This window comes from Neodiprion fabricii, chromosome 5 (genome assembly GCF_021155785.1).
Source record: "Neodiprion fabricii isolate iyNeoFabr1 chromosome 5, iyNeoFabr1.1, whole genome shotgun sequence".
In the NCBI taxonomy this organism is placed as follows: domain Eukaryota; kingdom Metazoa; phylum Arthropoda; class Insecta; order Hymenoptera; family Diprionidae; genus Neodiprion; species Neodiprion fabricii.
This window is the reverse complement of record NC_060243.1, coordinates 16236197-17376866: the sequence shown is the minus strand read 5'-3', so window position 1 is coordinate 17376866 and position 1140670 is coordinate 16236197. Positions and strand designations below refer to the sequence as shown.

The 1140670-nt window shown below is 37.7% G+C and overlaps 12 protein-coding genes and 7 long non-coding RNA genes across 32 annotated transcripts in view; 11 read left to right on the top strand and 8 right to left on the bottom strand.

The window, feature by feature from the left end:
* Nucleotides 1–4845: 4845 nt before the first annotated feature.
* LOC124182687 (nuclear pore complex protein Nup133) lies at nucleotides 4846–19777 on the top strand. 2 transcript variants are annotated; one of them, XM_046570253.1, is made up of 19 exons: nucleotides 4846–5132; nucleotides 6313–6652; nucleotides 7129–7446; nucleotides 8661–8831; nucleotides 9416–9545; nucleotides 10256–10432; nucleotides 11481–11640; nucleotides 11818–11989; nucleotides 12661–12820; nucleotides 13630–13742; nucleotides 13827–13933; nucleotides 15075–15291; nucleotides 15388–15531; nucleotides 16639–16840; nucleotides 16933–17092; nucleotides 17365–17560; nucleotides 18448–18642; nucleotides 18902–19124; nucleotides 19534–19777. In XM_046570253.1, exons 1-19 carry the CDS (start codon nucleotides 5038–5040, stop codon nucleotides 19692–19694), a joined length of 3441 nt encoding a protein of 1146 aa, XP_046426209.1. In that variant the 5' UTR covers nucleotides 4846–5037; the 3' UTR covers nucleotides 19695–19777. The 2 variants fall into 2 exon arrangements, with proteins under 2 accessions (XP_046426209.1, XP_046426208.1); XM_046570252.1 differs by lacking the exon at nucleotides 4846–5132 and adding an exon at nucleotides 5703–5944.
* On the bottom strand, nucleotides 19722–33125 carry LOC124182693. 2 transcript variants are annotated; one of them, XM_046570266.1, is made up of 15 exons: nucleotides 33001–33125; nucleotides 32773–32892; nucleotides 26821–27007; nucleotides 26412–26656; nucleotides 26153–26323; nucleotides 25367–25525; nucleotides 25087–25254; nucleotides 24429–24607; nucleotides 24125–24351; nucleotides 23657–23799; nucleotides 23374–23574; nucleotides 22045–22170; nucleotides 21821–21966; nucleotides 21538–21742; nucleotides 19722–20989 (listed from the first exon to the last, which is right to left on the bottom strand). In XM_046570266.1, the coding sequence occupies exons 2-15, from the start codon at nucleotides 32825–32827 to the stop codon at nucleotides 20841–20843; spliced, it is 2361 nt and encodes a 786-aa protein (XP_046426222.1). In that variant the 5' UTR covers nucleotides 32828–32892; nucleotides 33001–33125; the 3' UTR covers nucleotides 19722–20840. The 2 variants fall into 2 exon arrangements, with proteins under 2 accessions (XP_046426222.1, XP_046426223.1); XM_046570267.1 differs by lacking the exons at nucleotides 32773–32892; nucleotides 33001–33125 and adding an exon at nucleotides 27268–27361 and having other exon boundaries at nucleotides 26397–26656.
* LOC124182691 lies at nucleotides 29971–45928 on the top strand. The gene is made up of 16 exons (XM_046570263.1): nucleotides 29971–30125; nucleotides 30271–30320; nucleotides 31878–32073; nucleotides 33016–33181; nucleotides 34383–34564; nucleotides 34679–34840; nucleotides 34958–35115; nucleotides 36173–36513; nucleotides 37020–37131; nucleotides 37218–37347; nucleotides 38346–38485; nucleotides 39352–39555; nucleotides 39625–39774; nucleotides 40467–40615; nucleotides 42316–42535; nucleotides 43400–45928. The coding sequence occupies exons 2-16, from the start codon at nucleotides 30281–30283 to the stop codon at nucleotides 43534–43536; spliced, it is 2487 nt and encodes an 828-aa protein (XP_046426219.1). The 5' UTR covers nucleotides 29971–30125; nucleotides 30271–30280; the 3' UTR covers nucleotides 43537–45928.
* On the bottom strand, nucleotides 43112–52413 carry LOC124182704 (RCC1-like G exchanging factor-like protein). Of its 3 annotated transcripts, none has more exons than XM_046570291.1 (8): nucleotides 52114–52413; nucleotides 51268–51528; nucleotides 49891–50176; nucleotides 47928–48100; nucleotides 47529–47690; nucleotides 46663–46790; nucleotides 45938–46069; nucleotides 43112–43199 (listed from the first exon to the last, which is right to left on the bottom strand). In XM_046570291.1, the coding sequence occupies exons 1-8, from the start codon at nucleotides 52220–52222 to the stop codon at nucleotides 43194–43196; spliced, it is 1257 nt and encodes a 418-aa protein (XP_046426247.1). In that variant the 5' UTR covers nucleotides 52223–52413; the 3' UTR covers nucleotides 43112–43193. The 3 variants fall into 3 exon arrangements, with proteins under 3 accessions (XP_046426247.1, XP_046426246.1, XP_046426248.1); XM_046570290.1 differs by lacking the exon at nucleotides 43112–43199 and adding an exon at nucleotides 45321–45853; XM_046570292.1 differs by lacking the exons at nucleotides 43112–43199; nucleotides 51268–51528 and adding an exon at nucleotides 45321–45853.
* Nucleotides 52414–53324: 911 nt separating this feature from the next.
* Nucleotides 53325–58477, top strand: LOC124182708 (CD2 antigen cytoplasmic tail-binding protein 2 homolog). Its single transcript, XM_046570297.1, has 6 exons — nucleotides 53325–54037; nucleotides 54589–54752; nucleotides 55385–55565; nucleotides 56089–56273; nucleotides 57243–57360; nucleotides 58142–58477. Exons 1-6 carry the CDS (start codon nucleotides 53881–53883, stop codon nucleotides 58396–58398), a joined length of 1062 nt encoding a protein of 353 aa, XP_046426253.1. The 5' UTR covers nucleotides 53325–53880; the 3' UTR covers nucleotides 58399–58477.
* Nucleotides 58478–61665: 3188 nt separating this feature from the next.
* Nucleotides 61666–69934, bottom strand: LOC124182712. 2 transcript variants are annotated; one of them, XM_046570303.1, is made up of 6 exons: nucleotides 69569–69934; nucleotides 69448–69486; nucleotides 68057–68233; nucleotides 65885–66029; nucleotides 63137–63268; nucleotides 61666–62496 (listed from the first exon to the last, which is right to left on the bottom strand). In XM_046570303.1, exons 1-6 carry the CDS (start codon nucleotides 69768–69770, stop codon nucleotides 62346–62348), a joined length of 846 nt encoding a protein of 281 aa, XP_046426259.1. In that variant the 5' UTR covers nucleotides 69771–69934; the 3' UTR covers nucleotides 61666–62345. The 2 variants fall into 2 exon arrangements, with proteins under 2 accessions (XP_046426259.1, XP_046426260.1); XM_046570304.1 differs by lacking the exon at nucleotides 69448–69486.
* Nucleotides 69935–85506: 15572 nt separating this feature from the next.
* Nucleotides 85507–90727, bottom strand: LOC124182721. The gene is made up of 2 exons (XR_006870844.1): nucleotides 88310–90727; nucleotides 85507–87607 (listed from the first exon to the last, which is right to left on the bottom strand). It is a non-coding gene; the product is annotated as an uncharacterized LOC124182721 (long non-coding RNA).
* A 93-nt stretch (nucleotides 90728–90820) lies between these two features.
* Nucleotides 90821–159365, bottom strand: LOC124182697 (chondroadherin-like). Of its 4 annotated transcripts, none has more exons than XM_046570277.1 (2): nucleotides 158964–159365; nucleotides 90821–94936 (listed from the first exon to the last, which is right to left on the bottom strand). In XM_046570277.1, exon 2 carries the CDS (start codon nucleotides 94912–94914, stop codon nucleotides 93043–93045), a length of 1872 nt encoding a protein of 623 aa, XP_046426233.1. In that variant the 5' UTR covers nucleotides 94915–94936; nucleotides 158964–159365; the 3' UTR covers nucleotides 90821–93042. The 4 variants fall into 4 exon arrangements, with proteins under 4 accessions (XP_046426233.1, XP_046426234.1, XP_046426232.1 ...); XM_046570278.1 differs by lacking the exon at nucleotides 158964–159365 and adding an exon at nucleotides 137501–138050; XM_046570276.1 differs by lacking the exon at nucleotides 158964–159365 and adding an exon at nucleotides 107050–107179.
* LOC124182696 (carboxypeptidase N subunit 2-like) lies at nucleotides 149883–180062 on the top strand. Of its 6 annotated transcripts, XM_046570272.1 has the most exons (5): nucleotides 151902–152085; nucleotides 170142–170247; nucleotides 173653–173777; nucleotides 173868–174266; nucleotides 175818–180062. In XM_046570272.1, the coding sequence occupies exons 4-5, from the start codon at nucleotides 173887–173889 to the stop codon at nucleotides 177463–177465; spliced, it is 2028 nt and encodes a 675-aa protein (XP_046426228.1). In that variant the 5' UTR covers nucleotides 151902–152085; nucleotides 170142–170247; nucleotides 173653–173777; nucleotides 173868–173886; the 3' UTR covers nucleotides 177466–180062. The 6 variants fall into 6 exon arrangements, with proteins under 6 accessions (XP_046426226.1, XP_046426228.1, XP_046426225.1 ...); XM_046570270.1 differs by lacking the exons at nucleotides 151902–152085; nucleotides 173653–173777 and adding an exon at nucleotides 149883–150079; XM_046570269.1 differs by lacking the exon at nucleotides 173653–173777 and having other exon boundaries at nucleotides 151903–152085.
* Nucleotides 180063–184058: 3996 nt separating this feature from the next.
* LOC124182705 (phospholipase ABHD3) lies at nucleotides 184059–206183 on the top strand. Its single transcript, XM_046570294.1, has 7 exons — nucleotides 184059–184328; nucleotides 188387–188556; nucleotides 195503–195713; nucleotides 199465–199577; nucleotides 201773–202016; nucleotides 203737–203905; nucleotides 205655–206183. Exons 1-7 carry the CDS (start codon nucleotides 184227–184229, stop codon nucleotides 205834–205836), a joined length of 1191 nt encoding a protein of 396 aa, XP_046426250.1. The 5' UTR covers nucleotides 184059–184226; the 3' UTR covers nucleotides 205837–206183.
* Nucleotides 206184–214559: 8376 nt separating this feature from the next.
* Nucleotides 214560–216040, top strand: LOC124182715. The gene is made up of 2 exons (XR_006870838.1): nucleotides 214560–215183; nucleotides 215982–216040. It is a non-coding gene; the product is annotated as an uncharacterized LOC124182715 (long non-coding RNA).
* A 19631-nt stretch (nucleotides 216041–235671) lies between these two features.
* Nucleotides 235672–261906, top strand: LOC124182707 (arginine kinase). Its single transcript, XM_046570296.1, has 5 exons — nucleotides 235672–235824; nucleotides 256885–257242; nucleotides 257843–258217; nucleotides 259200–259397; nucleotides 260641–261906. Exons 2-5 carry the CDS (start codon nucleotides 256898–256900, stop codon nucleotides 260788–260790), a joined length of 1068 nt encoding a protein of 355 aa, XP_046426252.1. The 5' UTR covers nucleotides 235672–235824; nucleotides 256885–256897; the 3' UTR covers nucleotides 260791–261906.
* Nucleotides 261907–265736: 3830 nt separating this feature from the next.
* LOC124182713 lies at nucleotides 265737–272720 on the top strand. Its single transcript, XM_046570305.1, has 6 exons — nucleotides 265737–265958; nucleotides 267120–267293; nucleotides 267377–267578; nucleotides 267896–268091; nucleotides 268166–268251; nucleotides 269523–272720. The coding sequence occupies exons 1-6, from the start codon at nucleotides 265772–265774 to the stop codon at nucleotides 272680–272682; spliced, it is 4005 nt and encodes a 1334-aa protein (XP_046426261.1). The 5' UTR covers nucleotides 265737–265771; the 3' UTR covers nucleotides 272683–272720.
* Nucleotides 272721–277296: 4576 nt separating this feature from the next.
* Nucleotides 277297–1078946, top strand: LOC124182706 (UPF0489 protein C5orf22 homolog). Its single transcript, XM_046570295.1, has 8 exons — nucleotides 277297–277634; nucleotides 279059–279204; nucleotides 282574–282723; nucleotides 700933–701059; nucleotides 762204–762398; nucleotides 868442–868560; nucleotides 1073650–1073868; nucleotides 1078689–1078946. Exons 1-8 carry the CDS (start codon nucleotides 277578–277580, stop codon nucleotides 1078819–1078821), a joined length of 1146 nt encoding a protein of 381 aa, XP_046426251.1. The 5' UTR covers nucleotides 277297–277577; the 3' UTR covers nucleotides 1078822–1078946.
* LOC124182718 lies at nucleotides 292703–342543 on the bottom strand. Its single transcript, XR_006870841.1, has 4 exons — nucleotides 342515–342543; nucleotides 315230–315575; nucleotides 315045–315124; nucleotides 292703–292778 (listed from the first exon to the last, which is right to left on the bottom strand). It is a non-coding gene; the product is annotated as an uncharacterized LOC124182718 (long non-coding RNA).
* Nucleotides 586247–600703, top strand: LOC124182719. Its single transcript, XR_006870842.1, has 3 exons — nucleotides 586247–586334; nucleotides 599149–599153; nucleotides 600693–600703. It is a non-coding gene; the product is annotated as an uncharacterized LOC124182719 (long non-coding RNA).
* Nucleotides 817095–829853, bottom strand: LOC124182714. The gene is made up of 2 exons (XR_006870837.1): nucleotides 828496–829853; nucleotides 817095–817261 (listed from the first exon to the last, which is right to left on the bottom strand). It is a non-coding gene; the product is annotated as an uncharacterized LOC124182714 (long non-coding RNA).
* On the bottom strand, nucleotides 846275–851772 carry LOC124182716. The gene is made up of 4 exons (XR_006870839.1): nucleotides 851216–851772; nucleotides 847519–847624; nucleotides 846864–846921; nucleotides 846275–846783 (listed from the first exon to the last, which is right to left on the bottom strand). It is a non-coding gene; the product is annotated as an uncharacterized LOC124182716 (long non-coding RNA).
* Nucleotides 1078947–1139102: 60156 nt separating the features above from the next.
* Nucleotides 1139103–1140670, top strand: part of LOC124182720 — a 4886-nt gene continuing 3318 nt past the window's right edge. The window contains exons 1-3 of the long non-coding RNA XR_006870843.1: nucleotides 1139103–1139240; nucleotides 1139388–1139396; nucleotides 1139548–1139549. This is a non-coding gene — a long non-coding RNA (uncharacterized LOC124182720). The remainder of the gene's footprint in view (nucleotides 1139241–1139387; nucleotides 1139397–1139547; nucleotides 1139550–1140670) is intronic.

Sequence of the window (1140670 nt, the reverse complement as noted above, 5' to 3'; positions counted from 1 at the left end):
CAGGAACCACGGAGCGCTTATCCTGGAAGTCGAGAAATTTTATTAGCGCACCGACAGCTACTGAATTTCAGCTTGCGCGAAAAACGAATTGAAATAATTTATTGTAAACATGAACCAGGAACCACGGAGCGGTTATCCTGGAAGTCGAGAAATTTTATTAGCGCACCGACAGCTACTGAATTTCAGCTTGCGCGAAAAACGAATTGAAATAATTTATTGTAAACATGAACCAGGAACCACGGAGCGCTTATCCTGGAAGTCGAGAAATTTTATTAGCGGACTGACAGCTACCGAATTTGAGGTTGCGCGAAAAACGAATTGAAATAATTTATTGTAAACATGAACCAGGAACCACGGAGCGCTTATCCTGGAAGTCGAGAAATTTTATTAGCGGACTGACAGCTACCGAATTTGAGGTTGCGCGAAAAACGAATTGAAATAATTTATTGTGAACATGAACCAGGAACCACGGAGCGCTTATCCTGGAAGTCGAGAAATTTTATTAGCGGACTGACAGCTACTGAATTTCAGCTTGCGCGAAAAACGAATTGAAATAATTTATTGTAAACATGAACCAGGAACCACGGAGCGCTTATCCTGGAAGTCGAGTTTCACCGCGTAGCGGACCCGAAGCGCGGGATCCGGGAGGTTGAGAACCCGGTACTCGAAATACGTAGCGGACCCGAAGCGCGGGATCCGGGAGGTTGAGAACCCGGTACTCGAAGTTTGCGGAGCGCGACTCTCCAACGTCCGCTCTACTGCGCGGTTGTTACCAGACTGAGGAACTCGGCTAGCCGATTTTAGATTGATGACGTCACTTTCCGAACATCCGAAAATTCAAACTTTGGTTTCGAACTGTAATACTAGGTATGATGATGTATGATGTATGATGTATGATGTATGATGTACGATGTATGATGTATGATGTATGATGATATGATATGATGTATAATGATTCTAGTGTTCACATTTCATACAAGAAATACACACTTTATCTGTCCTGCCGATTCCAGACTTAAGCGGCCAGGCCCTTCGATGGTCAGCCGTTGACTGAAGATATATCCTTTACTTAACGGGTCAGCCGATAACGCTGCCGTTCTGCGACACTTGGATGATGAAAAATTTTGCTCGTATCTTTCAAATGTGTGTTAAAATACACTCGAAGTGTTAAGAAGCTTCGTTCTTTCTTTTCCTATCACCTTTTTAGGTCTTTAAATCACTACGCAGCGTTAAATACTATCTCATATACGAAGCATCCATTTCATCTCGTTCAAAATTAGCGCATCCGTGATGTATTACAGTTACTCTGAATTTTTTTCCATCCGAATACTTTTCGAAAAACAATTTTGCTTCTCTACCCAACGTAGATACTTCACTCTCGACTAGCTAGAACAGCGTTTTGGTTATATGCCTACGAAAATTCAAGATCGAGAGAGCAAATGAAAAGTTGTTGAAATAATTATGAATACTAATGTTATGGAATACATCGAGCGCGCGTCGAATAGAATCCCATTTCGAAGTGAATAATTCTTCTCTTTTCATATAATAGCTAATCTAGTAATATAGGTAAATAGGATGGTTGGAGGTGTTCGGAAATGGTAGGACATTTCAAAAGTTAAGGCTGACGCCCACTGCACCGCGGCGGACCGCGGCGCAGTTATCGTGAGATGCGCCCACTATAGTCGCGTGACCACCCGCCGATACTGTTTCTACGAAAAAGAAATATTTATCAATTATCTGATGACCACGATTTGTCTCAGTCGTCATGGGCACACAATAAATAATCATGCATATTTGCCACTACTTCTTGATTACTCATTATGGATAGCTCAGATGAAGAAGTGTTTAACACGAAAAAAAATTACTAACAATTGTCCATCATAAATTCGATAAAAAGGAAAAAAGGATTAAAAATCAACCGACAATGCTCATCTTTCGCCAGAATTTTTGTTTCTACCTAAACTATTTCGGGTGTGGCTCGTTGGAAAATCGTAAATTTTTTTATTTTGAAACACCCTATTATACATATAATATATGTATAGTAAAAATGAAATAAATTTTAGCTCAAAATATACTCTCTCATTTCTTATGCATAAAAATTAATACGCAAAATAAAAAACAGTCTTCATGGAATCAGCATCATACCCGAACAATGAGAAAAAAATAAATTTTTTACATAAAATAATCCGTTGATCATAACTTGTTGTTCTAAAACTCACATTTACTTAAATTTCTTTAAAAATGAAGTAATTACTTGCGTAACATTTATTTAATATCCGTAGGATTTATTTAAGATGTAAAAATGAATACATTTATTTTTCGCAAGAACAGCGGAGAGAATGAAAAGAATCCTTGTAAACCATAACCATTTACATCAAAGTAACGCAGGTTTCCCTATTTTTATACTTGGGATGAATTTCGGCATCGGTCGGGTGTTCACACTAGACGACGGCGATGCGCGGCGCACCGCCGAAATATTCCCAACCTGGAACTCGCGAAAAATTGCCGCGGTCCGCCGCGGTCCGCCGCCGTCTAGTGTGAACACCTATATGGATAATTGTATGAGCGAAAATTTCGCCGCCGTCCGCCGCCGTCCGCCGCGGTCTAGTCGGCGTCAGCCTCAAAAGTTTTTCGCCCAAAAAAACAGCAAGGCTTACCCCTTTGTATTGTTGGCGAAAATTTTTCCGATTTGAAAAAGCGCTGAAATAAATTATTTCACCTACTACTCCGACGTAATTTTGCGAGAGAAATAGATTGGGCGCAGTCCCAATACGCTGCGATCAACGAATCAAAAGTTACAGCCAAAAAACGAAAACCCGAGATTTCGACATTTTTCAGCAGGTGCTTTTTCCTTCGTGATTTCTATCCTGTTGATTCCACGCTGTTTTCGCTGCGTTTTCTGAGTTCCTCGGGGTCCAATTGGTCAGAAAAGGGCCACACAAATCGAATCGGAGACTAAAAGTTTTCCGCCCAAAAAAACAGCAAGGCTTACCCCTTTGTATTTTTGGCGAAAATTTTCGCGATTTTGAAAAGTGCTGAAGTAAATTCTTTAACGCACTATTCCGACGTGATTTCGCGAGAGAAATTGATTGGGCGCAGTCCCGATACGCTGCGATCAACGCATCAAAAGTTACAGCCAAAAAACGAAAACCTGTGCTTTCGACATTTTTCAGCAGGTGCTTTTTCCTTCGGGATTTCCATCCTGTTGATCCCACGTTATTTTCGCTGCGTTTTCTGAGTTCCTGGGGGTCCAATAGGTCAGAAAAGGGTCATGCAAATCGAATCGGAGACTAAAAGTTTTTCGCCCAAAAAAACAGCAAGGCTTTGTATTTTTGTCGAAAATTTTCGCGATTTTGCAAAGTGCTGAAATAAATTCTTCAACGCACTATTCCGACGTAATTTTGGGAGAGAAATCGAGTAGGCGGAGCCTCAATACGCTGCGATCAACGCATCTCAAGTTGCAGCCAGAAAACGAGATTCTGCGTTTTCGACATTTTTTAGCAGGTGCTTTTTCGCTTGCCGTTTCTCTCCTGTTGGTCCCACGCGTTTTTCACTGCGATTTCTGAGCTCCCGAGGGTCCAATTGGTCAGGTAAGGTCATTCACATTGAATCTGAGACCAAAATCTTTCGGCTTCAAAATCGAAGGAAAAGTAAGGCTAACCCCTTGGTATTTTTGGCGGAAATTTTCATGATTTTGAAAAGTGCCGGAATAAATTCTTCCATGCACTATTCCGACGTAATTTTGCTATAGAAATCGAGTAGACGCAGCCTCAATATGCTGCGATCAACGCGTCCAAAGTTACAGCCGAAAAACGAGATCCCGTGTTTTCGACATTTTTCAGCATGTGCTTATTCGCTCGCCGTTTCTCTCCTGTTGGTCCTACGCTCTTTTCGCTGCTTTTTTTGAGTTCTTGAGGGTCCAATCAGTCAGGTAAGGGTCATTCACATCGAATCTGAGACCAAAATCTTTCGGCTTCAAAATCGAAGAAAAAGTAAGGCTAACCCCTTTGTATTTTTGGCGAAAATTTTCGAAAGTTCGAAAAGTGCCGAATTAAAATTTTTCATGCACTATTCTGACGTAATTTTGCGAGAGAAATCGATTGGGCGTAGACCTAATAAGCTGTGATCAACGCATCTCAAGTTACAGACAAAAAACGAGATTTCGAATTTTCGCCATTCTTCTGCAGGAGCTCTTTCCCACGTAATTTCTCTGCCGTTGGTCCTAGTTACTTTTCGCTTGTGATTTTTGAGTCCCAGGGGGTCCAATCAGTCAGAATAGGATCATACAAGTCAAATCTGAGATTATTTATTCATTATTTACCATGTGCTTTATTCTATCAAGGTTAGAATCTTATCATGTCCAACTTTTTTCATGTTTTTCATTCTACGGTCCACACAAAAATTTAAAAACAAATACATCACTCAAACAACTTCACAAGGGAGAAAGGCTTTGACCTGACTTATTCTTCATTTCGATACAGTTGGATATAGCGTTCTCTGTGTTGCCTATCTCAGCGACAACAGCACTCTTATCGGATTTAACGCTAAAAATTTTCTCCACTTTCATAGACCACGTTCCCAACACAGCGTTCGGTCTCCCTACTTCTAGTCTTCATGGTTTCGCGCTTAGCTGACTACGGCGCTGTAGGTTTCTTCATGTTGCCAACTCAACTGTCTACAGTGAAAAATTAGCCGTCCCAGATTCATTGTCCTCAAGTGTACATGCGCATGCGCACGCGCTGTCGGCTTGCCGCACACTCAACTGGCGGAATGCGCGACCTAGTACGAAAATTGGTCCCCTATCGAGCACACCTTACTTGACTCCTTACATCATGGTCATGAAGATCGATTATCGAAATTCGAAGTTCGAACACCGGCTTCGAAAATGCGCACTGAAACGTACCAAAACAAATTGTGAAAAGATTATGCTGTCAGACCAATATCAAATTCAGTTGAATTACAATTTCTGATGCGTATTTGCCAGTTTCAAAGACCAAATTTTCTTGCATCATTTATTCATCCCAGTACCAACTCGAAATGGATCGTCCGAGCATGAGTGCATCTTTGGGAAACACTCTAACCTCACCACGAAAGAGAATGTCATTAACGCAGTCCCTGAAGAAGAGTAATTCGTAAGAAATCTTCCTACTGTATCATTGATTTCGCAATCCTTATCTCAGAATACGGGAAATATTTCGGCAAATTTCCACTTCAATGAATGATTAAAAATTTTCGAAATCTCTTCACCAAATGTAAATAATGTTTGGGATTGAATTCGTTAGATGAAGAAAAATACGATATATTTCCGAAAGAATTTCAAGCAGTCGGTTCAAATCCCCAGTTATATTTCCATGGCCCTGAAATATAGTTTTCTACATAACCAAACCATGTGTAAACCAATAATTTCTTAGCATGGTTCATAGCTAAGATGGGTAATTAGGGATACTGGGTAGACGAAACTTGATACTCTTCAATAGTCTTATTATGAGGTTGTCGTCCCTGGAGTATTCACCAAACTGTTATAATCATAAGTTGAGGAGATATCACCAAGTTTGAGAGTACAAAAGTAAATATTACTAAAGTTATAACTGAAAGCTTAAGTATCAATGTTTCGTTTCCAATTGCTGAAAGACGGTTGCAAATATATCAGATTCCAGCCATTTGTTTCTGCAGGTCCTCATTTTATTCAAGAGACCATATTGTACATATTAAATCGAACAATGTCTTCATCATAATTGCATATCTGATTTTTTGATATTATAACATTGCACCAATTTCGATTATGGTCAACAAATGACAATATTAAATTAAACACTGAAAGAAAAAAGAAAATGTCTGAGTACATAGAAAATAGTCTTCGAAATAAAATAAACTCTAGTCTAATGAAATCAATCCACACTGCTAGATTTTTAACTTTTTCGAAGCAATTTGAGATCAAGTATCGGTATGTAAGCTCTTGTTTGAAATCCCAGTAATATTTATTTGGGTATTTTTAACGTGATTTTCGTAGCTTAAGAATATAGTAATTGGTTAAATACTCAGTGTATGACAACCTCGTAATAAAATTGATAACCAGTATCGATATTTGGCCCAAAAACCTCCTCAAAAGAATATCTATGTAATGTGAAACAACGTAAGTTAATTTTTTTCAAATATTGAACAAACAACGCACATACACACGTAGCCACCGCTAAACATACTGTGGATCTTATAAAGTATCGTAAGATTTCACCTCTCATCCAATTTCAAATCCGGCTAACAATTAAAATGCCCTTATTTGTTCTCATCTGAATATAAATTGTTCAATTCCAGAGTAATAAGCATTTCAGGGCGATCGAATCAGTCTGTCCAAGTAATATGCAAGACGGCTGGCCATGTCGTGGAAAGTTTCGGACCTTCTTTGCCGGTTCTTGTGACCGAGGCATTGACGTTTGTTGATCGAAACACCGCAGTCAGCGTCAGTGTGTCTTTAGATGGATGGGCTTGGCTGGTTTGCGGGCGCAGGCTCCTTGTGTGGCAATGCAAAACAACCATTCATGATCCCAAGCTCAGGCGGACCTTTAACAGTCAATGTCGAGAGTTGCTACTTCCTCAAAGCGATCTTGCTCACAAAGCTGACTGCATTGCTGTCTGGCTGACTCCGGGTCATCAGGTTAGGTGTAAATCTAGGTGTAACAAGGAATAGCATACCTGAAGTTTCGATTGATCAAGCTTCAAGATTGGTCGGAAAGGATTCCAATAATACCGAGTAGATCACTGTAAGACTCGGCCATAGTTTTAATAATTCTCTACTTTTCAAAAGCCTCTCAGGTTTCATTCACTTTTCAGAAATTCGTCATCTAATCACAGTATTGGTAGAAAAGTTTGGTTTTCGATCAGACTTGGTTCATCGAAACTTTAAGCATATAGGTCATAAAGAATAAAAAATTTGGTGAACAGAAAATCAAGTAATTTAATTAATTTAGATGAGAAAAAAATTTTACAAATTTAGAAACCAGGCTCCGATTAATTTTTACTGGAGGCTTTCGACTTTAACCTGGAAAATTTTAGTCTTTCTGTAAGGATGTTGTTATTATATTACATTTTATTAATCATATTTCTCATATTTCTCATTTTTTTATTACCAAGGTTCCTAGCTGCATGGCTGTATCTCCGGAAGGCGTAGTTCGCTACTGGTCAAGCGTCGCTCATGAGGGGTCGTCGGTGGAAACAAGCGCAGAATTAGCTGGACAGGAGGTTGACTGTCTAACTTACGTACCAGGGCACGGTTGCATTTTAGCAACGACGACTTGCACAGTGGCGCTTTTGCAGCCACAATTTACCAGTGGACGAAACAGCATTTCTTGCCGAGTTCTTCGCACCAGCCAAGGCTGGCTAGGAGGCATAAGTCGTAGGATGTCTTCCTTGATCTTTGGAGCCATGCCTCAATCTCCAGTCACTGAAACAGTACTGAATTTTTAAATTTATTTAGCATTTTTAGAGCGATTAACTAGGCTCAAAGTCTAGTATAACCACCACTCACGAAATCCTATGAAATCTTGTCAAATCATATGAAATCCTTTGAAATTATACGGTGAAATCTCAGGAAATCTACTGAAATCCCATGAAACCTGTTGAAATCGAGTGAAATTTTTTGAAATTCCTAACATTTTATGAAATATTCTGAAATCCTGTAAAATCCTGTGAAATCTCCTGAAATCATTAAAAATATTTGATATTTTTGTAAATACAAGAATCCCCTGAGACTTCATGAACTGTTTTCAAATTGTTTGAAATCCGGAGAAATTCTGTGGAATCTTGTGAAATCATTTGAAACCACCAGAAATCACTAGAATCCTTTGAAATATTATGAAATTCTGTAACATTCTGGGAAATCTTGTAATATCTATGAAACCTTAATCCTTAAATCTGCTATACACACAAATTGATGAATTTATTTTCAAATAATTAGTGCTCGGGTTTTGTGGAGCAAGAGATATTTCAATCCTAGTTGCACATTTTCATTAAGTTGATTGAAGTTCATGCGAAATATTCCATGTAGCTCGTAGCAAATAATCTTTCAATAACAGGTGATTTTTCACATGTCGATAGAATTTGTGAAATATCGGTACGACCTTCAATATTTCTGCATCTGCAATCATGTACGTTAGCAGGCCGCAGCTTTCGCACGGTCGTCTGAGTAAAAAGTCACAGTCGACGATTTTCTTTCTGATTCAATTGTCTAGTGACGGTACTTTTTAATTACTTTTCTAGACGGCTGCAAAATCTATTTTTCTTAATAAATCAGTGCTTTAGCAAACAGTCTATTTGGAAGTATGTGTTGCTTATTCACAGAATGTTGATGGAGAATTCAGCATTGCGTATCCAGTGGTTGCTTAAAAGTGAAGTCTTTTCCAGACCAGAGGACTTGATAAAATTCTTTCCAAGACTGCATCAGTTAAAAAAGAAAGAAAAAAAATCAGTTTTTATGGAATGTATAAAGTTTTGGACAACATAGATATGGCAGAATTTTTTCCACTCTCGCGAGATATCTCCAGAAACTTTACCGATTTCTATTTTGACATTTCACTGAATTTCACTAGAATGCATGGAATTTCATGAGATTTCTCACTTTCTTGTGTTGAACAGTAAGAGTTTGCCTGATGTATTTAGTTTTTCAGAAACTTGTCAAGGTTACTTGTACATCGCTTGGTGAAAAAGCATCCAGAGTCTTGATATTAGCAGGCACCTCTCTGCAATACTGGTCATTTCCACACGGTGAGACGGAGAAGATGGAATTTGACGAAGACATTGGTCACACAGTTTCACAAGGTTTTCAACGAAGATGTTGGGTATGCAATTTCAAAGAATACCCCCAATTTCAGATTTCTGCACTGTTTTAGGGACTATATACGAGTATATAGCTGAAAGGGTGGGTTATTCTTAGAAATTTATATTTCTACAACCAATTGTTCAATTCGATTAGATTTGATGTTTTCAAAAGCATGTGGCTTCAGTGAGCTTCATTTAGAAATTTTTTCTCATTAGAATCAATTACCGAAAATCACTGCTATTGACAATAACGTCAACGATTTTGCTGCGTCAAAAGTTTTGAGGTGACCATGATATTTGGCGCAATCTCATAAACGGCTCAAACCAATTTACTTTAAATTTAGAGATAGCATTTTTGGACAGTTATGTCACTGATCAAAAGGATTGGCATGATTGTCAATGGTAATGCGCCTTATTGATTAGATCTGATACAATAGATATGTAAATGATGTTCTGAAATTGCAAAATTCATTCACTTTTTCAGCTGTCTAGTCATACGTACCAACTTATTTCTGGTTGGATCGGAAGCTAATTCAACTCCCTCTGTAAACTGAGTCGAGTTTCTCTTCTTTTTGGTAATTTTTCTTTCAATTATTCATCACAGGAATCCAGTGCTTGCGTGCCTCAGGGTATGGATACCTGTTTAATCGACATGCAGCCATGCGAAGAAGGCGTAGTAGTGCTGATGGCAGCAAGTTGCACAGAAGTATCACCAGAAATTCACTTTGCGATTGGTAATCCCCTAAAACTTGTTACTAAACAAATTTTTTTTAAAACATCTTTATTGATTTTAATGCGAAAATAGAAGTAAAAATTTAACAAGCTTTTCGACCAAATATCCATTCAAAAGTTCATTTATTCGGTTGCTACAATTGAAAAAACAAATCTTTGAAAGCTATCATTTCTGTTGAAAAACCAAATTTCTCCATAACTGAAGTTGGTGTCGGACTTCGGTGATCAAATGTTTTGTTGTGTTTTTTTTTTCTCTTTTAATATAGACGTCTAGGGACCAAAATACTTGGATATCAAAGTATAAGAATACGGCGATGAGAATATATCAGTAAATTTAATTCGTAGGCTCTACGATCCGAAAATTTGAAATAGTTCTACGGAAAGAGCGTAAGCCAAAAAAAAAAATGATATGTCCTTGTAGTCTAATATTGGCTGACGTTCCGTCTGGCGAAGCTCCCGTATTAAATTTGCTGAAACCCCGTTCTGTGTTATGGCAAGGTGGTTCTCAGACATTTAAAAAAAGATACAGAAAATATGAGTTATTTAATCAACGTCATTAATTACACTTAAAACTGATAATATCTTCACAAGCCTGGTTATTTAATCGTATGAAGTGTAAGATGTATAAATTCAATTTTAGACACATTTTTAATGTAAAAAATACAGACTTCTTACCTTTATATGTCTACAATGCATACGTGTACATTCGTAGGTTTAATTCCACTTGTTGATACGAAGTTAACAAATACACTAAAGTGGTTTATACCTTTGAAAATTGGTCCTTTACGATACCGAGATGACATCGAATCTACAATACTTTCGTATCGATTCATCCTGTCTGGATGGGAGGCCATTATATACAACCAACAGACGGTACTCATTGCAAACCGTGAGTAACATTTCTTAGTTTAAAACAGTACTATTTACTTCTTTGATGAAAGCTGAACATCTAAAAAGCGGACGGCTAGGTAACAGTTCCAGTTCTTAAGTATTCTCATTCAATTTGATAAGTTTATTCTGTTGACGTGTAAACCTTATACAGGGAATTTCCATCCGTTTTTATCTAGCGTCGGACGGTCATAATTCCCAAATTTATTGTAACTTCAGTACACGGTAATGCGCCTGTATTTTTCTGTTTCTTGACATCTAATTTTTTCGGCGTTTTTGAACAGCTAAAACAATTGTGTCAAATTATCACCAAAATTGTAAAAACCCTAAGATCTTGCTGAAAGTAATATTTTCATTTATGTGGAAGTTATGAATTATTTACTACTGTTCAGATTTATCGCTCAATCTATTACTCTAGATTTTTCAGGATGCTCTGAAAATTCTATATAGAATGATTAAAAATTCTAGGCACCCTTATAAATATTTTGATAATTGCAAAAAACCACTTTTAAAATGGTTTGGATTTGGTTCCAAAGCTACTTGTTAAAAGAGGCCGATGAAAGAGACTTTCCTGTTTTTCCTCAAGGAGACATGTAGAATTACACATCTACTTTTTATGTACCTTAGACATTTATTTTCCACTCTTATCTTGCACCCCCTCTTTTAACCTTGTTCACTTTAAAATTAAAATATTGTCTGAAAATTCCTTCATTTGAGTAATGAAATACTTTTTGGCCAGTTTTGAAATGTTTTGAACATGTTTCAGAAATTGCGTCTTTTTCAAAATTAGCGTTTTTCTTGCGATGTGAGAATAATTCTACAAAATAGTGGCAATCGAATTATTAGAAAATTTTATGCCTATTTCATATACTTGACTATTATTTATTATGCAGTATATCTCAAGAGAATCTTAAAAAAATAAAATGAAGATTATACGCTACAGTGTACAAAAAAGCAAATGAGTTAATTTCCAACTTTTCTGTTCAGAAAAGCCGGAGAGTTATTCAAATTTGTACGTCATGTTAATTTTTCTGACCATATTTTTATAGGTATGTCAGAACATGATCAAGAAAAAATAGATCTCGTCAAAGGCGGTGAAGATAACATACTCGGCGGCGCACTCTGTTCGGGAACTCCGGTACTTTTCACCAAAAATCTGGGGCTGGTTACGATCATACCCATGGATTTCAATGCTCAAGATTTCAACATGTATGTTGATGAAATTGATCTAACCTGTTTGGTGGGAGCGTGCAAATAGTTTTAAATTATGAATAGTTTGAATTATTTGAGTATTCGATTCTATCACTTTTGTTATTTAAGCTCCGCTTGAATACTTGCATCATTTAGAATGAAGATATTAGCAAGACATCGTATTTTCTGTTTCAGGAGTTATTCTGACGCTAATTTCAGCCTCGATTATGGCGGCAACAATTCGACATTCGGCGCAGAGAATTTTGCTGCTCAATTGAGTAACAATGATTTGCAGGAAATGACCTTTACCTCAGATGGTGCAACGCAATTGAGTGCAGCGTTCCTTCTTAGTCTCAGACAAAATAAGGTAAAATACATAAAACAAGGAGGAGAACGTCTGTTTCAAAAACTTCAATTATTTAATTCATTTGTGACATGAATTTGTTGTATTGTAACTATTAAGATTAGAGGTGTGCCAATCATTTGCAATCACGATAATTTAATTTTGAGATTTGATAACTGTTCGAATTTATGATTTAACTAGCTGAAATTCGCTAATTCTTTTTATAAATCACATTCAATTTTCTATTCACAAGAATTTTATAAATATTCTGAGAACACGAAAAAACTGGAGAAATCAGGATTGGAATAATGTGAACGATTTGAACTATTAAAACTAGTGGAATAACTGTGGCCATTCAAATTCATGAAATAATTCTAACGGTTCGAATTACAGAAATAATTTTAACTATTCAAACAATACAAACTATTCGCATGCTCCAATATTCGATTCGATTTTTTAAACGCATTTCACTATTTCTTTCGATTTAATTCGATCACTATTAACACACCTTTAAGAAAGCAAATATGTAAGATTACCAGATCCAGAAAAGTTGCGAGAGTCGCGCAAGAAATTGCAATTTTTTATAATTAGTCACTTCATCTTCATTGCATTGCCGTCGGACGAATCACGAAGTGCAGGATATTCAGAGCAACCGAAATGTTGTCAATCATTGCACGAGCTTATATTTTTTACAGGCTCAATGTCAAGAAATATTGTCGGGACTTTTTCCCCTTCAAGAGGAACCTGTAATGGATATTGACGCAATTTTGGACACAACAGTCTTAAAAGTTGCTAAAAATCTGATTGATGATTACCCAGCCAACGATCCTCGATGGACGGATCATAGGGACTTGTGTCAGTATTTGAACAATTATATACTCGTGGTGTTTAATGTTGCAAAATGTGAATCTCACGTGTTTGAAGCTATTAACCCTAATTGCTCACTCTGGGTGAATTTCACCTCAAACATCTTTCAAACTCTGTAGAGTCACTTTCTCGTGGAAATGGGTTTTGTGGTTTTTTTTTTAAACTTTGGTAGAAGTGAACGCTGTCACGCTGGGTGAATTTCATCCCAAACATTTTTCAAACTCTTCGTAGAGCCCCCTAGTCGTAGTTAATTTTGGTGAGGAAAACTGGTAGAGCTTTTTCTGTGATCTGTAAACAATACCAAGATATATACGTTTTTTTTTTTTTAGATTTTTAGAAATCTTCATTGAAGCAGGATATAATTTTTTTGGAACTGGGGTGAATTTCATTATCTGTGACCGTTACGCGATTCTACTGAGGTTTAACCAATTGGGGTTAAACTTGAAATCATTCGTACTTTTATATTCTCAAGTTATGAAATTATTCACACGGAAATGTTATCATTTCACAAATTTATATTTTCATATCCAAATGTTGACATTTATTATGGCAGAATAAGTTCTGATATTTGTATTTACATATTAAGATTCAAGTCAATGTTCCGATGTTCAGGGGAGTTATGACATTTCTTTTCTTCATTACTACTAAATGTCACAAAAACCGAGTGTATTGATCAGTTTGGGTGATTCAGGAAATGTCCGGTACAAGACAGAACTTTACAGCAACTCAGCCACACTCTTCTGGTCATTATAGATTGCAATACTCATCTCTAACATTTATATTTTTGCTATTTATAGCTATGACAATAAATGCTGTTACCGCTATGCAAATTCCCCACCAACTGGAAGGAAAACAGAAGGCCTTGGATCTTTTCATAGAGTTTTTGAAAGAATTCAATTTATGGGACAGGGTAAGTTTGTTTGTTTATCTCTTTACAGTCATTCCTTCAAAAATTAAATAGCTATTTTATTTATAAATTTTAATTTTTTTCTAGTTCTGCGCAGTTTCATACAGAGGAATAATCATGGCCGCAACACATGTTTTGGGGGAATATGCTGAGAAAATAGTCGCTGCCACAGCGATTTACAACTTGCAAATGAGGTGATAGGTTTGAAATTTACGTTACGTTACTTGTTGTTTTTTCATTGAAAACATTTGAATGTAACATAAATTCGTAGATGGGATAGACCCTTTGTAATTTTCTGCTCTAATAGAGGAGATCAAAGTTGGTAACGTTGACATAGCCAAAAATTGCAAAACAATCATTACTTTGCTACTAAACTGTAACTGAAGAAGTTGAGTTTGTCAAATAATTTATTTTTGCATGGTCTACTTGCTTTGCATTATTATATCAGCGTTACAAACTTCAATCTCATTCTCAGATCATTCATCCTTAATACCTTAGCTTGCATCACCAATGTGAGAAATTAGAAAACAAGAAATTATGCTCTATACTCAAACCGATTCTCCCCGTTATTACCTCCGATTTGATGCGAGATTTTTTACTTCAATTCGCCTATCCCACAAACTTTTTGTGTCAATTTTTCCACGTAATATGAATTCCCGTGCCTCAAATTAAATGATTACTTTCCTTCAGCCACAAAATCTTTAGAAAAATTTGGTTTCGAGGTACAATGACACAGCAAAATTTCTTGTGAAATGTCTTTTTTTTCTGCTACGCCAGGATTTTGAGACATAATCATTCAAAGATTTTGAAAGCTGGATATTTCAATCTTTTTTCAATTTCTTAAATGAGATATTTAAATATTTTGAATAATTTTGTAAAGTTTGTCGAGTACGAGAAAAAGTGTAAACAATTTTCCACCAAATTATTGATACCGATGACTTAGTTCAAGGTGAGCTAACGTTCCGTTTGAAAGCCGTTTGTTTTCACTCCCAGTCGAAAATGTCATGAATAGCAAAAGATTTTTTCCGTAGAAAAATATGTCTTAAATCCAATACTAAACGGTTGCTCCCAGATCCTGAAGTTTTTTCATTGAAACAACGGGGCAGTTATCGTGTGTTCCTTTGTTTCTTCAAATTGTTCTCACTCAGCCGCATTTAATGATATGAATTTGATTCTGGAAGTATTTTGTAGGGAATTGATTAGAGTTGATTTTTATACGTTTTGTAGAATAAAATTAATAAAAATATGCTTTCATACTAAACACCCGGAATTCATCAAATATGCACATTTCACAATTTTACACTCAACTCGTGAATATTTTATTCTTGCCTACAGACACAGTGACATCATGGATCCAATCATGGACCAAACCGTGAGTCCAGAAGCACGCGTTTCAGACGAGTTAACCACTCGAGACATATTTTACCGGGAAGTGAGTAACGTTCACGTTTACTTACCGTTACTTGTGAACAGTGCTTGCAAAATCACCCAATCTGAGAGAGTCACAAATCAAGTAGCTCAGTACATTCTTCAAGTAAATGCACTCTTACTGGTAAGACACACATCTATCTATTTATGAAAAATGTTGTATGCCATGTTTGTGTTTGAGCCATGATTATTGCATTCTGTTCTTTCGTGCATACTACAGAGCGTTTTACACGAGGTAGTGAAGTATAGGCAGCAAAATGCAGTGAGATTCGTGCCAGCCAGATGTTCTAGCGGAATAACAGAATATCTCCCATGGACAGCAGCAATGGGTAAACATGGATTACGTAATTGTCTCCAAACTATGGTGCGTCAAGTTTTTTCTACAACCAATAAAAATTTTCTTCTTTTGGGCATATGTTCCGAAATGGGCAATTCATACTTAGGAAGCATTTTGGATACTTGGATTTATGCAAAATACAAAGTCGCCTTGACTATTTGACTAGCTTCTTTTGACAAATATGACTTTCGTATGATTCGTTTCATGTCAAATCACTGAGCTTTGACCCAACCAGTCTAATTCGAACAAATTTTTGTAAAATTTGTAACTTTCGAATATTGATATGAAATTTTGAAAAAAGTCTGAAATCTTTCTTGAAATGAATCTGCTATAATGAATGAAAATTAGCCGAATTAAAAATGCTTGATGATTTGGAATGAATATACCCTTTTGCGTAGGGTAAAAAAGATATTTTCTGCTTTTATGTTTCTCGACTGAAACAAAATAGCCATCTGACCCAAAGAGAAATTCAGTGGCATTCTCATATCTGAATAAGATAATAAAGAATTGAAGTCAAAGTTATACTGAATCTAAAGTTAGCAAAATTATGACAAGTCAAACTTAAGTGCCAGCTGTACTATACGCAGAGAATTTGAGTGAATACACGAAAATTTTTAAGGTGATTTTATTAATGTTTAATTAGAGGCACATCAATTGATTCAAACAATATTTCTCTATGGGCGGTGAAAAAAAATTTGTTGCCACTGCAAATAATTTTTTGGGACAGGTAAAAAGTTGGTGAGATTAAGTGAAATTACTTGCGAGCAAGGAAACATTTTTTTGCAAGTAGCTCAACCAATCTTGTTTTTTTGTGTGATAAATTGCGAAGAGCTTCTTTGAGAAATACGTTTTTATCAAATTTATTGTTCTCGCAAAATTACACTAGAGTTTTGACTCCAAATAGCGTTGCCCTGAATTTCAGAAAGTAGTTAACCTTATCTTTGTATCTTGAAAAAAAATTTAGAATAACAACAGATCTATTTAAATAATAATGAAAGATGAACTCAATTCAAATTGTCTGCATAAAATAAACTAAATAACGTTGATCACTGACGACTGTAGCCGTAATCCTACTGTTTTTTCTACACAAGAATAAATCGCAGTTCATTTATAAATTGTCAACTTGTCTTACAGCAAAGTATAACTTTGAAGTACGGAGTGAATGGAACAAGCGATCATTCAGTTCGGAACGAACTGTACGAGCAGCTGGTTAGTCTGGTTGACCTGATTTTAGATGGTAAAAAATGTCATTTGGAAAGTATACGTGGAACAGAAAAATTCGAAGTGTTATTGAAGCAGTACGAAAATGAGCGAGCAAACTTGATACAACCACTTGGTAAGTAAACAAATTTTGTCTGCCGCTAAGTGTGTCGACAAATCTGACTATATCTCACATAATACGAGGCATTTGTTTTGTTTTGCTTTCAGTGAAAGAAGAACAATACGAACAGGCAGCTATATTAGCCGAAAAGTATTGCGACTTTGCTTCCCTGGTACAAATATGTGAACTAACGAACAATCAGAATCGTCTCGATTCTTACATTGAAAAGTTTGCAGCACAAGACTTTGTTGGATTTCTGTTTTCATGGTAATTGTCAATTTGGTTTTTAACAAAATGAATACACTTGGTCAAATTTTTACCAGACAAGATTTTGAATTTGAATCAGTTCATATTAAATTTATGGATATTCCAATTGATTATAATTACTTTGCTAGGATTTTATAGATCTGGATAATTTTCCTTGTATTTTACGAGATTGCAGAGATTCCCAGAAGATTACAAGAATGATGAATAACTAGTGTGATCTTGTGTACAAATTCCATACTCACTTTGTAACTCTTTATGCATCGCTTCTGCAGGTACGTCAAAGATGGTAAACAAGGCAAATTAGTTGAGAGATGCAGGCGAGGCGGTGCAGCTGAATTAGCTGAAAAGCTGTCCGAGCATCCTTCTTTGTCTTGGGTGCAGGCTGCTTTATGCGATGAATTGCGTCTTGCTTCAAACACTCTTCACACACTAGCTATGGAAGAAATTGACCTTGTCATGCGTAAGAAGGTAAAGTATTTTATGATCGGGTGTTTGTAAGCCTGAAGTTCAACTTCACGGCCAAAAAACACGATCGAAGAATATACTTTGCATATACTCGATTAAAAAAATTTAGTTCGTAACTCGGCTTTGTTAGGATTGTGTGTTCCTTGGACTGATTTTACCATGCGGCACACAATCCTCATTTGGTTCGTAAAGACCTACTTTACGGCCTAGGTACGGAAAATGCTATACAAGTAACAAAGTGATTAGTTTGGGAACGACGTTCATGTTTTCTCGCATCTACCAATAAAACTTGTTGTGAATACCAAGAAAATAATTCTTGCGAAAGGCTATTTCTTAAATCTAACTTCAAAAAGTCGCTTCCATAACTCGAAGTTTTACAGGATCAAGTCCTCATCATTAAATGCAGCTGTGTTATTTGAATGGGAAAACTTCTAGTTCCAAAAGCAATCTTTTGAAATTGGATTTTAAGGGATATCGTGTCAAAAGGATTCCTTCATTGCTATTCGCAACAAGTTTTGACAATGGTAGAGAAAAATTGACAAAACCGTTCCTTCCAAATGAAAAATCTTAACAAATATAGTAATCATGTGCAATCTTGCAACAATAAATAACTAGCAAATTATTTAAACATCAGTTGCCTTCAGTTACATGCATTTTTATTTATCACTGATTCAAATTGAAACTATTACAGTTGAAAACAAGTTGAGTATACAAATGAAGAAGGAATCTTGACAACAGTTGCCATGTACGTTATACGCATGCCTATTCATTGTAGAATTCCGGTGTATTAGAACTAAGCGAAAACAGTTTCTTATTTTTCGTATTTGTTTTTTGCCTATTTCTCTCTGTAGATGTACAAAAATCGTTAACAATCATTTTGTCGGTTACAGTCAATGCTTTCTCTATCGAAATTGGCGCTATTTGCATCTGACGAGCCGGAGGATGAGGTAATCGAATGTGCTGAGAAGATAAATAGAGATCTCGAATTAATTGCTCACCAAGAAGAGGTGCCAGCATCTGTACTTGCAAGTTACGGATACGATATAGAAAAATTACGAGTTCTCACACCTACCGAACTTATCACGGTACGTAGACCTTTGACCATTTATCTAATTTCTTAATTTCTTAATTTTTAAATTTTCATATAAACTGCGTTCCATGTATAGAGTTTTTTTCGCGCAGATTTCTATTTCTTAGTAGCCCGAATGATGAAACTTCCACTAGATACGTTCTATTATATTCTACAACATCTCACTTTACTCAAAACATTATTTCTACAATCCAACCCAATTATTGTATTTTCAACCACTTTAACGCGATTTGAAATGAAACATCGTCGTCCAGTTATATACATGTGACGAAAATTTGTTGGCGAGTGAATACGACTTCAAGAAAGCCTTGGATTTGCTCGAATTTGTTCATGAACAAGAAGATAAATCTTCCTTGAGATTAAGGATTTGGGCCCGAGCAGCGAGAAGAGATCGTTGGGACAGTGTAGGCAACAATCCTGAACAACAAGCGCAAAATACAGTTTTCTTCAAGCTGGTAGATTTGGCGCATTTCATGGGTGAGTAGATTTGATGCAGTTTACTTGGCAGTATTGCTGAATTTCGATATTTCTGTTTATCTCCTGTTATTTCACAGATCCTCAAAATTCTCAGCTGCTTGGCGTCAATTTTTTTTACACAACTCTCGAAATTTCCACAAATTTTTCACATCGGTTTAAGATCTCCTTAATTATCTACAATCAGCAGCAATACAATTAGCAAGCAAGAAATCCGTATTTTATGGTGTAGACATGTCAATAGTCTGTCCCTTCAACAATTGATGTTTTGAAAATAAAACATTTCAAAGCACCAATATTTTCGCTTCAGTTTCGATCTATTTGCTAAAATTGAAAAAAAATTGCTCAAAATCAATTTTATAGTAATAAAGGATTAGAACGTAATAAGTAATACTTGGTATTATTTTTACAGGTGCTAGAATTCAGGACTTCCTTCCACCGCTGGATGCGTTGTTAACAGAGCCAGAACTTGGCAGTCTTGCTGGTTCGAGTAGTTTTCAATTTCTAATCAAAATTGGATATGAATATGTTTACCGTAACTATCATGTAACCAATGAATCATTACTATTCTAGTACAGTATTTTTTTTTTTCTTTTTGTAAAGAATGAATAACTAATTTGAAATGAAAGAAATAAAAAAAAATTTTTAAACTCAAACGAGGTGTTTTTTATCCAAGGAAATTATAAAGTGACTCACACGAATTAATCTTCATAGAAACAACGTTTGATAATCGATGTAATAGAAATCGATGATTGACCTTGTTAATATCTTGAAAAGTTTGGGTAGTTTGTCGTTGTATAGCAATAATTTTTAGAATGACAAAGTTCATGTTTCACGTGTTGGCAGTTTCAAAAAAAAAATTTGTCACCTTCTCCATTCATGAAAAAGACGTTAGTTACATAGAAGATGAAATTAATTTTTCTTGCTACTTTTCATAAAATTTTTGAAAAAAATGTTATTCAGCAACGACGTTAACACCTTACAAAGATTTCAAATAAATTTAGTATAATCGTCTTCTCTACTTCAGTTAAATCGCATCGAATCTTGCCACCAATTTAATTGTTATTTCCAAACACTTGGCAATATGTGTTCAAATCGATTAGAATCTAGTTTAGCATATGTCTCTTTCAAATTTTGGAAATATTTAAAAAAAAATGTATAACAACTGCTACGTAATGTTAACATGCTTCTTATAGAGTGGAGAATGATTTAAAATTTTCTTTATATTTTAAAAGCATTAAATACTGATTTTGGTCCATACAAAGTTGTTCAAAGTGCTCAAGCAGGTAAGAAAAAATCTCTATCATGAGAACACTGTTGAAACAATTGGAAAACAAAATGAAGTATTGGAGAATTATTCGAAAATTTGAAAAGGGTTAAAAGATTTTCAAGTTGAAAGTGATTTCATAAGAAGATTAAAAAAAATAAAACTGGGGTTTTAGCTGTATTACTATTAAAATATCAATGTAACTGTAAACAGTGAGGGTACACAATGATTCATGTTGCACGGAACGCCATATATATATACTGGACAACTAGTGGATGAGAAATAATAATTATTCGAGTTTCGTGCACGTTGAATTTCCCTATATAAAATAAAGAATTAAATTACACGTTGAGTGTAATTTATCAGATCTGAATTTTTTTTCTTCTAGTATTATTATTATTGCTCTTTACGATATAACATGCTATCGTGACAAACTTAACTAAAGTTTACATTTAAATAAAGATTTTGGAAAAAACGATAAATGTAAAATATAAAACTAGAAATTGAAACCCTGAAAAAATAGAAGGTGCACAACTGACGTATCTAAAGTCTTCAATGCGTACAATATATCTGACGTGATTTGGCGTTTTGCAGTCCATCTCTGAAATGAAAATAAAAATAAATACTTTCAAGGAAATCTAATTAATTTCCAAACATAGTTGAAAGATTTGAGTAATCTTGGAACATGAACTGATAAAAATTATGTACTGATATCACTGTGTAGCCACTTATTTTCAGTTATGAGTATACCATAGATATCAATACAATTCCACTGACTCATGTTTGGAAAGTATACAAGTATACATACCTTTTGTCAATTTTTTAATAAAGTTATTTTAGAATTGTAAACGAAGGTGGTAATTACTTTTATACATTGTAATTCAAACGTAAAATAACTAGTGTTTGTAATTGATTTCGACTAATTTATTGATGAACCATGCGTTTTGAAATTAAATACCGAATCTCAAAATATAATTGTATTTTATAACTGATTTTGGCTCAATTACAACAAATCACGAAAGTTTTGTTGACGAAAATTTAACCAATCACAACTTGTAATTGAAGAGTGGTGCTTGTAATGCATTAATTACAGGGATCGAAACAAGTAATGTTTTCTGTGTCTGTAAAACGGTGTATTGACACACTTACCGCTACATTGTTGCATGGTTGTCACATTCTGTACTCGATAATAAGTTTTGGGGCATGCTTTTCCAGTCCTACAATCAGAGTAATCAGTCATACTGATCTCGTTGTGACCTCGCAAGTCCTGGCAGTAAAATCCATCGCGAGTACCGACTGTGGGCCACTCGTTCCATGAACAAACTCTCATGGCGCCATAGCCGACAGAGTGAAACTTTAATAGAAACATGATTCGTGCTCATTTGTGCGTTGCAAATAGTTGTAAGGAAATGACTTTATACATTATACTCACTGTCACTTCAACTTTCTTAGTATTTCCTCTCCATTGCGGATGTAGCTGATATGTTACAGTCTCTTGAAGCCCTGTATAATCTTCAAATTGATTCTTTGATCCATACGTCAGATTGAAATTTGAAGGGGGTCTCAACACTCTTGGAACTGAAAATTGCAATATTAACTCTTACACAGTTTTGGCTCATCTTAAATACTTATAGTTGTTACATTTTTTTGACTCACCATTCCGGAGGTGCATGCTCAAGTCGTCTATTTTTAAACTTTTAATTAAATAATCCTCGCTGGTCAAAATAAGGTTTTTCAATGGATCGGAGTAAAATTCTGAACCGTAGTAAACAAATCTTACATCTGAAATATTAACGTGACGTTGATCAAGGTGAACATAAACATTCCGAGGAATATCGAGTAACATCAAAGAATGTTCTCAAACTTGAAGAAGTGACCAGTGTTATACATTATCTAGATAATTTTATCCAGCATAATTATTTCAGATAAATTCACCTTATCTTTAGTTTTGTAAAGATAATATGAGGCAAATTCAGAGTTAAGACTCTGATTAAATTTCGAAAAGATTAATTGAAAGAAACTGTTCGTAATTTACTACAACGAAAAAAAAAGATTCTATTCTTTGATGAAGATAAATATGTTTTTAGGGGTAGTGTAATGAATTTTCTATTGCATCAACGAAATTTCACTTGATCTCGCACTGTAAACTATCCTAAACAAAGTATTAAAGGTCATGCTCGAGAAAGATAGGCTGTATCCTACGACCATATCATACGAGATTGAATTCGTGAACAGACAGCAAAAATTTTGTGTTATTGCGCTAATAAGCATTAATATTGTGCAAGGACTGAACTATGGGAAAATTTTTTTGATTTATCTCTTTATCTGCGAAAAAAGGAATACAGGAGGCCATGAAAAACATTCCTAGGAAATTGCTTAATAAGCTAGATCGCTCTCAAAGGAGGAACACGTCCAATAACCCACTGAATAATATGATTTTCCAACGCCAAGTAACAAGATAAGTTGAATTAGATCACGGACAAGTATTACTGCTCTTATGCGATTCTCATAAATTGATTACAACAGAAATACCATTAATGTTATTACCTAAAAATAATTATATTATATTAAGAAATTCTATATGTATACCAAATTCATTGCATTTCTGCTGAACCGCTCAATAAATTATCATTCTTTTTTCTTAGTGCATTAAAAATTTTCCATTTTCATCATTATCCTTTTGTATATCCAGATCAAAATAAGGATAATCTCATCCTTTGCAGAGATAATTGCATGAAAAACTATCTTTTACCTTAGCTAGATCAATTTTAATATGCATAATTTGATCTGCTTGTCCTAAATTTGTGGTAACGTTACCATAAAGCCATGAGAGGAAATACAGGCTATCACGTCCGTTTTTTGTTAATGACAGGTTTTCTAGTGCGGCTCTAGATCATATTCTGTTGAATCGGGATGAAATTTCCGTTCGAAAATTTAAGAAGTAAGTAATTTCTCCTTATCAGTGAACGTTGAGAATTTTGTTACCTGGATGCTGGGTCTTTATCTGACGCAGCGCTTGTATACTGGATTGTAGCTCTTCTTCGCTCGGCACAGTTCGTGGCGCAAGGAGAACGACCACTTGACCGAGATTACCAATAACATACTTTTTGCTATTATTACTCCAAGTTTCATTCAGATAGGCACCAACTTCCTCGAATACTCTGGTGAGGTTCAGCGTAGAAGGCCCTTAAATTTATGCCGGTATGACAGAGTCAATGTTTGGAAATTTAAATACATGCAAGATTTGTCACCAAGCAATTTGACATACATGTTATTTGAGTAAAGTTCTTCAATGCATAATATATCGTGGATGGACTATGTGTTACATTGACTAGCCATTCTCCCGTCTTTCCATGAAGTAATCCCATCCTCGACCCGTACATCGAAACGTCCAAGTCTTCAAGCATTACTCTGCGGTACCAAAATCAATTTGACAACGTTATTATGAGAAGTGTTGATTCCTGACACAGGACAAGATAATTAGTATTATTATCTAGATGAAAATAGAAAATTATTCGTATGAAAATTCGAGTAGATGAGATGAAAGATGAACTTGACTCACGTTATTTGTATGAAATAGAAATTGAGATGAATTTATATAAGATTCTTATTCTGGATAAAATTATCTGGGCAAAGTACAGCGTTAGTTCCGAGCGATAAAACTGAATATAAAACTTGCGGTCACGATAATTAAGAATTTTCTAAACGTTTAAACGTTCGTACTTGAAATACGTACGATATAAAGTCTGCTGTATAATCTCGGGACCAGGCACCATCAAATGCAACAAGAATCTCTAGTTGAGGCTTTGATCCTGGATTATGGCATTCCGATTCAGCGAATAGATAGTTGTCGGCATAGGTTGAAAATGTGTTGACAGCAAAATTTACCATCCTCAGTAAAGCCTCCGGTGTCATATAAGCGATACTGTTGCGATAGGCCAATATCTGAGCTAGAGCATGGGTCTGATTTGAAAGAGAGATTGATTTAACCACGTTTTGAGCAAAATTAATACTCCGAAAATCTGTTAAAAGCTCCAAACCTGTTCAGTTATTATTGTCGTCGGTGCGACTAGCTGGAAATTTAACAATCGCTGACAGGCCTTCGCGTTTTTGTCGAAAGCTATCCCTTCGTAGCTGTAATACATATCCAGAACTTGGCTTAGGCGAAGACTGTGGAAGCTGTCGATCCAAGTTTGTAAATTTTTCCCTATCACCAAGCCTGAAATTAAATATGCTCCATACAAGATTTATAATTCATCGCTGATTGGCGCCTGCTGTAGACTAATGAAAACCAATGAGAATAATGTTTTCGTTGAATTATAGTCTTTATTCTTTCTTATCCTGTATTTCATCCATAGGGTTAAAAATTTGAACATACATTCACTATTTTTATTTTTTTTTTCAAATATCTATTTCACTGTTTCCATTTAAAACAGAATTGAGGAAATAATTTCTATCCATTTATTTATAAATGATATTTTTGTAAGCATTTTCCAGTTTCTATTTTAAATGTTTTGAAATATTTGACGTTTTATGACTCATTTCGAATACCTGTTTTACTATTTTCATTTTAAATAGAACCAAGCAAAGAATTTCTATCCTTGCACTTACAAATGACATCGTTACAAGCATTTGCAATTATCTGTTTCAATCGTATCCATGAAAACATTTTACCCAGGCCTATGGTTACCGTCTTACCATCGATTCCGCCGACAATCTCAGCCCGAGTCGCGTCTAAATGTCCATTATGATCTGTCAGGTAAAAGAGTCTCGGTTGCATCGTACTGTTCCAAAAGCCTGTCGCCCCCATTGTCATATCAGACGATACAACAGGCCCTTGATAAACTGCCATTTCCCCAATGTCTCCTTGAATGCAAATGAAAGTGTTATCGTAAAGACAAATTTATTAATTTTTCAATTTATAATTGTGCAGTTTTGTCTTGGCAAGGGAATTCTTGATTAGGAGAAGAAAAGTCACCTGCAAGCGTCGACACCCAAACGTTATCTAATTTGGAGGTAGATTCCATGAGAGACTGAAACCACATGGATCTTCCAAGTGCAATTTTGCCTTTCGGAACAATGAGATCAACTTCTTTCTCGTTATAGTTCAACGATGTAAACTCTGTTGTAATTGATTCTGCAAAAGTCGAGCACAAGTAACAGACTGTTGCAAATTTATTTTTCGTTACTTTCTTTTTGTATCCTCGCCGTAAAAAAGTAAGTGACGCATTTGTTGTCACGCAAAATTGTAATAAATTTTGTATCAACCTTCAATAAATGAAAATATCTTGGCAATTATAATGCGTTCTGTGAATGATTTTACTTCTGTGAGGCTTGAATAGACGATCATATCCTCGTATTGAGTAAAAGAAACGACATTCTAGATTCAATTATTTAAAATTTCATGTCAATTCGAAAAACAAATTATTATTCAAAATGTTCAGAATCATTGTAGATTATATTCGAATCTTTAGATACTCTGGAAATGACAGCATATAAAAATGTTTTTGAAGTGACCTCTGGAGATTTCAATTGTAAGAGAAATTACCCTACAAGCATTAGAACATCCTTACAGTTATTAAAACTTTTTCTTTAATTGCTGATATTTCAAATTGTGTTATTCGAATATGCTCAGAATCATTCCTATTATATCATAGGCGAAAACAACGAAACTGCTGGACATTTTTTGTAAATTTTTTTCGGAAAGTTCGAACTCAACGAAAACGAAAAAATGAATGTTGTGTCATTCAACAACGAATCATACCTTGGCGATACATCGGTGGTTCAGCAATTAACAACTTCACAGCTACATTCTGGGGCTGAAGGGATGCAGCAATCGAGGCGATGACTGCGCCAGGAGAAATTGTTCCGTATGGAGTGATAATGACACCGCTCTCAACGGGGCATATTGAAGCGACGCCAGACTTCGATCTGCCTGAAAAGATGCACGTTAATATCCGATTATTCTCCACTTCGTACTCGACTCTTTCGTCTTATAGTGTCTTCACCGGAAACTTTCTCACTCGGTGTGCTACACAATTTTTCGACGGTAGCCGAAGGATGCTCCCAAATGGTTGACGATATCATACGATGTAAAGTGCAGCGTTCTACCAAGGTCAGAGCCTCGGAAGGAAAAACTTGGTAATCACCAGGCACCAGTTCCTCGATGATTTTGTGCTTCTCTCGTTGAAATCCCGTGCCGCTGAAAGGTGATATTCCACTGGTAACAGCAACGTCTTCTTGATGCTCGATACCGTCGAATCTGAACCTTAAATTAAATTAAACATATCGATTACAGTAAAAGCATAAATAAATGCGGATGAATGATGACTTAGGAAAAAATTTCACTTCGACACTAAACTTACTTGTACGTCATGATTTCTATACCCCTTGGAAAGCGTGTAGATGAGACTTTACTGTATTTGCACATACCTGTGAAGCAATGAGGAGGTCATCGCTCTCATGTCCAATCTCGTGTACGCAAAATGCTCAGCCTTTTGTATGAGATCTATAAGAACGCGAAGATTTGTCGGTATCTCAGTACCTGCGACACTGCCATTTCGATAGCATTCCTCCAATCTGTCAGGAATACTCGTTTGACAGTTCACTAGCACAAGTCCTGAAAGATAATTCCAAAATTATTATGACGCAAGACAGATTTAATTTTTTCATCAAATCATTCGCCCTATTGTTATATCAAATTCACGAACCAACCAAGATGCGTTGAATAATTAAAAAACTGATGAATTAAACGGAATTGTGTTATTGTTGAATGGTGTAACCGAGAGGTCGCTGAATTATTTGATAATACAACAATGTGCATTGTCTATATCAATTTTGTACGCATGTATATTCATGAGAACAATTCAACCTACGTACCGTAATATATGAACACTAAAAGGACATCACTTTTCATTGTGACAGATTAAAGACATAACAGGAAATACCGTAGAATATCACGTTTAATAGTACACTATCCACAGTGAGTTAGAAGCGAAACGATTTAATAAGATAAGCCCCGTTTCACCTGTGATAAGACTGTGATAACGGAAAAACTTGAAATAGTTAAGTACACATACTCGAAATGACCTATTTGTGCCCTAACTGCAGTTTTGCACCAAAATAAGGAACAAAAAGACCGTAGATCTCATATCTCTCAATTAAACCAACATGTAAGTAGTGAACATTGGTATTGGTATAAAAGTTTGTATGCATGAGTAATTCTCCCTTAAGTCACAGGGATTCAAATTTTGACTTTCAGATTTTTATTTTTTTTTTACAATTTTTTACTTTTTTTTATATCCCAAAGTGTTTTTGATTTGCACTTATGAATTTTCACTAATCGATCATTAAATGTTTCTAAAATACGAGTTGATAACTTGTGACATTTTTTTCTCTAAGACAGCTCGCTATGGGATAAAAATTATCGGAACAAAACGTGTTCATTTTCATTCGAACTTTTCGAAAAAAAAAAAAAAAAAAAATTCGAATCTCCAACGTAAACCATGACATAAGATTTTTACTTTAGAATTTGATCTTCAATTTGTGCTTATATTCGGAAATCCCACGTCATCGTTTGCGATAGGAATTCGAATTGTTTTTATTTCGACAAGTTTTAGACGAGACGAACATTTTGTGTTTTGATAATTTTTCCCTTGAAGGGAGTAGAAAATCAATAATTAAACGATAAAAACGCTTTGCAATACAGATTTACAGTTTAAAAAATAAATCGAAATTTTTTTTCTTACTCAACTCTGAGAGTCAAACTTCAAAACCCTTCCTATTTGAGTGAGAATTATTCATATAACGTATGAAATGTAATCAGTGAAGAGAAACGAGAGAGAATCTTGCTCAAGTCGAGATAAAAAATGCCTGTATTTACATGGCTTAAAATGTTTCATCTCAGACGAAAAAAGTTCAGCTATTAAATTTGAAGTACCACAAGTCGTAGTTGGATTTATAATATTTTTCTCAATCCGAACGGTAAAACTTGTTGCATAAAGCAAAAAAGAAATCCTCACGAAAAGTTTTTAATTTTAAAGTTCATTTTCAGAATTTTAAGTCTTATCATTTAAATAATGCGGGCAAGATGTAATTTTTTCAAACAGTTACCACTCATTGTCAGTTACATACAATTAAATTCTCTACTAAAGTGTTTGTCGAGTGAAATCCGTAGTTTAAACGGTTCAAAAGTTATAAGTCAATTGACTCGAAAGTCGATGTTCTGTAACAAACGGCGTTCCAAATTCAAAAAAGAAAGAAATTAATATCCAATTGGAATTCCTAACTACAAATTCAGATTCGTGACTAACAATTCAAATGCCCTCAGGTACCATATTACATGAAAATTTAACGATTTTTTTATTTTTAATCACTGCAATGAATGGAATGGAATGGAACCACTACAAATTTTGAAAGTCTAACCTTGTAGCCGCGATCAGCGACACAAAAAAACTTCAAGTACCAATTTTCATTCGAATCCGTTCATCCGTTCTCAAGATATCATCAGTTTATCTTATTTTTTGGAATGCTTTTATTCAAATAAATCAAAAAGTGTTGAACCGATGAAAGCTAAAATCTAATCAGTTCTAAGTTTGGAGAAGCCGCGTTGATTGATATCAAAATTATTGAAATTCGGTAACTCGTTCTCGAGGTATCGTTAAATGAAAAAAAAAAATTGGCCACGTACACACACACACAGCCGCACAACCGAAAATGTTCGGAGGTGATTTTCTAGATTTTGAAACGTCGAGATCTAGTGAAAGCTTTTTTCCCCTGAAAGCAGAGAAACGGAAAGTTAAAAATTAGTATTTAAACCTCTTCAGTGGCTAAACGACTGATTTTGCATCACGAATTCAACTGATTTCTAGGTGGAATTTCATTCTCTACAAAATGTTTCCAGGATGAACATTGTATTTCTTTTTTGCCCTTCATATATACACGAGCAACATAAGAAGATGTTCAAAAACGTTGAAATTGACGAATGGATCAATTATCGTTTGCCAAATATAAAAAAATGTCGGTTACGACCTTATACAGGTAGGTTCGATATCATGTTTTGAGAAAATAAACATTTTTTAAATATTTGCTTGAAACCCATAAATCCGATGTCTCGACGGTTTTTGTGTCGTTTACGAGAAAAAAAGAGACTAAAATGGCAGATGCGACCTCATACCGATTGTAAATTCGATAAATAAAACTATATTTTAGCGCTGAAAGGTTGGCATATCCACAAAACATAAAAACTCATATCTTTATTTATTTTTTCGAATAATTTTAGTTTAGTTATGCATTTCGAATACCGTGAAAAACATTATTCAACCTTTTACCACTAAATTCAACTTTTTGGCACATACATACTTATACCGTTACACACGCGATTCTTTATTCAGCTAGAAAGATGTAAAATTGGATACAAGAGATATTCTTCCGGGGGGATTTTTCCCCGCCAAATAAAAAAGCAATTTTGCTTCGAAATGCCCTCATGTATACATGCAGGTACGCATATGTATGTCAATTGATGCAGAAGGGGCAACCTGTTAGTCACCGCATACCGTATCTTATCATCTGATAGTGATAGTAGATTTCGTACGTAGTCACATAAGGTGTGGTGCTGAGAATCGGTAACAGAGATCGATAGTTTATAACAGTGCGTGGAAGAAAAATACTGACTGGAAAACTGTGCCTAGTGTTCGAACGTACACTGCCTAATGGAAATATAATTTCTCTGCTGTTTCGTAAGTGTTAATATCGTCATTGGCATCGTTATTGCTGTTACTACTAACGGGTAGCTCATTAAAACCGAAAATTATGAGTTCAAACAGTTGTATATTTTGTCCGTATACGTCGATGAATTGAATCTCTCATATTTTTCAATTTCAGAAACGAAGAAATGAAGATACTCTTATCTTTAACACTCATTTACCTTGCAGGTAAGATATCGATGGTGCTATGCCACATTTAATTAATATAATATGTACATATTGTACATACAGTACGTTCACATTATCCTGACATTAATTTCTATTTCGAGTATAATTTTATATGAAAAAATCACTATACTAGTGACTAATCCTGATTTGCTTTATCTTTTTGCTGTACAATAAGTGATTGCATTCTGAAGTGAGATTACTATCAGTCATTATTTAGTTCAATAATTGATAATGACTAGAGTTAATTGTATATGTATATATAAAACCGAAAATTTAAATTGGTCTACATAATACATATAATTAGGGTGTTTAAGAAAAAAAACGATTTTTTTTTTTCTTATGGTGTCCAAAAACTGATAGTATAACTAAAAACAAAAATTTTGGCACCAATATGAGCTCTTAATATCAATAGTAAGGTTTGCCTCGATCCATTTCTTTATTTTCCATTTAAATAACAAGGGAAATTTTTTTTTTATTTTTGCATTTTCATTACTTTGGAACGGTTCATCGTAACAACAATCTAAAAAAAGAGATTTGTAGGAAATTTCAAGCTCTACAAAAAACGTCTGAAGATCAAAGTTCCTCAGATCAACCGTTTCAAAGATATCAGCCATTAAAAATAACATTAATCAAAAATTTGAAATATTTTCCAACAAAACTACAAAAAAATATCATATGCCATATTTATATTATTTTTTTACGTAGAATCACTTTAATTCTGTTAATCTGAGTATGTCAACTTTTTTCTCTGCTAATTAATTCAATACTTAACTCACAAAAAGCACAAATACATAAATATAAAGGTTAAAAATATCACATAAATGATTTTTGTGCTTTTTGTGAGTTAAGTATTGAATTAATTAGCAAAGAAAAAAGTTTACAGGCTCAGGTTAACAGAATTAATGTAATTCTCCGTAAAAAATAGTATAAATATGGCATATGATATTTTTTGTAGTTTTCTTGGAAAATATTTGAAATTTTTAATTAGTGTTATTTTTGATCGCTGATATCTTTGAAACGGTTGATCTGAGGAACTTTGATCTTCAGACGTTTTTTGTAGAGCGTGAAATTTCCTACAAATCTCTTTTTTCAGATTGTTGTTACGATGAACCGTTCCAAAGTAATGAAAATTCAAAAATAATAAATAAATTTTCCCGTGTTATTTAAATGGAAAATAAAGAAATGGATAGAGGCAAACCTTACTATTGGTATTAAGAGCTCATATTGGCGCCAAAATTCTTGTTTTCAGGTATACTATCAATTTTTGGACACCATAAGAAAAAAAAAAAATTTCTTTTTTTGAAACACCCTAATATATATACAATATATATATATATATGTAAAAGTACGACAAATGTGAAATCCTGTAACTACTTTGCACGAGCAACTGATTATTAATTCGTTTACAAAGAGCAGCTTTTTTAATAACTAAAAATTTTGTAGATATTAATCTCCATATAAATACCTTTTTACTTATTTTATACTTAGAATAAATTTAGAATAAATATAAACTGATCTATGCATTCCGACGACCAAATATATGATACGATGCTGCAGGAATTGCGGCGCAAGAAAATGCTGCAAGAAACATTCCCGCCTCGTTACTCGAGTGTTATAACACAACGGCTATGCTGGTAAAAGACAACAGGCTGCCACACAGCATGCCTGCTTTGATAGCCCTGATTCGTAAAATTGAGAATACGGCAGGCCTTAACATGGATCTTCGCACTCTATCAATAGCTCTTCTCCACAGGTAGATGAACAGTTGAATATCAAGAACAATAATTTAGACAAGTGCAGGGTTGGGTAATATTTGAAAGGTTTACATTCTATTTTCTAGTCCCTACATTAAATAGTTTTGAACATGCATTTTCTATTTTCTATTTAAAATAGAAAATAATGTACATTTGTCCAATTGTCAGATGCTTCGAGTGAATTTTACACTTTTCTCAGAACACTTTGGCCGATATTCTAAAACGGTGCGCTCGATTTGGAATAAGTTGTGTCATAATTGCGACGTCTTTGCTTAGTTTTCAACTTAAAGACAGTATGTTCAGCAATGCACCGATTCACTCGCTGAGATAGAGTAGTGGTTTGATATTTTTCTTTACTGAATCGCGTGTGAAGACAAAGTATGTCTGTAGATAAATATTATAAACAGCGTGTGATAGTAGTGGAATATCTTTTCAATGATAATGATCAGCTAGATCTGGTGAAAATCTTTAAAACCGTAGTGTGCTTTGAAACTCTGTACTTGACATACTACACTACTAAATACAATCATTTTTACGACAGAAATTATATAACGAGTTGCACGGTTATTTATGGAAAAAAATCAATGCATTCACAAAATAAATTGCCAAGTAATATAATGCGTATCTCAGTTAATAGGAAAATACAAATATTTACAGTATTTATTACCATATTACATTTTACAACTGAATTCAAATACCTGCGTTTACATTTGTAGTTTCTAATTGAAGAAAGTAGCATTTCCATTTGACCATTCAAATACTATTTTTAGACGTATTTATCATTTCCAATTGCATTGATGACAGCATTTTATCCAGACCTGTGGATACAACAAATAGAAATCTGATAAGTTTCGACAATTTTGATGTATTTTGTTGTTTTTTTTTTTTTTTTATCATATCCTGCATTTGCTGTGAATGAAAATAACCTTCCATTACGCCAGGTTCCGGCAAGATGGTATCGAAAGGAATCCGTCTGTTCAAGTTCAAGATGGAATAGTGCCTTTTTCACCAACAGGAATGTCTTTTTCTCGGCACGCTGCCACACTTAAACTTATCCCAGGGAATGCTATATCATTTCCGAACAGCAGTTTAACTGCCGTTGAAAGAGTAAGTACGAACTCTTTCACTATTATAGGGTTTGTACGCTTTTTGAAATCTGGAAAATGGGATTTTTCCAGTAACCTTTCAAGAAATATGTAGCTGATTAATGACAATTTTTTTCTCACTAATACTAATACCTTCAATATCAACTAGTAACTAACTTACCGTCTGACTCTCAATTTACAAACAACAGCCTGTGATTTTTTGCTAGAAAAAAAAAAGTTTGGCATTAAATAAAGTACGTAGAATGCATGGTGGTGGTGGTGGTACGAAACAAAATTTGAGGTACAATTCTTTTTCTTCTCAAAACTGCCAATACTTTGTACAACAACGAGTTTATTTCTTCGACAGAGTCAAAATTCCAGTCTTATTTTCGAAATTCCCTCACTTTTCCCTGCTGTGAGAAATTTACTGAGTTTTCCCGATTTTCCACGTTCTCCCTGTGCGTATGAACCCTGTATTAGCACTCTGGAGAAAATTTTAGTTTGCTGAAAAAGATGCATGAATTGTGTGAGCGTATTGTAAAAATTAAAAAACTTGTATGCAGTAAGATTGCGCGGTAAATGTGCAAGCATTTCTACACAAGACAAGTGTGCAAAAGTTATAGAATTTTAGAACAACTGCACACTATCCTATAACATTTTGCTTACCAACTTTTAGCCAAATTTCTATATTTTCGTTTGTTGTATTATCTGATTCTTATTAGTAAATTTACCACCAAAATACCGTCATCCATTAACAGTTATAAACATTCTGACAACAGGAAGAAATCAAGTGATTTACGACGACAAACTTTAAATACATGCGAAGGATGTAGGATTACCTTTGGTAATAATGCAATGAATTTGATGATGGTTGGTTGAAAGAATGTGTACAAAAACGACAAGCTCCATTTATTGTTACATTAGTAAGGTAAAAATGTGGTGAAGTATCTGAAATGAAATTTGTTGAATTCATTCCAGGAACGTATTTAATTTTGTGTATTTTAAAAATTTAGTACAAAGCTTTGTAGAAAAGTTGTCACAATTTTTTACAAATTTTATATGCTTCACGAACATGCTTTGCACAAAAATATTTCCATCAGGGAGTGTGCGGATAGAAAACTGACTTGCAAAATATATATAAATGAAATAAAATTGCATCTACAAGATCTCATAGAGTTTTATCTTCTGTACCGAACATATTGAAAATGTTTTTACCTTTGCAGTGTTCGCTCCATTACATGCTGTCGAGTAGTTTTGAGATGATACAACGAGACGGTGAGAGTTCAGTTTGCAGCACGATATCTCAAACAGCTCAGTATAGAGTAGAGCGAAATGTTGGTGAAGAAGATGCGACAGAATCTGAAAGCATTGGAGATGACGTTGAGACGTTAACTCCGCAGGAGTTGTGAGTATACGTGTTTATTATACTACTGTCGATTAATCCTCAACTATGCTTTAATCAATGATGAATTATAAGCTCTTGTGAAACTTCTACCAATTCTTGTATTTGTTGATTCAGAGAAATGATTAAGCACAAGACAAATGAATACCAACCCAAAGTGACAATGGAGGATCCGAATTGGTTGTATCCAGCGCTTCCTCCAAACCACCCTGACAGCGCACGCATTACTACGTACACACAAAGTTCGTGTCCTGTGGAAAATGGCGTAGTAAAGACAAAGTAATTTTCATCCATTTTACATATTACTCAGTAAATAGAGAGAGAAAAACGTCTTACAGTAGCAGAAAAGCTTGTTCGAATGTCAAAAACATTCTAAGATATTTGGATATGTTGCAGATGGGGTGCTGTTTCCATGGGTCCTGTATTGGCAGGTATCGCCGCTGCTCTCGAGCCACAGACGGTGACTCTTGCTGAGTTACTAAGTGCAGATTTGGAGGAAAAAGGATACACTTCCGGTCCTGCTTTGACCAATAGATGGATCGCTACATTAGGAGGTATCAAAATCGGTTACTCCAAAACAACTTAGAGAGACATGTTAATTTTACTCAAAGCGTCTGTAAACTGAGAAAAATTTCTAGTCGTGGCATCCATCCAGATCCTTACTATTCTCATTTTCAACCGTAATAGAAAAATATTTTACTTCCCGACACACAATGAAAACTAGATTAGTAGCCGTAACCAGAAAATCCAGCGTTTGTTATTATTCTTATTGACTATTATAACTCGTACTATATTTTCTTGTAACTGTTGTGATGATTAGATGTTGAGGCGTTATTTATCTGAAAATTTTTTATTTTGACAGCTATAATCACACTTCTAATAGTTTGTAATTTCTATTAAATTTTCTTACAATTCAAAGCATATTTAGGCCGTTGTGCGAACGATACTCATTTTACTAAAATTCTCCAATAACTACAGCAAAAGAAATATTTCTCAGTGTAAGCAGAAGTTTGAAATAACTCTTCTTTTGAGGGATTCAAGTACGAGATATCTTATGCCTTGAATTGCCATTTTGTGCATGTAAAAACCTTCAACAAGATTAGTGTATTTAATTGCACAAGTGACGAGGCAAAAAATCGACATTTTGTCACTGGCCATGTTTAAATTGAGAGAATATTTTTGAAAAAACTATTTCTTGAATTCTGACATTCTCTGAAAATCTTTAAGAAATTAGACGATTTTTTAGAATAATTAATACAAATTTAACATTTCTGAAGAATTCAGATACTTTGAAATGCGTAGAAAAAGTCTAATTCTAGGTCAAATTGGTATTCCTGCGATAATTTCTGAAGATCATTTCTCGCAAAAGGGATATGCTTAAGAGGGCCAATTTCTCCATCAGGTCAATACCCATTATTTTAAGAAGCATGTATAAGTTGACTAATATTAGATGAATTCAGTTTTAAACGATCTGTTTTTCAATATATTGAAATATCCTGTCATCCACGAATAACTATATTGTGGTAATTTTCCCATAGAATTATCACGATACTAATACTATGAATGTTGGGATAATATTGCAACGGAACCTTGACTTTAATTTTGTCAAAGGTGACTTGGCAGAAGCAGCACTAATCCAAGGACCCGGGCAAGTGAGTTCGATAAATATTGGAGCGATCGGTGGCTTCAATTCTACAGCGCTACCACGATGGTATTTTCTCACTACCAACGAGAACCTTGAAACGACGACCGCAGAAATACGAGGAGATCTGGATGGGCTCATTCTGGCTGACAGTGTTGCTTCTTGGTACTCGTCAGTTTCGACTTTGAGGCTTTCACAGATTCTCGACATGTATTACAGCTCACGAGGGGTGTTCAATTCTACTATGCGTGCTTGCAACAGGAGAACGTTATTTAGTACTGTCGCCGAGAACGCCACGATGGTGAATCAGGTGAGACAAAAATCGAGTAAACAGTAAAATACGCAGTACAATTGAAAAGAATTACATATGAGTTGACCCGTAAATTTTCTGCCAATTTCTTAGGGTGAAAGTTTCAATCTGGCTGCAATTTGAATGTGTGTTAGGGGTGTATGAGGTATGAAAACATTCAATTTCAGGCCTCTCAGCATAACAGTTTGCCAGAAACACGTTTAGCAATATTATCACGTTTTTGAAATGAACCTTCGTCTTCATATTTACAGTACTTGCTGACGTCGCAAAAAAATAATGACCCAATGTATTTAGCGTGTAAAAAAAGTCAGATCTTTCCGAATATGGAACCCATTTTAATGTAGACCCTCAGGAACTGCTGAAACTATAAGTATTTAAATTACAGCCTGGCAGATCAAAATTTGAACTCTGAAAAGTTCGCCAAAAGTTGACGGATTGGCACACATACTCTTGCAAAACTACTTTCACAAAGCGGATCACATGCTAAAAACCGTTTTTCTCTTCAGGTGTACAGTTCAGCCCTGCTTTTATACGAGGAAGTCGCAAGAGTGACGATGAGTGCTGAGCGCATACAGAGCCTTGCCACTATTGCAGCAAATGCACTTAGCGTCTACATTCGTACGTCATATATTAGTAAATTATCAATACCTACGATCATGATAGATTTAGCCAATCCAAATGATTATTTTTATTGAAATCTTCAGCCGCGTCGATGAATAGTGATTTACCCTGTGATGCTACTAACGCGGTAAATGACTCCAACACCGCTTCTGCTGATTTGACTATCATCATTGATACTACATGGCCATTTACTACGATCCAACCGTTTCTCGCGTAAGTAATTTACCTTTCAGGGAGATTCACTCGTTATCGGTATTAAGAATATTTTATCCCTCTCAGCTGTTCGATAAATATCTTACAATTCGTAAATTTAATTATACTGATTCTTCGTGTTTTTGGAAAAATATATTTGTGAAACCTTATTTGAAAGGTAAGTGAAAATTAAAAGAAAAGCGAGTTACTTCACTCGGTTTTAAAAGCCCTCAGACTTTTTCCCCTGACTTCCTGCTTCCAAATATCGTATTTCGCAACACTTTTCCTATGTTTTAAAAAACTTTGCAAATCGAATAGTTAATTCAAATCACAAGTGGTAGTTAGAAACGCGAGAACCGCATTGAACATCAGATTTCGCCTTTCCAAGAACAACTTGTTAACATTTTTCAGTTTTCCAGGTTTTTCTAAAAGATCGGCAATCCTGAAAGAGTTCATAAATTTTTTTCTTCCTTGCAATTATGAATATTTTGACACTTTATCTGGCACTCTCAAAAACTCTCAAAAACTCTCAAAAACTCTCGTAATTTTAGTAGAAAATTTCTCAGAAATAGACAATGTGTTTGGAGAACTCTTAATAAACATTCTTCATTATTTCTGGCTAAGTTTTTCTGATAATTCCTAAACGATCTCATGAATTTCTAGAGGGTTTCTGGAAGGAGCTTACATTCTTTCCAAACTTCATTTTGTATCACTGATATTTTTTGAAATTAGAACTTCTTAGGAAACAGTTGAAATTAATTTATCTGAAATGCAGCTGAAAAAATCTAGACTGTGAATTTGTAAAAGAATATTTTGAATGAAACTATTCTAAACGAAACTAAACTGAGCGAAATTTCTGAAAATAATTATGATTTGCAAGAAACTTTCGAGAAAAACTGTCGGAAATTCACACAGAGTTTTTGCTAGTGAAATTGCACACAATATCTGGGGATATTGCTTTTAGGAATGTTATTTGTGTGTGACTGACTGGTTAAAACTGAGAATTTTGGTATCCGCAGATCTTTGCTAGAGGGCATCGAAGTTGGGAAATTCAACAGTAACTTTACTTTGATTAACGGCTACGATGGAAGTCTTATGATAAACAGTAGCAACACGCTGCTGGATTTTTACAGTTTCAACGCTACTCAATATGCCAACTGTGCGTACAACTTTAACTATTTGCTTGACAACCCTGGTGGAATAAGTTCCCTTGATTTTCCATAAAAATCTCTATCATTTTCGAAGGAATCTGAAACACAATCGTAGTTTTTGAATACAATTTTTTACATAACTTCGTAGTGTTTTAGTGAGTTAAAAGGTATACGATAAATTATCAAAATCCACTGAAATCATGCGCAAAATGTGAAAAGACTCTTTGAACATAAGCATACACGATCTGCTAGGTATGTACTCGATTTGGCTCGAGTGACTTTTTCTTGTGAGTGGGAAATTCACATATTATAAAGAATGATTTCTAAATATTGAAATTTTACTGTAAAATTCGATCAAGGCAATTGCTTTGTTTTTGAATGGTAGACTTTCTCAACACATTTGAAAGAACTTCCAGTTATCCACAATTATCTACATAAGACTATAACTGTTTACATTCGATTGTAGATTTTCATCTGAATTGACAGTTCTCAGAATTTTGGTTTGATTTTCACGGCCAATGGATGTTTTATTATTGTCGCTTAGAATAAAAAAAAAAAAAAAAAAAATTTGATAAAAATTCGTAATCTTTTACAAAAACTCACCAAGATTCGTTACAACTTTTTAGGGTAGTCGATTCTTTATTTATTTGTAGATAATTGGAGATGATTGCAATTTTTCATAGTACTACATCGTTTTCTACAAAAAATCAAAAAAAGAAAAGCAAAAACATGATTTGCTAGGAAAAATAACGCGTTTCTATAATTTTGTATTGTTCTCCGTTTTCGTGGAATATCGTAGAAATTATTTTCACCAGGGTAACAAAAACGCTGAATCTTGGCTAGTAACTAAAGTTAAATAAAATTGAATATCTAGTTACATCGGGTTTCGACCTGCCCAAGGCACTTGAAGCCCTGCGTATTCTGCAGAAGGAAAGATTGAACAAAGAACAAAGCCAAAACATTGGGGGCAGCAACTCGGATGTTGTACTAGTCCTTTCCTACACCTCATCGATTACTACAGACGCCGACAAAGAGTATTGTTTGCAGCAATTGAGGATCATAAGGGAGGAAGTACCTGGTCGGTATTGACCCATAGCACATAAAAATCACCCCTCACCTCTGCTCATCGTCTCTTTGCTCTTTTCAGATTCCGTGTTTCTCTATCTTACTTACGGATCCAAGGACAAATGGTCCGATATTGCAGCCAACTCGACCACAGACACGTTTGCGATAACCGCAACAAGCACTACAGACACTTTGACAACGATCAATCCAGTTATATCACGTATCAAACAAGGTAAGGCTGTGATTTTTTTATGCCAAGTTACATACGCTGATACATTCTCAAGTAAATCTCTGGTTAAGATTTAAAATGTTTAAATATTTTCAAGCGACAAAAATCTATAGAATATGTACAAAAAAATTGCACGCTCTGTTAACTTGTGGAACTTTTTATCCTAATTCGTTTTTACATCTCTTGAAATTCCATTTAATGTTCAAAAACCAAATTTTTAGGTACAAAAGCATTTAATTCTGTATATCTGGAAGAAAGTGGAGAAATTTTATTTTAATTTTTAGACAAAATTTGTTTTTTTGATGAAACAAACATTCAAACTCTGAACCAATTCGGATAATTTTTTGAATTCAAACTTTGTTACGTAAGAAATTATCAGAACATGATTTTTTGGAAAAGTCGAAAAGGATTTTTGTGCATGGACTTCAAATATTCAAATATGACTTGTCGCTGTAAAGAAAATCTCATGGACTACATTCAACACATATCCTAAATAATGAAGGACAGCATGATTAAATTCTTTGGATATCTAAGATTATCGTTTGGTGAAATTTCAGTAATTTCATCAACACAAGAGTGTAGAAAATACTGTAATGAAAATGCAGCAAAAAAATGTCGTAATGTTTTTACGTTCCACAGTGTTATTTCTTCACAGATAAGATATTACTGTATCTGTACTCACTACTTTTTTTCAGTTCCTAAACGCCTTATCAATTCTGCATGTGGAGCTTCATTTTCATCAACAGGATCAACAGCCTCGTTTGTCGACTACGTAGAACCTTCAGGCATCAAATACTACAGACTGAATCCCAACTATTTTTCTACAGATACGGCAACTGTGAAGGTAAACAACGTGACAAAGCATTTAGTACTCATGAGAAATTGATAATACCATTTTTTTCATTGATAACATAACAGCAGTCTTCAAACTTACAAAGCATTACGGTCAGCGTAACGAAATGCAGGCTTCACGGCGCTTGATTTAGGCAAATTAAGAGAAACAGGGATGAATTCGAATGAAAATGGGAAGATGTCAGGTACAAATATTTCTGAACAATCCTAAAGAAAAAAAAACATGCGAGCATGAGTATAGTGAAAACTGTATGGTACATTAGTTTCATTCTTTTATTTCTTGTCTTATAAAGTTTCGTATATATTTTTAACCGTATAGCAAAAATAGTAAGGATGCAAACGAGCTAATTAAGATTTCTTTAATGACGTGTGTAATTCCATAGTTTTTGCAACTATTAGAAAAGCTCCATTAAATAATCATACCATCGATCTTTCAATTTGTTATCTCAATTCTATACAGTAGAAACTTCCACTCAACTTTGACCATCTAATTCGAATAACGCAAATGAAAAAACCGATGACAAAATTTCAGAAGAGTTAGGGATTTAGGAGAAAGACTGAACTTTGGAGAGTTCGTAAAAGGAGAAGGCATGAAAAAAAAATGGGTATATTTAGGATTTAGGAAATTTACCGCTGTGAAGCCTGCAAGAATACTTTTGAAGTGAATCGCTGTTTCGCAAATGGAGATTTATCAAAAAAATGCGTGCTAATTTTGCCAATACGCAACCATGTATCCACATATACGTTTTTCATACTTCTACGTTATCATTCTGGTTTTAAAACTCCTTTGTCTTCACCTAAACTTTAATCACAACTGAAATTTCAGTCTAAATCTGCGTTTCAATCCTTCATGTGTCTATTACTAGATTTTTCGATCGATAGAAATATATGGAGTAAAATTCAGCATAGAAGATACAGTCGAAATACGATAGTTTGAGGAGATAGTAAAATAATAGTGAAACTTACCATAGTTGTATCAGTGAGTTCAATAAAGGTGGTAGTCGAGTTAAAGTTTATGTCGAATTCGCTTGATTTTTGAATGCAACTCATACATTAGTGTATAGTATATACACGAATATAAGTTAAGCTAATATTTTTGTAGTGTACATTCTACAGTGGATTTTTCTCTGCGGATTAGTGAAATTGTGGAAGCTCTTTGTAATAAAACGGTAACCATGAAGCCATTTCGATTCATAAAGTGAGACAAAGTGTTGAGAAAACATTAATTTCAACGTTATTCCCAGTTATATGTCACAATTGTCATACTCCTTGAAAATCGTATAAATGAGATTTTAACGTTACTTTACACATACGCAAAACAGTAATTTTCTCCCAATGCTTAATTTAGATAGTTTAACTCATTTGCTTTAATGTGAAAATATTGACTCAAAATGCCTTTATTTCGGTAAAGGAACACTTCTTGAACAAGTTTGAGATGTTTTGGACATGTTTCAGAAAATGAATTTTTTTTTTCAAAATTTGCGTTTTTCCGCAATGTCAAAATAATTCTACAAAATAAATAGTGGCAACGAATTTGTAAAAACATTTTACCCCGATTTGATATACTTGAGAGTTATTTAGAGAAATTCGTAGAAAACGAAAATTAGTGTACAAAAAAGCGAATGGGTTAAACCTCGCATACATGCAACAATTACCTCAACAGTTACCACATAATATTTGATTGATGCATAGGTTCAAGGTGCAGGATGGGGATACCTGAATGTGTGTACATCGCGTTCGGTGGTTCAGCCAAATTCAACTTCTCCGAACGACGTAAGCTGCACATCAGTGACAACAAATACGCACAGCATCAGCATATCCTGCAGTGGCGTGGATCTCATACACAGATGTCAGCCTCTCTACTTATCTGTGGCAGCTAATGCTTCGGATTCAGTATCGTACCAATGCACAGGTATATTTACAGTACCTCTAGAAAATCCAAAGCCATGATGAATATTTTTCCATTCGAGTATACCACGAAAATCAGACGCGTTTAAAGTACGGAAGAATTGGTCTGAGTAGGAGAAAAAAGCGTTTAAAAATTTCCAGAAATCTAATTTTTGCCGATAATGGTGAACAGAGATGCAATAAAATCTTTAGTATGTAACAGAAATAATTCAGAGTAAATTCGAATAACAGAAGTTTTACGGTATCAACGATTTCAGAGATGAGTTTTTTAATAATCTAAACGTTGAAAATGATTAAACTCTGGTGCTTTTGATGGAATTATAAATATTTCAGGCCTAATTTGTTTACCATAAATATATCCAGATATCGCTTGAAAAAGTTTCACAAATAGTTAGCTTCGAAGTGGATAAAGAGAAATTTTTGAAAGCATGGTACAATAAATCTTCGTCAAAGATTACATTTGCTTTATAACTATAATATAAAGTAAGATTTCTAGAATATTTTTCGAGAATTTCGGAGAATCTGTTCGGTGAGTAAAATGAACTCAAAAACATTAGAATCGGATTGAATACATTCGAGTTTAAGCATTTCGTATGTCCAGTTGAAGAACTTTTCCGCAAATTGTTGATATCTTAGCTTGTGTTATTTGAATTTGCTCATCATCATTTCTATAACATAATAAAAATGTTGTTTGATTAGTGTTCAACATTATTAGCGCAAATAACACTGCTGGAGTTTTTTCAAACAGTCTTTTCTCTTTTTATTTTGACCAACAAAATGCTCGTTATCCAGTGCCATTCAAAACGCTGGTATTTTTTGTATTCTACAATTTAACACACGAGTGTATATCTACATAAAAATCTTTCAGATGCCAACGTTTGCCGTTATCCGGACATGCGCAAGTTCACAATATCGTACGACAATCTTGTATGCCGAAGCAGTGCCAGCACTTTCTTCTTTGCTCCATTGGTTCTGGTAGTATCTTTCATTATCAACTTCATGTAATATAAGTGTATAGAGTTAAACGCAGTTACCGAAGTGGTTCCGTGTTGAAACGGTCACGCGTTTTGTTAATACATACTACGGAATTTTTACGCTATTCGAAGATAACATTGTATCGAGTATTTGATGGAGAAAAATTTGCGCCCGAGTTTTCAAACATTTGTTGTATTTACAGAGTTATCGCAAGTTTTAATCACGAGGGAATCTTTTCTCAGTGCATAAGCATGGCTTTTTTCGGTTCGTGCGATAACTTTTAGCTAAGAATTTCATTACAGTACTGGAGTTGAATTGAAAAAAAAAAACAAAAAAAAAACCGCCGTCATTCAGTTGTAAACGCGATATTGTTGGATAAAGATAAATTTCAGGGTAGTATTTATTTTTCTATCCCCAAGCTGTAACGATTTGGCTACATTCTCTGAACAGAATAGGAGGACAAATATTTTGCCTTTCAGTGTAATTAGCTTTCCAATATCAAAAACTTACTTACTCTTTAATACTTGACATAATAATTAAATGGCTACTACAGCGATAAACATTAAATTTTAGATTTTCGTAAGATAATTAATCTCATGATGAGATAGGATACATAAAACTTGAAACTATACTTGGGCTGCCGGATTCTGATCATTTCTCAAGTGGAAAACTAAATTCGGATTTTGAGAATCTAGCAAATCCATTACACAACTAATATAGCCCAATGGGAATTTGAGCACAGAAGTTCCTTTGAACAAAAAGTTGGAATAAATTCATAAATATTGTAAATATTCTTACAAAAGTAATCGTATTCCCCGGTGAGCAGCGACATGGCACATTTTCAGAGCCTTGTATAAAACCATGTGATCATTTCTCCAAGAATTATTCATTTAAAAATAGAATCATCAAAGTAAACGTCTGTAACTTGTGTATGGTCGATCAATTGATTTGAAGTTGAATTAATGTCACATTCAAGTTCAACTGTTCAAAACGAATTCAAAATTCTCAAAATATTATAATTATGGTATCTTGAAGAAATGCGATCAACACTTTGGTTCTGAAAAATGAAAGCAAACATGAATTACAGATCCGTGAATTCTCCCTCAATTGCTTGCAATCTAATCTGATTACGCAAAGGAGTCGGTATTTGTGAAACCAGGTGTAAGATTTTTTTTTGATATTGAAAATAGCGCGTCATAGGAATCAATTACAAATATTACATCATCATCAATTTTGCTGAATTTCAGTTTAGAAACTAACATTTCCAAACTGCATCACATTTTCAATTCACAATCCCGGTTTTACAGTTTTAAAACCCAGTTATTTGGTGAAATTTGAGTTTTCGAAGAAAATGAAATAATAATATCAGTGTGTAAACTTTGACATTTGCATTGGTTTGCTGAAAGAAAGTTTGATCAATTTATTTGAACTTGAAATTTTTATTTTTTTTTCACTTTACTTATATTTCACTAAGAAAGTAGATTCTTGATAAAAAAAAAAGCAAATAATCGCGTAGTATTCGTACTAATAATACATTTCAGATTGCACCCAATTTTTATTTTTTTTTTCCATTGCATAGTACTTAATGAGATGTACTTAGTGAAATGAGAGTGTTAACGTACAAATTAGTTAATTAAAACAGGAAGAAGATTAAAAAAGGAACAGTTTCTTTGCCCTTATTTTGTCTTTTATTTATTTCTGTAACAAAATACTGACTAGAAAAAGTTCAGTTTAATGGGCTAATGAAGTATCCTTATTTACGAATCAGGGCTGCACAATAAAACAATTAATCATACATTCTTTTGAAATTAGTCGATTGATTGACTCTTTTCATTGATTGTTTTTCTGAATAATCGATTGTTTAGCATTCTCAACTAATCATTTTCCCTATTAATGGATTCATTAGAAACATCGATTAGAGTTTTCCCGATTAATCAAGTAATCAACCCTTTCAATTAATCGATTTTCGATTAATCGGCCATTTGTTTATTGAAATTGATTTTTTCTTTTTTTGGATTAATCGACGAATTGGATAAAAAATGAGTTCAAATCTGCGGTTAATCGATTAATCGCGAAGCTCTAGTACGAGTTAAGTCTGTATTAGCTCTCCGGAAATAATGAATTATTTCCTTCTTTTAAATAGACATTACTTTTTACAATCCTACAATTGGCAAATACCGGTATCATTATCGAGGTTCAACTCTTAATATTCATACACACCTTGCGACAATACGTAAAAATATATTTTGTTCGTTGGGTAAACACTGCTTTATATATAAGGTTTACATAATGTGACTGTATGATCGACGCCGCAAGAAACTTTTTTTACTTGAGCACCTACTGCTACCTAGAATATAATATATATAATTCATGTGACAGCAAATAATAAAGAATGTCATGAAATGTATGACACTGTTTGACATATACTTACTTTCAATGGAAAGAACTGATCGTCGATATTCCCAAGTCCTAAAGATCCAAATTTGTTGCATCCCCACATATAAAGGTCTCCATTATCAGTCACTGCCGCCAGTTGACTTATACCGCAGTATATTTGAGAAACCTGTGACAAGGTAGAAAATTTTTTTTCTATCACTGCTGACTATTATATTTCTTTAATCGAATAATTCAGTAGTAAATTTTGTATGAAACATCGAATTTCAATTTCGAACAGTCGTCACTGGTTGAAAAAAATAATTTCAGATTATGGTAAAGAAGCTAAACTATCCAAGAACACTGTCTTCAAACTTGAAGTAAATCGGTCGGACCCGTTTTGAAATATCGTGGGCTCCGCAAAACATGTCACTTAGCTAAACGGTTGACGTTATTGTCACTAACAATGTTTCCAATTATTTCTATAGTAAAAAAAAAAAATATGTAGCTGAAGTTCGATCTACACACGTTTCGATAAAACAAACTCCGATCGAAATGAGTGGTTGGTTTTCAAGATATCAATTCCCAAAATTCACCCATTTCTTTAGCCGTCTACTCATCTATAATCCATTGATTTCGATGAAGTCTAGATGACACTGAATTTCAATTGTGGTCAATCCAAAAGTGTATTAAAAACATAATAGCAAACTATCATTGCTCAAGAATAGAATTCCATGAGTGAATTTTGTGAACTAGGGGAATTTTAGGCAAATTTCTACTGACCCGATTATTACGGCTATACGCGTTAAAACCAAACAGAGTAGCCGGAATCATTGTAGGTTCTTTTGCTCTTTGTACAGCAGGACCAACTCCAAGAATTCCATATCCCCATACAAAAACGTTGCCATCACCTAGGAATTCAGATCAACAAGAAAAATTTATGACAAAAGAGTAAGGAAACATAATCCGCTACTTATTACAGTAAATTGTTTACTCAAAGAGATTTGTCACTTAAAAATCAAGCCTTTGCTTCGAAGGTTCATATGGTCAACACGTTCGTAAGCTATGATGATTTTTCTAGGAATGCAAAATAAAAAACTAGGATAACCATTTTTCATCTCTAATCGCATTAAGATGCTGAAAAATCTGATATATAAATGCCACATCATTTTACGAACGAGTCATTTTATTTAGAAGGTAATTTTTCAAGTAAAGTCCAACAATTTTTGTTTTACTTATCAAGTTGATATTGTTGAATATACAATTTTTCAAGATTCCAGTGGTATCGATTTTGATCAGGAAATAGCAATACTTAATCAATAATTGAGAATGAGACAAAACTTGTTTCACAGAACTGGCAAGAAACAGTTTTCCAAACAAATCAAGCCACCATGACTTCATGGAGTGAAATTGAACGAGCCTAGTAAATTTTTCCACCATTTTAAAGCTGTTTCCAGTGAGAAATTGATACTTAAACTGCTGTTCATAATTTTAGTCACACTTTTTCAGCAATTTTGGAAGCATTACCGTAGCATCCGAACGCGATAATTTGATAAAAACTGTACGTGAGCTGATCTCGTAGTAAAATTAGTAAAAAAAGCATTGATTTTTAACCGAAGGTATTTGATCGATTGATTATATATTCTTACTGTTTAAAACCATGCAAAAGCTTCCGCCTGCAGCAATGTCTACAACGTGTCCCAGGGATCGACACTCTTGGATTTCTGTTGCAATGTTTATTTGGTGATTATCAACCAAAGATGGCAACTGTCCATATTCCGAATTACCCCATCCGAATACTGTGCCTTTATCTACCAAAATTATATTAGAATGTTAAAGCTGCTGAATTAGGGTTAACTGAATTATATACAGAATTTCGCAAGCAGATTAGACGTCCAGGTCTTTCAAGATTTTCCCCAGTATTCTTTTAGTATGGGAAGTCTCTACAAACAAATTTATGTAGAATATCACATCAATATATGACGTCTGCGATTTGTTTAATTGGTTAAGCAATGATAATAACAAGTAGTTTTTTTTTTATAGCATACCGCTAAGCGCCAAGACACAGTCTGCCATACAGGCAACTTTGACAATATTTTCACCAGCCAAGTCTCCTTTCACTAAGCTCGGTTTGTACTCATTTCTGTAATGTGCAAGACCAGTTTGGCCATCTGCACCCCATCCAAATGTATAAACTTGGCCTGACTCGCTTAAAAGAATACTGCAGAAAACAAAGAGTAGCTTGTAATTCATTGATTTATAGATTATCAAGTTTTTAACGCTAACACAATGAAAGATTTGGAAAAGGTGTCCCTATTTTGCAATGACTTTGAAGATGTTCAGTTCTTAAAATTTCGAGTATATTTTGCTTCATTAGAGTTTACTGAATTTCTGACATTTTCAAGTTTGTGAAATGATTTATAAAAACACTCTCACTGCATCATCATCATGAACTTCAATCTCGTTCGATATTTATGTTAACATTTCTTTATGTTCTACAAATGGAGCAGGAATCGTTTTTTTTTTTTTTTTTGTTTTTTTTCTAAAGATTTACCAGTTTTATAAAGCTCGTACTGCAAACTCCACACATGGCTAAAAAAACTTCCACTTCTCACCGTTAGTGCAAAATATACCATAATCAAATGAACCACCTTTTTTCATTCAAGAAATGTTTTGCTTTACGAACTTTAAACGTCAAATGAAATGATTTAAATTTGAAAAGAAAAAATATATATATATATTCTGAAGTAATAAATGGTTATTTCATGCAAAATATATGAACTAGAATGATACAACATGTCGTTTTGTACTATTTACATTGAAAATGTTATAAAAGATAGTGGTCAACTTTGGTTTATTATCTTTTACCGAATTGAATTTAACGTAAAGTTGCAAAATGAAAATTAACGTTTAGAAATGCATTGTTAGAATAATTCTGTGAACTTTAGCCTCATCTTTCTTGGAGATACAAGACAAACCGAAATGTTATAGAAAATGCTTATTGCAAGTCAAAAAATTTATGGAATGCCCATTGCCGTGTGCAGATCCAAAAAAATTTAGTGATTGTCAATAATACAGTACAGTAATAGAGTAATAGAGTACAGTCTGTGATTTAAGAGTCACTACGTTTGACATGTGTATTTGTCCATCATTATATTTGTCCATTTTATTTAATTTAAATTGATTTATTGGCACAATGAGTTTATAATTTTATTAAAAAAACAAAAATGTATATATCTGTCTAGTCTTATTTAAACATAATTTTGACTTGATGTTATGGACCAGAGGATTTTAACGACGATTTAACCTCAAAACTTGCCTGATGAAGTTGGAAAATAAATAAAACCAACGAAACGTTGCAAATTTTGATAAATTGAATCTGATCAATTCTGTCCAAGTTCCCGAGAAAATTTATTATTCATTGTCAATAATAATGAGTAAATATCAGGTTCAAGTTCATAATGTTAATATAGCCATGTATTTTTAGGAAAAATCGTTATTTTGCAAGTTTAGGATTCTTTAAATTTCGTTAAATCATACAATGAATATAAAAATACTCTCATACTTTGAAAACTTAATAACATCTTCAGTCACTTTTAATTAAGAAATAGTGATTTTTGTTTCTCAATGTTTCGTTACATTAACGTTACTAACTTCAATCTTACTTATCTTATCTTATCTTATGTTCACTGTTGTCTAAGGTAACGAGTATTATTTAAATGAAAATAAGATTATTCATGTACAAATTCATTTGATGAGATGAGAAATAATTTCTCTCGTAATTGTCTCTACAAGTAAGATTATCATCATTTTAATGTGGTTAATTGAATAGACAATAATAAAAACGGAAAATTCTTAGTATGTTGAGAAAAAAGAATTGTTGATTGCAAAAAATGTTTTTTTGACGGCAGCGCAATATCTTTTTGTTCAACGGTTATCTGAGATGATTCTGTTAAAACAAATGATCAAAATAACTTATGACAGTGCTGATTGGTAAATGCTATCACGTACCTGTGATCTTGGCCTGCTGTTACAGATTTTATGCGCTCTCCTTTGATGTCTGGTATATGATGAACTATTGTATTGTTTGTGTAATCTTCATCGACAATTATTGGTCGTCCACATTGACCATAACCATTATTTCCAAGTGTAAACAGGCCTTCGGTTGTTAGAACTAACAAATGTGCACGACCAGCAGCAAGTCCAGTTACTTGACTGGACGGATTTTTTAATGGCAGATGTATCGGCTTTGGGAGTGGAACAACATTTTGAGGATCCTTTGCTGCTTCATCATATCCTGAGGAAAGAATTGGATCAAATTTAATCAAAAGTGTGAATCAAATCGAATGAAGACTGCACTGAAGGCACCTTTAAAATCTGTCAATCCTAGCAATATTTGACTAAAATTTAGTCTGATCTTTCCAAACATGAAATCCATTTTAAGGCTGTTGTCAGGAACTGTTTCTTACACTTTCAGTCCATGTTTGCGAACTAGTAAGAATAAATTTTCTGCATTTTTTTAATGTGAAATAGTAAACATTATAGAGTACATTCTGAGTTGTATAGTGGAATGGAAATGGCATCGTTTGTAAAACATAATAAATATTCGAGGGATCATGGATTTCCTATATATATTCTATATCCCTGGAATATTTTTAATGATTTGATTATGATGTAATTCTAAAAACTTGAGGATATACACCAAAATGTCTGAATTTGAATAAAGAAAATAAATAAAAATCCATTTTTGATCCGTCATGTATATACGACTGAAAAGTTGAAAAAACCTATGTTTCTTTTTCACAATTTCAGAAGATCTACCTCAAAAATGATTACAAAATCATAAGAATCAAACTTTTTTTATGCCAAAAGCACAGTAGGTCATATTTTTTCTCGACAACAGGCAGTGCCGAAAATTCAAAGACGAAGGTTCAATTTGAAATTGTGGAATTCATTTGTTTTTACCATTTGACTTGAGTCCTACAGCTTTTTCAAATGAAAGGTAAAAAAGAAGTGTGGAATGTTTAGATAAATCCGATTTTCAACTCCTAACCATTGGCTACTACTTGTAGAATCAAGTTACTGTTAATGATAAACACCGTCGAAAATATTACGCAGAATGTAGATTGATAGTTACCCACGTATACAATCAGTTTAATATTTTTGTCCCAAATTTTTATACATTTTGTACAAATGCGTGCACGTGCCATGTTGCAGATATCTCTCTTTTACAGCATCTGGGTTAGAAGTTGTGTACAAAGATGCAACTTCCAATTATACAATATTACGTTATTTGGTCGATATTAAATTTTAACCAACTTATGGAATCTACTAAATGATATATCTAACATTTATTGAATTTATATTTTCATCTTCACGTTCATTTACCCAATTGAGAATCTGTGTTAATTCCATTTCCCCAAAGGATGTTTCCATCTTTCGAGTCAACGGCAAAGACCGTAAACCCATAACCAGATTCGATATCTATCACTCGATGCTGTTCTGCAAATCGAAGTCTGTTCGGTTTGTGATAAAATAAGAACTTCTTGCGCTTCGCGATCGGCGGTTGAAGTCCCAAGGCTCCATGACCAGCAAGGCCCCAAACGTACACCCTGCGGTCGCTACTCTGACTTACTGGATATTGAAATACTGCAATGCGAAATTATAGAAAAATTTTCAGCATTATTTATATTAAGACATTACATGTCTAAGAAATATTTTTTTTGCTCCCACCTGAAAAACTAGAAACATCCTTTTGTTAAGATAATTTATTATAAGTTGTATGTATCAGATAGGGGCACAAAAAACTTACTCTCGAAGAAACCACTACAATTTGTGTACTACAAATGGTCCGAATTTTAACATTAGGCAGAGTTTATTAGAACAATTAAATGACTGCGATAAAGATATGCTAAAGCGACGTGAAAGAGATTGGAGTGAATTTAGCCTGCATTGTGTAATGGCAAGATTTTCGGGAATTCTCATGTCTTATTTCTGTTTACACAGTACAATACGAAACAATTTGTTAATAACGCAGTCAGTACCAATCACTCTTAGAGGATTGATATCATGTAACGTAAAATTCAGGGTACTTTTTAAGTGTCGTCGGTGTTATTTTCGTGAAATCGAAGTAACTCCAGTGAAGTCACTGTATCAGGCAAATACACATCGCCAATGTTGTTATTCATTACGTCACATTTGTTTACGGTAAAAAATCCCTAGAGTATTCGTTACCTGGCAATTCGTTTGGTGGTGGGTTTGGAGATTTTGTTTTCGTTGCTGTCAATTTTTGCCGAACTTTTGGAGAAGATAATTTTGAATAATTTCTGACTAGCTTAAACATTATTTAAACTTTTGTAGCAATAGTTGAAACGTGCCGTACTAATTATGGCATAGTTGAGTAAGCGACTGTTTTGCACGGTTGTCTGTTGTTTGAGGTTAGAATTTCATCTGCGGTAACACCGGTAACACTTAATCACGGAGCAGTCGGCAGGAGACGACACTGAAGCACCGTTCGGCTCAAAAGTTGGACTAGTTTTGCGGCAACGTAACTCGTATGAGGAATAGTCAAGTTGCGATTGAAGCGCCTCTTGCGGGGTAAGCCCGTATAGCGCTCTCCCCCCCCCCTCCGCCCTGTATCTTATAATTCGCCGTTTGCCACCTTTTCTTCAGATTCAAATGTCAGTTGGAAAAGTAATGACTCAGTTTTCATTTACTTCAAATGCGTATTTTACGAATTTACGGAGTATGTTTGTAGCACGGATGTTCACAAGTTACGATCGCCACCCTTCACTTTTTACATTTTACAGCATAAATTTCCCTTTTTTTCCATAAGATGCGCTTAAAACGCAATCGAGTAAAAGGTGAGTCAACATAGGCGCGTTAACCACTCAAAATGCAATGAAATCTAGTGAACCCTATATTTTAGGCATTTTGATTGGTTACCTCTGAACCGTGATCCGTGCCGCGGTGCCTAACCTTAGAGCATATAGACATAGAGGATGCATCGACGCTAAAGAAAGGTCCCCGAGCCAGTGAGCGAGAGAGATGTCGTAATGCTACATGCGCTCTCTTTCTACAGCAAGAGCGTACCTATCGTAATTGAGTGCCTCGAGCATTGCGTTGAAATAATCCAGATTATATAAATACATATTATACATTGGTGCCTGGTAGGTCAGGTTATTGAAACAAACAGTCAATAATATCAATGTTTAGCATATTTTTAAATGCAACGATACAATTTATAAATGTGGAATGGGCATTTTCGCCGAAGTCTGATAGAAACGCGACGATTCAACGGCTTGATTTAGTAACAGGTACGTTCGGGGATAATGAGACCGTGTAGACGGCTAATTTTTTAAACTAGACAGTTATGTTGGCAACACAGAGAACCCTTGCAGCGCCATTACTACTTCTCTCTCTATACCATTTCACACTTGCACGAAAGGGTATACTAGACTTCCTCCATAAAATGTGAATTCACCCTAAGGAGATAGCCAATTCGGACGGTCTTGCGCTCAAGGGTGCGTTCCGAAATTAGCTGTCAGCGCTAAAAACTCGGTAGCGCAAAAGAGATAAAAGATTGTTGACGCACTGGGAGTAAATTATCGAAACGCATCCAAGCTGTATGCTGCACGTGAAAAACCAGCGTATATCTGGCAGTCGTTGTCGGACTACGTGATTCTTAGTTAATGAAAGAATGTTGTGGGTGTTTGGAATTTTTTTCGTTTACTCACTTCACATGATTCAGAAGTTGTAATATTGTGCGAGAGATGGTCAACAATAAGTATAGATGAACAATTCAACAATATCCGTTCTTCTGCGTGACTGAACGTCCGGATGAAAACATTGTCACCATCATAACACGCTTGAACATTATTCTTATATCATCCACCACTATCTCATAGTTGAAACTAACCGCATCAAAACAATTGACAACTTTGCAAAGTCTTATGATTTATTGAATAACATCAATCGTTAGGAAAACTTTGAAAGAATAACATGTCTAAGCGTAAGCTCGAGGATGTACTGAGTGAAGACTGGAAGGATAGTAGGGCGAAAACAGAACCGACCGTCAAGAATTCTTTAGACTCTGATGAGGAGGACGAAGAAGCCAATGAGGATAATTACAATGTCATGAATGAGGATGACTTTGAAGGTGCGCAACATTGCCATTAGTTTACGAATCGCATCCAATAATTCTATTTAGTTTAATAGTTCAATAGACTTTAATGTTAAGGAATATCGTAGAATAGGGTTCAAAAATATGACACAAATGATGATAAATTGTGTCTGAATTCCTCTCTATAATATGCGAGATTAAAGTTAGTAACTTTAATGCAATGAAAAGTTAGAAAAAAAAAACAAATATAGCAACTTTGAAACAACTTTGAATGAGTCAAGTTTACAAAACACGAGCTTCACACTGGCGTCGTTAAGGTTTATATAATTTGGAGCAATGCTAATGTTGTAATTCAACAAAGTTTCTTACAAAATGCATCGTCACAATAATGTGATGAACTTCAAATTTGTAATATTTGTTTAGAATATTTTAATGAATGTTCTGATCAAAGTCTTTCAGCAGGGCCACTTTTCCAGTTTTTCTCTCATATTGTCTATTTCATTCAAATTAAGTAGTAATAATAATTATGTACGATTCTTTTCTAAATCTTTGAAATTCGTGTTCACTTGAAATCTTTTATTATAAAGGAACGGAAGACGATCCCGTAGCAGCAGAGACAGATGTAGGCTTCACAGCATTCAATATGAAGGAGGAATTGGAAGAGGGACACTTTGATAAGGATGGTCATTACCTCTGGAACAAGGAAAAGCAGATCAGAGACAATTGGCTTGACAACATTGACTGGGTTCAGGTTGTTAACACTGCTCAAAAATCAAATTCCGCTACTAATGTATTTATTTTGTTAAAAATACTCTATTCTACTCGACTATTATAGAATGAGATTTTTACGAAAATATCTTAAGTTGGAAAATTAATACAAGTTTCGAATTCATTAATTTTTTAGAAAATTCGTAATCTTACAACTGAACTTTTGAAACTGTGAACTGTAATAAAGCTAGTTGTACTCGTATTTTGCAATGATTCTAAATTTTTAAATTATGGTCTCATATAAATTATGATTTCATAAAAAAATGTTTCATTTTTTAATGTTATTACCTTCAATCATATGCAAAATTTAAGTTTTATGTTTGGCTTTGTTACGGTTCATCAAATTTCAGACAATTTTAATGGTGCGAAATACCGATATCGAAAATAGTGACAAACTATAGCATCATGAAAACTCTTCTTTTTATTTGTGACTGCAAAATCAAAAACTTTATAAGGGAAATAGAAAGCCGAAAATGAAACGGATCTTTCAATTATACTTTGATAGTTCTGTGTGAAACGCATAATCATGGCAATAATAAAAACAACTAGTTTGTTAATAATTTAAGCTCTGATAATAATAAAAATGAAAACAATAATGCCTAAATTGGGTTACAGATTAAATCTGGGGGACGCGAAGGTACAAGCAATAAAACAAGTGACAAAATCAAAGGATTGGCGGACAGCGATAGCGAGGATGATGAACAAGAAGTAATGTTTGACAGCGTGCCATTGTACAAAAAAATTCTCGAGTATTTGCGTCCTGGGGAAACTGTATCAAAAGCACTTCGCAGACTAGGTAAAAACTAATTGATCAGCGTTTGATAATATAATTTTTTGCATTTAAGGGTTTATTGAATATTGTTTTGACAAATTTTTTTTAGTGTTCCTAGTAAAATCATTATGGGATAAAACAAACCCCCCCCCCCAAATCTCTCCACCCACCTAATAAAATGAATTAAAATGATAAACTAACTCGATGGACAAAAGAGCTTAGCTTTTTTGCAGTAGGTATGACCAGGTGATAATACTTCCAGCCCTCTACAACTTAGTTTAGTTCGTTAGATGTTTATAGAGAGAAGACAGTGTATCGATGGCCACTAAGCTAAATATAATCGATGTATCGATTAATCGAGTCCAAAAAAATAATTGAAAGTTTTTTCAGAACTTATAGTTTATAGTCAAAGTTTTGATTCAACACATTTCATGATAACAAATACAGTAGGCATTTCTCGTTATGATTGTACCTAAAAGTTGCTGTTTTGATGCAACTGACAGTTCTTCGTGCAGTATATTCACCTATGATTTTCTATGATATTTAGGCAAAGGAAACAAGAGAATGACCACTGCAGAACGATGGAAAAAGAAAAAAGAAGCACAAGCCGGTATAGAAACTAATGAAAATGCTGAAAAAATAACACAGTTAACAGAGTTTGCAAACGAACTTTTGACACGGACCGGTAACATGGATATATACGAGGAAAGTTATGAACAAATTAAAAAAAAGGTATGCACTATTTTTATAAATATCCTCAGTAAGTTTGATTACTTAACATGTAACTGTATTTATTGCATTGAGAAAACACTGCATGTAAGCCATTCTATACCATCTTGACTTTTTAACGTATTACATTCTTTAGTACAAAATAATTATACCATGTGGATCTCTAACTAAAACATTTGTCGTCGCAAAAACCGATGTATTCATCATTTTGACGAATTGCAACAGGGAAACAATATAGAAACCCCTAAAAGTTGACAAAAATTAATTAAAAAGTTAGTATCCTAAATTTCCCAAAAACCATGTTTCTTTTCTACTGAAAATTCCAGAGAACACTCGATCTGGTCTAAGAAAATACGTGTAATTTTCGTCATGGGTTCAGATTTAGTTTGAAAGTTATGAATTTTTTTTTTTTCCTTCATAATTATAAAAAGTTGTATCACGTTATGTTGTCATCAAGTCATACGAAACAGCTCTGAAATATAGGTATTAAATTATTATATTGAACATTTTTATTATATACTATATACGTAATATTTATATTACAATAATCATAATTTATACAGATAATAGTAGCAATAAAAGTAAGTCCAAACTAATTTCAACTCCATGCTGAACTTTGCACTTGTTTATTTACACTATATAGGAGTATCCTTCGAAATTTAAATGGGTGTCAGGTTTCGAGAAATGCAAGAAACTTATGTTCATTTTACCAAGTTTTATAAACTTGCAGGGTTTTTCATATTTTTTTTGCGTGTTATAATTTTCAAATTCATTCAAAACAGCTTGTTATTTTCTTCAGAATTCTGTCGATCGCCGGTCGAATTGGTATGAAATGCTTGATTTGTACAAGACACATGTGTGAAGTTAGACTCGAAATTGTTCTTATCCCCATTGAGTTTTTGGAGTAAAATTCAATACTCATCCTCGCGACGTACGTTTTCGTAATTTATATAATTTTTTGGGACACTGCAGATTGAGACGAGTGGGAAACAGGCTCATCCATCGAAACAGGAAGCGGAATTGGATATGTACTCCGACGATTTTGATGTTAAAGAAAAAGCCAAGCTTGACGAAAATGCAGCTCCTGGTGGTGAGTTCTCATTGAGTTATGTGTAACAGTGCCAATTATTACATTTATTCAATATAAGTAAATATCGAAAATCGATCATAAACGAGAATATCAAAATGCTAGACATAGATTCAATATTTATAAATTATTTAAAGTAATTCTCAGTTATTTTAATTCGATTGTTTTACAATTACCGTTGAGTTAACTGCATTTGCAAGCTCATTTCAATTTGAAGATAGAATAGTGTAATATACACTAATTGTGAGCAAGTATTTGAGGTCATGCATCTTTCTGTGGCAAGATTTGTAAACTTTTGGGCGGTAATTAGGCGTAAATTATAAGTATAATATTCCAACAGGTATTTTTTACCTCACGATACGAAATTTTGTTTCCATTTCAAACAGATCTGATGAAAGTATAATTGTATTATGATATTCCACGTTTCTTTAAGGAAAAAAAATTACCCCTGAGAATTGTTCTATTCGAGACAACATCAGAATTAAGATTTCAAAAAGTATTCCTGAAAATTAATATGTAAATTATAGACGAGGTTGAAGTTAATAACATTAATGTAACGAATCATTGAAATAAAAATCAGTTTTTGATAATTATAGAATAGTTTTGGGGGATTTAGATTTTCAAAAAAAGACTATGTATTACTTTGTCGTGGTTTGATGAAATTCGTATAATCCTTAAATTCGGAATACCTATCATTTTTTTTTTTTCCAATTTGGATTGCTACATTAACTTTACGAACTTCCACCCCATAATTACAGATTCTAATGAATGATTATTTTTGAAGATTCGTCAGCGATGGAAGTTGAGAAATCAAAAGGGAGTTCGACAGAAGTTAAGCAGGATCTTGAAGAAGATATGGTAACATGGGAGCTGAAGTGGTCGCAGAATGAAACAGCTGAGGTTCACGGACCTCACTCAACGGAGCAAATGCAAGCTTGGTCCAAGGAGGGATATTTTAAATCTGGTGCTTGGGTACGACGAACTGGTCAACAAGGGCAATTTTACAGTGCAGCGAGGGTCGACTTTGAATTATATTTATAGTATGGAACGCTTGTGACTTGATAAGTGAAGTATAATTTTCAGGGAAGTAGAAACAGAAAATAAAAAACGATTTACCTAATGCTGCTTTTGATATTATTCAGAATCCGATAAATATGAAGTGATATGAAATGTACGCATATCGTACGATATCCATTTACGGCATTGTTAACTAAACAACATTTTTTACTGTTTCAAATCGCCAGCAGTGTTTGTTGAATTTTTTATCCCATAATTATTCGCAATTTAAAAATAAGCTAAATAGGTGGTTTACGCAAGTGATACTGTGCTTCGGTTATTAATAGAATAAAAATTTAAACTTAAAAAATTGACAGACAGTACATATGAAAACGCAAGATATCTGCCAATATCTCTGCAATTGAACAGATTATTATTTCTGCTTATACATTTTCTTTCACTGTCACAGAAAAGCTTAGCATTATCATGTAAATTTTTCGAATCAGAAGAAAAAAACTTCAAAAACAGTAAAAACTATCCAATCTTGATTTCCAGTTGAAAAAAATCTGTGTATGTAACTTAAAAAATTCTGAGTGAACTCGTCCGAAATTGTTGGTTGTAACTTCGAACACCGTTTGTGCTGCCACAAAAGTTCGTGAAAGCTAAATTGAAATTTTATGCCTAAAATATTTTAAGCAGATTATATATAGGCAGATTATGTAACATTAGCAAACTTAAAAAAATGTAGTAAAGTAAGGTATTACCATTTCGAAAGTTGCTAACTAGTTGCTTAAAGCTAACTTTTACAGTGTTGCGATAACCATTTTAGTCTTTAAAAAAATGTTGTCGGCTCTATGGTAAACATTCCAATGAATATCTATTGACAAACTGATATATAAACATTAATATAACACATGTGTTTAAGTAGAAAATTTTCATTATTTACGTTTTGGCTGAGAATTTTGACGAGAATAATGCTGCTCGCTTATGTTACTGAACTATGATACGTAACTGAAACGCGCGTAGGACGATTTGCGTGGGACAAATTGAAGACTACTGTCTTAACTTGGACTTTAATACGGTTATTCATTGTTTCTCTATTCCATCGCAAATACTCTATTCTATAATAAATCACATGCACCTGAAATTTCTATTGATCAAGCTTGATTGAAATTAATTCGAATAACAAGTCCTTAATAGGGATGAGTAGACTCAGCTCTGGCGTGGGCTCGAATAGTGAGTAAGCGAAACTTTGCAAGCTATCGGCGCGCTACAAGTCGTAATTTTTGTCTAAAGAAAAAATAAAAAAAACTGGATTCAGGTATTAGACTTCTCTACAAGTTTGATAAGAGACATTTTTTCGATATGTGTGACGAGAAAGGAGAAAACGGCAAAAAAACAAGTTTCAAACTCGTCATTTTTTACTTCCTCGTTCGATATCTCAACAACAAGCAACGGTAGGTGAAAAATTCATATAACCTAAATTGTCGACCGTCATAAAAGCAAAAAAAAAGTATGTAATCGAAATTTTCGTATCATGACGAAGAGCCGAGTTATCGCAAAAAAACAAAATTTAACCCTTATTTCAAGATGGCGGAGAAAGCTCATACGAAATCTTGGTCGGCAATTTCAAGTTAAGCTTTTCAAAGCCCCCCCTCCCTCCCTCCCAACACAACATATGAAAATCACCTTTCTCAGTTCATTTGCATTTATTTGCTTTTTTCGGATATAATGACCGTACTATTGAGGAATCAATACTTTTATGATTATCTATCGATGCTGACTACTCGATACCGTGACCCTAACTAGATGTATAAGTGTAAATTCTACATGTCAATAGTTTGTGCTTACTCGTCGTCGATATCAATTTCAATCACTCGATACTTGATACTATGCTGTCCTCGTTCGTAACAGGCCTGATGTCCACTCATTATATGTTGCGTTATTCATGTCTGACTATCTAGCCGGCTACCCTGTTTTATAAGTATTTGTGAAGCTGCTTTTGTAGCGAGAAAGACCACCGCCTAGTGGCTGTTTATAGTACTAGTCTACTGGTGCTCACAATGAATATATTTTCCACTTGTCTGAAAGCACGTCATGTTTCTTTTATATTACTTCGTGAACAAATTGGTGCAACTGGATTCAATCAGTTACACTAAACAAGGTCCGGTTAGATCAACAAAGAATGGCATACAATCGACGTAAATATTTTGTAACCTAGAATCCTGTACTTATTTTACGTGAAGTACCTGATTGTTTTTGTCAACGAACATGCGACTTGGAGGAACAATTCATAAACTTGGATTAAAATGATATTTAGTTGATGCAGTTTCGGAAATCCGTCAAAAGGTTCACTCGAATCAATACTTTACTCGATCGCGAGAAGAAAGCCTTTTGTTAAATTAGGGAATTTGCTTGACTAAATCATTTTGACAAACTAACTAGATCAAAATTGTTGAATTTAAATCGTCGTATTTGGAACAAATAAGGAATACTAGATTGAAGTGAAGAATTCTTTTTCCTCCGTGCACGCGCGGGAATCGCAGGGTTATTTGAATATGAATTATATTGTTGGTTTATTTCGATTTTTAAGTTTAATTATTTGTGAGTCATACATTATTGCATGACATTGAGAGGTCAGATTTGCATGGCATACCTCCGCTCCACCCGCCTGACAGAAGCTTCTACACATTCGGTTTTTCAGTTTCACTCTTCACTTATCTGCAGAGCTGTGAAAAAGCAAGCCGTGATATTGAATTTGATGTTTTTACATATTCTATTACCTTCAACGAATGAGCGTGTTTTTCCACACTGTTCCTATTATTATACTATTTTAATGTACTATTAGTTGTTGGAAAATATACTATTCTGTACTTGATCACGAATTTCTGTACATGTAAAAACATAAGCTTTTAAATTTTCAGATTCTTGTAACTTTTATTTATTTTTTTCTATTTCACATCGATGTAAATAATTGCAAGGAAACTCCGTAAAATGTAGCGTAAAATTGGCTCAATTTCTCGAACAGTTCGTGTTACTACAACTTTAGAGAAACGTCCTAATAGTTCTGTGGGAGCTATTGCTAAGTTATCGAGTAGTTCATGGAAAGTTGCAAGTCCGAAATATGGTACGAAAAGAAGGATACAAATACATGAAAACTTTTCGGACGTTTTGGGAAACAGATTATGAGCTCTTCTCATAATAGCTGTAGCATTACTGCCGAATCTAAAACTCTCAACTAAACGGTCATCTATAAAATCAAAAATTTGCGCTAAACTAGGTTTTCTTTTCAACCCCGTATATAATATAGTCAAAAAAGGAAAAATGCCTTCAACGTTGTCGAATTTTTTTTAGTAAAATGTATATCGTTACAAATACCATTTAAATATTGGTGAAATTACGAGGTAATGTGGTACAGTTAATCATCGAATAAACTGATCGATTCAATTGTTTGAAACTTAAATTTAACTTACAACATTACGTATGTACATTCGTACGTATACATGGAAATACAAGAATAAATAATAAATAAATATAATTAACGATTACTTAAAATTAAAGTCAGCAAATGACAAAGTGGAACAATGATTACAGAATGATAATCTTGTGTCGAATTTGAAATAATTTTCTCTGATTATTTACTTTATGAATTTAATAATTGAGCACCAAATATATGCATAAGCGTATAAATATAAATTCGGAAAATGAATTGACAGAGTCAAAAATCTCTATTAATGTAGATTGTTTTTTCTTATAATTATGTTGAGCATTTCGGGCAAAACCGCTGGGCTAGTTGCTCTTGGTTTTTGACCTTCAACTAATCTGGTGATAGACAGTTTTTGTAAACTTTTTTCAAACTTCAGAAAATGTTTGATATTAAAACCTAGTGAATTCTTCGATCTTTGACAATTTCAATGGTTCCGTTATCCTTGCAAATAAAATCCGCAGGATTTGCAATATGATCGCTGAAGGTTTCTTCTTCCAGGAGTCATTTACACGGACGATTGATTTCTGTGTTCGGTTTTATCCACGAATCTCTTCCTTCTTCTCCTGGATTTTTTGTCGTCATCGCAACTGGCGTAAAGCTTAGCGCAGTCGCTGAATTTCACTTTACTCGACGTTTTAAACTTTTCAAATCCATGCCTGCATGAAATAAAAGCAAAAAAAAAAAAAAATAGAAAACAACATTATAATGAATTCGACTTTCTTTTTCATGTTGTAAGTCGCAAATTGGCGTATCATTTGAATTACATTAAATACATACTGAGAAAAATTTCATTTCTTACAGTAACTAGAAAAATTCATTAAAACAGGTATCGTTAAAATAACTGTTTGAATATTGTTGGAATTACGAAAAACGAGCTACGCGTAACCATTTTGCGCTATTGTCGATTCTTTTTTGGTAATTGCAATGCAAAATCAGTTTGTTCGGTTTACCGTACTTTTTAAGCTAAACAAGGCTTTAACGTCAATTTATTGTTGCACAAGCATTAAATTTCCGCAACAGTTACAAGAAAATATGTCAATAGTGATAATAATGAGAAAGAATAGTAACAGATACTAGAATTTCTGGAAATAACTAAAAAACTAATTTTCATTTTATACCTAGATCTGTAGTTTTCGATTGTGGTAAAAAATGAAAATAGTTAAGGACTGAGCGGTAACCGGAACTAAAAATTTCCCTCAGTGCAGAGTACAAGCGCATAGCAAGTGCACGGATCTGCTTTTCAAGTGGCTTTACTATTTATTTACGATGAAATGTTGCCGTGTGGTTGATACTTACGAAAAGAAATCCATCGCGTAACTCAGCAGTGGAAATTCTCGGGTTTTGGCGTCAATTTCGCAGACCAAACGTCGGCGACACACATCGTCGTTCATTTCCAGGGTCGAAAAAACCATCTCAGCCATGTCCATACTTCAATATAAAAGAATTTTTCTTTATCGGATTATGTAATTAGTGGGTTCGTTGATCGGCCTAGTTTATCTTAGTTTATTACTGGTCAATGTAAATAAATCTAGACAAAATCAAATCACGCTAAATAAGATATTGACAATTTAAGAGCAGGTTTTACAATCAGAACGATAGAAGCGATTCAACTTTAGTGTTTGGAACAAAATCAAATGACCGGATCAAAATGGGGTAATTTAAAAGCTTGGTAGAAAAATCATCAAAGTATATAACACATTTGACATACAACCATAAATTTCAGTTTGTAATTAGTGGAAAGTATTTATTCTAATTGCAATTGGAACATATTATACCCTCTACTAATAATCTGTCCGCACTTCGAAAAAAGTGCTGAAAAATTGTGCAAATTCTCAAGTGGTAATTTTTCGCTGCAGTGATTAAAGAGTGTGCTACTAGAGTACTGCTAATATTTTTTATTCAAATACCGTTTAAACTGCTAATGTTATAATGTATTTGTATATACAATGGAAATGCGTACTCTTTAATTTAAAGTTGACTGTGGTAATTTATTTGGCCGAGTATCCTGCAGCGCAGTTTATATGCATGTCCGTTTCCAGACGTTTGAAATTTTTTTTTTTTTTATAGGGAATTCGCAAGACGTTCATCGTTTGAGAAAGAATTACACGTAGGATATCGACGTTTTTAAAGAATAATTATTGAATGGCTTGCTTTTCGCGATCGTTTTTCTTAATTTTGTATACAACGTAGAATTTCTAGTTTAAAGAAACGACTAAGGTTTAATTTTTTTTTCATAAGATCCACCTATTGAGACAAGGATAGAAAAATATGTGACAAATTCTCAAAATCAGTCAAAATTATAGTAATAAGATGAGAAGAGTTTATAAATGCAGAGCTATTAACTGTTAAGTATCTTCTGTTCGGCAAATTTTCCTTGTGAGGGTTGAAAAACGCTAGTATAAATATTCATTCCTATAAATTGATATTCTTCTGTGAAATTCTATAAAAATAATTTCTTTTTTTTAGAGTTTTAGGGTATCTCAACATATCCAAAAACTCACAGTTTTCGATAATTATCTACCTGAAACTAAGTGAATGAATTCGCACGGCTCTACAAGAGTTCGCGGCAGTTTATTTTAATTTTTACGGATAGTGTAAAATTCCTGAAAAATCTTGAAGAATTTCGCAGAACAACCATAGGCATTTTTTCCACCATGATTGTAACAACTGATTTACCGCGAACAAAACCATACTGGTGTTGTAATACATTTTTGGCTAATTGTAAGCAAAGCTCTGCTCGTTTACTCTATCATTGACTGACCCCTTTATCTCTGCCTAGAGAGCTTTCAATTCCCAGGCGTTGGCATTAAAAGGGTGCTTTTGACTATTATTGCAGGCATGTAACGCCGAACAAAATTATTCAAAAACTTTGTGGAGTCGTGCGAAAATAATTAGAGGAAATGCATTTCTGCGGTAAGTGGTAATTCAATAATAGGAATGCATTTCTTTTTCTTGGAATTACTGCTGCCTAATACTAAACCGTATTTGGATATTCTTAGGTATTTTCACATCAGTGATCCGTGCGCATTGATAATAGTCAAAATACGTGACGCTTAACTTGGGCGGTAAAGACTGAGGCAACGTTTGCAGTGATTTGATAATTAGTCAATTCTTGTTTACGGAAAAAGCACCTTCTCTTCGTATATTTTTTTTGTTTCTTTGAAGTATATGATAGCTCAACTTCTCTATCGAGTCAGATTTTTGTACAGTGTCTATCGCACACAGTCTTTAGAATCGCTTCCGGGTTGTTCCGCTATCTCGAGTTCATAAATTGTCGGAATTTGAACGCAGTCTCGTTATTCAACACTCGTAAAAACCTATAACCGCTCATTAACTCGGCAGAAATTAACCACTTGAACTATTTTGATTTCCCTTAGGAATCTAGCTGGTTTTCTTAGGACTAACAAGTCACCTGGAATAGACAAAGCGGAAATTTCAGACAGGGAGTAAACTTAGGATTTCTGGTTGATTTCTTGGCGTGCGTGATAACTTTCCTTGTTGACATTAAATCAGCGGGGACAGTGAGCTTGAGCAACCTGGTTGTTTGATATTTACCTTTCAAAGTGTGACAATTTGACTTCCCTGATGAGAATTTAAAGTGGTTCAATAGTCTCTCTGATTTTCTCGCGATCACTCTCAGTTGTTTCGGTATTTTATGATTTACTGTGCTTAATGCTTGACATAATTACATTTTCACGTTCCTCTTGCATTTCTACCAGTGGGCCATGCTATAAATTCTCCTACTTTACACCCTGGCGCCGAATGTACGTGTTGAATGAAGCTCTTTAATTGGAATTCCGTGACTAAAGTTTTAGGATCTTCATACCCAGGAATTGATCAATAAATTGCATTCAGTATACGTAATTAATTTAGGTACATCACATTCTCAGACTTTTTCCGTAAGGTTTATAAAACGTACATGCTAACCGTGTATTAGTTTTTTGTAAATTAATTACTATTACATTTCGTTAAAAAAAAGGTTGATAAAAAAGCTTACTAACTCAAGCGAATGAATGATTGAAAACTTTTGTCTTTTTAACTCACTTTTTTAACGCATGAGAGATCATATCCGTATCAATATAGCTTTGAACCAAGCTGCGTGCCCAACTTCCAGATGATGACCAGTCATTGGTATTGCCCCAGGATCCGTATTCCGGCACGTGATCAGGTGGAGGTGTGACTGAGTATCCTGTAAGATAAAGGAATCGGATTTATAGTTGTTCAACGTTAGATTTACTAATATATGTGAGAAATGTGGACAAAAAAACTGTCCGACTTTTCCTTGTCAATTAGGCTTCTCTTCAAAATCCAATAAAACTGGTACGCTCATTTTATTCCATGGAATCAGAAGTTGAATTGATCTGTTCCCTCTTAACAATTATTTATAACTCATATGAAAGATGAGTTCATTTATTCTTCAAGTTGAGTGCAAAAAAGTTGATCGTGTAATTTTTTTCGCCCTTAGGTAATCGATAGAAAGGGCACAACGCTGTTTGTCTTCGTGTAACAGTCTAACTGCCGCGTTTAAATTCCTGATATCAGTATACTGCTGCGGGGGTTAGTGAACTGCCATTAATTTCGTGCCCCATGTTACTAAGCAATTAGCTACAACCAATTTATTTCAAGCTACATCCACATCCCTCCCCCTCCCCATTCGGTCTACGTGTTGTTTGTTTTTAAACTAAATGAGATTGTCTCATACGGTAATTATTCTCTTACCCCCTGTTATGCATAGGTATACATACGCGCATTGCACAAACTGAGAGAAATTTCTAGTTCCAGTTACCGCTCAGTCTTTAACTATTTTCATTTTTTACCACAGTCGAAGAATATGGTTCTAAGTAGAAAATGAAAATTAGTTTTCGAGCCGTTACTATTCTTTCTCATTACGATCACTGTTGCTATATTTTCTTGTGACCTTTTCGAAAATTGAATGCTTGTGCAACAATAAATTGATGTTAAAGCCTTATTTAACTGAAAAAGTAGAGTTAACCGAAGAAACTGATTTTGCGTTGCAATTACCAAAAAAGGATCGACAATAGCGCAAAATGGTTACGCGTAGCTCGTTTTTCGTAATTCCAACAATATTCAAACAGTTATTTTAACGATACCTGTTTTACCGAATTTTTCCAGTTACTGTAACGAATGAAATTTTTCTCAGTGTACGATACCTATTTTACTAGAATTTCACGCGACGCCAACGAATAGACTTTTTTCTCACGATCAGTGCAGGACTGATCTAGCATATTCCATTTTTATCTCCATCGCAATATCGTATTGAGAAAAAAATAGCTGACCCTACGAAGCAATTACTTCCGTCTAAGATTATCCAAACTTTATGCCCGAGTTCAATCAAGGCGTCAGTTTTTACATCCGTGTATGTAATGCATAATGCATCAAACGCACAAATAGAAATATAATTAGCATCTCGTGAGCTGTTTGTTCTACTTGAATTTGCTTATATTCAATTCTGTCATAGAGTAGATGTGTTGTTTCATTGGTATTACATCTTAATGTCAGTTTCCTCTCATTAACGTTCACTATAAAATTAGATATAAATTTTCAACATGTCTATGCTCGATGATCACCTACTAAGTTCTCTGTAATTATATAAGTTATTTTTTTTTCGTATTCTTTTTTAATAAATAGTCTGATGATGGCCGACTAGGCCCAGCCGAGACGTCGCTAAAAGAACCCTAACGGTTTTTTTCCTGTCAAAATTGACCTTCCCTGACGAATTCCTTACTAATATATCTTCTCGGGTCACTAAAAACGAAACGTACTCATTGCTATCCTATAGATATAATTTATTTCCGAATTGAGGTCAGGCCTCACTTAGGGATGAGTCTGTTCGATCTGCGATTACTGATTTTCTGAGCCTTGTTATTTGAGATTATAACAGATGTATTTTGGGTAAATAAAAATTTTATTCTGTTAAATGGAATGAAATGTGGCATGAATCAATACATACACTGATTTTGTACAAGCTAAAGCGGTTTATTAGGTGCCACGAACTGCTTTATAAAGATGAAGAAGGTTTACAAAGATGAATCGGGGTGCCCATAGCTCGTGAACGGTATGACGGACGTCACGCAAGAGGTGAAAAATCATTTCGCCAAATAGTACGCTCGTCTAATACTCATGCATATTGTGTCGACGCGTGCGCACTCCATCTTTCCCATTCACCATTAATTCACGGTATATAAATATACGTACCTAATCCGTGAGCCGGCTCGTGAACAACAGGACAACCCCCGCCAAGGTATCCTATATACTTCAGGGCTCCAAATACTTTGAGGGTAAATCCAATGATCCCAATTACCGTGATAACGACCAAAATGATTTTTATTTTTATCGCGATGAATGCCGCTAAGCTCTTCAGACCTCCGGCAACTGTGAAATCATCATGTCATTATTAAATACCACTTGTACCGGTGTAAGCTGCAAGTCGATTTTGTTCATGGCATTTGGAATTTACTCTGGTGGATTTGGAAGGGTTTCGAGAAAAAAAATTTCGCACTGAGCAGGTAAAGTGAAGAAATCATAATGAAGAATTTATTAGGAAAGAATTCATTGATTACGTCGACATTGAACAAGGTCCGAATTGGATTATATTTCTTCTTTTTCATGCGTAAGACGACGGGAAACAGCAAAACTTAACAGATTGTCAGGCCGCGCATGCGCGAGCTTTGTAGAGTTTTCATCCAGAGGGTCTATTGCGTAATTTCACTTTTCACATTTCCCACCATCCAAGCATTCTGATTGGTTGACTGGACTTTGCAAGCCAATCAAAATGGTGGGAAATATGAAAAGTGAAATTACATAAACGACCCGCAGGCTGACCACCTCAAGCCGAGCTGACAAATGTAACTTATGGAGGTTATGTTGGTAATAAGAATTTTTTAGGCTTGGCAGATCTCAAATAGTTGATGTGGTAATTCGGAAAGATTTGGCAAAGTTTTATCGTGCACTGACTGATAACTATTGACTACTACGAGTCGTCACAACAACGTAATTTCTATTCGTGACTTGATAGTTTGACATCTCATCCCTGGTAAAAACTCCGTTAGACACAGATAGAAACTGTGCTAAAAACCGTATAGAAACAGACACGGAATCAGTTTTCTGTCTGTTTTTTTACCGTTTTTGGCACATTTTCTGTATTCGATGCATAAATACATAATTACCAAAATATACCGAATTTTATCTCAATTTTTTAGGGTGGTTGGTTTTCTATCTTGTAGTAAGTAACATGATTACAATTTTTGTAACATATCATCCCTTTCTACGAAAAATTTACAAAAAAACGATTTTCAATGATTTTATCTTTATCCATGTTTTCGTAGAATAATGCAGAATTTATTCTCACCAGGGCAACTCTACCAGAAATATAAAAATTTTAGCAGTGCGTAAGTATTCAGCATCATTTGTCATGATTTCTGAAGCACTTATAGAACAGTTTAATGATCTATACCGAGAGCATAAGTTCTGGCTATGAAATCGTAATTCAGGCATGGTTAAGCGTCTGATACAAGAAGATAGGTATATGTATGTATGCACACCTACGCATATATTCATGACTAGAGAAAAGTGAAATAAATAATTACATGGAGACACATTCACGGTACTACAGCCGGCGTTCTTCGCTGAAATTCGAATGTGGCTGCGATTACTCCACAGTAAAATCCATGCTCGAATCGCGTGCATATATATGACTGTAAAACTTACAGAGGTAGAGTTTGTGTTTGCGTTTTATCTTGTGTCCTTTTTTATCCTCCAACGCATAATCGTAATCGTCGTAGTCGCTGTCGTCCTCATCCTCGGCATTGTCTCCCTCACCGAAAGCTGCCTGCTTCGATGACTTTTCATCCAAAGCAGCCACGTAAGTCACGAGTATGATCAACGTGACGAGAAAACACACACGCCGCATTGTGTAATTATTAATACTTTTACCGTTAATGTTATTGTTCTATGATATATTTATCTACTCGCAGTTATCTACGGCGGAATGTTTAATCTTGAATTAATTGGCGAGGTTCACAAACGCTTCAATTCATTTCTGTAACGAACACTAGGGGTTGCCTTGACGCGAACGTACTTCCGTCCTGAGAGGATCTCCGCGCTTTTATAAGCTGAGGAACGAAGCGTCATCTACTAGCAGCTAATTATTTGGCCAAGCAAACCTGCGCTACTTCCATTTTTTCTCTTCATTGTAATGAGCTCCGTAAACAGCATTGACTGATTCGATATTTGCGGCCCTCGTTTGAGGATCGAACGTTCAATGGTGATCCAAATTTTTATTTACACCTATGCTACATCGGGGTTATGTTACGGTACATTATATATGTTACTAATGCCGAAAATGAAACTGACCTTTTTAGTTAACCTACGTATAATTGACCGAGAATTCTTCAAGTGATTTTTTCCATTGTGGTCTGGTACTAATTCATCGAAATGTGGAAAAATAGTTTTAGAGCCAATCGACGTTATAGGCGGTCTTTACCGGCCGAGTAAAATGTTACTTATTTTCGCTATTGTACTAGTCTAGACATCGCTAACGCGAGAATGTCGCAACTACCGCCAATTTGCGAGCAATGCTTAGTACGAATGTAACAAAAAAATTGTTCTACGCAATAATAATTCCAGCAAATTTCTGGTGGTATTCTCGCATGTTAAAAATAATTTTTGGACATTTTTACTCGGTGTTGCATGTAAAATCTCTCTATTTTTAGTAGTGTTATGGCCAGTGACGCGTACTGGCACTGACAATGGTAAAAATAATTTAACTCGGTCGGCAAACATTCACTATATATGTATAGTATTACCCTGAGTGAAAGCAGGGTGAAGAACCGTTACGATTACAATTCTTCTCTGAAAAATTTTGTGATTTCCAATACAAATATCGACGATTTGGCTGACACTCCGAGCGCTCATAAATGCAAATAACCATAAGAAAATTCTTTTGCCTGTACACATTATATTCTGTGTTTAGGTGTGCAGTTTTTCAGATACGTTACACGTTAAATATTATTGTAATAATAACTACTGAAATAAAAATTGATACCAATTTGTTTCCGAATACGATAATGCAAAACATGCATTATAGCGACAAAATATTTCGAGATATCTAAAAGACCGTCTCTGGTGATAATACTTGAAAAAATATCGAAATATTTGAATAATAACATCGTGAATTGAGTGCATCATTTTTATCAAACATGGTTACTTCACCGGTATTGACCCATAGAATATTGGATATGTTTTGAATATTCAAGACTCGTTCACAATATGCAAAATACACGCCATATGTATGTACATTACAAGTTTGCATAATAATCAAGCGAATATTTAGTTTTATACATCTTGACATGTTGAATGAACGCACTCAAGATAATCAATAATGTTGCAAGTGTATTCACCGAAAATATTTCATGTATATTTACTTTTGTGTAATTTAACACGTTCGGTGAATGTATCAGTCACATCAGATAATGTTCCAGGTATATTCAGAAATATTCAAGGAATTTTAAAACATAAGTATATATTAGTACTATTAAAGGCGACTATAGACAGTGAACTTTCTCGCTACAAAAGTAGCTCCAAAGATACTTATAATACTTAATAGTCGGCTCGGATGACAGATACGGTCAACGTATTATAAATTTGCAGATAGACTTATTGTAAAGGTAGCAAGAAAAATACTAAAGTACTAGCTTCAAAACCCTCGCTCACAAAAGCTCGCTCGGGGTCGGATGCCTATTCTAGCTGGTTTTTGTACTCGTACAACATGGAGCGCAGGAACTACGGATCGCTTGTTCTGTCGGTAAGTATAATAACTGCAAAAGATTCAATACTTAAACTTATTAGAGGCTACTTTTAGCCATGCAGATACGCCGAAGAGTCGCATCAGCAAATAAACAGGACACTTGCACTGACAGTGCCTTAATTCTGGTGTTCCACTAGTCCAGATAACCCTAACGGCCTGTCTGTGGAACGGACGTTAAAAGAGACATGAAGTGTGTGAAGTGGCCCGTATGTAGAAAGTCTTAGTGATCTCAAATTGGTGAAGGAATCTATACTGTGGACATACAATTCGGCACACGAGCCAAAAGTCAAGTGGTTAATTTGCAAGTAATTGGATGCCTGTCATTGGCTTGTTAGCTGACAAAAATGATCATGGTAGAATCGGAGTTTAAAAAACAAACATATTTATAGTTATAAACCAGTATTGTAAGTTATCTAGACAACATAAAAAAAAACATCCATAATAACCGTGATATTTACGGTAAAAGTAAATTTATTGAAATATTTTGACTTGCTTAAAAAATTTTGTTCATCGAAACGAGAAGAAATCTGTTTCGATCCATCATCACAATCGTAGTATTTCCGTCGAAAAACGTCTTTACAGTTGAAATCATGGTAATTATGGGACGATAGAATCGGAGGTTGAACAAAATCATCATCATCTCGGTTAATTAGAGATTGGGCTTTTTTCTTTTCAGCCTGCAATTTTTAAACATAGAAGAGATGAAATAGATTTATTAAATCCGGCATAATTCCAAGTTCTTCGTCTTATTCCCACATAATAATTTTTGTATTTTGTATTTTGTAAACCGTCATCTTGAAAGCAACTGAAGTCCTTAGTACCGTAAAGTATTTCACGACATCCCGGTACGTTCTAGGAATAGCATTTTTACTGTCTTCCCAAAATCAGATTGGATTGGAATTTAGCGGTTCAATTCACAAGTTGCATTTTCGGTAAACGAAGGGCTTTCCCGAGTACTTTTAGCTGTTCGGTGTAGCGAATACTCCACAGATCATTTGAATCAGTAATAAGAGCTTCGTCATTTGAGGAGCTGGACATTTCTTGATCCAAACTGTGGAGTTCACGACGAACCTACTTAGAAACTGCATTGATTGCATTGCATAATGGAGTTTTTAAAATGAGGGTGTAAAATTGTTGTAAATGAAAGCAGATATTTTCTTCCTAATTTATTGTGTGTTGCTTTATCTCGTTTCAAAAACAGTACGTTGGCACAGTACAGTTGACAACCCGGTACTTAACTTCAAACAGTCGTGTCATCTATAAACGTTTATTTTTATAAATAGAATGAACTTTGTTCATAAAATAATAATTATACACAACCCAATTACCGTTTGCTTGCTTTTGAATTCGTACAATGGCACAATAGTTTTTACAAAGTGCCTCAATCCAACTTTTTTCGTGCAACTGAGCGGTAGATTTTCTTTACAAATTATGAATAGCAGCATCTGCGTAATTGCTGTTTCTTTAGCTCGGCCATCTGTTGATTATGAAACACGTGTGAACACAGAAAATATAAACATGTCAATTATTGACTAATCATCTTTGCAGAAAAGATTCTATGCATACCTGAAAAATTGCGTTGCTTTTCGAAAATGTCATTAGATAAATTATCATGTTCACCGCTGTTCTGTTCGAATGAATTTTTCGAATATTATTTATGAGGAATTGCAATTTATAGAGAACACTTGGGTAAAACTAATTTTAACAAAATACAGTTACACAAGCCGAACGACCGTACATTGAAAGAATCCGAAATTATGTTCACCATCCGATTTTACACTTCAAATTTAATGATAGATGAGAAATGATCAATGTTGAAGGCTCTCCGAGCACCAACATTTCTCAAGTAAACAATTTTACTCAGAACTCGAAAAACATGAGCAAAAGGTTAGTCGATTTCCGTATATCTCCATTTGTAACTTTTTGTGTAATTTAATTTCATAAGGCATTAAAAATTATACTTATATCATACTAAGTTATAGCAGTTTAAGTTTTTCATACGAAAAAAAAATTCCGATTATTTTGAAAAATTTATAAAAGATAGAGAGAATTGTTTTCCCACAACCGGACCAGACTCAAAATTTGTGAAATAGGAAGTAGCTTTTTTGAAAATTTTTCAAAAAATCGAAGGATACCATATTCAAAATCAGATTTTAATCTATGAATTGAAAAACGACTAGTGTTACGTTTCAGAAGAACATCTGCGAGAGATCTTCCATTCGCTGCTTGATTCAGATTAAATTTAGTTTCACAACCGTTCGATGTTCATGCATGCGAACTCTGGTGTTTGGTTTGTTCAGGTTTCTGGTACAGCTCTCCACTATCTGTGAATTCGGTTATTTTGGTTCGTGTCAACTATCACTATACGTGATTGAAATAATTATCTTTACACAAACACCTTAATTTAAAATACACATTTATTAACAAACAACAAGTTCTTTTCGAACAAAGCCTAACGTTAGGTTTTAACAATGTCTTATAGACTCGTAAAGTTGTTTAATTACTGTTACAATAGCAATACTTGAGTTCGGTGTTTCTAATTCTAAGAGTTTGTTATATTTACTTTATTTGCTCAGCACTTGAATTTGGAAATGATTCCAAGTTTAATTTGGTACTTGATTTTTCGACGGTAACTTATGTTCTTTGCTCTTTGCTGCTAAATTGTATTCTGCTTTGTGTCTTTCGAGATCTCTGGGAAGATGGATGTAGGAAGAGTTTAAGAAGGAGCTCTTCATTAGTGTGCTAGGATCTTTGATAAGTCAGCGCAGGAGGATTGGCCTGTGAGAGCCAATCGGTGGGTGCTGAAAGGACGTTTTGTCGATTCGCATTCTAAGGAATAGAGGATGATGAAATGCTCACGAATTTCCTGTCTCACGCTCTTCGCGTTTCTGTACGCAGGATTGTGTTGAAAAAGATATCCGGTTGAAATGTGAAACGCGTTTACTACTTAGCATTTCGTAGCTACGAGTTGGATTGCTTGATGACAGGTGCTATGATGCATGAGAATTGTGAATGCACTCATGTTGTATACTATGATGGTAACTGTGTGGATCGATATAGATCTAAGAGCTCATCATAAGAGAGTGTATGACGCTGTTATGGTAATTGCACGTCGGTAATTACTGGCATGTAGAGGGCGCAGCCGCGATTACCGGCTGAGACGTAACAGCAGTAAATAATTTTTTCATATTTTTTTGTATCAAATTTTCGAAAAACTCATTGAAATACACGTAATTTGAAGGAAAAAATTCAATTTGATGTATTTTTAAAAAAGTTTGATGCATTCGAAGAAAGAAATTTTAATTTTGAAAAATTCATATTTCGTAAACGGCTGGACAAAAGAATTCGAAAAAAAACGTGGAGCTCTTTTTCACAGAGTAGAAAAAGGTAAAGAAAATCAAAACCAAATAAAAAATGTCAATTTCGATGGTAGGTTGAGTTGACATGGAACGCCCCTTATATAATATATGTATCGTATGCAGCTTGCAATGACACGCGATACGAACAATCTCTCAACCTAGCAAAAGAAGAAAATGTAAATACCCTTTCTAAGCATTAAAATTGTGATACAAATTATGGGATAAATTGTGAAATGGTCAAATTATGGTACATCTATGGGGTATGGTACAGTACATGGTAAGCGAGAGTAATTGGATACGATTCCATAATTATGGTACGTGTTGGTAACACTGGTTAACTGTTGGCTTGGAGACGCTTTATTTGCAAAAATAATAGTGACTCGCAGCAAAAAACTATTGCTTTTACTTCCTAGTATAATAATGCTTTCTACCGTCCAATTGGCGAGATTTTGTTGCCAAGGGACCGAAAGGAGCTCCATATACTCATCCCTTCATTAATACCCAAATGAGTTGATTTTTTTAAATCGTTCGGTGGACTTTTGTTAGTGTTTGATAGTGAGTTCCCAAAGTTTGATACTCAATAGGTTAGTCGTTGACAATAAAATAAATTCGCACAGGGAATTCAAGTGACGTCAGCCCTTCATGATTGTATTTTGGGATCGAATTGAGCAGAATCGAATGCTTGTGCAAAAGCAGAATGTTGGTGTTTATTAGCGCTTGTCCAGTCTTTGATAATCCCTCGATTATCTGTAAAAATTGGAAAAAAAACCTCGGGACAAAAAACCGAATAGTCTGTGGTCAGGCACTAGTTCCAGGAGTCTGTCCAAACTCAGTGCCTCTAACTTATGGCAGTTCCGTATTTAATTGTAAGTTTTTACGAAATTCGTTTATATCTACGACCAACAAACGGTTGCCTCTAGGGGAAATTGAATTTTATTGCGATTCATTTTAACGAGAACTGCCATAAGTAGGGCTGGGTAAACTCCCGGATCTAATGCACAACTGCAACTGTTTAATTTTTCAAAAATAATCGCTCGGCAATCAAACATCAACATATCATTTTATGATTCATTAATAACGCCAAAACTATTGACTATCAAACGTTGGGAACTCATTATCAGACAAAGGTACGCGTTTTTTAGTTTTCAATGTTCCACAACATACACGAGTTGTAACGAAATCGGAGGGGGACACCAAACTGATGTTCCTTGTCAGTAGACACCTGTGTTCACAAACGTATCTCTTAGAGATAATCTGCTCACGGCTTTACCAAACCTCACAATCAGTTTCAAACCCTCTGCTCAGCATTCTTTCGGCATGTGGCATTCTGACTTGAACAGACGTTGCTTTTGCGATGGCGCAGTATAAGTTAGTAGCGCAGATTGATATCTTACTTACGGACTGATGTCCTTACCAGGCCACATATTTCTGTTATACCATCATGTTACGACAAGTGACAGGTGCGATGGGCATACCGCCGACTCCAGGGCTTGTCGTATCTACCTCGGTGTACCGACCGCTTCTTCAACCTCTTATACGGATGCTAGCCCGGCGATACAACTTCGGTGAGGATTTTTGGTCGTTCCATATAGATTGGTTAAATGAAATGACGGCTCACTTGGGTGTCACGGGGTACAATGAACGTCTGATCAGCATCAGCTGGCCGATTTCTCTATAGCCTGACCGACGTCAGCAGGAGACCGTCATACTCCATGGGCTGATTCACGGCTATCTGTAGGTACCTTCTTTTTGATGACCATATCCATGACCGATGATACAGAGAACATGTCTCCAGAATAAGCGACACTGGTCACTACGGTCACTGGTCACACCATCTACGAGCTCCGCGAAGCTTCCAATACAGCGATACCAAAGAAAGGGTGGAAATGTCTTTCGCGAGGGACGAAGTTACGTTTAACACACCTGGTATATCCGATATGGTTTTCTCTAGGCAACGCTCACCGCTCTTGCCAAGGTACCGACTGGGTACTTCCAACAACGGCGCAGTTGCTTCACTTAGACGATGGTCCCACGATCCTACAGTTATTCTTTCTCTCCTACTCCCATGGTCTTTGAAAGGGATACATTCCCCATGTACTTACTTCCATGTCTGAGTTTTACTCAAGTGAAGGCCGACAACGCTTTGGCGACTAACGGAAGGAGCTTTCTATTGATCCTTACCAAAGAGTGCGTCAAGAGCTTTTCCACTGTTCACGGTTTCCTCTACGCCTGAATCACGCTGAGGAAGACAATTTTGCGGATTGTGATTGTATATGAACATGATGGCAATGCTGGCAGGATAAATTTTTGAAAACGTTTTTCGATGGAAGCCGTTCGTTTGCGGCCCATGGTTAGGAAGAGATTTTTGATTTTCTTGGTGAGCAGAATTTTTCATGCTATTGAAAAGTTTTCAAACACTTGTACCTTTAATATTATTATAATTTAATATCCATTTAACTTCTCTTAATGGATAACTTCCCACAACGGATTCCTCTTTACAACGGACAGTCTAAAACTCTACAGAAGCACAATTTACACGTTAATATTGTTCTGAATAGCGGATACTCCTAAATAACGCACAATACTTTTAGTCCTAAAGATGTCCGCTGTTGAAAAGTTACACTGTAATAATTTGTCCAGCATCAACACAGAACTCCAAAGTAGAAAAATTCAATCCGAGTTACGTTGGATTCAAATTTTTCTACATCAGTTATAGAATGCCATCATGGTTTCTCGTTCACCTTTCGAACACTTTACACATTATTTATAACCCGTTTAACACATCATTGATCTGAGTCAACTTTTACATCAAGTTAATATTCTTTAGTTTTTGGGGCCGCTGATTATAAATCTGAAATCAGGTTTCAAAAATTCAAGATGACGGATCCAATACGGCGGATTCAATACAGTGAAGGAATAATCCGTCATCAATTTTGAAAACATGATTTCAGATTTGTCATTAACGACCTCAAAAACAATTAATTTATGTAAAACATACATATGTGTAAAGGGGCACCTTTCTAATTTACATTGTATTGCAAACAGTTACTCGCAAGTAATAAAAACCTATTAGTATACTATCAAAGATAGCAACAAACGCAAAGAAATATGTTGAAAAGTTCTCTAAATATATGAAAAAAATGGATGTAAAATAAGTGGTAAGAATACTTACCACTACGACTCAAAGGGTTAATCATGATTTCTCTAGCGTTATTCTTATATATTTCCTCCAACGATTTTTTGAAAAAGTATTTTTAAACTTTTTGGAAGTCGGTATACGAATGAAACTTCTTTGCTTTAGAACACAATTATATTTCCATATTTCAGATGGCATCGCAGCCATAAGATATGGTCAGAAATTTCGCAGCAATAGCTGAAGGCAATGGTTCAAAACCAGTAAATTTTCAATGATCTATAAGATGTAATTCTATAAGTTATAACAAATATACATTTACATAAAGCGAATCTTTTCAGTGTAAGAGAACATATTTTCATCTCACTGGAAACGGATAGTTTGTAAAGATGGGAAAACGTTGCACAGGCACGAAAACAATAAGAATTATGACGAGGAGTGGGATCGAAGATACGGTTACTATGCAGACAGATACACATAAATAATAGGTACGGAAAACACACAGTAAGTACAACAAACGATGATTAATGTCCACATGTATGTACAATGTATATCGCAAGTATATGGGAAGCAAGAGCAAAGAATCAATAAACAATAAACGAACCAAACGATTTGGGTGTAATTACTAAGGCATCGGTATTAATCAATGTACAATATACCTTTATTGTTCGATTTAGTGTAATATTATGTGAATAATTTAAATGCAATATAAGAAATTTTTATATGTATTCACTAAAAAATATCTTATGTTTAAGTATGTTTAACCGTTTACACGTTTTTATTTTTCCGTTCAATATATTATCCGAGTTCAGCTATCATTCATCGTTGTTTTTTTTTTTTTTTTTTTTCAAATTGTTTTGTGCATGAAGTACAATCAGTCATTTTTCAATTTTTACGAAACATACCTACTTTCACTCGCACCGCAAAACAATATTAAACTAATGTCTTAAGTGTGTCGTTACTTTTGCTGCACGTCCGCGATTTTCTCAACCACGATTGAAAACAAACCAAAAACTTGCGAACCGAATCTGAGGATTTTCGAAAAGAATCCGACGTGATATTATTTTAAGGCAAAATATTTGAAGAAATTGAACGTATTATACAATAATTAAAGGCACATGCTCCTTGTAAATTTGATTCTCTTGTTTCAAATTCAATGTCCATAATACATGTGTCAATTTCATTTCGAGGTAAGTAGTTGACTTGTCTATGACAGAATAAAATTTCGACATTGTGTTTTGTAAGTTTGCAGTCGTTAGCCCATCAAACATTTGTCTTAATTTACAAGTATGGCTTATCGGGAACTATAAACGGTATTGTTGACTGGATTCGAATTGGTTGCGAAGTACTATAAAGCATTACTTTGGCTTATATTACATACTATAGATTCACTTTAAAAAACGTATCTTCTGTTCTATCAATGATGCATCCTGCACTGATATAAAAGCATTGCCTTGTAACTATCTTAAGGATACGTAGTAGTCCTGCCTTTACCGACCGAGCAAATTTATTCTTTCTCTTCCTATATTTAATAAACAAATGATCGGAAACCGTTCAAATTTTGACGGTGCACCGCTCTCTTGTAGCAGACTTAAAGAAAGTTACTAATATCCCAAAAATCATCAAAAAATGTGTAGTTTTTTTGACATTTGTAACTTTTTATATCTCCGTATTTTTGCACATCCCGCATTTCTGGGGCCATGAAATCCATGGACGAGATACTGTCCGCCATTCCGGAAGGAATGAGGAGTGAAATGTGGGACTATTTTCGAAGTTATATATATTAACTTCGTGAAAAAAAGACGCTCAGCTTGGCGTTTTTTGGTTGAGGTGGTCACCACAGCATGAAATGGTGCTTCGGTAAAGCTGCGTCATTTGCATTTTCGCTTCTCATTTGCATTTTCGTGTTGATCATATTAATTACCAGACAGTTTTGAAATATTAAAAATTAGTGGAATAAATGAAAAACACAGTGTTGTAAATATTTTTGTAACTGAATCCTTGAATCATAATTTAAGATCGAAATTAAGTTGAACATTCCTTAATATTGATTTTCCTCAGTTTCAAAGCGACTTTTACAAAAACCGATTTTCAAGAGGGTGTATCTCAGTAGTGAATAAAGATTTTGCAGATTTTGTACGTGACATGCAAGATTCAATCTATTAGTTTCAAGCAAAATCAAGTTTTTGGAAATCGATCAACGCGTTCGGATTTTAATCACGTTTCAAATCTGTCCCGTTTTTTTGGCTCACCCTGTATATGTTTCAGTGGTCCCTGCGCAGAGTAACGTCATAGAGTCATGGAAATATAGTACGCGGTCTTGCAGCGTCGCTGAAGCCCAGATCGAAGGACAGAGCTAGCCCCACAGTGGTCCTCTCTCTGTCGCACTGTCGCCAAAGTCGCGAGCAACCGTAACATATGTCATAAAACTACATATTTTTTTTTATGATTTTCAGGATATTAGTAACTTTTCTGAAGTCCGCTACGAGAGAGCGGTGCAGGAAGATAAAGCGTCAATTTACTCGGTCAGCAAGGGTAGGAGGTTAGGGTATGTATCCTCGTTACAAAAAAAAAAAAATAGTGATACTCAGCAGATTGACTGCATAAGCGCGAGATTTGTCGAATTTTCATTTAGGTTAGCCACCTCAAGCATCATCTGTCAATCGCGAGTTATGGAGGTTATGTTGACGATTTAAATTTTGTTAGATCAAGCAGATTTCGAACAATTGATGCAGTGATTCGGGAAGGCTTGGCAACTATTATTATTTACCGAATGACGACCGATGATTGCTTCGAGTCATCGCAACAATATAATCTTAATTCGCCACCCGACGCGGAAGAGTTTGACATCTCATGCCCAGTTTGACGTCAGTTGGCTCCCCTGTCTTGCAAACAAAAATGTTGCCGTACTACGTTCTCGCGGACCACCAGATTTCAATTATCTTGCGCATGCGCAGTCGGTCGAAAACTTGATAAGTTTCACCGTTTCCTCTGTGTATATTTACTAATCATAAGTCTACAAAACGGAATGAAAAGTTATTAAAACCGGCAATGATGGTTAAGCTAATTGAATACCCTACAATCTACAGTATTGAAATAACAATAAAATCTAATAACACGTTGACCGTTAACCGGAAACATAAATTAACCATTGAACCGTAAGTAAGAGTGTGTATTTTATAGTTCCCGAAAAAGACTGATGTCGAAAAGAATTCCCAGGTCAAAATGAAATGTGACAAATTTAGTGTCCCGTGGTAGCGTCATCAAAATAAGAGAAGCTGGTTAGTAAAAGTCTTCGTGGCCTCTCCTTTTTTCTCTGTCCTTATTTGCCGCATGTTTTCCGTACGTCTCTCCCTCTCTTTCTGTATCTCATTCTTCACGACTGCCTGCGTCGAGCGTAATTCTGTTTCTTACAGTCCCACCGTTTCACGGCATGCAGCAAAATTACGTGTGAATGTGTGCAGGTATGTGACCTGCGTGGGTTTAAAAGGGACGCGGAGGTCGAGGGAAAACACAGACGAGGACGGACGCACAGCATAGACACGGACACATGGATAGACGTATAGACACAAGAACGTGACATAGAGACACGCGTGAAAACACGTATGTATGTACAAAAATAACTGCCAGCTCCGCGACACGCCCAAATCGCGTTAAGGATGTGTCGGACCTACAGTCTAAACACGAAAATGGTAAGTCCGAGGTTCGGAAGCTTACAAGACTAAAGTCAATCGAGTTAAATTTGGTTCAAATACGATATCCCCTCAATGTTGGCACAATTTTTGGATCAACGAATTTGGTCTGAAAAAACTGGAATTACATTAATTTTAAAGCAATTAAACAATTGGTCGAATTTTCCGATGCTTAATACATGTAATTTACTATATTGTGATGAATTATGAGTAGTTTCGTTCGAAAACGAATTCTCTATTATTACTCATCAATGGAGAGGAATTTTTCTGTACAGGTTCAGTGCAGAAATGATGCATCTGTAAAATCATTGTAGCTTATTATTAAGGCGGCTCGTTAGCTAAAAATTTATACTTTTCAATAATTTAATTTTCAGGTAGTTGTACTTTGCAAGTATTTGGTTAGCTATTATTATACTCGTAAGATACGGAAATCACTCCAGAAGTGTAAGAATAGTGAAATTCAAAACGGAAGTCGAAATATTGACCCGTAATGTCAAAACTCTTAAAAATGAAGTTGAAAATCTAGTATGCATTCGTTAGATTTCACTCTACTATGGTTCATTTAATTCAGAAAACTATTTTCTACAAATCTACTGCAACTGTTTTTTTCATCACATTGATTGAAAAAAAAAAATAGACCTCAGTGATTTTGCAGAAATTATTTTATTTTATTTTCTATTCTTGTATTTTTAGCGAGATCTCCTCAGTTTACGGATACAATAATTTGACATGTACTCAACGTACGACTATCTCGTAATGAAATTAACAAAAAGCATCGATTTTTAGCGGACCAACTGTCTTAAGAATAGCGAAAAAAGGGGAGGGTTGCTGCACGCTTTAAAATCCAAAAAAACATGCGTATTTTTGATTTGCAGAAGGATTCATATCCAACGCCCCAAACCTAAGATTTTGCGGAATGCATTTCTGATTCAGTCGGTATATCAAAATATCAATTATAAATTCAGAATATGCAGTCGGAAAAAATTCTTCTAACCTTGATAGAAACAAAAATAATTAATCTGAATATGAATCTGTTCTACAATTAACTTGGTGTGAGCGAGAAAACTCAATAAGTTTTTATTCAGAATAAACAATTTTTCCAATAGTTTTGTATCGAAATAGATCTTTTTTCTGCGTGGAAATAATTGTATTAAAACATATTAGCACGGTCCAAAATTAGTTTCTGGCAATTTGCAGATTATCGATTCACAAACGAAATCATTCTTGATCCATTGAAAATAAACAGAACACAATTTCGGCACTAAATGAACGGACTAAATGTGACTAATTTGCGTATTATGATTCTTAATTGAAGTTCATCTTTATTTGAATATGAGGGTTCTCGCTGTTTCGTTTTTATTCGATCGAAAAGAGTTTTGACAAAACTCAACTCAATTAACTTGAGTTTGTTTTTTCTGCACCCTGATTACATTACCTGCATATGGGATATTTTTTTTTTCTGTTACCATATGAAATATGCCACGTATTTTGTATAGCTACAAGCATGAACTTCCGCATACATTATACCTATAATCTACCTACTTATATGTTACACGTAATCTTTATAACGAGTATTGCTGGAGCACAGTTTAAATATTAATCTAGGTTAATCTTACTGTGTTCATTTTTCAGTCGCGATGTCGTAATGAAACTTATCTGTATATTTTGAAATTACCTAAAAAAAAAAACGCCTAGTATATTACAAACTTATAATACCTTCCCTACATCTTGATTAAATGATGTATAAACAGTGCTATCATATTGCGTTGCGAACAATATATATATATATATATATATATTTATTATAAATGCGAAATAATCGCTTCGCGTATCAGAACCCCTATTTAATTACGATCAAGGATGCTATACTTATTTGTCGTCACAGCTAATGACAATATTTGTTTTCTGCTTTACAAGGACGATCATCGCTAATTTTCGACTCAGTCCGAAAACATAGATTATGTAGTTTAATTTGAAAAAAAAGAAAAAACAGTCATAATATTGATCGTCGATTATGGCTACTTTGAACGTGATAATTACACCACATAAGAATAATTTTCAACTGGTACTTGAAGTAATGGAGAAAAGGAGTTTGAAGATTTTTATGGTTCATTTTTTGCCGGGTTCTGATTTTTAATCGTAAGCGTAAAATTTTCGTATTTTAATCGTTGCGTTCAAACGAAAGTGAACATTTTCCATGTATTACAAATCTCATTCGGTTTAAGGATTGTTGAGTTGACTCCTAAAACGAGTTCACAACAACATTAAGTGCCTACCTATTTACAGTATTTGTATATGTATAGATGCATTAGGTTGAGTATTTTTTTTGCGTATCACACGTATGATGTACAATCTTGTTTAAGAATAAATTTCGTACACACGATGTCATATTGCGATTTTTTACCGCTTTTGAAACAGGCAGCTTTTGTTCCACTTACGATAAAATGAACTCATAACTGTATGAAAAATTAATTCGATAGGACAATTATATTTCATGATCGGCCATTTCAAATTACAAAATTTCTTCAAAGAGATTTGTCACGTCTCGTTTCACAATCATGTTTAAGAATCCCACAGATTTTAAAGAGGAACGTGAATGTTGATACATTTTTTTCAATGACAATGGCCATTTTTAAGATTGGACTATAGGTTTGTAAGAATGCGCGCGAATCAACCAAAGATCAGCGACCAAATCATTTTCTCGGAGCAAATAACTATTTTGCTGACCATAAAGTAGATGAATAATTTCCGTGAATTTAGCCAAACTTTGGTTGATCGGACTCAGCGGTTTTCTACGTTTGTTGGTAAGTAGAACAAGTACAAATCGCACTTCCTAAATCCCCCTTCATTTAGGCAAATATATTAACATTTTTCAACCAACACCTGGTTAAATAATATATGGTCAATGTCTCGAAGTCTCTGAATCAATGCGAAGTGTGATCTAGTGCATACGTATCAGAATGAAAATGTATCGTTGCTTCGATTAAATTTCTCCGTGATGTTCTTACAATTTAATTGCGAAAGGAAAGATATTGCGCTCGAAGGTTGGTTTAAAAATACGAAGACAGAAAATACTGGATACGTTGGCGAAAAGATATTGATGCTCCATTGCAAATCCCTTTAAAATTGTGAAAAATTTATCATTTTCTAAATGACTATTTTTTTTAACAATATTGGCTTCGTTAAATATTTAATTTTACAATATGGAACCGATGTAGGTTATGATCAACAAATAGCGATATTCAGTTTTAGTGACTTTGTGGAAAACAGTTTTCTAATTAAACTCAACCACTGTGGATGAAATCGAATGAATCCAATGCAATCTGACCAATTTGCAGCGATTTGAATCGAAATATCGATATCCAAGCTTCTGTTTATAATTCCAGTGTTTTCTAGTTCTGTATTATCAACAAGATTTTCGCAGCTTACGAATATAATAAATTTATAAATATCGAATGTACGAACATATCGTGATAAAATTAGAAAAACGTATCGATTTTCACGCAATCAATCTTTTTAAGGTGTGATTTACGATCAGAAGAGAAGAAAGTGAATAAGAAAGACAGAAAGACGTGCAGGGTGCAATGTGCAGTCTGGGGGAAAAAATGGTGGAACACCGATTACGTTTATAATACTTAATTTCACGAACTCGGCGGTTCATATTATTCAAACATAAGTTTATTCATACTGTGTCAGTATATTTTATATCCAAAACGTAACATTGTCATTCATACAAATTAATAAATATATAAATATATAATATATTTGGTATTTATATATGTATATATATATATGTATACAATATAATCTTAACTGTTATTGCTTCAATTTTTACATATTTCAAACAGGGCCAGTAAATGAAGTACCGCACAACTATAAGGTTTATATGCATCGTATAATATTTATAGTGTATTACGTGTGTTTGTATGTATATAGAATAAACTTGGCGTTGTGTTTTTGTATTTCAATTGGCTAGCACGAAATCTTATTAAGTACGATTTTTAAACGTTATATTTAGAAAATTATTGCATTCAGCTTGTATACAAGGAATATTCATCGGTCCCCTCCCTTCAAGAAATATTCCCCGTACATGCAATTTATGGGATTGAACGAAAAGAGTTACATCGGATATTCGTCTACAACGTGTGTTGTGCAAAATTTGTGTTTTTATCGTCTTAAAACCGGCGTGTAGAAATATATTCACAATAGAATATGTTTGACGTATTCCATCGCATTTGTATTAATTGTAATTCAAACATTTCAATTGCTGAATTATTCTATTCCGTAGAATTTTCACCGCACCTAAATCCTCGACATTGAATGTCCAGAGGCGTTCCTCTTATTTCAGCGTTTTTGATGCTCTAGTTATTGGAACCTTAGGTTTCGCTGCATAATTGGCGCAATGTAAGAATTTAAGAATTTTTACTGCCAAAAATTACCATCGCAAATTTAGTATTTGCAGTATTCCGTCCATCTTGTATCATAATCTATGTGGTATCGTAAATCTTGTATATATATATTACATATAAAATCAACTAACGATTAAAAATTTTTGCTCAGGGCAATGATGATTTCTGGAACCTAGTATTATTATTGCTACTGTTGAATGATATTAGCGTTTTTTTAAACACGATTCAACCTGATGAAATATATTTCATTGCAAAACAATCCATTAGAAACCTATAAATATACTTGTGCAAATATTTGAGAGCAACTATGATAATGGATTGAATCATCGGGCACTGTAGCATCAACATATTATCTTTGTACATTTCTATGTAATTAAACAATGTTTGCGAATCATCGTTGTTCGGGTTAATTGGTTGATTGGTGGTATCGATTGATTATTATTGGCTGAATGTTTACCTCCAATCCAATTAGTTTGCACGAGTATTTCCTAATCTGGCTGAACCAAGTGTGATTTAAACTTGAGGGCGTTTGATTACACGATAGAAATCACTTGCTTCATGACAATACGTATGTAATCAAAGACAATGAAAATTGTAACTTGTCTCCCAAAATGGCAGATGAATACTTGCATACATGTATTAGACTACATAAACGAATTGTGCGTGGCATGAAATTTAGAGTTGAAACAGCAGATTTGAAGAAAAGGATTGATATTGTGTTACTCGTGTATTATAAGCGTCAAATTCAAGAAAAGATTATTACCATTTCGTTATAGACGAGCAACTTTGGAGTGAGATTTTTTTGAAGAATATCAGAAACCATTGAAGAAAAAGTAAATCATCACCCTTTTCAGCATTGGATTTGGTTCTTTGAGTGCTGCAAGAATTGCTATGTGTAGGACGTTGTGCAATCTTTAAAATAGGTTTTATAGATAATATTTTTCCACATTTTACATTAGTAAAAGGTGCGTAATATTCGTCTATTCTAATCTTCTGATTTCTACTGAATTTTATCGCTTCTTATACAGAAAAATTCTATCAACATGATTTGATCCGATAAATGTTAAGAACCAATTGAGAATCGATAATTCTCATTTATTTCAATTAGCAGCCCTCGTGTTATGTCTGTGTGAGTGTATGATATTGAATTTCGTACCATACTTGTAAGTGTACTGGTGTTATTTTGATTAAAATTGCTAATTCTTATGCAGGAATTTACCTAGACGTTTCCCTGAAAGGACCTGCCATCGTCTAGCGTATATGTGTTGCCAGTTTCGTAAAAATTTTACTAGCATGGTGGACAGAGTGACTGATGTGTAAGGAATCATGGCTGCGCCGTGAGCCTATCCTTTTTGTCCCTTTGAGGGGCACATTTTTCTACTTAACAAATTTAGAAAATCATAGATCATCTCTATGTTTTTGAGGTCACCGATTACGATTCAGAAGTTAGAATTACGAAATTCAAAATGGCGGAAGTTTCCTGAAATTCACAACATTTTTTTTTTAAATAGGGTACCGAAAATTCTGAATAAATATATTTCATTAAACTGTGTATGGAAAATACGTAAAAGAAATTTCAGAGCCTCAGCTATCTACGTTACAAAGAGAACCTTTTTTTTTAACGAGTTTTTCGTGTTAATTGTTTATAACAAATATATAAATAAGTAGTAATACAAGGGAGGTTTTGCGTAGCAAAACATACTTTGATGAGGGGTTGAAACATGGTAATTTGCAGGATTTTTTTAACGACGATCAATAATCAGACTATGAAAAGGATGGTAACGATGCTGACGTAGAGCGCATTTTATCTGACGAGGGTGGGGGTAACCTTCAAGGGTTTGCGTCTGGGGAGAGCTTTGCCGGTAAGGTAGGTGTTTCTACGCAGAACCCCCGTGTATCAAATGAACGTGTTATTGCAATTTTGCATCAAATTTTAATGATTTAGACACCCAAGAGTCCAAAAAGTATTTACATGCATACAAAATATGCAAAAATATATTAGAAATACGAAAAAAACGGAGACTGAATAAGTGAGGCATATACGTCTCACTGTCCATCAAGGGGTTAATAGGTGAGAGGTTATGGTTAACTGTTACTTGTCAATCGGTTGATTCTAGGGAATTTCTTCTTATCAGTGAAAGTTTGTTTCAGGCTACGTGCATGGATATCAGCGAATCAAAATTGAGCAAGTTGAATTACGCGCGCTACGGGCAGATCCTTGCAAGAAAACCTTGCAGTACAAAAAAACAGGCGCACCGTAGATTTATAGAATATAGCTCAGCAATGTATACAGTCTACACCGGAAGACGATTAATTGTTTTTCGCACACCTGTTCTCAGTGTGTATAAGGTTATAAATATGTAGGTATTCCAAGTTATTTCATTATAATTGGCATTTACACTTCGTAACTTGAGCTGAAACAGAAATAAAAAAATACCTCATTCACTGTGTGAGAGCATTTTTGTTGAGCTTTCGTAAATTTAAGAAAATGTCATAAATGAATAAATTCACATAATACCTACTTTCACTGATAGCGAAAATTGCAATTGACGAATTAAAGAGATAGACAGGCAGGCTGATTCACGTATTGTTTGCTAATTTTTTATCTGTACACCGTATGCTGATGAAACAGTTGCAGATGATCGAATGCTCTCCAATTGCTACTTCGGTAGTTTGGTAACTCGAATACAGGGCTACCAATTCTAATTGGCAATGAAGCTACATCCTTTGGATAATAGGCGGACGTATTGTGATGAAAGGGTACGATTGTATAACATGTCGATCAACTATCAAGCGGTTCAAACCTTGATGCACCAAGCTTCGTGAATTGCTATTTCAAGTTCTTGTATCTGCAGAGATGAAAAGGTGAAACTTAGCAGGCTGAGTGACTGCGCCTGCGAAAACTAATAGAACTCCATTGCTCTGACAGATCGTACCACGGAAATATTTTCGTTCGCAAGGCAGGGGTGCCAACTTACTAGAAATGGAAGATGAGATTTTAATGTCTCCCGTATGAAGTGCGGAATTAAAATTATGTTGCTGTGATGACTCGTATCAATCATCGGCCACTAGTCAGTTGACGAAAAATGTTTGCTAAGCTTTTTCTTAAGGCTGATATCCACTATTTGAGACCAGCTTACCCTCAAAAATTAACATCACTTACATAACCTCGGAAAGCTACGTTTGACAGCTGTGGCTTAAGGTGGCCAGTCTGTATTAAATTCCGAACACCCCGCGCATGCGCAATCTGACGCTCGACCTGCTAAGTTGCACCGGTTCTTATTGCGAATGTCTGTGTTTTGGCACGTAGATGACTTGCAAAATATCTCAACGAAGTCCGAGTTCAGAAGCTGGATGATGCAGCTCCCTGTTGTTCAAGCGAGCTTTTAGGAATGCTTCGTCATTTGTAATGGAATTATATTAAAAATCAAATTCGGATCGTTCGGGAAAATACGGCTGTGAGCATATTGGAAAACGGGATAATCGTATTATATGAATTACTCTGTGGTATTCCAGAAGGTTGAAAGAACGCATAATAATCTTCACGTATCTTTAGACTTTTTTTATATAATAATATTATATGTATATTATAATCAAAATTGGCACCATCGTAACCCTAATTATTAACACTTAGTAGGTTTTACAAGTACTTTCCATGACTATTGACAATCCTGCCTAAGCACGAACAAATCGCAAACGAGTATTATCAATTTCCGATACGTCTGAAACTGATGTATACTTATAAGGAAGTTTCGGGAATTTGATCAATCTAGTAGCGCAGATCAGTTTTCGTTGTTACGCGTGTCAAACTTGTAGTCATGATAGCGCAGCATGATTTTAAATTTCAGTAAAGAGTTTTCATAATTATTTCAGCTGCTTTCTAAGGACTCATAATCCTAATACAACAATAACTGTTCTCTTGATTATTTTAGTTCGTACATCACTAAAGTTTCACTTGATAGTGTGCATGTTGGATTATTGAAACTATATCGAAGTTCAATATGATACTGTTAATATATTGACCGAATCCATCTCAGTTAGAGCAGCCCGGAAAATGTAATGTTGCAGGATTCTTCGAAACTGTAATATGATGTTTTCTGAGGTAAAAAAAGGAACTCATATTTTCTTGTTTGGCTAAATAACATTTTTCCCACGAAATTATGACTGTTCGAATATTTACGTGCTCGCTAAAAATCTTACAGTAAATCGAACGATTTTTTTCTTGAACACGCTATATCTATGGAACGAATTAACGCAATTCCAAGTTTCTGGTCTCATTTTGTGAAGTTTTTGGCGTTCTTCCAAAGCCCACGATGAAACTAGAAGATTTTTGAAAATTATCAACATGATGACTTTTTATAATAATGGAGAATCGAACTACGTACGATGTCGGAATTCTAGACCATATTTCTATTCAGTCAAAGCACCAAAGGGTCTAGCGTAAAACATCGACGAACTTCCTAATCAAGAATTTATTTCGGTAGACAAGACATTAATTACATGTCAAATAGGCGAACATTCCGAGAACCGGTGTTACGGATTCAGAACATTTAAGCATCCAGGCGTAGAAGTGTAAGAGACTTTTCAACTATCGTTTCATTAGAAATTGCTACATAATTAATGCCTTGTGTAATGAAATAAACTCTTAATTACAAAGTTTTTCGATGTTTCGCGCTAGACCATTTGGTAGTTTAGCTGAATAGAAATATAGTCTATATAGAATTCGGACATCGTACGTTGTTCGATTATCTATTACTTCAGCAGTCCAGCTATAGCTGGAACAAGTTTCTAGTACAATTTTTCCTCTATCAAAAACTCACCGTGGTCTGTAAAAATATAAAAACATTAAGAATAGTACAGAAATTGGAAAATTTCATTAGAACGCAGGAATTTGGTTTTCACATACGAAGGCATATCATAGCATCAAACTCACAGGATAAATGAAGCATATCACCCCGTATATTGTGTGAAATGCGGGACAGAGAAAAATCGGATTTGAGAGAATCAATTTTTTCAAATTTTTGACAAAGAGGCGCTATATTCAACTTCCAGTTTCTTCATGGGCTGTGAAAGAACGCTAAAAACTTCACAAAATGAAACCAGAAACTTGCAATTATCTTAATTCGTTCCGAAGATGTAGCGTGTTGAAGAAAAAATGCATTTGTTTCATTGAACATCTGTAGCGGGCGCGTAAATATTCGAACGGCCATAATTTTGTAGGAATTTTATTTTCCTGTCAAACAAGAAAATACGAGTCTCTTTTTTACCTTAGAAAAAAACATATTCCAATTTCGTTAGGTTACAAATTTTCGTTCAATCATTTTCGCTTTGCCTGACCAATTTGAAATGGATTCGGTCTATTATCATTTTACGATTCATCATTTGCTGTGAATAATTTTGTCACTGTGTATATCAATCAAGAAATGTACAAATCAACTTAAAGAATTCCCAATTTCAACGACAATATAACTTCAAGACTTTCACATCTAGATTTGTGAGCGCGTGTTTATTTCTGGCAATACTTTCAAACTTTGAAAGCGTAGACATTAATCGAGAACTATATAATATAACTTTTTAGTTATGTCATCAGAATTGTGGTTTCATAGAAAATAATAAATTTAGAACTTGGTTGAAGCTATTAAAAATGAATAATTAAAAAATAAGAAAACGTAATATTATGTTTCATCGGATTTATGATAACTAAAGTAGACGATTTACTTTTGTTTCTGAAAATTTGAGAACAGAGAGATTATGAACAGAATTGTTTTCGGAAAAGACTGATTTCAACTGAGGGCATAAAAGCCATTTGAAGCCCCGGTGGAAACTCTCACACAACTTGACTGTGATGTTTCGCAAAACTAATCTAAATGAGCTAAGCAGTGCAAAATGATATTCACCCTAGTTCATCGTTCATCTAATGAACACCTATACACATCCTGTGAAATGACTGCTTCGATTGTACATTTGATCATACAATTTGTACATTTGTGTTGGTCTTCACGTAACACCAGTACCCGACACCACGATGATGCGTCTGAAATTAATGCGACTCTGAGAACTTACGAATTTTCAAGCAAGTGTCTTCTGGACGAGTGCAGAAGGCTGAGGAATATTTTCATTAAAGCCCCCAACTTGTCGTACACGATCATCTCTTGAGCTACATATTACTAATATCTATAATTAAGCTTGATTTTATTAATCTTATTTTCGTTATTACCTACATTCACAAAATATTTGAATTCTGACAGCTGAGCAAATTTATAATAAATTATGCGGATTTTACGTGAGCGAATGAGCGGAGCTGATACGCCACAGTTATCTCACATTTGACTTACATTCATTCTGAGCTTCATAATTGCAAGTGAAGTCCAACTTCATGGTACAGCGTAACCCCGCTAACGTCAACTTCACCTACCCAACTGGACAACCCTCCTATAGTACCTACTGCAAGTAGTCACTCTCGAGTCGAGCATCAATATCCGCATACACACACGCGAGCGTGAATCGAGATTTGAAAAAGTGGCGGAATTCGCTGGGGCCTAGTAGGGGTCGTGCGTAACGTTAGCGAGGTTCAACTGTGTACTATCCTAATGGCTCGCTCCTATGAAGACCAATGTGTCAGGGAGTCTTTTTCATCAACGAGCAGCTGCTATCAGACTCACGGAGACCTTGTTATATTCCGAAAGTAAATTCGCTTCTTTGTCTGACGAATCCTTCCATTTCCTCAGCTGCGCTCATTCCGCGATCCCTTTTCCTTTGGACTGATCACTCGTTGTCCAACGATCAGACGAAAACAATGTGCGGCTTTTGCTTCTGGTAGTGGAAGGGTGCATCATAGTCGACGACAGGGGGGAAGTTTGACCTGTTGGTAGAGCTCTGCATATGGTAGAGAGAGAGTACTTCCGGAGCTTCTTCTTGCAGCGAGGTAACGTCCGCCACGGCGTAGGCTTCGTCCTGCCTTGCGTAGGGGTCCAAGATGTCGGTGGACCTCTGAGGCCGGACCAACACCCCTGTGGACGTCTCGTGGACACTGGGTCTTGCGTACTGCGGGGTCTCGTAGAGGTTGAAGTCTTTCGCGTCCCGCGAGGGTCGCGCCAGTTGCGCATCCCACTGCATCTTTCCAGGCGAGTTGTAGCCCACCTCCTCAAGCTGGGCTATCAGTCGTCTGCTGTACGACTCGGTGTTCTTGTCCAGCTCACTACCCTGGCCGACGTAGACGAGTAGTTCGGGCCTAGGCGCGGTGTACGCCGGCTGCTTCTTCCTTTTCGCCTTGGTCACGTAGACTATCAGGGCTAGTATCGCCGCTGTCGTGATTAGGCACCCACTGGCGAAGAGCGACAGATAAAGGGGACTCAAGTGACACCGTAGCGAGCTTTCAGGTAGCGAAATGAGCCTCTTGCCCTTAAACTCCTCGTCAGCACACACGATGTCCAAGGAGTCTACCTTCAGCCGGGACTCGTTTCGATGCTCCTCGGACCGGATCACGTTCCACAGCCACTGGATGGAACAGTTGCACAAAAGCGGGTTACCCCCGGCCTGAAAAGAGGCGAGAGTGTCGACGGGAAACTGGGTCGGCTGCAGTGTCGCCAAACTGCACCTCCGTAACGAGACGGACTTCAGGTACCTCGCTCCGTATAGAATACGTTCTGGAAGTTCTTCCAACTCGGTGTTTCCATCCAACGATATCTGCTCGAGATTAATGTTGTCCGCGAATGACCTGGCGTGAATCCGCGCTATTAAGCACTCCTCGAGTTCAAGGTCACGAAGCTCAAACAGATTTTGGAAGGCGATCGTCTGGAGGGATCCCAGAGGATTTCGGCTGAGTATCAGCTTCGACAGCATGGTCAGTTTGGAAAGAGGAGCAGTTGGTACCGAGGTCAAGTTGTTACCGGATAAATCGAGACGCAAAAGTCCCGGAAGACGGTCGAATGCGTCCTCACTAATGCCTCTTATCACGTTGTTCGCAAGGTCCAGGGTGATCAGGGACGGAAGGGAGGACAGAGAGTCTCTGTGGAGTTCTTGTATGAGGTTGTAGGCGAGGTTAAGGTTTTCTAAGCTTGGCGCGAGAGCCAGGTTGTTGGCGGGAGCCTCAAGAAGAGGATTTTTGTTCAGCACCAGGGTGCGGATTTTGTGGAGGTTCTTGAGCAGGCCATCTGGAAGACTTGTGAGGGAGTTTCTGCTAAGATTCAACGATTCCAATTCGCTGGTGAACCTGAGTGCTTGCTTGTCGATTTCCGTTATGTTGTTCCCACTAAGATCAAGTTCCCTGAGGGCGTTGAGGCCGTGAAATGCGTTCTTGGAAATCGTCTGGACGGAGTTGAAGCTAACGTTTAGGGAGAGCAGGTTCTGCTGGAGATTAAAATTGTCAGAGCCTAGAGTGTGGATGAGGTTCGAGCTGAGGTCGAGGGTCTCGAGATTGCCGTAGAACCCAAAGGTCAGATGAAGACTGGTCACTCTATTGCCGGCCAGGTTGATGTGCCGGATTTCCGGGTTCAGTTGAATAGGAACGACGTCGAGGCCAGTCGAGATGCAAGATACGCGCAAAAACTCGTCGTCGCACTTACACCGTGCCGGACAAAGACCACTAACGCCCGTCATGACGGCCACCATTACCGCCACGAACTGCACCCGTAACACCCACCAGCCGGCTGCCATTCCATATGAACTTCTTTTGCTCCTGCAACAAAAAGCATACCGTTTTTTCTATCGCATTCTATATGGTACATTCAATGATGTCCTGACTACTCGAGGTCAACGAGGCAAGTGGGTTTAAATGAGTGGACAGCTCAAAAGGTTGGCGAATTTCGGGAACTTATATCTCGACGACTAATCGTTCAATTTGATTAAGGTTTATTTTAATAAAAAGTAAATCGGTCGAGCTTAGTTTGAATAGTTTTTTTACTGGAATTAAGTAATAGAAAACATTGGTATTGACAATAGCGACAATCATTTTGCTCGGTAACATGTTCTACAATTCCAGCGATATCCGAAAAATGGCTCAAACCAATTCACATTAAATTTGGAGACATTATTCTTAGAAATTGGATCCCATTTGCCACAGTCCAAGTTTGTTTCGTCCAAAATGGCGACAGTTTTTGCTAAAATTTTTTTTCACAAAATGGAAATTGATTTTATGTCATACTAGAAATACCAACTAATGTATTTAGTACTTCGAGGGCTGAGACGGAGATACTGGAAAAACTGATCCAAGTTTTCTGATGGACTCCATTGGTTGGGGGTTTGTCAGCTGGTGATTCACATAGGATCCTTTGAATTCCCCAAAGGCAAGCTGACAAATCATCCGTATTTTTTGAAGAAAAACCCTTTAAAGTTTTGTGGACACCTTACATCCCACGCGTCGTCGTAGTCTCATTGCCGAACGGCCGAGTGGCTATTGTCCCGGGGTCAGTAATCCAATGTCCGGGTTCGATTCTGCCCGGGAGAACGATGTTATATTTCTTTTCAACCACTCGAGGGATCTAAGTAACTTTGAAGGGTTCTTTCTCGAAAAACGAAGATGAGTTCAAAGCTGGTCTCCTGGGGTTCAGAAAGATTATACTTCAACTATCAATCTGTAGAACAAAATCAAAAACTTAATTCTGGTCCATCAACGCGGTATATCTATTTCCACACTCGGTACAAGACGTGTTATTTTTAAAATCAGATCAGATTTTGAGTTCAAATTTGTTACGCGCGTGATTTTTTTCGCTTCATTTTACCTATCATAAACAGTGTTCATCACTGTTTTGAATTTTTTTTACCCACACGTTCTCGATTTATGAATTATTGCAAAGCACCTGTCTGAAGACTTCAAACGAATATAACTTGAACGGAACGAGTTGAAAAAAATCAAGATATGTTTTTTTTTGTTTTGAGTCGTAGATTTAAAGGAAAGCATGAAAGAATTATATTTTTACAGAATAGTGTATAGAATAATTTCATGCAGGATTGTTTCTGATGTGAATCTCGCATTCTTTTGTGTAGAAATATATTCTGTAGAAAAATATTTCTGCAGAGACAATTTTGTAGAACATATTCCGTAGAACATATAGGCTCTATATATGACCTTCTCCCTCGCTAGATTAGAATTCATTTGCAATTCGGTCTATATACTTGCTCACATTTTTTGAATTTTATATAAAAATATCGAACACTTTCGAATAAAATGTTTCTGAAATGAGCAGAACGATTTTCACTCATTGTCAGAGCAGTAATGTGTAATAAAACAATCGATGTTAATTCATTGCATACAAAATAATAAGATTATCATGACGAGAGTATAACAAATAGATTTAAGGCACTTTCAGGGAGTTTCCAATCTCACGAAACAACGCAGAGTGGCGACTCGTGCATAATATCGGACGAATTCCTAGTATTTGAAACACACAGACGCAGAACAATTTCCATTCTATTCCATTTATTTATCTAGAGAAAATATTTATTTAGAGAAAAAATCACAAATCTAGTTATTAAACTCTGTGTGAAAAAGGGGTTACGCGGTGTCAACGGTCATCGATAGGAATAAAGTATCTTTGACGATTCGATCCTTTGGGGGGGGGGGGGGGGGGGGGGGGGGGGGCATCCTCAAACTAAAATTAATTTATCACGAGAAAAAAAAAATAATTTAACATACCGAAATACATCTTACAAGATGCAAAGAGCACGTAAGTAACAATGTTAAGTTAATAACAGGAAAGAGAAGAGCTAACATCAACTTATCGAAAAAGGAAAAGAGGAAAGAAATTTTTGCCAGCAATTGTTTGCATAACCTCGCGTCTCGGGCTACTCGAGGTCGTATCTGAAGAGCTATCAGGCATCGCATCAACTATCTTCTTCAACTTTTTAAAGAACTTCTCGCTCTTATTCTCCTTATTCTTCTTCCTCTTGTGTGATTTTCCCATGATTTTTCTTGATTAATAAACTGGAACAATGCTCTATACGTGCTACACTTTATAATGAAATTGAATATCGTAACGATCGTGTAATGATGGTTGTTTTTTCAAGAAAAAATCATTCTTTTGTAACGATTTAAGGATTGTTGGAAATTCAGTGAATTGTATTTAAATCAAACTATCCTAATATTTTGGAAACCTAACTTCTTGAGGGTCATTCTGGATTTGGAAAACGGTGTTCCTGTGCTTAGCATTTTGTTACATTAACGTTAGTTTAACCTCGTGCTAAGAATAAACTTTCCCAAAATTGAACGATCTGCAGGCAATTATAACACACTTTTTATGTTCAATCTGAAGAACGCGACATATTCTATGCCATTATTTTACTATTGTCAATAGAGCTTTGAACGAATAGCCTTGCCACGTTGCGCCATATATCTTAATCAATTATCGTTCAAATCGTGTTTGACATCACTGAGACACCGGGTGTTGTGTAATACCGATGATAGATTTTTGGCAAAAAAATCGATTGAACCGAAAGAAAACAGTGTCCAACGACCAATAAGAGACAACCTCACAAATATAATTGAACACGAATGCCATGTAATATATTGCACGTATATTTAATAATGCACGTTTGCAGAAACTTATTACTTTTTTTATGTGATACAACTACAAATTAACTGATTTCGTACTTCTTCCTTTACTTGCGCTGTGAAACTTTGCTTCTCTCGAAATTTCGTGATTCTAGGTCAACGAGAAGTACCCTATAGGTTTTGATGATTGGGTTTGCGAGTATCAAAGTATGTGACATAAATAGCCGTATATTTTGACTACGTTGACTTATTGTTAGAAGCTTGAAGTTTTTACACTTCCAAGGGACGGTAGACTTTAGTATTTCATATTAACTTCTACTTGATTGCAGAAAAAGTTTCTTGATAGAAGGACAGACAGATAGACGGACGGACAACAAAGCGATACTGTTATATAAGGGTTCCGTTTTTTCCTTTTGAGTTACGGAACCCTGAAAAGAGATAACTTTAAACGAACTACCACGAACCGTGGTGATGCAGGGTTTGCGGAGAACCGTTATCGCAGCGAATGCCTGTAATATAAATCCTTACTCGTATCAGCTGATCGATTTGGGGAGACAAGTATCGGTGATATTTTATTTGGACCAAGGGTGCCCACCGTGACAAATAGAACGTACAAAGAACCAGAGCGTATAAAAACAGTTCTGCGCGGTTAGGGGAGACGTTATCATCTACACTACGTATCTAATTAGATTATAATCCCAAAGAAATATTACAACCGTTAACAGAAATATACTTTCACCATTTTTTATGTATGGATAAAGGACGCGTACGGCGATTACAACTACAGGGACTCTCTAAATTTGAATCGGTGAAAATTCACTGATAAATCCCAGTTACAAATATACCGCTAGAAAAAATTAGGGCATATGCGTTGGAAGTCAGTGACACATTGGTGAAAAGTCACCGAATCATCGGTCTATTTGCACTGGTTTGTTTCCAGTGGTATACTGATAACTGGGAATCAGTGAATTTTCGCCAATTTAAATTTAGAGAATAAAAACGAAGTCCCGATCGTTATCAAACTCCGTAAAAGTTACTTCACATAAAGAATTACTCGCATTTGTGTTGATTGGGAAGACTGTCGTGATTTGATCGATCAAATGATTTATTGCTACGATAAGACGGTACTGAAAGGTAGGAATTTTATGGAATTACAGTAATTCACATGTCGCGAGTCGGTACAAAAGTTTTGATTTGCCTGCCATTCTCGTATCTTATTTAATGTGAAAGATGCAGATCAAACGATTCGTGTACCATTTTTTTACGGAGAAAATGATGAACTGTCGTTCACTGATATCGGACAAATAACACCAATTTGGTAGGAATGAATGGTGTTGGATAACGTGATCATCTTAGATTATGAATTCCTGAACTGTTTCGTTCCGAATCCAAACGGTTGTCAATTTTTTTCATACGAAGTGGGCAGTACCTTTGAAAACACATCGGAGCTTAATTTACAGTTCAAGCCTCTGCTTGTCAATTTATGAGTTTGAACACTGTTTTGACTATCCGCATGTCGATGTATCCTCAAAGTATCCAGTCAACGTTCGACGAACGAAGATACATTGATTTCCGCGGTAACTTTTTTATTTTTGCAAAAAGTTGTGTAATGCAGATGCTGTGACACAGCAGAAATTCAACGTCGCGGAAACACCAGGGTTGCCACGTGATGGTAATTTGGCTCGATGTACGTCAAATTTTGATTAAAGCATAAAAAGTGCTTCTCATGATTTCCTTTTTTTTTCTCGCCCAGAAGTGAGGCGTTCTAACCGCGTCACGTTAACGAGAATAACCAACCCTATACCACGGATCGATAGACGAATCGCCTTTGAGGAGTTTTAAATTTCTTTCACGATAAACGCTATTTTCTTTGTAGCTGTTACGTATATACATGCGTTTAAATCGGGCTGGTCTTTAAATTTCTTCAATAAAAAGAAATTCGATTCAGGGGAGACCATGGATCAGGGACAAAAGGCAAGGATAATCAGCACAAGTTTACAAGGAAGGGAGAAGTGGGCACTGAGATCGAAGAAGGTGTGGATTATTTGCCGTATTCGTACTTTTCATGGTAGGAACGATTCTTAATAAAATTCCCTGAGTGTTAATAGTAAGTATCTTGAAAATATTTAATAGTATCTTGGAAATATTCCAATCATATTTTAAATCCGTTACTTGTCTATCTGTTGAAATTCTACCTTCCTATTTTTTTCCAATGCTCTCCTTATCATGGATATATTTTCTCGTTGGACCATAAATCCAAATTATTTTCTGATATATTTCAGGTTTTCACGTGGATAGTTAATTCATTTTTGAAATTGTTTAAATTATTTATCTGCTAAATTCACGAATCAATATTGATTATATTATTAAGTATAATAAGATAACTATTGTCACAGCGAAAAAAGAAAATCATTGCTAGTACAACAATCAAGAATGTTGAAATCTCATAGAGTTAGTTAGAATAATTGGAGAGGAATGGTTTCTCTTCGGCACTTTTGGAGTCTTGTCTTCGTTGTGAGTCGAGCTTTTGGGTGTTGGCTTCGTGTCAAGAATTAGAGAGCGAGTTCTGGACAATATTTTGTGCCGGGTCAGCGATCGAACTGGCAGAAGCAGTGGCTCGGTAATTTCAGAAATTGTTCAGCTCGGTCGATAAGCGAAGAAGTGGGTGTGATCACATAATCGGTCGATAAGCGTGACTGCCATCTCTTTCTAAAGAATAGGATATCGAAAGATAGAACATAACGTCGGTACATCAGTTAGACATATCGGTAATGCAGAACGCATACTAAGAGAGTATTTTTTCAATATACCCTCGCATTGAGATTTTTTTATTTTGTTGCAAAAAATAATACTCACATACATGTGTTGTTATTTGTTTGTCGATGCTCGTACTAGCCAAAAACGTTGTGTACTCATCACAAAGACCTTGCTGGAAAATCTACCCTAAAACGTAGGATTATACCTCGACTCTTTTTTGATCATAGGAAAGAAATAGCCATAACGCGAAGTTACTGATACAAGATCAGAATCTTTCACACCAGATTCACGCATTCGAATGTGAAATTGGAAAGAAATTTGTCACGCATTCGAATATCTGCACAATATTTCGCAGCGACAAATCTCCACTCGGCTTACTAGAATTGGGAACAATCACACAAACACGAAACATCGGCAAACGGATAGTGTAAACGTTCATCACTTCCTTATATATGCAAATGATCGAGATCGCTTCTTAGGATAGAATTTTTCCTCCTAAAAATAATTATAAATTACTATCACCTACATGTCAGTGATATTTCTAGATATCGTTTGAACATTTAACCTTTTGAATCGCGTTTTACCAAATAAATGGAACTAAACGATTAGCAGGGCAAATACCAGCAATACACCCAGAATTACTAAGGGACTAAGGCAGATAACAGCAATTACTATTCACCACACACATCGCATACTCAAGGGTCGCATGACCCGGGTGGAGTCGATACGACAGGGCCTCTATTATAGTGTTACGATTAACCGGATGCTACGTTGCGTAGAATTGTCCGGGACTTTCACCCTATCCGCGTTCCTAATGTTCTGCTCTCCCAGTACCGAAGTTACATACATAATGCAAGAGAAAGGTTTCCTGGTGATCCACAGACACTTTGATTGCAAAGGGGTGCTCAGCAAATGGTGCATGTCACAACCTATCGAAGATGGACCCTTTATGATTTTATCAACTGCATCTATGCAGGAAGTTTTTTCCATTAGATATTTATCGGCCAAAATTCAATTTCTGTTATTATATATATATATATATATATATATATATATATATATATATATATATATATATATATATATATATATATATATATATATATATATATATATATATATATATATATATATATATATATATATATATATATATAACATTGTGTGACTTTTCTAGACATAATTGAATAGTTAAAGTACATTTGAAATCGAAAGAAATTCGAGGCTTCCTGTAATTGAGATATTACGATTTAGATCGCACAATTATGGTACCGAACAAATAATTAATATAAGCATACACTTTCTGTTATTAAGTGGTTAGTGAGAAGAATGATTCTATTAGTGTGACTATACATGAGTATAATTTCAGAAGTTTTCACTCAACAAATGGTACTTTTATAATAATTTGCTTCATATTGAACATCACGAGGCGTGACATTAAACTGGGACACGTTTCGAGAATGGCTAAACAATATTGGTATGAAAGATAATTGTTTTTTTTTCTTCTTAATATATAATACACGATATGACAAAAAGTAGAAGTGCTGCAATAGCTCATTGACGATATTTTAGTATAATTTTGGGAAAAACCTATAAGTGATTTTTTGTTGCCATCTCATGCTATCTAAAAACATCGCGGTCTGACAAAATTCAGGCGATTGTGTGTAAAAAAACACTATACGATTCACTAGAAAATGCATTAAATGATTACTACGGTTGATGGCTCACACGTCGCTGATTGATGATGACATTTACACGAGCTCTGGAGTTCAGAATAAGCTGCCCTACTGGCGGGTACGTTCTATAATTAGAATTGTAAAATGGATTTGCACCCCAAACGAGTACTTACTTTAGAATTATAATTTTATATTATGAAATATTATACATTCACTGATACGTAGTTTTAGGCAGGTGCGTAACGCTATTCAGAAAGTAAACCATACATGAGTAGCAATTATATTATACGCGTCATTCCACCTGATAAAAATCAACATGAATCACTGTTAATGCAAATCTCATTGTCAGGTAATATACTTTTCAGAATGGTAATATTAATAATGATGCAACGGTTAAAACTTTTGTGCTGATAATTAACGCGAACAATGTAAATTTTTTTGAAAAACACAATTAATTTGCGACCATTAGTTTCTTAACTCATTACTTCTAAATAAATATGGATATAATTTTTAAAACGACTCGGAAGACAATAAAAAAAAAACTCGAGAACTTGAGTGGGTTGAGAAGATTTCAAGAATATCATACTTTAACAAATGGTTGAAAAATATCTGATTGATAATATTTTTAGTTTCAAGTATTGATCATTTACCGAAATAGCAATTGAATTGAATGAAACTCAATCGTGACTTACAAGTTAAATAACCGAATTGAACGTTGAATGGCGCCAGATACATCGACTTACGTACATTTTCTTTTAATTTCATGACTTCTACTTCACGATGGTATCTTTTTATTTTACAATCTAGAACAGATGCAGTTTGTTTGCATGGTCCAAAACGTATTTGAAAATATTATCCAATGCCATAACATTCCTTCCTATCGCTCGTATCGCCGTTTCACCGTGACAAGTGACAACATTTCAGAATAAGGCACTTGGGCCGAATTGGCGGTATAGATGCCGATGGATTTCGCCTCGCTGCCGAGGGCGTTTGGGCTTCCTGTCGAATCACCCGAGGGAAGCTTTTCGCACTTCTTCAATGTACTGGAGAATGAAAAGTATACGTCGGCGTCTTATCATAGATCGAATTTTATTCCCCGAAGAACACGAGTATAGATGAGAAGTTGGTTTTTCAAGAACCATACGAGAAAGCTTTATGAACTCCTTGACTGTCAGTGATACCGCATATAAATATGCGGAAAAAATCAGTGCCTTTTTTCTGGCTTTATGACAACACATTCACACTTCAACGATTTGATCGTGTTAGGGTAACTTGAGATTTTTGACGTTGCTGAATTCAAATCTGGAATCACATTCCTAGAATTCAGAATTGCGGATTCAAAATGGTCGATTGAAAATTTGAAAAACAGTTGGATTTTGACAGAGAAGCGATATTTCATATCTATATCGAAGAAATTTTTTGTTGTAATAAGTCGAACGGTTCGGTTAAAGAGCGTACCCAATTGTGATGAGTGTTGAAACAGACTAATTTTCACAAATTATTTTCGGAAAAGGTATGGCTGCAATATTAACAATTTTTATGATATCAATTCGAGTACACGTTGCGAAGTGTGTCCAAAAAATTTTGTCGTAAAGAAAAACAATTTGATACAGATATATGTCTCTTCGCGACTTTCGATGATTTTCGTGTGCAGTCGATTGTTGTACATGATATCGCAAGTATGGATAGTCTGACATAAAAAGAAAATATGTGCATCAAGTACATTGCATTAGTTTTCGACTGACGAAGCTCTTTTTTTCCTCATTGATAACGATGAAAAATTGCTGAAGTTTTTTCAACGTTTTCGGCTCAAGAATACGTTGTATTATTATTAATGACTATTAAACAAAACATGAAAACGATAAAATCGTTCGTCGGCTGAAAAGCACTATTCTTTCGAATATGTGTATCACACCTTGAGTCGATTCATCGATTACAGTTCGAGATATCGTGTACACCGTTTCGAAAAGCGTAGTTTGAAGACCCTTCTCAATGTGTGCACGAGTCGTTGTCAAAAAAAGTAACAGTATTGCATCAGTAGTTTTTCCGAAATTAATTTATGAAAATCAGCCTGTTTCGATGCTCGTAATAGAAGTGCAACCCCTTAAGGTTCTTGAATTCCTGACCGACCACTTGATGAAGTATAAACGATGAATAGTTTCTGGGGAAATGTTTCGGTAAAACTTACCGAATGAACGTTATGTTCAAGATGTTAACACGTTAGAGGTGTAACGTGGTATCTTAAAATGTGACTGAATAAGACACTGCTTCAAATTTAGACCGACGAAAAGAGACGCTATCTCGAAGTGTGACTGGGAAAGATGCTATCTTAAGTATGCCTTTACCATCTTCGAAAGTAGATTGGGAAACTATACTGCAGTGCGTGCATAATAATTACTGAAAAGCGATACGGTAAAACAGATTTATGCAGCATTATATACTGAAGTATACAGTTAAAAAAATTATCTCGTTTACCATGACTTACAATTATATAAGTATTGAATATCCGCAACATTAGAGTTTCGTAAATATATTTCTGCTTGGGCCGATAAAAAATATTTTCGAAAGTGTTTTCTCTAATCGGATTTTGACATATCATTTTATACCTCAGATTTATGTTGATGTAATTCCATTGTCACTGCCAACAACTGCTTGATACAAGAGATTCAACAACAATCTGGCCTAGTTGTCCGGTATTGACTCAGAATTTATTGACTTTTAAAAAAAATTGTCGGTGTTCTAATAATGTTCGCAATTTTAAACTCTCAAAACCATGCTAAAAATATTGGGCGTGACTCATAATGAAACGCTCAAACGAACAGCAACCCCGATGTTTTCGGGAGCGTACTTATTTTCGGCACGACGTCATTTTGTGCGTAAACCCGGCTGTGACTAAACCAAATAGACAAACTGTACAGATTGGCTAACAATCAATTGGAGGGAGCGTGAACTTGATATCCAGGTGACTCATGCTGTGCGCGGTTGAGGGTATCGGAATTCCCGAGACGGGCAGCTTGTGGATATTGATGCTACGCCACCAAAGACGAAGAGCAGCGTGCTTACACTTTCAGGGATGCTACCGGGCCGGATGCCTAGACGCTGTCATACAATCAACCTCAATCAAGCGTTATCGACTGGAATTGATAGGATGGATAAGCGATTTGGGGGGACTGCAGGGCAAAGACCGTACGACCATCTCAGTTAGGTTAGAGGTTCGGCCAGAGAGTGATAGAGATGTAAGGAGAGTTCACGTTCGACGCGAATCTTGATGTTGCTCCATTCACGCTGGAGCGTATTTCTTGGATGCTTAATGAAAATCACACAAAATACGGTCCTGTTTGTTAGTCGATAATGATCAGATTATGAAAGAGAGCCTGAGGAATTGACTTATTCGCATGAGTAACGACCGGTACCATAATTTTTTGACTATTAGATGCACTTTGGGACAATGGATCTGAGGCGGTTAATTTTTAACACTAGACAGTTATGTTGGCAACACAGAGAAACCCACAGCGCCACAGTCGGCCGAGCGCGAAACAAACTCAATCTCAATAAGCGTAACATAACCCATGACCGTCGAATCTGATCTTAGAATACGTGTCATACGTGTCAATCCAACAAGTCATTATCCCCGCGATATTCCAAGGCTAGATTCGACGATCATGGGTTATGTTACGTTTATCGAGATTGAGTTAGTTTCGCGCTCGGCCGACTGTGGCGCTGTAGGTTTCTCGGTGTTGCCAACATAACTGTCTAGCGTAAAAAATTAGCCGTCTCAGATTCATTGTCCCCAAGTGTACATTACTTACTGCAGCCATCTTAATTTCCAACCTCTTTATTGCAGGAAAATCGCCGTTTTTGTCATACAGAAATATTTTTATTTTTCAAACAAAGGCGATCAATAGCACTCTCTCTAACAATAACCCCGCGATCTAAGTCCGAGTTTGCACATTTTACTTCTTTCTCGCAGATAGCACAGTATATTCTACGTATATTTTGATATTATGGTTAACAATCCTTTGCGCAGAATATTCCCCCCGAAGTTCCTATATACTTTTTCAGAATACCAAACTCATATTTTGTCGATGGCCCGGTCTGGAATTAGCATACGGGAGAACAGACGCTTCAACTTTGATGTATCAAGATATGAATTTCTTATCTCGTGATAGAGTTTGTAGTTCAATTGGACTAGACATTTTCCAGGTGGGCCATTTGTCGTTAGAAGCGTAAAAAGTGCAGTAACGAGGATTTCAGTTTCATTGTTCTTGCATCTTACTTACGTTTGGTTGTAGGACGTCCAAATAAAATAGCTCCAAAACCATTTGCCTTCGAATACAGTTTTTCAATTTTCATCATTTTAGCCAGAAAATATATTTTCAATAGTCGACTTCAGCCTTACATTAATAAATCAGATCGTTAAAGTTGTCAATTTGAACCATTGATATTCAAATGTAAATAAGGAAAGAAAAAAATTATCATGACGATAATCGAGAAATGTGGAACATAATTATAACGACAGAATTATTATGAAAAATAGAAGATCATGCATTCAAACTTATTGTTAATATATATTATGAATAAATTATATAATAAAATAATAATAAATTATTATTTCAATGTCAACTTTCACTAGAAAAAAACATGTATATGTACGATTTTCTACCGCGAATGTTGCTGCTTTGGATGTTACGCTGATGTTATATCATCTTGTGTAAGTGATACTCGATATGTTGCTACGACACCACAAGGAGGTTATTATACTTGCATCCTGATCCGAATACCGTTAATTCCAGACTGTTATTAAACATAAGTATACTGTCCTGGGACGAGCCTCACGATGTCACGTCAACGTCCGACGAAAATTTATACTTCATACGGTCCGTTGAGTCGTGGGGTGAATCAGTTCATCACCCGTGACGTCAAGAACGCAGAACTCAGGTAAAAGAGGTGCGAAAAGCAGAGACTCCGACAATTTAGTTTTTCCGACGCTGTCACCCTTGACGCACTTGACGAATTGGACGTACCACGGAGATTAGCGTTAATTGCGCGCCACGAACGATGTCCCCATAAAGAATAAACGTTATTACGCGTCAAATCACACTGTCCAAGGTGATGTGAGACGTGAGGTTGACCCAGCTTCAGAAAAATCGTCTCGACAGATATGAAGGTTATAGCTTATCTCAGCCGAGATACTGATTGTGACAGAAAAAAATTCATGTTTGTGGGTATATCAAGCATACCTGTAGTTCAAATAATATTTTTCTCGACCGAAAGTGCACCGAAAAATATATTGCGTATGCAACACATCACACTGGGTTATCGGCTTAATAAGGAAAAAAACGGAAAAAAGCGTGCAGTTTCGAATTTTCGACACAGCGGCTTATGGGAGAAGTACTTACTCTTGAGTCTTGAAAGGTTTTTTTTCGAAATACAGATGACATCTGGATAATTGAATTTTTTATAAAACTGGTAGTGTATTTTATAGTTTGTAATTCGTAACGTCAACGTAACGATGAGCTTTCTGGAAACAGCGTTATTTACCAACCGTACATTTATCTGAAATTCAGTAAATCATTAAACATACCAAAACTTACTCATATTCTGAAAACTGAGCACCTCTATAGTCACTGGAAAGTTGTGAAACATCCATTTTATGGCAATTATTTGTTCCGTTAACAGTCATACTAATTTTAACGTCGTGATGAAACTGTCGAAACGTACTTACAGTACAATTCAATCATAGGTACGTCAATCACGCTAACGTCAAGTTCCTCTTTACCCAAATGACAAACTTGCTGAATGAATAAAGAATAGGTACCGCTGATCTCGTTAAAGCTGGTTGATTACCACGATGAATGGTATTGGTATGGTATAAGATGGACCTACACCAAGTTAATAGATGTTTTTTGAACGCTACTCCACTCAGCAAAATATGCATCGATGTGTCAATGTTTCCAAAATGCCACAATGACTTATATCACACTCACAATCAGCCGACCGGAAAATTGTACTCTGTATCCAATGCGATTAAAACATCTGATAGTGGCACATCTTGAATGACTAATCACAAAATTCGTATAGAGAAAAAAGTATCCTAATCGTGGATCTGAAAACTATCTGTTATAGCTGTTCAATGGGTTCCGAAACGCATGTAATGCTCAGAAAAACTCTGTTGCATGTATTGTTTTTTCTCCAACGAGGCAAAAGCGGGATCATTTTCCTTTAGGAAGTATAGTCTCTACCATCTTACACTATTTTTATCACAATCGAAGAAAATAACTCACTATTCAACCGGATAATGAAATCACAAGTCGCCAGATCCGGACACAATCCAATGCGAAAAGATATCACAGACTCTCGGATGAATGGTAAAGGGGTCCGGTTATAAATTCAATCAAGTGTGATAATCGCAGTCCGCAGTTGTTGATCTTTGTGGTCGGATCAAGGCGGACCAAATCAAAGCGCGTCAGGCTACACGGAAGAAGAGAAGATATCAAATCCGGAGGGCAGACCATCGCGAAGAGACGTTGCTGCAAGAAACGGGTCTTGTTAGATTTCTTTCATCCCATCAAACACTCGCACATATGAGTGCTTGAAACCCGAGTTGCATTCGTTCTCTCCATCATGAACACGGTCACAATGAAGAATGGTCAGTGGGTGCACTGCGAGCCTGTATAAGTTATAACCATCGCTCATGGATGACTAACCGGTCGAGTTCATACATAGTCCTGGACCTCTTGATGAATACCTCGATTTGTCACATAAGATGCTCAGCCTACGCATACCTAAACGTGGTCTCCTTATCCGGTGTTCAGGTAAAACGCTCCAAAGCTGCGCATGAGCCCATCGCTTGGGTGAAGAATCTTTAACGTTGACCTCTTGTTTTAGCACTAGGTGCAAGGAAAAGGATATTACTGGAGTTACGATGTCAGCGTTGTAAACTTCTGGCTATATACAGCAACTACAGAATCTATTACAGTCACGCTATCGTGATGACAACGACATTGACGTATATTTGCTGCGAATACTCTAAAATTGGAATACCGAAATTATATATATGATCTTCCATACAATGCCGTGAAAATGACAACAGTTTTTCTGATGTCGGTATTCCATCGCTCCATTGTAAAGTTAGTAGAAAAATTGTGCAAGCTCTACTATTTGATTTGCCCGGCACATTAGCAATTCCTTTTTTTAGAATTTGAGCACGACTCTTTGTGGTTTACGATTAAATGTAGTAGGAACAACATGATCGCTGGCTGGAATTACATTAGCCTTCACTATGTAGCATTGACCTTCACGGATAGAATGGTCTGATAAATTGATGATGTGAGGTCAAGATCTTGGTGTAGATGAATATCTGTAGTTAAAGGGTCCAGGGAAAAGCCGCTTATTTCCATTTTTCATTGAAAACAAGTTAGCGATATCATTGCTGTGGCATTACAGAGTACTTTCCGAAAATACAACTGTTAAATGAGAAAATTAGCATCAGTTCAGGAAAAACCTGCCAGAAGAATTGCTTTCGAATGTACTCTTATAAGAAAGCAAACATTCATTTGTATTTTTCTTGAAATCAGTCCGAGTTGACTAAAGCGGTTTTCTCCTGGACCCTTGAGACAATCTCAGGCTTAGAGCAAAAATTGATGTACGAGTATGTATATTCAGCATTAGCACATGATATGAGAAGTGTCTCAGTGAAATTGTAGAGAACAGCCACCAGATAAAGGCAAGGATTTGATACTCGTAACATAATTTTAACCTGTTTTCATGAATTAACTGTCATTAATTGTCAACCACTACTTACAGCTGCGAAAATTAGTTTAAAGCACTAAACCGTATAAATCCATGGACAATTGGACACTTAGGCTGGGTAAAATTAAAAGCTAAGTATAAGCAGAGGTTTGGGGTCTCCTTTTTCAGTCTTTCACCTAAGAAGTGTCTTTCGGTGAGTTTTTTTTTCGCTGCAAGCCGGGCTTAGATCAGGGTGTGAATAGTTCTCGCCAGCCGCAATAAAGGTGAGTAATAAAAGGTGAGTAATAAAATGGAATATTTGTGGTAACGCCTTCGAAACGCCGAACAAATTGTACGTAAATTTACGGAGATTGGGCCGTAAAAATCGTGGGCATAGTTAACTTGGGCCTATTCTCATCGCAGTCAGGTATATTTCACACGGAGGGCTGAGATATTAGCCTCTATAGGTATGTAAATGAATGTAATGAGCAACCTCAGCCGCAGCGGGGATGACCATAAAAGTTATCTCGAGTTAGGCTGTTCTCTAGTGAGGGGATGGAACCATCCACCAATATCCGAACACCGTGTTTCAAGTCATGAAATATTCACCGATGTAATGGAGCCACATAAAACGGATTGTAAACTTGTCACGGGCCGACACGCATTTTCATCATTCAACGGTCCCACGTCGTACTCGTGCGATGAAGTAAATTTTTATAGTACTTTGCCAATTGTTATGCATTTCTGAATGTGAAAACGTTGAATACAGGTTGGTTCAGGTATAATAATGAATTTTACATTCCGAGTTCAAATTATCGTTATGGCGGTTATTTTGTATAGAAATCTTTACTGAAAATATGTATTACTGGATTGGTTTAGACGAAGTATTACTGTCATTCGTAAGCTCTCATTGGAAAGTTAGTTAAAAGAAAAATTGAAAAGTTCATAATACGCAACAGTCATTCTTCACATTTTCAATTCTCTGTCAGATGATCTAATAGTGGGATTTACATAGGTTTATACAAAGTTTATAATCCTTGAAATTTTTAACACAAAGAATGGAATACAGATTGTTCACCCCAAAAACTACTTTTTCATATCGGAAAACAGTCATCTGTTTAATAATCATCATCGCTAACTGAAATGCTGATCGATTTATACAACTGAAAAATGCTTTAGATGTATTGTTTTACAAAAAATAAGTATTCGCAACGCGCACCTCAGAGAAAGTTGAAACCCAGATGAAATCATTTCGACTGGTGCGATAAATGAGTTTTTCTTATAGGTGTGGGTGGTGTACGTTTGTTCTCTGCACTACTCTGAAATATACAAAAAAATTCGAGTCGAGTCTTCTATACCATAAACTATTCCAGGATTAAGCAACCTAGATGATAGTAGTAAAATGAGTACCAGTTGTGGCTGTATTCATTACATGTAATCGAAGCTTACGACCACAAATTGAACAAGAGTGTTCGGTTTTATGCGGAATACCGACCTTTGAACGGCACAAAGTGTATCAAGTATGAATACTCGTAATACTCCTCTTCAATACTTGCAATAGAATAATTAAAAAGATTAAAAATTGCATCAACGAATGATTCTAGAATCTTATAACAGTGGTCACAAATGGTACAGTGATGACGAACGGTGCATCTTTTATAACAATCGCCGAGTAGTACAAAGTTAGGAATGGTTACTTGAACACGTTCGAGAGAGTCTCGAGTCCTTCGGTAGGACGAGTAGGATTCGGTCGTTCAGCGGTTAGCCGAGTAGGGGATGAGTTTGGCTCATCTTCAGTTTAGTTTCTGGTCTGGAACGGGGTTTTCAGCCGGGAGCAAGAGGATGACAGAGCGCGGCTGCACGACGAGGGTTCGGGAACTGGCGGAAGGCAAAGGGGCGATAGAAAGAGGGTTAGGTAATTGAATGCCCCGCCTTGTTAAATGTTACCTACGACTTCCACGGTCTGTATCTTCGGAATTGAGTGAATGGCTGTATCCTAGATCTCGTTCTGTACACAGAAAACTAGATGAGGACGCGGATAGAACCCTTTGTAAATCCATTACACAATGCAGTGATGCTTACAATGAAATGGAGGATGCGGCTGATGAATAAAAAAATCATGTACGGCATTCTGACGCCATGAACAGATATGAAACCCCGATTATGTGAAAGCATCCAAAATTCATTTTCGACATGTTTAGATGGCTTTATGAAACGTTCCTAACATCACTCACTGTAAGAAAAGTGCGGTGTTAACTTCTAATAGACTGTAAGGATATTCCTGGTTAACAGGGGCCAATCGCCCCTATCTCGAGATATTCAAACTATCCGTTCAGAAATATTTCTCAAGTCGTAAGAACATGTGTCCAGCGATTCGTAACTCCATAACGCCCTCCCTTCTTTCCAGGGGGTGAAAAAACGACAATTCGTGCATTCGTTTTTTTATCTTAAGACTCAACGCACGGATACTGACAAAAAAAATCGTGGGTATTCGTTACCAAAAGACCTCTCATATAAATTAATTTGGGCATGAGAGGCCACTCCCTAGTATCAAAAAAAATTCATAACAGTTAAAAATCGTTATATTTTGAAATCTAATCGATTTAAAAAAAAAATTTCTTTTTGTCATTTCATTACTTCAGGCGTATTTCACCCCCAAGAATTAGTTTTTTTTTTGCTGCAGCGGCACGTCAAATATGATGATTTTTGCACTTTTTTGTCATTCTTTTATGATTTCTAACCATGTCTTGAAAAACAGTTGTCTGAGTAGAAATGGAATGTCGAAATTTCCCTTTCAAGTAATAATGTCCCTAATATCCAGCCTCGCTACCCTGTGTATGAGACCTTTGAGTTGGTGAAATATTTTCCTTGAAGGCTAAAAATAATAAATCGTAGCAATTTTTCACTGTCTTTTTTTACTGCATCAACGGCTCCGACCATCATTGGTTTATTTTAATGCCACCGTTTCTTACAGTGTGTGGATTTTTATCTTGACTGCGGGCTCAATCTGACATTTCACCACTCGTGTTACGGTAGATCGGTGATAGTTGCATGAGTTATGGATATAAACGGTTGAATTTCTGTTATTAGAAACTACCGTTCATGATGTAAGAAAGATTCTGACAACGCGTTGGAGACATGCTTCATGACCCGTACAAACTTGTTTGCGAGTATTTTAAGTTTTCCAAATTCCATGCACGTGTATGCTGGTGTACAAATTTTGCCACGATACCAAACAAACCGCTTCATTGTAATGGGTGAAATTCGGATGATGTTCCAGTAACTTTGTCAGACCTTTTCCACATTCATTTTCAAAATTGCGAACGTTCGAACTTAGATCAAATTCTTAACTTCTACATTCTTCAGGATAATTTATTCAAATTTGAAACACAACTTTCCGCTACTGAAATACAGTTTGAGGAATTTTGTTTCATAATTGTCAATCACACGGGTCAGTGTATAATTTCTTTGTAGGTAGGATTCCGGACAAACCGCAGTACTAATTTTGCTAAAATTAGGTTAGCCTTTTGACTAATCCGCTTGACGGTTTATACAAGAGATATATTTTATCAACTTACGACGTCACACCGTGACTTTTTGCAAATTGTGAAACTTGCTTCAATTCTGTTTTAAATGAGGAATTGTGTTATGGAACGCAGGATAAAATGCACGTTATAAGATTATTTGAAAATTAAAAATTATGCGAAATCAATATTAAAAATCTTTTATAAACTGTGAATAGTAGAGTGAAAATTTTAATTTATTTATAAATATATCCACACATGAGCCGTCATTAGGTTTAAAATTCATTCATTCATCCATTCGACAATTCATTCATTCCGGGTGTATATTGTTTAAAACAGTGTATATGGTTAAAAGTGGTGGATATTATTGATATTATAAATAATTGTCAATAACCGTCCTTCGTCAAGGCACTATATTTTTTTATTGCACTTTTATTATTTCTTCGTTCTATATCGTCTCTTTTTAAATTTGGGTTTGGCTTTTGGAGTGTTTAATTTTTAATTTGAAAGGTATGTCCTCGTAGTTTAGATTTACTTTATTATTTTTAATTGGTCGATTTTGGATCGATTACGATTTCTTTTCAGAGAGCAAAACCTCCGCACCTCCTTCCTCCTGGAGAGACGTAGACCAAGCCACCTAATTTTCTCCTTAAATTTGCGACCAGGTGCCCCACTCCCTGGGTCTAACCTAATCCGATCGTGCCGTGTACAATGAGCGGTTATATTTGAATCATTACAACGTGTTTCTTCTACCTCCTTTTGAAACTTGATCGGATTGTCGCTTCCGACTTGTTAGCTTCGAGAACAAATGTATTTTTGGCCCAGAAAAGGTGCACGGTAATTACTCGTTGTTCCGCATGAGGGGATGAACGAACTATCCTTCCAGCTGTATAGAGCTACTCTTCCAAACCTGATCGAGAAATGGAATGGGGCGGGCATCCAAGTATAAGGTACAAGGTAGCCTCATCTTAACTTATGACAGGAAGCTTTCATGAAATGGATCCGTTACTGCTGTAAAATGTTAATCGAGATAACAACTAAAACTTGGCCTTGCGATGTCAAGTCACGATATTCGTTGTTGTTGTTTGACTATAGTAATCTTCAATTAAGAAAATATCGACGCACTGTTTCACTAATCCGTTTCTGTATCCCGCGAAACTGTTTCAATCATATAGTCATGCACATTCAAATGGTACTGTCACCGATAATTGTAAATGTAGTAAAGAATTGTACGTCTTTAATCCGTCAGCTAAAGAAAACACATTGCTCAAAAGCCCATTCAGTTGATAGAATTTTACTTTTGCACACTATTTTTTAATGTGATATGCTTGACATAAAAATAATGGACTAGCAAACACGTCCTTTACAGGGAACTGCTGTGGGTAAGGCAGAGATCTGCAGGTGAGCGCGGTTTCAATCTTGCTGTAACGATTTAAACATCATCTTAAGTGAAAACAAAATTTTGAGCAAATTTAAATAATACAAGCAAATAACGCGATTTATCAATAATTTGTGAATATGTTTTACAATTAGAAAGTTCGAAATTCTTAAATTCTGACGTTTTTAATCTGATTGCAATGTGTTAGACCGCATTTTTCTTACTGACTAGATGCTCACTTCGATCCACTCTGTTCGTAAAAAAAATGTCATGTGTTTTCCAAAAATCTCAACGACGAATAAAATAAACCTGAAAACATTGAAATCGGATAAAAGACACCAGAGTTCAATTATTATGGCCCTACATTTTAATCACAAAACTTCCTGTGAATTTTGCTGTAGCTCGTGTTATCCAAATTTGCTTAGATTAATTTCCATTACATATACTTAGTGAGTAGCTAATGGTCGAGTGATTTAACGCGCATGCGCAAAAGCAGTTGTTTTCTCAGGACGACCAACATTTTTGAGATTGCATGCATCGCAGCGGCCTGTCATCTGAACTTATGACGGTTGGTCAACCTGATAAAACAACAGCTTTTGCCCGAGAATTTTAGTGCCTGCGCGTTATACCATTCGACCATTAACTACTCACTCTGTATATAGGGTGATTTTTAATCAGGAGTGGTAGCAGCTGGTCGCTGCTACCATGCGCATTGATTGGCCACCTTCTTTTGTAGGCGAATGTTTATTCTCTCTGAGACCAACTGCTGGTAACCCGGTTGGATGATTAAAAATCAGCTATAGTAAGGGCATTGATTCGTTCGTGTTTGTATCATTGGCGAAATTAATATTTCCGGAGATTTTTTAATCGGTATTCTGACTTTTCCAAACTTTTGATTCAGACGGTGCAACCATTTAATTTTTGATACGTCTAACAAAATGTTTAACTAATTAAGTAGTAAACTTGTGTGCAAGCGAGGTTTTATAACTATGATGAATAAATCAGTGTAACTTCGGTTTGCTGAGCAACCGAGCGATTGCGATAAAGAAGGGGAGAATTAGATGAAGATAGCGTGGCAAATAGATAATCCCGGGACAAGCGAGGAAGAAAGTTACAGGAGTTATAGGAAAGTTAAAGCGAGGAGCGACGAGAATCGCGCTACCGGGAGAACAGAGACGGTGATTCAGTCGATAAATTGCGCCTGCGCGACAGGCAATGCGATGCTGTGCATGTATCTAACCAAATACCGGTGTACGTGCTTGCGGCTCCATGCATATAGGTAATATAGGTAGGTATATGTATGTACATAGGATGCAGGTACAGGAGTTCACACATACTCTCACGTGCATTGGGGTGTGTTGAAAGTTTTGATCGGCGGATCACGTGACCGATTTTAAGGGATGTCAGACCTCCGTCAAATACGGCAAATCGTATTTTACACTTCTTTCTTTTCCTAAATAATGAAATCTCTTCAAAGTTTCAGAAATGATAGGACTTAAGATTGTGTTTGTGGGTCAGCTAAAGAAGGGTCGAAAAATTGACGGAAACACTGAACTATTTGCAGCTAGTTTTCACTCGGTTTGAGGTTATGGTACGCTACTGCAGCTGTATCAGTTATTCTTTTGTATTTTATCGTCAATTCTACGAACTTTTCTTAGCTAACCCACAAGCACCATAAGCCTTATCATATGCCAAAGTTGGAAGAGATCAATTACTCAAAAAAATTTGAAATTTTGAAATAAGATTTGCCTCATTTGGCGGAGGTAAGATATCTTCTTGACAGTATTTAAGAGAATCGATTTCATTTTTTCGTAAAACATCGGTTGGATTTGAAACTTTTTGTGATATTACGATTTCAAATGTGACGTCATACTTAACTACTTTTTGGATGTAATTGACAAATCATTTTTTTTTTAAAGACTGATTTTCCTTAACTATTGGATGGAAATTCAAGATTTACCGACAAACTTGGCGAAACATTTTACAAATTTTTCGTTGCCTAAGCATGATCTCCTCAAACTTCGGAAAATGATAGAGATAATACAAGATGGAGATTACGCTGAAACTTGTGAAGCAAACTATATAATTTCCCAAACTATGCTTACTCAGCCGGTAAGACTTGGTTTTATTTGTAAATAATGATAAAATTGTTTCATGTCGGACGAATAATGTGATACTCTGGTAAACTGGCTCACAGAAATGCTTTTAACTTCTCGTTATCTTCAAACAGAAGGCGTAATCCGTTACAAAACTGTTCAAGAGAATAGTGCAAAAACACCTTTTATAACGATCCTCGAACAAGAAAGTTTATTCGAAATTGGCTCAATTTGAAGGAAAGTCAGACGTAGTCGGGGAATCCATGCGGTCTGACGCAGCGTTGGAGGTCACGATCTCCAATTTTGTGGTAATTTCCCCATAGGTATATAGGATAGTACTCTCAAATACAACTACCCGTATTTTTTTTTCTTTTTTTTTCCGTTTCGAAGTAAGAAGCAATTAGATTTGGAAGTTTCACGCCACTTTTAGAAATCTGGAAGATATACAGAGGCTTTTGAGCATTGCTATGAAACAATTGAAAGACATTTTATCGGATTTTTTTGTCAAGACTTGTGTTAAAAATTTTTACGATATTGAATAAATGTATTATCCTTTTCAATTCGTACATTATACATATAATCAATTATTCTTCTTTTTCCAAAATATTCTATAATTCTTTTAAAATTCTTCAGAGTGCCCCGAAAAATCTAGAACTGAAAAATGAATGGACTCATAACGCTAGTAAATAATTTATAACTTCTAAGTCGATCGATAAGATTTGCGGATGGTATTGTAGGTTACATTAACATATGCTGAATACGTGTAAATTGTTAAAATAACACATGTTTCAGGCTGATTTTGCTGCCCTTAGAATATCGAAAAATATACCTACCAGTGTTATGTTTGAGACAACGTTAATTGCAAACACTGCGAAATCACTTTTAGTGAATTGGACACTTTAATCATTGAAAAACCCGTTCGTTTTTGCCATGTATCGACTAGTTTCAAGAACCAATCAAACTGAGCGCCGACTGTGGTGCCCATTCCGTAAGTCAATGGTATTGACTCCTTTTTCCAGAGATTTCCTCTTTTGAACCAGGCTTTACTGCCTCTCATGGAGCGAACACTCTGTCTCGCCAAACTGGTCATCCACTTTCAGGCGAGAGGCGATGATCCTGTTATGGGTGCAGGTTGACGCGGATATGCGCACGTAAACCACAGACAACCAACATTCAAGACCCGTCTTGCATACGTGTAACACGCGTACAGAAGTAGTCGACCAACTCGTTATATTCTCCATTGTACCGTTCGCCGAGCCACTGCACTCGGGTCGACCCTACAAGGGTGGTGCTTAATCCCGATTTATTTGCACCGCGGGTAAGGCGTGAAGCCCCGGACGTCTGGCGTCGGGGTAACAAGAAAATATCGGCGACGCAGGGGAGGAGGGCAGTTGAGCGAGGCCAAAATTTTCCCCAAAACCGCACCGCGCCTGGCCAGCCTACCCTTCCCATTTCCCTCTCTTTCATCCTACTCGACCCTCCATTGAAGTAGAACCCAGGCCACGGAGTATTAAAGAGGAGCGAAATGTTTAACGGAACCGCAGGTGTGAGGCGTACGTTTCTTAAAAAATTCGACGATGGCGATGCTGTTCTAGGCGAAGAGAGTAGGTCCGTATTAGTACGGATGAGCTGGTGGAATATATAATCGGTAGATTGAGCTTCCCACTGCGCATGCGCGAGGTGTCGGTTGGATTTTAATGTAGGCTGGACACCTCAAGCTTCGTTTCTAAAAATTGCTTTACGGAGGTTATGTAGGCGACGAAATATTTTTAGGTTAAGAGGAGGGAAGGTACAGTGAATCCTTACCGACCACGTGAAAATTCTCGTATTTTGACTATTACACACGTTTACGCATCACTGAAGCAAGAAAGCCGGAGATGGTGCCATTCTGCATGCAATGTCGAACAAAAATTTCGAAAATCTTTTTTGTTTCGCCCGAGATCAAGGACAGGAAATAGATTCCTGTAATATGTGAAAATTCAATTACAGAAATAGATTTCTTGACTTTATCGTTGTGTAAAACAAAACATTTTTCGAGCATTTGTATTCCGCATTGAATTTAAAATAGCGCGATCTGCAACTTTTTTGCTTCAGCGACGCGTAAGAGTGATTAATAGACAGAATAAGTGAATTTTTACTCGGTCGGTAAAGACTAACTACAGCATCCTCTTAAGCAGATTTCGAATAGTTGATGTAGTGCCGCGAGAAGGCTTGCCAAAAATTTTCAACAAAACAGGTGACACAATAAAACGTTTACAATAACAATGGTATATTAGCATAACAACAACAACAACAATAACGATACTAGTAATAATAATAATACATCGTCGTCAAGTTACCGTTCACATTTTATCTGAACGAAGTGGCATAGAAATTGCAAAGTTACTAAGTGAATCGATGTCGAGGCCCTCTGCTTCATGTATTTGGTAAAGTTAGAAAACGCGATAATCAATTTTAGAAACCACATAGTAGATTATAACAAGATTTGGCAACTGCGGTCAGACTCGTAATATGACACATTCTATACATATATTGCTCGAAATATGAAATAATCTGTAAAACCTAAGATGTTGAAAAATCGTATTCAAACAACAGGGCTGAGAATTCACGAACAATAACAAACAGAGTGAGACACACAGCATCGCATTCCAACCGAGCGAAGCGCCAAGGGCGGGGTTTGCGGACGAACCGCGCAGGGGCAAAGCCCTTAAGTCTACAATATTTTCGCAACTGTTGATCAGTTTTTCTGAAGCATTTGCCGTCATCCCCCTAGGAAACTCTTTGTTTACATAATTTTAACATCTCCGTTAAAGAGTGGATGAGACTTAAGAATGCTCGTTAAATTATTTTTGATGTTTAAACATAGATGAAATTTAATATTTCATCATCATTGTAGAACTGATTGCGAGCTCAATATGATCGTACATCGAAAAATGCATTATTTGAGAATTTTTTGACAATTTAGAAGAAGCTGACGTATGAAAAACTTTGAATAGTCATACCTCAAAAACGGTTGGATTATAAAAAAAAAAAAAAAAAGATACAATAAAAATGATCGTGGGTTTATGCAGAAATGCTTATATTATCGGCGAAACTAATTTAAACCAAATTAATATTGGTCTGAGCTCAAAGCCTTGTCGAGTTGGTACGGAATTCCCTGTTAAATTGAATCGTACTGAATTGTGCTAATACGGCGGCCATGGTGTTCAAAAGTACAAAAGTAGGTACACCTTTTAATTATATTGCATAAAATTAATACAGCGAAACTGTGATCAAAAAGGCTACTGAAAATAATAAGGAAGGTTGGTGAAACGGAATTTAATATCTTTTCGTTAATCTGATTACGAAAAAATCAAACAGAGAATTTATTAAATTCGTATATTCGTAAGGTCCCTTAGTGACTTTTTTTTAATTCAATAAACATTGATACTAAATTGGAGACACAAGCTAAAAGAATCTTTCATTCCTGATTGCTTCAAAATAGTTCAAAATGCGACAGGTTCCATTGATTTCATTCTATGAGAGCTCGTTTTATTCGAAAGACTTTTTTCTACAAATTCAATGCACAACACTCCTTTTTTATCGTGTTGGCATCGTTAAATATTTGACTGACTGTTAAAAATGTTGAAAAGAAATCACCATTTCAGCGACGTTGTAGAAGATAGTTTCCCGAATAAAATTAGATATAGTAAAGTGAAATCGAACACATCTACTATATTTTTCATCACTTCGAAGCATTTTGAAATGAGGCACCGATGTCAGAGATTTTGGTTAAAGAGATCTTCGTAGCTTATGAATATAATAAGTTGATGAATACTGAACATATAATTATCTTGTAATAACTTTGATAAAGAAATATTTTCGGGGGCCAACCATGTTAAGGATGTATTAAATGTATAATCCAGTCAAAGGATTGTGAGGATAGAAATATGATAGAACGAAGTTCTGACAGTGCAACTGAAGTTAATCAAGTTGAATTTAGTAGTTCAAACAATATTCCCCAACAGAGAAAAAAATTTTAAAAACTCAAATTTCAGGCGTAATAGCTAAACCATTAATGACTTTGCAGAGATCCCTATATTTATGTAATAATTTCTATCATTTTTTTCGTAAGTGGATTCTTTAGAAATTCATAAAATCAGATTTTGAATAACGAGGGTATATTTTGTTACTCAAAAAATAGGTTTCCCATCCATCATTTGTACAACTTCAGTATGCGACTTTAAAAATATCATTTTGTTCATTTATACAGAACTCATTTACGATCAAAATGATCTCTAGCTCATTAAAATCAGTCAAACGATGCGAATTTCTCAATGTAGAAATGGTTCGATACTGGAATCTCCTCAAAACAATCAATAATTATACTATCACAGCTAAAATTAAAGAAAAAATAATTCCATGCTCAAGGAATATCGTTTCAACTAAATTCGACTCGACAAACTTCAGTTGAACTTTGGAACCTTCGTTACATCTGCGTATAATTCATTTCGTCACAGCTCTTTGTCTGATATGTATAACGTTTGGTACACTTGGAGTCAATGAATCTGAGATGGCTAATTTTTTACACTGGACAGTTACGTTGGCAACACAGAGAAACCTACAGCGCCACAGTCGGCCGAGCGCGAAACAAACTCAATCTCGATAAACATAACATAACCCATGACCGTCGAATCTGATCTTATAGCGTTTTCCACTGGTTGCGCTGAGTGTGAAATGAGAGCGCACTAGCGGTAGACTCATATTTCCAGCGTGTTCCACTGGCAGCTCGGGTGCGTGAATTTAGCACTGAGTGCGTTAAATATTGCCCTGAAATCGGGAGTCGATGTCAAAGCAGTGCAATTATGGCTGCCGATCGTGAAAGAGTCGAAATAGATGCTGTGACAGCAACTCTTTTATTAGATATAATTCCATCTTCGGCTAGCAGTGATGATGACTTGCTGGAGCCGAAAGATAGAGGAGAGATTCCCAAAATTTAAAATTTCATACGAGTAATCCACAGCATGTCCGATATCGAAGTATGGATACACATTTTTTTCAGCTTTTAGAGGTTAACTGCTAGGTATATTTCAGGAGATTGGGACAACTTGACTTGCTGCTTATTAATTTTTATCTTTTCAGTGGAATTGTCATTTTTTTTGCCCTTGTATGCTCGTGCCTAACATTTGTGACATTTATTTACAAACAAAAAATTACCGTTGCGTTTGTTCAATCGGCTTCTTTATCACTTGCTTGAAAAACCGACAGTCGCGCAGTCGGTCAAGTAACGTCACATTATTTCTGATTTAGGAGAAATTATGATCCTTGTCTGCCTTTATACGTTTCACGGCGTGTTCCACTCAGAAGGTTTGCCCCGATGCCGGGCGACGTATGCACGGAACGAGTTCCCTCTGTTCGAGCCAGGGCGCACTCAGTGCAACCAGTGGAAAACGCTATTAGAATACGCGTCATCCAACAAGTCATTATCCCCGCGATATTCCAAGGTTAGATTCGACGGTCATGGGTTGTGTTACGTTTATTAAGATTAAGTTTGTTTCGCGCTCGGCCGACTGTGGCGCTGTAGGTTTCTCTGTGCTGCCAACATAACTGTCTAGTGTAAAAAATTGGCCATCTCAGATTCATAGTCCCCACGTGTACATTCTAAATCCACGATTATTGGAATCTCTCTTCACCCACCATGTCCCCGTCTGCCAAATAAGCTGCATAGTAATTTCAAGATATGAGAACAATTTTCCGGGTCGAGGAGTTCCGCAGCAGCGTGCTGCCGGAGCACCGGTGCAGGGATCCTATTGATCAACGCGCGACGTCGGTCATCCGGAAGGGATCGGTTTTTTTTTTTTTTGAGTGAACCTGGCTCACGAAGGGACCGATTTCGTCCTTTTCCCCCCTCCCTCTGATCCTGCGCCGACACCACGGCCGTTATAATACACCCGCGACGTCGGTTAAGCCCCGCGAAGCCTTGTTTTCTCATCGCAACGACGTCTCAGACTCCAGCAGCTGACACCCTGCAGTCATCCCGCGTTGAATACAGCCTAGGTTCGTTTTATTTAAGGAATCAACGGGACGATAATCGCACCTTAAGCCAGACCCTTTGCCTCGAGAATGTTTCTCATCCCGCCCTTCCGTTCTGCCTGCAGTACATCCCGGGAGGACTGAAGAGAAAAGGGATCGATCCCTATCTTGAAACTCGCTCCAGAAAACGTCACTTGCCATGGTTTATGTTTTTTTATGTTCTCACGCCAAGCGTCGCCTCGATATTCCCGTAAAAGGCGAGACTAAATAAGCAGCGGTATTCTAAGGTTCTTCAAGCTTTAGGGCGGAATCGCCCGGAATGGATGGATCGAAAATTGGATAGAGAAAAATTTCCGGCAAATATATTTATATTTTAATTACAACGATGGTGAACGCGAATGAAGCAACGTTTCGAACATCGCACGGAAATGAGTCTGAGCAAATTCAAATAACTCAAGATGAGATATATCAATAATTTTAGACAAGGTTTCGTAATTAGGATATTCAAAAATTATCATAAGCTCTCGTGTTTTTCTCGCTATCCAGGTCCTCGCAAATTGTATTAAAAAAATTACCGATGTACTTTCATTGTGTTTAAAGAGATGGAAATAAAGTTGAAATAAATTGAATTATATCGATTTGAGTGACTACAAGTTTTTCCATATGAAAACACCGCAGCAATAATTTTTCTTTTATTTCATGATATCTGGATACTAACCTGTAACAAAGTTTCGTTGAAATCGCAGCATGACACAAGTTTGGCAGAGTTTACTCTTATAGAGCCGCGCGAAAAAAGTGCCTGCGTCAAGCAAACTAAACTTTTCAGCAGAGTAAAAGACGACTCGTATTTCCACAAATGTATATTGAATCCTTTGAATAAAAACAGACGTTATTGTACTTGGTGAAAGAAACTTAACCACGGTAAGTGAAGTCGAAAAAGTTAATTCAGTCCCAAGAGAAAAATTTTAATCAAGTTGATCTATGTCAACGCAACCCGAGACGAGTTTCGTTATCAAAACGTCCATTAAAAAGCAAAAAAAAAAGACCTCATGATTAGTGTAAAAAATTAATAATGGTGTATTCAATTTTGATAGTTAAAGGAAAGGTAATTTAATGGAAGTTGTTCAAAACACATTATATTTACTCGTTACAGCATTATTAGGTGTTGCAGTATTTCGAAAGCTTTTCACGAATATTTCATAGTTTATCATCATAAGTATTTTTTTCACGTAAGTCTTGATTATTACCGACTTTACAATTTTTAACCAAGCATGCGCTTAATCTATTAAAGCTATGAATATAATATGTTCTCATACAAATACTGTACACAGTCTTTTTTATCAGATTTCCCGCGAGAAGTTTGGCCAAGCATCCCATGGGGTGATGAATGGACAGAATTTTTTTGCATCCATTTGAATCTAGTTTTTGTCAGTTGAGCCCTTCTAACGACTAATTCCATTGTCTTTGTCCTGCACGTCATTTATATTCGTAACCCTTCAACCCTAATTTATTTAGCTTACTCTGATGTATAGACGAACTTTTTACTGGTTCAAGAAAAAACACAGGCAGAAGAAAAATAGAAACCCCGCACATACCGCAACTTCCAACCGCTGTGTGCCTATATGATTCGTTATATACAGCTTAATACATATACATAAGAAAAGGAAAATCTTCGGGTAAAGAATTAAGACAGTTTTGAGTTTTCGCGGCAAGGAAGACCACTTTCCTCGTTCTTGTTCGAACCATTATTCGAGTTCGAGAAATATCTTTAATCTATTTATTATTAAAAATTTATCACTGAAACTTTCTACCAAAAATACAAATTCTATCAAAAAGAAACACTCAGATCGCAGAAGTTCATGTTTGTTGAAATTTAAATTATCCACCTTGTGTCAAATTCGCGCCAAATATAGTAGAGATTCCATAATTTTCATCGGACAAAATATGAACAAATGAAAACTACGAGTTGATACGAGAAAGTGATTATGGACAAAAATCCAAATGCATCAAAATTACAAAAAAAAAATGGAAATTCTGACAAACATTATTTTAAAACGTCCAAGTGTTTCGGGTATCTTGTTGCTACGTTACCACTTTTCTAAAAAAAAAAAAAACCAGTCAATAGTCGAAAAAGTCCAAAAAAAAAGTCCATCAAAAGAAAAAAAATTGCCTTCTGAAATAGAAAAAAAAAAAATAAAAGAGATTTGATTTCTTATATTTATTTCCATATAGAACGGTTAGGGATGATATTAAGAATCGGGGTTGATGGTCATTCGCGATTAGGTGAAACAATCAGATGAATTTAAATGCAGAAAAGGGCGAGACAATTTAGAGCCGGATGTTTCAGGCAGGGAAAATGTGCCATGCAATGTGATTGCCATTAGATGCCCTAAATACGTGTATTTGTGAGCGACTCTTGTCTCCTGCTAGGAATCCTACCGCAGAGAATATGCGGAGGTTGTACGTACATATGTGCATATATTTCTGGTATGTATACATAACCAGAATCCACTTCAATTAGTAATTGACGAGTAATGCGCAACGACTTGGCTGCCATCTACCGGTCAATCCGTTAGCCCCGACAACTTTGGCTCGATTTGCTCCGACGGCTGCAGAGACTGCAGGATTCCGATGCAGGCGGTTGGTTTTAGTAGGGCGTTGGATTGATAGTCCGGGGAAAATACGTACGAATTTAAAATATTCGGGACATGGCTGCGTTTTTGCGTTTGGGGACGTTTTCGACCCCCAGGAACTCAAATCTAAAATCATTTTTTAAGAGAGACGGCACCTGGGGAGTTTTGGTGAAATAATTTCTTTCAAGTTTTTTTAGAATTTAATTAACGTGGGAAAGACGTCGGTTTTGTTATTTCAATTGTTACCAGTCGTCCGCATTAAACCCCGTATGGATTTTGATCCTGAAGGCATTTTGCAGAAAATTAAATTCACCGTAAGAGCTTCGTTTGAATTTTTATTGCAAAGTCAGTGGTTAAGCCATCAAAAATAATGTTTACAGATGAATATTCACGTAAGGTTGACTTTCGAGACTGATAACTTTTGAACTGTTTGAACTGTAGACCTTTTTTTAGATAAATGAATTCCTAGAAATTTAATGGTCTATTTTTAGTGGTAACTTCCACAGATAAGCTAATAAAAACATACTCAAAATCAATTTTCAAAGCTTGTCACTTTTAAACCGTTCGAGCTACGGACTTTCCGCAATGGATAATTTTTTCGGAGATTCAATTGTCTGCAATATAATTCTAGGATCAAGTCTGTGTGAGCAAATACGGACAGGTAGTAATTATTTTAAAAAATTACACCACCCTCAAATTATTTGAATGGGAAAACATAGGATTCCGAAAGTAGACGTTTAAAAAACAATTTCGGAGATATCTGTGGCTGACAATCAGAAATTTTTTTTCATTAATAAAAGGTTTGTTTATATTAGATTGAAGCGAAAAACGCGAAGCTCCCGAACGAAACACCCTCGTGAACGGACAAAAGAATAATAATTATGCCAATTTACTATACTGAGAAAAATTTCATTTCTTATAGTAACTAGAAAAATTGAGTGAAACAAGTATCGTTAAAAAAACCGTTTGAATATTGATAGATTTACGGAAAACGAGGTACACGTAACCACTTTGCGCTATTGTCGATCCTTTTTCGGTAATTGCAACGCAAAATCGGTTTGTTTGGTTTACTGTACTTTTTTAGTTAAATAAGGCCTTAACATCTATTTATTATTGCACAAGCATTAAAATTTCGCAACAGTTACACGAAAATGTAATAACAGTGATAATAATGAGAAGGAATAGTAACGGATACTAGAATTTTTGGTAACAGTTACGAAACTGATTTTCATTTTGTACCTAGAACTATATTTTTCGATTGTGGTAAAAAATAAAAATAGTCAAGGACTGAGCGATAACCGGAACTAAAAACTTCTCTCAGTGTATCAATTTACCACGCGCAAAATGACTTCCAGACTTGTAAAACACATTGACAAAAATTAAAATTTCACCGTCTTCCGTGGCAATAATTACCGTCAACAGCTTTCGTTTGTTTCTGCGAGAGACGAATCCAAGATCGGTAGTTTTGTCTCTGTACAAATAAGAAACTTCAAGAAGGTATACTATCACCATTGTTGGGTAAACATTTTTTTCACAGTTCTCTTCTTCCGTTTACTCACACCCTCGCACATTGTGCCAACTAGTTTCTAATTTACGTTCTGCTTCACCAATCTTTCTCCGCAGGCTGCATAAATACCTACAAAATGCCATTACTGTACGTATTATTAGTTGTTACGTTGAAAAATTTCAAGGACCAATTGCCAACCGATAATAAAAAAATATAGTCTGTAAAATGAAGCAAAACTGCGAATTTCACGATAACGAATTAATCCGTTAAATTGTCTGCTAGTCGCTTTGTGCTTACTTCTTTGCATTTACAAGTAATTTAATGATCCTGGTATTGTCTCCGTAAGTTATGAGAACGAAAGCAACCAGCTGTTAACGAACAGAGTAGTACATATAGTGTAAGAATAGGCGTTAATTACAAACGTCATTTGTACGTCAGGATTTTTACGACGCCCATTAGCACCATAAATGGGGTGAACTTCCATAGACTAGACGGGTTGTTGAAATGGTGGTGATTTTGAGAGCGGGTTTGTTTTTTACCGGCGAATGATCCAATTCTTTCCTAATTGTAAAAGCTCTCTTTGTTTGGCCAGCCGCCATTCATCGGCACAGTGATTAAAATTTTTGTAAAACGAACCGGCATCGACCAATAATCGCATTTGTAGTCGTTGGTATTTAAACCGAAGTTGCGGGAAAAACACACCTTTCGGAGAAAATATTTGTACACCCAGAAGAATGAAGTGATTGAAGCAAAAAAATTTTAGTTGTATACGAACCTAGTAGGAAGTTTATGAAATTTTTTGCCTGATAAATATACGTTTAATTGCCAAATTTAGTTCCTCTTATCTGAAATAAGAAGTTTCTTCAAATTAAAGAAAAACTACTTATTGTTACTGAATATTTAGTCGGTTCGTGTACAATAAAAAATGTACAATAAGTTGCCTCTTCATTTTTCTAACCATCGTTATCGGTTGTTTTTACGCATTTGACCGAATAATTTTTGATATTTAATGATTGTCGAAATTTTATCTGATCTTCACTCTGATTTTTATGCCTTGTAATTTTTTTCTTTCAGGTTCACACACGAGACATGAATCATGAAAATTATTGTATAAACCCCACTACAGGATAACAAAAAATACAAAAACCATTTTTCTCAACATAAAAGTTGGTGGATGAAAATAGATACTTTTGATCGAGTTCATAGCTATTTATCGAATGAAAATGAAATTACTAAAATAAAAATACCGAAATTATAAACATTTACCGCTCAATGATTAATTTTTCATTTCAAAACACTTTAAAATCATGAAAAATCTAGTTAAAATTGTTCGATTTTACTCACCGATGGTTCATTTTATTGCGAAGATTATTTTCTACAATTCCATTGAATCATTTTTTTTTTGTCATGTGTGTATTTAATATTACAAAATTGCACCGATATCGCTTATAATTAACAAGTGGCAATGTTTAATTGGCTACTCAAAGTTTTCCGGTGCGTTTTAGTTTTGAATTTTTGAGGCACTCATTTCGCTTTCGAGTAAAATAATTCGAAAAATCGTGAACTCGCAACCACCTCCCAGTGTAACGAATGAAAATGATCGATTTCGTTCGCCAGTCTCCTTGAAACACCCGTATATCACCGAATCTCAACGAGGTACCCATTAAATCAACTGTTTCATGTGAAACACTGTTATCTCTTGCTGTGCCGACGGTGAAAGACTCCCAGCTTATTCCAAGCGGTTAAAAAAGTACTCAAAAAGATATGTTGATTATAATTGGACGGCGTGAAATTGCACGATAAACGGATTTATGGCCAGTAATTTTACCCTCTTTCATCGTTGCTACTATCCGAAAGCCATTGACCTGTAATAATCAGGAGTGATGAGTCGCATCTCGTATATACATGTATGATCAAATTTATACACCGCCCTTCTAATTCCTCGAAGTTTTCATTTTCCTATGCCGTTATTACGTGCAGTAGAAAATTCAACTATTATTTTCTGTGACACTGGAAAGTATTGTCTAGTTTTTTCTGGACCAAAATCACGAGCCTGAACGTGTATTGGAAAATTTTATCCCCGAGTCTTACCCGAAAAATAACAGAGTATATATTAATGTCATTAAATTCACGTGGTACGAATGAATTTTCATTAATTCTTCATTCTATTCTTATTCATTGAATAAAATTGATCAAGTTTTTCCTTCGGTAAATTTCGCAGGAAGCTAGAAAACAATTCATCAATTTTATCAGATTATTTACTCACATTAACATCTTCGAAATCCTCCTCAATTGTGTATAATTTGTTACTTTGTCGTTACAGCGACAGATCTTTTCATGTCAGACAAAATTTTGTTTCAATTCCACCGAATCAAAGCGATTACATTTTTTTCTCGTCTTTCTACCCTACTTTTTTACCCAATTTTCATAGCACGCAAGCTTCAAAGCTTTTCCCACCGTTATTCCTGGTCAATTTTAACCGATTCTAGTTATTCTTTCCCAAAACCATACTTAGATTCCGGAAAAACGTAGACAAATTTCCACCAGGGATACAAATTCTTGTCTCCCCCCCTCTCTCTCTCTCTCTCTCTCTCTCTGTGCCAGTATTAAGAGGTAAAAATTCACGGAGAGGAAGATTGAATTAATTGAATAGGATATCCTCTCTTCTGGTGGTGACGGGGGGAGGAGAAGCGACAAGAAAAAAAATAAAATAAATAAATAAAAAAAAATAAAAAATCAACCAAAGATCCGGCATGTATAGCGGGACTGACGCTGCGGCTGGATCCCGAGATTTTGTCAACGCCGCGGGATGCAATAAGAGGAAACAGCTGCAACCACGACGCAAGGCGAACAATTCAGCGTACAGATGAAGCAGTTAGCCACGGAATGGAAATGACGAAGACCGCGAGCCGAGATCCCTATCTCTGAAAATAGGAACGACGACGCCCCGAACGAAATGTCTACGGAGGTACGAACTTTCCTTCTTCTGCGTGTCTCTCCAACCATCCGAATGTCTCTGACAGACTCGAATATGCATGTGTGTTCATATATATATATGTGTATGTATATTTCAAGCGTGCCGTCATCCAGATTTTATTTATAAATAGCCCCAACGTCCCGAGCTATTTGCTTTCGGGCGTGATAACGCGACATGAAATATATATGTCGTCTTATTTCCGATCTTCGTGAAAGATAAAAAGAAAGTAAGAAATGACGGATGTATTTAACGAGGGCCGCGGTTCAAACGAACCGATTACAAAAACATACGAGCGAAATGGATTTTCCGTGACTTCTGCGGACCGTGGAGTTCCAATGCCGATTCAATTCACTGCCGATGATTGTAAGAGGTGGTAACTATTCGGCAGCTATCACGGTGGGTACGAAATTTTTTCAATTACTGTAGAATTTAATCGGGTCATAGTTTACAACGTTAAAAACTGCAGTGTCAGAGTATGAATGGGCAAAAGAGTGGCTGGATTTCGGAAAACTATGTCTCTAGAACCAATTTTTAAATTCGATTGTTGTGTTTTTTACTCGAAAGTATGTAGATCGAATCTCATTTGCATATTTTTTCGTTAACGTCAATCGATAGAAAGCATTCTTATTGACAATAACGTCAAGCGTTTCACTCCGTGACATGCTTTACGGTGCTGATGGTATTTCAAAAACGGTTTTACCGTTTTACTTCAAATTTACAAAGCAAATTTTTTACTAAATATCGAATTTCAACTTCAACCAGTCACCATTATTTTTATAAAATAAGGAACACTAATCTCGGAACATTTTTCAACAGGGAAGATTCATATTTTATAAGTTCAGGTATCTACGAAATTCATTAAACCATTATTCAAGAGAAAACGTATTCAAATTTTGCAAACTACTAAACACTTTCTAAAGTTTATTCGAAAGTTCAGAAATAGTAGAATAGAATAGTAGAATAGTTAGAATTCAGATGTAACGTCATTACAGTAGAAACAGCAATATTTGGGGTAATATCGCAAAAGATTTGCGGCGGTAAAATTTTCAAACGAATTGGAAGTATTGAATAAAATAGCCATATCATTAGAGAAAGTAGAAGGATTAGCAATGATAATAATTGGAATAAACCGAATATCAAAAACCAGATCAATCAAAGTGCCGACGAAGAGATTGTTACATGTACTTAACTACGTGATGATTTCAACTTACAAATCTTGTAGAACCGTAAAACTGCGCAGACCTGTTTATTCTTAAGCTGAAGTTTTTTTGCACGCATTGTCAGTTTATAAATATAAGTTATAACGCTATTACGCAAAGTGTAGTGACTCGAAAAAACTGTAACATACGAATAGAAAATAAACAGTGAAGAGAATATTCTACAGACACGTTCACTCCGAAGCTAAAACTTGAATTTTATACCTTATAAATTATGTTCTACGCTGGGTTACTCCATTTCGAGACAATAAAAACTCGTAGCAGTTGCTGTCTCGTAGTTTATCGTCGTATTTCAGCACCATGTGTGAGCGAGCAGTGTACATTTTGAAAGAGTCGGTAAACGGTGTTTACCCTCAACTATTTCGGGTCAGGCAATACGATTTTTTTTTGGTTTTTGCTGAAACAATGTCTAAATATTGGTTTTTGCCAAATTGAAAATCCGTTCAAAGTTTAAGACTTTCTGCTCAAGTCGAACAGGCTTCGCATGCCACGTGAATCTTTCAATTTAAGGGGGTATTCTAGTGTAGAAATTTGAAAAAATCGATTTTTTTTTTTATACTTTCAAAGCTTAACCTTTCAAGAATGTGTCCTTAAAAGGACAAGTCAAAATTTCAATTATTTTCAGAGATATAGCTATTTTAGTGACACGTCTTCAATACTGGCTCGGCTGGAACGAATTTTACTCGAAACTTTAAACGCGTTTTTCTCAAAACTACATTTTTCAAAACGGTTGACATGATTTCTCAAGTTCTATTGAACCGATTTACTTGAAATTTGGTGAGAATCTTCTCAATACATGTCTCTATCGCACGAATTATTATTATAACGAAATAATAATTTTTACTATTTTTAAAAAATTAAGAAACGTCCAAAAAAGTCAAAAAAAACGTATTATTTTTTCGGACAGCTGTAATTTGGCAAAAAAAAATTTTTTTCGACTTTTTTTTAGTTAGTACGATAGCTGCATTTATGTAGATTAATAATCTTTTTTTTTTTTTTTTTCTGATTTTGAAAATGCTTGCAATCGTGACAACATTGGCGCGCCATTTTTTTTGTACCCCCCACTTCAACAACTCATAGCACTTTCAATTTTGTATTTTTTGACTTGTTTTTTTTTTTTTTGTAATCGTGAAATAATAATAAACGCCTGATAAAAAAATGGATGGTAAAAATATTTTTTGTTTTTTGTTTATAGCACTTCAAAAAACACCTCAAATTCATGCCTCTACACTAGAATACCCCCTTAACCGACGTGACATGTTCGTGTCATAACGAACGATCGTAAGGATGATTTGAAAGAGAAATTTTACCAAAAAACGTGCAGACACATCTGTTCTCTAGTTTTAACGTCGATGCCTTTTTAGCTGCGTACGATAAAGTTCGCGAGACGCTTGAAAGGTGCGTGAAAACTCACGTTAATGAAGTTGCAGGAGTCGTTTCGAATTCAGAGTTTCAACATGTTTTTTTCAAACTACTTTGAGGATTTGTGAGTTAATTGTACCAAGAGCCCTTGAATTCACAAGCTAATGAGGTGCATTCCAGCACGCCTAAGAGCAAGTCTTGTACCAAAACGCTTTTTATTCTATCCCCGTAAAATGGTAGACCAGATTTGAGTGAGTTTGAAAATCCTGCTGTCTGTGAAACTGTCTTATTCCTAGTGTTTATGTGATAAGTTTAAAGCCCAATAGCGATTGAAAGCTGAACTCTACACACGAGGAAAAGTCGTCAATACACGTCTATTCGTAATAAAATTACGCTCTCAGTTGCCATTTTTCAGGATAAATCTTGAATTTGAAATCTTGATTCTTATCTTGTCTTCGTCTACTCGTAGAAAACGAGCCCCCTTATTTACAAGAACTGAGCAAATATTGGAGTTTAGTCAAATTCGTGAATATTTCACAATAATCCTATCAAAACTGCTACAGTCAAAAGTTGGATGCAGGTACCTTAATTAATATCAAATAACTCATCAAAAAAATCAGGAACATCGTTGTGATCATCAATTTTTTGTACAATATTCGGATCGATTCTATCGAGGATCGTTGTTCCGGGTAAAAAATGGACAATAACTTTGTTCGATACGGTAAAACGCGAGGCGGGCGATTCTTGATGGGAATAAATTTGATTCGTTCTATGTAGAAGCACGTGCGGATAGTTCCAAGTAAAAAAGCAATATCGTAAAGGTGGCCAGTTACCGTTTCTGCGAGAGAAGAATTGTCTGGAAGGAATAAGAAGAAGTCTCGACGAGGGTGGCGGGAGAATTTCCCCCTTGACGTTAATCAAAATGATGGAGAAGGGCACCGAGTGACAAGACGAAGGGTGCATCTGCTTAACTGGCTATTTTTCGAACTGTGCAGTCAAACCACCCGTTGAATATTACCTCTAAAACGGAGCCGGTTAATCAGAGATCTGAAAATTTTAACCCCTCGCAAGATTAACCAAATTTCAAGTGCAATTCCAACCATAAATTTACACGCCAATGGCCTTCACTCGTAGACCAAAGAACTACATGGGAGTATTTAAAGCGGCGCTCTTTGCCGCATCCCATGGTGGTCTTCACAGATGGCGAGAAACTCGTTTATCCGAACTCCTCTCGTCTTCAAAGAATGTTACATATGATCCTATAATCATTTCAATACCGCCTGTCGGTTGACGCTAGATTTGTAGCTTTTCTTAATGTTCGTTTGTTGAGTGAATGTGCCGATCCAACGACTGTCGACCAGCTTTTTGGAGTAAAAATTTTTAACCGACTGCAATTTGGATGTGTTACAGTGTAAAATAAGATATAAAATTCTTTCATTTTTTATGCCTTCAGGCTTCAGCGTTAACGAGAAAGACATTGATCAGTTTTATCACGTTTTCGAATTGAACCTTCATCTTTGAATTTTTAGCACTTCCTGTGACCGAAAAAATATGACCCGATGCGTTCTCGTGTAAAAAATCTTTTTCTTCCGAACACGAAATCCACCGTAATGTAGATTCTCGAGGACTTTCAAGAAATAAGTTGTGGTTTGATACTTCAGTCTCATAATATACACATATAATTGACGATAAATCGGTATAAAATTCTACAGATCTCGATTTTTTTGAATATATTCAATATCCCCGGATTATTTATACCGATTCAATTACGGTCTCACTTTCGTCCCACTTTAAAAACTTCTGGAAATCATCCAAAACACCTGCTATTTACCCAAAAAACTGAAAAACTTTTTTTTACATGTTCGGTATTGAAATTATCAACAAAACCCTGTCTTCGACAGTTTCTGAGGAATCTGCATCGAAACAGAGTTCATACAAGGAAGGATATGGAGTTTTTTTTTTTTCTCACACCGAAACTCGTTAGTCAATACTTTTCTTCCGACAACAGGAAGTGCTAAGGTTTTGAGTATACACTACAACGTATTCAAATTGTAGCTGTGTCGATATTTGCACCCTACAAAGCTTGACCGAAAGTTTTTGAATCTCTCCAAAATATATGATTGAAGGTGTGGTTTTTTACGTATAAATACCAAGGGGATTGATTTTCTTTCATTTTTATGGTTGGGTATACGGGACCCCAAGATGTACGACTTATACGTGATATTTAAACAGGGGTTGGGGTGCGCATTGATCAGCAAGGATTTTCCCGTTGCACCGGCCATAAATTTACCGCCCCCTTTTCTTTTCGGTTGAAAAAAAGAGAAGGAACCCGGGGGACGAAAGGCTGGTCGAAGCCCCGTGTGAATACCGAATGCTTATTAGTTATCACGATCTCGTTCGAGCCTGGCGACGTAATTCCACGAATATCGGCCGATGAACAACTCTTTGGTATTAATATTGACTGCGAGACGATAGATTATTAAATTCCACGCGTCTGTACAACACAACTGAATTTCTAATCGACTCCGGCGCTTCGGGTGTCGGAGGTATGCGCTTTCTCATTTCAATAAGCTCGACGTTCACGAGATGCTAATTATATTTCTATTTGTGCGTTTGATGCATTATGCATTACATACACGGATGTAAAAACCGACGCCTTGATTGAACTCGGGCATGAAGTTTGGATAATCTTAGACGGAAGTAATTGCTTCGTAGGGTCAGATATTTTTTTCTCAATACGATATTGCGATGGAGATAAAAGTGGAATATGCTAGATCAGTCCTGCACTGATCGTGAGAAAAAAGTCTATTCGTTGGCGTCGCGTGAAATTCTAGTAAAATAGGTATCGTACACTGAGAAAAATTTCATTCGTTACAGTAACTGGAAAAGTTCAGTGAAACAGGTATGGTTAAAATAACTGTTTGAATATTGTTGGAATTACAAAAAACGAGCTACGCGTAACCATTTTGCGCTATTGTCGATCCTTTTTTGGTAATTGCGACGCAAAATCAGTTTCTGAGGTTTACTCCACCTTTTTGGTTAAATAAGGCTTTAACATTAATTTAATGCTGCACAAGCATTAAATTTTTGAAACGGTCACAAGAAAATATAGCAACAGCGATCGTAATGAGAAAGACTAGTAACGGATACTAGACTTTCCGATAACAGCTACAAAACTAATTTTCATTTTCTACCTGGAACTATATTTTTCGACTGTGGTAAAAAATGAAAATAGTGAAGGACTGAGCGGTAACCGGAACTAAAAATTTCTGTCAGTGTAGGTTATACGCATGGATGATTGCAAATGTGGATGTGTTTCAGGAAATGTTACCTCGACAACCAATTATTTTAATTAATTAAGGTTTGTTTTTTTCAGAAGTATGTTTCATCAAGCTTGTTCTACGTATTTTTTCATTACAATGAATTATTAGACAGCATTGATATTAACAATAACGTCAACAATTTCACTCCGTGACATGTTTTGCGCTGCTATCTCGGAAATGGCTAAACCGATTCGCTTCACAGTCAGAAAATTGTAAATTTTAGACGAAAAATATAGAACTTCATTTTCAAACAGTCGCTGTTTTGTTGGAGAAAAAAAAAGACTACGGATTATCGTAAAGAGAATAAACAGTACAAAGTACTGTCTTTAAATTTGTGAATAAGTAGATCGGTGAGGTCATTTTTGAGATATCATGGGCAACGCAAACTGTCTTACCGAGCGAAATCGTCGAAGTTATTATTAATAACAATGCTATCCATGAATCGATTCTATTACAAAAAATATCTAAGTTTCTATTTACACACTTTTGAATAGAACATACACCGATTGAGTTGAATTATCGGTTACGCAGTGGTAAATTCCAAAGATTCACTCAATTTGTCAGCCGTCGATTCAAATATACCTGTACACCTTTAAATATTGTTGAAATTTAAAGAAAATGTGCTACAAGCAACTATATACAACATTTTTTTGGTTTTTAAAACATCGCATCACTTGTTTGTACAGTTTAAAATATTTTGTTACTTTCACAAGGCCTTGAAATCAATTTATCGTTGCACCAATATCAAGTTATCTCAATAGTTACGTGAAAATATACTGAAAATTCTCGTAATGAAAAAAATAGTAAAACGTACTGCAGATATTCTGGTCGGATTAACAAAACTCGGTTTCATTTTGTGTCTAAAAAATGAAAACAATCAAGTTCTGTGTACAGTAATCACAACCAGAAACTTCTTTCGGTGTGATCTAATTTTCGTATTCAACAAATGCTGGGCTATCAGATTGGGTCGGGAATACACTAAACAAAATCAGCCTATGCCGCGCTTGCCGATCATCGGTAAAAACATACCCAGCTGCAAAATATTGCCCTGGTTCGCTAATCTCAAGTGCATTCAGAAGTGTGGACGTGGTACAAGTTCTAATTAGTTCAACGTCGTTAAGTGCGGGGTGTGAGATTATATTCACTGAAATCGACCTTGCAGGCAATTGCAATTATCTTCGATACCAATTGTTCCCTAGAATCTTTTGATTAAAGAATCTCTCTCGCGTATCCACTTTCCGCGGTATTCAAGGCTTCACAATATGCACGTTCATCATCCGAGAGCTGCGATACAGAGACGGAAATGGAAATCGGAAACACGACGAAACGTCAGTGGTTTTTCCTCTCTTTCTCACTCTCTTCTCTCCTGCTTTCAGAAGACAAAGAAACGGACTCTATGATCAATTCGATAGATCCTTCCAGCTCGACAATGCTTCTCAATAAAGATTTGGACCAATTCCAGACGAACTGGCGCATGCTGCTCTTAGGGAAATCACTCCGCTATGAGCATCGGCAGGGTTAATAACTTTAAAACGTAACTGGGATGATCAGGGTACTCACTTTGATTGATACGGCGATCAGATATTGCTGGGAAAATTGAAGAGCAGGCACTTTTTCGTCATGTCCTAGCAAGGAACGACGCTTCTTCTCACTGCCAGAAGCACCTTGAGGAGTGGTCGATTGTACAGTTTCTGGGGTATTCGATCTAGGAAGGATATCATCCGGAGCAGGTGCTCGACGACATTGTTGCCGGGAATCGGAGATGCGGAATATCGAAGCTCCAAGTCGTGGGGAAGCACATCTGTAAACCACTTCACTCCATTGTCCATGAGAGATTCCCCGCTTTTGACATCGCTACCTAGGCCGAGCTGCCAGCACAGAGACTAAATTCGGCAGGATTTCGGCTCGCGTATCGTACGAGAGAAGCACTTGGAACAGGTTCGGTTACCACTGGTGACTGGTGTCGAATTGTTCCGTTCGATTGAAAGCGCAATATTTTCTTTTCCGGAACCCTGCGGAAGGGCGTCGCGACCGTTTCGTCCGGCGTTGATACTCACGCAGGACTTGAGAATGAACTGAGGCCGATCTTGGCTGGCTCGAAACTTGACGGTGGGCATGGAAGGTTTTCCGAGGTCTGCGCAGGCGAGCTCGGCTAAGCGGGAAGAGCGGGAGAGCGGCGAATTCCACCCCGACGCACCAACCCCATTCACCGCGGCCCAACCCCAACTAGCAGCAGGTATAAACGACTCGCGTTTGCCGAACAACCGGCCAAGTCGCCTCTGCTCCTTGTCGAGTAACGAATTTCATTTGCGGAGGTTTCTCACCCCTGAAATACGTTTGCTCTGATAGTACCGGTCGTTTATCTGTCTCGATTTCCCTGAACCGTAGAAGGAGCTGCTCTTATCATTAATAGTTTGGAAGCTTCAAGCTAACTGTACACCGTGGCACCATGTAAAGACTTCGGGAGAACCATGCAGCTTTATCGTGAAATGTATGCAATGTAAATTGTAAGGATATATAGTACACTTAGGAACAAGGAATCTGAGACGGCTAATTTTTTACACTAGACAGTTACGTTGGGAATACAGAGAGACCTGCAGCGCCACAGTCGGCCGAGCGCGAAACTGACTCAATCTCAATAAACATAACATAACCCATGACCGTCGAATCTAACATTAGAATACCGTGGGAACAATGACTTCTTGGATTGATACGTATTCTAAGGTTAGATTCGACGATCATGGGTTTGTTTCGCGCTCGGCCGACTGTGGCGCTGTAGGTTTCTCTGTGTTGCCAACGTAACTGTCTAGTGTAAAAAATTAGCCGCCTCAGATTCATTGTCCCCAAGTGTACGTACGGACAACTTAGTTCAAAATAGATACATCATGTATACATTTGCTGTTATATAGGTGTAATACGGTCAGTTAAGGTGTCTTCTGCACGGGGTCACGTGATCGATTTCACAATATTCGAGTAATTCTCTCAGAGTAGTCGGTTTTAGAATGGAAAATTTAATAAACAAAGGTTATTCATTTTCACTTGCGAAGTCTTGAATGACTATTACACAAGATGTTTTCCCATTTTCATGGATTTATCAGTCTTCTGGAACTCAAAATGTCCAAAGCAACGAGGGCTAGAGGAATGACGATTTTTCGCGCTGAATGCAATATGTACGTTTGAAGTTTCTAACCTAAAAACGTGGCGTTGAGTTGGTGCTCCACATCAATATGGGAGTGTTTTAGTTACACTGTCGAAGTAATTATTTTTTAGAGCGGAAAATATTATTAAGAAAATAATATTTATTTTTACTTACGAACCATTCAATGACCTTTAGTTCGAGTTGTCAAAATATCGTTTCCGTGCACAAGCTGTTTATTAATTTCAATGGATTCAACATTCTCCTGAGCCTCAAAGCGTCCAGAAACAATTACTATTTGATGATTTTTTCGTGCTCAACCCAACACATGCAACATTTTTCTAACCTCAAAATGTGGCGTTGAGTTGTCGTTGTACAATAGTTTCTCTTGAAAACATTACCAGTGATTTGTTTCAATTGAAAATGCAAAGTTAGCACTGGCGAGAGGACGTGCCGCCCTCACTTGTGATATTAAAAGTTAACAATAAACTTTGCTGAAAAAAGATGGTGGCAATAAAAGTTTTGCAACGTCAATTGATCAGTTTGATGAAATAGATCTCTAGATGGTGCTGCCTGGCGAATTCATCATCAACTAGCGCCACCTATTACGCAAATCTTAACGGTTGCTTATCGGTCCAGACGAATGACGAACAAAGGCGATTAAAATTTTTATTGTGGGACATCTATGGCATATTATTTCTTTAATTATTCAGAGGAGAGTAAGAAATATCAGTTGGTTTCAGAAAATATTTGTGACAATACAGTGAATACGGAATACAGTGTGATGCGATTATTTCATTTTTTCGTAAAACTTCTATTAAATTTGAAATTTTTTGTGATATGATTGTTTAGATGATACGGAATACATTCAGCCAGGGCCGCTAAATTATTATGTGAATCAATAATCGCATAATTTGCGAAATATAACCTCAAAGCTTGTTTTACAGCGAAATAAATTGATTCAAAAGCTGTAAGTTATTTATTCAAGTGTAAGTGACTAAAGCGTACTTTCTGACTAATTGCTATCGTGAAATCACTGAAAAATTTACACAAAATGAGAGATTTTTGTTAAAGCAATGAAGCTTGAAAAATATTGCATATTGTATTCTTGTGAGGAAGAAGCTTCTTTGGCTGCATCAAATTGAATTTTGAATTGGATTCATGAATCTTTGGCATAAACTTGGTCATATTAAAATTTATAAACGACACTTCTCGGGAATACTGGCATGAATTAGAATTAGACCAAAAATAGCAGAGTTTAATACCTTTGAAGGCTTTGATTATAAAACCCTTTCTCATTTTTCATACCTTAGCTTGTGCTATTCGAATTGTATCAGTGTGCGACAATCATGCATATCAGGGATGCTGTGTCATCCGATTTTACCATCTTTGGCACTAATAAAATGACTGGAGATTGTGATAGCGATTGTGATCGATGGCGCAATAACAGCGAGTAATTTAATGCGTAAGTAAAAATGGTGTCTCGGCTTTTGGATTTGAGTCAAGTTGAAATTGCACTCGGTGCTATTACCTTAAAAACGAAAAATTGACATCTTCTGAAATTTGTTGTGTGTTTTAGAATCGTGTGATTTTGGTACAAACAAATATCATCCGAGTTCTGTATGCTTGTGATTGATATGTATACATTTTTCAGTTTCTTCCTTCAAATTACACCAAAATAAAAGTGATAATTGTTTGTTTAAAAATAGAATTTTATAAAACATGTTTAGATTTTAGGATCCCCATTAAATTTCAGGTTTCGGTACACGATACAGGCTGTGCAATAAGACAGCCACTTTTTCTTTTCATTGTTTTAGCTCGGTTCAAACTGCTTCAAATCACTTGTAACCACTTGAAAATGATTCAAGACTCCATGAAATTAGGTTGAAACTGTTTTTAATCATTTGAAACCGCTTGAAATCACTTGAATCCACTTAGTAATCGTTTTAAGCTCCTCGAAATCAGGTGAATTCAAACTGTTTAAAATCACTCGAATCACGTTGGAAATCGTTCGTTATTTGATCTGTGAGTTAATAGGTTCCGGGTTATTCCTGAGGATGGTTCGACCCCGTCGCTATAGCGATGAGACGAGAGACCTGAACGACGCCTTGTGCTTTGGCTACCTTCCCGGCGCGCATCGGTTGGAAAACAGTCGGCTTACTTGCAGCGCGATGTTGAAACGCAAAAAAGTTGGAATTGAAATGCCGGAAATTAAAACAGGAACAGAACGCAGCTCGGGAACCCGGGCCAAACCCATAAAGTGTAGCTTTTGGCTTTGTCATCGGTTCCGCCCGCAGTCGGAGAATTACTTCGACCGCTATCTCAAAATTTTACATTTTCTAAGACCGTTGACCTCTCTGACCCGAGCATCAACCCAAAAACGAAGGAAGAAATATTCTACATGATAAGATACGTGAGGATATAAAGATAAAACATAAAAACACGGAAATTGATTTGGGTTTTTTTTTTCGGTACTTGGTTGACTTTGTGGGCTGAAAAATGATTTCTTCGAAACTTTTTATGTACAACTGATGTCGAATTAGGAGAAAATAACCTTTATGTAACACAAACATGTTTTACGGGTTTTTTCATGCGTGTTTTCCGTAAAAAAAAGTTCGTTTCTGTGACGGTAGAGTGAGTCTGCGAATGCGCATGCGCAGAATACCGAAAAGGCCAGCGCGCATGCGCTGTCGCGAACAAATCTGACACTGTGCGGCCCTAACCTCAATTTCGTGCTTCGTGAAAAAAACAAGTAACATACTCTTGTTATATAAAGAATCGTGTGCAATAAGAATGCAAAGGTCTTCTCATCTAGCTTATTTGCAATATTCGTCTTCGGATCACCTCCGATTCACATTCCAAGATCTAGTTTGCCTTATACAGTATACTATTTGATGACATCCATAATTTTTTGGCATCTTATAAACGACACTTAAAGTACTATAAAGCAATCCACTTTCGTGTGTGGGGCTTCTATTTTTTTTTTTTTTTCCTGAACTTTGTCTTAATATTGGACAACAAAGGTTCTGACGGCTGTTTCCACATGAAGAATGATTTACATTATAACACATCTGTTGACTTTCCAGTAAAGCATGAAAAAATTTCAAATCAGTTAAAGCTCATAAAAAAGCATGCTTAGGTATTGTTATTTCTGTATTTATTAAATTTCACTTGAGTATAAGTAAGAAAATTTATATGAGATGTCAAAATACAGACATTAACTATGAGAAGAAAATAGTGCATAGTCATTCTTCTCAGGACATACTCGTATACTCGTTTCATCCAAAAGTGTGTGATCAATGAATTGATTTTTTTCCAACTGACCGGTTAGTGGGGAAAATGATTAATCGATTAACCGGAAAAATAGTTGATCGATTAATTGCATAACCATAATATGGCCAAATAAAAACCGCTTCTCGTATTTCAGCTACAATTTGTGTTTTTGGCCCTATGAAATTTATCCGTACTTTTGTAAAAATATGTTGTGTTGTCCAAAGTTACATGTCAGGGGGTCTATGAGATTCAATGATGCTTTGTGTAAAAGAAAGTGAAAATAGGCGAAGCATCGTGTCCGTCGTTTTCAGTTCTATTTTGCGCACTTACGTTTCCAGAAATTAACAAATACCGAGTTCAAATTAATAGTAACCAGGAAGAAAGAGGGGAGGAGACATATCTCCACGTTACAAAAGTGGGCCATATTCTGGTCGGGAGTTTGTCGTTCCAATAACACCGCTCGCAGCGCTGGCTTCGTCTGTTGCACTGGAAATTTGAACGCACTACAGGCGTACCACAATAAAGAAAAAAAAAAAAAATCGTGCCTGATGGCTGGCAAGACAAAATAAACTGTGAAATCCTTACAGACGCCATCTTAACGCTTTTTTATCGGAAATTGCGAATTTGTTGTGTAATATTAAATGTAACTATCTTTTAGTAACTAACCCCTGCCACGTAAGTCCTTTGTAAAAAAAATTCATATTAATTTTGCAGTTTGGCCGTATATTTACGCTTAAAATGCAAAGTTAACGAGTGACATAATTTTGTATATTTTGATGTCAGGAAAAAATAAATTTTTCATTTACGAAAAATTAAACACTAACAACAAGTACCTGCTTGGAAGAGTATTAAAGGATCACGCATTAATTTTCTTCAGATGCCTAAAATAGACATTTTGCCAAAAATCTACTACCGTATACGAATCTAGATATTGTACTTGTAGTGCTGTAAAAACTATAAAAACCATGCGCATTAGAAGTGAAAAATGTCATTATTAAATTGAATCATACTTTATAATACAAATTTCTATCGATATTTTTCTTAGGTCCGATAGTGAGACAATAATTTCATACTCATCTTAATTGTGACCATAACTTATTAGATTTTGCGGACCTTTTCCGTGACAAATATATATGTATAGAATATAGAGGAGCAATTGCAGTTATACGGGAAAATGAAAGAGGCCTGTACGCCACTTCACGTCACTCTCATATCGGCCGATAGCCTGTTCAGACGAAATGTTATCCGTCAATTTAAAGCGGGAACTCGCTCGACACTCACAATCAGCCAGTCATTTCGAATTCACAAGAGGCATCGACGGTGGCGTACTCAGAGTGAAGGAGAAGTATTTGCCAAAATTTTCGGCTAATATCTCGACAAATACGATCCGTAGCTGAGACGAGGTACCGATTTTTCATTACAAATCGCTTCAAAATTACAAGATATATTGTAAAATCGCTTCATTTTCCTCGATGATCATTTATTTTGTACAGAAACTTATTATTTCGCACATTTACTGAGATAATTTTTTTTCTGCAATACTCGATTCAATGTTGTGCATTTGTTGATCAAAATCAATATCAGCTTAACATTGAGAAAGTAAAAATTCAGCCTTACAACAACGTGATAACGAACCTTGTGAACGTAGAATTTTTGAGAATAGCCTGCTGAATAAAACGAATCATCGCAGCGTAAGATTAAACGCGTTTACTGGATTTTTCACCATTTTAAAACGATTTGAAATGAAAAATCAATATCGAAGCTCTTGTTTATGATTTCGATATGTCTTTTCGTGCATTTGTAGAAAAATCTCCGTGGCTCAGATCAGTGGACGAGTATCTCACGATAAAACTATCGATCAAATATTTATTCCCAATTCATAAAATTCCAGAGAAAAATAGTCAACATTTTGTATGCTCAATAAATCGGTGGATTGGTTCAGAATATGTACGAGAAGGAAAATACCGATTTATAAAAACGTTGTCCAACAATCGATACTTTTCAATACTTTTATCATGCGGTAGTAGTACGTTCCGTATTTATCAAATTAGCGACAAAGATCCGTTTAGAATTCCAAAAATAGACGATACTGAAATTACGAACGAAAGCTTACAGATACCGATGCTTCGTTTCAAATCGCTTCAATGTTGCTAAAAATCCGGGAGTTTCGTTCGATTTCACTTTCGCATGGCCCATTTTAACAAGACGCTTATTTCTAAATATTTATTGACGGTGACACATTTATTTCATCCGATATTGCCGATGATCAAGAAACGGTGAAAATTGAATTTACCACTGACAAAGGAAAAAAAAAATCTGTTTCCGTGACTATAAAAAATCGTTTTCGCTTAATTTTTTTCTACTTTCGAAGAGATGTTTATACCTTAAAACTGAAATAATTCGATAAATGTTCAATGTGCGATTATTACTTGACAAAATCACTAAAGGGTCTAGATTTTTTGTCAACCAGCCTCCTCGAATGTTTGTAAGGGATGAAAAATAGAGTAGCATTATTTTAACAACTCCGTGTATCCAACGCCGAGAAGTTTTTTCTCTCCCTCTTCCTCACTCTCTCTCTCTCTCTCTCTCTCTCTCTCCTGTTTCGCCTACGGCACGTTCACCCGAGCAATAACTCCATTGGATTGGATAACGTGACTGTCATTTTTCGCGTGAGTTAAATTTGTGGCAAAAGTTCACTCGCCCGGCATGAAATCGTAGATGTACCCCCGGGTTCACAATAGACGGTCAATTGCGTCCACTCATCGTCAGTCGAGTATGGCCTTAACGTGGCCCTCACGACCACCACCACCATCATCGTCACCACCACCAGACCCGTTATACGTACAAAGAATACGTAATCAAGACCCGTGGAATATCTTCAACCGTCATCCGGAATGTTAATTAAATCGTCGTACTAAAATACAGCCCCACGAAACTTCCATCATGGGCGAGAAATAATTTATAATGCAAATGCAACGCGTGCTTCACAGCCTTTCCCTTTTTCCTCCTCCGCTATTTATACTATATACCGTTTATACGCGTTCTCTTCCCCTCGTTTCTGTTTTTTTCTTTTCATTTATCGTCTTTTTCTTACTTTCCCGCGGCTTTCTCCTCTTCACTTTTCCTCGAGTAGGTCATGTAAGAAATTAACCCTCGATTGCGCCGCGTGATTCTCGACTTGAGATTCCGTCTTGAGCTGATCGGTAAGCTTCGACGAATGATGACTTGGTTAGAATTGCTAACGATCCGGTGGATACGGATTAGCAGTTGAAATATTCCCCGTCATTAGTCCTGGATTTTTTTCACTTCTATGAACACGCACGCATGCGCAAGAACCAACAAAAAAAAAATAAAAAAACAACTCATACATACGTGTATAAGGAGCATTCCATCGTGCCATCTCCATCTCATTTTTCATTTAGTTGAAACTTTTCCAAATGATGTGGAAAAGCTTCTTACATGTAACCATTCAAGGGTTATGAATACTTGCACTGCGACATTTTCAGTTCCGGTTACCGCTCAGTCCTTAACTATTTTCAATTTTTACCACAATCGAAAAATATAGTTCTGGGTAGAAAATGAAAATTAGTTTTACAGCTGTTACCAAAAAGTCTAGTATCCTTTACTATTCTTTCTCATTACGATCACTGTTGCTATATTTTCTTGTAACCAGTGCGAAAATTTAACGCTTGTGCAACAATAAATTGATGTTAAAGGCTTATTTAACTAAAAAAGTAGAGTAAACCGAACAAACCGATTTTGCGTTACAATTACCAAAAAAGGATCGACAATAGTGTAAAGTGGTTACGCGTACCTCGTTTTTTCTAATACCAACAATATTCAAAAAGTTTTTTTTAATGATACCTGTTTTAATGAATTTTTCTAGTTACTGTAACAAATGAAATTTTTCTCAGTGTGAATCCTTTTGTGGTTGAATTTTTTTAAAGCCCTAAAAACCGTCTGTATTAAATTTTTTTGATCCAATCGATTTCCGGTCCTGATTCTCATGGTGAACTCAGTGTTGTCCATATTTTTTCGGTATTGCAAAAATATTACATTCGTGGAAATGAACGCTTATTTTTTTTTCTGAATTCTGGAATTGAGGCAGGAAGACTTGAAGGTTCTAAAAGCCTAACAAAAGTTGGCACGCGAATGTTTTAGAAGTGTAAGAAAACACTTTCCTAACAATTTTTGACTCCTTGATAATTATGTTGAAATTATGCAAAATGCCAGATGAATTTTGCTTTCTACTTTTTATAGTATGTCTGTAAAATTTTCCCTGTATTCCATTTCACCTTATAATTAATTTGATCATGTCTGTTGAGAATTTGAAATTTTTTCAAGAATTTAAAAAACTGTCAAACATTAATTCTTGTGAATTCAAAACTTTTCAAGTGCTGAGTGATGCAGAGAAAATAAGATCTAAAATAAAATAAAAACTTTCTGAAAAAATTATTTCAATTTGAGGTGAAACTCCAAGAAAAAAGATATTTCGTACCTGACGAATGTAGGCTGCTACGAATTTAAAAAAAACAAAAAAAAAAAATAGAAAAAATCTAAACTCATCTTAAACTGATTTGCAAGCATCTCCCAGTGTTTCAACTGCGGACTGTACTTTGTACATCAATCATACTGCAATGCCAGACGTTGGTGGTCTACAAAAATGAAAGATAACATTTCAACCCATAAATTATACAATTTCATAATTGATAAATATTGGCAAGTTCAAAACAATTAGTTCAATAAAATAGCCAACGGGGTGACTATAAACAGATGATAAGATAACGGCTATTTTGTCATCTTTTGTGAATGAACTTTGCTATAGAATTATTATTGTTATAGGTTACTAAATAGAGCTGCGCCTAGTTTAACAACAACTGGACAGCTTATAAAAGATGTCTTATATATTGAGAATCTGTTGTATGAATTTATACAGAAGTTTACAAAATGCGTCTGATATGACAAAAGTCTGATTCGAATAAATCAATTTCCTAGATAGGCATTTTAAAAATCTGGGGTTTTGACGCGAAAAATACCATGCTTCGAATGGAATCATCAGAACAATTTTTTGCTCCCGGAAGGTTGAGTAGAGTCCATTTTCCAAAAATATTTTTTCAAATCCGTGGCCGAAAATAAATCCATAAACGAATGAACTTTAAATTTTTACAGGCCACACTTTTTTACACAAAGAACACGTCAAGTTATAAATCACTTCCGGCCACTGGAAGTGCTAAGAATCTTCAGGGAAAATCAACGTCATTTACTCTATTTCGTTTTAATCGTAAAGTCAAGAAAATAACAGTTCTTCGATATTCCAAAAGACCGTACATAATTTAAAAGAAAATTCTAGTTATAAGGTTCTTGTCTGGTCTCGGTGTGGTTACACAGCAATGTTTTCATACAAAAAGTAGACACAATTCCGTGTGAGATAGCTTCAGGTCTTAACAGATTGTCTATGTCTAGAACCGTAAATTGCATTACAGACAATTGCTGTAGCACGGGCAATTCTTCTGGCCATTTTATTCGGTCCCTCGGTTTTGCTCATTCCCTGTTTGGAGAGATTGCGTGGATAGAAGGAGTTCTATAATATTCGTTGGGAAAGGGTAGCGCGATCTTTGCCATGTAACGTAGCTTTTTTTATGACGTATTCTCGCAGTCCTATTATCTGAATTCGCAATTCAGGTAAACGAGTATGTGAAAAGGAAGAAAGAAAGAACAAGGTGTTGGGAGTAGGAGGAGGAGGAGGAGGAGGAGAGGATGGCGAAACCCATTGTCATGTTTCGGACTGACTTCCGAGGCAGAGCAGAAAAATCGTCGGGCGAAAAAATGTGTTCGATATTATAAACGTGACGGAATTTATTTAATACCAGTTCGTCGTTTGCCATTCTAAAGACAGGCGTCGAACTCTTGTAAGGATGAATGAGCCAGCTTGAATCGAGAGTTAGAAAAAAGGAAAAACCCCGTTTGAAAATAAAATTCTGAAGAAATTCTGCACCATTTTAAACTCAGACTTTATATCGTCCCATAAAATCTTTGGAAATCATTAACTAAACAAAAATTTTGATTACGCACTTTGTTTTTTTCGAATTCACATATTTTTTGTTTCCGATGTGCTTTAAAATTATGATTATTTTTTATTGGTTTTTTTTACAGGGAGTAATTGGTCAAAAAATCCATAGCTTCTAACTTGAATTCAGCCCCAGAACGAAATTTATAGGCATCAATTTTTATCTCTAACAGAGGAGTATTCCCTGAAATTTTGAACGAAAAAAAAGAATGGTTCATCAGAAATCTGAAAAAATGACACCAAAATTTACTTAAAACCGAACCTTTTTTATTTTAAACTATTTTTTGAATAATTTATAGTTTTTTAGTGTTACTGGATTGAAATTAGATTTCTGCCGATTTTAGAATACATTTTGTTGGCTGCCAACATCCAAATCTCTGGAATTAAGGATCTACAAAAAGTCATCCTATATACTGATCCAATCAACTGAAAAATATATTTTACAAAGTTCGAATTGGTCCAGACAGGGTGAGGGTTTTTTCAAATTCATTATACGTAAATTGCCTGATTTTTTTGTACAACAAATTTTCATATTGTCAGTTTGAAATCAATGTCAAAGGATAGATATTTTAATTCCTTCTATTTCCACGTATAACTTTATGGGTTGATTAAAGATATAAGATTGTAATTTACCATATTTAAATGAACTGCAGAATAAAAATTAATGTAAATTTTGCATACGATTGTTTCTAAATATTTCATCCGTTGAAAATAATTTTTCTTCTATCCCAATACAGTTTTTTCACATTGACATGAAAAGTACGATATTTTACACATGAATATTAAATATAAGATAGCCACATGGTTTGAGGTAATTTTTAGACTCGAGCTAAGAAGGATGGTTTTTTTTTTGCGGAAACAAACGTTTGACCCTTGTGCAGGGAAAGAAAAAAAAAGGAAAAAACGACCACAAGAATTGTTTTCCTCAACAGTCCAATCCAAACTTATACACCGCATTATACGCGTATGTATAGTTTCTGGCAAGAAACCAACTACTGTGAAAAAGACGAAAACAATCGGAGGAAAAGCAGACCGGAGGACGAATAAAAGCCGATTTCCTACAAGGACAAAAACAGGGATAAACTTTTTATGACCCAAGCCGATGTATAAGAAGCCTCCTCCTCACTTGCCGAGATAAACGACTTCTGCAACGTATATTTCTGATGCACATAGTTATAAATTACGTAGGTATATATATATATATATGTATATATATATATACACGTATACACATAGTCATTTGCATCGTTCGTATTATTCCTTTTTACGGTTCAAAGATCTGTTTACGCGTTGGTTTTGCGTGCCTATACGCTTCATCAGGAATTGGTTGAAAGTGTTATTCTTACGTAAAGTTGACGTCGTTTACTCGACGGGATGTTTTGTCTGACCTATGTCGTGGCTTTTTGAAGAATTAACGACGAGGCTTAGCTCGTTGCGCCTGAGTTAGGTGACCACGCAGGCACGCTTTTTTTTATCGCCTTGACACGTTCGCCAGTCAGAATTCAATTCATCTCTGTAGGATAACTGTTTGTATTTAGTTGTTCGGTTCGTTTCGGGTGTCTCAGGAGCGTCGTTATTTCTCAGACGTCAATGAAGTGTTTTCGATACTAAATCAAGTTAGATAAAATATTTTTTTCCGATTGTGTACCACGGATGCGGCTGGGTATGTATAACTACATAATTCAAGATCTAAAAAGTTGACGTGCAAGTATGGTGGCAGATTCTTATTCACGTTTTTATTGGATGTTCAAGAACGACATATAGGCGATATAGCGGTTCCATTTGAGAAAACGAGGTGTATTTACGGTCGCGACCTCGCGATTTCACCTAAAAAAAACAAAATGCAGCGTAGCAATAAGAAAATAGTATTCTTGAATCGTCTTATACTGCAAAATATTTCAAAGTACCAACGTGGACGGTTATTCGTGAACAGTTATAACTACTTATAACACTGAGAAGAATTTCATTTGTTATAGTAACTAGAAAAATGCAGTAAAACAGGTATCGTCAAAAAAACTGTTCGAATATTGTTGGAATTACGAAAGACGAAGTACACGTAACCATTTTGCGCTATTGCTGATCCTTTTTTGGTAATTGTAACACAAAATCAGCTTGTTCGGTTTGATCTACTTTTTTAGTTAAACAAGGCTTTAACGTCAATTTATTGTTGCACAAGCATTCAATTTTTGCAACAGTTACAAGAAAATATGGTAACAGTGATCATAATGAGAAAGAATAATAGCGGATATTAGAGTTGTTGGTAACAGCTACAAAACAGACAGTTATGTTGGCAACACAGCGAAACCTACACTGCCACAGTGGGCCGAGTGCGAAGCAAACTCAATCTCAATAAACATAACATAACCCATGACCGTTGAATCTAACCTTAGAATACGTGTCAATCTAACAAGCCTAACAAATCATCATCCGCACGGTATTCTAAGGTTAGATTCGATGGTCATGGGTTATGTTATGTTTATTGAGATTGAGTTTGTTTATCGCTCGGCCGACTGTGACGCTGTAGGTTTCTCTGTGCTGCCAAAATAACTGTCTAGTGTAAAAAATTAGCCGTCTCAGATTCATTGTCCCCAAGTGTACCTGGAACTATATTATTCGATTGTGGTAAATAATGAAAATAGTTAAGGACTGGGCGTTAACCGGATCTAAAAATTTCTCTCAATGAACGAAATATGCTTCAACGTCATACATTAATCGGAAAGAAAACAAGTAGAGATGAAAATTTCAGTGAATCAAATGTTAGAAAAGGATGTGTAAATGGTTGAAAAATCTCCAGCAGTATAAAAATGCGTAGATAATAAAAATGAAAAAATACGTTTGTTACAAGTAAGTAGAAAATTATAGTAAAACGGGAATTATTACGATTACTGTTTAAATATCGTTGGAGTTACAAGGAAGCACGGTACAAGCAGCCTATTAGTCTCGGTACTGTATGTTTCGATTCTTTGAAAATGACATCTGTATATTTGGCTAACTACATTTCGTCACTGTAATAAGGCTTTAACATCATTTTATCCGTGCACAAGCATCGAATTATCATAATAGTAACAAGAAAATATAGTACAAGTATCACAAGTGACCACAACGAAAAATAATGATAACACCTAGATTTTTCGGTCGTAGCTAAAAAACTAATTTTTATCTTCCCGCCCAAAACTATACTTTTCGGTACTAGTAAACTACAAAACAAGTGTGATCTGGACGATAACCATGAACTAGAAATTTTTCGCGACGTGCCGCGGGAAACTTTTTCAAACGGTTCCTTTGCGTATTTCAAACTATCTTTTTCGACGCGTAGAATTGATGTAAGAAAATTGACAATATTCCAAATGAAAAAGCTGAAATCTAACGGGAAGAAAAATACCGGTAAATATTACGAAATCGATAAGTTGGGGTGAGGCGAAGTTCAGACACCGGCTACCGACACCGCTGGCCGTGGAGAGAGCGAAGTTCCCTTCTTTACCGACGGCGCCCGACTTGCGCAGCAAACAAACCTCCTGTCGCAAGACAGTCAGCTGTCTTTCTTCGGTGCAACTTGCGCGTGCGATTCTCTACTGTCACAAACCGCCGCCCGTGTTTACACCGTGACAAGATTAAACCGTTTAACGTTGTTCTGCGTACGATCGGTGCTGATTATCCGCCTCGAAATAGGTGAGTGAATATTTCGCGTGTTCGAGCGGCGATTGGCAGGCCATTCGCACGCTAAATACATCCATTCGACGGATTCGTTGACCGACATTTTAACCGAGAAACGACGCCGGCTAACGTCGCAGTTGAACTGTTGATCGTGTTTTTGTTGAACGCCTGAATTCGTGGATTCCATTGTCACGCGGTATCGATGTTCGTAATTCAAAATTGACAACAAAGCGACTATGACGAGATTCGCGATGTAATTGTCCCGAGGATCTTCGGCTACGTCTTTTTGACGTTAAGGATGCACGGAGCGTACAGTCGGGTCGAAAAGTGTTTAAACAAACAAATTGGGTTGAAGTTTTGTAACTTTATTTGACGATTGTTTGAATCCCGTTAAATCGTGTAAAATAATCAAAAAACCATATTCGAACATATTTTACTCATACTATAAAATTACGATATGCATGGCGATTTTTCTTTCTCATTGTTTCGTTCCGTCGACGTTATATTAACTTCAATCGAATACGGAAAGAAGGGTTTGAAAAGTATAACGAAAGGTTATATAGGTTGCACAACTGAACTAAACAATCCTTCTTTCTCAATCGTTCTTTGTGAAAAAATTTCAAACCAAACAATAAATTTTAAGTGTCAACGTTATAATTAAATAAATTAACAACGTCAGAGAGATCGAATTGTTCCATATTCTCTTCTCCAAAAAAATCTCTATGCATATTGTTCACATCAGATGAATTATAGCTAGTTTTATTGCATGATAACTGAATTCTCTACAAATCACTTCGGTTCAATTTTTAACGAAAATAATATATTTCTCACTAAACCATACATTCATCGTCCATAGATTGTAATGATTATACAATAAATAGATTTGTGAATAAGATTTACCATTTTTCATTAAAATCGCACGAACCGTATAAATTTTTTTATGAAAAAATATTAGAACAAGGTAATTTCTCCGACGTTGTTAAGAACGAAGTGTTTACAACCGAATTTCAGTATCTCAAAACATTGTTTCACGGATCACAGGGACTTTCGAAAAATTATATTCAACATTAATAACTTAATTTGCACTTTTAGAACCTTTATTTTGTCAAATCTTGACTTGAATCTATTTTTGACCTGACTGCATAAATAAGGAAAGTAATTGGTTGCCCCCCAAAATTGTCCTTTACGTGATACTTGATGTTCCGTGTTATAACTCAGCTCACTTTGAAAATTTGTACACCTTAACAATTTAATCGCAAGCGTTATTGTTATCTTCTTGTACTCCCAAAAGAATTCCAATCTTTATAGTAACGATTCCAGTGTCACTGGAATTTTTTATAGTAACTGAAATCTTCCTCAGTGACACCTACGGTATATTATTGGTTACATGTTCCACTTCTTTGCCAAGAAGGTCATTATAAGTTATAGGTACTTATAGCATATCCGTCATGTACGTATGTACATACATTCTTACTGCAAATCTCCCGTCACTATAACAAGATTAGCCGTCAGTACTTTAATGAAGTTGGCACGAGCTTCTACCGAGTTGCTAAATGTGACAATACATGATGCATGTTGTGCAAACCACCAGACGTTCTATATTTTACACGTTTCTTCAGCGAGTTAGTCACGGCTTGATGAATAATCATACCAATAATCGTAGCGGGTATAATATCGTTACGAAAATTTGACAAATTATACCTGTTGCATCACTTGAAAATTACTAGTCCGTAATTTGGCCCGACATTTAATGACTATGATCTATCATAGACAGGCGACTGCGGATACAGTCATTATAGTGCTATTTTAGTTTCTAAACAACGTTGAAGAGTTTCTCGACCTTATCTTGAAATATCTATGAATTTTCTCGCTGTCCAAGATCACAAATGACGGGGCCAAGTAAAAACTTTACGTTTCGGGCTTGAGGGGCGCTCTCCTCAGGAAACTAAAAATTATTTATTCATCGTAAATGGATCTTTCGATGTCGTTATTTAATTGGAGACTCGAAAATCATTAAACAATAGTAACGTCGCAACAATTTAACGCGAGGAAGCGAAAGAGGAAGATGGATCACTGATCGATTGTGATGTTAGGGAAAACTTGGCCGCTAGTTATATTTCTGGAGTAAAACATTGCGTCAAGATCATGGCGCCAACAAATCTAACTAGATTTTAAAACCGTTAGATTCTTTGCCGCGAAAAGGGTTACAATCAATGTTTGTTGGAAATTAGATTGTAATATAAATTGCTCGAATTTTAGTGTCTGATCTGAGATTGGCAGTATTTTTGTCACCAACAATGTTGAACATTTTTAAGCCGAGTATTTTCTTATAATCCTTTCCCCAGCAAAGGATGCTAAGATTAGCAGAATTAAAATTATCATCAACGTCTAATCGATGCTGAACGTAATATTTATTGCAATCATGCAAGGTATTTTATAAACAAGGTTTGAGCACTTTTCAACAAACAGCCGTGAAAATTGTTACTATTTTTAAAAACACTTTTCTTATAAAAAAATATTGTGCTATAACCGACTTCCCGTGTTTATCGCAATTAATTAATAATTTTCAGTTTTTTGATAAGTGCCCCGTTCATGGTCGAATCGTAAAACTTTGACTTCCCCCCTTTATTTTTGACCTTTGACATCGAAAAGGTTCGTACATATTTGTAAATAATGGCTTTAATAGTTGCATGCGTAGAAAGATTCTGTTACATGAACCTGAGCTATGAAGTAGGTACAATAATGATACGTATAACGTACGAGCTTCGGTTTGATTCCGTTGAAGAGACGTAAGATTTTCTAAAAATAGTCATTTGGAAACTTGAGGATTATCGAAAATGCAATTTATCGTTCGATGAAAACTAACAAACATCAACTCCGTTTGTATGTTGAGAAATAATTCAACGTGATAGTTTTTGGTACACTCGGAAAAATTTCGTTTGTATAGTAACTAGAAAAATTCAGTAAAACAGGTATCGTTAAAAAAACAGTTTAAATATTGTTGGAATTACGAGAAACGAGGTACGCGTAACCATTTTACGCTGTTGTCGATCCTTTTCTCTCAGTGTATGAATTTTGAATTCCATTTTCGGTAAAATTAGTCATATTAACTATAGAATGCGATTAAAGTGAGTAACGTCAACGTAACGAAAATTTTCTTTATTTCTTCCGATCAATCTTTGGCAACTTTAGAATTACTTTGGATTAGCTGAATTTGGAAAATACGAGTAACATAACGTTCGGTTTTATTACGATTTACCGAATTTCAATGTCTTTAGCTAAGGTGACAAAGCGTTGAATTTGCTAGAAACAAATGTATCGTTACAATTCTATATTCGTGAATACATCATTCGATTTTGCTGATAAATTACAAAACGTACATCCCAAATGACGACGTGTGGTAAGAAACTTGTTCTATATCACGCATAATAATTAAATATGCATTAAATTTCTTGCGCATTGCAAAGTATTTAAATATAAGTCGACCTTGAAAATACAGATAGCGTGACGAAATTAAGAAGCTTACGTATTAATTTCTTTCCATTAGGCTTGTCAAAAATTTAACAAGTGTTTCGAACTTGCCCAGAGCGCAAACGTTACGTGAGCCCCTACTAAAAACCGTATATAATTTGTTTACGCGCCCATTTTTTTTTTAAATGCTGCGTTATGTAATAAAATCGTGACGTCATGGATCGGAAAAAAAAACCACCGACGAAAAATATCGTTTCACCTTGACGTGAAACTCGCTCTCTCAGATTCGCATCTGCAAAATGATCCTTATGTCGGAGTTAACAACATAATATGACGTAATGTGTGAATCGCTGTGAAAACATGTACCTATAAATAAAGAAACGATGTTGCACGCATGTACGTGGCTGCAATCGCAGCTTGTGCCTGAAACTCGACTTATCAAAGCATGTGTAATATTTTCAGTACAAGTGTTCTCATCTCGTTTCACCCAAACGACGAAGGTCACCGATGCAGATTTTTTCGTAAATATTTATTTGTTTGCCTCGATCGAATGACCGCACAAGTAAAAGTGATGACGTGTTGGGCCATTTTCCAATTTCTGCATTGGTTTTATGAATTAATATATTTTTATACATTCTCAAAGATAGACATGATCTTGAAATTGGTTCTAACGTAGAAAGCGTTCATTCATATTTTTCAAAAAATGGTCTGGACGAAAATTCTGTCATGAGATCCAAGCTGGTAAAAATTTTTTTTCCAATTCTCCCAACTGTAGAATTTATAGAATTTGACTGTTTTTTTTTTTTTTTTTTAACAAAAATCAGATTCTTACGAATTGAGACACCTCAGAATTATTTGGAATTTTATCCCTGAATTCATCTGGTAAACAATTACGAAGATTTTTGATGAAGGAAATTATGGGATTCGGATTCGTTTGGAAGTCACACAGTTATCAAATCCTGAAAAATTCGGATAAAATTTACTTAAATCAATGAAATGTTCGATCAAAAGAACGTATCTGAAAAATAATAAATTGTCTTGAATCAAAGTGGCCAACTCAAAATGTTGTGTACCATTTTTTTATTTTGTGCAACAACTCTCCGTATTATACGATATGTACTTGAAAAATTTCACGTATATATACGATTAATTCTCGATTAATTCTCGATAAATTATATCAATTTATTAAGCTTAATTACTCGGAAACGGCTTGTCTGACAAAAATCTATAATCAGACCTTTTTTGTAGAGAATTTAATTTTATAAAGGGATAAGTGAACATAAATTTTTTCACTTCAATATTTCGACAGTTCTGACGTAAAACATCAAATTATTACTAAAAATCAAAAATAGCGATGATAGACCTCTTAAAGTTAATATTAAGGGCTTAAAATTTCATGAAATTTTTTTTTTGCCATACTGAATGATATTCTCAATATATTTTTCAAAAAAAAAACTAGTCAATTTTTTTGGCCCAGTCTAATATATATATACATAACTTCCGAGCAAAGACTTAGCTTTCACGACGCGACGGAGACTGAGGAGAAAATTCTTTATCTAATTGTGTTTTATTCTTTAACATCTTGCTTATGTTTATAACATTTCCGTTAATTATAAAATTCAATGAAAGCATTTCAAACCTACGTTATGCGAGATAAATCACTCGGAAATATTGTAAAGATAAGGAAGTTTCACGGATCTTCATTTTATTTTATAGTTTATTAGTTTCATTTGAAACAAAGTTAATGCAAATCATTAGCAGGCTGAAGAGGTTACTGCGTGATGTCATTACTGAAATATATTATATTTCAGTGGATGTCACTCGTGCGAAAATTGATTTATATACTGTGTACTATTCAAAAACAATTGAATTCGATTGAAAACAACTTTAGAATCGTCTTTCGTGACTGAAAAGAATAAACACGACCTAATTATCTAATTGAAACACTCTGTCTTATGCCATGTATGACAGACATTTTTCCCCGTGCAACCAATTATGAGAATATCTGTTGCCTGGGTTTATTTTAGGTTCGTTTATAGATTATAACGTTACTCAATTCTTGTTTGATTTTCTCCGTTCGTGAACTGCGCGTTTCTTTGTCGAAAACTTTCTCGGAAAAAAGTTTATATCTTGCAACATTAGGATGACTGCTGTGACTGATTGTAAGTTGAGTTTCCAAAACACGAAACTGGTGGTCCACGTTCTTTCATCAAGATTGTACGTATGTGTGAAATTATTTATGGTGTCTATAAGGTTCAAAATTTCTACACCCCCCCCCCCCCCCCCCACTAGAATATGTGCAAAACGTCAATTCTTTGATAGCAAAGACCGATTTGGTCGTAATGAGATACAGTTCATGGTGCTTTCATGACTGTTGTGCAATTTGGAACCTAAACCCACTTCGCATCGTTACCTTACGATTACTATAAAAGAAGAAGTAAATAGCAAACTCATTAATCATTCATGGTAACAGTTGCTTACAAGCAGAAATGTTATTATTCGACATAATATTGTGGTATTAAAATGGCCTGCAAAAATAATAGGATCAGCTAATAGATCCATTTATATTTTGAAACACAGTAGAAGTATGCATTTATGTCTATAACAAAGTATACGGAGTAATTATTTGTCAGTTTGTTTGTTTCACGAAATTTCTTAGAAAGAAATTTAATCACAGTCCTTTTCATTGCTTATGTAGTGTCAAGCTGATGGCTCTTTCAAAATAAAGTGCGTTCCCAAGTGCCAAGGTCAATCGACCTTCAATGTCTGAGGACTCATTAAATTAGAACACATATTTTCGATAAAATTGTTTTCCCATATCTCGTACGGGGCGTGATTCGAGGTAATGGGATTCATATAATCGTGTGCAACCTACGTGATATATTGTGAGCTACCATACGTCCACCCATCACCCAGAATGTATTGCCCATTGAAATTAATTTCTGGTACTATTTTTATTCTTCTGCCCTGAAAATTATGAATATTTTTCTTTCTTATTTTTATTCTCTCGTTTATACCAACACCTAACAGCATGACAAATATGCATTCATCCCTGCGTTCGGTCATTCACTCATTCTGTACATAAATTATTGACAACAGGTGTGTGTATATATATATAGTTAAAATTGTAAACTTAAATCGTCTTTTCCCATCAGCGTCATTATATGGATAAATAATCTTTGTTAATATCGTCTACCGTTAAAAAGTGTCTCTTTTGATTATGGGTTACTTCTCTTTTGATCTTCAATCGTTGTTCCGCTGAAGGTAGTTTGTAACACGAATTTCGAAAACGTGACAGCTAAACACGAGTTCGTAATCCGGACAAATGGGTGCTTATCTACCTTACTGATTTTTACGAATTATTATTACGTATAATCGTATTTTGGGCGCCAGGAAGATTATTTTCTATTTTGCCACCTTACCTTGGTATATGTCAGCACCGGGTGGTGATGATCGTTTGAGGCTTCCGGCAATCGAAGTCGAGGAAATTTCTTTGAAAGAGGATCGGGGTGGACTTGGACGAAATCACACAGAATGTAAATTGTCACCGTACCTTGTTCATTATCTTATTCTTGGGTCTTCCGAACTTCCCGCACTCACACAAACTCGCTAGCTTCTCTTCAACTTTCTTTTTCACCGAGCACGTGTTGTTCACTACTATACACCATAGAACAAAGACTGCTCTGCTCCCACGCCGTGGACACAGACCGGCGTGTCAACAGCTCGATTACACGTATGGAGACTAGAGTAAAGGAGTCCAATCTTCGTACATTTGATCCGGCATCAATAATCCGTACAATAAGGCTTGCGCTGGCTGACGATGAACGGCGCTGATATCGCAATGATCCGACGAGTGGTGGGGAGACTAGACCGAAACGGATATAATACGGATTTTTATTATTATGCATCTATTTCATAGACAAAAGGCTTCAACATCACCATAATAATTATAGTCTTCATAATAATGCAATTTCCGGCATATTGGAGTATATAAGAGTGCGGCCATTCGGTCATGATCGATGATTATTGTATACAGTATATATAGTCAATTCTTATCAACTTCGCTTCGGAAATATACAATGACAGCGACGTTTTGGATAAAATCTGAAACTGTTAAACGACAAATTTTTGAGGACGATTTTGTCGTATGCTCCCCAATAGAGATCGGACTCCGTTACTCTAGTCTCCATGACTATACGAGTCCTTGCATGTCATGGCTGTTCGGCGCGCGTATTTTAAGCCAGACCAAGCTCGGCTGGGTCCTTAAGGGGGGAGCCTGCTTTAGAGGCTTCAAAAAATCGATTTTTTTTTTTTTTTTTGCATAAATGTCTTCCCAAACTATCCAAGAATGTGTCCCTAAAATTTCAGACGCAAATTCAAAGTATTATCGGAGTTACAGAAGAAATAGTGAGCAAGCGTCGAGCAGGTATACGAGCGGTTTTTTCAAGTTTTTTGAAGAGTCTGAACCAGTTTTTTGAAGTTTTGAACTAGTTTTTTGAAGAGTCTGAAGGGCAACTCTATGGACCAGGAATCGCTGATTAGCATATTAATGCGGTAAGTTCAAGAAAATTACGATTTTTTATGTACGAAAACTTTGACGCACGATTTCTCCGTTTTTCATTTTTACGCTTTTTCCTAATTGGTGGGCAAGATAGGGCAAAAACTAAACGTCCTATCGAAACGAGACAAATTGCATTGTACTCGGGATGAAATTCTCTTCTAGTTGAACCTAAAAAACATTAAGAAAGTTAAGATTAACCCACTTTTTAAACAATCTAAAGTGAATTCTTTTCCCAAGAAAAATGAATTTTTTTTTTAATTTGCGAAAAATTGTTGAATTTTTCACTTTTTGTCGAATTTTCTTGACTTAACTAGAAGCTATACTATTGACAAGTGAAATTTTTTTTCGTTTCTTTGTTTCAGATGGAAATTGCGACCTGCACCTTTCCCGCCACACGACAAATGCATACTCGAGACGCCTCGGTGAAATGCTTGTACCGGGCATAATATGACATGTATCCTAATGAAAAAATTCGAGAAGACTGTTGAAATACATAACAATAAACCCTAAAAGTTTCGTTTTAATCGGATATTTCTTTCCTTCCCAAAAAAATCCTCGAATTTTTTGAAGCCTCTAAAGCAGGCTCCCCCCTTAAAACTCTATAAAGAGGCGAGTTAAGAATACCTCGCCACAAGTCAATGGCGATATGTCCGTGGATGCTACATTGTTTCATTTCATTTTTAAAGATTTCTCTCTCGATGTAACTTCAAACTTCAACTTGCTCACGGGATAATGCACCACTATAGTCGTTGATTGGTTTTATTCAAAACATCTTATACTTATTATTACAGCTGGAATGATTCAAAAGATAAGTATTACTTCTGTACACGTACATTCAACACCTGATATTTCAACGATGGACCGTTCCAGATCGAGTTTTGAGTTCCGTCTTCCAGAAGAAAGGTGGGATTAGTCGCGGTGTATAATATGAACCATAATTCCATGAACTAAATCTTCCTTGGTTTTTAATTTGACTTTACCCGCGGTATATTTAAATCGTACACATTCACTCCTCATCGTCTTCGGGCCATTTCCATGCGTGTAGAGTATCGCTTTTGGGTTGTGATCTTCCTACATTACATCATCTTCCAACTGTTACTGTACTCGCTCTAGACTGCCACAAAGTTGTCGCTGTATTCGCTTCGTACTATTTTCAAGATATCGCATTTTTAACTACATGCTTTCTTCGAGTCATTGCCGGGTTCACTTTATACCTTTCGAACTCTCAAGCTGTGTTCAAGCCATCAAGCGGATCAGTTGTAGATCTCAATCTTGTAGTCTCTATAGCTGCCATAGTAGTGTCTTTTGATGATCAAGGTTCACATGTGAACAATGAATCTGATACGGCTAATTTTTTACACTACACAGTTGTGTTAGCAACACAGAGAAACCTACAGCGCCACAGTGGGCCGAGCGCGAAACTAACTCAATCTCGATAAACGTAACACAACCCATGACCGTCGAATCTAACCTTGGAATATCGCGGGGATGATGACTTGTTGGATTGACACGTTTTTTTTCGACTGCAGCTCTCAACTTGCCGATGTAACTTGTATAACTCCTGTGTGATGAATTACTGAACAGTGCCAGCACATAGAGCGCTGTAAGAATTTCTCATTCTAAACAAAATACACCTGCCGCCAATGAACTTGTTGACTATAACATTGTAGTTTTCGATGGTTGTGTCATGGCTGCAAAGACTTTGTCGTATGATCCTAGCTAGGTCGAAACGGGCACATTTTCTTCGCCTTCTCTCGGAATACCACCACGGAAGTATCCCAATTCAGAGCATCTCTTCTGTTCACCGAAGATATGACTTGGAACATTGACTATACCTTTTCTCAAACGTTACACTTTGTCGGACAACGAGACACCTTGAGCCATACGGTACTGGCTCGCCTCTACCACGTCTATACGAATCCTTAGTGTTTTGCTTTCGATTTCCATTCTCCACTCTCCGATGAACTTCTCGGGGTCTGACATTTTCGTGATTTTTGTCTTCGAATCGGCTTTCAATTTAGTTTTTGCAACTTCTTCGATCTCGGTGATAAGATTTCGTGATGGTTGGTTTGTGCACTCAACTTTTTCGGAGATCTTGATACAGAGCTACGCTATTTCTGGCCAAATATTACCACGTAAGGTATCGTTTCCGTACGAAATGTTCCCGAAAAACTTTTCCGCATGACTATGGTTGATTCTTAAACGTTCGTCGAAGTTACCGAAACAACTGGAAATCATTGCAAGTTACTTGAAATCACATGTGCGATTGCGCTGAAGAAATCGTGCGGCCATTGCGTGCAAAATCATAGAAATCTTTCCAAGTCTTGCGGTATATGACAATTGGCATCAATACATTGACATCTATGTTAAGTGATTTCTAATAATTTCTGTCTCATCCTGCGTCTTCGCCAATTTACAGTTTACGATGTAATTTCGTTTGGTTTCTAGTAATTTCTGAGAGTTCCAAGTGATTTTCAATGATTGGTCGTGATATCCTTGTCGAATCCAGCAAACCCTGGAAACCGCTCAGAGGGTTAGGAAATCATTGGAAATTTATAATAATCGCACGATAAGGTAGAAATCACTGGAAATTGATGTCCATAAATTGAAATAATTAATCCGATTTCCAACTGTTGGAATTCCAAATGAGCCTTGTATTCTTACAAAGCGTAAATATACTACTTGTGAGCCTTTTTATAAAATTCAAAATTTATCAATTTGACTTTGAATTTCTTCGATCACTCGATTCGTGATAAAAATTTATCCTTTAGCAAGTTTTGGTACGCATCTTGGTATTGTTTTGAAATTGGTGTTCACGTAGATAAAAGTACGTCATCGCCGTTTGTGACCTATAAGCTTAGATTTCGCATAAAGAATATGGCCATAACTGGATTAAACGATGGATTCAACTCGAAAAAGTTCAAAACTGTCATCCGAATTGTCTAAATTTAGACCGAACATTACATAGAATGTCGAAACAATTCGAACGTCAAAATTCTGTATGGTCAAAACCTCAAATAATCAAATACCGTGAAGCGTTTGCGGCATATATGATGGTCGATGATGTTCAGAGTTTTCATCATTTGAAACTCTAACCTATTCAGAGTTCTCACCGTTCGGAGTTATTACCATTCGGGATTTCGACCATTGGAAATTTTATTTTGACCATTCGAAATTTCACCTGCTCGGAGTTTCGACTATTCCAAATTTTAGCCGTTAGGTGTCTCGCCTGTTCGGAACTTCGACCAACTCGGAGTTCAGCCCATCCGGGGTTTTGACCATGCTGAATTTCCAACTATTCAGAGTTTCGGTGATTTTACCCAATTGGGTTTCAACCACTTGGAATTTTTAGTAATTTCAAGTTTCGTCCATTCGGAATCTCGAAATTCGACGTAACGTACCGTCCGGACTATGACAGTTCGGAACTTGGACCCGCTCGTCAGAATCACGAGCGTCAACCGCATCTCGATTCTCTTATTCATATTCACAAATTTGGTTATATTATATCGTCGTTGTGCAACGATGAGATGCGACGGTCGACGCGCATCGACATCCTCCACCCTTCGTACCAAAGAGAACGATAAATAATGTTTTCGCCAGGGGATGTCGGCATAAGAGTCTCGCGAGTCTCGACTCTCGACGCCCCGGCGCCGTTCGGCCCATTGCATACGCACTGATGCAAAGATATTGCGCGCAGAAATCGTTATCGCCTTACCTCTCTGACGCTGCATTGTTCTGGGAACACACGGATAGGTAGGTGTGCGGAAACGCACATGTGTATCACTCGGCACGAGCTGTATATCAAGATTCGCGGCCAAGTTTTCCCGTCGACCGAACGCTTTGCAACTTATAGCTGTGAATATTCGCACGAGCGAACTCGTTAGTGACGTCACAAGGCTCTACATTACCACTTGGAAAGTAAGAAATTTTACGTCAAAATTCAAACGGCTGAAAGTACTCGTATCAAAACCGTAACTCGTCAAACTTGGAAGAATTCGGATCAGCAAAATGATCACGTCAAGGCTCGTTGAGAAAAATTTCATTTGTCATAATAATTAGAAAAATTCAGTACAAAGTTGGAAGAAAATATGGTAACAGTGATCGTAATGAGAAAGAATAGTAACGGATACTAGACTTTCCGGTGACAGCTACAGAACTAATTTTCAATTTGTACCTAGAACTATATTTTTCGATTGTGATAAAAAATGAAAATAGTTAAGAACTGAGCGGTAACCCGAACTAAAAATTTCTCTCAGTGCTCAAGCCAATACGAGATCAGTGCATGCGTCGTGATTGACGTAAACAATTCATCAGTATGACACAAAGCAACCGTGGTGTGTGACACATACGAGACAAGAAGAGCTTACTTGAATCCTTGCATACTGATTTGATGCGAGCCGTTTGTTATTGGTGTTGTACGAATTCTTTCCTTGTTGGAACACCATATCATGCAGACCAGTATACGTATACAAGGTGTTGTCGAGTAAACGCCGCAGTATCTTTGGTTGTCCACCACTAAAAGGAACAAATATCAAATTCCTCACGAGTGAGTTGAAAGTGCCCGTGTTGTCAAGTTTTGTGTTTCGTTGTTATGCTGAAACGTTCAGTGATCGCGTTCCGAGGTCGCGTTAAAGTGATTATGTGACTTGACCGAAGTGATTACGACTCGGTAGGTCTGTTTTACCGATATTTGTTTCCCTAGTAGTAAGGCAACCCAAGATACTGCAGCGTTTCCCCGGACACACTGTATGAGTCTCATTTTGTGTATAAACTTCTTACGTATTCATGATGGGACAGTGCACGAAACATAGATATCTTTGGGACAAATTGATCTATATTTATGGACTAGATCCATGAATGATTATAGACAAATTAATTCAAACGTGCCTAGTGTTGGCTAGATCGAAACCAGTAGGTGTTCGAAATGAGCTCACAATGCTTGTACCAGCATCAATGCCGATTGAAAATATTGTTTTCAATTGTTATTTTATTCAATCAAAGACGATCACTTTTTGAAAATGGTTACAAAGAAGCTTTGTTAACGTACGAAAAACTGAACGTGACATATACAGATCAGAGTGTGCGATGTTATAATACCATTAACCTTATTGTTCAACTAGTAACAGTAGAAGTCTGTAGGTTAAGTTAATTTGTTTTCGAATATCTGAAGAACATCTCCAATTTATAGTTAGAATGTAGTTATTTCGAAGATATATTTACCTAAGTGTGAGGTTGGAATTTGTAATACTAATATAACGATGGACCAAAGTCTTGCGTTTGGGCCCGGAAAAAGCACAAACTTGGGGTTTGACCCAGAAAATGTAAACTTTCTATGAGCTTCTATTGGGGTTTGAGCCGGAAAATAAAAAATTGGAGCTTCCGATTAAGACTGATCGAATTAAATTTGAAATACATGTAATCGCTAAGAGCTCTACCATTTGCCGATTGAATGATCACTTGCACTTTGACTCTCAACGGTTTATACTTTTTGTGACCGTATGCCAGCTGTGTAGAACAAAGGAATTTGCCCGTCAAGTGTATTTTACCGGTTGGAATACCATTAGCTATTTTCTTGGGGGTTTGATCTCCGTAAAACACATTAATTCCAAATCATTATTCCATTTTGTATTCCAACTGTTGATCGAAAATACGAAAGCCTAATTTAAACCCACAACTGACAATCAGTCAGAATACGTTTTCTTTAAAGTCGTCTGAAATATAAAAGGAGTGAAGTATTTGGCATTGACATACTGATTGAATACCCCGTATATTCTACTTCCAAGACTTGAAATCTTATTCTTCTTGTCCAGCAGAAATATTTATTTCCAATGTATGTACGGTCTGTAAGTCTAAACAACATGCCGGAAAGATTCGTACGCGTAGTTATTTTGACTCGACCAAAATGAATATATATATATATATATTAGGCCTAATATCTATATATATATATTACATACCAGACTTTTGATGTGAGCACATTTAAAAATTCACCACATTTCATTAGGAGCTCCGAACAAGTCCACTTCCACGGAAATTTCACTCCATTTTCTGATCCGTACATTGTATGACCATAGTAATGTATCGAAAACTAGTTAACTATGACTAGATCGCTGATATTTACACATTTCAAGGTTATTCTACAAATTACCTTAAAAAATGTAACTATACCCGGTTTAGATATGGTTAATCTTGTGGCTCAAGTCATAAGGTGATTATAACGACCCGTCGTAGAAAACAGTTCTCGTTTATATGTTGAAAGAATAAAATTCAACCCCATGTCTAATAATTATTTAACACTGCAAATAAAATACCAATAACGAGTGAGATCGTAGCGATAAAAATGCAGCAAAATCAGAAAATCAAAGGCTCACAATATCGCATTTTGACAGACTTGAAAATGTAATTCATAGAATTCATATTCTACATGTTGACAGTTGAAATATATAAAGGTAAAAATGTAAAAAGCTTAGAATGAGTAACAATATAGTAAACAAAAACATGGAATCGTCAGAATTTTGATGTAATCGTGGCATCGAAAATACACGTATACTGTGTTCCTTCTGAATGTCTACGCTGTCCAACTGAGAGAAATTTGCCAAATTCAACTCAACAGTTTTCGTGGTATTGGCAAATATATACGTACAAATAATCAATTCTATACAATGGCGCGTAGACTATTTCTCCACATTTCAGTCTGCTGAGCGTGAGGTCGTTCCGTGTCACGCGAATGAAATCAAGATTGCATACCTTCAGGCGTAATTTCAGTTTTGCTGTTGCTTGTTATTGTTCAGCTCCGACCGAACGTATCAAGATGAAACGAGAATCCAGGTCACTCTCAGGATCTTTCACCACAAATCCGTACAAGGTTAAGTATAATCGAATCACTCATTTTTGCGGCAAATTGCACTGAGAGAAATTTTTAGTTCCGGTTACCGCTCAGTCCTTAACTATTTTCATTTTCTACCACGATCGAAAAATATAGTTCCAGGTAGAGAATGAAAATCAGTTTTCTAGCTGTTACCGGAAAGTCTAGTATCCGTTACTATTCTTTCTCATTACGATCACTGTTACCAGATTTTCTTGTAACTGTTGTGAAAATTTAATGCCTGTGGAACAATAAACTGACGTCAAAGCCTTATTTAACCAAAAAGTAGAGTAAACTTCACAATCTGATTTTGCCTTTCAATTACCAAAAAAGGATCGACAATAGCGCAAAATGGTTAGGCGTACCTCGTTTTTCGTAATTCCAACAATATTCAAACAGTTTTTTTTAACGACACCTGTTTTACTGAATTTTTCTCAGTGCGGAACAAAACCGAATGCCATGAATTTTTTTTTTTTTTTTTTAAAGTAGTTTGCCTTCCACGTCGAGCAAGGATTTCGAAATTCGCCTTACACGTGCTGCCTAATCAATAAATTACTCATATATTTTACCCCTCAGCGTCAGCTTGTGTCAAGCAGCTTAGCTCGCAGCGATGCGAGACGTTGGGGACTCCCCCTGGATATCTATCTACGCCCTTCGCGGGACTTATATCAGTGCCTTATTCGCTTCGTGAGTGCTTCGAAGGTCTGCTGCGCAGGCATGCTCGAGGAAATATCTGAAAAGTGAAATAAGATTTCGTTCCTGCTGCACGGGATTGACGGACTATTTGCTATTCCGTCATTTTTCTTCCGCAGTCTTCCGGCCCCCCTTTTCTTCTTCTCGTAACGACTGGTCACCCTTAGATCGAAGATTCCACAACTTGATGCCCACGCTTCACCCACTCCGTTTTGAATGTAAAATAAAATGCAACTAAGAGCTGGTTGTAAATCATTTCTTCTTTTGGTCAGCTTGACCATTGTGCTGTCGGCCGCTGCTTCCATTAGACGTTATAAATACGATACGAGATCTCAACGCGGAGGTCGAGGAGAGCAGGAAGATTCATAAATAAGAATTCACTTAATATATACGTCGACGATATTTTTCGACTCCTTCACTGACCGAAAGGAACGCGAAGTAAGGGTATATAAAAAGCACATACGCAGAAAAAAAAATTCGCAAGATTTCGTGATTCGCGTTGCCAACCATGACTGTGTTTTGTATTTTTGTATTTTATTTACATGATGCGTGCGTCATTTTTTATGCTTTGAAAATGCATCTTCACCTTATTCTAGGCTGTGTACATTGTGTACAATATATTATTTTCATTCCAATTTATTCTGTATTAAACTATATTCCATAGATTAGTTGCGTATTAAATTGTGATTGAATTATTTTATCAGAGTTGCTTGTAAAATTTGTTCACTCGTTGCGTGATTTAACGGAAGTAAAATTTAGCTCGGGAGGAAAAATCATTATTTTGCAAATTTATGATGCTTTTATATTTACGAAACGATGATAAAATGGAAGATATTCACATTTTGCAAACTCGAGTCCTTCAAATGATTCCTCGAGTCAACATTACTAATTTCTGAGTGCAAAAACAATATCAGTTTTATAGTTGTAACCAAAAAAATGTAATATGCGTTACGATTATTTTTATCACTGCCACTGGCATAGATAATTAGATGCTGGTAAATCAATAAATTGACATCAAAAACTCATTCAACTCAAAAAATCTACCAAACTAAACAAACAGAATGTATGTCGGTACAACCACAAAATATCCTGTTCACATCTTTAATCTCACTAAATAGTTACTTGTATCAGATTTTCATTAAATTCCAACAGTATCAAAGTCGTTATTAAAACGATACCCCGAATTTTACATAAAATTTCTTAGCAACTATAACAAATGAAATTTTTCTCACCGTACTCAGCATATGGCACTTCCAATTCGTAACGCAGGTTCACATTAGAATATATATATATATATATATATATATCAGTTGATGACGGGCATAACAGACATATCGTATAAAGGACGACGATCGCAAATTGCCATAGTCGATTTCATCAAATTAAGAGTCAATTAGTTGTGTTATGGGGGATAGTGAATGCCTATTATATTGACACAAAAACCAATTCAAATGAGGAGATTGTGTAACAATAGGATGTAGTAACGAGACAGAACGAGAAAGAGAGAGAGAGAGGGAGAGAGAGAAAGATAGTGAGCGGAAGAGAAAGAAACGCATAAAGGGATTACAGACAGCAGATGCAGGACAAAATCACCCGCTTACATCCCATCAGAGCAGTCGTTTGGTATCTACTGTACTGTCGGCTTGACCAAATTGTTATTAGCCAAATTTTCCGTTAAATCTTTAAAGCCGATAACTTCTGAGTGTAATATTGTTCATAAAAGTGCCGGATATACGTCCATGTTGTCCGGTAACTCCCGTAATGTAAGTGCATAACGCTTGTTGCGAATGAAAAATGAGGATATAGTAAAATATGTGAAAGAAATGCAACAAAGTTGGCTATTTGCCCAATTTCGGGACTTGTATTTTCTTTATCGCTGAGTAACTTGGTATTTGAAAATCGACGGCCTTCGAGTTCGAATTCACCGATCCAACATGGCGGTTTAAAATTTCAGAAATTCTTTGCTTTTGATTAAACTCTGTAGACGAGGATTCTTGAGAACGTTGATTACGCGTTTGAACTTTAAATTCTAAAATTCAAAATGTGGGCACAAAAAATCAGCCCTCCTGTATTTCAGAATTTGATTTTCAAATTCATGATCAGTAATCTCTAAAATCACTGGCTACCAAATTTTGAGGTTTGCCAGGTTTGTAATTTACGACTCCAGAAACCTTTGATTTTCAAATTATCAGTCAATCGGAAGTAAGAGAATCGATTTGCCGATTAATTAATTCGTCACACAGCCCTAGCGGTTATATAAAGTGAATATAAAGTTTCTGTGCTCCCTAAATTATTATGTTGAAACGACTCTTCTGTTTGAATTACCGTAAACAGTCGGTGACAATAATTACTTTTTCTTGCTTATCAGAAATCATAATTAATAGTACATATTGCATTCAGTTTCAGTTTTGCGCTAACTGTAAAGAACCCGAGACTTTTTTCATCACATTTTGTTAACTTTTCCGTCTGTTATCCTTATAGGAGGCTTACGCATCAGGACATCAATAGACGCTGATCGACCTGCCTGACTCTCGCTCATATAGTAAAGCCCACCAGGGCTTGGCTAACAAAAACACTAAAATTCCAAGTAAGTTGTTTGACTTTACTGTTGATTGTATACACTGTACGGAATCACGTTGATCAATTGTTCAACTACCAAATTCTACCGGAGATTATTCAAATTCGATTAGCGTTAGCCGTGAATTGATTTTATCATCAGCAAAAACCTGTGAATAAAATTCAAAGCGGAACTTATGGCCGCACAAATTACGTGGATTGGTATATAATTCCCAATTATCAATACAGTTAGTTCTCATGTGGTCTGAGATGTTTTTGCTCTATCCCAAAATGCGATCGTTTCTTGACACCAGTAGGTTTTAAATTTTGCAAACCTAAGATACGCGCAATTTCAATCGCATCGTGTAATTAGTTTTGGAAGAAATTTATTTGATTTTTGGAGTTTCTGTTGATTTTTTACGCTACCTACAGTTCCAGTCGGTTTAAAACTTATTTTGGGGCCACTGAAATAAACTAATTACCATTTTTCAATAAAACTTGACAAACATAACTTGGAATTGAAAGAATTCAAATTCATAATTCAACTAATTCCAAATTCTGGAATCTGAAATGCGTCGGAAGGTAATCCTAAAACATTTACAACGGAGGAAATTCCAGTGTGAATTCTAGTGGCTAAGATTGGTAAAACAATTTTATTATGAAATGAAAACCAGGAATAACCTAAGATTACAAAAGATTTTCATCCAAACTTCTATTCTGCAAAGATCAGGAGTGTTCTTGTGAAGACTTTCATGCTTGAAAAAACTGGAATTCTTGAATTACGTTAAAATGTTTCAAATTGGGTAAAAAAAAAATGTTTTTATTCATTTGTTCCGTCCTAAAAAAAAATCCTTGAATCCCTATCTAAAACTGCAGGTCAATATCATTCTACAATCATTTATCCCATTCAAACATACCTGTATATATCGTTGCAAAATTTCTCAACATTTTTAGCAACTAGTTGTTACACTTTGCGTAGTCGGCAGGGGTAATACTTGAAGAAAAAACGCGTGTGCATAGATATGTAGTACCCTCAGTTTGCCGGAAGACGTGCGGCGTCGGCGTCGCCAAGTCGGCCCTCAAGCTTATGGGAATCCCCATAAGATAAAGAAGACAATTTCGTCGTAAAAAAAGAATGTATGAATATTTCTGGCAACACGAAATCAGAATGTAAAAGATGCGGCGATGGGGAAGGCTTGAAATTTATGCATACCGTGGGGAGGATCTCTGTTAGCGGGGTGAGAACCGCGTTATGCCGCTGCTGCTGCTTCTTCTTCCGCCAAACTGCTCCGAGTGTCGATATAATTCCAACCGAGTTTTTACCGAGCGTGAATTGTCGCCTTGGATAATAAAACCGAAATTTATACGTCTCAGCTTGAAAAATAGTCGATTACTTGCGTATAATCACTGGGTGTGATATTTTAATTCTCACATGAGTGCGCAGAGTTCACTTGCGTCCACAATTTTTCTTAATTTTCACAGCCGGGATTGTCTTAATTAAACGGAACGGAGTGTCAAAGAAACCAAAAAATTTACTCGCGTTATTTTGTAAACGAGAAAAACATTTTTTTAGTCTTATCCAACGAAAGGCTTGGTTGGTACCACGAGCTGAAAGATAATCGTATCAGCAGACCAAAATTTTTATCTTGTTGAAATTGACTGGCCAAATGAACTTCAGTAAAGAAACACGTCACTACATGAAGACACTGAAGTTAGCAACGTTGATATCACAAACATAGAGGGGAAAAATCACTATTTTGAAATTTTATAGTGACTTTGAAGTAGTCAAGTTTTCCAAATATGTATATAATTTACCGCATCTCATGCGTTCTTGAAACTGCTAATTAACTATTTCATCCGAAACGTGAATTACAATAACGTTACCAACTTCAGCTTCATACTATGTTAATGGAAGACTCATTCAACGGTACTGGACGACTAATGTTTCAGTTGCGATGACTTTACTGGATAGGCACCCGGAGCTCATGTTAATAACTGTTTACGTTACTTCTCCTGCGAGAAAGTATATTCGAGGTGTCGTAGAAATTATTTTACCACTTTAGGAATACATTTCGTATATTCAAGATGGAACATATTATTTGATTGTGCCAATCAATTCTTGACTTTTATGATTTGGTAAATTTGACTACACTTTGCGAATCAATTTACTTGAATTTAACAGAGGCACGAAGAAAATGATGTGCACAATGCCTAGCTGTGAAATCATTCTATTGAAAAATCATATAATTTTCCCCGAGTGTTGGTTGCTGCTTTGCGCGTCCGCAGAACGAGAAACCAAAGTTGCCTATAACCCGGTTCTCTTCTCTTCACACGGGAGGATGAGAAGATAGCTAACAATTTTGCCGGGACCTTCCTCTTCCGTTTCGCCCTCCGCTCGTAGATTTCTTTTCCGTCTCTGAGACCCTCGGGGGTCGTTCGCCCCATTCCCTTCGTGTTTCGCTCTCGAGCCTTGACTGCCCATAGGAGAGACAAGGTTATTAGCTTCTGGATTTTCTCAGGCCTTCAGAAAACTCGCGGAACAGAGGCCGTCAGTGATAAGAATCATCGCTGTTATTTTTCCTCTTCTATTCTCCAAATTACAGAGCCATTTCAGCGTTTTCCTTCTGAAATATACAAGATATTACGGTATAAAAACTACGCGGTGTATGCTTGGCAAAGAGCAAAAAAATAGTCAGACTTGTACGAAGTTCCGAAATTTGAAAAATATCAACGTTACAATTACAATACTGATGTTTATGTTATTTAAATCTGCATTCAGCCATGTTGGATCCGCTATTTCGAAATTCTAAAATTCCGAACAACGACCTTATATTCGTAATCGTCGTCCTCGAAAATCTTTCGGGTACGAAGTTTCACGTCTGGTAGCGAACCCAAGCCATTCAGTTTTCCACGTACGTGAACTTGGGATAATACTATAAGATTCGACTCGATTACTCTTACAAGTAGAATTTTATTCAAAATCAACTCACGTTATACTGCAATTTTACAGCTTTACAATATTTTCTACCAATTTGTTAATATATTTCAATTGTTGGACAGTTCCAATTATATTTTGAAATCGATACTTTTGTAATGTGTAATTGATTCCGTTTAAATTGAAAATTAATTCAGTGATCGATTTCATTTTGCGTACAAATCACTCGAGTATTTACGTTTCAATTATAGATTGCTTATGCAAACGATACTTACAAAGAAAGTTACTAAGGTAATTTGTAATTGAATCAAACAAAACAACTTTTGTAATTTGTACGAAATCAATTTCGTTTGCAGAATTACACTATTATTGATTTTGTTTTTCAATCATAAATTAAAATTGTAATTTACAATTTGAAATTAATAAATATAAATTTGCCGAGTACAACACAAACAATTGTTTACGGCCGATATCTGATTAAAACCTAATTCTTCTAAACAGCTTCTCTCTGCGTGTATTTGATGAGAGGAAAACAACTTTGCAGTACCTTTTGATGTTCTGATAAACCAAATCTCTAAGCACCACATTTTCCTTCCTCAATCGGACTTTTGAAGAACATCCTAAACGTTACCCAACCTCTTCACACGAAATATTACAATACGATGTATCGCTGCAGGTTGAAAGACCGATAGTAATTTACGTAAATTTCACTTCAGGTCTTATGCTGTGACGAAGATGACGCTAAAAATCCTGCTGCTCCTGGCGGCTTTGGTTGGGTCAGCCGTTTCTTTCAACGGTGAATTGGAGGAGCAAGAATGTCCCGTTGACTGTCATTGCCATTATTTTCGGATCAACTGGGTGACGGATTGCTCCGAGAGCAACCTGACCACGATTCCTTACAACGAGCTCAGCCCGAATGTTTACATTTTGGATATGAACGGAAATAACATTGCTGAAATTTCCCCATTTCCCCAAGGGATTAAAATGAGGCGTTTGCAAATGGCGCACAACCGTCTGACTCGTCTAACTCGCGAGTCTTTTGCCGGACTCGCTTATCTCCTCGATGCTGACTTCTCGTACAACATGATCACCACCATTGATCCAGATACGTTCGGGTTAGCAATTTTACCTTATCTTGTAATGTTACATGTTGTTATGCGTAGTGCGTTATCCCTTCGGTTCTTGGCGTGCCATATTCAGTCGGTTGAGGACATGGCTTTTCTTTTAAATACGTTCAATAGTTTGAAATCGAATAATCCCCTTCAAGTTTGACGAGTTTTTCGGCATTGCGAAGCAAGTTCTAAGACCAAAAATTTATTCGAAGCTCTGATTATTCAGTCATAAAAATCGAATAGCCGCTATTTTCAAAACTCCTCTATTGCACATATTTTATCCAAGAGAAATGTTTCATAGCTAAAATTAGTTTTTGTTCACTAAAGTTAGCCGTGTGGGGTTGACGTTTTTTGAGCATACAGACACGTGACCAATATAAGATTATTTAGGATATTCGATTCCATTTTTTCGTAAAATCCTCGGTTCGAGTAAAATCTTTGATATAGATCTTTTACATGTATGTCCATTGGAATGGTTAACCTTTCTGAAAGAGTGAAAGCTCCTTTCGCCGCAAAATAAGTGGGTTAAAAATCTGTAGGATATTTACCTTTTGACAATAGTGCGGTCAAATCGTTGTGAAGTTATACGAAATAAGTTGGACTGATTCTCGTAAATATTTTTGAGTCTGTCACTTGACTCTGCTCAAAACACTTTAGGACTAGTTCTTAGTGTGCAGTTCATTAGGTAAGAATGGCTTTAGGTTCAGTAGTAGTGAATTGAAACTTGGAGGGATACAAGTCTTATTCGCGTTTTACTAACGAAACTCAAGATAACGGTTAGAATTAGTTTTCAGGCTTCGACGACGAAGCTTGTGGTTTCAAACACGTAATTATAAATAGTAGGGTAAGAAAATTGAGTCTTTAATTATCAGCAAAAAACTTGCTTCAAATTAAATTAACGTATCAAATTATTATGTGAATATTATACTGACGATGAGAGGAACTAGTAAAAGTTAGCAGGCTGATCGACTAGCTGAACATGCGCATGATAATTGAACTGTATTAGAGATTATACCGTGGCAATATTTTTATCTGCAAGTTCACCGACATTTATGACGAAAATAAATTAAATAATGGATGTTTTCGTCAATTTGATACTTGCTAGAGCTAATGCAGAGGCGTCTAGTAGTTTCTGGCGGAATTCACGAAACTCTATGTTGGAATTGAGTTTGCAACACTTCTTGTTTTCAGTAATGATCCACAAATAATGTTCTACTGGAACATCGCATGAATTTTGAGATCGCCCAATTTTCTGCTAATGACACGAAATTTTCTGAAAAATCACAAACTTTCACATTTAAATCACCAAATTTCCTATTGAAAGTTTCAATTGACCTTAAGGACACTAGATTTTCTGCTAAACGCTAAACAGACGTATCTACTTACCACAATGTCCCCAAAACCATCAAATCTAGTAGAGTTGGCAACACTGACGGCCGGCGCATGCGCAGTTGGTCGCTCAGCCTGCTAACTTTTACCATTTACTCTTGGTATGTTTTCAGGTTAACAACCATTAGCGACCAATTCATGAAATCAGATGCATTATCATTTCAGGGACAGTCCGGGTCTAATAACGTTGGAGCTGCAGAACAATCCTCTGTCCCATATCGACGGTCACTTTTTGAAGTCACGTTCTCTCCTGTACCTGGACATAAACTCCTGCGGTATTCATAGTCTCAGCACCGAATTCTTCTACAACACAACAGCACTGAACAAACTCGACCTCTCTAACAATCCCCTGGAGAGAATCGATCCGGAGCCGTTCAACCATTTGACGAATCTGGAGTACCTGCAGCTAAACAATTGCAACCTCTCCTTCGTCTCGCCGGAGGCGTTTGTGCACCTCGAGAATCTCCGTGAACTTGAGATGAGGAACAATAAGCTCGGAACGCTTTCCTGGAAGAGCGTTCTGCATCCCATGACGCGCCTGGAACGCCTCGACATCCGGAATTCGAGTATCGTTACGTTGCCGGGCGACGCCTTCTCGGAGAATCTGTACCTCCGTCAGCTGAACCTGGCTGAAAATGAGCTGCGTCATCTCGACGTGGGCAGCACGCTGGGTCACAATCTGCAGAATCTGCAGTCCCTTGACCTCTCCAACTGCAACCTGAAGGACCGCCTGACCGAGGAGGCCTTCAGGAATGCGAGCAAACTGCGCGTTCTTCACTTGGACGGAAATCCGCTCTTTGCCTCCGACCTGACGGCCGTTTTGGGTCATCTTCCGAAGCTGCAGAAACTATCATTGAGCAACTGCGGGCTAAATAAATTACCCGAGGCCTTCCACGTCCTTCAGGATCTTCAGGAGCTGAAGATATCTCACAACCCGCTTAACAACGCTTTCGTCAGTCTTCTGAATCCGCTCGAGTCGCTCGAGTATCTCGACATGTCCTACAGCAACTTGGGCTACGTCGGTAACGAGACTTTCTCCAAAATGACTATGCTCAAGCGACTCATTCTCTCCGGGAATAAACTCCACACCCTCGAGCAAGGCCTCTTCACAAACCTCACGCGGCTCGAGAGCCTTGAACTCAACTACTGCGACCTGAAGACGCCGATAAACCCGAACGTCTTCGGAGATCATCCATACACCAGTATCGTGGAGCTCAAGCTAAGTGGAAATCCTCTCGTAGTCCCGGAGAGCGAGCCACTGTTGCCCAGGCAGTTGTCACGGCTGGAAACACTCGATCTGAGCAACTGTAACATAACGAATTTCTCCATCGACTCGTTCATTAACTCACGGAATTTGACGCGTCTCAATTTGTCTGGGAATAGGTTGTCTTCCAAGGAGAGTCTTGAGTTTTTGAAGAAGCTTCATCTTCTCGAGTGGCTCGATCTCAGCAGCAACAACTTCACTTCGATTCGCCCGCACGTTTTCAGGCTTAATCCCCGACTCAGGCACTTAAACCTGATCGGTAATCCCTTCAAATGCGACTGCGACGTTGTTGAAATGTGGACCTGGGCTAATCGCGTCAAAAATGACCTTCACATACTCGCTGGCAGTCAGCCAGCCGAGTTTTCTGCCGGTTCTGCGAAGTTCAAGAAGACCCTGACGTGCGCCTACGACGAAGATATCTTCAGGAGTATGGTGGACCAGAACCGTGAGGCGACTGCCGATAGACGGAATTTCATGAGGAAAAGCGATTTCACGCCGCACAGAACTTGGGCGAAATACGTCAAGGAATCAAGCTGCGCAAAATCATGACTTTTGGAGTCCGGTTTTCGACATCCGGTCATACAGGCTCATCGGAGAAATCCCATAGATCGGGAACTATGAGCTGAAAACATTACTCTGGTTGTTAGACGGCTCGATTTAAGGGGGTAGATGCGAGTGAGCGGCGAAAAAGTGGATAATTTTCGAAAATGTATATTTTGACAACCGATTATGCAATTGAATTGGGGTTTATTTTATTCAAAAGTACCTAGATCGAGCTTTATTGGATATCTTTTTTATTGAAATTAATTCACAGGAAGTATTGTTATCGAGAATAACGACAAACATTTCGCTCGGAGGCATATTTCGCCGTGATCTCGATATTTCAAAAACGGTTCCACTGACTTACATTAAATTTCGAGACAATATTCTTGACCAATTCAACCTATTCACCACGATCCAACAATTTTTGATAACATTACCAACATAATAGCAACTTTACACAGTTAAAATTCGATTTTTTGTCCAAAATTACACAGCTTTTTTTAATTAATTGAACAAAGTAAGATTGAACAAACCAGCATCGTGGAAAACTATGTACGAGTACTGTCTAAAAATTTTAAGTAGTCGTTACAGTCATTTATGTAATATCATGAGCAGTACAAAACGTGTCACATAGCGAACTAATTGACTTCATTATCAATAGCAGTGCTTCCTATTAATTGATGAAAAATTAAAAAAATTGAAATGAAGCTCGATATTCATACTTTTGAAAAAAAAATCCTATTGAATCGAATAATTGTTATATATAATAAGTGTTAATAACTGTTTCTTGACATATAAATTCCTAATATTCACCCACTCTTTCAGCCATCTACACGTATATAGCCGTATAAGTTTATTAAGATGAAAATTCGTGGGTACTCATCTCAATGTAAAAATATATCATATTCGTATATTCTGGTGAAAACTCTCAATAATGTCTGTAGGGGATGAGCTGACGCAAAAATGTTTGATTCAATTATTCTACAAACCTTAAACCGTTGTCTTGTGCTTTTCAGTGAAGCAATGAAAATCTTTCGAACAGACATTGAATGAATTGTAAATATTTTGGATCAAGGTGAAAATTTTAAGACTCTTCGATATTAGTGTCAATATCGATTCGATTATTCAGTGGCTGATCGTAGATAATTGTAACGTATAGGTCGATTTTGATGGTCAAGCAGAGAACAAAAAGTCTAGGTAGCGTTCGTGAACTTCAATCTTATGTTGCCGGTTGGCCTATTTGATGAATTGTAGTGTGTAAGTTATAATTGGAATTAGAACAGATTGGTGAAATTACGAACCTTGAAAAACAACTTGTGAAATTTGTGGGGATTTTTCTACCAACTCCGAGGTGGAATTTGAGGTATTTCACATAAAACCTGTTCTTTACGATTTTATGTTCTGTGTTGTGAAATCTTTTTAAAAGTTATGAAGTTACCACTGATAAGCAAGGTGGTCAGAAATCCTTTAAAAATGACAGAACTTCCTTTTGAAGGTATAGTAACATATCCAAAAGTTGGGAAAAGATTGGCCATCGAAGTTGGCGAACCCGTGCAATAACATATCGCCGAGTTAAGTTGCTTGTTGGTCCCGTTCGACATCGAAGCAATTATAATCAAGACTCTAGAATTTCAAATTTGGACAACACTGTGTCCATAGCTATACTGAGCCTGCTTGGTTATTATGCACAATGTCTTTTTACTCTATAAATTACTAATTTTTAAATTATTGAGAGAAAATTCAATTCCATTATTTTATTCGATAAGAAAAGTTGTATCCAGGGAATACTGAAGTACGTGTGATTTGGTATGAGGAAGTAATCGAAATGACTATTGAAATTGTATGAATGGTAGTACTCACGAATTACATAAACATATATTATAAGACAACAGTAAGTTATTCTAATTTTGTCGTGGCGATGATTAATATATAACGCTTCAGTAAATTATAATTTTGAATTCTAGAGTGAATTCAAATACTTATTGTATGAAAATTATGTGTAGTAAACGGTTCAAACTCCTGGTTAAAGCGTTTAAGAAACTCAATCACAACGTTGAGCGAGCTCTGAAATGGTTTGTCTGTGAATTGGTTGAATACCACGCTTAACGTTGGGACAAAAACTTTCAAGTGTTTGTCCGTTTCTTTTACATTTTACCTACTACTAGTTTCATTATTCGTCCTACTTTATCCATCAATATTATTTTCAACTTGCATTTGTTAATTCCATTTACACGTTAGATATTAGGCCTGATAATTACTAACCGATATGAATTGAAGCTGGATTCCAGGAGCCACATGTTGTAAGAAAAAAAGAATAAAATTATGGGTTTCTAGTTATGCTTAAAACTAATTATAAGTTTGACAGTCTTACATAATTCTTAAGGTATGATTGGTGATTCCGTAAAATGATAATGGAATAGGAAAGTTGCATAGTTAATTGATATTTTACAAAAAAGTTGTGATAGAAATTGATGTGCATAAGATTAAGCGAAGTGATACATATAATTTTATATTTTTATTTTGTAATTAGCCATTTAGTGTGGTTTATCTTGTCAAGTGTAATTTTTTTTTCACGAATCTTGACCAACGGATCAATAAATAAAGAAAGAACAAATCCTGCAACTTTCCTATTAACAATTTCGCAATATATAGTGGTCATCATCGGTGAATTATATGCACATGTTACAGTGATAACATGGAAGTAAGAGTTTCAGATAACCTGATAGTTTCATTATCTAATGTTTGAATTATAATATACCGAGAGGTTTTCTTTAAAGGATGTGCTCGTAGCGTGCGCGATTCAACTTGCTTAATTTTGATTGACGTCCATGCTCGCAGTCTGAATCAAACTCACTGAAAACAACAAATTCCCTAGAATCGACCGGTTGACAATTGACAGCATAAACTTACACAGATAGACTGTGCGGTCCTACGGGGCTGCTGAGGTCAAGACCGAAGGACAGAGATAGTCCTGGAGCCCTTGTCTCTCTCTCTCTGTCTCTGTCGCACGATCAAGACAGTGGGTGCAGCCGCTAGGCGGGTAAAATGAGAAAGCAGACTGTGAGCATAGACTTATACTGGGACAATCTCTTGAAACTTGAAAATCAACCGCGCATGCGCCAAATTATTTAATCTCATTGGTCGGCGAAATCTTCCCGCGGCGATATTCTTGCCTGCGATGCAGGCGGGCCAGCGTACACAAAATGTGTACGTTTGAATTTTCAAAGAGCATAAGCATTAAATTCCGACGGTTCTTTGAAGAATCAACTTTAAGACCCAACAACAAATGCTTCCTACCTACTATAAAAGGAATAAAATATAATAAGCACTACTAACACAGAAAATAAAGAAGAAAGCAAAGCAAATATATCTCGAGATATACATAGTAGAATTTTACAGAAGCCGACCAATAGAAATTTGCAGATAATCAGAGAAATTCACTAGTACGAAATATTTATTTATTCGGTAGTTACGAGGTCGCTCAAAGACACGGAATTGATTCATTATTGAAACCATGCAATCAGACGGCGGCTTAATACAACTCTAAGTCGTGGACCATGATTCACACAAGAACTGGCATCACACGATGCAACCAAGAAAGACAAATACGATAAGAAAGAAAATAGAAATTATAAATAAGCAACTTCGTAACGATACAATACAAAGGCAGAAGCCTTACCTTAGCCGGTGACTCAGGCGCACAAGCACTGATTCTACTTTAAATTAAACTTATCGGTAGCAAAGAAAAGGGTAAGAAGGAAGGTGATCAAAAGAAGAGAAAGAAGCTAAACGATAATGCAAACGGTAGTGGAGTTGTGAGAAAACGGTAGCGATGGAACAAACGATAGCGATAGCGGCAAAGGAGCAAGGGAAGTAACTGAAGCAAATCAAAACGAGAGCAAGGTAGTAGCGAAGCTGTCTCCTTGCGGGTTGAGCGTAGACTAGGCAGAGTTTGGAGTCTGGATCACCGATCTCGCCGTTGTTCGTCACGTGATTCTACTTCTAGATGATTGGTCGTTTGTTCCCCACCATAATTGTGTCATCCCTCTTGTGGTGAATATCGGTTATGATTACGTCACACGTTTTCGAATATTGCCGATAGATGACACGTACGTAATATCTTGCCCGTGATTACGTCGTTGATACCAACTCGTACAATTTTTCAGCTGTTTCACCTTACCGTCCAGGTTGCCTATCATTGGGGATTCCTTTGACAGAGGCATGTACGAAGGATGTCTCCCGGTCTAAGTTACCGAGTTGAACGCGAGACTGACTGTTACTCTATGTTCGCTTCCACCGGTTTCTTCTTATAGGTAGTGGCCGGCTGCCCCCGATGTATCAAAGAGACCATGCAGTTACATGGCGGCTTAATGTAACTCTAAGTCGTGAACCATGACTTACATGATTATAGTCCTTATTGATAGGAAGGCTGCGTCGATCCTCAGAACGAGGGCTTTATCAAACTGGACGTAGTACTTTTGGGGTCGGTCCGGCACCTGGCCGGTAAGTCAGAAAATGGCAGGCTACAGTCTGGCCTGTATGCCATCCTTACGGTATCCAAGAAAGCAGGCAGCTGGTTTCTTCTTGAGAAGTTGGTCCCTCGGCTGTCGGGAGGACTTTACATCCCTGTACGCCGGCAGTCGAGGTGATACGAGAGGTTCGGATGGATGCTAGCCCAGGTGTTTCAGAAGCACACCAAGGTAGCTAGTGTAGTCTTATCAGACCGTCGGTAAACGAAGTCATCGAGAGCTGGGAACGGTAGTTATCGGTAGCTGTTGATCCCTCGGTGGTAGCGATCTTCGTCGTCCGTGTACCTTTTTAGCTTGCGCCGGAACGCGAAATCCAGAATTTACAAAGTAAGAATCAGTTACTAATAGTTATTGCCTATTTTGTATGGAGTTCGGTTGGAGTACCCCGCCAGGAACGCGTTTTCCGAAGCTTTCCTTCAGTTTTGTGACGGGCGGCTCTAAAACGCTACGTTACAATACACATAAAAGTTGTGGAAAGTAAAGAAAATTCTTCATCAAACTGACGATTTCAACGATTGTCGAAATATTACAACCGGTATATTTCGGCTCTCCGATGACTGATTGTATTGAAATAGAACTTAAATGAAAGCTCTTGAAAGCTAAGTTCGAATTAAGATTGTCAAATGTCATGACTTATGGCGACAGGGGAGAAATATGAGATAATATTTTCACCGGCACTAACAGAACTACATATTTTCACTTGACTGTAAAGTATGAAGTATAATTGTAATTATTACCTTGCCTTTTTAGTCATGATGCCAAAATCAGCCATCTTCAAATTTCCTGAAGAACATACATCTAAATTTCTGATGGTTAAAAAGTCGGTTTTATTATTCATTGGCGCGATATAGCGAATGAGTCTTACATTAGGTTCATGTAAAAAGGAGAATAATGAAATCTTCACGGTATACTTCTATAATTTTTCAATATTTAAGATATAGGGATCAGTTGAAAAAATGAAAAGAAAATACGTTTCATTGATTCGTGTTTTTACGCGACCTGGATGGCATGTTGTTTATAAAGTTTCAAAACAAACGCCTCAATTTAAGAACAGTTTTCGTTAGGCGAGTATTCACGAGTCAAGTTGTAATGACTGTACTATTGTCTTGAGCTTCACTCTTAATCGTGTGAATAATGGGATCGTCAAGTTACGATGGCGTTGTACAATATACATGCGAATTTGAAATTGCATATCCGTATCGAGCCTTACGTAAGTTGCTATGCTTCAACAATAAATTCTGAATTATATATTCAATGGTCAGTCTATTTTTTCATTTTCGTTCCAATCGATAAAATTATTCAACTTTTGTCGAAAGTTTTCATGCATTTACATTATACAACGCGTTACAAGAATTTATTTTTTACTACGAACATTCTTGAAACGATTACAGCTAAAAATGAGGTATTCCAAATTTTTCCAAAAACTTGCAGCTCAAGGGTGACTTTGTAAAAAACTGTTAAAAAATAAATTGATTGTTTTAGAGATGCCACTGTCGCCTATGAAAGATTTGATATATTCATGTCCTTTGAAAATAATTATTTTTATTTGATTCGATTTTTCGACTATTTTCATACTTCGCGTGCCTAGAATGACGTTGTGTCGTAGATCACTGAATTTGCCTCAAAGTCGGTAATAATTTCGTAAAAAAAAAACACATTGTTCCATCCAAAAAAGTGGCCTTGACCTTGACGTAGCTTCAGCGGCTCCACCGAAAAAGAAACAAGATGGTCCAGTATAACGGCCTTCTCGAACAATGCAACTTTCATCTGAGCACTTCTTTGAGTATAATCAATAGTTTGAGCACTATTGCTTTGTAACACCTCAAATGCCCCACCCTGTACATCTTTAGTGAACGCTCATCGTACCGGCGACTCTCCGCAACTCCGCGGCGATTTCGAAAATCGCGGTAAACTCCATCCATCAATGACGCGACGTCGCGATTCTGCGCGTCACGTACCGCGCAGTCGGTATTCGCGATGCGCAATCGACGTAATTCTCGCCGCGGCCGCGGCAGCGCGACGCACGTGCGTGCACCACGCAGGCAAGTACCTTTGGCCGACCACTGACGCAATTCACCACTTAAGCCTGTCACTCGGCGCCTTGGAATCCAGTGTTCGAGCCGAACTCGTGCGTTCCGCGGCAGTGATCGCGGCACCATTTGGGAGCCTGGTCAGCCAGCGATTACCGAGGCACGAGATCAGTTGCGCCGTTACACCCGGAAGCAAGACTCTGTCACCATGGTGGAATTGTTAGACGCTATGCTAGACGTGCCCAAAATTTACTACGGAGCCCTGCTTGGGATAGGATTCTGCACTTACTATCTATGCGAAGTAGTCAAAGTGAGTATAATGATACTCTGTTGTTTCCACGCGCTCATTCAGCTGATATAATTATATGTTACATGCGTGATACAGCGAACCGTAACACTGGCGTGAACTATGCTTCAAGACCACGACATGCAGCATGATGAATTTGGCGTAAAGATGTGGGCTGATTAGTCATACGCTACTGTACTCTCTGCGGAATTTACATGGCGCATTCCCTGATAAATCGACCAGTTTCAATTTTCTTGAAATTTTGTTTACACTGTAACAACGGCACCAACTCTAAAATCCCGATTTTCCTTAAACTTATCTATTCTATCATTCTTGAGGTGCATATATTCGTACCTCACTCAAAGTTTTGAATGTCTTTAAATTCTCGAAATATTCTAGTGTTAACAATGTTTTTTTCCATCATCTTGAACACTTAGAAAACAATGGATTGTTAAAAATATAGGTTTAATATTCTGAAAATACGGTAAATATTGTAAAACATTCCACAATCTGCAGAATGCACTTTCAAGTTACGAATAAAAGGTGAAAATCATTTTTGGAATTTTTCCAAAATTTTAGGAGGGATAAGCTTAGCTGAATTTTATTCGATGAAAATTAGCAGTGTTTGAAAAAATAGTAAAATAAATTATCATATACTTCACAGTTAGATTCGATGCAAACTAACTGAAATGAAGAATACAATTACAATGAATTTATTTTAAATTTTTATAATATTTTTCTTCGAACGCTTGCGAAAATATTGAAAAAAAATTACTTTTCACATAATTTTGACGATTTTTTCATAGAATGCAGAATGCTTAGAATTCATTTTTGCAATTTTTGACACAACAAAACATTGGTTTTTGTCAGTCAAAATATTTTTCAAAATAGCAGATAAATATGAAGAAAAATTCCCCAATCCGGACGGAAAATTGTATTCGAAAGTATTTTTAACGCGATTCTGGGGAAAAAATTCAGGGTTCTGTTTCAGAGTTGGAACAATTAGAGAACAAATTTTGAACGAATTCAAATATGGAAGTTTGCAAGGAATTGCCCATACGTGCCTACCAGAAGTTCGTCGTGCAGAATATAACGTGCTGCGACATGTGCAGCAATTTTCGCGACGCTGTTCATCGTGCATTCATGCCACCGCGCAAGTCCGACCCACTTGTGGTCTATTATAACTACTTGGAACCTCATTTAATGAATAATTTTCTACCTCTCCGATTCGGAATTCATAGACGTAGGCGTCCCCACACCGGGTCCTGCAAGCCTGAAATACACCACAGAATCAGGAATCATCAGTAGCAGGTTTCCTCTAATTGATCGTATCGCATTGTCAATTAGAATCTATTGCCGACCGTGAACTCTTCTTGCAGCATAACTTTTCGTACAAACCGATACGTTAATTTTTTTCAATAAAAGGTCATTCGAAATGAGATATTAAGATGAAGGTTGAATCGTAGCTCGTATTATTTGTATCACATTTAACACAAGAAGAAGTAAACTAATAATTGTCGAAATGAAGTTAGATTAATCACCGCTGGCTTACTCCTTAGATTTTTCGGTTCTTATACACGCAGTTATAATACGACATAAATAAGTACCGCGGAATCGTGATTTCAACGCTAACCTCTTGTTAATCAAAACTTTTGGGATTAATTGTGTAATGTTAGATCCGTTGAATTCATGTTCATTTACATATCAAACTCATTAATCGTGCAAATTAAATATAACTAAATTACACTGGTCTAAAAACAAACAACTTTTTTTTCCTCGTTCATATTTTTATATGTAATTATAATAGATTTGATGCTTTTCAATCGAGGTATAGTAATAAAAAATATGCATCACGTATACTTTTTGTTTAATGTTTTTTTTTTTTTTGATAAGACGATAGTTTCGCTTTCAAACCGTAATCAGACACTAATGATCGTCAGAAAATCTATCTAATAGTGTAGTTATGGTTATTTTGTAGTTTTCCATCTTATCATATCATCGATGGGAGTTTCACGGCGAACTTCTTCTATTTCTAATTTCTCCTTTCTAATTTCACCTTCAAATTATCTTTCCATCAGTTCGAACTGATTTTGTACGTACATACGCTATTTAAATAGATTAAAATTGCGCGAATGCAGAAATAGAACACAAGAAATTCTGTATATTCAACAAATGAAAAAAAAAATAATATCATATCGTGTAATATAAATGTGACCAAATAAAATGGAAAGCAGATATAAATTTGGCACATAAAAATTTTCGTATTTACAATATTTTTTTTTTTTTTGAAAAAAGATTTCACTGCAGACCTGTTATCTTGCTAATGCGCCATCGGTCACTTGGGCCAATAAATTTCACTGTCTCCTCTTGGCAGATGCGCGCCATCGGAAAATTTCTATCGCGTGTAAACCGAGTGCCAAAAAATCAATGCTAAGTGTACATGTATAGCGAAACTTGTGTTTCTGCAGAATTGTGGAATAACGAAGTCCGACCGAAAATTATGAAGAAGGAGAAAAAAATATTAACCTGTGTACAACATAAAATATGGGGAAATAAGTAAAATGAAAGCAGTACGAATTACTATTTTGACTGTAAAAGCAAAAAATTTTTGTTGCCTAAACGCACAATGAAATGAATTGATATTATTGAAATACGTTGGTTTAACTAATAAGTAGAAATGAAAATATACATTTATTCCAAATATATTAATTTACTTGACTTCGGTTGAATTGTACAACATCTATTGTAGGATAATGGAAAGAATTTCGAACTCTCATTCGTGCATCTCAAAATTAATCCAAGAATCTCCATGAAGGGGATTAACAATTTTTCCAACTAAAGATCGTCCTTGTAAAATAATCAGAATAATTATTGAAAATTGAAGGGTCGATTTTTGGCGATTTCTATGCGTTTTTTGCTAAGAAAATAAAGAACGACGTTGGTAACGTTAATGTGATTAAAATTCAAACAAAAGTCACGGTTTTTACAATTCGGGTATAACTTTGAAGGATGAGTTTCCAAAATATTAGTATCTTTTGCTTTATTGTTTGCAACTTTGAATGACAAGATATGAGACGTTCATGGTAAAACTAGGTAAAAAACATGTTGAAACACAAATGTGGTGATACACAAATTTGAAACGTCTAACTAAAACTTATCAAGTTATTAAAGTCTAATTAAAAATATCAACCAAACACCCTTTCCTCGGAATTTTAGACATTCGATTGCTCGTTGTAATCGTTGCATTTATATTTCGAAAGAGAATGATGAAAATTTCTCACAACAATCGCTAATTTTATTATTTCGTACAACCGAATTCTACCTTCTCCCGAAAGAATCGCTTAGTTTTTTTTTTTTTTTTTTTTATTTACACCTTAACCAATTCAAAAATAACAAATTGCTGAGGGCTGAAAAGCATTACTCTAATTGTTACAATCACACGAGGTTTCTTCGTCAATTGAAGAACGATGCTGTGAAAAAAAAAAAAACCAAAAAGTTTCTCCGGTAACCGCGAATAACGCCGCGACGGTTCGTAATATGAAATTTTTTGGCAATTGCGGTTCGTCTTAACATCCATCCGATAATACCTGTGCAATACGCGGATAGAAAACATTTATTAACGTAACAAATATTTATTTCATTTACAATTTGTCAAATACAAATATCAAAGCGAAGTTTTTCTCTCACCCTAACTTGCAAAAAAAAAAAAAACTGCCGTGTAAACGGCACTTGATGTCAAGTTTTAACAGCGGTGTGATTACGCCCACAAATTGGTACGGAGTTAACGTTATCCGACAAAAGTCCAATAATGTGTCAGGTATTCGCGTGCGGTGCGTGATACGTGATAAGATAAATTTTCTGCTCACGGCGTGAGCGTGTCGACGTTGTCTCTTATCTTCGGGTTATTCATTTTTAAGAACCGGATTGCGATACATTACTAGATATCTTAATTACGAATAGACGCGTAGATAATGGTCGAGGCTGTTTGGATTTAGCCAAGTCATTGCCGAAGTAGGTATTAGAAGTCGGTAAGCCCGAAATACCAATAAATCATTTCTCTTTCTTTCTTTGAAATTTTTTAGAAACCGCTACTTGTCTGCGCACCAGGACCGTTCCGGGACTTTCTGGAGAAAAACATTCCCATAGTTACGAACAAGTTTTGGCCGACTTTATGGTGCTTCGAGTCTCGGGCGCAGACAGTGATGGCAAGCGTTCTACGCTCAAGATATCTCCCGAAGGTGATGTATCGTCGGTGAGCTCGATAGTTAATTAGCTGCAGAAGTTAATCCTGGAACGGTAACGTGGGCTCAAAAAACACCCAACGCGAATGCAAATTTCCCGCCGCAAGAGAACAGCTTACGTTTTCGAGTTTCGCTTAGCTTACTGATTTTTCACCGCTTACCCAAAATGTTTTTTGGCCCACGTGATTATTTATTAAAAAACGAAGAAAATTAGACTCTGTAGGACCCTCAACGATACGATCTACCCGAGAGATGGAATTCTCAAGATTCGGGCGTTTTTTCAAAATTCATTTAAATACCGAATAGTGTTGGAAATAGCGAAAACATAATTTTTTTTTTTTTATTTTGTAAATTTATATTTTCTTTGCGGTCAACTTATTGTCAAATTTGAAACGTGGTTTCGAAGATGACGCATTGAAGTTTCAGACAAAAATCCTCCTTGCTACATTCTGCTGAAAAAGTGTATAACTTATTCGGGACTTTGAGAATAAAAAATTTCGGAGCGTTGAAATAGTGGAGAACGTAACGGAGAGGGGGTAAGATATTTTTTTCTAGGTATACTTTTTTGGCTTGCTACGATATATATATTATAAAAAAAAAAAAATGATTTACCCAGTTAAAGTTCAACATTTTTGTCACTTGTAGAAAAAATATGTTTCCATAAAGATCAGTCGCCCGAAATTGTTACGATTGAATACTTCTTGTAATAAATACATTGTTCAAGTATTATGCGGAAGGTGACTTAATTATGTTGGAAAGCAAAATGACTTTCTACTTGTGTTTCAGATTCCCATGATTTGTTAAAAAAAAAAAAAAAAATTGCGGTCAAACTTCAAAGTCGAATTTTAGACCATCGTAATGTTTCTTGATTTGTTCCATCGATTGCAGATATTTCAATTCAAAAATGTAATTTTACCCAAGATACGTGTCGTATGCAATAAACACTACCTTTTGAGTTGGAAAATTTAGGAAGATGACGAGTGAAGCATAAATAGTTTTTGTTAATTTCATTACGAGTTTGTTGAGAATTGGGTATTTATCAATTTCAAATTTGATAAGCTATACGATAATTAAAAAAAAATATATAAAAGTATTACATGACCTAGAATTGCCTTATTAGCGATTTTTTATTTCATTTGTTCCGATGACGCAATTTATTCAGAAGAATGCAATCTCGCAAAACACCTTATTTATCATACTTGCATCGGTGAAATAATATTTAACATCACCGATGTTATATATTGCGCTGATATTGATCGCGATCAATAGATAACAACCGCATTAAATTGAAATTTGTTTCAGTAAATTTTCAATTTTTTACCATTTTATAGCGATGTGAATTTACAAAAAAAGTCGATACAATCTAAGCCCTTAATTTGAGTTATTATTTCTATGTGAGGAGAAACGAAACCAGTTTGACCTGAAATTGAACGATTCTTATGAAACAATAAAAAAAAAAAATCGCCGAGATACTTATTCGTTTTTTGTAGATGAAGAATGTGTGACATTTGCGAAAATAACTTTATCGACTTTTTTACACGTGGCCTCTTAACAGTCAGTATAAAATGACCTAAACTTCGATATATTCGTCGCGGTTTATCAACTATTCATGCACTTTCAGCCTAGACATGCTATCGCAATTGTTATCCGTAGGAACGAACAAATATTGCTCGTCAATTGCTCGTTTGAAGGAAAAGTTTGTTTGAATTCAATAAAGTTTTATTAAATCGATAAAATTATTGCATTGCTAGCTATTTAACTTTCGAGCAAATTATTACCTACTTTATTTAGAAAACTATCTTGTCCATCGTTCTTCATTTGAACATAAAACGAATCAGGTTTTCGTTTCAGTAATACGATAATTACATCTATATTCTTCCCAGTAAATTTTTTGTTTCAGGTAATGAATCCACTTTTTTTTCTGTTGAAAAATATTTTTTTTCAAATCGGCTAAATTCCATAAAACATACTTTTCGTTATCCGAAAAATACTAATTCGTTGCATTTCGTGAAATCAAACAAAACATCGATTATCTGTTTCGAACAGATTCATGCCTCATACTGAATGAAGGGGCTTGAACAAATTTATTTTATCATTTATATTTTTACTCCGATTGTTGAGTGTCAGTCGAAATTTAATGATATCGTAGAGTTTTCCGAGCGACAAATTTTTGTAATCCAAGTTTGTTTGTTTGTTTTTTTTTGAAAATAATGAAAACTCACTGTAGAAGCTGAGCAATATTTTTTGTTTTATTAATTACATTCCAAACGTTACTTTGACGACAGTTTCTTTATTTAGTCGAACGCAGAAGATTTCATTGTTCAAGACAAAAATACATATTACGATAAATACTTGTGTCGAAAAACTTAACTCCAGTCTCGAATATCAATCCGCCAAAAGGTTCATCGATCGTCAATCTGAAATTCAGAAATTCAGATGCCCCGACTCTTTGGGCTGGTTAACGAATTCTCGCATTTCCTTTTCAGACACGTAATCGGCGTTCTAAAAATTCTCGGGCACCAAGTTTCATTCAAAAAAGCATCATTTCATTGATTCTTGACTCCCTATAATCCTGTTCAACGACCTCAAAAATTCTTGATTCTCAAATTTCGGATCGATTTCGAGGATGGAAAAAAAAACATGCTAAAAATCAGTGAATAGTGAGTTTTGTTACATCGTAAAAAACAATCAGGCAAATATTAGGAGATTATTTTGCAGGAAGTATTGCAATAAAAAGAAAAAAAAAAAAAAACACCACTATTTTTTTTCGTCTTTTTTGTATTGCATAAACTCAAGTCGAGACCTTGTCAGACCAAAAAAAAAAATACATGGCCACAATAATGAAGATTCACAGAAAAAAATCATGCCTTCCAAAAACGCATTTCCTCGAAAAAAAAAAAAAAAAAAAAAATCGACACCAAAACTTGTATGTAATTGAGTTTTACTGTTTTTGATATTACACAAAACTATGTGTTATATATCGGAAATTGGTAACGTGACACACATTCAGCACCTTTACTCAACCTTTTGTATCTAATTTAATTTTGTTTCGAGTGAAAAAGTAAAACACGCGACCAAATTATTTTCCTCTCAACTGCTCGGATATCTAAGAAAAGAAAAAAAAAAAAAAACAATCCTGTGAATTTTCCCACTATTCGAAAGACGTATACATAACAAACTTTGTTTACACCTCGCAAGCTCATCAAGCGAATGTAAAAGGACTGATTGTGAGTCGGCGTTACGTAATGAACAATACTTGTTATACATACGGTCATGGAATTCCCCGTGAACACGTGTTTCAAGATAAGGCGCTTCTTGAAGCCTTGAAATTTCACGTCCCGATAAGATCTAAGAAAATGCGAAATATGATTTGGATAATCTTGGGCCTGATATAGCGATCGCGATAGCAGGTGGCTGCGGCTAGTACAATAACTCTACTCTGTATTATCAAGTGATTACACATCAACTGTGACACTTTTTTCCCGCAAGAAATTGACCGATCGACCGACCGATGTTTCATGTTTTTCACACTTGTGCTCGAAGTGATGCAATTGCAACAACCACGACAACGGTTTCACCCTTATGGTATCAATTTGTACACACTGAGAAAAATTTCATTTGTTACAGTAACTAGAAAAATTCAGTGAAACATGTATCATTAAAAAAACTGTTTAAATGTTGTTGGAATTACGAAAAACGAGGTACACCTAACCATTTGCGCTATTGTCGATCTTTTTTTGATACCTAATCGCAACGCGAAATCAGTTTGTGAGGTTTACTCTACTTTTTTAGTTAAATAACGCTTCAACGTCAATTTATTGTTGCACAAGCGTTTAATTTTCGCAAAAGTTACAAGAAAATATAGCAACAGTGATCGTAATGAGAAAGAATAGTAACGGATACTAGACTTTCGGGTAACAATTACAAAACTAATTTCCATTTTGTACCTAGAACTGTATTTTTCGATTGTGGTAAAAAATGAAAATAGTTAAGAACTGAGCGACAACCGGAACTAAAAATTTCTCTCAGTGCAATGATGATAGTTCACGCTAGGCGCAAAAACACCAAACGATGATATCGCAGGACGTGATTATCACAGGCACTTGCATTTTGGCTTGTGTCAAGGCTAAACAAATCAGTTTTCAATCGTGCCTGTAATCCAGGCTTCTTGATTACAGTACATTAGTCATAGATAAATTAGGATGGTGTTAAAAGAGTGTCGATTTTCGTCCCCAAGCAATGAAATGAACGGGCATTCAAAAATCGTTGTTTGAGTCCGCAGATGGCAGAAAATACCTATCAAGCATTTGTCCGAAAAATCATGGGAAGATTGCTAGAATGACCCCCAAAATCGATTCACTGACCAACAGCTGAAACTGAAATTTTATGGGTGAGTTTCGTGCCTCGGACAATTCGTTGTAATTTTCCTCCAGTAAGACTTTTACTACTTTTTAATAACCCCCGAACAGTGTTTTATCCTAACAATAAATCCCTCGTCAAACTGGGCCTGAATGAATGTGCAGAAATTTGTTTCATGCGATGAGAAGCACAAACGTTATCGAATCTTAAATCGAACGTTATGAAATATGTGTCACGAATAACTTGAGAAATAAACGTCGTGTATGACTTCATACCTTCAGAAATTTTATCTAGATCGAGATATGTGTAACAGTATTAATAAACTCAATAATAAAATGGCCTTAATAAACTTGCCCAAGAATGGTTTGTTGGATAACCTATTAATACAAGATTAAACGTGTTTTTTTGTGTTTTGTAAATAAACTGATGGGTACGTAAATTTTTCCTAGTTTTCAAACGCTTCGATTCAGTTTTTTCTGCTCATTTGGATGATTTTACTCGTTAAATAATGTGAAAAAGCTGCTTCGACGAACTTAAAACACTCTCCTCCACACATCTGAGTCAACTATAAAGGGAACCAATCACAATAACGAAATTATGGGGACAAATGTAAGATGTTTGTAACATCAACCGTTGAAACTGCTACAGCTACTGACTAACCCGACTCGTTCCTACAAGTAGTTATTGATATTTTAGCTACCGTATACGCAAGTCTTATCTGACAATGAGTGCAAGTTCTTCATCGTCAAAGTTTTTCCGTTTATTATTCATGCCCATTTTACCTGTCATACCATTTATACGACTCCAAAATCCGTTAGAATTTTTTTTCCAGCTGCTGAGAAATAATTTAATAGCTCAGAAGTTCATAGATGGCCTCCAATTTTACATCGTATTGTATTTCATGATACTCATCGTAATGTTGCGGTAGTTTTCACACCAAAATACGGTTTAAGAAGCTGAGAAGCTTCATTTTTGCACGCGTAATGATCGTTGTAACATTCAAACCCATCTTTGGGATTGGGAAAGGCATGCTGTGTGTGTATTTCAGTGAAATCGATTCGGGAATTCTATGTTACGAATAATTTACGAAAGTTTTTGCTCAAAAATCCACTTTAACGACGGAAGAATTTTTTTGAAAAGGCTTGTCGGATACGGAAACCGCATTGAAAACGGCAAGACTTTTTTACGACAACTTTCGCCACAAGTATAATCTCGATTTGAATTTACGTGGATCTGAAAAACCCGTCAATCGCTGGAATACAAATTTTTGGACAGATGTCACAGGGATGTTTTTGATACAAAGATCCATGGTTGATCCGTTCAATTGAATTCCCTGGAATCGATTAATCTAGATAAAAAAATCTCCCTCACTTTTCTTGTTTTCCTTATTTTATTCGGGAAAATTTGGCTGTATTAAGGAAATTCCCAAGTTTAGAACCATTTGCTCAAGTTGAAAAGATTAACCAAAAACGATCTTTTTGAAACCGCTTTATTTTTTTGTCAGGATTGAAGTTTTTCACACCAGTCCGTGTTGAAATTTGAAAAACGTGGTTTTTCGATACACTCGAATACCTAAGTTCCTTTTTTGTTTTGGTTAATCAAAGAATTGGATCAAAATTTGACTCCAGTTTATTTGTACGGCATAATTTGTAAAAAACATAGGCTGTGTTGCGTAGAATTCGGTTACACGGTACTGTATTTTCATTGAAAAAAGGGTAGAATTATTTTGAATATCCAATTCCGACTATTCGAAAAAAAGTGATGAAATAAAAAATGGGGAAATTCAAGAACATATTTTACATCCCGTATGGAAGAAAATTATTGAAACAGTAATTGAAAGCCAATATTTATCAGACTCTGTAGTATTAGAGTGAAATTTCTTTAGTTTTTCTGAAACAAGGTGATTAAAACGTCAGCATTAGTCCACTACTTCGAACAAAAGGTGCACAAAGTCTTGATTTCGTTAATATCTAGACCCTGACTATTTCATTGTAAAAAGAAGCTTTCAATGTACTCACACTGAGAAAATTTCATTTGCTGTAGTAGCTAGAAAAATTTAGTAAATCAGGTATCGTTAAAAAAACTGTTTGAATTTTGTTGGAATTACGAAAAACGAGGTACGCGTGATCATTTTGCTCTATTGTCGATCCTTTTTTGGTAATTGCAACGCAAAATCAGTTTGTTCGGTTAACTTTACTTTTTTAGTTAAACAAGGCTTTAAGGTCAATTTATTATTGCACAAGCATTAAATTTTCGCAACAGTTGCAAGAAAATCTAGTAACAGCGATCGTAATGAGAAAGAATAGTAACGGATACTGGACTTTCCGGTAACAACTATAAAACTAATTCTCATTTTCTACCTAGAAGTATATTTTTCGATTGCGATGAAAAATGAAAATATTTAAGGACTGAGCGGTAACCGGAACTAAAAATTTCACGAAGAAACTGGAACACGTAAATTTTTTTACGAGGTATAATTTTATTCTGAAAAACTTACATACCGCGAAGTTCATTTTGAAATTGAGCCGAGGATCCGGAAGAATAAGAAGTTTTTCACGTTTGAAACAAGTCTAATATTTATTCTTGACTCTGATGCAGAGAGATTCTGGAGCTCCAAGATGGGGGCGAAGTTGCTTTGGATTGGGCGGAAGCGAACTGCTCGCCGCATTCTCCGATCGTCATCATTCTACCCGGGCTTACAGGCGCCAGTCAGGCCGACTACATAAAATGTCTGGTTAGTGCTGCGAAAAAAGTTGGTATCCGATGCGTGATATTCAACAATCGTGGTCTAGGAGGGGTTCAGCTAAAGGTTAGTTAATTATTCCATCTAACTGCATAATTTTGCATTACATGCGTTTCATTGTTCAACGTTAACTTGTGTTAATTTATCATACCAAAGTCCGTCAGATTTTCAATACAGATTTCTAATCCTAGACATATTCTTTGAACATGCTATTCGAGCTAGAATCGAAATACCCTGTTTAGGTTTCATTTTTTCAATTCCCGCTTATTCCGTAACTTGGAATAAGATATTCTTACATTTTTTCGCCGATGGTATCTACTTTTTTCATTTTATTTGTATGAATTTTAGAACCGATACTTCTTTGCGAGAATTTCTCATTGTCTTGTGATTCGAAACAGTAAGGAATTTCGGATTTTTTTGATACAATTTTCGACGTTTCACCGCACGAAAAACTCCGTAGATTTGTAAGAAAAGTATTTTAGGATTGATGAACAATTTTTTTTCCAATCTCAACTTCAGTTGAAAATGCGATTCCTTTGTTATTAATCGAATTCTTGCCATTGGGAATACTAAAACAGCAATCAAAACGTAAACATCCAAGTTATTTCAGGCTTTTTTTTATTTTTACTGTAGTCTTGTGTCGTGAAAAGACTTTTCAATCGTACAATCGAAGTGTCAGGAATAAATTATCGCTCGGTATTTCAATCATTCTACGTAAATTTTTTTTTCCAATACCATCTATACCAATTACCATCTTTACCGGTGTAAAAAGTCGAGAAACACAATACTTAGATAGAACTTTGTGGAAAAAAACGAGCCCACTTCAATATATTACAGAAAATCTGAAGTGTCACAATACAGGCAACCTACGATACCATTCCGCATATTTTATTTTCTTCTACTTTTCACTCTTCTTCGCTTGTGTTATGGCTATCTCTACTGAAGGTCATGAAGTACTCCTGCCCTTACCGACCGAGCAAACTCACCCTTGTTCTTCCTATATTAAATAAACAAACGAACAGAAAGGATTCAAATTTCGAATTCCGCGGGAATTCGGGAAAGTTACTCAAACCCAAAAATCGTCAAAAATATGTGTGGTTTCTTGACACGTGTCATTATTCTCGCCATTTCCCGTATTTCAGGGGCCAAAAAATGCATAGCTGTGATACTTTGCGCAATTCCGGAAAGAATTAGAAGTTAAATGAGCCATCGTTAGACCGTTTTCGTGCAATTTTGAGTTCGCCAGACAAGAACTAGAAATTACAATAATTTCGGAACGCTCGGCCGTGTGTCCACCTGATCTTTTATTTACAAAATTATTGTAATTCCTATATCTCGTCTAGCGACCTCAATATTGCTTAAAAACAGTCTTCATTCTTTCCGGAATGGTGGAAAGTATCTCAGCTGTACACTTTTTAACCCCTGGAATGCGGGAAGTGTGGGAATAATGACACGTGTCAAACAACCACACATTGTTTTGTTCGACGGTTTTCGGATTATGAGTAATTTTCCTGAATTTTCCTGGGAAAAAGCGATGCACCGTCAAAATTTGAACCCTCTACCTTCGTTTGTGTATGGGCTATTCCGCGTCAACCGGATCAGTCATCTCTCAGATATTTTTTTAATTTGGCATGTGGATTGTGTGTGAGGAGTTAGATTTTTGTGCCAAAGCGCGAATCTCATAATGCAAAATTCGATTTTTTATTAACAATAACAAATTAGACTCCCATTTTTTTCAAAAATTCATAACTTTGGCAAAAAATTAGATACAATATATTTTTTTTTTTCAAATTACGCGGAAAGCTCCATAGAATTTAAAAAAAAATACTAAATGGTAAAAACAAGTTGTTATCAATTGTTTATTTGACAATTAATTTTTCAAAGATTTTTAAAACAGTGACTGACACGATCAAAAAATTTTTTTTAAATTCTGACATGTTCCTTGAACTATACTACAATCTGTGAATTAATTCCAGAGGGGTGTTTTTCTTCGTTTTTGAGTAAAAAATCATTAAAGGTGTCGATGCGCATGAAATTGCAGCGCGCCGAGTCTCTACGTAATGGCGGGCGGCCGGTTGCCGTCCACTGCTACCCCGCGGTGGCGTCGCAGCGTTATTTTAGAGTCATTTTCACGATGTAGGACATGATTGAAGAATCTGAAAAAAATACCGTACCTTCAGAAGGCCTGCTCAAAGCGATAAGTGAAGTTTCAGGAATGTGTTTTTCACCGTTTTTTTATTACAGAGATTCAAAATAACGGTTACACACCATGAGAGTGCACATAAATCATAATAATTACATAACTTGCTACTTATTTTAAAATAAAAACACATTCTTGAAACTTCACTTATCGCTTTGAACAAGCCTTGTGAAGGTACAGTATTTTTTTCAGATTCTTCAATCATGTCCTACATCGTGAAAATGACTCTAAAATAACGCTGCGACGCCACCGCGGGGTAGCAGTGGACGGCAACCGGCCGCCCGCCATTACGTAGAGACTCGGCGCGCTGCAATTTCATGCGCATCGACACCTTTAATGATTTTTTACTCAAAAACGAAGAAAAACACCCCTCTGGAATTAATTCACAGATTGTAGTATAGTTCAAGGAACATGTCAGAATTTAAAAAAAATTTTTTGATCGTGTCAGTCACTGTTTTAAAAATCTTTGAAAAATTAATTGTCAAATAAACAATTGATAACAACTTGTTTTTACCATTTAGTATTTTTTTTTAAATTCTATGGAGCTTTCCGCGTAATTTGAAAAAAAAAAATATATTGTATCTAATTTTTTGCCAAAGTTATGAATTTTTGAAAAAAATGGGAGTCTAATTTGTTATTGTTAATAAAAAATCGAATTTTGCATTATGAGATTCGCGCTTTGGCACAAAAATCTAACTCCCCCTACACAATACACATGCCAAATTAAAGAAATATCTGAGAGATGACTGATCCGGTTGACGCGGAATAGCCCGTATTCAATACAGGAAAAACATAGTGAGTTTGCTCGGTCGGTAAGGGTAGGAGTACTACGTGACCTTAAGGGGCACACCTAGTGTGACAGCCTAAAAAAAAGGCCATTTTTGGGAATTAAAAAAAAAAAAAAACCACTGTATCAATTATTTTAAAATATTAAGGGTATATTTATACATACTTTAAGAATACACAGTAAAATTTTTGAAGAAAAAAATTAAATATTTTTAGAATTACACGCGATCTCCGACGGCGCTAAAAAAAAAAGGTCCTCCACCGCTGCAGTGATTCCGGCCTTCTCCGTGCATGAAACCTAAAAAAAAAAAAAAAATTCTTGGTTAACTAGAAGATATTGTCCGTATAATAACCTACGGTCGAAAAAAATAATCAAAAGTTGATAAAATGGCGGCGTTTAAAAAAAAAAAAGTTGAATTTTACCCAAAATCTTGGTCGTTTTTGGCTTGCCAAAATTCGATTTTTGATCAGATCAAAAAACTGGTGAGTCATTGTACGGACAATATCTTCCAGTTTAACAAGAATTTTTTTTTTTAGATTTCGTCCACGGAGAAGGCCGGAATCACTGCAGCAGTGAAGGATCTTTTTTTTTCAGCTCCGTCGGAGATCGCGTGTAACTCGGAAAACATTTAATTTTTTCCTTCAAAAATTTTACCGTGTATTCTTAAAATATGTATAAATATACCCTTAAAATTTAAGAATAATTGATACGCTAGTTTTTTTTTTTTTTAAATTCCCAAAAATCGTCTTTTTTTCAGGCTGTCACACTAGGTGTGCCCCTTAAGGAATGTGCCAATTTCGTATTTTCACATCGGTATATTGTATTTTCAGACGCCACGGTTGTACAGCGCGGCCCACTGCGATGACTTGTCTGAGGTTGTTGATCACGTGATGAAACTTCACCCCAGCGTTCCTTTGGGAGCAACAGGAATCTCCATGGGAGGGTAATTTTCACAGAAATGTTGAATATTCCTTTACTCAGGCTAGATTTCTCGGTCACTGTCACCGTTCCTAAATAGCGAAAATTTTTTTACCTCTCCTCACGTTTGACGATGTAAGAAAAGTATTGCTTTCGGTTGAAAAATTACTTTTCATAATTTCAACGAATCCTCTCGTTTTCAACAAATTTTTAGAAAAACGTCCGTCCGTATGTCGCTTCGTTGGTCTGTCTGACAAACTCACGCGATGATCGCGGAAACGGCTCGATGGAAAAATCTAAAACTCACAAGATCTCGCAACGAAATGATGAGCATGAAAAATGGCCACGTTCCCTTTTATTTCAACTTATAAATATCTACAAAAGACGTGGCAAGATTTTGTTGAAATCTTTACATTCGCTAATTCTCGGCTAATATACTCGGTAGTTCAGAGGAGAGATGGGTGATTTTCGGAAGAGAGAGAGAGAGAGAGAGAGACACTCGACAACGACACTAAAATAGTATATTCCGTGAAGCAGCGATGCACAAAAGAACAAATAAAATAATTCAAAATTCGCTCTTCGCGATCCAAAAAGAAAACACAGAAACTTATCGTAAGTTAATTAGCTATTTCTTAATTTTATCAAACTTCTTAGCTTGATAATTAGAACTAAACTTTGTTAAAAAAATTCAGGAAAATCTAAAACCTTAAATCTCAAACCTACGTCTAATCGTAATCCAAAAAGCGATAATCGCTACAACACCGAAGCTGTACTAATTTCGAGCAAAAATACGTCCTAAAAATTCCCTTTCGGCAACATCGTTGCAACCTTCCACTCCGTAACGATTTTAGTTTCTTCTACAATCTACGGAATAAAATCAGAAAAAGATACAAACGCATAAAATCACGACACCAAGAGAAATTGAGTCTTTTATATAATTTTTCGAATATCTATTTTTTTCTTTTATTTCTCCACCCGTTCTTAAATTCGTTATTCCATGGTTACAGTATAAAAGGGACACAATACTCGTCGCAGGTCTAACAAACTTAGCCTGATAGTTTGAAGAAAAAAAAAAAAAAAAAAAAAAAACGAATAACAAATAACACACAGATGTATAAATAAAAAAATAAAACGACGAGTGAGGAGAAAATTGTCCGTAAAATAAAATTTAGACGAGAGAGGTTTTTCAGTCGTACATGTAGAAATTTACAGAAGACGGTGACGATGTTAAAAATGAACAGAAATGATTGTGATTGAAGTCTTTGTATTCTGGGTCCTATATTCAGTCAAAATTTCTAACTCATCAGGATTTACGTTTCAACTCACTATTGTCACATGTCTTATATTTTCGAACTACGTAGATCTACTAACTCCTTCGACCCAAACTTGTCTCTCTTTCTCTCTCCCTCTCTGTCTCTTCTCCTATTTCAAATATAAATCGTCACGGTTGGCTCCCACTTCGCAGCCTCGACATCCTACCTCAAAAATCGTCGCCACAATTCCGCCACTCCGCAATATCCTCGAAATCTTCACCGACGATCTGCTTGATGCCGTTGAAATTCGATAACGAAAAGAAACAAAAGAAACAAAAAGCCTGAAATATCCTATTCGCTAATCGCTATATATTTATCCCTTTCGGAATCTCGGATGCGTAATTCCATTTTCGGCGCTCTCTTTCAACTAATTCGCTAATCGATACCCCAAAATCTCTATTTTTGGTCCGGCTTGAGGTTCGGGGAGTCGTTTGTAACGGGCATCAAAAATGCCGCGTTACAATGTACAAAAAAAAAAAAAAAAAAAACCTCTTCGGATTAAAGAAATTTTCACCACTTGTCCGCATTTGAAGATAAAAATTTGATCCCGAAAGTGTTTTGTAGATACATGAATATTCTACAAAAGTGTTGTTTGACTTTTTGTTGTAGAGTCAATATTTTCACTGCTAAAAGGGCTCGAAGGTGAATTTATACAAACAGGGCATAACTTTTGAATCGTTCAACGTGCAGACTCCGCTTGCGTCCGACACAGTTTAGTTTTCTACTTAACACCCGAGACACATTTTTTCGACAAATATTGATCATTGGTAGTGTTTTTGTAATATTACATTTAGCGTCGTCGCAGTTGTCAGTAAACGTTGTTCGATAACATTGGTATGATAATTGATGAAGGTATTAAAAAAACAAAATTCGCCTTTTTTCGTCTAACGCTTGTTGTTAATTACAGGCTTATCCTGGGGAATTATCTCGCTCGTGAAGGAGCTGCTGCAGCCTCGAAGCTTAAGGCAGCCATGTGCATTTCCGTACCTTGGAACGTATTCGAGAGCACCAAAAGCATTGAAAAGCCGTTCCTCAATTTAATGCTGAATAAACACCTTGCCGAAAATCTTTGCCGTAACTTGAAGAAGGCGGAACTCCAGTCCAACGCAACCGAAAAACCGTTCAACTGGGGCGCTGATAACATGCTGAAGGTGAGGAATCTTGAAAGTATTAAAACACGTTTTATCAACAGTCTTGGAAGAGCAGGTTTACTATTTTTTACGGAACCAATGACTACGAAATTGTCTGGTTGAAGTAATTGTACCCTACGACAAGGATGAAGATTTATTCACAACATTGAAACTGCATCCTATTTTGAAAAAATTCCTTGACTTTCGCAAAACTTGAAGAAACCAGAACGAATTTTTGCCTTTCTTGTATTTGAAATATAACGATATTGAGGAGAATCTAAGAAATTAAGTCGGCAATCATGATAAGAATACGATACGGAGTCGAAATTTTCATCTGGCTGGAATTTAGACGTCTTATAGCGTAAACCGAGCATCCTCCAATTTTTAAGCCTTTAGTCTTAATTGTTTTACAATTGAATCTTTGTCTTTGAATTTTTCGCACTTTCTCTGTCTGATATTTTTCCGAACATGAAAACGATGAAGTAAAGAATTGCCAAAAAAATACGTTTTTTCGACGCACTTAATCCCGCATTTTGCGAATGACCGTAAAATGAATTGTTTTAATTTTAATTTTACAAGATATTTTGGGTATAATCCGTAATTTAATGAGTGGAATGAAAATTGAATCATAATTCGATCGGTATGAATATTTCAGGGATCTACAATTTTCTGGATATATATTCTCAATTCCTTGGAATGTTTATCCTGATTGAGTTATGCTCTCATTTTCATTGAATTTTGAAAATTTTAGGATATGCTTTAAAATGTCTAATTTTTGCCAGCGAAAAAATAGAATTCTGTTTATAATCTTTCACTCATCTAGGACCTAAAAATTTTGGAAAACGTGTTTCCCGGCAGTTTCCAAGCATCCAACTTAAAATAAATTAACACAAACGTCCGAATATAAAGGTTCAATTAGAAAACGTAAGATAAGATTGATCAATATATTTTTTGCAAACGGTCAAGTTTGGAGCTTTGAAAATTAAAGGATATTCATATGTTAGGGTACACTAGTAAAACATATCCAAATTACGGCTAGATGGAAGATCTTATGCTAAATAGCTAGGCCAAATCGGCGGAAATTTGCACATGTGACGTTTTTAATTCTTTCTTAAGGGGTGGAGATGAAATTCCGAATTTTAACAGTTTCAAAAGACCCGAATTTTGAATTTTTGGTGGCAAAACTTACGAATAAAGAAATCAAACTTTGTCGAAACATCGAAGCTTCGAATGGTTCGAAACCCGACGCTTAAAGTTCCGAAAGTGAGAAAATTTAAAAATCCGAAACATCGAAGATTTTCAGTTCTGTAAATTTCTGGACTGGTGAAATTTCACCACTTTGAGCTTTCTTTGTTTTGGATTTTCGATATTTCCACGTTCCTTATGCTGGTCATTCTGATATTTTAACATTTGGAATTTTATTCTATCGTAACTTGAATTTTCGAAATCTTCCATTTCGGAATTTTGAGCCATCGGGTTTCCCATAATTCGAAACTTTGTTGTTTGTTAAAAGTTTGAACTCTCTGCTTCAAGTTTCGTCACGAAACAGGCAATTCGGACTCACGCGCTTTCGGAACTTTTCAATTTTGAAAAAACTTCGACCCCCCTCCTTTCGCAAAATAACGACGCGCGCCGAATTGTTGCTGCTAATAACAATTGCACTAAAAATTGGTTCTTTCGATACGTAAAGTGCGTTGAGACCGTGAGAATAATTCCTTCGTAAAATCTTATTTTCATTCAGAGCTGCAAGACCGTCAGGGATTTCGACCAGAACTTCACGATTAAACATTTCGGTTACAAGAATGTCGAGGAGTATTACGCGAACGCGACGCTCCACGACAAACTACATTGCATAGAGGTTCCCATACTCTGTCTGAGTGCGGCCGATGATCCATTCCAGCCTCTTGAAGGTAATTTATCAATCAGCTCAATAATTCTGTCCCAGGTTGCGTCACTCTATGCATTCTAGAAAACTCCACTTCGTAATCCTACGTTATGTATCTGATCTTTACATTGCATAGACGTACCAGTTCACAATCGTCGATTGATTCGGTTGATTGCTTGATTGGCTGTTTGATTCGTTCAATCTATCGTTTATTTATTCCTCACGCACACTTGTCGATTATGTAACGTTATATACCGTTTCAGATATAACTTGTGCGATGAGTGAATTTCAACGAGTGTCGAAATATTTCCATTGGGGTATTTCACGTGAAATAAGCAGCGCGTCGTTCCCTTTTATTTTCATCAGTTTTTAGTATGTTCTTACCGATATAGAAGCGTCACGGCGTTTTTTTTCAGATTTTATTTAGCAACTGGTGAAATTTATGAAAAAGTTGCAATACCGTGTGCCAAAACGTCGTCTTTGAAAATTTGAAAAAATTCTATGATTTAAAATGTGATTCTTGAGCACCGCACGATAATGGGATCTCAATGTTTAGTATCTTTTTTTTTTTGCAAGTTCTCAGTTTCACCATGACGTAGTAATAAATTCCAGAAGCTCATTATTTTCATAATTCCGTGGTTTGTTTAAATCGAAGGATAGAAAAATACTCTTATTCCGACATCTAAAAACTAAAAACTTGCGAAAAATTTGGTAAATATTGAGATCCCATGATCCTGTGGTGTTCAAAAATCACATTTTAAATCATAGAAACCGCATCAATTTGTTGAGATTTTTAAAAATGGCGTTTTCGGAATTGTTTCTGCGATTTTTTTTTAAATTTCATCGGTGGCTAAAAAATTTGAAAAAAAATCTCTACACCATCTTGGGTCGTTAAGAACATTATACTGAAAAATGATTAAAATCGAAAAGAGTGAGGAACGCGGGCTGCTAATTTGACGCGGAATGCTGCATTACGTTCAACTGAGCAACAAAGTTGATTTTTCGTAATTACCGTTGAAGAAATTTTTATTAAATATACCGTAAAAGCTGAATTTGACCATTCGATGGAATTCTTCAAAATTTGTACCTATGTCAACAAAGTTTTTCTTCAGACTCCAGAACGTGTTCAAAATATAACGTTGACCTATCACTCGTTTAATTTTTATACAAAATATGCAAAACCTAGTTTAGAATCGAGTTCTCATTACTAACAATAACTTGAATAAAATCAAGCGATTAGATTATTTCAGGAAGTACAAAATCATAAAATTTACGGCTTGGTAAGAAAAACATTGATCTTTTTTTTATTGAATATACGATCAAAGCATTTGTTCGAAAATCAGAAAGACGCTCAACGGTACCTGAAACATAAAAAGAATCTGTTTTATTTTTTTTTAACGTATATAATATATTCGCATTTTAATTTAGAATCGAATATTTCTATTGATTTTATTGCAATTAAAACATTCAATATGAAATTTTCTACAGACAACGAATGAAACATGAATTGAAAAACATGAACATATGATTGAGAACGTTTTTCATAGCAAGTTGTAGACTTTTTTGGGGTCTGTAACAAACATGTCGTATCATTCGAGAGGTAATTGATACCCAAAAAAATGGATACTTTTTATCGATCGGAATATACAAAATATTTGAAAATAATTTCGATTCTCGGCCAACTCATTTCCCTTGCAAAGAGAATCATCCGTAAATAATAAAAAGATGGTTTACACACGATTTTTTTAGCAATTTGAAATTTTTTGTTTTCCAGCCATTCCCATCGCAGAAGCGAACAAATCGAAGAACGTTGCCATCGTCGTGACGTCACGGGGCGGTCATATAGCATTCCTTGAAGGCGTTTGGCCTGTGAAACAGGAACAATACATAGGAAAACTATTCTCCCAATACTTCGCGGCCATATTCACAACAGACTTGAACTGTCGCCCGATTTAACGGATTACGCTCGCGGAATCAAATTCCAGCGGAAAGAAAAACTATACATATATACATATAAATACATACGTACACATAGGTGTATATAGATAAGGATAAATCAAGGGACGAATGATCAGAATTAATTAATATTATAGGCTAGACAAATTTGATAAGAAAAAAAAAAATTTAGAGTAATATTATTAAGTATGTGATTAATCGGTTGATTGATCGGATAATACGATGAATATAATTCCTAAAAAATTTTGATGAAGTTTTTTTTTTCGCTTACTCCGCACCTCGACTGTTTTCGTATGGTTGCATTTCTGTACCAATTTCTATCCTACTTGGAGACGACTTTTGAGAAACAAAAAAAAAAAATTTGAAACTGCGCGCTGAAAAAGTCATAATTTGTAAATTATAAAAATCAATTCGAAACTAGGTTTTTTTTTTTTCACTGAATTTAACATTCAATTCTGGAGGGTGAAGTTTTGTGTGATCGTTTGAACGTTCACCAAAAATTTACAGTATCCTTTTTTGGACCGAATTCATCGTTCGATTCGGCTTTCCTCGGGTGCGAAATTTTTTTTTATACAAGTTTTAAGTACGTTGCAACTTTGCGTCTATAACCTGTATAAACGAGGATCAATTGTGATAAAAATGATATAAGATGTAAGATTAAATTGAATGTATATTTCGAGTTCCGAGTATGTATATCGGCGGCGAAAACTTTAAGTAATTGAAACTTCACACTTGTGACTGTCGTGTAATTTAGCCCAGGCGAATTCTGGTATAAAAAAAAAAAATGACAAAATCGCACGTGCGATGGTATGGAAAAATTCACACGAGTTTCCGAGTACAAGAATCAATTGACCGGAATAAAAAGTTACTAGAATTCTAAGATAAAAGACATTTCTAATTTAAGGGATATGAGATCGAAAGCACTCAGAGATCAATCATCATGAAATTTCTAGTTGCAAAAGTTACTCTCAAACTATTCATTTTAGCTTTTATGATTCGAATTTCCTTACATTAATTTTTTTTTTTCTCTTTTTACATTACGGAGTAAGAAAGTTGTCCGATTTGTGTTTGCCTTAACTGGCGTAAATAATATAGTTTGAGATTTTGAGCAACGATTTTTCATCTTTTTCTAACTTTTTATCTATCAAATGTCTCAAAATACGTCGTAAATTTTGGTTTCGTTAAATTGTCACCAAGATACGATGATGTGTGCGTTATATCGGGACAATCTCTTGAAGCTTGAAAATCAACTGCGCATGCGCGAGTTTTATCGGCTGTTCCTGCAGGCTGGCCATCCCGAGTCTCGTTGTCAAACTGTTTCTGGGGGCGATGTAGGAAGTTGATACGAATTTTCGAGGTTAGAATCTTAAATAATTGAGGTGGTGACTCGGAAAGGTTTGGGAAGCATTTTTTATTGGGTCTTAAAGTTGATTCTTCAAAGAACGGTCGGAATTTAATGCTTATGCTCTTTCAAAATTCAAACGTATACATTTTTTGTACGTTGGCCCGCCTGCATCGCAAACAAGAATATCGCTGCGGAAAGATTTCGCCGACCAATAAGGTTGAATTGTTTAGCGCATGCGCAGTTGATTTTCAACTTTCAAGAGATTATCCCGGTGTAGAAATTTGCGATGAAAAACGAAAATATGTAAGGACGGGTAACCAAGACTGAAAATTTTTCTCTGTCAACAAAATTCATTTATTAACTCTTGTTTGAAAACAAGAAATTGAACGCAAGTTGAAAAGTCCAATCGCACAAATTTCGATCAATTACCAAAAAGGTTATACAATTTCTTCAATCTGACGATGCTTACGATCTCATTTTCTTCCAATATTAGTTATGTTCTGTTAATATAGGTAGAATTGCTATTAAATAAACACAGTATTTTAAAACGCATGTTAAATTCCATACAGAATTCTTACGCTTAGGGACAGAAATGTAAAAAACATGCCCGGATAAATTTTTCCTGGTTTGCAGAACGATTACTTTTTCTATTTACGACCTTTTGAAATTGTTGAATTCGGTATGTACTGCAGATAAAAATCATATTCGATGCTTTTTCTTGCGTCAATCAATGAATGAATATTCAGACAAATCTAATGCCACCGAGTGACGTTTTTTTCTGGTCATTCAATAACGAGCTTTCGTAAAGTAACAGCGAGTTTCGAATTGAGACGAATCATTAAGATGCCATTTAAGTGATTGCTTGGTAGATTTTTTAAAGGCATTTTTTCAACATTTCCAAGCAAGAAAAAAATCGAAGGCATACGAAGGTATAAAAACAATTTCATTGATTAAATCCATTAAAAAAATCAGGAAGTCGTCATCTTTCATAATTATGAAACAGGTGTTTATGCAGTAGAAAACACAAATTTTTTTTTGCATTCTAGAATGTTTGTTGCGATAATGAAGAACGTACGTACAGTTCGGTCAAAAAAATTTTTGATTCAAAAATGATACAACCAAGTTTTCAATGCACCGTCTGAGGTTCATGGAGTTGAATTTCATGGAAACTATAATTTGCTCTCGTGCCATGAAGACGAGGCAAGAAAAGGAATTTTCACCAGCAACGCTAGATTGTTAAAAACTTTATACACGTGAAAATGCAAATTGAATATCGATCGATCGATCAAAATTGGAGAAAATCTTTCTAATCATCAACTTTACGTGCTATTTGGTAAAAAAATCACTGTAACAATGTGTTCGTAACCTAATTTTCTACATGTTACAGATTTCTTTTTTACCTACTTTGTTGGTGCAAAAAAAAAAAGAAAAAAAAATCGTCACAAGGTGTAAAATGATTGCAGGTACGATGAATAGAGAAGTAACGTTTTACCATAAACAAAATCAGCTACAGAACTCAAATTTGAAAAATTCGATGTTTCTTCAAACGCCGATATCCAGAAAATGAAGAAATCGAACCTCATTCATTGAATACGCTTATTGATACTTTTGCGAGGATTTTCATATACTACAATGAAAAACTTTTTGATGTATATAAGAAAAAAAAATCTTACAAAAGAGAAGAAATTGAACAGTCTGAGAACGCGATACAATAAAATGTAAGGTGAATTTCAAAATCGTTTATATTTTCGAAATTATTTGTTATCGTGCGTCCGCTTTTGATTACAATTATTCTAATGCTAGAGAGCGTACAGAACTTTAAAAGTTAGATGACGAAGCTACGGGGCATTCCATGACATATCAATCAAGATTCTACGTCGATGTTTCAGATTGCTTTTACAATTTTTTGTAATAAAGGACATGACAGAAAACGCAATCGCAATTTTTTTTCAGAATTTTTCGACCCAGCGTATATGAAGTACGACTTAAGAACTTGAAAAAAAACCTCGCTCTTCAAAATTTGAAAAAATTCAGAAAATTCTTACAAAATACAAAAAGATTTTTGTGACACCTATTAGAAGATGGAGATTTCGTAACTATAATAAATAAGAAAAATAGAAAAAAAATGTATGTCTTCTTATTGGGTTGTACTTTTGACATAAGAACGAACATAAAATTATGTTTTATAAAAGTTTATCTGAAATTTTTCAGAATTTAGAAAGTGCGGTTTTTTTTGCAGTTTTTAAATCACACCTCAGATACGCTGGGTGGGTAAAATTGTGAAAAAAATTACGGCTGCGTTTTTTGTCATGTACTTTCAAACAAAAAATTATAAAGCCAATCTGAGACATCGGCATAAAATCTTGATCGAGATGTAATGGAATGGCCGATAGATTTTTCTAACTTGAATTGTGACGGGAGATTTGAGCTATAAATCCTATCCTGTTGAAAAATGTAATTTTTGACAAACGAGCCCCAAGTAACACACAATTTTCGAAAAATACAGACTTACTTAATCCAGTGGAGGATTCTCTTCAAGTTGCGCACGAATCTAGTATATATATGAAATTGTATTACCATGTCTTTGAGTGTGTGATAATTGAAATCGCGAAGGCTGGTATCCGGAAAATCGATACTTTTCATTAATCTTAACACGAGATTTATTTGTATACATTGTACATTCAATATTTGAAAAATTATTGTATTCTCAAGCTACGAAAAACTCTGAGAAACAAGAAAATATAAAGTATAATGGAACTGTAAAAAAAAGCTTAGATATCGATAATTTATTTTAAATCGTTGTATAATTGTTAAAAATCTGGAAAATTCGTTCGATGTCGATTTGCGATGGTTCACTTCATTTAGAGGACTATTTTATAAAAATTCAATAAAATTGTGTTTTTTCCGTCATACTGGCATCATTGAACATCGAATTTCATGACACGACACCGATATTGATTACGATTATAAAATGAAAATTTCGAATTGACTGCTGAATAAAAAAAGAAAGAGTAATCTGTTTTAGTAAATTTTTAGAAAATAGTATTCTCACCGAAAAGAGCCATTGCAGAGTGAAATAAAACGATTCTAATAGATCTACAGGGATATTGAAGTGATTTGACATCTGTTTATTTTTCCAGTAAATATTTCGATTCTTTGCGTGTTTTCGAAATCTCCGTACATCATGAATATAATAATTCCATAAATGCTCAATGTACGTTTATATCGTAAGAAAATTAATTGAAAGTATAGATTTTTCAGTCGAAAAACTTCCTTCTACAAGTAAAATGTTTTCCAAAATGCACGAAGATCAATTGCCTGTAACTATCATTCCTATATTATTTTAATTAACAATTCATTGTAATACATTCGATTATTAAAATATTTTCTGACTCTTCAAAAAATGTTATTTAATTTGAAGGAGAATCGGAACCTCGATATGTAAGTAAAGTTAAAACCTCAAATCCCAAATCCACTTCCTACAATCCTCCGATATATTTTGGTCCCTGTGAATAAATCTCACTAACTTTTTCCAACGCAGAATCGTGACTTGGCTTGGAATTTCATCGGAAATCGATACGAGTAATTGCCTTATTATTAAGGTTGGTTGAATACCGGATCAGGTTCTACGAGCAATACATGGAGCATTCCATGCCAAATCGGCCAGATCTTGACCTCATGCCGTTTTTGACACGATAGAATTTTTTTTCGGTGTCACAAGTAGCAATTACAGCAGCTTCAACATCTTTTTTTATTCATCCCTCGTAAAATTCGAGTTACGATTATTCATAAAATTCTTACGGAAACAAATTTTTATTTTTTTTATTTTTTAATTACGTACGACTCTTTGACAATTTTTATACTTGCAAGAATGAGTATTCGTACGTTTTGGATATTTTTGTGAAATTCCTTAATCTTTTTGATACTGTAACAAACATTTCAAAATTGTAGTACGTAAGGTGAAATTTAGCACTGTATTATTTTTCACCATATTTTGAATTAATCCAGGTGAACAATTACCTCGCTACTTTTTTAGATTGTATATAGAAAAATAAAAAAGTATTCAAAATAACTACCTAAATTGTAGTACGAAAAGTCAATTTCATTTGTAAACAGATATCTGCAGATTGTATAAAATAAATTTTGAACAACGTTAATATGTCGTCTAAAAAAGGATCAATTTATTATGATTTATAATCTATAATTATTTTGCGTAATTTGTTTAACAATTTAATGATAGTATCTACGGATTTCGGTTGCCAACAAAAATACCCATGATTATTCAATAAATCAGACGAATTGAAATTAGTCTTTAGCAAGGGACATTCGGATAACGATTTATCGAAGATATATATTTCCAACCGATGGAAATTTCCACTAACTATTTTTTCGCGTAATCAAATTATCGGATAATAACGGATACTAGAGTTTCCATTAACAGCTACAAAACTAATTTTACATTTTGTACCTAGAGCTATATTGTTCGATTGTGGCAAAAAATGAAAATAGTCAAGGACTGAGCGGTGATCGTAACTAAAAATTTCTTTCGGTGTATAAAATGAGTTGTTCAATTACTGGATAATGATTTATGGCATTAGAATGATCGTACCAAAATTTATCAAAACAAGTTGATGGATTCACGGAAAACTGCCGCTTAAAATAGTAAACCCATTTGTTTGAACCTTGAACGAAAAAATCGATGATTGATAAAAAATTAATCGCATGCAGCCGACGTCAAGTGAATGAGTTGAATCGATACAAAGCTGGACGTAAAAGGAACTTGTGCAAGATATTGTTTTAACGGGTAACACGACTGTAAAAATAAAAAAAAAGCCCTTTTTAGACACGTTTTTTCTTCTTATCGATGATCTAAAAGGTAATAAGATATTTAGCGAAATTATCAAGCCCATATTTAAATATGGTACAAAAAATAATTATCAACAAATATTAAAAAAATGGCGACACTGGAGCCATTCTCGCGAGTCATGTTGAATTCTAAAACCACTTGATCTACATGTTAATAGCTGCAGAAACACGTAGGGGAATTTTAAAACTATTGGTCTTGGTGTAATTGGCGAGCATTTAAATGAAAATGTTCAATTTTCGACCAAAGAAATTTCGACCACTTATTTCTTGATAAATAATGTTTGAATTGACTTATCGAAAATCCCCAACGCATTTCTGTAGCTATTAATACATACTTAGGTGAGGTGATGTTTTTGTTTTCTTCCATAAAAAAAAAAAAAACAATAATTAAATAAATTGTGGAATTTTATGACGTTTACAGTCGTCTTATTCCTTAAAAAAAAAAAAAACAAGAAAGCTTTACTTTCCTTCGTTTCCAGACAAAAAACCTTCAAATACTTATCATATTTACGACGTACAATTAAAGGGTAATAATTGACATCATTTATCGGTGGAATGTCGTAATATTATAATAAATTCTATTAAGTGAGAGTCTGAGGAGGGGATTACAGATGGCCGCCTGAAAACAGCCGATTGATTTTCGGCTCTGAAATAGCCACCTGCTCTTTGTTTTTCATCGGTGAAATATTCTTAAGAGAATATTTCTTCAGTTCACCCCAATTTCGCTACGCTAATTTAACGCGACTAGAAATACACTCAACGCGCGCGATTCTATATTATTCAAATCCCCCGGTTTTCTTTCCAAGACAATTTCATTTCTTCATTTTCAAACCATGTACTAGATTCTATTCATACCACACACGCACATTTCTTACACAACTATCTGGTTGACTTTTTTTCTAGACAAATGTACTTTCCGAGCGACTATTTTCATTTTTTACCACAGTCGAAAAATAAAGTTCTAGGTAGAGAATGGAAATTAGTTTTCTAGCTGTTACCGGAAAGTCTAGTATTATAGAATATCTAGTAGTCAATTCGTGCAGCGTGCAGATAAGTAATTATTGCGGGTGACAAAGAGCTGTTGACACAGTAATTTTAAACCGTACTGTTACACTCGATTAATTGTGAAGATTTGTAACGAAGAAAATTTCTGATCAAAGTGGAATCACCTATATAAATAAACAAATTAGAAGTATAAAGTCTTGAAGAAGTTGAAACTGACTTGAAAGAAAATGTTTTCAATCTTTGATCGCAGTCTGTGGTTTGTTCGGAAATTCGTTTGTGCGTTTCGATTGAAAATTTATTTGGATATAAACGAACCGCGGACTAAGTAAACAAAGCTTTATCGATGCCAAATACATAATCGGTAAATTGAAGTGTTTAAAAAATATGTTTTAATTTGGAAAATAAGTAATTACTTGGTCAAATTAAAAATGAACCCTGTGAGAGGCGACAAAAGTCACACCACGGTTCTTTCTTATTTTCTATCTATGAAAAGCAGATTAGCAAGTTTAAATTAACACTTGCAGACACGACGAGCAAAGGCAAGCTTTGAAAAGAAGAATCTTAAAAATAAAATTGAAATAATAAATGCGAGACAAATGTGGCGCGCGTGAAGTATAATAGATGAGTTTTTTGTAGGTGCGCCTACCTCCCGTTGATTAAATGAAACACGTTTTGGGCCCAGATCCAAGTATTCGAGTTTCCTTTTTTTTTTTTTTTAGTTTCTCGAAATTACAAAAAAATAAGAAACGCGCGTGGACTGAAAAATGTGTTTGTTTATCCAACAGATGGTGGGATTATATTTGATAAATGAGCTTGGCCACATTCTAAAAATGTGAATGAATGAAAAAAAGCCTCGAATGCAGAACTGGCAAAAATTTTAAAAATATTCAAGTGGTCCAACTTGAATAAAAAGCTTCATGTAGGTTATGGAGAAAAGTTCGAAGACTCTTTAGTAAGCTTCTTAATTCGTTGCCGGATGGGATTGAAAATCTTTGCGTCGCTGTAATCGAATCCTTTCCGATGAAATCCTAAAAATAGTTACTCCGAAGGCAACACTGGTCGAAAAAGAAGCGCGACGAGGAGTCGAAGGTTCCGGAAGCAGCGAATCGCTCATCGATGAGAAACGATCGTGATACCGAAGCGAGTAGCCGGGAGGAATTCGCAAAAGTTCGCAAATAGCAAACCACCAATCGTTCATCGAGGGAACTGAGTCTTCCAGATTTAAAGAAAACAGGGAAACTGATGAACTCGACTCAACGAGTATCGATGAAGTACTCGTGGCAATGTTGACAGCAATATTGTGCGAATTAAAAGGCAACTATGAAAGTCTTCGTTGGTTCTTCACCACGAACAACATCGTAGTGTTTCATCCTGATTTATAATCGATCATACAGCAATGTTGTGCTAATCGAAGAACAACGAGGAGTGTCTCGATTCGTTCTTGAGCAGAACCGAACGTTGATCCAAGATCGATGATTGGAACCGAAAGATAAAGAATATAAAACGAAACGATGTGTTTGAGCGACATTGTGAACCAAGAAATAACTTCTGAATTCGTCGCAGTTAAGATGACCTCAAGTGGTTATAACTATAGTGTATTAAGAGTTGTTATGGGGGTGGGGAAAAGTCCCTCCTTCTACTTGGCCGGCCGCTCTTTGGGGCCGGGTGGAATAGGTTCGTTGCTTGGGGTGATCAAGAGATGGAAGCTCTTGGAGATGGACGTTTCGGGCTCTGGAGTCTGGTCCAGTCTTCAGGAGTTGGTACGTCTGATGACTGCCACTTGACGAAAATTAATAGAAAAAACGGTTGCGAGGTTATGTTCGATGATGTCATGGAAGTGATATCCTTAGATGTTCGATCGATTCTCGTTATTCCAAGTGAACGAGGACGTCGGCTATTTGTATACATGCACCGATGAAACTCGATTTGAACCACAATTTAAACAGAAATCTGGAGGATAACTTGTGAAATGGAATGTTCGTTTTGGTTCTTTGAATTCAAGTGATTTTGGTTTTGAACGGTGTGCTCAGTGATGTCACGTGTGAGGTGTGTTACAAATCGAAAACGCAGCTTTTCGCACGACAAAGAAATTTTCCAACAGATCCAGACCGAAACCGGCGGACCGATGAAGGTTTGTGAAGCGAAATATTTTGCTGCCCTTAAAGACGGAAAAATGTTGTTGATTTCAGCAGTGTCACCGATAAATCGAATTGATGCTCGTGACGACTTCGAGAGAAAAGGGAACACGTCAAAACTTCCCTTAAAACTTCGAGTACCGATCAAAAGAATTTACCAAACCCTGATATCAGAAATTAGTAGGACTATCAATGAAATATAAGCCTCGATTAAATAGTGTCACGAATTAGCTACCGATTTTTTTTTTTTTGTCTGAAATTATTACCGCACAGCTCTTATTCTGAAATTTTTCCTACTTGTGCCGCAGTGAACCGATAATGGAGCTCAATATTTGTGGGTTGGGTAATATTTTTACTGCCATTTTACGTGTGACATAACCTCGCAACCTTCGAAAAGCTAAGCGAGAAAATAAAGAACTGTATGATAAACTGCGTTGTTATAATCTCACCTAGTGGTTGAATGATGAAAAATCGTCCATAAGATAAAGTGATCGGAGAATCTGGCGTGATAAAATATTCACAGCGCGAGAATTTTCAATAAAATGGCGACTATATGCAACTAATATTTCGAAAGATTTACTGAAAAAAATTCTTTCATGTTTAGAAAATTACTTTGTCATATTAAAAATAATGGTAATCGAGTCTTAAATTTTTGTCTTGCGAATGAATTTTAAGGTTATGTTATATCGGACAAAAAAATGCCGTAAGCATGTACAGGTACTCCCTATCCCAAAAACATCAAGCTCTATGACTTGTAACACAGTTTCACTGTAATACAAGTGATGAAATTTCAGAATAAGACCCTAGCGAGAATAATTCGAGGTGGGAAAACCCGAACGAAACCTCACGTAAGTAATTTTCAAATTTTTGTTTGTTATAATGCTTTAACGTGAATCTACGTAAAGATGAATCTGTAATTGCGATATTTAATTAGCAATTTTTCCCCGTACCAATGTAATTTTTGAAATTTTACGGTAAAAGCCATTTTTGATGCGCGATAAGTAACTTTCATGATTTTATTTTACACACGAAGGTTTTACATGAAAATCCCTAATAAGAAGGGTTTGGTCGAAGAATATCTTGACACATAATATTCATTACTGTTTATTCATTTTGAGACCACATCTCTACCTTTAGTTTGAATTCAATTTGTGACAGTCATTCTTCCTGATTCCTTTGAAGTTATCGCAAAATCAGTTTGAAATTTACAAGACTGCGTATTTGAGTAGTCAGCATTGCGTGGATTTGAGTATATAATTCTCGTATTTAACCCACGTGTAATAATTTCTCATTTTTACGGTTAGAGTTCTATGAGATTGCTTATTTTTACATTGTTCCTAGACTTTGTAGACAGTGGATAGGGTATGAAAAAAGTATCTTAAAAGTTGTTGTAGCATCGGTCAAGTTTAAATGCTTCATCGTCTTCTACTTCTTTCAAATTGTTACAAAGGCAAGTATTTTTTTTCTAATACCTTGAAAACGTATGGCTCAAAAATAATTTTATTCCAGCATTAGAAAAGGGAAACTTTTCTGCCTTTCAAATATGGATTACAGTCGCTAGTAAATGGGACCATTTGATTGCTTCAAGAGAAACTGTGGAATTGTTTCAAATTTTTATTTGAGGAAAATCGTCGCATAGGAGAGATTTTTGAGGTATAACATTTTTCGTCGTTATCTGAAATAACGTTTGGAAACATATCTATTAATACAGTAAATCCGAACAGGCAGGATCGCATTTGCTTCGCGAAACTTGATTGATAATGAAAATTTCATGTCAATCAAAAAAGCTTGGAGTTTTATCGACGTGTCCTCTTGATTCGTTATCAAGATGTTATCAAGCTAGTGGAAATGCCGTACGTCGGTTCAATTCGGCCAAATTAGTAATTTCATTGAAAATGAACGAGTAATCAATCAAACGACAAATGTCACTAGAAATTGTCGAATTTAATCACGGAAATAAAATTATTCGAAATGCAGTTCTCCGTGATCGAGCTCAGCAATATCTTCTTTGTTAAGAAAATTAGACGGAAATCAGTCTGAAAAAAAAATTCAGCAAAGGTAAAAAAAAAAAGAAAAACCGTTCAAAAAGTCTCTCGCAATGTTATTGATTGGCTAATTATAGTGAACATGAATAGAATACCATGCCTACTGTGCAACAGACGTGATTCTAAGCTAATTGGAATAACACAAGTTAAGACGTTGACAATTTGAGAAAAAGGTTTTATAATTAGAACCTTCAAAATGCTTAAACTCTGGTGTTTTTGATTCGATTCCAATCCTCTCGGGTCTATTTTTCTCGCTGACCAATTCTTCAAAAGTTGTTCTGAATATGTATTCAAGAAATCGCACATTATAGTATAGTTATGTCATTGTTGACGAATATCTGTTGTATCGTATTTACAAAAATCCATTCGTATCCCTTTAGATACCATTATTCGTGAAATTTTTTCCATGCGATCTCTGAATATTTCTATGACGAACAAAATGAGCTCGACAAGATTGGAATTGGATAAAAAATATCAGATTTTGAGTATTATGAACCTTTGAACTGTTGAACATTTTTTCAAACATAGATATATCTCAGCTTGGGATACAAGAATTCTCTCGGATTCATTTCCGCTTCATAGTGTAGATTTTTTTTTGTTATAAGTGTTCAGTATCTGCAGTGGGGAAAAACATTGATGGAGATTTTTTAGTTGCCGATTTTTTCTTTTTTTAACTTGGTTCTTTTCGGAGGACAAGAATTTGGGTGAATTTGGGTCAAACGTGAAAAAAAAAGAATAAGGAAATTCAAGTAGTCCACATAATGATCTACATATCTTGGAAAACTGCACTGGGAAAAATTTCATTTGTTATAGTAACTAGAAAAATTCAGTAAAACAGGTGTCTTTAGAAAAAACTGTTTCAATATTGATGGAATTACGAAAAACAAGGTACGCGAAACCATTTTGCGCTATTTTCGATCCTTTTTTGGTAATTGCAACGCAAAATCAGTTTGTGAGGCTTACTCTACTTTTTTAGTTAAACAAGGCTTTAACCTCAATTTATTCTTGCACAAGCATTAAATTTTCACAACAGTTGCAAGAAAATCTAGTAACAGCGATCGTAATGAGAAAGAATAGTAACGGATACTAGACTTTCCGGTAGCAGCTAGAAAACTAATTTTCATTTTTTACCTAGAACTATATTTTTCGATTGTGTTAAAAAACGAAAATAGTTAAGGTCTGAGCGGTATTCGAAACTAAAAAGTTCTCTCAGTGTGCAACCAAAAAATCCTCGCAACAATTTGTAATCCACGTTGTCAAAAGTGTCGAAAGAAAATTGTATCCTTCTGCGATTCAAGCTACGACACACGCAAGGAACGTTTCACAGAAATCTTAAGAAAAATATTCGCAACTATCAAATCGCTCGACTCATCAAGCTCAAATTTGATTCGAATTTTAATTTCATGGTTCTGGACGAATAGTCAAAATTTTAGAAATCCTCACGGATTCAAAGATACGAAACTTTTAAAGATCACCGAAGTATTCCACCAAGGATGGAAGCACCAGGATAATTGCTCGCATCAGTGCTTGGAAATCGCGTTCAATGTATTAAAACGTTAAAAATCTCTTTCCGTCGATGAACGCGGAAATCGATGTACCAGGCAAATGACAATATTTCTCCAATTTCGATACGAGTTCGGGATTCTATCCATCGGATCCCTGTTTCTTCAGACTCGCTCTCTACGGAACCGCTTCTGTTTCATCCAACAGGCATCGTCAACTCCACGCATGCTCTTTGGCCTTGCTGATGCACCTGCCGTCTTCCGGAGTGCAATTAATAACGCATTCGAAACGTCGCGCCACGAATCAGCGACGCGTTGGTCCATCTCAATGACGTTCCAATCCCGTCCGCTTCTATTTCAGAGTGCTTTGAGTCACGAAACGTGTTCTAGAAGCTTTAGTCGAGGATAGCCTTCCGTTTCTAATTATCAAGAAGCAAAGTTGTTGAAAAATAAAACAAACAATTTAGTATTCAGATCTTAACACGTCTTCTTCAAAGATATACAATCCGTTTGGATGAGGGTCAAGTCGTGGATAATTTTCATGAGTTTTTTCAAATTATTCAAAAAAAAAAACATATTTTCTACAAATTGATGTCCCTGTTGTGAAATATTAAACATCGCGACATTGCACTGACATTGATGGCAATATTGGATTAAAAACGGCAAGCATCCTTAACGGCGAAACTCTTCTATCGCCATCTCAACTACTATTCCAAGAGTAAAACAGCCGGCAATATTGATAAAACGTACCGTGATATTAAAAAATATTAATCGTAATTTGTACTAACATTTAGACTCGGAGGCAAACAACAGATGAATTAACGAAACACGGTCTTCTTATATTATAACGAATGAATCAAGCACTGAGTATTATCGAAATCGACACATTTCTGACCGTACTCAAAAATATCACAAGGTTTTTCGACAATACATAACAAATAAATCAAACTCATCATTGAAAAAAAATTATCTTCAAAAGGTTGATCGTTGTGTTTGAGAAAATTCAAACCGTTCCACATGGTGTGCAGTCGATGTAGTTTTTCTTCGATCACAAAATTGATACCATACCGATTTACAATTTTCTCCGAACACAATGTTGTTTTGGAATTTTTTCAGAACACTATTATCATATCGATTATCCCTTTGACATCGATGATTTGCGAATGATAGTTTTGGGCTAGCATGGAAAATTCACCGAAATATGAATTTGTTAACGTCAAGCTTTGCATGGAATTCCGAAGACAGTTGTATAAAACATCTTCATTGTATACGACAGTAAGTTGTCAGCAATTGCGAATCATACGGAAGCCACGATCGAACATTTCGTTCACCGCGGACTGTTTTACCGACGGATTGATTCGTGCACTGATCCCCCTTTCGGGCGGTGCGGGAACTGAAAGTAATTATGGATTCCGATCACTCGGATATCGATCACTTCACAATAGAAGATTATCGTAGGTGGCAAATTTTGATATTTAAATTTTATTGAATAAAAAAAAAAAAACGATTTTAGGTGGCTGTGTTTGGCATTTTATGCTAAATATATGACAATAGTGAAAACAAGTTACATATATAGCTTTATTTTATAATCCAAAAAAACATGTTATTTCTGATAACGATGAATATTGATTGCATGCTAGTAACTTGAACGTATCAATCGGTTTAGTAGCACATTTCTTAACAATAGTTTCGGTCGGTAAGAATCGAATCCAGCATATCCTTAAAAACATAAACTGTTGCCATTTGCCAAAGAGAATGGCGATGTGTGGTGAATTTATGAATGCAGGAAAATGACTGGAAAAAATGTTATGCAATTTCACTGTAAGCACCTAACTTACTCTTTGCAATGATTTTTTCTTTTTCTTGGATATTTATTACTCAGGCTGCACTTATTGGTTATTTCAAGATCGCTACGTTTAACAAGAAATATAGTTTCATACATCAACTATTCTGACAGGTAATTCTCCTGATTATATTTAGTGACAGATGTGAGTAGAAAATTAGTATCTGTACAACGATTACAAAATAAGATTTGCGTCGTGTTTCGCTCGTGATCAGCTCAAATATTTCATTGAATAAATGAACAGTCGTAGAAAAATACGAGATTCTATAGTGGCAACAGCTCCATCGAGAAAAGTCCTTGACTGACTATTTTTATTATTGTTAATAACCAAAAAATATATTTCTAGGTACAAAATGAAAATGAGTTTATTTATCTTATCGTAACCAGAATATCAAGTATATGTCGCTAGTTCTTTTCATTTCGACCACTCTTACCATATTTTCTTACAATGGTTACCATAATTTGATTCTAACGTGACAATAAATTGACGTTAAGATATTGTTTAGCTGGAAAAACAGATTTAACGTCGCAGTAACTGAAGAATCTGAGAATTTAATATTGAATACTGTAATTACGCTGAATAGTTACTCGTAAAATATATTTTCTAGTAATTCGAAAATGCTTAAACCGTTCACGTAACGAAACTTTTTACCATAATTTTCCAGCAACTGTAACAAATCAATTTTTTCTCAGTATAAAATTGTATAAAATAGTATCTAATTTGCACTACATGTCTCGTACTAATTGCAAATGTTGATTTGTAACAAAAATAACTGTTCATCTGTCAATGAACTGAAAAAATCTTCAAGAGGATCGTGAGTTGAATTTTCAGCTGACCATTATTATTCCTGCACTGAGAGAAATTTTTAGTTTCGGTTACCGCTCGGTCCTCAACCATTTTCATTTTTTATCTCAACCGAAAATACAGTTCTAGGTACAAAATGAAAATTAGTTTTCTAGCTGTTGTTTAACTGAAAAAGCACAGTAAACCTAAGAAACTGATTTTGCGTTGCAATTACCAAAAAATGATCGACGATAGCGCAAAATGGTAACGCGTATCTCGTTCTTCGTAATTCCAACAATATTAAAACAGTTTCTTTTAACGATACCTGTTCTACAGAATTTTTCTAGTTACTGTAAAAAATGAAATTTTTCTCAGCGTGGTCCGTGAGTGAGGTTGCATTTGACTGCAATAACTAAGCGCATAAAAAAGGGGAAGATTTATCGTCTGCACGATGCGTAGGTGCAGCAGTAACGAAGTAAAAGACGCGGTCTTGCACTTGCCTGCATCTGTTAAACACCGAGCTGAGGGTCAGAGATGCGCCAAAAATATAATTCGCTAGCCAGAAGACGCCGCGACGCTCGTTGGATGCTGGATAATTTTGCACTCTGCAGCATGAGACGAAAATACGCCACGACACGAGGCGCATACCTCGGCCTGTGATTTCTTTTTTCTAAAACCATGCACAGCCCTGTACAGTCGATGCGAAAATCCCGATTTACGCACGCGTAATGGGGAATAAATTCACAACTCGGTACTCTCCGAATCTCAATTGCAAGTAATTTTTTTGCTCACACGTACGCACTGGTCGTGTAATGAGTATACATTTTTAAATCGCGCGCCATTTCTCCGTCACAAAAAGTTGACAATCGATTCACGGTAATCTTAGACGGAAATTGCCGAACTGATCCGAACCAAGCCGATTGTTTGTTTGAATATTTAACGACGAATCGGTAACAGAAACAAATTGTTTATAAGGCGTAGTGTGATTCAAACGGGAAGACAAGCTTTTATAATATAAGTTCATTGTCAAACTGATGTTTTTTTTTGTCTTATTTGATGTTAATTTCACCATTTTTATAAGCGTAATACGAAGTATTTGTGACAGCCACATTCGCAAAATATTGGCACGATTTTTGCGAACGTCAGGAAATATGCGTATGTTCGTTACGTGACCGTAGAATTTAGTCACTTATTGTTAGAACAATCTCGTTTCTTACAGTTGCCAGAAACTTAGGTACCGAAAAGTGTAATAACACTAAATGGCAAGGTGGCCGTTATTTCGACTTTGACGAATTTGTTTCCAATCTCATCCTGAAAATACACTCAAGGTGTGCAAAAAAATGTTTCTAAGGTTTGAAAGCACTCGGATAATTTTAGCCCGTGCCACCGAGCGATTGAAATTTTAAACGAAAAATACATATTGTATTTCTTCGATGCCAATATTCAAATATTTCTAACACACATAGTATCGATGAAAAATGTTTGTAACTTGGTGCAATCTTTGAGCATATTGTGAGATGTGAAATTAAATTTTTGCAAATTTTTTTGATCTCTGATTGAAAAATATTGAACGATTGAAAACAATTATCCTCAATATCTTCGTAACGTTTGTAAGTAAAAAAAGCACAGTTTTCACTGCATCCGGCGTTTCTTGAATATTTGATATATATCTGTAGTCCGATAGTTGATTTTCGAACGGGTCAAAAATTAGTTTCAAATGTTGAAGAGTGATGTCCTGAAAACGATTTGTGGTACTTAAAAATTCTTATAAGATGAAAATTCGACGGTTTAAGGGATGCGTTATTTCAATTGGAATGTTAATTTCTTTGTGTAATGACCTCAAAGATCTCAAGATCGTCGTGGTTTTTCGAAATCGAATAGACAATTTTTATTTTCACGCCGTTGTACCGCGGATTGTGAATTTAAAAAGAGTAGAATTATCCTCCGAGAATAGATTCGCTCGGAGTCTCGATGTTCGGGAGATGAAATTTTCGGATAAATAAATACGCTCTGACCAGGCATTTAATTGAAAGCTTGCATGAAATCTGCAAATTAAAACGACCAACAAAAGATCTGACAGCTGACGCGTTACGCCATTGATTATGTAGTGATGTTTTTCATTTGATACGCTTTGCTATAGATAAAGCACCGCCTATACTCAAAGAAAAGTTTATTCAAATGAAACAAGATTACTGCAAATTTAACCAATCTTTGCACATCCTTAAAGTCGAACAAATTCTGATTCAATTTTAAATAACATTAGATGCAAAAAAAATATTTCTCTAAATCAACCAAGTTCCTCAGAAAAACCATAATTTTCATGCGAAAAAATGTCATTTTTTTCTTCTCGTGCAATCAAACGAAACTTTGATTCTTCTTACTTTGAAACAATATATTTTACGCTTCGGATTGAACTATAAGGTATTCGAAAAAAATGTAACTAGTTATAATGGATGAGTTTCTTTTTCCGACTGGAATTCTCTACTTAACCTTTCGATTGAAATTTGTTTTTTTTTTTTCTCCGTATCCTCAGCTTCGTTCGATAATACTCAATAATTTTGAATGCGGTCTGTAACCTCATTTCTTGACAACGAATCTCACAAGCGCCGTTTCATCTTCCTTCTTCCATGCAGGCACATTAGCCTCTGTTAATGAGGAAGAACTCGAGCAGATGAGTAAAAATATCAACGAATATATTTCGGGAACTCTCATCTTAATGCAACATTTTGTACAATTCGAATTATAATTTCTTTTTTGAAAAAGCAGGTTTATTGAGACAAATTTACTAAATTTTTTGTGAAAATTTGTGTTCACAAAACGTTTTTATTACAGCTTTAGTCCTGGAAGTCTAGATTGTTCGAATTTAAATGAAAAAAAACCCGGACCTTGACACAAAAATCTATTTTCACGAGAATCGATACTTTCTGTTCATTTTCTACGAGATGGTCACACATTGAGGATCTACCAAATTCATTGATACGCAATCTGTAAGAGTTTTCTTGAAAATCCCCCTCAAAAAAAAAAAAATTCTTAAATTAAAAACAATCTAGCGTAGATATCGACTTTTCATTTCAAATCGTTGTTTAAGCAATCGAAAATCAAAGTGATTCGATCTTTCTAATTTGACGCATTGTTTCATCACATCATTGTCCGTAAACATTAAATTTTTCAAGACAGTTGCACGGCTATTGAATTTGATGAGAGAACCGGCATTGCATCTTTTAAAAAAAAATTTTGTTTCGATAAAGTGAATAGATGAATAGTTTTCCTAACAAAAATTGTGGCAAAAAAGTCATCGTGGAGTAAAATCTGAGAAGTTAACTAGATTCAACCATTTTAATGCGAGTGGAAACGAATATCTACGAATAATCCCTTCGTTTACAACTTTGGTATTTATTATTCTCGAATATTTAAAAAAAATCGTCCCAACTTCCGAATATATAAATTTGATAGAATCTCGATGTTTGACTATCGCGTAATTATTTGAAAAAAAAAAAAACACACACACACACACACACACTGCTGTGAGAGAAATTTTTAGTTCCGGCCATCGCTCTGTCCTTAACTATTTTCATTTTTTACCATAATCGAAAAATATAGTTCTAGGTACAAAATGAAAATTAGTTTTCTAGCTGTTACCGGAAAGTCTAGTATCCGTTACTATTCTTTCTCATCAGGATCGCTGTTGCTATATTTTCTTGCAACTGTTGCGAAAATTTAATGCTTGTGCAAGAATAAATTGACGTTAAAGCCTTGTTTAACTAAAAAGGTAGAGTAAACACCTCAGAGACTGATTTTGCGTTGCAATTACCAAAAAAGGATCGACAATAGCGCAAAATGGTTACGCGTATCTCGTTTTTCGCAATTCCAACGATATTCAAACAGTTTTTTTTAACGATACCTGGATTACTGAATTTTTCTAGTTACTAAAACAAACGAAATTTTTCTCAGTGCGGATATGAACAAAAATGTTCAATTAATCGAACGATCGCCGAGACGAATATTTTTGAGATCCACACTTTTTTCACCGCCATTCTGCGACCGGATGTTCCCCCTTATGGCATCAGCGCAGTTCCCTCTTTAACATAACCGTTCCACAATCCTCCGTAAGACATCAGACTTCTCGTTTTACACACCCTCCAGACTTTCGAGAAGCTAAAAAAACACTCAAACATTTGGACCTGGGCCCATAACCTGTTCGATTTTATTCACAGGAGCCGCTTCGCGAAAGAAACTATTTATCGTACCACCAGGCTTTGCACCTGTGTCATTAGTCCGCTTCGCTCTGATCTTGAAAATAAGTCACACGTCAAGAACCACCCAGCGGCAGGACCTTGGCATTGAAGACTGAGTTCATCAATTATATTAACCTACACTGGGGTGTTTCAAAAATAAAAAAAAAAATGAAATTCTTCTCAAATTTGGATCAAAATTTCGACAGATTATCTCGAATAAAATACCTCAGCCAAATATGAGCTCTTAATATTGATATTTTGAGGTGTCTATTTTTTCTTTCTTTCATTTTTTATTCAAAAATCACACAAAAAAATCGGAAAATTTTTGAATTCTTTTTTATCGTTATTTTCGGATTGTTTTATTTTAATTCGTTGTCATTGTTACAGGAAATTTTACGCTTTATGAAAAAAGTAACGACGAACGGATAGAATTTTCTTTACACTAACAGATTAAGGATATTCGAGACTCAATATTTATAGGCGAATATCTCACAATTGGTTACAGTTGGGAAAATTTTGTATCAGTACTTTTTTATAGACCGTAGAATTTCCTATAAGAATCTGTATTTAGACAGTTTATAAGTCAAGCCGTTTAAGAGCTAAAAAAAATTCCCAAATTTTCCCATTTTTGGAAAAAATCAAACAGGCACCTTTGATTATCGATTTAAGTGTTTTTAGATCTCATATTTGGCTGAGATATTCCATTTGAGATGCTCTACCAAAATATTGATTTTTTTTTTCAAAATTTTTCGGTACACTAACTTACACCAGGGAAGAGTTTGTTTGAATTCAATAAAATTTCTCAAAAATCAACAGTTTCAGGCATCTCTGTACAGGGATGACAGGGAAACAATGAACCCCCCCAAAAAATGTTGGGTAAAAAACCATTTTTGTTTTTAATATTCAGATATTAAAGGATTATTTGATATGTGTTTAATCGAAGTATGGAACGTATTTTTTGGGAATAACAAATTTTTTTAAGATCTAAAAAATATGATAATTTATCGTTAGACAAAGGCCATTTGCTCTGGAATATAAATTTTTTTTTGTAGCCCATATTGATCGATAATCAATGATTCATTCCATACAGGTAGAATTAATGGATGCAGAATTATCTAAAAAAATTTGCAACATTTTTGGATTGGTTCGTCGTGTCTCGAAAATTTTTGAGTTTTTTTTTCTCCTTTATGGGAAAAAATTGATGAATTTGTCTGAGATAGATCAAAACAACTTGTACCCGGTGCTCAAAAGCCACAAAAATAATGAGTGGCCCGGTTTCGTCTACAGTTTATTAAAAATTCATATTTCACTGAAAATAATGTATTATTTTATTCTTCTCTGTGCAAATGCATGGCTTTTTTCGGTAAATTTTTTTGTAACAAAGAGAGAAGATTTTTTGCATATTCTGGAATTGCAAAAGACCTCGATTACTTTGAGTACGTTTTGACTTTGGATTGAACCAACGACTTAAAACAAATATCGTTTCACATTAAACAATTTATTCCTTCGATTTTAGTAAAACGATAACTTTTCACTCTCGTGGCCGTTTACGTAATAACTATCCCCTATTTACCGGCATTAAATACAAGTTGAAAATGGAACATTTAGTACAGGAAAGTTATGAAAACCAAACACGCAAGAAGCGATCAACGTAAAACTCATAACAATCCATCTGTTTCCACTGCAAACGATATTACTTCTAAAAAGAAAAAAAAAAAAAAAAGAAAAATCAAAGCATATTTTGTGTAGACAAAATTAAATCCGTTATGTAAGAAGTAGCGGAGCACGTTGAATAGAATCAAATATATTATTTAAAAATGTTCGGGAATAAACAACATTTAAAAATGGAGGCGTGCTCAAATCGCGCCAGCAGCTTATTTCTAGTACATATAAATATCGAATGTGTGAGATTTCGTTGTCGGAGGACGTGAATTATTTCCCTCTATACGAGTAACGGGCGTTGCAAGCGATTAGCTTAGAATTAACGTCGAACTTCGCTTCGTCCGACAACCTACTTGGAGAAATTCTTTTGCCAAAGCTCGTGTCTGTCAGAGGCTTATTTTTTTTAACCATTTTTTGTTGCGCGCCAAATTATGTCATGCTTTTGAAAATAAATTGAACTTGGAAGCTGTCAAGACTCGAGTTTGAGTGACGGATGGTTAGCCACCGGTATAGATCGGTGTCGTAATGAGGAAGACCGCGGAATTCGTGGAGAAAAACAGGCTGCTGACTCTCTTTAAAATATCTTTTTTTTTTCGTGAATGACCGCACGGTGATTGTAAAACAATAATTACATTTTTTTGCAGTGGACATATAAGATTTGTATTTTAATGAGTGCGTAACGCGTACAAGTCTGAAGGATTAGAAATGTTGCAGAGATTTAATTTTCAAGCTTACATTTTCCAATCCTGTATCACGAGATTGATATTTTGATCGATACAAGGGATGTGAGTCATAAGTATATTGCAGAACAGCGTTGACCAGATCTCAAGAGATTTAGTAAGCTATTGAAAGTTTGAAAGAGGTAAAAAAGGCTAGGATTGATTAGTTCTTTCGTTACTTCCTCACGAGGTCCGTTTTGATTCATTTTTCGAGTAAACTTGGGAAGTTGATCGCAAAGTTTTGAGAAATTCAGAGATTATGAATGTACATATCCGTTGAGGGTGTTTTTCGTTTGGAAAATTTCAACAGACTTTGTTTTCGTCGCTTACACCTCAAAAACTTGTACATTCCAAGGAAGTAATCCTCGTCGAAGGATATCTCGTAAGTTTAATTCTGAAATAAGTTCACTCTTCGCATTTAAATAAGACGTTTTTGTTTTTTCAATTTTCACCGCTCAGCCGTATTTTATGGCACTGACTTGATCACGTATACTTTTTGTAAGGAATTAAAGTTCCGTACAAAACTGTCCATCGAGCAAACTCTGCAGTTCGGATGGTTCGAAAGTTACGAGTCCCAAGAGTCGACTTCTTGCACAAATTCATCGCTGAACGTTTTTGGTGGTTAAATCATTGACTTTACGACAAAAACTGTGATGATACTTTTCAAGGTAATTCAATTTTCTACACAATGCCTGCGGGATGAGTTTTGTATCACTAAACGCGACTAAACGACGAGACTCGAATAAAAAAATGTTATCATTCCAACGTTATTCAAATATGAAAACTTCAAATTCCGAGAGCAAGCTATTAAAATTGATGATGATTTTTCAATTTGCTAAGTTGGTACATCAGGTTTTTTAGGTAGGAACGAAAATAAGAAGAAAAATTGCTTTCCAACTAAGCATCCCGGTATTGAAACACGTGACGTTGCTTACGTTGTCAGTTTGAAAGAAAAAAAAAAAAAAACGGAAGACCTACGTTGATTAGGTAACATTTAGGTAGGATAATATGTTGGCTAGGTGCCAAGGTTGTGGTAAATAGAAGTTACGTTTCGGAGCTGAAAATCCCTAGACAACGAACGTGGACGAAGTATTGATCAGGCACCTTCGGGTGACCTTTATTCTTGAGCGCAGAATCCACCCACAAGCCAGTGAAACGCGACCTACAGCAACCCGGCTGTCCTACAGCTGATGCCCAGGCAAACCCCCGCGAATAGGATACCTACCGATTCTGCATTACGCGTATTTGCTACGTCTGGAGTCATGGTCCGGAAGGAGGAACGAGAAGTTGTCGCTTCCTGCTACAATTTGCATCGCGACGAATGATCGGGAATTTTTGGGTGGGGGTAAAAATGTGGGAGGGTCAGACAATGGAAGAGCCAAAATATCGAATTGAAAAAAAACGTAAAAATCCGATTTGTGGAAGGATAAAATGTAGGAGGTTCGAGTACGGAAATGTCAGAATGTACACTGAGAAAAATTTCATTTGTTATAGTGACTAGAAAAATTCAGTAAAACAGCTGGAAAACTAATTTTCATTTTGTACCAAGAACTATATTTTTCGATCGTGGTAAAAATGAAAATATTTAACGACTGAGCGGTAACCGGAACTAAAAATTTTTCTTAGTATACTAATTTCAAAGTGTGGAAAACCGAAATCCAGAATCGTTAGGATGAATGAGAATTTCATATGATTCAACTTTCCATATTTTGAGTTTTTTTTACTTCGACTTTGTACATGAAACAAATTTTGGCGCCTTTGAAAATTCGATATTGTGACCTTTTCATTTTCGCATATTTTTGCATCCACCCCTACACCACATTTTTCACGGTTGTATTACAGAATTACGAATTTCTCAAAAATGATCGAAAATCTTACGAATATATGGATCGATTTTTTAAACCTTGACAGATCAGCAAAAATCTCCGGCGCATGTGACGAAGATTTACGAAATTACATAATTCACTTCGCATAGTAGATCTCAAGGATATCTGAGGAGATAGAGAGATTGTTGCGAACTGTGATTGTTGTTGCAGATCACTGGCTATTCATTACCAGAGTTTTGAAACATCCTACTGACGAATCGCTAGCGACAACTGTACGAAATTATGATGAATTCGGTGTAAAAAATTTCTAAGATTTTCTAAAAAAATATCAAATCAGTTTTAAACACGATCGTAGTTTTCGAATAAAATTTTTCCTTTTTGTAACAATAATCGTTGAAACAGATGTCAATTTTTGTAAAATTCTGGATTCAAAGAAACAAGTTCAAATTTGTTTTTCCTAAGACTGTTCACTCACTGTAACCAGACAGGATCAAAAACATGTGACAGATTCTACAAATCCAACGAAATCATACTCGAGACATGAGGATAACCTTCCAACGCTGACATACTATTCGCCAAGTACTTGACTTATCTTCGGTGAATTTCTCTTGTGGACGACACGCGACATCTGGCGGTGGTTTAAGGATAGTATTTCACACTCTCTCGCAAATATTCCTAATCCTATAGTGAATCATTCTAAGACATTCATTTTCTACGAAATTCTATGGAAAAAAAATTTTCCATTTTGGAGTTTATTGATTTCCTCAACACTTTTCAGAAATCACGATTTTCTTCAACTACCCCCGTGAAACTATCATTCTTTCTAATTAAATTGTAGATTTTTTGTATGAACTTGTAGAATTCCCCCAGAGTTCGTGAAATTTTTTTTCCTCCTCAAGACTAGTAGATTTTTACGTTTTTGCTCCCAAAAAACTATCGACTATCATAATTTTTCGCCTAAGGTCTTGCTATTTTACAAAAATCAACAAAGTTTTATTTTCAGTAAAAATTGTTGTTTCAAGCATCGCGACGACGTAGTTTTTAGAAATTTGAATTTTTATTTTGTTACGACTAATTGCAGACAGTTTCCCCAAAAAAAAAAAAAAAAGATTCCGCCTGCAGTAAAAATTATTCTCACCATGGCCGCGAGTTTTCCAAGCTCATTTGATGACCGATTTGTCTCTTGCTTTTGGTTCTTCATCACAGACGGCGTGGTAGCTCACAAATTAATGCATATATTATCCACCATAAGCCTGTCGAGTTATCTCATCGCGTGACTGACATTCAATCTGGATTTTGCTGGGCTCACTACACGACATTCGTATCCGAGCAGGGAAAGGAAGGAAAAACTTGCGTGCCTGTCGGAACCACCCGTCACTACCAACCAGAGCTCTTTAGATCCAATTTGTTGATATTGATTAGCAGAGCATCGAGACAAATATACGTGACATCTTCCACAAGCCTTAAATAATACCTATTCGCTCCAAAACATTGTACGGAAAGTAGTTACAGCTACGGTATCGGTTATTTTCTCAAATAAAACTTCACCCAGTTTTCTTCTACTCTTACGATACCTTTGAATTATCATTAGGCAACATCTGTTCACAAATCATTCCCGTCCCTTCGAACTGGTTATTCAAATCAAAATCACTCTTACATTTTCAAGTGAAAATTTTATTCTGTGCTTGAAGCTCCACCTATCATAAATAAATCGGCCCCCTTTTTGATTCTTTTTTTTTTGCTTTTGCTTTTTTTTGTTACCGATAAACTCAGGAAACAGCGAACCAATTCACACGAAATTTTTACCAATGTGCAATATCAGTTTACTCGGGTGGAAAAATGCTGCCATCAACTGGGCTTAAATCGTCAGCCGGTCGATATCAGAACATGTTATTTGTTGTTATAAAAAGTACAAATCTAATGAAAATTTTGAAATTACGTTTTGACCGGTGTAAAGGCGAAGCGGCATTGAAGTATCTAATATATAGCCATGAGACGAAGCTTTGAGTATCTGGCAAGTTAGCCTGTGCTTCCACAACAGTCAACCTGGTGGTCTAACATTACTGTCTCAAATTTCAAAGCTGTCCGAGCACAGCTTGGCATGGATGCAATGAAATGAGACCAATTGCAATACGATCTAGGTGGTATAAATTTCAAAGGTACTTAGAACAGATCCACCTTTGGCCCTTTTTTCTTCGGGGGAACTGAAAAATATCATTCACAATAATTGTTGTATTTGATTAAGGAGCAATTGAATTAGTCCCGTAAAGATACTTTTTCACTTATTTAAGAATAGGAAAACTGTAAATTCAGTAACTGCATCACTTTGTTAATGTCTTGAAGAAAAAAATGGCAAGAGCTGCACGCATCGTGAAAACGAATCTTATCGTCAAATTTTGGTAAAATATCTGTAAAAAAAAACTTGGGGGAAATTTATTAAACTAATTCTTGCACAAATTCAACAAATACATGCATAACTTGTTTCTGCATCCCGAGACAATTGCGTGTTTGATGAAATCTATTCACCAAAAATCCTGGCTTGTTTTCTCTCCGAAACTATTTTTTTGCTACATCGTACAACAGTTTTGATAAATTTGTTTAACAAAATTATCATGGTATATTTTTTTTTTCTTATGATTCTCGACAGTTGGTCGTATAATTTTCTGTTCCACTGTAATTTCATTTGTACGTTATTTTCTCGAGAAGATCAAGTGTTGTAATGAATAAACGACATCCCGATTCCTTGCTGCAAGACGAGTTAGAGATACGCGAAGAAATTCCCGTTCCACAATTGCAAATAGGATGCGGTGTATGGCTTCATTTTTCCGTTTAACAACAAATACTGGAATTTATGTATGCAACGCGAATCCACCGTGCCATATTATTACCAATTGAAGTATTAAATACGCGGAACTCACACCATAAGTATAACTCTGATTCATCTTTATTCATAACATCTTCACGATATGCTCATTGCATATTTTTTATATCAACACGGTTCGTTTGCTCTTTGATGTTTTTTTTTTTTTTCATTTTTGTGCAAATATTCTCCCTGACGTTTAAGTCTTGAGAAATTATTTTTTTTTTTTCAATCCGACAACGAGCCATTCTAATTTGCGGGCGAAATTTTGAAAATTAAACGATCTTTTGAAGAAAATGGTCTTCCTGACGAAGAGTAAATAAGTTTTTGCATGGAAAATTAATCTAGGGCAGTGAAGAATATCAGAAAAACTGGCATCGATGAGTCGAAAATTGTAAAAAAAAAAAAAACTCGCTCTTTCATTAGAGCTCATCAACTGATGTAAAAAATGAATTTTTCAATATTTGCATCTGCACGAAAAAATCAGAAGTGCCAGAACTTTCGGGTTAGCCCTCATTCATAACTGAATAAGAACTAGTTTTGCTCGAATAATAATAACACTCTTACCCTTGCGGATTTTAGTTCGTATAAGAAAGTTTCATCTCGGAACTTGTTCTACAAGCCTGATCTGGTTTTAACGGTCACGCTGTGCATTTGCATTAGTCGGAATCCCGATGACAATTACAGAGGATCGTTTATCCTCCATGAGATCGTTATTCCGCGACAGTCGTTATTTTGCAACCACAAGTAAGAATGAAACTGAAATATACGTAAGTAGTGAAAACCGCCGAAGTCTATTTCGCAATTGCTCCTTGGAACAGCTTAGTTATCTCCTTGGAATTATTGAGACAAACGATGAACGGACGGGAATATCCAGTCTTGGGCCTATTACAACAATTACAAAAAGTATCAAAGTGACGATTCATTTTTTAAGTATTTCGCGGCCGCAGCAACTCGACAGCGTATATTTTTAGGCAACTCACTAACTAAACTTCTAACAAGTTTTCGATCGATCATGAAACATTGAAAACGAATCCGACATGGCAGATGAATTTCAAAATTTGCCACCGCTTCTTCGTCTTCATCGCTGTAACGAGAAAATTGAATGTTCTTTCAACCCTTCGGAACCTGATCTGGTTCGAATGGTTTTGCCAATATGTTTACTTGAGCGAGACCAACGAAAAAAAATGAACTGTGGATTTTACGTAAACTCTGGTAACAACAGTGATAACTGTTGAACCAGCAACGTTTTTCAGTAAAGGTTTTACAGTAAATGGACTGAAATGTATAACTCACAATCAGTGATGTAATTTCACCACGATTGCTGCAGATACAAAATAGTCTGCATTTTTATATTTCGAAGAACAGTACAAAAACGGTGTTTACAAGGATTATTGTTAGATTTCCTTCGTCGCTTCTTTAGACGATAAACATTTTTTGCAGTGACTGGAAAATTGACCTTTTAATAGTAAATATATTTGCTTGTTTTCCCTCATTTGCTTCATAATTCGATTAACACGTAAAATTTACCCAGACGATGTATCCAGTTTGAAAAAAAAATCATTCAAATTAAGACAACATTTTGGGAATTTAAAAAGCCTCAATTAATTGACCAGTCCTAGAACGATATTGAATTGTCATTAGCCGTAAAGAATTGGATAAAAAAAAAAAAAAAACTGTGAGCTCGGGGGTGAAATTTAGGGGAAAAATTTTCAGTTTCAAAAAAATTTTAAGGATTTTGGGATCTGAAAAGTTTCTGAACCGCAGGTCTTACGGTTTGTGAGAAACAAATTGACAACTTTTTTTAGTCTCAACAGATCGATTATCACGTGCAAATTTTTATCGGATCGTTGTCGTGGGAGAAAAATATAGAGTCTGTGTTCTAGATGCTAAATTTTGATTTCTACCACGTAACAAATAAAAAAAAAAATTGTTTTATTAAGTACAGTTTGCTCTTTTAGAAACTAGAATTCAGATTTTAGGAAAAATTACCTACATTCTGAAACATTTATTGTTAATAACAATCAAACGAACTTCAGTTTCTCGTTTAAATCACTTTCATTCAGAAATAATAATTAATAATAAAGTGTAAACGTCCAAAGAATCGATGAAGAAAATTCAAAAATTAGTATTTTTCGTACTTCTATGTTTGTACGGACATTCTCGTATCAAACCATAAACGAAATCTTCCGTCATGCTTTTTTTATACCGCCCCTGATAACGTCGATCAAAGTCCATCGCATCGTGGTGAAAACCTTCTCCTTGTTCTTCAAAAATTCTGCAGCCCATGATTTTAAAGCTTTCAAGCATAGTTTCAATCGATACTTTACAATTCTCAGCACTGTTATTTCCGAAAAAAAAAACCATGAACAACCGTTTTAAGACTGTTCCAGGCTTGTTTGTCGCGAGTATCGAGTAACTGTATAAATTCGTCACTGTCCATCATTTACATTATTCCCGATCCTACGAAAATACCCGCTTTCACATTGCCTTCAGATAATTCCGGCGAAAAATTCTCCAAACATTGGAAAGCTTCGGAATCTCGCTACAAAAGCTGTTAAAAATTGAAGCTCGTGAGAACGCGGCCTAATTTCACATGCAACGGATGCCTCACAACCGGTTCCCGTTTCGAATTTGCATCAACGAAAAACTTGGAGACAAAAGCAAACTTTGCAGGCAACAAGTGAAGGTTTTCGAAGATGATTCGATGCGCGGAATGAAAATTTGTTCATTGCAAAATAGAAAAAATTCACATCGACCCGTTTACGATGCACGTTCGTCGTGACGTTTCGCTCGTTCTTCTCACACCCCGCAGGACCATTTCCGGGGGATACGTAGGGAAGCGTAGGTCCGGGGGCACCGCAGGACTCGTTTCACCCCCGAATTTTTTCGCCGCCCCTGAAATCCCCTCCTCGACTCGGCGGCTGCAGCTGCGTCGTTTCGCCAGCCCTACGACAAGCGATTCTGATAGGGCGATACGCGGTGCGAATCGTCGCGTAACTGGTTCAGGACCAAGGTGGGGGTAGAACGCGGACTACCTTTGGCGAACACGACGCGACTCCACTCAGCTTCTGGCTAACGTATCTGACGTATCTTCAGCCAACCTCGAGGGTATTAGTGCCGTGCGGTATCTCGTAATACCTTGAATTGCTTGCCGCTAGGTAAGTCCAACCGCCTCGACTTAATCTTCATCCCATCCAAAAGATCCCAATCGTGCTTTCGATTATCGGAATTCACCGTCGTTATTTACGTTTCGTTCTCATCCCGGGCGGCTCGGTGGGCAATAATTTTTATCAATTTCGAGCGCTTTTACTTCGCTTCTGGACAATTTTCAGGGGCTGCGAAAGCTCGCACGTGCCACTAAACTCGCTGAAATCGATTAGCGGAACTACTTTAATATTTCAACTCTGGTAGTTGACGGCTTGAGACGCGGAATGCTTTCGATCGACTAACCCTGCAGTACGTCTGACTATAACGCAAGTTACTACTTGTGCGGCTACACTATCAGCGAATTGTGTATTTCAATATTCTAGCTTAAATCGTTGCAGGTGTTACAAAAGTTATTCTTCGTACTTTTTTATACTCTGCTTCGATTATCTGGTTTCGAAAATTTTCCAACGGAAATTAAGCCTTTATCCTTGCTTTAGCTCGCGTCGAATTTCAGGACTGCCTGTGAATTTCGGAATCTGGTTAAGCTTTGAAATTCGATCGACATAAAATTTTCAGAATAATTATTGGAAATTTGCAATTGTCGAAGGGTGACGGATAGAAAGAAAAGGAAGCAACTCGCTGTGAAAACCTTAAATATTCACGATGTATCTGCAAATTCTCCCAGGTTATTCCAAAAATGACGTATAAATGGTCAGTAATTGAGTATACAGTTCTCTCCGCTAGCTTGGCTGATTTGAACTCATTTTCCATGAATTCCTTCTATTTGCCAACGGTGTGGAAAATTTTTAACGAGTAATTTGATGTCGGAAAAGAATATATTCCCTTGTATGAAGGAATAGAATCCTGAATAAAGATTCTTCAATTGCAAAGTGTGTTTTCACTTGAAATAGGACGAACCATCATGTTACAAACTCCTTTTTGCGTTTCAACAACGTCGAGTCGATACAAAGATCGATATAAAAACAATAATTTATCACGCGATCTAAAACTGAAGTTCAAACACGTCATTCTTCTTTCTTTTTTAATATTAATCGAACCGGATGAACAACGACGTATAAACAAACACCATTCGTCAAGTCTATCCGAGCTGTTACAACGAAACGATTTATATTGGCACACGTTACTTAATTCGTCGAGCCGTCGCGACGGTAAAACGATATCAAGCATTCATTGCTTGCGATTAGATTCAGCCGATAGATAAGCCTCGGTCGAGGCAACGACATCGGCAGAACTGCATATCCGGTACGGTAACTCAAAAAGTTGCTACATAACCGAAAAAAAAAAATAAAAACAAGACGATATAAATAAACGAGCAAATAAAATCTCGAAGAATTTTCGCAAAGCCTTCAAGGCTCAACTGAAAAGTCGAAAATCACGGAAAATTTGATCACAGGGTTTTGAAGCGACGATTGGCGAAGTAATTTTGCTCTATTTAAGCACATTCTTCGTTGTTCTCGAGCTTATAGACTAACTTCGATATTCCACCACAGATATATTTTTATATAATATACATTTATATAATATATTATACACGTATGAAAAGTTACGTATGAGTCGGTGGGTGCAGCTCGGTTACGTAACGTGGGGCGAATCTCCGTCTCCGCTAGTTATTTTAACACAGCTGCTGGGCACAGATTTTTTTCCGAAGCTTCCAAGAAAAATAAAAGACTACAATAATATATTGACAAGCATTAGTGATTCGATTCCTTCTTTTTTTTTTCAACTTCTGCATACTTCGGCGCCCCAATTTATAAGTCGATTTATTTCCTCGAGTTCAAGCATATCGGATATAATATTTTAAATATCATTCGAGATTTTTTTCAACAACTTTTGAATATTCTGCCTTGGGCTCGTTTCGTAATTCCGATTTTTTCATAACGTGATTTCAATGTTTTCATGATATTTATTTCTGAGATGGAATGATATATTTTTTCCAATATAGGTTAAATTATGAATTCTCCCACGCTAGAATCTATCAGAGTAGAACATCCGTTTCCTTTTTTTTTTTTTTTTTTTTTTATCATTGCTGGGTCAAAATAATAACCTCGCACGGAAATGGGATTTTGAAGATTACGCTTTTTGAGAAATTCGTTGTAAACTGCAAGAGACTGACGATCAGAACTTGTTCGTGTGACAATGAAAAAAACTCGTAACATCCTTACAGTAATGACGTGTTTGAGGAAGCTCGCGAGGTTCGTTTAAGCTTTCGCGAATTACACGGTTTTGAACGGCTTCAGGGATTCCGGCCAGTCCAATTTTCATCCCTTAAAGAATGAAAGAAGTCGATACCACGCCAAGTGGTTGAGGGGGGATTTCGGCGAAGTTTTGATAAAAACGATTTTCTCATTTTTGAAATGACCAAAAAAGATGACTGATCACAACTTTCACATGTGATATGAAGAGTACGAAACCGTGATCTCGATTTCTTATTTCTCATGCCATTTCTTCATTTTCTCGTGAAACCAAAATGAATCGATATATTTTTGGTCGGAATTGCATGTAGAACACGATTTTTACGCCGTTTCTCGCGTTGCGAAGCATAACCTCTGATAATAGCCAAAATAAAAGACGCGCTACTCAGTCGGTAAGACTGACTACAGCATCCCCTTAATAACTGCACTTTCATTAAAGAATATTAAATTTTTTTTCTCAGCCCACATACCAGCATCATTTGAATCTTATAGGAATGATTATCCGACTACGTCGTTTATTACTAGTTTAAAAATATTACCTTTTTTGGTAATTGCAACACAAAATCAGTTTGTGAGGTTTACTCTACTTTTTTAGTTAAACAAAGCTTTAACGTCAATTTGTTGTTGCACAAGCATTAAATTTTCGCAACAGTTACAAGAAAATATAGCAACAGTGATCGTAATGAGAAAGAATAGTAACGGATACCAGACTTTCGGGTAACAATTACAAAACTAATTTTCATTTTCTACCTAGAACTATATTTTTCGATTGCGGTAAAAAATGAAAATAGTTAAGGACTGAGCGGTAACCGGAATTAAAAATTTCTCTCAGTGATGTGAAAAATATTTTTCACCCACGTTTCGACGAAATTCTCCCTTCAAATAGCGCGATATTATTTGCGAATTCGTTGCGCGTTCGTCTAAGCAAAGAGATCGCCGACGCAAATTCATACTTGCATTGGGTTGTCGACCGGAGATTCGTTTCAGCTGGCGCGCGCATACATTATAATGCGTTTGATAACTCGGAGCGGAAATTAGTTGTTAGCTACGCCCGACCAACTCCCCGCGCTCTTCGACGATCATCTACGAATTTCAATGTCCAATTATTGCGTCGGTGAAAAAATGGCGAGCAATAGTTGAAACTAATTTGCGATTAACGTGCGCGTTCCGTTGATAAATTACGTATATGTATGTACAGCGACGCGATGTGACTCAACATTTCTACACACATGTGTCAATATAAGATATTCTCTCGGGTTTATAAAATGCCGTGAATTATATCTGGTTAGAAGTTTAGTTTTTGATTTTATGATCAGTGATTGTGGAAGAGGTTGAATTGACAGGGATATGAAATTAATTAGGTTTCACCAAATACTGTTGAAAACGATCGTAAAATCGAAAACGTTAGATCAGATCTACGTCAGCTGCAATTACATGTTGAAATATTCGTCCCATGTACGGAATAAAATTTTATTCGATACGTAAAGTTTTGGCTCAACATTTTCTGTCACGTTGCGAGAAAACTACTTGTAACTAATATTTTATTACTGTACCTGAATGTGACGTTTTTTTCCATTGGTACTCAAGCTCTAAGTTATTTTCTTCGAATAGTGCATAGAATAATACATTTGTATAAAAAAAAATGAGCATTTTTTATCCAAGACGAAATTCTGTAAATATCATGTACAGCAGTTTTTGAGAAAAGCGCAAACAACGACAAATTTTGCTGTTTCCTCAAAACGTCAGAAATGCATGTCAAAAATGACTTCAGATTTGAGTTCCTGAGGGTCGAACACCCATATACACAAAAATGCAGCGATACCCCGAATATTTTTTAATTCAGACCTGTTTTCACTGGACTACGAAGGTCTGGCTTCAAAGAGCTTCCCGCAGCATGACGAGAAATATACCGGGATAATCTCTCGAAACTTGAAAATCAACTGCGCATGCGCGAGTTTTATCGGCTGTTCCTGCAGGCTGCCATCCCGAGTTTCAACTGTCAAACTGTTTCTGCCGGCGATGTAGTTGATACGAATTTTCGAGGTTAGAATCTGAAATAATTGAGGTGGTGACTCGGAAAGGTTTGGGAAGCATTTGTTATTGGATCGGAAAGTTGATTCTTCAAAGAACGGTCCGAATTTAATGCTTATGCTCTTTCAAAATTCAAACGTACACATTTTGCGTACGTTGGCCCGCCTGCATCGCAGACAAGAATATCGCTGCGGGAAGATTTCGCCGACCAATGAGATTGAATTATCCGGCGCATGCGCGGTTGATTTTCAAGTTTCAAGAGATCGTCCCGGTACAGTGCGGTAGGTCGTCTGGTGGACCAGAATTCAAGGGTGAACGTTAGAGCTCGTCTCTCGGCGCGCGGCGCAAGCGCCCGAGTGTCTCTGAAACAGGATCGATTCAAGGAAGCAATCTGGATTCCCGGATATCGCTGAAATTAGTTCAGTTGGTCAAGGGCGTTTCATTCTAAAAATCAGCTGAAAATTTTCGAATTAAATATGACCGGAATAAAAGTAATTACACGAACGAACAAACTCGGAATAACAAAACTGAATTTTCACCTTTTTCCATCGGCAAATTTCAGTTCAACTTTTCACACGTGTGTATTGAACTATGTACCTTTGATGTTAAGAAATACAGCTTTGCACGATCGGCGCAACATTATGTGAACAATTTTGACTTCCGTCGCGAAACGTGAAACTTTTCCGGATTCACCGGCATCGTAAGAAAAAGACAACTATTTTGACGGCCGGTTTTTCCTGACAGCAAACGTTCAATGACCACGATTGTCTTTGAATGATAAAGACACCGAGTAATATTGTTGCGTCATTTTTTCTACAGCTCTGATTCCAGTGATCTATCTTTTTTCCTGCAACCTTTCCGGATATATCCTGAAAGTTAATCTGACCACCTACTCTTCAACTTCCCTCAACATTCATTTGTTTTTATATTAGAATTTCTGTAGTTAAATAGTTATCGTTGTGTCAAATTTTTCAATCACAGATCTTTCAGCTCAATATTTCGGCCTGTATTTTGTTACTCAGAGGTCTTTGAGGCGCTGATGACGAACTGCTGTCATAATCAGATAATTTCTACATCCAAGATGGCCGATCCAATATGGCGGATGTAAAATCGACAAAAACTATAAAAATTCGATGATTCTGGGCGAAACTTGTTACTCTAAGGTTTTCTGGGGGTATACGAAGTAACAAAGATCATTTTAAGCTGTAAATTATCTGTGACAAGGCTAATAAATGAAAGTTTTTGTGACTGAAAGGCCTTGATGCCGGAATGTTTTTTAATCTGCAAGAAAAGGTGATACAATTACTAACTATTCAGTGTAACTATGGTTGTCAATACTATATTTTCTGGCTATACGGAAAGTTCAAACCTGTTCGTTCGGTTCGGTACACTTTTTTCAGTCGAACAAGTCCTTACCATAATAAAAAAAAAAAGAAAAGAACAGTAAGAAATGCTCGGAAAAGAAGACCGAAGTCCGTGCGATCATTTCCATTATGACATGGTCAAGTGCTAATGTGTTATCACGTGAGATTATTAGGCAGCTGGCGATAGGCGGCAAAATCGTGACTGGAGAGCTCGCATTATCGCTGAAATTATAATCGGGGTAGATTAGAGGTTTGATTAACCTTGACTCGTCAGAGGCAAAGCTGGTTTATCTTGAGGGAACCCGAAAATTCTGTACAACTCGGTCGTGACGGTTCGAAGCTGCATTCTAATTTAGAAATTTATTTACACTCGTATTTCATACTTAAGTGACCGGGTCGAAATACTCGAGGTAATTTCTTGCGTGTATCGGACAGGTATAATTTTTACAATCTCGAATATTGGGTATGATTTCGATTTGTTATCACAATCGTCACGGCGCAGTTCTGAGAATTTTCACCACAGTGCTTGATCGACGCGTTGTTTATCTTTACATATTACTAGTGATAACATCAATGTCGGTAAAAGGTAATTTTTCTTTTTTTTTTTACTAAGTTATATTGAATTACGAGAAAATTGAAACTATCTAAATTGATATCAGTCGATGAAAGATACGAGCATACAGTGGTGAAAATGATTATGAACTTACCACAAATTTATTGTACAAAATAGTTGTCAAATTACGAGATCAGGCTGCAAATTTACAAATTTGGTGTAGCGACGTAAAAAAAATGTTTAATTGTACTGAAATGTATAAAAAAACAAACAAAAAAAAAATACAAAAAAGTTCTCTGAATTTACTAAATTGCGTAGTGAATTTATTGTATTTGTAAATAGAATAAATAGAATAAATAGTGAACGTATGATGAATTCGCTGTTCCGTATCCGAATAAAACTTCCAACACGGTGTAGGAAGAAATAAGACAGAAATATTTAAGAACATAAATGTTCTCTTTATGACGTTTAGCGTAATGTTATTTAAATACTTCTCAAAATCTTGCGAATAACCATCTTCAGACTTTTCAGAATTGATTTAAGAATATAATACAAACAACCATTTAGTGTGACTATAGTTATACATCAATGCTATGTTTTCTGGTTACAACTAGAAATTTTGTTCGGTATGTGTTAATTCACACCGACATTTTTGTTACATGTAATTTTTTACAGTTTTAAAAAAATTCAACATCGCAATTCTCTTGACAAATCATTTCACAGTCAATTGAATGTTTGCACGATGCATGTAATTTTTTTTTTTTTGTTTTTTCCGTCCGAATCAGCCCCTCAAAAATTTCTCGGCTGAATACACGTCATGCAATTCTTCTTATCAACTTATATCTTTCTCAACGTGTATCTTTAAATCGGGAATAATTTCCGGCTATACTTACATGTACAGTCTACTACTGTTCTCATATTTTATCATAACTGAAAATCTAGTTTGCGTTACAGTATTCTTTATGGTTATGGTTAATTTTACTATATTCTCTTGAAACTTTAGCAACTTTTTGTAAATTTTATGTACACCGAGAGAAATTTTTAGTTCCGTTTACCCCTCATTCCTTAACAATTTTCATTTTTTACCACAATCGAAAAATATAGTTCTAGGTAGAAAATGAAAATTAGTTTTCTAGCTGCTACCCGAAAGTCTGGTATCCGTTATTATTCTTACTCATTACGATCATTGTTGCTATATTTTCTTGCAACTGTTGCGAAAATTCAATGCTTACCTTACGCGTACCTCGTATTTCGTAATTCCAACAATATTGAAACAGTTTTTTTAACGATACTTGTTTTACTGAATTATTCTAGATACTATAACAAAATGAAAACAATAAATACATGAGAAGGGCTTATAGGACTAAAAAATTTGACGTCAACTGAAAAAGAAAGAACAGATTCAATGTCACAAATACCAGAAGTTTTAATATCGACAGCAATAATTGCAATATATATTTACTCGTGCTACATTTTTCTGTAATCTCAACAATATTTAAAACTGCTCTGCCTGATTGCAGTGGCGGCACTTTGTTCTATTATAAAGCTTCGGACTCGGCTCACATCTGGCAGCGTAATTCGCGTGTATCAGCGAGTGCATGGTGGCCTATAAATATACCTAATGTTGAATTTTCTGGGGATGTTTACCGTCTCGGCAAAATCACCCCCGCCTAAAGAATCGCGGACCTGGCGAGCGAAATTAGCTTCGCCTCGGCTCGACGTGAATCTTTTCAACACTTTGAAGCTGGACCCTTTCCAGATGTTGTATAACACAATTGTTCCATATTTTATTGCGCAAAGACGAAGCGTGACTCGAGACGTCAACGAAACTTTTCATATAACCTGTCGACCGTTGTTATTAATCATCGGGCTTTTTCATAGACGAGAGGAATATTCGAGGCGAGGTAGGAGACAATAATTTGGCGCACAGCGTCGGAATCTTGATTTATGAACGCTGTGTAGCTGACTTTTTTTTTAATTTAACATAATTTTGCGGATCGCAAGCCTCGTCACGGATTCGTTCAAAGCTGGTAATTTCACTATTATTGGAAATCCCGGGGCGCGTATTTTCATCTTTCTTGTGCAAAGCCAGTGTACTGCCAAATACAATATTCAGGAGGCTTCTGTGGTATGATGAAATGTTTTTGCGAAAATACTCTTTCAACGTTGGTTCAACAAACTTTGATTATATTGAGTTGTACCTAGAATTTTCACGCACACGGGAAAAATTCGAAATTATAGTAAGTTGAACAAAATAGCGTCCAATTCTACACCGTGAAAATTTATATATATATATATATATATTTTCCAAATTTTCGAATTCTGTCATACAATTATAACAAAATCTTAGCGCCTAAAAGCTTTACTAAAATGATTTCAATTAACCTAACGTGTCTTTGCGCTTTATTTGAAATAGAATTTGTACATACGAAATTATTTTCAGAAACTTCCAAAACATTTTACACGTATGCGAGATTATTTTTAATTCGCTGTGACAAGTTTCATTGTTTTTTTTTTTTTAATTATTTGAGCGTCAAGATTTTTGCCGCCAGATGTAGGACATTGAATAAAAGATGTAACTCTACAGACGGAAATAATGTCCTCACGTTTCTGCACGAACATTCAGCTAATTGATTGATTTTATTTTTACCGCGAATCTCTGAATAATCAGCAAGTATCGAGCTCTATAGACGATAGATTTTGGTTATTTTTAAAAATCAAATTATTCAAACGCAGGGAGAAAATGCTCGGTGATTTCAAACTAAGGGGCAGAAAAAATTGAATTACCAACATCCACGAGAGGCCTGCACGTCACTTTTCACTGATAAGAATACGATCAATCGGCTGCGAAACATTACACAATGTGTTTTCGCCTTGTTTCTTGGCGTCCACACGACTTGACCCGGTTACCTTGGCTGGGTCAATAAGCTTCGGGACCCGCGTTTTGTCGGGCACGAATTGAGGACATGGAATTGTCCCAGGAAAGAAGAAATGAAGATTTTTCGATACGTTACAAATTAATTATATTCCTTCATACGATAATCGGATATTACTGGAAAATCTTCTGCAAATTTTCTGATAAAAAAAATAAGCACGAAAATAGAGTTGAAACGTAATAAAATAATTCATGGCTTATGTGACACAATTTCCAATGGATACTGATGATCGATGAATGACGAATTACTTTCAAGAATATTTCAGCTAGAATTTTAATGAAAATATTCACCAGACGAACAAAGAAGATGAAAAGACGAGAAACTCGCGTAAAAGCGTCGAGATTTGGCGGAGAATTGAAGAGAAGAGCGGAACGGAACGGATTGCAGATTCGCATATATTCCGGGAATTTCCTGCAGTAACGGCTAATGCAGCACCGCAGCTGAATATTACGTATGCCAGTCGTCTGCGGTAATTCTCATCACTGGTCCGTGGCTTGTCATCTCCGGTGCGTCGTCACTTCCTGCTTCGCACTTTATTCTCTCAATTCGTAGCCGCCTCCGAACCGGCTTAATTTAAAATCCCCCGCACAACTCGCGGCGTACAACGCGGCAAGTCCTTTTTCGTACTTTAGATTAACCGTCCAAACGTTACGCCACATTACATTTTTTTGACTACTTCCGTGCTTCGTGTTTTAAGTGTAACGTGGAAATAAACGCTTAGTATCGAGAGTTTTCGGTGAAAGTAACCACTCAACGCCAGGTGATAGGCAACCGAAGCTACATATCCGAAATTTAGTATTCAAAGTACAGCTACTGGACCAATGAAGCTACAATTTTTTTATTCACGGGTTCGAAATTTAGCTTGAGATTGAAGTCACATTTTGTATTCTTGTGTATTCGAAATGGACGTATTAAGGGATGAAAGCTACATTTTTTACTTAGGCGCAAACGAAATATAGCGATTGAAGGCAACCGAAGCTACATTTTGCAATTTTACAGATTTAAGATAATGCCACATTCTGTATTCCTTCCTATATATTCAAAATTCAGCTAATGCGTGATCGAAGCTACATTTTCATTTACTTTTGTTTTTTTTTTGCCACAGATTCAAAATGTAGCTGTTATAAACGAATGTAAGCTACGCTCTGTATTTCTATGAAACGAAACTACGTTTCATATTCCTACATACTCAAAATATCGCTATCGAGAAATCGAAGCCGAAATAATTTGTACCCCGATGTCTTCGAAATGTAGCTTTTGAGTAGCTGAAGCACACTTTGTGGTTCTAAACACCTAATTAAATTCTATCTTTCAGATTATCGGTGTTACGATTGGTATTCCGGCACATTTAAAATGTAGTTTGCACCCCGATGTCTTAAAAATGTAGCCGTTGATTAGCTGAAGCACACTATGTAGTTCTAAACATCTACTTAAATTCTATCTTTCAGACTATCGGTCTTACGATTGGTATTCCGGCACGTTTAGAATGTAGTTTTGGTTGCCTATCTGCCGGCTTTGAGACTAGACTAGCACGTTTCACAGAAAACTCTTGGTTTGTACAACGCGAATCCCGTACAACGCCACGTGGTTTCTTTTTTCCTTTTTTCAAGCGAGGTTCGGAGGTCTCAGCGAGTTAAAGTATACTTTTTAACCAGCTGTCACCGTTGATTGGTATTTCATTGCACAACATCCGAGACTTTGTAGCTCAACGCTCTGACAATAATAGATTAGCCTCTGCGTTGGTAATGAGTTGCGAGAAGCTCTTCTATGCGCTTGACTCAATTTGCACGATAGGTACGTATATTTTTATCATGCCTACGAATCCGGAGATTCGTTATACGCTATTGAATATCACCTTAACCTGATATTTTAAATGTGATATAATTTCTTCACATCGGTCACCGGACCTTGTTCATAATTTTACTCGAGTATTCCTGTGGGGAAAGTAGAAAAGTCATATTGCGGTAACATTCCCGCGGGATGAGAAAAACTCTGAGGAAATCTTGTCCGAATTGCGTGTGCGGAACGCTGCTGGGAACGGCGGTGCGCCTGAAAACTGTCAACCCGCATGCCGTCCGTGTATGCGATGTGTAAATAATAATAGCAAGTAGAGTAGGTAGCTCATAGGTGCGGCACGCTAAGAGTGGTGAGTCAGCGTACAAATAGTACCTGTGTAATATCGTGCCTCTTTGTAAGAATTGAACTGCAGAGCGAAGCCGTCGCTAATAAAACCGATTAGATTACGCGATAGGAATTACACAATTCTGCGGCAAATGGCAAACGGGGGAAAAAAAAATGAAAAGAAAATCAAACATACGATCCCAGCTTCTGTCGTAACTACTTCAGGGAAATACCGAATGGCGAGGAATTAACCGAAGAGTAGTATTAACAGCTTTCAAAGCTTTCGATACACAATTCGACCTGATATACGTAATATATGTAAAAATACTTTTTCACGGGCTTTCTGACCAGTAGGATTAATATCCCTCACGACTACGAGGTGCTTTATTTCACGTGGCAATTTCCCGTTTGAATAATATGTCGAAGAAGACATTCATTCCAATTATTATTCCAAACTTTTTCAAAATAATCGTTTAGTCCTGGCTTTATTTTAATATAAACGATAATAAATTTACTATGAAAAACTTCGGAAGGCCAGTTTCAGTCAGCCATTTTTGAAAAAGCTTTAAACAAGTTCCCTATCCCGGTTTATGGGTCGTAAAAAAGCTAGTATCATTTTTGAATACGATTTAATTACCCACACGGTTATATTCAAATGAGAAAGAGTCACGTATGGTACCATGAGAAAGTTGTTAGACCTAAGTTGAAGTTCTATGCTGAAGAAATTTCTTTGTGTCGTAAAATCTAACGTCAAGCTGCAAAAAAAAAAAGTCGTGATTCGATTCAGTCAATGTCATACATTCGGCATTCCCTCTATGAAAACGAAAAATGGAATTCTGACGTGCATATATCGATAAGAGTTTGAGATATATTTTGTTATCAATCGTTCTGCGCCATGTCATATAAGTCGTTTTTATTACAGGACATGTCCGTTCAATTATACAGCATACGTGACGACCGTTAACTATGTATATACATCTTCGCTCGATTTTTCGCACGATAATCGACAGCCTTAGACTCGAGTGTTCGTAGACTGTTCTGGATCGTTTGTCATCAGTTATACATACGTAACTGCTGTACATGTGTATTGTGTAACATAATATTATCAATGAGTAACTCTCATAAAATTGAACAGTCATTGGCATTCTGTTTGAACTCAACAGATAGAGTTGTTTATTCGACATCGAATAATTCACTGCCTCCATTCAAAAGAAATTGGATGATTCATGATTCATTCATGATGGATTCCATCTCATTTGTATTATAAATATTGTCTAAAAAAATTTCCGCCTCACCGCTGGTTTCGAATGACAAATAAACCAACTGGCTACGGGTCAGAGTTTCGAATTGATAAGATTCAACTGAGCGTTGCGTCAAATTAGGATATTTCTCTATTTCAATCATTCGATGTCAGTCTGAAATTTGACAATTCGGAACGTTGAACACTTTTGAGAAAAAGATTTATTTCCAGGCATCGCAGAAACGAATACATTCCTACGAATTTAAATCCCTCGTCCGAAAATATGCAACATTTTTTTTCCAATGTCATTTGAATTTAATTTTATTTCGAGACCGTTCGAATATTTGTCACCGTATCAACTTTAAATTTCACGTGGTTCGAACAAAATTAATATTCACCAAGTCTTGTAGTTAATTGGTAACCTTTGATGAAGTAAGAACCAAATTCTCTGCAAAGTGTCGTGAGATTGATGATGTCAAAGTTTTGCAAACAAAACTTTCATCGGAAAGCAAAAATTCACTGTCTTCGATACGTAAATCGTCTAAAATCGAGGCAATTGTAAATTCAGAATTTCCAGGATTCGTATCTTCTAATATCAGCTAATGTCTATTACTTTACTGCAGCATGAAACGATATTAATAGTCAGAGTCGCTTACAAACAGGGAGAAGCTTTCTTCTAGGAAGTGAAGGAATAATAAAAATTGCGTTATCATAAAACGATGGAGGCTTTGAAACAACTTTTCTGACAGACTCGAACTCTTTTTATAACTTCGGATCGTCGAAACTGTGACCGATTTCAAATAATATCGCTTCGAATTAGCACTGCGACTTCTTATGTGCTACATCTTGGTGCTTTAATGTAAAATTTTATTTATCTAATTTCCAGTATCCAGATAATCATTCCATCCTCGAGAACCGTGCTGTGATAGAAAATTGCAAACTCCCCACCAAATCATTGTTTCTTGATACTTGCTCTACGAATAATCGTTTTCTTTCGAAACTTCAAAAACGCGCGAAATTCAATTCTTCCGAAAAGTCCTCTCGTTCACTTTAGCGGATAATTTTTTCCAAAACATTTAAATTTTCACAAACATATGGTTACACCGAGAAAAATTTTTAGTTACTGTAAGAAATAAAATTTTTCTACGTTGAGAATTTTTGTGAATAAAAAGTGCGGTGACATTTTACTCCTTATTAGCCTTTCGAACGCCTTTTTTTTAACAGGGACAAATGTCAAATCGCTGTGCTTCTGGAGTGCAGGTGACGTAACGGGACACTTGAATTTGTCGAAGGGGATTTATTGCCCGAGGTTTTAAATTTCAAGTGGGCCTCACGCCGTCTATCAGCGGATTAATCGGATCAGCAAACAAGTGTGACATACATACATGCACGCGGACAATTGACGCGCTATCACTCGAGTGATAAAGGTATTGAGTTGCCCGATGATTATAAGCACCTCGTTTCTTATCGGCAACTTGTAGACGCAATAAGAAACTTACGCGCGAGTCGCGTCATTCCTGTCATGCCTTGTACAAGCGTTGCGTTTCAAGTCACGTGACACTTTGATCATGTCATCCGGTCTTTGATGCTTTGGAAATTTTTCCAGGTTCAAACAACGAATCAATTCAAGGATACTGGTTGTCCAAAAGGTTGAAATTCTATTAGATTCGTCGGATTTTACTCTGCAATTGCGCATTGTATTTGAGATAGTATTTTCAACAGATTCGACGGAAATGTCTCTTTTATCATTTTGCATCGTTCGTAATTATTTTTACTATTGAATTTGCTGCTGAGCGACAAGTCTGTTTCAGCTGCTATTTGTGGAAAATAATCTGGTGAAAGATATGGTGCAACGTTGAGTAGATATCGACAAATCCCTGGATTATTTTTTCAACGATTTTGAAAACGTATTTGAACGAAGTATCGATATCTAATTGTAAGGTTTTTTTTTATAACTACGACATATTCTATTTCTCTACTTTGACTTGAAATTATTTCGATAACTTTATGAATGCACAACGTACGATTATGTCCTACAAAAATCAACGAATAGTTCCGGTTTTTGGCCAACCAACCTCTTCAAAAATCAAACTCAAAAGGACGACAATCTTCTCGAGAACGTTCATCGCCCGTGAATTACATTTGCTTGTATAAAAATAATTCAATTCATGCACGCCGAAAGATATCTTTGAGCTGATATTTTTTAGTCAAGAAAATCAGTTCACTTTGACGAGCTGATTGAAAATTTCGAGAAAACTTGGGAACCTTTTAAAATACGAGGTGTATTCATTTATGGTGAATTTCGAATTGTATTTTATACCAGGGAAGAAACTCCCGATAATTCTTGAGACTCTAATATCGATTTGCTGTTTTTTCGATAGTGGTCAACGCGTGTTTATTAATTTTCTATCTTTTCCCCTCTTTTTACTCAAAAAATAATAAACAAATTTATTACAAACACACCGAAAATAGAAAGTTGAGTCAACATTGGTCGGAACCGACGCAGCTTTTCTGACAATCATTCAAGAAGTCACAATATCTTGGGTCTTATCGCTGAAGTGGTTTCCGATTTATTTGCACAACGAAACGCAAAAAGAAACTTCTATTTTCCATTCGTCAATAACAAGAAGGTCGATACTCAGACCAGTCCGATCAAGATTATCCAAGACAATAACGACTAATTCGTTGTAAATTAATCTTGCACCGTATAATTCGTCGAAGCTTATTGTTAATAACGCGGTATTCTTAAAACCGCGTAATCATCCATCGAACGGATAAATCCCTGTTACCAACAAGATCGACTCTAGGCGTGGTTGGTCGGACCGGTAGAGATTCACAAACACTACCAAGTACAGAAATAGGAACACATGCAGACACGACTGCGAGTATCCAACGACCTGCGTAGAAGTGCGTCGTCCGCGTCGCGACGCCGCCGCACGATGGCCGCGTGTTATTACGAATATCGACCGATCCCTGGCTCCAGGGTGTAACGCCGGCGTGCCCTCAGTTTCCCATGACCGACGAAGGATGGGCGGGGGTGCAGAGGGGGTGCAGAGGGGGGGGCGATATGCCTGGGACTACAGGGGTGTCGGCGAAAGCTCGCCCCTTCACGCAAAATCCCGAGTACCGAGCTTCCGAGCTTTCGCCGCCGCCGTCAGGCAGGAGGAAAGTCTTCTCCGCCGCTTAGTTAGTGATAGCGTAGATACTGTAGTGTTAACATCAAAATATATCCCGGTGCATATAAATATACGAATATATATATATATATATATATATATATAATATATATACGCGTATGTGTAGTTATATATATATATACATACGTACACCTATCCACACCTTCATTTCGCATCGAAGAACTTTATACATTTAATACATATATACACACGTACATACGTAGATGTAACAAACGCGCGGTCTGCAGGCGATCGGAAATATTTCATTCTAAAAACGATTTTACCATCCACGCAACGAGAAAAATGTCAAATTGTACAGGTTACTGTACTGCGATTTTTTCGGAGATTTTGTTGCATACGAGTATATATGCGATAGTATTCGACTGAAAAATTGGGCGAATTTTGGGAATTTTTTAACTGGGCGATGGATTGTTCAACGTTCGGTTCATTCGAAAGTACGTTGATCGAGTTTTTTTGAGCATGTTTTTTGATTGCGATGTATTGATTGAAAGTATTTTTGTTGATAATCTAACGCCACTATTTCGATCGGTGAGATGTTTTGCGCTGCTCGCAATATCTCAGAAACGGATGGGACGGATTTAGTTGAAATTTTGGAGACAGGATTCTTGGTTTGTTCATCCTGTGATCTGAATTTTCTTCGCATCAAATGGCTGGTGTTTTGAGTTGGGATTCGAGTTTTGTCCAAATCAAGTTCAAGTCAGTTCATATTTTATGTGAATCGGTTGAAACGTTCTTGAGGTGTGGTGAGCACCGCAAAACATTTTACCTTGCGCAATTTTCGATGTTGTTGTCAAAAACAATAGGCATAATCATACAATTTGAAAAAAACAATCCTACGATCGAATTGAATACCTGGTTGTCGAGATATAAATTCCCAAATCTCATCCTTTTCAGTCTTCGTCTCGAACACGCGCTTTTAAACTGTGTCCATTTTTGTTTTTTCGTAATCTAAAAATACAATTCCGGGTTCAAAGTGAGAATGGATTATTTTAGCTTTATACAGAAAGTTTAGAACGTGTAACTATTACTTTTGATAACTATCGCTCGTACTGTATTCTCTTCAAACTCTTACGATAATCTGATGTTGGTACGATTGGTTTTATTTTATTGAAAAAACAAAGCAATCCAGGCAAACAGATTGTAACATTGTAACGACCAAAAAATATAGTACCGACAACTACAAATCGGTGAATAATTTCTTGTGCCAATTTTTCTTATTACCGATACGATGTGAAAAAATTTATTGTAACGATACTCGTCTCAACAGAATTTTCCCGAGTACAATAAACTGTAACAAGTGAAATTTTTCTCAGTCCACCCAGCTATTTTCTAAAGAAAAAGGAGAGAGAAAAAAAAACACGATAACCTGGTGACAAAAATTTCGAAAAAAAAAAAAAACAAAGCAAAACAAACAAGTGCAGTGTAGACGTAAAAGTTTACGTATACACACGTTAATTAGCCGGGGGTTCGTCGAGGGTGCGGAAAAGGGGGTCTCAAATTGAGTGATTTTCTCGAGTGAGTCGGCCTTACAGATTTTTCTCACCACACCCAAAACAGGCGCTCGTCTAAGGGGCGCAAAACTGCAGCAGCGGCAGCATCAGCGAAGAGGAGGAGAGGACGAGAGGAGGAGAACCCGAAGGGCTCGATTCTCCCCTCCGAGGAGGCCGGCTTCCCGATCTGCGAAGCGAAGTGTCGTGTTGTCACCACAAACTTAATCGCGTGTTGTGTGCCGCGAGAGTGACACTTGAGATTTTTTAATCGACGACGGATAATTTTTTTGCACTTTTATACAGTACGATAAAATTCGATTGTAAAAACACCCTGCGGCGCGGAGCTGTCGAAGATTAGAATTTGGTCTCGTACTACTTTCGGCACAGCTGAAATACGGTGCGATATTTTTTGGCCAATTTTTTTTCTACTCGCTTACTGATCATCGGTGTTCAAATTTTACTCGACGATATTTTAGTGGAGATTTCTGTGTCGGTATAGTGTTGATTGTTTATGTACGTATACATAATTCGTATACATATAGGTACCTGTATGTACTTTGTACCTGGTCACGTCGGATATTTACCCCGCATCGAGTGACGATCGTAGAGAAGGAGAAAACAAAGGGGGAAAAAATAATAATTTATTAATCTCAGTGAAAATTGTTCGTTGTTTATCATTGCAATAGTTACAATGGGTGGATGTACATCGAAGGATTCCACTAGTGGCGACGCGTACGTATACGACAAAAAGTATATATTCTACAATTTTTATTTTTATTTTCATACATCTGTATCGTTGAACAAATCTTCCAGCTTCGGAGTCGATTTTTTTTTTGTAATTTCCCGTCTCATCGACGCTATTGTCACGACATTCGATCAAAGAAGTAAAGAAAATGGTATCGATTTGAAATTCGATTGATTAAAAGCGTGCGTTAATTATATTGTACGGTTATTTTTCCGAAGCCGATTACGGAGCTGAATAGGAATTTGAAATCTGTCGAGAAATTCACGAGTAGCATTTTGAATACAGTGAATTCAGAACAATTTTTATACCGAGTCTTATTTGAACATTCCACGGGAGCGAGAAATTTATCGGATGAAAGACATTCGAAGGGGAAAGTTTTTTTGAAACTGTGCATTAAAATTTCAAGTTGATTCGTTCACGTAGACGATAAGAAAAAAAGTTTAATGAAATAGACAAAACAATTTGTTCGACAAGCTTTCTCTTGCTTACAAGGAAGGCATCTGGGACTCCAAATCGCCCCTTGACATGCCTTAATTTGAAGGGTGGTTTCACTCTCTTAAAGCGTTTAATGGCAGATATAAAGAAATACGTACCGCTTAGTGTTTAGCCTACTGCAACGTATTACAAAAGAAATCAAACCGAAGAGATCGACCTGTGATATCTGCTTTGTTAGAATCAAGAATATATGATTAAATCACGGTGTCATTCTTTATATTCCTTCGGCTAACTGTTCTTCTTCATATAAGTTATTCGTTCTCACGATAATATGTAGTGAGTTTGACTGCGTGATGACAATACGCAAGTTTGTTGAACACAAACAAAAATTGTTCGGATTGATTCAATTCGTCACTGCATACAAGTGCCAGTTTTTATCAATTATTTACTTCATTCGTTTATAAGAAATGCCAACAGTGACTAAAATTTTCCGGTAACAGGACTTATCATTGTAAGACGCAATCTCACTACGTACATAACAGAAGTACACTGGTTCAAATATGCGTTGATAAAGAAGAACAAAGTTGATAAACCAATTGGTTAAACTAATTGAATAACCTCATCCTATCAACACTTTATTACTTGACTTTGAATGTGTAAAATGTATTTCGCCTGAGCAGTGTTTTTCTGCGATACTCAAGTTGTATGACAAAAGCATTTCCCATCGCGCAAGTAATAGTTACAGATTTTCAAAGTTCTATGTTTTCGTGGATACAAGCTACGGCTGCAAAAATTTTCGGTGGATAAATTCGAGTCGTTTCATCAATTAAGACGATCTTTCCGGATGTTTGTGAACCATTGGACTTTATGGCGATGCTAGAAGATCGCGAGCAGCTTAGATCTTGATCAAATACACACCGCCTCGAAATACCCTCGTGATTCGTCTTGTTGATAATAAGTTACAAGTTATAAAAGTCACATCTCGTTATCGCCGGGCATCTTTCAGCTCATATGCTTTCGGCTCGATAACGCTGAGAGGTTCTAATCCATCAAATTTAAAGGCACTGCTTACGTAATGAGCGATAAGAGGATGATAGTCATCTGATTTCAGTCCGAACATGGATAAAACTTGAATAGCTGGTATGAAAAAATTCCATTGCCAGTAAAGGATCTATCAATTTGGTTCATTGGCGCTGCAAGCGCAGAACGACCCTTACTCTAAATATGACGTAAAATTGGACGCTGTAAGAATTAAACCACAAATTTATCACGTTTACGCCAAAACGTACCGTGATCAATTCAAACCTCCCGCATTTATGCAATTCAACGTACACATCAGCAAAATACGTCTGCATTTATGCAATTCAAGGTACACATTATCAAAATACGCCTGCATTTATGCAGTTCAAGATATACGTCAACAAAATACGCCTGCATTTATGCAATTCTAGATATACGTCAACAAAATACGCCTGCATTTATGCAACTCAAGACACATGTAATCTAAATACTTCTTCGTTAATGCAATTTTCGATGCATTTAAAGGAAATAGCCTGCATTCATGAAATTTAGGTTATATTTTCCCGACGTACTGCTACGTTTATTCAATCACAAAGTTCTTATATGACTGACATATAACCTAAACGAAAAGTTTTAGCTCGACGTAAAACGACTATAATAATAATTGTGTTGTTAGAAAGTTTTTTCAACCAATGAGAATTTTGTAATAATGCTTTGGTCAGTTTCGAATTAAACATGAAGGAGCCGAGCTTCAATTCATCCAATTGAAACCCAGTTTTACGTATATACCGATCAGACATGAAGAAAATGAATAAGTGAACGTGCCGGTAAATAAACGATGGAATTGAATCGACAACTTCAGTCGGGATAAAACGTAAAAACTGGAAATCTCTTGTTCATAAAACGTCCAAACGACTTAAATTGCCTGTAATATCGCTATAGTCGTGGCAATACTCCGCCAGGATGAACGCTGGACGTAGTTTCTGCGGTGCTGTGACGAAACTGGCCCCGATGAACATCCTCGCGAAAATATTCGTCAGAAACTCAGGATGCGACAAACCGTGAGTAGCCGTAAGAGGCTGGGGGGCCGAAATTAGGCAGCATAAAAAAGTCACAGCGAGTGGCTTTCCAATACTTTCCTTTACATGGAAACCCGAGTCGCTCTGGCAATTGTTACTGCATTTGTTTCTGCACGCTCCTTTTTTTTTTTGACGCTCTTCTGTTTCTTGCCTGACGCCGCACGCGATTGAAAAGAAATAGCGTCATTCGTCGAAAGAAGCTCGTGCAGTTATTGAAAGGAATATTATATTACGTAAACTAGTGCATTAAACCAAAGGTTAGATCACAATCGCGCGTGCGACATGACCGCCGTAGAAATTCGCGAAGGGATGAATTTTTTCACGGAGCGATCAGAACCAGGGTAATGTCTAGATTCTCACGATTCATACGTTTATATTATTGCAACAGTATCGATAATATTTGTATCTAGTATATTATTGAAAAATATTATAATCGCTGTATCATCGTCATCCTAATCGCGTCTTGTGTGCAAGTGTGTGGTTGTACTTTTTCGACCCTGTATGTTTTTTTTTTTTTTATCCTCTTCTTCCCGTTTTAAATTTCACTTTTCACCGCAAGAGAGTTACAACCAATGTGACATTTTTTTCTTTTCAATTGAGGGAAAAGAGTTTGTTTATTCATTGAATCGCATTTCGTTGTCTTGCAGTAAGAAAAACACGATGGTCGACCAGGCAGTGCTGGACAAGCTTGAGACAGGCTACGCCAAATTGGTGGCGTCGGACAGCAAGTCGCTGCTGAAGAAATATCTGACCAAGGAAATTTTCGACCAGCTCAAGACTAAGAAGACTTCCTTCGGCTCGACTTTGCTCGACGTGATCCAGTCCGGATTGGAGAACCATGACTCCGGCGTTGGTATCTACGCCCCTGACGCCGAAGCGTACACCGTCTTCGCTGACCTCTTCGACCCCATCATCGAGGACTACCACACCGGATTCAAGAAGACCGACAAACATCCACCTAAGAACTTCGGGGATGTTGACACCCTTGGAAACCTTGACCCGGCTGTGAGTCATTCGCGACTTTCTTTCTGCTCTGTAACGGATAATTAAATTCAAGTGTACTATTTGAATATTAATCCGTGGAATCTCACTGTTATCAGCGAATGGTCACTCGTATTCGTTAACACGTGCGTTACTGGATAAAAAATTGTGACCGTTAACTTTTACCAATGAAATTTCACTGATTCATACTAAGATAGCGGATTGGACGAGCATGATCCAAACATTTTTTTGCCTCAACATTAAAAAAGTGAACGATTCGAACAAAATGTAATTCTTGTAGTATAAATTTCATTGGTCTACGACTCAGGACATAGAGAAACATGCTTGAACTTACAAAACCTCGTTTCGTTTGCGGGTTACATTAATTTAGAAAATTTGAGCGTCAACTGTGTCAAAACTTTGTGTCTAGAAATAACGTTGAGATAGAAATTTTGAAAAACTCGTGAATACTCTTTCCGATAGGTAAGACGAATGATTTTAAGAAAGAACGCTAAAGTGATTTAAAAATTCGATTAAAAAATGTAATCGGATTTCAAAAACAATTCTCTATATACAGTATTATAGTCTGATTCTTATAATATTTAACGTCAAATCTAATTTCAGGGTGAATTCATCGTCTCCACTCGCGTGAGGTGCGGACGTTCCCTCGAGGGCTACCCCTTCAACCCTTGCCTAACCGAAGCCCAGTACAAGGAAATGGAAGACAAGGTTTCCAGCACCCTGTCTGGTCTCGAAGGCGAGTTGAAGGGTACCTTCTACCCTCTGACCGGAATGGCCAAGGACGTTCAGCAGAAGCTGATCGACGACCACTTCCTCTTCAAGGAAGGCGACCGCTTCCTCCAGGCCGCAAACGCTTGCCGATTCTGGCCGACTGGTCGTGGAATTTACCACAACGACGCCAAGACTTTCCTTGTTTGGTGCAACGAAGAGGACCATCTTCGCATCATTTCCATGCAGCAGGGAGGTGACCTAGGAGAGGTGAGTTTTACACAGGAAGATAAAAATTTGAAAATTAACGATCGGATGTCAGTTTAAGATCTGTCCAAATTTAATACTTTTCTTCTACAATGACTCTTCTGAACATTTATGATAAACAGTTACTCGAGTTGTAAAGAATAGCTCAGATATCGATTTTGCATTTCAAATTGATTTAATCAGAGATGAAAAATCTTTCAGAGCCGATTGTTTTCGGTTTTTCTCTAAAGTTTAATATTGCTGTTTTCAATCAAAATCAATATCAGCCTAATATCAAGGTGATAAAATTTGACTATCGATGGTCTATCAAGGAAACTATATTTTTCCATTCAATTTAAGAAACGATTGTTCGAATCAAAGCAAACAACCAGTTATTTGCAATGAAAATTTCTTTAAGCCTAATTTTCAAAAAACCGTAGTTCCATGATTAATAATAATAATGCTAATAATAACACAATATCTTTTTACCACTTTACGGGGGAATCGCGAAAGTTTCTAGTAGAAATAATGAAAATCGATCAGACAATTCTTCGACAGTGTGTTCAAAAAGCACTCAGTTTTATTTTCCATCGTTTACTGCAGAACTTAAGTCGAAAATCGTTGTCACTCAATTTTTTCAATTTCACTAAACTTATAGGATTTACACAGAACCTTCACAAACATTTCAAAATATTCTCTCGTTTATCAAATCGTATGTATTGAACATAAATGTAGCCACATTTTCTGAAAAATTACTATCCAACTCTATGAAATTCCCTAACATTTCACAAAATTTCGATAGTGATCAATATGGAAAACGATCAAGGAACGACTTGAAAAGAGGGCATGAGGATTCCTCCATCGTATAAATGATTTACAAGTTTCCTACAAACGACACAACAATTTCCGAAAGGAGGGGAAAAAGTTGCAAAATAGAATTTGGTCCAATTCGAATGACGATAACTGGACGTTTAGTAACACCTAATACATCCTTCGTTTTCTCCAGGTTTACCGTCGTCTCGTAAAGGCTGTGAATGACATCGAGAAGCGCATCCCCTTCTCCCACCACGACCGTCTTGGCTTCCTGACCTTCTGCCCCACGAACCTCGGCACCACTGTTCGCGCTTCTGTACACATCAAGGTGCCAAAGCTGGCCGCCAACAAAGCTAAGCTGGAGGAAGTTGCCAGCAAGTTCAACCTGCAGGTAAGCTGAACTTGCAAGAATTCACTAGACAATTATTACCAAGGTCACTCGTTGTCAATATGTACACTTAGGGACAATGAATCTGAAGACGGCTAATTTTTTGTCACTAGACAATTATGTTGGCAACACACAAGGTCCCTAGATTATACAGGTCAAGACACGCGTGTTCCAGTTTTTCTCACTATAACGTGGGTAAAAATGTTCTATGCGCGTTCGCCCAAAAAATATCAAACTTGCATTACCGCATTAACCAGTTTCGACCAATCTTGCTCAATTTTTTGAGGTTAAGCATTAGCGTGTCGCGCCCTGAGTGTCCTGACGTTCACGAAATAAATAGAAACACGTATATATTTTGAGGTTAATCATTGTGACAGGTCAGGAATCAGAACCACACCGGGTGCTTTCCATTTATAGCACAGTGTGACACAGTGTACAAATTTCTATTGTAAGCGACCAATCCGGGAAAAGGAATAGACCAGAAATGTTTACACCGTGTCATATTGTGCTCTAAATGGAAAGCTTCCATTGTCATACCAAACTTTTGGCGCATTCTCACTAATTATTTTGCCCAAGAGTGTCTCGACCTGTATAATCTAGGGACCTTGGCAACACAGAGAAACCTACAGCGCCACAGTCGGCAGAGTGCGAAACAAACTCAATCTCAATAAACATAACATAACCCATGACCGTCGAACCTAACCTTAGAATACCGCGGGGATAATGACTTTCTTCTGAAATTCTCTGCAAATCTACAAAATCAGATTTTGGATAACGGCAGAGTTTTTTTTTTATATCAAGTTATTGGTTTACTAATCCCCACTTGAAATTATTTTACCTATAATGTTTCGACTTCATTCGTCCATTTGTTCAGAATTCATCTACCATTATGATAAACCCTAGTTCATGAAAATCGTTCAAACGATGCGATTTTTTCATAGTAGAGATTTAATACTGAGATATCATCGAAGTCAGCAATAATTATGCTGTTGAAGCTGAAATTTGTGGTTTTCGGAAAAAAATGTTTCTTTCAAGAAAGTATTGTTCCAACTATATTCAACTCGGCGAATTTCATTCATACTTTCAAACTTTCGTTACATTATACTGGACTGTACGTTTGGTCACAGGGATTTTTTTTTTTAAATTTTGTAACGATACCTCTCCTTTGTCTATCTATAATCGTTGAATAAGAATAGCTTCCGCTTTCCTTAGACTGAGAAATTATCTTCTTACCGACATTTTTTAGGTCCGTGGTACTCGTGGTGAACACACCGAGGCCGAGGGTGGAATCTACGACATTTCCAACAAGCGACGCATGGGCTTGACCGAGTACGAAGCCGTGAAGGAGATGCACGACGGAATCGCCGAGCTCATTAAGATTGAAAAGGAGCTCTAATAACTCGATCCTTTCGTTAAGAATGAAATAAAAAAGATATTTAAAGCAAAGAAAAGTAACAAATCATAAATAATAACTATTGTTTCACGCGGACATGTACAACAGCAATAACAACATGGAATAGAAGGAAAAAGAGAGATCAATTTTCACAACAGCGAACAGCGGAAACCCCTAGATTTGTTCCATCAGTCCCTCAGGTCGCTGCATTCTGTAAAAGAAAGTTCAGAGCTTTTTACCCCCGTACTAATTACCACCCTTCGTCTCGTTATATTATATATACATATATATGTATATGTGTAATACATATTTATAGCAATTAACACGCAGCTATATTAATATTATGTTATTATTGTAATTATTATTTTAATCATACGACTACTACGTTAAATTACTGTATCGTTATTAATAATTATTACTGTTATTATTATTAATTATATCAACTTTATCGTAGTTCCTTTTAATTAATATATTCAACGTATACCAAAAAATGAGAGATTAAATACTGAAAATAGTACGGAGATAGCAATTTTATGTATTATAACAATACAAAGTGCATCGCATGGTCAGTATTCATATTTATATGTTGTAACGAATTGAGAATTACAAAGAGCCTGGTATATACTGTCGACCTATGTAAGGAGGTATTACAAAACGATGTACGTTGTACATAACTAAAATGCAGTATTCCTCAGGGCACCGGATGCTGTTACATTATCGACTTGTTGTTGTTCTTTTTTTCGCTTTTATTATTGTTACGTGCTATGATGAAATATTCGTCGCCGCACAAACGACAAGTCAGTGCAGACGGAAAACGAATATTGTGATTTTAATAAACCGTTGTTATTGTTGGGTGTAAATTACACTGGTGTAACGGTCTTTGATCGGTCTAGCAGACGCATGCGTATAGAAAATTGTTCGTCTATTTAGGTATAATACACCATTATTATACTGCTATCACAGGCGCTTACAAAGTGCCGGATTTAATCTAGTTGTATTTGACTGAAGATTTGACCGATGTTTTTGTACACGCGCGAGGCTTCAGTGCAAGCCATCACCGCATTATGTACCAGCCAAATAAATTGAACACACCAAATAAAAAGACATACATCTAATCAACCCGATCGAGTTCCGTTTTCTCACCGAATTCACACCTTCCCAATAAACACACGATGCTATATGATACGTCATATATACGTAAGGGTGGTTTAATTCGAGTATTCATAAGAAGAAAGTTATACACGTTTAGAAATCTACGTTGTATGTACTGATAAGTATTATACGGCAGCGATAAACGTTTAGACCACGTTCTGAGAATTTCGTTTGTTTATTATACGTTTAAAAACGAACAACTTGATGACGCATAAATATAAATTCCAACATCAGTATATCTCACTGACGAAAAAGCGTTGAATAATCGTATATGTAGAAGTTGTATCGACTTGCAGCCTTCCACCGTTTAATTTCGACCATGATTATTGCGTTGTCAACTCTACTGATCAACGTCCAGAGTAGTGGTTGCAAAAAAGTATATTACTAGTAGATTAACACGTGTTTTGTATACCTGACACGTATGACTTTCAAACATTAATTCTACATCCTACCATCATGTAAATAGGTATGTTCGTTTCTGTTAGGTGTGGAAGCGTAACATACAGTTGCTCTGAAAATGATGTAGTAATTTCCACTTTAACGATTTAGTGAAATGCGCGCTACTTTATCTTACAATAGACAATCTGGACTTTACTCCATGCCTTGAGTCAACTTGTGAATCTACTCAAATTGTGCGTGTTTAAACTTTATACAAAATACTTAATAGTATCAGATTTCAGCAATACCCAAAGAATTGCCATGTCAAGTCTCGAATAAGTAATCAAATATTCAATTTCAGACAATTACACTGCAAATTTACTGAATATCTAACAATTTACTAAATTTGGAAAGTAAATGCTCTTGTAAATTTATTTAAAATTGTATTGTGAGTGCGAATTCTGAAATTATAATCTTATTGATGAGTTTTTAATGACTGTATTATTTGTTAAAATAGTGTTCGCGCTTACGAAAAATCATTGACATCGATTCTTCACGGATTTCTAATCTATTTTTTGGAGTTTACTCCTTAAGAAACGATTTGAGTTATTGGGCCCGGTACGGAAATTATATGAGGAGTAAAATCAAGTGTAACACGAAAACTTGAGGCGTTATAGAAAGAGACAAACATATACATTGAACGTGCTAAAGAATGAGATGGAATACATTACACAGCGTATCCTATACTCGGGGTCTCCTCTTTGTGCGGTGCTTTGTAGTCTCACTGTATAGTTCACTACCTCTGGTCTGAGAGTTGAGTTGAATGTGTGCGTATGTTTGTACGTGTGTGTTGTGTGCATGCGTATGAATTTATAAGACGTGACGTTATCACGTCAAAATATTTGAAAATATGGAAAAAATTGATTTAGATGATAATGAAGAAGAATCCGAAAAACACACGGATGCGGTTAATTGGTAAGCTTGAGAGTCGGAAAACTTTACAACATGGAAGGCTTCCGTGATTCTATGTTAAAAAAAAAATGAGGATTGAAGGATGAGATATGGAACGAAATAAAGTAATCAAAACACTCGATTGAGCCAAGAAAAATTATTGCAGTTTATTGACTCGCAGGGGAAAAGCCGCTGAGGCATAAAAACCCCTTATTATATAATAATAAAGTCGTGTCAAGAGTGTATGAGGTATCAGTGTACGATCAATGGTTTTGTCTCGCATGTGGAGAGTTGCCGTGAGATTAAGAAAAATGAGGATACCTAAGATGATCCGCGGCGATGTTATCGTTGCCGTAGATTCGATCAGACTGAAATCTGCGAGCGTCAATTCCCGGTCATTTATATAGCTATTCATGCAGCGATCAGCGCCATCTTTCACGACTAACGACGATCCACCCAATCGGTAGAGATTCCGGGTATCAGATGGGCTGGAAAGCGCGCGCGGACATGGGAAGGAAAGGATATGTTCGGTCTGAACACTCGGAGGGAACAAACAATTGGGCAACAATAATTCGAATTTTAAGCAGTAGGAATTACAAGTGAACTCTCTCTACAAATCGATACACATGTTCAACATGGAACAAAGTAAAAAAATAGGTGAAAAACTCTTTATCTAGACAATAACTTTTCGTCATTTCGTTGCAAAAACTTATGTGCGATAATCACGTTTACAGATGGTTGGTTGTATTTGTCTAACTAACTAACTGATCTTTTCAGTGAAGAAATTCGGAAGCCGGTAATATGTGATTTGTTGTGTTGTTACGAATGTTATTAATTGATGCAGCCATAGTTAAGCCGATATTACCAACGGTGTTACGAATGTTTGCAAAGTCGTGAAATTTGAAATCAGTTGTACAAAACTCATTCTAATTGTTAACTACAAATCATCATATCCTCCTCGTACATCATCATACATAGTGTTAAAGCTTGAAATCCGAATTTCGGATGTCCGGATGTCCAGAAATTGAATTTCGACGTTACCGAAAATTTTTACTCTTCTGACGTCATTGATCGATAATCTTTGACGACGAAAATCAGTTAGCAGAATTCCTCAGTCCGAAAATAAGCGCGTAGTAGAGGGGGCGTACGAAAATCGCGCTCTGCAAAATTCCAGCACCAAGTCCTCTACCTCCTGGATCCTACGTTCCAGGCCCGCTAACTGGTGAGACCTAACTTCCAGGACTAGCGTTCCGTAGTTTATTAATCTTTGTTAAATGCATAACGATTGATTAATATTTATAACACTTAATAATTATAAACTGATAATAGAATAATTATAATGAAAAAACAAAAGAATAAATTTAAAAGTGTGCTTTCTTATTTATTTAACCCCTGACAGGCAAACATCAAACTGTATACCTCTCGTAGCAATGAGTGTAAAAAATACCCGGCGGAAATTAATTTCAAATATTACAGCTTCTAATAAAGCTGGCAAGATTTTTTTTTCAAATCTAAGTTCAAACAATTCCGCATAATATGGTTTTATTATAAAAGTAATCAAGTTGAACTAAACAAATAAAAATAACCGTTGAAGGGGTTCAATTCTTACGGTCTGCTGGAAAAGTACAAGATTTTTTGGGAGGGAATTTTACCCTCATAGCTTGTCAGGGTTAACGAAGACAACTTTTGAAAAGTGTTCTTTCGAAATCATAAAAATTTAGAATGATTATGATGTGAAATTATTTGTTTTTAATTTGTTTTCAGCCCACGTAAAAAACCTTTTTTAAAAATAATTCAGATTTCCAAATTGTGTCAATCAAAAACATGGTTTTGAAAAATTGTAGCAAATTAAATCCTTGTTGAAAAAACTAAAAAAAAGAGTGTCTTTCAAACTCAGAACATTTATGTAAAAATCACGGGCCAAATGCGAGAGGTCAAGGGTCGACTCAAGTAAAAATAGTATGGACTGCCCCATATATTTTCCTCTCTTATCACTTCGGCTGCATTTAGGCGAGGTCGGCGAGGTCAATCGGATGGGTAGCTCCCTCCAGTGGTATATGCTCTGATATATATATATATATATATATATATGATGCTTGACAGTTGTCTCTAGCGATGGATAGGCCCGTATTCATAGTCAGTTCTTAAATTTAAGCACGGTCTTAAGTCCTCGTTTACCATGACTTAAGATAGGACTTCAGGGTCTGAAGACCGTGCTTAAATTTAAGAACTGACTATGAATACGGGCCATAGAACGATAAAGATTTTAGAGTTTTCTGTGTTCAACTTCACGTAAACGGAAATTCGTAAGGGCGGGTTCACATAGGAGTCTTCTTGACCGACAGGTATATTTCCTGTATTACCTACAGAACTATGTCAAAATGGTGGGAACATGTGTAGTTTGCTCAAGTATCTCTAGATAGCAGTGCCGACAGTACTGACAAATATCATTCGAAACGACATTCAAACGTCAAACACGCGTTGTAAGTCGCGATAACCTAAAATGTCCCGTCAAACGGCGCACGAAATAGGTTCAAAACCCCGTACAACCGACATAGAAATTCAAGAAGATGTCACATTTTTCCAGATGGCTGTTAGTCAACGCGTCTTGGACGGGCTCACAAACGCCGGTTTTCAGAAACCGTCACCGATCCAACTTAAAGCTATTCCGCTTGGTCGTTGTGGATTTGGTAATAATCAGAGATTAGTTATTGCTTGAAAAAGTATAGTCAGTATTAGAATAAGCATTATGTTTTTAACACCATGAATTTCATCCCTTTTCCACGTATTATTTGTGCGGTGTGTTGCAAACATTGTCATTCATAAATATCAAACGACAACCGTCCCATTCACATCGATTGTACCGCAATCTGAATTCCCGGTCTGTAAGTTTTTATATCATTCTATTACGAATGACAATTAACAATAGTTGTTTCAATTAGTCTATGAGAATCGAGATGACGATTCAATGTGAGTTTAAGATTCAGAATGTTAATGCGATGATGCTTAGGAAAAATCTTTATCTCTATTTTGGAATGATTCAAAATTCAGTCGACCGCACTGAAGCAAAACGTAACTCACATTGTACAAACTTGACACTTTCAAAGTCATTGTAAAATTGTGTATTCTTATTTTCTCTATTAATATGTCTTTACTAACGTTACCAACTGCAATCCCATAATTGAATCATGATATGTTGAACAAAGATGTGATTTAAGTTCATAATATTAACGCAGTGAAATTATTTTCAAAAAAATCAAGAATTGTTATAAAATCATAAATTATGGCACAACTAAAGCAATAGAGTCCCATTTTATAACAAGTCATATAAAGTCATATAAATTAAACATTGAATTGTGAAATAGTAATTTATTATTATCGCTTAGTTACATCAACAGTACAAATTTCAGCCACAGTAGATCAACTTGTGTAGTTATGTTCTCGTCAAGTGTGCATAAAATAAGAATTTTTTGATTACTGTAAAGTGCAGTTGAAGCCGAACTCAAGTACAAAACTTACACGAGCCAAAAAGTCCCTACACGGCAACATGCTACATATCCTATTATATTTAATGAGAATCGTTATTTCCGTAACTTTGGGATTGTCTGAAATTGAGTGTACTGTAATAATAATGATGATTTTTAATTTTAATATTTCTTGTCATTGACGTCACTTGCTTCAACCTTGTTCAAAGTTTCAAAATAGACCATTTTTCTCATTGCTTCAACCTTTAACTTTAAACCGGGCAACCACATAATACAATAATGCAGATACAGGCAATCCGAACTTGTAAAAATTTTAAACATTAGGAATTCTACTTTAATACTTTTTTCTTCTTATACTCTCTACAGATTTAATTGTACGAGCAAAATCCGGAACTGGTAAGACGGCTGTGTTCGGTATAATTGCCTTGGAAATGCTCGACATGTCTGTAAAAGGTGTGCAAGTCCTGATTCTTGCACCTACCAGAGAAATAGCTCTGCAAGTGGCTGGAGTAATAACGTCCATTGGCTCGGAGTTCAAGGGTGAATATTCCTTATTTGTTTCAGGACCAAAGAATGTGGTACGTGAGATTAGTTACACTTAGTAAATATTAATTCCGTTCCAGGATTAAAGGTCGAAAGTTTTATCGGAGGAATATCGATTGAAGACGACCGTAAGAAGGCCAACAATTGTCATGTGGCGGTCGGCGCTCCAGGGAGAGTGAAACATTTGATAGACAAGGGAATTCTCAACGTGAACAGTATCAGGTTATTCGTCCTTGACGAAGCAGACAAGCTGATGGAAGTTAGCTTCCAAAAAGATATAAAGTAACTAGAATTATAATGTTACATTTATATATTATGTCAATGACAATCTTGGGCAATTCTGAATTTAAAATTTGCCATAGGATTCAGGACACAATATCTTCTTACAAAAATGATGGAAAATGCTAGAAAACGGTTGTCTGAGATATGAAACATGTTTGCAAGTCCAAGACAATTTTCTTTCGAGGCAATGTTTTTTACAATGACAAATACTTGAGACATTCCGCTGTAGACTCATGTCTTAACAAGAATTCTACGTTTTTCATAAGGAATGTAGAGAATTATCGAAAGATGTGTACACAGATTTTTGAAATTTTCAGTTACATATTTTCGAAACTACCGGTCAACAAGCAAGTCATATCGTCTAGTGCCACTTATCCTGGAGATCTCGAGTCCTTTCTAGGAAGATACATGCGTTCTCCTATTCTTACATCTCCAAACAGTGACGGTCCTGTGTTGATTGGTCTGCGACAATTCGTAGCGGTAGTTCAACAGCACCCGAACGCTATGAGACAGGTATGTATGAAACTTAATTTCACAGATCTATAGATTGATGCAACTGGAACAGTGTTAATTTTTTCTGACTTTAGGTTCAAATAAAGGTGAACGAACTTGCCAGAATATTTTCCAAAATACCATTCAAGCAAAGCATCGTTTTCTCGAACTATCAATCTAGGTAAAATTTTTTTACACTTACTGTTTATTGTATTTATTAACGTATGAGGTAGTTGTAAGTGAAAGTTTTTAGCTTAAAATGGTTTAATTGGGAGGAATGCAAAAGCAGTTATTTAACAATTCAGTAAGAACTCGATATATCAAATCTTTAAACAAATTGTCGATGTGTTTCAAACTCTATAGTATTTACATCTCTGTACTCTGACTAAAATCTTCAATATTCTTCGGACTAAGGAAGTTAGTGGGTTGAGAATCAATGCTTTTCCGTTTCATTTTATTACAATATATCCGAATATTGAATATTCATCAAATTCTCATCTTTGTAGAATATGAAGAAATCCAATTTTCATTTTGACTGACTGTAACATTGATTGAAATCTGATAAAATACAGTCAACTTGCGGTTAAAGTAGACAAAGTTTTGCAAGGCGTTGTCGGATTATCAAATTTTTCGGACTATCGAATGCTGCCACTGACCCCTTGTATAGTTCGGAACTTTTTGAAAGACTGTACCTTGTAATCTGACAAATTATGAAAATGATGAGATGAAATCGATATTCATGGTGTTCAGTGGTCGTGGAAATGTCCTTGAATTTTGCTTGTCATTAGAAAGTCCTGGAAATATTCTATATTTAAATTTTACTGCGAATGATACATTTATTTGTGTTCACTGAGTAATTGTTTTTAAAAAGTGGATCCCACCTCGAATCGCATTTTTCATTTTTCCCTACTAACAACAGGTTGTAGCTAAAATAATGTATATCTTGTACGTCGCACCGATTATGTACAGAGCCACATGCCATCTCCATTCGTGTGTTTTTCTGAAAATTTCCTTGAATTTGTTACGGATTTTTTACTGAACACTATGAACAATACTACATATACATAATTCACATGTCGGATTACAGAAGGCACTGGATTAGACATTGGCTGGATTATCGAGCGTCTACTGTAGTTCGATTCCAAAACATATGCCAGATTATTTTGTTGAGAAAACTATACTACACAATCCCACTAAGAAACTTTTTTTTATCATTGGCATCAGTATATTCAATTTTTCACAATTACTATGCAGATATCGATGTAGATTAAAGAAAAAGCAAGATTGAGTTCCTATTCACAAAAAAGAATCTGTTGATCAAATTTGAGAAGAATGAGCCATTGTGGATTGAAATCGTACAAATCTTCGAGGTGTTTAATTATATTAATGCGATTTGAAATGAAAAATCGTAACATTTGCTCTAATTTTCATATATCAAACTAATATTTTCAGAGCTCAGTCAGTCTGCAACAAACTCAACACGATGGGTTTCTCTGCTATATACATAGTCGGCAACCAAGAGATGCGCAAACGTATCGAAGGGTTCAAAAAGCTTAAGGACTTTAAGTGTAGGATAATGGTGACGACCGATCTCACAGCACGAGGCATAGATGCCGAGAACGTCAACCTTATTGTCAATTTGGATGTTCCGCTAGACGGAGCAACTTACTTGCACAGAATTGGCAGGGCGGGAAGGTACGGATCCCACGGTATTGCGATAACGATCATCGCCAACAACGAACTCGACAACTTCAGGGAACTGATCGGCTCTGTTGGCGGAGCAGGATTCCAAGTCCTCAAACTACCCCAAAATTATCCAGAAGACATTTGGATGGAAAACGACTCGAGATTCGAAAAAATGTCGGCAAAAACTGATAACGATTGCGAGGATGGCGAAATACCCGCTGAAAATGTTCTTTATTCTCCAAATGGAGCTCCTTTTGTCACGATTGAAGAAACGTCGAAATGCAATTCTAGGTTTAGTCAGCAAACGGAGATTGAATTTGATATAAATATGAGCCCAACTCCTGAAAATATCAGCGCAAAAATTTCTGAAGGCACTAAAATTGCGAGGAAAACGAATTCTGAAATGGAAAACTCTCAGTACGAGGCGAAGAATGTTCGCGTCTCGTCGTGCAGTCGCATTGACACAGAATCATGCAATTTTGAACCAAAGTGCGTAGAGAGTAAAATTAAATTGGAATCTTTATTTAGCGACGAGGATGACGTATTTTCCACTAAACAGATCCCTTCGAAATCGATAAAATGTACAAAAGATCAGCGTGAGCGAGTTTTAAATGACAGAGTACATAAATTCACGGTGAAATCGGATAACAAAAAACGTTCGACGTTGCTAGAGTTGAATAAAAATACGAAGTTTGAATTGAATCTGTTAAATTTGTCCGATGACGACGACGACTGCAGTGCGGCACAAGAAGCAATTGCAAAATACACGGCAACAGGGCCACGCAGAGCATGTTCTACAATCAGCAAAGCTGAGCAGAAAAAGGAAAACGAATTTGGCAGCGAACCCAAAAGTCTGAAGACATTTGACGCGGAAAATATGATCAAGTCGCTGGAAACAAGTTTAGAAGAATTGTCGGCACGAGATCTAAATGATGACAGAGTTCCAAAGCTAAAGGATATTGTTAGCGACTTGAAGAAACTGAATTTTGACAACACTTCAAATTCCAGCAACGCAAAGCTGACGCGAAACGAGCTGATGCAATGGAAGGGACGGATCAATATCGAGATTGGTTGCCTGAAGTCTTTGACAGAGGTTCCGGCATATCGTGTGAGCCACACTTGGCATCGATTGTTGTATGAAAATCGCCATTCGGCCAAGCTGACGTTCCTAGAGATGCAGAAAAAGACGCTTCTGTGCATGTATCCGGATATTCAAAGCGACCTAGACGACTGTCCACCAGTAAGAATCGAAATATTCCGGGAAGTCGACGAGTTCAGGAGGAAACATCCCGTCATCAGGTCAAAACTTGATACCTACTTTCCCTATCCAACGAACATAGAGGCGCCGCTGCCGATGCTCGTCTTTTCCAAAATGGATATTGAGAGATATCGCGAGGCTGTGAAATGCTTGCGATCAAATTCTCAGCACGAGACTGTAGCGCTGAAAAAAATCAGAATTGCGACAGCTTTCATGAGTGAAAAGGACAGATACGAGTTGGAATTGAAACGTCTTGTTCGCGGCAAAATGTCTTATTCGCAGCTGGTATCTTTCGTCGAGCAGCAAAAAATTGAAAAACGAAACAGCAATGAGATTCTGGAAGAAAGAGTCACGGGCAGAGTTTCGGAGCGTAAAAAATTTTTGAGATTCTCAAAGGAACGGCTCAAATCGTTTTATCGAGACTACGATTCTATGAGCAAATTGTTAAACAATCTGACCGATTCGATTTTCGAGAAATCAGAGTACGATTCAAACGATTCCGATTCCGATTCTGATTCGACGGACTTGCAAGATGACCAATGTGAAATAAGTTGTCAGGTTGAGGAATCATCAACCGAAATTTATTCCAGGTTGAGGGAAAATTTGTGGTTCCTGATAAGCAGAGAGTATTTGGAATGCCTCAAAGCATATCGTCAAATGGAATTCGAAGTTGCGCAACTCGACGATGTTCATGCGATGAACGAAGACGAATTCTGCGCTTTGATCGAATCTTATTGGCAGCTAGAATCTTCGAGGATTTCGGGTATATCTTTTCCTAAAGCGAGAGAATCCGACAAACTGTCCTCGAAATTAAAAACCCTCGAATCCGCATTTGATGAAGAGAAATTCTCGTCGCGATTCAGCGACGAAAAGCGCAGCTGCATGACGGAATGTGTCAAATACCTGATACATGTCGATCCAATTGAACTGTGTGCCCGAAGGTTTGAGAGAATACTTGGCCTGATTGACGATCCGCGTTTTTCCGAGGTACGTGAAACTGCGTTAGCCAAAGTTGCTGAAAAACGGAATTCAGACTCGATTACCAGTTACGACGAATTTTTATCCGTCTTTGAATCCCGGGAAAATTTCGACAGACTGCGGGGAACGAATTTGAGGAACATTGATTATATGGCGTTTTTTAAATTTCTGGATGATGCGGAGGAAGAATCGACTGTGAGCGAAGCTGAAAAAGCGACAGAATCTTTCGTAAAGCTCGAGGAAAATGATTGTCAAGAATCAGACGGTGACGTTACAGATTCGTCATCCGATACGTCGGAGTCAGTGGAGTTGAATGACTGGCCAGAAGCGAGAGTAAACAACGATAGCTTCAATTTGGAAAAAAAATCATCTCCGAATCTTTCAGTGCGCCAGAAATCGAAATTCGTACCCATTCAAACAAACAACTTCGTGTACAACGATCAACCGCTAAGTTTCAAACAGCAATGTTCGATTGTCAATGAAAATAACTCGCAAAATGATCGTGAACATGCAAAATATTCGTCCAGTTATATCGACGAGAGTAGTTTTTTGTCTGACCGGGACGAATGTGAACCAACAAATGAAATGGAAGAGCTTGACAAGTGGTTCGAGGAACTCAGGCATCAAACGAATCGATTACAGATGGAAGAATACCTCAAAGGAATGATGAAGTATTACGTCGACCATTGAATCACTGTCGTTGCCGATTGATCAGTTAACGAATATCGGTCTCTAGAGTGTTTAAATAATGTAAAATATTCTTAGTTTCAAGGTTCGGATCTACGCGTGTCTGTGTGTGATATATTGTACGAAAATACATGATTCCATTTTGCTTGTAAGTGTTTTTCAGTAAGAAATAAATGTGAATATTTATTATACGTCCGCGTTGTATTATGCGGTTACAATTTTTCCTTCAGCTCCTGATTATGGTGAGAATTATGTGGATCACCGGCTCTGTATTACTTGAGCAATTTTCAATTTCTTCCAATATAAAATTGGTCGAAATTATAATATTGATTAATTTCTTTTTCAATTTCGATTCGAAAACTCATGATTAGTTTCGTAAAAATAATTTTTTCTAAATATGCAACAGATTCTTCAAATCCACTAGGATCATACCGAAAAGATTAGAACAATCTTTTGATGTTGACCAACTATCTGCTAGATACTTGACTTGTTTTCGGTAAAGTTTCATTGCAAGAGAGATGTGACATCTAGCGGTGAATCAAGGATGGTACTTCATAATTTTTACTAGATATTTACAATCTTATGGACAATCATTCCTAGAAATTCCTAGAATTCTACAAGAGTTCGCGGAATTATGTTTCGATCTTTACAGCCAGTGAAGTGTTTTTAAATTTTTGATATAAAAAATTATCGATGACCCTCATTTTTCGCACCAGTTCGTAATTTTTTACGAAAAATTATGAAGTCTTGATTCAATTTTATGGGTAAGTTGATTTTTCATCTTGTGGGCAATTGCGGATGTCGCAGTTTTCCGTAATATTTCATCGTTTCATCAAAAAAAGCTTTCCAAAAATAACAATTTCCTTCGAAAAATAGCAATTTTCTATTTTCTTATATTTTTGTGAAATGTAGAAAATCAAAAGCTTCTGGTTCAGTCTGAAAAATGTCACCAGACCGCAAAAATTGACGAATCTGTAGCAGATCGAAATTCTGCGCACCTGAATCCATTCTGTGGGGAAGTTTCACGCAAAAAAAAAATGTCTGCAATGTATATATGCATCAAGTAGAGCGTTTGCACGTAATTAGTTCGTTTTTCGGCTTTTCAGCTACCAACGATAATTGCGCAAGCTACAAGCGACTGAATTTTAGTTTCTGATGGACTTAAATAAATATAGGCATGGGTATCTTTTCCCAACCTGTTGAATTTGCTTTAATTACTTTTATTTAAAATGCACTAAGGCTAAATTATTTTTTCCTACTAATACGTCAAATAAAATAAAAAAAATCATGAATCGTCAAAACAATTTCAAGAGTGTTCATCCTTCTAACATTCATAGTTTCGCCGAAAACCGAAAACAATGCAAATAGGGATAAAAAAAGACAAATTTTTTTTTTTTAATATAATTTCCGTTCGACAGGTTTGCCACTTTCAAATCTAAAACCTTTGCAAAACCTGAAATATTCTGAAACTTTCCTTTTACCCGAAACATCATGGAAAATTCGGGAAATTTAGTCAAATTTTACAGAAAAAAAACTGAAATTTTAAACCCAAACTGTTACACTGTTTCAAATGTTACAGGGCTGGCCAGATTTTGGCCGTATCCATCCGTTTAATGCGTGATTCAGTTTCAAATTAAAAATGTAACCATCAGTGAAGTGTAATGACTAACAAATTAATACATTAAATATAATTCGTAGCAATTGAGTCAATATCATTTCATTCAGAATTTTAATCTTAGACGGTAGGAAGAGTGTCGAAAAACCTGCAATTTCGGCTCGAGAAAATTAGAAAACTTAAGCTATTCTACAATCTAAAATAAATGGCAGCTTTCACTCTGATAACTCCAAGCTTTGCAACATTTAATCACGCACTTGAACTAGCAGGATGAATCTACCAGACTATCTGAAACATTAGTTAGAAAAATTCGTTTCAAAAATCTCTATCAGTGTTATTTTCGTCAATGATGCTGAACGTGAATCTAACAACATGTCTCCTATGACCTATGCAACAGAAATAAATATAAACACATTTGAATTACAAGCTAACGTATCAACAATTCACGTAAAGGTTTCACATAAGTAGATAGTTCAAAATGATTAAATTCTGGTGTTTTTGAGCTTATTTCAGTAATCACGAAGATTTCCACCAAACGCTTATCTCCAGGGTGGATGAAAATAGATCTATGTAAGCACGATAAAGCAGATATTCGTAAAAAATTGAGAAGAATGAACTCAAAAATTTAGCAAATGAATCATAAACATCAAAGTTTGATCATATTGAACGTACTAATCATGAAACTTGTTTCAAGTTGTTCGTATTTTATCTTGTATTATTTAAAATTGCTCAGATTGATTTCTGTTATACAGTAGAGATGTTAATCGAATCATGTTCACTGCATAATTTTCGCAAATAATATTACCGTTTTTCTTTTTTTCTTTTCTGAACTTGCTATTCAGACGTCCCAGCCCAAACTTTGCACCTGATCCAATCCACCCTTATTTTGAAATTTTAACGCTTGTTTTAAGCGAAACGGTCTTAAAAGTGATAGAACTCAATGTTTCTGGGTGAGATAATATTTCTACGTTCATTCTACGCGTGAAACAACCAGGATTGATTATCGCCATCATCAAAGCCAGATGTGTGTATAATGAAAAGAATTATAAACGCATTTATCTCTGTATTCCATGGAATGATAAAAAAAATCGTTCATAGAATAAAGTTAATTGCCGAAATTTGACGCAACGAAACATTCATACGGAGAAAAAATTCCTGGTGGTATAACTACCCGGGTGGAAATAATTTCTATGCCTAAGAGTTTGATCTTACGACAAAGTAGAGAAATCTGAACATTTTCGTAGTTTTGACGTAAAAGTTTTTGTAGATTATGTATTATTATACTCTTTCGTGAAATATTGTAATTTTTTACAGATAAGTGATTGTAGAATGGCTCAGGTTTACGCGATCGTTTTTCTTGTATCAAATTTGTAATGGATACAATTTATTGTAGAATATCGTAGAATTCTTGGTTTAGAGAAACAACAAATGTTAGTTTTTTTATAAGACTCACCTATTGAAACAAGGGAAATTCAAAAATATACTACAGTTACTTCAAATCCGTGTAGGTCAGACTCAAAACATGAGACGATCAGTCTTCGAATGTACATCCAAATTCTAGAAAGTACTTAATTTGTTTGCAATAAGTTTTCCATGTAAGAAATGAGAGAACCATCTAGCGGTGGTTCAAAAATAGTGTTTCGTATCTTCTCGTGCATATTCGCAATCTTATCGATCTAAATCGAATTCTAAAATTGCGTATCATCATAATTTTATGTAGAAAGTTGTGTTCTATGGAAATTCACGGAGTTAATAATAAGTTATACTTTTCATCGAGATTCTTAGAATACTTCGAGAAAAAAAAATTTATATTGTCTGGGTCCGAAATTGTAATTATCTTTACAAACAATTGTAGAATATCTTGATTTATGGTGGAACTGATCGTTTTTTTTACGAAATACTACGATTGTCTACGAAAAAAGGCTATTTTGCCTGTGTCGGAAATTGTAATTATTTTTTACAAAAGATTATAGTTTTTTTAATAGTTTTTCGTAGAAATTTATAATTTTCTACGTAAAATACGATAATTTTCGAGGACTTTCCACGATGTTGTACGCTCTTCAACGATTTTCTACGATTTTCGAATAGTTCCTAAAATTTTCAACAAACTGCATTAGTTCGGCGTAGAAATTACGGTTACTCGATTATGCAATATTTTCAAGAGATGACCAAACCAGATCATTCGCGTTTACGAGATTATCTTGATATACCAAAAGTAACGGTCATCGACGTTTTGGCTTCGAAACAGCTGAAAATTAATGTCGAGGTCACGGATTTACATTATACAGGTCTGGAAACTCCTATGCTGGGAACACACGATTATGTGCGTCATTTAGCAAGGGCAAGTTTCAGTTTTAGCGAAACCACTAGCTGTCGCTGCAATTCACTGATATTGCTGCAATTCTAATACCAGTAGTGCCATGATATACATAACCTCGTTTGGCAACTAGTGCTGTCCTTGTCTGAACCATGGTCTCACATGCGCGGTCAAAGGTATGAAGATCGCGACGAACCTAGTGGCGACTAGTGAACTACGAACGTGTGTAGTTGCCAACCTGTACGTAAGACCGTGGTCGAAGTTGTGTTGACTCAGCCGAAAAAATACTAACTAATCCTGACAATATTGAACTCCATCACTTACGTGATGACCGATTCACCACGACACAAGCGAAGAATTGCAGAATAAGGGATCCGAATATTTTATACATGCACACAGAACTATAATTTCCGTGTGATCCGTGTATGAATAATTTACAAATAGAAATTACAAATTTGGTTATACTGAAATTGACGATATCAGTAACTCGGCGACCCGAATGCGAGAAAATAATAATGCAATAAGCCGGTGCGCAGCAGGAGATGCGAGGGGCCGCTCGGATCAGCTTTGACCGTGGTTTAAATTTCAACGGTCCTCCGGCGAATAAGATTTGAATGAAAATAAGAAGAAAGCACAAAACCGAAGTACTGCCGAACAGTGCGGGCAGTAACCAGTCCCTCGGGATCCGCGCATAATAGCGCCGGGGTTTCGTCTTTGTCCGTGCGAATAATCGCGATTTGAGGAACCCGCGTAGCAGGCTTACCTTCATCAGTCGATTACCGAGGGTTATACCACGTGTATGCGCGTCGCAAGTGAGTTTCGCGTATTTCCGCGGCAGTCGCGTGTGCATCGCATTTTATACGCAACACAGTGTCCCCTCGTTCGTTTTGTCCCGTCATTTATCGGCGTCAATCGCTTCCGGTTTACAACCGCGTATATACCCTAGAAATCACGGAAAAATTCGCCATGTCGCGTAAATACTTCGCCGAAACTCCCGTTTACATCGTCGAAAATCACGACGAGGTGAGTTACCATTTCGGCCGGACGAACGACCGTGTCGCGTCTGACACACCGACTGTTTACATTCGCCTCACATCACGCGTACACCAGCGACCGTTTTTTCACAGGCTCCTACCCACCCGCCAAGCATCAACTCATGCGGCAACAATATCTCGCAACAGTGTTCCATTTTTTCCCGGACAAATATCGAGGCATCGTCCTATTTCCACGCGGAATTCACCGGGATAAGATTAGACGAGACCTGCTTCACGCGCATGATTGTTGCTTCGATAATTTGTCGCGTTATTAATTAACCTAGCGTCACAACGGATTCGCGGTCCACTAGAGTCAGTCGGCAGTGTACCTACGTTGCCGCCCTTCTTTATCGACCGAGCCTCCCTCCCCACTTTGAGCGCTCCGGAAATGCGCTTTAGTCGGTATCGAAGTACTTGCATACCGTCCATGTATTGTCAATAATTTTCAATGTTTTGCGGTACAGTAAGGATCGAAATTTCTAAATTCCTTCTGAAGTGAAACACCAAAGAGAGCCAGATTCCATTAAAATTTAACAAAGTTTCAAATGACTTATGACGTCATTAATAAAATTTTAATGTGATGCGACGGAACTAATTTTTCGGCATTCAAAATTTTGTAGGCCTTTTATGAAAAGTTGTGCTCCATAACCAATGACGCATCATTTTCTCACTTATAATTCGAGAAATATTTGCGAGATGTTTAAAGCTGTCGATCTCATTTGGACGGTGCGGCGGGATTTCCGAATCGTCAGTAATGGAAATTATGATTTCATTTTTTAGAATACGTTGGAGCTAAAACGTTAAATAGATTTTCGTTCTCGTATTTGATGATTTTTTTTAGAAATAACATGGTTTAAGATGAGTATGGGGGTGTATTGGCGAGAATCATGAAAGAAGAATTGTTTACACTAGTTAAACGTCAATAAATTATAGATTACTTCAAAGTACATTGTTATTTTCGCATCAGTTTGATCAATTCATATTTTCGGTCTTATATGTAGATTTGTGAATTCAGACTTCTGTCCGTCGATATCTTATCAGTGGTAAATAATATTAGTAGGCAATGTACGAACGCATGTGCTGCAAATTTTTTCGCGCGTCAATCATGACCAGATATGAAAATGAGAATTGATTTTGTATTTTTTCGTTTCTGATTTATTTGACTCACTGAAACCTCATGTACTGACGACTCGGACGCCGTAGATAATTACTATGTCGACTTACATTTACGCGCGTGGTTACCAATTGCCGGTATAGCAGTTCGGCCACATTTGTATCAACGAAGTTACAAAAAAGCCGGAATGATAAAAAACCCTCGCGCTTATCCGGATTCTCACACGTATTTTCGAAAGTGTTAAATTCTTCGTGGAAAACATGGTGATTTTTTTTCGTTCTTGTTCATTTTTCCTCCAGATTTTGCCGTTCGTTTATCGTTGCTTAGGTTCTAAGCATCTTCCGTTCGAAGGAAACACCTTTATCCACCTCGATTCTCACCCCGACATGCTAATACCGAAAGATATGCAGGCGGACGTTGTCTGGGATAAGAACGAACTTTTCGAGTGAGTATCCAATTACCTATATCATCTATGCATCAGTCGGGCATTTCCTTTGCTCCACGAGCTAAAACACGCAGCCGATAAGTAGAGTGATTGATTTTTGTGGTCGCAGGTAATATGAGCTTAACATTATCCCTTGATTGAAAAAGGATAAAAGTACAAAAATGAATTTATAATACCTATACGTTCTACGATTCCGCGAGTTTGTCTGATCTGCACGATGATTGTTTTCATTCGATATTTACAATGTGTTTTTTATTCTTAAATTTTTGCGACTAGTGATAGTCTTTGGACGAAATGTTTTTCCGTTGTACGTTTACTCACCTCGTGCACGGTATTGGTTTCGCCGATTCTACTAATTGTAAGAACCAAGCTGATTTATGTGCACTGCATACTTTATATTATACCGACGAGCGAAGTACGCAGGTATAACATTCGTGCCAAATGCCAATTACGCAAAAACGTTCTCATCACGCAGGTATACCGACATTATAACGATTAGGGTAATTGGCGCAATTGTGAAAGTTCAGAAAATAAGTTGCTAAGAAATATATGTGTATGTATATGTATATAAATATATGTGCATTTATAGACGTAACTTATATATTTATGTATAATGGTGGCGTTGTTAATCTTCAATGATTTTTCTTTTCTCATAATAATGGTACATTTGTTTCTTCTAAGCCGTTCGCGTGCACAAATCGTTTCGCGCTCGATTATATTGTGCTATAAAACGTATAAAGTCTGACGTATAAGGTGTACATACATTAGGTGCACCATTTGCTTGCAAGGTCTAGAAACTTTTGCGAACCATCGCTAGAAGAATCTTCTGTCTGTGAGTCGTGAGTGAGGATTAAGTTAAAGTTTATGTACTATATTTCATTGCGGATCGGTCAGATCATTATTCCAACACGTTGGAATCATGATTTATTCTCACTGCTGAGTGATTTCATTGCTTCCTCTTCGGAGGAGGAAAAAACTTCATACCGGCGTAACTGATTTTTCACAGAAATGCAATTTCTATAATAAATTCATAAGTTTATAGATCTGCTTATAAAAATCATAAATATATGGCATCGTGAATGTGTCATAGATGCCGCAAGAAGTCAGAGGTGACTGAAGTTGATTTCGCATTCAGGCATTCGCGATTTGACGAAAGCGATATGTATAAAAAAATCTCGGAATGAATCACCACGTTGTGGAGTTTAGGCTATGAACAAAAAAAAAACTTCAGATTGTAGAATTCCTCGTGATTCATTCTGATCGTAAACTGAATTTCTCTTCATTCAAATACAACCCACATTTAGTTCGAAGTCATTCACCTGAGTTCTTGGATTGCCGAACAACGTGCGTATGATTTATAGCCGTGTCGAATTGCAGAAACAAAGAGTTGTAGGCCTTACATTCTGATCAAACTTGCGAAGAAGGCGGGTCCATAAAATCTAGAAAATCTGGATATTTGTAGTGATGGATCATAGATTGTGTCTGAACTCGACGTTCTTTCAAATTCACGCTTTAATTTTGTAGAATTATGATTTCGGTACCTAGAAACAACTTCTTGAAAAGTAAAAAATCTTACGAAAAATCAAGTGAAAGTTTTTTATCCAGTAAAAATTATATTCCTTAATATTTCCGGTATGGTGAAATCTGGCTTGGAATTTAGACCAGGAATTTAGGTTATAAATTTATGCTGTGGTCCGGTTAATATAAAAAGTAAATCTGAAATTAATAGGATCATATACAGTTTCAAAATTCAATTTCTTATTGATTTCTAGATCGTTATGTTTATCTTTACGGACGTATTTGATGGTCTTCGTTGGCTTTTTATTCCGGCTATTAACTTTCAGACTTGTGCCGAAAACCAGTTACAGTTATACTATAAGACCATATATTTAATGCGTCGATTAAAGACTTTTACTGTACCGTTAAAGTCATTTTAATATTTTCTATATCATGCGATGACTCAGACTTAGAATGCAAATACGTATATTCTGGACAAGAATATTCAAAATACTTGGTCGATACATTCATTCGACTTACTTGAATTGCTTTTCTGTTCCACAAATGTCACAGAACATCGTTAGATGGTGACCACAGTCAGAAATAACGAAAAATTGCAATAAGTTCAAAAAATGTGATTTCTCTAGCGATTCAATAATCGTATAATGTGACACTTTTTTATCCTCCCGAGAAATGATTATAATGATTGAAATTGAATTTCTCCGGTGGGAAAAAATCATACATGGTTTTATAAAAAAATTCCTAGAATTAATAAAAAACGAATTTAAGATACTATCGTGGTTTTTGAACAGAATTTTGAATTTAATTTCTCGCGGTTTTTGAGAACACTTGTAGAATGGCTTGCACTTTACAATTAATAGTTTTTCATACATCTATCGTTGAAACGGATGTCGTTTCTTGTACAATATCATAGATTTCCTTAGTTAGAAATTAAACTTCTAACGGTCGTTACTTCTAACACTACTCAATTAGTGACGCAAAACGAGTTTAATAATATGCGACGGAATCTCTAAATTCGCCAAAATCTTAGGAATTGATATTTTTCTGCAAAATTCTATGAAAAACAATTATATCGTCTTCGAGTTGTGGATTTGTCGAACGTACGTTTACAGAACTTGTCAGTTTCTTTACAATTATTCACGTGTGACTAAAATTATTTGTATTTTATAGTAGATTTTCGTACGAATTAGTATAATTCTAAAAGAGTTCACGAAATTTCATTCTTATTTTTACGGTCAGTGAATTCTGTCATTTGTATTTTGTTGTAGGAAGTTTTCTATCATCGTAATCTCTCTTTGATATTCGTACTCTTTCAAAATTATTCCTGGAATTTTATTCAAATTTTCTCGGGTAGTAGATTTTTTATCCCGTCTAAAGTTAATTGTAGGTGATTTAAATTTTTCGTAATATTTCATCGTCTTATATATAGGAAAAAGCTACAAAAGACAACGACTTTTGATTACTTTTTTTCTTTTTGTCTCTATTTTCGTAGCACATTGTGGAAATTCTTTTCACTAGCCGATCGTGTGCGGTTCATTATAGGTTCGGAAAATTGAAGGAAACATTGAAAGAATCGAAGCTGTTAAAAAGCCTTCCCGAGGCATATGGATGATTAAAAATTTTTGACTTTTTTACCACACGAAACTGTTCAAAGTATCTACAATGTGGGATTTGAAAAAGTCGAAAAATTAACAAACCCCTGATTTCTGACCCTTTTTCCTTGTACACGTCGAGTAAAATTCATGGGGATCCAAATTCCCAGCCAGATTTCAAAATCCCCGACGTATGTTTCGATCGCCATTGACGTCTGCGTAAATGAACTGAAAGATTTTGTTTTTGCTTACGTCGCAGTGAAATCAGTATAGAGAATTGGATGCTTCCGGCGGCGTATGCGGGTCACCTGAAGCACCTGATCTGGGTGAAGCCGCCCTGGGCAACGCAGATGCAAGACGGAGTCTCCACTTTCTTAATCGGGAAGCACAAGGACAACGGATGCATAAGGTGAGTCCCAGGCCCTCGGCTCAGCTGGCTTGTATAATCGTTACATGCGATGTCAGCTATTCCATCACACCTTCGTGCTTTTAAATTAAATGCCAAATTCACACAGTTATACGATATTCGTTTGTAGTATGTTGTAACCTAAATGGAATATAGTTAGGCCAAGGTCCGATGGACAAGTTAGACACATCTGTGTCTGAGACGTCCTCTCTAAATAACCAACTTTCTATGGCCCACGCCAAACGGCTTCATTTCGCGTAATGATACGCGTAATGTGGAGAAATGTAAAATACTGTTATTCATCGATTAATATTAAATACAATCATTCGTTGTAATATGAACTCTTCTGGGATTTTATTTGATTCAGACTAGCAAGTAACCTCTTAAAAGATACCACAAGTATGTATACCATATATATTATATGTGTAGTACAGGATGATCTGTGTTTGTAACATCGTATGTATCGTTTGATGAGGAAACTCTCTTGTAAAGTATAATACTTCGTAAGTGAGAGATTAATACCTGACAGCATGATCCAAGTGAAAATAAAGAACGATGCATTTTTTTTTCAACGTGTCGAAACTTTTCTCCTTTGAATTTTCTCCGGAAGTCCTAATGCTGTGAAATTTTGAAATCGTGTCAGCGAAACCGTTGTGCAAAGTAAATTCTATTGAGATCAGATTATGGAACAAGAGTGAACTCAAGGAATGGAAACGGCGACGATTAATTTGTATCCTTGTTTCTCTTTTTGCGAAACATAACATAACTTCCGTAAAAAAGTAAAAAAATCATGCAACGTTGAACAAAGATAAATGTCCTCTTTAATTTTCACACATTTTTACCTGATCCTTGACATAGGTACACATCGTTCGTACTGATCCACATTTTTCTTATTACAAGACAAATGATTGTACATAAGCTATTGAAAATGAAGTGTTGCAAACTGTCTATTATATGTTTGATTAGAATTCTTAAGTTTGAACACGACAGTTTTACAGCGGTAAAAAAAGAATAGAGTGAACGAATTGCGACTAGTTTTATTATTACTTGCAGGCATGTAAAATATGTAGACACATTACGTAAAAAATTGAGATTTATCATCAAGATTTCAAGCGTGATTTTGTTGCGTGATTTAAAAACGGCTCGACGTACTTTTACCCCAAATTTGGAGACCGTGATCTTGTATAGTTTATATAATACTGCACAAGATGAAGCATCACACGCTGATAATGAACCCGATTTCGGTATATAATCATCGATTTGCTCATTTTTGTACAGTCGCTTTATTTGCACTGAAAATCGAAACTTTAAAATGATTCTTTCTCGCCGAAAATTCACAAACTGTCACAGTTCGTTATGAATATCGCTGTTTCCTCGATGATTTCAATGATTAGAATTTCCCGATCCAGTGGTGCTGCATGGGAGTGAAAATTAGAAGTTTTTCTACGCTTTAACGATCCGATTCGCCAATCTATTGTGAAATGTTTGGTATACCGATATCTCCTGATCAGTGATCGTCTTGACAATATATTTATGTACTACGGAGAAGGCGATCACCTGCCCTCGATTTACCGATTGTTGTCTTCCACAGTGGCGTACAAGAATCTCGTGTCCTGCAAGGCCAATTCAATGATTGAGAGAATGATTTTTTTTCCGATTTTTTGTTCTTTATACCTTAAACACTTGTACCGACGGCTTGCTAATTGCAGGATCTGCAACGCGTATTATACACTGAGAGAAATTTTTATTTTTGGTTACCGCTCAGTCGATAACTATTTTAATTTTTACCACAATCGAAAAATATAGTTCTAGGTACAAAATGAAAATTAGTTTTCTAGCTGTTACCGGAAATTCTAGTGTCCGTTGTTATTCTTTCTCATTACGATCACTGTTGCTATATTTTCTTGCAACTGTTGCGAAAATTTAACGCTTGTGCAACAATAAATTGATGTTGAAGCCTCATTTAACTAAAAAAGTAGAGTAAACCGAACAAACTGATTTTGCGTTGCAATCAGGTACCAAAAATGGATCGACAATAGCGCAAAATGGTTACGAGTACCTCCTTTCTCGTAATTCCAACGATATTCAAACAGTTTTTTTAACGATACCTGTTTTACTGAATTAATTACCGTCTTTCCTCCACACTGAGAAAAATTTCATTTCTTACAGTAACTAGAAAAATTCAGTAAAACAGTTATCGTTCAGAAAACTGTTCGAATATTGTTGGAATTACGAAAAACGATGTATACGTAACCGTTTTGCGCTATTGTCGATCCTTTTTTAGTAATTGCAACGCAAAATCCGTTTGTTCGGTTTACTCTACTTATTTAGTTTTATTTAGTTTTCACTTGCACTTATTGCACTCACACATTTCCTGTCGTTTATGTTCTCGTATGAAACAAGAAACTAAATGGGTATTTTTTTCGGCGTTGTATAGATAATGGGATCATCTCCAGCTCATTTTTAGGTTGGTAATGCGTAAATGTGAAGGGTAATAGTAAAAATAAGTGAAATTTCACTCGCTCGGCTCACACGACTATAGCGCATCCTCTCAAGTACTGCGAGGAGTATCCCACAACCAGAAACATTTCCGCCTATACGTTGCATTGATTCCGTAACAATTTGTAATAACGCGTAGCTAATATTTCTGTGTAGATTTCGAATCGTGGACGTGGCGACACTGGGATTCAAAATGGAGGCGTTACTGTACAATATGGCGTCACGATGCGTCAACAGCTGATCGTTTGACCCAAAATATGCGATAAAAAAGAGATGGAAAACTTTGTGCACGTGATTCAATTGCTGTTTACGTACGTTGATTGAATATTCCCGAGTGAAATATACGTTGAAAAATGACATTTATCGGGATTCTCACTTTGCAATGTGTCATATGGTGGAAAAAAATCAAACCAATGCAACACAAGGCTGACAGCTGACCGTTGACCGTAGTTTTTTCGCTTGTGGATGGTAGAACAGGTTCATCATTGATTGCGTTTCGTGAATCCACGCGACACGAGTAATTTGAAACATCAAGAAATATGATTTGCCTCCGTTAAAATAAAAAACTTTGGTTTTGATATGCGGTAACAAAATGGCACGGACAACCAGACTCTGACGTAACGGGGACATTTTTCAACAGTCGAATCCGCTTCGGTCAGTGTAGTACATTTTCCTGCCACCAGATGTCAACGCTCGATATTTGGCGTCGTCCGCTCTTTCGCCCGGCAAAAATGACGGAGCGGGATCTCTGGTTCTGTAGAATTCGCGGAATTCTCATATATATTCCGAATAAGGCGAGCTGCCGCCGCGGCGACGGAACGCTACAACCGGAGGCTTAAAGTAGACTCGTGGAGTTATCCGCACTGCAGGAGCATGCAAGAGTGCAAATACTATCCGCGGCGTGTCGAGTGCCTGTCTGCCTATCCGCTTATATTCCCTGGCCGCAACGCAACGCGGGACAGTTCGCAACTGAAGCTGGCAGCACGGCGTAAAAACGCATCACTTCCACCGTTGCGGTATGCATTCTAAGCGAGTGACTGCGTTTGCCTGCCTGCCTGCATAACCTCTCGGCTAACAGTATGCGGCTAACAAACTGACTGACAGTGGCCAAGGAAACGTGTCTCTATGCACGCGGTGAAAGCTCGGTGATCGGCGCAAAGGACTGCAAGCGTGTCGTGAACCGGGATCGCTTGCCGCGCCTCGATCATTTTCACCCTTTGGCATTCTCGGTTGTACGGATTATGCCTCGATGCGTTGTGCGTACACTGCACTCGGGAATTGGAAAAAAATAATTTGCCAATTTCCACCGTCGGGTCCCTCTCAAAAGTTTGTTTTGGATTCAATGGGATTCGCAAGTGAAATTCTAGCCCTACGATACATGCACGTAATATGCTAAAACGGTGCTGATTTTTTTTTTTTGCTTTTTTGTTTATGCCTTTGGACAAGAAATGACGTCCCATGTCGAAAAATAATTCCGGTAAAATTTTTGCCATTTTCGAAATGGATATTTTTGAACGAAGAAGAATGAAGTTTATGTGAATATATACGAGCTCTGTCACTATGAATTTTTTGTTTTTTTTACTTTCCCGTATCACTCCCGCTGCTTCCGCTACTTTTAAGATCTATATTTCATGACGGTAGAAGTCATAAAAAATGAAATTGCGGAGCAAGATTCGTCGATTTTTCACAACATGTCCTGTTGATTATTTCGAACAACTTCACGCATTGATTTTGCAACTTTCTCCTTCGATCAAATGCATTAATTTTGAAAAGAGCGAAGATCTTGCCGGAATTGTTTTTCGACCAGGGACGTCATTTCCTATCCAAAACCATGTCCAAAATAAAAAAAAAAAAAAATATCAGCGGCTTTGTTGCATGTATGTATATCGTAGCGCTAGAATTTCACTTACGGGTCCCCTTGACGAAAGGTTGTCTTATAAAATGAGCTTTCTACGCAACGTCTAAGATGGCGCTCATTCGATTTTTCACTTTTTTTTCATATATTTTTCAATTTATGCAGGGGTCCCGTTTCAATATGTTCTGGAACGCGCGCGATATTACCTATAAATATGATCTTATTTCTCTTACCGCTGTTCGCTACGTGGAACATAAATCCACGCATGTTCCAGTACATATTGAGACGGAACCCTAAATTGAAAAAATGTGAAAAAAGTGAAAAAATCGAACGTGCGCCATCTTAGCCGTCACGTACAATGCAAGTTTTTTGATAGAATCTTTCTATAAACCCAAACAAACTTTTCCGAGGGTGCCACGGTGGAAATTCTCTAATTTTCACGCCACCAAGTCTCACCGTTCACGAGAAACTCTTTCATCAATTATTTATCATGTTTTCGAACTCAACCTTCGCCTTTGTCGAAAAAATACAACCCAATGTATTTTTTGTGGAAACAGTCAATCCTTGCGAATGTGAAACTCGTTTTAAGATAGATTCTCAGGATCTGACAAATGTAACATTTTTTCTACCTATCAAGTCCCGTGCATCTAAAGGATCAACAAATATATTGTTCTTCATTTTCTCATGTCTATAATCAGATATCTCAAAGAATATCCTGAAATTTCGGAGTCGGATGAAACTGGGATTATCATTAAATCGGTATAAGTATTTCCAGGATCTCGATTTTTCTCTCTATGTTCTATAACCCTGGAATATTTATACCGATTTAGTGCTGATCCTATTTTCATGCCGCTTTAAAAATTCCACACGAAAGAATTGAAATAATTCATTTTTCCGTCTCTTGCAGGCACAGAACTCGTAATGTCGAGAAATTTTTTTTTTTTTCAAAGTTTCTGAGGATCTACCTCAAAGTCTATTTCATATTAGGAAATATCAGACTTTTTCACACGAAAAATATATTGCGCCATTTTTTGGATGACGGGAAATGCCGAAAATTTGAAAATAAAGGTTTGATCTATTCCTTCGTGTTTTAGCGGTTCCAAAAAACAAACATCGCTTTCACGAAAAATTAGGCGTAAATTTGTTGCGCAAGAGATTTTTCTGGAATTCTATCAAGGTTTCTTACGAAATTTGATCTCCGGGGCTTATTTTCGTCCTCAGATTTGAACTTGCGAGTCCGAAACTTGATTTTCATAATGGCGGTTCAATATGGCGAACACGAGGCAAAGTGAAATTAATCGATCGCGTCCGAATTGAAGCGAAACTCGATGTCTGGTGCTTTTCTCAAATCGTTTGTCTCGAATTCTGATGAATGTTCTATTATTTCGACAAAGATACTACATTGAATCGTGAAATTTTATAATAAATGAAAAACAGCGAAGTGTCAAGAAACTCTGATCTCAAAAAGAAATCAGAGTGCACAACGGAGGCTAAATTTTCGTGTCAATTAGATGTTCTTGGGCGTTATTTGTAAACTTATTTGAGCGTTCAGTCGTGTCATTTGGATATTATTTTACGACTGTAGATAATGTAGTTATAAACTTTATTCACAAGTTTTTCACTCTGAATTTCCTTGTATCTACAAATTATCAGTAATTATATCTGTCGCAGATCTTAGCTGCTCAATTTAAAATTAAATAATTGGAACTAATGCACTAATTGAAATGAATTCACTGAAATCAAAATGATTTTATGCGTGTCATATTAACGGGATTACTTTTCTCCATTACTTAGGAACGACGATATCATTTGTAGCAGTGAATGTTCACGAGAAGAAAATTTATTATTTGCCGTTTGAACAAATGCACTGCATCGAGTTGTTAGTTTTTGTAAGCAAACGCACGAAAAGAAAAACATTGTAGATTTTAGAATTTTTAGGAGTTAGATCTACAGCAATTGTGGCAAGATTGATAAATCCGATGATAAGAGTTACAAAACCAAAAGTAAGAGTTAAAATATGATCAATTCATGTAGATTTGAGTCGAAAAAAGTGCTGTCCATATATTTATCACAGATGTAAAATATACACAACATTTTTTTTCGTGCGAGTTTTTTCAAAACGTCGGCGATAATTGCAACTACTCGAGTATCAATAAAGTTGTCGCCAAAAGTTAACGTTCAAATTGAGCTGATGCATATTTGTATAATTATTTCTTTTAAATCAATTCCACATTCCGAGCAGCATTCATCCGCAGGAACAGCGACATTTTTTTCCAAGTATTGAGTATCTAAGCATTTTTCCTGCAATACTCACGAAATACTGTTTTTTATAAAATTGATTCATTCACATACCTATTTGAAGAACTTTTGCTCGTATATAATAATAACAAAATAAAAGTAGTATAAGTTTTTGAGTTACGAATTGTTAAATATACGGGCATAAAAAGAAATTATCAGGAGAATAAAAGTGTCCGTTATATGTAAGGAGAAATTCAAAACTTTCACATCTTTAAACGAATATATCTGAAATTTTTACCATTTATCGAGAACTCAAAAATTAGAATTTCATCCAAATACGAGCTTAATATTTATAATCGAGCAGTTTAAAGTTACGAATAGTGTTTTTAATTTACTTCGAAAGGTTTCGTGCACATTAAGCTTTGATCGTAGCAGATTGAATTGTTTTTCGACACATGCGAGTAAGGCATGGATTGAAAATTATTACAAAGATTTTATAATAGGATTTTTCCAAGTTGTTTTGTTCTTTCATATTTAACGAAAGTTGCATGGAAGTCAACCCTTAAGGTTTTGCAGGGTCAAGTTTCTTGTTTGTACATCCGTCTTTCCTGTAAATAAATAAATCGCTGGTTGAAAATCAGCGCGAATAATAAAACAACGAAGTGCGCTTATCTGCAGGCTCTCTTGTACGTGTACGTGACGCACGTGAAGCTCGTAAATCGGGAGATACGAGTTCAATCAAAGGTGATTCGACGAGCCAGCTAGCAATCTCGGCAAATCGGTGTGATTTGAACCTCGTAAATCAAACGAACGCGCCATCAACGGCTCCTTATTTCACGAGCTCGTGATGCAGGCGTAAGGTGAAGATCGATCGCGTTGAAATCGATGCTGAATCCTCGATAATACCAACGCTTAAACATTGGGAATGTGTTATCAACTGTTCTTCGATCAGATTTTTTTTTAATTAAAATATTATTGTTTCACTCTTACTTACAACAATATTGTTGATTAGAATTTTGTTTCTGAAATAATCGAATAGATCTAATGACGAAAATTTTTATGTATTTATCTTCATTTTCGTCTTGTTCATTTTAAATTGTAGATTTCGGACAGTTTGTTTTACCATTTTTTTTTCATTGGTGACCCTAGGTAAATTGATTGCATTTTTGAACAAATTTATTCATCGTATTAGCCAACAAGGATGTTACAATCATTTGAATACGGCCCTGTCCGAGTCATTTTTGTGGACAATAAGGTTGCTAATTTTTGAACACAGAACGGGATATACGAGACATTTTAAGGGTACATTGATATTTTGTGCAGCTATAGGGAAAAATTGTAATAATTCTGTAGAAATGATCTTTAGGAAGGATAGTTAATAGCTGATACAATAGTGTCTACACTGATGTAAAATACAGAATTAATTTTTTTCGTATACGGTATCGTAGAAAATATCTGACGTAAGCTGTGAGATATAAATATAGGTTCCAATTTCAAAACACGCACGTTCGAACACTTCTAAAAATTTTCTTCAATGTATTATTTTTCATTCTTTATCTGAAATAAAACGATGAATCTCCATTAAACTAGGAAAACATCTACCTTTTGATATCTTATTGTATCGGAGGCGTACTAAATAAAAAAAATGCAACCAATTGTTTGAAATTCGATTCAAAAGATTGAAAAAAGGAAAAACGCCGAACAGTTTCATTAGTGACGATGATGATAAAAAAGAATGAAACAACATCCCTTCTATGCGATAGAAATGAATTTGAGCAATATTTGCAACGTTCCAATCAAAGAGATTTTTCTCCAAATTGTCATATCTTAAGCTTGTGTCATTCGAATTTGCTCAGATTAATTTTTATTGCACATAGTAGAAATGACGTTTCTTTCGTGTTCACTATAATTAGCGCAAACAGCGATGCTGGAGCCGTTTGAAACGGATTTTCCTCTTTTCCCAACCTCCAATTCAATCAACGACATCCATTCATTATCAACTGTAGATTGCGATACGTAACTGATTGAGTCGTCATTGGGGGTGAAGGTGTAAATTAGAAAACGGAAAGGTCCGGTAGCAGATCCTCAGCACCCATAAACTATCGATGATACTGGATTCCGGAATCCTTTTCCACGTCGCAAGTTGATACTCTCAAGTCGTGATCCAGCGTTAAATGGATACGCTTTGTCACTCGGCGATGATTGGCGGTTGCGGAATGGAACTTCTTACGATTTGCCAGCGGTAGAAAGTGCTCCGGGTGATGCAATACACACGGAGCAATCCGACGAGGCGTTGAATACTTATGGAAATACCTGGCGCAGCTTTGCGGGTACGAGCCGAGCAGCTTACAGTGCGTTCGGACTTAATTCCGCGGCTCGAGTAAGCTGCCAAGCTTCCACAACTACACAGCCTTGCAAGGTAATCTGGCCGATATGTGCCTGACCATTCACGCGTGATCCATGCTAATCCGCATACCGCCAATTCAATTTCACCACTATGTCAACCGTCAATGAAGCGTACAGGGCGTTCCCCAATGAACCTCGCAGCACAGCAGCTGGCTGTTCGTTATTGTGCCCAGCCAATCTTGGTACCGGTTGGTAGTGCAGAGGGTGAGACCACCGTGGACTGCTTCAAGTCGTTGATCAACCTGCGACAAGGCAAGAATTACTATGCCGGTTACGACAATCCTTGTGAATCTTATCGAAGTCTCCGACAGGATAAAGAGGACTATTGGGAGTTCCTTGTTTGTTCGACTAGTTCAAATTGGTAAATCAAGTTTGTCAAGTCGTATTCTTATCAGGATTCGATGCTGATGGAACATCTGGGACAGTAGGTGAATGGATTGGATCCGCAATAGGACCTTCGAAAATACACTATACCCCTTTCGACCTGTACCTAAATTCGAGTTCAATCCGGACTTTCCGAATCCATTAATCTTCTCGCGTGCAATCAAAGTACATATTCAATGAATCCTGTGTCCGAACCGGTTGTAACGACGAAGTTTGTCAAGTGGACCCAAAGTGATGTGTCAAATTAACAAGTATTCGAAAATCTTCTCAATGGCCGAAACTTGTAAATTTTACATCTCACTAGATTGCATGGTCAAATCAGTAAAACTGGGTCACTAGATATGTAAACGCTAAATGTATCGCTTAAATTATTTCACTAAAGGTTTACAACGGTGTTCATGCTTCCGCAACAACGTAGGCTGGTAAAATGAAGAATCGATGTCGATTACGTTATCTTATCTCGAGTGAAATTAACAAAAACTGTAGTAGAAATTTTTACTATCATAACGTTGCACTCTGGTATTCAGATTTTCTTTCGAGTGTTTCCGATGATGCTTTTAGCCGCTCCTTACGGATGTAAAGCAATTGTCACGTGAAAAGTTTCGATCCAACTTTTCATATAACCTCTCAACGTTGTCTGGACTTGGTTGAGCTCTTAAGGAAGACTGTCTGGATGCTGTGAACCGAAAACAGGTTATTGCACAGCGTAATTGGGGAGTGTATGGTTGTATTGTTACAGTTTCAAGACGCTCCCTCAAATTAAATTTACATTTTCTAGTGCTTTGATGCTTCTACTCTTGACGAAATAACAACTCTATCAAAATACCAGCAAATAAGCACAAATAAGTGGTAGGATAGACAACTTGATGTATGGTTTGTTTGCATTCAGTTTGACTATTTTACCTGCAATGTGTTTCCATAAGTGAACTCGGGTGTATTAAAATCAGTCCTTAGGTCCTGTAAGTTGAGTCAAAGTGTCGAACCGAAGACTCAGAATTCTTGGTTTTGTAAGATCCGTTGCACGGTACCGATGCGATCCGTTATTTTAAAAATTACGTAAGTGTTTACAAAACAGGAAATTAATCTACCGGCTCGATTGAACATAGAATAAAATAAATACTTATCAGCAATCGTACGCTCATTTCAACTGGAAAATGCTTATCGAGTAACGGCTTGATACGGTTAAGTAAGTGAAACTGCTTTGCACAATTACGAATGCATTTGCGAGAAGCGTACTGTGTTGAAATCATGGCTCGTGTTAGATAATGATCAACGATCAAGCAGTGAACTGGATACAGCGTAATACACGTAATCGCATGAAATGTTACTTAATTGCATCGTATTCACATTGGTGCAATTTCCTGCAGTGGGTAGATGACATTATTTCAACGCTTACCGTACTTTCTACGTTTTCGTTACCTTCTACGTTTGTTTAGTGAGAACAAAGAACAACATCTTTACCTACTACCTATTTATTTTGAGGAATGCAAAATCGGGAACATTCCAAATCAATCCATAAAACTATACTGCAGAGGAATTTAAGCGTATTTAGTTTATGCCTTGTCCTTGCCACAATCTTGGTAAGCTGCACTTGAATGAAGTATACTGCATGGATGTTAACACAAGTCAACGACTTGGTTATTAAAAGTTGGGCGTTTTCTAAGAAACATCCTGTACGGTAAGAGTGGACGGCTATTCGACGCAATAAGTGAACACAGGTTAGACCAATGTGTACATTCGTTGCTCGCACGATGTATATCAGCAATATCAAGAACAATGATCTTACGTGTGAGTGGCGTTAGACGCGTGCTCAAGACAAGTTGGACTTGCTCCAGTTGAAGATATATGTGCGGAATTCGTTCTAGCGCAGCTGGAGCATAAACTACATCAGATATTAGATATCAGATACGTTATCGAACGTGGACTAATACTAATAATACCTGTTCGATTTTCATATGATGTGAAAAAATCTCGTCCCACTGATACCGTGAGGGCCGCTGGTGACGGAACGGAATGCCGTTCATTCGGAACGTGGGGTATTTGGGCCATTGTATAAAGATTCCGGTGTACCGATACTTACCGATTTCTTTCATTCACTTATCCGTGATCTCGTTTCTTCTCATGCAGTTTCTCTCCAATAGTTAATGGGCTTGAAGTATAACCTCAGAGTTTTCAGCCACTTAATATGTCGGCACACGCACACCTTCGCCTGCATGAGAACACGAGTGGGCGTCGGGGACACTGGTGATCGATTACTATAGAACTGTACGCAATTTAGATTTAGACCGGCGATTTACGAGTGCACCTCAAGTAGGTTGTAGGTATGCACACGATGTGACTGCGGTCAGACGTTTTAACAAGGTGCGATTTTTTTATTCCATTCTCTTCATGGTTCACTGGACTAGTCCTGCCGGCCCAGAAACCTTCGCCTTAAACGCTCCGTCAAATCGGCTGTAGAAATGGATAACCAACTTCTGCGGTACAGGCCACTGCATTTTCAAAAAAAGACATCAGATACTCTGGCCGGAATTTGTGTGAGTGGATTTTCAAATTACGTTCCTTGAACCAGCTATCAGTAAAGTCACTAGGGAAATTCGAATTCAATACATCAACTCCCTTGGGGACTGAATGTGTTGTAACTCAAGTTACAACATTCAACGGAAGTTGGCATTGCCGAACGGTTATCGTTATTCAGTCCCCCTAAATAAGCCTCATAACTCTTTTCCGTTTGCAGTAATTGATCGTCGCTATCTTCGTATTCCATAGTCACCATCGTATCTGATAGTATAAGCGGAATGTCATGCCGGCGATGCGAGGAGCTTCTGTCCATCGATTCCAACAGTTTCATAACTCGTACGAAGCTACTTGTTACCCTACATGGTATGTCACATGAGCGGCTGTCGGAAATTTTTTTTTATTGCTGGTTGATCTTGTCGTTCAACAAGTATATGACGGATGATGATCCGAGGCGATATCTCGCGGGTAGTTGAAATTGGTGAACTTTTTTTCCTACTCTCTTCATCAGTGTAATACGGTGCCGAAATTCTTACCGTCATTTTTCCGTTCGCTTGCCTTACGGCCAGGAATAATCACAAATGTATTTAAAGTATAATTTACCGTAGTGGCATTGACTGCTTTCACGTGGAATTGTAATAGATTTGATTCGAAGGTTTTCTGATAACTTCCAGTTTGGCAGCGCTGTTAAAAACTTGTTAATCAAACAAAAACCGTCTCATTCCGGATGCTTTTCTTCTACCGGCGTAAGTAGTACAAAACGTGAGAACACGTATGCGCAATGTTTGTATACTCACGTGCATGTACACCGCCCTGCATTCTTTCCGGTTGAAGAGATATTTCTTACGTCGTCAAATGCTCGACTCATTCAACCCGAACGTTTCTTATTCCGAGTCTACGAATCATTTGTATCGTCAGGACGGACTATTTCGAAGCCAAATTCTGAATCAATTGATCAAAAAAACCTGTGGTAAGTAGGTAATAGTTTCATCAAGATGTATTGAGTTTTAAATTTCAGTACATTTTCCGATCCAAAACATCGGATCCGCGATTTCCGAATGCTCGGTTTCTACCTTGTAGTTGAGACAAAATGAATCACGACTCTTTGAAAACTTTGAAAGTATCATAAAATGGCGGTATTATTCGTTTCGTTTGTAATAAAATAAAAGCAATCTTTTTCTTGTTTGACTTCCACTTAATCCTTTCAGGACTGGTCGATAACGGACCACCTGACACTAACTCTGTATCGAATTCAGTAGAATAATGCAAAAATTCACCTACTCCCTCACAATTTTCAGTTCAATAAGGACCTTCAGAATCCCTTATTAAGGTATCTTCAATGAATCTTGTAGAATCGTTAGCTATGTCGACAGGTCTGTGCCGTAATGGCCGCCGGTAATGAAGTATGTATCAAGGTGTCGGAAGGCTTCCGAGGAACGGAAAGAAGCATGAGGCGGGGGGGACTAGGCGGAGCACCTGGCCAATGGTGGGGGGCGATTTTTTGGACGACATTAATGCGAGGCAGTGTACAGAAGCAGCGGTAAAGGACGACGAATAGCGTGACGGACGTATCAGCGGATGTGCGCCGGTAGGCGGTCGTTACAAGTCGTCTTGTGGTACGCATACCTATACACGCACTGTGGGAGATCTCCTGGCGACTTGTGCAATTATGCGCATAGGAAATTGGTGCGCAGTAGGCGCGCATTTTATGCGTAGGTATAGATGTGCAGGTAGCAGGGAGAAATGGCGGCTTCATGGGAAACCGCGAGCCGGCTATTTGTCAAGGGGTGACTGACGGCGGTCCTTCGGGATTCAATTCTATCCTGGGAATCCCTCCTCGACCGTACATATCGATTCAATTGCCGCAAAGAGTTGCCCCTCCGCAATTCTGCGCAACTAAGATCAGCTGAGATCGCATGCGCCTCGTTCTTCATTCCGATCGCATTGATCGGATATCGGCTCGAGTACTCGTATATATACATAGAGATTGTACGTGTGTTGGAAACTCGAGAGTGATTTGATGCGATCTGCACTCGTGTGCAACTTGGATTATAACTCAAGAAGCGGCTCAAGTTTCATCCGCGATTAAATAATATATGAACTCGGGCAGATTTTCAAGCTGTGCGATGAGAATTACAAAGTGGAAAGGGTGAAGTGAAAAGTTGACGAGAATGAGTAATAATCTTTGAATTGACGGTATTCGCAGCGGTAGGTGGATCGTAGATCCGTTGCTTTGACTTGGTAATGCAGTTCATTGTAAATCACCGCACGGGCAGTTGAAATTTATTAACCCCATTGCGCATTAACGCGCCTGGTGCTGTACTTTATACCTCGTACATGGGGGAACATATTTATGGACTGTGGCAACGCGAGGAAATCAACATAAGTTAAATATGTTTATGCGGAAAGAAATGATTTCGGTTAGATTACGCTGACGCAGTACGTCAACGCAGTAATGTACATGTTACCATTTTTTTTTTAAATTCCTTGTACCCTGAATACTGAAGCCACGGATGAATTGAACAAGTCCAGTGCTCTTTTTTCACTGCAAGTATTTTCTTGAAAAGTGAATTTACCGAACAGGAACAGAATCGTCGCATTTGGTTTCATTCGTTTCTGAAAATTAGAGTATAATGGATATCAAATGGGATATTCACCAGCGTGTGTATGGCATGATTATTTTATACGTTTAATTTGAAGATTGGAATTGGTATATTTTCAGTTCTCCCCATCACTTTTATCATTAGGGTACCATTTTTTGTTTCAATTCTGCGAAACTAATTCTCAATTATAATTTCCACTGTTACTTTCACAGACCGTCCGTGTTTAAACTTGGAGGTGCATTTAACTCGCAGTACTTCATAAGACTCTTGACTGGTGTAGTCTAGGTGTAGCAACAAATGCCTAGTCTGTGACTCGCCACGACATCAAATGACGCAGGAATAATAAAGGTTTATCAAAAAAGTGTAGGTAAAACGTGAAGGGAGCGACCGAGTTATGAGAGATCTTGTCTCTTCCACCCGTTTTATGAGGATGTATCGATACTTGCGGTTCAAATGGATACTCGAATAAGGTGAACAAGGTGAACATCTGTACACTGTACCAAAAAAGTTGTAGTCGGAAAGACCTCACTTCCTTCCATAAAGTATAGGTGAAAGTTTGTAGGTATTTAAACTTTCTACTTATGGGATGCGAGAGTTTTGCCACATCATTCTTTCTCTTCATTCACCAAACGTCTCGCAATGGAGATCCGAGCGTCGGTCTGATCCCGGCACTAATGTAACAGCCGAGTGAGCGAATCTGCAGCAATTTTCATCCGACGTGTGGGAACGTGAGCGCAGTCATCGGTGTCCTGGCATGTGGGCACTTAAGGAGTATCCACACGTCGATGTGCGGATATTCATATCGCTCATGCACACACGCATGAGTGAAGGTAGATTGCAGGACTGGGTAGTACCAACATATTGTATTGGCACACGACCGCGCTAAACAATGAGATCTTAGGGCACATATGTGAATGTGCCTGCGGATGGTTTCATAATTCCATAAATCACTCTGGCAACCTTTACGTACACGCGGGACGCCAGCTTGGATTCTGCTCCCACGTGACGAGGACGGTCTGACATTTGGTATCAGAATTTCTACCATTTTGCAATAATTATTACCACGTTACGTTGTAACGTGCAGCTTTTGTAACCGTTCAACTGTATAACCCTAACTATAGGTACGCCGTATAAGCACTTGGGTATGTTCGCAAGAAATCTATATCATAGCACGAAATTGATTCGTTTCTCACGTCATTATCATTGCAAAGGTATTTGTCAGCCGTAGGCGTTAGTACCTAGCTTGTATACGATTCAGACGAAATTTTAACCGTCGATACTCCATTTCACGGAACAAATTTATTTTTACCTGTCTGGATTGACTGGATTCGGTATGTTTCTATTACGAATATTAATCCAAACGACGTCAAAAATCGTTGTTTTCATAATTATTGGTCAGATGATTCGCATTTTTCTGATTAGTTCCTAGTGCTCGGATTTCAGTCCTTTGTGAAGAAAAAATCTTTCGTTCCCTAATCCAATCTAATATTTACAATTATGAATAATTTCACGCAGCTGTGAGAAAAGGATTTTATTCCCGATTCAGTCGTAAAGTCAAATTTTTTCACCTCAAAAGCGGGACAAAGTGGCATATTTTTCCCTAAAACGCATTTGCAGGAAATATGAGCTCAATTTAAACGTCCCAATTTTCAAATATATATTGCGGCCAGAGTCGAGTCGGAAATAAAGTCTTGTATGTAAAACAGGAATAAAAGTCGATTATTCCCTCGGGTGATTACTTTATTCCCTTATTACATAATCTGCTACTTTATACTGAATATTTCTCTGAGTCTAAATGTATGTACACAGTGCTTTCTTCCAATCGGAATCCACATCAGAATCGGGGCGCTTAATTTACTCACGATGGAATTCCAACTCGAAAATTCCCCCAATTTTCAGGCCCTTGATCGTAAGCCTTACCGTTTACGAAAGTTTACCTATACGTTGATCATTTTTATCGCGTTTTCAACCGCAACCTTTGGTTTCGAATTTTTGGCCCTCTTGTCGTCGAAAAAGATATGACCTGACGTGTTTTTATTGTAAAAAGATCTAATCTTACCGAAAATGAAATCCATTATTGAGAAGATTCTTACGATCTGTCAATCAAACATTTTTTGTGACAAAAATAGATGTTTCTCATTTTTATTCAAATCCAATAATTTTGAAACACACTACAAAATTTCTACGTTTTCAGGCAAATACATAATAAAAATTGTTTTTCAACAAATATTCAGAAAATTCAAGATTACTGGAACATTTATACCGATTTGATAATGGTCCCATTTTTGTCTTATATCAAAAGAAAAAAATCAATTTTCTGGTCCTTTGCATATACAGGGTTGAAAACGTGAAAAAAGTTTAGTTTTCTCGCATAGTTTCTGAGGAGTTACCGAAGATTATATTACGAGTCTCGTTTTCGAGATTACATCGTAGTACCGTCTACTTCACGTTAGTGTGTCACGAATATTCAGAGCTTATAAAAAAAAAAGAGAGCGCCTGGCCCCCTGGCGCTGCGGTTGTTCCTTCTCCAAGTCATAACGTTTTTCGTGCGTAAAAGTGTAGCACGTATAGAGCATAGTTCCAGTTTATTAATCAAGAAAAATCATGGGAAAATCACACAAGAGGAAGAAGAATAAGGAGAATAAGAGCGAGAAGTTCTTTAAAAAGTTGAAGAAGATAGTTGATGCGATGCCTGATAGCTCTTCAGATACGACCTCGAGTAGCCCGAGACGCGAGGTTATGCAAACAATTGCTGGCAATCAGGAGGCATCGACGAGTCGTCAAGGTTTTTTCTTCTGTTTTTCTTTCGTTATTTCCGTAGACCGGGCGGCTTTGCCGTACGGAGACAAGTTCACAGAAATTGTCTCGGGTCGAACAAAACCTAAAAAGGTTTGAGCGGGTATCGCTCGCGGAAATAGCGGGCCATAGACTCGGCGGCTTTGTCCGTACGAAGGCAGACTCTCAGAGTTCTGCCTTGAGTCGATTGTGAATGTTATTCGCAAAAATGAATGATTATTGCATATTCTGCATTTATCATGGCCACATGACTCGGCGGCCCAGGCCGTACGAAGAAAATCTCTCAGAGTATTTTCTTAGAGTCGAACTGTACGATTCCCCTGTATGGAGGAATCGGCAGATAGCCCAAGGTTACGGTCACGTAACTCGACGGCATTAGCCGATCAAAGATAGAGTAATTTTGTCAATCACGAGGCTGCTGCGAAATGAGACTCGTTTGCGTAACAAATACGAGAGGCTGTCTTTATCGCAGGTTAATCCATTGCAGGCTTGTCACCAACGAACGACAACAATGGGGGAAATGTTCTCCCCGTCGCATCGGTTGATCCATCGAGAGATACCGAAGGACAAACTCTAGCGGATGCTGAGAGTCAGGCTACAGAGGACGCAGCACAGGCTTTCGACGAAGAGACACTGCGTATCCTGGGTGCTCTTGAAAAATCTGGTGCGCCAGAATTACAGCTAAACTCAACTTTGTCACAAAATTGGGAAAAATGGATAGCCGAAGGACTCAAGAAAGACGACCTAGAGGAGTTGTTGTCAAAGTATGCGCGAACAGGCAATTGTCGCTTGGAAGCGCCAGTGTTAAACGCAGAAGTAGCGTCATCGCTATTCGAGTCGGCCACGAAACGAGACAAATACTTGAGAAATGCGCAAAATATTCGCGGTTCAGCTATGGCTGCATTGGGTGCTGGAATTTCGTTGCTGTTGTCCCCCAAGGAAGACGGCATTGACGAGTATCAATTGTTGGAGTATCTTGCCGACGCGGGTCGACTGCTGGCACACGCTTCTCGTCTGGACTCGATTACACGAAGATCGTGCATTACGCCGTCTCTCGACAAGAAGATCAAGGGAATTCTGGACGAAACTAAGCCCGACGCCTTTTTATTCGGCGAGGATTTGCCCGGAAAAATAAAAACGGCAAAGTCGATCGAAAAGGTGGGCTTGGAGTTGAAGGCTCAACCATCGGTGCACAAGGCGCCTCTTCGTAACTCGAATTCGGGAAACTGGAAAGGCCCGTCGTCCAACTCGTATCGAGGGGGATCTCGGACGGGCGCGAACCAGAGAGGATCGAGGAAGACCGTCAAATTTGTCCCGAAGTCGAATCAGTCGTATCAACAGCGAGATCAACAACGAGCCTGGAGCCAGAGTCGCAAGCAGAGCTCGTACCAACGCTCGCGGGACAGGCCTTAGAGGTAAATAAAGCAGCGGGGCGGCTGCAAAAGTTTCTCCCACAATGGGAAAAGATCACGCAGGATCGATTCATTTTAAACTGTGTAAGAGGGTACAAAATTGAATTTGACCAGTCAGTACACCAATCTGTTCCGCCTACTCAGCAAAAATTCAATTCTGGGATTGAGCTTGAACATATGAAACTGGCGATAGCCAAATTGTTAGATCTGGGCGCAATCAGACCCTGCTTGCCATGCACGGGACAATTTATTTCGTCGTATTTCTTAGTACCAAAATCAAACGGAAAAATGAGATTCGTGTTAAACTTGAAAAAGCTCAATAACTTTATAGTCACGCAGCATTTCAAGTTAGAGGACATTAGAACTGCGACGAAACTAATTTCGCGAGGTGATTTTATGTGTAACATAGATTTACAAGATGCGTATTTTTTGGTATCTATGCACGTGGAAAGCCGGAAATATTTGAGATTCATTTTCGGGGATATAATGTACGAATTTGTATGCCTCCCGTTCGGTCTATGCACAGCGCCGTATATTTTTACAAAAATCCTAAAACCGGTAGTGAATTATTTACGAGGGAAAGGATTCATCTCGACTATTTACTTAGACGATATCCTCTGCATCGGCTCGAATCTTAACGCGTGTCGCACAAACGTAGAAGTCACTATTAAAGAACTGCAGTCACTAGGGTTTATAGTGAATTATCAAAAAAGTTGCTTGATTCCCAAGAAAGATTGCACTTTTTTAGGATTCGTTATTAACTCTAGAAAAATGAGATTGGAGCTACCGGAAGTCAAGAGAAAGAAAATGGTAGCCGTGATCGACGACTTTAGCCATCGCAAGTTTTGTACAATTCGGGAATTCGCTCACCTCATCGGGAAGTTAGTCGACTGTTGTCGCGCAATTGAGTATGGATGGTTATACACCAAGAGATTCGAACGAGAAAAGTTCTTCGCCCTGTTAGTCAGCGGGGGGGATTACGATGCACAACTCGAATTATCCGCAGATTTGCAGATCGAATTCGATTGGTGGAAACAAAATATTACAACGTCATTTGGTCCGATAAGAAGTTTTCGATTTATTAAGGAGATTTACTCGGACGCGTCAAAAACGGGCTGGGGCGCGTATTGTTGTAACGAAGGCACACACGGTTTTTGGAGTGACACCGAAAGGGGGCTTCACATTAACCAACTCGAATTAATTGCCGTCTTTATGGCACTTAAATGTTTTGCAAGCGAATTGTACGATTGCGAAATTTTACTAAGAATCGATAATACGACAGCTATTGCATATGTGAATCGAATGGGAGGAGTTCAATATGCCGCACTTCACAGGATAGCAAAAGAGATTTGGCAATGGTGCGAGTGTAGGAAAATTTGGATTTTCGCATCTTACATAGCGTCCAAGGAAAATGTCGAGGCCGATAGGGAGTCGAGGATAAAGAATATAGACACGGAATGGGAACTGTCGAGTTGGGCATACGAGAAAGTAATTTCAGAATTTGGCAAACCAAAATTGGACCTGTTTGCATCCAGGATTAACGCGAAATGTCAAGCTTATTGTTCGTGGCACAGAGATCCTGATGCCTTAGCTATTGACGCGTTCACGATCAACTGGAAATCGGAGTATTTTTATGCATTTCCACCGTTCGCATTGGTTCTCAGGTTCCTTCGAAAAGTTATCGCAGATCGCGCCTGTGGGATTGCGATAGTGCCGAATTGGCCTTCGCAACCATGGTTCCCTATATTTATGGACCTTCTCGTAGAGAAACCGATGATCTTCGCTCCCGCTAAATGGCTTTTATTGTCACCTTGTAGGTCTCTCCAGCATCCATTACAGAAATCACTGGGTTTGATTGCCGGGAAATTGTCGGCGAATCTTACCGCCGCAAGAAATTCTCGGACTCAGTGATCGAGACGTTGTTGGCTTCTCTCGCCGAGAGTACATGGAAGCAGTACTCAGGACCTATTAAGCTATGGGCGAATTTCTGTCGAGAGACGGAAACAGACATTTACAAAGCGAGCGCGAACCGCATTCTCGAATTTCTGCAAATGAGATACGGTTCAGGAGCCTCCTATGGCACATTAAACGCGACGCGATCGGCGATCTCGTTAATATCGACGACCGACTTGACTAACGATCGGATTATCGGTAGATTTTTTAAAGGGATTTTTCGGCTTAGACCAACGAAACCTCGATACGACGAAACATGGGACGTCGGCATCGTACTTACGTACATTGCGAACTTATATCCTCTAGAATCATTAAACAATCAACAATTGTCAGAGAGATTAGTTACGCTGTTAGCTTTAGGTACGGCTCATCGAGTGCAAACTTTCTCGCTCATGAGACTTGTCAATATTTCTCACTCGGCACAGGGCTTCGAGATAAGGATATCGGACATCATTAAAACGTCGAGACCAGGGGCTTTCCAGCCACTTTTGTTATTGCCGTACTTTCGCGAACAGCCTAGACTGTGCATAGCGAGCACGTTGAAGAGATATTTGGAAATAACAAAACCACTCAGAGGCGATTGCAGTAACGTACTGATCACTTCGAGAAAACCCTTCAAATCGGCGAGTACCCAGACAATAAGTCGTTGGATCCGGTCAGTGTTGGCAAAGAGCGGCATAGGACCTGAGTTCACGGCGCACAGTACAAGGCACGCGTCTACGTCGGCTGCCTTGGCAAAGGGGTTGGATATTAGCGCGATAAGAAATACCGCGGGCTGGTCAAAGGACTCGCAGGTATTTGCAGAGTATTATAATCGGCCGATTAAATCGGGCAGAAAAGACTTTGCAGCAACCGTATTCTCATAATATTTATAAGTTATTGCATAAGATATCATTAATTACATTTTGTTAGAATCGAGGTAAGCGAATAAAAAACCGCTGATTCTTGTTCAAGAGAGACCACTGGTCTCGATAAAAGTTACTTTTTTGTTGCCTGAGGCTGTTTAGAAAATAATAAAATAATTTTTTCTCTGAACATCTACGATGTAATCTCGAAAACGAGACTCGTAATATAATTAAACGATCAAACGAACTTACCTGTTGTGAAGTTCGATCGTAATTATATGTAGAGTCTCGTTTGAGATGATTACATCCCACCCATTGAACGTTTTATTTCCGTTCGTTTCTATCATTCCCTCCCCCTTTATTTATTGAAATGTGTTTGTTTTATTATTTTCAATCCTTATGGAGTACTTTAAACAATATGACTTGGAGAAGGAACAACCGCAGCGCCAGGGGGCCAGGCGCTCTCTTTTTTTTTTATAAGCTCTGAATATTCGTGACACACTAACGTGAAGTAGACGGTACTACGATGTAATCATCTCAAACGAGACTCTACATATAATTACGATCGAACTTCACAACAGGTAAGTTCGTTTGATCGTTTAAATAAATTTCATATTCGGAAAGTTCAAACTTTTCTGCACACAAAATACATTAGATCATATTTGTTTCTCGATGACAAGAAGTACTGAATATTCAAAGTCGTAAATTTAATTCGAAATCCTGGCAAACGTGATCAACGTGTTTCTAGTGAACGGTAACGAAGGTCTGAAAATTAAAGGATTCTCATACCTCAGTGTACCAAGATTGGCAAAAGCCCGGTAAAAGAGAATCATTTTTTGAAAACAAAAGACGATTTTTTTGTACGTTTTTCCTATAAAATCCCTATTGAATCCGTCTAAAATTGGGTTTGATTCATTACATGTTTGTAATCCATTAATCATTTCATTTTATTTAACGTCATCAAAAATGGAATTAGTGAGAACACCCATACGGTTATCTTATTAACTATTTATCAATATTTCAGTGTATGAGTCAAATCATACTACAAAGAATTTGTGTGTTTTCGTAACATGTTCGGTATAGTTTGCGCTATCTTGCCCGAACACTGTGGTTTTTCAATACTTAATAAACACGTTGATTTAAAATTATACGGCTCTCAGCTTTCTTAGAAAAACAATATTGAAAGCGAAGAAAACGTTTTTTGTAGGCCGTATTTTTTTAAGGTAGATAAAACCCTGTCGGCTTATTTTGGCGTCAGCGAAAATTGGGCTCATCCTGCAGTCTACGCAATAACATGTTCAAGTATTACAGCCGGATCGAAATTTCGAGCGTAACGAACTGGAGAAAAGTTTTTGGATCTTTACTAATATACTTAAAAAGTATCGTGATTTATGTATACGGAGTTTCAAGGTCCCTTATCGGGCAAATAAGAGAATCAAACGATCCAGAAAATCGATGAAAATACACTTTTTATCACGAAGGTTATGGTAGACTAGACATTGTGAAAATTACAATCGAGTAATTTTCACATCAAACCACTCATGACTCGCAACCAAAAACGCGTTTTTGCATGGTTAACAATATCAGGATTCTATAGGTATCGAAAAATACCTTGCTTGTCGGAAGTTTCAACGAAATATTTAACGATGAAATAACTAAAAAGTTCGAAGAATGCATTTACTCGTCGGTGCGTATATACTTGGCAACGAAATTTGACGGATACAACTACACCGTTATAATTAATATCAGTTTAAATTTAGGGAAAACTTACAAAAACGGTAATACATTAAGTTCTGAAATATATATTATTTTATTTTGCTATTGATGAAAAAATTATTTAATTGTTTTTTATTAACCGTATATTTCATGCTAACGTAATATTGAGAGCACGTCATATGAATCAATACTCTGTGTTTATTTGCAATAGTGAAAAATTAACTTTTTCTTCCTAGGTGACTTTGGTTGAAGCTGCAAGTATTTTGTGTTGTTTTTCTTTCACTTTTTGTTTCGTTAACTTTCCTTTCGACCTTCCGTGAGAATATCTCACATTTTGTCTTATCGTATTGAATATTTTTTCAATAATTCCATTAAATTCACTCGACTAAAATTTCCGCGATGTCAACGATACAGAGGTCCGACGATCAAAGTAAGACGCAAGACGGCAACGTTGCTATATGTTCTCACTTCGCGGTAACGTAACGACTCCTCAAATGCAAGACATTTTAACATTATTTTCAGATTTCGTTTAATTCAGAGTTTTTCTGGCAATATTATTCATGTCAATCCTACGATTTCATGTTCACTTAGTTTTCGCAGGGATCGGTCAATTATCCGCAATATGACGTAAGGGCCCTAGCTTGGCACCCATCCGATACGATACTTGGGTGGAGAACCACCTTAAACGAGGGCGGCTAGGTGGTCTAGTGGAGTAAGGCTCCGGTAAAGCATCGCTAGATACCAGGTTCGATTCCTGGCTCCGTCGTTAATTTTTCGAATTTACCAGTTTTTCAAAATTATATGTTTCAACAATGAAAAATGCCTCGTGATTAATATTAATATTGATAATGCATATCCGCATTTCAATATTAGACGGTCATTGACTGTCTTCCGAGCTTCGCATCAGAAGCGTAAGATTCCAAAATGTAAACACACTTACAGACATTCTTACAGTTGTGCTCGAAGAGGAAGAACACTTTATATATTCACACCTTAAACATTCCATGAAACGGTGTGAGAAGGCAAGAAACAGTAAAACACGAAACTGTCGCAAGTCTGTTTCACTCTGCAATGCACGGCTGCAGCTGTCCGTGTTCCTCGCCTCGTTCCGTTTCGTTCCGTTTCGTAGGGTCTTCCATAACGATTCTTGAGGCAGGATGACACGCGTCATCCTCTCCATTTACAGGGACTTCACGCACGCGAGGATATCGATGAGGCGGAATCGATCCTGCCGATTAGCATATTAGGCATAGCCGGCCTCTTAGGTACGCCACTGGTATTTGTAATCGCTTTTAATACCGTCAAGCCATGACCGACGATGCAAGCTGCAAGTTTCGTGCTATGCGTTTTTTGTTTCAAGTAATATGCGCTCTTGAGTTGAAGAATGCGTTTATCCTCTGTCGAAACAACTGTCCGCACTTGTACTCATTTTTCATCGATCTCTGTATGTATTTACTAATTGAATGGTCGAACAGCGTCCTCGGCACGACGTCCTGAGTCGATTAGAAGCAGACGAAATCGACACCAGCGCTTCAATAGCTAAAACGAAACTAACGAATCACGTGACTTTTGTTCACGAGGCGTATCCAGTAAAATTTTCCCACGCTCTACCACGTGACTGGATCTGTTTCTGACAGGCCATCACCCACGTGACTCGTTAGTTTAACTTCGGGTATTGCAGCGCTAGTGTCGATTCTTCGGGCCCAATCGGCATTAGCTGCCATGTGTGCTGAAGTATGGGAATCAGATGACCATTTATAACAGAGATCAGTGCAATTTTTGCATTCGGATCGCAATACTATACTTTACTGTGCGTAGAAATTTTATATGAAAACTTAAAATCAACACATCCGTGTTTTTTTGCTTTTCACACACAGAAAAATTATTTTTCAATTCTGGAGCTGTTTTGTATTTCTTTTCTTGTTTCTTTTGCTGAATATTTTTTTACATCCGTCGATAATTTCTGTTTGGAAAAGTCGGATTTTTCTTTTCTTTTTTTTTATAATTACAAATTCTAAAAGTCATTTTGTTACTGCGACAAGGATCTTGAACCGGAATTTCGATATCGACTTTCGTTCCCTACGCTTCTCCGAGAACTAAACAAATAAAAAAAAAAAAATTGTACTCAGGGTCTTTTAAAGAATGGTACTTTTTCAAGTTGTTTTAAATAATACGATGGCACAAGTGGAACATAATTGATTGAAAGTGGGTTTTCAACTAATTATTTAACGAAGCTTTCTTACGAGTTCAAATTTCAAGCAAATGGAAATATCATCGAGTTTCACTGACGAGTCGCATTGTTAATCGATCGCCATGTTCGTGATGCATGACTGTGCGGTCGGCATTTTGTTTGCATAATGTGAAATGTGTCGTAATGCACGGATTGTCGACAAGATCGAGACGAGGCCGGGAATGACAAATCTATATCGGCCAAAGCGGGCTCAGCTGTTATAAATAATCTCAAAAGAAGGAGAGGAAAAGAGGAAAAAACGAGAAAAAAAAAACCGAACAATGAAGGTTAATGACGCAAAAAATACGACAGCAGGATGGCGGCCGCGCGGTTTGACGATCGCGGACTAAGTACGTCTGTCCGTTTCAATCTCCGTCAGGGATCGGGTTCTCTTCAAGTACGGGAAAATACGTCCTCTTGGGGATAAGCCAGGCACGTATATTCAAGCGAGTTCAAGCACGTATGGGGTATTCCGTGACAAATCGACGTACCATTGCAGTTGCCCTTTATCCTTCCGAACTCCATTTTTTCTTTTCAACTTCTCGTTTCTCTGGTTTCAGAGAAAAAAGAGTTTATTGTAATTACCCTGAAAATGAAAAGTCAAGTTTTCACTAGATCTCCACGTTTTGAAGTTTATTCGAGAACGAATTACCGGATATCAATGATTTTGGTTTCAATCGACGTGGCTTTTATAAACTTAGAGCTGGCTAGATTTTGGCTTTGATCGGTTCGGTACTGTTTCAATTATTTGGATAACAATATTCCAAAAGACGAAATACAAGTTGTGATATCTTGAGAATGGATGAATGGATTTGAATGAAAATTTGTAGCATGAGTTTTTTTTTCGGTCGCTAATCACGAATCTAAGGTCAGATTTGCAAAATTTAAATTTGGGGTATTCAATAAGCTTAAGAAAAAAATAATAGCATTTGGATTTTTATGGAAATTGGTACTCGTCGGTTTGTCGGGTGGCTGTACACGAATCTCAAGTCAGATTGCCAGATCCAAATTCGCAATTTAATATGATGGAAGAAAATCTGAAAATGTTCCGATTTTGGGAGAAATTGGTCGGCGGAGGTTTTCAGTTTCATTCTGATTCATTAATTTTTATCAGTGTTCACCGTCGTCGACGGAGACAACATTACTGGAGATGTTTGAAACGATTTTTTCTAATCCTTCAACTTTCGATTTGAATTCATTTGTTATAGTATCTAGAAAAATTCCGTAAAACAGGTATCGTGAAAAAAACTGTTTGAATATTCTTGGCATTACGAAAAACGAGGTACGCGTAACCATTTTGCGCTATTGTCTTAGAACTTGTATTGAACTTAGAACTATATTTTTCGATTGTGGTTAAAAAATGAAAATAGTTATGGACCGAGCGGTAAACGAAATTAAAAATTTCTCTCACTGTACGGAACAATCGTAGGTTGGCACTCCTGCATGCTATCCCATCACATTTGCCCAACTCAATTAACGTTCGACTCGAGCTTTTACCGCCCACCACTCCGAGAGAGGTGTAAAATCTTGGTATACAGGTGAATCTCTGGACGTGGGGTCATCTTCCAGACTGCGGAGCGCACACCTCGGCACGATGCAGATGTGAAGACAAACGGGTAGACAAGTAGACGCGGCTCACGGGTGCTGAATATCAAGCCTTCACGATGTGCCAGCTACCTGCAACGCGGCTCTCTACCTTGGGCAGGAAACGTTTTGACGTCCGCCTCTTTCGACGCCTTGCAACCCAGACGTGTTGTAGCCGTATACCCCTTCCGTCGTTCTACCATTTATTCTACCAGTTGCCGCTGGAGTCGTGGCAATTACCGTAATTAATTGCGCAAACTACTCCGCGAGTCAATTATATATATTCTCCACACCACGGGAAAATTCTTTTCTACTATATGTGTAATGTCCGATTATGTAGGCAGGTATAAGGCGCGCCTTATGCTTTTCCAGAAAACGATTCCTGCGTACCAGGTGTACCCATTTCAAACGGAACGTCAGGATATCTCGCAAACCTTGAGGGTGGTACTGCACGATAAAATTTTTGGATGAAGGTTGTTCAGTTTCGAGAAGTGCATCTATCCTGGAAATCGATGACACATTTGAGAAATCTTCGCGAGGATCATTTTTATTTTCGAACGGAAACCGATCTTTTTCCAAAGTAAAACTTGTAGCTATTAACTGTAGCCGAATTTATATGTTTTGAATTTATTCATTCGGACGGTTTTCCATCGAGTTAAAGTGCTTTGAATTTTTGTCGTCCGGAGTTCGAGTGTACAATTTCAATTTATGAACGTGCCTCAAGACTAATTCCAAACGCGATCCGACCTCGACTATAGCCAATACGAAAATTCAAAGCGCTGCAATTCGGCAAAAATTGTTGAAATGACAAAATCCAAATACGTTTGGCATGTCTGGATTTGATTTGCTTAGAGGTACAAGTTTTTATTCATTTATACACGAGCATTTCATATTTCTCTCTGGCAATTGAATAACTTTTTTTTTATAAAACTCAGTCTTTACCACGCTTAGTTTTTTACGCATCCTGGTGACTCGTTTAAAATAGCACACCTTGTATATACAAAAACGCTTTTATAGTAGTCGGCATCACGCGCCTGCATTCACGCTTAATTAATCCGGTAGAGTACACATGACGTATGCCCATCAGCTTGCATCGCGAATTGAATTAACCCAAGCTTGTGCGAATTTCTATCGTTGAATACTCAAGCTTACATGTACACTTCGATTTTCAAACAAAAGAAATATATAAGTGTAAGTCAAAACATTACTCAAGGGTTAGGACCTTATTTTTTCATCATTATGTGAGCTTATCCTTGTCGTTTTCTTTCGCTTTCTCGTCAGCTATAACTTTTTTCTTTATTCAGTTCGAATACCTGTCCAGAATTGTTCAAGTATTTCATTTGCCGATGGTTAAGGGAATGTTGCTTTCAAAACGATTGCGGAGTAGCAGAGAAATATTTTGACCTCACTGAAAGGTGTATTTAATCTTCCGAAGTCAGCTCCAGCCAATCTGACTCACTTTAAATTATGCGTAGACATCTTATTTCGAATCCTGTGAAGTCATTCGGAGTCAAACACATACCAGTACAACGGTCTGTCTACTTTCTCTTATACTGGAAGTTTGGAAACTTTTCTGGAACATCTTCACTTGACGTTCCGTGACTAATTAAATGTCCTCCTCAATCCACCGAGTGACTTTGGTGTTTAGAAACTTGTTCACAAGCGAGTGATTGAACAACGATTTAAAATTTGAAAACAGATACAGTAGTTTGATTGAATATCGTTGTAAGAAATTTGAATCTTGATTTTCTCGTAATTTCCTTCCAGCAGGATCTGATTTAAGGAGTGAATCTTTACGAGTTCTTTGCCTGTTTATAAACTCGAGCGATTGGTAGTATTGCTGTAATGATGCATCTCTCCGTCTACCGCAGATAAAACAAAGTGAACGGCTGGAGATAATTTGATATGAATTTTGTATATGCGTACATTTTTCTCCAGTAGAGAATAAAGAACCCGAGTGACTCGCTGCATTCGAAAATCTACTCTTCGTAGTGGCAACACATTTCAGAAGTTTGCCCTGGAGCAATTCAATCACAATACAGAGGATCAACATTCTCAATGAGCAACATTGATAGATAGAGCATCCGCTCAGTATAAAAATAAAACGTTGTGTTTTAGGAAAAGGAAAACGAACAAATAAACCATGAAATTGTATCAAGATGAGGAGTGAAACGATGCGACTGTCCACTTATACCTTTCCTGATTGAGTGAGCTGGGTCGATGACTATGCTTTGGAACAAACCGTTCCTCATTTTGACTAAAATGAAGATTCTATAGAGCTTCTCGCCGCGGTCGTAATACCCATAAAAAATAAACAAACGATCCATTGAACAGTACAAAGATGAAGTGAGTAGTAGAACGATGTGACCGTCTAGTCGTGTCTTTGTTCATTGATAGATTATGTGGGACGATAACTATGCTTTGGAATAAAAAGCCCAGCATTCGGAGTGAAACAATGATTCGCGCTCACAACACCGACTATAAAAAAAATTGAGACTCTCGGCTGGATGGATTAAATAAACGAATCATTGAATGGTACAAATGGTACAAAGACGAATATTGGGTACATTATAATGGGGTGAACGTTCAATCAGGTCTTTTTACATTCCTAGATATGGCATAACAACCGTGAGTCGGGCAGTGACCAGTCTTTCATTTCGAGTAAAATAATGATTCCGAAGAGCTTTTCGAGCTCGTTGCAATATCCGCTAACAGTCCGGCAATAACCATCAACCTTTACGAGTAGCAGGTTCCACTGATACTGCTCGTAAGGTAAGAGGCGCAGGCTTTACGGGCGGTGGGTTTTTTGAATTATCAGGAAACCGACGTCAGCCTCTGCAGTGTCTCCACACGCGATACTGCTTGTAACCTTTTCTTGCGTACAACATCTCCGTAGGTTCGAGGACGGCGCAGACTGTGCACCAGTCCGAGCTTCCACTTCCAACGCCACATACTGCGCAGAGCACTCGGCTCGGAATTGTTCGTGCAGCACGAGTCGTTCAATAAATAGCTAATTTGCGCAGGATGCTCAATGCTCGCGTATCCAGTTTAACGAACCCGGGGAGCAAAAATATAAATTATTGCCGTGTAATAAACAGCAATCGCATACACGCTGCGCGCTATGGGGGTATGAAACTCTATAAGGAGGCCTTGCGTCTGCGCTGCACCGTATCGAGAACGGACATTTTTTAATACCGAGCTTGCTTGTACGGAATTTTATTGTAATAACGCAATTTCATTGCGCCGGTTCGCTCCTCTTTTGAAACTGCGTCGATCTCCGGTTCGAGTCGGGATTTTTCTACGTATAATTTTTTTTTACGCTTCGACGCTGTCGATTTTCAAACTGGCTCGATGCGTGTAAAACCATGTCGCAAGCTTTCACAGGGAAAAGTACCTGGATATCCGAAAATACGAAACTTCATTCTTTGAATCGTATTTAAGGATTGCCACAGACGGAATTGTCCACTGCTACATGAATTCGTTTCAGATTTTTCTTTAAGCCTTCCAGATTCTATGAGGTTTGGATAATTCGTCTTCAATTTCTCTGATCGAGACATATTGACGTTACGAACTTTTTATAAATACACCAAACATTTTCTCAAAGAAAGAACACGATTTGGTATGGGTCCAAAATTAGCTGAAGAAATGTTTTTTCAATTTCCTTACTACTACAAAAACATTATAACGAATTGGAGGCATTCTAGACGCCGATGCACGTACAAATCCACGGTATTCTTTGTCTTATCGTGAACTACCAAAAAGTGAGACAAACACTTCGGTATGCGACGAAAAAACGAAAAAAAAAGATAAAAAATTAGCAAGAGACGTTGGAATATGCGGAATTTACACGACGACTGGCGCCGATATCGTGGTGAAACATCCATCACTGAACGATCGAGTTACACTAATTGGAAACATCATCAGGACGCCTGATGAATCGCTCGGAGATATCGCACCTATCCAAATTAGGAACACTCCTCACGATAGAATGCCCGCACCATCCGATAGCCAGTGAAACAAAATACCACACATGAAAACAACGTAAGTTTTTGTACTTGAGGGTGCAGCAAGAACAGCGATTAGGAATTTAGTTTGTATCGTGAAATATACATTGGCAATTGAATATATATTGAACATTGGTATCGATAGGAAATATGGATTTGAATCAATCAAATTGAAAAGGATTATAATTTTTTTTACCGATGTAATAAAAAATTTTCTCAACTTGTGTTCTTTGAATATGCTCGGTTTCGTTTCCGTCACATTCTGAGGATGTTATTTTACTTACGTTCACTGTCAAAATTAGTTGAAGAAACCTTACTGGAAATTTTTTCAATCGGTTTTGTTATTTTACAAAGTATCGAAAGGAAAATGCAAGAATCTGAGATTTCAAATTAATCAAGCCGGGACAAGTTTTAACAAAAGACCATAAATCTCGGTGGAAACAGTTGAGTCGTAACAATTCAGATCAGAAAAGAATTCTATTAAATTCACCTGACATGAATTCTGGATTTGATCAAGACATTTTCAAACAAAGCATTAATTCACTATAAACATGCAACCTGTATTATTTTGCGTGTCGTTTTTCGCAGTCGATCGAAAAGCTCGATTAAAATTATTACAGCCATAATTAACTAAGGTTTACCATAATTTTATGCAAAGTAGAGTTTTTTAACTTCCCGTTTCTCTGTTTTCAGAGAAAATACGAAGTTATTGTAAACACCCCGAAAATGAAAAGTTGAGTTTTCACGAGATCTCGACATTTAAAGATCTAAAAAATCACCTCCGACTATTTTCGGATTCACGTCTGGATGTTTGTACGTATCTATGTATGTGTGATAAATTTTTCGCCCGATGATATCTCGAAATGTAGTCACCTAGATTTTCATGTTTTTGGTCTCAATCGACGTGAATTTTTAAGACTTAGAACTGATAAAATTTTGGCTTTGATCGGTTCAGTACTTTTGAACTAAGTGAATAACAAAATTCCAAAAAATAAAATAAAAATGACGATATCTGGAGAATGAATGGATGGATTTGAATGAAGATTCGTAATGTAAGGTTTTTTGGATCACTGATCGCATGAATCTAAGGTCAGATTTGCAACATTCGAAATTAATGTATACGAGATGGTGAAAAAAAAAACTAAGACCATTTAGATTTTCAAGAAGATTGATATTTGTTGGTTTTTTGGGTCGTTGATCTCGAATCTGACATCAGATTTCCAAAATTCTAATGAGATAGTGACGTTGTTATTATTATCATTCATATTATTATTATTTTACTCACGATCAGCCCAAATCCACTTGTTTTGGCGGGTTTCAGCGGCCATTAAGTGCCTCATGTCGCTTTGTGACTTTCCAATTATCCTGGAAATTGTACGATATTATTGCTCAAAAACAGACGCGCATTAATTGCCAACATATGATTCACTTCGGGCAATTGGCAAATACGTGCATATACGTGGTATATACCTTTATAATACGGCCTGGAGCTGGTTTAATTGCATCTTATACGCTCGGCGATTAAAAAAGGGTTTGTCCATCCCGGCAGCAGGCTCGCCTTACGACCGCGTCGTCTTCCCAGCTGTGGTGTTTTTAATCATGAGAGACAAAGGTGTTCCGATGAAGAAGGCAGGCACGAGCAGTCGTATACCTTTACCCTCGATTCTTTATTTGCGGCGTAACTTCAGCAGCATTGCAGGAGAAGCAGCGGTAGAAATACGGCCGATAAACTTCGGCCCAAATAAGGGTAAGAGCTGCATCGATCAGGGCTCGGCAGCAGGCGCATGATGCTCGTTTTAAGGAATCATTACCCACCCTTTAAACGCCCGCAAGAATGGCCGTGAAAAAGAATAACGTGAGAAAAATCGAGGTCAAAAAAGCTGCAGGGTATGAACGAGTTGAACGTCAAATGAAAATAGAGGATACGAGAGGCTACCTCAGGTTTGACCGATCTGCAGAACTTGATCATTCATATTGTCCGACTGATTCCCTACTTCTCAACTTATCTTAAATTTCTTTATCAATTTACGGCGCGGTTTATATTATGTTATAGGGTGGCCTTATTTGAGGGTCGGCAAAATTTTCATTGTGACACCCCCCAGACCTGTTCCAAATCATAAAAAAAAAAAAAAAATAAACCATTGTGACGATATGCAGTGAAAATAGGAGAAAAGACAGAGTGGGAGAGACAGAGAATATAAGACGTGTGACAATAGTGAGTTGAAGCGTAAATCCTGGCCAGGTAGAAATTTTAACAGAATATAGGACTGAGAATACACAGACTTCAATCATAATATTTTTTATTCATTTTTAAAATCATCACCGTCTTCTGGTACATATCTACATGTCCGACTAAAAAACCTCTCTCGTCTCAATTTTATTTTACGGACAATTTTCTCCTCAGTCGTCGTTTTATTTTTTCATTTATACGTCTGTGTGTCATTTATTAAGTGTTTTTTTTTTTTTTTTTTTTTTTTCAATCAGGCTAAGTTCGTCAGACCTGCGACGAGTAGCGTCCCTTTTATATTGTCACCATAGAATAACGAATTTAAGAAAGAGTGGAGAAATAAAAGAAAAAAAAAAGAAATTCCAAAAATTGTACAAATGACTCAATTTCTCTTGGTGTCTGATTTTATGTGTTTACGTCTTTGTCTGATTTTATTGCGTAGATTGTAGAAGAAACTAAAATCGTTACACTATGCAAAGTTTCAGGCCGCTACGTCAATGTTGACTCGTGCCTCAACAACCAGCGTGGACATTATCATCACCGCCTGATCGGAGCCTGACCGGAAATGTGTCGTTCACCGTTCCAGAATGCCCTGATGCGGCTGAGTTCAGGCCTCGATGCGTTCAGTCCCTGATCAGAATTGGATAATGGCCTCATCAGGCGTTTATCAGGGCAGGTTGAGGGCACTACCTGATCAAACTCGGGCAACAAATGTTCAGATTTATTGATTTTTGAAATAACGTGAGAAATAACTTAGTCCTACGTGGATGCAAAGCAAAAGATAAATAGAATAAGAATCTGTTATCTGTAGATAGATGTTTATAAAAATGATAACTTGCGAAATGATGTTTTGCATGATTTTGCCGGTGGGTGGCCACACTTTATTACAAGTCATCTGATACTTTTATCATGAGAACGCCAAGGACTTTCACGACGCCTGGTGGCGACTCGCGGTACTTGCAATGCGTCAGGCTCGGTCGGGGTCAGATCAGGTGCACCGTAGTAGAGTTTGCCTGACCTGAGCCTGCTCAGAGTCAGATCAGACGTGCCTGATATTAACCTGACCATAGCCACATCAGGCGCGCCTCAGCAAGGAATCCGAATTCGAATTATTCGTGAAACTATACACATATTTTTTTTTTTTTCATCATTCCAAATTGGTCTGGGGAGCGTAGCAGTAAAAAATGTTCCTACCCTTAGAGAAGGACTATCCTAGTATATACATAAAAACGTCCAACTTGTGTTTCCCCTCTGTGGGTATAACTTTTATTGCGCTATTATAACCGACACGTTTACTATTCTCTGGCTACAATCATTCTGCAATAATAATGGAGCGGTCATCACCAGTAATTTGTACCGCGGAATCATCAATAATAGTTGTTAAAATAATAACGATAATTGGCAATAGTTGATAAAGCCGTATGTGTATCCGACGTGCCTGGATGCATGTGTAATATGTATTGACGTATTAACAATTGCTTAGGTATGTATATTCATATGTATAATATGTGTATGTACGCCATACGTACGATTAAACCACTTACAAATTAGGCATGCACGGGATGTACAGTCAGCCCGAAAATTTTTTTCAACCAAAAACGTGATACAACGAAGGTTTGAAAAGTGAAATTAAAGTTTATTGAATTGAATCGAAGCCAGTCGGACGAACAAGAAAGCTCGTGTGTCGATCAGTCCCAAATAGCTTAGTTTCTTTTATTACGCGTTCGAATTGGGATAACTGGGGAAAATTGTCGCGTAGGAGAAAAACTTTGAAATGAAGAACGATACTGACGAAGAAACGAGTAAACGTCAAAACAAAAGTAAAAAAAAAAACTATTTGAAGAATCGAGTGAAACGTTGCGGGATGAATTGTATCTAAATATGTAACAGTCAGCTAGAATAAATTGAGAACGGAAGGTCGTCTATTAAATTCTAAGAAAATTCTAGAAGACTTCTGAAAATTATGTGTTTTTTTTTTTGAATTTCTGAGGTACCGTCATTTCATAAACGGAAATTGAGAGATGATTCAAAAAAATAAATAAAAATTTTGCGAATAATGATATAATAATGTCGGTCTTCTGAAATTGTTCGCCCAACTGGGTGTTTTTGCTTCAAAACACAGCGTTTAAAAATTTCAGTCTCAGTGAGAGTTTCCTAAACTTTTCGTTTTCTTCGTTCCACGTTGCGCCAAAGTTCAGTAAAATTAATAATATGATTCGTGTGTGTGTGATTGTGATACGAAAGATCGCATCTATGTAATTTGATTGTGAAACGTTTCGAACAGTTTGGAGTTTTTTCATGTTCGAATTAAAAATTCAAGTTTCTGGTATTTCTTTTTTTCGGTATATTCACTACAATTCGAGAAAAGCTATTACTGAAAGTCGAATAATATTTCCTAAAATATTTAAACACTTGATCATCAAGAAAAAAAAATCACTACGCTGGTTTAAAAATAATGATTAATTGGCATAAGAAACTAACGACCGGAGTTATTTTTTTCAAATACCAGATCATATTCCTCGCTGTATTTTAGTTGAGGTGAAACGAATTGAATCAGAAAAGCAATCGATTAGAAAATCCATCATGAGGATTTACCAGTAATATTATCTGTGAATTCGGAGCTAATGTTTAAATCACATATAACGAAACGAGGCAATTTGTAGCTACTATATTATCTTGTTGATAGATACGCCAAAAAGAAAAGTTCTGACGTGTAAAATATTCAGAACTTGACGTTGAATTTTCATTCGACTATTTTCTCGTCATCACTTTGAAATTTTAAACTGCAGTTGATTCTGTCATCGACAAAATTGATCGACTGTAATAAATTCGTTCGATACACATATTTACTAATTTCCAGAGCAGAGCAGAAACATTTTCAGTGACAATTAAACAGTCTGATAATCATTAACATTAAGTCATCATTATCGTTTGAGTTCAAAAGCAGTCGCATGGTGCTAGAAGAAGAAACAATCTCGATTCGAATGCGATCCCGACAAAATAATTATCGTAGTTTGCATAATGGATTGTATTAAAAAATCGCATTACTTGCGTAACGCTTAGCGTTGTGCACGGTTATTATTTTCTTTGTCATCGGCCACACCGTGTATCTATTATAGTCGGTTTATAATAAGCGGTGTGTCACAGTAATTATTTAAACCGTAATTACGCAGTTCGGTAGATTCTCGGATGAGAATTTCCCGTATATTTTTGAAATTGAATCATTCACTCGCTAATAATTCGCGTTGTTAGTATAACCGGCCCTTGCAATTAGGCCCGTTAATTTCGCGTGAGTTCCGAGCTGCCGCTAGAAAGTTAATTAAGATTTTAAAATATTCTCTTTAAAATTCTGCCTCGAAGCCAAAAAAATTGCCCTCTCTTATACACGCTGACACACACGAACGTAAAACGCACTCCGCGCATCGACATGGACCCCTAATTAAAATCTTATAATTGACCACCGCGAACATCTGACGTAATAACAGATAATAGACGGATCGGGGAACGAGCGGGAATAATTGCTTATGGTTTGAGTATACCGCGTTACCTTATACGTATATTTATCTGCCTGGTATGGATTTCGAGAGTGAATTTACAAAACTGAAATTAATGTCTTAATAAATAACGCTAATTAATGAGAACTTGTTTTGAAGAAAGGTATAAAATAGCATGGTCGTTTATTCTGAACTTGCTTAATGATCAGGAATTGGTTGGACTAGTTGGATGGAAAGTTAGGAAGAGAGAAAAAATCGTTTGTAAAAATCTCAAGCAACGCTGTTTGCCACAATGATTTAGTGAACACTAATGAAACAGCAACCCTTACGTGTGTTGGAAGTGAATCTGAGAAAATTCGAATGAGATAAGTCAAGATATCAACGATTTGAGAAAAGCTTTCATCAGGAGAAAGTTTATAATGTTTGAATGCTGGTGTTTTCATTCCCAATTCAATGTTTTTGGACTCATTTTGGTTGCAAGAGCTTCGCAAGTCGTGTAAAAATATTTCATTTTCTTTCGATTTTCACACAAAGCGATGAAAGTTTGAAGTCGAACCTTGATTTTTCATCAAAAATTCACGAATTCTTCTATTCAGGCAATTAATTGACTAGTGAAATAATGAAAAAAGTAGGATAGTGGCAAAGAGGACAACTATCCGAAAAGACTGTCACTGAATTTGAAGTGAATTGGTAGCGTCAGTTTTCCGATATCGTAGGTACTACAAAGCATGTCATGCAGCGAAATGGTTGACATTATTATCAACACCAATGTTTACTGTTAATTGATTGCGGTCAAAAAAATATGAACGCGAAGTTCGATGTGCATAATTTTAGATAAAATAAGCCCCAATTGAAATGGATCGTTTGTTGTTGAGATATAAATTACAAAATTATATCAATTTTTTAACCGTTTCTAAATTCGCTTGCGAGAATAAGGTAAAATTCAGAAAACGGTGTTTCCGCAGCGATACAATGGTAACGTAGAAAAGTAATCAGTGAAATATTGATAACTCAAGCTACGGTCCTAAGGGAGGATTCTAGGGTGAGCACTTTTTTTTTTTTACAACGTTTTCCCGAATTTTTTCGTTAAAATCTGGAAGGAATTTTTGGATGCAGGTTTTTGTGGTCAGTAATACAAACTTCGAACTATCTTTCAGACTTTTCTTTATTGCAAGATATCAGAAAAAGGCGGCTGTAAGTACAATAGCGTAAAAAGTTTACTTCTTACTGTTTGACGTAATTTTTGAACATCCAGTTGTCCTAAACTCAAAATTCAAAAAGATTATTCAAATATACGAGTATAACTATGGTCCGAACAACAATCATTTCATCTGGTTCGATAGAAAGTATTCAAGTATTACTTTCACTCTAAGGTTATGCGAAATTGCGAATTTTTGCGATATCGACTTGAGAATGTTGTGATTTTGCCAAATACCGAAACGCTAGTATCAACGTAACGTTAATTATACTCGTCTTGGATTCCTTATCATAACTTCGAGCTTTGAGAAAACCGGTCAGTTGAAAATCAATACCTTTTTGGTAATATATTACAGTATGGTCGCATAGCGAATATTTGTCAAATTATTACCGTTTGTAAGCTATTGTGTTTCCCCTAGAAATGCTAAGAAAAAAAAAGTAGACTCGAATTACGAACAAGAGCTTGAATATCTATTTTTCATTTGCACTCGCTTGAGAAACGGTGAAAAATTTATTCCATTCGTTCGATTTCACCCTCCGATGACTTATTTGGCCACCTGATTACCTGAAATTCACAAATTAAGTGGTACAGATTTTTTTATTCTCTCACTAAAAGTCAATATCAGTGGAACGTTGAAAAATTGCATATTCAGCGATACGAATGTGGTAAAAAAAAAAAAAAAAAAGCAAATTAAAATGGTCTCTTGATCTTGTATAAAATTTTAGTCTTTCTTTTTTTATTTCGAAGGAAAAAATCATAGCTTAGGTAATATGTAACAAGTTCGTAGATGTTCGACATCCGAATATCTTGTAATAAACTTACGAAAAAATAGGGATTTTTAACTGTATAACCTCGTCGAATTCCGAGAGAAGCTGCGCCAGCAAAGAACACTGTCCATGATGTCTGTGCGAGACGTGAATAGAGGAAAAGTAAAACACGCGATTCCCGTTTTTTTTTTGTTTTTTTTTTTAAATTTTTTTATTGGTACTGGTCAAGGCATTCCGTTCTGGCACGTAACTTTACAGTGTCTTATATTGAGCCCAATCTCCTCCTCTTCTTCGTTTATCCTTGCCTTCTTTATTTTTTGTCTTTCTCTTCTTTCTCTCCTCATCTTCGATCCTGGACCCCAACCGCTGCATGCGGGTAATATTTATTATACAATGATTTATGGGAATGGTTGAATAATAGCCGCAAGTGCTGCGGGAATAGAGTTTTACACAACCAGATGAATGTAGGTACATATATATATATATATATGCGACTGTGGCAATAGCTCGTGAATCTACCCACGGCCTGTTTCAACCGGACGCTTGTTTTGTTGTTCCCTCTCGAACTTTCATTGCCTACTTCGGGATATTGGAAATTTACGAGCTCGGCAGCTACGCACAATTTTCACAAGATTACAACAATCATCGGACCAATTTTTTATCCAACTCTATAAAACGCTTATTTTAACCTGCAATTTCAACACTCTCGACTGTCGATACGCGGTAAATAAATTTAGCCTCTGATGATGCGGTGATCTCAAGTGCCTCGCACGAATTTCAAGATCTTTTAATTCCGTTTCGTTCCGCATGACGAATTGCGCGCTTCGATTACACTCGAATATTCCCAGACTTTTGCTCGAGGAAGTTAATTCGACCGATGGATTGTTGAAACAAATCAACTGACGACCGGATTTTGGTTGAATTTTTTAAAAGAATCACTACAAACACTTCAAAACATTTCGGGAACTTACGTAGAAGTTATGAAACTCTCAAAATAATGCGTGTATGCTTATGGCGAAGGATATTCTTCAATTGCGGTACGATGACTTTTTAATTAAGTTTACTCACAAACGATGTCTCCAAAATACAGGAAACTTGGACGTCAATTTGTCTCCATTAGAATTCATCGACGAGAGTTGTTTTTTTTTCCGAGACAGAGAATTTCAGTATCAATTTCAACGAAAATTGGGAATTATCTCTTTGAGGAACTTGAGTAGATTTTCCGAGAGATTTTCTCATGCAGGATTTCAAGATTTCAAGTTTGATTAACCAAAGAAGTTAAAAGCGATTAATGAATGGTTGGAAAATTTGTAATGATTTATGAAGTATCAGATACGGTAAAAAAATTTTTTTCACAAGAAGATAGGTGGCTTCTATTATTAGTTTATATACTATTAAACTAGCTAGACGAGCAAAAAAGTTTTACTGTTTTGCTTTAGGCACGGACTGGTATTCCAAGTTCTAAATTATAGGTAAATTCAGTTCGTCGAATGTTCCATTAAAATTAAAAAATAAACAATCCAGTTAAACTGTTAGGAATGAATTACGTCTAAATAAGTTTCAATGAATCAAAATAAATTAAAAATGAATGGTCGTGTGCAAAATTCCTGAAAAATTTGCGAAAAGTTCCAAGAATTGTATGTTTTTGAGTTTTTTTTTTTTTTTTTTTCTACTTCGAGCTTACTAGAAGATTATTTACTAATAGAAAATTCTACTTTATGATCCATCCGAAGGTTATTCATTTGTGTTTGTGAGCAATCGCAGTTGCCTCATTCCGCTAATGGCCTTTCAGAATTTTCACCAGTTGTGTAATCTAAATTCTACAACTTCAAATTTCGATACCTTTATATTCTACTTCCATTATTTCTGACTTAACAAAGATTCACCACTTTGTTCTTTCGTGATTGTGAGTTTTCGATATATTTATGTTCGAAATTCTGACCATTCTGATTTTCTGTGCTTCTGATTTTTCACCAACACCCGAAATGTGGGTCCACGATCCATGTATACGTTTGCCAGGGTGTCCAACCGTCATAAATTCAGACGACAATTCGCCGCGATGCATGTAACCTAAAATATTTTTACAGCTGCCGGTGTTGACCGCGCAACTGCCAGCGACAAGCGGCGAGAAATTTTTGAGGTTACGTTAGTGACGGTTGGCCATCCTGGCAAACAACCGCTCTCGAATCGTAGCGCATGCGCATCAAGCTAAAGCGATTCACAATGTATTGTACAACAATTCCAGAGTGTACTCGAGTACATATTTCAGCATTAAATATTATACACGCTGTGCCGCGTCGCGGGTTCAAAAGTCTCGGAATCTAACCGTAGAAAATTAAGTGTCAATCCATCGGCTGTGGCGGATCCAAGGATCCGTCTAACGCCAAGAGACGATCACCATTGTGTGTATTGATTTGTCGACGGTATTACATACCCAACGTTCTATGTGCAGTTGCAGCGAACCGTTAGAGCTGATAATAATCCCGCACTGCCAGCGTGGCGGTAAGAATTTAACCGATTGTTCACGCGGTGTGTGTAACGGCTGTGCAGGCATCTCGAGGATAGAAACCAACACCTGCAGCCAGGCTTACACTCGTAATCAGCATCGCAGCGGGCATCGTTCGGTGTGTTTGCCGGACATGCATAGCCGGACGATGTGGGTTGATGGGTAAATGGCCAGGTATCGCTGCCGACTGCCTACGATTTTATTATTCCAGGGTTCGTACGCACAGGGAAAACCTGGAAAACCGGGAAAACTCGGGGAAAAGTCAGGGAATTTCGAAAATAAGACTACACGGAAAAAAAAATTCAGCTCGTGGAACTAAATATTAGATAGTTACTTGTAAACAGTTCGTCGAACTAAACGTTCTGTTATCGGAAGAGCACTGCATGGTTCGTATAACTGACTGTTAGTCAGCTGTCATAGCTGTACGTTGTTCAGCTCTCTCAGCTAAACAGCTTCGTTCGAAGAGCTAGACCAGAATTTTTCGGATCCGCTCACAGCGCTTATTATTAAATAGTACAATTATATTGCTATTAGTATTATTTTTCATCATTATTATCATTATTCATTCAGTGTCATTTACATATTTGAATGGACTATTCAAACAATTATCTATCAACTGTATTTAAATCATACTCATGAAATTTGAAGGTTATGAAATATGTCAACGCACCAGAGCACAGCGCAACTTACAGCTCTTAGAGCAAAACCATTCAGCTGTGAGAGCTGAACAACTTGCAGCTATCAGAGCTGACTAATATATAGTTGCTGTAACTACAAGATAGACCGTAGAGTGCGTATAGTTACTGGAGCTGTAGAATACAGCTCGCCGAACAGAATTTTTTTTTCCGTGTGGAACTTTAAGTTTTTTGAAGAAATAAACTCGTTCTTGTACGTAAATTACTTGATATCAAACCTTCTTTCGTTTTTTTATTACTGAAAATCGCTGGCTGTTGTTTGTAAATTAGTAGTCGGACGGTAAATTAATTACTAGGTAACATTGAAGGTATTAGTATTAATAAGCAAAAAAATTCTCATTAATCAGCGGCATATTTTTTGGAAGGTTACTGAAAAAAATCATATTTTCAGGCTGGAACACCTGGAAAAGTCTGGGAATTTTGGGTTCCAAAAAACGTACGAACCCTGTATTCGTATGTCAATTTTTCTTCCCCCTCACCCTCCCCAGCACCCTTCTATAGCGAATTTCTCCTTGTTACCGGTTAGAAATAATAACACTGTGAACGAAACAACGCCTCTTGACAATATATACGAAGTTTTCGACTCATGCTGCTGAAATGACGAGAGTCAATTTTTAATACGACTTGCAGGTTGTATTGATTGACGAACGCCTTTTCTGTAAATACATCCGATTTTACATTATTTCAATTTCCAAGATTTTTTTATTATTTCGAGCATGTTTTAACGTGACTTCAGTTAACGATTTTAAGCGATTTTAAGAGAATTTTTTCATACATGCGGTTTGTAATAAACGATTTTAAGAAGTTAATAGCCTATCGATTTTTTCGGTATCATATGCTATGATTCTTTGTGAATCAATTTAAATTTTGAGTTTATTAGGCTCAAGAGTCTTTGTGAAGTGTACGAAATCTTTTCAATTTGTTAGTCTTGGCGTGACTTTTTTTGTCGCCGTGTCTAGAATCCGGCTTAAATTGTGGTACTAACTTCTTCAAGCCGTGCAGTGACTAAAAAATCGCATCATTCACACAAAACGCGAAAAAAAATAATTAATGAAATTTGTCTCGATAGCTCCGAACTCACATTTCTCCTTTAAGGAGATTGGTCGACCGAAGATCAATATTTGATAATAATTTTTTCATGAGACTACATTGAGTATTCATCGAATTATTAAATTTGTAAATTTCAAAGGGTTTTTTTATAAAATAAAAAAATAAAAACAGCAATTATTGGAATTTCGTACGAAAGCGTTGGATGGTGAACCCTTATTTCAAACCTTTTCAAACTGATGGAAAATATCGTAGATTCGTTAGATTTAAATATACGACGGCTCATTTTATTTGGACGATTACTTTTTACAAAGTCGCTGGAATAGATTTGATGGAAAAAATTGTAATATCGATAAAATGACCCAGCGTAAAATGAAATTGAATAAATCTGCTTTATTTCACACTATTTTGGAGTGATTTGAAATGCAGCATACATGCCTAATTTTCTGATTATACTTTCAATATTTTATACGTTTGTATTCTGGAAGAGATCTTCGTACTGTACAAATTTAACAAGTGGCGAAATATTTTTAAGCAGCCTCCTCGAAAAAAAATCGGCCCTTTATGGACTCGGTCTTGAAATGTTGGGCATAGATAATTCAATTTCTGAGAATTTAAAAAAACAAACATTCTTTTCAAAGCCACTTTACATACTTATAAATAATTGAGCAGTTGAAATAAAATCTGAAAAAATTCAGAGTACTGTTTCGGAGTACGGTATAATTGCAAAAATTTCGCATGAAATTCTCCACATATATCGACATGATAAAAAATAATAACAACGTACGGATAACAGGTTTTTCTGCTCACAGTTAAAAAACAAATGACCATTTTGTGGCCGTAACCGAATTTTTCGATTATTACACCGTATTGCGACCGCGATAGAAATTTCCCTCAGTTTTTGCACGGAATGCTTTATTCTCATCGGGTTTTGCTGGATGATCGGGTGCCGGTAAAGTACGAGCTGCAGGATCTGAAGGATTCGCCGAGAGGCTGCTGCTGCACCGGACGTTAAGTACAGGGGGTAGAATTTGCCGCCCGCTATTAGAGGCCATGAACTTTTTTACGGCCTTGTAAATGCGGGATGGTAAAAGTTTCAAATTCACTGAGCCGAGCATCTCCCGCACGGAATTAAAAGCCATCCTACCTTTTACGTTGCTAATTCTCCCCGTTTCACTTGGCAATAAGCCCCACGCGGATCACTCTTCGCGAATTATCTCGTCACAATATCCTTCCTTCAGATTTCCGCGAGGCGCGTTCGTTTTTCAATCGAGTATTTCGCAACGACGTTGCAATCAGCCAACGAGTAATTGATTCGTCGAAGGAGTCGCTCAATCAGACACCCATTCTTTCGAACACTTCAGGAATCCGTCAATTTACGATGAGATTTTTCAAAGCGTGAATTTTTCGTTTTCCAGAAAGTTTACTCAAATTTTTGCATCATTTATCATTTTTCATTTTTATCATATCTTACATTTTTCATAAATAAAAATTTGTTGCTTCTAGTTTAGGAAATTTCGAAATCGACGTGAAATCAATACAAACCAAGAGTGGGATTTGTCCAACTTAGATCAATTTTCTTCCTCAAATCCTTTCGAGGATCAATCTTCATCTAGTTTCTTGGTTTTGGTTTTGCGACTGCAAAGAATTGCGGAAAATCTTTTTCTTGGACCCGATACAAGATTGAAATAGATAAAAAACAAATGGTCAAATTTTCAACGTGCCAAATTTATCCCTTGAACTTGCGCCAAAATGTTTTTCAATTGTAAAGCAATGTTCGTTGAATGAATTAATTAGCTTCTACAGATAAATGCCGTGACAATATTTTTCTAATATTATATCACAGTACATCAATTATTACAGAAGAGAAAAAAAAATGTCCTCTGCATCAACGTGCGGTTTCACCTTTCACAGATTCCAATGCTCCGCACATCAGGTTCTTTTTCTTCCTGTCTCTCTCTCTCTCTCTCTTTCTCTTTTTCTCTCTCTGCGCGGGAAGAAAAAAAAACTGCTTTCAAATTTTTAACCATTAGTGTAACGGCAGATGATTACTCTGTTCGGTAATTAAGATCTCGGGTTAGCATGACGTACAGCAACCCCGATTAACCTTTGACACCGTTGTAATGCTTCGCCGCATCGCGGGGAGTTATTTTAGCGCCGGAAGAACCTTTTCCTTATCTCTGTGCTCGTTCCGTAATCCCGGCCTCAAAATCAGCGGCGAAATGTGAAACCGGACGAATTGAGGATGTATAAAAAGATTTGGAACGGAGAAGTTCGTGAACAGAGGTTTAAAATTAATAAATGACTTAGGTTGTGGCGATATTTCGCAAAAAATTGACCCTATAGTACGAATAAAGTTGAAAACAGTCAATTTTGATCAAATAGTTCGGTGATTGATAATCTGAGATGGGGTTACAGTATCGTGTATTTTTATCAAGGAGCTTGATGAATTGAAATTCAAAAACTTTTCGCTAATTTATTGATCAGATCGTCGAACATTGAAAAATCCACAAATTTATGTAATCGATGATGTTTTTAAAATTCGGGAAGAAAAATATTCTTATTGAAAAGGACAGTCAAGTTATTGACATTCCATTCAAACTGCTTGAAAACATTCAAAGATTTAGTCCAGATTCGTTCGATTTCAGTCCACGACGGCTAATCTGAAACCGGTTTTCACAAATTCACTGAACCGATTTTTTACTGTCAATAGTAAATTTGCTATTTCTGTTTTTTTTTTAAATCAGGATTGGCATTGGCCCAATCTTGCAGAATGCCATTTTTATCGATACCAACGTTATAAACAATCGTGTTGGAGTGAAATCGTACCAACAGTCTTCTCAACCAAATAATTATACAACACTTTCAACCATTTCGAAGTGATTCGAAACGAAATTCGATATTTGGGAAAAAATTTCGATATTTGTATTTCATAAAAAAATATGGGAATAATGAGCATCAATTCTTCACTCACCAACTTCCTCAAAACCAAATTCGTATAGTTTGCCCAATTCCAACGATAATGGATCATTTTTTTTCATAACCAATTTCTACAGTATTCACTGAACGTGGATTTTCGATAAAATTAATGCATTTTGAAATAAAGCATATAGTTTATCGTATGCAGACTATATTCATTTCTCACGAGTAATTTTTTCAATCAAAATCAGAGTTCAGTACATATGGGGCATTCTATGTCAACTCGACCGACGATTTTCTATTACCATTTTTGATTAGTTTCATGATTTTTTATACGGTTCTTTGGTCGCAAGAAAGCATTTCTTAGTTATTTCAGATTTTTTCCTACAACCGTTATTTTTTTATGATCATTTAAATCTATCTAAAAATTGGCTTTGTTTTTTGATCTCAAAAAATTATCAAAAATCGTATTTTTCATCTCGATCATTCTGACATTCGTTACCTGGTGGGGCGGTTTCTTATTTTATTTTTTCTACCACTTTAAACATTTTGAAAATACACAAAATACCATGTTTCAACGTTCCGAAAATTCGCGAGAAATTACCGAAAATTCTGCGTCTTTACGGAAAAAGATTCACAGTTGAATACCAAATTTCGATAATTCTTTGAGAATTTTCGGAACGTTGAGACATTGTGTTTTGTTTTTCCAAATGTTTGAAGAGCTGAAAAAAAAAAAATAGAAGAAAAAATCTCCCAGCATGAGCATGAGTCGGGTGTCAGAATATTTGGGATGAAAAATAAGATTGATGAGAATTTTTTGAGATTTTCAAAAACTGCCAACTCTAAGATAAATTTAAATAATCGTTAAAAATTAACGGTCGTAGGAAAAAATCTGATAAAATTAAGAAGCCCTTTTTTGCGACCATAGAATCGTACGTAAAATTCTGAAGCTAATCAAATACGGTGAGTCAAAATCATCGGTCAAGTTGATATGGAATGTCCGATATGCAGATAATCCGCTTACGTGGCATGGCTTCTGCATTAAAATTAAGAAAGCATAATATTTTATTCAAAAATTTCCAGATGACTGAGTTTTTTGATTTTTTTTTTGTTTCTGTTTCTTACGAAATCGAGATGGCATTATTTGGGTCTGATACAACTTGAAGAAAAATTTAATCGCAGTCGCGTTTGTTTGGTCCATTTAATAATTTCACTATTTTTCATATCCAACGTTTGGAAATGATCTCGACTGAACAGTATCTTCATAATAGTGAAAATCAGCCCGTCGTGGGCGTGTAAAAAATTTTACACTATCAACATCGCGATGTCAATTATTAATAAAAAATTGGCCGCATCTTCCTCCAGGTGCGCGGTAGTCAAATTTATTTCACACGCGCTGCAGTGGCAACGACTCGGACTCGACTCGTAGAATTACCGACAAGCTGCGGTATATTTTAGGTGTAAATCACGTATCCGGTCGTTCAAGCATAGGCACTCTTTACTCCAAGTATCGCCGCCTTCGGAACGCCGTCGAGCTTCGGTCATTAAATCGAATCCCCGTATTACTGCCCGTAAACCCGGCAGCCAAACATCAGGTGTCAAGTGTCAATGCGCATCGGACTCGCGGCGTCGTTGGGAAGGCCAAATGACTGTTACCAGGTGGAAATAATAATCCTTAAATGCCTCATAAATCGCGGTTGTCGATAAAACATTGTTTATGCCACCTAAAAATCTGTGTAAAAAAATACAAGCGGTTCTTGAATGTGCTGAAGGGTTGATCGACGGCTGAAAAAATGGGCGAATTTGGGAAGCTTATAAATACTCGGAAAAGTATTTTTTTGTAACGACCAAAATATGGCCCCGTAAAACAAATTTAGGTGGAAATGTTTTTAGTTATACTTGAGCAAAGGCTTCACCCAACAATCTTAAGGGGGTATTCTAGTGTAGAGGCATGAATTTGAGGTGTTTTTTGAAGTGCTATAAACAAAAAACAAAAAATATTTTTACCATCCATTTTTTTATCAGGCGTTTATTATTATTTCACGATTACAAAAAAAAAAAAAAAAACAAGTCAAAAAATACAAAATTGAAAGTGCTATGAGTTGTTGAAGTGGGGGGTACAAAAAAAATGGCGCGCCAATGTTGTCACGGTTGCAAGCATTTTCAAAATCAGAAAAAAAAAAAAAAAGATGATTAATCTACATAAATGCAGCTATCGTACTAACTAAAAAAAAGTCGAAAAAAATTTTTTTTTTTTGCCAAATTACGGCTGTCCGAAAAAATAATACGTTTTTGTTTACTTTTTTGGACGTTTCTGAATTTTTTAAAAATAGTAAAAATTATTATTTCGTTATAATAATAGTTCGTGCGATAGAGACATGTATTGAGAAGATTCTCACCAAATTTCAAGTAAATCGGTTCAATAGAACTTGAGAAATCATGTCAACCGTTTTGAAAAATGAGTAAAATTCGTTCCAGCCGAGCCAGTATTGAAGACGTGTCACTAAAATAGCTATATCTCTGAAAATAATTGAAATTTTGACTTGTCCTTTCAAGGACACATTCTTAAAAGGTTAAGCTTTGAAAATATAAAAAAAAAAAAAATCGATTTTTTCAAATTTCTACACTAGAATACCCCCTTAATGATTCTGTCGCGATTGCGAAATCAGATTTTCGCAATGAAGTCATTTTGTGAAGGCTGGAAAGTGATTGTTGAATTATTGTAACTTAAAAAATTGTCGTTTCATCGTTTATGCTTCGTGAATCAAATGTCACTATATACAATTGTCAATCGACAGGCTGATTCAATCATGTCAATGATAAATGAATTATAATACTGTTCATCCTAGAATTTAAAGAATTGTCGAAAACGCGAAATGGTAGGTCTTCCAAAATTTCCTGAGTGACTAACTAAACGTACGAAAAGTGACCAGATTTTTAGAATACAATCGTTGGTCCATCGGGCATTGCAGCTTATCGTTAAGGTCGTGTAGTACTCCTACTCTTACCGACCGAGCAAACTCACCCTTTTTCTTCCTAGATTATATAGTCAAACAAATTGAAAGGATTAAAATTTCTACGGTGTTTTTTTGTAGCGGAATTCAGAAAAGTTACTTATATCACGAAAATCGTTTAAAAAATGGTTGGTTTTTTGACACGTGTCATTATTCCCACATTTCCCGTATTTCGGGGGCTGAAGAGCGCATAGCTGAGATACTTTGCGCAATTCTGGAAAGAATGAGGAAAAAATGAGCCATCGTGAGACTGTTTTTATGCAATATTGAGGTCGCTAAACGAGACTAGGAATCACAAAATGCTAAGAAATTATTGTAATTCCTATATCTTGTCTGGCGTCCTAAAAATTGCACGAAAACAGTCTCACGATGGCTCATTTAACTCCTAATAATTTGCGGAATTGCTCAAAGTATCACAGCTATGCACTTTTTGGCCCCTGAAATACGAGAAATACGGGAATAGTAACACATGTCAAAAAACCACACATATTTTTGACGATTTACGAGATTTGAGTAACTTTCCTGAATTCCGTTACAAAAGAGCGATGCACCGTCGAAATTTGAACATTTTCCGTTTGTTCGTTTATTTAATATAGGAAGAAACAGGGTGAGTTTGCTCGGTCGGTAAAGGTAGCAGTAGTACATGACCTTAATGAGAAACAGACGTGAATCTGGGGATAATTTCGAGTTCACAGTTTACTCATGCTTTTGAGAGATTGAATTTACTGTCCCCAAAGTATCGATACTGTAAGGATACTATTTTTTTTTCACGGAGAATAAGTTGTAGCCGGTATTGGGTCGATAGTTGGATGGTGGGCGCCAAGATGATGTCGGTGAACAGATGCCATGTTTTCAGTCTTTCTTCCTCTCTTTCTCTACGGGCACGTTTGAGTGCCGGTAACGGTGTTTGAAGTTATCGAGAAACTTGTTGATTTGTAAATGCCAACATGTTAACTAAACACCCGGATAAGTGAACAGTCGGAAGCTTTGTACCCCGGTAAGGATGGTTTCGAAGGAAAATTAAAGTTCTTCTTTGATTGTCAGATGCATATTAACATTAACGGTAAACTTAACCTGAATGTAGTTACGACTCGATTATTTCACTCGTTATTTCCGTATACTTAATGTAAATATAGGATGATTGGTTGGTTTTTTCCTTCTCTTGACGTCTACATTGGTTGTTAATTCAATTTGTATCATTGTAAACAAACTAATTGCACTTCTGAGGAGCGACCACCTCAAAGTGCCGAAACGCAAATGAGACTCTAGTCCTTGATTGACTTATGAGACCGAAAAAATATGGCAAAAGAAATGCTTTCTCGATTCAAACACCTGAAGTTACACTTGATAACACAAATTCACGTAGTTCGTAATATTTTTCATGATTCAAACAACGTTTGATTGAATAAAAAAAAGAAGACATTCATTTTTCCGTACAAGTTCGTTTTCTTCGTGTTGAACTTGAATGCGAGAAGCTCTGATCAGAATTAGTGAAACAGTAATGGCTGCTCAATCATCGCCAGACGTTTTTACTCATCAGAGACTAGATGCGTGTCTTCGGGTCTTACGGGATTCCATCGATCGCTGATCCTATCGCGAATACGTCATATGGGACTCTCGTCAGATCGCGAGCTGCTGGAAGAAGAGGCTCCCATGAAAGAAGTACAAACCTCAAAGCAATTAGGAAAGAAATACCAACTTCTTGTGCGGTAGAAGCTCTTGCTGCGACTGCAGGCCGCAAATTAGCTATTTGCCACGGTGCGCAGCACTCGCATTTGTACAGTATAACCGACCTCTAAACGTGCCTGGGAGCTGTCGATACTTCACTTCGGAATTTCCTGCCGATGCGATATTCTACGTATCATAGCGTGCATTTATTCACGTTGAAGAACAATCTCGACTTCGAAATTCGCGAAAATAGAATCCAAGGAAACGAGGCCAAGCCGAGAGAAAATTAGGTAGGTACTTTTTTCTTCCGTCTTCGTGTTAATTTTAAACTTGTAGAAAAAATTCGGTCCGTTTGTCACGCAGATCAGTCGTGAAAAGTACGTTACTCAAAATATCGTTCTTTCAATAATTTTCGAACGAAATTTATCATCCTCGTAAGGTTTCTAGGCGTATAATTGTAATTTTTATTGAAACATTTTTGCAATCTTTAGCCTTTAGAAACATCTGGACATTATTGGTATCTCGAGGAATTTTCAAATTTATTTCCACGGTTGTCTGACCCGATGAAATTTTATGGTACAGTATTTTTGATGAGATAAAATCTCACGCAAACGCTGTAAGAAATATATACGACAAAATGCAAACATGTAATCTTCCAATGCATTGTACATGAAAGTTGACGTAACTAACAAGGCAAAGAATCTCATTGTCAGTTACGTAAGTGTTCTATATTGCAATATTAAACAATATTATTATAGATGAAAAAAACGATGAAAATTATATTGGCTGATTTCTTTTTTTTTTTACGTAAAACTTTTCAACACTGGCTCTGATATTCTTTCCATCCGTTCATTCGCGTCATGTGTCACGGAGCTGACGGATTGTTTACAAAATGAATTGTTCAGTGAGAGCCAAGTCTTCTGTATATTCCCAATTCTTGTTCTTCGATTATTGCCAGCGTTCATTTTATTTTTAATGAAATTGGCGCGATCTTGATCCATTGACGGAACTAAATATTTTAAAGGGCACGTTACCGTTTTCTGGTATGATTGACATTGTATCATAATAAATGTAGATTTCTTCGTTTGTTGGTCATATTACATATATTGTGACGTGGATTTTTCCCGCACCTCGGTCACTCGGAGAAAATCACCGAGAACTTACCGCGTGCACAATAATTTGGCGTCCACGATGTACCCTGGATCTAAAAACAATATCGCGAAATTTTGTTGGGCGCCTGGCGTGATCAACACGCCTCGAAATCATCAATGCGCTATACCTCGGGCACATGCTCGATAGCTCAGTACCGCGGAGAGGGGAGGGGTAATTTTTGGAGAGAGAGAGAGAGACATTCGAAATGCACACGCTACTTAACAAAAGAAGTAAAATAAAATCGTATATTTCCCAATAGCGGTGATACAAAAACAAAAAAAATATCATCCAAAAATCGCTCGACGCGATTCTAAAATTAAACAGAAAACTACACGTAACCTACCCTATTTCTTACTCTACTGAGCTCGCGGCTCCCTAACTAAAATGTCACTCAATAATCACAAAATCTTCATACGCAATTCTGAATTTGCAAATTCGCCATTTCTTCTCCATGGCGATTATTGCTCGAAATCGAAACTAAAACTAATTACTCGACGGTGCGCCGTCGGGCTACCGAACAGACGGAGTCCTCGATCTCACCCGAGATCTCACCCGAATCGGAGCTTAGACGCTACCGCGAGCTGCCCTAAATCTAAACGTGACAACATAACTTAACCTAAAGCTTATTTCCTACTTGTCTAAACTAAACGAATCCGCAAACGTTACTATATTTCAAACGCAACCAAAACTCAATACTCAAACTTCTCGTCTCAACAGCTGCTCAACGCAACGGCAATTTCGACTATACATCACCTCATCTCGAGTAAACACTATTTTAACTAAACGGTAACTTAACTAAGCGCAAGCACCACTAAATGTAACCTCAACTAAACACGATCTCAAAGTAACACAACTCAATTGACATTATCTTAACTAACGGGTACGGAACTAAACGCAGGCGCAACTAAACGTAACCTCAACTATTCGCTATCGCAACGCATCCGAAATCAAACCTTCTCAAAATCCTCCGAAACGTTATCCGCTAATCCGAGCACTCCGAGTCGGCACTTCACGACCTCCTCGAGAGATGACACTAAAAAACCCGGTAACGCGGCCTGACCCGGTACAGCGGAATTCGGCTATACTTGATTTCAAAAACGAGAGAGACTCAACTAAAACCCGTAACTCTACTCAACTTTCTCAGGAACTCAAAATTTACTCTACTCTATCACGCGTACTCAGGCAACGGTCATCAAGCAAAAGAATCGGCAAAAGAATTTCGAGTACTTTTCTACAACGCAAATCCAAAACGGCTATCCGTTACTCGGTAAGCCTTTTCGTAATTATGCTCGAAATTCAATCGCGGGGATAGAAGCAGCGCTTACCTTCTACATCCTTTCAACCCCCTTTCCATTCCCCTCGCGATTTTTGGGCGACTCCATTGCTTCGCGAAACTCCCCAAAACGTGACTACTTATCACGACCGCCAGAACTAGAGTGGTTTCAAAAACCTACGACCAGCCGCAACACGGATCTCGATACGCCATCCCTTACGTGACGTCATACCCCCAAGAATACGCAATAATCGATCCGTCATCGATTTCGTCGATCGCGCAACTCGACGCGCACCTTCAATAGCATCGCTGCGCAGAACTTAAAGCTAGATCGCAATCGCGTCCTCCGCGCAGTTCCACGACGTCTTGGCGGTGAGCGTGGTGCTCCCTCGTCGCTAGTCGGTCCGTCGCAAGTTCGCTGGTCAATTGTTGGCGGGGTGAAAGGGGAGAGGCTGCGGCGCGCCGGCCGCCAGCGGGAATCGCGTCCACCTTGGATTCCCGCGATGCGGGGATCTGCGTCGGCTCCCCCTCCGCAGCCTCGACATCCTTCCTTCGCAATTGTCGCTAGTCCGCCACTTCGCAATTTCCTCGAATTCGGTGTCGACTTCTTGCCTGATGCCGTTGTAGCTCGAAGAATAAAAAAAAAAAAAAACAAAAAACCTGAAATATCTTACGCTATTCGCTAAGGTGTCACCTCTCGTAGTTTCGGATGCGTGACTCTAGTCCTGGCGCTCTTTTGCAAACACTTCGCGACTCAATTTCGGAAATTCCTAAATTTTGGTTCCGTCCAGGGTTCAAGGAGCCCCTTGTAACGGGCATCAAAAATGCCACGTTACAGAATATACATATTTTTTACCAACGTGGAAAATGACGACCTTGAGGTACTTTAACATTTCATATTCAAAAGTCGCAAACATCATAGTTTCGTGCTTAACCTTAAAATTATGGAACATGCGGTATCGCATATTGTTGCAAATTTAATTTAACAAACACATCGGACAATGTCACGTCAAAAACAGACGTATCGATAGAAAGAAAAACAAATGTTTTTTTAAGCATTTTTGTTAATTTTTCGTGTAGCCTGAAGATGGTTGAAGGGGCCTGGAACACGTCGTTTTCTACGTTTGTAAAAAATGACCAACAACCGACGAAATCTACATTTATTGAGCATCTACGTGGTTACGAATTTTCACTAAATAACATGGTATCGTTGTTGTTTCTGCTAATTTGGGCAATCAAAATGATCAAGCTGTACTTTTTTGAAAAAACGAGGATGGGGGTTAAAATTCCGAACGATCAAAAGGTCGACTGGTCGAAAAGCCGAAAGTTTCGAGACACGAATTTTAAAATAACGAATGATCATTGGACCGAAATTGAGATTTTCGATGAATCGCTTAGTGGAATAACTTTTTTCTCGAAAGTTTATTCGCACAAATGCTCTTTTATCCAACACTGAGAGAAATTTTTAGTTTCGATTACCGCTCAGTCCTTAACTATTTTCATTTTTTACCACAATCGAGAAATATACTTCTAGGTACAAAATGAAAATTAGTTTTCGAGCCGTTACCCGAAAGTCTGGTATCCGTTGCTATTCTTTCTTATTACGATCACTGTTACTAGATTTTCTTGCAACTGTTGCGAAAATTTAATGCTTGTGCAACAATAAATTGACGTTGAAGCCTTATTTAACTAAAAAAGTTCAGTAAACCGAAGAAACTGATTTTCCGTTGTAATTACTAAAAAAGGATCAAAAATAGCGCAAAATGGTTAGGCGTACCTCGTTTTTCGTGATTCCAACAATATTCAAACAGTTTTTTGAACGATACCAGTTGTACTCAATTTTTCTAGTTACGATTATAACAAGTGAAATTTTTCAGTGAAAGAAGGATTTTCAGCACAGTCTGCAGTCCGAATGAACAAATCACAGAATGTGAAGATCTAGAAAAATGAAAGTTCAGAAATTAAAAATTAAGAGCGGCTATAAATACTTCGAACAACTAAATGACCAAAAAAATTACATATCGAAAATGAAAATACAGAAGAAACAAAATTTCGATCCGCAAAATGCAGACGGATCAAAATTTCTAAAGAACGAAATACCGAATCTCCTCAAAATTCGGAATTTGTGAAATTCGTCAATGCGATGCTTGTTTTATCAAGATCATTTCATTGCATTAGACAATCGTCCGTGTCACGAAAGAAGAAGAATAACGCAACGAGAAAGGCAAGATATTTTAATGATATTCAAATAGTAAATCGTTTTTCCCATTCACTTCACAAGCGTGACTCCGTCTTTTAGCTGCAACGGGTGACGTTGGAAAGAATAAATTTACTTCCGAAGTTTTGCAACCTTTCGGTATTCCATCCATTCTATCTTAATAAGTTTCGGGATTTTGACCGTTCGAGTCTTTGGTCAGTCGTCATTGATAAATTGGGATTCGTGTATTTTCGAAAAAGGCACGAGTCTGACATTTAAAAAGCCGACTTTTTGACCGTTCGGTATTTTCGCAATTCAATTATTTGCACTTCGCAATCTTGCCCCTTTTCCAAAAAAAAAAAAAAAAATAAATAAAAATGTATAGCATATCGTTACAAATTCATTTATAAATTTTTGAATTCTCGACTTTTACGTCTCAACAGGAAATGTTTTCGTATTCGCGGTCTTTATACGTTTTTAACCGCCGATAACACGGCTCTACAAAAAAATTTTTGTTCTTCGTCCTAAAGTTTATTTTATGATTTTCTGGTTAATTATGAACAAAAACGAAAAGAAAATACCTTTTTTTGGCACAAAGTTTGCTTTTGTAATAGTTATAGTAAAAATACTCATTTTTGATTATTTTTTTAAATATTAATTATTTTAAATACATCAAAAAATACCGCGCGATCAGAGTTGGGTTTTAACGTTCAAACAGTACTTCTAGATGGCACTCGAGTGATAAACAACGATCAGGTGTTTTGTAGAAATCCAAAATAACTGAAAATGTTCTCATTAAAAGTACATATGCTGCATGCTCATTTAGATAAATTTAAAAACAACATGGGAGCGTATTCAGAAGAGCAAGGAGAACGTTTTCATCAGGACATTTTGAGCTTCGAACAACGTTGTCAAGGCCAATGCAATGAAAACATGATCGGAGACTATATTTGGGGTTTATTGAGAGAAAGTACTTACGAACATAAAGAAAAAAGTAAAAGCGTGCACTTTTAAATTATTTTCTACTTTTTTGTAACTTATTTTGATAGTAAAACTTAATAAAAATAATAAAAATGTTTATTTAAATGGTTTCATCTTTAATTGATAATTAAAACCACAGATTTTGAAAAATATCGTTCAATCGGTCTCCTAAGTACAAAAGCAAACTTTTTCATGCTATATATTTTTTTTCGTCTAATTACGAACTAAAGAATCGAAATCTAATATTTTGAAGTCTAGGTAAAATTTTGTGTCGATTCGTGTAATTTGACTTTCGGGACTTGGTCCCTCGGGCTTTTTGGTCTTTATCATTTTTCCACCCCAACGGTATGCGTAAAACTTTGCGATATCGAGCCGATCGCGCGACAACGATGGGAAAATCCAGTATGGCAAAAGTTGTAAAGAAGTTGGTAGTTTATAGTTCGGAGCAGAGATATTCGCCGACTAATTGAATTTACGACGTTAGTTCAGATCGGCGGAGTTCTCCATCTTTGCTCGGGCATCCCGAAGCGGCCTCTCATTTGTACTCCGCTTCAAGTTTGCCGGCGCTGCGCAGCTGTTGGCTCTCCCAACAAACGGGACCCGATATTCCGCTTGCAATAATCGTAAGTTCGAACCCCCGACGCGACGCGCCCTGCAAGAGGATACGAAAAAGTGGCAAAAGTCCGGTTCGCGCCGATCGCGCCTACTTGCAACCTAACTTGACATGCCGCAAGATAACTTGCGCCGTTTCCTGCCCACAGGCCAATGAACAAGGTACTTCCCAGATGAGTTTTCTTCGTTGCTATCTCCTCTGCATCTCACATGCCGTCTGCTGCGTGTGGTTTTAGGTTGAATTTCTACTCGAATCGAAGAATTTTCTTCTAAATTTTCCATCACGAGCAGATCCGGACATGGATTTTCCATTTCAAATAAATTTGGACGTACATTTTTTACTCAAACCAGATTCGAACGCGCTTGTTGCATTTTTAAGAGATTCTAACATGCGCTTTTCATTCAAAATAAACTCGAAAATGTATTTTTGAAGTGAAAACTTCTGCAGCACGGGAGTGATTTGAAACTCGATGGAAACGGAATGAAACGACCATCGATGTAAGAAAATTGAACGAACAAGATCAAAAACAGTAATTGACGCTGTATTTCAAAGATATATTGATCAAATCCAAACCAGAGCATTTATTTCATACTTTAGTTACCATAAGCCACTCGTGTCATTTGTTGATATTAAAAACATGGAGTCGGAATAATAAAATGTAAAATAACTTTTAAACTTGGTACCAATATTATATATAATAAATAAACCCTATAATTATTCCACTCCTGATACTGAATTCTCCTCATTTTCTCGCAGTTTAATTTCTGAAGGTTTCACTTCTACCACGTGTGAACTGCAGACATGTTTTTTTTTCGGCCCACGAATAGATTCGTACATACATATTTCGCACAATGTTGTAGACAGTAATGTTCACCACTCAAGACATTGGCGGAAAAATTACTATTCTCAAATTTCGGAATTATTTCGAAGGAGCTGAGTTTTCAAAATGTATAAGTACATTTCCGTTCGTCAATTTCACTGTATTTTGCACAAGCCCGAAATTGCAAGATAAAAAATTTCTATGAACATGCATCGTTACAATACCGTCGCTAACTTCAATCTCAAGTCTCTCATTTCGAACAGCTTCGTAAATGCATTTTCTACTTGTCATTAAAAATGAGAAAATGTCTGCTTTTAGCCGTTTACCGAATGTCTTTTTTCGAACGTATTTTACATTTTCTTTCAGTATAATTTTTCCCAATTCGAGTAAATTAGATTAGAAACTCCAGGCGCATCCACTTGAGCGTTAACTAGAAGAGAGTTTACTTAGCAAATCATCAATCCATGCGATCGAATAAAGCAGTGATTCGATGACACATATTTCATCATTAAACTGGCGTTCAATCTTCAATATAAAAATTGCGGATTTTTACAAAGTACTTATAATTTAGTTTCGTTAATGTATTGAAAATTTGTAACATTTATACGAGCGCCTATTGAGGCATTTAAAGAATTCACATTTCAGAGTAAAGAATTCGAACTTGGGAATTGAAATTTTTATACGCTCTCTTCGAGGGTTCAAGATTTTCTGCTTATTATTGCACACGTTTTTAGGCTTCATCAAGTACAACAAATATCTGCAAGTAAAGAAGTATGAGGTATGAATATCGAAGTCGATAACGTCGAGACGAGTATCTAATAATTTTAAGGACACTTTCGAATTTTGAAATTTCTGAATCTTTGAATGCTCACGTCTGAATTCTCGAAATCACAACGGCTTTTCAAGATTTTAGTATTCAGTGTTGGGTTTTACGATTACTTTTCATAGCATAATCAGTCACTTTTTACTGTTTCATGTTTCGCGTGATGTTGGAAATTTAAGCAACTTGAGACTGCCACTTTTTATTTCACGTACGAAATTCGGCAAAGCTAAGAGAAAACTAAAACACAGAATAAACACCAGCGGCTCAATACGATGAAAGTGCGTTATAAATTCTACTCTTTATTCCCAGAGATGATATGATTTGTTACTAGACGTATTTAAAATGTCCTCACATACAACAAACGATCCGAATCATCCAAGAGTTACAATACAAGTTACAATACTCATCTTTGGTTCGTGAAAGTGCTCGTTTTTAGAAAATAGCATTCTAAATGAACCGAGCAGTGAAACGAATCTCCCAGATTTTTAATAAGGTTGAAGCGAATCGAAACGAACCTTCGAAATCCAAGCCGTTGTTTAGAATTCCAGTATTTTCAATTTTTTATTTCTATTCTTGAAGAGACTTTCGTAGACTGATAAAAATTTCATTTGTTACAGTAACTAGAAAAATTCAGTAAAACAAGTGTTGTTAACATAAAACTGTTCGAATTACGTTGGAATTACGAAAAACGAGGTACGCCTAACGATTTCAGTTGAAGTATGTCAAAGGGAAGTAGCAAAACATAGAATTAGTCATAATGACTAGATAAGTTTATAAAAGTGCCGTAAATGCATTGTCAACTACTAGCGTAGTCAGATGAAAATATACTCAATACAACCTGAACTTGCAACAAGACGTTGTTGATACGCAATCGTTTTGAAACAATAATTTAATAAAAAGTTGTAGTTTTTACAAAAAGTTTTTGTTTTTCAAATTATTAATATGTGCAGTAAAGAGTTCCTCAAGCGGACGTAAAAGTAAAGAGGAAATAAAAAATAGCACAACATCCTGTGCCTGTTTTTCAACCAACGGTACGTTATTATGATATTCTTCTCTTGTGCGCGAAACTTTTGCCAAAGCATACCTTTATCGACTGAGCAAACTCACCCTTTTTCCTCCTTTATTAAATAAACAAACGAATCGCGAGGCTTCGAACTTCGACGGTGCATCGCTCTTTTCTAGCAAAATTCAGGAAAGTAACTGATATGCCGAAAATCGTTAAAAACATGTGTGGTTTTATCATTCTCGCATAGGAAGGAAAAAGGTGAGTTTGCTCGGTCGGTAAGTGTAGGAGTACTACACGACCTTAATTGTACTCTATTCAATGGACACTTTCTATGCACGGAGATAGTCCTCCTTACCTCTACCTTCCATAGTAAAATCATTCGTGTGGCGAGTTGTGGAGCCGGCTACTGCAGCCTACGCTTCGCTTTATACTTTTTCATCCCACCTTCTTGTACGTTGTAATTCTCACTGTCATCGCTTCACAAAGAGCTGGGTGTGTTTCTTGATCGTGGCAAGCCGGTTGTGAATTGGTAAAACACATACAGGGTGGCTAGAAAAAAAAAAAAAAAAAATGTGTCGAACTAATTATCGCCTAAACATTGTATTCAAATTCTCGTTTGAATAATTCGCACTAGTACGTTGAAATCGCAATTCATTGTTCAAAGTGGCTTACTGTGAATAACAATTATTTGAGAATATTCAAAAGAATTTGAGCACAGTATTCTTTTGGTCGATGATAGCTCGAAAATGAAAATTTATTTCTGGAAAAACAAAAAGATGTCGATCAGTCCCTTTGTAATAATTATACACTTGATTTACATCCGAATATTATACGTTGAAATCTGGTTTAATCTAAACGATACAAATGACTGAATATTGCTTTTGAGATTATCAGTTTATTCATGCTGCTTGGATTTTCTTTGAAGCAATTTTCCGGTAATTTTATAGTACTGTACAGATAAATTTGACGTTCGAGTCACTGGCAATGTTAAAAATACAAGATTGCAAATAAAAATGTGTATGAGAAACATTTCTGGATGCGTTAAGTTTTTTTTTTTTTAACCGTCACAGATTCCACGATACTCTTAGGACTTCACCTTTGAGCCCCATTGTACAATTTTGGTATGTGGCATTGGGACGCATAAAAAAATGACTAGTCAATTATCAGCTTATTGTTGGTTATGAATTGGAGCTGTAAAGAAGTAAAAATTAATGCTAACGTGAAATTCTAACCCAATCCATGCTCAACTACGAACTGTTGTAAGATATTCTGCCATTCGTTGATAAATCGAACCGATTAATGCAGTGTTTTTTGAATTCATTCACACTTTATTGACTCGAAAAACACAATTGCTGACAGGAAAAAACACGAGTCGCTTCAAAAATATGTAAAGGTAATTTGAAATGATTTTTATTAGAATATTTTTTCTTATATTTGAAATATTTCCAAGCATTATCGCACTTTTCCAGGTAAATCAGGAGTATCTACGAAATCGATTACATGTTTTAAATAAACAAATCACTAAACGGCAGAATGTCCAATTCCAATATACATACAATATAACTTTCATCTTATACACAGAACTACATTTTTCGGTTTCGGTAATGAACGAAAACAGTCCAGGATTGTGTAATATCTGCAACCGGAAATCTCTCTCGATGGATGGAAATTACGTGGGACGAGATAATATTCCGGCAGTTTAAAAAGTGCCGAATCATTTTTGCGGACGTTGAAATGTTCCTGACGTGTTGCTGGAAGTTTAGAGCTGCAATGACTTGCAATCCTTGTGGAATATTTGCAAATTGCAGATTGAATATTCTCAAAAGTCTTTTGGCACATTCCGGACCGTAAGATCGCCTCGAATCTTATACATATTGATTGGGCCAGCGAAAAGTTTCTATGGAGGTGAGAATTTTTTGCACAGTCATGCAGTAAAAAAATATTGACACGTCCATGACGTATAATGCATAATAACGAATTTTTTCTAAATTTTATAACAAAAAGTGTTGCTCAAATTATGTGCACATTTCTTTTCTTCAATGATTTTCGCGTCGATAGCGATCAAACTTAATTTGATCGATGAGTGGAAATCGATTACCATTCTGTTTAATCTACTTACGATATTTGTTTATGAAATTTGCGTATCCGTGAGACGATAATCGTCTTCGAAATTCAAGAAAGGCTCTTACTAAAATTATAAACAAGAGCTTGGATATGAATTTAATTTCGAAACGCTTTTAGATTGTCAAAAATTCACCAGATTTGTTCAATTTTACTCAACGCTCTCTTATATTGATGCGAAAAACAGTTTTTTTTTTCAATAATTTACCGAAACAACATTTTTTCTGTCGATATAACAATTTTATTATCTATGTTTCAAAAACATTTCTCAGTGCGATAGAAACAAATAAAATTATGAACCTATCATCTTTCCACAATTTTAAAGCGATTTAAAAGTAAAAGTCGACACCTAGGCACTTTGAAAAAATCCAGTACTTTGTTTTTTTCATTTTAATGAAAATCTCTCCAAACATAATCTGATAAAAGAACGATCTGAAAAGTATTCGGTCCTATCGTATTAAAGTTAGTAACATTATCGTTACGATTCGTGCTTAGAAAAAACCGTCATTTTGCATTTTTGGAATTGTTTGAAACTCAGTATACTGTAAAAAAAAAAAAATACTCACATTTTCAAATTTCACATCCTGCAAAGTAGTTTTAAAAATAATAGGACATAGCGATTTTTACCCTGATATTTCGTTACGATTACATTACTAACGTCAACCTCGTTCGAGCCTCGACTTGCCAACCGTTATTCAAAAATTCCTACCGTTTTCAGTTTCTCAATAAAAAAAAAAAAAAATCTCCCAGCACACGGACTGGCGTCCAGTCCTTCCGTCCTGCACTGCATGGATAATTCCCGTGCATTGTGTTATTGAAATACTGATTGAAGAACACCTGTGTGTGGGTAGGTACCACTTGATACCTGAACGACGCGGGCTCAAACGAGCGCATTATAAATATCGTACCAACCGGCCATCGAAGCACAAGCGTGTGTATTTATACATATATATATATGTATATATACACGTGTGTATAATATATGTTGGGCACAAACACGTAGGACAAAAACGCACACAGGCGTGAGAATTTTTTGTGGTCAGTTTCGCCGGCCGGGCTTTCGTATAATGGTTCATTATCGAGTTAGGCCCCCGCTGGGAGCGCTGCCCGGTCCCTGAAACGGGTCTTCGGGCCCACGGGAAGACCGTAAGTCCCTCCTTTCATTAGTTCTGCGCCTTACGCCACGCACAAACGGCCGTCGCATCGCCTCGCGTCCCGTTCGACGATCATCCAACAGGATTTCACGCCTTGCAGGACCGACTCGTGGTATTGATCAATCATCATTAGACTCTGTCAGATCACAGGGCAATATATAGATATTATTTACGCGGGAACGAGGTTTAAACGGTAGTCTTATAATTCTGAAATAAAAATCATACCCAAGTATATTTAGAGAAATATTCTTGGCTAATGTATAAAACGAGTCTCGCATTCTGCGAGAAAATTTTTCCGTTTCAGGGATTATATAGACGGTAGGAATTAGATAGGTTGACGGTAAGTTGAAGGATTTATGTTTTTTACGACTATCGCATCATCGATTTTCAAACTTTTAGGGTTTTTTTAATGCGCACTGAAACTTGTGGAAATAAATTTTTTTTTTTTTTTTATTTGACGTGAAATCATTGCTTTCGAATAGCCCGTAGAGTATTGTTGCCGCAGGATGTCTTGTCAGGTGATTCTTTGGTCTGGAATGTGAGGGAATTACAAAGAAAAATTGTACTGTTCTTTACGAAATCACATCATTCATGAACTCGACAAAAGATAAAAGACTTTGACATTTGACAAATAATGCAAGTTGAAAAAATAAAGTACGGTTTATAAAGAAAGTTCTCGATTTCGTAAACAACTAAAGGTATGTATAAAATTGCAAGATTAAAATAATAATAATTATGATGAACGAGAGCTTAGATATCGATTTTTCATTGAATTAATTCAATGATTTCATAAAATTTCACAATATTGCATGAAATTTCAGAGGATTTCAAGTAAGATTTGATGGGATTTCATTGGATGCCAGAAGATTTCACGGAGTTTAACGAATTTCACGAAATTTCAGATGAATCTAGAAGATCTCAAATGATTTGATATAACTTTGTATCGGAACTCTCAGAAAATTGGTGAAATATGAGTTTACACACGAACAATCAAACCTCGTTATAAAATACTGCAAACGAATTTTATTTGATTCAACTAACCGTAATTTGGTTTATAGGTAAAGTTTTCTCAAGAAAAATGAATTTCATCTTTGATAACGATCGCGTCACTCGAAATGATGAGATAGTCATTTCATAAATAAAACTAAGTCGCAGTAGTAAATTTGTAGAATTCATGCCATTTCTTCATTTCTGCAGCAAATGAACATCCATTGGAGTGTTTTTGTTCAGAATTGTGTATAGAATGGGACTGTTAAGCCCTTTTTCGCGTTTGGGATACGTGCACTTCGATATTTGGAGATATTTACGTCAACGTGGAAAACGACCAGGGCACGATTTTTTTCGTTTTATATTAAATAAACAAACGAACGGAAAGGGTCCAAATTTCAACGGTGCATCGCCCTTTTGTACTCGTATAGTTAGTTACTCATATCCCGAAAATTGTCAAAAAAAAATGTGTAGTTTTTTGACACGCGTCAATCTTACACAAATGTGATTTGTAATTGAGACCACAATAATATACGAGTTACATTCTTACTTTGAAATGCGAGGAAAAAGAAAATAGAAATTACATCGTATATTATTATATATAGAATATAAGTTATATTATAAACATATATATGGAAATACGAAAAATTAGATTCGTTTTTGTAATTTTCAAATAGTTTATTCGTTCAAACGAAATTCAAATCATCGATTGTAAAGAACAAATGTAATTTTTTTCACAATTAACAAATGAAAATATAATATAAAACTTATTTCATCCTTGTAATTCCTTGTAATTGGAATGGGAATAGTTATACATTGTAATTATGCGCTCCTAAATACAGAGTACAAGTAAAAATTTGACATGACTATAGTTTTAAATACGAAAATTTAATATGATCATAGTTGTAAATACTACATTGTTTAGAAATTTCAACAATAATCCGGTTGTTCGATTTACTACTTTTCCTCACAGTCAAATGGGATCTCAACGTCACTTTATTGTTGCACCAACATGGAATTATGGCAACGCTCAAAAGAAAATACAGTACAAATGGCTGAATCCAAAAGAAGGTACTTTTAAACAGGCTTAACTGTTTGGTCACAGGTGAAAGATAAATTCTGGTTCATCGTCCATGACCGCAAAGTTTTTATGCTCAGTTAAAAAATAAGAAATAAATTGTAGAGCTTAAATTTGTAGAGAAATTTGTCTTTGTACACGATCTTCGTTCGCCACGTAAGTCCAGCTTGTAGTTATTTTTGCTCCTCTTCCGGTGATCATCGGAATACGCTCGTCGCGAACTGCAAGAAACATACCTCTGAATCACTCTGATAATAAAGAACGTCCAAGACTCCTTTTACCCGGACGACAATTCACCGAGTCTATTATTCTAGCTAGACGACGAAATGCGCGCGTACAACGGAATGGAACCGTTGATAATCCGAACAATAATTATCCGCGTTGGTACCTGCATTGTGCCCGTACCAAACCGGCTACTTTGAAGTGCATCCCTCCCACGATAGAGAAAAACGACTAGAGGGGGGAAAAAAACAAACAACCCTCATTGGACTTGGGTAAACTTACGCCGCCAAACACGCGGTCCCGCACCTGTGCAGCGACTACCAACTTACCGAGGAACTCAGAGGGCTCTATTGTATTCATAGAACGAGAATTAAGTGGAAAAAGTTTCGCTGGTCGGCCGGCAGAATCCAGCACGTGGACTCGCTTTGGGAATTCCGTTTTTTTCTCAACCCTTTTAGTTACAGCGGGATGCTCAGGGTTCCACTTGAAAAATTTCCATGTCCAATGCACAGTTTATTTACAACTTGAAATGATCTCTGTTACTTCGTATTATGGTTATTAAAATATGGAAGTGACAAATCTCGGCCGTATTTATAGAATTTTTATGGTTTCTTTGATTTTACATCCGCCATATTGGATGTAGAAATCATCACATTCTGACTTCAGATTCGTGATCAGCGGCCCCAGATATCATCGAGCGTCAAAACTCAGGTAAAAATATTGAGTGAAAAAATGTGAGACTGAAAGGGTTAACGGAATGCTGTAGTCGGTTTTTACCGACTGCGTTGGGTTTCCCTTATTTTTACTATTATTAAAGCTTATACATCACTGATGTGAAAAAACGCAGTCAACGCAATTCTGCATGGAACACTGAGTATAAATATTCAAAAAAAGTTTTGTTTTATGCAACGATGATGCCAAGAAATGTACTCCCATAATTAAATTATCATTTACTACAGGAATACGTTTCTTAGAGTTACTTTCGCATGACATTGAGAAGTTTTTGGATAGTTTTGTTCGGTATTGCATGTAGAATTTCTCTGATTGCATTATTTTTGTATCGGTGCTACGTAAGTATTGATAATACTCAAAATAAGAGACGCTTACTCCGTCGGTAAAGACTGCTAATTGCATCCTCTTAAGGGCCATTCCACGTTTAATGGGCGATAAATTACCCACTATTTGAGAATTTTCCACAAGTAAATAAGAAAATCTAATGCTTCTATTTTTTGGTATTTCATTATTTATATTTCAGTCTGAAAAAAACATTTCTTTTCGAACTTCGCGAAGCTTCTTTCACTAGCTGATTCTAGAGAGTTTAATTTATCAATTATTGGAAAGTCGATTATTTTGAATATTTCACCCTATTAAAAACGGGTTCTTTACCCTTTACTCAAAAAAAAAAAAAAGAAAATACTAAAAGCAACTCAATTTCAGTGCACATATGTGACCCTACTTGCTATGTATAAATATACATATACACATATTTTCTTGAAGTTGGTGAAGTGCCTTAATCTCACGAATGTGTAATTCTCCGCTCTTGTTAAATTTTTAATGGGTTCATATGCAGCTAAAAATTCCGTAAGTGCACCTCCACCATACAATCTTCCATCTCATCTTACCAGTGTAAAAAATGTTGGTATAAATCGAGTCTGCAGATATTCATACAATGATATATCAACAAATTTTCAAAAGGATTTATCAAATCTTGGATGCCGTGTTGGGTTTCTTAAGAGATATCGATAAGTACGACCGCAAAATATTCTATTACTCTATTTTCATTGTTTTACAAGCAATGTCGTTTTCCTAAGTAATCGTTTCAATCGTTTTCTTGAAGGTCACACGGAGATATATTTCATCTTGTTGTGTAAATTAGTAGGAAGTCATAGGAAAAGGTATCGTTACAATAACGGTTGAATAATGTTGTAGTAATCACAAGAAATTATGGTATAAACTCAGCGAAATGAGGCGTTTGCATTACGTCGTTGTTACGCCAACGTCGAATTACTGCAACAGACACAAGAAAATATAATACGAGTGACCGAATTCAAAAAAATCGTAATACGTACCAGGGTTTTTACAAGTCACAGCCAGACGAAGCTGATTTTCATTTGCTAATCAGATCTATATTCTCACATGATTTACAGAATGAAAATAGTTAACGAGTGTACAAAACCACAGCTAAAAATATTCTTTATTGCGCAATAGGTATAAGAACAGAACTGTATCATTACCAGTCTTGACTCGATTCATTGACGACTATAACAGTACCATTGAATTAGATGGCAGTGATCAAATTCAAGTCAGATAAGATTTTTTGGCTCTCAGTTTGCCAAAACTTTGATTATGTGTATTTTCAAATCGCAAAGAACAAAATGGCTCGAAAACATACGTTGTTTTATCCAAAGCGAGGAAATGCTAAGAAGCGAGATAAAAATGTATGTGGCAAACGGTTCTGATTGGTCCGGAGTAAAAAGATGAAACAAACGGTGAATCCTAGACGATGAAGTTACGAAAGAATCCAGATGAAAACCTTCTAAATACATCGATTGTAAGGAAGTAGGTAATTTGGCTGACCTTGATGGGCCAGCCTGAGAACTTCCCGCTTTGATGGGTTTCGAGCTCATAAAACACTCAACAATGAAACGAAAGTTTTTTTGATTTTCTTATTTAAATATTCTGAAAATTGCCAGCTCAATCAAATCGAAATTCAATAACATTGTTCTAAGCTAAGAAAGCCCCGTCGATTAAGACCAAAACCATTCAAATCCGTTGCTTCCTTCTCGAGATGCCACTGATTTTGTTATTGTAATAACCCAAAAACTGCCAAAATTCTCACAAATCTAACTTAAAAAGGCCCCATCGATTGGTACCAAAATCATTGAATCAGTTTATTCGTTCCTGAGGTACCGTGGGCCAAAGAGTTCATAACACACACACCTGCATACTTCAAACTTCAAAACATCACGATCTAGTGAAAACTTAACTTTTCACTTTTGAAGTGATTACAGTAACTTCACTCATTCTCTTTCCCCCGTGGAATAAGAGGGACAGGAAGTTGAAAATTGGATTAACGAATCGTGCCGATCGATGAAAAACGACGACTTTATTTTTCCAGGAGGTATTCGTTACCCGGAAGAGGATCGCAATGTTGCGACGGCAAGTTGGCTCCACGAGCAGGTTGAGCACCACCAGTAGCGGTGGCGCAACCGTGGGCGAATATCGCGCGCGCGCCTGCGCACGTGGTTGTCGGTTGTCGGCCAGGTTCTCCATCGCGGGAAAGTTTTTCGCCTCGGATGGTTGAACGGGGGACGCAAAAGAAGTGGAAAGGAAAGGTCGTTCCATTAGCAAGAGGTGAGCCGGAGACGCGACCCATTGTCGGTCGACGGAAACGTCCCCGTGCACACCGACTGCGGCCGGCGATCCGCTGCTCGAATCTTCGAGTCACGTACGCCTAGACAACCGCTGCTTGAATTTTTTCCCACCTTCTTTACGATGGGAGGGAATAAGGAACAGGGATTAACGGAAATGCTGCCTCCTCATGAGAAACGAACATATTTAACTTCCTCCGGCCTACGGATTGTAAGGGGGTGCGGGGGTTGGAGGAGGGTTATTTCACGTAACCCGATAATGAAAAGTTATGTCTTTACTAGATTCTCGCATGTTTAGGTCTAGATAATTATTTTTGACTATTTCCAAGGGAATGGCTAGGTGCTTGTCTGTGGTCAATTTATCGTCCGACGATATGTCGAGAAGGATCAAACGTCTGGTGAATTTTATGATTTTCTTCCCAATTCGCAGCCTTCTTTACGTAGAACTGAATGAATTTTGGATTTGACCAGTCCGGTACTTTTTGAGTTACTCCAGCAGCACGAAAAAAAGTTTTTATCCAAGAAATTGATGATATTTCAAGCACAGATCAACGGAGTTCGATGATTTCAGCTTCGATCGGCTAGGGGGTAGACAAAAATTCGGGTTTGTTTAAAAAATCCCAGGTCCTCAAAATAAACTGGGTAAAATTGGGTTTGATTCATTAAATCTTTGTGGTGCTTTTTTGTTTAGCTCTCATTGAACATAGAATTAGTGAGATAACCCATTTTATTATTTTATTAACTGTTGATCAATATTTTAGTGTATGGATCAAATCACACTGTAAACAATTTGGGGTTTCTGCAAATACGCTCCTACAGTTTTCGTCTAATAGGTGTTCAGAAAATACTATGAAAGAGTTCACGCTCATGTTTATTACTTTCAAATATAGTTACTGTAAGGTACTATTTCACGGTCAGTCGTTTACCTTATCGTTTTTTCAATGCATAAACTCATATAATCTAAAAATATATGCTTTTCGTCATTTTTAAAAAGCAATATCAAAAGAGGAAAAAAACATTTGTTTTATACTGCGTTTTTTGAGGTGGTTTTTTCGGTTGAAACCCAGTGAATTCAACATAGTACTTCTTGGATTTCTGAGTAATGGTTTCACGACATTCAACGCAAGTTTTCATTTCGCATAAGATCGCCTCAATGTTCCAGAATAAAGTGAATAGCTGAATAGATGAACTGTGTATATAAATGCATTTCTAAGGCCGAGTCTCGTTAGGATCGCATCACACGTTGATGTCAAAGTGTCTTTCGAGGCGGAATCATACTCGCACTGAAAAAGAAAGTGAAACCTTGGAAACTTATCATTCTCTTATAGCCCCAGGGGAGGCAGGAGAGAGAAGGGATGGCTGTATGGAGAGTGAAGAGCGATTCCATTAGAGCGGGCGGAATAACGCCGCAAGAGCTGTAGCGCGAGACTCGCTGTTCTCTAATTGTCCCGATCCAATTATTTTCGAGTTGGGGCTTGCGAGCTGAGCTCTCAACTTTTGCGCCAAAGCGCAACTCGGCCTACGAAACTTGGGTAAAACCCGTCTCGACATCCTAAAACTCATTCTGCAGAAATACGCTGCAGTTTCTTACCATGCAAGAGGATGGTAACAAACGAAGGTCACGCAAGAAAGACGCTGTATTAGAAAAAAACCTTTTTTCCTCGCGATTGCGCGAAAGCTTGATAGTAAAAAGTTCGAAAGTACTGTTTTGTCCATTGAAAATAATTATACAGTTCTTTGAAACAGTCGAACGGTCTGCGCCGAAAATTGGACAAACACTGAGAGAAATTTTAGTTCCGGTAGAAAAGGAAAATTAGTTTTGTAGTTACTTCCAGAAATTCTAGTATCCGTTACTATTCTTTCTCATTACGATCACTGTTACTATATTTTCTTGAAACTGTTGCGAAAATTTAATGCTTGTGCAACAATAAATTGACGTTAAAGGCTTGTTTAACTAAAAAAGTAGAGTAAACCGAAGTAACTGATCTTGCGTTGCAATTACCAAAAAAGGATCGACAATAGCGCAAAATGGCTACGCGTACCTCGTTTTTCGTAATTCCAACAATATTAAAACAGTTTTTTTTTTAACGATACCTGTTTTACCAAATTTTTCTAGTTACTGTAACAAATGAAATTTTTCTCAGTGTATTGTACTATTTCGTGGTCAATGTTATATTAATATGTTTTTTTTACTAATTATTAAAGAAACCATTTGGTATAGTTGTATAGATGTCAACAGCAATTGTTATTGGCATTACCACTGGCCTGCGGTCATTGGTCACTTTTGCAAACGTTACGGTGACAATTGTTGATCAGTGATTTTACTGTTCGAACAATGTTGAGAAAACCATTTGGATCGATTGTACTGATGTCAAAAGCAATTGTTACCAATAATTTCTATTATAACTGGTCACTGTCGCTAACATAACAGTCTGCCAAGTTACAGTGACGGTTGTTGAGTAGTAATTTTATTGTTCGTAACTATTGAGGAAATCATTCGGAATGATTGTACCGATGTGAACGTGAATTGTTATCAATACCAATTGCTGTTGCTGGTGATTGTTGCCAACAAAAACAATCTGCCGAATTACTATAATAACGACCGAATTGTTGAATGATAATTTCGCAGTACGAGTGCAAACGACACGGTGAGAAACGTTTGCAACTGATTTAAGGCACTTGTACATCCATCCAAATCTTATGATATAACCAACCATTGGTGAACGATAATTCACTATCGAACATTGGTCCAATCGCTATAATCACATTTGGAGGATTGTTCTTAGTTGATGGCGGTTAATTTAATGACATATTGAAATTGATGATCACACCATTGAAAGAATTCGATTAAAAGAGATGTAAGATCAGGAATATTAAATTCTCCGTACGCCGTAGCGTCGAGGTTTGAATTTCTTAGGATGGCAAAAGATACGGTGCCTCGTATTCTCTCTTTCTTTCTTCTTCTTCTTCTATACACGCACACAAGTAAATGTGAATACATACCGCCGAGAACAAGGAACCAGGAACCGGAAAAAGCGCCCGCCAGAGAAGGAACTTGCTTGACGGGTTTCTTCTTGGTTTTCGAGGACGGTGTCGCGCCTTGACGATGTCGTGGCTTTGGCTCGGCACTCCGGCCGCCGCACCGGTAGTCGAACTCGGCGAATCTTAATCGTCCACACTTAACACGGTCTTCGGTCACGCGTTCACCTCTCCGCTGTACCTTGCGCTGATAATCGTCAAGGGAGATGAAGAAGGAAAAAAATAAAACAAATAAGAACGAGAAGAGTTACAGGAGAACCAGAAACGGAGATGGAGCGAAGAAAGGGCTCGGCTTGCACAATTTTGCGCCTGCACGTTATATCCATCGTTATCCGACTTGTTCGAAAAAATTGATCCAATCGATCGGAACTTGCTCGAGTTATTAAAATTCGATCAAACATTTACGTGGCCTCAGCAAATCGTTTAGTTATCTACTGCAAATTTTAGTCGGAACCTATCAAATGATCGTTAGTTGAGTGACAGATGTATTATGCTTCTACAAACAATTCGGTTAGTCGTATATCGTGATTTTATAGAATCCACCGAATCTCTGGTTTTATGGCAGTGAGTATTATGCAATTAATTAAAGTAGATGTTTCAATCGTTGGATTACTAATGTTAATTAAATATTTGTAAACTGATTTGGAGCTATTGCTCATTTCAATGAGAAGCCGATCTCTCAAGTATGTATACACTAATCAGTGACAAATTTACTGATCATCATTTAATGTTCCGTTTGACATGTAAGAATGCAGTGCAAACATGTTATAGTTTGGTGTTGGGTTAAACGTTGTTTGCTTTCCTATTAACGGATGAGCAATGTGAGTTTTCCTGAACCACACGGTGAATGCGTTAGTAAATGATCAGAAACAAGTCAATGACTGATTCAATTGACGGATGAGTTATTCTTGAAGCCAGTTATCCAGCGATTTTTACTCTCTGCGCATTTTTTAGTGTCTTGTGTTATAGTTCAATATCATGAAATCCACCGAAGTCTTGTGAAACATGTTCGAATCAGACAAAGACCCATCTAATATTCAACACTCCATTCAACAGAAAATACCGTAAAATGACTTGGAATCATGTCATTTTTTTAAAAATATTGACCCCCAACTTCGTTCACTCTTTGATACCTCATTGATCACACGAAGTCTTATGAAATCAAGTGAACTTCAATCAAGTCTTATTTAAAGTTCTACGAAGTGTTGAAGTTCATTATCGGAATTTTCCAAAACGATAAAGCTTTGTTTTAACGAAGCATTCAAGCTGCCAGAGGCAGTGAAGGCAAGTAGTAGCGGGAAGTAAGGGTCGGACTTTGGTAGCCACAGGTTACCGAATGCGAGATACTTTCGCGTATATTATACGCTGACAATGAATCCCTGAGCTTGGGTACGCACAGTGGCTTGTAAGTACGGTATACTTACCTGCGTGACATGTGATTAACGCCATTTATTCAACTCCACCTTGTCCAGCAGCCGCGATGAAGTGTACGGACAATGTGACCAGCTTGGATTATGACAGCATATTATATGGACAGTACTAAAAGGCCTTGCCGGTAGTAAAAGAAGCAGGATTCAGTAAAGAAATTTAGTGTTTTCACCAAATCGTTACGATTGAAGGACTTTTTTTTCACTGAAATAAATGGAATAACTCTGAATCAACTGAGCATTTCGTTGCGACACTGAGAATCCAATGATTTTTTGAATGAATTATTTTGTCGTAAGTACATACGGCTTCATTGTACAATTAAATACTTCACGCAAGTCACTCAACAAACAATTTCCTCAATTCAAATAAATATGTGTTTCGTCAAAGGGCAAGGCGAGAATTGGATTCATTCTAGCTAATTCGAGTTGATTGGAAATTCACTTGGGCAATGTACTCTCAGAGACTCGAGTAAATGCCACTGCACTTCGATTCAAATCTGACGTACCATCTCTCTAATTTTCGATAAATTAAATGGTTTCAATATTTATTGCAAATTTCAATATTTTTTCTGCAGACTTCCATTGCTCGGATTTTATTGAGATTCGAGTCAAAGCGGATTTTTCATTCATCTTCGTGCTTAGTATTATTGATATATACTAAATGATGCATGGTTGTATAGAATCTCAACCTTGATTTATGATATCTGAATTGTAGTTTGTACCATTTTTATGGTTCTATAGACTTTCAATGAAGTCTGTGCACAACTTTTACGTACCATGTATTTGTTCCAGTAGAAGTGGGTATCGTGTTTCCTGAAAAGGAGTTTTCTCTACTTAATCCTTTGCGGGCAGTGACATTCCGAGCATGACACGTCGTTCTATGCGGTTTTTACAAATTTTTTCTGCAAATGAAGCAATAAGAATCGAGGTTTTAAGCTTTTGAGACTTCAAGATAGTTAATAAACATAACGAATTGTTTTTTTCTTTTTTTTTTATTGCTAATTTAGCAATCGATATCAGCAATTGAAGGTTGAAGAATGTGTTTCTTTATGCATTAAATTGCTTGATGACGAAAAAAGTTTATAATGTCCCCTAAAAAAATTTATGAACTAGGAAAAAACGAAACATTTAGTAGAAATGTTTTCGGATTCCTATGAAATTTGGTACAGGAGGGTATTTTCAATGGATCATTACGAATTCGTCATGAGAATTTTCATTCGAAGTCGAATCTGCTGAACTGATTTCGATGAAATATAATATGAGATGATTTCTTTGATCACCGATCACGAATCCATCATAGAGATTGCGATTTCATGGCTGTCCACGGATGAATTACTCAATCATTTGGCTACCGAAACTTCAAAAACGACAGAAAGAAACTACGAAAAATGGAGCTAGTACATTCCAACGTACACATCGATAGCTTTGGGTAATTCTGAGAGAGTTGACGTGGTTTTCAGAAAGCTAATATTTACGATATGTTATGAAAAATAGATTGAACTACAAAGAAAAAAAATAAAGAAAAAAATAATAATCCAATTCTAGATTACCGTAGTAACAAAAAATGGGCAATTTGTCTGTGGACAGCCATGAAATCGAAATTCTGATGATTGATCCGTGATCAGTGATCCAAAAAATCCCCCTGAACCAAACTTCATCAAATTCCATTCAGTAGATATATTATGCCTCTGAAAAGATTAAATTCCAAGTGGTTTTTTCCCATTTTAAAGACCACGATGATATTTTTAAAGGATTTTGTGGACAGTTGATGGGTACCATATATTCATCTTTCAGCGAAAGTTTTGTGTTTACTAAACGGAAACCTTCCTCACTTGGATACCAAGTATAGATTTTACTACTTTTATGGTGATGGTAACATTTTCAACGGATAACCCCGTCTTAGAATGATGTTTGTGAACAACCCTACTAGCGTCGTCTTCAGATGCATCAAAATTGAGAAGAATGCGGGAGGTTTCTCCACAGAGTCAGTACAGAGTCCTTCCTGACAGTAACTTTTTGCCATCTGACAACAGACTTATGTAAGATTTTGAATAATGCAGATTTTGATGTTAGACCCGCAGTCATATGTGGAGGTAGACACGTCGAGTCTGCAGTTGCAGCCTATAAGTAGACATACCTCAGAACGCTACTACTAAAGTCTCAGATGCATCAAAGCATCAGATGCATCAGATACATCATACTTTACTACAAATGGAAGTACTGTGCTTTCGCAAAAAGAAAACTTCCTTACTTGGAGTCGGAATGTTTTTTCACCAGATTATACAAATGTTTTCCTGATATCCATAATTTCCAAATAAGGGTAAGACCGAAACAAGGTACCATTCTAACTTCGATCCTCCACAAGTCGAATGCCAAAAGCGTACCGTATCCACTGAACGTATTCCCAGACATCAAAGTTCACCCCAAGAGAAATCATCTCGAGTAGGTATTATACTTTTACCCAGTTGAAGGAATCTATACCAGGGGAATAAGGAATGGCGGCCTGAGTCGCGGGTCATGCGCATTGCACCTGCGTAAGACCAGCGCCATGCGTAAACTCACTCAACACACTCATAGCCACGAACATCAGTGCCTGAAACCCACCCACTCGATGCTCCCTGAAATGGATTATACGTATTCTTCATGGTCGGTTGGGCGGGGCAACAGGAAGCTGGCGGGCGGTCTGGATGCACGGTACATTACACGTACAGGGTACATGTGACGGAGGGAAGTTGATCCCTAGGGGTGCGCGAAAGTGAATCTGATCCCGGTCGTCATGGCGACCGCCACTCTTCGTGGGCTCCCTGGGTATGAATACCTACATCTGCATTTGCAGAATCGGGGGACGGGGCTCGTCGAGACTGACGGAATCAATGGCGGACGCCTGCGAAACTGGCGTACCCTACTTTTCACTTTTTTAATTGCGCGACCTGAAGCGGCGGGGCAACTTGGCGCGGTACGCGAGCTCCTCGCCTTAATGACGAGCAAAGAGGGACCGGGGAAAGGAGGGAGATGGGGAATTCATCCAGCGATCGATTCTCCGTCTCTCCGCCCATGGATTTCGGAATTCTTCACCGTTATCAGCATCAACGTTCCGTCAATCGCCCATTGCTGGAAATTCGGGGATCATGAGTCGAATGTGCTTTTGCACTGTATTGTAATCGAATATACTCAGCGTGTATTGGGACAGTATCCGTGGGACAGAACTTCATGGAAATAGGCAACGGACTTTCCTTCCTTGTGACGTATAGCATTAAAAACTTATTGAATACATGTACATTGTACATGGATCCATGAGTCAAATTTGTATTTTCATCGTCTTAAAGACATTTATTTTTGCTTTATTTACCCTCTAGGACTTTTTTTTTTTTACATTCAAGTTTCTACTGGCTACTTATTTTGTTGTTCAAAAGCTCTCATTTTGGGAAGTTCACTCTTGGATTCGAATTCAACTTGCGCCTCCAGGAAGTTACATGAAATAAATAGTTACAATTATTAATAATCATTAGGAATCTCACTATGGTTCCTGCAGGCACGAATTGCTGAGATTTTATTGAGAGTTGAGTCAATGCAGTTTGTTTATTTCTCCTTAAATAGATGTTATTGAAAAGAAACTTTTTTGTGGTTCGTTCGATTTGTAGATCTCTGAAATGAACCTTCGTATCGTAAGAATTTGTTCCGAAGTTCAGGAGTTTCCAAAGAACAGCTAATAACACTCGGTCAAGATGCTGTCTGTCTATTCGTTGTACGAAAAAATCTGAACACATTTGAAATTTGCAACCACAATTCGTGTCTGGAAAAAGCGTCTGAGAGCAAATTACAATGACAATGGGATTGGTGTCTCGTCATTGGACATAGCCAAAAGGCAAAAGAATTAGAATTAGAAAAAGAAACTCCAGATCAAAATGACTAGTGGCCATAAAAAAAAAAAAAAAAAAAAAAATGGAAGCCATCTCCAAAAGAACAGAACTTTATATAGACATAAGACTTGTTTTGCTACTTGCAAATCATTATTCATTTCGATCTGCATTCGCCAGCAATAATTTGCATCGTAGTTTACTTGGCATTGTAATAAAATTATTCAAATACTCCGTTGTACCATGCATGTTCAGTAAATTATTCTCATTGAAAGAGAATAGCGCAAAGAATTTTTGAAAGAAATCGACTTTCAAATTACAGCCTGAATCAGATTGTACAAAAGATGTGCTCCTTCGTGTCTCTTTCTTTCCCGGCCTTTTTCTTCGTCCCTTAATAATCTGGCGAGGAAGTAGAAGAAGGCGGCCGACACTTAAGCGATGGATTCTAGCTGGGCGTTGAGCTGCGGGCGTCGCAAGATTCGGGACCCACGAACTTCCGGTTTTTCGGTGCTTTGCGGCGAAGCGCCCCGCCCAATTCTGTTACGGTTTTTGAATCCTGCTGACGAACGGAGAACCGTTACCAGGGAAACAAGTCCCGGGTTTACACCCCTCGTCACACCCTCGTCATGATGGCTGCTTGCCTTTACCGCGCGTCGATACGCGGCCAAACCTAACCTAACCTAACGAACTTAACTGCGCATGAGCGCCGTGGCGGCGCTGAAAGAGGTGAAGTACGAACTGCAGTTGCCGTTGATTTTCTATCGTACGATCCATTCCACTGATTATCCCTTGACTATTCGGCGCCAAATTATCCATTTTGCCGAAATTTTAATATCTTTTTTTCGTGTACTGACATGCAAAATTCCTTTAAATTTCAGAACTCCAGCTTTTACAGTTCAGGAGAGGAAACGTGTTAAACGATTTCTTTTTTTTTTTTCAACTTTGCATAAATCCGTTCTACCTTCGAAGATTTCCAAATTTTATCTCGAGTTCTACATTTCATCTAGGTGCTCGATGATTTTTAGAATAGAACTAAAGTTTCTTTTCCGGCAAGGTGCTTGTGATTGGATCATTTCAGCCTGAGCTACAGTTGATTTTAAGAAGTATCGTACTTTTTTTTAACGATATTTGTAGCTGGGCAAGTTTCAGAAACGTTCGTCAAGTTAGGTTATTTTGCTAAGTGTGTAAATGACGGAGAAATATTTCGCTGAGACATGAAAAATGTTGTGCTTTTTAAAATCAAGTATATGAGCTCCTGCACAATGATTCAATTTCCAGCATCCTTCCAAAAATATTATTTTACGATGTGAAAAATTTCGATCTGCTGAATTTTGGGAACATCGTGGAAAAACGGTTTTTCATCTTCTTGTTAATAAAGTGTATTTTTCGTAGTTACTGAGAATCTAGCCTATAGAACAGATTCGATGATCGAAAGAGAGAGATTTTTCTACAGTAAAACCAACTTGGATCATAATTATTTTTCGGCTGTAAAAAATGTAAAAATCAATGCGTTTCTTTTAAGCGGTATAAAACCAGAGGTATAAAGCTTGCAGAATTTTCGCATCCCAGCCACGTACTGTAACATATAGAAACTGTAAAAAAATCGATACTTTGATCCAAGTTTATTTACATGTGATTCATGAATTCGTCTAGATGTAAAAATACGTTCGGACTAAGGACGTGATATCATAGTTTGCAATTCAGCTACATATTTCCTCATCCAATTTGAGGTTAAAATTTTGCAAACCCTTACGACCGGAATCGTACAAGGAAATTAATCCCGTGTTTTGTGTAGAAAGAAACAGAACTACACTGAGAAAAATTTCATTTGTTACAGTAACTATAAAAATTCGGTAAAACAGGTATCGTTAAAAAAACTGTTTAAATATTCTTGGAATTACGAGAAACGAGGTACACGTAACAATTTTGCGCTATTGGCGATCCTTTTTCGGTAATTGCAACGAAAAATCAGTTTCTTCGGTTTACTCTACTATTTTAGTTGAAAAGGGCCTTAACGTCAATTTATTGTTGCACAAGCGTTAAATTTTCGCAACAGTTACAAGAAAATATAGTAAGAGCGATCGTAATGAGAAAGAATAGTAACGGATACTAGACTTTCCGGTAACAGCTGGAAAACTAATTTTCACTTTGTACCTAGAACTATATTTTTCGATCGTGTTAAAAAATGTAAATCGTCAAGGACCGAACTCTAACCGGAACTAAAAATTTCTCTCAGTGCAGGGGTCACCATACATCATACTCTGGTTCTCTGTGTTTTTCGCCTCTCACCCGCAGTCCATACTTTAGGTCTTTGGTGGCGCTGGCTCCGCTAGAGGACTGATCCCTTTGTTTCGCTGCCCCAGCACCCGTGATTTCAAGCCACGTTATACGCTGTATTCGCGAGGGGGTGTAGATCCCAACCACTCTGCAAAATCGGAGATTTTTTAACCGTCTCTTTTTACCCTCTTCAGTCCTTGCCTTTTATTATATGCGTGTAGATATGCATGTGTATATATATATGGGTGTGTGTGTGTGTGTGTGTTCGAAGCTGCGTCAAAGGACTGCACAGAGATTTTGCGCGGTGAACACAGTTTCAGGTCAATAATCATTCTCTTCTGCTGATATTTCCACAGATCATATCGTACTTCCACATTTTCGAAGATTTTTTTTTTTTTTTTTGTGATATGGAAAAACTTGACGCTCGTTATTTTTTCAGGTTCTGTGACTTAGGAATCAAAATTTTATGCGAAACCTGCCTCTGTCCACGGTGGATGATAATAAATTATGATGTATTCCGTTCTTGTTTTTCGAAGTTTCATAAATAAAAATTTCATGTAGGTACAATTTATTTTCGGATCAAATCTATCGTTCGAATTTTTACGGTTCATTTACGAAATATCACGACAACGTCTTATCACGCCTAAACGTGATGCAATTTATTGGTCAACATTGCCGAATTGCTGAGTGAATGAAGAATTGCGAAGAACCGTGTCTGTCAATAAATATACATCCGACGGTCCGAATTCTTATCGCGAGTTTTAGGTTTGTATTTCATTCATTCGAAAGTTTTTGGTATAAATTTTATTCGTGCCGACGAGCATGGACTCGAATGAAATATTATCACTGCTGACTAATAGAAATAATTCTGAGAAAATTCGAACAGGAAATGCTCAGATGAAAAGTTTTGTAATCGGAACGTGTGAAATAATTCAACTTTGGTACTTTTGGTCCCATTCTAATGTATTTGGGTTCACTTTGCCGGCGCACCAGATCGTTACAAATTTTTCGAAGACGATTCAAGAAATGTGCGATTTCAATAAACGTTAACACAATAAGCCCAAAAACATTGAAGTTGCACGAAAAATATTAGAATTTAATCATGTCGAACATTCTAATCATCTGAAAACTCATCTCAAATTATTTATATCTTAGCTTGTTTTGTTTGAATTTGCACAGGTTCATTTTTATAGCGTAGTAACGATATTTCTTCGTTCGTATTTACAATAATCGGCGAAAATCGCATGGTTGGAGATTTTTTGAACGATCGTTCTTTGTTCAGCTGAATTTTCATTCAGCCCAATCAGCCTTACAAAATCGCAAATGAATAAAATAAAAATCAAAAAATTACGGATCGTCCGATAGCAAAGAAAAATTACCTATATTTTAATATGCTTCTTTGAAACAAAAATTTATCGCGATGAAATCTTTCGTTCCAATTGAATGAAAAACAATTACGCTCCTGATAAGTAAATCATTCAACAGACTTGTATTCAAATAGATAATATTTTCGTTTCAAATAAATCCGGAATAAATTTTATGCCACTGTGTATCTATCAAAAATTAATATATATCGCGAGTTTGCTGCAAATGATGCAAATTATTTCACGAGGTTATCTTCTCTGCTGCATTTTCAACGCCGCCTGCATTCTGCGCTCGTTTGTTTTTGTTCTATTTACTTCTGATCTTTCTACTTGTACTTCATTATCGCTGCAGGGACGCTATAATTAATATCCCAGCATATATGCCCGCGAGGCGTTAATATAAGGAGATATTGCGCCCGCTCTTTTTGCTCCCTTCCAGCTCCGTCCTCCTTCCTCCTTTTTCCACGTTCTTCTTTCTTATTTTTTACCTTCATACAAAGTACGTACGCAGAGTGTTTTTTTCCCCCGCTCTTATGTCTCATTTTTTGTTCATTCTCAAGCATTATCCAAAGTCTTGAGGCACCGTGAGCGACGAAGAGGCGTGAACTTGTCTTCCTTTTCCAGCTTCGCATTTCCCTTTTATTCCCTCCGGCTTCTTTGTTCCATCGTCTCTGTAATTCTTGTTTTACAGCGATGTTGTAACCCTTGCGTGAATCGAAATGTAAAAGGGAGAATATAGCAGACCTTTTCTGAAGATCGAAGTAAAACAGTCCAAAGATATCTCACGTAAGGATAAACGCCGTATTGATAATGAAAAGTGAAAGTACATCTACAGCGTAAGTTTCGTGCAATGGAACATGAAAATTGTACAGTAATGTTCGTTAATGGGTTTCCAGTGGTTTACTTTCTTTTATTTTTTTTTAATCAAAACTAAAACAAGTTTGCTTTGTATGAAAATTTTACGTGTATATGATTAACGTATCGTTGTATTATAAAATTTACGTTGAAATAAAATAACGTTTAATAACACAGATCGAACAGGAAATTAATTCTTCTTAAGTCGATATTTAAATAAATAAATTTTGATTTTATACATCGAATAATAATACAAAGCTTCATTTATTACTTATAAAGTTTTCTTTCGTCTTTCTGACGTTCATAAATAACACCGGATAACACGATTTTTGAGTTTGTGTTCTGGATGTCAAATTCTTGTTTCTTCCACGTAACTAATAAAAGAAAGAACAGTTTTATTAGATTAAGTTTGCTTTCGTAGAAATCGAAACAATATTTCGGATTTAAAAAAAAATTACCTATTTTCCTCAAACATTTATTGTAAATAACGATTAAACTTTGAAATTGGAATTTTTTAATCAAAGTAATTTAAATGCAAAACTGAAATTTGTTTAATTGTTATTAACAATAAATGTTTGAGAAAATAGGCAATTTTTCTTAAAAATTTTTTCTCGTACTAGTTACGTGAAAGAAATCAAAATTCGACATCGAAAACCTAAACCCAAAATTCATGTTCACCGGTGTAATCCAATCGGCTTAAATTTACAAGTAAAGTTGAGTTTCGGAATTTCATCAGATTAAATATACAAGCCGATAAGTCCGAGAAAAATTTAATACTTCTCCGTATATTTGCACAAGAAAAATCACATCAGTAATAAAATTGCAAGGAAAAATCAGTCAACAGCAGAATAATCTTCAAAAAATAATCACGAACAAAATTTCATTTTTGAATCGAGTTTTTCGGTCCCTTGTAAATTCCTTTTGAAAAGTCAATATTCTTCACGTTATTTTTGATCTCCTACCTGCGTACAGATATGAATTTCATGCAATTTATCGTCGCTGGAAAATTTTAGCGAAACGCGTGTCGGTTTGTAATTGTTGGGATTACAAGGAAATTAGTTAAATCTCGTGGAAAGGTGCGATTAAATATCGAAAAACGGATATCGCGACGAAACTACGGGGGTGCTTACCCGCGGTTCGTGGTTGGCAACAGCTATTATATACTCATTTTGTCACGTGACGCCTCTCCAAGGGTTCCGGTATTGATTATGCCGCCTGCACGGCAACGCCCAGCCGCGGCCATTTTTCTTGCAATTAGTGGATTCGCATTTAATTAGCGTACTTAGCCTCTCGGCGTGCCTACGTTATACGACTTGGGTTCAACGTGTTTTCTGAGATCTCCAGGCATAATAATAATAATCCGTACGCAACGACGCCCCTTTCTATATATATGAGGTATTCCATGCCAACTGAGAGGACATTTTCCCTGACCCTCGCCAATTTGATTCATTATTTTTTATACGATTCTACAACCTAAAAAAAGCGCTCACCATTTTTTTCAGATTTTTCATCTTAAACATTCTTTTTTAAAAAATGTTACAAATCCTTTACGGTCCTGAAAAAAACGCCATTTTTTATTTTGTTTTACAAAAATTCACATAATTTCTGGGTCCCAAAACAAACATTTTGAACCATTGTTCAGAGTGGAGAATTGATTATTTGTATTTTTTAAGTATTATTTCAGAGGGATAATTTTTCTTATTTTGTACGTATACAAAACATATGTTATGTTTGTAATATTTTTTAAAAAAGAATGGTTAAGACGAAAAATCTGAAAAAAATGGTGAGTGCGTTTTTTTAGGTTGTAGAATCGTATAAAAAATAATGAAGCAAATTGGCGGGGATCAGGGAAAATGTCCTCTCAGTTGGCATGGAATACCTCATATGTATATATATACATGTAGTATAATTCTATAAAATAAATAATACATTATACGAAGTATAATAACATCCATGTATGCGCGTGTTGAGCGTCGAGACGTTACGAGGATCGCCGAGATTAATTTACTCGTTGGTTTGAGGAGGCTGGTCGGCCAAAAATCCATACCTTTCAATTTAATTTTACCTGGAGATAATCGTAAATGACATTCGGTATTTACGAATGATTATTGTTGTATAAAACTACGAGGATCCCTCTGAAAGTACAAGAATGAAAGATAATTGACTTGCCACTTAGAGAAAATTTTAGTTCCGGTTATCGCTCAGTCCTTAACTGTTTTTGTTTTTTACCACAATCGAAAAATTTAGTTCTAGGTATAAAATGAAAATTAGTTTTGCAGCTGTTCTCATAAAGTCTGGTATCCGTCACTATTCTTTCTCATTACGATCACTGTTACTAGATTTTCTTGTAACTGTTGCGAAAATTTAATGCTTGTGCAAATATAAATTGACGTTAAAAGCCTTGTTTAACTAAAAAAGTAGAGTAAACCGAAAAAACTGATTTTCCGTTGCCATTGCCAAAAAAGGATCGACGATAGCGCAAAATGGTAACGCGTACGTCGTTTTTCGTAATTCCAACAATATTCAAACAGTTTTTCTAACGATACCTGTTTTACTGAATTTTTCTAGTTATTTTAACAAATGAAGTTTTTCTCAGTGTGTTAACAAAAGTTTAAATATCGAAATTTTCTGGAACGCGTTTTTTTTATGGCTCGTTGATATCTTTGAATATTTTATTCTTCAACATTATGATTAACAAATGGCAACATTGAACTGTCCGAATGACTTCGGAAAAAACAGTTTTCCGAATAAAAATAGCCATCGTGTAGTTAAATCTAACGAATCTGCTAGATTTTCAACAATTTCGAAGCGTTTCGAAACGAAGCATCGATATTCAAGCTTGCATTTCTAATTCCAGATCTTCGTATTTTCATATTTTTAGGAGAATCTTCGTAGCTGACTATACTAATTTATACTTATATATAAATACTAATTCGATAAATACTCGGCCTCATCGTGATAAGATCCTTAGTGCAAAGTATCGTATTACGTCTGATCAACCTCTTTACGAAAAGGGAAAAAATGATTCGACATCGATGAAGTAAAAATGTTTGAAAATAAATTATTTGTCTCATCGTTCGATATTTTGATAAATAATTCCTATCCGTTCATCGGTGCATGTAACTGTGAATCGCAAATATTGCCAGCGAATGTTGTTTGGAAAATAATCGTGCGAAGAAAGGAGTTGAACACGATTCGCTTCTAATTCGCTTCTAATTTCTCCCCTGAAATTTTCAACCGACGATCTTAAAGTCGCTAGACATTTCAAATCGAATTCCTCCGCATCGATCGTCGCATGATCACGCATGCGCACATCATCGTTTCTTCTCAGCTAATGGGCGAGGTTCACAATCAGTAATAAATAATTGCCCGTGCATGGACGGTACAATCATCGCCGGTCATATTTTCATTTATTCAATTTAAATGTAAATCGCGGATATCACTCTCCGAGCTTTTAATTTGCAAATGATGATCGGCACGGCTCTTGCTCTTTATATATATATGAAGTCATGCAATATCTATAAATAAAATACGGCATGCTGCTTCTTTCCTCCTCCTCATCCTCCTCATCCTCCTCATCCTCCTTCACATCGTCTTGCAGCCTTCTGCCGTTGCACATGTCGAGTCGTCGTGCGTACTTAGGCCTTACAGATCCTACGCACACCAAGCTGCGTCCAATGACACGTGAGAATTATACGGAAACCGGTTAACACGATCAGAAACACGCAGACTGAACATCCGAATGTACATCGACCATATTTCACCGTCGTTATAATCTCTTAATCGCGGATTTCCGGGCATTTTTCTTCCTCTCCTTGGGTTAATTTTTTTTATTTTTCATGCGCAATTTTTCACCTTTTTCTTTCCAGACTAGTACTTTTGGATTTTTAGCGGAAATCTTTGTACAGATTTTTCATCGCAAGAAATCAAGCCTCGCAAAACCTTGCCTCGTAATCCAACGCGGGAATAAGTTTGATTTTTTGCTACAATTTTTACTCCGAAAAAAAAAAAAGAAAATCGAATGTTATAGCTGTTGTTAAATTTCAATACTAATTTCAAAAATACTAGGATGAACAATTGTTATAACAATTGTATACAAACATTAATTATTGTTGTGATAAGTTTTCTTCGATATTCATTTCTCATCATTTTCGATAGCAAGAACTGAAAAGCGTGAAAAAAGGAAGAAAATATCTTTGAAACATCCTCGATTTCTGTTTTCATTACATTCCGAAATTTTTTATCTGGTTAATTTTACTGATGGTTACTAGAAGATTTCAGTATAAAATGATTATTGTATAGAATATCATTCGTTTGACGGGAAAATGTGGTTTAATTAATTAACTATTGAATGTTATTATACAGTAATCAATGCTGCTTTTATTGGTCACTGCAACACCAAATCTATTGGTTTTCAGTTAAACAAGGCTTTGGTGAAAATCAGGTTATGGAAAAAAATTTGAACTATTAAATATCGCATAGTAACTATAACCAGCAATTTTTCTTGACGCACCTAATTTCTATTTATTAAATGACCTTCTTTTTCAATTCTTCTGTTTCAGGTAAGATTTTTGCCTGCAGAGATATCTAATTGCCGGAAGAAGATTTTTCGATAAAGGGACAAAGTTAGTCATTTTCTGGTTACAGTTACAAAACGCATCTTTATTTCGTACCCGGAACTATATTTTTATTTAAAAAATTAATTTTCATTAAAAAAAAAAAAAAAAGAAAACATTCCAGGATTGGAAAGAAACCACAAGTAAAAATTTCTTTTAGCCTGCCTTTATTTTATCCCCAGGCTTCTACATCTCCTTTCAACACTAATTTACATACTTTCAATAAATACATACGATATACATTGTCTATAGACGCTGCATATTTGTGTTATAGGAGCTGTAAGTAGATTCGAAAAATAAACTTGTAGTAACGGCTTTTCTATCTACATCCAATATTTCACGCACCAAATTTCATCGTAGCGGATGAGTTCCATTCGAAATTGAAGTCGACTAAAATTCAAGGTTCATACATGCGATTTCTCCTTCAACAGTTATATTCGACTGAAATTCACGGTTAGTTAGATGCTATCGAAATTCTTTATAAGTATTCGACAATCGTGTAAATTCATAACTAATCTTTGATAGCACAGGCCTGCGATGGTTTTCCCCTGATAAAGCTGAGTAGTAATTTCGAGAGGTATTAGTTAGGAATGTATGAAAAATATGTTTATAAAATTCTATCACGTAAATTTTCTGAGAAATTTTTTTACTTTGTCTGTTTCTTAGTATTACTAATGTCAAATACCAATTTCTATGTTAATCACATGTTTTATTAGTAGTGTTGACATTTAAATATTCATCTACCATCACTAGTTGTTGTTTATGGTGATTTTAGGCATACTTAGAGCTACGTAAGTGCGATATAAAAAGATTGAACAGTAGTTTTGAAGAAAGTGGAAAAAGTTATCATAAGTCTTTTTTATTAATCTAGTCTCTAAATTCTTGTTTAAGACTGCTGCTGTTCATTTTATAACTAAAAATTCAGTTTTATGTCAAGTACATTTTACTTTTTCATAAAAATTGTGCAATAATTTTGTAAATATGCATATCTTGCATAAAAATAAATATCGATGTGTTGTAAAAAAAAACAGCGTTACATTTTAATTCGACATACCTAAAGACGTAAAAACAAAGCATTATTATTTTAAGGGGAAATTGAAAACTATATTTCGCAGGCCTGTGTAGTATTTGAATCAATTTTCAGACACGAGATTTCGTGTTCAGTGCTAAATTTGTTGGAATATTTGTACAAGAAAGAAAAAAATTGCCCTAGCATTTCCGCAGAAGGCTGTCGCAGAATCGGATTCTTTGGTCGTTTAAATCGTACCGCGGTAATATTTTCGTCCGTTGGTCAGGGGAGCCAACTTATTCAAAAAATCTGTCTTTTCACCGTCAAGTTGCGAATTGAAATTATGTTGTTTGGATGACTCGTAGCAGTAATCAGTGATCAATCAGTAAACAATAAAAAGTTTTCCTACCCAATCCGAATCTCTGAATAAGCTATTTGAGATCTGTTTAAGGTAGCCGAGGTGTTATCTTATCAAATACATTTTTAGACAACAAAACAAGGAGGATAATACTTCGCGGTGCGAATACCAAAACGGGGCATAATTTTTTTTCATTCTCAATCGTTCCGTAGACTTATTTTCAAGCTGAATATGGAAAAAGATATGGACGCCCTTTTGGCTTTAAAATGTTTTTTCAATATTCAATTTGGAAACAAGTCTACGGAACAATTGGGTGTAAAAAAAATTTTGACTTTAGATAGCTCTCTAACTCCAAGAGGGCGTAAAAGAGGTATAAGCCCTTTTGGCATTAGCGCCACGGTTTGTTAATTTAGTTATTCATCCAAGAACACTTATTCGAGAATCATTTCATTGCCGCTGAGCCTGGATTCTTTCTAACTTTCATGAAAATCTAACTTAATCATGCACCATAACCTCACTTTTTAGCTTCAAAATTGAATATTTGCTCTCACCGTTTGGTATCCTAATGTTTTTTGATCAAATTTAGAATCACTATGAAACCCTCAGCGTTGCGCCTCGCTGTTCGGTGATTATACTTTCAAAGATAGATTTATTATTTATAACAACATTTATATTTATACCTTTTCTCTGCGGTATTCACCCGGTGACTCGGTGTAAAGTTTTTTTACACATGAACGAAAAATGGTCTCTTTTCATATATTTGAATTTCAAAGTGTTCCACAAAGTGTGTGATTACGTGACGGTGTCACCTTGACTTATGATGAATTCGCCTTACTTACAAATCCCGCATAAGCTGGGCTTCACGGCTAAAGCTTGAGTTGGCAAGCCTGCAAGAAAATTGTACGACTAAACTCGCGCATGCGCGATTCCGTCCCAAGTGCTTACCGTTTCCTCTCGGTATCTGTTGTAACTCGCGAATGGCGGATCAACGTTTTGAAAAAAAAAAAAAACGAACAAACGACTACACAAGAGACACTCGTTTCCTGGAACGTCACTAATGCCCGCCCAACGCCCCTCGAACCCAATGATCATAACTCTGGATTGGCCGTGGATGCATGGACACTCGAACACCGCATGCTGGTTGCGCGATTTCAATCAGCAGCCGATATTCATCATCTCTTCGGGATACGTACACTGAGAGAAATTTTTAGTTCCGGTTACCGCTCAGTCCTTAACTATTCTCATTTTTTACCACAATCGAAAAATATACTTCTAGGTAGAAAATGAAAATTAGTTTTCTAGCTCTTACCGGAAAGTCTAGTATCCGTTACTATTCTTCCTCATTACGATCACTGTTACTATATTTTCTTGCAACTGTTGCGAAAATTTAATGCTTGCGCAACAATAAATTGACGTTAAAGCCTTATTTAACCAAAAAAGTAGAGCAAACCTCAGAAACTGATTTTGCGTTGCGGTTACCAAAAAAGGGTCGACAATAGCGCAAAATGGTTAGGCGTACCTCGTTTTTCCTAATTCCAACAATATTCAAACAGTTTTTTTTAACGATACCTGTTTTACTGAAGTTTTCTAGTTACTGTAACAAACGAAACTTTTCTCAGTGTAGCTTGCTGTGGGCCAGCCTCGTTTCTAGTCGTAGGTACAACCGATTCTCGGAACCTGTAACCTACGCGCATTGCACCCACTTATAATGCGACGGGAAATATGCCGGGCGGGTGTAATTGTGTATTCGGTGTGTGTGTGTATTGTAGGTACGTCGAGGATTGTATGGGCACCAGCTGCTCAAACTCGGGTCAGAGACCAGGCGTCCTGCGACTGGATAGGAAAACTTTTTAAGGACGGATCGACCGGACCGTCTGGATCAAAAGTTAGGAAAGGAGAGCCAACAGGTTTAAAAATCTTCGGCAATGTCATTTGTGAAAATGATTGTAAACTCTAATGAAATAACACATCTTTTATGGCGATCATGTATGGCGAAAGAAACTTTTTTTTGATTCAAGTAAATGTGACTTTACTCAATAACCTAAATTTTGTCTCCGAATACGTTTCTGGTTTAATCGAAATAAATCTTTCCCGCCATATTCGATCGCCATGTTCGATGAATTCAACAAATCCTTTCTCTGCGTGTGATGGAAATGAATCTCAGGAAATTCGAACGGCACAGGCTACGATATCAACAATTTAATAAGATTTGAACAATTTCAATTCGTTTGAAGATTGCTGAAGAAAAAACGATAAACAATACTCATTGTTTTGAATAAATGGATTCGAAAATCCGTTTTGATAATGCATTTCCAAGAAATATGAGATATATCAAGATTTAAGTAATTTTTACTAAACGTGTTGATAAATGTAGTATCAAAGTGAAGAGTAGATTCATGAATTTTACATTCTACAAATACTGATCTAAACTTTTCCGTTGTAGAATTATACACAGTGGTGTAGAATTATGATTCTATCAAATTGTATTTTGCAGAAAGTATTTTTTTAAATTTAATTTCTCCTTCTTTTTCAATTCAGTCCAATGATTCCAATTTCAAAGATGATTTGCTTTGACTTCCGCATCTTTCTGGATGAGATTAAAAACTATTACCTATAACAAAAGGATGTTTGTTGAATTGATCGAATTTCGGAATTAAAGTACCATTTTGACATTCGGCTTTATACCAATCAACTGAAATGGTTTACTATCGAAAACAATTAGAAATAAATTTGGAAATGAATATTTAATGATAAAAATTACTGTACTGCGGCGCAACGTTGAAACGGAAATAAGTATTGAGAAATTTACACATTATCGTTAATTATTAATCAGTAGAAGCAGTTTCGTCACGGAATTGACGTCGATATTCGGAGAAATTCAGACCATTGACAAATATTAGAGGTTTTGCTTGAATTTCGAGTACTTTTTGTTTCATATACTACAGAGGCCAGTCAGAGGAGTATAAAAAAAAAATGTAAAACACGAGTTACCGGTCAATTAGACAAGCCTGCGGTAATTTTTCATTCAGCAGACAATCGGGCGTCATTAATATCAATTAAAAGTGAAAAATTCATAGCCGTGTATTACGAGTAGGTATCCTATTTCCGTCTATGGAAGCGGAAAACTATTGTTTCTCCGGATCAATTGTGCCGGGTGAAGTTTCCCCCGCGTTGTTTCGTCACGTGCGTTTGTCCGTCGCTTTAATGCCGGTGAATGTACGAACGATTCGTAAAACCTTCACCTGTGAACTCGTCGCTGCACTCTGGGTGAAATTTTAATAAATTTATCGAATTATGGGAACAGAGGATTCAAACTCTATTTCAATTAATTAATTAGAAAAAGCGGTACACTGAGAGAAATTTTTAGTTCCGGTCACCGCTCAGTCTTTAAATATTTTCATTTTTTACCACAATCGAAAAATGTAGTTTTAAAATTAATAACGATACAAATATTATTGGTGTTGCTAGAGAATTAGTGTGATCGTAGTTGTGATTAGTAAACTTTCCGATTACAGGGGTATTAAATCTGTCCGCTACATTTTTTTCAGTAACAAAAAATGGGGCGGTGTTAAAGTTCCGAATTTGAAAAGTTCCGAAGGCGCACAATTCCGAACTTTTTTGTGACGAAACTTAAAGTAAAGAAACAAAACTTCGAGGAATCATCAAAGTTTCGAATGGCCAGAAAACCGACGGCTCAAAGTTCCGAAATGCAAGATTTCGAAAAGTAAAGTTCCGATAGAGCAAAGTTCCGAAAAGCAAAAATTCCAATACAACAAAAAACTTGAAAGAAAGTTTATCGAAAATTTTATTTACTACAAATTTGGTTCACACCATTTTTAATGTTTCATTAACCATCAACTATATATTTAGCAATAACCATGTTAAAGAAAGTTTGACGCGCTATAAATAAAAACCTATGCATTATACAGAAAAAAGTTTCGAATAAAAATGATAGGAAATTTTATCATCCACAAAATCTATTGTTACTACATTTTTGTCGGGTGCAGGTAAAAAATCAGAATGGTGTTCATGAAAACAGTGTCACGATGGCTTGTTTTATACTCCTTATTCTTTTCGCACTTTTGGAATTTTGTCTTTTCGGTATTTTGTCCTGTCGGAATTCCGCCTTTTCGGAACTTTGCACTTTTGGAACTTTGTGCGTCGGATTTTCGACGATTCGAAAGTTCGATATTTCGTCAAAGTTTTGTTTCTTTACTTTAAGTTTCGCCACGAAAAAATTCGGGATTCTGCGCTTTCGGAACTTTTCGAATTCGGAACTTTGACATGGCCCCAAAAAATAACAGTAACCCAGGAAAAATTTTGCGGTCGCAGGTACATAACTCATTTCAATTTCGTACCCAGAGCTGTATATTTTTTATGCTATGGTAAAAAATTACTATAGTTAAAATAGTAAACGATGTTAAACATTCCGCTGAGCGGAAAATACACAGTCGGCACGTATTCAAGTAAATTATAAATCGTTGCGAAGGCGTTTTTGGTGTGTGGAAAATCGCACGGCATTCTTACAACGCAATGTAAGTACAGGTTGAAGTACAAACAGCTTATTACACAGAGCGTTTAAATTGGTGTGAATGTAATTGTTTATGCCGCATAAATTACCTGCGGTTGTTGAGGCAATAACTTATTCCTAGAAGCGTTCAGTTATGATCCGCAAAGTACAAGCCGTAACTGTACGTGCTGCAGGTTCATTTCCGTTGAGCCGATACCATTGCAGCTCATTTTTAGTGCCCGGCATTCGCCATTGCAACAGTTTATAGTTCTCGGCTTATGGATAGAGAAATTCACTCCTGGAAATTGTGAACTGCAATCATCGATTCTTTTACAATAGGTCGGTTAGCTTATTTTTTTATAAACGGTAAACCAGGAGAACGCCGAGGAGTTTGATTCGAAGTAGGTACTAAGAAAATTTTTAGTTTCCTGATCGATTTTGAACGGATTATTGAAGCAGAGTTCTCTTGTATTCGATTTGAATTTTACGAGGAAAAGTACCTTGGAGAAAAAAAGATGAATGCTGAATATTCACCGTGGCAATAGAAAGAATTCGAACCAGCTTTAACTGTCGCAAAATAAGGCGTTTGAAGTAGCAAAAAATTATTAGATAAACATTTATATCGTTACGTTATCTGCAAATACTGTAACTATTGCATAGTGAATAATTTTGTGTCATTGAGCGTAGCAATTTCTGTACGATACAATAATTCGTTGATCCGTTGATCATGAAGTTCTATGGCAAGTTAAAAAACAATGCGAGAATACTTGAATGATCCTCAAGTCACGTTTTTCAGATCAATTACTCATTGCCTTTGACTTTACGCTAGCTCGTGGTTCATGACAAAGACGTCGGCAAATGATATGAAAAAATTCATTGTCACATCAACATACCGGTTAGCCGGAAAAAAATGCATATTCTTAGCATTTTCAAATATATTTTCTCACGCGTCAAGCGTCATTATTTTTACGAAATAAATCGATTCCGCTTCCGTGGGATTAAAATTTTCGGTTATTTTTAGCGTCGTGTAGAAAAAACATGTCCCTGACCATCGTGAAAATATCAGACTCGAAATGGACGAGAGGCAAAAATGATGTACCTAATTTGACAAACGTAGTGTATCGAGAATGAGCGTAAGTTGGATGGAATGTTAAATTGGCAAGTTTCTGTACGATGTTTCTCGACGTATAGATGTGGGAAAGTTTTTCCTAGAGGAGATAATAACAGCGAGTAGGAAAAGGGAAGGCATTATACTTGTAAGTAGGGTGTGAAATAATTCCGGGTTACCCAATTAATTTAAACGCATGGCTACCTGTAATGGGCGAGATACTTACCGCGTGGGTGTTACATAGGTGTGTTTAAAAATATGTTACAGCATTATATACAGCGTGCCGGTGTACATAATAATACGCCGGTATATTAAATGTAATTACGCAACCCGCGGACCACATCGGGCCACGTAATTAGGATAACTTAATTACCGCAGGCTAGACACACGTGTACCTTTGTATCTCTAATCCACTTACCGGTTTCACCTTACAGAAGCGTTTCGAATTTGAATCACGTATCCGAAATTGATTAATGTCCATGGGCGAGGTTCCGTAATCTACGAGTGGTCCAGCTTCCTAGATCGGTATATTAATTACTAGATTTAATCGCTCGCCGCCGCACAGCTGCACCGATGGAAAATATCTTTGAGCAATAGTCACGTTACGTGCGAGGGGCCGTTCGCTCAACGAAGGTAAATAGGCTTGACAGTGGGAAATTGAATTGCAAATGGAAGGAATTTGAACGACTTAAATGTTCTTTGAAATCGAGACGAGAAATCAATTCGAGGTCTGTAACTGAAACTCATTGGGAATCACTGCGGATCGCTTGAATGCTGAACCCAAGTCGTATAGAAACAGTTGCAAGTGTTGTGGCGAACGCAAATGATTCGAGTTCATTAACTTTTATTGATTTCTATCTTGTAATTTGCTTTCATTGATTTCCAATGTGTTACAAGCGTTCTAGACGATTCAAACCTATTTTCCATGTTCCTATGCAATCTGGAAATCACTGGAAATCGGTGAAAATTACTTCCTGCATTGAAGATTAATAAAAATCACACGTCCGATTAGAAATTGTTAGAAATCACTCGAAATGTATTTTTTTAGAAAGCGAAAATATAGAATCAACGAGTTTTTGGAAAACCATTTCAGAAATAACTTCCGAAAATCATTCTGCCCTCAAAAACTGTTCATTTTTCAACACCTGGACCGTTAAACTATGAGATAACACCATTTTTCCTTAAAGTTGGTAAATCTACAAAGAACCTCTGGTTTACCAAAAGTTCATTAAAGCTTACGGCCAAACCCCGCAGTGTTTAATCCGCAGGTGGATACGCGTGCACATCTATAGGTATAGTTGTTCACTTATTGCCCAGAATTGATTAGCGGCAAAACATGTGCATGTCCATATCTTTTATCATTCAAGCATATCGCATTGCGTGAAATCGTAAATTGCGTCGACTGCAACGTTGTACGAATTAACACTAAAACAACAACAACAACAACAGCAGCAGCAACGGCGACAACGACAACACTCTGATCATTAATTACTTTTGTAATGTGCAATAAAGAGAATCAATGAATTCTGTAATAAGAAATGAAGAAAAAAATTGACCGTCAATCAATTTCGTATCATGTAATTTACAAAATTCGTATTACTCCAATTACCTTTGAAATTCACTTATGTGTATAAAGAAAATTCAATTCAACATCGTTTTTGTTCTCACGTTCTTATAATATTTATTTATTCACAGGACAATATTAACGTTCCATTTAAGTTTCTTCATATTACACACACAAGCTGCTCGTATGTATATTACAAAATCAATTCATCGTTATTTTTTCCTACACATACCCATTAAAAAATCGATTAGTACCACACCTTCCGAATCACTCATTACAAAAGTAAATCGTGGTTAGATTTCTTTTAATCTAGCAATGTAAAACTAAGCGTCACTCGTACATGTAATTGAAAAATTACAGCATTGATTTTCTGAACTTCCACTGATCACTCATAAAAACGGCACAAATAGGTTTCAACATTAATTGGCGGTGATTGTCCACGATTTTTCTGGCCGAGTACTTGCCGTTTACAGAAATCCGCTCTTCGCCGTATCGCCATAACTCGTTTCATTTACATCCTAAATAAAAAGTGCGAGTGGGGAGCAAGCATCGTTATAAATATACGCGAAGTTACACGTAGATCATACACTCAACGTGTCAGATTTTTGCCGATTCAGGTACTCCGCGTATTATTGGGCTCAAACACGAAATTCAATGAGAACCGTCTGATACGTCGATAAATCGGTCGGTAAAATCGTGCGCCTGGATCACGAGCGGGTCGGATATTACACAGCGCCGATGCGCGTGTTACCGACGTGTCAAACGGTTCTCATCGGGAATCATGCTTCTGCCAAATAGGCGTGCCCCTGAATCTTTCAGAGTTCAATATATTGAGTGTACGTGTGCAGAAGGAACCGCGGACAAGCTTGTCTGCGCCTAATAAATGCGAAAGAGAAGGAATAACCCCATCACACCGTGCATAAGGAGGCATGACCGCGGTGCGGAGTCAAGAGACGCCCACAACTCTTCTTCTGACGAGACAAATTGGAGAACCTGCGTTTCCGCTTGGCGCGTACCTAGGTGCCGTAACTCCGATCTTTAATTAGACACGATGCTCACATATTGCAGCTGCAACTAGTCCCCTGCTACGAATTTCATCTCGCGTTTCGCTTCGTTGCTGAGGTAGAATTTTTTCGAAACTTTTTTTTTTTTTCCAACTCCGAGCCGTTCTTTTTCCTTCCTCCCAGTTCGTGCCGTAGGTGCGGATTGTTTTTTTATTTATTTTTTTTTTATTATTAGCACTCGTTCGAAAACAAATCTGTAACTGCACGTTGTAACTGAGGTTAGAAGTTGTGCCAGGATAAATTGGATTAAAAAAAAATAAATAAAAGACGAACGTTATTTGTAAATAATACATACGTGTAGTAGGGTGACTCGAAATAAAAAATTTTTTTTCTTCCACTATCGGCTACTTTGCGAAACTATAGTTAATAACATCGTATTGTATCTCCTGAAAGGAAACCGCTGTGCGATGTTTTTTTTTTTTTTTAGCGCTCCTGCATCGACGTTTTGTATCTGACATTTGAATAATACGTAAAAAAATCAAATTCCGATGATTGGATGAAGATTATCATTTCTCTATACGTACATGGCAATGGACCGAACTTTGTATGGAGATATTCAACAGAGTGGAAAACATAGTTATTGACCTTTCGAGAAATCGGTACCGAGAATGAAACAAAAAATGCTCGTCAAATACGCGGAAGTGACTTTATCCTAGGCAGTGATTTTTTTAAAAGTAAAAAACTACGTTTTGCACGATGCCTCGATTCGAACGAAGCCGAATTGGTTGTCAAACGCTACCATATAAAGTTGCGTCTGTTTTACGAGGTATGATAATCTCCGTCCAACGGTCAGAATTGAATTTTTTACATGTAAATTGAATACGCAGCCTCTAAAAAAAGTCAAACGGCGCTTTCTTTTCGGGAGGTTCAATACGTCGTTATTAATTATGGTTTCGTAAGGTGGATAGCCAAAGAGAAAAAAAAAGAATTATTTTGAGGTGCCCTAATGCATATATACAAATAATATATGTATGTAAATAAACAAACTTTTTTTGGCTTGTGGTATTATTTCAAACAGTTTTTTGCACCATCATCTGAGACTCGTTTCCCGTAGAGGAATTAAATCTTTCTTAGGATCGAGTGTGATAATTTGAATTAAAAACCCATTTCATTTGTTGTTTACTTGCTGATTTATTCGTTTCTTAACAACTAACTATATACACGGCTTACATCGACCTGGGCAAGTTATATTTCCATTTTATTCACGTTACCCTGTGAAAGTTGTATTCACCTGCAACAAGAGTACCTCGAATTAAAAATGAAAAATTTATTAAAATCCTACAGCACGGAAAAAATATGTTGGTGGCACTCTGAAAAAACAGTTATCACTTGACTTTATAGGTAATTTTGTGTGTACGAATTTTCCTTATTACTTCTGAAGGTTCGTATCATACCTCTAGATCAAGCATTCAGGATTCAATTGCTCGAACCAACAATCTAACCATTGATAAAGAAAAAACAAATCAATGGGTTGAGTTTTGGCAGACTTCTGGAGAAGTATAAACATTATATACAGACGTTTCCCAAGTATTGGTCAGTGTGGTTTTGAATTTAATTTCCATCGGATCATCTGATCGAAATGTAAAAACATGAGCGTGGGAAAGAAAACAAAAAAAAAAAAAACCAATAACGATGATAATGAGTAGATAGAGAATTATTCACGTTTTCTTAAAATACCGCGGTTATGTGAATAACGTTGCTTATGATATCTTCGTATCTACATTAAGAAACATGTTTATGTCACAATTAGCTATTTCCTGTCAACGATCTCAAGGTTAATGTTCGTTAATTTGGGCGTCCGATTTTTTTTTTCTCTTACGTTCAGATATTTTCTTATGAAATTCTGTCGCTGGATTTCATCAGACTTTACGTTATCTCATTGAATTCCATACATTCAAATTTGTTTTAATACGGCACCCTAGAATACAAATTTTTCCAGACACGCGACACAAAATGAAATCTGAAAAAATATTACTTCTTCAGAAATTAGTCCTTAATTTCTAATAAAGGTCTAGAATTTTGTCCTTAAACTTGAGTTCGATTTAGTCAGAAATAGCCAATAACTCAAAACCGGGCGTTTATCAGATTTTCCGCGGTAAAGTAACTCCGAAAATTCATTTTGATATTCACGTCTAATTCAATTCAGTCATGAATAATCAGAAAGAAAAAAACCTTTTAGTTTATCAGAGTATCGATTAAAAAATAACTTGCAAAATAATATGAACTATGTTTGGAAAATCTATACGGTTTCGAGAAGTTTCTCAGATATTACTGGAATAATTCCAACTTTGCCAGGAATAATACAGAATTTTTTTTTGATCATGAGAACTGTTAAAAAACGATGGACGAATGTAAGACGTGGCAGAGATAAAGGTAGCGTTTTTTTTACAACATAAAATGAGAGAGAATAACGTAATTGAACACTGCAAGAAAGTTTCATAGAAAATCACAATTGTGTTTGAATTACTTGGCAACTGAAATGTTTGGCTTAAGAGTTTCAGTATTTTAGTTTAGACGTTTCTATCTCTTACCGGTTCCTCGTTTTTTTCCTATTTGGAATTTTGTCAATGATTAAAATATTCCATGGAATCGCGTCGAGGAAGTTTAAAATCCTCAACAATCTCGGCTGGAAACAATTGACCAAACTTAGTAAAGTTTGACGACTCGACTTTTCATCCTTATTACGTATATCGATTAATTCAATGGATTTTACTACTCATTTTCAGGTTACCTTCCGCTATACCATCCTCTTTTTGGGTGAAACTTACCGTTCAGTGTTTCCAGTTGTAGCGAATTTCATTTATCTACAGCTTAATAAGCGAAAGTAGAATTAGAGCATTAGTTAAACTTTGGCATGAGGTCGGGTAAGAAAATTGGGCACATATTCTGATTAGCATTCGGACCAATATGGACAGATGTGTTTACTAAAGAGGATATTGACATGTATCTAACGACAAATGGATAACAATACCACTTTTTATAATCTTGACGTAGTGTTGCACAATGTGAAAAAGACGTGCAAAAAGTATACACATCTATTCATCATCCAACTTATTCGCATTAAAACGGTTCAATTAATTTTGAATTCATAGAAAGACGAAACCTGTGACGAATGATTCTAAGTCGAGGAAAGTAAAATTTATAAATATAAAAAAAAAAACAACTTATCACGAACAGCCCATTTAGGATTTTGCCTCGTTTAGGCCTCCGTTTCCTCTTTTAATTTTCATTGATCCCCTTTACACTCTGAATGAAACTATCGGTTATACGTTTGCTTTACCTCGATCGTATTTGTTTGCAAACTGTGTATTTTTTGTTTTATCACGACAAATATTGAAATTTAACGACAAACGTAGATTTTACAGACGTTCATAGTTTTTCGAAGAGCACACTCCACATTTGCTCTAGTCAGATACGTGTTTATTGTTCGGTCGTCGTCAAAGTAACTACAAAGAGTCAAGGCTTCACCTATAGGCTTACTTACTAAATTTAACTAATTATTACCAAAAAAACTAATTAGTTAAGTTGTACTTTGAGTTAGGCTGGCGTATTGAAACTGTTAAAGTAGCCATCACCAGACTTTAAAATGTGTGCTTGACTCCTCGGGTTGTCGGTATTACAGCTTCCACATATTGCTCTGTTACTTGTTCACAGATGTCATTCCATGTACCGTGTTGCCCAGTTTAAAAATTGCGATTCTCTCAAATTCAACGAAATCAAGAAATTCTAGCAGAGGTTTCCGATGTTTCAATCCTGCTTATTTGTATTTGAATACGAATGGCACTGTTTTCGCGATTCGTAGTAACCGCTTTCGTGTTCGGTAGAAAAACTCGTTTTCTCGCGTCAGATTCTGCGCAGTCGATGATTTACTTTCCTGATCTCGTAATGTCTTTAGTTTCAAAAACTTCAAAGCAAAATGTCTGTTATGCAAGAACGCTACAACGTACAATTTTCAGTATTATCAGATCTCAGATCGATACTAACCTGAATTCATTACTCGTCGTTACTTTTCCTGATCGATGAGGAAAATAGCTTGACTCGCGGTGTCGTTTTCAAAACATCGAAGCACATTAAATTCCACGAAAATCTTAATTCTGCGAAAGCTGCGGTCATGCATCTCACGGTATACCCTTGATTGACTTCCAATTAATTTAATACATAAAAGCAGTCCTTCTCACTAATTGTACAACTCTTAAATCTTTGATCTAAACCTTCATAAAACATTTGTTCATTCACAGAGCAGAAATGCAATAACTTGGGACTAGATTCGGTTGATCCCAGAACTTGTATCACTATATAATCACTGTTGTAATATGATAAACATACGTCCCGCAATTTCGCGCACTTCATCTTATCTCTTGTAATCTCAAGTGATTCTTGTAACGGGTGTAATTCATTGCAATACTTTGTGAATTCCTTCAATTCTCCATATTAATCTTGAAACCGTTGTCATCGATGTCACCATTCGTAATCCTCGTTCCCTTGTCATGTTTTGTAATCCCTTTGTTATTTTTCATGTCATATTTGCTACCCCTAAATCCCTATAATCTTTGCAATCACTCGTAATCTCTATAATTCTTTATCACCGTTTGTATTTCCTTTGTATTTTTCATGTCATCTACGTTATCCTACGAATGAGTTTCGCAATCACTTGTAACCTTTCGAATATTTTCGAGTCTTTTGTAATCATTTTGTAATTTTCACGTTATCTTTGAAAACCTCTTGATCGCTCGTTGTCTGAGCCATCCCTTGTAATCATTTGAAATTATTTTGGCACTCTCCATTTTATATCTGTGATCGTTGTAATTACATGAAATCCTTGTAACCCTTTGTAATGTGATGTGCGATGCTTTTGTAACTTTCATATCATGTTTGCAATTCCGTAAATTGTAATAATTCTCGTAACCCGTATAACCCTGCTGTAATTTTTGCAATCTCTTGGTAATCCCAACGATTTTTGTAACAAATTTGTAATCCTTGCAATCGCAATCGGTCTACCAACTCCTCGGATCGATCGAACCCATCGAAGTGCGAAAAGTGCATAAATTTCTCAAAATTCTTATCAATCAAGGAAGCTTGAATTAGCCTCACCGTTTTAGCGAGCAAAAAAATTGCTGCGTCCAGTTACAGCCTCTGGCCGATCATCGCTCCGGCGGCGGTGAGATGAAAGGAGACGAAATTCCTGCACGCGAGTGATTCTCGAGCCAAGGATGCCAGTATGTGAGTGCAACTGACGACAGTCAACATGTCGTACTATTAAAACGGCATTTCTGCAGGGGATCCTGATCTTGCCGCCGGCCGGACACTGCCGCAGTTGACATTTTCCACCATTTACTATGCCTGTCGAATCGAGGATGGTAACGGTGACTCTTTAAAGAGATTTCTCGACCCGTTGCCACGAGTCACATCACGATTGTAACGATAAATCAATTCATTCAGTCCCGAGCATAGCGGTGTGAGAAAAGTGCGAGGTTACCAAAAACGTCCGCGTTTCTGTATCGGGAGTTTGAAATTGCGATGCGACACTACCGGGCAATCCGCAAACTAATAGCGAAGGCGTCTCGGTTTATACGGCTTCCGATTATGGAGGGTGGAGGTAAGGAGAACCGTCTCTGTGTGAGAAAAAGTGTCCGTCGAAAGGCGTGAAATTGAGGTGGCGCTACGGTAGCAGATGGGTGATATTTTAAAGAAAGCGCCAAAAGTAATTAGAGTAGGATAGAGAAATAAACAAGGAAAGTAAGATTTCCGCTTTGTTATGGCGAACTTTTTCAAATGAACGAGAAAATTGGAAAAGTAACGAATCGTAAATTGAATAAATATTTCGTAAAAAATTATTTTACATACCGTTGGTACGAAAAAATGAACGAGACCGAGGCTCGTCGTTTCTTTTGTTTTTCATTTTTCGCCCACTTGGACAACTTTTCAATATACAAATTTTCTCCCATTATTTTTCGATTATTTTCAAAAGTTTCATTACAGTGTATGCTATAAAATCACTGAAAAATACTATCAAAAGTTCCCAAAAATTAAATCACTCTCCGCGTTATCTCGCAGCAGTTTTATAGGTTATGTTTACTAAATTATTTTGGACTACGTAAATAGTTGATGTTTCGTATACTGCGATTTCATTAACTACACTAGTCGAGAGAAATATTGAATTGTTCAACTCAGCACTTGAAATTCATGTCATACTCTTTTGCTGCGTTAGCGCTATTCTGGTGGTTTCTTGAACTGTTATTTCTAGCTTACAGCTGGACACTTTTTCAACTTTTCCCCCATACAAGACGGTTCTCCTTACCTCCTGAATGTGCTCACATGCGCTTGCACCGCGCATAACGAATCAATCGTATCCTGGCTTTCAATCACCTTTGGTAACGATGGCGTCGCTCTCGCAAAATCACAAATTCACGTCCAAACGTAATTACAACAATTGAAATAATTTTATATTTGTTATCTCGTACTCAACGGCATTCGCATCTTATAACACTTATAACGTCGTAATTATTATTTCTGAACGAAATAAACCGGAAAAACATTTTCCTTAAACAAGCTTCACAAGAATCAGATTTCAAAAGTTGATGTTTAAAAATTTTTTTTCCTATTCGAATGAAAACTTTCGTTCAACCTTCGGTTGTTTAGGTACCTCAAAAAATGTCTTTGTGTACTTTGTTGCTTATACGTAGTGAGGATGCTTTCTACCTCAAAGATTAACCTACGTTCGTTAGATTTTCACTTTTATATGAATTATATAATAATGATTAAAATTTTCCATGTTTTTATTTCTTCCGTGTTCTCCGAGGCACCTCCTCTCCTACATTACCTCGAATAAACGAGGTTCAACCGTATTCCTCTGATTTTAAATTAGAGATTGAGGATAGCTTACAAATGATCGGAACAACGGTCGGTCTTCTCAGCAGCTTTTGTCAAATTCGGTTTCGTAAGTCAATACGAATTTATGTAATATGGACGCGAGGCAGAGTTCGGCGAATTGCAATTAGTTGGATAATTAACGCCTTCGATTCTCATTACCGTGACATCTGTTTTTGACGGGCTCCGTTTTCATTCCATTCAAGATTTGCAAAAGGTGGCTGTGACGCGCGTTGAGAAAACGAACACCTTTATAATTACGTACACTTACCTAATCAGCGCCTTGCAGTTATCGATCTTACAACTTTGTACGAGATTATTCACGTGAATAACAATTAAATCTTATTCATTGTTCTAACTGTCAGATGGTCTGTTTTCAACAGCTCCTTGCCGTTCCGTGTACGCAGGCAATTTTAAAACGAAAACATTTCATTGCATATATTACGCACATCCATGGACGGAAAAGTACGATGCGAGATTTAATTCTATAATCATCGAAAATTAATTTCGAGGTTATTCGTTTGTTTTGGAAAGAAGCATTGCATTACAATAAATCGTTGGATCGGAGGAAGAAGGTGTTGTTTGTGCTTCGATTTGAAAAAGGTTACACTGAGAGAAATGTTTAGTTCCGTTTACCGCTCAGTTCTTAACTATTCTCATTTTTTACCGCAATCGAAAAATATGGTTCTTGGTACTGAATGAAAATTAGTTTTGTAGTTATTTTCAGAAATTCTAGTATCCGTTGCTATTCTTTCTCAATACGATCGCTGTTACTAGATTTTCTTGCAACTGTTGCTAAAATTTAATGCTTGTGCAAGAATAAATTGACGTTAAAGCTTTGTTTAAATAAAAAACTAGAGTAAACCGAAGAAACAGATTTTGTGTTGCAATTACCAAATAAGGATCGACAATAGCGCAAAATGGTTACGCGTACCTTGTTTTTCGTAATTCCAACAATTTTTTCAACAATACCTGTCTTACTCAATTTTTCTACTTACCATAACAAATGAAATTCTTCTCAGTACAAGGTTTGTGATTTGAAATTCGATACTTTTTCATTGTTCTGATTATCGAGCATTGAGGATTTATCAAATTTACAGAAATAGAACACATCAAATTAAATCTATAATGGAACAAACACCCTTCAGAATTGAGAGCCCCCTTGGGCTCTTAGCGCCTGTTTTGAAGGCAATTCCTCGAGATATCTAACTCGTGAATCAAAGTCGAGCAGAAATTTCAGATGAACACCTCTCGCCCATGGTGGCGTGATGAAATAATTGCACCTCCTGCGTTAAACCAACAGCGCAGCAAAATCTTAATTGCTTTGAAGTTTCCGTTTGCAGGTAGATGCCACCAAAAAGTCATTCTTACAAATATGCAATTTAATCGCCCATTGTTCTGTGGGAAATGCGTCATTCTCTTGCAAATTTCCTGCAGCCTCTCTTTTTTCTTCGTATTGCAATGAAACGCCACTTCCGCAACTCCGCGATCCATCACAGATTGTCTCAAGTTAATCTCGACATGTTTTTTCCGGGTAACGTGGTTTTTATTTTTCTTCTAAGTTACCAGAGAACGGAGGAAACCTTACGGACTGGAACTCTGAAATCAGTTGAACCAGCTGAGGCGGTTCATTTTTATTTTTCGGTATATTTTTCATGCCTCGCATTCATTGATTTTATTCTTTGATCGATTCTCGCCTGGAAAACAGATCGCCAGTTTATTTTAGTGAATATGAAAAGTGCACGCAATGACTGAAAAAAATAATAGTTACAATAAATTGTCAATACTATGCAAATTCAGAGTTTTGTGTAAATTTAAATAAAATTACGTGGAATATCCCGTCGTTACTCCATTTTTTTATAAATCATGATCATTCGTATGTTTTGCGATTGTCACGAAAAATCGCAAAAGCCGTAATTTACTTATTCAACGAATCAAATTAGTTTTCCAGCTGTTACCGAAAAGTCTATTATCCGTTACTATTCTTTCGCATTACGATCACTGTTGCTATATTTTCTTGCAACTGTTGCGAAAATTTAATGCTTGTGCAGCGTTAAATTGACGTTAAAGCCTTATTCAATTAAAAAAAGTAGAGTAAACCTCAGAAACTGATTTTGCGTTGCAATTATCAAAAAATGATCAACAATAGCGCAAAATAGTTACGCGTACCTCGGTTTTTGTAATTCCAACGATATTCAAACAGTTTTTTCTTAACGATACCTGTTTTACTGAATTTTTCTAGTTACCGTTACAAATGAAATTTTTCTCCTTTTAACGACGCAAAATGGCCGTCGCATATTCGTTGATGGTTGCAGGTGCGTGACGGTTCTTCGAAAGATCGACTCGAACGATATCAGCTACCTTGATTGATTGATACCGCTCACTCTTGCCGTGGGACGTTGGGCGAAGGTTTCCGCCTTCGTACTGCGGGAAGTCGTAAGCCGAGACGTACGTTTTTCAAATACACAAATAGCTGCATCCAGTCGAATGTAATGAACTCGTGCAGTTTGGTGCGTCATAAACTGTACGAGGGATATAAAGAAGTTTCCGGAAATTACTGTGGAAGAGGAAGGAAGCAGAAAAAGGGCAGTTTTCATCGACATTGGATTTTTCACTTTGTAGATTATTTCGCTAACGTGAGAAGCTCACGTCCAGAGTTTGAATCTCAAAAAGATCCATTTTCCGACTTATTTTTCAGAATAACTTTCATAAAAACGATAGATTGAAATGAAACTTTTCATCGAAGAGAAAAACTATACGTACGGTTGAAAGACGAGGACCTCATTTTATTTTTTTCTTATTTTTAATACACATGACTTTTGACAAGATGCAATGAATGAAATGGCCCGGGTGAGATTTTGTTTTCCGTTTGTGCCCAGGTTCAAAATTTAATTATACGTCTTTTCAAATCCATTATTCAAAATGGTGAAATTATCTTGCACATTGGCAAAAAGCTTCGCTAATTTTAGCAAACGTATAAATGTAGGTACAGTTTTTTTCTGCTTGTGAAATATTTATTTTATTTTCGATAAACTTGTTGCTATTGAGATTTGAGAGATGGAAATATTCCTTTCATTATTTGAAGGTTTTGCGGAAACAAGAAATTTCATATCTGTAAAGGATATTTCGCTGTTTCTGATGTCAGCCAAAAGTGTGCCACTAAAAAACTCCGTCTTTTTTTCTCGCGCTATCGGAAAATCCTTCTTAGGTTGGCCTGACAGATTTTTCAAAAAAATTTCGGGACGTTGTCATGTCAAAAAAAAAAAAAATTAAATTTTATCCGGTAGACATATTTTATAGAAATATTTACTATAAATTTCAATTCAATCGGGTTTGTTAGTTTAGAACTCATGCACACCAGGGGATTGAAAATCAAGCTCAAAGTTCTGCTCAAAGACGTTCGGTATCTATCTTCATCCATTAATTTCTTAGCGAAAAAAGCATCCTTCCTGTTCCTGGAAAATTTCTATATAATTTCTTAGTCTTCTCCATTCTTTTTTATTCATCGTCTCGATTCAAATCTGCGATGATGTCCGCGATTATTCAATTTTTGCCAAAAATCCTCTTACGATCTTATTCCAGAGACTTTGATCCGTAGTCTCAAAATGGAAAAAAAAGCTGTAACCACCCTGAAGTCAAGCTCGTTGCATTTTCCCTGAAGGATAAAATGGACTGACGAGAGAATCGCATTCGAGTGCAGTCATAATTCCTATAAATCCTCTTTGGATGAGCGCAGGCAAGCGCAGAAGAAGCCGTAAATTTTTGTTAAACGATAAGCGTTGAAGCGCGGAACAATGAGCCAGTAACGAAGGAATGCGATGGTCGTATTACGGCGAAGTTGCCAACCGGCAATAAGTCACGTGATACGTTATGGCGAAACTGCGAAGTTGATAGCAAGCCTGAAGCGTAACGGGCCGCGGGTCACGAAGTGTAATGGAAATAACGAGATTTTGATTGCACCTTGTTCACTGATAAAAATAATCAAATCACTGCAGTTTCCTGCTCGGCACGATGCGCCTACTATCTGCAAGGTAAACCTCATTGCAGGTGCAACTGCACCCCTCGATCCCTTCGCTATGTGAGATACTTTTGACGATATGGGCGGGGCACTCGATTAAACCGCATCAGGAAAAATTGAGTTCTGCGTAAGGCGAATGAATTTACGTATGTAACGCGAGGATGTTTCGCGCGTTTTTCCATGCGTTTTTATGAACACAAATTGCCTGGTTCTGTGACGGCGAGTCAATCTGCGAATGCGCATGCGCGGAGTACGGAAAGGACCACTTTTCAGTCCCAGGAGTTTAAAGTCGTCTCTTTTGTACCGCGCGCATGCGCCGTCGCTAACGAATCTGGCGTTACGTTATCCTAACCTCAATTCCGCAATCTGCGAAAAAACCTGTAATATAGTTGTCTTGTTGTACCGACGCTTGTCGTATAAATTGTATTTAACAATTAATAGGTAAGGGAGTTTTTTAGAGGATGCTGCAAAATGCTAAATCTACACGGAGAGAAATTTTTAGTTCCGGTTACCGCTCAGTCCTTGACTATTTTCATTTTTTACCGCGATCGAAAATTTCAAAATTATCAAAAAGGAATCGACAATAGCGCAAAATGTTTTTCGTAATTCCAACAATATCGAAACAGATTTTTCAACGATATCTGTTTTACCGAATTTTTCTAGTTATTATAACAAATGAAATTATCCTCAGTGTAACACGAGTTTCTTGCATTTGTTTACTTTAGGTTTGGGTTCTTTACCGTATGTTTTCAAATTTTATATTTCATATTCGTATTTATAACTGCACACAAAGTGGTGAAATTTTATATAGTTTAATAAATTCCTAGCTGTAAGTCGTATAATGTATATTTTCCAGCCCTGCGCACACGTAATAATTCTTACCTCTGCAAGATTGCTAATGCGTTGTATTTGAGGACATTTGAATCCGTTGTATTTGTAATTTTTTGCTGGTTTCGATAAATAAATAAAAAAGAATCGTGCGCAACGAGGAAGCGACGGTCGTTTCGCCTCGCGTATTTGCAATATTCGCCTTCTGCTCAACCCCGAAGAATTTTAGTCATGGAATGTTTATCCTTGTTCAATGAAAAACAAATTGAACAGTCTTTGCGGTAAAATTTTTCATTAAATTATTCTCAAAAAAATCCTTCAATCCCGTGACGAGGTTCTTTCAATGCTCAAATCTCTTGGTTGGATATTTTGGTTCTAAGAAACTATGACCTGTGATTGAATCAACCCCAATAAGATACTAATGAGATGCCGACTGATAAACACTGCTGATACGTGATTAAGGTGAAGGACAGATTCGTATTAAGAAATATTTCCGATGCATATCCGATAATATGATTTATTTGTGTGCGAAATGAAAGCAGATTTAAACTCTCCTCAATTCACAGGCGGTTGAATAGTCAAGAATTAGTACTTTTTCTCTTATTTTATTGTGGAATAGTCACATATTGCAGATTTATCAAATCCTCTGTTCACAAGCTACGATAATTTTCATAAAAATTAAAAAACGAGAGCCTTCTGAACCGATTGACTTTTCAATGCAAATTGCTTTGAAGTGTTTAAAAATTTAACAGATTCGTTCGATTTTATTCCATAATTGTTCATTTCGTTAAGAAGACTATACTTTAGAATTTCACTGATGCACGGTTTTATCGTCACGTTGGTATAGATAAATATTCTACTTTTCAAAATTGCGCTGATACTGACTTTGGGTGAAAAAAAAAAAAAAAAAAAGTAAAATTAGAAAAACTCTGTTGTAATCAATCTGTGCAAAATAGTTATCCAACAAAACGGACGGTGATGGAGTGAAAATTGAACGATACTACTACATTTTTGTTTTAACTACGTTAAAAATGTTACTACTTGTTTCTCTTGAAATCTCACGAATCTCTAAATTTAACGAATTCACAGTGTTCAATCATCTCGTAATCAATTGGTTGCCAAAATGGTATTGATTTTCGAATTACCAAACGCTTGAACCAATTTAATTGGAAAATTGATCAGTTCCAACAGCTAATTAGCAACTGAATTCAATCCGCATTCATTTTGTTCCCCATTTCTCTGAGACATTATACAAGACCGGCTGGTCATTCCTTTGAAGAATTATACAGCCTGAATAAAAACGGCGTGACTAGTCAAGTATTTTCGTATTTAAATTTCACGCCGACAGCGAGGTGCTAATAGATTTTCTAAAAATTCCGACTTCCTAATTCATCGATGACGTGGCTTACACTTATTCGCCGGTATACGAAATTCGTCCGGAACGGTGATTCGCATGTCTCTCGATGGGGGCTTCTAGTTTCCACAATTAACGAGCTTTCTGCGTACGAAAGAGGACCCCAACCAATCTTGAATCTGGATGAATAATGCAGGCAGATTTTCTCACGTCGCGGTCGTTTCGTAACAACCTGCGAAAGAAGATTTTCAAGCAGCTATAATACGTGTAACGGAGTTCCTCCGCGGGTTATTTTCACATCAACGGGTCGCGTATAAGCTTTCATATTTACGAGGATATTCTGGCGGATCGTACATCGTGCGTTTTTATGTCTTACATCACGGATGCCAGGCCTGTGATACAAGGTATGTATACATCCTTCGACAAAGTGTTGCGTTGTATCTTGACACTCGTGACATCGCGATTGAATTCTCGCTTACTTTATACCGTTCCGAATAAAGACGGAGAGGAATGATGTAAAAAACGAACTGAGAAAATATTATTGCCGCTTCGACCGTTACGAGAATGAAAAAAGTACGATGCGTGGGTAGACGGTTGTTTGGATAGATCACGTGCTCGATGTAGGAGTTGGTGAATTAGTATGTATTCGATGTCACGAGGAACGCGAATGGAGAAGCTTAAATAAAAAATTACAATTTCTTCCCACCTCAATCGTCTGGCTACATTTCGTACGTGAGAGTGCAAATTTCACACTTTTCAGCAAAGATGTCGTTGATTAACTTCTGCATAATAATATGCCGCGTCACTTGCATCATCCTGTAAACTTGATTCCGAATTTGTCCGCTTTGGTTTCGAGTAGTTTTATCAAAAAATCACGGAAACACGGTACAGTTTCGTTCGAAGGGATCAAATCCGTTAGCAACTTGTTAAGTACGTTATTCAGTGACAATCGTCTTGCTGATGAAATGTAGATGAAACACTGATTCTTCAATATTCGCGTAACTGTCCTGTTAAATGATTCCTGTACAATGCAGAATATCCTTCGATAGTTTTTGTAGATTAGGACTTAAGGTTTCTACTGTCTCCATGAAAATTTAGTCTCAGGATAAGAGTAGCATACTCATTGTTGGGCTTGTTCAGAATTTTTTGACCATTCTAAAAACTAGAGTTAGTGTAATCATATTTCTATGAAATCTTATGACTATTCCAGGATTTTGGATCAGTTTTGATAGTTGTTATAAACGTTTTGTAGTTATTTCAGAACTAATTTGGAGAGTTTTAATGATTCTTTTTTATAAGTTTTACGACTATTTCAGGACTTTAGGTTGACGTAGATTATTTTTTAAGAAGTTTCACGGTAATTCCGGGCATTTAGGTCAGTGTTGATGATTTTCACAGAAGTCTCGATTAGTGTTTATGATGTTTTTAGACCATTTCAGGAATTTGGATTGATATTGTGTAATGATTCGAATATACCCGCTAAATGAGCAGAACGAGAGCGGATGAGAGTTGACATGTGGCGTGTGTCTTCACCAATTTCGGATATAGTCGTAAGAAGCGGGGCTTTTGGTCAACGAATCTCTTGGAGGAAGGAGGTGAGGAGGTTGCAGTCTCCGTAATCGAACACGAGATACCGAAGATGGACGAACGTCTTATCGAAGCAAAGTTACCCTAAAAATAGAAATTTAAAACTCAAACGGTAAAAACTCCAAAAGCCATATCAAAATTAGAGAGAGACGATTTAAAAGGAAGAAGCAGAATAAACCAAGTGAAATCCAAGAGTAAAGTGCATCGATGAAAGACAATTATTTACAAATTTAACAATATATACACTATTCTAAAGAATATACACATGGAATGAATGAATGACGGAATGGACGAACGAATGAATTTTAAACTTAACGACGGCTCGTGTTTTATATATTGATAAAGGAAAGAATTTGTGCTAGTTCGTCGTACCTTATGAGAAATGCGTAAAGTTTATTCATTAATTAAAAATAACATTAAATATCAATAAATTTTTAAAATTGATGTATACAGAAGTTTGACGATCCTCCACGAATTTGGGTAAGCGTTGACGATTCCTACAAAAATTTCCGTGACCATTCCCGCCGTCCAATCCAACGTTGAAGATTATCGCAAAAGTTTTGCCAGCATCCCAGAATTTGTAAGCTTCGCATGAAGGAGTGACAAAGTGACGGGTCGAAGGTATATAGAAATTTCTATCCGTAGGTGTAAGAAGAAAAAACCAGCCATCGCTCGTCGGCTGGAAGTCGAAGGAGGTGCGAGCCTGTGGAAATTATCGAAACGCGTACGGTAACAGATTGAACAAGCAATTGCAAACAAGCCGTACGGCATGTAATAAATAACAATAAAAACCGGCGGACCTTGCTAATGCAAACTTTATGTTCACCGGTTCTTACCGGGGTGTTTATTATACACCCGAAGGAGACGTGTGCGTGCGACGCAGGACGCACGTTGTCGACGAGGCGTCGGGGATGCGACGGGAATTCCTTGCCGTCGGACACGTTATACCTTCCCTACCTTTCCTTACCGACGCGGACGACTCGCGATCAAGTGGCAATTAGCCGGCAAACTCGGCGGCAACTCTTTCCTGTAACATGCTGCTGCGTTCGGGCAATCAATAGCAGAAGTTACGGCCAATGCGGGTAACATGGCCACACGATTCGCATCTAATCGCAATTCTGGATCTATGAGAAAAAAAAAAAAAAGACAACAACAATCGCCGTGCTTCATCGTTTCGAACGGATTTTTATTCTCCTTGGTCGTTTTTTACAGCTCCGCCATGTTTGCGTCTTTTTTTTTTTTTTTTTTCTCTTGAAACTACCGTCAGGTGAATAACCCCGACTCGCTTTACTTGGCAGAATTTTTCGTGTACCTTGATTTCATGACTTTGGAAACAGCGAGATAAAGGGACAAAACGAATGTTGATTTCCCGGTCTTGTTTTAAAGAAAATACGAAAATGGTGCGAGTGGTTTTTTCAATATCGTTGCAAGTGATAAATCACCGAATCTTAGCATGGGAGACACGGATAATGTACTTGATCGAAGTGACGTCTGATTTTCGGAAGACCGTTGGAGAGATTTTTGGCTAATTGCTATAACAATGCCGGACATCGTCGAATGTCTGAAAGTATTAGTAAATATTAAGTATCAAGCCGTTTTGCAGCAGTGAGAAGATCCGAGGAAATTTATACTCATCAGTTCAGAAAGCATATTCTTTCGTGAAACGAAGAAGCATATCAGATCTAATTTGAAGAGTTGCATCGATGGACGAACTTCAAAGTCGGTCAGAAAATAACGAGTCCCCATCCTTTGTAGCTAGAATTTCCTAAACGGTCACCATTCCAAACAACGAGGAGATTTCAATAACAGTCGCAACAAGAATATCCGGAAACCTAATGTACTTGCGACAAAAGCTTAAGGCTATCGGGTGTATGAAAATAAAAATTCAACGAGACACGGTCTAATCGGTTGTTTTTTGTCTGCGATCGGAACACGATCGCAAGTTGAGAATAGAAATTTTCTTCTTGAAGCGCTGGTACTCGAGGCGTAGGTACAAAGGCCGCGGAGTGGTTGGGAAAGATTCGGATCAGTTTCGCCGGTGGTTTAATCAGATAGACGAACACGGTTCTGGGCAAGAACCGGAGTCGGCGTGGGGCAGAGATCAGTTGAAAGTCGAATTGACGGTCGGCGGTGGCGGCAAGCGTGTAAATGCGAAAACGGTGCGCAGACAGGTTGTGGCGTTCTATTAGCTGCTGCAGTGTCCTCGTCCGAGGCATGGAAGCATGACGGATCACAGACAAGTAGAGACCGTGGAGCGGCCTGCTGCCCTCGTTAGCCAAAGTTACACCTGCGCAGTGAGAAGAACGAATCAAAAACGAGAAGAAAAAAAAATGAAAAACGAAAGAAAGAAAACTGGCCGACGGCTAATCACGACGATCAGGTGCCGAGATGTAGGTGTTATTATTCTTTCTTGTAAGAACGAGTCGCAAATATTTCATACGGTACCATCTCCATCATCAGTTACACTCCGGAGGTTGATCATCCTCGAAATCCAGTGCACACTGTTCGTGGAATCGTGTGAATTTTCTGGGAAATTTCATACGAAACCTTTTGACATCTTTGAAGTATCGTGAGATCCATTGAAATACCATGGAATTGGTTGAAATGATGGATGATGTGTTGCGAATTTGTAAAACTTTAGGAAATCCTGAAATGTTAAGAAATTCTCGAATTTACATGGAACTTATCAAAGTCATAAACCTGTGGTATTGCTTGAAATCTCTGAAATACATTTTTGCGAATCGCAAGAAAGCTTTTGAACGTGGTGAAAACTTCGAAATCACAACAAATTCAGGATGAAATCCCACAAGTGCTTTTGAAATCCTGTGAAGTCACCTTGGAAATAAGATCTTTCTAAATTGCGTGGAATTTTTTGAAATATCTTAAACCTTCGAAGTCACAAAAAACCCTGAAATTCTATGTAATCGTTTGACGTCTGTAGTCTCACAGGAGATTTCTTAAATTCTATGAAATCCTTTGAACTTCCGTAAAAGCATTTGAGACCTCTGAAAGTTTCGAAATTATAAATAATCCTATGAAATCTTCTGCAATCTTGCGGGATCTTGTAAAATCCGTTGACGGCTGTTGAAATCCTTCGAAATTCTTTAGAATTCTTTAAAATCATGTAAAATCACTTGAAATTTCGTGAAAGCCTATAAAATCCTTGAAATGCGCGCCAATTAAAAAGTGGTTAACCCGTCGGTTACATGCATGCATTACTCTCATGATGTCGGCGTCCGCATATGTGTCACCATGAGCAAATGCTGATCCCCCCCTTCTGCAGATCCATTCATTTCCCTCGCACTCCTCCGTGCACAGCTGGTGCAATGTCCTGGTCTGCAAGGATGTGATATTAACGCGCGCTCAATGGCAATGGAGGTCTGGTAGGTGAACCTACCTATGAATTAAAACCTTGTACAGCTACTCCGAGCGCTGCTGGAGTGCGGGAATCAGTGCAGCGTGAAACAGATGACTACCAAGTATCAGGTACTATTACTACTCCTAATTGCTTCCATCCGAAGATCAGCCGCACGATAACTGATCGGTCCAGCATCCTGGTCTGTTTGGTCCCTCCTTGCGACTACTAGAGATCCTAAGCGATAGGGGATAGGCCTACACATTTTTACACTCCGCCACAGTCCGGTAATCGACCCAAGACGGATGATTGATACGACCGCCCTGTTTATCGGTATGTATTACCGACTCTGAATACGGTTATTGAAGACTCGGAGTGAGGACGACTCGAGTCCAATCAAAGCGTACCTACGCTTATTAGCATTCATCTTCTGTATCTGGTTTATGGTTACATAGGATCATGCGTCAACGGTTCAATTTTCAAATAACAAATGGAAACGTTCCGTGTCGTAACGAATACTTCTGATTTGGTTTTTTGGAATACGCAAAACCATGGCTTTGATTTGGTTAATCTCTTTGACCGATTACACGTTGGGGATAAAACTGTCGACATGATTTGTTTTGAGACTTGTACCGACATTCGGTGTAATCAAAGAACTTGAATCTGAATGAAATGAACTCATCTCACTGAAAATACGACAGAAAACTCTATGTCACGTAACAATTTGGATCGTTTTTGAGAACCTGAACAGTCAGAGTTCCCAGCAATCTATCGTCGGTGACACGTCTGGTAATAAGGACCTGTTGATAAGGATTTGGGTAAGAATACGATGATCCTTTTAGTTCAACGTACTTCTTCTCTAGATCATTAACCAAACTATGGAACACTGTAATCGCAAGGTTCGAAAGAATTCAAGTTTCGAGTCACCGCTAGTCTTTTTCGACTACCAAATGAATGGGCGAGTCTACTCGAGAGATATGCGTGCAGTTTTAAGTTATCGCCGAGAGTACGATTTGGGACTTGGCGGGAAAAAAGGACAGAGGAATGAAGCGTTGCTCGTTTTTCCGGCGAGATGGAATCTCAAAGAGTTGCGATCAGTATGGCCGCTGCGCCTCGCGGGTTACGAAGAGTTAATGAATACGTTGAATCGAGCATTGTATGAAAATCCCTGTGGTCTCGGAGCCGCGGTTGGCGGTACATCGGGCAAACATCAAACCGGCCCGAAATTTCTGTCTTTCGATACCGCCGGAGGAAACAACGATCAGCACGTGGCCAGCATGCGGCGGTCTTGCTCTCCGTGCCGCGTGGACGACGTTGTGACTTGGGCAAGAAGAGAAAAAGGAATGAGAAGAAGAAGAAGAAGAGGTAAACCATACTAATGAAATTACCGCCTTTGCTCCTCTCGTTATTCTCCTTTCCACACGCTGAGCACACGCGTCGCTCATTTGAGGATGAATAGGTTGGACCGTCTTGACCAAAAGTTACGAAGAGAGAAAAAAAACTATTTGAAAACTATATTCACCAGTTCCATTTGCGTCGGACACCATGAACACGAATGAAACAACTTTAAGCGACGCGTGTGAAGGTGTTAACAATTTGAGAAATGACTTTATGATCGCAACGTTCAAATTCATTGAATTCTCATGACTTTTATTCGGTTATAATATTTTTTAACCTGTTTTGTTCACCATAGAGATCTTTACGGATTGCTCCATGGTTGAAAAAAGTGGATTTCCACCAAATTAAATAGAGTAGAACTGATGATCTTCGGTACTTACAATCACACGTGTAACTACGTTGCGATGCAACATTTTTTGAATGGTTTTTCAACAATATTCTTTGGTCTGGTTGATGGGTGAAATGAAATCAGAAGCCTGAAAATCGGTCAATCAAAAACGTCCAGGTTTGGTGCTTTAGCACGTCCTAATTTGCAACGTTTTCTACGATTATCGGTATCTACGCTTGTGTTTTTCGAATTTTCTCAGTTTCATTTCTAAGACATAGTAGGGATTTCTTTTCAATTACGTTCACCGTAACTGGCACCAATAACATTGCCGGATATTGAATGAACGGGTTTTTCCGAGGACTTATTCACTTGGAAGTGGACTGGTTGATTTCGACTCATTAATATATCGATTTCCAAAGATTTTCAATGATTTCCGGATTGGACAGAATTACATAAAATGACTCGGAATGCTGGGGAATATTTAGAAATCAATGGAAATCACTCGACGAACTGAAAATAAACGAAGCACATAACGAGATAGAAATCAATAGAACCTCAACGAAGTGAAACCATTTGGCGTTCGCACCGCAATACTTGCAACGATTTCCAAGGATTGCCGCGGAATTTCTTCAACGTTATCAAGCAGTTTCAAGTGATTTGCAGTAATATCCAATCACCTCAGTCACCTCTATCGATTCCTCTTTATTTCAAAGAATATTTCAGTCATCCGATTCCTTCGAAGCCCAATTCCACTTCCATAAAAGAAGCGTGATCATCGGGGTTAGTCAGCCGGTCATTGAGGAGGATCGGCTAACACATGCCAGTTTCATAACACGTAAATAACCATCAGCCTCCTGGGTGAAATGAACAACGGTTAACATCCAGGAAGCCGTTTATAATTCGCGTGCCATTTCTCCGTGGCTGTCCGCGTATTGTCCGGCTGTGCAACTTGGCTGATTATTTACGCTCGTTGTCGTCCGACGTTCCTATCCCGCAACCCTTCGTGCTATTCACGGTTTCCACTGATCGTCTCGCCTAGCCAGCCTCCGGCATTGTTCTCTATGGAGCTTTGCGCAGCGTCTACAGCCATGCGTTAATCGTACTTCCGCCAACGATGCGAACGTGCGTTATGCCTTTCCAGTCGCATGGAAAAAGAGCCATTTGCCGAGAATACTCTCGACGACACAAACGGCTTGTTTTTTTTCTCTCACCGCCAAAACGATTTCTATCGCTTCTAAACGCTCGTAAGTTACATATCTTTCACGAGTTGTCGCATTCTCTGCGAGCCAGGAGGTCGTATTTACTTCCGGTTCAAGTGACAAACGGTTTCGAATTGCGATCGAAGTGATTTTAAACGGCTTCAAAGCTGTTCCAACATGCCGTAGACTAATTTCAACCAGTTCCAAACGAATTTCAAGTGGTTTTAAAATGATTGCAAAACGGTTTAAAACTAACTTTAAGGAGTTTCGAATTATTTCTAGGCGTCTAGAAAGAGATTACAAGCTTCTTCAAACTATAACATTTTCAAAAAGTATCAAACGATTACCAAATCGTTTCAAATGATTTCAAACAGATTGCAACTTGTCTTATGGACATTTGAAGGATTTCTGAGAAGTTTTGAAACGATGTCAAGCTGTTTCAAACTAATTTCGAGGATCTTAACACGATATCTACATGGTTCAAAGTAATTTCAACTGGTTACAATCCAATTAAATGAGATGCAAATGATTGCTAAATGGTTTCAAATGATGTCAAATAGTCCCAAACAATCACTAATGGTTTTAAACTGTTTTCAAGGAGTGTCAAACGATGTCAGAATCTCACCTCGAACAGTTTCCGAGTGATTTAAAATTAATTCAAGCAACTTCATGCAATTTTTGAACAATTTTAGACAAAAGTGGCTGGTGATTCCAACAAATAGCCCCTCAGACTGCACTGGTTGTTACAAAATAGTATTACACACGAATGACATTCTCGGTTTTTCGGCTGATTTGGAAAACCATTTCGAATCAAAATATCAGCGTGTTGAAATTTATGCTTTTAAAACAGAGCATATAGATAGTAGTTTAAACTAGTGGGGTCGGTAACATAACCACCCAAAAAAATGTGCACATGATTATCTTCGATAAAAACCATATTCGGTACTGTGTTTTTACCACGTTTCAGTCACAGAAAACGGTTTCTTTCCAAGTCGCACGAGTCATTGCAGTTTCATCAAACGCATATCGAATCATTTCAGCGGCGTTCTTTTTCAACTGTGACACGATTTCAGTAATCGTGAACATATGTTGCGCGTTTCTTTATATGGGTAAGTATAACAGATGGGTTTCAATCAATTCGAACGGTCGAACAAAGTGTGTATGATTTTCATTTCGAACAATTGCGATCCACACACGAGGCACCGGTGATTTTACTGCATCGCAAGTTGTGCGAAACGGCGAGCTTGCGTCGGTGTTTACGAATCCGTATGTATCCGGTTTTGATGCCGCGTTTGACGAGCGTCGTTTTTACACCATTCGAAAGGCGACGTGGGTAATAAAGGTGATTGAGGTGAGGAAAATGTAGGCGCGAGTGCAGTTTTCAGTTGAGAATAACCCGCGACGAGTGGGTAAAAATTGCATCAGATGTATAAGGCATGAGAGCGCGCCGGTACGGCGTGATAAAAATAAACTAAACGATGGTAATTGCTCGCGTAATGGGAATTCGCGGGTAAAAGATCGCGGTTCGCTTTCTTGCGGAAAAGTAGGCTTGCTGCAGCTACCTTCGCAATCCGCGCATGCACCTGAGATTACGCGAAATCGTCCTGCCGCGTTCATACGTGTGCCTGCCTACTCTCTGTAAGTGCCTAGTCTTTAACCGCTAACCGCGCCGTTCCGCTGCGGCCGCAATCAAACTCGTCAGGTTTTAACTGCGGCCGTCGCGTCGTGTCGCGGCGTTTCGGTAACGCCGTGAAGAAATTAACTGTAATTCCTTCGATTATAGCAGCAATTCTTTTCTAAAATAGTCCTAGAGGCATGGCGCGACCATTTTTCACCTAGTTTATGCATGTAATATAAATTTAATAATGATGATGACGACGATAATAATTCTACCATTTCTTGTATATCTTGTTACCGCATTTTGCAGGTCGTTAAATCGCCTAGATTATACCTACCGAAGAACGAAATAAATATTCCAAAATATTACCGGGCGGTTAATGTTTGTTTAACTGATATACTTACTTTATTTGTTTACCAGCATGGATTTACGTTCTTTTGTTACGAACATGCGTGATACTTGTGTATGTATTCGTTTCCGTTTATTCACACTAATAAAATGAAATACACGAATAACAGTTTCCACAAAGTTATCGGACAGATTTGATCCACGTGTGATCAATTTTAGGGATTTTCAAATCTTTCAATAATCTTTATTTTGTTGTAAAATATACTAAACAATGCATGATATGTATAGATATTGAAATTATTTATCGATAATTTATAGCGATTTTATCAGCTGTTCCTGTGATTCCTGACGAAATAGTACAAACCTATCAAAAATGGTAAAGAATATTGGCCATTCCATCAAATCCTACACTCAGATCCAGCTGCCAAATTTTTGATTTTTTTAAAATAATTCCTAACGTTATTTAGGTGCTAACAAAGAGATTTCTCAAGTATGAAAGATCTCTGACTTCATTCAATAGGGGTTTTCGTAATTATTGAATTTTGCTTCGAAATCTGCCAACCTAATTAAAGGGTTCGAAAAATGACTTTAAAAAAAATTCGAAACGTCGTTTTTGATTGGAAACTTTCTGAATTTTTCGAAAATACTGATCGTTATTTTCTTACTTTCATTTTCAGCGCTGAATACAAAAACTAAAGCTTAAAATGTCAATTCCACCATGTTCCCTATCGTTTTTTGAAAGTTAGATTTTCTTCTGAAAACTCAGAAAATTTCCGATGTAAATCATACCTGCAAATTGTCCCCTTGTTTATCTCCAAGTCACAGTTTCGGTTTAAATAAAATTTGATCGCTCATCTTTCAACATTTTTCATTAATATTATACCCTGTGACTTGGAGGTCAAACGAGCGGAAAATTTATATACATAATTTGAATCAGAAATTTCCTGAATTTTCGAAAAAAAATCCAATTTTCAACATACGATGGAGAACATGGTGGAATTGACATTTTAAGTTCAATTGTTTGCATCTTGCGCTAAAAATGGAAAATAAGAAAAAAATAATGATCATTTTCGAAAAATTCAGAAAATTTCCGGTCGACAACCGTGTTTTCAATTTTTTTTCGAGGCATATTTTAAACCGTTTAATTTGATTGGAAAATTTCGAAGCAAAATCTAATAGTTACGAGAACTCCTATTTACTGAAGTCAGAGATCCTTCACACCCGAAAAATCTCTTGGTTAACACCTAAATATTATAACACGAAAAACCTTTAAAAAGAATAAAAAATTTCGAGGCCGGATTTGCGTACAGGATTTGCTGGAATGACCAATATACACAATACTTCTGGACTTTACAAGTTCAAATTGTAAATCGCAAAATGATGCAGTAACGCGTGTACGCGACAGGGAAAAATTCAAAACTAGTCCGGTAAACTTCGGAATCTAAACTTTGCGACCGTTTTTTTATGACGTTACCAGCGTAATCCACAAATGCTTAATCGATGTAGTTAGAAACGGCGATTTTGATACAAACGTGTCACGCAGAAAGTTGAATTAAAAAAGAAACCTCAAATAAAAAATATTAAATGAATTTGGTTTAAAAAATCGTACGTTATAAACAGTTGTTTTTTCAATATTGTCAATCAAATGGGGGAAGAAGTAAAAAAAAAGAAATATAAAGACATCCGATCGATTTTGATAAAAATCGGCGTTTTGATTTTTTTTTTTCTAATTACATCAGTTCCAATTTTGCACCGGAAATGGTGAAATCTATGAAGTGCAAATCTCAGATTTACGAAAAATATTATAAATATTCCGAGGTATACAAACAATAATATCGAAATATTGTACATTGCAGTTGTTTATTAGGTAATCCAAAGTATCTTATCCAGAATTGACAACAAGAATTCGATAAATTCACTACAGTACCCAAGTTTCCGTTCTTCCTAATCTTGATACATCACATCAAATTCGTAATGTTAATCAGACTCGTCATAAAAATCCCTAAAGATTCACCTAGAGATCAAAAATGTTTCTTAGCTATTTTACATCCCTCAGTTGCACAGCATAATCAAATTCACATCTAAGTATATATACTAAAAACGTTCAGAGAAAAACCGGCTTACGTATAATATCGATCGGACATTGACTTTATACACCTCAGAAATATGTTTAGAATGTTTAATAAACATCGCGGTGTCGATAATTAGAATGAGAAATATTGGATAAGGAGGAAATGCAGTTCGTATAATGTCTTTACCTTCACAACGCGCAACACAGGACTGTAAAGTCATTCAGCGAAAGTTATTCATTCATTTAGTGAATAAAAACTTGTTTTTGTGCGATTGAGAAATCATTTTGCTATGGACTTGACTGTTCTTTTGCAGATCAACATCACCTAAGATAATTGTGGAAGTTTGTGAAGCTGTTGCGATCCAGAATCTTTCCAAGATTTAGTTTCATTCCATTAATTCTAACCGCGGTGTCTGCAGCATTGCTAATTGAGGAACCGAAAAGCCGGGGAACTTGCAATTTGTAAAATGAAAAAATCCCCAATACTTCAGTATCTCAGGAACAAAAGTGAAGCCTTATATCGGCAGTGAAATAAACTACTTATCTTCAGACGTATGGTGAAATTCCTGCATACGATTACGTATATATATATATATATATATATGCACGCATAGCGGAGCAGCATCGTTTATCGTGTTTTTTGATGGGCTCGTTAAACGCGCCAATTGATAGTAAGTAATAATAAACAATCCGGTAACGAGTGAATAATAAATTTGGCTTTGGTGCGTTTGTCTGCTGATTTTAGTGTACGTTACACGAGGCGTGCAGGGCGTATAATAATTATCGCCGAATCGGCGTGCCTTGAAGAACGGTCGTAAAAAGTCTGTTCGAGTTCGTCTCACCGCGATTCTGAGCATCGCTGTGTTGCAGGAGAGGGACTGTGAAAAGTGTTACCTGTGTGCTTTCGGAAATGCGCTTGAAATGGAAGGCTAAAGATCCTTAGACATATGTATACGTAGTTCAAATTGACAAATAGAAATGCTTTCCTCTGCGCTATTTAATACGGTAAATGTTAATTCGGGGTTTCGGGGTATTTCAAATAAGTTCGATAATGTAAAATAGCGTATGGATACAGTGCATGTTCATATAATTTCTGATAATTGGGTATATACCGGGTGTCCCATTTTAATCTTACATCTAAATTATCTCGAAAAATATTGCTCTGATCAAATTTCGTTTGAAACAAAAATTTTAGAGTTCAAAGGGGGACGTTCAAAAAAAATTTTGTTGAAGGTCCCAAATTTACAATAGCGACGCTACGATGGCTGACATGGTTTTTTTTAAGGGAAACCTAACTTTTTTTCATGACAAAACAATGCATTGCATTGAAACTAACAACTTTTGTAAGAAACATTTTTCGATTCAGATTGTGGTTTTCATGTTGGAACTCCATTTTTGACTATTTAGCGCTGTCCGGAAGGTACCATACAAAACCCAAACAAACCCAAATAAGCCCAAACGAACCCAAACAAACCCAAACAAACTCAAACAAACCCAAACAAACCCAAAAATCGGTTCGTTTTAACGCATCGCTAAGTAAACTTTTCTCAAGTTGAACATTACGTGAAAACAAAATAGAAAATGCATGTTCAAATGCATTTGTTTAAAATAAATGTCCAAATTTATTTCGCATACATACTTGAATTGAACGATACGTGACATGTCTGAATCTATTTGCTTTGGAAAATGAATGTTCAAATCAATTGGAAGTGAAAAATACAGGAAACGTATATCAAGTACATATTTCAAATAGAAAATGCATCTTCGAATCTATTCAAAGTGGAAAACACATGTTCAGATCTAATTTAAATTTACATTTGACGTAGGAAATTGATGTTCAAATTCATTCGAAGTTGATAACGCCGGCCTACATCCATTTGCAGTGAAAAATCTATGCTCGAATGTATTCTCGACATATGTTTTTAGTGAAACCATTTCGATTATCATTCAGCCCTGCACGTCCATTAGCCGGAGGTAAGAAAATACTCGGTACCACAGCCATCCATGCTGCTTGCGACTTATCTACGCCCCCTGATCCCTTGGTCTAGGCGTTTACGACGGTGGCTCGACCTCACGTACGTTTCTCAACTTGTCAATTAACCCCTTGGTTCATCCGAAGCTAAGAAACTGATGTCTCTATGCCCGTTATGTGCTTCACCGTTCGTATTCCTCTTCCCTCTAAACATCAGGCGTGCACTTCGCTCTTTGCCTGCACACTAGACCTGTCCTTAAGAAGGGCGAAAAGAAGGTTTACTGCACACAGTCGCGTCTCACCGGTTGAAAGGTGGCGAAGACGTTTTCTCACATTTATGCTCTTAGATGCAAATTGGTCATTGACGAGAGAGATTAAAAGAGTTGAGAAACCATGACTGACACTGAGCCAGTTCGTTATTCACCTGTAGCTCGACTAATATCGTAATCCAATTATTATTGTTTCAATTTTTATGACGAAGAACGGTCCTCGAGGAAAATAGTTTGCCGGATTGACAAATTGTGTTTTCGTAAGAAACGAATAAAACACTCTTTTCATCTAACTGTACAGAGTGAATCGCTCACGACGGAATGCTTCGTCGTCTGCTACAGTTTAATGCGCATGCGCTACGATTCGAGAGCAATTGTTTGCCAAGGCGACCAACAGTCATAAATTTAGACAGCAGTTCACCGCGATGTGTATAACATCATAAATTTTGACAGATGTCGGTGTTGAACACGCCCAAGTACCAGCGAAAAGTGCCAAAATTTTCGAGGTTATCTTCACGACGGCTGGTCGCTCTGGCAAACAATTGCTCTCGAATTGTAGCGCATGCGCATTAAGCTGTAGCAGACGACGGACCGTTCTGTCGTTAGCAATTCACTATTGTATATTCTCTCATCGACAAAGCGTAGAAAAGTCAGCTACAGCAGCAAAATAAGCTTACGGCATCTGTAAAGAAATTTTCATTCGGTTAAAACAACCTTTTAATCTCCTTTCGATATTCCTCCTTATCTTTCCGTTGCTCCTTTGTGGCTGACTGAAACTGTAGGTAACTCATCAAAATTTCATTTCAAATTTAAATCGTAATAAAAATTATTAACGTGCTTTGAAAAATCAGTACAGAATTTTCGGATAACTTGCGAGATTTTTAATGACGTTGGTGAAAGTATTCCAACAATTTACGTCGGTAAATTTATCTAACAGCTGAATATGCGGGTAATAAACTCCGAGGTTGAACGGCACTTGCAGGCTAATTCAGTCGCGATCTGATATACATACCAAGCTAAAGAATTTGCATCAGAAATTTCAAAGTATTTGCAGCTAAATAACCTCCCGTATTCTCGCCCAGTCCATGACACATATCCCGGCAGTCTACAATCACTGTTGAAACTCAACGCAAAATGAAAAGGTTTTCAAAAATTTGCATCTGACATTTAGAAAGACTGACTAAAAAAAATCTCTCAAGGTATCAAAATTGTCCAATTTCTTCCAAAATGAAAACATTTTCAAATATTATAACCGATTGAATTTTACTGATTTAGCACTATGCAAATATGCCGTAACATCGATGACGTCGTTTTGTTGTAAACACGGCGGACGAACTTTACGAAATTGATCAAATATAGCGAAAGAAATTTTTTCATCTCGATTGACGAAAGTGTCGTTTGATTGAGCAAAAAAATTTGCGAGAACAATAACATCCGTTACGAAACAAAGCCGCGTTTATTTGAACAGGTAAAAAAATATCTTTCGCCATGTTTGTTAAATTCGACAAATCGGCTCTATGTGCCTAAATTTTAATCGATTATAAAAACGAAAAAATACTACCTCATTATTTTTGCTTCTTCCGTTCAAATACGTTGTACATATACATGCAAGTTGTTTCCAATCGAAATATCAAATTGCCGACAATCTTAGCGCGGGAATTACGGCCCACTCCTGACGTTAATAATCCTGCACGATGCAGGCGGCCGTATTTGGGCTGACGATCAGAGGTGAGGGTGTTCGTACAACGGTAGCAGGTGACTGTCGAGTGGCCGCTTCAATAACCATCCATCACCTCAGCGAGAAATATTTAGGTCAACCGCAACCCCGGGCGTTCTTCTCCCCCTCGAGTCGTAAATTGAACGCAATTCATTATATGTACCCTGAACATTATTCCGTGGATACTGTATAACTGCCCTTCGGACGAGTAACGTATTACCGCAATGATCGCGGCACCGTGTGGGTGGTTCACGCTCGCCAGTCGCATGACGGGAAAAAAGAGAGAGAGAAGCGTTTATTAAGAAATCTCCTGGAGCAATGCGTCCCCTAAGGACAACTCGAATGCACCGACAATTTACAGCTCTCGATGAAGAAAGTGAAATAAAATTTAAGAAAAAAGAAAGAAAAAAGTAAAATAAAATGAAAACAAACGTATAACAATATATAAAATATTTAAATTGAATCTGTCCTTATCAAATAACATACGCTTATTAGGATAATATTACTAAAACTGGTCAGCTAAAAACTAATCCTACAAAGCAGATGTATGTATGAGTTGTCAATTACTCTGAAAAAATTGGGTATCGACATATTAAATTAGGCATAGGTGGTATCGGTTAGGAATAAGCGGTATTGCTGGTCAAATAATCCCTAACTTTTACTTTAAAGATATTTAACGAAGACGATTCCCGAAGAAAGAGAGAGAGAGAGAGAGAGAGGGGAATGCGCTCATTAACGTCCTATTAGGATACTGGATCCTCTAACAAGAACATAGTGTGTTCAAAAAATAAATTGTTCGAAACCTTTGGAACTCGGTCTGTCATCAGCCACTTTGATCGACTGGAGATGATTATAACCTTTGATACTGTACGTGAAATGTCTTTTCACTGGACCAGCGAGTTAAAGTGTTGATATTGAGACAGCAAGAAAATGTTGCAACAGGTATAATTTTGCAGGATTACCCAACGAGTTTGTTACATTGGGAAGCCCGAATCGCTATGCTCGCAAAACATTTGCTATTTCATTGTCAGTGAAAATTCTCCCTATGTACGATTAATTGTAGATATTTATACAATGCAAGCATGCTTAAGACGCTGTTTCATATTTGTGTTCGGTATGTAAAGTAACTGTTTCAGCAATGGTGAGAATGAGTCACGACTGCGCATGCGTGGAGTACAATAAAGAGCATTTTCAAGTTCTGGGAGTTGAAAGTGGTATTTTTTGTTACCCCGCGCATGCGCAGCCACGAGCAAATCGGACATTACGCGATCCTAACCTCAATTTCGTGATATGTAAGACAATGAGGAACATGCTCATGTTAAATACAGATATCGAAAATACGCAAGGCGACAAGACCGTTGCCTTCTTCTGACACTCGGTTCTTTAGATAACAAGAGTATGTTACGCGTTTTTTCTCGAAGCACGAAATTGAGGTTAGGGTTGTTTAATGTCAGATTTGTTCGCGACAGCGCATGCGCTCGTGCGCATTCGCAAACTCATTTTACCGTCACAGAAACGGGTATTTCGTGTACGAAAAACACGCGTGTAAAGATGCGTAAAACATGCTTGCGCTATATAATATATTTTTTTCTCGTCTCACCCGGAGAAAAGGTTAAGCGTTTCAAACGAAAGTTCGAATCACACAAATTTTCGTGTTAATATAACACCGTGGAACAAAATATATACGTTCGTAGGACAGGAAGAAGTTTCTTGTTTATTTTGATTACTGGTCACTATAATCATCTGCAATGTGGATACCGCATCGCAGGACTGATGAATTTTTTGGACGACGTTTTTTTTATTCAGAATTGATCTCCTAATAATTCAATATGAATAAAAATTTGTATTTCAAATCTTTAAGTGCATTAACAACGATAATCAATTACCACCTTTATTTTAGAATAAGAAGAGGCACAAAAAAAAATTTCGATGATGGAATGGAAATGTGTTTTTTTTTTGCTGGTTTATAATCTAACCAGTTTTTTTTTTTTGAGTGAATAAATTAGTTTTGGAAGAAATTGTTTTGTTAAATTTATTGAAAATTTTCTCTGATTGTGTTGTTCTCACCAACCAATCATCGTTTCTCAGTCAATGTATAATATTGTTTAAAAAAAATGAACTACCTCCGAGTTGGGTCAATTTTGAAAAAACCGTCAACTTTACTGAAAAATATCAAGTATGAAACTTTTTTTTCACTTCCATAAGAAGGTTTCGAGATCCGTAAAAATAATTGAAACGTTTCGGTGTAGAAAAAGAAAATGTAAGCTGGATAGATGCATCTTAAAAAAGTATACTTTGGTATTTTTTGGGTGATTATGAATTTACCTGTTTTCTTGTACTACTGACATAATTTTTTTCCAATTTGTTTTATATAGAGATCCGGTCAGTTTTTCTGTATCTCGTTGAGTTGTTGAAAAGATTTCTTCATATCACATTTTCAGAGAGAATCTCAGATGTAGACAAGAATTATCGTTAAATACCCCAGATTCGAACGAGCATAGATAAATAGGTTTGATAGATAAAATAGTCTTCATCTCGATAAGCCTACATTCCAATACTTTTGTTTAGACAGTAACAATAAACGATGTTACTAAATTCACCGAGCGTATTTATTTATTTGGAAGTCTGACACCACAGTAATTTAGGAAAACGGTTTTTTGAAAAATGTGTAAAACATACATAGGTATAAATCACAGTCTGCGGCTCATCGAGAGAAATGCAGTTTTATTGCATAAATCTGTTATTCGATGTTTATTTAAATCCATACCAATGTAAATGTATGTCAAAATGGCATTTTCAACAATTTAAACAGATACAAAAATATTAATTAAAATACGACGAACAAAAAATGTATAAAACATCAAGTAATTGGTGCATACAAATAGACTGTTTTATAAATTCGAAAAAAAAAGAAAAAAAACAGTTACGTCGTATTCTTAAAATTACAGATCAAGTTTCGATTGTAAGGTCCAAAGTCCACATGCATTCAGTAACTCAGAATCTTGGCGCATTTTTTAATATGACTTCCAATCCATTCAATCACTCAATCCGTTTGACAATTGTTACTTTGACCAAGACTTGAACAGGAGTTTTTAACATGTGATATACTTTACACTGTTTGAAACGTAGTGCTAAAATTATCCGGTGTGAACTTCCATAACAGAACATTGTTTGTGGTAAATTAGAAAATTCGGCATCAGGCAATGTTAGGCCGACATGCGACACTCAATTATAGTCTGGAAAGTCCTTGCGAGCATTTGTCTTACCGTGTATTGTTCGAAAATAGGTTTCCGTCGACTGAGATTAAACCACCTCTGTATCATTTGTGACCACAACTGGTCTGTAAGTTAATCAAAGCCGACAGATTTACCCTAACTGAAATAATCCACATAATATCGAGGTAAATCCTTCAAGTGCGTGATGTATTAAAACATCGCTATGTGAAAAAATGATGATTCCATTCACTGGTCCCGTAAGTGAAAGCAAATGTGTGTACCTTGTATAAATCGATAATCCGTTCCCCATCGAACTGTCCGAGGAATTACAGTTTTTTAGGAAAATTACGTCAATTACTAGATTCAGTGTCTCGAGGGAACCTTTTTTTTTTTTTTGATCAAAAGGACATAACCAAACATTCCTGCATCAGGCTGAGATTGAAAAGATGTTACCTTTCTTAGACCACCATGATGATCGCCTTGATCTTGATCGACTTGATTAACTGACATGCCGGTGAGAGTTGGATTGCGCAATTGTCGGATTCCGGAGGTTGATTGTTATTATAGAAAAGATTCTATCAGAGGATCAATTTCCGTTGGATTCCAAGTGTGCGTAGATCGAACCGATGAGCGTACATTGCAGGTTCATTCGCTTCTACGGTGGATAGACGATTCAATCGAGATTAGTCCGACAGTTTTGAGCTCCTCTACGTATCACCAGCGGCAAAGAGATGCGATGTCTTAAATTTATTAACCTGCCCGGATGATTACCATTCTCAAGGATGATTTAATACCACCGGGAAATAGCCGAGCCCACAGTAGCAGACTCTCTTCTCTTCTCTGGGTCAATATAAATTCTGATTCACAGGTATTCCAATCTTCCTCAACGCCCGGAGGTTCCTCACGCACTCGGAAGACGGAGTTACGCAATAGGGAAGACCGATTAGAATCGAAAATTTTCGACACACTCTTACGAACGAAATAAACAGATCCATGGTCCGGCGTTTCACGAAATGGTGGGCATTCATTGGTGATGAAAACTGTGCCGAAAATAAATGGTTTGGAGAAATCTCATCTAAGAAAGGTTTCGTTCACTTGTTTCAACTACTCTCTAGTGATTTTCAAGTACATCACGTTCGACAGACCCTACTCATTTGAGGAAATATGACAGCACAAGCTATCATGTACTCGACCAGCGAACTACGAAATTTTCATTTTGTAGTGACGATGGTTAAAATATATATGTGAATTTACTGCTGTTCAAATAAGCTTGAATAATTTCGACTGGTTATTACGTTGGGTGCGAATTTTTTACTTTTTTTTTTGTGAAGATATGAGGTGATTGAAGAAAATTACCTACGTAGCGGTATGTTCTGAGAAAATTCTAAGATACTGGAGTGTTCGTCAGAAAACATAGAACTACGAACAACTCTTCGATATATTTTTTTTTTTTTTTATTTCCCTGTAAAAAATATCTATTCGATGAATCGTCGAAACACGGGTCTGTTTATTTATGCTGAAGAGCGTCTAAAAAATGTCATGTTTAAATCAGTCTTACCGTTTGCGTCACCCCTCCTTGTCAGATTAGACCATGACGAGAATTATCCTTCCTCTTCATCCTACTCTCGAGAAGGCTATCAAAGATCATCGGGACTCCGGTGAAACATGAAACCGACTACTCGTCTCCTCCCCCTTCTTCAATCTTCGACGCCTATACTTTCAGTTCCTTGCTATTTCTCCTATAATTCATGTTTTCTCCTCATCGCGAGGAATGCCGGTACGAGTAGAATCTCTTCAATAAGATTCGCGCCACTGCATGACTTGTTTTCATCGGATGTTCTGATTTGATCACCGATTAATTTGTTCTTTGACAATTTTACAACGTACTCTTCAATTTAATTTCTAGCATTCTAGTCAAATTTTCTTCCGAATTAAGTAAAAAGTTAATAAATTTATTGAGCTTATAACAACGAACAGTGAAAAGCCATCTACGAAAACGAAATTTGTGTAACGAAAATTGCGGAAACGACTTTGATAACGATAAACAGAAATAAAAGTCATATGAAACGAAGAAAAAGGAGAACAAGGAATAAACTGTTGTTGTTTGAAGAAGAAGACTAGTTCAAAGCATTGTCACAAAAATAGTTTACCCTGAGTATTCTGTGTCTGAAAGGTGTATTCTAATTTTGCGGACAAATGGATGGACGAATGAATGATTTAAAACAGTTGATATCCACAATTTTATTTATACAATTATACTCTACGAATCGATTTATTAGTTAAACAGAGAGAAAGTGTCTTTTACGTTGGTGTTGTACCTACACTTTTTCAAATGTTTTTTTTACAACATACAGGCAATGTATTTTAAATTAACTGATCACAGCATTGTCGAGTAACATTTCAAGAATATTTTGCAGAAAATTTCAGTGAAAAATATTAAAAATCAAGCCGTTCGCAGCAAATCTCCGGCGACGTCTCGGAAAAAAAAGTTGTTTTGCGGTGACAGTTCTAACTCATCACTGGGTCATCGGAAATCAAAAAATCAAATTTATTTTATCAGTTTATGAGTTTCCCCAGGTAACGCTGAAGAGTTTTTTTTTTATTCTATTTCTTTATTAATTCAACAACTTTTGCTAACACTGGAAATTGAAAGACGCGATTTTCGCTACAACAAATTGGTAAATTTATTAATGTAAAATAAAAAATAACAACAAATCAAAAGAAAAACTCGACAGCGTAACTTGGGAAAACTCATAAGCTGATAAAATCAATTTGATTTTTTGATATCCGATTACCCAGTGACGAGTGAAACGTTACTCTACAATACTGTGATCGGTTAATGTAAAATACATTGCCTGTATCTTGTAAAAAAAATGTTCAAAAAAGTGTTTTTTTTTCACCGAATCAACGATACTCCCCCCCCCCAAGCAAAATTATAACTTATAATAAATGTGTCCCGTTTACTCTTGTTACTAATGAAAGAACCGATTCGTCGAATATCCAAAAATTGTTGAAACAAATCGTGAGAGCGGTCAATCGCATCGAAGTAACTCCGAGTACCTTGTACTCGCAGGATCGGGAGCTGTTATTTCTAGCTTAATTACGCATCCCGAACTATCGCGTGCGGCGAATGTTAATGAATAAATAAGGCCTCGCGGCCCGCGGTGCGGACGGACCACCCGGCTCACAATCAGCCAATGGCCATTAGGTGTCCGGATGCCGGACGGCCATGCCATAAGAGAAAAAGCAGGCGCTGGTATTGTTCCTCGCGCATGGTAGCATCGGTTTCTTTAAGCCTACGTACGCCGAGGCGGGTCTCGAAAATAACCACGAGAGATGTTAAATTATGCTCATCCCACTTCAGGCAGTCAGGACCGGTGCTTTGTGCTTCCCGTGTCTGCCCGCTCGCCTGCCTACATACGTACAGAGGAATTTTATCTTGAGCACAGGTTTATGGGAGGCTCATGATGATAAAACACGTTGACTGCAGGCTGCCTTTCCCCTTCTCTAAATACCGCCTCGCGGCTTTGTCGCCTCGTTATCGCTCTGTTAATAAAGTTCCCGTTAATCGAAGCCACCTCGTACGGTTCTGTTCGAAGGTACGAATAAACGAACCCCGATCAAAGACCTTCGACGAGAATATTAGCACTTGGACAATTGCTACCTTAAGCAATTTCGACCAATGGCGTAGAACTTGCGATACTTTGACGTTTGAATGAACTGCGAAATGTCGATGAAGGTATTCGCTTTGTATCCATTTAAAAAAACGTTTTCTCACGATTGAAACTACTTTTTTTTTTCAAGGCACAAGTTTAAAGCAGAGTCCCCGTAGTATTTGTCATCGTGAAAGACGTCGTTTCCAGACTAATAGAAATTTCTTGCGCTTGAAAATTGCACGTTTCATCGTTCGCGCAACCATTGTCGAAATTTTTTTAACAGTCCGTACGTGTGTCTTCAGAAAATGCCGTGCCTCGAATTTTGGAAAAATGGGTTCAACGATTTGGATAAAAGTTAGGTGAAAAATTAACTATGGAGTAGAGATGATCGTTGAAACTTTTCAAGCTTCTACCGGTTCCGGTTACCGAACGGTGACTTTCTTAACTTTTAAAAAATGACGTGACCGATTTAGACGAAATTCTAGTGATACGTCAAGCATTCGGTAAAGATATGTCACGAAGCTTTTCAAGCTTCTACTACTTTTGGTTATGTGCATCCTGATTTTCGAACAAACGGCAAAATCTTTTCAGAAAAAATTCAAGAAAAAAAAAAATCAACTTTTCGGTGGAGTCATCACGTCATGTTTTTTTATATCTCTTGACTCCCGGTCAAAAGACTGTGATACCTGAACTTGCGAAAAAATCATAATCCTCAAAAGTAGAAAGACTTGAATCTTCGAAATGTGTATGACGATTCACTAAATTTCAGAGACTGTGTACACGGTACCCGAAACGTGAACTTGATGAACTTGAAGAGAAAACGACGTTTCAATCTGTGATCTCGGAATAAAATTATTGGCATCTTCTTCGAGCTAATTCTTGTAACTCTCGTTGTTTTCCATTTCACTATCCAGTCTTCTCACAGTGAGGTGTCTTCAAAATCTACCGCAGCAGTGCTTTTAAATTTTCTTCAACCGTTGGCTTATGGTTTTCATAGTGTAATTCTTTCGACGTACGCGAAACGTGCCGCGTTTCAGTCACACTGTGAATAGAAATATCATCATGAAAACCATGACGCCATGAGTGTCATTGTCATGCTATTCTTTTTAAATCCTCACGGTGCAGTCCTCACCCTAAAATTCCTCGGCATGGATGACGAACAATGACAAGTGTTGTTACGATAATATCTCGGAGCAGTAATTAACACGCGGTAATTAATTTTCATTAGTATTTCTTTTCAATTGCGCCTGTGGAGGATAATTGTGCTCCTCTTGTTTCTTCCTCTTCCACTCGCCCAATACCTTCGTACAACTCAATGCGGGGCCGAACAACGTAACGCGCCGATTACAGTCGGAGATACTCGCATACACGGGGCATAATAAATTCCTTGAAGGCGTCCATGTTTTAATTCTGCAAGTGTCCCGAGGCAGGTATGAATAACTTGGCCAGAGTCGAAGGACACCCGTCATCAAAAAAGGCGTAATATCCTCACGCTGGATACACGAGACATTATTATAACTCTACGGCACAATGCAGTCGGCGGAAATGGCTAATTAATGGCTTTCGTTCAGCCGAACTCCACGCTCGCAAGCCAATTCTTTTAATAAGTTTTAAACCGTATTACCGATCCGCGTGTTCGTTCTTTTGCCTTTGCTCCAAGCAATTCTTAGACCCTTAGGGAGGGGGAGTAAGGGTTTCAGCGTAAAATAAAACACTTTGTTTGTGAATTTTTTTTAAAAGTATGAATTGAGCAAATTTAGTCAAACCTTTGGAGCATTGTCAAGTATACTTTTAACAATATTCTGTAATTTTTTCATACGGAAATATTGAAAAACAAGCCGGTGACAGAGCTTGCCCCAGAACGTTTCAGAAAAAAAACAATTTGCGATGTTCACTATATCTTGGTCGGAAATTATCTGATATCAAAAACCATTAGAATTTAGTCAAAGTATCATCAAATCCTCCCCCCAGCGTTCTTTGATTATTTTTATTTTTCATTTCAAAATTTTTGGTGTCCATCTAAAGTGTAAACTGCTATTTTCCACGAAAAATTCCGCCATTTTGTTGGTGGGAAGCCCCCTTAATGTAAAAAACAAAATTTCAACTAAACGTTGGGGGGAGGTATTTTATATGTAGAAAATGCGTACCAAGTTTGAAATGAACCGGTCAAGTAGTTTTTAAATGGCAGTGAACACGGACTTTGGAAAAGTAGTTTTGAGAAAAAATCACAACCGCACGATCGAACGTACAGCGACAAATTGACGCTCGTCTCTCGTTTTAAAATATTGTACAATGTATAGTATGCATACAAATATAAAATATGTCTTTATGGCTTTACTTACCTGTCTTTACTGAATAAAATATTCTCGAAACGGGATATGGACCAGAACGATAGAAGTGAATAACCTGTATACCAACTGTCAGAGCTATAGTGTCAAAGCGCAGGAGACTAACTAGACAATAACTTCAAGAGTTTTGCTTAGATCGACTTAAAATTTTGGGAATATATTCTTGAAATGTTTAACAATAAGATGAGACAAAAAAAACCTCGATTTTTCAGAAGTGCAAAACCTTACCCCCCCCTTAATACCCGGCTATATTTATTTTATCAAGCGCGTATTCAGCACAAGATTTCAGGATATTAAATAAATAATGTAATGTACCGAAAAAAGAAAAGGGTTAGACTCGTTGATGAATATGATAACCAATAAATGGGAAGTAACAGAATAATAAGAGTCAAATTGAAATTTTGATAATTTTCGTGCGATGTTCCTTGACAATGCCGAATCGTTTGATAGTCATTTCCAAAAACCAAAAATGCTAAGGAATATCGCAGGGAAATCATTCCACGACAATTCTCAAGAGAAAATAGAAAACTGCAAAAATGTCACTTTCGATTCTTACTATCCTCTCATTTTGTGTTTTATAATTCTCTTATACATATATAAATACTGATATTCTCCGATATGAAGAGCCAGTTATCGATTGATATTCAATAACATTCATTATTAATAATCGAGTTGTGAATCAGCTATCGACGCATGAAATTTGTCCAGCTTCTGCAATTGCCGCTTCTTACAAAATGGCGTGCGCTGTGAATTTTGAACTATTCAAAATTTCCACGATATTTCACCATTACTTAAGAAATTCGTTTTTCATTTTCATAATCAAGATCATTAGTTTTAATCTTGAAGAACGATTTGTTTCAAAAACGCATACTATTAAATACAAGCATTTTACAGAAGAAATGGTTTCGATCTTCGTCACTGGATTTATCATTGAAAATAGTTTACCAAATTTGCAATACAATTAAAACAATCAGTTCTGTACCATCTTTTACGAGGGTTGTAAGAAGTATTGAGCTGGATAATGAAATTGTTCATTCATTTATATGAACACGTATTCACAACGCAATCAACAGTTCTGATGTAACATAATGGCGACATAGATTAAAGATCATGGCATCAAAAATGACTCCTTTCTTGTCTTGTCACTGAGAAACATGAAATAAACCTGGAACATTCCGATTACCAGTTCTCTACGTCAAGTACTCAAAAACTGACCACAACTTATCGAGTACAGAGTATTAATTTTTTAGGACCAGAGGAATGTCGCTTCGTTTTTTTTTTTTTTTTTTGTAATCTCTTACTATTACACCACGAAACTTTTATCATTTTATTTGTACAGTTTAAAGGTGCATCAATCAGGCAAGACCGAACCGATGAAGCGCTTCTGTCCATTCATCGTGAGAAAACGATGAAGTCCGAGAATGCCGTAATTACGCCCGGGGCGACGACGGTGAAGTCGCCGATTAATATTTTGACGTTTTGTCATCCGTCTTAACGGGGCGACGATCCTCGATGCCGAGCCGTAATTGGCTGGCCGTCTCTTTCTCCCACGTCGCGCATTATTCGTAGGTACCGGAGGTCATCGAAGGGCCGTGTTCAGCCGGCGGGAAGTGAGCACCTGTACCGATCCATCACCTACGATCGCGACCGATCCCCCGATACCGCCTCGGAAGGCCCGTCCACCGATCAGCCGGAGAACCACCCAGCGCTCCTGGTGGCGAAACCGGTCGAAATTCTACCTCGCATTCGTGCCGACTACCGTTGGACGTTGTACAACTATTCGTGATGTACACTTGGGGACAATGAACCTGAGACGGCTAATTTTTTACACTAGACAGTCATGTTGGCAACACAGAGAAACCTACAGCGCCACAGTCGGCCGAGCGCGAAACTAACTCAATCTTAATAAACGTAACATAACCTATGGCCGTGGAATCTAACCTTAGAATACCGGGGGAATAATGACTTGTTGGATTGACGCGTATTTTAAGGTTAGATTCGACGGTCATGGGTTATGTTACGTTTATTGAGATCGAGTTAGTTTCGCGTTCGGCCGACTGTGGCGCTGTAGATTTCTCGGCGTTGCCAACATAACTGTTTAGTGTGAAAAATTAGCCGTCTCAGATTCATTGTCTCTAAGTGTACGTAAGTACGTTCAACCAGAGGATCCGGTCGATTCTTCAAATCTGTCGAAAATTATTCGAAATCGTTGAAAATAGTTTAAAGTCGGTCGAGAGTCAAATAATAATCATTTGGAATTCGAGCGGAAATCGCTCCATCTTGTTTATTGTTACGATGTAAGTTGCTCGAAATCTAAATGATTTGAAATCGGTTGGATTATTATCAAATCGCGTGAAATTAGACGAGAAGCTCATGGATTTAATGAAACTTATAATCTGAATCGAAGTTTTTTTTTTTTAAATTTCTGACAGTTTTATTTGCGCTAACGATGATGAATGCGTGTAAAATAAAATATATAATTCTCGTGCAATAAACATAAATCATAAGCTAAGACGCTGATAATTTGGTAAAAGGTTTTATGGTTAGAACGATCAACGTACCTACGATTAAGCCCTGTCTTTTTTTCTTTTTTTTTCAATCATACACTTTGGAATTTCAAAAATAATCTTCGAAAAAGGTCTACGGCTTTTTGCATGATATCTAAGATCTCTTAGTAAGAGAATGTTAACATTTGATAAATTCAGCAGCCGACTGCGCGTGCGCGAGTTACAGAATTTTCATGCAGGCTAGCCACCTTAAGCTTCAGCCGTCACAGGTAGTGTATTGAGGTTATGCAGGTGATGCTAATTTTTTGTAGGTTGCCCAGATTTTAAACAGTCGCTATATAAGTGACTTTTTTGCGAACCGACTAATGACTGATAATTGCTACGCGTCATCCTACCAACATAATTTCAATTCACCATTTTGTTTCACGTATCTTACCCCATTTCGATCAAGTTGGCTCCCCTGATGTGCGTTCAGCCACCAACTTTTCAAGCCGTTTCATTTCCTCTTGGCATAATTACGCCACCTGCAATTGTTCCTGCTATTTGAATTATTATTGAAACATCACAGTTTAGTTTATCTTCAGTATGTTTTTGGTATTGATTCGATATCAGAAATCGAGTGAATACATTTTGCTCGGAACTGAATTTTCCAGATCCCTAATGATAACCTCTCGTTTCCAAATGACTCAAGCCTTAATTGGCGTCATTCGACAATTCATCCTGCACTAGAGTTCACTCGTGTATTTGTGAATAATAGAATATCTGAGAGTAGTTTCCACGTGTAAAGATAGAACGAAATGAAATTGGACGATAAATACTATTCCAGTACCCACTAATAATCGGATGCCGAAAATGATAGTATCCAGGTACAGTGAAAGTGATAGCCGCGATGGTCATTATATCACCTTCGGATACCTATCGCAAATTCATGTAATTGATTGCAGTAGATAGTCGTTGTCTGCCTCGTGTTGGCATCGATTTTACAATTAACACAACTTTCTATCAAACAACTCTGCACTGCATAATTCTACTTCAATTATACACACGTATTAGCAATACCGGTATAAGAAAATTATACAGTTGTAGAGACTAATTTGCGGTGAATTGATGTTTCCCTTTACGACCAATCATGTTTTCTGCAAACAGTCTGACAATCAGCGAATTGTGACTCCGTATAATTCCTCCGAAATCCCTGGGGAAGAAATCGACTACAGTAAAGTTAGATTTTTCTTACCGAAAGCGGTGGAGCAGTTGGTCAAACGGTCTGATAAAAAACCAGCAACTTTTGGGCCGGTCAACTTGCTTTACAAGAAAAATTCAACGACCGAAGCCTTTTTTCTCCTGATGTACTGGTTCGAAAAGTTTAAAACTGGTGCCGTACTCAAATTATTTTCACTTGTGAATAAAATCAGACTCATAAACCGAAGCGTAGTAGGATACTATGTGAGGTTTCGGTGACTTGTGCATCACCCGTGATAACGACCCGCGACGCTTTGATTGGCGTTCGCAGATGTCGTGTATTCATCAACGACGTCGCAGCGAAATTCAATTCACCAAGCTTTTAGAGGCGTGTTGGATGGTGAAAACGGAATCATGTACACGTGAAACGTATTCGCGAAATGGTTTGTATAACACGTTGTACTCCGAGTTCATTTGCTCCACTATCTAGATGCGCGTCAATCATATCGTTATACCCTACACGTGTAATTCTCCACAGTGCCTTCCTCATCATAGGCCGCGGTCTAACATCAACGTCCGACATCGTACGTTCCATTATTTTCACCGTCTTAGCTACAGCCTGAGTCGTAGCTCTTGTGCACGGCGATCAGGGGCAGCAAAGATTTTCTTGAACGGAATTCAACACCTGAATCATCGTCGAATAAACGCAATGCAGATGTTGTCGTTGAATATGCGCAGAATTTCGTTTAATCCTATCCGAAAATTTCTTTATTTTGAAACAGCTCGTTTCTCATTTTTACCGTTATTCATGGAACATTGATTAGTTATTTTTTCTTGACGGATATTAATTTTTATCAATATTGTTCATCATTGATTGACGTCGTATCGGATTTCACGTACTTTCGTTCCGACGGATTATGATTTTTTTATCAATTCACCCATCAGAGAAATCTGTATTTTTCGACGATCGACAATTAGTCGGATTTCGATACTTGAACAATCGAAAGTACATTCTGTGATTCTATTCCAACGTGTTTGATCCGCCAAAATTTGAAATTCTATTTCGTTTTTAGTAACATCCACAGATTTAGAACAGTCGCAATACGGAAATTGGAGCAGAAACAGATTTCTTTTTAATTTTTTTTTTCCCCACAAGGTTCGAAAGGAACGTAGCTCACTTTTATATACTCGTATCCGAAATTCCGATTTATTTTTTTTGTTCGACGCGGTGTTCGGGCTATTTATCGAAAGTCCAACGACCTTTACGGACGTATCAAGTTGCGTCAGGTCTCCCAGTCTTTTCTCATCTGAAAAAAATCCCCGAAAACAGCATTCTCCGAATGGTAGGATCCCCTTTCTTCGAGAACTGGCCTTTCAGCTGAGGTAGGATAATTTCGACGGGCCGACCGACAACATCGGACGTCTCGTAAAATAAGTAGGTGATTTTTAGTGCGCGATAGGCTGGACAGATAGGGCCAACGTAACGTCGTTTGAAATACCTAATGCCCGCTGAATGCTCGGGGTCCGTACGGGTATAATACCTATTTCAAGGGAAGAGGGAATGTGGGCCGCTTATTAAAAGAGAGTTGGTCCCGAAACTGCCGGCGAGGGGCCCAATAAAACCTGGCTCGTATCAAGTCCCTTATATTCCCGCTTCGCCTCGACGGAAATTTCTATTCGTTAGGTTATAACCGTCGTGTAGGAAAAGTACACGAGTGTGCATTAATACACACAGTACACACGGGGGGTAATAAACTGCCGTCTTGTTACCCGACGTTTAAAGCTATTTGATCGTTATCGAATAAGTTGAACGGGCACCGAACGTTTGTTACTTCGGTATTATGCAAATACAACCAGCATAGGGACGTACGCCGTGTAGGCACATACCTTTTAATACGTACGCCATATATGCACACATCAGCCGGGTGTAACTGTGCAACGCTCGCAACGAAACCCTCTGTGTGGAATGGATCTTATTCGTTAACGTTATGTTAATTCTAATAGTTATGTACTATCGCTACTCACCCACTCCCTCTTCATTTCTATTACTCACGCACGCACGCGCATACATTCAACCACTTTTTACTCGTGACCTAGATATTCTTCGACCATTACGGAATGAAAAATTTTCTAACCGCTCGGATGTGAAACCGCGGAGGAAGAAGAACGAACGGAAGGAAGATATCAGTGATGGGAAATAATTCGGTCGATGAAATAAAGACGTTTTACAAAAGTAGCATCTAAAGAAAATGCATTTTTGGTTTAATTCCATTGCCCGGTATGGCCATTATTTTATCATCATCATCATCATCATCATCGTTATTATTATTATTATTAGTCAAATTCGAAGGGGAATCAAGCAGAGAATCCATTCTTCAATCGTCCTCTTGATCGTCCCTTGAAACGTACGCCGAATGCAACTTTGGCACCTGTCTGAAATATCTGGAACATTTTTGAAATGGTTTGAGACTTCATGCAAACGTTGAAAAAAGTTCAAGATTTTTCACACAGTCGAGACGCCTGCACGAAAAGATATTGACAGCATTACTTTACGAAGGTTTCGGGTTAAATTATAATTGTCACATTTTGAGGATGTATCAAATTTATGTTCCCGTATGTGTGATGAGATTTTTGTGAAAATGCGAGAAAAGTGAAACACCAGAATTATGAGTATACTAGGAAAGAAGAAACCACATTACCAGAAGTGTGTTCCGAAAAGCACAGAGAATAATATTTTTCATAAGTAATACGAATGCAGCTTCGGTACAATGTTAACCGCCAAAACGTAACTTAGAATTTAGATGTGGTTAATTTGCGCTTAGGTTCATGTTCAAAGGTTTTTATTGTCTTGAATTTTCGGTTATTTTACAACGGGTTGTACATAGTTTTGATACCTGGCCTTTGAACTTCACTTAATTTTTGTAGATATGGTAAGTATTGTTCGTTTTGCTAATTAATATGGTATAATATTGTATAATGTATTGATTTTGGGAGAAAGTATTTTGCAAAAACCTAATTATGCTTGAAATATGCCTTAAGAATTATTTAAAACACTATTTACATTGTTTTGAGTTTTTACATCCATTTAAGAGCATGTCGGTCGGTTTTATTTATTGTTTTGTGGCCCGAAGGTTCAACTTTCGTAACTCAAGATATTTTACTGTCTGGTTATTTATATAATACCTTATATTTTTTTTATATGTATCGTTTGGTCTATTTACAGGTATGTGTAATGGGAAATATAAAGTTAATGTTTATTAGTATATAGGTATTTATTAATTTGTAAAATGCAATATCAACACGTATGTGTTGTAATGAAAATACATAGTTTGAAATATTTATCTCATAATGAATCTTGTGAGTGATAATAGTACAATGGTTATTTTCTCTAATTATACAAATTTCAGATTTCTTAATCACAGCAAAACTATCTCAGATTCTCAAAGTTTATATGTCTTCTTTCTTTCAAATTAGACACAATGATATAACACATAGGTACAAAAATTACATAGATCATACAAGATTGTACAATGAGTTCTCAATAGCTGTGTAGAAAAATCGAAAGTGCCAGACATCGGTCTGGTATTTGATTGTTATCAAATGAACCAATATTTAGGAGAGTATAAAATTTGCAAAACATTTACACATGAAACTGTCAAGAGACATACGATTTTACGCAATAAAGAAAGCATTCGAGTCAAAAACCATTTGACAGACGCAAAAGATTCAGTGAACAATGTTTCCACTAGGCCAAAACCACACTGGAGGTCGCTTATGGCTGTACGAAACAGATTAAAAGTGAGGTTATCTTATTGAAAACCCCGCGAAATGTGGATGTCATTGGACATGTGGCCAAAGTCATTAGTTTCTATCTTAACGCTATCTACTTGTCATAACGCGAAAAACTTTGCCACGGATTATTTCATTTCCGCTAGGGGGCCTGATATTATATTTATCAGCTCTCGGTTCCTATCGCGAGGTATATACTCAAAAGAATGCGATTCAATCGCGAGAGGCGAACGCCATCTGGCGTGTGGCTCAAATGCATACCGCGTACTGATTGGTTTTGCCATTTTCAGGAAAACGATCCCGCGAATTTCAAAATATTGGGCAAATTGCATACCAGCTTCAGAACCGTTCAGGTTGTGATACTTGAAACTCACTCGGAAACTCGCAGAAGAAAACTTATTTTTTTTCTAGTATTTATTCTTATATTAATTTATTTTTGATCAACATTTGTTCAATGTCACTGTGTCGACTATTTTACAATATTTTTTATAATTGAGATTTATGCGAAAACAAGTTTTTATGCGTGTAAATAATCGTATATTTATAGTTTACATTTTTTATCATCATTTTACACGACTTTATTTCTATACATTTTTCTACAACGTACGCAAATTTTTATTGTTTCTTGATGTTTTTATATTCATGTATTATCAACTTTTGATCTACTTTTACATCAAGTACAAATCTTGATTTCTGTACATTTATCTACAATTTACTCTACATAGTCTCTTAGAAATTTTGCAATAAAATTCACAATATGTATATCTATTATTAAATATTCATTATGTATTTAATAAAATTTTACACGTGAGTGCATAAAAATGAGGCTCTCGATCAATTTTCAAAAAAGTTTACCAAGAAACAATCGCGTAAAGATAGTTTCATATGGTACGGAATTCATTCCGCCGGAGCGTAAAGCCTAAGGCGATAATTGAATGTGTAAATGGATACACGTTTAAAAATTATTGCTCTACGCTTTTTATTATTACTTTAATTTGATTGTATAATGTTTACTCTTCATCAAAACAGCGATGTGCTATTAGTAATGTAACGTACGAATTCCGCATCATGTCATACCACCAAAAGTGATAATTCTCAATTTTGAATTTCGCGGTTTATTGTTCCTGAATATGGCGTCTGCCACACTGTTCCTAGACCTCCTAGACCCACTGTAGCGCTGACTCGCCGACAGCGCCATCTGGCTAACGTAAGTAAGCGAGGCAGCAACACCAGGCTATTTGGCTAGTATTGTAAGGTAGTATACATTCCGTGTCAAAAGTCAACATGTTTATCATATTTTTATCATTTTTTCAAGCAACGGAACCCATTTTGCATAACATATTGCCTGTGTCACTCTACGGCTCATAAACAATCTCTATGCAAAAAATCACGTCGCTCCGTTACTGCGCGAAAGAAGGTCAATTCAACAAACCAACAAACACACTTTCGAATTTATAATATCATCAGAGATCGTGAATTACAGTTTATGGAAAAGACTACGTTTAGATAACATTTTCTCGTCACGTCAAGATCGGTGCACACTAAATTTTTGAAGATCGCTCTGATATTAATGTCAATTTAAAGGAAACAGTAGGATTAAATTTACTATTGTCGGAAAAAAGAATTACATCAGTTTCAGTCAATTCGCGAGAAAAATAACCTCCCCAACAAAATGAAACATCGTGGGGTAAAAATCGAATGAATCCACTACGTTTCTACCCATTATCAAGCGATTTATAGATAAAATATATATTTAAGCTTAAGCTAATGATATTAGTATTATTGTTTGCTGAAATTTTACCAAGATTATCGCAACTTCCAACGATACAAGATTGGTAGATTCTAAATATTCGACTATCCCTTAATCGAGTTATCGAAAAGGTATTTAATTTCGGCCCACCAACTGACTTGATAAAAAAAGAATGCAATTGACGGAAAATTATTATATACAGCGCATCTCGCAATTTGTTCATATAATTGGGTGTTGCGTGAATCTGGGCGATTGTTTTCTCCTCAATCGGCAGAATTTTTTTTAAATGACAACTTCAAAGCCAGACTAATTGTGCAAGAACGATGATAAATTACGTATCGACTAAATTCAATGCATTGTTCTCGTTCTCGTTCTCCTGCTAGAATATGAAGACCCTTGTTTGTCCAGATGTTAGTCAAGTTGAGTTTCATTGAAGCGTGCGACGGTAATTTTCTCGTTACATAATTCACTGCGAATTCTGAGAGCTGTTTGTTCGTTCACTTTTAGTTCAACTGAAATTGCGTTTCGATGCGGTTAAAGCCTCAATTATTACGCTTCGTTACCAAATAATCATGTAGCTTGTGTGCATTTTGCGTACTGTTGAAGGTCCGAATAAGTTGGTAAAAAAAAAAAAAAAAAAAAACAGTCGATTAATTTGTCAAACCCGGAAATCCGCAGCCGGCTCAATTAACATTTTATAATCGACCACGAGACGATTTTTAAGAAGTATACGAATATCGAACACTTGAACGAAGAAAAATAATTTGCTAGGGGAGGTTAAAAGGTCTGACAGACGTTACAAAGTTTTGTAAAAGTTGTTCAAGAATCAAGCAAACTGCAAATCACGTGAAGTATTGGACTTATTTTTTAACTAACGAGAAACAATTGGTCAAAACAGGGAGTTGTCAATTTGTTAATGATTCAATGAAAATGCTCAACAAAGTCAACTATGAGGCCAAGAAAGTCGAGTATTTTCGAAATCAGTTAATGAGAACCTTGTTTGAGCATTTATAAGTCTTATATATTTACTTTGACGATCAATTTTATTCGTTCTAAGGTTTTGACAATGAGCTATAAGCACTATTTTCAAAAATTTAGTTTTTGGCAGACTTTTTATATTGTAAAAAATGTGTGGTTAATTAATTAATTAATTATACATGTCCTTATAATCGTGAATCATTTTTTTTTTCAATCGAACCGTCAATCGTAAACCTAGATTCATTGTTTTTCATCACCAAAAAAACAATCATCGATTAATCGGAATTTTGAATTAATCACTTTCTGGATTCAACGATTTCTCGAATAATTATAAAAACAATCAATCGAATAATCGCAGATACCGATTATTTGTTTATACAAATCATTAACTAGTCGTTTATTAAATTAATCGCTGATCAGCCCTTCCAATCAATTTTTTTCGGTTAAACGACGAACCAAATAACCGAAAATACATTCGATTAAACTATATACCGGAACAATCTCTTTAAACTTGAAAATCAAGCGCGCATGCGCCAAATGAATCAATCTCATTGGTCGGCGAAATCTTCCCACAGCGATATTCTTGTCTGCGATGCAGGCGGGCCAACGTACGCAAAATGTGTACGTTCGAATTTTCAAAGAGCGTAAGCATTAAATTCCGACCGTTCTTTGAAGAATCAATTTTCCGACCCAACAACAAATGCTTCCCAAACATTTCCGAGTCTCTACCTCAATTATTTGAGATTCTAACCTCGAAAATTCGTATCAACTACATCGCCGCCAGAAACAATTCGATAGCTGAAAACTCGGGATGGCCAGCCTGCATGAACAGCCGATAAAACTCACGCATGCGCAGTTGATTCTCAAGTTTCAATAGATTTTCTTGGTATATAAAATAACCGAAGTTTAATTATTCATATTAAGCGATCCTTTCCTATCAGAAATGCTCGTAATAATCTGGGAAACGAAAACTCAGATTTTGGACCACTGCATCTTGTCTGCGATTAACCGACAATTTTTTTCTCGCAAGATGCATGATTGGACTGCAGCATCGTTCACCGATCGCTGCCATTAATCATCGAACAAAATTCGTACATGTATACGTAAGTAAATTACACATATATGGTATGTATATTATACATATGATACGTACTCGCTTAGCATTTACGAAGCAATTAAAACTCTTACTTGTTATCGGTGCGTTATACCCTAAATTACAGGGTCTCGGGACACTGATTGATCGATTGGTTAGCCGGATGATCTTTTTTTTTCACTCTTTACAAATATTTCTTTTCCACCTTGGAGACAGGTTGATATATATGCACTGTACGTATACTACGCATCTAAAGAGTTAACTTTATAAAAAATAAAGAAAAATAAAAAAAGTTTCGAGTTTTCCAATTATGCCGAATGAAATTTTCTAGTCTTTTGTTTACTATCTTTTTTTTTTCATTGAAAGGAACAGAAAAACAATCAGATTCTCAAAGTGACAATATTTTCGAAACAGAACAGCGTCGTGGTCTTTGAATTTCATGCTGATTACTTTTTCTCAATGTTCTTCTTCTAGCGAATAAAGTGCCTCAATTTTTCCTGTTTGATTTTGTTTTTCCTCCAGCTTTCGGAGATTGTTATAATTTTGCTTGATCCAATTCACAGAACTCGCTTCAAGTTAACAAATGTGAGTAAAACGAATTGTCGTTTTAGAAGCGACAACAAACCTAAAAAAATGCGTATTTATGCATCAATAATTTCATCTGTTTCAAAACCTTGTCCTTATTCACGTCCTAATTTTTTAACCAATCTCAAAATACACGAACTAATTTGCTTTTGTTACGTGAGGAAGAATCTTGAAAAAAGTTAACATCTCTGAATTTCTTGCTAATTTTTTTGCTTCGAAAAACCATGTTTGCAAATATTGAAAAATTGTCCGAAGATTCAAAGTTCCGTTGAGAAAAACTGTGCGCCTCAATTCTTAAACTTTTTAACGTAATATGAAAGATGTCCAAATCTCTGACTTTATACAGGGTTTCATTAAAATTAGAAACTTCGCCAAGGGTTTTTCAAGAATTTTTGAACGATTTTAAATAATTTTAAGACTACATTAAGCATGCAGAAATCCGATTAAAGTTTTCTTAAAACTCTCTAGAATTTCTAGAACTGCTTGTTCAATTTGAGCAACGAATCACTTGTCAATCAAAAAACAAAAAAGAAAAAAGAAAGTCTAATCAAGATGTAATTAGCTGGAACGTGTAAATTGATAAATATTCGATCCCAAATAATTGAATAAATATTCAGCTAAAAGTCAAACCAGAATCGAATGACTTTTGTAATTCATCACTGTATTTACTTTGAAATAAATAATGAACCTAACCAATTAATCAACCGTTTGAAAAAAATTTATCAATCTCTCAGTAAAACATCGTCAAAAGAGTCAAATTCCTGAAATATTTATTCTTATCGAAATGCAAACATGCGTGATAAATCTTCAAAAAATGTTCCCAACGACTTGAATTCACTTTTATGGTTAATATTACCCAGGGCGTTGTATCATGGTTAATGGCTCCGGTGAAGGAGTTCCAACGGTACAATAAAGGGTGTAAAATGGTTTTATTCCTGTCGTCGAACAGACAAAAAGAGCTTTTTTTCTACCGTGAGCCGAACAGAGTGGCGAAAAAAACTGGGATCCTAGGCTTCCGTGAGACCAAAACCAGCGAGAGATCCAGTTCCAAAGGGCGGTTTTTTGTTCGTTTCTTGTTTTTTATTCGCTACGCGTTGTAAACCTCTAAGCATGGGCATAGACAAAAGGAAGTACAACACGGATAACATAATATAGTGCCAAAGATCTGGGCGGACTCATTTCTAATGGCCGTGTAATGTGACTAAACTTTGGATTGTAAGATTGCCTCACTTCTCCAGATTTTCCAGACCCAAATTTGCAATTTTTTAGAATCTCTTTGCGTTCGTAGGAATGAAAATGAGAAATAGAAAAAAATTTAATTATAGCATACAAAATCAAGTTTCAAGTATAAAATTTCTCCCGAAATGCGTAAAAAATTTCTCAACTTTCTCATTTTTTCAAATGTTTCATACATTCTCTTTCAATTCTCTCTATGGCATTTGGTTTTTTTTTTGTTTTTTTTCATTTGAAACATGGTTAGAGAAAGTTGAAAATTGAAAGAAATGACGAAAATAAAAAAATGCGACCATACTGGTTTGAAAAACTTTTTAGTTGGTACTTTGCGCACGTTACAGAATGAAGAATTTCTTTTCTCCTTAAATTTCACCAGTAGCTGCAATTAAGATCTTGAATTCCCGTGATTATAGCCAGATAAATTATAGTCTTGAATGGATAATTTGTATATCTCAGCCAGAAAAAGCATCCTTCTCAGTTACAAATTATAGATGAAAAAGTTTTCACTCACAAAAACACCTTAATTCGATGAAACAAGTCATTATTTCGTAATGTGTGACTTGAAAATCTATGAAATTCAAATTATAATTTCACTGTTTCGTATATTTGAATACAATTTAAGGTATCTACATTCATTATTAAACAAATTTGTTAACGCCAAACGCCAAAATGAAAACAGGAGTGTTGAATTATTTCCAACCGATGATGAACCCAATGAGCGCGTTTCAGTTTTTGGAATTCGTAGCTTTCCCATTCAAATAACATGGAAAAAATGTCATTATTTCAAATGGTTAACATTTGGCGTTGCTTAATCATACGCGGTTGAATGTGAAACCCATTTTCTAGAAAAGTAAATTTTTTTTTCACAAAAGTGCTCCTTCAACTAAACCCGTAGCTCAAACGGTTTCCATATCAGTTGTATGATTCTTGAAAATCATGAAAATTCATTCTCCGACGTTTTCAACATTTAAACTATTGATTTTAGAAGACAAAATGCAAAGACCAACTTGTAGGATATACAATTCTATACGAAAATTTTTCAAGAGCAACGTCTCTAGCTCCGGCGGTTCACAAGCTATAATTCTTGAAAATCAATTTTATCCTCAAATTCTTTCTTAAATTCTATTGATGGCTAAGCTATTAACATCACTAAAAATATAAAATTCCAAAGAACTCTCGTACAAAATATTTTACTCTACAAAATACTTTCAAAATCAAGTCCGTGTCATCGAATGCAACCGAGTTCTGGCAATTTGAAAAAAAAGTCATATTTTCTCCACGTTTGAAAATTGCTGGTTTTGTTTATATTAAAGAAATAACGGAAATAAAAAATGTTTAAACTGAAGGAATTTTCGTGTTTTGATGATCTCGACGAGACATCAATTTTACACAGCACATAAATGTGTTTTTCAGCCGAACATGAGAAAATTGGTAGTAAATAATTATCATGTCTCATTATTTTCAATCACCTCCGATTTAAAAGCTTCTGCTTTCTTTAACAACGGTAATTTCTCAGTATAATTTACAGTGTTATTCACTAATCTCTGATCTTCTGCCCGTTTTGAAATTAATTATTAATTTCAATTTAGTTATCCATTTTAGCAAGTTATTTAACCGAAAAGTAACTAGGCAGTCAATCTTCTGGTTACAGCGTATAATTAAGTCTGTTTGGTCAGTTTCAATGAATTTTTCCAGTTCAATAAGCGCTTTACACGAAGTTATTTTTATACCAACAGCAATCCATCGACACGCTTGTATAATCAAAAAGAATATTGACACATACTGTAAGATTTTCTGATTACAGCCAGACAACTGATTTTCATTATGTATCAAGAACTGTATCTTTAATTTACAGTGAAAAATGAAAATGCAGCTTTGTAAGACTTCACTTTAACGATTTCTCAAGATTAACTTCAAGAAAAAAAAAACAATAACTAAACGGAGAAAGCGAAAATTCGTATATCCACCATAAAATTCCAACAATTACATCGCATTACGGACTCGATTCTCTTTCGAATCTGTCTAATATTGTATACAGTTGCCTCAAGAAAATTGGATAATTGTCAGCTTCCAGCGCGGTTAAAGAGTTGGAAAAATTCATAACTCTGAAAATAATCCCAGAATTACTATACACGGAGAAACTTGGCATTATAATTTTATAATAGTCTATAATTTTCAGATATCAAGCGGTCGGTGATTCATTGAATCTTTATAATTAAGACCGTATAATACCTACCCGCGTCACGACGAGTTACGATATTATCACGTATTTGCGCAAAATGAGCCGCGATTGAATTACGGATAAAATAAATAAGCGAGAAAGAAAACGAGAATGAAGGAAGGAGGAAATTACCAGCTGTTGTTTCAGAATCATCGGCTCGATCCCTAATGAGCGGGGACTCAAGAGCGCATTAGCGAGATTACAATTACACATCGAGTTCGCTAATTGTTAGTGTAGGTTCACCTCACTCTCGAGGCACACGTACGTACGTGAATCGCGAGCCGCATACGGAGATGAACGGACATCTTTCTCGTGGGACAAGCAGCCTGCATTGTCTGCCAATTACGCGTTTTAAAACTACTCGTTTCTCTTCGCCGCGTATCTTCGCTGCTTCCACGTTACGGAAGACGTTGGAGTCGAAATTCAATGCCTCTTCCTTAATTCCGTCACGCGGTCGTCGAACATTCAGAACTTATCAAATTTTTATACAATGTACACGAGACTGGGCCAAAAAAATTGACTATTTTTTTTTTTGAAAAATATATTGAGAATATCATTCAGTATGGCAAAAAAAAAATTTCATGAAATTTTAAGCCCTTAATATTAACTTTAAGAGGTCTATCATCGCTATTTTTGATTTTTAGTAATAATTTGATGTTTTACGTCAGAACTGTCGAAATATTGAAGTGAAAAAATTTATGTTCACTTATCCCTTTATAAAATTAAATTCCCTACAAAAAAGGTCTGATTATAGATTTTTGTCAGACAAGCCGTTTCCGAGTAATTAAGCTTAATAAATTGATATAATTTATCGAGAATTAATCGAGAATTAATCGAGAATTAATCGAGAATTAATCGAGAAATTATATCAATTTATTAAGCTTAATTACTCGGAAACGGCTTGTCTGACAAAAATCTATAATCAGACCTTTTTTGTAGGGAATTTAATTCTATAAAGGGATAAGTGAACATAATTTTTTTCTCTTCAATATTTCGACAGTTCTGACGTAAAACATCAAATTATTACTAAAAATCAAAAATAGCGATGATAGACCTCTTAAAGTTAATATTAAGGGCTTAAAATTTCATGAAATTTTTTTTTTGCCATACTGAATGATATTCTCAATATATTAAAAAAAAAAAAAAAAATAGTCAATTTTTTTGGCCCAGTCTAATGTACACTGATTGTGAGAGAAATTTTTAGTTCCTGTCACCGCTCGGTTCTTGACTACTTTCACTTTTTACCACGATCGAAAAATATAGTTCTAGGTACAAAATGAAAATTAGTTTTATAGCTGTTACCGAAAAGTTTAGTATCCGTTACTGTTCTTTGTCATTACGATCACGGTTACTAGATTTTCTTGTAACCTTTGCGAAAATATAACGCTTGTGCTACAATTAATTGATGTTAAAGCCTTATTTAACTAAAAAAGTAGAGTAAAACGAACAAACTGATTTTGCGTTGCAATTACCAAAAAAGGATCGTCGATAGCGAAAAATGTTTACGCGTGCCTTGTTTTTCATAATTCCAACAATATGCAAACATTTTTTTTTAACAATACCTGTTTTACTGAATTTTTCTAGTTACTGTAGAAAATGAAATTTTTCTTAGTGTACAAAGTTACGACGCTCTTCACGGAGGTTAAATAAAAGCAATAAATGAAATTGTCAACTCGAATTTCTTTACTGAAAATTGATTTAAAATGAGCAAAAAACCAAAATATTCCTAATCGATTTTTATTCCATGACGGGTTGGGTTGACCTAGGTAAGGTTCTGTGTCTGAGTACAATTGCAGAAAATAGTCTTTCCAACAAAATAAACTATCTTGGAATAAAATCGAACGAATATTTACTCAATTTTCAACAATTTTCAAATGATTTGAAGTGAAAAGTCAACCTACGCTTTGATTTATAATTTTTGTATATTTTATTTTCCTTTCTCTGTCAGGAAAATCTTAGTAATAATTTTATAAATATGTAAATTTTGTCAATCCTCTTTTGTGTAAAAACTCATTTTCCAATTAACAGCAGAGTTTCGAGTCTGAAGTGAGATTTCAAGTCATTTAATGAAAAGAAAAAACTGGCTGCAGTTACTGCGCCGCAGCTTTACAATCGATCACTAATATTATCATTGATTAATTTCGAACAGCTCAATTAATAAAAAACTTATTATTGTTAACAGATTTTCCGTTGCAAGTGTTCAAATAATTTCGATCCAGCCCGGGAATCGAAATTCAAGTCTGCTTGAATCTGCATTATTTTACACTATGAATGGGGAAAAATAATTGCCAAAATTCACTTTTCAGTAACGTCAATTTTTACCCTCGACATTAACATAGCGTTTAATATATCAGCACTTCGCATCTTTTGGAAATCGCGAACGATTTTTGTACATCTCATTTGTGACGTGGTCACAAAATTGAAGCGTCTGATTTTAGTTCCATCGTTTGTACAATAGTTATTATCTAATTACGTAAACGGTTTAACGAACCTTCTCTTCTTCTCTTCTTCTTCCGAACTCACCTTTCATCCACATTCCAAAAATGTCAACAAAACTTTGATCTCATTTATCACAATTTGAGAAAAATTGTTACGTCAATCGGTTTATCGATTACTCGCTAAATCTAATTGTACACATCGGCAGATAATTTCAGAATGAATAAAAAGAAATCGCCAGGCGCCATGAAACTATTTGACGGCGTTGATTGACTTAAAATAAATAAATCAATCTATAAAATTATTCATAAATTACAATGGAATGCTTTTTTTCAATTCAATGACTTTTTCACTACGCGCACTACGAAAAATTTCATTTGTTACAGTAACTAGAAAAATTCACTAAAACAGGCATCGTTAAAAAAAACTGTTCGAATATTGTTAGAATTAGGAAAAACGAGGTACGCCTAACCATTTTGCGCTGTTGACGATCTTTTTTTGGTAATTGCAACGCAAAATCAGTTTCTTCGGTTTACTCCACTTTTTTAGCTAAACAAGGCTTCAACGTCAATTTATCGTTGCACAAACATTAAATTTTATAAAAAAAAATGAAAACAGTTAAGGACTAAAATTTCTCTCAGTATGTTTGAAGACAAAAGTTGTGCTCGATCATGTGCAAAATTCCGAAATCCAGTGATGGGAAATTTTATCGGTGTTAGAATTGCAGAGAACGATTCAGCGGTGAATTTCACGCCTAAATTCAGAGAGTTCGCCTTTGATGGCCGAACTTACGATCCGTTTCGAGATATAAACGCCGCCGTCTCGTATTGCGAAAATTTCCTCTGCATTCTCACAGATCTGTCTTGGTATGCATCTAATTGCCCATTTATCTATCCATCTTTAATCTATCTATCCATCTTTCTACCCGCAAGCGACGATGAACCGATCATGCAGCTTATCGCGATGAAGGGGACTCGTTACGATTTCATTCTGTATCTCAGCTGGAATCCGCGGTTTCGTTTTCGTTTCGAAATACATAAATATGGTCAAGCGGAAACAAGCGAACAATCAAAAGGATGAGAAGAAATATTTTAAAAGCGAAACGCGCTTACGATATTTCCATGAATCATTGTCGACGCGTACAAGACGCCTTGAAATTATATTCATTATGTAATACGATGTGCGAGTGATAAATGTGTAGTGAAAGATAAAATTTTATTCTCAGAAGTAGATAAGTGCAAGGCAAATTTGAGAACCCTGAAAAAATGTTGAATTCTTTTTTTTCACCGTGGAACGTCACTCTTTTCGTCATTTTTTAGTTGAGAGAAAATCAAACCCGACACTTTTTTTGCATGTGAAATCTCGACGAAAAATATGACGATTTTTGAATTTAAAAATGTACGTAATGTAAGCTGTATATAATAATAATTCAGAAACTTTATTGCAACAAAGTAGAATCAAAAAATTTGTTTTTAATTCAGTTTTTTGATTGACTCTTCGAACAAAAATAATTTTTTCAATCACTCTGAATTGGAGTTTTTCAGAATACACAGATGAGATTATCTTTCATTTTTCAACTCTTACTTGTATTGAAATTTTGTGCTCCCCCGAATGGATTCTTTGTAAGCTTGTGTCAATGCATACTATACAAACATTTTTTCTTGCTAGGAAATTAAAGAATAATTTGATGACAAACGATTCATGAAAGACAAAACGAGAGAAAAAGAGAGAAAGGTGAAAATACGAAGAAGTTAAAAACCTAACACTTGTAGAAAAAAAAACGGTTTGGTTTCATGAAATGTAAAAAAATCAACCTACTTCGCGTCAAAACGCATTTTTTCACAAATATTAAGTAAATATATCTTACAGATTTAATTGAGTAGATTTGGGCTCGAAAACAATAAAAATTTTTTTGGAATACAAGTGTAATTAATGCACTGTATCCCTGATACAAAAAAACACAAATTTATTAAAGTTTGACAAAGAAGGCTAGACAAGATAATATGCTTTGAAATAAAGTAAGAACCTGTTCAACTGTAATCAACGATTTAGAAATTTGTTGGATTTCAAAGAGCTTCATTAAATTCGAATGCAGTTTTCTGTGAGTGAAGAGTAGATCACTGCTGAACCGACAGACGAATGAAACAGTTTCATGTTCTTGGTTCAAACTAACCCCTTTCTTTACCGAATCAATGAGCGAAGTTAAGTCGATATAGTATTAAATGATCTGCAGCTACGTAAGAATGAGACAAAGCGAAAATCGATATTTTAAGAACACAGTAAAGAAGAAAGTTGATGACCAGAAGCAGATCCGAAAAAGCTACGTGTGAAAACGAATTTGGACGAAGTCCTGTTTTATTATGGTGTCTTTTTCACGAATTCGAATAGGCGAAAAAATAACTGGGTTATATTTTTTATTTCCGCAACTGTACAAAAGTTACAGCTCGTACATACGATGGATTAAAAAAAAGGGTTACGACGTTACCTTTCATGCTTAGCTATTATATCCATACGTAGCAAAAGCACTGAAATACAATCCCTTAAAACATTCGCAGTTGTTATTTTTTGAGAAAAAAGACATAAATGCGGCACAATTGTTTCAAGTTAATGTACCAAATGTACTTATCAGCATTCGAAAAGATCGCTACCCTACCATCGGTGACTCAGTGCTACCCTTAAAGCCGGCAAAACGCTTCGTTGCGGTTCCACCCTCGGCCGATTTCAACCCCTAGCGCTGTCGAAGTTCGCCGAAAGCTGCTGCCGCTGGTGACGAGTGACGGAATCGAGCGTTTTCCCTCCTCCCCGAACCCTTCCTTGATCCTTTGCGCACGTACCGGCCATTGGATACAGAAAGAGCGTATTCGCCACGGGGATCGGACGTAGGGAACGCGATGGTTGTGGGAAAAATTGGAATCCTAAATAGTTTATTACATAAAGAATGTGCCAATTTTTTGAATATTTGGCAGAAGAAAGAATGGAAGTTTGGATGACATAGATCACTTATTTATTATAGACATGAATTTGTAATAAATTTATCTGTTATGGTAATTTGAGAGCTTAGGTGTCAAATGGTGTGCATATCGTGCGTGAACGATGAACTCCTTTCCTGCAATATCATGCTACGAAAATTGAAAATTCGCCAATTTTGCTATAACTGACAGAAACGAAGCACGTGATAAGCAGTAAATTGGAGAATTCATGTTTTGTCGATTTCATCGACAATTTGTTTTAATCGGGCTCAAATTATCGCTACTCTGATATTTCGGAATGAGAGAAACTTAAAGTCTGAAACTAAAGTTAAGAAAATGTTAAACACTGTTTGAAAAGTTTTTAGCAATATTGTTTACGATAATGATGTACTAATTGGGTGAAAAAAAAAGAACCGGCTCTTTGTTAGCATTGAAAAAGAAATAAAAAATATTGCCACCAGACTATCGAATAAGAAGCAAAAGTCCCGCGAAACTTTGCACCGAGACTGATAGTTCTGAAGCTACGGCTTGCTGAAGTACTAATCTATAAATAAAAAAAAAAAAACAGACTTTTCATTTCCATTAAAAACGCAATAAAAAATATTTCCACCACACAATCGAATAAGAAACAAAAATGTCCAGTGAAACTTTGCTCTGCCAATGAGACTGACCGTTCCAAAGCTACAGCTTGCTGAAGTCCTGGTTAAAAAAAAATCAGAAGTTTCATTTTCATTACGAATGAATTGAAAAATATCGTTCCTGGAGAAGCGAATCAGAAACAAAAAAGTCTATTGAAACTTTGCTCTGGGACTGATAGTTCTGAAGCCACAGCTCGCTGAAGTACTGATGTGTCAAAAAATTGGACTTTTCATTTGCATTTAAAACGAATTAAAAATTACTGCCACTAAACAATCAAATACGAAACGAAAAAATCCTTTGAAACTATGCTCTGACAATGAGACTGATAGTTCCCAAGCTACAGCTTGTTGAAGTACTATTCAAAAGAGAAAAAAACCGCATCGTTCAATTGCATCAAAAACGTATTAAAAAATGCTGCCACCAAACAATCAAATACGAAACAGAAAAGGACGAGTGAAACTTTGCCCTGACAATGAAACTGATGGTGCCGAAGCTGCAGCTTGCCGAAGTAGTAATTTGAAAAAACAAACGGACGTTTCATTTGCATTAAAAACGAATTAAAAAATACTGCCACCGGACAATCAAATACGAAACGGAAAAATCCTTTGAAACTATGCTCTGATAACGAGACTGATGGTTCCTAAGCTACAGCTTGTTGAAGTACTATTGAAAAGAGAAAAAACCGCATCGTTCAGTTGCATCAAAAACGAATTAAAAAATACTGCCACCGGACAATCAAAGACGAAACAGAAAAGTCCATTGAAACTTTGCTCTGACAACGAGACCGATCGTTCCGAAGCTGCAGCTTGGTCGGGTAACAATTCTTTTAAATGCAGAAATCCGAGCGCCGTACCGTCAACCGGCAAGGTCAGAGAAGAGCTCGAAATTTTCTTGAGATTGCACAACGCATGCACGTAGAGCGTAGATACGTTCACCGATCGCTGCACGCGTCGAGGTGCCGGGTTGTACGTTAGGAAAGAGAATTGTCCGGTCCAACCGACGCGGGCTGTGACGGCATACGTTCGAGCACCAGGCGGGCACCGGGCGCCTTTGTTTAATTACAATACAGCCGCTCTCCCGGCGCGTAAGTAGAGAGACAGGGTAATTATTGGTTGCAGCAGCTACAGCGCCGCCCGAGAGAAAGGGTTGCTCGCTACGCGGCCAGCCTTTTTTGTTCTAGCTCTACGGCTACACGGGCAACATTTGGTATGCGAAGAGCGGCAACCTTCTCGCCGTCTAGGCATATTTATGCGCGGAGTTGTTCAACCCTCCGCATCCTGCGCTGACTTCGTGCTGCTCGCGAGGTACACTTGGAGACCATGAATCTGAGACGGCTCGTTCTTTACACTGGACAGTTGTGTTGGCAACACTGAGAAACCTGCAGCGCCACAGTCGGCCGAGCGCGAAACAGACTCAATCTCAATAAACGTGACGTAACCTATGGCCGTCGAATCTAACCTCAGAATAAGCGTCAATCCAACAAGTCAAGTTAGATTCGACGGTCATGGGTTATGTTACGTTTATTGAGATTGAGTCAGTTTTGCGCTCGGCCGACTGTGGCGCTGTAGGTTTCTCTGTGCTGCCAAGATAACTGTCTAGTGTAAAAAATTAGCCGTCTCATTGTCAGATTCATTGTCCCCAAGTGTACAAGCATCTACATCTTGTCTATTCGGTTTAGTTGCGGGTGAATTGAAGCATCGCGACTCGTTTCGAATTATTAATATCGTCCTGAAAACGACGGTCTCAATTTTCCTGTTATTACGCCGCCGTTTGAGAGGCTAATTGTTTTCAGAAAATTGAACAACCCGACTGAAAAATTCTTAATCGGAAAAATAACCGACCTAGAGGTTACGGGAAAGTGTCGCATTCATTGTTGTTGCAACTGAATTGGATTGAAAAAATTTCATTCGTTGACGTACCTCTTCATATTTGGAGAATAGTTATACTTGTTCTGTCAACTCACTCGGTATAAATCAAAATAAGTAGGAAACATCGATGATTGTAGCTGGGTATTCATTTCTGGTATGACATCAAGTTCCACAACGTAGATAATTTCGAACTGTCGATATTACGCTGAAAACATCGGTCGCGATTCATTTTTCTCATCACGCCGCCATTTTGGACTTAAATTTTTCACCACAAGAAAGAAGATGGCAGATTTACAGGTGACAAGAAAGTATCATCGCAATAATTTTATCGAACTTGTATACGATTCTAGTTTGTACGTTTTACGTTAGCATATTTTATCATCTCGAGAATATTGACGTTCCTTTTTTTAATTCTTCCGGTACAATATGTTGAAACCAGCAGCAGAGATCGATGTTTTCGGTTCGGGGCTTATTTCCGGTATGACGTCAGCCTTCCGCGGCGTGTACAACTTACAAGACCAAGACTGAACCGAATAGACGAGCTGTACGGTCCCCGATACGTCCACTCGGGCACCCTCGCATCAATAAGAGACTCGGCGTGTCCTTTGCGGTATAAATTTCGTCCCATATCGTCGTTGAATGCGCCACTTTGTACGCGGCCGGAGGATAATTATCGTGTCTAACACGCCTGCCGCTCGGTAGCTGCATCTGGGCCCAAACGAGGGGCCACGTTCACCGAGGGAAGTTGTAAATTTCACAGTTGGAACATCGAATTGTAAATCAAAGAAACGATAAAGTGACCCGCGACGAGACGGCTGAAAAGGTGGGGCAATTTTCGGAATTTATACCTCGACAAACAAAACTGTTAAATTTGACTTAGAATTTTTTTGTTCAAAAGTGTTTTGATTCTGCTGCATTTGTTTCTTTGTTTTTTTTTTTTCTATGAAATCAGTTATCAGGACAGATGGGTTTCGCCAATAAAGCCATCTGTTTTGTCGGGTTTTGCATGTTTTGCAATGTCCACGATAATACGGCTCAAAACGATTTACGTAGAACTTTGACACCGTATTCCATTTAGTTTAACTACCATAATTTTGTGTTTTTTTGAATAAAAAAAATGAAAATTTGAAGTAAAAAATTCTGGCTGGTGGAAAGGAGGACAAATTTTTCAAGAATATTGTCGCGAAATTTGGAATAAATTGATTGAGACATTTTTTAGATACGTCGGGACTGCAAAACACGTCACTGAGCTGAACCGCGTACGTTATTGTCAATAATTATTCTTCCTGTTGATTGATTTGGATAAAAAATTACGTATATAAAACTTGATTAATGTATTTTTGAACGAAATAAACTCCAATATAACAAATAATTTTTTGTTCAGTTATAAATTCTGAACCTTCACCCACGTTTTTAGTCGTCCAGTTGTACATGCATATCCGCTCAAAATTACAAGGTATCAATCGAAATAGTTGAAGCGATTACAAATATTTGCACATTAAAAACAATTTCAGCCACGCTATCCTCGTGTAAAAAACAATACAATAACAAATCTCGGATACGTTGTAAAAATAATTTTAACAAACTTGTAATTTCTTGTAAAAGCTGCTTCCTCCGAATTCTAATTTCGAAAGTTTGACGAAAAATCTTTTACAGATCACTGAATAATATTGCACTTATGTATCAACCTAACTTCTATATTCCAACGCGGTGAAATAAATCACATTATTATTTTATTTCCCATTGCATAGTCGAAAGTCACAGAGTTACAAATCCGCAAAGTCGACGATGAGGATAAAAGAGTGCCGTGAACAAGAATAGCATCTCAGTTATAGTATAATGTGAAACGAATATTATAATACCGAAACAATTTTTCACGGTTTATAAGCACGGCCAATTTGCATGTCGGACAAAAAATCTTGCTGCAGACGCATTGTAGGCTTAGAAGGTATGGTTCTGAGATTCTATGTACACCGGTATATAAGGGGTGTGTTTTATTTTCAGACGAGCGACCAAACGTCTCGAAAGTCATTGCGTTAAAAGAAGCCTTAAAACTGCACCGACGGAAAAAGGATCAGCTTTTTTTTTTTTTTGTCTGTTTTGAATCCATGGAATACGATATTGGATAAGTTTTCAATTTTTCTTGTAGCGATGATGATTATAATGACGTGAAACCAATAATTTACAGAGAAATGTACAATAACGGGAAAACCGTGTCAAATATTCGAACCATATCAACTATACATGTGTTTTTTTGTGGTAAATGTATCGGTGAGAATAGGATATGTAATTAACAACGTCAGGCGATGATGATGGAAGTCAGAGATTTTCGATGTGAAACAGGACAAACTGATTATAGTGCCGTGAATATTCAAATTTCCGGTTGTGTTTATACCGAAAAATTTAATTCTGAGCACAAAATGAATATGAGCTCTTCATATGTAACCAGAAAATCTATTATACGCGTTAATGTTCCTCGTTATAAACCTCGGTCGACTATATTCTCTGGTAACTATTGCGAAAATTTGATATTGTCGGAAAAATGAACCGTCATTAAGGTTTCGTTTGACCAAAAAGATGTAGTAAACGGAACGAACCGAACACACTGAACAGTTGTGATAAATTTATTTGCGAGTTAACCAATCTCGCATTTTACTAGAATCTATTTACCGTTATAAAATGCAATTCTTCTCAGTGCACACGGTTTTCGGAATATTTGACAGTCTACTTTGAAATGAGTCACCCTGTAGACGAATGCAGATATACATTGCACGTGGCTGTATAAACCAGGGTACTGATTATTGTTAATAAATCAGTGTCAAGAACAAGCCGAGGCTCCGCGTCGTCGTTTGGTTTTTGCACTCTGGTATACACGCATACAACAAGTCGTGGTGAGCTCTGAATCACGTTGGGTGTAAACAGCATAAAGCGAAGGCCTCACTTCACTTCACTTCACTTCACTTCACTTCCTGTTAAAAGTTGGTGCAGCAGCAGCAGCAGCCGTAAAGTGTGGAGTCTCCGTCACCGCGACATTCACGTGGCTGACAAGTGAGCTGACTATATCAAGTAAATGTTTAAAGTCTGACGTAATTTATCGCTACGATGCGCGATTGTCTTTTTATCCCTCCCCCTCGCACTCCTTGGTTTTTTTTTTTTTCCACCTCTTTTTCTCTCTCTTTCTTTTCTGTCGACTGTTTTCCTTTTCTTTTTTTTTTTTTTTTCTTGTCTACAATTTATTTGTTATTCTATTTTCATCCGACACGTAACCGTGCATGCAACAACAGCTGTCGAGCTGTTCTACGCTCACGATGTGCGCAGGAATTTATAGACAGATTAATACTTGAAGCATCGCCTTGCACCCACACCTTTAGCTCTTTTAAACAAGCGGATCCAGAAGACCTTGGCTATCTCTTGCAATGCTTGCAGCATCCTGTCTCTCTGTACGCCTATTGCAAAAATATTCTATGCCGAGAATGCAGTCACGCGTGACAAGGCTGCAATATGCCGTAAATATTGAACCGCACCTCGGCGGTATAGAATGAACATGTTTGAATTGGTTCAGACGTTCTCCAAGGGTTCGAAAACACACTCGAATAAGAATAGAGTTAGATTCAGGTGTGGTTAACAGTAGTTAGACGGTAACGTCAATTTGAATCTTAACCGTAACCCGTGTGCTCCATGTTCTTTATTATTTTTATCCTTCACTTTTTACTACGTTGCCGAATGTTTCGCTGCAGACATTTTACCGAAAGACTTGTTCTTCGTTTACCGAAACGTCAAGCTCAAACAAGCAAGTAAAACCACAATATTGTAAGATCAATCCAGTTTTTCTTTCTTTTTTTTTTTATTTTTTTTTTCTTTTGTTGGTAAATACATCATTTCACTCGTTCTATTGTGCAATACCGAAGTCGTATCATTTTGTTGATGTACGAATGTTCGTCGGAAGATCGCGTTAATGAGTGAACAAAAAAAATTGATTCTACGGGAATTCTCGGGTGAACTTTATGCCCGGATTCTCGACGGCCGTAAAGTGCTGCTTCTAGACGGCGAAAGAGCGAATTACGAATCGAGGCGCGATAAGCGTTCGCAACATGTATCCGAGTATCCGAGTAAAGGAAACAGGCGTCCGGAACTTTAGCGATGGACAGTGCAATAAGACCTATAACAACAATCGGTATAAATGAAACAAAAAAAGAGAAAAAAAAGAAAAAATTGTTCGCTTAAAACAATCGGTGCATCGTCGTTTAGCAAAGACTTGAGGATAGACACGTGACACCGAATTGTACGATGCAGTCCAGTATGGATCGTCATGTTTGGAACATAATTTTCCGATGAATTTATTGTTTTCTATGTTTGCTTATTGCTCCTTGTCACTTGAATTTTATTTCCGAGTGAAAAATCGAACACGACAAATGAATAGATATTTTTACGTTTTATATTTGATGTTGAAATTCTCTGGTCAACGAAGTGTTCGGAAAATGACTGGATGTTAATTTTCAAACGTCATTTTTGTGAACTTCCGACGAAAGCTTGAAATATAAATTCGTACAGACCGATGACGATATGCATAGAATTTGCGCGATATTGAAAGTCTTCGTTTCTTTTTTAAACACGATCTAAAAAAGCAAAACTAAAAATCAAAAAACAGACAATTCATCACATCGTCAGTTTTTGACCAAACATAAATGGAAAATTCTACAATAAGGGATCACTTTTTTTAGTTTTCCTGTAACATGGACGGAAGATTCTAATCGGTACATTATTTTGTCTAATCAATCGATTTGAGTTCTGTGTTTAATTTTTAATGTCAAAAAAGGTGCGTTCTCTACGTTTAGTTTCGTTTTGCAAAATGGGAAAATTTCAATTTCACTTATTATAGTACCTGTAAAGTTCAACGGCGGTGGTCGACTTCAAGTGCAATCTGAAAGAACGTGCGAAACCGAGGAGAAAACGACGAGAGATATTTGTCTTGCTACCGGTGGTACATGACGGTCAATATGTACCCAGCTTCTGGGCAAACAAGGCTTGTCCAGCAATTGCTCTTCCTCCCTTAAGCCACATGCATACACACACGTACGTACAACTACGCACACGCGTACAGTCGCTCTCAAAACTGTCGAATTTCAAATTCGTATGATTCATCGTCAGTTATTGTTTAAAAGATTTGAAGAAACACGGGGAGAGGTGCGAGTTCGATAATTGTTGTCGTGACAAAAAAAGTAAACATTGCGCGTACGAATTGACAATATTCGTAACAACTGTTCAATTTCTTCATCTTGTATAATTTTTCCACTTGTGAAGATTTTTTCTTCACTCTCAATTTTACAATCAGCCGGATTTCGTTCTGCACTTTGGATTTGCAGTAAAGGCTTTTGGGCAGGGTAAAAAATCCGATAGTATCGCAGGTGCGAGTTGAAAAGTATGATTCGGCAAAGAAGTTCTTTTAAAATGTTTTAAATTAGTCGAATTCAACTATATGATTGTTTGAGCTAAACAGCGGATCAATTTCTCGCTAATTTAATTTATAATTATGAAAAATAGTGATGAAGTTACTGTCATTTACACATGTTTTTCAATTATCGAAGCATGTGTCACGATAAATTATCCCGTATAAATTCGTTACCCAAGTATAGAAGAACTGATCTGAAAACGAATCTTACGGAATTACCTCATTTGTATGAATAAATTTCACTGACAACGAATATAAAGAAGTTATATTTAATTTCAATATTTTCTCTCCTCGGAATATGAAATTTTATTTCTAAAAACGAATAGACATTTATTCGTCATTCGAATGTCACGTAAATGAATCAAAAAATTTATTTCTTTTCCCGTTTTTTCTTTTATATGAAAAAAAAGTTTAATCGTTACGATAACATTTATTTCCGAAAAAATTTTTATATAGACACTTCTTTTGCAATCACTTTCAGATCACAGAAGGTTGAAATTTGACAAAAATCCATTCCGCGATGATTTCAAATATGTAGAATGAATTGTCTTTTATTTATATATATATATATAATGCATTTATACGTGACAGAAGTTATTGGTCAGAGAATTTAGCGCACGTGATCAGTTTCGCACGCAAACTCTCTCTCTCTTTCTCTCTCTCTCTCTCTGTCTCTCTCCCTCTCTCCCTCCGGAAGGCCGGTGACGCGGGGAAGCCCTGCGGTTTTAGTGGTCTTCCTTAATCAATTTGCGCCCGAGGGCTCGCGCCTTTAACAATGGAAACGAGGATCCGAATGGGTCAAGGTCGAGGTAAGCGTTCGAGAAATAGCCAACCTGCTGCTTTCGCTGTAAAGAATTGTTTGTCATTTTTATAAAAAGAAAAAATCTTGAAATTTTTTTCGATAGGGGAAAATAAGACAATACCTATAATTAGCCGTCGGTTAACTTTTTTTTTCGTCAAACTTAGTTAATTGTTTTTTTCCTTACCGCGCAGAATCAAGAATCCAATTATATTGTGGATTCAATCTCAAGAAAATGATTCCTTTATACGAGTACATAAGTATCGCGATTCGTTCAAATATATTGCGATTTATTTAACAATCCCAACTCTCGGGCAGATGCCAGTATTTGCTTTTCCTTTCTCTTTCTTTATTCTCGAATTGAAAAATATTTTCTTTTCATGATGTTAAAAAGTTATGTTCAATCCTTCCATTCCCAGTTGAATAAACATCAGTTCATTTAAAAAATTACTGTTTCGTGTGAAATGGACAAACCAAAAATTCGAATGAAAGATATAATTTCGACTCAAACAGTTTTACAAGTTTAATAAAAATTATTTTACCGTGTCAGTTAATTTATTAAATATTGATCTGGCGAGTAAAAAAAAAAAAAAAAAGAAAGAAAGAAAAAAGAAAAAATTTGTTCAAAGTAAAGCAACAACTGTACATTTTTCTCTTTTGGTTATGAATTCCGTAAAACTTCATCAATTACGAATTTGTTCAACTGCATCAAAGCCGTCGGAAAAATTTGGTTAAAATTCCGAAAATTTTATCGAACTCGAATAAACCTTACTCCGAGTGAAGGCATGATTAATCGTATTCGAATTGTACGGAGTTGGTAACCGTGCCTGGTAGTCGAGTGAATTCCGGGTCTCGTGACCGTGAATATTTGGCCCCTGTCCTTTACCTGTAGCGACCTGCGGCTCCATTGATATTCCGATTACAAGACCAGCAGCAGCCAAGCGAGCCTCGCTGTAACCCGAAGTGTTGTAAAGGTGTTGCAGCTTCTCCCGAACTCGACTACTTAATATATGTGGGAAGAAATCCCGTCGCTGCAGCGAGATCTCGGAACAAAAAAAAAAAAAAAAAAAAAAGGAAAGAGTGAAAAAAAAAAACTATCCAACGCTGCAGGTGATTTGAGACGAACCGGCGGGCCTGCGATTGAATAAATTTTATCGTATTCCGTACGTAGATCAGGACTAGGCACGGGAATCCAGGCAATTTAATTTAATACCCGATAAGCTTGTCCGCATCGATTTAATGGTTAGGTGGAATAACAAAAACGATAAATAATGTTCGTAAGAAGAATATGTAGAAAAAAAAAAAAAAAAAAAAAATAAAATTAAAATTATCCATCGACCCTGTAAACGATTCACTGATTTATGAACAGACCTGTGACTATCTACTTTAGTCCGGAAGCGTTACACGGCAGCAGCAGAAATTGGCCTTGTTGAATATTCAGTCTTTTACATCAAGCCTGAATTCATTTTCCATTCGGCAAAGACAATTGTACACTTTAAACAAGTAAATTACCGTACTTATCGCTGTTGATTATTTTTTTCCCCACACAAAATTCAAAAAGGTGGCATCGATATGCAGGCATGTTTTTTATTCATTCCATACACTCGTATTTCTTACAGGACACAGATGCTTGTCTAGGACCGAAAAATACGATCATTTTGACTTAATTCTTCAACTTTTCAAACCTGAAAATGATCACGCTAGCCTCACGTAGTACATAATTGTGGATAAAAAGCAGTAAAAACAGTATTTTTTCCGGTTATTTCCGTCATCTTACAAAGCGATTTAATTACTGGAAGTACTATGATGAATTATGTTTCAAATATTATGTTAATAATTGCCTTATTTTTTTCGTAAAATAATTTCGTTATATTTCCCAGCATCGTGTAAAACGCCGTCTATTTCAGATTTTTTGCAACCGTATTTTAGATCACAGGGTCGAAAAGTTAAAACAAAATAAAAATAAATACTTAAAACAAAGAACGGTTTGTGACAATTATTCGTGTACAACATCCGAATGAAAACTACCGTAGATTTCAGATTTTTCTCATCGAGATCATTTCGAGACAGTTTTTCGAGACAGACTGACAGACGACGTCTTTCTAAAAACGTATTTTTCCTATACCGTAGAAGTTCGAGCACGTTGGAATTCGTTGAAATGATTAAAATTATGCTTCTTTCACCAAAATACAACACTTTTTCCTCAGTACCAGAAACGATACGATGTCAAATGGTATTCAAACACTCTGTATATTAAAAAAGATGAAATTTGGCATTTCCTCTAGTCGTTTTTATCCCCGAAATTAAATTTCCCCCGCTGGCGATAAATCTTTCCTGTTCTAATCGGCCGTAGTTATTCTTTCCGATTCGATTCAACCCTGTAAATTTTGTCCCGCGCAGCCTGGTTAGGCAGGAGCTGAGACTTGGCGACGGGTGCTCTCGAGATTTTCAGTCGAAACAAAAGCTCAGAGTCGGGGGTTGGCGAGCATGTTGTAGACGGGGAGGAAGGTCGACCCCATGGTTAACGTACCGAGCATGGCTGCGGATCCCGAAACCGTTCGACGATTTAGCTTAGCCAGGACGCAAATTCTGTCTGGCAAATAGCGTACCGTATGAATAAAAAATGGCGTGTAAATACGTGTATCGGTGCAAAGGTGAGCGGCGTAGAGGGGGGGAGGCAAGGAGCTCGGGGTTGTGGGAAAAAAATTAACGTCAAAAACATGCGTCGCATTGTCCCCGATTTTAGCAACGATGCGTCGTACCGCACGGAGAAAGGAGAGACTGAAATACAGAGGGGGAAGAAGAGAGAAAAAATTAATGGTAATTATGCGGGAACATACCTGAGGTGAAATATGCGCGCTAAATACGAAACACTATGCGTGAAAGGCTGGAGCGCGACCTAGCCTGGGACAATGGGGTCCTCATGGTGAGCCCATGGTGAAAAGCTCTGGGGGAAAAGAACTGCGAGGCTCTGGCGCTATTTGCATTTCCGCCTGTCGCCGTTCCGTAGTTCGTTAAACTCCCGTGGTACGTAGGTACGTCAATGGGAAAGGTGGGTTTGCACACTCGGTCGTCCGTCCATCCATCCATGAGGAGTGCGTGCGACCCATCTCCGCGTCTACTTTGCGACCATGCAGTTATTTATGTGACATCGGCGGGATTATATTCCTCGGGACAAAGGATTCGTTTCCATGTCGTTTGTACTTGATGAGAGCTATTTAGATCACAAGTACCGCGGCTCGATACTTGTTCGAGTTATTGGTACATGCCGGGTATATTAGACCTGGTGAAAAATGCCCGCTCGTTGGCAAACACGCATCCATATTGTGCCCTGTACGTCTCAATGTACGAGGGCTTCCACGGAGTTACGGAGAGAGTCAGGAGAAAGGCTGCGGCAAAGGTGGAATGTGTGATTCCAATACATCCACCTTCCAAAACAGTCCCAAGGTGTTTAGCATGGTTTTCAAACAACACGGGGCAACGGCGCTGCAATGAGAGACATTAATTCTTAATGTGGCAAGGTTCAAGTTATCTCTGCCATTGTGTCGAAAGTGATGAAAGCGTATTTAATCGCTCAAGCACAGAAACTGTGGTCTCGGAGTAAAGTAAACGGTTGTCAATTAGTCGTCGATGGATAGTAGTTGAGTGGTCCGATTTCCAGCATTGTCACTGATTATACATGGCATATTTTCTAAGCACTTGAAATAAGTGTGAGACTCCTGATTAGATCGGTAAGAATACATCGTTCGAATGCCGAAGTGTCTGAGCGATGTAAGAATATGCATTGTCACTAGCACTACAACTGTAAGCGAGTCATCGTCCCGCTTTCCTCCATTAACTCGATCAATTCTTGAATTTAGCAAATGACTTTCATAAATTCAATCCTACGACTTCAAAACGTAAACAACTTTGCCATTGATGAAAGGTCGAACCTGAGGAGTAAAAGCTATACACAATCGAATAACTTACTCGACTACTAACAAGGAGAGTATCAGGATCCTAAATCATAAATTCTACTCAAACTACCGTGGTCGTTGCCTTGGCCTGAAATATGAAGCCTGCGATATGTAGTTTGTTGTAACAACCTTCTCTACGTTCTGGTTATAATTGATTATATCAAATTTTTGTACCGAACACTAAATTTCACAATTTTCTAGCGTAGTTTCAAAGATATGATCTCATGGATTCAGTTATTGCAAACGGATGTATTATTTCAAAGCAATAATTGTCAATGTAGGAATTATAGATATTCAATAACCCGATTTGTTGTAAATACAGGAATGGATAACCCATCAGATCAAATGATACATCAGGAATTTCACATTTTGAACCAAAGAAACAGCCCTGAAAATTTCAAGGGAATCCATAATTTTAACATGTTTTGCGGTGCCCACGGTATTTCAAGCACAGCTCAACCGATTTACTTGAAATTCGGGGACGTTATTCTTAGATAGTTTATCCGCTTCGTCTAATAAGAAAGGAATACAAAAGAGGTTAAATTTGCATACATCGAAGTAGAGCGAACCGCAATCGAATCGAATGATTGTCGAGTACAAATTCCCAAAATTCAATCCATCCTCTAGCCGTCTTATGCTCGCCTACACCCCTTTAATCGGTTCTCCTTTGAAGTCCTGTGATTTTTTCCACGTTTCGCCGCTGCCTCAAATTGCCGATGACTCCTTGAAGTGAGTTCGATTCCTTTTCTTCGCGGAAGCGTTAACTTTTAAATCCCAAGTCGTCGAACCCCCCCAGAGGTGGGTCGGGTACAATACTTGAGCACAATTGGGGAGTAAACATCGCTCTTTGGCCTACTAATAAAATATACGATTACGTTTCGGGGTCGAGTGGTGATCCATAGATCACCGATCAACTTCGATGAATGGGGGTCGGCAGACACAAAGCAGGCCCGGGACGCAGGTCCTACTGCCAGCGGGGGCTCGTTAAGAGCCAAGGGTCGCTAGGTCACCCTTGCAGCCAGGATTCAACCCTTCCCGAGCACCTCTATCGGGGTGGGGATGACGGAGCCCAAAGGGTCCTACCTGTGCCCCTCGGGTGGCAAAGCTTACGTCAATTGGGACTTGGTCTTGGTTAGTTGGTTCTGTGAGTTTCGTGGACTGCTTACGCCTCTGGAGCCCAATTCGAAGTCCAAAGTGTGGGCCGCGATTTATCGCGCCAAAAGTCACCGTAAGTGTGTTGAAGTGGGATCACCGAGTCATGAGTGAGTCTTAACCGTTTGGCGCATTCCTGAACAGGAGTTGGCCATTTTGGAAGAAGAAGAAGAGGAAGAGGAAGATGAAGAGTCTCGAGAGTCGTCTGGGATGAGCTGAAAGCTGGCGAAAACCGTTTGTGAGTACTGATAAACGAGACATTATGGGATGTGGAGAAGGTGGCGAACGTAGGTGAATTAGCGTTTCGCGATTATTCCATCTCTGAAATAAACGCCACCGGTTGCGGTACAGAGATTAAGACGTTGCCTCGGCTCACGAAGCGGTGATGAGACGTGACCTTCGCAGTTATGCGCCTACGCACCTACGCGGCTGATTCTGGTTACGAGATAATCATGCAACCGGTTCTCCGGTATTCGCAATCATGCCGATACCCGGCTACGTTTCATTGTTCGCGAAAAAGTGCATCCATTTCACTTTAGAATTAGGGTGAAAAAACATTACGTGCGGTTCATTGACATGTGACATCCAAAGTTTTCTTCTAATACGGGAAGAATAGCGTCATATTCTATGCGTAAATTATTGAATGTGAGTAATTTTGAACATCAACCAATATACGAAATCCCTTAAACCCTTTCTGTTTTTATCCGTATGCGTGAAATTTAGGTGCATATATGAGGTTACAATTAGTTGGGAAAACTATTTTCATTCAGAAGATTACGATCTATCTTCACTATACGTATGTTGCTTAATATGATGATAACTATGAATCTTTTCGCAACCAATTTTGATCATATTCGAAGCTGCTTCAAGCATCGCGTTCCTCATGTCAAATGCACTATTTCATATTATTATTCCCAGTTACCCGGATTTCTGTCGATTTCGATTCCTCAATGTCTCCATTATAATACATAACAATTTCGCTAAAGTATTACTTATTTCAAGTATAGTTTTTGATGGCTGAAAAATAATGGCAAAGAATTTTCAACCAACTGACCCCACGACTCACCCACCCAAGCCTTACTCAGTTTCATTCCTATTTTCTGGTCCATTTGGCGAATGGACAATAATATGCGGGAGAAAAAAAAAACACGAAGAGAGAAAGAGAGGTGCACGTCTCACTAGTAATTTCTCAAAGTACTCCGCACCCGAAAACTTTTCCATCTATGAAAAAAGTGCACCACACAAAACGGGGGAGACGCTACGGCACGGATGTCATGCTGCGAGAGATTGGCATTTAGAGTAATCACTCCAGGAATGGAACGGGATTCGAGCATGCGACAAAAGCTAAGTTAGCCTCCCGTCTACACGCACAAGGAAAGTATCCAAGGTGTGTACCTCGCCGATTTTCTTCATTCTGTGATATGCTGTGGTACATCGAAAAACTTCAGACACTTATTTTTTTCTACGTACCGATTTAGCCGTTCAATGGGTAAGAGCCACTTTTAAAGTTCACTACCAAAAATACATTTTTTACGATTTCTCGATCACGATGTGATATTTTCTCACAATCCCAGTGTGACATTATTCGTTATCGATAGTCGATAACGTGCGCAGTGGTCTTTACCCGCGGAGGCTGCATCACTTGTTTTTTGGAGGTGGTTTTTACTTATTCAAAGCCTGAATTAGCACGGGAAAAAATATTTGTCTGATGATTTTTAACCTACCTACCACAATATATATCACGGAATGAATAAGCTCGGTAAGGTACACTTGAGACGCCTTTTGTCATTCCATGTCGATCCTTGGTGACGGATGATGATCCAATAGAAAGAGAAAACAATTTCTTCAAGCTCATTTATCTCTTAAATTGAAGTAGATCGGTTTAGTAGTGGACTTAAACGCGGGGCTGGAACGAAAATCGCGCTGCCAGCGGCTGAAGGCAGCGAAGGTGATGGTCCGTATTCCACAGCGAAATCGTTTCTCTGTAAAACAAATACTTGAGATCAACATTTTTTCCGTCATGATACCCAGAGCCATGGAGAGCTAGATTTCTTACATCTAGCATTAATTAATCTGGCCATTTTATACATCCAGAGCCAGTCTGCACTCAAGCTCTTACTGTGCTGGAACAGCACTCTTCTTTCATTGTGTAGACCTTGTGAAGTGATCATTATGGAAAACGAGATAAGAAAATCTACCCGCGTGATCAGGTTCTCTTAGAGTTTAACATTTTCCACCTTTTTTACGATCATATCCTCCGATGTTGTTTGAACAAGGCTGTATAACTCGACTGATGCTTTTTGTGGGAATAGAAAACACGTGAAATATGGTCGGCTGGCACGAGGAATCGACTGTAGAAAGTGAACTTGATTCGTATGAATCTATTCCTGAAAATATTTAGCTACCTAGATAAACGCCGAGAAGAAAATTTCTTCAAAGGTAGGCCCAGGAAAGGTCTAATTTTGAAAATGTCCGATTTCATTGAACCGCCGAAATGTAGAATCGTCTTAAAAGTTTGGCAGGTTGATTTAACTGTATCAAACTGACTTGTCAAAATTTCAATCAGTAAAAATATACTCACATACAGTGCTATTGGATTTCCATTGATCGCGAGTATATCGATCACTGTAAATCAGTCTTCTAACTGTATATTTGAACTCTGAGTGTACAGCGTAAGTTTTATACTTGGTAGAGAGAATTTAGTCGGGAGATGAGTTGCCTCGATTGTTAGAAAATGGATTTTTATCTCGGCTTGTCCCGAGCCGCGATTCGTGATCCGAAGCATTCAAACCTCGAATTTGGTTACCTGCTGGTATTAGTGAAGTTCACCGGAGTGCCTGCGCCACCTGGGAGGACAGGTTATGTATGGCATAGGGTGTTGTTAACTATTCCCAACGGAAATAAGAGTTGAAGTAATAAAAAGGCCGAGATAGCGATCCGGCGCATTCGACGCTGGTCCACGTGACGCCCATCAAGCTAAGTGATACTGCTCTTCGACATGCGATCTATAGCCACTCTGACCGGCAGTCCTCAGCGATCCGCGTTGCGTGGTCAGCTTCTAATAAATAACGAAGCAATTTTATCCCGTGCCTTGCAGTTTCCGATCTCATGCTCGTTCACCGGAGTCTGAAATTCAAACAAAAAAACTCTATTCAATTCAGATGATTTTACATCTTATCTTAAAATCACCTACATGGATATCGATTGCATTTGTTGATTAATAATTTCTCCTCGAAACGAATTTTACAACAGACCATTGGGAGTAGTTTAGATTTCGAATAGTTTCGATGGATTTATGCGAATTATTTCGCAGATAGTCAATTTGTCTTTTTTTTTTTTTTGAAAATGATTGATGAATTATCCTTCGTGGTTACCACTTTAATAAACTATGGTGCTATATTTTTTTTCAGATACTTCTGAAATATTCAGGTCTTTCGGTATTACAAAACCACCAGAAGCGTAGACCCGAATTTTTCCTTATTTTGAAAACCGATTTATCTAAAACGGAGCTCAACATCGGACTAAAATTGACTTTCTATGCTTCTGGTGCTCCAACTTAATACCAAGCTCAGGCTTGCGGTATCAGGTCATTTTTCATTTGCGATAATTACACGGAGTGAAATTTTGTTGGCTAGAAAATATGGGATAAACTACCTCATAGTCGTTTAAAACTATTATGCTGCATTGCGAGGTAATGCGACTGACTTCAAGAAATTCAGAAACCTGTTCGTGTACAAGAAATAAGCAGTATTTGTAAGACCCTATGAAAACTGACGAAAGACTGCACTTTACAGCTGTATATTGGTTGAAGCTTATCAAAGTGTAATTCGATACCGAGGCAGCTTCTACGTTTCTCCGATGTTTGACCAAGGGTTTCGTATGATTTCAGACAAGCCTTGCAATAACCTGTGAAAGGAAAACATTTGGAAATGCACACTTGAATCACAAGATAAAAAGAGTCAAGCGTTGACCAATTCGTTTCGGAACGATGCTTTTTTGAAAATCAGAATATCGACGAAGCGTCGCCGTGCCAATTTTCCAAGTATCGGGTTCCACTTTCGCTTACCTTGATTCGAACCTCTCTCAACCGAAGCCTTGCGCCTACCCTTTACGTCGAGGTACTTGCGATCAATACGGCATAATGATGCGCGGCGGCACTGCTGCTAACTCTGGAATAAACTGTGCCGTATACTGTTTAAGCCGATGGCAGGGAAGAGACGCAGAAGAGCGAAACGGAATTCCGGTTCATAATTCCTTTGGAAGTCCTTCCCTGTCACCCATGAGTCAATCGCCCATTCATCACCGGCGAAGGAAAGAGTTAGGCGGTGAAAAAAAAACCCTCATTTTTCGGCTCATTGGACACTGAAAGGAGGCGCTTTATCGCCCGTTTGAGCCCGAGGCCCGTCGCTTTTCATCGGGCAGCTACTTGCCTCTATGGTTTATGGACTCCTCGCGTTGCGTTTCAGTGCTGGGGCGATATAGTTTGCGATGCTGATCAGGTAGCACATTTTTATCTAGGTAATTTACCGGCTCCTTTCGTATATCTCGTTAGGGAAATTCCCCCTTCGTTCGTAGCGTAATATTGTCACCGGATACTGTTTATGCGATAAAAACGATTGCACCGATTATTCACTTTATCCGTAGTGCTGTCGCATTTTTTATCGAGTCTTGAAGAATTTTGGGAAGAGTTTAGAACTGGTCGAATTTTTTTTTTTTAGAAAGAATAGCGAGATTAGTGAAAAAAATACACGGGTCATCTCCACATACGCGGTAAATCTTTGATAATCTCGCAATGATTTTCTCACGTCGTGAATTGTCATTCGTGTAATTTTTTTCCATTTTTGACTGACCAGTCTTCTCTACGGATAAATGACTGTAATTTTACCGGATCGTAAAAAGCGCATTCGATATAAAGCCGCAGGGATTGAATACAAGAAGAATAATGAAAGAACACGAACTTTTTCTAGTTACCTACAATGTGGAAAGTTCAGAAAAACGTTGAAGAGGATGACGGAAAGAGATCTCTGCTTGACAAAAAACCTACAGCTATAATTTCATACAACGATGATCACAGCTGGGTGGGATTTTGTTAAGAATAAGCGAACGGGGAAAATTTATTATCAACAACAAATGAACGGGGTAAAAGTCTTTCATCATTCTATGAAATCTGAGATGTCACGTCGTCTGGACGTTCGTGATTCAAATAATTTGTTTTCCCTGAATCCAAAACTTATTTCGCATAGAAGTTTGACCGTTGCGTCGTAAACTTTGCAAAGATGAGTTTGTTGAAATTTCAGACTCTCTGTGCTACGTATTAACGTATATGATATTTTTGTATTATATACTCACTTTTCGCAGACGAAAAAACAAACTTGATGAAAATATATGTCCTTGTTAATTGGACAACGGTTAACAAGATCAGCTAAGCATGCTTCCCCAAACTTCTTTTTTTTCACCCTCATTTGCTTCTCTTTCACTTGTTCTTCTATAATTTCTAAACCCATGTAAAGAATGACTAGTGCGATCGAATTTGAAGTCGACTCTTTGTATCAAGATCAGAAAAATGAATTAGGAGAAACATTGTAATAAATATCATGAGAAATCCCTGTTTTTCAAAAAGCATAAGCGATTAATTAGTTTCAGGATTAATATTACTAAGGCTGGAACTTGGCTGAATGCAAAAAAATCAGATCATCCACTATTCAGAAATTGAAAGAATTTCAACCCCACGAAGAATTTTCCTTAGCGATACCTCTTTCACGAAGAAAAGCATCAGTTCGATAAGAACGGAATACTATTCTGGATAAAATGACAATCGCGATGACTTATTCACTTTACAAGTCCAAGTATTCTTATCACGTAAAAAAGGTATCGCGACCGGGATTTCCAGAGTGAAAAAACAGTGCGAAATCTGCACTAAAAGAGGCTGATGGAGTTCCCCTGTCACTGAAACACTTTCGGCAATCAATATCAGACAGCTAGATAAATGGAAAGGTTGTCAGGTTAAACAAGTACTACATTCCACGACACGATAAGTTTTTCTTCAGAGTCTCGCACCGCTCACGACAATTCCTTATCACTATTCAAGAGGCGTCAAATTCTCAGCAGTTTCGTTTTCGGATTTAAGTAAAAATGATCGAAACGGTCGCTTTCGACGAAACCTCATTTTTTTTTTTTTTGCACTACGTGGCCACAAAATTATAAAACATTTTTTCAGTAACATATTTGTAATAAAGTTCAACTCGAGGTAAAGAAATTGATGTACTTGTTTCTGTCGATATAATCATTTTCTCTGTGGCGAAATTTGTTTCCAGAACTCGTAACTTAGGATGAAACATGAATTTGAAAAAAATAAAAAAACTCTGAAATTTTCTTCAAACGGATGAAATACGAGTATAACGGAAAGCGAAAAACTAGGCTAATTGAAAATAATCCGGTTGAAAGTTCGGTGAATTGGGCATGTATAACCCCTTAGGTGTAAACGAAATAGACTAAAAAATTCGGCTAGACGGTAAAACGAATCGCTACATTATTTTAAAACTGGAAAAACGATTTCTCGCACTGAGAATCAAAGTACCTTACACGGCACGGAGTAATTTGTCGGTCTTAGTAGCGTCAGGGTGGATGTTACGTCCCCCGTAATACAATAAAGAAATCACGATGATCGAAGAGGGATGTGGAAAATCCGGAGTTAATTTTGCGGCGTTTACTCGATCGTCCGTAGGACCTTAAGAGGGAGGGTGATTAGCAGAGGCCGCATGCGCCGGCTGGCTCGTCTCATGGAGCCAGCCGAGCTAAGACTAGAGGGAAAGAGAGGGACGTATCGGCGGAACGGTGGCGCGACAGAGTCGGAGAGAGAGAAAACGAAGCCTCCGAGGCTGCGGCCAAGGGGGGTCGGACGAAGACGCGGGGGCGGAGGGGGGCAAATTAATACGGGCGGGCAAGCGGACCCCGCTAACGAACGAACCGACGCCAAGTCTAGCTCCGACCGCCCGACCCTCAGCGCCGGGACGGTATCACCCTTCTGGCCATGGTGCCGCGACTTTTGACACTGGCGAAGTCTCGTGCGCATTGTTCTAACCGTCCTCGATTACACTCATGTTAGTTTCCCTCCTCGTTCGTATCTCGTTTACTAAATTTTACACCCACACGAGCTGGATCCGTCGTCGATCGGTTCACACTCTGTCAAAAAATGGTTGTGTTGAGTTAGTTGACCAATATTGACCGGTGCGGAACAGCCATGGAACGATTTTTGTGCTAAATTCGAAAAATCAACATTAGATAGCAGCAGTAGATTGACATCAAATGTTGTTAATCGAATCACATGAGATAGTGTTAGATTCGACGTCTAATAGTGTTGTATTGACATCAAATGGTGTGACACTGACATCAGGTAGTGTTTGATTGACATCCGTTAGTGTTGAATTCTACTTGAATAATGTTCAGTTGACATCAGATGTCATCGAATCGTATCAGATTCTCATCAAATAGGGTTAAATTGACATCGTATGGTATTTGATCGACATCTTGTAGTGTTGGATTCACATCGAGTAGCGGTAAATTGACATCAAACGGTTTATAGATAGATATAGTGTTGTATTCTCAGCGAATAGTGTTGAACTGACATCATATTGTGTTGGATTGACATCGGGTAGCGTCAAATTGACATCGGGTAGTCTCAGATTCGCGTCTAAGAGTGTTGAATTGTCATTAGTTAGTGTCACATTAACATCGAATAGTGTTAAATTGACGTCGTATGGTGTTCGATCGAGATCAGATTAGGCAATGGTGAGAATATGCCGGGTAATTATGCAGTGATGTTCGGTTGAGATCAGACAGTGTTGAATTAACACCAAATTATCCTCAACATAACTCTGTAGCGCATTTTTCTCAGAGCGTTCGAATTTACACCTCGCATCATCGGTTCACGCTTCATTTCTGGTCCGATTCGTGAACCAACCCTGCAGGTTTCACGTACAACCGCACGCATGCGTCAATATCCTGCATGTACTTTTCGGTAGTACTTACAATTCACTTCGTTAACAAATGTACTTGTGTATCAAACAGTGCTGCGTCGGTTGACTCATTATGGTGGAACTACACGGAAGGTAAATCTGCCTGCCGCCAACCTGCCACCTCTTTTTAGTGATCGATTAACGACCTTCTGCCCATCGACCCGTGATCGACGATCCCTAAATTCATCTAATCGAAACTCTCGTTCGACACGGCTTTTCTCGCTCCTTTGATAGACTTGAACCCTTGAGTGATTTTTCGTGTTTGAGCGTAAAAAACTTAACGTCGATGTATCGGTTTTGACCACCGTAGTACCAGTTACGACCATCGTCTTAATCCAGTTATGGCCATACTGATCACGTGTAATTGGAAGTTATGGTCGGAAATGCAGGTACACAGGTACGTCAACCACACACAAAATTGTACCAAGGTGTTGAGAACTTCTGGCTGAAACTTGCTCAAAGTCGAATTTCAGTCGTGAATTGAATGATTCCAAATATTGAAAATCAAATCATCAACTAAGAATTTTCTGAAGTTGACCGAAAGCGATAGAATAACCAAAAACGGTTGTACCTTACCTTCCGGTTCAAAGTTCTGGTCTTTTCCTCGTAGTTGATTCGAGCCGAATATTTATCAAAACATCCAATGATTCACATTCCAGAATCGCTTATCGACTTCTTCAGAGTTTCGTTACATCGATTCGACTATCCCGACGCCTCTTGCGTGTCCGCCATTTTCGATTGTCTTACCGTCGCTATCTCCGCGCCGCGCGGCTTGCGGCAAAATTCCTTCAAGTTCACAGGAGGTCCGTTTTTTTTTCCCTGGGGTTTCGCTAAAATGAAGGAGAAAAATAAATCGTAGGTTGTACGGTTGATACCGTGTAATAACACAATCGTGTTGTCTCATTCACGGAATGATCCTCGTTTTCGAAACGTTGTAGAACCGCGTTGCATCGCACACATAATTATTTCGGGCGTAGGGTGTAAATGCCTATGCACACGGACTTCGCCCACCTCGAAATACCGTCCATGTGTTTTCCCCTTGGGGCAGGACATAACGCGAAGTGGTGCGAAGGGGTGGGAATACGCCCGGTAACCAGGCAGTGATGTTGCTTGTAGTGGTGACGGTGGTGGTGGTGGTGGTGGTGGTGGTGGTGGTGGTGGTGGTGGTGGTGGTGGTGGTGGTGGTGGTGGTGGTGGTGGTGGTGGTGGTGATGGTGATGGTAGTGGCGGCGGTGAAGGGGAAAGGGGCGGCGGGGAGAGCGAAGCGAAAGATCAATATAGGGAGTGTCGGTAGGAGAATACTGAACAGGGTGTAAGATGAAACGAGAACGTTATATGTACGTGTATACGGGGAAGCGGGACCCTTATACAGAGGCACTGTTTTCTAAACGGTCATGCTAAACAGGTCACCGTCACACTATCCCGATTCTGGACCCCTTGCCCTTCCCCTTTCCCTTCCTCCTCGTGCCAGGTGCTGGATGCTCCTCACAGACGGCAGTTAGCATTTTTTTCTTTATCAGCGAGAAAAAATGAACCGAGAAGGGGAAGGGTCTCGTGGTGTTTTTTTAGGACTCGAACAAACCGACCGTGTCAATCACGTTGTCTAAATTTAAGGAATGTATTACCACTTTCAACGAGCATGAGAATCGTTCAAATATCGTCATCCTGTCGTTCGAAGATGAATATTTTTGAATTTTTTTCTCATAAGAACCGCCTCAGTCGAGTTAAAATTGTTTCAAAATGTTGTGTTTGACGGTTTCAATTGTATTGGAAGTTTTACTTTTTTGTTCAGAGAAGACAACATGGGACATCGGCTGATATTTATAACGAGAAGTAAATGATTGAGATTTTTTTTAATCTTATAACCATGGAAGAGACCACGAGGCTTTACAAATTTAACAAAGTTTGCTGGAAATCAAGTATCCTAATTGGTTTCACGTATATTACAGAAAAACAATGTCGTTCACGTAATATTGGAAATTGATTGTGAATTCGTTAATTCAGTTCAATAATTCTACAAAAATCGAGTCGTTCTATAAGAATTTTAAGAACTACTAAATGCACTGTACTGCGTGATTGAATGAACGTTGTCATCGCGCAGATAATGGTGAAATTCACATAATTCCATTATAAACGAAATAGAATTTACAATTCGTAACGACTCGTCGATGAAAAAATTTCGTCCCATCTGATTGAATATATTTGAGAATAAGTTTAAAATTTTAAATAAAAAAAAGTAAATTCTTAAGCCTAGAAAAAACTACGACACGTTAAGTAGTAGAAACAAATCAACTGAGATCTTGGTGGATAAAAATCAAGTAATTCATTAAATTTGTATAAAATTAATGAAATTGACTACGTGTTTACGATTTGTACAATATATTTGATTAGACAATTAGAAATACAGTATAAACTGTGATCATATCTGTAATCAATAATATGATGGTGTAATGTAATGCATTCACTAAAAATATTCAGATAATAATAAAATTTATCCACAACGTGTATGTGTATGTATATATATATCACAAAGAAGATTGGGTCCTTTGTTGCTTTGGCTGTCAACCCTCGCGACTTAGCACAGTAATCTACTTGCGGATTTTACTCTGCCCTCGTGTATACATCCAAGACACTGTAGCACACGATACACATACATTTGAAATAACCTACATGTTATCTAGATGTATACACAGGGCTCTGGAATCCGATCCCATTGAATTGGATAACTTCAGACTGAGGTTACGTTAGATTAACAAAGTGAAATATACAGAGCATTGACCCGATTGATGAACCGAATATCTTTCGAAGATATAACTAAAAACACGCAGAAAGTGATAAAATTTTTCGTAATTTCTAATATTTTCGTTCAGTATACTTCATTTTACTATCTTTGGAATTTTAAATTCGTACAATTTGTCGCGTTATTCAATAAGGATTTCATTTGTAATAAAACGTACCAATAAAAAATATTGCGAGTATCTGAATAATTGGCATCTGGAAAATAAAAACCTGGGTAAAGTCAAAAATTTCTATTAATTTGATGGAAAAATAGTAACGACCCTTACGTGGCGGGTAGTTTTTGTTTAGTTGCTATTGCTGCAGATAACAATACTTCTGAATCGATAATAATTTGGCGTGACTCGACAATTGTGCTTTAAGTTTCCCTCATTAGAACCTGGAAACACAGAAGAAAAAATGTTTTTAATACAATTAAGATTCGAATAAAAAAAAACCTGCGAAATAGGAATAATTACGATGCCTCAGTCGATAAGATTGAAATTCATATAACATTCACGTAACCTTGCATTTTTATGAAAAATTATTATTTCACAATTGTAACCTTCTAGAGCCAGTCGAATTTTTTTTTCAGTATCTATGTTTTTAAAAGTGCTTTTATTCAAATATAAAATTTTGACACGGTGAAATTTTTTTCTCCAATTGATTGAAACGGGTGTCAGACTTGAAGTGTTGTAACACACGTAAATATTTTACAACCCCAACTACACAAAAAAGTAATTCCAGATTTGCAAAACATCGAGATTCTGTCTTCTCACATATTTCAACCTCCTTCGAGCCGCTGGTATATAACCTCTCCTTGCGTGTGAATTTCAACCGAAAGAACCTGCCCGAGGTTCAAGGTTTTCTCGGGGTAGGAAAAACCAGCGTCAGCGGATCGTGGCAAAAGCTGAACTCGTCTCACCGGTATCACACGGGTTATAATATCACGGAGAATGGATGTATAATATCGCTGGGGGTGGAAATGGGGGGATAATCCTGCAGGCGGTGCGGGATTACGGTGGATTCTTTGAGCTCCGCGACGTCGTGACGTCCTTCGCGCGCTGCAGTAAGGGTATCAGGCTCCGTAGAGAAGAGAAGAGAAGAGGCGTGGAGAGGAGAGGAGAGGAGAGCAGAGCAGAGGAGAGGTGAGGAGAGGAAAGAAGCGCCCGGCGGGCTCCAGAGGCAGGACGAAGGAGGAAGGAGGGAGGAAGCGAAGGAAAGGAAAAGACGGAGCACTTCCTCCGCGGGTCGAACCCGCGTCCTCCGGCAACCCCCGCTGATATATTGTTCGCCTTATCCTCTCTTCTTGCATTATCCCCCTACCCTACATCGCCCTCCTTGCCCCTCCTCCACGCACTCACGCACACTCGCAGGTGAGCGCGTTCAGCACATTGAACACGTATAGGAACCCCTGCATCGAGGGGAGGAACAACCCTCGGCGAGAATCCACCTTCCGAGTTATTCCCCGCTTGTAATATCATACACTCGGCATAAAATAAATAACGCTCTTATACATTTTTTTCCCTCGGAACGCAAAAGTTTGCCGACAGTCTTTACCCCATGCCACACGCTTTATCTCGCATCCACACTCCAGGGCTGCACAAACGCGTGTCTCGTGCTGCTTCTCTTCGCCTTTCGTTGTCTTACTTGGGTGCTCTTGTTTTCCACGGTTTCACTGTTTAGGAATTTTCACGAAGGGATCTGGATCCCAATACTGATGGTTGAGACTCTTTGTCATGTGATTTTGGAGCCGAAATCTGGGACTTGGTGAATTGTGTGAACAGTTACTCGTCGCCGGCTTGAATAACCGTTGTGCCAATAATACAAAACTCGATGTTTTTTTTGGAATGAAGTGTATCTTCTAAAAATGTTGACGCATTCATCGTGCTATTTTTTATTCAAAACTCAAGTAAACATATGCAACAAATGTGTCTTGAATGATTTTTCAAACGATTTTTGGGAAACCTGGAGGATGGAGAGACGATGCCTGTTATGTAATTCCCATTTCTGAAAGTTGTTGAGCAATCTCAATTGGGGAAAACAAAAATTAAACTTGGATCATATTACAATATTTTGTTCACTAGATCCAAGTAAGCATCTAGAGTTTATCAAATGAGAATAATCTTCGCTGAATGATCTTCTAACGGTTCATTGTTTTGACCTTAACCGGCAATTTATAGTGATTAGAGAGCGTCAACAGTCTTTGAAATTTTTGGGATAATAAAACACGAAAGGAAAACTACGGTTAAACGCACTCGCGTGTTAGGAACTTGATGGAACCATGTGAATCCCCGAAAATATCATAGTCTCAAAATTGCGTGACACTATTCACCGTGTTGACATGTGTTCTGTATATTCTTGTCACACCGTTACTGCAACATGCGTCAAAAACAATATATTACTGTACCCTGAGAAAATCAGGGTCTTCCGTTCTGTGAAAAGACCCCAAGAGCTGTTCCACCACTTATTCTCTCTTCCCGGGCGTTTCTCGTAGGAGGTGCAGAAAAGTTGCGAACTCAATTGGTGCCCCGGTTCAGCACACGCATGTCCGTTTCTCCCTCTAAGAGCTAGCAGGGGTTGGCTAACTCGTGGGGCTCGATTGCTCGGCTGGGTGGTTCGACTAAGGATTCTGGAGCCGCGCGTCGAGGATGTGGAGCCACACCCACGTCCATCAATCACGCGCTCTTTACTTCGGATGAGCGAAATAAGTGCCCAATTTCCAGGTAGCACACTTGGCGAGATGGCGAGCATCACTTGATTGGTCAAAGCTGGCATAATGTCATCATCTGACAAATTTGACTTACAATTGGAAGAAGACCGGAAAGACGGTGACTATTCTCCTAAGATGTTGCGACGACTGTCAGTAAGCCAAAAGTCGAAGCTGTGTTGATATACCCTGCTTCCACGAATGTCTTTAAAAATGTCAAGATCAAGTCAAAGCAGAAATAGAAATCAAGGAGAAGTTGTCTTGAACCGAGGATAGCGCATTGGGTCAATAATATCCTGAAACAACTTGCATTGCAGATTGGTGATCCAGGCTGATACCTTGAACTTGGAAATCAAGCCAGGACGATATTCTGGATCCACAAAGAAATTCATAGCATTGACAGATCCTTCGGAATTGCATTGCTTTCGAAAAATCCTGCGCAGAATTGTTGAAAACCAATGTATTTGCAGAAATCATTTAATTTTTTTTACTGAAAGATGAACCGTAATCTACCGTCTGGTAGTCAGTTTTAAAATTGAAAACTTGATGTTGTTCGGACTGTCGGGGATCTGGAGAAGAGCCGACTAGTCTACATTCATTTTTCTTTTTTCTGCACTATCCTTTCTCGTGTCGTATTCTTCCATCGAAATCGAATCACTGCCTCGAGCGATGGGGTGAAGAGGAGGAGCAACGAAGGCAGACGTCGCGTCCCGGCTCGACGTCTATTGCATTCCAGAGTTCGGCAAGAGCCAATCTCTGCCAGTCGTCAATTTCGCTCTTCCACTGTACATAAACGCGATCAGTTCCCTCGAGACGCGATTTCATTTTCCTCAATGGATGTATATGCCTACCTAGAGTCGAGGATTCGTCCTCTTTCATCATTTACCCGAGAGTGATTCCGGCTTCGATTCCAATCCTCGAAAACCTTGAACCCTACAGTGTTCCACCCGCGTTATTAGGCAGCAAATCACCCGCTAGCCACCTTTTCACAACCCTGGCTCATCGGGTCACTTTTTCATGCATGCCAAAAACCAAGGGTGAGGGTTAAGAAAGGTCGGAAGCGATGCATTCCCTCTGATACTCAGATTGAATTGTTATTGAATCTATTACTTTTGCGCTCTCTTGTGAAATTTTCATTTCATGTCCATGTCTTGTGCCATTGCTCGTACAATGACTTCAATCAGCCACGTCAGATTATGTTACGTCATTTTATATTCTTAGATTCGTGCTCTGTAGAGTTCTTGTAGTATTTTTTGACAGTTTCAGTGATCTGGAACATTGCACCTAAGTCAATTGAAAAAAAACTCGGCCTTGAAGTCAGTACGAAAGTATTCTGATAAGTGGGTGTCGTTTTATTGGGTATCACATAAATGTAGAAGTTACAGATTTGGAGTGATACTTTAACGTTAATAACCTAATTGGCCGGTATCTAGGTTGAAATACTCTAACAACTTGAGTACATCATAATTTTTCAGTGTAAGTAATTTGAATTCTGACAATAACGAGATGAATTACGGTTCATTTTCTAGTATAAAATCAAATTGCATCTGTTGTTTGATTGCGTTTCAACAACGTCGCGCCGGATTTTGCGAAACCAACACATTTCCAGTGGACCTGTCAACTCTGCGAGATTCTCTACGAACACAAGAAATCTTCACTGTTTGATGTCCGAATTCAGCTTCGAAGCTCGCCTCACCTACCTGTATTGTGACTTGTTTCAGGAAATTATGAGAAATGACCCAATGTTCTATCCCTGGTGCCAGCTCCTGCGAAATGCTGCCCCATAAGATTCTTGCATCAGGTGTAGGTACATAGCTACGAACAATATTTTAGCATTTGCATGGAATCGTATGCTTACGAATATGACCCAGGTTGTCAATTTAGTCAACAGTACGCAAGGTGACTGTAAATTGACCCAATGTCATAAAAAAAAATGGTCAAACGATACTTTGAAATTTCAATAATAACCAGACTTTGTCGATCCTCTTACATTCTCTGTAACAAGTTTTGTATGATATGTAGATTTTGTCTTAACTTCGTATTGATCTCAACGTTTTTTAAGACATCTGTCGACATTGAATTGACACAGCTTCCATTTCAAGCTTATTTACAGTCATTGCTACAGCTCCGGTGAACATTCACCACTTTGCTGACTTTCTGCCAATTCTAATAGAAATTAAACGTTTTGTCTATGAATATTATGCCAGATTTAATTGATCAAATGATAGTCGACTATTACGACAAGTGTGCTATCCGGGCTACTTACACGCCTTGGTCATATTCCAAGAATATTGGCCATTGGAGAATGATCTTCAGGAGGTCTTTGCATTCAAGGTGTCATCGGAAGTTGAGGTTTAGTAAAATACGATGACCGTCATGAGCTGTTTACCGTCTAATGCGGATGTCTTCTATGTGCGGCTAGATTACGGCGAGACGGTGAGGCATACCCGACCAATGTTTTCGTTGCGGGGACACTTTGATCTATTTCGGGATGAAGACTGCCGCCTGGTTTCACGCTCACGAGAAGGCCTGCTGGCGGCTCAATTTATGAATTCACTGCAGTAAAGGTGGATTTACTGGCTGTGAATCATCCGAAAAGGATAGTTGAATGAGTGGCGTGCGGCGCGAGCGCTCTTAAAAAAGGAGAAAAGCGCTGGGAACGTCAGTTCCAGGCACCAAAGTGAGGGTGATAAATCTTTGGAAACGTGTCCAGCACTGTGTACTTAGTAAATTTGTTGCAATCGATGGACACGTTTCAACGGACACTGTAAGGTCAGCTATAAAAAGCGTGCGTAACTGCGTCAGACAGTCTTCTTCCGATTGTTTCAGATCACGCTAAACAAGCTCTACATCTAAACAGCAGTCTTGCTGACAGATAGTAGCGATTTTTCTATCACACAAAATACACACGCACACCTCCTCTTCTTTCTTCTATCAAAACTTACCACTTTCAGAGACCACCGCTGCACGGATCGTGACGAGTTTCTGTACGTTGAACGGACCTTCTGCCATACTACCGTAAACCATGCTTCCATCATGACGACGGAATCCTCGCACGGATTCCACCATCGGCAACAGAATCACATTAAATGTCCAAATGGTGACGTTGTTCTTGGTATACAAATCGAAGAAGTAAGGATTTGTTGCCTTGGGGTTCAAGAAATTGGTCGCTCAACGAAGGAGTAATTCATTTATAGTGCCAATGTTAGAAGCCTGGTTATGCTTAGGTTGACAGTGAATTAAACCCTTCGTTGGCAACACTGGTCGAATTGGCTCACTTGTATTATAAACGGCTGATGCGTGAAAACCGTACCTTCAATTTTGCCAAAGATATTGTGAAACATGCTTTAAATATCGTAGAACAAGTAGTTATATGGTGCCTTGTAAAATAATCTTCACGATGTATTTCAAAAAATGGTAAAGCTCTGAATTAGCAAGAAATAAAATTCGCCTGAAAAATCTTATCTTTTGCAAATTTCTAATGACTTGCATGACTAATAGGAAGGTACTTCAAGGAAAAAATTCTTTTCACGTAGTACGTCATTTTTAGGTACACGCATGTTTTTATTGGCAGTGGAATACAGTATTTATTGGGCCATTATAATCACAAGTTACGTTTTGGGCATTCACCTGACAAAATGGCTGAAACTGTTTCAAGTAATAAAAGTTAGACGTCAACCGAAGCGATTATCATCGACCATGCAATGGTTACAGTCTGAGCGCCAACAACTGTCATACACGTGTAACAACCAAGCTACCTCAATAAATTCCCACATAGTTCGTTGAATGAAAATTCCTTTCATACATTATGTACGTGGCGAATTTTATGATTACGGTTGGAATATATTATTCAGGTATATGCAGAGTTATAAAGGGGCGTAGGGTAAAGAGAATCGTCAGATTCTCATGGCTATAAAATTCGGAAGGTCGACTTAGGGTCAGGATTAGGGATTTGGGTCCGCTGTTTATTATTCAAAGGAATGCACGACGCCACCGGTGACCGGCTAGTTTCTTGCAGGAAATGTTCCGACGGTTGCAGGTTATGCCGAGCGATGGATCTGAGGATCCACAGGGGTTTAACAATGCGTATTTTTGCGGGCATGCGTTGCGTACCCTCAGACAGGTATCATATGAATACATATTTGATGCTGACAATGGGACATAAGTGGAGAGTCGAGACTCGAGTCTTGACACTTTGAGCAGCTTCTGGTGCCCAGATTTAAATAACGACGAGGTATTTTACCCAGAGCGCACCACCGTGCATTTACGTTTAATTTTGTGTCTAAATAATTCATACAGAAATAAAAATGAAAGAGGCAGGGGAAAAAAATCGTTCGTCTGCTCTTTGTCCAGCGAAAATACATACACATATATTATATGTTATACATGTGCGTCCGTTTGCGTGTCGCGAAAAAAACAAAAAAAAAATGGAGACACAAATAGAAGAGAAGTTGTAAAAGTGAAGATAGAAATAAATATGTCAGGAAAGAAATGTATGGCAAGTGGTTCTGGAATATTCGATGTATAGATATATAATACACTTCGTCGAATTTATAATGTATTTCATAGTCATACGTCGACCGGCTACTGCTGATTTGATTTTGAAATTCTGTGTCCTCATTTTTGTATTGCTGCATAATTTCGAAAAAACACAATGATGATTCGAAGTAATAAAATAAAATTTCTAAAAACTCTGTTACCCTTGTGGCATCATTTTGTAGATCGTTAGAAAGAAAAAATGAAAAAATAATTATAACCGAGAAAATATATACTCTCATCAGATTAATCGAATACTCGTGTCTAGTACACAATTCTAAGTATACAATTTATTGGAGTCGAATACTAGGGTGGCCCAAAAAAGAAACCTTTTTTTTGGCGTGGGTAGAAAAAGTTGATTTGTATGCTAAAACAAATTCCCGTGAAATCAGAGCCCTGTAACTCAATTTTAAAAGGTCGTCCACGCGACTTTTGCACTCCGCATCTGATTAACAAATGAAAAATCGTAGGGCCAACGACAAGGAAATCGGTAAGATTTGAATGTTTTTTCCCGCATTCATACTTCGCTGAAGCTGACGATTTGAAAAGGTGCAAATATCGCTGTCGAAAAAGCTCAAGATTTTTCGAATCAAGCTCAAATTCCCGTCCACCCGATACAACTTTCGGCTGTAACTGTCAAAGAACTTCGCCAAACAATGTACAAAACGACAAGTGCACTCTGTGCTTATTCAGAAATAGAGTGAAGTTTCCCCTGTTCGATTTTTTGGTTTCAGACCATCGATCCCAGAGATTTCATCAACAGCGCAGACCCATCTTTTCTTTGGAACTTTCTTCAACTACCATTTTCGTGTACAAAAACTAACATGAATTTAAAAAAGTCTTTCTATGTATTTCTGGAGTGTATGATCATCACATGTAACAACTTACATATCAATATTTATAATATAAGTCTATTAAAAAAATTTATGAAAATAGCCTTTTTTTAGCGCGCCATAAATTGGGTACACCCCTGAAGTATGTGCGAGTCCAATGGAACAGGAATTTTCTCAATTTAATCGAACGGTTCTTTATTTCTCCTTCGCAGGTAAACAATTCTTTCTTGATACTAGAAGAGACAAAAAAAAAAATAATAAAAAAAAAAAAAAAAAACCTTGAAAGCGAGCCGCTGCGTCGAATCAAATAAGTGCAAGTCGGAGAACCTTTTCTCATTCGAATTTGATCTGATAAATTTTCATTACACAGTAGGTATGTTGTTTCGTTCGTATCGAGCAGTTGCGTTACAAAGGTTCATCGGTTGTGAGCGTAGTCGGCGAGGATCGAGTGTCGTCATCTGCAGGGCAATTATAATACGTCTATTACTCTTTTTTGTCGTCCTCCCGTATCCCATATTCGTTCATACATCTCTCGCCCAATTTTTTTAATCCACTCTCCCCTCCTCACCACGTCGACAGCAGCGAAGCCCGCGGCGCGCATCGAATAACGAAACTCGTCCATTCGACCCAACGCAACGCTGCAAGCGCGATAACGAAATGGTAAAAAAAAAAAAAAAAAAAAAAAAAAAGAAACAAGTGTAATTTAAAAGGGAGCCGGCTCAACCCGAACACCTTTAACGTCCCGATGTATCGGCAGGACTCTGGGAACGGAGGTGACCGGTGTCCAGCAGCCGGCTGCTGCCGCTAGCCGATCGTGAGAGCAGGTGCATCTCTTCGTGACTTACAAGCCCAGCGCTCGATGCAACCGATATGTTACATACACGTGTTACGCGCCTCCTTGCGCTTATTCTACTTTATAAGTGCGCGCGTAGGCATCGATTCGTTTCTTTGCGCCGCCGTGCGGCTGCGTTCGAAACGGACGTTTTTTTTTTTTTTTTTTGTTTCCCAGCAGCAAGAAATTAACCAAATATTGTCGATTACCGCTGGGGATATGATTCCACGAGGTATCGGTCGGGATCGGATTTTTTAACGGAATTTATTTGTTCCTTATTATTATAACGATGATTGAAATTAAATGTGAAACACGTTCGTCAAATCACAAAATTTTCCGTTATCTTGTTCTTCTTTTGACAAAAAAAAAAGTTGGAACAATACTATGAAATCCATAAAATTACCGGGATGTAAATCTGTCTATAAGGTGTACAAATAAAATGTATAAATGTAAAAACTTGTCATGAACAGCCCATTTAGGATTTTGCCTCGCTTAGGCCTCCATTTCCTCTCTTCATTTTTATAGACCTCCGTTGCGGTTTAGATACAACTGTCAGTTATACGTTTGTTTTACCTCAACCGCGTTTGTTTGCAAACTAGGTATTTTTGGTTATATTGCGACGAATATTAAAATTTGAGGACAAACGTGGATTCGATAAACTTTTTTAGTTTTTTCTTTTCAAGAGTGCGATCCGTATTGCTCTAGCTAGATACGCGTATATGGCTCATTCGGCGTCAAAGTAATGGGGGCGAGAAATGGTGAGGACGGAACTCACGGGCATAACAACGGAGGGCAAGCCTTTACGTTTACTGAGTTAGTCACATTATGTTTCGATTTAGGCGGGCTTATTCGAGTGTTACAAAGTTGTGACTTCAGATTAGATCCATTTTTTTTTGGGTGGAGGTGAAAATGTAGAAGGATCAAAAATCGAAGGGCTACAGTATCGAATTCTCAAAAAGGGCAAACTTAATATGTATAGAATTTAAAAATGGTAAAAATCGAAGTATGGAGAAGTGAAAGATTAGAAAGGTCAAAATATAGAATGCCAAACTGTTGAATTGTCAGAATCCCTCTCGACAATATATAATCGTATACAGATTCTCCATTTTGCTGTTCCATGTTTTGACCTGTCTATAGTTTATCTTTCTATATCTCGACTTACTATGGTTTCAATTTTCTGTACTTGAACTTACCTCATTTTTAAATTCCACGAATAAAATTTTCGTATCTATGAAAATTCGATAATCCGCTACTTCTATGAAGCAGCTATTCTAGTTTTTTTTTATCCCTACCCACTTTTTTATTCGGTATTGCTGGTTGAAAAACAGAGACCCATTTTCTTCTCATTTTTTAAATCAAACCTATCTGACGTGCGATTCGATTTTATATTTCCAAAGTGCCTCTGATTAAGACCCGAAGTAATTCAGTAGTATCTGGTAAAATGTCACAAAAAATTTTTTACCCCTGAAGAAAGTCGAGTTTTTATTGCAGCAAAAGATGTATTGTTATGTAAGATAGTAAATAATAACAATGATAATTGAAACAAATTTTTTACATCGAAATTAAGAAAAGCGATCTAGTAATAAGGGTTAAAAAACACGTTCAGGCGATTAGGCGATAGTAACAAATATACATATTTAACATCAAATAAATATCACTTATAAATATTTATAATTATCATTTGAAATATTTTATAATATCATTCGAATACCTTTTGCAGCAAATGTTTTACTGTAATGAAAACTTCGGTTTTCACTAGGACTCGAAAATGTTGTTATGCTTGACTAGATTTTACTGAATTTTTTCGAAACGAGTGTTTCGGAAATAACAAATTCAATCGTATCTCAGATAGCGGTTGTTAAAAAAAATTCGAAATAAACGAGACTCTGCTGCGTAAAATCTACAGGTGAATCTAAAATCTCGGCTTCTGAGCTTTATCGATACCTCGTACAATGAGTCAACTGCTACATGTGCTTGCATTTCTACCCAAACAGCACAAACCTGTAAAAGTCTTCAAAACCATATTTGAATGATGTTTTGTAATACTTTTTTTGATGTTTAATGCTTGAGGAGGACACGCATCTCTTGATCATGGAGTTATTTTTTCAAGTTCAAAAAAACAGCCCACAAGACATCTTTTAGACGTCTTTTTAACGACTTTCAATATTGTGCTGTCTGGGTTGTTCAGCTACGTCGAATGTAGTTGGCGAGTATCGGTTCATCCTATAGCGAAAAAAATATTTGTAACACACTCACAGACGAAGAATCTGTTTAATTCGGCAGATTACGGCCGGAGAAATGTTTTTTCAATTTAAAGAATCGCTATTTTATTCAACAAAGAAGTGGTCAGAATAGTTATATTACCTGTGGTTATGAAGTGAAATTTATTTCAATCCACAAAATATTTTCTTTCGCAACATTTCATGAAATCAACAAATTTTTTTATTATTTTTCTTACATTGGGTGAGAGAAGTGAATGTTCATAATACTTGCGAGAATAAATAGATTTGTTGAGTTCAGCGTATTGTGAGGTTAAAGTTCGTAGTGATCTCATATTCAACAATGAATTTTTCGAAAAAAAACTGCTATTTTGCAATTTTAGCGTTGCTTGAACGTCAATAAACCATAACGAAGTGAAGATAATGATCAATGAATTTGCAATCCATCGTTATAAGCTTAATGTTACAATATACTTATAAATAACTTCAACGTCGATTGAATTTTCATCTTTTATTCATACGTCAATTGTTCATTTAGAGAATTGATTTCTTACGACAAGGAAAATCTTAAAATCTCAAATCGAGTAAAACATGTTCGATAAATCAAGGTTCTCAGCTGGCAAAACTATAAAGGCTTCAATTTGCGAAAATGCAATTTTTAATCCGTTCTAATAAGCTTGCATCTGAGGACGCACAATTTTGACTCAGGTGGATGGAATTGGGTTATACTGGAAGTGTATTATTGTTGATACCGTTACTTTCACTCATTTTAAACATCCTATAATCATGTGTACATATTTTGAGGGTTTCAATGCCGCAGTGAAGCGATGAACTTGGCACTTGCACAAATATCTCATCTCTGCTTAACTGGAACTGCATCACACTCGTAAATTCCTTGTCCAACGAATATTTCCTCATGGGATTTCTCTCGTCACGTTATTCCACGTAAGAAATGATGAAACCTGGAAGATTGAAACCGTAATATTAGATTGCGTTTACTTCAATTGTTGTAGAGGAAAGAGGTATGTTTTTTTTTCTCGACGGAACCAAAGATGGCCACTATATTATTATTTCGAATTCAAAAAATTAGTTTTTACCTCAAAAGAATATCGATCATTTCAATGTCACTCGTTAGCATCAAATCGATGTTCTCATGCTTTTAAATTGGCATCCTTTTTTGCAAATCCACTTTCTGATACAATTACGAAGCAGGGACGCCTTTTCAAATTGGAATAAAGACTTCAAACTATACAGCAAGGACACCTACGACGAGTAATCGCATTAATAATGTCAACGTTAATGCTGGTATAGAAGCCGTTTATTTGTGCCAAGAATCTTGGCTCGCGGATTGCGAAATGCGCTAAAGAAAAGGCCGGATTTCAAAGAGACTAATTGCTTCTTAGCTGCAGTACGCGGAATTGTTAACAAACGCGAATTCCGCGCCAGGTTCGACTGCTTAGCACCGGCTAAGCAATTACGAAACCGCACATCTCGCTGCGGGAACAGTGGTGATAATTATTGCAGTGAATTTCATGTATTCATGTTCTTCAGTTATGCGAATTTCGTGGTTTAATCGTTGGTCGAGAGGAATATTTTTCCTTTCTTTTTTTTTTTTTTTTTGTACAAAGAACGTCCAAACGATTGTGTTCACGGAACTCGAGATCTTGCCAAAATAAAAATACAGACAGTATTTCCCTAATTCGAAACAGTCTACTCATCGTTATACGGTTTTTAATTACTACGGATAAAATTGTTTTTTTTTTTTTTTTCAAAATTCTAAATTTACCTTGATCTTCGAATATCATCCTCCTTGATTTTGCCAAGGAATTGATAATGTACAGTACGTGTAATTACGGCCAAGTTGTTATAATCATATCCGCAAAAGTATAATTAAACCCACTTTTCTTTCTCTTATCATTTTCTTCCTCGACGATCGTTCGACCCGTGTACAGCAGCGATTACGACCCATTACCCAAATAATTATACAGAAGAGCGGAGTTATCTTTCGATCAAATGTTGTTACAACGAGCGATTTCCGATCAACTATCAAGCGGAGCCCGAACGTCGATGGAGATGTAAGATTAATAATTGATGGATACGGGATCATTTTTTACGTCTCATTTTTCCTTACCACTTCTCGACACATTCGACTGATGTTATTTGCGCTTGTCTTGCTCACCACCGAATTACGCGGGCAGCCGTAATAATTGCCACGGCAAACTTGTCCACACTGGCGCCCAACGAGTCGAATGCCAACCGGTAGCCACTTGTTAACTAATTGGTTAAACACTATGCAATTTCCGTAGTCAAACGATCGTTCGTTATTTCGTTGCAGAATTTCTTTGGTCGGCACCTTTTCTGGCTTTTACTTAATACCGATGTTTGCTTTTCTATTTTTATTTCACTTAACAAGAGTCATTTCCGGTCCTGCCTCATGCCGGAACAACGAGTTTGAAAGACTTTTCAAACTATGACTCTTTTCAGTTCACTTCGTGCTTGTCGAAAAAATGATACTCTGATATTCTTTTCTGCACAAAAAAAAAAAAAAATTAAATTCGACAGAGATGTAGAAAAAAATGAAAGTTCACACAAGTGTTCAATGTTGATTTTTCTGTGATATTGCATTTGCGTTGATCGAGTTTTTCAGTTACGGAAAATTATTATTGAAAAAATCTTAAATCGAATTTCCGTCTAGTTACACTAATAATAAATGAATCCAATTATTAGTTTCAGGCAACGGTCCGAAAACATCTGAAGTCTTTTATAATCTTCGAAATCTCTTGGAATCCTCTGAAATCTTTTTAAATCTTTTGACATCCTTTCAAATCTTTTATAATTTTTCAAATCTTCTGAAATCTTTCGAAATCCTTAGACAACCTCTGGATTCTTTTGAAATCTTATGAAGTCCTTTGAAATTGTCGAAATCTTCTGATATTCTCTGAAATATCTTGAAATTTTTTAGAACCTCTGAAATCGTTTGAAATCCTTGTAATCTTGAAATAAGATTAACATCAAGTTGATGAGCTATTGGCACTTCGGTTTGAGGCCTGTGTGGTTGGAAAAAAAAAAGAAAGATGAAATACATTTTGGGGAGATGATTGAAAACAGTCGTTCGAGAGCCAATAAAGATGTCGCTTCTGCTGTGGCTGCTGCCTCCAGCAAAACATCTGGCCAGTTACTTGAATCTCCTATAATAAAAGTTCGCCCTGATCCTGTCTCAATCTATCGGACTAAAGACAGCGCCGTTCTTTCTTTGCTCTTTTGCAAAATCAGTTTCTACACGGAGAGAAAAATCTGAGAAAAATCACCCTCCTGTTACTAATCGTAATGTAAAAGACACCCAATGCAGTTTTTATTGATGTATGTTACAAAAATTATGGGTTTTTGTGAAAAAAATTACTACCTTGCTTAGAAACTATGTATTTCGGCAGCACAAAATTTAAAATGTGACGATCCATTTTTCCGATGCAGCACGGTAAAAACTGCATTAGGTCTCTTTTACATCACGATTATAGTAACAGCAGGGTAATTTTTCTCAGATTTTTCTCTCCGTGTAGCGGGGCAAGGAATTACCGTTGAACGTTGGATTCCACTGTGACAAGGTTTCAGTCTTCTTTTTTAAATGTGAACTTGACATCAAGTTCGTAATTGTGAGACTAGTTTACTCCCACTGAAAAATTCATAAGAACTTACGTTCTTTAGGCAATGATCAAAATGTGAGAAAATTCGTTGTACAGTTTTTCACCAAGTATTTTGGTATATCCGATTTTTACACTATTTTTGATTCGAAAATTAGGACCCAATCAGGTATATTGCGGATATTTAAATTCATTGTAACGATTTTTGTCAGAGTTTTTTTGGCCGCAAACTAGAGCGGTTAAAAATCTTTGAGGTTTAAAACTACCGATTGGTAATGAAATTTACAAACTTTTTTTTACATCAGGATGAACATAACTCGTAATTTTTACCACTTTTTTGGACACGCGTGCGATTGTCGAAGAAATTGTACCCCATTGTGTTTTAGCATTTTTTTACACAGGAAAATGATTGCTATTTTTTTGATCGTGCGTTCCCTTCATTGTTCTAATTTTTATTACAATCCGTAACTACTCTTTCATTAAATAATAACGAGCTTACGAGTTAATGACGTGTTTTATTATAATATCTCAGCTTTAATAACTTCTAAATTTACAAAATGAAATATGAGAATGTGCCGAAGTGACATAAAATTTTCCGAAAATTTACTCACGGTGTACAATTTTGTTTCTTAAGACAAAACGTTTCTCTGACGATGATTATACCTGCAATTTTCGTCTCCAAAACGGTTCCTTTCAAATATTTGAACCAAAATCGCAAGTCAGTTTCCCCGAGTCGAATTCGAATTCCAAAAATTTTGAAAAAAATCCGAAAGCGTTGAGAAAAAACTGGCTCAGCCTTCGAAACTATGCTCCGCATAGCCGAGCTGTAATGAAGATCGTGTCGAACGCACTTATTTTATTTCGTGGAGTTGCCTAACGAGTGCATTAAGAGCCGAATATTCGCGGAGAAGTTTATTCCGTTCAATAAAGTGGCGATTTTGTTACCGTGCGGATCGTCAAAGCGCCGCGATGCTCGGAGAGTGCAGGCGTACGTAATACCGCAATCCGAAGCCTGCCCATGGTGAAATTTATTCGAAATTACGCTCTTGAATTTCCTCGTCGGGTCCGAGACCACACGTGTGCGTATAAGGTAACCCCGTCCTCTCATCTCAATTCTCAGGCGCTTCGGGCCGCGCCGCGTCACTCGGGCCGCATAACATGCCGCGGCGACCGCCAACGAGCCGGCGAAACACGGTCATCCTACTCATCCAGTGCTCAGCCTGAATACATCCGGCGTATCTTTTACACCGAGGCCTCTTCCTCTCACCGTTCTCAAGATATCTGCAGAATCAGCAGCGAGCGAGAGAGAGAGAGAGAGAGAGATAGAGAGGGAGAGAGAGAGAGAATGTGCCGCAGAGCAAAGTTGCAGCGCGCAAAATTTCAAGCGGAACTTGATCGGGCGCAGGGGGTTGAAGTTTAGAATGATCACGATGTCGGGGTTTTACAGAGATGTGGCAATTTATTTCGCAGAATTTGTGAGGGTGGAAGATCGAGGTATAGAAAAGTTGAATTGGAGAAGGGTAGAAGTATGGAAATCCGAAATGCGTAATCGTCAAAATGCGATTGACCACACAGTAGACGGATCAGAATATCGATATTTCATACGAGTGGGACTGAGAATGTGGAAAAAATATTAGAGGGTAAAAATGTTATAATAGCGAAAGTCAAGTAGGCGAAAATGTATCTGGTATAAGTTTTTTTTTTTTTTTGCAGCTATTAAAAGCTCTATGAAAAGAAATTACAAACCCAAAACCTTGGTATGCAATCGTCCGAAAATAGAAGAGCCACGTTATTGAATTTTTTCTTAAACGCGAAAATCTGTTTTGTAGAATTTCAACATGTAGAAAGTTGAAATATATCATTAATAAAAAGGGAAAATATAAAACAACCAAAGTACAAAAGACTGTAGCATGAAATCGTCAGTATTTTAAAGAGATACTTGATTAGATGTTTACTTGTTAACTACAGTCAAGCATAAATCGTTTCCTTGGATGATATTAGATTTTTTATTCTTTTTTTCGGAGGGTCGGATTTCAAGTGTCTTGAGTTTTCAACTCTTGAGAAACGAATCAATCTTCAACGTCTGAAAACTTTTCAAAATTTTGCTAGATCTAATGCGATGTTGTCACACAGAGATAAATCACAAGCTCACACGCATAACTTGTGTAAGACTTGCATTAAGTTGAATAAAGTTGGTGAAAATATTCCCTTCATCGAATATAATTTACTATAATTCAATATGTTCTAGTATCTCTAAATATAATTCAAAGTTAATTTCATTTTACAAGTCTCACTGTTACATGAGTTTATGCGTTTGAGATTAAACTTGATGCTCATTGATCCTTTGCAACAAACTTTTTTGGATATTCTTTTCGACTACGATCAGCCAAAGAATACGTTAAAATTAGGAACAAATTCTCTGTAAGAAAGCAACGAACGTTTCTACGAAACAGTTGTACCTGTATAAAGAGAAATCCAATGATTTTTCTCCAAACTGATCATTCGTTAGATGATCAAGTAAAGTCGAATGATCAGCCTATCTACATGTAGAGTATGGTGGTAAATGCTTTCGGAACGGCAATTTTTTATACCTCAAGGTTACGCGAATAACTGACAATTCGATTTAATGTATTCCAATCATAGAGAATCGTTGTGCGATGTTCGCCACGAAATTTTGGAAAAAGCGTACAATCCATTTAAGCACAGGCGTTTGGCAACAGATGAATGTACAAGTTTTTTTAATCTACAACAGAAAATAGAAAGTGCATGTTCGAATCTATTTTCAATGGAAAATGCATGCTCAAATCTACTTGAAGTGGAAAATACATGTTGAAATCTGTCTTAACTGAAACATACATGTTCAAATCTAAATATTTTTTCCATTTTATATAGAAAATAAAAAACGCATGTTTGAATCCATTTGAAATAAGAAGGACATGTTTGAATCTAAACATTCTTTCAATTTCAAACAAAAGTTGAGAAAACTTCATAAATTACATCTGTTGGTAGTAAAAGGTAGATTTTCAAATCTAAACATTCTCTACATTTCACACAAAAGTTGAAAAAAATCGTGTTTTAATCTATTTCAAGTGAGAAGTACATTTTCAAATCTAAACATTCTCGCCTTTTCAGACAAAAGTTGAAAAAATTCATGTTAATATCTATTTCAAGTAAGAAGTACATGTTGAAATATAAATATACTCTCCACTTCGGACAAAAGTGGAAAAAGTCATGTTCAAATCGTTTTTCAAGTCACAAGTACATGTTCAAATCTAAACATTCTCGCTTTTTCAGACAAAAGTTGAAAAAATTCATATTAATATCTATTTCACGTAAGAAGTACATGTTGAAATATAAATATGCTCTCCACTTCGGACAAAAGTGGAAACAGTCATGTTCAAATCGTTTTTCAAGTCACAAGTACATGTTCAAATCTAAACATTCTCCCCATTTGAGACAAAAGTTGAAAAAATTCATGTTTAAATCTATTTCAAGTAAGAAGTACATGTTGAAATCCAAACATTCTCTCCATTTGAGAGAAAAGTTGAAAAAAATCATGTTTAAATCATCTTCACGTCACAAGTACACGTTCAAATCTAAACATTCTCCCGATTTCAAAGAGAATTTGTAAAAAGTCATGTTCAAATCTATTCGCAGTGGAAAATGCACATTATCAACGAAGCCATTTCAGACATCAGCCAGTTCCGCTTATTGAAACTCAGCGGAGGCCAGGATAAATGAGATTGTAGATTTGAGTCCGAGGATTGAGAAAGGAGAGCCGTGTGATTTCTGCTAGCGGTTGTAACGCATTAATTTTCGCTTAGGGATGAGCGGGCGGGTATGAGTCGCACTCACGTACGTACGTACGTAGACTCACACGAATTCGAGGCAGGTAATTGCGGGAGCCCCGAGGTTGGGTCCACCGCAATGAGCTTCTGCCCGAGGAGTGTAACGCGCGGGTGAAGGAAGGGTGTGTGGCAGGTTGGTCGGCTTACATGTGGAGCACATATCTGGATGTTGATGTCAATGATTATACCCTGCTGTACATACCCACTCGAACGGGGCAGAGGGGTATAATTAGTCGGTACATTAAAATTACTTATGCAAATATGCCCACAATCGCTCGTCTGCGTCGTTCCTTCGGATATTAATCTAACCGACGAATCGCGGACCACTCGCGTCGCTCCGCACTCCATTTTCAGATGCTAAGCAAATTGATCCACCTACCCAACTCGGTGTGCCTCCCCCTCCGTCTTGGTCCTCCTTCCTTCTTCTTAGACTGTGTGAAGTTCTACTCGTATCCGACTTCTATGCTGCTTCTTCGAGCATGCCGAGTCATGAAGTATACGACCTTCTTGCGCGGAACGAGAAGTTTATCTTAGAATCGGGACTAGAAATTTAGCTGAGAAAATAACGCGAGTTCAATACTCTGCGGAAATAATTGACGAGGGATTCATATCCCGATAATCAATCGTCTGAAACTATTGAGGTTTATTTTATTCAAAGGTGTGTAAACCAAACTTCGTTAACAAATTTTTCCATCGGAATAGATGGTATATGGGAGGCATTCTACAGGAGGTATCTCAAAAACGGCTCAACCTATTTACTTCAAATTTAGACACGGTGTTCTTGGATAGTTCTTCCCCTTAGTCGTGGTCCGAAATTTGTTCTCCTTATTTCGTAATTTAAATTAGGACCATTCGCAATTTGAATTCAATTCATATTCCAAAGTTTACGATTTTCTTACCTAATAAACGGAAAAATGTGATGGGTAAGATAACGTGTTTAAGCTTTAAAGAGAACAAACTATCATAGACTTCCGTCTTAAAATTTGAAGTAAACCCTGTCAACCGATCTCGAGATGTCGTGAAGACTGCAAGACAGATCATGGAAAGAAATGGTTGACGTAATTATCAATAAAATTGCTTTTCATCAATTGGTTTGAATGAAAAAAATGTGTCACTGAAGTTTAATTTACACAATTTTGACAAAAATGAACCCCAATCGAATTGAATAATCGGTTGCCGAGTTATTTATTTCCAAGACTCACCTACTTTTTCGGCATGTAACAGATTGATATTATCTTTTTTCTTAACGCATTGAAACTGTGTCCAATCTCGACGATCGATTTTCGTTTCACAACGGAAAAGGCGTCAGACCTTCTGACGCATTTTCCTGCGACTTCATTGGGCTTCAAAACCCGGTGATATGAATCGTTACAGTACGTTTACCTTGCAACGACAATGTAGCCAGGTAGATATAATTAAACTCTGATATTAACAACGTGTCTCCTCGCTGATTGCCTGCTGCTACTGTTACGTGCACCATGTGGTTATAATTACATCCGAGTGGTTGTCAGACGTCCGCGAGTTTGCCACGACACGTCCTCGCACCGATGGAAGATCGCAACCATGGAAAGACGTTAAGATGCCTGCCCGGTAGATATTTTCTCTGAGTTACATGCCGCAGATGAAACGAATGAATTCTGTTTTTCCGACTAATACAAATTAAAAGAAAAATAAAATATATTCTTTAAAAGAAGAAACAAACTTTTCCGTCTTCAATGGACACTTCACTAAAATATCAACTACAGTTGAAGTCACAGTTTTACAGTTGTAATAATTAGAATTCAATTTGGTTGCCAACTGTTATTTGCCATACCATGAGAAATGCACCGAAATTATCCTGAATTCAGACGATTATAAAGAATGACGCAAGGTGTTTTTTGAACGTCAAATTTTGAACCTGAATTATTTATGATCTTACCGAATGCAATCAATTGTAACAGGTTGAAAAATTCTGTCAACGTATTGCGAAACTTCACCGTTAGTTAAAGTTTCATCCTGATAGAAAAAGTTTGGACCTTCGCTGATGGGCACGTCCCCTAAACAGGTGGTAGAAAAAATGAAATGAAAAATTGAAACATCTTCGCGAAGATGCGAACTTGCGCGACTACTTACTTCAGCCCACATGCGTTGTACCTACCATAAATATGTATGAATTTATTGCCTGGTGCACACGTACGTGTAATACACGTGCCTGTGCGTCTCTCATTATACCTACTTACCGAAGTAAGTGCGTGCACTGTATACAAATACACGCCGGTGTATTTTTAAGTCAATAAATCATGGGCAGATGCCTCCACGTTTCACTTAGTAGGCAATCAGAAGATCGTTACCCTTGCAGGCTGGGTTACTCCTCCCCTAAGGACCCCAGCCTCGACCTCCCTCCACTACCGGAGCAGTAGAATAGCCGAAATTGGATATCAATTATGTCGGATGATTATAACGCGAGTTTCGCCGGGCTTAAGAAGAAGCAAACAAACAGTTACTATACACGCTGCGGACCATAATTGGGTGAAAATTATCGTCTTTCGAGTGCAGAGAGCCAGTTGCTCGGCGAGCGGAGAGCTGTAATTTTCTTTAATAGAGTAAATTTAATTAATCTCGAACCTCCCCGCTCCCGGAGCTTCGTCGTTATCCCGGCAATAGCGATAATTTTCAAAGCCAAAATCGGAGCTTCTAACATCCTTGTTTTATACTCTCCTGTAACACGCACTCTCTTTTTCCCTCTTTTCTTCCCTTTCTTTTTTTTTTTTTTTTCATTTATATTCCTTTTCTCGGCAGCTTGTCTGGTGTTTTTTTTTCTATTCTTTTTTTTAAATTTTACCGCACTACGGTTTAACCGGCTGTAAAAATTGTAACTCGAAACTGAATGTCTCACTTTTCATCATGCACTCTCACGAAACCGCCAACGAATCAAGGTGGTGACATAAAAAGAGAAGAAAACAAAGCGTTGACAAACATCGCAGGGTATTTCTTTTGCGGTTTATGCGTATTTTTCATTTCCTATCGCTGCAGAATTTCTTCGTGATTATCAGATCCTTGTTCGTTTTTTTTCTTGTCACTTTTATTTCGCGGGAAAAGTTGCTAGATGCCTGCATTGGCTGTCCGTTTTCCCGCACAATTATGGCATCAATTTTTAGCCGTGACGCGGCAATGAGGCGCCAACGAAGCGGCTAATGATACGAATGCAGAATGAAATATTCCCGCCATTCCGTATGCCGTTTTCAATCGCAATGGGTCAATTTTATTCACGAATTCAACCTAACCAGGCATCAAAAAATATTTAATTTTTTAAAGTTAATAGGAAATTTTAGTAAAACGAGTAAACGAAACAAGGCACTCGTGATTTTGATTGCGGGATGAAACCACGAAGAGGTTGAAATGATATTGCAAAGCTTTTTAGTTCGACAGAGTTTAGAATGTGGTTCAAGCACAATGAAAATTAATCCAGCAGTCGAAGTTGACACTCAAACGTGCTGTTTTCGTTGAAATAAGCACAGTGATCAAAATTTTTCTCATTCCATGGAAATATTAGACCACCGAAGAATCTCAGGAGATGAAAATTTCTCTCGTCCTAATTATACGAGGAAAAACAAATTCATAATTGATTAATCGCATCAGTGAGTTTTTTTTTAAGAATCGGTTGAAAATTTTTCAGACACACGCCTTGGAATTCTCCATCTATTTCAGCAACTGAACGCATGTTCCGTCTTGGACAAACACAATTAACAAGCGTATTGGCAAGGAAAAGGGTCACAGACTGAAAAAAGTAGAATCTCCGTGCGAACATTTTTAATAAGTATTCAACATTTCTCGAAGGTAATAATTGCAAGACAGAAGGACAAGGAGCAACTGAACTTTAGTTGTATATGACCCTACGATAAAGTTAATGGGTTGTTCTTGAATCTTCAGTTGAATCAATGAAGTTTACTAATCACACAATTAAATATTCAGCTATCAAAATTCAGTGTTATTTGTGTAATTTGAAAATCTTCTTCCAATTGAATCAAAATTTAATACCACTAAATTTTCGGCAGAGCCGTGAGTATCTAATAATTCAGTTTCCTCAACAGCACGTCATTTCTTCAGGTGTCAAGATTTTGGTGAATATTTAAAGACGTCCAAAAATGATTTTCAGTGCATCAACTATACAGGTTAGAATCGTAAACGCTAGAATTAAGAGTCTCTGTCACAAAATACATGCAAATATCTAGACATATTTTATGCGTACGCCAATTAACTGAAAAGAAATTTCCTCCTGTAAAAGTATCTCAGAAACAAAGTTGAAGTTTGAATAAAAAAAAAAAAAAAATTGGTACATCAGCTATAGATGAAAGTTTTAACATAGTCGGAAAAAATTTGTACAGATTTTTCGTATGGATAGAGAACTTCCAGTAAATTTTAGGCCTGCTGAGGTTATTCGCTAGGAGTTCTGCGATCTTTCGATTGTCACGTCCCACCGCTGTCACCAGATTTCTTTCACGCCGAGGAAAAAAAACCGAAACCTTGACTGTTTAAAAAGACTATTACCTACCCCGCAGCTACTTCCAGGTAAACGAGAAGGTTACGACGTTGAATAATGTATACATAATACTCGTGCCTCCATGAAATCTAATACGAAATGCATAAGTCATTAACATTTATAAACAAATATGCCAAAGAGTGAGGTGAGGCTAAGTAACACCAGGACGGTCGGTTCTTTTTCTCCTTCACCTCCCTTTTCCTCTTTCATCCCTCCTCGCATCCTCCATTTTTCTCTCTTTTCACCCGCCAGCAGCAGAACTGCGAGAGGTAACTCGGACGAATTTCCATTCGGAGACGCCTTTCGCCCCCCTCCTCACTTCGCCCCGTCCTCTTCCCGCTCTCCACCATCCAACCCGTCGCTAACTTCTATCCAATACATTTTTGCACTCTCTCACCCGCGTCTGGACTGTTCCTGCCTTATACCTCGCCAATTCGCGTTCGCCGATCTTTCTTCCTCCCGACTGTACGTGTATTCCATAGGTACCAGGAAAAAGTGCCTCGCTTTCCTCGTCGTCGTCTCCGAGTCCCAAAGTCTCTCGCGAGAGCTTTCAGAGGCGCGCTTTATACGCGGAATTCCAAGCTGGTCTCAAAGCAGCCTTCTATTCCTCCGGAGTGCTACGCCGCTCTGCCTTTGCCACCGCTGCTGCTTCTGTTACTCTCGGAGTGAAACCGGCGAACATATTACGCCCGAATACCTGCACAGCACTTCAACAACCGAGATATACACAATTGGAATTAACCGGCGAGCTCTGCAATAAAAGTTCCGCTTTGCCAAAGTCAGATCCCAACGTCGTCGTTCAGGCGAGAAAGCTATCAATTTGGCTTGCATTCTAATTCCGTTTTCATTTCTTATCGAACCTTAGTTCAAGCAGCACCTTGAATCCATCCTTCTGTGCCTAGGCACTTCACCGTCCTAGACAATGACCTACTTGTCTCACCGAATGGACGCATCTAGTCAATCGATTACGCAGGTGCTAGAAGATCGCAGTAATTGGATGTAATTATCGAGAATGACTTCTTGATAAAGTATCCTCACAGCCGCATAATCGTGACAATCAATCGCCTTCAATGATTATTAGTTCCGTCGGACTTTTAACTTGGAATCGAAAGTGTCTAGTTCCTCTCAATTATCCACGATTCAACTACACGATGACTATTGAATTCCAATCGATCTCTGACGCGTGGCTATTTTTCCGCGACAAGCGCTAATTGACGCTTCTGATCGATCCATTAACTGTCGGTCAGTTTTTTTAAGTGAAAATTTCGATCTAGCGATTTGGCTATGTTATGGTCTATATTATTAGGTACGTCAGCATCCTAAAATCTTTAGGCCCTTAAACCCTACCGTTTCCGAGAAACACATTTATCAATTTTATCTCGTTTTCAAATTGAATTTTTTGATGTGTCTTTAGTGTGAAAAAGATAGATCTTTCCAACTGTGAAATTTGTTTCATTCGATATGTTTTTTCGACATTTTTAGTCCTATATGTGCGAAGACCCAAGAAATAAAGTAGTTTCATTTTTGTATCTAAAAAAGCAGATACTTTAGAAATGAATCCAAAAATTTTTAGTAAAGGATGACAACAGACTAATAATTTCCGTTCCGTGGTCGTAGAATTTTAGGAATTTATTTTTATTTTGAATTAAAAAAAAAATAAGTTGTTATTTGTTTGTGTAATAAAGTAGACAATTTGGAGTATATCCTGAAACTTTGAGATCGAGATGAAAGTGAAAGAAGATCTAGAGATCTCGATTTTTCACAATGTTCATCTAACTCTAAAAATTTCGGGTTATAGCTCAAGATCTTCGATTATTTATACGAAAAAATTATAATAACATCTTGATTTCTCCGCACATATATCCCTAAAAATGTCGGAAAAAATGTATCTCTTTCCAGCTCCTGAAAATTCACCTCAAAATGTATTTAATATACGGAACGATCAGACTTTTTCTACCCAAAAAACACGTTTGATCATATTTTTATCGATGGCAGGAAGATCTGAGTATTCGAAAACAATGAGGATTAATTAAAAAACTGAATAAAATTGACAAACACATTTCTTATGAACCGTAACGCAATGCCTCGGAATCGGAGGATTTCCGTACCTTACAATAAATTATTGCAAATCCAAATTACAGCCAGGTCGTAATTTGGAGCCCAAAAAGCTGGCCGAAAGTTGATGGATCGGCCCATATAACGTGGGTTATAGGTATACATAATTGACCAAGATGCAGGATGGGAGCATCTTGATTGTGACCGAAAGAGGCGACCGTGTACCACCTACCCAGAAGGGTGCTGAACCGGAGGAACAGCTGCAGGTTGCCTCTCGTCCCGTTTTGGAAAGGCAACCGCCTCCCGGACGGCATTAATACTCATGCTCACCGTAATTTGTACACGGGCCATTGTCCACCGGAGGGAGGAGAGGGAGAGAGAGGGAGAAAGAAAGAAAGAGAGAGAGAATAAGAGAGACAGAGTGAGAGAGAGGGAGAGAGGAGCGTAGTCGCTGGTAATGAGATGTAAGCGAGGGACAAAAACACCACGTAATATATACTTGAGCGAGGTATACGGTGAATCTCGCCAGTTACCACCAGCTATACCCTGAACTGTTGAACAGGTTGGCAGGATCTTGGAGAAGACTGTTTCGACACCGTCAAATGACCTCGACTAACGTCTCAAGCGGATTAGCCATTATCTGCGAGTGGCATTATCCGTATTCCACCGTGGAACATCTGATTGCGTCACATGCGAATCCTTGAGGATTGATGCCATCCGAGCTTTCGAATCCGCATCCTGCGCAACGCTGTTTCGAAGTATATACCGCACGATGCAATTACATCCTCGTTAAGCGATGTACCGTAGTGTATTCTCTGATGTCAGTTATGAATCGCTGCATTATCTCATGTAGCACTCTCATCTTTTAGTGTTGTACACGCGAAAGTCGCGAGTTGGACACTGATTATTTTTACAACTTCCAGCTTCTCGCTTTGTGCCGATTCTTCAAGCTTACTATCGCGTGGTTCATTCATCGCTTACTTTCTAGGTCACGTCTTCAAGGGTGTGCGGATGTAAAGGTTGAAATTGTGCCAGGTCTATGAAAATCATACAAATTGTTCTCATTTTTATTTTTAATATCTGTGTAAGATTTTGGAGTTAATTTACTCTCAATTTTTTTATTTCTTTTTTTGAGATTATACATTGATTCTTATGGGAAACTCTCAGATTCAATGTTAAATCATGAAACATGAAAAGTCTAATATCTCCGGTATGGCTTAGCCAACTGCTTTCAAATTTTACACAGGTAATTAAAATAAAAGTGAGAACAATGTGTATCATTTTCATTGTCCTAGTACGATTCTGACCTACGCGCCTGTGCATCCTTTAATTAAAATTTGTTTCTTGACTTGAGAGAATCTAAAGCAAGGTTCATTATATTCAGATATTCTTGAAAACACAAAACCAACTAAATGAATTTTTTCCGAATAATGGTTAAGTCAGCATCGTGTTAAGTTAAACCCTAATTGACATGATAGCCCCATAATTCGTCTGGAATTTTTAGTAACCACTTATGGTTTCTCTCGAGATGAAATTTTTCTCCGTGAAGGAAATGAGATTAAACTTGCTGGTTGATGGAGCAAAGCACCGAAATTTTGAACACAATGTTTTTATAAAACCCGTAACACGGCATGTATGTTGCATATGCTTGCCAAAATATACGTTTTCACTGTCACGGATTTGTCTCACTCGTATTTTCTTTTACATATATAAAATGATAAGCTGTCACAGTGACGTTCTTTCAGCGTATTGATAACGCCGAATGGGTCAAGCGGTACTTCAAATCGCGACGTGTGCGTCGGCGTCATGAATTTTTCAAGACGAAAAGAGTCCGATTAGCAAGTGCTGCAAAACCTTGGCGAACTTTACACGCCTCTCTGCGAAGTGAGCGCAAGCGGACAGTGAAGAAAAATCCTCTCGTGCAATAGAGAATCTATTATGTCGGAAAAATGGTGTGTAATTGCGCAAAGCGAGATAATATCCGGGTGTTTCCATATCAGCGAGTCGTGCCGGCCTTGCGATCCTCGACGGGCAATCGGAGATAATCGGGAGCAGTTTCTCCGTGCAATTAAATACTACGACCTGGTAATTCTGGCCTCTTTTTATCACGTATCTAATTCCATCCTCGAGGGGACATTGTCGGTGCTCATTGCGACCCCGCAAATCGCTCCGTGGAGAGTCAAACCTCTGCCGTGAATGGCGCATAACGTTTCCGTCGAAACGATTAACCAGTTCTCCTTCCTCAAGATCGTTGCAATTAACCGAAGCGCTAATGTCTTCTCGTTAAGAGCTGGTGGCGCAAGAACTTACGTACTGCTCTACTGAACTGCCTCTCAAATTATCGGAAATCGCCGCTGGATCTCTTTCCGCGAGGTCTGGACCTTGGAGCTTGGGACTTTAGAGCGAAATCCGCGTTCCTCGGAGTTCATGAAAAAGACAACAAGTGGTGAAAAAACATATGATATAAATTTCAAATATATTGTTAAACGAATTGGGTAACTAGTTTGGATCTGCGTCGAAGTGTTTCGATCGGGAGGAGCGTTTACCCTCCCTCCCAAATGAAAAACTTGTATATAAGAAAAAGGAATCTTCGAGGAAAAGTATGTCCTGAATTCAATTTTAAATGGTCGCTCTCTGAATTGAAACTTTTCCCATTTAGATAACAATAGTTACCTGAATGTCACTTTTTCCGAAAATAGTTGCCAACCAGTCGCATTTAACGATACGGACTTGATCCTGAAAGTATTTTGTGGAGAATTCAATTTTCTAAAAAAGTGGCATTTGAACTTCTGTTGAATAGTTCAGTAATTAAAGATGTTATGATATGAATTTTTACGTAGAATTGACCTTTAACCCGAGGCTTACTTTCGTTCAATAAGCACTTCAGTGGAATGACTGAATTCTCTACATAATGCAGATGTGTGCTGACAATATAAAAGAATGATGACATTTTCACCGTGTCATTTAATTGGGAAAACTTTCTTATTCGACCTTTCGAAATTGGGTTTAAGAGAATCCTTTCGCGAGGACTTTTCTCCTTCATTTTTTACTCGGTGCGTTACACACATACAGTTATTCAGATGGGATTGAAAAAACAATTTTGCTTCCAAAGGAAACACCGCAATCTTTATACATGTTTGCCGTTGAGAAAATCAGCTACGGGAATCCTCTGTACACATAGGCTCCTTTTTCAAGTCCCATGGGAGGATGAAATAGCGAGTGCGAGTGCCACCAGCGGAGGGAAGCAATATTGACGGATGAAGGGCGGGCTAAGAAATCCAAAGTAATAAAGGCGACCAAAACTCCGCGAATCCTTTTATTAATCCCCGTACCAGGATTGGATTTGGAGCCTTCAGCCTCCAGCCGGCGCCGAGGCGCCTTCGCTTCGTTCCCGCTTTTCCTTATGCTCTCTTGAAAAGAGGGCGAATACGAGATTTCGTAACTTCCTTCCCTCTGCCGTCTGCTGATATCAACTAATTTTGAAAAATAAATTTCAAACCAAAAAGGAAAGAAAAACATGCACGCGAACCATTCCTATTAAGTTATTTAAACTTCAAGCACGGATTAATCACTTTGTGAAATAAAAGGAGCTTTAAATTACTGTAGATGATAATTTTAGAAACTTTAATAGAGCATGTCAACTTGAAAAATTCCACGCGTAAAGCGTTCCTTGTTCGGAATCACAAGTATTTGATTTTGTAGCTTTTTACTTACAACAATTTACAATCACCCGATTTTACTCTGGTTTTTCTTTTTTTTTTTTTTTTGTTGTCTATCACATGTACAATTTAAAATGAACCAAAATCTGCGAGTATAATGAATATTCAAGCATAAGATCAGGTTTACGTGGTTATTGGATTAGTAGGAAGTTCTGAAGTATTTAGCAAAATTTTTACAAATTCTTCCTCTCCTTGTTTCAGGTATGTTGGGGTAGTATTCATCGTCGTTTGGTCGAAAACCGGAAACAAGAAAAAGGAGATGAATAAGTGACGGTGAGGATTCAATAAGCCGTGTAAAAATCAGGCTCTGTTTATAGTGTACATTGCATTACTGTAAGTGAAATACAAATGCGAATCGGTTACTACGCAACGGGCAGATCCTTGCGGGCGTAAACTTCATTCATATCCCTTGATAAGCTTCTCAATTAACGTAAACTTATTACGGTAAAAATCAGTTTGAAATTGCTTCAACTCTCAACGGCAAAGGTGAAGTGAAGGCTAAGAGAGGGATACAGAAGCGAGGAAGCCTGGCGGAGCGAGGCGACACGACGCGACGCAGGCAAACCCACCGGCTTTAGAACTTGGAGCGATATTCAAACTTTTTAAAATATGTCAAATTATTTTCCTTTCAGGGGAGCTGTCGTATAAATACATTTTCCATCTCTCGCGAATGTATTTAAATATCAGTGCGGAAGACTCTTTGGTAAGTATACGTCAGTGGGAGCCGGCGGATTGTTAGCTTTGGGTGAAAGAGGGTACAGTCCTCCATACTCCCATACTCCCACCATAGTAACCAGCTCGGCGTCTGTGCTTCGCGTTTACCTCTATTTGCGGAACAGATGGTTTCAAATAGGTGTAAGTAAATGCACAGCAAGTTGGCAGCCACAAGCCATTGCTTCCTGTTTCCGTTTCTTTCTTTATTTGCAGAATCAATGATGTCACGAATTGGCAGTTTTAAACACTTCGACATGTGTCAGCTACCCAAAAATACCCCTGAAATCATTCCAAGGCTCTGTATTTCTTCTCGCAGCGATTCTTTCTCAATTTGACCTTTCGGGAGTTGCCTTTTATCTGTGATGTGGAAGAACCCCTCAAATATCGCGGGTGGTTGGGGAAAAATGAGAGTGGGTTATGTCACGTTACAAGTTATTGAGGGGCTTTCTTTCTCTCTCTCTCTCTAACAAGTACACCACGTACCGTTCAACTTTTTAATACCATTCCGGGTCGGCCGTCTGCCATCTGACAAAGTGTAACGAAGAGAGTTGGATCATTTAGAGGGAGGGGAAAAGAGAGAAAGGCGTTAATGGAAGAGGTCTCGTGTTAACCGTCGGCGCAGAACTTACTCGGGACTAGAGCGGCTATAAAGTCGGGAGAGACATATTGTAAACTTTACCGAGAAAAAGAGGAGAAAAGAAACAGGGAATGAAAAAATCCGGACGTCGACCTGTTTCAACAAATGTCAGCTTAAACTGGGCCAGAACTTGATCCGCTCTTAAGACAGCACTCAAACTTCAGATATAGGTGTATGATCTCAATTTTCGTTTTTATGCATCCTGAAAGTCAACATACTTCCAACTATTATACCTTCGGTCACCTATTTCATTTCTGAAACATTTCAATACTGCATTAAGTATCAGTGGAGCCAGATAACCAACTATTTTAAGTTGACATTGGACCAATTCGAAAATATTTACCGTAGTGGTTGAATCAGTGATACCATTTTTTTAGAAAAAAGGATCTAAACCATAGCAATCGTTCAGTTTGAATATCGTAATCTAACTAGGAGCTTTGGTGCATTGGTTCTGTTCTCAGTGAATATCTTATACGTGTGTCAAGGATGAAATTGAAGACTTCTCTCTTGATAACCCATCGTGTATCTGGATCAACGCTCTGACGATCCGTAACAATTGTCTGTACAGTATTAACGTGTCACGAATGACTCACGATCAGATCATTCTCCGACAGGCGTTCAAATGTTCATCTGTTGCAGTTTATCAAGATATGGAAAAAGTGTTGATATTCGACACTTCAGTGAAATTGACTTCTAAAGCTGAATTGGCAATCCCGAGAGAGTATATATCTGAGGAACGAAAAGAGGAACAAGGTCGAATAAAGGCAGTGCGGCGATCCCCGGGCAGAAGGCTTCCTGCTGGAACGTTTGCCGAGGTCCTGCACCAAGGAGCCACGACGGCATGAATATATTGCCAATTTGGGAGTGCAGGTGTACGTGCGTATAACCTACGCGGAGGTGGGAAGGTGAATCTATACGTGGATCCAAGTTGGCACAGTGTGCGTTCTTCCGCTGTTCTCCTCTCCTCTCCTCTCCTCTCTCCGCCTCTACGGCTGTTCTCTTTTTCCATCTTCTTCTGGAGCCGGTTGACGCGAGATATTGGAAAATGGCGGCCGATGTGTGCGAAGTCGTGGTGCAGGTTGGGGGTGGGTAAAAATAAAATGAATTGGCCAACATATCCAATAAGGTGTCGGCGCCGTTGCCAGGGTGACGCCGCCGCTGCCTCTATTTCGCACGAGCCAAACCGTTCTTTCGCCAACCACCCCATACACCCACCAACCTCCACCTCCACCTCCACCTACGAAAAACCCTATTATACCCCGCCGCCGCGCCTTGAGAAAGAGAGAGAGCCACTGATCTTCTCTTTCCATCAGCCTCAGGTAACGCTACTCGGCGCTCCCAACGACATGCATAATAAAATTCGATGATGAAACGGAGAAAAACTCTATTGAAAGAAGAGAAAAGGATGCTTTAACATTCCAGGTCTGGTCTCAAGTGAATACGACGAATATCGGAATCTCGAGATAACTGAACAGACGTCAACAGTGTACAAATTTCCGGGCTATCATTGTAAAATTCGATATTGAAACGAGGAAAAACCCTATGGAACGAAGAAAAAAAGATGTCTTGATTTCTATTTAACTTACTAGTCCTTGTCTCAAGTGAACGTGACGAGTATTTGAATAATCTCGAAATAACTAACCAGACCTAAACACTGTAGGAATGTCCGGGCCACTATAATGAAATTCGATGTTGAAACGAGAGAAAACCCAACGAAAGCAGAAAGTAAGATGTCTTGGCTTCTCCTCATCTTGTCACTTCTGATTTCAAGTGAATGCTAAGAGTGTGGAAATCTCAAGATAAATAAACAGAGGTCAACTCCGCGCAAATTTTCGGGCCATCATACTTGAGACAGCTGAGCAAGGTGATATCTTTACGCTGCGCAGCCATGATTACCTACCCGCCGTCACGCGGCACTTCCACGTTCGTTTTTTAAATTTCTTTACGTTGGGGTGAGAAATAAAAAAGTTTCGGTGTATAAGTTGTCACGTAGAGGGACGTAGAGGCGACCACTTAGCAGATATTGAGCCTCCGCCGAGCCTCGCTGATGAAACTCGGTTCCTCCTCTTCTTCCTCCTCTTGTCCAACCTGTCCTCTCCTCTCCTCTCCTCGCCTCCTCTCTCCTACATCTAGCTATGAAAGGTATTAAGATTGATGGCCTCTCCTTCTTCCATCACGGCTCCGCGTCCTCGGTCTTCCTCAGCGCTCGCGTTTCTCTACCACCCGCAAATAACCTGATATCGGCCATTCTTTGCAGCTGGAAAATTCAAACACTCCAATTCATCCGATATCTATACCTCTACTCAACGTCAACGAGGGTAGAAAATGATTCCGGGTAGGGTGGCATATTGACTGAGCTCGTTGCACTGCAGTGTCTCACTCTTTTCAGACTTGCTTCTTGACTACGTGACAAAATGTGAAAAACTGAATCCAGAGAGTCTCAGATTAGGGTTATTGATGAAAGGAAGCCTGGGATAAGACCATCAGCCTAAATAGAGCACCTCTCATACTTGAATACTCGCGTAACTTTCTGTAGAATGTAGACAAAATCAACTGGATAGTGATAATCTGTTTTTAGTACATTCAAATACAAATCACTTTGGGAAAAACTGGCGTCGTAAGCACATTGTTACTTTTTATCGTTACGATTTTCGTTTTCAATTATACATACGTGTATTGTGCAATATTTATTATTTATTTCCATTCTTGAAAGTATCAGCGCCACTATGAACGACTTTTTCAAGGTTCACTTTCAGGTAGGATTTGTATTCAAATTCCTCTGTGATTACCCAAATTAAACTCTCAGCTCACTGCTCAGAAGAAAATTCATATTCTCCCGAAATATAACGAAACATTCCAAGCATCATTTCATTTTATGACCCTCTTCTTCTGAATATTCAGCAGATTATTCATGCATATATATGCTAAATCACCCAAGGGGATGAGTACAGAGTTTCGATGCCATATTGAAACGGACAATGCTCACATACTGGAAATATTGGAGAAGGTATCGAAGTAACGCACATACTTCTCCAAAGTGTTAATTAACGTTATCTGTATTATGTAGCCGTTCGCACACTTTATAAGAGATTGTATCTTGTACATCGGAGAAGATTGTGTAAGGTGAAATGTATCTCAGACATCACAATTGTCCTGAAACATGAGTGTAATCTAACCAAAAGTAGCTTAGTTCTTTGAAGTGATTGGAGGAAAATAACAAATCGCCAATCCGCCAGAAATTGAGCGATAAATGTAACGGCGAAGGAGGAATAAGGTAGGCTTGTAGGTAGTTGGGCAGGTATAGTTATTGTTAGACGTGGTGCAGAGCAGTGGCGTCTGGCTTCCGCCGAGTAAAATTGCGCATTATATTTCTTTCTCAATTCCGTGAAATTGGCAAAGGCGGCGTTCATCCCGCCCACCCGCACGCCTTCAGCTGCAGCAATATGTAAAGTAAAATAATGACGCGAGCGCGAAAGGAATGCGTAATGAGATCCGAGGGCCCCGTCCGTTATAGGTGGGTTGGTAGGTAGGTTGGTTGATCCACTCATGCGTTAGCTGCCAGCTAGGTGTGCGTGAGCTGTGGGCACCCGCCCATTATCAGTATCAGTACGAGATGTTACACAGTACACACCGTCGTCTCGAGTAAAACCGCGGGAATGCCAAGAGAGCAAATCTCCTCGCTCACCCAACTTTGATCTCGGACCGCGTCGTCACCGCAGGAACTTCTTGTCGCCTAGATCGTCGTCGTCTCTCCCTCTCAGTGCGCCACTCCGTTCGAGCCAGAACCTAATTATGGGATGGAATTGGAAGGAAAATAGGCCATACTCCTCGGAGACTGTGGAATCTGAATTCAAAGACCTGATAAGCGAATACTACAGAAAATTCGCCAAAGACTGGACACTTGTTATTCTTTGGTTGCGCAGAGTACAAAGCCGAAGCAATAGATTCTGCGAGAAAAATGAGGTGTAGACTTCGATTGGCCATAATTCTGTGTAAATCAAACACTGTTTGATGTCAATCCAACACTATCTGATGTTGAATTTCCGTACTAACTATGGAAATTGTTCTAAAGTAGTCTTCACCGGTCAATTTTGGTCGGTCCTTACAGTGAATTTTTACACGCGGCTAATGAATCCATGTAAAAAGTCGAACAATGAAGACGCCGGACTTGCGTCACAAAGTACGTCAGGACAATGTAATAGGTAACACAAGTCTATGTATTGCGAGACGCTTCTTTGTTCATCAATTTGTACAAGGTAATACAATGTCCGATTCTTGGGCAGGAGATGGTACAAAAAATATAATTGGAAGAACATTGATCACATAAATACAGGATAGTCTTCATTAAAGTTGACTGACTAATTTTACTTTTGTAACTGTTGATAAATTTGTCAACTTGGATTTGTGGGCTCGAAATATTGTATTCGCCACTTTATAGTGGCTTCAACTTCAAAATTTAAGGAATTGGGCACCTGAATGCCAAGCACTATCAAGCATCGAAGAGAACGGATCGGATGAATCCAGAAGATCGAGGATCAACCGCATCTGTTGTATTTGGATACTGCAAAGAGTGATAATGTGATCAATGTTAGGCATTCTCGTGGCATGGTTTACAGGGTAAAAAGAAATGAGTCAGATCTCTGCATCGTACTGTTGTTAATGAAGAAGAGTGGACCAGATCAAGCGACACGGAACGAATCCGTGCAATATCTTCCGTTGAGACTATCGTACCTGAGTAAAAAGTGACGCCGTAGGTACGAACTTCTCGTATGGTGCTCCAAGTCTTTGGCGAAACCACGCCTCGTCACGAGGTTGGAGTCCAAGATGCGGTGGAGGATAAAGAACGGGCGTTTCCGATTGGCCCCGTTTACTGCGGGCGCTCTCACATGCACCCTCGGGGTCTGACAGTCATCCCCAACGCAACCCACACGTGTTCTCAAATGGGAAGTTGTCTTCCCCCTATCTTGAACCCCTCCACGCAGCGAGTTGGCTCGTTGGCAAAAGAAAGAGGAAAGGAGTTGGCTCGTAAATTTCGTTACACCAGCGCGCGTTGCCCACCTTGAGCATGTGTGTCCTGGCTTTGGTGTCTGGGGGAAGTACGCGGCTTGCGTGGCCCATTCTGCGCAAGTCCTACGCCCTCACCGCCACCCTGCTTCAGCCATCGAGGCACTCGCGTATGACTGACTCCACCCTGACAATCAATCAAATTACCCTGATGTGTGCCTCACACACACACATGCACGCACACACAGAAAGGCACTCGTCAGCCTCGAGTTGAAAAATTTCGGTAAGCGCTACTCTTCGACGCAGTTTCAAGTTTCAACCAATCCGTAAATTCAGGTTCAACGTTTTTTTTTTTACCTATTTATGAACTCAATTGTGATCAAAATCATCCGGTGATTGGATAGGATTTTGCGAAAGTCTTGTTCTGGAAACTGAATCGAATTTTATGTCGTCCTGCTCGTTTGTCCGAGTTTTGGGTATTTATTAATTCTCATTGCTTGATAGAAACGCAAAGTTTTAGGTATAACGAAATAAAAATATAAGAGAAACGGGGCTGGTAACTTTTTAAGAAAATTATTCAATATCAGCTGAAAACTTTTGCAACGTACCTTCCTCCCGCGACGCGGTGGAGGTGGGGGGCAGGGAAACATTCTTGGAATACCTACCTAACGTCGGCGTCGCTAATTTCTTTAAAGTAGTTTGGCAATTTATTATTTTCCAATTTCGCGCGGATATACATGCTTTAAAAGTTGTCCTGCGGTATCCCGGCTGCCCGTCCAACTCACACAAGCAACCCGGAGACTCAAGCAATACCAGAGCCAAAGACTTGTACAATCTCGGATAAAATCGAGCTCTCGCTTCTCTCCTCCCAGCCGTTATTTCAACCAGTCGAAAGTCCTTCTCGACCTAAACCTGCACACGGCCCTTGACCCTTACGAGTCACAAAAGATCTCTGGCTACATTCCATCTCATACAAAAACGTTTAAAAAGTTGGTTATTCGCTGTAAAAAATCCTGCTATTACAAATGACCAATATTTGCGGGTGTGGACTAATACCGAGGAATATTTGGATCGAATTCAACATCAGATAGGCTTCGATTGGCGTTGAATAGTCTTAGATTCACATCAAATAGTATTTAATTTTTTTCAACAAAAAGTTTACACAGTATTTTCACCAGGATTTATAGCCAACTTTCGAGGAAGGTAAAAAGTTCCCGATAAAAGAACATTTTTAGCATTCGTGAATTGAAACAATGCTAAGAAGTGGTTAGGCAACAATTACACCACGAAAGGGATCGTATCAAAAATTGCTAACCAGGGTTGTTAGAAAGCTCGGAAAAACTACTGTCGAGACTTCTTTATCGGCGTGAAAATCGATCATTGTACCGCAAATGTTAATCAAGAATTAAGAATTAATTGTGCTCTAACATACGTTCAAAGGTCAGTGTGACACTTGAGCATTCGCTTCTTACTCATGAATATCTACGGAGCAGCGTCAAGTTTCATGTCTGCTAAAATCCTGTACTGCTGCTCTCTTTTTCGGACAATTCTGGAATGTGTTGTGCGCAACTTCTTCGGCTGCTTGCGTTGACTTGAAGAACCGGTGAAACGCTGAAATTTGAGAGAACAGTTTCTGAAACTGTCTCTAGAACAGTTGAACGAATTTCCTCCTAGTTTCTGAGTACGTATACTATTGAATAAACGGATCTGGAGATTGTCGTGAAACTGTCGTCTTCCATGGAAGTTGTAATATTACCAATGCGCACGAATAACGCTCGCTCGGAAGAATGAGACAGAGCATATGGTTTGAGATTCTGGCGTCCAAATCAATCCGTCGAAGCTGATCCAAGCTGCGGTGCCAGGTACGTGTAAACGTACATAACTCGAGTCTTCGACGGTCATAGAAGGACCGGCAGGATTATTTCCACCGAGGACAGAGCTCGTATACTCGCAAGGCATGCTCTTAAAAATGCCTTCGCTTTGGAATAAAAGTTGGTAGTGCCGGCGGCGGTGGCCGAGAGGCTTTCATCCACGTCTCGGGCTGAAAATCGATACCCGAGGGAAAGGGTTGAGACCCCTGCGAGTGCGGCTGTCCGTGTAGGTCTGGGTAGAGACGTACGGCGACTTGCCCAGTGGTGTGTATGTGACAGAGGCCCGTCTGTTCCATAGACTTATAGAGATAGAGTACGCACTACCTAACAGGCATTGAAGCCTGGTTAAAAAGAGAGCGGTATCGTCGACGTCTTTCTCTCTTTTTCTATAAAGGTGAATGGTGGGGGTCAAGATCGTTGAAGAGAGGGGTTGGATGTATTACCCCACAGTCGGTAAAGCCCCCCATCCTCATTGCGCCGTGCATGAGAGCACGAACGACGTCCAGACTAGTGCTGTACTTCGTGGCAAGCTTCAAGCGGGCCGTAAGACCGCACGGTCTATCTCTATAAGTGTATGGTCTGTACACCAGCGGCCATATTTACGAAGGTACATTACTCCCGCAAAGGGGTTCTCCGGATAAAAGACATCTACTTCGCTGGATATTACATGGCAGCTTTGCGCTGGCTCTTTCGTTTTCGGTGCAGGTTCTGGCCTCGCCCGGTGGTCCCACTCATCGGGCATTCTTCACGGTGGACTATTTTCCTCGGATTACTCGCATACCGAATATGTCCATAATTTTTTCCTACCTTCCGATGGTTTTTTTACTCCTCGCTTTCGGTTCTGTTTCTTCGTTGTTTTTTTTTCTGCTGGAAATGATATCCTCCTGCCGCGCCGAGGAATGGAGAAATACTCGATTGGATAGTATTTAGAAGCTATGGTTAGAATGCACCTTTCTAGTACCTACTCACGCTTAGGATAATCACGTGGGGGACAGAGCTTGTTATTTTTTAGTGTCTCCGTTCGACGAGAACTCCCGGATATTTCGAGAAGCGAGTCTTAGGTACCCGAGCTCTCTGTCATCTCTGTTCCAGCGGTTCACCGATTGAAAAAAGTATGCAAGGTTTTAAGAATTGGGGTTTGAAAATAACCCTTCAATTGAAACTCCGATCACACGGGAAACTAATCTATTATTTACAAACATCTATATTTGAGGAGTATTGCGATCATATACGGGAAAATTGAAATCTATTCTTAAGCTCTACTGGTGAATGTTGTGCTCCAACTACGATCTCTATTATACTTTTTTTGAATGATTATCAATTTTTCGAATCCACTTGACAGTACATGGAGTATTTTAGAGTCTGATAAAATGTGTGATACAAAAAAAAAAAAAAAAAACTTTACTGCTTCGTTAATAAATATTTGACTACTATTTTCAGTCTCCATAAATAGTTTTTCAGACCTAATAAAATTGCTTGTCAGTATTTCAAAATCGTTTGTGAACGTTTGTGTTCAAAAGATTTTGTAAACGAAATTCAAATTCGTTATATTCCAACCTTGAAAAAATCCCAACTATCTTCGGAACCTTAAAATTGCAATCGGCCTCAGTCATGATATTACTTTCTTCAAATTCCGTGGGAAAAAATTTATTTCTAATTTCGTTTCCTAGATTTGACATCCCGGAGAATTACATTGAGTGTTTGGCGAAAGTAGATGCAGATTTTTTCTAGGCCTCTATCACGCGTCCGGAGTTGAATGCAGCGTCCCAAGTCTAACTGAGATGGACATTTCCATAAATGAAAAGTTCATAGGTGTAACACGCGGCTGTCTTCGGACGTCTGCGTTCAGGAAGGACAATAGAATCCGGTGCGGAGCTCCAGCGCTAATCCGCCGATTAGCATAAGCCGATTGCGTTCCGGAGGGCGGACAAGCTACGTGTAGGCAGCAAGAGTGGGGGTCAAAAAGTGGAGAGACCAACGATATAAGGGTCACACTATCGAATTTTCAAAGATGTGAAAACTGGGTTCACGACATTTCGAAATGTGGATAGTCAAAACGTATTATAGATGAGTCAAAATGTAGAATGATGGGGTCCAGAGAGATTAAATATATCCAGAATCATCAGGATTCTGACGATTTTATATTTTTGACTTGATGCATTCTCTTATTTATTCCGACGATTCCATCGCGAGGAAACAGTGAAACTTGGCAGGCTAAGCGACCGACTGCGCATGCGCGGGATAGTTGAACTCTATTGGTCGACAATATCGTACCACGGCGATATTCTGGCCCACAAGGTAGGAGAGCCAACTTACTAAAAACGGAGCATGGGGTGTCAAACTCTCGCACATCGCGTGATAAATTGAGCTTATGTTATTATGGTAACTCATAGCATTTGTTCAGTCGTAAGTTAGTCGAAGATAAATGTCTTCCAAACCTTTTTGACTCAATTCATCAACTATTTGAAATCTGCTTAACCTAAAACAAATTGCTGAACACGCACACAACCTCTGTCAACTGCGTTTGACATATGAATCTTGAGTTGATCAGCCTGCATCAAAAGACAACAAAGATTGTTCATGTACAGTTCATCATTAAGTATGGTAAGTTTCGTAATCTCCTCTCGGTATATTTCGCCTTGTTGCACTTTGGTCTTTAAAGACTTTAATTTTTATACACGTGTTTTATTCAGACTTCTGTGTAATTCTGCGAATAAGATTTTCGCCTCTGTGACAATTCGGTATTTCGATGCTCTTGTTGCATAGTTATTCTACTTTTTTCTTGATCTCGCAGCGCCGAAAACGAGAAGAACGAAAAGAGGACGAGAAAAAGCACGTCGAAGTGCGAACTGGGAAATTACGATCGAGCGCGTAGCGGCTCGTTAATAAGCGTTTTGGAAGCGCGATGAGGAGCGGCGGGTGCCGCCAAACCGGCGGGAAACCACCGCGCAGAAATAAGTATAACGAGAAAAATATCGCGGCTACCTAATTTTGCGCGAACGCGGAACGATCCAGGACTTAATGACGACCGATCGGGCTCCCGGTTTCCCTGCACAGGCTGGCACTACTCTGCCACTATATTTTCCGATATATAATTTAACGGTCGACGATATATCAGCCTGATTGCATTTTAACTTCGTACCTACTCACGTTACCACCGCTCCTCAGGCCGCTTAACGCTCCTCGATTACTTGGATCTATAATAGCATATTACAAAATGCTTCTTCTTCCTCCTCTTCTTCTTCTTCTTCTTCTTCTTCTTTTTCTTCTTTTCTTCCAGCTTCCAGAATAACCTAAACTTCATTATTACTCTTTTGAAAACGGTAAACAACTCTTTATTTTCTCACCCATTATCCTAAATTTACTGCTGCCCGTTGATCCTCTTCTGTTCTCTGCCTGATTTCGTTTTCAATTTCTGGATTTATTCAGCAGTAATGCAAATATTTTCTCCAAGTTATGAATAACTTAGTTTTTCTTTCTACCTAATTCAAATTCACGTCCTGATCTTATTACATTCAATTCAATTAATTTCGGTTTCGGCTTTTCGATTATTATATCATAAGTCTCTCGCCTTGTTTTAATTTTTTTCATTTACCAAAACATTGTTTAAACGGTGTGAAAATTTCAAAAAAATTATAAAAATTTGAACAAAAATTGAAAAGATCGGAATAGAAAATACGGTTTTTTTAGAATTTTTTAGAATTCTGAAAATGGTCGTTTTCGAACTCTGTTCCAATAATTATAAATAATTGGCCCGTCAAATAAAAAATCTGAAAAAATTCAGTATGCTGTTTCAGAGTTGGGACAATTGAACAAAGAATTTTGAACAGAATCAAAAATGGTGAGGGTCAGACATCGGTGGAGTTCTCATGGAATCCCCCACATATTCTTTCAGAAAAATGTGAGTGCTTTATCAAAAGGATTTCAAATCAGTACTTCGATGCAATAAATTCCAAGAACACTAACAATACACTGTGAATCGGAAATTGCACTGAAAAAAAGATTCACAAAGTTCCTTGCTTCGTACATAGTGTTCAACCTAAAGGGTACTTTTTCAGAAACGACTGTGTACTTATGAATTATCAATCGAGTTGGGGTACAAAAACAATCATGTTTCTCTACCAGAAGAAGTTGTTATCTTGCGTTGCGGTAACTGAAGCTTGTACGTTGAGCCTGAAGACAGTGAATATGCATGAAATAATATTTCCGTCTGAATTATGGCTCACGGTTCAAGTGCCTAGACCGCGGCAGATAAAACGTAGCGCCCCACACACGAGCACATAAATACGAGATTTTATTGGACCGATGTTCAAGGTCGAATTTGCATTAACCCTAAACGGCTAACCGATCGGTGACAGGTCGGTAAAACCGTCCCTATAATACACTCGAAGATCAATGAATTGGAAATGTTATTGGCCCACGACATATGCTCGGCTGTTCAACCATACGGCCTGGGAGTCAACAGCCGATTTTATTACGCCACTCGAAACGAGCCTCTTCCGGACCACAAATCGCGTCGAGCTGTTTGCTAAAGGAACCGACATACGTCCGATGATCGTATTCGGAACTAAAAATCGATCCCTTTTAAATTTTTAAGCTCTTTCAAGGGGATGCCCGTAAAAAACTGGAAAAACGAGTGAATTTTTGGAATTTTGAACTTAAAAATTTATTGTTCAATTCGATTGGGGGTTGTTTTATTGAAAAGTATGGGGTTCAGGCTTAGTTCACATATTTATCTGATACAATAAATTCATACAAACCATTGTTATTGATAGTAATGTCAACCATTTTGTTCGGTTGTATGTTTCGCGGTGCCCACGAAATCTCCAAAACGTCTCAATCGACTCGATATTTGCAAACGGTATTCTTGAATAATTTATCCTCTTTGCCATAATGCCACGTCGTTTTTGAATCGTTATATTTTTCTTTTTTGTAATCGAACGGAAAAGTTGAAATTTTTTTATGAAATATCCCATCGCAACTGAAAAAAGCCGTGAAAAAGAGGGTCAACTATCCAAGAATACTGTCAAAGTTTAAAGCAAATTGGTTCAGCCGTTTCTGACAATGAGATATTGTGAATACCGCAACATGTCACCGATTGAAATGGTCGACATTGTTGTTGCTAACATTGCTCTCTACCAACTGATTCTAGCTGCAAAGAAAAAAAAAAAAAAAGTACAGAGATGAAACTCAATCTAAATATTCTACAATAAACGAAGCTCCGATCATATTTTACTATCGGCTGTCGAGATATAAATTCCCAAAATTTACCCACTTTCTCAGCTTATTTTACTCATATAATATACCCGTTTAAATCTTGTGAAAATGGTCCGCAACCGCGATACTAGCGACTGTAGACAATCAGTGGAGAAGGAGGCGGCGGCTGGAGAGCCTCTAACGAGATTAATCTCTTTTATACAGGTAACCGCGTCGCGCGACATGAAAGTAACTCTGGCAGCGGATTAAGAGAGGCGACGTCACTTTACTCCCCGTGGTCTCGCCGACCGGGCTCTTTGTGGGAAAATTTATAACATCCATCTGCAGCTGGAAGGAAAATATGAGACGTGGTGTTAACCCGGCGATATTACCTTTTCTCGCATCTTTTTCCACCACAACAATCAGCTCATACCAGAAATTTTGAATTCTTTCAGACTCGCGAGTAGTACTATACGTATAATAAATAAAGTTTTAGCAGCTTTTAGCAAAAAAATATTTCAAACTCAACCACCATTCTGGGCGTGGATCATCAGATAGTTCAATAAATTATCGTCGTACCGTAATTTCAAATTTTTTAATTTGCGTAGGCTGGTAATTGAACAGCTCAGCATCATTCAGATATACGTATAATGTTTCCTGTTTAATTTAATACGTCGATTCGACACCGTGCATCTTCATTTAATATCCATTTTTGTATTATAATAACCTACGGAAAATGTATTCAAGTCTCTCAATTATACTTAAAATAGTAAAAATCCAAGTGCTTGTGCGCGATATGATTCTCTGTGATATTTATTGTCCCATTCAACAAGATCTAATTTTTCGCAGCTACTCCACACCTCTTGGAAGTTGTTGTTTTGATTCGAGATATTTTTTACATTCGTAACAAATTTGGGCGCGAAATGAAGAATTAACTAAATTCTATAATCTCTTCGGAAAAAATATTCCCCGTTCGCTAGACGCCGTTTCGAAACTGAAATATCCGCGAGAAAAGTAGTGCTAATTTCCGCGCTTAAAGCTTCCGCCCAGTGCGCCGAACCCCCGCACATATAATATATAAAAACCCCCGACTGGTTTCAATGAAATACTGCTATCGCGTTTGTAGCTGGGACCGGCGCCATGTCGTGCGCATTGAGGCGTATGAAAGCGCTGAAGACATAAGCGAAATCGTCGCAAAGTCAGGAGGCTGTATTGTCGGTGCCTCGGTTACATACATACTTACGTACACACATATGCGTAGGAAAGTAAAGTGTATTCGAGATGTTGAGGAGGTGATATTACGACCCTGGAAGCGGCGCGGCGTCCGGAGCGAGAGCCCTTCGCGGAAAAAGGGGGAGAAAAGAAAAAGTGAAGGGAAAAAATGAAAAATACGAAGCGAGATGAAAAACTTGGTATACTCGGAGAAAAGTGCGGCCGTCGCGGCGGCGGGAGAAGCCTCGCGAACGGGGGGCGGTGAAAAAAGTATGAAAAACACACACGAGCTTGCGGGGCTGATATTTGCCGGTGGGTGTGGAACCAGGGCGCCTGCGCTTCGGGGGCGTCAATACCGTTTGCGCACGTATAACATGCGGCCGCACGTGATTGCGACGAACGTGGGGAACCTCCTTCCTCGACAGGAAGCTCAAGGGGATATGAGCTGAAAGTAAAAATTTATCTCTCCGTTCTGGATTATAAAGAAAAAAGGATAAACTATCCAAGAATACTGCCTGAACATTTTTGCTGAATCGATTGATAAGTTTTTCAGAGGTCGTGAAAATCACGAAACATGTCCCCAAACAAAATGATTGACGTTATTGTCAATAACAATGCTCCCTGTCAATTGACTTCACTGAAGGCAATATGCAAGTGAATCTCAATTCGTATACTTTTCTATGAAAACGAACCCTAATCGAATCAAACAATTCTTCGTCAAGTTACAAATTTCCGAATTTCACTTACTTTCCAGCCATATACTTGCATGTACCCCCTTAACTACTGCTCGATCAGACTTAGGAAAACGAGTAACTAGATTCAAGATTTTTGGGAATCACGTAAAAAAATTTAACTCTCATACAAATGCGAGGACAAGGCTGCGAAGTAGGACTAGCGGATAATCGTAGGCAGACAACCACAAAAACAATTAACCGCAAAGCGAAATGACTTTCGATTTTGGAGACCTGGATAGATACACGTCGTGTGATATTTTGCCGCGAGAATGCCGAGTTCACCCGCGGCACCTGCTGGCTGCTCGCGGTACTGGTAACATGTCAGGGTCCTTTAGGGTCGGATCAGTTGCGCCATAATGGAGAATGCCCTATATTATCCTTATCAGGCCCAAATAAGGTAGTAGGATATGCCGGACTAAAATATACGCCTGATTAAGCCCAATTTAGGAAGGTTGTAGCAGAGTTCGCTTGGCTTAGCGAAGGCTTCATTAGACATACCTTGACAACATGTGCATGACTTGTTCCTGATTGGGCCCGATTCTAGTAGAGTTTGCCTAGCTGACACCCAATGAGGCTCGGATTAGAAACGCCTTATAATTGTTAGAATGTGCCCAACTTGCACCTGATTAAGCCCAACAGGCACGTCCCAACAGTTTGCCTAACTTACATCTGTTGAGGGCCAGATCCAGCATGACCTGATAAGATATGCCTGATTGCAGCTTGGAAAGGACCTGATGGAGGCCCCTATCAAATTTCCACTCGTGGACCTCATCTACTCGGATCTCGCTAAGAGAGCTTCGCGCTGGCTGCTGCATGGCCATGCCCGGATTTATTTTTTCCCGCACGAGATGCAGCCTCCTACACGTGTGCGTTGCAACGGTTAGGAATAACGGAGCGGTCCAATCTGGTGCCGGCTCCCCTCAAATATGAATACGGTAACGGAGGATACAGCGCTGCTAGCGACGCCCTGCTTTCGTATTCATATGAAAGTTTCCTCCTCAGCTCGTTAACTTTACATAAGGTTGCCGTTTGCGAACCGTTCCAGATCCGCGGTCCTCCTTCGACAACCGTCGCAATTTCAATTCCAGGAGCCTCTTCTGCACTTATGGCGCAATTGTCTGTTTCTTGAAGAAATCGATCTCGTATTTTCAATCCAATAGATATACTTTTACTTGCAAAAACCCGTTGCCAGTGGCTAACAGGAAAATCTTCTTTTCAGAGGATGTAAAATGACCGTCTTTATTAAAGTGGCGGAAAGAGAGGTAGAATTAAAATAAAACGTTTCTCCTCTTTGTATCTTTCATCTTTGGCCCGTCATAATGCTTTGCGACAAACTTTAAACACTTCAGTGACGTCGGTTCTCGAAAGTTTCACGCCGGGATCCCTCAATTACTGGGGCATTACACGGTAAAAAGTTTGACGAAAGTTGTGAAATGCGTCGCTCTCACCTGCTCTTGCGGTAGGTATAACTCGAGAGGTGGAAGAAGCAAGAAGTGATTCGCTTGTACGGACGTCTTTAGTCAACGAGCTTTTGCAGGCTAGGGTTGGAAGGGTCTGAGGAGAGCTTCCAACCAACGGAAAGAAAGAATGGTGAGCGAGAGAGAGGGAGAGTGAGAGAGAAAGACAGAAGTTGAATTTATTCAAAAAGTCGGACTACAAAAAAGTGGAGTGAATCTTCTGACCGTACAAGCAATTCACTCTCAATTTATATACGCCTGATCATTACGTTCTGCATCAGGTTTATGATTTGTTTCACATTTATGGTGCAGGTCAGTCGACACTGCAAGAAAAATGTGCTGATGACTTCTATGGATCAACGCATATTGTATGACATTGAAATTAAGACTAATTCCAATCAAACACTATTTGATGTCTATATTACACTGTTTGACGTCAATGCATCTGATTGATGTTTGAATTGATGTTGAATTTGCGAATTGACCACAAGAATTGTTTTAAATTCTACACATTGGCATCCAGAACACAGCGTCCGTGTCCAGTTGCAGGATGAAGAACAAACCTGAGTGCATTAGTGAATCTGTTGAACCAGGAATTGACCGAGCAATTTTATACTCGTCAATTCGGCCAAAAACTGCGAGATACAACTGTGAAACTCAGATTGAGTTCTGCCACATTAGCAGCCACTCTAGATCTTAAGATGCTGCAAACTGGGACTCCATCCTGCTCTTCTTGTGTTAATACAGTACAACTGGACGCAATACAAGATTCAGAAGGTCAACCGGGCACCAACTTAATTGTGAGCATAGTTTCATAAAAGAGCATCTTAGTTTGCATCTGCTGATATAACAGTTTCCGATCATGGTCGAACTTTTTATTCTACCGGACTGCAGAACGAGCTGTAATTACGAAAGTGAAAAAACTTTTGCCACAAGTCTAACCACCACGTTCATGTCCAACTTGTGTTATTACTTAAATTTCTCATGTCGTTAATCATATTCAAGACTTCTCCGGAATATCATGAACATTGGCAGGTGTGCCTGTACAGAGGACGTAGTTAAAACCGATACGAAGAAGAAGAATAAGAGAGGTTAGTTCTACAGCGAACATTGTACCCACAGGGTGTACCCAGCTCGCTGACAATCAAGTTGAACCTCAGGGCTCCTACCCAATTTAGGGTGCGACTGGTAGTACAAGGGGTCCTATTATCATTCTCCATCAGCGAGGACATTGGCATGACGTTGCGGGCGTAAGGAGTCGTGCTTTATCTGGGCAAGCTACAGAGAAGAGAGGAGCCCTACGAAGGATTTCTCTCTCTCTCTCTCTCTCTCGTCGATGCTGGTTTGCAAAGAAAGGAGATAGTGGATAAAAAAACGCTAGCAAGAGGACGAAAAGAGAAGGAACGGACGGAAAATAAAGGAAAGGAACGGCGTGGAAGGGGTTGCCGGTGCGGATACGTCGGGCAAGGTGCGGGTAGAAGGGTGAAGCAAGGGTTGGGCTGGCTGGCTGGGTGCCTCTGGCTGGCTGGGTGCGGCATTGATCTGCCGAGCGGGCAGGCGGCTCGTGTGTCGGCTTCCCTTGCTACACCCTCGCCGCCCCGACGCCGCGCCAGTGCGTTCTTCTTCACCCCGTGCTTTACTCTTTTTTCGTACCGACATCCCGCCCGCGTCCCTTCCGCCCCCCCTCCCCGATTCGTTCTTTCTGTGCCGGTGCTCGGAGCCGGCGGGAGAACGAGGAGGAGCCGGGGGTGGAAGAGGATGACGACGACTTCCACCCCGGCTGGGGCTTCGAGAGCGCTTTCCCAGATACTAGCTCACGGAGAAGTGTGCGGCGTCAGCGTTCCTTGCCGGAGTCCCGAATGCCCTCTCTTGTCCCGAAACAGCTCCCTGCAGCCACCCGCGTCTTCCTTGCCACCCGCAAGACCCGCGCTGCTCTGCTCTAGCGAGCAAAAAGAAATACTCTGCATCACGGTTTTCTCTGGCCTGTTTATTCACCCCTTAAATCACCACGCGGCTCGGAAAGGAGTTTCGGCGGAGGTTGGTATAACATAACAACGCAACGGAGGAGAAAGGAGGAAGAAAATAAGTAAAGAAGGAAAGGAAAATGAGTAAAAACTGCCGTCAGTATAGGCGCCGTTATCCTGGAGGTTCGTGAGCTTATGGGTGAAAGAGCCTCGCGAAGTCTCCCCAAGGTAGCGAGAGAGCGGGTCATAGTGTGGTGTATACGGTGAATCGATAAGGCTAACAAGGCTTTAGCTCACCGAGTAATAAAGGTTCGCGAAGCTCGTCGATAAACCGTCTTTGGCATCGCAAGTCGTCGCCCCCTTTCCGAAAGCTGATCGTGACTCAGGGGCAACAGCAGTAGCAACTTCACCGTCAAATCATCGATCGAGCGATCGATCTGACGACTTATCAAACGCGGAAGTCTCGTTGGTCGGATTCCTCAGTGGCGATTGAAACTGTTCAATTGATCGAGGTACTACATCGAAAAAGGTAAACTGTGATTGGAGTGATGCAGCAATTGAATCGCTGATTCCCAGTCCGCGGAAAAGGTAACCGGAAAGCGGTAAGCCTCCGTTGATGGTGACCGACGGTAATGAATGAAACGCAACTCCCTGTGAACCTAGTATGCTTACCTCATCTCCGACTCAAGCCCTGGCGCAGAAACACCCCATTCCATTTTACCCGTCCCCGTTACCGGGCACACGAGTCGGGGTAACTCGTTTCTTACGACAGAGAACGGAGCCAGCGGCGGCTGCGGCGTAATTTTACTCTCGGTAAAAAATACTCTCGCTCAACTTTTACTCGCTCATTATTCCTCGCTGCCATGACCTAACCTGACCTGACCCCAGCCTCGGCATCATTTAATAACCCAGAGAGCGACCCCGCCGCGGGCCGATCTCCCCTCTGGATGCTAATTTGTAACTAGGGTACTTCCGGAACAGTGGTTCGTAATCTTTCTACGCTCTCTCTTAATTTCTCAACAATCACCATTCACGTGGAAGTCCCTGGTATCATACCTCAATCGAAAATCCTCCGTTCTCACTTGTTTTCCAATTATTTCCACACTTTGCTGCACCTCCACGCGTCACCTTATCACCGAACGATCGTTCTAGCAAAGAAAGCAGCCGAGATGTGCCTTACTGATTTATACCATCCCACGATGCGTTGAAGTACACTAAAGAACATTAGATACGTATTTGACTGCTAGTCCAGTGCAAGGCATGAAAACCACCCTTAAAGCTTACTACTATATAATATGGAAAGCTTCTCCTGAGGGTGAAAATTTCACGCATATGATCGTCCGTTGCTAGTGGATAACGTCCAATTGGTTTTAATAAAAAAATTCACGGCAATAAACTTCCAACAAATCTAATCATGGTGATAAACTTCAAGGATAGTTCTCACTCCTTAAATGGCTGAATCGGCAGGTAAAAAAATACGTGTCCAATGTTTTTTGTTGCATTGCATCATACGTACATTGCATCAAAATAAAAGAAATCGCTGAAGTACAACTCAGATAGTTTCGTTGCCAGTTTATTCAACCTAAGACATTGGCTTTCAGGCCGTGTCGAAGCTCAGAATATCATCCGTATCGGAGTAACTTTCTGGTCGTGTTTCAGCCGGAGTGCAGTAAATTAGAACTCGGTTAGCGGTGTTGATTTGGAGTTGAGTGGGTGTTAATAAATCAACAGATTGAGCGGTTCAAGGGGTTGCATTGAAAACTGAAAACGATCCTTGAGATGAGCAGCTTATCCAAGGTCCTTGGAAGGTTCAGGGACAGGACTTGGAGGGGTGGAGACGCTCGGCGTGGGGCGATGTTCCTTGCATCGGCAATTAACCCTCACCCGATGCTCCGAGCGAGGCAACCCCATCCGCATTTAATTACCTCGCCAGCCCCAGGCTAGCTGAGTGGAGGCCAAGGTCAGGAGGCATTGAACCCTCGCCGTATTCCGCCGTGGCACAGTGACCGAATTTACGCTCAAGGGTCGTCTTCGGTAATTAGCTTCCTCCCCCTCGGTTCTTCCAATTTTTTCTTCATCTACTGCTTCTCATTCACTGTAGATATAATGCTTATGGGACCGACTTCGAAGCCGCAGCAACTAATCTATCACCGATAAAGAACATTGAAAATTGCAAAACACATTTCTGCGGATTCCTCCTTGTTCATCATTTGTGTGTTTATATTTCATTCTAAAACAAACTTCCCTTCTTCACATGCTACTTGGCTTGCGTATGGATGGTAAAGGCACTCATTTCACGATACTTTGATGGGACCTCAACGTGGACCAGTAGAAAATTTTTCAAATAGTGAAGCCTTTCAGCTGAAACTGCAGCAGAAATTTTCGTTCCGAGAATGTTAAGTCATAGCCTTTTGTCTCAATCAAAAAACTTGAGGATTGATTTTCAAAAGAATTAAACCACTTGAAAGGCTGTCTGGTACGTTTTTCCTGACTTTTTCAGCTCCAAGTCCAGAAATCACGAGACCGATAAATAATTGGTTAAAAATACTAAAGCTGGGTCACTAAGTAAGCCGATTTTGAGCTTATGCTGGGTGGGTTGGCTGCACGGTAAGTCAATAGCCCCTTCGAGAAGCGAGTCGTTCGCGTAGGTAGGTCTAGGTAGGTGGGTAGGTAGGAAGGTAAGTAGGTACTGGAGAGCTCCCAATCAAAGGAATCGAATAAATCTCGTAAACTTTTACTTATCTCGTCGGAGCCCATATTTCTTCCTCTATTTTTATTCGTTTTATTACCCAGGCTTATTCGGATATCGTAGAAAGATTACAAACCAGCCGAGTTCGTCGCGTGTTCAAATACATTATCAATAAATCATCCCCGAGTAGATGTTCAACTTGAAATTTCGACGTTACTGGTTGAAAGTTAGGTAGTTACAGTTCCTGCCCGGATGAATCCGACCATTATCCTTCTCTTCTTGTAGACCGTGACAACAAGCTTCGAAGTCACGTTCTTTCGCAGGTGGAACGGAATGCAACCTACCTGATCACAGTCGTCGACGATGAGCGCATGTACTGTTTTCATATCCCCTTTGCCGTTATTTCGGAACGGAATAAGGAGACCTGGAATAGTCTGTTCGTTCTTTTTTCTTTATCCCTCGCTCCTGATCTCGGATGCCTGGTATATCAATTCGATTTCTCGGTTGAATCGAATGGATGTCATTTTCCAGCGAGGCATATCGCATGCTGGCAGGCGTGGCCCGAGCAGCGGATGGGGGCTGCGATAATATTTCCGTTGGCTGGCAGGGGTGGCGGCCTCTGCCTCTTGGTGAAAGTGTACCAGAGCCTCTGGGTGCACGACGATCCCCGCTCCCTAATGCGATTCCGATATCGGCCCCGGACATCTCTCCAAGCCAAATACTGCGAGGGGGCGGCAGAGGGCTGGTGGAAAAAAGGGAGAAGGGAAAGGGACCTCGCGTTATACGTATGAGGCGAGCCCACACCCGGTCACGCTGCCATCTTGGAATCGATGTTGATCAGGCGGAAGGAAAAGACTTCTGCGCAACGCGGGTGGCAGGTGGTGCCTTTCGGGGTGGATACACACGCACCGTCGCTCTTCATTCTATATACCCTGATCTGATCGTGCGTGGAATCCCAAGACGCTCTGCGAGCACGTGAGCTGGAAGTAGTAAAATGGCGCCGATGGTCTTCATTGGCTTCTTTATCTGAGCGATCCTTCGTTCAGAAAACATCGCAGCCATCCCAGGTAGCACACTTGTCGAGAGATCGACTTTATCCATTCACTTTGTTAATGCCGGTATGATGCCGACAGAAAAAAATACACTCAGAATTGCCAGGAAGCCAATAATTGATGGTCTCTATTCGCCTGATGACCGTCAATAAGCATAAAATCGAAGCTTTTCAACTCTATGTCCACGATCATCCTTGAAACGTCGAATGAAAATTACAATGAAAATAAAATCTATCAAACAGAACTCGCCCTAGTGAATGTAACAGGACGAATAAAGTCTATCAATTATCGAAATAACAAAGTTTCACTTCACTATTTTTTTCCCGACAACGAATCAATTTTCACGTCGTTGACCATAAATCGACAATCCAAGGGACATTCTTAAACGTCCGGTTGTTATGTAGTCAACTCGATACTGGCTTCAAATGCGCCCTTTTCATTTCTGTCTACAATGAGTCAAATATAAGTCGACCTTGTGTTACTTGGACACTCACACATCGGTACGTGAAGTATGAGTGGTCCCTTTTACACAAATGCATCCCGCGCAGTTCAGCATTCACGGATTATACATAAAAAACCGTTCCCTTTGCCAGTTTTGATCGCTGAAACGATGAGAGACAAAGTGTTGGACGCGAGGGGGTTCAGTCAAAGGATCGTATAGCGGGCGGAACGGGGAAGGACGAAAGCGATGTTTAATTTCAATGAAACGGAAGAAATGGGAAAAGGAGAACGTGAATTCCGGTACTCGACTCGAGGCGCTCTCCACGCCTGGAAAAATCACTCTCACGGCTCATCCCCGATCGTCATATTTCCTTGAGCCTCCTTATCCATACAAAACGGGAAATTAGGAATAAGCCCTGAAATAATGGCATCTACGGTCAATAAATCCAAAGAAGGATTCCGCGGCGGGGTCCCTCGCTACTCTGCCCTCACCCACTCGCATACCTTCGTACGCGCGGTGAGGGATCCCTGGGCGAGAGGGCTGTTACGAGGATACGAAGAAGGCGGCGCGAGCGGGGTGGAGGAAGAGGCAGGGTAGAAGATTGATCTGCCGCCTCCAGGTCCGCTGCGTGATGCTCGGAGACGGTCGGAGGTGCTCGGAGGAGGGGCATTTTATTCGATTTCTCAGAGTCTATACGGGCCCATCCGCCAACTTTTGGCCAGCTTTCAAGGTTAAGAATATCGAACTGGCTGCAACTTCGATATGTGTGGTGCATACTAAGAAATGGGAATCATGAAATTTTAGAACCTCGAAACCTTGCCGCTTTCGAGAAATGCACTTATCAATTTTATCACGCTCTGAACTAAACATTAATTGTCTTCGAATCTTCAATACTTTCAGTCCTCGGAAGGTAATAAGACCTGATGTGGTTTCTGTGTAAGAAAAGTGAGATCAATCCGAATATGGAATCCATTTTGAATGAGTTCCTCGGCAAATGCCGAGTAAACACATTTTCCGACATTTTTGGTCCTGTATATGCAAAAGATGAAAACTAGAATCATTTTCATTTCTTCGTCTAAAAAGATAGACATTTTTGAGCAAACTTTGGAATTTTCAGAGTGAGAGGAGAGTGCGATAAAAATTAAATATTACAGGGATCTCCGTTTCTTTTGAATACATTCTATTTCTCGGAAATATTTACACCGATTCGATAATCATTCTAATTCCGTCTAACTCTTAGAATTTCAGGATACACCCCAAGCTCTCCATTTATAACATAAAAAATAAGTACATTGAATTTTTTAGTCCGTTACCTTAAGATGTATTTTGAACTCGGAAAGATCAGATTTCTTCATACAAAAAACAAATAAGGCTATCCATTTTCCAGCAGCAAAAAGTTTTGAGAATTCCAAGACAGAGGTTCAATTCGAAAACGTGATTAGATTTTTCAAAGTGTTTTTCGTGTAAAGTAAGACCCACATTCCTAAAAATCTGAAGATTCTTATATTTTAGTGTAATTTTTATGACAAGACTCGAATATATCCAAACCATAACGTATCCTATGTCACTTCAACCTGTCCAAATTAGCCAATTTGAAATTTCGACTCTAAATAGTTGGTCTAAATTTGGTGTACCAGTCAATGTAATACACGGGAAACAAGACCGCGAATATGTAGGGGACTAAGCTCGATTTATGAGTAATTTCCACCTGCCGAGGTGACCTCATCGTTGGTACCGTTGTAAACCCAGATGTGTAAAACCTCGACTAGTGGATTTGAAGAGCTCGAAAGTTCTGGAATCATTCGCTCCGATGGGTGGGACGTTAGCCCTTTCTCCCACCCCTGAATGCAAAAAGTGATGACGCTGCTACCGGGACTGCAAGAACGGAAGGAACGAAGAGAGGATCTCCAGATCCTGCCAGACTGGAGGGTACCTTCACGTATCATCGACGCTTAATGGCCGTCCACGTGAAAGTGCAGGGGGAACCTAGGGGAGCGTGTAAGGATAGGAAAGAAGGGACGGTGAAGGATGAGGAAGACGAGGCGACGGGGCAGCGGAAGAGGAAGAGAAATAAAGATTGCTACCCTGCAGGGCATTAAAGACGCGAATGGAAAATGGAGGGCGTAATAACAATAATGATCATAATGTATGGAGCTTTGTAAGATATTGAAGGGAGGAGATCATAAATTAAGTTTCGGATCAATGGAGGCTTCCCGTTCGGGAATATTTAACATAAAATTGAATTTGTTATAACGAGGATCTGCCAGGAAGATGTGCTACGTACCAGGCGGAGGGCGGGGGCGGTACGCGCCATTACGTGACAAACCAGTCATGAAAATCCCCGATTGTGGCGGACGATTATTCAAACGAAACGGCTAACAAGATTTCCGTCAATCAGCGCGGGTAATGACTGCCTCGATGAAGCAGTTTGCATCAACCAGCTGGCACAGCCGGGCCGAAATTCGGTGGGCTGATAAGCCGCCCGTCATTAAAAACCCGAGAGTTGAAAACGAAAATCAACTCGAACTCCTAATTCGAATCAACAAATCTTGCCTTGCAGTAAATCCCAGCACCCTCTATCAATCTCACCAGATACTCAATTGATCACATGCAACTCGCTTTGATCTAATACCGCTGAAATTCATCAGTAGGCTACAACGAGACTAAGCAATCTTACTCGTTTTATGCCTCCTGACATTCGATTAATTCCAATCACAGCGAGACTCTACCGCAGCATTTATCTCTACCTTGTTCCTCCACCCCATCAAACGTTTCCGATCGCGTGTTTTACTCGTGGGAATTAATCCCTCTTGCAAATACGCGTAGCCCTTGGGAAGGCTCAAACTAACGGGTATTCGTGGGTCTGATATGAAGAAAGGGTCAAGATGTCGTAGCCTTGAAACTAATGCAAGCTACATTTGTCATTATTTCTATAACGTTGACTGTTTGGGGTAGGAAGATAGTTCATCAATCTAATAGTATTTGATACAAACTCTCCATTTACTGATATCCTCCAATTATTTTCCGATGACAACATAAAACCACCTGCTAGCAGTCTATTTTGTTTGATGTCAATCCAAACCTACACAATGTCAATCTATCGTTATCCAATGTCAACTTAACGTTACCTGATGGCAATCTAACACTATCTGATAATAATAGCCATATATGATGCCAATTTAATACAACGTGAAGTTAACGTAACATCACCTGATGTTGAATCTTCGAATTGGCCACCAAAATGATTCTTTAGTAGTGAATCCCGGTTAATTTCGTTAAATTCTAATTGCACCATCATGTTCACGGCCGTGGTCTTTGAAATGGTGAAACTTGTGGTTCATTCTGTTGATTGCCGGCTGCTTGACTACCGGAAAAGCACGATGAGCATCTTTTGGCAATTTGCAACGGGTACGCTGTGAAGTTTTCATTTTCTTCTGGAAATCGTCTGGTCCTATTGCGTATCCACCGAGTAGCGAGCAGAGCTGAACTCGGAGAAAAAGCGAGACGTGGTATAAGAGAGCGAGAAAAGAGAAACGATATTGAACTGCTCTAACGCTCCGGAGTTTTCCCCATTACTTTGAATTTCTCTTCGAAGCTTCCTTTCGTGCCCTTATATTCCTGCACGCTCTCTCGCGCAAATCCTTAAGTCTGAGACGAGGATGACACGTGTCGTGTATATAGACTTTTACGGTTATATGGTGACGGATTAGTCGCCTTAGGGAGGAAAAATCTCCTTCCCTGAAGACGGAGATGAAAAGACTACGGGGTATTTCCATGAGCTCGACAAATTTGCAAATTCTCAAATAATGGTGAATTGATACGCAGTCATAGATACTCCGATCAAAATATGCGACACGAAGATCCGCATTCGTCGTAATTTTGTGAAAGTCGTGGCACTTTGTAGAAATTTATGTGCTTCATGGTTAACCAAATGCACCTAAGCATACAGTTCATCGGTTTAAACAGATGTTATTACATGGTGTTCGTTCATGATCTGTCCGTGTATTCTGTGCTGTGAGCCTAAGTTTCAACGCGAAGTTTTAAAATATTTTTCAGTCATCCTGCCTTGCGTGAGGTCGCTGGAAATCCTAGTCCTGCAGAGAGAACTTCAAAGACAGTAACGATTAAAAACCCATCTCAAGTTCTTCAACTATTTCGGTCTCAGGCAAGATTTCCAACTTTCAAGTCGTTCATCGGCATAAAGCATTCTCAGTCTCAACCATTCTCTCAACGAGTAAACCAGATTGAAGATTACACGGTTTTTCATTCACCCTTGCACGAGATTTTTAAAAGTCTCGTTTTTCAGAAAAGAACTTCGAACATGTGACTTGGAGCGAAGAACCTTATTGGGTGACTGTTTTGAACGTCCTTCAGTTGTTGAAATTTTAATTTCCGGGTGGGTAATCCGCGCGATGCATTACCGCACTCATTTAACCCTCGAAATCGTGAACTGTTTTGAAGAGAAATCGAACTTGCCGAAAGTTCCCGACCAAAATCATCAGGGTGGCACGCAGGATAACGACACGGGTGTGTCGGGGTTGTAAAATCCGGGCATTAAAGCTCTCTCATTAGTGTATCTCCACTTTAAAGAAGCGCGGCTCGCTCTCACCCTTGACTGAGTCTTAAGTAAAAATCAATAATTCCTTTATCGTAGAAATTAACGTCAAGCATATTCTCCCTCCGTGTTCCGCCGCCGTTACGCTCTCCACACCGAACACTCAAGACTCGACACTCGATACTTGATGCTCCGCACCCTTCTCGCAGACCCGTTCCCTGCTTCTCCGCATGCCGCATGTATAATATCGTTCCGTCGGAGCTCTGCGATATAAAAAGAAAAACTAGGAAAAAAAAGAAGATGGCGACTCGCTGAGTCCGCCGTATTCCAATGCATAAATATACGCGTGTACCTAGATGTTCGTTTTCACTTTGCACCGTCCGCTCTTCGGTGCTACAGGTCTGCATACACACGTGACGCGAAGTTGATAAGAATCGGTTTATGAATAAACATAGAAAAATTCCCAGACTGTTCAACTTCGAGCTATCTGATATCTAGACGCGGTTTGTACGCGAGTTAAATTTACGTTATGTATGCGTGTGTGTGCATGAAAAATAACACATCAAGTGGGCGAAATTATTTCACTCAGCCACGAGGTAGGCGCCTTTTGCTTTATACCTCGACGTGTAGGTGTGCAATGTATATTACTTCACGCTGCCACCGATAACGAGCATACTATGCTAGTTAATTCAAGGCAGCTCTCTCGAGTCGGTGCCTTCTTTACTGTTGCTGAACAGCCGATCAACGCGCGCTGTTCTTAAACAACTCTTTCACACGACTTTCGAATGGCTGCTGCTACGCTGATTCTGGTGAAAAGAACGGCCGCCAAACGCGGACTGTTTTCATGTTCAATTATTCCCGGTCCGGTCCAATAGAGAAATGAAGACAGAGGGAGAGAAAGAGAGAGAATTCAATTGAATCGATATTGTACTTACGCCCTAGTCAGACTTTCGAAAAAATGGTGACGAACAATTTTACAATACATACAATATAAGCGGCCACGTAAAGATGAATTACATTCTATGGTATAAAAATTTATTAGTAAAAATACATAAAATTTTTGGTTTTATTAATCATTCTTTGTTCTAATAACAATCTTAATCTTAATCTTACATGAAATCATGCCAACGCAGATAAACAACGCGTAATAGAGAAATAATTAGGTGGCAGGATATAAAGCATGAGACATCAATATCATCTGCAACGAGTTACATTTCACGAACAACAACATCACTTGTCAGCGATGCATTCAAGTTTAAAAAGATGATGAAAAAGCCTAGTTGTAAAGATGACGAACGATGGAGAGAGAGAGAGTGAGAGAGCGAGCAGTGAAATCGTAAGAGAAGGACACGAATTGGACAAAATCGGATTCACTACCTGTTTTAGTCAGGTATAGAATACCGAAAGAAGTTTTAAGAATTTCAGAAAAAAATCATTGATTCACAACGTAGTGCCAACCTGATTAAAAAAAAAAATAAAAATTTCCACCATTATAATGATTTGGTGTTTTCAGAATGGTTCACCCCCCCCCCCCCTCACCCCTCCTCGCGTAGAAAGCGGCCTTGAATTCTCTTGATATAAAGAATTGTGGATCGTTTTTTGTTTCACCGTAATGCCACAGCACAATTTGATAAATTATTGCAGGTTAAATCAACCGTGTGTTTTGTTTCGGATACGATCTTGTGCTTTGCGCAATATGTATGCGTGATACGCTTTCGTAGTCGTACCACTGGAGTAAATTTATAGTTTTGAGAATCTCGAAAGTTGTAAAGTTAAGATAACAAAAGTTTGTAACATGTAACAGCCGTATAACTTATTTTATGATCTCGGAGATTTAAACGAAATTCAAGGAGGAAATATGCAGGTTGAGTCACACAACGTTTTCGGAAATCTAAGTATATGTACATTATGAATTCACCTGCTCAAGGCTTTCAAAGGTATTTCAATTTTCTGATTACATTGCAAAAATATCAATTTCTCATTCCAATCATAGATAAAAATTTATTTCTTTGTGTAAATGAAGTTTTTAATAGATTGTAATAGATCCAAATCGGCAATTACGCGCAGTTCCATTGTTCAAATGAGGTTTGATAAAATTTTCATTTTTACTACAAGACAGATGAGAAGTCCTATTTTTAAATTTTTATCGCACTTATATACGCCTTAAATATTAGTGGGTGTATTTGGAGACGAGTTGAAGACTTGCCGAATGACTTTCAACTTTTCCATGGGAGATCGCTGCGTAACAGTGATGGCAAATGTGTTGGCATGTTATATTGTCTCAATGTGAAGATGAGAAAATTGGATGTATAGAATTTTCTTTCAGAAATGAACCATTTCTCTTATTTCTGGTGAACAAAATAAGTCTGCATACATCGAAATCGGATCTCAAACACCGGAGTTTGATTATTTTCAACATTCTAATTACAAAATCTTTTCTCAAACTGTTGATATTCTGGTTTGCGTGATTCGAATTTCCAGAGATTAATTAACGTGAGGTATTAGATGTTCTTTCATACGTTTTCATCAAAATTGGCTCAAGTAATATTGCTGAGAAAATTAAAAACGTTTCTTTATCTTTTCCTTAACCTTTGATCCAGGTGGTTCTCCCGATTTGTCCTTAATATCGAATCTCGCAATCAGTCGTATAATAGCTGACGAAGATCCAAAAACTAATCCAGCTCAATGCTATTTGAAAACCCGAAAATCTGCATGGCAGATGAAGCAAATAATCTGACGGTGCATTCGCTCGCAGATCAGATGACAATGAATTTTATACGGTTCCAAAATGATTTCAAACCGTTCAAACCGGTTTGAAAATAATTATAACCGGTTTGAAACGAATTGCAATAAGTTTTAAGCAATTTTTCAAACCATCCCAAAGCAGTTTCAAGCAGTTTAGAAATTATTACAAACAGTCTCAAACTAATGTGAGCGTGTTTCAAACTATTTTGAAATGAATACACGCGATTCCATGTAACTTTCAACCAATTTGAAGCAATGTCTGACCAGCATGTTGTTCCCGAGTAGTTCTAATGAAAAGCGATTTGCGATTTCACAAATTTCACAGTCCCTCGAAATATTCTAATGCAAAATCCAATCGCATGCTATCGAGTTTGGAAAAAGCTGTTGAGGAAAAGCTCCCACTACTTAATTTGTAACTGTTTCCCGTACAGTCACTGGGTCGCGAATGAATTTAAAAGAGAGCCCCATCACGGAGGGAAGAGGAAAAAAAAAATCACCGGACGTCACCGTCGACGAATAGCACCGATGGTCGCCGATAAGTTTTACAACCCTTAGACACCGCGGCTCGGTCTATCAGCGCTTATCGCCTGCCGCGAGCCGATCTGACAAGTATCAAGGCGCAACGAGAATACGGCAAACACGAATGCACCGGTCTGGACGTGTTTATACGCGACACGGCTGCCCGGGGTGGTTATTGTCCCGAGTCACACGATCCTATTCTGGTTTAATTGCGTAGTTCTTTCGCCTTCTGCACAGCGACTGGAACATAGATTTGGCTTATCGTGCCCGATTCACAAGCTCCTCTAAAATGTGGATGTTTCAGTTCAAGTATTCAGGCATTGGACTGGCCTCTACTTCGTTTTGAGAATATACTAGGTGTACAGTCTAGTTGAAAAAGTGACAAGGCAGAAAAAATGTTCCACAAAATTTGTATAATCGATATCTGAATCGAACTCTGGTTCTACCTTGATCAGAAAATTATTCCATTGCCATGAAAAAAAAAAAATTATCAAATTGCAGAAGTTTTTGAAGGAATTGTTCAGTCATTGAGTATCTGTGATGGGTTACGTTATCAAACAACTTTTGTTGAGGAGATTGCTGGCACGCTATTCGATTATTCGATACCAGATGATTGAGAATTGAGAATTTATTTAATTTATACATCGTGTATACGTTGGCTACGATTATTTTCCTGAAAATTCAACGAAAACGAATACTGAATTGGTAGACAAGATAGTTCAGCTATCGATTTTTCAGGTGAAATCGCTTTAACACTAGAACTATCACACCAATCAAAATGACTGTAAATGTCAATATGATATTAAATTTTTTCATTATTAGGTATTTTTTGAAGACCAGGTATTTTGACAAGTCTTGGTGGAAATAGCTTCGTCTTAATTTCGGTAGTTATATTAGTGTTAAACTGGATTCACTAAAACTGTTTTTTTTTTCTCTTGCCAGTGATAGATTAAATGTTGCCGTTCTGCAATCAAAATTACTACAAGTATAATTTCAGCAAATTGCATGTATTTACCGAAACCGGTGTGATAAAAAGCAGTTTGTCGGTGGAATTTGAAAAAAAAATATTCTCAGCAAAATTAGCCATTGTGGGATGAAATCGAACAAAGTTATCAAGTTTTCAACCATCGCAAAGTCTTTCGAAGTAGAAAATCGGTATCCAGACTCTATTTGTAATTTTTACAATATTTTTAATTTCTGTTTTTGAAAAAATCTTCTTAGCTTACAAATATGACAAGTTCTCAATGCTCGACCATTTTGTAATAAAATTACGAGAAAGTGTTGATAACTTACCAGCCCTTCTTACTGCAATTTCGCTTATGAGTCTCTCCAATTCCAATGTTCAATCTGTTCAAAAACGAATTCTACGCAATTCACTTGACTATTTTTGATAACGTAAATATATTTTGAAACATAATGCAACCTGCATGATTAATTTGAAGCAAGTCGCTTATTTCTGTCAATTAAAGAAATTTCATGAAAAATGATTAGGATCTATGCGATTTCCAGACACATCATCGAATGGCAAACAAAATCAGTTACGAGTCATTGAAATTGGGCATACGGTACAGATTTTGCACGAAAAAAGGCACATGGTGAGTTGTCTGAAAAGTTGTTGGTAATTAAACTCTTTTTGTACAAATCCGTTGGTTTTTCTTTTTCATGTATTTTTTTTTTTTTTACCTTGTTTATCGAGCTTATAAGGACATTTTTCATTTTTCTACCACAAACAATTCGAGTCGTTCAGTCTTTGTTACGTTATTCTTTCGTTTGGACGTTGTTTCGACCGGACTGTACACCTGATTCGTGGTTAATTGCCACCGACCACCTACCGAGAAATCATTACCCCAGGCGACTCTACACGCTGGATTTAGAAACTCCATGACGTACTTCACAGATTTTACGTTACGTATACGATTCCTTCGAGTCTTGGCTGACTTCTCTAAAATCTCTCCACGCACGGAGAAAAGATTTGTTGACTTTACCAAAGATGGAGATCAAGTAGACACATGACGAAGGAAACGTTTTTTTTCGGTCCAAAGAATCAATCATTAATTTAGTCAAAAACAAGTGAAGGAACAAACAATTTGTGTGTTTCGAGTAAAGTCACATTTACTAAGAAACAAGGAATGAAAAAGAAAAAGAAAATAAAAAAAAAAAAACTCTTTTAGCCGTAACTCGCGAATTCAACCTGTGCGCGTACAGTATGAAGTTACATAAAATTTCAAAAACTTGGAAGAATATCGTATCGCCAGCCAACATCTTCCCTGACATCTTACACCGACCAACTCTGTTATTTAATAGCATCTGACCTCTCGGTCAGTTACCCGTTGACAATTTCTATAGGTCCGTATATAGCTTATAGCAATTTTCTTTTCACCTCTTACAGAGAACACGCGTGTAAACACTAATTAAGCAATAAATAAGCAGCGATTTATCCGACTTCGCGTATCACAACACGCATCTTGGAAGTAATATAATACCTCGCGTAAACACATATCCTGAACGGCTGCATTCGAAGGTGCAGCAAAAGAGCGCCAGGCTTATATATAAATGTCATGCACCGTAGAAAACAGTTGATTTGCTTAGGTTAGGTTAGGTTAGGTTAGGTTTTTCCCGGACTTTTTTCATTCAATCGAACAAGCTCGCTGGGAATAAATTCATTTGTCAAAGTTACGAAAGTAAAATCTGGTACGATTAATTGTAATTGAAAGTAGAAAAACACTTTGTACAAGTAACTATTTTTACCGTGATTATATTTGTCGACACCACATTTTTTGGTCATGAAGGGGAGGCTTGAGTCAAATTTTTAGTATCGGTTGAAAATTGTCGTATAAAAAACCTTTCGGCCAATTTATAGATTATGACAGAATAGGCTTTTCAGAAAAGTCTTCGTCTTGTGTGATGACAGAGTATGCGCAAAGAATTTTTGGCAGCGGTGGGCAGAATCTCTTTCAGTAGATTCCTTGCGCACATTTTTATCGTAGAATATTGAATTGTTGTTTCCAAGCCTGGACTACGGTAATTCGAAAACTGGTGGAAGGATTTTTTTTACGACTTTTTTTGAGCAGTCGAGCCTTTGAGTCATAGTCATAAGTATTCTCATCACTTATTTGATATACATTTTTTGTACCTAATTCGGAGAACATTTCAACATATTTCTTGGTGGTTTTTTTCATACTGCTTCTGACAGAATACTTATAGATTTTCAATACTTGAGAGTAATTTTTGCGATATAATAGAAATTATCGTTGTTAGAACCAAATTGATTGGAAAAAATCGTGGAAATTGAAGGAATGATTTCCGAGAAAGTTATCATTCAACACATTCCTAAAAGTCTGTAGGGTCTCTGATTACGAATCTGAGATCGAGTCTTAAAGATTCAAGTTTGCGAATCTAATATGGAGAACGAAAATTTCAAATTCGATCGAATCCGGAGAAAAAATTTGTTCAGGGGTTCTTGCAGCTGCTGATTACGAATCTGAAATCAGACTTTGGAAATGCAGTATGGCGAATCCAATTAGTGACACCAAAACCCATGTATAGAGTTTTTTGACCGTAGTCGATCAAATTAATTGAAATTTTCGTTTACTATATTCGATAATCTATATTCGAATACTATATTCGTAATCAGCGAACCCGAAAACTTTTGCGTAGAGTTTTTTGACCGGATTCAATGAAATTTCAAGTTTCCATCCGCTATGTTGGATCCGTCATTTTGAATTTTTGAAACCAGATTCCAGATTCGTAATAAGTGACCCCAAAAACATTGTAATATTATGTACTTATCAAAGTTGACTCGGCACAATAATGTGTGACTCAAAAGGTTCAAAATTAATGAACCGTATTTTGGGCAAAATTTCACCGAAGTCACCCTTCAAGACATTGAATCCCTTTATTCAGTTTACTTTATTTATTTAACTGAACACACCCTGAAATAATTATCACAATAGTCGCTAGAAAATATGGTACGAATAACAATATTTGGAAAAAAAAAGAAACAGTAACATAATACACAAAATTTTATGATCACAGCTAGAAAACTAATTTTCATACTCTACCCGAAACCATATTTTTCGGTTAGGGTAAAAAACTGTAACTAGTTGAGCAGTATAAACTTTGAATTCGAACGTATTGTTCTTCTCTGTTTCAGGTAGGACTTTTGCCTGCAGACATACGCTTCGGAACTCCACTGGAAGAAGACTTTTCGGCACTGGGAAAAAGTTTCGACTCAACACGGGGCGGCCTGTTAAGCGCCGAATAATTGATTGCCTCTAATGAGTTAAAGAGGATCGTCAGACAGGCATAAAACATTTATAGGTCACGACCCTGCCGCTGCCAGACTCTGCGGGGCGAATAAAGTGCCAAGCTTAAACAGTTGGACGCCTTCTCAGCGCCAATCCCACGAGACTGAAAACGTTTCGTTAGTTGAATTATGATGCAGTGAAGATTTTCTTCTCTTTTCTTAGATTAGAATCTTTTTTTTTTCTTTTTTGAAAGCTGTCGTAAATATTTACCAAAGCCTCGCTCCTCAATTTCTCAAATTTAAGAGAAAACGGATACATCGAAATATTAAAATTATTCGCGCATAAAGAGAACTTCGTGTAAAAAAAAAAATTTTCGTCGTTGCAACTCGATATTATTTCACCATTTCACCACAAGTCTTTTGAACAATTCATTTGCGAAAAATTTTTTCCACTGTAAAGTAGAACTTACTTTGTTCCTCGCAATTGATTGGATTAGATGACAATTATTCTCTCAACGATGGACTTCGCGTGTTTAAAATTTCTTTGAAAGTGTTTTGTTCTCGTGTTTTCAGTGAACGTTGATAACTCAGTCTTTTGTTCTTATCTGAAATCAAAATATTATGTTACATTTGAACTTGTGCGTGTTTCTTTGTTGCTCAAAAATCCTACACTAATTAGTTTGTGAATTCAGCGATGAGTCGGGGATTTTCATGCTTTCAACAGTTTAGCAAATTTCGTTACATCATGATTCTAATGGGGTTTATCGTGTATTTTGATCGCTCCAAACTGATAACTTGTGGATTTTGACTACATTTATTGAAATACTACTTCCAGAACTTGAGGATAATTTTTACAAAACTTTTTTGTCTATAAATTACTTCTTGTTCGAGCTCTTCGAAGAAAATGGAAATGAACAGCAAGAATCGCTAAAAGTAATAATAAAAGCGAACAAATTCAATGATACAATCAACTTTCTAAGCCTCTGAAAAAAAACAAGTTAAAAAACAAACCCTTTCAAAATTCCTTTAATGAAAATCAGCCACCGATGATGGAGTTGAAAGTTTTCAAAACCGTGGATTTGTAACATAGGTAAATTTGTATGAGATTTAACTAGTGTCTGAATAAATCTAACGATTTCCTCAGAAAGATCCGTTTAAATATGAACTAATTGGAAAATTTTCTAGACTGATGAATAAAAAAATATGCAGATTGAAAGGAATTGAAATGAAATTGAATAAAACTTTCCAACTGACGCCAAATGAATAATCTCTGTCGTGTTATTATGGAAATACAATTTTTTCCTTCCAACAAGTGTCGAAAAATTTTATCCGAGTATGAGAAGACTTTGGTTTCTTTGGAACAGAATTAGTGGCGGGTAAATACCGAAATTGGCGGAGTGGTTGTATATCGACTGAATCCACCCTAATTCTCTCCATCCGTCGTCTGTTTCTCATTGCAGCCACTTGTTGAACGGTCGAATGCCCCTCAATTACAAACACTAATTAATTCCTAATCGTTTATGGTTCAGAGGCGTGAACTTGAGTGAAACATCGCAACTTGATGTTTAATAATCTATTAAAGTCAAAAATGACCAAACTTTTTTTTTCCGACATCCTCTTGGTCTTGGAGATCTGTAAAAATGCATGATTAATATTGATGATTTGAGTTTCATAAATAGTGATTTGCACAAGATTTCAGTGGATAATAACACCAAGGCTTTGTACAATATAATGTAAGTCACTTTTTAAGTGAAATCAGAGAATTGTAAGAATTCTGGAGAACCGTCGGTCCGATCGAATTCTCTCGAAAATGATTTCGTTTAGAGGATTTGCAATTTTCGTTTCAATGAGAGAACCATTTCTTTCCATTCATTTAAAAAAAACATATTTTCAAAAAACTAGAAACAACAGATTTTTTCATGTTGATTTGTTAACTCAAAACAGATAGAACAAAATTAAGATAAAATAATTCTTTCATTGAAACGAGAATTGCATATCTTCTGAATAAATGGTGCTCCAAACCTCTTACGGCAGATGCCAGATTTCGCTCAAGCTCGATTTGGGAGTCATACAGCTCGTTTAAAAAAAGGATCATTGTCCATAATCGACCTATTTCTTAATCAAAGTTCATTTCACATTGAAAAACGAACAGTTTCGTAATATTCTTCGATATTCATCGGATAATAATAATTTTCCCAATATTCATCATACAAATATGCGGAATCGTAAGAACATTTTTTTTTCCACTAAGCTATTTGCAAATTGCTGAGTTTCTTCGAAATTTGGAACAATTAATCTTAACTACAGGCATGATTTTTCTTTCAAAACCCCACATTAAAAAGATGAGTAATTGCTCATCCAAGGATCTTCAGAGGCATGGAAAGAATGCATCCTGTCCCAATTATTTTTCTTTTCATTGTGTAATAAACTTTGATGAAGAAACAAATAAATTCCGGACACTGCTGAATTTTCTCAAAGTAACTGTACCGGTCCTTTTAAAACCAGCCGAAGAAATGGAATTTTCTTCGAAAGCGCCTAATTCCGAATTATTCAATTAGAGAAATTTTTAGTTCCGTCTACCGCTCAGTCCTTGATTATTTTCATTTTTTACCACAATCGGAAAATTAGTTTTGTAGCTGTTACCAGAAAGTCTAGTATCCGTTACTATTCTTTCTCATTACGATCACTGTTACTATATTTTCTTGTAACTGTTGCGAAAATTTAATGCTTTTGCAATAATGAATAAAAATAAACAAAAAAAAAGCCTTGCTTAACTAAAGAAGTACAATAAACCGAAAAAACTGATTTTGCGTTGCAATCACCAAAAAAGGGTCCACAATAGCGCAAAATGGTTACGCGTACCCTGTTTTTCGTAATTCCAACGATATTCAAACAGTTTTTTCAACGATACCTGTTTTACTGAATTTTGCCAGTTACTATAAGAAATGAAATTTTTCACAGTGTTTGGTAGCGAAATTTGAAATAAAGAAATCAAACTTTTACGAAACAACAAAGTTTCAAACGATCGGAAACCGGACGGATCAAAGTTCCGAAATGTCAGATTCCGAAAATTCAAGTTACGATAAAGCAAAGTTCCGCAAAGTGAAGTTTCGATCGAGCGAAGTTCCGAAAAACAAAGTTTCGATAGAATAAAATTGTGAAAGTTGACAAATGACCAGGCTTCCGAAAACAAAAATATCGAAAATCCGAAACAGAGAGAGATCAAAGTGGTGAAATTTCGCCAAGCCAGAAATTTATAGAACCGAATATCTTCAATCATTCCCAATTTCAACGTTTCAGATGTTTTAATTTTTTTATTTTCACACTTTCGGAGCTTTGACTTGTCGGAGTTATGCCGTTTCGAAACTTTGCACTTTCGGAACTTCGAGCTTCGGGTTTCGGACGACTCGAAACTTTGATTTCTTTACTTTAAATTTCGCCAGAAAAAAATTCAGCATTCAGCTCTATCGGAACTTTTCAAACCCAAAATTTCAACCCCGCTCCAGTGCAAGCTGCAATTTGCGGTGCGAGAATCCCTCCGCTTAGCTCCTTCTTCTCGCTAACGCCGGAGATAAAAGAGCGTAGAGAGCTTGGAAAAAGGGGAAGGAAAAGTAAGAATGAAAGAAGTGGAAAATGAAACGGGGCGACTCGGCTCCGCGTCGTATTTACGACGTCATTTTCTCGCTGACTATCAATAATTTCCCAGGGGAGCCGGTGACGTCGCAGCTTTAGTGACTCGCGCTGAATCCTGCAGTCTCTGGATGTCGGATCCTTGGATCCTGGATGCGGGAAACCGCCGCGCGTCCTTGTTTCTCTGTAAATTAAATTTCTTTTGTCTTTGTACACGGAGAACGCGCTCGCCTTTCTCGTTGTGAGACGTATCGCAATGTCGGAAGAAAATTCTCGCTTTCAAGATGAGAGCTGACATTTCACGGTATGGAAACCGGAAAGACGGAGAAAAGTCGGGAAGGTATGAATCTTTCTGATACCGGTCCGTTTATTAGAATTTCAAAATCTATCGGACCTATAATTAAAGTAAAGTGAACAAAATACTTTCAATACAAAATTTATCGAATCACAGATCTTTAAAATATGCGATAGAATGATCTAGAAAAATTTAAACAATCGCGAATTTCGATCGAAAAAGATAAACTGTCACAAACTTTGGAGACTATTTTCGCACGGTTTTTGAAATACTAAAAGTTTATTATCGTTTCGTCAATTTCAAATCATATTTGTAACTAATTATTTTGCACTCACAAAGTTCCAATTTTTTCTTTACATCTTCAGTTATTATAGAAAGAAGAAAAAAAACCGTCATTGGTAAATCCATTGTATGAAATTACGTGGCAATAATCCAATTAAAGTTTTTTCGTCATATAACTTATCGGTCTCAAATATTTTTGTACGGCGCGGCGGTTCGTAGAAAACTTCATTCACGATTAGAACGGGCTACAAATCCTTGAAAGAGGATAAACATTCCGAAAACCGCAAAAGTTGCAGAGATGTTTTGAAAATTGTACAACAATCTGATTTTAAAATTACCGTGATGATCGAACTTTTCTTATTCAATCGTCGTCGCTTCATCCATGAGAATCAATTCGTGAATGCCTGCGATCGGACCTCGCAAAACTTGATCGCCACATAATTTCGAATCAAAAATACGTGTCCATAGAATCAGTCAAGAGTTCGAAGAATGTTTCGCGTAAAAAATAAAGTATCCGTTCAAAATTGACCAACTTTTCTACGGGGTTCTTCCCCACGAGACTTACAAAACAACAAAAAATTCAGGAAGAAGGATTTTCTTAAAACCGACTTTTTTTTCTTGTTGTTGTATTATTACATACCCACTAAAAGCAAAGCTTACGAAAAGTCAGAGAACTTCATGCAATGCTAAGAAATAGCGATAACTCTGAGTCAGCGGCAATTTCAATTGTGAAACGAGTCGAAGACTTTTTTTTACAGCTTTCGGTACACGGCTCCGAATTTTTTAGGGCTTGAGTTTTAACCGCTCAAAATCGAAAACCTGGACCGTGGCGCCCACGGGATCTTATTTGAGAACCAGTGATGGTACAAGGCTTGTTTAATTAAGCCATAAATTAAACCCGGGGTTCCTTTACTGCAGCCCTAAACCACGCCCGTCGTCTTTCGCGATATTCGCACAACATCGAATGAATTTCTCAGCACTTATTTTTACCTTTAACTCGTCTTGACTGACCTCACGAAATAAGGTGACTTTTTGTCTGCTTTGGCTGTCTACATAAAAACCTGCGATTGTGCGTATAATTTGTGACCAGGTCCCAGTTTGGTTCTGATTGCACTGAAATGACAAGAAAAACATCCAATTTGTTTATCGGGTACATTAGAATAAACAAAATAAACGAGAAAAAAAATCGCAGTCACTTGTTTGAGTATAACAGACTTTATCTAAAGATGCATAGGAAGAAAATCAGTAAATTATCCTTATCTCAAAATTAACTTAATGTCACGTTGAAATGGAACTGGGCATTTAAGGTGGTTCTTTAGTGACTCCGGAGTGAGCAGAAGATCCTTTTGGAGAAGTGTATAATTGATGTACATTGAAGTTGTCGGAAATTTTAAGAACATTTTAGATGATAGTTTATTATAACTTTTTGTACAGCTGAAGTACAGCTTGGACAGTGTGAAATCATACCTGTTTTTAGAAGTTTATTTAAAGAAAATGAAAATACTTGAAGCAATTTCAGTTTGAAGGCTTCATTAATTATAGTTTCAAGAAAATTGTTGAATTTTTTCACTGAAATTAATAATCAAATGGTGGCACGGCGCATATAATTAGCGAACAACTCCAAACTTGAAGTACATGACTGTCCAACCTGTAACTGTGAAAAACTAATTTTGTGAGTTCAAATTGCTTTTTCGGGTTCGAGTGCGTTGCCCAAATGTTGAAAAAAAAAATTCCATATCTGTACGATTATGAACGAAAAATTGCATTTTGCGACCGGGTTTTTGTTGTTATTTTTTTTTTTTTTAATTTTCATAAAAAAGAACTGTGGGAACGAAATAAAAAAATCTAGTCACGAGCTCGAATCGATAAACAACTTTCAAAGATTGTGTCCAAATTTTAAATTGATCGGATAAGTATTGACCGAGGAATCTGTGCCACCGGATTGAAGACGTGGTCGTGCGCTACTTATACATGCAGAATGCCACCATTTTGTTATTAATTTTAGTGAAAAATGTCTAAAATGCTCTAGAAACTATCAATAATAAATCCCTCAAACTCAAACAGCTCTAAGTGTTTTCATTTCCTTCAAAAAAAAAAAAAATCCTAAAACTAGGTATGATTTTAGACCTTCCAAGCTGTACCCCCTCCTTAATAAAAAATGAACGTCTTAATCATCATGTTGTTAATACTAGTAATGAATCAAACCAGGTTATGTGAAAATACGATTCACGATGTTCAAATTTCGCGCCATATTCTTGGATCCTGGACTCGACATTTGTAACCTACATACCACCGTGTTTGTCATTATAAATAAATCTATTCGAAACGGTCAGCAATGTCTCCTCTTCAATATGTCGTTGAAAAGATCATTATTCACACAACCATTATCTTGTTTTTCGTCAAGATCTATGGATTTTATGAAATAATTGTGGTAGCATTTCCGATCAAAACAAAAAAAAAAAAACTTGAAACGGTCATAAGTACTATGTTGAAAATCCAATTATAAAAAAGCTCCTTTTTAAGTTTTTGGCGAGTAATCTGGTCTGATATTCAGTTCATTTTTATTAACAATCAGTCCAAGTCTCACATGCAGCCGAGGACTTTGGATTGACTGAAGAAACACCTTAACAGACTATTTCAAGACTTCGTCCAATTATTTTTTAAATCGATCGATGAATAATTTTTGAATCGTCCGATTATTCGTTTTCCAATTCATTGATTCATCGAACTCTTGACCAGTCATTTTTCCAATAGATCGATATTTCTGATGGATCGGTTATCCGCCATTCGATTTGTCGGTACTTTCGACTAATCTTTGTCCGAATGAATCGATTGATTGGCCTCTTCAATTGAACATTTTGTCTACCAATCGATTACCCGGCATTATGAATTACGTTTCATCGACTAATCGATTCACCAGCCCTTTTAATCATTCATTATTTTTTATTGATCGATTAATCGTTTCACTCGAAAAATAATTAATCGAAGTCTACGATTAATCGATCAAATTTTACAGTCCCATCTCGGAGTGAATATTTCAAATCGAATGCAAGGAAGCTTCAGAATACAGACTCAAAAGTATCAATCAATCTCGCGTGACGTTTTACACAAATAATTCGTTAGTTTATTCTCATTGTTCGAACAGATCTTTGATAATCCGTTGTCGACTGGAAGATGTCTTGAAAGAAAAAAAAAAAAAAAATAAGAAAATTCTTATCGTCGCAAACACTGCGAAGAAATCCTGTGATACATAGTGGTGAAAAAAGCAATTCTCACGGCGTTAACGGCATGATCGAGTTGAGATCCAGACCGAGATGAGATCGGGGAAGCAATTTATCAACGTGAACTTTACGCGATCCCCGATCGCGCGGAAACTCTGAAGCAGGTAGAGAAGCGTGTGTCCTCGGTATTATATGACGAAATAATAGCGAGCTTACTCGAGAGAATTACCTACGCTAAGCAGCGCCGGAATCCAGACCTTGTAGGTGGGTGGAACCGAAGTACGAAATCCTCTCCGTGAAGGATCAGGCACATTTGCTACCCGGTCTCGCGAGGCTTCCCCCAAATAACCTCTCACCTTACGACAAGAACGCACAAGGATAAGCCTCGAATTCCACACCGCAGATGTATGGTAAAAATTTTTGTGGGTTGAATGCGTTGGTGAAATTAATTTTTGAAAACTTTGGTCCTTGGTCTTTCTGGCAGCTTTTTCTTTTTCTTTTCCTTTTTGAGTCGGATGTGTGTAACGGTATTGACAGTGTATGAAAATGTAGACGAAATAAGTTGAAAATGGCAGAATCGATAAAAATCCATCCGAGTTTAAACATGTTGAACATATTTCTTATCACGAAAGTTTCTTTTCAAATTGCTGGTAATTTAGATCTTTGTGTAAGTTCTTTTACTTGTTTTTCTTGACCCTAGGAAAAGTAATATTTTCATACAAACCGATTAGGAAATTTTCTCGTTTAAAAGTAACATCTATTTTTTCGGCCTAGATTGATTTTAATTGTATTAAATCAAACGTTTGATAGGTTTATATTGAAAGAATAATAAAAAAAAAAAATCCGAACGAATTTCTTTCCGACGGCGAAAATTCCGGACGTGTACTCATGAAACTTATATATTTCATGTTCATAGGTCTAGTCCCGGGACAGTCTCTTGAGACTTGAAAGTCAAATGCGCATGCGCCAAATAATTCAATCTCATTGGTCGGCGAAATCTTCCCGCAGCGATATTCTTGTCTGCGATGCAGGCGAGCCAACGTACGCAAAATGTCTACGTTTGAATTTTCAAAGAGCGTAAGCATTAAAGTCCGACCGTTCTTTGAAGGATCAACTTTCCGACCCAATAACAAACGCTTCCCAAACCTTTCCGAGTCACTACCTCAATTATTTAAGATTCTAACCTCGAAAAATCGTATCAACTACATCGCCGGCAGAAACAGTTTGACAGCTGAAAACTCGGGATGGCCAGCCTGCACGAACAGCCGATAAATCTCGCGCATGCGCAATTGATTTTCAACTTTCGAGAGATTGTCCCGGGATGTCAGACTACAATTTCTTGCATTGCCCAATGAAGAGGGTAATATGACAACTGACACATTAACTTCATAAATATTATTCAATTCTTGCCTAAAATTCTTTCAAAGTCCTCGATTCTACATGCACTTGCAGAATCTAGCAAGAAATTGAATGCGTGCAATTATTATAGTTTTTCCCTAGCTTAGATCCTTGTGAATAATATTTCACCTGGTAATCCACGTTTATTATTATTATCATTTTAGCGTTTTTCAAATTTTACGTCTGCTTAGACAAATCATCTGAAAATACGAATATATGACTTTGATAAGTTATACTCAAAGTACTATTTCAATCTTGCAATAAAATAAGAATATTTTTCGCTATTTATACACCATGGAGAAGAAAATTTTACGCAGAGGATGGGGAATATTTTCACAATCCCCCTAAAATAAATTGCAGTTTGATATTCATAATCGAGTCTCCGGATTTCCTGACAGAAGAAAATGGAAAAAGCGTAAAACTGTTCAATAACGTAATTTCCGTTAGATAGTAGACGTGAACTTCATACAATCGTCATCCCAATGGGGCTAGATAACGGGTAAGAGAGAATCCTTTACTTGGCCTTTAAAAATTCTGCGGCTTTAGGAGGGTGCGTGCCATGCCTGGGAAGATTCGCCTTAAGGATGAATCGACCGGACTGTCTGAATCAAAAGTTTGTATTTAGTTTAAATTTTTATACAGTATTCTCGCACAGTTTCTCTTATTTAATTAAATCACATTTCGTTTGTCAATTGCATGAAATATTCCCGGAAATCTTTGACTAGAGAGCGAATTTCAACTTTCAAACGTCGCTGTTTTCTTGAACAAAGGAGAAAAACAAACTTTCGGATCATGGATCAAATATGATAAGATATCCAAAAATACCGTCTCCAAACTTCAAGTAAATTGGTTCAGATGTTCTTGCTGAAACCGCATTACGCGTCACCCAGCGAAATTCTTCACGTTATTTTCTGATCGATCTACGTATTTCGGAATAAAACAAACACTTATCGAATTGAACAGTCGGCTGTCGAGCTATTGAATCCTAAAATTTATACTCACTCTTCCAGCTGTCGACTTCTATATCGTATCCGTTAAAAGAAACGTATCAAATTTGGATACTAGTCGTGACATTTTTTTCAAGCCCAGAAGCATTAGCACCGGATTAAAAACACCGAAGTTCGATCATTTCGAAGTTTCCAACTGTAAAATCGTTTCTCAAATCACTGTTGCCGTAGCTTTCGTGATTCGAATTTTCTGAAATCCATTCGAAACCCAGAGTAGGGATGTCGTTTCGACAGTGTTCACCATAGGATTGGCGCAAGTAACCTGGACGGAGATTTTCATTTGACGCTTTCTACTTTCCTCGTAACTTTTGATTCGGACGGTCGGGCCGGTTCGTCTCTAAGTCTGTTTGCACGCACCCCGATAATTGGAATTCTTCCGGGCGTGAGACCTGAGAACGGTGAAAAATGTATAACAATATCGATCACCGCGAGCCTCGAGTGTATCTTGTGTCCGGGTATCAATTACACCCCGGCATCGCCCTCGGCGCGAAATGTCATTAAGATCAATAACAACCCCTCATCTCTCACCCCGTGTGGAATTATTATGTGTATGGGAGAGCGTCGTGCATTGTGTCACATGCGCCTCTAGCGCTTCGATCTTAGCCTTGGCCAACCCTGCCAATCCGGTAGCCTGGGGTGAAAATCTCGGGGGTAAACCGGGATACCTAATCGGCTAATTCTCAGATTTTCGGAGATCGATTAGATCTTCAAGGGTCGAGGAGTAACACCGGAGGAAAAGAACGAAGCCTGGTAATCGGCAGCCATTGTTTTGTAAGAATTTTGTCGAAGCAAAGTCCGCGTGAAGTGATTTTTAAAAGTTCTAAGTTGCAGATGTTCTGAACATTTTTTTTTTTTTTTGCTATTTGAAAATACCATTCCGAAAAAATTTTTCCAAACCAATTGATTTCGTTCCAATAATATATTCGGTGTGATGTGGAAGGTCTGATTTGAATTAATTGAAATTCATTTTCACCACAAAATTTTTGTTTTGAAGGGGTCAGTTTTCTCGCAAGTTTGTTCTGAATGAAAGTTCGAATCAAATTTCTTCATTCTTTGGATTGTGAATGAAGAGGAATTCCTCTTTGATTCAAATTTCTATTTCCTTGGAAGTAAATGTGTGAAAAACAGTCTCCGCAACAGGACAAACCAATATGGGGTGAAATCAATCTGATCCAATAAAAATCGATATCTCTACCCTTGTTTGAATAATTTTAGTATTTTTGTCGCACGCATTAACTTTTTTATTCATCTTTTACAATCTTAATTTGAATATATTATATATAAATTATTGTATATTATAATATATAACATATTTTTTTCTACCCTGTACATTTCTTGAGAGGAAACTGTTTATCGTCACTTCTATTTCCGTTCGATCATTTCACAATATCGCTATTGTTGTACGCCAAGTTTAGCTGGATTTGTTACATACTTGTATCAGACTAAATCCTACTCCTATTCAATGATACATCCATCGATTATTGAAAAAATTGTACGGATGTCGATGAATTTGATTTTTGTACGTTTTATCCGGTTTTCTCCGCTTTTCCTCACCTCTTGAAATCTCATAAATTTTCCACACCAATCAATTGTCTACTAAAATCACGAAAACTTCAAGCGATCTAACAGGCGATATGCTACAGATAACGAAATTCAAACTTATCGTTTAAACTGTGAAATTTACACTTACGTACTCGTAAATTTTTAATCATTAACCTTCACACTCTGATTTTATTTATACATTTTTTCAAGTAAAATATTGGTCATAAATTGATTTCAATTTTAGGACAGAATGAATGAAACATTATTTTCAAATTATCTACCGAATTTCTTTTTTTTTTTAATGCTTTATCCTTTATATAAAATAAAATATTAGATTTAATACAATGAATCAAAGTTGGAAACATATTGTTGCACAAGCATTTGTTTCCATCCCACCCGAATGATCAAAAATTAACTTTCAACGTTTTGAGATGCAGAATATACCGCAAGTTTACACGACTGATGTCGAAGAACACCAAATAATTCCACCCGGTTCAGCTGTTCATTTTCTCACAGCATTGAAATCTCAGTGATCGCAAAGTAAAAGCAACCTCCAAATTTCACCCCCCAGAAAAAGGTCGCATCCCCCAAGGGTAAAGACACTGCACGTATTTTAGTCTATGAATTAGGAGGATTAAACAAAAAAAAAAAATTGACATAGTTAACGAGAAATATTGAATAATCGATTTTTATGGATAAACCTTGAGGTTGATTTTTACCCTAAAAATCACCGAATTCGGATATAAAAAAAATTACGCGCTTATCGTTTCTTGACGTTTGACGTACAACATATCGCAGAATAAATAAAATCGGTGAGTCACACCTCGGGTAATTTCCTAGTGAGTGCAATAAAAGAGTACAGCGTGGGTAATAAAAATGGTTAGCGTAGCAGTCGGTCGTGAATGTATATATGTATACAGGGGTGGTGAAAATTGAAGAGGTAAAAATAGAGGGAAAAAAATCACAAACAGAAAATAAAACACATCGAGCAAGACTGAAGCTGAGAGAGAGCTGCAGGGCCGAGTGTAATAAGGAGTTATTATAATAAATTTGTCGGGGCTTAAGAAGCGGAAACAATTCAGAGAGCTGGGAGCGGCTATAAGGATGTGCTTATCGTTGCTTTTATTCAAATAGAAAAGCGCTCTCTGCCAGCCGGCTCCTCGCCATCCAGACTCAAGAGAGGGAAAAGGAGAGAAAATAAGAAAGAGAGCGAGTGCGTCTGCACAGCATTATTGTGTATACACCTCAAAAAGAAAAACTTGTTTCAACATGTTCCACTCGTCGCTTAAGTATACAGTTTCCAAGTTATTGTGTAATCTCAGACCGAACCCGGCGGTCGGTATAATTTCGTTCAGGAACGAATTATAGACTTTCACACTTCGAAAAAGTCATTGGCCAAAATTTTAGTCAGACATAAACGTCGAATTCATTCCGACGCGAAACTAAAATTTTTGAAGTTCTTCACAGCTGTACGGACATTTAGAAATATTCTTGACTTCTGGGTTAATTTTGAGATGCAAAAAAGTCGCAGATTGATAATAGAAGAACTATTTTTAGTCATATATAACTATCATCTATTTTCATTACGGTTAACTTAACAATTTTCAGTCAGTTTAAGGCAGTAGTCTGCTTTAGAAGCCGAAAAAAAGTGTTTTTTTTTTTTGCGTAAATGTCTTCCTAAACTATGAAAATTTCAGAAGCAAATTCGAAATATTTTTGGAGTAACAGAAGAAATAGTGAGCAAACGTCGAGCAAGTATACGATCGAGGTTAGATTAGGTCAGATATTATCAGTCTTCATTCGAATATTCTTAACTGTAAGCAAGAATTTTTTATCTGTATAAAATTTGGTATTTTATCACATTAAATTTGGATGCGGGCGAAGCAGCGACGGGTTACTAGTCTAACAATCAAAGAATTAGTTTGCGTGTAAAAAACGTTTCAGACGAATAGTGAAATACAAAACGAAACCAAAAAGAATATTAGCACCTACGACTGAAACTTTGAATACCTACAAGTTTTCCACAAGTTTTCGGAGTACGGTTTGAAAATGGATAATTATGAATTGCTATCCGTCCGCGTTTCCTTCTCTTTATCTTCTTCCCCTCCATTCTATTTTCCTCCTACCCCGGAAAGAAGTCCCTTTTCTCTTGCGGAATCTGGGCGTTTAAATCGAATGCCCTGGCAACCGCTGTCGCGATAATTGGAACGACGAGCTGCAGCAGACTTTGTCTCTTCTCTTTACTCAGAACGACGAAATTGAAATACCGCTCCTTGGGTAGGGTAGGTTAGGCATAATATGGCCATGCCTTGTACAAGCTAATTCTTATACAGTGGAAAACCCTGACACAGACATCCATTGGACCGCACAATCGGTGTTCCGTTCGGAAATATTTGTCAAAATACAGAACCTTGTGACACTCCGAAACGCTTGTCGTAACTTCTTTTATTTTTTTTTATTCTTTTTTGTTCATCTTGTCACAGGAGCGACGGAGAAAGGTGAGAGCGGAAATCGGGACTTCGCTTTTCGCCACCGAAGACCAAGTCTCTGGAAACGCAATTCCGAGCCATCGGGTGGACGAATGTCTTAGCCGAAGAGTCCGTTGTTCAGTTTAGCTCGTTTCGCGATACTCTTCGATCACGGCCGTGGGCTTTCATCTCGTAACGGAAAATGAAAAGTCGAGCTTTCCGCGACATCCGATCCCTTCGTTTCCGCCAACCGCAGTACCGCGTCAGTATTAACCGTGCTGAAACCCTTTGACCCGTAACTCTGAAAAATTGTGTAACATGAAAAATCTGTCAGGCGTTGTAAATTTCCCCCTCGCAAGCGATTAATTAATTACCACCAGGGTGGCGACTGGGGGAAGAAAAGCTCGATTCGAAAGGACGAAGCGGCGGAGAACGAGGCGCAAGGTCTGGCCAGATTACATGTTTGATTTTCTTTCTCTATTCGGAAGGGACATCACACGAAGAGTAGTCTCCAGCTGAGCTCCGCGTGATGCCGTTATTATTTTCGGTACCCACTCTTCTCTCGCTTCGTCTCGCAGCTTGCTCGCCTCTCAACCGTCACCCTGCAACCGCACATTATCTTCCCCTGGACCGGGTGCAGCGCATCACGAATATCGCGAGACGGTAATGCATCCGAGCTTGGATCGCGCGGTGTGAAGTAATGGATCAATTCGTCACTCGCCCATTGCAATTAGACCCGCGCATTCCTCGGCACATTCCTTCATCCAGCCGCGAGATACCCTGCGTAATACGCACACGGGGCACTAACCGTTACGTTGCTCTTTTGCGTCCACATCTGCCGGACCGACGCGTGAAAACTTCACCTGCAGGATTTTTCCCCGGATTTTCAAACGGGTAAATTATACGAGTCGACTAGTGGATGTCGGGAATTTATATCTTGACAGCCAGCTGTTCGATTCGATTGGGTTTTGTTCGATTCAAAAGTGTCATGATTTGTTTTCACATTCTTTTTTTTTTTTCTTACTTTTCTGATCACAACTATTCAGTGAGAAGCATTGTTATCGGCAATAACGTCAACCATTTTGGTCGGTGACCAGTTTTGTGGTGCCAACCATGTCTCAAATATGGCTTGAAAGAGTTACTTACTTCAAAGCTGGAAACCGTGTTCTTGGATAGCTTATTATTCTTACCGCGATCCGTCGTATTTTTTTGATAGATAATTGCACCTGAAAACTCTTGAATTTTAGATGAAAAATCGAATTTTAACTTACAACGGTCACCACTGCGTTGGAAAAAAAGTATCTGATGATAGTTAACAGGGCAAACTATCCAAAAATATTGTCTCCGAATTTGTAATGATTCTGTAAAGCTGTTTTCAAGATATCGGGGGCACGACAAAACATGTCGCCGAGTAAAATTGTTGACGGTATTGCCAATAACAATGCTGCCAATTAGGTTCTTCTACGAATAAAATGAACTACATTTGAATTGAATAATTGATCGTCGAGCTATAAATTACCAAAATTCACGAACTCCTTTAGTCGTCCACTTGTGTGAAACCCTCTTAATGCACCACGTTGTGTGGATTCTGTAATAGAAGTACACCTTTGGGACATTGATCCTTACACTGTAACAAATGGTGATGTTGAAATTGGCCGAATTTATCCGACGATAAATACTATAATAGCACAATTACTTTGTAAATTGAACATTAGACATTGTTAAAGTGACACAAGGTTTTAGTATGTAGAAGTCTGCACAGGACTTTTCTTACTGTACAAAATCATGCATCGATGATTGCACCACTCTTTTCAAAGAGACGAGAAATCGAGTCGGTCGACGTCACATAAACAGGTTGACAAACGATAATTTACGCGTGAAATAGACTACCCAATAGGTTGTGCCACATACCAGACGGCTGATTAATCGCCTCGGTGTAGTATCACCCAGAGCTTACACAGACGTGTGCAATACCATTACAAGAATCACGATTACTTGATAAATTATATGATCATGAACATTTGTCAGTTGTCACCGAGACGATGTGTATATTATTACATGCATTGGTTATACTGCAGTTTATCCCTAGAAAGGAACCAATCGTCTTATCAATATTATCACGAATAGAAGAAACGAAAGAAACGATGAGATTTACACTCCGGAAACATTAATATCTATATTATACATTTTGATGGACACAGTTCAGTTCACGATACTTGTTCCTTTTATTTTGGAGTCTTGGAAACCAATCCTACGATATGCTTGATTTCATCGGAAAGTTTCTGAAGTTTATCAGGAACTGCGAAGTTCCGTGAAACCCAATCAAGTTTTTCTGACATTTCATGGAAGTCAATAAAGACATTAAAGCACGTGTTTCGAAATTCCTTGAAGTTCGACGAAGTCCGGGACATCTGTGAATTATTGAAGTCTGATTCGCACAATTTTTTAGTGATACCCTAACCCGTCCGACCGAAGGTGCGAAAAGGCTTGTATTAGATTCCAGAAACCTGTGCAACAACTTCATTATGTCAAAAACTAGTGACATGAAAGATGATTTTAACACCCAATGGAATGACCTCTACTAGCATAAACTGACAAGATACGATAAAGCGAGATCTGGACGACGTGGAAAAATTGTTCTGTCATATCTGACGATTCGAATGATATGTGAAGAGCAAGGGTTCCGGAAATAAACGGAAGCAAACTTCCGATGTATGAGGAAGTAACCTCGCAGCGAGGTCCAACAAGGTGCAGCATTCTGTCCCGGATTGGTTGTTTTACCGTCTCCGGTAGGCTTAGACGGCTCACTTTATTTACACGAATCGATATCCCGTCTCTCTTATATATCCTTGAGAGAGAAGCCGGCTCCTTGTGCATTGTTGTTGTCGAGTAACGACGCTCTTTGTATGCATATATGTAACCGTGGTCGCGCGGCCGCTCGTCTTCTTGCGGGAATTTCCAACTACCATTGTGCAGAGATCAGTTACCAGATTCACGGGAGACCTTTGCAGCGGTTTCACAACGCGTGTATTCACCGCAAGGGTTCTGTCAAGGATACCCAACCCTTCAAGGATTCCACGTAGACTCCGGAGAATTATATGCCGCAAGTACTCTTCAGTTTGCAGCACAAAAAAATTTCACATCGTAGGCCTCTCAACGATTTTCATACTCATACCTTTACTCGTGTACGGTGAAGGTAACCAGTTACGGGTTCACTCCACGATTCGCTGTTTGCGTGAAAGAGAATCAATTTTATTTACTATTCATTCCGTCTACCGCACTTTCCGATCACAACATGCTTCTGACGCGTTACACCGAAACTCATGTTGATTATGTACATCAATGTGAGTACAAATTCAGGTTTGATCCACAGAAGGACTCGTGCTATGCGCAATTGCCAATGTTCCATTTGCGATGAGCGGTTCATCCTAGTTTGCACGACGACATTGGGTGCAAGATTCTAGTGTTGGAGATTTCACCGCGCTTCTGTCAATGCACCTATTACAAAGTTCCCACATACCACCGATAAATGTTCAATGTACCGAAGACAACTCATTACCAGCTACTAATTCAACGATTTGTTATAAAACTTACGCACAACGCTGATGCAGTGGGTTGATAGTCGTTGTTCAGGACATATCAGAAGACGTTATGTCTTCAACTGACCTCATGTAACTACAAGCGAGTTCACATAACTCCTTTCGACCGTTTCAATTCACTTCGTGTGACTTCAAGTGACCTCGAGTGACTTAACGTAATTTCAAATGCCTTCGTGACTTCAAATGACTTTACAGAACTTTTTTAACGTCTAATCTTAAATTCAGAAGTGGTCATACCCTTGATATCACCGGATCCCTCACTTGTTACACAGTGTTTGGTTCCTGTTACAAGAATTCTCATTACCAGTTATCTTGACACTTGATTCATATCATTGTGATTCTACATTGGGATACTGCAGAAATTTTAGTTACCCACTGTTAATAATTTGTGGAAGCACTTCTTTGTTTCATCAGATTGCCATTTCCTGGAATATTTTTAGACAAACGACTGTAGGTGGTATAATTGCCCATTATAAGTCGTGTAAGGAATCTTTAATACCTCAATATTGGTTTGATTGAACTTGGTAATTTTATAATATAAACTCTCAACATGTTCGAATTCATGTAGTGACAATCGGAGAAATGTTGAGACGATTAAAAGGTCGTGTAAAGCCTGAACCAATTGACGGTTTGACCCACCCAAAGTACGGTACTTCGTACAACATTTATGATCACGATGACATTTTCATACGTTGATTTTCATCTCCAATAAAGACTGAGCATAATTACCATATCCTCCTTTTAGTGATATGATCAGGAGAGGAGGTAAGAAAATTTAAAATCATCACATAAAACAATCCGGAAGAGTGTACTACTCACCATGATTCATGAATTCATTACCGGAGACCAAGCAAGGTTACCAACAAATAACAATTGAAGATCATCTCTTAGTACAAGAACAATTCGGTAGTTCGTATGGACTTCTGAGGCAAAGCTTACAACAACGCTATCATAATTCAATGAATAGAATCAAAAATACAGAGTTTTGAGTTGAAAAAATTGATATGACCCGGAGTAAAATTTTCTAGTGACAAAGCGCCTATAGGCACGCGTGTCTTTATGCCTCACGATTATAAACGCATGCGCGCAGTGTGACAAAGGAAAGGATGGTTGGATATCTCAGCAGCGAAGAAGGTATAAAATTTATTTTGCACTTGCGGACCGTATACATAAACATATACATGTAAAGTCCCTGGAGATGGGATGTAATGACAACGTTAACTTGACCGCATTTCTCCGATATAATACGGAGGGCAAGAGTTGTTAACCACCGCCGGCGGTAAACACAGTATTTGAGTACGGAAGGACGAGAGGAGAATAAACGAGGGAGGACAACACGCCATCAAAGTGTAAAATGTAAAACGTAAATGTAAGATATATCGGCCCCGTCGCGCGGCGCGCGGCAGCTGGCCCAGTTCTTCTCGGGTTCCCACGGTTCGAGGGACTCTCGTATTATATCACTTGATTACAATGCAGATCGAAACACATCTTCCGCCGACATCCTCCTCCAATCGCTCTCCCCGCCTTCCGTCGTACACCTGCCTCCTACATCTTCGTCCCCGGATCACCCTCAGCAAATTATCCTCCGTCCGCTCCTCATCCTACCGATCATCTTCCGCCTAGTATCGAGGGCTCCATGCACACGCAGATATAAACCCATGCAGGGTTCCAAAACTGGACTAATTTTGGTTGAACGCTCATTCCAAGACAACTATTATTCGCCCAGTCTCTGTGGCAACAATGAACCATCAATGCTTGTTCCCCGAATGGTATGAACGTACCAGCTCTGGTAAAGGATACCGAACCTGCATTTATGACGTATGATCCAATCCGGAACCAATACCGAATACTTGACACGAGTTTGCCAAAACTGGAACCATTGCAGTACTAATACCGGACCCCCAATATCGGCAAGCTTTTTGCTAAAACGGTACTGAGTCAAGGTGACCATTGCCAATGCTGGGTGAACAGTACTGAAACCGTACTCTGTCGATTATGTTGAATAGCTGGGCCAGTGCTGTTCACCCAATCCTAGATACCAGACCTGGCCCTGTCACCGGCATCATTGTCTGTCCTGGCAAACTCTACACGGGTAACTTGTCTCTACTAGATTAATATCCTAGGCTGACACCTTCGCGTATTTGTCTCTCCACCTTCGCCTCAGCGAGTCAAGGGGCCACATCTATATGGGCGTTCGAAAAAGGAGTCTTGTTACAGCTAAAATGTTGTATTTTTTTCTCTTACATGTAAATATGTTCTCAGAGTGTAAAAAAAGATCCAAAAATTTTTAAAATCAAGGAGAAGACGGCCGCCGTAAAAAGACGGTGGTCATTCTCTCGTCAAAACGATTCATCTGTAATAAAAAAAAAAAAAAAAAGAAAAACGAAACGAGTTATTCAACTCAATAGATTTCACGAGTCGTTGACGAGCGCCGATTTTTGAAAATAATTTTTTTTTTTCAAATGGTGACCAATTGATATTTAAGCACGAAAAGTTTGTGACAAATTTCGTTGTTTTTGCAAAATTTCGAACAAATGAAAATCGATTTTTAAAAATAAAGGTCGTCAATGACCTCTAAGCGAGTCTCCGCCTATTCTGTACAAATTTGGAAAAGATCTATTGAGCGGTTCTAGAAATATTGTGATCACCGGTTTTGAAAACAGTGTTTTGTGAAAAATGCGTTTGAAATTTGGAGTCTGATTCTGCTATTGTTGTGGAGCTCAAAAGTAAAGTGAAGATTTTCAACTTTGTTTATAGTCATCAATTCGGTGGCCCTCTGCAGCAATGGTAGTTTCATGAGAGGTCGACTTTCACTGTCAACGAGTGATTCTTCTAGCAATTTCGAACCCTTCAAGCGGTCGAACACGTTTCAGAGAAAATGTCATAACGATGTCAATTTTGTAGATATCAATGGGCGATTTGAATTAAACTTAGGATATAAAACTTTTAGAAAATGCATTAAAAAAAAATTAATTTTTCGAATATCTCAGGCAGATGTGCCCTCTAAGCCGAAAACATTTCACACCGAAAGTTTCAGTGACTAAGCAGTCCTTAACTAATTTCATTTTTCAGCATAGCAGAAGACTATAGTTGTGGGTAAAAATGAGAATCAGTTTTGTAACTGTAAATAGAAGATCCAGACTTGCAATAACCGGAAAACGCAGTATTGCCGACTTTATAGTATTAATTCAAATAGTTACTTAAAATACATTTTCTTATAGTTCCATGAGAAATTGAATTGTTGGCTTTTTATTAGAATATTCTAGTAACTAAACCAAGTCAAATTTCATCCGCTGCGGATTTACAAGACGATCTTTACGACAAGTTTTCTAAGGTACTGGATTCTAAAAATGGCATGGCAATTAATAACCTCCTGAGACTAGAAGTCTTTAAAGTGACGTTCGAATGACGTCTCACGACCCATTTCTTGACGTCTAAGAGCCGTGAAAGACATCTTTTGGTCACAGAGGTATCGTTTCCAGGTGAAAAAGGGTTGTAAGACATCTTTTCAATGACTTTCAAATTTATGCTGTCTAGGCTGGTAATTATACATCATGAAAATTTTGAGCTCAATATCGCGAACTAGAAGCTGAGAAAATCAGTTGAATATTTCTCCATAAATTGGCATCACGAGAGATATCAGATTGTAGGATTCGAATAGATCAGAGTTTGTTGTCTTGATTGTACATTTCTTGAAATCTCGAAAAATTTTTCCAGTCCTATTACACGTAGCTTCACATAAAGGATGTATGGTATGTACAGTGGGGTGGGCCAAGAAAATCGACTATTTTTTTTTTACTTTGTACTCCGAAAACTTGGTTGGTAGAGACCTCAAAAACATTCTCTCCAAGTATGAGCTCTTAATTTTAATAGGAAGGTCCTCCGCCTCGCAGTTTTCTATTTTTTTCTTATGGCGAGGAAGAAAAATACATATCTCGGTATCTACTATTTATAAAAAAAATATGTACATCATATTTTCGTAAGAAATTGAATTCTCTACAAAAAAGGTATCCAACAATTTTTTTGTATGTACTGTTCAGAAGTTATTGAAGGTTAAAGTTTGATCATTTTAAGGTAGGTGTCTTTTTTTAAGAATTTTATAACTCTTCAACAATAACTCATTATAATACGCGCAACTCATATTTTCATAGGAAATTGAATTTTCTACAAAAAAGGTCTCTTACAATTTTTTTTGTATACGTCACTGTTCAGAAGATATTCACCGTCAAACTTCAATGCACACTATTTTTTGAGCCACTTACAATTCTCATTTTCGAAAACGTACATAGTCAACGAAATTGTAATTATTCTACGAAATTTCCTTGTTTTTTTTTTTTTTTTTGTTAGTACTGTAGTGAAATTAATTTTTGGACTGTTTGAGTTAAATAATTATGTCTTACAAGAAGAATTTTTTAAATCGTGCACTGAGAAGAGTTTTATTTATTATAGTGAAGAGAAAAATTCAGTAAAACAGGTGTCGTTAAAAAAAACTGTTTGAATATCGTTAGAATTACGAAAACCAAGGTACGCGTAACTATTTTGTGTTATTGTCGATCCTTTTTTGGTAATTGCAACGCAACATCAGTTTGTGAGGTTTACTCTACTTTTTTAGCTAAACAAGGCTTTAACGTCAATTTATTGTTGCACAAGGATTAAATTTTAGCAACAGTTACAAGAAAATATCGTAACAGTGATCGTAATGCGAAAGAATAGTAACGGATACGAGACTTTCCGGCAATAGCTAGAAAACTAATTTTCATTTTGTACCTAGAACTATATATTTCGATTGTCGTGAAAAAATAAAAATAGTTAAGGACTAACCGGAACTAAAAATTTCTCTCAGTTTGATTAAAATAATTTCATAAATTCTAAATCAAACCAATACTATTAAAGAAGTGAGTATCTCGGGATATTTTCACACCGGACATACGAAAAATACCTAAAAAATTAACGGCACTCGACATATGGATTACTGACATCAAAATAAGTGCAGGTAAAGATAACCTGCAGATGGGTTGTTGAAAAGATTTGGCAACCTGGTTTTACGATGAAATACATGTTCGCAAGGCTTCGCGAGACGTGACAGGAGTTTTTCCCGATCCCAAAGTAAGGTTTCAAGAAACAGTTGTTCACGCGAGGCTGCAGTTATCGTGCGTCATCTGGACCAGGTCTCCGAACTTTCCCACAGCAAATAAGACGAAGCAGAAAAGAAGGGGCAAAAAAAAAAAAAAAATGAGGAGAAGAGTGCAGCTTCTCATTCGTATATAATGTGAATTGATGAATATATGCGGATTGTTTTCCGTACAAATACTATAATTTTTTCAATCACTCGACCCGCCTCACTTTTACCGCAAATTCTCATATTTCAAAGTCTGCGGGCTCATATACGAAGAGAAAACCCCGCCGCCGTTTTTGGTGATGTATTTTTTCTTTCTCTGAATTTTTTTTTTTTAAGTAATAAATTCGCTTTAGGCTGAAGAAATACAAAAAAATACATTGCGTGCCTCGTAGATTAAATTCATGCTTCTGAATTCTTGTAGAGAAGAAAATTTCGAATGAAACAACATTTTTCTCCGCGCGGTTTTTTGTGTACAAAAAATTCGCTTTCTGTTAATTTCGTCGAAAAAATAAAAACTAGAAAAATTGTGCAATTGTGTTTGAGATTATTATAATAATCAATTCTTTATATCTACCATTCAAGCAATTTTAAAAAAAATCTTGTTAGTGGGAAACATTGAATTGAGAACATACGGATTATTAATGATTGAGACTTTTAATGACATGAAAATAAACAATAACTGAATTTAATAAATATTGAATTAGAAAACATGCTCAAGTACCCATAATTTCCCGTGAAAGTATGATTTTTCTATAATTTCTTCACATCTAGATAAAAAAAAAAAAAGATTCAGTGTACGAAATTTGCGTAAATTAATTCGACGAATTGCACAAACTTCCGTAAGAAATATATATTGTACGCAGGAAAAAAAGATCTTACATGACGAGAACTTCGTGAGTTAGATAAAACAAATATCGCGCTCGAAAGAAAAAGTGACTTATTGTAAAAAACATATTCTTCAAATTCCTTCGTTCAATCCCAATAGAAAATGCATTCGAGATATTCAAATAAAATTGTATCAATTCGTCCTCCGAAACAATAGACACTTTATCGCGATGTATTATGAAATATAATCAATGAGAAGTATCGTTGTGACAAAAAAGCGAATAAATTCATGTTAAATAATAAATAAGAGTAACGCAGACGTTAGTTTTAATTAACCAGGGATGCAAAATTTTGTTGCATTTGGAAAAATGTAATTAAATTTCGGTAATATATTTTGTGCGTGCGCGATGAAATCCTGCATTGTGGGTCCGCTTTCAGGAACCACGAGTGTCGTGATCGAAAGTCGTGCGGGATGCTCGAGGCATCGTACGGAGGTTCAAAGAGCCCCAATTTGTCACTCACATCAAAGTGTAACGGCGCTAAGAGTTAGTAACGGTTGACGGCAGTCAGTGTTCAATGGGTAACAATAAGTGACGGGTCATCTCGGCCCGGCTCTCGAGATCCTTGGAGTCATGCCGCGTCCAACGGCAATCCTTCGTTTCACTTTCAAATCTCCACTGTCGTTCAATGTCACATTGTGAACGGACTTTCCGCGTGCCCGACGATTCGGAGAAATGTCCTCTTTCTCTGGCCATCGATGCACGAGCGTCTTAAATTCATCGAGCCAGTTTTTTTCAATCCACCGCTTCTCTGTACTTGGAAAATAGAGGAAATTGTCATCATTACCCAAAAGACAAGTAAAACGTTTTTGGAATGAATTATATCGAAATTGAATGACAGTGAATTGTCATTGGTTGAAAACGAAAGGCATTGAACCGAATACTAGGCAAATGCTTCGAATTGATTTTTGTTAAAGTTTAGGTTACTACCGTTTTTTAACCGAGGACTAACAAATGTTTAAACAAATTGCACCGTATCGAACATTTAATTGTTTCGCCCAAATTTTATTCAAATCGTTTTGTTCGGAATTCTGTTATTGAGATGTTGAAAAACTGAGCAGTTAGGTATGGTAACATTGAAATTGTTGCTGAATATTGCAATGATCGATTCGATCGTTATTGGAACTCTTTTCGATCAAGTTTGATCCATCGAAACTTCGCATACATTTTTGTCCGAAACTTTATGTCGAGAACGAATTTACGAATTTTTACGATATTGGTCTTAATTGACGCTGTTCTTCGCAAATTAGAACTGATTAGATTCTGAGTGAAATTAGATAAGCCGGTTCTGATTTGTTACCAAAAATGTGGGGAAAAAATCCCTACAGTAACTCGAAAACGAATTATTAAATTTGTGCGTAATTTTGGTTCATCGGTTTGGTTTCAATCCACTCAAAACTGATCATATCCTGATAAAAACTAGCCCAGTCATCTCCGAGTGTTTTGCGAGAATTGAAATATTTCCGTAAAAAATTTCGAATTACCGGAATAACGGTAAGTTTTGAACCAATCGGTTCGCCCTGCTTCTTTACTTCCAATTACTTGATTTTTATTCTATACTGACAATGAGGGAAATTTTTAATTTCGGTTACCGCTCAGTCCTCAACTATTTTCATTTTTTACCGCAATCGAAAAATACAGCTCTAGGTACAAAATGAAAATTAGTTTTCTAGCTGTTACCGGAAAGTCTAGTATCCGTTACTATTCTTTCTCATTACGATCACTGTCGCTATATTTTCTTGTAACTGTTGCGAAAATTTAACGCTTGTGCAACAATAAATTGATGTTGAAGCCTTGTTTAGCTAAAAAAGTAGAGTAAACCGAAGAAACTGATTTTGCGTTGCAATTACCAAAAAAGGATCGCCAATAGCGCAAAATGGTAACGCGTACCTCGTTTGTCGTAATCCCAACGATATTTAAACAGTTTTTTCAACGATACCCGTTTTACTGAATTTTTCTGATAACTGTCACAGATGACATTTTTCTCACCGCGTCTTTTTTCTCCGAGTCTTCTCCGTCATTCGCCTTTCAATGGTAAACGCGCGAGTGTGCTCCAGTAATTTAAGGCCTGCGAACTGTATCATTAGAGGTATGGCGGTCATTTGTTGACGCGGAAGTGCGAGCGGGCAGCGTGGACGAACTTTGGCGAAAGTTTGATAAATTTCATCCCCGTAAACTGGGTCAAACTCAACTCGCGCCCCGTCAATTTATATGTTTTAACAAACTGCAAGTTTTTAAGTAATTTCACCCCGCCCGAATAACTGGTTATGCAAAACCGCGAAAGCCGAGGATCTTGGGCCTCGCCCCTTCGCTGGTCCCCTGCTATTATATAGCGATTTCCCTCGGGGAGCTCGAAGCCGCTCGTAATTTACCTGCACGATGCGCAACTGGAGCTGTGCCTGTCAGTTAAGATGCACTCCGTAGCCTTCAGGAATCCACGTTCTTCTTATTCTGCGAGCGATTCGTGGAATACCCTTGGCTTTTGGCCGATTACGATTTCTTTAATGATCGACCACTCTGATCTTTCGTTTCGACGACCAAAACCGTCTCACCCTGTACAAGTTTTAGGGTTAATCTGTAGCTGGCGCCTTGATGCGGTATAACACCTGTACTGACACCTTGGGATCATGCACCAAAACAAGTTAATATTTTGATTCGAATTTTTTTTTTTTTTTACGTTTTCAATTAACTGTCCTATACATGATCAACAATAAATTTTCATTTTAAGGTAGTATCAATTTGTTTTAAAAGGTAGAAACTTTCGTGTTAGGAATACAACCAACCAAATACTGTTTCGATGCAACAAAAAATTTACTCTAATTTTTCCGTACACGAAACAGAAATATTTCAGCTGGTTCTTATCACGAACAAGTTTGAGGAATCAAATCTAGATGGTAGAATCATTTCGAAAAGATCGCACAATGACTGCCCGGTTGTTGTTGGAAAAAAGAATATTCGTCGCGTCACATGAACTATTTTGCAATTTGCACTAGATGTGTGAAAGATTCGATAGGTGATGTATTATTTTATTATGGTAACCGATTAGTAACTTCCACGATTTGGTAAAGCATGTGAAGCTATTTAGTTGAATCCACCATAGGCTGCTCTAAAACTTAATATTTTACTGAATTCATCAAATTAAAATCGATTTTTGGTATTTAAATATATCTTCTGATCAAACGATTTGTTTGCAATTTCAAAACAATTCCTTCAATGAATTTGGTATTTTCAACTGAGTCTTGTACGTTTAGAATTTTTTTCCGATGAAGTAAATCTCGAATAATTGACGAAGTCATTTTGGAATGGGTTGGATAACTTTTATTATCAATCGACTGATGACTACTGCTACCACTTGCTACAGCAAAACAATTTCAATTCGTCATTTTATTATACATGAGAATTTTACAGCTTGTGTCCAGCTTTGAGTAAGTTGGCTGCCCTGCCTCGCCGACCAATAGAATTCAATTATTCTGCGCATGCGCAGTCGGTTAAACAGCCTGCTAAGCTCCGTCGTTTTTTCTTTTTTTTTATTTTTTTTTCTCGGTGTGTAATTGTCGATCATCCCCACGTCAAGTTCAGAACAGGAATTCGCGTTTCGGTGATTCTTGGCTCGCTCTTATTCCCTCTGAAGTGCCGAAGTTGGGCGTCACCTAAAATTAGACGAGATAAGAGAAGGAGCGAGGCGAAATGTTGGGGAAAAAAACCGGGCGCTCGCTAGCAGTTCGATATCCGGAGCCACCGCTCCGCCAAATAACATGAAAATAAGCATTTTTATATGCAAATTGCTTGACAGATACTTAACGAAGTACAGCTACGGGGACGCGTGATATCGCGCAAAGTTTCAAAGGTGCCATAAACAGCTGGTACCTGAAGGCAGGAAGTATATAGGCACGATGATTACTCATTTTATCAAAAATATATTACATCCATGCATATTTATTTCCACACCCTCGTCGTTTTCCCTCTCAGGGTTGTCGTTTGAAAATTCTTCGGTAGCGCTTTCAGATTTCCTCGCGACATCGATTACCCAGAATTTTATGTAAAAAAACTAAAAAACAATGATGCAAAAATAAATCGTACAATTTCGATTCACCCATCTCCACTCTACTCGCGCTTCGTCCATTTTGCTACGCGACTTTTTTCCCCGAGAGCATTGATCTCTTCGATACGAAATGACGGAGGCGTTAAAAAATTCAGAAACAGTCGTCCATGTTTTGTCCCGAATTCTTTACCTGCACGCTTCTCGCCTCTGCGCTCTTTCTTCGGGGGTTTTCTACTTTTCTTCGTGACTGATTGAGTTACTGTTTCCTTCCAAAGAGACCTTGCCACACGACGAGGCGTGAATAATTGACCAAATAGCCGCCGGCTCTCGGCTGGCTTTTCAAAGGAAACTCGCCCGTTTGAATATGTATCACTTTCCGTGTACATCGTCAAGATGTACGTACAATCATGCCATTAGCTTCAGGTTTTCGAAGTTTTAGAATCGTAACGACTTGTGGGACTTTGGCTGACGGTATCATAATCCCATGATTACTCGATTTACATTCGATTAACAACTCAGCGACTAACAAAACTATTTTCATGTCTGATCAAGTGTAATGTGAAACTGCAGGAACAAAGGTTCACATTATATTGGAAGCTATTGAACAGTATACCACTGACTTAATCAGTTATTATGGCAACTCTAGTTCGTAACTCAAACCCTATCGATTTTTCGCCCATCCGTGTAACAGAAACTTTACACAGAAACCTTGAAGAAAATTTTGTCGAGGTCAAACATGGTGCTTGTCGACAAAAATTTACGTCAATAGTGAAGCATAACTGACTTTAACCAAATTCAGGAGGAACGTTACAAGTTTGTGTCGTACTGTAGTGAATATGATGTAACGTGAGAGCATTTTTGTCAGAATTGAATGGAATGTAAGTTGAAGAATCTTATCTCACTAAATTATAACTTTATTACAATTTTTCGACGTTCTTTGAATGAAAAACGTTGGATTGTGAGAAAAAAAAAAATTCATACGGGCCATTTTTATTCACGTTACCAATTTCCAGTTACGTTTCCGGTTCAAAAAATGATAAAATATTCATACATGACAGGAGTTCTTACAAAACTTTCATTTCCTTCTCATTTCCTTTACTATCGTGTAAATATTTCATACAGTAAAACGTTGACAAAGATAAATCATCGTGCAATTCTGCCGTATCGGACAAACTACACTGTGTATTTTTCGGAGAAGAAACTAGTAAAATGATTTGCTTTCAGGTGTTCAGGTTTTCAGGTTTCCGAAATCTTTTTCGGAACATTATCAGCATTTTTCCAATGAGATTATACTTGACAATCTTCATTGTCAGTTGGAATTCTCGAAGGTGTCTTCTACGTTTCTGTTTCAACACATTTTCGAACTGACTGTACGTTCGACTCAAACCACGCCGCTATGCGGCGTCGAGCGGTATAAAACGATGGATGCATTCTAGAATGTACATTTTTTCAGCATGCTCGGATCAAATTCGTAGCACGTGCCGGATTACCTTACCTCCAGAGATTCGGCGCTCGTAGGTCTCTGGTTACATGGCTCACCACCGAATGGAGGTGGACTTGGGTCGACACGTAGATCGCCCTACGTGCACGGTACGACTAACAAGAGATCCGCCTTGAAATTATGAAAAATATTTGGCTCTGACTCGCAATTCAAAATTTAAAGAACACTACGTTACCAACAGAGAAAGGATTTGTTCACTGAGAGAAAATTTTAGTTCCGGTTACCGCTCAGTCCTTAACTATTTTCATTTTTTACCACAATCGAAAAATATAGTTCTAGGTACAAAATGAAAATTAATTTTCTAGCTGTTACCCGAAAGTCTAGTATCCGTTACTATATTTTCTTGTAACTGTTGCGAAAATTTAACGCTTGTGCAACAATAAATTGACGTTGAACCCTTATTTAACTAAAAAAGTAGAGTAAACCTCAGAAACTGATTTTGCGTTGCAGTTACCAAAGAAGGATCGACAATAGCGTAAAATGGTTACGCGTATCTCGTTTTTCGTAATTCCAATAATATTCAAAGAGTTCCTTTAACGATACCTCTTTTACTGAATTTTTCTAGTTACTATAACAAATGAATTTTTTCTCAGAGTTCAATTCGCCAGACATGGTGGAACTAATGCTAGATTTATTCCTTCGTCACTTTTAATCGCCATGTTTAGTAGATATGACAAGCTGATTTTTTTTTCGGGTTTATAGGAAAAAAAAAATAAACAAAATTCTATATTTATTTTGAGTCCAACGAACACAATAGTCGGTGGGTTTCCCCTTCCACGCGTATAAGAATTCCCTGGCAGTGTGACCTCAGGGTAGTAATTGGGCACCATCAATCACCCGAGAAATCGATCGATGAAAGCTCCGCGGTCGGGAAACATCGAACCTATTATTGAGGGGAATGCATGGGCTGATCCATGCACTTTCGGCCAGTTTTTTACGCTCGAAATTTCAATCTGACTGCAGTTTGAATTATACATGGTTATAACGTACGTTGAGGTTGGAAAATACTGCAATTTTCAGGCCACTTAGCCTGAACGATTACGAGAAACACGTTAATGAATTCTTGGCACTATCTGCTGTACGGGAGACAAATATGACCTAAAGCCTCTCGTCGAATTGAAATGGGTATATATTTTATGCGATTACAGTGACGAAACGTCGAATCTCCAATTGCGGTGATTGATAATATGTGGCTAGAAGAATTTAGGCGTGTCGTGTCGGTGTCGAGGAATCATGAAATATTACCGATTACGATTATTATTGGATACAGCTTTTACATTCGATACTGCAGCCTCAAGATCCTTCCGCCAGGGTCATCGGAGGCTGCGTGAATTATTGTCTCGGTTTTTGCCTTGGCTCGTATTAATTATCTGGTGGTTAGAGATTGAATTAAAAGATTACGAGGGTACTCGTATATGTCCAGCGGTATAAGTTGGAGAGGTATGTGCGTGTATGAGCTTGGAATTTTGTGGGCAACACTTCGTGGCTCGCATATCGAACGAGCTGAGCTGACTCCCTGCATCTGCCCACTTCGTGATTCTAATTAAATAATTGTGCAATTAAAAAACTATATATATATATATATATATATATATATATATATATATATATATATATATATATATGTTACTCTTCCATCACTTTAAGAGCTCATACATCAACTACGCGTATGTTATCCAGTCAAATTATCCATACATAATTTAGCCTTCCGACTATTTCAGACTTCGTGTATCAAATTTCAAAGGTTTATTACACAGTTTATGTTGAATAAATTTTCTACTGCCGAGGCATCAAAAAGAGGTGACATTGAATTTGAAGTATGATTCTTTGGAGATAAATTACAAGAGCTTGGTTGGCTATTTTCCCCGTTGAGAGGTCAAAACTGCTTGATTAAACAAAATTCTTGCGCCTAGGAATAATTTCAAGACCTGATGATCGCGTATGAATATCGACAAATTGAATGTGGTTATTGATTTGATATTATTCAGATGTTGAGTTTTATGTTTGCATCAGGCCCGTGAAATACCAGAAGCAAATTGGAGTTCACGTAAAGTGCTGTGATACTCTCTCGGTACGAAGTTACGGGTGACATGTTAATGTCAGAGGACCCGGTGACGCGCAGTATTTAGTGGGAAGCCAATTAAAATCTGACGATGATAAAAGCGAGGCGCGATGGTCCGTTCCGAGAGAGACCAACGCGACAGCTCTGCAGCTATAAAATATACAAGGATAAGGAGTAGATGCAGCGGAAGATGAACACGAGGAAGGAGAATGAGAAGAGTAAGAAGAAAGGAAGAAGGAGGGGGAATGAAGCAGGAGCAAAAGAAGAACAGAATTAACACCAAACGGCCGTATCGCCTTGCAGGATCAAGACACGGAGATGGAACCAGAGAGATACGTCTACGAATATGTAAATGACAAAGTCTTTCCTCCCGAGGCAATGCTCGAGCAGCAGCCAACCGCCGTCTAAAAGCACCAGCCAATCCACCTTGCACGGTGTCCGTTCCACGTCGGATACAACCGGCAGCTCGGCGAGTTCGAGGGATGATTAAAAACGTCGAAATCGAATTCTCCATAACCGAACACATGTGCATTATCACGAGGTAACTCAACGACGTTTCAACAACTCGGTGCATCATTCCTATTTTTTTTTTTTTTTTTACCAATAACCATTTCACTCATCGACTCTAGATGTAATAGCATTATTTGTTATTCGGCTGAAGCCGGACTCTCCAGCAGGTTAAAAAACGTTTCGTTCTAGTCTGATGAATCGCGTTTTGTCAAGGAAGAGTTATGGATGAAACTGGTATCAGTTGTTTTATTCTAGGTTTTTGAGAACTGTCAACGTGCCAAATTCGATTACATCAAGAATTGAATTCAACACCCTGGAATTAGGTCAGTTTTTGCGCTATGGAACTAGAATAGAGACAAAATATATTCGAGCGTTTACACATCGTAAATACGAGTCGCTTCTTACCGCCAAAGAGTCCATATCTTTGAAAGAAGCCATTAAAAGTGAGAGGATATTTTCTCGGATCATTAACTTGATGGTCGGAAATAAAATTGTATATCGAAGGAACTCTAATGACATAAATGCTCTTATAAGCGACGAGGAATCCATCGAAGTTATTAGTATCGTTGAAAATCATTGCCAGTCACTCGAAATTATGGAAATCGATGTAGGTCTCAAATTGCGGTAAACGACAAATGGTTTCACTTCGTCAAAATCGATGCATACTGTTTTGCATTGATTTCTAACTCATCACGTGCTTCACTTGATTTCCAGTTTACCAACAGATTATCCAACGACCTATGTTCCTTCCTTTGATTTATTGTGATTTCCTGTGATACCATTTCACCCAAAAATCACTGAAAATCGTCCCGAGTACCAGTAAATCAACAAAAATTACACAATAAGAATTAAATCGAGACAAACCACTCGAAGTCAATGTCAATGAATGGAAATCATTGAATTTGCAGGTGTCTCTTCCATCTTGAGGAAGATTCGATTTATTTCAATGAAGAAGAATAGATTGTTTGCCTGACAAATGTCAACCATAAGTCCATAACGTGATCGGAGAGAATCTGAACGTTGGTTGTCGTACAAGCCCAGTAGGCAAGGAACGGGGGAGCCGCACGACACTGGCGTCGTTCATCTATTTTCGAGTGTTCGGGGTGTGTTCCCCAGTGTTCCCGAGGAGCACAGTGACGCAGCAGGAGGCGCCCATTTTTTTGTCGTCCCAGACATTAGACGCCTGCATCCAGAGGACCCCCAGCCTCGTGGAAAAACAAGCGAATAAAGGGGAGATATTTAACCCGAGGTGTAGTGTTCCCCGCCATTTTCTTCCCTCCTTCTCTTCACCCTCGCTTCGTGCCTTGCGGTCTGTCCACTTCTAATATTCCATTGTCACGAAGTCCAGCCGGTCTCGCCAGGTGAAGAGGGACCTGGTTGTACCCAAGTAACGTACAAGGGATTCATACTTGACTTGTTACCGTCAGAGAACGAAGTGAACTATAATCGGAATGTGATAAAAAAGGCGTATTGCAGCTAATAGTTGAAAACTCCATTTGTCGACGAGACGTTCCCGATATCCGCTTGGCTGTCAGTCTACAGCCAGCAGTGTATAACTTGACTGCTAATCGACTTGTCGTCATCAAAAAAGGTCAAACGATTCGATTATCACATTTACTATGACGAGTTTTATACTATAATTTCGAGTTTCGGTCCTGACTTTGTCTTGAACTTAACGTTTTTCAGGAGATTAATGAACACAGAGTTGACAAAGATTCCACTTCATGCTTATTGACAGTTATTACGCGACCATTATACCCACTTTCTACCTAATTTGAAGTGAACATTTTCCTCTGTTGATATTATGCCACGTTCAACTCATCATCTTGACAAGTGTCCTACCTTGGCGGCGATCCATGCATGGTTTGCGGAATCAATTGCTGAATCCTTTTACACTTCGTTCCTGCGGGAGTCATACCGCCACGACGGACAGCGGGTGGCTACTTAACGATTCCCTTTATCCTTGAGCGGCAAGTTGCAGAATCTGCTCATGGTTGATCTGGACGGCAGTCGCATGAACCATAAGCAAGTAATGGTTTGTCTGGCATCGTTTGCTCTCGGCTGTACTGTTTAACGAACCTATTATTTATCGATCTACTAGCTTATTCCGAGCATCGTTGGTAACCGTGGCCTTTTAAGTTGACACCGAATATGGAAATGAAAAGTACCGAATAACTCTCGCTTGCATTTCAATGCAGTCGACGATGATGAACCGACGGATTATCTGTTGTAGATTTGGGTGCAGACACCACTTGTCATCGTATCAGAGTCGGAGTATCTGATTGATGCCCTCTCATCGCTATGCGACGTGATCTACCGGTGTTTAACGGTGGGATAATCAAGTTACTCGAATATTCATGGCGTTTGAGTCCAAATAAAGTGAACAATTTAAATATTCAGACATTTATACAGTCGAAACGTATCTTCACCACGACTCAGTCTTTTAAGTAGAGTATTTTTAGTTGAACATGACCATTTTCATGTAATTTGCAATAGAACATGTGAATTCTCTTACAGAATTCTCTTCTCCCGCCTGGAGAACCATGTCTGACTGTTAGGATACAGTACAAATGAATTTTATATGTCATGGACTGCGTAAGAGCTGTTTCTCGTCAATATGAAGTTCGCAGCATACAAAAGTCTGAAATAGATAAGGTTTTTTGACTTTTTCCCTCTGAACTAATAGAAAACATCATAACTCGAGAGAAATGAACTCAAGATAACTAAAAAATTTTCACTAGATAATACACGAGCACATATTTTTCAGACCTGTCTTTAAAGAATGCTTCTCGTACGTGGAAAAATTTAGCATTGACAAAAATTGATAATTGTGAATCATGTTCATGTGCAAAGTAATAATAATAATAATAATAATAATAATGTATGATGTATTCAGTTGTACATGAATAGTGTTTGTTGTTATTTTCAAATGAGGCCTGAACTTGTTTCCAGGAAGCCAAAATACATAGAATAACGCAATTACAATTTATAGTTGAAATGGCGAACTCTCTTCAGTCTCCAAATTGAACCTGATTAATACAATTCTCAATATCAGTCCCATAATCCAGCTGAATTTTACAAGAGGATATCCGAAAAAATTAGACGATTCGTGCACAATGTATTGTATTGTATTATAAATGTATTTCCTCATTGTAATTTAAAGAAACACAGCTTTGATGTTAAAATTTTCAGTTGATCCAGAGTGACACACTGTATGTGTGAGGAAATCATTATTTACTGATTCAACATTGCATTACACTGAAGCAATTTAACTTTCGTATACCAAATTCATTTCAAGTCGGAGATTCCACTCATGACGTTGAAAATAAGGGCAAGTCAAACTTTCACCGGGAAATGAAGGATGCAAATCTCTCTGTGCGTCATTGAGCACAGAGAGACATTGACGGATGCATGCAAAAAAAAAATCGATGAAAACTTTACAAACTGCTGGGCATGTCACGATCATTTTGCAGCATTGTAGGATTTCATTTTATTCTTTAACGGTGGGCTTTTTTTCCAAGTACCAATCGGCAGAACCAAGATCACGCAACCACTTCCAATATCCAAACTATGAAAAATAGTCGGTAGTGATCATTGAGTATTGCATGTGTGCCACACTAGCCCCATAAGCCCTGTGTTATATTGTGCATATTCTAAGTTTCCGGATACCGGAAATTTATGTTTCAAGCCTCAATGCGATGGGACTTTCATTTTGTGTCCCATACTTCTGTGCATCAATATTCTGTGTGCGCCATGATCTATGAACCATGATTCGTTGTTTCATGATATCAATGTCACAGAGTAAATTGTAAAAAATGTTCTAAAATTGATCACTGTGGAATACCACAGAACAATTACTGCCATCAATTTGAAAACTTAGCATCAGATAGGGTTACATTGAAATCATGATAGTGTCAGTTCGACATTAGATAGTTTGAGATTGATATCATATGGTGTTGGATCGACAGCTGACTCTGTGAATTGCATTGACATCCAGTAGTACTGGATTGACACCCAATTATGGTTTATTGAAGTCCACGCTGTAGTTCTTCTTACTGTGTATGACGAGAACCGTTGGTGACAGCTCATTCGAGTAGTTCGGTTTCACTTTACAAATCGCAACTACAGTCCTATCAATTTAAATGCAGTACTTCCAGATATGAGACACGATAGTCACTCGAGTAGGTGAGAATACATGATCAACACTCGGCAATTTATAACTATGACTAACACGTCTTTTAGTGCTAATTAATTTTCCCCGACCAAATTACGAGAATTAGTTTCCTCGCCCGTAGGAGGGACCACAAAACCGTTCAAAATTGATCGTGGTCGAACGGGAGCCGCAGGTGTCGCAAAAGTGGCCAGGAAGGCAGGTATAACATCATGGCAGGGTATGATATATAACACAATATCTAAGGGGCACAATATCCCGTGGCAGTCACGGTCATCATCGCCGAAGGGTTCGCCAAGACTGCACCCTCGGTCAACCGGTCAGCCGATTGGTAGGTGATTAATTATCCCGGGTATCCGGCGCCTTGGGGAAGCGCATCGACAGCCGAACCGGAGAGTTATTGAACCTGTAACACCCGTGAAATCGAACCTTTTTCCCGGTTTTCACTTTTTCAGGGGTTCCTCTTGGCGTGGCTTAAATGCCTCGAAAACGAATCCTTACAATTCGGACGGCTTAAAACATACATTCTACACAAGCATCCCAGAAGTGGCTCCAACCAAGCAGTCGACATTTCTGAATCGCGAAAATTAATTCAGCTCAATTAATTAATTCAGGTATCACGAAAATCAGTGCGGATATTCGAAACAATTTGAAAAGTTGTGTTGAGGTTACAAAAGTTTCAAAACGTTGCGTGTATTCACATGGAGAAGGAGCTTCTTCGAGTTAACGAACTTTCCAAAATTCAAGAAAATTCAACGTCACCTTTCTTGTGTTACAATTAATAAGTGACGATTTTTTTTACGATCTTGGCCTCATTTTTACCCTAAGTGTGAAATCTCGTCAACTGTGACAAGTCGACAAGGATTTTTTATTCACTGTACTGATCCAAAACTGGAATAATTTCCAGGTGGTTCTCAGAATCGATTCGTATATACGGCCTGCTTCTGCAGCTCATATCGCGCCCCAGGCGGTGTAAGGGAGCTGTGAAAAATAAGGGTGCAGGTATGGGTAGGAGAATAAATACGGTGAGAAAGGTGACGTCAATAATCAATACTGTGCCAATCTGAATCAATCGCTGTCAGGGGACAATTGAAGGACACGTTACCTGCCCCTCTCGAGTCTTTTACAGCTTGTTCCGCGTCCTTTATTCCTCATTCTTCGTACATCCTTTATCGCTGCCGATCACAATGGCCATTGATCCGACATCGATGCCTTCTACCCCCGGTTTTCGCCTTTCCCCCCTTCGACATCGCTCGGAAAATACCGCTTCCAATGAGGCATTGCCGGTGCCGGTGCCACTGATGACCTGACGTCCCGACCCTTGCAACCGCAACTAAACCCACCAAAGCCACTGTAAACCCACTAAATGACGGGGTGCACTGAGAGGGATGTTTCGGATTTGTGGAATGGAAGATTATTTGCTCGTTCTATTGTGCTCATGTTTGTTGTATTGATATTTATCGTCTCTTCAATGGGGCGGCTCTCGTGCACTTGAAACGCGTATCCGCATAATATCCACTTCTCGTGTTTCGAGTATAACCGGGCCTTATATTCTATTTGCAAATCAAAGGATGGATCGTTCTGTAAACAGTAACAATTCTCGTATCGTACAAGAGTTCTTTATCCGATATGTAAGTATCTATTTACGATCTGTTTATTACAAATGCTTTCGGAACATCACATCAAACGGGGTTAAGTTCGACGAAAATCGATACTTTTTATCAATTTCATTACGAGATAGTCGTACATTGATTGTTCATTAGATTATTATGTTCGTAATTTATTATAAAATTTCTTTTGAAATAGAAACATGGAAAATGCTGGAATCGAAACAGGACCTTCGACATATCGATGCTTCACTTTGAAATGGTTCAAAATTCAATGATAATTCGTCCGATTTCAAACTTCGAAGCTTCATTCGAAATTTATATCATCACTATTTTCTGGAAATTCTTTGAAAGATTTTTTTTTTAATTTGTATCTGAGATGTCATAAAATTCAAAACACTTCTTGATCATTAAATTCTCCGTTTTCTTTTATCCTAAAAAAATGTTTTTACAATCAAGAGCGTTAATATCACCTGTAAAGACGGTTTTTGTGCCCGAGTGATGCACAGTTTGATCTTATTCCCTCCACCATAAAATTAAAGAAAATCGTAATCATTGTTTAAAACTTAAATACTGCGGTCAAAAATCTGTAACCAAAATAAGCCGTTTCAATAAGGTGAGACAAAACGTCTAAACCGTCGAACAGATTTATTTTGAAAATATTCACCTAATAATCAATTAACGCAAGTTGACAGTTAAAAAAAATAATTTTTTTTTTTTCCACTTTACGATTGCAGACTGAATTATTTTTTCCGAATGAGCATGATTTCCATGTTATCATCGTAACAGAAGAGATTGAGCAGGGTGTGGGTTCCTTTTCGGTTTCATGAGACATTAGGTTAAGGAATAATCATTTGTAATCCAAAGTTAGGGAAAAAAATCGGATTATTTCATGAAAATCACAAAATCCAGAGGCTACTCAGCTGCAGAAGGAGGTGAAAATTCCTCGATGAACGGCAGCTAATAACGTTGACGGGTCAGGGATTAGGGACCGGCACGTATACGAAGATATCTGCAAATGCGCGGTGAATGGCCGATTTGCGGACTCGTGCAGCGGTGGGATGTGACTCGTAATATCCGACCCTTGATTGTCAGACGGTCGGCTCTCGGCTCGAGTGTTCTCCCCGGTTCTCCGGCTCTGCATTCTTTCATTTCTCAAGTACCATCGCAGGGGCTTCGTGCCTAGCCGCCGATATTCCTCCCATGCCGAACCGAGTGCCCGTATCTTCTATCTAATACACCAGGCGGCTCCGTCTTTATTCTCCTCCGAGTTAATCTCCCCTATTACCAGTTCCCGTCTAGGCCTCAAAACCAATCCTTCTACAAATATCGCTCAATTTTCCCGTTACACAGATATCAGTTCCGATGCCTCCTCGCTCAGAAGTGAAACCTATCTCGGAGATAAAGTCGGTTTTATACAACGTGAGCATGTTTTACCCATTTCTCCATGTATGTTTCCCGTACACAAAGTACCAGTTTCTATGACGGTCGAGTGAGTCTGCGAATGCGCATGCGCGGAGAACCGAAAAGACCATATTTACTAGGCGCATGCGCTGTTGCGAACAAATCTGACGTTACGTGACACTAACCTCAATTTCGTGCGTCGGGAGAGAACGCGTAACATATTCTTTTTATATAAAGAATCGTGTACGACAAGGAGGCAACGATATTTTCGCCTCGTATATTTGCAGTATTCATCTTCGGTTCGCACTTGCAAACTATTGTTCGCACTACGACTCATGTTGTAAACTCGCGCTCGGTCCGAAAAGACCAAGTTTTCCTTCCTGCCACCCAATATACCTACTACTCTTGGATACTTCTCGCGGTCAGGTTTAAACGACGACAAATATTATTCCAATCGCGAAAGAAATTGTCCACAGAACGAAGAAAGTCATTTTGGTCACGGATTTTGTTACTCATCAAAAATGAATACTTTCTGTTCACTAAAAACAATCCAACAAATTTATTTTCGTGGCAGCAAATGTGAATTTTACGGTTTTTCGGTTCAAGTGTTAACGAAATCATTCGGCTGATATAACCCTCCTTGAAGTTGCGATAAGAAAACAGTTCTCCGTTTGGAACGCGGAGTAAAAATGAGAGAAGAAAGTAGAATCGACGAAAACGAGCCTCGAGACGTGTCAGCGATCGAAAACTCAGCACAAATCCGAGAGCTGATAAATCGTCCCGTTGATTTGTGACGTTGGTAAGGCACGTGGGCACGGTGCAAGTTACAGGCATGGCAGTTTGTTGGAATAAGAAAAAAGAAACAGAGCCGGGTGGAAGGAGGACGAGAGGCAGGCGAAAAAAGCAACTCCGGGTCAATATATTTGGAACGGCAAATTGAAAACACGTGTTGCGACTCTCGAGGGTGGCTCCACAGGCCAGAATTCGTCCCCGGTTTCGAGGCGCGACGTCGTTGCTCGAAGCTGCACCGGCGGCAGACAAGCGCCAAGCTTTCTTAATCAGCTCAGACTAAACATTTCCCCCCAAGATAATAAGCTCCGCGGGAATTAGAGCGTAAGTGACACGTAACCGAGCAGAAATTTGATCAGCCCAGCCTGATGTCACAGCATGCCATGATCAGGTTAAAATCTGGCATGCCACATTAAAGCACATCTTACGTGGTCAGGTCAGCCTCGAGCATTCCTTATCAAGGCGTGCCTGTTGGCTCCCTGATCAGGTTGTCATCAAGCACTCCCGATGTGGTTCTGGTCAGGTTGATACCAGGCATGCCTGATCTGACCCTGAGCAGACTCGGTTCAGGCAAACTTTACTACGTTACACCTGATCTGACCCTGACACGAGCCTGACACATTGCAACTGCCGCGAGTAGCCACCAGGCGTCATGGAAGTCCTTGGCATTCTCATGATAAAAGTATCAGATGACTTGTAATAAAGTGTGGCCACCCACCGTGGAAATCATACGAAATATCATTTCACAGATTATTGTTTTTATAGACATTTTCCGACAGATATCGGCTTCTCATTTTAGATAGCTTTTGCTTTGGATTTACATAAGACTAAATAATTTGTCACGTTATTTCAAAAATCAATAATTCTGAACAATTGTTGACCGAGTTTGATCAGATAGTGTCTCAAGTTGCCCTGATCAACGCCTGATCAGGATCGGACTATCGTACCAGAATTCAGACTATTTAGGGCATTCTAGAACTCCTCTTAGTAAGCCTGCTAATTTTCGAAGCGGTCGCTCTCGGAATCAAATTTTTCCCATTTGAATAATTACGCAGGAAAAAGCCATTTTTTCGTCAAGTGTCATTACTCAGCTACATTTGATGATACGGTCCTGTTCATAAAAGTATTTTATAGAGGATTGATTCCTCTATAAACTTGTCGTTTGAATTTTTCTCGCGATCTTACTCAAGACGTATAACTTTCGAATGGTTGAAGATGCAGATTTTACACTGCAAATTGTTTGATAGAAATTTGAATCGTATACAAAATTGTGATTTGTATTCCTGTTCTAAAGACGACAATTTACCCACAACAGACGTTCAAAGGTGAACTTTTACATGAAATTTATTTTCAAAACTCGTGAACCGTTAAATCTACAGATTTTACTTTGTGAACATTTTTATAAAGAATTGAACCACCTATCAATTCAAGATTTGAAATTTTGTTACAAAGTTAATACTTTAACCACTCAAGACGTTATAAGAGTTGAGTTGTGATTATTGTTTCAAAAAAAAAAGTTAAATCTTTCCCATTCATTTAAACAAGAAAATTTTGAATTCCGCTAGCAACCTTTTGAAACCGCATCCAAGAGGCACTTTTCGAGAGAGAATTTTTTTTTCGTTTGTTACGTACAAGTTTTTTCAGTGGAAACGAAAAACGAATGTCGTGTCCGAAGGAAACACACGTGCACGTAGTAGGATAAGCTAGAATCCAATGATGTTTATTCCGCATTTTTCTCTTTCACCTCCGATTTTTTTTTTTTTTTTTTCTTTCTTCTCTTCGTATTGGTTTTCTACGCTTATCACGGCGAATGGATACACGCGTGTTTATAAATTGACGCATTCTCCGTCAGCTCTGGACGACCGAAGCAGCTAGTAAAAACGAGAGCGACGATGTGACGTTTGTTTATTTTCAGGATCAAACTAGTGTCTGGCTGTCGTTCTCCTCCTAATTGCACGGCGCATCTAACACATTTTTATTATCCCGGGCCGCACCGTTGTTTCTGCTTCGTGGACACGTCATTGGTGCCTGTTTACCGAGGTAATTGATAGACGGATGGTTCAAATTGGCCGTGCAGTCATCACCAAGGATCAGAGAGAAACGTCAAATCGTCCAGAGACATGCTGTGATAGAGCTTCAGGTACACCCATCAAGAGTGAAGTATAGCTTCGACTACCAGATGCGGGAAAATCTCGGAAGCAGAGACCAAGGCAATTATCACGTTTCACGCTGAAAGGAAAAAGAACAGTTGAAGATTTCATCAAAATTCATCAAGTTCGTATTTTCGGGTTCGGAGAATAATAATAATGATAATAAACATGTGGCATTCTGCGGTTAACCGACACAAGTTGAAAGTAATTTGTTTAGGATTGTCTGAAATACACTGTGTAGAAAGTAATTTTGAACATTTTGTGGGCACTGAAATTTGTCAGGAATTTGTTTTGATTCAACATACATTCTGTTACCATCACATTCGTTTATAGTTTCTCAAAGAGTCGTGAGGAATATACTAAAAACCTAATCATTCTCAGTACGTGATAATTTCAAAACAATTTTTGTATAATTGATGTTTGAAAATATCTGTCAAATTTATGGCTTGATGAATTGTACAAAAATCGAATTCTACGTACTTACATATTCTCAAGATTTAGTATTTCAAAATTATCGGAAATGACAAAGAGTAAATGATTAATATATGCAGATAATGCAGTGAAGATTGAGTGAATCGTGTTCATTCGGCATAATTATATGTTTCTTGGTACAGGTTATTTGGGTCGCATATTTCTAGCACACTGACTATTTATATAGTTTGAACTGGTAAAAACAAAAACTTTGATTGAAAAATTTTTATTTTCATAGTAATGATAAACGAGAAATAGCGTTTGTTAGTTCAACAGAGTATAATTCAGTCCATTCCAAATATGGTGAAATGAATCTCTTATTTAATGAGAACGTGATGGGAAAAATTGAACCGATGATTTAACTCGCATGATGAGCACTATACCGCTTCCTTACGATCTTGTTGAATATAATTACACTTTTCTCATACATTAAATGAACACTTATTAATTATAAGTATATCAAACGATAGTCAATATTTCGCAGAGAGAATTGGTAAAGTATGAAATCACATTATCCATAAAATGCTAATTATTTTCAATATTTTCCGTCAAAGTTATGAGAAGAATATTTTACCCAATTACTTTTGTCACTGTTTTATTTTACTCGAAAGATACGTTACGTTCGTTTGAAAAGCTCAGAGATACGGTATTCTAAAAAAATTCATAACTCGAGATCGAACAAAGGCGTGAATATGGAAAAATAATCACTAGCACTCGTTTCGATAGAATGAATATTTTTTCAAATCGAGGAACTGATTTCAAAGTAGTTTGATTTAGAGAATGGAATTCACCGCAACAGATCTTTTTTAACAGTCAATTCAATAGTGCAATGTATTAATCGTAATAAATATCAGTTTGATATCGTAAAATTGAATATTTAACGATGGCAACATAGAAAAACGCTTCAATGGCTTTGGAGAAAACCTAGTCGTTCGAATAAAATGAGCCATATGGTAAAGTAAAATCTTCAACCATTTTGAAGAGATTAAAAGTGAAATATCTCTATACAAGGTTTTGTTTCTTATTCCAGTATTTTTTGTTTCTGTATTATTAAAGAGATCTAACTCGCAGCTTGTGAATTAAATAATTTGATCAATACTCAATATGACTATGAATTTGAAAGAAAATATCGTTTCTTGCCAAACCAATCTCCTCAAACCAACCTTCCAAAATTTCCTTTACTTTATACCGTGAGTAGAACGATAATTGCTGCGTATGAAATTCGTCCTGCAAAGTGCAGTGAAGTACATGCGAAGAGGGGCGATGTGAAGAATTTCTTACAAATTGACGTTAATAATAACCCGAAGTAAGCTTGTTTTGCTATTCCCATCGTCATTTGGATATCATTGAGCAAAACAAACTTTGTCCGTCCGGGGATTTGGAACCCAGCCAGTTGGAATCGTGACGCGAAACGAAGCTTGCCGTCCCGTGGGATGATTAGTTGACGCCTTGTAGGATTAATTGACTACCTTCCGTCAGTTCCCCCGGATGATGCGGAATTACGCATTAAAACAATAAAGCGGAACGGCATATTTTCGTGCGCTAATTAATTTTCTGTGTTTATATATCGGCGTTGCCCGAGACAACTGTCCCTCACAGTAAGTAATTTCTCGGAAACTTCATCAGCTCAGAAAGTTTACCTAAAGAAAGAAAATCGGGCAAAGGATTTGTGAGAATATTCAGAAGTGGAGAAATTACACGCGATTAGAGAATTTTCTATTGCGATCCTGTTTTTATTTATTTATTTTTTTTCTTATTCACTTCACCGTAAAAAAAGGTTCATAACCTGAAAATTACAATAATGCATTATTTAAGCATGTTTGTAAAAGTGGTACCTTATAAAAAAAAATTAATCAAAAACTTTATTATGAAATTAATAGACTAATCAAAATGAACTTTCGCATGTCAAGTATCTTACTGCAATATGAATGCAATATTTTTTTTTTTTTTCACAAATGTCCAAACTGAAATATTTCTAGTTTTCATTCATTCATAGGAAGGATCCAGATTATCTGTTTTCATTTCAAGTATCTGATTGCAAAATTGACGCTATTCTATATGTCGACCTCCATCTTCATGCTTGTGTTTTTGTTTATTTTGATTTGAATGAAAATATATGGTGCACAATTTTGTTACGTGAAAATCGAAGAAAAATAATTACGGCACTTTTCTACCTTTTTTTTTCATACACAATACTGATAAGATGAATATGAGAAACATTTTGGACATTCCTTTTCTTGTTGAGAAAAGTTCCGCGACATCGTTTGGGGTCGTTAATGAATACGAATATTTCTGCGGACCTTCTGAAAATGGTAAAATTTCGGAGTTGTCATGTCAGTATTCAGAGTTCAGAAACAACAAACTTCTTGACTTTGTATGTAGTTAGTCAATATCAATGAGCAGGGTTACAGAAACTATTATCATCCATCAATTAAGGGCAGTGGCCAACAGGCTTTGGACTCATATATCTACACACACACGCGCATATCATGATCTAGCATCTATGAACAGAGTCTCGTTGACGCCCGTGTAACGAAAAGTGATCGGTGAGACTAATTTGACCGGCGGGTTTCCTCTCAATTCGCTACGTTTCAACGATCACAAATCAATCAAACAATTCCGGAAGAGATTCTGAAAACGATCCAAGATTAGCTACCTGATGTTTAACGTTTAAGCTGATGACTTATGCCTCGGCGTTACGTCAATTACTCCCGTGATAACTTACCGACCGAGCTGATTCAGTCTAATTATCATCTAACTGTATTACAAAATTTCTCTCCGATTGCACGCTCTCTTGAAAATTAAATTCGTGCTTAGCGCCACCATTTTGTCAACGTTCTCTTCCCCTTCAAACGTGTCATGATCTAGGCACAACTATCGTGTTTCTCAAATTTATAAAAGTTCTCATTAACAAATTCAACTGTGCTATGGGAAGCTGGGAGCTTAGAATTTCCCTACCTGATTTGATAATGGGTGGTTGATTCATCCTCCTTCTTCTTCTTTTTGTTCTTCGTTCGTTCGTCTTTGAAAATTAAAAATTCTCTACACGTCGTAACCAGGTAAAAATTTGAGGTTACATTTACAGCATGGTCTTTAATATCTCCTTCTCTCGTACTTAGTTTAGTTAAGGTTATCATTAATTTGGTGCATTGCATACTTACCATGCTCTCTTTCTGCAATTTCTTTGCTAAATAAATAACATTCGTTCTGAAGAGGTCCCCCACTCGTGCCAAAAGTTAGCAAGTCAATTGTTCCGTCTCACTTAATATCCAAGAAAATCCCCCAATTCATCGTAACAGAGGTCAAGAAACAGTTCTTTAAGATCCGCTACTGTTTATTCCGAAAAATGAGCCTAAGGATTACCCAACACCGATGCACCAAAGGTGCCCGGATTCCATCGCTACCGCAGAGGCGTTAAGAGCTGCGGAGATTGATGGATAGATAAGAAAGCATTGGTGGTACGGAAAAAAGGAAGAGCACGCGTTGTACGTACACTTTTTGAAGTCGCCCCCTTCCCTCGCCCCCGGATCATGCCGGTCATTAACCCAGGCAACCGCTGTAGATTTACCCTTATTTATTTGACGTAAAAATTTCTGGTCAATTGGCCGTAATGTCGAGGACAATGGAACGGGCAATGCAACCATCACGATGCCACACGGTGCGGTATTAAATGGGGCTTGACGGGCCGCTGCACTCGCGTTATTCTTATTATCTTCTTATACGCTCAGCTCGGTTTATTAAGAGGACACTGAAGTTTATCCGTCAAAGGAGCCACTCTCGAAACTGCGGGCGATTCAACCTCTGTCATTTTTTTCTTCCACCTCTTCTCTACATTGTGAATGCTGTTGCTTGAAATGATGATTCGTAAATTGAATATCTGTGAGGATATAATTATAATTTATGAGTCATGAGTTGTGGCTATTTTGACACGTTGTTAATTATTATGAAACGATTTTTATGGGCAGGATAAAGCAAAGTGACGATTGCAGATGTTTTAAAACTTCTGGTAGTCGTTCATTGGATTGGAAAAATTTACGTGACAATGGTCGTTGACGATTAAATAGAATTTGAGAAACAGATCGGTGTGTATTTATTCATAAAAATATTTCTACTTATCTCCCTTAGTGAAACAGTGCAGCTTCTTGTTCCTGTACTTTGCAATCCGAAGCATAAACAAAATTGGTCAATTTCATTTCATGTCTAGGCGTGAAAAAAAATATTTCACCATTCATGATATATAAAAATCATCCTTATTCAGTCAGCATTAAGTGTAGAAATACTTTCAAAAATAAAGAAAATATATAATCAAAGACTCGTGTATCGATATTTTACTGGACACAGAGAAAAATTTCATTTGTTACAGTAACTAGAAAATTTAGTAAAACAGGTATTGTTAAGAAAACTGTTTGAATATTGTTGCGCTATTGTCGATGCTTTTTTGGTAATTGCAATGCAAAATCAGTTTGTTCGGTTTACTGTACTTTTTTAGTTAAATAAAGCCTTAACATCAATTTATTATTGCACAAGCATTAAATTTTCGCAACAGTTACAAGAAAATATAATAACAGTGATAATAATGAGAAAGAATAGTAACGGATACTAGACTTTTTGGTAACAGTTACAAAATTAATTTTTATTTTGTACCTAGAACTATACTTTTCGGTTGTGGTAAAAAATGATAATAGTTAAGGACTGAGCGGTAACCGGAACTGAAAATTTCTCTCAGTGGAAGTAAACGAGTAGAATGTAAGGAATGTAATACTCGTTCAATTATTTCAGTTTAAACTAGTATTTTGGTTTCTCGTTATAGAATGTTTTTCCCTGCAAAACTTGCCAAAATGCTTCAATCAACGTTGCTTTTCGAAAGTTCGTAATGAATTCTTCAAGAAATCATCATGAGTTCATATGCGATCGTAGAAAACCAACAAATTCTATAGAAAGTATTTTTATAAAAATCCTCCCACTCTCCAATAAGATGGATTTTAAGCTTCCTATGAACAATTTGTGGTAAATGTATGCAAAAGAAGAACCACAAGATTTAGGAGAATGAAAAACGGTATATTTCGACATATCTGTTAGTTTTTGAAATTTAGAGTATTTAGAAATAATTAGATCATATTTTTACATTTCCGTTACAAACGATAGCTACAAAAGTTGTATACAATAAAATTTTTCTGTTTTTGGTATGTATAGGGGGTATTCCACGGTAAATTGGTAAACCGTTGACCATTACATTTTTCAAGTTTACGAAAGATTTTTTCTACGTTAGTACGAACCCTGAAAACTTTCCAAAAAAATGTTCAAATATGTTTAATCACTTTTTTTCCTGTAATTTTTTAAACCCGTCCCAAAAGCACCCATATTGATTTTGATGAAACAAAAACATTTGGTTTCCAAACTGAAACATTTTCACGCAAGATTCTGAGTGGGACCTCGTATTTTTCTATTTTTTCTCTAATATTTTCTACTTTTTACAAATTTTGAAAAGGTATGGAAATATTTAAAAAAAAGCAATTAAAAAACATAATAAACGATTTGAAAAAAAAATATAAAAAAACCAGATCCCACTCTGAATTTCGCGTGAAAATGTTTCACTTCGGAAACGTAATGTTTTTTTACTAGTTCTATAAAAATCAATTTGGGTGTTTTTGAGATGGGTTTAAAAAACCATACGGTAAGGACGAGTAGTTGAAAAAAAAATTTGAAATTTTGTTGGAAGCTTTTCAGGGGTCGTACTCACGTAGGAAAAATCCTTGGTGAATTTAAAAAAATGGCATGATCAAACGTTTACTGAGTTGGCGTGGAATGCCCCATAGAAATATTTTAGCACGAATGACGTCACGCAGTATCTTTTTCATCTTGCTATATCTGCTTTAACTTTTTCACAAATGAAAAATAAAAGGTGCCTCGATTATTTGTCCGGAAATGAAGGAAATGTGAGTCATAAATCTAAAGGAAACTTGCATATGTCATTTAAAAGGAAATCCACAAAGTAAACGGTTTGAGAAATCACGTTGCATAAGTAGGGAGATTCGGGTAAAGTGGAGATGTTGGTGGGAGAATCGATACAATTTGGCTATTTCGATGAATCGGATGTAGTCCACTCACGTCCGTTATCCGAGGACCTTTATTTGACTACCATCAACAGGACAATTTCAAATGTTTTATCAATGTACCAAAAAATAAAAAAAAAGTATCATTTTACCGTACAATGCAGAAATCCCAATTTTTCCCAAACGTGCGGGTAAAATAGAGACCATAGGGAAGTGATCAAAACAGCTATTTATTTACAGTTGGAATGAAATTATTGCACAAACGAAAGTTACACTTGAAGTTGAGTAAAAGTTGCAAAAACGCTATCTATTATTGATCACAATAGTCATAAACATAGTCTGTGCTAGCATCATCAACACTGGAACAATCTTCGGACCAAAACTGCTGGTTCGACTTCTTTTTGCAATTATTAGTCACCTGAAATCAACGAATAATCTATTTTGGCTGAATAACCTGACTTTGTTCGCTTACAGCATTGATGAAGCATACGTGGGCGGATATTCCCATTTTACCCTTCTCCAAAGCTTCTCATTTTGCCCGATCGTGCAATTTCGTAAACAAATATGGTTCCACCACGCTACGGTAAAGTGAACAAACGGATCCAAGCGTTAACAAGTAGCTTATGTGCTACACTATTAGGGAAATGCATAGATTCTAATATATACTGGCCTCTTCGTAATCCAGGCACTCACACTACCCTGAATCCTCACACGGAGGGCTAAACAATTTCAATAACGGCTTTCCAGTACTTTCCACGTACGTGTCCGGCGTTTGTTTTCATCGCTCATAGCTGCAAACAGGGAGGAAGAGGCAAGGAGACGAAATTTAAACCTGCCTACCAGTAAAAAGTGGGCCAGATACTGGCAGAGAGTCATTTGGTACAAGGCTCCACCGCACCGAGCGCGCTTGATGTTCGATCCTTACAGTGGGTCTAGGAACAGTGTGGCCCAAACGCGTACCGCGTACTGATTGGCTTCGCCATTTTTAGGAAAACGATCCCGCGAATTTCAAAATATTAGACAAATTACATACCAGCTTCAGAACGGTTCAGGTTGTGATACTTGAAACTCACTCGGAAACTCGCAGAAGAAAACTTAGTTTTTTTCTAGTATTTATTTTTATATTAATTTATTTCTGATCAACATTTATTCAATGTCACTGTGTCGACTATTTTGCAATATTTTTTATAATTGAGATTTATACAAGAACAAGTTTTTATGAATGTAAATAATCGGATATTTGTAGTTAACATTTTTTATCATCATTTCACACGACTTTATTTCTATACATTTTTCTACAATGTACGCAAATTTTTATTGTTTCTTGATGTTTTTATATTCATGTATTATTAACTTTTGATCTAATTTTACATATATGTATCAAGCACAAGTATTGATTTCTATACATTTATCTACAGTTTACTCTACATAGTCTCTTAGAAATTTTGCAATAAAATTCACAATACGTATACCTATTATTAAATATTTATTATGTATTTAGTAGAATTTTACACGTGAGTGCTTGAAAATAAGGCTCTCGATTGATTTTAAAAAAGTTTATCAAGAAACATTCGCATAAAGATGGTTTCATATGGTACGGAATTCATTCCGCCGGAGCGTAAAGCCTAGGGCGATAATTGAATGTGTAAGTGGATAAACGTTTAAAAATTATTGCTGCACGCTTTTTATTATTACTTTAATTTGATTTTATAATGTTCATTTTTCATCGAAGCAGCGATGTGCTATTAGTAATGTAACGTACGAATTCCGCATCGTGTGAAACCACCAAAAGTGATAATTCTCAGTCTAGAATTTCGCGGTTTATTTTTCCTCAATATGGTGTCTGCCACACTGTTCCTAGACCCACTGTATTGTTCCTCTGAAGTATTATTATTATCGAGTTTAAGTGACAGCTAATCGCTGAAAAAATGTTAAATCAGTACTCTTCCTCCCTGATCAGTATCAAACACCTCTTTCACTCTGTACTCAGCTGTACTCTTTTCTCCATTTTTCAGCCACGTGCCTGGCTTCCAACGTGGTATGAAACAAGACATTCTTGTGATTCTTGAACATAATTAACTATATTACCCGACATAAAAAAAGTGATTCCAGCCTACGTTGAATCGTTCGTCACCTCTGTCGCAGTGGCAGAAAAACCCGAATATCAATGGACCGATAAGCCGGCACCTTTGGTTGATGTATTAACATTTTTACAACGTCATTTTGTGTTTTCAAAGAGGATCAGACATCAATCGCGCTCAGTGCGGTGAAGTCTTGTACTAAATAACTCCGTGCCAATATCTGACTCAACTTTGTTCCCCGGATTTTCGTGTCCTTAACTTTTCCTGCCTAGCTGCAAGCGAACCCTTCGAAAATGGGACGTTCTGAAAATGACCTTACAAACCCATCTGCAGCAATTGCGAAGGTGTGAAAAAAAAATAATAGAGGTTTAGCGGGGAACTCAACATCCTTTGCGACACGTGTAGAATTTTAATAAAAATCGTTCATATTACTTCATGCATATATCCTCTGGCAAGGAGCAAAGCACAGCGGTAAGTATAAGGATAGATCGATCCGTTGCGGAGGAGGGTTTAATAATATTATTTTAGCACTCACCGTTCGCGCCTCGTCTCGCTCCTGTCTCTCCGCCATCCACTTTACTCCCGACGCCGGTGATGTTGCTCATGCCTCTCCTTTTTTTTCCCCTTTTTTTTTTCCTCTACACCCGACGAGATTAAGTGCAAGCGTTATTTTTAAAGAATCAGAGGCGAAAAGGTCGAAATCAGCCGAGTGTTTTCGCGCGGCTAAGAACCAGCCTGCCGTTCACATTTGACATTTGCATTTTGCAAAAAGTTACCGCCAAGCGCGCTGAGCTAATCCATGGACATCGCGCAGTCTTCTTCCCAAGCATTTTACTCCTGCAATCTCGACCGTTCTGTTTTTCTAACTTCTTCCTCATCCTGCTGTTATCAACTACCTACAGATAGGTACAAGTTTACCGAAATGCGAAATGGTTGGAACAAAAAATAGAGAAAGTTATTTCAAATGCATGCGATTAAGCAAATTCACCGATTATAATATCTTTGAGCGATCTGGTACCGAAAGTTTGATTTTTCTGCGATCTTTATGTCTTGTAGCAAGCGCTGAGATGCGAAACTCCTTCAAGCTTTTGATCTTCAGCTCTTACATTCTAGTAAAGACACATTCATAAGTTTTTCAACATTGAATATAACGATTTCCGCATCAAAATTTTTAGTATTGTCCTTATCGCCTAAAAAACACGATTCAAAATCATTTTTACGCAGAAAAGTCTGATTCTTCCAGCCATGTAATCCGTTTTGGACCAGATCTTCTGAAACCGTATGAAATCCCGTTGTTTTTCTAGCCTAGCCTTTTTTTAAATTATATTTTCCAATTTCTGTTTCAAATTTCACACTTTTATTTAGAAGCTTGCAGGTTTTTTTACGTGGGATAGTTGGTGATTTTTTATAGTGCTTGAAGTATAGGATCGTGATAGAAGTTACAATTGATTTTAGCGAGCAAAGCAATGTTTTTCTATCTCCTCAACATATGTCCTTTTTATTTCCATTTATTCCAAAAGAGCTTGATCCTATTCACATTTGTAGAACTATATTTTGGCACAAGATTTCAACAAAATAATAATATTCCTTTAATACAGAAAAAAAAACAAAAAATAAAAAACTAGAAACAGAACGTATGATTTCCAAAATTAATTTTAGCTGCTTCCATAATGCCACTTCAAATATGACAAAAAAAAAAATGAGTTTCTTATGCAAAACAAAAACTGCAAAGTTGAAAATAAAATTAAAAAATTTGAGGCAAGAGTTGGGTACGACTGTTTTTTGTATAAAAAAACGCACTTACGGTTACTGATGGTTCAGACTGAAACGAATTCAATGGTCGGAAAAATCGGACTTTTTCACAGTTAAAGGCAAAAAATTTATCCACGTGTTTCTCCTCAGCAACAGCAGAAGCTAAAATTCGGAAACTTGCTGAATTTTTGCATCTTAGTAGGTATTGCAAGATATTAACATCGCAGGAAGATCAAAACAAGGTAATTCGATCCCACGTCTATAAATTTTTGACATAATGAATCCAAATCCAGTGCCAGAATTGTGAACTCCACCATCCTCAGATTTTGAATACTCCTATTTTTCGATGCGCAAGTTGGAGTGGAATACCTCATATGTAACTCAAAATCTGAGGATGGTGGAGCAATCTTCACACCGAATTCGGATTCAGCACATATCCAAAAACACATTGGTATGGTGGCCTAGTGTGTTGGACGGGACAACCTGTTTTGGTGTGGCTGTGTAATTGAAAGACCCGTCCAATTACTTTGTACAGATCCGTTTTGATGAATGGAAATAACGAAAATTGAGTTTTTTATCTCCGGGTCACGCAATTATTCACGTGTAGGTACATTCAAATCTGCAGTGTTTCCTCCGCGAGTTACCACAGTGATAAAGACCGTACAGTTGTTGGAGTGTTGTTTGTTTGCCAGCGCTTCTGCTGCTGCTGCTGCAGCCTTGGGCTCAATGATTAACCCGAAACGAAATGAAATACGAGCAGGAAACGGGGCAATTAGTCATTCTATTACACATGCGTTATACTATCCTCCGGTAAGCGATAACTCGCCTCAAGCTGCGCGTTTATATTGCCAACATTGGCTGGGCACATTCCCAGCATCGCATCACGCTTTGTTCCAGACGATAAATTAATATCAGTAATTGTGAACTAAGCTTCGGAAATCACCTACCACAACACAGCCGTGAAAGTTGTGTAAGTATCTCGAATCGAATCGAAAAGTGTTTCGAGGTGTTTCAAAATCTTTTTCAACAAAATCTGTCTCCGATGCAACAAACGTTACAGATTCGTTGAGTGAACTTGGCTGGAACGCTGAAACGAAACTCTCACCATCATCTCAAGTTATTCGTCACTTCAGAGATGACTCACTTTCGACAGTTGAGTCTGGGCGTTGGTAATTAACCCCGAAATAAAGGATGCAGTAATTTGGTCGACTTTAATCACGAGTATTGACAATTGGACTAATTGTCAATGTTGAGGGTATTGGTTAACTTCAAATAGTATCTAATACCATCTAATGAGCTGTGTAACACCGAACAGCATTCAATCTCCCATTGCAAATTAGAAGAAGCATCGCTGAGGAACCTCGGACTTGTTCTTAGTACAAGCCAATCAAATGATGACTGCACATTTTTATACCGTTTACTGAGGTTGGTGAGTTGAAAATCAATACGTTACTTAATTTGTTGAAGGAGATTATCATACATTGAGCACACTATTATCCAATTAATACATTCCTGAGATACAATTATTCTTCCAAAAATGTAAGAAAGACAATAAAATAATACTTTGATAGTTACTTTAAAGCCGTTTAAAAATGGTCAGAAGATCATTAAGGATCATTCAATTTCACTCCAAGATGGCATATTTTGTCGATGAAATTGGTTTTTTTGTTTTATACACTACCGAAAGGCATTTTTTGTCTTTTTTTTATAGCCAATTCGGTGTCGGCATTTTTTGATCGAAACGAATGTCGGTGCAATCTTGAGAAACTGAATATTGAACTGCGATATCGTGATGAAGAAAGTAGACAACTGGCAATTGGTGGGAATTGCAGAGAATGGTTATCTAAATAAAATGAGCTGTCGCAAAATTAAATCGAACGAAATTGCTAAATTGTTTAGAATCTTAAAATAATTTTCAACAAAAAGTCGACAACCTTAGGCTCCCATTTGTAATTTCAGTATCTCTTTCCTTCCGATTCAACGGAAACCACCACAGCTTCCGTATCTATAAGTTACGACCGATGCTCGATATTCCACTATTCTATAATTAAATTATGAAAAAACTATCCTTTCGTGACTTATCAACCTTTTCAGCGCTATTTTTTAGCGCTGAGATTCTTGCCCGGTACTTCTGACTCGCAATCAGTGTCCGTAGTTTCTACCCTTGAACTCTGCCGCAGATGTGCACGCCATTATTTTCACTCCCTAAAATCACAAGATGGTCGGCTGTTTTGTACATCTTGCGGTTTTTGAAAAATTTCTCATGCAATCCCGGTGGGTATTGCAGGTATCGATCACCTCGTGAATCAGCTGCGAGTCTCACGTGACCGCGGTACGTGACACGTGGCAACAGGGCGCGGCCAAGGTCAAGGCCCACGAGTCCCACCGCGGTCATTCGGGCCCAGCTCCTCGCGGCAATCTCGAAGGGTCCACGACCGCTGCACGTATACTTCCGTAATTACATATTACGTGGCGGTTCTTTCCAGCGAGCGCAAAGATACGCGCCGATCGCAAACCTGCTTGTTGTTGTCGTTGTTGTTGTTGCTGTCGTTGTCGTATTTGTTGTTTTCGTTTTCGCATTTGTTATTGTTATTGCCGTTGTTGTATTTGTTGCTGTGGCTATTATTGATGCTGTCGCATTTGTTATTGTGATTGTCATTGTTGTTATGGTTACTATGTCGCGGTCACATTTGTTGTTGTCATTATTGTTGTTGTATACCTTATTGTGGTTGTCATTTTCGCTGTCACATTTGCTGTCGTAGGTGGAATTATTGTTGTTATACTTGCTGTCAGATTTGTTGTTGTAGACGTTATACTAGCTGTTGTGGTTATCATTGTCGCTGTCGAATTTGTTGTTGTTATTATTGTCGCTATCGCATTTGTTATTGTAGACGTCATTATTGACGTCATACTTGCTGCTGTGATTATCATTGTCGCTCTCACATTTGTTGTGGCGGTTGTCATTGTCGCTATCGCATTTGTTGTTTTTGATCTTGCACAGCTGGCGGGTGTTCTTCCATAACCTGGAAGTAAAACAAGCATCGATGTAAACTAACCGGGCGAACAGAAAAGCTCAGCTTTTTTACAACAGCCGCAACCGAATGATCGCATTCCTGGACTTCGATAGTTCAGTTTTGTCCATTACATACTTTGAATGGATAAAGGGGGGTAAATTAGCACACGAAAAAAAAATTTGAAGTTGTTGATGATATCGAGCGAGAAACTGATACACATAAACGAAGTAATTTCAACAATCAAGTAATACGTTTCGAAATGTATTTTGCATAAGTAAACACCACGAGCAAAAGAGGCTTGGACAAAATATGGTACAAAGTTGTTTTTTTTTTTTATTAATTGGTACTGGTAAGTAATTGCTTGTTCGATTAATCAGTCAATCAGATCTTTAAATTCATCGTTTTACCGCCACATCCAACCATTATCGGATAATTGTTGGACGCGTGTGTGTATGTGATCGATTTTCATCCAACGATATCTGGATAATAAATAACCGAACGAATTTGGACGATTTTGGTATCGATCCTTGGTGCTTTTTTTTTAAAGTTAAATCTAATTAGAGTCTGGATACATGTTCGGTCCAGTAGTTTTCGAGTTATTCGATCAACAACACAAAAATAAGAAAACAAAAATATGATGATATTTTGCAAGTGGATTCGGATAATTTTAGTTTTCAACCGACGCAGATTTTTTTAGCTTAGAGCTGACTATATTTTGGATCCTATCAGTCGTGTTATTCTTGAGTTATTTGGTCAGATCAGGATGAAAAACAAAATTGTTCCTTAAATATCTTACGGGCTTGGAACACTTCCCAACGGGAAGATCTCAGATCGGCGCTATTAAGATTAGCCAAATTCACCACTTTTTTACGGTTGGGTGTATACAAGTCCAACGTAATTCCTACATTGAAAAAAATTTCATTTGTTATAGTACCTAGAAAAATTCATTAAAACAGGTATCGTAAAAAAAAACTCTTTGAATATTGTTGCAATTACGAAAAACAAGGTACGCGTAACCATTTTGCGCTATCGTCGATCCTTTTTTGGTACTTGCAGCGCAGAATCAGTTTGTTCGGTTGACTGTACTTTTTTAGTTAAATAAGGCCTTAACATCAATTTATTATTGCATACGCATTAAATTTTCGCAACAGTTGCAAGAAAATATAGTAACAGCGATCGTAACGAGAAAGGATAGTAACGGATACTAGACTTTCCGGTAACAGCTAGAAAACTAGTTTTCATTTTGTACCTAGAACTATATTTTTCGATTGGGTAAAAAATAAAAATAGTTAAGGACCGAGCGGTAACCGGAACTAAAAATTTCTCTCAGTGTATTTCATAGCACTACGGTAAGCTCTCGTGATCTCAGAGCCCGAGGTGAGGTGATCAGCTTCGGGGGGTTCAACGCTCGAGTATAACGAAAGCGCGGAAAATTGGACGAAAGATGCCCCGCATGCCGGAGGGACACGTGAAGCGTGGCATGGCGGGCCCGATAATTTATAACTCCGCATGTATACGCACAGTGATTAGTTAGACGCTCCTGCGGCAGAAGGCACGCATCTTTGTACCGCGTTTGCGGACGCAGGTAGCTAGAAAGGGACTCGGAATATCCAATCCCAGAAAGCCCTAGAACTAATTGCTTTCGATATATCAGCTCGCCTCTCGCAACGCAACGCAACGCAACGCCGGCACCAAAAAAGGATTGCTTTTTGATCTATGGCGGAAGTTCGGAGATTAAAAAAACTGATTTACTGCCCCGCCCGCCAGCCTGCAGCAGACTTTGAATCAAATGCTTGGGTACGAATAAACGCTGCGGCGGTCCTCGAAGGACTCTAAATGGAAAAGGCAGCCCTCTTCCTTCGGGATGAACCACAGTTCCAGGTTACCGTTCCAACTATTTCAGTACGTGTGGTCGGGATTCCGAAAACTTTCTAGTTCTAGTTACTGCACAGTCTTTAACTTGTTTTAATTTTTTACCGTGACCGGAGAACAAAGATTTGACTACAGAATGAGAATGTATTTTGCTGCAGTTGCAGCACGAAAATCCAGGATGAGTTACTATTATTTTTGATCATTTTCACTCCTACTATATTTTCTTGTAATTGTTGCGATGAATTGACGTTGCTGCCATAATAAATTGATCGCGCCCCTTATTTAAATAAGAAACATTAATAAACTGAACAAACATATTCAAGGTTGCAATAACTAGAAAATGTAATATTGACCACTATAATACAAAATCCATAGTCAATCATTACTTGCACCTAATTTTTTTTTGTCATTCCAACAATATTTAAACCACTTGTTGTAACGATGCTCGTTTCACAAAAATTTTCTATAATTAACTATGAAATATGAAATTTTTCCTGGTATACATCTTAGTTATTATTCTGTAATAATATACCCGACCTCATGATTTTTACTTCTCGTTTCGTTTCTCTAAATATTTTCAAGTAGAAATTAGTGAATGTCAAGCAGTACCTACGCGACAATTACCATCTTTCTCCGTGTGAGGTTTTTCGCGTTTTTGAATCATTGACAGTACCAATTCAACTTGCAAATTTCTTTAAAGCATCTCTTATCTACCAAGGACGTGGGTTTGATGGTACTGCAGCAGAAATAATTTAACTATGGGTGAAGATAAAATTTAACCTCGTTACGAATGAATCTGAGAAACATACGTGTCTCCAAATTTTTCAGATATGAAACATTTCTGAAAAGGTCAACGTTTTGTTAAAAATTTTTATTCTTCGCTTCAATATATTTCACTTTCACTTTTCGGATATTTGGAAACTGAAAGTATTCCGAAAAACGGTACGAATGTCACTATTCGATTAGTGTCCTTTCAAATTTCACGTACCTTGTTTGTAAAAAGATGAAGAAGTAGACGTCAGAGGGTGGGAACTTTGAATCATTTAAAAAATTAGACAAGCGAATTTGCGATTATAATATATTTACTTATTCAAAAATCTCTCACTCTTTACATTCCGCTAGTACATCTACCAAAATTTGAAGATTAGTACAGAATCCATATTTTTTTATCTTGTACTTTGAAAATAAGTGCAAATGAAGTTGGATATTACGAATTTAATTGATAAAAAAATTACACGATACTTTTCTTCACTTCACCAACTCGAATTACTTTCGCTTATGATCGCAATCTCTTGTCGTTACCGACTACTCTGTTTTCATCGCTTAATTTTTTCATTTTTAATAAGAATGTTTCCTGTTGCATTATCTTATTCGTTTTACAATTATTTCTATAAAATTTTTCACAAACGTCATGCAAACTACGCGGTGATGCTTCGAATTTTTCCCATCGAAGTATACGTCTAAAAAAACGAGAAACTTGTGGTAATTTTTGATCCTCATCGCTTGATTCTAAATTCGTGTAAATGTCAGAATTCTTCCATCAATCTGTTTCTTAGATCATCGCAGATGTTTTTTGAGACCCACCGACAAGCCGACATTTTTCTAAACATCTGTTTTCCATAATATGCAGGTCTGACAACGTAGATTGATTATAATTGAGGAAAGTAATATTCAATCGCATTCGGTACTTCTTCTTTACATCACCATCGTAGCGATGAAAAGATGAACTTCAATAGCTTTGATTCAGCGACAGCTGGTTGGTGATTGCAAAACAAGTTCTGGTGCCTGTAGAATAGAAATGCAACGCTGTTCGCACGTATTATCCCATCGCAAATCAATTCCCTCGAGTTTTACTCAATGATCACCTGCACCGCGAGAGAACGTATAAATCGTAATTTATAAGTTATAACCCGTGGAATTCCCCGTTGATTAACTATTTTTCGTGACAGACGTGGACGGACGGCTTGGCCGAAGGCGAGGACATGATAGGCAAGCAATGCTGCGCCAACTACACCCACGCGTTGCTCTGTGTTCAAGAAATTTTCTCACAGTCAGAACATCGCCTCAGACCCGGCAGACCGACTGAATATCACTACTTTTCATCACTCGTCTAAATTGACCCAATTCATTAACAGGGAGAAAAAATGCCGCTGAACTTCGCAGCTCTCAACCGCTCAGGTCTTTTACTTGCAATAAAAAAATGCGCGCTGGAAAAAGAGACTGACAAAACTTTGCACCTTGAACTCGCAGATAAAGCGTGAATTCCCATGAAAATGGATCTGAAGACAACATTGAGATTGGCCATCAGCTCAAATTGCCAATCGTCCTTAACGACCAGGGAAAAATATATTGAAGCATCATGACGTCTCAAAATTCCGAATGGATGGGGTTTCTGAATGGTCGAATTCCAGGATATTCGATACTCGGAATAGATATGGTTTCAATCGATTAGATCAAATCTTGGTGGGACTTGGGACAATTTATCCGAAGATCTTTAAAGACTAGAATTATTCAGGAGTTCAACTCGATAGAGTCTTAAACAGACCTAAGCGATTTAACACAACTATGGTTGATCTGAATTTTCGTCATTTTAACCTGCCTTCTACAATTCATGAATTTTCGGAAATTGAAGCAGGTACCAAAAGTTTTACCCGTAAAACTTGCCCATCGACAGAAGTGAATATTTATGTCCCACTATACCGGGGTAAAATTGATGTCATTGGAAAATTTTGAATAAACAATACTTAGAAGCATTGATGTATAACTGATGGCTAAGTGTTGTTTATGGATTATTGGAAATGTACACATGTTAACTGATCACCATAATAGATTGGACGTGATTACGGTTGGTTGAAAATCTTCAAGAATTGAAGTTCTTCAAGAATCTAACAGTAAAACTGATTGAAAATTTTTTAAACAGGTTATTTACAGCTGTGTACGTTTTATTAAAGGCTTCGTGAATCTTCCAATTCTCTACCATTAATACCGCAACAGTCTTAGGAATCCGTACACCCAAGTGTTCGCTTTGTGCATGCAAAAAGTTTTCCGTCTGTTTTGACAGGCTAGACAAATCTATCTGGTTTTGCTCCGGTGCCAACTGTCAATTAGTACAAACAATTCGAGATTATGTTGAGTTGACTGTGATGCCGTCATACTTTGGCTATCTCAAATTCTCTACGCAACGCAACCTCGAGACATCTGCGAATTTCCGGAGCTAGTGTCTGGACTCAACTGAGTTGGTCAACCTGCAATAAGCAGACAAAAAACTCGACGTAAATTCATCAAATATCTAGCAATAGAGAGATTGAACGATGTCGCGCATGCGTATTTGCGCGGTCAGTTTTCTGAAACTATACCACACTGAGAAAAATTTCATTTGACACAGTAACTAGAAAAATTCAGTAAAACTGGTATCGTTAAAAAAACTCTTTGAATATTGTTGGAATTACGAAAAACGAGGTAAGCGTGACCATTTTGCGCTATTCTCGATCCTACTTTGGTAATTGCAACGCAAAATCAGTTTGTTCGGTTTACTCTACTTTTTTATTTAAATAAGGCTTTAACCTCAATTTATTGTTGCACCAGCATTAAATTTTCGCAACAGTTACAAGAAAATATAATAACAGTGATCGTAATGAGAAAGAATAGTAACGGATACTAGACTTTCTGGTAACAGCTCGAAAACTAATTTTCATTCTGTACCTGGAACTATATTTTTCGATTGTGATAAAAAATGAAAATATTTGAGGACCGAGCTGTAACCGGAACTGAAACTTTCTCTCAGTGCAGGCGATATAGGCAGAAGAAAAAAAGGAAGAATGAGAAGAATTGGCGACAGACACTGATCGAAGCGTGACTAATAAAATCGTTGAATTTCAGGGATACCTGGCGATACAACCACGAGAGATACATGTATTTTTCTAGAGATTTCCACCTGGAGGTTACCACCTGTCCTATCGGCCCTTTCCTCATCGCTCAACGCCCAATAACGCCTATAAATGTCCGAGGCGCGAGACCCAATGGCGTGCACATGGCGTCGACAAAAAGCAGTCCCAGCTCTCCGTTTCACCCTTTGCCTCCTCTCCGCATCGCAGCCGCGTCTTGTTTTCAGACCATGGATGCTTAGAGCGCCGCACTCCCGCCGTCAGATCAGAAAAAAGTAGCGAGGAAATGAAAAGGAACTAATTCAAAATTCACCTCGAGCCACATTTTTCTGGATTATACCTGTGTGCAGTTTATAATACCCTTCGCGCGCAAAGCGTATAAAGTTATTCTTTGATCTGCGGAGGGATCATCAATTTATCGACGGGGTTCCGCCAGCGATAGTTGATTAATAATAATAACAATAATAATAACAATGACTTATGCGCCCTTGTACTCTCTTCCGATCTTCTTTCGCTTCTCTTCCTGTTGTCATTTTTCTTCTTCTTCTTCTTCTTCTTTTTCTTCCTTCTGCTATGAACAGAAAAAAAAAGAATCTTCCAACCTCTTTCTTAGTATAATCGATGTATTAAGCGTACAAATTATTTTCTAATTTCTTGCGTTAATCTTTGGTAGCCATTTCAAATTCGAATGTCCATCGATCCTTCTATGTTGTTTCAAGTGCTGACATCTGCGCTTTTAAAACACTGTACGAACTACTGGAGCGGGAATCATAACCTTCAAAGCAGATTTATACGAGGTAGCTTTTGATAAGAAACTGATTCGACACTGTATTCCTTTCGTGTTTCAATTACGAAAAACGCCACTGAAACCGATGAAATGATTTGTCGCGCACTTTGTGAAGGTGCAGTGACATGACATGCCAGAAAGTGTTCGTCTCTATCTGGTACACTTGGGGACAATGAATATGCGACGGCTAATTTTTTACACTAGACAGTTACGTTGGCAACACAGAGAAACCTACAGCGCCACAGTCGGCCGAGCGAGAAACAAACTTAATCTTAATAAACATAACATAACCCATGAACGTCGAATCTAACCTTAGAATACGTGTCAATCCAACAAGTCATTATCCCCGCGGTATTCTAAGGCTAGATTCGACGGCCATGGGTTATGCTATGATTATCGAGAGTGAGTTTGTTTCTCGCTCGGCCGACTGTGGCGCTGTAGGTGTCTCTGTGTTGCCAACATAACTGTCTAGTGTAAAAAATTAGCTGTCTCAGATTCATTGTCCCCAAGTGTACATCTGTACATTACATATCAGTTTTGGAGGTTATGTAAGTCGTTCCACAAGTACAAACAGTGTAAATTTCAGCACTCAAAAATCGTGGAAGGATAAGTAGAAGGTTTTCTAATTTAGAATGGTTTTTAAGATCGGCAAAAAAGGGCAACCAACTCATTAGTAGACCTAACATATGCACCTACTCTATACTGCAGTGTTCGTATTATATATTATAGGAGCGGATCGTTTAGTCGTCGTTTTAATTTCCTTTTGGTAACAGACTGCCGCCGCTGTGATCACGGCGATTCCATCTTAGACGATCATTTTCACGTCCGTCCCAAGCCGATGTGGGTACAGGTGCAACCCAGGCGAGCGCTGATCGCACCGATTGCTCTCTTCAATATAAGTAACCCATATCGCGTCGCATCGTACCGTTCTTATTATCCGGTTCGCTCCGTACCACCCAACTCATGGGTCGTTATCCGTTATTGTGGCGGAAATTCATAAATCACATATCGGGACTCTGCACGCGAATTTTTCAGCCTGCTACGTCGGCGGGGAAAAGTTTCCCGAAGTTATCTTTAAAGTTCATGAAATTTAATAATGTTAGATACAACACTGATTAAATATTATCCTACCTTGTGTAAGTAAAGTCAGACCGTCAGCATTAGATAAAACTACCTATCTTGTATTTATATGCTCATGGTTATCTTTGCATTCTCGTTTATCTGTCGTTTTGTGAAAAATGATGAATAAAATGAATCTTAGAAAGACGTAGTTATAACACATAAATTTCCTGGATGTTTTCATGTACTTTATAATACAAAATGGTCGCAACAGTATTTGAAAATTAACAATCATAGAAATATGACGAAACCAAGAACGCTTATTGTACTCCATTGTGATGTAGTTGAACAAATTCTACAACCACGACCGGACTCAGATTCAGCATCGAGAACTGGTAAAAACGACTTCATTTAGTTTGTAAATCAGCAGAAGTGAAAATAGCCAGAAGCTTCGACAACCTTCAGTCTTTGATAAAACAGAACTGTTCGATCAAGCGTTTAAAAAACGAAACAATTCAGCAGCTGTAAACATGTCCATTCTGCGACAGTCTAGTGGCTAATCGTATGAGTTTGTCAACGTTGTCGTCTTTTATCGGCCAACTTTAACTAAAGACCATACTTCTCCAAAGACATGACAACTCGATGTAAGGTTTGTGTCGAGAAATTCATATTTCACTTTGAAGATTACTTGGTAGTTGCGGTTTGTACAATTTGTACTCACGATGTGCACGCTGGATAAAGTTGCACACAACGAAGTTGTTGCAGGGCTTTTGGTACTTTCGAAAAATGAACGATATTGAATTTTTATTCTCTTGTATCGATAGCCTTGACGATCGGTGTTGAGTTTTTGCGTGTATAAGCTGTCTACGAGTTACCTTTTTTCGGTATATTTCCGATTAAATCGAAGATCTTGACTGATCCATTCATGTTTGCTTTGCCGTGGATAAAAATACGGCAAGATAGTTATCATACCTGTTTCTGCCCGCCTGCCTGTAACCTGCTTATACACCCGGCTACGTGGATGGTGTATATTTTATTGTGCATATGAAAAGGCGTAAAAGAACCGGCCTTATGCTTAACGGTAATAAATTTATCGTGTCTTTAACGGCAGACTGGATGTCGTGGCTCGGAAAAAAAGCAAACGTAAAATGTGAAAATAAAAAATTCGATGAAAAGAATTTATCGAGACTCATGGTAGCCACGGGTACGCGTGTGTCTACGCGCCGCGACACCTGGTTATTAAATATTATGCGCATCAACGTTTGAAGTGTGAAGAAATACCCTGTAGGCTTCGAATCAACTTCCCTCGTTACACACGTGGGCACTAGGAAGCTATAGTTGGAAATTGTACCCTCATTTGCAATGTTGGCAACTAAACGCTTGTTCCGCTCTGTTTAGCAACCATTCGAAACCGGCCAACGCAACCAGTTTCTGGTCAAGAAACACGTATGTCCAAGTCATGTCCTATCCCCTAATCAATTCATCACGTGATCACTGCGCTGATAATTATTCCTCTCTTCCAGGTTGAACTCAATTCATGTAGTATCGACTCTGAAACACGAATGACCATGTGACTCGTCGAGAACTGAGTACACGCCATAATTACCTGCTGGTTTTATTTTAGATGGTCATAATTTTGAAGTAGGTACCTACATACCTACTCAATTGATGCTCCATAATCTTTTTTACAGCCAGTTGAGAAAAACAGCATTGATTCTCATAGGTACAACAAGTGAGCCGGATACTTCAGATTCGCTTCACGTTGTAATCATTTTACGAGAAGAACTCACAGGCTTTTGAGAAACTTATTTCAGTCTACTGATTTCGAGCAATTGGCGATTGGTGTTCAGGGATCAGTAGACGTAAATTTTTCAATTCAATGGATAGGTATTTGTAATTAGTTTTGAAGCTTCATTCGCTCTGATACCGATGCTTCGACAATGACCCGTGAAAATAAGGCATCTCACTCGGTTCGTAGTTTCGTGAAAATCGTGATTACGGTAAATTTAAGTAGTCAACTGCACTTTTGCAACAGTCCAACGGAGCCGATGCTGCAGGTTAGTCGGAGCAATCTTGACGCCAACTTCCCCGAGACAAAGGAGAGCACAAAACAGTATTGAAGAATCGCGTCTGATGAAACATTCATTATTGCGAGTAATCGAGGCGGCATTGCAGTCATCTTAGACTCGCGTCCATCAGCAGGACGTAGAATATTTTTTACATAAAGACGTGTGCACTTGCCGATGTGGCAATAGCGTGAGTCGTTCGAGTACTCGCAATGGAGGATGATGATCAGGAAATAATAACATCATTTGTAACCAGGATCGACACGGGCTGTAAAACGAGGTGGTGAGGTAGGCGGGGACCGGAGGTAGGAAGAAGCGGTTATTGCTGATTGAAATTCTCCGTAGGTTGGCCGACTGGCTGCCGACTCGCTCTTCCTCGCCTCGAGTACCTACCGAGACTAGAGATAGGCACGATACCAACTTTCGTAGCTCTACGCCAACGTGCGCCGATTCTCTCCCCAAGTCAGACACGTGCTTGCGTGTGCGTGTGAGACGCGTCTGGCTTGCGTGGGTGTTGCACCGTGCGTCGGTCCCAACCCCTGGATAAGTCCCTTTATCTGCTTCGTGTATCGTTGTACACCGCGAAGATCGGTACAGCCTATTTGTTTACACGCTTTGTTATCGCCCCGGTCGACCATCTCTCTCAGCCTACTCGGCAGTCAAGCAAACCGGTAGAATCGCCATTCTGTGTGGCAAATTTTTGGCGGGTACGATCGTCGAGGCTGAGGAAACGCGTTAGCAGAACTCGAAACCTCTTCGATCGACATCGAATTGTAGCTGTCTATACATTTTAATCCATCGAGTACTCTTCTATTAATACCGGTTTGGATGTATTGGATTCTCAACGGCCATTCGCTCCGAAAAGTCATAAATTAAACAGTCGGAAGGCACACTGTAAATCAAATGAATCGAATGTGACGATAGCCATAAAAGAAAGGAAGAAAACGACGAACAATTTTCGTTTGAACGACGAGAAATCAATTGAGATTATTGAAATCATTGGGAATCTTTTGAAATCACGTGTTATCACTACTGATGATGAAACAATCATGAAGGGAGCATTAAAAATCATTGAAATACTGTATGTCTCGCGATAAATGCGTAAAATAGTTTCAATTGATCGTTAACATCTATTTCTAGTGTTTTTAGCTGATTAGGTACTATCTTATCAAGTGCTCTCGTTGATTTCCACTTTACAAACTGATTTCAAGATAACTAGAAAGCATGATGGTACAAAATCGAAGTACTAAGTGTCTTGCAATTATTGCTATACTAAACATTCTTCTCGGTGGATTAATAATCTTCCAAGCAGATCGCTCGGCAGCTTTTAAAGAGGTTACTTTATTAGATTATAGAATCCAAAAGCCTGCGGAATAATTATAAAAATTCCAACCAGGAGTCTTCCGAGAATTTTCTTTCTACACTCTATTTCTGGATTAGTAAAACATTCACTGATTTCTATAGCTACAACAGTTACAATTACATCACACCCTCGATTGTACAAACGCAGGGCGTGCACCAATTATTTTCATCGCGAAATAAATTTCCGCGGACTTGGAGTGAGCAGGTGATCGGCGAGTCTCTGGATAAGCGCATAGAAGGTATGAAGAAACCAGTTTTCCTTGAGAAAACCTCCAAGATACCATGTTGCAAGAATTTCTAATGCTAGAAATAGGCGGGAGTGAATTGCAGCGAAGAGAATGATGAATTGCAATTAGGCACCGATAAATCAGCCGCGTTGCGACAGTTACGGTGCACCTACCGCGGAGTTGATGCCTGTACTTGCATGACCAGGCGAAGATGTGTGGTCGACCGTATGACCATCGAGGCTGTCGGGAGCTGCAGCTCCTTTCTGTTCCTGGGCGCACCTATTGCACTGCACAGGCACGCGTTACTCCGTGTTCATGAGTTGGTGCTGAGCCTGTACCCGTTATTGGCGATGCATCCATCCTCTTAACAATCGACTGCACTCTCTTAGGGTTCTGATTATTCTACGTAGGCGTGATCAATTGTTTCAGCGGTAAAGTGGGAAAAAAAAGACTTGTGCAATTTCCTCACTCATGGTGTTGCCACAGTGTGTTCGAGGTTCCGCCTCCGTGGCATACGTTAGATGGTGTAATGATTAAATACTCTAGTTGAATTTAAGTCGTACTTTACGTGTCACTGAGGTTGGTATTATTGATATCTTGTTTTCTTTGATTCTGACTATCCCTAGGTATGACGGTTCATTGTGTGTTAAACACGCTCCATGCAATTAAACTAAATAAGTATGAGAAACGAAGAATCGACTGAAGTCATCAGCATCCAGTTATTAACCGATATGTCAACCTGATGATGGAGTATATGAGCTTGCAGATGATAATCGTTCACAGATTTTTCATTATTATAGTCATCTGAAAAAGAGATGAAATCAAATTTCTTTGGACATATTGTCACGTGTTTCAGAATATCCTCAGAGAATTTCGATGACCTGTAAATATTCGAACCTTGCAACGGAGATTCGGGCGCAACCTTAGGATAGGCATAATTCAAACGGCCACTTCTTGCAGATTTTTCCACGCTTCCATTCAAAATTGAACCCGTTATTGTACTTCATTACAGTGTGAAAAATAATCAGCGTGAAGCACGATAGAACAACTGTTGCGGTCAATCCGGGAATTCAACATCAGACAGTGTGGGATTGAGATTTGGTACCAAATTATAGTCAAGATAGAAATCTACACCCGGTTTTTCTTGCAGTGAACATTATTAGAATACAACCATCGCGAATTTTCGATCAAAAATCATTTCTACTATTTCAAGTGAGCTGTAGTTTTATTCGCGTGCGCGTGACTTCTGTTTGCCAGATCTTTCTTTTCCTAGATGCCACGAGACATTGGCATTCACAGCCTCATGCGCCTCATCCCAAGTTAACGGATTTGATCAATTTTCGACACACGTAAGATCAGCGACTGTAACGTAATTCAGTAAATTAGTCAATCACTATGAATAGTACCACCTCGAGTCTCACTCCCTGGAAATTAACCGCAGAGCGGCTAGTGAAAAGAAAATGCAGAGGGCTTCAGCGACCGCCCCCGTTCTGATCCACACCCTGTTAAAAAGTCGTCACCTCGGCAGCTTCTTTTCCCTTGCCTTATCTTTCGACCTTTTGTTTGGTTTGTCCGATTTCTCTCTCTCTCTCTCTCTCTCTCTCTCTCTCTCTCTCTCTGTTCACAAATCACGCTGAAATGCTTCCATCTCGCTTACGAGCTGTTCGCGCGTGCCCTTCCGCAGCTGTACCTGCAAAAAGTGAAAGGACAATCCACGTAGCGGTGATATTTCTCTCTCCCTCTCTCTTTATTGCAGTAAGCATAAATCACCGCTCAATGGATATGTGGAGGCAGGTAAGTATGCATGTTGTTTCTCGATTGTTGTTGGACCGCTGCTGCTACCGGGATCCAATCACTTTTACCGTTCAGAACTTGTTCAGAAACCGATCTGTGCGGTACTGGCAGAAACACCTTGTAAGTGTGATATTTGATACTCTTTCGAAGTTAAAATTTTCCTGCGTGGCCACATAAACGTGTTTTCAATGTTGGTTTTTCATTCCTTAATCACACTGGAATGCAAATTCTGCAACAGAAGACAATTTATGTTTTTTTCCATAATGAAATGAGAGAATAAGAGGTTTGGCTTACTCAAGGTTACATATCGTATACTTCGTGAAAAGTCGTAAGGGTCGCTCCAAGTCACGCGTTAACTTGGAATGAGGTAAAGATATCTCGAATTCAGCTTTTGGAGTCGTTTTTAAACCGGACCCAGTACAGCCTTCCGCTTACAATTTCTGAAGGTAAAATATATGCATGTCCGTTTGGTGAAAGTGAAAGTCCTTGATCATTTTTGGAAACGATAAAAAATCAATAGGCATAATCGAATTGACAATCGACGAACTGGGCACTAGGTTGATAAAGGGATAATAAAATGAAAAATTGTTCCTATTAGTTAATAGCGGGTGACTGGGGAATTCGTTTCTGGCAGGGCTTACATGCTTATATGTCGCAACTGACACTCACCGCGGTTAAGATAGAAGATACTTGACCCATGGCTCATCCAATTTGCAGTCTGATATTTGCTTTGTAATATCATGTTTTTACGCCGCCATAAAAATAATGAGGTATAATAAGCGCGATGCTTAAACAGATAGTAATTGAGAATCAGCCGGGTACAATCAAAGCGTAGTGTACCTACCTTCATTGGTTACTCACCTCGGAATCAACGGACCATCAGACACCTTTCTCCCGTAAAAAGCATTCTGTCTCTATCATCAGTAATATACGTTTTTCACTCATTTTTCTAATACACCACGAGACTATTCAGCATTTGGTTTATGTAGCTACTGGTCTCAACCAGCGTACATGGTAGTGCCGCAACTTTAATGAAACATCTCATGGTATAGGATTTGCATGAAAAAAACCTACTAGAGATCTTTCATTGCGAGGTTTTCATCGTGCAGTGACACCTAAAGATTCTAAGACTAAGACTTTAAGCTTAGTCATGAAGCTTCGCTCAAACCATAATATCACTACTGTACTTGCTCTTAGATTCATCAAAGTAGACCATGAACTGAAAATCATCCAATTGCAATACACAAGTTTTGTTGATGTGTTAACAGCTGAAGAGCAGGCATTCTTTATACGTTTATGAGCCACGTTTCCAAAACATAAAATACACCAACGTTAGGACAAAAAGTTGTTACAGGACATAGGAATTGAAAATACTGTAAACAGTGAGCAAAGAATAACATGGTTTTACTTTGCTCCATACTATGATGCCTGCTAAACAATTTTCAATATGCAAAAGATAAAGATGAAGTAAAAAAAGCGCAAAGATATCCATTATCGACGGATCAGCAAAACAGGTTGTCTCGTAAACACAGAGTTTTATATTCGATCTACGTTTTTTTTTCTTTTTATCGTCCAAGTACCGGGAAAGATCATTTCAGACTAGAATATTTTAAAATGAGAGAGATAAAGATCTTGAAGAATAACCTCCTACGTACTTGATAAAATGTATAAAAAGCTTGAAAATTCTGGTCTCAGATTCAATTTCATTCGAAAGCCGCGTGCATGTGGGCAAAAATCGGGTGTGTCTATATCGCGATATTTCTTTCAATGCAAAAATCGAGGTCATTATTCATCGTTAAGAGTCGTGTAAAGAGGCGACAGCTGACTGCGATAACAACGTACCCACATTCATCCGTATACCTAGGCAGAGATGTGTATGTGTATAACGTACGTCATGTGCATCCTAATAAAAACAAATGGTACTACGTCATACCGTGTAGTACGTGGGACGCGTTTAAGCATGAATTAAAAAACCCATTATGTTGTAACGACGACTTGTGCACTCTGCATGTAGTCATCTGCAATTGAGAGCTAGAAAATTAATTCTGAAGAAAATGTCATTCAAGTGTCTTTCAGTTCATATAATGTTTCAGTTGATGTAAACCAAGTCATGTGAATTATTACTCCTTTGCCCGCACCAAAAAATCAAGTTCTTTGGGTTCACGATACGCTTGAAAATGTATGTGCCTCAGATGCGATGCTCAGTTTTTAAATATCCGGCAGCTCTCAAATTTTTTTACCGTGAATTTTCAACTCTTCTGTGATCAGATCAATTCTGTGCATTGTTGATTAAATTTTTCAAAGCACTTCATCTGTTTCCTAACATGTTCCATTTTACCATATTCAAGAGAAAGATGACGCGAAGTTGAAGTGCTTCGCTACCAATTGGTTCCCAAATTTAGGAATGACTTTTATGCAAACGGAAAATTCTCATTGTGGATTATTACTATAGTTAATAGCTTTTATCACGATATATACTCCTCGTCCACGTACAATTAATAAGCTGCTTAAAAGTATCTTGCGAAGTTGTTCGTGCATGAAACAAACATGTTTTCAGATGATTCGAGAAAACAATTTCTTTTAGTCAAAATTGACAAACTTCTCCTTAAGCTTACCTCTGTTAACACAGTAATTATAAATTGACTCGTACGAATATATCCGCACTTTTTTCGTCACCACCAATTTTTACACCCCACAACAAATTTTCAACTCACGATTCAATTCTGACCAGTTGAAATATAGATTTCGTTGTAACCTTCTTCAAAACTAGTAGTGCTGAGTAGTTGTCATTCAAAACTCCTAATTATTCTGTATCATGGAAGAAACTACTACCAAGTTTCGCTACTGCCATGGCAATTCACTTAGAAATTGAACGAACGGTTGTAATTCATTAGCATTGATTTCGATGGACTTATATTGATTTCAATTACATCTGTAGATTTTTACTAACCTATGTAATTAGTGATTCCCATTGCTATCTGATGTCACGTTATAAATGAATTTAAACTATTCGGTACGTTGAAAAATAATTACGAGAATTACATAGTGAATAAACACCGATGGAAATCAATACAGACGAACGCTGATGAATTGAATTGAGAATGATTAGACATTCATCACAGAATTTCCAGTGACCCACATTAACATCCAACGATTTCAGGTACCATAATTCGATTTACAGTGATTTCAGAGGATATTCAAGTTGTTCAGCATCCTTTGATCCACAATTAAACTTTCAACTGGTGCTACCGCAACATTTTCATTCGTACTTACTCATTGTACTTGTTGTGATTTTGTCAAGAACTGTAAAACTATTTTTCAGTGAGTAATGAATTTCCACCAACCCATTGCTTTGACTAATTGATCCGTCTAAAAAATGTTGGTCTCGAATTCTTGTGACATTTTTTGGTGTGATTGGATCTGAATATTCGTTTCGAAGGGACTGCATTATAAGACTAAACGTGTGACACGAACCTCCTTAAACAGAGACTCGGTCATTACGTCTGCACATAGCAGCGGTATTACGAAAAGTGGGTATAAACCGAAATGAACACGTCGGTCCTCATCTGCTCCGTTATAAAATATCTCAGTTCAAAAATACATTTTTTCCACGGAGAAGAGCCACAATTATAAGTGCCTTCCTCCTCGTATATCCGCGTATCTGACAAATTACTCGAGCGAGCGCTGCAGGCTGACACCATGCGAAGATCCGAGAGCCTGGCTGACAAGACCCATCTCGGATGGGTCAACGACACGTCATCTGCGCCGCAGTATCTGCAGCTCGGTGAAAACACTCCGCGGCTCCGAAGCCTTTCTCTAAGTTCAGTAACCATACCATCACTCAGGGCGAGTCGGGCGTATCGAGGTAAAATCACCATCGTCGCCGGATTCACCGTCAAGGTTTTCACTTACACTGACGAAATTATCGTCTTTCAGATTTGCCAGAAAAATTTGGTGAAGCGAGTATCGTTACAGCAACGGTTGGAAATTCCATCTCTTCTCTGCCTATGAATATAAAACTCAATCTCTCTGTCTGGTCTGTCCATATGTTTGCTTATAACTCTGAAACTATCTAATCATCGATGCAAACCAACTGAAAATAAGTACTCGAACAAAATTTGATTCACAGTTATATTCATATTAACTTACATGATTATGGATCCCCAGGAAGTATTCGTCTCAGAGAACAGAACCGCTTATTGTTAGTTGGGTCTGAAATACACTGTTTCTAAATAAACTGAATTCGTTAAGAAAACAAAGAAAAAAGTGTTTTTTGTTTTTACGCTAGCAGGTATATTTTTAGCATTTCGTGAAAACAAACAAAATGTGATTACTTCGAATACTTTTATTATCCCCAAACAGGGTAACTTTATTTTTTATTTTTTTTTCACAGCCATCGCATTGTAAGCGATGCAGAAACGCAGTCCCAAATTGTAGGCGTGTTTGCTACCTGGTATTTTATTTATTCATTCATTTTTCTCATTTCTCTCTTCAACAATTTGTCCCGTCTTTCTTTCTTTTCTTGTATTTAAAAAAAAAAAATGTTCAATCCTCTCTTGTTTTCTTTCTCTCTCGTGAAACGCCCGGCGCATCTATAGCACACGCCAAGCCGCGTTACAACGTTCCTACGCACCGCTGGAACCCCGCCGCACTGCTTATACCGAGAGTTCTTCTTGAAAGGACCTGTTCGTAACGCGCGCAATTCAATTTGCTTAAGGGGGCGCCCTGGTCGACCTCGACGTTGACGTATATATCTCCAAGTATCGAAGTCCCCGTATCTTAAACGCAAAAAAGGGATCAACAGTTCCACTCTTTGGACAATTCCGAACAAAAATACTCTAAGAAATTTTCGTTTGACGCAGAAATAAAGAAATGGCACGAATTCTATAAAACCGGAATTGTAAATCCGTAAAAAGAATGCCATTACTTCACTTCTGCGTTAAATGAAAATATGTCACAGTGTTTTTGCTCAGAATTGCATGCATAATCGTGCTGTTGAGCCTTTTTTCACGTTTCCGTGCTACGTAATACGTGGACTTTAGACATTTGGAGATATATACGTCATCGTTGAAATCGACTAGGGAATCTCCTTAATTTTGATCGGCTGACATCCGTGCTCACAGCGTGAAGCAAATCTTCACTGACGTTAAAATATTCGCTGGAATCGATTGGTTGACAAGTGACAGTCAACCATAACCTCTTGCCTATTAAGAATCGACGAGTCACAGCGCCGCCGCGATTCACTACCAATCGATCACTCTAGGTAACATTTCTACGAAATGAGCTACTCTTAGAAGTTGGACGAGTTGCCATTGTCAAGTAGGTTCTTTCAAGCATTGTGTAAGGAGTCGGTTGTGCTCCGTAAAGGACCAATTTTTGTATAAGGTCGCGCAATCTGCCAATTAACTTCACGGCCAGTTGTAGTGAGCTTATAGCGCAGGCGCATGCGCGCGTTCAAAATACGACATAACCTAGACTACAACGTTGATAAACACATCGCGTTGACTCGCATCGTTTCACGAATTAAATAAAATATTCAATTGTTTGATTAAAGGCTATAGGATTCATGATGGGACCTGCGGAGGTAAAATTATTTACGTTTCCACTATGGGTGGACTGAAGAATTCAGTCAACGTTTCATGTGTAACAATCCAATCTACGTCGAAATCTTTCAACACTTTTGAATTGACCGATTATTGTGACGTCAACTGGCGGAACTTTTCTATTGGTTCGTCCGAAAAGCTGTAGCTGTAGCACACCTATCTCCTTATACTATGCTTTCAAGAAGAACTCTCGGTATAGACGGGAAATTAACGCATGTAGGCGCGGCGCTCGGTCCTCCCGAGAGGTTCAACGACACGCCTCGACTCGTTCGTAGTAAACAACTTGACGTAGCTTGCGAGACTCCCGCTCTCCTCACCCTTGGCTTGCCTAGCTCACCGCTTCTCGGTCAGCGCCGCCTATGCCTCTCGGATTATATGCCATCCTTGGCCTCTCTCAAGTGCCTGGCGAACAAAAAACTGGGACTACGCCCTGCGCTGAGAAAAACGGAATAATTTTTAACCAAGAACATTCTTATTTCATGTATTATCTAGTAATGTGGTACTTGTGGTTGGTGGATGTGACTAAAACTATTATCATTCTTTAAGAGGCTGCCCTAGTCGATTTCGACGTTGTCATATATTATCGAAATCAGCATATCTTACACACGAAAAAGGCTTCAACAGCCCCATTTCGTACGCAATTCCGAACAAAAACATTCCAACAGGTTTTCATTTCACGCAGAACTAAAGAAATGGCATAAATTCTACGAATTTACTATTGTGTGTTAGAAGTTATTCGAAAGTGCGCATGCGCCGAAGAATGTCGCATTTCACCGCACTCTTTGGAAATGGAGCACTTTACGCACGCTCCAAAGGCTTCGAAAATCTAAATTTTTGAACACGTGTTGGAAAAACGTGAATCGAATATTTTTTATAATTTTTGCTAGGGAAAGTTCGATTCGAGAAATCACCGGTAACGCGTAAAATTGAGGTTACGAAGCTTATGCTGAATGCTCTAGTCTCTGACAATTCGTAAAAATATGTTGTTTGCGCGTTCGCATGTGTACACGATACAAGAAACTATTTTTTCTGCACAGTTTAGGAATTAGCCACATTTCACACGCCCCACAGGCTTCGAAAATCTATCTTTCCAACCATGTGTTACGATACAATCTTTTTGTACCTCTAGCATGGGAAGTTTGACTTCGCGCAAAGCAACCGTTCCAAAAGTGTTAGATAATGTTGGAAAACTGTTAGGTAATGTTTATTCCCGCACGCTAATCTGAGCAAATCAGGCGTAAGTAGCGCCACCGGACGTGACGAGTCGTGACTACGACCGCGTCCGCTGTGTTGCAGCAACGCGTCTACATCGGGTTAGGGTGCTATTTCATGAGCAGTAAAAAGCAGCAGGAGCAACAGTTTTCGCCTATCACTTCCGGCGCAAGTTTCTGCTGCTCGCAGTTCAGTTTCTCGAGCGAAAAGCCACAAGATCACAAGAAGCCACGACCTATTTCATGAGCAGCGCTGCTGCTGCGTAAAATCACCAGACTGATGCTAGTGAAAACTAGTAAGTTACTGAACCACTGCTGCTTTTTACTGCTCATGAAATAGCACCCTTAAACTACTACGTTTACAATTTTCTCAAATCGAACTTTCCATTACAAGTGTTACAAAAAATAGTATAAGATACGCGTGCGCGTACGTGACCCTTGCACTCGTGTTTTTTCACTCTTTTGTAGCTCGGCCGATAAACTCGTGCAAGAATCACATACTTCCCGCACTTGTATCGTATCTTACTATTTTGTAACACGTTCATCGATAGTCCCTCTTTCGGTGCCTGCGAAGCGTGTTAGAAGGGCCCCTTATGGGCTGCGCGTGCGTGGATGGACTACAGTATCTTTTATACCTACTAGTTACTTTCCTGCACGCTATTTTCACACTCGTTGTTTTTGCGCTGCTTTTTTAACACTGGAGTTACTTTTTTAAACACTTCACAGACACCGTAAGAGGGACTTTTTACAAACAGTGGCATGTAACACTCGCACGAAGGAGCGGATTCTTAACGAATGCTGTGAAGTCGGCAACACTCGGCTTCGTAACCTTGGTCAAAAGTCCTCTTTCTTGCACTAGTGTATCATTGAGTACTATTTTCACCCACGGGATATTCGAGGATTACCGATCTCGATTTGAGATTACGGAACGCGTGTGGATGGACGTTGGGCAGGAAGGGGTGGAGGAGGGCTCGATGCACACAGGTACGAACGCTGGTCCAACGTGCATGCATGCATGCGGCGCGTCCATCGACCCAACAACGTTACACGCTGCACGGCATTATATCGCTGGGCTGTTAATAGTTTCCTGCATAAATTACCGACGTACACATACCTCAGATACAGTGCGGCAGGATCGCCGTGCACGCGTGTTAATGTTTGTACAGATGCGTGCATGCGTGTATGCGTCTATGCACGCATGTGCAGCAGCGCCCGTATGTTCTGCTCCACCGCAATGTCAGATTATCAAACTGTCCGGATACAAATTACTGTTTATTACCTTAGCGTCGTTCACATCGGGATATCCAGATCCAACAACCCAGATGAGTTTCACCCTCAGATTATTGCACCCAAGTGCGTTACACTTCTCTCTCTGCACTCTCAGCCGTACACTCGGAAAAAAAGTGCAATCAGTTGAAACAAGTTTTTTTGTGCCGTTAATACAGTTGAACAAATATTTATTCGATTTAAAATAATATCTCGTTTGCCCTTCTTTACTTAACATAAATCAGTTGGTTCTTCGTCTCATTGTCGGTAAAACGACTCATCAACTATACGTGTGCATACACCAAGGTATTTGTTACAGAGGTCGATCTACTTCGTTGAATCGGAACGATATTTGTTTTTTTTTTAATTGAACTTATACCTCAAAAAAAAAAAAAAAAAAACACTTTCATTAACAGAAAGAGCTATTTCTTTTTAAGTTTTCGAAAATCTATCAAGATGGTGTTTACTTTGAGCAAATTTTTGGTTCAGGTTAAACGAAGGAATTTGAAAATAATGTTTTTTTTGTAATAAATTACTTATTTCTCCGAGTGTGCCGACACGGACCGTTATAACTAAACTTGCTCCGACAATTTCCACGACTCAGCATCGCTTCTAAATATTCACCAAAACGCGTCTCTGGTATTTCGAGCACGAAGTCACGTGACTGATTTAAGAGTATTCACAAGATTCGATCCTGCTTTCGTTATGTGAAGTATTGGCTCAACTTCGGATTTTTTCTGATATGATCGCTCAGCTGTTAGGAAGTTCGCTCTGGTCAGCTGGGACCAATGTTCAAAAACTGTAACCTCAAAGTCCGTCTCGTAACCAAGTTAATAAATTTAAAATTTCGTTGACATTCAGTCGAACCCAATTGATCACAGCGGACTTTTAGGCGATAGCACGATCATTTTACAAAAAAAAAAAAAAAATTCATCCAGATCGATTAGCGGTGTCAAGGTAAAAAATAAATCCATTTCCACAAATACTCCTAAATTGGTCACGTGACCACCTGCGGCTTGTCGTAAAATTTTGGTACTGCGGTTTATGTAGATCAAATCTGTATACAAAACGACATCGAGAAGCGCTGCGTACAGAGAGCTTTTGTATCAAACCGCGTTGCTCGCGCAGATCAAACCTGGAAGCATGCGGCTCGTCGAATCGTCGAAAAATCAACGCTCAGCGCGGATTCGAGTCACCGTCTCTCCGTGTAGCTGCAGCTTGGGATACAAAAACAGCCCGATGAAATACCAGCCATACAATAATCGGGTTACCGAACTCCATATAGCAGCAGCAGCAGCAGCAGCCGAAGGCAAGAAGAACTCTGCCACAGCCACGGCCTCCTGCATCTGATCCTTCCCCGTTTCTCCCCGCGCCTTCAGGCATTCCAATAAATTGACTCGTCCCCACACTTTCGACCGGACGTCTCCTCTCTCTCTCTCCCCTCGCTCATCCCGTACATGCTTGTGCAGAGAAACGCTTTGGAACCCCGTCTTCCACCGTCCGAAAGAGATTGGGACAAGTTTATTATATTAGGCAATTCGTAGTGCGTCGAGGCGGTCGGTAAGGAGGCTACCTATATACCTACCCACCTACACGTGTCTTGTATGTATGCAGCATGCGACATACGAACTCGCAACCTTTTTTTATATGCGTACAATATACCTACGCATCGTGTATATATAAAGGTAATGATACACCTCACGGGAATCTGCAGTCTGCCTTTTACGAGGGGTTAATTACTGTAGAAAAATTACGTGAGCTGATCATGATTACAAAGATCACAAATCGATGACAATTATTACATACAGCGATAGGGAAGTATTGCACGTATTGCAGAAAGACTGCAAAGGATTACACAAGAATAACAAAAATAGCAAGAATTACAAAAGATCACGAAGATAACTCCGGATTACAAAGAAGGTACGTGTAAATCTTGGTCCTCGTTTATCTGTAAAATTTAACCGTGTGAATAGGCAATTTTTCTTAATATACAACATCGTTACAGAATCATTATTATTATACTTGCATTGATACTGCGGAGGAGAAATGCATCGAATAACGAAAGTGAAATCATTGTTCACTATTCAAACAGCTGCTGCGGTAGCAATAGTGTAAACAATGATAATAACAATATCCCTTCATTGGAATATTGATATAAATGAACAGTGACTTTGTACTGACATATGACATCAATATTTACCAATATAGTGTAATACAGAATAATTGTAATAGCCATTTCAACAATAATAGCGACAACGATGATGATAGCAACAGTTTTTCTTCGAAGTAGCAACGTAACGAAAGAAATATAATTCGGAACAGCTTTAATTGCAACAGCAATGACAGTAAAAATTCGTCTGTCTTCTGAAATAGTGTCACGATTAACTTGTTAACGGCGGGACTGGTCGATATATCGACCTGTAGTCAGGTTCGGGAAACCAAATAAGAAATTTATTGAAATTATTTATAAATTTCAGGTCTAATAAATGGTCGATTTGAACTGATATTTCCCCGTCGTTGAAAGGTTAAACAGTAACTTTGTAATACTGGCAATATTCGACAATGTGTAATTTACAGAACATCTGTAATAGCATTTTTAATAACGATGACAACATTCTTTTGTAGAAATAGCAACACGACTGACAAGTTACTTGGTAATAACAGCAATGTTATGCAATCATTAAGCACAGAATAACCATAATAGCAAAATTTGCTTGTAAATTCTAAAATAGCAACACGAATGAACGGTAGCTTTGTGAAACTTACAACATATAGCAATATTGTAATACAAATTAATTCTAACAGCAGCATAGCAATAATAATAAAAACATCTGTTTGTAAAAATGATGACTCTACTGAAGAGTAACTTGGCAATAATAGCACTATCTAGTAATATTATATTACAAAGTATCTGTAATAACGATGACGCAATTCGCAGACGATTCACTCAACTTTCAGCGTACAAGTGATTTCGTGACTTGGGGTGATGTGTGTGACTTCAGTGATTTCATGTATGAATTGTTTGATTTCAGATGATTTTTTGTATGATTACATTTGTGATTTCTGCTATTCTCCACTAATTTGGTATGATTCCAAATAATTGCAAGTGATATTAAAGTGACTTCGTACCATTTAAAAGCGATTTATCTGTATGATTTTATTCCGATTTCAACTGAGTTCAAACCAGGGCGTACAGCGGATTTCAGAAGTAAATAGCTTCTCGTTTGTAGCAAAATTGAAGTTAGCAATAGCGCCTTACCAATTAATAAATACGTATCTATGCAAATAACAATGTCAGTATAAGTAACATCCATGGCAATAACGTTTATCGTCGTATGTTTCAATAGTAACATGGAGTAACTTGAGCAAGAATGAGAAGAATTTAAATAGTAATCTGTATAAAGTGTTAGCGAAAGTAGCGACATTGCAACGAACACTGAAAATCATAGTACGTAGTTGTGAAAAAAATGTTAGAAAAACTAGGACCATGTAAAGGGATGGCAGCAAGATCAACATCGCTGTTATTACAATCCAGAATTCGTAACTATACCTAGCTTTAAGTAAACAACCCACAAAAGACAAAAGAATATGGCGTTTTCGTAAAGGGAATGCGTTGATTCAAGTTCCAAAAATTCTTCATCCCAAACGAGTTAAGGAGTCGGTATATTTCTGGGGATTTCAAGCGTGAAAGAATGAGGTCTAAACTTAGGCAGCTGCAATGGCCGGTATTATGTTGCCGCAGACAAGGTTTTGGCGTTGCACCAATTCGCGAGAACTTGCAGCTCGCCCTCGCGGGGCTAGATTGGCACAATTCTCATAATTCTGTTGACGTTGCATGTACTCGAGGGTTATGCACAGCTGCGGTTCATGATTTATTCAGCACAATTATCAAACGCTACCGTACACAGTCGTGTGCGCGAAAATGTCCGTGCCAAAGTGACTGCGAAAATTACGATCCTCGTTCAAAGGTGTGGGAAAAAATTGTCGCTAGGTCGTTTCCTTCGGAAGTGAATTTTTTTGCTTATTGTAACGCAGCAAAAAAAAAAGAAAAACAAAAGAGAAACTATACCAAAGCATGTCTCTAAAGAGAACTCTTGGAACCCAAAGTTTTCCCGTTTAGCTACTAGCTGAGGGAACATGTTATGGATTTTTATTAATTGTTACCACTCGATCGCGTTTAATAACAGAGACGTGGTCCTAAAAGAATTCTATGTAGAGAATCGGTCAGTCAATGATTTGGCCACTAACGACGGTTAAGAATGAATTTTTTTTCACGGAAATGATTTTTGACGCTTATAACTTGTGACCTGTTCAATCAATGGCTGCAAATACCTTACAGACATTTTTACATAGAACTGAACTGCCTCAGAATTCATCGGTTAAATTTTTGCTGCAAAGTCGATAGTTCAGTCATCAAAGATGCTTGAAAATGAATATCTACAAAAAGTTGACTTTCGAAGCTTATAATTTTTGTATCGTTTGAGCTACGGATTTCGCTCAACGAACATTGATGTGGAGAATTTAATGATCAAGAAAATATTTCAAGGATCAATGTTCGTATCGTTGAATGTCACCGAGTAGTAACCATTTGAAAAAAAGGATTGTTATTTACACGGAAAAACTTTAAATAATAGATATCATTTCTCAAGAATTTATTTTTTTTTCCTTGTTAAATACTACGAGTTAATCAGATATAGGATGATAAAAATAAATTTTGCTTCTCTTGCACTCTTTTCTGTCCCTCGAACACAGTCACAGAAATCGTTCGTCCGAATCCTCGGAGTTGCAGTTATTACAACATCTTCTAGCCCGGTAATCGCCGCGCAATATTTACCGCAGCTTCTGCACGTGTCTTCGGTAATTCATGAATCTGCTACAACGGATTAAACCGCACCTGTATTAGACGCCGAGCACGAAAACTGGCGACATAACCGTGACGCCTCGAACGCGTTGCGAGAAAACGATCGTATCAACTGTGAGGCTGAGATCCCGACGAGAACGGTTCGTTTATCAGACGGTGGATGAAAAGAGGGAAAAAGAAGTATGAAAAGAAGCAGAGGGAAAAAAACGAGCACAATGCGCATGCTCCTACAAACTCAGAGGCACAACATCGCTATATTTTGACAGTTTCCGGTCCATTTTTTCATCCGGCACGATCGTGAAGCGGAACGTCAATTCTATTTGTCGTCACGGAAAACGTCACTTGGAATGGGAAAAAAATTTCTCTTGGACTTTGAAACATATTTTGTCATTCAAAAAACCGTTTTCTACCTCATTTTAAGATTTGCATGTAAGTATTTGCAGAAACTGTTGTATAATTCTGCTGAAACTGCTTCGCCGATTTAGACTAAAGTTTGGCGAACAATCAACTATTGGGTGGAGTTGAAACTTTCCCAAGCTCAAAAAACTTTCTAAGCTCTTAAAGTTTCTTGTTGCCGAATATCGTTGGCGAGCGTTCTAACTTTTCAATAATCGTCTCGTATATCCTGAAATATAGAGGAATTACTCCACCGATATGAAAGAAATATTAGTGATACATCTCGTGACATGTCTCGAAAATTTCGAAATTTCCAACACTTCCGGTTACATAGGTCGTTATTTGAATATCTGACTTCCGGTTAGAAAAAGGTGAAATTCTGGTGTTAAAAAAAATTCTGAACTGTTCCCAAATTTTTCTAGAATTCGGTACGAAACCCTTCGTTTTCAATTTATTATAACTCACTTAAATTACTAATTCAAAACCCAATTATGCAATTCCAAAATCGTTGAACTCGATTTTTGAACTTCTGTTTTTCTTTTTCCACGCGTATACGGAACAAAATAATTCACTGGATCAGCAAATTCTAGCGTTGATACAGAGACATCAAGTGTTTCAGCTGCCGAAGCAAGAATCTTCACTAAAATAGCAATGGTTTTGCAAGCATATATGAAGTGCATTGTTAAAAATTTCCGTATGGAACTTGATACAATGTATTAGAAGTTTTATTCGGATACGGAGCAGTGAATTCACCGTACATTTACCGTGTATTCGATTTACAAACACAATAAATTTACTCCAAAATTTAGTGAAATCAAATTACTTTTTTGTGTTTTTCCTATAAATTTTAGTAAAGTCAAAAATTTTCATTGTAAATTTGAAACAAATGCATAGTAATTTACATTGCTGCACTGAATTTGTAAATTTACACCTCTATTGTACAGTAAATGTGTAGTCAATTCACAATCATTTTTAACAGTGCGGGCTTCCGAATGTATCAAAAGCGTCGGTTAAGATTCCAAAATTCTAGCTGTGGCAGTCAATTTTCTTGCCGTATCCACATCGACACTCAAGTTTGCCGGTCCAGCGAATTATTTCTTTCCGCATATCCCTTTCATCCTTGACATTAATCGCTGCGACCACCCAATCGTGTCTTGGGCAAAAAATTGTAGCATTTTTGTACGTCCGTCTAGTTTTTGGCACGTTCCTCCGCACGATATCCGCTAAATTCCTAAAATCCGGTTGAGGAGTTAGCCGCTATGCAATTTGAGTAAAGCTCGCGCAGCGGAAAAAGCGGCTCACTGCAACGAGGGCGCCCGATATGTGGCAGCGGCGTGGCAGCAGCAGCGAGCGCGAAATTGTGCGAACTTAATTAGAATTTATGAATAGCCTTGCAGTAGTCCAGAACATACCGAGCCGTGTTACCGCGTACGAGTAGTCCGTATAAACACAACGATATCATTTATTCAAAGCGCACTGCTGCGGACCGCGGGGCACAATTAATATAAATGATGGATTATTACATCGCGCAAAGCGTCTCCCTCGCGCATTGCAAGCTGCGCTGAGCTGCGCATTCGGCGCAAGCTCCTCGCTCCGTTTGAATCCACGGGTGATTATTCAGTCGGATAATACGGGAACCAGGGGCCTTGTTTTGAAATTTTGGCACTTCTCGCAGTGAAACTGTCATCTGTGCCCGGAAGTAAAAGGACACGTGCCACGATTTTTACTTTTCATCATCTTTGGCGATGTAGGAAAAGCATTCGTTTCGGTCTAAGCCCACTTTTTATAATTTAAACGAATCTTTACGTTTTCGAAACTCTGAAATCCGAAAAACAGGTTTACAGAAAAATATCCAGGATTTCCGTCTGTCCGACAAACTCCTGCAATGATATTGAAAACGGATGGATGAAAAAATGTAAAACTTACAGGATTTTACGACGCAACGATGGGCATGAAAAATTACCCGTTCGCTTTAAAACGAAAATATTAACTCAAAATGCCTGTATTTCGGGCAATGAAACACTTTTTGAACGATTTTGAGATGCTTTGCACGTGTTTCAGATGTTGAGTTTTTTTTTTTTTTTTTTAATTCGCGTCTTTCTCGCAGTGCGAGAATAATTCTACAAAACAAATAGCGGGAATCGTTTTATCTAAAAAACATATCTCCATTTCATATACTTGACAGTTATTTAATATGCATTGTGCAACGAGAAAATCGTTAAAAAACGAAAATCAAGCTTGTACACTACAGTGTATAAAAAAGCGAATGGGTCAATTTGAATTTACAGTTCTTATCTTTTCAAAATAAACTGTCATGTTTTTCCTAGTTTACTTATTTTTTTGTATGAATTTTTCTATTTTTTTACTATTCATAAAAATTTTTTCCAATGTTTCGTTCAAGACTTTTTCATTTGGCTGCCAAGTCCTATCAGTGTCAGATTTTTTACTCGACCGTTTTCGAAATCGTCGAGGAAATTTATCGGACAGACCAACAAACTCTTCCCTTTTCATGGTCATGAAAAGTACCGCGAAGAAACAATGTTTCCGACTTGTTTTCACTCGGTCGATAACTTTTTCGATTCAAGCGAGACGTAATAGAATCTTGTAAATTTACTAAAATGACGCAGTGGTCGTTTGATTCAGTTTTACTTTCCTAACGGCAAGTCGATAACGGCTAAGGATTATTCAAATAATTGATGAGATTAAAATATTTACTTCATTCGAATAAAAAATTCTTCAATCTGCGCGAATATTATCCAAATTAAGTAATTTTCTTGGGATTCAAATGCCTTTAATCTTTTAAATGGTACTAAAAGTGAGTCAATATTTTTTTGGTATCAGTGAAGAAAAATTGAATATCTGTTGGTAAATTTATTATATTCTAGTACGTCTTATCTGAATTAAACAATTCAACCATCGAATGAAACGAACAATTATTTCTTAATACACAATCGTGTTAGAACTCAAAGTTTTTCGATTGGTTACTAACATTTTTATCTGCTCCCATTTTTTTCGTGATTTAATCCTCATGGCCAGAATGAAACCTGTGGTAAAGTGATTTATCAATCATTTCTATATGGTATGGTGAATCGTCCATGTCGGACAAACCAATTTCTGAAAATCTTACGTAATAAAACATTTTTCAAGTAAAAAGTTCCGAGTGACAACTGCAGAACCCTTTTGCGGGATTACCTGAAAGAAATTAGTTTATCTTTGCGAATCTGTTTTGGTAGTCTAAGAATAGCGATCATCAAGTTTTTATTTCTAAAGGCGATAGAAATCATGCTTGAAGTTATGTTTCATCAGCAGAGAAACATCGAGCTCTAAAACTTGTATCACCGTTTCGCTGCAACACACGTAGTGGCTGATTTAAGCTCGTGTGTGAAATGGAAGACGAACAGCCCTTTGCAGAATTTCAAATAAACTTCGGTTTCGGAAATCTCTTGACCTAAAACAACAAGCGTTTGAATATCTTGGAGTAAACGAGATAAACTGCATGTCCAGATTTTACATTTCATTCAATCGAACATCGCACAGTTTACAGCAAAGTACGGTCTATTTTGGAACTTGTGTTTAGTTTCAGTTTAGTTTAGATTTACGTTATTCAATCGATGTTTGGCTCAGCTGCAGCACGTGTGATAATGTGAAAAATACGATACCTACATAAATGCAACATCAGTTTAGAGTAGAATTGTTACGTTTATTCAGATTGATTATAGTTTACTTGATTTCGAATAGGTTCATCTCACTTTAGTTTGATCTGAGTTCCCTCTTCTTTAGCGCATGATACTTTACATTCATCATAGTCAATGTTAGAGATTTGATTAGTTATCAATGAATTTTAGATTAGTTTCACTCAAACTTCAGCTCGTTTTTTCCAGTCAGAAGAAAATTCAAGTCTCGGATTTTTAGAGACATAGTAATCCTCACTATGCAACTATTTTTGCAACTAGATTAATGTGAAAATATTGATTTGTTATCACTCCAGCGTTCTTAAGTTTAATTAAATTCTGTTTTTACAGAGAAAAACTATTTGTTGACTTCCCAAATACCTATGGCTGTCAAATGTAGTCAAAATCAGATTTTGTTTCTCTATATGTCGAAGTATTTTTTGAATTAACGATAAGTGAGGATTAGCATAATATGAAATTAGAAAACGCGTAAAATTTCTGAAAGTGGCATTAAATCCTAATTTATGATTTTAAGCTATATTTATAGTCATTTCGACTTGTCATTGAAATTATAGCGAAATTTGTCAAAGTTATCGAATAAATAGAAGATAAACGCAAATGATTAGGTATATTTAATTTTTATTTATTGCTCAACGGTCACATAATACCACATATAAGAGGTGAAATTTTATTCATTCAACAATGTTCTTATTGATTGAAATATCTATTGAATGGCAGGTATTAAAAATAATTAAACCGCATGTCTCGACAGAAAAATGAGTTGTAACAAACGTGAAGGTGAGGAACAATGAATTTTAGGAAGCAAAATAAAAGGCGTTAACGGACCAAATGCATACAACATGTGAATCCTTGACCTACAAGTGAAATTTCCTTGAATTGTTTACGGGCAGAAATTTGCAGGTATGAGAAAATTTGTCGCGTATATATACAAGAAACCCGTACAAACGAAATATCAGTTCAATTCCATTTCAGTCGAGTTTACAAATTCACATCTCATAATTTAAACTCACATACATGAAGTTTAGTTAAAACCAAATATCGGGACAATCTCCTGAAACTAGAAAATCAACTGCGCATGCGCGAGTTTCATCGGCTGTTCGCGCAGGCTGGCCATCCCGAGTTTTCAACTGTCAAACTGTTCCTGCCGGCGATGTAGTCGATACGAATTTTTGAGGTTAGAATCTCAAATAATCGAGGCAGTGACTCTGAAAGGTTTGGGAAGCATTTGTTATTGGGTCGGAAAGTTAATTCTTCAAAGAACGGTCGGACTTTAATGCTTACGCTCTTTGAAAATTCAAACGTACACATTTTTCGTACGTTGGCGCACCTGGATCGCAGACAAAAATATCGCTGCGGGAAGATTTCGCCGACCAATGGGATCGAATTATTTGGCGCACGCGCAGTGGATTTTCAAGTATCAAGAGATTGTCCCGGTATAAACTTCAGCGTACAATTGTCAGTTGGGCAGATACACGCAGGAATTGCAAAAGAAAGCAAACAGCGAACAATCCCGATGCAAAACAAATATGCATACACGCACACAGTCGAGTGAGTGGTAAGAAGACTGAAGGAACAAAAAAGTAAAATGAAATAGAACAAAAACTCTGCATTGTCCTATGCCTGCACATAGCATATAGCACATATGTGTACTTATAGGTATATAAATATGCATCATTGCGATATACGATCGAAATCTGAATATCATCAACAACTGCGGCGCCCAATTAAAAACACTCCATTTTTTGTCCCATCCGTGGCCGTTCCCGAGGGTTCCTGCCCTTCCCGTCCACCCCTGTTCTTAACCCTCGGTGCAAAAGCGAAGGACCGATTCATTCCCGGTGATTCGTATAGAACAAAAAAAAGTAAAATGAAAAAGAGAGGTAGAAAAAAAACACATTATACATCAGGGCTCATTTCCCTGCGTATACACACATGTGCAAGCTTAGGTCCTTTACACGGAACCTTGGCCCCTGGTTGGGAATTTTTTTGTCAAACCCTTCAAGTGATTTTTTTTTTCTCAATAACACAATCTTTTTTTTTTCTTTCACTTATACATTTTTCCCTCCACCCCGTTCCTCTTCGGCCTTGTGTAAAACCGTCCAACGAGATCGCTGAAGTAACAAAAGGCGCATGTCTGACGCCAGTTTTAGTTTCGTGTTTCAATACCGTCTGCTACAGTTAGTCCAGGATCACTCTTGTCACCTCCGGAGGACCCTGGGCGGTCTGCAGACTCCGGCAGACACGGGGACCCTGTTGGACTCGGATAACACTCATATTCACATGTATACTCGTATGTATATGCGAGTATCCTTCGTGTGTCAACAGGCACGTATAAATACATACATCGTCATTTTTTTCCGATGGGCGGACCGCGTCGTCAATTTTCGTCACGTCGAAAGTTTCAGAAATCAAAAAAGGAATTGAATTCCTGGTTTGATTGGGCCGGAGATGAAATTCCGAATTTTTTTGTGGCGAGACTTAAAGTAAAGAAACTTTGATGAAACATTAGAGCTTCGAATGGTCCCAAAGCCGACGCTCAAAGTTCCGAATGGGCATAACTCTGACAAGTCGAAGTTCCTAAAAATGGGAAAATGAGGAATTCAAAAATCTGAAACATCGAAATTCTGAGTGATCGAAGATTTTCAGTTCCGTTAATTTCTAGCTTGGTGATATTTCACCACTTTGATCTTTATCTGTTGTGGATTTCCGATATTTTTACGTTCGGAATCCTGGTCATTTTGATTTTCGGTTTTTCTGATTCTTTACGCCTACTCGTTGAGTAAACTGAGCTGTCTGAGTAGATTTTAGTTTTCGGAATTGTACTTTATCGAAACATTACTTTTGGGAACTTTGCTCTATCATAACTCGAATTTTTGGAATCTTGCATTACGGAACTTTGAGCCGTCGGTTTTCCGACCATTCGAAACTTTGTTGTTTCGTAAAAGTTTGATTTCTTTAATTCAACTTTTACCACCGGATAATTCGTATTTAGGCGCTTATTTCGGAACTTTTCAAATTCGGAACTTCAACCCCGTCCCGTTTGATTTTGATACTTGAGATTCAGTGACAGCTTTGCAACAAACGCAGAGAAATTTTGTGCATTGGAAACAATGTTGGGCACTTCTTTGTTACAATTTGTAATCATCTAGATTTTTATTACAAATTACATTTGCAATCTGGACTTTTTCCCTTTTAATAATTGCTGAGTAGAAGGTAATTTGTACTTCATTTTATCCCAATTACATGAAAACATTTTCATTTGTTCAAAATTGCCCGTTTTTTTTTTTTTTTTGTCAAATAAAATACAAATATAATTTGTTTCACACCTTTATCTCAATTGCAAAATTGAAATGTGATTCGTATTACATTTTATCGTATCGACAATACATGAATGTGAATTCTATTTCATTGCCTTCCCAATTAAAACATACATATCCAATTTTCATTTTATATTGTCCCAATTACAAAACTCATTTACGGTTTTGTAATTACGTATTTAATTTTCTCCAATTCGTCCTGTCTCCGATTACAAACCGCATATGCAATTCACGTCTTATTTTACCTCAATTACAGAGCACATATTTAATTTTTATTGTATTGTGAACTAATTCCGAAATACAAATGTAGTTTTATTTAAAACCCTGCCCTCATTTTAAAACACATGTGGAGTTTCTTTTTTGTCTGGTCCTATTCACAAAAACCGTATGTAATTTATGTTGTAATATTTCCTAATTACAGAATACGAGTAAGATTTGTTTTTTCATTACATCTGAATTGCAAATTGCACTGCTAGGTTGTAATTGACTAATTTAGCTTTGGCCCTGGTAAATCTGGCAAACCAATGAACTCGGAGGGACGAAAGTCTACGAGACCATTGAAGATCGAGATCCATGTGTGCAGAAACAACTAAAACCCACTTAAATCACTCGAGAGTCGTATATTTAAAAACTGGAGTACCTTACTGAATTCCTGAATGAATCAATTCTCGGTACATCTCAACTTGAGAACACACTCTGCATATGCTTATCTTAGTTACACGACAATGACTCATCCGTTAGTAATCATCGTGCACGATAACACCGAAATGACACATTTCCACACATACCTTAGTAAAGAATAAGACGGTCTTCATATCGTTATTCAGATTAGTGGTGACTCATTCTGAATAGAATCTTTAGCTAGCTATATCTGAATTCGGAAATAAGAGAATACGATTATTTGTTGTTCGGTCATTGAACCTAACATCTGACCGCTGGAATTACATTAAAAGGTTACTGTGCGTCAGGATTTTTTAGTGTAACTTCATTGCGTGTTTTTTAATTTTATTTCAATGAAAAAAGAGAAAACTGTTATTACAGATTTGAATACACATCGCAGACAAAGTTCAGAAGTCAATTAAATGGATGTCATCTATGAATTAAGAAACAAGAATTTGATCGAGTATTCGACGAGGAATTTGTAACGTCTTATCTATCAGCGGGATTTCATTCGGCTGCTGTAAGTAAATTCGACTACCCATGCAGCTGATGAAAATTTATTCTAACCTCCAGGCTTACGCGTCGTAGTTTGGTGAATGTGGTTATTAAATTTGATTGATGGTGTCGGCATGCCTATGTATGGAAGGTTGGTAAAAGACCGAATAGAAAATTAGCGAACACAATCGGATATAATGGGGCGATGTCTTGGATAATGAAACCGAACTTCTTCTCAACATTTACGTAACAACTGACCGCGTTGTCGAGAACTATTCGGACGGTTCGTCTGAATCGAAAGTTAGTCAAGAAGAAAAAACCGTTCAAAAGATTTTCGGATTTGAAACAAATTTTCTCATTTTCATCAGTCAATTCAATATTGCCATTCATTGATGTATTGAAATATGTTGTAAATTTAAATATCTACCGATGCTCATCTAATGAGAAAAAGTGGTCTAGGGAATTTGTAGAAAATAGTATTCGGAATAAAATCAGCCGTCGTGGAATGAAATTGAAGGAATTCAACAAAGTTTCAGCGATTTCGGAATGATTTGAACCGAAGCACCGATATCTAAGCTTTTTTAATTATCCCAGTTGTTTCCCCCTTGTATTTGCAAAGAGTGACATCGTAGCGTAATGATATAACAATTTAATAAATACTCAGTGTACAACTATTCCGTGTTCAAATAGTATATTGTGTCACAAGGAGGCGCACTCAGTTTTTTCAGGGCGAGCATAAGTTTGCATTACGAGTCATAGGTAAACCGAAGGCGAAAATTCCAAATACGCGAGGTAAAAAGATCATTGCTTCTTTGTTACACACGATTCTTTATACGACAAGAGTATGTCACGCGTTCTCTCACGAAGCACGAAATTGAGGTTAGGGTCGCGCAGCGCCAGATCTGTACGCGACAGCGCATGCGCGCAGTACAGAAAAGACCACTTTCAACTCCCAGGACTGAAAAATGATCTTTTGAGTACTCCGCGCATGCGCATTCGCTGACTCACCGACCGAAATAGAAACGGTTACTTTGTGTACGGAAAACTCGAATGGAAAAACGCGTAAAACATGCTCGAGTTGTATAAAACTAATACAGAGTGTCGCTTTTCAGCCAAACAACCTATTCGATCCGAATATAAGTAGACTCAGAAGCGCAAGAGCACTCGGCGGATGGAGTCTGTTCAGAGCCGTAATTGTGCTCGATATTAAACACACGTGGTTTTGGTGTGCGAGCAATGCACACAGAGACCCAAGTCCACGCGGTGTCGGCTTCACCACGTGCGTTAAACACGGCCGCCGCTTGTTTTTTGCCCGAGAAACGTGGCCCCCGTGGAAGCCGGCCTCCTCGCACACATATCAACTTCACCGCAGCTGCTCTCCACGTATCCGCACATCGATTGAACAAGAATCCGGGCTGATCAACGAGTCGTCTAATCCGCGCCGGACTATCCAATGATCATTACCACTATACCACTGCTCGGTGTACTCGTCTCCTCTTTTTGGAATTGTCCATTTTTGTCGCTGACACGATGCGTCATTGACGAATCATTGCACCATTTACCATTTCGACCTTGCACTGCTTGGTGTGTAGTTGCCGGCCAAGGGAATCTGTGAGACACTGTTACAACGGGTGCTGGTAAGAAGTCAGAATTGTCACAGTTCAGGATCACTGTTATAACGATTGATCGAAACCCCGTATGGTCGAAATTATGAAAAACTAGCGCTCAAAAGTGACGATGCACGCTCTCGCGTTCTGGATGCCCGTGTTCATGAGACAAGGCAACGTCGCACTCAAATAAGCGCACAGCACCAACGATGTAAACAGTTCAGACCGCAGACGACACACACGATCCACGTCATCTTCGCATACAGCATTGCAGCGTTTTCTGCTCACGAACATGTTTCACGCGTTTTTCTTACACAAAGTACCCGAATCTACAACGGTAGAGTGAGTCGGTACATGCGCATGCGCGGAGTGCTGAAAAAACCATTTTTCAGTCCTAGGAGTCGAAAGTAATCTTTTCTATACTGCGCGCACGCGCTATCGCGAACAAATCTGACGCTGCGTGGCCCTAACCTCAATTTCGTGCTTCGTACAAAAACGCGTGACATACTCTTGTTATACAAAGAATGGTGTGCAATAAGAAGGCAACGGCCTTTTCGCCTCGCGTACTTGCAATATTCGTCTTTGGCTCATCGACGACTCGTGTCGAAAACTTACGCTCGAAAATACCGAGTTTGCCCTCTTGATACACAATATACTATTTTCACACTTATTTTTATTATGTAGCCTTTTTCGTTACATGTTTGCGTAGCTGAGTAATATTTCGATCTTAATTTAAATTTGCTGTGTTGGTAAATAAATGACAAGATGATAATTCTATCCATCGTAGAAAGCAAAATGTGTCATGTAAAGTCGAAACGATAAACATCTGATGACTCGGTAATTAAAAATTACATTAACAGGAAACCGAATGAGACGATGTAAACAGATTTGAGAGCTAAAGAACGCTTAAAATTGTGTCAAAACAATTTATAGGAAAATTGCAAAAAATATTATTTGATGCGAGCACCAATTGGACTCATGATTCATCGACGCACATTTGAAGGTTATACAGTGAACAAGAATTATTTTGAATTTCATACACATTTTATTACAATTGCTAGTTCTTGAATCGTAGCTACCTACAATGATGTAATTTTAACCCCAGTTTTTTCCGACCGTTTATAATTTTTGAGGCAACCTAACCGATTTTTGATCAAATATTGGAATTGCCTCGTATTTTTTCCCTTACATAACTAGATATATCTTACATTCGGACGTTTCCTCCTGTCACGATGTCTCTGGTAAGAGGGTAGTGGTTAAAAGGGAGAAGTATTACCGCACGCCCCGACTTTCGGCATAATCTTAAAAAATGTATGCCCGATTTTTTCCAGCCTCGTAGACATGACTGATCCGACACGGAGAATGACGCACATATAATGGGCATGTAGTAGTTTATGTCAGTTATCTCGACCCGCCTTGCCGGCAATGCGTGAGCCACATTTCCATCGATATTACTCACGGAACTACGTGTCAAGTGCGACGCTGCAACTTATTATAATCATGCGAGCCACGCGCGCTCCTTATTGAAACAAACGATCGTCTCTACTCGCAGCTACGCCACTCACTCACGGCCTTCTGTTACCCGTCAGCATCAAGAACATCGAGGATAAAATTGTTCCCTGTTGCTGAAACGAGAATCGATGATCACGGTGAGGCGGCGTGGACTTAGGCTTGCAAATAAATTCACTTACGGAAAACTTTTTTTTCATTCATTTTTAACAAAATCATATAATATTTTTGGGGGGACAAAACGTTTCGTTGCCAATACCAAAATTCAACGAATGACTGCTTCAAGATTTCCGACAAAAGGACATGAAAATATTGTCTGTCAAGATTAAATACTTTTCTGAGGGAACAATTTTACTGGGCTTCAAAAAAGTCAAACTGCATTTCACTGAACGTAAGTAAAAGTCAAATAGCAGCTTGGAGTTTGCCTTACTAAACCTCTCGCAACAATTTCAAAAAGTAAAATTAACGAATAAAAATGTTCAGAAAAAAGAACAGAATTTTAAACAAATTATCAGCTCAGCGAAAGCTAATATCGATTAACTTGTATTAAATTTCACTCACTATTTGCATTATTCACTGCAAAATTTCAACGATTTTAAACCTTCATACGTCACATCCCACTTCTGTCACCAATTCAACGTCACGTTTTATGTATTTTCCATTATAGCGAATCATTTTGATTGACGTTCAGACAATTAGAATGGTGCGACGAATTTGGGAGTACCTTCACAATAATTCTCGTAAAATTTCATCGTTTCGTGACCTGTGATCGCGTACAAAATTCGTATGACACAACGAAGTTCCGAGCACTAAAATACAGCTGCAATCAAATCTGACAAAAGCGTAGTAAGAAAATGTTTGTGTCAGAAAAAAATAGTGCGAATTTTACTCGACTGGGCCTTTACACCGAAGTCATCATCGTTACTCAGAGGAACTCGGTTGCAAAGCGTATCTATGAGAGTGCTCCGTGCGGTTCACATACTGATCCGTTTACAATTGAAATGTTTTATGCAAATCAAATTGCTTCCAGTGGGCCGTTGGCAGTATCATTGCCTTGTATTCCGGTCAACGAGATATCAATCCAATTTTCCGCATGTATGTACACCGCTTCGACTGTTTCAATCCGTTATATCTCACCCCGCGTCGCTGCCATCCACTGATCCAATTCATCCCACCAATACAGGGAACGGTGAGCCTGATCTAGGGGTGGAATTCACCGATTCGGGGTATTTTTATTATTTCTTTTTTTTTTTTTTTGCCTGTTTTCATTCAGTTTCAATTTAAGCCGGTATTTCACCCGCTGAAAAAACCTGTTTTCGGACACTTCGATATCAACGTTTCGGTTGGAAATTGTTTGCATATCGGTGAAAGGGTAATTGTTTCTACGTAGCTGCCTCCGATTTCAACGACGCGTAATATTTTTTGGTCCCATGTGATACTGCGGTTTAGTATTTTACGATGCATTTGAGATTCTCAGTTTCCGTTACAACCTTTCTCGAATCACCGCAATCATCGATACTCGTTTCGGAGTATTGGACACTTACAACTCTTATAATTTTTCACTTTATCCGATCGGGCCTGCTGCAATTCAGCGATAAGAATATTGGAATTTTTCTGTTTCGGAACTTCGATCACCCTGCAACAATTCTCCATGTGTTAGGGTCTTTCCTCTATCCTTAATGTAACAAGTTGTAAAAAGAAATGTAGCACCGTTAATTTCATGCACTAAAATTATTAAGGCTTGAAAGAGAAAAATACGGTTCTCAAAACTTGTTTTCACAAGGAAGTAATTTTGGAAACTGGAAATTTTTTGGTTTGCGCGGTCGCTGTAGCGACTAGTTCCTATTTTTCAATTTAAAATTTTATCTGAACTTGTGCCTTAAATAGCCTTAAATAACGAAACTTTTTTAAGAACTTTTTAATTGTTATATGTTCATTACAAGTTCACAGTTTTGCAATGATTTGAGCGAGTTTTAAAATGCTGTTAACTCGAGTATAAAGACGTCTTACTTCGCTTTATCGCTTGATTGTCGCAGATTGAGTATTTAATGAATTAATTCATTCGTCAGTAACAATGATTTTTCTAAAATTGATCCTGAAGAAAAGTACTTACATTTTGAACAAGAGCTCAGACATCGACTATTCAATTTCAAACGGTCCGAAACGGCGAAAAATACAGCACACTCATTGTATGTCACTTTGCGATAGCTGATTTCATTTAGAACTACAATATTCTCTATAATCCCACTGAGATACTTTCTTTCATTAGTCTGGTATTATGCCTTTTCAATTTTCTAAGATCGCACTGATATCCACTGTTACTAGCAAATGCCATTCTGAATTGACCACATTGCAAATGAAAAATCTAATATAATGAATTTGTCAGGGGTAGTTTTTCAAACAAAGAGAACCATCAAGCAGTGAAATCCAGTGCAAACTTCAGGGGTGGTTTTTACCCTTATAACTGCTGAATCGGCACTTGAAAAAAAATACGTGCCGAATATTTTTCGTTGCACGGCAACGTACCACAAAATTAAGAACATCAGCGAGGTACATCTCGAGCACTTTTCTGGCAACTCTTACCGTAAAGAAAGATTTTTGATAGAAAATCCAGCTGAAATACTCTGGGAAGAAATGGTTACCAGGAAATCGAGAAACGCTCATGAACGCCGATCAGGAATCGCCGGCGAGTCGGGCGAGTCTCGAAGCCTCTCGGGTCTCTGATCTCGTCGAGAGGTCCTCTAGGAAGCGGGCTTGCAGGTCGGTATGACGCAACAATAGCGGATCGAGAGTGGTGCTCGAGATGGCACTAATAATTACATGCTTAAAGGGCCTCGCGGTGCACAAGGCGAAGCGGCGATACGCTGCAGACGCCGTTTGGAAGGAAGGGCCTGGAGGGCTGGGAAGGGAGGGAAGGGATTCTGCGGCGAAGGGGAAAGGAGAAACGGTGGTTCAGGAAAGAAAGAAAAAGAAGGGCGGAGGGGCGGAAAGGGGGATCGGAGAGGGAAGGATTGAGGGAGAGAAACGAAGGGTGCGGAAGGCAGGGAAAGGGCAACATCCTCGGCTGGGCAACCGGGACTACTGAGAACCCTTGACGAGACATGGATAGCGGCAACTATAGTCTTTGAGTCCGGCCATGCCGCTTCTTTTTTTTCGCTACATTCTTTTCTCTCCTTTCATTTCTTTCTCTTTTCTTTCCTTTCTCTTCTCTCTCTCTCTCTCTCTCTCTCTCTCAACCCTGCTGTTTTCATTCATCCACTGTAGCTGCTGAGCCAATGCTTCGAAAACCATGCGAAATGACGAGCAGAGTATCGGACCACCGAATTACAGGTTTGCTTAAACTTCTTGGGGTGTTTCTTTCGCCAAAGATAAGGAGCCCGATGATTTACTCTACCAATTGGGTCTCCATTCGCTCGATTTATAATACGTTGGGTTGGCGATCGGCTAAATACTTTACGACATCTCTGAAATCCAAATGTACAACGGGTTTAATCTGTCAGGGCACTCCGTTCCTTGAATTGCTGACATGATAATTTTAATTCGAGTTACGAAGGGTTCAATGGATGGAACTACAATTCAGAAGCTCCAGATCGCGGGGGAAAGGAACGCATGTAGAAGTTTCGACAGAATCCTTGATCTGGAAGTCTGATACTCTGTTTGTAAGAAGAATTGTGTTTGTCAAGGTTACCAGAAAATTCTAGTGATATTTGTATACCGTGTCATTAAAGGTTTTGAATATTTTCGGAATTATAAGAGTATCCGGTTGTAGTAATAAATAAGTGTGATTGTAATTTTCACTGCCGAGTTCACTGAACCCAATATGACCTACCCAAGACTTAGGATTTGTTTTTTTAAATCTTTCGATTTCGAGAAATCAATCGAAACAAATCGGATGTGAATAAATAACCAATTGTTAAACGTCTCTCGTTCTTATTTTGCGCAAATTACAAAACTAGCGGAGTTGTCTTGACCAATTTTCAAAAACGTGTGTTTTCGAATGAGCTGCCATCGACGGTTTTCACATTCGTAACTCAGTTATTGGGAAATCACAATTAGACCGTATTGAGTCCACTTTCATTTTCTAATTATCACAACCCTAAAGCTTCCAGAGAGTGCAAAACTGAAAGTCGTCACACGAAAATGTTTCATAATCCGTTTACTGTTTTCGAAAAGATTTTCATGTCCATAAGTTGTCTTTCGTGACTTTAAAACGTCAAACAACAGGTTGTAAAACATCATTCAGACACCGTTTTGACGATTTCTCGTCTTCTATTGTCTCGTCTGTTTATCTCGATTCCATCTTGCACTGACTCTAAATTATTACCGCATTTGTCACAAGCAAACATAGTAGGAATAACTCTCTTCAAGCGAATCTTACCACCGTGAATTGATAAACTGAGCGAACCTCCTGTTTCTCGTATTTTTATCGATGACTTCAGCATTTTTTTTTTTTTTTTTATTCAAACGGCACTGAGGCACTGATGCCTTGAAAGCTGGATTGCGTGCAATTAGGAGGAAACTCTGAGTGCCTGACTCATTTTAGTCGGTGTAAATGAAGCAAGTGAGAAGTGAAAAAAAAAAAAAAAAGAAGAAGCTTATTGATTGCCCAACGAGAAATTTATAGTTCAACTATAAAGACAGGTATATATATACGGGTTTTTATCATCAAAAGACGCCGGTGATCGTATCGCGTGCAGAGCATGGTTGTAATGTCGTATTTATTTAATATGAATTTCTCGATTCCACAATCATATATGGGGCGTTACATGCCAACTTAAATTACCTCGGATCATTTTTTCCCTTTCGAATTCTTCGTCGAATCTTAATTAGATAAATATACCTTTGTGTAAGCTGAACGCTCAGTTTTTTCCGTCAAATTCACCTTTTATATTAAACTCTCTCACCGTTAAAATACCTACAGTTTCGACAATCCACGCATTTACAAATTTGTCCTCGCGAATCGTCGAATCGATTCATCGAGTTGGTAATTTATTTATCAAGTTGTTTAACTTGAAATTTACTATTCAACAAAATTTCTCAGAAAATCTTCGTTCTTGATTACAACTTGTTTGTTTAACGGATAAAACAATCTGGTTGAACCGAAGTAAAGAAAATAGAAATAATTGAATTACCAATTGATTGGATGTTCGTTTTAATCCTGAAAATGTTTGAAAATTTGGTAGAAAAAAAGAATTGTAAATTTGCTATTTTGTTTCATTTCCTGAAAATCCTTCGAAATCGATACAAATATTTGTTTCATCAATTATTGGCATCTGGGCAAAATATAAAAACTGTGGTTAATTTCGTTTTCCTAGAAATTGAAAAAAATACATAAATAAATAATCACATATATTAAAATTGTGTAAAAACGCTACTATGAATCTCATTTTCATCCCAAATCTTCCTGAAGTGGTTTAAAAGGTATTAGGCTTGTTCATTTCCACTTTGCAATAGTGCTTCTTGAAAATGATGACTTTCAATAAATTTACTGTAACACTATTTTTTGTTATGTTGGCATCGTGGAATATTGCATTTCACGAAGTAGCGCCGATATTGATTCTGATTAACAAATAGCAACGATGAATTAACTGCTGAAACAAAAACGTTTCAGCTACTTTATAAAAAAATAGTAGAGTGAAACCGCACGAATCTACTAGATTTTTAACAATTTTGAAGCGGTTCAAAATTGAAAACCGACATCCAAGTTTTAGATCACAATTCCTGTATTTTCTATAATATTTTCGTAATTACAAAAAAAAATCTGCAGAGCTTAGGAATATAATGATTCGATGAACACTCATCTCGTAATAAAATTTACAAAAAGTATCGATTGCTAGCCTGCCAATATTCTCTATTATAATCGGTCAGTCCATTGAACGAATGTTTCAGATGCTGCGTCTGTTTTAGTTTCGTTTCGAATTTAATATTTATAATTACTGCGTTCATTTAACATCAAAAATGTATTCGATTGCTACTTTATCTTTATCGATAACTTGCGAAGATGTAACTATTAAATCTCTCTCTCTCTCTCTCTTTCTGTCTTTGTCTTGCACCCGATATCTTCGTCCACTTCCTTGCCTTTTTTGAACAAGCGAGAGGATGGGAATTCCCAGAAAGAAAGCCGATATTCAAAGAACTGAACGGAGTTGCTGCGGTATCCCTCCTGCGGACGGTCAAAAAGGGAAAAAAGGAGAAGAAGAAAGAGAAAGAAAAAGCACAAACGAGAAGAAAGGATTCCCGCGCAAGGCTGCAGGATTCAGAACCGTTTGCCTGCTTGCCTGCCGGTCGGACGGTTGCGTGACGGATGAAAAAATTTCAATATTCTCGTCGTGCACTCGTTTTAACAATTGATAATACAATAATATCGTATTTTTGCCAAACAATTATTCTGAATGAGGAGATTTTTTTTTTTTTATTCATCCGAAATTTCTGTAGCTACTTTATTCATTTTTGTATAGTACGTAAAACGAATCGCGGTTTTACGTGAATGGACAATTCTTTTTCTTCTTCGAGTTGTGCAATTCTCGTTGTGTTGAAGTTATCACGACTCGGAAACCAATTCTACTTTTAGTATTTTCCCCTCCCTGTTGATTTTTTGAATACGATGGGTGAAACAAATATTCGTAAATTTAAATGTAAGTGCAATCCATTTTGAAAAATTGGCAAATTTTGATCTACCTAAAGAATTATTTGAAATATATTTGACATCTAGCAATCAGTTATGTTTTTGGTGCAACATTAGGATTAACTGAATTTGGGACGATAAGCGTTAATTTCAGTGTTTTTAGATTTATATTCAATTTGCGTATGAATTTAACTCGTAATAAACACTAAATCAGAAGATTTCATATATAAAATGTTTTAAATGTGTCAAAATCGATATTGAGTTTTATTGAATTTTTCTTGGGGTCAGAATTATTACAATTCTCACGAATCACGATTTTTTTTATATTAAATTGAAAATAAAAATTTGCGTACCAAATTCTAGGAAAATTTAGGGAAAATTCTGAGAACAACGAATATTTTTAAGTTCGAGCTGCCGCCACTTTACAACCGGAAATCGAAAGATATTCATAAAAATTGTGTCTTATCCGCGTTGAATAGCTGATTTTCTTTTCAAATTTTATTCTAAACGATTTGACTATTAGTTCGGAATTAAGGATCACGTTACCGGAAGTAGTAAAAGTTTCATGACACGCGTCTATCGAATGCCTGATGAATCATTAAAGTTTCTTTGAAATCGTTTGAGCCATTTTTCTATACGTCAGAATAAGCCGAATGATTATTGAGGTGTTGAAATATTCGGTATTTAGTAATTGGAAGCGTGGGTAGCTTGGATAATTTTTTGGATTTTCTCCACCCAATACTTGATTTTTCACTTAACTCTCATCAAATTCGGTAAAACCATTTTTCCGAAATTCAGGATACAACATTTTCTGTGCAGGTATGCACATAAACACGTGTTCGAAATGCCAGGCAACGTTCTGCGAGTGATGAAACGTGTTTTAAAATGTAAGAAAATTTCCTTTCTCAAAGCCTGTGTTTTTATCCTGCACCCTGTTAAATGTGCTAGCGCACAGAGGGAAAGTAGCGAAGTAGCTTCAGAGGTGGTTATAAAACCGAATAGTCGACCAGGAGTCAGATACGGATAAAGCAAGACTAATTTGTCATCGGACCAATTACAACTGAAAAAAGATTACAATACCAAGTTTCGAGTAATTGAAATTGATATTGACTACAAATAAGCAAAAACTATCGGCACACATGTTCAATTTATAATTCTACATATCCAATAATAACATTCCGGGTTAATCTATCAAGTATCGGGTAAGTCCCACAAAATTTTGAGTCAACAGAATGATAAATGATTATGGTTCGTAAAATACATCTTGCGCACTTGAATAACTCTAATGTGTTCAATAAATGCAAAATATTTTTGTAACATCAAATTTCATTACCCGTGTCAACCATTGGAACTCTTGACTCAACAAAATTTGAATTGCAACAAGTTCAATTTGTTTTGATACGACATTTCGTATTTTAGGTGCGTTCAATCATATTTTCTAGTCATTTAAATCACACATTTTCTTGTTACGAAGTTAACATTATTGCAAGGAACTTGCGCCATATTATCTTGAGTAACTTGAACGTCAGAATGATCATTCAGAGGCTCGATTCAATTTTATAATGAGTTTTGTCACAAGTATTTCGCCCGGAAAAAGTATTTTGTTGACATAAGTAAGTATCGTGTTCGCCGCGTTTGACTTTAGCATTTACTCGAATCAAACGAATATCACTCGACTCAATTAATCCTTTCCCTCTGTGTATGGAAATACGTGAAAATTTGCAACGGCATATTGTCGATGGTTTATCTCGCGTATCCCGTTCAGAATGGCGTTTCCATGCCCGACTTGACGTTCCTCCGCGTCTCGCGTGACTGCAATGAATCTGTAATTTAATGTACGGTAATCATCGTTATGCATCAGAATTCTTGGTTGATTTAGATTGCGAGCTTCCCGAGCTGAACCTCTACTTCACGGAATATTTAATTTTCTAACAGGTGCCGAGGTGACGGTATAAAAATATAACTTACCTCTTTGCCCCGAATTATACGGACAGCCGGGATCCGACCATTAAATCTATGGATTATCATTAGATTATAAAATTTCTAGTCGATTGATATCAACCTCGCCGCACTAGAACTGTACTCGTTAATTACACGTGAACATAAATAATGCATAAACAATTACGCAATAACTTGAACTTTATTCCTAACAGACTAACTCTCAGGCCCATTGCTACATGATTTAGGTCGCAGTCAATGCTTAAATACGATTATGAAGACCTTCGACACCTTCGTCTTTTTCTAAATCAATGAAGGATTGAAGGGTATTGTGAAAAAGCTCCTAACGTCCAATATTCTTCAATTTCACTGAATCGAAGCCGCGTGGTTTTTTTTTTTTTTTTTTCTTCGTGATTTCAAATTCTTTTATACCGCGTGATAATGAAGATGGCAGTGGAAACTATTCGCTATGAGTTACGTTTTTCAAGGAACCTCGTGAAACATCGTCGAATTACATACGCGTGATAAGTGTTAGAAAATAATTTATCGAACTATTCCGAAAGTGGTAGTTTTTAGTTTTTTTCTAATCTCAAACGTTCAAAATTTTTATTCGACAATTCGTAACGGTGATTTATTAAAGAATATAAAAATGTTGCGCGCCCGCATGAAAGTGTCTTAATTGATTGACGCAGTTCAGCGACCGCGTGATTAACAAAATTAAAAAAAAAAAAAAAAACGTCCGTCAAAATGTAGAAATTTTTATCCGTGTTCCAAGTATTCTTCTTCTCACTTTTCAACTTCATATCCTAATATTGGGACCGTATAAATTTCAAAATAAGCGTAATATCATTCATTCTGTGAGCCGAAGATCAGGGTGAATCATCGAAATGCTTGTGAAAAGTAGAACATATAGATGCAGTTTAACTTGGACTGAAGACACCTTCAATTCGTAAGGAAATAAATATTCCTAATAAAATCAACGTTTTGTTATAGATGCCATTTTTTTCCTCCCCGATGTTGCCAATCTAATTTTGAAGGAATTGAATTTTCGGAAGTTCAGTTCTCACAAATAATTATTGTTTATGTTTTTTTATTTTTCCATCAATTTTAATATTTGTAAACTACGGAGGTCTGTTTAAGAATACAAGAACAAAAAATATTGAAATTGAACCGAGAAACTTAGATATCGATACTTTACTTTAAATTTCTTTGAAATAATTGAAAATCTTGTAGATTCGTTCGATATCACTTCACAGTAGCTAATTCTGTTCGTAAGGCTATTTTCTAAAAGCTTGCTGAAACACTTTTTCTATCATTTCGGTATAGCTAAATATTTTATATCGTGTATCTAATGGCATAATGTCGTACCTGCCAAGAATACGTTTATGGTTGCAAAAGGGAGTACAATTTTTTTTCACCATTCGCTCCAAAGCCATTTTTTTTTTGTTTTGCAAACGCTCTAAAGATTAAACAAAAAATTACTGAAACCCACAATGTCAAACCTTGTTAGTTTCAAACAATTTACAATATACAGTGAGGATGCCGATTTTCTGAACGTCGATTATCCAAGTCGCCAATTATCGGCATGACAGGAATAACAATAATTACATTTTTTTTTAATTTTTATCAGGAACGAAAGGCCATATTTGCCAGCACATACGACGTTTTGCTGTTAATTGATAAATTTATACTCACAATCAACTCTAAAAAAATAGATAAAATATTTTTTGGCAGATGCAAACCTAAAAAAATTGGTACAATATTGAATTATCTACCGAAAAGGCGAAAACTTCCCTCCATCCTTCCCTCAAAACTTCCTTCGAGCCATCGCAGAATGAAATCTAACGAATTCGCTTGATTTGGTATCCCGTACTCCCTTACTCATTTTGCCGATTTATTCTACCGATTAATCTTACCGATTCGCGAGAAGATTAAAAGTCTGCATCCATAGCAAGACTGCCTTAATCGTAAGGAGTAAGAAACGAATGGTAAATTTTAACACAAAGTTGGTTAAACAACACGCGTGATTGAAAAAGCTTATCGTAAATCAAGTGCCGCGTTACCACAACCACGACGCAAAACACGCAGCTGTCGTGAATTTATGTATGAAAAAAAGTTCGAGCCGTCCACCTTTTCAATTAAAACGACGATATTCCTTCCGATTCCGGAAGGCTGGCGCGTAGCGCTCGAGAAATCGTCGGAGACAACGAAATGGTAATTCCGCTTGTGGTCAAGCCGATGAAAACCGGCGTGTTGTGTCAAGGGCGAGGTGCTTGCAGCGCGCGTCGGTGTGACACGGTGCCTAATTTGAATTTCTTGATCGGTCTCGTAGCTGCCAGCCAGCTCCAGTCATTAGGCAGATGCGTATGGGTAATTGGTCAGCAGTGTCCCTGCGCATGGAGCTGATCACCGATCGGTGCGATGGACTCGCCACGAACATCTCGTATCGTCCGCACCTGCCGATCCGCCTCGATTATATCCCCTAATTTCCGCGTCCCTTGGTTATTATAATATTCGAAGTGTCGCGTGTCTTCGACGCAACGCGACGCGAAGAAGTCAATTCGAAACATAGAAACAGAAGCGAGGGTGAAGGGAATCGGAGGGTGGGGAAATAGAGTATTTTTTAACAAGGACGCAAACTCGATTTTTTCAGACCGAGCGTAAGTTTGCCGTATTAGTCGTAGGTGAGCCCAAGACGAATATTGCAAATACACGGGGAGAAAAGTACGCTGCTTCTTTGTTGGACACGATTCTTCATGTAACAAAGGTGTTACGCATTTTCTCACGAATCATGAAATTGAGGTTAGGGTCGCGTGGTGTAAAATTTTTTCGTCACAGCGCATGTGCGCAGTACAGAAAAGTAGTCTTTCCAGTACTCCGCGCATGCGCATTCGCTGACTCACTTTACGGATTCTTTGTGTACGGAAAACACGCATGGAAAAACGCGTGAAACATTCTCACGTTATATAAACATTTATCACAGACAGAGAAAATTTTGCAACTGTAACTAAATCTTAAGGCTGATAGGCTTGACTTCTTGGAGTAAGTCCGTGAATTTTAATATAATTCTTACGACTCTCGAAGGCATTCATTTTTTTCTATACATTTATTCCAATCAATTTCAATTACCTTCCTTCTTTTTTTTTTTTTTTTTTAACCGAATTTCATATTCACTGACACAATTTGAACATCACGTGTCAGACATCGAAATATTTGAGCTTCAAACCAGCTATTTCATCTTGATTTTTTTCAACTACTCTTGCAAGAACTGTTCCAATAATTATAAGAAAAAAATCAGTCGGCTCAACGCAATTACTTGAAAATTTTTATACATGACGCAGCATTTCTTTCACTTGAAAAATACCTTGAAAATCCACAAGCTTCCGGTTTTTCCATTTCAAATTGATTTTTGGAAGTCAAAATATTTTTTTTACAAAATTCAAAATGTTTTTCTGATGAATTCATCGGACACCTTCGTTTCATTGTTACCATATTCCAATGCTGATGAGACATCGTTCGCAATTTCTCGGATTTCGTGAACCGTCAAATTTTCACTCTTCAGAACTCTACAAACGGGATTAGAAAAATATTGGAATAAATCAGGGATTGCACTCTGACATGGTACAGAAAAACCCTAATTGGAAAACAAAATTAAGGTGTCGAGGTTCGGTGGTGGCTCACTTCAATCGACTGTCCAATTAATTTCAGCACTTGCGATACGAAACTGTTCTGTCCCATTGTAAAAAACAAAAAAAAAAAATACTGATCAAAATGCGTCTAGAATCGACTTTGTTAAAAAAAAGGAAAAAGTTTCACAAAGTGTGCCTGTAAACTCCGTATAGATCAGAGCTTGATTGCGGGGAACCGAGACAGCCGGATACACGTCGCTCACATCGAAACGTATGATACGATACTCGAGATTATCATCTGCGAGAGGAGTTAATTAACGTCATCACCTTTCACCATCAGCTGGTGTAATCTTATCGGTGGGATACACCTGTGATTAGCATATATTTAATTCCTGCGCGGGCTCGATGTCGCATACTGACTTCGCTTACACGATCCCTCTAATTGAATCGATTGAAATTCATTCTCGTGTACGCGACTGGGACGAATGGTTTAGAAAAATTAGATAGACAAAAACGCTTTCATCATTTTTATCGTTCTCCTACGGTTGGACAGATTATTTAAGGACACGCCTTACTTTTGCACATGTTATATTGATACCGTGAACTTGACTGACGGTTGAACCCAAAATTTCTATGCTCAAATCCTTCTGACGATACGATTCTGAAGATTCGATCAGTGCTGGTTTTATTCGGACAGCTTTATTACAAAACAGCATGAAAATATTCATCTCGTAGTCGGTTAAATTTTCGTTGAACAGGTGATTTGGCACTTCTACGGCATTTCGTGTCCAATCTGAATTACTAATTTATTTTAGAATCCATCGGTTCTTACCTTCGGTTCTTAATCACCTGGTCAAATTCCCAGTTCCTGTGATTTCCTGATATCGTTATACTCGACTTCAAAAAAGAGAGAAACCCGTTTAATAAATCTTCTGTAATGTTATTTAAGTCAACGAAAGTGAACATGAACGAAACAACATCCCTGCTGTAAAATAGCAATGGATCTGAGTTGATTCGAATGACAGAAGCTGAGATGTCAGTAATTTGAGAAAAGGTTTTATAATTGGAACCATGAAAATAATAAAACTCGAGTGTTTGTTCATCCGATTCTGATGCTGGATTCACATTGTTCATCGTAGAGAGATTACCAGAGATTGCATAAAAGAAAATTCACATATTCCATGGTTCAAATTTTTTAGTCAAGTTGGCTGTTTCATTACGCGTTATCATTGACCTAGAATCCTAATATTGATTTCGAAGCAATTGTAGGTGATTTTCAGCGGTTTCACAACGATTACAAACGGTTTCAAATCAATTTCAAGAACCTTCAAGCTATCTGTAAGCTATTTAGAGCGACTCTAAGTGGTTTCAAACTGATTCCAAACGATTTCCCAGTGATTTCATCCAACTTCTGACCGATTACAATCGAAAGTGGTTTGCCGCTGGAGTCCTTTGGTTCGGATCCTACGTGTTCCGGAGCCACCTGCGTCAAGTAAAGAACTTTCATCAACAGGTCGTGAACAGACCACAAGTTGCGTAATAAACATTGAACCGAAGAGTTTCCCAAGACGGCGAAGTTCTCTCCGCTGGTATATTAGACGGTAAATCGTTGGGCCAGAGTTGGAGGAAGACAGCTTAGCCGCGGTGTAAGTTCATCAGTATCTCATTGCCATATAAAGTTACAAATCTTCGTCTCCCTACTAGTGGATACACACAACCATACCGACAGGAAGAACGGCGCTTCGGTAACCGGGAAGCTCGCGGCGAGAATCTCTCTCGGCACAGGAAACGCATACGACTAGGCATGGTAGCCGAACACACGATGGTCATGGATCCTCGTCGACGTCTCGAGCCCGGGACAGAGCGGTAAAACATAGTTTAGTGCGTGCTGGCCTCTTTACCATAAATAATTCCACGCGTTCTGCTCTCCCTGGGTATAAATATCAATAATTACGACTAAGGCGTGTAAGGTACCCGCCCATACCTAATTCCGCCTTAGCCTTGAAGCGAAAGGTGTAACCTTGGGTCGGAGTCCCGTTCAAAAACCGGGGCAAAGGTCTTCCACTTCCGTTTGCGTATAGAAGAGTTCAGCGCGTTTCGAGGAGAGCTTTTTATCCCCTCTCCCCGGATCCCACCCTCTCGCTGATCGGGTTTCCGGTGATGGAACGGATTTCGGATTGATTCCAACGGTCGGACGGTCGGGCCGAGGATTCGTTCGCCGTTCATACCCTTCGCTAGCCGGGGCACGATACTTATTTTACAGTGTGGGCAGCCCAGCCGTGGCACCAGCTACGGTCTTATGCGCGCGGTGAACCACTCCCAGCGATCCTAAACACCCATAAATATCCGAGGCGAGGAGATGCCTCTGCCGGCGACCACGAGAAAGCTGGGGGAAAAAGAAAAAAAAAAAAGGATGGAAAGAACACGACGTGAGGGACGAGGGAATGGGGGGGCAAGGGTGAGGGGGAAGAAGAGGAGGGAAAAATGAGACATTTGGTAATAGTAAAAAGAAAGGAAGAAATAAACGTGCGGGAAAGAGCGGCGTCTTGCTGTATCCGCTGTATAAGACGACACGGCGTTGCATAATCCTAGAAGAAATACATCGAATAAATAAACCCCAATTCGAATGAAATAACACGTTACAAGGTAGGTTCGTAGGTACATAAGAAAGAGAAACATTTCGTCAGAATTAATCGAGAAATATTAAAACGAGCTAATATCGAATCGTTGGAGAGAAGGAAAAAAAAAAAAAAAAATGAAAAAAATAAAGAAAAAACACGAAAAATCGGATCGGTTTTCAAAGGTCGTCGGTAAAGAATACACTCGACACGGCAGTACAGCTCGCTATACGGAGGAACGGGTATGACTATTCTTTCGTAAGGCAAAACGCAGTATGGATCAGGAATATTGTGAAATTTATATTTATTTCGACAAATTTACGACTGTAAATTTGAAGAAAAAAATTCAAGATCCGTGCACCATTCCATTGGGCTCAATTTAAAAAATCTCAACAAAGAATAAATATACTATTTAAAAAAAGAACGGTAGGTATTCAAAATAAATTATCGGTCAAGTCGGCTGCAGCCGCATAATCACGGTTAGTGATCCATCCCTCCCTCACCTTGCACAATTAGCTAGTCGCTTATTGGGACATAACCGAGAGCGTGTGGCGGGTTCGAAAGTTGTTGTAGTTATTATTATTATTGTTATTATTATAAGCGGAATGTAAAATTGTTCAATTTACATGAGGCATTGTTATTGTTTGTATCATTTACTGCAAAGTCCAAATGATTTCAATGCCTCACACGTGACATCCCACTTCCGTCACCAGTTTTACGTTATTTTTGACGTATTACTTCGTGCATAGGATTATCTATTCATTGGCGTTTAGATATTCGGAGCGGTAATATGAACCTGAGCGAATCTGGTGGGTAATTTTCACTGAATCTAAGGATTTTCATGATTTATAAATGCGTATGAAATTCGTATTACGCGTCAGACTTCTACGCAATAATGCAACACGGCTGCAACTAAGATCGGTAAAAAGGTGACGCAATTTTCATTGCTAGGACCAATAATTTTTTTCAACACTCACAGTCTCTTGGACTATTTAAAAACCAATACAATAACCGTGTGATGTATAAGATTCCAAATAACGTACGCAGCGTGCCTTTTCACTAGTACCATTATTAATACCTAGTAAATCCTGGTGAATGTGGTTCAATTACACTGTAAAATAATTACGAACAATCGTCTGTCCCGAAGTTTTTAGTTACTTGAAAGTGTGAAACGTGCTCTCGCTCAACGAATAGAATAATTGTTATTTAAAGGTGTATAATAACCGGGTGTAACACCGTATAACTGGATACTTAACCGGTGTTAATGAACTCTAACGATACGCGGTGACTGCAGCGTTATAATATCGCATGTGTATTGTACAATAAATAAATATATATATATATATATATATCGAGGAAAGAGTAATTTTGTATAACAATTCGTGTGGCGTACGTGGTGAGAGCTCGGTAGCACTGTTTTGACTGAATATAATTCATTGTGGCCGTAAAGTCGATGTTATTAGACTTCGGGCAGAGGAAGAGAGAGATGAAGAGAAAAAAAGAAGAGAGATAGATAGATTGTATATTTTATTATACATGGCAATGTTGGACGAGCCTGCGGTGCATCTACAGAGAGAGGGAGAGAGAGCAAGAGAGAGAGAGAGAGAGAGAGAGGAACGGCCCAAGGCGGCAAGTGCACTGCCCCAGAGTTCGACTCGAAACACGCCCTTCGAAGAGAACTGAGCAGTTCGGCCTCCGGCGGCTCCAGGGAATAATTTTTGAACCTGCTTGGCCGCATATTTTTCCGCTCTTAGGACCGATCTATAGACGTACGAAGAATTATGGCCGGGCCTTCATGAAGTATCCGCGTAGCTAGCTGTGACTGTCTGTTTTTTATTTTCTTCGTCTTTTCTATGCGTATCACGTATATATATATATTTTTATTTTTTTTATGCTCATCTCTGATGTTTTTGAATTTCGGATATTGTTTTTCTTTTTTTTTTTTGTCTCCTCTTAATTACGTCTCCTTGATGCGCGTGAAACAAAAAGGAGAAATCTTCGTTTACACGCGTGCATGTTGTGTTATCCTCCTTGCAGCAGCACCGGGTATATTAAATGTACCGTTGATGCGTGAAATTCGGCTGATATAATTATACGGGTATGAGCGGAGGAGCAGCGCGGCTCTCTTCGCTCATTATTCCACACGCCGGTATTCTAGTGTGGTATAATAATTTAAGATTATAGGCCCGAATGAAATTATTGCCCCCTCGAAGATACTTTTTTTACACTCACTGTCTTTTATTCATTTTTAATAAAAAAAAAAAAAAAAAAAATGTTGTTTTATTTTCTTCCTCGCGTTAACGGTTCTTAAATTGCAATGAATTCCAACCAGGAAATAACAACATTCGATTACATCGTTGCGATTGTCTTGCATAATTTATTATACATCGTCGGTCGACATTTCGTGAGATTCGAAAGAAAGATCTTCTGGATTTTTCTGCAAGAGAAAAATAATCGCTGCAATGCTCTAGGAAAGTCATATTTGCTTTTAATTCGTGATGATTAATTTGAAGAACTTTCGTCCGACGGAAAAACACACATTATACAGTCACGGTGTAATTATTTTATGAATAAGTGAGCTTTTGACAAATGTATTATAGGATTGGGTCTGTATAGAATGGTCTGAGCTTGTGTGACCCTCATTCTCTGCGGAAGAAACGAAATTATTACGTTTATCGTGTTAACAAGAAATTTTACTTGCAATATCTACTTGTTGAATTCTCATATGCACTTGCTAATGAAAACACAACAGCTTTAACATGCACAGGTATTTAAAGAGGTTGGTAAGTCGGAATTCAATATACATTTATCAATTTGATTAGGAGCTAATTGAGCATTGAGAATTTCAAAATTTGTGTAACTGCAAGCGACGACGATTTTTCTCCGAGTTCAAGAAATACGAACAAGTTTGAAATATGTAATCAAGAGTTTGGATGTCCTCTTTTTTTGTTTAAAATGACTTGAATATGTCTAAAAAATCTAGCAGAGCTGATCGACTTTACTTCAAGAACGCTTCTATATCGTTTGAGAAATGTTCCACTGTTTTTCACAAATTTATCAAAATTTGTACTCTACTCAATGTTAATATCGCTATTTTTTTTTTTTTTTTATCAAAATAAGTATGGTCGTGACGTAAAACATCGATGTGTAGCAATGTATTAAGGGGGTATTCTAGTGTAGAGGCATGAATTTGAGGTGTTTTTTGAAGTGCTATAAACAAAAAACAAAAAATATTTTTACCATCCATTTTTTTATCAGGCGTTTATTATTATTTCACGATTACAAAAAAAAAAAAAACAAGTCAAAAAATACAAAATTGAAAGTGCTATGAGTTGTTGAAGTGGGGGGTACAAAAAAATTGGCGTGCCAATGTTGTCACGATTGCAAGCATTTTCAAAATCAGAAAAAAAAAAAGATTATTAATCTACATAAATGCAGCTATCGTACTAACTAAAAAAAAGTCGAAAAAAAATTTTTTTTTGCCAAATTACGGCTGTCCGAAAAAATAATACGTTTTTTTTTACTTTTTTGGACGTTTCTGAATTTTTTAAAAATAGTAAAAATTATTATTTCGTTATAATAATAGTTCGTGCGATAGAGACATGTATTGAGAAGATTCTCACCAAATTTCAAGTAAATCGGTTCAATAGAACTTGGGAAATCATGTCAACCGTTTTGAAAAATGTAGTTTTGAGAAAAACGCGTTTAAAGTTTCGAGTAAAATTCGTTCCAGCCGAGCCAGTATTGAAGACGTGTCACTAAAATAGCTATATCTCTGAAAATAATTGAAATTTTGACTTGTCCTTTTAAAGACACATTCTTGAAAGGTTAAGCTTTGAAAATATAAAAAAAAAAAAAAAATCGATTTTTTCAAATTTTTACACTAGAATACTCCCTTAATACCATAAAAAGATGTCTCCGATGGATTGTAGAAAATAGCGTTCTTCAGAAAAAAAAAAAAAAAAACAACAACACCAGCCATTCCGTGGATTGAAATCGAACAAATCTGTCAAATTTTCAACCACTTCAAAGCAATTAAAAATGAGAATTCGATGTCTAAACAGCTAGTTTACAATTATAATATTTTTTTCCACTCTGCACCTTAATAAAAAAAAATCTCCACTGCTTACAAAATATGAGAATTTCCGAACCCTCAACGTACGAATACCTCGTAACAAGATAAACTAAAAAAAACTATCGATTCTTAGCTCACGAAGTTCTTTTCAAGGTTATGTAGCAGTTCTTCCCTTACCGACCGAGCAAACTCACCCTCTTCCTTTCTACATCAAATGTACAAATGATCGTAAAGGGTTGAAACAACGGATTCAGAAAAGTTACTTATATCCCGAAAACCGTGAAAAACATGTGAGATTTCAGCCTTTCCGGTCATTTTCTTATTCAATATAGGGTGAGAAATGGTGCGTTTACTCGGTAGGTAAAGGCAGAACTGTCACATGACATTAAGGTCAATGGCAAGCTGATGAATAACTGCCACTAAATTATCGTCGACATTGATTTCAGCTGCAGTCATTCGAACGACTATCGACGCTACGTTCACCCTGTGGTATTTAGAATAAGCGATCGAGGGGCGCTGATCGGTATGCGTATCGTACTCTCCGGTGAATATTGGCTGGACAATCGCCGGATGTGTCGTCGTCCGCCGTTGTAGTCATATTGCAGTAGGCGTGCGGCACTGCACCGCGTGTATTTACAAGTGAGCTGACGATTGACGCGTTAACGTGACCGACGCACGAAACGTACGATCTGAAAGTATCGTTACATTCTCGCAATCACCAGGTCATTTTTTTCATCCATCCGGAACACGCCCTAGAATTTATCAATATTAGTCGATCGTTGAAAGATATAAATTCGAAAAATTAACGACGGGCTAGTCAACTGTCTTCGAAATTCATTTCGCACCGAGGTAAATTTTTAACTGCGCGGGCCAAAGTCGTTCACAATTTACAGTTTTTATCGTAAGTGAAAAATATTATTCTGGGTATGAAATTAAAATTCGTTTTGTTGGTGTGGGCAGAAAATCTAATACTTGTTACCTGTTCTTTTTCTGTTCTTAATTGGGATGATTTGGTGTTTGGTACAGCAATACATCGACGACAAGTGGTTTTCTTTGACTGAGAAAATATAGGCGACAAAAAAAAAAAAAAAACCGATGTAATATCACAGTACCCAGTAAACGCGGTGTTAAAAACTACCATCACACTGAATAGTTATACTTGTACCTCATTTTTTGTGCTTCGAACAATATTCAAACCGTTATTACAGCGATACCCATTTTACTAAATCTTTTATCAGTTATACAAGAAATTAAATGTTCATCAGTTCATCGAATCGAATTGCTGTGGCAATGTCCATAGTGACAAGTCACAATTGGCAATGCCATGCGATCAGAGTCAGAAACTATGCATACATACATCGTTACCAAATAGCCTTGTTATTGCCGCTATCGTAGCTTGTGTGCAGAAAAAATTAAATCTCGAAATTCCAGTGAAATATAGCCAGACGAATGTACCGTAATAATATTGTAAGGAATCGCTAAATGTTGAAACCACGGCGCGAAATTTATGACCGACTGCACATTTACGCCGAGTAGCGAAATACTCGCGTATTCGCACTAAAGTCCTGCAGTATCGTAGCTGCCTAAAACTGGTATCGCAGCTTAATTTTGTCATTTATGATTACTTCTGTCACGTGTATGGCGGTAGGAATGAATCTCGGTAACAACGATGTCACATATTTATGATGCAATGAGGCGAGGCTAAATTCGTAATGAATTTCAACCGATGCACACGTATTATCATATTATGTAGAAGTAGCAAGGATGTAAATTATCGGAGTAGCCCGTGTGGTCGGACATAACATATGTTTGCAGACACATTAAAATTCGCCTCGAAATTATCAAGTGTGTTTTTCTTTACAAGCAACTAATAATAATTTAACAGAAAAAAAAAAAATAAAAAGAAAAAGTTATGAGTTACCACGACTTATACAAACCCCGACAGGCTGCACGAAGAAATCGATATCGTAATAAATTCTTATAGTCTCGAAATCATCTACAACTATATAATGAAGGTGATTTATTTATTTGTTTCCTCTTTTAAATTCAAGAATAAAATATCGTGGATATTATTCCGAGAGAACTGATTCTAACCACATAGAAAAGCCGCGTTTACATTGAAGCTATGTATAAAATTGAAATTTCATCCAGCCTTGTATGCACAGTTCATTTGTAATAAATAGTTTTTTATATAACAAAAATTTTAACCATTGTTTTTTTTTTATGAATAGTAATACGAATAAATTTTTTCCCTCGGAATTATATTGTCCCGTATTGAGAAATGATTTATATGATTACCCATTTCAAATATAACCTGATAAACGGAAATTGATATTTTTAATATAGCTAGTAATTTACAGTCTCTTTTTTCCGTTCGAAAACTTTTTCAATTATCACATTTTTATGGAGATTCGTGAGTCAAGAATCTTCAAATTAATTTTGCAAAATTTTCACACACTTGTAGGTTACAGCGGGGTTATTAAAACAAAACAAAAAAATCCTTCTAAAACGGTAAAAAATTTACTATATTATTCGTTTTTTCTCTGACGGACAATTTTGTTCATAAGACTATTTTTTACAATTCCACCTAGAAACTTACGTTGATCACATTTGTATTTTTTGTTTGTTTGATTTCGATCAAACGTTAAAAGAAAAAAAAATCCGTCCAACGAAATCGAGCGAATCTAGCCAATACCCTTCTGCACTTCGAATTTCCAGATTTAAAAAATTCCGTAAAATAGATACTCGCCTCTTTGAAAATTTGCCGTTTCGATTCTTCCATCCGCTAACCCTTCTACATTTCTATCCCCACCCCGGATTTAACCAAGCCCTGCAGTATCCACATCATGCAGCGATGATATTAAACATCGTGTCCTATGAATCCTACGCACCTTTATTACCAATCAAATGTTTCGTTTCACTGATTTCCGCTATGCGCACGAAGCGGATGCACGTGTGCCGCATGTTTTCCGCCCGTTTATCGCCCGTCACTATTTGTCAACGCCCTCATACGGCTTCTGGTACAAGGAAAAAATGGTTTGATCGTCCGTCCGGTAAAAAGCGATGATCTATCGCTATCGGCCAGAGACTCCTAGACTGGTTTATGGACGTTGAAACGCTCTCACTCAAGTTGAAGAGGTTTCAGCGTTCAAAACGTCGCAATTTTCATCACCAACAACTGAGCCATGAACTGAATGCAAAGCTTTTGGAATGAACCTAATGATTCAAGATTCATGGACTCAATCGAATGACTCATATATGAATACTGTGGTCTCTGAAATTGCCGGATTACTGGAAATCACTAACGATGAAAATCATGCTATTGAAGTGTTGACACAAAATAAAACTGCAATAAAGAAAAAATTAAACTTACCATACCGTACTACTTTATTGTTTTGCATCAATAGTTTACATTATTCCATCGAAGTAGGAGGTATAAAATAATGAAATTACAGAGCTAGCTGCTTGGTAGCTGCCTGTATAAAAACGCCGTATTATCGGCAGGACCGGAGTAGTTTCAATCGTCATGATCAATATGAATTAGGCGCGGTAATCTGTAACATTAAATTCAGCCACGGAGAGCTCCTTGAATGAAATGCTTAGCTGTTTTATTTTGAATTTGAGAATTACTTTGACATAATCGAATTCAGCGACCTTCGATAATCTTGGGAACTTGGTTAACTTCAGAAGCTTAGTCATCCATTTGGATCTGCAAAATTATGCGCTTAATCATTCGATACCGACTTGGCAATCAGCAATCCAAAAATCCTTGTGAATAAAGCTGCCGTTCTAACATTTGCTACGATTTAACGTTTCATTAATCCGTCCAGGGACGAAAAGTTTTGTTACAGTTCTCATAAATCAAGAAAAACACTTCGAAAATAGTGAATAATTGTTACGTTTTAGCTCTCAATAAATCTGTGTGCTACAGATCTGTAAAATTGTTGTCAGGAATACAGTAAAAATTATTCGTTCATTATTAATTTAAACCGTGTGAATTTTACTTTACGTAGTAACGTTGAAAAGTTATTACAGGTGTCAAATAGTCCTGCAGCAATAATAATTGTAATTTATTAGGTCACTTGTGACTTCGTCGTTGGTGAAATTGCCGTTTAGTAAACTAATCTCGGTAACTTTAAACGGCAAAATCGTTCTCTGTATCGAGAGAAAACTGCAAAGATAACAAGACTGCGTGACAGAATGCGCATGCGCAAAATAACCGAACTCTATCAGTGGGCGAAATCGTAAAGTGGCGATATCTTCGTCCGCAAGACAGCGCGGCCAACTGACTGAAATCGACGAGCCATGTCGAATCGCTGCATCAACTGTGAGAGTTGAGTTGGCCAGCCTGCACGAGGCTCGCGCATGCGCAGTCGGACGGTCAGTTTGGCAAGTATCACAGTTTTCTATAATAACACGATATACCGTTACACATCGTGTTTCTCCGAGTATACTTCCGTGTCTATCATGAACCAACGAAAGCTTTCTTTAAATCTGAAATGTATTCGAAAATCAGAAAGAAAGCAAAAAAAAAAAAGAAAAAGTAGAAACTGAGACTGAAACATTGTTATTCGAACGTTTTTTTCACTCTCTTTCTCTGTACCTTGCCGTACGTATTTCTCCTGCTATTCTTCCTGGATTAGAGGTCTCTCCTCGAGTACCGAGTGACTGACATGTTTACCTTATACATTCCAGCAGCCAGCCGACAATGAGATATTCATGTAGAGTGTCACGGAGCGTGTAGCCGCGAGTACGCGGACGGCCACTCGAATGTTGCCTCTTGTCACGGAGTTTCAGGATGGATGTACTTGAATTATAATACGGACGACATCGTGCAGCGGAGTCATCCGTTCTTAAGAGATGTTGAGTGTTTGAGACCGCGTCCGGTCCCCGTGCTCCGCTAATTTATGTACGCGCACATTCTCCTTGGCTTTTGGCCACCCCCAAAATTTTCAAGGGCCAAGGTTGCAGGGAACGTCAGGATCCCCTACAACTTCCCAACCCCGATGGAAGAACGAATATTCCTCACAATCTAAGGACTAGGTAAAATTATTAAAAAAAAAAAGAAACAGGCATACGTTTGAAATGAAAACTGCAAAATTTCACGCGGATGGTCAGATGGAGGTGATTGCCTGGATTTCATTCCTGACGAGAAATGTAAAACGGGCGTTTCAAGTCGGAGGAAATCGTTTCGGAAACGTGGCAATAGAATTTCGGAAAAAGTGTCAAATCCATTTAAACTAGAGGCGTTTGACGAGTAGCGAAATACGCAGATGGATTTTCTCCGTATGAAACGGAAGATAAAACATTCAGGTTAAAATGTATTTGAAATTGCAATTGCCAAATGGAATCGATACGAGATGTAAGATTGCATATGATTTTGGAATACCGGAACACTGCCTTTGACCACTTGACGACCATTGTACTGTTCCGATACTGTATAAGGATGTGGTACAGACTTGTGTAAACTGTAATTCGGTGCATATCTAACCCTGGTTGATTTCGAATATCCGCATTGGCGGTAAGAATTGTTTTATAATAGTTCACGACGGCTATTTTTGGATGATTTCACCTCTACTATTCTTAACATTACATTCTGGGAAGTTTGTTCTAGTGAAAAAAAAGAATGAGTGAAGTTAAAAAAAACCATCCTGAGCTTGAAAATTCAAGTTTTCACTAGATCTCGTCGCTTCATGGTCTGGAGAATCGTTTCCGATCATTTTCGGATGAAATCAGGGTATGTCACGGGTATTATGGGTAGCGGAAGTGGCCGATCTAGCCGCAGTGCATCGGTATCGACACTGCATTGTACTCTCACTTTGCTAAGCGGTGAGCGACGAGACAGTTTATCTATAGCCTTACCGGTTTTCTGAATAACTCCCGGCGATCTTGGAACTGGATATATGCACTTATACTCACGTCCCGCACGAACAACGTACATACCTTGACTTATTCCATTGTCAAACAATCGGACATTGATCATCCCTATCAAAAATACAATCCTTTTATACTCCGTCGATATTTTATATTGTTCTATTTCCCGGTTTCGATCCTAGGAAAATCCTAGTTCCTTGGGCTAGACAGAGGAGTTATAAACAAACATCCAGTCGCGCAATTTTTCGCCCAGTACGATAGTCGTTTGACGAGTGAAATGATTTTTTTTTCTCTTTGTCGCGGACTATAGGCAATCGGAGAAATAGATTCTCAATTTTTTACTGATTCAACCGGCGACACAAGGACTCATGGTACGTGCATCAACTGTTGGAAAATGAATTCAAGTAAACAGAACTTCAATATTGCTCGTAGGTTTCATACTACGTACTTCAAAATCTTGACGGATTTTCGAAATGACGAGATCGAAACCGAATTCCGAAAAGCGTTTTATTCGTAAATCGTCACAACATTTTGTCGCTAAAAGTATAGCATTCGACGTGATGTTTTTTCAGTCACAAGAGCTTTTTTCACCGTTCACCGAAAAATACTGCGAAAACTGAAAAGACCGGTGATCGGTCGATCTCATAATTTGAGTCACGGTTGTTTGTAATATTAGAACTCTTGGTTAAAGTAGTTTCGAAAAAACTATTTTTATACACCCAAAAAAAAAAAATGAAGGAACAAAATGGTGTGAAAACCGCAGTTGATCCGCAGTTTTCGAAAAAATAAAGCAAAAATCTGACTGACCAAAAGCTTGATGCAAATATTTTCGTAATCACCTCTTCGATCTCAGTGTATACGATAATTTACCTACCAGCATGTTTCACTGACCCGTCTGTTCGCGCTCGCTTACTTTGTATATAATGAAAAACAGAACGTATCAATGAAATTGAGTGAAATCACCGAAAGCCGGTGATACAACAGCTGAAGTGGCCGGCCATGCGATGCGCGAGATGGTATTAATTTTTTTTTTTATTTCTTTATCGATTTTCTTTTTTGAGTGAACAAATCTCCATATGATAATGGGGCGATATAAATCATTGGACAATAGAGGTAGGCAGGAATATCTTTCTGTTTCTATACATCCTCGACTCATTCTATAGTCGGCCGACATAAATCCAGTGTATAAATCAAAGAGTAGAAGTAGTAGCTGCAGGGATCGCCGTTCCATCGAGTGATCTGTGGCCCACCAGCCTCGCAAGCCCCTCTCTTTCCGCTCTCCTCTCCTCGTCCATCCTCTCTTTCTCTCCCTCTCTCTCTATCTCCCTTTATCTCTCTTAGTCTCCTACGAGATCCATTGATCTACGCGAATACATAGTGATTGCGTTGTAAAAATATTCCTACCGTAAGTGGGATGCGTATAGGTAATGTACCCTACTTTGCGCGAAGACTGATTGTTCTTGGACACAATTGAAAACAATGTACCTGAACGTTGAATACTTCGTGCGTTAAAGTGTTTCTCCGTTTAAGTATCTGAGACAAGTTGCGCGAGTGGAGAAACACATTTTGGGATATTGATGAATAATTTTTAACTTCCGGTTTCTCTATGTTCAGAGAAATAAGGAAGCTGTTGTTATCGCCCCGAATCTGAATAGTTTAGTTTTACACTAGATCTCGATGTTTGAGATCTAGAGAATCACCATTTTCGGACGGATGTCCGTGTGTATGTATGTATTTATGTGTGTGATCGATTTCCTGTACAATAATATCTCGAGATCGAGTTATCGAATTTCAATGATTTGGTCTCAATCGACGCGGCTCTTCCAAACTTAGAATTGATCAAATTTTCGCTTTGATCGGTTCGGTACTTTTTGAATTATTTGGATGGCGAAATTTTTAAAAATCAAACAAGAATGATGCTGTCTTAAGAGTGACCGAATGAATTCGAATCAAAATTGGTTCCGTAGGATATTTTCGGTCGCTGATCAAGAAAACAAGTCGGATTTGCAAAATTAAAATTTGGCATATTCAATAGGCTGAAAAAAATTAACAAAAACTAACTAAAAAAAACATTAGGATTTTTGTGAAAATTGGTAATCGAAGGTTTGTTGGGCAGCTGATCACGAAACGGAGGTTAGATTTGCGAAATCCAAAATGGCGGATCCAATATAGTAGGAAAATAATCTAAAAATATTCGGTTTTTGATTAAAATTTGAAGATGAAGGTTTTTGGATCACGAGCAATGAATCTAAGGTCAGAATTCCAAAATTTGTGACGGTGCATCCAACTGCGTAACTTATACTTGGAACTGAGGACTCCAGAGCTCATCGTCAGTATTGAACTTTGTGTTTTACATTTAGCTAATAAAGACAAAGAATAGATACTGTAGTAAAATCTATCGAAAAATGATAATTTTGTGAAAAAAAATTAAGAAAGCGTTCTCACGGTGGAAGATACCCCAAACGGTTTCCTAACTTTTTAAAATTATTGCACTTAAAGCAATTGCGAGTAAAGTGAAATTTTTGGTTAAGAAACTGTCAAAAATAAACAACAAAATTATAATCGCTGCTCAACTCCCGAAAAATTAGAATTGCAAGAAATCGTACGGTTTTCAGCAGAATTCATTTATTTCATTGGTTTTTGCGCTATCCTATTCGGCAAGTTATATTGGATAACGTAGTTCCGAAAAAAAATGCTCCGTTTGTTGCCTAAAAAAAAGTTACGTGCTCAAGATATGTGCAAAAAAAAAAAAAAAAAATTATTCAAAACTGAATGCAGATTTTAGTAAAACCAAATTTGAGATCAATGGGTCCGAATTTGATATCAGATTATCTAAATCTTGAGTGGCAAATCCAATATGGCAAACTCACATTTGAAAATTGATTCGTTTTGGTAGAAGGTAATTTTATCAAATAAATTTCTAACAATGAAAAATTCGGGCTCGACCACTCAACTCTATTAATATTTTTTTTTTTTTGCTCAGATATCACGAACACTGATGCAATAATCGTTATCTGAATTTTAAAAGCGTGTCAACTGCGCCGAAAAAAACTAATTCTACGCGAAACTATTTCGAACAGAGTAGGTGAATGCATACAACGTATTGGGTGCAGGATACCCGCGGAAAAAAGGTTAATTGTTGAATATAAACAACGTGATTGAATGGTGTTTCTGAACCCTTAATTGGCGTGGCTCGAAACGATGCTACTCGCTGATTGATCGCGTAGTTCTCTCATATAATTATACACGTACTTCGCATATTTACCTGTCCACCGTCTGTACTACAGAGATTTCTGGATACGCCCGGTTCACCCTACTAATTAATTAAATGGGTAAGAATCACGGGCCGCGGGGGGCATGCCATTCGGGATAATAAGGATCGTATGTATGCAGGCATCCATGATGGTATGCGTTACGTTTCAGTACACCTCGTCGAGTAATTCTACAGTGGAAATTTGGTTTCTTAATTATGTGACATTCGTATGATTGAGTAATTATGCAGTCGAGGAAAGAAGTGAGAACTTCGTAATATAATGCAAGTAACTTTATTTCTTCTGTTTCGGATGCTTGAACGTTCTTTTTTCTTCTTTGCTTCAATAATTTTTCCTCGGAATTGTTAAGATTGACGTTTGTACCATTAATGTAACAATGAATTTTTCACACAAACTACTATTTCGAAATTATTTTAAGTTATCTGAAATGTAGCTACTTGAGCCACGATAAAGTAAAGCATGATGCATACTCACATTTTGCAAATGCTTCTTTACGACGTTATTCCACATGACTAAAGCGACAAGTTTTTTTTAAAAATTCGTCACCTCATGGAGCTGTCCTAGTCGATTTCAACGTTGACGTACGTACCTCCAAATATCGAAGTCCACGTGTCTCAAACGTCGGAAAGAGTTTAACAGACCCTTTCTATACGCAATTCTGAACAAAAACGCTCTAATACATTTGCGTTTGACGAAGAAATAAATAAATCGCATGAAACTTACGAATTTACTGTTGCTATATCATAGAATCCATGCCATTTCTTCGTTTTTGCGTCAAATGAAAATGCGTGGGATTGTTTTTGTTCAAAATTGCGTAAAGAATGGAACTCTAAAGTCTTTTCTACTTCTAAAAACAAATAGGTCAAGTTAATTCTAGGGTAAGAATTATTTTACATTTTTTTTTTTCTTTTGTTTCACTCTTATCCAAACCCAACTGAGATTGAGATATGTTACTCACAAGATATTAGTGCTTTGATGGTACCTACTATTCCATAAAATATCATTACGATATTCACAAGAGGCATTTTCACCCCACTTATCTTCCTGTGGCTTTTTGTTGTTTTAAATTTTCTAACCTCACCACATTTTCATCATAGCCTTCCTAGAAAAGTTGAAAAAATTTTATTACGATACAATAAAAATAAATATAACAACAACAATAAGAATAATAATAATAATAATAATAATAATAATAATAATAATAATAATCCAAAGAAAATATCTGAGATAGTGAAATCAAGTACGCGCGTATAATTTTGTTCCGCAATTAATGCCACCTTATTGTCAGATAAAAATGTATTTTCAATAAAAAAAAAAAAAAAAGAAATAATTGAATCGTGCTCAAAAAACAAGCGAATCAAGAGTGAGAAGGTATGTATATTAGAAATAATATCGAGGTCTGCAAAATCGATTTCGAATTGTTACGACGAGCTGCGTGCACACGGATGGGGGATACAAAACTGTTCTTCACGTTCCCCAGCAGGTTGTCCTGAAAACGAGAGAGGAAACGTGCGAGCGGGAGAGAAAGCGATAGAAGGTTGTCGAAGGGGGGGGGGGGGGGGGGGGGAGGGGGTTAAATTAGGGGAGTTTTTGGCGTGAGCGTTATAACGCCGTCACAGCGGGTAACCGAGATGTCCAACGAAAGGAGAAATTGGAAGGCATTAGTCAACCATCACCACACTATAAACTAGGGTTGTGTTGCGATAAGGGAGTGATCATGAGAGGATGGCTGAGGACCACCTGGCGCAGGCTGCCGTCGGGATAGAGCCATCAATAACATAGATCGTTTATCGATCCCGGGTCCCGGACGCGAACCCCGAGCCTGAACCTAAGCCTCGAACCTGTCCCGTCGCTCATTGTGCAGCGGCTGTGACAGTGAATGCGAAATGCCGTTTGAAAGGGGCAAAAGAGACACACGTACGGGTGTTTCAAGGCGGGTTCGACGCTCTCGACAATGCAGAGGAAAGTTGAAAAAGAAAAAAAAAAAAGAAAAGAAAAGAAAAGCAAAACGCGACAAGACAATACATCAGCGAATGAGTAATGGCGATCGTTCACATAAAAGCCAGTCATTTATAATAATTTAAATCTACCGTTAACCACCCGTTCGAATACCATTACCTACCGCAACATATCAACATGGAGATTTAGTGTGTGATATACCCGAGGCAACGGACGCGCGTTGTGTTTACTCCGAAGATTTGCATGTCAACCGGTGATATTCATTTTTTTTTACCTCGTGTGGTGGTTGAGCTTTTTTAATTCTATAAGAATTCGAGCGCGTGACTGGAACAGTGTTAAGTATAGCAAAAGTGCGCGTGTACCAGAGCTACCAAAATATAGCATTAGTAATTCTTCTACCTTCTGGAAGGTTCCAGGACGAATATAGATCGAAACAAAAGTCGCTCGAGTTGTTAGTTGCTTGTGTAAATCGAAACCAAACAATTACATTCATATATACCGTTAAATCTACTAAGCGATTAAAGTTGATGTTAATAAACCTTTTCAACAAACCACAAAATTACATTGTGTACCTTTTGGTTAAATAAATCCAACAAACAAAAATAACTCGTTTTCAGGCAGTTCGTTTCGTCTTCTGGAGTCTCTTACTTTTAACGCATTTCCAAAAAATCGCAGCTTCAGTCGGTTGATGGTGAAAACAGCATTGTAATAAATCACTTGGAAATGAAAAAGCTTGGATTCCATTAATTGACTTCAGTCATTTTTAGTGGATCAGAGTTTTTCCTCTTTTCTCGTATAATTTGTTTCCGATTTTGGGGCTTTGAAATCTGGAGTCAAAGTAGGTACTCGGTTCAAGATCAGACTTAACTGTCCGGGTTAATAATTACTCCGGTTATTTTCACGACGGAGTTCTTTCGGTCCTCCATATTATTTACAATCATTTAGCTAATAACTATTTTATACTTACCGTTCTACAAAACAAAGAAAAAAAAATGTTTCTTTCCCTCTCTTATTATTAAGTGTAATTATAATAGATTTGTGATGCTCTTGAATCTAAATATAATAATAATGAAAAATACGCATCACGTGTACTTTTCATGTAATGTTTTTTTCTTTATAAAAGGCTATTTTTGCATACAAATTATAATCAAACACTAATGATAGCGACAATGTTTACAAAGAAAAGTTACAAAGTTAAAAAGTTTAATCATTAAAATCGTCATAAAATCTATCTACGAGTCACCGATGGAATAGAAATAATAAATACTGTAAGAAATAGTAACTATAGCGTAATTCGAGTTGTTTTGTAGTTTTCTTTCATTTCATATCGTCGATTGAAGTTTCACGACAAATCGACCAACAAAAACCTGCAAGCATTTCTTCTGACCATTTTCCGTGACATGGTCGTAAACATAAATTTTCACTACAGGTATAAATTTTGTGCAAAACTTATCAAAATATCCAGCATGAAACAAAAATAACGATTGGATAATTTTTTGACGCACTGAACGACATGAAGTCACAAAGTTAGACGATATCTTTCTGTCTCTTTCTATCAGTTTGAACTGGTTTTCTATTTACAAATACTATTCAAATAGATTAAAGTAGTGTAAAAACAAAAGACAAAAAATTCCAAATTTCGAACAGTCAAAGAAAATCATATCATATAATATATACGTGACAGTAAAAAAATGGAATACGGATATAGATTCGGCACATTAAAAGCTTCATATCTGTAATACTTTTTTTTGGAGGAGTATTTCGTTGCAGGTCTGTGTTATCTGGGGTTTAAATTTAAATGTACAACTTGATCAATCTTCGAACATTTGATAGATTCCATCAGCAAGGAAATTATGAAAAAAAATAACAAACTTTTCGAACTAACTATCTTTGAACGCTATTATTGCAATACGTTATTTCGAAATGGCCATTCTGCAAGCTTCTTAACTTTAAAAAAAATCACACGGCGTGGGCTGATCCACGAATCGTGATCTATGGTATATAATAATAGTACGAGTATATCATTTTTTTTTTAAATCAACCGGCAAATGTTGTTGAGAACGTTTGAATAAATCACACATTTTTCTTGATGTCTTAAGGGGGTATTCTAGTGTAGAAATTTGAAAAAATCGATTTTTTTTTTTTTTTATATTTTCAAAGCTTAACCTTTTAAGAATGTGTCCTTGAAAGGACAAGTCAAAATTTCAATTATTTTCAGAGATATAGCTATTTTAGTGACACGTCTTCAATACTGGCTCGGCTGGAACGAATACTTTAAACGCGTTTTTCTCAAAACTACATTTTTCAAAACGGTTGCCATGATTTCTCAAGTTCTATTGAACCGATTTACTTGAAATTTGGTGAGAATCTTCTCAATACATGTCTCTATCGCACGAACCATTATTATAACGAAATAATAATTTTTACTATTTTTAAAAAATTCAGAAACGTCCAAAAAAGTCAAAAAAAACGTATTATTTTTTTCGGACAGCCGTAATTTGGCAAAAAAAAATTTTTTTTCGACTTTTTTTTGGTTAGTACGATAGCTGCATTTATGTAGATTAATAATCTTTTTTTTTTTTTTTTTCTGATGACCACAAGGGTAGAAATCGTGGCGACGAGGATACTGCCTTTTGTTTTCCCCTTCCACTTCAAGGACGCATAATTCCATGAAAATTTATTTTTTTGTTTTTAAATTCATTTTGTGTGCTCTTAATATATAAATAAATAAATGATAAAAAAATGGATTGTAAAAATATCAATAGCTTTTATTTTATTCACCGTCAAAAAATGCTCGAAATTCGGGCCTCTAGACTAGAATACCCCCTTAAAAATACGTAACTGACTGAGGAAGCGTGACACGTTGCTTGAGTTTGATGAGAAATTTGTTTCACGTCTTTGTTATGAAGATGAAGCTTGAAAATTCGACAAATAACAATAAAAAATACGTTCTTGGAAGTAATTCCTTTTTCTTTCTCAAATAAAGGACAGTGGTAGCTAAAAATAGTCGAGTATGAAAGGAGTTTTGTGTAAGTAAAGATCTTGCCTTAGTAACCGGTGGGAAAAATTTTAAAAGTGGAGAGACTTGATTGGTAAATATCTACCCTCTCTTCCGATTGACTACTAGACTCTCATCAAGGGCGTTTAGTGCATATATCTTCATTGTGAGAGTGTCTCGATGTTTTCCTGACTCATACAGAAAATCGTTCGTAGAACCTGTTGAAGAAGCTGCTGAAGTACGCCCCTAACGATTCTTCGTTTCGAGTCAGCCGAGATCGACAACGATCGTTAATTTTCCTGTTCTCCGAATCATTACGAAATTTGAAAGACCAGCGTAAGTTTAACAATCGCTGCATAGGATAGCTATTATAATTCAAGAGCCCGTTCAGATTAAAAAAAAATCTCAACTATTTTTGAGTCGATCCTAATCTTGGAAAGGTTTTCTAAAGCACTCAGTGATAAACAAGACTTCGGAGAAGACGTGCATTGTATTTATACTGGTATGAAAACAGTATTACCAATTGTTTTTTTGTATACAAATTGAGGAGTTGGCTGTAATCGCAACGTGTTTCAAGAGTCATTCCACTTTCAGGATCATCAGGAAAAATTAGCTGTGAAACATCACGTGAACATTTCCAGGTCAACTTTTGTCCGGGAACTATTTACTTGGAATTAAAACGAACGATTTAGATTTATTGTCTTCAATTTCTAGTACATTCGACTTACACTCACTTCATCACATCGATTTCGTTGATTTTAGCGTACACTGTCAAAAATCGTGGTGTTCAAATTGATGAAAATTGACTTTTGTGTAGTAGTCCACGCTATTATTATTGCTATGGAGCCATTTTTCTAGTCTATTCAAAAATTCAACATCAGATAGTGGTGGATTAACATCAAATATAGTCCGTAGAGAGTCCACACCGTAATTTTCTCTACACTCTAACCAGTAACTTCAAATGAGTTCCTAACCTTTCCACGTGATTTGCATTAGATTGTGTCACGAAAAATCGTCTTGAATGCTGAGAAATCATTGAAAATCAATGGAAATCACTTGGTGAACCAGAAATCAACGTTAGCCCATGATGAGATAGAAAAGGATAAAAAAAACTCGAAACAGATGATAAATTGAAACTATTATATACAATGAATTTCAATACTTGCAATGCTATTCTTCCAGCGGTATCACGTAATTTACCAATTGGCAATGATTACCAATGATTTCATTCACTTCAACTGATTCCTAATCGTTTCAAGGATAACATTTAAGTTTTTTGAGTTACTGCAACAGTCCATTTGTTTTGTTACTGGTAAGTTTGACTTCCTTGAACGAATGGCCCTTCCACTCTTACCGCATTCCAACGCCCCTTGTCGCTACGGAAACAATTTTTTCCATTCAACCAACGCAGCGTCCGACACTCGAGGCTCATAACGCATCCCACGTAATTGGATGAGAGCGTCGCATCACGTCAAAGTTGTGAATTGACAGGTGCCAAGGCGATGTGGCTGTTACCCGCGGTCTCAGTTCCGCCGGAGCGAAGCTGTAACGTTAGTTGCATTAATAACTAGCGATGTTAATTATTTTAAACGCGGTGCAGAGCTGCATGTCGTTACGATCCTTGTGCCCCTCTTCCTACCCATTCCAACGGCAATTACACACGCACACGAAACTTTCCTGGAAGCAATCTTTCCAACTGTCCGTTGCTGGAGGCGAACCGTACTTAGAGCGCCGGTCTGCATATAGTTGGTACCTCGAGTTTCAACCCGACGGAGAGAATGATCATCATACCGCAGCACTTCGTAGCTCAGAAGCGAAGGTGTGTAGTTTGCATATTCGCTGGAATCACCATGTCGAGCCCTGTACTTTGCGCGGATAAAGAAAGTCAATTAGTCAATCCTGGATCACGGACTTTCTCGCTGTTCGTCCTTCGGACTCTCTCGTTTGAGGATCATTCTCACCGTAAACATGATACTATCCGTAACACGCGTGGAAAGAAATTGCACGTTTCCGCCTCCGAGCACAACAGTGACACCATGCATGATCCAGTACTCGCAAAATTATGGTACTGTTGCTCGAATGTATCTGTGATCAGCTTCCAGCCGCTTCCTTAATCACCGGTTGCAAACACCTTCTGCATTTTTGTTGGAGATGAATCGTATCCAGTCAGATATTTGCGTTGTGGCTGTTTTTTCAAAGCCCCTTCCCAGACAGCACAAAATGGGAAGTTGTCGAAACGAAATCTAAAGAATTGCCCATCAAACATCTTCTAGAGCTCCTGTCGAAGACATTTACAATTACATAGTTTAGTCTTGCCTGGGCTTTTAGACAGCACCTAATTGCCGCCAAAGACGTATTTACGACGCAAAGATATCTTTTCGACGTCAAAAGATCAACTATACATACAACGTCTTTGGAATGTCTTTTCGGCGACTTTCAGTTCGGTACCGTCCGGATTCTTCTTTGGGACTCTTCGGGCCATAGAAACGAAAGTTCGAGTTGTGCACGAGGCGCCTTGCACGGTTCACACGCGGAAACTATTTTGAAAATCGGTTCATGCGGAATGCTTGTCACGTAGAAATATCGCGGGACCGTATATGAGAGACCCTAGCTGACCGGCACTTTTACGGAGGCCGGTATTACTTCCCTCTGTGCTGAACCGATCCGCTCGATATGGAGACTTCCGGACCTCGATGTCTGATTGACGCCGCGTGTGCTCTGACTCAAAAGTATCGGCGAGAGTGTCTGCGCTGCGCAAAAAACAACCATCCTTACTTCGTTCAGATGCTCTGGTGATACCTATACATATGCATATACGTGCATAATATGCGCTGAAAACCTTCAACTCGATTGACCAGATGCTTAAAGAGAAAAGGAAAATATTGTCACATCTCGCTCGAGTCTCATTAAATCAAGACCATCCCAAACCGCGATCCAAATTGAACTCTGCATTTACTTTTTTAATTCATTGAAATAGAAGGCTTGAGGACATAAAAAATACCAACTCTTATTTCATCAGATTTTGAAATCTGTTATACGCATGGAACTCTGAGAATCTTATGTTAGAGAAGTAATTCCTTAATCTTCATAATGCTGCGATCTGAAATACTGTATCAGGTGTTCACTTAATTTCACAATATTTGCAGTTCGATGACGAATTTAGTATTTGCTATATTTTGAAATGGTGATTCTGATTCGTTGAATATTTCTGCACCATGAACATTTTGCCCACATCGAAATACATGTTTAGTCCAATTGTTACAAGTATCGTATGCTTATTAATAACCCATTTTGTGTCTTTAAAAGTTCGTCTCCTTTACTCAATGAAAATGGTGATGCTGAATATCGATGCAGATTTACATGCCTGTTTACACTTACAATCGCAAACTTATCGCAGTCGTATTGTAACATTCCATGTAGTACACAAAACATGCGAAAATGATCCTGCACTGAACCATATTAACGGCGTTCAGTTAGATCGTCTACAATCTGACTTTGGATTTGCGCAAACGATCTTCGGCCAGTCTATAACTAAATCCGAATCAAAGTCCAGCAGGGTCAGCCATATTTCATGTCATCTTTAGGGTTGTGAAATACTCTTAGAGATGCTGGAAAACAAACATTTAGAGGTAGCTTTGCCACGCTTAACTTCCAGGTTTTCCAGTCGTTGCGATATTACCGCTGGAATGACGATGTTCCAACCTATAAACTTGAACTGATTTTTTTCATGCATTCGAGAGCCACCCTGAAACAAATCAAACTTACATCTTTCATCCAAAAGAGAGTTTAACCCAACTGTTCCAACCAAAGTCTAACCTCATAATCACCGTACTCCTGATTCCGCAATCGTTAAAGCACCAGTTCTATTTGTACAGTTTTCAGTAGTTTGTAACTAAAAATCCTCGACAAGAGTCTGGCGAGATCAGCCATATTCCATCACAATTTCATGGTTAGGCGACAGTGGAAAACACGCTTCAGATTTCGCGTACATAAGAATAGTTGTACACCAACTCTTCACGTGGTTTCAGAACCACCCTGAAACTTGAATCCATTCTATCTCCTGTTCGAATGGATCACTTCTATCAAAATTGGTTCAGTCCAATGTCCATCCAGTTTCTGATTCCGCAATCGTTAAGGCAGCAGTTATATGTGTCTAGTCTTCAGTAGTTTGTAACTAAAAATCCTCGACAAGAGTCTGGCGAGATCAGTCATATTCCATCACAATTTCATGGTTAGGCGACAGTGGAAAACACGCTTTAGATTTCGCAAAGATAAGAATAGTTGTACACCAACTCTTCACGTGGTTTGAGAACCACCCTGAAACTTGAATCCATTCTATCTCCTGTTCGAATGGATCACTTCTATCAAAATTGGTTCAGTCCAATGATCATCCTGTTTTTCTGATTCCGCAATCGTTAAGGTGAGCAGTGTCTACCAGCGCAGAAATAGTAGCGTGAAATGGTCAACGGAAATGGTTGTGAGTGGCCAAAGAGAGTGAGCGACGTAACAGACGGGTACACACATTCCCGGTGAAGAGCACAACACCGAAATGCACTCAGGGCATCGAGAGAGTCTCGCGGGTAAAGAACGAACGGTCGTCGACCACACGGCGCGGACACACCGGCAATTAGAAGAAGAGCCGGTGAGACCAAGGTGGGAGTATCTAACTCGTTTGCACCTTAGAACGCCAAGCGCAGGTGCGTGTCACGCGGTCCGTAGATGCGTATACGCGATATCCGAAGGCCTAAGCGATTCGCGGCTGACCGGCAGCTACCGGAGTTCCTCTTCAAGTTTTAATCGCCGATCGGAGATAGATGATGTCGCATTTAAATGCAGGCTGGCAATCGGGTACATCAACGTTCACCGTGGTGAACGAAAGGCGAAATTACAGGCTGGACTTTCAGAGGATACAAAGTTCAAGTAACTTCGGCAATAATTCATGATCCCCGGACGCGCTGCTGCGTACCAGGGAACCGTGTAACTTACATCGTGGTCATTTTCCTCTCACTGCCAACATATAGTCTGCATGTGAGAAAAGGAATGTTCGTTAGCTGGGCTTTCGTGGGTTGAAAATTCAATTTCAGGGTTCGCTTATTATCTTGTCGTCTTTCGGCACGGAAACGCTTTGACAAATCCTCACTCAAGTTATAGCTCTACCTGTAAGCACAGGTATCCATTAACTTTTTTACCGCGGTAGTTGTTAACACCATTGAAGAAGACATCAATGGAGTGGAGTTACCGCTCTAACTGTAGTCCGTGCAAGCTTAAAAAACACACTTTTCCATCGTCCGGTGAATTTCAAAAGATTAACACATCGTTCGTCCGATGTTATTTTATAGATTCTTAATCTTTCTTGCCTTGTTCTTCAGGTTGATGGCAAAATAAAAAACAGTCCCTCGTCACACAATGTTGTCTAAAAAGTTGGTGAATACCTGCGTTCGCTTTCATGAGTAGTTGTCCATTCAGCGTATCTTATACCGACTTTTCGAAAGTCAGGTTCAGGCTCAAGTAACCCTCATTAAATCGTTAGAGTCCAAGCACATAGGCATTAAGCAAACAGTAGCAATTGAGTGTCAACATTCCTAATCTTGTAGCTTTATTTAAACCTTGAGTAACGTATCTTTGGAATGTTTTTGAGTGTTTGTGGTACACTGAGAAAAAAGGTTTGTTGATCCAAGTGAATGGTATACTTTTGTGAGCAGTGCATCTGTTTCAGTCAAATATTTGTCGTTTAACCGAAATACAATTTGTTCAATCCAGAAATTTCAGCATACTTATACTTTGTTAATTTAACGATAAAACAACGAGAAAAATAATATTACTTAAATGTGATTTTGCGATTTGTTTTATTATATATGAATAAAAAATCAGCTCATCTTGATTAAATTTAAAAAAAACTGGATGAATTTTAAATGGATCGGCTGACAATGAGCTGTTGCTAAGTAATGTGCAAAAAAAATGTATTCTTTTTTTTCACAATAACTTGAAAATGGACCGTATTTCTTTCGACGTTAATCGTCGTCTGAATTAAGGTAGGTATAATAGTAGTCTTACGATTATAAAGCGAAGATTCTTGTAGAAATATGAATTGGGCACATTTTTGTAGAAGCGAAACAGATTCGAAGTCACTTCGTGACGGCAATTGGTAATCCATCCGCTTCTTGATATGGAATTCATTCCCCACAATGGATGTCCTCGGTATGGCCCATGTCCATAATTCAGTAGCGCAATATGTCTTCTACCTGTTTCATTCAAGTGAAATGCTCGATCAACACGAAAACACATTTGCGTCAGCGTATTTGCTTTACCGTCTGTGGAATAAATAGAGTACTCATTTCAATATTCCTTATCTTCTTGGTCTACGAAGTTGTTAATAATAAAATTACTTCCACGATTGTCTTTCATATGAGACCGAGTGAAGTTGAATGCAAAATGCGAAATGCGAAACGAGTATAAAACTGTTAATCCATTATCGTCCGTGCGTCAAATTTTCGAGTTCCGCTTGATCGATGTTAAAAGGCTTTCTGTTGGATTTGATAGTGCAAGGTACGATTTCGGAACATGTTTTTAGCGACGCTTCTGTACGGGATTCGAGCCGCACACACGTACAATATATAATAGAGCCAAACTCCATTACGTAAATTACAGGTTTGCTTATACATTTTCCAAATAACTTGACGTCCAGAGGCAGCCCTGCTATCAGTGTCAAATTAGAGGCAAGGAAGGGGGCGGGGGTCGTTGCTCGGGGCCAAAAATAGACTCGTGGGTTTCTTTGATTGAGCCCACGAGTCTGACGGACGCAGGTAGAAGGGATAGCCGCACCCTTTTCTAGCCGCGTGGACAGGTGCTAGAAACCGCTTGGGCGATTCTCTTCCGGAATCTAGTTGGGTTAGGTTGGGTTGTATCAACACTGCAGCCTGCAACCGTTCACTTTTTACCTCATTTATTTACTCCTTTCATCCTTTCCCCCCCCCCCCCCCCCCCTTCTTTTTTTCTCCTTTTCTCTATTCAAATTCAATTCCCCCAGAACTTCCGTCGAGCCTTCCTGTATCGCGGGCTATAAAACACCGTGAAAGAGCCTTGGTATATGTAACATTTCGTATCATATCGAATGTTGTAGTCAGCCTCATTTAACTACCGCTGCTGTATGATTAAATAATTTCTAGCCACGTCGTCAGTCGGACCTATGAATAAAATGTAACTGAATGTCTTTTGTTAAAAGTTGGAATCTATCGATAATCCTGAATGATATACTCGCACGCATTTTTTATCAAAAGATCGACCACTCGACAGTTCTTATATCCATCGGATTTCAGAATTTCAAATGATTTTACAGCAATTTTTTCTTCATCTTCAACAGGTATTATCCCGAGATTATGAACACTTTTATAATACAATGTTACGTCATGTGGTAGAATTATTTTAATACATTAACGCAATGCCGATAGCGGTATTAAATACCTACGTCTCTAGTTTTCTTTCACCATTTCCTGGTCATTGGCTTGAACTTTGCCGTGTTCCAACATTTTTCTAACTTATTAGAACGCACTGCACATTTTATTATTACATCAGTGATTTTGACACGAAGCTTGCTGCTTTATACGAGAAATCGATCAGTTCATTCGAACAAGAACTCATCACCAATGAATGGTCTTTTTTCTCGTCGTATCCCGAATTGAGTGGAAGGTATCGAATGCACTTGTTCGTCAGAAGTTGGAGTGTATCGTCGTTTGTTTTCAATCTAGCAAAGTGATTAAACTAATCATGCTTCGTTGGACTTTCTCATGTGTGACCAAAGCAACGGTTCGAAGTATGAGCTGAGAATTTTCAATTCACGGTTCAAGCTCAGGTCGTTCAAAGTTCTTCAATTACGCGGCAATATTCACGAGTCGTTTACTACCAGGTGAACTCCTCGACCTCTTAGTAACGGCGTAACTTCTCCGAGGACGATCAGTTTGTGGGAGAGGATAAAAAGACGGACCGGTTGTTAAACCTATTACGCCCCGGAACCCTGGAACAGCGTCGGACGTTAATCAATTAAACCTGCTTTGGAGTTGATAAAAAGGCCGGACAAAAAAGGTAAAGAAAAGGAGAAAAAGGTCTTGAGGCGATCAACTGCATCACGCGCTAAAAGATCAAACTATGGGAGGAAAAAGCAGTATAACGAAATTGATTTTCGTTAAGGACTCGGTGTGCCAGTTGTACGTATGTGCCTCTGAAAAAGGGAATGTAGTACCTCGTATTATGTTTATTTGAAGGCGTCATAGCCGGCCGTACTATGAGAATAAATGTTTATTCACATCAAACATTCCGCTTACACGTCGAGCGAAGTTGACTCAATAGAAGTCAACCTGTTGAAGCTGTAGGTTCGACGTTTAACTACGAGACCATTTCTTAACCGATCCTCCGGCACGATCAGCGCCGGAGCCAATGTCAATATATGAGAAAAAAATTTAATGAATGTCCCCGAAGATACTGAAAAGTATATTTTCTCAGACCACGCCTTTCACGACGCTCTTTACGGACTACTCGACACACAGATGCCCCATTCAAACGGCTATTGGAAATAAATACTACCGTCAAACGGTGAAAACTAACGTGAAAAGATTTTTCTCCCATGAAGTCGTATTAAAGTCGACGTTTACTTTCGAGAAACTTATCCTCTGTAATGGCTTTTCTGTAAATTGGGAACACCGAGGCAAATACCTTAAGGGGGTGCCCTGGTAACGATTTCGACGATGACGTATATATCTCCAAATATCCAAGTCAACGTATCTCGAACGCGAAAAAGGGCTTAACAGCTCCGTTCTAAACGTACCTAATTCTGAACAAAAACACTTCAACGCATTTTCATTTGACGGAAAAATGACAAAGAAATGATATGAATTCTACGAAATTACTATTGCGATTTTGTAGAATACATACCGTTTCGTTACTTCAGCGTCAAATGAAAATGTGTCGGGAGTGTTTTTGTTCAGAATTGCGTATAGAATGGGGCTGCTGAGTTATTTTGCATTTGAGTTAATTTACGCAAGTTTACACCATGCTCTTTGTCGGACAAAATGAAAAAACTTTTCTGAATGAAAGTGTGTTTGAAAAAAAATCAATGGAGCAGGATGATTCCTGGAATATTTGACGAGACGTCGTTTGACAGTTACATACACATCTTCAAAGCGGAATTGTAATTTCACCAATGATTCTTCTTGATAATTGAACTTTCCGCTTGTAGCAAACTAAGTTTTATAATTTTTTGAGAAATCAGTACATCGTTAATGAAAATCCAAACTTCGTACTCTTGGTTGAAACTATAGCATGAGATTCCACTGAGTAAAAATAATTGCTCGAGTCTCACATATCTTTGTACTCGATCGTACAGTACATACATACATATCGACAGCTGTTTCAAAGCTGTACTCATCTGCTCGATAATTTTACAATTAGTTGAGTTATCGTCGAGTAATTTACAATGCAAATCGCTGAGATGAATCTTTTTTTTCCAAATGATCGTAATATTGCTGGTTCCATGCAGAAAGTAAATCTTCTAAGAGAACCGAAAATCAGCCCATAGCTTACTTTTTCTTCGAGATAAATATGGTCATTCCTCACTTCTCGGAATTCTAGTTTCTTGTTCAAGAATATATCCAGGAAATTGACAATAGTGCATGATGGCGTTCCTTAAAATTTCGTAAGCCGCGTCGTAAAAAATGGCTGTGTTGAAATTGACCAAAATATGCCGATGTCGGCCAATGTAAAAAAATGTTTAGTGGTCGGTTTGAAAAATCAATATTAGATAGTGTTAAATTGATACCATTTATTTGACAGTTCTGAATCGACATCAAATTACGTTTGATTGATATTGGCTAGTGTCATATTGGCATCAAATAGTGCTATATCAACATCGACCTGTGTTGTATCGACATCAACTAGTGTTAGAGTGACATCAAATGGTGCCAGATTTTGGTCGAATGAAATCAAAGACGTGTAATCACCGACATAAGGCAGTCACAGATTGACTTGAAACTGCGTTAGATTAGGATCAGTTGGTGTTGGACTGACGTCAAACAGTGTTACATGAATGCGAAATTGTGTTAGACCGACATCGGGTGGTGTCAGTCAAATTGACTCCAAATTAATACATATAGTCTACAGAAGTCCTTACCGCGTTTCTCTTCCAGCTCATGTCCTATTTATTTTTTGCGACCCTAATGATACACACTGCGCACGATTTCTTGAGGGGTGGCTTCCGCCCAATTCCTCGGTGACAGATACTTTCATGCATGAAGAAATACCAGAATGGCGGTGTACGCGTGTAACGTAATTCGGTTAACAGCTCTCGCGAAGCCGTAGATTAGGTTCAGCTGAGTTGGGTTGGGTCGGTCGCCGGGTCGTCGGGTTGGGCTGGGCTGTATTATCCTAATGAACACTCGTGGATACCAGACTCTAGGGAGTCGTGGAGCGGCTGATGGAGATGAGGTCGTTACCCTCGCGTGACTGTTTCCGCGGAGCCAATACACTAATTTAATTAATAAGGATGGACATTCATACGTGCGGTTATACGCGATCGTAACATACGGCAAAGAAATACACCCGCGGTTGTAAAAATTCGCGCATACAAACACTCGTCTCAAAGTTATTCAATCTCCGTGCGGCTGTGCCGTCACAGGGTGAATTTTGCGGTTCTTCTCGTGGCAGTTACCGCACGAACTTTGGGTCACTTTGCGAAAACTTTATCTGGCAACGGTCGAGAAGTCTCACTCATTGTGTGAATTCAGTCGCATTACGATCAAGCTCGAACGACCGTAATATATTTTGCCATTTCAAAGCCCAAGTACAGATTTCTAAACGTTCCAGTTTCTGTTCTTCTTTCTTGTAGTGTGTTCTTGCGTTGCATACTTGCGGAGAAAAGTTCTTACCCACTTACAGAGACCGGAATGATGTAATTTCCGTCAGAATCCCGCTCACTGCAATTACGTCGAATAGATTTTCGAATACGACTAATCGCGTCGCAATAATTGTTGGAAATTGGAAAAAAAACTCGAATTCATTTTTCATCCGCTATTCTGAATTAAAAATAGTGCCTGATCCCGGTTGAATACGCATGAAAAATCCATCCAGATGAAATGATTTGTCTTAAATCATGTGTAACCTCGAAAACGGGAAGGGATCGTTTGGTGATTACAACGAAAAGAAGGAAGTAACGGGTGCAAATTCCATCCACGGCTCTGTTGGTCGAATTCTAATTACCGCCCACTTCCGGCAGAGTTTGAGGACAGCGTCGTTTATCTTTCACTTTTCACTCCTCATTCATCAATTTCTGTCCACGTATGTGTGTCCATTCACTGTTCATTCCGTCTCGACGTCTCGTCTCACAACACGCGTGAATTCCGCGTTGGAAGAAGTTATGGGCAGAAATGTTACGAGTCGTGTACGAATTATGTTTGTAATTTGTAATGAAAAAAAAAAAGAATACAAATTACAATCTATTTTGTAATTAGAACGTAACGAAATACAGATCACATTTTTCTCTCTTCAGTGGTGCGAAATTAAGTACAAATAGTGATCATTTTTTGTAATTGACGTGAAATGAAATACAAATTACAATTGCACCCTGTAACCGAGGCAAAATAAAATATAAATTACACTCAAGTTCAGTAATTCTGATAAAAAAAAAAACAAATTAAACTTTTATTTGCTAAATGTACAGAAATGAATTACAAGGTACGTTTCTATTTTGTAATTGGGGGAAAATAAACTACGAATTACATTTATATTCTCTAATTGAAATGAAACGAAAGAAAAATTATATTTGTCCTTGGTAAATTTAAGGATATGAATTACAGATTATATTTATATTTCGTATGTGAGGTGAAATAAAATACACGTTACATTTTTATCCGTATGCTTGTATCCTTCAAATTATTGTATTATACCTAATAATACTCATACGTACGTACAAATCCGTGCATTTTTATAAATATTCGCATACTAGAAAATTTCACGCCGTGATTCATAATTTCTAATAATTGTAATTGATTCAAATAAATGTATCGATTACATTACAAAATTTTAATGGATCTAAGCAAAAATATCTATTGTTAAAAATGTTGATCAACCAAAATCAATTATCAAGTACCAGTATAATTTTTATTTTCTCATGCTCTAAATACAGATTAAAATTGCAATTGGTATGCCGATTTCTTTCAACTGCAAAATACAAGTGCAATGCATGTTTCATTTTGCCTCAACGACAAATTAAAAATCTGACTCCCCCCAATTCTTTGCCCTCCAATTAACCCGTTCGCTTTCAAACGAACACCTTGATTCAAAAATCCTTTATTTTGAGATGATTTTGACACGTTTCAGTAATTGATGTTTGTTTCTTCGTCAAAATTTGCCTTTTTAAAAAATATTAAGCAGCGGTCGTTTTTTCCGTAAATTTTACCTCTATTCCGCACACTTGACAATTATTCAATACGCGGTTCGTCCTCGAGAGAATCGTAAAAACCTAAAATCAAGATCGTACCCTGCAGTGTAAAATAGAGCGAATGGGTTGAAAAACGACAAATCGATTCGGTCGAAACTTCTGTCCGAAATCCAGGCTGCAGCTGCATAACGGACACAATAAGACGACGCATGCGTGCAGATGGAAGAGATGTTCGATCGTTGCGCGGAAGATCGTCGCTCCGGAGGCAGCAGTTCCGAGCCGAAAACCGTTTCCCACGGCGTGACCCCAGACATTTGGTCCAATAATAACACTAATTCCGTCCACCAAGGAGGCTATTGTTCGGCCAAGTCTCCAGAGCGGATGCGGCTCTGTTCTTTACTCTTTCACACACTGCGAGCACAAGGCACGCTCACCGTCTCACGGCGTTCGCGTGTTGCGCAGCGTGCCTGCACGTAGATGCACGCGTCCTGCATCTGCGGCGTGCATTGCGTCCAAAGTCAAGGATCGGTGTGGAGATGTGTACGAAGTCTGGTAATGAAGGTACGCACACAGGCGAAAACCCGCCTACGCACAAGGCGTGGATACGGCGGCCACACGTGGGCGCGTTTATGGGGGCTGTGTTGGATCGCATTTACCAGTTCCATCATTTTTATCGTTTTCACCAGTTTCCAGCATGGGCTACCAGGAGGTGTTCTTTGGCTTCTGACCTTTGGCTCACCGTTCAACCAAACTGAATAACAGATGGAAAATAAAAATACGTTGCCGATGTCACAATGTCGGGATTGTGAAATTCTTGCTCCACGAGCGGTTGCACGAAACGAAAAATATTTTTTTACGGCATGGGCATTGAAAAGGCCACCTTTTGTCGCAGTTTTCGTTCCGTAAAGTGACGCTTTATACGGCAGCGAACAAAGTTGCGGAATAAAGTCTTTATTCCGCAGTTGCGATGCGCAGTTCGAAGTGCGCATCCCAAACTGCCGTATAAAGTAGCTTCGTCGAACAGATCGCGACATAACCTCACTCTTCGTTTTGCTTTTCAATGCCCATACTGTAAAAAATATTGTATGTGGCATGCCCGTAAACCGTTTTTTGGCTAGGATAATTTCAGTACTCGCTTCCGGCTCACTTTCGGCTCGCTTTCAGCTCGTCCTGAAATCTTTATCCTTGCCAAAAAAACAGCCGGTTTACGGGAATGCCACGTACAATAGCTGTCAGATCCTACATCTCCTGCGGTGAATGTGTGGATAATACTTTTTTCGAGTTGGATCTTCAGCAGTTGTGGTAAGATTTACAAATCCGGCAATAAGAGTTTTACAACATGCTTAGGTTGATCTACCACGATTGATGCAGATTTCACTCCAAAAAAGTGCTGTTCATATATTCATCGTAACGGATGTAAAATCTACATGACATTTTTTTCCTCGTAGAAAAACTACTGCAATCAGCCTGACGTGAGTTCAATGACGTTGACAAATTTTCCGCACACACTCTGAAAATTGTAGTATGGACTGAAATTATCGCACGGATGATAATTTCAAATTTATCACTCACTGCAAAAACTAATCAAAACGAAAATAATTTTTTCGCTGACACTTGACTCGAGAACTATAACTCAAAATCTTTTCGGTTTCAATAGTCGATTCTGCTGTTACATCGATATTATCACAACTTCTGCCGGACACTTTGTAATATAATAGGAAGAGCAGTGATTGCTGGTTTGAATTACATCAGCCTTTGCCATTTAGCTTTCTCACGGATGAAATAGACCGGCGAATTGACTATGTCAGGTCAAAATCTCGACGCAGTGTAAGACGTCGGTATTTAATTGAAGGATTAGAAAACCTTTGAAGTTACATCATTTCACCTGATTCAAACGATTGTTTTCTTTTTTTTTTCTTTTTTTTTAACGTAATTCTCTGATTGCGAATCATTTTTTTATCACACTGCAGCAGTATATTACTGTACGGAACACAGAGAATCTTAAATAAGTTGAATTTGCACAATTTCCATAGGTGTGTGAAACGAAACTTTTATTAAACATCTGTCACATCTCGGAAAGTAGATTTTTCTTATAAGTTTGAATTTTTTTTTCTACCTCCCTGACTTGTCAAGGGGAAACTTCGATGCAAATTTTGGATAAAAATCGGTTTCGTAATTCTTGCACGAAGAAAAAATATTCGTATAAAAAATCTTTCCACCAATTTTTAGGCTTATGGTATTGTATGCATTGAAAAAAGTTTCAATCTCCTGATTTATCTGACTCACCTGATTCCGAAAAGAACGAGCACGAAACCATATTTCGTTACTTCATCAAGCACGCATTCATGTGAATATACAACATCGAAAACGCGAGTCATGGAAGAAAAACTGTTTTTTATTTGTTTTTTTTTTTCTTTTCTCATTGTCACCATTCAAATACTCAATTGTTTATGCGATGCTAGGGGCAGTTTCTCGATAAGAAATTTCCGGAATACTAAATTCGAAGCAGGCTTACAACTAGTACGTGTGGCCTCAGTCCTAGACGAAGCTTTAGTCAAAAGATAGAACCACACTTATTCTTCATTCTAACGGCTGAATCTGTGATTTTATCATTGCCACTGCAGGATCTTCTTGTTTCTTATTACTACGAGAGATTAATAGCTGAAAATCTCGCGAACACAACAAAGTAGGATTTTTTTCTGCCAAAATTGACAATCATTAGAATCATAATTGACTAACGATAAGTCATCTATTTTTCTAATTTTTTGTTGCACCCTTGTTTCATATTTTATTCATCTAAATTTGTCAATACCGAAGAGGGAAAATTTTTTTCCGATATAATTATTCCTCACATCGAAAAATTGCACATTCGATCAGTTCACCTTCGGTATCTTTCTGAAGTTGAAAAAAACTGTCGCGGTTGTCTTCTAAATAATCCGAACACGATAAACTCGTTCCAACGAAGCACGTCATATTTGAGATTTTCCAAATTCTTAAGATTGTTCACTTTTCGACAGGGGATTCATAATCTCAATTTTTGATATAAGAAATTCCGAAGATGTCCATGACTTCGATTTTTTAGTCGAATTCTGATTAATGATCCAATCGTTACTTTTTAACTTTGAATCTCGGTAATTTTTTATTGTTTAACAATTTCTACTAATTAACTAATTGAAAATTTCCTAATGAAAATTATTGGAACATCAAGTAGACGCTTTAAATGGATTACCTGATTTTCCTGATAATTTTTCGAAAAAATCCTGATTGGGGGGAAAAGAGCCCAGAACGAAATCGTTCATTTTGGCCGGCGAAGGGTTAAAGTGAACAGAAAATCAAGAAGTAGAAATAATTGAAATCATCGATACGTCGGATCGGTAGTTAATGTTGACGAAATTTGATCCTCAGCTTACGTAACCATCATTTATTCCTCCCCGATCTGCCTTCTCGGTTTCCGTGACCTGTATTTCCGCCATATTAATGTCCGTTGTTTTCCGGTAGTTTCGTCGTTTGCACCGCGCCCTAAAATACCTGCCGAAGTGAGCTGCCAGGTAAGCCCGGATTCGGTAATTGTGGCGGCTCCACCCCGCGGAATTCCGGGACGCGTAGAACGACGTCTCTTAAATAACGTACGTCTACGGACGCCTAGCGTCGGACAGGATGTAAGGACGACGCGTTGGAATTTCCTTTCACACAAGGGCCAAGAGAACTCGAGAGGGGAATAGAGATAATCAGAAAAACACACAGAGCTAAATAATTGAAAGTCTTCGCCGTTAACTAGCGAGACACGCGGGACTTCCGGTTCGTCTTTTCTCCGTCCACTTCGTAGTTCAGGTTTTCTCTCGATCCACGCGGTAGTTTTATTCAACTTTTTTTATTTCCCTGCTAACAACAATCTGAAACAGATTTGACTTTCTTATCATTCTCGACTGCGATCTATGAATTCCCGAAATAAAAATCACACATCTTGCTGTGACCACTGATACGGTGCTTTGCTTCAAAATAACATATTTACTCTACGCTTCCGGTTGAAAAACTTGTAGGAAGTAAAACAAAAGAAAGAGCAATATACATTCTCGCTGCGATATATCTTTTAAAATCAGTTTTGAAAATTGACTCTTGAAAATCGAAGCTTTTCCGTAAAAGTAACGTGAGGAAAATTTGATTTTTTTATTTTTTTATAAACTGCTACTATTCAGCCATATTCAATCATACGGACTTGATCCTGGAAGCATTTTGTAGAGAAGGTCAGTAAGGACGTTTGAAAGTGAATTTTCACACAGAATTATTTTTCAAGACTTTTAACTTGTGAACCGTCAAGGCTACAGGCTTATTCCTCAGGACATTTTTATGGGGAACTGAATTGCTTAAGAATTCATCTCTCGAATTTTGATTGTAAGGTCAATCTTTGAACCACTGAAGACGTTTAAAGATGAATTTTCACATAAACCCAACTTTCAAACCGTGGTTAACTTTTAAATCATTTAACATACGAATCGGCCTCATAGATAATTTGTGTATGGAATTCAACTCCTGTTCCACAATTTAAGGGGCTGCCCTGGTCTATATTTAAAATATCGTAAATATTCGTGTCATTTCTTTATTACCGCGTCAAATAAAAATGCGTCGGAGTGTTTTTGTTCAGAACTGTGTATAAAATGGAGCTGCTAAGGCCTTTTTCAAAGTTTAAATACACGAACCTTGATATTTCGATCTATATACTTCAACGATGAAATCGGCCAGACCACCTCCTCAAAACAAATCGAATACTTCCCCACGTTCTTTGAACAAAAAAGCTTCGAATTTCGAGAAAGTCTTTGAGAACATGATCGTAAAAGATAACATTTCTTAAGGATCTTTGTTTTTCTGCTAAAGGTACAAGTTTTCCATACAAGAACGAAATGAAAATATTGCCTTTGAACAATATGCCTCAAAATATTGGTTTGTGATTTTTCGGTATCAATTTCATACCCTCCTTACGTACTCCCCCCCCCTCTTTATCGCCGTTTCGCGCCAATTTTCCTCCCAAGGCATTCTGGACGTGGATTCTGGCGTCGTTACGTCGAATCGGACTCGGTGGTGCAGAGATTCTCGTAGACGTGAGGTAGCCGAAGAAGGTGCGCTGGTGTCGTCGCGCGCCCCGCTAACCGGCAACCGGATGTGCTTAGACTAACAAATACAGGAGAGCCAGAGAGTCGAGTATTGTAAATCTTCTAGACACCTTCCTTTCACCGAGAGTGGGGCTGAATATTTCGTCACTGTCCCCTCGACCGGGAACGCATTCTTTATCCGATTTCCTATACACGTTACGCTGGATCTCCAGGCCCTTTTGGATTACCAAAATAAGCAATATGCTCCTACCGATTTAAAGCCGAACAAAAAATACTGCACTACTGCAGTACGCGATAGTTTCACATTTCATACCTATTCGTAACATGCACTAATTGACCATACGTGAAAACATGTTTTTTTTTTTTTAATTTACATTCGCTTTTCAAATTGCTAATTACGTAATGCGTGCTCAAAATACAATATAATTTTTAGATGCGTTTTCAAATTACGGATAATTGCCATAGTTACCGACGGTAAAAAAAAAAAATGTCCACTCGAAATGAAACTGGTACGTCTTCTGAACAAAGTAGTACCATGGAAAATGCATCGAACGGGTCGATTTTCATAGTTTTATACAAAAAACGATGGAATAAATTACGTTTCTTGTATAGATATATTAACTATTGTAAGTATATACAGGCTTACGGTTCGATCCAGATTTAATATCGTTAATCGAATAAAAAATTTGATTTCAAATTAAAGTAGGTGAACATGGAATCGTTTTTTTTTTTTTTTTTTTTTTTACAGCTTACTTCTGGACAAAAATCTGCACTGTTTTCAGCGAAAAATTGCGGTTCCATAATTTTTGTTTAAACCGAAATAAACGATATTTTCGAATCAACTATGTACAGATGCGTCTAAATAGCACTTTTTTTCACCAATTTTGAAAACCATTGCAAAATACATTATCTATTGATCTTCTTCTGATGTTGACATGCCGACATCTACCCTTTTGAAACACTGTATGAATTAGTAAGGCAGGCCACATAATCTTCAGTACAAATGTATACATGATGATAACATGATAAGAAGCATATTCAGCAGTGCATTATTCTCCCATTCCAGTTGAAAAAGAACGACACTGAAGCCTTCGAAATGATTTGCCGTGCTCTTGATGAAGGTGCAATGATACGTACAACTTAAAAAAATGCGTTTTTTTTTCAGTTGGAACACAAGAGTACAATTCTAAATATGCCAGTATGTGAACTTGTGTTTTTCAGGTTATTTTACCCAATCATATACTGGTTGATAGAGTGTTTCGAAAGCTCGCATATGTGCCAACACTTGAAAGTCGCTAAAATATCGGTGAATATTCTAATTTATAATCGTATAGAATATCGACAAAGAAAAAACAAGCAAGAAAACTACATTGCGTAACAAGTGCGGAAAGTAGGCGACGTCTCAACTAGTGTGTCCTGCGATACGAGTCAAATGTGACTGCTCTAATCACAAAAGTCAAACATCGCACGAGTCTGAAACACGATATTTTTTACAACCCGAACGCAAAATATTTGATCTGAGAATCACTGGAGATGTCACTGACAGCACGTAAAGTTTCAATCATGCAGTAACGCACGCTTGATGACACAATACATAAAATTACGTTATTCAAGAGTGCACATGTGCAAAAGAAAGCCCTAGTGTGTAAAGTGTGGCATTTCCGTTGTGCGCATGCGTCAACCCTTTTCACCTCATCGTTTCGTTCTGCAAGTTCCACAGACTTCAAAAATCGAATTTGGTGGTACACACGATTACAAAATTATAGGATTTCAAAAGTTTTCAAAATGCTGCAAAAAATTTTAAGAATTTCGAGGTATTTCGAAAGACCGCTAGGGATTTCAAAAGATTTCATAAGATCAAAAGAAATCTGAAAAGATTTCGAAGGGTTTCAAATATTTTAAAATATTTCAAAGATTTCAAGGATCGTAACGGATTTCCAAAGATTTTTCGAATTTAAAAAAATTCAAAGAAAGGATATGATTTAAAAGTATTTAAAAAAATTCCAAAGATTATAAAGATTGCGATCTATTTTGAAAGATTTCTTGGATATCAAGGATTGCAAAGGACTTTACAAGATTTCATGAGGTTTCAAGGGATTTCAAAAAATTACAAATGAGTTCAAAAGATTTCAAAATATTACTGAAATTTTGGAGATTGCAAAAGACTTTACAAGTTGTCGTGAGATTAAAAGGGATTTTAAAGGATTTTAAAAATTTCAAAACACTTCAGGAACCTCAAGGATTGTAAAGGGTTTCAAAATATTTCAAGGGCGTCAAGAATCGTCAAGAGTTCCAAAAGATTCTCGGGATCCCAAATATTTCAAAATACATCGAAAAGTTTGAAAAAATTTCACAGTTCTTAACGATTGCGATAGATTTAAAAGTTACAAAAGACTTTGTAAGATTCCATGCGAAATCCAGATACTTCAAAAGCTCTCAAGGGATTTCAGAAATTGTAAAATATTTCAAGGGATACCAGAACACTTGAAAAAAATTTTACGAAATATCGCGTAACCCAACAGAGAGGGTCTTACGCCAGATTTCAAGAGCGATCAACCTCTCGGACCCAGCGGAAAGTTGAAGAACGCATCGCACATCGCGACACTTCTCGTCACGCGGTTCGCGGAGTCGTTGACACACATGCGTCTTGCGGGGATGGCGGTGACTGAAAAAAAGGGTTGACGGATAGCCGTTAAAAAGCGGTTCCCGTGGCGTGACTGGAGAAGAGTCGCATCGCTGTTGGGCACAACATCGGCGAGCGATGCACACGACGAGCTGCGGCATATCTCTCGTATATCTCTAACTGTCCGCTATGCGGATGTGCGGCCGGCTCCGCGCGTTTCATTAGGCATCACGGGTATCAGCCCGGTGTCATTAACGAGACGCCAGGCATAATGCGGACGCGTGTCGCGTCCTTTCGGCCGGAATTATACCCGGGTTTAGGTCGCGTGACACCGCGCGGCGCACGCGATTACACTTATTTAAAAAGGTGTGCTCTTAGCTTATTATTGGGCGTCGAAATAATCCCTTGGGCTCGGAGCCAAATTACCCGGTATAATTTAGTCATTCTTCCGTCGTAGACGTGTCACAGAACCTTTTTACTTTTGACTTTTAGCCAACCTTGTCGTACACACCGGATCGAACCTACACGGATCGTTCGACAAAAATTGACGTTTCCGCACGCGGAATTTTTTTTTTTTTTTTCTCGAGCATCTTTCAGGAAGGAAACATTTTGCTTGAACATCAACTTATTGAATATAATTTACTTGACATAAATATGCGCAAATTTTTATCTGTTTCATCAAGATTTATTTCAACCCGATTATTTTTTGTTTTGAACGAACACATTTGGTACCACATATTTGCATTTTATTAATTGATCTTTTTCTGACTGTGATTTTCAGTCATTTCGTTACTAGATAGGCGGACGTTTAGTATTGTTTTGGTAAGCTGCACAGATCTCTTGGAAAATATAAGAATCGTTAATACTAAAATTATAAACAAAAGCTGAGATTGTATCAAAGCTTTGCGTCAAATCCATTAAAAGTCGTTGAAAATCTAGTAGACTTGTCGGCTAAATTTCAATAATAATAAATAGTCAAAGTGTACTTGTACTGCGAGGACGTCGATTTTGCCAAAGTTGTGAGAAAAATAAATACTATATTACTGATTTTGGGGCAAATGTTTCTTGGAAATACTTACGTTTAATCAGAAAACTCAGTGAGATTTTGAGCATCTTTGAATCATCGACTTTCGATAGTAACTGTCTTCGTGTTTACAAAAAACACACCTCTTCTATAGAAAATAGTCGACTAAACCATTCAGAATAGTCAAATCAACTGCATCTACAGTTAAAACAACTAGTTTGGGATGCTAAAGTTTTTAACGTATTTGAATAATGCCATTTCCGACGTCATTTTTTTCACAATCAGTGTACAGTTGCGAACAAAAGTCTCAACGTCAGTTTCATATTCCAAATCAGTTTAAAATACTAAAATATCTCTGAAATAAATTTTTTTGATTCGACTTCACTTCGACACAAATTATTAGCGGTATCTTGTGGCAACTGGAAATACCGAGGTGTAATGGTTTCAACTTTCACTTTACCTCTTGAATGTTATTTGAACAAGTAATGTGAACAAATTTACTTAACGATTGATTTATTCGACATACGTAGCCTTGATTTTTCGGAAACATTGAAAAATCAACACACTTAATAGCATGAATGTCGTCCTGAGAAGCATCCTGTAAAATTTGATCGATCAACACTCAGGCGCATAATTTCAACATTCTACATGTGAAATAACCTGACTGCTTGAGCTTCGCTCATGAACCTGTAACGTACGCGGTGAAATTGACTTCGAACTTTTCTCCATCATCGTTACAAAGATATCTGAAAACACTCGTTACGTGACTCTGTTGGGCAAAATTTGGAAAGTAACAACTTTCAGAAGCTCGGCTGAAAGTTGATTGTTTTCACAGTTTCGAGTCTATTGAAAAGAAAGTCTGTAACGGACTCAAGAATAATTAGAAACGTGGCTGCGTTAAATTGGACTGAAAATTATGCTAACGATCGGTCCGAATAGTTTTGCAAATACGTTGCGGAAATCGTTTGATAAATTGATCGAATCTGTACAGTTCCGTTGAATCTCACTCGTTAATGTTATTGAGGCGGTTTCTAAAAATCAGCAAACTCTGTGACAGTTTTACCTTTCATTGTGATTATTAGTTATAAGGTTCTTACATTCGTCCAATATTTTTCGTGTTCTAGATTTGAAAATATCAAGTTCCTTTCTGTTCGGGAGTTTTGCTTTAATGTGGACAGGTACACAAAAATGTATTCAACTCAAGTTAATTAAATATTTACCATCGTATGGCAATTAGCGGATATGAATATATGCCTCATATTATTCCAATCTCCGTTTTTTATATTCCGGGGAGTTGACCAGTCATCAATTTCACGCGACTTTTAAGATTTTAGAGAATTCAAATGATATCCTAAAATTTCAGAGGATTTCATAAACCTGTTGGTGATTGAATGTGATTTCAAAGCTTTTAAAATATTTCATATTATTTCATATATCGTTAGATAATTCCACAGGATTTTACCGGATTTCAAATAATTTTGAATAATTTCACAGTATTTCATTAAGTATCAGACGATTCGATTTTTTTTTTCTTCAATTTTAGGGTTTTCATGCAATTTCAAAGATTTTCGATATTTCAAATGAGTTTCCAACAAGATTTGAACAGACTTCGAAATATTTTATAGAATCTCACAGATTTCTTATGATTTATGATACTTCAAACGACTTTACAAATAGGTTTCGGAAAATTTTGTGTGATATCACGTATTGCATGGAACTTTGAAGATTTTTGAAGCTTTCAGATAATTCGACAAAGGGTTTTCAAACGGTTCCAAAGAATATCACAGTATTTCAGGAATTCATCTGATTTCGAAATTTTCAGATACCGCCGACAGTAAGATTGGAGATGATTTATAAGGGTTTCAAAAAATATTGCAAGATTTCAGTGAATTACAGATATTTCCAACGATTTCATAAGACTTCACAAGCGGTGTACACCAGATTTCAGGATTATTCGACCTTTGTTTCCGCTTTGAACACCTGGCCTCCTCAACTCATTTCGAAATAAAATTTCACCCCGTGTTTCGGGTGCGCGAAAAGCGATCCGAAGTGCATCCGTCGATCTTCCATCAAGTTTAAATTCGTCCCAAGCGGTCTAATTAAGGAGTTAAAAATATTTTTTAAAGAAAGAAGAAGCCAAAAAAATATTTCGAAAGTAGTGGGCAGAGTCGAGGCGGGTTGCCAGCTGCGATATTATGCGGGAAGTTCGTTGCTGCAGATCCTCGTTTCGACGAGCGGACTCGAGTATATAGATAGGAGCTTTGCTCGTTATAACTGATTTATGTTTAATATAATTGCGTTCTGGCATTCTCAGAACTTGTCCGCCATCAGTCGAAACCAAAAAGTTGTGTGATGGATGATGCGAGGCCGATCCGAGCCGGCCGCTGCTGCGCACCGAGATGCAGTCAGATCTGCGGCGGGACAACGACCGGCAAACGCATCGACGATCGACGCCTGCAATGCCGGCATAATGCGATGCGGGAGCAGAAGCTCAAGATCGCTCGATGTGCGCAAGCTGCGGAGAAAATTTCATTTAAGCTGGTGTCGCGGTGTTTAAAAAACGATTTCACCGACTCGCTTCAAATTTGGCCGTACTTACGGATCGTTTATTTTCTCCGTCACGATCCAACGATCGGCGAACTTTTTTTTTTACAACAATCTTATCTTGTTCGACATTCCTTGCTTGAACCGGAGTTTTTTGGCATCGAAAATGCTTCCAAAATGGGGGGCGCTGGTTAGGCTGTAACCCGTAAAGGGAGGTTCCGGCAAAGATATCACACACTGAGAAAAATTTCATTTGTTACAGTGACTAGAAAAATTCAGTAAAACAACTGTTTGTTGACCAAATGGCTTTTGCAACGCCAGATCAATTTTGTATGAGATAAATGCGAGTGTCAGTTTATTCTGCTGCATGCAGCGAAGTCAGGTCAAGTTGTGCAGCGATTATGAATTTTTGTAACGATACTTCGCTATCTGTGGCGTAATGATTCGAATATACCCGTAAATAATCAAAACAGGGCTGATGAGAATTTGACTGATGGAATTAGACACGTGGTATATTTTTTCACCGGTTTCACATATCTTCATAAGAAGCTTGTCTCTCTGCCAACAACTCTGTTCAGAGTACAACGTAAGAGAGTTCTTCAAAATTTTTAACACCTTTAAAAAATTCTGAAACCAATTTATTGATGCTCTATATCGACGTGATTCTGCGAGTAAAATTCAATTAGTCCAATCAAAGTCGTAAAAATTGATTCTAGGCAGAAAAATTTCTGGGTCGAAAAATCGGAAACACGCAACGCTAACCCATGTGAACAACGGACCAAAAGTTACGGGTGAGACACATAAAATTTGCACAGTGTGTTTAAAAAGGTGGAAAAGAAAGTCGCAAATTTATAACTTTCTTGTTTTAGCTTTTCATTAAATAAACCTCAATTCTATTACCAGTATTCGGGTATCAGTGTGTAGTAATTTAACAAGTTGCCACATACCATCAAAGTCAAAACAAACAGAAATGCAAGAGCATGATTAAACATTATGTAACAATTCTGGTTATTATAACAGGAAAAATAAGTGCAAGATACATTATCTTAAGCAGAATAAGAAAAATGTTATATCAAACGGTCATTGTCGTAGTTAGTGAGTATAGTTCAAGTCTGAATTAAAATGAATAAATAATTGAATATTCCCTACATTTTATTGGTATTTTCTCAGCTGTTGGTCCCACTACGATTTAAACACATTTTTCCGAATTCTTGAGGTCCAATTAGTCTAAGAAGAGTTGTGGGAATAAATTTAACTTTTTCTGATATCTTTTATTCTGATTATTCTTATATCTGATATTTTCTGATATATATATATATATATATATGGTAACGTAAGTTTTAAAATGTCGATGGCATAGTCTTATCCACGGTCTTACATACAGGTCTTGTGACTCAATAGAATTCCAATGGTAGAGAGTGGCTCCTCTGTTGAAGAAAAATCCAGATGGAGCTGCGATCGAGGGATGCATCAACATAACCTACAATGTTTGAATAAGCCACGGTCTTAGGATTCCACGCCCATGTGACGCGCGAGCGCGACTAGCGTCGTCCTTGTCGCACCGGGCATCCCTCGATCGCAGCGACGCTAGCGGCTTGACACGTTAAGAGGCCCACGTCGAAACTCAGAGTCGCAAGACCTGTATGTAAGACCGTGGTCTTATCAACTCTTATCTGTATGAAGTGATTCCTGAGAAATCAGTAACGAATAACTTGGAATCGCTGTGCAGTGCTTAAAATCGGTGGAAAGCCAATCACAAATCACTTGAACTTGTCTGAAATCGTGGTTGCATTTACTCGAGCCGAGTCAGTTATATCTAGAAACTTGAAATCGTACGAAACCGAATGGAATTACCGAGAACCGCGTAAAGTCATCGAAACCTTGCGATCAGTTGTAACATAATCGGTAAGTGAACAGCCCCTGAAATTCTCCGGTAACTTTAGGAATAAAATTTTTTCTCTCATCGCCCAAGTATTTTCCAGCCATTGCAACGTAAGTTTCAAGGTGTCGTTTCCACAGTCCGATCGGCTCGCGGTTACACGTGTCGCTGGATGCCTATAATACTTGTTGTAGAGAAATACCTCCAACGAAAGCTCTGCACGGCGAGCGCTGCACTCGGTTCGGTAAATATGTAAAACGCGGGCACATGCGGCGTGTATGTAACCACCATGCCACACCATATACACACATACGTATATGGATAATTTGACATTTACAAATAGGTCGCTGCTGCTCGTTTTTCACCTCGCACCGTTCAACCCGCTCCGTGACTTAACGTGTAAATTACTCTCTTGAGGAGAGAAAACTCCGCCAACTGACAATATAAGGCCGCGGTTAAGACCTTGCGCTATCGAGATACGCGAGAAACGATTCGTGTGCTCGACAACTCACTGGAGTAAGAAAAGCAGACGTTTAAATCGTTCCTTTCATCCTCCACGAGATAAATCAAAACCATCAAACCGGATGGAAACATTGATCTAAGCGTATTGCAAAATTCGTTCTGCATTTTTAAATTGATTTCTATTTTTTTTTTGCACATCAATCCTCGAATCACGGCTCTTGAAGAACGTGCACAGCGCTGATTCGAGTATCTTTGTACGGTCAATCACCTCATTTTTATTGTTATTCCGACTGTTTATATCTGGAAAAAAAATTTCAAAATTTCAAGTCCTCAGCGTTTTTTTTTTTTTTGTTTTTTTTTATGTACATCCCGAGTGATGTCGCCATCTTTTCAAAGCAATTAGATGGCAACAGATTTTCAAACCGTGATTGATCTGATTCCTAATGACGGCTGCGTTTACTTTGACTGCGTGTAACCGTCAGTGGCGGGCGACGTCTCACGAAACCTTAGATTCATATAGATAATTCATCGTTTAAAAGACTAGTCGAGTGTTGTGGTAAAACGGCGTCATTAGAACCTCCCTTGAGACAGCACACCAGCTTTTTCTTTCCAGTTTTTCGAAAATTCACGCGATCAAGAATCCAGTTTTTCAACATCACCTGGCCCACAGATGATTGTAAAAATTACTGTAATAAGTTTACGTGACGTCTGCTGGGAATGATGGTTAAACTTTCTTTAGAAAATAGAACTCTGAAATCTTGACTCAGCTCACTGTGAGAAAATTTCGGGAAAAGACAGAGTTCACAATTTATTAGCCAGTTGTTCCGATCTATTGAACACATTTGTTTTTACTGTTTCAAAGTTTTATCACACAGGCAAATAAAAGAGCACAAGAATTTATTGGCAAGCAAAGATCTACATTTTTCAGCGTTCTGTCGATTTTCATTTATTCGAGGAATGAAAGCTCTCTACTAACAATGCAATGTCAACGATCGTCGAAATGAATATTGTATCGAATGAAGAAAAACATAACGCACGTTCAGACAATCCAGTTAAAAATTTTCATTTTGTTTTATGAATTTTCATTTTATATTAAACATTTATAATACATATTTTTTATTTTCTGGTGCAGAATCTGCGAATTAGAACTTTGCAGAATGATATTTGAGTGATGTATGAACTTTCAGGGAAACCATCTGTAAACCGCTGCATATGGAGACAAAGAATGAGTTATTATTTTAATTTCACCACGTGGTATTCATCGTTAGACAAAACGAATGTTATTTGTGCCAATGACGATGAATAAGTATAAAACACTATCTGACTATGTTATATTTAGAAATGAATCTGACAAAATTCAAATGCCGCAAGGTTACGATATCAACAATTTAAGATTAGTTTTTATAACTGAAACATTCGAAATCTTTGATTTTCTCGACTACAAAATATTGACTCCCTGGTATTGAAGACATAATTTCTCATGCTGAAATCGAATTTTGGTTTTGAACCGACCGAATTATGAGAGCAGTGACAGATTTCAGGGACGATTTCAGAAACCCTTAATTGATTAAAACACAAATGATAGTTTCAACCAGTTTTCTATTGGATCAAATAACACCTCGTCGAATCTAAAAAACATTTCTTTCGCAATGTTTAAAAAATTCAAGGAATCCTTTCTCCGTGTGTAGTGAAAGAACATTATTTCAAATTTGTTCAGTGCGGTCAATGGGGAAAATAAAACTGCCGCAGGAGTTTGTTCGAAGGGTGTTTCGTCTTTTTTCCAACCGATTTACGAGTAGTCGGTACATCCGATCATTCTTAAAACGACTCTCTACGATTTCCGTGAAATCCTCCTCCCGCAACGGCCGCAAGTCGGGCTCCAATACCGGATAGCCATAAATACCGTATTGAATCGACGATATCCTGCAAAGAGAGAAAAAGAGAGACGAGGAGGGGGTGAGAGCTCGAAAACAAAACGTTTTATACCCACCTCCCGGTATAACTATCAAATTTTTTCTATCTCCGGAGGCATTCGCGCCGCGCAACGCAGCAAACGCACCTGCGGCAAGATCGAGGCCGCGATCCCGCGCCCTGCAGAACGCGTCGCGTCGGGGATGCAATAAATACATATGCCATATGCGCGCAAGAAAGGTTCCCCTTAAGGGGACGTAACGCGGATGCTGCGGCTGCATTATAAGCGTTGTAAACAAGTCCTGAGCCGTTCGGTTTCAGGTTGTGCCGAGGAGGGTTATTCGGTATAATCGAGAACTCGGAGTCGTCCGTCCGGACGGCGATGCGAGAACCGAGAAGAAACTCTCGATCCTCTCGATCGCAACGTGATTCGAGTTTGAATCATTCCGTTAAACGCCGCTGCTGCTACATTGCGGTGAGTTCTGAAAAGAAAAAAGTTGGGTAAAAAAAAAAAAGCCGTCAAACAACAGCTGCTTCTTTCCGAACTATTACATCACCTCCAAGATATTTTTTCTATTTCGAATCTTCTCCCTGCCAGCTGATGCGTTTTTATCCCTCTTTTTTTTATTATTCCATTATCTAGAATCGGGAAAAAATTAACTTGTGCAATTCCAGCATGTTTTACACGTTTTTACACATCCGTGTTCAGGTCAGGTGAGTCCGCGAACGCGCATGCGCGGAGTACTGAAAATACCACTTTTAGGTTAGAAGTTAAACGTGGTATTTTCTGCACTGCGCGCATGCGCCGTCGCGATAAAATCTAACATTACGCGACCCTAACCTCAATTTCGTGCTTCGTGACAGAACGCGTAACGTACTCTTGTCATACAAAGTATCGTGTGCAACAAGGAAGCGACTGTCTTTTCGCCTCGCGTATTTGCCACATTCATCTCCGACTCGTATGCGTGCTCACAGACACTCGTATTGCAATCTTATGCTCGACCCGAACAGACCGAGTTTCCCTTCTTGCTGCACAATATACCATTCTCAATAGTTGCCAGAAAATTATTGAAGTGAAATTGATACCGTTACAATAACGGTCCAAATATTGTTGGAATCACAATAAAAGAATTGGTACAACAAGTAACTGTTATCAATGGGATTGTAGTTGACAGTGATACATTTTCGGATTATTACAATATCGAATCTGTTTGTTTAATTAACGATTTTTTTTTCATCCAAGCGTACGACCTTATAACATGAATTCGTTTTTGTAGTAAACGTCAAATGATCGCAATAGTCACACAAGAAAATATGACACGAGCGACCGTAATAAAAAGAATAATAACACACACTAGTTACTATTTTTCATCTTCTACCCAAAACTGTATATTTTCGATGTCCATTTTTTCCGAACTCTACTCCTCACAAAAAATAACAGCCCATTTGTTTTGTGTAAAAAGAATCGTGTTATTTCAAAAATCCGTACTTTGCAAAGCAAGTGAATATACCGATGGTTAAAAGTGCCTTACGAAGTTTGAAACGTCTAATTCAAATTATGTCCTCAACACTCGATCTACACAGATTCATTTCGAAGTTGTGCCATTTCAAAGTAAATCGTAACGAATTTCCGAAATGTGGACCAAGTTCATCGTACTGTACGGGACTGAAGAATTTTTTTTCCATTTTCTAAAAACAGATTCTTCGAGCTTAGGAATTATCCTCTAAAATGCTTTTTTGAAACGATTTCCAAGATTTCTTCTTGTCAAGTCGATCAGACACGAACTAAAAATCTTGAATACATGCTTCTACATGCTCACATGTAGATGGATTAAAATGACGAAAAAAAAACTCTTCCAACCTAAATAATGCTTTTCGTTTTTTCAACAATTCTATTTTCTCATTTTATCAAGAATCTGCCGTTTCCGTTGTAATCCTTCCGATTATCAATACTAAATGGTGAAGAATCCCACTTTTCACAGCGATAATTGTTTGAGAAACTGTCTTTCACCTTATCCATACGAGTTCTCGTGCGAATATTCCTATCTTCGTCAGCATAACGATACTCGTTGCCTCTTTGGACAATTCTTGTCACTATTATCGACGAAAAAAAAATCCCGACAAATTTCGGAACTCCTTCTGTTCCCCTCGGTAATAGACACATCTATCTCCTTTTCACACCGCGTCAGTGGTATTCGCGAGTATTTATTAATGACTCCGTATCGGCATCGAAGCCTTCGCTGTGTAACGTAGATCGAGATAGTAGCGCGTATTTATGGAGTTTGCGGATAGATCGTATCGGGCAGTAGCCAGCAGCATCACCCTATCAGATATAATCAGTGTTAATAGGCATTCGCGCCGTCGATAAATATGCACCGGTTGCATAATAATCCCTGAAAACTCGCGGACGCCTGCATGGGGAAAATCAACATCTATACGCGCGTTGTACACAAGTAACGTAATTAAGTTACCGCAGAAGAGATTGCTGCGCGTATAATCGCCTCAATTTCCGGTCAATTTTCAACCCTCTGCCGTTAATTCGATCACAGTAGGATTCGACGAAGAAAAAAGAAAACGCTGAAGAATGTTGAGTTTTTAATCAAAATTCTTAATCATTGATGACGGTGAGTTTGTTGTGAAAAGAGAGTGCTGAACGAATTGACTTTTCGATAAATCGATATCCTCGTTCGAAACTATTTCCACAAAGTATGCGCATATTTTTGTTTATTCAAGTATCGTGACAGTGTATTTTTATTTATTATTCGTTTACACGTTCTATGTGCCTAAAATAGTGAATTTATAATGAAAAGAATACACATAATAAATAAATAAATAAATATAATGCTTGTTCTAGTGTACAGTAGAATGCGTTGTCAACAAAGTTGCCCTAAGCAGGTAATAATAGATGAGGAAATAATAGATACCAGTTTTTTCACATTCAGTTTTATTTATTTATTTTTGTTTTTCGTTTTGCATTAGAACGATGCTCAGCTTTTGTGTAATTTCACCGAATATTATCATTATTCCGATGTTGTTAGAATTTTCATACATCAATTTTAAGACCTCCGGTCCTGACCGATTACAAAAAAGTTGCCGATTTGTTTGTTTGTCAAATTTCTCTCTCCCGAATCTTAGTACTCGTCAAAAAAAGTCAAGTCGGCCAAAAAATATGACCCATAGTGTTTTTGTGTCGAGAAATCTAGTTCTTCAAAAGATGTGAGGTTCGTTTTCGAATGAATTTTTGGAAACACGTTTGTTTTAGCAAAAAATTTGTCTTTTCAAGGCTTTCCGTAATAAGAAAATTACTTTGATGATTTTACAGAAAATCCTAACTCACCTGACGAAACATGAAAATTAAATCCACATCGAAATTTTGGCACCAGATCGCTGTGTATTAAGGAAGGACACGAATGATTCGGATTTTCCTGAAAATTTCTCAAAAAATTTCAACGAATGACGTACGATTTTTATGATTTTGGATCTGGAAAATATTCTGTGAATATTCGAAACGGCAATACAAATTGAACAAAAGAAACACTCTGTACATTGAAAATCTTGAAAATCCTATAATCAATCGTTGATCTTGGTGTTCATCAGACAAATTACGCGAAGTATTAATATTATTAATAATTTCCACACGCATTATTTTTTCGTAATTGCTGGCAAACTTATCACTTCTTCTGATCGTCGGTGTTCCAATTCCGCAGCTTTGCATTCGGAATTACCGTGCATCCCACATTGCATTATGCATTTTAATAAACGTGTTAAGTAGCCGTTAATTCTTACCAGCGCAGTATCGTTATAAGCCACCTGTCAAGTACTTCCTGGTTAATTACCGCAATCATACGCCTGCGTTTTATTGAGCAAATATATGAATAACATATCGCTGCTACACCCACCGGCAATTAAAAGCTCGACGGCAAGCCGTTTGAAATCATTTACTGAACCTTAAACGCACCACAGACGAACACACTCGAAGCGTCCGAAGTGTTTCAAACATTTTTACTACCGCGATATCTAATAAACGCTGTCTATACGCTCGACTAGGGCGAAGGTATTTTCACAGCGAGGCGTGGGATTTTAGAAACTGTGAGAAAACTCCAAGGCGGGTTATATATTTAACAGCGCCGATACATTTTTCTAAATTAGAAAAATCTCAATTCGAAATTAGCCAGAAATAGGCGGTTAGTTATTTTTATCTTGTTCGGTGAAACCGGAATATTTTTCACCGGAAGTACACGTGAGAGAAAGCGGCGTTATCGAGGCTAATCTCCGTTTTGGATGTGCGTGGGTGTTTCACATATCTACAAACCCACTTACATTACCCGCCCACTAAGCCTGGGACAGGTAAACCTTACTTCCACACACTTGTCGGTTCCATTTCGTTAAATACATTTACTCGTCGTGCAATAACAAGAATTATTTCCATTTATCCGAAGTAAGCCGGTGCTCGAATACGATTCTTCGTTTCCGGTGAAATTTTGACGGAAAAATATTATTCTTAATATTACTATTGATATTGTTTTTGCCATCGCTTTTGTGTTATTCGCCGTTCAAATAACCAGTGGAATAACACAGTCATGCCAGTTCCTTTGCAGGATATCGGGCAACAATCGTGTCGACAGTTGAACAATCATCGAAAATGATTATGGCTTTTTAATCCGTAGAGTAACTAGATAGAAGATATCAGAAAAATGAGGTCTTTTTTAACCTTTCAGGTCTGCAGAAACCAAATTTGGCTCTTTGTTCCAAACCGTTTTTGACCGTTTGTTTCGACAAATTCAATGGCAATGAAATTCAGGTCTCTGAAAATATCCACCGTTTTGAAACATGCGTCAAAACCACATTGCAAGGAATATATAGAAATGAAAATTAAAGTAAGTGAGAAAGAAAACTTGCATCCAGAGTTCAATTCAATGCCCTGAAAAGGTGAACTTGTGATGGAAGGTATTATCTCCCGAATTTTCATCTTCCACTTTATTTTATTACGGTTATTTATTAAGTTGTATATTATTATTTAAGTCTTATTAATTTATCGTAAGATAAATTGGTGATTTGTTTGAGATGTTTCCTTTTTAGTTTTGTGAATTTCTGAAATCTCCAACTGGTTAAATCCTGGTCTTCAGTTCTCTGGAAGACTTTTCCTTTTGGATAAGCTCCAGTGAACTTGATGATACCAGCGATGTGAAATTCGTGAATAACTTTATTCATTTTTCACAAAACGTCTCAATTTCTACAACGTATTTTACCGAATCCCTTCTCCTCTCTTTTCGCACCAATCCCGTGAAATGAGCGTTGCTTATTAAACTTGAACTAATTTTCTACCAATCAAACATTTACAAATAATTCGAAATCAACTTGGAACTAGTTTACAAACTATAAATCAATGAACAAACCTTTCCTACACAACGTTACGATGAGATCGCGATCTTACCGAAAGAATTCGCATTATGGTAATCAGAGAATGAAAAGGGGAAAGCCGAGTTGGGGGAATAAACACGAGGACAGAAAACGATCGACGAATGCACGCGGTTGAAGGCAGTGAAAGGAGCATTGATATTGGTCGGTTAGACGCCTGCGTAGAAATGTTCGTGCATTAGCGATCGAGTCCGAAGACGTCCTCCGACTTCCTAAATCCACTTATCCTTGCGAGCATGTGCGTATGGAGAATTATGCGGGGCGTGGGAAGCGGAGAGTCACGTGTTGACGGAAGGAGGCGGTCGGAAATGAGATGCAGGAATTTAGCGAGGGTTAGGATGATACAAAAGAAATCAGATAAGAGACCGCATTCGATTAAGGACAAGAACCGACTCGTTGCTTACCTTATTCTTTCTCATGCCATTCGTCAACTTGACTTTCAACTTGCTTATCCGTTGAATTCCTGTACAAAAATCGATGTAGGCCAAAATCTAGGTACACATTTTTTTTTTTTTTTAATTGTTAAAAAACCATTTGTAGACATATCCTTAGGTAATTAATGAATACGACGCAAATTAGATCGAACGATGGTCGAACCTGGGACATCTACCCTAATTTCAGTTTTTTCGTCATTGGTTGTTTTCGATTTAAGATTATCAAAGTTAAAGTTGGAGGAATTTCTTTTCCTTCAGCTTCGATCTGTTTATACTGAACGTACATCGAGAAAAATAATATTATATTGTCGGTAATTGAATTTGCGGAACTATGGCTTGAATTATTATTTAAATATCAATCAAGCAACAAGTATGCGTATACTCAACGTAAATAAAATTGAGGTGTAAAGTAATCGTGTGTTAAGCATACCTCGTTTGACATCAGTGTGCATTCGTCAGTTATCGCACTTCCACCAGAAATATTCAATAAAGCAAAAAGGTTACAGCTCTGCTCGTCCGTTTCATACACTTAATTGAAAGAGTGAATCCAAAATTGCTGCCGAAATCTGCAGCAAAAGTTTTACAGATGAAAACAACAGTGATCCCGTTTTCCAGCAAAAGTAGATTTACCGAGAAAACTAGACTCCAATTATTCGGATAAAGGCTGAATAATAGCCGGAGATTTAAGAGAAAAACAAATGCCATAAACGAGTCGTTAAATGCGTAAACGAAACAGTTAATTGCCTGCTTATCATACGGACTTTTATTACCGACTTTTCATTTCATCGCCGATGCACGAGCCATAAACGAGAAAAACGGCCTACTCAAAGTATACAGATGGACAATTAGCGCGGTCGTTGATGCTCGATTCTGATTGGATACTAGATAAATTGTGTACATTTTCTGACAAGGATAGAGAAATGATCGCAGAGCTGCAGGCTGCATGAAAATACGATAAAACAGTTCAGTTCAGCTCAACACTCTTGGGCGTACAGGACAGCATTACAGAGCTGACCGAGCAAGACTCTCGGAGTCGAGCTTCCCACGGCTGTTGACATGTTTTGTGTTCATTAGTCTGGCCTCCGAGACCCGGACGATTGCATAGCTGCTCCCTGTTTCCCGGATCTACGATCTGCACCGTAACCTTTTCTCGCCATCAGCCTTGCCCGACGCTCGGTATTTCTACACACGCGCAAGCATACATGCTTCACTTTTACCCGCGCATATTCCGTCGGAGATTTTTCACATTTCTCTTGAAAAACTGAGGCAGGTTAGTTTCAGCACGATTTTTTAGCGTCTTGTAGTTCGCGAATCAGAACGAACGATCGCGAGCGATCGAGGCGCCAGCTATCGGTGGCGTCCCTCAACTTTGCAGCCCCGTTTGACCGTTTTGCATTCAAGGGAGGGGGGGGTTAGGGTTTGCACTTTCGAAAAATCGATTTCATTTTTGTCTTATCTTATTGTCAAACATTTCAAAAATATTTTCCCAAAATTTTAAGTCGATCTGAGCAAAACTCTTGAAGTTATTGTCTAGTTAGTCTCCTGCCCTTTAACACTATAGCTCTGACAGCTGGTATACAGCTTATTCACTTCTATCGTTCTGGTCCATTATACCGTTTCGAGAATATTTTATTTAGTAAAAACAGGTAAGTAAAGCCATAAAGACATATTTTATATTTGTATGTATACTATACATTGTACAATATTTTAAAACGAGAGACGAGCGTCAGTTTGTCGTTGTACGTTCGATCATGCGCTTGTGATTTTTTCTCAAAACTACTTTTTCAAAGTCCGTGTTCACTGCCATTTAAAAACTACTTGACCGGTTCATTTCAAACTTGGTACACATTTTCTACATATGAAATACCTCCCCCTACGTTTGGTTAAAATTTTTTTTTTACATTAAGGGGGTTTCCTACCCACAAAATGGCGGAATTTTTCGGGGAAAATAGCAGTTTACACTTTAGATGGACACCAAAAATTTTGAAATGAAAAAAAAAAAAAATCAAAGAACGTTGGGGGGAGGATTTGATGATACTTTGACTAAGTTCTAATGGTTTTTGATATCAGATAATTTCCGACCGAGATATAGTGAACACCGCAAATTGTTTTTTTTTCTGAGACGTTCTGGGGCAAGCTGTGTCACCGGCTTGTTTTTCAATATTTCCGCATGAAAAAATTATAGAATATTGTTAAAAGTATACTTAATAATGTGCAAAGGGTTTGACTTAATTTGCTGAATCCATACTTTAAAAAAAAATTCAAAAAAAAGTGTTTTTTTTTTACGCTGAAACCCTTACCGCCCCCCCTTAAAATCCAGTCAAACCTTCGTATTTTCGCTTAAAATTTGGAAGAACTTCTCTCACCGCAACGCTGTTGCATTTACCGGTATTCCGTCGCACATGTGCTGACGCGATTGCGAGCAAACCAGTCATGAGGTCTGTACAAGATAAACGTGTTTGTTTCCTTCACTCCTTTGTCAACTTTACTGTTGCTGCAACTACGACTGCAAATTATGATAGTTATTTCTTTCCCCATTTCTCAATCCCTTTCTCTCCATCCCCTCTCTCTATCACTCCCGAACAAAGACAGAGAAATGAACAAGCAACTTGGCGTAGGTTACATACAAACGATGAAAGGATATAATCAGAGTGACGCAAGGTTTTGTCATTGAGGCTAGAACGTGCTGCACAAAAGTAGAATGAAATTGCAATTTGTATGTCAACACGTCATTGGCGTATATGTATAACTGTAACGTGATCTCAGAGGCGACTTGGAGTATTCAGAAAATTTCGATCCACAAAAGTTTCATCAGCACTAAAATTCTCACTATGCAGCAGTTCTGTAACGTTTATAAGGCCTGGCTCTTTTAGAAGTCAGCAGGTAACTCGGAAACTTCACCGAACGTGTTAACTATTTGTATACATAAATCATACCTCTAAGAAATATCGAATTTCAAGGGAAAAATGCCGGCTCTTTAAAGGTCAATCGTTTAATTTCTCATTATCATCATCATTATTTTAATTTCATGTAACAAAAAAAAAAAACGCGCACAATGCAAAAACAAATAGGTCACTGAAGGTACGACGAAGTAAAAAGCCTTAAAAATAAAATTAAGCCGATCCTGTTCTCAAGATTGAAAATAATTTTTCTCCAATACAATTCCAAGGAATAGTTATTATTGATTAATGAGATGTAAGCAAAGATGAGCAAATTTGTAATAAGAATATTTTCACGCTCAAATTACTTCAAGTATTGTAATTAAACTGTATTTCAATGCTTATTACTTTCATGATTGTAATTAAGTTGCATTTTGATGCTATTTCCATTGAGCATTGTAATCAAAGGAAATTTTATTACAATGCCGTAGGTAATTAGCATCAAGATGTAGATGATGTGCAAAAAAATCGGTACTGAATGTAATTAAATTACATGAATGTAATCGAAATACATATTTTTATCGCCCAAAATTGTTAACGCTTTGCAGCAGGGCGGCATTTATATATTTTTAGTTTCAGTTATATGTTCAAGAATAACAATCGCTTCGCAATAATTTGAAATCTTGAATAATTTGTTTATCCGAAGAAAAGAACGTAAAAAAATCATCATTTTTCTGTAGAAAATTAATTATCTTCCGAAGTTCTCGGAGTTTCTACGCCAAAGTGTCTGCTCGAGATTTGGGGGTCAGTAATTACAAATTTGTACTCAGATTTCCAAAATTCATGATGCCGGATCAGATTTGGCGGACTGGAATGCAGAAAGTCGTTTGACGAAAGTAGAATTGGTGTAGTTTGGTGGGTTTTCAGTCGGTAGGATTCCGATACTACTATGCATGGTGTCCATGACGGATTTCCCCACCACCACACCTAAAAAAAAAGTGCTTCATTACGTTGAAGTAATTCAATTAGTATGAGCATCAATCACTTGGGATTGAATTATTTTGAGCGCTTGTAGTTAAATGAAATACAGTTACAATACTCAAAGTAATGTGTAATTAAATCTGCAATACTATAAAAAATGTAATCGATGCTGCCCATCTCTGGGCACAAGTTATTCGAGTGGACGCTCGCAAGCATTTGCTTCTCTAGATTTGTGTCCACAGATTAGGATTTGCTTCAACAAAACAGAATAATCGTCTGAGTGTATTTTGGCCGTTAGACACCTGGATAAGGAAAAAAAATCATTCGTGTTTCATCGTCTTTTCGCGCAGGCTGTCCACTTGAATATCAAGGTTATGCGGGTGATGCAAGGTTTCTTAGGTTGAGCAGATTGCAAGCAGCTGATGAGCGGGAAGACTTGACAAACTTTTCTTACTAACTGACCGATGCCTAAACATTGCTGGACGTCATCGTAACAGCATAATTATAATTCAGCACTCGAAGCGAGAAATTTTGACATCTCTTTTCCCGTTCGAATAAGTTGGCTACCGTGCGTAGCAGACGAAAACATTGTAGCGGTCGAATCGTGCCGACCAATGAAGTTCAATTGTTTCGCGCATGCGCAGTCGGTAACTTGGCCTGCCAAGTATCGCAGTTTCATTTCGATACAGCCTTGATTGAAAAAAAAAAAACACACGCAACAATTTATACAACTCTTTTATACGACATTTTGAAGCTAGTACCGAGAACTTAATTCCTAATCAGCAAGTCCCTAGCGCCATCTAGAGCGAGGAAAGTAATCTGAATGGAAATACCGAAGTGCAGCAGTGGTATCTCTACAACTCTAGCTGCGGCAGTCAATTAAAATTCTCAAAAAGGTCCTCGCGCGGTAAATTGCAAAGCGACGCCGCGGAGCAGAAGACGCGACTCGGGACGAGACATGACGAGACGCCGTCACGGCGACGCCGACGAGACAACCGAGGCTCAAGCAGGTCTCGATGTCGCGAGAAACTCTCGTCGGGTTTATATTCGAGAGTACGAGCGGTATGCGACACCGCGCCAGCAGCGCCGGGATTAATGGAAGACAAATATTGTGCTTAGCTATTTGCGCGGAACGCGATACTCTCTTGGATATGTTCGTCTTGGCAGTGATAACTTGAAAACGGAATGCCGCTACCGCCGACGATGACGATCAATCCGTGCTACCGAGCTGTGCAAACGCAAGTAAAACCTCCGACGTTTCACAACATCGCTTTTCCCTTGGTTAACTTCTCTAAATCCAAACACCTTCGTGTAGCACCGTAACGCGTTCCGTGCTCAAACGTGCCGAATCAAACCTAACGAATAACTGCAGATTCTGAGTCAGTGAGAAACGTTGCCTCGCACAATCACATAGCCAGATAGCACAAGGTTGAAGTTTCTCAAAAAGACGCTCGCAACATGTCGAACGACTCATTTCTGACCTCGAAAGGGTATATCCGTGTCCGAAAAATGTCATTTTTGACTCTTAGCGGTCCAAAAACGGGTCGTAAAACGTCTAATATTGTTGTCTTTTTTTTTCTTCTTTTTTACGATTCTAAAGTTTTGTGCTGTCTGGGATATTGCAGGTATATGCAAGTTTTCCATGACAGAACTCAACTCAGAAGACAATAGAAAAATCAAAGTCGTCAAAAAGAATCTTGAAAGATGTCTTATTGCACATTTTTTTTCACCTTGAAAGGATATTTTTCTTATTTATTGGTTATATTCAAGCCCAAAAAATATCTTTTGTGACGCTCAGATATAAAAAAAAAGGGACATCATTTAGATATCATTTTGATGACTTTCAGTTTCTTGCTGATTCGTTAATTTTCGATGTTGATATATCAGTAGAAGAAAAATTCAACTAATTTCAGATCAATCCTTGAATTCTTCATTCCAAAGTGCAATAAAACCTTTACCTAGCCATTAAATTTGAGATTCTTCAGGGAGTTCAGAAAAAGTTATAGCGAACGACGAGCCTTCGGATCATCTGCATTGATCAACCTCATTATCGAAAAACTCGCGTAGATTGATTATTACACCGTTCAATCACGGTCTCTACGTTTTAATTCTTGGTCAGCCAAGCACTGTTAAACCAATCATAGCATTCACAAACAATAAACATAATTTTCATACGTCTGTATTTGGGTTCGCAATAATAATTGTCTTAAACAAATGAAGATACATTCAACAAATAAGAGCAGTGTTCTCCGAATTAAAAAAAAAAAAAAAAAAAAATTAAACGTTGGAACTCAACTATCATGAACGTGACGACCCTGAGGTTTTTCTTCAATTTCCTCAAATGAGAAAAGCATATCTGATATTCACGATTAAGAATGGCATATTTCTTTGTCAGTATTTAATATGACACTTAATTCATGTTGCATAAATTACAATGAAACGCTAATTTTTTCAGTGACAACAATTGAACAATTATTTTTCAATCTTTACAAAATGATTTTACTGCGTGGATCTGATTTCGAAATTGCAACAGAATCTATGGAATTGTCGTGCCAAATCTTTTCTTACACATTGATAAAACATTTTCCTTTCCGTGCGCTATAAAATCAACTAATGTGTAAAAATAATATTTGGTTGGATATATATACACTAATCGTAGAAAGCTGTAAACAGCTGTTGCTCATTCAACCGTATAGTGCAAGTATTAATCAAATTTATTGTAGCTGCATCATTGGAATCCTTGTTTGACTTAATCGGCTATCATCCCAACAGATATTCAGGACCAGTGTTACGGAACTAGACTAAGATTTAATCACAATTGCAAGATTCGAAGCCGACCGCGAAGATCCTTTCAAAATTTCTGTCGCACTGTTAAACCATTCATTTTAAATATTCTTGCAATTCTTACGACAATATTTTACCCCGCTATCGAAATACCCGATGCATCGGAATTTGTTGCTTCGGCGTGGAAAGTGCTCGATAGTTTGTATCTTGAGTCCATTGCACGTTTGTCCAGCTGCAAGCTTCTTCCAAGAGTCATCCATAGAAGCAAGAAACGAATATTTGATTTAAAAAAGCCCCAGTCATGAGTCGGAATTTTGTTTTACAAACAGCATCGTAGGCACAAGATTTATTATTTAACCGCTCGGAATTAATTTTCAAATCACGTGATGTATCACTATATCAGTTACTCGTGACCTAGGATTCCATTGAGCCACCGCCAGGTGGCAGCTTATCTGTGGACATGTATTTAATTTATACGAGTAATGTGATAATCTGGATTTATTGAGGCACTGATCCGCGATTCAAATAATATACCAAATTCCTTCTCTTCAGGGAAATGGAGACTTAATGTTTGCGACGCGTTTTCTGGGAGAAGCTATTTCTCAGTTATGTGTTACAATTAGACACCATACGTCATTCCGCGATTATTATTATCGGTTTGGATGTCAGGCGTGCATTCTGCACAGCATGCATTACTCAACTACAGTATATCTGATATTATCAGACATACCACGTTGACGAAGACAGCCAGTAAGGTAACCGTACCAGTTATTGACACGTTTGGACTCAATTATTGACCCTTTTATTCTCCAAAATTATAAACTTACGGCACAAATTGTGAATTTTTCGATAACTGAAACCAATTGCTAGATGGTCAGACTCTACAAATTTATTTTTTCGTAATTGTATAACCGAGGATTAAATAGATACAACAAAAAAATGTCAATAATTGGGACAGGGTCAATAACTGGTACGCTTACCTTAGTATACTTCTCGCAAAAATTAAGGGAACAACAAAATTTTCGCAATTTTTTGGTGATTTTCAACAGGCTGTATTTCAGTGAAAAATGGTCGTGCAAGAAATAAAAAAACAAAGCTTTTTAAGCTTGAAGACTCTAGTTTTTGAATTTTTTGGTTAAAAATTTTTCGAAGCACTATTAGCCATGCAATCTTTGGATAAAGCACGAAGAAAAAATTTTCAAAATTTTTTACATTTTTTCTTTTGCTCTACGGGCATGGAAAAATTTTTCTGAGCTAAATCAATGCATAGGTCGCATAGCCTGTTTACTCAGCTTCAAGATGCTGTTTTTTGAACCTCGATACGACCATTTGTCTTCGAGATATCGAATTTTGAATGCCAAAGGATCCTCTTTCACTCAACTGCCGATATCTCTGGAACTACTGGTCGCACAGCGAGCCGAAGGGCAGTTTCTTTTTCTGCAGAAAATTTCTTACAAAAATCTGTCAAGGTTGATGTCAAAAAAATCAAGGGAACAAGGTTTTTGTTTCTTATGGAACCTTGTTCCCTTAATTTTTTCAAAATTTTAATCAATCGGTCCAGGAAAACCGCTGAACCGATCGATCTACCGATTTAGGGGGACCTTTGGGGTACATTAGGCTGTAAAATTTTCTTCTAACCTAAGCTTTCCCCCCAATACTGACGAAGATACAGTCAATTATCCAAAAAAAGGCAAAATGGCATTTTTTTGCTCTTTTTTCACGTTAACGCTACAGGTGGAAAAAAATTTTTTTTGACATCAGCCTTGACAGATTTTTGTAGGAAATTTTCTGCAGAAAAAGAAACTGCCCTTCGGCTCGCTGTGCGACCAGTAGTTCCAGAGATATCGGCAGTTCAGTGAAAGAGGATCCTTTGGCATTCAAAATTCGATATCTCGAAGACAAATGGTCGTATCGAGGTTTAAAAAAAAGCATCTTGAAGCTGAGTAAACAGGCTATGCGACCTATGCATTGGTTTAGCTCGGAAAAATTTTTCCATGCCCGTAGAGCAAAAGAAAACATGTAAAAAATTTTGAAAATTTTTTCTTCGTGCTTTATCCAAGGATTGCATGGCTAATAGTGCTTCGAAAAATTTTTAACTAAAAAATTCAAAAACTAGAGTCTTCATGCTTCAAAAGCTTTATTTTTTTATTTCTTGCACGACCATTTTTCACTGAAATACAGCCTGTTGAAAATCACCAAAAAATTGCGAAAATTTTGTTGTTCCCTTAATTTTTGCGAGAAGTGTATCATTCGCATCATTAAAGTCCGCTTGATTATTTATTATTAGCATAACGTTTAGATTAAGTATCAAGATTTAATAGTAAGAAATTAGCTATAACTATAAATCGAAAATGGACGAAGGATACGCTTTTTGAATCGGAAACAACTCTACACAATCGTACTATAAGTGGGTCTCAGACTGATGATAACTCGATTTCCGCGAAGACCTTAATCCGCAATTTCGCCAAGTCAATAATATCTGTTCCATTATTCCTGCATGAACATCCTCACAAATTTCCATAACGTATAGTTCCTGTAACTTTCGGGTATCGTACTGTTAGTTCACGTATCAAACTTGCCTTGCAGAGATTTCAACATGTTTGTCTAACTAGTTTGCCAAGTGACTGCAGAATTTCGAAGTGATACTCCTTGCAAACTAAAATCACATGCGGTATTCCGTCTAAGACGTCTTATTAAGGTGTTTCGAGTACCGTAATACGACGCTGGAGAAAATGGAATCGAATATCGTAAACACTCTTGAAACACTTCAAGGTATGCGCATAAGTACGCGTTACGGTCGCGCTGTTCAATCTCACACCGCGACTTATCACACATGCATACCTAAGTTCGCCTTCGACTCCGCTCGTTAGTGCTTCGAGACCCCAAGATGAAAATTGATTATGCGTGCATGCGCTGCGTCACTTTTCAACGTACCTGCTCTTCGCTCTCCGGTTGACTCCAGCGTCTTTATCCACCATCAGACTGATTCGTCTAGATTGAATATTCGATCCCTGTGACTCGACTGCGGTCTTTCATTCCTCAGGGGATCAAAAATCGCAATTTGGAAGTGGACGGAGTGAAGACAATTAAAAATAAAAACTCATGAAAAAATAAAACAAAATGACTATGTATTTGATTTTATAGTACGTGGAAGAGAAACTATTCTAGTAATGTCAGCAAGCATACTACAAAAAATGATGATTATGCATTCGTTTCGTATGTTGAGTGCATAATCGTCAGAATTACAACTATTATAACCATAAACAAAAAAAAAAAAAAAAATAAGAAAAATTAGCAGTGTCAAGTATGAAAAGAAAAATATTTCTTGAGTATTTTCAGCTTTAAACAGTCTGCGGCTAATCATACACCTAAAAAAGAGTTTTCCGATGTTACTAAATATGGTTATCAAATGTAGTGACCGAAGTGGTTCTTGATTCGAACAAATCAACTTTTACATGACGAAACAAAAATTGTTACTCTGACCACGAATCGAATGATTTTTTAACAGAAGAAAAGGAGGTCCATTCCTTTGCCATATTTGTGCAGTATTAGCAAAACAACGAAGATAATTGAACCGAAAATTTCACTGAAGGCTATAAAATTTCTTCACGGGGGATGCACGCTTGTTTTCAGCGACCCGCGTTGTTTCCTGTGGTACCGGTTCAGATTTTAAAGCGAATGGCTTACATACAACCGAAACGGTACGGTTACGAACTGAGAAAAAAATTCGAGGGAATTTTTCGCAGCTATAACCGCAGTCAGGCAAATAACATGAATTATCCGAGAGGTAGACAAAAAAAGGCTGCTCCACTCGAACAAGAAATCGTAATGCAGTGCAGTAAAAGTATACGTGCGGCAGAGAATTGAGCCCTAGACGCGCGGTCCAGTCATTACAGCTTTTTTAGCGAAGGAGGAGAAGGGCTTGCCAACATGGCGGATTGAAAGGGATGGAAGCGAAATGAATATTACAGCGGAAAGAGTTGTCGCCGAAACTTCATTCGTATTATCATCGGCCACAATGGCAGTTGACCGTTGTGACAGTTACCTCAACGTGTAGATGTACACTGAGAAAAATTTCATTTGTTATAGTAACTAGAAAATTACAGTAAAACAGGTATCGTTAAAAAAAACTGTTCGAATATTGTTGGAATTACGAAAAACGAGGTACGCGTTACCGTTTTGCGCTATCGTCGATCCTTTTTTGGTAATTGCAACGCAAAATCAGTTTATGAGGTTTAATCTACTTTGTTATTAAATAAGGCTTTAACGTCAATTTATTGTTGCACAACATTAAATTCTCGCAACAGTTGCAAGAAAATCTAGTAACAGTGGTCGTAATCGGAAAGAATAGTAACGGATACTAGACTTTTTGGTAACAGCTATAAACTAATTTTCAGTTTCTACCTAGAACTGTATTTTTCGATTGTGGTAAAAAATGAAAATAGTTCAGGACTGAGCTGTAACCGGAACTAAAAATTTCTCTCAGTGTAACATTACGATCGTACCTGAAGAATCATTACACTTCTGACTACAATTTTGTCAGAAATTATTACAACCGTACCATGATTCGATCATTTTAGGTACGAAAAGTTTATACAGAAGAACATAATTTTTTTGGGTGATTTCAATATTGCAGTATTGTGATGCAGTTAATTCCACCACAATGACTTAACAATGCTGTGTAGGTAATTTGAGGTTTTAATCATCGTCATGCTATTGCAAGCATCGCGCGATATTACTTTGCTATTTTTGAAATGTGCAGTATTATGTACAACAATTATACTACTGGGTCAGGAAATAATAAATAAAACCGTAATCATCTAGAATCTAGGTCGAGTAGAAATAAACCTTCCACCTTCTGACGGTGGTTTAACCGTGGCTCGACTATCGTTGACAGAGCAAAATCTGATCGTCAAGATTAGCGAGCTCCGTACCTGTATGTGAACCTTACAGCTTGAGGTTCCAACTTATATATCTACAGAGTATGCGGTGGCGTGGCGAAGCTTCTCGGACCGCGCATGCGCATTATCAAAATATTCGTAGAGTCTGCGCGTGCGCAACTAGTCAGCGATCCTGCGATAAATGAATAAAAATCAGCGGGTGTATGATATATGTGTTGTCATTATTGAATTGGTGATATTTTATCCAGCACGCGAGAAATCGAGACGATCGAAACTAGTGGACAACATATTGGTATCTGCTCTCGGTTTCCTGCAGATTACAAGGTTAAGTTATGACGGAGGGGCAGCGGGGAGTCGCTAAAGGGGGGGTTTATAAGTATACACACGTGTTTTACTACTCTTGAGGCAAAGAATTCTCGTAAAGCGAATAACGATCGCGAAATACGAGCCACGCCTCGTCTTTTTAGAGATGTATTTAATTGACGTCCATAGGGCAATGAATTATCACGAAAAAACCGGGAGAAAATGGGGGCCTCTTAGGGGGTGGGAATCCAGTGAGACAGAAATACCCGTGCAGCGTAAAAAGCGGTACACATGCATATATATGGGTGATTCTGCCGAAACGATGATTTTTGCCTGTAGTAAGCGGTTTTTTCCTAATAGTTACCGTTACTTGATGGAATTTTTTTTTCTTCATATACAGAATACAGCAGCCAAGCATATTTTTGGATAATTGTAGGAATTGAATTTTTGTTTCGAAGTATTACGTTTGCCATTACTTGCCTGTGTTTGACTCTTAAAATTCATTACTCTGAATTCATTACCTGTGATAATTCAAATTTTGAAACATTAAACTCACGAATGACTTACTGTCTAGATCAAATTCATCATTAATAATTTTGAACTCGATTTACTCACCAGCGATATCCCTGAAGGTCGTGAAACCTTGACACCGACTTGCTCTCATTAAGACTGACGAGTGAGAAATTTTTTTTTTAAATACCGGCGTTTCTTTCGCAAAAGATGCGGAACTTTCTTAATGCCGACAACTCTGATCAGCCGGTTGACCCTGGCTTCGATCACGCCGTCTCACTTACAGCCTCATATTGACGCCTGTCGAGGAAGCCGAACAAGAAATCCTGGAGCCAACTGCGTGATGAAATGTCGGTCTGGGTAAGAGAGAAGAGAAAAGAGAGTAATGACACAAAGGAAAATGGTACACACGCTGGAAACCATGTACGAAATGCAGCAAGACAAGAAAACGACGGAAACAAATTACCCAAACATTTTAAAAATAAACACGGATTTAACTGCGGCGCTGTATTCAAAACACGCCGTCACTACATGTTCCTCCATTATACTCCAGTCCGTTTTGTCTCTTCTTCTCTCTCTCTCTCTCTCTCTCTCTCTATCCTCCTCTCTCTCTTAACCCTCTGATTTTCTCAACGTGTTTTCCAATTTCAGACACCCGGTGTTTGTCTGCACAACTCGCAATAACGCATCAAATAACCCACTACTTTTATCTCTTCGTTTCAGAAACTCTCACAGTATTGGATGATTCACAGAAAATATTGCCGGTCTAGACAGACTGTCGTATTTATAGCAATTTACGATTAGCTGTATGAAGAAATACGGAAAATTCTTCAAGCGCAAAATGCGTACAGGGCAAAATGTCAATCATCGGACGAAACGACGCAAAATTTGAAAATAAACATGATAAGGGAACGTTAGAATCCGAAAAACAAATAGGGCGAATCAGATTTTCCAAATCAGGTTCTTATTGCCATCAAGCATGGACTTGGTTCTTTTCACCTGTCGTTAATTGATGTGAATACAAGTTCAGGTGTTCCATAATCTGTACAAAACTAGTTCCCCTGTGTCTTGTTTTTGAACGGACAGATATCTTCACATGACAGAATGAATGTGAGTATAGCTAGCTGAACCTTGTACAACGAAACACACGCCAAGCTACCCACGATTCGCTAAACCAATTTTTCTCACATCGTTGACAGCCTCGGAGGAAGTTCTTGATCTCATCGACAAATCCTGTCTGTCTATTCATTGTCCGCAGTGCACAAGGATTGCAATGTGACATTAGCGGGTATTGTGCAAATCGATATCAGCTTGTAAGGTGCGTGCAATTACCTTTGAATATTTGTTGCGCACTATTCGCGAGTGCACGTGTTATTAGATAAATAGGCACCTCACTCGCGGGCAAAAGTCATTATACTGATGCAGGTGGCTAATCATTATGGGGTATGCGATGATTGCATGGCACCAGAGATATTATATTGTCGAGATAATGTCAAAACCAATTTCATAATTCGATAATAATTAGGCTCGTAAGTATTGTGCAGTGTTAGTAGCAATAAATACTGTCCATTGTGAACAGGAAAGCAATGACAGTTAATTTTTTACAATTGGTTTTATTATTCCTTACGATTTTTATGCGTTTTGAAGCATTTTTTATTGCACAAGAATTTCGACCAGGCAACTTGAAATCTTGGGAAAAGTCTTGGGTATCAAATCTCATGTGATTCATAAACTCTACAAGTTAGGCATATATGCGCACAATTTTCCGAAACGTTGTTTTTGCAATTATTAGTTTCAAGAAACCCTGTTGACTTGACTTCCGCGTGGACCGCAGTAGCTTTCATAATTTGTTGTGTCCTCTCATTCCTTGTCGGAAAAATTTGGCAAGAAGAAGAATTTGAACAAACTACTCTTCCAATTTCAGTCTCTGAGATATTATTATCTCGCGTAACGATTTATTGTAACTCGTAACTAATTATAAAAAAGATCTTAAAAAACCTTCCATCGAATTATCAGCGCTCACTTTTTTACTCATACCAACTTTCTTCGTGTCTAGTTAAATTCTCCCAGTTATTCGACGAAATTGATAACCGAGTCGGAGCTCTTTGTTACTTTGTGACTTTTTTTAGTATCAGACGCGGCTATTTTCGTTATCTGTTTACACGGAACTGCGTGGGTACATCTATCAACAAGTAGCTTGGATCTTTCCAAGGTGCAGAGTAGATTTGAATTGATCAAAGTCACGGCAATCGTGTTAAGGAATTGCGTTCATGCACATTCTTGAGCTGAATCAAAGATGGAAAGAAGATAAAGAAAGGACTGAGGTGAAAAAGAGGCAAAAAATTTGAACTGAAATACCAGTTTTCGCGGTCAGATCAGCGATACGAGATGTACAAGCCAGATTCGAGGAATTAACATCGGATCGTAGCGTATACTCGAATGTTTATCGGACTACTAAGAATATCGAGCTGCTTGGCATACATGCAGCAGACTACCGCGGCTAATTAGCAATATGTATGCTCAATATGACACCGAATTACCGAATGGTTTGTGGAAACGAAAGAAGAGCAAGATGCCGCGCGCCAATATCGATGTGGTTTTATATTTGTATCCGACAGCATATTCTCGCACAGGCGAACCACGCGGGATCCCGAGGGTGTAAGTAACTGATAAGGTGATACATATATTTCCGGGATACGATGTAAGGACGAGAATAAAATCGTTATCTGAAATACTTTTTACCTCATTTTCATCGACGTTCATTCCGACACAGTGCAGCAGGTCTTTATTATCTCAAATCTTTATTTTGCATCACGCTCAATACGAGAAGTATAGTTATAGCATCGGACCTGAAAGACAATTTTTCTTCTTATAAATTATTTTCAATTTTCTCATGCCGACATGTATATATATACATGTTCTTAACGTCTCGTGAATCACACTAGATGAAGCCTTCGAAACCCAGGGAATTTTTTAGGAATTATTTATAAGTATGTTTTTGTGTGTCGAATAACGTTGGAAAACGATTCAGCAATAAGAAACGTCTGCATCAAAATCGTTTGTTTTTTAATCAAACGAAGCGAAAAGAAATTCTTGTTACCATTTGAAATCAAAATTTAATGTGTGTGTGAATTATTTTTGTAGGTTTTTTAGTTTGCTTGTTTCGTTAAGAATTTTAGAATATTTTTCGTCTTGAATTGTTTGAAGGTAAAATACCTTTTGTTCGAATGAGAACTTTTTCCAAATAATGCCTAACAATTCACGCGATCATCGTTTTTTGGTCAAAAACTGAGTGATCTTTCAATTGAAAATGCGTAGACCAACATTCAAAATTGAAGTTCGAATATTTTATGTTTTCAACTAACGAGGAGGAAATGCAATTCATAAGTTTCTTAATGTTTTTGTGTTGCAGGCTGACCAGCTCCGAGGCATATTTCGTTAGCGAAGCGCTTTACGCACTTCCTGAAGAACTCGAGAACGTGAAAGAAGTCACTTTGCACGTGATTACTATTGGCTCTTTCATGGAAGATCCGACAAAGGTAGGATTAATTCGATCTTTTTTTACGTGTACCACCTTCCAGTGTCGAAAAATTGTGAAAGTTACCAATTTCGAAATATTTCCACCTAATCATCTCCCACGTGACGATACGTAATAACGGATTCCTTAGTCTAAACAGAACGACAGTTCTCAAGCACACAAAAACACCCGCTTAGTGAACCGTTTTGTTTCTGTTGTTTAATATTTTCTTCGGAAGTATGAAATATCGTTCTGCTTTCTTCTGATTTGTTAATTTCACTTCAAAGTTCCTACCGCGCTCCAATTTTCTTATAATTTCACATCTCCGGCTGAAAAGTGTGTTTCATCAATTTTTCACAATTCCGACAAGACGCTCGATTTGAAAATGCCAATCTCGCGAATTAATACACAGATGTCCTTTCAGGGTTCTCTAAATGTATTTCATTCCATCTTGACTTTCGAAGGAATAGAATTCCAGAGGAAGATAGGACAATGTTGTTTTATGAGACCAGAAATGATGTCATCATGGTCTGAAACACTATCAATAAGAAATGTCAGCATCCGCGCAATCTTTTCAAAAATTCATCAGCTTCGTTTAACACTTCTAACCCCAACGCCACTGCGTGAGATGACGATCTGAAAATAAAAGTGATTAGCGTCAGAGACGATTAACCGTATATGAAGAAGGCAAACGTAGTTCAGACCACTGTAACTGCAAAATTTCATTGCGTGCTAGGCATGATAATTGTTTTTGGAAATGAATTCAAATTGAATACGTGCAGTGCAGCGATACCTAGAAATACAATTTTAACAATTGACTTAGTCTTCTATGTCAGTTCACGTTTTTCAAGCGAACCATCAAATGATTTCACTCAACTGTGAATACTACCAACATCAATACTTAATTCAACGCTTCTGGTGTTTTCTCACTCTTTAGAGGAAAATGAGAAGAATGAATGGAATCAGAAGATTCTGCTGTGTAACCTCTGTGCTTCTTGTAGCAAAAAAATTTATCAAATTTGCCACAGGTGGGGTCATCATACGTGTTTCGCCTGAAGCAAACACACAAACACACACAACCGTTGTGCAATATCTGTGTGTGATACGTGAAGCTTGCGAGTCTCTGCGGGAAGTGTGAAGCGTGGTTTCAAAGACACGAGTTGAGCGGACGGAATATGGGCGGATGATATGAGATACCCGGGTGTATGCGAATAAATAAAAACATCGCTAATTGCCAGCGCAGATGTTTGCTCACATACCCGGTAACCTTTCTTTATCGCTGCGCTGCACCAGGCCGATTAAAGCCGCTATATATGAGCAAAGCAGCGCAACATAAACCGCGAAGCGAAGAGAATTGCGGAGCATCGGAGAACGAGGCATCGGCAGGCGACCTGAGAGCTACTGCTAATTAAATGCAACTGCTAATTAGATGACTGATATCATATAAGTTGGGCATACTGGTGATGCTAATTCTTGAGAAGGAGATTTAACACGCCACATCACGTGTTCGCCATATTATACGCACCGCACTTCTTGCGCATATAATTATTCTATCCCATTTATCAACGTTGTAGGAATTCATAAATCATGGATGGACATGATACAATTTTAATGATGGCCGTCAGCTTCCTTCGCTCTTTTGATTAGGTTCTTTGGCATGGGAGAAAAGAAAATGTTAAATCGATAAATGTAAATTGCAAATAATAATATAGTCGGAGGAAATCGTGAATCTTAGGACTTGAGCACCGCACTGCGCATGCGTAAGACTCGTCGCGTATTCACGCAGGATAGCCAACCTCAACTTTAGCTCTTAAACACGAATCATGGAACTTATCTAGGTAATCCGAATTTTTTCAGGTTAAGCAGACCTGAAATATGTTATATGCAGTGATTCGGAAAGGCTCGTCAAGTTTCATTTTTCACCAAGTTATTTCGTCTCGCCACTCGACACGTGAGAATCGATTGAATTGGTTGCCCTGCTTGCTGGACAATAGAGTCCCATTGTTTTACGCATGCGCCGTCGGTTAATTAGCCTGCTAAGTTTCACCGTATCTTCGTGGCAAATGAATGCTTATGCATTATCCACTCCGATGTACCCGCTTGCTAATTCACTGGTACTCAGGCATAACCTGATATACGTGCGTTGTAACTGAACATTAACATGACCAAGCTTGTTTAGCGCCGAGAGAAGTTGACGCAGAAAATTAGTCCGACGACACGTTATAATCTACGAAGCTTATCACTGTGGAAGCCATCGGCAACAGTGTATACGAGCCTTGGGCTAATCGCAGTTCTAAAAAAGGGGGAATAAAATAGGACTGACATGGATATAGAGTGGGAGAAAAAAGAAAAAGAGGGAAGAGGAGGGAGGAAACCTGTACCTCCGATGAACACGGTATGAAAACAAGGAGAAAAGAATGAGATTTGAAAACCTTTCACGGCCGTAGCACGGTCGCATGGCGAAAAGTTATAAATTCATCGCAATAAATTGACAGTCAACTGGTGCAGCAGTAATGTGCGTTATCTCGGCCCCGCGGAGTGGTAAGTATACGTATATAATACATTTTTAGTGAGGAACCTGCCTCACCTCATCTCGCCTAACCTGGAACACGTTATCTGAACCCGGTCTCTGATTTATGGTTCGTACTTATACCCGCCTCCCAGCCACCGTCGCCTCTACGTACATAACCGTTCGCGTATATTCCCGTTTTACCCGATTTGCAGCAAATTTATAAACTCATGCACAGCCCGAGATGAAGTCCTGCAGGACGAGACCGCGATAAATGGCATTGTGAAAGCGTTACATCACCTCTCTCATCCTCTCCAATGTCGTAAATAATCCGTCGGTTGAGACGTTGCGCCCTTCTTGGTGGTGGTCATTTTCAACTCTATCCTACAGCTTTTCATATATGGCCAAGAAGTGTCCAAGCTGTTAAACCTTCCGGGAATCTACGATGAAAGAAACAATTTTAAGAATGTTACACAAGTTTTGGTAGTACGGGAATTATTGTATTACAATTTAAATTTGGTAAAGTACTGTGGTGTTACATCATGAAGATCGTTTGGAGATATCACAAGTCAAACATCCAGTATTCGTCTGAAGTTCAACCAAGAGTTTCAAGTTATTTATTATAAATGGTGCTTAAAATTATTATTGTATGTGGCCACTTTAATACACATCAAATTTTGTATCATGTCATAAAAAATATCATCAAGTTAGTGTCAAGTTTTACCAAATTCCATCCAATCTATGGAAATCAAACTATCCATTCTTCTCTCTAAAAGATTAGTTAAATGTAGTGAAACTCTTCAGAAACACTTCAGAAATTCACGAAGACTTGTACTTAGAATCTGACTACAGGTACCAAGGAAGTGGTAAGTATTGAACCAGTATTGCGATTTTGTGGTATTGGTTCCATTTTGGAATGCAATGTTAGTTGAAGCTTTGATATGTAACTAATAGGGAGTCAGTGATGAGCCACGTCTCTATTTCAACTCTTGGCAAATTTGTATCAGTATCAAGAACGGTTCCAAACACTTCAAGTGCACTAGTCCATCCGTTAATGATCCAATATATTAGCTCAGTAATGGTCCTTGACCTTCTGCCAAATAGCTTAGTGGTTACACGTTGTGGTCTCAATACTGGTTCAGCAATTGGCTAACCGTGATTGGGAATTCTCTATCCCTGGACTCATAATGTGGTACAATCTCCGATACGACAAGTTTAATGTGCATAGGGAAGTGGAACGCTTTGACCTTCTAGGTTCATCTTCTTCTGTTGATTCTTGGATCATTGAGAGAATAACGAGCGGAGTGTCATTAAGAACATCAAAAACTTTAGGCAGCGAATGTTATAAATAATTCACGGTACCATTGGCCATAAGTTCTTCGCACAAGAAGCTGGCGTGATTCTGTAAATGTGAAGTTTGCAATTTACATTCTACTTTGCGATTGGTTGCACTGAGGTATGGTTCAAGGCATAGAATCCTTTCATATCTGACTCGGTTCCATAAAAAGCTTGTGAAGTCATCCGAGGATTCTTCTAATTTAAAATTGTTGTTTGAAATCAATCAAGCTGATGCCTATACATCTGCTTAGATGATCATCCAGTATCCATCCTCATGCTTTCACTGTATACGTGTCCTACTACGCAGATACAAAATTGGAAATATTTTCAAATCTCTGCACACGTTGCACTGCCTTCAATGTGAGTATTCAAATAATCTCAAAAACAGTAATTATAAGATCCAAAAAAATCCAATGAGGGATTAAGAGATTCACCAGAATACGATGACGCTTTTGTGGTATAATTGGATGACTAAAGCAGCGAGGATGAGCCTTTACTCGGACGTGTAGAAACTTGCAACCATATTTACACAGCCGGTGTTGGTTGAGCGATATTAACGAGCAGCATATTCCCTTTCGCTCTCGCGTCAATCGCCTAAACCACTACCTTCCACCTCAGTCTGGGCAAAAATCTTGCCGAGCGGATGTTGCGAAACTCGGAAAATAACTAGCCGAGCAGCCGCGGCCGGGCTTTGATCTGACTGCGACAGAGGCACAGAAAGTCATGGAATTTAGACTCGGAGTAGATAAATTAGCAACTACGGAATACAACTTTTCATTCGAATTTTTTTTCCAATATTATGAGTTCATGTGCAAGTAGAGGTTCTGAATTGTTAAAGTTCAGACTAACCGTTACATCGAATGCCATTAGTTCGAATTGTCAGATTCCCGAAGAGTAAACAATTCCGGGATGCTTTCGATTCTGAGGTATTGGAATTTCGAATGGTCCAAACATCCAATGGTAAAAATTCGTAATCATTGAAACTACGAACGGTGAAATTCTGTACGTCACCCACGTTCACATTTGCCCTGAAACCGCCCGAAGCTTTGGGGCCATTTGGTGTTGTAACCATTCGGACCGTTGGAGGTTTCCACAATCCGGAATTTCTACCATTGGTATTGTGGACCATACGGAATTTTTACCATTCTAAATAAACTACATCCCCACTTCCGATGAAATATTCAGATTTCCGACACTTCCGAGTTTGATATTTCGGAATGACCTAATAATTGTGATCATTCAACCATTCGCTTGTCCATTCAAACTAATAACATTCGACGTCGTCGGTCAGTTTGAACTTTAACAATCCGGAATTTCGATCCGCACCCGCGGATTCGTGAGCCAACCACTCGAGTCGGATGAAACATCATCATCGGATGGACTGATTGAGTTGGCCGCGTGCAGCACCTGTTTCCGACGTATTGCTGCATACGTGTAGAGGCTATAAGAGGAGAGTACAAAAAGTGCTTATTATTATAATAGATACGTAGACTCTTCACTTCCTGTTGGCTTCCTGCTCTGCACGGTGACCACGGCTGCAGAGCTACTGCTGCTGCGGCATGAGGGCACCGCACAGCCTCAGAAATCGGAATAGCGTGCAAAGTGAAGGTGATTACGCAGACGAGTGAAGTGTATGACCCTGGTTTAGGCGCTCCATGAAGGTACTGCGTAATAACATATTATCGTCGAGGAATTCGGATGTTGGCACGCCTGCTATTAAAATGTATTCATTGCTGTGTAGAGCGCTTGTAGGTGAGATATTTTCAATCCTTCGAATCGCTATGCGGAAAGTCCGGTCATCGGAGGACGTTACACGTAAGCTAGACCATCGCTGGCACATGTAAGGTACCTACACAATTTTCGTCGCGTGTTGAATCGCGGTGTAGTTTGCATAACAACGATGTTTCGTCCTGCGCGTTCATTAGCGTTATCAGAGAGCTGAACTAACATCAGTATCTGGCACCGACTACGTACACCCTCTCTCTCCCCAATTGCTAAGGAGATTAGCACGTGTTATGAAATACTTTGTGGATATCGTGTACACGGAATAAAAGGATATTGCTGAAGTTACAACATTGGTATTCTCAAATTTTTGCTGTGCGAGCAATTACAAAAACCATTACAGTCATACTACGGCGAAGTCAATCACTCCCAAATTGCAGTATAACTAGCAGCTTCAGTTGCATGATTTACCGCAAAATCTAGTGTGGGCAATAGTCGGTTTTTTTTTTTTTTTATCTTTTTTCGATATCGCTATTGTGCCAGTCCAAGAAAAAATTACAACTGGAATGTTGTAGGTTCTACAACTCAATCTTCCTGTCATATCCACAATTGACTTTACTACAACTTCTTTGTCAATAAACGTCGCAGCTTATTATACAAACAACAGTGGGAATAGCAATGATCGCTGGTTGAAATAACATCAGCCTTCACCGTTGAACTTTTTCACAGATGGAGAAACCCGGTGAATTTCTTGTGCCAGTTAAAAGTCTCGCAATATGGCACATCGGTACTTGATTTTAGAGTTAAGGCACCGTGAGTGTTACTTCGAGTGTTCTGTTTAGGCTGATTTAGATGATCACTAATCTTTTTTCGCCGTGTCTTTACTTTTCTTTGTCCAATTCTTCTTCAGATTTCTTACAATTATTAGACGTGTTTGTAAACTGAGCACCGTAATGTAACGTTACGTCTTATAAAAAAACCATCCAAGTACTGTAATAAAGATGATGAATTTTAATTGAATGTAATGCCGTTTCATTTACTCTGCAACATTATATTGCAATTCGAAAATTCGTCAATACAATTAATTTGTCGCATTAAAAAATTTCAGAAATTCTTACGCCACGTATCTTAACGTCTTTTTTTATATATTTTGTTTCTCATTTGTTTATCATGCTTGCCACGAATTAATCTCAGCAAAGCGAGAATGTTTTTGTATTTTTAAGCAGGTCGAACAGCAGGTTTATACACGTGAGTCATATCGGCATTTCGGTCTAGACAGAACTCGCTCTGCACACAAATGCCTACGCAATGAGAAAACATCGAGACGCTGAAACAACAATTCGACTATTGAGTCAAGCGCTGTAAATCGGCGTCGTAATAACAGTGCGAGCCGTCCATTGTCAGGGGTTTGACAGAAACATGCTTGCGTGCTAAAATTGCTTATTATATCTAACTATTTTCTGGAAGGGGGGACATAGTAATTATAATTTTGACATATAAACATTCAAGTTTATCAGAGTATAATATTTTTTTTCTTCAACAAATAAGAATCGCAGAAATTATCAGGTGCCATAGTAACGTTATCATTTCGTATTGTGGTGTATTAATTTTTGAGATATTGAGAAGGAGAAAAAAGTTGTGAACTTGAAATGTGTTGTTGATCCATCGGAATATGCAACAAAAAATATTGATGCTAAGGAGACGTCGGATCTTTTAAGTTCGACGAAAAATTTAGTATTGTATTTTGAAAACTCTTTCTTTTCCTGAACGATGAAATCGTTTCACACTTAGGAATGTGTTGGAATTCTGAAAATTCATAAAGAGGTACAGAAAATACACGATTCAGCCAAAGCGCAGCATGCCATAACCTCAAACCGAGTGAGAATCAGTTGCGAGTATATTTACAATCTTCTGGCAATTTTTCAAAATTTATTCAATGATGCTACACAGACAAAATTAGAAATTCTCTATGACTTGCTAAAAATGAAACGATTTCATTACTAAGGAAGAAAAAGTGTGTCTCAACGATTTGCTCACTTGGTCAGTATTCAAGAGATGCTGAGGTTTACCGACTGAGTAATATTTCGCTCATTATGAGTAGCATAGGACTAAATGAGTAACGGTTTACTCGGTCGGTACGAACTGATTCTAGCATCTTCTTAACACCGATTTTCGTGTCAATGCGGATAAACATGAATAATGCAATATGCAAGGTGCAGGCGTACAAAAGCGCGAGCAGCGAGATACTCAGGCACTCATGGATTATGCTTCCATGTAACCGTCGCCAGGGTTTAAAAATCTGCAACACGGTTCACCGTCTTCCGAGTCAGATTATACATTTGAAGTTTCCTGGGCTGGTGAAAATCGGATGTACATAAATATACGCATATCCCTGAATCATACATCGACAAGTGCGTCCGGTCAATCGGCCGGGTGTTTAAAAGCAAAACCGGTCCGAGTTTGGTTAGAATCTCCAGTAGCCGCGCAGGGAAGAAGTAACATCGACGATTTAATTGTCGATATGATTGTGAGATCAAAAATCGTGAATCACCGCCGCGGTGTGTAAGAAAAACGAAAGAGTAGTAATGAACGAAACATTTAGCGATGCTTGTACAATCAGTAACTGCCCATGGTGGAACAACATTTGTTACGATTTTTCAACGGAATTGTATAGGATTCTAACAAATTTTCATAAATTTTTATCATTTGTTAGTTAAGATACTGACTATTCTCGCACATTCGGAATACTTTCAATTACTCGACGGAAAGTCTATAAGAATGAGGTTTTTCATTTTTTACTTTGAATCTTAGAAATTGTTTTTCGAATAATGGAACTGAGTACCAATGAAATATATCAAATTTTTATTATCTTCTTCGTACTACCAAGTTTTTGAAATATTTTTATCTTACACCAGCAATTGTTTTTGAAATTTAGTTAAAAATATATCGACTTCAATTCTTCTACAAAATTGACATTCAAGTCCTGATTTCTTGGTTGAAACTCTTAAGAAATCTGAGAACTATGTGTGGAATCTTCATCGGATCCCTAAAAAAGTTTTCTAATTACTGATAATAATTAGAACAAAATCAGAGCTAATCAAAGTTTGTGAAAAATTTGTAAATATTGTTGCAAATTTTCGTTCGGAAATATTGAAAGGTATGTTTCAATTCAATTTATCTCAACTATCTGAGCTCACTGTGAGTTCTTCAATTGCATGTTGAATAAAGATCAAATATTGACTAAACAATCTTCTCCTTTTTTGCGCGATGCCATAATCAAAATAAGAAAGTCTGTGCTGATTTCAATGAGGCTTTGAACTGAAATTTTGAATTGAAGCGTACGAATTTCAAACCTTGAGGGAATTTGTCTGTAAACTGCATAGAAGGAGACTTGGGTGAAATTTCGAGAATCTTCACTAGAAGTCGTATGAAAAAATCTTTCCACCAATTTTCAGATTATGGTAGTACAGGCCTAGAAATAAAGTTTTAACCTTCTGCGATAGAAGTGGATGCGCAAAGAATTTTTTGCAGCCGTGGGAATGCTGATTCATTCAAAGTCAAAAATTTTTCTGTTTCTGTGTATAATTTTGTGATAAAAGTCAATTTCAATCGATCTGCAGCTCAGTTAAAAACAATATTTCACAAATAGGTGTGTGAGAACATTTTTTTCGATTTCAGAACTATCTCACAATTATGATTGTGCATCGACAACTATGAAAAAATAATATCTGAACTTACACTCACAGATATCTAATTTGTTGAATGTATCAAACATGCGGTATGTCTACGAAAAAATTAATTCCCAACAAAGCGATTAGAACAAATAATTTGAGTCGCTGAGTGAAACCATACGAATTTGCAGCAACAAAAAATTTCTCAAGACAAATTCTTTTTTCACGTGTAGCGTCTATTCAATTATGTGAAAGTCGACTCCAATAGTGCCAAATCGTAGGATTCGTCGCTTCGCGTGAAGAAATTCTGAAAGTTTGCGAAAATTCTCATAGCGCGGAATGCAAACAAGTGCGAAATTCGATGAGCGAGGTAAAAATTGGTTGCGCGATTGGTCGCATTGTCTCAGACATTGCACACCGTTAAATTAACGACATTCCCGAGACGCCTCGACATTTATTATCCGTTGCTCAGAGTCTTTGACCGACTGGAATGCAGTAGCGTATTGTTCGGCACTTTTGTACAAGCAGAATTAAGGCGTGTATCACGTGGAAGATTCATCAACATCACCATTATCATTGTGTTCCACTATGATCGGTGCCGTGGCTCGTAATTTGTTCCATATTATACACGTTAGGGTGTCGACGAATTTTTTAACACATAATCGCCTGATATTTCGCAAAAAAATTCAAAAACAATTTTCCAATTTTTTCAGATTTTTATTTCGACTCTAACCCGTCCCGATTTTCCCATTTGATGGGTTTTCCCATTTAAAATACACGTATTTCGGACACATTTTCGGTATTTATTTTATTGTAATGGTAAAAATCCTCAAAAAAATATGTAATTGCGAGGTTTTAGTGGCCATTAGTACTACTAACTGAGAAAAAATTCACATCATCATACCATATTTTGAATTTTTTTTTTTTTTTGAATGGGAAAATCTACTCCGTGATCAGCACGGGTTAAAGCTGAGTTGAAAATCTGAAAAAATTAGGAAATTGTTTTTGAATTATTTGAAAAATATTCGTCGGGTTCTTAAAAAGTTCGTCAACACCCTAATAATGTGGGACACCTTAATGCACGTGTTGTGATTTGGAATGGAAATTAGTGGCATGTTTTAAATGCTTGCTGACGCAAACTGATCGGAGAGAGAAAACAGGCTTGTGGATTTCCTTGTGCCAGAAATTATCAGATCTTCACTCGTGTTTATCGGTTATTTTCATTCTTTGATCATCTTCCCACACTTGAAAAATTACTTCATTTTAATTTGCTTGAATCTTGGGCCTCTTCTCTTTTGATTGAAAATTTAATATCAGATCTTCTTTGTTGAGCATAAATTAATTGGTATTTTGTTTCATCGGTGCAATTCATAAACCACATCTAGCATTACAACAAAGCATTTGTTTCGAAGGACCCATGTAGTTGGACTTAAAACAATTTTTTGGAATCAGTGAAATTTCTTAGGAAAAAAAAAAAAACTTATCGTACACAAAGAAACTATTTTTTTTCGTATTTTTTTACATTAAGCAGCAATTTATTTGCTTTGGACACATCTTTGATTGAGATTGAACAAGGAAGTTCAAAAACAATATTTTGTTACAAAAGTCGATACTTTTCATTAATTTTATCAACAAATTACAATCGAACATTAAGTATTCCGTGAATTAATGTATTCTTAAGCTACGTAGATCTCTTCAAAAACGTCAGAGTTTAAAACAGCGAGATTTTAAATAAATACCTATTGTTAGATTATGTTAATGCTTTGTTTGAAATCCTTTAAAAATCGTTAAAAATCCAGTAAATTCGTCCCTAAACATTCCCTAAAAATTCACAGAGATACACATACACTAGATGATCTAAAGTAATGCGGTGATGCAAAGAATTTTTTGAACCGATGGATCGAATTGATCGTACTTTTTCATAGAATATAGATAATTCAAAATGGCGACAGCTGAGTTGAAATGCATTACAGACTGGACCAAAGAGATCCTGACAAATGGATATAATGCATGTATCACCGCTTTCTGCGGCGACAATCAATCGAGGTATTTCGATCTCCCGTCGAAATTTCAAACACGGCATATTTTCCAATCCCATTATCTTCAAGATAGCATGTCGTGCCTCCGATACGCCGGAATTGATCAGCGTCTCGAAATTTCGATCACTAATAGCGGCACCAGAGTGTAAAAGAAGTCATAGAAAATCGGAGCTACCGGCATCGAGACGGGTATCATCTGCAGGAAGTTTGATCACGGATTTAATTAAACGTGCAGCAGGCAGTCTTAATTAAACCCGGAGACTTTCGTCCCGGCACGTGATCGTTTCACGGCTCAATTATACTCTGTACAGCATATATTCACATGGCGAGGTGCGCATCTCACAAAAAACTCTGACCGGCTGTGATTGAGCCGTAAAAATCTATGCGAAGAGGCTGGCGAGTTGAGAATAAATGTTCGTTCGTTTTTTTTTTTTTTTGTTTTGCACTTATTTTATTACGAGATAGGCGCATGTTGAGCATTTATCAAATTTGTGTAGTCGAACGCTGCGAGTAGTCTCCTGAAATTTCGAGAGAAAAATAAAACTGAAATCACAAGCCAGAGCTTTGATACCAAATTTTCCATTTAAACCACTTTTGAGTGGTTGAAAATCTGATGAATTGATTCACTTTCATTCCATGGTGTCTTATTAAAAAAAATATACATATATATATTATTCTCTACAGTTCTTCTGAAACACTTTTCTTTTGTCACATTGGTACAAGTGAATATTAAAATCAAGATTACACTGAGCACGATTTTTACCATCGAAAAATCAGCAATATTCAATTTACTGTAAGTAAAAAAAAATCTGTCTCACGACTAGTAAAGTTTATGACAAATAGTTTTTCCAACGCAATGAAATCGAATGTGACTATTTGATTGTCAACCGTCAGTGCAAATTGAAATGAAAAATCGATATCTGATCTCTGTTGGATAATTTTCAAAATTGCTTTGATTTTGAATTTATGATAAATTCATTGCGGCCTACGAATATATAAATTTGATAAATTCTCAACATTTCACTGTGTCATGATAAAATTAACGAAGAGATAACTAATTTCAATTCAGAAATTTTCAAGAGGTTGGTTGACCAGAAATTATTCTCTTTAAGAAAGATAATTTAAAAGAAATCGTATACATTGCACCGCTATGATTGATTATGATCGACAAATGGCAATACTGAAATGACCACTGAAGAAAACGAAAATCTGTTTCAGTGATCTCACGGAAAAACATCTTCTGGACAAAACGAGTCATTGCATAGTGAAATAGAGAGAAACCTGCTGGATTTTTCCATCTTTATTTGAGAAAAGGCGGGCAAAAATACGGATTATTTTTAAAACACTAGGTCCTACTAAAATTGGGTTTAATTCATTTCATATTTGTGATGCATTAATCATTGCATTTTTGTTTAGTGCCTTGAACATGGGATTAGTGAGATTTTTTTTGGTTATTTTTTCAAGTAATAATTAATATTTCAGTGCATAAATCAAATCACATTATGAACAATTTTTTTTCTGTAAATGCGCTACTAGAGTTTTCGTCCAGTCGGTTGTACCATGATGTACTACTATACGAACGAGTTCCAGTTCATGTTTGTTACTTTAAGATATAGTTACTATAAGGTGTTATTTTAAGGTCAATGGTTCATTCTTACGTTTTCTCAATACTGAATAAACACATATAATCTAAAAATATACGCATTTCATCTTTCTTCAAAAAAACAATATTGAATGAGAAAAAAATATTTCTTTTAGATTGGGTTTTTTTCGGGTAACATCCACTGGGTTTATTTGGGTTGGTTAAAATTGGGCCCACCCTGACTTGAGACGAAGTCTTACATCCCAGCGTCTTTTTTCAATTTCGGTATTTTTTATTTTCATACTTTCAACCAGATCTCTAAGCTTGCGAATATCATGATATGACGAATACTCGACTCACGACTGCCTCACGACAAAATTGATAAAAGGCATCGTTTTCTGGTTTAGTCAACGACCCTGATTTTCCGGGCGTAAAGAAAATCGTTCAACCACGGTGCAATGGAAGGTATATTTTTTTGTCGCCGGTGTGTCGTAAAGAATCACGCCGAGCGTTTCTACTGGCGTTTGTGCATCGGCCCAGAGCTTATCTCCGGCAGATAACGGAGGTCTCGCAAAGGGTCAGCGACGCTCATGACGATGCACCGATGATGGCGGCGGCAGCAGGCTGCCCGGAATATCCACCGTATACCAGCCTTTATCTGACGATGGAGTGAGTGTCTAGGGTGTGATGCCCCCGATAACCCCGAGGAACGGTGACACGGAATCTTTCCCGCCGCACGAACTCGGTACGTCATCCGCCGACGCGTCCACCTCAATATCGGCATCAACCGGTCCAGGAACGTTTTTCATGCAACGCGGCAACGGGAGCGTGTTTTACGCGTTTTATCGTACATAAGGTACCCGTTACTATGACGATCGAGTGAATCTGCGAATGCGCATGCGCGGAGTACGGAAACTACCACTTTTAAGTCCTGAGAGTTGAAAGTGGTCTTTACTTTGCGCCGCGCATGCGCTGTTACCTAACATTACGCTATCCTAACCTCAATTTCGCGCTTCGTGAAGAAACGCGTAACATGCTCTTGTTATACGGGGTGTTGAAAAAAGATGGATACACCTGGATAGCACGAAAATGAAGTAACTCAGAGGTAAACTGATAATAGATTCCCGAATAGTTTTTCCCTGGAAATCCAATGGTAATATTCGATTCCTGGCTCCGTCGTTAATTTTTCGAAATCACCAATTTTTCGAACTTACATTCTTTCGGTAATATCAGTTTTTGGACTAGATGGGCCCAGGGGGGCCTTATGAGGCCCAACTTTGAAATTTCATATGGAAACTCCAATTTTCTCGTTCGAATTTGGATTCAGCGGGAAACTTTACGTCCGAATACGTATCAACCGCCGCCGGGATCACAAGGCCCTCCCTAGTGCCGTAGGTTTCGATATTGAAGAATGCTGAAGAAGAAAAGAAGAAGGCCCTTCTGGGCCCAACATCTAATATCACCATTGAATTGCTAGTTTATTTGTAAGTTACTTTGTTTTCGTGCTATCCAGGTGTATTCAGCATTCTGGGGATTTCCATTTGAAATTTCAAAGTTGGGCCTTATAAGGCCCCCCTGGGCCCGTCTGGCCCAGAAAGTTTATCTCTAAGTTACTTCGTTTTCGTGCTATCCAGGTGTATCCACCTTGTTTCAACATCCCGTATAAAGAATCGTGTGAAACAAGGAGGCAACGGTCTTTTCGCCTCGCGTATTTGGAATATTCGCCTTCGGCTCTACGTGCTCACCTACGACTCATATACTGAGAGAAATTTTTAGTTTCGGTTACCGCTCAGTCCTTAACTATTTTTATCTTTCACCAAAATCGAAGAATGTAGTTCTAGGTACAAAATGAAAATTAGTTTTCTAGCTGTTACCGGAAAGTCTAGTATCCGTTGCCATTCTTTCTCATTACGATCAGTGTTACTGTATTTTTTTGTAACTGTTGCGAAAATTTGATGCCTGTGCAACGATAAATTGATGTAAAAGCCTTGTTTAACTAAAAAAGTAGAGTATACCGAACAAACTGATTTTGCGTTGCAATTACCAAAAGAGGATCGACGATAGCGCAAAATGGTTAGGTGTACCTCCTTTTCCGTAATTCCAACAATATTCTAGCAGTTTTTTTAACGATACCTGTTTTACTGAATTTCTCTAGTTATTATAACAAATTAAATTTTTCTCAGTGTATTGTAAATTACGCTCGGTCCGAAAAGACCGAGTTTGTTTCCTTGTTAAACAATATACAATCTTTAAACTGAATTTGACGAGGAATTGGAAAGACGCCGCTTTTACGCTTAGCTGCAGCTTCCAGTACACCGAGAGAATATTCTGATTGCGGTCACCGTACAGTCCTCGACTAATTTCACCTCCGAACGTAAGCGAATAGTTATTGGTTTTGATAGAATATTTTTTTCAAATTCCTTCTTTTATTCTAGAGCGAAACTTAGTCTCTAAAGCAATCAACGTTTTGTTTCATTTCACAAAATGCGAAAGAAAGAAAAAAAAATTTCAGTTATTCATTTAATTATCATACAACATGGCACAGATTCAACATCATAGATTTTTCTTCGATGTAAAACTTTGTTTTATTGGATATATAGTTGATGAGTCATATTGCTGAAACAAAAAACCAAGTGATTTGGGTTAGACATAGGATGGTAAACAAAATGTTATTTCAAATTGATAGCAAAGATTCATTGGATTTTTAAGAAATTTTAACGAATTTAAAGAAATTTCTCTCAGAGTATATGGTTCTTCATTATGATTATTATCTCTCGTACTGAATTTTTGTCTAACCATTGTCATAATTTGATGTTATGTTGGTATAACAACGAATAAATATTAAGGTCCTAATCACATGAAAAAATTTACTTAGTCATCTTAACTAACCGATTGAATGATGAAATAACCAAACAATGTGGTATCGACAACTGTATTTACCCTGAATAGCTACTAGGATTTGATCAAATCTGCATCTAATTCCGACAATATTAAAACCGTTATTGTCAAAAAATTGAAAAGTTTTCGCGAATTTGAGTGATTAGCCTTAATTATTTGATATATCACATGATATTTCACATCAACGTGTTTACTTCAAAACCTTACCGTTTCTTTTTTTTTTTTCTCTAAATTTTTCAACCGGCAATTGAAATCATCCTCCTTCTTAGACGATTATCTTCAAAGCACATTTAATATTTTGAAAAACTATCTTGAAGCCCCGATTGTGACATTGAAATTCTGATCAAATAAGAATATCTCGCGTCTGTGTTTTGCGTTCACTGTTTATAACGAAATGAACATTTACAACTACTGATAGAAAGAATGTTGTAACGGATTAAAACGTCGGTACAATATCAAAAAAAATTTATTTATGCGTAATGCAAAAACTCTGTCCTTCACAATCCCGTCATACGTCAAAAATAGTATAATTTATGACTTTTTGCTCTCGTCTAGAATGATTTCTCAATACTACCGTCACTTGTACAAGTTTCGAAGTTGTCGAATTTTATTACCACCAATTTTCCAATCACCTGGTCGTTTATGACTACGTTTAACATTCATTCCCATGTTTTAGTCTCGTATTATTGCTATTTCAACGCGTATACGGATCACGTATCCAATCATTTACAGTTTCTCGGTATTTTGACGGCTCTAATTAATTTTACATCTCTGCATGTACGTGGAATTGTTTGCTGTAGTTTCTCAGTCACTTGAAGCTTTTTAACTGTTCGTGTTAGTGCTTGTTTCGTCCAGTGGCTGACAATAAACTGAAAAACTTTCAATCGTTACCGGTATCACTTTCACTAACTTCTACATTTCGCGCGAATTCTCAACTATTATACGGTCATCTCTTTCCCTTGTAACGTAATGTGACTAACTCAGTAAACGTAAAGGTTTGCCCTCCGTTGTCATGCCCATGAGTTCCGTCCTCACCATTTCTCGCCCCTATTACTTTACCGCCGAATGAACCATATACGCGTATCTAACTAGAGCAATACGGATCGCGCTCTTGAAAAGGAAAAACTAAAAAAGTTTATCGAATCCACGTTTGTCCTTAAATTTTAATATTCGTCGCAATATAACCAAAAATACCTAGTTTGCAAACAAACGCGGTTGAGGTAAAGCAAGCGTATAACTGACAGTTGTATCTAAACCGCAACGGAGGTCTATGAAAATGAAAAGCGGAAATTGAGGCCTAAGCGAGGCAAAATCCTAAATGAGCCGTTCGTGACAAGTTTTTACATTTATACATTTTATTTGTGCACCTTATAGACAGATTTACATCCCGGTAATTTTATGGATTTCATAGTATTGTACTAACTTATTTTTTGTCAAAAGAAAAATAAGATAACGGAAAATTTTGTGATTTGACGAACGTGTTTCACATTTAATTTCAATCATCGTTATAATAATAAGGAACAAATAAATTCCGTTACACCCTCGAATTGTGACCTGAGTACATGATCCAGTTATTCATTCGGACGTGAGTAACCAATTATTTCGATTAACGACCATCTTCTCGGTTCAGACTCTTCTAATTATTGGAATCGTCGCTAACAAGAGTAGCAGTGATCAAATGATTTCTGACCAAGACGTACGGAAAAAAACTGTAAATTATTATAGACAGACATAAGGTATAAATCACCGTTCGGATTATCAATCCATACGGCTCTTGATCCTGCCACCGTATCCCATAAAACGTCTCTGCTCGATACTCAGTTCTAGTTTCATACCTTCTATACTTCAATTTTCATAAGTGCACCGTAGTTTCGACATTTCCTGTTTAGCAGTGCAGCAGTTTACAGGTGGAATATCAGCCTTATGCCTAAGGCTTTGTGAAAACATCGACTACTGTGAAGGCGATGCATGTCGAGGTTTTGTTTTCACGATATTTAAATGCTTTGTACTTTTCTCCAATTAAATACGACGGTGAAGCGAATTTCTCATTCTATTTCAGGCATGCCAGCTATTTTTCGTTATTTTTTTTTTGTTCAATTTTCAGTACCTAGTCATATTAGTATCCGCGATTTTTTTCAGATTTTTATACCATGCCAATCTCAAATTATGAATTTTTATAAAACTACTATCTTCAAAACTTTGATTGCCTCTAACCCAACAAAAAAAAAAAAAAAATATCGACATAAGTAATTATGTGATTTTATTTATCTTGAGACAAAAATTCATAAAAAAAAAGAACATAATCTTATGCAGTGAATTTTAAACCGTCAAGAATTCTTTATTTGTTATCAAAACCACCAAAGTAACTATCCACAAATATATTTCATTCATCAATGAAACCTATTCAAATATTGTTCATTGGAAATCCCATTAAAAATTTTTATTTATTGTTAGACGTGAGATTCATAATCAACTGATACAATTACTATACAGAAGTAAAAGATTTCTGTAGAAAATTAGAAAATTGTAAATAAAACTATATACAGAAGTGGATCACAAAAGTTTAAGGTGCTCGTATTCGGCGGGCCAGTAATTAACTTATCATAAATATTTGTCGACCAGAACAAGGTGATTGAACTTATGTTACGCGGTACTTTATTCTAAACAAAAAAACTCAGCGAGTATGCCCAATTAAAAATTTCTAGTCCCATTTCAAGAAAAAATAAAACTTTTCCGGTAGGTATGTCAATTTTTCTGAGAAAACGTATGAAATAAAACTGCGAGCTGGCGAAAATTGTTCATTCGGTTAGTTGATTATTGTCGTTATCTTAATTTCTGGTTGGGAAGGCTGCGAACCGGCTGTTGAATAGTCGGATACTAGGTCGATGCGTTATCGAGTTTCCAAGAACGAATTTACTCCATCCTGCGGAACAAGTTGGCACAGAACTCAGAGTCACGAGCAGCGTTGGCGTAGCGAATCAAAGTGAAAAGAGGAAAAAACGTAAAAAGAAAAGAGTACAACGGGCATACCGAGAGACAGTGTAATAATCTATAAACTGCACACTTCCTACGCGAGTAATCAGCACTTTTGCAAGTACGAGGAAGCCATTACGCAACCATTAGAGCTCTAGTCACCGGTAAGCCAGCGAGTCCTCGACAATGGTGCAGCAGCATTCTACTCTCAAGCCTGTAATGTGCGAAATGGTAACAGTGGCTGTAAGGCAGGACTACTTTCCCACGCTATTCATGCCCTACGCACGACGCACCTGCGTGCAGTCTTCTTAGTCGCTAATTTCGCCTTAAAAGCCCCCTCGACTAATCATCTCCTTCCCTTCTTCCTTCCCGCGGCATCGAAAATCATACACACGTAGCTGAAGAGGTTTCTCCTTTCCGATGATACCGTGCATCTTGGTACCTGCCATGATTGCGAATGGACCAGTAATCGGGTTTCAAGGTAACGCCGAACTTCGGCAAACCTCGGACATCGCGTGTAGTGTGAGATGGAATGCCGTTCGTGAAACGCCAGATGATGATGATGATGTGAGAAACAATCTCGCAGTGTGTCATGGTCGGAAAATGTGGGTATAGTGAATGCTACGATTCTACAAAGTCATTTGAAAAGAGTTGTGATGATACGTCGTGAATTTTGTTTCAAGATGGAAATGACAGTGAAGAAGAATGAGAGAACGTCCTTACCCAGTGTTTGTTAAAAACGATTGTGAACAGATTTGAGTTACCAAAAGTAAGATATCAACGTTTTGAGAAAAGGGTTTATAATTGGAACGTGAGCAATGATTGAAATCCGGTGGTTTTCATACAATCTTCATGTTTTTAGGCTCCCTTTGCTCCATGATCAAATCTCCCAAGATTTACTGAAAGGCATCAGAAAAATCTTACATCGTAGCGTAAGAATCTGGACGTCACATGTATACGTTCACACATTTACGTGCGGTGTCGATCACGTTTGAAGATGCGAGCATAGTCAGTCGGTCAGTATCCGTATGATAATTCACATCAATCATAAATGTGACAACTCCAATTAATACATAACCATCGAGACGGAATTTTAATTATTTATTCGTCTTTTGGAATCCCTTCGAACCCTGCTGGGAAAATTTATAGAAAATTCTGATACCAATTACCACATTAATCGAAATATATATTGTATAAGGACCGACGACTCAACATAAAGTTTCAACGTATGACGTCTCAGAAAATAAGAGTTAATTTTTAGATTTTTTTTTTGTCTTGTTTTATTTAATCTCACGTCAATATTTCTGGCCAGTTTGATCTGTATAACTGTTTATATAATTATAAGATTCACATCACAATTATTCGTTTATGGCACCTGACCTACCAATATAAGAAATTCGTTACAGTAGCGTAGTTGTAACGGAGAAATGAAACTCTTGACGAACATTTCTTGCACGGATCTATTTTGCAACATTTTTCTAGGCAATTACTGAAAATCTCCATGATGAGCAACGTGAGGCCAAGAAGGTTAGAATCGGGTCGAAAATACCAAAGTTTTGGCATTTTAAACATGCTAACTATAAATACTTTTCTCATTCAAATTTAGTCGGAACGATTTTTATTACACAGGAAATTTTCGTCAAATATGTCGAAAAAAAAAATAATTCCAGTCAATTCAGGTGGTAGAGTAAATGACTTGAAAAAATCGCCGGTCAAAAAATCCTCGCATCCATTTATTTACAATATCCATGGTAGCAAGTGTGCCGACAAAAATTTCAACCTTCTATGATTAAAGCTAACGCGCAAGTAACATTTCCAAGAAAGTTTAGAAAAATATTCATAACTTTCAAATCGTTTGACGCATTGATCTCGAATTTTTATGAAATCTAACTTCAGTGTTCTACCCAAATAGTCACAATTTCAAGAAAATTCATTCAAAGATGCAAAACTTTTCAACCTCACCGAAGTCTCCCCTTGAATATTCTCTATTAATTAAAAAAAATTTTCGCTGCTGGCATAATAATCCTGAAATAATATACTGTTAAAATAAAGTACGTCGGGAGGAAGAGAAGAAAAAGCGTTGAAACTGTAAAAATTAATACAATAAACACCAAATCAAATCGAAGATCATTATGGTCCTCGTTATCATGTTCAAAATGATCCCAAAATTTATCTAACTCGATCATTGTTATCTTCAAATTGAGTTAATGCCCCCAATGTGTCACTGAAAATGCGTCTAATCCTGCTGAAACGATTGAGGAAGAAATGAAATAAGAGATTTTCAGAGGGAAGCGATCACGGCAAACTCTCGGCTACGTGCCCAAGCTCCCGAGGGTTCACCGGGAGCGATGTTTAGCACACAATTGACGGGAGTCACGGAGGCCCAGCGGATGAGGAGATAATGAAACGTTTTCCGTGAGCGCTGCGCCGCTGATAGAGGAATAATGACCGCGTATGCTCGAGCCTTACGACAGTCTGACCTTTCTTGCACGGCTGCGGAGTCTTAATCATCATCCCCGCGGTATCATGAAGTCATTATTCACGTACACATACGCACGCGGCGTATCTTCCGATATAATACCGCTTGTGACGCAAGACCGTTTCTCGATACGAAATTTATCATATTTATTACGAATTATGCGTAAATGCAATTACACCGCGATTTTTTTACCAGAGACATTATTATCGTACGTTTGAAGAATGGGTGCCTGAACAAAGCGTGGAATGAATCACTTTTGACCACAAACCGTTACCGAAGTGGGTTAGAAAGTAAAGACGATGCACCACAAGTTATTCATAATATCGAATTTTCTGAAATCCCAATATTCGATTGATTAAATTTCAGAAACTAGAAAAACGAAAGATCGATACACTTTTCAACTGTGCGGTCAATAAATAACGATATGACAATTTTTATTCGTTGACCGTACGGTTAAAAATTGGCAAATAAGGGTGAAAGAAGAAAATGGCCATGATAAAAAATAAATAAAAGCGCCATATGAAAGATTCAGAGATGTTATATTGTAGATAATGCGAATTACTTCGGGTTAAGTAGCTCTCAAATAGTTGCTACGAGTCGTCGTAACGACATAAATATTCGATTCGCCACTCGATGCGAGAGAGTCTGACGTCACCTGCTCCGTTTGGATCAAGTTGGCTCCCCTGAGTCCTGGATCTCGCCAACCAATAGTGTTCAATGTCGTTGCGCATGCGCAGTCGGTCACTCACTGAGCTTGCCAAGTTTTGCCGTCTTTTCTCGGTAATTTACTCGTGTTTGCAAGCGATGAAAAAAATGCAAATGTGACAAAATAAAATAAGGAACTACACACGAAGACGAAGCAGGCCTTCTCAAGCCGTCGTCGACGACAATTGGAGCGATCCGAGTTATCAGAGAAGAAGCTGATGCTGATATCTCTGGAGCTTCGCGTATCCTGCAGAGCTGTTGTATCGCTTAAAGACTGAATAACGTCGAGACTCGGTTGACGTGGATCTTGGGCCATCTTACCACTTCGGTAATCTTTACCACTGACCTTTCTCAGTCACGATTATAAGGCGATTGCAGCTGCTCCGAGTCAGCAGCGCAAATGCAGCGAGTTGTGGGTGCATCTGAAGCCTGACGCGTGCCGCTTCGATGACAGATAATTATCGCAATGAAACGAGAGGACGGAGCGCGGAGAATAACTAAGCAAAACAAGTCCGATCCCCGATTGAAGGTGGCAAGATAACAACGATCATATGTACGAAAATAAGGCTGTGACATAATTAACTGAACTCGAATTAATAAAAATGGTGGGGGTGCAAAAAACCGATATAAATTGAGGGTCGATTCATTTTTTAAATCTGTATTAGCACGTGTGTTTTTTTTTTTTTTCTTGCCCCTTTGTTTGACGAAAAAGAGATATTAGATACAGGGAGCTGGATTTATACATGCATTAATTGAAGTAATTTATACCTCATAGAAACGTAACTGAAAATCATGAATTTATGTAAAAAATTAAGGTCAATTGTTAATGAGAGGAAATTCAGAGATGTTTCGTCTCTTCTTCTTTCTTTCGAATGTCAAAATCGAATCATTCGACTAATTTCGTTCACATCGAGTAATTAATTGTTTTTATGGCTTTATATTGATATTCCGGAGAATTGAAAGAAAAAAAATTTCTAATCATGAAAAATTGAACTTGAATATCAGCTGATATCGAACTTTTTCGGAATAGTGTGAAATCAATGATAGTTTATTCGATAGATTCAACTAGGTATTAATATATTTTAATTTGTCAAGATATTAGTTGATATTTATTTTGAACGAAAAAAGTAGCGATATCAGATTGACCGTATTAAATAAAAATCTGTACGCGTTAATATGTGTACAAAGGTTTTCTTAATAAAATAGTCAGTCACTGCGGAGTGAAATCTAACTCATCAACTGCATTTTTTTCTAAAGATTTGAACGTGATGTAGAAAGAAAATTCGATATCCCAGCTCTTATTCATAATTACAATATTTTCGGTGTCTCGTTGTAGCAAGAAATCGTTATTTCACGTTAAAAAATCACAAATTCAGAACATTTCTCCAATTTCTTAGATATTTTCAGGGATCAAAAATCTGAAATTACAAAAGTTCACTAAAAAATGGGAAAGAAAAAGTTTATATCAAGACAATCGTTGAAATGACATATTCGACTAAACTTCGCGCATTCCTCATTCGAAAATCAATAAGACAATACTCTCGATACTTCCGCCGGGCCAAATTCGCACCGATTTCTGCCGTTGAACGCATTCTGCGATAACCGCGAAACGCATACATTTTGAAGAAATGACCGAGTAAATCGGCGATGTGTCGTCGTGACGTATTCGAAGTCCCGAGAGCCTCTCGCGACCTGCTGCTAACGACCGGGCGGGCCGTGAAAATTGCTTTATCATTCATGAGATGCAAAGCGCGCGCGGAATCCGGAAAAATACGCGGCAATTAGCCGTAAATCAAAATCACGCGGCGCCGCGCCGCAACGCGGTTATAACCCGTTATATACCTACCGTAACACTGTAATATCACAGACGGTAAGCAATGACGTGATAAGATTTACGCCCGGCGCGTTATTCACGCCGATTCCGAACTCGCGTTAAATTCACTTCGCGTTATTACAACACGTCACGCGGCGTATGCCCAAAAGTACCAACGAAATATTTCTTTTCACTCGCTTCAACGAACTTGGAATAGTTCAAAATTTTCATTATTACATACACTGAGAGAAAAATTTGCACATGTTGTTGAAAATTTGTATTGTTGAAATATTACAGTCGCGCCGATCATTTTTACGGTGAAATATACTCAAATTATCGTAATAACAATTTTACTAAACGCTTATAGTTGATGCAAGGACGTCACAGGGACTATAATAATACTACAATTAACTATATTTTTGTTCTTAATGTTCATCATGTACAGATGTTCATCAGAATTATTTTGGTATCCTGCCGTGAGCTTCGTTCTATAGTCTTCGACAGTACAGATTATAGCTCAATTAACTAAATTATAATCAACTATTTACGGAAAAGAATTTGGACCAACCGACATGATTCGTGCAACTTTTGGCAGAGTTGAATGCACCATACATAGTTTGACTCGACTTAAATACGTCTAATGCTAATACAGTAATTATTTAGACAAGATCATACGAACATGGTTTCAACAACTATACGTACACTGTTGAAAATATTTGAAAATCTACGACACATTTACAACAAAAAAGTGTAGTTGAATTACAAATTTCGTGTTATAAAGTGAATTACTGAGCATTCTCAATGAATGTGCATTATAATTTTGTCATTTTGCTTAACTTAGTTGGAAATACGCAAAAGGGTATTTTGAATTTACTTCATTGTGCAGTAAATGTATCAGGTATATTTGTAAATTTCATTTACGGTACTTGTAATTTACTAAACATTCTGCTGAATTCACTTGATAAATGGAATAATCTTATTGATCAGTTTTCAGTGACTGTACCCGTCGTGCCCGTATGGACCGTACATTGTATTATGAATCAAATAAAGTTATAGGTTCCCATAAAGTAGTCTGACGTAGTAGGTAGGGTGCCCGACTTATAATCCGAACATTGCGAGCGAATGGGGTTCGAGCTCCGGTTAGAAAAAAATAATGCGCTAGGTTTTAATCGATCCAAAATCCGTTTTCAACACTGATAAGTTATCAAAATGGTGTCTGCGCTCACGAAAAATCATTGACTTGAATTATCTACGAGTTCCTCATCTATTTTTTTTTTTATTCCACAGTTTTACTATACATTTACGATGAAGCTACTCGACTCGTATAGTAAAGTTAACAAACTGCAATCTAAAATTTCTGTATTGAATTTCCAAATTATGAATCGAGTAACGATAAGTTTATCACGTTTATCGCACTGATGTTTAAATATGGTCAGGTCTTCATTATTGCACCGTTAACCATACAACTCTTGTCAGATGTAACGATAAGTTCATAGTTCGGAACAATATAATGCAATAAGTTCTATTAACTATAAATTCGTATCGTCCCCTCAGCACGCTATTTTTTACAGTGAAGTCAACCACATTTTTCTCTTAGTGTATAGTCGTCCAAGCAAAATCTTGTTCCAATTAAAACTATGCCAATGTTGTGATAAACGAATCAATAATCGTTTCTTGAATTGATAAGTGATCATTTTTCCAGATGCGCTGAAATATATCTATAATTTTATAAACTTGTTTCGATCAATCGATTCATCGCATAGCACAAATATTTAGCTAAATAGTTGAATTTCAGAAATGAGGTAAAATTGAAATTGAAAAAACTTAGTCAAAACAAACGATGAGTTGAAAAACTTGTGGAAGAATAGCGACATTTACGCTTATCTTGAGTTGGAGGATAATTTACAACACAGAATAAAAAAGGGCGAAACTATCCCGGCAGCGTGTACGCAAAATAAATTTGCCGCGGCAATATCATCGTCTGCAGAGCAGGAGAGCCAACTTACACGAAACGATTCGTGAGACGTCAAACTCTGCTGCGTCGAGCGGCGAATTGAAATTACAATATCGTTACGATAATTCGTAGCAGTGATCTTTGAAAACTTTTCCAAGCCTTCTCAAATCTCTACATCAACTATTCCAGGTCTATGTTGTCGAATAAAAAAATTCGCATCACCTACATAACCTCCACGAGCCAAGTTTGATGGCCGAAGCATGAAGACGAGAGGTAAGGAGACCGAACGCTGTACTGGGAACGTGGTCTATGAAAGTGGAGAAAATTTTTAGCGTTAATCCGATAGGGGTGCTGCTGTCGCTATGATGGGCTACAGAGAGAGACTGAGAAAAGAGAGAGAACGCTATATCCAACTGTATTTAACTGAAGAATACGTCAGGTCAAGGCCTTTCTCCCTTGTGCAGTTTTTTAGGTTATGTATTTGATTTTAAATTTTAGCGAAGAAAAATCTACCTTTTGATGCTGGTAGGACAATAAAAAATTGTGCTCGACAATCTCGATAAGAAAACAGTACCTACTGAAAAGAAATGTCAAGAATTTGTAGCAATAAGACCGTCGTTCGTTATTGCCACGTGTTACAAATTGGTGAAATTTCTTTTTCAACAGGTATTATAAAAATAATGTGAAAAATCTTACGACTTACCGTTTTGCAATTATGCGAAAACATCATGTCAGACAAGACTGCGATAAACAGACGCCAATTAATACTCGATAATGATTTCACTATGCTCCCGTCACTATGTTCCGAACGATGCAAACGACAGACTTCACGTCCTATCCTATGAACACGAGCGCTCGTGGCTGAATTTTTAACTAAATAATTTTCTCCACTTTTGGCTACCACGTTTTCAATACTTGGCCCATATGCGTTCGGTCTCCTTTCCTCTAATCTTCATGGGCCGGAGCTTGAGTTGGCCAGCCTGCGTGAAAATGCGATTCAGCTCGCGCATGCGCAGTCGAACGCTCCATATGCTAAGTTTCGCCACTTCCTCTCAGCGTATTTACGAATTATTATACAAACGTTCGGTCGCTGACGAATTATTGCACAATATGTAGGTGTACCTTGGAAGGTTGAAGTTGATTTATGGATGCATTGAAAAAATTATACACAATGGCAATGGTTTACAATGTGAGTGTGTGTGTGTGTTTGTATGCGCCTGAAAAAAGAAAAACAAGTTCAGGCGAGTGAGGGGGGAGGGGGGAGGAGAAAAAATCCGCTCTCTTTTATGCGAGCTGTGACAAAGTAGATATGAATAATCCCGTTCACGCACCTACGCGAATCGCGAGCTGCATACGCTATTAGCCGCGTAGCTGTAGCCGCGCGGTTTGCTGCTGCATTCTGATGCTTACCCAATGGCGTGCCGTATGCTTTATGTCTTATGCCTTACGCCTTATGCCTTATGCCTACTTGTGAACCGTGAATCTGACTCGAGCTCGCCTTTTCGCAAATGCGCGATACGTACGTACGTACGCGTATTTACGGATTACCATACAATGGATGCGTTTATTAAAGATCTCATACCTTCGGCCTAAGCCCGACAGCATGCGTGTATATATGTATACATAACGTAGGTGTGTAGGTAGGTACATCGACAATGAGAGTGAAGATCAACACCGTCATCCAGCGACTGATTCGGAAACTATCTTCATCTCGTTTTCCACATTTTGCTTTTGTTCTCTTCGCTGCTTTGATTTTCTTATTTTCAATCTGTATTTCATTTCAATAATTTACAATTTCGTCGAGGTAGGATATTTTTAAATTATAGGCTTATTAGAGTTTATTAAGGGACGTTTTGGTCGGACACCCGCCAACGATCTTCAGGCTAGAAAAAAGACACAATTGTTATATTTTCTTTGAAATGTTTAACTTCGCGTTATAAAGAACTAAAAATTGATATTTGACTTTAAGTATGTGTACGTCGCATATTTTGAATTGGATTACACTTGTTATGATATATTTGAGGTTATGTACAGCGAAATTTTAATTATTACCACCGTGAATGATGAATATCCCAGTTTTAGGCAAGATTGATGGAAAATTATTACTTAGCATGTTAAATTTTTGATACTCATAGATTACTTACTAAAAATTGACGAACTTCAGCTCAGATGTTATTACTAGCGCCATTTAAGAGGAGGTGATATTTTCGGAAATGATCGTGATAATCGAGGTACAATTTAAATACAGTGTAAATCAATGGAGGTAATCGATAATAATACACGGCGGGAAAATTATCGATGACCGTAATTTCCGTACAATTATCATCGCCCGATGCTAATGGCCACTGAAATAAAATGAATTTCAACGTCATAAAATACGCACTTTTACGTAAACCTATAATTTCCTTCGATTCTAGGGAATTGAATTTTTACAAAGTAAATTATCTTTACATTTCAACAATTTGTCAAGACTTATATGGAATCGCTATACCGCTTACATTATTTTTTCTCAGTAGAATTCAGATTTGGTTTTACTTGTGAAGCCATGAATTTTACACTTTGTCTTATTGCTGATTAAGAAGCTCGTTCAACCATACGCTATTCATTCGATATTTTAAAATATCCGTTAGTACCTGAAGAATGTTCAGCCAAAAAATCATGATAACGAATAAATGAATTGAAACGTTCAACGTTTACTTCTTAATGGTACTTATCAACTCATTTATTCACCTGCTGATCATTTTTTGCATCTCATTACTTGCAAAATGTGGTGTAACTGTAATTACACCGAACGATTGATTGCTCAGAATAATTGTCATAAACCCGCCAATATTTGAGCAATTATTACAACGCTGTCCATTTTACTAGAATGTTTTTTAGTATCTTTATCGAATGAAATTTTTCTCTGCGAATTCGTATCGCGAATGAAAAATTAATGGCAGAAAAAATCGACTCTACAACGATCACTGCAGCATAATTAGATTCTCAACGCGATTACAAGAAGGTCTCGCCGATGCCTGGATGTATGTAGGTATATAAATATACTTGTGTGAGTAACTACCAGCCATTATAGTTACAGCGGTACATCGCCATTATACTAATTCCGAGCCGACTCACCTTGTCTACAAATGACGACTCCGGTTAGTGCAGCTTATTGACTATTAATGAGCAATTGATCAATTATCGTCACACGTTCTTATAGCCGTGAGGCAGACACTGGATTGCGTCATTCTTTTCTACGATGATTGTCGTTATTTTTTATTCCCGTGCCGCTGCTTCGATCAATTGCATTGTTGTCATAGTTATCGCTGTTATGTCATTTCATTGCTCCTAAACTCTATTAAACATTGGAGTCTCTTCAAATATCGAATTAAACAGCAATTTGGTTTGGATTTTTTTTTTCTCTTTCTTCAACTTCAACACTAGTAGTGTCATAATTTTTAGAAAATCTATTCTTGCCTTGAAATCGAGTCCGTCTATGTGAATAATGAGAAAAAAAAACCTGAATAAGAACTTTAACGTATTAGTCGTAATGTAGTACATCTGTATCGAAATTAAAATGAGAATAGCACCCTTGGATATCTTTTGCTTCACAAATCAACGTCCTGATAAAAGTTTGCAAGCATTATCGCAAGGAATCAGGTTTGAGAAAATATTATACTGTAACAGATTTTGAATCATTTTTTCACCAAACAATCCAATTTTACGTCGTCAGCAAACGTGAAACAAATCTTCGAGTATTGTAAAGAGTTGACAGATTCCGATGTTTCAAGTTCTACTGAATAAAAAAACGTTCAGCATCGGAAAGGAAAGAAAAATAACTTTCTAGTGGTGCCATCGAACTTCAATTCTACCATTTCGATTTTTTTTTTTTTTTTTTGGTGAAGGAGGACGAGATTTATTTTGATAGAAGGGCAAAGAAAACGACTGTAACAACCTTCCCCGCTGTTATTCAAAACCACTAAATAGCAATGTATAGTTTTTAGCCTCAGATTGAACAGAAAGCTAATTCTGTCCGAAAATGAAAATGATATCGACATAATTTGTTCAGAGATTGCCTATCAATGAATCATCCGCACACTTGAGGCAAACGTTGTCAATTTTCTTTATCCTTGCAATCCGAATTGAATAAATGTTATAAACAGGAAGATCCGCATCGAATAATATAACCTGTCGTGGGCGTGTTTGTTAACTCTACCTGCTGATCGCGATTATTCAACATAGCTATTATAGCTAGTGCTAAAGTGTCAGAACTGTTTACCAATCAATCTAATATGATAATTAGCTTTGGCGCAATTAGGCTATCAGTTGATTTGACGCGGTGATAATTATTTGAAGACGTTATGTGACGGTATAATCGAGTCGGTTGACGAGTAATTTCATGACGAAATGAGGAGAGACGCGACAGACGAAGTGAAAGAGAGAGAGAGAGAGAGAGAGAGAGAGAGAGAGAGAGAGAGAGAAATATGTGTTGTGTCCATATTAAGCCTTCTTGGCTACTTCTGTTTAATTATTGTATTGTTTACATTTGTTGAATATTCTTTTAATGAAGCTTTTTGATTTTTTGTATATAACGCGTTAGTTAGTCTTCTCGTGAAATCGCTGATCATGAGATGCATGCTAACCTTGAATTGTACGAAAGGTTCGTAGCCCATTTTTATGAATTCATAGAATATAATCTTCCCATTGATTTCCCTTTTGGTAAATTGTACGGTGTCGTATACAAACGTGATTTGCAAAGTTATGAATATCCGAAAGAATATGATTTTCTGAAAACAAAAGCTTTTCGAGAATGAATCGAAACAAAACTTAGCAGATTTTGTTTACATTTCAGATGTTTTTGCATAGATATTTTGCTTGAATTTTATTTTTTCACAGCGAATTGACTGGCTAAATTTCATCAAAATTGTTTACGGCTGTAACAGTGACTTGGCTAACTAAGCGATTACTAGAAAAGTAATTTTCTAAAAAATCTAGGATCTTACGAATACCACTTATATCAATTAAAAACACTAAAACGAAAATAAAATTGATGCTCCTTGATAACTTCATTACGACATAGTCTGAAATTTAATATTTATCAAATTATTATTATTATATTCGTAAATTGTAAAAATCTCTTTCAACATATATTGAAAAATAGAAAGTACTGAAATTACAAATCGAAGCTTAGCTATAGATGCGTCTTTTCAAATCAGTTTGAAATTGTTAAAATCGAGTATATTCGTTTGAATTTTCACTGTACGATGATTCATTTCATTAAAAATATTATTCTCCACAAATTCTCGGAAATACTTTTTTCACCGTGTGAATATTTCCGAATTTTTCAATTGGTCTTCGCCGTCCAGGAACATCATAACGCGATAAATACCGAAGGTGCGACTATCTCGTGATAAAATTAATAAAAATTATCGTTTTTCGGCGAACCAGCCGGCCTAAGAACAGATTCGCGTCACGTCGAGTCCCGCAATTCGCTATTTATAATACGTATAATAAAACAGGCTGTATAAGCCGTTCGAGGTGAGGGAGCGTGCAGTTTGCGCCATAGGCAAAATAAAAAGTCGTCCCGCGTATATATTATGCACATTCCTGAACGTACGGTATAATAATCGTAACGGGCGCCGCCATTCCACCATTCCACGATTCCGGACGGAACGGAACGGGACGGAACGGAACGGAACTGCGTTCCGACGACGAGTTGTTCCAACGTTACGCCGGTGCCTAATAGGCTCTACTGACACACATACGCCCGTGTATACATATTTACGAGTCTCCCTGCCGCATTTATTCCCTATTAATAGGCCTCTCGACCTCAGCATGCGAGCTCGAAAAGGCCTACGAACGACAGTCAGGCTGGCACATTTAATGGGATGAAAACGACCACGAATCTCTCCGCAGTTCTCTCGAACCGAGCACTTCCGTGTGTATAACCTGCGGAACTTGTGCCTCGCTTCTGATACCGGGGATGATGTGGTCGACGTCGACCGGAATCGGACGGGAATAGAATGGAAAAATTTACGTCCGCTGACATTGAACAAACGATAAAGCTCGCGTTGCAGGCAACCAAGGGAATGCATGTCGTTAATTTGATCCAAGGACCGTAGCTGATTAAAGATGGATGGATGGACAGAAAAAGAGAAGGAACCTCATTCAACATCATTTGCGACGATGATTGTGGACGCGAATGAACGACATCCCCCCTAATATGTGGTAGACATTATCCTGAGCAAATTTTAACCACACAATCTAAGATATCAACAAATTCGCAAAAAGGATTCGTAATCAAGGACGTTCGAAACTATTAAATTTCGGTATTTATGTTCTGACTAATGCTTGTGAGTCTATTTTGCTTATCATCGAAATCTTGAGAGATTTTTATGAATTTTTGTTTCAAATATTCATCCTGAGAGCAAATGAAAATGGATTTGTGCAAGTACGGTACGACAGAATGTTCATGAACAATTACATTTGCGGTATATTACTCTACTGTGATGAAAGATTGCTTGACCGTTTCAAACAAGTTGTTCACTTCTGGCCAATGGGTAAAATGAACTTGAACACATCAGAATACGATCAAAAACACGAAAGTTTAATCATTTTGAACGTTCCAATCATAGATCCTTTCCTCAAAATGCTGATACCTCAGCATTTCCTATTCGAACTTACGGAAAACGATTTTGATTACTTAGTACCTGAGATATTGTTTTATGCGTATTCACCATCATTGGTGCAAATAAAATTGCTTTCGATATCTTGAATTGTTTTTTTTTCCGCTTCTTCTTAGGTGAAGGATGAAACCATTCTTTCAAGAGGATAACAGAAGTTTCCGATGAGGACCTCAATATTGTTTCTCGAGTAACCTTTACTCCAAATTCGATTATCGATTCAATTAAGCAAAATCTTGCGGAGAGGCAAGTCTATTGTTGCGATGTGTGTGATTGATTTAATTTTCAAAGGATGAGGGTATCGCTAAATCCATATACCTACGAATATCTGGCTGGAACACTCTTTGCAACTTGGATGAATTTTCTCAAACTTTTATCACTCGTCTTACGACTCATCATTTTTCTAACACGAGAATAACATTCTTCAATTAAATCTAGAAGTTAAAGTTCCTTGAGAATAATTTTGTCTCAAAAGTTATCGATGTTAATAGTGTGCAATAGTTCGAGAATGAAAACTGTCGATCAGCGCATTGCTAATTTGAGAATAAATGAAATATAATAGTATGATAGAACGTCTTCAGCTTTTTTCATCAGACATAACTGAATTATTATTCGTTGTTCGGACAACAACTCATGCAGCATGAATCGTACAAATTATCAATTTTCACAATGCGAGATAAGAAATGCCAATGTTTTTATACTGGTAAATTCTGAATAAATCATCTTCCGAAATTAGTAATTTGAACATAGTTCTTCTTTCGAACAACTACTTTCAATTCGTTCAGCTCGACACCAAATTTTTGCTGTTTTTCGACTGAAATTTCACCGCAGTTCCAGTCTTCGCGAAGATTCCAGTTGCCAATAGTTTCCCTCTCCGATTCTTCGTACGGGTCTTGTATGCTTTGCAGACAACTGCTGCACAAGTCCATCAACTACTTAATTTCTACTGCCTTTCTTATCTAAGCAGTTATCTCAAATGAAGGGTGTCTTCTTCAACAATTCTTGTTCCGTTCGCGGCCTTCTGCTGTTTAGGAGGCACAAAAAGCAACATGCTGAAACACTTGAAGCAAAACGATAAAGCACAGCTAGCATGCGATCAGATCATTCTATAAGTGTGGTGTAACAAGAATCCGTATAGAAAAGCCAGTTGACTTCCGGTCGTAAGGCAGGTACATACACAGCACTTTATTGGCATCTGCTGTTACGCCAAATGGCAAAAACCTGTGCGGAGATATTACAAGTAGATACGTGAAAGTAGACACGGCGTTTCTCAGATCATAAACACACGCATACCTGGACACAGACGGCGGAAAAGTTAGACACGAAAAAATACCACATGGGTTCAATTATATATTACGAAAGAACACAAACGACGTGACGGTCGGCCCACGTGTCCTTGTGAAAGTGCGTCGCGTGGAATTGAAATTCTGCTCAACACGTGAATGGGAAACGAAAATGATGTCAACTTTGCTTCAGATTTATTTCTTAAACAGCCTCTCGATTGCCTGTATTTTTCCGGGTTCATCGAGCTGTATTATTGGTACTATGTATACCGTTCCAAAAGCTTTTGCTACACCAACGTGTAACCATGAATTTCTTACCACTGTTGAGGTTGTTTTTGTGGATAAGGTTGTTCCTCTGTTTATGGTAGGTATCCTGCCAGTTTTATCCCGATCGGAATTTGTCTCGGCTGTGTGATAGAACATACTTTGTGTTTTGTCGGGTAGTTGTATCGATTACTTTTTGCTTCTTCTTCTCGGACTTGCAGTACCTTATTCTTTTACACTGCGGTACAGAAAATCATATTTCATAAATTACGAAGTTATGCTTATGACTAAAAATCTAGCCCAAAGAACCCATTGACAATGTAACGATCGTCGGAACCTCGCAGTTTAAGAAACAATACGACCGATCGATCCGTAAACTTGCAGACCTCTTGTAATTGATCACGACAGGTCTAATTGATTTTGAATTGTCCACTTTTGCTTATTCCATGTCACGAACTTGCACTCCATCATTGTTTTGCCTAGCTGCTATTTCTCGACAAGACTGTACTCGCTGACAGTTCTTTAAGGATTGGAATTAATCGGAACGATGCGTTTTCTCGCTAGAGCGGAATATGAATGAATCGGCATTCTGTAGCAGCAACAGTGGCTAAGAACTGGCCGTCTATTTTAGCGAAGGAGTTCGCAGCACGGTGGACTCATCCTGTACGCTTGTAAAACAATCCTTTCGCGTAGCTGGCTAGCTGTGATCATGCCTATATACGACAAGTGTCTTCCCAGTAGTCGATAACATGTTGCATGTGAATGAGTCCGCGATGACCATTCTTGGCCGATGTGCAGTAACTCCGGCGGCACTACTCCGCCAACCGAGAAAATGTACCTCCTTGAGCTTTTTTATCTGCAGCCATGAAACCACGGGTCGGAATGTCTCAGGCACGCTTCTTGCGCTCCTTCTTCTTCTTCCTCCTCCACCTCCTTACCGCCGCCACTGCACTTCTCGGGAACTTACTGTTGCTGCACTAGGCCTCAGAGCTCGTCTGGCAATACCGACAATGGCCCCATTGTTTTCTCCGTGGAAATTCTATCCTCTGTTCGGCCTCCCGCATCCAGCCTCTGCACAACTCTGACAGTCACCTCAAGGGAAGACGTGAGCGAGCGTAGAATCGGAAGAATGCAAGGACGAAGAACTTTGACAGCCAAATCTCAGTTCCACAGCCCCGAGCAAGTATTTTATTCCAGTTTCCAAAGACATTTTGCGATTGTATCTTCTACAACGTTCTGGGACATTCATTCGGAATAATTAGAACAAGGAAACATCTGAAACTGAAAACACGTGATTTCGAATATTTATATTCCGATATTCGATTGAAAAAGGTCGGAGACCTTATTTTGTAACTTCGAGTGAAAACTCAGCAACATTCTCCTTATTACGACCACCCGCAGGGTATTTATCAGCGTACCAGAACTTACCTATCATCCTATGACGTATCCTACTGACCTTTGGATCATTGCATTATGACTTGAATGCCGGAATTGAATCAATTTAAATTAGTCACATTGGTGTGAAATCATCCAGACTCACATCGAACGGTAATTGTAAGAACTGACACTTCGCGGTGTCTGTAAGCACCGCTAAGCTTATTGAAGTATGGACGGAAGTTTGGAAGGGTGAGGCGTAAGTTGAATACCGGTCAAAGAGCCGTTCAAAGAACGCTTTGCCGTACAGGAAGTTTGCGAATTGGAACTGCAAACAACTCCTAACTGCGGCTGAACGTGTGATATTATATGGTCGCCGTCTCGCGGTGAATTGGCAAACTTTGGACTGTAGCCCACGTTGTTACCGAACCGTGACGCCCCGTGACTTAAGTAGACAATCAATTAGCAAAAAATTTCGTACGCATACCACGCGCGACAAAGTTACATCGCCTAAACATTTGTACCATACACAAAGGACTTTTGTCCCAGCGACGTGGCTCGGACACTCTACTTTGTGCGTGTGATCCACGCATGTGCGAGCGTGCACACTCGCATCGCTTGACAGGTTTTATTACTTATCGTGTGTAAGTTCATAAACACCTGCCGACCAGGGCTTTTGTCGTTTGACACAAACACGTCGTTCCTAATTAAAAAGAATTTCTTTTTCTATACGAGTGGTAGATAAGTTTATCTTCTTTTTTTCTTATACTGTTGAATTTTATTATAATATCTCGTTTCATTTCTAAGCTACGTGGCGTATCTTCGCTCACCCCGTTTTTAGAATAATATTTCGTGTTCTTAAGTCAAGTCTAAGTGAGTTCAAATCCCATCGAGGAAAACGGACAACAGATTCAACCGTCGCGCCGGTGACGAAGCTCGGAGCTTTCTGTATTAAAATTTCAAATTAGCATCCGTCTAGCGCGCGGGGCCAAGAAGATAATCCTTCTTTCACCTTTCCATTATTCCAACCTCGAATTTGGTTTAAATCTGGAACTAAGAGACGGTGGCCGAGTTGAAGAGGTTTTGATATTTCGCGTAACGAGAAAAAGCTCGATATGAGGTTTACAGTGTGAGAGAAAATGCGTCACGGACTTCTACAGACTGTAATTTAGTGTCAATCTTGCACTATACAATCCCGAATTTCCGAATTGACCACAAAACATATCCTATATAGTCCACATCGGTAAATTGTCGTCGATTTTATATACCATTTTCTACGGAACTTCAATCAGTTTTTTTCTTATTTTCGTCGATCTTGAAAACCAGTCTGAGCTGGAGTATACATATATCAATGCTTTTATGATTTTAGAATGCTGACATTTGCGCTTTCAAAACACTGTGTTAACAAGCCGAATGGATGACACAATCTCCGAGATAGATGTGTAAATCATGGTCTTTGATAAGGAATATCGCATTCCAGCTGAAAAAGAAGACCTTCTTTCAAGTTGCACGAGTAACTATACTTTCACCAAAATTGCAACAAATCATTTTAGTGGCTTCAGCAATGTTTCTTTCCAGCTCGAACACGAAAAGAATCCAGTGTTGAATATGCTCCCTGTCAGAAGCAACCGCGTACACGTCTTTTTGAAGTTACGTTAGTAGCTCCACTCATTCACACTGTATACTTTCCGAAAGTATTTTTCCGAAACTTTTTAAAAATCATAAAAGGATATGTAAGTATTCAAATTTGAAATGGTTGTCAGAATCGGCGAAAGAAAGGCAAGACATGAACTTGTGCACCTGATGTATGGGAAGGAAAACAAGTGAAGTCGTATACGTCGATGTCTGCAGTAAGTAATTACAGAGGACGGGAGTTTTTGATGTGTTTTAAATTGTGGTTGATCCTTGCAGCTGTGCACGTTCCCTCATGCACGTCGTGTCTCTGCCTTTCCCTGCAGCGTGTGCCGCGACACAGAGTTGGCGGATATTATACGTGCGGTGTTGTTTCGTAACTGCAGCTCTCATAGCTAGCCAAATCGTGATTTCCCAAAGGTGCAAAGAACTGAAACGTAAGCGTAAATGCACCCGCGAATGCATTTAACGCAGCGCTGCGCTGGCATTACGCTGTATTTGCACTCTATATATATATATATATATATATATATAGGTACCGAATGCGGTTTACACCAACCTCCAACGCTCCGAGGTAACTACCAGTTAACTGATCTAGTTTAACGAGCCGCACCATCCATCATGCCTGTAGAACAACTTCACTTCCTATTTGGAAATCTCATCGCCTCATTCCCGATTGCCAAATCAAACTCACACCAGATGCAGTTATAAGCTAGTCTATACCTTACTGTCGGAAATCAGACGATTGAATTCGAAGCTGTTCCGATTTCACATCTAAGCTCGCTTCTGAGCCAAATAGTTACACCGTCCCATCGAAAATGCAGAATTATTCAGCGTCGTGAGCCGGTATATAGTTAAAACAGAAACGAAATAATCCCAAATCTCTTTCAATCGCCTTTTCCAAGACCTTAATTAGCCAGCACGGTTCCTTCTTCTTCATGCTCGTACGCCACGTTCCCGATAAACGAATCAGACTTACACCGCGTAATGTTATAGTCTAGTCTGTAACAGACTTTTGGAACTCGGATGATCGGATCCGATTTTATGCGAGAACCCTTTCCGAGGTGAATAATGACACTGTTGAATCGGAAAAATCAGCGTCTCGTCAACACCGAAACTGAATCAACCCTTTTCTCCTGATTCGCCTTTTCGAAGACCGCAATTGGTTCATGAAGTTCCTTCTCCTCCATGGCCATTCGATTACCAAGTGAGATGGAAAGCTCGTGGTAATTGAATACGAGGGCTCGAAGCCGCGATTGGGATCGCGTGGCGGTCCGCTGCCATAATCTATTCGAGCGTCTATCCTAGATCTGGAAACCCATAACCATAAACTGGAGGAAGGGGGCCTTCAGGCCACGTCAGGTTGAATAACGCTCGAGAGCGACTCTGTGAGATAGTTCCAGCTCGACCTGACCCGCTGTATCAAATCCGACTCCCATCCTCCGTCATCCGCTGTGTAGGATCGCGCCATGCACCAACACGGCGGGTGGCTAACCGCGACACACGTTATGGAGCACATGTGTTTGTCTGCCGAGATGATAGGATGCTGGAATCCTCCGTTCCTTTTCAGCCCAGAAAAAGAGAAACGGATTGTGGGAAGAGGAAACAGCACCGCAAACAACCCTCTGCTCGTAAACATCCCTGGGATCAAGCGGCCTTCTCACAATCAGCTAGTACCCGAGTCGGCGTCTTGCGGTCGGGTTCAACTCCGCTGATCTTGCCATGTTTTACTAAACTGATGAGAGTCCATGGTCGGATGAGAATTGTGAGAAGGGCAGTGCCTGAAATGCTACGTTCAATGTCAATTTTCGAACCACAATGTTCTCCAGATATCGATGTTATTTTCGAGTACTGGCAAGGAGAAATGATGAAGTAGTGAACTACAGATCAACTACTGACAAATTTTGGATATCTTTTTTTGACTGTGAGCATTTTGTGAACCAATCTTTATGCTTATTCTTGATGAAACGTATGAACTCAAACTTTACTTTCAAACATTAGTCCACGCATCTTTTCACAAGAAAAACAAGCAATCGATGATTGAGCCTCTTTATTATTGTATAATTAACTACCCAAAATATCGATAGAACTCACCAGTTTCTGGACAGTTATGTCGAGTAATGATAACATGTGGAAAGGAACCAATTGTTCATGTCGCACAGCCACCCATGAAACAATTTTCCTGTATGCTGTACCTCAAGAAAAATCGAGTCAAATCTATACTGATCCAAACTATAAATTTACCGATAACAATAACAGGGCAAAGCTGATGAAATTGTTGAAAAAAAATATTTGGTTTCAATACGAAAAAGTCAAATTTTAGCGAGACGTTCATGAATCCTATCAGTCGTACATGTTCATTGTATCGTACTTGAGCAATATTACTGTACAGATTGCAGTAAATTCTTAGGAATATACGTATGCATGGTTACATTCAACCAGTAATTCGGTCATCGAAGTGTTCTGACGAGCCTGTGGAATAGGTTCTCATCTCTTTAGTGATTTCATCGGATTCTTGTTCTCACTTCACCCCCTTCCGATCGAAATATGGATATTCAGTTGCCAGCTCTTGTATTAACCATTAAGTCATTCCGAAATACTTGAGATTCTCTTAGTTCGCCATCGAGTAACATTGCATATGATGTAACCTCGTCACTGGTGAACAGATTCACGCTATTCACTGTCTACTTTACTCAAGTCAAGTAGGAAATTGATGTAGAAGTGTGAGTATCGGTATAGGTGAAAAGTCAGAGTCAGTATTACAAGTTGAAATTTGGTCTGTCATGGTCTGCAGTAGCAGTGTTAATTGACAATGAGTGACTTACTCGAATCAAAGTATAGAGGAAGGCAAGAAGTGTATTTACCATGACCACACCTTTCGACGCCCTGAACAAAGCTTGCTCTGATTGGACGAAATGAAGCTAGAATTTTCTGAAGTGCGTCTGGCGGAGCGGAACGCGGACTCGACGCTCGTCAATCTCCGTGAATTTTTGGTCCGGGTTGATGAGATGCGAGTTGGCCGGAGGCACGTATCGTCGACGCACGTCTCGTTTTATTACGATTCCATTACGGCGAGTAGGCAGCATGCTGCTTGGTGCAGAACGGAGCCTCGGGGCCTCGGAGGGCGCTTATTCATCGGAGATCGGCACCGCGTAGAACAAGGAAGGCAGTTATCGCGCGAGTGAATCGTTATTCAACGAGAATCAACACTCGGGCACCGAAGGAGTCTGACTCGGAGGAGTGTACGGGCCTCTCGCACAGCCATCTCTCATGAGCACCGCAAGTGCATATCCTGCCTCTGGTGCACCGTACCGTTTTCCCTCGATCCACTCTACAGGGGGTTATCCATTCGTGGTCCATACAAGATGAAAACACATACCATGAAAGATCCATATCCTTACTGGATCTCAGAAAGAAATCTACAGATATTCAAAGAAATCCACAATATCCATAGTTTGATACAAGACAATGATGAATATTCGTTGGATATCCATAAATAGCCATGCACCTGTACGTGACGGTACTTCAAGCAGCGACCAGGTGGCGCATAGCTCACTTCTCTCGCCATTAAAGCGAACGGTAAATCAGGTAAGCCCCTGGAAAGTTAGCCCTTACCTAGGTTTACTATGAATTTCGTCCGATATCTGAGTATTCGGTTATACTTGAGTGCCTTGTGTATATTGCCAGGCCTCGGATATTTTGTTTGCGGCAGAAAACTGTGCACATGGTAATTTCGGATATTAATGTGTCCAATCCAATGAAGATCTAAGTGGATATCAAGTAGAGTTCTGTTGGATGCAGAGTAAGCGGATATTTGGTTTTCTAGTTGGGCTCCACCGTACGTAATTTTAAATCAAATGGATGTTTAATAAAGATATTGCACATCCATCACGAGTGTCTGTGACGCGTCCGTATGAAATCAATGTTCCGTGTGGAGATTCTCGCTTCAGCTAATACCACCTGAGGATAAACTTCGCCTCCACTTCACTCTATTGCCCCATAGCCATTGCGGCCACCATTGCCATTCGCACATGCAAGGAGACGCCTCAGCGCCTCAACTGCGGAGAAACAAAAGGCACCGCTTCACGCCCTGATGTGCCGATCTGCTCACTCGAAGTCTTCATGACCTGGGAGGAGCCGCACTGCTTCGCAATCACGGTCCGGTAGCTCGATGCACTCTCGTTATCCCTCGTGGAGATCTTCACAGATGCCCATTTACCCGCCAAGGCGCGGCTGCGACTCCTCATTCGCCCAGCACTGCGAGAGCCGCTGATTACTCGACTGTTTCGCCGTTATATGCAATAGACGGCGTGAAGCCAAATTACCGACTTCATCAATCTGTGTCAACTCAACCAGAAGCTTTTCCGTGGATCATCAATTTTTCACGTTACCTACAGTTATCATGCAGCAGGTAGTGGTTAACCTAAAAAAAAGTAATCTGGCAAATTGGTGAGTTGTCGAGAACTCGTCATTTGGAATGAAACATGAGATGAACACATCTCGGTTTTCTTTTATCGTCAATTTCTTAGGTTAATTTAGCCATCGTGCAGGGCATGTTCGATTTTTCCTGAAAAAATTAATTTGGAAAATTGTCTAGTTTTCGAAACCTCGTCATTTGGAATAAAACATGAGATGCATACTCCTCCACTTCCTCCGATCGCCACTTTTTCATGTCACCCATACTCAGCATGAGATGGAGCAAGTTATCTTGAAAAAATTCACCCAACAAGTGATCGAGCCTTCGAAACCTCCTGATTCCAAATGAAACATGAAATCCCCACATATTTGTTTAAGAATCAGCGTACTCGCCCTCTTCATGATTTGCTCGTAACGATCCTTTCGCAGGTACAATAGATTATAGCTCACTGCAGTGCGGAATAAAGACTGATCACCTTGCGGTGTAGAACTTGTGTCTTTGAAGGAAAAGGGAAGGAAAAGAAATGTCAAGGGGACAGGCTGAGTCACTGGCCTGAGCGGCGCAATTAATATTCAACCGCTTAATTACACCTTAGGCAGAGACAATGTCTATACTCTTGAACCTTCCATTCCGAGCATGCGTTGCCACGTAAGGTAGACATGTGTATACTATATGCATAATGGTACCCGCCTATTTGCATTTATCCTTATAACCGTACTGACATTATGCCTCGTAACTATAAAGCACCGGTGTTACCAGGCGACTAGCTACCTCACCTTCTTACCACCACAACATTTTAATCCCCTGCAATAAACTCGAGACTGGACATCGGTATTCACGCACACGTCAGCGAGTGTTGTCTGGAAGCTTCCTGGTGTACGCCACAAGCCGCTGCAGCTGCTCGTCCACTCTCATCGTCACCCCATACAATTAGATTACATTTTACACAATTTGTCCCCTCTGTCTTACGGCAAGTATAAATTGTCCGTAATTTTCGTGAAATTGAGAATACGATGAAACATTACCAAATGAAAAGTATCGTGAAAACTATACCCAACCTTCGTTCAAGCTCTAGACGAGCCATTAAAGATGTCCTAGGAATTATAAAAATGGTAAAAATCACTGTGTTATGGCTAATCGAAATACTAATACATCGAAGTTAACACCACAGCCATTGCAGACACCATATTTTTCACTCACAAGTGCAGATGATTATACAATGTTACGTCAACGGGCCGTTTGTTCAAAAAAATCATGAATTGAAGGATATCGAATCACGGAAATATTCTTCTCTGAAGTTATGGGACATCTGTTGAGTTATTTCAAATCATTGGATAACGTTGTGAGTCTATTGAAGTCCTGCAGTAAATGCCTATAATCAGTTTCAATGCATCATTACTGATTTCCAATCTGATTCCTAATTTCTTATGATTTCTCAGGCTTTTAAATGGTTTTCTGTGATGGTATCTGATTCTGAATAGCATTCACTTGAAACTTTCAGTCAACGCGAATTTTAATGAATTGAATCCATTCGTTTCCTTTCCAAATGAATTACGTGCATTGTCGAAAGTTGCTCATTAGATGTTCGTGCGTAGACATGCATGCTATATATGGATAGAGGATTCCCGATAGTTTAATAAAGAGGGCATCTGTTTCGGGAAGATCTATAATTGTCTGATCGATACAGCTGTAAATGACTTCTCTGTTGATCGGAGCAGTTTGAAATTTGTTAGAGGTTTGCAGGAATGTACATAAATGAAAGCAAGTGCCCTCCGTCTTCTCGGAAACTCCTGACTCTCCGGATATCATTGTTTCATCACACTTAAAAGATAGCAAATTTCACCCTTGTTCAGTACCGACTATTTTGGCATCCGGTAAATGACGATCATCCAATAGCTTGCCAAACAGTCGCCACCCTTCAAATCTGCAATCGCCAGATTGTGAAAAGTCTTGAAATCATCTGGAATCACCTAGAATCTCTGAAAAAATTTGAAAGTCGAGTACTGTATTATTTTTAACCCTCTGAACACTTTGAAAATTACACCAAATTTCACTTCAATCTTATAAGAAATCATTGAAATCAACATTTTTTTGCAATCTTTCGATATGTAGAAAACTTTTACCATCTCATGACATCTTTTAATGAGAGATGAACCGTAGGCTTCAAAACATTTCTCAATCCGAAAAATGATTCTGAATCATCCTACATGTTTGGAAATAATCTAAAAAGTTTCGCGTCAAAATACATTACGTACGAAAATTGAGGTAACCTTCACTTGCAGTTAGGTAAGCTTTGAAACATTAATCTGAGCCTTCTCCTTAACAAAATGAATATCATTTGCATAGAATATATGCGTTTCAGGTGTGTCAATACACTTGAGTTTTGGTGAAGTATTTTTCGGTCGTACACGTAGCCAGCTATTCTCCCTGCAGCGCAAAGGTCCATTACACATGAAGTGTAGACAGGTATTATAGGACTGCATGGTCCTCGTGCGTTCATTTTTCACTTCTCTTTTTTATACAGCTGTTAACGCTCGTAATTGGGTAGCTCAGACAATGGCCGAGACATTCTGTACGCTGCTAATTTTTCGGGCCAACGATATAATTGCCCAGGCTGTATTACCAGCATTACCGGTATTACCTGCCCGAGCAACAAACCGGAACCGCAAGTCCGAGAAAATCCTCGCAGCCCGGAATTACCCAAGTCTATTATTCCTCAACCATGAAGAACGGGGATGCAGTAAACACGGACGAAAACTATGGGAAAAGTGGGAAGTAACAAGTGGTTTGGTCAGAAAAAGGCTTTCTAATTTAAACAAAAGATTTATGGAACCTTCCGTTTATCGCGTTTTTATCGATATTTTTTCAACCTTCGCTCATTGTCAGTGAATAATGTCAGTCAGTTCGACAACGCTCTTTTACCACGAATGAAAACATGCTTAGATCCGTGAACAATGTTGTCTATTCCATGGATAGCTATTATTTCATGCAAAACTTTACGTGTTTGACATGTTTCGTTGATTGAACAGAAAGTTTTTAAGGCTTGACTCGACTTTACGTATTATAAGATAAATGGTTTTCTCCGATGCAGTGATAGGTTGGACAAATTTCATTTAAACTGAATATACTTTGACCAACTCCGAGTGTGACTATATGTCCCATGCATCCTTAAGAGGATGCTATAATCAGTCCTTGCCGACCGAGTGGGATTTCGCTTATTTTTACTATTATCAAAGACTATGAATCGTTGATATAAAAAATTCAAAAACTTTATCGATTTAGCGAGAATAACGCCATAAAATGTATTTCTCCAATTTAAGTTGCAGTGATTAAATTACAGAAATATATTTCTTGACATTATTGCCGCGTGAATATCAACTTTTTTCGACGGTTGTAATCGAAATTGCACCTCTTTTTCGCACCAGTAACGCATGAGCGTGGGCGATGGTCAAAATAAGGAAAATTTGACTCGGTCGGTAAATACCGACATCACACTCTTGAGGCAATTTGTTCGCAAAAGTTCGCGCCCGAAAAGGATTCCGGAAACGTACTAACGTGACGCCGCTTCCGTCACCGTTCGAGGATCGCACAAAGCCGGCTGATAATAATCGGCGTTGAGCAAATTCTACGGTCACGTTTTTTCCGTGACTGAAGTTGAGGAGAGACGCGAATGCTGTGAATGCAATAGAATTCTTTCCAGGCAAGGAGAAGCTGCGGATTCCGTTCCCGGATATTTTTATCAAAGCGTAGAAGCATCGCCGCTCTCGCCGAGGCGGCTGCACTTAGGCCCCCCATTGTTAGCGAGACCGATACAAGTTAACCGCTCTCTAAAAGGTATCATTACACGCAATTAACTGCCGCTGATACGCTGGGGAATCGGTAGAGAGAAACTACGGGCACCCTGGAATTTCTCTACAGTACTGCCCTGTACCCCTTACCTTATATCCTTGTATACACCTAATTCTCCGCGGAATTTTGCGTCGTTAATACGACTCAGAAATTCACCCTTATTAACGCTTTCAGTCATAGTGGGACCGCTACGGTCCCATCCTTTAAAAAATCACCTCAGAGCTCTAGTATCGAACCAAGGCCTCTGAAAATACGTATCTGGGGTGTTTTGATCGCTGATCACGAATATGAGGTCAGATTTTTAAAATTCAAAATGGTGGATCCCCTATAGTCGATCCAATTGGGCAATGTGACTATAAAAATTTCAATCACGTAAAATCTTACTTTATCAGGTATATTCCTTCAAATATACATTAGAAATAAATATTTCAGTTAATTTGAGGTGAAATTTAAGATAATTAAAATCCGTGGTTCCTTATCATTATCATTGATATATATATATGTGCATGCGTGCGTCATAATAGGGATATTGAAAAAAAAAACAAGTAGAAGAAAAAAACAATAAAAAAACAGAAAATTCAAACAAATAGGTGGAACTAGATGCTCTCCACGTCCTCGTCGTTAGTTCCGGGTAGGGTTGAAAGAGAGACACGAATATAGACAAAGAAAGATAAGATGGCATTTGCATTCTTGGATTTAGAAATTATGAAGTTATGACTTCAGGTTCGTGATCAGCCATTCCAAAATCCTTCAAATGACTAAATTCAGACCAAAATATTGAGCAGAAAGATATAAGATATAAAACTTGACGTCCACCATATCGGATCCGCCATTTTGAATTTTGAAAATCTAATGCCAGATTCGTAATCAGCGATCCAGAAAACCTCTGATTACAAAGTTTTAGTAGAATTAATAAGTATTTGAAATTTCACGTCCGCCATATTGGATCCGCCATTTTGAATTTTAAAAATCTAATGCCAGATTCGTAATCAGCGACCCCGAAAACCTCCGAGTGCCAAATTTTCATCGAAATCGGTGCAGATGAAAAATGCACGACTGAAAGGGTCAATCGTTCACTTTTGTGCCATGGAGAGAAATAACTTGCCGAGCCGGGAAATTTTGTAGGCTCAATATGGAAACAGCAGAGATTTTTCTTTCCAATTTGGCAAGTCCTTTATTTCAACTTGCAGGGATATTAAACCTTGCAAATACTTGCCTGTGCAATGTATTATTTTTTTCTACGTGCCAGTTTTCAACATGCAACCGGTAGGTTTTCGACAATTTGACACATTTAGTTTCGCTCAATATTTTGTATATTTTTTAGCAGGTATCAATTGCAATGCTACATCGTAATTTAGAATTAATATTGTCAAATTGAAAGCTTTGAAAATATAGTTGATAATTTGATTTCGTTACAATTCAATGAATTTAAGACGATCTGAAAATTTTTGGATCTAAAAACGCGTCGCTACACAAGATTTCAATCTCGTGAAAAATCGTACTCTCAACTCACCTTCGAGCCATCGTTCTCAAGAAAAAATAAAAAAAACAAAACAAAAAAACAATAACTCGCAATTATAACATTGGTTTTTTTTTTGGTGCAGCGGTAAAACCTGTACGATAAATCAACACAGGCACATCATATGCTTCATGTCACAAAATGAAATTGAATTCTAATTGATAAAATCTTTGACACAAAAAGACTATTTTTAACTTAAAATAAAACCTCCAACCTTGTGACGTATACTTTGTATTTGATTGTAATCTGCTAAAAATCTGTAGAAACAATATAGTAATTACGACATTGCGAATGTCACTCGACGAATCCATGAATTTTTTTTATACCCAAAATAATAGCGTATAATCTAAAATATCGTGTACAAAATTATGTCGGATTTTTACAGCATGTTTGCTTGCAATACAAATTTTCCACCTCTTTCCGTACGAAAAAGTTATTTGAATTCGTACTACAAATGAAATAATTCCCAATCGTTTCTGTGAAAACAATCGGATCGTTATGTTAACAGAATAAAATTCTCCAATATATACTCACACGAATCAATCTGCGGTTTCGTTTTACTTATTTGTATGTACGTCTTTTTCCTCACCAAAATCTTAATTGTATATTCGTACGATATTTTCTCAACTCTGTGTTAAAAGTTACTGATCAACTATCTCGTTCCATTTGAACAAATTCTCGATGTGTTCTCTAATTTTCTTTAGTAGCATTTGACGCACGAAATTGAAGTTCTTAATTCTGTCAGTAGTATTCCTCAAATTTGTAATCGACTCGAACCCAAGTCTGCAGTCCAATTCACGTCAACCAATTAAAGAATGGTGACGAATTCTAGGAATAAATTCCATGAAGTGAAAATTCTCATAATTCAATTCACTTTTATCGTATAAGTGGTGCAAAGATGACCGTACTCGTTAACGAAGAAATGTTTCAACAGTCCCCTCTAAAAAACAGCAGTAAGTACTCAAATTATACCGGTCAACAAGATTTTTTTAACGGAGTGATGAATTATTCGATGTCATTACTTTTACCTCTAAATCATACACAATTGTTATTATATTCCGAAAACTTTGTTTCTTCATATCCAGATAAACTATACTTTAAATTTTAATAAGAAATAACTTGTACATAACTACCAAATTAAATGTACAGCCGACGATCGCTTTAATAAAGTAAGACAAAACAGGTAAAGCGACAATAAGGTATTTTGTGACAAATTTTTTCAGAATAAGCCGTATTAAATTAAAAGTTACAAGTGTCCGGAGTTCGTTTTTATAATTGATCTGTAGTCTGATCACTATAACGAAATTGAAGCAAGCTTTTTGACTTTTTTGCACCTAAACATGAAGAAAATACAATTCGTGACAAAGGCAAAAAATATTTTTTGTTTACTCGGTGTAGTCTCAGATATAAAATGAGTTACGAATCGGCTGGCAGAGTTTCGACACATAGTGTAAAGTTTATATATTAAATTCATAGAGTAAAGTACAGTGGTATGCGTAGTTGAATTTTTGGGTGTCAAATTTATGGATATTAAATTTAACACCGAGGAAAATGAAAAACTAAACTTGTGATGTGGCTAAGGAAATTTTTTTTGGTGTTCATTAATAATTATTAACATCGTTATGAGTATACCTTAGATTATACACTGGTTGGTTTCAGAGTAAATTACGGCACAAATAATTCTATTAGACTTTCTTTATAACACGATTACATTTTTTGATACATTTTTTTTCCGCGCCAGCAGAGAGTGCATTTCAATTACTGTACCTTACTACAAATTTACTTGAGAATTCTGTACATTTTGCTCCCAAAACTTTAAATGCACAAAATCACACTTCAAAACTTAACGCTTAACTTCAAATCAATGTAAACACATAAATAATTTATTTTTTAATAAAAAATATCAATTACTTGGGATTTCAACCCACTATCTGTGGTTACCTATGACACGTCACAAGGTTCCTACTCGAGTACGTCGTCTGTAAATTCGTAACTGTAACACACTGCAACGACAATCTGGTGAAGTTGAAGAAGAAAAACAAAAGAAAAAAAAAGTGAAATATCTCTAATAATGATATTGAGGTGAATTTTTGAATTTCAAGTAAAGCGACTAATTTCGGTGTTCTACACCGTCTGTGTAGCCTCTAACACATAGCGACAGAAATCGGTGACACTAGAAATTCAACCAAACGTTAATTTAACACCTCAGAGATGATCCTATGTTGATCATAGTTCTTGACAATTAAACTCAGTTCGGTATCAATGTATGTGACATCATTTAGTGTCACTAGATTCTGTATTAATAACAAACACCGGTGAGGTTTCGAAGGTTAACAAAAGTATATTTTCTATAATCATTTTTAAGTATAATAAGAGAATCACTTCATTCAAACTTTAAGCATATGACAGAACAATATTTGAACGGTATTTCATAAAATTTTCATCCAAAAATTTTAATAAATCTATGGTTTAGAAATGGTTTGCAGAGTACCCGGTATCCTGATGAGAAAACAATAACTGACAGCTTTGCCTGAAATGAAAAAATCAAGCACATTTAGTTAGCAAATGAGCACAGCTAGTTATTGAACGGAGGATTGGAGAAAAAAAATTGAAATTTGAATATTTGGCAGAGTTGTATGCAAGAAAGTACGATTCTCGGTAAAATATAGACCACGTCTAGCCTTGTAAAATAAGTTGCGACCAAAAAAAAAACAAAATCCTTCTCTAACTCATTAGCTATATTAACCCACTAATTGAATATATTTGGTTCTTTGATTTCAGATAAAGCTATCACGAATTATCCAGTTCACAAAAACGAGTTGTCAATGGCTGAATTTTCAAAATTTTAGGGTGAAAATCTTATAAAATACTGTTCTTATGCTTAAAGTTTGAATAAAATAATTCTTTCGTTACGTTGTTTTTTTTTTTTCCTTTTTATTTCTAATCAGATAGAAAATACAGTAATCCTTCAACACCACGAACGGATTGAACTTGTTGAGACTACACGCGGTGTTGAAATGGTGTCAAATCTGACAAAATTTTTTCCCCAACCGTGAAACAATCGGAGAAGTTGGCTTGAACTCGCGTCGGTTGGCAAAGACAAAAAAAAAAAAAAAAAAAAAATCCCCCTCGCCGTTGGTTCGCCAACATCGAACCTGAGATGCATGTAATACATGTACCTATGTATTATATATAATATACACCTATAACGGCAGGCTGTGGGATCAGCGCTGGTTCGTTAATAATTAAGAGACCGAGTGTCGAAAGCCGAGTGTGTGTGCATGGTGGAGAATAATTGTCGCGAGCTAACCGGGGGTTCAGACAGCCGGCCAGCTGCAATTAAGACGATCATTGCCGCATGCAAATCGATGCATTGTTTTTGCCCGTCCGTTGTTGTGGAACGTGGCGCGATGTCTGGTATGGTTCGTTGTTGTTTTTTTTTTTTTATTTATTTATTTATTTTTTTCTCCTTCTTTACGTCCTTTTTATTTTTGCTCTCCTCTCTACTTCTTTTTATCGTGTAACTCACCGATACAACGAACGTACCTCCAGCGAGCCGAACGAGTCAAGAAACATTACGGCTAACCAGCTGACAACAGCTATTCCACATATATTTATATACAAATATATATTTATTACCTATAAGTATAATATTTTCGCGCTTGTGAAATTGCGAAAAAGGATTAAAAAATCACCGGATGAACAGAAAAGCTCGGCTCTTTTGCGACAGGCGAGAATAATTGATCGCAATTCTGGTCCTTGATAGCTCGTTTTATAGCTTGTTCGATGTTCAAATTCGAGGGATCGGGGCAAATTGTAGTGAGAAAAAAATTTGGAAGTGATATGAACGGTTTGGTATAAGCGATAAAAATTATTGGGATAATCGAGTGAAATGTTTTGAAATTAATTATATTTAAATAAGACATCGTAAATTACAGTTAATTGAAAACGAAAGATTGTGTATAAAATTCTAAGAAAACGTCTAGATAATTTTGAGAATTATGAATTTCTTCAAAGTTCCGGCCACCGCCATTTCTTAGTCTAAAGTCAAGAGGTATTTCAAAACATTCTGTCGTATCTCTATCCGATAGTCGATTATCTTCCAAACCAATTCAGCCGTTTGTTCGAAATTCAGGCTGCATGTAACGGATATTGGTTGACGTTTCAAAAATCTTGTAAAAGGTTTCGACCAAGTGCTTTATACACCCAATGTCACTGAAATTTACTGTACCACTGTAAAATGAGGGATACTATTGTCAATGAAATAATCATGTAACTGCACATTTCGCTGTTGATTGGTATTTTCGTATATAGGTATTCGATAAGGTTTGGTCGTAAGAGTTGCACCAAAAATATCGGTTAAAAGGGTTAAGACATACACTATAAAACAGGATATTCATTGATATTGCACACCTGCAAATTCATATCTATAGGCAGGGTGGAGTTCTAGTTACGAATTTGAAAAATTCCGAAAGCACCTAATTCCAAATTATTTTTTGGAGAAACTTGACGTAAAGAAATCAAACTTTTACGAAACAACAAAGTTTCGAATGTTCGGAAGCCTGACAGCTCAAAGTTCCGAAATTCAGGATTCCGAAAATTAAAGTTGCGATAGCGCAAAGTTCCGAAAAGTAAAATTCGGATAGTGGAAAATTCCGAAAATTAAAATATACTCACACAGTGTAGTTTACTCAACGGGTTGGTGTATAGAATCAGAAAAATCGAAAATCAGAATGATCAAGATTCCGAACGTAAAATACGAAAAATCCAAAACAAAGAAAGATCGAAGTGGTGAAATTTTACCAAGCCAAAAATTCACCGAACTGAAAACCCTCGATAATTCGGAATCTCGATCTCTTATATTTCAAATTTCCTCATTTTTGCATTTTCGCAACTTTGACTTGTCGGAGATCTGCCCTTTCGGAATTTTGAGCGTCAGATTTCGAACCATTCGAAACTTTAACGTTTCCTCAAAGTTTTATTCCTTTACTTGTGAGTCTTACCGCTAAAAAATGAATCGAAATTCGGCGCTTTGGGAACTTTTCAAATTCGAAATTTCAACCCAGCCTCCTTGCAGGTTCGTCAATAATAATCGTTCAGACTGCACGAGTACAATTTTTCCGAAGATTCTCAATAACAATGCAACCGCGTCAAAAAAAAAAACCGATTCAACAAACGATAGAACAAAAACGTCTCCGAGCAACGTAAAATAATTTGGGGGCGAAATGAAAGTCAGGAGAGAGGCGACGCGACTCGAATGACGCAGGTAAGGATATCGAACCTCTAACCGGAAAGGGAAGCTCCTATGAAATTCTCTAATAATTCTATTCTTATCATCTCGATGACAAGGTGGAATTGACAAGCGGATACATAATGCAACGTGAGGTTGCCACCGAGAGACATGTCGAGGAGACCGGATGCGAGCTATGCGTTTCATGAGTTTCATGCGTTTCATACGCTCGCGCACCGGATGCGCCCACACCGAACCTGCATACTGATCCATCGACATCTCGTAACTTCAGCCCGTCACGATCTGATGGATCTGACTCAATTTTTGTGCCGAGGTTTGAAGAACGAGTCAATATATCGGCGCTAAAAATTGGATCGAGGCGAAAATGTAGAAAGAAAAGAAAAACAAAGGGTCGGGGTCACGATATTGAGTTTTAACCACACAACGAATAACGTTACACCGAGAGAAATTTTCAGTTCCGGTTACCGCTCAGTCCTTGACTATTTTCAGTTTTTACCACAATCGAAAAATATAATTCTAGGTACGAGATGAAAATTGGTTTTCTAGATTTTACCGAAAAGTCCTTCTTTCTCATTACGATCACTGTTGCCAGATTTTCTTGTAACTGTTGCGAAAATTTAATGCTTGTGGAACGATAAATTAATGTCAAAGCCTCATTTAACTAAAAACGTAGAGTAAACCGAAGAAACTGATTTTGCGTTGCAATTACGAAAAAAGGATCGACGATAGCGCAAAATGGTTACGCGTACCTCGTTTTTCGTATTACCAACAATATTTAAACAGTTCTTTTTTTTTTAACGATAACTGTTTTACTGAATTTTTCTAATTACCTGTAACAAATGCAATTTTTCTCAGTGTATTTTTAACTTTTTTTTACCTGTTCCCGAAACGGGAGGAAAAAACGTCCCAATCTTGTGAATACCATCTCTCGGGTACATCGTAAAGTCAAGGGCCTCATGGGGTCTATATTTATTTGTTTTTAACAAAGAATCACGTCGGCCAAAAATTTTTTGCGTGTGTTCCAAAAAACGTTGCGACAAAAAATCAGTAAGCGGAACACGAAAAGGTAAGCCGTTCTTTTGTGGTGCGAAGCTTAAATTCGCGTGGGGTGTTTCTTTTTTTCACCCTCTCTTACCATTCTAAGGTTAACACAATAAGCTTAGTAACAGCGTGTTAGAAGGTAGTAAATTCACAATTGATATTTGAAATTTTTATGAAACAGATTTTGGCGATTTTTAAAACTCAATATCGCCACCTTTTTATTTTTCAATCGTTCTACATTTTTACCTTGACTCGGAAATATTTCGATCACTTCGAAATGAACTCGTATTCTACAAATATTGTGATTCTAGATATTACAAATTGATACCCGAAAGACTTTTGCTTGAATAGTTACAATACATCGTTTCTATGGCTGTAAATGATTTTATTTTTTCAAATGAAATCACCCTACGTTTAACTCAAAATTCTTACAGCCATAGAAATGATGTCAGACACATTTTATTTAGTTTAGCACTATTTTTGAGAGGGAATGATAAATGATTTTATTTTTTCAAATTAAAACACCCTACGTTTAACTCAAAATTCTTACAGCCATAGAAATGATGTATTATAACTATTCGAGCAAAAGTCTTTCGGGTATCAATCTGTAATATCTAGAATCACAATATTTGTAGAGTACGAGTTCATTTCGAAGTGATCACATGTTGTAAAATAACTGAGTTTCCCTGTTGATTCGACTAGTTTTACGAGTTATTTCCGATGAATAATGGTCACATAGTGCATGATTCACCTTTTGAATTTGAGGTAAAAATCCTATGCTTCGGAAGAATCTTTATGATTCGGAAAAACTGATGCTCAGACTATTTTCTGGTTCAGCAAAAATAAGAGAAAAAATTTGTCCGGTAGTCGTGTTCAACGTTCTGAGTTTAGTTCATAAAAATTGGATAATTCTTTCCTCAAACAAGTTTCTGAAGTAAAAGATTTTGGTGTCTATTTTATCTATTGTAATTAAAATTTTAACAAACATATTGATTATATTGTTCCGAAAGCTACGAAACAAATTAACTTTATTAAACGTTTTTCTAAAAGATTTAGTAAAGGATGAATTTTTAGAACACTTCATAGTTTATTCATTTATCCAATTTTCATTTACTGGTCTATTATTTTGAAACGTTATACATATACAAACATTTACAAACTTGAAAAGTTAAAAAACTTATTTTTGCGTTTTGTAGCTTTTAAGACTAGCAATCCAATGCATTTTACTGATCATCATTACTCCAATATTTCTTCAAATCTTCAAATACCCTCTGTTTGTTCAGCAATTTAAACAATTGATCTAACTCTTACGTATAAAATTCTCAGCAACGTGATTGATTGTCCCGAAATACTGTCTAGGTTTCGTTCTTTTGTTCCAAACAGAATTTTACGATACAACAATAACTATTTCTCCCTAAACCCGAACAGCAATTCTTACTCCGTGATTGACCGTCTATCATCGTAACGTAACGAGACTGAAAATAGGTTTGATCCATACAACGCTAGTTTTTATACCATAAAAAACCTCTCTAGAGCTTTGTTCAAGAACGAATAGCTGTTTGTTTGAAAACTGTACTACACCATTATGCCACTCAATACTTTTACACATGTAGTGCCTACATCCCGTTAATCTCTAGTAAATAAATAAACAAATAGAAGTGTCATCCCAACCTGAAACGGTCTAGTTTGCATATAACATAAAAAATTCAAACGGAGCAATAATGTTTTCGGTAAAATTTAGTGCAGAGGTGAGTAACAGCTCGGCGTTGCATCAGCAGCAACAGATGGACATCCCAGCCACAGCAGCGTCGCATTGTTCTAAAAGAATTTGATTGGAACGAAATCGAGCAAAGCCTCGACCCCTGCAAGCTTCGAACATAATAGAACGACGGAGTGACACGTGTGCCGCAGCGGCTCTCGCGGTGTTAATTAAAACAATGCTTGACTGGTGTAAACCGCGACACCAATGCCAGGGCAAACCAACCCAGAAGCTCGCATATGGTCTCGCCGCAATTCATTGACTTCGGCACAATAAAACGCCAGCCGTGCCAACTTGCGATTATTTTTTCGACGCTGGTGTTTTTTTTTTTTTTTGAGTATTCGGATTCTTAGCAAGCGCGGGGATTCGAGATACGTGCAAAAAATTGCTCCAATCAACGTCCGAATGAACCGGACGAACCGAGATGTTCAAGATATGTTCGCAAGCTTCATCGTGAAGTCGTAGATCGAAAAGAATCGTATACATTAAAAAAAAAAAAATGATTCAATTTGTTTCACTGGGAGAAATTTTTAGTTTCGGTTACGGCTCGGTCCTCAACTATTTTCATTTTTTACCACAATCGGAAAATATAGTTCTGGGTACGAACAGTTTTTTTAACGATACCTGTTTTACTGAATTTTTCTAGTTACTATAACAGATGAAATTTTTCTCAGTGTTAAAACTAATGAATTCTGTCTGATTACGGATCTCATACGTAAGAAAATTTTGGCGTGAGCGAGGAAGTGTTGTTGAATTTTTTTGAAATTTATGTCGAGCAGATGAATATTTGTTTGACAAAAGTGAATTTTGCAACAGGTTCGTGTGACTGAATTTATTTTTTCTCGGTGCAGTTTTCAAATCCGATTAGTTGACTGTAGTTTCTAAAATTCGTAAAAATCGATCAGCTTATTTTACCGTTTGCATTTTTCATAACGACGAATAATTCTTACAATAAAATAGGAACTGGATTAAAGAGCGGAATTTCATTACAATCATCGTAGGATTCAGCGATAATTTCCAAATGCTGATGTCGCCTTTTCCAACGAAGATTTAACTAATGAAAGCAGCAACAATTCTTCTAGTACAGTAAAAATTGGTCCAGATCAATAACGACCCGATGTGAACAAGGAAATTAATTTTGCGGTAGTTGAAACACTGTTGATATCACAGAAAATTTTGCGTTTTTTTTTTCTCTCTGACGACTATTTCGCTTGGTTGCTACTGATAATTTGTAAATTACAGCAAGAATTCAGAACACAAATTTCCATTGCAAAATCAAATTCCGAGCAAAAAAACAATGTGTATAATAGATTACCAAAAATATACTTCAGTTTTTCAAATTTTCAATGCAAGAGTTTTACATGGGGTAGACTAAAAATCACAATATCCTAAAAGAATATTGGTACTCATTTTTGAGTTTGGAAATTTACTTTTTTTTTCTTACAAACGATCGAAAAAAAAAATCGTCAAAACTACTTCACTCTTAAGTGAATTACGGAAAAAGAGGCAGAAAAATTTACGATCTGAAGAAGTAGTTACAAAATGATTGATTGATTCGAGTCTATCATTTCTCACAGCATCGAGTACTGAATTAATTTTGGGGAGCGCAAACTGTCGGAAAAAAATAATTTCCTTCCAAAAATTTACGGTCAACTGATTTACCGATAGCGAATAAAACTCTTGGAACAATTAATAACAACCATAACGAGTTTCGGTCCCTCCCCATGACTGTGCCAACCGTTAAATCGCGATCAGAGCATGCAGGAATGATGGCATCTGCATTATACGGGTCGCGCATAAGTCGGTTTCGAATTAGTCGCGTGACTCGACCGGAAACAGTCGTTTGCTCGTCACCGTCAAGGGGTTACATCCATAAAAGAGACCCGGCTTCCTCTACGAGCCAAAGAAGAGAGAGAGAGAGAGAGAGAGAGAGAGACAAACGCAAAAAAAGCGTCAGAAAAAAAATTTTAAATTGAAAGAAACGAGATGAAAAAAATCTCCCGCGATTCGTATCGGACGCACGAACCGCGCCGCAGGGACGGAACGTGCGGATGGGGTTCGGTTTTTTTTTTTTTTTTTTTTTTTCCTCCTCCTCATACAAACGCGCGAGATGATGACGCCTGACTCCACAGCTGTCCCACTGCCAGAGTGATGTCATCGTGGAAATTAGGCCACTGTCCAAAGATCTTACATAATGTACATTACGCGACGCATCGGAAGTCGTATATATTCTCGTAATAATTATAGGCTTGAAATGGCGTTCAGCAAATTCATCGTCGCGAAATGTTCACTGGAGGCTAATTTTTTTTTTTCACGTTTAAACGTTACTTCGTTTATAGATTTGCCACGAAACTTTTTATCGCATGAATTCTGTCTTTGATTGTACATTTTTTTTTAGCCTAAACTGAACGAATTGAAACAATTTGGCGAACACGATTTTCACGAGATTCCACGAAACGTGGGAAAGTCGTGGGGATTTTTGATTTTTTCAAATTTTTCGTAGAAAACGATGGAATGTTACGAGAAATTGCGATTATTGCCAATTATCAGCAAAAAAAATCCGAAAATTATGTAGGTACCCCGAAAAGTTGTAATTGAAATTTCCTGAATTTTTGTTAAAGAGTATCTACCGAACTTCTACAAAAAGTCGTGATGATGTCAACAGTCTTTTGTGCCGGAAAAATAAGAAAAACCACTGGCCGTAAAAACGGGAAATAAAATTCTGTGAACTCTTGTAGAATCGTTTAACGAATTTGTTCAAAACTCGATTATATTATATTGGCTCTAGTTTTTATGTTATCGTAGTATTAAGTAAGGAGGGGGATGGTTTCTAATGTAATTATAATTTTATTCGCAAATTCTTCGTTGTCAAACACCAAAATTCACAGAAAATATAAGTCCAACAATAAAAAATTTCTTGTGTTAAGCTATGTAGCATTTTTTTGATAAGCTTTAGATTCAAAAAAAAAAAAATCATATTAACGTTGGTTTTTTGAGTCACACGTGAAAATGCCGATGAAATAAATAACTGGGGCCAATTTTGAAAGACTTACTCCTAGGTTCATTGACATCAAATCTTACTAAGGCCACTTAATTTCTCGCAATACAGAAAATCCAATAAAAAAAATCTCATATCTCTCTCAAGTAAATTATATCTTTTATTGTCATCCTGCTCACTCACTCCAGTCCTTTATCACTAATTCACGGATCCTTCGTCAATGATCTAACATCTATCACTATCTCTCTAACCAGATGGAAAGAAAATCAACATCTTGAAACCAGAGAAAAAATTTTTGTACAAAATTTCGTAGGAAAATGTTATTTTTTGGCAGTGTCAATTTCATATCGGTGAATAAAGTAGATAAAAACTTCTACAATCTTAAGCAAAAAATCACATCCATTTGAAAAAGCATTACTACGCGAAAAATGATCGCCAAAAAGTGAACCATTAAATCAGTCATCGATGAAAAACGATTAAATTTGGCAAACAATTTTATTATAAAATTGAAATTTTTTTTTTTGTTTTTCGAAATAGTACTTTTCACTTCTAGAGCTTAAATGCTTCCACTCGAGTGCTCGGCGTGATTGCACGAGGATGTAAATCGTTACGCTCGTGATGCAAACTAGCTCCTTTCGTATCAAGGGTTTGAAGTTTTATTCCAGTGATGCGAATAATATTTCTCTTCCTACCTAGGCGTTAAATGTGGATTTTATGATCCGGGCATGGGGATAAAGTCCCATTTTCGGACTACTAGGACAAAAAATTTTTTTTGCTGTAAGTAGACGTAAATCATGATTTTACGATCCATGTTGCGGGTGTAAAATCCCGTTTTACACATACGTATGGCAAAAATCTCTTTTTCACACCCATGGTTGGAGAGTAAGATTTTCAAAGCCTCCGGAGCGTGCGTAAAATGCCCCATTTCCGAACAGTAAGGTGAAATGACTCTGGCGCAAGCGCTTAGCCGAAACTCTCAATTTCACACACTAGGACTTTCCTGGTGCACGCGTGCTTTCCGATTACTTAATTTTACACGCCGTCTTTATACACCCCCTGTGACGTCATTGAGCCGATTGTAAGTCCAACCCGAAGTTAGATTTTATAAAACTAGGCTTGTACCTCTGGACGTGTTCACTACCCTTGATCTGCTTCTTCAAAATTGTTACATTACATTCGTTTGCTTCTCAAATCAAACTCTCCTCCATAAGCGTTATAAAAAAAAAAAAAACTATCGTGTGTCATATGTGTGGATGGGCAATTCCTGACTCGTATTTTTACAACGCTCGCCTTGGCTCATACTGAAAACTTCGCACTCGTCGAAAGTCGTCCATTTTCCGCACTCGTAACACAATGTACTAATAATCACGTGCAGAAGCAGTAATAGCGAAGAAAAAATTTTCCACGACTTGATACTGAGTTACGGATTTCTCATGTATCGTATGTACCCAGCAATAGCTGGTCGAGTTGAAAACGTACGAGAGTTAAAAAGAGAGGGAAATAAAAAAAAAAAAAAACCTCCATAAGAAATATTTTCTGTTACGTTGGAAAAAATTCATGAACGAAGAATGCAAAAAGAGACGATCCAAAAGAAAAATACCAGACAAAACGAAAAAAGTAACGGAACTGCACGGACTGAGGCGACAAAGCCGATGTACAAATCAACGCGTTGCATACAAACAGGTATTCCGTCTCTATGTAAATCCGTTTCTCGCTTGGGTTATATAGGTTTATGATATATATATATATATATATATATATATATATATATATAATATATATATATACGTGTATTATTTGTGCGGAGAATTGTGCAGGCAGTCAGTGGCAATCGCGATATAAAGATCCAGCATGCAGCATGTATATAATATATACATATACGTTGTATGCGAGAATACTGATGATATAAAACTGAATCGGGGTAATTTTTTTTCTGCGCATCCGATGTACGCATACGTATACATATACATTATGCATACATGTATTTATCGTTGTATTATCGTTGTTGTTGTTGTTATCATTATTATTATTATCATCATTATTGTTGTACTTTCATTTTCCTCCCTCCCTCCCCCCCCCACCCCCCGCCCGCCTTTTCTATTTCTATTTCTTTGTTTTCAATCCCTCCGTTTGCCGTTCGCCGTCCCTCTCTCAGTATTTCATTGTAAACGCGCATGCAAATTGTTGATCCCTGGTTTAAGCCAAGGGAACCTTAGTGTATGTGTGTGTGTGTACGTATATGCACATGTACCCAGGTATAGGTATATCACTTGGTACATACATACCGCGGATTAATTTAAGCGCAGTCATTGTTTTTTGCCAGTTATACCGATAGCAAATAAAAGAGAGTACGGTGCAAAGTAAAAAAAAAAACAAAAAAAAAAAACAAGAGAGGCAAAAACCCACGTGGAAATCCTCGTCACGCTTCTCTGGTACGTTTGCTCTCACATACATACTCGTATATTATACGCGCCGCTGTACGGAACTTTACATTTGCGTGTGCAAAAAATTAGTCGACCAACGGCTTTTCCAACGGGGGGCGATTCAGCTTTGGCCCGGTATAAATTTCACCCCCGTAAACAAAAAGAATTAATAAGAAGAAAAAGAATAACAGCGGTATAATACGAATATTATTACCAATGGAGAAAACACGCCCGAAAAAATGCATCCGATTTTTCTATTCTTTCTTTTTCTTTTCAAATCTCGTTCGAATATAAGCACATGAGATTTTGTCATTTTATTGAGACAATTCGTTCGATAACAAAAGTCAAATTTCACTTGTCGCTAATAATTTTCCCGACCTAAGTTATGATTAAAGAGAAAAGAAACTCCTTGAAAAAAAAAGGATAGAAAACTTGCGTCAAAACCGAGTGTTTTATCACATATATTTGACTTCTGCATACGCATTGATTGTTTGAAAATAACGTAAAATTTGAATATTCGAAATGATATCAGATTCTTATATTCTTTGCCTTAGTCAATATTAATATTTCTCGATTTTTACGGCGCAATATTTAACGAGACACGAACCAAACCGACTTGAGCAAAAAATATTTCAACGTGGCCTCGTAAGTTTTCACCCTTAATTACCGCATAAATCAAAAAACAGACTATACTACTTCAAGAAAAATAAGATTTTCCCTAGAACCAATTTGACCGAAAATTTAAATTCATTAATATTTTCCAAAAGGTTTCCCAACTCGGCGATTATTTTTGGCCAAAGTATAGTCCTGAAATGTTACCGAACTAACCTTTTTCGGGATTTTTCTAGCTTTCATAATATTGCCGATCTGAAGCTTTTAAATAAACTCGGTTTCGAAAACAGATGCGGCTAAGAAATCATGAGTTCAAAAAATAAAAAATAACTACCCGAAACGATAAATTGTGCATTGAAGAACGATGAAAATCATCGCATGATAAATTCTTTTCAGAAGGACGATTTTCCGGCGATCACCGCGTCTCTCCGTCGTTACCTTCCGGAAAGCGATACCCCGCTGATTCTTGATGTCGATCTGGATTTCTTCAGTACGAAAAATCCGTTCCGAGATCTCTACGAACGTGCCGGCCTGTATGATCGTCTGGCACCGCTTTACGCCTTTGATCGCCCCCATACGTCCGATCCTCAGGTGAGTCGATTCCTATATGTTACGTGTATAACGCATGCAAAGGTGCTTCGTAACGACGAAAACAGCGAGGGTTGAAAAAGAACGGGAAACTGCATCGATTTTTACATAATACGAGGATATTTGTGCAGTACAAAATTACATGATACAACTATTTCTCTGCTTGTTTGAATTGATTGCAATCTAATGATTAATCCATTAAATTATGCCACTTATTTACGTTAGGCGCCCGAAATGGTCGTATCATTCAACTTTATTGATACAATCAGCATTTAAAAAGTACACAAGCAACAGGAAGTCGAATTTTGGTGAAGGTCACATTCGCATATGGACTTGGAGGGTTTCGTGTAGAATTGCAAACGCCTGCATTGATCGACGTTTTTTTCTTTTTTTTCGCTTCAAAATTTTATGAGACACAGTGCTTATCCGATTTCCGGATTCCCAATTTTCACTACCATTATTGACAAAAAACACAATTTTAATATTGATTTTTTTTCCAATTTTCACCGAATACGAAATGTATGAAATCCAGTATTTTACTCTTTTACTGTCATCACTACAGTATTAAAAGTGAAACGGTTGGCAGTCGTTCAAAATTTTCTTGATATAAATAAAAAAAAAAAAAAACGTTAGTCACTGTATTATACAAGCTGAGTCAGTAAATTCACAAAAAATAGTAGAAAACAATTTTTTTCCTCAAATATGCATAATGCTTCAAATTTTTGGTTGTGTCAAGGACTCTAAAAGATATAGAAATCCATCATAACTAACCTCACCGTGTTACAAGAATTTTGTAGCCTATAAGTTAAGTATATCTACAAACTATGATAACGTTTGTAAAGTATGAGGTATTTTAAAGTCGACCAGCATACCTCTAAAAAAAAAAAAAAAAACTCTCATAGAAATAGATCCTTTCTTTCAAATCTTTGATATTTTTATGTTTTTTGCAAACATGCTCATTCGAAGAAATCCCGAAACACGGATTCTTCTACTTCGGCACAAGAGTGTGTATAAATTATTTCGTCACAATCGTAATGCGAGTTGTCATAAATCAGTCCACGCTAAACTCGCACAATGAGGAGGTTAACGCAAGCTTTGTGTTGTCCTTACAATTCACTGTGGCACTGGTCAGGAAAAATCGGAAATTCGCAAAAAAAGTTGACAAATTTCATAGTGGTATCGAACAATTGCAATACTTCCTCTACGAAGAAGCAAAATTCGAAGAATTATTGTTTTCTCTCCTTTCCTGACCACTAAGTAGGTACATCGCAAACATATTCAACGCCTATTGATTCGGACATTTATTTATTAGATACTCGAATTATAAATACTGGATTGGATTCTACTCAGTGGAGAGACAGACAGGGAATGTTTTCGACCATTTATATTGACCATCGCGTGCATATAATGCAAAGAATAATTAAATGATGAACAATGCTCGACTCGATCGCAACGTGTCGCATATTATACGTAGGTATATATATATATATATATGCATATATAGTTGGACATTATGATGCAGCGTGCATATCGGCCGCGCATAATGTAGGGGATCCGCTTTGCAGAAGGGCGCATGTGTGCGCGGGTCACGCGGCGGGAGATTCGAGGGTAATAATAGCCTCGCATTGTCTACGAAAACGGCCTCGGAACATCCGGAATGAAAAGTACGACACGGGAAACGAGGGACGGGCGCTTAGATGCAAACCGGGAACCGAGCGGGTATTAAGCCGGGCTTTTCAACCCCTTGATCGTCATCTGGCTCGCGCCTAACTCCAAGTATGCGCAGGTATCTCTATACCTGATGGCGAATAAATCATCCCGTGTCGAGTGTGTGCAAACAGTCCAGTGGAAATCGTCGCTGCCTCTGGCTGCGCGGAGTTTGAAACTCTGAGCTTTTTTGACGTATACGAAACTTCGAATATCAGCAAAGTTTCGCGAAGCAAAAGTTTTCCTTCTTGTTTCGATGTATTCAGTACGTTTCAAGATATTGATTCAAATCGTGTATGAAATTGGTGTTTTTGAAGAACTCCTTGCGTCAACGCTTTTCACTAAGAAAAATTTGAATATAGTTAAACTATGAGACCAGCTTGCAAAAATAAATTAAAATGATGGCGAAAAATGTTATTCAGATATTGAAACATGGTGTAAAAAATGGTTTGAATATATCTATATATATATATATATATACAATTTCGACAAAACTTTTATCAATCAGGACAAAATATTACGAAAGTTTTTTTCATGCAATACCAATTTTAATATTTAATTCGAATAGGTAGGAAAATACTTTTCTTACGAAACTTTAGGGATAGTCAAAATTTCATGTCCGTCGTAAAAGTTTGGAGTTTTACTGACTTGTCTCCTTATTGGAGACTCGTTTTCTCACAAGTAATGAAAATTTTCTTTTGAGTGTAACAAAAGAAAATACTCAAATTATTAGACAAATTATTATTACATCTAGATATCGATTTCTGGTTCCAGATTATTTTGGAATAGTTGAAAATCCGAAAGATTGTACGATTGTATTTCAGAATGGCTTATTGTGTTGAAAAGACTATTCTATACAACTCTACCAAGATATTTTTCGTTCATGGCTGTCGTATCGGTAAATATTTAATTTTTCAAGATTGCACTCATACTAATTTTGATTTTAATAACACAGCAATATCAAACTTACTAAATACACAAAAAATACTTGGTTCCAACAAAATCAGCCAAATTTATTTATTTTAAAGCGATTTCAAATGAAAAATCGATATACAAGTTCTTGTTGATAACTTTTGTTTCTTTTTTTGTTTTTTTTTTACAAATGTTTAGGAAAATCGTCGTATCTTATTAGTACAAAAATTCAATAAATTCTCAAGATTCGATTAAGTCGTAATTAAATAATTGGAAATGTATTGAATTTTGACTCAATAACCCGGTAAAATTCACCAGTAAAATATCCAAGAAAACGAACAGCGAACATTTTTTGGTCACAGTTGCGAAACTGATTTTCATTTCCTATCCAAAATTTATATTTTCCGCCGTATTGCGATACATGAAAACAGTTAGGTACTGTGTACAGTAACAAAACTAGAAATTTCTATTGACACTGTAATTATTTAATTCTCACCGCACTTCCCCGATTTATTTTCCTGTTCTTTATCATGTTCTTAGCCAGTCTTCTTGATAATTATCTCAATAATAAAACGTAGTATGGTCAAATCCTTCAGGCCCTTTCATCGTGTTCGTTGACGAGAACATTTCTCATCTTTCGTACATCAATTCATCTTCATCACGCTCATAAACGGATAGGTTTCCTTTTTTCTTTCCCCGTGATTTCTATGACCGTATCCACTTAGCAAGTTATTTTTTCACTTCCTAAACCCGTATTCATCTCTGCTCACCTCTCTAATTCTCTCGATCTCGCCATTCTCTTCAGCCTCCTCGTCGAAAAATAATCCATAACATGTCAACGATGTTCGTTATAGCAAAAAAATTTCTATTCCTGGTATTTTGATCCTCCCTTCTTTCGTTTGCCATTACTTCCTGCTGATTTTCTTACAAGCTAACCATTCTACCTATATCAGATTCACTATTCAAAGTCATAGAATTGGACCATCGATAAAAGCCACTCCCTGATCATTTCTCTGGAGACACGATTTATTTTCCAGTTCGAAAGAAATACCGAACCATCTTACAGAAAAATGGCATGAACTCGTGAATCTACAAGAGAGTTAATAAGCTGTACGAAGATTGTTAGGTTCTCAGTAAGACTCTGAAAGGGGCAAGTGAGCCGTGTGCCTGGGTCACGTGTGCGAATGCTTCCGGTTCATAGCTCGGCCATTTTTCTCTCGGAACGGTGACCCGACCCGTAGACTCGGGCTTCTCACGCTCATCTGCATAGACGGGTGATTTCTGCACCCGGACTCGGGGAAGCACTCGAAGCCGCGGAGGCGACCCCCCGTCACTTTTCCTGAATCAACCACCGTCGATTTCAACGGAGAAATTAATACCGGCGAGGCATGCAAATCGGCGTTAAATGCCCCGCAACGCGACTCACGGAGCCCGTAAGGATGCATCCTGGGATGTACAGTCGGGTGAAAAAAATTTCTTAAGAATTGGGTCGTTTGGCTGACGTTGATGTGTTTTGAGTTGGTAAAATATTGTCGGATGAAGGTTTCTATTTTTTTTTTTCCTATTACTTCGTTATTTAAATAACTTGCAAGCTGTCGGAACTAATCGTCTCACAACTAAGAGAAGCCGCGTCGGTTCAAGCAAAAAATTTAAAAATCCGTTAATCCATTCTCGAGATGTCGTCATTTTCGTTTGTTTTTTGCTGTTCTTATTGTCATAACTCAGAAACTACCAAACTGATCAAATCCAAAATTTAATCACTCCTGAGCTCACGAGAGAAGTGTCGATTTGGACCAAGATCAAGATCCGTTTATCAATTTTTGGGATAACATCATTTTCATTTCTCTTTCAATTTTGTGACTTAAATAACTCGGACACTTTCAGGCCAATTGTATAATCTACAATCTGATCCATTCTAGCAAAACCCCCGGTGATTGAGGCTAAAATCATATAAATTCATTGATTCGTTCTTGACATATCGTCGAATAAAAGCTGATCACACACACACACACACCTTGACGTTTTTCCAAAAATGGTCGTCAGTGATTTTCTGGCCCCTAAAACGTCAGGATCTAGTGGAAACTCATCTTTTCATTCTAGGAGCAATTCTAATAATTTTTCTTGTGATCCCTCAACTTTTTTTACGACAAAAGAAACGTGGAAAGTTCAACGACAGCTCATTTTCTAGTCGTGAATTAATTTCTCACAAATCGCCTGGTTAGATTACAGATATCAATAATGTACTTCCACTGCTGAGTCGTAAATTTATCATTTGTAGGTGGACTTTAACGATTGTACACGTGAGACTTTTTTTAGTGACTGAACAGCTCGAGAAAAAAATCGATCCCAGATGACTTGAGAAGACAAAATTTCGCGCGCAAATTAGAATAACTCGCTATCCGATTTTGAAAAAAAAAAATTTATCACTCAGACCCCTGGGAATACTTTTGCATAAAAAAACCAGAAGTGCCAGAACTGTCGGGTTAGTCACACTGAGAAAAATTTCATTTGTCATAGTCACTAGAAAAATTCAGCAAAAAAGGTATCGTTAAAAAAGCTGCTTAAATATTGTTGAAATTAGGAAAAACGAGGTGGGCATAACCATTTTGCGCTATCGTCGATCCTTTTTTGACAATTGCAACGCAAAATCAGTTTGTTCGGTTTACTCTACTCTTTAGTTAAATAGGCTTTAACATAAATTTATTGTTGCACAAGCATTAAATTTTCGCAACAGTTACAAGAAAATATAGCAACAGTGATCGTAATGAGAAGGAATAGTAACGGATACTAGACTTTCCGGTAAGAGCTAGAAAACTAATTTTCATTTCGTACCTAGAACTATATTTTTCGATCGTGGTAAAAAATGAAAATAGTTGAGAACTGAGCGGTAACTGGAAGTAAAAATTTCTCTCGGTGCAGCGTTGAACGAGATTTTTCTCATCGCGCTTAACTCGCTGTGAGCAAAAAGCGGGAGAAAAAAAAAACACCCTTGAATACGAACCGCATGCGCGGTATGTAAATTTGGAAAAAGGCCGGCTACCCAAAGACCCCCATTATATACGCCTCTAAAAATCGAGTACAATCGGCCGAGCGCCCGTCAACTTTCCTTGCCGGCTACCTGTCCTGGTCCTGAGAACTCGTTTTCGCATTTGAATCATTTGAGATATTTAAATGACGCTTCGTGCCTAGCCGCCGCCGCGGCTTCAATGCATCGGTGCATACGCTTAAATGTCACAAATGCACTCTCCGCGAAGAAGGAAGCTGCAGGCTGCCGCAGAAATCTTCCCAACCGGGCATCGACTCACCTCTGAATAAGTAATTGTGAGAAAATACGTTGCCTTCCGTGCGCATTGAGAAAAAAAAAAAAAAATTATGCAAGTTCTCTTACGGTTGATGGAAAATACCAGAGAAATTGGCATCGTTGAAATCACAGTTTGGACATGATTCGAATCACAAGAAAATAAGGTGAAGGCGATTTATTTACCGCATCGCATTTTCGGTATTATTACGGTATTAAATCTTCTAGTTACTGCAAAATTGAATCTGCTTCTTCGGTTGGGTAAATTTTTTACGATCGAATATGCCTTGATATTAGTTTCATTCTTGCACCGACGTCAAATATCAACGCGACCAAAAATAACCGTAAAACGTACTCGATGTCGTCGTTACAGCTACAGACTTGATTCTCATTTTTTACCCAGAACTGTGCATAGGTTTTTTCATTTTTATGAAAAATTTAAACAGTTGAGGACTGCGTGGGAACATTCGTCAACAACCTAGATATCTGTGCCCTAAAAATCAGCAAACATATTTTAACCACACTATGCGAAGTCTTGAACTAGGTATATGAATAATTTTATCAATAAAGGAAAAGACCTAAGCGACAGGAAACCGCGCCATTAAACGTAATTAGCATCGAGGTAGACTGAGAAATAACGGGGAAAACCACCAGCGTTATCGTGGTTTTATTAATTGAGCATAAATTAACGCTCTTTTTACATATAACGTGTGTATATATAATATATATACATGTAATAGCAAAGTAGCATAGTGGCTTTGTTTCACTGCGCGGGGATGCATAATTAATTTTATATTCCCTTTTTTTTGCACCGTGCGTCGTTTTACATTTATAAAGGAGTTATTTGGCGGGTTGAAGATTAACAATAAAGTTTTTTTAACATTTTTTTAATGAAAGTGTTGAACACTGAGTATTCATGAAATTATTGGATTAGTGAGCTACGACAACCTTTTTGAAAGTAGGAGAATATAAAATACCGAAGCATTGCTTGCTTTATTTTAAATCGTTTTGAAACTTATTAAAAATCCAGGAGATACGTTCCATTTTATTCTACGACGGCTAATTTTGTTCAGAAAACTATTTTTTACGGAGCCATTGAGATGCAAATTTACTTTACTTCAGTAGTCGATTCAATATTGCCATTTGTTGATCAGATTCAGCATCGGTAGAATTTCATAAAATTGAATACTCAATTAACCCTGTTAAAATAACGAATAGAACTGTCTTGGTGAATTTGTAGAAAATAGTCGTGTGAATAAATAGTATAAAATTGAACGAATCAGATACATTTTCAACAATTTGTAAATGATTTCAAATTTTTTTGATTACAATTCCGAAATAATCAATTTTTTTTTCTTTTTTTTTTCAACGAATCCTCACATCTTATGAGTGAGCATGAATTTGATGAATACTTAATTTGCGTACTGCGTTATAAAGAAATTGCCAAAAGGCATCGATTTTCAACCCACAGACTCCTTTAAACGAAGGATCGACGATAAAGAAAGAGAGAGACAGAGAAATAGGAAGAAAATGGCCGTATAGAAAGCGTGGAAAGAGTTGGCACGGGAAACAAACGACGAGGAATAAAATACACACAATAAAATGTGGGGACGTGACACGAAAGAGGCGTGCTTGCTACGGGGGCGGGGGGGGGGGGAGGGTTGCGAACGATAGGAGAGAGGAAACTGCCTTGCAGACGAGCAACGCCGCCGCGAAACCACCCCCGTAAACAAATCCAATTTATTCCAAATTCTGGCACGTCAATGGCCGCCGTGCCGTTACCACTTTTTTTTTCCCCTACGCTTCGCCTCGCCTCGCTCCTCTCCGGTGCTACATCAGCGTCGTAGAAAATTCGTATCACTTCGACATTTGCTCAAAGAAGAAGAAAGATAAGGAACAACCGGCTGTAGGCTGGCCGTGAGCCATTTTTCGAATTTTCCGCACTCACGTTTCAGGTTCCAAGTTCACGGAAAAAAAAAAAAAAAAAAAAAAAAGAAGAATAATATCCAATTCGAATTTCGAACTACTGTAACGATTTATGGATTCCCGCCTAGAGTCAGAACAACGACTGAAAGGAATTGGACTCGTAGTGTCTCTCTCTCTCTCTCTCGCTCTCTGCTAACACCTCTGAGAAGCATTACATAGTGAATCGTTCCTCGGTACAAAGTCTTGTCGAATTATCAAAGCAAATAAGAACTATAACAATTTTATAACGTACATAACAATCGGCAAATAAAATGTGAAGTGATAGATTCAAACGAATCTCAGTACTCTTCGAAAACATAAAATACGTCACGAACATTGTCGAACGATCTATAGCCATTGAAGATCGCAAACCGAAGAGCATCGCAAGATTTATCCGGATAAGTTGCAACCAGCAAAACGAATTTCAACTTAGATGTAATGAAAGGAGCGGGAGATTTGTTTATGTAAATGAAAAACAGCAGAGACAAGTCAGAGTGACGAAAGACGAGATATATTAATATATGCGATTAAACTTGAATAGAAACGATTTGCACGTACAATTTTAAGTGTAGACGCATTTTTCTTTTTAGAACTGATGATTGATATTTCCATATGAGCGAATGATTGAAGGAATGACCGGATGAATTCCCACACAATGTTATGCTGTAAAAATGATTTGAAGCTCGAAAGGGTCACGTAAATAAATTCTATACAGTCGTTCATTTTTCCCGTGTGATTATTATTTAGACAATTCAAATATAAAGAAACAAAAATCAGATACATATATGTATATAAATATATAAAAAAAATGTTACACTACAGATTCAGATTCGTGATCAACGACTTAAAAGTCCTCAGGTACCAAGTTATCTAAAAATATGACGTTTTCTTTTCATATCAACCATTCTAATAGATCCACCGTTACAAATTTTGGAAGTCTGACCTTGGATTCGTTATCGGTGACCCAAAAAACTTCCGCCTACTAAGTTCTACTAAAATGGGAAAATTTTTAGATTTATATTCCACCGTATTGGATTCGCCATTTCGTATTTCGCAAATTTTACCTCAGACTCGTGATCAGTCACCTAACAAACCTTCGATCAGACCAATTTCCATAGAAATCCAAATGTCTTCAGTTTTCCTCAAGCCCATTGAGTAAACCACAGTTAATTTTTGCAAATCTGACCTTAGATTCATGATTAACGAACCAAAAGACCTTACGGTACCAATTTTCTTTCCAACCCATCCATCCAACAGCAGTCGGCTAGCATATCGACGTCCCATCTTCTTTGGAAACCTTGATACATGTAAAATGAAAGTAAGAAAATACTTTTTCATCGGAGATTTGAAAACAAGAACAGGATACCAGATATCGAGTTAAACGTCAGCTTCACTCCAAATGAAACAACAAGCCCCACGAGTTCAAGAAAAAACCTGACGCGATGTCATTTTTTCGATTAATTATTTTTCTCGGTTTCAGTGATTAAAAATCTGTGAGAAACAGCATAAAAAAAAAAAAAAACCTATGCAGTTTTTCACACCAAACTTTCCGGTAGTTCGAACAGTGTTCAAAACGTTATCGCAACGACACCGGATCTTTTATTTAAATATGAAAAATGAAATTCATCCCCGTAACGTAGCGACACGAGGTCCTCTTTAAGAAAATCGTGAATTTCTAAAGAACGCGAGTCGTTAAATATGTAATTGAGTCCGGGAGCCGGTGGTTGCTCCCCTTGTATTTATCGATCTAATTGTCGAAGGTCTTAATTGCGGGGGATGCCGTCGGCCTTGAGACGCCCGCGCCGTTTTACCCCGGTATGTATATAATACGTTACGTAAACGGCGCGACTTCCGTGAGGGAAGGTAATTACGTAACTGACCTGCCCCACCGGCAACGAGCTTCTTCTTCTTCTTCTTCTACTTCTTCTTCTTCACTCGCCGCCCCCGCTTCTTTTTTTCACCTCAATGAAATCAACTCGGGAAACAAAATTATCATCCCCATTAAGGGGGTGCAAAATCGCGAACAGGGCTGCGGATTCGTTTTACTCGAGGACCGTGGTCGTGGTTTAGAAAGACTTTTTGCCCAGGCTGACGTTTTTTCTTCACATATTTTTTTGTTTTTTTATTTTTTTCGAAACACGTCGACTCCAATTATGGAATCTGAAATCGACCTGCGGATGAATTTCGAATCGAAGAAATAACATTTGCAAATAAGAATTTGAAATTTTCTTTGCCCGTTTACACTATCGGTGCGGAATTTTTGCGGATGGGAAAATCTTCCGCGTGGTCAAAGAAACACGTATTTTAAATCAGTTTGACGGTTCGTATAATCTATGATATCGTGAATTCCGAAAAAAATTAGCAAATTGTAACACAATCAAATCATTGACAGATTTCAATCAATTTAAAAACGTCTATTGATTATTATTTTTTGTGAACAACGTTGAACCAGATAGGTTACCGTTAGTAAAAAAATGCCACCAGATGTCACTGAACGACTTAATTCGCTATTAGTGAATCATGTTTTCAAAATCATTCACATTTTATTTCACGTCTCTTTGGCGTTCCGCAATATATGTATGATATTTTCGATACCAACGGCCATCAAATTTTTTGTATTTTATCACAGTCACAGATTTTCTTTCGAGGCAGAATTATTTTTTCAAGGTCATGCTGATCCACGATTACTTCGCTAACTTGAACTTTAGGTTGAACAATTTCATAGATTATTTTGCCCAACCTTTTGTGCTTTTTTCCTGGCAGCAAAGGAGTCTCCGGAATATAAATCTACGTTGTTGTCATTATGATCGTTGATTCTTTACACGCATAAATTCCTTGCTTCTCGTAACAAATTTGATTCTACACCCATTTAAGCATATCGATGTTCAAAAATTCTGTCGATATTTCGAACTAGGTCAAAAAAAAAAAAAAAAGTGATATCTATTTTGTATCAACCTTTCAGACCTGACGTTAACTTTCTGATTTTCAACCCTCGTTTTAATATTTAACAACTATCGATTCTGCAGCCTATAGGCTGGATTATCGCAACGAGTGTTTGTTCGATTATCAGAGGTGAGTATAATAATTGATTAAAATCAGGAACGAAGCGCTATAAAGCCTACCAGCGATTTGATAATAATTAAATAAGGCTCATTGTCAGTTGCGCTTTGAGAACTTTAGGCATTCGATGATAAAATTAGTTGAAATTCCGAAACGATGCCCCGGAAACTCGTACGGGTTAACAATTTGCGCGGCTAGGAAGGACGGGATGAAATTTTTTTTGCTTCTTGGAGAGCAGAAAAAAAAAATACGAATATACACGCAAGAAAGGGTAGGAGATAATTCGGGGAAGAAAAACAGACTCCAGTGTCTCCGTTACTCCCGACAGGAACAGGGACGAGGGGACGAGCGCCTCCATCTAACCGTCCAGATATGAACCAACGATTCGTTGCAGTTTCCCGATAAGCCGCAGTCCGTCGCTGTGACGAAACAAACGACTCGCGACGCCGACGCGACGCCGGCGCAACGCGTCCAATATGGCCGAGAATCGTTATCCTGCTACGCGCAGACTCCTGCAGACACGCATGGGAACCTCGAAGGATGGCGAGGGCCTGCGCCCTGACACTCTTACAATTATACACGGCCGCGTAACAATCGAAGGATCATCCGATCGTCCGCTACAAGGGATGGAAATTGGGTCTTTGCATTTGGACAAAAAAAAAAAAATAAAAAATCATTCCTACGTGTGTTTGACGCAGAGGAATACGTAACGGCTGGGTCGTATACCTTATGCATTTTTTTGTTTGCTTACTTTGAACAGAATTATTTTGGGTGTTATAGCCAATCGAATTTCACTGATTTCGTAACATTTATAGACGTGTACACGATGGTGTCAGTGACGTAATATTGTCGTACTTTTAAACCTGCTGTATTTTCGAAATTTTTTTTGTAATCGATTGGAGGAAAAAGTTTTACCTCAATATTTTTAGTTTCTCTGATTAACCCCTTGTAGCCCCTTGCGACATTTCTGTAACAAACTAAATAAGATCCTACAAAGTCCATACGGAAGGTATTAATGACAAGTCCTTAAATGCTATTTATTTTGAAATTTATGATGTTGGGCTACAAGGGGTTGATATGTACATCATATTTTCATCATCCTGACCAAATTACTTAAAAGTATCTGACCCTGCTTTGACAATGTTTTTTTTTTCTCTTCTTTTCCTTCTTTTCAAGCAAATTGTTAAAATGTCGTAAAATGACGCCCATTGAATTGAGATTATTCCATTAACATTCTGTTTTCAACTAACCGCAAAATAATACGAAATATATTTGAATCAAGAAAAAATAATACATATTATATTTTTTATACGGAACGTGATAGATCCACCGTATTGGATCCGTGATGCTGAATCGCAACCCAAGGAACCCCCGTGTACAAAATTTTATCGAAATCAGTTCGTTAGATTTAAATTGTCCACGAAAGGGTTAAATGGGGAAATCCCATTAAAGTTAAGGTTAAAGTTGGGATAAAAATCTGAAAAAATTAGGAAAATATTTTCTGGGTGAGCCCATCGAAATTCCATCATGACATTTCTCGAGGACTACCCTAGTGCACGTATATGCGTCTGTTGTACTGCGAGTCGCAAAAAAGATAAGCGGCTCGACTTCCGGGTGAAGGAGCGGAAAAGGGAGTTTCGAAAGTTGAAAGAGGGTGAAACGAGGCGGGGGTTGTTATATACATACGACACCCCTCCGCCTGCAGCACACGCACGGATCTATTACAGACATCGCAGGAATAAGCGGGAAATGCAAATGACGGGAGAGCTATTTAATGGCGCTCGGTCGGTTTTACGGCGTCTCTTTACTCTTCGCTGCAGCGCTGCTCGCATGCAATACAGGAAACCAACGGAAATTCGTAAACATATCCATGCACCCCGCGTCGATCGATCGATCTATAAACCGCGAGGATCAAACACCCCGGCTAATCGTGCCTTCCTTACATTACCGATCGTAATACGCAGTTTTCTTGAACTATGAAATAGATGCGATGATGTATAGGTCATTCCGCGCGGACTCGATTTACGCTTAACCCTTTTAGTCACAGTGGGATGCACAGCGTTCCACCTAAAAAATTTCCATGTCTTGTTAGCCTCATCGTAGTTTATTTATAACTCTAAATGAAATTTGTTACTTCGTATGACTATTAAAATATGGAAAATGCTCATTTTTCCAACGTTGTATTAGACCCACGCACATACACAATTAATCGAATTGGGATTAATACTAAGCCACTTTTTTAGAAGGATATAGAAATTGTGACTTCAGATTTGTAATCAGCGACCTCAAAAACCCCCGAGTAACAAGATTCGGTCAGATTCATTCTATTTTGATAATTTTTTCCATTATACATCCGCCATATTGAGGTCCGCCATCTTGGGTTTAGAAATGACCAAATTCTGATTTCAGATTCGTTATCAGCAACCCCAAAAACCTCCGAGTACCAAGTTTCGGCCAGAAATATTCCAATTTTGATATGTTTTTTCGATTTTATATCCGCCATATTGGGATCTGCCATCTTGGATTTGGAAATGACCAGATTCTCACTTCAGATTCGTAATCAGCGACCCCGAAAACCTCCGAGTAACAAGTTTCGGCCAGAAATATTCCAATTTTGATTGTTTTTTCGATTTTATATCCGCCATGTTGGGATCTGCCATCTTGGATTTAGAAATGACCAGATTCTCACTTCAGATTCGTAATCAGCGACCCCGAAAACCCCCGAGTAACAAATTTCGGCCAGAATTACTGCAATTTTGATATGTTTTTTTGATTTTATATCCGCCATGTTGGGATCTGCCATCTTGGATTTAGAAATTACCAGATTCTCACTTCAGATTCGTCATCAGTGACCCCAAAAACCCCCGAGTCACAAGTTTCCGCCAGAATCATTCAATTTTGATATGTTTTTCCGATTTTACATCCGCCATCTTGGATTCAGAAATGATCAAATTCCGACTTCAGATTCGTGTCAGTGACCTCAAAAACCACAGAGTAACAATATTCAGGCCATAATATTGAGTTGAAAAATGTGTGACTGAAAGGGTTAACTTGGTCTCTGTATTTATTTGTACCGTTGTCCCAACGATTGGGGATGAATCGGTCAATTTGAATGAAAATATAGAATGAGAAATGCTGTTTTTTTCTATTCATTCAACACTTTGTTCTCTCCGCAACTTTTACTACAGACGATCTTCCCACATTATTTTTTCTCTCGACAGTTTTGTTTAATAAACTTCGGGGTGGGTCCGTCTATTTAAAAACTTTTTAGTAATCTGAGACGTTTTAGGCCGGGTAACGATAACTAATTTAAACCATTTTTTGGAACAGAATTCAGTCCTTATTTGGTAGAGCTAAAACCTGCTGTGTAAATATCTCGAAAGTCTCACCAAATACGGATTTGTACAAAAACTGCAATATGAGTATCATTTTTTTTTATTTTTTGCCTCAAATCAAATCAAATTTTTATCACCCAGTAACCACAAATGTACTTTCTGAAGTAAAAAATTAGTAAAAAAAAGCGTGAAACGATTCATTTTTGCACTACTTATTTCGACGATTTTGAGAAGGCTTATGTATCAATGTAAAAAAAATTAAATTCCTTGATTTAAACCTTTATTTAAGGGGTTACATACACCTGGGACGGCTAAAACTAGGGTTATGTTGAAGAGTTTTTTTCGTGTATAAAACTAAATTTTAATAAACAACCATAACATACTTTTTGAAGTATGACGTTTTCTCTACGTTGTGTGAAAATTTGGTCGAAAAATTTCAAGCGATCAAAAAGTTGGTAATTTTTTTGGGACGTGTTTTTGTTGTTAGCGATCTTTGATCTGAAGAAAAACTAGATGGATAAAACTAGTACTTGTCGAGTCGGAATTCAAAAATGCATTTTTTTCGAATCGTGGCAGTTTTTAAAATAAAAAGGCGATTTTTCGCCTCAAAATTGTTCACGCGAAAGAAACAAACTACACCAGGTATCGAAAAAACGGCTCGACAAGTACGAGATTATTTTGTGAAACATAACTGTGCAAAACTAGATCCCGATCGGTCCAGTAGTTGCGAATATATTTCTGGTACCGATTTCGAAAACACTGTTTGGAGAAAAACGCGTTTAAAGTTTTGAGTACGGTTTACACTGACAATAAAATAACCGGTTTATTTCAAATTTAAATGAAATCGTCATTTTCCGGGCTAAATGACTGATCTTCCTGAGACATCGACGCTTCCGTTAGATCTTCTTTTTTTTTTTTGCTGCGTCAACCTCATTTTTTCTTCTTTTGATGCCGTGTCGGTATATTTGAGTTTGTCAAATTGGAGTGTATATTTAGCTTGATTATAGTTTCAAACGAATATCGGACACTCCTAAAATTGCAGAATAACCGTTCTGTCTAAGAATAAATTAATAAAATCAACCTCACTTGTCTTTATTATTAATTTTCATCACGGACTGCTCGCCTCGCATAATTTCAGTAATTTTGCAATAAATTAAACGAGGGACGAATTGCAAGGTTCAGGCTGCAATATGTGCATTGCGCAGAAACCGCGGGCCTCGAGTAGAGTTTTTTTCTTGATCGCATGACTTTTAGCCAGCTTCAACCGCACGACCTGTATTATGTTATGTGTGGCTGGCTCTGAGGGTATCAATTTACTACGACATTTAGCAAGTTCACCGACCTCCGAAATACCACCTGCAATGAGGCACATTCATGCCGCGGTCTTAATACCTACACGCTTAAGCTGCATTGCTCGAGGTGTATCAGCGACACGTACGGGGTGTAAAAAAATTACCTTCCCTCGGATGAATTAACTCTCTTCAAAAGATGCCTGAATAAGCTTGAAAATGTGTTTTCTCAAAACTAAATCTCGAATCTACGCTCGGGAATATTTTATATTTTGTAAAAACGAATTATTTTGCAACTTACCTTCGATCAAATTCACGCGAAAATATGTCTTCAAAGGGATCAAAGTTTTCATTGATTTCAGCAAATGCAACAAGTTTGCTTTACTGTATTTCAAGAAAAAATGTGTCTTTTATTCAAAATTTATATTGCTCGATGTTCCTGAATCAAAAAACCGATTCTTTTATGGTTAAATAAAGAATAGCGACCGAGACATCATTTTAAATTGAATATGAATTCATTTAACAATACATTGCAAAAATCGTATCAAACTCAAATATAGTTTCCTCTGAGTGTACAATTCGTATACTTTTCATACGATTTTTCAAATTTAGATCAGTTTACTGCTTTCAACGCTCGAAAATTCACCGTAAATATTTTCACACTATTTGTTGAGAATCTTAAAAAAACGGGCTGTATTGATTTTTAAATTATTCAACATTCTTAAAGACGTTTCATAGTATCGTTTGTTACAATTGTGAAATAATCCCTACTAATTTTATAAATGCGAAAGTGTGTTTGTCGGTTTATCGTTTTTTTTTTTTTTTTGTTTTTTTTTGGCGTGTCCTTTTTTCACGCAGCGACGGAGCAAAACGGATCGACGTGATTTTTTTCATAGATCGAGATAGTTTATGAGCGGGAGAGTGAAACAGGTTTCTTTTTATCCCGGAAAATTGCATGGTTCCTGTGGGATAGCTATTTAGCATAATTCTGTAATTCCCTCTTCACGCTGAAACGGCCGAACGGATTTTGGTGAAATTTAGTACATAAATTTCCTAGATCTTGAAACGACATATAAAGTACTTTTTATTCCGGAAAATGGACAGTTCCTGTCGGATAGTATTTATAACTAACTCTGTAATTGGTAGACCGATGCGAATGAAATTTAGTTTGTGAAAATCTCCGTTATTCTTCCTTAGAGTCACGGGAGTGAATCTGCCGGTAAGCTAGTTCTTTTTTTTTTATAATTATCAGAGAAACTAGACGAAGTAAAGATTTTCACAGTGTGTTTTCAAATTGTAAGAAAAAAAAAAGAAAGAAAAACGTAGAGATACGAATCATTTGATATTTTTCATGAAAAGATTGCTTTGCATTTTGACACCGACTGTATTTCAATCTCCCTAGTTCTTTATTCAATCAAGTGTTCAGAAATAAATTAACGAGTTGTCTATGATTCCAAATGTGTATTACAGATGACGAACATTGTGAACGCGCGATACGTCGAACGGGTTTAACATTTGTTTGCAGAAGACGGTGAAAAGGGTCCCTGAGGTTGCTCGAATTCTCTGCGTGTCTTGCCCAGCGGTTCAACCGCAAGAAAAAGGAATTACCTTTGCATGGCATCGAAATTAGGCAGTTTTGCAAATAAAACACAGCTTTTCACTTCGAGGCAACTCCTGTGACCCGCGGTAGCGATCCTTTACCGGTAACATATGCGTCGAACGCCCTTGTTCCTTGTGGCTCAAGTTATACAGGGTGTGTTTATATTAACATATTAAACGTCCATTGACGAATGATCGAATACCAAAGGATAACATACAAAATGATGGAAAGAAAGACTATATTCGAGAAATGAAAACGGATAATCAAACTGTTTCGGATTTTCCTAATTTTCCTGTTTTTCTTACAGGCACAACGTCGAGGTTTGGTTTTTTTTCGAACTATAAATCTTCTCACAATACAGAATTTTCAAGTCATGAATATGTGAAATCTATGGAGAAAAAAAAAAATAGGTTTCACACGATAAAAAACGGCTTTTTAGACTTTAAAGCCAATTTTCCGCGGTTCTTTGACGTTGAACGTCAGAAAGATAATATTTTTTTCAGAATCTTGCAACGCGAAAATTTATATCCCCAATTTGCTTTCCTTACGTACAAGAGGAGTGTGATATTAGATAAAAGCTTGGTTGCATGATTTCGATGATTTGAAAAATTGATGCCATATCAGTTCCGATGAACTAAAGAGCCGGAAAATATTGAAGAACATTGGAACAATTATTTCTGATATTTATTATTCACACATGAAATTGGAATTAAACTGGTGTATCTGAGGTAGAAAAGTGTTACGGGAAATTGGAGAACGAATATATGGTACAATTTTGTGTGTAGTATTTATTCTTTCACGATGTTACTTTACTGCACTTGAAAAATTTGTGAAGGTTTCGAATCATTGTTCATCGTTAGAAATAACTCTTTTTTCAAAGACGTTATCAATATTTTTTTTTTTGGCTTTCGTCTCATAATCTTTATTCGATGGGCTGGTTTTTTCGATGATAAAGTCAAATCGTTGTCTTCAAAAAAATTTCACAACGCGAGTTAATTTCAACAATCACTTCCTTCAATCCTTGAATTCGAAACTTGATCATTGCACGATCTCCCAAAATAATCACGTCGCATTGTACGTTTCAGTCATTGATCGATTCGTCGTTCCCGACTCTGCAATTTCGAGTCTGTGCGTAGATGAAAGAAAAAAAAACCCTCGAAACGAATAAATCTGCGTAATCGAAAGAAGTTTCAATGCCAAAATTTAGGTGTCCGATCGATAGAGTTTCGGTCAGTTTCCAAGTATAGGTAAAATATCATTCGAGTTTAATTTCCAGAATAAAGATCAGCGTTTCAAACATCATTTTCTTGTTTTTTGCAATACTTTCTCCCTTTTCTCTCTCTCTCTCTTCATATTTTTCAGAGGCAATTATCGATTGATTTAACTTTCCAAACCAACGCCTCCGAGTCCTAATTCATTCGTTCAAAGGCGGAACGTCCTTCCATTGCCAAATGCACGCCCCAATGTTCTCCGTCCGTATCGACGATCTTCCGCGTCACTGGTTCTTCAAAAACTAACGATTGTGTTTCATCTGATACCCCTGTTTTTTTTTTTTTTGTTTTTTTTTCATTCCATCACGTTTCTGGATCCTGCTCAATTTCGTCCTAATTTATTCTACATTATCGCAGTACCTCAGTATAATATTATATATCATATAATATTTCTACAGATTCTGTAAAAACATTCTTTGCATCATTTAAGGCGTATCAAAGTATTTTTTTTTTCTCCTTTCGTAATCCGTCGAATTTGAGCAGTAAACAGCAATGACAGCAGAACTTAAAATCAATTCGGTAATTTCATACAAAAGCATCAACCGAATCTCTAAGACACCGATGAACAAGACTTTATTTCAACACCGTAAAAATGAGCGAAAGACAATCAGACTTCACTCGAATTAATTGAGCAGAAATTAGAAATACGTATCAAAGCTAGTTGTTCGTAGATGAGAAAGAATATATGTTTATGTCTATGAACAAAGGTGGATTACATGTATTTTTATTAATTCATTAAGGTTTTACTTTCCGTTACTTTTTTTTTCTCAACATCGTAGGAATCACAATGGGATAAAATTACTCTGCACTGTTTCGTGTGAATAATACAATGACAAACCAAGAAAAGAGAAGAAAAGAAATAAAAATCGTGAAAATCCTTGGCATTAATGATTAATTGAATTTAATGCACAAAATAGGAGCGGGGTTGAAGTTCCGAATTTGAAAAGTTCCGAAAGCGCCTAATTCCGAATTATTTGTTGGCGAAACTTGAATTAAAGGAATTAAACTTTTAGGAAACAACAAAAGTTTCGAATGATCGGAAACCCGACGGCTCAAGTTTCCTAGATTCAAGATACCGAAAATTTAAGTTTCGATAGAGTAAAATTCGGAAAAATCAAGTTTCGTTAGAGTAAAATTCCGAAAATTTAAGTTTCGATAGAGTAAAATTCGGAAAAATCAAGTTTCGTTAGAGTAAAATTCCGAAAATTTAAGTTTCGATAGAGTAAAATTCGGAAAAATCAAGTTTCGTTAGAGTAAAATTCCGCAAATTTAAGTTTCGATAGAGTAAAATTCGGAAAAATCAAGTTTCGTTAGAGTAAAATTCCGAAAATAAAAATATACTCACACAGCGTAGTTTACTCAACGAGTGAGTGTAAAGAATGTAAAAAACCGAAAATCAGAATGACTAAGATTCCGAACGTAAAAATATGGAAAATCCAAAACAAAGAGAGATCGAAGTGGTGAAATTTTATCAAGCCAAAAACTCACAGCACTGAAAATCTTCGATCATTCGGAATTTCGATTTTCCAAATTTTTTAATTTTCTCATTTTCGCACTTTCGCCACTTTGACTCGGAGTTATGCCTTTCGGCATATTATTATCTTTCGGAACTTTGAGCGTCGGGTTTCAGAGCACTCAAAACTTTGATGTCTCGTCAAAGTTTGATTTCCTCACCTCAAGTTTCACCGGAGCTTTTTCACATTTTCGGAGCTTTTCAAATTCGGAATTTCAACCTCGCCCCACAAAATAAAACATATGAAAGGAATTTTGCATCACGAGTCGTGCGATCAAGTAATCACGCTATCGTTATTGAATCATTGATTAATTACAGCTCACTGTTATACACATACATTGTTATACGTATCGATCCGAATGACTATTTATATTCCCGGTATTATCGTTGCTGGCCGCTGCGACAACGATAATATGCTATGACATATGTATAGACGCAAGTGAATAGCTATTACTTACACATACGTGTGTATGTGTATGTATATATATATATATATATATATATATATATATATACACGCACACACAATATACATGACACAGGTATTATATACCGGTATCCATAAGACACTAACGCCTGCGATAATAGCTTACATGCATTTCTTGCAAAAACTGGTTCCCACTTTAAAGACGCGATGCATCTTAGTATGCACATCCATAGTTAAGCAACTGCACGTACACAACTGCGTACGAAAATCATTTACTAGTAGCAGAGACGTGTGTCTGTCAATATTTTCATCATAGTTATTATTACAAGATCACGCCCACAGCCACCGGCAAACGTTATTACATACATACTGATTTATGAAATTGGATCGACGGCAAAATAATAATAATGATCGTACAAAGTGGTCGAGTGCATACGTGCTGACATATTTTATCGCCATTTTTATTCGTTTTCTTTTTTTTTTTTCTTTTTGTTTATGTTCTGTATTCTTATTTTTTTTCTTATTATTTTGTTTTGTTGTTGCGCGTACATTTCTTCTCCTCGTATTATTTTCCGGCATATTTTACGTATCGGTTTTTTTTTTCAACCACGTAAAAAAATCACAGCAATACTGTAACTCTAGACTGAGAATTAGACCGAGAATAAAAATGAATTTTTCAAACCGCTTGGAAAAATAGAAAATAAATGTTTTGTGCAGGCGGTTTTCTTTGTGGTTGGAAAGCCTGTTTTGAGAATAATTATGGCATTTTCAATATTGGAAATTTCGAAATGCCAAAAGTTGACGGTGGTGAAAATTAATCTCAAACCTTCGTACTTCGAAAAAGTAAAATATCAGCTATTGGCATTTAACTCTTGACCCGATAATAAAGCTAGAGTCTTCGGGTTTTGTGACAGATGTTAGTTGATTAAATTTACGTTTTTCGATTCTGCTGTTTATGCGAGATCGTTGAAGAAAATTGGAAAACTTATTATTTTAAATAATTCTTGAATCTTGATACACGTACGATTTGGTGGAAAAATACACTAATTGAAAATTGGACATGACGGGAATTTTTCATTTTAGCATTTTTTTAATACGGATATTTGAAAATCTCGATAGTATTTAACGTTTTTCTTGATGTTGTTGAATTTGTGGTATCGAAAGGTCAAAAAAAAAAAAAAAAAAAATACTTTCAGCTTAACCAATTGTTTACATTTAATTTGGTTTTTATTTTTATTCACCTATAATTTCGTACTTTTTTTTTGTACCCTTTTTCTGGTTATAATGTTCATTTTGTTTATTCGGGTTTTTGAGCATTGATATGAATAAGAATAAGATTTATCGATCTGTCTTCATCGGAAATTTTGAAAACGAATTTTTCCTTCATTTTGGAAAAAAATGTCGATGACGATGTTCTGAATGATACAATTTATTTTGCTGAATTTACAAAATTTGAGCAAAAGATTTCACGTCGTTCAAAACAAATACGTTCTGTGTTATTCATCGACATTTTGTGACGAATTTCGAAAAAACATTGTCGCTTAAAAAAAGGCGAGAAAACGTGTTTAAATGGTTACAAATCGATATGTAAACCAAGTTTCTGGGGCTTGGGAAAAAATTATAGGCCAACGGGCGAAATTTTAACTCTGAAAAAATGTTTGGCGTGAGAGATTTATTGCTGGAATCGCCGTATGATGCATGTGTCTAAAAAAAATCTATTATCAACGAGCAACTGGGCGTAGCTGGCTGATTGGCCAACTGGCTATCGTCTTAATTATTACAGTTGGCTTCAATTTGCGCCGCGGGGGATACGGGAGATAAGTAAAATGTGAAATGATAGCGAGGTCCCGGTGAAAGTAAACAGATCGTTTAATGGAGTCTCGTGCGAAATTCGACGTAGACGTTTGTGTGTGCAATTTTCAACGCCAATTTTATTTCACCCCTTCGCTGTTTTAGATCGAAGCAGCGCCTTTTACACTTCTCACTAATATACCTAACTTATCTACTAGCTTTTTGCATAAATTTCACATTCGTTTGACTCTTTCTCAACTTTTTTGCCTAGTAGTCACTAAAATTTTGGATTCCAAATTTACGAACCGTATTAACGATTTATAAATATTTTAAAAACTCTGTGTACGAATTTCTTTGACGGAGTGAATCGATGAATGTTGTTCATAATTCGTCATCAATTTTACATCGTCGTCAGCTAATTTGAATCGTGAAATACATTCTTAACTAGCGATTTATACAAAGTTTTTTTTTTTTTTTTTCGTACAAAACTCTGATCGTGAAAACTTGTCAACATCTGTTCCTTCTGAACCTTCGTTTTCGGCATTGATCGCAACGTATCATGTAATTCTTTAATACTCGAATTTGTATTTTTAATCACCAGCTGCGGAAAAACATTCGGTGTAAAACCGGTAAATGAAATTGAAATCCAAGAAATTTAAGACAATATTTAAAAAGATCGTTCCTCGTCTGAAACCTTTCACGTGCTCAGAATAAAAATATTTTCTTCGGTTACATAGGATGTGTTTAGAGAAAAATTTGATCGTACTCCGAAAAAATAACATATATTCACTTGTTCTTCCTGATTTTTTTCATCTGGTCAATACTTAATCAAACAATCTAATAAATTTACTAAAATCAAGGCAACGGTTGTGTTTTATTCGATTTATTTTTTTTCAACGACAAGTAAATACTGTTTCTAGACTATTCAAATAATCAAGGTGTTTTTTATCCCGATAATATTTCATCGATTCAAATGAAATATTCCAATTTCAGTCGAATCACGTGATTAGTTTAAGGATTCGAAAGACCGCAAATTATTTGATATTGCTTGGACAATATTTACTTGTCGCTAGAAGAAAAAAATCGAATTAAACAACTGTAGCATTGATCTTGGTAAATTTATCAGATTCTCGTACATCGCATTTGAATTGAACGAATCAGGGGGCGAACAAGTAAATATATTCACTGTAACAACGTAATTTTTTCCCAGTAAAAACTTGCAAGAACTTTGATGCAAAAACGTGTTTATCTATCCTGAAGGGCTGATTGCCGAGTGTTAAGTGGTTTCGGATTTGGATTTGATCGAAGGATTCCGTGTAAGAGCGAGTCGTTCGGAACAGCAGCGCAGCGTTAAACTCTACGTTATATGGATCCAAACCGGTCACTGTACCTTTTCAAGTCTCCAGAGTCTGAGGATTTTACGAGCAAACATTCCAAGGCCCACTGGAAAGAGAACCTTTCCGAAGAGCAGGAATGCTGTCTTATCTAAGAGCGATATCCGGTCACAGATATTGTTCTTATCGGGTCCAGCGAGCAAAGTTGGTCGCGTTGCGGTCGTCCCGATGTTAAAACGGATTTAAAAGCACACCCACACGGCGTCTTTGTTCACCCTGGTCACTTTGACTCCATAGAATTCATTTTGAAGGCAGCCGAACTCTGCTGATAAATGTTTCAGGGGATTGGCGAGAAAAAAATGTCATATTTTCTATGAATTTTAATACGAGACGTGATTGTAAATTGAGTATTCGTCAAATTATTTTAGGTACTCATAAGCTGCGAAGATCTCTTCGATAGCACAAAAATTCGAAACACCGATTTTTCAAACGAAAGCTTGAACACTGAGGCTTTTTTTTGTTTACACAGCTTCGGAATTGTTGAAAACCCGGTATATTAATTTCATTTTTGGTCTTCGGTCGCTGATTTTGTTCAGGTGTTTATTTTCTCTGCCTACATATAAACGAATTAAAGAAAACTTATTTTTTTTTATCAGACTGGCATCGTCAAATATTTAATTTTACAACTTTGCACGAGTTGAACAGTATCGACTTCTGGCTTCTCAAAATCTTGATCGCTAATTTTTAGATCGATGTCGAGCCGCGTTCGTAAACCGATAATAACAACTCTCGAAGTTTGCGCTAACAAAAGATCGCAGCATGAACAATTTATTTTCATTGAAAACAAAAGAGAAAAAAAAAATAGATCTTCGATTCGAAAACTGCATATTTTGATGTACTTGGAACTTGGGTGAATCAAGATTGATCGAAAAGTGTTTCAATAAAATCTAAATGAATAAATCATCGAAATACGTAGTCATAATTCTACTTACAAATACAACTATACAAAAATTTACTATCGGGATGCCAGATATTAGTGACGATCACTAGCATTGTAAATTAAAGAATTAAAATTTCAGCGATCTTTATATATTGCAACACAGGTGATCTTAGATGAAACAAGTGGATCTTAGCCCTTCAACATAAAAGCATGTTAGAAATAGACGAGTTACTTGGTTGCTGGGCCAACAACTATTATTGTAAAAAAAGTTTTCCTCTAGGCGATAAGGATTAGAGTACCTACGTCTTCTTCAATATACGAATTTGTATAGCAGTACAGACAATTGTCGCATATTATTGTTCATCTTGCGGAAATTCTTAGAAGAAGATCCGAAACTAAAAGATTACGCTTATACAACTTGCGTTGAAATTGTTGATAGAAAATGTTTGAGTCCTTCTGGGAAAACAGAAGAAAAAAAACCCTAATCACACTCCCGTTTTTGGCCTAAGATCATCGTTTCACATCAAGGAGTACTTGTGAATTTTGATGCAAAAAATAGCGTTTTTGATATAGCTTAAGTAACGAATAAAGGAATTAATAAAAAAATCAAGATTGTGTTTAAAATATTTTCGTGGTTTTCGAAAAAAGATCGATCACAAAAAAAGAGGAACAGAAAAATCTCAATTGGTCAGGGTCAAGGGTTCGGTGAGTTGGCATGGAACGCCCCATATACCACAGATGTATGCTTGCACGGCTGACGTCACAAATCTGTTGCTTTCAATCCGACGTACGAGCTTTAATTTTTCTGCAATTCAGAAAATAAAATGTCACCCAACTACTTGGTCGTGAACGGTTAGGATAAATAATAGAGAGCGTAAAAAAAAAAAAAAAAGAAAAATAATAAATCAACAGCTCAACTCAAACTCGCCAATCGGAACTTTGGGCACGCTCATTTTGTCAGACGCCATTTCGCGCCTCTAGAGGAGAAATTAGGGCCCAGACATGATAAGAGAGGTCACAAGTCTGGGGTAACTCGTTATCTATCGCTAGACCAGACGCTGCAGCGAGTGTTGGTGGGCGTGCTTGGGGTGGCGATATGACTATCAGGGACAACCTGGAAAAGCGAACGAACTCTGTCTAATCGGGAGAGAGAGAGTGAAAAGATGACAGGAAGTAGCTGAGCCACGATTTTTCTCACATTTTTGAAATTTAAAGCTTTCTCTGACAGAGACATTTTTCCCTGAAGTTTTGAACAATTTTTTTCGTTTTCTTTTGGTCGTCATGTACGCTGTGCATGGGGTATTCGTTGCCGAATTGACAATTCGAAAATCATCACCACACTGAGAGAAATTTTTAGTTCCGGTTTTACTGAATTTTTCTAGTTACTGTAACGAATGATATTTTTCTCAATGTAGGACCTTTTGTTTTTGAAAGACGCAAAAGTACGCATATTTTTTTCAGCTCAATCGATTTTTGTACGCAGCGATCATCCGTGCAACGTCGGAGTAACGACTTGTTAAAAAAAAAAAAAAAAAAAAAAAACCACCATTTCACAACTTTTTTACAATGACTAGATAAAAAACTTTAAAGAAGTTTATGGCTTCATAAGATATAGAGTATAATACATCGTTTTACCACGGTTTGATTGCATTACATGCAATTCAACAGTTGCAAGATAACAATATTCTTTTGAATGATTCATCGTCAAATCAATCATATTACGATCATCAAGCACTTATTTTCCTACATATTTCCATTGGGTTGCATTCTTCTGGTGCCGCAATAAAATTCAGGTGATCGATTTAACAACGTTTGCGAAACGCGGCCGGCTTCCTCAAATTTTGTACCTGTAAACCATGCAAGTTCGGAACACTTTCGAACTTCTCATTGCCGCGCATGTACCTGGGTGTAAAACGTGCGTCGTTTCGAGACGTTTCCTATAGTTCGGAGAATTTTCACGGATCTACTCAAATGCCAGGGGATATTTACTCCAAGCACACATCTGCACTTAGGGGGATTTGCTTTGCGAGATTAGATAACAGCGAATGGCCTTAACTACACGCCCTAACTAGACTCTCCTATATATTTAGTTAATTCTAACTTGCGGGAGAGTTTTGTCGCGCAATAAAAGGCGAGGCACCAAACGGTGACATGGAATTATCGGTGCAAGACTTTACACTTTGAAGCGGTTCCCCATTTTCGATCAAATTCTCAATTCATTCTGAGAGAGTCAAAAAATAGTAAAAAAAATTCAAGTTTTGGTCGGATCGATATTGATACATCTCGGAAATCAGGTTTTTTGGAATTTTACTACACGTTCATTTCGTCAAACCTTCTACTTGGGATTCAGATCCATCCATAATTGCCTCTGGACCATGAATTTTCTTCTTTGTCACAGTTTGTAAGACGAATGATCAGATTTGTTTATTATTTTTTGAAAATAATAAATATCTTTTCGAAAATACGAATTGGTTCGTCGGTGTGAAAAAATCTTTGCGACACAAATGTGTTTCTGAAATTTCTATCACAATGAAGTTAGTAACCTCTGAGAATGTATGAAATTCAGTAAACCACGATATACAAAATATATTCATATTTTGCAAAGCCAACTCCTTGAAAGTCATTCGAAAATTACGCAATAATGATTGTTCCCTGATATTTCCTCACGTTATCGTTACTAACTTCAGCCTCATGAACTTTGATGAAGTAACAAATCGATTTTGAATTCTTTTTAAAGTCGCTAAACTGAGTACAATCATTATAATGATATTGAGGTTGGTAACGTTATCGTGACGATTCATGCTGAGAAAAAAATCGTTTTTTCCCGAACTTTCCGAATTTCGAAATAAAACAAAACGCACTCATATTTCGAAATTTAGTTAGTTCCTTCCATCGTTTCGTTACGATAAGGTTACCAACTTAAACCTCGTTTACTATATGATTCTGAAGTTTCGATGAAGCTTGATCGCAGCCTCATGTTTTCACTCATTCCGATCGTTCAGACAGTAGACAAATATACATCAACGCAATATTCGTCCCCGAGTTAACCGTTTTGTGCTTTTGGATAGCTTATCAAGTTTCACTTACTCTTTGAGACCTTATTATCGGAGATTTCGATTGAGCTTTATCGCTCGATATTTCAAGCACGATATAAATTTATTGTTATACAAAGTTCAAGCTTTTAACGAGTCTTAAGCGTGGAGTAATCAAGAATCACTTCTACCAAGTCGAAGGCTGAGTTCACGCATCGGATTTTCTACCGCACCGGACGCAGCGGTTGTTTCGCTCGGTGGTTTCCGGCTGGCTCACCACGCGCGCTGGAATTGCTCACAGCTCCCATAAGAGAAGGTGGCTGCGGCTTGTTGTCACTAACCTCGCAGAGCGGCGGAAAATTAACGATAATGCGAAAGCAGACTGCAGCAATCGCTTCCAGACCGTCACGACCGTCTTATTGCAGAATAATGGAAAAAAACGTCGGATCCAAGACAATGTTTATCACAATACTCCAAATATTTGATCGTTCCGATAGTAATAATTCTATTACAAATTGGAAAATTAGTTATGTGTGCTTTCGCGCATCGTATCATTTTTTCTTCAAAAATAATTGATAAATTGTTGCACTGGCTTGTTTGCCGAAGTTCTGACGATGCGAACCAAAGAACTCGAGTATGAAAATCAAGTATCAAGCTCTTTCTGTCTCGCTGTAATTTAACACATTTATATACCTATATATGTATAGGTATATATGTATATGCTGCAGTCGCTGCGGCCTGCGTTGGAGAAAAGTAACGGAAGAGCTTCTTTTTCGTTTTCATCTTCCGTTTGATCTTTGTTTTCGTCAACGGGTTTTAGATAAAAGCAACCCGATGCATGAGAGAATTTTTTTAAGGCACTTTAAAATACAGACTACTCGTAACTTTAAGGTTAGTTTCACGCACCTACTCCAAATCATTTTTTTCCGTTCCCAACGACTTTCGGATTGGTGTGACAATTGCGTTTCGAAATAATCTGTGACTTATTGTAAACAATTTGAGCAGCATTTCTTTTCAAGTATAATCGTTACAATTACTTTTTGAACAGACTGTACGAATTGAAAATCCTCATCGGTATAAAAATCTGTACGTGAAATAGATTTCTAGTTGTGGTTACCATACGGTTCTTAACTACTTTGATTTTTTTACCATACCCGAAAAATATAATTTCGAGCACAAAATTAAAATTAGTTTTGTAATAACTGTAAAAAAAAATGACAATTCTCATGGTGCGAATGGTGAAATGCGGTGCCTGCAAGAAACGGAGCCAATAGAATCGGCGAAAGAGCTCGATGACGTATTAATCGTCCGTATGCAAGAACATGGCGGCGAAATAGAAGCTATGGACTAATTTATTCACCCTGATCCGCATGTGATTCCTGTCACTTCGAGCTAGGCGGTACAATTTAACGTAGGCTCAGCAACTCGGTTCGCCATGGGAGGAAGAAGGATTGAAAATAGTGAATGGAAGAGAGTCGTGGACGAGTGTGAGCGAGATCGAGAGAAAACTCGACGGGGATTAACGGCTGGGAAAATCTTGCTAATCGTAAGTTTCTAGGGATATCGCACACTTCCGGACGATTTTGCGCATGCGAATTTTAAAATTCCAGTGAAACTACTACGGTTAAAATAACGGTTCAAAAATTGTTGAAATCGCGTGAAAATTTAGTACAAGTAACCGCTTAGTGCAATTACAGTTGTTAATCCTACATTTTCTGGTTATCGCAACGTTTAGTCTGTCCGTGAGTTTGCAGTTAATTACGGCATTTATATTGAATTATCGATATAGTTATGTACAAAAAAATTATTTTTTGGTTTGTACCCAGAGATATATTTGGCGGTTACAGGGTGAAAAGTGAAAATAGTTATTTAAGAACTGCGCAGTAACCACGAGTAGAAGATTTTTGCTCAGTGTGCAGTCGTCGCGATTCTCTATTCTTTTCGGTTCACAGACGAGAATTCATCGAATTTATATTATACGTAAATAATGTTTATCCGTATCACGCGATGCACCTCACTTTGCATTATAATTTCGAGATTTTCAAACGTCAACATTTTGAACTCTGTTTATCATGTTTTTTTTTAGTAATCGAATTTAGCATTTCATGCTTTTATCGCTATTTACACACAATGGCTACGAAAAAAAAAAAATTAAAAACATGGTTCAATAACGGGGTCGCAGGTTATACACTAATTTTCTTTCCAATTTAGTGGGCTTGATACTGATTTCTAGTAGGTTAATTGACTTAATTTCGTGTCTCTTTCGTCTTGCATTTATAGAGTTCAATACAGTAAATTTCTTCCAACAATATTGCAAATTAAAAAACAAAAATCAGTCATCAAAGGATATATTTTCCACTTCGATCATTACACAGGACCAAAACAAAAAAAATCAATAGTACATTATGTGTAAATGTAACAAGGTGGCAGGCTCGGTTTTTTTAGGTTGGGCGTGAGTTTGCAATATGATTCATATAGTTGAGCCGAAGACGAACATTGCTAACACGCGAGGCGAAAAGATCGTTGTTTCTTTGTTGCATACGATTCTTTACATAACAAGAGTATGTTACGCGTTTTTTTACGAAGCTCGAAATTGAGGTTAGGGTCGCGTAACGTCAGATTTGTTTGCGACAGCGCATGCGCGCAGTACTCCTAGTAGTTAAAACTGGTATTTTAAGTACTCCGCGCATGCGCGTTAGCAGATTCACTCGATCGTCATAGAAACGGGTACTTTGTGTACGAAAAACACGCGTGAAAAACGCGTAAAACATGGTCGCGTTATACAAAGGGTATTAATTTTCACCAAAATGAAATTTCCTTTTTTTTCATCCTTGCATCGTGCATACAAACAATTCTTCAACAAGTTTGGAGAACAAGAGACGTTCTTTATAGCGAATCGAACGAATTGAGCATAAAAAGGGGCCCGCTTTTCGAGCCTTCGCTCCCCATTTTACGCACGGAGCATCTATAGCTGAAGCAATATGTAAATTGGCAGTGCATCGGGCGCACTGTCGTGTTACATGTACATCGGTCGTCTAGCAGGCAGACTGCATAAGCGGCAGTTGCAGGCTCTCGGTTTAATCTTCGAGTGACAAATGGCCGTGGCACTGATTCGGTGACTCAAATCTAATCCCGGCGAACCACATGCAAACACACGGAATCGGGGCAAATATCTATGTCGTCGACTATCCGCACACGCATTCGACATAATTATAGGCACGCCTGAACCTCGCAATGATCCCCCATCGTCATTATTCTCTTCGTCGCCATTTTGGAACAACATCGGGGCTTGTCATTGCATTGATTATATGACTGCACGAGGGCAATGATGAATAACAAGTAATCGCATCGACCGGACAAAAGTGATATTTGCTGGTCAGCATTATTGCAATTTTCGGAAATCGTAGTTATTGTTTTTTTTTTTTTTTCTCCTCTTCGTAAACGAGTGTAAATTTGTAGAGGATTAAGGACAAGGTCTCGGTGTAGAGTAATTATTTTTAACTGCACATTGCCAAGTGCATAAATACACTGTACACTTGATGACTTTTTATTTATTTTCAAAGTAGAAATTACACATCATTTTTTCCAAATTGCGTGGACTTGCATAATTTGATTTTTTCGATTAGGTAACTTTTTTTCGAGAATATGCGAAGCATGACAGAAACGTGGAATTGATTAATTTAAAGAAAAAAAAAAACAATTTCAATTTGTAGTTCGTTTTGTCTATTTTTTGAAAATAACGATTCCAAAAAAAAAAAAAAACAAACGGTAAACTACATTTACATACACTGATGGAGAGAAGAATTTCATTTGTTATAGTTACTTGAGAATTCTAGTAAAATGTACATATCGTTACATCGTACACAACGGTTGAAAGATTCCTGGAATTACATGCAGGAAAATGTGGTCTAATTGAAAGTAACTATTTAGACTGTTCGCATCTGTTAATAAAAAATATCTTAAATACAACACGAAATTTTCTGTTTATTTAGTTGACTATATTTTTCAGATAAATAACACATCAATTAATTGTCGTAACAACATGAAATCATCGTATTAGTATCAAGAAAATATATGTATGTAGTAAAAGTGAGTCATATTATCGAAAAACAGTATTTATAACACACGATAGCTTTTCTAATCACAGCTACAAAACTGATAATTACCATCCAGTGCTCAAAACCAGGTATATATTTTTCAGGTTCGCACGGTAAAAACGTTAACACTATGGTGATTAAAACCGTATAGTAAACCACTACGAAAAATTTCTTTCGGTGGTGCAGCATCAAAAGAGATGCTTTCATTGTACGTGTCGTGAAGCGAGAATAGAACAAAAAAAAAATAAATAAAAAACGTAAAATAAAAATAACAAGTAAAAAACAAAGCAAGTAATTATACGAAAGAAGTATATAAAAAGGACGATCACCCACACACGCGCACGCATGCGTCCCCGTCAATCGTACGGAAATTCCGACTGACGTGACACTACGCGGCTATATCAACATGTGGTGGGGGCAATAGGTTGAGACGTCGATCCGCAGGGCAGTCAAGGATGGTGGGGGGGGGGGGGGGGGGTCAAATAGAACGATCGCGGCGGCGGGGGGGGGGGGGGGGGGGCTCGATGTGCGTATACGCATCGCCGCGTCGCATCGACGATGACGTGGAACAGAGACGGAGAAAAAAAGAAGGGTCGGGTGGGGGGGAAGGCGCGCTCGAGGGGTTTGGGGCTGGGGGCGAAAGGGCACTAAAGTACATCGCGGCGACCCACGGCCGCGAGAGATTGAGGCGGGGGGGGGGGGGGGGGATGGGGTGGTAGGCGCGAGGTGATGGGGGGGGAGAGGATAGACACGAGTCAACACACACGCGCGTAGTACGCTGCGGGCCACGGGCGGAGTACTCTACACGCATCACGAGATATCGCATCGCTAGGATGCCTGCGTGGGCAGTAGGGAGCGTGCGCACGTATCCGCGTTACGCTGCGCGATGGCGGGGCGCGGGGCGTGGGGCATGGGGGCAGAGGGGGGGGTGTAGGGTACGTGCGTGCCCTACCCTGTCAACGGCTCCGAGCTGCTTGGCCGTACAGCGCGTCATCTTATGCTAACGCCATGCTACACTAGCGGCTAGCTAGACCGAGCTGTCCGGCCTGGCTTCTTAGATTCTGGACGACGCGACGCGACGCGGCGGGCAGTACGCTCGTTAGAAATTCCTTCTTTCAGCGTTTCGAAATAAAACTCTACGTTTTTGTTGAAGCGGATGATTAGTAGGCGAAAAGTGCGGGGAATAGAATTTAGAAATGTGAACGGAATGAAACTAGCATTTTTTTTTTTTGGTGCCGTTGTAATTTCATTATAATTCTTTCGATGGAATGCATTTTTTTTTCTCTCGTGTCGAACAATTATTTCTTCATTTATGTTACGGCTGAGATATCAGTGATCTTTAAAATACTTATGCGAAATAATCAATATTGCTGTAATTAGAACGATCAAAAATTTTCTGATCAGCACATGTGGTTTTGGAGATTTTTGTACTCCGGTGTATAAATTTTATGAATTCATGTATTACGTGTTTCCATGTATATTGGGTTGTTTCTTTCAATTACTGTAATCATTTTTCTAAATTTGAATTCCTCATTTTTTCCTCGAATAATGGTTACCGTTATTAATTTGTTTTTAAATTTTATCGTCTGATATATCGACGGTTAAAACACATTTATCAAAGCTAACCACTACGTTATGTAACAGCAAGTTGACCAGCGATAATATTGCTGTATGAGAATTCTTGCGAAATATCAATATATTTCCTCAAGTATTACCGGTACTTTGAAATACCAGAATTTTAAATGCCTACTTATAAATTTGACAAGCTCGGTAGGTTGGGAAGAATCCACTTTTTTGTCACTAAATTTTTGCTAATTACATGCGTATAGATACAGAACTCGGAAATTCTGTTAATCGATCAATTAGGTAAAGCGTAGCTTGAAACCATCCAATTCTATGGGTATTAAGTTGGCCAAGTAAATTACTTTTCAACTTTTTCATGGCCAGCGTATGATCAATGTTAAAATACAATGGCTCCTCTTCAAGTATTATACACCGATACTTCGACTAAAAACTATGATATTGATGGAATATTAAAATTATTTAAGTTGGTAGCACTAACGCAACTTGAAGTGACTGAAATGTCAACGGTACGTGAAATAATTGTAATGCCGAATCCGTTGAGGAGCGATCAAACACATGGCGAAACAGCGTGTGGTGCGGAGAAAATCTGGAACCACCCCAAAGGGTGTTAATTCGCAGTGGGCGGTGCGATTCGAACGCTGAAGAATCGCACCTCCGCCGCAGTGTCGCCAACTTCGTTGTCTCGAACAGTTTCAGCCGGGAGATTTAACAATTAGCGGGAAATTCTGTGATTTTAAATGGATCAGGTTAGATTCCAGGGGTAAATTATGCAACATTAAGATATCAATTATTGTCAATCGATTCATTACAAAAATCTAGTAATCGATGTTTTTTTTTTGACAATTCGCACAGAGAAAAATTTCCAATTGTAGTTTCTTTACAGTTAGTAACTATTTTCACTTCTAACTGCAGCCAAAAAATATTTCTTAATTTCGGATAGAGAATGAAATGGTTTTGCAGCTGTATCCAGAAAATCTAGAAATTATTGTTCTTTTCGATTATATGGACACTGATACCATATCCTTGTTTAATAAAGAACATATATTCAACCGAACGAACAGATTATATATTACTAGAAAATCTGTGGTTAACTATACTAATCATACGGAATAATTACTTGCGCCAAATTTCTTTGTAGGTAATTCCAACAATATTGAATCCATTGTTTTGACGATACCCGTTTTACTACAATTTTTTAGAATCTCTTATTACATTTTAGGGGCATTCACGAAACTCTCTGGTGGAATAATGACAACCAGAGTTGGCAACACTGTTTCCGCTGAAGATGGCTGGAGCACGTCTCCGAAAAACGGATATCGGGTGCAAAGTTGTATGGCGCCAGACGCGCTATGCGATTGGTGTTTAAATAGGATTAAAAAAGAAATAAGCGCGAGTATGTATAAATTGGGGGGGAAAAAAAAAAAGAACGGAAAATTTACGTTCCAACATAACGTCTTCCGGAACAAATACGCTTCTCGCGCCGAGCCTACGCGGTGTTTTCGTAACAGAAATATTTCTACAACTCATGCAGTTCGCGCTCTCCTCGAACTCCAAGGCAGGCAGCGTCGCGTAGGTATCGCTTCGTTGAGGAATCAGCTTCGCGGCCGTTTAAAAGCGGGAGCAAAGTTCAGTCCTGCACCAGCGATATCAAATTACGAAAGCAGCTCGCGTTGTTACACACACAGACACAGTCAAACATTCCGCGCATTCGAACGAATATAACGAAGTCTAAAACCTTACGAGATTCACGTTTGTGACGTTAATTCAACAGCGATGCGTGTTCGGGAAAAATCGTTACTTTGTATCTATGATCATTTCAAAGTCAGTAAACCGTGATGACCTGAAACATTATCGTCATATATTCTGAAACATTAACACTACTTCAAGTCGTTCGTAAATAGTTAGATAGTGATTTTTTTTCTCAATGTTTTGGCACTTTGACATCCTTATTTAACGGCTCTAGGATTTTTTAAACCCCATCAAACTGTGCAATGAAGCAAAAGTTACTGAAATTTTGGAATTTCTCAATGTTTCGTTAAGTCAATCTCACCAACTTCAGAGTCGTTATTTCGAAAATTTAGAATTTTTTTCATTTCATTGACTGCGTAGTAAAGCGAAACGAGTAACTAATAATTTGAAAATCCTTAATATTCTCCCAAAGTTATACCAAACTTACAAAGCAGTGACATTTGTTTATCGATGTTTCGTTACGTTAACGTTGCTAACTTCAATCCGATCGAAAACTCTGCTGATTCAGAAACTCGCCGTGTCATCCGTGCACTATTATTTGATCTAATACTAAACCAGGAACAACTGAATAGCACAATAATTTGTTCAAACTTACGTAAATGATCGTCGTTCGCACCATCTTCCAAGCACTCACAGTTCTTCCTTCTGCATTTCGACTTGCGCCTATATAATAATATATCTACTCCAATCTATATCTCTCAACGAGTCTTAAATTGACACGTGGTGCGACGACCGTTGGCTGCTTTCTTTTCTCTCCATATTATTATTACTACACTTTTTCTGCTTTTCCGAGAATAGTCGATGCTGCGTTTTTCCTTTGTTTCGTTGTATTCGTATTTTTTTTTTAACGATTTTGTTCTTTGTTTCACTACGAAGAGCTTTCGGCAAGTCCAAGAGCACGGTATGAAGTTCCTACTTTCTGAATACTACGTAGGAACTCTATACCTCGCTGCTGGATCTCTACCATATTCACAAGTGAACGTTTTTCTGTTGTTTTATTTTTTTCTTCTTTGTACCTTCAAATTTTTTTTATATCCCATCACGTCCCACCGCCTGCTTAGCATTATCCTCTTCTTTATTCCGCTGCACGATCTTTTTAATTTTTTCTCATCTACCTTTGCCCATTTTGCCAGCAAATGATGATTAATTGTTGGAAATGAGAAGAAAAAAAGAAGACAGCTGTGCTCCGAAATGTGCAAGACATAACATTCGAATGTTATAATTATACGTGTGTACATAGTACGAACAGTTACTTCCACTCTTTGTACGAGGCGTACATATATATACTGTGTATATGTTACGTAATATGTTCGATAAATTTTTACGTCGTCGATACGTCACGGAATTACGTCACACTTCATCTAAAACAAGAAAAACAAGAAACGCGTAATTTTGATAAAACGTGGGAATATTGTCGAAACTGCTAATATAAGATCAATTGAAACCAGTGAAACGAAATTAGTTTTGGCTGAAAAGAAAAACTGATCGTAACAGGAACACATAAAAAAAAAAGTTTAATCAAAAAAATAAAAAGTCAATTCCAACCGCACTCGACGACACTTTTAAATCCCTGCACAATAATTGATAAATATTTATTATATTATACGTATACACGTCGCATGAGAAAAACTTGATCGAATGAAAATTTTTCTTCGAGACAAAACACTTGAACAAAGAAAATTCACTGTTGTACGGCGTAACCCGATCTTGAGATTCCCGATCACGATACGACGCTACGGTGATTGGCGAAGAAATATCGTGTGGATGCAATAGGTATGTCGGATTGAAACCGATAAGGTACCGTCGCGACTCGCGTCTAAGATCCCAACACCGCGACCGTCTCCGACGCACTGAGTGCTCGGAACTGGAGACACACGCGAGCAAGTCACACGCGCCTGAGATTCCCCCACCCCGCCCCACCCTTCGCCGTGCCCGCCTCCCCTCCCCCCCCCCCCCCTTCGCCCCGTTCTCCTACTCGGCGAGGGTAGTGAACGATAGTGACGCCTCTGGCGGCTGCGAGTGACACTTGACAGACGCGCGGGAGAGGCATTGCTGGCTGATCGTGAGTGGGAGGGATGAAGGAACCGAGAGTAGGGTGAAAAGAGAGAGGGAAGAGAGGAGACAATAATAATGAGACGAAAGGAGAGGAAAAATCTTTTTTTTTTTGTTTTCGTTGGATGGAATAAAAAACAAAACGTTGTTGTTGTTGTGTATGCATAGGTATAGCTGTGCCGAGAATGAGTGAAAAGAAGGTACTCTACCTATAACGCAGTAAAGCTATTTGCCTCAATAACTCTCGCATGGATCGCGGTATACGTTTTTCAATTTCGGGATGTTGAGTCATCTGAAAATTTTTATTCAACTTTTTTTCCAATACTATGGACATAATGATCATTCGGTAGACAAGCTGTTATAGTTCTGCGGAGCAGATCTTTTAAAAGTTTTCAAATTACAGATATTCGTTCGAAACAATGCGTTACACGTTGAAACAATGTTCGAATTTTATGTTCCAAAGTTACACATTCTATGCAACTGAAAGTATCGTTTCTTTCTTTCGTTACCTGAAAAATGTAACAAGATCTGATGAGAATTTCACTGACTGTCTAACTGTTTATTCACTCGCGGAGACCCTTCAGTCCACATTCCAAGCCGGTGTAATAAATAACGATAGTGGTTATCGAGACGTGGAGTGAACTGTTAACAGCAAGTATGAGAGAGTGCCGATCGGTGACAGTGCGTGTGAACAGAAATCGGTGTTCCGTATCTCATGCACAAGTATGGTGTTAGGTGTGTCCGAGACATAGATTAGTAGTTGTTAATAGCGCGTCCTATATCCATTCGTATGAATCGTTCTTCAATATCAACAAGTTGGTATAACGGACGTTCAAGCTGTCAAGTAATGTTTTCAATTGAGTATATATGTATATTCATGTATATAGTTGGGTTAATGCAGCAGACACGGCTGCCGATCATTGCTGGGACAAGAAAGTATTTTTACACCGGTATCTACTCGCGTCGCGAGCACGTTATATCGACAGTTGTTGTTGCCCGTGTTGTTTTGAATGCAAACGCAACTAATGTCACAATTTTGAATGTTCGATTTCACTCTCGAGTGCACGAGATGAATGACCATTTCGTTTAAAACCTGCAGCTCGTCTACCTTTAAACCTCAGCTGTCACCTCGAGGGTACAGTGAAATGGACTGTATAGAAGCCACGGCATTACGACGAATAGATCGGAAAGTCTACCACCTTGAATTCATTATAACCATCGGATAGAAATAATATTTTTCACATTTTCTGAGAGGTATTATAGTAATATCGACGGACACGTAGAGCGTGGTACGGGCTCCAACGCATGTGTCGTTAACCATCAACGTGCTTCGTTGAGTGGAGCACTTTTCCCTGACTATACGACCGTCAAGTCATATGTGTCCGTATAAATTTCTCAGAGACTTGAGTGGGGTCCAATTACTGTACAGGCATTACTTCAGCAGAGTAATGTTCGATGGAAAGCACATGTATATTTTCATTTAAGTTTGACTCTTTTTTTTGACAAAGTTTATTACAAATACCCAATTAGCGGAGTAACGTATCAGTAGACATTCAGAACTCATTGGAGATATTTTTTTAGGTAAACACTAATCATTCGCGTGTTAAACTATTTGACAGATACGTATTCTGAATCTCCGCAAGAATTAGATCTCGAGTAATCACTATGAAGACAGTTTTGTTAATAAGTAATCAAGTCACCAAAGTTGATGGTTCCCTTTCGCTTCGCACTTACAATTAGCTAGCACAAAATCATACTCTACCGATATTAGGCCCTGAGACGGTGAAAACACGAAAGACGCCTAACAGTCCCCTTTTGAATCTTGACTGTAGTCTGACTTCTACATAACCATGAACTATATGGCGAACGTCTCAAAATAACGAGTACAGAGTGTAGTATATTTTCACCGTCAAATTGGTGCATATGCGATACACATGTGTGTTGGAGCCGGCTAATAGCTATCTAGGAGTTTCTTCTCGTTCTGGTTCTTCTTCCTCTCGTCACGGTGAACTCCCACCCAGGAGCGGGTGGCAGGCTCGAAAAGCTGCGGGACTCCGTGACTGGGTGGCAGCCATCTGGCGCAACGGAGCGAGCAAGATCAGGACGTCTTTCGGCGGAGTTTTCTGGTCCAGCTGAAGCGGTGCATCCTCTCGGGCGAAGTTAACCCGAACCAGCCCGACCAACCCACCCTAACCCAACCCGACTGGAACCCGTCCTGGATCTAGACTCGGCGCAACCCAGGCCGAGACTCAGAGCATCCAAACGCGTTCAATCTTGGACCGTATCGTTAATACCGCTCCACGTGTGTCTCAAACTCTTAGAACTTAGAAGATGGTTCGGGTCGACAGCGGGTCCGTTTATAGTTTTACGCATACACATGCGTGTGCGTGGGACTGGGTGCGGGTATACCTAGGCAGTTTCTGTCTCTCGTCCCCCCTGCCCCATCATTCTTTCTCTCATGCTCGGTTCTTTTATCTCCGTTCTCTTACCGGCATGCAGTAACGGCGGAATCTTTTATACTTCGTGGTACTAATACCCGTTCCTCTATCCAGACGCCAGACTGTCCGATTTTTTCCAACAGCGTTCTCCCTTTCGGGGCGACTGATTGTTATCGCGGTCTTGTAGTCAACTGCCCCGAACCAGCCCGCATCCCGTAGATCAACACCGCGGGTCATCTCCTTTTCGAAGAGAGGAAGAGAGAGACGGAGAGAGACGGAGAGAAGGAGAGAGATAGAGACCATATCTTCCTCCGTGCCGAAGGAGCAACGGACTCTGCCTGCATAGATGGCTTTATTTAGACCTGGACATCCTGACCTCTTTCCCCTCCCTTCCATATGCTCGACTTTGCCACCGTGGTCTGTTTAATGCCCGCATTTGGCCTGGGCTACGGCATCAGAGAATAGATGATATACCGCGGTTAAATACTTCCACGAAAACGTTTAAGCAGAGAAGCAATTGGCGTATGATGATATGGTCATAGAAGTTCTTAGAATCTATAAGCAATAGCATTCTATGCAACGATCACATGATGATGGCTTATAACGATCTTTGAAAAATATTGTTTCCGAGCCATTTCCATGGATACAGAAAACACAGGAGTATTACAGTGACTGACATTTCAGATCGCTAATATGGAAAATATGGATTATAACGAGATGGATATATCATAAGTGACAGTGTTGCAAACCAACTCTTTTTTTTTTTTTTTTTTTTACAAAGAACGCCAAAATTCAGATGAGACGTCCTAAGGCTAGAAAAATGTCTCAACATCTGAAGAATTTGTAACGATTTCTTCAAAGTCACTTCCAAGATAATGAAGAAAAGAAATAAACGTAACCGAAATAGATATCTCTTCACAAAATGTCTCACACGCTGTAAGTACGAGGTTCCGTTATACCTAGACTTGACATCACCGTTGAGCGTAGCAATCAAGTTAATGATCTTCTAGGTGGCACACGCGTATGCCATGTACATGTGAGGCTGGCGTGGCACGATTAGAAACGAAGGTTTTAGGTGATATTAAATATATATACTATATAATAATATAACCATAGTGCAAGTCAGCCCGCTGCAGGCCGTGCTCGTCGCGTTGTTCCTGCGATATTGCCTTTGGAGCCGTCAAGAGTTTTTACCGTGTCTCGTCTTTTTTGTTCTTTTCTTATCCTTTTCGTTTTTTTTTTGTTTTACTTTTTTTTTCTTCTTTCGAGAAGAAAAGGTTCCTCGGCAGCTGGAGGGACCGCGGCCCGTTTTGTCATGAACAAATGATCTTTCCGCGAACCTTTGGCTTTTGAACGAACGTATGCATTATATATGCATTGAAGAGAGTCGCCGTCTTTGAAACGAAACGCGGAAGTGCAACTCGCGGTAACGGTCATTTCGCCTTTAGAGTTCTTACTTCTTTCGGTACGCGTTGCACCATCATTACCCAATGAACCGTACCGTGTGCGCTTTGGAGGACCTCTGAGAGGGATCAAGGTTGATGGTGACCGAACGACCGATAGATGATGTAACGCGTGCAGCTGCATTCGGCGTCATCTAATTGCCACGTTAACACCGGTGACGACAATCGTCGGTAATTCGAAAAGGCAATTAACAGCTCCGTGTGCTCCGTAGGAGAGAGAGAGAGGGGACCGCTATTTTCATTTTCCCGGATGGACAGAGAGACTGGCATCGGCACCATGTAATTGTCCTGTCTTATCGAAGATGCCGCGATGGGACGGCTCGTCGTTTCACCTATGCAATTATGTGTCCTTTATCGCGTTCCATAACTAAAAATTCATGAGTAAACGGTGTCCGCGGGTGATTGCGGGTACATGGATTATTACATGGTTTGCTGAAAGGCGATCGTTTGAATAATTAAACAGCTGTCCTGACGTAAATGAATTATAGTCACCGCCTACGGCACTCCCCGTCGTACATGCTGCTCTACGCGCCTATACGCATTCGTTCGTACATGGTATACCAAGTATACCAGGTATACCAGTAACGTTACGTCACGACATCGGCGTATAATGATTGAGCGACGGTCTGCATGAATCTTTGATCGGTGTTCGCCGATGATAATTTTGTAACGCAGTAAGCTGCGACCGACCCGCGCCACTCGGCTCAACTCCGTCTCAGTGTGCGGGATACAAGGTGCGCCGTCCTGCGGCTACAATCATTTTCACCGTAGTCGAAAAGGGGGAATTTAACACTCTATGGTTGTGACAATATCGCCTCAATGCGTTATCTCTACACCATGGATTGGCGCATCGCGGGACGCGTTCTTGTCGACTCATGGTTCGGAATACGGTCTGAGGATACGAATCAATTTCCACTCCTCGACAATGTAGTCATAAATGTTGTACACCAAACAGCGGACACTACGTAGCCACTGCCAGTGAAATGTCACGATTCGGCTGGCTAAAGTAGAACTTTTGTTGTATAGATGGAAAACTTGATCGGATGAGAATTGACTGATTAAAAACTGAACTGTGATAGGTGCTAATTTTTCAACGCTGAAATCCGGCTAACCTGTCGGACAGTGGGTAACAATCGGTGAGCAGATATTCAGTGAAATTTTGATTAGATGTTTGAAATTCCAAGAGCACTCTTTCATCGCATGACGAACTCATTACATCAGGCTTTCATAACCATTGCGTCCAACGCTTGGACTGGAATATATTGGGTCTAGCGATAGTTTGAGACAACTTTGTTCAACATTCTACACCACGTTTACAAATATGTAGATTCTAACAAATGGAAAGCCGTTGGAGATTTTCTCCAAAATGTATACAGGGTATTGTACGGAGCCGGTTCTGGGCTCCGTCTCGTTTGTTTAGGGAAGAAACAGGTTCCTGGTCAAAGCGTGAACTTGTGAAACGCTTCCGTGTGAAACGGAAGATTGAAACGGTAAATAAGCTGCATGAAAAGCAGATGATTAGTTTACGAGATATAGCTAACGAGTTGGTTTCTTATATTAGAATAATAAACTTCTTTCCTTTATTCCGAAGTCGCTACAATGCGTTACGTTTGCTGCGATTATAAAAAAATCAAGATTCTATGAAAAAGTAAAAGTCGAATGAATACCATCTTATCAAAACGACTCTCGAAAGGAAGAGGATACAGACATCATTTTGTAGACTCATATAGACTGTAATTCGATGACGATAAAACACTATCTGACGTCAGTCTAGCACCATCCGATGTTGAATTTTCGAATTCATCTGCACAAAAACTTGTTCCGGAGTAATCCAAGCCATTTCTTACAGTGTAAGCTAGAACTCACAGCAATGTTTGAACACTCTCACGTCATTGTCACCATATTCTGGTTAAATTCGAGAAGATGAGTTCAGTCCACCAGCATTTACGGACAATAATAGTTTCTCTTTGTAGAGTGTAGATTCCGATCGAAATGGGCGTTGTTTTTTGGGGTTTCGTATCGCCATGGGAACGCAATTACCCCGTTTCTGTCTCCTCCTATTCCGCGGTCGAGAGGTTAAACGAAAGCTTTGTTAACGATGGGTTGATGCATCGGTTCTGCAAGGGCAGTTAGGAGGTGATCCTGAAGGGGCGTGTGTGTTTGATAAGGGAACAGATGAAGGAAGAAAAGGAGACGACACATGGCGTGACGCGGCAGTCAGCAATGCGCGAAAAGGTCTCACGTGCAGCGGCAAACGCAATCGCGATTCTCCGCTCTCCTCTCCATGAAAGAGACACGAGCATAAAAAGAAACCCCCGAACTATACCTCCGCTCGACCTTTCAACGCGGGGTCAGGAAGCCTCGCGGGGGGCTCCCAGATAATTCGCATCTTCCACCCCTTGGCTCAGACCAGGAGCCAGAGGCCATGGGGAGCGGCAAACCCTTGGAATCAAATCAATTAATCCACCCCCCGAACAGAGTCTAGTGATTGGATTGGCCTGGGCCAAGTTTGGCTCAGTTCCTATGTATGAACATCCTGTACTCACTCTGTCTGTCGAGTATCTGGTATAGGCGCAGTTTTAACACTGCCGCTTGTGCGCCTGTGAGCTCATCGCGTTGCTTTTTTGCAGTGCAGTAGGTATCTGCTCATTGGTCTGATTTGATTATCTATTTGTGCAAGATGTGTGTAACTATTCTGTCAGGGTTCTTTCGTCACGAAAACAAATTGTGTCACGAAGTTTTTATCAATCCAAGTAGTATCGGTTCAGAAAAATAATAAAATTTACGCTAACTTGCCTCGAGTCCGAATGAAATGAGAGTCAGACCAAACCAAATCATGCGACTGTGATCAAATTTAGTAGAGTAATTATCAACATATTTTATGAATAGATTTTAATATAAATTTCAGTTAATACTACATACATTTTTGGAATTGACCGATTTTGGTATTTGTCAAGAAATGTATCACTTCTTGAGACTATAATTTATCGGCAATCTAACACTATTTGATGTTGATCTGACACTACCTGATGTCAATTCAACGCCACTTGGTATCAATTCAACACTACGTGATGTTAGTCCAATGCTACTTGATGTCACTCCAATACTATTTGATGTCAATACGATACTATTTGGTGTAAATCCAATACTATCTGACGTCAATGTAGCACTATCTGAAGCTAAATTTCCGATCTAGCAGTATTTGTTGTCGAAAAAAAAAAAAAAAAAACTAGAACCTGAGTTTACAGGGCGTGTCGCGAATCTGAAGCAAATGTTGCCTGAAAACGCGTTTCGTAAACTACAGCAAATGGGCGAATTTTTTATCCATAAGTTTTTGGCACCGTTCCCGCGATCACGAGAAGATAAATCCTGGCTGATTTGGTTTTCTGTACTGCATCGTGAGCAATCAATCATCCGGCTTGACGTGCCCGCGTCTTGTAGGATGAAAATAATGAAAAAAGAAGAAGAAGAAATCTGAAAAACTCTTGGAGCAATCAAAGTTTCCGAGGAGAGGAGAGATCCGGTGAGGGTGTCTTTCGCCCCGGTTTACGAGCATACGGAGCCGCCCCCTCGGGAGCCGGAGAGCTTCGCGACACTTCGGGGGCACATCGGCGAACTCGAACGGGAACTGGGATGAAATAGGACCGCGCATTATCGAAGGACAGAGCGATGTACAGGTGAAATAATAAAAAATAATCAAACTCAGTCGATCGGAGTTCCAGTTTCTCGAGAGTGCTGCGTCTAAACTACCCATTTTGTGAAGTGTTCGGTGCAACTTGAAACGCGAAATACGTAATACCGGCTACTGCCTATCTACACAAAATCCGAAGATAATGTTCCGAGAGCGGGATGAGGGTTCTGCAGCCCCCCCATACTGCTCGTGTGCACGGACTGAATTCCGGGTCTCAAGTACCTGCACGACGCTCTTGAAGAGTGAGAAAGAGGAGTTAGAGAGCGGTCCATTCGTCTTTATCCCCATTTTCCTTGTCTCGGTACCCTTGGAGCACAAGTATCCGGGGAAATGAACGTATCACGCACACACAAACACGTGATGACGATTCAATGATATTTTTTGATCAAACTTGTCACGCCTGTTTCATAATTTCCATTATTCTATCTCTCCGAGCACTTATATTCGTCATGCGCAAAACAGAATGCCCGAGCACTTTGAAACGAGAAACCATGGCTGCATGAGTGACGTTTCGAACGCTGACAAATAAACTTTCTCACCTTTGATGAAGGAACAGGTGTAAAGTCGAAAGCCAAAAATGATGAGCGATTCTACCTCGAAACAAAAAAAAAACAAATATCCCAGTTGTGAAGAGCGCATCAGAAAGCCAACCACTTGGCTAACGAACCAACTGAACTTATGTTCTTCGTTTAATGGTCTCAGGTTCCAAAAATTTTGGTTAAAGTAAAATCAACTCTACAGGATCTAGAGGTTTCAAAAATGCTGCAGTTTTCGACTGTGGATTCGGGAAAGATACCGGTATACGTGAGAATTACTATTTGGAAAAAGCATATTTTCCTCTGAGGTGTCAGTATGTATTAGACATGCTCGGAAATATGTATACAGTTGTTCTCTTTCCAACAAAATGATACAATATATCATTGGCAAATAATAAGAAGGTGAATAAACACTTCAGTTGAACAGGTGTGTTAGAAGTTGTCAACTGGATACGCGTCTTATCGGTCATTGACACTGTTTACTGGCAACGAGTGAGACGTTTTTCTTTCTTTTACGACGAAGCAAGCCAAGGAACAGTAAATTCGACTCAACACTCCAAACCGCAATAGATGCAACATAAGACCTGAGAATCAGATTTGATTTCGGGAATGCACGAGATATGAATGCGAGAAAAAATGCGCAGGCGATTCCGATTAATTGATAAGGATCTGAGATTTCAGATTATTTTCGATATTTTGAATGGGTCTATTAATTCACACTCATATGTTTAACGCTATCGTCAGTCCGAGAACTCATCCAATTGGAACGCTTTGTTAAAAAAATTGGAAGAAAAATCATAAATAGTTTGTCAATCGCTTCTGATTCTTGTATTTTGATAATTAAATAAAAGTATACCTGATTCGTTGATTAATCTGCCGCCGCAGCAGTTGTAGATATCGTAAAGCCGATGAAATTCAGTGTTTCGAAGGCTTCTGGTGAGCGACCGGCAGGTACGAATGGCTTTATTGTTCGATCGTGTTTCGTTTATTGTGGCCGGAAATGGAATTAGTCGGCGACCTGTTTTTATGGCTCAGCGGCGCGATCCGGATGCCGAGACTAGGGCGCGGACCCATCACCACGGGATTCATACACACACAAAGTCCTGCTATGAGTATCGAATATTATTCACGTGTGTAGGTCGTACGTCGTTTCATTTATTCGTTTGCACAATTGGTGTACAATTTGATTTCGTCTACCGCGACACAATTGTTTTTCCAAATAGAAACATAAAAAACCTCGCACAGCGGGGCAAAATATACAGTGTTGAGATAAGTGCAGTAGGATGTAATATACGTACAATGTTGGAAAGAAGTATTAAACGAATTGAAAAGTAAAAACGTTGCACAACAATCAGTAACCAATTATTACTTTGAGGAGATAGACTTTTTTGGGTCTTTTGTTATCAGAATGAAACTTACTAACTGTAATTTCCAAAATACTCTTAATTGCAGTTGTTTTTTTTGGGACACAGTCGTTAAATGTGAGAAAATCAAATTTCACAATCTTTTTTATCAGGCAATGTTTCGAAACCAATTTCCAAAAAAAATTTCCAATTTCGAATCAGGTTCTGCAGCCTAAGCTCGGCGAGAAATATTTTAGTCACAGTAAAATTGGAAGTAGTATAAAAAGTTTCTATCCTGCATTGGTATATTGTAAGTTTTATTCGAGATCGTAAAACGACACAAAAATATGTCCAATGCACCTGTGATTCTTACAAGGCTTTTCCACATTCCCCGACGTGATGAGTCGTCTAATTCGTCGCCATTGGGATAATCGGGAGTAAATTTCGAAGGGTAATAAAACCGTTTTACAATCGCAAATTACCCTGTTCCTGGCTCACAATCATAAATCTATAAGCCAAGATGAATAAAACAAACGTACATAAATACGTCGGAAAGACAGTACATGAAAATGGTGGGGATCAAAAAATAGAACAATAATTCAACAGATGGGGAACAATATCGAATTTTCAATTTCGACATAATCTAATACGTAAAATTTCAAAACGTAGCAAGTTGCAAAAAAAAAAAAAAATTCACCGGTGGTGACGTAAATCGAAAATTGTTAGGCAAAATTTCGAGTGTTCCGAATAAATATAGAATCATGTAAAAAAAATGTAGGTATTCAGATCAAAATTTATGAAATCGTTAGAATAAACGTTAATATGTATAAAGTTGGTATAATTCGTTATTTTAACCTTCCTATTTTACATTTTGGAATTAAGTGAGTCCGATATTCGTATTTTGGAATATTTGAAAATGTAACCATCCTATTCTTTCACATCTACCCAAAAAAGTTGTACAACCCACAACATAGATAAGTGCGGTTATCCAAATTGTCGGAAATTATAAATGTCAAAAATCTATCAAATATCTGAAAGATTCTGACCGGTTTCGAATTCCGATTTCGTACGTAAATCTGAACCTAGGGTAAAAAAGAAGGGAACTCTGCTTGCCTTGCGCCACCCCATCCTGGTGGATGAACGCCATTTTTGTCAGCCACCACCCCCGACTAAAGTCACCCCAAAGCTTTTCTAACTCCGGGGGTTGGTTCTATAGGCTCATCGCCATTCCCCGCGTCCATACATAGCCATGTGCAAAAATGTAATTTTCACCGAAAATTTAGTAATCCATTAGCGTGAAAAACTAATTACTAAAGTCTATTGGTTTTTATTCTCATTCCTAATTATCTACAAGAGGGTCTGTTGTTTTTATGGGGATCATTTTTCGGAGATTGCGTTTAATGCGATGCTTGTATTGAAGAAACGAGGTTGTTTAGCTCCTCCGAGATACTCGAAACTGTCCGGTTAAATAATAATACGAGATGTAATAGTAACAATATGATTCTTTGGTTAAAATAAAATTTCAAACTGTAAAGAGATGCATCATAAACCTATTCGAGCAGTCAACTTTTATCTCACTGTGAATTATGCTCAAAACTTGGGCGAAAGTTTGTGTAGCAAATATAAATTTTCGAACTATTCAATTTTATGACATTTACACGGGGAGAGGAAATAGAGCAGATTTCACTCAAAACTGTAGGAAAAAAGGGACACATCGAGGTTTTTTGTAAAAAATACCCATGTCAACTATATTCTTTACTATAAATGTAGCAAATTTATTCTGTGCGTAGTGGTTTGCACTGTTTTTAGATTAAATTCTAGATTCTACCAGAAAACTTGAGTGCGTCCCTCTTTTCCTGCGGTTTTTTGTAAAATCTGCTTTTTTGTAAAACTGCGTGTATTTTTCTTTCACTCCTTCTTTCTCGTTTTATCGTCTTGTCTACATTGGGTTAACTAATTGCACGATTAGAGAATTCAAACCATAAAAACAAAGCGAGGTTGAGATCGTAACGAAACATGGAATGAGTTGAGTTTCTAATACATGAATATAATGTGGTATTATTATTCATTATTATAGTTTAACTGAATTAAGAAAAACCCTAAAGTTGCGAGATAGCGGATTTTCCGATAAAAATGCCTGACTGTTACATCAATGTTTATATGAAGTTCAACCTCATAATCAGAAGTAAGTAAAAGAACGAATCCCATGTGTCAAAATTACAGTCACATTGAATGAAAACAAGCAACTACCAAATCTCTCGGTGCGAAAAAAGAATTTGTTTTACGAACATGACCCACATAACAAAGAATATTTCAGAAAACTTTCTGAAATCTATCGTGAAAGGAAAGAAGCCTTTCAAAAATATTTCAAAAAAAGGTTGCTGCAAGTTGAAAATGTCCGCGCCAGAAAATTGCCAAAGATTTCTTGAATTGTTGATGTTCTTAAAGAGATTCTCACAATCTTTCTATAAAATATGTTACTGAAAGTTTCTTAGAAAGTTTTCGAGTTATGTGGGTATGAACAGAATGTCTCTGCGGGTGAAAGCACTGTAAAAATAAAAAAATAAATCGGAAATGAAATATATTTCCTTATTTCGAGAATGTACAAGTTGATTCGGTAAAACAAAACATTTATTTCCAAGCCACTAGAGGAGAAATGTTTTTTTATTTTTTTATTATTTTTTTTTTTTTTTTCATGTTCAAGTAACCCGTTTCTTCTCAGCGGTGGAAACCTTGAATTTGCGCGACGGGAAGGGCGATTCACGCCTGGATCGGGAGGGCGAATGGGTTAAGGGAATGCCGAAACGGGCCCTGCAGATGATAATGCGACGGCCCGATCAGATGGCCCCGGGCCTCTAGCACTGCGGCCTTTGCCTCCAGGTGTCCCGGTATTTGCATACGAAAGGGTTCGTCCCGACTAGGCGAGTAACGTCGACGGTGTTACGTGAGAGAGGCGCATGGGTTAATTCTGCGTAGGGTTTCGAAATCTCAGCGTGTGACGTCGTTAGACGCCTATTAATATTTCGTCAGACTTTGCGGGTCGTCTGCAGCCGGTGCTGAAAGCATCCTCGTTAGGGATTTTCGTTCTTACGGAAGAATCGATTCGCCGGTCGACCTTGAATAAATTTTTTGAGAATCGATTCGGGAGAAGATCTATTCTCAGATGTGATCAACGCATTGTGAAATGATCGGAAAAATCGGTAGAATTAAAGTCGTCATTATTGGCGAGCAGGTGTAACACGAAAAAGCAGGTAAGATAGAAAATCGACGAATATAGCGATCTAACGTGAATCGATCCGGAAATCGGTTGGATAAAAATCGTTATTATTGGCCAGGATGAATATAAAAAAAAAACCAATGCAATCCGATATTGACTCCAAAGTATCGATCTAACGTGAATTGATCCGGAAAATCGTTTAGAATTGACATCGTTTTTATCGGTGAGCAAGTAAGATAAAAAAAAGCAAGCAAAATTGATCCGAATAATCGGTGGAGGTGAAATCGTCATCATTGGCCAACAATAAAGATCTAGGACGCAAGTTCTATCGAAAAAGTATCGATCTAGATCGATCGATCCAAAGAATCGTGAAAAGTAAATCGTTAATATTGGCAAATCAGAAAATCTGTTAACAGAAGTAAATAAAACTGCATTATACGGAATGTAAAAATATAGCCATAATCAATTGATACCAAACGGAATACTTCTTCAATGCATACTCATAATAATAATCACAATATGCATAAAACGGATAAATTTCAGTTGCAGAGTGAAAACTAGTTGAGAATTTGTGTTACACCGAATGGAATTCAGAACCGTGAAATCGTGAGTTGCTGGGAATCAGTTACATTCAACTCAACGAATCAAGGAATATTTTACATAATCGAGTCAAAAGATCGATTTCTTGTACTTTTTCGATCGATCTGTAACTTTCGTTTCGTTTCGCGGTGTTCTTTTCGAACCCAATGCGCCCAATAAGGGAACAAAAAAAAAAATCAAAGTCGTGCGCGAAGACTTTTTTTTAAAAGAAAAGTGAGAATACTGATTTTCTGTGGATCCGTTACAGCAGCGTCGATCCTTAAACAAGAGAAAACAGATGTTCTCTTCGAATGTTTCTGGCTTTGAAACGGAGAAATAACGTTCTTCAGGAACACACGGAAATAGTAACAGGTGTTGCCAGAATTGCCACCTCCTGGAGTTTTTAATACATCATGTTTTCTTATTTCATCCGTTTCCTTTCACCCGTTGCTACGAAAAGATGGGTATGAATTACCTCTCCCCCCCCCCCCCCCCCCCCCAGTTTCGAGTCCGCATTTAATTCAAACAAACGAATCGATTTCGAAAGAAGTTTGTTTCGTTAGTCAGTACAGAATTTCGCAAAAAACTTTATCAACCAAAGGTGAAAAATATGGTCTTGTTATAATGTTTTGGGTTTTCAACGAAAATAACAGACTTTAATCTACAAAAAGTCAAATCCTCAAAAACTCCGTCATGCCTGGAGATTGTAAAGTAGAGAGAGAAAAAAAAAGAAAAAAAAAACACCGACAAAAAGAATCTTACGTGAATTTCGAGAACACGAAGATTAAATAAATAATTTCCAAAAAACAAGAAAAAAATTAACATTTTGGAAGAATGTCCGTCAGGAGAAATGCAAATCTGAAGTGCAGCTGCGAGACCCAATTTGTCGGAACGCCGAACGGGGCGGGTAAATTTTGGTTGTGCGGTTTGCAGGTGAGTTTGTATCGGGTGTTAAATTCGCGGCAAACGTGACTAAAGCGTCGCACTCAGCTTTCGGGGTCTGCAAATTTCCGTCTAACTAATTTCGTACAAGTTGGACATATCCAGTCGGCGTTTCCTCTGTTATAGCTACATATACAAGAGACCTCGCCGATGGATGCGGGGAGTTTCGGCCGGCCGTTTACACCCGGTTACCATCCGCCACCCGGAATTACCATATATTTCCATACCTCCCTTCCTCCTGGGGTTAAAGATCCGACTCGGAGGGTTAAAGGGTTGCATACACAGTAGCGTCGGTGCCGAAAACCAACGGGGATAAAGTACTTTGATTCCACCAAGAGAAATATATAATATTCATAATTAATGCCCAATTTTTAACTACTTGCAAATAAACTTTCAAATACCGTATAACCGATTATGTCAAGATGATCGAGGCTCATTTTATTCGAACGTGAGTAGATTCAACGTCGTTAACATACATTTTGTTATCAGAATCAATTAATAGTAAGCAATGTTATTGACAACGTAACGTCAACCTCGAGTGACAGTATTATCCGATAGTTTATCCTCTTTGCCACGATCCTGCCTATTTTATAATTATCGTTGGACAATTTTTTGTGAATTAAATATAAAGAAATCTTCAATTTTTAACAAAAAATCGAATATCCACTAAGACCGTTGCTATTTTTTTGAAAATAAGAAGAAAAAATTGTTTCATAGGAGCGAGAGGTTTGATTTGTCCAACATTAATTTGTATGATACATATGTCGCGTTATATTTAAACACGAATCGAGCTCCTCTAACATTTCACACTTCACCAAATTCCATACAAAATATAACATACAATCATCGTTCGACACAAGATAAGACGTCTTTGATATGTTTCGTCACCAGACGCTCATTTTTTATTATTATTTTAAAATTATTCCCACTCACTGTACAGTCTGTGTAAATCCAATGATCAATAAATATCCTCTCGACTAACCAAATAGTTTCTATTCTCTTTCTCTCTAATTCTATCTTCTTCATTTATATCACATACGTATAAATACCATGTAGAGATGGAAGAGGGTCGCAATAAACGCACAACAAGGCGTATCAGTGCCGAGTTTAGATACTAGAACGAGACATACGACCGCGATAATGAGCACAGCGATGAGGGTATCCACTCTTTTCTTACGTATAATAAACTTTCATCTCGGCGTTGATTGCTGACACTTTTTTCTAACCGCAGCCCAGCCTGCATACGAATACCATTCGTGAACGAAAAACATGTGATTTGTTCAGGTTGGTATGAGTGTTGAAAAGCGCATGAACCGTTGAAACATCTCACGGATATTTCTTCAGCGTTTGGGGAGAAATTGAAACGACAACGATAATGAGAAAAAAGAACTTGAACAACAAAATACCAGAAAGGATATAAAAATCTACTTATAGCCAGATGGAACCGATTAATCGTCGTTTCTTAAGTGAGAAAGCGAATGATTCTGATAAAATAGATTTTTTTCTAACCATCCTGTTCAACTATATCATTCTATTTCCGTTTCTAACGATCGAAAGAGTTTCAACTCTTAGCCACGTACTCGCGACGCTATCCAATTCCGTATAAATTATACCAATCGAATATTCATACCATTACATTAATTTATACCGATTTGTCTGTATTTATTCATCGAATATGCAAATTTATCGCATGTTTTCGGTTATTCCGCAGTCCCAAGAATGTTTTGCAACGCGTTTCGATCGTTCAACCCGGCTCACGCTTTATAAGGTTGGGTTAGGGTAAGGTTAGGTACGGGGTTGAAATGTAAAATTATCGCGTTATCTTCGAATGTGACGTGATCGATTTCATACACTCATATACAAGGTTCGTTAAATCCACCGCAAATAAATACATGGTCCGAAATTAGGTTGCTTTCACTCACCAACACGAATTGTTCGTCCATCTACTCTTTGTTTTCTTAAATCAACTGGCATTTTGCTAAAAAACGAAAAAAAGCAAGCCCTCGCATTGCCATATTCGTTTCGTTGGAATAAATGTCAGTTGCCTCAATAAAATCCCTTTACTGCACGTAATCGTTGCTTGTTTTTCGTCAATATACACTCACCGATAATTGTTCGAACTCTGTAACGCGGTGTTCCAACGTAGCGCCATTTAAAATTCGGGCTCATTGGAATTTTTCAACGAGATCATGTACGCGAAGGGAAGAATTTTTTCCCTCTCTGATTATCTCGGGATGCGGTAAGGCCGGAGGAGTAATTAGATGGTTTTAATGTAAGTATAACGTGTGGGACACACTTGGAGACTCGTGACTAACTTCTAATTAATGACAATTGCTCAATGAGCTTGACGAACTCAATTAATAACAGCGCGGCCATTTTGTTTCGGCCATACCGAACGGTTAAAGTTGGAAAAAACGGAAAAAAAGGAGAATGAAAAAATAACAACGACGGCAGTTGAACAAACCACCCGCCGAGTCCAGCGACCCATTATACCCACGCTTGGTCGTTCACTTATCTCGAAAATTTATAATGTAGTAACGGCCGTTCCTTGATTAATCCTAACGAAAACAATTCTGCATTCCGTGGTAGTCTTCATGTTTTTTCTTCTCGTAGTCTCGGTAAATTATACACATGCATTTACAACGGAAAAATTCGTTGCTTTACACAATGTCTTTCGGTTCTCGAAGTGGATTCTACAAAAACGGGAATAAATGAATTAAACTTTGCAGTCGATCCACGTCTTCATCGATGCCTAGAATATCGTGTATTGTATCGTGGATTGAATATTATTAACTGTGAATAAAACCGGATCAATTATTATAGTATTCCTCAAAATTATATAAAATCTTCACTACTTGGAGAATAAATGCTGCTCGATGTATTCAGTATCTTTAATGACGTTCGAGTCCACAAAAATACTTACTTCGCAACTCAAGATTCTTATAATATTCGGTAAATCATAACAGTGCAAAATATACTAATTTTATACCTTCAAGAGTTCATTCGAAAGTTGCAGAATGATAAATTTTTTACGAATGTCTCGTAATCTCAACGTAACCCTTTGTCCAAAGTGCTGGCAAAATTAACATTTCCTTAGAAATCACGGATAGAAAGATGCGTTGTGGACTTGTATGGACCAAAATTTAGTGTCGGGTTACCACTACCCGGTATTTTATTTCCGAAGTGAAGACGCCGGTAAATTTTTTCACAGATGCGAAACATTCTCATCGATCCTTTTGCTTCTTCTTCCCTTCGGCTGAGAAACTCTCTCTCCCACAATGCTGCGCTCTGTACCAATGTGGATGTTACACATGAGCTCTACCTAAACCGTCTAGGTGTCTCCTTCACATCGCCATGTGTTTCGAATGAATTTCCACGCACACACGCGTTGGTCTAGAGACTCTAGAGGTTAGTGGAGTTAGCATGTGGACAGTAATTCTCGCCAGCACATGTTCCAAGCATCCGTGAAGCACAGTAGCCCTTGTTTTACTCTGCTAGCTTCGCTGCCTATCCAAGAGTCAATGTTCTTCTTCGAAAACTTATTCTAACACTCCCATGCAGTAGCAGCAATTTTTTTTTTTGTCGATTTCGATTCTTCGATAACAATTCTCGCGTGTAAATAGTACCTACATACCAAGACTCCGTTTCGTACTCACAAGTTTTGTCTCCGGCGGAACAGATTGAGAACTTCGGATGCGGAACTGAAACAAGAAATAATACAAGACACGGTTGGTTAGTCGGTAAATTTCACAAACTTAAAAGCTTTCGAACGAGATGACGAATCAATGATACACGCAGTCCCACTGCACTTTTGCGTCGAAGCAGAAGTGAGTCGCAGTTGTTGTTACCGAGGTTGGTATATCGTTTTATTTTCAATCGAGGTGAACCACTTATCATGCGGGAGAACTGTGCTTGTCTCTCAGAGACTCTTTCCTAATATCAGCTGCAGCACAGCTTGTTTGTCAACGGTGTTACAACTCAGACATCTGGCGTCGTACCGAGCACACCAACATAAGTCGGATGATGTCATCCCGTAGTAAACACGAGGAACATCTCCTCGTCTCTCGTGGCTCTCGATCTTGTTCCAGTACTGTGATAGACTGACTACTATAGAGAAAAGGTGAAAGAGAGACTGCTACGCTGGAAACTCGGTATTGTGAGGAATGAGCGTGGAAAATAGAGCCGGTAACGTTAATTTGAACTGAAACGGAAGCTTGAGTTCCAGCTTTACACTTGTACACATAGACGACAAACATCTGGAAGTTATCCGCAGTCCTATTTTCAGTTCCTCGTATTTCAATTAGCGAGTCCCTCGGCCCTAATTCCGTTGGCGATCATGCAAGGTGCACCACCACGTTTTTGTTATTTATTTACTTTTTATCAGCCGCAAGGGAAGGTGATAAATTGTGAACAATAAACAGCGCGCACTTTAAGTTCCTTCGTGTTTTTAGAAAAATTTTTTTCATTGTTTTCACATCCAATTTCAGTCAGGCGAGATATAATTGCAGAGCGTCTCACATTTTGAGGATTAAATGCCCCGGAAAATTAGAAACTGAGAGTTATGATACTTTAATTGGAGAGCATAACAGGGTGGCTTCTCACGTTTCTTGCAGTTTTATTACCATCGTTCAGCAATTTTTATTTTTTTTAAATTTTTTTCTATCGCAGGCATGTCTCATTTTCATTCTAGTTTCGTCTCGTGAGACAGAAGAATAAACTCCTCTTTCACAGTTTGCAAAATTTACCAATTGCATCTGCGGAAAAGGTGGAGGAAGAATACTTTTGGCGGTAAAGTCTTGATGTTTCATTCTAGTGCGACACGTATCAAAACTGATATTTTGAAATTGGTACGATCGAAGCGAAAATTTTTCACTTTACCACGTCAATTCATTTCAACACCAAACATTTCATGTCGCGTATTGTTGACGAAAAATACTTATTGGGATGAAGAAGCAAACATTATTTAAAAAAATTCATAAATAATTCCTAGCATCTATTCGAAAGGTTACAAGAGAACTTTCAACTGTTGTTATATTTTGAACTGCAAAAATTGAAGAAAAAAAATATTGACGAATTCATTGAAGTTTCTTGGACAACGTGGCGTAAAAGTGGCTGAAATTCTCCTGCCAAGATAGATCTGGAAGCTCATTAATCTTGAAAGTCACGCGCGTAGGCCTGAAATTTACTCGACGCGAGGCCCGAAAAATTACATATAATATTTTTATTTTCTTGGTTCGAGGGCAACATACTCATGTGCCTTTTACACGAGCCCGATGATGTGCTTATAATGGGAGTTTCTGTTACCTGAAGTCCGGCGCGTTAAATTCTGGTGCTCCCCTCTGTTGCCCCCCCCCTTCCCTCCACCCCTCGCCCCTTTTACCCTTTCTTCTTTTCTCGAGGCACAAAAAACGAGAAGAGAAACGCAGAGGTGAAAAAGAAGGAGAAGAGCGAAGAAAGGTTTCAAAGTAAGTGGGCAGACTGTACGCCAAGATAATGAGTATTATCCGCGCAGCAAGGTTTAAAAATTTTATAATTAACGGATCTCAAGATTTTTTACTCAGCTCTTCTCCCGATTTTTTTTTTTTTTTCTTCTCCTCCTCTACCCTGATCCTCGTCTTCCAACGGATCTCGCCCTAAATTCTCGCACACGATTACACTTTCATCTGTGTTTCTACCTGGCACCGATTACCGGGAGTCAACTTGTAACTTTTCGAATTAAGACGCTTGATGAGTCAAAAATTAATACTTTTTCGTCAAAATTTGATTTTTACGAAACGATCACATATATGGAATTCACCAAATTTATGTGTTCACGATTGGAAAACACGACAAGTTTTCGGAAGATCTAAGAGGAAGAATACTGTAATTATAAAAAAGGCCTTAGATATCGATGTTTCGTTTCAAGTCATTTTAAAACGCATAAGAATTCAGTATAATCTGTCAAATTCATTCTGCGAATACTTATTTTATTCATAATACTGTATTCTGTCCAATCCTACTATAAGATTTTTTTTTTTCATCATGTTGGTATCATCAAATATTAAATTTTTCACAATTGCACTGATGTTGATGAACAAATGGTCGTATCTAACTGATGATGTCCCAAAAAAGACGTCTGTTTCAGTGAATTTGTGTAGAATAGTTAGTCCAACAAAAAAAGTAAATCGCATTTCATAGTCTTTTTTCCCTCCAGAGTAATGAAATCGTTTCACAATATGCTTGTGTGGTATTTGAACCCAGTTCGGAAAACTGATGAAAACATTGTATTACATATTCACAATAGAATCCCACCTTCTTCTTATTCTTTCACTGATGTTCCAAATTGCTTTCAATCATCACATATTTTCCAAAATTTAAGATGAAAGTGTACAATACGTATACTCTGATATTTAATTTTGAGTGCTTATTTGTAATGTGAATCTTTTTCTTGTGGATTTGTAGCTCACGAAAATCTTAGAATTAAACAACTAGAAACAATCATTGATTCTAAGCATACACTGAGAAAATATTTAATTGTTACAGTTACTAGAAAATTGTAGTAAAATGGTTGACACGACAATGACGGTTTAAATATTCTTGGAATGACGAGAAAAGTTGGTACTAATTACTATTTAGCGTGATTAGAGTTGTCAATACTAAATTTTTTGGTTATTGCAATATTGAATCTGTTTGTTTAGCTGACTGACACATTTCTCACTTGCAGTTATAAAACTGATTTTCATGATATACTCGGAACTATATTCTTCGATTATGGCTGAAAGGCAAAATAGTTGAACACCGTGCAGTAACCACAACCAAAAATTCCTCTCGTTGTAGGATCCACCGATATCCTTATACCAATAATGATCGAAGCAAGATGTCTTCTTGATGCGCGAGAGAAGGAGAACCGGGATGACAAGCTTCCCTTTCTTGGCGAGAGCTTTTCATATATTTGTTTATTTATTCCCCGGCTATGAGGGGTTGGCGACGGTTTCGAAACGGGACCCTCGGCTGCTCAAGCATTAGATTTTCATAAAATCCTCATAAATTATCGCGTTTGGTACACGTAACGCAGGGACGGCGGTGGACGGATGGGTATGACGATATTTCTGCACCCTACTAAAACCTTCCGCATAACCTTCGCATAATATTTATACCCCGTTTATGCGAAAGGGGTTGGCCGGCGCCTTTCACATATGCTTTTTTCGCGACCCTACAGCGTGGAAGATGAGTGAGAAACTCTAACTTAGAATGGGTTCCAGTATTTTGACGGCAAGGATCAAACGCAGAAAGGTCAGAAAATCCCACCTGTACACCACGAACTCTCACTCACACAAGCATCACAGATTGTGCTGTACTGTATTGTCAGAAGAAGATCCTAGAATCACTTTTGAAACTTTTACTGTCAGACTTTGAACTTGGATATAGTTGACGTGCAGTCGTGCGTTTTTCATGATATTGATTGTATATACTACACGGAATTTATTCTCGAACACGTGATTCTCGTGATCCTGGTTTCAGTTTAGGTTAATTTCAGTCAATTTCATTGGATTTAAGCCCAACTTCTTCGTCATTCCTTTGATTACGAGTTCTGAAGATATGAAACATTGATAAAAAAAGAAAGTCTCGAAAAGTTGAATGCAACCCCAAGAGGAAGGAAAATGATTCAGTCTTGAAATGAGTTCACTAACAACCGAATCCAATCTTTCGATGATATGTGACCAAGTTTGACTCAAGTTGAACTCTCTCTAGTTTTGTGTCATTTATTTGTTCGATCTATTCCTATTTCATTAAGTTATGATTGGATTTTTGACTTTGTTCAATTCAATTCGTTTCTCTCTCTTCAACTGTACTCAATGTAGACTTTTGCGAATCAGTTTCAATTCAGTTGACGTTGGATCCAAGAAAACTGAAATCCGCTTTAGTTCAGCTTGACTTCGCTGCGATAGTCTTGAAAGTGTTTATCACAGTTGGGGTACCATAGTTACAATTCCTACAAGTAAATCTTTTCAGCTTGCCGTTTATTCGGTTAAATGTAGTTCAGTCCCATCAATTTCCCCACAATGTGCTTCGTTCGAATGTATCTATTCCACGCTGCAGTTCAGTTCATCAGAATTCAAGTTGCTCGCCGTTAGTCAGTTTAGTCGTAATCATTCCGTCCAGCAGTCAGTGGCTCAGGTCAGTGAGATTGAATTGAATCGGAATAAGAAAAAAAAAACGAAGGGGGAAGAGAAAAAATATGTGTAGAAATAAAGGAGGGCTAGGATTCTTGGATGCTGGGAGTGGACCAACGCTCGGCGATAAATAACCACACACGCTTGGGTGGCTCCATACCGACTTTTGCCCACACAGACGAGGCGGGTCCGTTCGTTTCAGGTACGAGGAAGACGCGCAGGTAGATGGACCTTAGGGCGCCCATGGGACCGTCTCTGGGCATGTGATCAAAGATTCACATGCGCTTAGCATAGAATTTCCATAGCATTAGACGCCGGCTGTCCAAGAGACAACCCTTGCGCTCCTAGCTCGAGACTGATATATTACGCGGACCCGACCTGACTCCCTGCGCCCCATGCCTGCCTACCCGGGGTTACAGGTATAATACGTATCATTACCCATACAGGGTGTCCCGATATTACGGCTACATTGCCTCACGATATCGTCGAGAAAAATTTCCATGCGTCTTGGCTGTTTTCGTTTCTTTGTACCATTACTGAGAAATATGTGGTCCTGGGTACATAATCGAAGTTAGTTTTTTAGGTCAACTATTTCGAAATTTTTATTCTCGTACAACGCATTTTTCTCAGGGTATAACGAAGTTTGCCTCCACATACGGTGAATCTCGTACGCACTACACACCTTTAGAAATTCGCTTCGTTCAAAACTTCCCTAGCTTGTTGAAAGTTCATGACGTTTATCAAAGACGTGGTATGGCAATCGCTACAGGAATATGAAACTGAGTTCAGGAAAGATACAAAAATGTACGAAGTGAATGTGTACGATATCGAATTGGTGTAAAAAAAAAAAAACACCGCTTTCTTCAATTGAACGGTACTTTGTACTCTCTTGTTCCCGGTTTCTTCTATTGTTATCTCATACGATACATAACATAGTTTTGAACAGAAGGAGTTCAAAGTACCGGAAGAGAAATAAAACCTCCTGTGATTTCGAGAATGGTTTGAGGTTCTCAAAAGATCTTCGATACGACGTGTTTCCTAGTGTATTCTTCATTGGACTAATGAATAGTAAAACAGAGAATTCGATTTTCTAAACTTTGCAACACCTTTGACGACATATCGAATGGTTGCTAAATATTACCTGTCTGTAAACAATATTCGTTTGAAGAATTTTTGTCGTTACACCAGTGAAAACAGAAGATCGGAACTGTGGTTTCAAGACGTTGGTTGAATAAGCAAACCTCTCTCTTTTCTCTGTTGCACCAACGTTCCAAACACGACGCACAGACCAAAGTGTGTTGAACGTTACAAGAACACGCGGGCTTTTTGAAGGGGATAGGGTTAATGGATTGGCCTGTTCTTTGTGCCAGTGTATAATACAGCATAATGGGACGTGCAGGACCATTTTTAAAGCTGGTTGTTCGTCTTGCATCAGCGGTGTGTATCCTGCAGGTACCTGCCTGGAAGCGTTCCGGGTCTTCGGAGGTTGCGCGGGTATCGAAAATAATGCGTCACCTATCTGCATAGCCGGATATAACCCTTCCCATTAATATAGATTCGAGGCGAAGCAATGCAGGTTGTATGCATAGATCACGGATCTCCTTGCGATCGTGAGAATATTTCGAATTTGGGTAACCGTAGCGAGTGTAAATTTATTACCGTTGGATTATAGAATCATCAGTTATATATACGCGGGGAAATTCTTCTCACATCCTTGAATGGAAATCACAAGGCAGTCAAATGTGACGTTATTCAGGCAGTATCGAACAGTGATAGTGAATTCTTCGAGCCTATACTCCTGACTTTCGTTTCATTTCCCGCTACTGAGGCGAAATTTTTTTTTTTTTGTTTTCACCTCACGTGATTTTGCACGCTCGGCTTTATAAGGGTAAATATTTAGGGCTTAACGTGGTTAGATTGGGAAAAGGGAAGAGTAAGATTCCCCTGTAAGTTACGACACTACGGTAATCACGCGACGTTGGGGAAAAGCAACTTCCGCCAGCGTTGGGACACATGCATAGGTACATTGAAACGTAGCAGCGTGTGCGTCGGTTTATTTACACCGTGTACTGCGACAGAAGTTGGATCGTGCAGAAAAGTCATGCTTTCGTGAGCGGATGAAGTAAAAGTATTGCTTAACAGCGAGGCGAATGAAAAAGGTAAGAGACTATGTAGAGAATAAAAGAGGCGAAAGGTTGAAAACGGTTGGTACAATTATAATTGCCTGCGGGACTTGTATATCAGTTTAACGGTACGGATATCAGAAATCAAATTCTTTTTCCCCGAAGCAAACTTAAAATTAGTGATAATGGTAATGAGAAATTTTCGTTATAAGCACGCGCATTGGATACGATAGCTTATCTTTGCGTGCAATCACGAGTTCGGCTCTGGTTCACAACATGAGCGAATGAAAGAAATTGGCCTGAGCGCGCATGTTTCAGTTGTAGGTACCATTATCAATCGATCAATCATTTTCCTCTATGCCTTGTGTATGCGTGACATTTCACATTCGCGCGCGCTGTCCGCAGCGTATACGTATTGATCATAACTTGTGCCATTAAACGGCGATGTAAAATTTATCGGCAAAAAACCGTACGCACAAGTTTGTTTCAGAGATAGAGGGGGATAGAATTTTAGTATACGTGCGCGATTATCCCCTCTTGAAACATGCATGCGCGCAGTGAACTTTGGTCAGCTCGGGTCGATCTGCACGATTTACCGCAATAAAGTTGCAAATATTCCCAAACAGCTCGTGGCTGCCGCAATACTGCCGCACAAGATCGATCCAATATTCAAACGTAGCACATCTTTGTATACGTCCTTGCGCCGGGTCGTTTTTTTCTTTTCCCTTTTTATTCTTGCCCCGTACTCAAGTCGGAGCAAAGTGAAGGTAAACCGTTTTTGTTTGGAGAACCTTAAAGAGAAACTGCGCAAGACGCTTCGCGGCGCCACGCTGAGTCCTTTCTGGAGATTATGTAGTTACGCGATTTGACATTGCGTTGGTTTGAGGATCAATGGGCAGTGCCGTTTGAATGAAAACTCGTGTAAAGAGAGAAAACGTTTAAGAAAAGGTTTTATATAAATTCAACACTTTCAATGCCAAAACTGATCCTTTTGATCCGATTCCAATGTCCTTAGGCTCATTTTTTTCACTCATATGCTTATGAAATCTTACATAACCGTGTGACATTACATCAGTATTCATAAAATAAGGTTGGACACACGAGAAACGGATTGAAAACACTGGCATAGCATTTCAAACGTTACGATTATGAATCTTTTTCTTAATTTGTTTGTATTTTTCAACTTGAATTCGTGAAATTTGGTTAGATTCTTTAAAATCACACAGTATGTTGGGATGTTGGTTTATTGGTATTCACTAACATTAGCGCAAAAACACACTCCTGGACATTCTTAAACAGTTTTCTTTCGACTTATTTAGATTTTTGTTGTTTTTCAGAACAGTGTAGAACCCATACAGTAAAAAACTGTAAGCCATCATAAAGACGTTTGAAGATGTCTAATGACCTGTTTAGTGACCTCGAAGAAATATCTTGATGTCCAAAAAACATCCTTTGCCATTCTTGAACGGCAAAAAATGGGTCACAAGACATCATTTATAGAAGAGAAAAGATTAACGAGGCACAAGGTTTGCGACCCTTGCGGACGGGGAACAAGCTTCCTTCCCTGGTTTACGTCCCGTGACAATCCCACAGAAACAAGCACCGAGTCTATTAAGCCAATGAAGAAAACCACGCGGCGATGCGATGCGGGCGCGCTCTTGGCAACTCCGCAAGCTGTTTGAAGGGCATGTAGGTAGTATTAAATGAAACTTCGGGGCCTTCGGTAACTAAAGATATCAATCTGCAGGCGCATTGTACCCGAGGAGATAATTTGACGAGCGGCTGAAAGGTCCACGGCTCAAATTCCGTGACGATATAATAGCAATGCCAACCGCTTCGTAATGGCACTCTCTGCCTGCCAGGCTGCCTGCCTGCCTGCTTGCTTGCTTGCTACGGAGTCTCCGTTCATCAGGGTGGCAAAAAACCGCCTGCCTGCACAATCGCAGCGTCCAGCAAAGAACCGTTCGATGTTATCGCAACATCTACGAGTCGGTCTCCAACCGAAGCAACACCTGCGCCCTTGGTCCCACATATCTGGTCCAGTATAAAATTGATGCACTTCAGCATCTTGATCGATTGGCCTATTTCTAATCGTACCAACAACGTTTAAAGAGAATCGACTACATATGGCACAAAAGTGTTTATAGATCAGTCTTGTTAATTGTAAGCATTGACGTTTGAACAATCAAGTGTCGTAAAAGTTCCGTCCAATATTTTCCGTCGCTTATGCCACTGTAATTGATTTGATAAATGGTCCGAGTTATGGCACTAGAAACATCTAAGACATTTTTCAAGTGTGGTCAAAGATGGTTCCTCAACCCTATTATAGGTATCTGAAGTTTCGAAGGCGAAGCTTGATTGACAGCTCAAATACTTTGCTTATTCCTAGTGTTCTGATAACTTTTTTCGAAAGGAAACTCGGTCCAGCTTTGATTCCAAAAAAATAATGCGCAACTGGGAACTCATTAAGGAACATTACTGTACAAGCTTACCAAGCTTTAAGGAACATTACTGTACAAGCTCACCAAGCTTCATTCATACTCTTCAGAATCTTGTTACCAGAGTTTACGACGAAACTTGGTCTACCGAAATTTCAGCTAGATCCACGTGTAATCGATGCCTCGCTTCTGTAGGATGTACGGGTGTGATTTTTTTTCTCCCAACATACAGAGATCAGACGAGTATGTCTGGGGACGGGAATTTAGTCTCTACTCTAAGAACGCCACGGGCGGCAGGATCTCGGAGGAATATGAGGGCGGGGAACCGGTTCTAACTCGGAAAGCAACGGGACACTGACTCTTCAGGGAAGAGGCTCTCTGATCGTTCTGCCCGGGACTCGAGGAACCGCCGCGCCCCGACGGCAAACGAGACGCAATCCGACGCGACGCGCATCCGACGCAGAGACACAGAGTGGGCTTGAGTCCGAACGTAGAACTGGAGACTGGCACATGCCTCCATGTGAACGAAATAGTCATTTCGAAGAAAACGAAGAATTGGTGATCGGCGGTTTTTTCAAGGAGCGGTCGGAAATTGAAAATCACTAACGATTTCTAAGTGATTTCTAATGTTAAAAGATAAGTTTTATACTTCGACTGATATTTTCAAGTGATTCCTAAACATCCTAACTCGTTAGACTACTCATTGATTTTCAAGTTATTTTTCATGGTGAAGAATGACTCGAATTCAACTAAGTTCCAACTGATTTTCTGTCTTCAAGCCAATGAACGATTTGAAGCTAGTTGACCGGATTCCAACATCGGAGCATATCTTGCGCACTGTATGCAATTGAAAACGGAAATTAACAAGATCAATTTTTGTCGATGGATCCCACACGCTTAAAAATCCAACGGATGATGATTTGATTTAGTAAGATTGATTTTGACTGAGTTTTCAATTGATTTCTACCTCGTGATTCCCAATAGAATTTTCATCGATTGCCTAGTGTTCTCAACAGTTTCCACTGATTTCCGAAGTAGATGGAATTACAGTAATAAGGATGGGAAATCATTGGAAATCAATCAAAATCACTTGGTCATCATGAAATCGACAGCACGTGATAAGATAGAAGCCAATAGAAACCACTTTGCATCAATATCAATGATCAATCGAAACCATTTCGCATTTACCCCAAGGCTTACAGCGATTTCCATGATTTCCAACGCCTGCCGGGCGATTTCTTCAACGCTACAAAATAATTTCAAGTTACCGAAATTGACTCCCCGTAATCTCAAAACTGACAGTCGAGTTCCTTTGATTTACAATGCGATTTCCTGCAACCGCCGAATTCATGCCTACCTCGAATGAACCGAGCCCCCCAATCTTTTCGTACCACATACCAACTTCTTGCGTCTTAGCGATAAATTCAAATTTCCTCACCGCGGGGGGTTTCTGTCAATGGTATTTGAAAACCGCAGCCTTTGTTCCTCGGCTGTTGTTCATCGGGGAACCGCGTGACGCGGAAGGGATTCGATCCTATTACTACGTCAGTCAGGAATGGTTGCAGAGACCGCAGTCTCGTCTGGGCGACTTTCAAAGGGTCTTAAAAATCGGCTCCCAGTCCCAGACTCCGGTCCCTGCTCGGAATGGAACACAATGCGGCACCAGCAGCGCTGACGACAACCGGTGCTCGAGGCAAAGAAGGCCCTTCTTCTTCTTCTATTTATCCCATATACCCTCGGCGAGGATCTAGCCTCCAGGTAATATAATAGACTCTTCACCTTTCCCGGATACCTTGCTTTCTCAACAGAACACTTTGCGCCGGTAGAAGGACGCTTAAGCAACCTGTCAACGGCACGCGCCGCGGCTCTACGGATACTTTTTGCAGTCTGTGTTTACCGATTTCCGAAAGCATTCACTGACCCGAACCTCCTTTCAGCCCCTTTCAGGTTTTCAGAAAACGGTATCTTCTTACCAGGACAAACTATCCCGCTTTTTGTGTCCCGTACTTGCCGCGATTCTCGTGGGCGAAAAAAAAGGATGGGACAACATCTGTGTAATCTAGTCCCGGGTGAAAAGGACGACGGGGGAAACCGGAAGTCGCGCGTCATTCGGTTCTGAATTGTCTTTTCGACAAAATTAAGTGTGTGATCCTGCAGGCAGTTGACGCGCAAGTGGCATGAAAGTGTCTCCGGTCACCTTGCACCAATAATAAAAGCTTACCTGAATCTGAGCTGCAGCACCGCGTGGCTTCAATAATTCGAAGTGAAATTTTAATCGTTGGAAATTTATGGGTATGTACAAAGTCTCCTCACGTACAGGCATAATTTCGCACCTCAAAACATACGTGACTCAGGTTTGATTGTTCCACTTTACATATGTATGTATACGGTACGCATAACAGAAATTACACTGTCGTTACAACCGCACTATCTTTTCGACGCTTCGAACGAGCATCAGGATCCGTATAATTCACCCAATATTATTTTACCCCATATTTAACACTGTATATCTTGTAAATTTCTTCACCAGAAAGTCACGCTTCACAGTTGTTATTTTTCAGTGGTTTATGCCAGGCTTGTATCTGTATGTGTGTGTGTATTTTACTTTGTGTGTTAGTTATTACGTCGCTCTTGGTGAATAATTTCTTCGATAAATTACAACAGACGTATTTCGTGTGTGTGTAAAGTCGTTGGCGGTTGGATTTATCCTTGAATCGTGGCATGTTTCATGTTTTTATTTCATTCCCGCTCTGTCTCTCTGCTTCATTTTTAATGGTCGTTTATCGAAAATGGAATTTAATAGTTAATAATTTCAGTTGTTTGATATTCGAAGATTTACGAGACTCTTCGGTATTCCATTACTTTAATTCCCGGCAACGGGTACGTTACAAATCCAAAGTTTCTTTCACTGCGAGAATGAATTGAGTTCCGCAAAATGGACTTTTCTCAGCTCGGATATTCAAAATGTGGATCGAGTTATGGAAATAGAAAAACGCTATCCATTTAAACTTGATGCACAAAAGTTGACAGTTGCATGCGACGACGCATTTTTCATTCATAACTCTGACTTCACTTCAATTAAAGGGATGAAATTGTATATTTCTCAACTGTGAGACATTTCTCGATACGTAAATACGTGAAAATCCTGAATTTCAGAAAGCTTCAATTTTCATGTTCAGTAACCGAACAAATGACCCCGTTAACGATCCTCGGGTTCGAAAACTTTCTTCACAGCATCGAAAAGCTTGTCAAATATTCGTAGTTATTTTCTCGATGAAAATCGATGAACCGTGAGGCTTAAAAACGAAACAGCCATGTCTGGCAGGCCGGGCACTGAAGGGTTGATAAAGCGAACGCTTTGCTCGATCGTGATCACAGGACGGAACGGCGGGTGGGTCTGTTCAGTAGGTCGGAAGAATGACAGGAGTGGTCGGATTTCCGATCGTGTCAGGGTTGCGAGGAACTCGACGAGGCCTGAGGACGACGCTCGCTCGGCGCTCGAGGAGGAGCGGCGAACGCGACGGCGGCTGGCACCTAACCGACAGAACCGATATCCGCGAAAGTCCGCCGCTCCTATCCATCCTCTCCCGACGACCCGCCCGAACGCTCTGCGCGGATTGCGACCCCGGCGCATTGGCTCCTACGCACACACGCGCAGCCCGCTCCTCCCGTTGCGTTCGCGGTGAAAGGCGCGGCGCGTCGCGCGGACGCAAAAGTGAAGTTCCGCGCCTTGCCGCGGCGGCGGAGCGGCGCCACCGACAGAGCGACCTCGCGAGTGGGGATGATATTTCATCCCCACTCACCCTGCCCTTCCTTCGTTCCCTGGGACGCCGGTCGAGAAGGAAGGCCTCTCTCGCCACGTGGTGGGGAAAGAGTGCGAGATACTTTTCTCTTTGTTGCGTGAGCGTGTGTGTGCGTGCCGAGAACGGGGCGGGAGGCATGCCCGGCGCGAAACAGTTGCGTGAGCGAATGCACCGCCGAGTTTCTTCTCATTCTTATTCGGATGGATATTTTTTCAATTCTATCTCAACCTCCGTCGCTGCTCGTCACGGCGATGCACACTCCTTTATTTACTTCTTCTCTTTTCAGCAACTTCTTTCGACGCGGGGATACGAGAGAACGAAAGAACACGAAACACGTGAAAAACGGAAAACGGAAAACTGGATCTTATTTTTCTCAGGAAATATACGCAGTATTCGTAAAAACCCGAGGAACTGTTAAAAAAAATTAAATTATAAGATTATCCCTCTAATGCTGGTATGCAGTCGGGTATGAGGTTCACTGTGATTTTATGTAGTTGAAGCTCGTAACGTTGTGGTTACGATGCATTTTTCGTAAAACTCGTTATTCCGCAACTTCAGGAATGAGTAAAATTCAACGAACCTTAAAATACCATATTCAAAGATATTTTGAAGTTGAGAAATAGCAACGTTTTCTTCCACGTTTCGTTACGCTAATGTCACTCTCTTTAATCTTATATTATGCTACATTCACGAATGCATTATATATCACAATTTTCAAATAGGTGTTTGACTCATATATATGAAGTTGAGCGTTATAATTGCGTTTTCGGTAGGTTTACAGAAAAGATTTCAATTGCGGAGGCAAGCTTATGACTATTTTTTTTTTGTTCTTGACACCATTTTTTAGGCATTGTTCTGTAAAGTCACAAATTATTTATTTGAAATGTGATATTTCATCAAACCGTTCATAGTACAGGTGGATGTTTCCATTCACCAATTCAAAGCGTATTTAAACAGTTGTAGGTCAATGCTTTTATAATTGTTCGTTCGTTGGAACGTTATCAAATTTATCGTAAGAACCTTGTCTAAACGGAGATACGCGGTGAAGCGCTTGCTTCAGAGTTATGTTTACATTATTTTTTCTTCTCCTCTCTAGATAAGCGCTTTTTACGTTGAATATATTTCAGTCTGAAAAATCTAACGATTTCTTATTCACGAAGGATTCGCTCAGCTCGGCACTCCCTAAAACCGGGAAATCGCATATCGTAGAAAAAAAGCTGTGCTACAAAAGGAAATATTCTTTACAGCTACGCGTCTCGCAGTTTACCCGCCAGACTATAATCAACTCTTTCAGCAATAACCTGCACTGCGTTGGGTCGAATATATCGTAGTGCACAAAATGGTAACTCACCCGTCGGATTGCTGAATCACGCAAGGCGGAAGTGCATCTGCGTACAATTCGTGTTGCATTTCATTATCATCCTGTTATGTATCGCGGGTACATATTGCAAGCACTGACAAGTATTATCAAACATATTTCGAAGAAACGGCTTACGAGAATATTCGGTTAACATTTATACAATGCACTTTGATATTTTCACCAAAAATTTTCTCCCCCTTCTTCTCTCCGGCAGAAATTTTATCGACTAATTAATAACGAGGCTTGAGTTCCGCAAGCCACTTGTCATTCGGTTCTCTCTGCACGGTCGGAGAGCGTTCGAAAATACCGTTGCGTCGTATCCTGTGTGGCACACCAGCGTTGTTTATTCTCGTCAACAGCAACGGTCGGGGTGGCGTTATCTTATCTCGACTGGCTATCGGCGGCGTTATCACGAGCCGGCCGCTTATCACTCGGACTATGTGTGCGTTATTTATAGTTGATAATAACGCGCGTACTATCAGTTCTAGGCACCGGCGAGGTATGCACAAGCTATGTCAACTCCGTCCTTCTCCCTTTTTTTCTCCTCGCACGAGATGTACGCACATTACGCCTTAACGCCTTGGATTTTTCCGCGGATTGGCGTCCGATTTATTATCATTTCGATTACTCCTGAGACAGAAACCCAATTTGTTATTCCCTCGTCGCGTTTTCTCTGATTTTGAAAAGGGCGTAGTTTTTGATTCGACAATTTGTGCTTCTTTCCAGCCTTGATTTTCCGTTCGACGCGACTGATTTTTCATCCATGGCACTGGAGATGAAAGTTCACGCTGCAGTCTCCAGGATCTTGCGTCAGTGTACGAAGAAGCTTCTCGCTGCATCAGGTGGGCGGGTCACGTGCTCGGTTTCGGTTGACAGATATGTTTTTCGAAATTTATAGTCGAGTTAAATTCACGGCAATTTATCTTTTCATTTTCTGCTATTTATCCTCTTTTCATTTCGTTTATTAATTTTTTTGTTTTTGTCTTGATTTAATTGAAAACGTGTTTTGTTTCATTTTACATTCAAAAACATTTTTCAGATTTTTGTGTTTTCTTTTTCATTTACTATTCCAGATTATTTAACGCGTCAATTTGCCTACGGATACTTTCATTCCTTGCTGGTTGAATTTCTTATTCACTGATTCTCGGATCGCGACAGCCGTCCCGTGTAAAATGGTAAAACAATTGGTGCGCCGAGCGCCACACTCTACGAAAAAAATACTTTTCATTCAATTCCATGTTCGTTGTTATATTTTTCAAGCGTCGTTTTATATTACGTCTGTAGATTCTATTTCCATTTTTTTTCTTTGTCTTCTTTTTTTTTTAAATTTTAAAGCTCTTGTGTCGCGGTCGTTTCGCAGTTGTTATCCCGTAACGAGTAACAACGTGACGGACAGATGGGATAAAATGTGCGATACGTCGAAAAGATCGACGGCGCAGAAATTTAAATAACATGAACTTTCGCAGCGACGGCGTCAGCAGAGCAGAGAGGGTGAAACGGCGACCGGTGGAAGTACAAGCGTTCGACTGGCGTTGAACTGGCGTGCGGAGCGATCGCGAGAGACGGCGACCTATTTCCCCTTCACTTGTTTGACCCACCCTTCGAATTCCTGTCATCCCTTCCCGCCGTCAGAAAAACCCGGAGGTTTAGCTTCCCCTCCACGTCCGAGTTGCACGTAGGTACATTTCGCGCGGATACTCAGGAGCGCATGATCGCTCCTCCCCGTCGCGGCAGCGCGCCTGATCCTTTCTTTTTTCCTTCCCTCTATTTTTCCGACCCCGCCTCGCCCCTTCGCTCGGCGAGGATTGCCAGACTGTGAAAAGCGAGGGGGGTAAAAATTCCTACCCCGCTTCTTCCTAAACCCCGCCTCCGGTTTTTTTCACCCACCTTGACGCGCGCGCATGTGTTCGTGCCGAGAGCTCCTCGTCTGTGTTCACACTTACCGCTCTCTCTTTCAAATATGGCGGCACTACGAACTTTCTCAATGTTTCCGCTGGCGGCGCTACTTCGCGCCACCTCTCGGAAAATTTTTTAACCACGATGAAACTCGCGAAAATCTTTACCAAGATGATAACGCGCAATTGTGTAGCGTATTTTCCCGGCATTTTTTCCTTCGTACTTGACAATGTATACGTCAGATAACGATGCGAGTTGGGCGTTACGTTCTGCAATGTTTGAGGCGCTGCGCGAAAAGGTATCTGCACGGTCTGCATTACCGACGCATAAGTAGAACTCCTCTGTAGCGAAAGAGGACAGGAGAAAGAAAGCCTGCGCGAAGGCGAAAGAATCGAATTTTGCCAAGGTTCGCGGCCGGTTCGTAGCGACATCTTGCGATTCACATCTGAACGATATTCAAACTTCGTCCATATGATCGGTGATGTGTAGTCACCCTTTAACGAATTATCCGATGCTTTTTTCCCATTTTTTTGTTCGCACTTCAAGGTTTCAGTACTCCGAAAACTAAAGCATTCAATTGTTATTCGCCGCTCCCTTATTTCACGATATTACTGTTCCGTTTCGACTTAAAATTTAGCAGTCCGAATTATAGTGAAGTATAGAAAATATTTCTCTGCCACAATAAGATTTAATACAATACAAATTTAAATTGAACAGTCAAAAAAATTTCGTTTTTCATATTGTAGCGTACAAATATTTGTGCCATTTACTGTATACCCACTATTTTCAGCCGGATTTCATTTCTCAATAACAACTGTGAAAGTGACTGATGAAATTAGAAAGCCTGTTGCATGAGAAATATGTATATTTTTTCCACTGTGTAAATTAGTTGAAATAAAATAAAGAGTACGGCAGTAGTAATAAGCAAATTACAAAAGTTTAATATTTTGTTGTTTTTTTTTTATCCTCGCAGTAACATATTTGCGAAAAACTTTATGGTAAAGGCGACACTTTCTTCTCCATTTACATTCTTCGATTTATCAGAAAATTTCATATCTAGAACGAAATATTGCACGTTGACATTCAGACAGATATAAATTATATCACGCAAATCATATTGTTTGACTTGCCACAATATTTTTTTTTTCGTTTTTTCACAAAACTTGACTTCACGTAATAGGTACGTTGCAAAATAATCAGGAGATTCTAAGAAAAAAATAGAAAGAGGGGTTGAAACGAAACTCTTTAAGTACAAAGGAATAAAAAAAACCTAACATTTTCGAAATTACCGATTTTATTTCCAGATGATTCCATAGGATTTTTTTAAATTTCTTACAAAATCAAAAGCGGTTGTAACGAAAATTGATATTGAATTGCACACATTCAATAAAGAAAAACGACTGTGTGCTAGAATTTTCAAGAAAATTGAATTCCAATTAGCGGAATAATGTTTGATAAAAATTTGAAAGGAAAATTAACTGCATAAATAATAAATATTCCGAGCAATCGCCGGTAGGCAAGGTTGCAAAATTACTAAGAGAGGGAGAATCGAAAGAGGGTAGGCGAGTATGAAGATTATGTAAAATAAGCTCGAAAGCGAGTTAATCCGGAGTGAGCTGTTCCCGCATCCAGGAGTTCAATTAGTGAGTCGCCGGGTGTCTGTAGCAAGTCACGATGACATTAGATTGGGATAATCGATCGTTGGGATGCAGAAACGGATGCAGGGAAATCAGCTTTGCGCATACAAGGATAGCAGCCGCGGTGAGATCGCGTCTGCGACAAAGAACGATTAAGGAAGGACGGTCGAAAGCATGAATCCTCCGGGTTAATCTCCTACGGCGGGTGTAGGTTGTGATTGGACACCGACTGTGAGGCTCGGACGAATGTGTCTGTGCATGCCCGTATACCTGCGGAATTTCACCACCCCTGCAACCCGATCTGCGGAACCCCCGCGGCGGCCTTAAGTGACGTGAGCACGATGACGCGTGCTTTACAACGACGGCAGGATTACGGCGAGTAATTGATTTCATTTAAATAGATAAACACGCCAATCAACCTAATGGAGGAAAAAGACTCTCGCTATATTGACAATTATGCACAGCCTTCGAGAGGCCTCGACATATCGAAGATTGACGAGAAGGTACACCCGGGAAAAAAGTCTGCTCGGATGTGAAAAGCTGTTGGAAAATTTTCTCGCCCGAAGCACAAATTCATCAACTCAAATCGAGACGGAAATCATTAAATATATTCATGTATTGAAACACAACCGTTTTTTAGAAACCGAGAAGTTTTTTTTTTCTGTAGATATGTCTATCAGGTATCTGATCAAGCGTCAGTTCATTCCGGGTACAATTGATAGAATCAGCAGTTTGTTGTCATATGATATGATATACCGTGAAAGATAAAACTTCTGGCTTATTTTAGCCTTGAGCATTAACTTTCGTTATTCCCTGAGGAAGTGTTGATGATATGATCTTTATTATTTCAGAGCAGAAACAAAGCAGTTATCCATTTTGTAAGGCATGATTTACTGTAAATTGGACAAAAGAAGGCCCCATCAGATGAAAGTACAAATCAGGAGCTCCATATTTTGGGCCAGAGAAACACCCCAAGAAGTTTCAGTAGAATCTATGATTCCAAGGTATGGCATTTTTTTTTTGTGAGCACATCTGGGTTCGCGTGAACGTGCGAATTCCTTTTGTTTGACGTAAAGTTTTTATACAAATATTCACAGAAAAATTCCGTCTTAATCCGATCTTGATAGTCGATTTGATGAGATTCCTGCTTTTCGATTTTTATGGTGAATGTTGGAACAATAGTTTTAAATACGACAGCTTATTCCAAGGCTGGTTTTACCAACAATGTCAATTTTGCATAAGCTATCTACATTTTTGTTGAAAAACATTTCACGAAACTTCCACGCTTTCCGCATTCTGTACAGTAGTCATCGTCCCGAGCTGAATGTAACATTTTTCAGCGCGAAAAGACAAGTTATAACAGTCTTACACACAATACCTACCTAATAAAAAAAAATTAATCATTAATTTGAGGTTGGTAGGATTTTAAGTGTTTTCTCTGAATAGAAAAAGCATAGTATTACCCATACCTCAATCAGGTTAGGTCAGGTTATTCGCAATTGCCCTCATTCGATAGTGAATTTTTGTAACTCCGATAAATACCACGATGATTTGAATAAATTTATTGAACGTCCGGGAATAGATTGCTAATCACAACCCAGTGAAAAGTACTTTGTAGAGAACTGCAATTCAACGTCAGCAACTCAGCGAAGGTCATTCGGTCCTCTAAATTTTATATAATTTCCTCTGATTTCTTTCCGTAAGATTACATTAAGTTTGAGAAAGTTTCACACTCTGCAAGAATCAAGTATCCAAACTCCAGTATTCAGATAATTCAAACAATATAATGTTCTTGTAAAACAAATAACTCACGAAAAACAATTCCAATAGAACTATATGCAACAATTAAGTGCAACAAGATCATGAAAATTTTTGGATAAATTTGGCTTAGGTTCGTTTGTTGCTCCCTGGCTGCTGTTACTATCTATAGCTAAATGCAAACGTTCCCACCAAATTTCTTACAAAATATTTTAAGGGCTTTTATTTGAAACAACGACCGACATTAAACCAGGCGAAAGCGGAAGTCCTCGGCACCAAAAAAGTGTACAAATATTTCAGTTCAATCGCCCAAAAAATCCAAAAATGTTGACTTTCGAAATATTTGAATACAGGGCCGGGGAACCACTCTAGCGTAGATGTACTGGTTTCGGTCACCTTAGTACCAGTTGTGTTTATATTCATTACGTGTTATCAGAGGTTATGTCCGTAAGCGGTACAGAAATCCTTTGATCTGCGTAAACACCAACGTTCAAACAATGAAGCGTACCAAGTATTGAAACCGCTTTTAAAAATGTGCTCAATGTCGGATTTCGGCCACGAATTGCGTATACATTGAAGAGACTGAAAGTTAAATTATGAATTACAGACTATTGTGAAGGTTCCCACTAACGGTACAGTGCAGACCAGAAGTGGTAAGTCTACCTGGATACTCTTCGTAACAGTCTATTTGCAGTTGGCAAGTTCAAGGATAACATCCCTGTTGTGGCACCAAGGTGATTAAACAAAGTAAACAAGAGTGCTTCCCGCAAAGTCAAGTATCACTATCGCCTCCGGAGGATTAGCCACCTCGAGATTCGGTTCCCTTACCGAACCTTCGAAAAGCCTGGCACCTGCTCGGTGGACGGAAATAAGGGAGCGGTAGATCAGTGATCCCAACCCGCCCCTCGCAGTTATCCCTCAGACGTAATTCTACGCCCCCAAGATCACGGCTATCCGAATACCTGGAGTCTGGACGCAGGTAGACCGGCTAGATCGGAAGGGCTAGGGTTGGGCGGGAGTCGTCCAGGTAGGAACAGGTATCCTCCAGACGGTCACACGTACATGCGTGAGCGAGCGTGTGCCACGCTGATGTGCGGAGAAAAAACGTAGCGCGGTACAAGCACGGAAAAGAGAGTGTTGTCTCAGACTCCAATCGTATTGTCGTATTTTCATCTGCTACCGTCAGAGGTATAAACTGTTGTGACAGGTACAGCAACATGGAACTGTGACATCGTTGTATCGTTGCTGAGGAGTTGACGTGTTATTGGGTATAATTTTGTGAGAAATTGATGCAACCGTAACGCGATTCGTTTCTTCCAAGAACGGAACCAGTCTCGACTAACGACCATTGCTATTCTTGCTATATTTTGTGGTAAACAATGATGTGTGTTTAGAAAATTGGTAGTAGCATCAGTGTTGAAGAGACAGACAAATCCAATAGTACGACTTACAAAATTTCAGTTGCTTATTCACAACAGACTGATGCAACAGTGACATGAAAAAGAAACTGTTGCTGTGTTCGTTACATTTTGCAAACGACATATGGTACGATTCAAGTTGGTAGGCATACCGCAATTGCTTCGACACGATAACGACTTTAGTGTATTCTGACTCGATAGATTAGTGACATTGATTGTACTAGTTTCCTTAGCTCTTTAGTTCGTACGGCAAAAGTTTGACAATCCTTCAATGTCGCAACTGCAGCAGCATCTGTTTTTTTACACATGATCCTCGAGAAACTAACGGCTCTGGTTCCGTTCAACGGACACGGCCAGTCGGACACTGCGGCAGGAAGCCCCCCAGCCAAAAACGTGTTGCGGTAAACAGGTGGCACCTCCTTTCTAATTGAAAGTGTAAACACGGAAAAACGGCACCGAAAAATCCGTCGGACGGTTCACGCCTTGACCAATCGACGATTAGGAACTCTTAGGCGGCTTCACGGCTGGACCCGAGCACTGTCCGACAGGTGGTCGTGTTTGAACTGCATGTGTCTTCGGTATTGTACAAGTTTTTCTCACGCAGGTATAGAGATCTGGATTCCTATTCACCGTTCTGCGGAACAGTGTTTAACTAGGAACTTCTCACCGTTGTACATGTACACTGTGTTCGTCTTATTCTCTCTATCTCTCTCTCGTTTTCCTTCGCGTTATTGGAATGAATATTGTTTCGTGGATCACTCACCTCCGTCCTGACGGGCGCTCCATACCAAGGCGGAATCCACGCGCCGGAGTGCAGGAGACGACGGTTCCTTGGCACAGCTGCCACAACACTGACCTGGCTTGCCGTTCGCCGCAGCTCACGCAATGGCTCAGGATCCGAGACGCAGTGCCGGTTGATCTCCCGCCTAAAATCCAACGGCACGATGCAGCCCCGATTTGATAATGAACGCCGAAGGAGGGTTTGGGATTCCGTTCGAAATCCGTGGAGTACCGGGACTTTTGAAATAGCTGTAAGGGCACGGAACTTGCCCGCACGATGATAAGTCACGGATATTATGGTAATGGAAGAAGGCGTCTATGCTCGCTCGGTGAAAATAAAAGAATAAACGGAGAATGATGAGAAAAAGAAGAACTTTGGTAGAAATTTATTCAACGATACTCGACACTTTACGATCCGGTCCCATGAGCGGGACAACAACGCGGAGTGAGCTCATGTGTTTTTCTCTCATCGCTAACGTTTCGTTACGAAATATTATTAATTATATGACCGCCGCTTCGGAATACCGGGAAGAGAATTTAAGTTAATTTACATCGAGTGTACAGTAAAGCACACTGATAAACAGGGCCATTAAACCTGTACACGTTATACATCGTGCTTTCATGCGCATATAAATACCTATTTATAATCGAAGGAATTACTCTACTGGCCTTTAAAATTTAACCAATGAAAGGAGCCTGCGGGCGGGCAGCCGAGATCGCCAGGTGCTTCCATAGAGTCTAATGCTCGAGTAATTTTGTGCCGGCGTCAGCTAGCTTGCATAAATTAAGCCGTCCTTTAAAACCACACTGAAATATCCGCCGGAATGGTCATCGTCGGTCTAATTAAATCCGGAGAAAATCACCCTTTTCCTACGGCCCAGCGGGCCCGGCGATACTTGGCGTATTATAGAAATACTTGATAATGGCTCGGGATTTCCAATATTTAATAACAGTTCAGGATTCACGGTTGGTATGATTTAAAGTCACGGTTACGTTCTGTTGGCTGTTCGCATTTTCTCCTTCATACCTGATATTCAATCATCGAGGTATAAGCTTGACTAATCACAATTAACGATTCGCCATTCAAGTCACATGAAAATCCAGTAAAGTAAACAATGGTAGCTTCGACGAGAAAACAGGCCAGAGACTGTTCGTCGATTAGATCGTGGTTCAGTCTTTAAAACTTACGATTTGATTATCACTGTTTAGGGTCTGCGACTCAACATTCAAATTTTATCAAAATCCTCAAGTATCCAAGACACTGGATCATCAATCACGTATTACACCACATCTGCTATTCATGATTCATTAAATTTCAGCCTGATCAGTTCTTCAATTTCCACAAATATTCACCGTCCAATAGTTGAAGTTGCATGACAATTTGTTCAGTCTAGCATTATCAGAATTTCAGGGTTCAGTGTTTATTTTCCGAAGTTCACGACGATAATCATTCATTGTTCGTAATTTACCATCAATGATTCACAGCTAGTAAACTTTCGTCCTTTCGCCTTTCAGTGCTTCGAATTGATGTCCATGTATGTGCCTTATAAATTTTTACGCGTAATTCGCCGTTAAGGTATTACTGGACGGATATTCCCAACCAAAAGTGAGTCTGGGTGAGAATATTGAACACTTTGCGATGAGATAAAAATTTGTAAAAAAATCAATCATAACCAAATTCATAAAATAATTCGTTTCGAGAAACAGAAATGCCAAAAAGTTGTTAATGAATCATCTGAGCAAAAATTTGTGTAAAAAATATGTAGTGAAATTTTTTGAATTTCATATAAAATGGATTCATTGATTTTTCTGAATACTTCTGAATTTTTTGGAATTTTTGATGATTTTCAATAAATCTGTATGCCAAAAATCTCTAACGCTCTATTTATGAAACTATTCATTCCATGCCTCTGAAACTTCTTCAGTGAAATGTAAAAACCTATCCAAAAATTCAGGAATTTTTGTCCAATTTCCAAAATTGAAAAGATTCTCGAAACCACTTTTTTCAAAACCGCAGAAATTTCCCAAAAAAATTAATAGGTATTCAGAAAAATGAATGAACCATTTTTTACAAAATTAAAACAATTTCAATAGATATTCGTTACACGAATTTTTGTTTAAAAAATTTATTAACAACTTCTTGGCATTATTATTATTGAAAACAAATTATTTTATCAACTTGGTTATGATTGATTTTGATCACTTCATCGCAAAGTGTTCAATATTTTCACCGACACTCACTTTTGGTTGGGAATATCTGCCCAGCAACACCTCAAATGTTTGATCTATAAAATGCCCTGTTTTAGTATTTTCCCAATCATCGACCCAAACAACGCATCCATTTTAAACTTTTCGATTCTTCGGCGATAGATCGGAAATCGTAGATCCGGGAACCTAGATCATGTGGATAGTGTTTTAAAGTAAATAAATATCTACCTCAAAACAGGTGACGAGGCACCAACTTCGTATTTTACAAAACCCAGTCCGATCTTGATCGTTCAAACGACCTCGTAAAGAATCGGAAGCTCGTATCGTCAGATGGAAGTTTTGATCAGTTTTCAGAGCTGGTTTCAGGTGTCGTTGCGCCTGCAGGTGAGTTCGTTATATCGCCGTTAGAAATTTCTCGATCCCCTTCGTTATTATCATAGCTCTCTTGTTCAAGTTGGATGTAAAAAGGTAAGAAGCAATTGCTCCTTGAACTCACAAGGAGAAGTCTCGCAATCCGTAAAATTAACAATATCAAAAAAAAAAAAAAAAATTGACACTCAATTGAACGGAAGCAATAAAATCGATGTATCAGCGTTCAACCGAATGGGCGTTTGTTAGCGAGAAAAAAAATACTGAAAACTTGTTTTAGACATTTTGAATCTTTTCGAAACACGGTGGACATTTCGTTCAACTGCCTTGTATCATTCGAATACTTTTCACCCGACTAGTTCGATACATTCAATTTTTCATTTCTGTTTCAAGCAATGCCATTATGAAATGGAAATTTCGTATTCTATAGGTCAAGTATTGCAGAGTGTACGGTATGGCGGTCCTTATTTAGGGCGTTGACGAAGTTTTTCCGTTCCACCCCAAAACCGAATCCAAATAATTCAAAAACAGTTTCCTAATTTTTTCAGATCTTTATTTCAACTCTATACGCTGACCATCGGAGGCTTTTCTTCCACCGTAAGAATAGCACAGGATTTTATGATCACTTACTCACTGTATCACTTTATTTTTCACCTAAATAAGGAGCACCTTAGTGTACAATCATATTTACTTGAACATCTAGGTTACATTGGGTGTCAAGTATTCGGAAAACATTTGACAGGTGAAGAATCTGACCAAATGATTCTCATTATCAGTAAAATACAACTTTTTCCGAAAGATATGAAAAACAATCTTTCAGTATTTTTTTTTTTTTTACCCTCAACAAATATCCGTTCGATGAAGCGACAAAACTTTGCTCTGTTTATTTTTACCCAAGAGTATGTCTGCCTTTCATTTTTCATTTCCTTTCCTCCTTACAGTGCTGGTTTTGAGAGCTATCAAAAAGTTCTCCCCACAGCGAACGATTAAAGCGAGACCAAAGTTCTTGATCGGCTATAATCTGTGCTCTCGAGTTCGTACAACGTGAATATGTTAGGTACACCAGCAACATTAACCGGTTCAGAATTAACGGCGCTCGATTTTTCTTTTAACAGGCTGTCGCCGCGATGGCCAATCATCAAACGATAGTCACAAATCTCTCCTATTATCTCAGTTATTACCTAATTTTCCCCCGTTTTGTCCCTCTTGTTTCCCCCTTGGGACCAATTACGCAACCAAAATCAACGCGCTGCCTCTCGAACCGCGCTTTGAAGTCCCGGATCTGTCCAATTAGACGGTCTAACCTTACTCGACATTGATAATTAGCCATTGTCTCCGACCGGCAGTAATCGGGAATCCGTCGTCGGGACTAGCCAACGTCGTCGAGTCAGGAAAAACGAGTCGGTTACGGGAATAATTGACGGTTGAGAAATTGATAGGCTGAGAATCAACGCGACTAATGAAGTCGAGAGTAATCATCGGCGATTAATCTCGATCGTTGTAGAAATAACGGCACTCCGATTAGATTCGACTAATTATTTCGTAGAAAATATGGTAAGTCTACGCGTGTTCTAGTTTTTTTCCCACTCAGAAATCTTGTTTTCGACACTCGCGTGACCGACGTTAAATGTCACGAATCATGCCGATCGGACAAAATCAAGCTCGCTTTCTCAACTATTGGAAGGTGCGATAAATTTGTATTACTCCAAATTCTTCTGAATCATCGAAAGGTCTTACTTGATAATCGCTGATACAATTAGCACGTACAATAAATTTATCTACTTGATTTCATTAACTTTTCGTCCTTGCGATGAAAATTGATTTCACTTCGAGGTTTACAATTTACAGGGAAAACCTTGTCTTTTGATATAAAATTTCCTTTCCTAAAATCAAGTATTGTAACCTTACTTTAGTTGAGACAGAACATTTTTCCTCCTCTTAAAAATTAAGGCTTGTGCCGTTCTTCCTTTATATGCCAGTAATTGATAAATTGTAACGATCTTGGCGTTACAGAATAAAATAAACACTTTCGTCAGCTTATGAAGCGAACTAACAGGCAGCGAAGTTATAAGTTTGGAAAAGATGCTTCAATTGCAATTCGTACTTACAGTTTAAAATTTAAAACAAGACTGTTTTTTTTAATAATATTGGTTGACGCAGCAACCTTATTCGTTTTGTAACACACGAAAGTCCTCATCCGTCTCTTATCCATGGTGATCACTAGATCAGAAAGGGGGGGGGGGGGGGGGGGGGGGCAAAACGGGTGATTTCATCCTTTGTGTTAATATGACGAATAATGTTAAGAAAGATTAGAGAAACGACTTTGGGAAGCAATTTTTGAAAATCTCAAAGTTGATTTCCAAGCATTTTCTCGTCTCACTATTCGTTGATGTAAATTAAGAAACACAAGTGAGGCACACTGGTTTAGTGTAATCGCTGAGCGTCTAAGCTTTGAGACAGAAAATCGTGTGAGGATTTTCAGCATTTTCATTTTTCAAACCCGCACCCAGTTCCAAAATGATTCAGATCATTTCCATAAATCTTCTGATTTCAATTACGGATATTGTAAAACGTGGGAAAATGAAATATTAAAATTGAGGTCATCGGTCGAGCGTTTAAAAAATTGTCGAGCTTAATCGAACTGTACAGAAGTATCAGAATGTATCTTATTCGACACGATTTCACTCATCGAGCCTCAATCGAGAGGAGAACAAAAAAAATAAGAATAAAAAAAACATCATCATCACGTGAGATTTCTGATTACGAAATGCACTCAATTTTCCCCGAAGACCCTGGCATGCGATGGTGCAGGGAATTAAAAACGCGTGCATTCGCCGTGCCGAGATTACGTTATTCGTTTCGATCCGATCTTGCCGCAGGGCGTATATATTATAAAGATAAAAGGATAGTGCAGGTACAGCGGCTGCGGATATTGCGGATAAGCGGATGAAAGTCTGCTGCGAGTCAGAAGTATGTATGCTCAGCTGAAGAAAGCGTAGGTATAACGTGCCTATTTTGCATTGCTTCTAGGATTTATACGCGGTGGCGATAAGAGCTGTTCGTGAATCACTTGAGCAACGAATCATTCGCCGCGCATCACGCGCGGCAGGTTAATTCATTATTTTTCGTTCGCCTTTGCGCGCTTTTGTACGCAGGTATTACATTTGTATAATAAAAAATCCACCCACGTGTAACCATAAATTCCTCGGGACAATCAAACGACGCGATCTAAATTCAACGCCAGCCGATCCGAATGTATTATAGGATCAGTCATGTACGTGATTCGCGATTCATTTGATTGATAAGAATCATAATACGTATGAAAATTCCAGCAGATCGACAAACGGTCGCACGGAGACTATTAAGAAACGTGATTGAGCTGCTTGTATTAGAGGTTTGAAACCGTCTCAAAATCGCGATTAATTCTTACCGTTCGCTTCATCTCCTTCGATTTATTGGGATGAAATTAAAACGCTCTTCAGAGTTTTCCGTGAAATTCACCGCTCGAACGCCGGCAGATAGGCAATCCACGCTACACTTTATGTCTTCAGATATTGAAAATGCAGTTTCGGTTGTTTATCCGTAGACGTTGAGCAGAGAGTTTTACGGTAAACTCTCAGGGTACGTGTCCGTTTATAAGGACTCCGATATTTCAACGAGAAATATTCTGTGATTTTCGATGCCGCGGATTAAGAATCTGAAACAAGATTTGAAAAATTCGAGATGGCGCATCCAATATGGCGGATGTTTTGAATTTGATTGATTACGGTCCAAAAACTCTACGAAGGAGTTTTCGGAGTCGCTGAATACGAAAGTGTTATCGGATTTTGAAAATTCAAGATGGTCGTTCCAATATGGCGGACGTTTCAAATTTTATCGAACCTGGTCTCACAACTCTATGCAGTGGTTTTCGGAGCCGCTGAATACGAATCTGAAATCACATTTAAGAAATTCAAGATGGCGCATTCAATACGGTGCACGAAAATTTTTAATTCGATTGAATCCAGTCAAAAAACTCTATGCAGAGGTTTTCGGAGTCGCTGATTGGATTCGCCATACTGAATTTTCAAAATATAATTTCAGATTCGTAATCAGCGAACCCGAAAACTTCAAGACAGTTTTTTTTCTCCGGATTCCATGAAATTTGAAACTTTCGTCCGCCATCTTGAATTTTCTGAATCCGAATTCAAGTTCGTAATCAGTGACTTTAAAAATTACAATCTGTGTAAAACATGAGGGGTAACTTTCTCGGAAATAAATTGTTCCTTCAATTTACACAATGTTCTTCAATCAATCTTCTTCTAGCAATAACGATTACTCTCGAGTATTGTAAACTCGTTGGTATACTATCAGAAATCGCGAGAAACCTCAGAGAAATATGTTTTCAAACTTCTCTGAGTACAGAAAAAATTGTAAAAAATAAGTGGTAAGAATATACTTACCAGTATGACTCAAAGGGTAAAAATCTCGTCGAAGAATAAAAAGAGCCTTATCATTCATCCGAATGGCGCAGCGACTATACGGCATGTTTGCCAAGAGATCGTCATTAGTATAATGCCTGCCATGCGTTGTAAGTGTTGTGCGCGCACACCGTAATACAAATGCCCCGTGCTTAACACAACGTGAAAGCGGTGACAGTGTTAATTGGCTCCCGCCCGTTTTCCGAAAGGGTCGGTAATTAAAAATACGCTCGTAAAGTTTAGAGGAGTCGTTAATTGCTCGTGAGCAAACCGAACGACGCTCCGCAGGCACAAGGCTCTTGTGTATCCTGAACAAGGCGAGACGCGACGTTCGTGCCAGTGGGTAAACAATCATTATTTATTCGCGGTAGAGACGTATCTGCATAATACAAGGAAGGCATGTGCATCATTCGCCTGTACGTATCGGTGATCAATAATCATCACTGCATCATCTCGCGTTCGGCGAGCCTGTTGCGCAACGAATTAACAAACAAGCTACACCATTGTGCAGTAAAATGTGTCGTACCTGCGATGCGGGCATATCAGCGATTCCTAATCTGACCGGTACTTTGCCGAGTTATTAGACGTTGTTTATTATTCATAATATGCAGTCGACTGGTCGACTATAAAAATTCAGCCTGCAATGCGAAACGGGTATATCTATGTATAAATATATCTGTTGTTGTGAAATGAACATTTTTTTTTCTTTTTTTTTACACTTCCCACTGCATAGATACTCGTATGCTTGATGATAGTTGACGCTGGTTATACAAATAGCGAACAAAACATACCAGGTTTTATGAATTCTCGCGTAGGCATGCTGCGAAAAAATATACATATATATAATTGCATTACTGACGTACCTATATTTATAATACTGATGCAATTATTCTCGTTTACTTTTTGCCTTGGCTGTGGTTTATACAGCAATTTATACCGACTGGACGTCCTCATAGAACTGTGTAAGAATATTGCAAAAATGTTATTACATGTAACTTTTCGAATCGTTTCTTTTTTTCCTCTTTAACCTGATAGTGAGAATAAAAATGTCAACGTTGATACTTTTATTATATTCATAATAACTATATCTTGAAACTGACGGGACAAAGTTTAATTTTAAAAGTATTCTTCATTTTATTTTTTTCATTTCGGAACTAAAATTCGTGCTTTCGTAAATCTTTCCGCCATTTTCCTATCGAAATATCTTGAACTTCCAAGGTGATGGAAAAATACAGACAAATCCATCGTATTCAGCGTACCAAAACAATATTTGACACTTTCTCACAAAGATTTTCTTAACCACTGTAATATATAGTATGATATTATTTCTTTTCTGCGGACTATTTCTTACAATTCGGATTCATTAAAATCGATGGATCTGTGTATTTACATTTCACGCATCGAAAGTTGCACATAATATGTTCATGAATTAAAAACAATACCGATGTACGTCGCCAATTACAATAATACAAAACCACAGATTTAACTCTAAAATATGTTTTCATGCATTCAGCCAAAACATTCAAATAAACTACAATTTGTTTACAATAATTACCTTACTGAGCGGGGAATGGATGTGTTTGTACGACTACGACGCTTTGTCGGCGAATGGATTAGCCAACGGCCACTTCAAGCTTTATACAGGTTAGTTTTTTCCCACTCTGAAATGCTAAAAATTTTCGACATATTTATAAGGTGTTATTTTTTGATTTCACTTATTTTTATGACGCCAATAAAATATATTTATCAATTATCCATTAGAGATAAATTGTAGTGGTCAGCGAACCGTGAACTAGTTGTAGATAAAATATCGCGGAAAATTATGTGCAGATCGAGTTCACAATCTAAACGTACGTGACGTAATAATTAACAGCATATTTGCTCGATTCAACCGGCAACCGATTTGGTCCGACTAGAGTTGAAGTCGTCGAAACTTGAATCCAATGATATTATTTCAATGGTAACTTGATCTATTAAATATTATTTTTTACCAACAGATTCACTTTAATCGAATCGACTGTTCGAATAATCAGCTACATGCAATGGAAAATTTTTTCCAGTAGTAACAAATATCAGTTTATTTCATTAAAAATTCAATCGACGACGAAAGATATTCGTACTTCATTCTACAAATTTACATTATTTGATTAAATAAACTTTGGTGTGAATTGTTCGGTGTTGTACAAAAGAAACACTCCGATCTGATTTCGATGAAAAATGTGAAAAATCAAAACTATTTCCGATCATCTGTGATAACGGGACTTGGTCAGGTGAATCAGAAAATGAAATGAATTATTAACCGACTAATTTGTCTAAAAAAATAATACATGATAAGACTTTTAGAATTCCTTGGTGGTTGACATTTCGCCGACGTGAATACAATTTGCTTCTCTGATAACGAATGCAACAGGTACAGGTATTTATGGCCGCGCGATATCTTATCCAGCTAGTTCATGTTGCTGCAATTATGTTGCTACACTGTCTATGCAAAAGACCCCCTTATGCAACTCATAAATTATTCCAGAACAGGAATTTCATCTGACCTATAAACAGCTTTAACGTGTTCAATGATGCGGAGGTGGGCGCCGGTTAGATCCATATCTACCCGCGACATTTTACATTTATCGGCCCTGATGAAGACTAGCCGAGCTTGCAGCAACAGGTATTCGAGCTTTCAGGATAGCACCAATTTTTCCCCTCATCAGATCGGTTACACGACTCTGGACTTAGGGATACATTAAGTTTGCCGACTCCTAACGATAAGGTGACAAAGGTCAAATATCACAGATCTTCAGTTATAATTCTGCACCATCGATCATTCATGATTCTTTCACACTTTTAATGGTAAATAAGTGAAACTTATTGGATCAAAAGTAGCATTCGGCTGAAGAATAACTAGTCAAAAACTTTTTCGATATCACAGGTTTCCCTGGTCTAGTACAGACATTTTATGAAATAAATCGTGTACGTACAGTTGCATTAACTAAAACAGGCAGAAATCAACAAAAACCGATTCTCTGATTATATTGCATGCAAATTATGCGTTCATTCTGTTTTTCGATTCTTCCCTCGTAGAAAGAAAACTAGTGGTGTACGATTTAGCCGGCCAAGACAGTTAACTGCGCTGAATCAGCTGAAAGTTAGTTGGCTAAAATAATTAGCCAGCGAAAGTTAGCTAAGGAGCTAATTTTATCCGGCTTAACCAAAAAATATACAAAATGAACCAAAAAACGAATTTTTCATCTTTCAGATTCGAACTTGAAACTGGAATAAGTTTTATTATATTCACTTTACAGAATTATTTTCATCCAATTGACCGGGGTGCCTAAAAAGTTGATCAATCAATAATAATCAGTTAAGCTACGAATAAAAATGAACGTCCGTCAAATCGTGATACTTGTCTGAGTTGATTTTTCAAAGTCTCTTACTAAGATTCGCATATTTTCAAATAATTTGATACGTACTGTTTCCAAACTGTAGTTAGATTATTGTTCAGTATATTATAATATTGAAATCGGATTCGCTCAAAACTTCTGTAATTATAAGCAACAAACGCCTATTTATGTAATATTTCACTCAGAAATTGGGATCTAAAAGGTGAAAAATTAATTTGCTCGTTGATTTTATGCATTTTTATCTTTGACCAATTAAAGTGTTCTGATTAGATATTTTTGGCCGGTTAAACCCGTTAACCGATTAACTTTTTTGGCCTGCTAATTACTTTAGCCAGCCGAGTTAATAACTTTCAGCTAATTATCCAATTTAACTCTCTTGACCGGCTAAATCGTACAGCACTAAAAAACACTCTCAACTTGGGTGGATATTCTTACCCCCAGCTTATAGACAATGCTAAATTCTCATAAGAAAAAAGTTGAGGATACGAATTTACACCCAAGATGAGATTTTTTCTTTGATCGTTTGTCTCTTCGACGTGCGAAATTGGTAATCATCGAACAGAGTATTACCAGTAGAATCGGAACTCCTGCCACATCACTGCAGAATTTCATTGTGTCCATTAACCAAATCGGTAAAGCTTGGAATTCAGGATACGTTTTCCGCGCACGCGCGCAATGTTAGAAAATTCTATGAAACGTACTTCCAAATGAAAGAGACTTTTTACCCAATGCCAAGTATAACAGGCACCCGGTTAATTCATGATCGTACCCAAAAATGGAATAGAAGTAAGGAAACACCTGATTGCCGGACAGTTGACAGGCGATATTATCGAGATTGCACAATAAATCGGTTACGTGGAGCGGCTCTGCCGGTTCGAGACCATGCGACATGATAATCGCATAACGCGAACGGAGCTTCGATCCAATTGGAGTGGTCGGTTCTTCATTAATAACACAGGGCCGTGATTGATGGCAATGCAGTAGCCGCCAGCCCGGAATACAATATCTCATTGCTCCGCGGACTGGCGCTCGAACATGATCATCATCAATAGTCACCTGCCAGATTAACGGGGTTGTTGCTCTCTCGCTAATTGTAACCCACTGATCCCGAAGACTCGATCCTATCCTATCACCCGAACCTATCGACATGCTCCAATTGATTTACAAACCCTATTAGTTATTCGAACAACATTGATCAATCCTCGCATGTATATATCGGCTTGTTCTTCTGGTGAATAGGTTCGAGCCTGTGCCTGCAGGTTGATTTTCCGGCTTTGATAAGTCAGAGTGGAGTCTCTGATGAAAAAGAGTCTGGACAATCGACGCTTTGCTTTTTCATTGGTTCCTTGAAACTGGTCGATAGATGGCGTAAAAGTATGCAATTATCAAGATGCATGAGAATTATCGGAGTACATATATAACAAACATTCTTTGTTAAATACAATAATACAAGATGTATTTTTAAGAGGTTCTTCGGATAACAAAATCAGTCCGAAACAGTGCATTCTATGACGAGTGCCAACATAACCTAAAATAGCATTCTGACAACTGGCGGCGTCACTTGTGCGAAACTGATCCGGTCAAAAAGTTACGATGACGATTCTTTGATTATTATTTTTCCAAGACTGAAATTTCTTGGCGAATCATTTAAATGAGTACAAGCTATTCACTTTCGCACAAAACCTACAGTGGTAGAAAATTTTTTTACAGTAGATCGGTGGCACTTGGGAGACAATTTCTCAAACCTTTGAAAATTGATATCACGTGAAATACGGAAGTTTATCGCCTTTCGACTGAGAATATCAACACGAAATCAATGGCTACACATCGCGCGGATAAGCAGAGGAATTTACTTACTCAAATCGGGTCATGAAACTCGGCCACATCAAGTGATGAGTTAAAATGATGTTGTAACCATAACCTGCAAAAGTCATCTCACAGTCACCAATAAAAAGCTTACCGAGCTTTTCTTGACTACATATATGTTCGACCTCTGCTTAACTCCACAAGCCACATCCGATGGCTGAATCTTGATGTGATTAGGCTGCACGAAAATGCGTCGAAACTTGCGCATCCGCGATTGGAATCTCAATTTGCCAAGTTTCACCGTGCCATGTGGATATTACGCACTTCGTGAGGTTATACATACTAATTACCACCTTGTAAAGCATATTTTCAACTTTCCATAACAGTTCGGAGTTAAATATCGTCGATTGACCGGACTTTATTTTCCAGCTCTTCCTCACTGAAAAAGTTAGCAGGAATACTCCTCCTCAAGATTCTAGGCATCGTCCGATCAGGGTAAAACTTTATACGGCCGAGTGCGCGACGGCGTTTCCATGTGAAATCGGGTAAAGATGACAGTCGGATAGCCGTAGGCGGTGCGGGCTGCGTTTGATTGCATTAGTTGTGCCGAGGAGGACACGTGTTCCCACGGATATACCGAACGAAGCTACAACCTAGTCGAGTTGGCGCACGTAGAGGTGGACTCGGACGGATAGGATTGGATATGTGGTATTGTGTATTCCCACCGCGCACCGTCGCTTCGGAGGCCTGCATGTCCTCTTAAATACGACCGTTCTATGTAAGCGAGATAAACGCGACCCCTATAAACGACCGTCGCGACTCGCGAACGCGGAAAATAGAGAGATTTCGAAAGGGAGAAAGTGGGCATCTCGCGATAAATCGAAGACCACTCGTGATGCATCCTTATGAACCGCAAATTGACAGTATATTGCGCAGGTGTCGTCCCACTCGGGACTCGCACTATTCATCTGATAATCATCGCATGCACCTGCACCTAGTCGCCAGTTATCCGCATATCAAGCTTTCCAACCTCCGACTTTTCCTCGCGTGGTCGTCGATTTTTCTACAGGACACAATCATCCGGCAAGACGAAGAACTTCTTTTCGTACTTCTGCAATACCGTACCGCGACACCTTATTGATTTGGACATTGTTGAGGTTTGAGGTAGAATGTGAGAAAAATTTCGGTGTAGACTTTTATTGACTGTAATTTGGTGTTGATTTAAAACTGCCTGACGCCAATTCAACACTATTTGATATCTTATTTCCCAAATTGTTCTTCATTAGTCCACACCGGCCAATTTTCCCCCCCAACCTTTTCACAGTGAAGCATGATGTGTATTTTGTAATGTTTTTTGCAAACTTCAAGAACATTCTTTAATGGATACGAGAAGTGGACAAAATCATTGTGTTAGGAATATTTAAAGCAAACTGCTGACTTCTAATCATAATCTTAAGCCATTTCACACAGGTAGACGATTTGTATATCTATATTTATTAATCATGTAGATATTTTTGTCATTATTAATACAGGTGTGTCGATAATCGAACCACTAAATAACAACTCTCAATGTCCCAAGACCGGTGTAAGGCATCTTTTTTAATTTGCGTAGATAATCGACGTTTCAAGTATATGACGAGCAATCCTGCGATAAAAATTTATCATCGCGCGGCAGAAGATATTTATGATTTTGCAGTAAAAATCTGTTAATTGAAAAAGAATGCTGTTCAATATCTAATTCCCCACAACAAGATATAGTCGTTAAAATACGTCCATTAACTGGTCTTTAAACTTATAATGAATATGTAAGTATCTGTACGTGACTCGAACACCTTTTTTTTCCCCAATATCCAACGAGTTATCCTTCCAGCTCTGCTAAAAGAACTCGCCTCACGATTGGCTCACCCGAATCTTTCAATACAAATTTTTCCTGCCTCTGTTGTATATCTTTTGAGCAGATTCTTAGAAGTAAATATGCAAAAGAAGCCCTAACAAAATGTGATCGAATCCAGTTTCTGTACCCGATTCTGTGCTTCAACGTAAGAACAGATCATTTGGAAACTCACAACCCGTTGATCGTCCGAGATGATGAAAACCTCATAAATATTGTTACTGTGACCAAAAGTACGACGCAGGTGAAAATGACCCCCGTAAATTAAAACGTTCAAGCGTTATTCCGCCGAAATGGTTTTTCGATGATTTATTTCTTTTCAAACCAATTTCTTGCAAATCAACCAAGCGCAGTGATGAATTAGGTTATATCTGTAAAATAAAAAAAAAAAAAAACCACTGGTTTGTACTTGTTTTCTCTTATTTATAATAATTTCGCTCGAACAACATCTGCCATATTAACCGTAGTCTCATCATGTCACGCGGTTATAGATGCAAAACGTTAAAAGCGATCATTATCGTCGTTTCGATACTTTCAAGAGGAACTTGTTCAGCGTTTTACTCGAGAAGAAGTTCGTTTTTTGTTTCTTACGGGTCCCGCATGATACCGCGTGTAGAAATTTATCATCTAAACGTTGATATACTCTACGCCCGATGACCACTCTCGGTAATACCATGACGGTGGCGATGGTGTCCGGTGATATTATCGGAACCAGTTAATCATAGGAGTCCCCGGTGCCTGGTAATATTCCAGAGTAGCGGCAATTACTTATTTATCGACGCATCTTTTTCTCCTCGTCTAGCGTACCTACTTTCGTCTATTTTCATCCACTCGGCTGTACGCATTTGCATCCCGTACGTACGTTTGATTAAACACTCCATAACACAAATGCGTATTTCATCCTGACTTGATCACTGCTGAGCGTGGCCGTGGCTATTAGTCGGGGCAGCGCAGACAGACTTTATAACGTCGGTAATAAACCGAACAACGCACCAAAAATACACATCCAAAGAAAATTTTAATTCATAGACGATCATGGCCGCTCATTATTGCTGCCGTTACTTTTCTGAGGCGCCATTTACTCTTATTTACTCCGCTGCACGACGAGACGCATCGAGAAATGGGAATCGGTTGCGACTATTTCTATGTCAGGATCAGAAGTTAGAAGTCTCGTCGGAATTTATACTTCTTCTACAGCAATATAACGCTCTGCCATAATCAGAATAGAATTATATAATAGTGGAAAATGTCGGTAATCATCTGAATCATGTGAAAAAAGTGCCTGAGGTCACCCTGAAAGTACTCCTTAACCCTAAAATCACGTCCTGATGTGTCATACCGCTTCAAGATTTTTACCCGACATGATCAATTTATCTCTTCACTATATATGCGAGAAAGCTAATCGTAAATGGCGAAGGCTGATGTGATTTCAACAATGGTAATCATTCCTGTCACTAGATATTACCGGGACTTGAAAATCAACTGCGCATGCGCCGAATAATTCAATCTCATTGGTCGGCGAAATCTTCCCGCAGCGATGATCTTGTCTGCGATGCAGGCGGGCCAACGTACGCAAAATGTGTACGTTTGAATTTTCAAAGAGCGTAAGTATTAAATTCCAACCGTTCTTTGAAGAATCAACTTTCCGACCCACTAACAAATGCTTCCCAAACCTTTTAGAGTCACTGCCTCGATTATTTGAGATTCTAACCTCGAAAATTCGTATCAACTACATCGCCGGCAGAAACAGTTTGACAGCTGAAAATTCGTGAAAACACGAATAGCCGATAAAACACGCGCATGCGCAGTGGATTTTCAAGTTTCAAGAGATTGTCCTGGTATATCTTGTAGCAAACTACGATGTCTCCTGTCGAAACTGGAACATAAATTGTTGATGGGACAGGCAAATTGAGTGGTGGAACTTACAACATTTCAGTTGTGAGTTTACAACGGACTGGCGTAATAGCGACGTCAGAAGAATTATTACCAGTTTCACCGCATCTTGCAGTAAACAATTACACAATTGAATTTACAAATCGTAGATAAAGGATTGGCAGCTAATACATCAGTGTCATTCACTTCTCCGTCATACCGCGAGTGTAATAGTTTTCCGAACCATTAGCGGAGAAAATTTTTCATAATACCCATGTTTCAAGTTGAGGAATAAAATTCTTCTTCCGTCTTGATACAGCCGTAATATTGCTGCGCGATGAAGATATTCACGTACTTTACTGACCATGTAATCTGAGAAATGGCACAAAATTACACTACATACGCCAGGGCGGCGTTACGGGCGAGTTTAGAGTCACTTACAGATGTTGAACGTGAATCACATGCCTATTCACCGTAAACTCAAACCGGACCCATCGAGCAGCTGCGCTACGTCCAAGGTGCGCGTATGACTTACACGTTTTACAACTCCCCCGTCGGTTTCAAGGTGTAAAAGCAGGCACAGGACTCGGTTATTCGTTTCCTTCTAGATTTTTTTCTGCCTCACAACTTGCGGTGTTATTACCTTATCACGTACCTGTTTGACCGTGAACGAGGGAATTACGAATAGCGCGAGCACGGTTCTAAAAAGTACGAGTCACCCGATGCCTCAGAATAACGAACCGCCGTCTACTCCATATAGTCGATAACGATAGTACGGAAAAAAAAATCAAGATCCCCGACAAGTTTATGAATATTGGAGTTTCAGTACGGTCAAAAGATAATGAGGTATCATTTTTCTTTTAAAGCTGTTTCTCATTTTTTATTTTTTTTTTTTTTTTTTGTACTCTTGTTCATACCTACGTGCAACCGATTTCAGCGTTTTACCTTCCTTGGCTTATAATTACAAGACTTTCAGCTGAAATTTACTAACCTTATTATGGATATTTTATAATCCACTTGTCGGGTGGAGACTTGAATTTCAAATAATTGAAATCGCATGACACGAATGATCAGTGTGAGACAAACATTCTTGCAAGTATATACCCTTCTTTTTCGGTAACAAACTTCTACATGTCTGATGTGATCATCAAATAGTTACATCGTATTTATTTCGTTCGATAAACTACAAGAACACGATGGCTGGAAAAAAGATGGTCGATGCAAGAAAATAAATAGCAGTAGGCGAACGGTAGCAGTGTGAACCCATTGAAATAGCACAAAAATTTCAGCCCCCTTTCCCCCTCGTTATAAAACTGGCGGGTCCTTGAAGCTCGACCCTCCGCCACTTGATCCCTGCAACAGCAGAGGAATGGCCATTGGCGAAGACGCTTTACAGCGGACATGCACGAAGCTACGATCAATGATGATCCGACTGGGGATGAATACACCGGACTTGAACTCCTTTATGGCTTCTAAGTTACGTGGAAACTGAAATTACACGACGAGTTTGCAGTCAAGTTGTGCGAGATCAAATTTCTGCCGCGAAATTATGTTGTTATCACAAATCGTCACAAATTCATGTTCCGACGATATGGATTTTTTTTCTCTCCACAGGCTGTTTTGTACAAGTTTGGTTAATAATTTGCAAAGGAAACTTTTTCATTAATATCATTGCGATATAGTCGAACATCGAAATTTCATCAAATTTATATGTTCTCCAGCTATTATGATTTTTTTATATAACCGAGAAAAAAAAAATACCAAAATTGTAAATGAGAGCTTGGACGTCAATTTTTTAGTTTAGATTGCTTTGAAATGTTTAAACATTTCGTTCGATTTCGAATTTTTGGTGATAATAATTATATTCCAAAAATTCGCTGGAGCAGTTATCTTAGCTTCTAGCAAGTTTGATATTACTGTTTTTTTTTTATTAAAATTAATTTCATTTCAATCTTGAAAGATCGAGCATGTGACAATTATTAACGTGATGAAAGAATCTAGGTACTAATGTATGATCTTAGTACTTTTATTTATTCATTTTTTCTCAATCTTCTAACAAGAAAAGCAGAAAAGCATTTATCCCCTACTCACCAACCTCTTCAAGCAAAATAAAATAAAATAAGATTGCACACAAGCAAACTGTTTTCAAATTCAGCGGTAACAGTAATATTAAAAAAAAAAAAAAAATTTGTCTCCAATCGTATATAAAAATATCGGTAAAACATCCCACATACAATATCTCAGCCAAATATAAGCTCTTAATATTGATATTTCAAGATTCCCATTTAATTTTATTCATTTTTCATTTAAATAACACGTAAAAGAAAATCGAAAAATTCTTGAATTTTTTTTTCATCAACGGCTTGATTTATAAACTATCTAATTACAGGTTCCTATAGAAAATTTCACGCTGTATACAAAAGTATTGAGATAGAATTTTCCTAACTCTAACCAATTAAGAGATATTCAAGATAACTCAGTGTTTGTAGGCGAAAATCTCTTTAGCGATTAAAGTTAGGAAAATTCTATCTCAATACTTTTGTATAGAGCGTGAAATTTTCTATAAGAATCTGTATTAAATAGTTTATAAGTCAAGCCGTTTACGAAAAATAAAAAAATAAAGTTCTACCGAAACTTTGATCCGCGTTTGGTAAGAAAATAATTTTTTTCTATCACTGTGACGAAGAAACGAACTACCAGATTGTAAATACTGTATTAATTAAGTTACCAAAGTGATAAAACGGTTGCTTTTTTGAGAACGTTCATCAGATTTGTGTTAAATAAGTGTTCCGTACTTAAACCTCAACGTGGATCCACCGTCTCGAATGTTTACAACGACGTCTCGCAATGAAATTATTCTAACAACGTGGCGTGATGTCAAATGAATCTATCCACCGGATGCGTAGCTGGCATAGCTGCAACGGGTATCATTTGCGATCTCGGAGCATCGGGACAAGTCTTTCAAATACGCGATTATGAGGTAGGAGACTCGCGAAGGCCACACGCGGCAATAGAAAACTTGCAAGGCACGTCACGCACACGCGTAGGTAAATTATTATAGAAGCGGGCACGTTCGTGTGCCTCGACATTCCGTCTTTCATGCCACGGCAATCTGGCTGGCGATCAGTAACTCGGAATAGATAATACCGGGCTGATAGATCGCGGTGAGGTAATAAATTATAAACGATAATTAATAAGTATCTCCTATGTGTCTTGTGGACGTCGCAGAATCCGCCGAGTGTAATATATAATTGAGAAACACGGCGCGTTTTCTATTCCTCGAAGATTGCGGAAAAGATGCTGCTGCACGAGTGCAGGAAATGGGAAATCCTCCGTCACTCTGCCCCTCTTGCTGCTGCAATATATATATACACCTCTGTAATCTTAATCGACGTGGGATTTATTAACAGTGTGTCCCTGATGCCGCTGCAACAGTTACTGCAAAATTGCTCCGCAATTAGAGGCCGCTGCAACTAAGTGTAAAACTGGTTACAAACACACTCGTCGTGTAATCTGCCTGCAGGCTTCCGGGCTCGGAACACCTGCAAATTGCTACGCAGGTTTAATCGAGGTTTTACTTTGCATTTTCCTTTTTCCTCTTCTTCGTGGCTCTGACCTTTTTATTATTCCTCATTACCTTTATCACTTCTGGATATAAATGTAAATTATACCAAAAGGTTCCGATCGGGTTTTAAACTCGATGAAGTTCCTGTAAAATCCATAACACGAGATTGGTGATAAATTGTTTACAATCACGGTGGTAAATTAGGCTTGTATCAGTATCCTTTTAATGGCAAGTGCACAACTTAGTTCAGAGACATATATTTTAGCGTCGATTCATTATGTCTTTTTTAAACGTTGCAATCCAAGTTTGTGATTGGTTGTAAGAATTCTGGAACAGGAGAGGAACGATGGAATAGAATCGGTATGAGAAAGTTATGTTTGTATATATTGTTCGCGGAAGTTACTGAAAAGAAAATGCAACTCAATCTTATTGTTAGAGAAATACTAATTTTCGGATTGAAAGCCTCGACATGAATCTTGTTCGTTTTTACTTGCTGTGAGTATATTCTCTCTGATCGCTGTTTTCATAACCTCAAAATTCATAATCGGCATAAGTACTCTTCATGCTTACATCGTGTTCCTGTTCGTTTGTATTAAAATCGGGAAGAACGATTAAATAGAGTCTAATATTTTGCTCGTTGAATATCTTTTGACTCAATTCGTTATGAAACAGGGTCCAAAATTAGTCCAATACAAAATTTTAGATACAGTCGAATCCTTGGCAGCGAATCCGCCAAGCGACCGAGAATTCAGAAGAGGAACGATGGATTAGATTAGATAACAAGACAGCGTATGAATGCGATGTGTTTATAGAATTCTGTGGTTTATTAGAACTTGATTATATCTGAATATTAATTCACTCGTTAGTTCCCCACCTAAAATCCTTTGATATGTACTTCTCTTTTTCAATTGAGTAGTGCATGCAAAGGAATTTGAATTTTTACAATAATTACGTGACTGTGATTCAACTACACCACGTATTCTACACAGTTTTATGCTACAGTTAACGATAATATATCCAGAAAGCATGTTGCTTTCAAGTTCAGAAGACCACTGTAGCTATTTTATTTGTTTCAAGGAATTTTCGAACACGTAATTATCATCTGGTGTTTTTTTTTTTTTTTTTTATCGAGTACTGATTGCCTAATTCTTATTCCGATGGAAATTGCCGAGAGCAAATATACCAAAATTGGAATAAATGCAAACTTCCAATTCGATTACTCATTCGGATTCCAGACGGATTTACGTTTTATTATGAAGTAAATTAGTCGTTGATAATAACTCAATTTTGTCCAAAGCGCAATTCTACAATGTATGAAGACACTACAGGCTATCACTTTGTCATCGTTACTAAATTAGGTTGACAATGAGATATCGATGACCTGCATCTGGCCTCGTGTTATCTACCCTAATGTGAAAAATGTTCAAACACACTTGATCCTCCTCGACGATTCAATTCGATTTCGATTAAACATCTCCCGTTGGATAAGTAGGCCGAAGTGTTCAACCGATAAGTGATAATCAAGACCATTCAGCGTAAATCTTGACCCGTCGGCCTCGCCGCTACTGTGCAGATATCGCACTCCTACGTCACCCATCGTCCATGGGCAAAAAGAGACCATTACACGTACTATGAGAGATAGCGATCGTTAATACAGCCTGGGCGGATGGACAAACGGATGGACGGATGGGTGCGACCGTAAACGGCAGAATGCAGATGCAGAATGCGATTCGAGCGAGGCACGGCTGTGGGACTAGTGGCGGGGACCAACTGGTACTGTTTGTTTATTTCTCCCGGAGCTCGAGTGGTTGTGGGTAATAAGAAACTGCGCGAGGCGAGTCGGCCGGGAAATGATAATCCAAACAAAAGAGATAGATTCCTGGCTAGCGATTCCTTTATTTGTCCAGCCGGTCATAACGTTTCTCCTTTAACACTCGTGTAGGTAGGCAATGCTCAGCCTCGGGGTCGCAACACTGTCTCCGCGTATATCTACATGACCATAAGTGCTTAGAAACATGCGCAGAAAGAATTCTTTCCCCATGCGCAAAGACGCGAGCAGCGCTCGCTGATATCGGGACGCGTTGGCTTGGCTGACTAGCCTGCGCGCACAGTTGCGCACGCAACGCTGCGCATGGTAAACCTGCTACTTGGGCTTACGGAGTCGCGGAATGTCGGCGAAAATACGCAAAAATTTGTAACTTGTCGACTAGCGACCTCTTCTACCGTTGAGAAATATTTGGTTTGTTGCAAGTCACTAGAAAGTTGTAGCAAATTTCGTTCCGAAACGGTTAACCTCTTTCAGTCACAATGGGATGCTCGCCGTTCCACCTCAAAAATTTCCATGTTCTAGCCTTATTACAGTTTATTCACAACTTCAGATGGTTTTTCTTACTTTGTGTAACCCCCAAAACCCGCGAATAACATGTTTTGGCTTAAATCATCATATTTTGATAGTTTTTTAGATTTTACGTCCGCTACCTTGGATTTAGAAACCGCCAATTCCGATTTCAGATTCGTGATCAGCGATCCCAAATTAGCAAAAATCAGGCCAAAATATTGACTTGAAAAATGTGCGACTAATATGGTTAAGCATTGTTTGTATCACATGAAAACGTGATGCGAATAGTTAACTATTCATTTGTCTAACTAAGTTTTTTTTTGTTTACCTCAACGTTTTATCTGTTGGTTTAGTTAATTACATTTTTTTTAGTCAAGTGGGGCCTTAACGTTCAATTTATTGTTGCACCAACATGAAAGTATTACAATATTGACAGCAAAGTATAGTATCGCATACTCGGGTTGCAGCTACAGAATATAATTTTATTTTGTATCCTTGACTGCATTTTTCGATTAGGGTAAAAATTAAAATAGTCAAGGACTACATGGTAACATCATAAACATTTTTCACGAACTCGTCCGCTATTTTACTTGAATTCCAAAGAATTTTTCCAACTTGGTAAGTTTGTAGCAGTGGCTCAAAATATTTTGTGACATCTGGTTCACGTTTTCAAATTTGGCTTATTGCCTCTGATGATGGATGAAATGTTTAAGAATGTTACAATGAGAGAAAAAAAGAACAAAAAATATCAGGTAGTAAAAATTATCGTTTCAATGAATTTTCTGTCATGATTGGAACGGTCTTACAAAGTTGATTCTTCTTTGCGTCAACATTTTGAGGTAAGACATGCACATTTGGAAACTTGTCCTAACGGTTTCGAAGGATTTGCTACCGCGCGCTTCTTCGTAGTCTAATGAATCAGACGTGATCACTTTCGACCCAATGTTTTATTCAGTCGTAGATAACAGTACAAAATTCTTGTGTGTAGTCAACAAAACAATAAACCTTGCAGTAAAAAAATAACAAAACAATTTGCAGTCTTTATAAATCGAATTTGAAAAAATTATGGACAACGAAAAGCTCAAGTGTGCATGTGCACAGTGTGTAGTGGACTTCTGTGAAACATGGAAAACTTTATATATTTCGAACTAAGAAAAAGTGTTTTGCCATTTATTTATTGTTTATCGTTTTTTTAAGCTTATCGTTTTGTTGACTTCACACAAGAACTTTGTAATTTGTACTACACACTCGTGAAGCTGTCCACAGTTGACATAAAGCACCACGTATAAAAGAAAAAATTTTTCTTTCACGAGAGTGATTTCATATATTGCGTTTAGCTGCAAGATTCATAGATTTTTTTGGCACGTGTATAGATTCCGTAGAAAAGGGTTCGGAACAAAAATGATTTGGGGTTTGCAATGAAAGTTTAAAAAAGTGGGTCAGATAACACGGGAAAATGAACCCTGTAAAACAGAAGATATAATGAATTCACAATTTGACACCTGGGCCGTTACTTGTTGACATGAAACATTGGAATGTTATTTTTTACCTTTACCGCGATTCAAAAAATTCGTGCCAGTCTGATTGAAACTAATTTTGCGCTTCGCAATAAACATGCGTTATTGATTCTTTCCGCAATTCCTTCTGACGTTGAGTTATTAGATCAAGTCTCAGGTGTGTGTTGCTAGTGTTAAAATTCGCGTGATTTATCCAATGTAAAATAATTTTGTATTCTTGCACCGCCGTCCAGGCGCTAAATTATTATCATTTAGTCTTAAAATCAAACACTTACATCAATGCACGATTTTATTAATTTTTTCTTACAGTATCGAAATTGCGGATTTATTTGGATATTTAATTACAACTCGGTGCCTGTGTGCAATAAAAAATTGCAGAAGCGTGCGTAGACGAAACAATTACATGAATTTTATTACACACCTGGACGATAAATCATTTAGGTAAAAAAAAAAAATATATAGACGCCAGTTATAATGATGAACTCATTATTGCGAGATGTTAAGTACAAAAACTGTTGAACACTGATTTGCGAATCTTTATTATTAGTAAAGTTGGAATTGGCGCCTTTAGTACAGAAATTCTGAAATTCAATTAATAACGCTACGTTAACAAATTAAATCCAAATGCTCTTAAACATATTTCTTTATTACTGACTTCACGTAGATGGGCTGCTCGATAAAATCTGAAATTAATCGCTCATGATTGATAATTGCGACCAAATAAAACGGTAAATCAAATTTGGTCCGCTGTTAGGCTGTTTGCTTCACTTTATCCAATCATAAAGGCAATTTTGTCCAATAAATTATTCTTTCATCGTCGTCACGAATCTTATTTCCGGATAGATTAGCATGTAATAATTTAATCTGTAACTTTTCCACTCACATTTCCATCTGATCCTATCCAACAATCTGGACAGAATTACACGGAAAAAAAAATTCAGCTCGTGGAACTAAATATTAGATAGTTACTCGTAAACAGTTCGTCGAACTAAACGTTCTGTTATTGGAAGAGCACTGCATGGTTCGTATAACTGACTGTTAGTCAGCTGTCATAGCTGTACGTTGTTCAGCTCTCTCAGCTGAACAGCTTCGTTCGAAGAGCTAGACCAGAATTTTTCGGCTCCGCTCACAGCGCTTGTTATTAAATAGTACAATTATATTGCTATTAGTATTATTTTTCATCATTATTATCATTATTTATTCAGTGTCATTTACATATTTGAATGGACTATTCAAACAATTATCTATCAACTGTATTTAAATCATACTCATGAAATTTGAAGGTTATGAAATATGTCAACGCGCCAGAGCACAGCGCAACTTACAGCTCTTAGAGCAAAACCATTCAGCTGTGAGAGCTGAACAACTTGCAGCTATCGGAGCTGACTAATATATAGTTGCTGTAACTACAAGATAGACCGTAGAGTGCGTATAGTTACCGGAGCTGTAGAATACAGCTCGCCGAACAGAATTTTTTTTTCCGTGATAGTTATCGATTTTATCGCCTTCGCCTGACAAACATTTTCATCGAATTTACCGAGCTCCGCAGAATTGTTCTGCTGTATCAATTATTCCTGTACGTTTTTTTAACTTGGAGTGAAAGTTGCAAAATTCGTTTGAAAGAACCCTTCCTATACAATCATCGAATGTAAGAAATATTTAAACTTATCCCAGCAGTATCGGATGCTTAGTTCACGTTAGCGCCGTACGATTTAGCCGTTCAAGACAGTTAACTGCGCTGAACTAGCTGAAAGTTAGCTGGCTAAAACAATTAGCCGGTCAAAGTTAGCTAATCAGCTAATTCTAACCGGCTAAACCTAAAGATATACAAAATAAACCAGCAAATGAATTTTTCGTCTTTCAGATTCGAACTTGAAACTGGAATAGGTTTTATTATATTCACTTTACCGAATTATTGTCATTCAATTGTCCGGGGTGCCTGAAAGGTTGATCAATTAATAATAATCAGCTAAGCTAAGAATAAAAATTAACGTCCGTCATATCGCGATACTTGTCTAGGTTTTCAATTTTTCAAAGTCACTTACTAAGCTCCGCATATTCTCGAATAATTTGATACGTATTATTTCCAAACTGTAGTCAGTATATTATTCACTAACATCAAAATTGTATTCGCTGAAAAATTTCTTCAATTGTAAATAAAAATCGTCTATTTATGTAATATTTTAGTTATAAATTCGTATCCGAGAAGTAAAAAATTAATTTGTTTGTTAATTTTATGCATTCTTATGTTTGGTCAATTAAAATGTTCTGATTAAATATTTTTCGTCGGTTAAGCCGGTTAACCGATTAACTATTTTGGTCGGCTAATTATTTTAGCCAGCCAAGTAATAACTTTCAGCTAATTAGCCGAGTTAAGCGTCTTGACCAGTAAAGCCGGCGAAATCGTACAGCAGTAGTTCATGTAGCAACATTTTTTCCGTACATATCTTTGATATACCTATTTATTTATTTATTTACGTAGATTGCTGATGCGTCTTTTGTCATTACTGACCACGTGTTTCGGCGTGAGTAATAAATACTTGCCAATTTCATTCTCTCTCTCTCTCTCTCTCTCTCTTATCCACTTATAATGTGATTATGCTAATGGTGCGACCCCGTCGTATTCTGATGCAGCCCTGCAAGATTACTATCAATAATAGTAATTGAAGTAGCAGCTCATCCATCTTTCTTAGTAGCTTGAGGGGAGACTCCGATGAAATTTCGATAATATCGAGTTTTTCGTTTTTGAAATGACTAAGAAAGATGTGATTAAAAATTCCAACAAAATGATCCGTGCATCAAACATCGAATCCAGTGTTAGGTCATATCGAAAATTAGTAATGTCAAGCCCGTCGATGAATAATTGTAATTAAAATTTTCCCCAGTTTTCAACTGAAAAACAGTCCAATTTTCGATACAGAAAATCAATTATCGTAAGTTTATATGCACATTTTTCTCTGCATGTGTATCAAATATAGAATTTTGCAAAGGTGAGATACCTCCAATCAGTTCCAGTATCGCATCCCGTCATTTTTTATCAGTTACTGTAAAAGCTCAAAACTGTAACGATGAAACGTTGAACTTTTTTCAGTCTTAAATCAGAAATCTGTAATTGACTTTCAGGTGAAATGAGGTCGGACACTTTGCCTCAACATTGGAAAACCAATAAAATAAAAATAACTCTGAAATCAAGAAACCGATCGGCTTTGCCTAGGATGGAATCAGAGTGAATTCTGAATATTTCGCGAACCGTTACCGATTCACGATTTCCAGCGCACGAATAAAGTTGATCTCGCGATTAGTGTAGTCGGAAAAGCACGGATAAGTATCGCATTTATCTACCTTGTATTGTACGTAGACACAAGCGGTAAAGAAAGCCCCGAGACACCCGCAATCCCCGATGGATTTCAAGTGCTAAATTGAGTTCGTTCGAGTTTTATTCCCTGCTTCACAGGGTTGTTATTGCCGCGAACTACGCGGGCGGCGTTCTATTGCCAATTTGTATACGCTTTTCAAGACGAATCGGAATCCGCGGAAACTGCACCCCCTTACATGTATTATACAGATATATTACGACTTGAGAACGGTTGCAACATGAGAGCGTATGCTTCGAAATCGTCGATCGAACGATGAAACCGAGGCTCGAGAGTTTTTCGAATGTCGGTGAGTCAGGGATCACTAATTTTTTTTCATCGTATTCACGCATTCGTAATCTGCGAAGACTTTTCGCGACGTGGAAGAAACAGAATTACAGTGAAATTGTAAACCACAGCCTGAAATAAAATGGTTAAAATTTGATGGATTACTTCGATTTCATTCAGCGATGAATTACTTTGTTGGGAAAACTATTTACGGTGTTGCTTCGTGGTTTCGAGAATATATCGTTCGTTATTTTGGCGAGAAAACTTGTTCTTCAATGTCCAACTGATTGAAAGACACTGTTTTTATCGCGTTGCAGGTGTCGATGAATATTCAATTTTTCAATATTGCACGGATATTCATTTGGTTAAAAAACGGCGATGGTAAATTTCATGTTGAGAAAAAAAATCTGTTACGGTTAATTTATGAAAACGAGGTTTTCTAACAAAATATAATCCATCGTCGAGGAAAATCGAATGATTCTACTCTATTTTTACGTGTTTTGATGCGTTCTAAAACGAAAAGTCGATATCTTAGATCTTTTTAACAATTGCAATATAAATAATATTTATTTGATTATTAGAAAAATGTTTCTTAGCCAACGAATTAATAAAATTGATAAACTTTCGATAGTTAACCGTGATCCGTGATCTTATGTTTAATGCAATTTAATTTAAGGGTGAGAAATATTAAAATGGCCTCATCTTACATTCACTTTTAAGTACCTGACAAACGATGAAGAAATAAGCTACCGCATTACTGATAAGCGTTCGTAATTCCGCGAAAGATTGTTCATCTAGTCAGGCTGCAAACAAGGAGCGTGCAATTTACTTTTGGATTTTACCAGTCTGACCGGATATTTCTTGAGCGGTTCTTCATCGCAGCAAAATTACTTCCCGCAGCACACGTACGAAAACAATTTCACTCGAACTGTGTCGAATTTTTTGAAATTCAATAAACTTTTGCGTATTTCATGTACAGTTTCGCAAATTGTTATTTAATTCAACGTAATATCTTGTTCACCGGTTTTATGTAACACTAATAGATCAGTTTCTAGTTTCAGAAGTATGACTTATTGACTGTTGAATTGAAAAAATTTTTCGAATCAGATTATTTTAAGGAAAAATTCAGTTTTTTTTTTTTTTTTTATATTGAAAAAGCTGGTCTCTGTACATTTTCTGTAATCAATCGAAAAACTCGGATTACACTGAACAAATTTTCACTTCAGATTGAACGAAGAGATTTGTAAAGAATATTTGGATGTACGAAGTGAATCAAAAAATTTATATCCGGTCACCTTGACTCATACTATTTTTTTTTATACCAAACGCGCAGAGTATCCTTCCGATCAAAAAGAAACATTCTTATTCACGAAATACGTTCGATAATCTGAATTAAACGGTAAAAGAAAATTTCTCATTTGAAAAGTCAATGTATCAATTCCGTTATTGGAACACATTCATCTAATAGATGTTTTGTTTTCAATCTAAGGTATCATCAATTTCTTCTGCAATATACTAATAACTGATGTTAGAAATTTTGAAACTGTGTAGAGTGACACAAAATTCGAATAGTATTGTGAAAGTCTCCGAAATCCGTTCAAACAAGATTCCGAGTCACGATAAAAAGTATTAAGATCATGATTCCACAATCAGAATAGCTAAGACGTGAAATTTCGAAAAACCGATAAATATAATGGAATAAAAACTAAAAGTCGGCAGATTAATCGCGTTCTCATGTTCCCGATACCGTTAAATTATAATGTCACAATTTTGACAGCCTTAACCCTTACACTTGAATTATTTTCACGTATGAAAGGTCTCAGTCTCAACCTTATTTATTATATTATTTATTATAAAAAAAAAAAAAAATCGTACATACTTCGCGGATCCCGAAAAGCTTTTCTGAAATCTCTGATTACAGCTGACAAACCTGTGTTCCATTCAATTGTTACTATTTCACATTATCGTTACGTACATTCTAGAGATTTCAAATTGCCAACGGCTATTTTTGACGAGTGATTCATCAGAAGTGTAAAAATTGAATACTACGTCTGCAAAAAATGAAAGTTTCCAAGCTTACTCAATCGCACAATTTCGATTTCAGTTTCTTGCAAAATGAATATCACAGCTAATATCTATCGATCGGCCACATTCCGTAAAAACATTAAAATCGAATCAGCATCACCGGATTCTTATTACTTTGGCCGTTGCAAGTGTAAAACCTCATCTGAAATTGTTGAAATCTGAACCGTGTGCTCCAATTTTCTCTGATTCGGTGCTACTCGTACGTTGTTCCGTTAGTGTTCACATCCACTGGCCCGAATGACGTTGCTGAAGATTTATAAAATGATCGTTTCTCTTCAATAACATTTCTTTCCATCGACGCGACCCATTTGTTCTAAACAAGAATCTTCCAACGCTCTATCAATAAATAACCGATCATTTTTCCGCAGCTCCTGAAGGAGGCTGTTGCAGCGAGAGACGAGCAGCTCAACGAACTCAAGGCGCTCTTCGATCATCTCCAGGAGCACCGGAGTCTACGAGAATACGAAAGAACCGGCAACACTCGTCGGTGAGTAGAACCAAATAAAGGACAGTGAATTTGGGCGGTCCGCAGTGTCGCGATCCCCGATAAATCGTGATCAAAATCGTAGTTGTGTAAGTGGGATACACGTGCCCGATGTCGCCGAGATTTTCTCCGACTGCGAATCTCCTTGGAGATTTCCTCCAGGAGTACCAGCAGCAGCAGCAGCGGCGGCGGAAACCCGCAAGAAGAAGCCAAGAAGGAGAATCAATCGAAGCGATTGAAAATTGATTAGGAAGACGCGACCGCGTTTCCGTCTGTGTCTGATGTAGACTTCTCTCCCTGAACATCTGTGTGACTATCTGTGTTTCTCTGCCTACCTTTTTTCACCGAGGATAGACTGCCTCGTTCGAGGATTTCAGACGAGGGAAGCCCGACTCGGCTGGTAACTTAATTTCTCGTATTGCCTATAGCTTTTGTGCCAGCGACTCTCTCCTTGAACTCTATTTACCGATCGGTACAAATCGCACGTTAAACATGTCGGTTGATCGGTAGCCGATGTTCTCACATGTGGCACGCATGCGTACTGTATGTTTCGCACATTGTCGACCATTCTCTGTAATTGTCATGCTTCTATCTGTCGAAATTTCAAAACGCAAAATGCGTATTGTGATAAGGAAGTGTTGATCGTTTCTTGACGTTTATTCGCCCGGATAAATGCTTGAACACTTCTGCTAAGCAGAACAAAAAAGATCATCTTGAGGAGCCTGTTTTGTCATTCAATTCTATGCGGTGTCTCGATTCTATCTTGCAATGATCGATCAAATCCATCGTAGAACCTCGGCGGTTTGTACGTAATGGAAGTCGGTATGCGTACCATTGTCATCTTGCACATGTCTTTTCAAATGACAATCAATTATATGTACAATCATTATCAGTATAGCGTATTAGTGGAAGAAAATAAACAATCGTCATATCTTGCACGTTTACGTGCATAGCGATCGTACACACCATAGAATTGTAACAAATAATTAAGATTGTTGGTATGATTGAAAATATGTTCAAAGTGATCATGCAATTACTTCCGTTGCCCGATGCTTAAATTTCTTTTCGTTTTTGTTTTTTTTTGGGGGGGGGGGGATACGTATCATTTTTTAACGACATATTGTAAAAGACGATGGTCTTAAAATTCACCAAAATAAGCCGGTATATTTTAGTAGTCGCTTCAGAAATTCAGTATGACATGGTATTAGATTGGCACAAGAAACTATTGGACTGAAATAAAATGGAGTCAGATTGACATCAGGTGATATTAGAACCACATTAGACATTGTTCGATTGACATCGGATAGTGTGAGGTTGATATCAGATAATTTAAGACCGACATCGGAAAAATATTGATATCACATTGACATCAAATAGTGTTGGAGTGAAATCAATTAGCGTTGACTTGACATTGAATAACTGAAGATTGATATCACATAGTGTCAGATTGGCCTTGGCTGATCTTGGAATGACATCAGGTTGACATCAAATAACGTCAGATTGACATCAGATAGTGTTGAATCGACGCGAGATACCGTCGTATGGATATCGGGCAGCGTTAGATTGACACGTGGTATTTTTCTCCCAGTGTATAACCCTTGTACATCCAATGACAAGTGTCAAGCTTCTTCACAGTTCGAACAAAGTGTAAATTTCATAACATGCAACTCGCAGTCCATAAATGTACACATCACTCGCCGGGCGATTAATTTTCCGTCTAATACCGGCATATAATGATAATAATAACGATGGTTATCAGCCAGCCAGTGTTCACAAGGCGTGTAATATCCGTATGCCGTTAATTTGTAACTACCCATGGGTATATTATTTACAGCCGCAGCGTAAAATGCAATAATTATGCGTACGGTGCAGGTTACGGTTAGTTCAGGCTCTATCACCCTTTAGTTTAAGGATATAATAATTGCCAATTGGATCGAGCGTCCTTCCCCATCGCTCCGCGAACAAACCCCGCGAATACGCGCGCGTGTAAGTATATGTATATTCGTAGACATACCTTGTAGCGTATTAGTAGGTGCTTACGCTCCGCAGATTAGTGATCAACGGGGATAACCGGCCACGCAATTTGTGCGGCATATGGTCGCTGGCCGAGCTACCAGCTATATTTAACGTCTACAAGTTGCCGTGTCTGCGTATGGGAATTGGCGTGCACCGTGCGTCTAATCTTATTGCTACGGATGCGAAACCGTGGAGAATTTTAAGCCTCTGCTAAACTCGAAAACTAGGACCACGCCAAATTGGCTAACTTGTGAATTGCCATGCGTTTCCATGAAAACACTTTGGTTTGTGATCCGTCGTCCGTGTTGGCGACGAAGTATAATATCGAATTTGACATTTTTGGAGACGGTTTAAAAGGCAGTCTGACTTTAGTGGAATTTTTAAAGTTGTTCTTACAGATGTGCTGATGCGGTCTGCGCGATTCTGAATCTGGGATTGATGCTGCGGAATTAGAAATGGCCGGTGGAAAATCGTCAGCGGTTTTAACGAAATTACGATACGTTACGGTTTGTTGATTCGAGTTGCCGTACTATATCTATGGATTCTGGATCGCAAATATTTTATACCGAATTCAGAATCGTCGATAAACAAAACCTGCAAAATTACCAAAAAATAACCTGAAATATACGATGAACGAAATTGAATTATCAACGCGATGTTCGTGTCAGAAACAATCGTGTCTTTCTTTTCAAAATTACTTTTTACGTTGCGTTTGGAGATATCTCAACAGATTGATTTATTCAAATTTTCTAACAGAATATTATTTTGAAGATCTAATCTTTGTATTTCTGTGCTACTCCACTCTGCAGAGATGCTTCGATGCTGAATTTATATTTATTAAAACTTTGGTAGTTAGAACATTATGTTCTGTACAAACGATTATGTTCAATGTTTCATGTAATATATATTTTACAGAATCGCTCTGTCTAGGATGTCAATTTCGTAGATCTGCCATTTTTAGAATAAAATTTACGTCCAACAAATATAGGCACACCTACTTGCGGTTCATTCTTTTCAATAACCTTACTCTGAAAAACAGATTTCTGTAAAACCGTTCAATTCTCAATATTTTTTGTAGAATTACTTTGTGTAGGATTTTTATTTCCAGAATAAAAATTCTGGTGAAAAGCTCCTTCAAGATATTGTCCGAGGAACCTTCGGTCTGTAGAACACTTTTCTCTAGAATCAGAGGCTTCGTAATGTTTTCTGTAGAATAATTTTGTGTAAAAATTGTTTAATTCCGTATAACTGGCGCATGTAAAACAAAATTTCCGTAGAAAAGCTCGTTTTGAATAATCTCCTCAGACCTTATATATGTGGAGAAAAACTTCTTGCAGAACCGGAGGCTTTACAATATCTTCTGTAGAATTGGTTTATGTAAAATGTTCACTTCCGTGGTAGCAGAAGCCTGACAACGTTTTCGGTAGAATTAATTTCAGTAGAATATTCAATTCTGCAGACCTGACGTACGCACAATAAAATCCAACAGAAAATAAAGCTCATCAAAAGAAATTGAGCTTGCTTTGATTTATGTTCTGCCGATTCAAAAAATTCAATGGTTGAAACAGGTAATGCAATTTGACGTTACACAAATCTTTTGCATTTACTGAACATTAGAGTTATTCAAGCACACCAAATAAATGTATTCTACGAATGATGTCATTTATAATTCCGTTGACTCCAAATTTTGTGGGACTTACTAGACATTTAATGGATCAAACTCTGAAAAATTATTATTGTACACGTAGAAGTATAAATTGAACACGTGCCACTAGTTTCTGCTTATTTATAGTCAATATCAATTTCCATGACTCAAAACTTGGTATTGTACTCTTCCTTCAGTTATAATAGGTCTGACGACAAGTTTGTCTTACGTTATCCGCATCTGACTTCCTAGCTGGCTATTCGGTTTTATAACCATCTCTGAAGCTACTTCCGTAGCGAGAAAGTTCACCGCCTAATGGCCGTTTATAGTACTAGTCAACTGATCGTGAGGTTTACAATGAATATATTCTCCACTTGTTTCAAAGCATCAAGTGTTTCTTTCACTTCGTAATCAAATTAGTGCAATTGTTTCAGCCAGTTACGCAAAAGAAGCTCCGGTTGAATCAACAAAGTATGGCATTCGGTCGACGTGATTTGTTTGTTGGCTAGATTCACGTACTTATTTTATTTGAAGTACCCAATTGTTTCTGTCAACAAACATGCGACTTGGCGGAACAGTAAATGAACTTCAAATGAAGTGATAAATATTTGACTCAATTTCAGAAACCGATGGAAAGGTTCACTCGAATCAATACTTCGTTCGATCGCGACAAGAAAGGCTTGTGTTGGTCAAGGAAATCGCTTCACTAAATCATTTTGACAAACTGACTCGAAGTCTTCGTATTCGGAACAGACAAGGGATAGTAGGTTGAAGCGAATGGGTTTCAACAAAATCTATTTTATTAGATCAACAATTTCCTTCACTCCGTACGGAAGCCACGAGTTAGTCCCTCTTGATAAAATTGAACACGGATCACATGCAGTGTCTAGTCGGTGAAAACAATTTCCAAAGATACGAGGCGAAAATTTATCCCCCGGCAAACGGGAGTTACAAAGTTCGATGTGACTGGTACAGTGTGAGCGGATAAGTGGATAACGATATCGAGTACTCGAATATCCGTGCAAGCCTCAAGGTTGCGGCAACTTACCGTCCGCAGTAATAACGTCGGTATTAAACCCGGCGAACGGGCGCAGAAACCGGTAGCAAAAAAATTCTATTTAATTATCGGTAATTATGCGCGCACTTAGACAGGTAATTGGGATTTATGATCATCGCGATAATCCGCAAGAGGTGCAGAGCCTCTCGAGTCGATGCGATGCGCGGGTGCCCGGTTGTTTAATTGTTATTTACGCCACCGGATCACGCCATCGCGCCGTGGGCGGCTAACCGAGCCGAGCTTGCGGCTTGCGGCTTGCGGCTTGCGGCTTCGGGATGGATTTATTCAGCTAATTTGCGACAATTATCACTGACGCACCGACACGCACTCCCCCGAATTACAGCCGCGTGCACGTATATCCGGCTGTGCGCGCAATCTCACTCTCGCTTTCACTCTCGCTCGAAATCGAACGAGCACAAAACTTTTCTCTCTTGTTTCTTCCTCCGACGATCGCGAATCTCCGCAATTGTCATGCGGGAAACCCCGAGTGATTTATTTGTTTGGGTTGCACGCCTACATCGCCAGCTTATACGTTTATTATACACGCAGTGCATAAGTTGTCAGACGTTGCGCTAATCGCGAAGAAGAGGGGAGGAAACAGGGAAGTTTATAGAGCGAATGAAAGGGGCTATCCGGTTGAGAAAGTAAGCAAATTTAGGGAATTTATATCCCCGCGACCAATCGATCGATTCGACTGGGATTTGTTTTCTTCAAAAGTACGCGAATTGGGCGTCGTTTGCAAATTTTTTTTTTTTTTTTTTGTCTTCATCAAAATCAATTTATACGAAGCATTGTTATCGACAGTAGTTTCAATTATTTTACTCCGTGACGTGTTTTGCAAACGTATCGCAAAAACGGCTCAATTGATTTACTTTAAATTTGGATGCAGCATTGTTGAATGGTTTATATTCTTCACCGACACCGGAATTTTTCTTAAAATAAAATGGCGATTATTCGAAAGTGAAATTTGAATAACGATACGTTTGACTCTATTAACAAAGAAAAAATCTGCCGGTTACTAAAGTGATAAAATACCTGAAATAACTCGGATCGATATGAAAATGAAAACCAGTACTTCGTTACATTTCCTGAATGAACGTTTGTGATATTTATTGATTTGAGCGTCTACAAATATCGAAACTGTAGAAACGGTGCATCGAAAAACGTTGTAGCATGTATAGAGTATTCCTGAAAAATACATGAAAAATCATTTTATCAAGACAAGTGAATTTTACGACACGAAAATTTGAGGAAATCTTTCATTCGATCTTATAAAGAAATATGACATACAATAATATTGAATGCTGAGTTTGATGTTAGTTTCTTAAAACGCAATGACGTATTGCAATATTGTTATTTCAAGTTGTTCTCAATTCTCCGTTACAGAAATTCAACTCGCCCCAGTTGCATAAATTCGTTTCAAAATGACTCGATTTTACGTGCAACGCGACTGGCGTTCTTCAAAAAAGAAAAAAAGAAAAATCGTAGAGTCATTTAAGTGACACGTTTCGAGCATGAATGATTACCACATTTTTCTTCTTTCGGATCTGACTGCAGTAGGTATAAATCTAGGAATAGCGTCCTCGTCTTTTTCTCACGCTGTCGCATATCCATCGGTTATCGGAAAAGCGTCAACTGTAAAATTTCGAATTACGATAGATAAAACGCGTTGCACCTGCTCTTCTCGTCATACACGGCGCTCCGCGTTCCTGCGGCGCAACCCTTCGCGTTCCTCGGGATCAGGATCGTAAAACTCCTCGGCGTGTAGGATCCTCCGGGCAAGGGAGGCGCTCCTGGCCGGTAACCAGTTTCTCCCTGTTTCCCCGTCCTGATGGAATGAAAAAATCCAACCCGCATCCCGCGCCTTGATCCGGCTAGCTTTGACCAACCGGACACTGGCCCAACTATCATTTCCCACGACCCACCCGCGTCTCTAATACAGACGATTCGTGGCCATCTGCGCGGCCTCGACTAAGCTGGAAATTTTTAGAGGAAGTTTGGAAAATTATAATATTCGTGAACTACGAATATCTCTTTAGAATTACGAAAAACGAAAGTGTAACTAGAATTGTAAAGAAAGGCTTGATTATCTATTCTTTATTTCAAATCGTTTCTAAATATAATAGATTCGTTCGATGTCTCTCCGTGCGTGATGGTTCGCTTCGTTTAAAAAACTGTTTCTTACAAATTGACTTGACTTGTTTTTTTTTTAGTTGTGAATTAAATACTGCAATTTCTTTTATCGTAATCGAAATCGGTACAATGGTGGAAAATTAAATATTGAACGGTGCCAACGTGATGAAAATAAAGTGTATCGTCATAGTCTTGGGCTCAGTAATATTATAATGACTTCAACAAAAGTACAGTAATCGAGATACCGAAAATGAATGTTCTAAAAAGATGGAAACTTCCATCTTGAAATCTGTTATTGACAACATCCCTCATGTCTAATAGTAACGAATTTGAGCAAATTCGAATAGTACGAGCCAAGATTTCAACAATTTGAGAAAATCTTTTATGGTTGGAACGTTGAAAACGACTAAACTCTAGTGTTTTTGGTCCGATTCTTAATTCTTTACCTCGTTTCACAAGTCGTTTGAAAAACACTCAAAAAATCTCATTCTACAGTACACTTGTAACGTGAAACTGTAAATGTTCACGAAAATCTTACGTAAATACATATTCATCCACTCTGGGAATAGCTAGTTTAAATACTTTTTCGGGTTGATCTCTAGAGATTTTTATGGTCAACGAAATAATCCCATAAACATTACAATCGGATCTCGAAAACACCAGATTTCCATCTATTTAACATTGTAACAATGAATCCTTTTCTCAAATTCTTGATATACTCGTTCGTGCTATTCGAATTTTCTCGGATTGATTTTCACCACATACTAGGAATGCTGTTTCATTCGCGTCCACCATAATTGCCGCGATTGACATTTCCGGACACTTTGTTGACCAGTATTTTCCCGCTTTCCAACTATTGATTCAGACTGTGGGACCCATTCATCCTCCACCGCTGGTGCGGGTTGAACAAGTGAGTAAAGTTTATCCGGATTGAGGATATAAGGCGAAAGGGGTGGAGGATGATCGTTTGTTGTTTTTCAGTATCATTTAGTAAAGAGCTTTAGCCTGTGCGGACCGGCGGTATTTTCTGTGTCTCTCCTCGAGTCCCCGTATCGCGTTCTAGGATATAACTTCCTATTACCAATCGGAATCCGGCTGGCAAAGAAAAGGTGCATTAGGAGATTGTGTTCGACAGTTGTTTACGACTAGCTCGCTCTAACTTTTACCAATCCCTTCCTCAGCGGTGGTTCGAATTTTCTCCCTTCTCGTCTTCCGTCCCGGTTCTCTTTGCCAGCCCGAAAGCCGGATGCCGATGCCTCTTTATCGCGCAGACTGGAAACTCTCCCCGACACGATCCTTATACTCGCCTCCTTCCACTCCGATTCGTTTCAGTATTTACGCTTGTGTACGCCTCCTTGGCTCTGAACCACGACAAACTAGCAACCCTTTCAGTAATCTCGCTAGACTCTCGCGCATTCCGTTTTTGCCTACACCTTGTCGACACGGTCAGGAGTTGTCGCCAACTTTGTACGCGCGGATTCTTTATGCTCGGGACAACGTGACTACTCAGTTTTTTTCCCCCGCTAAAAAACGTCGATCATAACTACGCCGATCACCATTACGGTACAGTCGAATTAGATTTCAACGAATCTTTGTCCCCCTCTTGAATGTTCAATATAGTCGCATTTCTTGACCCAAGAACTTCTGGGGGTTGCAAAAGTTTCGCGTGAAATCTCTTTTAACGTTCGTCCAATTATTTGTGCAGACAAAAAATGTCTGAAAGATTTCAAATGGAAATAATCGACTGTGATGAAAAAATTGTCCATTGAATTCTACAGAAACTGGTTTCTTGAAAATTAAGTATTCTTCGGGAATTGTAGGAAAATTATTTTATGAGAATGGAGCATTGCAATTTTGAACCAATACTGATGGAGTTTAGAAAATTATCGGCGTTGAATTCTATCACATATGTGATTTCTTATGTAGACAAATTATCAGAATCAATTAATTTTGCGAAATTAGGTTTCTTCCATCGTAGACACATAATTGGAGCCAGTGATGATGATTTCGATCTGATTATTATTTTCTCTAAAATCCCTTGCTACTAATTTTTGTTCTAACGTTCAATTGGAACGCTACGGATTCATTAAATGCATTCTGTATCATCCGGGCTGTTATATTTTTAGTATAAACAAAACCTTGCTCTTACTTATAAATGATACTTCTCTTCTTTAAGCCTATTCAAGACTTTTCTAGCAAAATCATACAGTTCACATATATTTATACGAAAAGTGGACTTGTGGCTAACTATAGGTTGCACTGGAACCTAACCTCAAAATCCTTGAAAATTCATGTAATTTGACGTACCGGATAAAGTCTACGTCAAATAGAAAAAAGAGCTATGAATCGCGTGCCCTGTAAAGTTTTTAATTACTTTCTATCGCTCATATAGTTCGTGTTGAAATTGTTCTTGTGTTTAATTAATACGGAAAACCGTTACTGACAATGGATCTCGTAGGGATAAAGATTAGAAGTATTTTTTTCCGAACCATTCCCAGCCGCTTCTATGATATTGAATAGATATTCTGATCGATGACTCTCCTTGACCTGAACCGAATAATTTTCCATTCACAAAAAGCGGGGAGAAACTAGAAACGAGTGATAAAACTTGTTTTGTGGAGGGGTGCTTTTATTACTTAGTTGGTTCGAAAGGAAATAAATTTTATCCGAGCACACTTGAAGATTTCTCTAACCAAGGAGTCAATATTTTTCAGTTGATAAAGACAACTCAACTGATAGGCTGATGAAACAAAATCAATCACTCGAAAATCCCAATAGTATATACGAAAAAATCACGACATGTAGAACTTGTGTCGTAGCGATGTAACTTTCAAAATACTGCACACATTATTATATAAGGAGGAGCTTCTCTCGTTACAGCATAACGAGTTTTCAATAGAATTTACTAGCAAACGAAGTCTTTCAAATTAATGGATCATTGACATGAACGTGTTTTCATTGAAATTAACCAACAATTTTTTTCGCTGATAATTTTTGCTTCAACTACACCAATGGTATGAGATCTCTGTAATATATTCTGGGCATGAGGTTATGTGCCCGATTACCGAGTCTTAACTATATTTGATACAATTTTTGCGTGAAGCATCGGTTCGATGTAAGATTTAGGCGATATGATCGTTTGGATGTTGGAAAATATGGCCGGGCATCTAGGACCGATAAGTCATCATATGAATCACCAATTGAATAATTTGAAAAATATAACCTCAAAGCTCGTCTCGCAGTGAAATAAATAGATTCAAAATCTGTGCGATATTTATTCAGTCTTAGCTGACCAGAGCTCTATTCCTGACAATAGCATCAAAATTTTACAAAAAATTCCAAACCGATTTACAGTATTAATAAAGGGAAAAAAGTCTACTCTGAAATCGGCCGTCCGACTTCGTGTTCAAAACACCTGGAGAGATGCGCATCACGAGTTGAATTTTCGGCGCCTGGAGGCTGACAGCCCGGGTTACGCTGGTGCGAGGCGGTGTAGTATTGACATAACGGGCAGGCTGAGCGTTGTTCTGTGTTTCCGGAGCAAACGGGTTGTCTAACTACTTGGTGCAACTCAATTTGAACTTCGGTGCCTTGGGGGTATGAAAACAGGGCGCTAGGCTACCGCGATCAGCGAGGCGTGTGATGGCCGTTCGTTCGGTAGGCGCGCGGAGATCTCTCTGCATGCTTAAACACATTACACCAGCTATTAACCTATGCATGCGTGTATTACTCGGTAGGTATTTACGCTAGGTACCCCCGACTTCCTTAATACGCCTGTCGCGTGATGTGCGGTAACGCATTTACCCTGCTCTACCCGCGCTTCCGGCACCGATTTATTCTCGCAAAATGTATAATTACGCAGGCTTGCAGTGATGCTATAACATGTGCGGCTTGAACTATTATACGCTTGAGAAGGGTGTTCCATTTTTGTCCGTTAAAATGAGAATTTTTTTGCAATTCAAGACAGAATGAAACGGCGCAATCATTGATTTCCAAATTTTCAGCGTTTGTTTATTGATATTTTAGACGTTGAATGAACAAGATTGTCGATTATTTTTATGGAAAATTCCGCGTATTGACCCTCCTCGTCCGTGATCCCGCGGGTCCGCTGGTCTGTAGGATATCTTCACTGCTGGTACTTTGAAAAAACACCAAATGGCATTTTAGTTCGTACCATCGTCCGATGAACTAGCAAAAAATTTTTTTTTCTACGTAATGTTCGCTTGTCAATCTCAAAAGATCGATATTGCACAATGGCTATGGAGGGTCAGCAGGTAAAAATTTTCGTAAAAATAATTGACAATTTTGTGTTGAACACCTCAAATTCAATTAACGATGAAGTACGGTGAAAATTTGGTAATAATTTATTGCTCAGGTTCCTTTTTTTTTTAAATTACAAAAAAACTCATTTCAACAGACAAAATGGGAAACCCTTCTGAAGGATGCGGTATTTTACATACGGGTGGATCGGATAAGCATTGAAACTAACGACCAAAACTCGCGATCCTTGAAACTCATCTAGTTCCTAATAAATGAAGAAGTCCCCGCGACACTAAGAGAAATTAAAAATTCCTCTTTCATTATATTGGTATCGTTGAATATTCTATTTCACAACATTGCACTGGCATTCAATCTGTTTCATTATTATAAAACCAGTTCAACGCTCCGGAGTAACCACGAGTTTTACGTACTCGTCCGATCACTTTTCAATTCCAAACAGGATTTGCTCAGATCGAGTGAGAAGTAACGCTCTGTGACTCTAGTTGAGCCCTTAACAACATTTTCAAAACTATCTGCAAATTGTGAAATTATTGAAATTAATTTGCGCTGAACAAGAATCAGGAATAAAATGTCTCATTACTCTTATTGATAAATTAATTATTTACCAATAAAACGGTCCAAATCAGAGTAACGCATAAACAACGCGATACGTTGGTTGACGATTAATGGAAATAGAGTGCAGAGCATGCAACGTTGAGAGTCGAATACTTTTCGGTGGAATGCTCTCGTCTGAATAACACTCTACTGAACAATGAAACGATCAGGATTCTAGCTTTCAGTACTGGTGTAAATTTCATTAAGTCGAACGAATAAGCGTAACGAGTTGAACCTGCTCAAAGTCTCCTTTTACAGCCTGCCGTAATCTCAATCTCACTTTTAATTTTAACCACAGCAGGAAGTCCTTCTTCCTAGAACGTAGAAGCAACGTCTCATAGCTGTAGTATACATATAACTCAGAAGTGAACAGAAGCGTTCGTCTGAATCTTTCATTACAGGCACACCCACATCTGAACTTGAACAATAAAGCGAAGCATCGAAAGAGTTTCCGGGAACGATGGCGTACGGGTCGTTGACTCTCTTACACGGTATAAGAGCTCGCGGGTATCCCTGATACTGCGGAAAAGCACTGAGGAGTGAAATTCGAACCGCGGAGAATCGAAACATAGCGCTAACTTTGCATGCGCGATCATTCCGCACGCGTAATTTATAACCTGCCGTTCATCAAGCGCACGGAATACCAGAGGTAAAAATAGGTATAACTATGAGCAGAGTGCTTCCCGGAAGTATGATGGGTGTGTCGCGAATTCGTGGCGAATGGTCTTGGTGTCGCTGCAGATCGATGTCTATCTTAATAAAAATTACAAATTGCACTCCTCCAACTGAAACCAATGAATAAAATCGAAACTGACTTGTACGGAGTCGAAAAACTTCACACATGGTAAGAAAATCTTCGGTGTAGAGTTTTATAATGTCACACTGTTAAAACGTTAGTATAACACTGATGTTGATCTAACACTAATTGATGCCAAATTTCTAAATCGACCAGACAAATTCTGCTATAACAGTCCAACCTAGTCAATTTTTACACCACATTTTTCACAATGCATCTTATCTTATCTGATCACGGTTTTCAGTCAACATCTTACAGTAAAACAGACGTGAAATATAATATCATGTTCAGATCATTGATTAGTGTACTGTTTGAAGAGTAGTGCACTTTCGTCAATTATATCCCAAAGAACGTCGTGATCAAGACCGGAACAAGTTGTCAAAATCCATATCGTTTTTAAATTAAAGAAACTGAAAAGTCGCGCCTGCATATATACGACAAAAAAGTTCATTGACCTCATGAAAGAAGAACAACAGAGTTTCAGGATTGTTTGATTTGTCATATCTCATCTGCAGCTACAAGAGAAAACCGAACGAACATGGCCTAAGTGAATTTTTATTCAACTGTGTAGTTCCGCTTTCATCCGAATCACACCACAAATTGCAATAGATGAACTCCAAATGCTAGCCTTATAAACAATGTTCAAATGCAAAGCTAATTCACGTGTCTCACAATTAAAATATTCTTCGTTTCATTAAAAGTTATATGCTGCGTTTCAATGGTAATGGAAGTCCACCAATCCCTGGTAGAAAATCGACATTATCAGACATGATACACTGAGAAAAATTTCATTCGTTATACTAACTAGAAAAATTGAGTAAAACAGAAATCGTTAAAAAAAAACTGTTTGAATATTGTTGGAATTACGAAAAACGAGGTACACGTTGCTATTTTGCGCTATCGTCGATCCTTTTTTGGTAATTGCAACGCAAAATCAGTTTCTTCGGTTTACTGTAATTTTTTAGTAAAATAAGGCTTTAACATCAATTTATTGTTGCACAAACATCAATTTTTCACAACAGTTACAAGAAAATATAGCAACAGTGATCGTAATGAGAAAGAATAGTAACGGATACCAGACTTTCTGGTAACAGCTAGAAAACTAATTTACATTTTCTACCTAAAACTATATCTTTCGATTGTGGTAAAACATGAGAATAGTCAAGGATTGACCGGTAATCGAAACTAAAAAATTCTCTCAGTGTATGTTCGTGCAATTCATAGCACCAACGATTCCAAATTAACATTCGTTTCCGTGCCTGTGGATATTTGTCATATGCCAGTACTTACGACCTACAAAGTACCCAACTTACTAAATTCTTGGGTAATCGGATCTTCGATGTCTACTCCAACGTGCGAAGGTGTCGAAGGGTTTCGGAAATACATACTGTTCGAGGTCCGGGATCCCTTTGTGAGGGCGAAAATAACGTACCCACGTACGACGTCCGATTACCCAGTTGCACCGGAGGCAGAATAAGCGAGGAGATATAACGATTGTTGCACAACCAACTGCAGGTGTGCGAGCTCGTAACTACTTGCGCCTACAATAAGTACGCTTCCTCGGGCCGTGTGAAACCCCTTCCTCCTATTTACATATCCCACCCGGACCCGAGGAAAACAAAAAAAGATCGTCTCGTCATCGTTCTCGGTACTCATTCGATCGGCTCTGCAGCTGTCCTTAGTCCGGACAGCCTAACCTTCGAACCAATTTCCCCCCCGTTCTGAGCGTGGCTTCGATGTCGCATCGGCCCTTGTGAGATTAATAAATGTATTACCTGGCTAATAACACTGACGGCAGACGGTTGCGCGGACTAAAGGTGTGGCTCAATTTCATCACCTTCGATATCGAGGATTGTCTGGAACGTTTTTGTGACTATGTGGCCTTTTGTTCGCGCTGAATATTGACCGTGAACACCACCGACCAGCATTCCAAAATCGATTCAAATACTGACTATCGTTAGACAAGCACGGATGTTCTTAATATTGAAACATTTTGTGAGTAATGTAAATATGTCCTTGAACGGCATTTATTTCGAATAATTGTCAAGTTCAATGGTTCGTTACCAAGTATTAACCAATCTTAGAATCTCTGGTCTGGATAGGAATTTTGCGTCAGACTTCTGCAAGTGGTGGTATTATTGTCAAGCCTGAAACAGGTTTAGGAACAGTCCGATGAGTGGCTTGGTAACGAGTTGAAACCAAGCGATGTATCTATCTCTTTATAAAAGATTAATGAGTTTTTTTGAAATCGTCCCAATAATAGAAAACCACATTCTACTAAATTTGATTACCGAAACCAATACAGTTTTATAAATATTAAAATTATTTGCAGTCTTGTCGTTGTAAGTAAGGTATTAATTTTACCATGCCAACACTTGGTGTACCCTAAAACTGATACAAGGTCAAATAAATGTCAAAATACAAGGTCCCTTCCGATGCAATTTGTATTTTGATCGCTAAGGGATTCGCTGTCCGGATGAATGAATTTCGATAGACGCTCGGTTATTTGCCCCGGAAAGCACGCCATTTAAGAGAGTGGAAACTGGTGTCGCATTGTCGGTATTTCATGAGAGGGTTCGAATACGTAGGTATCTGTTCGAAGATCTGTGAATTGATCAAGAAAGCTATGAAGCGTCGCTTACACGCGGGTATGTAAATATACGCTCGTAAAGCGAAACAGCAGAACTGTAAAACGCGCTGCGAAATTTACCGGCTATGCCTTTTATACGGCCCTGCGTGTATACACGAAATGGTACACAGCTTGTACACCCGTTCACACTATCGGTGCACACGTGTCTTCACCGGAGTTCCTCGTCTATTCAATTGAGCGCCGAGAGCCTCGAATAGCGCAGGATTGTTTGTCTCGTGACCATCTGGCATAGGATGTAAGATTTATTTCTCGAAAGAGCTGGCAATGTGGAAGGAGACGGGATGGTAATTACGACAATGCGATTTCCGTACCACTGTCATAACCCTATACATGGTCCTTCACGAGCGAGGGTTTGACCCCGTTGCGACTTGTCATGAAGTACGTTGTCAACCCTCGATGACCGATTGTCTCCTACAGTTTAATGTAGGAAGAAAAGTTGAATGATATCTATTTTGAAAGTAAATTTCCAGGTAGAACACTATTGACTGATCATCGAGTAATCGCTAACGGGAATCACGCTGATGAATGTACCAAGTCCAATCACTTTTTTTTTTGTAATGTGACAGTGAGGATTACGTTCGTGCACCTAATATTGACCTAACTTCAATTTGCCGCTAATCATTTTCCAGTCATTGGAAATAAGCTTTTTTGGACAATTCATCGTGTGCCAAGTCGAGGCGGTTGAATGATTTTCAGTCTTCTGGCAAGAGCGCTACTTGAAATGATACCATCAGAGTGTCAGTTCCTCAATTTTAATGGAAATGGTTGATTGATTAACCTTACTTGTCATTATTAAATCAATTCTGTTTCATCTTCGAGGTGGATTTGAAGCTCCGAAGTCTGCAAGTTCATGTCATCGGATTAGATTTTTTGTTCAGCCGTGATAAAAGGATAAAGGTTGGTTGTAAATGCTATGAAGGCTTCGAGTATACCGAAGCTTTACGAAAATTTCTCTTCTGGTCTGAATAACTGTAATTCAAATTGGAAGTGTCCAAGACAATAGTTGAATATTTGAACACTATAAAAGCTGTTATCCAATTTCGAGATAATAACATTCATTTAGACATAAACCAGAAAATTATGCGATGACAAGTTTGAAGTGCGACACGCTACAGTTATCGTGATACACAACAGTACATATTCAAGTTCTTCGTTCACCATTCGATCACAGTATAACAGTCATGAATTATCTTTCTCTGAACGGCGCGTTTCCAATTTGATTGCACTGAAACCCTTTCATACGGGGCTGTCTCTTTTTGAATCAACAAATTGATACGACATCACAGCGCTCTCTCCGTTAATGATGACGTTAGTTGGACTCGCAGGAACGATAAAGATTGCTTTCGATGTAAAATTAATGTCGGAAATCGTGCTCCACCATTTCACTGTCCATCCAAAATCTGGACAGTGCCCATCTTGGCCGGTTTTTTCCGTCCGGTTAATCGAAAACGATAAAGGCTAACATTGAACGCGCATTAGCACGTCCCCTCCTCTCATTGTGTACACCATACATGCCGTGTCCACGTGTATAATTAACCAGCTGGACCACTCTCTTCACCCTGCCGGAGTGAATGTACACCCGCTCAGGGTGACGGTTCACCTTTTACACAGTTGGATGGTTGCCTGTGGCGCTGGATCAATATGCACGGAGCGCTAATTGCCCTTGGGTTGATAATCGCGGACTACACAATGCGGTAATGCGATGGTCCAAGCATTGCGACGCGTGAAGTGAAAATGCAAGGCGACACTGCACGGAGAAATGAAAATTTTCAAAGAAACTCCAAATGCATCATCATCTGCCACAATCGCAGGTATAAACTATCGTGACGGGTACTGTGACATATTGTAGCTGTAACTTCACTAGTGTTACTGAACATTCTGCGCACTACTTTCTACAATTTTTTAGGAGAGAAATGGATGCAAAGGTAACGTGATTGGATTGGTTCAGGTACCTGCTATCCAAGTACATGTGAAGTTAGACTGTTTTTTGTGCGACTGTGACGTCGTAGCAATGCGACGCAGTCCATTCTGTCACGATATTTCAACGTTGCTGTATCGTAAATTTGACATGAAATCGTGTTTATGCAAGCATTACTCCATGTTATTGTACAGCAGTTTCAAGATGAGATATTCTGTGCAGCAAAATACTGCTTCGTACATATGCGTCGTACCATGTTATGATTTTAACCCGATATCACCAATTCACCGGGCTATCTCATTTCTAAGAAACATAAATGGCGAAGGCTGATAATCCCACATGGAAAGAAGTTTCTGACGATTATGTATGCTAATCGAGTTATGTATACTAATTTGGCAGGGCTCGATCCATGATATTAGAAGGATAGAGTACGTGAATAATCGGCATTCTCAGTGCTATAAGATCATATGATTATTACCATTAATTCGTGAAAGCATCCGCTAGAAATGTACAGCGTATCCCAACACCGCGTACGCTTTCACCAATTAATGGTACCAACTTTATACGTTTTCTGTGCCGAGATCAACATTCCATAAATACATACTTTTGATGCTGAAATTGAATAAATTTTCATCGACATTTTCATGCATAAAAAGTATGGATCTCCCCGTGTAATAATCGTCAGAAATTTCTCTCCGTAGTTATCCAATAGTCGTTGCGACCGGAAAATTGAGTGGTAGAACTCACAACATGTCAGTTGTAATTTTATAACAGCGACATGAAAGGCTTATTCCTGTTTCGTCGGTATTTTGTCACAATTTGTAAAATTGAAATTGCTAGCTATGCTGCAATTTCAACACTACAATCTTCGAGTATTTGCAGCAAATACCTACATCAGTGTCATTGACTTTACGACAGTGTTTTTGATTCTATAGTCATTTGTACAGCAAAAAATTTGACAATACCGACGTCGTAACCGAAGCTGTTGATTTCTCTATCCTTCCGCCCACACTCTCTCTTTTTTCTGTCAATTTCGCCTCTGAGAAGAGCGCAGCCACCCCTTGGGGCTCTTTTAGTCGGTCATCCATCAGCGGGTCCGAGCCAGCGCCGAGTGAGACGCGCATACATTAGAGCTGCGGGAGAACATCTGCCGTTGCAGGGATAGAGAGCCGACCTCCTCTTCACAAAGTTCTCGGTGCACCTTGAGACGATAAGTCTTTCAACGGTTACGCAACAGCCAAAGCTACGAAACGTAGTGTCGATGACCCTACCCAGCAGAACCGAGGCGCCACTCACGTCGATCGATTCATATTACAAGGATTTAGAACCAGGGTTAGAGACGAGGGTGGCGCTACTCTAACTCCGGGTAGTGAATTCGTGCTAGTCACACACCGCACAGGGTGGCTGGTGTAGGGTTACAGTCTCAACGACTTGGTCAGGCACACGCGAGTAACCCGCAGCTGAAACATGATCGACCATCAGCCGCCGTTTCGAGTCGAGGAAGAAGGAAAAAAACCTGATGCGGCACATCGCCGAGTCGACGTTGTAACCACCCGCCAAAGGCGAAGAACGATTACCGGTATCTCGGTACAGGCTGCAAGGACCGTACCAGCAACTCGGTCGACTTTGTTTCGTTGATCCTTATTAGGGATAAGATGCAAATCATTCCGGCCAGTCGGCACACTTCGAGCCTCGGGCTGCAGCTGCTTGGCCTTAAGCCGCTCGGTTCAAACTCTGAAGTGTCTTTAATGACATTCCGTTATGGGATACGCCTTCTGTCAGTGCTGATTTAACGAAAATTGGATTCGATCATTCGATTTTATAACCCCGTTTACCTGCGGTTGCAGACGATGAATCCTCAAATTCTTCTCTCACTCCACGGTTTGACACTTTCAGCTATTGCGACACTTGGAAGGAAATACAATCCATGTACCGCTGTCTGTTTCACCTCAAACTCGACTTATGGTTTTGACTCACCTAAAAACACAGTGTTTTTTACAATACTTATAGTGACGATGGCATCTTTGACGGCTTATTATTTTAACCTTGAATATAGCGCTTTTTAGACATTTCTCTAGTGGATACTCATCGTCTAGTGTAGAATAGTTTTAGCTTTCGATGTACCAAGTCCATACTGGTTTCAGGCGTTGGTGAAGCGAATTAAAATCCATTGCACGGTGAACTGGCCGTGAAATTGTATGAGCTAGATATTTCACCGACCGCATGGGTTATAGGGAAATAATGTAGATCTCGAAGAGCTGGTAACGTTTCGTACCAATATTTCCGACCGTCTATTCTTATTGCATTACGTATGTATTATATTCAAAGAAAACACGAAATATGGCTTACAAGGTAATGCGAACTCTGTGCCTTTGTAGTCTGTCCGATATCATACATCAAAAAAGCGCACATTGTTTTTCTGGTAACACAGAGTTAATTCACATCTTCTGGAAATATTGAAAGACTCATTAATTTTACAACACTGAGAAAAATTTCATTTGTTACAGTAACTAGAAAAATTCAGTAAAACAGGTATCGTTAAAAAAAACTGTTCAAATATTGTTGGTATTACGAAAAAGGAGGTACACGTAAGCATTTTGCGTTACTGTCGATCCTTTTTTCGTAATCGCAACGCAAAATCAGTTTTTTCGGCTTACTCTACTTTTTTAGTTAAATAAGCATTTAACGTCAATTTATTGTTGCACAAGCATTGAATTTTCGCAAAAATTACAAGAAAATCTAGCAACAGTGATCGAAATGAGAAAGAATAGTAACGGATACTAGACTTTCCGGTAACAGCTAGAAAACTAATTTTCATTTTGTACCTAAAACTATATTTTTCGGTTGTGGTGAAAAATGAAAATAGTTAAGGACTGAGCAGTAACCTGAACTAAAAATTTCTCTCAGTGAATGGTAAAATAATCATCCGATAACAGTGATATTGCAGTAATAAATCCATTCGTTGATTTTACTTTGCAAAAGTTTTGGCACCGGAACTGTGACGAAGAAATTATTATTGGGTAGATTGTAGCATGCGTAAGAAATTTTTAATTCCTAAATGTCGACATAACGAACCTGGTGGTAATTAGAACCCTCGAAATATACATAATGAACGGATGAATGAACGCGTGAGTCGCATTGTCGGGCTTAAAAGTTTTTTTTTTTATGAATTTTCGTTCCAATTAAAGTATAAATGGTATTACATAAGTTTTTATGCCAGTCTTAAAGAAACGAGATTTTTTGAGTTGTTAGAGTTTGATTTTGTCCGTGCGATATGTTCGATACGTATATTGTCACCTACTGAAAACAGAAAACTAGAATGAGAAATTTGCAATTAAATCATAATGAACTATTTTCAAAAGTCTTCACATCTTCTGCTCATGATTCACTTCGTCGAGTTCGAAAAAATTATAATTGCCCCTATGTCGTATTTCTTCGAATTAAGGCTCCTCTGCTCTCGCGCTTCTCTGACTGCAAACCTGCAGGAAATCCCACCCAGCATCCCTGATAAGTGCTGCCACTTCACCCTGAACGGAGAATCTCGGAACTAAAATATTTCCGTCCCGCAGGCAAAGTTAGGCGCGCAATTTATACCAGCAAAGAAACGTTACGCGGAGCTCGTTACGCAGACTGTACTTCCTGTTGTGGAAAAGATTTACTCCTACTGTTTGATATTGGACAAGGATGTGAATCGTGCACTTCAAAGTTCTATGAGAAACTGGTAAAAAAAAGATCATATCAGATTAAAAATTCTATGGATCCAATATAAAGTCTTGCTGGCGATACATTTAATAATTCGTAAAAACATGAAACGGTATCAACGAATTGGGAAACACGTAAAAAAAAAATAATTCGAACTATCAAATAAAAGTTTTCAGAATGAATCGTATTCAAATAAGCAACAGTGAATTACGATAAATAGAAAACGAAGAGTCGTGTACAAAATTTTAAGAAAATTCTGGAAGTCATGAATTTCTGAAATGTTTGAATGGATAAAAATTAATAAGAGAACCTAAAAAAAAGGTGTGCGCCAGCTGGATGATTTTCTTCTTTTCACCCTTTTCTGAGCTTTATTTTTTACTCTTTTTTGTTTGGCACAGCGGGAGCGGTAAATTGACATGATTCGTAGCGCGTGAATTTGACGTAAGGCGTGTAACCGAATAAACGGCTGAGATGATTGACAGAGGAACCACCCGTACGGTTCGACTTTAAAAATTGTTTTGTGGCGTCGTGACGAGGAGGACGAGGCGAATCGACGCGTCAGTCAAAGAACGGTCTGCATAATGCAGAGGTTTAAGTATGTATGAAGTATATTGCTCGAAAAGAATGAATAATGTAAGATATTCCTGCAGAGACAGTCACCCTCTCTCTCTCTCTCTCTCTCTCTCTCTCTCTCTCTCTCTCTCTCACTCAATAATACACTTTTTTTCTAAATCCTGACACCTCCCGAAGTTTGACATCAGTGGCCCAATTGTCGAGATCGTTTGTTTCCTTCGTTTATATGTACCTAGAATTCTTTCTCGGGTGATTTGAATTCCCGCTCAACCCCCGTCGGTTGTATGGGTTTATTTTATTCAGGAAGCGTCATCGAGTCTGACTAATGACCCCCCCAAACATCGAGATAAGGGCCGACCCGTCAACGCTTGTCAAACACCCGAAATATGCAGAGTAAAACAGCGAGAGAACATTATAGGAAAGACAAAACCTGCATCAGGAAGTAAATAAAAATGGAAGAAAACAGACCGCGTTTATTTCGGTTATGGTTAAATTTTAAACATGAGGAAAAGAGGCAAAGATTTTTTTTTTATATGTTTACAATTACTAAAAAATTTCAATAAAATGGCTGTCATCGATTGTTAAAAAACTGGTGTTACTTGCTCACAACTCACTCTTCGTCCCTCTTATCTAGAAGCCTCTTTATTTCATTAGACTAAATAATCTCTCGCACATTCTGTAGCAGAACCCGACTATGTCCTCTTATTCCCAGAACCCTGATCGTGCACTCTGCTTTTTGCACAATTCGGGAATAAATGACCGTCAGGTCATTAAACTGGTTTGAATGATTTTGAAACGACAATCAAATTTTTTACAAGTAAAAATATGACTGAATTTTTTCAAAATTTTTGGAGCACTTTAAGATAGCTAACGTAAACGTAAGAAGCGAAAAACCCCATATAACAACCAACCTATACCGAAAACCATGTGACAGGGTAAGGGTTAATAAACTAGAAAATTTGTTTCGGTGAATTTGTGAAAATCGATTTCTCTTACAAAATTCACATATCCTGTAGTGAAATCAAGCAAATGTACCGGATTTTTAACCATTTCAAAATGATTTGAAATGAAAAGATCTATGCCTAATATTTCGATCACAATTTTCGTATAAATCATTTATCTTGAATTTTCTGACAAACCATCGTAGTAATTAGGTATGAATAAATTATTATTGGATGATTTCTCAATATTCGACTACCTCGTGATGGTATTTATTTTCATTTTCCACCCATAGCTGTATTTTCCACTTGCGATAATAAAATTTTGTTAAAAATAAATAAAAAATGAAATCAGTTGAAAGGTGTATTCCAATAAGAACCAGAAATTTCTCTACATATACGCGAGGAGCGGAATGCGGTCGTTGTTATGCAGCGCCTGAAGCGAGATAGCGAGAGTGCAGCATGGTGATGGCAATTTTAAACGTAGGGTTTCGAGGGCAGGCGTCGCTACGCCGGCGCCGCGGCGCCTCGCGTTGCTTAATTAATTTCAAGGGTGCCGTTTCCCAGAGACGTGAACTATTATCAAGAGCAGGGTCACCCGCTTGAACTGTGTCACCGTGTTAAAGTGGGATATAACTTCTAATTAGGTTTCCCGACCCGCTCAACTCGAGACTCTGCCGCCTCTCGCCGCTGCGCTGCAGACTCCGGGAAAAGTTTACCCGACAAATATCATCTCGAACTTTGCTCCCGGGATCGCGTCGAGCCCTCATTTTCACCTCAACTGTTCTTCTGCAGCCGATTTTACTCCGCAGTCTTGAAATAATACCTTTGGAATATCGTAAAATTTATAAACAATATATGTAAAAAAAAGGAAAGAAAATTGCTTAAATGAGAGTAATGACGAACAGGATATTAGATGACGAATAGCATATACTTTTTTGTTACGTGGAGAAAAATTTTGCGCCATTGTGTTAAAGAATGGCTAAACTTTTTATGAATCTGTAAACTTTGTCAACATATTTAACTACGAATTTTCATGATGAAACTAATCTTTCGTTTGTGTTTCCTCTCTTTTATGGAATCCCAAAAAAAGTTATAACAAAAGCTGATGAATGTGTACGCCGCATATATTCCCAACCAAACCGCGACTGTTTTCAGACATTTATAGATCAGATTTATTTTTATAACGAGTGGCACAAGCTGACTCTCAAAATCAAATTTTATGTCGACAAATGTAATTTATTTTCAAACCATTTCGACATATTTCACGGTATAACTTTTTCATTACACGGAGAATCAAGTACCGCAAAAATCATTGAGGGAAATAAATTATATACATACATCCATTGACAGGGTATTTCCTAGTTGGAAGAAAGTTCGTGTTAGGCCCCTTGAACAGTTTTTAGAATTTTATAATTCACCCCGAATCCAGAATCACACCTTTCTCAGACATCGTATCACCAGCCTTTGTGAGCAAAACTCGAGTTCATGTTTCTCTGAGATCCGGGCGTTCGGGAATGAGATGAAAGTTTCCAAAATCATTGTAAACTCGACGTTTTTGCAAAACTAATCACTTACACACAATATAACTATCGCAGAGGGTATAAGAATCATTGAACTGTAACACAGCAATAATATGATCACACATTGAAAACTCAACCCCTTTAAAAATATTCTTACGTTAAAAAAATTGGAATATTTTTTCACACACGTCGTTACATCAACGTTACAAACTTCAACCTTCTATTTGCACTAGGCAATGATGAATCAATAGGTATATGTTTCTTCAAATGTGCGATCCGAGAAAATAAATTTGTTGATATACCGCGAGTAAACGGTGAACTTGCCGAATTGAACGTCCGACTGCGCATGCGCGAGCTTCGTCTTCTTTTCACGCAGGCTAGCCATCCGAAGATCAGTTGTCAAACTCGGCTCGCGGAGGTTATGTAGATGATTGAAGCATTTTTCCGATGGAGCAGATTTCGAATAGTTTACGTAGTGTTTACGGATGACTAGGCGAACCTTTATTATCCAGTGCCTGGTGACTGATGCCTGCTACAAGTCGTCGTAACAACGTAATTTCAATTCATTACTCGACGCGTGAAAATTCGACATCTCGTGCCTCGTTTCAAGCGAATTAAGCAGGCTCCCCTGCCTGGCAGATGAAAATATCCACCCGATAGGATCTCGCCGTCCAATAGAGTTCGATCGTTTTGCGCATGCGCGGATGGTAGTTAACCCTGCTAATTGTAAGGTTCACCGCTTTCTCTCGGTATCCCGCGTTCTTGTAAATTTACCTCGCGTCTCGAGGACGGCGAATAAAGAAGAATAAGGAAGATGAAATAATAAAAAAAAAAAGAAGAAACGAAAAAATGCTTTGGTGTTGGAAAAAGTCAACAAATAAACGAAAATTCAATGGAAGTGAAATGATAAAAGAGAGACACAGAACGTCGGGAAAAATATGTATTCAAAAGGAAAACAGTATATACGTATGTATATATGTATGTACAGGAACGGCGTCTTCCACTCGAGATGCGAAGATGTACCCTCTCGCAAGAGAGGAAGGCTCAGAGTCCCGCATCCCCATTTTCCGTCCCCCTTTTCCCCACCAACGTCCCGTTTTCTCCGCGCCTCGTTTCTCGATGATACGAAGTATAAGGCGATGGCGGAGATGGAAGCGAAGGTGGCTGGAGGAGCAGCTCCGGGTGATTCTTGGGGTGACTCGGTATGGCAAGGGGATGATATGATGTGATGTGCGTTTTTATTAATACACCCCTGGCTCCAAGTGTGGCGGAGGAGAAGGAGGAACCCGGGAAGCGTCTCGACGCCAGCCATCTCAAAGTCTTAAAAAGATTGCGGAATGAATGAGAGGAGCTGGAGGGGCGGAGGGGAGAAAAGAGGGGGCGGATAGTGTGACGGGATCTTGTGGGCGAGGGCGACGGCCCGACCTACCTTAACCATTTATCGAAGTTGATCGTACGCGAGCCTCTCTTCTCAAATGAGAACGAGCAATAAAGAATGAGGAATGTACCGACGGGTAAACGCTTTTTCGTACAGCGGGAAAAACTGCGTCTGCCGACATCGGGAAATCGCTCTGACGACGAATCTATTATAATGTCAGGGTAAACCAAGCATCCTTTTTTTCTTTCCAACTTTTGCTGAGCTATTTTTGGAGAAGAATCAGGTAAGACTAGAGAAATTGACAATATCATGACGAAAATCGAAAGTTCAGTTTTTGCCGGATCTACGCGTCCTTAGATCCAGAAAATCCTCTTCGACCATTTTTGTACGGACGGCTGGTTGTGTGCTCGATCAATTTTTGTACGATGATACCTTCAAAATCGACCAATGAATTTTTATTATTTTGCTCCCAAATTACGTGACTTCTTCTAGCCAAGAAATGATTTGACTTTAGGTTCAATCAGCCTTGCACAGTTTTCGATTTATTGGAATGATTAACAAGAAAAAAAAAATTCCAACAATAACATCTCAGGTATTGGGGAACGCTTTTAATGATTTTTTTTTAATCGATCCGGTTCCCCCAACCTAAAACTGATTACATATTACTGAAAAAAAAAATATTCCTGATGATTTTGGTCTAAGTTAAAGTGGGTCCTTATACTTTAGAACTGGTTAGATGTTTCCGAGTTATTGGATTAAAAAAAAAAACTCAAAATCAAAACGTTTCATTTTGTTTCATTCACGAAAGCAGGAACTTGAAACTATCCAGTTGAAACATTCGTTTTTCTTCCAAATATCAACGCGAATAGATTTCTATTACATGGTGTGTCGACAAATTTTTCCAGTTCCAATCCAAATATATATTTTTTATTCTTGTACTATTCATAATTTTAACTTATATGCATGAGATTCAATGTAAAACAATACAAAAATTTGCACTTAGCTTCTGTCACTTTTGAACACACTTAATTGATACCGTCTAATATAGATACCCTGAAAATATGATATGAGTGATGTAAAGTTGTTTTTCCGAATAATGATGAAAAGTACTGTGAAAAGCTGCGACGCAGTTGTGAAAAACAAAAGTGAAACAGCCGTGAATTGACACATGAAAAATAAAATAGTGAAATTTATCATGTAAACAAAGGTTCACAGCTACACGAGAACGATAAATAATTGTACAGACTATCTAAGAAAGGGTTTAAAACATCGGTTTCTCGTCCGAAAATGGTTCCAATCCGCTAGTAAAAATTGCTGCACGAATTAACGTAGGCAAAATATTGCATCACCTAATATTGTTAAATTATAGAATGCAATTCGCAAGGTGGTGTAGTCAGTTTTACATGTTTCGTTGCCTTTTGCCCGCACACCGTGTCAAAAACCAGCAACGAAATATATTTATTCAGCAAGTTCACTCTCTGGTTATTCAGCGTACTTTGCATGAATAATCTGCAAACTTTTAGCTAAACTCGCGCTCAAGTAAGGTTATATATATACACATGTATACGTATATACGTCATACTTCCTTGGGCGGAGTGTTGGGAGCTGTTGTGTGCGGTACAAGCTGGCGGTGGCGAGAGGGAACAGAGATGAAGATGAAGAAGAAGAAGAGGAGGAGGAGGAGGAGGAGGAGGAGGAGGAGGAGGAGGAGGAGGAGGAACAGGAGAAGAAGTTCGAGCTCTTCTGCAGGGATTTACTACCCTTTCAACCGCGCGCATCCATCGGTCTCATATCTATTATCATATTTCACACGAGAGACTCGAAAACAGCCTGATTTATGAACGGACTTCCGGCTAAATAAACAGGAGGTTCGTCGCTCGCTCGCTTTTCTTGCTATCAGTAAAACTCACCCGCTTTCCTGGTTGAAAGTGTGACAACGGCTTTCGGGGGAGACGAGGCTCCTCCTGAAAAACAGAATGGTTGTTTTTATTTTCCGCACTGAGTAGCATTCCTGATCAGTCAAACGTGGTCTCGTCTTCATAAATGTATCAAACGAACAAAAAATCTACTCCAAGTACAGAAGTATCCATTAATTCGTTGATATTGATTATAGTTTAATTTTTTGACAGTTTTTGGTGCCAAAGAACGCGAGGAATTACAATTTTTAATATTGTAGTGTAAAGGCCGAAGAACCTATTCTAATACACTCCTCGAAGTAAATTATTCATTACGAAGAATTTGCAGTCAGGATTACGTCTTCATGTTAACATCATTATACGGTAGTCGAACGTTGAGAAATTTTTAAAACAAATGTCTTCCAAAATTGTGAGGAAGTATAAATTTTCCATTATAAAGCGGCTTAAATTTGTCAAAAATCCAATGAATCCGCTCGATCAGAAACTACGGCAGATTATTCAGTGGACAAAACTATTTTACACAAATTCACTGAAAAAGATTTTTTCTGTGAATGGATAATTTAGTATTGTTAATCTTAAATCAAAAGCAATCTCAGTGCAACATTTGAAAATCGAATATTCGCTGATACTAAGGTGATCAGAAAAAGTATTCTAGCGAGATTATAGAAGACAGTCGTTTGAGCGACATAACATAGTGGAATGAATTCGAAAAAATCTGTTTAGTTTTAAACCATTTCGAAGCGATTTGAAATGAGAAGTCTATTAGGCTCGAGATAGGTTAGTATTTATTTTCACTGGCGTTGGCAGGAAAATTTTTAAAGTGAACGACTACGGAAATTTGATAAACCAAGGTAAGCAAAAATGTATTGATTCTTAGTTCATCAACTTGCTAAACTAATCAGATTTAATGGCAAATATACCCTACAATATGTCAAATTAAAGGAGTTCATATTTGTATGCACGATGAAATCATCTAGAAACCCAAAAAACGTAGCTCAAATATCATGTGATCGATAAAAATTTAGTAGATTAAAAATTGTATATTGCTGTATGTGTTCGAGAGGTAGTGTTTGTAATTTATAAGCTTCACACGATCGGCAATTTTTCAGTTTTCTTTGCTGAAGAAAAATATCGATAAAACGGCAAAAGAGCGAAGAGAAATGAGGCTGGGGTTACGTTATATCTTAAGCCAACAGAGCGACACTTTGCGTACGTTAGCTCTTTTCCTCCGCGCGATGCTACCGCGTGATATCAGACTTTCGAGTTTAATCAACTTGATCATACAAAACCGCGGAGGCTCCTCTGTGTAACTTGTTGCGAACGAACGAAGATTCAAGGCGAGTTATATAATATATATTTCTTTCTATAACAGCGCCCGTGGCGTAATATTACCATGATGAAATAAAATCCGCACTGAAAGAAGCCTTGATCATGGACGAGTTTTTTTATTCTCCAATCTACACTGAAAAAAATAGTCGTGTTAAAATTGAACAGAGTTTACCGGTATGGACTAATAAAGAATATTTTGTGCTCTCAATTTGGAAATAACATTGAACAGTGTTAAGTTCACGGTGTTTAGTGTTAAATTGACATCAAATAGCGTTTGATTGCCACCATATAGCGTTTAATTGACGTCGGATAGTATTACATTTACATCAGGTGATGTCAGATTCACATGAGACGGTATTGAATTGATATCGGATAGTGCTAAATACAACATCAGATAGTGGTCAATTGACACCAAATTACATAGTTCATAATAGTCCACGTCTCATTGTACGTACGGTATGAACAGCCAGGCACGAAGATTCAACTCAATTTGTTGTAACCTCCTCCTTTGTTGTTCGACAATCCACGCACACATTTCACTGGCTTTTGTAGATAAAAAGAACGTGATCAAATTTGAACATTCCATTCTGAAAAATTCACTGCTTCGACAGTCGCTCGATGGCGTTGTATCACAAAATGAGCGAACACGCGATATCTTTTGAAAATGGATAACTATAACAGCGGAAGGCTGTGTCGAGCAGGCGGAAGAAAGGGACCTTCTCGTAGCTGAGCATTCCGCGTTCGACTGACAAGTGAGAGACACAAATGCACACGTGGCAGGCTGGGCCAGAATCCCCTTGCCAATACCCACCCACGCTCACTACTTCACCCCTTGTAGAGAAGAATCGCGCCCAATCAGGATCCCCGTCCTCGTGAAGAAGCACCCTGCGTATTCGAACCGCGCGGACTGCCGCGTGTCCATGGAATTCGGTTTCGTCGCCATGACAACCCCGTCACGTAGGCCGGGAAAGTCGCGTTTATGCTCTCTGCGATTTGAATCGCAATCGCGGCTCGATGTGCCGAATCGAGATACTCTTCAGCCGCATTCTGCCTGGGCAATTAGTGACTGGGCCAAGGCCATGACCCCCTAAACCAAATTAGAGAAATGAGGGTGCGGAATGAAGGATGGAAATCTAGCCTTTCGTAATGTAAGAAAACAATCGGCGTAGGCTATGGATTTGGTGTCAAGTTAACAGTATCTGATGCCAATCTTTGACTACTCGATGCCAATTTTAACACCATCCTATGCCAATATAACACTATCTCATGTCATTGTCAATCTAACACTATTTTATGTTGGTATGATACTATTCAATGTCAAATCTAATACCATCTGATGTCATGTCCATACGGTCTGGTGTCGATCCAACATTATTTCACTTCACTGTATGACTATTTGATGATAAATTTTCGAACCGGCCACAAAAATTGTTCCACAGTAGAGGAGAGGCGGGCTAAACGGGCCCCAGTACAATGTCGATAACGCTTAAAATGTCTTTTTAGGCCAAGGACAAAAAAATTGTGTTGTCGAAATTGGTTTAAGATTATTTCTCTCTCGAGCGGCCCATTTTGCCCACCTCTCCCCTAGTTCACGCTGGTCAATTTGATCACCACACTTTTTACACCGCATGTTCGTCTTTCTGTCAGAGTGTCGCTACTCGTGTCGCGATTCCATTTTACCCACTCAGTATCCATCGTACTATACGCGACAGTGAAAGGTGAACAGCAAAGCATCGGACTTTATACGACCTGCATGAGTGTAGTATATAGCTTCGGATAAGTTTATAAAGTCCACAAAGTTTACAAGCCAAGATCTCCGAAAGTCTACCGGTGTGGAAGTGTGGCTCAAGAAAGAAGGAGAAGAGAATATAAGCGGCAGAAAAGTATGGGAGGGAAAAACTCCACTTCCTCGGTCTGGTTTCATTATAATAGAAATATTACAACTCGCCTGTCAAGTCAAGTGCGCGTCGCTTTCAAGTACATTGCAAAGAATCCAAGGATTTGGCAAACATCTTTTTATGCATTCATTCCACTTTTTTTCTCTCTTTAGCAACGTTTATTTCTGCATACACATTTCACTCATCCTTAATATTTCTCATCTGAAATTCTCAGCTACCCTCGAGATATTTCCATCATCGAATGGACAAGATGGAACACTGCATGTTATGCGCACAGAATCGTAATACTTACAATGAGACTTGAAGTGTCAAATCGTTCATACCAAGTAGTCACTATGAAATGTCATCAGGGAAAAATGAATAGGTCCTTTTTAATATAGTTTTCGATACTATGAATTGCGGTTCTTGCCAGTCATCGCGGTTACTTTCTTAAGTCGAATGATCAAGTCAAGTATCAGGTAAAAAAATTTAAACCCACTAGAAGATTCCTTCTGTACGCCCATACTGTGGTCGGCTCCTCGTTCAGATGTACCATCTGTAATCTGAATGATGTAAATATGGCCACTGTGAATTTAGAGGTTTAACGGTACTTCCAAACTCCAGCCAATTAACGTACACCCGAAAAAGAATCACGAAGAGAATAAGGTTCGGGTTGAAGATAGCCAAGTCCTAGGGTTTGGTCATGTGGGCCTCTTGTGCGGCTTTCTCGGCGCATGGTATCGCTTTTATCCGACGTCGCCAATAAAAATAAAACTCGCATCACGTATGATCGATTCCCTGGTTGGCTAGGGGGAGGCCAACGCCATTTCATCCTCGGGATAGGACGTGTAGCCGGGGGCAACATTCTTTACTCTATCAATTCTCCACGGGGTGGGCGACGGGGTGGACTGCGGGATAGGCTCTCACCCTCTGCCTGCCTCTCGCTCCAACTGCGTATCTCCGTTCCTCTCTGTCGCGCATCTTCGCCGCCACCGCTGCTGCTGCTGATTTCCTTCAAGCCACCCGCCCTTCCCTTTCTATCTACGTGTTTTCCCCTTTCACATGTGTACCCAGCTTCAAGTGTATAATACGCGCAGCACTGGGAGTACAAAGGGTTTTCGAATGATGAAAAATCCTTCTTTGATACGTCGTGCTGCAGCATTACTTACTTGCTTCATATACATATACCGATGACCAGGATCCCGAAGCCGCTTAAAATGCAACGACTAACGCATTCGGGACTCTTTTGTGCAGCTTATTTTATACAGTACTTCAAGATCCTCAGTTTATTTGACGGCCCCACGTCCAAAGCATCATACAAAGTTCACATGATACTTCACTAGAAATTTAGAAATCTATCGGAATGCGATTAAATGTGTTCCAATCCCATCGAATTTGGCAGTATGAAGATCTGAGTAGCGTCGAACTACGAATATCACGTAATCCATGATTGATTCAAAGAAATCACAATCAATTGCGATTAACTGAAAAGAGTACACTGCAATGCAAAATGAAAAAGCAAGTATGCGTTAATTTCTTTGAAGTACAACTGGAAGGAATGAAGACACATCTTGCGCTCGTAGCCTTCGGCTTACCACGTCGCACACTTGATCTGAATTAAGAGACCTCCGTAACGAGTTAGTTGGCTGATTTTGCCCATTCAATAACAAGCTTAAGCCCCAGCAGTATTCGTTTGCATCTTCGAAAGCGAAGCCTGTCGAAGTACCGAATACCCGACGGAGTCTCTCCGTCCTACCGTGGAATGATACGGACGACAAGCCGTCTGGTTCTCTCAGGTTTTTCTTAGGCTCGGATACAATTTTAGCTGGTTGCGTTCGCTACATGGTATATACGTATGTACACACATATATATGCGTGGGGGGATGCTGGATATGGGATGCTGGAGGGTGTGCGCTGGTAACAATGTCGGATAAGAAATAAAGTTCGAGGGGGCTGCGACGAGGCACGGCGCAGGATGGGTGGGTGGGTGGAAGATGTACGGAAAATAGGAAGAATTCAGATCACAGGATGTGGCAAGGGGTGACGGGGGCTGGGGGTGGCGGCAGCGGGTGAGCGCGTCCCCAGAGCAAGAACGGAATCAATACGGAGACAGCCGAGTGTGTGCCGTCACCCCCAGCTGCCACCCCAGACTTCAGCCTCACGGCAACCCATCCTTATAGTATATACCAACCACGCGTCGTGCTACATCCGCGAGCAAAAGTCCCGAGGTCTCCGGGACCGTTGAGAAAAGGAGGCGCGTGTACGCGATGCAGCTTCCTACGCTCCGTCAACAAAGCCCAACCCTCCTTCCGGGCAACATTATTGTTTGGCCTATGGGACACCGCTCCTTTCGATACCCGCGCAAAATGTCCGCTAGCCCAAAAGTATCTGTATTCTAATATTTCCTCGATCCCTAGCCGTAACCGATTCTCCAATATGGCGGACATTCAGGCTACGCTGGGGCTACATTGCGAGGTAGTACCATCTCTGAGATGTCAGTGATCTAGTCAGTCAGGCTAGACTAAATGTTCACTGGGTTCCACTTTAATGTTAGCTGAGCTCATTTTCAAACGATATTGATTTAGTAAATTGGAACTCTGCATGGTGATCGGAATTACAATAACAGGTAGTACGTATAACCACAACAATCAACGCCACAAAAAAGCCATTACCAAATTTGAAATATAGTCTTCATATGCATGTACCCAATTAATCTTTAACTAAGTCACATTATCGTAGAATAACTTACGATCAGTTTTAAATGTCGAGAATGTGCAGTCATTGTTTCTGCAGACTTGTGTTCAGCATCTACAATATTTGTTGCGATGTAGTAACTTAAAACGATTACAATTAGATCAAACATAATCGCAATTGTGATTTACATCGGTAACTAATATGTGTTATCTCACTAAATAATTCTTACAGCTAACTTCAGAGCAAATAACCGCAGGCACTCTTTGCTGGCGAAAAACTTTCGCAATGTGAACGTGAGAAAACTTTCCCAGAGTACACAATGTCGTATATGAGGAACTTAGTGAATTTTCTTGAAAACATCTGTTGAATACTACTGTAGACATAGATACTGATAAATTCGGAGGTACTGATATTACAAACCGCTGACATCGATCCTCCGAACAAAGTATGAATAATACGAAAAATCTGACATAAGTATACATACTATGTGTAATGTAAGGAAAGAATTGTGCTTCTACTGTTCACGTCATGAAGATTATAAATTTGTTTCTATCTGCTGTACCGCTTCCTATTGACCCTATCAAGTTTTACAAGACAAGATTAATTGTTTCCACTTATTCGACAAGCATTACCGTAACCTGATCTCATCCATACATTCAGTAATGAATACGTGTCATCAAATTCCGACCGTGTCTTATGTTTTCACAAGCTTGTCTGATTCCAGATGATAAATGAGTTGACGACGATTTGCTGTCACAGGTTGTTTGTCAAATGGTTCAAATGGCCACGGCATCACATCGTTGCGTTTTGCCTCAACTTTCGGATTCGTCCGAGCATTCGCAAAGAATTCTGGAAATGGGTTTCGCTTCAATTTCACATGGATGTGCGACTCTTCCGTCGTACGAAGCTCCGTTACAATTTGGATTAGTTTTGTCACGGCGTAATTCCAAGCACAATTCCATCTCCTTTTTGAGGACACAAAAAGTGAAAGGTGATGAACGAAGGTGAAAACGAAGCGAAAGAAATCCTCGCCCAGCGTTTGCGAGTCACTCGTGCGCGCGTAGACATTAGCGTGGCGGCTCGGCGTGGTCGGGTCTCGTTTAATGCCGAACAGGAAAAGAAGAGAAGAAGAGAAAGAGAGAAGGCAAGAGAGAGACGAAGCGAGGCATGAATGAACCCGCCGCGGGGGCGGCAGCGAGAGGAGATAGAAGGAGAGAGAGAGAGAGAGAGAGAGAAAGGGAAAGGGAATCGGCTTATAATTAATGTCTTGGGGTAGGTCGCAACGACGCGGTCCTGCCTCGCGTTTTCTGACTTTCTTCCGGAATTAAATTACGTCAGCTGCTCTGCGAACGACCTTCTCCGCCTCCTACCGACGCCCCTATCTCTCTTGCTCTGCTTTCGCCAACTCTCGTTAACTGATCCTCTTTTTTGACACGACCGTTTAATCTCGTTTCCCGGTCCCCACTTACCCGGCTCAAACGGGCTTACGGTCTTTACCCTGTTGCAGCTTCGTCTTCAATTATCGTTACAGGATACAGAGAGGTTAACACTATGCGTTATTCTATAACAATCACCGATGGATTCTTCTCCACGATTGCAATTTGTTATAAAGCTTTGACAACTAGTGCTATGACGTGGATGTTAATTTTTTTCAATTGAGCAATTACATCGCAAGCAAAATTAGATATCAATCTAACATTATTTTATGTCAATCTAACGCCATCTGATGTTGAGACGAGACATGAGTGTAATATTCCTCGACTCATTTAATGCAACTAATTTTGTAATTTGGTTTAGTTGAAATTGTCACATTTTGAAATTTCGCTGTGAGGTGAAATATGCAAGACTGTAAAGCGTGCTTTTAATGACTTGACGTGATTGGAAGAGTCTTCATTTGTATACGTGTGAAAAGTTAACTACATCTAATGATTACTTCAAAAAATGTCAACTATTCATTTCCATCCGTGGGTGATCCCTTTGGTGATTATCTTCCATCGGTTATCTTGAACGTGAAAACACGAAATAGCGCGGAGATTGGTAGAGCAGTTTGAAATGAAATTTATACATACGCGTATCCCGACGTATCGGAGAGCTAAGATCGATTTGTCGTGTTTCGAGGATACCGCAGTACCCAGCAGCTACGGCTTAGGTGTATGAGACATTCGCATCGTAGGGACTTTGCGACGTATCTTCAATATTGGATGTAGGTTGGTACGTGGGTATAACGCTGCACACCCATACGACGGTGCACAAAAGCGAGTGGGAGGACATGGAAGGAGGGATTTGAGGGACTTGAGAAACTGAGACCAGAGACTAGAAGGAGCAGTGGCATGTCGAGGGACGTCAGTGTCGGGACTCCGGGAATATACGAACGGAGGAATAGAAGACCGCCATTCCCCAGGCTGAGGGGTGGATGGGAGGGGGGTTGCAAGCTCAAGTGGAATGAGTGAGCGAGCGAACGGGAGTCGGCAGAATCGTGAAATAGGATCGAGGCTAAGGGTGCGGTCGTGGCGAGTCCTGCAGACAAAAAATACGCCAACCGTGTACACGCGGGATATTTTTCGATAATGGAGAAGTTCAACATTCTGCACTGGGAAAACGATTTGTCAGTAATTCTGAACTTTACTCGTCACAAACATATTATTTAATATTTGCTTCGGGTGAAAAACTACTGCGTTCGCACTTTTCGGGGCATAATATGCCCGGGAGACAAAAATTCGACTTGATCTGTCCTTTCCCTTTTCCCATTCGCTTCAACCTTGTCGAGCACCTTTTCCCGAAGGTGATTCCGAATCCCAGGCATTTTAACCGCACCTGCCGGTGACGGGAACTCGAAACGTCTGTTAGATCTCGCATTCTACCTCTGGCAGGTACTTCCGTGCTCGTATACGTACACGTAGACAGTACACAGATGTGTAGATGCCGATCTGCCAATGCACTTCTTCTTGGATTCACTGACAGAACCAAGAGTCTTGATTGGTTTCTCATCAGCGAAACGCTGCGACACTCGATATGAGCTTATGTCACCATCGAGGTACGAAGCTAAGTCCACGTTCTCAAAGGCCAAGTGTTTGTTTTAATGAAGGCGACACGGAAAGTGAATTGGTGAGGCCGCGGACGTATCGGGGGGACGAAACCGAATACGGGCTCAGCCATTTCTTTGCTAAGGTGGGTGAAACTTTACATTTAAACTCGGCCATAGGTCCTTCAGTCACGTATCTCCGGAGTAATCAACGTGTTGCAACTGTACGAGTCGGAGGAGAGATCGAGGCGAACAGGAGAAAGATAAAGAAAGGTGTGGGTGTGTGTACGAAGGCAGTTATGCGGGGTGAATATTTCAGAAGGTAAATTCAGTTACCCTCGAGGACTCGCGAGACACGTAGTCTTCCCAAGTATTTCAGAATATTTCAGACTTAGTTAGAACGTTTGCTCTCCTATTTAACATCTACTCTTGTCCTACGACGCTGCTGATGCTGCTGCTTCTACTTTTACTCCTTCGGGATTCCGGGCAACGAGAATGCCTTTCTTATACCCCCTTCGCAGAAAATTACCTTACAGCACTCCGTTTCTTTTTTATTTATCTTCTTCATCTCATTCCACACTGCAGGATCAAGAGACCTGGAGTTCTTGTACCGATACCATCGATCTACCTATCCAAACACAGGCCGTAGTGCTGCTTTCCAGTTTAACGGAGTCTTATGGTGTAAATAAACATTCTTTTTTAGACATAAGCAGGCCGATTTCTCAAACTCGTCGAAACCGAAGACTCGTTCCCCATTCTTCTTTCTACCTTTATTTTTTCTATCTTCATCTTCGTCGTTACCGTATTCAACCTCCTCCTCCTTTTCCCTCATTCTTCTCGTCTCGCCGGGGGAGTTTGAGACAAAGAATTTGTATCGAAAGTCGGAATGCAAATGCGAATAACATCTACACGGCATCTCCATTCGAACGAAGGGTGAACGGGGCGAGCAATGGAGAAAAAAACCAGGGGGTGGACGATCCCTAAATTTAAAGCGGCATTCCTGCGTCCCAAAGAAACCCAGACAAACCCGAACTGACTCACTCTCACTCCGTTTCACTCTGCCCAACACATACATACGTAGATCATACGTGCTTACCGCACGAGAATGCAAAGAATATCATGCGATCGTATAAGTCTCAAAAATTGCTTCTGTACCTTGGAGATAACTGCAAAAATTGGTAGCAACAACAGTACCGATGACAAAATTCCGTGTTGAAACTTACGAATGGTGAAGTCCAACCGGGTCTCATTTCAAAACTTACTTCGGCATTCGACCAGCAATGCACCACTGTACAATTTCTTCATTCCTATTTCAAAAACAGTGTAAAACGATGGTGCCAAATGATCAATGATTTCAAAATTCTTTCCCAAGTTCTTTCTATGCTGTAAGAAAATTGCCGTGACAACTTCTGTATACTATGATTTGGTTAAAATCTAACACGACTTGATATCATTTAACACTACGTGGGATCAATTTAAAGAAACTACCCAGTTCAGGTTTTGAGAGGATACAACGTTCATATTTTTGTCCCCGTAAAAAGTTACGAAGTATTTTATCTCTTACTGGTATCCATCTTTCATCGAGTAATCATGAGCATCAATCAGAGCGTTTAGAGAGCGATGTGCAATTATGGTCAGAAAGCATTTGCTGATCTGGCAGACTCTGAGTAAATGACCGCATGATGTATCGAGGCAGAAGACGAAGAAGAAGTAAAACGAGTTCACAAACCAAAAGTGTGCCCACCATCAAAGTCATTGGAAATCAGTTAAGCTTGATGATTCGACATATTGCGATGATCTTCTGTCACGTCAAAAAAGACGATGAAACATGCATTATGGGTGTTGTTCTCGAAAATAAAGGAAAAGAAAGTACCGCCTTCTGCTGGTTCGACGTTTTCGCGCAAGGGTGGCTTGCCAGGCGAGCGGCGTGGTTAGTCATTGTGAAAAAGCTTCACCTCCTCCTGCTCATCCTTGACTCAAAGTAAAATTCAACCCCTTTGTACGCGTCACGGACCACCACGCAAAATCTCTCCCGGAATTCCAATAGAGATGCAACGGCTGTTATTAAATTACTATGGATGCGGAAAAATTTACCACGCCACGTCGAGAGGCTACAAAACCAAGGGCGTGATCATCCCTCCAGAAAATTAACGATATGAAACACGGTCGCGGTTTCTCCTTTCTCCTCGCGTCATAAAAATACTGAACCCACTCGAGTGAAAATTAAACCCAAGCCGAGGGAAGCGGATAAAATTCGAGATGAGCTTCGTCCGTCCTCTGTTAATTGGAAACGAGATTCCAGGTAAATTTCAACCCTTACCTAACATTGGTACATCCACGGATTAGCTCAATATTGAACACTCGTCTTTGGATTAAGCTTTGAACAAATTCGGTGTGTACAAACTGTATCTTTCGGCAAGTTCATAGATTGGACGGTTGAACACATCCGTTACAAGGTGAGTTGTATACTGATTGTGCGCACTGATGCTGAACTGAATATCTTGGAAAAAAAGAACCAATTTCGTTGAGTCGATTTAACAAGCTAATGAGCTGATTTCAACGAATAAATAGAAGATGCTGTTTTCTGGTCGTTGATCCGATGGATAGGCTTCAGCCGATCAGAGAATCGACAACTATGGCTAGAACACGTTAACGTGTCTCAGTATCAACGAGTCCACTCAAGTATGTTCACTCGAATCGCATAATGTGATTGCGAAAAAGTGAACCATGATCAATAATTAATGCTCAAATTAAAGCTACACGATTGGAAATTGTTGTTCCAATTGAACTTATAGATGTTCGAAATTCTCTGCAAGATCTTTTGAACTGCTGATTTAATGAACAAATGTGATCGCGAAGACTCGTTGCTTCTTAAACTACAGACTAACGTTTCTTTGGAACAAATCAAATTCAACTTGTACGTAAACTTTTTTCCACACACCGCACAGGAGTTTGTAAGAAAATATGTTTGTAACCGCGTTACATTGAGCTCCAGTGAAATGCGTTATCGTCGAATTGGATTCTCAGTTGAAGCGCAGTAATACTTCCGTGACTCTTATTACTTCGCATTATTGTCCAAGTCTCGAGTTCGCGATACGAAAGCCGGGAAATTGTGCTCAATATCGTACCAGCCACTCCTCGAAAGTTCGGATAAGCTTGCACCCTTTGGCGCGCCTCACCCCTTTACCATTGTAATAATGCGGCGGCTGGATGTACAGAATAAATTCGAACCTGAGCGAGGCGCACATACGCAACTCCCAAGTCACGGGAAGATTGCTCCGTTGCGGATTGATTCCATCGCGAGCACCCAGCGTCGCGGAATCTCTTGGCTTTGCGTCCTCGCTCACAGATTGTATTGTAATGCCGTCTTAGGGCCCGCCCGACGTTCAGAAAGCTGGCTTTGATTTATACTCGCGCTCGATAAGAAAAGGATATGGTAGTGCAGGTATTGAGTTATGTTCGTTCCTGAAAATACGCCGAGAGCCGCCCCCTCGCCTCAAAGCTTCCATAACATATATTAGGTGTGAAAATTAATTTCTCGCCGTTTATTTTTCTTTTTCCCTTCGCTGTTCTTGAAAACCTTTTTAAATTAGAATATCTACCGATTCTCTTCTGATCTTCGAGTGCTGATATCTACACCATTTCGAAACATTGTATGAACTGATACAAGATTAGCCAACATAACCTCCAAAATTGATGTTTACACGGTGATCTATGGCTAGGAGTATATCCGACAATGCATCCCTTTCACCTTCTGGCTAAAAAAGGATACCAGTTATCCGAGTGTCCTGTAATGGTTTGACAAGGAGAGGACCCGAGGTGTACTATATCAATTTTCTTCAATCCGTGACACGTTTCAGTATAACGAAAAATATGAGACGCATATTCTTCCACCTGCTAATTCAGCTATTTGAAGGGGTAAAAACTATCACTAAAGTTCAGCTCCAAAAACTGATTTTTGAAAATTTCTCGTCAGTGAGGTAAGATTACTGGTGGAACCAATTGGATGTTATTCACTATCAGCAGACAATAATATGTTCAGTGTTTACACTCTGAGGGATTGAATCCTTCATTTTTTGGGGGGAAAGTTTAAGGCTGGTGCTTGGCCCTTATTCGGTCAAATTGGCACGTCAAAGACTACGTATCTGATGTTTTATCAATGTACAACATGATATCAGAGGATGAAGAAGATCGGCGAAGTGCACCTCGGGTACTTTCCTTGTACGTATTATTTTACTTTTTCCACTCGGTGATTTTGGATATAACCGTTCTTATATCGCTGTTCTCTGCGACAGCAGAATAAGTAAAATAAGTGGAATAAAAGGAAGAGGTAAGGAGAAGAACGAAAAAACTGCTGACTCCGCAGGCCTCTCCTTAAATCCAGAGCGACGCGGCGGCGGTCTAAGCACCAACGGCGGGTAACGGTTCCGTTCCACTGAAATTTATAGTCGGCTTTTAGCGGGTGGAATTGATTCGCCGAGTAAACTGATATGTAATAGGATATTTCCCTCTCCTTCTCCGGGACACCCCCTCGCTCGCTCGCTCGCTCGCTCACCCCTTATCCCATCCCCTCTGTCTCTCTCTCCATCTCTCTCCTCCTCAGTCTCCTCAAGCCTTCAGACCCTACGAAGACGCCACGCGTGCTCGTGCTGTGCTACTCCTTATTTAACCGGGGGATTTGCTCAGACTCGATGTCAAGAGAAGAGAAGAGGAGAAGATAGGAAAAAAGAGAGGAGGAGAGGAGAGAAGACGGTGGCAGTAAGTGAGCAGCACCCACTGCTCCGAGCGGTGATTGGCTCGCCGGTTGAAACGGCCCCCAAACGAAAATTCCCTTTCGCCTAGAAACCCGAGACTGGGTTGTAAAGTTTACCGAACAAATCTGTCCGTCTATCAGACCGACTGACTGGATACGGAACTCGACGAAGGCGTCAAAATGGGAAGCATGGATCAGGCGTTTCCTGGACGAAGAACATGCTCTCTCATCCACGCACACATCGTCATAGAGGATCTTACGGTACAAACGACGTGTGACGTGATTCCGAACGTCATGCTGTCAGATCGACGACTCGGAGGCGATAGTCTGAGTTTCAATTATTCCCGAATACCTTGGAATAAATTCGGTTGGGTAAAATTGAGCTTCTGGAAACCTCGAGCTCTCCATTAGAAAGGAAAAAGGCCGGACGCAGACGTTGAAAAATGGTTGCAGAAATCTCAAGTTTATTTATCGACAGACACAGGAGGAGGATTGATGCTCCGTGAAAGTAGACCTACGTACATAAAAGAGGGACGGTGATAGTGGCAGGAGGAGGTACGTGCATACAGTTCGGGGAATTCGTGTCTAGGTATCGCTTTATTTTTCCAATGACGTTGTGCAGCCCGAGGCGGCTCTCGGCGCCAATTAATCATGCCTCTTCGATGTCCTCACACGTACTATCAATCATCACTGTATCGTTTTTCGAGAGAACAGAGCAGCGACCCTTCCATCCTTATCCTCGCGCTCCATCCTTCCGCCATTCTTCACTCAGAATGTTCCATCCATAACCGGCGTGCGCTGCGCGTATACGCTCTTTTTCAGAGGCAATGAGATTATAGACGTCTCGTGTTTGTTGTAACGTCGACAGTTGCACGAGTCCAGAAGAGCCAGGGTGTAGCAGGATAATGCATTGTGTGAATGTAATGATGTACGAGAAATTGAACTCTGGAGTGGAAGTAAAAATAAAACAGTTTATTTCGAGCAACGAAATTCTATTGGCAATGACGATGTTTGACTGCCCTGAGTTCTGTAGTTTTTAAATTTTATGGAAAATTCGATTTCGTGAGAAAAAGTTATATTGTAAGAGTCCTGGCCAGAAAGAAAAAGTCGAGAACATGTGTGACATGAAAAGCGAATGTTGCGTAGATAGACACAGCCGTAAATAATGGAAACGAAAAATTTAAGCCTTCAGTAAAAACGTGAGCAGATACTCAAAAGGATGTAAAAAACATGTGCCATAGACGAATAAATTCGAGAAACTTCTGATTCTTCCTAAGAAAACCGGATACGATTTTTAAACGGAAATTAGTGAGTATTTTCAACTGTCTCGTAGAAGATATTCATCTAAGTCATGTCATGCGAATGATTTGGCCATTTTCAATACTCGGTATCAAATTTGTAAAACTGCCGGACAATTGAACTTGAGTTAGAATGTCGCACGTCGTTTTCATGGATGAAAAATTGCTCACGAATAACCGTGATAATTAACCAAACTTGGTTTTCAAATATTCTGCTGAAATACCGCTGGATAGTTACAAAACGATGCTGGGTTGGATTAGGAAACTTTTGATGAGTAATAAGTAGTTCGAAAATTACTTGAAATGAGAAGGAATCGGATTTGTCACACGTTGTTTAAAATTTGTCAAAATACTTTTTTCGACGCAATATTTCAATGGACAAAACATACATTTTCAAACATCACTCTTGAGTGATAAGATTTATCCGATAGTGTTAAAAAAAAGTTTGAGAAATTCTAGATAGTTTTACGTTGTACCAAATTTAAGGTTGAGTGGACTGAATACCACCCGAATAAAAAGTAGGGAAAAGATAAAAATCGTGCTGAACAATCTCTAGTTGTGTTCAGTTTTTAGTTCCAACGATAATAATGATACGAATGAAATGAGATTCTTACTCTGGAAAGAAATGATTCTGAATAGATTTCAAAAACACGACCTAAGATATCAAGAATCTGAGCAATGATTTTGTAATCAGAGCATTAAAAATGATTAAACTCTGGTGTTTTCGATCCAGGTCTAACATTTTTTGAGTAGGTTTGTTCGGTGATCAGATGTCCAAAATAGTTGATAACTTAACTCGGTTATTCACACTTCTTCAGAGTCACTTCAACAACATATTCGGGATGTTGTTTCATTCGTGTTCAACATCGTTGTCGTAAATAACACGACTGGTGATTTTGATAAACTGCAATTTTTTTGTCGTTTCCCAACTTTTTATTCATTCGTGACAAACTATCGATTAACGACTCGTCAATACACCGCCGGTGTGAGAATGGTGTTATGTATTAGCGATGACTAATAAGCTAAAGATAATCGATGCACCGATTAATCGAGTCCGAAAAAATAATCAAACATGACTCGATTGAGTCGGTAAACATTAAACGATTATTTCATATTTTTTGAAACAATGCATATGAAACCAAAATTGCATAAATTTCAGTATATACTTTGAACAGCGGAAAATTTTTTTATAAATTTTTAGTTTCATTCATCTTTCACTTATTATATCAAATAAGCACTTACTAAGTAAGACAATGATAACAATTGATACTTCGATCACATAAATTGATATTGTATTGCATCGTTCGCGGGAGTAAAAAACAAAAACCGATTGTAATGAAAAATAATCGAATATACTCGATTAATCGGGAAAAAATAACCGACTATTTTTTATCATTCTTACCATGCATCACTCGTGGCAAAAATACGTGCTCAAGTTGTTCCAAGAAAGAGTCTAAAGACTTGAAATCGACCATTCGACGTGTGTTAGCGGCGCGCGAAATGCGCAGGTTGGAATCGCACTATCGGCGCACAGCTAGGAGGAGGAAACGGTGTAGGTATCAGGGGCGTAAGAGGGGCGGAGGGAGAAATATCGCGGATGATAGATTGCCGCGTCTCGCCTACGGTGATCTGGCGAGAAGACCGGCTTCCCCGGATCTGGTCCTGCAGCCTCTGGAACCTCGTCCTCGTCCTCGTCCTCAGCCTCCGCGATGGCTGGAGGAGGCTGGAGGCAGCCGCGCAGCGATGGAATGATAGAATGTATCATCGCATGATTTATTATCTGCGCTTGTCATACCCTGGGCTCCAAGGCCCCCGTTTCTTCCTCTGAACTCCTTGCGAGGAACGCAACTGTCTTATCTCCGCGACGCGACCCGCAGGATCAGGGTGCTCCTTGCATCCGAGAATCCTGGGGCGTAGGATGTGTGGCGAGCAGACGCTTCTTTTGAGCCTCGTATTTCCTAGCTACTTTTACAGGCTGAGAATCGATACGTTTTTCTTAATTTTTTTACGAGTTGGTCGCACGTTCGGTGTTTAAACATTGTTAATACGTTCGTGATATATAACGGTAAGTAATTGTTTTGAGAACATGAGAAGATAAAATTAAAATAACTAGCGAGAGTAACAAAAACAACAAAGCTCTCGAATCACTTTGATAAGGTAAAAAAATCTGTGGCATAATTCATCCGATTTTAATCTGCTACAAATCATTTTATTCAAAAGACTATTCTTGAAAAAAACCAACGTGATAGCTTTTTGTATCAGATTGTTTCCGTTCAATATTTCATTTCTCAAGATCGCACTGATATTGATTGAGACCTATAATAGTTATATTGAGATGAGAGAAGCGAATAATTTATATGAAGGTATTTGTGTACAATTTTCGTCTGTTGTTTTTTTTTCTTTTCACGAGGATTATACTAGCTTATGAATGCAATGATTTAGTAACGTGTGTTTTTTTGAATGAATTCTTCGTCGATCTCGGTTCAAAAATTTTCGAAATCATTTGACGAGCTTTCCGGAATTGTCAAGATATTCTCAAAATCGAAAATATGTTTGAGAGTTGTATTACTTTGCTGCAAAAATCAAAAATTGAAATTTTCAAGACTTCAAACTTTTTTTGTCACATATTTCGACCCAGAGACACGTTGACCAATTGAACAATTATGAAAAAGTCAATGAATTTTTCGTCGAATTTCGAGAAAAATAAAAATTTTAAACACAAAGTCTCATATCATTTCATCATTGATTGAATAACTTTGCTATGAATGAAGCACATATACTTTAGAATAAATAAATATAATTTCTCGTGTTTGATTCAATTTTTTCCGTTCTTATTTTGATTTTTTTTCTTTTTTTCTTAGTCGCTACTTGAAAAACAAAATTTCTGCATTTGAAAAGCTTGACAAAGGCAGAGAAATTTACAATAAAAAAAAAAAAAAAAACTTGGGCAACCTTGTATTAACTGAGTTTCCTGTAAGAAAAAAGCATTGTTTCCTACAGAACTTTGCGTTTGGGTGATTTTTTCAGAATAATATAAACAACAGTTTCAAATCAGTCAATATTTAGCTCTCGCTAAGAAACCAACGATTAGCTCGAATACATTATTTGGTACTATATAATTTTATGGTCTCAAACTTGGTAGGACTACCCGAAAGTTAGTGAACAAACAATTTGATAAGACCAATTCGATATTCGTTAGATGATAGATCAGTAAAGAAACAATTTTGTTAACTGAATCAAATTTTAGTTGGTTGAGGGAAACTATTTTTTGACTTTTCTCCGGCACCTTATGACATAAATATCATAACTCTATTCTCAGAAGGGAAATTTCGTCACTGTAAAAAATAAGATCAACAACTCATTTAGCAAATGAGCGACGACAGATGGGAAAACAATTTTCTATAATAATATGGTGCCATTTTATTTCGCCTCAACCGATTCAAAATGTATCAGAAATAGTCAAAATTAATTAAAAAATTTGATATTTTTTTCAGGAGCTCTTTCTAACATTTTTCATAAATAACGGCACGGAATTTGTGGTAATAATAATAATTTAATTATGCCCAATGCGATGTTGGACAAAGATTACATTAACGACAAACGGAGTACAGAAATTTTTGAAAGTAATTACAGCATTAAACTAAGCTAAGGACATGAAGAGTCAAAGAGAGAAAGAAGATTCAGTGGTAGGTCAATTCCTTCGGAATAAAACTGATACAAGTTGTTTGAATGTCTGATTTATTTTTTACCGGTTTTCTGCGTTGCATTCGGCGTGGAAAGAAGTGTTCGAAAAAAAAAAAAAAAATCACTAGTCCGATCGGCAAACCCTCCACTTAACCGATATTTTTTCCCACTATTTCAGGATCTCCGCAGTATCTCGGCTTCGTATGAAATTCGCTATCGTTGGTCTCGCGTCAGGCGGAGCTTATTCGCAAACTATTTTACACTCGATTCTCGGTGAACGATAACATTGACGGCAATGGATGTACTTAAGCTCAATGGGCGTGTAATCTGTTGGTGTTTATGTGTCGCGCAGCGCGCTTATGCCAAAGGCGAGAGAGATATGCGGGGCTATTTTCTGATCCTATATATTCCAGCAGCGTCTCTGGGTATCAGGAATATTGATACATAATCTTCATGCATGGGAAAATCTCGTAGGCTTCGCTTCTCGCTGATGGCGCGTTATTTAAACCCCTACGTCATCTCCAGCTTAGGTCAGGTTAGGTTGGGTCGGGTTATTATACGGCATACGCTCATCCGCATACAGAGAAAAAAAAACGTCGAAAAATTTACCGAACGTGGCGATCAAATATGGCGAAAGAAATTTCATGTTTATTCGAATGAATTTGGGTTTACTAAATAACCTGAATTGCTGTTTCTCATCACTTTTCTAACGAATAAAAAATAAAATTTCTTCGATTCAGTGAAGCATACTTTTCACCGTATTTTTTAGAATCAATGAGTCATTTTTCTGTGTGCACGTTAAATGAACGATACCATTTTTTTCGATTTCTTCATCGTCGTTTTATCACTGTAGTCCAAATAGGGCAAAATCGTGAATTCTGTTCCAATCTCAAATACGCGGAATTAGTTAGCTCTTGTAACTTTATCCGATTCGTTTAACCAATAAATCGAATTCAAGGTGTCATTTTAGGTTAGGAGTAGAAGTAACTTTTACTGTATTTCAACTCAAATTTGAAAGCCTTTCGTCAAAATCTCAACGTCTACAAATAATTTTGAGCTTTTACAATTGGGAAACAGTATTTATGCGTCAATTATTTTTCCAACGGTTTTCTTTTCTTCAGATCGTAATGTCTGGAATTTTTTCCTGGTTTCGCGAGCGCACAAATTCAGTTTGATATTCCTTTTTATTCCATTGAGTTGATTTTTAACCTCCTGAACTCAAAATCTTGGACATCGAAACGTCGTTCCAAATTGCTACAAAGTTTATTAACTATATATATATATATATATAGGTCAATACATCTCTATACCCACCTGTTGTTTCGGGTACCTTTGGATCCGATCTCGTTTCCGCTCTCGAGTCGAGCAATGGCGGAAGAAGTAAGAATTGATGTAAGCAAGGCTTATGACGGAATGTATAAATGTTTTATTATAACTGGAAGGAGTTGTAATTGTGTAACTATAATAGGTGAAATGAATGTTTAAAGTGGAACTGAAGTTGAAGTTAAAATTTCAGTTGATTATAAGAAAGTTGGAATTAAAGCATATTTGACGGAGGGTGGGAGAGAAGTGTATTTCATGGAGGATGGAAAGGTGCGAGAATCCAGAATACTGGGGAACAGAATTAGCGGAGAGAGGAGATAATGAGTGGCGTGAGGCTGGATGGATATAGGGGACCAACACGGTGACTATAACATTATCATAAGGAATGTGGTAAAGTTAGCAGGTGGAGGCGAGAGGTGGTCGAAGAAAACGGAGGAAGACGTCTGACGAAACGCCGGACGTAACATTTTAATCAGAAAACTATTTCACACAAATTGAAACATGATTTTTTGGGCTGTTTTGGCATCGTTGAGGACTTGACTTTGATATATATCATCGATATTGGTCATCGTCAATGAATGACAATATTGTACTGACTATTGAAAAAAAGAGAAACTGTTTTAGCAACTTTCTGGAAACACGTATTCTGAATGAAATGTAACCAGTCATAGAACGAAATCGATCCAACCTGCAAGACCTTTAACGATTGCTTAGTGAATCGAAATAAAGCATGACCGGTATCTGAACTATTAATTATAATTTCAGTTGTATTTTCTATTTTCATTTTTAAATAAATCTTCGTAGCCTACGAATATAATATTTTAATAATACTCAGTGCACTATTGTGTCCTATATAAAACAATAAATGAGTACCGATTTGTCGCAAACCAAGTTCATTTATCATCGCGGCAAATCTGCATTTGTGCTAGTGGTTTTGGGATATTGGAGTTCGCAGGTTGCATCAGCGTACGTAAGATATCTAAATCGCTGAAGGAAAAAAGTTGAAATTCATTTCGGCAAACTGTCGTTTTGGAAACCAACTCAGCGCACCGGTTTTGCCAGTTTCACCCTCCTCCGCGAATCCCAAAGTCATCTCGCGAAGCCTGCAGAGCCATGGAGCCGGCCAGAGATGTAGATAGCGCAGGGACAAATGGGCAAATATATGCCCTCGATCCGGTCGTTGCGGTAGAAAATGGAGTGTAAGGAATATACGAACTCGTGAAGAACCCACGACCTTACGCGTTTAATGCGGAATTATCAAAGCTTATATTTACAGAATTTAAAGTGTGACAGAGCAATGGTACTCAAAACATTGATGATACTCAAAAAAGTTTCATATGAAAGTTACGTTGTTCGAGAAGGCCGTCATACTGGACCATCTTATTTCACTTTTTTAAATGGAACAATGTGTTTTTTTTTTTTTTTTTACTCTACGAGATTAATACCAACTTTGAGGCAAATTCAGCGATCCACAACACAAGATCGTTCTAGGCACGCGAAGTATGAAAATAGTCGAAAAATCGAATGAAATCAAAATAATTATTTTCAAAGGATTTACTAACCTTGGTTTTTGTCTCAATACAAATTGACCTCGTGTTTCAGATCACTGAATTTTCTTGAAAGTCGGTAATAATGTCGTAGAAAGAAAACACATTGTTCCATCTGAAGAAGTGGCGTTGACCTTGACGTAGGTTTAGCGCCTCTACCGAAAAAGAAATAAGATGGTCCAGTCTGACGACGTTCTCGAACAATGTAACTTTCATCCGAAACTTCTTTGAGTATCATCGATAGTTTGAGTACTGTTGCTCTGTCACAATTTAAATGCTCCACACTCTATAATATGTGAAATAACTATGGCAAGGATATGAGAATCAAAATACAATTGAAGTACAAATGAAGCAATCTTACGTATCTTCTGCTGTAACGAAAGCTCAATTTTTGGTAAGGGTTGAAAAAAAAATTGTACATTTTCCTCGATTTGTGAGTTTTCAAAAAACGGCGTCCATAAAATTAGCAAATTTAATAATATCTCTGACGAAGATGGTTGTGAAGATTTTATAAAAATTGGATCCTAATTTTCCGACCAGCACTTTCACGAAAAAAACATTCACGCAAACTCGAAGTCACGACTTCCGATCTTGATCGATATTTCGTGGAATGGCCCATATCATGCACATTAAAATCCGAAGGAACTTTCTCGATCAGAATTCTTCGGGGAACAACACACGGAGAGCGCAAGTTCACACCTAACGTCTTTTCAGTGGAAGATCCCCTTGTATATATGCGGAATTAGCGAGATTTACATCGTGACATAAATAAGTAACGGTCCGTCGTAAAAAAAGCCGTCACAGCATCGGGACTTTCGTTCTACGGGGAATCTTCTTCTTTTTCTTCTTGTTCTTCTTCTGGTTTTCCTCTTTCTTACACCCTTCACCGTATCACCCCGCCATTCCGTAATGTCCCCATAAAAATTCATTGACATAAGCGTACCGAATCGCAGGAATGGCCAAAGTTTCAATGTAACTCCCTGTGTAGAAAGTACTGCAGCAGCCTTCAAGGGGAATCATTCCGTTTGTTTTCTCGCGTCCCTTCCAAACTTTTTTTACAATTCCTTCATTTTGTTATTTTTTTATTTTTACAATTCGTCCCGCGTCGTTTCATCTTTTCCCACATGTTCCTCTAACCCTATGTACGATTACATATACACTGTTTTGCAAAAGATTTTTATAAATTCTTCAAAATTTTCTAAAACCTAGGTACCGAATGACGAAAGCATTGCGTGAATTTCTTTCGATTTTCATAATGAAAGATTTTGGGGGTCCACTGATTAGGAAACAAAGGTAAAAAAAATATGAAACGTCGAAAACCGGCAATCGTATCAAAAACGATAAATCCAAATAAATTTCTCTTTTCGGCTGTATAATTTTCAATGCTCGTGGTAATTTGATTCAGAATATTTATCACGAATCTCTTATAAAACGTTAGAATTTTCTTCACTTTTTTCAACTGTTAAGAATAAGAATTAGTTTCTTTATACACGTGATGATTTTGCTTCTCAGTTATGCGCAGGTTTGACAAATACGGAAGGTACCTAAAAATAACATTCTTCTGTGACGTGAGGCTGAAGATCGTTTTTCCAACATCGAAAGAATTTTTCGATTGGAAAGCGGTACGGTGGCTCACATGCACCCACACGTAAGCCCGAGTGCGACGGAAAAATAACAAGGAATGATGGAAGCACGGAGATGTGGATAAAAAGGGAGAGAATAAAATATGCGAGAGTAGAGGAGAGGAGAAAAATTTCTCCTCGCACGAGAGCCGCCAGCCATCGGGTTGCGTGTAACAGCGCATCGAGTATCTTCCTGCCCGCCCCCCGGGGGTTGACGCCGCATGTGAGGGCGGGGAAGATACTCGTACGCTCCCGGAATTCCATATGTGAAAAACGATGGCGACGCCCTCGACGAGCCCGCGATTACTAAGCTCGAGCTTTTGCACAATTTCGCGACGCCGCGATGCCGGAGATACGTCTATACCGAGAGAAAACGGTGAAACTTGACGGATCGAGCGTCCGACTGCGCATGCGCGACCTTTGTCGTCTGCTCACGCAGGCTGCCCAACTTAAGATTCAGCTGTCGACCGTGGCTTACGGAGGTTATGTGATAATAAGCAGATCTTAGATCAATGCGACGCTTCGAGAAGACCGGGCAAGCTTTTACGGTTGAGTAAGTGATGTCCGATTACGACTGCAAGTCGTCGCGCCAACATAATTTCAATGCGCCGTTTGACGCTGAAAAGTTTGACATCTCATGCGCTGTTTAATGTGAGTTGGCTCCGTTGTCTTCCGGATGAAAACATTGCCGCGATGAGATCTCGCCGACCAATAGAGTTCAATTGATCTACGCATGCGCAGTCGGTCACTCGACGTCGTCAGTTTCACCGTTTTCTATTGTACAATAGCGCTCAAGAGTGTTTTGATAATATGAAATTCGTTATTACTTTGATCGATCGTTTTTCTTACTTTTCTTTATTTCAACTTCATTTTCGAGTAATCGAGAGATAATTTTTAACAATTATATAGAACATCGAATTTGTTTCAACGAATAATATTGTTGATTTTTGTAGTTTATTCTTGCATGTGATTAACTCAATTACTATCTTTGTCAAAATACTTTTGAGCGCTACTGGTATGTGCGTGCGGGGATTCGAGGAGGGTGAAAAACTGAAGATTATGCGATCAAAAGCGGATAAATCAATATTTGCAAAATATAAATTGGTATTCCGCTTGTTTTTTATATTTTCGATCAGCTTGAATTCAAAATTCGTAATCAGAATATTGTTCATCATACCAAAATACAAACTCATCAAACTAATAGTTCCAAACAAAACAAAATAGTTCCTAAACTCTTGTTGTTTATTAAATGTTGTTTTTTAATACAAGATTATGTTATCAACTTCAATACTTTCGTCATCCTATTATATTAACATTATAAAATCATAAATCTATCAATTTTGGACAATCTATGGACTCTCAGTGATTTTCATCCGAAAAATTTTGTCCAACTTCTTGTGTAAGGATTTGTCTCTATTTTTGAAACTCTGTACCGACCTCCTACAATTTACCTAACACAAATGCCTCTCAAGGATCTAGATTCTAGATGTTCTTGAAAATTTCGTTGTTAATTCAAGATACAGACTTGAATATTGTTACTAAGTGCGATACCGTTTCTTCAACTCTGTTCACTTTCGTTTCTCATGCAAAAAAGCGAAAAGAAAAAGAAAGGAGGAGACAAAACGAAACGTGCATCCAAATCAATTACGAAACTTGTGCTTACTGATTATCAATTTCGTGTTATAAAAAAAAAAGTGTTCAAAATCGAATTTGAGCGAAAGGGAGTAAGGAAGTTTGAATTTTTTCAAATCAGATCAGCATAATATGTGCTGTAATCGTGAGGCGAGCCTGTGCGAAGGGTGATGGCCCCGTAACTGCCGTAAATTAACATACCATGTCGCCGACGCTCCTTCCCATCCCCTCCGACTCGATTTACTCGGTTTTTCCGGGAGTCTCGGAGTGAATGCACAGGCGCCTCGCGCACCCATTAACACGGATTCATCCGCTGAATAAGAAGGAACCGCCGCCACGATCCTGACCTACGTCAACACGCACACACAAAAAAAAAAGAGATTCGCACACATACTCGCAGATGTAATATTTACATACTTATCACGCTTAAAACCGTTCTTCAGTTCAACCGTCTATTTTCGAGATGTCTTTGACGAGGCAAGAGTGAAAAATTTCACACTGTAATTATTATTGCAATAATCAATTCGCATTTTCGCACTTGGTGAAGAATTTTTTAGAACGTTTTCAACTTTCTCTTAATATGTCAAAGGATTCAGTTGAAAGGATATTTTCATATTTTTTTTCATGTAATTTAATCGTACAGTTAAAGTTACGCAGGGTGAAAGTAATGTTTAAACTCAAAATACGCTGTTTGACAAAAAAAAAAAAAAAAATGGTTTGTTGCAGGTACCTACTAGAAAGTTTGAGCAGAATTCATATCTTTACAATACTAGTTTGAGTCTTATTTAAAAACATGAAAAACAAAGTATAGAAGTAACTGTTGAGTACAATTCTAATTGTCAATACAGTATTTTCTGGTTATTGCAACATTAAGTCTGTTTGCTTCATTTGTTTCAGTTTTTCGGTCGAATAAAGCCTTAACATCGATTCATCGTAGCTCCGATATTAAATTATCACGGAATGTACAAAATTTTTGTTACAGGCGAAATTCATTTGACACCGAGCTGACGTTTAAAATAGACATAACGTTCAATGTCAAATTCACCTTTCTTGCCGAAACAAATGAACAGCAAAAATTTGCACTATAAAGTAGAAAAATGAATGAAAATAGTGCGAAAAATAAAGTGTTTTAAGTCAAATACCAGAAAAACGTCAACTTTGGACTTGTGAAACATGAATAAGTCTTTATTAAACGTAACGTTTCTTGCTAAGACGTTCTAGAACTACCCTGATGAAAATGATTTCCACGATTATATATGAATTTTCACAAAAATTGGGACATTTCGTACAATTTTGTGAAAAAATAGGTTTCGTACAAAATTGTAAACATGCACAGTATCTCATAAAAACTCGTAGATTTCTATGAAAATTTGTATTTTCTCGGTAAAAAATCTAGAAGATACTAAGCTTTTTAAAGAAATTTAACATTTTTGTACAAAAAACCATCCATTTTTACAATTTTGTAAGATATAATACGAAACGTTCCAATTTCCGTAACAATTCGTAGAAATTTTTACCAAGGTATCCATTATAAATTGAGTAAGTAATAGTAGATAAAATTTTATTCTATACGCCTGAAACAAAACATTTACTTCAAATTAAGTTATGGCAAAAATTTATTAGCTGTCACTAAACACGTGGTACAGGTTCGCGTAAAGAACTGAAAATTTACTCGCCCCTCAGTAATTAATTTTTCTTCAATCCCGTCACCGATGGCACCAGCATCGACTAGAAAAAAAGACGCAAACCCGGATATTTCATAGGAAGAAGATCCCTTCGCGCATCCTTCGAGCGGCTGTGCCTCTCTCTCTCCCTCTCCCTCTCCCTCTCTCTCTCTCTCCGGGGATTCGCCCCGTTTGTAGGCTACATCCACACGGTATATATGCATATGTAATATACATACGTGGGGCATGTATGCGCCCGGTTTCAGAGGCCGCGCCGCATCACGTACGCAGAAGAAAAAAAAAAAAAAAAAATTGAAAGAAGGAAAGAAGACAATAAAAAGAAATGAAAAAAAGCGTCCTCGCGCCAGTTTCGAAACAGGGACTGGGACATCCGGGGGATGAAATCCATAACACACACTCTCCATTCGCAGCTACATACATAAATATATGTACTCGCTGCAAATATATATTCGCATGGAACAGCGAGGTCTCATGCATCACGCAAGAAGCCAATCGTACGCACTGGGTTACCTTTTTGCCCCTTGGCAAGAACACGATTTTGTCCCCGGGTCGTATTTTTTTTTTCAATTTTTTACGGTTTTCTAGAAGTTTGGGCCACTTTTTTTTTTTGTTATTTCGATAGAGATTCATGTACAACAGATTGTTGCACATTGGAACAATTTTTTTTTTTCTTGTACAGGCTGGGTACACAATAACCAAAAGGTACAAAAAATCTAGATCTGCCGAAGTATGGTTTTTGATTCTTTTAGCGTGAAAAACCCAGGTACCACCATGTTCGTAACCAAGTCAATTTAACCTAACCTAGTTCTACCGAAGTATGATTTTTCATCGCTTTAACGTAGCGAAACCAGCTACCAGCATGTTTGTATCTTACCTAAGCTATTTCTACTGAGGTATAATTTTTGATAGCTTTAACGAAAGGAAACAACCACCACCATATTTGTAACCAACTTAACCTAACCTAACCTAATTCTACCGAAGTATGGTGTTCATCGCTTCGACGTAAGGAAACCAGCTACAAACATGTTTGTACCTAACCTCACCTAGTTCTGTTGAGGTATGATTTTTGATCGCTTTAACGTAAGGAAACAACCACCACCATGTTTGCAATGAACTTAACCTAACCTAACCTAGTTTTGCCGAAGTATTGTTTTTGATCGCTTTTCAACGTAAGGAAATCAGCTATCACCAGGTTTCTACCTAACCTAACCTAGTCTTGCTAAGGAATAGTTTTTGATTGTTTGAACGCAACAAAACTAGCTACCATCATATTTGAAGACAATTGTTTCATATCTATATCACGACAATATCTACACCAGATCGTAATTACGAATTTTTCCCCACGTCATTCGTATGAGAAAAAACATGCAGATGGGCAATTCTTAGTTGGTATGATGATGTGAATTTTCTCTCAGATAGTAGCACTAATACTCACTAAATCCTCGCAATTACAGATTGATTCGAACATCGTCACTCTTACAATAAATTATATGCTGAGAATGTATCTGAAACAGGTGTATTTTAAATGGTGATATCTATCCATTTACACGCACGGGTTAGAATTGATATAAAAATCTGAAAGAATTAGGAAATTGTTTGTGAATTATTTATAGTTGATTTGGGGCGTGGTCTGAAAAAAATCATCAACACCCCAAGTAAGGATCACCCTAATATATATATTTTATCGTAGTCTGAAACAGTCCGATGAGCACAAGTGTTGAAATTTCGATTCTGATGATCTTTAAAAGACTTCAGAGCTCCGCCTGATACGAATTCTGACTCCTGAAAAATTTTCGGCTAATAAAATAACAAAATAAATATTTGAAAACTGAGAACATCATAAACTTTTATGAAAGAATTTTTTTCCTTGTAAAAAAAAAAAAAAAATTCAAAACAAACTTTAGTGAAAAAAGTTCAGCTGTTAAAAATTTCGAAAGGGCTACATGGTTCTTACTTTTTCTTAATTTTCAGGTAACACATTGTTTTTCCAACTTCTATAGATCAAAAAAATTGTTCATAAGTTTATTAATTAAAGAACGTACCGATACTGATTTTGCACACAACATTTTTGTAATGAACTCATTGTCAGATCTGACGGGAAAGACTGAAACTCATCTCAGACAATTTATAGAATGATTATTCATAAACCAGTCCGGCCCTCCTCAATCAAAATTAAGTAAAAAATTATGCGATTTTTATATTCAAGGTTACTGGACAGTAATGTAACCTTTCAGGAATTAGTAAAACAACCAAACTCACTTGGCTGATTTGGATGTTTTTTTTTTTAATATCGACATAAGATTATTTCAATAAACTTCAAGTCGATCAGCTTGAGTCTTACTTTTTGAATCCTTATCTCATTGTCTCGTTATTCTCTTAATTTCCCACTATAATCCGCACATTCTTCATCAAATATCCCCTCACATGAAAATCGCCCAGGTTTTTGTTATACAAATATTAACATTGATGTAAAATATAAGTAGCAGATCAAGACGTGGCTATAAAGACACGACTTTGTTGTTCTCATATTCAAATCTTGACACACCCTATATGCATTAAATTCGTACGGATGGGGAAGGATAACGCAACGCAGATCCAGCTTTTTCTTGAGCCGCGAAAGCTTTTCCAGGATGAGGGATCAAGAATGCTAAATCCCGGATGCTGGACTGTAGGCATAGCATCATCTATAGTCCGACACATCTCACATCTCTTTGTTTCTTGTAAGCACGAAGGTCGTACAAAAAATAACTGAAATTGCACAGTAATAGCTTAATTGATCCTAAAAATTTTGCTCCCGAGATTTTCACCTATTCATACTTAATGATAGTTATTATTATTAATATGTGTTCATTAAGAATGATATTGCATGTACAGTCAGACCGAAAAAGTGTAGAACCAATTAACGAGTGACGCAAAAAGCTTGAAAAAGCGTTAATGAAACTGATATTGTCAGATCTATAAGTAAAAAAATACTTAAATTATAAGATACATGAATTCTGTATTTTTTTATTCTTGATACTTTGACCTTTCTACATTTTGATTTTTCTGTATCTAAATTTTCTTATTAAAGTTTTGAAATTCTGTGCCTTTAAGAATTTGATATTGCAACCGTTCTTTTTTCTAACATTTTTACGTTTTTACTTCCATCTGTATTCCAATTTTTGGTTTTCGATACTCTACTTTTTTAAATTTTGTCTTCTCTTGTACACTTCGACCTAATACATTAAGAAAAATGATATAAAAAAGATTTTCGCGCTTTTGAAAACTCGACATTGTGACCCTTCTGCTGCATGATCTTCCCACACCTTCTCCCCCATGGATAAAAATTACATGTTAGCAATATCTGTAAAGGATTTAAAAGCAGGATACACAATTACGTTCGGTATCATATGGCATAAGGCGTACAGACACGATCAAATTGCGGATGAGAGGCGGCTTCGGGTATGTTGCGTGTTCAAAATTTTATTGAAATCACCGTACATAAAGAGCCGATAATACGAAGGTAATAACTCCGGCTCTGATACGGGATGGAAAATACGCGAAAAATGCTGAAAAAGAAAGAACAAGGAGAATGGAACAAAGAAGAAGGAGAAAAGGAGGGACAGAGACGTAGGAGAGAGATTTACTCCGAATAATATTATACGCTATGGGCTACGCAGGGATGCAGGGGCGATACTACGATGGAAGATGGGCGGAGTGAAGGGGAGAGATATGTCGCAGTAATCTTTTACCGTCTCTTTTCTCACGCATCACATACCACCGGAGAAAGCCTCCCATACATGCGGCACAAAAGTTGACACGCGCATTTTTCTACAAAATCATTTTCAAATCCATATATTATACCGTATAATACAGGAATATATCGAATGTGTACAGTTAGTTCCGAAACTTGTCGAAAAAAAAACATACCGCGACAATCTCTTGAAACTTGAAAACCAACCGCGCATGCGCCAAATAATTCAATCACATTGGTCGGCGAAATTTTTCCGCAGCGATATTTTTGTCTGCGATGCAGGCGGGCCAACGTACACAAAATGTGTACGTTTGAATTTTCAATGAGCATAAGCATTGAATTCCGACCGTTCTTTGAAGAATTAATTTTCCGACCGAATAACAAATGCTTCCCAAACCTTTCCGCGTCACTGCCTCAATTATTTAAGATTCTAACCTCGAAATTCGTATCAACTACATCGCCGGCAGAAACAGAGTTTGACAGCTGAAACTCGGGTTGGCCAGCCTGCACGAACAGCCTATAAAACTCGCGCATGCGTGGTTAATTTTAAAGTTGCAAAAGATTGTCCCGGTATATGTTGAACAAAAAGTTTAAAAGCAAGGAATCCGAACGAACCAACTTGAATTTATAATCATACTAAAGTTTATCTCACGAAGAGAAAATTTTTTGAACAAATTCCAAATTTCAGGTCACTACACGCAAAAGATCATTTTCTTTTGAATATAATAAATATCGTCTTGAAATTTAACGTAAGGAATGATTTTTACTGAATCGAATAAACGCAAGTTTTTTACTCAACGAGTCAAATTATTCTCATAATCAGTTATTCTTGAATCAAATAACATTCCTGTGAATTGAAAAACGTCATTTCTCTCTGTATAGTTATACGATAAAATCAACAAATCGTTCTTCCGTTTCTGTAAATGCCAAAATTTCCTAGTGGAAGCAATGCTTATAATTTTCTATAATATTTCTATATCTCCGACACGAAATTGTAGACCTGATTAAGACTTCAAGAAAATTCCGAAGTTTCCGAGGTTTATACGTAAAATCTTCCCAGATGGGAAAGTCTCGAATAAAAAAGACCTCATTTTAACCTCAAAACTGCGCATAAGTCCCGATTCCGTCGTTTTACGTTCTATTGAATACGGTTGAGATGTTGGAATTCCAAAGTTGACTTTCGACCCAGAAGTTTTTTGAAATTCTACGCTCTATGGAGTCAAAATTGAATCGTAAGGATCTGCAGGATGTCAATGGGATCTAAATTCGATGTGGCAAATCTAAACCACAAAGCAATAGATAATAGAGAAGACTTTCATAGATTTCTAAAATTTCCAGTTAGACCCGCGGTACCAAAATGGCCGTCGTCGTGTCACCGACGAATTGTCTTCGGTGAATCGATCTTGTAACTTAAACTAACAGCTACATGTCTATACTGTATATGCGTCTTGACAGTTGACGACCCCGAGTGCAGGTGTTTCTTTTTGTTCTTTGAAGCTTCCTACGTCGGAGTCGAAGACGGTTATAACGAGGAGTATCCCCGGCAGCTAGAGCGCGAGTATTGCACTGTGGATAGACGGTTTCCCGGTGCGCAGTATAAAAGCGAGATAGGCAACGGGCGGAGAGAGACGCGGAGATTGTTATTTCCAAAATTGATACATGGGGCGGGCCGAGTCGCGACAGTATCGGAGCCGCCGCCTCCGAGGAACGGCATGTGTGTTGTCGGGTGCTTTTCGGGGGTGGAGGGGAGGCGAGGGTGGGCGAAGGCGAAGGCTGAAGGCTGAATCCCGCTGACTGATGGTAAAACTTGAAAGGCAACCCGAATTGGGTCGGCGGCGCGATGCGGATCGAGCATGAGGCGGAGGAGGTGAGGGTGGGTGAAAAGGGGCCGGGAACGAGAGAGAGGAAAATAAAAGACGAGATAGGCTCCTCTGTGTCTACAGAGACCAATATAATATACGTGGAAAAAGATAAAACGGAATATACACACACGTACCTGTGTGCGCTGCACGTATCAGCCGTCGCAACCACTGTACTGGAGAAGACTGTGAAGGTATACCTACCGACTACCAAGAAAAGCACTCGAGGTGCACCTCATCGATTTTTTTCATTCTGCGATATGTTGTAAGTGAACTGAAGAAGATGAGACGTGCATTTTTTTCAGTTGCCAATTCAGCCGTTCAAGGGGTAGAAACCACACCTGAAGTTCACTCCGAGAGTTGATTTTTTAATATCACTCGATTACGATGAACAATTTTTTGATCACACCAGCTGGTGATGGACCACTGTCAACAAACTATGACGTGCGCAGTGTCTTCGCCCTTCACGGATTGTATCCTTCACTTTCTTGAGGGTAACCCTAGGGGGTGGATTTTTCTGCGTAAACGGTCGAATTGGCACGTAACATAATACACGGGTCTAGTGTTTGTTAATGCATTACAATACATTTCGGTATGGAGAAAATCGGTGAGGTGCCTACATGTCGCGTACTTTCCTTGTCAGCTATATTACGGTGCTGCCGCCTTACGGCAGGGATCGGAGATCTATGCTCTTAGAATTCGTAACAATGAACTCAAGTGATTCGCAATGGTTTCGAACTATTCTAGGCATCCCAATGGATTACACATGATTTGGAAGACTGTTCAAGTCATATGATTTCATTTATTTTACAGTTTCATTGGCAGCTAACCTCACTGGGATTTCAAACGGTTGAATTCATGATTTTCACGAGGAAATATAGCCCTTTGTTCCATGATCATCGAACTTTCTTGGTGTACTTCTGACAAAGAACTGGAGAGTATCAGGTCTCTGGATCATGGAATTCACCCAAAATATGGAGCCTGTAGTTTGATCTACTGGGCCTTTTTACTTTAAAACACGTTTCATATTTACACAACCGATTTTTAACAATTTTTCAACGTATCTGTCTCCCGGAATCACCGAATGGTCAATTTTTCAACCAATCAATGTAATCATTTTGTGTATTCTAAAAAATAGAAGAATAGTCCAACCGATTTGATCGAAATTTTGCTGATACATCAAGTATTCGATAGAGACTTGTCACGATTCTCTTGAAACTTCTCATATTTCTGAATACGTATATCCTGAACTCCGAACAAACGGTTGAATCAATTCTAACGAAATGTGGGACGAAAAATTAAGTATTCGATGAACGTACTGCTCCATTTTTTAATACACCTTTCGACTTCTGGTCACAAAACGGTTGTAGTCCGTAATGAAAAAAACTTCGTAATACGTATCCAAAATCTTCCCTAGATTTTCCACCAATTCCAAACATGACTATTATTCACAGTAACTTATTTAGATATGATTCATCCCGCAATATTTTACTCGATATTTTGATTTTTTTTTTTTTTGTCTTTTTCATGAGTATCCGTTCTTCTGTCAATATCTTTCACCATTCGATATTGTTTCCTTGTGAGACGATTTACCCCACGGTTTCACCCGTCCAAGCATTTAACGAAATAAACTGATTGCGAGCTATTGATGACTATAAGGAATGCGATTATCCCAAAAAAAAAAAAAAAAATACAGAGCTTTCTCATTTGATCCGGTGATGAATGTTGCGAAAAATTTGATTCTTCTCATTTCGTTCGACCAGTTGTCTTGAGAATATTAATTTTCACACCCGAACATATCGGTATTTTATTCGGCAAAAGTCTGTGTGACAAAAGACACAGAAAAACGCCTTTCTCTCTCTCTCTCTGTCTCTGCCGAAGAATCTTAAGGGTGATAAAGCGTCAGAAGTCGTTTTCCAGTCGCCTAGATTCCGTTCTCGGAACGGAGGCCGGGTGCGGAACGCGGGATGAGAAGGTGGGGCAAGATTAACGACATTCGGACCCGGCGGTTTCCCACGAGGACGAGCCAACCCTGCGACCCTGCAACCCTTCTCTTCCCTTCCTCCTGGAACCGCGGAAGTTTGAACAACACACCGCCCGGCGAACCGGAGGCATTATCCATGCAAAGCCGGGACGCCGAGTTGTTAACCAGGCTGAAACCGCGCCGGGTAACAGTCGGCGTTTAATTGGCATGAATAATGAATTCCAGAGCGGCTTGCTCCGCGTTCCGGCCGCCGATGGAGGGGCGCAAAGCTGGCGGAGGCGCTCCGGGAGGATGAGGGCGAGACCGGCAACAGGTGGCACTTAATTATTGAGCATCACGAGCTCCACGAGGAGCTCCGAGACTCTCGCGGACCGCAAATTACCCGATCGACAAATCCCCGCCGGGCGAGGCGCGCGCTGATTCGCGTTTCTGCGCTGAGAGAAATTTTTACTTCCGGTTACCGCTCGGTCCTTAACTATTTTCATTTTTTACCACAATCGAAAAATATAATTCTAGGTACAAAATGAAAATTAGTTTTCTAGCTGTTACCGGAAAGTCTGGTATCCGTTACTATTCTTTATCGTTACGATCACTGTTCCCTATATTTTCTTGTAACTGTTGCGAAAATTTAATGCTTGTGCAACAATAAATTGATGTTAAAACCTTATTTAATGGTTACGCGTACCTCCTTTTTCGTAATATCAGCAATATTTAAACAGTTTTTTTAACGATACCTGTTTCACTGAATTTTTTTAGTTACTATAACATATGAAATTTGTCTCAGTGTACACCGACACGGAAAATTGGCCCGTGTCTAATTTTTTTTTTTTTTTTTGGCATTATCTTGAAATGTACTTGAATAGTTGATGAAAAGATAATCAGGCTGCATTCTTGCTGTTTTTCAATTTCACTAAAATTGCAATTTATACGATGAGTTGAAAATGACAAATTCACTACGTCACGCATGTTCAGATATATACGTAGGTATAACAAAAACACTGAAATCCAATCGCCTACAACATTCTGAATTGTAATTTTTACGGTACAACAGATGCTCGTAAACAATCACAATCGTGCATTATAAGTGTACTATAATGTAAAAATTATCGAATGTTCAGAAAATTTGTCGAGATCTGTCAACGAGTAAAATGAGCCCAACAGCATTAAAATCGGACCAAAAACGTTACAGTTTGATCAGTTTTAACTTTTCAATTACAAAACCTTTCTCAATTCATTTTTCTCCTCAATTAGGAATTTTCTTGTACTATGTGAGAGTGACGTTTCTGGTTGTTTTTTCTCCAAAATTCTAAAAAGAAAGTATTAAAAAATCTCACAACGGTCGATGCACTGATTTTTCTCTATGAAATAAGTTTCTCGTCACAAGAGCATTATTGCAAGTTTTCAATTAATTTTTGTCTTTTTTTTTAAGAGTGTAGATTCAAAACAAAACCAATCTTAACCTGCAACGTGTTTTTTACTTTGAGACTCGAATTTCCAATTCCGTGTTGCAAGCTGTCTAAAATTCCTCCATCCCAATAATGACCAAATCTCTATGGTTGAGAATAACTCAAAAACAGAGGTCCAAAGAATTGAACAAAGAAAAAAAAATCAGAGTTGATTCTCTCAAACAGTACAATGAAATATTAAAAACAAAAAGAAAAAATCAAAACGAAATGGTACGATGTTGAATCGTTTTTCCGATTGATCGGTTACATCGATCCTTTGATTTAACCATTTTTTCGTTCAACACGTCAATCAGCCTTTTCAACAAATTCTTTTTCCGACCAATCGGCTCTTTCCAATAATTTGTTTACCGCTTACGAAGATCCATCGTCAATCGATCGATCGAACAGGATTTCGCGGCGAGGGTAAAAAGATGTCGCAAAATTTTTTTCCTCCCGTGCGCGTGAGTCGCGGCTGGTTAGACACGCACCGTGGCCTTAGAAGATACGCGTATACGTGACGCCTTTACGAATACGAAGATAGAAAGCTTTTCTCCTAGGGGAGAAAAGGCACGGAGAGAGCCGAAGACTCGCGTAGGTATTGATTTTCTATCCAACGTATGAGAGATGCCTGTTTAGGACAGTTTTCATTTGCATCCTATACACGAATACGCACATCACGTGTAACTAAGTATACGCTTAAACCCCGGCAGCCACTCTTCCTTTTTTCAAAACTTCCGCGAGCGACTTCGTCGGCTTCGATTTGTCATCGGAGCGAGTTTTTTTCTCTGATGCCAAATTTTAGAGGACGAAGGTTCTGCTTTTATTTAGGTCGAGACTCAACATTTTCGGGTTTTCTATTGACAAAGTATCATTTACGTGCAAATTTTTGTGACAACTATCCATTTTTTTGGTATTTCATTTTTCTGTCAATCGAATTTTATGTAATTGGGGAAAAAAATAACAGGTAATTCAGCTGATAAACTAAATGATCAAACAATCTGCAATCAAAAAACTCTTGCAACAATCTTGAGACCATGGTATCAAGTCTGTAGACAAAGATCGTTGCTTTTCTCGATTAAAACTCAAATGTGCAAGAAACGTTTCGAAGGAACCTTGCATAATTTTTATATCTTTCAAATCAATTGACTTGTTGAGTCGAGATTAGATTAGGATCAAATTGTATTTTCAGGGTTATAGGTAAATAGTTGAAACTTTAGAAATAATTGTTCAAAGAAAATTTGAATATTTGTTGCTAAATATTTTAAATTTTCGATGAAAGTTAAAAAATCCAACTACCCATCGGCAAATATGATGCAATATCACTCACTGAAATTTTAGTACCTGATTAAGGCGATAATACAATTATTTAACAATTTGCGAAAAAGGCGTTATACGGTTATCAAAATTCTTAAAAAACTATGCCCAATTATGAGCAACTGTAGCTATTAAAACGTGCTTCCTAACAGACTTATTGAAAACATTTTTAGAACACAGTCGACCATCTTGTGTGAGAAATTTTTGACAGAGGTAGCAAAAAAATCACATCACAAGTATTACGACATTCAAGGATTCAAGAGTCGGTGACTAATTTTCAAGAGAGGTTCAGCTTATTAAATCCTGCATCAAAAATGCAAAAAAAAACTGTTATGCCCTTGAGCGTCGATTTTCTCACATGACTAATACCATCACAAGATGAAGAAGATAGAAGAATCGAAAGTACCAGATGAGATAGTCGATTTCGTGCTTTCGACTTTCGGCATATTCGCAGTTTTTTGAGCTTAGAGACCAATATTTGACTAATCAGAGAGCTTCGAACCTAGTTGAAGTATGAAAATCGCGAAATGCGAAAATAGAATACCGATGACCGAATCAATCTCTGCCATTTGCATGTAACTAGACTGCGAACAGTGGAGGTTCACACATCTGCAAACGCGCTGAAATTTTTCTCCTCGAGCGAGCACTTGCGAGCTTAAAAAAAAAAAACGGATTGCCCGAATTGACAGTGACGAAATACCATTCGGAAACAACTATTAAGAAACTCTCGATACATATAATACGAGTGAATAGTCGAGTGCGTGAAAATCAAGCGCGCGTCTGCCTCGAGGAAAAACGTAAAGTTAACTTGCTCGAACTTCCTGCAGTTTCCCCGCTTCCATTTTTTTTTTTTTTTCTTTTCGTTAGCCTCGGGATCTCACAGAAGGCAGTTTTTTCTTACAAGTAGTCGTTTTCACCAACGTGTCAATCGACGAGCTCGTATTTTCGCAAATGTTATTTCTTTTCTAACTGTTACAGTGACACTTGAATGTTACAGAATAGTTTCAGAACCATGTAGTTGAGTATGAAAAGCGGCTGGGGTTTACCAATATGGCAGTAATGATGATTAAATTAAATCCAAAAAATATAAAATTATCTGTTTTAGTTCAGCTTCGAGTTTGTGAAAAATAGTTTTTCCGACAAAAAAAAAAAAACCATCGTGGTTTGAATATCGAACGATTTTGCTAGATATTTAATTTTCTTAAAACGATTTGAGATAAAAAAATCGATGTCCAAAGCTCTTCTTTGTAATTTGAAGTAAGTTTTTTTTTTTTTTTAATTTCTTTCAAAAGTTATTGGATCTTGGCTCACAAAGCACCTCAACTGTTTTGAACGCACGTTCTTACAGTTTACTGTATTGAAAACTGGCCAAATTTTTAAAAAATAAAATCCTTTCTTTCAATTACCACTTGCTAGCGTTGAGCGGTGACTTGCGCAGAATACTTCTTGATCGTATTTAATATTTCCAGACACTGAACGTTTGACTGTCAGAGACACACATATGGGCAGAAAAAAGTCGTGCCACTTTTGTCCCATGACACATATGTGGGCATTTAAAAAAGGACATATTTCCACAATATCGATTTTACTGTAATTTGGTAAATCATCGTTTTTGAGGTCGCTGAATCCGAATCTGAATTCGGATTTCTAAAATTCAGAACGGCGGATTCAATATGGCGGACGCAAATTGGAAAAATCGTTCGATTCCGACGAAAGTTAGTGTGTAATGATTTTTGAGGTCGCTGAATCCGAATCTCAAATCGAATTTAAAAATTTACAATTGCGGATCCAATATGGTGGTAGAAAATGTGAAATATAGTTGGATTTCGACAAAAATTTTTATTTTCAGATGTTCGTAGTCGCGAATTTCGAATTTAAGTCCTGACTTCAAAATCAACTCAATCAAATAAAAACTGAACTTTCCTCTCGCCATATTGCATCCACCATTTTGAATATTGAAAATCCGATTTCAGATTCGTATTCAGCGACCTCAAAAACCGTACGGTACTCACTTTCGTGGGCATTGAACTATTTCTCAAATTTTCGTCCACCATATTGGATCCGCCATTTTGAATTTTGAAAATCCGATTTCAGATTCGTATCCAGCCACCTCAAAAACCATACGATACTCACTTTCGTCGGAATCAAACTATTTTTCGAATTTGCGTCCGCCATATTGGATCCGCCATTTTGAATTTTGAAAATCCGAGTTCAGATTTCGATTCAGCAACCTCAAAAATCGTAATACTGAAATTGTAGAACAAACCTATGAAAATTTTTTTTCCAACACAAAAGTGGCACGAAAATTTCATTTTCGCCTGACAGCGAAGAGGTTAAAAGTGCAGCTTTGGCTGCTTGTTCACCGGCGTTGAGCGGTTAGTCTTGCAAAAAAACTCTCGGTACAACTAAACAAAGATCGCCAGATGATAAAATCGTGGCTTCGATTGCCTACGTGGCGGCGTTGAGCGGTTAGTTTCACCGAAAGCTAGTCGCTAGATTGCAATCTTACGCGCAGCGGCGCTGGCGAAGCCGAAGAATCGCGTAAGATGACACTCGGCGCACTGTATCAAGCGTAGACATATAAGAACAGACCGCGTGAACGGGCTGAGAAGGCGATAGCGCGGTAGAAAGAGAAAGCTGCGTATAGGCCCCCATCTATCCTTGTCCAATCGCGCATGCGCAGGACACGCGAGTCGTGTATGCCAGTATACTACACTTTATGAAAGAAGTTCGTGACCAGGAGGTAGATTGAAGATGAAATTAGTCGAATGTTCATCATTTGAACATCTTAGCCACTTATACTCTAACATTCTCTAGTCTTCATAATCTTGTTTTCAAATTTTGGCGCCCTTTGCTCCGATTGGTCACCTGCCTTTGTAACCCATGACATTCTAACATAGATCAATATCACACGTGATCAACATAGATTTACGGATCGATTCCCGCTAACCTTCACTTCCGTCCGAAATACTGAACTATTAACAACACCTAAGCATGTACTGGTCGTCAATTTTTGTGAGTAAGCTGTTTCAAATTTAACTGATCTCTTCCTCAATTCTAATTTCCACATTCTTATTAAGTACTCTTTCCGCCACAATTCATTTCTTATTAACATATTCTTCCTCTATTTAACCATCCGTTAAAACTTTGACACTTAACCTAAAACTGTCACTCAGACATGTTAGTGTAACTGTGTAATTTTTCACCTATTTTTTTGCAAAAACAAGTATTCGTATGAACGTATTTCCATGCTTTCAATCCAGAATTGTGTTTTGAAGCATCCTTTTTGTTAATTATTATAGAAATTTTTCCTGAGGATGGTCGGCAGGGCCCGGCCGAAACGTCGATTATTATTTTCACGTTTTACAAATTATTAAACGTCTTCTCCTGACCGGAATTTCGACTAATTTCATCTTCAGTATACTACACTGCGAGAGAATGCCGAGCGCGCATGCGCGCGATTAGACAAGGACAGAAGGATGGGCCCATATGCAGCTTTCTCTTTCTATCCCGCTATCGCATTTCACCAACAGGCTACCTCCGAGCTCGCGCGGTCTATTCTTATATTCTTACATGTCTATGGTATCAAGTCGAGGAGCCGGCTCGTTGCGGTTATCCAATATCGCTCGGATGCATATATACAAGGGGCATGGGGCTCGTAGCTCACCAAACAATTTCGCGGGTCGACGCTGCAGTCTTTAAACTACAACCTTGCGCCCTCGCCTCTTCTACCGGTGTTCCATCTCCTCTTTCCTCGTTTCTTTTTCCACCCCTTTTTCACCCCTTCGCCCTCGTCACCGAAGCACTTGGTTACGGAGCCTCATGTACATGGGTAATTCCACCTCGTTTCGGATGGATTTATAATTTCTTTCCACCCTGTATCTTTCAGACCGACTGATATTTACTTTTACGAAAAAAAAGTACGCGCGGCAAGAGAGAGCACGTATTTTCACATCACTCGGAAATAGTTTTTGCTTCTTTGTTTTTCGAAAATTACATAATATTCGCTTCAATTCAAAAGTAAACGGCGGTCTTCGTACCGTGTATTTTATGGACTTGAGTGCAGGTTTTAGTAAAATTGTCAAATATTTCAATTCTAGTAACAAATGTATATTTAAAACTTTACGAACGTTGGTAACAATTGGAATACCGTAATTTTTCACCAAATCCGTTTTAAAACGGACGTTCCATCGTTTTCAATAAACTTGAATATATACATCCATAAATTAAAAGGAAAAATTTGATCCGCTAACTAATTAGGCATAATCTCGCCTTTTTCGTTTACTCAACGTTGAAAAAATTTCGATCGATTTAAAAATACGAGGTCTGTTCTTGTTGCATTTGACGTGGAATCGTCCATATACATAGGTGGCTGCGCAGGCATGCATCGCCTTTATCTCCCACCTACCTTCGCCGGTATCATGGCTCGAATAAAATTGTGAGATTATATTGTATTATTTTTGCAGGCTGAGAGGACTGTAGCCGGCGAATACGGTACATTTTCTCAGCGAAATTGAACCACCCTTGAACTGTCATCTCCGCGCTTTCGAGTTCCACATACGTAGGTTCCTTGATATTCAAATACCAGCGAGCTTCGGCTTGCAGCTGCAAAGGCAGCGCCATTTTCCCTACGTTTTGATCTACGAACAATAACTCCGGTGTTTTGTTTTTTGAACGTAATTCCTGTAATACAATAATTGCATCAATTACTTTATACTTACATCACTTGTCGATTCTAGATTTTCGTTTCTATTAATATTATTGTTATAATTATTATCGTTTTGTTACATGGGCTGGAAAGTTTTTAGGTTAGAAACCCGATTTTCAAGTTAGAATACCGGTATTTTAATATCATTGTTTTCATTAATTATTTGTACAAGATTTTTAGGTGAGAAAGTCAAATTTAACGTTTGGAATAATGAAATTACGACGACTTTTTTCTTTTCCAAACTTCTTCCCAATGTTTTCAGGCGAGAAAGTTATAATTTGTATGATTTAATACTGGAATTTCAATATTTATTTTTCGATCAAATGTTTATTTTTATGCGTTCAAGGCAACTGAGCCAAGCTTACAACTTAGAATCCAAACCGAATCGAAATTGAAGGGTGAAGGTCGAAACTTGGCAGAGTAAACATTTCGAACGGCAGATATATCGAAATTTCAAACATGAGAAAAGAGAATAACGAAAGATGAATTGTTCGGATTTTGATTTTTAAAAGTCTCACCGATTAGTAATCATTCTAATCAGTGACACTTTCGAAAGTCGACATTTCGAACAATTCAGCTATCGTTATTTTATTTTCTCATGTTTTAAATTTCGATGTATCGGCTTTTCGAAACATTGATCCTTCGAAATTTTGATCCCCATCCAAATAGAAGAATGAAAATTCAGGCAATTTCATTAAAAAATTAGCATTTCATGGTAGGAAAATTTTAGATTCGAAAGCCATTTTTTAGGTAAGAACTGTGCGAATGCGCAGTTCAATTCATCAATTTCATTTTGGTTTGATTTAAAGTCATTTACATTACGTAAAAAACATTTGGTCAGCAAAAAATTTTTAGAATATCCGTATTTTAGCCCAAAAATTGGCTTTCTAATCTAACAGCTGCCTAACTAGCACGTCAGAAAATGAAATATAAATGGAAACGTAGAAACGATGAGTGACGCGTGTAAAATAATACATGCATCTATTGTATCATAGTTTAATTATACTTGAAAAACAACGATATGATAGATTGAAAATAGTAAAAGACTGAGCGGTAATCGGAACTAAAAATATCTCTCAGTGTGTACGAAAAAGTCTTGCTGCAAATGTCCAGCCACTCGAATCCAATCTGTAAAGGAATACAATCTAGACGAAAATATGGCACGAGCGATAAAAATCGAGACTTCAAAGTTCATCCGATGTTGACGTACCTTGAATATTTGCATGTAAGGGAAAAAAGGAGAAGAAGCATGTAATGTAATAAACTTGAAATAAAAAAAATAAAAAATAAAAAGCCAAGATGGATGCAGCGTTGATACAAGTACGTGCGCACAACACGCATACGCAGAGCATTTACGAAGGTCGTTTGTGCTTGTATTATATACCTACATGCCCGTCTTATACGTAGATATGAGTTTTTGGTTAGCATTATCTGACGTAAAATATTCAAATTATGACGTACGCGATTTTTATTCAGCTATATTTGAATGTTATGAAATGGCCGTCGTAAAAACGGGAGCCTGCGGCCGCACGTACGTCACACACACGAAGTGCCTCTCTATTGAGATTTGGCTTAATAATCCTGCGCTTCGGTGGCTTTCTCGTAGCTTCGGAATGAATAAAAGGTATATCCTTTGCTGGAAATCGTCGACACCGTATTCCGTAGGATAAATTGTATGTGACGGGAGTTTTTTTGCGAGACTCACCGCCTCTGTTTCACAGAAAAATCCCGGCAGCGCCGAACTTACAGGAATATAACAAGTAACGTGTTTAAAAAATGCCAGCAAATCACGAGTTCGAATCGAAAAACTTGTTGCGAATACGGAGAATTAATTCATCGTTTACCATTTAGAAATCGCCAATTGTCAAGACTTTGTAACGTCTTTCGTCACGCAACTGATTCATCTAGATAAAAATGACTGGAGATTTGAGTGACGCTATAGTTTTTTGAGTTTAGTTTATTCAAATTAATTCTTGTAGTTGAACTTTTTTTCTTATTTCAAATCAATTTCGTTAACTCGCAATCAGGTAAATGTCTTTAATTGAACTTGATTCATTTCAATTCATGAATTTCAAGTTTTTCCTCTGTAATTGTCGATAATTCACGCTAATTCAAGTGAGTTTCAAAAAATTTCAATTCATTCTTTTGTGTTTCCTGTTAATTCAAATTCAATTTCTTTCTTTTAATCAACTCAATTTTCTCATTCCATTTTAAGTTTCTCTCTCTCTGAACAGATAATTCTGACACAAATTCAAACCAATTGAAATTATCTTCACTTAATTTTTCATAATTTAGATATTTCTTAGTTAATTCTCATTATTTCGGTTAATTTTTAATAACTCAGTGAATTGTCATTGATTTAGTTATTTTTCATTAATTCAGTTGATTTTCATTAATTTAGGTGAATCAGAACTAATTCACAAACCTATTAACACATCAATTGAGCTACTTATTTTCCCCTCGTGTTCAACCTGGTTCTATAATCATCCAACGTTCGTCTGTTTCGGTAAAGTCGATTTATGGTTTTGAATTTTCATCGTGTAGAAGATTTTGAAATCCTGCGAGAACGATTCATTTGCATACAAACTTGAGAAATAATGTGCTTACGTGTGTGAGACATGCAAATTTTGTCAAGTCACAAGCTCATAAATACATTTTGAACGGATTAATAAAAAACACGAGCCTACCATACAACCTCAAAGTAAATATTCTGTTTCGAATAATTGATATCAAATTGTTTGAATCAACATTTGTAAAGCAAATCCAAAATTTCTCTTAAAACTTTCAACAGGAACGACTTATTGAACTAGATCTAGAAAACTGATTTCCATTTTGAGTGCGGAACTATATTTTTTGGCGACGGTACTTTCTAAATGTGAATCAGTTGTAAATATATCACTGGAGAAAATCAGTGTATACGCACGGTAAATCAGTGAAATATCAGTGAAAAGTCACCGAATCGTCGGTTTATACGGGGCGGGGTTAAAATTCCGAATTTGATTAGATCCGAAGGCGCCAAATCCCGAATTTTTTCGTGCCGAAGCTTAAAGTAAAGAATCAAACTTCGACGAAGCGTCAAAGTTTCGAGTGGTCCGAAACCCGACGCTCAAAGTTCCGAAAGGGCGAAAATGAGAAAATTAAAAAACTGAAACATCGAAATTCCGGATGATCGAAGATTATCAGTTCTGTGAATTTCTGACTTTGTAAAATTTCACCACTTTGATCCTACTTTGTTTTGAATATTCAATATTTTTACTTTTCAAATTCGGAACTTTAGCCCCGCCTCATTTATATACACTGTTTTTTTTTTTTTTTTTTTTTTTTATTTTTTATCCCAGTAGTATACCTATAACTGGGAATGAGCGAATCTTCACTGATTCTTCAGACAGTGAGAACTGAAAATAATTTCGGACCGTACAGTGACGACAAGGAGAAATTCCCCCCGGCTTACGCGTCCGCTATTCTTCCCTCCCTTTATCGTGTTCATATATTTTCATCCTCTTCTTCCGGTGTAGGAAGAATTCCAGAGCCGTGGGGAGGTATAAGCTGCGAGAGAAAATCGGTACACAGCGATAGCGCATTAGCATTTGCTATTTCGACGCGCATAGCTCTTCACATTTTCGGTGCCTCGGGGTGATGCGCGTTGTCACCGTTCACCAGCATGCAGAAAAGAAGAAAGTGGAGAAGGACAAGGATGAGGACGAGGATGAGGATACCGGTGGTATGATATGCAAAAATATGAGATAAAAGAGAGAGAGAGAGAGAGAGGGGAGAAATATTCCTCGCCCGCTCTTCTATTTCCCTCTTCCTGCCGACCCGCTATCGGAGACAAGGCCCCACGGGGCATCAGGACGCGAGACCCGGGAAAACCAGCAGGTGCGATCCCGGGATGCGGAGAATCTTCATATTCATACGTACGGCACAGGTATGTGATATGTCTGCGTATGTGTCTGCACGAGCCGCGTAACCGTGCTCGGGACTGGAGATCGAAGAAAAAAATCACCAGGGGTGATATACAGTTCCATTATCTTCGTGGGTATGAATTTTTTGGTGGGGTTGAAAGCTTGCAAGGATCGGAAGGTACGGGAAGGGTTACTATATCGAATTTACAAAAACTCCGAGGTCCATTTTGCAGAATTTTATCGAAATGTTGAAAGGTCAAAGCTGTAATGATTCGAATATACCCGCTAAATGAGCACAACGAGAGCGGATGAGAGTTGACGCATGGAGTGGGACACGTGGCGTGTGTCTTCACCGATTTCGGATATAGTCGTAAGAAGCGGAGCTTTTGGTCAACGACTCTCTTGGAGGAAGGAGGTGAGGAGGTTGCAGTCTCCGTAATCGAACATGAGATACCGAAGATAGACGAACGTCTTATCGAAGCAAAGTTACCGTAAAGATAGAAATTTAAAACTCAAACGGTAAAAACTCCAAAAGCCATTTCAAAATTAGAGAGGGATGATTTAAAAGGAAGAAGCAGAATGAACCAAGTGAAATCCAAGAGTGAAGTGCATCGATGAAAGACAATTATTTACAAATTTAACAATATATACACTATTTTAAAGAATATACACATGGAATGAATGAATGACGGAATGGACGAACGAATGAATTTTAAACTTAACGACGGCTCGTGTTTTATAAATCGATAAAGAAAAGAATTTGTGCTATGTTCGTCGTACCTTGTGAAATATACGTAATGTTTATTTATAAATAATTTTAAGTTTTAACAAATTCTGACAGAGCACACATTATAAAAAGCCATAACATAGGTAGAATCGTTAAACTTGATAAGAACGTAAGAGAATTTTGGTGGTTTCATGTTCTGGTTCTATAGCTGTGCTTTAACTTTCTACTTTTAGACTTTTCTACATGTTTAATTTCTGTTTTAAATATTCTATGGAATGAAATTTCACCTTGTTGAACAATCGATACTGTCAACCTTCCGTTTTACGATATTTCTACCTTTATTTCTAAAACTCGATATTGTCCTGCGAATTAATTAATGGCACCAACCAAAAGTGTCATCTCGATGAGTTTGGCGGAACGAATCGTTTTATAAACGCGTTTTTTCATCTCAGTTCCAGCATCGAGTGTACAACTTAACCAGCACAATAACTTTTTCAGTATCAGATAACCAGCAGTGGTCCAATCTCAAAAAAATTTTCCGACTAAATTTCAACAATTGAGATACGACGCTTCGCAGACATTCCACAAAATGTACAACAAAAATCATTTCCGCGGGATGTTTCGTCTCTGAATCCGTAGCTAAGACCTCGCTATTAAACCGAACTATGAACTATAAACATTCTCACGAGTGTGATATTGATGGTTTTGTTGTTAAATGAACAGTAAACTTCAACGAAGTATCTAAATCCACCAATCACAAATGTAAAAAAAGGAATAACAGCCGCATTCTGCATACAATTATGAACGAAAACATGCCGAAACATTTTATTTTTCCGAAAAAAAAAGAAAGAAAAAAAAACGACAACAAATCTACAAAATCACGGTAATAGTCAATCATCACGATTTTATAGATTTCGCATACCATTTCTTTTCCACGTTCGGAGTTATCCAGATGTAAACATCGGAATAATTCCCAAAAACTTTGAAAATAGAAGCTGTTGCAAAAAACATTTATCGCCTTTTTTACAACGGCACATTAAAATTTGCTGGTCGTTTTTTTTTTTTTTTTTTTTACATCTGCTACAACAAATGCGCAAAAACGATTAACGAAAGAAGCTCCGCGCTGCAAAATCTGCGAGTACGCGGTTGTTCCTTGACCGAATAGACCGATGAAAATTTCTACTACTTTTCCACGTGCGAATCGACGCAATATCCTTCTATCAATGCGCACAAATCAGCACGGAGCGTCGTTAAACGCAGGCAGGTTTTTCCCGCTCTCTTATATCTAAATCTTATATATAAAGTGAAAATGATGAATAAGAATTCTCGACCTCGTATGTAATCTATTATAGAATCTTGGTGATCGGTCAATTAAGTAAACGTATTTTTAGTTAACGTTTCGACCCGGATATGGGCCCTCCTCAGAACGATTTATTTTTTTAACTGTCAAGAACAACAAAAAGATTTTTTATAAAATAAATAATAGTACTAAAAGTAATCAGACTTAAATATTGTAGATGTAATACTCTTAGAGCTATTATATATCATTGATTAGTAAGCACCTTTTGATTAATTGAAATAAGAATGTCTTTAAGTGTTATTTACCTTTTTTTTGAATTAAGTAAGTGGACTAAGATGTAGTCGAATTCACAATTACAATTGGTGGAGACAGTGTTCTTTTGAGTGACGGTAGTCAATGTCAATCTTCAAGTTATTTTACATGTGGGAGTTAATAGTTGGAAGTCATTAATTAAAAAGGTTAAAGAACTATGTTTCTTCACAGTCAGTATGTCATTGTGTTAAAAGGTTTTTAAAGAAGGTCTATAATAGATAAAAGTGAAAATATTCGTGTAAATTTTTGTGATCTGGCGAACAATTTTCACGCTCTCGTATGTGCTTGAAAATTTTTTTAACATCGCAAGGACGCCTCGGCGCCGGTGTTAAAGTCGGGCCAAGTCGTTACTCAGCCGGGTAATTGTCGGGTGCACCTTTATCGCCTATTAACACTCCGGCCCGTTTCCTGCCGCAGCTTGCGGCTGCAGAAGAAGGCGCAGCGTTTCCGGAATTTCCGCCCTCCCCTTCATCCGGCGGCGAGGATCGGTTGCCAGGATAATTTGCATCCGTTGGCGAAACCCGCGTAATTCCATAATTCCGGTCAAATGTACTGAAAAATCGCACCGCGCCTTCACCCTCTCGCCTCGCTTCCCGCTCTTCCGGTCCTCGCCTTCAACCCTTACCCGCCGCTTTCCGCCCCTCCCTGCGAGAACATTTCTCGCCTTGGTCTGGCGCCGTTCGCAATCCCGGGTAAAATTGTTCGGCACGCAGCGCGCGTGCAGTTGACAGCTACATTTATACGGTTTGCAAATTTTCTGCATATCCAGTTCTACGCGGAAATTTTTGCACGCCCCTTCCCTCCCCAGTTTCGCTATTCGCTTAAGGGGTAACACCGCTGTAAAAAGCTAAAAATCCACCATTCTTTTTTTGTTTTTTTTTTTTACTACTCCGATCGAAGAAAAGGTAACAAGATAATAACATTTGAGGAAGTTGAAAATAAATTTGAATTTGGAAAAGAAATCACTCAGTCTACGTTTTAATAGCTACAGAAATGCGTAGGGGATTTTCGACAAGTGAATTTAAACATTATTTATTAACAAATAAGTGCGCTTTCTGTGGATGAACATTGAACATTTTCACTCAAATACTCGTGAATTACACACACTGGGAAAAATTCATTTGTACAGTAACTAGAAAAATTCAGTAAAACAAGTATCGTTAAAAAGTCTGTTTGAATATTGTTGGAATTACGAAAAACGAGGTATGCCTAACCATTTCACGCTATTGTCGACCATTTTTTCGGTAATTGCAAAGGAAAATCAGTTTGTTCGGTTTACCCCACGTTTTTAGTTAAATAAGGCTTCAACGTCAATCCATTGTTAAACAAGCATTAAATTTTCGCAACAGTTGCAAGAAAATATAGCAACAGTGATCGTAATGAGAATGAATAGTATCGGATAGTAGACTTTCCGGTAACAGCTAGAAAACTGATTTTCATTTTGTACCTAGAACTATGTTTTTCGATTTTGATAAAAAATGAAAATACTTAAGGACTGAGCGGTAACCGTAACTAAAAATTCCACTCAGTGCAAAAATCAATATTTTCCAAATCCCCTACGTATATAATATCTCTAGCTATGGATATGTGGATTGAGTAGTTTTTTTTTCTTTTTTTTAGGTTCAAATTTGCACCAGTTACACTGCGTGTCGCATGTCTTGCAAGGATGGCTCCAGTGTTACCATTTTTGAATATTTGTTGATGATAATTTTTTGGATCATGCTTGACTATATACCTAATAACTTCATTAAATATTATTATCTTGTTACCTTTTCTTCCACTCGAAAAACAGTAGTCAAAGAAGCGCTTTCATAATTCGTTGAAGGATATATGAAGCGTCGAAAGGATCAATTGGGCCACTGGTGTGGAAAAATCCTTGGGACATACAGTTTTTTTTTTTTTTTCTAAACTTATTTCGATGAATGAACTGAGGGAACGAACTTCGATTACGGAATAAGTCAATTTTGGACTGCGATAATTTTGCTTTTAATGTAGCTGTACTGGTTCTCTTAAAGAGATTTGCATACCTTCGGTGAAGGTGATGCCGAAATTCTAAAAAAACAAAATGTCGATGAGTTTCAATAAAATAACAAGTTGATGTTAAAATTTCAGGAATTTTCATGAGTTTATTTGCAAGTAAATCCGATTCATAAATCATTTTGACACGGTCGAAGAAGCTCCTCCCCCTGCGTAATGAAATAAACAGTATTTTGATAGCTTCGTAACTTCGAAAAAAGTTTGCTAGTTTTTAAAAATTCTTACTATGATAATATAATATTTGTTACACTTGCTACGATTTTTTCGTAAATTTTATTACCGTTCATTAGATATTGATTAATAGATAATGATTGTTTTCATCAACTCAATAGTTGAACTGATTTCCTCGACAATAAAATGTTAAGATTAAATTTTTCATTTTAATCGATTGAATTATAAAAAGGAAGGTATTCCACAGGCGATGAACCTTCTTACGGAAAATTGGATGGCCACGTATCGATAATTTTTTACGAATTGTATCAAGAGATGATCTTACATAGAAAGTGATTCGAATCTCTATATTTGTAAGCTACGGAGATTTCTTTTAAAATAAAAAATAAATGGAAACCACTATAATTATAAACAGAAGCTAGAATATTGAGGCTTCGTTTCAAATCATTTTAAAATTGTCTAAAATCAAATAGTTTCAATTAATTTCACTTTGCACCGACGTATTTTATTTAAAAAACTATTTTCTCCAGACTGTCTGAAACACTTTTTCGATTAACATTTATTCTCCGAACATTGCACCGATATTAAAGATCACCTGTCTAAACCACTTTGTAGAGGATAGTCTCTTGAAAAAAATTATCCATCGTAGAATAAAATCGAACGAATTTACTAGATTTTTTTAATATCTTTGGAACGATTTAAGACACAGTACTGATATCCAATATTTTATTTATAATTCCAGTACGTTGTAATTTTCCATTTTTGAACAGACCCTCGTAACTTACGAATACGATAATTTTATAAATACTCAACCTACGGCTATCCCGCAAAAGAATTGAAAAACAGTACCACTCACAAAGATATTTATAAACACACCCTTTTTTGAAGGATTCGTGGGATATACTATCAGGTCAGAAAAGAGTTCACACAAAAAATGATGCAAAAAGTGTTACTAATCACTTAATCTAGTTAGATTCAACTAAAAAATTCCACTTGATACAAAGAAAAAAAAATAATTCAATTAACGAATTTCAACTGCAAATACCCAATTTTATATCAACCATTGGGATAATTACATTGTTTCATCACTTTTTTTTACCAAGAAAACCTGCATTGCTGGTACAATTTTAATCAAAAACACGTAATTTTATTCACGAATAAATTTTTCAGAAATCTTCTTCAATAAAAATAACGTATTTCTTGCTGAATTACGTAAACTTATTATCTTTAAATTATAATAATTTCGACACACATCGGATTCTTTTCACTAAGCAGGCGATTTGTCGGGCAATTCATTTGTGTACGTCAAGTTGACTGCTTTGCGTTAAAATCGACTAAACTAATTGTAAGTAAAATTTTTCACATATATATCAAAAAAGAAGAAACTAGTGCATACTCCAAGAAAATAAAGAAACACACGTTATCCTTATAAAAAAAAAGATTCGTGATTGAAATGAAAAACTTTTACACTCATTCCACAGAAGAGAATTGAACGTGAAAATGCGAGACGATAATCGTGAAGAATTGTGTTCAAAATCCTTTTTCACTGGGTAAATCACCATCGTCGACACTAGAAATAATCAATTGCTACGTCTGTTCTCAAAAGAAGAATTATGTGAGTATATTCCGAATAAAGATTGCAACAATATTTGACAGCGAAAGAAAGAGAGAAGAAAGAAATTGGGTAAAAGTGAGTTTGAAGAAAAAAAAAAAAAACACGCTCTTGATACGAACTGCAGCTTCCCCGACAAATATCGAAACTCACTATCCTCGAGCCTTCCGCATTGCAGAGGTGTGTTTTGGGCCAGATCTACTGACGCACTAACCCTGTCATCCCGAAAATCGACCCCTCCAACAAAACGGATCACCCGGGGTCTCGGAATCCTACCTGGGCCCTACCTTCCTTCCCCTCGACCCGCGAGGACTGAAATAGTATATTGTGTAATAAGGACGCAAACTCGGTATTTTCAGGCCAAGCGTAATTTTGCAATACGAGTCGTAGGTGAGCCGAAGACGAATATTGCTAATACGCGAGGCGAAAAGATCGTTGCCTCCACGTATAACAAAAATGTGTTGCGCGTTTTCTCACCAAGCACGAAATTGAGGTTAGGATAGCGTCACGTCAGATTTGTTTGCGACAGCGCATGCGCGCGGTACTTCTAGTAGTTAAAAGTGGTCTTTTCTGTACTCCGCGCATGCGCATTCGCAGACTGACTTTAACGTCATAGAAACGGGTACTTCGTGTACGGAAAACATAAATAGAAAAACGCGTGAGACACGCTCACGTTGTATAAATAAAGTTATCTAGATCGTAGGGTTATACGAGTTTCAGTAATATATTTTTTGCTTCATTTTTTCATGGAATAAGGTGCAAATAATGTTCACGAATTTTAGGACTTTTTAACTCGAGTCTCGAGAGATGTCTCAAAATATGTGATTTTTTCCCTACTGAAGTTAACGTGACGTACAAAAAAAATACTGAATATTTATTCCAGTTTCTTCGCGAAATTTTCCAAAATGCATGAAAATAGTAATCCCGTTACTAACAACTTACGAAATAATATACTATTTATTCTTTCAACCCTTTATTTAACGAAAAAACAGTAAAATTATGTCTCCGATTGAATCATCCACAATCACTTGATTTTTGAAATATATTCGTTACATCAAAAATCTGTGCAGGACGATTAATTCTGCCGAATAATTTATTCACGAACAATACGGTGACCTATCACTCAATAAAACTGGACAACTTTTACAAAATTGGTTTCTATGTTAACAAAAGGTGCTCGTTAATTTATCCAATCTCGATATTATTAACCAGTGAAGACAATTTCTATGAAAAATTGGAGGTTCTCGATTTTTCTTTGTTTTTTCCTTCTTAGCGTTTTTATTGTAGGGCATAATTGTCAAGACATCGAAACCTGCGATAACTGAATTTCAGTGATTGATTTTGAACCCACTACTATTCTCTTAGTTTCTCAGTTTCCACTGGATTGTTCCGACTGATGCATCCTCATACCGGGACAATATCTTGAAACTTGAAAATCCACTGCGCATGCGCGTGTTTTATCGGCTGTTCGCGCAGACTGGCCATCCCGAGTTTTTAGCTGTCAAACTGTTTCTGCCGGCGATGTAGTTGATACGAATTTTGGAGGTTAGAATCTTAAATAATTGGGGTGGTGACTCGGAAAGGTTTGGGAAGCATTTTTTATTGGGTGGGAAAGTTGATTCTTTAAAGAACGGTCGGAATTTAATGCTTATGCTCTTCGAAAATTCAAACGTACACATTTCGTGTACGTTGGCCGGCCTGCATCGCAGACAAGAATATCGCTGTAGAAGATTTCGCCGACCAATGAGATTGAATCATTTGGCGCATGCGCATTTGACTTTCAAGTTTCAAGAGATTGTCCCGGTATAGAAATTTACGATGTCACTTTAAAACACTACACAAAAACTGTTCTACCCTTACTCGCCGTGTCATAATTCGCCAGAGCGAAAACTCAGCAAACTCTTGTCACTCCAGCGTTATCCCGTATTCAAGGAGGAATGAAATTAGCCAGGGCTTATCGGGCCGATCGCCATCGGTGATCGATCGATCCACAATTTATGCACATACTTACATACCCCTATCACCATGTACACATATACCGATGTATGTACGTACACGAGTACTCGAGCCATTCCCAAACGTATCTTATATGCCTGTATGCATATACGTACATAGTGTCCATAATGTGTATAGGTATGTAAACCTTATACGCGGTTGTTCATCGAGCTCTCAACTTTTGAACCCCGCCGAGCTGAGTGAATAATATATTTGCAAATACTCGCGTGCCTGTGTGTTACTGGCTATACATGAATTTCTCTCTCTCTATATATATAATATATACATATATGTATACCTGCGCAGCTTTCTTTCGTACGTATTACGAAAAGCTGGCAAGTCGCAGGTTTAACAGCATCCCTGAAGAGGGCCAAGCGAATAATCAGCCGCATAGACAGGGTCCCGTGACGAGAGAGAGAGAGAGAGAGAGTGAAGAAGGAAAACGACAACTGCTGACGTACGTACGAAAAAAATATGCAAATTTCGTCGCTCTCTCTCTCTCTCTCTCTCTCTCTCTATCTCTTTGCAGATACTCGTTGTCTGCAAATACGTATACATACCGAGCGTTTGTATACCTACAGCCAAGTGTTTTGCATGACAATGTCATTCCGCTCAACCTATGCAAATTACTGTATACCGACCCCTTTTTTTCTATACCTATTTTTCGCTTTCGGTTTTTCCTTTTATTATTTTTCCACCTCTGGTATAGCTCTTGGTTCGAAAATTCGTTCCTGATTTTTTTCATCTCTTAACTTGCACGGCGATGATTGAATAATCGTTGACTTAGGTTAATTGCTTCTTCAATCAATTATTATCGATAAATCTGTTGATCGAAATTTTCATTAATAGCTTTTCCGATAAATCAGCTTCGTTAGTCCTCATAACCGATCAATTTTTTTCTGTTGCTCTGATAAATTGGCTTTTGCAATCGGTAGTTTTTTTCAAATGATCAATTCGTCAGTCGTTCCAATTAATCCGTTCTATCAATTTACCGTTTTCTAGCAGATTCGATCTTTTCAATTGATCATTATTTCTACTATCCGATTCATCTGCCCTTCCGATCGATCGTTTTTTCCGAACAATACATTAAACGAAATGATAATTGGAAGAACAATTCTTCGAGGTCTACGATTAATCGAATAATTGAGCAGCTTCGATTTTTATTGAAAATAAATTGTTTTTTTTTTTTTTACCTTCTCTGTTTTCTCGTTCGACGAATGGCACGCATTTTTTTAGTCTTGGATACCAAAATCGTGTCCCGTTTATCGAGTCTTTAAACACGCAAAGAGTTTCAGCGATCGGCGGATTATCGAAGAAGAAGAAAACGCAAACTTTCAATCTCGCGTGAAAACGTTCAATTTTTTCAAAATACTTTACAATATTAACGAACTCATCCAAAAGATAAAGTTTCACATATTTAACATATGGATAACTTTACGAGAAATAACAGTGCCATCAATTCTTGAAAAATAATTTATCGACGCAGTTGAAAGAACCGTGAAATCGTAAAGGGCAATGAAATTTGTAACACATTGGGAATCAAAGAAAAACCACTCATCTTTATTGTACAACGATCAAGTAAATAATCAGAAAATAATTCTTCCCAAGAATCCTAATCAAGCGTCCATTTTTCAACGCTTTTCCATACGAGCGTTCTCTTCGATGCCCAGTCGATAATTTACCAAAACTCCAAATTCAAAAATATCAAAGCATCGAGTCCAGCGCGAGAATATTCTTCTCAAATTTCTTCTCAATAGTAAAAGTAATCAGATCGAATGTCGACTATAGAATATAATCATAAGTAATCATCTCTGCTCTAGTAAATTTAAATTCATCTATTACGGAAGTAACAAGTAAATAATCGCCATTGTCTTTCCCGGTAATTGAATATTTTTAAGACAAATTCCAAATCTATCGCTCGTAAAAAACTTTGTTGAAAAATAAAAAAAAAAAAAAAAAGTGTCCTATATCTAGTTCGAGAGGATAAGAAAAAAAAAATGAAACGTTATTTTCAAATAAGCAAAAAAATTGAATAATTAAAAACAAAAAAAAAAAATAAAACTCTAACCTCAGGCTTATTTTTAACTCGTAACTCAGACAGTTGAGTTTTCGTGTTGGATATGCGTGAGTAACGCTTGTATGTCTGTATACAATATATGTAAATTAGTGATATTGTGACGAGGAAAGGCGATGTTACCCCGTGTAGCCGTAGTTTCGGTCGGTTATTGAAAAGCCCTTGAACCATGCAGGAAAAGAGTCCAGGTAGACGAGGACTGAACGAATGCAAATCCGCCGAATAAAAATGGCGCGCGCGCTTAACCTTTGTCAGTTTTTGAACTGTGCAGAGGACCGATTTGCATAAGTGTTTTTCACGTGCAGCTGCAGCAGCGATTCCTTAACCCTGCAGCACAGGTCGAGACTCCGATCGTGCGACTCGCTTTGGAAGCTGCGCAGGACATTTTTTATAACAATTTAGAATCCTGGGAAATTATCGATTTGATTCATTGCGAGGAGAAAAGTAAACAAATGGAAGAGAAGACTGTGAGAAAAGAGAAGGAAAAGAAACGGAAGATTAATTTTATCACGAATTCATGATTGATAAACTGAACTGAACTTTGACTAGAACAGAAGAGATTATTTTTCACAACTGAAAGTAGGAGAGATGAAAATTAATAAGGGTTGACGTATTGCTTTGTTGCTGCAGTTTGTGCTGTTACAAGAGGAACGGATGGAATAATTAATGAATTCTGCGGTATAATTATCAATTTTGTAATTCATACGATCATCCGTGATTTAACGTTAATTTTTTAATTATTGTGTAAAACGCTATTGAAAATGGAAGAGTCGTTATAATGTGAATCATGATGTGATTTTGTCGTGAAAGATTGAGGTTATCTGATATTTTTTTTTTCTATACTGAGGAAATTTTAAGCTTTTGACCTAAGTGAACTTTCAGGAGTCGGTACACCAAAAAAACGTACTTTTCATTAACTCTGTCACGAAATAATCCTAGATCAAGTCATTATATTTATAAGCTGAAAATATCACTTTTGCAAAATACAGAAATAGGAAAAGTGTAATTACAAATAATGGATCAAATATTGACTCTGATTGGCTCATTTTTTCTGAGACGACTGTTACTGCAACATCGCTGTTTCTACAATACTGAAAAAATACTAGTTTGTCAAATCATATTGGCATCGTTGAACATTTCAATTAACAACATTGCACCGATATTGTTTATTGATGAACAAATGACAACCTTCAATCGACTACCGATAGAAAATTGAAATCTGTTTCGGTTAAACCTTGTATGAACAATTTTTTTCACAAAACGAACGATCGTGAAGTGAGGTTGAACAAATCTCCCAGGTTTCCAACAATTTTGAACTGATTCGAAATCAAGCATCGATATTTAATTATAAGCCTCCGTACCGAATACTAATATTTGTCCAACCATTAAACCAATTTTCGACGAATGTGACAATCAGATAAATAATCAACTTACGGCTACCTCGTAATAAATTTAGAAAAAATTAAGTCGATTGCCGATCAACAGCCTTCTCCAATAAACCTAATTTCACATTGTTCAACTTTAATTTCCTATTCTTTCGATCTCGCGTTTATTTTCGTGATCGGACCGATAGACCCGATAAATCCCGAACACCTTACACCATGTGCGATCCAGCAGCAACAAAGAATTGTTATACACATCAGCGTGAACTTGACAGAATATCCTATACAATATAAAATTCTCCGTAACACGTGAAATTCACATCTGTCGCACTAACGACGCGCTTTTATAAAGAGGAAGAAGAAGAAGAAGAAGAAGAAAATAACAACAATAATAACAATGAAAAGAAAAACTTCCGGGGTCGAGTTTTGAGGGGATGGCTGAGCATATCGGACGAATGGCGCCCTTGTCGAAAATTCGCGGGTAACACGCGTTTGTATCAGGCCGCGTAGCTAGCTGCAGCGGATCCGCTGCCGCCCGGCTTCGGATCTTGAACCGTCGTGAGCGACGTCAGAGCTCGGGAATAAGATATGGAAATTTTCAATTCGGGGTAAAAATGGAGGCAAAAAGAGAGGCGGGAGGAAAAAAACGAGGAAAGAAATGAAAGAAAAAAAAAAAAGAAGAAATATTCAAGAATCCACCCCCGGTGCAGGGCTGGAGGGTCGAGGATATGTATTATGCGCGAGGCGGGATGTGTGTGACGTGTGTGGCGGCCATTACCGTCGGGGAAACGGGCGGGAGGGGTTGCCTGGCAACGCCACCGTCTCCGCCACCCCCGATTCCACATATGACGCACACACGCGACCCGGGGACACCCCGTCATCCACCCTCGACTACCCGGCACCCATTCCTCCTCGTCCATTCCAATTCGTCCCTCGATAGACTCGATTTTGTTCGCGAATCGAAAAGAAACGAGCCACTCTCGTGTCGGGGGCGAATGCACTGAACTAAATTTCACTTCTTATTTCACATGGTTATCGGTGAAAAATTTTTTCTACCTTAACGATGAGATTGGATTTGAATTTTGCGTTAACGATGGTAAGGTTGTACCAACGAACGTTCGAATATGTTGTCTGAATTCCAAGAATATATTTAGTATGAGTGTTTAATCGTATTGTGGGTGGAAGAAAAGGCTTTATCCTCTCTCAACCCCTTGAAATGTTGATTTTTTTATAGACAAGTAGATACTCACGAAAAATTAGCTGTCTGGATCAAGTCTGGCACGTGGGTTTTTTAATTTTCAATCCCCGTTGATTTGACATGGGAATATTTCACTTTCGGTTAAGAGTTAAAATACTCGTAAACTATCCGACATTTTTTAAACTCATGCACAGGTCCTTAAAGCTGAGTCTTTAAGCTTTCCAAACCTCTGTAATAAAGCATGGTTATCATCATTAGAACACATAGTACAGTCATCTGAAGCGGGGAGCTCATATTTTGGAAGAATCTTTCTCTTACCAATCACTAAAATTTGCACGCGCAAGAACGAAAAACCAAAACTTTTTTTTTAATCACTCTAGTATTCAGTCTGAGATCATAATTATAAATATACTAAATTTTCTGGATACGAATCTTTTCTTTTGTTTGTTTTTCTAGGGGTTTTTCGTGGTGCGGCACTTTTTTTTTTATCATCATAGAGAGATCAATGCTACATTGAATCTGTTCGTTCATCGTTTGTTGTATTTTTTCCAGTTGAAAAATGTCTCAACAACAACTCGTTGATTTTTTTTTTATTGTATAGATACTGATAGAAAATTTCTCCAAAGTTAACCACTGTACAGTGTAGTATTTTCACTGTTACCATTGCAAGGATAAACATTTTTCATCGAATTTTTCATAGTCGAAATAAACGAAATTTCTTTCGGTGTGTAGAAATCTCTTTTTTGCCACAAAATCAGTACTATCCTATTGGAAATATATGTTTTTCCTGTAAAACGTAAAAATAAATAACATCTATGACATTTAGTTCAGCACACTGTTTTTTATTATTTTCGTTCCCCCCAATTGTTACATTATCATTTTTATCAACTTCTAGAATTCTGATTATAAGAAGAAAAAACAACTCTATTCCGTTCTAAGCGTGTGAAAAAATATTGAAACGATTCGTGAACTACTTTCACAGAATTATTCAAACAGTGACACCGTTATACACAGAACGCGTGTTGTGAGCTCGAGTTACGGCACGATTCTCCATGCAAAGCCATCTGCTTTAATTTCAACCTGCACTTCTCAAGCTGAATAAGGATGGAAAGAAGAATTTCATCGAACTTCAAAATATTACCACTTCGTGTTAGACAACTATTTCTTATATTCAAATTGGACGTAAGTCAATTGTCGAATGTCAAGAAATGAAAATAAACAATTTTCCGTCGCGATAATTCACGCACACGTTGAAATCGAAACAGATGTGACGGAAATATCCTTAAACGCTTTTATCGAATTTAAGTTGAGCGAAAATTCGAATAATTATTAAACTTTTTTACTCTCGGAAGAATTACAAGTCATGTGCTGTGCTACAATTCAAACAAATGATGTCAAACATCGATCAAATTGAATAAACAATGTCCTTCTTTTAACGCTCTCCTTTGCTAAGGCGACGGTTGAATTCATGCGAGGGGAAAAAACAATTTTGTTCTACAAGTTCAGAGCGCAGTTCAGCCATAAAATTGAAACACCTAGTGAGGAAAATAAAAAATACTTCATGCGCTAAATTCCACTTTTAGACTTGTTCAAAAGAAAAGATAGATAGACAAAGATAGCGAGAGAAAGAGAAAGAATACATACAATACATATACTTATAAGACTGGGACAGGATAGCTCATATCTACCGACCCTTGTGAAGAAGGTGCAAAGAAATGATGAAACATTCTTTGTGCGTGAGTTGCAGTAGAAAAATACTTGATGAGGTCAGACTCTGTATAAATAAAGTGTCAGACTTTTCGTACAGCAGTGGTGAAATTATTATTTCCTACCCTCAGCTCGGAGCCGTTTTCGTTCCCGAGGGGTGCAGTGATACTCGTACTTACTTTAATGAAAAGGGAAAAGGATATAGTGAGAGGAAAATAGTAAGAAACGTCGAATTTTGCCTGAACGACTTGCGGAAAAAATTTAATTCAAGAACAGAAAGTATCGGTCTTCGATAAACGAGCCTGTTAAATGGGAAATAATCGGTCTTTCAATTGAAACTATAATATTAGGAACAACATTACTTCATATGGTCTAAACATAAATTACGAAAGGTTCAAAAGATTTGACCGATCATCATACGTTATGATTAAAACATTTATTTTCTTGGGAAATACTTGGACGATCTGATACGGCGTTTTTCGAGAGTTCATGAAGAATCAAAATGAGTCCGCATCCATTAAAACTGGCCGCAGAAGAAAAAAAAAAAAGAAAAAAAAATGATTCTGGTGATACACGAAGTCAGTTAAAAAACGAAACCACAATATAATCTTGTCAAAGTTAACAGTATCTGAAATTTTTTTACTCGATTTTGAGGTTTTTCATTTTTCTTATAAGTAATTCTTCCAACAAAATCCAACTCGAGGCTAACTTTATTTTTTAAACCCTAAACTTAATATCAATTTCTTTTTTCATATACCAATTCAGTTTTGGTAATAACTAATTGATGTCAGAGTTTCATGAATTGGCGATATTCCGTTTAGAAGTAAATCCGATTCAAATGTTGCCGCATTCGAAGAAGTTTCCTCCTCATCAAAATACACGCGGTATTTCCAAAGTTTCGTAACTCTGTCACACGTTGTCCAAATTTTTTGAAAATTCTGCTGTAGTTTTAAGATATTCGTTGAACCTGCTGTAATTGTTTCGCAAATTTTTTTTTCTCCCTTCTAGGATCAGTTGAATGAATTTTCTCAACTTAAGAAACATTCATTCCGTGATTGAAGAAATCTTTCTCAGTGCTTACATTGAATTTTCATTATTATCCGACTGTATCACAAAAATAACGTCGTCAAGATATTCAGTTGAAAAAATAACAGGACTGCCTCCGCGGAATAGGAGCGATAATTCGAAGAGTCCGGAAGTGATTTGTCGTCACAGTCGCGGTCTCGACGATGTGTGCACAGGCATATGACCCAAATTGGAATATCGAATCGGTGTAAACAGGACACGCATCCATCGATAGAAACGTCGTGTACAGTGCGGGATTCACATCCTAATACGAATCAAACGGGTCGCATTGACTGTCTTAAATTGGGTGTAACGTTGGTTGTTGACTCTGGGTTATAGCTGGCCGAGTAGCATTCTCGAGGAGCCAGAAAGGCCAAACCCGTTGTGCGATCGTGTGTATTGATGGGTCGATAGGCACCCAAGTATTGTGCAATCAACCGCCTATTTGGTGTCATTGTGCCTCCAGTGGCCGCTTCTCCTTCTCTTATACATATATCCATGAGCTACCTGCGACCTTCTCATCCGCTTCCGCTGCCCTTTTTCCCCTCCGCCTTTCCTTGGGTACACTATCCAGGATTTTCTATCCCGCACAATGCACACTGCCTGCAGGATATATTACCGCACATACACTCCTCTGTCTGTCCGTTCGACTGACTGCTCTCTCTCTCTCTCTTTGCCTATCTATGGATCCACCTTTTAGGGGTGAAAGGGTTGCGTCAGTTGAAGAGCCGTGCAGGTATCCCAGACTGGGGCTCTTCGCCAGGGAGACCCAAGCCTGTCAAGACTACCTGCGCCATCCGATATTGTCGGCGTCTGCTCTCCCATAACATCCGAGATCATCAAGAATCGATTATCCACGTGCAGGATGATTATTCATGACGAAGCTTCCCAGACAGTAGAAAACTGAAAGTCGCAATAAAGACGTTTGAACGATGTCGTATGAAACGTTTTTTCAACCGCCAAAAGATGTCAGACACCATTTCGACACGATCGTGCAGATGACTTTTAGTTTTCTGTACTGTCTGGGTACTGTGATGTTTAAACTAACTTCTAACGAAACTTGCCGATGACTAATCGATGCGGTAAAGGCTGTTGTTCAATGTGCTTCGCAAACTTGATAAGCGATTAAGACAGTAAGAATGTCACACTTTCAGAATGGTAACGGACAATGTCGACACGATGTTCATTTTCATTTTAAACCGTGTATTTCACGGCTTACTCGAACGCCAATGTCTTATGCTTTTAACATTTTTCGTAGAATGGTCTGAACAAGTAACAATTTATTTAAATAACCGTATGAACTAACTATTCTGAAAGCCATGAAGTATGACGAAAGTCCACAAACACATCAGTGCTATTGACTTATGCGCCAAAACGTGACTGTAATAATTACTGTCGTTTCTCGTACAGTAAACATTTCACAATATCGATGTTCCGACTTCAAGTACGTCCATTTTTCTTGTGTATGCACATTGAGAATTCAAAAAATTATGCGACTCATGTTTATCCTCGAGTCAAAGTTTACCTTCCGAACCCTATTACGACAAGAATCCAGCGAGTAGGGTCTTCTGTGTATTTTCACACCGTATAACAGTCACCCCCAAAAACGGTCCCGCGACAGGTTTTACACAGTTTCACACCGCCTTTCCAAATACCCAAAACCATATTTTCACAAAAGCCCACTTTGCGTCGTCGGAAAGAAAAAAAAAAAAAAAAAGAAAAAAAAAATACACCACCATCACCTTTACAGAAGGAGAAAAAAGGTAAGCCCGAAGGAGGGGGTCGCGGTTTGGGTCCACGGTGGGCCGGATCGGGACGTTGTCCTCTAATGCGGCATTATATTGGTGGCGGTTATTAATGATGTTCGAAGGTAGCTTGCCTTTGATGCCCGTTTGTTCTCATCGCATTGTTCATCAGATATAATATGCCCGTCTGCACCTAGTCGAGCCCTTTTACTTCCCATTGTGCCGCCTGTGTACAGGGCCCCATAAACGTTTGCTCCGGTTCATCTGCATGGAATATAATATAATGCGATATTATTATTGCATATTATCCCCGACGTCTAGTCTGTACGAGGATGGTATTCTCCTTTAATGACGGTTTTGTAATTGTATAACCCGAGCTGGCATTGACGATCACCCCTGATCACCGAGCCTTGGAATACCCGCTGAAACAACCGAAAATGAATCCTCATACGCTTTCCTCGGCGTTTCATGGTGTTCCGTCAAACTTATTTATACCAGACTGTCTGTGACTTGAAGTTGGCAGAGCTGCCTGCATTGGATCGCGATGAATCTGGGGAAGAGCAAATTGGCAGACCTGCAGCAAGGTTCATGCAATCCAAAGACGGCACTTTAACGTCATTGTATAATGTAGCACGGTCTCTCATGTCATGCACAGAGCCAATTTCGACAAAGACACTTCAAGGGACGTTTGGAGTTAATGTACCAGTTGCGGCAAGCGTTTAATTCAGTTGTGGCCATTTTTGTTATGGCATATGAGATGAGATTATGGGCACAAGTAGTACAAAACTGATCGAGTCCAAGCATAAACTAATTTTCAAAAAATCAATTGCATGTACCAACTTCCTGCCATGTGTAACGGATCTCAGTTCCGTATAATCTATACTCTGGTTGACGAAACAATCTACACACAGAGAAAAGATTTGTTGAATTTAGCAAGTATGGCTATCAAATATGGCGGAGAGAATTATTTTTCGATTCGAAGAAATTCTGTTTGATTTGTCAAAAAAATAAAAAAAAAATGGCTGCGTGTACTTATGTACGCGCGTGAGAAGTTATACTTCTTTGGCATCATTGAACAAGCCTTGCCGAATTTTTTCAGCTTCCTTGGCAGCTTGCTTTCGATTGTAATAGTTTTTACACATTTCCGCATTTGTTTTACCCATCTTGAAAACTGGAATAGAAATTGAATAAATAATTTATAAATAATAATACGTACGGATAGTTAACCTCAATTATATTGGAGCACTTGAAAAAGTATAAAAGCACAATTTTTTTCACTAATATTTACGAATAGTAAATAATGTTAATCAAAATATTCAATTTAAATCACCACTGAATATAATTTATTAGCACATATATAATTCGCACTTGTATGAAACTAAAACACATGTTGTGAATGTAGAAACTAGAAACATGTGGATAAATATTGTAAATATGAAAACAGTGATTAGAGGTGACGAGCGTGCCAACATGCGCGACTAATGGAGGTTTTATTTCTATTTTGTTGGTAGCTATGAGCGGTTTAGCGGGCAGCTTTAACCTGTTACTTTTGTGTTACAGTGATGCGCGCGCATCTTAAAATTTCACTCAACGCGCCTAAAGAAGTATAACTTCAAAAAGTCATCGAGACAATAATGTGCGTTACCAATATTGAAATCACATTTATTTGAATTAACAAAACGTTTCATTTGACATATTTGGTGAATTTATCAATTATTTTATTGTATGTTCTTCGCGTCAACTGATTCGGATAAACAATGCATAAAAATGTTCCATATTCTGATAAACTTTATACCAATGTTGAAAATTGATCATATTTTTGAGTTATTGCAATTTCAAATTTGGCACAGTTTAGTACGAAGGAATTGACAACAGTTGAATTTGCATTTTGGTCAGCTGCGTTCCCTCGACAATATTTGATGAAGTCTTTAATCCAAACTCATTGTATCAGAAATCTCAAGAAATTAAATCCTAATCACCAGGGAACCAGAATAGAAAGTTCCTGATGTTTTCGATTGTGAAATTAGTTTTACAATCAGGAAAAACCGAAAAATGAAGGATCCTTGCGCTGACTCTAATCTCAAAACTTTACCTCATTTCGTTTGACAATTTCAGCCGACATTCTGAAGAATCAGAATAAATTTTCCCTCCAATTTCTCAAATATCGTAAAATTTTCACGTTTTAAAAGTCTTTAAATAATTTCTTCAATATTGATACCAACGTTAACTTCCAACCTCGCGTGTATAAAAAGAAAACAACCGCAAAAATCACATCAATTTTTTCACTTACCCCGTTTAAACAATGTTTAAATTTACTGTCAACTAAAGCAAAAATTTGCAAAAAAGGTCCACTTCGAAATTTCTTGATTTCCGCCAATCTTAAATACATCAGATTTGCAATAATTTGCCACTGAAGTCGTCACACATCCAATCTTGCGCAGAAATTCTGTACGGATGTAAGAAATACGTTTCGCGGTATACATATAAGACGCGTTGGTAATGGTAACAAGGTTATATTATATATACACGCGCCTGACGGTGCGGGTGAGGCGTTTATACATGCCACATCTATTAAATTATCATCGGTAATTGAATTCGAGATCCCATTCATACGCCCGCGAAGCTGTAGGTCTCATATCCGTTTACCGTGCTCAACTCCTCGTACTCCAATATTATACATGCCTATAGCTACAGAGCCGGCAGTCGCCCACCCTCTCAGGATCCATGCATACACCGATTTTCATACGCTGGAACGGCGCGAGCAGAAATCCACGCTTCGCGCGCATGCGCGGAGATTTCTCTTGCGGAAGAACGCGCGTGTCTGGGACGTAATGTGAGAAGTGAAACCAGGCGGGCTATTCAAATTGATTCAGCGCGTATCGTCTTTATTATTATTATCATCATTATTATTAGCGTCATTGTAATATTACACGATTCCGTTCTCAATGCCTTTTTTCGCAATGTCGTTCACCGATACGTATAATATTTTTTTGTGTATACGTAATTGTGATACACTTGTCGAACGTTCAGGCAACTATTCGTCCGACGATCGAAAAAAATCTGCGTCGATAAGTTTACAATGAAAAGTAGGTATCGGTGAAATTGACGATACATCGATTTTACAAAATTTTATTACATGTGAGAATAGATGCAGTAAAATTATCAGTTTCAGAATTTTTATACGAACTTCCAACGATTTGTGACGTTCTAACGATTTTTTTATGTATCCTTACGCTCTTACTACAAAGGCTTAAAAACTTATTGGCGAATTATGTCAACACTTTTTGACAGTTACCAATCTATTAGTTAATAGGTCATTGGGAAGAATGGAGTAGTTTTCTCAAATTGTTTTACTAAATGTTGGTCATCGGCTTGTAAAATTATTGTGATTCCTTTTTCACACCGAAACAACTATGCATGCCTACTTAATACTTATAGTGCAATTCTTATCGGTTTTGAACAGTCTTTTGTTGATTCTTGACTGGAGCGAGAAAAATCTCGTCTAGCGGAACACGAGGCAATTACATCATTTCCTTACAACTAATTCTAAGACACTTAACTTGTTTAATATTAATGTGTCTGTGGAGTGATATAAAAACTAAATTATTTTTCAATTTACAGGATACTAATCCATAGGTATGATTGAGTGCGTACATTTTTTGTATAATTTGAAATCTGTTTTGCCTGCCATTTCTCTGTGTGTTTGCAACCAAAATCTTAAACATCCTCGTCAAAGAATTTTGTAAACCGGAATAACGGCTAGAAAAAAAGAGTGCAAAAGACTACCGACGACGACGTGAGACGAGTATAAAAAAATTGAGTTTTCTGTACTTCAAAGTCAGATTTTCCCAGTTTCTTTAAAGTTAACTAATTCCATCGAGTTTCCCAATATCGAAAAATCGCTATCGCGGTTCGACCCCATTTCCGATCGGTTGAAAACCCGACTGTGATTTTTCGACGGACATGTGTACGATTCAAGGCACGTATGCATATAACATAAGAGTATCGCGAGGACATATGTTTGATCGCATAGGTTACACAATATAATGCGCTTCGCGTAGACGTATTCATAAATAAATTATACACGGTAGAGAAAGTCCATAGAAGAGAGGCTTAGCTCTTGCATAGTTGCCCGCAGTTTCAGGGTCCCGTTATAAAATAGGCTGTACCACTTAACATGGCCGAGGATATTAAATCTTGCGCTGTCTGCTGCAGAGAGCTAACCTTTTCCGGCACCCGGTGGCTCGACTGATTTATTACAAAATAACCCTTTTTCGACCCAAACCCACGGCTGCAGGGGGTAATCGTATGCATTTCACGCTCTCCCCTCAATCAGCGTTCCTCTCTCTATTTTCTATTTTCTATTTTTCCCCACTTTCGTCCGGCGCGCACATAAATTAAAAATTTTGCATTTCGCCTCCTTCGTCCCTTCGGCTCCCCTATTTTTGCCACTTTTTCAATGCCGCTGTACAAAGGTCGAAGGTTCTGCCCTGCGTCGGCAGCTTCGAGGGATCGCCTCGCTCCCCAGACACGCGTACCTGGCCGACTTTGGGACACGGAAACACGTTCAAATTCAAACTGAAATTCGGCTCGAGTGAATGTCTATGGTGTGCAAATATTTAACGCGTGTTAAGGACCCTCACCAAACATTCCCCTTCGGGGGACACGCCGATATCTGTCGTTACAATGCCTCGAGTATGTTTACTCGGGTTTCAACTTGACCCCCAATAATACGCCTAATTTTTTTCAATTTTATACCAGTTTTTCAAGCAGGGGGCTCTGAAGTACCAATCTATTGTCTTGACAGCATTCCTTTTCTCTTTTAACTCACTGTCGTTACGAAAAAGGACGGAGCTTAATTTGTCTAACATTTTTAGGATCATCAGGGGATTTGAAAATAATAATTAATTGCATATTCATAGTTTTGATCTAACTCGAAAATTGTAACAAATTTATTCCCTACCGATTTTAGTGTATGCAGCATATACATATAATTCATGTGATAAGCCCGATTATCAATTTTACAAAACAACGAAAATCTTATTCCAAATTGACTAATTGTACGCCAGGTGGCGGTTGGATCAATGTGATCGAGTTAAATCTCATTCAATTATCTAAGCAATTTTTTTTCCAGAAGCTGGTAAGAAAAAATTAATATTTCTTCTTTCATTTTCGAACGAAACGCGCACGCATTGATTATTCATCGACTTGTTAGTATAATCACGAGTTCCTTCGATTTCAAAGGAATTACAGTCAAATTTAGAGCAACTGTAGAAGGAGTTCAAATAAATATCGTTATTATCTGCCTATTGACTCGTCTTCGAGTTGATCGGAGCACAATCATTCTCCTCTTATATGATTCCTGAATTTCGGACTTATTATTGATCTCTGACACATAGTCATAGGAAACCAAAATATGATACAGTTATAATCGTGTGAGTGAAAAAAGAACCCGAATAAAAAAATCCGCCAAAAAAAGTGAACTGCAAATTTTGAGAACCTCGACGTCGTTTCTAATGCCTCGTTAATTGTCGAGCACGTCACAATAAGAAGATAAAAGTAATTGGAGTAATCTCTTCTCTTAGACCAAGTTTGTGGAAATTGTTATTCGTTCCCAGGTTGCTTATTTTTAACCTGCTTTCGCGGCTCTCCCTAAACTCCAGAGCTGATCTCTCTTCTTTCTCACGTCTCTTTCATTTCCCTCTTTCCACCGTATTATTTCTTTATCCTCGTTTAGCGTGAGGAGGAAAGCGTGAATGGACAGCCATAAGCACGCTGAATAAACGCGGTTGAATACCATCCTGAAATTAAGCGGACAAAATTGGACAGCCAGGTTTGCCATTCATTAATACGGAATAACTCCCTTTTTCACTATTCTGTTTTGTTCCTCAAGACTATTTTCTATAAAACTTTACTGAAATACTTTTTTTTTTTATCGCGTTGGTACCGTTAGATATTCAGTTTCACAACATTGCGTGGACATTGATTATTGTTAACAAATTCCAATATTAAACTGACTACTGAAATCTTTTTCAGGGAATTTGTAGAAAATAGACGTCTAAACAAAGTGAACTGTCTTGGGACGAAATGAAAAGTTGAAATGAGGGAGCTTTTGCTTGATATTCCAGATTTTTCAATTTATCTATTTTCAAAAAGATTGTCGTATAACCTTACGAAGAGAATAATTGAAATTATATCATAATTTCTATGAAGTACGGATTTTGGGCCAACCAACCTCCTTAATTTATCCGTTGAAAATAAACTTCTGAATATTTTGATCGTGATTTAAAATATTTATTGAATGTTCAGTAATCACATTCACTAATTACTAGTTTTACCCACGGCGTAAATTTTTCAAGCTTTAAATAGGTCTAAACAAAGAATTTGAGATTCTCAAAACCTATGTCACACGAAACAAAGAAATCGCATTGAAACATCATTTCTCTCAATAATCAATAAATCTCTTCATACCGCTGCGATGTTTGTAAATAGTTTTTATAAAAATGTTCCGGCAACATTTGTCAGAAATACGATAATTTGAGGTGTCTATCCAAAAGTAGGAATAAAAATAAAAACATGCTTGCCAAAGTCACCAACACTCAGCAAAATTATTGAAGTCGATTCGGTAATGGCATACCTATTTTGAAATTCTTTTGGTTCAGTAAATACCGAGAAGCGTTTTCCGCCTCGTAAAACGAACCATGACGGAAGCAGAACTCCGAGAGCTTTACTCGAGTGCTTCCGTAGTTCGGTTTCCACAGTGGCCTGAACCGAGTTTAATCGACGTTCTGAACCAAGAGCAGAATGAATTATACTCGAGTTTAGACGATGAGGAAATTAAACGGGCGTTAAGTAGAAGCTTTGTGCCGAATATAAACAGTGAGTAGGCATACGCACCCCGGATTTTTCAGATTTACATCATGGCTCAATTCCACGCGCGGTTTTCACCAGAGCTTTTGTACTCCGCGAGTGAGCTTGCGGATTTTATTTCCTTTCTGCTTTTGCGGCGAGTCGTCGGTTTAGAGCCTCTCAATTATATGTTCCTGTAAATCGTTATAATTTCACGCGATGTTCAGCACCGAAAAGCCGCGATCGAGAAAAAATCACACCTGAATAATGAATGTCTGATTTTTACTCACGAAGTCATCGTAACATGCAGCAAGAAATTTCAAATAATTAATTTTCAACTATAAGTACCAAAATGTTAGAGGAATCACATTATTTTGTAGTTTGTTTATCGAAAAATTCAAAACGGCTATCCAACTTTGATAAACACAATTGCGAATGAATTCCTCACAAATCAACCTGGTTGGATTTTATATATGGGGCATTCCATGTCAAATTTACCCCTTTTTTCCCTCACCATTTTTAATTCGTTCCGCGATTTTTTATACGATTCTACGATCTAAAAAAGGCACCGCTGAATTTTTTCTAATTTTTTTCGCTCACCGTTCTTTTTAAATATTATTCAAACCCATTTCGGAAACGGTCGTTTTGAAAAATCTGAAAAAGTTCTGAAAAATCTAGTTTCTCATTCCGATCATACCAACACCCGACCGATAATAGGCTGATTTTTTCTTCTATTTTTTTTTTTTAGCACTTTAAACATTTTCAACAAACGAAACACCATCTTGAAACGTTATGAAAAATCTTCAAAAACTCTAAAAAATTGAGTCTTTCATTTCGATCATTTTGACACCTGGACCACGATGATCCGATTTTTTTTCGATGTTTTTTAGCACTTTTAACATTTTCAACAACATTTTCAATGCATAACGTTGCAAGATAGAGTTTCGTTTTTTTAAAATATTGAAAGTGCTGAAAAAAATCGAAAAACATCGGACTATCATGGTCCAGGTGTCAAAATGATTGAAATGAAATACTCAATTTTTGAGAATTTCTTAAGATTTTGCGTAATGTTGCAAGATATTAGATAGAAAATTAATTAAGACCGTTTTCGAAACTGGTTTGAATAATATTTAACAAAAAAAGGTTAGCGAAAAATTTTTTTTTAATTTCAAGAGTGCCTTTCTTAGATGGTAGAATCGTATAAAAAATCGCGGAACGAATCAAAAATGGTGAGGGAAAAAAGGGATAAATTCGACATGGAATGCCAGATTCGTTACTGAATTGAAAGTTTATTATCTGTAAATTGCAATGATTCTATGTACCGGATTTTTTCACTAATTGAAGTAAATCATTCAAGAAGAAAATTAGCTATTTTTTATTAAACTACATTCATTGCTATACAGTTTAAGAAATATTCGTTAGATTAGAAAAAGCATTTCGTTTAATTAGCTTCAAGTAAAATCTGTATTTTTACGCGGTAAAGAGCTCACAAAAATTAATGAAATTTATTGTGCCTCAATCAATACTTTATTTGACATGAACTTAAAAAAATACTATGTTCAATTTATTGATTATGCAACGTAGAAATGATAAATTTCTCTTACAAACTATTTTATTAACAATTGCTCTCCCAATCCATCCGATCTCAATACGAATATGGATTTGAAACCAATTTCAACACACTGACAATGATATCCAATGATTCGATCATTAATTTCTGATTGAAAAGAAAAGTAAAGAAGAATAAGCAATTTGTTCGAATCACAAAAATAGTTTACTAAACCAACCAAAATGTCAACCAGATAAATTTTGAATGAATCAAAAAAAAAAGATGAATCTTCAAATCAAATAGTATATTATGTAACAAGGACGCAAACTCGGTCTTTTCAGGCCGAGCATCATTTCGCAATACGAGTCGTAGGTGAGCAGAAGTCGAATATTGCAAATACGCGAGGTGAAAAGATCGTTGCTTCTTTGTTGCACACGATTCTTTATACATCAAGAGTATGTTACACGTTTTTTCACAAAGCACGAAATTGAGGTTAGGATAGCGTAATGTCAGATTTGCTTGCGACGGCGCATGCGCGTAGTACAGAAAAGACAACTTTATACTCCTAGGACTTAAAAGTGTTATTTCCAGTAAGCCGCGCATGCGCATTCGAAGATTCACTCAACCGTCATAGAAACGAGTACTTTGTGTACGGAAAACACGCATGAAAAAACGCGTAAAAAATGCTCGCATTGTGTAAAAAAAAAAATTCTTCGTCGACTCAAATCGAATCAAGTGCTCAAACGTTTCTTTGTACAGAATGAAAATAAAAAAAAATCAATAAATAAAAACACCGTCGAACAAACTATTTCGTTGAGTCGACGGAAATTTCACTGCGAGTGTGAGTGTGAGTGCAGCATATAATTTAAACGAGTTCGGTGCAACGAGACTGGCTGCCGCACACATGGCAATCGCATGGCGGTGAGTTTCACCCCTTGCTCGAAAGCAAAGAGCGGATGATCGGTCCGTCGATCTCCGTCTGGCGTTCGCCTTCCTGGCATGCAGGTACGCCGCAGGTAAAGGACGAGGACCAAGCGAAGACTACGAAGCTAGATTTTATCCCCGAAATTATACGTCTGTCTCGGCTGTCTACCCTGCTCTCGCGATATCAAACGCTAATCGTATGTTCCTCCGACGAAACTCTCTCTCCCGCTCTCTTTTTATCTCTCTTTGATCGAAGGAAGAGGAACAAGTAGAAAAAGAAATGGAAGGAAGGAAGGAAAGAAAGAGAAGGAGATAAGGGATTGGGATTCGAGAAACAAAGGGTATGAGATACGGGAAAACGGAAGAGGAGAAAGCTGTCAAGCTCGAGGTCACGATTCTGCACTCCGGAAAGTTATGCGTGAAACGGTTGGGAGTCAAATTGTACATCGGTGAGATAAAAATTTGCCACATTTTTCAAGAAATAACAAAGCCTTTTCATTCATGGATAGTTTGATGAAATCTTGCAGCTCTTTCAACCTATCTGCCTTATATTTTGATTTCAGAAAATCTTTTCTTGTAATTCTGTGATATTACAAATTATTCAGTTGTGTTGAAAATTTTTCTTCGATCCACGGACGTTGATTCGTTTCTGATTTTTCAAACGCATTATTCTTATTCAGCCACATGGAAAAAAATCTTGATTCGGAGCAATCAACATTTATTGAAGCTGAGTGAATATTTCTTAAGCTTAGTGTAAAATGCTAGGTAAATCGACTAACGATAAATGTATCGTCACCAACTCGTGACGAATCAATTTCATTAGATCATCTGGAATTTTTTCAATTCTAGTAAATAGTTTTTTATTTCCTGTATTTGAGAATTCTACAAATTTTCTTCGTTAAAATACTATTGCAAGTTAGTTAGAGAGTTTATCCTCTTAGTGTTCAAATTATATTATAACACGTTAGGAAATCACTAGAAATCAATATAAATCACTTAATCGAGTAAAATTAAACTTAAAAATCACTCCGAATCAATGCCGAACAGTGCTTCAGCATCAGTTTATTGTTGCACAAACATCAAATTATTCCAAAATTTACAGTAAAATACGGTACAATTGACGATAACAGAAAATAATATAAAATTTTTCAAGTCAGTCGCACATGGCAGATTTTTCTTATTACAACAACAGATTACTGTTTAAGGGAAAAATATTCGGAAGATATAAGATAGTTAAAGAAACTTCATCACTACGTTGTAAGAAAAATCTTCGAAAAATAGACAGCCTTTCAAAGGATATCTGAACAAGTTTCCAATATTTTTTTCCCGACTAGCAAATGCCGATTCGGCAAAACGACGACACACGGATTTCTTCATTTTGACCCAAGAGTACGTCAAATATTTTTTGTCGAATACGGCCTTTCGTAATTCGCGATGTCTTCTTATTTTCAAACTAAGGGACCGATCGCCCATGCGGAAAAAAATCGATCTCGGTTGATCGAGGAGATCGTGCCGCGGGAATATTTTTGTCCGCAGGTCAGGAGAGCCAACACAGTCAAAACAATGAGTTACGATGCGTTAAACTCTTCCGCGTCAAGCGGGATATTGAAATTACGTTTTCACGACTACTCGTAGCATCAATCACTCACCAGTCAGTTGACACTAAGAGTTCTCTAAGCCTCCCGGAATGACCGAATCGACCGTTCGCTGTCTTTCTAACCTAAAAACACTTCTCATCACCCGATGCATAACCTCTGCAAGCCGCGTTCGACGGCCGAAGATTGAGTTGGCTAGCCTGTGAAAAGAGACGCGAAATCTCGCGCATGCGCAGTGGGACGATCAGGCTGGTAAGTTTGGCCGTTTCCTCTCGGTAAAACAGCGACGGGCGAACGAAAGTGGAAAGTAACGCAGACCGTATGCGCGGCGATATGCAAAGACTGCCCGAAGAGGGGTTAAGATAAAATATGGCTCCCCCCGGGGCCCGGCTCCTCGGGTATCCGGGTGGCGTCGAACCCTTTCAACGGTCACCGGGACGGGCGGGATGCGCCCCCCGACCGATGTCGCTCATTGTGCATCTAATAATGAATTATATTCTCCTTTTCCGCCGAAGCATGTATTGTAATAGTTTTTAGTGCCGGTGCCGGCGGCGCGGGAAGAGAAATAGAGGCAAAAAAGACGAAGAGGAAAGGCGATGTGACGGGCCGAAAGGGGTGTGTTCGCTCCTTGCGTCGCCCTTCCCTGTCCGTAGAACCGAACCAGGAACCGGGAACCAGGAACCGAATCGAACCGAATCGAACCACCTTTGCATATTACACGCCTGCAGCAACGCCTGGCGCAGGTATATTTTTGGAAAGCGACTAAACGACAGACCTTCGACACCCTTCGATGCGGTCGCCGGCCAACTTGTAGCACCTCGCATACGTGCCCTTTGTGCATGCCTACCTTCTACACGTATAACGCACAACGCAGACTGCAGTGGATCGGCATTACGCGTGCTTAATGACCCGTCAATCGGAGCGTTACGCGCTGTTTTATTACAGGAAATGGAGATAAAACGCTCGGGGACAATGGAAGAAAAAGGTATTCGAAAGAACTGGCTGAAGAGTAAAGGATTGAGTGGCAACTTATTCTCTCCTCCCCCGCTTCATTTTCTCGAATTTAGATTCAAATTTCTATCGAAAAAATATTTAACAACACGCGTTCAAATTATACTGGGTATTGTAATTGGCAGAGAAATTCGGTGTAACTAATTTATTAAATTTACTTGTGACTTTATTAACTGAATTATTTACCTAACTCTATTCAAAGATAACATGATGCGAAATATTTCCCTAATTTTTATCGGTCGAAGCTCGATATATTATACAGTTTTCACTTGGTTATAAATTCGATTAAACATATCTTCAAGCTTTAATTTTCAATACTTCAGAACACGTATTCATCATTTAAATTAAATTCCGGCTTTTTTGTAACTGAAAATATTGCGATCTCACGATCGGTTTATAAAATTCGTTTCACGTACTTGAGCACTGTTAGAGTATAAATTGAATATAGTGTAACCAGTGACAATTTTTCCCAAAGAGGCACCAGATTGATTGTTTTCATTTTTATAGGCCAAAAGAATTAAAAAAAAAATATACACTTCTGGAAGTTGTACTGAAAAAAAATGTCGAGTCAAAAAATATTTCCTCGCTAACATAGCAACATAACAATCATACATAACTGCTTCAAAGTGAACTGAAATTACAGTTCATTTTTACCTGAATCAGGTTACACTCACTGTAAAATAATTGTTGTAAAAGTATGTGGAAAAAGTGTTTCGAAAATCAGTTTTAGATGTTTATTTTTCCGTCTACATTTTCTTTCATTTTTAATACATTTCCTCTAGGAGAACGTATAATTAGCCGCATGAAACTCCGCGAGGACTTTCTTTATAATCTATGCCTGCGTTACGCAGCACGGTTAAAATATACTTGGGTATAAAATATCGTGTATGTAGAACGTAACGTTTCTCGGTGAGCTCAATATCGAATTCTTGGCGTATTGATCTCCGCGCTAAACGCTGCCACAATTTATCTCTGTGTATGTGAACGCCTATGCCAACTCACATACGGCATGCCTGCTTATGTGCTTCTGCACGATTCGCTCGGGTCTTTCTGTATCCCCGCTAGTGGCAGCCAAAAAGCAAAAGCTTTCAAGCACTGAGCATAGACGTATTCGTGTAGGTGTACGAATACACGAGCATAAGTATAATATGTGTGATACGCGATACACACCGCGATTATTTCACGCTTCTTTCTATCGCGCAAATATGATATTTCATATCGTAAAAGCTCTTCGCTCCAAACAAATCGTTGCGCATTTCTCTCTAAAGGACCCGACGTATATTATACATTTCACGCACTTTCATTCCTCAAGTGTAATAGCAGAAAACGTGAAATAGTATATTGTGTAAAGTGGAGGCAGGCTCGTTCTTTTCAGGCCGAGCGTCATTTCGCAATACGAGTCGTAGGTGAGCCGAAGTCGAATATTGCAAATACGCTAGGCGAAAAGATCGTTGCTTCTTTGTTGCACACGATTCTTTATATATCAAGAGTATGTTACACGTTTTTTTACGAAGCACGAAATTGAGGTTAGGATAGCGTAATGTCAGATTTGCTTGCGACGGCGCATGCGCGTAGTACAAAAAAGACAACTTTATACTCCTAGGACTTAAAAGTGGTATTTCCAGTAAGCCGCGCATGCGCATTCGAAGATTCACCCAACCGTCATGGAAATGGGTACTTTTTGTACGGAAAAGTCTCATGGAAAAACATGTGAAACGTATTCGTGTTGCATAAAACAATTTGCGTATCCATGGATTGTACGTTTATTTAAAAAAAAAATTAAAAAAAGGAAAAACCGATCGAATAATTACGCACTCGGAAACCTGCTAAACTGCGCTTCAAGGTCAGCTATAATTGATAATAAACAGATGTGCAGATAAGGGATGTCTCGTTTTTGAAAAATTTTTCAATTTTATCCTATTTTCAATTACCGATTCCAAATGTGAGGTGCGAAATGAGGGTTTTTAGTTATTTATTATTATTATTATTATCAAAGTTTAGTGACTTTGTCTAGAAAAGTAAATTTTGCTTTCTGAACGATAAAAAGAACATTTGATGGAAAATAATTACAATGCACGCAAAAATGACGTGAAGTTGATGGGAACAAAATTTGTGATTTTTTTTTTCATACGTGAGTATAAAATTAATCTTTAAAATCGTCTCAGACAAGTTAATTTCTTAAACACGTTGGTCAATGTGAAAACATATAATAATTGAAATCGTTATATTTACAAGTAGAAGTATGCTTGCGACTTGGCATAAGTACAGCATAATTGTCACTCAAAAATCAGACTCGGATCTTATTTACGATTGTTAAATCTATTTCCTGGTGAAAAGTGATACAGCAATTTTATATCTCATTGAAAACGTTAACATTACGCGAGCTCTTCGCCATTGTAAATTCAGGGTTTTGAAATTTTTTCTCCAACGTCTGGGGGAATTTCAAAGTTTTTCAGTTTTTATTCTTTGTTTTTCTCACTACATCAACAAATATCAATAATTTCCAAACAACGTAAATAACAATTACACATAAGATTGATAAATTTCTATTCAAATTGACAAACTTTCTTCCGATACCTTCCTAAATCTAAATCTTCTCATATGCACGTTTTTGTTTCGACCGGTTTTTCGACCCGACTGTACCTTTCATAGATCCTTAATTTATGCCGAGTAAAGATGTGTCGCTGATGGCGTTTCCGGCATCCTGTTTCGCCTCTTGTCAGTTCGCATTCACATATGACCGAGCTTTCCGACCTCTTCTTGCTGGCTTTGTTTAGTCCCGCAAGGGTCGAGGCACACCGCTGCGCCGGACACATATTGCTTGTATAATGTCATCGCGTCCTCGGTACGAAAAAGGGTTGCGCGACATGTCGGAGCGCAAAAAACGTGCCCAAAAAAACGTGTCGAAACGCCCGAAACTCGACCCCGAACACCAGTGAAGTTGCCATCGTGGGGTCGTAATAGATTTTATTTTGTTTGAGTCTTATATTTTGGTAGTTTGGAAAAGAATAAATAGATCGTTCGATTTATTTTCGCCGTTTGACAAAACAAAGTTGAAGCAAATTATCGATGAGTTGAAAAAAATTCTCATGCTGAAGGAACGATATCTGTGTTTTGAAAATAGTGAAATTCAATTGTATCGTATACCGAAACAATCTCTTGAAACTTGTAAATCAACTGCGCATGCGCGAGTTGTATCGGCTGTTCGTACAGGCTGGCCATCCCGAGTTTTAGCTGTCAAACTGTTTCTGCCGGCGATGTAGTTGATACGAATTTGCGAGGTTAGAATCTCGAATAATTGAGGTAGTCACTCGGAAAGGTTTGGGAAGCATTTGTTATTGGGTCGGAAAGTTGATTCTTCAAAGAACGGTCGGAATTGAATGCTTATGCTCATCGAAAATTCAAACGTACACATTTTGCGTACGTTGGCTCGCCTGCATCGCAGACAAGAATATCGCTGCGGGAAGATTTCGCCGACCAATGAGATTGAATTATTTGGCGGATACGCAGTTGGTTTTCAAGTTTCAAGAGATTGTCCCGGAATAATAACAAGACATTATCGCTCAAGTTGAAGGCCTTATTAATTTTGACTTTTGGATTTATTGTAAAAAAATTTTCAGATTACTTTTTTCAACATAAAACTTTAACCCAAAGCGTTTTTGTTAATTTAAAATAAATTTTTTTTTTTTATTTAATTATGCGAAAATTTCGAAGAATAATTACCAGTTGTCAACTTGTGATATTTTTATTTTTCACGTCAAAGATGACTCGCTGTGAGAAAAAAATTGCCGGAACAAAATTTAGGGAAAAAAATCACTTCAACTTTCATTGCAATTAATGACAGGATATTTTCGAATTTGAACTGAAAATTGAATATTCCCAAACTCCACGATTTCCCATTTTGACGTTATGTTTAAAAAGAGGAACTAACATTTTGATCCCCCGATTCGACATGTGACAAATTTTTATTTGATTCTGGATTTTCTAAAATAAAGCTGACTGTTGTATACAGAATTCCCGAATGGGTCAGTGAAGTTTATTTTTAACGATTCAAATTGTCCTTATCGGCACCCGATTCGAATGATATAAAAACAAAAACGTGAAAAACATGAAAAACATGACTAAACTTTTCCCGATATTTTCCTTCTTTTTTGCAACTGCCATGCATTCGAATTCAGTGGAGAAAAATAAGTCTAAGCAGAATGCATGATGGGTATTTTTCTGACGTTATTATAAAACAAACAGCCTTAGGCTAGCCATGAGTCAGCCTTCGAACGAAGAGAAAAAAATATTACTATCCATTTCAAATTTCGAACTACCAATTCAGATTCGTGATTAACGAATTAAAAGCCTTCAAGTACCACATTACGTTTAATTATGACTATTGGTTTTATTTTTTGAACCACTATAATGGATCCACCATTACGAATATTGGAATTCTGACCTTGAATTCGTTATCGGTGACGCAAAAAAACCTCCACCTACCAATTTCTACCAAAATTCGAATATTTTCAGATTTTTTTTATACCATATTGAATTCGCCATTTTGACTTTCGCAAATCTAATCTCAAATTTGTGATCAGCCGACCGAAAAACCTTCGAGTACCAATTTTCATAAAAATCCAAATTTTTTTAGATTTTTTTTCAGACGATTGAATACGCCAAAATCAAATTTTGGATATCTGAATTTAGATTCGTGATCAGCGATCCAAAAAACCTCACGGTACCAACTTTCATTGGAATCCATTCTTCCACTATCAAAACATCATCGTTTTTATTCTATTTTTTTGGAATTTTGTTATTTAAATAATTTAAAAAGTATCGAGCCGATCGAAACCAAAATCCAACCAGTTCTAAGTTTAGAAAAGCCGCGTAGTTTGAGACTAAAATCATTGAAATCCGGCAACTAATTCTCGAGATATCGTCGAAAAAACAATTCGCCACATTCATACGCACTTGCGCACACAGATCTCCATTTTAAAATGACCGGAGGTGATTCTCCAAGCTTGAAAACGTGAAGATCTAGTGAAAATTCGACATTTCATTTTCAGAGTCATTACAACAACTTCCATCCTTCTCTGAAAACAGAGAAAAAGAGAATTGGAAAGCGAATAACAGATTTTTTGTTTCATGTACAAAAAAAAAGTCCGGATCGCAGAAACCTTCTTTTTCTCTCAATTATACGGACCTGCATCATCTTCTCCGGTTTCAATTTCCAAAACTTTAATTGCGTCACGATTTCGTTACGACAAAGTTTTTCATCCGACTGTACATCTCGGGCCCGTCTTTCTCCGGCACGGCATATATACTAATTACATATGCAGGACCTTTAGGCCTCTCTGTGTATATATACCTTCACACACCTATGTACATTATGTATATAACGCACACCCAAGGATACGGCGCATAATAAAAACGGGGTTGTGTATGAGGAAGGGCGGAAGGGAGGGAGGGAGGAAGGGAGGGAGGGAGGAAGGGAGGGAAAGGGTTAATGGCTGATGAGCGCAACCGGTGTCTGTCCGTCTGCATATATATTGTGCGTTATATATACATATACAGACGTTGTCTTTTCACTTCCTCCCTAATTCACCCCGTTCACTCCGTTCACCCCACCACCGAACCGCTCATCACTCGGATAACGATGAACGAAATTCGCGCAAGGGATGCTCTGCAGTTTCACGTCACGTCTTGGTCAACGCACCTCGGGCTCCACTTCTCTTCGGCGAACGAATTGATTTTACGATTTTTGGCGCTTGTTTTTCAACCCCCGTTTTTCGACCCTAAGCCAATGGGAGCGAATCGAAACCTTCGACAAAAACGTGAACGTCCTCGATTATACCCACGTGACGTGTGTTTCGCATAATTTTCTTTCGATGTTTATTATCTTATACGAGAGTACTTTCAATTGACTCACGTGCAGCGACTGATCAACGGCGATGCAATTTTTTCGGATCGAACATCGTCGAAGATCTATATCGGGACGAATATTCTGACAGTAATTTAAGTTACGGGAATAAATACTCGCCATCGATAACGGCGACAGTGACTGCGATGCGAGTGAAAGAAAACGGTGCAAAAATTATTTTTCTTTTTCTTTTTTGTCCAATTTTCTTACCATACCGATCACCAAAAGTCTATGCGAGTTACAAAGTTCATCTTTAGACGGATCGAAAATTGTTTACCGGAAATTTCGACCGATCGAGCGGGATTGAAAATTCTAATGATGGGGTCTTGAAGGGTTGAATGCATTATCTCAGTAAGCTATCTAAAATTTCAGTTAACACTACATTTGCAAATATATACATATATGTATACACATTCGTTGGGATTAATTAAAATTGAGTTTTCGATCAAGCTCGATGGATCAAAATTTCAATAACGTGCGAAATCGCTTTTCTTTTTTTTCTTCTTCTTCTTCTTCTTCTATCACTCATCATTTTCACTTCAGTCCATTTTTGAGGAACTGCGTGACTCGAAAAAATAAACAAGTTAGAATTAATCGTTAACAATCAATCAAATTTCAACGTAAAGTTCAACTGCATCGTGAGTTCAAGTGCAAAATTAATGTGGAAAAAAGACTGCTGCAAACGGTATTATTGACGAATAGAAAACCGTATGAGATCATGATTTTTGAATTCGGAGGTTGTGAGATTCTGGGATAGAATTGTTTATTGGTAGAACTATTTGTTAGAAAAAAAAAAATTCATCTTACCAAGAATTTGAAGCACTAACAATTCTTTTGAAATCAATGTATCTCTCAATTAATTCTCGACTTACAAATATTCGGAAAATTTCATCATTCTGATCTCGAGTCGCGAATTTGTCGAATAGGTATTAAAAAATTGTACCTCCTGAAAACAGACTGATTTTTTTTAATTTGACACAAAAAATAATCTTTCAATTATCGTGGTTGCATTTTATGTATTCAATTTTTTCTCAGAAAAATATCGTCAGAAGCATCAGTATTTTTATAATTTTCAAGCCACGGATGTGATGGACCGACGATTCATTTTACACATTACCTTTTATTTATTCAATTATGATAAAGGTATTCTCGAATGTCAGCTATGCAAAAAAGTTTATTTTATCGTCAGGTGAGAAATTCATTCGATCGACGTGAAAATTGCATTTGATTTCCAGCGATACTTTAAAAGACAAATGTTTTTTTTTTTTTTTTTGATTCTTTCACACAAAGCAACATTCCACAAATTTTTCTCCATTTGATGAGAGAAAAAAAACCCAGCAAACTATCGATTCTACCTCAAAGTTTAATCCGGTTAAAAAATATACTGTCTCATAAAACATAGATACATTCACTGAGAAAAATTTAATTTGTAACTAGTAAAATATAGTTCATAGTAAATAGAAAAATTCAGTAAAACAGGTATCGTTAAAAAAAGACTGTTTGAATATTGTTGGGATTACGAAAATAAAGGTACGCGTAACCATTTTGCGCTATTGTCGATACTTTTTTGGTACTAGTGTAACAAAATCAGTTCGTTCGGTTTACTATACTTTTTTAGTTAAACGAGGCTTTAACGTCAATTTATTACTGCACAACATTAAATTCTCGCAACAGTTGCAAGAAAATCTAGGAACAGTGATCATAATGAGAAAGAATAGTAACGGATACTAGACTTTCCGGTAACAGCTAGAAAACTAATTCTCATTTTCTACCTAGAACTATATTTTTCGATTGTTGTAAAAAATGAAATTAATTAAGGACTAAGCGGTAAACGCAACAAAAAATTTCTCTCAGTTTTATGCTTTAATAAACGATTATTAGCGATTCATCGCTTGAACAACAATATTATAAACATGAAAACATTCTCTTATCACAATGCTGCAGAAATAAAATATGTAAAATGAAAGAGGAAACCAGAAATATCGGGTATAACGCATAAGATGACCTCAAAACCGGTAAAAATCTCCATGAATAGCAATTTTCAACACGTGCCGCATTTCGAACAACGATTTATGGCTCGCGTTCGGGTTTTCCTAACGTAAGATTGGTCGGCTGAAGAGGATAAGGACGATGTGAAGGTGGAGGGAAAATTTCCTATAACGTATCTCGTCCTACGGTATAAACACAGACGTAGCTGAACAATTTCGAGATGTAAAAATAAGGAAAGAGAGAGAGAGAGAGAGAGAGAGAGAGATAGAGAGAGACCGAAGTCAGGAAAGAGGTGAAAAGTTGTCGCGGCGACGATTCGGGGAAATGCTGCAGAGCAAAGTTTTCCTGTCGTACGGATAACTCTTTCAAGATAGTAAAGAGCAACACGGATCCCACGAAAATATTTATCTACAGGCAATTCCGTGACAAATCGTCCCCTTGATTTTCACCGACAATTATTTCAAACGAAAAACCTCACGTTTGTGCGATTTTTTACACAGAAAACAATACAACACTTAACTTTTTTTTTTTTAACATTAAACTATCTTCTTGAGGTTCATGTTTGTGATAAACTAAAAAAAATTTACCGATCATCGGGTGAAAGAATATCGGCTCCATTTTTCTATTTATTCAACAGTATGTGATATACGTATATTAATATGTGAGGTATTCCATGCCAACTGATAGGTCATTTTCCCTGACCCCCGCCAATTTGCTTCATTATTTTTTATATGATTCTACAACCTTAAAAAAGCACTCACAATTTTTTTCAGATATTTCGTCCGAACCATTCTTTTTTAAAAAATGTTACAAACCCTTTTATGGTCCTATAAAAAAAAACGCCATTTTTTTTTTTTCGCAAAAATTCACATAATTTCTGGGTCCCAAAACAAACATTTTGAGCCATAGTTCAGAGTGGAGAATTGATTTTTTATATTTTTTAAATATTTGTTTCAGAGGAATAATTTTTCTTATTTTGTATGTATACAAATTGTGAATTTGCTTCATTATTTTTTATACGATTCTACAACCTAAAAAAAACACTCACAATTTTTTTCAGATTTTTCGTCCGAACAGTTCTTTTTTAAAAAATGTTACAAATATAACAAATGTTTTGTATACGTAAAAAATAAGAAAAATTATTCCTCTGAAAAAATATTTAAAAAATACAAAAAATCAACTCTCCACTCTGAACTATGGCTCAAAATCTTTGTTTTGGGACCCAGAAATTATGTGAATTTTTGCTAAAAAAAAAAAAAAAAAAAAAATGGCGTTTTTTTAGGACCATAAAAGGGTTTGTAACATTTTTTAAAAAAGAATGGTTGAAACGAAAAATCTGAAAAAAATGGCGAGTGCTTTTTTTAGGTTGTAGAATCATATAAAAAATAATGAAGCAAATTGGCAGGGGTCAGGGAAAATGACCTCTCAGTTGGCATGGAATACCTCATATATTATACATCTAACTTTTACTTGATCGTTGACTTACGTTTCCGCTTGTGCCGATAAGTAATAGACAGATCTATTCAATTTATATCAATATAAAAATGTATAAAACTTTGCTGCGATAGTAACGAAAATTTCTTTGAACTTTCTTTACTCTTTGTTTGTTTATCTTTAACTGATGCGGTTCTCAGTTATTACAGTTACTTAATCGCTTGGTCCTTAGAAAAATAGACGAAGTCGAACGGTATATTTTTTTCTTTTACACCCTCGTCAATTTTCATGTTATCTTGTTTCTTATCGTTATATTGCAGACTTGACTGACTTGTTTTGAAAATATAATAACCACCTTACGGGTTTCGGGGTGGAATTTCACGGATATTTCAATAATTCCTCTCTCACGGATATAAAACTTGGAATATACGGATATCTTAGGTACGGCACATTACAGAAACGCATTTGAGCGATCGACATTATATTTCTCAGTCGTTGAGAATTGTTCATACACCCATACCATAGCGTAAACAGGGGATGTGACTCTTGTTTTTGATTGTAGCTCCATTTTTCTTCACACAATTCGACAGGGGAAAAAATTTCTCGCATTCACTGCTTATTTTCTTTTCTTTTTTTTTTTTATTTTTATTTTTGCTAAATTATTTGAATTCTTTCGTTGATATCAATTCGAGAAAAAAAATTCCAACTTATTAGATACATCCTACTTTCACTAAAAAGCTTTCAATCAAAGATTCTCTGTTCACATATTTTTCCGGATCTTATGGTCGCAATTCTGTAATCACGATCAGTTTAAAAATTGACCGTGAAAATTTATTCAGATGTCAATTTTAGAATTTCATTCGAAAATCTGTAATCAATTACCCGACGCTATTTAATTATTCTTCGGTCTCAAATAATTTGTACGGTAGATTTGCTTAAAATTAGTCAGATATGCAGATAAACAATTAGGCACAAGTTCTTTGCATCGAGAAAATTGATAAACCCACATATGTCTGACTGTAGAACAAAAATAATCCGACCTCAATATATCTTTAAAAATTATTCGTTATCATGTAAATTACACGAACAAGTCTAATCTTTATCTCCGAAAATACAATTATGCCTACGTAGTATATAATCCGAGGTCAATAAACTTTGATACCTGTATGAAAAACGATCAATATCTTCTCTGCACAATTAAATTATCGTTAGACTTATCCTTGTGTTGAAATTTCGTAACATCGTGATAAACGTACACGTTTTTTTCCGGTAAAATCGAATACTCATCGAAATTGTATTAAAAAACATTTAATGCCAGTTCAACGCACGTAATAAATATCAATTACTGTATTTTCGTTAAAAAATAATTATCAAAAATTCTAGAGAAGGTCTATAACAATATATACGGTCACTTACCTAATCATAGTTGAAGATTGTTCTTGTTCCATTTTCACCAGGCGAGCGTCAATTTGTCGCGTATCGTTCCCGAAATGAACCGCGAAATTCTCTACATTCGTATAAAAAATTCAATTTCCTCAATTATCAATAAAAAAAAAAAAAAAAAGAAAAGATTAACCTCTAAATCAAAGCTTTTCCCGCGTGTAATCACCCGAAGCTTTAAACCGATTACAGCGTACATCCGTACCTAATAAATATACAACCACGTACAGAAACACAACGCGGCTTGCGGTTTGAGGGGTGGAAATACAGGCATTTGGGAAGGGAGCAATTATAAAAAAAAAAAAAAAACCATGGAGAGAGAGAGAAAGAGAGAGAGAGAGAGATATTTGATAGGTGTGCTTTATGTGTTAACGTGCTGACAAAGGCGGGGAGGGGGAAGAGCTCGAGTGGTGGGAGACTGATTAACAGCGAGGGAGATGGCGAGGGATGAGGAGGAGGGGGGCGGAGAGGAAGGGTTGGCGGTGTGCGAAGGTGGGAGAGGAGAATATTGGCGGAGAGGGGGCGAGGAGGATTGAGGGGGTGGGGGTGGGAGGGAGGATGACGTAATTAATTGGGAATAAAGGCGAGGGCGCAGCGCGAAAGGGGACAATCAGCTGTCGGCTCTCCTTCGAGAGAGACAGTTTAGTCGGGTGCGCGACCTTCCTCAACACTCGTCTCCTCCTCGGGAATATCTGATATACAACGATAAGCCGTGTTTTGTCTCGCAACTACTTTCCTTATCTTTACCTATGTGCGTTTTTGTGTGTGTGTGTGTGTGTGTATTTGAATAGTTGACCTCGAATTTTTGTACCCCTGGATTAATTTTGTTTCCGATAAAAGTATTTTTTTTTTTTTTCTTTTTTCTCTCTTTTTTTTATGTCTTTCTGTTAATCTAGTTAACTAAACATATTCAACCGTTAAACGTATTTATTATACGATATTATTATACAACTTCTTGATTGTACGTATAATGTAATTATTCCTTCGAGTGACATGTATTAATTGTAATTATCGATAAATTTGAATCATTCGTGAAGGATTTTATTCATGTACATATACATATATATGTATGTACAGGTAGATGACTGAATAAAAAAATAGAATACACATTTCGGGATTGCTATATCGAATGAAATGAAACCAGTTTAAACGTAATTCCTCTGCATGCGTAAAGTGACGGATGCAGAATTTTATTCGTGTGTGCTTGTGTGTGTGTTTTTTTGCGTGTGGCTGTTCAAACGAATATTTATGATATGCGTAATATTGTTTATCAGGTACTGTGAGTAATTTTTGTGATACCGGTACGTAATTTTAAAATCGACGTAAAAACGGAGAAGAATATGGAGAATTTCATGTCCGCGTGTAAAAAAAATTTTAAAACTTATGTGCAGGCGAGGAAATTACTTCGATATCCGGTCTCCGATTTCCTCGTAAGGATCTTTTGTGATAATAGCATCGCGTGCGTACCCAAAATATTCGACGCGTATTTTGATTCGCTATTGTTTTTAATTTTTTTCGTTCTTAAAATGGCTTTAACTAAGCATGTTTCACGTTACGGTATGAAATTTGTTTAGGGCGAGAATGACAGAATATTTATGAATAAGAGAGAAGGAAAGAGAGATGCGAATGAAAGGAAAAAAGACTCGAGATAATCGAAGACGAAAATTATTTATAAACTTATTCTAGGATCCGTTGAATTGATGAAAGTTTTCAATCCGTCGCGTATTACTTTACACCATTGAATTTGTGTAATTTGAAATATTTAATAATTCACATTCTAAATTATCAAAATTGTCTATGTTTAAAAATAATTATTCATCCTTTTCTTGTTCTTATATTCAACCGTGAACCGTTTCAAATCCACGTGTCAGTTTCAACAATCAATGATTCGAACGCGGTGTTAAATTTTATTATTACGAACTTTTAATAAGACATAATTTTGTTCCAAAATACGATTTATAAACAAATCCCGATTACAGTGAGCAATAAATATTCTTACCGGAAACTAATACGGACAGTGATTGGCAAAAATTGAATTTACATCACATGCCTTATACATAGAATGGCAAAAGTATAAATCGAAGTTCTCGAAGTTAACGATAAGAGGACATGCGTAATATATATCTATATATATATATATACATAATATACCTATTTTACAGCATCGTTGGGATCCTGCAGAATTCCAATCGGAACAATTTATTCAATTTTACAATTTTTCGAGAGAGAAACGGCAATGCGGTGACGAGACGTTTTTTGTTTTTTTTTTTTTCTTTCATTTTTGATTCCGTTTTGCGTATATACTCGTATTTTTACGTTCTTTTCTATTTCTTTCTTTCCTGCTTTCTTTCTACCGGGCAAGAGATGCGGAGAAGCTGAGGTCGTCGGAAATGAAAATGGTACGTGAATCGGGGGATGAATCGAAACGAGCCAAGGAAGCAAACAAGCCTTTCGAGCCGCTCCTTCGCCGTGGAGCGTCGGATTACAACTGCGCCTTCTATTCCGCAAACCGGCAACGGTACGCCTGTATCAGCCAGTCGAACGTCGCGACGCCGGCGTCGCAAGCTCACGCCGCTTTTCACCTATATCTTATTTGTCCCCTTTTTTTTCTTCCTCGCACCACTTTCCTTGCTTCGCCACCTTTTCCCCGATCCCGCGCAGCTTCACGTGTCCAAAGATGACCGAAGCAAGTCTGAAGAGTATTCCGCTCCAGCGGCGTGAAAACGTGAGCGTAATTTTCATGGTCAGATTTCGGCGTAAATTTGACGGTATCGGTTTTCTACATTTTTCAAATTGCTAAAACACACGTCATCGGAAAATTTTCCCAACAAGATTTAGGTTATCGTTGTACGTGTTCGGAAAATAGTACCTACTCGGTCTTTTCGCGTCGAGCGTAAGCTTGCAATATACAAGTCGTAGGTGAGTCGAAGACGAATATTTCTAATACGCGAGGCGAAAAGACCGTTGCTTCCTTCTTGCACGCGATTCTTTATATAACAAGAGTATGTCACGCGTTTTCTTGCGAAGCACGAAATTGAGGTTAGAGTTGCGCGATGCGAAATTTGTCCGTGACAGCGCATGCGCGCAGTACAGAAAAGTCTGCTTTCAACTCCTAGGACTGAAATGTGGTCTTTTCTGTACTTCGCGCATGCGCATTCGCAGAATTACTCGACCGTCGTAGAATCGGTTACTTTGCGTACGAAATACGCGCACGGAAAAACGCGTAAGACATGCTCGCGCTGTGTAAAAATAAAAAAAAAATTGGACCTACTGCGATGAAAGTCTAAAAAAAATTTTTCACACCGATGTGAAGGAAATTTTCCGACCAAAACTTCTTACATGTGCATTTTCGTCGTAGAAGGTTGGAATTCATTTTTTTTTTTTTTTTAATAACACGTATCGACATAACCTAATTCTTGCTGGAAAGAACTTTTGATCACATCTTTTTTAGTCATTTCAGTAACGAAAAGCTTGATTAGAGTGAAAGGATGATTATATAAAATCACCAGCAGTGAAGTTATCAATTGCGCTAATGATTCGGAACAGGAACGGAATAAGTAGCATCCTTATAACATGTTGTAGAAATGACGTTGAGTAAATTCGAACGACACAAGCTAAGATAACAAACAGTTGAAATTTTTTTTTGACTATTATAACATTTCAAATCGTTTTTTTTTTCGACTCTGGTTTTTTCTAATCTATTCCAACATTTTGGGCCACGTTTTATTCACCGCAGATATTTTCAGAGATCGAGTGGCTGGAACAACTATTACAAATAGATTTGCACGTTACAACTGTACTATAACCCTGAAATTTATCGAATGTTTTTCAGTCAATTATGGGATCTAATCGGTGAGGAAAATAGACCCAAATCATCCGAATCGAATGAAAACGTTGTGATTATGAAACTTTTTCTGAAATTGTTGAAAGCTTGACTTGTGTAATTCGAATTTTCTTGGGAACGCTTCTACCGCATAGTGAAAATAATATTTCGTTCGTATTTTGATTCGGAGATTTTTAATCGAACTGTACTCTCCTTTTTTTTATTATGTTTTTCCGAATTTCCGATCTCCGCGATAAAATGTGTCATTACATACGAACTGATTGAATATTAATGTTATGTCAAGCTTATCAAGGAAATGACTAAAACATAACCTTGTCAGAAAACCGAGCGTAATTGATCAACGAATGAGTAAAAACTGCGTTTCTTCGACGGAACGAATTATTCGGAAAGGAAATAGACAATCGTAAATGAATGAAAACATGGCCTTGAACGATTTCGTTTCGATCAGCTTACCAAAACCATTTCCGAACTGTTACGTACGTAAAACGGAATATAAGACAACCGTAGGTATGTCCTCAAATTACTCAATTCATCAAAAATCCACACGTTCGTGATTTGTTAATCCTATACATAACATCGTTTATTACACAAGTGTCTCTTTCTTTCTTTGTACGCTCACCTCGGTTATATATATTTTTTTTTTTTTTTGGTTTCTTTTTTCACGCACTCTGACATTTCCTTACACATTTTCGAACTTTGGTCAATACTTACGCCTCCGGAGGGTCGATCATCCCCCTGAAGTATAAGCTGGTCGAAACCCCACCCCCTTTTCACTTCGCCGGCGTCCCGACGCCCTTTACGCAAGCGTCAACATGGCCGCCAACAGACTGCAGCCTTCCTGCACGTCGAGTAAAAACTGCGTCTACTCTGCTGGACTTCCGTATTACCGTATATTTCACTAGGTATCGGTGTGTACTTTGTTGATCGGGATTTTATTGTGTCCGTTGTTCTGTACCGCAATTTTATTTCTCATAAAATTTTAGGGATAAGACTGTTCTAAAACATCGAAAATGACAAGTGCAGATTGGATCATTTTTTGATAAAGTAATTTTTTTTTCTCTCGAGGACACTATCACCAGCGATTCTTTTCGAAAAATATCCTCATCATACGCGCTCACGTAAATATGGAAAGGATTCGATTTATGAACTGTTTAGTTCCTCAACAATTACAAATCCAAGGTTTAAACAGCCAGATTTTAAAATGCACTGATTTCAATCTTCACTGTGAATTAAAAACTTGTTTAGTATTTTCTTTTATTTCGCGAAAGAAAATTCAAACTCGAAGACGACGATTGTTAATTATAAATTTGAGAGTGTGTTATGTAACGATATAACCCATGAATAATGAATAATTCAAGGAATATGCGAACATTTTTTCAACATGACAGTATAGCTAATCTGTAACCTAATATTCGCGTGCATATTTATCGTTAACGGTTCTTCCGATTCCGACTCGTCAAAGACTTTCATCTTGTTGCGTACAAAAATACAGGTAAATTTTTACTCCAAGTTTCTGCATCACGTTCGTCAAAGTCTCGCAATTAAGTTTCTTGTGTACATTAATATTTCCTGAACGTGATAAGTGACGATTATCGATTACCCTCTTTACCTTCAAAAATAAAAAAAAAATCAATATCATAATTCGTGGCTCGTTATCGTAATTCAAGATTTTTCAACACTGAAGGCAAGAAAAAAAAATCCAATCTCGATCATAGTCGCACGGATATCGATCAGAAGTAAGCAAAAATCAAAAATGGTGCGAAAAAAAAAATGAATAAAGAAAAGTTTACTCGAGTTTACTCTCTACAAAAAACCCAAAGGTCGATGAAAATCAAGGAATAAATAACCTGTAAAGTAGGCAGATATAATGTAATGTATAATGGCAGGTACTTACATATATATATATATATATATATATATTAGGGTGGGCCAAAAAAAATGAGTATTTTTTTTTTACCTTATACTCTGAAAATCGGTTGCTAGATACCTCTAAAGAATTCTCACCAAGTATGAGCTCTTAATTTTGATAACAAGGTCCTCCGCTTTACAATTTTGCATTTTTTCCTGAGTATTAGAAACAAAAATTCATATCTCTTCGACAACTGTTCGTTAAGAAATATCTCTCCTCATATTCTTGTAGGAAATCGAACGCTCTACAAAAAAGGTCTCTTACAATTTTTTCGTAAACCTTACCGTTTAAAAGATATCAAAGCTTAAAGTTTGATTATTTTAAGAGAAATTTCTGTTTTGCTTATGAATTTTTTAACTCGCTTACAAAAAATTTTGATGAATTGCGCAACTCATAGTTTTGTAGGAAATTAACTGCTCTACAAAAATGGTGTCTTATGATTTGTCGATTAAGTTAAGCGTTTAAAAGATATATATATATATATATATACACAGGTATATTATCAGTTTGTACAAAATGTATGTACCTTCACCTACCTCAGATATGGGTACACGTACGTCACACAGCCGGCTGTTGTTGGTTCCTCGTATGCAAATCGGGGGTTGCAGAGGGGGGCGATCATCCAAGGGTGTATTATATACACGCATCGCATACCCGCGCACACATATATACGCGTGTGACGCTTGAATACTCTTCACTTTATCCACACACACACACACACACACATTTACCATATACGCTATAGTATAATCCATGCGTGCTGTCGCGTGTGTCACGTGTGTTCCACATGCGAGGTGAGGGCTGAAAAGGGGGAGGGGGCATAGAAATGGGGGGATAGCGGGAGGAATGGGGAGAAGCTCGTTATTTTCTGATAGGGATACGAGGACATGACAAGGGGGTCGGGGTGGAGGGCGAAAAGTAGGGATGGCGGCCATCATGCTCCCTTCTGCCCCCGGCCCTTGAGCGGGCGGTTAGAGGGGCTTGTTTACACCCACCCACCCCCCCCCCCCTTTTTTCCCCCCCGTAGAAGCAATTGTTTACAACTCCAAAACGGTTACTTTTATTTTTTGTTTTTCATTGTCGTTTTTGTACTATTTTTTTTCTTTTCGTCTCGTTTTACGTTTTTTTTTTTTTTCTTTTTTTAAGTTTGTACCACCCTTCTTGACGTTCGAGTGTACAGGAATTATATACGGATCAGGGGCGGGTGATTTTTGAATTTTATCCCTCCCATGTAGGCTCATAAATATGATTACTGAACTGACGATGAGAGAAATTTTTTTTTCCGGTTATCGCTCAGTCCTTAATTATTTTCATTTTTTACCACTAATCGAAAAATATAATTCTAGGTAGAAAATGAAAGTTGGTTTTGTAGCTGTTACCGGAAAGTCTGGTATCCGTTGCTATTCTTTCTCATTACGATCACTGTTGCTATATTTTCTTGCAACTGTTGCGAAAATTTAATGCTTGTGCAACAATAAATTGATGTCAAAGCCGTATTTAACTAAAAAAAAGTAGATTAAACCGAACAAACTGATTTTTCGTTGCAATTACCAAAAAAGGATCCACGATAGCGCAAAATGGTTTTTTTAACTATACCTGTTTTACTGAATTTTTCTCGTTACTATAAGAAATGAAATTTTTCTCAGTGTGCAGGATGAAGCTTTTGTTTTTCAAGTTTTCAAGATTTTTTGCCCGCAAGATTTTCGTATTACTACCAAATTTAATGACGTGGAAACTTTTGTTTCGATATTTCCTTTCTTTCTTTTTTTCCATCACTGTGATGCCTCGAGAGATTTGACAATTGGCAAATTTCTTGAATCAATCGTGAAACGACAATGCTATGTTAGTTAAATGAGAAATTTCGAAGGCCTAGATAATTCTGTTTACTTATTTATTTATTTATTTACTTGTTCTTCATGATCTAGAAAATTTTAATCTACTAAGATCTTTCAAGAATCTTGTACGTATTCAATTCTTCCTTTGTGTATAACTAACGCATTCTTGATGTTTTTGCTATTTTTTTTTTTCTTTTTTCATTCTCCTTTTTTACCGATGACCAAATGTGTTAGCAGAATCACCCATCGGTGTATCTATTCATTGATCAGCGATACAACTTTAACGTCAACTTCTGCTCTTCTCAAGCATCGATTCTATCAAGTATTCAAAGCATAATGTTAGTAATTCATTTACGAACACGTAAAAGATTGTTCATGGCATCTTTAAATAAACATCGATTGTTACGTTAAGATCGCAATTTCACAGCCATTAAAACATTCAAAATCGTTTCCAATGTTTCATACTTGAGTACGAAATATTGGAAATCGACTTTGTAACGTTTCACTCCTTTACTTTCATCTTTGTCGGAATTTCAGGTGCGTTTCAACTATTGCAGGATTCGACGATGACTTCGCGGGGATGATTTTGGCGGGCTCGCTGTTTACATACGAAATCCTCGCAACAGCGCAGCAAAAATTAGGCTGATTATGCGTTGGAAATTAACTAACCAGTTTTACACGCAATATAGAACTCAACGGATTCCTCGATTTCGATTTCTCGGCAAAAAATTATTTTCAACGGCGAAAAGTTTCTTTCAGCGAGCAATTCTGTCTTCTATTCATTAATTTTTTCTCCCATACTTCTCAATTTGTTTTGTCCAACTATTTTTCCGACACATTTTTCTTCACGTTACACAGGCAGACGTTACGTTCGTGCTGTATCGTGAAACATACGGCGGAATAGAAGAACGAGCAAGGGTGAGAGACGGTGGATTTTACAAGCTGTATTGGACGAAAATATCTTCCTTGCAATCGAGAAGTTATTGACAGTAAATTCAACTCCTTGTACATCCAATACGATGTACGACGATATGCATTTACGAATGTTCGATAATACAATAATTCGCTGAAATATAATCGATTAATCGATGCCCTAGAGACATTTTTTCCTTACTCTCTAGCCCAATCTGTATTGAAAGAACAAAAAAACATACGCGAAGAAGTTTAAAATGTTCGAGTTTTTGAACGGCTGTAGGTAAAAAAAAAAAAGTAAGTATCGCGTGTTGATTAACGTAAAAATGAATTGAAAGTCCACGATGTAATATGGATTCAGAAATGACGTGTCAATTTTACTTCAGTACATGTACTACACCTAAACACCATTAAAGTCATCGTGTGATTATGGTTCTACATTTTCCTCTTAAATGTGAAAATTTTCTCCATACTGAGAGAAATTTTTTGTTCCGGTTACCGCTCGGTCCTTAACTATTTTAATTTTTTACCACAATCGAAAAATATAATTCTAGGTACAAAATGAAAATTAGTTTCGTAGCTGTTACCAGAAAATCTAGCATCTCTTACTATTCTTTCTCATTACGATCACTGTTGCTATGTTTTCTTGTAACTGTTGCGAAAATGTTCAAACAGTTTTTTTTTAACGATACCTGTTTTACAGAATTTTTCTAGTTACCATAACAAATGAAATTTTTCTCAGTGCAAGTTTTTATTTATATTCAGGGTTTACCGTGTCACTCGTATTATCATTTTCACACAAGACTCATTATAGTAAGCGATCTCTTTCTACGCGTTCAGACACCAGAAGAATATACATGTATATGTATATTATTTATATAGATATTAGAGTCTATCGGAAAAACATAATTTGCGATTTTCCTTCATGGCAATCACTAAAAAGTTTGCTCAAGTTAAAAGAAAGATTCTGTCACAAGATGAGCGTTCTACGTTACGTGGAAGATCGCGCTCACTTGATTTTTCATTTTTATAAATTTGTTTAAACTTATGAAGAATCGTGAATAAAATTTTTTTTTTTTTTTTCTCGCTTACATCAATCATAATATCAGATCACGTAACGAAGAAGATTCACACTTGTAATATTAAGTCTCCGGTTGATGTTTAAAAAGTACATCCGACGACTTTTTCGTTAATAATTCAATCTCTTAAAATAGTTATAATTCAATATGAAATTTTAATCTACGAGAATAAGATTCCCGTTTGATATACCGTTGTGTTACGGATCGTGATTTTTACGTCGAATACAAATGTCAGGAATTAAATAATAATTGAAGTGATAAGAGGTGTTTCTTTACGAATAAAAAAAAAAAAAAAAAAAATTTGGAAAACTATAAAAATCAAGAGAGCGCGATTTTCCATGTAACGTAGAACGGTAATATTTTCACAGAATCATTCTTTTAACATAAACAAACTTTTTAGGGGGTGTGCCAAAGCGGAAAATGGTTGATTAATTTTTTCTGAAACACCCTGATATGTATATATGAGGGTGCTTTTTTTTTGGACTATATTTTTTTTTTTTCGGTTCCATCGTGAAATTTAGTTGGAAATACAACAAAAAAAATTCCCTGAAAGATTGAGCCCTTAATATTAATATTAAGTGCTCGCCCAAGGCATGTAAAGATTTCCCGCTTAAAATACACGTAAACTTCAATTTTTTTCTTTAAAACATCTACAGTTCAGAGGCATTCTATGGTGTAGTCTAGGACGTCAGTAGGTTTTCTTCGGAATGAAATGCTCTACAAAAGTGCTCATTGCGGTGAAGTCGTAACTCACACCGGCGAAGTCGTATGGGCCACCCAAACCCAATTTTTTCATGAAATTCTTGTCTTTTTGCCCGTATCTCGTAAATAACAAGAGCTACAAAAAAAATATTCAACAAATTTGTAGGAAATTTAATTTCCTACAAAAAAGTTCCAGAAAACCAAATTGCTGACATCGATATTTATTGAGATATTGGGCTTTTAAGGTGAGGAAGTATGGAATTTTCATGAATTATTGAGTCAAATTGTCGAATTATTGATTGTCGAATATTTTTTTGTTTTGTAGCTCTTGTAATTGTAATGACAAGAATTGTAATTGTAATGACAAGAGCTACAAAACAAAAAAATATTCGACAATCAATAATTCGACAATTTGACTCAATAATTCATGAAAATTCCATACTTCCTCACCTTAAAAGCCCAATATCTCAATAAATATCGATGTCAGCAATTTGGTTTTCTGGAACTTTTTTGTAGGAAATTAAATTTCCTACAAATTTGTTGAATATTTTTTTTGTAGCTCTTGTTATTTACGAGATACGGGCAAAAAGACAAGAATTTCATGAAAAAATTGGGTTTGGGTGGCCCATACGACTTCGCCGGTGTGAGTTACGACTTCACCGCAATGAGCACTTTTGTAGAGCATTTCATTACGAAGAAAACCTACTGACGTCCTAGACTACACCATAGAATGCCTCTGAACTGTAGATGTTTTAAAGAAAAAAATTGAAGTTTACGTGTATTTTAAGCGGGAAATCTTTACATGCCTTGGGCGAGCACTTAATATTAATATTAAGGGCTCAATCTTTCAGGGAATTTTTTTTGTTGTATTTCCAACTAAATTTCACGATGGGACCGAAAAAAAAAAATATAGTCCAAAAAAAAAGCACCCTAGTATATATATATATATTAAAAAAAAAATAAACAAAAATACATTGACCTAATTCGAAAGAGTCCGAGGTGTATAAATATGCATACGTGCGATCCGACTGCAGGGCGCGATAAATCAAGTCAAATCGACATTGTGCCCTGAACAACCGTCAGGTAGGCAAGGCTTGCGTGAAGGGGGTGAAAAAAGGGGGGTTAAAATCGTGCGGAGACGCATTTATATATGCATATAAGCTACCTGGGAAAAGGAGTACGGTAAATTCGAGCCGCGGGAAAACGGGACGTTAACCGTGGGTAGCGATCGAGGACCCGCGAGGATATTCAAATTTCGAATTTTGAATCCCGAGCAGCCGAACCCTCGTTAGCAACGATTTCAATGCGGTAATTTATCATCGGACCCCGCTGAGGTGCGAGCAAAACCCCGTCACAATGCTGCCTACCTGCATATATAATTTCTATCAATGCCGCGTGATTTCTGGGGCGCTGCAGATTCCAAGGAAGCCGAGCTTACAACGCGATCCAAGAATCGCTACCCTAATTCTAACGATCTCACAATGCCGGAACACGCCGGATCATGCGCGCTATTTTATGCAACAATCGCGTTCCGGGCGTTGCTTTCGACTAATTTCTACAATATTTATTGGCCTTGATTTACATATTTCAAGAAGGTTCGTTTCTCAAAATACCGACACTCTCGATCGATTTATCACAGTTATCAAAGCTGTGAAGATATTTTTCAAGATAATGAAACGGAGCGTACTGGAAATATAAACGGAAACTTGGGTATAATCGATACTTTGTTTCAATATTAAAATAAAAACTCGGTAGATCCATTGATGGAATTTTTACAATGTCTCTTTTGTTTTCCGTGATCAATTCGATACAGCGATGTGTGGATCATGATCAATTTTAGAACGCGAAACTGCCAAATAAAAACAAATGGAAAGTCAACTTTTCTTTACTTCAAACTCGTGCCGTAATCTCAGTCATTTTCAATCAAGTTTACTTCTATTTTGTTCGTAAACGATTTTCTCGAGCTATTTAACTCAAATGCGATAATTATATTCCAGTTCTCTTGTGATTTGCAAGTTTATTTTAGTCAAGTTTCATCGTACTTCGTTTCGAATTATCACGACACTTTACAACTTCTTCCAACTTCGATATAATTCGGTAGAAATTAGTAACAAATTTCACTCGACTGATGACACCCAGAAAAAAATTAAGCACTCCATTCAATGAATCTGTTTTTCGCTTGATCATCGATTAATTATAAGAACAATCAATTGGAATTCATGGAATCAAATATCGGCATAGCCTTATGAACAAAAATCACTGTACTTTTCGAAATAGGGTTGAAATTTGTGACGTTGATTTGACAGCGTATCGTTAAAAAAGATCATTACTTTGCACTTGGGGATTTTTTTAATTTTACTAAGCTATATGATAAAAAACTAAAAACATCCCGTATTTTGGAAACTTTAAATTCATTCCGTGCAATTGCAAAATCGTTAAGTTACCGACTCAAACTCCATGTTTCGAATAATATTTGCTATACATATAATACATTACAATTTTTATCAACGTGATATCTCAAAAACTTCTCTCATTCTCGTTTCTCTCATTCTCCCATGGACGATTGCACAATGATTTTATGCACTATTTAAACGAAGCGAATGCATGAAAAGTTCCCGAGCTGTACTTCACTGATTTTCTTCGTCCGCGATCTGTTCTAGTAAGCCAAAGAATATTCGACACGTATTTATTATTACGTCTCAATTCAGTCATCTGAGGGATAAAAACCTCCCCCGAGTTTTACCTTGATGAATGAATTTCTTAAAATTCCTTAATAATGAGAAAACTTTTTCGATAATAACAATTGTACATTATTCACTATCACCAGGATGTGATATTCGCAGTATTTTCACCCTTACGAGTTGCAGCCCTTACGGTTTGTGGGTATTTTATCCCTGAAACGACTGAATTGGCGCTTAAAAAATACGTATGAAACGTTTCCTGTGAGACACACGTCTGATACTTTCTAGCCCAGTCAAAATAGATCTGGATTAAAAACATTCCGGATATTGGTGCATTTTCGTGTAGAGAAATTTTCTACCCTCAGGAACTCAAATCTGAATTCATTTTTGAGCTGCACAGCCGGCGTTCCGAGAAAACGATAAAATTCGTCGTTTTTTGCATTTTCCTCAACAACTGCTATCGATACATGAAAAATGACTCGATCATCGTGTAGAGCAGAAAATTCTACATCGAAGTATGTCTCTTTTTTCTCAATTTGTTAATCCGACTCCGTGCCTGACATATAAGGACATAATTCGATGTATTTTTCACATTTTTCATCTACCGATATTAGCAGTTTTTGAGGGAAATAGAAAAATCGTCAAATTTTCCCTGTTTTCTCGAAACATCGGCTATGCGTCTAAAAAATGACTTCAGATTTAAGTTCCTGTGAGTCGAAAACCCCTCTGCACAAAAAAAAACGCTACCATATCTGAAATATTTTGAATTCAGACCTATTTTGACTGGACTATTTCCTTGCAGGTTACGCAACGCGCGCCGAATTTCGATCCAGAGAAAAGAACGTTGTCATCTACCTGCGGAAGGGCCGCATGCAGCCTGTGCAGCAGCGCAACCCTTTCTTCGAATCCCTCCTGCATATTTACACGGAAATTTATTTCCTTCTTCACTTCCTTCTCGCCTCCCTTCCGGCGAGCATTGTAAATTCTCTACAACGGGGCCCTTCGCCTTCTCTCAGGGCTAACCAGTTTCCCCAGGAGACCGTGCAGCGCCTTTTACCTGGCCTCGGGTCGCCGCTGCATTGACATCCTGCTCTTATTCAAATCAGACGAGGAGAAAAGGGGCGAGAGCACGCAGCCTCCTTCCAAAGAAATTCAATGCTCTCGTAATTATATGCACACACGGCACACGCACACGACACGACGCGTCATCCCTCAGGACCGTTAAGGAAGAGGCGAACTGAGCGGGCGAACGGAAAATATAATCCGTCACGACGAGGAACCAACGTCTCAACCATTTCCGGAGGAATCTCCTCGGCTCTTTCGATTTCCCCGATTTATCATCCTGGATCAAAATTCTCACTTGACCCTTTCGGTCACACATTTTTCGAATCAATATTATCGCCTGGATTTTCTCTACCGGGGGTTTCTTTGGGTCACTGATCACGAATCTGAAGTCAGTATTTGATCACTTCTAAATCCAAGACAGCGAATCCAATATGGGGGATGTAAGATCGAAAAAACTCAAAATTCGATGACTCTTGCCGAAATTTACGACTCGGGGGTTTTTGGGTCACTGATCACGAATCTGAAGTCCGAATTTTATCATTTCTAAATCCAAGACAGCGAATCCAATATGGGGGATGTAAGATCGAAAAAACTCAAAATTCGATGACTCTTGCCGAAACTTGCGGCTCGGGGGTTTTTAGGGTCACTGATCACGAATCTAACGTCAGAATTTGATTACTTCTACATCCAAGATGGCGCACCAAATATGAGTGATGTAAAATCTAAAAAACAATAAAATTAGATGTTTCCATATTTCAATAGTCACTCGAAGTAATTAAAGATCATTTAATTTTGTAAATAAACTGCGATGAGGCTAGGACATGAAATTTTTTTAGGTGACACGCTGAGTATTCCACTGTGACTGAAGGGGTTAGTTATCGAGGCTTGAATAATCGCTTACGAAATCATACGTTTTTTCTCGTCATTCAGTCGGTTTGGATGAAAAATGTTTTAGTCGAGAACATCAAGTAGACTGAAAGGCTGATAAAAAACAATCAACTAGGTACTCAAACATTGTCACAAAATTCTTGACAAAATCACGGTAAGTATAATATATTCCCAAATCACTGCGAAAATTTCCAAACGATTTAGGATCATTGTGTGGGAATTATTCAAACTTGAAAACACCGGACGGAGGATTTTCATAAAATTCATAAAAACTTGAGCCATTCGGACCTCGTTTGGCAAATAATTATCAATTGGGTATATTCAGTGAACTCGTGCCATTGATCGTTCCGATAATTTCCGTCATTAGAATTTGTGACCTTAACTCGGCTGACTGTTTGGAAAATATTTTGATCACTGCAAACTCTTTTGTGAAATTAAATTATTTGACGTATGTGGCAGTAAACATTAGGAGCTTTCGTTACTTCTGATTTGATAATTGGCAAATTTTCAAACATTGCTTGAAATTTAACTAATTCTATAATTGTTTCACGTTGACACGTTTTCGTCTTATCTGTTCTGTTTTTTCCTTATTCTGTTTACATGACCAGAAGACATGAATCTGTCCGAATCAAATCTTAGCCAAGGAGGAAAAACCGTTAATAATTGAGTAAATCTTCGGCAATGTTATTTGCGTTGATGATTGCGAACGTGAATGGAACAACGTCTCTGATACTCGACTAGAAATGATTTTAGGCAAATACGAATAACACAAGCTAAGTAATTAATAATTTGAAAAAAGGTTTTATAATGGTGTTTCTGATCCGATTCCAATATCTTTGGCCGCATTTTGCTCATTGATTAGATCCCTACAAATTGTATGAGATAAAATGTAAGACCATCTGGATTATTCATCACTCTTTGTCTACAGGTGCGTAGAAAAGAAAACGAAAATCGTCCTATCTCCTGAATTACATTTCAATCGTCCGAAAACTACAGTTTATTCTTTAAAAAACGCAAAGAAGTAAGAAAAAAAGTGTATTGCATCGAATATGTCGATATCATTGAAGGTCGATTTATTGTAATAATAACACAAAAATTGAAATCTGCACAATCTTCTTAGTTCAGCTCCGCACACACGACTTATGTATTATATAATAGCTATCTCCAATATCGTCAGACTTAAATAAGCAGAGTGTGTATTCCGCACACATACATATATATATACGTTTTACACACAAGGCACCGTAAATACATCATGCAACGTATCCGCCTGTACGAAAAAACGAAGAGGAAAAAAAATAGGAAGGACGAGAGGAACAACTGTAAGAATGCATGTACTTGCTGCATCACGTACGCCTGTAATTCTATACGTACGTACATACGTTGTACTGTGTGTGTGTGTGTATGTTGATATGGCGCACACAAGGACGAGTAGAGGCAAACATACACCCGTGCTTTTCTACCCTAGCAAGGCGTACACCGTGTAATGCTATATATCGATGCACGTATGAGTTATCGCCAGGCTCCAAATTGGTTGCCAACGAGTGATGTAGAGCTTGGGAGCGCGGATTTATACCCGGAGTAAAACGCGTCGGCTGAAAATCGGAACGGCGAGAGTATAGGAGGAAAATAAAAATCTAAACGAAGTAAAAAACGACGAGGAATATCGATATCGAGACGGTTAGCCTAGTCTGGAGACTCGGACTTGATAATCGAGTCGAGGAGATTGGTCTGCTTGGTCTGAAATCGATAGGTATTATACAGTTTAGTTTTGCAAAAATTATGAAGAAACGTGCCGGTATCGATGCCTCGTTTCAAATTGCTCCAAAATTGTTTGATATCTGGTACATTCGTTCGATGTTTACTCTACGATAGTTTACTTTATTGAGAAGACTGTCTTATGCAAACTCGCTAAAATAGATTTTACTTTTTTTGCTAGGGAATTCCACATCGCCTTCGTCGATTGTAATCAATACCTCTGATTGCTTTTTACTTCTAATTTACTCCTGGTGGTCACCCTTGACCCCCTCTTGCCGTTGTCTTGCCTTTTACCTGTGGATTTAGTTTTGATATTCGACTTTGTAACTACCAAGCCTGTTTGGTGGATATTTATATTCCACTTGTAAGTTGGCCTTGCCCGTGCTTATGCTAATTAATGAATAATGAAATACCGATGCCAGATTGTGAAATTGAAAATTTAACGACGTCAAGATGAGGAAAAACGTGTTGCATTTAATTTTGTAGAAAATAGTGTTGTCAATAAAACGATCCGTCGTATAGCGAAAATGAATGTGTCAACTAGGTTTTCAGCAATTATGAAACGATTCGAAACGATACAATTCTAGTATTTTTCATTTCACTACTTTTACAGAAATCTTCGTGTCTTGGGAATATTCTTTAATTTTAATTATAATTTTAATGAATTTTTATTTTCTAACAAATACTCACCTTACATCTATTTCGTGATAAAATAATAACAAGTATCGATTTTTGACCAGCCAACATCCTTGAATAAAGTGAAAGTATTGCACACATTTTGGTATTAAATTCTTATCCAAATTCCCACCATCATAATCGTTCCGGCAATAAATTAGGTATGACTGAGAAATTTTTTACGGAAAGGAAAAACTGTGATAAAACAAAAATGAATGTGGTTTACAAAAGAAATTGTTGTATATATTATGCGGTAGGTAGTCGCGTTTTGAATTCTTGTTTTTAATAACATATTTTGAGGACATCGTTACTCTGGTGATGTGAATGAAGAAGCCTCTCAATAAATTTCGCCGCATCAAGGTAGATAAATGTTCGATGCAATGAAATAAGAAATCGAAAACGTCTTGCCTGACGAATTTGCTCTATCATACTTATTCCTTTTACGAGCCAAGGTAAAAGTATAATTTTAATTGTGTGTGAATTCTGAATTGAATATTCGCGAAAAATAAGTCACTTTCATACTTATGTTACGTTTTTCCACTATTCGACAAAACTTACATTTATTTTCCAACTACGGTGTCAAGTATTGATTCCAAATTACACAAATTTCGAAACGAAATCGCCCCAAGAGCTTCGGGAATTCTTTAAACACCCCAAACATGGATAAACAAAATGAGATTGAAAATTTAAGACAGTGTCACAAACTCTATTACAAGTATAAAAATCTACATTACTATTTACTTGACTGTCTTTCAATTACCTCGCGTATATCTCGCCTATAATAAACTTGAATTGTAATAAATCAATCGTTCGTGATGAAATTGATGAATTTATTTTTCCCGCACGTACGTTACACGCAAGATAAACTGCCGCGTCGATTGGCTGGTTTAATTATCTCTCTCTACACGCACGTTCGAATATGCAAAGTGTATAATAAATTTACCATCGACTCGTTTGCTGCGTTATAATTGCAGTCGATCACACAAATCCAACCTGCAGATTATACTCGCGTTTCCGGAACGCGTGATGAATTTTCACCCTATTCACGCATAACCTCCACTTTGTCAACGCCGCTCAATCAAAGCTCACGTTGTACGTTCTACAGGCCGAGCACATAATATACGAAGAACCGACGTCGCGTGACCCACGTCAGGATGACATTTACCTACAGCTGATCCCTCGCTCCTAGACGCGGCTGCTGCATCGCGCCGTAAAATCGATCCAATTTCCGTCACGACATTCGGTCGCTTTGTCTTTTTCGGTTTCCGGCGAAATTTATAACATACCCACCGCGTAACGGTCACGCGGAATAGGGATTGTAGGGATTTCTGGAGAAAGATATAATCCTGGATTATACCTGGTTGAAAGATGTCACATCTTCAATTTTTGTCATCAACTTTTGTAAATCGTGGCTAACACTTTTCAATCTTATGCACGATGGAAGGATTTCGAACCTTCGGAAATTCTGATTAGGTCTGTAGTCTGTAGCATTATTTGTGCGGTCACTAACAGAGGTTCGATATTTTTTGTTTTAAGAGGTCCATAATGTAGAATTCATTTGTCATAACCTCAAAACGAGCAAGAATCAGACGCTTGTACATTTATGTAAGTGTTTCGTTAAATGAAACTAAACTCTTCTATCTATCTAGGTAGAATGGTTTATACTGTGAATGACAGAAGTCTGGAAGAGACATCAAAACACTCTTAAAAATATCCAGCAACATTACTCGTCCTAATGATGATGAATTTGACCGAAACAACACCCTTTCAATGTGATGAAGATCAATTTGAAAATATTCGAATAACACTGAATGGGATATCAAAAATTTGAGAAGAGTATAATTCGAACATTCGAAACGATCAAACTCGACTGACTCTTGTCTTATTCTAACGGTTTTGCGCTCATTATCTTAACCATGAAAATTTTTCACAAATAATTGAATCCAAACACTGTACAATCATAGAAAATTTATGGAATGTTTTTAGAGAACTTCTGAACCTTCGTAGTGGGTAAAATGAACCCAAAAAGTTGAAAATCGGATCAAAAACATCAAAGTTTGATCATCCTCCTCTCTCTAACTATAAAACGTTTTCCCAAACTGTTGATATCTTGATTAGTGTTAACACTTTATTTCTACAACATAGCAGGGATCTTGTTTTATTCATGTCTATCATCGTGAAAAATATTTCTGGAGATTATTTGAACATTTTTTTTTTTTTATAATCCCAACTTTTGATTCAGGCAGTACCTGCATCCATCCAACCCAATCACTATAATCCCAATAGCAAAACCTACCGTTTCTCAAAATGTCGGAATTTCCTGAATCGGGTTCTCAGTGAGAAACAAATCACTCAAAAACCATAACCAATCCCAAGATGTGGCGGTTCAAATTTCGTTCAACCTTTACCCCATATCTCTGCTTCTGATTGCCATCGGAGAGTCGACCCGGGGTACAGAATTTGCCAAATTTCAGGCATGGCCGCTCCCCGGCGGCGCCGGGTCAGGCCACTCGTGTGAGTAATGCCTCTCGGCGAAGGGGATGAACGGCATCAACCCCCGGTTGCCACAGTCCGGGGAACGATCGAACGCCGGCTCTGACCAATCGGAAAGCGGCACAGCGTGGAATCCCTCGGGTGGATGGTGCAGTCAACCGCCGACTGACCGCTGCCTCCTGGCCTAGCCTACTAGCCCGATTTCATCCGACTCGTTCCTCGTGAATCGACGTGGTTTTCATAATGGCAGAAAGATGTATTTTTTTTTTTTTTTTTTATCTAAAACAAAAATGAACAGGAAAGATGAACGCCAATTTTCACTCTTCCGGCGAATTTATCGGAGAATAAATGGTGAAACTTATTAGGAAAAGTCACGGAATAAGAGACACCGATTTGGACGAAAAAAATTTGACACTCTCTAGGCTCAAAATCAAGATACCCGTGTTTCGGCGTTTCGCCGAATGGGCGTTTGTTATCAATTTAAAAAAGAAAAACGTTGAAAGCTTATTTTGGATATCTTCCGATGCGGAAAATAATCGAAGTCTCGGTTGGTGAGATCGTGCCGCGGTGATATTTTCGTCCGCAATTCAGGGGAGCCAACTCCTTCGAGACGGTAAATCGGATGTAAAACTCTCCGGCGTCAAGTGGGAAATTGAAATTACGGTGTCACGATGACTCGTGGCAGTAATCAGTCGTCAGTCGGTTCACGATATAAGTTTGCCAAGTCTTCCCGAATCGCTAATTCGACTGTTTAAGGTCTGCGTAGCTTGTAAAAATTCTCATCGCCAGTATAACCTCACTAAGTATCGTCTTCTAGCTGAAGCTCGAGTTGGCCAGCCTGAATGAAAAGACGACTGAACTGCGCATGCGCAGTTGGACGATGAAACTGGCGAGTTTTACCGTTTCTTCTCGACACAATCATGCGTGCTAGGTATATCCGCAAAATCAAACACGAGCAGTGAAGGGCGGAAAGCGCGTGTACAACGGGTTTTAAACAATACACGATCGATAGAAGTTTGTTCGATATATCTCGTGCATGGGTAAATATAATACCATATGCTAATGGCGTGGGCATATACGACCACGATGACTATACGACGTCGCACATGGCGCGGGTATGGGATCGGGTAAAAAGATGAAACTATGAGGGGAGGGAGCAGAACGAGGGAACGTCGCATCACTCTCTACGCTCGCGGTATTATATTCGGCCTTGAAAGAAGAATAGAACAGACAGATATTATATTTATCCGCGTGTTCTATACCTGCGGATCCCCGCAGTTCCTGTCTCCTCGAATCACACGCTGACTTGTCTTCTCCGCACTGGATTATACTCAAATGTATAACCAAATCCCCTGAGCTACTAGGCATACATATATATATGTATCCACGGTATAAGCCCAACGGTGATTTATTACTTAATTCGTTATTGTCTGTTACATAATTAAACGCTTTCATGAGAGTGCCAACTTCAGGAGAAGCTGAAAATATATTTCATAGATGTAGAAGATATCTTAAATCCATTTTCACTAAAAATTCTCTTTCAAATAACACGAGGAAGATGTCATGTTTTGTTAGTTTTAATTTAATTGTAAATTGACAAAATTTCGAACAAGTGATGATTCGATACGAAGCTCGAAACTGGAGTGTTTTTTTTTTTTTTTTTTTCTGCAAGAGACATTTGGAGGAATGACTATACGAAACCACGACTCGACGGCAATAAATCGTAAAAGGGTGGAAATCTGTTTGTTTAATTCAGTATGTAAACGAATTTGAAAATCGGGTTAATTGAAGTTTGAAATACGAAAGTTTCCTGAGGCGGAGGGAATGCCTTGTATATCGTAGCGACTGTACACTGATCGTGAAGAAAGTAAAATATGCGTGACATACGTCACTATCAACTGCAGGTGGCGCCTTTTCTTCCCACCCTGCCTGCTTGCTTTCCGACGAGAAAGGTATACTTTGCCGTTTTCCTCGGAAATTGCCAAGTATTGAATCACTTACTAAAAGATAAAATAAACAAATACATCTAAAGCGTCATGACGGTAGACTGTGAGAGAAATTTTCGTCTGGACTTCTGTAGATAAACCATAATTTGGTGTCAATTTAACATCATCTGATGCTAAATGTTTGGATTGTCCGCAAAACATGTTATATCGTTTTTCACGCCGGTTAATTCAACCACCAAATTTTTTACAGAGTACTATTGTTGGAAATTATCTATAGATAGTTTTCTAGGAATTTGATCTATCAATCAAATCAAAATTTCCCCGATATGCAATCAATTGGTGCAACGATTTATCATTTTTCGTTTTAGACCATAATTGACAACGAGTCCGTCAATATCCGTCTATTTAAATCTGAATAACACAAATCAAGGTATCAAAAATTTGAGAAAAGATCTTAGAATTAAAATGCTGAAAACGATTAGCCTCTGGTATTTTTTTTTTTTAACCGTTTCTATTATTTATTAATTCCATTAAAATTGTCGAAATCTTAATTTGTTTTATTCGATTTTGCTCAGCTCCATTTCTATCGCATAATAAGGACGTTGCTTTATTACCGTCTATCAACAATGCCGCGAACACAATTGCAGGGAATTTTTCGAACGATCTTTCTTCTCTCTTCTCAAACTCAATAGGGCCATTCAATTCACTGTAAAAGAAAAAATACCTAAAAACAAAAGAGAGCTTGAAGAAAACGAAGAATGGTGAACGTGCGCAGATCTATCTAGCGGCGGACAGGAAAACTACGGTGTTCCAGTTTTTGACGAGTCGATAAAACAGACCAACGCCGACTCGTGCACCTTCTTTCTATCGCCCGCGGGGATCGATGAGGAAGAATCCCTTTTTTCCAGGGGCGCGCTTTCAGCTGGGGTAGTTTTTTTCGACAGTGGCGCTCCCCGCGGCGACTGCTGGTACTCACAGCACAAAATATCCCCAATCTGGTCATCCGACTCACAAAAGAAGCAGAGCCGCGTATCACATAGCAATTCCGAACCGACTCTGAATATTTTTCTCCTTCTTTTCTGCATGTACGTTCCAGTAATACATTTTACTGGAGTAATACATTTTAATCCAAATTAAAATTCGTTCGACATTAATTTTTCCATATAATAATTTGAAAATTATATAGAAATTTTCTTCTTCTTCAGTCTCGAGTGCTATAGAGAAAACATTCTTTACCGTCGGAAGCTTTGTACACGCGGTGTAATTTTATCATACATATTTATGTGTAGTTGCAGAATTATGGCTCGTTTAATCCTTCGGGGCTGCGATATCATGACTTATTATTCCGGTGGTAGAGAAACGCTGAACGCGCAGATATTCGATACTTGAAAAAATGAAATCAACATATCTTCGCAATTGATAGTGTTACCTAATTTAGTTGAATGCCTGTTGAGAGACGAGCTTTAATTCGACTCGAGTAACCTTGTCGATGATTTTTTCTCTTCTTTAAATCACACCTTACCGTAGGCAACTCTCGATACGTCGGTACGTGATGCCGCAACCCTCATTGATCTGCATCTCGTCTAGGGTTGCATTTTAGGTACGCCAATGGGCACAACAGAGTGTTCGAAAAAAACACGGGGTATGTAGGTATTTTTGGCGTCCGTTTTACCCGATGAAACACATTCGATTGACATCGTTATTTAAATTCATAAACAGTTGGCACTGAAATTATTATTCAACAAAAATTGAATGAATTGAATGTTCTGTAAAACGACGAGGGGTTGATTAAGATAACTGAAGTCATTGGGGATTATTTCGAATTGATTGAGAGCACGAAGTAGCGCTGAAGAAATTATTCGATACGAATGTCGATTAAGTGTGAAAATTTGATTCTCCGCGTTCCATTCGGGTTTGTTCTTTACAAACACTCGAAATTTAATATTCAATATTTCGTGAATCCAAATTAAAACTATTCTGTATGAATTGTACAAAACGATCAAATTTGGTCAATTGGTCGTGTTTAACTATACAGATTAGTAAAGTATTTTGTTGTGATAAGATTATTTCATTTCAAACTTATTACGTACAGCATAAATATTGACGGAAATCTAAAATTCGGAATCGTGTTGGTAGAGAAACAATTAAAAGTAGTTCTATTAATATTGTAGAAGCTAGAATACAAAATAAGAAGACGTTCGAAATGAACAGGGAGACAGAATGTTCATTTTTCATACATCATTCATCATTTCCATGCACCACAGAAAAAAAGCATGCCTCGTACAATTTTCAATATTTCAAGCTAGAATTTTACCCTGATACTATCGAGATGAACGAAACTTAGATTAATAACATAAAATAAATTAGTACAATAATGGGTGTTTGAAAAAGAGAACGAACGCTCTTTACAAAATACTTGCACAACTTAATTTCAAGAAAAGTTTAAATTTTGCGTTATTCGTTAGAAGTGAATACACGTTGGACTTAAGGGTTAACATACGTAGATAATATGTCTGGATCCGCAGCTGTTCCAAGTCGTGAGATAATTTTTCGAAGACGATTTTGAATGTCGCCGGCATGCGGCAGGTGAAATGGCCAACGTCTTCTATCGCCTCGAAGTAATGAAAATCTGGCCGGACGTTTAGATGGTCATCTGTTTTTTTTTTATTTATTTTGTTCCTTTCATTCTTTTTTCAGGGGGTGAGAAGACAGGTTCTTAATCGTCGGGGCGGCCGCAATCCTAACTAACTGTTGTGTTCCTCCCGAAGCAGTACTTCGTCCTTTTCCTCCCTTTTCTTCTTCCCTCTCTCGGGACGTTCGTTAATCTGCGGCCACCGTGTTCGGAGCAGATGCTCAGTCAGAGTCGCGTTCTGTGTTCCTGTATTTCACTATCATTTAAAAAGCCAGATTTAGGGTCGACCATTATACGTGCCCTCGACTATTATACGCATACGTATATGCCTGAAAAGTTCTCCCCGTTATTCAGATCTAAGAGATACACGTTACACCGCGGTAGTTCATCTGTTACGTGTGTATAAAACGTATTTTTATCCACGAAAGTAAATTAACATTAATCCCATACGATGCCGGAGGATGGTCCGTTTTTTCACTCACCGTGGCGCTGATTAACTCCGAACGCAAGGATGCAGCCTTAGGACAATGTTTCGGGACCTGAAATTTAATTCCTGTACTTAAATCCTACCGAGGAACGCGGACACGTGAAATGAAAGGATTTTTTATGCGACATCGTGATTTGTAGTTATGCAGCTAAAGTGAAAAGAACGTGATGAACCGTTATTTTTGGCTTTCGGAAGACTTGGTTGGTAATTACTCGGCTGACACTGATACCTTGATAAGGTTGAAAAAAAAACCTATCAACACCGAAGAATTAAAAAAAAGTTATCGATGTATTCGACAAAATTTCTACCCACAAATCAATGACCATGTGAACAAATTATTCGCGCAACGCGAGGAACTCGATCGCGATTAATTATCTTTGTAAATTTTAAGGCAGTTTTGAATTAGTATCGCCGATTATAATCTGGCCAAAATTTAGGATGTCAAAACAGGCTGCCGGAGATATAGATCCAGTGAAATGAGAATTGTTTAGTAACGAAGTTCGATTCTATCAGGTGAGCCACTTTCTCTGCCCCGTCTTCATCGGAAGCACAGGTGATGTACAGGTACAGGTGCGCGAGTCGAAGATGTAAACTCGATAATAACTATTCCCAGCTCGATGCACGAGAGTGAATAAATTTACCGGAGGCGACGCCAAGAGGAAACGAAACTGCTGAAAGATTTAGGAGGTTCCACACTTTTGGCGAAAGTGACGTCGCAATTATCTGGAAAAATAAAAAAATATGAAAAATCTCGTTGGTTATTTTTAGGAATTTTTCCCGGAATTTTTTCAGTGATCTGTTAATGGCTTTCATCAGACTTGCCGTAATCTTTCAAAATCTGAAGTCATACTCGGCATCTCTCATCTTCCGGTAACAAAATGGCGGTTACCCGAATTCAAACGGTTTTTCCTAATTTTCAGAAGTCTTTCTAGAATTGTCTTAGAATTCGATAAAGAGCCGTTCGTTTTCAAACTATTGTAATCCGCTCTCACTTATTTAGATACGATTATTTCCAACATGTTCGACTTGCTTATTTCAAATACTTGTATTTCTTTTTAATTCTTATATCACGTTTAGCCGTTTCCTCTTCTTCCAATTTGCCCCGATCTTCCCTATTCGAACATCTAACATATTGAACTGAGCTATCCGGCACTCAGTCGTGGCGCTTCCAAAAAAGTCAAGTTTTTTTGTCCATCCAGCTATTCGTAAAAAAAAAAATGATCCCTACCCTGTGTAGCGGGGTGAAATTGAAGAGACAGTTGCAGATATAGCGGGTCAGTGATGACGCCGCGGCTTTTCATTACGAGTATCAAACCTTTCATTACGGGAACACCTTTTGTCTTCAAGGGTTGGGAGGAAGCCTCGCAGTCTGTTCGTCGTCACTGAAAAAGCACTGAAAGGATTGCCTAGCTGGGAGCTATTCATTTCGGAGAGTCCTAACGACACCGGGCACACCCCTCCTTAATAATGTAGCTAGTTTCGTTGTCACTGCCGTGTATTTTTTCAAAACCAAAAGACGCAGACCCGCAGCCCTCGCAATGGCGCGTTACGCTTCCGGCCGGCTTCAAGGAACACCCAGCAATCAGAACCCGTCCTTAAATCCTTAATGAGAGAAACGATTCGCTCCCGCGAAATCAGAGCCGATCAAAACAGCGCTCGGGAAAACCGATACTTTGTTGTTAGTGTTTAGAGGGCTCAGTTGCCCAATTAACTAGCTGAGCTGAAGCCATCGTTCGATTAATTGAAACTAGCATTATGTCAACAGATGAAAGACTTTACTTGGTATTGGACAGAAAGTTAGCAGGACGTTGGGTCGTGATGTAGTAATGACTGTTGATCAGCCTGAAATTGAAGCTGAGTTAAGTAAATGTCCTCAAAAAACGAAAAGACCCAAGAAAAATTCAGACCAATAAGTAAATGTGATAAGTTGAACAAAGTCTGGTGATAACTATCAAAGTTTCAAACTTTTGAACCACATTCACTTGCAAAGAAGGCCTCACGGTGTACTTTCAATCATCTTTGAATCAGTGTAGAATTTTTTTTTTTTTTGATTATTTCTGTAACCACGATTTGGAACCGAATTTAGCCAACCCATCAGTGGCCTGATTAATCGGCTTTATTTGAAAGCAAATAAAAATCTCTGCTCTCGAAAACGGTAAATGCAAGTGTTTGAAGTTTCCTCAAATAACCTGTCATCCGTAAAATCATGTGCGAGCCGATATAATGTGTATAATATTTTTAAATTCTTCGAAATCCGTAGATTTTTTCTATCAAATCATTGAAACCTTCGAATCTGTTGTTCCAGACTTCACGAGATAATGAAATCATTTGATTTGGCTCTTAATACGTTGAGCTTTGCTCTCTTTCTGAGAAGAGATTAGCTTTTCACTGTTAAAGCATAAGTCAATGTGCTATTCCAAGAGCCGTGATGGTTTAAGAAACCCTAAAATTTAAAATTGCTTGTCAGAAAAAATACAGTAAATGTACCCACAGGATCATGGTATTGCAAATCATTCTGTGAATATGGAACAACGCTTCAAATTAGTTCGTGAAAAGTGTGATCTGACCAAAAAGGGACTCCGCAGGTGTCCCGGACAGGTTCATATACAGTTTGAAAAATGTCCAACGTCTCGTTGAACGATTGCCAGGAAATTCCATTAGCTTAATGGAGCGGTAGCGACAATGATAGGTCAGACTCTATCCAACCCCGAAGACGAATGTGTCGTGAGTTTCCAGTTGTAGCACCGCGGGTGGTTCTGGGACTCGAATGACATTCCTTGGCGTTTTTCTAGCCTGCGATATTTCACCCACGACGAGGGCATTATTCAAAAACAACTTGTAATTGGTATACAACAACTGTCAAGACTCTTGCACTTTTGAAACTGTGTTTTGGGGGCCAGATGCGGTTTGTGATAAGCTTCGAGTTCTTTTCAACAATCTTGCGAACAGCCGTACATGTTGCATTTATTTAAATACAATTACGACATATCATTGCTGATAGTAAATTGTAGAGAAGATCAAACCCGAAGTATGACAGTCCTTCTTTTCATCTTCTTTCCACAACGAAACAACCTGCGTACAAGGGTGCGTGGATATATTTTCAATGTGTGAAATCGAAGAAGTTCTGTTTCGAGTAGAGAGAAATGTTGCAATTAATTACATCAAAACACAAGTTTTACCGTCGGAAATTAGTCACTCATTACCTTCCAATTATGAATTGAATTTCTGAATCTCATTCCATATCGTAATCATTTCATTGTTCCGGCAAATTTCGAGCATTCAAATGACGCGAATTTCTCAAGGAATGTGGAGAAAAGAAGAGATGCAGTTAAAATTGTGGAAGCATATAACGCAGCGCAATATCACAGGCCGTTAAAAATCCGTACAACGATTCGTTCGTTCGTTCCTTTGGTATATTTACATAAAATTTAGCAAGTCGTTGGAATTTTTATATCAAATTCCTTATCGAACCAGGAAAGGCGAAGGTGAGTCTATCCCTGGAAGGTAACGAGCTCGTAACTGGAACCACCTCCAGCCTTCTTCCGGCCCTCTTCGTCTCCCTGCAGCAACCCTCCGACCAATCCTCGCCTCACTCTTCGAACCGCCGTCCGATAGCGGGAAATGAGAAAATGATAAGAAAATATATTTTACATATAAAAGCGGCGGGGCGCAATGGAACCGCCAAAAATCTCTAGTATATAACACGTTATGTACCTTTAAAGTATACATATGTGCAGGGAGTGGGAAAATATTCCGCTCGATGCTGTCGCTGATGACGTCAAAAATCTTCCTTCTTTTCCAACCTGCCTTAACAATTGAGAACGAAAAATATTGAAGTCTCAAAATTTGAAATCGTGGAAAAAAAGTTCGTGTTTCATCATGATTATATCGAATCTGCTGGTAGATTTCTGCTTCTCACTCATCCTTTTGATACTGCGATTTCAGTTTTGGTAATTTTTAGTGAATTCGGTATTAGGCAGTTGAAAATTCAAAGTTTCGCAGTTGGATCATATTTTCGATGAAATTTTCTAACAGAAACTGTCTTTTGATAAATCTCGTTAAAATACTCGTAAAGTTGATTTCAAAAAGAACAAGGCTGTGTAATTCCATTTTAAAAATCAGGATCTCGCAATCGCAAAAGTACAACGACATTTTTCTCTGTCCGTGTTACTTTTCAAGATATTTTCTAGCGGATCGGTTACAATGGAAAACTCGGCAATATGTGCTGGAAGAAGTATTTTTTCTTTTTTTCTAATTCTGCATTTTCGTATGGTCTAAAGATACTTTTATTGATGTATGAACACGAGTTGCCCAAAATTGTTTTGCAAATTCGAAATTTGATCCAATTTTGTAGCTGAGATGGGCAAAGTTATAATCAATCGATTACAAATTACGGTTGATGAATATAACTTTCAATAATATACGACAGCGAAACACAAATATATACGTAATTGGAGGTAGATACATAAAATACAGATTACGTTTGTCATCGTAAGTACACAAGATAAAAATTACTGTACATTCGTATTTTGTAATTGGAGGTATATAAAAAGTGATGAGTAAAAAACGAAGTGCAAATCACACGGAATTTGCAATTTTGACGTCAGCCAAACATGCGGAGGTAAAAACAACACAAATTACATTCGCATATTGTAAATTGAAAGAAGATAACGAAAGAAAATGTTACGTTGGATATTGCAATCGGAAAGAGAGAAGAAAAGAAAATTTAATTCATTTCTATTTTGTAATTTTCATAAAACAAAACACAGTCGCACACGTACCAATTTGTAACAGAACGCTATTCAATTACAAATTGTAATCAGGCATTGCTCGATTTCGATTGAAAGGACCGATTAGTCGAACAAACGAATAACGGGAATTCCTGATTGATCGATCAATTTAAAACGCAATCAACCCTTGGTACGTACGATTAATCGATTAATCGGGCAACCCAACCGAGAATTTAGTTCGTAATAAATTCCATTCCAACAACGAACGAATCCGAATAACGAAACGGCTTTTGTATCGGTTGCTGGATAATCGTAGACAATCCGATCGCGGATCTCGTCGACATCTTCGGAACCTTTTGAGCTACGTTGATGTCTCGGAACGAAGTGCTGCCTGAAGTCTAGCGGTGTTGAAATCGGGGGTGGAATGGGCATTTCCGATGGGTAAAAATGGTCGAAATAGAAAGCCGAGGAATCCGGCATTATCTTCTCCTCGATAACGACACCTAGACGCCGACTCACATCACCTCATCAATTATAAATCCCCCTCCTCTCAGTTTGGCGTTCTCCTTTTCTATCCGAGATTCCACTTCTTCGTCTTCATCATCTTCTTCTTCATCTCCCGTTGCCTTTCTCTCTCTCTCTCTCTCTCTCGCATCGTCCGTCTTTTTTATCACTATTATTATCGCTTCTTGCTTCTCTCTTTCATCTCGTCTCGACCTCGTTCATCCTCTCGACGATCCTCCCCATTAGTGTCGCCGATGTTGATAGGCAACCGAGACTCAATCCCAGACGCAGACTCGAGTCGTCGTGGCCTCCTCGTTCCCACAGTATCGAATCGGGGATTCAAGATTTTAAGATATTGAAGATGCCTCGTTATCCTTATCGTCGTCGCAAACTCGTTCTATACCCGCTGGAGAGCGACGCGAGTGCTTTTTTTTTCTAAAGGGATGATTATTTATTATACTCTTCTGGCAATACAACCTGAAGCTTGTTGGAAATTAATTGACGAATATAATCAAATGGCTTTACGGATTAAGGAGGGACGCTATACGAGTGTTCGGCTGAAGAGCATCTTGTTGGGAGGATTTTGGGAATTTCTAGCTCGACGAAAAATCACTCAATTCGATTGGCAGTTATTTCGCTCGAAGCGTGACAAAGAAACTTGACCGATTTGTTTAGAATTTTGGATAGTTTGTTACTTTACTTATACTTCGTCAACGTATCACTTTTTCTGTATCCCCGTATTTTCTTGCTAATCAAATAAAAACTTGACTTCAACTTCCATTTCAAACCATTGCCATTGCACGAAAAAAAAATTTGTAAAAACATTTTGAATCACGATAGAGTGGATATAAGCTATTCGAGAAGACTTTACCAAATTAGAAGTAGAAACATGTAACTGAGTAAAATTATTCACGTTATCGTCCATAAAAATGCTTCTTTTGTGTTTATTCCAATGTAATAAAATTACCTAAATAAAGCTGGACGGACATACTCCTAAATGAAATAAACTTCAATCTAATCGAGTAATTGCTTGTCGAGTTACGAATTCCCAAAATTCACCAGCTTTTTCCGCCGTCCTATAAAATCATTTCATTTTTTTTCCCCCGTACATCGCGTTTCACGTTCCTCTGCATAGTGGATAAATAAATAGTCATTCGTCATCGATGTCAAGATTAGATCAGCTTTTTTGTAATATTAATAAGAATCCAAGTATTATAACCTTGGATTAACGGTTTTTGAGAATCGGTGTATATTATGGATAATAAAAACGGCTCCACGATTCGCGATACTTCAGAGAAGAATCAGAAATTACAGAATTTATTGGCATATCAATGAACCGATAAATGTTAAACCGGGCCGTTATTCGAGCCGAAACTGGTAAAATCACGCCGTTAAATCGGCGTCGTAATGACGAATAAATATGTCCTCTTCTTCTTCTTCTTCTTCTCCTAAAATAAAAAAAAAAAAAAAAAATGATAACGAAAGGAGAAAATAAGGATAACGTGCAAGTCCAAGACTGTTAAATATGTATGAAGAAGAGTCCAGCACTTGAGAAATCGTCGCGAAGTATCAGTTTCTCCCTTTCTCGAGGTTCATTAAGTGTTTCTGCGGAATTGTGTATATATATATATTTATGAACCACCCCCCGTGCACCACAATTTTCACCCCCTTCTCGGTAAATCGCCCTAACATTTCTCTTCCCTAGCCTTCATTGTTGCATATGCATCGGTATTCTCGGCAATGTGGATGGTGAAAAAAAGAGTGAAACACTATCAATAACATTTATCGCGCTAATTATACGCTATTTTTGTTTGTGTGTGTGTGTGTGTGTGACATGAAACATGTAATGAATTTTCAATAACGTAAAATTTTTATTTCATCGTGTCTATTTATCTGGATTTCTACAACCGAATATTTGTATGAAGTGGAAACTATGTATTATCGGGTTTATAACATTCTTCAGGATGAAAGTATATTTTACAATGTTATTCAAATGAAATATATAGGTATATTTTCTTGTTGGCACATTTTCAGCTGTTGGATTATAACGTATCGAAATTGGTGAAGATTGTTTAAATATTTTTCTTACGAATTTCATCAACAGATCCGAACGCCGCGTTAAAATCACAATTCGTAATTGATTAGATTTCAATTCCAAGTTACATTGCATTGTATAATCCCGACTGAACCAAAAAACAAATACTATTCATTGTACTTCAAATCACCCTAATTTCAAATTACGTCTCATTTACAGATTCTGATTATTATTAAAAATTAGAAAACGACTCGGTCGACGCAGCTGCTTCCTCCTTTCCGTCCGAATATGTCTAACTTCCTGTATCGCTGCGTTGATAATAATTTTTCTCAGAGCCAAACTACAATCTTCACTCGCTGTACAAAATGAAAATATTTTAAGGGACTGTACGGTAACGAAAATTGGACGTTTTTCTCTGCGTATACTCGTAAAGAAAAAAAAAAAACAATAAACGTAGTACATGACCATCTTGTTGTTCAGGAGGACGATGATTGGTGGTCAGTCGTGCTTGACCGGTGTTGCCGCTCCAGCGGAGTTGCACCGCCTTAGGGCGACATGTGGATTACGGGGGCAGGTGATCGAGGATGAAGAATGCTCGAGCAGGAGCGCCGTGGCACCGGTTTTTTTTTTTTTTTTTTCTTCCTTATTAATTCGTAATACTTTCGTACCTCGGACACGGAATTCAACGAATTTTTCCCGAGCTAAAAATTCCAATACGATACTTTATAATAATTGAGACGTGATCGGTCTCCGTCGACGAAAACTGCTACTAATTTATCTGTTTATTTGTTGTCGTGTTTTTGAAAGAAAAAAATCCTCACGAATTTCCAAAATACTCAACAATCGGGTATTACGTTATGTCCAGATGCGTATTTTCAGTTTGTCCGTCAAAATTTCTTGAGTTTGCAATACTCGTACCTGTAATGGTTTCAACTGAATTCGACGAATTTTTTTCGCATTGAAAATGCCCGAATGAAATTAATATTAAATGCGCAATACGAACCAGGAATTTAAAATGAAAGGAATCGTTTTCGCACGGGTGAATTTAAAACTTTTTAATTGTACTGCGGATGTGCAGATTGGGAACGGAGAAAGAAAAACTAAGAAAGAAACTTATAATTTATCATGCAATGGCATACATTATATAACGGATGGCACCGTTTTTATCCTTACACCTTGAGTTTCTTTTTTTAACTTTTTTTTATCGTCTACGAATAAGAGTTGGTATATATATATTATACTAATCATATATATATGGGGAATTCCACGTCAATTCGATTAAAATCTGACCTCACCCCTTTCGATTTGGTCCGCGATTTTCTATATTTCTATTCCAACTTTAAAAAGCTTTACAGACTTATTTCAGATCCTTCTGACCCCCCTGACGACCCCAGAGCTCTTCAAATCATGACAGTATTGCGAGATTTTTGAAAACTTGAGAAAAAAATTACATAATATCTGTACCCAAAACTAAAAATATTTCATCCAAAACCAAAGTTGGCGGGCAAAACAGTAAGCGTAAAAAAAATTCTTAACCAATTGAGAATTTTTTTTCGGTAATTTTTTTTTTTTCAATCTTCATGGCTCAATATATCTTTTCCAATATAACAACTATCTTGAAGTTTTATGAAAATTCGAAAAAAAATCTACATTAAAAATTATTTTCTTTCAGTTACTTCGATTGTTCATTTTTGAATTTCGATTGAAATTTCGTGATAATTTTTGTATCAGGAAAGAAACGTTGAATGCTGAAAATTGAAAAGAATTGTTGGTGAAAGAATGAATTTCATCTTGAGGCCTTACTCAACTCAAGACTATTGAGTAAATGTAACAGACAGATTAATTGTCGGAACAGCCAAAAAATTTGATCAATGACATCTGTAACACAGGTCGATATTAAAAAAAAAACATTTTTGAGGTTATATTTAAATAAATAAATGATGATTCTATACATCAAATAATAACCAAAATCAGTATTTATTACTTATAAAGTTTGCTTCTGTCTTTTTTAAGTTGATGAATAACACCGTTCAACACAAATTTTGAATCTGGATTCCAGATGTCAATTTTTGATTTCTTCCACATAACTAATAAAAGAAAAAACAGTTTTACTAGACAAAATTTCCTCTTGTAAAAACCGGAACGATATTTCCAATTTTAAGAAAAGTTATCTATTTTCTCAAGCATATATTTTAAACAAAAATTAAACAAACTTCAGTTTCGCATTTAAATCACTTTAAACAATTTTAATGCGAAACTCAAGTTAGTTTAATTGTTATTTCCAATAAATGTTTGAGAAAATAAGTAATTTTTCCCAATATCCGAAATATCGTTCTGGTTTCTACAAAAGCAAATTTTACCTAACAAAAAATGTTTTTTCATTTATTATTTATGTGGAAGAAATCAAAATTCGACACGTAGAACGCAGATTGAAATTAATTTAACAAAATTTCCTTTCAATTCCGACAATATTCGAAACGTCATTGCAACGATACCAATTTCACTAAGAGGCGACGGCTTCGTTGGGGCGATCGATTATCGATTAGCAATTTCTCCCGAAAGTGTAAGACATCACGCCAGGAATTATACGCGGCACGCGCGGTCGAAGATGAATTAGCGCAGGAAACAGGTAGGAAAAGTAGGCGGCTTGTCACTCCCACGACGCAAATGGTCGTAAGACATTAAGTTAATTGCTCCTTCTACCCCTGAACACCGGCTACGGTCTTCGACGAGTTCGTTGGCCGGTGAGAGGTTCCCTGCCGAAGGGGTTTTATGCCCGGATATTTACGTGGGAATATTTTACGAGCTTCCACAAGTTATTTAGTTTCGCTGTATCCTGCGAGACTTCCGCTTATCGGATGTAATTACACGTGTTGTTTAAGCGCGCCTTTTTACGAGCTGAGAAGCTCCAGGTGGTGCGAAAAACGAAATTTATCGATGCGCAATTGTAATTTCAAACAATTCGCCGCTCGTTGTCCAACACGTCGTTATGTACAATGTTCCGAAGCATGCTTGGGAAGTTCGATTTTCGAAGCCTGCGGAGCGTGCGTAAAATGCCCCTTTTCTAAACAGTCCGGTAAAACGACTCCCCGCGCATGCGCTTAGCTGAGAATCATAATTTTACACACTACGGCCTTCTTTGCGCATGCGCACTTTACGATGAATCTATTTTACGCACGGATTTTACGCACCGCCGGTGACGTCGTTGGGCTGAATTCAGTATCAAGCTTGCGCATTTGAATCAGGTTTGAGACCGATCTTTTGAATCATTATATTATGTTCGTTTACTTCTCAAAACGAACTTCATTTTCCAAGCGTTGGAAACGAAGCGTGTGTTACACACGTGGATGGGCGACATCTGACTCGTGTGTTTACAGCGCTCCCCTTTGCTAATGCTGCAAACTTCAGACTCGCCGGAAATCACCCACTTTCCACACTTGTAACACAATATGCTACCGTCTAAAACCACACTCTCTTTTCAAATAGTGTATTTAAAATTTTTTTGAAATAAATTTAACGATGCTTTATAATATTTTACAATACTAAATTCAATGCCTATTACGGTTTAAAGCATAACAGATGTGCGTGGTGGAATAAAAATCAAGTATTCAAAAAAAAAAAAAAAAATGCAGCAATATTGACAGACTTCTATTTTATTCCACACTCTTAATTAGATTAGTTAACATAAAATTGATACTGTTTATGATTTTTATTACAAGACAATCGCACATTGAACATTCATTAAATTATTCTATCCGTAGGCTATGAAGATCTTTTTGAAAATACAGAAATAGAAAGTAGTGGAATTATAAACAAAAGCTTAAGTACCAATGCTTCGTTTCGAATCCCTTTAAAATCGGTGAAAATTCATTAGATTTGTTTGATTTTAGTATACGTTGCCTTGTCGAACTTAGTTAAGTTCAAGTTGAAATTTGAAACCTTGTATTTTCACAAATTACAATAATTTTAGTTTTCTGGAAACATCTTCATTCACTCTTAATTGATGAAATTATCTGCCCAGACAAACAGAAAAACCTGATTCCTGAATAAAAAGCATCATACTTGTACGTAATTCTTCACATTCCCGGTGTACAAATTCTCTAGGTTAGCCTGTTTATGGATCAAACCCCACACGAGTGTGTGTATGAAACTATGTATACCGAGGGTTTGACATTTCATGATTAAATCCCCCGCTCCGAAGCATGCGAGCACCCAATTTCATTTTCCACATGAAATTATTCATTGAACTCGCTGGACTGGTCGATAAAATGGCAAATGCTTATAAAGGATGGATGGGACGCAAAGTTAGGTCAACAAAGCGTCGACCCAAAAGCGTGACAAAAAAAAGGCTTCAAAATTGCTACTGAAGCTGACCATATCACGTGTCTAATGGCATAAGGTGATAACCGCCAAAACTGTGATTTTGACGTGTAATTTTTTTTTTTTTTTTTTTTAACATTAGCTCTGAAAATGATCAAAATTTATAATTCAATCTAAGTTAAATATTTGAAAATACAAAGGCAAAAGGTCGTATGTTGGGCAGATTCGACCTTTCCCCATTAATAAGTATGTGAAAAAAAATAATCAAAACAGAAGGTCGTAACAAGCATTTTTTTTCTGCAATCCCTTTGGAAACCATTGAAACGCATAGATAAATCGAAATTTGCGAAAATCGAGAAATGTTATCAAAAATATTCTCGAAAATAAGAACAGAAGGTTGTAAGCATCGGTTTTTTTGTCGTTTTGCAAACCCTCTAAAAACCACTGTAACGAATAAATAAATTGCATCTGCAAAAATCGAGAAAGAAATTATCAAAAATTCTCGGAGATAAAAACAGAACGGCGTAGCCACCAAATATTTTTTTGTTTTTTTGCAAACGCTCTAAAGACTATTTGAAACTCATAAACAATCGAAACTAACCAAGTTACAGGGTAAGGATATTGATTTTCTGAACTTCGATTATCCAAGTCGGTAATTATCGGCATGGTAGGAACAACAATAATAATTTTTAGCTGTTACGCTATTATGCAATTACCGTAATAGATCATTTTTCAAATTTTCATCAGGAGCAAAAGGTCATGAATCATTAGCAGAAAGTCGTATCTACCAGTAGGTATGACCTTTGCACTTAATTCAAGTGTTATTCAATTTCAACGTTCTTGACTATACTTTCATGTTTTAAGCCTAGACACGATAAAAAGAAAAAAAAAATATACGCCCATTTGACTTTTTCAAAATTTTTACATTAGACACGCGATATGAACGAGATGATTATGTGGAATTTTTTTAGTCAGATGTAATTGGATCAAAACTTCGGTAAACCTTTTTATTATCACGTTTTGTATTGAACACTTTTATGGCTCGATCTGCATGAATCTTTAATTAGGTTCTATTCTTGTTACAAAACAGAAGTGTCTCAATAATTTGAAGCTGCGAATTTGATTAATCGGTCTAACGAAACAACGAAGACAAAAAATCATGAAAAAATCCGAAAGCTGTGATGGATATGAATTAGAAGTTTGAAACCTGTTAAGAATAGAACTAAATGTGGTGGGAAACAGATATAAAAAAGAAACCGGTAAAACGATAAGGATTTTTAATGAAAAATAATAATACAGCAGATCAATGCAGTGCTTGCACCGAAAAATATTTTTGTTTTAGTTGCAATTACCGCATGTACAAGTCTTGACTACTACAATTTTTTGCCATAGCTGAAAAATATGATTTAGCATAGTTTCGTAGCTGTGACTAAGAATTCCTTTTACTTACAGCTAAAAAAAAAAACTCATTTTCATTTTGTAGCCGGAAGTACAGATTTCGATTGCGGTAATGATGAAAATATTTTTAAAAACCGTACATTAACCAGAGCTAAAAATTTCTCTCGGAATAAAAAGCTAGTCTTGAGGACGGCAAAGCTTACTTCGAGAAAGCTCGTACCTATATCCCATCTTTTTAGTACCCACGTTCCTTTGACTAATTTCTCGACGCGGCCGATTTTCCGCATGAATAACACGTATCGAAACTATGCAGCTACGATATCCACGATTCCAAGCGAATAACCCCGAGGTTTTCCTGAACAACTTTATCGGGTGACGATGACGCTGACGCTTCCTTGCGCACCGCTGGTTTCGTCTTTGCCTAAAAATTTCATCATCTCAGGTTCCTTCGAGCCAGCTTGCTGTGAAATCTCGAGCTTCGAGCCTCTTCCACATTATTAAAAAACTCTTCTGGTTCCCTCTTTAACCACACGGTCACCTTTCACCCCTTTTCCAATCGTCCTTTCACCCACCTTTTAACCACAGCTCACGACTTTGCTGATCTTATCGCAACTGCAATTAGCCTGTTGACTAGCAATAAAGTGTAGGTAGATTCTGCGAGGACTGCCGCGGTATGGAAATACAGGTTTCCCTGTATCGTAATATACGAATGTTTATTGTAAATTTTTTTTTTATTTATTTTTTTTTCACGTACAACGCATACTAGTTGAAAAATTATAAAGACAGGTAAAAAGGTTCAACAAATATCCAGCGATGTTTCTCCGACTGATAATTAAGTCGAATGAAACAACATTCCCGCTATGCAAGGACCCGTTTACTTATGGGACAAGTTTAAAACGATTTAAAACGATTTCTATTGATTCGAAATAATTTTAAGCTGTCTCGAACTAATACCACGGAGTTTTGAATGTTTCCGAAGTGATTTCATACGGTTTTGATAAACCATTTGAAAATTATACCGAACGGCTTCCAACTAATTTCAAGGAGTTAGAAACGATTGCAAAGTGGGTTCAAACGGTTTTAAGTGGTTCAAAACTTATTCTAAGCTTTTGAAACTAAATTCAGAAAGGTTCAAAGGATTTCAAGTCAATTTAAGCTATTTAAAAATGAATCCAAACGGTTTCAAACTGATTTTAATCTACTTCCAAGTGCTTCGAGCAATTTCGTACGTTTCTTGAACTATTGTAAGGAAAAGTGGTTTACGATTTTGACGATTCAATAACCCCTTGTTACTTTGTAATCAAAACGGTTTTTTTCACAAGTTGCTATCATCAATTCATCCTAAAAATTTTTGTTCATCTGGGAACACATTTGAGAGACACATTTTCGTAACATTCTCTCTTCATCCGTATACAGAAACGAACAAATTTTTTACTGCCAGTCTGAACTTGGTCTCATATTTAATTTACAAAACATCCAACTTTTCAACTCTGTCTTGAAACCATCCATGCTACCTGAATTGAATTGTTTGGGGTTTGGCCTTTAGACTGCACATCAATAATACCTACACCTTGACCTTTTTGGAGTAAATTTTTTACGAACTAATAGGGAACGCAGATTCTTCCTTTGTTTCTATACCGCATCGTATTTCCACCTGTAATTTAATTTCTTCTGATCGAACGACGCTCGCGTGATATTTTTACCGTGAGATTATAATTTGTCGTAGCAAAGCTAGATAGGTATGTAAATAAATTGGTGCTGCTCGCTCGGCTAGTTTATACGCAATTCACCGCGTGCAGTACAGAATCGCGTGCTCTATAGCCGGCTACGTTTAAACGTGGGCATACAAATTGCAGCCTTGCATCAGGGTTCGTTTAAACACGGCAGACCTCAAACGCCGAGTTCACCCACACACCTGGTATTAGCTTCCTTTACCCTCAACTGTCTCGATAATTTACTTGGTTGCCATTAGAACCCCGCGGTAGCCGTTACTTTTTGCAGTTTTTCAGTATAACTGATCAGGAAATAAAGATACGAATAAGAGAATGTAGAAGTATTTTTTTACTCTCGCCAGAAAATGAAACTAATTATAGAGAGTGTTGCTGACTTGATAATTGCAAGTAAATAAAATTAAGGACGTGTGAGCTGCGAAGCTTGCAAGCTAACCTCGAATTCGACTCGGTAGAGGGTGATTGGAGATCTGAGAGCTCATTTGGTTTCTTTCATTCACTTTCACTCCTGAAACACCGTACAATTTTTGAATATACATATACATCGGGACACAAAATGAATAGAATACAAGCAAGTAACAATTAGGACAAGACTGGAAAGTGAAGTGAAATTAACGAGTCACTGCATTAATGAATTTACCTTATCAGAAATTCAAGTTCTTGAGAAAAAAAAGAGGTCCATCTTAAAATTGGAGAAGCCATCATTCTCCCATGAATCACTATAGATGTTGGAATTAACCAGGATCGTGAAACTATAGGTGAAGATTAAGTGTAAACCTGACTTTGGAAAACTTCATCAATCACTTTCACGACTCCAAGAAACTGTCTGCCGATTTCAATCACTTCGACTTACTTGAGGCTTATAAGTCTACAGTAACGTCGAGTAACTTCAAGTGTGTCTAGTTAGTGATTTCAAATGACATCAACTAATTTCAAGTACTCCAAATGACTTTCCATAGCTGTAAGTGACAGTTCAAATCATAAGTTCTTGACATTTTGAGTGAAGTCAACAATATTCGCGTTCAGTACTACAGTGACTTTGGGCTTGATCAAATCTGCAATCACAACCTTCGATTTTTATTCACTGTATGAACAGAATGTTGCAGTATGCAGGGTTGTAGAAAAAATAACTAGTTAAGACCAAAAGACTTGGGCCGATATCAAGAATCGTCGTTCTTTTCAACAATAAGTGAACTGTCATAAAAACTACTACTACTAAAGTGAGAGCGTCTGTTTGTTTGTCATCGATAATATCAAAAACTAGTGCCATAGAGGGTATAAACTAAAGTGTTCCTTTCAAGGAGCCGTGAAAAACGAAATGAAAAACTAATTTCCATCCACATTTTCTGTAAACAGAGAGCGTTTGTTTTATTACCGTTTATAATCTCATAATTAGTGAACAGATTTTCAGCAAATTTTAGCAGAAACTCCTTCACCATCTTTTAAGCGTCACAGGAAATATTTGTAGACTGAATTTGTCTCGTCAAATACATGGGACTAATTTTTAACGTCATGGTCTCTGAACCTAGTTACGAAACTTGAACATCAACATTACCGTAAGCACTGTCTCAGCATAAACGGTCCTAAAAATAATTCTGAACACAATGGTCACACACAATTCCAAACTCTACGCCCAAAATATCTCAGGCAAAGCAATAAGCTGAGATTTGCCAATTCAAATGTTAGACGGTTTCTTATCTGAAATTCTATAACCATTGAAAAATGATACGTACTTATAAGTACACAGCGATCAATGGCAATATTTGTGTACAAAGAAACATCGAAAACCTGATCGCCGACAGCTGCTGCGCATGTCGCCAATGCCAGCCACCTTATCTATTATGCATGCTCGTGAAAACTGTATACCGTACACATCGTGCGGTATACTTAGAGTGTGGGTTATATTCCCGGTAGCTGTAAATTTGCTCCGCCCACGTGCTCCCCCGACATTGTCCTTCGCCCTTCACCTATCAAATATTGATGCTACGTGAGCCCAGCACCCATGTGCCAAGCCGATGATGATGGGGGTTGAGGGGGATTCTCTGGATAAGGTTTCGGGGTGAAGTTGTTCGATGGAAGCCATGTTGTAATCGAGTGATTACAATGGCAGATAGTGACCTACCGAGTGGAGTGACGACTGTTCTTTCCTGTGGGTATGCCCTTACAGCTGCACTGATCGTGACGAAAATTTATAATTCGATACATTTTGCAGTCCTTGATCATTTACAATCGTTACCATAAGCGGAAAATTCCGGTAGTTCTGGGTTCGAAAAGGAAACTAGTTTTTCAGCTGTGGCTGTCTCGCTATTCTCTTTGATTTTGCATCTCTCGTAATATATGTATTTTATTCCCAACTCAAGCATAAAGTGAACTTTTTTTTACCACAAGAGCGGGAGGAAAGTGACATATTTTTCCCTAAAATCCATTTACTGCAAATGTAAAGCTCATGTTTCCCGCAAATCTAAATTAAGAAGAAGTGAGCGTAAATAATTGCCCGCAAGACGCACCCGCAAATTTAAAAATCCAAATTTTCAAATGAATATCGCAGCCAGAATGGAGTCGGGAATAAAGTCCTATACTTTATTCCCTTGTTGCATAATGTACTATTATTCCCGACTTGACCGTAATAGGGAAAAAAGTAGCACTTTTCTCCCGCACCTGCGAAAAATATGAGATCTTATAAAAATAAAAAATAGATGTGTAACAGTTTTCTCTCTTTATTTACCATTTCGAACTACAATCTCTCTGTATTATAATTGATTATCATGTGAATTGTTATGATGCTGGTAATATCGAATAAATACCAGACAATTATTTTTATCGTATTTCCAAAATTTTTTTTAATGTTATTTTATTCTTGTAAAGTATATTTTCTATGTGGGGGCTTCTCTACTACTAATACGCGTTGTTTGGATTTTCTCCTCTTTTTTCTCAAGTCAAAAATGCGTCCAGCGTTGAGTCGAAAATAAAATCCTGTATGTAACACAGGAATAAAAATCGATTATCCCCTTGTTACGTAATCTACTATTCTTGTAACTATGATGTTGCAATAATTTGATGATACCGCAAGAACAAATTGATGTTGAGACTTTGCTTGATATAAAACATGTTACGGTAAACTAACCAAACAGATTTAAGGTTGCAAGGACCAGAAAATATAGTATTGACAACTATGATCTTATTAAATAGTTGTTTTTATCAAATTTCTTTGTAAACCGGACAATACCCAAATCGTTATTGCAACTGTAATAAATTCAACTTCTCTCCTGCGGAAACTTTCTTAAAAACGAACCTACAGAATTACGCAAATTATGGACCTAGGCCTGAATACCGACTTTCTAATTCAAATCACTTTAGAATTGTTGAAAATTTTGTCACTTCGTTTGATTTCATGGAATATGAAGGCTTACTTTATTGAGTAAACTATTTTCTACAAATTTACTCTGAAAAGTTTTTTATTTTTTGAATTTTCACACATTCAACAGTGATTTTTACTGAGAATACCGGTACTTTATTTTGATCAGATCATTTTTTAATGCATTTTGTGTAAATGAACCATCGATAATTTTCCATCATCTGTCAGTTGAAAAATAATCGTTGAGAACTGTATTCGATCAACTTGGAGTTCGATCTCCTGTGTTTCAGAAAACAGAACTCTGCGCGAGGTTTGTACACTTGAAGCACTTCTATAAGGGTTAGTCCGAATAAACGTGAACAAGATTTGACCCCGAACCTCACTGAATTAATCGCCAATTTATTTCCCACTCCTACTCCACCAAATATGCATTTTTTAATTTTCTCAGATTCTTTCCGCCTGTCGTTTAGGAGTAAAAATTTTAGGTTTCATCTTCCGCAACTCGTGAACTGTATATTTGGGAAAAAGTTGTGATGTGAAAAAACTTGTTTTTTTCTGAATTTTTTCTGAAATTCACAGCAACCGATTTTTTTTCAATAACTGCTTTCGAAAAAAATTTGAAACTTTTTGTGAATTTTGATTATCTGAAAAAGAAAAATAACTTCTTTACATTTGACGCAAAATGGGCCCGGTCGTCGTTTCGAAGCTACGATTCTTTTTGCATATGAATATGCATGTTATCGGATGAAAAAATGATTAAAGAAAAGTTACAATTTTTTTTATTATCGATTAATTGGCTTACGATTTCCAAAAAATTCTGAAATAATTATTTTAAACTGGTTCTGGAAAAACACAATTTTTCTCCCCTTGTAACTTTTTCCCAAATGCACAGTTTTGAAGTTACGGAAGATGGGATCTAAAATATCCAATCCTGAACGGCAGGTTCAACAAATCTGATAAAATTATAAAATGTATATTTGGTGGAGTGGAAGTAGGAAATAAATTGCTAACCAATTCGGTTGGGGTCAAACCTTGTTCACGATCATTGGACTACGCCATAAACTCTAGCAATGTCAGCCAACATCTTACGAGTGTTGAACCGAGTTCCAGCTGGAAAAAAGTTCAGCCATCTTTTTTCCTCCGTTTGAATTTTTGTTGTTACTTCAACCTACACGTCATTTAACGTTCGTTTGGTAAAATCTGCAGTGCACAAGCCAGAGAAGAAACTCTATTGTGATATAATACCTGAAAATTCGTATATTTTTAGAAAACAAATACCCACGATTACTGAAATTTAATATAAAGCCGACAATCTGCGTTTCGATAATTCTTTCATTAGAACCGTTGGTTTAAGAAATTGTTTTTTGTAAGTTTCTCTAATCAAAAAGTGTCCGTTGTAATTAAAATTTATGTGTCTCATTTCGCTATGCAGTTACTGGAACTTCTTTTTATGAAATATAGTGCAACGAGATTACCTTTGTTATTAATTGCTCGCTTATATTAAATTAATCCAAACAAGGGGAAAACAAATAAAACATGACAGAATAATCAGTTTAAAGATTTTATCAAGAAGAAAGAAATATTTTGTTTTATATTGGAGTTAATTTCATCGATTCATCTTTTTATACTCTCAAAAATATGTTGTCTTATAGCCATCATTTCATGCAAATACAAGATTATTTTAAATTTCCATTCATTCACCTCATTCGTACATTTAATATTCTTTTATCAAGCGAAATACGCCCTTTCAGTTAATTAATTCCGTTGCATCAGTTCTTTTTTTATATTTAATTTGGTTGTCAATTTCTAGTCATTATAAACAAGTTGTCGTTATTAAATTAACAGTTTTGTAACTTGTATTTTTAGTTTGACCCAACAGGTTCCGTTATCGATGTAAATTCCAATAATATTTTTTTGGTATGCGTTTTCATAGATTGGTTATATTATTTGGTAACCTGTTACGTTTGATCATTCATTCTTCTTTCAAAATATACAACGGTTTGATGACTAAACATTGAGAAATCGGATACTGTAGAAATTAGTTTCAAATTTTAAAAATAACTTATCAAATTTCGCACTGCTACGAGGAATGAAATTGATGTTTATAATCAAGCGTCCTCTCGCAGAGTTCTTCGGTTACAAAAATTTGGTACAAGTGAACATTTGCGATAATAGGTATAAGTGTTCTGGTACTAGCGTAACAATAATCTGTATATCCTGTTTACCACGTGTTTTTTTGGGTAAAATAAACATATTTATACAATTAAATATTTCAACCTTCGGCAAAAAATATAAAACGACTGATTTCATAGAAAGACACTTTTCATCTTGCCTTCGCTCAAGGAAGTCATAAATTCAAAAGTCTGATATCAAATTCTAAATCGTATCGAATATTACATTCTGAACTCACATATTACAACTTGAAATCACGTGACAGAAATCGCTCGATGTCAATGATAATGAATAATGCAATCACGGAATGATTGATTTATAGATTTCCGGGCAAATGGCTCCTCGGTGAAATTATTTCTTGGTGTGCCTTTGAATCGGTTGTTCCACCAGCGTGACGTGAAATTAAGTACCGGATTTGTATCGCTGTGTAAACGCCCCGTTAATTACCGTAATCTCATACCCGCACCGTATACTGTAGATATTAACGGTAGGATATATCTTTCGAGTAATATCTGCAATATAGCCAATCTGCTGCCTCGGTAATCACAGCGCTTAGTATAATACCGTTGTAATATCGTTACGCGCGTTTCATTACTACAAACGGCAAAGCTCCGACGCAAAGGAGAAAGAATATGAAAAGATAAAACCAGGAAAGAGACTAAAAAAAGGGAAAAGTGAAAAACGCGTCTCGAAGAGGCTTCGAATGATCATCGTTACGTCAATATTTCGTTCGACTCGCTCATTTTTTGCTTGATCGTTAATTTGTTCGGTGAAATTATGAAAAAACGGGTGTATAATTTTTTTTCGGAACATTGCGCTTCATCTTCATTGTCGAATTGTTTAAAAATGTTTACAGTTTGCTTGGATATTACCAATTAGTTTTTGCGCATTATAATGTGAATAGATAATATGAGTTGAATTCTTTTAAAATCATATTTAAAATTTATACCATTACGATTATTAATATTGATGAGTTAGGTGCAGTGGATGGTAAATTATGTATTACTATTTTTTCAATATTTACTGATCTACATATTTTAAAACTTTCATAAGCCACAAAATGTATCTTCTGTACAACATGTACAAACTTCATGTTATTATTGCCTGTGAAAATGAATAAACAATTTTTAGTATACGGGGCAAAAGTAAAATTCCAGCTGCATCGATGGATGAGAATTTCGCTATAAGTTATGCGATTAAATTCTTGAAAAAAACGAGTTTACCAAAGTGGGTAATAAGATAACTACAACATAGATATGTAAACTTGCCGTTCGTTCATTCCTCATTCGCCAGCCAAAGATTCAAGCTTTTTGACGTAAAACAGAACCGCAATTTCAGATCAAAACTACTGACGATGAATCCGATGGTACAGGATCTAAAATTGGAGCAATTTATAGGGAGGCAAAATTTAGCTAGAAAGGATTTTTCGAAATATTCAAAAAATCAACCACGGATCTTTTGTTAAATCGCTGGAACTTAAACGATCGGTGATGCAGCCATTTCAAAGCCAAGTACAACAGCTTCATTGTTTCTCGGTATTTTTTGATCACCGCATTTTGCGAACTGAGGGTAATAATTGCCCGCTTGATCTCATGCACGATTGCCTCCTTTAATTCACTTCACTTCGGTGGCTAGGTAATCGGTCTCAACAACCGAATGAAATCGGATGATTAGAGCTCACTTTTTTTTCTGATCCCAGAGAACTTTTTTCTGCAATAATAAAAGGAATGTTTAACCAAGATCCTGCGAGATTCAAACTTGAACAGCAAAGTTGGACATGGATAAGTAGGCCAGGTGGCAGAGGTTAGGGTTCATCCACAAAAAGAGACTAACCATCGCTGTCATCTTCCTAATTTGAGAGAGGATTCAAACTATGGTTATCAACATTATTCGACTGAACCACATTGCCCGATAAAAAGCATATTTGCAATTATTTTCTGCCTTTAAATTTGCCTGATACACTTCTTTGATTCGCTGACGTAGAAGCTAGTTGATCACTAAAGGTGCCAGCTTTTGCCGTTCGAATATAGGCACCATTAACCCTAATCGGTCACACCTCGGTAGAATCGCATATTGGTCCCACTGGGTGAAATTCACCCCAACTCCAAAAAAGGGATATCCCGTTTCGACATTGAGTTCTAAAAATCTAAACAATAATATCTAGGTAATGATTAAAGATCGCAGAAAAAGCTCTTCCAGTTTTTCTAACCAAAGTTACCATGACTAAGGGACTCTGCGAAGAGTTCGAAAGATGTTTGGGGTGAAATTCACCCAGAGTAACCAATCAGAGTTAAGATAAAACTTGGCACCGTGTTCTCCATACCCTCTTCATAAGAAGACCTTGCTAGAATCTGAAATCTATAAACTACTAAATCCAACCACTTCTTAGTCAGGAGCAGTGATGGTATTACTGATGAGAATCTCGGTAGCACTGGGAGCGGTGACAAAATAATTCGTAATGGTATAAGCAATGATAATGACGGCAATGGTAATGAAAGTTATGGTATCGTTTCGGACTCAGTTGCGAAAGCGAGGAGCAATAGTGCCGATAGCGTTGCTGATAGTAGATACAATGGTTATAGCATCAGTTGCACGAGCAGCAGTAGCAGTGTGAGTGTGAGTGATTTGGTGACGCCAATATTGAATTCCACCACAAAGTTTACTATCAGGATTCAGGGTGAATTAATTAATTATCCGTCGTAACTCTTGAATTCAAATTCCTCACTACAACGCAGTAAGAAGTCAATTGCAAGGTAATACTCAAGTGCCGTCGATTAATTGATCAGTCATCACCTATTGGACCAGAGTTTGTCTAAAAAGGAAAATCCAAACTCGGTACAGAGTCGAAGATCCAGATATGTAACCGACAAATCTTTAAGCTTGCCAAAGTCAACAGTGTTAGAATTTATTGATATTTAAAATTGTTTTTAAGTAATGAATAAACATTAGGCATATTTCACAAGGTACTACGAACATAGCACAAATTCTTTTCTTTATCGATTTATAAAACACGAGCCGTCGTTAAGTTTAAAATTCATTCGTTCGTCCATTCCGTCATTCATTCATTCCATGCGTACATTCTTTAAAATGGTGTATATATTGTTAAAATTGTAAATAATTGTCTTTCATCGATGCACTTTACTCTTGGATTTCACTTGGTTTATTCTGCTTCTTCCTTTTAAATCGTCTCTCTCTAATTTTGATATGGCTTTTGGAGTTTTTACCGTATGAGTTTTAAATTTCTATCTTTACGGTAACTTTGCTTCGATAAGACGTTCGTCCATCTTCGGTATCTCATGTTCGATTACGGAGACTGCAACCTCCTTACCTCCTTCCTCCAAGAGTGTCGTTGACCAAAAGCCCCGCTTCTTACGACTATGTCCAAAATCGGTGAAGACACACGCCACGTGTCCCACTCCATGTGTCAACTCTCATCCACTCTCGTTGTACCCATTTATCGGGTATATTCGAATCATTAAAACAGAAAGTAAAAAATGGTACATTTGCACCGCACTCGCACTCGCAAATTTCATTTCAAGGCTTCTCCATCGAATCTAAAATTCACACCCATGTATGTACCGGTGAATAACCACCGGCGAGGCCATCATACGTTGGACTTTATGGCAGGTCTTAGCATTCCCCGAAACGACGAGGTGCAGCGAGAAGGAGAGAGGGAAAGAGGGAAGGAACTTCCTCCTAGTCGCGGTGGTGAGGTAAATAAAGGGCATGGAAATAAATAAGGAGGAAAGAAAGCAGCTCGTTAGGGGACTACCGTTGAGTTTCCAAGTAGGTACCTATATACACCCAACCACTGTGTACCACCTACCCACCATCGGCGCCGCCGTCACCATCACCACGAAACCTGCAACCCTACAATCCGCACGATATTCCGCCGCCTCCCCTGTTACTCACTTTTCACCAATATTTTCAACGCTACGTGTCTTTTTCCTCTCCCCTCCCCCCCTCCCCCGCCCCTCTCGAGAGCGCCATAATTTTTTTACACCAAAAGTATGAATTGAACGTGCGTATGTGAGTTGAATTTTACTCGCAAGGCCGTAAAATAATTTCAAACATGCAAAACTCAGCAGAGACGGCAGCTCAAAGTGCAGTATCAAATTTTTCCATAAATTAATTATTTTCGTTCGATCATCTCCTGAGCGTTATGCGTAGTTGAAAATAAACGGTGACGATGTTTTTTCTTTTTTGTGAGAATTGACACGTTCTGCCTTATTTTTCATCCAAGAATTCTCTGATACGAAATATCCGTTCAACGATACATTAAACGTTATAATTAATGATTCTTGAACAATTCAAAACTGTTCTGTATATTTTTACAAGTTTGAAGATACTTGTACCGTAAAACACACAAAATACAAGGTGCGACTTCTGATGCGAGTAGCAGGTAATACCTGATTCGCCTAATTTACGGTCAATCTGATTTGGATCATTGTATCACGCCACGCTTTCACGCCATGGAAGTTAAGAGGGTACGCATAAAAAGTTCCTAATCATACGTTACGTGCAGACGTATTTTTCACCCAATGACGATGATTTCTCGTCAACCTGACTTGTAAAAATATGTCAATAAAATCGGCTGCTGGACAACATTTTGTCCAATGTTCAACAACACGTTGTTCAACTTATCTTGGGACGTCCATAATATAGAAAAGTTTCGTTGGGTATCTTAATTCGTTGCTGCAAGCTTTTGCGTTGTTCTTTCCTTTTGTTTTTTTTTTTTTGAAATACGATTCTGTTCTCGAGCGATACAGTTCTTCCTAACTTAGAACTGACGGAATGTCGTTTCTACGACAATTAATGATTTTCACGAACGGGTTCTTTTTTCTTCCACAATAACTCGCAAACGGGTGAAACGATTCGGATGAAATTTGATCCATTATTTCAGGTACTTCAAATCTTGAACTAGCCAGATGTAAAGTAAAATGGGCTAATCCATGTCAAAGTTATTTACTATCGAGGGTGAGAATTTGTTTAGCAAAAATTCTTATTGATAAAAAAAAAAAAAAAAAGAAACGAAATAAATGAAAACGACATTATCAACATATTCACGCAAATGTTTCATTCGATGAAATACACATTCCTTGAAACTTTGAATATTCGTAATAATCCTTCCCACCGCTGCGTGTAGTGAGAAAAATGAGATAAGAGCAAATGTAAAAATATGGCCGCCGCATTCCCACCGGTTTCGAACCGCGGGGGAGGGTATAGTTTGCAGCAAGGGTCGCGGAACGCACGAATAAAAACGCCTCGTTCGTCGCTCGTCGTTGGCGGCGCTCCTGGGTGCTGCGACCTGAGCTAAAAGCTCAGGGGTGCCGAGGGCGGGCGAGTCAGGGTGAGGGTTACACGAGCGACTCGTGATCTGATCAATAAGCCGGCATTGGGGGATTGTTCCGCGACAGATTTCGCGCACCCTCGTTTCCTTCGCGTGCACGCATATATGTATTCTGGACAGCTTCGAATCGGGACGATAAATTTGTTTTTGCTAAACGAAGAAAGGACGGAACGTCGGTTTTTGTGGAACTGAGAACCCTTCTAAAGTGCAGCTGGTTTCTTAGCTCGAGCTTAAGGGGTGCTTTATACTCCACGTGACTCTTTCTCGTGTTCCTTATTCGAACTTCGTCGCAGAATTTTTCGGGATAATTATTTCGTATGGTTTTGTTAGGATACAAATAATAACGTACTTGTCTCTGTAGACTTTGAAAAATGTGCTTCAGCCGGCCGGTTTATCAAAATCTATTGAAAGTCTTGATTCTGATTATTTCTAGTTCCTGGTTTGCTCCAACGTTGAACAAAAGCTGACGTCATTTTTTTAAGATAATTTAATTATTCGTACAATTGTATCCGTATATGACTGCACGCACTCGAAATTATTTTTGGAAACTTCATGCAGAAACTGCGGTCAGTATGATTTTTTCAAATTTTATTTCAATGGATTGATACAGATCAATCATTTTTCAGAGTGTAACTATCTAACAAGCGGTAATGGACAACGTCTAATTACAATTTGTGAAAAATTACATTCTTGTTACAAAATTCGCATGTGCGATTTGTATTTTTTCTGCAAATAACAAAATGCAGTTGCAATTCGTGTTTTGTGTAACACGAGTCACACGATGAATTGTAACTGTGATTTGAAAGCAATTACAAAATACAAGATTAATAACTTTTTTATCGTATAAATTACAAAATACAAAATTCGTAATCCACTGTCGTCTGAATTATAGAATACACAGTTCGTAATCGATTATCGTATGAATGAAAAATTACAGTACAATTTGAATTCAGTTTTCTTCTGGTTACAAAGTAGAAATCCGATTTGTTAATACAACGTGCAAACATCATTTGTATCCAGTAGACATTTTACTCGTTTTCAATTGCAGAATACAAACGCAATTTGTATTTTACGCAACTTCAACTAAAAATAAGGAATACAATTTGCATTCTGACGTCATCTGAACTACAAATCACAATTGCAATTTGACAATTTCACCCGTCCCTGGTACAGCTTGACGCGTGGGTGAAAAAATATTAGTTATTCTCATTCCAACTTTTCCTCCTTTGTCTAAAATTTTGTCGTCACTTCTGCTCGGTGCCGAAGGTTGCGTGACTCGACGTCGCGATATTTCCCCAACCCCCGGGTCCCCGATGCCGCTGCTTTTGGTACCGCACCCCTCGAAGTTGGGTTTTGCCGAAGGACGTTTCCATTTTCTGGGTTTGGCATTCACGCCAGATTTTAGCATTTTAAGAGAGGCTGGAAAGCGCTGCCGTATACATATATACATTTATACATACGTATATATGTATAAAATGCGGGAGGAAGTGAGGTGCGGGTAACGATAGCGGGGGTTGAGCCGCTTTCCAAATTCCGTTCGTCTCGTTTTGTTTGGGCGCGAGCAGCAGCGAGCAGCGAGCTTGCGGCAACCAAACTCCGACGCTTTCCCGGGCAACGGCTGCTTTCCCATCAATAGAAGAGGCATGAGGGCGAGGAGACGGGGAAAGCGAAGGAGGAAAAGAGAGCGATAGGAGGCGGCTTAACGTATAGGTATACACGACTGACGCGTATTCGTACGAATTGGATTTGAAAGTCGGTCCCGCGTAAGGCGTCGCAACGGAAAATCTGAAAATCTCGTTGCGAGGGAACATTTTTCGCAATCAATAATCACGCTGAATCACTGCTGAACTTTCAATATCGTTCTTTTTTATCTTTCGAACCTCTCCAAATTCCTGTTTCTGTAAAAACTGTGGAAAGATCTTATACAATAATCTATAAAGGTCGTTGCTAAGGTCGTTTTGAAAAAAGTTCTTTGAATTTACATCCTTACAAAAAATAGTTTACAGTTGTTGACAAATTTTATACCCCAACGCTGCTTGCGGAGGTTGCGAAATTTATTACATTACCTTTTACGCGTGAAAATTTTTAAAATCAAGCTCAAATGACGCGTTGCTGTGCTTGGAAGTTTTAGTTGCGAGAAAAAATTATGGAAATTTTCGAAAACAAAACAAATGAAGGGACGAACAAAGGCAGAAGTGTCAATCTAATCTGTATATTATTTTCTCTAATGACAAAATACGAGCATAATAAGTATTTTTAAAAAAAACTCCGAATTACAAAATTTATATAAAATGACAAAATATGAATGCAATATATGTAAGAAAAACGTAAAAAAACGGTACATGAAGTACAAATTAAATTATGATTGTATTTTATGTACCTCGAACTACAAATTACGAATCCACTTTAGAGGAATGTCGGGCACAATGGACCCCCTAAGTGGTTAATAATTTCTTGTGGTTTTTGAACAACGGGTACAAGTTGTTTTGATCTATCTATCTGAAACAAATTCGTCGTTACATTGCCATAATTTTTGAGAAAAAAAAAAAAAAAATCCGGGACACAACGGACCCCCTCCCAAAAATGATAAGAAAAATACTTCGATTTTTTTTAATTTTTCCTTGCACCCGAAATACTCTATTTTGTGTACAAATCGCTTATAAACTCTCAATTACAAAACTATTGAACGTGACAAAGTCCCCAAAACACAAGTGTAATTTGTGTAATTTGTGTAATTTGTGTAATTCATTTTTTTTCTGATTACGAAATATAAACGAAATAAGCAGAATATCAATGTCATGAGCGTGAAAAGAAGTAGGAAAGACATGTAAAATACGATTTTCAAATTTAGTTTTGTTTATTTTTTATTTCATTCGAATTGCAAAATACAAAGCCATTTGTATTTCATTTCGCACTGATTACAAAATACAAGCATAATTTGAATTTCATGTAATTCCTATTACAAAACGCAAACATGATTTACATTTTACGAAACTCTCATGTCTAATTATACAATATGAACACGATTTGTATTTTATGCAACTCCAATCATACAATGCAAACACGATTTGTATCTTGTGGAATTAAAATCACAAATTACAAGCAAAATTTGTATTTTGTCCAACTCCTATTACAAAACGCAAACATGATTTACATTTTACAAAACTCTCATGTCTAATTACACAATATAAACATGATTTGTATTTTATGCAACACCAATCATACAATGCAAACACGATTTGTATCTTGTGGAATTAAAATCACAAATTACAAACAAAATTTTTATTTTGTGTAACTCCTATTACAAAACGCAAACATGATTTGTATATTATAAAACGCAAATTACAAAATGCAAACATTATTTATATTTTACAAAATTCGCATTTCTAATTGCAAAATACAAACACAATCTGTGGTCAATGTTACTCTGATTACAAAATACAAAATAATTTGTATTTCACGTAACGCCAGTGACAAACGTTGCCTTTCGCTTACCACATCTGTGAAAATCGGGCCGGGGCAAAACTTGCTCCCTTCCGTACATGCTCTGTGTACATAAAGAGTACATGTGTACCTATGTATTTTCGTAAATGGCGTAATGTAACGAGGGTATAATGATCCTTGCATCTCGCACTTCGTGTATAATTCCCGTCTTTTCAAAGGCTCGACCCCGCCAGTGAAATTTAATTGTTGGACATTGTTGTGCCTGACTAATTTGTCGGGCCACTTCATGCCTCGGTAAGTTTGAAGCAATTAAACGTATAACAATTACTACGGGTAAATGGTCCCTCGCCGGGTCTCCGATCGAGCTATTAGCCGCGGGGTAAAGACTTCCAGGGTCTTGAATGTAATTCTCTCACGTCTTTTTATTTTTTCTGCATTTTCGTTTCTCCCTTCTTCTTACCTCCAACGTAAATTGTTTAATTAGCCACGATCTCTCAGCGAAATGCTTCTTAGATTTGACATCGCAAACAACATCGGGTCGATGAAAATATTTTTTCTTCAACCTCGAACGTGCGAACCGTTTTTGCGGTATTTTAGCAAATTTTGAGAATTTTGTATCCTCGATTCCGGAACATCGACTTTAGCGATTCGGACAGAATTTTAATGGAAAATCAAATTTTGGAAATGACTTACGGAACTTTTTAAGCTCCCATCAATTATCAACTTGTTAGATTCGGATGAAATTTTGACGAACATTCAAGTATTTGATGAAATCGCAACACTTTTTTAAAAATATATCGCAGTGAATAATTGTCAAATGGTAGCCGCGTCGGTTTTAAAAATATTATTTATTTCGATATTGCAGTAAAAAACTGAAAACAAAAGATACACGTTATAAACTGTGCGCAAAAACTCATGTACCAAATTTTATGGAAATTCGTTGGAAATTGTGAGAGCTTGCTATGTTTAAAAAACCAACGTCAAGACTATTTGACCAATATACTTTCAGCCTTTTTTAGCCTTCGTGAAATACCTATGAAACTTTACTTCTGATACAAATTCGTACATTTGGTTCAATTTACGAAATATTCAGAGGTACATTGAAAGTACATCGAATCATTGAATTATCGAAAGTAGAATACCGAGAAAACTACTGTTAGATAATTCTAGAATTATAGGAAAAATCCGATTGTTCTTACTTTTTATTGAAATCTCTGTGGTCTGATACAAAACCTGTTTATAAAAACAGAAAGTAACGAATACTATTTGCACTCCAAACAAAAAAAAAAAAAAATACCGATAAGACTGATTTAAAAACCGATTCATTAATTTCACAGTGCAATAATTGATCGGCAGTATCGATGGATCATTCTTTTCGATCAATCGATTAATCAGCGCCCTCGATTATAGCTGTTTATTCGATCAGTCGTACAATCCCAGTTGGAACGGATCTCCATACATCGTGAAAACGGCAAGAAATGAAAGCCCAAAAATAATCCCCGACTATCCACTGTGAATTATTGCAAAAATATCGCCCCGTAAGCAGTTGACGTTACTTTTATTCCTGTTCGTACAAGATCCGCGAATACCAATTACCAGTTTTGGCGATTCACGTCCCTCGGCGTAAAGTCCTGGTAGCGAATTTTTCGTATGAAGAAATACGACACCCCTCGAGACGCGGAAATGAAACTTTTGTATCCCCGAACAGGCAAGCGAAGAGAAATGAAGGAAGAAAGGAGAGGAGAGAAGAGGAGAAGAATGATGAGGGAATAAAAGAAGCGGCGGGGATACGGCGGGGCAGGAGACTTATATACCAACCTCGCAATTATTACGTGAGGCACAAAGCAGAGCGCTCATATCTCGAGGGTAATGCCACGGATATAATAATGCCTCGTTGCTGCAGACACAACGTGAGCGATATTTTCCCCGGGTAAATTATACCTTGTCTTCTTCCTCCTCTCCTACCTTCCTTGCATTATTCCTCTTCCTCTTGTATTCTTCAGGCGAGAGACTGCTCCGAGTCACAGCGCCATGCAGCTGTAACAAACCGTGGTGCTTCGTTATCGATTACGCCGTGACTTACGCACTCTGTCTCGATCTCTGAAAGGATTTATGCTAAATTTATCCACGCATTGAACTATTGCTTGCGAAAGCCACGCGGGCCGATAGTCGTTTCACCCTTTTTCCCTCGCTCCGAGATCTTTCATCGCGGATCTAAAACTACAATTCGAGGTAAATCCTTTCAGGTAAGCGTACGAGCTTTATGAAAATGGGAATTTTCTCTACGGTTTTTTTCCAGCCGATTTTAGGAATTGTCGTTTTTCTTCAAATGAACAAAATTATCCAACACAGGAACAAATTTATTTTGTTCGAAAAATTAATCCAAATTCTGCTACAAAATTTATTCTATACATAACGTGGAATTTGGTCCGAATAGCTTGCCTTTTCCGTGAAACGTACTGCGGCATAAAATTATCTCCGTAATATGTAGATAGTAAAGTTAAAATTTTCTGAATACAATCAAAACTTGAAGAAAAATGACGTGGATGGAAATGCATTCTTGCCCTTTTCAATTGAGAATGTATCAGGTGTACAGTCCAGTCAAAAGTGTCCAAGAAGAAAAATTTTAAAACACAGAGTTAGGAACAATAATTTAATCAAGTTGCGATAAGTTTTGTCCGAAAGCTGGCCGGTTGTAAAAACAGAAAAAACATTTCACTTTTTATTGACAATAATCCAAAACGGGTTACATTATCGAGCACTTTCACTTCCAATTTCAATTTCGTATAGTTTCAATTTCAATAAATAATAGCTGAACAATTTTGTTCTGAAATGAATTCTACACGAATCCAGTGCCGGATTTAGGTACGGAGCACCGAATAACACAGAAATGGGGGCAAAATTCGGGTTTTCCCTTTTTTGGAATAACAAATTAAACATGTTTTCAAAGTTGGAATTCGTTTTTGAAAAACTTGATCACCAGCCATGTTGTAAATACGATTTGGGTATACACCTGATAAATTCATTTTCTCTGTGTGCTTGAAGTGCAAGTAAACTGCGTAAATAAACACGAATAGAGGAAATTTCGATTTAGTGCTTTTTCGCGATATACATTTGTGTGTACTCCATTCATCGAGCTTACACACATGGAGGTAGCTTTACAATGCTCGCATACGGTGTAAAACTGATCCTCACACTGCGACAGTGAATCCAATTGTGATTATACCGTGTGTAATTTTTAAACACACCTTTTTCTCCGTGTTGTTACAAGTAACTCTGCTATGTATAAAATTGGGATAAAGAATGATTGTGACGAAACGCCGAGGGAGAAATAATTTGTCAAATTAGGGTATCAGTGGTATGTGAACGAATTTGAACATGAATTAAATGCAATCGTATCGCATTACATAAATCAATTCGAATGAAGCGAAATTAGAAAAAAATGTTTGAAATCAACTCAAATTAATTTAAGCTAAGCAGAATTAACGGAAATTATTCTGAATTATTCAGAATCAATCTAAAATAACCTAAGTTTGTGTCAGAATTACTGTAATTTTTCATTTGAGAGAGATTTCTGAATTAGTTTAATTTGACATGTTTCGATTTGGGTAGCGCATATGACGCGGTGATTTCCAATTATTTAAGGTGCGGTAAAACTTTAGTCCGATAACTAATTCGGGACAAGATTTTTTTTCAGGTTTGAAAACTGACACCTGACATAAGTGCCACAAGCGAGTGACTTCCATCTCAAGTTGCACGTAGTAGCACGGTTAAGGTGCCTCAAAAGGGAAATGATATAATTCTTTTTGATTTTAAACGTTTTCGCTAATGTCGGTATGTAGTATTTTCGAAGTGAATCCTTAGAAAACCCTACTTTAGTTGATTCAATAGTTTTCGATATAGCGGAAGAACTGGGTTATTTACGCTCAAAACTCGCACCGGGCCCGACGTTTCCTCTAACCGGCACTACACTAATCACTTGATACAGATTTTTGATAGTATAGAAACATCTTTTGAAGTGAAGCATTGGTTTGTCGTATACGATCTGAATTGTTTAACAGATCAATTGGAAAGCTCAATAAAAAATAAAGTTTAGGAGATTCGTAAGTAGTTTACCTATTACAAAAACATAACCTGTAATGTCATTTAAATTGAACATTCCGCACAGTTTTTTCATTAATAAAAAGGACAGAGCGTTCTTTTGCCTCAGAAGTTGTTAATAACTGAGTTCCTTTCGTGCATATCTGTAAGTTTTTCAATTTTAATATCTTAATTAAGTTACTTTATTCAACTCAGTAATACTTGATGGGTCTATACTTGATAAATTCTCTCATTAGAATATATTCATATATATATGAATTTTTTTTTTACTGGAATAATTCTCAGTAACTCTCGGTCAAGTTTTTTCATACTTTCTACTTTGATGTCTAATATATCTCTGATTGGCAATATCGAGTAGCAATATTGTACCGCGAGCTATTCAATCAGCAAATGTTTTTAGGTTAATTATGCGACTATAAAAGTGTTCAGAAAACTTAGTGCAAGCTGGTAGACATTAGTTTTTTCACTTTGAATCGATGTACCGAAAAAAATCCAACGAAAAAGGTGGTTTAAAATTAAATATGGTAACGTTATTTGTTCGCCGCCAGATGTCAGAGCGCCATATTATAACGGGATGTAATAAGAGGAGCAAGCTAAGAAACGCTGGATCGCTTTTCGCGGGTAGACTCGGCGCCAAGGCTTCGCCGAAAGCAGTTATCTGAGGTCCGGGACTAATTACTTGATTGCGTAATTGCCATCCCCCGCAGCCGCCCGTTTCCCGAGCTCACAGACCTGCCCCACTTCACCGGAATTCTAAAACGTCGTCCCTCCTTCTCCATGACCCGAACAATTCCTTCCTTCCCCTTCCTCCCTCCCTTCCTCCCTCCCTTGTCCTCTTCCTCTCGGTCCCTCGGGCTCTTTAACGCTTACGTCAAGCCGTTCTTCGGGGTATATCAAATCCCTCAGCGTACAAGGCTGTACCCACCCCATTAATCACATCGTGGCTGAGGCCCGAGACCTACGGCAATAATTAGTAATGCAGACTCGATAGTCGAGATTTGGGGCGAATTAGACACGCGATATGCCCGTCAGTATTTGTAAACTCAACCCTTCTGTCTCTTCCATGCGTTCCACAACGGAACGTATCGATCTTTGATCTTTCAAGTTTTCGCATTTCCTTTTACCTTCTAGTTTGCAAAATCAGGATAAGTTTGTACTTGGAAAGAAAATTCAAATTTTCAGTAGATATTCGGCTGAAGGAAGATCCAACACGATTTTGATAAACCTTAAAAAAAAGTTGATTTATAATGGGAGAATTCACCAATATCATTGTGATAAATTCTGACATTAATTCGTTTCGTTTTGCCACTGGAGACAGTCATCGACTTCGACTTCTGTATCTAACGCCAATGCTCAATTACAGGTGTTTTACAACTGACAAGGAAACAGCGTTCAGAAATGTCCAACTGGTGCGAAACAGATTTTATGAAATATTATTACTTCAACAATTACTATGAAATAATTCTTTGAATATTAAGTTACATCGTGAATTCTGAACAAAATAATATTCGATCAAAGTGACATTGGTTTGATTCTGAATACAGCCTAAAAAACCACATTTATTCCAGTTTCTTCTTGGAATCATTCATATCAAAATGAAGCCAGTCTAACCATCAGACCGTATCACACAATCACTTATCAATAATTCAGCGAAAATAATGAAACAGGAATGTTTTTCACATGTTATTTAAATGAAAACAAAAACTCACGCGGTTAAATGCACCTAGTAGACTTAACCTGAGACCTCTAATATGATATACTTCTGGTTGACTTATTGTTTGAAAAAAAATTTGAACCTTCAGATCTAGTCACATTGAAACAAGATAAAAGAAAAGGATGTACGGATTACCCTAACCTGAAACAGTTCAGTGAGTCAGAATTGCCACTTTAGCTGCGAAATCCTGGAAAGCCTGGAATAGGAAGGGATTTTTGGAAAATTCAAGAAATCTTACGGAATATATGAGAAAAAAAATGTCGATTTCCAACCGAATCTTTTAAATTGTCCCAAGTATTACAGACTCAACGAAATACGTCATGCAGTTTCAAACACAAAATTGTAACTACAAAAAGAGTTTTATTCCCGACTCAACCACAAGGTTAACTTTTTCCACCTCAAAAGCGGGACGAAAGTGGCATATTTTTCCCTAAAACGCATTCGCGATCATGAGATCATATTTCCCGCAAATTGAAATCCAGGAAAAGCGAGCGCCTTGAAAAAAAAAGAAGCGAGCGCAGACAATTGCTCACAAGACGCATCGCACCGCAATCGATTTAAAAATCCCAATTTTCAAATAAATATCACAGCCAGAGTTTAGTCGGAAATAAAGTCCTATATGTAACACAGGGATAAAAGTCAACTTTATTCCCTTGTGACATAATGCACTCTAAAATAAACACGTATAAGGATTAGTTATACTTTTTTTTTCTTCCTCTTGATTGTTTCAAATTTAACTCTACATTCAAAAATGCGAATCCGTAAAATTCGGGGAATTTGAAAATCCAAAATCAGTGGCAATCCTCGCACCCACTTTTTCAAGCCTAATAAAAATACACCCGTACACCGCGTTGTGGAGCGATGTGGGAGCGGAAGCGATTCTTCGCGGGTTGATTTTTCGATCGAAGAGCGTACGAAGCTTGTATAGTATAGGTAAAACGGAAGAGGCCAGGGAGCGGGCAAGAGAAAGAGAGAAGGAGTGAACCACCACGTGGATGTTTATTCGCAACCGATGTTGAGCGGGCTGGTTTGCCGGAGGGGTGAGGTGACGTAGACGGGGGTGGGGGATGGGGGGAGGGGCGGGGAACTCTCCCTATCCGACGTCGCTCATGGAGCTCGTTAGCGTTACCCTTGGCAACACCCTCCACTCACTCTCACTAACCACCACCACCACCGCCGTGACAACCACCACACCCCCGATATATCTGCAGCCCTCGCCTCGTCTTTAAGAGAGCGCGAGAAAAAATAGGGCTGCGCGCCTGCGCCCTTCCCCAGCACAACCCCTTACCACCCCCCACGCCATCGCCTGACGAGCGGCGTGCGCTTGATGCTTCGGAAAAGGAGAAAGAATAATTGACGAAAAGAGGACAAAAAAAAAAAAAACGGATTCGAAACAGGGAAAAAAACGGACATGCCGCACGCCTTGCGGGAAATTTTTGCGGTCATGCCGAAGGGAGACTTGGAAGACACTACGAGTGAGGCGAAAGCTTTTTTGGCCCTTCATGCTGCACATGCGACGAAAAATGATCTTCCATCCCTTCGTTATTGGGGAGGCTAGACGAACTTGACGTTCACAGGGCTTTTATAATTTCATTTCGAAGGAGCTGTGTGCAAGAGGCGTGGTTTACCGATTTTTTAAATTCTATGATGTATTTCAACCGGAAAATCAAACCCAAAAACATTTGACTCGTGAATTTTTTACAAGATTCGGCTATACGAGAAAAACTACCTGTAAATATTACCCGCAACGATCGGTATATTGAGATTTCTCTGTAATTATGTCCAGTTTTTTTATAACAAATATTGGACATTATTCAGTATTCTTACGACCCTCAATTCTTGGGGGTGAAGTTGAGGGGTGGTTTTTAAGCCTCAAACTACCGAATTATCACGTGAAGAAAATAGATGTCCAATTTTTTTTTGACGTACTACAAAGCATCGCAGAATCAAAGACAGTTTTCCAAATCTTTGTATTGAAATTTTTTTCTTTTCCTTATTTCGCCGATCCATCGTTAATTGTTAAGCTTTATTCTACAAGGTGTTATGCGGCAATTAGATGTAGTCCAAAAATCAGAATGCTTGTAGAATAAAAACGAGAAACAGAGTTAATTTTTGACACGTATACGCTGTGCCTGCTTCAATATGCAAAATAAAAATCTCACACGTGCAATATTATCCACATTTGGAACGGTATTGGGTAAAAAACTTGCAAATGCTTTTTATGCAAACAAATATGCACGTTCTGGGAAAATTAAAAAGGACGTGAGAGTTTTACCTCGTTTTCTTCCTGCAGGTATTATTCCCTTCGTAACGGTTATGTATGTATAATTCCACCCCCGGAGCAATGTTATTTCTCAAGGTCTCTCCGGTGAACAGAGCAAGTGTTTCCGCTACAGTGAGTAATAAGAGATTCTTAATTATTTTCATTTCATCTTGGGTGCCTCGTATCTAACTTTCCTCCACGTCGTTGCCGCACCGCGAGTACAAAAGACCGATGATATTAGTAATAACGTCTGATTCCTCGTTCCGTTGGGATTTCATTAAAGGCAAGGGAACTCGCCTCAGCTATATCCGCTTATGGGGTGTAATTAAAGTTGAAAAATTGTACTTAATGAATATTCATTTGTGTCTCTACGTCTTCCATATTAAACGCGTTATATAGTCTTGCTGCTAGCGTCGGACTGCAAGCTCAGCGGGCTTTTGTACATCCCGTAGGGATCGGGAACGTCAGATTATAACAGAAACAAGGTATAACGAAGGAGAACTAATTATTTGCACGCTTATCCGAATCCTCGATAATGTAATGGAACGTTTCGTTCGACATTTTTTTCAACTTTTCATCACCCTTGGTTGTATAAGAAAAGCATCAGTTTCGATTGAAATCACTTTTTCTAGTTTCAACGGATCTTTACGATCTCGAATTACTAGAATCCGAAAAACAGATTTTTAGAAAAATGTCGGTCGGGATTTCCGTCTGTTCTACGAACTCCCGCGATCATCTCGGAAACGGCTGGGTAAAAAGAATTAAAACTTACAGGATTTTACCATAAAATGATGGGCATACGAGATTGCCACATCCCGTTTAATTTGAATTTCCGGTTTTACCGAAAGATGTATACGTTTTTCTCTCTTTGTTACGTTTTCTGAACAAACGATTATGTTTTTGTTTTTTTTTTTTTTTTTTATTGAACATTTTTTTTGTTTGTCAGATTTTTTTCTAATTTCTCATTCCATGCTTTTTCATTTGGCTACCAACTCCTATCAGTTTCAGATTTTTCACTCGGCCGTTTTCAAGATCATCGCGAAACTTTGTCGGACAGACCGATTCGACGGACTCTTCCCCTTTCGTGATGACGAAAACTATCGCGAAAACACAGTTTTCCGGCTTGTTTCATTTCTATCCGCACCCTTAGCCGGTTTTTTCTAGATTCAGTACCCATTTAATTTTCATTGCATTTTTAAAGTCGAAAATCAGCTACTGTTTTAAACGAAGACTCGGAAAGTATCACTTGAGTTAATATCATTAGATGTATTATGTATTGTGGATGAAAAACGTCTGTGTAATTATTACAAATAAAATTCAAACACAATTAAATTGTTGACTTAAATACCTCGCGCCTTCAATAGTATTAAAAAAATTACATTGATCTGTCAGAAGTTTTTTATTGCTATTCTAATTTCGAAAAAAAAAAATTTATTATAGATCGTTTTATTCGTAAATGAATTCCCAACAAAATCGTCTCGCGAAAATTTTGATTAAATGTTGTTTATTTCTTACTCAATCATGAGTTTATCATTTGTCAATTACGACGATTTTGCGTAGCCACATTCGTCCAACTGGCGAGATGAAAAGAAAGGTATCTTCCAGAATGAACAATTTTTTATTAGACTCTGACAAACTATATACATTTTTCGGAAAAACAAAAAAAAAAAAAATAAGCACAATATCATTTCTCTTTCATTGTTCGTTTATAAAATTGGTATTCACATTTGGAATTCAATGTTTTGTAAAAGAAAGAAATTCCGATTCAGAGAGGATTTTTCGTGATTAAATTTAACTTGATCGGTTACAATTGGTAATTCAAAGAAAAATCGTTCGATCCGGTTGCTTCATCGATGTTTAAACTTTTTGTAGACAAAAATTTTCTGCTTTATTTCTAGATTGAATATAGAGAGTGGTAGATAAATATACGGATAGACATAGGTTTTTATTGTCCGTAGTTGAACAATTTGTGGAATTAGCCGACGATTTGCACGTTGTATTTTTTTCCCGCGTCTTCTTCTCCCGTCCTTTTCATCCACGGGCAATATTTTCACCCGAACGTATTGGGTCGATGCTGATTTAGCAATTTATGTGCGGGGGAAAAATAATTCCTCCTTCCAATTCGGAATCGAGCGGTGGTACGCAGGGAGACGGTGGAAACTAGGATAAAGGAGAAGGGGAGGTCGGGCTGAGGAAAATGGAAAGGAAAAAGGGAGAAGATTGTAAGTAACGGGGAGGGAGGGAGCTGAGAAATGAGAAAGCTACTCGTGTTACGGCCGGCGTACAAAGATCGCCGGGTGAACGTGACGGTGCTGCATACGACCTCATTGATTGGTAAGAGGGAATTTAAAAATTCATCTAATCAGATACCCAGTGCGCCATAATTCACGGCCAAGGCCCAGAGAGACGCCTGTAGAGGATTAAACGGAAACAAGCTGGGGGGGAGGAAAAAGTGACGGAGGGCTGCGCGAGGAACGAAAATTACTCCGTTAAATACAAAATGACCCGGTAACGAGATCGGGTGACGGGGAATTGTAAGAGAAACCGTAATAGCAGAGCTTATTAGCGCTTCTTATTTCGACACCTTTACCAAAAGCTTCTGGGGTGAAAACAAGTTCAACTTAATTTACGGCCACGACGAAACTTCGAGTTAACGAGAATGTAACAAACTCAAGAGTACAACGATTAACCGTCAACTTTTATGGAAACGGTGTGCGGTTATGATTTTGTAACGTAAATTCCTTCACATTCATTAAGGAACTAGATTTATCTATCGACAGTCGATCGTATTCGTTAATCTGTATTAATTTAGAATGTCTGAAATTTGAAAAATCGTCATTGCCTCGTCTGTTTCTTGGTAAGTAATCACTTTTCGATCGTCATTTAACAGCTATTTGAAACAAAATTGATATCAATTGTAAAACTATGCGCAACATTTTTGAGGTTTGCATTATTGTGGCATAAAAATTCGACTTGAATTTGGGTTGAATAGATCGAGTCACAGTGGTTAAATGTTACCCATACCTTATAAGCATATAATGGCTACTAATGGATTTTTTAAATACACCCTACTTTTCATAAACTCTACTATTTGATGTAATCAAACGATCATCATTACGCTAATGACAAATTAGAATTCTCCCAATTCATTATAACAATTTACATTTTTTCTTTCTGACTTAGAAATAGGCTGGAAAATATTTATACTTGAATCAGTTGTGTTTCGTTTTCATTGTTTCTTGTTTCATGGCAATTTTCTAGACCTTCAAGAGAGTCAGTGGTGAAAATGAAAATGGTAATTTCCATTTCAAAATTTTTTTAAACCCTGTGAACATAATATAAATTCTGTCTTTAATAGCAATTTTATTGTAAGGTTAAGAAAAGACCGTTGATCACGAAATTTGATTGGAAAAAAAAGCCTTTCAGCGACTCATGAAAAGTTACGAGAAGTGAATCGTTATTTGAAGAAGCAGTAAAGTAAATGCTGGTTGGTAATGAATTGTGTAAAACAGTCTACATGAATAAGTAATGAAGTTAACCTCCAAGATCATTACTTGATTTAACCGAGTGATTTTATTTTATACAAATTAAATACAAATGATTTTGTTTATGACATTCTGCTCGTGTAAGAGTACGGCTTAAATCCGGCCTTGATAAAGTTCTTCGTAAACTTGTTCATATTCTCTTCATTCATAATTATCGTTCGAATGCTTCATCGAGAAACTAAGATATCTGGTTGATTTAATGCCGTTCCAAGTATTTTCTATAGCCTAAAAAATGGGAAGCAGATTTTTTAAACATAGTGTTTTCAATGCGATAATAAATCACGGAATTACTTTTTCTGCCATTGTATGTTAATAATATTTGTAGCTAGGCTAAATAACGCTTTATAATTATTCCGCCGAATCTTTGCACAAATCTATAATATACCGAGTCGTTCGGTCGAGTTACTACATCGGCAATTTTACCAAGGGTTAAAATCAGCCTGCATTTATACAATTCAGGTTAAATTTGACCAATTTTACTGATGGTCAATCGGCAAATCGTAAACAATAAAACAAACGGAGGTCGGTATAAAGTGTACTTTGGTTTTCCGAACTGCAGCCAGATTTTGATGAAATATACGGCGAACCGCGTAAATGCAGGTGGATTAAGCCGTCAACATTATATCATCCATGTTACGATATTACTAAAAAAATAATCAGATACACAAGAAATATATATTAGGCCTGTTTTTCTTTTTTTTTTTTTATTTTAGTCTTATTTTTCATAAAACCGAATCTTGGTAATAAAATTCTAAAAAGTGACTCATCCGATTTGAATTTTTCAAACACTCTAACCGAAATATCTCAAAAACTTTACAAGCTAGGAAGCTGATTTTGGTTTCATTTTATAGATAAGCAAATGAAAAAAAAAAAAATCCGTGACTACTACGTGACATTATTTGTATCAGCTTAGAACACGGGTGAGATGAAAATTTACAAGGTAATAGGCATCTTCGTTCATTTATTCAATGCAGTCAACTTTAGACATTCGTATCGAATACAAGATGAACATTTAGGTGCATATCAATCTCGACCACTTTTTTATACAAAATTTTGATTATTTACTACATGAAACCAAAAACAGTATACCAACTTGCATATTTTTCGAGATATTTTGGTTAGTGTTTGAAAAATTCAAACCGGTTAAGTCACCTTTTCCAATTTTTCTACCGAATCAACGTTCCACGAGGCTTTGTTTTTTGGCTAAAAACTAACTTTCCGAAGGGTACGAGAACAGAAAAAAAACTACCTAATATATATATAAATTATTACAAATAATATGAAACAACGACGCGAGGGGATGATAATTCCCGAAACCCCAATGTACGATATTTCATCCCGTTTTTTTTTTTTTTTTTTCTTTTATCCCCTCCTCACCGACAAACCTCGCTCCGTATTCCATCTCCCCATACGTAAGACGTGAATACATACATTCTCGCTCGTGTGGATTTGCTACGGGTGCAGAATGAAGGAAAGTGTAGGAACAAAACGAAGTAAACGAAGAAGAAGAAGAAGAAGAAGAGGAAGAGTGAGGATGAGTAGGGGAGGGAACAGGAGGTTAGGGGTATACCGGGGTAGGTGGAAAGTTAGGGAGCGATGAAAAAGCTTCTTGCGTCACTGTCAGCTCTCTTGTAACCCCCTCCTCCCCCCCCTCTCCCTTCGCCGCTTCACCCGATCCTCTCCTACGCTTTTTTTTTTCTTTCCCCCGCGTATCCTACCACCGAATATTGTACATATGTATACGTATACATACGCATATACGTATATGTGTATATAGACGAATGCGTATACATATATATATATATATACGCATCGTCGACACCGACGACGTCGCCCATCGTTCCATCTTAATATTATTATTTCATTCGCGGGAGCGCGCGTGCAGGCAGCGAGAGTTTTTAGGGTCGCTGTACCTAATCGTGCGAGTGGGTCCTATCTCCTTTTATCCCCCCCCCCCCCCCGCCCCCCGCTTTCCACCCCCCTTCCATTTCTGTCCCCACGCCATAGGCTCTGCTCCCCTTTTTTGCACATCCATCCGCCCCATTCCACCCCCTCAAGAGTCCTCCTCCCCCGGCCTGCCACCCTCTTTTTTCCTCCTTCTTATTCGCGAGTGAGCCTAAAGCTTTACCGCTCCGCGCCACTTACGGATCAATAGAGTATGGAAGATGAATGTGCCCGTGGGCCTTCCAGTCTTTATACGTCCGCTTGCATCTTAACTCGCCGTCGGTTTTTAAAACAGCAACTGGATTCTACTCTCACGAACCGGATTCGTGGGGAACTGAATCGCTGGTCCGTCCATTACCGACCGGTTTTTACTAGGCTTAGGGTCAAGAGACGCTCCGACACCTTGAAAAAGCTTTAATCAACCCCAGTATCGGAATTCGTTCTGGACACTGGCTGGAGTCTGAACGGCTTTCAAATCCAAACAACTCGAGCTTGGTAATATAATACCATTACTGATACCACTGCTTGTCCAATAGTTCGAGAACCTGACGTTTCGATCGATCAAGCTTCATCGTGAGGAATTTTAATGACCAAGTAAATCAGTACAGCCTTAATTTCTACCATTTTTTTAGGGTCAAATATCGCCAAATGTAACATTGGAACTGATATCTATTCACGGCAACTTGAGTTCTCAGTGAAGCCTGATCGATGGGAAGGTAGAGTATGTGATTAATCTGCATGCATTAAATCCAGCACTCCGGCGACTCAATTTGACTCTAACAAAAGTATGGAGCAAGAGTTAGGGTACTCATAGTCTTTCAGAGCCGATGATTCATTAGTCGGCATCGAGTAAAGATCTTCATGTTAGAGATCGTTGAATAAAATTGGAAACGGACAAAGTTATGAAGTACCGAAGTTTCAGGTGGATGGAAGGTACACATCAATAGACTACAAAATACTCATAGAATTCTGTATTTCTCAACTCCACTTTCAATCTATTCCATTAATCATTTAATGACTGAAATCTGTCATTGAGCAACTTTTGGAAGAAAGTTTCAATGCTGGGCACGCATCGTTGTTTCAAAATTAGTGTTTACGGTCACCTCTGTACCACTTGTGGACGCAGCCTCGGATTAAACGTGATGAACATGAGAAGAAATGGTACCGAATAGCTTTGAGAAGCAGTTGGGAGAGAATCTTGTGTCGTAGATTAGTCAAGAGAAGAAGTGACGAACAGCATATTCTATAATCACGTCGTTTCACCGCGCATCTCAGAACGCCAGTCGTGAAAACTTGAGGGATTTATCAAGGGGTCTTTACCTCGTTCCTCAGAGATATAGGAGCACCGATTAGTATCTCTCACGTGCCTACGGAGAGTAACTCAGGGCGTTTACTAATGCCGCAAGCCAGCCCCGACTAATTATAAGACCATCATCGCACAGGTTCGCCGGTATCCCATAACAGCTGACTACCTATCACGACTCCCATCTCGCTTAATCGACTGTCCGCTATCAGACCGCACACGTATATTTATCTCGAGCACCGATCTTTTAATTGCACATCGCGTTCATCCTCGAGCTTCTCCGGGAGGTGAATCTCTCATCGACTCACGTAGTTCCGTCTCAGAGCAGATTCGAAGAGTTTCAGAGTACTTGATGTGATTCTTGAAAAGTCAACCTTGAAAACTCTGCCTTAGTATAAAATTTCGATAATTAAGTGCGACTATTCGCACTACGGCTAGGTAGTTTGGCAGACTGCTTATTCGGTGCTGTTGGGACTCTGTTGACTATTCCTTGAGCACGTATTCATATGGCAGCCATATTGCATCCTTTGAAAGTGGTAACACTGTTCCGGGAATTTTGAATTTCGGCAGGAGTTGAAATATCTTCAACATTTATCCTGATCGTGAAGTTTGGTCGGAAGAATAGGCAACTTTTCCAATCTCCCGATACACCCGACGCAAACATTACAGCACTTTTCACTCACGTCGTACGTCATTGACTCCACGCCTTGTCTCGCTCAGATTCGATCTTCGATTGTGCCATCCCACCGCTGACACCATATTTCATATTATTACAAGTTGCACAAAGCTGGTACAGTAAAAATTTCGCGACTCGAATGTTGAATACTCCATATCCGCCTAACGATTTCTCGTCGATAAAAGATGACCTGGGCTTGAACAGCGACGAGTCACGATCGAAACCGTGTCGCGGTGATAAAGGACAAACTGACACAACAAGCCATGCTTGTGTCGCGTTTTCACAAGTATGGGTAAGACACTCGGGAACGGGTTAATGCTCACCGGCCGGGGTCTCACTTGGGACTGGCATCCATTCTCCGCCGGTACCGTCCGCTTTGGTTGGTATAGGTACTCTCGCATTATGTACCGTAGTCCATAATGCGGACGCAGTTGGGGCACGATCGAAAAAATATCTCTACACACACTTACGCTCTAATTCATGCACGGTCATACTTCCCGGGTATGCAGATTCGGTCACGAACCAGTCCAGGCCCTACCTCCCGATTCCTTCTCCACATTGCAGCTATCCGCCACGATCTTACGATCCTGCCCTGGTCTTCTCTTTTGTCTTCTATCGTATGTTCCAAGCTTCAACCGTTTAGAAAACTCGACGTAAGTCGACATGAAGTTGTTACAGCATTAGCTTGTCCATCCACTGGATGTCGTTATACTGACTTTTATTCCCAAGATACTCTGTTTGTAAATGAGAAACCGGCACATTTTTACGTTCTTTTTCTCTCAGAGACTTACGGTTCTTAGAAAAGTTTCAAAAACAGAGTCACCAAGTGAAACAAGCCCATTCAGAATCAGTACTCGTATAAAACTTTGTTAAATATCCAGTAACGGTTTTGGGTACCACGTAATTACAATTTGTAATTAATGATTAAATTTCAATTTGTATTTCGAAATTCGCATCAATAAAAAAATGCAAATCTATCACTGATTGAAGTATGCTAGCTCTAATTACTAAATGGAATTCAATTTGTCGGCATTTCGTTTCAATCCAATTACACAATGAAATGTTCTTATCAAGTTTCGTTCTGATTGCAAACTACAATGTAATTTTTATTCCATTTCAAACTCGATTACAAATTGTGTTTGCAATTTGTAATTTACCAGTTAAACTTTTTCCCCTCACTGCGTCGTAATTATTTTATGGCCTAAGCGCAACTGAACCTGGGATCAAAATGAAACGTAAGCTTGTCTTACGAGAATCTATATGCGTGCGTCATACGTGAGCGGGTCCGTTAAACATTGAAAAAACAGAGAGAAAAGAATAAAAAATAATGCGTAGATGAGGGTTCCTTTCGGAGTTGCTTGTCCCCTTCCGCTATCGCCGCCGCCGCCACCCGGCTCAGCTTTTTATCACAGCTTTGTTCTAGTCCCGTAGCGAGCGGCCCTTTATGCATACATCGGATCACAATGTGTCGTTTTTTCACGTCCCGGGCCTGATGCGATGCCTGCGGCCCACCTTGAGATCCCTTCTCAGGGTGGCCCGGGAACCAAGGGTGAAGGATAAATGAGAATCGTGCGTTAATGCTAATCAGCGAATTATACACGCTATTTTATACTCAGGCGTGCGTGTGTTTGTGCGTCGCGAGGATTTGTCGACTTAAGAAAAGAATCGTTTTAAATACTGAAAAATTTTGTCACAAGGAAGGGCCCGCCAGTAGTCATTACCGTGTGACTTCGTGCTTAACCTTCGCTCGAGCGTCTTTTTTGCTATACCTCTTCAGCACTCAGAACTTTGTCCGCCATATTCGTAAAATTTTCAAAAAATACGGTTACATTTTAGAATCATCTGTGGGTCTGTTTGCTGTTAATTTTTGTTACATCAGCTTTTTGACACTGCAAAATTTTCGGAAACAGTATAAAAATAACCACACAATGATACTGATTCTTGAATTAATTCGCAGGCAAAATACCGAACTTGAGCATAAACTAGATTATTACTTATTGAAATATTCGAAATACTGTTGATCTTTCGTCTGAACATCCAATAGAATATTAAGTTTGTGAAACTTCAAAATGCACAATTAACATAACCTAATTCGATAGAGACTTGCTTAAAAAAGATCAGCGATTCTCCAAATTTTTCCACCACCAGGTCATATAAATCAGAACTCTAACTTTGGAGATAACTGTGTAAGAGTGAAAAATCACGAAGTTTTCAGGGCGTAAGAATTAGCTCCAGTACCGGTCAATCACGGATAAAATATGGAAAAAGGTCTTTTCCATGGACAGCGAAGATGCGTAATGAATTCGAATCCCCATTCCTATAATAAACTGCAGTAAGTCGTTTAAAAATCGTCCGAATACCGCGTTCCCACCAAATTATCTCGAGGGACGTTGACCCCAGTCTACGGCAGGACTAATACGGTTCGGTATATGATTAGATGAAACCTGCGGACGCTAGAATTCCGAGGGTTTCTTCGACCCCTCCCACCTCGATCCCACGTCCATCCGGTTCAACCTTTTCTGACCCTTTGTTTCTCCGGGATTTTTTTCCTTCATCCTTCTTCTTTCTTTCTCCTAATTTTTTCCGCTATTCATTTGTTTGTCGCTTTTTCGTCCTTACAATATTTTTTGTCGCATTAACCGTAAACGGACGTGTTTAATTGTGAACAACCGTGCACAGCGAGCAGTAATTAAAACTGTGGGAAACCCCAAAGTACACCATTTGAACTGCAGTTGAAGGATTGAAGTAAAAACAATACTGCAAGGAAACGGAGGACCTAGCAGAGTGAGTGTCCAATTACGCATGCGCGAGGTTTTTCGGATTCTCATTCAGGCTAGCCTCAAATTTCACCTGTCAAATTATGGAGGTTATGTAGACAATGCAAGTTTTTTACGCCGACTTAGAAAACTTTTATTGTCGATTGACTGTTTCGAATGATTGTAACAATATAACTTCAATCCGCTACTCGACACGGAAGAGTTTGACATCTCATTCCTCGTTTCGGAAAGGTTGGCTTCCCTGCCTCACAGACGAAAATGTCGCTGCATCTTGATCCCGCTGGCCAATAGAGTTCGACTGTTTTCCGCATGCGCAGTCGATCACTCGTTCTCAGCCTGTTAAGTTTCACCGTTTCCACTCGGCACTGATGAGTAATATTTGAAATGTTTTCGATTAAAACAGGCATTTTGCATTTAAAATTTTTAATATTCTCAAAGTAACTATTCACATTTACCCATTTAAATTATATTTTTGAAAGCATTTTCCATTTTTCATTTCAAGTCGATCTGTCAAAGCATTTTACCCAGAAGTGCATTTCGGTATATGAACTGCGATAATATAATATGTACCTACGATAGTGAAAACACTCGCTGCTCGTATCGAAATCGCACGTTTAATAAGTAACCGGGTCTCAGACACTGTCTGCAATATCAACTTTTTTCGTGCAAAGTAATTAGAGACGAAGAAGCGATAACTCAAGAATTTCAAGATCCTCCTCGGCGTATTCATTATGTACACATAAATTCGTATGCTGGCCTAGTCGACGGTAAAATTTTCCCAGTTGGAGCTCGTAGATTGTAACTCAGAGTCTAGACGAGTTCGCTAATTTTCGATCGCGGCTCATCGATCCAGAAGAATCTTGGCTCGCGTTATGTGTATGCACCTTCACACGTACACGTCTGTAGAAATCGGACTGATTATCTACCTGTGCGAAAATCATCCAGGCAGTGAACTGGTACATTATATTTATGTATGCACGTATATATCTATATACAGTATTATGTATGTCTCTGAGATATCCAGATTGCAGTTAGATTCTCTGGAGGATCGAGTCTATTCATCTCGTCCGCGGAATGTAGAAGAAGCCGGAAAGAAATTGAAGGTGAAAGGGAAAAGTGAATAAATAAATTAGAGACGAAATCAGTACTTTCTAGCTTCGTTTTCACAGATTAAAAACAGTGAAGTGAACTGACGCAGATGAATCCACAGGACCGTTTGAATGGAGAATTAGAAAAAGAGAAAAAACGATTTGACGAATCTACAGCAATATAATTGGCGCCAGTGATGGAGAAATCGATTGAAACAACGTCCTAAGTGTGTAAAATTAACGAATCTGAGCTAATTCGAAGGACATGAGATAAGATATCAACGGATTGAGAAATTCAAAATTAATGTAATCTTTTGCGTCTTTCATACTATTCTTAGGTACATTTTTTGACTCATTTTGCTCGCTGACCAGATACCCGAAAATCAGTCAGATAAAATACTATGGTGAGCAAAATAAGCCCAAAAACATTAGGACCAGATGAAAAAATCACCGTTTAATCATTTCGAACATTGCAACAATAAAACAATTTTTCATGACATTGATACGTTAACTTGTGCCAATCGAATTTGCTCAGATTTATGTCCTTCGCATGGTGTGAAATTTTCTTCACTCGTATTTACCGTCATTGCCGCAAATGAAACGTTGCTGGAGGTTTTTTGAACATTTCTTTTTCTCTTACCTTTCATCTTTGGGTAACCTTTTGGTTAACTATACATACAGTTATTATTACGCTGATGCCAGCCAGCGTAATTACCAATCCTTTAGCTCAAGTTGGACTCTCTCTCGCACCGGTTAAGCGAACCAACACCTCCTAATTATCTCGTGATAAGATTTCTCTCACTCTATACCTCTCATTCTCTCTATTATACCCGACTCGTACCTCCTTTTACTCACTTTGGAAGCCTGGTGGGCTGTAGTCGCAGTCCTTTAACAGACTTTTCGTACTACTTCGCACGAGACACTCTCCGCGGGTAGCCGTCCTTTAATATGCAAAGTACCGTTTCCGGGCTGCGTTTATTCTCTTTGGAGAAACTGAACAGTCGTGCAGTGTGCAAGGCCTGAAACGCGCAATTAAACTTGCACAAGGATAATTCCGGGCAAAAAGGTTAGAAAAAAAAAAACAACAACAAAAATGATGCAGCAAGGACCGCGCGTGCAGAAATTCATTTCTAAAAGAAAAAGAAATTTTTTGCCATGCAAAATTGTATGTCTGACAATCCGAACGCTTCTGATATATAGGTACTCAAAACCAGGTTTAAAAATACACACCGTTCCGATTTATGTTTTTTTTTTTCTAAATCGCTACGAAGGAGAGGAAAGGACAGAAGTGTGTGAACACTAACCAGTTTTCCACAGTCTCCTTTCTTCCAGTTTCAGTTCCCTAACCCAATTAAGATACCGTGCCTATATGCAAATCGAGCTGCACCGCAGGACGCACGTTAGCCGAAAGCTACCGGGAGGAAGTCCTGCGCAGAGTTTTGAGGCGGGGTTTCAAGGCGTTGTAACCCTGATGCATATAATGTGCATAAGAAAACACCTCGTCAACTTCGGGTATAATTATTCGCTCAGACGCATGGAGAACGAGTTCGGAACGAATTATGCAGCATATGTAGAGTGTAGTGAACGTACTTGCAGTTCGCGTACGATATATGCGCATAAAATCTGCGACATTGAATCATGACGTAGAAATCTGCGGTTGAGGTGCGTGAACGATTTTATTTTATCATTTTTTTAATTGTGTTTTTTTTTTTTCTTTTATCCATTCGTTGCGTGAAATAAAATAACGGTGGAAAATGTTACAGATTGAAAGAAACTGATCTTTTTCTGTTCTTTTCTCACAACCGAATACAAAAATTCTGCAGACATACTTGACTGAAAATAAAAAAGTTCAAGGAGTTGTATGATGGTTAAAAAACTTCATAAAGAAATTGAAATTCTTTTCATTTAGCCGCTGGAAAAATATTTACCTTATGTTGTGCAGACGAGTTAACCCCGAAGTCAGAAATAATCAGTCGGTATGAAATGCAATTGTTGTTTGAAATCCTGATTTTCGTCTGCATTTTTTACCGGTTCACTGGAAGAGTTGTATCTTTTAAACAGTGATGAGAAAAATTATAACGAGGCAATTGAAAATTGTGTCAACGATAATGAATTGCAAATCGTGTTTACAATTTGCAATTTTAGGTACATAAAATTCAAGTTGCATCTGTATTTTGTAATGTGAAAATAAAATAAAGTGGGGAAACTAGGGGATGCCCGATACTGATTTGAAGACTTTCAAATATCGTTTACACGCTACCTCGAATTGATTTAACGTAAAAAGTGAGCACACGTGTCAGATTTCTCTCCGACGACGTGACAAGATTGCGAGCTGAGAAAATCTTGAGACGTACATCTGTCAGTTGCCGATGGGGAGGAAGCAACGTAAATTTGCATCTCTCATAAGAGGGATGTATAAGGGAGGTTTACGGCTCCTGTACAGGATTGCACCCCTGCACGAACGAGCTGCCGCGTTTATGTCTGACCTCGCTCGTTATTATAATATTCTAAAGCTTTATAATTAGAAATGGGCGGCACCGTAGAAACGCATCGAGCTGCTGCACGTGAACGTTGTGAATTCTCAGGCGTTGAGCGGGGGTAAATTATGCTGTTATTTATTTTTCTGTCTACATGCAACACTCAGGGAATGAGAGAAAAAAAGAACAAGTTCATAAAATGTACGGGGGGGCAAATCATCTAGACACCTTCTACAGATGAAAAAGTACTATACTTTATTCGTATGTTTGAATTACGTCGGAAAATTATCGATAAGAACACATTCGAAGATGTGAATACATTTTTTTTTCATTTATCCATCATAGATTATTCGGAGATCGGTCTCATCCGTGATAGAAAAAAAAATAAAAAATTAAAATTCAATTTTTCTCGTGTACAAATGTATGGAACACAAAATAATCACATGATATTTTTTTCTTTTTTTTTTTTGTCAAAAGCAGGAATTTCTTCAAGCTTACGAAAATTGAAGATTTTTTAACAACCACTTTTAATCCTCCAATTTTACATTCTCTTGCAAAGTGAAATATATAAAGTTTGATTTTCGTACAGTATAACAATAAATCAGTCTTAGCTGCTTCCTACGTAAATTTCATTTGTTTTAAAAATTAAACGTAACGTTGAAATCAGCAATCGTAATTGAAGTCTTGATTCTTCCGACGATGTTCCAACATCTGTGTTATTATCGTTAGTTAAATACATACTATTAACAGTTTGGGGTTGTACTGTTTGATCTACGGCGAGGGTGAATCGTCGAAGAAGCTCAGATCAAGACGCGCCTTCACCTTTTACACCTTGACGGCTGCGACGCCATATCGAGTTCTGCAAGCTCACACTGCTTCCATTCCTCGCCCCCTCTTCGCCCGTTGATCGTCGCCTTGTCAGTTCACTTATATTCGCTTTCTGGCAGTTAACTTGCGTATTTAACGAGAACGTCGTGCCACGTAGTCTGCAATTACTCGCTCCTGCGGGGCGGCACGGAGAATCTCTCTCTCTCTCTCTCTCTCTCTCTCTCTCTCTCTCTCTCTCTCTCTCTCTCTCTCTCTCTCTCTCTCTCTCTCTCTTCCTGCCTATGGTTTTTTTTTCCTTTCTTTCCCCGTTCCTCCCCCACCCAGATGGTCCGATTGCCTAGACCATATTATTCCAAACCGTCGTCAATCTTCATCGCTTATCTAATGCCCTCGATCCTTCCGTCGCGTTTTATCTGATCCCTCCGAAAATCGTGCGCGTGGTTAGCTTCGCATCGATTCTCTCCCTGCAGCCGGTCAGGAATTTTGAACTGCAAAAAGAAGAGAAAGAAGAAGAAGAAGAAAAAAAAAACAGTAGAAAAAGCACAGCAACGGTCAAAAACAGAAGGAATGAGAAAAGGAAGGAGGAATTGTGATCAAAGACCGGACGAAAAGCAATTTCTTCCCTCACTTTTAATAACTTCTTTTACGTCTAATATCAGCGATCTTCTTTTAATTTCGTATACAATTACATCGCATCACGTTCGGTTGATTATGTATTTAATAACGTTCTTGTCTTACTGTAATAACACACTCAAGTGTTCATAGCGAGAGGAAACGGCGAAAGTTGGCAGGCCGAGTGACCGAAGCTGCGCATGCGCGAGATACTTGATCTCTATTAGGCGGCGAGACTGTGCCACGACGATATATTTGTCCGCAAGACAGGAGGGCCAACTTCAACACGCTTGCCCAAATCGCTACATCGAATATTCGAGATATGCTTCACTTGAAAAAATTCGCGTTGACTACATAACCTCCAGAACTCGTGTTTGACAGCTGAGTTGGCGAACCTGCGCGAAAAGACAACGGATACTCGCGCATGCGTAAGTATACAGTCAATCTAATAAGTTGTACGATTTTCTCACAGTATATTATTCTCGTTCTTAACTGTAAGCAAGCTTCTTTCTCTATGGCTCTGTAGGCACACGGTGTTAAGGAAAATCGAGCGCGTGTAATATTAACGACGGAGAACGAGTTTCCAAGACTACGACGATACAGCGAGCTGCCTACGAATCGCCCGCAGCGAAAATCCGACCATATTGTCCTGCCTAAGCTGCTGGGCCGAGCTGGAGAACGATCCCAATCGAGCTATTTCGCGTTTTTGATAAGCATATCTCAGAATTCAGATACGGCGAGTGTGACGAACCTTGTACCGCTGTTTTTTGCGATTATTCTTACACGAAGGCTGCAATTATTAAGGCAACGAAAAACGAACAGTGAGAAAAGTTGAGGTCCGGATTAGAAAATTTTGTTACGGGTGTTCCAAAAATTAACGGTTTTGAATCGAAAATGATAACTTCATACTGCCTAAATGTGATTTCATGATGTTATGAAAAATTTAGCCCGCATGCGTGAATGACGAACAGGATCTTTTAAGTTATTAATTATACTCGTTATCAGATTATCTAACAAATTACCAATTACGTAGTTGATGCGTCATTCAGTTCAAACACGAATAGGAAGTGATAGGAAATCGAGTAAAACCTAATTTTATGTCGACTTTTAAGGATGAATCGAGTAAACGATCCGAATAAAAATTTAGGGAAAGAATAAAAAATGTTCAGAAAATCTCCAAAATTCTTATTCGCTCTAATGATTGTGAACACTGATAAAACATCTCTACCACGTAACAGATATAATTCTTATTGTTAGCAAATTCGAGTAACACAAGCTAAGATATCAACAGTTTGAGAAAAGGTCTGATAAAAAGAATGCTCATACTAAATTAATCATCGTATTTTTTCACCAGTTCTAATGTTTTCGTCTTGTTTTGTCAACTATCTAAATAGCCAGAGATCGCCTGAAAAAATTTGTATAATTCGTTGTCTTCAAATAAAGAAAAATAGGTTTACGGTAATACAGTTCTATATAATCAAACGTTTATCAACAGTCAAATCGTATAACTACGTCAGAATCGGATCAAAAACACCAGAGTTCAACAATTTTGAACATTCCAATGATTGAACCTTTTCTCGAAACATTGATGTCGTAGCTTGTGTTGTTCGAATTTACTCGAAATTCGGTTCTACTGCAAATCGTAGGGATGTTGCTCCATGAAGATTCACTAAAATCGACGCAAATGACATTGCTCTAGATTATTTTAACGGTTTTATGTCTTCTTTCAACTTTTGACAAAGACAGTGCGTCCCATTCATCCTTAACACAAACGATCGTCGTTACATTCGAGAACCCTTTTTTCACGTGGTGGAATAAAAACTGTCGATAACATTATACGATGAGCATTACACAGTGATTTCATCGTCAATTATCGGCCAATTAAAATCGACTAATGACTAAACGCTAAACTGTGACGAAGAGGCGGTATAGTAATTCTTAAAAGCGAACTCAAGGTTCACTGACCTCAGCTCATGGCTGGGACCCGGGTTTTTGTTACCATACACGAGCCGAGTTTGCCGCCGCAGATGATCTGCAGGTATAAAGGAAACTGATCGCGGAAAACGAGCCGAATTTTCACAGTCTGTAAACAGGTTCACCGTTCACTCGGAGCCATCAATCAATCACACGTAGCCAGCGTGTAAACCCAACAGTGCTACCTGCCGCTTGTAGCTTGTAGTGCAGTGTATGCAGTCGAATGCACCGGCTTAACGTGCCTCAATTCAGGGACCGATGGGTCGATGCAGGGGATAAACGTCGGTGTATTGATTGACTTTTCTACCCCTGCCGCTCAATCCGATACCTTATACCTGGCCGTCGCCTTTACCTGCTCCCTTCATCCCTCAAACCCAAAATATGTTGTAGGATCGCGTATCGGCAGGTCCCACTTTTGCCATTCATCGATATAATGGCCAATAATGATCGGTTGTGGAGAGGCGTTTAGAAATTTCGAGGATTAATCTGCCACGGGTAATTTTATTGACGCGTACCTGTGTTGTTGCACCTTAGAAATCGTTTTTGATGAAACTGAGCAGTGTTGAAATCGATCCAGTGATCGGTGCATTGAGTTCAACCATGATTTGCGATTTATCAGCTAATCTGTTTGAAAATAAAAATGATCGGTTGGCTCTGTCGTTTGAAAACGATTTTTGATCGGCCGAGAATCAATATAAATTATTATTCTTGTTGATCTTGTGATTTGCGAAAAGTGGCCGATTGCCGATGAGTACCAAGAGTACCACTACACGAGTCGAAGAAGACTGTTACAATTTCACGAGTGCTAGTGTGATACCAGCATTAACAAAGGCGCGCTCTGTAATCACACAAATCAGATTTCGCCCATCCGCGCACGTGACGTTCGGTATTTTCCCAACAACTGTGAAGAAAAATTTGATTCAAGAAGCACTGAAAGTGGCACTGACAGCGTGTAAAAAGGGGGTCAAGTAACTCGCGCTCAATGGCACTGCAGTGCGTTAAATTGAGTGAATCGAAAATGCGCATGCGCCAAAGTGAGCACTAGGGTGTCACATCGTGCATTTCAGTTGCGCGCATGCGTCAACGTCGTTTTACCGCACTCTTCGAAAATGGGTCACTTTACGCACGATCAACAGGCTTCGAAAATCGAATTTTTCAACCAGGTGTTGGAAAAAAACGGTTTGTACATGTCTTTCTATTTCCTGATGGCTCCTGGAGTATCTGATACTCTGACCTGCCGATGGTGGGCGAAAATTGGGCCGGTGGGACTCGTTTCAGGCATTTGTGTCAGGCTTGTTGTTGCTGCGACAAGCGCGAGCACAGCTGTATCTGAATTTACCGATCGGATACGATGATGGCGCGCGCGCCTGCGCAAACCGAGGTGAGAACGGGATTTGGGGAACCGAGCACGTATCTCTCGATCTGACCGGTGCGGAGCGATCACTTCTGAAACGGTCTCCCTGGAGTAAACACTTCTAATCTAAACGCCATGTCTGATAAACAAACGATTACCGAGGGCAGCATGTGAATGATTGAAGAATTATGAAAACTCGACTGAATTTATTTGATTTCATTTCACGATGGCTCGTTTTATTTAGAAAATTATTCTCCACAATTCCGATGAAACACTTTTCTTAGTCATATTAGTATCGTTATTAAAAATACTTATTTCACAACGTTGCACCGATCTTGATTACGATCAACAAATGGAAATATTGAAACGGGTACTTACTTAAAAAATACAAAGTCCGTTTCCATGAATTTGTGGAAGATAATCTTTTCAATTTATTTTAAAGTTTAACTTGAATGTGGAAACGAAATACTTGAGCGGAAGTAATAAATTCACAAAATAATCCATCCGTCGTTACATGAGTAAATTCATTTCTTTTAAGAGACAAATGTTTGAAGCTGCGCAAAAATATTCATGTATTGATTGAATCTGTGCATTTTGGTGCAGTGAGATAATAAGAAGAATTTTAATCATTCTCAGCAAAGCGAAGCCACGTTGTTCCAAAGAATTTTTATGTACTACAAGGAAAAACAATTTTGCAATCAAGGCGATGCACCTTACCGAGAAAATTTTATCACGAACAAAGGTTTTCGGACTTATAATCTTCATCGGATTTGTAAAAATATAATTCTAAATTCATCTGAACGTGCTTTTTCCCGTTTTACAAATGGAAAGAGCGAGTCTATTTCCGCCCCTTGTTCATTCTATTCTATTATTTGTAACTTGTTGAATATCACAGAATAAATATTCGTTTTATCACCTTGTTATACACTAGTAATCAAAAAACTCACATCACGTCCTTAAGTTCAAATCAAGATAAATCACTTTGTGGATAACTAAAATAAACACCGCTTCTCAATTTCACAATAAAAATTCACTGAAAATGCCAAGGAGTTTATTTCCACACCTAGCTGGTCACGTGGTGTAAAACAGTTGCCCGCTACGCCCTCACCATCGCATTCACGACGAACCCCAAAAAACTTACCATGACACACGAAGCCTTTTCTGAATTATGAGGCCGAATGGAAATCCTCCGGGTTGGCCAAACTCCACGTACCTACGATCAAATTATACGGAGAAGCATGTACATTATACGTGGGCATGCGGTGAAGCAGCACATCGTGAGTTCCTTCCGTCTTTTCATAAGGCACGGTGATCAGGACCGGTTAAAACCCGGATAGGGACACCGTCGGCACCCTAATCCCAAGGCTCACATGACACGGATACGTTACATTGTGTAACCCGCGAATAATTACACGTAGAGCTTATACGAGTGTCGATGTTAATTCTTCCACCTTGTATGTACGGGTTTATCTTATACGAAACGGGCCAAACTCCCATTTGACCTATTTCTTATTTTCCCATCATTAAACCAAGTTAGTCGGGCACTGAGAAATATTGTCACATTCTTTTACACACCTTGTTACCGAATAAGAAATTTTCAAAAATGAAGCGTCTTGTTTAGCTGATGGATTGTTTGAAACTGTTGTATCTTGTGATATCCAAGGAGACAAGATTACGGGCCTTACAAAAAAACACAAAACGCAGAGTTGCTAATTATGCTGTATGACAAAAATAAATTTATACGTAAATTAAGATAACCATAAGTCAGTGTTGCATTTGTTGCATTGCTTATGGTTTCGTTAATGTTGGGTAAAAAATAGAAATGTACCTACGATTTTCAAATTGTTAGAGTATTTAATTGGTCTGATCGATAACTGTTTATATGCTCAATGTATTTCCGAACATACAACAATGTTCATTAATGGGTCGCTAGTGGCTCACTATTTTTTTGGAATCAAAACCGAAACAAGCTTTCGTTTTAAGAAAATTTTATGTGCCTATAATCAACCGTATCGTTTGTTTCTTCTGTCACTTGGCGTCACTAGTCATTAACGAAAGGTAAATTCGTTCCAGTCTTGATCCCAAGAAAATATTGAGTCACTGGTAACCCATTAATGAACATTACTGTACATGAAAATAATGCAGTGACAGTGAAAAGAAAAAGAAAACGCTATATCGAACATTGATTACAGTGTATTGTTGAAAAGAGAACACAGGATTACGCAGATTGATTTTTTCACTGGAAGACTAAAATTTCCACAGGTAACCAAACAAAACGATCATATAATTAGATAATTGTGGGAAGGAAGAAACTTTATTTATTTTACTCGTATATTTCGCATTGATTGTGAGATGCGAAATATCTTATCTCTTACTCTTCTTCCCAGAACATTACATAAAACGTTTCGACAACTTTGCTTCGGAACTTCTTCAAAGTTCGTATCGTGTCAGATAAAATACGTGTTTCGCAGTGAATTTCTGCGTTAATGTCGAACGAATAAGGTGGCGAAAACTTTTTCAGCTTAGTTTCTTCCATCGTCGTTCCTCTTTTTTCTCTCTCCGTTTGCGGCGATCAGAGAACTCCGTTGAGCGAGGCCCTGAAGACTCTTCGCACAGTTGACTAATGATCGATGGCGTCCTAACGAGTGCAGCAGGAGTCACGATGAGGACAAACTGCCAAGGCACTCGGGCCTCAGTTTCCCATCGCAGGTTGATGGGTACTTGAGGGTGAAAAATGATTGTGCATAGAAATCAGTTGAACCGTAAAACGAAGACTTCATATAAGCCTCTGCCTGCAGGCGGAGTGCCGAAGTCAATGGGAAATACGCGGTGAAACGAGAGGTGAATTTCGGAGTGAGAGAGGGGAAAAAAGTGTCGGTATCTCTGGTAGAAAAAAAAGACAATGAGGAACAAAGAAGAAGAGCAGAAAAAACAGGGACCGAGGAATGAAGTACAAAGAAAACAGAGCGCCAACCACTCGCGCAGAGTGTAAAGATCTCCGATGGGATAGCGGCTCGGGAAAAACCAGATTCTTCTTACGGTATGGAAATTCATGCGCGCATATCGCTGCGTCTCGATGTAAATGAACAACTGCAAAGCTAGGCGAAAAACCGGCATAATGCCTGCAGGGTAATGGATACCCGCGATCTTTCGCTGCAGGCATCCGGTCCAGGTACGTTATGTCAACCCTCGTTGTTTTTTTATCTCATTTTAATAATTGATCATATGATTAGGTTACGTTACGTATGCGCCTGGCTCTCTACCCTGAGTTCCCTTCTTCGCAGGGTTTCACTCTCTGTGTCTGCTCTTTTTCACTCCAAGATTTTTTTTTAAACATTTTTTTTTTCTCAACGGGGTGCCAACGCAAGAGCAGTAGAAAATGTTCATCGTGTTGTACGGGGGTAAGAATGTCGAAAAATTTATAAAGTGCAAGGGTCACAACATCGAATTTTCTATGACGTGAAAATCTATTGCATAGAATCTCAAAGTGTGGAAAATTGAAGCGTAGAAGAGACAAAATATGTGAAAGGGTCAAACCATATGCAGTACTGTGAGGAAATTCTTTGCTTTTTATCATGAGGCGGATATTTGAAATTTTGAATCCTGATTTTCGAATCAATTTTTCGTTCATTATCTTCTTCGTATTGAAATATTGAAATTAATCGGTTCAGGTAAAAATGTAGATATATTACAAAATGGAAGGGTCACAATAGCGAATTTTCAAATACTCAAAAACTGGCAGTAATTAAGTTTGAAATTCATATAGTCAAAATATGGAAAAGTCAAAATTTTGACTTTCTAGACCAAATATAAAATCTTCGAAACGAATTCTGATTATTCTATATTTTAATTTTTACTCTTCCATATTTTGACTATATGCATTTCAAAATTAATTACAGCGAGTTTTCGAGTATTTGAAAATTCGCTATCGTGACTCTTCCGTTTTGTAATATATCTACATTTTTACCTGCACCGATTAATTTCAATATTTCACTACGAAGAAAATAATGAACGAAAAATTGATTCGAAAATCAGGATTTAAAATTTCAAATATCCGCCTCATGATAAAAAACAAAGAATATTTTAACCATCGGTCCTGTTCAAGTAGAATGCTCGACGAAAAACCGATTTGTAAAACAATTATCACGCGCTTGTAAACTGAAAAAAAGATCAGCTGTATTAAACAAAATAATGAATAATTCAAATTTTATACTTTTTTCCATAAAATCTTCCTACATTTTCAACTAATTAAAGTCTTTTCTTGTAATTCTACGAAATGATGCATTATCCTGTTCAATTAAAAAACCTATCGTTGATCCACAGAAATGGATGAATAGCGGCTGCCGATAAAATATTCTGTAAATATAAAATCCATCCCCAAAACATCTCTGAACGGAAAAAAAGGATTCGTAAGTTAAACCTAAATTTTCAGGTTTATCAAAAACAAGTTCATGTATGATACAGAAGCTACAAAAGGAAGCTACAAAAAGTATAGGCACGCACATTAACGATTCTAAAAACTTTTGATTCTTCGAATATGTTTCAGATTATATGTCGTACGAACGATAGGAGAAGATTTGATTTTGATCATGAATACCTTTTTCATCTCCTGTATCACATAAATCGGAAATTCGTATAGCTTTCAAATTCTACTTTGACAAATATTGTTTTTCCTAGAGATTATCACCTCGCCGCGACGAAACATTGAATCGAACAATAAAAAAAAATTTATTCGTGCTCTTACGTTGGTGAACCTTTTAATTTTTTTTTTTTTTTTTTTTTTACCTCCACTTTTATTATTTTTTCTACTTCCTCCGTTTCATTCACTCATCGTTGGATTATTCTCGTACGATCCCAAGCCATTTCTCTCTCTCTCTCTCTCTCTCTCTCTCTCCTCTTCGGCGCGCCATTTGCATATACGCCTCTCTCCCCTTCCCGTCTCTCTCCATCGCCCCTTATCGCCCCCCTGTGATCGACAAACAATATGTGAGCCCCTACGTAATGAACCCCCTTCTGTTTTTTCGTCCTGGCCCCGCCATTGTTCATTTTTCGCTTTCAGTCCGTAGCTATATATATATTTCGTGTGCCCTGCTTGAACTCACATATATATATGTATAAATATATACGCGTGCAAGCGTATATTCGAACCTCAACGATTCGAGACTGCATGGCCCCGAGTTTTTTTTCTCTTCCCGTACGTACTCTGCTCTCTTTTTTTGCCACCATTTTTTCTAGGCGCAAACAGATTTCGATATGATTTGTACAGTGAGTGGAAAAAATTTATGCCTGTGTGCGCGTGTGCGAAAAGGCAGGAAACCGGTTGAACGGCTCACGTATTACTTATACGAATCAAACCCTTACGTGCGTATAAAAGCGTAAAAGGGACTTTTTTTTCTTTTTTCTCGTCCCTCGCGTGTCCGTCAACGAATCGACGATATATTTCCTTCAGAGAGATGATCGTATTATTGGATGTTTTAACAGTGTCGTTAAGATACGGGAATCCTACAATTTTAAGACCATTAAGCTTTATCGCTCGAAAAAAAACATTCTAATCTATTTTATCACATGTTCAAATTCATCCCTATTATTCGTCTTCGTATTTTTAACGCTCCTGTCGTCGGCAAAAAATGTAACGTGATAGTTTATTTACGTAAAACAATTTGCTCTTTCTGAACGTGAAATCCGTTTAGATTCCTGGGAACTTTCAGAAAGACACGTTTTCCGAAATTTTCAGTCCTTCAGATGCAAAGAGGATAAAAATGAATTGTTTTTATTATTTTTACTTTCGTGTGAAGATTTAGATGTTTTTGAGTATATCCTAAAATTTTTAGAATAGGATTAAAGCGGGATCGTTATTAAATCTGTATCAATATCCCAAGGACACAGAATATATTGAATTCAGAAAATTTGTCATTCCTGGAAGACACATACCGATTTAATTATGATCCCATTCGCATCCCACTCTGAAAATTTCAGGATTTACAACAAAGTAACGACCTCATCGTAAAAAAGAAAAATAGTCTATTTATATTTCCTTCGTACGTACAGGACTAAACATTTCGTCAAAAAAACGTGATTTTCGTCATCTTCCGAGAAACAATCTTGGAGTAAATTTCGTTTTCGAATAGATAAATCCTTTATAAATGAAAACGTATCAAGTGATATTTTTTTTAGACAACAGCAAGCGTTGAAAATTCGAAGAAAAAGGTTGAGTTTATAAATCTCACGAAATTTTCCCGCGTGTTTTTCACAAACGGTAAGATCTAAATGCCCGAAAATTGAAGAATTAGTTTTGCCACTACAAAAACCAACCGAAAATCGGTGGATCAGTCCACATGCGTATCACGTAGCTGTACAAGCGATGAGATGTCAAGATGGAACACCGGTTTCTGAATGAAAAGTGACCAGGGCACCGCAGGTGCAACCGATGCAGTGTCCGTAGCTGTAGGAAATAATTAATATTTCAAACAGAAAAGAAAGCGGAATGGAGGGGGGGGGAGGAAAAGGAGGGGGGAAAAAACTACCAACACTCCGTATGTCTACACAGTACACATGTAATGCAAAAGAAAGAAAAATTGAGGATGAATAATAAAAATATACCGATACGTTTACAACAGTTAACACGGTGGATATGGGATGCTTATCAACTCGTGGCACCTGGCACACTTTAATCCATTTTAGATTAGCCGGCCGGCAGAGCGCGCAACGTGCGTTCCGTCCACTGAAAAATATAACGATACTAGACAACTCGCTGCATGGCCGGCACGGAGTAGTAGGAAGGAGACAACACTCTGCGATAAAACTTGTCCCCAGTTTTGAGGTAACGTAAGAGGAATTGTCTAAACGCGATTTGAGCGCCCCTTACGGAAAAAAGTGTGAAATTTTCGCTATAAAATGTAAAAAGAAAAAGAGGGCGGCAATCGTAACCTATACGCCTCCGTTTTATAAACATACTCCGTAAATTCGTAAAATACGCATATGAAGTGACTAAAAAACAGTGAAAACCGAGTGATTGCTTTTCTAATCTCAACCGACATTAAATCCGAGGAAAAGGTTTGCAAACGGCGAATCGTAAGATCATATGGGGAGGGGGGTGAGTGCGCTATACGGGCTTACACCGCAAGAGGCGCTCAAATCGCACCTTGACAATTCTTCTTACGTTGCCCCAAAAACTGGGCCAGCTTTTGAGCCAAGTCCTGCTCGAGTGTTTTCTCCTTCCTATTACTCCGTGATGGCCGGTATACGGCTGACTTTACGGAGAGAGAGAAAGATAGCACGGAGGTGAAGTTTTGTCTCTCTCGCACCGTTACAGTCTTTCAGAAAGCTTGTACACAGGAGATCAGTGCTCCTTTCGCGCGAGTCTTCTTTCGCAAATCAGTGACGTTAGATGTCGGGTTAGACTGTTCCACGCATGCGCGGTAACTGGTAGAAAGAGACAGAACTTCACCTCCGAGGTATCTCTCTCTACGGAACATCCACCACCGCAGAAAGCGTTCCAGTATTTTTATGTTTCAGTGGTTCCATCCGAACAAACATCGGTCAAGATTAGCCAAACAGTCTTGCCAGTTTGATGTACAATTTGTTGTACTAAATCCAGTACGTTTTCAAAGTATTTAGTATGGCGGTACTCCTTTTGTCAATTTAGTACGTTTTTCAACTTCGGTACCCTAATACGAAAAAAGACTCGAAAACGAATGAAATCCCTAGGGAAATTTTTGCGTTGTTGTTGTTGTTGTTGTTGAGAAAAAATGATGCATCGAATAACAAAACCAAAAAAACCAATTCAATTCAAACCAATCGAATGAAAATTTAGTGGGATCAGTTGAGTTGTGTTGCATTTTGTTGTTCTGAATTTGTGTTTGTTGGGTTGTGTTGGGTTGGACGAACTATTATTCGACGAATTGTTTTCGACGAATTTCCCGAAAATCGAAACCGAAACATGTAAGAGAATATAAAAACTATTGTTCTACTATATAGTTTTATAAGTCAGAACTGTGAATCGTGATCAGACGGTCTGTTATAAATGCAAGCTGCGATGTTAGTTTGAGATTTAGAAGAAAACAACAACAATAAAATGCTAACGTTTTGATGTATTCATTATGTACTCTGTTTGATTCGAAGTGACCGCCAATTTAGTACGAAAATTCGAAATCTGTTACGATGTGGCGCTGCCGTCTAGTACTAAACGATATCTCACGCTGGCAACACTGTATCTAACCCCAAAACCTGTCCGTGAGGCTATGGCGATTGCATTTCAATAAGAAAAAGTTAAAATGCACTTGGCATGTGAAGTGTGTAAATCACCGTAAGCAACAACGCGAACGATCTTCGGATTTACTGATATTTGACAGTGAGGGGTTTTCGTCGATAGTTTTTACCAGTATACCGATAAGAATTGAGGAAAAATATCATCGCTTATAATTATATACTAGAAAATTCTGGAGAAATGGAAATTTTTACACTGATGGTTTAAGTATTGGTTCGAGTTCACAGGGGAATTTGGTACAAGTAACTATTTAGCGTGATTATAGTTTTCAATGCTACATTCTCTAGCTATTGCAATATCAAATCTGTTTGTTTAACTAAATACACGAATTTACTCGGTTATTATTTATGCTAAAATCTCGGACGTTAACAGTGTAAAATAATAGAGGAAGATAGCCTAAACATACAGATGATACATGAACCGCAGATATTGTTTAACTAATTGGAAAAAAAAAAAATTTTAAATCAAGTCCAACGCTGTGTTATTTCTTCTTGGCAAAATGGCTTTTTCTCTAGTTAAAAGTCAAGAGCTGACGTATTATCGTAAAAAAAAACGCGACCGAGTACGAAGGAATCAGTATAACCGAAAGACACGAAAATAAACGTCATAGTATGCCAAGTTAATTACTTCATCATCGCTGCAGTTACCAGAGTAAAATCCATGCGTGTTTGCATATTTTACAGATAAAAAACGTTGAAGAAAAGTCTCATGAAAATTCGACTTCCGCGCTTGCAACTTCAGTTTCGAGAAACGCTGTTGCGAATTATGAAAAGTAATTTTGGCTGCACATGGTTGAGATACGGATATCATTAAGCAGGAGATCTTTGAAAAGTAGCTTCCCTTAAACGCAACGAGACGCTTTAACGAAGTCTCCTTGGTTCTTCCCTGTTTCTCATCTTCATCCTTTTTCAAAGTAATTAGGCATCAGTTATTAAGACACTTGAAAATTGGTTTCTCATCATTTTCATAGTGAAATATCAAATATTTCCGAAGATATCGCGTTCTGAAGACTCTTTCATGGATCCGACTTACCGTTCTTGCTCACGATTCTCATAGGCGATATTACATATTACAAACAAAGAAGAATTTTCACGTAATTTACCTCGTAAAGGAAAGTGTCACATTGGTTTCCGTCAACTGGACAATTGAATTCGAATGAGAGTAGAATTTGATCAGATTGCGTTGAACGCCACAACCTGTTAATTGAATGACGACATCACCTGTCAGTTGTGGCAAATTTCATCTACAAATTGTGAAGCTTGATGGTAAAAACTATACCACTAAAAAAAGAACGATTGCATTATAACACAAACGTTGTTGGACGGTGAAGTTTCATGGAATCCATGGCGCTATTTATTCGGTATTAAAATAATTTCGTACGAAGTTTCCAAGATGATACTGTGATAACAGGTAAAAAGTCTATTAAAAATATTACCTATTCTCATACTTGGCACTTTACACTTTAACACCGTCATTGCTGCACTGTAAAAAAACGGTGATGTTAAAACTGACAAGAATCCGGCGATGCTTGGTCTACTATTGGGAATTTGAACATCCGATGGTATTTCTAGATTGACATCAAATTATGATACATACAGTCCGCATTTTCATCAGAGATATCAGAGTATCCATCTTTTCCAACTGCGATGCCGATTCGTAGTTTTAAGTCAGCAAAACACAACGTCGTTAACCAAATATGGTGCGCGTAACGTGTGAATGGGGACCGATTCATGACGGTGAGAAATAAACGTCATGGTTTCGGAAGACAAGCATTTTGCCTTGGTTGAGTTGTTTTTAAAACCCGTAATTTGGGCGTCCCAAGTTCACTCGACGAGTGCGTCTGCCAACTTGCACGGCTTTTCGACTGTGGAGCGGGCGCATTACCGCAGCATATTAGTGACCAGCATGGCAGTTATGTACCTTCTCTTCGTTATTACTGACATTAGCTTCACGACTATATGGCTATTTGGTGTCAAATGACGACAAGGCTGATTCGTAATTCCGTGCTTTTCGTGTCGCATTAATATTTCCTCTGTCTTTTTCGGAATTTTTTTGTTTTCTTTAGTCTTTTTTTTCTTTTACCCTTCCATTCCTCGGGAATGGAGTCCACACTGTATGGCTACAGCGGACCATTTACACGTAAATAACAGCATATTCAAGGACACTTTACTGATTCTGAGCACCGTTAACTCATTTCTGATTCGGTATTTGAACTCGAAATGCGGAGAATCATTCCATTGAGATTTGACCAAGTCAAGTATCAATGTCATGGAACCAGAAGAACCTCAAGTTTTTTTTTAACCCATTAATTGGAATGCTACTCACTTGAAAATTAGTTTAATGATAATATCCATTCGAGAACATTGATTTCGAGTAATTTCTACCTTGTGATGTGATTTTCGTTGATTTCTAGTGTATAGGAATCAATGATTTGCATGGATGTCCCTTGATTTCCTAATATTCTATGCGGATCTCCAGATCCCAAAGAATCACTGAAGATTACCTAGAACACGGTTGGAAATCACGTAAAGTATGCGATAAGATAAAAATCAGCAGAAAATACTCGACATCGATATCAATGACGAATTGAAACCATTAGTCGTTTACCGCAAGACAATTTGTTCTTATCATGTGATTTCCAACTAATTGCTCCTTGATTGAAGGAACATTCGAGTCATTTGAATTCCTTTTGTCCACAATTTGATTTATAACTGTGAAATTTAAGCCGTCCTCTAGCGAATTTCCCGAAGTAAAAAATCATCCTACAATCGAATTATAAATTAAGAAAAAATGATTCCAAAGAGATTCTGCCTACATCACAGTCGAGAACAATCTCTCAACAAATATAAATTGTAAGAAATTTGCACGAAATTGCAAATTGTGGTTTTTCTACAAGTAACAGCTGAAAACAGTAGGAAGAGTGCTGCATAAGCACGGTAACTTTTCTCTCTTCAGTAGCCCAAGTGGCCGGGTTTCGACCTGATTTTCCCACCCTTCCAATTGTGCTCTTGTTCTTTTATTTATCTTCCTCGAACGCTGAACTTTTTCACGACCTCTTGGATCGTCTCATAAAAGACGTGCATCTAAATACTAGATCCTAAGATTACGTGATAAACATACTTGAAGTATATATAAAAAAATAAGCACTAAATTAAATAGTTATCTCCTGTGTTTTGTGTATTGACTAGAATTTACTACGTTTGCACGAACCTTTATACCAGATATGTTTGTACTGTGTTTGTACGGTGGGAAAAACGCACTTTCAAACCTGAAACTCCCATAATTGATAAATAATTGATTCAATTTTAGGATCACATGGGAAAGAAGCAGTTTGAATTGCTGGACGATGATCTTTCTAGGATTACGAATAGCTTCTGGTCAGCGTTGATTGATGTTTCAGACAACACAATTAATATTACAGCGAACTCTATGTTCTTGTAAATTCTTTATGCTTCGATAACAGATGAGACAGTTCTTCTTTCGCAAAAATAGTAGACGATAATGAATGATTTTCGAAATTATACTTCGTCGATGATCGAATCGACGATCGACTTACGATGAATAACAATCATTGATACCGATTATACATCACGCTTGCGAGTACTAATAACCGACAAAAGAAAACGCGCCTGAGATTTTCTTCACTGACGCAATATTTGGAATATTTGTCGCAGGTACGAAGAAGTCGAGCGTATCTTTCGGGAAGTCACCGCGGTTTACAAGGAGTCGGAAGTCGACTGGACACTTGTCCACGACGCTGGATGCACAAGGGACGACACGGACCTGCCGCATCACGTGACTACCCAGCAGGACTTGAGCCGTCTGATAACCGGAACATTCAGAGCTTTTCTCGCCGCTCTACCAGCGCCACCGACAATAGTGACAATCGCAAGGTTGGTACCCGTGACTCGATGAAATCGCAAATGGCGAATCGTCACTTGTAATGATTCAAATATAACCGCTCATTGTACACGACACGATCGGACGAGGTTAGACCCAGGGAGTGGGGCACCTGGTCGCAAATTTAAGGAGAAAATTAGGTGGCTTGATCCACGTCCCTCCAGGAGGAAGGAGGTGCGGAGGTTTTTCTCTCTGAAAAGAACTCCTAATCGATCCAAAATCGACCAATTAAAAATAATGAAGTAAATCTGAACTACGAGGACATACCTATTAAATTAAAAATTAAACACTCCAAAACCCAAGCCCAAATTTAAAAAGAGACGATATAGAACGAGAAATAATAAAAGTGCAATAAACAAATATAGTACCTTGACGAAAGACGGTTATTCACAATTATTTATAAACACAATAATATCCACCAGTTTTAACCATATACACCTGGAATGTATGAATTGTGGAATGGATAAATGAATGAATTTCAAACCTAATGACGGCTCATGTGTAGATATATTTATAAATAAATTAAAATTTTCACTCTACTACTCATAGTTTATAAAAGATTTTTAATATTGATTTCGAATAATTTTTAATTTTCAAATAATCTTATACACTGAGGGAAATTTTTATTTCCGGTTACCGCTCGGTCCTTAACCTTTTAACCCTTTAAGGACGGGACTGGTTGATATTTCGACCACTAAAGTATCATAACATTTTCGAGTTGTTTTGGGGATAATATTACGTGTTGAATATAGCGAAAATAGTGTAACCATTATGGGAAGGATATTTGACCTTGAAATAGTGATTTCAAGGTCAAATTTTTTCTTCGGTATCTCGACCTGAAAATTGGTATACCCACGTATTTTGGTGCACTGAATTCGAAAAAAATAGTATCGCGTATGGTAAAACGCATCTTCAAGGTGAATATAAAGTCGAAATATTTGATCACCGTTAGTTTCTGTCGGCAGATCAGCACATCGTTTTTTCTTGCGGAGGATTTCTTATCAATTTCGGGTTAAAATAGAAGAAGCGATAAATTTGACCTTGAAATGTAATTTTAAAGGTCAAGGATGTGTCCTGGACATCTTTTACTATTTTTTTTCGTATTCAGCGTATCCAATTACGTAGTAAAGCACTCCTAACTCGCCAAATCAAATTTTTACAATTGGACTTTACGTTGCAGACGGGAGTGGTCGAAATTTCGACCACTGGGTTCGTCGGATACTCGACGTGAGAAATTCATTGATATTATACACAAATTTCGTGTAAGATAAAAGGTCTATTTCAACGTAAAAATTCCCGTCCTGAAAAGGTTAACTATTTTCATTTTTTACCACAACCGAAAAATATAGTTTTAGGTAGAAAATGCAAAATTAGTTTTGTAGCTGTTACCGGAAAGTCTAGTATCCGTTACTATTCTTTCTCATTACGATCACGGTTACTAAATTTTCTTGTAACTGTTGCGAAAATTTAATGCCCGTGCAACGATAAATTGACGTTAAAGCTTTGTTTAAGTAAAAAAGTAGAGTTAAACCGAACAAACTGATTTTGCGTTGCAATTACCAAAAAAGGATCGAAGATAGCGCAAAATAGTTACGTGTACCTCATTTTTCATAATTCCAACAATATTTAAGCAGTTTTTTTAACGATACCTGTTTTAGTCACTATAACGGATAAAATTTTTATCATCGATCGGAGGTGAAAAAAAAATAGTAGTACTGTTTTGCACCGAGTTGTTTTTAGGTATTAAAATTCCTGGAAATATACTTCAGTAGCAGAAAATTCTATTTCAAGGTTCAATTAATTATCTTGAATAACGTAGAAGTTACGAAGTTTCTAAAAGTTTGAATGTCCGCCATTTGGCAACCAAGTTTGGAAAAGGTTTGAAAAAATTATCGTCACATCGTCTAAATGTGGAAAACATTTTCTTCATATTAAAATCAAATCGGAATTCCGGAAATCTGTAGCTACGAAACTTATTTACTTCTGCACTGTATATGATTGAAAATTATATTTTGGAAAAACTCCTAAACAGGCGTGGCAGAATTTGTGAGTTTCGAAAAAGTTTCAACATTCGCAATTTTAAAACTGGATGTGAGAAAGGTCCGAAGGAATTACTGGAATATAATCCAAATGTAGACACTTTTCTCTCCAAATTACAGTCACGTCGGTCAAATAATTTGTTTCCTACGGCACCTTGTTGGAAATACGAGGTACGAAAATGCACGAAACATTAGATATATAGTAAACTATATGACTTTTGATCTAGCGTATCTGATGATTCGTGCTTTAGTAATTCGTCATGTGATTCCTTATACATTTTATCGAGTTTACAAGATAAATCATGTAATAAATAACAAGCTTAATTCTTTCAAAATATTTTATAATTCGACACGTGAACATATCAATTAGGGTATTAGGAGAAATCGGACACGCAGACGCTACAGTAATACATCAATTTTTGAAGACGCAATTTAGTATACGTCGACCAAACAAAAATTTTGTCAAAGTTACACAAGTTTTTGAGAATAAAGCAACGTCTTTGATTCGAGTAAATATTATTGAACACATGTGGATAAGCCTTCTATTAGATTCATTATACGTTATGCAAGTAAACTTTAGTTGCTTCGGGGTAAAAAGCTTCGATTATATGTATAAGGCAATTGAATTTTCGGTTTTACACGAGCCTACTAAAAATTTAATGACACCAATTAAACAGATTCAATTGAATTGAAAGAAAAACTTTTAAGTAAGATAGAATGAAGGTGAAAAAAAAAAACTTCCAGCATAACACGAATCTCTGATAGTAAAAAACGTCCATCATTGAAGGAAAAATAATGTGTACGGTAGATAAACCTTCTCTCGAGTTAATACGCAACTGAAAATCAGTCGCTTTTAACGCTTAGTTTTTCCGGGTGGTAAAAACGAGACGACGACGCGCAACGAGAAGGGAAAAAAATTGCCTCACCGCTTCCGGAGCGATGTTGATTCGTCGGATGTTAAAGAAGTCGTGAAAACGAGTAGCGGAGGCACGCAATTCCGGCTGCGGCGCAAGATTCGGTTATCTCTGTCCGCACCGAGTGTAAAACGCGCGGCCAAGAAGAATTCCGGGCCGCAGCCCGCGCCTTTCAGTGTTGCCAAATTGAATTTCTCCGCTTCGTGGACGCGATCATAGATGGCGCGAGTATAGCCGAGAGCAGGCTATGCCGGGAAACGGGGTGGGGCGAGGGCTAAGGGTGGGTTTGATTATGGTCAGGGTAGGACGCGGGCTCCACCTCGAACCGACTTAAGCCCACCCCGTAGGAGCCTCGGAAAATACTCGGGGGGATGAGAACGGATCGAGAAACCGGGAGAATACCGCGAGGAGGGGGAAGGAGGAGGTGAAAGGGAGGAGAAAGGAACCACAGGGGTGAACAAAATTCTTTTGCCCGATCCACGGACTTCGCTTCTTTTGCGACAGATGGCAGCTTCGTACAGTGACGAGAATTCCTACCGGATTCAAAAAAAATTTTATTCATATTTTTAGGGTTTATTAATCACCGAATTACAGTCGACCAATGATGCTGTTTCTTCCATGTTGTAATTGCCGTCGATATTTTTGTGCACGGTATGAGTTTTTTTATAATTGTAGTCCGATTAATAATATTATAAATAGACCGCAGTTGTTTGCTGTCCAATTTTTAGGGGCTTGGGAATAATTGGACACGAATTACATAGTTGTTTTCAAATTGAATAATATCAATCTGTTGAAGAAATTTTGAAAAATTCAAATGTTTTGAACAGTTTTGATGATTCAGGCTTTCTTCAAATAGTTTGAACGTTTCGATTGGTTCGAATTTTTGTTTGAAATAGTTCAAATGTTTCGAAGATCTCGAATGAATATTTCGAATCTTCGGAATAATTAGACTAGTTTAAATATTTCGAATAGTGAAAACGTTTCAATTGAATTTTGCGGTTCTTGGAATGTTTCAGATAGTTGCAATGGAATATTTCGAACGTTTCGATTAAGTTGTTCGTTTTCCAGTTCAATCGTACTGATAACTTCAACTCCCAATGAAATCGTAATTTAACCACACGTGCTATTGTTGTGTTGAGTGTGAAATAGCGTTCAATGACTTCCAAGCGCTGTAAGTGACTCGAAACTCAACCAATTTGAATAACTCGAACCTCTGCGAATTTTTTAGACAGATTTTATGACGATGAAAATTTCGGGAATCTAATCGATTATAAGTAAAAGTTGTAAAGCAGCAGCTCTCGCCATCTGTCGTCACGAATATGGAGTTATCTCGATTACTTCCGGGTCTGACGTGAAAAATCGATATATCTAGAACCCGCGACCATCCCCGCTTCGCCACCGCCGTGCTTCCGGTAAAAACAAGTCGTCTGAAGTCACCTTCGGATGAACCCACGCATTCTTTCTACTTCCACCGGACTAAACGAAAAGAATTTTTTGCTCAAACATTTTCTACTTGAAATTGTATAAACTCTATACCGCTAAACAGGTTCGAACATCTTCAAGGACACACCGTTTGTGGTCAGTGTGTAATTTGCGGCCACCTTTATAAAATTCTCAACTTTTTAATTCGAATTTCGATCTGTTCGAGGATCTGTTCAATTGTTCGACATTTACGAGTAGAATCCGACTTTGAGAAGGTTTTGGGCAGAAGTTTTTAATATCTGCAACACTTTCTTCTTCTCAAATGAGTACCGCTGTTGGTGTCATTCGCGGCTATAACCTCAAATTAGACTAAATGAATGTGGCTAGAACTGGTACATCTATTCTACTTGATAATTCATCAATTTTGAAATGTTGCAGGTCGAGCCTGGACGATTATTGCCCTCCCGAGGACGTGGATCTTATTCAAACCAGAGTTCTCGACGAGTTGCGTCACCGCCTAGGAACCGTCGACATCAAACTTGCCTATCAGGAGCTGCAGGAATCTCCTTGAATACTACGAATAGCCTTCCTTACTTGCGCCTCGTACATGTAATCCTTCGAATTGCATTTTTATGGAAACTTATGTTCTTACTGCGCATTTTTCTCTGAGGTATGGAATAAAGGCATGAAAAATAACTGTCTGACGACTGAAAAGTTGTTGCTGGATTTCCTTTTTTAACTTCCCGCTTTTCTATATATTCGGAGAAGAGGAAGGGGTGGATAGCTACTATAATCACCTCGAAAATGAAAAGTTGAGATTCACCCAATCTCGACGCTTTCACTTAAGTATAGAGAATCACCTGCACTGACTAATTTTCGAGTGGGTTTTTGTGTGATCAATTTTTGTCCGATGATATCTCGGAGACGAATCGATAGATTTCGATGATTTTCGTCCCAATATACGCGGCTTTTGTTAATCTAAAATCGACCAGATTTTGGAATCAATCACTGATTGAATAACAAAATTGAAATAACGCTATCTTGAAAACAGACAAACAGATTCTTATGATTTTTGTCCCAATCGACGCGACTCTGCTTGATCCAAACCGGATGAAATTTTTGATCCGATGATTCCAGTAGTTTTCGAATTATTTGAATCACACATTTCGGAAAAATCTTGGAACTAACAATGACTCCTGAACCCAAAACGCATTAACCATTCGATTTCACCGGTTTCGGTTATTAAGAGCCTGCTCAACTTTTTTACAGCCATTTTTAAGGCCCTTATGCCGCTTAGACGGCTACTTCTCCGGGGTCCGGAGCTCGTGTTTCTCTCGTGATTTACATACGATCTGTACCACTGTGTCACGGCCCAAGGCCCGCAGGCACTTCCACAATGCGTTTGCACAATGACAGAAAAAGGTGGTGGTCGTTTTTTTCTTTTCCTTTCCTTTTCTCTTCTTTTTTGTTTGGCCCCTTCCTGACCGCCGCTTTCCTTCTTCCTTGTGCCGTTCTATACGTACATACTTACGTATGTGAACGTTACACGTACGCATGCGTGAATGTATATACGCAGTGTACAATTGATATTTGCATAAGACGCTGAGGATCTCGGTCCGTTCCCACCGTCTCCGGCTTCTCCAACCCTTTCATTCTCCTCTCATACGCACGTACAAACAGTTGGCGCAAAAAATCTCTTCCTTCCTGGCGATGAATTTATTTGTATGTAGAATGATTTTTTGTTTTAAAAATTTCATTCAACCCTCCGTTTTTTCCTTTACATACTTTTTTTTTTACACATCGTTCTGGTTGTGATACTTCTTATTTGCTATCGATCAACCCGATCATATTTATACATGGAACTCGACATGCGAGTATAATGATATATTTGACTCGAGGGATTCATAACAAATCGTATAAACATACATTTTTAAACTCACCGTTGTATTTTTAATCTGAAAAATTCTTTGTCTCAAGTATTTTCAACAAAATCAAAAAATATCATCCATTCCATATAATTTGTCAAACCCAAAAAAAAAAATGTTTTTAAAACAAAAGAAGACGAACGAACAGATCGTCACATCGTCCGTCATTTGCCTAAACAAACTTCTACCCCTAATTTCATTTTTAAATATGCTCGCATAGCCTCAGATTCGTGTAAGAATAATATCTAGACATGCAACTCCGGGATGAAGCACCCTGCATTTTCCTTGCTCCGTCTGTTGTTCGGTTACTGGTTTTTATGCAGATCAGTTCCGGACGGGATTATAGGCATCAACGCCACGCACCCGTGTTGATCAGGATGCTGTGAGAACTGCGCTTTTGCCCGTCCGCGTCCTGGCACATCTTTCGTCTCTTTCTATTTACCTCTGCATATCCTCATGTGCATGTAATATATATATATATATATACATGTATATAATAAGTAGCTATATTTTACCCAAAAAGTGCGCTTATTCTTTCATTCATCTCAATAATATGCATTTAGTGTAGAAATATAAAGATAAAGGGTATGTAACTGATTTAGTTTCAAGTATATACCTAAGGCTAAACAAAGTAGATGCGATTCAAAAATTACACCAAGCTGTTTCAAAGTAATTTCAAGGAGTTTCAAACGAATTGAAGGTAGTTTCACGCGATTTCAAGCCGGTTGAAAATGTTTTCGAGAAATCCCGAATGATTTCTAAACAGTTTCAAGGTCTATCGAGCAATTTTTAAATGATTACAAACCGTTTTGAACTAATTACAAAGCGTTTGGAACGCTGCTTATCTGATTTCAAGCCATTCGAAGCGGTTCCGAACGGTTTTAACCAATTTCTAAGTGATTTGATACGAATCAAAACGAGTTCAAACTATTTTCGACGATTTTTCTCAATTTTAAAATGTTTTTTAGCCACTCCAAGCGATTTGCAAGTATTTTCAAAATGAAGATCACCAGTCTTCAAACTAATTTCAAGTACTTTCAAGCTGTTTCACAGTGGTACCAAAAGATTCCAAGTGCAGGTGCTAAACCGATTCAAACCGATTTCTGAATGATTGTAAACGAATTCGAACGATTTCACACGATTTCAAAATGAATACTAATGGCTTGAACTAATTTTCGTGAGTTACAAACTGATTTCAAGCAATTTCCAACGAATTTCTGATAGATTGTAACGAAAAATGGTTAGCGTTATGACGAAGTCAATGCAGCCCTTAAAAAATCATTCGACTCGGGTTCCTCAAGCTTTTCTTGCGAGCATCTGGAAGCTGGAAAAGCTCGCTGCCTAATTTGCACAATCCCGTGGCGTGGTCCCCGTTTCCCGCAGTGTTATTACTACAGTTCATATAGCTGCTGCAGCGTTGCACCCGTGACAAACGGGATCTCGGGATCACAGTGTAATATGCTAATGCGTCGGGTTAATGCGATGCACAAAGCCAATTATACCGCGAAGCCCGAAGGTCTCGAGCGTCGAAGCTACCGGTTCCTCTGCGATTTGTACACGCGAAATATTCGCCTGCAGCCTATAGACAAAACGCCCGGTAAAAGAGATCCAGAGATGGCATGTTGTATAATAAAATCTAGAGGGGCGAAAGGACGAGGGATGTCCTCCATCGACACCCTGAACATTGTTCAAGGGCGCTATTTGTGTTTGTTAAAACCCTTTGTTCGTTCCGAAACACCGGAGGTGGGGTTGGATATGAGGAGAGAGAGAGAGCAAAAAAAATTACTCACGTCACAAATTCGGAGACCATCATCAGTGCTGCTTCTCTGTCCGGTCACTCGACATTCGGTCCAAGCAATCCCTTAACATCGGTCCTCAGCTTTACGTTTCTGGGTAATTACTTCGACTCAAATGCAGACGCAAGCTTTTTCTCTGTGAGAAGGAGAGTGAGAGAATTTTTTCGAAATTTATCCATATAGAAGAGTATTTTTTCTTCTTCTCTTCAATTGTTCAGTGAGGTTCGAACATTACGTAGTTTCGCCAAATTCATACGGGTATATTACAGAAATTGGATAGTTGGTTCAGTGAAAATTGGTAACATCTTTATTTGAACATTCGTACAGAAAAACAATTTTGAACTGACGTAGGTCCAGGGAAATTGACAGATTGCGTAAAAGTGTGTAGTTTAATCTTACATGAATAAATAATCATTGAGGCCATTCACTTGAAACTCGAACTGATGATTTCAGTACATCAATATTGATTTCTAGTGATTTCCATCGTGTCATGTGAGTTTCGTTTATTTACGGTGTACCGAGTTATTTCAACTAACTTCTAACGATTTTCAGTGATTTCCGGCTTACAAATCACTTGGGATCATCTTTTTTTTATCAATTAAAGCACACGACAAGACATTCGATATTGGTATTAATGATCAATCAAAACCATTTGCGACGATTTCCATGATTTTCAACACATGCCGGCCGATTTCATCAGCGCTATAACGTGGCTTTAAGTGATTCACAACAATTTGTAAAATCTATCATTCAAACAAACATTAGAGTCATCTGAATTTCTCCAATTTACAATCTGATATTCGATTCTTAAACTTATGGTTTCCTCGAGTGAATGCCCCTTCGAAAAATGGCGTCACCGCCACATTAGAAATGGGTTTCCTCGACCCCAATAAAATACAAAATAAAAAATCTCACGTGATTTCGTCAAATCTTTAGTAATCATCATTTCGTTTCGCAGGACGTCGAGTGATCCGTTACTCGGTAATTATAACCAACGACTGCCAATTTTCGCTAGTGAAATTACACGAGCTCGAGCCGAGTTTACGACGTCATCGATGCCCTGCACTAATGGACACGCAGAGATCGTACGATGATGACGCAGTGTGGAGGTGCGTGAGAGTGGACGAGGAATATATAATCCCCGTCTGTATAGGTGCGTGCATCCAGTTCAGCCGTTGCATCCGCAGCCGGTCAGTTGCTCGATACCAGCTGAATATATTCTACCTCGCGTGCAGGGAGTGCAGGCCATCCTAAAATTCCGTCCATCCCGAGCGGTTCGTCATCAATTTCGTTCGAACGTCGTCGATTCAACTCACAGTCGTTTACGCCAAGTCGGGATCATCCGAAGACCGAAGGCTCGAAGCTCTCCAGATTTTCGAATTTTGAAACAAGATGCTCGTCGATCGTCTTGGTGACTTCGTCGAGTGCAATCCGCTTTTATCCACATCCAATATCGTTCCTCTGAATTGCTTCCGATGGTGTTGCAGCTGCCGGTGATGAAGCTTCTCTTTCCGAATGATTTTCTGGAGTAACGGAAAGTACGAGTGATAATTCGGGATTAATAGATGTGCGGTATTTTAAGATTGTGAGGTCAGTGATACGCAATTGTGACGGAGGGTGAATCACTCGGTCTCCTTGTTTAATTAGTGTTGTTCGGTCTGGGGGTTGAGAAGAATTGAGAAGAAACGACACTCGAGGCCCAATGAAAAACAACTTTCGAAGTAATGTGACAGTCTTACTTTGGTGGAATTTATCTTTCGCGTCGAGTTTGGTTGGGAAAAATATCGATAAAAATACGGAATGTGTAAGAATGAGGTGTTTCGTTTCCACTCAAAATTCCATTCCAAAAATCTAAAAGTCGAGAATCATTGAATTTTCATATTCACAGGTATCACTACTTTTTTCACTTATTGCAACTTTTTTTTTTCGTAGCAATAAGCGACGGAATTTGACAGTCTGGTATCGTCAGATTCCAAATTGGAAGTAGCCACTTTCGTTCTTTACCGTGCTATCCGGATAAGTTTGAAATTACATAAAACTATGACCTACGAAATTCTAATCTATGAGGTATTTAAAGAGTCGATAACGGTCGATCCAAAGACAGGCGGCAAGTTACTTGATTCGCGAAACTTGACTGGTATCTAAAATTCAGATCTTGACCCACGATTACCAATTAACCTCATAAAAGTTGAACTTCGACCCGATGTCCAAAAGCGAGGAACCTCGCGTTTCGTCAGGTTACGCGATACGTTACTCTTGAACAAAATGGTTGCAAGTGGGACACGTAAACGCAGCGATGGGGATGGTTTATCTCGAATACACAATCCCACCCTCTCCCCACGTCCCAATTTCCCCTCGTGACTGCCGAATCTCGCGTTCCCGGCCAAGAGGGGGATTCGGTAGGTTCGATGTGAAGGGAGGCGGTCGGCTCCAAGGGTGGGAGTAACATCCCTCGATGTATTCCTACAAAAGTTGCGCACCAGCAAATTTCACCGGCAACAAAAGAACGAAACGAGAATTATCGCTGATAACGAACCGGCTGCAATGATTGGAATTAAATATCCCCTGTAATGAAATTTTCATCGGTTACTTACAGTTGTACGAAAAGATCTGGATTCTAACATTTCGTATTTCAACTGGAAAATACGACGTATCAAGCGCAGATCTAGTTTTCCGAAACTAAGCTGGCAACACTCACCAACACGCAAGGTTTTATTACTTGACTAAAAAATTCGAATATGTACGCGGTAAAAAATTTTATTGTTTCGAACGTACGATAATTCCTATTTTTTTATAGCGCCACGTTTCTTTTTCGTCAGATTCTGGGCTGATATGCATTTACGAGTATCCACTTTTAATTTCGAAAATATTTGATACTTCCAAGTCACCGTGATCCTATAAATATTTATTATTTGAGCTTCTTTATCCGATTGGATTTGGAATTATCGAGTTTTTTCTATTTTTTCATAGAACGAGAACCACCTAAGAACGATTGCTCGACGAGTATCAAAAAAATGAAAATACTCAACACGCGTATTTTGAATTCTGTGTGATTTAAAGTTCAAGCAAACCAAAATAAAAAAATACTTAAAACTAATCAGTAAAAAATATTTTTAACGTTAAAAATCCGTAAATGCATTTTATTTTGAAACGTAAGAATCTGTTAAATTACAAAGAACTGTAATTTTTTTCTATTAATCGCATAATATTACTGTAACATCGTTCCTAATCGCTATACGTGAGATAGCGTGTTACGTCTATAATGCGTCAATGTATTCGGGTGTAAAGGTTCCGAGAACAATGAATTGTACCTGCGGAATTCGTATAGAAACAGACAATGCAACGTGCATTTGGTTCCGTGGAGTCTGTAGGACAGCGGACATTCAGAATATAATTATTATTATTGGCGTAATTATCGGAACGATGATTATTAGTGCAAGGGATCCCTGCGGCAACGGATCCAGACTGTATAATGCGGTTGTTGGTGAGACTTGAAGGAATCGCGTGGCTGGACTGAAACTTTTCCTAGAATGCCCGAGACGACTCCCCGGGGTAACGTTCCCTAATGAATCCTCAATCTGAAGTTAAAACTTTCAAATTGTCGACAGTCAATTCAACAAATACACGCGACACTCGCGACGCCGTACGTCTACTGCAACTGTATAATAAGCAGCAATAAGAAACTTTGACTGCAGCGTCGTTGAGTAAATGAGGAGAGAAAAGAATGAGGGAAAAAAGAAATTGCTGAAAAAAACAGGGATAAGTAGGCAAGAGGCAGGAGTAGAAAAATAAAAACGTGAATGCCTGATGGGCAAGGACCAAAGCATATAAGTCATAAAGAAAATAAACCAGATGACAAAACTTGTTACAGCGAGTAAGAAACCGTTTTACTATACATTTATCGGAAAGTTGAAATATTTTGAAATCACAAGCAATTTGCATGAACACGTTGGCATGATTGAAGAGCAGGTTGAGTCAATTTGTTCAAGCGTAATAAATAATAATACTTGAATTTTTGTGTAGCTAATAAATTCGAATGTTAATAATTAAATGTCACTCTTCTGCGCGACTTTTTTCTGCAACTTTAATTGTAGTGTAGAACATTGAGAGGTATTTTTTCAACGCATAGTGATACAACTTGGCGGAGCTTAGCACAGTAAAAATATTGAAATTTACTTTTTTCAATGAATCAAAGAATTGCGAACAAAAATCACTGGATGAATTTTCGAATAAGAAAAGCAAGGGAACATTACAAATCATGTTAAAACCGTATTCGAACTATTTCAAAGTGATTTCAAGTAATTTCGGGCGACTTAAAGGTAACTTTAAGCTGTTACAAACTAAGTTCAAGTAGTTTCAAACCATTCGAAAGATATTTTAAGCAATTCCAAGCCTTTGAACATCATTATGAACGGTTCCGATCTGATTTCAAGGAGTTTTCAACGATTTTAAAGTGATTTTAAGCGGTTTAAAAACAATTCCAAGTTGTTTCAAACTAATTTCAAGAAGTTTAGAATGATTTTAAAGTGGTTTCAAGAGAGTTAAAAATAATTTAAAGCTGTTTCAAACTAATATCAACGAGTTTCAAACGATTCGAAGCAAGATTTTAAGCAGTGTGAAATTAATACGAAGAAGTTCTAAACGATTTCAAAACTGTATAACAGCGATCCCAAGCGTCTCCGACCTGATTTCTAGCAATTTCCAAATTACTTCGACCGATTTGAAGCGATTTAATGGGATTCCTGAACAATAATTGTAACGAAAAATGGTTAGCGATATCAACGAGCCATCAATCCTTCGGAAAAGAGAAAACCGAACTAGAGAAAAACTGTCACAAGCTACACCGACCACATGGGGATTTATTATATTATTGTGGCATGTATCTATATACATATACATTCGTTGTTTACGCCGGCATGAAGCCGGAGAATCAATATGAGGGCGGGTAGCGGGGGCGGTTTTTTTTTTTTTTTATACCAAGGGAGATGTTTCGTTTCGAGACAATAAGTTTTCCACTCCGGTCTCCGAGGAAAATCCACCCTCGCGCGGTTTTTCCCTCCCTTTCTCCCCGCCGCCGCCGCCTCTCTACCGTATCCCCGAGTCGAATCGACTCATCCCACGCCAGAACTCTGCCAAATCCTCCGCTGCTATACTCGAGCTCATGCATGCGAGTTTATACCGGGCGGTGCAAACACGCACACACACAGACGGAACCCGTACCCTTGCTTCACCGGATTTAAGAAAGCTCGTGCAGCAAGGGCGCGGAGGGCAGTGACGCGTGTGCCCGCCGGAAAGCGTCTTCTCTCATTCGTATGCTCACAGCCATTACAAATCAATATTCCGGACGGAACGGAACGGAACGGAACGGAACGGAAAGGAATGGAACGGGACGGGACGGGATGGAACGGAACGCGAATCCTCCGCAAGAACGAACGCCTCGGTGATTCGAATTCATGAATCAATTTATAGAATTGCAAATATCGCCCCGCTTCAGCCTTCGCACGACTTATAGGTATATATACACGTTACGCTATGTATATAGATATGTCACATGCAAGCTAGAAATGGAAAAAGAAAATTGAAAAAGAAAGAAATATCGTCTCTTTTGTAATGTTCTCGGTTGTTGTTCTGACCGCTTCTTTGTCGAATGAAAGAACAAAATTTCTGTGAAACAAAAAACACTCTTTATTGTCACCATGTTTGGTATATTCAACGAATCACTTCTCTCTGTGGCATATATCTCACAACTGCGATTCAATATCCATTTAAGAAGACGTTTTTCATCTCTGTATGTATATTGGACCGTTTTATTCTGAAGCAACTCTTCTTTTCTTTCCTACTTGGAATACTCGAAAATAGCAAGAAAAAAAAAAATCTTCGAGGAAGAATATACCTTACATCCAATTTTGATAAGGTCGCTCTCGAAATTTGAAATTTTCATAGTCAAATAACGTGCAGCGAAAATAGAATGTATTTATTGAAATCGTGAATGTAATTAAATTTTTTATAAAAGCATCATGTCATTAAATCTGACCTTCAAACGTTTCAAATGCGATAATCCTCTTTAAAAATTGCAACAACTCACCAGATTTTCATGTGTCGATTTCGCAAAGTTTCCAGATTTATCAATGGGTATAACCATGTGAACCCTTTCCACATTCATTTAATGATTCATCATCCAAAATGATGTATCAAAATTGACTCACATTTGTTCCCCATGCCACTAATCGTATCAGAATCCCTGTTACAAAACATACGGAGAAAAATTGTAAGGGTAACAGTAATCGGCTAAATTGTAATTGCAGCTATTAGGCTATAAAAACTGTATCAGACCTGCGAGCAGGTAACTAAGTGTACCTCTGTATGGGTTTGCATTTGATCTTTTACATGAGAAAGTGTAAACAATCCCATGAAAATAAATGAATTTGCGACAATGACACTCTATGAAGTCGTGGAGAAAGCATACATACGCTTTTTTACATTTCTTTTACAGATCCATCTCGCGTGCTTTCGTTCATCACTTTCTTGGCGAGCCTTGACTTTGTGTGCACCGATTCAACAGAGATTTTATAAACCGATTTGCTTACCAATTACTCGCTGGCGCGAGGTAATTTGATGAAAGACTCGGGCTGTAAATAAGTGCTTCAGGTAGCTCCGGGTGGTTCTATATACCGCATATTACCTGCTGTATATACCGAAGACGAGCTTCCGTTTCGCTGAAGGTATCGATATTTACTTTGACGTTACCGCAAACTGGTGATGGTTAAAATCTACTGCATCACGGAACCCGCAAAGTGAACGTTAAAAATAATAAGAAACTAATTTAAGGGGATGTCGGACCTTCGAGTTTTATCGACAAAGTTAACAAATTGTATTTCAACTATTTTTCTACTCCTGAGCGTCAACGTTGCTTCAAACGATGGAATATGTCGAGGTTTGTGGTCTACTCACTCCCAATGACTTTTGCCTTATCACGTATGATTTTCAACGATTTCCAGTGAACCAAGAAATGTGAAGTCTTTAACTGTGGCGAAGAACGATCCAACGGACAATCGTCGATTGTTCGAACTTCAGTTGACGACCACATTACAGCACCATTGCAACATCCGTAACTTCCCAAAGTTCGAAACGATTTCATATTACTCGGGAGAAAGAAGATTCCGAAGTAGAATTTTGCTTACTCGATCGTTAGTTCGAAATCTTCTTAACGAGTTGTAATATCGTAACATAATTGAACTATGTCTGCAAATCTTCACTCCGACAACGAGGGCTGCAGAATATTCTGAGCGAATGGCTGTTTTTCAAATCGAGCACATGACGCGGATGAACCGGGATGCCATGGGTCACAACCGATCCCGATTGACTGATCGATCGACTTTTAACGTTTATTTACATCTTCAACTTATTGTCCCCTTTGTGCCGATCTCTGCGTTTAGACATGTGTACCCATATTCGATTCCGCATTGTCAAGCAGTGGCTGGTTCTCAGGTAATAACATCCATTTGGTGTACGATGATTTATGACTCTGCCGCTGCAGGACCGCCCCGAAAAGGGGATAATGGTGCTTTGGCTAGTCGATACATTCAGTCGATGTACACAAAGCCAAAAGAAGCGGTGCACTTGCCATTCATTCGTTAATAATTCAAGCGCTCGGTTTTGAATGATGTCTTTGAAAACCACAGCTGCAGCTAGAACTTCAACAGAAAATGTCAAATGCTCGCGATACTGTGGTGACAGTTTCATTTCAGATTGGACTAAATTCGTTGTATAGCTGTAAATGTATAAATTCAAAAACGTTGTACTTCTTCAAAACGTGTACTTATAATTTGCGTACGAATCGATTGAATTTCACTTGACGAAAAATACGATTGATTCCAGAAACTGCAACTTGATCGTCTCACAATGCACGTTATTCTTGACATGTATGTATTTCGTTTTCTTGGAGTCAGATGAACAACTGCGAGATCAATATTACCAAAATATTCAGAGTCAGGTCATACCGAGTTATTGGAACCAGTTTCACGTAATACGAAATTACTTAATATCGTACAAAGCGGTTCGGAATCTCATAAGCCACAATGAAATCATACAATTTGATAGTCGAACGGTTCTTCATGGAAAGCTAAATCGTGCGGCGTGGAAAATTATTCGGGTTTGCTGTTCTAATAATCATTTAATACGTACACGTGAAGTTATTTCAAGTCTTCGACGAGTGATAGTTAATCGATTACAGCAAAAATTGATGTACATAATATGAGTAGGCGGTTCGAGAAGTAATTGAATTTTTGGAAATTTCTATCTCGACGAACAAATATTCAACTCGATTAGAGTTTATTTTGTTTAAAAGTATGTAAATTCAGCTGGCTTTAGATGTGTTTTGAACAGAATCAATCGATAGGTAGCATCGTTATTGACAGAAACGTCAGTCATTTCATTCGGTGAGATGTTTTCCAATGCCCACGATATCTCAAAAACGGTTAAACCGGTTTTTTTCTAGTTTGAAGACAGTAATCTTAGACAGTAAAGTTTAGCCTCTTTGCATCGATACGATTTTTTGTTTCTTCGCAAAAATGGTGACCGTTTGAATTTGAATATCGATCGAGGATTAAAAAAAAAAAAATGGGATCACGGTAAAGAGAATGAACCACCCAAAAATACCGTCTCCAAATCCGATGTAAACCAGTTCAGCCGTTTTCGAGATTTCGCGAGCACCGAAAAAAATCTCATCGACCAAATTGATTTACATTTTACTGTAATGAGTAACAATGCCTCCCATCTATCAACTGACTCTGGTAAAAAAAAAAATAAAAAAAATTGCGTACACGAGGCCCAATCTGCGCACTCATGAGTAAGTTAAAAACCAATCGAATTAATTCATCTGTTGTCGAAATAGAAATTTCCAAAATCCACCAACTTTTTTAGAAAATTGTCCGTCAACTAGCCGACAGAAAATTTAATCAAAAATTGTTTTGCTTGAGTGAGTAAACTTTGTTACTTCTCATTCGTTTCGCTTGCTTATTCTCCGTCTCTCTCTCTCTCTCTCTCCTTTTTGCGCGCGATTATCCCCGCGTTCCCAGGGTGAGCGAGGCGAAGGTATATCGCAGTGTTTACGTCCCTTTATTTATTTCTTAGTAAATTACTTGGGGCTGGTCGCGGGACCTTAGAGGCGGTCACATCGGCTGGCCACCTGTTGAGAGACTGTCTTTCCTAATTAATTCCATTTTACACCCGGAGTCACGAGGGTCGATGGCTGCTCTCGCGCATGGCCCAGAATTGCTCCGTGAATACTTGACTCTGCTTCATCCCCCGTTCGCGGTAATTCCTCCCCTCCTCAGCCCCTCTCGACAAGTCTCTCTCTCTCTCTCTCTCTCTCTCTCTCTCTTCTTCTCTCTTTATCCTCATCTGCAACGATCGAATTTATTGTTTAATTACAGTCATTAAGCACGTCCAGCGGTACCCTGGATTAATAAACGTCCCACAAAACGATACGATTCCACGATATTATTATTACTTGTTTGCACAGAGAGATCTTCTTCACATTTTTTTTTTTTTTTTTTTTTTCTTATTGTTAATGCCGTAAAGGTCTGTTCTTTCATATACGCGTGCGGCTGGAAATGCCGATGGGATCGATCACCCAATTTCAACGATTGCCTATTTCGAGGGTCTCTTTCTGAGTGCGAACGGGTCTCTAATGGTGGGGCTCCTGAGGTTGGTTTCAAACGTCAAATGTCAGGTACAACACCCTTTGAGCAGGTGTGCCTGCCAACCGAGCCCCAAAATCCTGCCACATTTTCCTGCACGTCTGTACACTATGAGACTCTGCGGAGATGACTAATTTACCTTTTTTTTTATCCCTGAACACCGTGATATTTCAACCAATGGGTCATTCGTTCATGGATGTCATTCATTAAATTTAAAACGAACAGTTTTTCAATCAATTCACGAGAGGAAGGAACTCGAATAACTTGAATGTTTCGTGAAATCACGGAAAATGCTTGAAATTCCAGTGATTTCCTAGCGTTTTGAGTGATTTCCAGCGATTCTACATGATCTGAAAGCCATTAGAAATCGTTCAAAATCTTGAGAAATTATTTCCAATCAACGAAAATCTCATAAGAGAAATCACTTGAAATCGATGCTGATAAATTAAAATCATTCATTTGACTACTCGGAGTAAATGGCCCCTCATTTTTCTACTGATACTTCTTATATATTTCCCTCCGTTGCAATTTTATCTCCTTACTTTCACACTTTGGCATGTTATCAACCAATGTACAGGTAAAATTCTAATCGGATAATTAAAAGTACAATTATTCAGAGTCGTTACAGACCACATAGGTTGAAATTTTTACTCATGGGAATTCGCAAGAGTGCGTAAAATAGTATATTGTGTAACAAGGAGGCGAACTGGATTGTTTCAGACAGAGCGTGAGTTTGCAATATGAGTCATAGGTGAGACAAAGACGAATATTGCAAATACGCGAGGCGAAAAGACCGTTACCTCGCTGTTGCGCACAATTCTTTACATAACAAGAGTATGCTACCCATTTTTTTCACGAAGCACGAAACTGAGGTTAGGATCGCGTAATGTTAGATTTTTTCGCGACGGCGCATGCGCGCAGTATTGAAAAGATCGCTTTCAACTCCTAGGACTTGAAAGTGGTCTTTCCAGTACTCCGCGCATGCGCATTTGCAGATTGACTCGAGCGTCGTAGAAACGGGCACTTTCTGTACGGAAAGCACGCGTGGAAAAACGCGTAAAACATGCTCGCGTTGCATGAAACAATTTATACCGTGGTGACTGCATCGGGCATGCTTGAGAGAATACAAATTTATGCACACATTATACATTCGTCGGCACGAAAAGGGAATCGACGACGAAGACTTATATTGGCGTTCCCACATTAACTATGTGCGGATATTTCTATACCTGCAGTTGAACCGGCGGGTTTTGGGCATGGGAATAAATATATTCCTTGTACCTAGGTGCTGCAGTGCATATTTTAACGCTGGTCTTTTATTGCTGCAGAGTGTGACACATGGAAATTTTCATACTGTTGGTACTATTATTGTACAACCACCTTGCTTGCACGTTGGACTGATACTCGAACTTGGAGTATATATATGACGTGATCGTGTTTGCAGTCAAGGGCCTTAAAGAGGTTTCTTTCCTTCGGTGACAACGTTGTCAATATTTTTAGTAAAAGTTCCGTTGTTCCGTTTCAATACGAACAGGTTGACGTTAAAGTTTAATGAATTTTACAGAACTCCTGCGCGAGTAAAACGAATTCAGAACTCAGTGCGTGCCCCCGGCGAGGAAACTCCTCCTCCATGATAAGAACACACGCCGTATTTTCAAAGTTTCACAATTTCACCGCAAGTACCTGCAAATGCTTCGAAATTTTCACCATGACTTTCATCGTATGTAGTCGTTATGCTTGCCGTGATTTTTCGAAAATCCCATCACCGTTTTTTAACAATCATTTTCTTTTTCATCATCCCATTGTTTGAGTTAATAAATAATTTTCGCAGCTTTGTTTCCACTTAATTTCTGTAAATAATGCAGATCTGTCATCAATTTGCAGAATTACCAAATTGACTAGTGCAGAAATATTTCGCACCATGATAATCATAACGTTACGTATACTTTAAAAAAGAAAAATGCAATACGTGAAGAAACGTGATTATCGGTGTTTTTTTTTGTTTGTTTTTTCTACAATACATGTCAAATTCACCATTGAACGTTGAAGTCTCAATTTTTTCGATTGCACTCCTCTTCCAAAGGCAGATATAACCTCATCATCAACGGATTGAACCAAAAAATTGTTCCGACCAAATAAGAAGGAAAACAAAACATTCAAATTTCCTATTTTACCTGTTTAAATTGACTATATAATAAGCATTACATTCATTTCATTGCAACAAGTTAATTAGCCAATGATAAATTTGAAAAGTTTTAAATATTCTACACGTCGCACATTATTTTATTATACCTACCTCAGAAAAGCCACCCTTTTTTATTTTTATACACGGTATGCGTACGAAATGGAGAGACAGTCAGTATTTACAAGATTTACGTAATGCGTTTGCTTGTATATAAATATATATATATGTGTGTGTGTGTGTGTGTGTGTGTGTGTGTGTGTAGCGTGTATGCGTATAGCACAAATCGCGCCCATAACTGACGAGGCGAACGATAATGGAGGCCATCGATCATCTCGGTGTTAACGGCGACGTATCACCAGCAGGCTTGTCATCACCTTGCAGGTCCTTGCACGCTAAAAACTTCTTCGTCTACTCGACCTGCAAAATTTTTGAATATTTATTTTATTCACATTTCTACGTTGTTTCACTTTTTTCCTTTTCTACGCTCACGGAAAAAAAACCCTCAACTCGTAGTTGATGCTGAGTTTCCGGAAGAAAAAAGTTGAGGTTACGAATTAACCACCCAACAAGTTGAGGTTTTTTTTTCGTGAAGGTAGTTCCTACCTCCTTGCCGCCCAGTTTGTGTCCAAATTTAGGCGCGTAAACGCTGCCGGAGAAAGTCAGAAAATCAAATGATTTTAGTTCATTGTAACGCTGATTTCGAGTGATTTTGAAGAATTCAAGTCATTCGTGTTCCTTTGATGCGGAAATGAATTTCCAATTGATGATCCTATAACTTCCTAATCGATCGGATATTGAATCACTCGGGTAAGATTAGAACTGAAACAAAAAAAAAAAAAAAAACGAAAAACCCAATCATAATAACAATAATCGCTCGAAGGATCCCGGCGGACGATACAGACAATATTACAAACCATCGGTGCAAATTTGTACCTGGTATACGTCCAAAGAGTTGACAAAAATCAAGTCAAGCAAAAAACAAAAATTTTGTCCACCTTATCATCGAAAATGTTGATATAAATAACTTGTATTTTACATTGTGCCTATCATATTTTATATTTTAATCAAAAAAATTCTCAAACATCCACAAGTTATAGGCTTTTGAGTTTCATTGCGCTGTCACTATTCGGCATTAGACGTCGTTGTATTCGGTGTAAGTCTGAAGCTAGGAACAACTGTCCTGGAATATGCATCAAAAATTTAAAAAATTCTCCAAACAGTTTGCAACGAAACTTGCAGGACGCAATTTTTCAAAACTACCGCAAGCTCACTAACAGCTGTTGAAACTTCGTGGCCTTGCTCGGATAATTGTGACGTAATTATATTCGGAAGTCTGAAACTGGGAACAACTATTCTGGACCTAGTAAAAGATTAAAAAATTCTATAACGATTTTGCAACGAAACTTGCAGGACGCAATTTTTCAAAATATGCGATAAAAAGGAGAGAAGATTGAAAAACGAGCCCATCGTCGCAAGCTCTCTCTCTGCGCGGCCGAAGCTTCGCGGTTGGCGGGATGTCGAGCTTTCCGGCAGAAGCCTGGAGTAAGTATAACCAACATACATACATACATGCGTACATACACGTACATAAAGTCCCTGCTCACCGGCGCGATCAATAATCTGTATTCTTACGCCGCCTTTCCGCACACACATTACGTAATCCCGGAGGAGGGCGAACGAACCCAGCGAGAAACGACGATGTGTGGGAGTCACAGACGCTCTCTTCTCTCTCTCTCTCTCCCTCTCTCTCCTCTCCTTTTTCGCCCTTTTCGCGGAGCTCGCGACTCTCCGACGCCCACAGAAACGTCAATCTGCACCCCCAGAGCCGCTTCAATCGGCGAATGGCGTTGCACACACGCGTCAAGCCTCGAAAGCTCTCCAACTTCCTTCCGCAACTTTGAGGGGATATATACTTGATTCCGACGCGAACATGTCAGATATCTTCAAATATCTGGGTCCATGGATATCGAACGCGAAAAAAGGCGGAACAAAAACGTGAAGAAATTAGATGAAACCCATGAAACGATGATAACTTACTATCGCGATTTTTACATTTTGGACAAAATTGCACTTCCGCGTAAGGCCAAAATGTTTCGTTGATATGCGAAACAGGGCATGTGAGTCACGTTCGAAATTAAATTCAGAACGAAAACGTACTGGAAACATTTTTGTTAAAAGCAAAGGTGAAAAAAGGGGATAAAATCTACAAAACCGTAACAACTGACTATCGCGATTTCTACACTTCATGCCCTTTCTTTTCTCATGCGTAAGATCAAAATTTTACCGCTCTTTTTTGATCAGAATTTAATGTAGAACGTGGCTGCTTTGCCATTTTCCTCGTTTGAGATCCTTGGATTTGGATACTTGGAGACATCAACAATAAGTCCAAGACGAAATCGAGTATAGCATCCCCTTAATCCACAACGTTCAACCTTCTTCATCCCTCCACATGCCCTCGCACGTGGATATGTGCGTATTTCTGTGTGTGCTTGTATATGGGAGAGAAGAAGAGAGAAAGGCATCGAAGAGTCGACGAAAGGGGAAGAGAAACGAAATTCAAGTCGAGCTACGGCGGAGACGCCAGATATCGAATCAATCGGAGAAGTTCCTCGCGGAGTTGGAAATCTTCGGGCGTTACAAAAAAAATTCCAACCAGAGAGAAACGTATTTTAAGGGACGCATAATATTCGAGATGTTTTACGGCTACGTTAGCTGTTTTTAAAATATTTTAGATTGCAAAAACTAGACTTATATTATTGTCTAGATAACTTGTATTTAATTTCGAAACGGTTCACCGTGAAAACAGTTATATTAGAGTAATCGTATTTTTGCTTCTGCTTCTACGTCGAATTTTCAACTTTCTTTGTTTGATTGAAGCTTCATTACTGCAATTAGCACATGCGTAACCTTTGGTTTGTTGTTATTATTAATATTATTCATAATATATGCTTTTGTGCAACTGCTGATGAATTGTGAATATTGTTCCAACCCTTTTACAATTCCGCATTCTTTGGAAAAATTCAGAAAATTTTCATTTTCTCTTCTAATCGTGCGAATCATTCCTAGACCGAATCTTATAACATGAAAGAGTAATTTTTATTCTTCTAATTTTGTTACCACGCCGAAGGTTTTAAATTTACAAAAATTAACGATCCGACAGCCTAAAAATTTTAAATTATTCATAAATATTCAAAACAGCGTAGCTAATTTTACGTCAAGAAACTTTTTCAAAAATTCTTCGACGCTTCGAAATTGATATTTTGTAACACAAAATTTTCAAAGTATTTACCGACACAAGTATTAAAACAACATTCTCATTGCATAACCGGGATTCAAATTATCGGGAGAAAAGGTAAAAAATATAGAATTTTGATGAACTGATGGAAAAGTGCAAAAAAAAAAAAATTCAGGCAAGAACCAAAAATCAATCTTACTTCTTGCAGAATCCTGTTTAAATGAAGGATTAGCGGTATTAACACATACCGATCCTTGAATACGGTTGAAGATAGTAAACTCGGAGTTCAATTGGCCCCTTTAGCATAATTCCCGTCTTTGTAATTGGATGAATATGCACGCATTTCAACATTCGTCATTGAATATCCGAGTGAGAATCAAGTCGGCTGCCACGAGGAGGGAAATTCAGTCGGCTAATGAGATAAATTATACTGATGAATTTCCACATGCGCAATTGGCTGTGAGATTTCACTCGAGACTCAACACCAGCACTTGCTTAAAATAGTTCTGTTCCAAGTTAAAGCACCGCAATAGTCTCACAGGGGAGTGAAAAAAGTTGTGTAATAAAAATGACATTAATGTTCAGAGTTAGAAAACATGATGGCGAATTTTATTTTGAAAATTAATATGAAAAGGTATTATTTTCTTTCATTTTCCGATGATGACGAAATTATGCAAGTGGATTTCGGTTCGATTGGGAATAAATTTGAGCGTCAGAAATTATGCAAAATTTTCATTTTCCCAGCGAAGAGGCTTAAAATTTTACCTCTCCGTGTGATTATTAAAATTCTAGCCATTTTGTAAGAATGCTTGTAGAAATTTTGGAGCTGGTGATTAACCGGAAAGAAAATTAATTCAAAAGGCCAATTAAACCGCCAATCAATTCCCTTCAATCGGAATTGTGATTAAACGATCGGTGGAAAAAATAATTGATCGAAGTCTACGATTAATCGATATACAAAATTCCGTCTTACTTCGACGTACACAAGCTTAAAGCAATCTTCAAAAATTATTTTGCCATAGCCATAACACGCTTCTGCAACTAAATAAAAATTTAAAAAAATAATCACGAGGAAAAATTTTGTCAACACATTGAAATAAACATGTGCAAAATTTAATTGAACTTCAACTGGTTCCTTGTGTAATTATTTGCGAAGTATGTTTGATGGCTATAAAAATTCAAATACTCCAAAGCTACTTTAATATAATTCGGAGAGAGAAACGAAGCGCATATTTTCGCATTTTCCATCATTGTCCCTTTCATCAGGTTCCAAAACACAAAAGAACGTGTTCCATCCACTCCTCGCTCCACCGGGCAAACATCGCGCCTCTCTTATTCCTTGATTGATTCACTTCGTTTGATCAGAAACAAAAATGTTTTTTTTTTTTTCTTTTCTGACAAAAAGTATATGTACATAAAATAAATAGGTCGACCTTCTCACCGATTGGAAAAACTTAAAGGTAATTAAAAATGGGGTCTTCGGAGCGTCAACGAGTTTATTTGAGAAATGTTCATCATCATTAATACTATTAATAGATTTGACTAATATTTTCAAACTTCATAAAAAAGATAACTACCATTTCACCCACTGCAAAAAATTTGATGCTAGTAGTATAAAAAATAACACCGAAATTTGACTGAAAAATTAACCTTCAATTTCACCACGAATTAATAATTTTCAACTCTGAATCAACTTGACGTTGAGCTGATTGCGAGCCGTTTTACACTTTATAATATTAAAATCCGAGTTCGTTGATTTAGCGGTTTTTAATACAAGCACATAATTCCGAGGCATGAAAGTAAAACACAACGTCGAGGTCGTCGGTCCGTTAAAAAAAAAAAAAGGTTAATAAACTTATTACGGTAATCGCGGGACGTCATTAGCCCCGACCTACCCGACGGCTTCATTTGAATAACAATAATAATAATGATAATAATTGCTCGGCGGGACAGCCGCGGAGCTCCGGTAGACTTAACCTTGCGCGGTGTAACAGAAAAGCACCGAAGTTCAACTTTCGCTCTCACTCTACCGTTTTTCTTCCCTCCATTTTCCCAGCAGAGCCGTGCGGACTGAGGAAAATTTAATTTCTTACGATTATTAAGAAATTTCGGTGCCACGTGTCAATTGAATTGCTGAAAAAGTAGGCAAATTTTGGGAATTTATATCTCGGCGATCGATTATTCAATTTGATTGGGGCCTGTTTGACAAAAATATATGTAGAACAAGCTTTATTCGCATCGTTTTTTCATTACTCGATTAGCGGACAGCATTGTTATTGACAAAAACGCGAACCGTTTTATTCGGTGGCATGTTTATCCGATTTACTTGAAGTTTTTACAGTATTTTTGAATTTATCTTACTTGCAACAATTCCACTGTTTTCCGTAATGGCGATAGTTTGAACTTGAAATTCGATTATTCGTGAGAAATTTACGACTCTCTTATTTTATTGACAAATTAAAACAGGTGTCAATGAAATAACAAATGGCGTTCCGCGGTTAAGTTGTTCAAGAATACTGTCACCAAATTTGAAGCGAATCGGTCAGGCGGTTTTTGAGATATCTTAATCACTGCCAGACATATCACGGAACAAAATGGTTGAAGTTTGTGCCCGTCTGGTCCAAATAAAATCCCACATGAGTTCATATTGCAACAAATAACATTTATTAACGAATCATAGGCTTTTTTTACATGTCTTCACATTTCACGTCTCATTAAAAACTGATTTAGAGAGTACGTCTCGTACACATATGTGTCTAACTTTTCCATCGGGCGTTAGCCTAACTATTTTGCATTCAGCTTACAACAAGTTATTACCGATAACAATGCATCCTGATAATCGATTCTAGTGAAACAAAATAAGCATACTAAGCGTGAACTCAATATTTTCGAATAAAAAGTACTCCAACGAAATTGGTTAATTAACTTTTGAGACGAAATCTCCCAAAATTTGCTGAATTTTTTAGCCATTTAAACTCGGCAAAAAATTCTTTGGGATTTGTTTGAAATGAGACTATTTCCTTCTATTGTAAGGCTGTTGACGATTTTTTTTTTTTTTGTTGTCGTTAGGAAAAACCATTTGATTAGATTCGATCAAAAGTCATTGTAATTCCTCAAATTTTTGTTACGAAGAAGCAAATTTCCTCACAAGTTCGTTTTCAAGCAGACGTTACTTCCGAAACCAAGCCTTAATATCAATGCGCTATCATCCAGTACAACCCTTTCAGTCACAGTGAGATTATGCTCAATGTCCCACCTCAAAAATTTCCGTAGCTTAACCTCATCACAGTTTATCATTAATTCCGACTTCAGGTTTGCGATCAGCAACCCCAAAAACCCCCGAGTAACACGTTTCGGCCAGAATGATCCAATTTTGATACGTTTTTCGTTTTCATATCCGCCATATTGGATCCGCCATCTTGGATTCAAAAATTATCAAATAGCCCAAAAACCCCTGGGCAACAAAATTGAGTGAAAAAATGCGGTACTGAAAGGAATAATCTTCGGTAAAAAAAAACTATCTCATATCCGAAATCCTCTAACTGAAAAAATGTATTGAATGTCGACAAAAAATTCATTGCGTATTAATCTTGACCGTTCAACTTAGTTTTTGAGGTTAAACGCCTTAAGGATGATCGCTTCGTAGTAGCCACGGCTAGAAATTCTTCTCCGGCGGCATGTGGGGGCGGTTAGGTCGCCGGGAAATGACAGGTTGGGTAACACGGGGGTTAGGGGGGAAGGGAGTTAGAAAAAACACATGGTGAAGGCGTCGCGACGCGGATCGATGTGCGTCGGGATCCGACTGCGCATTCGTCCAGAGCAACTTGGCCAGGCAACGTGTTTCAGTTTTTAACTTTTTACTAACGCGAGTCGACCTTCGCTTTTCCATGTATGATAACCATACAGGACCAGCCGCTCGAATCCTGAACGAACCCAACATCAGCCCGTTTTTCTCTGATTATCAGCTCTACACAAAAGTCAGAGAAAATTTAGTCATTAAGAAGTCGATTTTCTTAGTGAAAATTATGCTTTTTTTGGTTAGAAAAATCCAAGGGGTGTTTCACCCAAGTAATCACGATGTCGATAACATTCGAAATGATTTCGTAATATCCTAAATCACACTGAAATCGGTGATGTTGGTACAAAATTCTGCGTTGGTAATCATTGGTAGTCGTGAGAAATCATTTGGGAATGCAACAATTTTTTTGTTATCTTCAGATATCATATGAAATGACTTAGTAGAAGCAAAATTATTTGTCAAGTAATCTCTCGTAATCGCTCTATAAAATCTGGGTAATCGTGAAATATCGTAATCATGGTGTGACTTTTTTGTCAGTGAAACGTTAACCAAACAACATTTTTCTCAAATCGTGAAGTTATCAGAGAGCTTCTCTAATTGCAATCCATTCCGCAAGATTTGATAGCTTTTTTTTACACACGGATTATCCAATTTTGTGCCGTTGCTTATTTGAGAATCTTATTAATCAATGGTTATTTTCTTTCAGGAGTTTTTGTCTCTAGAATCAACGTGACCAACCGTATAATGAATTTACAGAGAATTTGGACTGCAAAAATGTTGAGAGTCTTCTTTTTTTCTTTAGACAAATTCCACGCTCTCTATTAATTTCGATTTATTGCACGAGATTGCCAATCACTACCACTTTTTATTATTATTATTCTAATACGTTCGCCATTTTACTCTGTGACCCTCGTGCCGTGAAATATGAGCCCGTTCAAGAAGAGAAACAAAGGGGAGGGACAATCTGTATATTTTACGAGTATCCATGTATACGAGTTTAAGTATAAATACACACATTTACACAGAAGATAATTAACTTTGTAAGTTTCAGGCCGCGTAAAAATCGCCTAATTTAAGCGTGACTATTGAAAATATTGTACTCTGCACACGAAAAGATAATAAATATTGAAAATATTCTACGTATTTCTAACAAAAAAGCTGTACATGAGAAATAAAGTTCATTGTGTGAATGACAAACCTGAATGTTTGTATGAAATTACAAGTTTTCCCGTTCTTGTCGCGAAAGTGACGAAAATTTATCATCAATTTTGACCAAAGTTTTGAGGATGCTAAAATAATTCTAATCACGTCGATTAGAATAGTGTAAAAAAACATTTTGCAGATTTCAGCAAAACACAAGTCGGGATTAAAAAAAGGTGAGTAGATATCGATTCACATTTCGCGTGACTAATGCCAAAAGGGCGTATAAAAATTGTACGCCCTTTTGGCTTTTCAAAACCAAAAGGGCGTATAATTTTTTTTTTTGTGCCAATCGTTTTGTCAATATATTCTAAGCCTAAAAATGAAAAAAAAATTTTCAAAGCCAAAAGGGCGTATATCTCAAGTTATAAAGCCAAAAGGGCGTATTATTTTTTTTACACTAATTGTCTTTTAATTATATTCTAAGTTGAAAAATAAAATTCAAGAGTTCACATTGAAAGTATTTTTATTATTGAATTACACAAACTAGAAACAAATGACATGTAATTTAACTTTTTATTATTTAAAACATATTATAAGAAAATTTATTTATTGTTATAAAAAACAAATTTTAAAATTAGGGTGGTTAATTAAGGTACAATTCCCATACCTTCTATAATTTCTAATTTATTCCTTACTCAATAATATGCAATTTTTATTCAAAATTTTGAAAAATCTTGATTTTTTTTATACGCCCTTTTGGCTTTAGGCCGGCAATTTCCTAAAGCCAAAAGGGCGTATATCTTGAGATACGCCCTTTTGGCGTTAGTACATCGAAAAATTTTTTTTTGCAGATCTTTACGTTTCGAGTGATTTTAAGTCGAATGGCAAAAAAAAATTTTTTTATACGCCCTTTTGGCATGGATCCCTATCTAACTGCTGTAGTACGCCCTTTTGGCATTAGTCACGCGATTTATTCGTCAATATAAACATACCATTGACACCGACGAGGATAAACAATAAAAATACAATTTGCATAGAAACGATGAAATGAAATAATTTTTAGTCAAGAAAGTTGAACGGATCTGAAATAATATTGAAATACGAGAATGAGTCAGAAGCTTCGCGTTTTACGGAGGCTTATATATTACATTCTTCCTTATTCTTAAAATATCCGCGAGCGGAAAAAAAGAGAGAATAAAGAAAAGCATTCGTGTATATTAATACGTTACATAGGTCTGTATGTATGATATGTACATACACCCATATACATAACGCCGGATGTTAAATGTTCCTTGAATTATGGGGTGTCGCCGGCAGTATTCACACATTTATAATTCGTAACCCCTCGCGCTCATCCCGCGCAACGAAACAATTACTTTGCCCGCTTGAAAAAACTAAACCGTAGAATGCGGGGTGAGGGTGAAAAACCAGAGCTGAGACATTCGCCACCGATGAGACACTCAGACTTTCCGGAATCTTGAACTCACCCATTGCAGCGCTTTGTTATATCAAACAAAAATGTCGCTCTGCAGTTCGTTAATTCTACTGACCCGATTGAAAGCAACTTTTCAATTGAACTCACCTTACGACATCTTTCGTCACTTAATTTTCGTTCTTTCCTTCATTTTTTATGAATGTTTTTTTTTTTTTTTTTCTCCAATAGTAATACGTGTAAGGTAAGTAATCACTTGTGTTTTTCAAGAGCTTATGTTTTAAATTAGACAACGGTAAACTTTAGACACAGTAAACAGTAAATTGATATTAGGGATACTTTGAAATCGTCAGAAGCGAACGAAGATTATCTGGTCGTTTGGGTAATTAACAAATAAAGCTCCTTTTCCGAATCGGAAAGCGATGAAGATATTCTGGATTTCTCGGAAACAAAAACACTGCGGTATAAGCTTCGTTATTGTCCGAAAAAAAATTGCACCGTCGATTGAAAGTATATGTCGAATAGGCTGAAAAATTTTTATCTTCACGAACGATTCGTATGAACTTTATAGTACCGGAAAAATTTTGGCGAAAGAAAAAATAGTTCCGGAATTAACGACGTTTCTGAAATATTTGAATTTTAACTGGTTAAAACAGCAGTGTTAAAGGGCGTTTTTAAACTTAGTATTTTCCTCTTTACAAATATACGCCTTTCTCATTACACTGCGGTCTTAAAAATTTATTTGGAGTAATTTGGTTCCCTGTTGAAGAATCAAATCTGATAAATGTACAGACTCAAAAAATTTCCTGGCGCACCATCCTCTTGTGTAATTATAACCGTAGTATTTAACCACAGTTAAGGGGGCAGCATTGCCTTAGTTTTACCATCCTGAGGGTGAGTTTTCGTAAGTTTGAATACGTTTTTTACAAGTTTTATCAATGAGAGAAAGTCAAGTGCTACGAGACATGTCTGAAACAAAATCTAAAATTCCTACATAATTCGGGGGAATTTTTAAGAAAATTAGACCTTGTTTCGCTAGATAAAAAATGCAGGCCTAGTTTAAAACGGTTCAATTCTAATATCAATCGACTTACACCCAGGATAAGTAAAAAATTAGAAATTCAATGCTTGACTACGATTGTAAAGGGATAAAGTTTTGTGATTTAGGGAGTCCATTATTTCACTGGATGGGGGAGGAGGTCGCAACGGCTGAACCGCAACACTCGTCGCGAATCGCTGTAATAAGTTGAAAAAGTCAAGAATATTAATTTAATAAACCTGACGAGGAGTTATCGTGTCAATTTATAAGGATTATCGGCGAGGCTGAGGGACGCCTCTTTCCTCTCCTCTGCTCTTCCCGCTTTACTCGATCGCCATTTCATCCCTCTCCACGTCTCCCCGAGGGATGAAAACTGGGGGTTAATGTCGCGGCATCAGTCAGCGTCAAAGGACACCCCGGAACCATGCCTCCATTTCTCCTTTTTTTCTCTCGAGGATTATATTTGTATTAGTGAAGATTACAGCTCTCTGTTATACCGACAATCATTACTTAACTTTCGCCTCAAATATACGTTTGTGTAACGCGAGCATGTTTCACGCGTTTTTTCATGCGCGTTTTCCGTACACAAATTACCACGAGCGGAGTATTGAAATAAAAAAAAATTAAAAATTAAAAATCGTCACTTTCAATAGACCACGAATCCTTTCTTCTATTTCTTGAATAAAGATTGTTGACGATAAAAAATAATTTTCAAATTTCGACACTCTGAGAACTCGAAGCTAAATTTTATCGAATAAAATTCGTTAGTTTTCGGGTCTTCAAACTCGATCTTAATATCGATGAATGCAAAAATATTCCCAGATTAAACATTGCATTTTATATTTTACACAAGAATCGACGTAAAAGAAAATCCGACTGTCTAAGGTTTAAAAATTATTACATAAAATCATTATTTTAATTTAGTCCTTACTTATCATTATTTTCGAATGAATGAATTAATTAATTTGATTAACAAAAATAATAAATAAAATACTTTTGACTCAAGTATTTTTTTCAATAAAGCAGATCTGGCAACACCGCTTCAAACAGCTGTTTATGTTGATCTCGTTGTAAAATGCTTAGGTTAATTTTATTCATCCCAAAGAGTATAAGATATTCTTATGCTCTTTGATTAATCTTATAAAAATGAGTAATATAAAGTATTTTAACTGACTCGATATTATTTTACCCCCATTGCTAATTATGTTTTATACTCGACACTATCATTCTAAAAATTGTTTGTTTAATTTCAAATAAATTCAATAAATAATTAAAGTATAATTACTTAAATAAAATAAACATCCACAAGAGTAACCGGTTGTGATTACAATTCAAAAAGTTGGCGCGTTTTATTTCTTGCGATGTTGCCGGACTCATCTGAGCCACGTGACTAATTTATTTTCAATCACGGTGGACGTATATTTTTGGGAGTTTCTTGTGTTTCTTATTGAAATATTTTTAAAAGCCTTCGTCAGAATACTTTTTGACCATTTTTTACGTATTCTAGGAAAGTTAATCAGTAAAAAGAAAAGTTTTGTGTTTTTTTATCTTTTTAACGAGCGATTACATAACTCGATATATGTGCTCGTTGTCGACGTTTCCTATAGTCTCAATGTTGAATTTCGATATTTTAATAATTAATTACTCTTCGTCAGATCTTGCTCAGAAAATTAATTTATACTTATTTAATATGAATTAATAACATACTAAAATTTGAGAATTTTATCTTGATATCGCGGTAATGTCCGAACAACCAAAAACTGCACGACGACGCGACTCTTTGGTATCGAGTCCGGTGTATCAATTCAACGAATTTGATCATTATTTCATCCCCGCCATTCGCTCAGCCTCACAAATTCTCTCTCCCTCTCTCTCTAGTTTTCTCGCCGCGTCTTCGTCCTGTAAAAACAGTTATTATTTTCATAGGGATTGTTCGAGCAGAGGCAGATGTCTATTGAAAGGTCGCGAAAGGCGGCGTTGGCTGATTTGCATATACGGGAACGAATCGAGCCCGCAACAGGCAGTCGGGAGGCAGGCAGGTAGGAAGGAAGGTCTTGTACAAAACAGCGTGTTACGCGTACGCGAGCCAGAGAGCCGATTCTAATGGAATCGAATGAAATGAAGTGGCCTCGCATTAATATAAGTACAAAGAAGGCGAAGAAACGGGAAGGGAAAACCCGGCCTACGCTCCGCCCGAAAATATATCTACACGTGCATACGTGTACAAATGTATAAATTAAATTATACCGCATTGTATTAAACGTATAATGTAAGTACGAAAAGGTTCGCAAGGGGGCGAATTAATCTCACAGCCAGACACATATCCGACCGGTTTTAAACGCAATGTTGTTGCAAACGCAATTGTATAATAAAGTCATCGAGATCTACGATTTGAATAATAAACAACAATTTCAATTCGCTTGGTTAATCCTGTGATTTTGCGCATTACGCTGCTTCAACCTCGTGAAATTTTTCGTTGTAACTACGTATGAAAACGGACAAATTATTTCGATGCGTGTTGCGAGAATTATGATGATATATACCTTCATGTGGGTATTTGATCGGAGTAAAATATTAAGTACCGGAAATGAAATAGAACGGTTTATCAAAAGATTTATAAAACGATCCCTCGATCTCTTCTATCAATGCGAACACTTCACGTATCGATTCGTCTAATGGAGAAAAAAAGTACTTCTTGTACATGTTCACTCAGAAATAAAATTTAACCAACCACCCAAAATTCCATACAATTAACTAAATTTTTTCTATACTTCATGGTAAATCAGAAATTTAAGCGGTCTCAACAAATTTTTAGTTGATTCAAAAATGCAGTTTCATATGTTCAAATACTATAATTTCGTTGATTACACATATCGATTTGATAGAACCCATAAAATACTTGATTGTAGCGTATGAATGATTGAATTTTATTATGTTCAAGATTCAAGAGATTTCAGTTGAGTCAATCGATGGATTCTAAACATCAATCATACGTTCACGATAAGCTTATTGAAAGTGCAGGTTATATCTGTTTCGGTAAAAAAAATCACACGTCCCGCACAAGGTTTTATTAAGAAGACGAAATTGGTTTTTTTTTTTTTTTTTTTATTGTGTGTGCAAATATTGTAAAGACCAGGACTGAAAAAAAAACTGATAAAGTTGACAGGCACTGGATATTTTTGGAGTTGTGCAACTTATTTTTATTAATCGTCTTCTTCAAAGTCTTTCTCGTTTTTGACTACTTCATTATCGGATCCACAACATCTGACGTATAATCTTGTATTTAACTCGACTTATTATTTTGCCATAAAAAGGAAGATAAAAAACAGAGATGGGAAAACGTAAGAACGCAATAATAATTCCCCGCACGCGTCATTGCAGAGAGAATTGCGTCTTCTCGACGATCAATTAATTACTTTATTAGTGTCCTGAAAGTAGAATTAAGGGTCCCAATAAACCCGCATTGTTATATACGGCCAAGTCTATTTTATTGCGTGTGTAAATCGCTTAGGAGTCGGCCGTTAACGCGTTTGGCAGTACGTGCCTTTTATTCAAATATCCCAATTACAAACACAGATGCTGATGTACCGCCACATTCCTGCACGCATTTAACGTGAAACGGAGAACCACTGACCAAGTCGTAAGACAGAAATCTGCAATATCGTCGGTAAGGCAGAAAGCTTCGGCTTTGTTACCGGACTGCGAGGCGCGGAGCTGCATTACCGTCAAAGCGGAAGGCCGGTATTCGAAAAGCTAGCGTCTTTGGAACACTCATAGTCTCGCCATCTAGCGGGGAAGCGATGAAACAGTTAAGGCGCAAATATCCGCCAGCAGTTCACCGACCGATGTACCGTCTGAGTTTCTATAAATATGCCTGCAATTCGAAGCGGTAATTCCAATTTATTTACGTCTGCCATTTGTTGCCGAAATTCGATTCTTATTCGTTTGTTGGATTATGACGACTTGCGAATTCATGTACTAACAATTTATTGTTACAACATGCCGTGCCGTACGTCTATTATTTGGCTAAAATTATTTTATTAGGTTAAATTTACTACCATTTTATCATTGCGTAAAAGTTCTAATTCTGGGCAATACATTTTGTCAATGTAACTTGACGGTATTGCAAGTAATTCCCGTCACAGTCACTGATATGCAAGCGTTTTCACTTTATCAAATATAACGGCGAAATAATCACACCGAATGAAATTTTGTTTTGTTATGGTTACCTGGAAATGGCTGTGATTGAAATGATTATGATTTTCGTTAAATTTACTCGAAAACGTAGTACAAGTAAATATTTATTGTGGCGATCGCGTTCATGTTCTGGTAGTTTTGATTCAATTAACGCCCTGACGTAACTGCAATGATGCACCAACGTGAAATTATCGCAAAAGTTTAAAAAATAAAAAAAATAAAAATACAAGATGATTTGCCACAGTAAAAAGGATAGCAATAAATACCAAATTCTCTGGTTTAAGCTGCTAAACTCATTTTCACCTTCGACTCAAAATATTATACTTTGGTTGTCATAGAAAATGGAAATAGTTTTAAAAAAAAACGATATAGTAACCAAAACCAGAAATTTTTTTGAAATTTCAAAGTAAGTTTGATTAAAGCTCGTGGTTATATACGTGATAAATAATAGAAAGGAATAGATAGAAGGCAGACATCTTGAAATAATCGTGAAAATTTATAAAATAAACGTTGATAACTGGTTTCACGTAAGATATTTTCGGTGATTCTCAAGTGATTCTGAAAGAATTTAGATTGCAGAAAATGGACGATGAAGTGAAAACAGTAGGAACAGTTATTGACATACCAATTGAATATTTATGCCTGGGCATCCTTTACACTTTTCGACAAAGTTTCTTAATTTTACTTCTTTAATAAAAACAAACGATATACGATGACAACGTCAGATGTCGTATCTTAACTTGAGCTAATAAGCTGAAGGGCATAAAATGAAGTATATTAAACGACTAATTACAGTAAAAATCGTTATCACAGTGTTTTACAAACAGGCTATTCGCCGGTCCGTCGGCCGACTGAGAATTGGCATGATATTTAACTGAGAAACGATTGCGTCGCCTTACTTTATTACATCCAGGGTATTCACAGTACATGACAAACAAGTTAGCAATTGTTATTCCCTGTGAATGTTCACTTGAACGATCAGAAAAAATATTTTTTTGACTCTCAAGAAATATTTTTCCAATTTATCTCAATTAATCTAAAGCAATAATATTGTAGCCAATGTGTTTTTTTTGATTTTACAAAATGCACAGAATCAGCTTCTTTACTATAATTTCTGCGGGATCTAGTCGATGTAAAAACCACTTTTCACATACATGAGTAAGTGAGTTTATTCTCCCAAACAATTTTCCTTTGTTGGAATATAGGTTAGAATGAACGAGTCGTGTTGGTAGAATAAAAAAAATCGCGTTTCACTCGCGTGTTGAATAGAGAAGGATAAACCAGATATTGTTACAATTATATATTAATTAGTCCAATTGTATACAGCTGTGCAAAAACTTAACGATTAAACCGACGCAAATGTTTCTATACTACTATTCTGCTAAAAATATTTTTTCTACTCTCGCCGTTGCATCTAAAAATGCATCACACGCGTTTGGATTGTATGCATATATATTATAAATATGCGTATATGAGATATAGATCTGTTCAACGGAAAGGAAATTAGTATGATAATAAGTAGGCTCCAGCTGGGTGTCCGAAAAAAACAGCGTGTGTGAATTTGATTATTCATTTTCTTTTGTTCTCTTCAGCACCTCGACTTTTTCGTTTTTAATTTTTTTTTTTTTTTTTCTTGTTCTTTTTCTCTCAACACTTTCACGATACCCTCCATCTCTCGCCTCTGTTCAGGCAGTAAATAAATTTCGCAGCAAAAGAGAGACAGGAAGGGAGGGAGATGAGCTCTGTTCAAGGCTCCTTTGAAGTCTTGAACCGAAGTTGTACCGTGGGTACAAATCAACCCCTTAACCCCGAAGGCCGCCCTTTCTCCACCCGTGTCGACGTCTGTCGTGAAAAAATTATTCTCCCAGAGTCACGTACACCTGAAATAATGCACCGATTCCGTTGTCACTGTGAGTTTAACGTTCGACGAAAAACGTTCCCAGAGTCGAGGGACTAGGTTGGCCGAAAATCTATGCTTTCCATTGAATTGAAGGAATGAATGAAATTCAGGTAAAAATGAAAACGGCGGAATTGTTAAAGATCGATGCTCAAATTCCGATCGTTTTTAAATGCTTAGGAAATATAGTTCGTTCGTTCGATTTCACTCTACGATGACTCGTTTTAGTCAAAAGACTATTTTTCACCGAGTCACTGAGATTGATTCTTTCTCTGTTATTTCAGTAGACAATTCAATATAGCCAGTTGTTGATCTTAAGCAATGTCGGTGCAATGTTGTGAAATCGAATATTGAACAGTGCCGGTACGATAAAACGAAAGTATTTCATTAAATTTGTAGTAAATAGTTTTCTGAATATTTAAGTTTCATCGTAGAATAAAATCGAACGAATCTGCTGGATTTTTATCAACTTCAAAACGACTTGGATCGAAGCATTAATATGTGAGCTTCCATTCATAATTCCGGCGTTTTTAATTATTATATTTTCAAAAAGATATTCGCAGCTTTATACGAATAAAATAATTTGATGGACACTCGATCTGCGACTATCTTTCAATAAGATTATTGAGTTTCAGGCAACCAATTCTTCCTTATTTCATCACGATAATACGAAATATACTCGTAACTGTAAGTTGCGTTCCTCTATGAAAGAAATGTGTCAGAGTAAAGGTTCAAAACGTGTCACTAACGTTAATCAAGTTGAACTTGGCTAAACAAAAGTCACCGTAATGAATGAAAAGTTGTTGGAACACTGAATTTTCAAGTGAAAGCCTCATTATCCTATATTAACATATATTTCAATAATGTGAAAAAATAGATTCGTTATCCAGTTTTTTTTTTTTGTTTTTTAATGCCCTAATTACCGTGAAATCTGAGTTTTTAAAATTTCGAAATCCATTAGTAAATATACCGATGAATATAATAAGATTACCCGCAAATTATTCTAGTAAATTAATTTCGAGAAAATTTACATACAGAATTCGATCAAACAGCACAAAATTTTTATCCTATGTATTGTAAACGGTGTTATTCATTACACGATCACTAATTAATATTCAAGAGATAAATCCGTAAATAGACTTCGGTTTCTATTTATCAAGTTCTTGGATCGAGTGAAGAATAATAATTACGAAGAGTAATGATAGATGCAATTATTCAAGAAATCGACACGCCTGCAGTAATTTCTAAAACAATAGTGAACTTAATAAGTTAAACGTGAATCGTGCTATTCGATTCAATGCGTCCTAAATATCTACCTACCTGCATGTCGTGTGACCCCAAATACCTTTTGGATGGGCATAAATACTTGGCTTACAGGTGTCAGAATTTGTCGACAAGTGTTAATCGAAACCGAAGGTACGTCAGGTATCGTAGGGTATTGATGTATTCGAAGCCGAAAACAGCAGGGAGGATCTTTTTCCTACCTGAGCAAACTGTGAGGGCTGTGAGATAATTACATTATTTGTAGATTACGATCAATTGTTTTTGTAATTGACCGATTACTCGAAAAAAACAATTAATTTGAAGAGCCGATGCATCGAATAATCGGAATAACGGTGAATTGAAAGGACCGATTAATCGATTTATCGGAAAATAAAATATCAATATCAAAAGTGTTATCAAATATTTTTCGAATTAGGAAAATTTCTAATAGTTAACCCTGACGCTGCACGCCGGAATCAAAATGACCCCACGTCATGTTCACCGTAAATGCCATATGAAAAATATACAAAATAATCTGATTTCACCCGAGATAAATAACGAAACATCGTGAAAATCGTTAATTCGGTCTTTTTCCAAAAATTCAACCTTACTTATCAAAATAAATACCTTTTTTCAACGCGCTGTAATTCCATAGTTTTTTCCTTAAATATCTACGTTGTCGAAGTTGCTTGGTAAGCAGGTTCAGCCCAAGATATTGAAAATTCATTAGGTTATGATTTTTTTTATTAAAACGATCCATTTTCCAGTATTTTGTTTTTTCCTGCATTTTTTTCATATTCAAAATTTCATTTTCATAAAAATAACTAGTTTACCTTGAAATATCATAGTTGAAAAGTATCTCTCAATTTTTCCAAGTCATTTGAATCGATATCTCCGTTTCTACGCAATGATTTTTGATTTGGGGTCTCCAGCGGACTCAGTGTGACATCAGTGTTATACACAGAGGGTTGCACAACGTGATGGTTAAATTCATGGACTAATCTCTAAAAAGTGCAAAGAGAATTACAAAACGGAACCGGTTAAAATTTTCTTATTTTTTTCATCTTTAGATCCGTGTAACGAATGAAATTCTCGCTTTCTTAAAAGTAGATTATGGCTCCAGGATCGATTCTCGAAATTCCATTACCGTATCTTTATCATACGACTTATTCAATAATAAGTTCGGTTCGAAAAAGGTTTTCATTCTAAAGTAGAAAAAACATTGGAAAATTAACGCTTTAATATCTTCGAGAGAGACTCCAGTGGTATTATTGTAAAAAAAAAGAACACCTAATCTCGACGTCTTGGGTATCACTAAAACGTCTCTTAATAGAGAAAATTGGACTCGGTATTCCTTCGTATCAGTATAGTTTGTAGTGTTTCGCAACCGATAAATAACGTTTCAGCTTATTGAAAAGTGAAAAAATCGAAAACGTTTCATCTGTTGCTTCCACATACGTTCAGATACCGGAAACCCGGTTCCTCCATTTCCAATGTTCGCAACCCTTCTACTGCGTTCTTAAAGGAGACAACGGCAGATGTGTGAGAATAAAAATTAACATGACTACAAGCAGCGAGCACAGTGATGCGCAAGTTATAATTTTGACGCGGTCGGTTGTTAAACATTCGAATCTGTCCACCATTTCGTGAGCTGCGAAGATTCTTTTAAATATGCAAAAATAGCAATCATTGGTACGATAAAAAAAAATGCTTGAATATCGATACTGTACTTCGAATCATTTCAAAATTAATGAAAATACGGTAGATTCTTTTATATAACGTGCGCATGTTTTACGCGTTTTTTCATGCGTGTTTTCCGTACACAAATTACCCGTTTCTATGACGATCGAGTGAGTCTGCGAATGCGCATGCGTGGAGTACTGAGAGGAATACTTTTAAGTACTGCGCGCATGCGCTGTCCCAAACAAATCCAACATTACGCGACCTTAACCTCAATTTCGTGCTTCGTGCAAAAACGCGTAACATAGGTACTCTTATTATATGAAAAATCGTATCCAACAAGGACGCAAAGGAAAAGACCGAGTTTTCCTCCTTGTTGCAAAATGTACTGTTATTTTTACTCTACGATGGCTGATTTTATTCGGAAGACTAGTTTTTGCCAGGTCAATGAACGAGATGTTCTTTGTTTCAATGGTTAACAGAAATTAAATACTCAAAACTTCTAAAAATTACTGAATCGCTAGGAAGTAGTGTTCCGAATAAATCGACTCGAGTGAAATCGAACGAATCAACTTCACTTCGAACCATTTTTAACGAAGCATCGATACCAAAGATTGATTTATGATATGGTTATTTTCTATACATACTTATAGATTACGCCGCTTAAAAATATATAATAACCTGATTAAAGTTCAACGCACGTCTACCTCATGTAAATAATAAAATAAACATCAAGATTCTAAACATCGAGTTGAGAAAACCTCCGGCAGAAATCCTCGTCCGCATGTCCAACGATATAAATTTCGCTAATTAAAATTATTTTCGAAATCTCGTCGGCGCATTCTTATACCTCGAGTATCAATCCTCCCGGCTGGTTGATGCAAAAGAGGGAGTCAAAGAGATCGAAGAAGCGAGAAAGAAGAAGAGCTCGCGCAATAAGTCAAACCTTGTTTGCGAGTTGCTGCCTAGTTAGAGCTTCGTAAGGGGGCGAAGGGCGGAGGGTGGAAGAGAAAAAGGAGAAGCGAAGGGGATGAGAGGCGAGTCCCTTCCTCATCGACCGTATAATTAAACTTGGCGCTGATTAAAAAAGTTGCCGTGGCCGTAAGATCATTACACGAGCCTCTCCCTTGCCTCCCACCTCCCCCATCCCCCTCCCCCCTTTTTCCGCAATCCTTCACCCCCTCTCTCGCAAATTTACTTCACCCTATCCCTATGAACCCAACGGCATGCGGCAGAGACGCAGATACTGGAAGTGATCAAGCTCCGCTGCTCCGCAGAGCTATACTCATCTTCCAATTTGTACGACCAAGTTCTCAGGTTTGTGAAGCAAACTTCTGGCTGGATGAACAGAAGGGCTTAGCTTTTTTTTTTTGATATTGGCTCGACTGGATGATCGCCATTTCAGACCCCGATAGCTCAGCTTTATCTCGAAATTTTTTGGAGTGAAAATTGAGCCACTAGGGACAGGAGTGACATTTTACTAATATTTGTGGAAAATTTGGAGAAATGATTTAGAGAATTGGAGAGCTGTCTAAGTTCTTTTCACTGAAATCTCAGAACAATTAATTCTTTGAGATTTTAGGGCTCTCTTAAATTTCTCAAGTTCAATCTCTCCTCTGTCCGGGTAATTGAAGAGAAAAGATGATCACAGAAATTTGGAAGACTCGGAGAGTGACTTTGTATTTGAATTGTAGGAGAGCAACATTTCACTCCAACAAATTTACAGGGTGGTGTTCGGTAGATGTTCGAGTAGAGAAAGTCAAGGCAAGTTGTCGTGCTGGAAAAATGTGTAACTGATAAATGATTCCGAGGGAGAAACGGGAACACTCGTAAAAAAAAAAAAAATAAAAAAACAATACAACGATCGAGTAAAAGGTTTTCGAATTAATTAGATCCGAATGGGGAACAGTGAGTCATAATAAATTGAAAACGTCTGGGATCTACGAATTTTTTTTTGAAGTCACGCTACCACCACTTTATAACCGCAAGTGGAAAGATACTTTTTGTTTAAATCGTATCGCATCTCCATCGAAAAGTTGATTTACTTTCCAAATTTTATTAAAAGAGATTTGACAATTTTTTTTAAGGCTATAATTAGGCTATACGTAACTTGAAGTAATTATAGAAGTTCAAAAATTTTTGCGACAAATCTCTACGGAATATTTGTTTTTTTGATCGAAATCGTTCGAGCCATTTCTTTGTAATTTAGCATAGACGAAACGATTCTTGTAAAGTTGCGAGTTTTTCCATAGAATCTTGGAAAATTTCGTGCGTTATCTCCAGCGAATACTTGATTTTTCGCCCAACTTTCAATTATATCGGTTGAGCCGTTTTCCCGGAATTTAGGATACAGTATTTTCCTCGAAGAATCATTATTTCTCCGAAGCGAAGTGTTTCGCGACGACAAATACCGCAGACATTCCGCTTGTTCATAAAAATTAAGTGATATAAGAAAGAGAGACAGGAAGATTCTTCCCAGCGACAATGAATCAAAGAGAACAAACGGCTCCGCTGTAATCCCTTCAAGTTCCTCTTGCACCACTCATCAAACTGATTATCAAAGGACGCTGCGGTTACTTAATTCAGCGGGCAGCCTGGGTGGCTGTAATCTTCACAATTACACTTTTGTCAATCCACTGTGTGACAGAAAATTTCGAAGGATTTAGTCCCCGGAGAACTCAGCTGAGTTATTTTAGTCGATGGGACGCAAATAAAAACTAATTGAAAATTGCGTAGTATAATTTCCCCGTTCCACCATAACTTTTTTGCCGTTTTACCGTCTGTCATTGAATTAATTAGGCATGCGCTTGTCAATAAATCAGATATCAGCCGTTTTTGCGAGCTATTCAATATTTGAATTTCAATCCCCTTAATTACAAACGGAAAAAATGTCAAGCAATGTTAATGTCTCATTTCGCTGATTTGCAGCAGAAGAAATTGACCAAGCGTCAAAAAATTATACTCAAAATCGCACGGAACTTTGAATTTCAGGATTTCCGAAATCAATCAGTGATCACGAATGCCCGATACAAAAATAGAAAAATTCTATTTGTTTTGTAATAAAATTCGCACGTTTTTAAATAATGACTATTTTATAATAATGACTATGCAAACGAATCACCGTGCTCAACGTTTGTCAAACAAAATAATTTCAATGAAATTGTAGAATCAGCGAACAATTATTGTGGTTTAAAAAAAATATCCTCAGTAAAGTACACAAGTATAATTGAAAAACGTAATATTTGCGAATTTGCGTTATTGAATTTGGATCGAAAATTGGTGAAAATATATTCCCCTCAATTATGACCAGAAGCAAATCGTTCAAACATAGACGTAACAAGGTAAAATTTTTGCCTTAAATATTATCGACACGTAGCCGCTGATCATTGCAGCTGAAAATTTCACAACAGAGGGCGACAAAAGTGACCGCGTAGCTGTAAAAGTTATTCGACATAATAATGTTGTCAGGGATAAAAAGACAGTGAACAAAGGAGATGAACCGGCGAGGATAAAAAAAAAAAAAAAATAAAGAAAAAGAGTGAGAGGGTGGAAAATTTGTAGAGAGGGTCGAGGCATCGGGGAGTTCCTCGTCGGCAGGACTCAGTTTTTCCTCTCTCGACGTCTATCCAGCTTCTTGCTCCTCCTTGGCTGGTGGATTTCCTGAAAATTCAATATACCAACCCCGGCAGGAGCGAGGAACTCGCCCCTTCGCCACCCCCTCATGGCGACCAAACCGTTACCATGGCGATTCTTTTGCTTGACAGCCGGCGACCCTGTTCCAACGAGAAACGACGAACCAATCGGGCGGGCCGAAAAAATATTCAATCAAGTGTCAAGGGCCGGAGGCGGCCCCAATTATTCCACCCTTACCCGAAGCTGAAGCCACCCACCGACAGGGGGAATAATAAAATGTCCGGGCTTACATATTCAAAATCAATGGCTTCGCTCTTTACCAACAAAGGGTGCCTGCACGCTTCGTAGGGTTTTACGCGTTTTTTCCATCTCACGTTTTCTGGGGCTGGTTACTCTGTTTTCAACCACCTTACGGACATTGCTTGCCAATATATTTCATCCCTGATGAAAATCGGCGCAGTTTTTACAGGTCGATTACTTAACCCAACGCGGTTTGCTGACTGGTCATTCGCTCAATGAAGTCATATATTTAACGATTGGAAATCGAAACGTTGATCGGAGAGACTAGAATGACTCGAATTTTCTTTGAAGTCACGAAAACGGAAATTACTGAAAATCACTTGGAGTCACGTGATAGCGCTGAAGAAATCGACTGGCAAGCGTTGGATATCATGGAAATCGCTGCAAGTCTTGCGGTTAAAGCCAAATAGCTTTGATTTATCATCGACATTGATGTCGAGTAGTATCGATTTATTTTCACATTATCAGGTGATTTTTTGTGATTTTATCCAATCCGAAAATCACTGGAAGTCTCATGGAAGGCTAGAAAATCAATCGAAATCAATGGAGACTGCCTGGTACACTGGAGGACAACGAAAATCACATGGTAAGGTTGAAATCGTGATATCACCCAATACCGATATTGACAAATTAAAATGATTGATTTTATTTCAAAATCAACGGCTCTTCGCTCTTTCCATGTTTGAAAAAGAAATGAGAACAAAAAACGCACCATACAAAGCTTCCAAGAATTCAGGTGAACAGGAAAAAATGGATTCCCTCCAACCGCATTTGATTCATCCGTTGAAGTATCATGGAGTCAATTTTTAAAATGGACTCTTGAGAAGATTATCAGACTTGTGGATCAGGAGTCTAGAGTTATTTTCTCAGTCTCAAATGTGGAGCCTGTAGTGAATTTTTACCTCAACTTGCAAGTCGAAGTGAGAACAGCTGTGGAAATTTTGATTTGATCTTTGACCTCTTGGCAATAGGCAATTCAGTAAACTATTGGAGCAGGTGAGCGTAATCATCGATATTTTAAGGAATTATGATACACAGGTTATACATTTTTTGATAACAAATGGCGGAACTCAACGGAAAGTCGACTTATCGAATAGTTAACTTTTTCCAAAGAATTATGAATTAAACGATTGGAAATATGAGCAGCAGTTGACTCCGTTTCTCCCGCCAAGTTACATTACGATTGTATCATATTGACGAACAACTCTTCTTGAATTAAACACATGGTACGCAATTAATGCTCATTGCAAGCGTTTAATTAAAATTACAGTAAAATCGGTACTCAGAGTGAAAGTAAATTAAAGCGACGAGCACATTTTTATTGCTTATCGAAAACGGTGGATATGGTTGATAAGTTTCCTGAACACTGAACTGTAATTTCTTCATCTTCTGAACGACTGTGAAACTGTTACTATAACCCAACGATAGCGATGCTGAACCAAAGCAATGACAAGGGCATGTGAATTAATTATTAATTAATTGTACGTAGATTGAACCGAATCTTTTTTCCTCATTACGAAAAAGTGAAACTTTGGTGATCGAAAATGATCTTCTTTAAACGTAATCCTTACAAAGTTACGCGTTCAAAATGCAGCAATGAAATGCATAACATTAATCACACGTTGATAGTTTTTCCACTATCGGTGACCGGTAATCAATTGTCCACTGTAATAAAGTCGCAGAATCACTAATTACCGACAATAACAAACGCGTTGGTTTCCCGTTCCATTGAAAAAATTGTTTGATTGTTCAAAAATCGCGTCACTGAATCCAGTTGCTTGTCGAGCGTTCGGCAAAGGCACGGAGTTTTTATTTGTTTCTTTTTTTTCTCGAGCATCCGATCGAAAGCTTTCGGTGCAAGCTGCAATACTGCCGCCCGATTTTACAACTTCGTTATGGTATTTCGGCCACGCGCGGGCTAAACAACGGAGAAAATTAGGGGTCAACCGTCCCTCGGACCACGTGAAGAGCGACTGTCGAGTGGTTCAATTCATACGTGTGGTTTCCAGCCCATGACGTGGGGAACGGATGAATGTTTCTGCAGTGGCCATTGCGATATGGCCAGGGCCGGTTTTGACAAACCTGCTTCGGGCTCGAGTGCAAAATAATGTCTGCACACAGCCAAAGTACTGAACAACACTTGAGAGTTTCGGTAATCCGGCGAAGCTGCTGCTGCTGTACACGGAAAAAAAAATTCTGTTCGGCGAGCTGTATTCTACAGCTCCAGTAACTATACGCACTCTACGGTCTATCTTGTAGTTACAGCAACTATATATTAGTCAGCTCTGATAGCTGCAAGTTGTTCAGCTCTCACAGCTGAATGGTTTTGCTCTAAGAGCTGTAAGTTGCGCTGTGCTCTGGTGCGTTGACATATTTCATAACCTTGAAATTTCATGAGTATGATTTAAATACAGTTGATAGATAATTGTTTGAATAGTCCATTCAAATGTGTAAATGACACTGAATAAATAATGATAATAATGATGAAAAATAATACTAGTAGCAATATAATTGTACTATTTAATAATAAGCGCTGTGAGCGGAGCCGAAAAATTCTGGTCTAGCTCTTCGAACGAAGCTGTTTAGCTGAGAGAGCTGAACAACGTACAGCTATCACAGCTGACTAACAGTCAGTTATACGAACCATGCAGTGCTCTTCCAATAACAGAACGTTTAGTTCGACGAACTGTTTACAAGTAACTATCTAATATTTAGTTCCACGAGCTGAATTTTTTTTTCCGTGTAGAGTAGAAATCATTCCGCACGAGTAGAAAAGAATTGCATTTTATGGTAGAATTTGAAGCAATTGTAATAGACTCAGCAACAATTGTGCTGAAATTTAGTTAACGAGTCGTGCGTAATAACCACCGTACCGTAACGCATGGTAGCTGAACCACTCTACGCGGAAAAATCTATTCATTACCGCTGTCCCAGCAGTATTTTGCAATGGAATCATGAAGAATTATGATTAAATCTGCAACAATTGCGGTGAGTTAAAAATACTTAGTTGTACATTTCGTCCAATTTCCGTTCTCCATTTTATCCAATTTCTGTAGATCCTGCTGAAACATATTGCTGCCTCGATAGTTATCACAATTGATGTGAAATTGAAAACTTGATTTTTATTCCGTGTAGGTGGGTAGTAAATTCTCCTGCTAACAAAGTTTCGCATGATTGGAAAGTTCAGGTTTTGAGGAATCTCGTCGAATGGTAATCAAACACACGACACAAAATTATAACTCGAAATATTGTCCTTCTCGTTCACCGTCTATAATATCCTATCGGAATACGTCATGTTCTATAATTGAAATTTTTTAACAGGGTCACATTCGCACAGTATTCATAAAAACATTAGATCATAAAACTTTGCAAGGTTCAAAGTATTCGGTTTCAGTGACATTGCGATATTCCTTTGCATATCACACGGTTTTGCTTCCAGAGAAAATTGTCGCAGCACGTGTGTAATAAACTGAAGCCAAACCATCATATCACCTTGAATTATTTGATGATAACAGAAAAGTTAATAAATGGGAAATCTAACTATACGTGGGTAACCTTCGAAATGAATAAAAAGTGAAAACTTCTCGGTGCGTCTTCGAATTGCAAAGACTTGTTCGGACTTTTCGAAAATCCGTGAGTTGGGGGTACGAATTCACCCCCAAGTTGAATGTTTTTCTGTAAGGATGGGAATGATTATTGATCAACTCCCCGTTTAAATTGCGAGACTAGACGATGAGATATATTTGATAAAACTAGTTTTACGTATATCGCAAATGAGTAACAAAGTCATGCATGAATTTTTCCGTTATCATAACACATTCGAAAATTCGACAATATTTGTAAAAAATGGCACCACCTAACCGCCGGCCATGACACCATGACCATGATGGCATCTTACACTAAAGTGGGATTGCCGGAAGTCTATTCAAAGTGGTCTAATTCAAATAGAAGACGCATTTCAGGAATTTACATCTCGACAATAAATTGTTCGATCCTATTGAGATTTGTTTTATTCGAAAGTATACGGCTAAAAAAAAATGTTCCATCAAATCTAAAATTTTTGGGTTGATATGACAATTTTTTAATGTAATAATAAGTGAAATAAAAAGTTAAATTTACCAACTAAGTGTTGATATGACAATTTAAGTGTAAAAATTTGAAAGAATTGTGTCATATTAAAGAAAAGAAATGTGACAAATAACACAAATATAAAGTGGACATTGCGTTAAGTCAGATTTTTCTACCACTTTATACAGATAGAGTTTCATTTGAGTTTTTTTTTTCTCTTTTATTGGGATCAGCGGGCAGGAAGCAACGTTATTGACAAAAACGTCAACCATTTCGCTAGGTGAGATGTTTCGCGGTTCGCACGCAATCGGAAAAACGTCTCAACCGATTTACGTACTTCAAATTTGTAGACAATATGCTTGGATAGTTTATCATCTGATTATCAACAACAATACATCCTGTTGATTGATTTAAAAAAAAAACAAAAAAAAAGAAAAGAAACAAGTAAACGATACTCGATCAACGTACTGGTAAACAAATCATATCTAAATCAAGTATAACGATCGATTGTCGGGATGAAAATTTCAAAAATTCTCCCACTTTTTCAGCAATCTAACTCACACAGTATACCATTCTCATCCATTCCTACTCGCCAGAATAGTTATGCGCATAAGTGAGCATGTGTAATGAATTCATTCCTGGGTTCGATCACCGTCCAAGAGTTCCGTTAAATTCTCGCTGCACGTATGTAGTAATATAATAGAATTTATCGTGTGCACGAATCGGACTCTCGGTGCAACAATTGGGGCGAGATAGCTTCGGCGGAGCGGCACAACCTGGCATAACCGCGTAGGTACGTGTATGAAAAAATATGAAATGAAAGCAAACCATCGAGTGACAAGGTGAGACAAAAGGTGGGCATTTTTTGCCCGGCGACGGCTTCGGCCCAGCTGCCGGGGGATGGAAGCCATTACTTAATGAACCCGTGCATCCGGGGTGCGGTCCAGCGGGCATTGTTTCGTTTGTCCTGCAGGTCCAGGAGCCGGCGATTGAATGGCCGAGGAAGGAGGGACGCGAGGCGTTCTTGATCCGGTCGAAGGGCTGAAAGGCTTCCGACGGGTGGACAACCCTTCACGTTCCGAAGGTCGGACTGCAGGACACCTGGATGGGTCACGCGTTAGAGGAGCAAAAAATTATTATTCCCTCGCACACAACGGTCATGCGGGCTTAATCCGTCTGGTCCTTGCAAAATGACCTCCTGCATGACGAAGAGAACCGCAGCTATTCGGTCAGCCGTTCAACGATGAGCCGCGGGTAGATGCGTACCTGTTGGAAAGGTCCTCGTGACGTCAGTGCCTCGATGCCGGCGCCATTTTTTCACCGCATAACCTAAGTTTTTAATTTTTAACCGAGGGAAATCGGAATTATTTGGTTTTCAAATTACTCGCGTCGCGTGCGTTAACGAAACGTGATCAATAATGTATCTTTTTTGTCATTTACACGCGAAAAAATACGGCCAACGGTCAACCGTCAGCCTGCTCGCATTCGTTTGATCTTTTTTCCACCAGATGACGCGATGCAAAGTGACAATCCGGATACTGAAAACCAACGCATACTTGTCAATCGGTTCGAAACGATCGTAAAATAATGATTTTTCTTCGTGTTTTGCCTTGTAAGTTGTTTCTTCGAGGATGAATGAATCCCAACGTCTGAACTAAAAGGCGGGAAAAAACCTGTTTAACAAACCTCTGGCAGTTTCGTTCGCACCGATGATAGACGAATGAAACGACATTTCTACCGTGCGATACGAATAATTCAAATTCGGAAGAAATGCGGTAAAATATCGACAATTTGAGAAGAGATTTACGATTTGAACGCTCAAAAGTTATTACACTGTGATCTTCTTTATTCGATTCTAATATTTTCAGGTCAATTTCGTTCACATCGAGATCTTCGAAAATCACTTGGAAAATTCTTACAAGCTGTTATCTCCAAAGTGGATAAAAATAAAGGTTCGTAATTATGATACAACAAATTTCTATCAAGTATTGTATATCGATTGTGTCTTATAATTATACTATAATGAAAGATTTCTCGAATGTATTCAGAATCGAATTCAGCATTTGTAGTGATCTGCAGCAAAATGAGCCTGAAACATTAGAATAAGATCAAAAATATCATAGTTTAATCGTTTTGAACATTTTGATTATAACACCTAATCTCGAATTGATGATAATTGTATTTGAGTTGTTTGACCATTGTAATTTATTCATTTTCATGGACACTGATTAAATATCAATATATATATCTTCCTCGGTGTCCCGGAATAATTTCAATACTCAAAAACATGTCGAATTGGGCAAGCTCACAGTTGTGAATTTTGGGATAATACGTATTTTTTAATCTAAAAGAAAGAAACGTGATTTTCATTCAAAATCTTTCAGGAAAACATCTGAACAACAAGTGAAATTTAAAGGACATCAAGCAAAATATGATTAAATTCATATAAAGAATTCCAAAGTCAATTTCATTTTTAACGTGTGTTTGTAAAGAACGTTATATAATATGAGAAATCAAAGGGAACGACAACAATATTGCAAAACTTGTTTACAAACAATTCCAATTATGTCGTTAAAAAATTCATCAATTTTATGAAAATCTATTCAAAGATTTGCATCCTTCATGTATTTGAAAGCGATCTTTTCATTTTCCATCCATTTCTGTGAAAAACTCTGAACTACTTAAACCACAAAAAAATCGAAGCCTTATCCAGGGAAAAATACATCGGAATCCTTATCAATTACCCAAAAATGTCGGTCGTGTCTCATCATTTCATACTAAACACGTGAGCATGCCCAAAAAAAGTAATTGTTTGTTGAATCTGCCTAACGGATAACTTTGTCAAGAAAATCGTTTGCCAGAATGAAAAAAAATGGCGTTTCGCTGAACGCAAATCATCTCCACGATATTTTTTTGGCATATAATTAGAATTTAAAACAAATATCAGCGACATATGATAGATAAATGATTTCTCTCTGTGAATACAATCCGTCCATATTATCACTAAACATTTCGACGTACTTGACCGTATTTATTGCAATTAATTTACTATGTTATCGGTTTCTAGACACTTCTGGCAGCCAGCAATCAATGACACTGCTATATATCTCAACTTAATCTGACTCCCTGCTATGTACATACGCATGAAAATCGTCTTAGGAAGGAAGGGTGGATGGATTAGTGGCACCTTGATCAGCAGTCGGAATTCGAAATCAAACTCTCCTGACTTCGGTATTCCCGTCAGCCCGGTTTCCCAGTCGATTAATCGACGGATTAACCGCTGGATATCCGAACGGCGTTTAATCAAAGTCTTGAGGATACATTATCGGTTCGTTTATCCCCATTATCCGTCGCCTCAGACTCTTCGGATCGGGATTGAAGAGGATCATATAAATTTTATCCTTCGCTACTCGATGCGATCACATCCAACTTTGATTGACGTTAAATTTAATCCACGAGAAATATCTTCGAACTAATATTATTTAGAAACTTGATAATTGCGGTTAACTGATTTGCAAATTAAAAATATTCTCGACCTGTGTCAGAGACAATGCTCGAAACTGTAAACATGAGAGGAATGTGAAAAGCACAACGAAATAACCTTACGTTAGAAGCTGTAGCACAATAACATTTTACTCGAAGCTTGATTTAGAACGCCAGGATTTCTCGTAAGAGTCAAGTTCGTTATTCACAATTATTTTATTCGCTTCTTCCTAATCTCTTTGCTAACATATACAAGAATTACGATGCTTTTGTCGATTTTTGTCACAGATTTTCTCCGTGCCCGGATTAATTTGAGTCTTATGACAAATGGAAGAGCCAAGTGGTAAAAACTCATTGAACGGACAGTTAAAACAATTAAACAGTGAAACGTTAAAACACACGATTCAAAGATTTTCGAAAATGCAACGAATATTTGTGACTCGACAAAATTCTGATATTAATTTGAAATGTAATGAGAGAAGAAAAAACTTGACGAAATATGAACCAGAATTTAGACAATGTAATTTCTATACGATGAGAATGTAGTTTAAAAACAAAAAAAAATTCTCATCCACAATGCTACAAAATTTAATTTATACCGAACTGTCAGTGCGAATTTATAATTGACAATACTTGTCAAATTTCACAGCGCGTTCGACTAAAAATGTTAAATTTGTAATCATTTTTACAACTGACAATACTTACAGTTGTCTCAACGATTTCACCTGACAGCTGACAGAGTTTCATAAAATAAACTTCAATTTATAAGGTCTCAGACATTAGTTGTAGTTTTTTGCAACATTCGAAGGAACTGTTTATCAAAAAATTTCCGGTGTTAGACGATCCGGTCTTGAGCTGCGCGAAAACCGGTCCCAGGTTCTCATGCAGTTCCATCGAGGAAGGGAATAATATCGGGCCCGGTTGTCTCAGTCTGAATGACGATTATTCTAATGAGAGAAAGGATACAAAACAATAGCCTGGCAACGGCTTCACAGCTGGTCTCGTCTAGCCGACCAGGTTCAGGGCGCTACAGGTTTCTTGCCTTTCACATACGGGACAACTGCAACGGTGCTCGAAACGAAGGGTTGCAGAAAACGGGTCCGAAGCCTCGGGAAGGGTGGACGGCTTCCCTATTGTTTTACCTCGCACGACTAGTTTTTGTTTCACTTGGCTTATTATAATGCGTGCGTGTTGCCGCATTCGCTACATTCAATTGTTTCCCGCCGATGCGGCACGTCCGCGTTACGACTGCACAGGGTGTGCAATTTTTTAACCTCGTTTTCAAAATTCCCGCGCTTTTTCCTCGTGATTAATTCCCGGCTTTGGATGGACGCTGAAACTGGCTTGCACAGGTTCTTCTACATGTTGTGCTAAAAGAGAAAAAAAAGAAAAAAAAAAAACGAGGTTATGAGCAAAGTGTTGATGAAATATTTCTCTACCGCATATACCAAAAAAACTGTTAGGAATTAATACGGAGGCGTGGCTAAACAATATGGCGCCGAGAACTGGACTTTCGGTAGATGCAGGTTTTATGTGTCAATTAAGCGAAGATAAAAATACAGATGACTCAGTGAATGCTATACTTTCACATGCAATCGATTGACTGTGAAAAAATACGGTGAAAAATGTGTTCTAAAATTAATATAGCACGATTAGAGTGATACATTTTTTTGTCACCAGATGTCGCAGCGCCACATTTTCATATAACATGTGATGCGACAGAGCAGACTCTTCAATTGACTCTAAATTTGAAAATTGGTAGCTGTGAGGCTACTGATTACGAATATGAGCAATCAAAATGGCGGATCTGATACGACAGAGGAAATAGCGACAGGCCATTTGATTCGGATGAAATTTGGTAGTCGGGGGTTTTTGCAATTGCTGATTACGAATCTGGTTAGGAAATTCGGAAATTCCAGAACGGCTAACTTTTCGGAGTCGCTATTTTGAATTCTTTGATATCGAATTCAGGTAGTTGAACCGAGGTTTGAAACGGGCAAATAGCCAGCTCTGCGTTGTTTCATGGTGCAGATTGCGGTACGACACCCTGTACATCTGTGCGACGTTGGAATATGACGAGGAGGAGAGAAAGGGGTTCAGCTTCCGGGCGAGCTGAGAGCGACTTCGGTCAAACGTTCCTGCAGGAGCAGGCAGCGGCGGCGTCGCAAAAAACAATGAAAGGGTTAAGTTGATACAATTGAAAATGGGAGCGCAAACGAGAATACCTGATTTACTATACTAATATACCTACGGACTCGCGCCTTGTTCTTCAACCCCTTTACTTTTTTTCACCGGTGCGATCCGTGCACCCTTTGTCGGTAGCCTCGTATAATATGAATATGTACCATTGCACCATGCAGTCATTCTCATCGTTCGCGAGAAAATTACCCACAGAAAATCACCTCCGACTGAGGAGTAAAAAAAAATATTCGTTCAATTCATAATAATTCTTCCGCGCCAGGCGGGTAATTTTTGTTACAATTTTTTACCCGAATGAGCAAACTTCTCAATGAATTCTTAGTCTCAAAACCTTTTTTAGAGCATCCGAAAACGTGTCCATTTTTATTTATTTTTTTTGTTCAAATTGATAAATGTTGCGACAAATTTGACAATTTAAGGGTGACGGGTACAATTGCAACATATTTTCGGCGTCGCTAACAAAATAGCTTATTGAAAATCATTTAGAATTTCTTGTACAGACTTACCCACTATACATATACTCATACAGGCGTAATATGTCAATAGTATTATTCGATTTGTTACAGTAAAATAATTATGAAATTGGACAAAAAGAATAGAAATCTTTCGTGAATGTCTCTCAGGGTCAACGAGTTCTGTGGATAAAATCGTTCGACTACTTGAACAGAATGAAAAGAAAACCGATGAGGCAATCGTCGTTACCGGAAATGGAAATGAAAAGATGAAAAGAAAGATGAAGAGAGATGAGGAGAGGAGGATTGGAAACAATTCGAAGGGGAAAATATTCGGGGTACAAAGGTGCAACAATCATTTCCACGTTCTGGAGATAGTCGACTTAAAACGAGGGTAAGAAATCTGTCGAATCAACGATTAAATCGGTGGCTCGTGGAAACAACGAGAAAGGTGGAATAATGGAGCGAAGAGAACAATATGAGACAAAGGAGGCAAAAGAAGATTACAAGAAAAGGGAGGTTTCTGCCCCTGCTGGCTTCCAGAGAACAATTAAGGTAGAATCAACTCCCGAAGCCTGTACAACTCCGATAGGCTTTTTGTCGACAATTTTATTCAACTCCGACATTAAATCACGTCGAGAGCGAGCATTTATTCGGGGTGGGACTTTTGACAGTAACGTTACTACTTAAGGGGGGAGCCTGCTTTAGAGGCTTCAAAAAATCTATTTTTTTTTTTTTTTGCATCAATGTCTTCCCAAACTATCCAAGAATGCGTCCCTAAAATTTCAGACGCAAATTCGAAATATTTTCGGAGTTACAGAAGAAATAGTGAGCAAGCGTCGAGCAGGTATACGAGCGGTTTTTTAAAGTTTTTTGAAGAGTCTGAACCAGTTTTTTGAAGTTTTGAACCAGTTTTTTGAAGAGTCTTAAGGGAAACTCTATGGACCAGGAATCGCTGATTAGCATATTAATGCGGTAAGTTCAAGAAAATTACGATTTTTTATGTACGAAAACTTTGACGCACGATTTCTCCGTTTGTCCATTTTTACGCTTTTTCGTAATTGGCGGGAAAGATAGGGAAAAAACTAAACGTCCTATCGAAGCGAGACAAATTGCATTGTACTCGGGATGAAAATCTCTTCTAGTTGAACCTAAAAAACCTTAAGAAAGTTAAGATTAACCCACTTTTTAAACAATTTAAAGTGAATTCTTTTCCCAAGAAAAATGAATTTTTTTTTTAATTTGCAAAAAATTGTTGAATTTTTCACTTTTTGTGGAATTTTCTTGTTTTAGCTAGAAGCTATACTATTGAGAAGTAAAAATTTTTTTGGTTTCTTTGTTTCAGATGGAAATTGCGACCTGCACTTTTCCCGCCGCACGACAAATGCATACTCGAGACGCCTCGGTGAAATGCTTGTACCGGGCATAATATGACATGTATCCTAATGAAAAAATTCGAGAAGACTGTTGAAATACATAACAATAAACCCTGAAAGTTTCGTTTTAAACGGATATTTCTTTCCTTCCCAAAAAAATCCTCGAAAAAACCGATTTTTTGAAGCCTCTAAAGCAGGCTCCCCCTTAATATCAGACGCGAATGTTTATGTGAACAGCATACACCGACTGATACGGAATAAACAAACTATGATTGCTCGTTTTCAAGTCCAAGTTAAAATGGCAGTCGTCAATTTGTCCCGCATAAATAGCCCTTTGCGCGTTGAGTTAAGTATAATATGATACAGTGAGATATATTTTACGCCGTTAAAAGTCTCGTTAAATAGGTAATTATAAAACAAATTCACCCTTTTTTGTCGACAGTCTTTCTAGAAGTATGCGTCAGCAAAGTTGAAATCGTCGCATCGCCCAGACGTTAAGAAAAACTTTGAATTGAGAGACACGTTTCCACGATTGATTTAACTATTTCATTAATTGATTTAACGCTTTTTTAAATTTCAATTTTGGGAAATTGAATCGGAGTGGATTGAAACGAACCGAATCAAATCACACTGATTTTAATTTAATTGGGAAATGCCTGTAATTAGCAAACACATTTTCACAATTCGTTAATGAACTTTTTAAACAAATCTGTGACATTCAAATTAACAAGACCCTCTTCTGCGTGCCCTTTTGTTACATGTTGTTACGCTGAATATATAAAAACCCCCCGGTCCCCTAATAGTGATCATGATTTATGGACGACCCCGTATATGAACGTTTAAAATGTTAAACAGCCACTCTCCGAACCCGGAGTGGCGTAGAAATTTGAGGATGAATAGAATGTGCGGTAAGATCAAAGATGTGTCGTCATAAAAACGTGACAGAACGAAAATTTAAACTGCGCAAGTAAATCTGATCGAATTTCATCCGATAAAAAAAAGACTATTTAACTGAAAAAAAACTTTGCAACACTCAATTTTGATCGTAAACGTTCTTTTATATTAAAAAATCCAAATAGTTCGTCGTATTACGATAAAAAATGGCGCATGTTACTCGTAACTGAGTTCCCTTCCAATAATCATCTCGAACAGATTTTTTCTTGAGCTGGGCATTTGGTGTAAAAAATCTGAATCATACATTCTTTATAATTTACAGATGATAAACTGTTACTTCGTTCAAAAATACATTGCTGTTAAGGATTTGCGGAAAATCCAATCGAGCATAAAACGAGCTGTTCATCAGGACCGAACAAGCTGCGTGAATTTCCCACAAATAATATGATCTCTCTGACGTTGTAATTAATAAAATGAGTTGCATACGAAAAATGTAGTGTTTCAAACGTTCACCCTGACCGATAAAAAAATAAAAACCTGTTGGAAAATTCGCTTGTTCGAAACAAGAATTGATTCAATTGAAATGTTCACGTGTCGGATGCGGGGAAATATCCTATGTCACATAGCTTAGTGCAGTAATATTCGTTAAGCCTTCCTCTTCCGGTTATCTTGCTTGTGATCCGAAATGAAATGCGAGTTCGATTCCATTCGAAAGTGACAGTGACTGGTTATGCGGCTGTTTTTCTCAAGTAACTGTTAAAAAATTCGTATAAAATTGAAGTTATCCGGAAAGGGAAGGAATTACGAATATTACTCTACCAAGAATTGTACGAATGCAGGCGTACTCATCGTATGCAAAGTAGCCCACAGGACATTTTGATATACTGTATTATACAGGAAATTCCATGTGAACACGATCAATGTCCGACCCTCACCATTTCTGATTTTGTTTAAAAATTTTTCTGCAATTATCCCAGCTCTGAAACGTTACTCTGAATTTTTTCAGATTTTTCATTCAACTGCTTACTTACTTATAAATATTTAAAGTGATTTTGAAAAGGACTTTTTCTTGAATACTCAAAAATTATCAGAAACTGTATTTTCTATTCCAAACATTTCAAGACCGGACCCATGATTTTCATGCTCTCTGAAATTTCTGAAAGTTTTTTGGTCAACTGCAACATTGTTTAAACGGTTTGAAAATTCTCGAAAAATTCTAAAAACTGCTATTTTTCACTTGAAATATTTCGAGACCCTTTCCATTATGGAGCGATTTTTGTCTTATTTTTTTTTTGGCACTTTGAACTTTTTTTATCAACTTCATAATGAAAGCGATCTAGAAATGTTCTAAATAATATGCAAAGGTTTTGAGAATTTTTTGAAAATGTTCAAACCATTCAAACAATGTTTTAGTTGATGAAAAAAATTTGAAGTACTAAAAACAAACTGAAAAAAATCGGTTTATCAGGGGGCTGGTCTTAAAATGCTTGGAAAAAAAAATACAGTTTTTGAGAATCCGTCAATCATTTTAAGAAATGTCATTTTCAAAATCACTCTCAATATTCGTAAATGAGTAACCAGTTGAATAAAAGATGGAAAAAAAGTTGAGGGTACTGTCTCAGAGTTGGGGTGATTGCAGAAAATTTTTGTGAATATAATCAAAAATGTTGGAGGTCAGAAGTTCGTTGGGTTCGCACGGAATCCCCCATAGATATATATATACCTCATTCGTAGACACAGCTAATGCAATGTTAAATAAGGAGCGAATGGGGCGGGCTTTTGGCTCCGTGTGGGAGTCGGGGGAGAAGGGGATATAAAAATGGGGAAAAGGGGAGGCTACATCGGTTCTTTGATCAATAATGAAACCACTCTTCGTCTCCACCCCTGCAGTAGCATCAGCAACCCCCAAAGCCTAGCCGGACCCTTGCTGCACCTCGTCATATCTTGTCTTGCAGAGTTTTTAACCCTTATTTTAGGAGAGCATTCCGCTGATGAAGACTCGAGTCAAAGCGGACTCTCAAGTTATAACAAGCCTTGCCCAGCCACCAGCCTCGCTCTGTGCCGCGGGCTAAACCGTCTCGAAAAATAATTTATTGCCACCCCTAGCTCCGCGTCGCAAGAGGGTGCACAAAGAGCTACGGTACCTACACTTATTCAACCTTGATGTCGTTTTCTGCGACAATGTAACGCGTATTATCGGGCAAACGATCGTAAAGATCTATTTAAGTTACGTATGGTTAGATCAAAATCGATCGATGCAGACAAAATTTCGATCTAGTTAGATCTGTGCATTTTTTTTTCTCCTTTGTTAGATTTTTCAATCAATATCTCGCTCCCAATTGGTCAAAATCAAGTTAGACGATCTGCATTTTCACCAGAGTCTATTTTGTATTCATGTAATCTAATTAGTTCTTCTTCGCACTTTTTTTTTTCTTTAACCACTTTCGGCCCAATAATGAAGCATTCTTCTTTATCTAATCTAATATATGAAGAGGTGTCTATCTGTTGAACATAGATTTTTTATTCTATATATTTCCTAATGCACTCTGCAGCACTCTTGACTTCGTTTAATTTGCAGCATCACCTTTGCCTCAAAGGAAAAAGACTTTCATAATCAGGAGTAAAATTAAAATATTGTCGCAAATCAACTTATATATGCAATATGCAATGTAATATATATAAATATATATATATATATATATATATGGTGCGAAAAATATTGCTACGTGAATTGAACTCCATGAGGAAAACAACAAATATTGTAGTAAATTTAATCCTTTTAAAGTAGAATTTATCACATGAAACGATGACAATCTATTTTTCTCAAAAAACGGTTTCTACGTTTTTGCTGTGGATTACAAGAATATTCCTGACAGCCACAAAAATTAATTTTTTATCAAAACAGTACTCTTTGAATATGAATAATGATATAAATCACTTGTATAATTTATAGTTGTGAATGTATGCCACTGATAGCGATAGTGAGTGATCACTTTCCAATCATTAATTAGCGTTTTCACAAAAATGTCCACTTTCTGAAAACGGTCGATTAAACTGTCGATACAGTTTCCAATATTTGACGTACCTATCGCAAATTAAAAGTTATTTGTCGTGAAGAAAATCCAGGTAGAGCAGGTTAGTTGTATTCTATGACATTATATTTCTAAAAGCTCGCGTCCACGCGTACTTTATAGGACTGATATTACAGACTCATTGTCAGTAAATGATAAAAATGTTGGGTGCCTCGCTAAAACGATAATTACTAGCGAAACTTACGGATACTTTCAGAATTCCGTACCGGTCACGTTATCAATCGAACAACGGTTGTAATAAAAACTAATCCCAAGCCCGACAATAAATAAATCTATTCTTGCTAATGAATTCCATGTGAGCATAGTAAAAAAAAAAGTCAAGAGTGAAAAAATAAAATTGAAAGTGTCAAATTTGAATACCGGATCCATATTTGCCACCGTACATAACTTGATCGTCCAAACGCCTCGTCAGCTGTTCCTGAACTTGCGGACCTTCGTAAAGGCTAACGCTGAGCCATCCCTTAATAATTCTTTTGCATCTCCACCTTGCCGAACTTTTCGACCCTCCCTCAGGAGATCCGACGGCATCGCATCCGCGGAGGAAGACTGAGAGCTACAGGGAACGCAAAGAACCAGAATCCGGAATAATGGTTAACAAGCTGACTTAAAAGGGTCGGTCGCCATTTTGAGTCAATACTTGAAAGTCTTTGCTCATTAAGAGAATATTTCACGTATTTTTTCCCTCTTCTTTCTCCACGGCTCTTATTATTGCCTTGCCTCTGTTCGTTTTTTCCTCCACCTAGCGTTTCATTTTTTTTTTTTTTTTTCTTTCTCTTCTCCTCTTTTCGGATGATACGAGAGTTGTGCTGGCTGCACCGCAGCGTCGCGGGCCCTCGGGTGCAAAGGGGATTGTCGGATGGCGTGGTAGGGGTTGGGGGTGGAGGAACGGGGGATTTACGGTGGCGCAGGATGCACAAGATGGTAGTTATTTACCCAGCAGTCGGCACTTCACCCACCATTGCAAATCCTGCCGAGGGGTCGGACGGGGAATTTTCTCCTAAGCCCCAACCCCAGGCCCGGCCCACACCCTCGTCGAACCCCATCAAGCCGACCCTCGACCTAACGCCCCCCCCCCACTCCCCCGGTAATCACCATCCCATTTCGTGGCGTTTTTCCTAATTCCTTCCAATTCCGTTCTTAGCATTTCAATTTATGCGCGAACCAATTCGTTACACTGACGAATTATTATCAACTCCCCAGCATCTCGGACAAATTTCAACGCGCGTATCTCCGTGATCGAAGGTGAAAATAATTTTGTAGATGTTATTATACAAATTGTACGAGCAGTACATTACTGTTTTAGGGTGTCTTATTTCCAGCTCAACTCAAGTTTCACTGTATATCGTATTGTGTACATGTACATTACGGTGGTCCTCATTTAGAATGTTGACGAATTTATTCCGGATCACCCCACCAAATCAACTATAAATAATTGAAAAATAATTCACAATTTTTTTCAGATTCTTATATCAACTGTAACCCGTGCCTGTAAAAGGATGGATTTTCTAATTTAAAATACACGTGGTTCGGACACGTTCTTAGTACATATTTTACTGTAAGAGTAATAATGTTCGAAAAAATCCATGAATGTGAGGTTCTAGCGAGCATTAGTGCTACTATATGAGAAAAAATTCACATCATCATACCAGGTAATATAGACAATCGCATTTCTTATAAATAAAAGGAAAAAGTCAAATTTCTAGGGTGTGCAATTCGTCGAGATTTATTGGTATGATGATGTGAATTCTTTCTCAGATATTAGCACCAATACTCACTAAATCTTCGCAATTACAGATTGATTCGAACATCGTCACTCTTACAATAAAATATATGCTGAGAATGTATCTGAAACAAGTGTATTTTAAATGGTGATGTCCATCCATTTACAGGCACGGGTTAGAATTGATATAAAAATCTGAAGGAATTAGGAAATTGTTTTTGAGTTATTTATGGTTGATTTGGGGGGTGGTCTGAAAAAAAATCGTCAACACCCTAAGTAAGGATCACCCTAATGTACATCCAGTATTCTTACAGCTTTCATCTACGAGTATAAATGGTGATGTGCATAAAAATGATATGGTGTACCATTTAAAAACCTCATGAGCTACAGGATGAATCGTTAGCTATGTGTTGAAAATCGAAAATATTTTTGAGTACCATAAGTAACAAATGAAACTACAAATAATGCGAGGCGTGAAGAAGCTGCGAAATTAGAAACTTGTATCGTGTAAAAGTTCTCAGTTCCATTCAACACTTTATGTACACACGTGTAATTGTACATATCTGCTAAAAACAATCTTGGTAAATACAATGCCACTTGCAATTTGCCTGTTCTTCGTACAGACGAAAGAAACGGTATTTTGAGAAAAAGAAAAACAGATTTCCGAAGACAAGTGGACTGTTATTCATACAAACATCCAGTAATGGTACCCGTAAAAATAAATATATAGTTTAGAATATTTCATGAAAAATTCAATACCGCGTCGATAGTTAAGTAAATGTGATTTTGAATACGGTACACGAACCGATACGTGAAAACAATTAGACAAGATCAGTTCATCTTGTTTTTTACTAGTGACAATTTCACAATCATTCATAACACTTCCTCCGTTCTTTTATTTCAACAACTTCTGTTAATCCATTGTGTACTGTTTTTGAAAAAAATCCATGTTCATCTTCGGATTTCTCTATTATCAATACCACGTTATTATAGGTTGATCCAATTAAGATATAAGATAACGAACGGAAGACCTATGATGTAGCTATTGATGGGTTACCATTGTTTAATACTCATGGTATTTGCGCCTTGTATCTTCTTCAATTTGCAAAAGCTTCTCTGATGTAGCTGTTTGTCTATATTTAAGATACAAGACTGATTCATGAGATCAAATAGGACTATTGAACAATCAAAACAATTGACTACACGCACGAATTAGGTAATGTACAATCTTGTAAAAAATCACCCCAGAGTTGATGAAAAACAACTTGGCAAATTCGTGGAACCTTACGTTGTTTTGGTTGATTACAAAAATCAAAATTGTTAATACGAGGCGATTTTTATTTCGCAAAAAATTTGGAAATCGCTCAACACGATTCAGCTCACGATTCGACCAGTTCTACATTAAATGACCCGAATTCAAAGGATGACATTTTCAAGTTTTCTTGGACAACGAAATTCACATTTTTGCAAATAATTCAAGAACAGTTTGCATGATTTCGCTCAAGCTTTCATCAGTTCTAAATCAGGAAGAACCGTAGCCCAAAATTATCGAAATCCGTCGATCCGTTCTCTTGATATCTTTTAGACGATAAATTGATTGCATACACAAGCAGGCGTCCATTTGAAAATGGTCAGAGCTAATTCTCTAGACTTTAAAACGTCGACATCTATTGAAATCTCAACCCCTCACACTGGAGGTAATTGTAATGAAAAATGGTATTGTGCATTACATAATTGGCTAAGAATTGCTAAAAGTAGCCCACCATGGGTATTATTCTGACGAAAACAGTGTTCTACACTTACTGACTCGCTTAAAGGGTTACAATTACAATTGATTGACACAGAGTCCTTCTAGGGAGAGTCTCGCGGACTCAACTCCATATGCTGCAGCCAGGTAAAGCATGTTAACAGTAAAATGCATGTATACCTAGGGGCCATCCATAAATTACGTCACACGTTAATGGGGAGGGGGAGTATCACCGTAATGTGACATAGAGTGACAGGGGCAGGGGGGGGTCAAAAGCTTTGTGACGTCACGTGTTAAAATTTAAAATACTAAAACACGACATTTATATGTGAATAAAAAATTTTTTAAATTTTCGAACTTGATCGATATTTTTATTAATAATTTAGCACTCTCGCCATGAGATTATCTCTCACGCAACAACATTTAACTTCTAAAGCGGCGTTGTAATGCAAGTGAGACACTAAAATTCACAAGAGTTTTGAATGGTAAGGGCTTAAATAGGTTTAAGTCGTCGGCTATATATTTGACTCTATGTTGATTTCACTAAAGATTATTTAATAAAAATAACGAAAAAATGAAAATAACTGTTTTCTTTCGATTATTTTTAAATACATGCATAAGTTTCAAAAATTTGTGACATCACATCAGGGGGGAGGGGGTTGTAAAAATGTGACAACCTGTGTCAAGGACAGGAGGAGGGGTTTAAAAGTTCTAAAATTCGTGTGACGTAATTTATGGATGACCCCCTACATGTATGTACCAATCAACTTACATTCAGTTGACTGAAGATATACCGAGAGGTTCTTTTGAAAAGACTTGCTCGTTGCGCGCGTGACTCAGTTTACTCAATTTTCATTGGCTGACATTCATTCTCCGAGACCTTAGAGCGTATACTACTTGGAGCTACCCATCTCGTCCACCTCGCGAAAAATGCGACCAAAGTGATGAGAGAGAGGTATATATATTAGGGTTGCTCCATCTCTTTCACTCTGTATTTGATTGGCTGAGAGGAAACGTATCAGCCAATCAGGTGTAGAGCGAGAGAGAGAGAGAGAGAGAGAGAGAAAGAGATTATACCTAACATATACTTCTCTCTTGACAACTGACACTCAAGTGAGTTATAGAGATAGACATCTCTGCCAATAATCTCTATATGTGTGGTCTGTGCATCGAGCTGAAGCCGTAATTAGAAAGAGAGAGCACAGCTGGAACCCGTCATCTCTGTTGTACAATTGGGGAAAGCACCGAGGCAAACGATCAGGTATACTTGTATGAGTCTATGTGCTTCCCCCGCCAAGTTACCGATTAGAGTGAAAAGTCCGACTCCAGCTGCTGCTCTCTTTCGTAGACACGAACTTGTAGGACCGCTACTTGTAAAAATGATCTTATAGGATCACCACTTGTAGAAACGAACTTGTAGAACTGCTCACTTGTAGGACTGATACTCGTAGAAACGATACCCTCTCGTTTTCAGACGTGTATGTAAGGTCCTGGCCACTGAAGCCGAGAGCGAAGAACAAGGCTAGTCCCACAGTGGTCCACTCTCTGTCGCAAGTTCAAAAGAGTGTTGGTCAGCTGCCAGGCACGAAAAGGGATTCGTAAATTCGTCATGTTAGGTGTCCGCAATACCCTACTAGTGGCCACGAGCTGAAACTTTAAAAAGAGCTGGAACTCTGATTCAAATTCGATTGAAACGTGAAATAAATAATTGATATGCTATAATAATATGGACGCAACTCGTAAGAAACGAATAAGGCATTGTAGTTTACCTGATTGTGCAGTTGAGTTTACAAATAATAGTATTTCCTACACATATTGGAGAACGTTAATTATTTATTACACGTTTCAAAGAAATTTGCATCCGAGTTTCAGCCGTTTTCAAAGTTTTGGCTCGCAGCCACAAGTAGAACGCTGCAAACACCTAACGTAACCAGAGGCCACGGTCTCACATACAGGTCTTGCAACGAACTGAAATTTGAGTGGTGGGGGTAGCCGCGTTATTGTCCAAATTTTTTTTTGCCACTCCTGGCCACTACGCGGTGCTGTCAGTTATTCATAGACCACGGTTTTATAGACAGGTCTGGGCACTCCAAGCCCCTTCCTATATAACGCAGCGTGACCGTCTTGAAGCCTGTGTTTCTCAATTTGTGCACCAAGGACCGGAGCGCAGCAATCTCCGAGGCCGGTGTATGCGTACTAATTAGGCCTCTCCCTCACTAGCGCTAGCGGCGAAAATTCACAACATCGGCTTCATTTTCGAACACGGTTTTACAGCCGGAGTTCCCAGACCTGTCTATAAGACCGTGTCATAGACATATGAGTGACATTACAACGTAAGGTTATCTGTGTATAAGTATCAAAAAGATTGGTTAGGGTTCCGCCAAATAATAATAATAAGCTTATGAATAACTCGTAGCGCCGCTCTTGTGGCCATAAGTCGTACTTTTGTTCCGGACGTGAACCGACCACCCCCCACCACGTTCGTTGCAAGACCTGTATGTAGGACCAGCCCCCTGACACACGCTGCTAACAGTGGTTCGCAAAATGTCCCTCGATTCTGCCGCTAACTTCCACCACTAGTGGCACTAGTAGTTGTCTGATAAGCTTGCGCGCGGTCAGCGAGGGCAGCGAGCGTGTCAGAAGTCAACTAGCGCCACGTAGAGGAACTAAAAAACTGGGACAAAACGCGTACAATTTTTTAGTATACGAGCAGTGGTGAGTGTCAGGGGGATGTGTAAGACCGTGGCAGAGGCAAGCGAGGAGCCATACTTGTATAAGCTGTATACTTGTATAAGCCCATACTCATGAAGTAGGAGAGGTAGGAGGAGACAAAACTGTAGGAACAAAAACGGAGCCAGAGTATAGGTGGTGCTGTTAACAGTACGGAACCGTTTACTTTCAGTTGACTATAGTTGTTACACTTACGCGTACTGTACCTATCTCGGGGCAGCATGACCGCACTAAAGAACGTTGCATCGTAGTTGGGTGATATCATATGCAGTGTTGATGAATGAAACTTTTTGTTGATAAAATAATTACAGTGGTTCAAACATTCGTGATTGGCCGATACTATTCATATCAAATGAAAAAGCTAAGCCTTTACGAAAGCAATCTAAACTCACCTTAGCATATAAATATAAAGTAAAGCATATTGCAAATTTAAATAACTTATACTTTTGTCACAAGTATATTTTATATAAGTATATTTTTATTTGTCGACAGTAAATTACATTAATTTTTCTAATGAACACAAATTTATTTTCATTGGCTCTTGAGCCACAACCCACAGAGTCTCACCAAAAAAAGCAAATCCACATTACAGCTAGCTCCTAATTTACGTTGATACCGGTTGCATGTCACAAAAAGTTTAATAAATTTTACGATATTCATAGATGAAGCTGCATGTTTCACAGAAGGAAACTTTTTTTTACAATCACCGGAAAAATGGGTAGATAAAAGTCGATATATTTGTTGAATTATAAGATCATACGTAATACAGTTGCGTTCTATATACTACCTACTTCTGTAAATTTTCTGTAAGCAAGTTCTGTATTGCAAATTAAATCGATTCGAATGTTTCGGCTAGCCGGGAAATATTGGTTTCACACTGTTAAAATCGCCACCTCTTCTTCCGAAAAATGGGACCTCACTTTCTGTTAGTGAAATATGGGGGAGATTTGTCTCCTCCATACCTATCTATGTGATTCCCCCGCCAAGTCACTGAATAGAATGAGAGGGCGTACAGGTACCGCCAGTAGCTATTTTTGTCTCTCTCTTGTCAAGGCTTCTCTATAAAGCTGGGTTTACATACGTGCGGCGGCGCTGAGTGGTGGAGCAGTAACTAATAAAAAGTCATAAAATATAGTGAACCCAGCTTTATAATTTGAATGCCCAAACGGGCCGAAAAATAATGCTGTTCATGAGTACCAAAACTTGAAAATGGTCTTAATGTGCAATGTTAAAGGATGCCAAAGAATTTCGAGTCACGATAAACAACACTCCATCTTCCGATTACCAAAGGATACTGAAACGTTAGTTCTTTACTGAAACGAAGCAATATTCCGTAGCCGTCTTAACGTGTAATTAACCCTCGAAGATTATCCTAGAGTGTCCTAGCTCCAAGTGACCAAACTCATAGGGGTTATAGAGAAGATCAAACTGAGT

Excerpts from the sequence above, each read along its gene's own strand:
- LOC124182693 (XM_046570266.1), bottom strand. The coding sequence starts at position 32,827 with ATGGTCAAATGGAAATGCTACTTTCTTCAATTAGAAACTACAAATGTA. Across the intron at positions 26,324-26,411 it reads AAAATTGTGTAGCACACCGA|GCAGATCGAAGTCTGGCGTC; the intron begins GTGAGAAAGTTT and ends GCATCTTTTCAG. Across the intron at positions 21,967-22,044 it reads GAGCATGCACCTCCGGAATG|TTCCAAGAGTGTTGAGACCC; the intron begins GTGAGTCAAAAA and ends TGCAATTTTCAG.
- LOC124182704 (XM_046570290.1), bottom strand. The coding sequence starts at position 52,222 with ATGTTTAAGCTAGTCAGAAATTATTCAAAATTATCTTCTCCAAAAGTT. Across the intron at positions 51,529-52,113 it reads ACCACCAAACGAATTGCCAG|TATTTCAATATCCAGTAAGT; the intron begins GTAACGAATACT and ends TTCGCATTGCAG. Across the intron at positions 50,177-51,267 it reads TAACACAGATTCTCAATTGG|GATATGATGAAGCAGCAAAG; the intron begins GTAAATGAACGT and ends TTCTTTCCTCAG.
- LOC124182707 (XM_046570296.1), top strand. The coding sequence starts at position 256,898 with ATGGTCGACCAGGCAGTGCTGGACAAGCTTGAGACAGGCTACGCCAAA. Across the intron at positions 257,243-257,842 it reads TTGGAAACCTTGACCCGGCT|GGTGAATTCATCGTCTCCAC; the intron begins GTGAGTCATTCG and ends ATCTAATTTCAG. Across the intron at positions 259,398-260,640 it reads CCAGCAAGTTCAACCTGCAG|GTCCGTGGTACTCGTGGTGA; the intron begins GTAAGCTGAACT and ends GACATTTTTTAG.
- LOC124182691 (XM_046570263.1), top strand. The coding sequence starts at position 30,281 with ATGAAGATACTCTTATCTTTAACACTCATTTACCTTGCAG. Across the intron at positions 34,565-34,678 it reads ACGTTAACTCCGCAGGAGTT|AGAAATGATTAAGCACAAGA; the intron begins GTGAGTATACGT and ends TTGTTGATTCAG. Across the intron at positions 35,116-36,172 it reads ATGGATCGCTACATTAGGAG|GTGACTTGGCAGAAGCAGCA; the intron begins GTATCAAAATCG and ends ATTTTGTCAAAG.
- LOC124182712 (XM_046570303.1), bottom strand. The coding sequence starts at position 69,770 with ATGCGGCGTGTGTGTTTTCTCGTCACGTTGATCATACTCGTGACTTAC. Across the intron at positions 69,487-69,568 it reads CAAACACAAACTCTACCTCT|CGAAGAACGCCGGCTGTAGT; the intron begins GTAAGTTTTACA and ends TTCGAATTTCAG. Across the intron at positions 68,234-69,447 it reads TACCGTGAATGTGTCTCCAT|TTGCCGGAGGTCTGAAGAGC; the intron begins GTAATTATTTAT and ends ATGATTTCACAG.
- LOC124182706 (XM_046570295.1), top strand. The coding sequence starts at position 277,578 with ATGTCGCGTAAATACTTCGCCGAAACTCCCGTTTACATCGTCGAAAAT. Across the intron at positions 279,205-282,573 it reads GATAAGAACGAACTTTTCGA|TGAAATCAGTATAGAGAATT; the intron begins GTGAGTATCCAA and ends CTTACGTCGCAG. Across the intron at positions 868,561-1,073,649 it reads AGAACCGGCAACACTCGTCG|GTACGAAGAAGTCGAGCGTA; the intron begins GTGAGTAGAACC and ends TATTTGTCGCAG.
- LOC124182687 (XM_046570252.1), top strand. The coding sequence starts at position 5,832 with ATGTCTGAGTACATAGAAAATAGTCTTCGAAATAAAATAAACTCTAGT. Across the intron at positions 12,821-13,629 it reads GACGGATCATAGGGACTTGT|CTATGACAATAAATGCTGTT; the intron begins GTCAGTATTTGA and ends TGCTATTTATAG. Across the intron at positions 13,934-15,074 it reads ATTTACAACTTGCAAATGAG|ACACAGTGACATCATGGATC; the intron begins GTGATAGGTTTG and ends TCTTGCCTACAG.
- LOC124182708 (XM_046570297.1), top strand. The coding sequence starts at position 53,881 with ATGTCTAAGCGTAAGCTCGAGGATGTACTGAGTGAAGACTGGAAGGAT. Across the intron at positions 54,038-54,588 it reads GAATGAGGATGACTTTGAAG|GAACGGAAGACGATCCCGTA; the intron begins GTGCGCAACATT and ends TTTATTATAAAG. Across the intron at positions 56,274-57,242 it reads ATGAACAAATTAAAAAAAAG|ATTGAGACGAGTGGGAAACA; the intron begins GTATGCACTATT and ends GGGACACTGCAG.
- LOC124182705 (XM_046570294.1), top strand. The coding sequence starts at position 184,227 with ATGGTGGAATTGTTAGACGCTATGCTAGACGTGCCCAAAATTTACTAC. Across the intron at positions 199,578-201,772 it reads ACAGGAATCTCCATGGGAGG|GCTTATCCTGGGGAATTATC; the intron begins GTAATTTTCACA and ends TGTTAATTACAG. Across the intron at positions 203,906-205,654 it reads TCCATTCCAGCCTCTTGAAG|CCATTCCCATCGCAGAAGCG; the intron begins GTAATTTATCAA and ends TTTGTTTTCCAG.
- LOC124182696 (XM_046570270.1), top strand. The coding sequence starts at position 173,887 with ATGACGCTAAAAATCCTGCTGCTCCTGGCGGCTTTGGTTGGGTCAGCC. Across the intron at positions 174,267-175,817 it reads ATTGATCCAGATACGTTCGG|GGACAGTCCGGGTCTAATAA; the intron begins GTTAGCAATTTT and ends TTATCATTTCAG.
- LOC124182713 (XM_046570305.1), top strand. The coding sequence starts at position 265,772 with ATGTCCCGTCAAACGGCGCACGAAATAGGTTCAAAACCCCGTACAACC. Across the intron at positions 265,959-267,119 it reads GCTTGGTCGTTGTGGATTTG|ATTTAATTGTACGAGCAAAA; the intron begins GTAATAATCAGA and ends TACTCTCTACAG. Across the intron at positions 268,252-269,522 it reads TTCTCGAACTATCAATCTAG|AGCTCAGTCAGTCTGCAACA; the intron begins GTAAAATTTTTT and ends TAATATTTTCAG.